A 1,006,413-nucleotide genomic window follows, 5' to 3' on the forward strand; every position below is an offset into this window, starting at 1 on the left:
TGAGGCAGGCGGGCAGTTCTCTTGCCTCATGGCAGGGGGCACTCATGATCACGGACAGTCATGTTGTGATTCTACGGCTGCAGAGTAAGTGACAACAAGCTGGGCTTGCTATGATATACAGCTACCAAGTAAGGCAAGACAGCAATTTTTATTTATTTAATTTTTTTATTTTTAAATGAAGTGTGCGTTTTGTGGGCTACAGTTTGTATATGTAAAGAACGCAGATATGAAGCATAACCCGTAAACTGCTGCCAATCAAAAGGCAAATAAGGTACTCTGTAGAGTGCACAGATTTGTAAATCTGATTCTGATGAAGTCAGTGCCTCACCAGCCATGAACCTCACCGCACGCCACTCAGTCGATTGAAAATTAGTGAGTAATATAGACGTATTTATACAGTGACTTATGTGACTGCATACTTGCACATTATCAATCCCCAGTGACACTGCTATTGATTCTGGATTTGATTCACCTTAAATTAAATGCAAGTCATCTCAATTCATTAGTTTCTTTTTCACGGACACTAAAGTAGCTGCCTTTACCCCTTTAGATGCTATCTATATGTTGACAGAAGGTTCTCTGATAATTGCAGGGATATGATTTAACCCTTTATGGGGCAATGAACCACATATGGTAACTTAGGCACACATTTGTGTCTCTGCCTCTTTAGGTTTAGAAGCATGTGGTTTTCATTCAGCCAGTCAGAAGAAACATTCTCAGGTCAAATCAGGGTCCAATAGGTCCACCTCGGATGGTCCACCATGGATGCTGAGTGTAACTGATTTATTAGGTAACCACAAAGAAGTGGCCTAATGTTGTCTGATGTGATAATGTTGGCAAATGCCTGAATCAGCGCTTATATTCTAATAGTCTAAATACATGTTTACATTTGTTTACCACTTAAGGGCGCGGGACCATGTTTTAAATTAATTATCCTTGATTTTATCTATGAAAATTAACAATTTGAAACAAACACTCCAGTGTTGAAACTTGGAGTTTTCAAGTATTTCAGTGTGTGCCCTTCAAAGATTAAGGAGAAATCTTTGTTTGTGTTGCCATCTAGTGGTTCCATTGCCACCGGATTAAAAAATCAGTTGTTCAACGGAAGCCGGTTGTTAATTTACACACTTTATACATCATTGCAACAAAATCCGCCTTGCATCGAGAGAATGAACTGTATCTTGAACAGAAAACAAAACTGTCCATTAATAACTTACCACTAAATAACACCAAAATTAGTCGTATGGCTGCATTAGGCTCAATTAAAACCGAACATATCATTTGATTAAAATTAAACTGATAAACTGGGGTTCTGTGCCTGGGTGATGTATGTAACCCACTAAACGCGGCTTAGAAACAACAAAATTACGTTTTGTCAAACGCTGAACAATTGTCACATTTGATATCCATTGACTCCTAGACCGCCTACTGCGCATGACAACGGGGCGGCAGGTTAAAATGGCGGTAAGCATTCACCGTGCAGCAGTCCTTCACTTCTGTGAGTTTACAGAAAAGTAAACTTGTCTTAACAACAAGTCTTGCCTTGTCAGCAAGATTTTTGGTAGTTGTTTGCAGCCACACGGCCATAACATGACCCTAGACGCTGTCTGTTTGTGTTCAGAACGTGTTGGCGTCGTGTAGATTGTTAGTAAACCGAGGACTCGGTGACACCTGCCTCTCTCAAAACCTGCCTCAGGTATTTATAGTCTGTGCATTGAATGTGCACTTATTTTAAATAGAGTTTGGGGGTCTGTGGTTGTGGATGTGGTCGCGCCATGGAAATAAATCTTCCCGGCCCGAGTTGCCAACCTAGCAGAGAGTCACCTAGCTACCCGTTAGCTTAGCTTGTTAGCTTGTTAGCTTGTTATCGACTATTCGAGGAAGTTCAAGTTGCAAAGACGGCTCGTATATGTTAAATGTTATTTATTTATTTATACATTCATTTTATTCGGGGACTTTATGTTTAGCATTTTGCATTTTTACAAGTATGGTCTATTTACAAGTGCTATGTAAATACATACAGTAAAGCAAATAAGTTGGCGGGTCAGAGTTCACCAAAGTTGAATTTTCAACTAATATACAGTAGTCTTTTGATTTCTATGGGGCAATGACAAGTACAGTAGTACTGCATAAGATTCAAGATTTCTTTATTATCAATTTCCCAATATATCTCGGATTACAGAAAAAAACTGTTTCTCACAAAATGTACAGGATAAAAATCTAAATGAACAAAATGTAACGGAATACAACAAGATGGAAAATAAATATTCTGCGTTGACAGAAAAAAATTAAAGACAGCCTATTTACAACAAAGCAATGTAGGGCTTTTGGTGTATGTGGTATATTTTTTATTTTTTTGTATTGGGAGGGCAGGTGAGGTAGAGTCCCTGTGTGACCGCCTGGTGTATGAAACTGTTCAACAGTCTGGTGAAGGCAGTGTAGAATATATCTGTGAGGGAGGCCAGAGGGGCACCGATGATCTTGCTGGCTGTGTTCAATATGCGTTGCAGTGTCTTTTGCAAACAATTCTAAGCGAAGTGGGAACATCAGTCCAGGGACAGGGACGTGGCGTGTACACACATGCGCTTACACGCATGTGTATAAGCATTTGTATGTACAAAAAAATCTTGTATTTGAATGACCGTCACACACCAATGGACGAAATTCAAAGTGTGGGTGAACGCTGGGACCGTGCACTTTCCTGGAAAAAAGCCGCCGTCATGGTAACGACCAGTGATGATGGTAAGCTGACCACTTTTTCAGTAAGGAGTAGTCTAATGCGTTCTTCTGTTCTTCTGTCCAGAGGGCAAGGAGAGAGATGGGCGTTTTCAATTTACAATTTTCGCAGAAACACTGGAAAGTAAATCACCACTGTAGGAGCCCGCAAACTCTAATGTTTAATGCCACGAAAAAACGTGAAGACTGCCATTTAACAATACCGAACTCGCCATCACAGTGTCGCAGGTGTTTGTGCCCCTTGTTGCTTTAAATGTTTAACCCAGCTTAGGTAATAAGAAGCTAATCTCAAACAGCCGTCAACAGAAAGTGCTATGGAGACGGTTACTGTGGCATTGTTGTGAGGGGACGAGGGGCAAATGAAGTCAGGGCTACAGCACAATCAGAGCAATGTGAGAAATCCAAGGGAGCAACAAATTGAAAAGTAAGCGCGACGAAGGACGAAGAAATGGAAAGTTCTACTTTGAAAGTGGCACAGGTTAGTTATTGGTTGCTGTCTGAAAACTTGAAACCTTCTTTTGTCTGGTGTTGCATGGTGTGCAGAGTTACTAACCAAATACTGGTTGGTTCTACTGCTGTTTGTAACAACACTGCAATGCAATATGAAGATATTGCTAGCTAAACAGAACATAAATGCATCCCCAGAGTGAAGTTTTAATTAGTGAATTTCTTATATTCACATAACAATAATAATAATAACAACAATAATTATACTAATAGCATAACATTCTGGGGTTTACCCCATGTGGAGTAAACATCAGGTGATGTGATGAATTCACAGTAGTGACCAAAATGGATTTTTGCCTCATGAAATAATGAAGAAATCTGGAATCTATGTGGGCAGCACTTGACATCACGAATCTCCCTCCGTACGTGTTGGTCATCTTCTTCTATTGAATGGATTCAGTGTCGTCAGGAAAGTCTTTTGTTATCCTTCCAGTAAATTCTGACAGAACCACGCCACAGAGGAAATAATACAAACTAAATGCTTCTGTTAAATCTGCTGAGTGGTATCAAATGGAGCAAGAAATGGCTTTGAGTGGCGTTGCTAGGGCGACGTTATGGTTGCACGCAGTAAAACTTTGAATTGAGCACAGAATTTGGTCAGCGGGCCGCTGTCTTGTCAGCATGTTTTTTTTTTTTAAAAAATACACACGTGAAGCTGCTAATCTCCAACTCTGCGTTTACTTCAAAATGTTGTGGTAGCCCTGTCCCTGATTAGTGGATATGAATGTAGCAAATCAAGGCAGCGACTTGACTGCCAATCAGCTGCGAGCAGGAAACGTCTGAGCAAGTGTGGCAGAAAAATGAAAGTAATTAAAAGTGAGAAAAGTGAGCAAATCAAATCCTGCTTAGGGCCCTCATTAAGCTAAGGACAGCCCTGCATGCTTTGAAACTCATCTACATAAGAGAGGGATGAAACTGGTTGTTAGGCAGCGCCTGATAACATTTGTCTGTTGTGGACTGCAGAGGACCATCTGTAGTATAACGACAGATGCAGCTTCAAAGACCTCATTACTGCGTGTTTTGTGAGGCCGATTTTAAATTTCTCAAGATATAACTGAAATTGGGCATTTAATGTGACTTTTAAAATGTTGTGTTGTGGCCGTGCATACCAGGTTCAATACGTGTTCTTTTGTAATTGATCTATTAACAGGAAAGACTTAAATCTCATCCCTCAGTAGAAGCTCATTAATCTATGCCGCGTATGTGCTCCTCGTTGGATAGGTTGTATCCCTGCATTGGGAGAAAGGGTTCCTTGGTCAAGTCCAGTCTTTATTAAGATTAATGAACAGCTTGACATTTTTAGTCCTCTGTCTGAATCGATAATTTTAATACTCATGAGGGCCAATGGGGATCTAAGCTTGTGGAACACACACTGTGGCCACGGGGCGCGTGTTAAATGTCCAAGTGGTAATCAATGCAAAGAAATTAGCTATTGATCTGTTATAGTTTTGTAATAGGTTATCTATTGGTTTGCTCTTTCGGAAAATTCCAATATCAGTCGGATGGAATTGTGCTCGTAATATTGCTGTGGGGTGTGTGTTGTGTGTTGTGTGTGTGTGTGTGTGTGTGTGTGTGTGTGTGTGTGTGTGTGTGTGTGTGTGGAAGCTCGGCTTCCTTGTTGGTGCATGTGAATGCCGGGTCACATTCTAATTAGCACAGAGGGCAGACTGTAAATAAACATGTTGAGGAGCATATTGGTGATCTGCAGTTCATTACGAATAAGGAAGAGAGCTTCTGATTATTTCATGTGAGCTTAATGCTGATTAGAAGATCACTGTTTACATACAGCTATAGCATTTCCACTCTTTTTCATCATACAGTATTTTAAGGCTTTCATTGATGGTGATAAATGGCGAATCTCAAATATATTTCATATGTTTATAAACCTGATTACCTTTCCTTGTGTCTTTTTCCCAGGGCACACAGAGTGACTTGGATATGGATCTGCTTTGCTGGGGTAGTGGGGAGCTCGGCCAGACTGGTCATCGCAGATCAGGGGACGTCGGCCCATTGGAGTCCCATCTGAAAGACTTCACGGCGGCCGGGCTGGGCGCGGTGAAGCTGCTGGCATGCGGGTCCAGTCACTCTGTTGTGGTTACAGGTACAGTTCCCGTTTCACTTGTAGTTCTTTTAAGGGCATGTAGAAGAACAAATGTTTAGCATGAGAATTTTGATTCACATCTTAGTTAATTAATATAATTCTAAATTGATTGAATAATGAAATTGACATATGTAAATGGGCCGTTGATTGATTTTAAAGATTTGATTTTGATATTGATAAAATCCTCGCATGGATTGTTTTTTAAATACACATCATTTCCTGCATCCTCTCGTTAGAAAACTTGTTGCAGTCTCACAAGGCTGGTGTGGCGGGTGGTGGTTTGAATCGGAAACAAATTAATAAGGAGACATCAGGAGCAGCACCCAGCCCTATAAATAATAGTGTAATAAATACCAGAAAAACAGAATTTTTCATTCTTCAGAGGACACAATATCACATCTACACATATCAGTGTAATCTAGATACAGTAAAGAAAACAATGCATTTAAATTACATAGTCCTTCATTAAATATTGGGTTCATGAAGGTTATGTTTTTTTTGTTCATCATAACTGAGGGAACTGATGATTCAACTGTTGTTGGAGGTTGTGGTGTGTAGTGATGTTGAATTGTGTTGTATCACCACGGGTTTTCATTATTTTGGTCAGATTGCTTGGCTCACATTTGTGTTTAATTCAGTACAGTTTAACAGCAAGGCAAACTGCTTCCTCCTAAAGTATTAAATGCATATAACTTGCATGGATAACTCTCAAACTTGTTTCTCTGCTTGTCAGACAGTCTCCTTCGTTAGGATTAGTGAGCGAAAGATTCAGACAGAAAGAGGCTGGGGTCAAGCACACTCGTACGTTCAGAGCAAAATTCCAGTTTCCGTTTTTCTGTTTATTAAATCAATAATGACGTCGAATTGTGAGTCCGAACTGAATCTTGAGACCAAGCATTGAATTGTCACATTTTCAAACTATGTTAGTTTGAATTAATGCATCAGAGATGAGCTTGGCTACTAAGCATGATTTGTTTCTAAAATGATGCAGTGAGTAGACTTGAAAGTAATTGGTCTGTCTATTAGTATTTGTACCAGCTACAATAAGCTCCCCGGTCCCTGATATTACTGATGGACATGTTTGTCCAGTGTACTTGAGTAAGATCCAGAGAACGGGTTTGTCTGGTGGCATACTAAAGAAGTATTGCATAAAGATTTCAAATACACTTACTAGGCATGGGGTTAACACAGTGACACAAGTGTCTCCTTTTCCTTGCTCATGAGGTAATACTGGCCTACTTATTTGCCAATTTGATAGAAACCCTGATGACAGGAAGAGAGGAGTCTCCTTTAGTACATTAGCTGGCAGGAGTCATAAATCAGTAGCCTAGATAAGTCTTATAGATCAGCCCAACACAGGGATCCTATACCTCTACCATCATTACAGCGAAAAAGGTGACACTTTTGATTGATTAAAATGGCGCAGGCTAGCTTAGGCTAAATCATGTTAAGTGATGTGACATTGCAGTTTCACATATCATATTTCTGTCAAGACAATGATGGTGGAAGGCATTGTCAAGGCATGATATCTGACAACAGCAGACATCTGGAGGGACCGGGGGAGATTTATGGGAAGGTTTTAGTGGTCTGAGGGAGATGAGAGAGAGTAAAAAGTGGTCCTTTTTTGTGCATTGTCACTTCCAGAGTGACTGTAAATTTTACCCCGGTGCTGTTGGGAATCGCAGACATTTACACATCCTGACAAATTGCCTGCTGTAAAAGTATTTATTGGTCTTGTCTTCCCTTTATTCTTGGCCAACTCACAAACACATGCCCTCCCTCACAGAAATAGAAATATTTATCCGCGGCAAATTTATGTGACACACGTTTATGTGGCGTACCTGAGCTATAGCCCAGGATACGCCGTAACGGTGTCATGTTGCGAGTGCTGGTCTCCTGTTAATGTTTTAATAGAGGAGGTCTTGAGTAGGTCATAATGGTTTTATGTCCGCCACATTGTCTCCAATCCTCGGCCAGTTGGTACGCTCGGCTCTAAGAAGAGCTTATTTATTTATGGAAAATAAGCTGGAAAGACAAATCCATGAGGTGCACAGAGGGGTGAGACGCCCACACGCACGCGCACACACACAAATTGTTAAACCGAATTTAAGCGTTGTTGCCCCAGTGACCATCACTAACCAATGTTCGGTGATTGGCTGTTAACAAGGCTGGCATTAAGACAAACTCACACAGTGTGTGAATAGTTTATTTTTGGCTGACTATATCTTTTGTTTTTTGTTCAGCTTGCAAATGTGGCTGTTTTATAATTATAGAGCATATTTCCACCCGGACTGAAACTATATAAATATACGATACTATCCTATGTAAATATTGTAGTTCATGCATCTTGTCCACAGATATCGGTGGAGACTACTTTTGAGTACACTCGGTCTCATCTGTTGACTTTTTGTCCACGTTCAAACATTGCTTCACATTTTTAGAAAAAGCGTTACACTTGGTGGCCACTGGGTGGCACTGTGAGACTGCCAATAAGAAATAATGGCAGGGGAGAGTAGGTGGGGGTATGTGGGAAAAGGGAGGCTCGCCCTTACCTCACACAGACAGAGCTATAATTTACTAATAGTGTGGGAGCCGCCATTGCTGTTATCTTTTAATAGATTTGTACGGGGGAAAGCAGGTGCCTGTTGTTAATGCGTCCAATTGCCCAAGTTGCCTACAGAATTTAGGGCATCCATCACTGTCGTCGGTGGTGACACCCTGTCGTTCTACTTCACGCGGCGGGCCGGCCGGGCTGGGCTGGTAACAGATGAGGCTTCTCTCTCCTCCAGACGCCCACAGTCACACAGAGACAACCACCATACGTGCCTGCACATGCATACGCACTGAAAAACACTGCTATACCACATTTGTAGAGGGCAAACTAAACTCATATCCATTACTGCAGGAAGTGAATATGTTTATAGGGTATATATGGATATGAGATTTAATCTGAATTAAATTAAATCCAATCATTATTATACACACAAATATATGGTTAAACCATAAACTAATACCTTTTGGAAAATTGTTCATACTGCTTTAAAACTAAACTCATTATTATGAAGGATTTAATCCAACTTAGTTTCACAATAAAATATCCCATTTATTTAAATCAGAGTTTTTATTTTATTTTTTTTTTCATGTTTCTTACATTTCTTGTTCCAAATGACAATCTTATTTTACAGCGTCACTTGTTATCACAGTAACAGTCACTTATTGCCACTGTTTTTGACTTGTACACTAATACACTGATCCTTTGATATTGATTAGTTTCCCTGAACTGCCTCTTCCTGACCCCTTCTATTTACCTTTCATTTAGTTATATAAGTTCAAAAATGCCAAGTGAAGGGCACAGCAGATGGGATGAGCTTTGTAGCATGTAGTATGTATATAAAAGTGGACAATGCATCTCCACTTCATGCAGAGCGTTAAAAGATAACAGTCATAACATATAGGATAAGTCACCATAGAAATGTAAACCAGCCAGAATCAGCAGGTAACTAGCCGGTCACATTCTCACGGTGTTTCAGTAATGTGGCTGCTTGTGAGTTATTATGAACTTAGACTTTGGCTTAGTGGATCATTTTCTGTTGCCTCTTGTCATATTGAGCCATCATGTAGACCTCCTGGCATTAGTTGAGGACATTCATAATTTCCAGATCATAATAATATATATAGGTTTACCAATCAGTGTAGCTATCTAAAATAAAATAAAATATGTATTGATTGACACTTGTTGATAATCATTAAATATTAACGTGCAGTTAGGGCCAGTCAGTGGCTTTCCTTTAAGATATTTTATATTATGTTGCTCTACCTTGTAGAGCAGAAGCAGCAGGACAGGTTGAAGATTGTTCTCCGTGTCCACCCAGGAACACAGCACAGGAAAAATGTGAGGGTTATTTTTGATTTCTGTGTTAATGCGTCCATAGTTATTTCAGCCAGAAGCACAGAGGGATTTAATGTATTACTTCATATGGTTTTCATCTTAAATAAAAATGTATTATAATTTAAATCTGATAAATGTATTAAGCCCTTCCTGTGTTGTAAAATGTTTTGACTGTGACATGTAACTTTAAAGGACTTTTCTGAGTCAGTATCACCAAAGAACTTGCATTAGAAATATTATTCACTGAAAACTACAGAATTAGTGCCCGCATTACCAAACTGTCCTTTGCTCTTTATTATATAGTTCTCTGGGCAATTGCTGACTTTGCTTTGACTGGCATTTTATGTGTGTGCATTTTGAGTTTATATGAAAAATACGTCATAGTTGTATGTTGAAAGCTAAGCCGTGCCAGCTGAAATGAAATTATTAATAAACTGGCTATAACAAATGAACTAACGTAGTGGTTGTACAGTAGGCTGTAAATTTAGCTTAAATTTAACAAAAATTGATTAGGTCAAAAAGCACTGGAAAAAAATTCAAACTACCAGCATCAAATCAGTAAATCTTTATCTGAAATGTATATCAAGATGAAAAATATTTTATGTAAACTTTTATTTGGATCATTTTGCAGTTGCACATTACATATTTAAAGTATATTTAAGGTATTTTAAATTTAACTAAGTACCTCGAAATGGAAAACAAATACGTAGATTGTACTTTTTTTTTTTTTAAATATATTTTTTGTGTAGTTAGCGAAAGATAACGCCATTTAAAAAAAAAAAAACAAAAAAAAAATACTCTACTATAAACTTTGCCCCCCGTTGCTTTGAATTCTTGACCTTGTAGCTGCACCCTTGAGCTTACCCAGGGGCACCACGTTGCTCGCAGGTTTGCCCTCCGCCCTGGAAAACACTCCATGCAGCTGTGTTTCTTTAGACCCAGGCTGAGAGTTGGAGGGTATACAGAGGTGCCTGCTAATACCTTGTTAGGGCTGTTTCAGTTGCTGGGTCTCGGTGAGGTCACTGTCAGTACTGCTTTAGTTCGAGGCCCTTGATCTGCTGCGTGTCGGATGAAGCCAAGGACTCGTGTGCTGGCCGCTTGTGACCCGCGAGTTTCTGCTGGAGGCTTCGCTCCTGTGACTCCCATGGACGTTTCATGTTGGATGTTTAACTTTGGTCAGAATTTTTTTTTTTTTTATTTTGATTTAGGTCTTTGAATGTTATAAGATGTGACAAAGCAAGATATTCTATATATATATTTATGTGTATATAACATTTTTAAAGCTTTTTTTTATATTTTGCAAAAAGTTGTGTCAGGTGATGACAGATATTCAAGATGCTGTCCAAGAAAAGGACATCGGGAGGACTGAGCAGGAGGCTATTCTTTTTTTTTTTTTTACACCCTCTCCTTGTTTTTTCTTCACCTCTTTTTTCCATATGAGTTGTGAACCTCAGTAAGGCCTTGGTGTCAGGTGTTAAACAGCACATGAGGGCTCTGACCCAGCTTCCTAACCCTCTCTTCCTCCCTGACATCTCTTTTAACATAAAACAGAGCACCGACTCACGCCATAATTGTAACCATCACGTTACTTTTGCACATTTTTTTTTCCAGTATGTCCCTCTGTATGCTGCTGATGAGCAATGCGTCATTTTAATGTCTCCTCATAGGTTAACTGAACTCACCGAGTCGATTTCTCAACTTAAACCTGCGTGATGACTTCATGCAAAAAGTGGGCGATAAAGACGACGGCCTTTTCGGAGTGCGTCGTATTATACGACGTGTCGGTAAATGCGAGTATTGACGCAGCTTCTGTTCTTTCAGTCATCATAAAAACCCCGCAAACGTGGAGGTGCACATATTCCGTTTAATGACATCCATTAAAATTGAGTACGGCAGACATTGTTTGCTCTGAATTATTATGTCCCGAAATCCAATAAGTTTTTGAAATAACATACTAATGTAAACCATCATAAATGGACAATTGACCTGCCTTCTACCAGACCTGTATTTGCATTCAGGGCAGTGTTTTCTCTGTAGAATCAAAGGGAAGCAGAAAGTGTGCGATGGATATGGGCAGGGCAGAGCAGGGGAGAAAAAATCCTCAAGGTGCATGCGTGGCCCTCTTTTTCTGCCTTAAGGATTCTTCTGGAAACGTATAATTCACTTGGACTGTCAGGAAACCCTGTTGTTAATATAGAGACCTATTTTCTCATTTTCTCTTTCTTCCCGTTTCTCTTTCCAGCCATCTGTGCCTGTAGGCAAATACACCTTTACCTATGTATTTTATTGTCTTGTTTAATGTTTGTCAAAGCGTGCAATATATTTCTATAATTCCAGGAAAGTATTGGCCATCCCCTCCGTGACAACTCCAATATGTCTGCTTGGGACCGGGCACTGAAGGAAGCTTTGATAATAATTTACCATTTAGCTGTGTTGGTATTTTTCTTTGATTTCCCAGTTGGGAAAGGTGATCGAGGGGAAACGGGGGAAAAAATAACCCCGTCCTTCCTTCTTATCTTCCGTGTCACTTATGTCTTTCCTTTTCAGGTGCTCCCCCTCGTACTAATTTGTTTGACCCGGTTAAGCATTTAGTTTTTAAGCTTTTTAAGCTTAATCGCGCAACAGATTTTGCTGTAATATGTACTTAAGGCTCTCAGCGAACCACGGTGCACTTGAAAAATGTAGTTCGGCCATCCTGCTAGCTCCGCCTCTCTTTTCTCTTCCTCCTTTGCATCACTCAAAAAAAAAAAAAAGACAAACGTGATGCCGAACAAAAGATGGGGGAAAGTCTTGCCAATTAGCGGCTAATGAGACAAGCTTGTGAGGATATCCAAATCCTCAACGTGTTAACGTTTACAACCCCCCCTCCCTCCATCTCTCGACTCCTTCAACCTATACCTCCCCCATCTGCCCTTGCACCCAGCCTTTTTGAAAGGCGGCGAGGGCACCTCTGAGGCCCTCTGTGTGATTATTCACACATGGCTGTGGCCCTGGTGCTTTGAGCGCCGAATAGGAGAGCAAGAAAGAAATGCCTCATGTATGGATAATGTAAAAATGCTCTGCTGACACATGGCCAAGGCTCTCGTCTTAGTTTTTTTTTTTCCTCTTTTTAATTTCACTTGTCCCTTTAACCTTCCCAAAACACACCCACCCACCTACACGCCAACACAACGCTACCTCATCTTCTGTAGATAGATTCATAGATCCAATAAGGCGCTCTGTCCCCCCGCCATCCGGTCTCAATTTTACTTAATATAGCGAAGCCAGGAATTGGAGGGGTGGGTTGTGGTTGGGACGCTGGTAAGGGAAACACATTTGATAAGTGAAAAATAATATGCCAAGAGAAAAACCAGCCATCCCGGTTGCCTTTGACATGCTTTTTAACAGAGATGTCTGTGTTGGAAGTGAAAATAAAATCTGCTTTTGTAATAGAGATCTTTGGACAGCCTTGAATGATTTGCCACTACTCCTTTCCGGACTCATTTTCTCCAGAGTCCGTGTTGGGAGTGTGCTCGGAATCTCAGTGGGAAAAATCAAATGTGAGTTGGCCTGGAAGTGTTGCAGTAAACAGTGAGAAAAGCAAACACTGGCCAGATCAGGGAATATTGTGCAGTGTAGTGTTTGGACTAAAAAACCGAAATGTGTAATGGAACCGCTCATATTTCTCTCTCCAAAGGGACTTCTAATTGATTCTGTGCTTCATTACTGGCTTTCTCAGGGAGAACTGGACATCTCACTTTTGTACATAAACAGAACAACACACATTTAAATGGATGCCACGGTGATTATTGCGATGCAGTTCTCGCAGCATTTGGCAGCACATGATTGCTTTATCGCTTTAGTTTTCCTTAAATTGCATTATTTTTCCATGAAGGTAGCAGGGACTAACATTTTGAGTACAACCTTAACCTTGACTGAAACAATTAAATGAAAAGCAGAGAATTGAAAGAGAGAGAGAGAGAGAGAGAGATTTGGGAACACAAAATAATCCAGGACTCCACTTGATGTGTTATTTGTCAGGGGCAGTACATTTGTGCATGTTAACTAACTGTGCCACTGGACTTGGCCCTGCTCGTAATAGGGTTCCAGCGCAAACATTTTCTCTCAGGGATTTTCTATTATTAATTCTGTCTGAACACATCCATAAATGAATAACGAAATAAATAATGAAAACGTTATTACTTTTGGCAGCTGGGTCATTTCTCGTTTCCTGCTTTTTTTTTTTTTTCTCCTCCGCTTGTTTCCTAATTAACTTTCCAAGGAGTTGTCCTCCTTTTCACAAAACGCATTTCATCAGTGTGGTAGGCGGCTGGAAGTGAGGCGGACGCACTGTTGTGAAAAGACAACAACCAGAACAATGCGCGCGTCCTTCACCGGGTTTTGTCGTCATTGTCAAAAGGAAATGAATGAAATATACTTTGAAGTAAGTTGCGCGCAGCTGGCGCACACGGCTCTGCAGCCGCTTCTGTCACAACAGGTGGATTGAAGTGCGCCGCTGCGATCGTCAAGTATGGAAAAATGTAAACTTCCCCCTTTTGCGCCGCGTATCCCTGCCATTACTGACCAGTTAACCCCGGGTTACATGTTTTGCGGGTCTGCGTCAGTGCTCCTAGCGTTATGTTATTTGGCAAATCAAGGTTCCTCCATCTCTTCCCGGCCCTGCCAGCACTCATCTCTCTCCTTTCAGAGGGCTGCCCTATGCCCCACGCCATGCTGTTAAAGGCTTGTGTGCTGGGACGGAGTCTCGGCGATAAGTAGCCCTCATTTAATATGGATCTTAAAGAGGGCAGTAAAGCTAAAGCCTCAGTAAAAGCCCCCCCACCCCCACCTCCACCCCCATCCCTCCGGCATTGCTATATAGATGACTCTTCTCTCTCTCCTCATTAGAGTCATTGCAACTCTTTCATACTGCTCCTTCCCTTCTCCCTGCGTTTTACTGTTAATTAGTTTGCTTTGTAAGGTTAGACGTGCGGACGGAGCAACTTTGGGAGTGTTTGGCTGCCATCTGCGTGCGCACGGCTCTAACTACGTACAGATGGTGCGTGCTCGCAGACAGGTTGCTTCTTGTGTGGAGAAAAAAAAAAGCGCAAGAGACGGTTTTGGTTATTTTAACAAGATTTATGGCGATTCTCACAGGTAACTGTTAAGCCGTAATGATGATTGTTAGTCAGCTGTCAAAAAGCTTAATTTAAGGCGAGAGGAAGAAAGAGGAGAATGTATATTTCTTTGTTTGCACGTTCTCGGCAGTGGATCGTTTTGAAAAATGTGCGAATTCCTGGAGAATTAGCTTAGTTGGATTTTTAGCGGCGGAACATATTGAACTAATTGCGCCGTGGCCACTTCAGAGGAGGCGCTAAAACATTCGGCCAAGTTAAAACACGATTAGTCACTCAGTGAACCAGGTAAGTAGAGAAAAAGGCACAGAGTGGCGAATAATTGCTTGACAAGGTCACAAAATTAGAAAACATAACCAAAAAAGGAGGTGACAGACTTATTTATGGTTTTCATTCAGTGCACTGGAGTATGATATTCAAACCCAGCTAAGTATGAAACTTTAAATGACACAGTTCTCGTTGCTGTAGAATAATGCAAAACGACTGAAGACAAAAATATGGCATTACTTTTATTTTTTTTTGGCCTGGCTTCAAGGTGCCTCGAGCTGGTGAGAAACCTGCCCTTGTCTGTTGCAGTTCAGTGCCTAATGCTTTCTGCTGGGCATTGTGAATGACCCTCCCACAATTAAAAAAGGGTTAGCAAAATTATGGTTGGCCTATTGCCACATACTTTGTGACTTAGCTGTGGTCACAGATGGATTGTGGGCCCGGAGTACCCAAAACTTCCCTCACCAACTCACTGCAATTGCCCGGTGTAATTAGCAAATTGAAGGAAGGAGGGAGGGAGGGAGGAGGAAGCTTTGCTCTTTGTCGAGGAAGCGGAGCACAGGCATGAGCGGGTTCTTACGCTCAACTCAAATTCGATAGACGCCCTCATTATTGACGGCGTTGCTTTCTTTTTCTTGTACTTTCTACAGTGAAGTTGAAGAAGCGCAAAATCATGCGTTTATCTGCATATTTAATATCTTCACCAAGTGTACTAGATAGAATGTGATCTGTTTTGAGTTTCTTCAGCTTTGTAGAAACAAATGAGTGGTTTTTGGTCAGAAATCCGTAGATCAGTATCTGTGTTTTGGGAGGACATAAAGTGCTTCTCTGCTATTCAAATGGAGATGAGATGAAAGTGAGAAGACTACATGTAACTAGACGCGAGGAAAAAGACGGGCATTTTCACGGCAACGTCACAGTTTTGTCAAACACCATCAAATGAAGGTTTATTAACGATTATAATTTGCTGTGCTCACACCTTTTTTCATGATGAGATGGAGTGTTGACGCTGGGCCGAGAGGTATTGCAGTGCGCTGTCAGCGCTTATGGAGTCGGTTAGAAGAGAATCTGTCATTTCATTAGATTTGTAATAACGTTATTTATTATCATGTATCGACGCATGTTAGTTGGCGAGACGGGTCACAAATAACGTAAAGACGTTTATGCCACTCTGTGCGTTTTGCCCCATCTGCACAATTGTTCAAAATGCTGAAAATTAGAAAGGTGTAACATTTAAGAATGCACGAGGCAATACATTTTAACACTTTGCTCTTGTTTCGTACTCACCTTGGCTGAATTCGTGAACACATCAGTGTTTCATTAGTGTCATAAAACAGCTTACTAATGACTGCAAATCGATACAGCAATTTAAATGTATAAAAGAAAATCTAATTTGCTGCAGCTATATGGCATTTTTCAGTGACAGCCGCCTTGTTTTTCTTTTTTTTTTACAAAAGCTTCAGACCTTGCCGTCTGCGAAGGGGATCCTCCACAAATGACTGAGAAAGCAGGCCAAAAAATTCTAGGGAGAAAAAAAAAAAAAGATTGCTTTGTTCATTTCTTTCCCCTCCTCTTTCTCTCTTTCCCACTCTCCCCAAGGTTCTATTAGGAAATAGATCCCAGGTGTTCGATAAGCCTGTAGTGGACATGACAGCAGTGCAATCAAGTGTATAAATTTAATTGCAGGCTCATTTTGTGCCGTTTATTAGCCGTTTAGGGGCACATCGCTCCACTTGAACCCTGTTATTGCCAGACAGAACAGCTGTTTGGTTCCTTTTGTCTCATTGCATAGTTTTGAAGAAGTGCACACTTAAATGCCAAATGTTGCATATGTGCTGTGTAAAGTGTATATGTGTATTTTATTTTATTGTACAGGCAATTGAAAAAGCAAAAGCTGGAAAACATTATATTTATTTGCATGACTTTGGTTGTCATTAGAGAACTAAAAGGCGTTTAGTTAAATCGTGTAAAAATACATCAAATATTGTTGGAAAAAAATGTAAATTAGAGTAAGTGTATTTAGCTCCTTTAACTTTTACAGAATTTCCTTAGTCTGGCGTCTATCTTTGCAGCTGGACGCTGCCACACACTGAGAGACCTGCATGTATACGAGCTTTGGTCGAAACCTTCTTCTGCTGCGACACCCCATTAATAATAAAAGGAAAAAAAAAAAGAAAAAAGAAACAGCCCACAGAAAGCTGTGTTAATTGTTACCATGCACTCGGCCTCGCCATTCCTATAAATCATTCTGCTAATTGCGACAAATTGTGGGCTGACATTAAGCTATGATTCCGAACTGGCAAATATTCATCAACATTGCAACTAGCCCCATAAAACACAGAGCCGGCCGTTTCCCAGGCTTAACATATATCTACCATCTAACTCCCCCATTATTTATGGATCTTACTTGTCCTGAGCGTTTAAGTGCTGCATTGTGAGTGGATGAGACGCCATCTTGTTTATTTATTGTATCCCTGGATAAAGCACAAGCAGTGGCGGTCGTGTGACCGGCCCCGGACCTTGTTTCGCATGTTACCCTTGAAGCCTTGCATGTTGCACTCGCTGCACTAAAACGATTACTGCGTCGCCTGTCATAGCAAAATCACCTTTAAGCATTTCTGTAAAGGCTGCTCAGATTGTAGAAGAATGCAGCGTTAAAAATGTGAGCTCACCGGTAGACATGTTTGACAGCTTCTTTGGAAATAATTAGCTTGAAATTAACTCCCTGAAATAAAAAAAAAAAATACGTGCATTAACATATACATCTTTCTTCTGACGATAACCATGTTTTCAGTATTATTTACCAAATTCTCATTACCGCGGTGGGTACTTAGAAAACGCTTGATTCGCCGCCAAGCAGTCGTACGTTGGAGCATTTAACCCCCCATGCAATGTTTATTTCATGCAGACGAAAGGCTAGTTAAATCTCTTTCTCTACGGTCTGACAGTCACCATAACTGTCACTGCAGATGATCTATTTCACAGCCCGATGCATTACTACCACTAATGTTTCACGATGCTGCCAATTCACCCTGGTACTGTTCAAAACACCAACTGTATGTGTCAAACCAGTACTTAATGGGCCGTCCCCCAGGTGTGCATCAGCAGCTAAAGATGTTGGGGCTAAAGGTCGGGATCTGATTTGTTATGTGGGAGTTCATGGGGAATTTTGATGCGGACTGATCAATTCCGCCCCCCCCCCCAACATGCACATAAATCAATTCTGCATCTGGAAGGAAGGTGGTATACATGTGTGCGCACGGTGTGCGAGCGCACGCGTGGACAGGAACAAATGGACTCGTGCGGACCGTAGTGCAATTAATCATAAATCTCTTTCGGCATTATGTGTGCATGTTTTTATCGCCTCGTCTTCCCTTATTACCTTTTCCCCTTCGTCCATCCCTCTGCTTTAAATTGCTGAGATCCTAGCTGGTTTGATAGACCACAGTAACCTACACTACCATGGGGATAGGGGGCGATTGGCTGAAGGAAAAAAAAAAAAAACCTCTTCCTTTTGACAATGTTAAGCATTGACGGGCTTATTACTGTGTTCTCTGATTCAGCTGGATGTGTTCAAGGATCTTCTCTCCGGTGAAAAAGGTCAGCTGCTCTTACTTGTGCTCAGCTAGAATACTAATACTGTCCTTATTCAAATGATCTGCTCCAGTGCTTATTAAATTGATGGCCCAGGCGCTCTAATTTAATAGTGTTGCAGTCCAGGAGAGGGACACAGCTGCAGTCACCGGTGAATTAGGTGCTTCTGAGGCAAAGTTCAAGCAGGAGCCTCCTCTGCTTTTGGGATGCATTTTTCCCAGCAAATTAGCAGTCAGTGGCACCGCGCAATTAATTAGTGCAAACCAGGAAAAGCTTGTCATTTAATAAGGTGCTTTTTTCCCACTCGCACCTCTCCCACACACAGAAATATCTCTCCCCGTCTTGGCGTGCTTCATTCCCTCCCTTAATCCCGCCCTCTTTTTTTCTGCACCCTCCTCCTTTCCAGTCCACTTTACATAAACAGAAGAAATTGATCCATTAAGTGGTGTGCTATTAATACCATTTAATGTACGTCTGGTGAAAGGAAAGCAGTGGGCTGGTGTGTCTGTGGCGTCAGAGTTTGAGAGCTCCCTCTGGGTTGGATGGAGAGTGTAAAGACGGGACGTGTGCTTATTGTTTCATCCAGTCGATAACTGTGACCGGTTGATAGTTTAAAAGCGGGCGGATAATCGCACCGCGACACAAAGCATCTTCAGGTGCCCGGCGCGTGTGCGCGTTTGTGGGAGCCTTTTAAGTGCGGCCGTGCATCGTTGACGCTCCATATGAAACGCACAAAGATGTGCTTTTCGCTGGTTAATTGGACTTCACTTTAAGAGGCAATAAATTGTATGGGATGTGATGTGGAATCCAGAGGTTTGCAACCTTAGCCAAACAATTACGCAAACGCCACATCACATTACCCCTTTGTGTGACCTTCGGAGATGCTTTAAATTAATCTCATCTCCTCACTGTACTTCATAAGGAGCAGAACTTAGTAAGTGAAACATGCAACATTACATGCACTTAAAATTACCTACTGATTGCAGGATGTTCAGTAGAAAATGGTAAATCTTGGGGAAAATGAAAATCTGAATATGTTTACATGGTCTATTTAATAAGAAATTAAACTTGTGCTGCTTAGTGAGCGTCCTCACTGCTGTGGTGCAGATGAGTAAATACATCTTCATGACTACAGAAGCGGAGTGGTGCATGACCGTAATTATGGTTATATGTGAATCATGTTATGACCATCCTTGCATGTTTACTCTCAATAGCAGCAGTGCTGTGTTTCTTGGTCTTATTGTTTCCCATCAAAATGAAATCAAGCTGTTGTGAGCTTTAAATAACGGTCTGCATTTTATATTGATTTAACGTCTGTAACTGTAGAATGAAGTGACAAAGCACAATTACAAAAGTGATTGATTAAAAGTGAGATATTCCAGTTACAGTTACGGGGTTGATTTGTGCATGTTTATGGTAGGAGGACACACAGTTACAGTTACAGTAATACACAAAATATGTATGCCCCAAAGATAGTATATTAATGAGCGAAAGTTATTGTTTTTAAAAACAAGACTATAGGAAGAAGCATGTTTGTTTTTGTCAGGTACCGACCAGTGTGTGTGAGTTACTCTGCTGAAACATGACGTGCTGAGCTTTTTTTTAATGATATTCTTCGTCTAGTCTTCTAATAGTATTGATCGAGAACTTGATTCAATTAAATAAACTGGCACCCTGTGCCGCTCCTACTGTTTTCACAAGTTGACTCTCAGAATCTAACTCTTGCTGATGAGAAATGTCTTTTACAGTGCTGTTATATTTAAATTATTATTTTTTCCCCCGGGTAATTAACCATTAGATCACAAATCACCTTAGTTCTTTAACGTTTACCTGAAACTCAGGTGTGAAGACCAGAGTAAAGACCTTGCCAATGTGTGGGAACCAGACAAGCACTTAGAATGTATTTTATAGAGCTAATGTTCACGTACGCCCCCACACAGCCCCACACAGCCCCACACCCCCGGTCAGGCCTCTGTACCATTGTCCTATTTACAGGCTGAAGGCTGAATGCTGAACATGGAGTACAGTACGCCATAAATAAGGATGGTGGGGCTCTATCAGTGCTGACGGAGGTCTCTTTCCCAGTACACACACACACACACACACGCACACGGAGCCTGGCCCCGTGCCTGCTTGTTTCCCCCTTCAACTAATAGACTCTGGTGAAACCAGTCAGCATTGTTGTTCTCAGATTGATGTGACCTTGATGCCGTTTAGTGCGGTGATTTGTTTATTGGCACTTATTTTGATGCATGTGGAAGTGAGCCTTAAAAGCCGAAACGCACACACACACACACACACACGCACGCACACATGCACGCACACAGAGTGAGGAAGATAAAGATGGGAAAAACAGATCTCGAAAGACGGAAGGGGAGAAAAAGAGAGGGAGATCGAGGAGAAGAGATATACTCCTGGGGCAGATTACATAATACATCATTCACAAACCATTGTTGCCAATATGTCTTTTATACTCCTTAAATTGCCGTTGCCATCCCAGGGCCCCCTCTGCGCTTTGACAAATGCATCACAACACACACAAACATATTGTATTCTCTGTCTGTACAGTTTGTGTACAGTTAGTGGAGTCTATCACAGGCCTCCTGGGACGCTACTGTGTGAGGAGAGGAGCTGGTGCCGAGGAGTACTGTACAGTATTGATGGAGCTGTGTTTCTGTTAGGCAGCGAAAACAAAGTCTCCCTGATGCACAGTGGAGTGTAGGGGGATCAATAGACAGGGAGTGCTTCATTTCCTCAGGCTTCTACAGAAGAAACACTCACTGATGTGTCAGGGCTGCTGCAGTTGTTGCTTTGACATAGAGGAGATACAAACCATCAGGCTGCTCTGTTTGAGAAAGAAGGAACATTCTCTGACGCCCAGACGCACACACTTTGTATGTTTGCGCGCACGCACACACACACGCGGATAGTATGATGAGGGGAAAGGGAAATAGAAAGGTCAGTGTTGTGTGTCACATTGCGTTGCATTAGAATAATGAGAAACAGGCATGGACTAAGGTGAAAAGGTTTAACTGACACACAGGATATAACAAGACATAAGCTTGAGTGATGGGGAAGGGATTGGCCACAACACAGGATGTAACTAGACATGTGACCGTGTGCTGGGGAAGAGTTTGGCTGGCGCACGGGATGACACAGGGCCAGAGCCTGGGGCAGCCAGGGAGAGAGGAGAGCCCAGCTGTCACCTCAGTCAGCCCCTTCTCTGGGGGCGACTGTCAATCAGCAGCCTCTCATATCGCTCCGTCATTGAAGCTAATTGCTATTGTCACCCCCTGAGACCCACAGGATGCTAATGCTAGCGCAATTGCCCTTTTGGGGAGAGAATACTGCCTCCAAACATGAGATAAAAAATGCAGGAGATCCAGAGGAGCGAATCAAAGGTAGTTCTGATAGAGCATTAATAAGACATTAGAAAAATTAAAGGCAGGATCACAAAAAAGTGACCTCAAACGGCGTACACCGAGGCCCACAGAGTCAGCGCTGGACTTTAAGGCAGTGTGACTGAGTGGAATCACTCACCAACGCATAAATATGCATGCGGTTACACAGTCTCTCCTGCATACTCATACATGCACATACAAACAAGCCTGCACGCACACAGCAATAGACCTAATGAAAATAAGATGGATGCTCACTGGGAGACGGGTTGCCGCGTTATTAATTGCTGTCCGTCCCCTCCTACTGATAATGATGGGCTGTATCCTGGAGAATTTGCAGGGAATAGATGTTATTTGGAAGGATTATTTATTGTCCTTCTCATTGGACGGGTGGTGTGTTTAGAATAGTGAGGGTTTAAATAATGGCCCGTGCGAGATAAGTCCTCATGTTAATTCCTCCTGCGCCTCTTCCTTCTCTGGCACCTTCTTAACCACGCCACTCCTAGTATACAGATTTATCCCTGCAGACTGTCAGACGTCAGGTGGGATATTTACTTTCACTCAGATTCACTTAAATAAGAGTTAATTTCTTAATTTAATCAAAAGACCCCCAAAATAAAAAGAAGAAAAGTTCTCGAATATATGTAATTTTCTACCGGTGATATTATTAATATTGTAATCCATCACGAGTCACTGCTGTTGCACAGAGCGTCATTGCCCTTTCACAAGTGGACACGCAAATTTAGAGCAATTATTACGATAAAGATTACTGCTCCATCCGCATGTAGCGCGGGTTTGACTGAAACAAAAGGTCCGTGTCACAGAGAAGACGGAGGAAGGGGGGGGGGAATAAAACGACGCCCACGTGCACGCAAAGGGAAGCGAAAGTCCGCTCTCTTCTCTCCTCTCCTTCCTGCCTCTCATTCCCTTCATTTGCGGGAGTACAGAGGGACGGCATTATCATAAGATAACGCTGCCCCCCCCCCCCCCTCCTCCTCCCTCCTCCTCCTCCTCCAACACACCCTCACCTCCAATCCCATCACACTCTCGCAACCTATAAATCAGGATGCTGGTGTCATGGCGGCTGGAGGCGTGGTAGCTGTGGTGACATGGAGGATCCTGGGGTGGGTGTGAAATCACTTGACCCCCAGCATTAACCTCTCTGGAGTGAATGGCCGCTGCTCGCCTCAGCAGGCTGGGAACAAAAGAGGCCTGGTATTGATTAAACTCCACTGCGCACACTTGATATTAAACACTGGCTTAGACGCCTGTGTTCCCTAAACCCCCTCTTGCTCAACGCGGCCACTGCTTTACCTCACATGTACATGCATAAAAAATAAATAAATCAGAAGTTTAAAATGCGTCGTGATGCTCAGAATATCCGCACGCAAAGCTGCGCAGCGGGTAAAAACAAGGCTGATGACGGCTTCAGGTTTTAGATGCCAAAGGTCACGCGAAACGATAGAGAAAGCAGGGGAAGGTGTGGGTCCCCGGGGTGATCAGTGTTTTGTCATCTGGAGCGGTGTTTACTTTTTCTCAGCACAGGTTCTCCTCCCTTCATCTCCTCCCCATCTTGTGGATCGATACTCTGCATCCACAAAGGTCTGGGAGACGGCATGCGAGCATGTGAGTCAGTCAACACTTACTGAGCTAAAGGCAATGGAGTTTGAAATCTCCCAGGCTGCAGTCGGTGTTCTATCACCTTTTCTCCCACTTTCCAGACTCTGTGTATTCGCTGGATGTGGAGTGCATATGGTGTGGGTGTTAGGCAGATTCCTGTGTACATGATTTAGGTTACTGCACAAAAAGCTACTTATATATATATGTATGTATATATATATATATATATATATATATACACACACACACAAAAAAATCCAGTTTATCATTTGTTGAAGCAGTTACATTTAAATAACATGTTTTAAAGATATGTACATTTTAATAATGGCTGGATTTTTTTTCTAACAAAGAGCAGATGTGGCATTTACTGTACGTAATTAAAATAAATGCATATATTTGAAGCTCTTTAAACGAGCACATGGTTCACAGACAGAGCAGTTCTGCTTGGATAACCTTTCAGAGAGAGCTCTTCATTTGCTCTCGTGTTCTTTAATCAGCCGAAATACCTTTCGTTCAAGTGGCCATTTAATCAAATAAATTTATAGACTAAAACACCAGAGCCTACTGTGCTGTGCGTGTCCTGTAACCTGCCAGAAAAGTAACATGGGAAGTAAAAATAAATTGGCCGTTGTCGTGTTTATCATCTTTCAACTTCGCCTGCTGAGGACTCACGGGGCTGAAAAGACGAAGTGTAGTTTCTGCCACACACTCTCCCTCCAAATCTTAATAATTTAACAATATTTTATTCCCTGTTTCATTTTCACCTGCTAATCAGATATACGCGCGTGAGCCTCAGATCTATCGCAAACCACCAAAGCCACCAAAACGTTTCGCCCATAATGGTGGGCCGGACGTGAACAATAAAACGCATTCAGCTCCTCAGACAAGCTTCGCTGGCCTTACAGGCGTACTCTCTCTAAGGCTGCCCTTTGATTATAAATGGTCCATCACAAGGCTGTTAGTTCGTTTAGAGGCAATGGTAACTCCGCTGCACACACCTTAACCTCAGAGGCAGGACAGGGTCGCTTTTCACGGGGAACGCCAGCATCTGTTCCAGGAAGTGCCCGTCTCGTTCGGGCCTAATTGTCGTTCCTCTATGAGAAGGCTGGTAAGTGAGAGCAGGAGGGGGGCTGTCACGTTCCCGTCACATCCCAATGGTCCGGTAAATAGAGCGTGTGAGAGTACCCCCCAGTTACTGACGGACGAATAGCCTCCCATCCCTCCCCTCCCCTCCTCCGTCCTCCCTTTCTCTGCCTACCCCCCCACCCCCCACCCTCCCCCTCCTCCCTCTCTCCTACAATTCCACTCTAGCTTTCTCTCGCCTTATTTATCTCTACTCTGTCATGTTCTTCACACGAGTAGAAAATAATTAATTACTGCACCCAGTGATGATTTATGATATTACTGACATAATTAATGATACACATCAATTTTCCTGTTTAATTGAAGGGGGCTGCAGAGTGGTGCCTTAGTGCCTATCCTGGCACCAAGAAAGGCCACTGCCCCAAGAATGTGAAAACATCCCTCCGCGCTCGTTCGCCCCACCCTCAAGTTACTCCTCTTCCTCTTTCCCAATCTCCTCTCACTCATGCTCAAGTGCTTCGCCGGCGTCGAGGTTTCATCCACCGGCGCCGCGTTAGCAGAACGTCCTCATCCCGGTCCGTGCGCTCTAAATAAACCCTGAGAGCTGGACAGTTGTTTTCACATGTAGGTACGCATACATACATATCTTTGTCATGTTATATACGTGCGCGCGCGCGTGTGTGTGTGTGCACGGACTCCATAATGGCCACTATGAGTGTGTGTAGGTATACAGTGATATATGATTCATGAAGATGCGTGTGAGGCATATGTAATTCCATCTCTACCCTCAGGACCAGAGACAACAAGGTAGTGCATGAATATTTGATTTGCAGGGAGAAGGTATAGGATCTATGCACTGCATTTTAAACAGACAGCCCAGAATATTCCTCTCGGAAATCTCGACACTCAGGTTTTACCGTCATGCAAATATGTTTTTTAATTGTCTATCCCCCTGCACTGTGACTATTTTAGAAAACAAATGCATATTAAATTATTTTTTTTTTTTCCCCTCCAAGATGCAATGCTGTTTATGTCCAAGGGATTTTGTAGCTGGCTCGCAATGAAACTTTTAAAAATTTGAATAGCAGTTCGGTTTTTAAGTATTGTCTGTTTGCGACATGATATATTTATGGCTGAATAATTTACCCAAAAATATTTACAGTTGAGTCTGAACCGCTTCGGTTGAAGTGTAGTCACAACAGTTTTAAGTGTATTGGTTAAGAAAAGGAGGAAAAGTATTTTTTTTTTCTTTCCCCCACAACTCTAGACAGACGTTGCTCCAGGGTGGAAAAAGAAAGCAGCAGTCTGTTTCTGTTTGTACGTGTGTCCATCCCTCTCGTACAGTGAACTCCATCTGATGCTTCCCAGCAGCTCCACCAGCTAAATGTGTGATCAGGTTGTTGGAGAAACTGTCTGACTGTGTCAAGACACAGAATGTGGACAGGGAGTATGTGGAGTAGGGAGTTGTGGATTAGTCTCCATAGCAACGACAAAGCAACCCTGTTTGTAGACAGACAGACAATTTTTTTTTTTGCTACATGTGAAAATGATTGGCAGGTTCATTCCTTCACAGCTGACCCATAGAAATTAGTGAGTGAACGCTTTAATACTCAGCTGCGCTGACGGGGTCTCCATACTTTTTAAACTCCTCTTGTAAGTGCTTCACTTTGGCATTTGCATAAGAAACATGGCATGCTTATTGGAGGGGGGTTCGGGGTTGTTGTGTGGCGCTTTCATATCTTTAGCTTGACGGCTTCTTTGTGATCAAGGGGATTGAGGGGAGGGAGGGTTGCCAGATGAGAATAACTTAATTTCCAAAGCTCCAAGATGAGAGGAAAGAGTTGAGGGTATAAGTTCATGATGCAGTAGTGAAGAGGGGGGGAAAAAAAATTGACAATGTGCGTATGCAGAATGGTCGCAATTATGCACATCAAAACCCAACACTTATTTGGTGAGACCACACATTTTGTTTTTCTTTTTCTTTTTTTTTTTTCTTTTTTTTTGAAGACCCCCTGGCTATTACCAGGAGGATGCAGAGTTTTAAACTTGTGGCGATGTGTTAGGGATTGGCAGCACATACTGAAGTCGCACATGCCGAAGAAGCAGGAAAAGAAAGAAGCGGCAGCTTGCATGCGTGAACAAAAAACGCTCCCTGACTGAGAGCTGGGATCAAGCAGGAAAAAAGTCCACAGGTCTGAACCCGATTCTAACTCGGCGACGCCTCAACTTCACCTTCTTCAGCCATGTCTGAATGTTTTATATGCAATGATTTAAAATGAGTTTCGTCTAATATTCTTACCCTGCAAGTTTTACACTCAGTCTCATTGAAACTTGTTGAGAATACTTTAAAAGTATAATACAGTCAAATCCAGTCTCTTAATTAAAATAAAAGTGAAACATTTAGAGGACACTGTCAAAGAAGCTTTTTCCTTCCTGTTTATATTGATTGGACAGAGTTTTCCCATCAGTGTTGTTGCAATCAAAAGGTCATATAATTAACACTAGGGGGCACCAGAGTTCCACACAACGTTGTGTTTCCATTGTAGAGACTCCACTGGAAAGAAAATCATGTTCTGATAAATGATGTGGGTTTGGATCCACAATGCATGTTCACAAGTAATAGGACTTACAGAGTTACCTTACAAATGTATTAATTAATTTTGACAAGGCTTTTAGAATAATTCAAAAGCAATCTGACATACTGCATAAATTTACTTCGGCAGTACAGACGCTGAATAATTCTCTTTTCAGGAGAAACGACTGCCGTAGAAGCTGGGGTCAAGGTAGACACAAGAAAACATTAATGAAAACAATCACCGGTTATTAGTGCTTAATACACTTCTTTTGCTCATCATCTATGGAGAAATCAAAGTTAACAATTAATCAGTCAGGTTTAACTTTTCAACGTGTTCCTATTCATTTGTGGATTAAGAAATCAGAACAAACTGCTGATAAACTGTAGGAAATAAAAACGGTGAAGAATAAAAATATTTCACTTGTTTATCCCGAGCATCAGTCACAGTTTCATAGATACCGAGATTTTCAGGTCACAATAACAGCTTCAAAGAATTTTATTTTCTAACAATATCACTACAATTCATCAGTTTATAATCGTTCGGAGTATTTTAATTTGCCCTTTACGTGAAGCTACTTTTAAAGTATATTTTTGAATAACTAACAATAGCAGCTAGTTTTTTGATAGTTCAGAGTTCACCTTTTTTATGCACTGAATTGAAATTGTAAGTGTAGATTTTCAGTTCTTTTTCTAAACCCAACCTTTATTTTCCATAGTAATTTATTAAAATGAATTCATTAATTTACATTGTTGCAGGTGAGGAAAATATTTACTTCGTGGTAATTCAGTCGTTGCTTTCTGTAAGATGTGATTAAAAAAAAAAAACAACAACAAAAAAAAAATGTATTTAGTATAAAACCCTTTAGACAAAGTTTTAAGCATCCAACTGTGTTTTTGATTAAATGAAACAAACAGAAGTGACAATTAATTTTATATAGAATATGCAAAACTGTGCCAAAGTTTTAGATCTTTAAAAGTAAGGCTGCTTCTAAAAATGCCATCAGATTCAGTTCAACATAAAATAACTGTATTTAATTAAAACTTTCCTATAAAAACGGCAACATTTCCCTCCCCAAGTATTTCAAGCTACCAGGCATTTAGATAGTTTGAAGCAACTTCCCACAGTTGTTCTTCTGTTGATTTAGACGGTCTCCTCCGGTGCCTCTGGCTTGATTTTTAGGTCAGGTCTCTGCGTTTGTTGCGGGACTCCTCTCGCTCACAATTTATGTAACTAGCTCTATGTTTTGGGTCATTGTGATGAAGCAGATTGAACTTGGGATCTAATTAAACCCGTTGATTGTATTATACAAGTGAATCTAAATAGTGTTTAAAACTTTTATTTTATGTGCCAGATGTTTTTTTTTCTGGGTTCTATTTAATTGATTTTGATGTCTAAAAGTGACAGTTCCTCTAATTTGTTTCTTTCCGTTCTGCTTTTTTTTAAAATTTATTTATTCATATGCAGAATTACAGAAAAGGTACCTCTAACTTTTAATCATTTCTCTCACTCTCTCGTTTTCTTTTTTTCTCTAGTGCACACAAATAAACACATTGATGCACACACCTCCAGCTCCCTGAGTAATCATTGTGCAGTGGCTCTGGTCAGCATGTTGTCACCTGTATCCTATTAGGCACATTCTTGCCTCAGCACACAGTCACACACACACACACACACACACACACACACCAAATCTCTTGCTCCCTCTTTCTGTCTCTCGCTCACACACTTTTCATCCACCTCTGTTCACCCATCTCTCCTTCCTCAGCTACCGTTCATTCACCACACTTCCACACCTGGTGTAGCCTTATGCCCCTTTTCCCTGACCCAGGGTTTTGCTGTTGCCCTTTATTCCTTTTTGATTTTTCGCCTTCAGTAGCAAGACCTCGTGAATTTCCGCTCCGCTTCAGGCCGTTCTGCATTTTTATACAAGTTTCCTCATTGGTGGCGAACAGTGCTGGGCTCGCGAGGAAGAGAGCGCCGCATAGACGGGACATCTGCGAGGTTCCTTCAGGGATACAGGGTCAGGGGGCACCATAAGCCACGCCCACTGGAATTTGATTGGTTACCGGTGCAAGGTTGGGGAAACCCTCACCGTCCCTTCAGCAGAGTTAATAATAAAGCTCCGAGTTTATCATGTGCTGTATAATACAAATGAGCAAATAACACTGGTTCCTTAAATATACTGAAACCTGTTGAGATGAGTTCAGGAAGCAAAAAAAGTTATTTTTTGGTGGGGTTACAATTTAGTTTAGAGAACATCTGCTTTTTTTCCTCCCTGATATTGGTTATTTGGAGTTAAAGGCATCATGTGAGGTCAAAAACGAATAGACAGAGTTGCTCCTCGGCTACTGTTCTCTTATTGTTTTGCATTCAATAACATTTACATTTTTAAAAATAGAAGATTTTTTTATTATTTTGTAATTTTGTACAGTTCTTAATTTTAGTCTCTTTATATTTACTTGCTGTACACTTCGTTCACATTGACTTTTTTTCCTCTTTTCCCATGTGGAATATACATATTGTGGATCAAGATCGTATTTGCATGAAAATTTAATGTGGTTATTGCTTGTAGTATAGTTTTGTGTAGCCTATATGTACACTTTGGGTTATGTTGGACTGCATACATGTGCACACACTGACTGCATCCACAGTGTCGCAGCCCTCCTCCCCACGCTGTTGTCGGTTGGGTAGTGGGTACCCTGTCCCCATCATCTGGTTGTGACACCCGCTCTGTGGGACATGGCAGCTCCCTTAGAAACCGGCAGAGTTCCAATCATCTACATGCCATAACCTTACGGCCGCCTTTTGTCCTCACCTCCGCCAAGATTCATTTGTGTCGCCCCAGCAGGTCTGACCGCTGAACAATTCCCGGGCAGAGCAGGAGGGAAATACATTTCACTGATTAAAGATATCTGGTGACTGTTCTACATGCTGTCAGCACACTGTTAGTGCACCCCCCCCACACCCCCACCCCCTCTCCACCCCTCGGCTCCCCCTCCCTCACCCACCTCATGTATGTCACTCTCTCCTTGTATGCTTTTTACTTTCCCCGTCTCCCACCCTGTTCCACATGTGCATGCAGTAATTTCTCCACATGGGTGCAGATCAAATTCTGAAGGTTAATAAACAATATTTATTTTTCCATACCACTTACTGCTCTGAATTAATGTGGGCTAAAAAGTAAAGCTACACGCGCTTGTCAAAACATTAGGTACGCTAGTGGAAACAAATACGTCGTGATATAACAGACCTGCACTAAATCCCCCCCTTCACGACTGTTGTAATGTTCAGTTTACGCTGAAGCGACTGCACGGCCATTACGGAGGACATTTTAGGCTGCGCCAATAAACCACATTCAGTGGAACGCAAAAGTGGTTCTGTTATTTAGCCTAGTCCACTCACTAAAATGGAAACACACAATACAAATCAATAGCGCTGCAAACCGCAGCCTTCGAAATGAAAACACAGTTGAGTCAACAGCTGAATACCGTAACCCTCGATTTAGTGCAGCCCCGCGATACTGCGTTCGCTGTCACGAGAGCACCTGATGAACTAACAGCTGAGTGCGTTTGCACGGGAAAGAAAAACTTGAGCGCAAGTTAAAGAAATAACTTATAGCTAGAAAACACAAAGCTCGGTCGACAGAGGCAACCGGCGCTCTGAAAGGGAAACGTCGTCGGTGTGAAGAGGGAACGTGCGTATGCATTATCGTGAGCGTGTCTCATCTCAGTGGCCCGACCTTGCGCTTTTTTTTTTTTTTCGCAGCATCCTCCTACGGCGGCGTGCCAGCCAGCTGTAAAATAAAATGGAGGACGGCACGCACACAGTAAATCAGAAGTAGCTGGGTCACCGTGCACTGTATGTGTTTAAGAGTCCTGCACTGCAGTAAAAGGGTCTTGCAACAGGGGGCTGCGGGTGAGCTCTCTAACAGATACAGGGCATTTTCTGGCCATGCTGACTAACTGTGATCAAATATCAACGTTAATAATGGAGCGATGCTCACTTTTTTGTCCTCTCTCTGTCCGTCTACCAGCCTTTCGTTTCCTCCCTTTCTCCCTTTTGCGTATTTCAGCAAAAGAAGAAAAGAGACAGTGTAAAGATTATTAAGCTTTTTTTTTTTTTTTGCACATGCAGCAGTTCCCCAGACCAGCAGGGGACAGTGTTACACGACGTGTAAATTGATACGCTTGAACAAATAAGTGTACGCGATTAATTAAAGAACAAACATTCTCGTCTTTGTTCTCGCATTTGTTGTTGACTTTGTTCGCATGCAAGTTTTATCCCATTTCCCGACGCTGGTTTTCGACTCGGCTGGCCTGCCCGCGCTGGCAGACGCACAAGAAACGCGGAGTGGCCTATAACTTCAAATGACTTGATTGTTCTACTTTCTTCATTAGGTACTCCCGTATATGGGTCACATGTTTTGGAAGGTGGAGATGGAGGGGATGAGGGAATTGGCACATCTCTTTTTGAACATTTTGCCCATTTCCATTTCAGGAGTCACCTCCAAACCCTAATTAACAAGGAAAGCCATCAAATCAAACTTTACCAATCCCAGAGGTGCTGTCAGCAGACAACTGGCACAGACTTTCTCAATGCCAGTCTCTCCTGCCACCTCTAGTGTTAACTCACTCACCGCTATGCCAGTGTAGGTGTGTGTGTGTTGGGAGGAGCACAGGGGGCCAGAGTTCAGTGGGAATGACAACTGCCTCTGCTATCATGAAGGACGAAGATCCGGAGACATCAAAACCCTCCACAGGCTAATCATCCACGTGTGCGTTTGTCTTTGCGCGTCGCTAATGTGAAGTGCGCACGCCCGCCGCAGTGCGTACACGTTTTTCGCGCGGCGAGTGTTTGCGGCCGCGCTTCCGAGGCGCGTTTGTATGCACGTGCGCACGTCAGAGGCGACAAGCGAGCGTCGGGTGTCAGCCGAGGTGAGGGACTGTGGAATATGGAGAGCAGCGGAGTGCTGCTCCGCGTGACACCAGCCCTGTAGACAAGGGTTAAGCAGGGAATAGGGAATAGTCCTGAGGTAATAGCACGGGGGCGGAGGGTTGATGAAGAGTGAACAAAGGTGATGCGGTGTTTCACAGGCGCGACACCCTGATATGCTTTGTTGGCTCATTTGATAGGAGCGTGCGAGTGAAGGAGCGCGCCCTCGAGGGAAATTTAATAGCAGTCAACATCAGACTTTACGCTACGAAAGTAAAAAAAATAGGCTAAATATACAAGGCTGTGAGTGCGGAATAATTCAACACCCAGGTCCGGGTGTGCGAGGAGTCAAGGATCTTCTGCACTCTTAAGCCAATAGACGCAAGCCATTTGTGGCTGGCCTTTATTTCAGTTATTATTCAACCTGTGTCTAAATGTGACGGCCTTGGTGTCCACATAGTAAAGGCGTTCATTGTTAAATGCAGAGAGGCCGTGTCTATCTCCTGTACCTCATGCACCCTTCCTCTATTAGATGCGTACTGGATACGTTGCCGCATTATGCGCTCCTTTCTTCGGCAGAAACCAAAGGCTCTGCCTACCCCGCGCTTTAGACCACAGAGATGACTCATTCCCACGCGCGGATCTCAGGAGCTGATGGGCTCTGAACTTCAGATTCTGTGTCAGGGGCTCGGTGGCGCTTCGAAAAGGGTAGCAGGCAAACACTTGACCTTCCATTAATTGTCTCGCATGCATAACCACTTGTTAATTACTCGAAGAGCCAAAATGGCTTCCAAAGCTAGTTTGCAAAAGGTCACTTACCACTGGGTAATGAACAGCCTCCACAGCTCTGAAGTCAGGCTGGTTTCATAGACTGGCGCAGGCGGAAGACTTTACGGCGCCGCGGTGCACGAGACGCCTTTGAATGAGGGAGGAGATGGAGGGACGTCACGTTGTCTTTTAAGTTTCTTTGGCCATTGTGAGGATTGTCTGCCACGTTATTAGCTTGAATATAAATTCCCTGTAGATGGCCTATTCAACATTCATCCCTAATACCGCAGTGTTAAAGTGGAATGAATGTAGCACTATAGACCTGCGAGATGCCAATTAATAACCTTGTGGTTTATAACTTTATAACACACGCGCAGGCACACACACACACACACACACACACCTCCTCATCTCATTAGCCTCTATCCCCGTCCTCTTTATCTTTCCCACCTAGTCTGCATAAGGAGAATATATACATTCTTTGTAGCGACAGTGTTATCAGACAGGGTCATCTTTCTTGCCTCTTCCACACAGTGTAACGATAAGGAAGTGTGTTATTTTAAAGAACCTGTTCAAAGAGAGCCGTGATAATACAGCGATAAGGTGATTAAACAGAAAGGGCTTTATATGATGCACATTAACAGTTTTGTCCCCTTTCATGTCTCAGGAATGATTACCTTTAAGTATCTCTCCCGCTCTTTATTGCAGCTCATGAAAGCATCTAAGTGGCAGCCTAGCAACTAGGAGTGAACTTTCTAGGCTTCTTTTTTTTGTGTGTTTGAGATTATTCTTAAATGTTTTCCCGGAGGTGGTCTAACTTTTCTGTTTTTTCTTTTGTTTCTTTTTTCTTTTTTTTTCACCCCAGTCAGCCATTTTGTGTTGGGTTCCCACTTTTCTTTTTCGTCCTTCATATTCTTCTGGGTCTATTAGTTGCCCAAGTATCACGCGGTGATATTAGAATTTAAACTGCGGCGTGTACCCCGGCACAAAGGTCCGATCCCATATTTTGCTAACTCTCCGCCCAATCCATCTCATGCCTGTCCGAGCTTTGTATCGGGGTTGTACGCAGATGCCTTGCATCACCACATATTTGATTGTTGGTTAGGAAAATGCGCCGGCTTCAACCTTGCAGGGGTCCGTAACCTTTCGGAGGGGTATGCAATCTCGGCTGATGTTTAGTGGTGTATTTTCACCTCTCTCGTTCTCCGCTATTTTCCCCTCTCTCCTTCTCTACCCCTTTTTAATAGCTCCTGGTATTGTCTTGGTCCTTGCTGACAACAAAGGGGATAAATGCAATGCCTACTGTAAGTCCCTGTGGTTAGGCCTTGGACATGACACGTGTCAGCCTATGATAAATTGGCTGTGTGTCTGTTCAATTTCAAATGCAAAGCTCTAGAGAGAGAGAGAGAGAGAGAGAGGGAGAAAGAGAAAAGAGCATGATGGAGAATTGGGTGAGAAAAAGAGAGGGCGAGGGAGAAAGATGCTGGCGTATTTCTGGCACGGGGAAGAGAAGGATGCCTCAGATGCTGGATGTTAGCGTGTGGGGCGCAGATAAGACGTCGCACAAGTTTGGGGACGGGATGCCCACGTCCCGGGGTATGGGAGGTGAAAACTTGGCAGCAGGACAGGTGCTAGACAGCGGAGGAGGAGGAGGAGGACGAGGAGGAGGAGGAGGAGGAGAGACAGGGAATGAAAGATGAGCGAGCTCTTTTCACAGTGCTGATGAATCACTTTTCGCTGATGTATCCGCGAGCAGTAAAAACAAATTTGTGTCGCCTCACTCCGCTCACTTCCCGCGCTCGTCGTACGTGTGGGGGCTAATTGTTTATTTCTATTTATTTATTTTTTATTTCCGTCCTTCGCTTTTGTCTTCGTGAGTGGGCACGTACAGGAAACTGTGTGGGAAATTATTTGAAACTAGGTGGTAAAAAAAAAAAAAAAAAAAGAAAGAAAGAAGAAGAAGAAGTGTGCAGTGCTTCCAGGAGATGCCTGGCTAATAATCTGCCTGTGCTAATCAGTGCAGCTGGGTTGGGAGTGCTGGCGCTCCGACACCAGGCAGCCACGCCGAGTGTTGGGGAAGAGGCGAAGATGTGAGCCAAATCCAGCTTGTATCTCCCGAGCAGAGCTTCATCGGAGGGAGGGAGGTGGGGGGGAGTGTGGGTGAAGGAGAGGGGAGAAAGCGGCTTCTGTACCTCGGAGTGCCTGCTTGATGCCTCTATGGGAAACGAGGATAGCGCGGCAGTTTTCCTTAACAATTGGCCTGTCAGGTGACAAAGCCGATATTATGGTAATGTCAGTCTAATCACAGAGAGAGAGAGATCTCCTGGAAATCCTTGGCAGAGGACTGTCCTCCCAAATATCTCAGGGTCTCCCGGCGCGCGTCGCCCTCTTACGCCCCCCCCTCCACTGCTCTCGCACTTTAAAGACTTTGATGATGCATTTCTCCCATTTTGGAGCATTTTGATTTGATGCATTACTAAAATAATATATATTTTTTCTTCTTCTTCTAAATGGCAGACTGAGCCGAATCGTCTCCGCCGTTAAAGCTTCCAGCGCCGTTCTCTCAGAAGAGCCCCCCTTTAAAAAGGCCAGTTTTAGTCGTCTCTCTCGTTTTTAGTCTTCCAGACATTCCTCTGATTTGACTCTGTGCTCTTCCCCCAGCGTGATACTCCATAATATGTAGCATGAGACTCCCCGCCCGTACATGTCGTTTTGACCTTTAAATGTCATTTGCAGGTGTGTCGAGGCGGCTCGCCGCTAATGCACAAATTTGATAAGAAGTTTATCCGTCCCACGATCTAAAAGGCCCGCGAGAAGGGACACCGGTGGGCCTGCTGACATCTGCGTCAAACTGACCCTGCAGGAAAGCAAAAAGAGAGGGAAAAAAAAAATAAAAATCTTGATATTATAAACTGAAAGAGAAAGTCGCGGGGAAGGCGAAGGAGACAATAGGCGAACTGAAAAAAAAGAGAGCTTCAAGACCGTGACTGTGCTGAGCCAGGAACTGTTTTTTTTTTTTTTTTTTTCCTCCCCTCCCTGTGATGTATCCACGGCTGAACTCTCTGACACCTCATCTGCTGCGCTGACGAGACGTCGCTGTGGTTTAATTGAAGTGGGTTTGTCTCATCCCTTCTCTCCCATGATCCTCTTCTCCATGGGTCAATGAGAGGTGGGGGGGGGGGAACCCCCTTGAGTACACGGCATTGGTGGGATTGCTATTTGCCTCCTACGGCCCCACAGAGAGGATGTTAGATTGAAGTTATTTTATGCTTGGCTTACCTCTCTCTTCCACTCTTCTGCATCGTATCTCCTGCTCTCCCCTCTCCCTTTATCTTTTTCCCTTCTCTGCTCAACCGCTCCCCCGATCCCACCATTCTTAAACCCTCTCATGCAGCAAGAAGGGAGGAAGGCATCCGTTACAGTGTGAAACTGCTGTGATGTTATGGAGGTCCCGTACTTGAATGGGTACACTTTTCCTAGTGGAGCTCAATTGTGTTTGAAATGGCTATTTTATTTATTTATTTATTTTTCGTCTCAAATGCGCCGCGTGCGTTTTCAGAATGAGCAAAAATCCGAGCGTGTGGGAAAACACAAAAAAAGTATAGCGTGCGACTCGCCGGCCTCCGAACAGCCTGCTATTATAGCCTAATGTCAAAACTGTTGCATCTGTAATGTTTCCTGTCAAGTTGTTCGCGGCCGAGTTTTTGTCACATTCACACGTACGCGAACGTTTTTTTTCAGCGCGTTTTCACAGGTAAAAACACACCATGTGTTGCTGGCGGGCACGTGGAGGCGCACGTCGGTTTATGTGCGCGCGTTTTCTTTTGGTCTGCGTGTCTATGTGTGTGTTCCCGGAGTGGAGCCTGTTTGTAGCTCTAAGTGTTGTGCGCATTAGGGGAATGAGGGTAATGATGTGAGAGGCAGTTGTGTTTTGTGCCAGGGCGACCCTGCGGCTCACACCCCATTCCCAGCCCAATGTGTTTCTGATTCTCTCCATCCCTCATCACCAGTCAGCTTCTTCTGACAGCGACCACATACGTATGAAGTTAACCCGCGAGCGTGTGCACACGCGCAAAACTCTTAACACATTCGTGCCGCGTTCGCACTCGCACCGGTAAACCCTGCGCGCGCGTGCGGTCACGTTAAAGCGCGCGTTTATTTGCAGCCACATCAAGGTATGCATACACACACTTGATTTTTTAAGCTGCGCTATGGAGTGATCACTCCACCGAGCTATCTTTCCCATTCTCTCTTTTTTTTTTTTTTTTTTTTTTGCTCACATGCAAGCATACAGCGGCGTTCAACCTCATTCCAAGGGTGAAATGGTGAGGTCATTGCATAAGTAGAAGTCAACCTTGATTCGCCATTTTCAGATGCAAACATGTGGGTAGCCTCACATTCGCCTACATAAACGTATTCCGAAAAAGCTGTCAGAAACATGCCTCTGCATATTGATTCCTCCGTTGTCGGTGCGATTAGAAAAGATGTCTGACATTCCCTGTGTTTTCCAGCTTCCACTGCGGGGGCCTGGCTGGAACACAAAGGCAAATATATGACCGAACCTTCTTCAGCACTGCTTACCTTTATGGTTCACTGCAGTAATTGGCCTAGGGTGAACATACCCGCTCGACACTGGCAGTAATGTATTTGAGAAGATATTGAAAAAGCTGATGAGGGAGACACAAGATGTGTTGTAGAATACAAAAGTTAATAATGGTGGGGATTTTGATGAATGGATCTCCAAATGTGTCCTGATATCGGTCTAAATTGCATTCTTTTGCTCACAGTTTTTTGTGTTTTTAATTTATACATTTTCTCATTGACTATGCGAGGGGATTTTTTGCACGGAAGGGAACGGTTCACTTTGTGTGGAGGATAGTGCATGTGCGAGAAAGTGCGCTCTCTGTGCTTGTATATAAATGTCCACGGAGGTCAGGCGACGCCGTGAAACCTTCCGACACTGTCATCACACAGGCGCACAGTAAATGTGTTTTAAGAGTCATGGACCCGACACTCACGCAATGTGCTTTTGAGTACATACATATCATTTTATGGCTGCATATATCACCCCCACACTGAGACATCTGAAAAGAGAGCATGATCTATACCAAAACATTAATCATCATTCATTGTATGTTAATAAATTCAGAATTTCTCCATTTACCATGCGGACGTCCATGCGTGCTGGAAATGCAACCTTTCCAGAGCTCATAAATCACACACTCTGAGTCATCTGACAAAGTACCCCAAACACAGGCTGAGGCGCTGCGATCCCCAGGGCACAAACACGCCATCTAATGTGGCGGATTCGGAGCGGGGACCGCAGCTTTTCTGATGCCTCTCGCCCGACACTCCGCTGCCAAGCCATAACAACAAGAGGCGCTCGCAACGATCTGAGAAAGCAGCGGAATCAGAGGGGATTGTGGGATGTCTGCGGCCTCCTCTGCAGTGGTTTCTGGCTCGACGCAGTCCCCCCTCTCTGTCTCCGTCTCGCGGGTTTCTCCCTCCTCGTTTCGCCTCTAGGGGCTGAGGCCATGTGCAAACAACAACACTTTACACCCGGAGGGTTGGTTAGTGCTGCGCTCGGTCGGGAGCGTCTGTCTTTGCTTTATTAGACATGTTTCGCCGATGAAACTTAAAATAAATAAATAAAATAAGACAAAGGAGGGGGGACGTGAATTCTTTTGCTCGGAACATTTTCCGGTTACCTGCCCGTGAGGAAAAAATAATCCCGGGCCGGAAAGAAAACCGGCGACGGCGTCGGCGTTTCTCCGTGCAACTACATTAGTTTGTGGAGCGCCGCGGCGCGACTGAAATGTTTGCCGGCCGTAATCCTGAAACAAAACTTTTAACAGTGCGCGCACTTTTTCAGATAATACATTTTGCAGCTCCCTCCAAAACGCAGATATTAATAAAAAGCATTTAACGTGGTTTATTCAGTCTTATACACAAATTGCTCTAATCTGGTGGTTCGGAGAGATTACCAAAGCAGGACGGAAATCTAAGGATGTACAATAGCTTCCCTTCTGTATACCAGCACGGATGAGGAGAAACAGATTTATCTGCTACCAACTTCAGACGCCCGGGTAATAATGGGTGCTATTCAGGTGTAAGGCTGCTATTTGTGCATCTACATGATAGATTAAATTATTTTTAGCCTGCGGGGAAAGGATCTCCGTTGTGTTTCCCTTTGTGCAGAATAATCACGTCTCTTTACCTTTTAGCAAGGTGGTCACGTGGTCTCAGAGCGGCACATACGTGCTTTATGCTTCAGATTAAAAGATTAAAGGCTTTGTGGCGAGGAAAAAGACACAAACAGGGAACCAGAGAAAACCGTCATATTGTCAAAAAAAAAAAAAAAGGGTTGGAGTCGGTGTTACCGTTGCGTTGTATACATTATAAAGGAGGCCCTCTGTAGTGCGATTAGGAAGATAATGTCATCACATGTTAATGACCGGAGCGTTTGCAGTGTGCAAAAAGAGGGGCCGTCTGATATGCAAAGCACTTCCGCCGAGAGTGTAGAATTGTCTGCATGTACGGAAAAGCAGTGAAAATAGAGACGCTAGGCGGTGCGGTGTAAAACAGACGGCATTATTTATCCCCCCCTTTTTTTCTTCTTCTTCCTTCTCTCTCATTTTCCTCCTTTTACCCCCCTTTGAGTCCCTGGATCCTTTCCCCTCGTCTCTCCTCTCTTGCCCGGGCCCATCCCCGGCCCCCCAGAGACGGGAGGGACGAGTGGTTATTTCTGACTTTGGAAGATGGTCGTGACTAATTGATTCGACATCTGATGGAATGTGTGTAACATCTCTTTTCCCCCGCTGCTCCAGCCTTGCCACTTGCTCAGATGAGCTGCAGCCATTAATGTATTGTGCATATATTTATGTACAGTGCGTCTGTGTTTGATATGAGAAATGTGTTTATGCCAGCAGTGTCTGTGTTCGCCTGCAAACCCCCGCGTAGTGTTGTCCCCGGTAATCAAAATTATTGCTGGACTGTTTGATGTTTTCCTAGGAGAAAAGAAATTTCTGTATACCAGTGCGTTCCCACTGCTCTTATAACAATGGATTATATGGCTAACGCTCAAAACACTCCCACTTATGTATCTGTTAGATCGCTTTGTATTGTTTTTACATGTTCTTGAGATGTTGCACCACATAAACACAATTGATCCCAGAGGTGCTTTACTGTAGGAAAAGCATCTAATTCATTTATTGAAGTTTAGTTTCTCTCCTTTCGCTCTCCCCACTCGTCTTCCCGGCCCCTCTGTCTTTGTCTTTGTGCTGTGGTTTTGGGCAGAGTCCAGAGACCTAATGAGGCGGTTCTGATGGGCCAGGTCCCGCAGGTCGTGAAGCAGCAGCAAGCCGCTGTTGATGCCCACTCTGAAGTACCTAATTGATCTAATCATTTAGCCGATTGGTCAAAGTAATCAGTCTCTGGTGTGTGCACACACGGGACGAACAATGACAAGTGTTTCGTGGCTGCAGGCCGGGCTTCCTCTCCCTGAATCCGCAATAGGTGGGTAGGATTGTGTGCGCAAACACTCCGTGAGTGAAAAGAGCTCGGAGTTGCCTCCGTTTTGTTTGCTCGTCCAAAAGTTTGTGCTCACGAGCTAAATGTTTCACGACGTCTCGATACCTAGAAAATAAAGAAGCTGGCGCCGAGTGGATAACGCGTGTTTCGCATGTAATTTTAATGAACAGCGTAAAGTATGTTTCAAAGAAATACCCTTCATTTACATCTTCAAAGGTCTGCAAAGCCAGGCGCAATGAAACTTCCTTTATGAGGAAGACACATTCGGTATATCGTCTGGATGTGGAGAAGGCCACGAGGGAATGATCAAGTGTGCATCCCATCGACCCGCATCCTCTTCCCCATTACCCTGACATTTCATCCCTACATTTAATTCCAGGCCTTTCTAAAGAGCAGGTAATAGTGCAGAGGGGTACAGGGACCCAGAATTAAGCAGTTTTACACCGAAGGGTAATTTGGTGTGATAAATGTGCCGTCGCTGGTAACTAATAATACATATTTTAAGTAGCAGCGGCACAGCTCCGCGGCCCAGTAAAGGTAGCATCATTATTAATGTGGGAGTCGCTGCGTGTTTTAGTCAGGGTTACGGCACCAAGGTCAGAGCTACGTTTCACTGAATTAAAAGCCATTTTGAGCTATGGCACTCCTAATCAACTCGGACCTAAAGGTGCATAGCTCAGTTATAATGAGGCACCAATGAATTTAAATAAACAGCAAGATCTAGTGATTTATAAAGGCAATGTGCTATCCTTATAGCTCGTTAGCCATGACGGATACTCTTTATTCTCTGGGCCTCTTTACCCACAGGACCCTGAGCTTTTAACCAAGTAATGTCTGCCTCTATTGTCAGCGGATACGCATTCGGAGCAGGACACTTATCCCCGTCATTATGAAAAGTGGAGACACAATGCAAGAGTAATGGTAATGTATGCCATCCAAATAGGTGATTTTTCTCCTCCCCTCCTTCCGTTTTTGCGAATGTACAAACTACCCCAGAGTTTTAGGCCCCATGAATTCATCATCATATTTTCTCAAAGGGGTTTTCATATATCCTGAAAGGAAGCATAATCCTTGATAGTAGAAATGTTTTGCATTTAAAGGGGTACTTTTGGTCGGGGAATTGATGGCGATGTTTGAGAAAAGAGGAGGAGGGGGGGCGGGGGCTGTAGAGAAAGGAAAGTTCTAGTTTTTTAGAGTGATCACTTCTATAAATTATAATATTTTCATGAGTGAGAAGAGCCAGTGGATTATTTCAACTACTTTAAAATAATAGAAACTTTTGCAGTCAATACGCCGCCATTAATATGCTGATGAGGAACTTTTTTTATAGAGTTACGTTTGATGCTCAGACTTTCCAACTCCCTCACGTTTTAAGAATTAATTCTCGAGCGTTCCCTCGCCCATTAGCGACGATAACTTTTCGTCCTTCATATTTTTCCAATATTGATCCGGCAGTTGCAATTGCAAGTGTCGCTCTCGGTTTTGTGTTTCTTAATCTATGGACCCGGGGAGGATAGTTAGTGCTTCACCTGCGGTCGGACGGGGCAGCGAGGCGTGCACATGTAGCCGCCTCTGGCCGCCCCTCTGCTGCTCCCGCTGGATCGTGCCAGGGCATTAGCCACTTCATCGGGTTCTTTGTTGTCCGCCTCTCCTTTGTGCTGCCTTTGAAGGATATTTCAAGCAAAGCCATGGCTACAGCTTTCTCAACATCTTGATACAGCTTATTCAGGGGACTTTTTTTTTTAAGATTTTAGTTGCTTGGCATAGACTTTTTTTTTTAATTTCAGGCACTGGATTCAATAATCCAACATGCGTCTTTAACACTGATTCCAGCTCATTTTGTGTTAAGAACGACTGGTTTTATTATTGTGCATTTTAAGGCATTCAATTAGTTTTTTTTTAAGATGAATTTACTCTGAGAGCTGCTACACAGAACAGACTAGTAATCTAGCGCTATGAGAGTAATCGGTTCACTTGTGCATGAGCGTTCTTCATATCCTGCACTCCCCCCCCCCCCCTTTTTCTTTTTAGTATATAGCAATACCTGAGGCCTTTCTGAATTTAAATTGACACAAAATATTTTCATTTTCCAAAGGACAAAAGTGTTGACTCGCCTCCAGAATACACATGTTTGATTTCCCATGTGAACATAGTACACAGTGACACCCAGAGCTTTCGCCATTCAGAGACTCACTCACTCAGCCTCTCACTGTGCTCCGCATTTCAGAGTAATTTTCACTCCTGACACCGCGGCTCTGCCTACCTGCCAATTTCTGTCTCGGTTCCTGAATGGGTGATTTGTAAAGCCATGTTCACCTCAACACTCAGAAGATTTACTCAGGAGCGAGCTTGCCAGGTATTTGAGCTGTCAGTTCGCTCTGTGTTCACAAACTTGCTGAAGGGAAAGTAATAGCCGTGCTCAGCCCAGTTGACTCAGCCACCTGAGTTGCCGTTGGAGTTTTAGTGGAAAGCGTATGGTCGTTACTATTGATTTGTAAGTCACTGCAACATCAAAAGCCGGCATTATTTCTACGGTAACATTTCATGTCTTATTGAAAGCCCGGCTTTCAGACTTCCTTTAATTTAGCGATTAAGCGGCTAAGGAAGTGATCTAAACATACACAAATTCCTTCCACGCCTTTTTAAAATCTGCTCGTCTTTTGCTTTGGATCTGGCCGCGCGTCTTCTGGGTTTTTTCTTTTCCCGAGTTTGCTCCCTCTTTTCTCTCAGCGCGATTTGTAAACAAGATGTAGTTGTTTTCGGGGCTGGAGGTCGTTGATTTGTCTGCCTCTCCCCGTAGGTCGTTGAGGTCACCGCGGCCCCGGAAGCATCAAGCTTAGAAAATGAGAAGCCCCGCTCGGCTCTCCCGCTGGCGACCGGGAGCACCCCTTGCCCGCGCCCGCCCTGATGATTAATGCCACCCCCGTCCAGCCACAAACCTTTCTGCCTCAGATAATGCCAGGCAGCAAGCGCGGCTGACACTTTTAATGTATAATTAAGTAGAAAAAGTCAGCACTGGCTATGCAAATTTTTTAAAATGATAAATGACGCTGTACAGCAGCAGGGATTGATTTGGTGTAAATGAAACTAATTAAGGAAATGTCAAACATAATTAATAAAACAGGTTTAAGCTGCAAAACATTGTCAATTGAATGAATGAGGAGGCATTGGCTCCCATTGTTCAGGCTTTATTTAGGTCTTGTGTTTAGCTTGTTCCCTGCTCCAGAATGCTCTCTCCCCTCCTCACTCCCTCCACCACCAATTCCCTGAGAGGGGGAAAATAAATTTGCTTGTCTCTCCGCTGACTGTAGAAATTAATTGCTGAAATCTTGTCCCATCCAAGTGTTACATTCACACGCAGGACATTAACATAACTAATTTGAAAGAGCTCAAATGACTGCATAATGGAGCTCCGTCACCATGCATGACAGTCGCTGGTCATACCAAATTAGCTTGGTTTTATAATTGAAAAATCCCCCTCCCCCCCCTTCTTATTTTTATATAATTTCCCTCCTCTTTTTCCATACACCTTTCTAACTCTTCCTCCGTCCGTGGTATCTTTCCTTTTTGTTCTGTTTTCTTGATAAGAACAAAGGTTTTATAATTTACAAAAAGAGTGCTTGACCTATAATTAGAGAAGAGGAGTGAGGAGAGGAGGAGGAGGAGGAGGAGGGGGGGAGTGCCAAGTGGTGGCGGCAGAGTCAGATCCTTAGTCCTGGTAATGATGCTGGAGACCTTGTGGCCCCCAGGGAGGCAGAAGAATAATGGGATGGGCTATTTTTATGGGGGAGCAAAGCAATGGGCCACCAGCCGCTGGGATGCTGGTGCCTGGGTATGGTGCGGAGCAGCGGGGGCTAGCAGGGGGCTAGTGGGGGGCAAAGGAGGGTGAATACTCACCCTGCCAGATTGCAGGCTCTCAGCCCTGCCCATCAGTTCTGCGTGTCAGCCTGATGCACCGCTGTCGGCCTTCGTGCCCCCACGCCAGCCGCTTCCCATGCCGCAGAGAGGGAGAGAGCGAGAGAGAGAGCTGCATGTGTGGGTGGGTGAGTGGGTTGGAGGGGGTAAAAACATCTGCCACTCAGAGGAGAACAGAGGCTCCGTGGTACAAGATGAGAGGTGTATCACAGTAAAGTTAATGCAGCTCAGATAAATGCACATTACTGCCCGAATATACACATTATAAATAATAATATAAACTTAATATAATATAAACCTGGTTCTGTTAATACTTTGCAGAACTAACCAAATCATCCGTTTGTAGTTTACAGCGGGGGTTTTACATCCCATTTCGCACCCTATCACTATAAAGAAATGACGCAAATAAGTTTCGATCCCAAACTGTAAACGCTACTCGGTGTTGCGCATCATTTGACCCAAACCTGCCGTTTTACACAGATATTGTTAACAACGTGCTGGTGTGCAGAGCACCGCGGCAGACCTACGGCTGCAAATACTTTCGTGTTTTGGCTTTACACAATCTAACCACCGCTATTTATCATACTCCCACATAACCATTCTCAGGAGTTAAAGGAGCGAAAGAAACTAAAAAAAAAAGAGAAAACAGGAAAACAAAAAGTACAAGCGTACCAAAAAAAATAAAAAAAAGTACAAGCAGGAAAGAAAACTCGGGAACAGTCAGTCTTTATTCCCATTGCATTTTCACTCTCATCTTTATTTCATTATTCCAGCAAGTACTCTTGATGCTCGTGAAAGTAAACCTAAACCTTGGACTCTTTGCTGCTTCTGTAATTTTTTTTTTTTTTATGCATAACAGTTGCAGCAGCAGAGCTCCACCATCACCCACGGAGATAGGAGGATTTCTTAAAGCTATGCAGATTTATTTATTGTTTCAAAAATTAGATATACCTTCTTCGAACTATTTTAGTTCCTTATTATTCCTATCGCCAATGAAAAAGTGCGTGGACTGATAATAAGCACAATGAGTGCATTTGGTCCAGTGAGCTGTTTGTCCTGAACAGAGCTCAAGGATATAATTTCATATGAATTATTACCACGTGCATTTCTCCTGAAGCACTTAAAAGGTTATAACACACCCGCGTATTGGAAGCGCCGCCGATGAAGTTACAGTCTCTTTGTTTATTGCTTGTACTTGTTCTGTAGTACGGGAAATCACTGCAGATATATTAATACATGCAAGCTTTTGCTTCATTACACAGACCCAACATTTGTGTTTGACAGTATATTAAAAACAATTAAAAGCAAGATCAGTATTAGCACACAAGATCATTAGCAGCAATTATACCGCATATATCTTACTCTATACACAGTACTGAAGTGAATATAGTGGCATACAAGAAAACTGTGCAAAATACAGAAATGTAACTAAAGAAATAAAGAAACTGCATCGCATAATTACAACAGATAATATAAGTGAAGGCAAAAAAAATAAAAAATGTCACCAGTGTGGTGACCGGGCTCTTTACTTTCAAGAGCGCTTTTGAAAGTTAACAAATAACGGATTTTGATTAAAAAATATTACAGAATCTCAAGTGAATTCATTTTCAAAGCACTTGTTCAAACTTGAGTAGATGGTATATAACCTTGGCCGTTGCATTCTTCTTCTTTTGATGTTAGAAACTCTTCTGCAATAAAGCCCCTAAAACCTGCAGGACTCCTCGTAAAAATCAGTGACCCCCTTTTCGCAAATTTCCTCAAAGTTTCCCGAGCGGTATTTCACTTCTCATGTTATTTCCTTTTACACATTTTGCGACAACTCCTTCATGCGACGCAACCCTCAAAATGCCAAGGGTCACGAGTCAAACATATGCAGCGCGGATTACAATTTATTACCCCACATTTGCCTGATAATTTTTCTCTTTTGACAAGCTTAGGTAAATCACGCAGCCTGCTCTATAATGTATGAGGACTCAGCTGGCTTGATGAGTAAAGTCCGTTGCTATTGGCTGTTACCCCTGTGGCGTTTTAGTTCCCACAAGACCAATAAGGCTTGTCCGTGTTCTAACATGACGGAAATCAGTGCGGGAACAGGTAGAGGTCCAGGTATTTATAGAAGCTGTATGCAAATGGTCGAGTGCCATGTTGGATTGTTAGTGCGGAGAGGTGACAGTTAAATACATGTACATAGAAGCTGAAATATATAGGCCTCTCCCTTTCTTTGAGACAAGCCTAATCAGTTAGGATCACCTCTTCTCCTCATTTCATTTGAATATATTCAGCTTGGACTCAGACTAAGCAAGTGTCTCTCCCCTCCCATGTATATTATTCCTTCCCGCTGAAGGCTCATTATTTTACAGCAGGGTGTGTGAGAGGCGGCCCCAGTCTCTGAACTCTCTGTCGAGGCTGTATTAATCAAACTTCACACAGCGGGAAAGGTTCCACCCGCTGACACGGCACTGCTCACTCTACACTTCAGGACAAAAGGGAAAAACACACAACCTAAGCTGTTACTGTGACAAAAAAAAAAAAAAAATTAAAAATCTACTGCTTTTGAAGATTTCCGCTTTTAATTAGTCTAAAAGCAATCATCTTCCCAAGGATAATACACGTCCAGAAAAAAATTCAGATTATGCAGTGCAGCCAACGTGCCTAATATTAACTTTGTCCTCCTCTTCCTTCCCACCACAGTGGATGACAAGATCTTTGCATGGGGAAACGGCACCAATGGACAGTAAGTAAATGTCAGATGTAACATTATCTATCTTGCCTCGACAGCGTGTGAAGGATGAGAATGAGTAGTGATACTTGAGGGGGCTACTCGGGTGTCCGTGAAACTATCCTCGCTTAGTTTTGCTCTGCCCATCGGCCATTCACATGTCTTATTGTCCTCTGACAGTTACGGCTGCGCATTAAGCCGACACTGACCAACAAACGAACGCAGACACGAACATAAGTTGTTTTTCTTTTGATGAGCTTCCTTGTTAAAACTTCTCCAAGCCAAGAGCCAGTCTGGCTGTAATGACATCTAAGGGCCCGGGGGCTACAGTGATTCAGAAGCCCTCATGTACTCAAACCGCTGCATGGGAGACCTCGGAGAAATACATAAAAGACGCGAAGGCATCACTCCTCACTCTCATCATTTCCCATTGTCCCTTAGTCTCCTTCGCTCAATCTCCATTTTTCTGTCTGTCTCGTTCTCGCTCCTCATGATGCTCTGACCCGTCTAAGCAGGTCGGGGCTCTCTAGTGGGGAGCTTATAGTTGGAGGAGCCTATAGTTGGAGCTCCTCAACACCCACTTACAGAGCAAAGGGTGAGCATCTCTGTTACACAACTGGCACTCTGATATCTGAAAAATTCCACAGCTCTCCTGTATGTCTCACTGGAGGCGAGCGAGGAGGAGAGTACGAGGGAGCTGTGTAAATTTAAACTGGCAAACTTTCTGATGGAAATAGCTGTGACCCCAGAGTGGTCTTGTCTTGAGTTGAAGCATTGTTGTAATCAATACAGCCTCTCGTGGGGATGGCGGGCGAGGACCTTTCGTTCCCCGTTTGTGGAAATAATGGAGAAGACTGTTTGTTATTTTTCCCAGACATGCCGCAAACTAGCAGATATGGCCGGGGCATTGCAGGTTATGACGCTGGCTCAGGGAAACAAATACAAAGAGGAGCATTTTATCAAGAAGCAAACAGCAGAGCTCTGTTTGAAGCTGCTGGGAGCTTGCAGGTCACAGGGGTGCCGGGGCTGCGTTTGACCAGCTCATCTTGAAACAGGGTCTTGGATGTTCTTTGTTCGCTCGCGCTGGGGATGCCGAGGCAGAAACACAACTCTCGGCTAAGGCCTAAGTAAAGTCATTTGTGCGGCTACAAATTGAGTGACTTTCAGTTATTGTTTCTTCCACAGGAACGTGGAAGTGACCTCAGCGAGATATGCCTGTCAGACATATGTGACAGTTGTCTTTGTGGCAGAAAGACAACACCCAAGTATAGCTGCCGTCGTGCAAGCTAGGAGTGATGTCTACCGATATCTTTAAAACATCACATAAAAATGAGAAACACAAACAGACAAAACACTTAGATTTTGTTGGGCTTCTTATTTTATACTGCGGAATATAAAGAGTCTTGCACATCAAACCTTCCCATAAAATGTTCAGATGTGCTGTACTCCATAGAGAAAAATACTCAAATAGTTTTCTCTCTCCCTCTTTTTCTTTTTTCCAAGGCTTGGTGATGGAGAGAAGACAGTGAAGGACCACCCAGTGGAAGTTGCATTGCCGCGGGAACTGAACGTCCACGGAAGTCACGCGGACGTGGATGTTGTCAACATAGTTGGCGTAGCCTGTGGAAGCAGACACACCTTCATTTGGACCGAGACTGGGCTGGCCTTCAGTTTTGGAAACAACTACTACGCTCAGCTCGGCTACGACTTCCAGAGGGCTGACTTCAAAGAGCACCAGGTATGAAGATAGTGGCGTCTTTTTGGTTCACATTAAAAAATCAAAACAGCTGAAACAACTGGCCCTTTGTTGGCCTTCTGATCGATCTTCCAGCCAGGGGGCCTAACACATTCTGTGTTAATGTTGCTAGGTTAGATAACATCAATGTATGGCAGAGGTAAGAAAGCTAACGTATAGCTAACAGACATACTATCATTGGCAGACTTCTATCTCTCCGTCTGTATATACACCGGTCAAATGTTTTAGAACAGGACGCAGTATCTTCTGGTATAGTTGGTTGGGACTTCATCCTACAGCAGGATAGTGGCTTAAAGCTTCAGTCCAACTTGTACCAGAACTACCTCAGGTTAAAATCAAGATGCAAGGCTTGAAAACATGGAGTGGACGGCCCAGTCCCTAGACTTTAACGCCTTGGAGCTGGTTTGTGATGAGCTGGACAGAAAAGTGACAAGTGCCACACATTTCTGGGAACTTCTGCAACAAAATTAGAAATAACTAAAAAATATTTGATTTCCATTTTAGAAAAGAAAGAGTGTGTTCACATGTTAAATAACAAAGATGATGACTCTGATGAGTCTAACGTTTAGAATATATTTTGGGTTATATATTGATTCCATGATGCATTTATTTCAGAGTAAATCGAGACAGGAAATGGGAGTTTTTTTTTTAAAGGATAGGTTCTCCCTGATTGGCGGTCAGCTGACCAATCAGAAGACCAATGACGCGTATGTTAACACAAGAAGTACACGTGAATGGCACACAAACCCAAAATGTTCAGTCATTACATTAAAAAAAAGCAATAATAATTCATAGTGACCCTCAAAGTATCCTCACAGTCATTCCCGGTATTAGTGTTTAATTCATTGCTGGTTGTGATGATGATGATGTGGCTGGTGGATACATCGAGGGCCTGGGTGGCTTTTTGTTGGTTGCCTTTCTCAGTCTCTGTCCTTACATGGGTTACTATACAGTAGCACCGAACTACACAAATCCTAAATTAAGTGCTGTGGGATCAAAATTGGCTCTCTTGTGAAGTGTTCCACTTGCATTGGAGCTTAATTTTGCCTACTCATTTCATTTGATTCAGTCCCTCATTCCCTCCTTTGCTCGCTGCAGCCCGTCGCTCCCTCTTCGTTCTCATGCAAAATAAGCCCATTTACCGCAATGTGACAGCGTCGAGGTGAATGATTGCCACTCGGCGCTTGATATATGGGCATGTGCCTCTGTGTGCATGTGTGCTGGATATATTTTATTTCGAACAGATTTACCCAGTCTCTCGCAGTAACATTAGTCCGTTGTCACACATTACGTCCTTTTCCACACACTCGTATTGTAATGGATGGGTCACAGGAAGTAGCAGGGTGAGGATTTTGCTCCATTCTATTACTTCTGCCCAAATATTGTTCCCCCGTTTTCATCTCCATGTGTCTCCTGTGCTGAATTCACAACAGTTACTTTTAAAACTTCTCTGCTTCCCCGCGTGGTCATTAATGTCTCATTTGTCCTTTGCGGTTCCTTCTCATTAGTTGTTGTTATTTATGATCACGCCGCTGTTTTTATCGTCGTGTTGCCTGCCGTTCCCGTGGTCCGGTTCTCGCACTTACATTAGACAAATTCCCACAAGAGAGGCCTTAGACTTTATGGGAGACTCGTACTGGAGGGCAAAAAGCACCCAGCCACCTGGCAGCGGTGTCAAAGCCCAGGGGCCAAAGCTCTTACCTCTCCTTACTGATAAAGGCCATTTGGATCTGCATGACTGCACCCAGCCCTCACATCTATCTGCTTAAGCAAATGATACTGAAAAGAGGCTAATGCAGCGGCAAGCGGCAGAGAATGTGACCCGCTGGTATGACTGTCCCCGCTCCTCTGTGTAGCCGTACCAGTGGCCTCTGATTGCCCCAGGTGGAGTCCCAAATCTGGCCCTCTTCCTTGTATACCAATCCCCTGCTTCTTTCATTTTGCCTCCCTCTGTGTATTTTTTATTTTTTTTCTTTCCTCTCGCAGGACCAGACAAGCTGCTCCACCTCCAGCTACCTTCCAGTCCCCATACTATATGATACTGGCTATTGTTGTAAAGAATCTGTAGGCTGGAACAGCCGGCTTCGCCCCTAAGGCTCGGTTTCTCCTTTTTTGTCTGAAATGGAGTGGTAGCAGACCACTGAGATCTAAGAAACACTATATTCTGTTCTTTATTGGCCCGGTGATAAGGTGTTGAGATTCCGCTCACACCTGCGAAACCCTTTGTTCTGGCCCGCTATGGTGTTTCACCAGCTACAGACAAGGTTAGACAGATCTCCTATTTAACGGTTTGATTGACATTATTTTAATGCAACACCGTAGGGAGCTTTATGTCTGTGAACGGAAATGAAAGTTAATCTTATTTTTCTCCCCTCTCATGTCTCTGCCCCCTTCTCTCTTCTCTCATTAGGACAATGACATTGTCATTTTCTCAAGGTTTTGATGGATGTGTTTGCATGCAGATAGGACACTTCCTCTCTGGTTAGCCATGCCTTGCATTATATAAACAATTAGATAATTTGTAATAGTTATTGTGGAAGCACGGCAGCTATTATAGACCGAAGTCTGCCTGTTTTTGTATGAATTTTGTATTCATGTTATAGCGCGGTCTCTACGCAGGCAAACACCTCCCGGCTAAAAATCTACCGCCCGTTCAAAGCGTTTCTACAAAACTAGGCAGAAAGCGACCGCAGGAGCAAGAAAATAAACTCTGTTCCTAAGTGTGACACGTGTGCAGCTTGAGCTTGGCACGGCATCTGTGTTCAGCCTGGCTGCACACAACTTGTTTGAATGTCATATTTATCCCTGTGTTTTGTCAGAAAATTAACTTCCTGTGAGTTTGCGGCAGAGCCGAGCATATGGCCGCGGCTCTCTGGAGATGACAGCCTAGCGGAGCGGGAGCTCGCCGGTGCCGCTGCCCTGCTCTGGCGGCAGATGCTCCGGGCTTCTCCGCGATTAAGTGGAGATCATCACTGTTTTCTTTGAGCACCGCTGTGCCTTGTACTCTGAAGTGTTCCGTTAATCACTGCCTGCCTCCCTGCCTTTTCCACACAAGCTGCCAAAGCTCTCATTAAGTTTGAATCTCCCTCTCGCCGCTCGATACGTTGCACGTCTGAATCTCAACAGTCGCCCTTTCCGCACGTTTGTTACACCTGCTTTGCAGAAAGATTGTAAAAGCCACAGTTTTTGTGCGTTTTTTCTTGTGTTCGTGCTCGTGATTCCATTCGTGGTCCTTCTGCTGTTCGTTCACGTCGAAAGCATTGTGTACATCCTGTAAAATAAGCGCCACTCTTCGAGCTACTGAATGTTTTCTCGGGTTACTAAATGCTGATGTGGTCTGTATTTCTAAAACTGAGCCTCTTCTATTTCTTCAGTTTTTCTGCCTCCTTCGTCTCTTTCTCTCTTTCTGTCACATTTTTAGCTATCAATCATCACCTTGTGCATAAATTGAATTTAAAGAATCCGAAACGCTCGTAGCCCAACTCTAAGAGAAACAAAAAAACAAATGTAGCCTGGGTTAGCCCCCTCCGTCTCCCAACCCCAGTAATATCCAGATGTGTCGTAAGTATCTCCTACACAAGCAGCCCATCCATTGTTGTTGTTAAACATTGTGACACGCTTTAACCCTGATTGATCTTGATCTCCGACACAAATAATAATGTGATTACAGGCTTTGCTCTGCTTCTGTCTTCGCCGCAGTGGAAAATAACATTAGATATTTCCTTTCATGTTAATCGCCTTGGTTGGAAGTACACCTCAGTGCACCAATAGGCCTCCGTAATGCTGCCTTTCTTCTTCTTCTAAAAAAAAAAAAAGGAAAAAACAAAAAAAAAAAAACGTCCAAAATAACCTATTTGCAGCACACCCACACACACATCTCTTAGCGCTGTAACACCGTTATTCTGCACCTATCAAAGCCTGGCTTGCTCGTCCTGGTGCAGCGATCATTCCCCCACAATAGCGGGATGGCATTACTGCGCCTTTGAAAGCATTTGCATGGCAAAGCAATAACATGCACCTTGTAAATAAAGGAATTGATCCTGTTCATCGCAGGTTGGATTTCCTGGATAAAGCTGCGGGAAACGATCCATGTGCCATCTCACATCAGCACACAGACCCCGTTCCCTCAATCCCAAAGTTTGCTCTGCAGTCGGTGACTGCTTCTTAATCTTGTCTGTCAGGCAGACGCACACAAAAAAAATGCACGGGGTCCCCTCTACTGCACTGGTTACTTGGCAGGCAGCTGTTTAGTGCCAGTTTGCCTCCTTTCCAATATGTAGATACCCAGATAGAAAGCTGGCCCTATTCATTGAGGCCAAGCACCGAAATAGACGTCTCTGCTCTCAATCAACCATGTAGAAATTGGTTTGCATTGTTGCGAGAGGTTGATTAGTGACTCTTTGAAGAGGCTCTTGAAATTACTCTCAAATCAGTTGGCAGACAGCTAGTTGAACATTCATTCTACAGTGGGAAGTTAACAATAAGGAGTGTCTCTCCTTTTTTTTTTTTTTTTTTTTGTTTTTTTAAAAATTTTTACTCGCGCAGCAGACTGCATGAGTGCCGCGCGCGCGCGCCTCCTCCGGGCCCGCGCATTGTTATTCATCACAATAAACGTTTATCTCATCTGCTCGGAATTAAATCTATTCACAACTGTACAAATTGCCGCTGTGCTCTTGGCAAGGTAGGACTAATTTTGAGGCGAGGAAATTCCTTGTCAGGAGCAGCCAAGGGAGAAGGTGTCAGTTTCGTACCACAAGTACACTAACGGCTGCGCGGGAGCAGAAGCGTTCGCTGCGCTTCGGTGATGGTGCGTTTGATTTCAACACTGACCACCGGTGATGCCAACCCTGTAGTCCTCGTATGAGGCGCCTCTTGAGACGCGAACATAGACAGCCCTCCCCCACATCTCTCTCAGACTGATGCTGCAGAGGGAGAGACACGCGGAGAGGAAAGAGAGAGGCTGCCAGACAATAAAGTCGTCGTACAGTATATATACTTCTCTCGCTATTCTATTGTTGCACTGCAGTACGTGGGAACTCGGTGTGGGTGTACAGCGACCTCAGCTACTATACCCATCTCCCCTAGGGGCGCCTCAAAGGACACTTGCTCTGTTCCTTCTCTGAGGCCTTGGGCTTTGTTGCAAAATGAGAAACAAGTAGGAGATGGAACAGAGGGGAGGTAGTCTCAGCTGTGCAGGAAGGCTAACCGGTGCCTGTGGAGATCCCGCATCTTTTAAAAAAAGTACCCACCTTTCGGAGCGCAGCGTTGAAACCGTGCATTGTGATGACTTCGACTGCTCTCCGGAAAACTGTACTTTTCCACCGTTCGACGCCGTGCAAAGTTTGCACTTGAAAACATGCATTATTATCTCAGTGTGAATGAGAGAATATGATGCTTGTGACCTTGTTTCAGTTTGAATCATATGCCCCACTGTTTCCTAATACGCCCCTAGTGTATGTAACGCTGAAAGCACATTTATTACACATCAATAATTCTGTACATTTCCTTCTGGAAAACTAATTCTCATAATAGGATTTTGTCAATGTGATTTGAATAATGATCTCAAAACATCCCATTTTAGGCTACTTAACTAAATAGAATATTACTGATTGCAACACTTATCCATGGTAGGGGTTTTGGTAACCTTCTTTTCTGTTTCTTGCCAACAGCCAATTTTCTCTCAATTAAAGCATGATATTAGCACTCAGTAGGGCATAAACAGAAATAACCGTACACTACTGAATATCACGCCTTGATTATGAGCTTAAGAGTGGGTGTACAGATGGATCCAGTTTCCATACTCCTCACAGAGCGCTGCTGTTTACATGTTTCTGCATATGTGTCTGACAGAGAATCCTTTGCCTGCCTGTGCAGGAGTGAGTGTGTGTCTGTTTGGCAGCAGGAAAAGCTGGAAGTTTTCAGCCCTATCCTCTTAAAACCTCTGGAAAAGGGGGGGGGGGATTGGGGGCGAGGGCGGCAGAAGGGAAAGCGTCACAGGTATAGTAAGGAGAAAAAGTGTATCGTTACATTGAGAGCCAGTCAGTGGTGATGCCAGTTGGCCAAAGTTAGCAGGAAGCTGTCCTAGTAAATGGCAGCAGCTGCTCGCAGTTCGAGAGAGCATGTCCCAGTCAGAGGAGAAAAGCGATGGCATCTACATTAATACTACCTTAATGGCCCATCTGGCGCTCCGTAGGGTCCCTGGCTGCGCCACCGACTCATAGGCGTTTGACAGGCAGTCTCCAGCGCACCAGACGCGCATGGCATGCCAAATGGCTGGGAGACGCCTCCGTGGCGCACAGATCTGTCAAACTCTCTGACGCCGTAGTCACACAGGCAAGGGAAGTTAAGGCAAGTTTTCACACGTGATTGGTTCTTGACATGGATGGGGAAAGGGAGGGGGCAGGAGGAGAATGACTGGCTTGTCTGTCTCTCTCCTTTCGCTCCCTCCTCAAATGCGAACGCACATGTGTGCGAACTCACCGGGGCGCGCACACACGAGCGCACTCTCTCCGTAGTAGATGCTAAATCGCCGTGACCAGATTAAAACCTCAATGAGAAAGCCAGGTTAAGATTAGCCAGTGGTGGATTCACTGTGCTCTGATGGCAAATGGAGATAGCAAATATTATTTTCGCTGGAAGTCACAGCCTCTCTCTGTAAACAAATGCTGGAACTAATTGCTTCATTGGAAGAAATTGTGGAAGGTCTTATCAAAACACCACAGGGGGTTTCTGGCTATAATTGGCATAATTGGTTGACGGAGCAGGCTGCAGTCCATGATGTGGCACAGTGATGCACTTTATGGGGGAATGAGTGATCATGGCTTTAGGACTATAGATTGCCCTTTCAGATGCTTAAAGATACGGTACAAGAAGCGATTAGTTAATATGCAAACACAGGACATAAAGTCTAGCGGCGTCAAATAATTTCAAATTGTAACTGAAACCATCTACTTAAAAGACGCCGGGCCGAGGGTGAAGGAGGAACCTCGGTCAGTGGATGAGCTCAGCCGAATTCCTCCTCTGCCCTGTGTGCCCGGCCTTACCATCAAGCCCCTGTAGAGCTCCACAATGCTGGCACAGCGGTGGCTTCTCTCAGAACTGGCCACATTCTGCAGCACGCAGCAGAACAGATCACAGACAGAGAAGTCTGTATCACACTGCTGCCGGGGAAACTATGGTTCCTCTGCGCACGAGTAAACTACGCAGAAAAGTACGGCGAGAGTGCTTTAAAACATTTGCTGCCGTCCTTTTCGCACACTTTTCTTAAGGACATTTAGATAGATAGCAGCTGTTCAAAAAATGGAACGGGAGCTTCTTTAGAAAATACATTTCAAATGGCTTATCCAGTAGGTAGCCCCAGAGGACACCTCAGGGATAAACCTTAGCGGGAAAGGAAGATAGAGAGGGGGGAAAAAAGGGAAATTGGAACGAAGGCACAGGCGTGACTAAAACAGAAGAAATAGGGAGAGAAAAAGGTATCCTCTTAACCTGTCGTCGCCTCTTCAGAAGTATCGTGGCGCTCCGTATCAGCATTCACGCTCTGAACATTTCGCCGTGTTTATAGAAAAAGCGTAGATCCGCTGATGTCTCTTGCCCCAGACTGTCGCACATTCAGACTGCTGGTGCGGCTGATTACAAAGTGACTATCGCTTCAGTTTTGCTGTACATTATTTGGTATTACTGATGTTGTCTCGTTTTCACAAGTAAATCAGTGTAAGGATTTATTAAAAAAAAAACAAAACAGGTGCAGCTTTTTTATTTTACATGAAACACAAGTATAGAGGTAGTAAAATTTACGTCAAGGTGAGGTCAGCCGGTCAACAGCTGCGAAGTTTTATGTGCAAGAAGGTGAGCATGGAGAAAAGGAGCATGGGAGAGAGACGGGAGGAGAGCTGAAAGAAAAGAGAAGAGAGGGGGGGAAAAAAAGAGGAATCAGCAAAATGGGTTCGGGGGCTTGAGAGAAAAGAGCAGTGGGAACTCTTCAACTTTCCCTCTCATTCCCAGATGTGTTGTAGGCAAGCGGTAGCCTTTGAAGAGCTTGTGGCTAAATAGGCAAAATATGAATACACACAGTCCCCACTATTTCTCCTGCACTACCCCCCCCCCCCCCCTCTCTTGTGCATGCATCTCCCTCTCTTTATCTTTCTCCCTGGGCATCTCCGTTCCTTAGTGGCAAACCCAGCTGCGGGGTCCGTGTGGTACCGAGAGTGAACCTTCACCGGCTCATTCGGCGGGCAGCCGCACGACGCGCAAACACGCCGTGTACACAGCACCGTTCCTTCTGCTCGCTTTGAGTCACGAAAAACATTTTCCTGCCGTGCTACTTTTCGTGCACATTTGCATATGAGGTCAAAACGGATACAAATGGGATACAAAGTAGCCCTCTGTTGTTAGCAGTTTCTGAGATTTCAAACCAGAAATTATGTTCGAGTGAGATTTCCTTTTTAGCAACATCAAAAAAAAGGACAGGACCCTTTCTCTTACTGTTTCATGCATTGCAAGCCACACTAAAGCCACTAGAGGGAGCTTATATTATGCTGTGCTCCTTTTATGCCAGGACTCTGTGTTATTGTGCTGTTGCTCCAGCAACGAGGCACAAATGTTCCTCATCAGCTGTCCAGCGGTTTCATGGTTCTGAGGACGTATGAACCGTGGCCTCTAACCCAGTTAAGAGACACAGACCTATATTAGTGTGAGGCCTTTTGCGCTCTTTCAAACAAACACAATAATTGCTTCTAGCGTGTTTCTTTGAACCGATATCTGCTGGTGCGAGCCTGCGTGCGCACGTGCGGAGGTGATAATTCCGCTGTTGTTCAGAAGCTTGAGTGTGTAATGACAATAACGGAGAGCATGCCCAGGCGTGCTTTCAATCTGTTTCCCCAAATGTAATGAGGCCGGGCAGAAGCCCGGTCATCCCCGCTTGATCAAAAAACGAGAGGAAATCTGTAAATAATTTATTATGTCCTGCGGAGATTCATCAGTTACACATGTCACGATGATGCTGAGCCGAAAATTAAAAGGCATCTTTCGTCACCATTATTTTCCTAATATAGATGGAAAGTGGGAGCATGAAAGCGGTTGAGTCAGAACAGTAGACGAAATCAGTTTTGTCTGGTTCGGTTTAGAGCAAATTCCTATTTATTTGGTCTCCTCCATCACCTTCTTAGGGTAAATTAATAAACAATCTTGCTAAAGCTTTATATCTAACATTATTTTTCAAAAATAGCAAATGTTATTATATTATTTATCACATGAAAGCGCTTCCTAAAGAATTACATTCAGACATTAGCGCTATTACCAGTTCGTATGCACCTACAGATACACACGTGCGTTTATCCGAACCGTCTGTGCACTTGAGCCCCTCTTGCGTTTCATCAACCTGTGGAAGACTAATGCATATTGCCAGTTAATCATAGTCCTCCTGTACCTGTCCCTCCCTAATGGGACCGGGTTGACACGACGGCACCTGAACTGGAGTCCCGGAGTCGTCCTGCCACAGCGCTGCAAGATCTCCGCTCTCGCATTACTAAAACAGGCTTGGCCGATGGGATTCGCCATACTCCGCGTTTCTCCAGCTCCTCCTGGCCTTTTCCCCGTGACAGGGCTGCCGATGATACAGATCCAGTGTGACATTTTACATTGTGCTCCCTAATTGCAGCAGCTGATAGTGGGATGTCTCACCATACAGCTGCATATTTCTTCTTTTTTCCCCCCAGTCTTTGACTGTTTTTTTTTTTTAGTTTGTGGGGTGGCTAGGACATTGTGGCGTACTGTACCGACTAATTGCATTGTTCGCTTGCCGTCTGATAGTATGCCACTGATTGATTTTTCCCTATACACAACAATATCTGCAGCATGTCTTTTATATGAAAATATTATATTTTTATTTCCACAATTTAGTGAAAGCAGCGTCCATTGGCAAAGTTTTTTTGTTTTTTTTTGTTGTGTCCTCAAGTGCTTCCCACAACCTGCGGATGAAAGCCAGGATAAACCTGTGTGACAGATGCAGCTCTAATTATACAGTTGTTTTAAGACTGTCAGGTTGCAGCAAAAAGGGAGCCAGTCATTTGGGAAAGTGAAGGAGGAGGTAGCGAGCGGGAGGAGGAGGAGGAGGAGGGGTGGAGGGGGGACAGTTTGATGGACGGACATTGTAACACCAGCATCTGGTGATAGCTGCAGCTGCCGTATCGTTTTCCCACCGCCAGCTTGCCAGCTAAATAAATATTGCCACGATCTGTCTTGTACTAGCGAGTGTAAATTACTGTAACACGTCAATAACTAGTTTACAATGATGTTTTTTCCCCCCATTTCAGAGCATATATTGATTTCACATTGCTGTTAAATGGCACAAGCATTGTTTCCTTCACCCTCTACTTTCACATAGAGTGAACTAGGGAGGTAGACGAAAGAAGAATGGAAAAAAGACTATATCAGTCTTGCTTATTCTACTAAACTCAATTCATCATATTAAATATGGCCATTATGGTAAAGACTGTTGGCCACTTTTTTTGTTCTGTGTTTTTATTTCTTCGCTTTTTACTTTTAATGTGTATTTATACGTCAGTAACTGCAGTGTTACATATAAACACATTAAGTGCTTTCTCTCTCTCTTTATTGGCATCATGCATTTAATGTAGAAAAAAAAAATATCCAAAAATTCTACAAATTTCTTAAAGAAAGCACAATATAATTAGCATATAATTTTAAGAGCGGAAATGTAGCATTTTTTTTGATGTTTTGTTTTTCAATAGCAAGTAATTAGACGAGGAAAGTCACAGAAAGAAAAAAAAAATGATAAGAAACCAGATACTGTTCAGAATGCAGAGCTCAAATTGAATCTACACGGTTACGGAGGTGCACATGTGTGCGGCATGAAGAGGGTGCATGCACGTGTGTGCACCCAAGAAGCGCGTCTGCAGGAGCGCTTACGCTTCTATATTGTCTATTTTCATTCATATGGGCTCCTCTTCTCGGGGGCAGATGTTGGGGAAACCCACAAAATCAGAGCTGAAGCCGCACTATAATCACCGCGATTTTAATCAAGGTCTCGCATTGTGACCCACTTATTTTCTCACTGTGCTGATTGCACTGCAGTGCGGTGACGACTAGCATTACGAAACTGCAGCCTGTGATTAACCTTCACGTCATATACATGCTCCCTAACCAGCCTACAGCGAATCCTAATCCCAAAATTACACCCACTTGGACTGGAAAACCTCTCCCTTTGTCGAATTCAAACATTTTCCTCCCTCCTCCTCCCATCTTGATGTGATACAAAGATGATGGCTGCTTCCTGCGTATGAGCAAATTGTGGGGCGTCTGAGTGTGTAACGCTCCACCGACATATTTCAGTCAGATATTTATTTGCATCGTGCCACCTATTGTCTCCTCCCTGCAGTTAAAAGTAAACTGTTTGATAATAAGATGCAAATGAATTGAATGTACATGATTTTATGAGAGTTTATAACATATTTCTGCCTTCTTACCTCCATTTTCACCACTATTATAATTTTTCACATCGGTGATAATAAAGCAGATTGATTATTCATTCTCATGCTTCAACACCATTTAATTGTGTAGCTGGAACACTCCAAGTTGGAGGTCAGTAGGGCTCTCTCTCTCATTTACACAAAGAGACACACACACACACACGCACACACACCCCCACACACATGCACAAACCTTTCTGTTTCCTTCTCTCTCACGCAGATGCTCTCAAAGGGCCCCCCGAAACATGCCCAGACTGGAATTTGCCAAAATATCCTTTTCTCCTATCAAACACACACTGTGCCCCATCTCAGTCCCATTCCACTTATTCCTTCAACATCTCAATTAATACCCCTTAGGAGGCACAGCACCCCACAGAGCCACAGAGGCTCGCTGTGGTGGCGGAGTCTCGCTGTAAGTGTTCACCTCAGATGCCGTACTGCTTTAATTCTTAACCACATTTTTGACTATCACTTAGCTCTGAGTCGGTCTCAATCAACACCAGCTGATGAAACACGTAGGTTTACGAGCTGTAGTGCTGAGTGTACATGTATGTGCATGTGCCTGAGGATTCATGGATTGAAACTTATTTTTTAATGTTTTACACATATATGGTATACAGAAATAGTGAATATGTACAGGTAGGGATCCTAATTTATTAAATAGAGATGAAGGACAGCAAAATAAGGTTATGAAAAAAAAAAAGTGAAATGAAAAATTCCTTAAAAAAATTGACATTTTTTTCCATGAAGTCGTCGCCATCCATCGATGGCCTGACACTGACGTGCAACAAACGGAAGCCTGTTACCTCCATCCACACCTCGCCGTTCCTCGCTCTTTCTCACACTCGACCTGCCTGTTCGTCCTGTTCAGCAGCTAATGGATCTTGGTGGTTTCCAGGGCCTGCTCCAGAAATGTTCTCCTGTGGAGATCTCGTAAGAAGTGCCCTCAGCTGGTCCCTCTGTCTGCCATTAGGCCTCTCCACACTTTTTATCCCTGGACCTTCGAGACCCCAAACTGCCAAATGAGTTGAATTATGGCCAGTTATGTGGAGTGGACCCGGCATCACGGGGGAGAGGCTTGAGTCAGTGGAACTAACTACGCTCCTGACCATTAAAAGGCAGCCTGACACTGCCTCTTCATCTTCCGCCTGCTCTCAAAGGCCGACACTACAAACTCGCGTCCCGAGAGCGGAGGCACAGGAACGGCAAACCGTCCAGTGAGCCAGGTAGCCCTGGGTAGGCTTCTTGTCTTAATAATTTGTGCTCTGTGCATTTCGTCAGTCTGCTTTTCAATCTATTTCCCGCATTTTATTTTTATTTTTTCCATCCTCTGCCCTTCAGCTTTGTGGGAAGGGTTTCGAGGCTATAACCGCACACGGTTAATTGCGGGGGGCTAAAACGAGCATTTGCGGCTTCGGCCGCTATATATAGCAAGTCACGTTAAGTGAGGAAACCCTCGCAGATCCACGCGCATCATCTCCAGTCACACACACACCAAACGGGTCACCCTAGGAAACCACAGTCTGGATGCCTCACATACGCGCCACTGAATTTGATCTGTCACAATAACAGGGGCATCATGACATGATGGATACAGCCCCCTTTTTTTTTTTTTCCGCTCTTCTCTCCACCGTTCTGCCTCTCTTCGGTAATGTTGATGCAGTGTGTAATGTTTGCTGTAGCCGGTGGCTGAAATTGAATGAGTGATACAACCAGAGGTGCCGGGATTACCGTGGGCAGAATTGATGCTATCTGTCCAATGATGTGTTATTTTGTGGAAGTGAGGCAACAAACCGCAGAGAGAAATGGTCGTAGCGCTCTGTATGATTTTACAGTTTAAGTGGTGAAAGACAAATAGAATAACAGTGATGCGCTAGCAGGGGTTGTAAATGGTTGAATAATTTTCCTCGATTTCAACATTCATTTGTCTTTCCTGCAGTCCTTTGCAGAGCTCCGCGTGGCAGCTCCAATGGTATTTATCTCTCTAGTCTATGCTCAATTGCTGCATCAGCTAGCTCAGAGCCCATCTTTAGAGGTGAGGCAGGTTGCATCCAGTCTCCGTTCCTTTAATAGGGTTGGCTCAGAAAAGGGTCAAAGGTAAACTAATGACACCTGCAACAGATGCTCCTTCCAGGAAGCCTAAGCTAAGGCTGAGCGAGGACTGTGCTTGTGGGAATAAAAGTACGCCGCTCTGAGACTCAGCAGGCTGCGCCCGGGTCAGTCGCTAACCACTGAAAAGACTAAATTCAGCTCTTTCTGCCGGTATGGGGCACAAGCTGAGGGTCCCGGGCTATTGTTGTGGGGTCAGGTTAAAGCCGTCCAGATTGCCAGAGCATCTGACAACCATTCATCACAGATTCAGCATTGCCTAGCTGTAAAGTTCTGCCTGGATAGGTTAAAGGCTTTTGGCAAAAAAATGTTGATTTCCCTTTTCCACATTTGTTCGTGTGTTTAACGTTAATAGATTTTTCTAGACGAAGCACTCCTATTGGTGTTTTATTTTACTTGTGTGGCCCGCTGAATCCAAACAACAACTAAAACAGTCAACTCCATCTGACCTGACATACAACGAACTTATTTCTTCTTTAAGTTTCTCGGTTCCAAAATTTTGGCTGGGAGCTACGGCGCTCTCTGTGACGGAGATATTAAATGAGAAGGGCTATTTTTCTCCCCCATGTAAACAGCTGGCAGCATCCCATGCTTGCACAATTAATGGGCATCTAATTGGCAATAATCATTTTTACTTAAGCAAATATAAAATAGGCAGTTGCCCCTGGAACAGACAGCTGTTTATGGAACCTTCTGGCAGCATCGCGTGGATGTTTGAGGATGTGACTGATCACTGCCTACTGGAGGTGGTCCACACATGAACACTTAGCACGGCCAACTGTTGGCACATGTTGGCGGAAAATTTCCGAATTATTATAGCTTATGCTTGAATTGAACTGCATTGTGTTATACTTGTCAGGCCCTGTAATTGTTTTAATTAAGAAAAAAAGTGAGAAAAGAGAAGCTGCAAGGAATTTTACAATAAATATTTGTTCACGATTTCCAGGTCTTTTCATCCATATTGCCTTTAACATACACTTCTGCAGTGTAAACCTATAGAGTTGTGATTTCATTCAACTGAAAAGCAACTCCGGGTAGGGTTCGATTCGATAATAAAATACTATGAAAAAGTACAGTACCAGGAGGAACGTAGCCTTGCGGCTGAGAGACGAGCACACGGTGAGTAATGAATTAAACGCTAAATTGCGTTTTGCCGTGCAGCTCAGACGGAAAGCCAAATGGAACACGGAGAGAAAAAAAGAAGGTAAAACTCCAGTTCATGTGATAAGGGTGCAGTGAAAGTCTCTTTGACATTGGCTTTGGGGCTTATAATACAACGCACAAATTAATTTACGCGATCAAGTCTCTTCCGCTTTAAGCCTGCGTGTAGATTAAAGGAGGAGAAGCAAGAGGGGAAAAGGGAGAGAATACGTGTGTGGGACATTGAAAAGTAATGTCAAACAACCCGATTGTGAGAAGGGAATGGATTAAGGGCATTGTTTGAGCTGGGAAAAAGAGGTACCTTCCATACTGCTGGCTGCCATCTTATCTCGCCCCCCAACAGTGGTCTAATCTGTTGGTCGAGCCTGCCTGCAAATAATTTCTATCTGTCAGACAGACAATGGAGCTGCCACCTTGTTGTGCATCCCGGATTACTGTACTGTGCATCCCGTCCCGCCCCTACAAAGACCCCTGACAAAAGACTTAATTGAATATCCATCCATGGCTAATTTGTGTGTGTTCCATGTGGGAACACACGCAAACACAAGCTTTAACTTCCCACAAAATGCGTACGGACTCATTTTCACATGCACGCTCTTTACGGTAAGAACATGCATGCAAACAGCCACACACACGCAAAGCTGTGAGCCCCCCCTCCCCCCGCGTAGGCATTCATTTTGAGGTTACTTGTTCATTTAGTCTGATGTTGAAAGTCAGGAATTATTGCTTCCAATCCTTAACTGTAAACAAATTCAATGGACCAGATTCAATTAACTCCGTCTAACCTAACATATAATTACATGAAAGCACAGAGTGAGGAGTAGGAGGAGATAATGGAGTTTTTTTTACCCTTGAACCTTAACCCTACTTTTCCCATTTGTTTATCAAATTAATTTAGGCCAGTAGATTTGTTATGCTTGGGCTTAAATACATATAATCACCCTTTTTAGCTTCATATTACACTTGTGCTTAAGCTAATTAATCCAAAATGTTTATCACGCATAGGCAGTGATGGATTTGCGTTTTGTGTTTAATTTTTATCCAAAAAAAAAAAAAAAAAGTTAATTATTAGAGTCGTCGTAAATGTCTTACCCTTGTTTGGCGAGTGACATTGAACGACATTGGTCCAAGTGATGCTGCTCTTAAAACTGTGAAATCTCTGTAGAGCTGGGTAAAGACCAAACAAAATGAAACTTGGCAATTTTCTCACAAGAATATATAAAAAAAATCGATAATTTTCTCAGGAGACTTTTTGTGTCCAGGTTTTTTTGTTGAAGTGACAGTGGCACGCCGTCTCATATGATGATGTGTTTAACAAAACACTGCCCACATGTTTGCCTTAAACTAAGTAGCCCTTAACTGCTTGGGCAGACAGCAGGCTGTTGCACTTTATGTATTTGTTTATTTTCAAGATAAGGAGCCTCTTTTATGGATAAGCAGCTGACGCTCCCGCTCTGTCAAGCTGGGACAGGCTGAGGGAAGATAAAATAGAGTCTGTTAATCTGGTGCTGGTGAGCAGAGAGAGCGATGTTATTGACCTACGCTGGCAGCAATGTGTTTCAATTATACACCGCCATCCATTTGTCAGGCGAGCGGAGCGATGGGAGGGGCACGGAGTTCAGGCCTGGGTTAGAGTCATTCTCCATCACTTACGATGTGTCTTTGGAAAGCACTTTAATTGAATTACCCAATTTATTCTTCAAGCAACAATGCCCTGGCCCAGACCCATGACGTGAGACAATTAGATACAAGTTTAAAATCAGGCAGTTTGCATACTTCATCTTTTCATGGTGTACACAGAGAAGGAGACAGTTAACTTATGGTGACTTTATCCCCCCTTTCATCCTGAATAAATTCATTTAATGTGAGTGGAGTGACTTTACTGTGAAAATTTTATCTTGTGCCTTCTTCAAGAGTGCTTCATGTAACTACAGCTTCGGTTGGCACTGGCTGTGTGTTGCTTTCTCACCCATACGCAGACTCCTGCGTGTTCTGTAGGATTGTAATTGCTAATTTATTATAAAATAAATAAATAACCTGCTCTAAAAGACAGTGGCGAGCTATGCATTTTCTACCTAGGCCTTCGATTCTCTCCAGTTTTATTCAAAACGCCTCTTAATGCGATCGTTTTGACGCCGCTACAGAGACCATTGTAGACGGGTGTCTCATACAGTGAGATGAATGATGAAAGAAACTCAATTCAAAACGCAGACAACAAGTCTCCTCTCCCTCACTGCAGCCACAGCTGCACTGAAGCTTTGCACCGGCAGCACACACGTCAAATCCAGCAGAAGCCTCAATGTCGACGCGATAAAATGGCAAAAAGATACAAAAAAGATTTTTTTTTCCCCTCTGGGGCTACTGCTCCTAGTTAGTGGACTGAAAGTGGCTGCAAATCCTTTTCTGTGACAGGTTTGCAAGCTTCCGAGTTGCCCGACCTTTCTTAACGATGTCCAGCTTTTCTTGAAAAGTCAGTCTTGAAAATGACTTGCTTATTCAGCTCACAACAGATGCAGTGTGCTAGCTCCGGCTAGCTCGTTCTCTAAGTACCCAAATGAAGGGTGTGAATGCGATGACGTCACTGTGCGCCCGCTAGCGGGCCCTGGTGTCCTCGGCTCAAAGTCTGAGTGTGTGTCTGTATATTTCCCCCCTTTGTTCACCACTTTCAATCTTCCAAGCAAATATCTTTGAATATTTTTTCCCTGATATTTGCAAATTGCCCGAAGTTGAGTGTGATTAATTCTAATCAAGTTCAATTTATTCCGGAAGAGCAGCTGGAAGAGGCCTAAGTGTTGACTGTGTTCTGTCTGCGCGCTGTCTGACGAGACGGCCGGGCTGTCGATCACCTCGGCCCTGGTTCCAGGTGTACCGAAGGTGCTTGTGTCAGATGCGCACGGGCTTACTTGCACCCTGGCCCCAACACCTGGCCGCTCACCAAACCCTGATTGTCAGTTCGTCCTTTTTTCTCCGAGACAAGTCCCGCCGTCTACTGCTGCTATCTGCGGCTAATCAGCAGCGTTGCTCTCCCAGTATCTCCCGAGCTCATCTTGTTAAGGGCGAAGAATTGTGGATAAAAAACGTACTCTCTATAAGCATGTAATGTACACCAATTATGCTAATTTGCAGCGTTGCAGATGGCCCAGTGTTGATTGCAGCTTTAGGATCAGGAGAGGCCGCTGGAAATTTGAACACGGGACTCATGTGACACTCATTACTGCACAACCTCAACCAAATATCCCTTTGTCACTTGTCATCCATCTGTGCTTACTGTCTTTGACAGATAAGCCCATGCAGTACTCTAGACAGCTGAAGAGTAGCACAACAGGCAGCCACCGCTAGTTTTAATTGGCATTTTCCTTGTCGAGCTGTATTTGGACATGTTCCCAAAACAATTGCGATTGTAAATCATATAAGGTGGCAGTGAGTGGGAGATAGATGGCAAAGAACGACGATGTCCTACTACAAGCGTATATAAAATAGCCCAATTTCTGCTCAGCTCGGTCTGAGTAATGACGATAAATAGAAATATCATGATGCATGCTTTTTTATTTTTTCATGTGTCGTTTTCCCCTCGACAGTCAACCTCATCAGAATATGGATAGCTATCCTCTCCCAGTGTGCTGGCTCGAGGGGCAGGAGAATCCTCTCCAAATGCCAGTCCACTATGGGAACTGTGACATTCAAAGCGTGCCAAGGTGTGCTGCATGTGCAGTCTGATGTAAATTCATCATCGTCATCAGCCATGATGCTCTTTGTTCCGGCTATTGAGGCGAGTCGGTTTAGCCCCCATCTTCTTTTAGGCCGAGCTAAAGTGAACCCATGCTGATGTTCAAATGAATGGAGTCCTTTCATGAAGCCATGGCCATTGAACTCTGGAGGCTGAATATAGCCCTAAGTCCTGCAACCTTTGTGTCAGGGGGTTCCTGCCAGGCATGATTCCTGTTTAGTGAATAAGTGGGGTAATTATGGTGCAGTTGGGGCCATGCAGCAAATGTCACCAGCAGATAAACAGTAGGAGCAACTCTTCCGTAAAAGCCTGATTTATCCACCCTGGACCTCCTGTAGCCTGCAGATGAATTAGGAGCAGTTGGGTGTAAAAAAACAAACTAGCTCCTCTTGATTTCACTGGAGTTCAAGGATGCATATAATTGGAGAAACAGTAGTTAACAGATAAGGCCCCAGGTTAAACCTTACTTTGTCTCACATCACATCTCTCATGCTGGTCTCTAAAGGCAGCTGCTAGCTTCGTCCGTGTACACTACGGCGAGGGCTGTGCGTAAATAACATGCTATGACATTTTAGAGATTTAAATCTCCCACTCTGCATAAAACAGCAGTACAAAATGTAACCTCTCTGTTCTCCAATCATTTATAGAAACCACAGGTGTAAAATGATCCCTCACGCATATGGTTTCATGTGTCGCCATTACAATGAGATTCTTAAACTTCGCCGTTCCAGGTCCTCTCCTCCGTATCTCCAATTGCAAACCACATCCATTGCACTCCATTAAAGAGTGCCCGTTCACGCGTGACTACAGGGCGGCCTTTATAACATCATGAGCCTGGGGAAATGGGAGAGTCCGCGAGCGCCATTCCATTACCTGCTGAAATGGATGCCCCTGTATCTCCTCCTTGATTAGCTTTGTCTCGAATAACAATGATAGCTTTAAGTGTGTCTAATTGAGGCCGGGCTCACCCTCCCTCTCTGTGTGAAAGTGCTTACTCATTTTGTCTGTCCTTTTAATAATTACATTATCATTTTACGCCCCTGCCCGTTCCTTGGGAAGTGGGCTGACGCTTGTGTTGAAGTGAAAGCTCATTATTGGGGCTGAATTATGTGCAGTTTATTGATCCCTATGGTGGATTATGGTGCTCTAAGTTAGTCTAGACAGAATAGTTAACCAGATGACAGAGAGGAAACATAGAGGCCCCAGGGGGGAGATCTCTGGGCTCAGTGAGCAATTAATGCCTGCCAGGTAATGGAATTTAAGTTTACACTAAATCCACCAATGCCTTGGCATTTCAAGTGCCTTATAAAAAACATTAGCCTAATGAGATGGTCAAGAGCAAGAGAGGCATTATCTTACACACATTTTCTCTGTCACACACACTTGTCCTTTTCTCTTTTCTTTTTGATCTTTGCGCACGTACGCCTAGTGGAATAAACCAAAGTACATCTACTCACATACTTAAGTACAAAATGTAGGCACTTGTATTTTACAGGAGTCTTAACATTTATCTGAGAGAATTAATTGCTAGTGTCTTTATCAAATTCAGATTTTTGCTCATTAACTATATGAAGAACTTCTTCTAAATGGTTTGTTACAAATTAAACTTAAATGAATTATAAATTAGTCATTGTCATCATGAAAAATGACAGTTATTTGGTCCAGAATTTTCATACAATAATAATCCTTGGTTGCAGTTAAATTCAAAATAGTTCAAAATTGACTCCTCCTGATACGACTACAACCGTAAAGCCACATCATTGTATCCACTTAGTGGATGTGGATACTTCCCCCAATATGTGTGTTTTCCTCTCTTGATTGGCCAGAACTGATTGATAGCTTTTAGGTGTTTCCATTTCCCAGGCAGGCTTTGCTGATCTCCATCTTACCCTGGGTGAGGGCATTTGTGTGATAAAGCGCGCAGCGAGCGGAGGAAAGGCCAAAGTGCTGAGTAAGAAGCCAAGCAGGACATTCGTCTCTATAAAGCCATGGGTCAGTTTGGAAGATATCCATCATTATCTTGATGAACGCGCCACATCACCAAGAGCAGTGCCTCCCTACCACCGGGGCTAGTGCCAGTGTGTCCTTCGGTGGACGTGTAAGGACCTCGGTCTAATGAGGAGTCAAAAGTTTTCGTGTAGTTTCTCTGGCAACGTGGACGGCGGATATACTACTAATATATTAAGTCACTGTTTCCTAATTAACATTATCATCAATTTGGAGTCGTGTGTTTGGATAACTTGGACCAAAAAACTGACCTCAATTTTGGTCCCTTCTTCGTCTCCATCTAATCTCAAACCGTCATTTATTCCGTCTCCAAGTGGTTGATCAGAACACCTAAACGATTTGTCACGCCATTTTATTAATTAAATAATATTTCTTTCAACTTGATCCGTCAACAACTCTCATGAATTAATTCCTAGCCTATAAGCCAACGTGCTAATCAGGTCCGTCTGCCGCTTGGTGCCGGGTAGACAGTGATCCTCAAACCCTCTTTGCTAAAATTGGCCCCGTGAAGTTACTGGCCCTACAACTAAGCTGATGTTGGACACGCACATTTTTTTTTTTTGTAAAAAGCTATTTACAGGTGACATAACCATGTAATGTCACCAGCAGGGAGTGCTGAAGCACTACTGTCTTGTTTCATTCAATACTGTTAAAACAAACCGTACCAATCGGTCAGTCTGTGCTTGTCGGATGGTGCACCAGCAATACTGACCTGAAACTTGGTTACGTTTCTAGCTGGAGTGTCTGCTCGTTACTGGTCAACTAACAAGCTGACATTGAATTAATAATGGGTTTGCGTAGGAGAGACAATGCCGGGCAATGTAAAATTGCATGAGGTCAAAGGGAAAAAAAAAAAAATATATTACTGAGTGTCCTTGTCTTATGGAAAACCTTAAGCAACCAATCGGAGCCTCTGGGCATTTGAACAAAAGATGTGAATGTTGCCTTTACATAAAAGATTTACTCCTGAATAAAATTGATGGCCTCGCTCTCATAAATGGAAAAAAAAAAAAAAAAATCTTCCCTTACCTTTGTTGCTTGTTTAGGACAAAGACACAAACATACACTCTACTGGGGGCAGACTGCCAGTTGCTAAACTCCCTTTTAAAGGCCAGCTTTAATGAAAAACACACCGGTTAGTCTGGCAGTGCGCTGCACCTGTTAAAGTAGCCTTGTACATCCTGGGAGCGAGACGGGGAGCCAACAACTTTACCTCATAATGAGGCCAATATCTAGCTCAAAGCCTCTCTGTACTTTTTGTGTGGTTTACCGTGTCCTTGGCTCGTGAGCCTTGATAATGTTGGTAAATACATGCAGGAGGATGGATAAACTGGGCTGTAATCCACACTACCTCTAGATGGAAGAGGAAGCGAGTGATACCAGGGGAGAGGAGAGGAAAGAGAAGCGGCTGATTAGACTGGTTTTACTGCTCCTCTGTCGACCTAGAAAAACACAGCAGCCCTGACCTTGCATAGCAGAACCCTTATATATCTAATGATCTCTGAGTACCTTAATGATACAATGTGTTCCCTCTCCCACTCTTTCCCTCCATTTTCCTACCCCTTCTTTCATGGAGCCCTCTCCCTTTTCTCTTTCTTTTAACGCAAGCTTGTGCGCACACACCCTATTCCAGACACACAAAGCACACACAGCCTTTAAAAACCCAGTCAGCAGTTTGGGCTCGGAGTCTAGCAAATGAGCTGTCCTATTGAAATAGAAAGGAGAGTGCTCTATGCTGTAGAAAATGCTGCTATGGCAAGCCTTACAGAAGAGGGACGGAGGGAAAATTACTTGTTCGGACAAAGAAACATGAGAATGTCCTTTCACTACAAATGTACCAATTTACATTTGGACAGAGCAGATTACATCCATTTCTTCCGTGTTTTATTTCGTCTTGAGCTCTTTTTTTTTTTTTTTTTCTTCTTACCACCGCCATATCTCATCGCATTATCATCCGTAAGACACCACTGTGTGCTCAAAGAGAGGGGGAAAAAAACAACTTCCAAATAAAAAAATAATAATAATTTCCCCACTGATGCCGTGTTTCTTTACGCCGTCCGAGGCGCTCCGTTGGCTTTAACATTCATAGTGTGGTCGGACTCCTGTAGTTTAATGCGCCGTTATACACCGCGATTCAAAGACGACTGCGTTGACGTCGCACAATTTTACATTCTTAAACGTGGGAGCGATTTTCCGAGCCACCAAGAGGAGAGTATTTTTTTTTTTTTAGACCCAATGGGTTTTTGGTGATTGATTGGAGTTTTCTTGTCTTTTTGTCAATATGTAGAAAGCAACGTCGCAGCTTTAAGTCATTCATTCTGGCGTCTAATTCCCCCTCTTTGACCGCTTTAAGCATAACCCTCCATTTGGTCCTGGTATTCCCCCTTCTTGCTCTATCTGTTCATGGTAATTAAGATTCCATTTTTCCCTGAATGGGCACGTTAAAATGGAGGGTTATCGCCGAGCGTCTCCAGGCTCGCCCAATGAAACACCTATAGTGACCTCTCTGATTTACCCAATAGGGGTCCTTACCTCCCCTCCCCGGATACCCCCTCTCCCCCTCATGCCCATCTTGTTGTGTGGTCTCCTCTCTTCAGTTCTCTCATTACTCTCCGTGTGAAGGCCTAGGAGATGGGTGGCAGGGGAGGAGCGGGGCGGTCGCAGAGGAGGGCTTCTGTCCCTGGATGAGTGAGTGTGGATAAGAAGTTGTTTGAATTCATAATTGTGCTCTTGTGAAGGGGGAGATTTGTAAAGCAAGGCTGGGTTCATTGTGTGGCAGTGCGAGTCCGGTGGAGGGTGCGAGCCGCTCAAAGCTAATGTAATCTACGCTATTAGAGAGGGTTAATTAGCTGCTGAACTGGAGCCTGAAGAGCAGGCAGAGAAGGAGAGACACACAGAGTGAGACACAGAGAGAGAGAGAGAGAGAGAGAGAGAGAGACGGAGGGCGGGCGGGCGGGCGGGCGGGCAGTAGGGGTAGAGAGGTCTTCAGGGAGTCATTAGAGACTGCTTGTTGTAATACAGCCACACAGTCAATAAGGCTTCTCCTCTGAGGAGTAGAAGAAAGGCAAAGAAAGACATGGAGGGAAAGGGAGTTTCACACCGAGCTATGCCACTGCTCACATGTGGGAGAAACCACGGATAGATTTAACGGTACACGGCAAAGTATCACAATATAAAACCTAAATTGAAGCTATTTTTTCTTTTGTTTCACAACAAAAATGACGTTAAATTTCTCTAAAGAGTTGGTAAGTTGGTGACATAAAACACGTTGACGCTGTGTAAATGCACAACAAAAATGTCTGGAATTTTCTTTCTAGCTCTATTGTATTGTTATATTTATATTAGGTGTTTATTTACACCTTTGAACGTTCGATTTAATTCATTCATCGTATTCCGTGATTGAATTCAGGTCTAGTTAATGTAGAATATGAGACATGTTGGATCAAGAGATCGACAGAGCTGCAGTTGGCCACATAAATGTCGTTCAGCATAATGTTGTATTATTGTGTTCCGTGTCATATAAAGTCACATAAATAGGAATTATGTCATTTCAACTGAATTAAAAATGAACCTTGACACTAGGCTGTATTTAAGGTACAGTAGGAAAGGTGTAAAGAAGAAGAAACATCTTGGACACATTTTGAAGTCACAGTAAAACACACAAGTTGAAAACTAGCTTACAATGTAACTGCAAACCCAGTGTCAGAAATGTTCTGACTAGGTCAGTAATCTGATGTGACACTAGGTTCACTGGAACATGTTTCTGTGTAATGTGCGTCCAGTTTGTATCCAACACAAAAGTGTGTTCCAAGGATTTTTAGCTGTGACTTATTTCTGTGTCATAAAGAGGCTCGCAAGTTAACCAGTTAGCGTTGCTTTAGCAAGATCCAGTGGATTGATTTGTCGTTCAGTGACTTCAGCAGTGGCAACATTGACTTAAATGTGAACCGCAAACTTCACATTTTCTGCCCTAACAGGAACTTATAGATTTTCCCGTGCGCCCCATTCATGTGAGTTTCACCTCTGACATCACGGTTCGACGACTACATTTATTTATTGTACACTTTTCAGGATCCTTTTGGACATCCTACTAAATATCATCTTCTCATAAAGGCGCAGGATTTACTCGTGAGGGGTCAAGGGTTCCTCAGAAACACTGATTTCTTGAAAATGGCTTGAAACTCTGAAAACTAGGCTGAAAAAGAGTTTGATCTTGATTACTTCTGTCTAACTTGGCCTACACATCATGCTCACTGCTGTGTTGCCAAAAGGCCTGCGTACAACTTTCCGCTCAATATTTTTTTTTTTTTGTTATTAACTTTTTATGCAGGTAGCAATCTTAGGCTTAAAGTAACTCCTGCTGACCCCCTGCTAGCAGTGAATCTGTATTTATCAGTGTGTCCTCTAGTACTCTATCCTACGCTGCTAAGGGTCTGTTGTCGCTCTGAGCAAAACTTCACTTAAAACGGGTGGTTAATGTCTTTTCCCTCGGCGTTTTAATGTAGATTAATTACTTTCCCTGGCCCAAGCAATCCATTTTTGTTTGTTTGTGGATGTTTTTAGCTTTTTCTTGACCTAGGGGTGAAGAAAGAGAGGGAGATAGAGAGAGGAAGAGGGAAAAAAAAAAAAAAAAAGCCCTCCACACCAGACTTGTACCCTCAATTTAATAGCCGAGTGAGGTGTTTCTCCAGCATCATCAGATCAATGGAGAGTAAATAGCCCACACTTCTTGTTTCACAGTGCAGTATTGATCTTTTCCTCTGCCTCGGCTTCCCTTTCCCCAGCATCTCGTGTCTTTCAACCCCTGGGACTGTGCTGATTGCCATAGATTGGACAAGCTAACAAGCGCATGATGAGGAACCAGGCTTTCTTTTCTTCTCATAGGCTGTTTCATTTTTTCTTTGTGGCACTGGCATGAACACACGCACACATACACACACACACAGACAGACATACACACAGGGACATAAAAACATCAGATCTACACAGCTGAGCGCCATGAAGGAGTACGCCGTTTCTTTCTTGTTGCCTCTGTTGTTCACGTTGTTCTGTCTTCATCTGCACTGAGAGGATCTACTGTAGCGGCGCCTGTCTTTGGGATGTTTGCCAGCCTGATGGAGTAGACTAACTTTGCTGCCGAGCAACTCCGAGATACTGTGTGTTTCTTCACCTCACCGGGAACTTTATTCTTTTCCAGCTGGCACCGTGCTCGTTCCAGAATCTTCCGGCATCTCTGAAAATATCTCAAGTGGCCTGCGGAGAGCGACACACTCTATTCGCGTTTGAGGACGGCAGCGTGGCGGCGTGTGGGTAAGTTTCCATGTCAGCGCAGCAGATAGTTTGCCGAAGTCCAGACCTGAGGGGCGATAGGAGGAGAGATGAGGAGGCAAACCCCTCCCCGCATACACCCCCCTTCCCCCAGCGCCATATTACTGCATAGGCAAATTAGGTTTCAGAAGAACGATTGAAAGCATATAGCATGTGTGAGTGGTGCTTTGACATGAAGTCATTAGGTATTTAAAGTTTACACTTGTGTTGTGCGTGGCTTTTCATTCCTGTTCGGCATTTGAACTTGTAATAAATCTTGTCGGGCGCAGGCAAGAGCGCTGCATGTGCTGCCGTGTGGCACAGGATCAATATGAAGTGTGTTTATTGAGTCCAATACTTGTTTCTTTGAAGAAGGGAAATAAACCAACTGGAATAAGTGATCAGATACGCTTTTAGGGCTCATTACTAGCCTTCTGGGTGTATAGATCTGCTTTTAAGCAGCTGCGTTGATTGGAAAAGTTTATGCATGCTGTAAACTTCATATATCGGATTTCAGAATTATATTTGATCATCTGCTGGTGTCTACTGGTATTTACGATATATATTTATTTTTTCTTACTCAAATTTGATTATTTAGGGTTCGTTTTGAAAGAAGCTGATGATTATCTGAACTGCGGAAAATTCGACTCATTATTTTGTTAATGTGTTTTTAGTCATTTCTGTCATTTTGTTTTCTTCCTGGAAGTGACTGAGGACTGCTGAGTCAATGTGACCTACACAAAACATTAAATAATAAGTAGGAGCCTTAAACAAGAAGTTCATAATTGTCTGACGATTTTAAAACTGAGCAGATTACTTGTGACGTAAATTTTACGTATAAATATGACACTGCGTGATTGAATATGAAATTTCTGACAGAAAATAAACCTGTGGCAGAAACATTATAGTGCTGAAGGCTTTTTAGTTTTAATAAGAGTAGTGATACTTGTCTTTTGCTGTACGGAATCAAATGCGAATGCTATAATGAAGTAAAATTATTATTTAAATTTGTCTTGAAGGGAGAGTTAATGGTGGCGAATATTTAAAAAAAATAAAAACTTTTTCTGTTCAATCCTCTAAATTCAAAGTGTGACATTATTAAAGTAAGTAATATCTAATTACTGTTACCATTACTTATATTATAGTTATCGTATATACCCTAACCAGCTGATTTAACCAGACACATACTAGGCACAAATGTACACCGATTCTTCCCCTCTTCTTTGCTCCGTGTGTTTGCATGTGATATTTTAGGCGACTCTGGGAGGTATGACAGTTCTAACTAGGCCTATTAGATAACCCTCAGGGTGCCCTCAGCACTGATTTGAGCACCATTAATTTTCTATTATAGAGTGCTAAAGATGTGCCCCTGCACAGTCATTCACCTGGCTTATTGAGTCTCGCACACACCAATTGTGGACTTTTCCAGGGCAGTGTTGCTGAAGGTTTAGTGCGACCCCTCTGGGGAGCTAATTTATTATTTGCAGATATCGATCTGGCTGGGCAGGCCAGCCAAGCCATGGCCGATGTTGACTCTGCTCTGGCCTGTGGCGACTTTAACCCTTTCCAGACTGAAGCAGACACACACAAGACGGATGGACAGTGGCTGTTAAAGCACTGCTGCTAGCAGTTGCTCTCTCTTTATATAATTGAACAACTGCTGGAAGTAATTTGCAAGAAGTACTGTAGAAAATAGGTTTATCTTTCTACTTGCACAACTCTTTCATTGCGAACCGATAAATAAGCAGACACGTACGCACACATCCACAAGTGCACGCGCACACCGAGACGCGCGCACACACAAAAACACTGTCTGGCCTGTCCAAGGGAAATAAAATCACAGTTAAGAGGAAGGAAAACAAATTTAGAAGGTCAGACTAAACATTTATCAAGCTGTGTGTGTCTGGTGGGTAAATAACAGAGGGACAGTAAAGGGCATGACTCTGAAACCACCAGATAACCACAGCAGATCATCACACACAGTCTCCAGATTCACTGCAGAGAAACGGATATTTCTCAGAGGGTTGCCTTCTGAGCGTTTAGTAATATTCTCTCCCCTGTATCGCTGTTTTATTTTGAACATAAAACTGAGTTATGGCAGCATGTGACTGAAATGAAAGTTGTCATGGGGAAAGGAAGAAAAGAGGGAAGCCTACATGGATGTAGTTGAACAAACGTAGCATGGACACAGTAGGAACCATGTGAAGAAGGAAACCTTTGTCTGGAGTTAAAGTGATAAAATGTCATGCTGCATTTTAGTAGATTTAATTACACTAAACACTTACATTTGAACAGTAACACAAAAGGTTACGGATTTAAAGCCATCAAATGATCTAAGTTGGACATCTTGTAAACTACCTCTCCAAGCCACATATGTAAAGCTTGAGTTGACTTCATACAGTTAGGCCCGGAAATATTTTGACAGTGAAACAATCTTCATGATTTATGCTCTAGATTTGAAATGAAACAACTAAGATGTAATGGAAGAGCAGACTTCCAAGTTTAATTCAAGCCATTACACAAAAACATCCTGTGAAACTTTAAGGAACAAAGTCTCCTCATTTCAGGGGCTCAAAAGTAACTGGACAAATTAACATTACCATGAATAGTATGTTCATTTCTTTAAGTATTGTTGAGAATCCTTCTCAGGTAATGACTACCTGAAGTCTGGAACCCGTGGACATCACCAGATGATGGGTTTCCTCCTTTGTGATGCTTTGCCAGACCTTAATTGCAGCTGCCTTAATGTTTGTCTTAAGTGGATGAAATACATGCTTGATCAGGTTGAGATCTGGTGAATGACTCAGACACTGAAGAATATTCCACTTCCTTGCCTTAAAAAAAACTATTGGGTTGCTTTTGCAGGGTGTTTTGGGCCATTGTCCATCAGTACTGTGAAGGACTGTACTATAAACTTTGCACCCGGCCTCGTTGACTTTGGCTGAATCTGAGCAGAAAATATATCTCTATATTTATAATTTATTTGGCTGGTTTTTTTTTTTTTTTTTTTTCTCCACATCATCCTTCCTGTTGGAAGCCCTGCATGTCCATGCATCACACTGCCACCACCATGTTTTGCAGAAGACGTGTGCTTTGGATCACGAGCAGTTCCAAGCCTTCTGCTTCCTCTCTTCCCACCATTTTCGTGGAGGTGGATCTTACTTTCATCTGTCCAAATAATGTTGTTCCAGAACTGGGCTGGTGTCTTTTGATGTTTTTTTGTCTAATCTGGCCTCTCTATTTTATTTTTTATTTTTTTAGGCCGATGAATGGTTTCCATCTTGTGGTGAACCCTCTGTGTTTGCTCTCGCAAAGTCTTCTGTTTATTGTAGACTCAGATACTGACACACCTATTTCCTGGAGAGTGTTCGTCACTTGGTTGGATGATCTGGGTTTTTTTTCTTCTCCGTGGAAAAGGTCCTGCGATCATCCACCAATGTTGTTTTTCGTAGAAGTCCGGGCCGTTTTGAGTTCCTTCGCTCACCGGTGTACCAAACCGAAAATTTGACCACTCCTAACATTTCAGCCATCTCTCTGACAGATGCTGTCTTCTTCTTCTTTTTTTTTCAGCCTAAGGATGGTGTGTTGGAATCAAATTCACAACTTTTACCTGTTTAAATGATGAAGGATTAATGAGGGAGTAGTTCATGCAGCCCATGTAATAGCTTATCAGCCAACTGTCCACTTTTGGTTCCTTTGAAAACGAGGCAGCTACATATTAAAGAACTTTAATTCCTAAACCCTTTCTCCAATTTGGATGTAAATATCATCAAATTACACCTGAGAGTGTACAGCTAATATAACAAAACTTGTGTCAGGGTCCAAATATATGTGGACCAAATTGTACTTGAAACTGTAGGCATTAGGCTATTTAGTTGCATAAGACACAAATTGCACTTATTTGAAGGATTTATTTAATAGAAAAGATTTTTTTGAGTGAAAAAAAAAAAGGTTCTGTCAGAGAAATGGAGCATGAAATAAAATATCCACATAGTTTCTCTTTGTGAAACATCACTCGCCTACTGTATTAACTTAACCTCCACGACTGTACTAGTCAAACACACACAGTTATGCCTCGGGACCAATAAGTTGCTTCCCAAGGGTCTCTTCAGGGCCTTGCTACAACCTCATAGTCAGCTTGGCCTGTAGTCAACCTAATTGGTATTTAATGCTCTCACTGAACCTCAGAGGTCAAACATCAGTTTCTGTTTGTGTGTGTGTGTGTGTGTTTGTGTAAGGGCGCTGAGCCAAGCAAGTCACGGGAGGTATAACCAAGAAAAGCCACAAAAAAAAAAAAAAAAAAAGAAAGCTATACATTGCACAACTGTTTTGGAGTGGCCTGTGGTGAGTGCTAGATGGCCCAAATACGGGGGTGAATGATGATAGATGTCCAGAGAGGAATTATGGAGGATAATAGACCCCCATTTTCCTTTTATACCGGTTGTTATGATAGCATTCCGCCTGATCTTTATGGTCTATGATATAAAATAAAGGTCAGGAAATTTCCCAGAGATGAAAGTGCCTCCAACCAATCCAAATTTGTTCATACTCCTCCTGTAAAGACGATTTCATGGTTGACAAGCCTGTCTCTTGTTGGATTTGGCGTAACCTCAGACGATGGCTCATATTCATCTTCTGCATTCATGTGATTCACTGAAACTGAGGCAGAGGTCAGAGACGAGACATCCCTGACGAGGGAACATGATGGAGTGGATTTTCCACTGTTTTGCCGCATAGTCTCTGCTAATGCTATTACAAAAGAGTGGGCTGTCTGCCCGTGGAGCCCTCACAGGGAGGAAGACAGAAGGAGGAAGCCACCTTCTACACAAACACAGCGTGCCAAAACTCGATTGTCTGATTGCTACGAGAGACCGCAGTCTGTGGAGACGCTCATCACAGCTGTCTACACCCTGGGTAAGGAAAGGATGAGAGTGTGTGGGGTGGGGGGGGGTGGGGGTGTCAAATATAGATGTGAGGTGCTGAAATACATGAAATGGGGACACATAAGAAATTACACATCATCCCTTAGTTTGTTATCTCTCTGGCATATTGAGTGTTTCATCTAGGAGATCAGTCCGCTTTGAAGGAGAAAACATGGGGTGAGGCTGCCTTTTATGCTCTGTCTCTAAATATGTAATTATCAGACTCTATCTGCTTTCAGCTGTGCGATAAGTCCGGCGTCCGGACAAGTCCAGACCGACTGAATGAAAGTGTTCAACGAAGAGGCACGCCTTCACTGAGCACGTGTGGAATTTTACACCCGGCCTCGTTGACTTAAAAAAATAAAAATAAAAAAATGGTACATGCTCTTAGTTTATCATGTCATTTTTCACTGGATTTACATCCATTACAGAGCTTTGGAACCCGTGCCATTACAAATTGCTCGATATGTAAAGGGAGTAAATGTGGTTCTAAAGCAACACAGTTGTCAATAAGCATCAAGCAGCCGTCGCTGACATGCCTGCTGTCTCATCAGTAATCAGGCCAATCTGGTTTAGCAGAAAATGGCCATACACGACGCGGCATTGATGGAAATGTCTCATTTCAACTTCATGGTGCCTTGAGAAGGCAAAGCAAATCAGCAAATGTTCATGAATTCGACAGAAGAAGAAGCGTGGAAATTCTGTGACAACTAGTTGGATTCGGTGAGCCGAGTGCCAGCACTTTGCATTAAGTTGCACTAAGCACTAATTGGATGCTACCTGGCTCTACATCACTTGCAGCTCTGAGCAGGATCAGGGTCTGGCTCCGACTAACGGGGAGCTCTCTGGTGTTGCTGGCTGATTACTCTCAGCAAAGGGAAAAACGGAAACGATGATGAGAAAAAAAGAAGAAGAAAAAAAATCCCTTCTCTTGCACAAGCCCTTGGCCCTGTTGGCACTGTGCTGGCTTTTTGATTTTTCCTGATGTCCCTGAAATTGATTTTCAGCCGTGATTGCATCGCTTCTCTGAGGATAATCAAAGATTGTGAATAATTGCTGCAGTATGACTGTACGTTGGGGTATAACAAGAATAGTGGCAACTTCCCCCTTGCTGTCATCTATAGAATAATTTCAGCTGAGCACTACCGTATGACTTCACAACATACCTCTGAAATGGTTCCCAGTTGTAAGCATGACACCATATGTTTCCTTGGACATGCCTAATGAAAGCCTGCCTAGGTTTGATGATAACAAAACATATCATTGCGTCACAGCTTTGGAAGTCTTGAGTTTTTTTTTTTTTTTTTTTTTTGTGCAGCCGTTATTCGGGTAGTTAATATGTAATCAATGAAACAAACTCAGAAATAAACGGCCTCTCTTGTCCCGGCTGAACCGTACGCAGTTACGCATCCAACACGGAAAGAAAAACACGACGTCCTGAGTCCCTGTTCCACAAGCTTGCCTACACAACCGCTCTCGGTAACATTTTCCCCGCTTAATCTCGCCGTCATTGATTTAAAAACATCCTGAGGAAGTCGTTTTGTGCCGTTACTCCGAGCCGCCTCGCTCCGAGAGAGACATCACCGTCCTGGAGCCACCCTTTCGTGCCGCGGTGAAAGATGGTCTCTCGTTTAACGCGGGAATGTAAGCAGTGTTTGCGAGGGGGGAAACAGATTGATCACGGGGCGAGGGAAGATTAATAAGCTGCACTGGGCAGTTATGACACCCATTGTTTCACGCACGCCTTGTAGAGGTGTGCCTCCCAAAATGCATCATTGTGTAAAATATTGACCTAAAACACATCATTACTCTTCCTTGTGAGCTCGCCTTGCTCTCAGAAGGAGGCTTCTAAACAGTAATAAACTGTGCTCACCCTTGTTTATTTATTTATTTGTTTATTTTTTTTTACTTTTTTTTCTCTTTTCTTTTGAGAAACTGCTCCGGCTTTATGAACAAAAAGCGAATATACAGAACAAAGTCGAAATCTTATCACGCGCTGCTAGAGCAGAATCAGGGCCACTAGAAACAGGCGGAGGCCACATTGTCTTGTGCCAACACTTAATAAAAAACCGTCCGTCTCGCTGCTAGCGAGGAGGAATCTGTCCCTGACGAAAGAGCCAGACAAATGCGAGGCCTCTGGACGCATAGTAGGAGGCTGGATGTAGGGGAGGGATGTAACCTTGAGGACTAAACCGCACGACCGCAACAACTTGTTTACTTTTTCATAGGGGTCTGTTGTTGCTAACTTCGCAGAGGCCAGCGCTGAGAGTTATGGCTGGAATGAAATTCCGGCTGGCATCACGCTGTAAATGGCAGTACTCACTATTCGGTGTTATTGATTTAATTTACTATGCTGAGCCCTATAAAGCCTGCGCCCATTTCACAGAATAACCTTGAGCTGTGGCTGACATGACTCGGTATCACACGATCGCAAGTTAATAAAGTTCACTTATCTGCAATCTCATTTTGTGAGATGGGAAAACTGAAAACCAAACAAACAAACAAAAAAACTTCTGGAGGTTTTACAAAAGGTGCTAAAAACAGAGGGAGCACAGGAGTATGAGGATTTACTGGGGGTAAAAAAAGAGAGAATAAAGATACATTTCATTAATTATCCTTTTGTCTGTGAAACCCAAATTCTTTGCATCAGCGATCAGGCATTCTCAATATTGTGTAGGTCTCCCTGTGCCTCAGAACAGTTCATCAGAGAATGAACACGGGTCTTCCTAGCGTGTCGTGCGGTAACAGGATGTTGTTAGTGGGGGCCTATGGATCCTATGGTTTGAAGGGAGGAGCGTCTGTGGATCATCCCTTATGTGCTTGATCAGTTTGGGATGTAGTGATTTTGGAGGTCAGATCCACACTTTGTGCTGTTCATATGTTTTGAGTTGTTCCTAAACTATTTGTGGTTTGCCAGGTCCAAAAGTTTCCCAGCAGAACATTGTCTCACAATGGTCAGTGTTACTTCTCCTGTCAGTGGTTTTGTTGTGGCTGGTGTATTTGTACACATTTGGACTGTCTATAGATGGAATAGGATAGGGTACTACAAAATGATGAAGTTACTGGGATAAAATTCTAGTTGCATTGCAAAAAAAACAACAAAAAAACAAAAAAAATGGTGATATAAAGTAAACAGGCTAAACCAACATGAACTCAATACTGACTCACCCTGTGTCCAAAATTGTTCACCCGCTCCCTAAAGCCTACTCCCTATGTAGGGTTTCACCATTGGATGGTCACTACTTTTTGCAATGCTTTGTGGGAAATTTTGAGTGTCCTATGTAGGGCATCGAATTTGATCACTAAGGTTTCGGACACCAACACAAAATGGCCTCGTTGTATAGGGCCCTATATAGGGGTTATATATAGGGGTTATAAAGGGCGAGTTTAGACACAGCCTCAGTTTCCCAAATTTTTCCAGCAAGAAAACGCACACTTTTGGCCCCTTCCACAGAAACTACCATAGTGATAAAAATCTTCGTATTATGTGAATTGTAGAATTGTAGAATTTTAGAAAATGGAGAGCAGTGGTATCAACAAGAAGTTGGTCCATTTAATATGTTTATGCTCTGTTTGACTTGAAAACAGAATTACCTAGAGAATCTGAGCCTGGAACGCCCACTAGTGACCGACTGTCAGCTGCGCAAAGAAAGTTATGACACATATTTACGCAGTAATTTATCTGAAAGTCAAAGTTATCAAAGAAAACATCAAATATGTTACCAAGTTAAGCACTTCTACTTTATGAGAAGGCAATGTATGACCGCTTCATGTATTTAATTCTTTGCTTACAGCGAGTAGTTGAGTCTCTGTATTATGCACAATCATTACAGTCTGAAAACAAAGTTGAACCCATCCTCTAACGGACCAATGAAGATAGACAGGAAGACTAAGAATGACTTAAGCATTAGCTTGTCATGATTGTCGATACCGTCCTTGTGTATGTTGCTGTACTCAAACTTTCTTTGTTAAAAAGAAAGCACTGGTAAAATCTGCCAATCGTATAATGGATTTAGGAGTAGCTAATTAGACAAATTAAAATCACAGGGGAAGAAAAATAAAACTGTTACGATCAGTGTTCTTGTAAAGTAATGTTGTAATAACTAACAATTGGATTAACTTAACTTATTAACCATCAGCAGCTTTTGGATGCAGTCATGGATGAGTAAATAATGATTTGCATAACAAAAATGTTTCGCACAAAATGTTTTAAGTGCTAATGGCATTTCTGTATGAAGACTGAAGTGTATTCCAATTAGTCAAATGGCAAAGCTTGATGTTATCTAAAATTAGCTTTCATGTGAGATTTTCTACCCTTGTTTTTTCCGCTCCTAGCTAGAGGCACGACTTTGTTCCCCTTTCTATTTAATTTGCTGCCAACCTGTTTTATTTATTTCTGCGGTCGCACAAATTGCCTTTTGACCTTGATGATTACAAAAACTAAGTGAATTGAAAAAGCATTGATACCCAGAATTCAGTGGGCTGATGCACAAGGTTATTCATCTTCCTACCTCGGCGCCGTTTCGGTTTTGCAGTGGTCAGATTTTACTTCCCGCTTCACTGTTTTCATTATCTTGAGAGGGCAGAGGAGAGCTTTTTTTTTTTTTTTGCCGGCGCCCTTATAAACTTCCATATCCAAGTCGGTACTCCAGCACATAGATACGTCCCCCTGCACACGCCGCACCATCTGCAATAGAGACGTGCCCCCTCCCTCTGCAACATTAGCACACAATCGCAATGAAGGCGACCGCCACAACGTGTGCAAACAGTGAACATCTCGTGCTTTGGCGAAGCTCACACGTTAAAGACAATTTACCCGAATGATCAAGGGTGCGCCATACATTTTTGGAGAAGAATTACTAGATTTTCTTTCGAGAAAATAATCTCTGCGACAAAATCCGACTCCGTTTGGTGCATTTATAAGCTCTCATTGGAAAGATGGAGGCTTTGCAACAATGCGTGAGCGCCATTGTGATCTTACATTCCTCGAGATGGTATGTGAATTAAGAGATGGCTTCGTCTGCCCTTTCTTTCTCCTCGCAGTCTTCTCTCACACGCACGTACACGCAACAATTTAGAGGTATCACATCTGACACCTGTAAAATATGGAAGTAATGATGTCTACAGTGGACGCATGGCTGAATGAGCCTGCGATGGAGGCTGTATAGTTCCGCGTTCACCTCGGGGTCACTCATTTGATTCAGGGGCTGCTAGGTAGTGATCAGAAATCATTTCCGCCTAATGGGTGGAGCAGAAGAGTGGGAAACTTGGTAAAAAAAAGCCTCTCAATGTTTCTCTTCTTCTTGGTTCCCTCCGTAATACGGAGTAAACCATTCAGCCCACGACTGCTTCCGTCTCCTGCTGGATTCCTGGGAATGAATTTAGTTCTGGTTGTGGTCTTTATGCTTGAGTTAGTGCGACAAAAGTTTACTCTGCGCCCTTTATCTGGGTGACCGTCCTTGGTTTCTTTCACTATCACACTGAAGAGAATTGTTTTTTTTTTTTTTTTTTAAGCGACAGAGTATCGACATAAGACTCTCCATTGGGCACACATGCACCAGTAGCACAAGAATATAAAACCACATCCCCCAAATTCACTCATCCATCTCTCAATATCGCAACATTTTCTAATAGAAATACAAGAAGTACAATACGTTAGAATTGACCGTAGAAAGCCACTAAATTGGATTTTCTTTTTGCGAAAAGCAATCTTTACGAAGATTCAGTAAAATTATATTGATTTCTATTGTCATTGTTTGCCGAATATTCCCTTTTATATGCACACGTTGTGAATTAACAGTAATATTTAAAGTGACTACTTTGTAACAAGATATTGAAAACATTTTCACTTTGCGTGCTGTAAACTGCGCTGTGTTAAATGTGTGAAAAGAAGGCTGGATGAAAGAGAGGTGAGGGGGCTGCGGGGCGAGAAATAAAAGAGGAGCTCCTTTGGGCTCTCCAGCGTTTTCAGTGTTTTCTCTGCTGCCCTTTCAAGCTAAGAGAGGCCCTGTGGGGGCTGGAGTGTGTGAGTCTGGAGTGCAGGGAGCACGGGGGCACTGTGTAGGCCGGAGCTCAGCATCTGCCAGCCCAGACTGTCCGTGGTTTGTTCCTTTTCCAGCACATTCTTACGTAATTATCTGTGATAAACTCCTCTGCAGTCGAGCAACGAATCCACATGTCAGAGGCCCGGCTCGCCGAAACAACTCTCGAGAAAGCCGCATGCACGCACGCACGAGGCCTTGGAGCTCGCAACGAGCGCAAATGTGCGTTCTCACACACCTACTAACACTTAGATTCACACAAACAAAACTTTGGGCTGTGGTGACACGTGGGCTTCGTCTTTTGGAGCCAAACGACGGAGGGTATAATCCTGGTTTCCAGATTGACACTCAGCAGAGTTCAGCACACTTCAGCGGGTCCTGTTGTGCCCAGCATTGCCGCCTCTAAGTTCTAAGTTCCCCTAAGCACTAAGTTCCTGAAAGTCTCCGTGACAAAGAACCCGCTGATACACTCTGCTGCGCCGGAATCAGCACTACGACAAGTCCCGTCTCCGCTTTGTGGCTGTGAACAGCTTTGCCTGCTCAAAGCTCATCAGACGGAAGTGAGGGTTATTTTGTTCAGCATATTATGACCTTCTCTTGTTTCTCTCCTATCGCCTACCTTGGAAACGTTGTTTATATCGCGATAATTAGCCATCCATGCGTGCGCATTGTTAAGATAATCATATTTTGTACCATATTTTGCTACAAATTGGGACACAAAAATGAAGAACAATGGCCTGGTTTTGAGTTCAAAGAAATAATAACCATATTATTCTCTTGCCATGTTTTTTTTTTTTTTTTTTTTTTTTTTTAAACAAGGGTTCTTGGATCTTCGTTTTGCTGTGTATTATCTAGTCTGATGCCAGCAGAACAGGGGCAGGGGATGACAATGGAGTGGTGTACTGTGGAAGACTGAAGGCTGTGCCAGCAGGATAAGAGAGAGTGAAAAACAGAGGAGGGTGGGGGTTTCATTAGCATAACTAGCGGGATGCCCAGAACCTTTCTGGAGTGGCATGTTTACGGCACCACGCTTGGCAAGAACACACTCATTTTATAGGGTTTATTAAGGAGACAAGGGGAGGCACAAGCAGGATTTGGGATATTGTCTGTGTGTGCGTGCGCGTGTGTGCGCGCGCAAGTGAGCGTCTGCTTTATTTGTGTTTTGTTTGCATGTGTGGGGTCTGAGGGGAGGCGCGCTCGGTTTTTCGGTGGCTGTGCGGCGGCATCCAGCCCGGCTACTTTTACATGTTTGTATTTTGGCTTAAGTGCCCTTTAAAAGCAATGAAATAGAAAGTGCATTCATACACGGATCCTCAAGAATGATCCCATTTCAGAGGAGCAGAGAATGGGGCTCTTTGTTGTGCTCTGGCTCCTTTCATCTCTCTGAGGTCATTTTCACAGAGCAAACAGGGAGACTCATTATCAACCTGCACCTGAGAGGTCAGAACCTGAACCCCCCCCCCCCCCCCCCTCCTCCTCCCCGGGCCGTGCCGGCGCTCACTGCTACCCCTGGTCCGCACTCGGGTTTATTAGCGCAGAACATCTTTTCCAGTGACTGAGCTTGCCCTTATTGTCTACAGCGGTCAGGGTCAAGTCAAGGGCGCTCTGCCTAGATTGGAATCATTTGTCACATGGTCCTGCGCTGGAGCTGATTTCAGCAGAGGCCAGGGTGAGGTACACAGCGATTCCAACACCACCTCTGACACAAGGAACAGGGGAGGGCAGCCACCAGACTACGCAGATGGCCTCAGCATATTACACAGCCATTGCTTGCCAACAAAAGGACCCCTCCTTTTTCTTTTTTTTTTTTTCTTTTTTTTTTTGGGTAAGCTTGCAAATTTAAGCGGAATGAAACGGGAGCCTGGAATGATGGGAACATAGAAATGGAGCGCGCTCTCCGGATTGTGAGGACGTACTGTTTTTGAGATCTCGCCGCGACCCCCGTCTACCTTTTGAAAGTCTAAAATTGCTTCATGAGTCACCGTGATAATGAGCACCATTTAAGTCAGAAAGAAAAAAAAAAAAAAAAAACATTTCCAGCAGAGGACTTATTAAATGATGTAAACTGTGCAAAGTGTTGCTATTTGGTCCGGGAGCACAGGGAAGTTTTTTTTTTTTCCTCCCCCTTTCCACCTCTTTTCATGGTCAGCAGGAGCTTGCATGAACAATGGATCGTGCTGAGGTAGCATGTGGAAAATTACTTTAATACACCATATAGAATGGCTTATTGCTTTGGTCAATAGGACTGCAGTGAAGATGGTGTAGCCCGCCGCTTGGGAAGGTTAGACCTGTCAAAAGGCCACAGTGACTGATACCCAGACCCTGCTTATGAGGTCTGTAATGGGTGCGCACGTATGTGTATGTGTGTTGGAGGTGATGTTGGAAGGGAGGAGGCTGACTGACAAGCATATAAAGGTTACATATGACACACACCTTGCCATTAAGCCTCAGATTAGTCCATATTTTTTCTTACTTTTACATTTAAGGCTATTTCATACACAGTGGCGCGGCGTCGAGGTGCCACTAAAAGTGCTACACCATGAAAAACTGAAATGGCAAATATTAATAGAACCCTGTATCAAATGAACTGTATGTTTTCCAGCAACCAGCCAGAGAGAGAGAGAGAGAAAAAAAAGTGGAAATACTGAAAAAACAAGGGGAAATGAAAGATTGAGCATCGGGCAATTTTAGCTTGTTTTCCCTCGGAGAGGGCAAGTGTGGAGGTGAAGGTCACAGAGACTAAGCACACAGCTCATAAACAGCACAGCTGGAGGAATCATTGAAATATAGCCCTTTGTTTTCTTGGGGCCGTAATTGGCCCTGGAGCCTTCTTCCCCTTCCTGCTCTCTCTCTCTCTCTCTCTCTCTTTTTTTTCTGTTTCACACCCTCTCTCTCTCTCTCTCTCTCTCCCTCCCTCGCTCCCTCGCTCCCTTTTCCTCCGCACGTGTTTTGCAGCAGCGTTGCTCAGTTTAGAGACCCAGTCTGCAAAGGCTAATGACTTCGGGGTTAGAGGGCACACCTGCGGTCACAGAAACAATACGTATCACAATAAATACAGAAACACAGAAAAACATAAACAAACTCACTGGGAAATAACAGGTCTTCTCCACCAACCCCCCGGTTAGTTGAAACCGTGATTATATAGTTGGTCACTCTTTCTGTATTGTAGCTGAAGTAATTATCATTTTTCTAAATTGAAATTGATTGAAGGTCAGCAGCGGGTCATGTTTTAACACCACACAAGAGGCAAAGAAAATACTAATTTCAGCGCTGTCAAAGGTCAGCTGTGTTGTATTTAAAAAATCCTACCTCCACAAAATAACGACACGACATCGTCCTCATAGTTCACCGTGTTATATTAAGCAAATAAATATTATTCTGGGTTCCCTTTTCGTAAATGTTTCGAATTATTATTCCTTTTTTTTTTAAAATTGTAACGCAGTTAGCATATGGCTCAGTCCAAATAAACTGACCTAGGTCCCGGAAGCTCATGGGATCAGTTTCACTAAATGTGTAGGTCACGAAGCGTTGTTGTATCATATGTGCATGTGTTCAGATATTTTCTTAACAACTTTGCGCAGAGGTCAGAAGGAAAAATAGTTTCTTTACTTACCAATAAAACCAGACATTATTTATTTTATGGTGCCGCATATTTAAAAGAACATGTTTAAATTCACTTTTCCTTTTGAAATAAAATTACCTTTATTAAGGACATAGAGGCGGATTTTGTCGGTATTGTTTCGCTAATAACGCGAAGTTTTGATATCCATTTGTGCTTGCCCGATCGAACGAGAGCATCCGCAGCACGCGCATTTTCATTAAGTTGACAGTGGTGGAACACCTCTTGAGGGATTTAGCTCTGGAAGACGGCTGTCGCTTCTCCTGACTGGAGGCCTGAGATCTCTGAGCAGAGAGGAGAAAAACAGTATCAGATCCAGGCTGAGATAGCGGGGCTTTGCCGTATAATTACCATGTTAACCCAGATGATTCTCTCTGATCTCTGCAAACATCAGGGCGCAGGCCCCGCCAGGCCGGCTTAGGCACTGATCTGTCACAGTGCACTGTGGGACACTGGATGTATGTTAGCTCGCGAGCAATAGGACTTTTTTGGTGCGATCTGCATATGCTTTATGTTAAACCCCTCGCGTGTTGTGGTGCACGCAGTTAGTGCAAGCACTTATATTTTCAAACCCCGCAATGTAAATTCTAAAAAAAAAGAAATGCAAATAATTGTATGAAAGGCCTGCCTTGTAAGACGTGCATACTGTCAGAAGGAGTTTATTGATCTGTAGCACGCTGGCAAATATTAATGTTTAAAACGCAGTTTTTTCCCCCCAGAAAACCCTGTTTAAAATCATTGCAGTTTCTCCGGATTTGTTAATTTAGTCATTGTACACCTAAACCTCTTTTATTTTTTATCTTAACCACACAAAGTAGGGATATATATGAGATCTGAGACTGTTCCCTTTATTGAGTATTATCCCCTTGAATGTGAGTGGAGATTCTGTCTTTGGTTGCTTGCTTCCTAAGCCTTATTGATCTGTGGGCGTTTTTTCTCCCCCATTCTCCAAAGTCACTAAGCTTGCATCAATTCATCTTAATCTGTTTGCTCCTTAAACCCGGAACAAGGCACGTCTTGTTCCTGGTTGTAGGAGTCTCTCGGCTGGCTTCCCTCACATCCTTCCTAGCCGGGCTTCTCCTGGGTGGCAACAAGAGGCTTTTCATATCGAATCAAGTGTTATTGAGTTCCCCCACACACCTCTTATATTCCCCCCTCGTCTTCATTCTCTCAATCTTTTTTTTTTCCCCTCTTCCATCCGCTTTTAACAAAGCATTCCTTTAATGGCTGTGGGATTACGGGCCAACCTTTTGCAGCCAGTCTGTGGACTAGGCTGTAATCTGACCTCATTACATCCCCCGTGACAAGCTCCTGGGTCACCGCAGAGTGACTACACCTTATCCTTCTGAGAAGCCCGGCCTGCGCACAAGTCCCCACCTTGAGATGAATCTCAGTCATCCAAGTCGGGCACCGGGCCAGGCCACCCTTTCCCCCACCACCATACCTGTCCACCAAAGCGTAGGATCCCTTGATCCTGTTTCCGTCCCTTAACTGCGTCTCCATTACACCGCAGCCAAGATGAATGGTCGTTTGTGGGAGCGGATGAAAACACAATTGTGTGGGTCCAGGCATGGTGGTGTCACTGATAAATGTGGAAGGGACATGTTGTTCCACGGACTCCTAATTTTCAACAAAGAGTATAGAGCAGCTGGCCTCTTGTGGCTTCCTATACATCCACATGCGCATTAGATTTCCATAGAGTATAACAAGTAAAATTTGCAGTTGGATGGCACTGTCACTAAAGTGTCACCCAATTTGATGTAGTGTGGACAATCACAGTGCTGCGGAAACAGCCCTTTTAAAATCTAAAACGAAAAATGATAGTTGGAACAGAAGATCTGTTTATTCTTCCACCTTTCTCCTGTCTCTTTTTGCCTCTATCGCTCTTTCTCTGGCCTTCCGGCTCCGATGCTCCTCCTCCGTTTCTCTTTTTTCCTTCATCAGTCCATCGTCATCTCTGTCCGTTCTCTCCCCCCGCATGTGTCCCCTCATCCCACCTGGTTCTGAGGGGGCAGGTGTTGACAGCGAGCTGGCACGGTGTCAGGCCTACGACGTGAGATTACAGTACGGTTGCACTGCGCTTGAGAGGACAAGGGAGGCCAAGATAGGTCCATTACATCACCCCCTTCAAGACTGATTGGGCTCAGTACAAGGGTACGTTCATGCTCATGAGCGGTTGGGCCTGCCCCAGCCCATATGCCTTTAATATAGGAACAGATGTGGAGAATAGACCCTGAACCTTGTTCCCTGTTTCTGCCCTGCGCACCGCCTCAAGCCAGCCATGTTGTCCTGGGCTGCTATTCAAACAGGTTTTAATGGGAACTAACTGGCACGCTAATATTGTTGGGTGGATAATATTGTTTTTTTTTTGTTTTTTTTTTCTAAATGGCCCCTTGCCAAAATTATTTGTGTTCTGCTTTGCTCAGAGAAAAGGAGGGGTAGCAAACACTGAGTCGAGGCAATGGCATAAAAAAAAAAAAAATGAATTATTGGCGGGTAATACCAAACTCATATATCATCAAGCCTTTTGGGACACGGTTTCTTTTACAAACAGGCCAAATGCACCAAAACTGGTTTGGAGAAATGTGTCAGTTGATATCTCATTATTTATCCACACTTTTTGTGTATATTTGTACAGACGGTAAGCGTAACTGTAGCCAAAATAAACTGCTTAAAAGATACTGTCTGTTCACATATGCATTGGACAGTAATGATGAGACACCCTATTCCAAGAGATCTGTGAATGGTCTCAGTCATTCTCCTCTTTGGGGGAATTAATGTAGGAGGTTCTGCCGTGTCCCATGTAGTCATTTGCTGGACTGGAACCAGCGTTGGCTAGAAAAAAGAATCGTACCAAACACCAGTGGACAAAACAAATTCACACCACGTAATATGAACTTCAGATGAGCCAAGGCCGAGACCCCAGTAGTTACAGCCTGTTTCTGATATTGCCCCCCAACTCCTATCATCGAGCTAACGTCCCTCTGGGTTTCTCTGTGTGCCTAAGACAAAACTAGGTCTGTTTGGGTTTCCATCTTATTCCTGCCTTTCAGGTCTGCTAGGGTGAAACTGTCAAAAAAATGGAACAGAAGCATTTGAGATAGAGCAAGCAGACGGATGAATAAAGGGGTCAGTCGGTGGATGGATGGGAGTAGAAATGCGGGAGGAAGACAGAAGAAATGGGAGTTAGAGAGCAGAGCGATGATAGAGGTGAAACGGACAGGAAGCAGCAGGGGTCACATCTCCTCAATAGCATCCCTATTCTGTTAGCTGTGCCAGAGCAGCACACACACAGCCAATCAGGGCTTGAGGTCTCTGGCAGCTATTTCCTGGAGAGGGATTACCGACCCCTCCTATTGGGCGGGACAAGGCCTCCCGGTCTGAATTCATCAGCGACACGGCCTACGAGATGTAGGAAGCAGGTTAATAGACACTCATCAGACATCTGCCGCTGGGTTACCGTCCAATAATCTTCTCCCTCGATCTGCTGCCAGCAATTGATGACCACATTTTTTCCCCCCTAAACCCTTCAACTGCCCTCCCTCCCTCTCGCCGTCTCCCTCTCCCTCCTCTGTGTTCCTCCCAGCCTCTCTTCTCTCGCACACAGACAAATGGACTCTCAGACAGGTCTTGCGGCTGCTGGGTAAACGCACGTACACGTTTTCAACCTCTGCCGCCGCACGCGCACACACTCCTGCGCTCCTATCTCTCACCTCTTACAGTCGTGTGATGACAGCAGACTTTTTCAATTTGGAGGGCCACTTCTGATGGAGTCTGGTGACAGATTTCGGAGCCCAGCGGTGGCTCGGTGTGGCTGCGTGATGAAAAGTCTGCTGTCGTGCAAGAGCCCGAGTGTAATCCTGCCTTCTAGAAAACATGGCCTACACCCGCCTGGTTCCGAACCGCTTCCTGCTCGAACCCTCCAGTGAAGAAAGACGATCTCTCTCTTTCTGCTGTCGTTTTCATCATTTCCTTTGTGCACTCGTAGTCTTACGCTAGGTCTTGTTTATTCCCACTGTCTTTGTCTATTTACACACAACTTAACAAGCAATGCTGTTGCAGCAACTTACATGGTTTGTCATCGCCACTCTCAATCTGGGCAATGAGCATTTTGATTTTTATTTTGCTTGTTAGATCCATAATGGGACCTTCCTTAAGCTTGATATCTTAAGCATGTATGACTGATTTATCCAGTTTGAATTATCATGAATACATGTTGTTGAACGAATGTTTTGTCAGATTAGTCATCAATAACAAACCTGCCCTAACATATTAAATTCTCCCCATAGCCCTTATTGCCAATAGCAACTATTTTTTTTTTTTTTTTTTCTTCTATTGACTACTTTCGGCATGCAGGGTTAGTATTACACTCCGGGACATATAATGGTTCTCTTAATGATCGCAACCACATAACTCTCGCGGAAATCATGTGGCTCCTCTTTTATTGACTGTTTTCTCAACCGGGTTCAGAGGGCAAGTAGAGAGTGAAGCTCCCTCTCTGCCTGGTTATTTATGACTTTTCTTCCCCAAAGTTATTTTTCTTTCTGTGATTGCGGAGTGGTGTGTTAAATCCGACGTGTCGGGAGATTACTCAGCTGGCCGTCAAGTGCACATGGTCAATTTGCCATGATGAGAGGAACTGGATCACACAAACCCCTGGAATCTCTCAGTGGAATCGCAGGGGTGGGGGCGAGGTGGGGAGGTCCGCGCGCGCGCACGCACACACACACACACACACACACACACACACACACACACACACACACACACACACACACACACACACACACACACACACACACACACAGACGTTGTCGGAGGACGCCAATGTGGTAGTCATTTCAAGCGCCAAAATCAAATGGAGGTCCAATTGTTTCCACATTTCTTAAGATAACATTATGAGAGGGAAAAAGATTGGAGGGCCAGGGCAATCAAACATGCTCTGTTTGGTGGGGTTTCTATGGAAGGAGAAATAATGGGGTCAGAGGATGAAAGGTGAGACATGTGTAAGAGCAGTTCCCGGGTTCAACCATAGGACAGTGCCACTTGCTCCTGACTTCTCCACACGCACAGCTTACCGCTGTCAAAGGCAGCCTGTTACAGATGCCCCATGGCCACTCCTCGCAGCAATTAGTGCAATTGCACCTAATAACTTTGGGAATTACTTGAAAATGGGTGGGGAAGGGTCGGTAATGAAAACTGTAGTGTACCAAGCACATGCTGGAGTGGTTAAGCATGCATCCTTTGACAACTTTCTCTATGAATGACTGATGCGAATGCCGACGAGTGCACGTTAAGGCATCACCGTCTGTTGCGGCTTCGTACTTTAATCTTTCGGCGTGAACTGTTAATTTGGCCCTGAAATGTCCCGGCGAGTGAGGGGGGAGTGGTTACTAGCAAAAGAGTTATTCATAACTGCTGATCCTTTTTGTGCGAGGCGTCCGTGTCGGACAGGGGCGTGTTGAACGCAGGCTGGTACTCGTCTTGAGGTCTCAGAGGGAATTTGGGACTTGTAGAATGGGCAAAGGGGCGTCTCCCCCGTTCACACTTGAGCTCTGCCCAGCCATGCTGAACCCCCCGGCCTTCATCTCTTTTCTAGGCCATCATCTCATCTCTCCCAGCAACGGAGTAATGAAGTAGGGGCCATTATGGTCACTATGGCTAATACTGGGCTAATGGAGTTCAGACAGCAGGCCAACCCACCTCCACCCTCTAAAATTGGCCAGAGCGTTTAAGACAGTTAATAACTGGAGAGGCTGAACTTGAGATGTGTGTTTTGGAAATTCAAATGTGCCCTTTTTTAACGGCTGACGCATCGCTGGACTCGCTCAACAGACTTTACGCTGTGCACACGTATATAGGAACCATGAATGAGATGAATTATGCTGTATACATGTGCAATTGTATGCAGAGTTTGGAACTACAGAAATGATTTTCCCCTGCCTGCTCAGAAGTGTGCATACACTTGCAAACAAACATGTTTGCTGTAATCTTGGTCACAGCCTGCCTGAGCCTTTAATGAGGGACTTTTTCTCACGATGGATCTCCTTCTGATCCTCAGAAGTGAAATTCCTTCAGTCAGCAGTCAGCACTTCTCCGCACAGTAGCTTGCTGCTGCAGAAATCCAGAAAGCCGAGAGCTTTTGAGTTGCTGTGCCTCCATTTTTGAGGCTTCTGTTACATTCCGTGAACCGAAGGCCTCTCCCTTGGCCACATGGTTTGCTAACTCCTGACTCCCGGTGCCAAGAAGCGTCTCTGACTTTTGACATTAGCCATCTTTAAACACTTTGTACTACGCTGGATTCTCTCAAATTTCTATTTTTCCCGTCTGTCTTTTCTCTTTCGCTCTCTCCCTCGCTTTCATTTGCTTTCCCCCCGCGTTTCCCTGCTCAGCGATGGCTTACAGCTGAGGCAGATTCAGTCATGGAAGGGATCAGATGATTTCGGCGGGACAAACTGCATTCTTTTTGCATATTGCTTTGAACCCAGCTATTATCCAGTCCCCTGTTTTACAGTAATGCCCTTACACAGAAAGACAAGGATGGAGAAACCCTTTTTTCACATTCTCAGGCTCGTCCAACAGCACCGCTTTTCAAAATATCTCCAGTGACACCTCCCCCCAAAAAAGAGAAAGAGCGTCTTTGAGAGAATCCACAGTAGTTGATTCTCTGTGAAATAAGACTTTAATTTCTTTAACTGGAGATACTGTATATGAAAACAATAGCTCTGTTTTGGCAACACGTGTTGTACATGCTGACAGTATTTTACATCGTGTATTGCAAGGCTGAGGTGAATGTGGGGTGTGTCCCGTCGGAGTCCCCGAGGGGTCCCAGTGTGATCAAGAATGGTTTATGGGCGTTGCTCCCCGTTCACACTTGATCTCTGCCTAGCCATGCTGAACCCCTCGGCCTTCCCATCGTCCCAGGGTCATCATCTCCACCTCCGTCTCCGGCGGCAGAGTAATGGAGTGAGGAACATTAGGGTCACCGTGGCTAATACGGGGATAATGGTGATCAAACGGACGCCCAGCCCACCTCTACCTATTAAGTATGCAGATAAATGGCCGACTGTTACAAGTACAATTGGCAGGGAGAGTCCAAGCACCGGCGGTTTAACTGCTGTCCGAGCAGCTCATGAAATATCATAACTTTGCGGTGCTTGCTGCTAATGCTCGCTGCACTACAGCGATCAGAGGTGTTATTATTTATAATAATGTATATTATGTGCATTTTAAATAACATTCCATATCTGTAACCCATTCATCATTTGTTGACTTAATCAGCTTTACTATCTCTTCTAAATTACCCATTGGGTTTTAATTTAAAATAACCGTTTTATATGTTTGAAACTCATCCTTTTGAGCGCCCCAACCTGTTCCTGCCCTGTCTCTATTGCTTCCTGGTCAGTGACTATAGGAGGAAGACCATTATTGCAGATAGAGGTGTTAGCCGTGCTGGGCCGACCTGTATTGATCGTCTGTGAGAGAACGCCGAGCGGGGGAGAAGGACTATTTGCTTTAAAGTTCAATGGCTCTCCACTGCTGTTAGTGTTGCAGCCACAGGAGCAATCGATATCTGGACAGGGACCCGTGTCACGAGACACGCTCCCCATTTAGAAACATCATAATACCGCGCTGATGCTGTAACCCCACGGCCACAGCTTGTGTTTAATTTTTTTTTTTTTTTTTTTTTTTTTTTTCAGTCTCCCCCCCCCTCCCTTTTGGCTCAGTTGTCATGTGCCCCTTTGCACCTTACAAGCTGCCTTCTTATTTTGTACTGTGGGGTGGGTTTTAGCATGGCGGGCTGGAATCTGTGCATTGTAATTAGAGATGATACACATGGCTGGAAGGGAGAGATAGAGAGAAAACACTGAGCAGAATAAAAGGCAAACAGTCATTTGCAGCGAAGGTAGGTGTCACAAGGTAACTGATTATGTAAAGAACACAGTGAAGGTGTTCGGCGGTGTGTGTTTGCTTGTGTGTGTATTCACTTCCGCTTCTCTTTTTTTTCTGCCCATGGAGGAAAAAAAAAAAATATATATATATATATATAATAAAATGTTCTCATTGCATTTCTTGGCTGTGGTTCAAGTGCTGAAGGGAAAGAAAGAAAAAGGGCGCGATTGTTTCTAGTTCAAGGTGTGTAATGCACAGAGGCGTACATACATAATGGGGTATTGTCAGGGGGTTAGTGTGAGGATATTAATGCCCTGGTTTGTCCATGCTATTTGGTGCAGTGTTGCTCCCTGAAGGGAACAGTGAGAGTAGGCTGCTCTAACTACTCTCCCCCCCTCCACACCCTCTTCCCCCAAGGCCCCGACTAGAGGTCACTCTGTTTAGCACAAGGCAAAGCCCATTTTTGCCACGATGTACCGAATCCTCTCCTTTCCTTTCCTCTCTTCTCCTTGTAAACATAAATGCCCCGCCTTGCTTCATTGTGTCCCGAGCGTTCGCCCTCTTTTTAAACCCTCTCAGTATCTCTGCTCATCCCTGTGTGTAATCCCTCTCTACCCATATGCATATGCATAGCTACTCTATGGCTGTGCATATATTAGCATCAGAGTCCCCCCCCCCCCCCCCTTTTGCCGCCACCCACCCCCTTCTACCAACACTTCTACCTCTGCCAATACCCCTCCCCATAGCCTCCCCATGAACCTGTTTATGTTTGAGCATTTTCGCTGGCATTTGAACTCGTCCCATCGATTTCTTTACGGCGAGGGGTTGTGAGGCAGTTCCTTAAAGGGTCTGGAATCGACCATCTAAATATTTGACTAAGAGGTCACCGAGATCGCGGCGAAGCCCGAGTGAGAATTTCAGACGCGGAAGCTGCGCGAGCGGAGAGGGGAAGTGGCTGGGCGTCTCCGACAGGAAGAGGCTGCGGGGAAGATGCAGCCGAAGGAGGAGGACTGCAGCAGTGAAGAGAGGCGAGCAGGAGCTGCATTACTGACAATCGCCTGCATTTTGCTTTCACTCCACAAGAGGGTGCTGCTGGACAATCCATCCCAGACCTTTAAGAGGTAAAGGGAAGAAATCCAAAACACATAGTATATTTCAATATATTCCCATTTAAGGAACCTCTGCGCTTACTCTTTTAAATAAAGTTACGTACTTATACTGAAGTTGCAGTCCTGAAAGCAGAATTGATTGTCCTTGCACTTCTCTAAGTACTGCTATTGTGCTTGTGTGACAGTAATTACATGCTAAGCCATCAGTGACATCAAGCAAAATTGACTTCACTCTTCCCTTGCTTTGTCAATCCATCGTTTTGCCTGAGCAAAAAAAAAAAAAAAAAATGTGTTTCGGAGATAAATCTGAATGGAGAGGGGTCCTGACCGACACAAGGAAGAAATGTGAAATAATGAATCTAATTGAATGTCTATTAAAATTATAATTTCTGCCTGATTGGGAAAGTGAGTGGCAGTGTCCAGAGTATTACCTGCCACCGCGTTCCCCACTTCACCAAAGATGAGACTTCCTCGCTCCCCGCTTTCTCTCTCCCCTTCTGTCACTCTGTCATCCGTCTCCTTTAGTCTGCATCAGCACATCATTCCAGACCTCCCGTCATAATTAGAGTTCCATCCTAAATTACAGCATTAGGATATTCAGATGACAACATTTGCGCTACAGACCCCTCCCATTATGCCCACCATGACAATAGCCCCAGGGCACACGCAGGAGCTCATGTACCATCTCCTCTGGATCCTTTATGCTTAAATGAATAATGCATACACACATTCACTGTAAATCAAGTGTGTGTCCTCCCTTATTAGCTTAGCACAAATTATCTATTTTACTGTACAATTCCCGTCGACGCCATATGTTCCCCTAGCTTTTGAGGAAAAAAAAAAAAAAAAAAAGCATTAGCATCAGAGATATTGCAACTTGTCTTCGCAATAGCCGAGGTTCACGCGATCCACTTGTTATTGGGAGGAGTTTAAATAATAGTAATTACAGATCTCTTTACATTACGTTCACTCCCATTAACAAGCTGTGTGTCTACGATTCATCTTCTTCCTCACTGTCTGTTTTCTTGCTCTACAGTTGTATGCTGCCGCGGTGTCTGTTGTCATGGTGTTCAGAGCCCATGCCAGATGTCATAGTTAACTTTGAGGGAAAGAGAGAGAGACTCCTGCTAGAGGCTATTTTGTTGTCAGTGATTTAGATGAAACACAGAGATGTTAAAATGTTTGACTTGCCCCACAAAGCCCCCCCCCCCCCTACTTTTTTTTTTTTTTTTTGGAGAGAGAGAGATAGTAAATTTACCTCGAGGGTACACAGCCTTTTGCTCTGTTAAATACAAGAGGCTCACAAAGCACTGTTTGAAATCAGCATGAACAAGTAGCTATGAGACAAGGACGCAAAGCGGCTGTGATAAAAATGCACTTTTGTTCTTAAATCTCATCCCAATTAAAATATAAACACAATCTGCGATCTGGACCAGAAATTGATTTCTTCATGTAAAGTTGCCGTCAGTTTGATTGTACCTGACATGTTTTATGTCAATATGTCAAACTAAGCTGAGTGACTAAGGCTTTCTTAATTATATCACTCTGAAAAATGGTTTCTTACAATGAACCGTATCCACTTTTGGAAAAAAAAAAAAAAAAAAAAAAAAGAGGTACATCTCTAACACTCAACAAGCCAGTGCTGATGTTGTGGCTATTTTCTTTCAGCTGTCGCTTCATTCACTCTCACTTCTATGAAGATTCATTTCATATCACCGGGTATTATTTATTTTCTTCTACAGTCAAAGCTGAATATTTAATGGAAACATTTAAATTAAATGTATTTTAATTTAAATTATGAATTAATAGATTACATAATTGCTTCTTTATGAGGAAAACAACATGCACATTTTATACTGGATATACTTCTTATATAAGCAGTCGGGTATAATTAAATGCATATATGCAATTTGAGCTAAACAAAAATCCTCAATATTTCTTTTCGAAGGTTTAGAAAGTACTAAAGAGTTAAAAACAAAATCTCACCATAAAGCGAATCCCTAACTTAAATAACATGTTCTGTTATAACTGTATAATACGAAATTGCAATGTACCAATCCTACTAAATAATAGTATTTAATAACTGTTGTTTTTCATAATTGAAGTAATGCATATTTGCAAATGAAAGAAAACCTGAAAATATCAGGATATTTAGTGGGAAATCAAATTAATTAATTAATTAGGTGGATTAATTCCTTGAATATGTAGATTCCGTAGATACTTTACAGAGTGAAGCTGCTGTGAATGAATCAGACTGTAACACTTAGGCAATAATTCATCAACTAACTTTTATTGGTTTAATTTATGGGGAAGCAATTTTCACAACCAGCACTGTGGTAAACATCGTTAATCAAAATACATTATTATAATGAAGCTGTTTTAAAATGTTTATTAAAGGAAATAAAAAGGGGGTTACCCTGGCTTTGTGCATCTTTCCACTGTCGCGATAATTAATTGCCCAACTGAACGCTTTCTTTGCCAGAGCAGATGAGGAGACAGTGCCAGCGCAAGAATAATAGTTGGACTATAAATTAAACAATAGGTAGGCTTAACCTTAAGTGATGAGCAGTGTGTAATATTACAGGAGTGGTACCATACATGTGCACCCCACCGCCTCACACGGTGCTGGAGACGACAGCCAATTAAATCCTCCCATGTAAATGACCGAAACTAGTTGGCTGGCGCTCATTGGTCAGTGGGTGGCCTCCGTGTTTTGGTGTTTATCGTGTGATGGAGCTCTGAGGGAAGGAGGGATCCTGTGAGCGTGGTTCGCTTTTTGCTCCAGGTTGGTTTGAAATCCTCAACTGTTTTTGGTGGAACAGAAGTGAGTCGCGTCACGCACCCTGGGTGGCCGCAACAGTGTTTACACGTTTTTATTTTTTAAACTGCGCAAACGAAATGACTTAGAGGTCGAGATATTAATATAAGACGGGGGACAAAAATGTGCTCTGGTGCGTCCTTTGTTGCTGCTGCGGCCGGCGATATTCGTCCGGATCCGTTTTCCAGTAATTCAGTTGACCTCATGAAACACTTCTCAGTAAGGCTTACGTCACAAAGTCAAGTGTTAACCCCTCACCCGGTTCAGTCGGTGTCCTTTAGTGACGGCCTTCCCTCTCCCTCTCCCCCTCCACCCCCCACTCTCTCTGTCTCTCTCCGTCCCACGGCGGGGATGAGGAATCACCCGGCGCTGCCACCTCCTTGAGTGCTATTTGTTAATGAAGGCCAAAGTGTTAGATGATAAATATAGCTGAAGAGAAATGGCACATGTAAGTGATCTCATTTAGGAGCATTACATTTGAATTTATTGGGGTACTTAGAAGGGACAGAAGGGCCATGACTCTGCGGGAGAGGCAAAGGGGTGAGGGGTGGCGATGACTGCCTTATAATAGACAGTGTTGGGGGGCAGTGTAGCAACCGGAGAAGGATGCAAGTTTTATATATCCACGTGGCGTTATGTGTGCGTTTACGTACAGGTTTGCGTGGCATGTGTCGGGAAGCTGAGGAGATGGGAGTCAAGAGCTAAACCCATGGCAGTGCACTGATACCGGGTGGGATTTTAACGTTTATTTGAGTACAAGGTATTACATTATCAAAAAGGGAAAAGGCATTAAAATATAATTACTGTGAACGCCGTGCAGCATGCCTGTCAACCCTTCAAAGACATATTTCATGCGCTGAATTAGCAGTTCAATAATCATTACCATCATAAAACACTGTTTGGGTGTAAAACCGGTAAAACACGAGAATAAAAGCGTGTTTATTAAACAGGCGCTGATTTGTGCGAGAGACGTGTTTGGGGAACAGTTCCCGCTCGGTTCGAGACTCCTCTTCTGTGTATAATCCCCACGTCAGAGAAAAACAGCTTTGCCGGAGTGAGTTGCCTGCTCGCGTGGTTCACGCTTAATTTATGTTCGGTTTTGTTACAGTAACTACACCCATATTGTGCAGTCAGCTATTCAGAGGAGTCCTGCAGCATCTATAAACACTGGCAGAGTGAGACGCTCGGAATAAAAGACCTGCGATACCTCCGACTCGTTGACACGGTTTGGATTGCAGAAGACGAACAATATTTTCAATTCATTTCTTGGCCCTGATGCATTTAGTAAATGCAGTGCCTAGTTGGTAAGAGGGATGTTGACAGAAAATCAAAAGCAATGTAGCAGCAGCGTCCTATAATGGAGACTTAGCTCTACTTTACACTCCTCTTACAAAGATCTACGATTTGAAAACAATCAATCCCTTCATGAGAGCTTGTTATTTTCTCCTATAATAAGAGTAACAGCTTTTCATCATTCCTGCGCTGCTCTGATTGTGTTTACACTTGAAATATAAGCATTCGCGGCACGAGTGTGAATAGAAAAATAGAATATGGCAAGGTTTTTATTTATGAGAATCCCGCTCTGTCTTTTTCCCTCCTTTCACCTCCGTCGGATTCGTCGTCAGATGTTATTGAAGATTGAAAGTATCCTCGTTGCGCATCAACGGCTCGCCGTGAAGGTGGCACCGCGCGCCACAGATCAGCGGGGTGTCGGGTTCCTCTCCCTCCCATCTTCAATTGGAGGCGAAGCAGCTTCGGATTTTCCGGAAAGTATATCTTTATATCCACAAACACTTTCGTAAAACATCCAGCCCTTACTGGTTCTCTTCCATCGCGTTTTTTTTTGTCACAATTTCTTCCTTAAAGCGGCCGCTCCCAAACGGCAACATTTTGTCTCTGAGCCGCTAATACTTTCGTGTGATGCTGTGTTTGTGGCCTAACGTTGCACATAAAACACGTGGCGTCTCTGAACCAAGGTGCCGGTGTCGTCAGTGAGCTTCTTTAGTAAATTGTTCTTCTTTTCACCGACTGCGCACCATTGGACTGGAGGGGATGTTTCTCGTTGAGGCCACATAACATATTTAAGTCTGCGCTATTTGTCTCTTTCCTGCGAGACCCTGCCTATGGCACAGCCTCTATTAGACCCCGTTACGTTTCTTCTCACAAATGACCGTTTAACCGTCTTTTCCGCACCCTGACGCCTCGCCTGTTATTACCGCCATTGTCTCCCTTTCTGCTGTATACATGTGTGAGGCTGGGCCTTTTAATATGCGGAGAGCTTTTCCTAGGCTTTCCTACGGGCACAGTGGTCTGTGTTTACTCCTCAGTCAGAATGCCTCCTTTCCACAAGTTTGACATGCCTTTTTGTTGCCATGGTAAGCCCTTCCTTAAAATATATATTTCTGCTTTTGGCCTGGATGTTTTTTTTATCTCTGTGGTTTAGAGCCTGTTGCCCCCAGGGCCAGATTTAAATGTGTGTGGGTCTTCAAGGATTTTTCTGCAGAAAAGCCGTTTGGATTGCAGCCTTACCACCATACAAGTGCGACCGAATTGTGTCATTTCAGGTTTTCGAGCCATCGTTGGAACCAAAGGAAAGTCCAAAAGAGAAGCAAAAAACACAAGACAAAAGCTGATGAAAATGGACCAGATTGGATTATGTCAGACTTGGCATGGGCCTCGTTACGAGGGAAGTCTTCGTTCTGTCTTATCACACTCTGCCTTACAGCTAAATGAATTAAAAAAAAAAAAAAAAAAGAAGAAGAAGAAAAAAAAGAAAAGCACAGCTCGGCTCATTGGAAAACAACAGCCAGATCGTAACTGTAAATACTGGCTTAACGTGGTGTGGGCTCCACATGACTTTCAGTCACAAAACAGGAAGTGAGAGGAGGAAAAGAAATATATGCGCTGTGCGATGGCACTAACTTCAGGGGAAAAGTGGTCCACGTCCCCAAACAGCTTTTAATCTCTTTAAGCGGCCTACGCCATCAACAGGGAAACTGTTTCAACACGTTTCTATATCAACTATTTTCATTGACACGTTGGACTTGGGTTGTAACCTGGACACCAACCTGTGGGTTCTTGAGAGCAAGGACGCTGTGTTCGGCTCCCCGGATCTCTGGAAGAAACTCATTGAAAATAGTTTTGTTGCTTTTTCATCGATTAAGGAAATTGCTACCAAATATGACATTCATGATATTTTGCAAATTGCACGTTGATGCTGTAGTATATAAAAATTCAAAAAAAGATCATCTTGCTACATGTGAACGTAGCCTAAACTAAAGGATCAGTACTGTTCCACATAGTTGACTCATTGGGCTCTTTGGCAAAGTTTTAGCAGCTTAACTGCTTGGTTACAATTGTGCAATCAAAGGTTTTCTTTTCTCGACACAAACCGTATTCGACAGCCTTTAAAACTCGACCTCCGCTGACGTTTTTCTGTTCAAATCTCCAAGAGGAACTCACACGGATAATGTCAATCACGAAATAAAACAATTGATCCGAAACAAAATACGAAAAAAACAATTGATTGCAATTCGTGAATGTTTGTGTATGTGGACAGATTACATAATATTTCTCTTCCCAGTTTCGCAATCGCGTGTTTTGTTTATTTTATTTATTTATTTTATTCGCTCTCATTTCTGCATCAGTTTCAATTAGCGCGGCCCAACCTTCGTGTCTCCGGGAGCCAGGAGGCTGCATGTTTTGGACGTTCAACAGGTAATCAAGACTGATTAAGCACGGAACATAGCCTAATTGCAATAGATCTCAGAAGCGCACTATAAATAGTGTAACTGCAAACGCAGAGGAAGAAAATGAGTTTTAGATGAAAGTGTTTACGTCTTCTGTAAATGCGTTGCTGTAAAATCAGCGAAAGTGAGAACTTATCACCATTTTGCCGCATGTTGTTTTTTTTTTGAGTAAACGGTGTGCCGTTTCTGTTTTTGTAGGGTCGCAGTTTGAGTCGTAAATGCACCTTTGTTTTTTATACCCACACAATACGGACTAGCGTGCGTGCAGCGTACACTACATGTCTCTATCCCCGAGTGACCGTGTTCTGTCCACTTCACCGTGTCTGTGCTCACGCTGTATTACTGTCAAGTCCTTTGAGTGTGCTGTGACATGTCCTGAAGTCCTTCTTTAGCACCTCTCCTTGTGCGTCCAGGGTGTGAACTGATACGCAGTGTCAGTTAGCGTCAGGGACAGAACGGACGGACACGGAGACGGTCGTGGTTCTACATAGGCGGAGTAGGCCTCGAGGATTAGCTCCGAGGAAGCAGGAGTCGCTCTGGGGAGAAAGAAATGAAAATGGGCCGAAGTGAAGAAAGAAATGGTAGAGAGCGAGATGGAGCTTTAATGGAGGGCTGTCAATTTTCTCCAATTTAGCACAGGAGGAAGCTATTTTCTTGGAATTAGATGGTTGGATCAATGAAGCTTTCCAGACATTTATTAGTCCGCAGTGACATCAACCGTTTCTGCGTTCATCACGAGGCAGAGGGGGGGAAAAAAAAACCCCAACATAAACTATATTTTTACAGGGCTCAACTGTATCACCACTTGTCAGTTAATTATGCATTGAAAGCGAGAGCCAAGAGTTCAGCAGTGAAACACTTTGAATGAGCCCTTTGAACTCAACCGGGGAAGAAATCAGTTCTCTTAATCCTCGCTCCTATGTAATCATCGTAGCCGGAGGACACAGACCCGCGTGTCCGTCATCTCCGGGTCGGCCGACTGCAGCGCCGCCGCTAATGCCATAACCCCGGCGATCTGAACTTCGCAACCTAGAACCAAAATAAATAGATAAGCTTGTGAAAGTAGAAAAAGAAGGTGCAAATGAGTCATCTACGAAAGGTTCATCCAGTGAAGACCTATAGAACCTTTCCAGCTGGCCTCGATAGCCTGAGGTGATATGAGCTACATGATATACGATCTTTTTGATCGTACGAGCAATGCTCCTCTCATTAACACGGGTCACGCTCTCAGCTTCAAGTAGTTCACACTTTTCATCATTTTACCCAGGGAGACTAGTATTGAGAGATCTGTCTGAAAAGTTAAATGCTGCGTGCATGCACGGGGAAGAAAATAATGATCTGTATGTGGCGTGAGTGTATTTAAATGAGCGTGGGTGGGTAGGTGGTGTGGATGTGAAGGGTTTAAGGGCATCTTTCACATCCAAGTCAACATCTGGAACGTAGCGAGTTGCGCAGAGGTCTATTTTATTATCCTTAAACTCATAAACACTCCAGATCAAAAGGCCAAACGCGCCCATGTTTCTGTTCTAGATAAATCTATTGCCGCGATTCATCAATTTTGATCGGTTAACACTTGGCCATCTAAATGAAAGTCTTCATAATTTAGAAGCTGCTCTAAACGCAGTTGGCCGGGCTATATCTAAATGTTTAAAAGTCAAGTGAAGGAAGGAGACGGTTAGACCTGAAGTTATGTCCTCCAAGGGAACTTTACAAAGATCTTCCTGCAGATTTATAGCCACTTACCTAGGAGCCAGAGTCGATATTCATAAACATGGCTTCAAACAAAGCCCCCCATCCACTATCCCTGCTTGTAAATAAATACAGATACGTCTCTTTTACAGACAGCAGCAATCTAAAATATTACCACCGGCATAATTTTACCACACGCATTAATATTTTACGGCACATTGTATTTTACCACATTGAATCTTAAACTTTCATGGCCGGCCCCAAGGATTTTTATTCTTTAGGAGACTGTATCATTATTGGCCCAGATCTATTGCAGGTGCTGCCGATGATTGCCTTGCTTTTGTGCTCTTCACTATTTCATAGATGATATTTTCGAGAAATCAATGGAGTGGGCAGCGTCACCCTGTTTGTTTTACCCAGGATGTGTCTTTTAGAGTTGACTGACTTCCTGATTAACTAGACCCGAGGTGCACTCGTTCCAGGCAGCCATTTGTTTTTCCGTACGGCGGAGTTTCTTTTAATAAACTTGCCATCCATGTACCCATTTATTAATTGCTCATGTAACCGTAAGACCCTATTAATTCTAGGTTTTACTGTTTCCCTTTTTCCTCGAAGCAAGTAAAACCCAACCTGTACAGTGTCTGCCTCATTACGAGGGGTATAAACTCCCAACATCTGCATGTGTGCATTTGCATCTGTGCTCGTGTTTATGCCTGTGCGGTGATTTAAGTGGTTTTAGTGTCAAAACAAGTCTAATGAGCTGGCGCAATAATTATCAGCCATTTTGCTCTCACTTAAGCTAATTGAGGCTTCGAGATAATGCCGCTGCCTATGCGCACTGTTTTACAGTTACCAAAACGTTTGACCAGAAATAGTGCAACCGATAATTTTAGATTTTTAATTTGGGCATGTCATTGTTTTAATATCTCCCTATTAACCATGTTTATGAGCTCTGACAGTCTTCCCCAGATGGAGGTCATTGATCAGCTGGTGTATTTTTTCTTACTAATGCTAACAACTAGTGTACACAATAGTATCAAAGTCAAAAAGGACAAGGAGTTGCGCGTATAAGATTAGTGATTTTTCTTCACGGCATAAAAATAAACATTATTTTTTAAAAGCTATTATTTTTGCAGCCTCTATAAAAATGAAAAATTCGAACTGCGTTGCTGGAATTTAGTGTGCGCCATACAAAGGCAATCATGCGGCAAAATTGATGTTTTTTAGGTTGTCTCCGCACTTTCTTCCAAGTTGTCTGTCGTGACGTCTCTTCCCATCTTCCCCCCCTCGCACTTTGCCGCATGTATTTGAAGCACTTTGGTGAAATTCCTGTCTTATCCAGGTGAGCGCGGTCTGATCCCCGAGCCCTTTGCTCCTGTCAGGAATCTCCCAGGCTATCGGGCTCTCCTGGGCCCCTGTTTCACACACCAAATTGATGTCACCGAGTGGAAATGACACTTTCAGCAGGATTTGCCATTCTAAACCACCTCAAACCCATGTGATCTCACCCATTCACTCTCGGAGGGATTGTCTTGAAATGCGCCGTGTCTTCAAAAAGCCAGTGAGCAAGGAATGCTTGAATGAAAAGCTGATACATACCCTATCAAGGAAAAAAAAAAAAAAAAAGATAAGATTTTCTAAAACGCTGGCAATGTAGAACAGTGTTTCTTCCTCTGAACAAAGACCAACAATCCCCTGAATAAGTAGGTATTGCCTAAGGGAATGCAACGGAGGGTAAAAGGGAGTGAAACTAAAAGAAATCAATAAGCACATGAATTTTCATGTGAAGGTGCTTGTCCACCGTTTGCTTCGTCCTGTTCATATCCTTCTCGGTCTATGTGTCCATGGATGCTCACACAGATGGTATGATTAATGCCATTCAGAGCTTGACATCTTCTTCTGACACTCCATTTAAAGGAGGAGCACAGTGACCATGTTGCTCTGCTTAAGGACTAGTTATGATATAATTTGACACTGGAGTAGAAGGGAAAGGGAAAAGGTGTGACCGAGAATCCCTCCCTTGACTTATTTTCATCCCCAAGTCTTTTTGGGGCTGCACGTTTCTCCTAGGGGGCTTTACACACTGGCATAATGGATAAGGGCAAGGGTGTGAAAGGAGCACCTTAAGGCTCCTCATTCAACTCCCCCAATCTCTCCTGCACACACTCTTGAGCTGTGAAGGCCCTCTTTCTTTACCCTGCTAGCATGGGAGCCCTGTAATAGGCTCTAATTGATAGGGAGGTGTTGGGGTCTTTCTGTACGGGCTGAGGGGATGAGGTTTAAGAGAGAGAAAGGGGTGAGAGAGAGTGAGAGAGAGAGAAAGAGAGAGAGAGGATTACATGCGGGCATGTGGGTGGAGCGGGGGAGGAGGAGAGGCTGTGGAGCGGCCTCGGCCCCCGTCCGTAATGAGTCATTAATTTCCTAGCAGTTTTGTGGCGGTTGGCTCATTACTGGTCTGCAGAGGAGCAGGAACAAAGCTCTGGGTAGGTAGGAGGTGAGCTTAAATAGTTGGGCCTCAACACTTGCCAACAAAAGGAGGAAGAGAGCGATGAATGGCACTTGGAACAGATGCACTAAAAAGTGGCAGATGCAAATTGCGGGAGAGCAAGTCTCCCCTTCAAGCACTTTTCTCTTTTTACTTTGTCAGACTGCAGCCTGAGAGTCTAATTAGTTAGTGAGGTGTTTCACTTCTGATAGGCCTGTGTCTCGTTATTGTCACAAAGAGGATTTGTAGAAATGAGAGGAAACACATATGTTTCCTCGGTCCCCAGTGGAGCCTGCTCCACCGCAATAGTTTAATGAATTCGATTATTTATTTTAGCCTATAGAAATGAAAAGATGCGCAGCGTTTCCGTGCCTCGAAATTGTGTCATATATAGTTTAAAATGTGGCGATAAAAGAAAATGAAGATGATGCCTGCAGGTAATTAATTATGTTTTTAATTATGTGTTGATACTTCTCTCCCTACAGGCAGAATGATTATGGACAAATTGGAAGTGGTTCTAATGAAAATGTCGTCGTCCCTCGCTTTGTGGAGTGTGTGCGCCGCGTGTCGAAGGTCACTTGTGGGGCAAACCACAATCTCGCGCTGACAGGTACTGTAATACTGTGCGCGGGAACACACGACATCCAGCCAACATTTTGTCATTAAATAGATCATAATTTGAATGTTTGCTGTTTAAAAATGCACTTTTTATTTACCTAACTTTTTTCCTTTAATACGAACCCTCATAAAAGAAGCTAATCTTATTCTTGGCCTCTCACCTGTTACAGTAGATTTTTCTTTATTTTGCAAAACACGCAAGCGCAAATTGGCTGGAAAATGTCTTCAAGAAGGGGAGCTGACGTCAGTAGTCATGATCTGTCACAGTGTGCTTCAAAGTTCGCCTCTTTTACTCAGTTTTATGCGCATATCCGAGCCCTCAAGCCCTCGATCAGCACATCACCTGAGAGATACGAGAGAGGGGGGGTGGGGGAGAGTTAGCGAGAATATGGCCCTGGCTCCTGATCCATAACAGTCATTGCCTGTTACATACATTTCAGAATTCATTCAGGCTATGAAGATAATCGAGGTAGTCGACAGTTTCCCCTGCAGCCCAATGGATTTATGATAGCACTGTCAAGAAAATGAGGCAAAATGACACAGTAGCTGACTTTAGCTGCAAATAATGTGATAGGCCGTACAGTGGTGCAGCAGCAGCTGCTGTCATTGCAGGTAATAGCCTATAAAGAAGCCTGATAGCAATACCTGTCATTTCTTAATGGCTGACTTCACTGAAGAGCTTTTGTGGCCTTTAACATGAAGATAATAGAAGATACAACAAATTTTACAGCTTTTGCGTTGCATCCATAATTTATCTCTTGAGGCTCCCATGCAGCAGCGCCAACAACAAGGACAACATGCTCCTGGAGATGCACCGGAGAGAGATGCGAGATGAGCTGCAGGGGGGGGGGTTGTTGGAGGCCACTGCTGTACTTTTCAATTAACAGAGGACACGCATGGGCCATCAGCTGATATTATCATGTGCCAGGCATATTGGTTAATAATACCTTTGTGTTCAAAATTCTGAAAATCTTTATCATTATTTGATTTTTCTACTAATGAGAATGTCTTGATAATACTCAGATTTTCCCATTTTTTTAAATTGAACATTGACTAAATTAAATTTGTTAATTGGTGACACGCAGGTGACGGCAAACTGTTCCAGTGGGGCTGTGGACGCGCCTGTGGGAACAGACAGAGGAACATCCTGCTGCCGGAGGAAGTGACGTTACCGAGCTCGCCAGTGAGAGACATCGCTGGAGGGTGTTGGCATAGCTTGCTTCTAACAGGTTAGCCTCTGCTTAAGTTTGAAACGCATCCGTGTAACACAGGTATGTACTAAATCTGGCCGACTGCCGATACACTTTTCTATTCATAGCGCATGCAGACGTAGAGCACATGCCTGCGTGAACTGCGCACACGACCTCCGCAACCTCAACATAAAGTATGTGTAAATCCTCGCTGTGTGTCTTGGCCCTCACACAGACATCTGAGTGTGTGCTTTTAGCCGTGGTGTCCATCTATCCACATCATTCATTAAGAGCTCTCCCAGGGCTAGTGCGGCTACATAAACACAGAGGTTGAGGCCACGGCTGCTCTTTCACCTCACTGCGGAGAACTTCAAAGTCACACGTCTTCACGCGGCAGATAAATGCTCCCTGTCTCCCATGCTGATATATCGGCCCCGGTTGCTGTCTTCTTACTGTAGTACGGCTGCGACTGAGGCCCCATCGTGGAGCCAGAGCCGGGCCATTTGTTAGCTTTAGCTGTATCTCCAAGACTTGGCTTTAATTCTGAAGGGAGAACATTAATCCTTTTAATACAACACTTTGTAGCGTCGTTTTCCTGTGTTGCTAATGCCGTCTATTATTAACCCCATTAAAAGTGTAATACAATTTAAGTAGAGTGCTAAAAGTGGATCATTTGTTGCTCCGTTCTGTTTGAATTAATTCTCAATTTATGATCTAAATGATTAAACTATAGGAGTCACCGCGCTAAATGAGATTCTTAAACCGCCAGGCATACATTTACACATATTAATACAAACATTTATGGGCACACATTTGCACAGACATGTCCAAGTGATAGGACACGGGCTCAACACTGTGGTGTGTGTTGCAGTTGCTCTTTTAAATCCTGTAATGTCCCCGGTTTGATCCCTAGTCCCATTCTGTCACGAGGGAACAGAAATATCCATCTCCAATCAGGCCTTAATGAATAGCCTGATGAGTGTCGGGCAGAACTGAATTACCAGATAGATTTGAGGAGCGTGAGAGTGTGTGTGTGTGTGTGTCTGTGGACAGTGTGTGTGTGGGCGGGAGTGGGGGGGGATATGGGGTGGGCAGCAGAACAGGACACGTGTAGGAATTAATTCTCCCCAAGTTCAAAAAAGAAATTGGCTAATTCTGTCATTTGAGCCTTATGGAATCGACCTTATCTATTGGCATGAGTTTCCGTTTATTAGGGTCAAACTGCGGAGGGATGCGCCGCTGGGTGGATATGTGCGGAAGTTGGAGTGATGAAGGGTCAGATTTGAAAATTGGAAACTAAGTGAGAGAAAGGAGCGAAAGTAGCACAAAAGATACGAGATAGTGAAAGATAGACTGAACAAAAAGAGAGCAAGAGAGCCAGTGGTATGAGAGACAGCTTGCCAGGGCCGGAGCATATTGAGGGCAGCAGGTGGAAGAGTGGCACAGTTAATTAAAACGCCTGTCTTAATGTCTCAGCCTGTCACTCCGGGGAGAGCGAGGGAGGGAAGGAGAGAGTGAGAGTAAGAGAGAGTTGCCAGGCTTGAGCTGGGCTGCACCCAACCAGCCATCTAGACGGCAAAGCGACCATCCAGCCAACCCACCAGGCCACATGTCAGACAAGCCCCGACACTATGCCCTTCACCCCCCCACTCCATCTTCTGCACACATATCCAAACACTGTCCACTTTTTCTTACGTACTCATACCTAAACAACCAACCCTGCTAGCCTGATTCTGAATATATATATAAAAAAAACAAGAAAAGACTCATAATGTTACTGTTTTGCTCAGCAGCATCTGCGGCGTGCCTCTAGACTAGAAGTCTCGCAGCCTTGCAGCCTTGCAGCGTAATCTGTCTGCCTTTAATAATTCATAGAAAGCGCAGGCTGTGCACTATGTACTGAATGCTGAGAGTAATGGGGATGTTGTGATATTTCTATCATGGCTTGTCTGGAGCAGCGAGCGAGTCAAACCAGTATAGATCTGATAAGCAGTGTGTTCTGTCGCATAACAGCGTTGGCTGTCATCGCTGCCTTATAAGACGACCTCAACAAAACCGTTCTGCTCTGTAAACTGCCATCTGTCCGAACTGGACATCTGTATGGGGGAGATTTGCAAAGTTCCAAAGATTTACGGCGTCATGCATAGACACGGATACATGTCAACCCCCGTGTACTTTTTTCACAATCCTTAGAGCGCCACTTTATTGTGAGGAAAAAAGGTGCGAGCACATGTTCGCGCGTTGAGGTGAGTCTGGAGTTGCGCGGCATGTTGTTTGACTAATGTTTTATCAGCTTTTGCTGTATCACCGCGGATTGCTTCGTCAATAACCAGCCCAGCGCCTCGGTGAGCAAGAATCTCCGACTGTCAGGCTGAGTGACAGGCCCGAGATGGCAGATAATTCAAAGAAATTGGAAGTACGAAATCTTTAAGGGCCACTTCTTAACACAGCAAATGCCAGGGTATCTTTCCATCAGCTGCTGCTCTCACAAGCCACCGCATTGTTAATGGTGGCCTGTCTGTCCATCAAGTCAGCTTCAGGAGGGATTTAGACCTGTTTGCCGCCTTATCTCTCCGACTCCCTCCCAATAACCTGACCAGTGCTCAGGCTTCGAGTAACGTGTGTGTTCCATGTGGCCGTCCTCCAGGGGGATGTATATTTTTCCTCACATTTGCTTATGTATAGATATTGATTTATTTGATTATCCGTCTGACAGTGTATTGATACTGTGTATCTGTTGTTACACTAACAGGAGCCAGGTGTAATGGTGCTTGTAGCACTTGTTAATTCAGCTGTCAACGCTACTGATTGACCTTAGATTGTAGCAGCTAGAGCCTGTTGTCCTTGTGTGTCTGTGTGTGTGTGCGCACGTGTGCGCGCAACTATGTCTTCTGCTGTCTTTTCTGGATGGATGTAATAAAGTCTGCGAATTTTGGCCAAAAACACTGTTCCGATTGCAAAACTCACACTGTCAATCACTGAGAGGGATAAGCCTTTCCATATGAGTCACGTCTTCAGACGAGGAGAGGACACCTTTGTTTGAAATCCCCATTAGTTATCAAGCTGTTAAATGTAAATGTTCTTATCCTTATCATGACAACTTTACTGAAACATATTAACGTGTCCATCGCAAGATGTGCTCTAGTCCACTCAAATGATTTTCCCTGTGTGTATAAAGAGGAGCAAATGGAATAAATCCCTTCTATGAATATACATTTCATTAATAAGTTGAGATCTGGGGCACTTGGATACCCAAAATTAACCTAAAATTAATCTGAAATATAAGTTAATTATTAGTTTGATAATGAGGTTTATGATTAAGAAGTTAATAAAAGAAATAAAAAAGTCATTTTTTGTGCCTAAAAATGAAACCGTCGATTCACACAGGAGCACAGGAGAACTGGAATGCGTAATTCTGTGTGTGTGTGTGCTCCTAATGCACTGCTGTACATTAAGTATTACCATTTTGAATAGAGGCACACTGACCTATCTCGCCGTTACTCTCTATTCCCTTCACTCGCAGACTACTAAGACTCAAACAGTCTCTCAGTAGAAACATAAGAAGTAGAAGAAAGAGACAAGATGTATGGAAAGAAGGGGAGAAAAGTCAACGAGGTTAAAAAAAAAAAAGAAGCCAATCCCAAAATGCTTATATACTGTCGTCTATTTGTATGTACAGAGGAATAATGTGAGAAAATAGACAGAAAGTGATGGGAGCTGCGGAAAAAGATCCAGCGAGAGGAAGAGAAATAAACAATGAGGAAAAGAAAGAAATATGTCCCCTATTTCCCCCCCCGTAATGGTCTCAATTCCCTGCCAGAGCTCCCTGTCACAGGGAAGTAGTTCCCAGGCCGACACATCTCAAGCTGTTTAAACATCCATTAGGATGTTTTGGTTCATACACTCCACAAATACAGCAAGACGAGAGAGAAACAGGCAGATGATAATAGGGAAATTGAAGAGGAAAGAAAAGAGACAGACAAGAGAAAAGGAGAGGAGGAAGAGGGGAGCCAGTTGATGGGAACAGCAGATAGAGGAGAAGAGGAAATTTATCAAAAAACTCATGTGATATTTAATGATCCTTGTATGTGGAGAGAGAAGACCACACCAGCTCGTTCTCCTCCGCCAAATACCGATCCCCTAACTTAATTTCCTGCTCAATTGCTGTTCTATAGTGCATAGTACAGTGATACAGGCTGGTAATATAGAAAACAGATTGCCTGTGCGGCGGAGTGGATAAGGCTGAGGCTTGTGCTGCTGGAGACCTGCAGTCTCCAGGGGGGTCTTGTCGGTGGGCTTCACAAAACCAACAAAGCCCATCTTTCCCTGCGACTGGCAGCAGCTGGCAGGTAGATCTTCAAGCAATGGAGGTGAGGATGTGGATCTGTGGGTGTGGTGTGCGAGTTTGTGTTTCTGTGCTGTGTGTGTGTGTGTGTGTGTGTGCGCGCCGCGGAGAGTCTTGCAATTCTTTGTAGTGGAGAGTTCCACAGTCTTCCATCTTGTGTTTGCTCATGTGCTGTGACTCCAATCCACTCAAAAATGTAGGCCTGCATGGACAGCAACCATCAATCAGTGCACAGAACAGTGTGTAACTACATCTACAGTGTTTCCCAGAGACACACATACACACACCTTCCATCAGGAATACATATATACAGTACACCTGCCTGTTACTTTGTGAGATGATTCAACGAGTACTAGAATTTCCTACTCATTTTTTCCTTGTTATTCTATATGGACTTCCCAGTTTTTGTTTTTGATGTCCATTAGAATTACTCCTGTGGCATGAAAAGCCCAAATTGTGCGGGGAACATACACACAAACAGCAAACACAACCGTTTCAAATATAAGAATATAATTTCCCAGATGTTAATGTACTCTACTCTGTATATTTTTCTCCATTCTGCTGCTGTTGATATAACATGACAGAGATTGAAGACAAAGCTGACAACTTGAATTTTCCGTCGGAATAAACAGGGAAAAGAAGAGGAGAAAGGGTTGCATATTGATGGATAATCGTTATCGTCATTCTTGCAGTAATTACATTCTTACCTTGCTCACGCTGAAATAATTTGGGTTAACACAAAGTGGACTTTCTGTCCTTTCTTTCGCTAACCCCAAAAAGTGGCACTGGAGGTGGTAGAAATTCAAAATAGATTTTTAGTGTGTTACCCAAATTGTGATCTGGATTCTACCCAGATAGGTAGAGGGCTGTCAGCATTGTTATGATTTGTAAACAGAGTTGAAATTAAGAGGCTGAAACTAAACATTTTTCCAAACATTTGACCAAAGATATCAACCCCATTGTGACAGGGAGTGTCTGTCTTCCAATGCATCAGCTCTTGTAGCATTAAAAAAAAATAAAATAAAAAGTCGGGCTTTGAATTATTTAAAAATTCATTTATTATGAACAGCAAACTGTCTTGGCATTCACACTGCCGGTAGTTGTTATGGAGAGCGAATGCTTAACCAACTCAGTTAAAACTTTTGGAATGTATTTTGAAGTCTATCAAGTGTTCCCATGGCTACCAGCTGACAAATTGTGTTTAGATTTAGTTGCTCCGTATATCAGTTCCGCTACAAGGTCAATGAGCCTTCACACAAGCTGGCAACAAAAAATATTTTTCTAGAACTTATTTTCATGTATATGTTTTTCCAACTTACATGAGTGCTCCTTTATTTTTTTTTTTTTTGGTTGTGGCTCCCTGTTATAACAGCCACAGTGTCATATGTTGACCTGTCTTTTTCTGGGACTCATCATTGTACTTTATCATTTACAGTACCAATCATTATTACACAGGATACGATTACAATCCCTTGTGCCAAGATGCAAGGCAAAACGCTTTTAGAACCCCAGTCCAACCGAACAGCAGGCTAGCCGTCAGCTACCAACTAGCAACCAACAAGAAGACACCAGCTAACTGGCCTAGCCAACGGCGGTAGGTAAGAAGTGATGGGATATGCGACTACATGTCAACCAACGAATCTCCCCTCCGCGAAACATGAAGCAAAACACAATTACACACTCAGTCCAACTGCAAAAAACAAGCAAAAAAATGACCAGCAAGCTAGCCGTTAGCTACCACTAGCAACCAACAAGGAGACATCAGCTCACTAGCCTAGCCAACAGCAGTAGGCAGTATGCGGCACATCATTGGGGTTTTCAAGTGAGTACCTCCCTTCACTGATGTTTTGTTAAGTTTGGCCCATGACACCTCAAGAAAGCTTAACGGTGAGTTCCAGCGTCCTGGAGTCACCCCCCACCATGTAGCCACCATGCAACCGTGTACAAAACATACATGTCAGATGAATCTAAGACCACCTGACTTCAGTGCTTTTGAGTGACTGGATCACCGTGCATCTTGGAAGTCATCAACATATTTTAAAACTGTTTGTATGTGTTGTGCTGCCTCACACAAAGTAGGTCAGAATATCTAAGTCTTATCGCGTCTACCTGGAGAAGTGATGTTACTTGTACCCCAGTTCCTATTTCATGCAGGAAGTGTCACTAACCTAGTTGCCATCGGGTTTTGCGCTAATGTTAGCACAGTGTGAACCTCCTCTGACCTCTCAAAGTGACAGAGTTTTGTTGCGTAACAACCTTGTGTAATGAACTTCCTCCCAGGAGATGTCATTAAGGACGGGAATGTTTGTCTTCCGCTCGCACAAAAATGAATATTCAGCTATTATCGCTGCGCAGTGTTCAGATCTGATATGGGTATTGGGTTTCAGCTTGTACAAAAGAGACAGAAAGCCCTTCCAGATGGAATCTACTAACTGTCTCGGGGTCTCTCTCCGATCGGCCACTGGTTTTCCTAATTTATCACATCTAACCGCATTTTTGAAACATGGTGACAGGCAATTCCTCTGTCTTTCTAGACAATGTTTTTTTTGGCCTCCATCATTCAGACGCTCTACCTTGTGACACCCTTACCCAGATTTAAGTATTTGTTTCAACCAGTGTCCTCGCCAGAAAATCTCCAAAATTTGGACACTGTTAGAGTTTCTCCAAGGCGGCCACGCAACCACAGGAAGTTTGATGGGATAGAGTTGTCAGAAGGCTGTGCATCACACACCAGGATCACATTTAAGCAGGAGGTTTTCCTTGATAAATGAACCCAATTGGATAGCTTATCGGCTGGATCAACACAGTATACCTTTCATGTCCTGTCTACTTTTCCCATGGAGGAGGCCCTGTAGAAGGGGAGTGCAGCGGGTATGTGTGCGTGATGTGTGTGAGAGAGAAAGAGAGACAACGAAACAAAGGGAGGGAGTAAAATATGTCACAGTGATTATTTGAATTCCCTTGTTTATTGAAAATGAATGAATCCGAGGTTGAAATATTCACAAGAACAGGAAGTAAGGGAAAGAAATTCTGTCCCTGTGGGGGGGAAGCGGCTTACACCATTAGATGCCTTGATTACCAATTCCCTTCTGAGTATCATCGTCCTAACAGTAAATATAACTACAGGAAGTAATGATTTCTGCTCCAAATTATGTGGATGTTTACATTAGTTGTCAGCTGAGTAATATATTTCTGATCAAAGATAAACTCGAAGAAAGAAAAATAGAAGTTGCTCTATTACAGCGGTGGGAAAGAGGAAATGGCAGGTCCCGGCAGACTAATGTACCTTGAAACCACCCCCCACCACCCCCCAGCCCTCTTTTGCTTCACCAAAGGAGTCTCTGCCAAGATGGCTGCTTGAGCTCCAGGCTTGCAGGTCTTGACCCTGTGCACGCTGCCAGATGCCATTTCTCTAAATCCAACCTCAAAATGAATCTTCAGGCCCTGGCATAATTCCTCATCCTCTCTTCCTGTCCTCCTCACCACATCTCTCTTAGTCTTCATGTTTCACTTCTCTTTTATTTCCCCCAATCTGGGCCACGGGGAAGATGCCGTGACCCATCTTTCAAATTCCTCCGAGTTTACAAGGGCAGGACTTTTGCGGATGAATTTTATGGGACTGGGTGTCAGGGCTCCTCCCTACAGGTTTATCATGATAGCAGACGTGGATGGTTCCTTTTTAGGGCTGTCATGAGTTGTCCTCCCATGTGTCTGGACTTCTCAAACATAGCGGCTCGGAACCTGTGCACAAATGGAGCCATCAGCGTAGGACGCCAAGTTTAATTGCAGAGCTTACACACTTTTTTTTTTTTTTCCCTGTGTACTTCTGACCTCACGCTGAACCGTTCTGTAAATGATCACTGCTTTTATTTAATGGAAAGACATGATGAACTTTGGGTTAACAGAGCACACAAGAGCTTTGTAAGATGCTCCGTGCGAAACGGAAAGTAGTTGATTAGATTTTCACTTGTAATACATCTCAAAAACGTAAAGCCCTGTTTTATTTAGCCGAAGCAATTTATTGTTTGCATAGCTTAAAGCCAAATAGGGGATCAGCTGTGTCCAACTTCAATTGCTCGTGCTGAATATATAGCTTATGAGTTTAGAAAGTCATTTCAGTTGACAAGTTCCCATAATAACCACTGATTTATTGTCTTAGAGAAGTGGAATAATAGGGTTTCTGTCTTAGGCCAATCACTGGGAGGTTTTATTGGATTTTTCCACTCCTCTAATAACTTTGCATTATTTTTGCTTTTACAGTACAGTATATACTACCAAGTTGTTCTTGCGGTCTTCATTTTCCATCATTCATAAGGCAAACAAAAAATATTTTCCATTCCTGCTAGACATATTATACCAATAGATCCTGGGCCCAGGCCACTGTTAACTTCTGTGTTATATTCAGTTTTGCTCTTTACCCTCTGTCCGAGTTAGGAAAGGTCTCTTTTTTTTTTCTCTCTCTCTGTAAAGATATATAGCATGTTCTTTAGCTGCACCTATGGCAGTAAGTCTTAATTACACTTGTTTGTTGTTCATCCGTACATTGACCTTACCTCCGCAACACTTGTTTTATTATCTCGTTATTGTTTTTTTTTTGTGTCTTTTAATCAGCCACAGTAACTTTTACTTGCAGCTCTCTGACCCATAGACTGGCCATGGAACACATGTCACTTACCGCTCACTCCTTGGGATTTTAAATGACGATGTCGTGCAGACACCTGGCTCATTAAACTGTAAATGCAAGGATTTGATATCATTTCTGCTGTCATTCGTGTCGCCACTTTAAATTGTTGTGCTCACGAGTGACTGTCTGACTGTTGTTATTGACATTATGTCTTTTTTTCTTTTCTTTTTCTTTTTACACACAAACACATATTTATTTTTTTCACTCGGTGGAACCACCACCTACTAAGTCTTAAGGTCAACAGCTATCCAAGGCAAAGGCTGATCAGCGGGGCCTCAGAAAACTTGGCAAACCCTGGCAAGACTCCCTGCTACCCAATGGGACACGCTGGCTCCTTTGCCAAGTCAAATAACACATTTAGTGAATTGAAAGTGAGATTTAAGTGGGGCAGTACAATGCGGCCAGCCCTCTCATCTCCAAGCCGGCCCTTCTCTTTGTGTGCAAGAGTGTGAAAACTGCTCTTGTTCTCTGGGACTTAATCTTTTTTTTTTTTTTTTTTCTTGCATAATTATTTGGAAACAGGTCAGTCGGGTGTGGATGCTATAACTCCACCCCACCTTTTTTTCCCCCCCTCATAACGTCACATTAATTGCTTCATCAGTTTAATTTCTCCTCACCTCCCAGACTCTTTCTCTACCCCCCTCCTTCCTTCTTTTTTTTTTTTTTTTTTTTTCCACCAGCACTCATTTCTCCTGGCTGTGTGTATAAGAATAGTTTTCAAAGAATTCAGTGGCCAAGTTTCAGGTCCTTGAAGTGATTGGCTTTGATTCAAGACCCTGTTTTCCTTCTCTTTTCTGCATCTCTACTTTTCGTCTTCTCTTGAGTATTTCACTGACTCTTTTCACCAGTTTCTTAGCTTTAGAATACAAATACAAACAGGTAGGTTTTTTTTTTGTTACATTTTGTTTCTCATTGAGCAACCATTCAGGCCTTATGCGTGTTTTGGAATAAATCTGCGCTATACTCGTATCACGATTACACAGCTGTAATATTTTATATAACGTCTTGACCTAAAGCTTTTAAACTAAATAATAGATTTCCGTTGTCGTGTGGTGAACTACACAATGTTATTTTCTTCCTTTGCCCTCTTCCTGAACTGTATTATTCTGAACTCAGGCCGATGCTCTTCATCAGTGACAATTACAGTGTATAAAAAAACATAACCGAGACACGTCAAATGGTAATCCAGGATTAGTGATGCTTGTATTCAGATGCTTCCAACATATTTAAAGCTGCTGTATTGTGATCTTATACGTTAAGTGCCACGCAGACCAAGTGGAACAAAGTATAAATATCATGAATACACTTTGCCAAATGTTTGCGCAGAAATCACAGACAGACCTTATTATTCAATTGTTAATGCGGAGTATGAAGAATGTATGGGAATAATACAGTAGCTACAAGATAGTGTGGTCAAGCATAGCAAATTGGGGCCATGGGCCAGAGGACTGTTGTAACACATTAGCTGCTGCCACAAAGAGGTCAGACTGCGCTGGGTTAGCTGGTGCGTTTGCAAACTTAGATGCTCTCTGTGTTATGTGTGGTTGCACCTCACTGCATGCGGCCGTGGACGTTAACCAGAAGAACGGAGACCAGCGGCAGTTGTTGACCTCCCCAGGGTGTACAGGTAGCACAGCCAAGGTTCAGGGTTCACTTTCTAATCAGTGCTGTAAGAACCCTCCTCTGCAGGATAAACGGTGTGGACCATCCAGAGTTAGGAAAAGTCAAGGGAAAGTAAAACTCCAAAGGTTGGTAGCTGGCAATTTTTGACATTTTCCACAATAATTTTGAACAAAATCGCTTTAGTGGGCTGCCTGAGATGCCTGAGTCTAAATAGAGGTCATAGTCTGTTGTGTGTGTAGTGTAGCATAATGTGGGTCACTGTCTTTAACAGTATGTTAATGAGGGATGGGTTCAAACACACAAGTATTTTTCATTAGCACACAGGGTGAAATCAAAGTTTAAATGTGAGGATATTGAAAGAAAATATGGTAAAAAGTACCGGTACAGAGCGAGGAAAATGTCCGGATGGAAAAAAGTTTGTGAAAAGGAGGTAAGGAATTGAGGGATCATGAGGGCAGGCAGAGTCAGCAGGCAGGACTCGGAGTCCAGCTGGTCCCCGAATCCCCGGGTCTACTTCAAGGACCTTTCCGTTTCTCGCTTTCTGCTAATCACACATGCACCCACTACACCCACCAACACACACACCTGCACACAGTAGCACTCTCCACCATTGCTCATTGTCTGGCTCCAATCTCCCTGTATCCTCACTCCCCACATCATCTCCACCCACCTTCCCTTTCTTTACTTTCGCTGTATCTGTCATTTTCATCCCCTCTCCATGTTTGATCCGCCGGCTGTTAATGATGAATTTCCCTCAGCTGTACAGGAGTTGGCAGAAAAAGTTTGCTCAGCAAAGTTTCGGAAGTAAAGTGAAGTGAACGCAGCTTATGATATTAGTGCAAGTTCAACATGCTACTGCGTAAGACAAAGCCATTTTTCCTCATTGAACATCTTTTGTACGTCTTTTGCAAAATAAGCTTTTTCAAAACTTATTTTAGTCTTTTTTTTTTGTTTTGTTTTTTTCATTATCTTGCTATTTTAGATTATTTTCCCTCTCTTAGTTTTGCGGTCAGGATTCGAACTGAGACCTTTTAATTTAAAAGCAGGAACTTAAAAAATAAAACACACAAATTTAAAATAAAACACACATAAATCACAGAGAATACTGATAAATCATTGCTGGCAGTTTATAAACAAAACTTAAAAGCATCTGAAATGATCATTTCTTTGACTACCCAAGCCTATGCGTTGCACAGTCTAGCAAGAAAACCAAAACCCCCAGACCCTCAAGGCCTGAACATAGAAAAACCGCCATCAAAGAAACTACCAACAACAGAAGACAACATCACCTATGTCTGGACCAAAAAATTGTGCGCTTGTACCACAAAGAGTAAAGCCAGCAGCCAGCTGGCAGCAATGTTTTGTTACATGTCCCTAGAGGCTGCTACATGCCAATGCCCATGACAAAAAAAAATACATTTTTAAACAATACACATGTTTGTGCTGGGGGGACCTTGCTCTACCCTTTATAAGGGACCTATTGTTCCTTTGAGAACAGCTTCATAAAGTGATTACAGCGCCGACAGTTAATATGCAGCTTTAAGCTCATCACTCCCGGAGAATATTGGTAATAATAAACGAATAATGATAATAAACATTGTAATATAAGCTTCATTAAATACAGAGGCCAATGTTTTAATTGATAGAGTGGAATCTCCTGTTATGTATTTGAAGAAGGGGCTGTTTGCAGTAATATCGCAGGCAATGAATATAATATGAACATAGTATCTTCTTCTGTATCTGTAGGTTGTACACAAGCCACTATGTGAGCATTCATCTGAGTCCACTGAGCAGAATCAACTTTTTCCAGTTTTTTCCAGTTTTTCGTATTGTGAAACATGCCCATCGTCTTCTTTCACCGCTGTGATAAATATACTGTCAAATGAGACAATATTCTGGTCAGCTGGCTTGTTTATCCGTTCTAAATGTTCTATATCTATAGTTCCTGCCCTCCCTCAGCCAAGGTGGAGCTCTTCACTCCTGAGCATTTGTGTTTCATTTATGCAGCTCAGCATAACTTCCTGACAGTCCTTATTTCATTTGGCCACATACTGTGCATCTGCCTACACAAAACACAAAAGCGTATTGTGCGCAACCTCATTGCAGAGTCCTGAGATTTCCACATATGTTTGTATTTTGTTTTTATATACATTTTTGCACTGCATTTCCCTCTCTCTTGTCATGACTCTAGAGCCAAGTCCTTACACATGGATCTATCTTGACTAAGCACTCTCCTAGAATTTCCATTTTTATACAACTAATTTGCAACAAGCAACGCATTTTGAAGGTGAGGTAATTGTGCCCAGATTATATGTTTTCTCTTAGTGAATTGAGGAGTTGCTGTCATGTGTAACATAGTATTTGGGAGTAGCACACACGACAAATATGTTGATAATGATCTTTAAGGTGTTCACAGACCTGTTTGCTTTGCAAAAGTCTTGCAAAACCATTTCCACTTGTACAGACTTCGGGGTTAGTTAATAGTTTCATGATTTTGTTGAGGCACTATAAGCACTTGGTTCATTTGAAGAATGGATTGTGGTCTGGTTTCTGGTCTCTTTGTTCACCTATCGTCCACGTCCACGACTCTAGCGTTGTTTTTGAATCTAACATCTATACAGTCATTACAGTGCACGTTAAAGCAATTTAATAATATACACCAATCAGGCATTAACATTATGACCACCTTCCTAATATTTTGTAGGTCTTCATTGTGCCTCCAAAGCAGTCGTGATCCATCAGAGAAGAGACATGTGTCTTGTAAGGGTGTCCTGTGGTGTCTGGTAACAGAATGTTGTTGAGGCTCTTTTAGAGTAGTGCATGACATAGACACCGTAATCTACGCACGTAGCCTGCACCAGCGTGAGCCATTTATACTGCCATTATATATACTGCTCTCGTCAGTCTGGCTCACTCTGTAAAAACGCCTCCCAAACGCTAGTTCGCACTGTGTCCTTTTTGCAAATCGGCTTAATGTTTGTTTCCACTTCCTGCTTCACCTTCCACTTCCTGCTTCTCTTAGACTTTTGCAGAAATTTCACTGACGACGAATTATACAAATGAGTCATAGAAATCTGCAAACCTCCCCAGTTAACCTTTTCTTGATACGTTCCATATTTATTGATCCAAAACAATTTATTAGGAAATTGCGGAGATTGGAGAAGCAGCCGGAAATACTAAAGTGGAAACAAGCTACTGCCAAACGGACCGATTACTGCGCACACTTCTGGGGAGGTGTACGTCAGCCACAGTGCTAGGGTCTGTGTATGCTCTGCGCTGTCACCGTAGCTTCTGTGTCAAATTGACACAAAAGTCTACACCACCTATCAGTGGGGGTCTCTGTGGCTCAGGCTTGTTCCATTACATGGTGCCTGGTCTGGTCTAAGTGGGTGGTTCATGTCACAAGATGGTTAAGCTTATTTACTTCTCCTGTCAGGGGTCATAATGTTGTGGCTGAGTGGTGTATGGAAGCACATAATGAAAGTTCAATGAAGAGTTCAATAAGGAGAAGTAAAAAAGAGAGAAATAGTATTATTTGATTTTGCATGACCTCGACTGGCTGCAAGTCTCTTACAATTAAGCTGTTGTTAACACAGACTTCTGTATTAGCTCTGTTGTAACTATCTAGTGCTACTTTTTTTGTTACCTACTCCCTTTTTTTGTTAATTCCACCTTGAGTCATGGCCATAGGCATTATGTTTTAAAGTCGTGCATGCTTTCAGAAATATTTTTCTAAATTGGCAGGAACATTTTCTTAAACTTTATGAAACGAAATGAAATCATTCGGTGTTGAAACGTTAAGGTCACGACATTCAGTTCTATTGAGGGAATCAAAAAAGGATGGTATAATAACATATCTTACATTTTTTTAGCATGTTTGCCCATCAAGGATTACAAGGCATATGTCGAATGTCAATATCAACCTGTATAGTTTCTCCCTGTGGGTAGGTCATGTTGGATCTTTTTCCTGTAACGCTGAGTTCACACATCATATGCAAATGCCTACACCTGCACTAGTTGTTTAACAAAAAAATGGTAGCAACAACAGGACAAGTTGAATATTTGAAACCCCTGGTTAATTGGCCTAAAGCTGGTGGATACAGTAATTCTGCTCCAAAGCTTCTTTTGGTCCTCCTCTCCTCCTCTCAACCTCGCTCCATCTCTCTAGGATTATGTGCAGGTTACAGAGCTAGCACAGTGTGGATTAGCGGGGTCGTTCCTCCATGCTTGGTGCCTCTCTTAATGTGATTATGCATCATCAAGCTTGTTTACTGTTAGCTAGTTCATTGTTGAGACCTGACAAAAGTTCAGCCCCCTTCAACCCACTTACCGGTGCCCACGCCCACACACTCATACAGCGCTTAAGCTGTCAACCCCCCCCTCCCTCCCTTTGCTCATCCTCTGACAAACAAACAAACAAACTAAGCATCGTTTCACATTGGCAAAGTACACCAGGGGACAAAATTTAGAGCTGCTTCCCTTTGAAAGAAATTAATTTTTTCCTCTTATGATCATCAAATTACTTTGGGTGAAGTATGTAATAATTCAATTAATGTCTCAACAATTACTGTCATGAAAGGAACTATTTTTCATCTGAAGGATGCCATTAGACAATGCACTACAGATCAGGTGTCTGTTCCCTTTAGCTAGTCCACTATAACCATCTTTAAGAGTCAACCACCGCCTTTCATTAGCCTAATGAAGCCATCAAGACAGCCTGTTTGTACAGAGCCTGGCCTGGCTCTGTCAGACTTCCCAGCTATGCACTCCATCAGTGCTGAATGAGCTTCTGTGTGGCCTGAGGGGGGTGTGACTTAGACTCGGTGTGTCATTAGCTATTGATGTTATTGGCTCATTATCTCCCAATTAGGCTGCTATCAGAGCTAGCTGCCGTTTTCATTACGGCGAAGACCTCCGTGATCTAACAAAGACCAATGCTGCTGATTAAAGATGGTTTCGGCAATAACACGTAGTGTGAGCTCTTTGAACTCTTGGTGATATAGTTAGAGCGGAGGTGATATAACACAATGAAGCTGATTAGTGGGGGCACGTCTCTTATTGTGCCACTTACTGAGGTTAAGGCAGAGTGATGCTGATTAATGCGTTCTCGGTGGCACGTTGTGTTGATAATGTACAGTCAATTATGAAACAGGATAATTGGGGATGGTAACAATTAAGCTTTCAAAAATACAATAGACAATCAGTTCTGATTTTAAGACTCTTTGACGACGGTATAGTATAAAGACCCGCTGGCCCTCCATCCACATCATTATAGTATGTCCACATGTACCGATAATGTGCACATGTGGGTATACTGTAATGATGTGGATGGAGGGTGTGCGACCGCTGAAGGACAAGTAAATTTCCAAGCGTGTGTGCCTGTGTTGAAGGACTAATCAACCCTGTTAATCACCCGGGGTGGGTCAGACTGTGAGGCAGGGACAGAAATCGCCTCACCTCAGGTAAATCAGAACAAGGAAATAAAGTCATGCAAATTAAAGGCCTAGAAAAAGATTATAGTCTCCATGTTTGTCCTTCACTTTGACCATGGAATGAGTGCCAGCTGGGCAATACTTCTCCCTCAAGTTGTATTACTTTTTTAATTAATCCACCACAGACTCCTTAGAGTGATGAGATACATTAGAGTTGTCCGTTGAATGCTATCAATTATCCGGCTATGTTGCTACAGAATACGGGAGATAATTGACATGTCTTCCTGGTGACTGCAGGTGAATTTTCTATTTCAAGTATTTGTCTTTTAATCAGGTGATCATAACATAACCTCGTGCTTTAGGCTTCTAATATTTTTTATTTCTTTTTTTTTTAATCCAGCTCATTCTTTCAGGAGAGGAGCAACATAACTTGTAGCATGAACGCACGTGTTCGTGCGTGCGTGCGTTCTTTGTGGCAGTGCGCTGCCTTGCTGCCTGTTTACCCGTTAGAGGGGTTAGTTCCCTGATCCGTGAGAACTCTGTTAAGTGTCTGACTGGTGATTAACTCCACGTCGCAGCACAACGTCTTCCCCCTCACTGCATAAATGGGCTTTAATTGAGGGAGCTGGCTCCTTAGCAGGGAACCTCTTTCACTCGTGTCGATTAAAACGTCATTTTACAGCCAAAAAAGAAACACGTTCCCAATCACTGCCCTTGAATTATTGTTCTGTAGCTCGAGGCTTGTATTTTAAAGTCACTGAATAATTGCAATCAGATTATTCTAATCAAGTGCTGGAACAGTAATTACAGGTTGCAGTCATTTAAGCTGCCCTGGAAGTCCCATACACACTGCTGGTGCGCATATTAAAAGTTTATGTCGCAGGAGATAAATTTAATGAAGAGGATTGTAATCTTCCAGCTACTTTTAGATAGGTTTCGTACATGTGCGAGGACCTCGCCCGTGTGCGGCTGCTCCAGAGCCAGGTGGGTGCTTTTTTTCGTACCCAGCGCCGTTCTGCTCCCGGCTCCTCTGTCCCCTCAGTCAGCCGAACCCGGGCGGCAGCACCAAACTGTTCTCCCAATAGGACTAGACGCGTTTCCTCCCACTCATCTACCCCCACTGATAACCTCATCTGTGCCCAGGTCTGGATTTCATGTCAAAGCAAACGTTAGGTGACTTAGTGCTGTGCCAAGCTGTCAGAGAGGCATGAGAATTACAATCTGGAGGTCTGTGTGACAGTGGAACCGTCTCTCCTAATCCTGTTTACGCACATCCGCATCACCCTGTTCCAAAACAGAAACTAAGTGTGTGTTTTTTGTCCGCGTGTGTGTGTGTGCGTGCGCGCGCGTTCATGCGTGCGCGCATTCATATATGCGTGCTGGTTTTCATCTCTGTGTGAGTTTGTGTGACGACAGTATGACTGTGGCTTTGTGTGTGTGTGTGTGTGTGTGTCTTTGTATTGTGTTGATGTGGAAGGTGTCGTACATGCCCTGAATGTATAATTCAATATGACTAATCATGGTGCTGGCTGCCAACCCAGCGCTACTGGCTGACAGACTGGGCCCACAGCTAATTTGATAAGGTTACAATGCTCTTGAGCAGAGATTCAGATTCAGCTGCAGCAGCGGTGCAACGGCGGCGGCACAGCACCTTGCGCAGCTACCTGAGTCACAGTCCCAATCGACTGCTCTGGGCTTCCGTCCACACCTAGCTATTCCGCTCCTAATCCCCATTCAGTTAGCTTGGCTGCATGAGAAACATCTCCCTCTGTCTCAGACGCTAATCGCTAAAAGCATAGAAAGCTCAAAAGAGGAATCCACAAAACGTACCTGTGCCTTATGAAACAGTCAGAGGCTCACGGAAATCGATCACAATGGCATTGATCCCCGTAACAGAGCTTTGTGGTGCGTCACTTCCCTTTTACTGCGGAGGAGCGGGTCGCTTTTTAATCTCTTCTCCGCTTGTATTTTTGCTTGTAATTCTGCAATAAACGCAGTGTCTCTTCAAACTGGTTCGAGGAGATTGCACACGGGCCGCGTACGCCCGGAAAGGACTCTTTAATTCAACACGTGAGATAACGAGCTAGAAGCCACTGTTTTTGTTGTACCTACCCAGCAATGTGATATGTTAATTAAAGTTTCCCGTAGATTTACAGACTTTTTCCTAATTCTGTTGCTTAATCTGTCGTCATACGCATCACATCGGTGGAATACGCCGCTGCCGCTATGCTTGTAATGCTGTGTACAGCCAGGGATGCCAAGAAATGATTCAATATTCAACTTTTTAAATCAATTTTGGAAGTTATCCTTTGCTTGATGTTCCTCATACATATTCATCTCCTTCCTCGGTTGGTTTTGTTCATCGTAATGTAATGGTTTGTGACAAAGTTTTGTCTGAAAGTTTGGAGATACCACCGCAGGGAGGAGGCTCTGACGGGGCGATGCCGCTGACTGTGGGTGGTTTAGGGGCAACAAGCTGTCCCTTTACATACAGAGTGTTATAAATGTTGATCAGGTGGACGAGCTGGCATTTTTGAGGTGATCAAAACAATATGTGGCTTCAATTGTATAACTACAAGGAGGTGCCTGTACTCATTGTAGTTTCTTTTAAAGATTGCAGGAAATACCGGAGCAAGAAGTCTTCAGTTAGAGGATTTTAAGCGCGCAAATCCGTCAGCTGCTGAAGTAAAATAAAAGGGAGGAGAAATGATGAGAGAGCAAAAGGCAAGGGGTGTCATCAAATGGTTAAGATAAAACTGGCAGGTTATTACACTTTTTTTCCATTCCAAAGTCCAATATAAAATTTCTATTATAAGGACAATTAATTACCCCTGCAAAATGGCAAATGTGCATCCTTGTCAGGTGGAGTGTACTCTGATGGCCTTTCCTCAAACAGAGAATGTGAAGATTTGATCTCTTCTAATGGTTCTGCAGGAAAGGGTAATTACGGCATGGTCAAAGCTAATTTGCTTTCTGCCAGATGAACTGTTGTATTTTATTGCAGGCTGACATTTTAAAGTAATTATGGCACTGTTGACCCCAGACAATTTCAGTTGTAGCGTGGTCTTGGGTGATCCTCGCTCGCTCATTCTCTCTCCCCCCTCTCATCCTCTCTCTCTCTCTCTCTCTCTCTCTCACTCTCTCTCTCTCTCTTTCTCTCTCTCTGAATGGAAGTCAGAGGCGTAACAAGGTAATGACACGGACGGAGGGAGCCATATGGGGTCCTCCATCCAGCTCACAGCCTCAAACCTTCACATCATCATTACCCACCATGCATTTCACATCGACTTTGCATCCAGATAGAAATATATGCCACTGCAACGATGATAGGTGTGTGTGTGGACATTTGTTTTCTTTCAAGTGCATGTAGGTCAGATCACGTGTGTGTGTGTGTGTAATGTGTATTGTCCTTTCATCCCTGTGTTGCATTCATCGTCCATCCCATAGATCCATGTATCGATGAGGGTGTAATTATGTGCCTCAGTGATCATCTCTCTCTGTTTCTTTACTGCACAGGAATTAAGCAGGCAAAGGTCAGTGTGTGCTCCCTGAAAATTGCCTGCAGAAAATCATATGGCGATGAGAGCAATTATGGATTTTTTTTTCTCTCCCCCTCTCAGGACCCTTCTCTCTCCCTCGCACTCTTTTTCTCAGTGTTCTCTCCTTTTGTCAATGAACATTTGAGTAGATGTCAATCGATGTGTGCTTCTAGCGGCAACCTCCGTATTTGTACTGCAGCAACCCCATAAATTATCTCCCCTGTATTCTCTTATTTTGGAAATTCATGCAGACGCGGCCGTGCACACATACACTCTCAGACACAGTGAAAGAGCCGCGTGAATCGGAGAGAAACTATGCTAAAGAAAACGATAGTAAGGAGATGCTTCATTACCTCGGAAGATTATATGAAGAGTAGTGCTAGCAGCAGCATGGAACACATTCTTTATATGGTATTTTCATATTCACCAACACTGGATTGCATGCATCAAGTAAAAGCTTCGGTCTAACCGATGCATTGCTCATTCTAGTCATCACCCAATGATTGTCCCCCAGTAGTTATCTGAATTCAGCCACTAAGGAAAAATGAGTGGGATACCCACTGCTCAATCCATCTTGCCCCGTTCTTGACTAACCCCACTCTCTTCCATCCCCAATGTCATTCTAGATTTAATAAAGACTGACACTTGTGACACTTCAAACATGTCCCCACCAACAGCTCCCGCCTAACAAAAGAGCCCCTAGTGCTACACGTTTTAATGGCGGACCAGAGCAGGCCGGTGCAGCCCGGCCCAGCAGGTGTCTCCCACACATCCTGGTACTGAGAAACACTCCCTCTCATTCAGTCTGTCACTGAACACAATGGCACAAAAAGCCCTTGCCTGACGTGTGCACAATGGCCACCGTGCACAGACGGGGCCTATAGCTTAGCGGTGCCCACTGTCTTAGAGAAAATATATGTGTAAACATGGAATGGAGGCACTTTAGAAGGGCGGTATCGACGACACTGAGGAGATGACATGGATTAGGAGAAGTTTCTTCTCTGGACTGCTTGAATTTGGCTAATTAGTATGTAATGTAAGCGTTATTATTGTGCTTTTCTAAACTTAATACAACATTTGACCTTTCAAAATTAATTATTTTGTTTTATTTTGTTGTTTTAGCCAGTTTCTCACTTTTTAGGGTGATATAATGTAAGTATAACAACTTCGGTTCACATTCTTCCTTCAATGTATGCTGCAACAGTTTCCAGCACCCCTGAACCCTGTGCAAGAGTGGGTGTAGGAATATATGTACAGATGGGTGGAGGTTTAGCAAAAATAAAAGTTTTTGTTCTCAAGATTCACAACTTGTGTCTCTACAATAGGATATTGAATTAAGTGAACCCTGTATCTTTACATTTACTGTCCAGATCATACTGCATTTACACCAACCAAATGGTTTTCAAGAAACGGGAGTCCTATATATTCCCTTTTCATACCATCATCTCAGCTGTGCAATTGAATTTATGCTTAATACAAAAGGGTCTGGGGACCTCTACAACCTCCATAAACAATTGGATGGAAGGATCAAAGGCAAACAAGGCTGTTCTCTGCTGCCTGTAGGGGTTGTAAGTGAATATATAGCCTGCTGTGCATTGTATGCCTCACATTTCTTCTTCATCTCTCAAAGAATAGCATGCCTAATTACAAAAGCCTTGTCAATTGCCTGATACAACTTTGATAATGTGAGCCTCTAGCTTAATACGCAGTACAATTATGTTTTCACAGGAAGCAAAGCTATAGTTCTTGCTAATCACATTCACCTTAGTAATCTAATAATAGCTCCGTCTCCCTCATTATTATGTATTGAAGTCTGTGCCAGGTGATGGCCTTGTTACAGAGTAGGGAAATATTGTAACTGGAAATTGTCATATCATCAGGACAGAGTCAAGAGGTGGACTTCTGTTGAGCTCAGCAATATTTTAATCATGTTCTCAATGAACATTTCTGCGTGGGACGCCAGTATTCTGGTTAACCTGACCAAATGATTGTAATGCTTCTATGATCTCATGTGCATGTTTGATTACTAATCCATAATCAGTGTTAGGATTAGGTTCTTCTCTTGGGTTTTATATGTTAAAGATGTGGATATTCACCCACATATCCACTCCCTGAAGTGAAATCAAACACTAGTCCGTGACACATTGTAATGTATTTTGATGCTTATTTGGAAGTATTGCATTTTACGGTTTATGGCGACAGCTTCAATGTTTGTTTTTCTAAAGAGTCGGTTCACCTAATGGGACATGGAAACGCAGAGCGAACATTTAACTCATGTGACTGATCAGTTGTTTCAGCTTCTAAAGAAGTCGTCTACTCCATGTGCATGGAAATTGCATTTCTTTGTCTTCTTTTCTGGACAGCATGAAACATAGCCAACGCTAGCTGACAAGTAAGAATAATTACGCTATGCCCGATGGCAAAACAAACTGCAGCCCTTTCTCCTTTTTTTTTCTCTCATGTAATGACCCATTTTTTTTGTTTGATTTTGCCCCGGACCGATTCATAGAAATGCACAAAAAATTTTGTCACACAAATTGCAACACATTCGATTGAATTATATAGAAACCTGGCAAAGGAAATGTTTGTTTCTTGATCCTCTGTCTGATAGCATGTTGTGAAATGGTTAAATTCTCAACCTGACTTAATATAATAACGTATCTTTGATACCGAAGCTCAGACTCTTTAAGAATGTGTGTTTCTGTGATTTTTATTTACCTTCACTGTTGTGATGTCATGGATATTGGTGTTTAGGACAGGGGAGATTAAGTAGGGACTCAGGCTACATATATATGTGTATATATAGATATATATATATTGAATAGGTTTTAACTTTAAACATAGCTAAATGTAGTAGGGACAGTGAGTGAATCACCAGGCCATCTGATGGCACAGATACTTGGAACCTCGGAGGAATGCATGTACACAGGAGTGAGCTACACTGTTAGCTTGTCTTCTGCTAATATTGCAGCGTGCGTCTGGAATTTCACCTGGAGTCTCAATAGGCTCTCGGCCAATTGACAAGAGTCACAGTGTAATATGCGGCCTCGTGATTGGCTCAGCAGCAATAGGGGCGGGGCCTACTGTGTACAGGACGCTTAGATTGACAGGTCTAGTGTGGCGCTCTGTGTGAAACGGTGCACTGTTGAGACAGCTCCTGTATCGCTGAATGCGTGAAGTGCTGACTGAAAGATGTCGTCTTTCTGCCTCCATTTATAAAATGTTGGATTCATGTTAATGTGTATAAAAAGATTTTAATATAAATAAAATAAAGATATTAAAGATTTTGCGACCCCCCTGCAGTACCTCCGCGGACCACCTGTTGAAGACCTATGGTTTAGGACGTTCCCCGAGGCTTAATATTATCAGTTCTGTCTCTTTATGTTGTAAAGGGAACCCATTAGTTACAATAGCGCTGACTTCATTTAAACAACTTAAGGTGATTGTAGAACACCGTGTTGTGTAACATTAAGGTGTGACATCTTGTTGCATCATTATGGTGTTAATGTGATGGTTTGTTCCTTAAGCACTGTTGGATCAGGTTAGATTAAGTCCCTTGAGGTGACGAGGATAATGATATGACTTCTGTATTAGCTCAGGCTGGTTCCGGCCTGTCTGGTATTGAATGTGCCTTAGAGCCCCCATCGTGATTACTGTTGGATGAGGTTCTTGGTAAGAAAAAAAAAAAATGGCTCTTTAATTCATCATGCAATCAACCAACCATATAATTTAAATACTTCTATGGGAATTAGTGTAATGTTATGATAATTGCTGTACAATTCAGTACAATAATTTTCCCCCTGGTTGAAATTACTCAATTTTTTACAATAAATGTGGGGTGACTTGAGGATTCGAATTGGTCTATGAATTATTTGAAAATATTAATGGGTAGTCGGAGAGTAAGTTTGTTGGCGTGTCACGTTGAAAATGCTAAATCTGTTCCACATTAGCTGGACTACATCTCAAATGTGGAGAGAAAAATCTGCCTTTAGGATGTGTTGTTAAAAAAATTTAAAAAAAAAATCTGAAAAACAGGATGATCGCATTGGTGCGTGCTTCAAAGAGCAGTATCGCAGCTTGTTCAGTAGCGCTGCAGATGGAATAGATGAGGCTGTGGGGAAACAGATGCCGGAGTCAAAGTTGGAGTTGAAGGAAGTCAAGATTTCCATTTCCTGTTTTCTTTCTTTGTGTGATATACATCCAGGTCATCGCCCTGCTTGCAACATAACTTGTGTTCTTTGTCTCAGAGCAGGGCTGAGTGCCGAATAGTATTGTGTGCAAGACTGCGTACCCACACGCACACACACACACACACACACGCACACACACACGACTGATATTTTTGTATTTGTGTGTCTGGCTGCTTTCGTGTATATGTGCACAGTGTGTATAGTGGGGGCAGGGGCATTGCTTTCACAGCCCATCACCTTCACTTCCACACCCAATTTGTCATGAGTGTCACGCGTCAGGGTGAAAGCTGAGGGAGTCACCACAAGAAAATGGCTGCTTCCACATCACAAATGGGGAAAAGGAGAAGGGGCAATGGCTCGGGAGAGGTGGCAGTGGTGTTGCAATGTGACCAAAGCAAGACAGTGAGAATGAGAAAAAAAAAAAAGTAATAAATAAATAAACACGCAGCTGCCCTCTCCTCTGATTGTGTGAAAGCACATGGCGACAGCTCAACATCCGCCATCAGTAACCTGAAAGTAGTTTTCCCCCCGCGTTGTGTGGTGGCAATGCTAAGTGAGTGGGTGTGGTAGGTGACATGGCTGCCAAGGTTCTGACTCTGACTGATGAGCTGTGCGGTTGGTACTGGGCATCTATAAACATCTGCTTCACTCTTGAGTGACAGGTCATTAGCAGTTTAATCAGATTCCAGCGTAAGTGCTGGTTGTGATTATTGGCTCATGCTAGCCCCTCCCTGACTCTGCATGTAATTATTGCTTTTGATGGCATCTCCTGTATTTTGGTTTCTTTGCATTCAGCTGAGCTGACATGCTCCATTTACATCAGTGCAAGCAAACTGTGAAACGTGGTCTGCTTGAGTATCCCCTACGTTATTATGTTTTCTGGTGGTGGAATCATTAGAAAACACAGAGAGGCTTTATTTCCAGACCCGAGGTAGAAATTCGCCACAAATTTGAACTGTCTTTGTAACTACAGGTACACGTTTCCATGACTTTTGTCTTGGCCAAAGCCGGGTAGTCAGAAAAGCCATTACGGCGGGGTGAGGCTTGTAGCTGGAGGATTATGGAGTATTGAAGTCTATGTTCGTCTCATGCTGGAAACTATCAGTGACACCTTCACCTGCTCAAATCCCACAGCATTAGTCCCTCAACTGACTGACCTGCCTTTACAATCAGGCTTTTAAAGCAGACATAGATGTGTCAAAGCTAACAATTACCACACACCTTACAATTACAATATCATACCTTGGTTATTATTCAGCATCCGTGCATTTGCCAAGTACAAGGAATTTGCTCTTTGCGTTTAACCCGTCCCACCCCGGTGAGCACTGCTGGAGCAGCGAGTAGCCGCGCAAGGTGCACAGCGGGGTTTTCTGGTGCAGTGACCTCATGCTCCCACAGCAGCTTCTCTAACCACTAGAAGTATTTGGTATTAGCACACGTTGTGTATCTAGTGCGAAGCGGCGCGGGGATATTGGAGAGCAGCGGCCTCACACTGATTACATGAACTTTGTGAGAGCGACGGCTTCAAGAAGGCGGGCAACAGCTTTATGTGGTGAAACAAAACAAACAGGGTTTAATGCAGACACGAAAGCAATCATGGGTAAAATAGAGTTGGCAAGGGCATTACGCTTCGTATAACAGTATAGTATTTTAATGTGCTGGATTAGAAAGATCCACATTATATTGAGCAAGAGTAAAAAAAAAAAAAAAAAAAAATGTTGAGATCTAGAAACGTCTGCAACGTGGAAATCGGATGCCTGGCTAACACTAGGTATAATGGAGCGAAAGCTGCATGTTTTTTTTTGTTTTTTTTTAATCTTTTTCAGCAGATGACTTAATTTGCAAAGAAGAGGCCGGTCTCCCTCTGAAGTGCCGCCTCTCGCTTTCTTTCTCTCCCTTCCCCGTTCCCTCCATCTCTCCTCTTTGGACTGTACCGTGACCTTCACTGGCGTTCCACCTGCAGGAAGCCATGTTTGATTCTCTGTCCGCCGAGACGCCTGCTTGACAGCAGAATGGTGTCATAGGACTGAGTGGAGGAATTTCTCTTTCTCTGTCATCATTAAGGGGCTTCCCCCTATGGTGAGGGGGATGAAAAGTACGATTTAATGTTCTCTGGAGAGTGGCAGCAGAAGAAAAGCTCAAAGCCCTGCATGCTGGTTTCTGAGTGGGTCACTCCAGCCCTTGCAGCGAATGGGATGTCCCTGAGGAATTTGCCATAGACTGGCCTGAAAGGATGGGGATTAAGACCCTTTTAAGGATGGAAATGTAACAAAAGGAGCACTTTTATGATGTAGCAGCATAAAATGAGGGGGTCCATTGTGTAACTGATTGCAAAAGATCTTTGAAACAGGCGGCCCTGCACTGCATGCTCGCCTGGCCCAGTGGGCTTTAACGGCTTGTACAAAATGACTTGTCTACATTAGGGACAGAGTGGCTCTCGTTTAGCAGGCAATGTAGAAGATTATTGGTTTGTTTCTATTTTCACCCTTCGCTCCTCCCTCTCTCTCCCTCTCTATCATTCACTCCGTCCTCTCCGTCTGCTATCAACGCCGGACTGAAACGGGCGACGGAGTCCCAGTGAAAGCTGGGTAATTTGGAGCGAGAGAGAAGGTAATTAGCATGCCCCCAGGCGTGGCTAAGCTAGAATAGGAGGCACTAGTATAGTTTGGACGTGAATGGGAAACAGCGTGCTCGGTTTTCGAGGCAATAGCGACCAGATGCTTTGACTCTGCACGCAGCAAAAGCCGGTCCTGCAAGGGAAAGATGATGCCAAGGAAATGTCTCCACACATGCAAATCTGTTTGTCGCTCGATGCTAAAAGCGTGTTGTAAAACGTCGTAAATAATTGTTAGTCCTGTATAAGGCCTTACTGTATTTCTGGTTGTTATGACTGGACGATTAGAAAACACTAGTTGCTTTAAAAAAAAAAAAAAAAAGCATTTTATGACATAATGTACTCTAATTGGGTACAGTATATGATTTGCATTTTGCAGACACCTGTAGTTGAGTGAAATCTTTTTTGTTGAGTATCGCTTAATAAATTCACAGCGGCCCACGGTTCGTATTTAAATGAACAACACATTCGGACAGTGAATGAATACTTACTCTTTCAGTGGGGATAGGCACATGAGAGGCCAGTGAACACTAGAGGGGGAGCTTACCCATGATGCAGCCTGAGCTGGTCTGACAGAGGGAGCTGTTCTCAGGGCCCCACCACGTCCACGCCTTTTATCGCCCCTCCATCCCTCCGTCTCTCCCTCCTCTCGCGCAGGCAGTGGGAGACCTCCAGGGATCAGAGGTCAAGGGTCGAGAAGAGCGACGGGCCTTTTTATTGTCATTCTCCCAGCAATGAAAGCACCAGTGTTTGCGGTTGTGCACGCTGGAGCGCGGAGAGGGGGAAGAAGAAAAAAAAAATCCAAGCGTGTGTTTGCGGGAGGATCGCAAGAACATCGCAGTGGAAATACTTAAAAATGGTCAGACAATTTGTGATGCACGTGTTTGGTTTTAATTACCACGCGTGTGGGTTCAGCAAAAGATGTGTTTGTACAGTATGTGTAAGCCGAATAACTTGTGAACAGAGGTGTTTGGAGAGAGGGGGGCGAACTGGCCGCTGAGAGGCTAAGCAGGGGGAGAGAAGTTTAGGAGGCCTCACACTGTGATAGGAGCCCTTAAAAGGCCTCTGGAGGGAGTGTAATATCAAGAGCAGGATTATTCCCCAATCCCTCTTTTCCTCCCCCTTCTTTCACTCCCCTCTTCTTCTCCTTCTCTTCTCTCTTCAGCTGACCCTCGACGCCTCCTCCCTCGCTCCTCACGTCATTTAAATGTCTAAAGAGTAATTGAATGAATTATCATAAAATTTTGACAAATTCATTGACTCGGCGGGCCGAGTGAGCCAAACGTTTCCTTCCATTTGCATCTAATAAGACATGACATTTGAGATTAGTTTATGTGCTTGTTAGACCTTTTGCCTTTTCCCTAGGTTCCAGAAACAAAAGGCCAATAAGTGTATGCGGGGGGGGGGGAAACCTTAAATGCAACACAGACCGCAGACTTTTGAGCAATATGTGGCGGCTACAGCCTGAAACGCCGCATTTATCCGTTCTGTACTCCCACACATTCAGACAAAATTCTTTTTTTTTTTTTTTTTTTAAACTTGTTTTGAAGATAGGCTTCATAAGACCGACGCCAGTAGCTGTAGAAGTGAAAAAGGAACTGTTGTGGGGGATGGAATTTAGAGCTGCACAGACTGTTCTCTCTGACCTCGGTGTTCCCACATCAAAGGGCCTCCCCAGCCCACTTCCCTCGACGCTAGCTGAAAAGAGGTCTTTAGTGCGGAGGCTTGTGCTTGTGTGTATATATGTGAGTGCTGCTCTGAGACCTTCAGGCTGCCTCGTATGCTGCCAGTACGCAGCACTAGATGATGATACCAGGTTCTTGGGCTTCTATTGAAACCCTCTGGGCTTGGAAAGGGAGTGGCAAGGGTATCAACTGTTTTGTTTATTTTGTTCTGTAGACAGACGCTATTTTCGCTCTTGTTTTTCCACTGACTTTCCTTTTTTTTATATATATATTTATTAGCTATTGCAATTATTTATTTATTTATTTTTTTTTTACCCTGAAAGCAGCACCGGGCTCACTGTAGTTCATTAAAGACAGAGCGAGATAATTGAGGTGTGAGGTTGGAGGTTAGAAAGCAACGTGGCACATTTGGAAGACCTCCATGTTTTTCTCTTGCTGGTCACAGCTGCGTGTCCTCTGTTTTTCTGATGAGGGCAAACAAAGTAAAATCTGCTGAGTGTGTGGGTCACATGCACAGGGCGCCGAATCCCTGTACCAGAGAAAATTCAGGGCGCGCACACACGGCAGCGCATGAAAATGCATACGTTGACACGCACACACACACACAGGCACAGACCTAGAGTAATGATTCTCGTCAGAGCCACTTGTTCCTCGTGTAAAATTGTTTGTTAGCGGCAGAAGCTTGGGCGTTTGCCGTGACGAGATGAAACGGCCTGCTTACTCCATGTGATGTAACAGCTGCGCCGGCAACGGGCAGCTCATAGCCCTCCCCAAAAAAACACACTTACACAATGACATATTAACACATATGCATATATTAAAATCACACCAAATACAAAAATAACAAAAAAACAACACTATATCCCACAATAAAAAAAATCTGTCGCTGTGCAAAAACGTGCACGCTTTCCCCTACACCCGCCGCACAAATGCGCACACGCAGACGTACACAGGACTCCCACTACTCCTGCTGGGTGAAAAATGTGTATTTGCTGACAGGCAGAGAGAAGGCCGCCACCGTGTGCCCCATCCGGCTGGCAAACGGCTCGATACATCATGGTGCTCTCTCCTCTCCTCTCCTCTCTCTCGCAGCCCCGGCTGCACTCCCAGGCCAAATTGAGCATGTTATTCTGTGCTCACATCTGATTTCCCCCAGCCACCCGTAGACTGAGATTTCTCTTCTCCTACAATGGAGCGAGAGGGAGAGGAGAGCGATTCTGGACACACGTTCCTGCACACACACACACACACACACACACACACACACGATCCAGACTGTGAAACCAACAAAGAAAGCCACACGTCCTTATAAGCGAGCATGGACACACACACACACTCTCTGACCTCTGCGCTTGCCGCCACAAGGCTGCCACTGATCTTCAAATACAGCAGAGCATCAATCAGTTCGTGGCTGCCTTTTAGTGTCATTTTTCTTCCTTCCCCTGGCTTTTTGTCCTCATCCTCTCATCCTTTTTCCTCTGCTCCTTGAGTATTCTTACAGGCTTCTGCTCTTTCTGGCTGAGCCTGCAGAGCATAGGTCATATTTAGTTTATCTCGCAGCTCCCCCTCTCATATCGGGACTGTAAAATATCCCAAAGAGATAGAGCCCGGATAATGTATGTAAATCCAAATTGTTGTATCTCAGGCACTTATTTATTCCACTTTTTTATGGAAATCTTTTTGATTTCCTCTCTCGCTCTTATCCTAACGCTCCCCCGTCCTGCCTCAAAGTCACTGTGCGTCACCAACTTGAATGACACACAAATGTTTCATCTCAGGACTGTAACTCCTTAAGGTATACGTCCAATAGAGGAAAAGTTTGAAATGCTCTCCATATGGTGTATACTTGGATACTGTGTGTAGATTGTTAATTGTTTTTTTTTTCTTTCTCCAGTTTTCTGCCATTACTTATTGATCAGGAGTTACAAACACAATGTAATGAACTACTTAATTTTATCAGTACGATCAATTATTACTTGAACAGTTAATGCTTCTCCTAAAATTAACACAATGTTTAAGTGCTCATTATTATTATTTATTTATTTATTTTTTTGCCAGTACTTATAGCTTGTTCTCCTGTTTTTTATAATAAATAATAAAACTCACCAAATTGAAATCCATGTGCTCCACACAGTGTTCCAGCCGTTTAAACGTTGAGTCCTTGGTTATAATTTGTGGTCTTGCCTTTTTTTTTTTCTTCCAACAACTCAATAATGCTCACATTCAGAGCCCAATTAAGTGTGACTGTGTTTATTTTTAGCTTTATGGCAAATGAATTAAACTTCTCGGTGGAAGACTATTAGACATTCCCTGGCAGCAGCAGCCTGCCAGCCAGCCAGCTTGCTGCTTTGGGAACGTCAGCGCACTGAACACTCACCCCGCAGAGCACATAATCGTGTTTACTTGGTTGAGGTCCCAAAATAAGTGTTATCTTAATTAATAAACAAATTACAAAATATAATAAAAAAAAAAAAAAAAAAAAAAAATCGTCAGCATAGAAGTTCATCAATTACCGGGATTAGCCGGCCGAGAAGCATGTAATCTACACAGAGACATTTATAGGGCAACGATTATGCCACCTTCCTTATAAGCCTTTATTGTGATGAAATTTGGAGCAATAAAGCACCTTCCCTTTTCCCCTGACAAATCCTGTACTCCTCCTCAAAATCAAAAGGTGAAGCATTTAGCAGTCCGCCTCTAATGGGTAAAGCCGTGTGACGAATGAATTGCCCTACACACATCCAGTGGAGCTAAAGAGGGTGGAAAGTCAAAAGCAAAAAAGCAATAAAAAAAAAAAAAACTAAATGCATAAAGTGACAAAGTAAGAAGGAAATTTAAAGACATACTGGGAGAGTTATAGAGATCCATCTGTTAAATGTGGCGACGTATATCATAATCATATATGTTGTCATTCTTTGCTTTCAGAGGTGTTGCAACATAAATTTGTTTATCATTGTATTCTACTGGGAGGATTTAGACCGTTCCCCTCTATATATTTATTTTTTATTTTTTTTTTGTCTTTGCCAAAGCTAAACACAAAGTGTAAAATCTGTGTACTGGAGTGAAGTGCAGACTGAAACCGGCATTGTCTCATTTGGCACGCTGAGTGCTGCTTTACGTCTCTCCCAACACTTTATTTCGAGTAATCTGCTGATAGAACCTATGGATTATGAACAGCAGAGCATCCTAAGTAGGTTTCTGGCTCTCTTACCTGAGAATTTGCAACAGAGACCCCTCAGCTCACTCACAGAGTCGGGGAGGAGGGTGGTGGTGGTGGTGGCGGCGGCGGTGGTGGTGGTGATGGGGGTACATGGATAGGATGCACACTCAAAGGAAATCTCCGTGTCTTTCCTTTGATATGTATATTTTCAACCACTTTCTAAAGCGGATATTTTCCTCCTCCCCTCACCAAATGCCACTCTCTTATACCCGTTACAGTAGTCCTTTTTATTGAGGATCAGTTTGTGTTTTCACATCTTCCCTCTACATGAGAGTAGACACATCTAATATAGCTTTGATATTCTTTAGACTGCTGGCATTTTCATCTCTGCTCGTGGTGGTGTTTCCAGTCTTTCATATTATAAATGTATACGCAACAATCCGTTGCCGTTGCCACTTAGAACATGCTCTGGCATCTTTTTTTTTAATTCAAGTATGAGGATGATAGCCATATCGGCAGCTGCATAAATTTGAAATTGTAGTCAGGAAAAGTACTGTTGGTTTAGTTTAAACCACTCCCGCTATTAATATACCTATTTTTTTTTTTATGTCCAGGTGTCAGCAGCTCTAAATGCTGTTTATTTGTGTGATAACACTAGCTTCTGTTAATTGCCATTAATATTTCCATCCCTGCTGGAGCTGATTAACTGTTGTTGGCCTGCGATCCATCAACGCCTCCTGGGCAGCCTGGAGTCGCCGCAGAGCGATGGGCAAACCTTTTGAGGAACTCGCTGTAAATGTCACCAAAACACCTCCGTGGGTGTCGAAGTTTCCTTTTATTTACGTGCATTCTTTATGAACAGATTCGCCGTTACTTTAAAACGATTTCATTTCCCTGAGCTCGAGGCTGTGACGCCGGCTTCTTTTTGGGGGGGGGTAATTTAATGCAGTGAATTCACGTCGCATACTTCTTACACTTTAGGTTCGCCCCCACGTCTATCCCTCCGTACTCCGCGATGCAGAACAGCGTAAGCTTTTGCATTGCGTTAAATATTCCGTCGCTCCCGTGCCGAACAACTAATGCGCGCGCCTCTCCCCATTCATTCAAAGAAATTAATATTCAAAGGTTAAGATATCTCTTCACAAGGTGTAATGAGCACCTCCGCTCGATTGTTACCATAGGTGTTCCAATCCCGGGACTGCATTAAGGGACTACACTCGGATAATTTATGATTCCCATAGTCCCCCTCAGCGGGGATTAATTTTGAATTATTTATGCTCTTATACGCACATAGAGCTGAAACATTTTAGTAGGTGTCGGATGCTCACTCACAGATGAGGCTAATGTGCGGACTAGCAGGGGAAATGATGGCAGTCTCTTGTTATTTAAAGTCTGGCTTTTTATATTCCTCTCAGTCCCCCAGGGAACACAGGGGCAAAAGATGAAAACAATATGTCTCCTTAAATAGAAATATACAATTCAGACAGTGGTCGGGGGTGACTCCGAACGCAGCGCTGTAAGAGAAACATAAGAAGAAAGTTTGGAGTTTGGAAGCGCGCAGCGTTCGCGTCGTCTGAGGGTGTAATTCTCTCCGGCAAACGTGGAAGTGACTGTTCTATCGTGAGGGTTTTGACGTATTGCTGACAACACTGAGTGTGTGACCCTCTTTTATTAAGCAAAGAGAGAGCCGAGTGTTTTATTTGCGGAATCCGTGTCAGGAGTCAAATCTTTAATCATGTTTTTGTTTTTGCGCAAATGAAAATGGATGGACGTTTTGAACCCCTGAAATGAAAGGTGCTCCAGGTTAATAGTGGCTTATATTTTGCACAATTTGTACGGTTAGTCATTTCTAATATCATTAGGGAAATTAGGTGCGAGGTGATTTATTTGTTTATTCATTTAATAAATCATTTAAACCCATTCTGAATCTTAACCATGCTAGGTGGAAGACGAATAGCCGGCTCGCCGTGCCCTTATAAACAGGAAGCTACATAAATCAGGTAATAAACTTACAACATGTTTTGCATAGCGCTAATTACTAGTGTTTTTAATTTGTCCAGTTCAGGCAGTGTTCTGTTGCCATGTGTCACATCTCATTGCTCTCTGGTGAGTAATGAATGATGCGATTCAGCCTAATTCATGTTATGGATATTCCCCTGCTTTGTTCTCTTCATGTGTACTAATTAAATTCCCCGCACTGGAATACGGTTGCTTTAAATATGCAGAAATTCATGTAAATTGTTTTTTTTTTTTTTTTTTTTTTTGTATTTCTTCTCAGGATGCTTTTTGTGGATCAGGTCAACATAAGCAACTGTAGTTTTTTTTTTTTTTTATGTACCACATGCTGGTTGTATTTATCATCATACAGTACACACATACACACACACAGCACACCGTGTCAGTCCTACAACCCTTATAACTCAAGCCAGCCTCTGTAATTGTGTTGGCAGCAGTATTGTCCTTGCCATAGGATCACTGCTACTATTGTACAGAAAAGGTCCCCTTTCTCGCCGCTCAACAATGTCTAATAAATCCTGGGTTGGGGAACATTGATGCCGGGCACTGACTGTGACACAAAAGAGGGGAATTTGGGAAGAGGCTGCAGAGGATAATGAACAGTATTTTAACTCGGCAGTTTAACCTCCGAGCCTGTCAGGACTGACCTTTCGCCAACCCCGGCGAGAGTCTGATTTCTCCCGGTTCTCTGTTTTTTTCCCCTCCCTCCCTCCTCCTTCACTCCCTTCTCTCCTTCTCTCTCCCTCTCCCTCTCTCATCCTGCCCCTTCCCTCGCCTTCCCCTCTCTCTTTTATTCTTCTGCTGACAGAGTGTACTGGCGTAAAAGAGATGGAGAAGAGAGGGAGTGTGTGTGCGTGGGGGGGGGGGGGAAGGTAGGGGCTGGGATGTGTAAGAAGTGTCAGTCCCAGACATTTACATGAAAAGCAGTTAGTAGTTGAAAGGCGAGCTGTTTCACAATCTGCCTGTACATTTTCTTTTTTCTCACCCTTTCTCTCCGGCTAAGTCTCTCTCCATCTCTTTTATTGCCGCGGTCCATGCCTGGCGAATTGATGTGAGAGCAGGGGCGACCCCCACACGTCTACGGCAGACGGGGAGGTGTTATTGACTCTCATTGAGACCTACATGACCCTCGCGCGGCGTGACCTTTGCGCAACCCTTCGCTTCACCTGAGGTTGACCTTGAAGGAATGCGGCTCTCCGGCGTTTACTGTCCGCTGTTATTATTGCTCGCCAACTCGTTTCTTCTTCTTTTTTTTATTTTTTTTTATTTTGTTAATCCCCCTTCATTTTCCCCCACTTGTCCTTCTTAGTCACTTCCCATGCTTCTTTTCTCTCCCCCCGTCTCTTTCTGCCTCCGTTACGCAGCGGAGGGCGGCGGGTGTAAATCACGCCGTGCCATTTTCTTTCGCAGGGCCCTGATTAGTGCTGATGATGTTTCCAAAGAGGTGAAGGGGACAGCTCAGAGGCCACCGCAGCTGCTCTCCTCTATTCACCGCGCGCAGATTTATGTTTCCCTCGCTCCTTTTTTTTTTTTTTTTTCCTCTCCCCTCTTTCTCCGCCACTCTCGCTCTCTTTCCTACCACATTTTCAGCATTATCAATATCGATCGGGCTGTGCACTTAGAACCTCTCTTTAACAATTGGCTCCCGCGGTTGATACGGGCATTAATGGTGAGTGCTCGCGGATAGAGGGAGTGGGGAGAGGTGGAGGCGAGGGTGAGAGTGATTTAAAACAGTTTGAAAGATTTATGTAATTTCACATGAATAACCCACCGATGTCATGGTAGGGGATTCTCTCTCGCTCAGACAGCTTCATCACTGTAATAGTTATCCGCATACGTCTGAGTTCACATCATCATATCTTCTTATCTTTGGCTAAATGTTTGCTTTTTATGGATATTTCATGGGGGAGCCGAGATGAGGTCATAGTTGCAATGCTTTGGCTTATTCCGCTAGACCTGTCTTGATGTCCTGACCCTCCCTGTTTGATTTATGGTCATAGGAGTCCGCCAGGGCCTGATGGGCTTCAATCCATTCAGCTCAATCACTTAATGAACTTGACAGTGGCATGAAACAAGTGGGAAGACGCGGCTTTGTCCGCGGCGTCCGGTAAACTTTATTCATCTTTCTCTCTGACTGGAGCCGTTTACTGCAGATTATTATACTATCGACAGAGCGACCGACGGTTCATTTCTACAACTGCAACGAATGCTCGACTAATCCGATCGCCGGCCCATCTTAATCCCGTTTGAGTACAGATCTTGTCTCGCAAAACAACCGATGGCTTCCCTCCTCCCGGAGAAATCAATAAGTGAACACCTTTGTCTCACGTCGAGACGTTATTTCAAACAAACGAGGGAAAGTGCGAAAACGGGAGGCTGATCTGATCGAAAAATAAAAGATTTTAATTTCCACACGCAGCACGTAGAATTAGTTGTTCCACTGCCCCCCTCCCCGCGCAGCATAAATAATTATGCGTGGGTTACTAATTTGGAGACACTGCATGCTAAGTATACAAATCCCCCTTTCTTCCCCATGCTCCAGGGTTCAGGAGGAATAACACATGACCGAGAAACAAAGGCAACATCAAGCTCATAAAATTAACATAGCAAATGACCTGAAGAAGAGGCTCGATAAATATTCTGATCTTATCACCTCTAAGTACTGCAAGACGACTAGAGAGCAGCCAATGAAAACACCCTCGTTAATCTTCCGTACCCTCGGATAAACTTTTTACAGGAAACCATCTTTCCAGCAACTCTGCAGGGGTCGGGACAAGGGCGCCTTCTCCCTAACTTGATAGATATTTTTTGGGAGATCTCCGACTTTTGTTCAGACAGCTACACACTGACCTTGGACTCAGACTCAATTTAGCTTTTCCTTTTCTCTCTCTCTCTCTTTTTTTTTTTTTTTTTTTAGTTGTCTCACTTTTTTTTGTGATGTAGAAAAGAAAAGCACCGTCTGAGAGACAGCGTTTAAAAAAAAAAAAAGAAAAAAAAAAGCTGTCTTGTTTTGATTCTGTATTCGATCAGATCTACAAAGGCTGGTGTGCGCAGGGGTGGGTGCGAGGTTTGTGTTTTCCGCGCGCAGCTGCGCTTGCATACATAGTTTGTGTCGCAATCCTAACACCTTTTCTTGCCCCCCTCCGCCCCCCACCACCTCCTCCCCTCCTTTTCTCCTAAAGCTGTTTATGTAGTGACGAGATGGGGCTTTGTACAAGTTTGAATGTTGTCTTCTTTGAATGCTGTCAGAGGAAAACAGTCGTGCTGGAGATGAAGAGGGGATCAATCAGCCTTACCCTCCTCACCAGCCTTATGTGTCATGAGTCTTTTGGCCTGTCGTTCTTATGTGCTGCAGGTAGATAAAATGCATAATCCCCCTCATTTGATTCAGGTGCATGTTTTGTCAAGCTAGCATGCGCAAGCGATGGGTCTCTGCGTCTGAGTATTCTAAATGTGTACACAGTGCGCTCTGAATAAACTCTGTAAATAAAATCTGTTCTGTGCATCGAAATTGGAATACTGTAGGGTTGGCGTGGTTGTTCGCCTGTTTTATTTATATTTTGATGACAGAAGTTCCACGTCATTTGCAGTTCGCATTCAGAAAGCAAAGGGAGATAAAAATAATAAGAGTGAATTCCATGAGTTAAATTCGAATTTAAAATTAAACATTTTTTTACCATTTAGACCTGCAGTATGTTTTCTATGGAAACCTCTACAACTCTTAATTAACAAACTCCACCTGAAATACCTGTCATTTATATGTCAAAGTTTGTCAATTATTTAATAGATAATTAAGTCTGCCCAATAATAATTGACCACGATTACAACGACTCACTGTATATACTATGTTACTGTATACTATGTTACCCACTGTATATACTATATACAGATGCATAGATGTATAATCTATTTTTTGATACTGAAAGTCTATTTATGTTGTACAGTTTTTCTATTCTAGTTTTTCTATACATTCTATTTTTATGCTTATTCAGGTGTTGTTTTTTTTTTTGTTTTTCTTTGTTGCACCGGAGTCAAATTCCTTCGCGTACCTGGCCAATAAAGCTGATTCTGATTCTGAACAAATATACACATCATCACATATCAACATCAATCATTTTATATTATAGGTGTTTAATCTAATTTGGCGCTGGGTTAAAATTAGACACCGTTGCCCTTCCTCAAAACTGTGGCCGTGAAGTACAAAGCAAAATAAATCGCAGTGACTCTTTAAATGCTCCAAATACATTCTGCTATTTGTCCAGGTCGCTCGCCTATTTCTATCCTCCTGGTCATTAGATTCATTGTTCCACTCAAGGCCCATAGGTTTAAACTAGCTAAAATTGTCCTCCTGTGAGACTACATCGCTGTTATCCAAGGCATCCTGCAGCAAGGACAAAATCAACACAGGGAAAAAGTGTCACCGCCGCCGCCTGCATCAAAGAACAGGGGCATCTGATGGCCTAGTTTTCCTTTTGTGTTGTACTTGTACGTTCAAGTTGATATAAGCTTCCGTCTCTACCCTCTTGCACTCAGAAGTGTGCTTCTTTCTCCGAGAAGTGTGTCTGATATCTCACTTTGCTTTTAACGTTGGCAAATGCAGAGACACGTGCCTGTGCGTTTGTGGCTTTAGTGTGTGTGTGCGTGTGTTTGTGTGTGTGTGTGGTGGGGGAGACAGCTGCAGATGAACAGGGAGGGACCAGAATGTCAGTGTGTCGCGGACACATCAGGTCACTGGGAGCGCATGAAATATGTCATTCGTCGATGTGGCGCAAGGACTCGGCAACACACACTTGCTACTGAAGGCTGGAGCATAAATCACAATTATTGAAGCCCAAGAACACCCGACTGGCCTGCGCACACTGTGCAGCGTTGGGAACTTCTCCAAATAAGTCCCCCTCCCCGTGCTCCCTTTGCTGAATGACACTCCCAGAATAGAGATTCGTGTGGGTCCCCGGTAACCAAATGAGACAGGACAGGAACACAAAGTTAGTGTATTTCCCGGGCGCAGTCAGGAGGCTCGGTGTCAGCAGGGAGAACAGAAAAATGAAAGCCGGTGTGAGTCCTTGCGTTGAGCCGGTGACCTGGGTAATTAGGAGAATGCGTGGGCGTATATGTGTCTGACTACCAGTCCCTGCCACCACCATTCCCCATTGGGTGAGGAGGAGGGGGGGGGGGGGGGGGGGGGGGGGGGGGGGGGGGGGGGGGGGCAGGTATTTGTCGTCATTAGCGAGCGATTAGGGCCGCCGTTTCCTTTCCTGTTTTTAACGTGTCACAGGCTGTTGGATTAAAGAATTAACATGTGACTGTCAACGGGGAGAGGAGACAGACAGGTAGCCGTAAAATATGATAAGTAGAAAAGCATTGCGGAGACGCGAGGCTCCTCAGATAAGGCTTACTTTTACAAACAATTACACACGGCTCGGTAAGCAAATGCACACACACACACCGTTGCTTTCCTGTCTGCGTCTAGGAGATATGATTTGGACTGACATTGGCTCCAGACTTCCTTACACAACTCTGATGAGTAGGCTGACCTTGTCTGAGCCTGACCCTGAGTGACCCCCTGTCCTCCAAGACCCCTCAAAGACAAAGCCTCATAATGAAGGAGAGCGGTCAATGTGACTTTGTGTGCGTGTGTGTGTGTGCATGTGTGTGTGCTAGTACACATTAGTGGTTGACTGCTGTGGAAAGGTCTCTATCTCAAAACACCCCTAGTGGTTTCAGGCGGGTATTATGTTTTATTCAGCATGGACAGAGCACACTCCTCCAGCTCTGTAGAGGACAGTAGAGTAAATAGTGTTTTTTTTTTTTTTTTTTTTTTGTTAATTGTTGAGGTTTAAATTAAAGCCAGATGTTTTTATGCCTGTAAGAACATCTTTGAGCTGACGTTGCTGCTTAAAGATTCCTATTGGTTTCCTTTTATGGATGACTAAACTTCAATGCCTCAGAAAGGACGTCCTCTTAGATTACTTTCTAATAATTCACTACTTTCAAAACTTCATTTCCATTTGTTTTGCTAAAGTCGAAACCCGTGCCCGGGATCGAATGCAAATAGAAGTTTTACATTTTACGCGACTTCATCCTTTCTTCTTTCGTCTTCACACTTAAAGAGCTACTGTAGGTATTCGCAGCTATGTACCGTGTGCATTGTAAAACGCTGGGATTGTCGAATGGCACCCTTTTCCCCCCAAAGCTTTGGCTAATAGGCTGTAAGATGTTGATTTAAGGAAAAGAAGGGAATGTCGGCGGTGTAATAATGGGGCTGCACCGCACGGAACAAGGAATAAAAGAAGTCATGTTACCTGGATTTGCATTTCTAATGTTGATAGCTTTGCTTAGCAAGCGTTGGGGGTGGTTTTCGGGGGACGGGGTGGGGGGTGGGGGGTGAGGCCTGCAAAGTATGCACACGTTGCACTCGTTGATAATGCCTCCCATGAATTATTCTCTGCCATGTGACTATTCAGTTCATACCTTTATACTTTTTCCTCATAGAGGGACACATCCCACCAAAACTACCTTAATTGCTCTTATATTACAATATGTCCATAACAGGTTCTTTTTTTTTTTCCACTGCGCATCGAATAACAAACTCTGCACGAGTAAAGTAAATCATTCACTCATTTTCCTATCTTCCACTTTTTAATATTTACCGATTCCTTTTACCACTTTCGCTTTAGCAGTCATGGAAATCACGGCACAGGAGATATCAGACTAGCGCTCCGCATGCACATATTGCAACGGCAGTTTTATAAAGATAATGATTTCTTGCCTTCTTTTTCTATATTGACACCTGCCTCACAGATCAATGGCAGACAGTCCAACAGGTAGACAGAATGCAGGAAACACTGTGCCGTTAGTTCTCCCGACATAATAAGTTCCCCGGGGTGCATACCGAGACTTTATTACTGCTGCTTTCCTCTCAGCAAGAAACTTTGAGGAGATAAGGAAAGAACAGAGGAGAGGGAAAGAAAGGAGGATGAGAGAGGGGGGAAAATTGGGACACACTGCTCGTCAGTATAATGATGAGAACCCAATGGATGAAGAGTTTGGAATTAAAGAAATAAAATAAACTTTTATTCAATAAGTAGTCATTAAATTTCAGTTATTTGCTTTATCCCGGAAGGGCAGTTGTGAGTCTTGCAGAACATATTGCAAACAATACCACAGTCCATTCCTCGTTGAAAATTTGCTTCATCATTGGTTTAATACAGACAAAATAATAAATTCCAACTGAAACTTGCACTTCAGGACTTCATGGACCGACTTTATGTGGTGCAGAAAAAAAAAATAAAAAATAAAACGTGGACTACTACACGGCACCGAAAGAAGGGAATGCCGCCCGTACGCAAGATGCAATACCCCCGCGGACTGTAGGGGCAGTGTTGGGACGTGAGGGACGGAAAGTTTTTAGGACGAGCTTATTGACCAAGTCCACAGCGCAGTGTGTAATTGCCACTGCGCAGTGACAAATAAGCGTGTCAGAATAGCTGGCGAGAGATCGGTACCATTTTACAAGTCGGGTGGATCCCCGCAAAAATAAATCGAAACAAGTCAGAGAGCGTTGGTTCCTTTTGCTGAGGACAATGTTGGGGGGGGAATATGGAGTGGGTGCGGTGCTGATGGTGTATTTTTTTTATTTTTTTTCACCAGTCATCAGATGCTATTCTAAGTAATTCTGTTTATCACAAAAGAACTTACAATGTAGTAAATGAATAAAACAGGGTGATGTGTTATTGAAATGATATATGTATGTTTATAACCCTACGACATGGCCTATATCAGAAAGACGAACGGATACTAAATAAATCTTGTACAAAATCGCATTTACTTTTCATTCGGTATTCATCATTAAATAAAATAATTAAGTGTGATATAATTACACGTTGTTAACACATAACTAGCACAATTTAACAAATGAGTAAGTGACCTGTGTGTGAATACGCTGATTTAAATCACCTATCGAGAACTTATATCATCAATCAGCTGTTACTGTGCTCTCACAGTCTTGAAATGTACATGTGATAGCACACTTTTGATCTGCCGTGGCAAGATATTTGACCTCGTCTGCAATACGGCTATAAGTCATGAAAGAAAGGAGGATGTACTTGACAAAGGGAGGGGTGATATTTAGAGTAATGGGATGCACCACAGGTGTAGGCTACCTTCTGCTTGTAATAAATGATGTCCGGCTTCTTAAAGACAATTCTATTACCTCCGCAGTCATGTGCAATCAGTCTCTGTCAGGGAAATGGATATGCACACGTGTTACCAAATCGGTAGCCAAGGCCCTATCAATACAGGCTGATCTCAAGATTTATGCTACTGCTTTGGTGGCTGGTACACATTTCTGACAGAATTGCAGCCAAGTCTTTCACTCAAGATCTGAGCACACGCAGCTAAATCTAAAAAAGATATGGACGACTTTCAAGGGAATATAATAACGTTGCTCGTGTTCGTCGTAAATAGCCCTTTCAGTCAAAGAGTTTGTTTGACTTTTTCATCGATAATCAAGAGTTTGCCACAATATTTTTAGCACCACCGACCGGTGATGGACCACGGGGACTCATTATTTTCTCTTGGAGTCAGCATAACTTCCTCTGGTCTTCAGTTCCTCACAAGAGGTAGCGGTGTTACAGACACACATCACTAGCACGATTAAAAACCCTGGGATGGCTCTTTTTCCTTTTTTTTTTTTTTTTTTTTTTGCTTTTTTTTTGCTTTTTTCAGTCCATGGCCGCTTGTTGTTTACTGGCAGGAGAACCACATGGCTTGAATTTTTCTGTGTTATCCTTTGTTTTATGTTTATTTTCCTTTTCTTATTTTTTTCTCTCTCCTCTCCTTCTTTCTCTCTCTCTTTCTCTTCTTTTTTTCTGTTGCCATTTTGCTTTTGCCCTGCGAGCATGAAACCAAAGTCAATGAGAACCAGGGGTGTATTGGTCTCAGCAGGGGTGAGGGAATCAGACTCTCTTTGAGTGTCACATGTGGGGCTGGTTAAATTGGGTCAAACCTAAACCTACACGTGCGCGCACGCGTGCACGCTTTCGTGGAAGGGGGCCTCTGAACGATGGTACCATTTTGTAACCTCATATCGAACATCCAATACTTGTGTTATTATAACGTAGGAGTGATATATGCTCTGGAAATACTTAACAATCTACTAATGATGTCGTGATGCTACTAGTTTCACCGCATCCTACGTTACTGTCGAGTTTATGTGGACGTACTATAAAGACATACATGCATGACCAACATCTTCCTGCAAATCTGCTCGCCCACATACAACTAGCGTCCCCCCCTCCCACCCCCCAAGTTGCACCTGATACATTTCTTTCCTCTTGTGACTGTCCAAATATTTGAGTGGGAGAGACATTTAAGAGAGACCTTGAGAGGAACACAATAACCCTCCACTTATGTCTCCGTTGGAGGGGAAGAAATAAAAGCGAAAAAAGCTTTTCTCAGGCAGGGGCTGCAACATCTGGCGCGCAGGAAAACACCTAAAGCTGGCCTGATTAAAATCACACTTTTCCTCCCGAGCCGTGACAAAATGACACTTAAAAACGGCCGGGCTTAAAATAACACGCCCGCATATTAGAATAACACAACTTAAGTCTCTCTTTTTATTAGATAAGGGCAGGCAAAGATGTGACTCGGCTCCGGCTCCGGCCGCGGCTGTGATGTCTGTTTGGACTGCGCGTTACACGCCACCTCAATAACTAAGCGAGTTTTGTTTTCTTCTCCCCTCTTTAACTAATTTGTTTGTGGACCTTTTCAATTCTCATGATTTCATCTTAAACTTGCCTCTTAAACCTTGACCCCCTGAGTTATTGTCGAATCCTGTGGGCTGGAGTGCAGGCTGGGTGGCCGGGCCAGAGGAGGCAGGAAAGAGGAAAGGGAGACTCTTTGGGATCTGTTTACACAAACTGGAAGCTTTTTGGTGGGAGATAAAAGTTAGCAACGGCAGTGAAGTGCTTTTCCCATCGTCTCAGGAATCCTCCTCACATCGACCCTTCTCCTGTCACTTTAACAGATGTTTGGTTTAGGGAACTGTAAACGATGTCTGCATTTCAATTTCTGTTATCTACTTATTACTTATAAGTCTCCCAGCGTCATATTAAAGACTTGGCGCGGACTGTGGATCTGCTGACAAGCCAAACACTAAATATTGGACTGTGTGTAAGGGGAAATATATATACATGTTGATCTCAGGGGACAGATGATAACGTAGGAGCGGTTTTGTCATCCCGAGCATGTAAAATAAGATGGACTGCTGCTGCACATAGAGTGATATAGCCAGTAACAGTTGCGCGGTCGACTACCTGATTCCAAAGAGGCATGTAAAAATCAAGCCCTCTATCTGTGACCCAGTGTTTGTCCACGTAAACCTCTTCACCGTAATCCCTTTAGTGTTCAATTAATCCACTCGCTGCTGGTCCAACTTTGTATTACACACTGATTTGTACAACCCCTCTCGCATAAGCCGTCAGTATCTATGTTAGCTCAGCCCTTGGGTTTTTTTTTTTTGCAGCCTTTACAATCACCTCCACCACCAGACAGGCAAAAAAGGGGGGAGAGGAAAGCAGAGAGGGAGGCAGGCAGGGAGGGAGGGTCAGCATCAAATGTGATGAATGCCTTTCTACGGAAAAGCTGTACGGAATGTCCTTGACTTTAATCAAAACTATTTGTTTTTGGGGCGGCTCGTCTGTTGTCTCGTGTGCTCATGTCCACTGATAGCCTGACATTAATGACACCATAAATCAGGCCAAGTGACGCTGGGGTTTTTGGTAATGTTTCAGGGCTGCTACAGGGATGGCGGTCGTTGAGGAATATGAGGAGGAGAGTGAAGAGCGTTGGAATGCCAGATTATGTGGGGGTTAACTAGCCCCTTGAGAAAAAAAAAAAAAAAAAAGAAGAAGAAAAAAAAAAATACGAGATCTGAAGCTGAGCTATGCCAGAGCCAAGAGGTTCCAAGAGAAGGCCGGTCTGCATGAGATGATATGTTGGAGACAAGAGCTACGAAAGACAACAATGAAAACAAACATTGCCACTTAAAAGAAAATATAAATATATATAAATATAGCAGCGCAAACGCAGCTGGTACTTTTCTTATACTCGACAGCCACATGGTAACATTTGTACGGAACGACATCAAAGACTTGGGCCAAACACGACTGATAAGCTCCTCTCTGTGGATATGCGAATGCCATGATTCTCCGCTGCACATCCCTCATCTCTTGCTGTGATAGCCTGCTCACATAAACACACAAGCCCTCTCTGGGCCAGGATCTAAACAAATCTGACATGATTGATTTGACAAGAGTCTATGAGATAACTGTTCATCGGCCAGTTCCCTATGAATAGAAAGGCCCCTGAAACCTTCATACGGTAGGGAAGGGCCAAGAAAACACACTGCTGCCCATTTGTATGTTTGAATAGAGGTGGGAGGGGGGGCTGAGCAGATGTTTAGTATTTCCAAAGGTCATCTTGTGTAATTCTACCTCAATTAGTTTGGATTTCAGGCATTAAGATGTTCTGATTTGGGTCAGCGTGAACTTTCACACTCCGAAATCGTTAAGATATGACACGGCTTTGGAAGTGAAGAAGGCAGTGGGAGGCTGTAGTAGAGCTGTTGCGCTGATTTTTACTGTGGTTATGGCTTTCCTGAATGGATTTCATTCATTTATTTTCTTAGTTTGTTTTATAAATTGTGCTCCGAATCTATCATTTGCTAATGAACACGTAGCTGAAGACTATTTCTGAATGAAAACACACCACTCCCATAGCATTAAAAGGAGGAAAGATCCTCTCTTATACTCGTGACTGAAAATGTTTTTCTTTCTTTTGTCTTGCAGCGCAGTTAGTGGTGTGTGGCTTTTTTTCCCTGTCACATCAATGCAAAACTAAAGCAGCGGTACACAAGAGCTGTTTGGTTGAATCTCGCATTGCCAAGAGAAAGCTATCTAGACAGTGTCTGCCAAAAAGAGTGTGCATTTCTAATCCCTAGATAGCTTATAGGCGCAACAAATCTTATCTATCTACATGCTGTCAAAAAATGTCACTGCCATATCAAATAGAGAAGACGATACCTGAAGGAGAGGTGCTGCGGGGAGGAAAAACGAGAGCGAAATGTACAACAATGTGCATTTTCACCAGGGCGCACGCACGCACACACACAGACACACACATACACCTACTCAAATACACTGGAGAGACATGGAGCTGTCGTCAGCTGACAAACAAATGACAGACAAATGACATGTTGGAACACCTCCACCAGGCCCGATAGTAATCGCCCTGTGAGATTGTGCCAATGGCATCTCTTATAGAGGGGGAGAGGGGGTAGAGAGAACGAGGCCCACGTGTCATTTTACACAAACAAAAACCTCTGCCAAACACCAGATCTGATTGCTTCCACCGCCATCAACTGTGTCCAATCTAATCTGTCTGTCAATCTGGGTTGTAGGGACTGAGGACACGGTTAAAGGAGGCATGATGGGGAGGTGGAATAGTAAAGAGAGAGGCGAGAAAAGGTGGATTTGATGCTAAATCGCCAGCAGTATGTTAACACGTATGTAGTTATCTACTTGCGTCGAAAGAGATAAACATACATTGTTTTTCAAAAAAACAAATAAAGTAAAAATAATTAAATGCTGTGCTGAGTTGCAGTCCCCATCAATAGAGCTTTAAAGGTTTTCTGGAGTGGATGTGCCCTCTGTGTCACTTTAGCATAATGTACATTTGTATTCATGTTTATGTGTTTGTGGGAATGTCTGCATGCGACTGTGTGAGCGCGAGCGTTCCCGTTGGAGCTGCATTGCTCCGCGCGGGCTGGGTGTCATGCATCCAGCAGTGAAGCTGGTGGATAATTGGAATCATGGTCAGCATCTCAGCCGCCTGAGTTGACCCGGGAGCAGCAACAAAGTGAGAGAGAGAGGAGGGGAGAGAGACGGAGGAACTGAGTGCGACCTAATGACAGAAAGACTGAGTACATGTATAATACAGGAACAGGGGGGGGTTACTTATTTATGAATCTGAGTGGGGATATGAATATGGTGATGTGTGCGGATGAATGTGTACTGGTGTCTGTGTGTGAGTGTCTGCAGGCTCAGTGGCAGCCCTCTGAGTGTGTGTGTGTGTGTGTGCGCACATATATATGTACGGGTTTGACCCCAAAAGTGTGTAGCAAGAAAAAGGTAACATGCCATTAGGAGTTCAGGGAGATTTTTACTTAGTTAGAAATGAGAAAGCAAAAAGAGGAATCGGTGCTTTCACATGCGGAATCATCGCTCCTAATGACGCCAAATTACACTTTTATGCACGATGCACTTTTGACTCGTCCAAGTGTCACGGCAGACAATGCTCTGCAACCTTTGTGTGTGTGTGTTAGCACTCAGGACCCTGCTGGCGGATACAGTATAATGTGTGCTTTTGCTTCTCCCTTAATTCAATCAAGTCCCTCCCATTGCCGTGGCCTCTTTATTCCAATTCGATTAGCGGGCTAAAGCCATCAAGATTTCCTGGACAAAATGAATGCTTGTATTAATCCCCGCAATTTCCATTTAAAACGTAAGGGCATCGACTTGATTAATAAGGGCTGATGCTGAATAATTACACAGCAAACACAGGCAGGGTTATAGGAAAAGCACAGCTGGGCCTGCCCCCAAATGCCCTCTGGGAAACCAAAGAAGTGGGGGGGGTCAAAGTAAAGCAATGGCAATGACTGAGGTGATGAATCTCTTAGCTGGCCCCTTATGCAATTAACAAGCAACGCTTCTATTAATTTGGTTCCCCCAGAGTGGTGACTGATCAGATGTCTCAGGGTCAAGGGTCAGGGGTCGAGATCAGAGGTCAAGCCAGCGACTGCACGGAGACGAGAAAAAGTAAGAAGAGAGATGGAGACAGAAGGAGAGAAGGGAGGGGGGAAAAAATCACACCTAAATCAAATTTAATTTGAAAGATCTGTTGTGATTTTAGGTTCTGCCATATCCGCAATTTGGGTTGAGACCCATCAGTTCCTTCTTTCAAAAGCGCGTCTGTGACCGTGGGGCGTTCAGGAGGCTGGTGCGAAGGGAAGCATCCAACGTGCATTTAATTGGGAGTGATCAATCGCTGCGTGCAGTGTTTGAGCATTCAATACGGGCCCCAATCAATTGCAGAGTTGGGCTGGAGAGAGAAAACAAACAACGCCGGTCTTCTTTAGGATACAGATTAGAAGTTAACATTTATTCTTTGGAGACACCGCAAGGAGGGCGTTTCCCCCGGTGTATTATTAAACCAGTGATCCATCATCGTCCATTACAAATGTTGCATTGATCACAGCCAAATTAACTTTTACCTCACTTTCTGGGTGGCTGAGACTCTTTATCCTGTTCTGTGCACCACAGTTAATGGCCAAAAACTCTATGTTTTCAAAGAGCATAGGGATAAAACTGGTTTCAACTTGTCAGTAACATTTGATTTCAACACGTCAGTAACCTTATATATATATATATATATATATATATATATAGTTATGTAGAACTGGTCATGTGTAAAATGATCTTTCCGATGATGTCGTATACATCACAATTATTCAGTCAACCAACGAGTCAAGCTCTAAATAATTCAGATACAAAGTAAATCCTGTTACGCAGGTGTTCAAACTACAAACAGCTGCAAACTTGGCAAAGATGAAGAAGCTGTCTCAAAATAATCTCACGCTGAAATAAACGTTACACTGAACAGTGGCAAGCCGTCTTGTGTGTGAAATAAAGCAAAATTCATCCAAGGGCAATCGCGCGTTTGAAAAAATCTTTGTGTTACTGCCAGCAAGGGAGGAACAAAAGTATCAGTACACCGACACTAAACAATCAAGGACTTCATGTCGGAAACCTCCACGTCGCACTCTGTTCTTGACCAGGAAACATGTGAAATCAATTTGCATATTGCAGAAAACAAAAAGCTAGGGTTGTGCAATTCTTTTTATTTATTTATTTATTACCATTAGCAAGATTAACACAAAAACACATCATTATTAAACATTCTTGACTTGTTTGCTAAGATTATGTAGGTTTATATGTAATTATTCAATTTTAATCACCGTACTAGAATGTGTTAGAGGTTCAGGGGTTGGATTACGATAATATATTTGACTGGATTCTCCTTAAAAGTAACAAAAACTTCAGGGTTGTAGTCATAACTCATAGTCAGAGTTCACTATCCATTAATAAATTTGACTAACGCACTCACTAACTTTAAACTCTCTGCTAGGACAAGCGAGGACTTCAAAAGAGGTCCGGCGGCCTCAAAGTTAATGTGGTGCCAAATAAAGAGAGAAGCTGTTAAAATTAACACTGTGCCAAGGCAGCTCTGTTTCCCTTTAGAATATAGGGAGTCTCGATCCTTTTATGTTTGAGAGAAAGCATTTCCACATGTTTTCAAACACTGCTAAAATGCTCCGGGGATGGACTGTCATGACCACCTCCTGTACGACTTCAAAATGCTCCTTTGTTAATTGTCGACGGAGGAGGAAATGAAGCCTGACACTATTTTGATTTTTAATACACCATCCGGGCTGGCCCTGCCCTAACAATTATCATACTGAAAATGCTGCAAATCTGGATAGAAACCCTGAGCTGTGATGGATGAGAGTTCATCCTCGATGTGCAAACTCATTTCACTTGTTTCTGTCTGATACAGCACCCTCTGATTCCTCCTTTTATTCCCCCTTCATTCCTGTATCTTTTGTGCTTGATGCTCCTCTAAAGATGGAGTGGGTACGTGTCTTCACAATTTATAAACAGTTGATTAAGGGGAGATTCCACTTAAGTAAAACTGATTTGGTTGATAGTGCCGCTTAAGAAGTGTTAAAATGCAATACACTGAATAAGTACATGTTTGCGGTTTCTGTGCTTACTGCCACAAGTGGGTAATTACGTGAACGTATTTGTGTCTCCCGTGCACGCCGTTTCAGTGTATAGTGTTTAATTTGCGGCTTCTGCATTTCATTGTACATGCCTATATATTTACTTGTTGATAAGAACCACAAAGTGATTCGCCCTAAGCTAATTTTGCCATCTGTTGACAGAAAAGCTCCCCATCAGAGCCTTGTAGCAGTTGAAGTAGAGCAGCACAGTGAAAGAAAACTAACCCAAATCAAAAAGACAAAACAACATATGTTTATACTCTTACAATCTGAGCAGAAGTTCCTCTCTAATATGCGGTGCCACAGATGACTGACATTGTTTTGTTTCAGCTGCACTTTCCCCATCTGCCAGCGAATGGGCTGGATTCATTACACGAGGACGAGAGGATCCAGCGAGTGTGCATGTTCCTGTGTGTGTTGAGTTTTACGCGTTTTGACATGTGTGGTGAACATGGACGTGGGGTGTCGGTGTTTTGCTTTCGGGAAGTACACACAACGACGGTATTGATCTCTCCCGCGTTGAGTCGCCGTTTAGGATGCAGAGGGCAGTTGAGGTAGCGCACCCGAGCCCTCATCCCTTTTCCCCGTGGCACCGCTTCCATCGCATCTCCGACCATTGTTCACAGACATAGATCAAGCACCAAGTGGAACCGAGGAGCCGAGGGACTTTGGATGTGAGGGGGCCTGGAGAGGGAAGTGGAGAGGGTTGGGGGGTGAAGGGAAAAAGATGGAAGGAGAGGAGCTAGTCTCTATCACCATTCCCTTGAAGGCCGACGGTCCTAAGCCTGGCTCAAGGGGCTTATGCAGATTCAATGACCTTTTTCCCAGGGACCAGATTTTACACTTAAATTACCATTAGAGCAGCGGTCTCCCTTGAGGGGGCTGCTGACCAACCCAGCCCCCCCCCAGCAGCGGCTCAAACCGACGGCGCTCCTGCGTCTGGGCTGCATGCTAAACGATGTGGAACACATGTAAACTACAGAGCCGCTACGCCGATAGCAGCGAGTCACAATGGGAGTAAGTTTGAAGTGTAGGGAAGCACGAGGCATGCATTAACCTCCTAGTGAACGACTCCTCTTAAGACAGTAGGAGCGCATTTTCGTTCTGTAAGTGTTGTACCCGGGATACATTCGAGTGTCTTACTTCAGTAAAACAAAATAGATACAGAATTTTTTGCTCCGTCGTTAAACTACATATATTTCGTGTCATTTGTCAGCCCCTGTTTCTGCTCAATCATACACAGTCGAAGAACACTTGAGACTTTCTGGAAGCAGTTTCGCGGCGACGATCATGCTAGCAAAGAAGGACATGAGAGGAAATGGAAAAGCAGCAGTTCTGCCCTTATTACTCCCTTCAAACATAAGAGAATGATGGCATCTCCCCGCTCCGACTGTAACTCTACTACACGGTGAACACTCGCGCACACACAATTACACTTGGTCTCTCCATGGCCGCAGGTTTGTTTGTCTTTAATTCCCCGCTGCGTGGGGGTAATGGGGACTCTGTGACAGCTGTCATTCTGCCGTGACCTCAACGGACTGCAGATCAGTAGTGGCACGATGATTGTCAGGATCAGGTGTGTGCGCACGCCGCCGTTCGTGTGTTTAAGTATGTGTGTGCACGCGATGGGGGGTGCGTGAGATGTAGAGAGGAGGGAGGAGGACATGGGGGAGAGTGTGCTTTTGATGTGAAAATAGTGATTAAATACTGAAAGGGACTTCCTCTACTCTAACCCCCCTCAGGCCCAACAATATGCCACTGCAAATATGTCTATTCAGCACGAGACTCGTTCTGACATGAGGCCAAAACAAGACTTACACACTCGTAGGCTGATGTGACACAGGCTATTAGGAGCTTGAAAGGCAAAGTCTAGGTACAGATAGGAGGGAGTTCAGAACATTTCCTTCACGTATTACATGGTTTGGGAGGTTGTAAGGGATAAAGTATTGAATTTCAAGCCACAGCGGTGGACGGAACAGTGGAGAATGTCCACAGTTACACCCCCAATCTTTTTTTTTCTTTTTTAAAGGATAGGATATTGTCCTGTTTGCCACGTTCAACTGTCTTTCCTTCCCTTCCCTTCCCTTCTCCACAGTCTCTTGAGTTCATGTTGCCTTGCTGTAGAAGAGCTGTCAGAGAATGAAAGAGAAAGGTAAAAGATTCGCCCGATAGCTGGAGCAGAGCGCGGTCGACCGCTGCTCCGGGGGGCGTCTGGGGTGCAGGGCCGGGTTAGATGGGAGGGTACGGTGGGGCAGCGAGAGGGTTCATAGTTAGTGGTGATTCTGCTCACTGACACATCAGATCCAGCCTGTGAGGTTGGTGCTCAGTTCAGCGGTCCCACAGGGAGTGGGTGTCTGCGGTCGAAGCCTCTCATTCGACCACAGGAGCAGCCACGTGCTAAAAGAAAGGTGAAAAAAAAAAAACAACAACCACAAAAAAAAAACACGAAGCTCCCATCACACCCTTCTTTTCTCCGACAAGCCCCCCTTTAATCATCCCCCTTCTTATCATCCCACACTGGTCCTGCCCGGGCCGCGCTCACCTCTGATAGGCTGGACCGTCTCCCAGAGCGAGGGACAAGGTGGGTGTGTGTAGGGCCTCGCCTCTGTGCATGAGTCATCCTAATTGGGAAGGTCTCGGCTCGGCGTCGGATCCTCCTCCCGCTGCTTCAGACTGTTTAAAGTGATGAACCCGGGATGAGATCAACAGCCGGACATCGGGGCTTTTATTGCCTCTGCGTTTGACCTCGTTCTGTCTTCCTCACCTTTGTGTGTGTGTGTGTGTGTGTGTGTGAGCCGCTCTCGAGTGTGCGTAGGAATATATGTGGCCCGGCATCGTGAATGTGTACGTGCCATATGTGGCCGGGGGTGAGGGGCTAGGAAAAAAACAGCAAAATCTGTATCGAGGCTGTATCCCCTCTCCATCCCTGACACACATACACACACGCACGCACGCACACTCCTCTAAAACGATTATATGTCAGCAATCCCCACAATTTGGTTCCTACTAAAGCTGCTGTGAACTCATCGCACCCACCTGGGGAATTATGCAAGCTGTAATGCAGGTCTCACCTGCCAACGCACAGCGCAAGGCCGGCCCAGGGACTGGCTGTCATGTGATAAGTCTGCCCTGACCAGTTCAAAGCTGATCTGACCAGGGGCTGATTGCTGGCAGCTAATCATTTTAGCGATACCTAGCAGCAAGAAAATCCAGGGGAGGAGAGAATAAGGGGAGTCAGCAGCGGAAGGGAGAGGGAGAGGGAGACAGAGAGAAAGAAATTGATCGTTATTTTTTGCCCCTCATGTTTTGGCTGGCGTTCGTCTGTTGAACTTGCCGTGAACTCTGCGGTGTTTATTTAGTTACTTCAAGTGAAGATTTTCAGCCTATACACAGCGCAGTCTATCATTCGGATGGTGACATATTTTTTTTATTATTTTGGATCTGAACTCCAGCACATCGGGTCCAATAAAAACCATGACAACGAGGTTAAAATGGCAACTTTTGTTTAATTTCCAAGTGTTTACATCCATTTCAGATGAGCCGTGTAAGGTTCGGGACCAGGCAGTCGCTGATTCCCACATAGTTCATCTGATGTTTATTTAAATGTCCTCAAATTACAACTGAAAGTCAACACTTTAACGTTCAAAGTCTGGGTTTCTTTAAAAAAAAAAAAAAAAAAAGTGTGCTGAAGCACCGAGCCAAATCTGTGTCCAAATACTTCCAAACGGTACTGGATTTTCATCATCTGTATTTTATTGTTCTCATCTTTTTTATTTTTTTTTTCTCTTCTGATATGCTATTCTCTCCAGCGGAGGCTACATCTGCCAAACTCTTGTAACAACCTTGGAAAATAAGATTTGACCCAACTGAATTTGATGCTGCACAAAAGATGGATTAATGGAAAAGGTTGATAATAAATTTTCAGTTTCCTGACAAATCTTCAAGGCCGCCAGCCAAAATGGGCAGGACTAGGCACATGCGGTTGTCATAAATGGGGTAGTTCGCATTAACCGAAAACCTTGACCGAGCTGGTGTAATAGTTTCGATCAGTGTGTGCCAAAACTTTGTTTGGATGTCATTTACACAAACGCGCTTGTATTAAAAAAATATGTGGTCCCGCGAGTCTTCGTATGTGTGTGTGCTGGCCCCCTAGATCAAGACGTGTGTGTGTGTGTGTGCAGATGTGTGCAGATGTGTGGGTCCGTGTAGGCGGCCGTCCTGTCAGGTGCCCTCCCTCTTCTGTAAACCCTGGACTTTACAGCCTTCGATAAGTCCTCAAATGGCTCAGGCCAAAGGACCAGAGAGGGAGATGGAAATTGACAAAGACAGAGAGAAGCACACTAAAGATTAGAAATAAAATAAAAAAAATAAAAACATATCATATTTGATACAGCGCTACAGGGTGGTCTGTGTCTGTTTGTGTGTTTTGTTGTTGCCTCAGGATTCAAAAAATGGGATTTAGTCCATTCTCGGCTTCTTTTGTGCTAATGTATAGGCACTAAAAAGCTCCTCTCCCTGTCAATACTTTATTTCTAGCTCCCTCATACATCATACACTAGGTCTTGCCTACCCGTGTTGATTTTTTTCTCTTTGTCCCCCATCATCATTTGACATAAATACTCAGTATGTCACAGCAGGCTATGCTCCGAACGCCCCCTCAGTGCTTATCTCTACAAAATGTGAATCTGTTATTCTACTGTAATGGAAACCATGTTGGTAACATCTTAACATATTACATTCACTCAAACACACTGTGAAACTCTATCTTACCGCTGTGTCAAAGCTCTTTTTATACTGCGGGAATGTGGGGGGGATGTGGTGAAACACATCGTTTTGCCCAAAGCGCAAACTCTACGTGAATGCACACACAGACTACAAGGTTTCTTTTTTATTCTTTATTTATTTCTTTTTTAAGCGGACAATTCAAAAAAGGCTGAAAACACAGGAGTATTGTGCGCTTTAATCTTTTGAAGCTCTTGTATGTCTCTCTCTTTACGTTTGCAGACTAGCAGAGGTTCGGATTTCTTCAGGCAATTTGTTTCAGGTAACTGGAGCTTTCAACTGCAGTTGAGTGTATCCTGGGAACTATTAAGGGGGAAAAAAAAGAGAGTGTTCAAGCTTTTCAAAATGTTGATGGATCCATCGTAATGAGCGTGTAACTGATCACAAAGATAGACAGATAAGATTTTTTTTTTTTTTTTTTTCCTTAGGAGTATTTCTATGCATGGGAGCAGGGAGCCAAACACTATGCTAGCCAGCCGTATGGATATGATGCTAAAGAGGCTCACAGTAGCACATTGTTATTCACTTACTGCTCCTGTTGGGATAGCTACAGGCTGTTTAAGTCTTTCTTCTGCCAGAAATCTTTGAATCGAATCGGTGCAGAGTCAGCATACTGTAAACTCCTAGCTGGAACAGCTAAACATCCAGTTTTGTAAGGATCCTCCTAAAACTGTGTCGACAACTTTTTCTCTTTTTTTTTTTTTGTCTATTTTGTCTATGCGTGCAAAGTGTGTGTATTCATTGTCTGCATTTTGCACGTCTTCCGCTTCACTGCTGTGAATCGGACTTGTTTTCCTCATTGGCAAAGTCTACAAGATCACCCCCTCACCCAGGTATTTTAAACACTCTCCTTTGCCTGTTGGGATAGCAGTTCGGTGGAAAGGAGGGAGGAGGAGGCCCCAGGTAAAACATCACTATTTAGGGCATGGATCCCATGGAGGGCATGAGAGAGACAAGAGGTTGGAACAAGTGTTTTTTTTTTTTTTTTTTTCTTCTGTGCAGACAGCTCTCATTTAGCCTCCAGTCTTCTGGTCGACTGAGACAGTCATCACACCCTGATGTCTCAGGTTTAGAGGACATATGATAATGAGTTTAGACTGACTGACATGTGACTAAAGCCATCGGTGGGGGGGGCCTACAGCTCGGACAAGAGGGCAAGTTTAGAACAGACTCCGCCAGCAGTCATGGAAGGACTAGATTGGGATGTCGGTCCCAGGAGCAGATCTGAGGCTAGGTCTGTCATTGAGGTATTTACGGCCATGGTTATGGCGTCTGTGGGGAACTTCTGATCTCAGACCTGTGGTTCTGCCCGTGGCCTCGTGTCACTGAAGTGACCTTGAAGTTTTGTGTTTTTCCACGTTGAGAAATCTTAGTAAAGTTGAGAAGTATTTGCATTCATAATGACATGAGACATGAGTTTTGGAATGAGCAATCTGTCTTTATACAATAGCTTTCACGCTTACTTTAAGAGAATACCACAATTGTGTTGCAAGAAAGTTTTTTTTTAATGTCTTTTTTTTTTTTTTTTTTATGTCTTATTCGGTGCCAATGAACCCTGCACAACTTTGCAGTACCCCCGTGATAATGCCCGACCATTATTTCACCTCGGTGAAATAAAGCATCATCTTTGCAGTGTCAATTAGCTAACTAGCTGCCTGTAACTCCTCAGAGACCAAACAGAACTTTATCTGACCCCTCAGTTTTACATATGCCATTTGCAATTTGCTACTCACAGGTAGTGCTGAAGTGCACTGCCAAAACAGACAGATGTCTCTCTATCGTAGTCCCTTCCACTCCTTTTCCTTTTTGAAGTCAAGGGCACGCTTTGAACTAAATCAGGTTCCCTTTTTTTTTTTGCGCTGTCATCCTTTTTTGGTTTATTTCTCTCCCACTGCCCACTCCCTGTCATTTATAGCCTCGTGCCTGTGTCCTGCTAATGATAGAGATTTCATGGGGTGTCAAAGGCGTGCCAGAATTAGGTCTCTACATTAACAGTTTGTCCACTGGCACGGTCACATTGATATCTACCTAGACAGGTGTTTACAGCTGTTGCACCGGTATATAGTGCGTCTGTGGAAAGAGTCGGGGTGATGTCAAGACATGGGAGAAATGAGAGTGGCACAGCTGACACAATGAATTTCTCCACGAGGGCTAAAATTGAACTGGCGTACAGTGAGCGGCGCTTGTTGAGGACGCCGCGATTCCTGTATCCCTCGTCCGCACCCTATATCACCCCACCTTGCTCTGCTGTGATTGATTCTCCGCCCAGGGGCTGTAATCCCTGAACCCTGCCCGTCTACCGGACTGCGTCCGTCCTCTTTCCCCGTGCCTCTCTTCACCGTACCCCCCCCCCCCAGTATCTGCCAGTTTCCAGCGGTCTGGATGGCATCATCAGCTATGACAAGAGAATAAATCCGCGAGCGGCCACCTTCGCCTAGCATCTGAGGGACGCCCCTGACAGCTCTCAATAAACTCCCCAAGATTGTTTTTTTTTTTTCCCTCCCCTCCTTCCTTTTTTAATCTCCAACGGCAGACGTCAGAATCCTGCTGTCAGCATAACGGGAGCATATTAGCAGGGCTGGCCCCACCTGGACCCGCCGCTCCCCGACCTGTCCCCTCCCTGTAATTATCCCTTAGCCCCTTTCCCATTAACCTACTCCCTTTGATCCCCATACATGCTGATATTATGCAAAACTGCTGAATAGAGAGACTAGGATAGTGCAAAACAGCACACAGTTACCCGTGGTTCTGATTTCCTCACTTATTCTCCCCTTCTTTTACTCTCTATCTCTCCCTAATTATCTTGCTTCTTTGTCATGGATTAAATTAATTTCAAAGGCGTCTGCAGTGATGGAAAGGGGACGAAGAAGAAGAAAGAAGAAGAAGACGAAGAATAAGAAGAAGAAGAAGAAGAGAAGGATAGAGTTGGGGGCAAAGAGAAAATACAAGTGCTGGACATTTTTACAAGCCATCTAGGATGAATAAAAGAATCCGGAAAAGGGGTCTGCAAAAAGACTATTTCTTTTAGTCTCCCCATGCATGTATCAAGTAAAACGTCTTCATTAGGTCGGGGGCCTAAAAGCAAATATCAGGGTCTGCACAATGCTGAAGGTCTGCGACTGACCTTTCTTTGGTTTTAATCATTGCAACTCTTGACAGCTTAATAAGTTGAAGGTGCTGGGTTGCAGCCTAACGTAATAAGGCCCACACCAGAGCCTTGGCCACCTATGATTGCTCCCATAAGTCTTAGCACATCTGGCTCTGTGTCCTTGGGTGAGAGATATTTTCCATAACTTTTCCTATGCTCAGAAAGCACCAGCGCCTTTTATTAAGAACGGAGATGATACAGTGCACAGTGTCTCCTCGTGGCAGGGCATGTCCACAAGGCGTTCATAATGCCATAGCACTATTATCCTTTCACTTGACAGCTACAGTGCAGTGCTGCGCCAGTGCATCACACCATGCAGTGTTTGACTTGTTAAATATTCTTATAATTTATGGGTGTACTTTGTAAATCACACAACCATATTTATTTCCTCCCCGCTGAAGTATATTGTTAGGTAGAATATATGTCATCCGTATTCCATGGTTTATTACTTCTATGGATGAATTATCCACCATTTATGATGCACATAAGGTGTATAATTCTATATGCAGTAAAGTTGGATTTTTATGGAGACGTCGCTTTAACCCCCTTCACTTCTCAACACCTTTCACGCAGAGGAAGAAATTAATCCACAGACCATGTGAGAACTATTGTTGTTGTATTCATGAGTGGCTGATCCTTGACCGTTTGCATTCTTTGAGAAAAGCGTTCAGCAGAACAAACAGTGTGATGAAAGAAACTTTGGGGGGAAAAAACAAATGTAGGAAATTATCGTATTTGAATTTCTCGGAAGTAAAAGTGCTTTCTTGTGTATTAAAAAATGTATTTCCGTTGACATCTAGATGAACCTCCTGTTAATAGGCGAGCCATTTGGCACCGTTATCCGCCCCGGACTGTATTTGATATTCTGACACCTCATCAGCTTATATCTCTACGATGACAGATTTTTTCACACTACAGACAGCCATACCTTTACACTGCGCGCTGGCCTTTCAACGCGGTGGTATGTAGCGACGTCCCAGTGTTCATTTGAAATGCTACAGACTGAGGTGAGCTTCTATCATTAGCGGTCGTGTTAATAAAGGGGATTGGGATTTGTTTGATTGGACTGTGACACAGGCAGCCATCAAAGGCTACATCCGGCCACCCACTCGTCTCTCTGAGCAGATGCTCGTCCATCCGCCTAACATCCTCGTTGGTGTTCGGGCCCGAAAGGCCAGTCTGCCTGTGCGCTGAATGCAGGGGGACTGTAAGCGTTAACGTCCTCCTCGCTGGAGTCCTCAGGTTTTTCAAACAAGTCACCTAAATCTCTCTGTTGTATACCTGATGTTTGATCTCGGCCGTGCGTTAGCAGAGAGGGTAATGTACTAGTTCGAACCCTTGAGCTTTCTGTTGGAGATATTTTAATGAACAGCCTTTGTTTGGGGTCCGCGTGGTCGCCATAGAAGCTACGCCGAGCCCACTGTTGATTGGGTACCCTTAAAGGTGAGGATGAAAGCCCTTGTGGGAGACACGGGGGGTTGAAAGGGTGATGCAGAAGGAGAGGAGATGAATAGGTGGTATGGAGACAGCGTGAAGGCATTAAAGGCAAGCCCTTGCTCTTTTAAATCTACCCGTAACAGGGACAGTAGAAATTTAAATGTAAATTGCCTATTAGGTTTTCGTGTAAAGCATCTCTATCCTCCTTTGTGGCTGCGATGTGACGATGTCTGTTCATTTCTCATGAATATAACAATGAGTCAATTATGTGCAATGGAGCCAATGTACTAATTTTCTAAAAATGAAATGTTCATTTGAGGTATGTTGAACAGGTGGAGAGTAGAGACGACCACGCACACAATAAAGTAGATATATATATGAACATGAACATGAGCGAAGAGATCACTAGGCAACTCGTCGTTCACTTAAGTAAATAGGGAATGCATTACATTACTTTTTCAGCTGTATATTGCTATTTTTACTAATATGTCTGCAACTATTAATACATTTTTAATGTAATGCTATATCGCATTATCACAAAGCAGCCCACGTTATTATTGATATTGGCAGACTTTTTTTTGACAATTATATAAAGTGAGAATATCTTATCGCATTCTTTCTACATAGGTTTTTCTTGTTTTACTACTTGATCGTCATTTGTCACAAGAGTCAAACTTAAAGATATATTATTGTATTCGTTCTGCACTCCCGTTGTTCTCTCTGTCTTGTTTTTTTTTCTTCCTCTCTTTGCGGTGAGGACCAAATTGAAAGAGTGAGGCGCCAGTTTAAAGGGCAGACCCAGGTCCCTGCCTCCAGGGCTTTTACATCAGCGCTGACAGAAAGCCGTGTGAACCACTGGGAAATGTTTCATCGGTCACGACACATTATGCAGCCAAGTGAGAGCCACATTAAACTTTTCACTTACTCCATCATTGCTTCAATTTTATTGTCCAGCACGCCTGCTGACAAATCTGCGACCCTGGGTCCACTGGAGGGTTTAACAACTCGGAGTGTTTCCTTCAATTAATGTAATTCCTTGGGTCTTTGAAATATGAAAATAAATGTTGCTGTGTTCCTGTGGTTTCGGACACGTACGCGGGTCGTTTATGCAGCCCCTGGGACCTAAACCCCTCATTGCATTTGATGAGAAAAAACAAATACCTGATTGAGTTCGATATGTTTTTTATCAAACTAAACGCTGTGTCAACAGTTCAGATGACATTCACATCCAAACCCCTGTTGCACAGGTTCTGTGATTTATGGTTTTATAATATTGCCTGAGAATATTATACTTTAAGATAAATTAAAAATCTAGATCTAAATAAAAACACAACTAATCACTCGGACAGCCATTACTGACATATTTGCTTTCTATTTAAGTTTTCTCATTTGAAAGATTCACTTGTTGTTTGTCCTGAAGGACCTAAAGCCGCAGCAGCATTTTGCACCAGAGTTTGTACGAGGAGACATGTGAGGCTGCTCCCTTTTATCTTAAAGCAGGGAAGTTGTGAATGGACTGAACTCAGATTAACCATGAATGGGTTCTACAAACTCCAAAAACAGGAATCTCAAAAATGTTTTAATTAGCTAAATTGGTTTCTTCTGGAACTTAATTCCATAGAGCTGAGTTTACGTTCTCTAGTCTCTAGTACTTTTATTTACTTATTTTTTTATCTCATGAATAGGGATGGTACCGATACTCTATACCCTAATGGCACCGGCGCTGACGCAAACGGTAGTAACCAGACCGAAAAGCAACGCAGATTTCGGTGCTTCAATGAATTTTTAATTACCTGCCCCTTGGCTATATGACTGTGCCGACGCTACGCGTGACGTCACATCAGTTTTTCACCTGCATGGACTCTGCTGAAGTCCGATGGAAATGGGGTCAGGCAAAACGGTCAAAAGTCTGGCTTCACTTCACCTCAAAGGATGCAGACTTGGCTTCAGCAATCTACAACAAGCGTTTGAAGGCGATTTTGTGCAAGGAAGGTAACACCCTGAATTTGATTAAACATCTGACGACGCATTTTTAAAAGCTGAGAAATGTTTTTGACAGCCTGCAAGACCCCACGCCACTGGTTTTTATTATGATGAATTTTATTAGATTTTTTATTTATTCTATATTATTTAAATCAATATTCCGTTCAACCTGCATGTCACAAAATGCCTTAAAAATATAAAAAGGCACCATTTTTGGACCAAGTTTGCATGTTTTCCGTTCTTTAAGCACCGGTTCAGCCACTGTTTAACCACCGTCACCGTTTTAAAAATACCGGTATCGGATAAAATCTTAATGATACCCATCCCTACTGAATTAGCAACCACTTCTATATTTACATTTAGATAATGGGAAAAAATAGAATAGAAAATTTGTACCTGTCGTTTTTTTTCTTTCTTTCTTTTTTTTTAATAGTCCCAAGTTTTGTATCAAATTTAGTTATGCATTTTAAAGCAAAACGAACAGTAAGAACTTTTGTTTTTAGAACGTACTCCCTGGCAGAATTGTGAATATGTGTCTCAATTTGAAGTGCGGACTAACTTTGCTGTCTTACTTTTTCCAGACCTGTTTTGCAAGATTTATTTAAAGACGCAGTTCAGCATGATGTCTGTGGCTTCACGATGTCACCGTGTAACACGGCGAAGGGATACCTCCCACACGGAAGTGAAGATGGCTGGCTCGGTCGGTCAGCCTCAACCACCCTTGATCATGCCATTAACTACCTTGTCACATGTGAAACCCTCGACAGGCATTATATTTGGCATCAATCTGAATTTCTCTCAGCCTTGCAAGGGGAAAATGTTCGCCGGGGTCAGCCAAGGGACATAGAGAGATACAAAGTGCGAGAGAGGGAGACGGGGAGAGAGAGCAGACAAAAGTGGAAGAGGAGGAGATTAGGGGGAAAATAAATGTAACACGGACAAGAGAGCTTTATTAATAGGATTATGGGCTCATAGATTTCGATATATCATTGGTTTCGAAAGGGGAGTGAAAATGTCAGGGAATACAGAAAAGAAGGGGAGAGGAGAACAAGAATTTTTTAACAGTAATTTATTGCATCTGCATCACTAGGAGGTGAGAACGTGATTTGATAAGTTTTCATATGGACAGAACTGGGTTGTCTTGAGCCAGTTTACTTTTTGGACAAGACATGCTGGAGCAAAGGATGTTGACCAAAGGCACCATCAATTTATTTTCCCTTTCGAAATTAGTTTGTCCTTTTTGGGATTTTATGTCATAGAGCTATAGATAACATTTGTTTCATCCCCCTGCTTATATATTACTTCATAAAATTCTGTTTATTGATGCTGTATGCGCCAGTGTCAAGCTGTGACGACTCACTAAAGCTAGACTATAAAAGAGGCCGCCACCTTTAGTGGGAGGAGGAGCATTTGCTTGTTGCTAAATACAGCAGTTAACCTCTTTCGAGCACATTAGCGGGACCCCGTGTTAAATCTTATTCCTATTACTTTTCCCGCTCACTTTATGATAGCTATAGTACTCTAGAATATATATATATATATCTGTTTTGTAATGACCTTTTTTCTTGGTTCATTACGCACAAACATAGCCTCAAATCTAAGTCGTTAGCGAACGACAGACTATAAAATAAAGCCATGGCTACTATTTCTTTTTGTTTTCGTTTCTTGTATTTACACAGCTCCAGAGCCCTCGTGGAATCATTTATTTATTTGCGGTCCTGAAGGAGTAAATGGTTTACAGTTTATGAAACAAGATACATTCATAAATGCCGGTGTTGCATAAATAAAACGGCATTATGTTTGAGAGGAGGCCGACCCTCACACTGTTCGCTCTGTAGCTTCAAATGTGTATATAAATTGTAGGATAATATATCTTAATAACAAGCGCTTAGTCCTGGTGTGTATTATTGCCTCGTTTTTTCTTTAGCACGTGGAGGTTGACTGTGTTAGTGAAGTTGAGCTGATCTGGTTATGATTGCAGAAATATATAATGCCAAAAATCACTGAACATCAATAATCCAGCGGTAACTACTACCTCTATGTGTTACTCCAGTTTTTTTTCCTCCGGCTGCTCACATGGCAAGTCCTTCATTTCACAACTTAGTTACAGTTGTCTGCTGTCACTTATTATCCCATTGTCGTATTATATTTCTCTCAGCGGGATATATGGCTGTATAACAGCTTTCTTGCCCTCTTGTGTGTAACTTGGAATAGTTCCAAAGACCCTAAACATAGTAAAGTATAACTTTCAGAGACTTCTGTTAAGACGGATTGCTTTCTAAATCATCTCAAACGTGAGGAATCGCTTCAAAATGCTTCACTGTGTCTAACTCGACTTCTAACAGCGGAGCGAAATCTATTTTAAGCACAAAGATGGGAAATCAGCTATCGTTTAGTGCACATCTTTTCTGGTGGGTGGGTGGGGGGAGGTGGAGAAAGGTTGAGTTTTTAAATGCCTCGTTCTGATGAGCTTTGACAGTAATGCAGCCACATTGGCAAATGTAGCAGATTTCTATGACACCCATGTCATAGGGCTGCGGTTATGCTTCTGCTCGATCATTAGAGAAGACTTCTAAGAGAGACAAGTGAGAATGAGTAATGGTGCTGAAGCCAGCTTGTATAAACATGTCAGGGAGCAGAAAAGTTCTCATGTCATCTAGGTATTTTACTCTCAAAGAGTGACAAACTAAATAGCTGAAATCCCCTAGGCTAAAATCTCCACGCTCCACCACATTACAGTATTGGCTTCTAATGCCTTGTGAATGTGACAATCGCATTTTAAAGCATTTTACATATCCTTTCTCAAACAGCCACCTTGTTAGCCAACTATATTTGTTTTTCTTGCTTCTTCCCCCCGTGTATTTCTCTGCAGGCATGGCTTTGGAAGTGGTGATGAATGAGTGGAAGTTGACTCATTATTAAAGGTGGGAGATGATTAATAAGGACCATGTGTGTTTTCCTCTATAGTGTAAATAAAATATATCATTCACGTAATGCAGGCCTGAGCCGGGAGAGTGATTTATGGCGTGTTAAAATGCACTAAGAGCCAAAGGCTGAAGCCCTCTCAGACACATTGCCATGACAGTGCCCTACCCCGCCGCTTTAACGTGACACGGAGATCTCACACTCCTGCTCTCGCTATCGCTCCGGTTCCTTATCTCGATTTCCACCGTGCTGGATTTATTTGTCTCAGACTTTCAGCAGAGTTCCCAAGATTGTTCTGAGGTCATTCAGAACTAATATAAATGAAGCATCTAAAAGCTTTTTGTTTCAGAGTCCAGCTAAATTACGCTGGTGTATTTGTCATAGATAAGATTCAGAGATTGCAAACGGAAAGTTAATTTTTTTTTATAGCATATTTATTGGTAGGAGAAAAGCAACAGAAGAATAAGTGCGCCGTCTTCACGCACTCAAATAAAAGGCCCCTCGACGTGGCTATGCACGAAGAGAACTCCTCCGTTTTAAAGGAAGCTCACTACTCACCTTGATGTCCACTAGAAGACACATGGGTTGTGCCAGTCTCTTTGGCAGATTGCTACCACTCCACACCCAAGGTATTGATTCACTTTAGACGTCACCATATTTCTCTACTTCAGATCCTGATGGAGGGTCTCCGTTTAAATGTTCAAAGGTAGACTTCCAACAAGACACATCTCCCGCGGATTATCTCCTTATCAATCTAAGGGTCGCCAAAGTGCACATTTAGGAAGACAATGTTTGCAGCCTGCCTTATTTGGGTTTAACAGGACATACTGTACTACACATGTTAAAAAAAAAAAAAAAATGTAATGTGTGAGCCCCAGTACAGTGCACCACTATGTTGCAGTCTTTGTGCGGCCGAATACGTGAGTTCCAACACAGTACACCACAATGCTGCTCCCTTAGTGTGACCGATATGTCACAATGAGGGAGAATGAAGATTGAACAAAGCAGTTATTCACTGTTTTTTCTCCTCCCAGAAAAAAAAAAAGAAAGAAAGAAAGAAAAGAAAAAGAAAGCCACGTAAAACTTGCAGTGTAGTCAACTCTGGTTTCACTTAGCATTTTGGTATTTTAGGCATATATTATTTCCCCAGCTTTCAAGCAGTAACAACTGTCCTCTTCTTCAACCGTGTTACAGAGCAGCATCCATGGGTTTGTCCGTGCATCGCAGAAAAGCAGATGTCTGTACGCTAGTTTTACAGCTGTGTATAATTCCCCGAAAGTCATGGAGAGAAAAAGGAACATGCAGAGATGCATTGCATTTCACACGGGCGTTTTCTTGAAACCTTGGAAACTTTGTTTCTCCTTTTGGAGATTACCTCATGCCTATTTCCTAAATTAATTCCTTCGTGTTTCTTCAGAGGATACTATTGTTTTTCGCAATCTACCGTCAAAGGGAAACAAATGTGTGTATTTGATTACAAATTAGAAAGCCATTTCTGTCAATTGTGTGCATGTCAAATGCAACCAAAGATATCTGGAAATTCTATTCCGCAAACGAATGCGTGTCTATGCGAGGGAGCTTATGCATGCAAAGCATGTGCATAAACACAGAACATGTGTATGAAAATGTGTGTTTTTGACATCAAAAAAGACTGACAATGGAACCTTGAGTAGCCCCATGATTCAGTATCCTGCCCATTCCCCATGGTTCCTGACCTGGGGGAAGGATCTGTCTGTCTTTTGGCAGGCTCCATAACCGCTGCCTTCCCTCACTGCAGTTATCATCACTTCATCTCAAGCAGGAAAATAGGGGCACTGACTGAGACTGTTTTTGGGTTACAGCTATTTCTCCAAATTTCTTTTTAAGTCAGGCCCTTCCAGGCCCACTGGTGGCAGCTGCCTATTCTGTTGTTCACTGGGGGCATGCCCTGGTTTCATGTGTGCTGTTGTGGCGAGAATTAGGCGAGCGAGGGAGGAGGAGGCGTAAGAGAAAGATGGAGGAGGGGAATAGAAACGTTCCCATTGTGCCACTGTGCCCCAACCTCTGCCGGGGTGACACACTTAACAGCCAACATTCTGCCATCTTGCCCTGACACTGCAGGAAAGCCATGCTCTGCCTCTGAATGGGGGCACTGGGTGCAGAGGGAACCTGTTGGAAAGGACTCCTAAATCAGGCTGCTGGGGAGACGGATGTTAATGTGCTGTCTTGAAGTCTTAAAGTACAAAGTTGGAGCCACGGACTCTTGCTGAGAGAGGCTACAAGGCAGCGGCTCCCTCATATCCTTTGTTTACACAGCCAGTGGAGTGGGACTACTTTACCTGGGCCCACTGAGTTCACTCACACAAATCCTCCAATATGTACAAGTGAACATAAGGAGCTTAGCCCAGAGAAGGCAATTCAGTGTGCTCTCCCAGCCGTCCCCTGGAAATGACAAATTAGAGATGTTAAACAGCCTGGTGTGGGTATTACAACTAAAGAAGCATTTTGGGGAGAGTTATGTACTACAAGCAGCGATGCTACAAGCTCAGGCTTAGGCTTAAGTTCAAGTATTAACTACATCTAATATGCTCAAGTGGAATTGATAACTTACAAAACCATGTATCAGTTGCCAGCATGGTAAAGAAAAAATAAATAATATATATATATATATAACGTATAATTTCTAGACTTCATTTGGTCATGTGTATTATTCCCGTTACTCTAAAAGCACTTCTCCTTTCACTAAAGCTGGCACCCGAATCACACAGAAGCACAGTAAGAACCATGTTTAAGCTAATATACAACATTTCCATGGAGTGGGTGTAACTGACACCAATCCCGGTGGGGCAATTACAGGAAATTAATTACCAGCCATTCCTGTATTAATGGTTTATTCCAAAATAAAGCAAGCTAATTTATTCATTTTGACACAGAAAATTGATTCAGCGAGGATTATAAAAAGCTATTTGCTAAACAAAATGGAAGGGAGGAAGGGGGAAATGAAGTAGGGGTTAAAAAAAGGAAACATGAAAAATCCTTCAAAACGCAGTAATTAGTGGATGATAATGCCAGTGTTAGCAGCACGCTTCCCTAACACTCACTGTAGGTGTCTGACTGGGATTTTTTTTTTTTTTTTTTTTTTTTTTTACAAGCGTTGCCCGATGTCTGCTCAGGTTTCTCCTTTTTGTTTACGCTGCGTTGGAATCTCTGCAGAGAGAGAGCGAGAGAGAGGATGATGAGGAGGGGTGAAGTCCTGCAAAGTCTGGGGCCTAAGGGTGAGAAGAGAAAATGGGTGGGTTGTCAGGGAGTAAAAGAGTCGGAATGGGGGTGTGGGTGTGTGTGTGTGTGTGGGGCAACAATACGAGATGAGTTAGGGAGTGAAGTGGGGTGGTGGGAAGTAAAGAGGGAGAGGGAGCGCAAGAGAGAGAGAAAGCACTCTGACAGCCTGAGAAACCTTGAGGTGCCATCTGGCGTGTGGGGGCCAAAGGACAGGGCTCGCCGACCTTTGACCCAGATCCCCCTTTTAGCAAACATCCCAGCGCTGCAGATTTATGTGCTGCTGAGGAACAATAACTGTCAGAGACCTGAGGTGAAGGCAGGCGCTGTTCCACTATCTTCAGGTGACTAGAAACAAGAAATGATTCCAAACACGGAGGCCCAGGATGTGGTGTCTCACTTGTGGGTTTGACCTCACAGCAGCTCAGACAACACAGAGCAAGAGAGTTCATATTCCACCTGCATGCTCATACAAGAGTTATATTTTTATTTTTTTTATTTTTTTTTTTCCTGGTCTGGCTTGTAGATGTAAAAAGTAAAAACCTTTGTGTATTTTTGAGTCTGTTACAGGAGTTGCTCTGAGTTTGCTTTATGTGTACCAGTAATTCAGAAAAAAAAAAAAAAAAATCTGTGAGATTAGTGGGAGACCAGTTTGTCTGTTAAAATATTTGAACCAATCTTTGTTTTGGAAATCAATCAGCAACCACTCTGTTCATGACCACAGTCTAGGCTGATGGATTTGACAGCGATCGAAACGACCTGTAGACAATATCAGGACACACTGCAGCAAAGCTACCCCAAAAAGCCAACCCCTCTCAGCTGCAGATGACTAAAAACTACTAGAAAAAGAGCCCAAAGCTCAGGACAGCCAGTTTTCAGTCACCATCCCTTTTGATTTGTGGGAAGGCGAGCGATATATAAGTCATTCGGTTTCCTTCCCCTTCTTTCCCCGTTTTAAGAGAGGGGGTCAACAAGTCCATATATGGCTCGGACCTGAAAAGACTTTTGTCTTTCTCGTTTTTCCTGGTTCTGACTGAGTTGTAGGGTGCCCCTAGTGCAGGCCCTCTTTAACTCAGACGTAGGCTGGCTGTCTAGTAGCTAGTTAGCATTCAGCAGGCATGCTAGCAGCCAACAGGCAAGTCTTCCATAGAGACTGGTACAGGACTGGCTTTATTAGAGAAGCTCGATTAGTGTGGCTAAACAGACTTGAACTAATCCACTGTATGAGAGTTCAGCTACACTTTTTCCCCTTTACTGCCTTAGTTTCAAAATGTGTCTCTCACATCAAGACCAAATAATAAGATCTAAAGAATATCCACCTGTTGTCTAATATCGATAAGTAGAAATTAGATCATCCTTTTTGTCGGCTAGTAGCGTCAAGTAATTTATTTCTTCATTATGCTTAGCTTGGTGAGCTCCGGGAATAACTGAATTACACTCACATACACAGGATTTCTATGGATAACCCAAATTACTGTCCAGAGTGCCTCTCTTGTTCACCCTTTCTCTGCCTCCCCCTTTGTGCCGCGTGCTGACATCATAGATGCTAATATCCGCTGGCTAGCGTGGCATCTCTTAGTAGGCGGCCTGGAATTCCAGATATTTACTCCAATCGGGAAGCCGCAGGATCAGTAATGCTAACTATGTGGATCATTCTGAGAAGATTGGACGGCAGCCAGCATGCCCTCTTAATAATGCTGTGCATTTCAACAGTATGTCTCAATCGAGGGCTGCAACAACCCAATGCCTCCATTGTTCCTGCCCTCCTTTGTGATGCAGTCAGGGAAAAAAAATCATTTCTTTCTAATGGCATGAAAAGATTTCATTGAAGTGCAGATTGAGAGTGTACCGCTGCGGGTTGTGGAGCGAGGCCAAAAGCTCAGTGCCCGCGAAAATGCCCTGGCTTGGCAGTATCGTTCCGGCACCGAACTGATGTTGCTCATTGAGCCTGAGCAGCGTCATAGCAACCCAGAGAGACGCATAAAAGATGACTTCACTTTGACGTGCACTTCCACAAGAAAAGACGCTCAGTAAGGCTGATTTCCTTACTGAGGTCAAACAAGGCCATTCTGTACAAGCAGCACTATGCTATTCATGATAAAAAAAGAAAGAAAAAATGTGACTTTATTCTAATAATTCCCATGTATCTGGTAAATTCATGCATTGTTGTCCAGTGGGACTATCAGTGCACCTAATGCTGGCTACTCTGTACATGAATACATACCAGAGAACATATACTGTATCTGATGAATCTGCTTGAGGACTTATGTTCTTTTAAAGTGCAAGCTTGCCTATGAGTCTATCTTCTCATATATCCTATTGACCAGAGTGCACATTTCTCTGCAGGCTAGAGAGGAATAAAAAAGACAGTGCCCTCTAACCTTATCACTCCCTTCAGCGTGTCGGCATTTCTCACAGTCTGGTAATAATTTTTTCCCATTGCTTCATCCGCAGGTGAACTTATTTTGGACTCTACGAGCGAGCAGAGCGCATAGGTGTCTTTGCCAAAAGTGCCGGATTATAATGGTGAATATTGCTTGATGTGTTTAGCTGGAGATCCATCACTCATCCAAGTGGAGAGACTTTTTAAAAACCACAAATCTTTGGAATTTCCTTCTCCTGCTCTCCGTGGCTTTTTCTGCCTCTGGCGTGTTCTAACCTCTTCCGTGTTTAAAGAGGGAAAAAAAAAGTGCGAAATGTCTGCCACTTATCAAATTCAGAAAGAATAGAAGCCAAGCATGTGGGTTTGAGAGTGTATTTACAGGAAAATGTGTTTACAGTATGTAATGTGAATGTGTGTATCGGTGTGAGACGACAATCCTCCATGAATGGGATGGGTGACGGAAAAAGCAATTGTCCTGTAGGGCTCAGACACTCATGAAATTAATCTATTATCTTCCTGTGCAGCTGCCATGTACGATACAAGGTGCTTGACAATTCCCCGTGCCATTGCAACTCCGTGACATTTGCCCATTCACTAAGCTCGCTGACACCAACAGGATCTGGCCTTGCTGCCAAATTAAGGCAACGAGTGGGGAAATGAGAGCGGTGGCATCGGCTAGGAAGAGTCAGAGAGGCGGGATAGATTACCCCTTGTGTTTGAAGACCTGACCTAAGCACCTTGCCCAGGGGCTTTTTATCAGCTGGAGCTGAAAAACACCTTCAGGAGGGAGACGGCGATATAACCACAGCCGGTTGTAATGGTGTGACAAGGCTGTGCTGTCCTTGCACAACTCTTGACTTCTCCCTCCTCTCCACCCGGGTTCATTACTATCCTTACTTCTTCCCTCCCTCTCTTGGAGAATGGGTGCTCTATCTAAAGCTTTGTCCAGTTGGGAATGGGCAGACTTTAAATGCCTGTCGCCCAGTGGTGTCACAGACGTAGCTGCACACAGGGTGTCCAGTGTCACAACATAGGCTGGGCCCTGTCAAGGGCAAAATGAATTTGTTGGAGGGAGAGACCGGAGACGGGATATATTATGGAAAATGATGAATAACCCCAAGGTGCACTGATACTGAAAGCAGAGGGGGCGAGGTGATGGGAGGAAGCTCGGGAAGAGTGGTACAGAGAGGTCTGGCCTGACTGTTTTTGCTCAGGCCTACAAATAGCGTCTGTCAAAGGAGCAAGGTTTTATTTATTTATTGTTGGTCTGCTTAAGGAGATGGTGAAGGTCAGGCTATGTGCCTGCTCCGTAGCTTTGTTATGTGAGCTGGATCAATTTATGAAATATGCCTGTTAACAATGCTGCTGATGTAATCTCCCGCTCTCCTGCTGTTGCCGCTACAACGCTGGTGTCCAAGGTAACCTCGTCACTATAGTCTGCAACAGTGCTGTAGAATGAAGAGGTCAATATATATGTATTTTTTTTTTTCCTTGAAGAAGTCGGGAGGCTCCGTGAGCAGTATTTGTGCGTTCAGAGCTTTATATCCGCGAAGGTTATTTATTGTTTAGCAGCAGAAAGACAGGTGAGGTCTTTTGTAACTCAAGTGAAAGTACCGTATTATAGTTCAATTCCGCATCACACACTTATCCATTATATCCATTCTGTCCTCCTCTACTGCGGCATGTGTCGTGATTGACTACCACCTTTTAAACTAATGCGCCACTGTGCATACACTACTGCGCATTGTATTTATGCAATATGCATATTGTGTAATTCACGTAATTTATGTCCCTATTTGTTTATTTCCTTTTAGTATGACAGGTCATTGGTTTGGAGTCAATTTCACATAACATGATGAACCAAATGGCAGTTTATACATGCAAAGAGGTTTCATTATTGATGAATCAATTTGGCAGTCTACGCGGTGATTCATTGTGTGTATGAATACTGTACATCACATTTGCGATTTATTTATTTATTTATATTTTTTGCCGCGTGTGTCGTCAGTCTCAGGGTTTTCATCCTCAACTCTGGCCTCTGCCAGGTCCTCAGACAACCTTGCTCCGCAACCGACGTGACCGCACCACCCTGTCACACTGTCAATTTGTGTATGTAAAAGCTGCTCCGCGCCGGAGCCTCGCTCTTAAATGCATGCTGCAGTTTATAAATATAGTGTGCGGCGCTGTAGAGTATAGTATATGGTGCTTGGTGCTCGGGCCTCATCTCATTCTGACTGTACGTCAAGCCAGACAGACTGTGGCCTGGATCACTGCTTCGCCACCAGCCCCCGCGGCCCTTTCCATGGCCAGCAAACCAGAGCTGGATCACTGGGCTGTCTACTTCTCCATCCTTCAGTTAGAAAGCTCGGTGTTCACACAGTTTGGGTCAAACCCCAAAGCATGTCTGATTAGTTTGAAGATACAGCATTGTTTTGTGTGCATCCCCCCTTTTTTTTACCCAGTGGTACGACCAAAGCGAAAGAGGATAAGAACATGTTGTTTAGAAGGCGGTCGCACATCTGAGTTTAATAAGGCAGTTTAGTGGCGATGGGTCACACTGCGTGTCTTCCCTTAGACGTTATTCTGGAACAGCCGGGGCTCAGGGGCAGCGCGGTTCACGTATGTTTGTGCGTCTGTTTGTGTTTTATGGGTGGTGTTGCGCAGGGGTTTGCGGGGTGTTGCAGGTTGAAAAGGGGTGAGTAAACAGTTTGCAGAAGAGCGAGCGGAGGGAAACGCAGGAAGACTAGTTTGTTTTGGATTGCTCTGGGCCTCTCGATTTTTAGACATAAATATAAACACGGAGCGGGAACAACTAATCCCCCCCACCCAAATGCAAGATTAAAAAATGAAACGATTCCAAGATGACCATTGATTACAGAGCGCGGGCGAGTTTGATGGAAAGGGCATATGACATGGGTACTTAGTGGTGGGCAAGGGAAGCCATAGAAGGAGAGGGAAAACTGAGCTATGGAAGGTCCGATGGCTAATTTGCATTTGGTGAGTGATGTAAATAAGTGCTTTGGAGAATTCAAGCCCAAGAGCCGTGAGCGTGTAATTATCACAACTTAGGGATCAATATCCGCTCATTTGCAGAACAAAGCTGCAATCTAACCATCAGTCCTCTCCGCTTCCTTTACTTGCTTGCGTCTGAGTGACTTTGACAACTAAACTGTACGTGCGCCCAGTTTTTTAAAATAGCCTGTCTTCCTTTCTCTCATGTGGCAGCATATTGAGCTCTCCCACGCACAAATTATTTTTATGAAATACGTAAGTGTCGAGCATGTGCTCCTTGGCCTTGGATATCACAACTCTGACGCTGATGGAGAATTTATTTGATCCGTACAGTTGTATCCCTTCACCCTTATTCAAACTGTGGATTCATCTAAATTCTATGGAATCTACAGCAACACATTCCTCTTTTTCTCTTTCTCTCTTTTTTTCGCCCTCAGAGTTCAGAAGCTTGTAGGTCTTTAATTATGTATAATATTCTTTTGCCCTGTTTTATGGAAACTCCAGACTGGATTCGCTCAAGTCATCGACTTGAAAGTTTGAAAACCTCCAGTGACAAGAATATTAATGTGCCAGCAGTGTCATATCTGTTTCAGCTCATGCATATTCAATGTCCCCCCAGCTCTCCAAGATTTATGTCAGACTTTGCCAGAGTGTAGTTTTCCACCATTGGAGATAATAGCATGCTAAATTGATGTTATCGGGGGCAGGTTTTTTCGTCTCTTCTCCTCTCCAGGTCGGGGGGTTGGAAGAGGGGAGCGAGGAGCGACCCACTCGTCTGGCTGCACTTCACCGTGTTGGCAGCTGTAACGCTCACCTCCACCCACTGGCCTGTTCTGTAGTAGTAGTAGTGGTAGTGGACTGAAAACCTCCGTCATGGGTGGAGAGGAGAGCATATTTTGGAAGGAGATTAGGGGCGATCCTGTGGATTATCTTTTAATTAAGGACGGTTGAGTTGTGCCCACTCTGGTGGAGCAAACGCCCAGCTGCTAATGAAGTTTAAACAGACATACTTTATTTAATTACCGCTAATCGCTGGGGCCCAAAGTCCGGCCCTCTTTGATCTGCCTGTCGCACTGTAATCTTCCTGGCAGATACCATCTCCCGTTCTACCCGGATCCCTTTTAGAAGTTGCTACGGGAGGTCCAAGATTAACCATGGGTTAATTGAGACAGCCGGGGTAGGGGTGTGTGTGTGTCTGTGTGCGCGTGCGTGCGCGTGTGCGACGGAGGGAGAGAGAGAGAGGGAGGATGGGCAGTGGGTTGATTAATGTGTTTGTGGTCTTAGAAGTCATCCTGTTTTCTTGGCCCCTCTCTCTCTCTGTGTGTCTCTGTGTCTCTCCCTCTCCCTCACGGTCTGTTGCCACTCCAGGATGTTTTGGTCACACACTGCTTGACTGTTTGACACTAGGGGGCAATGAATATACCTGACCTATGCAAAGGACAATGTGCAAAGAGGACCTTTCTCTTTAATGCTCTTAGTGTAACATTTGTGAGCACTTATAATGTTTAGTCAAATACTCACAATTGTATGTTGAATTTTACACTTTATTTAACTTTTTAAAATTTTACCAGACAGTTCACACAACCAAGCCACCAATCACTGTGCTGTAGAGTATTGTGTAACTTACACCATTGTCATTGTACATAACAATGTAAGTGGATGGTGAGCAGCTGTTATCTTTCCAGGGGTTAAGAAAGGTCAGTAGGGGCAGCAGAGAGCACAGTTGTAGGACATGTGTGGTGCCGTGTGTGCGAGAGAGAGAGAGAGAGAGAGAGGGGAGATGTGGGGCGGGGGTGTTTTTATCTGACCTGGGGGAGCTATGGGCTTCCTCTTAATTGGGTTAGTGCAGCGACCAGGGGCAAACCGTGTGACTGGAGACAAAATACTGTGAGAAAAAACCCTAAGAGGCACTTTTGTCTCAGCTGAGACATATGGCAGAGGAGCTGTGAGAGCACTGAGTCTTCGTCTGGAGGGAGCAAATGAAGAAGGTGTGAGGGGAGCGGGAGAAAGAGAGATACATGTTTCCCCAAATTAATGCGGTATCCCCAAATCGAGTGTAAAAGTGCCAGAGGAAACACTTGCCGTGGTAAACTGATCTCCCTATCCCTATCTCTATCTGGCATGCAGAAGCACACGCACACACACAAACTCTAAATCCTTTGTCTTTCAAACTCCCACCCTCTCCAGCCTCTCTCTTCCATCCTCACCCTTTCAATATGTTTCTATTTCTTTCTTCACCCCCGTGCTCCCGCCTGCCTGTTCCCATCCTCCACAGCTGAAAGATTGCCAATAAATGAGTGATTTATATTCCGATAAGAGATGTTAACTAAACCACCGCATGCATATTCATACCTGAAGCTGTTGATTAATGCTGGCTTCACCATAACAGAAAATGTGTATTGTTTTCTGTTTCCATTGTAACGTGAACCGCGGAGTCGGTGAAGGCTGATATGCGCCTCACAAAGAGATTTACTGCTTTAATTATCCAAAGTAAAATGGCAAAAAAAAAAAAAAAAAAAATTCATAGCCCTGCTTAAAACGTGGTTGATGGAATTATGCATTGCAATTTGTGAATAATTGAATCTTTCCTTCAGATTGTGACAGAATAGTTAATTTATTAATAGACATACACAAAGTCGAGTCAAAGCCTCGGTCGGTCCTGCGGGTGGAACTGCTTTCAAGAGAATGAACCCTTGTTAAATAAGTTACAGAACACGGCCCTGCGCAGACGCCTTAGTTGAAAACAAACCCAGAGACGGAAAAGGGGAGAGGGAGCGACAGAAAGTGCGAGGAGCCTCGCCGACACCCGGTGTTAAATACAGTGACGTCTCAGAGGCCCTTCGGTAGAAGAAATGAAATATTTAACGCTTTAGTGTTTATTAACGGGATGAAACAAAGGGCTGCTTCCCTTTGACTTGTGCACATTGACACTTGGCACAGAACAAACAAAATCAAATATGGTATTGATCCATAATGGATGAAAAAGCCAGCTATGAATGAGTAGCATTATTTAAGAATTGGGAAAGGGAAGAAACAGAGAACAAGGAGACGCACTGTTAAAAACATCAACATTTTTGTCAGCTGCCTCGATGATACACAAGTCTGGCTTTAATTTACATAACTGTGTCATATATGAGTTTATCACATACAAACATCTCCGTGAAATGTCATCATGACCAAGAAAATATCATGAGCTTTATCGCAATCTTTAGATAGTGTGCAATGGAATTTATCACGTTTCAAGAATAATGTCAGTTGAGTGGAGATACACTGGTTGTGTGACAGATTTTCGGGGAGCTGAGTAAGGGAGCGTGTATCACATGACCTTGGTGACAGTGGCTCATGTAAGCCACTTTGCGTGTCTTTCATAGTTAAGCAGGGCCGAGGGTGACATTTAATGTTCTTAGCAGTTTAACCCCTAGTCCTTCTCCTTGAGGCCCTGTCATGTCCGAGTGGCACCCCAAATAAGCACTTTTGACACGGGAGCTCCAAGCTTGCGGCCCCTGCCTCTGTTGACAGTTCCTAACAAAGGGGCCCTCTTCCATTGATTGCCCTTTGCTGTTATGCAAATTCGAGATCCTCACCGCTCCCGAAAGGAAGGGAAGGAGGTACGAGGTTTACAGTACGGAGCAAAGTTTGTCTTTCTTTGACTTTGCTGCTGTTTTGTGAGAGATCTTTGCGTTGCGTCCCGTCCCCGCAGTGGTAGACCTCGTGTCTGTGCTCGCCTCAACTGCTTATGTTTCATGGGACAGAATAAAGCAGGTCGCCTGCGTGTACCGAGATAAATCCACCGCTGCACTACTGCATGGAGCAACACACGCGCACACACACACACATGAACGTGTACATGCTTAAACACACACAACCATTCGCCATTCACTGCTTATGTTCTCTCACCCTCCCACATATTTAGTCTCACTTGCACACATTTGACACGCAGGAGAAAATCCCCTATAGCCTGTTCCCTCTGGTTGTGGTTCAAATTCTGTGTCCTAATGCCTTCCCCAGCTGTGTGTTTGTGCGTCCCTGAGGAGTTCAGGCATAGCTGCTGTGGTGACCTGATAACATCTGGGAGTAACTGATGGTTTTGCCCACATGCTCCAGAGCCTCAGGACCCCACGGGCGTCCTCGCAAAAGCCAGTTTCCCTCGGACCCTTTCAACACCTCCTCAACACCCGCTTAATACAAATTCCTCCAGTGAAAATCCAAACACACTCGTCTGTTTTATTAAAAAAGTGTACCTGCAGGGCTATTTCTCATTATCTTTGAAGTGGAAGTCCTTGTCACCGTGCGACTTAGATGGACACGGCGAGGTGAAAAAGTCAGCCTGAAAAGGCTACTTTACTTGTTGACATCATCGAGCTATTTGCACTTTCCCGTTTCCCAGAATTTTCCCGTTAAAAGCTTTACAAGTTTTACAACTTAATTATTCATGTAATACAGTGGAAGTTGTAATACATTTCAATTTAAAATGTAGTCCGACTTATTTGATGAACTCTTACTTCACATTCTGGCTTGAAATGATTATCTAGAGTACAAGACAGGGGAGTGAGGTAAAACACCACAGTGGACGTTATTCCTCTTGAGATATTTCATGACAGCCGTGACCTCCAAACTTAAGGTTATCAAGGCATCGTAGCAGCCTGTTCTGGGCTTCCAAAACACCACATGAAACTATGAAGAGTGCAGCTTTATCCAAGGTTGCTGACGTAAATATGTTTTTTCTTCTCTTCAAATTCTCAGAAGCCTCTCTTTGCCGGACATTTACACTTTGTTGCGCTGAGACGGGTTGAGAAAGAGCATTTTAAGTTGAAGTGTTTGAATGAATGTAACTGTAACGGCAGCTCGGATCTACAAGGGTTGTTATGAGCCTTTAACGTTTCAGTGCTATCATTTAACCACATGAGCCATATCCCCCGTACCGGTGGGCAGTAGTATATTTTTTGTGTCACCCCCCTCGCATTTCACATAGAAACTGTGTGCAAGTATGTTTGCCCTCATGTCAAGATCTAAAGTACAACAGAGGCCAAAAAAAGGGAGTAAAAAGCTCATGATGGCCCGATGAGGGGATGTATATGACCCTCTTTGTAGGAGGAAAAATAAACACAAACGGAATGAAGAGGAGGAGGAAGAACGGAGGAGGCGGAGGAATAATAAAAACAGAAAAGAAGCGTTTCCATGCTTTCTCCAGCTGTTTTCCCATGGAAAGGCACCGGTTATCCTACACAGCTTGTTACAATGGAGTGAACGAGCCTGGTGGGATCTGGAATTGACAACTTGTGTCTGCTTAGTTACACTAGTTAATGACCCTAATTATCTTCCTCCTTGCTGTGAACAGTCAATAAACAATTAGTGTGGCATATGGACCCCCTAAACTCTGTGTTTTCTATCTCCAAGACAATGGGGTGTCCTTCTCTGGCAGTGGTAAAGTGTCAGTGCAGGCTGATTAAAGTACGTGGGAAACAGTAATCAATGGCTTATCCTAAGACCCTTGAACACCATCTTTTTCTCGTAGTCTCTGCCTCTCAGCCTCACTTACACTGTAAGCACCCACATGGAAAGACTCCATGCATAGCGCCCATTCATGTCGCTTTTATCTCCTGCTCTGTTTGATAATTAGTTAAGAGTGAAAAAGACACATCCCCTGGCTTTTAGGCCTTTGGCTAGTTTTTTCAGCATAAGCCCCATTTATTGCCCATCTTCCAGATAGCCCGCGCCTTGAACAGCCCTGTCATGTGTTTATGAGCTCTACCTTTGAATAGCGCTTTCTCTCCTCAATAGCTATAGCTAGACAGGAAAAGCTAGCTAGAGGGAGAAAGAGGGGAAGCAAACCCCTTTGAATATGGATGGAGTTCAGGTGAACTACACCTGAACCCTGCCTGTGATGTCTTTATAGAGAGGTGTTTCTGACTTTCTTTTGCTTTTCAGCCACCATCAAAAGTTCAAGAGGCAGTAGTGTTTTGTATTCAGGGAGAAGAGAACCTTTGAAACCTTTGGGATAAAAGAGCTGCACTGTGTCAGTCTGGAAGGTAAAGGAGAAGGATGGAGGAGGGCTAAGAGGGTGCATGAGAGGGGAAGAAAAGGGTGCACTTTGTTGTGCCGTTTCACAAGGCTAATCTGAACCACCATGCAGAAGAATAACTGATAAATGTTAACAAGTACCAGGAAACTTTTTTTTTTTTTTTTACATTTGGCTGATGACCTTTGAATCAATATTTTAGGTTTTCATAGAGTCTGTCCAGTCAAATATAAGTCACGACAGCCCGTCAAAATTCAGAACATCTCACGATTTTTGCCTGAGAAACTACAGAGAAAAACTGTTAACTTCCCTTTGTTTATACCATTGGCATTCTGAAGTGGGAGCTGGTGCAGAGGGGAAACCACTTAGGTAACGTGACACTGTGTTTTTTGGAACGGGGAGACGATAGCATAGAAAGTTATATTTTTATTGTGATCTTTTCCTTGCAGAGTAAGTTCAGGCTGCATTTGACTTTCAGGGAATTTCTTCAGTAATTTTTAGTTTCATTGGAACTGAAAAAGGCCCAGTAGCACTGTTTTGAATATTTCCCTTTGGCTAGAGAAGAAGAGTTCTGATCTCTCGGTACAAACTGTATCCCTGCTGGCAGGGGTTCTGATGTGTTGTAATGGCCCTCCATGGATTTGATAAGAATATTGCTCTTATGACTGTAATGTTTTCCCCCTTTCTTTTGTCTTTGTATGGCTATGAATCCAGCGCTGCAGCTGGGTTTCTAAGCAAAATATTGTGGCATTTAACGTATCCATGTGTTATTGTAAGGTTTGAGCCTATTGGTGAACAGTTACACAAACTTGCCAGCAGATGCATTCATGCACATTTTTGTGCAACACTGCAAATAAAAAATGTATTACCTTTGAGTCCCTGCAGTAAGGTAAGGTTGTTCCCCTTATACGTTTGAGTTCTTATTATTTTTTTGACCACTGAATGATAATATTGCTAGGTGTTTGCTGCACCTACAACATGCCAGGGTGTCGGGATTGTACCTTAGAACACCACTTTGTTCATTCCTACTACGTGTGAACTGTTTTAATGGCTTTGCTTAATACTGGACGCATCCTATGCAAAAAAGTTCTTATTTAAGGGACGTTTTGTATGTTTCCCAGGAGAAACTTGGCCACAGAATAGCTTTACAAAACACAGCAGTACAACATTGTACTTAAGTGTCGCTCCACTACTGGTTGGCCGCTACTTGAAACATGCCTTTTTTTTGTACGCAATTAGGCTAACTCCGGGCTTCAGTGCTAATGGTAAGGCGGTCGGCTCAGGGGATTAACTTAGTCGTGTTGGAGGGTTAGTGAAGGGGTCTGCTTGTGAGAGGCTTTATTGTCCCACTGGGTCACTGATCTAGGGGTTCATACCCACTCAAGACCAGGACTTTACCCTCCTTCTCTCTCCACTTCAGCAGGCAAGAGAATTGGCTGCATTGTGTGATATGAGGTGGAAAAGAGTCCACTGCCCCACCCATCCACTTGGGCCTTGGAGTGTGTTTTGAACAGTGCTCATCACAACACTGATGGGTTGTGCACATGCACACACATTCACACACACGCAAATGCGCAGTGGCGTCCCGTGCGCTCTCAATAACCAAAGGGAAACTCCAGCTGGGAGAGCCATTGATGCCTCCGTAACAGGCTGATTGTTTCCTATAGGAGAGGGAGGAGCGGGGAGGAGAGAGTGGGCAGTTCACTAACCCCACCCCAAGGCTTTGAGTGGGGCCTACCAGGTGTAAACATCCACTGCTTTCCTCTTTGTGACCGGGCAAAAGGAGAAGGTACCCCAGGTAGTTACGGGACACTGCCCTGAAGGAATTGAGAAATTAAAAACCAAAGAGAAAACAGACAAGTGTTCGGGGAGAATGACAGGGCGGGCTACATACATGTTAGTCTCTGGCCAGGTGTTCTGCTGTTATGATATGACTTGCCTCGGCTCTGCTGTGAGAGGCAGATAACCTCTCTATTGACCGCAGAGGTCGAGATCCCTACGCCTGGGCTGCGGTAACTCAACTGAACTCAAAGCAGCTTTTTAAATGGGGATAAATAATGGTATTTTCTGGCAGTGGCACCACTTGTCAGCATACGAAAGCTCCTGTGATGATTCTTGGGCCCATTCAGATGATGGAAAATCTGTCTCAATGATTCATCTCCATTTACTTAGCTATGAGTTCCTATCCCTGCCAGTTTGGAAGGCGATATAGCACAGGAGCTTAGCTTGTCCCTGAATGGGGCTCTGTGAGAGAACTTAGTGTATGTTTGAGACGCTTCTGATGCTTATAATGCATACTCTTTTGGTAACGCTGTTCGGATTATAGAGTAGAAGGAGGCAAATATATCGACCGGCACGGTGTTTATCCGCTGGTTCCACACCCTCCAAACAGAACCCCATTACACAGGCCAGTTTGGAGAGGCTTAACACCTGTTTTTTTTTTTTGTTTTTTTTTCCTTCAGCCCATATAAACTCATTCTCTCCCTCCCTCTCACTTACTTTTTGTCTTCCAATGCAAAGAGGATGAGGCTAGGGGAATGAGAAGAGCTCCATTATTGCTGTATTTTCTTTCCACAGAAATGTTATTTACTAGAAAGATATCATCCTAGCTTTTAATCCTCTTAGCGGTGGATTGCGGTTGTACTTACAGCGCCATGCACCTGCTAAACTGCCTTCTCTTAAAGCTGTATAAACACAGCCGCGGGAGCCGTTGCCTTCCCAGGCCGAACCCATCAGCTTTTTATTTTTTTTTTATGGAGTTAAACAGAGGGAGAGAGCTCCCAAGAAGTTTAGAGGACACCCGGTTGATGGGATGATGCTTATGAGAGCAAGAGGGGCCCTTTTCCTGTCACGTCAGATGTGGTCAGACCCCACCTGATGCCCTCGGTTGTTGGTAGGTTTCTTGGAGAGCAGCCGCAAAACCACTAAACAGACGAAGGCCTGTGTGTACAAGTGTTTAGACAAGGGCTGCGAGCTTGTGCTCACATATCTTCACAATGTAAGTTTAGAGAAGTAGCCTACTTCACTTCATCTGGATTACAGAGCACTCAAGGGGGCCTATCTTTGCTCCTTTTTGTGCTTCTTTTGTGCGCTGCTGATTTATTTGGTTATAGATCAGTTGTATTAATCACATTTATTACAGCTTCAGTGTTGGGTCCTCTGTGTTTTATGTCTGAGCTGGTGTGTATATTTAGAAAGTTGAGCATGAGCAGCGTTTTTTTTTTTTTTGTGGTCTTTCTTGTGAATAATCCGTCATCCCCCTCCATAGTAAAGGACATTATGTCTAGCTGGCATGACAGGCCCTGCACTGTGTTAACATTACCTCCTCTTTTCTAACAAGGCAACAGACACCACTCATCCTCACATTCCCTGATGGGAGAGACAGACAGAAGGACTGGAAGAGGGAGAGAGCAGCATTCACAGCAGAAGACAGAAATAGAAAAAGTGCGCTTTGTGCGTGCGTGCGTGTCCGTGTGTGTGTGTGTGTGTTTGTATGGGTGCGCGTACGCGGGCTGGAGGGAGGGAACTTCGACCGCAGGCAAACAATATGGAATTTGAAGTATTGGCTGGCGTAGTGATTGAACATGGCTCCCTTATCACTGGGTTGCCAGGTTGGCCAGCCATAACGATGACTTATCACATGGCTGAGGAACTTGGAGTATATAACAAGATTCTCTGACATGACAAACACTGCCCTGAGGAGACACACAGCACACACTGTAGACTGCCCCAATCCAGGGCATCCAGCACTGGGGATGGAAGATTCTCCCAAGACTATACCACGGATGAAGGTGCGTCTGAGAATGAAGAAGGACCAACATGTTCACTTGTTATTATGCGATACATAATGAAAACTAAATTTAAGCCGACATTTTACATATGATATCGGGCTTATAATGTATCGTTGCAGTTTTGATAGGGTTATTTGTCCCTGTTGTAGGGAATTACTTTGCTGCATACTGGCTTTCATACGCACTTTGTGACTCATAACACCTGCATGAGTGCTTGCAAATAAGTAGGGTGTTACACATTATATGAATAGCCATTTAATTACTTTGTGTTATCCTGCACAAGTGTGTGTTGAGAAGATCGAAAAGGCCAAAAAGTGTATTCCTACATATAAAACTTCCACTCTTTGGTGATTATCTGTGGACGTCTTTCTGTACCTCATGAAACTTCAGTTAGGCGTGCCAGAAAAGGGGAGGAGCCTAGGTCGAGCACACCTTAATGAAGAGAAAGATGCAGGCAGAGATTGGTAGAGACAGCGTTGAGTATCATCCATATGCTAAATGTGATAAACTTGTGTTTGGGTAATTTAATTATTGCGCCATCCTCGTCCACCCTCGCCCAAACACTGCAGTGAACCAGTGTGTTTATATATATATATATATACACGTTATTTAGGCCATGGATGATGCTTAAATGATTCAAGCCCCCGTGGTGAACTATCAGTTTCTCAGAGTACTACGACATCATGTTGTAGCTAAAAAAAAAAAAAAAAAATGCTGGTGTACTAGACACTGGCCTTAGTGCGCGGGAGCTAAGAGCCGTGAACTTTGACCTTTAGGCTAAAACAAAACAGATGCCAGGTGAGGTGACTCACATCCGGCTTTCAGTGCACTGGTGAGGAATTTTTCACCCTGTTCTTTGCAGTGTTATTGCTTCATCTCCTCTTGCATTTCTTCACTAAAATACTCCTTAGCCACGAGAAGGCCACCCCCTCCATTTTCTTCCACCGTCTCTATCCTTTTCTCCTGTTCTTTCATATTATGTCTCTGGAGTTTTCATTAATTATGTTCCTTTGGCAGGAACTTGTTTGCTTTCTCTCTCTATGTATGTATTGCTAGCATTGGAATGGATTTGTTTATAGTTGTGACCCTTGCTGCTTGAAGTCTTAAAGCAGCTCTGCTGTCAAGAGCCAAAACTCTGGCAAGGTCAGCTCATTTCTGTTTACTTTTCGAGCACTATTTACCCTCTGGGGCTTTTAAAAGCACTTCTGCAAAACATCACTTCCAGGAGAGAGAGAGAGAGAGAGAGAGAAAGGGAGAGAGAGAAAGGAAGGTTGGAAAGAGAGAAAAGACTAAATGAAAAACTAAGAGGATCTCGATAGGACGCTGGTTTTCCATCGGTGGCACTGTCACATTATACTAAACCGGGAAATTTGTTAATCCCTCTCATAATGTATTGGAAATTGCAGATTTGTGCTGTGCTTCAGGTAACTGCACCAGTATATTGATATGTATATGGTGCATTAACCATAATGGGCCTAATTCTCCCTCTGCAGCATTCCTACTCTGCATATTACCAACATGTGCTATCGCCTTAATAAGAAAGCGATAAAAAAAAATTTTGCATGATAGACCCTGAGGCTGTTGCCTGAATGCAAAGCCATGGACTTGGGATTAAACCATCAATAATCACTATCTGCCGTGCCATGCATTTGCCCCTGCAGAGCTAATGATTAATCTCCCCTATATGGGACTGATCACTATCAGATTGATGAATGCACCGACCAATCATGTTCCGGCAAACCCACGGCATGTACATACACCAATAAGTGATGATGAACAGCCTGTGTTGTTGGTTATTTATGCTGGCTGCACGGGCCAGTCGCTGCACTTTTTTTTTTTTTTTTTTGTATACAAATGTGGTCGTATGGTTTTTATATGTACTTTTTTTTGGCCGCGTGGTTGTGCCGGTTTTGGTGTGTATATCATGCACTGCATTGATATATATCCCTTGTAAACTGCAGGGAAGCCATGTCTGTTTAACCGCTTACCAGGGCTCACGTCTCAGGAACTCGCAATAGGATCTGGACACCTCATGCTCCGAAATCCCAGTACAAACATCCTTTCCTCCGATGTGCGAGGATGAGTGAGTGAAAGTTACGTGCTCGGAAACACGTGCGAACGCAAACCTATACGGACAAATTGTGTTCCTCCGTGTAAGACGGACGTACTGTATCTGCCCTTGAATGATGGATGGAGATTTTGTCCTTGTTGCTTGTTGTTGTTACTCAGGCCTGGCCTCTGCGTGTTCCATGTTGATGTCCTTGTATAGTCAGGCTTGGGTTTATTTTCTCTGGATCGACAGAGACACCTCCTCTTGAACTTTTATAGCCCCTCTTAGTGATGTGTATCTGAGAGAGCTGACCTGGGTCACCAGGCTTTACAGGCTTCCGCCTGCTTCTCATCCCCAGTGTTTGTTTTTCTTTTCTTTTCTTTTTTTTTGATATATCATTTCTTTTCACACGTCTGCACATGAGCAGAATGACAATGACAGAACAAAAAAAAAAAAAAATTAGAACAGTTGTGAGAAACTGACCACAAAAGGAATAAAATCACCTGAAACTCACCTGGAAGTTCTCAAACACACATTTTCTCAGCCGTAAAGATGAATTAATTATAGATGAATTAAACTATTGCTAGCTCCACACAGAACATCTTCCAGTATGTTGTATTGTTTTGGTTTGTTTTGTCCTTTTTTCTTATTCTGGTGAAACTTTTTGTTTTGCAAATATTTGGACAGGCTATCGTTCATTATTCAGTCAAAAACAGCAACGTCAGTTGCTAATAGTGGTAAAAGTGAGTGAGGGAAGAGTTTTTTATTTTTGTTTCCCTGGGCTGATATTTAGTCAGGGTCATTTCATAGTGTAAATCCCATAAAGATAAAGTGCACCGCATAAAGCCTAATAAATGCCAAAACCAGTAAAAAGTTATAGAAAGAGCTGAGGGACGAGAGACCCCACGAACGTAACCCACCCTTTACCTTGCACCACAATACCCAGAGCAACAATTGTACCTCGCACTCCCAACCTTCAGACACCTCTTACCTCCCCCTAACATGCACACAGGTGCCTCTGAGAGAGACGGCAGTTCACATTTGACATTCAGAGCACCAGACCGGATCTGGGAGGATTAGATCCATTTTACAAAACAGTATTTTAATACATAGGTCTCCCTCTTACAAATTACTGAGCAGACACAGGGAGCTGAAAGTCTGTGGGCCTAAACTAAAGTGACAGTTATTGGCCCCTCTAGCCCAGAAGAAAAATCTGTTAAGCCATTTGCTGCTGTCACATTTCTTGGTAGGGAATGTATTCCCATGCATTTGATATGGCCACATTTAACCATGCACTCATGAGCCCAGTCCATAACTTTTCTCGGGCTGAAATTTATAACACGGAGCTGCATTATGAGATACTCGTGTGTACCAGCCACAGAACACTCCCCTGTCTGTTGCTGACAAGCCATAAACTGTGACACAAACCCCAAAGAGTTGTCCTTTGCGTTGTTTATGTCATTGCCTTTTTTTTTTTTGTACCCAGAGAAGGGTAAGAGAGACGAATCTCTTTCTGCCTTTTTATGGCCTGTAGAGTTTGGCTTGTATTTATAATATATATATATATATATCTACTGAGTTAAAATGTCTTTCATTTACAAATGGCAACATCTATTTCACTGCACGTTTGAGCAGGTGTACAAACAATGCACAATCTTTTGATGAGGAGCATCCCACGCTCTGGCCTTGGCCACATCTGCCCCACTACTTTCTTTCTGGGGGGGGGGGGCTGAGTCAGTCCCAGCAGATACACATTCCCTTCAAACAGAAACTCTCCGCCTCAGTTCTGCTAAAAAAAAAAAAAAAAAAAAAAAATCACAAAAACATAGCACTTGATTTACGTTCTCACATCCAACCTAATCAATCTGTGATTATTCAACTAAATCCAGTTGTTTGTCAAGTTTGATTAACACAGTGACCAATCATTAAAGTCTGTGTAACCCATTGTGTTATCAGCCTGTGGTGTACAGTGCGGCTTGTGATTTCTTGTTATTGGAATATACAGTATGTTTCATGCAGTATATGAGCGATACTTTAATCAGCAAACGAGAAACATCTTCAGTCCGTATGCAGACATTATATGATGCACAAACACAGACACAGTACATTGGTGCCCAAGCAGGCGTGCTCTTCAAGAAACAAATATATCCGAGGACATCAGATCTGTAAGGGAAAACACATGGGCTTAAAATATTTCAAAAGACCAAGCTGAGTGCTGTTTACTGAGTTTGGGCCATTCTATCATAGCCGGGTGTTTACCTTGCCAGGGATTTATTTGTCCTTTTTGTGTTTAGGTTTTAAGGCATTGCAGCTTCACTGGCACCACGATGGATAAACATATTATGGATCCTACTAATCTCGTGCAGCAATTCCAACAAAAACAGCTAATTGTGTTTAGCTTTTCTGTGACTCAATGAGCTGTGTTTGTTTTAATAATTATGCTTGTGTGGACAAGACGCCCCGTTTGAATGTCTTCAGGAGAGATTTGAGGGGATGAGAAGTTACCTCACGCTACTCGCTTATGAGACAGATTTACACAGAGGAGGATAGGAAACACAAACATATACACGCTCTGTATACATACAGTATATGAGTATATGCACGTTTGCTTTGAATGCTATCTGTTTATAGCAATTCTGATGAGAGAAAAAAAAAAGGGGTGATCTTGCCATATTCCGTACCAATATTATTCAAAAGTGGGGCATTGTTAGTTTGGGTTTTCACCATTTCAGTTTTGGAAAGCTTTCCTTGCACACCTTGTCTTCTGGTTTATACATTACGGGGCTCTACTCTTTGTGTGTGTTCACATGAAATTTTGGAAAACACTCCCGATTTATTGTTCCATTGTTGCAGAGTTGTCACGATTTTGAACGCCAGCAAGCGCTCGTACAGACGCGCGATGATGTGCTGCCTCATGTCTGTGTTTGTGGGAAAAAAAAAAAAAAAAAAAGGGAACAGACGAGAAAGACCAATTAAAAATGTCTGCGGTCTGATTATTGAAAGCTTTTCTCTGTGTTTTTCAGTCCTTATATTAGTCATTTTTATTTACATATTGTAACGTTTTTTTTTCCCTGCAACATTTCCTCTGATTTGATATAAATTCTTAATGTTTTCTGTTAAGAATCAAATAATAATGCGGGAGCAACCACAATGGAAAATAGACCAGACATACATATTTTAAATTGCTCATTTATTCCTTATTACATATTTACAATATGCTTTAGGAAGACAGTTTTCATCAATTATTTTTTCTTTTGTTTGTTTGTTTTTTAAAATTTTTTTGTAATATATAGTGAATTAATCTTAACACTGACCTCTGCAAATCTAATGACGGCTTAGTCTAAGTTATTTTAATTATTTTCACCAGCAATTAAATAAAATATATAAATTGCACAAGGTCTTCAAAGACTAGGATCTCTGTAGTGTGTTGTCCGTTCCACGTCCATGCTGCGTATGCGTATCAGGGCTGGACCGGTCACGTCTGTGCTGGTTTGTACACGTTAACGCCTGTCGGTGCGCAACACGCGCCTTGCTAAACAGGAAACACACATGTGCGTGCGCACACACTGCCACACGCACTGCAGTCAGACCACATCTGAGGGGCATTACCCGTTCCTCCAGTGTTTACACAAGGTCAGTTTTGACGAGAGAAAGTGGGAGGTGCAGGCATTATTGTGACACTCACTGTAATGTCTTTCTTTACACGCTGGCCAACCATGTGTTTTCCCTGGGGTTGAGTGTGGTATTACTTGACGTTTAGTTTAATGGCCGTCAGTGCTAACTGACAGCTAAGGAAAATTAGAGATGCATGCGAGTGTTGGCTACAATTGGATTAGATTTGGTCATATTTTTAACTCAGCTTTGTTTTTTTTGTTTTTTTTTTTTTTTTTTTTATCACAGGGAAAATAAATGTTTCTTTGAATGGACCTGTTGTGTCATTCCATGTGTCCCTGTCCTCATTAACACGTCCGCCCACTCTTTACATACGGAACGCTTGGCAGTGGTCTGCTAAGCCATTTCGTGCGATTGTGTAGACACAGGTGTCGCCATCGTCGTTAGCCGTCTGTCTCTGCGTCTCATTATCTCAGGGTACGAGCCTTTGTTAACGCCAAGTTAAGTGTCTGTGTGTGAAAATGCCGCGCGTTCTTATTTTTCTCTTGTGGAATTGCTGACTGATATTTTGTGGCGAACTGACATTGATTAAAAGAGTTCATCGATTGAACATAACTCATGATGTTACATTAAGGAACAGAGTCTGACTCTTATCATGTAGTTACTTTTTTTCTCTCTATTTTTCTTACTAAATACTACAATTTTACTCATAATGTTGGTGAATTCTGAAAAAAAAATATTTTTTTTTTGTTATTTAAGTCTACTTGTATTTTTGGAGCGGTCCATTATTTCATCACACTTATACGGACTTATGCTATGTGATCATTCTAAATCAAAGACAGAAAGCCATAGTGTGTGAGACCCCTATTGTACTTGAAGATTAGTGAGCCGTCATTGTTGTACGGTGGCATCCCACTCGAGCTTCGAAATTCTCTTTTACACCCCGCCCCATCCGTTTTCACCCCCCGACTTCTTTCTCCCCCTCCACCTGTCTCCGACCTGGTTCTTGATCCTTACACTGGGAGCAGATACTTCTGGTAGGATTAATATTTCTACCACTTTGATGTCAGAACTGTGCTTCACAAAGACAGAGTTAGGATGAGGGGGCGATGGGCAAGGGAAAGAATAAGATGGAGCCAATGAAAGAAAGAGAGGGATAAGGACACGGAGAAGCGGAAACTGGAAAGGTGGCAGAGATGTGAGGGATCTTCGCTTGGCAGCCAAATGTATAATCTCATAGTATGTGTATCTGTGTGAGTGCAGTTGTGTGTGTGATTTTTTTTTTCAAGTGGCTGTGTGTGTGTGTGTGTGTGCGGGGGACCCCTGTTGGCAGCTGCCCGCGCTTCCACCCCGGGCTGTGTTTGCAGAGGCGTGTCGTCGTTGCTGTGGGCTTGCGGAGGTCAACAAGGGGGTACAGGCCAGGCTGCTGTTCCGCATTGGCTCCCAGGCAGAGGCTCCGGCCTTACCCATTAAGCCAATCACTCACAGCCAGCTGACCCCTGACAGCCTATCAGCTTACTTGGCCTGGAGGCTGCGAGCAAATAGACAAAGGCAGAGGTGTCGGGGAGGGTTATGTTATTGGAAGGGAGCTTGGAAAGCGATGCGGCGAGAGGCGGAATGAGTAAGACTGTTTAGCATGGTTTCAGCTGAGGAGCCAAAGGTGAGAGCAAGTGGTGGGCGAGCGCGCCCTTAATCTGTGGCTGACGAGGGCACCGGGAGCCTCCATACAATAATTACATTAGAGTCAAATGGATCCCTGTATCTGAAAGCAACACATTTATGCCCTGCAGGAGAATCCCTGGCTAATTGTAATCCACCAAGACGGAGCAAACGCAAGAAGTGCCTACCTTTAAAGTGAAGAGGTGTAGGAGAATGCTTTTGTGTAAATAAGTGTGTGTCTTGTTTCATGAAAATAATGGTTACACAAATAAAGTAAAGCATCACGAGAGAATATATTTGGGCGTTGCGGACGCACTCGTCCCCAGATGTGGTTATCTGCACATCGCCGTGCACTTGTTATTTCCATGCGTTATGGCGCTTGGCTGCGGTGTGTGTCGGCAGCATTGCTTTCAGCATCGCTGGGGGGATAGGTGGATGGTGGAATGGCAGGATGGAGAGATAGACAACAAGGGGAATAGTTGGATGGAATGGGGGGCGGGGGGTTAGTGTATCTAGTGAGCGGAGCCAGGCGCAGCCGGAGGGGAGGAGAGGTTGATCTGTTTAGTGTCCGTCTCCTGCCAGCTTTCACTGGTCATTAAAAGTAGGCCGTTATCAGACAGTGCAGGGAGGACTACCCAACCAGCCAGCGCAGTGCTGCGTCTTCAGGTAACAGCTCCTTATCTGTTCACTGATTGCCTTCACGCTCCCAATCCGTCTGACGTTGGCGTCTCAATCAGTCTTTAAATAATCTGCCTCCTCACAGCAGCGCGAGGAGATCCGCCTCCATACCTCCATCCTTCTCTCTCTCTCCCTCTCTCTCTCTCTCTCTCTCTCCCAAGATCTTTTCCTTTCCTCCTTGTGCATGAGTTGATGCTGAATATTAATGCAGGAAAGCATTATGTCTTGCACACTTATAAGAAATAAACAAACAAGTCTCTAAATCTGCCTGGGTGTGCTGTTCTCCCTCAGAGCATGTGTACTGTGCCACAGCTCAATCGTACAGATCTGAGAGCTCCGCGTTGAGCTAAAGAGCCAGTGATTCACACAGAGATGCTGACATTACATTCTGGGCCTTGCCCTCTCTGAGAGGTTACTAATAAATCCACAATAATAATCTGCGTGAAAAGAATTATTTGAAACTATTTGTTCGACACGTTTTATAAAGTAAAGCACATTTTTATCTTAATTTTTGTTAAGTTTTTACCCTGTCATCTTTAAATTATAGTATTGATAGGCGGTGATTAAGAAACCAGAAAGGAAAAAGTGAGTTGCATAGAGTCATCCTTGGCTTGGAGCCATTCTATCAACTTTTACCACAAAGTTGTTGCAGTTGTTTAGCGCAACTCTTGGGCAGCCCTCAGTCGAGCTGGCGAGTCCGGCTGCCAACAGCATGACTGACACGCTGCAGCGAGCCTACACCGAGCCTCCCACTCACCTCCCGCCCTGGGCCCACAGCGCAGGACCACTACCGGTTTCAGCTCGGCAGCAGTTATCTCTCCTACACTCGGAGATGGAGGAGAAGCGGTAGAGTCGGTAGAGGGATTCAGCAACTAAAACCATTGCAAAGAGGAGATAATGAGGGAGTGAGTGGGTGGGTAAGCAACGAGCGAGAAGTCACTTTCCACTCCTCCTTATTTTGACTTTATGAATGGACATTGCATTTATGATATAACATATTGATAAATACCCCCCCCCTCCTTTTTTTTCTAATTTTTAATTTTTTTTTACATTATCCTGTTTGACTGTAACTCATATCACCTTCTTTCTTCTCATTGTGTTCATTACGGGAGCTGCTCAGTTAAAGCCAGTGGAGGAAACATATCATGAAAGCAGCTGACTGGATGAGACAGGCTCACTTCTCCCCTCATTATGAGATGAATCTGTTAGACAGGACTGGGGTTCACTGGGAAAAGATGGTATTATAATTTCCGTAACATTCACATCTCTGCCATTATGAATATAGTGGAATGTAAATCCCCATGATACCTTCTTTAGGTTCCCTACTTTTGAAAAGTAATCAAAGCCCGTGTCAGGTTTTTGCAGTAAATGTGCTTTATGCCTTCAATAAAATGAAACTTTATCTCATATGACAACACTTCAGTCTTTCTGAAACAATATCAAAGAGAGCATAATACAAGACTAAATCCTTATTGTACTGCTTTCTGGTTGAGTGGAATATAAAATCCGCTGCCTACTTTGCCCCCACCCAGTTTTGACCAGTCTTATATCCCTTTCACATTGAAAATCGACCTGCCTTTGATGTGCTTTCACATTGCAGTCCTGGGCCTGACCTCCCGCTGTGAGAGCTGCACGCCTGTTTTTTCCTCCTTCTCATACGTCATTGCGTTGCCAACGTCATGATTACACATTTAAGTACACTACACGGCGTGATAAACAATGGACACCGCTTTCAGTTTGTTGATGACTTGCCAGATGGACCGGTCAAACCCTGGCTCTTTCAAAAGGCTGGTGATATTTGAATAAATCACTGTGTCCTGCACAGTGACCGATATCTGCCACCGAATCTTCTCTTCTCCTCAGATGCAGAGCAGCTCGTGGACAGTCTTGCCAATGCACTGCCACGATTGATTAAAAAAAAAAAGTGTGCCATATTGCGGTCACACATGCATTGCCCGATCGGTGTGATTTCCCGAAAATGACGTTGGTATAATTCACCTATATGTTTCCGTTAACGATCATGTCACAACACATTGGATTTGTTTGAGTGAAAAAAATGACAATGTCTCTTATGGGAGTAGACCAAAACTTTGATCTGTTTTTGAGCTGCTCGCAGCCCTGGAGCTTCTACAATGACACAGTCTGACGCATGGTACATCAACGTCATTGTGTAAATTAGTGGGTTGATGTGGCATTCCTGTTCACATTGGAGCCAAGCTCAGCTGATAAAATCCCAGGTCGAAAGCCTGGCTTTTTCGGCTGATATGAAAGGGGCTTTACAGGAGCTGCTGTGTTAAGAACCATGAGTTATTAGAGAAGCACACCCACCAGTGTCAACAGAGAGGTTTTGCCGTAGCCAGATTCAGTTCTTGTCAGAATTTGATTCTGGTAACTGGTTAACACTGACGCCTCACATCAAGAAGTCTGCATGTTCTCTCTGTGTCTCCGTGGGGTTTCCACCACCGTCCAAAGACATGTTTGTTAGGTTAATTGGTGACTCTTAATTGGCCATAGGTGTGAGTGTGGTTGTCTGTCTCTTTGTGTCACTGTGATAGGCTAACAACCTGTCCAGAGTGTACTCTTCTGTCCATCTCTGTATAAATCCCCCCAGTATTTAAAGATGTGGATCTTTGGTGAGACGAGAAAATCTATAGGTAATTATTTGAATTTGAGAATGAGCTATTTGCTTCTGTTAAGCCACTTAGTTCTGGGTAACTTTTAGTAATATGGCTTCATTCATACTTGCTTCAGGAGTCTGCCCCGCTTATAATTACCTCTATTTATTTCAACTCCCATCATCTTAAAGTCTTTGAAATTGCAAGTGTAATTACACATCTCATTTTAATATGTGGTTATGGATCCATTATTATAGATTACACTACACAATTCAGGGTTCAGGCAGTTATCGAAAGTAAGGAAAGGTTTGGAATTAGATTTGGATAAGTATGGATATGTAGTTTGTAATTGTACCAAGTACAGTTGCAAGCCACACATGTATATGTATGTATGTATTTAGACAAAGAAGCACAAATAACCAAACATTAAGCTTTCTTTCACCAAAAAAAGCTACCAGAAAAAGTAAACAGACAATCTTTGCGACATCAGAAAAGCTTATTTTAATGACTTATATTTGAGTTTAGGACACAATGAATGAACCAGGCTGCACAGATGATGAAAAAATCTGATTATTTAACTTTTTCAACCGAATGTCAGTTCTTATTTATTCTAAGAAAAAAAGAGAAAAGAATGTGTATGGGTAGTAAATAGTAATATATATTCATTGACTGTGCTAAGGGAAAATAGCAGCATAGGTAAATAGATGATGTGGCCTGCCCACCTTTTTTTGTATTGAAGCTTATACAACATGCCATGTGTTGAACTTGTTTGGCTTTAGTGTGAAATGACTGGAAACCTGGTAATTTACAAGTTCCCGTGTTTTGTTTCAGATTAAAGTCGTTGTAATTGCCCAGAAATGACAGTCAACGTTAAACTCAGTTGTGTTATAGCTAATGGTCAGTGATGAGAAGGTATTTGTTTCAGCGGTAATAGTGACTGTACGTATTGACTGTACTCATATCTCAGAGTGACTCAGATAAATGAACGCTCCACCTCCGTCACTACTTCGCTGCTGATGTCATATGGGATTTTAGACTGTAGGTGACAACCAAGTAATAACTCCTCTGTCTCTCCACCCCGATCTCACCCTTTTCTTTTGCTCGCTCCCTTCCACCTCTACCTAGAAAGCATACCTCCATTTCAGAGTTATCTGTCTCTCTCTGTCTGCCTCACCCGGCCCTCTCCGTCTCTCCTTCTTTGCCCCGACTCTCATCCATGTGATGTGTGATATGTATCATTGGTTAAGACTACTCCAGGCCGGCATGTTGACATTCCCCCGTGCCTCTTCATCTCTCCCCGCAGAGCTGAGTGCTGTTGAGTTGTGTTGATTAATGATATTGATCGCTCCACACACTGCTTGACTTTCAGTGAACGAGGGAGGGAGCGAGAGACGGAAAGTGAGAGCCGGAGAGAGAGAGAAATTTGAAGAAGAAAAAAATAACTCATTCTCGATACAGTATTTTTTTTTTCAAACTCTCTGTTTCCATGGAAACCATACCATAGGGAGACAGTATAGATGCGTAGAGAGGGGAAGAAAAGAAAACAACAGATTGAGTTTACAGTTTGTTTGTTTTTTTGAGTGCATGTAAGTTCATTTACCTATGGATGTCTGCTGCCATGTTTGATATATGTCTGCACTGAAGAGTGAGGGAAAAGTGTGGAGGTGTCATCAGCATATGCGACAACACATCAATGGGACTAAAAGCGGGTTGTCAATAATCCTTTCTGAATGGTCTCCTTGACACCTAATAAGTCGTGTCAATAGCAATGAGGAAGTGCCAATACCTTTTAAGAAGTGGAGGACATTCCTCTCATGGAGCTAGCCACATGGGTAGATGATAAGAATGATTTGGTACTCCATCAGGAAAGCTGTAATTGCGCAGCGCGGCTAGCAAGGGCTAGTCTTTGGTATTGATGGGAATATATTTTAATGTTTTCGTCACCATTAGTTAGATCCTTAATTGTGTCATCCGTGCGGTCACTTTAAGGTTATTTTTAATGAAAAGACCGGACATATGAGAGGAATTTCCCCAGTGATGCTAACTAATGGAGCATCCTCTCTCCCAGGCCTGACGGGACACATGGGGAGAGTCATACCACAACTATGGTGGGGTTTTGCAAGCTCCCATGAAAGCCTAAATCCCAGGGAAGCGTACTAAAGCACAGCTACGAAGTCTCTGTGTGTGTGTGTGTTTATTATGGCGTGTCAGTGCAGGACAGGATGCAGAGTGTGTGAACCAGAGTCTGTCCCACTGAATCAGCTGGCGAACAGGAAGAGGGGGAAACATAATGAGTTCAAGAGCAGCATTTGTGTCATCGTTCTGTGTGTGTGTGCGCGCGTGTGTGAGAGGGGCACCGAGGCGCTTCTCCTCGCTCATCCGCAGACGGGTTCTCGTACCCCCCGCGCAAAGAAAATTGAACAGGTGACCGTGTTCGTTCTGTGGAGCTCAGCGTAATGGAGCAGGGCATAACCTTCCACGAAGTGTGTCACCGCAGGAGTGATGCCTTCAACCCGCCTCTCAAACAGAAACAGGAAACGTGACAGTGATGTGTTTGTGCGCAGAGCAAACACTGCTCACCGACTGCCTCTGGGCTCGCGTTAAATTTCCTAAGTCTGATTTGAGTATTCGCCGCCTCGAAGTACGTGAGAGCAAAATGAATTCTTTTGGATATGTTTTAACTCATGTGTACAAGTACAACTTTGGTGTGGGCGTGTTTTTTTGGGGGGGCAGGGGTGGGGGTGTATGTGGCGCTCATGCTCTCTACTGTCTGGCCTTCTCTTGTTCTCCCAGCTGTCCTAACACTGGTCTGTGTTGACAGTAAACACAGCTGCAGGTCACGGAGGCCTCGCTCTGGTCGGACACAGGGCTCTGAAGGCCAATGGGGGGAGAGAGTTTACAGGGAGCATGAATGCAGGGAAGGGAAGGTGCAACTAGAGGTAAAGTCTCTTCTTTTGACACTCAGTAGAGGACTTAGTAAAGAGAGAAGCATATTTAATACAAGAATTAATGGGGTAAAATATGAGGTAACAACATCCTACAGCAGGTATCAGACGATGAAATGCCGACCTGGAAGTCAGACTCAAAACAGCAAACATTAAGTGACCTCAACCCGCGTGTGTCATTAAATCTCAATACAATTAGACATCTATATTTGAGAGACCCTTTTCCATAATTGTGAATTGGATGCATCTTAAACGATCAATACGCTGCGATAAAGCTTTCCCCGTGTTTTTTAACGGATGACATTAGCATTGCTTACAGACACACCACCATTAGGGGTCCTTGACCTTTGTATGCATGATTGATAGATTGTCTTACCCTGTCTACGTGTCATGGCCCTGGCTGTAAGAGACACGTTGTTTTGGTAACCCACCTATCTCTGTGTATACACTCCCCTGTGACGGCCTTTGCAGGGGGAAGAGGCAAAGATATGTGAGGATATACAGACACATAGGCAAACACAGTCGCGCGCACGCATCCCACTGCTGACTCTCATTCGTATACATCGGCGCAGGCGTGCACGCCCGCAGACACCGCTGCCCCGAAAACCCCATGTGACGTGTTCTTTTCCGGCCCCTAAGGACAGATCAGGCACAGCTGTGACTTGGGAGGTCACGAGGCTCGGAGGGGTCAGACTGAGCAGACTCTGAGAGAGCCCGATGCAGGGTCACAGGTCACTCCCAGCAGCCCTAGCGGTGTGAAAGGTCATGGGTCAGAGTCTCACCACGATGCGTCGGCTGGGTAAGGTTTCAAAAGGAGGCTGGGGCCGGCGAGAAGCACAGATTTATAGATACTGAGCCGAGCCCCACTCCTCAGCCCAAGGTAATTACACAGAATATGAGCATGCCCGTTGAGGCTTGGCCGCCATATTTCATTTCCACCCTGAGCCCCTGTAGACTGAAATAATACATGAGATAGCCAGGGAGAGACGAGAGGCGAGACCAGGGGGCAGAGAAAGGAAGATCCATTGAAGCAAGGTAAGAAGAGATAGAAAGTGATGGATAGAGAGAGAGAGAAAAGAAAGAAAATGAGGGAAAGTGTAAGAGTGAATAACTTGGTTATTCACTCTCCGTGAAGTAAAGTCCGAGCGAGTGGGGGCGGGGGTGAGCGCGAGACTGAGTAAAGGCAAAGGGTCATATTTGTTACTAAACAAAACTCCATTCTTAGCAACAAGACCTTTGACGTCAAATTCCAGTAAGACAGGGAGAAGGTCACGGGGATCATCCCCGGGGAACGCCGGGAGCCGGGATGACATGGAGCATGGACAGCAGGGAGTGACAGCCTCGCGAGAGGAGAGGAGCGCAGGAACAGATGGAGCAAGGGGTGGGGGAGTGAAAGAAAAGAAGAGCCCAGAAATTAGATTAGTTTAAAAAGTGAAGTTGTAATGCAGCGGGGCTTGATATCCTGCTCAGAGCAGTTTCCCGTGAGAACCTGATCGGGCCACCACAGCCTCATCGAGACAGTTCAAACATATTTACCCCTCGTTGGAAGGTACAAATTAAATCACGCTCTTCCACAAAGAGGAGATGTTTTCCCCTTCTGTTCTGATGTCATGGTAGTGGGGCGGTATAGAGTGGGGGTCGGCCCGCTCTGGCCTGCATGCATTTATCTTAGAGGCCATTCATCTTCCAATAACCCCCCCACCCCCACCCCCACCCAACCGCTTTTTCTTTTCTACATCCTTCTGCTCCTTTTCCTAAACACTGTATCAAAGTCCTTCTCTGCATAGTTACCCCTGCACACATACACAAACACAGACGATGAAATTCAAGAAGGACAGAGCTCTGTCCTGTTCTCAGCGTTTCACCTCTGTCCCTGTCTTTCTCTCATCCTCCCTCCCTCCCTCCCTCCCTCCCTGCATCCCTTTCTTCTCATCCTGTGTTATTTGAAAAGAGTACATTCTGTGAAACAATTGGAAGTGCCCGTCCCTTTGTTCCTGTCGTGACAATACCATAGCAGGTTTCATTGGAGATCATTACAGTAATTGCTTCATAATTGCATCGACTTTAGCCTTGGCTACAGCCCATTCTCTGAGTGTATCCAGGCCCTGTCACAGACTCGATGATGCACAGCAGCGTGTGACCTTAGACCAGGAAGCGGGTGGGTCGCTGTCACTTACCCTTTGCCCAACATGGCATCGCTGGAGCATTCCTGTGCTGGCGAGGAAAGAAAAAAAAAAAATCCATTTTATATGCTTCTGTTTTTGTGGAGCTTGTTTTCTTTCTCTCACGCCAGCCTGTTTGTCTCTTACTTTCTCATCCTTGTCATTATTCTGTCCCATTTCTCATTCCCTTGCTTTGTCGCTATCTTGTATAGCCGGGTCATAAATGTTTCCAGACACTAGTCTGAAGCACAGTACAGCGAGGCCTTCAACCAAAAAGCAGCATCTGCTTCCAATGCTGCTGATTTTTCATAAAAGGACAGAGTTTGATGACTCAACCAGGCATTTTGAGAAAGGTTCATACCTTCCTTCAAATGTTTAGTTTCAAGATTTTGGAGGGGAAAAAAACAACCACTTGTTGAGTACATCCTGTGTGTCATCACATGTGTGTTCTTGTATATCCGTGTTACACATGCCTTAAAAGCGTCCTCATGCCCTTTTTCTATGCTCTTATCTAGCCCCGCGCTAAGTCTCCCTTTGGGACAAACTAAACCACCACTGTGACACTCGAACAGGGAAGAAAAAAAAAATCCTTGAGAGTCATACAAATACACAATAACTCAATCCATTATTTACGAGTGAACTCATTCAGAAAGAAAGCATATGTAATCTACTCATCCATGCTGAGAAGATGCTGAGAGAGGAGGAGGAGGAGTGGAAGTGAAGGAGAAGCGGGGTGTGTTCAGGGACAAGGCAGGCGGCCAGCTGAGAACGAATTCTGTTTCTGTTGCTAACTCCCCAAAGAGAGGTGGGAACCAGTAAACAAACAAACTGAGTGAGAAAGTGTTTCCTTCTTTAATGACAAAGGGAGCGGCTGAGAGAAAAAGGCATGGAAGGAGGGAAGCATGGCTAGAAGCAGGCGCAGTGTGTCAGCTGTCAGCCTTTCTCTGTGTGTGTGCCCTCTGCCCTGTTTGTATGCAGGCCAGGAGCCTACACAAAGGCGCAGAGGGGGCATACACACAGATGGGTAAACAAAGCCATTGTTTGCTATTTTGTATTTTATTATGTTGGGAGAGATTAGTTGTTATTGATTTTTTTTTTTTTTTTTTTTTTTTTTCTCAGTCAGGGCCAAGAAGAGTGGAGGCAAGTAGCAAGCGTTCCCAACGGTAGCCATATCTTCACAAACACACACACACACACACACGCGCACACAGTAACAGACACGCTCGCACAAAGTCTTGCTCCTCCACCAAACCCCACTGCCATTGAGCCTGTCACGCCCTTGTCAGTTCCTATCACAGTGTGTCTACCTGAAGTATGCAGATGAGGCCTTTGTGGTCCCCTGTCCCTGCCTGGATGCCCATTCTTTCGGGCTCAGGTCTATTATGGCCTGAGCCTGGGGCGGGTCTCCACACACACACACACACACACACACACACAAATACACACAAGACACACAGCACTCCTGGGGTCATAGCCTTTCAACCTTAGGGGCTCGACTTCTGCCACCGCAGCCTGATAAATCACCCCACGACACACAAAAAAAAAAAAGCGCCAGGGCCCCAGCGTGAGAGGGGCCCGGTTCCAAGCGGCTCCTCCAATCTCTGCTGCGCTGCGAGCAACGCGAGTGAGCTGCTATTGCTCTACTCCCACTGGATCTGGACAAAGGGGAGGAAAGAAGATGTGGGGGGAAAGAAAGAAAAAAAAAAAAAAAAAAAGGAGAGTAGCCGGCCAAAAGAGAGAGATGGGAAGAGAGAAAGAGATGGGAGGAAGAAAGAGACATTTGGGTTCTTTCATTTGGTGGACTATGATAAATGGCCTGGCCTTTAGCCGGTCTGTGCTCCCCCAGCGCTCTTTCTGGGCCTCCCCTGACAAGAGGTTCTTTGAGGGAGAACGGACCCCACAAATATTGCTCTTTGTACCAGACGGAGCTCGGCTAAGACCCCAATGCTCTGACTTTAATCAAGTAAAACCAGCAAAGCAAGGGCCTGCTTTTATGTGTGAGAGTCAATCACTCTGTCTGTGCGTGTCATTTCTATTTTGCGTGAGAGGAGAGACCTAGAAGAGACAGGAAGGAGAGGAGTCTAATAGGAGCGAAGAAAAGTCAGCACACTACATTACCCTGGCACGTCTCCCCATTACTCCTTTAAAGACTTTCAGAGCGTCGCCTTAGGGGTACGTGGGTAGATTTGGGGGAAGGCTGAATTCAGATACACCCTAAAGGCACTTTACAAACTGACTCAGCGATCAAAACAACTTGTGAAGTTCACCTCCAAGTAGGGGAGGTCTAAGTGACAAAAAAATGTTGGTTGGGGGGAAAAGAAAAAAAAAAAAAGTATTTTCACATAGTAAATGCGAAATGAGGAAGTGAACATCTCTTACACATAGAGCCCTGTACCTGTATCTGTAAATGAGCTCAGTGTCCAGCAGTTACACGACCAATATGTGTTTTGTTTTTTTTTGTTTGTTTTTTCATTTACTCTGACTGCTGCATGTGGCCAAGTAATTATTACACTATATCAGGTGCATCTCTCTAAGCCCAGACGAGCGTTTACAGAGCGTTACAATCAAATTAATGGATTGCAAAAGCTGATTAACAAGGCTGACAAAAAAATATCTAAAAAGGCGAGAGCGAACACCCTCAGTGTCATGGATGGAAGTTTACGGTGGATTAATTGTTTATGAAGTCGCTCTTCTGGCGGTGAGGGTGTATAGGGTAGAATTACACACTTGATCAAATTAATGCTCGGGACTTGAATAGAGGAAACAAGCGGGTAAGGCTGCTGAGAATATTTACACTGCTGCCTTATCCTTACAACAGCGGCGCGTCACTGCTGGGTGTGTGACGGAAATGGTGCGTTTAGAAGATAGTGTAAGAAAGAGCATGTGAACTAAATTGGGTGTTTTGGGGATTGCACAGAGTCGTGGGTGTACAGTGGAGGTTATGGAGCTTTTTTTTTTTGCCTTTTGTCAACCCTTAACATTCATTTCTAAGCCCTCCTTTGCCTTTTACACTTCCTCTTCCCTCAATGTCACAGTCGCCTTGTGTCTTCCTTTTGCCTGTGGCCATTCCTGAGAGCTGGATCAAGGTTTAAACCGAGATCACCTCCTCGTTTTTTTGAATCATAACAGCGCACGCTTGTATGTGTGCATGCGCGTCTGCTGCGTGCGTGCCATTGTGCGCGCGTGCGTTTTTCGCGAGCGGGTTCGGCGCGTGCATACTCATCCGCATATTCGTGAGCGTGATGAGGGCAAACCTCAGTGTCACACGGTGCCATGGTGCCATAATCTCCGCCCTTGCCCAGTGGCCCAGATTAAATCCAGGCTTTGATCCACCCCCTAATCTGAGTTTACAGGCGCTGGGCCGAGGGTGGGTGCTCTGCTCTGCCTGCCAGCTAGATTCCGCTTGCTTCTTTCCTTCCTCCCTTGTCTGTCTGCCTCCTTGCTGCCCCCCCACTGAGGAGCTGGCAATTGAAATCAGCTTTAGAGTTGCTTAATACAGAAGCGGGCAGAATTAGGCCCTTTAATGCCTGTCATGGTCGAAGATTATATCAATGGCTCTTTTTGTCACTGCTACATTGGTGTCAATGGAAAGGCAGCGAGACTGCCAGAACGAGACAAAAGATACATTTTTAGATTCACTTGTAGTTTATTCTGTCTCTTCATACACTCGGTTCACGCACGCACGCACGCGCACACACGTACACACACATCAATCCGGGTGCACACAAAATGTAAACCCGGATACAATAAAGGAACCCAAACATATGTTGCTCGTTTGGATTTAACTGTAGCTTCACCGGGGTATCGAGTGATGTACATTTTGTAATTGTAAAATCAGCTTCAGTGGCAGCCTCTTTTGAAGTGGAGTGTGGTTCATTCGTTCAGGGTCAAACGCATACAGTCTCAATTGGAACCAAAAGCCAGAGTCTTGGCTGCGCTTTAATGCTACAGTGAGTTTGATTTACTGCCCATCTGCAACTGCACAAACACCCTTTGACTAGGCCCGGACGAAATGAATAAGAGAGCAGGAGACTTACCGTCGTTAACCAATTTACCAGTTTATATAAACAAGCCCATGGGTGATTAGAACAGGGTCTTCCTAAAGTGATAGTTTACAACACAGCGCATTAAAAATAATTAGCCTTAACACAATAAAGTTGGAGGAATTTCAGAGCCACGAGACTGAGCTAGGTTAGAGTATTAGTGCTCAGTGTGCTTCTGTGTGCTTGCTGCCGGCTTTTAGCCCCAACCAAGCTCAGAAAACATCCGTGCTTACAGAGATAATTGACGATAGGACAGTATTTCATGGCTCGTTACACAGCGCAGTGCTATTACATGCCGTTGTGGCATCGGAGGAAGCAAATAAAAATTATATCAGCTGATGATATACTTTTAAATTAGCGTGGAGTACTCGCATACACTCCTGCGCTGTTCATCTCGGCGGAGTAAAGAAGGTCACGTTTCCTCACTTTCTGAAATTAGTGCTCCTTGTTTATGTTTTGAATGTAATGAGAGTGGACACGGCAGAGTAAGGCAAGCCGAGAGAGGCGGAAGACAACATGTGGAAACAAGCCAGGGTTTGTTACAGAAAAGCTCTTGCGCTTGTACAAACTGAAATAAGTCCACTACCCGGCGAAGTGAACAGAGCACCGCGGTGTACTGTATCTACACTATCTCCTGTCACACTCTGCATGTCAGTGCTGAACTTTAAGCACCACTCCTGTGTTTCCCTCCATGCTCTTATGAGTACAACCGCATCCCACACATGTACACTTCAGTGTGGAACACAGACAGGTGCAGGAACACGCTGACTGATCAACACGCGCACTCTCGAAAACCCCCGCCATCGCCACCCTTAAAAAAAAAAAAAAAAAAAACGGGATGTCATCTACAGTACCTTTGGAAAGCCCAGGCAGTCATGAGTTATTTGTCTTGCTTATTGGCAGAGGTTGACCAATTAACGCCTCAGTGCTAGGTCCAGATCACTGGCTCTCTGCGTGTTGGTGGAGTGTGAAATGTGCCATAAATCTAGGGCACGGCCCATAGCACATAAGGGTTTCAGAAAGACCTGGCAAAGGGTTCCTCTCACTTGGGTGAATGGCAAAGCAGGGTTCACAGGGTCCGGATGACTGATCCAATTAAAAGCTCCCTCCCGATACTCTTTGCACCCTGGTACAGGGCCTGTGTTCAAATTAGGAACGCTACTGTTTGTTTCCGTGTGAGACGATGGCATTTCAAACCTTTTGCAGTAGTTTTCCCCTCACCACTCTCGGGTCTTCAGATCAGACCGGCGTGATTCCTGGGGCTAGTTCTCTGTGTTTCCATGTGAGTGATGAGCCTCGGATCCTTGAATGTGTTCTCAGACAAGTGTCCTCAAACAGTCACTTACCAGATAGCTGAGGCAGGTCAAAGGGTCGCCAGTCCCTCTTGTTGCTCCCTGATAAGAGATTCATTAGTTAAGGATTATCTACAGGTAGGTGCAGAATGGAGAGTTCAAAAGGTTAAAGACGAGTGAAAGGTCACTGAGAGAAACTGTCTTTATTCATTTGGTGTCATATTGTCTGTTGTACATACACATGTTTTTTTTTTTATTATTTTCTTGTAATCTTGACACCATATAACTAAAAGTGACACGAAGAAGGTCCTCAATATTGATGTCGCGGTTCTGTCAGTTCGTGTGGTCATCTACCAAGTGACATGTCAGCTGCTCACCCTTGACCGAGATCACAACCACTCTGTGACCTCAAGTCTGTTTAAGAGCAGATAGATCACTGGCTAATAAGCTGGGCATCCCCCCAACTTACACGGCAGTAAAAATAGAGGGTTAGTCTCTCCTCACTAACACATCTAAGCACCGCATCATTGACACTTAGTAATATGATTCTCAATGTGAATATGTCAATGTGGCCAAAAGGACTCTGTGGGGTGTGAAGGTTGTCTATAAAGCCAGTGGCATCTCATTCTAAACCACTCCTCAAAGCTTGCCTAACTAACTGGTGGAGGTCTTTTAGAAGGGGTTGACCCGAGGTCCACACCTCTTCCTCCTCCTTTTCACTGGAATAAGAATTGTGTCTAAATTACTTGGCATGGAAAGGATGTAAATGAACGCTGGGGGTTGTTGTGCTCAAATCCAGCCAAGGTCAGGCATCCAGCTGTCAGCTCATGTTTGGGACTAATCGTTTATGTGCCTGCACCACTCTGCACTTGTTCCCTCATCCTCTCTGTGTCTGTCACACACCTCTCTCTCTCCCTTTAACTCAATGTCCTGCCTTTTACCACTCCTCTCTTTTTTTTTTTTTTGTTTTGTTTTGTTTTTTTGTTTTTGTTTTTTTACATCTTTCTCATGCATCCTTCATCTGTTTCATCCTTGACATTTCATAGCCTTACATTTAGTTCTTTCTACAAAGATGGTGTCCGGTCTGTAGTGTCATTACCTCTGTCTACCCATGGCTACTGACTTGGATGACTAGAAAGATGTGTTTCAGGATATAACATCATGGTTGCTTTGGAATAACTCAGATGTATTAACATGCATTTTAGTCTTTTTATGAATAAGGCAGAAAAAACATATATTATACATATATGGTGTCCCCTTCCTTTTCATCCTTTTCACTTTTTTCGTACTCCCTCTGTAAAAGACAAATCTACATGTATTTTCCTTGGAATCGTTATGAAAAACTTGATATTCAAAATCCATATGGTGTTTACAAATTATTGACGCGGTGATCGTTAAGATGAGGTGTTAATTCATTTTCTCCTCACATACCTTTTTGTCATACGTCTCAGACAATTCGATGACCCCTGACTCTCCCGTCTTGCCCTTAGACTTCCACGGCCACGGCCACTGCCTCCTCGCTGGTCTGTCCGAGCCCCAGGCCGCCACGTAAAAATGTGGCAGGTTGCAGAGTTCAAGTCCTTCGAAATGTGAATCGAAACAGCTGCCCCTAATCACTAGCACAAGCTGGGCTTAAGGGCCTCTCAGTTTCACCCCTCATCTGCCTGGAATTTTGAATTTCCTGAGCGGAGATCAAATGGCAGCTCGAGTCAGTGAGACCTTTGATATATGGACACCCATCTCGCGAGGGCCTTCTGCATCGGGATTTACGCTTGACAACACACTTGGTGTCACCTCCTCTCCCGGCGGACGCTCAGCGACCCCTGGAAACATTGGGCCTCTTTGACGGTGCAGAAGGGCCCCCCCCGCTCTCAAACCCCCCTGCAGTGCCCAGCAGTTATTTATTAAATTTGTTGTGCCCACCATGGTATGGTTTCAGTAGGCCACTTAGTTTTGTATTGCACTCTGGATTTTTCAATTATGTGGTTCATTTCACCTGCTTGTGTTCCTTTACCCCCCAGGATCAAGGGCACAAGAGATCACATTTAATTATTTCAAAACAAGAAGTCTCAACCGGGGCCCCACAGATCCATAACATCACGCTTCCCTATCTATTGCTCGATCGCCACTACTTCAGATAAGCAGCATTTAGACTGTTAAAAAAAGAAACCGAGAATCTCCTACCTCCGCCTCCGATCGCCCCATTACTCATGTCAATAAGGAAATTTGTCTACCTAACAGGAGGGTAAATAAAAGGGCAGAATATGGGATTTCCAGTATTCCCTACTTGTTGGGTCTCATATGGAGCGCATTAGTGGCCACTTTGATTGACAGTTGCTCCTGTGTGTAGCCAGGGGGAGAGGCAAAGAGAGATAGGAGATGATTGTATCCCAGGTAATAAGTGTGGGCTGTCCACAGCAGGCATGAAGATGCTATCTGGAGTGGTTTTGGCCCATGGATTAGAACATGTTAGTGGGTTAGCTACTTCACTGGACAATGTCTTTATGTGTACATCTGTGTCTGTCTGTCTATATGGACTCAGTCCACAAAACAACAGTTTGTTATACAATTTTGCCGTAAACCCACATTTTATTCGCAATGTATTATTTAACCCACTTTAAATCTGGTAATTAAATGAGTGACAATTCGTGTCTTTTGTTTTGTAGGTTTACAACAATATAGAAACAACAGTGACAATTAAAAAAACTTAAAAGTTAATTGAGATATTAGCTGGAGGTTCAAGTGAAGAAGGTAAAAATGTAGCAAAACTATCAGAGTCATATGTAAGTAAATTAAGTTCAAAAATGGTAAAGGTTGTACATAGAACAAGTAAGAAATGATGATGCCATGTGACATAAAGGTACATGTTACCATATCAACATTCAAGACAAGACTTCAGAGGTCCTGAATGTAGACAAAATGCAAACACTTCAGCTTCAAACGCAGAAAGAAACTGTCTGAATTCTGGAACAAAGTTATTTAGCCATTGAAACAAACATCAACCGTTATCAAAATGATAGAAAGAGGACTATAAAGAACAAAGGAAAAGCTCAAGACCCAAAGCATCACCTTATCTGTCAAACAAGGTGTGGTTCTTTTGGACATATAGACTATGTGTATGCCGCTGGAACTGTAACACTGGCATTTATTGATGATTTCACTGCTGACAGCTGTATCAGGAACAGGAATACAGATGCATACGGGAGCATTCTGTGTATGAAAAATGCAATGAATGGTGTTTCTTCATTCAGGAGCACTGTGACCGCAGCAACAAACTGACTGTCTAGTCTCCTGATCCCAATCTGATTGAGCTGTACTCCGTTTGCCCCCGCTGACTAAGTCCAGACAAAAGTTGTCTGACTTTTGTCTGGTCTTGTGGCACTGACCACAACAGAGACAAAGAGTGCAGTGGAGGCCTGAAAGAGATACAGGGAGGATACATTGTGTCTGTTGGCCAAAGACCTGTCATTGATTTCACAGGAAGTTCCATAAAACATTAAACAAGATCATTTACCTTTACTTCATTTACTCTTGTGTCTCACCAATGTCCTTTGATTCCCTCAGCAACACAGTTCTTTGATGACAACCTATCCAAATTACGGCTCTATCGTGAATGTGATTAAAGTTTTGAATCTCAGATCTTGGGGGAAAAAAACTGTCCAAATACCCTATTATTTATACCGTTACCAGTGTTTCTCCCCTAAGCTGCCTCACCTCAGACCCTCCACACACACCAGTCGCTCACCAAATTCCTGATGGAGAAAAGGGCACGGTCAACTCACTTAGCATGTGAAGCTATTCGTTTTTTTCACTAATAAAAATTTTATTCCTGCCACTTTGCTCTTGACTTTTCAACCATGGAGATTTACAATTATTTAACGAAAGATGGCGAAAACTGAAGAAAACAACTCCAGACGTAACGTGAACGTTCTTAACTGTATAAGAGCTAGCTAGGAAGGTTCAACCCAGTATCATGCCTGACTGTTGACTAGAAATTTGATTTATCCGTTTGGCCATCAAATGCCATGTCTCTAAAGCATTTTGTTTGGTATTAATATACATGAACTGTACAAAAATGCGTTTGTGAACTTTGCATAACATAATGATGGTACAAACATTCCAATTAAACCATCTATTTCTCTTCTTTCTTTTTTTTTAATTGTAAAACAGGATTATACAGCATGTACTTTTCTAGGTTTTGAACTGCAAGCCTCGTTCAAATTGCACAGATACATTTAGTTTGTTTTTTGGAGGACTTTATCAGACAAATGTTAAATTTAACTCTGATCGGAAAGACTGTACCTCATGGAGGTATTGAACTAGCGTTTTTGTTTTGGAGACCGTCAGGTACCCATCTGAGGGTTTTTCAGATGTGTCTGAAGTTTTTATCAACTTACTCAAAAATAATTTGAGATTCAGTTAACAGAGGAAACAGGATTGAATAAATTTCCGCTGTAATTGGTTTTGTAACAAAAACTTCTGCAATGGCTCTATTTCCTTTGTCGGTGTCAGTTTGGTTCATGGGAGCCAAATGGTGCTTTAGACAGGATGAAAATGACCCTTCACAATGTCTTGAGTAGCTTAGTGATTTAAGAGCTTTGTTTTTCTAAGAGTGTCCCGTCATTAAAATAATTCATTGCCAATGAATGTTGGAGGCTCCACAATGAATCAGCTGGCTTTTTTGCATTCTTGTATAGACCAAAAGAGGTGTGGGGTTCAGTGGGAAAACGTGTGCACGTGCATGTGTGCGTGGTGTGGTAAGCTAAATGACTTCATGGTCGGACCCACAGGGGAGACATGAATACCGGGACCTCAGCGGACAATCGAAATTTATTTTCTGCAGCATACTGGGAGTGTGTTTGTCTTCTCAGGGTGTGGCAGAAGAAATGCCACGGGGGGAGAGAAAGCCAGGCATTGGGAGCTTCTTTTTAAACTTCAGTGTTTGTCGACCTCCTATTTTCATAAATCACGGTAATAAAGAGGAACGGTTTTGAGACGAAACCGTTTGGGGGGCGTACACAGTGACCACGTCCTGACCCTGGAGTGTGGGACCCCACCTGACCTCGGGACTAGGGTTCAAACGGTCAATTGCAGGTCACTGGCAGGGTGGTGGGGTGGGTCGGGTGCTTCTGGTGTGTGAGTGTGTGCCAGAGGGTGCGGATTGTAAAGCTTATGTATGTATGTGTGAAGGCTACAGGGGATGTTGCCTCTGATCTCTAATTAATGCTCAGAATGAAGCACCTGCAGGTTACCCATTGGCAAACATCGCCCCCATACGCCAATTCTGTCCGACACAATAAAAATAATAACAACGTATCCATCCTGTCAGAAATATTGACATATTAAATTACTTAACACATCATTTGCATTCACCATATCCACTGACTGTTGCTGTTCCTACTGTATGCTTATTTCTTTCTCTCTCTTTCTGTCCCTCCCTCCCTTTTATCTTTGTTATCATCCGATCTTTCTTGCCTTCCATCTGTCTCACCTGTCTTAGCCACCAGGCTGGCTATCTATCCTTCTAATGAGCTCCATGGACTCCTCTAAAGAGTTGTCAAACACTCCTTACACAGCAATCACTTTTACTGGGCCCAGGCGAAGGCATAAACCGCGGCACCCTTGTGGCAATGTGCAGGAAGAGGGAGAGCATGAGTAACTGAAGCTTAACAGACTTCACACTCAAATACATGTTAGGTGACCAAATTAGTCAGAAGGGATGGCAAGCGAGCTACAGGTGCTATTGAATAGTGCACACTGGGTTCTAGCCAGACAAAAACTTACCTTCCCTTTCACAAAATGTGCACACCAATAGCCACTGGTTGCAGATAGAACTGTAGACTACATGAAAATAATAGAATGACAAAACATTCGTCAAACGTGCCGGATCCCCACGCATTCTTTTCTTTCCCCCCCAAATGCAAGAATCGGAACAAGGAGGGCACATACCGACAGCTGTTAAGAATCATCACTCACCGAGGTTCAAGAAGGACAGGGAGACATTTAAACACCAAGCACCGGGTGAGAAACTATGGCGAGCTTTTCCTTGCGCTATCACCTCCCCCTAATTTTTCCAACCTCATCCTTCTTGTGGCCAACATGTGACCATCATTCACAGTGTCTGTACAAGCCAAGCACCCAGTTCATCAGAAACACCTTCCCTGGCCCCAAACCTGACCCGTTCTCTCCTGGGGTCATGATAACAGGCTGCGGGGCTAAAACACTGGATGAGAAATGGACCGGAGACAGTGGCGTGTGTGTGTGTGTGTGTGTGTGCTTGTGTGGGTGCCTGCTCAGCTGCATTTGGAATATATGTTTCAGTGTGTATAATGTGTATGACTGGCCTGTCAGAGGGAGCCTGTGGAGGTTACACAAACACTGAGGAGGGTTATTTATACTTCCAGGAAATTATGGTGGTTTCTGTCAGATCTGGCCCACTCTAGGCTGATCTGGCTTGGTCTTGGTCTAGTCTTAACCTATTTCCAGCCCACACAGAGCCCGCGATAACACAGAGGAGCAGAATTGTGCTAATATTGCTGTCAGTGACAACCCCAGTGGCTAAACTCTGTCAGTCTGCAGCTCTGAGCCCACCTCCACAGATGGTCCTGCAGTACTTAAGAATTCACCCCCAGGGTTTTACTGCTCTGTTGTATGGAGAACTGTCACAGCACAGGGAGCATGTGGTTTAGATATGGGAACAGCATCCTCCAAGTACTCTCATGGCCTGGCACAATAAGATGTCTCCACCCCCAGTGAAAGACAAGACAACCGGGCATGCCCTCTTTTATTACTGGACACAACCCACCAGCTGAAGAAGTTAAAGATGCTGATACATGCTCAGCTCTACATTTTGATTAAAACATCAGAATTACGTCCATTTAAGCATTCAATCGCTTTTAAATCAGATCTGTAATTCGCTCCATCTTGCCGGCTCTTTGTTGTATAACATGCTAATGTGACTTCATATTCCATGTACTCAGTCAGTCGGCCACTCAACCTGTCAAGCAACCAGCCGGTCAGAGGAGCGTGATTTACTGTCCCGCATCCAGAGGAAGCAGAACCTGCTGTTACCTCTCATTCAACCGGTCACCCTGCTTCTCTAAATGGAGGGAAAAAAAGCCACAAATCCAGAAACCATCATTCACTAATTAGTTTATTTCCCTTGTCTTTTCCTCCCACCACCCTTATTATTGATCTGCCAGCTACAAAGTGAAAATGTTACAGTGTGTGCTGGCCTTCAAAAATAGGCTGTGCACATTAATGCACAGAGAGTGGGCGTAGAAAGTCCCTGAGGCATGGCACCCTTCGAAGACAACCGAACACATCCAGGCAGTGACAGTCTTGTTTTACTTTGTCTTACACTGGTGACTCAGAGGCAGCAACACTGGAGATAAACTAGTCCCTGAGGTCAGTGCAAGTGTTCACAGTGCACACATGAAACGCACGTGTGCTTGTCCGTTAGTGTGTGCAACAATGCATACCGGGGAAGTGATGAGCTCGCTGATGGCATCTGGAGGGATGCCATCAGCACCGCGATTCATAAACAGGCAGAGGGTTGAACTTAGGGGTGAGGGGGCAAGTGGAAGGGAAGGAGGGGTGCACCGCTGACTGTGCGTGTGTCCTAACAGGTCCCATGCTCAAATTCCACTGATACGAAATTAATCAGGCGTAATCTGCTTATCAAGCTCCCGTGGCACTGATCAGCCTAAAGTGCTTAGCAGAATTCAGGGACCCATAAGATGCTGTCACTAGAAAGCATAAGGTGGGCTGTTGCTTAAGCGGTTTCATTAAAACAAATGACGCTGAAAGGATTTGCTTTACATGTGTTTACATTCGGTCACTTATGACCAATTCACAGAGGTTACGCTACTTTTTTCTTGGCTTATATTCCATCTGCTTTGCTAATAATTATGTCCACTACACTAAACAAAATCTTTACATTTGCACAAAAGGATCTAAGCACACCATTCTGCCACAGTTGGCTCTGCAGAACACACGAGAAACAAAAGAGGTCAATTTGTTTGCTGTAATTGTGACGACTAATAGAATAATTGACTTGATATTGTAACAGGGTTTAACCCCAGTTAATGAGAGACGGAGACAAATTTGTTCACGATAATGAATATCTTCCAAACAAAGCACATAGGATACCATTGTCTGTGCCATGAAAGAGAGGGAAAAGCCGTTTGAAGAAATTCTGTGTGCTTTCCGTCTCTATCTTATTCTCCTTAATGCATCTGACACTGTGTGATAAGGTGAATGTGATGCTTGATGAGTTCACGGGCCATGTCAGAGCACTTGTCACCTGTGCCACCTTGTGATCATAGATTATCAGATTAATGCTGATGCTTCACGTGGGCTGTCCTCAATTTCATGTGATTCAAGAGATCAGTGAGGTCGCTGCCGAGGTGGAAGTGCTCTGACCTCCACAATGTTTGATTCATTTACACACAATAAAACTCGATTGACTTTGGCTGCTACTATTTTTTTTGTTTTGTTTTGTTTTGTGTGTGTGTGTCAGTGTTCAGATTTTCCTGTACCCCTGCGGCCTACTCAGTTTCTGTTGTTGCATCGCCATGTCTCGGTGTGTCCTCCGCCAATCTATTTCCTGCTCCCATTGACCTTTCATTCCTCTCATACATGTCTCCTCTCAGAGGACAGACCCTTGCGTGGAAGTCCTCCTCATGTTCAATGTGATCAATACAAAGGGCACGGACCTTGCACACACTCTCCCGCTGACTAAACGGGAAGGATTAAAGGCTGGAGAGACTGTGTGGGTGCAAATACATTTTTGTGTGTGTGTGTGTGTGTGTGCTTGTGTGTGCGCACTCCTTGCATACCTAAAATTGATGTGTGTATATCAGTGTGCATGTGCATAAGAGAACATCGCGTCCTGAAAACTCGCAAATAAATGGTGTGTTGATCTTTCCGACGTGGACAGACTAAGCTCAGAGGTCACGACCCCGGTCTGTGTCACAGCTGAAGGTCCCTGCAGGTCACACAAACGCACACACTCAGACGCGCGTTCTCTGCCTTTTAACCCAAGGAGAGAAAAGGGAGGAACTAAGTGGAAAAGGGAGAGAGGGGGATTAAGAAAGATAGGGCAGCACTAGCAGCTGGTTGGCCATTTAGAGATTCCTATTATCCGGCTGGTGCGGTATTAATAGAAACTTGTACTCGCACAGCGGTCTCTCCAAAATAGATGCTTATTTTTTGGACCCTTGCTGCCTGAGACGGGAGGGTGACGGTCCAACTCAGGAGGGCAGTGCGATAGACAAGGGTTAACAGGTGGGGAGGGGATCAATCAAACCCGAGAACAAAAGCCTTGTGCAAAATGCACACTCACGGTTAATATGTTCTATGACGGTCAAATCAGTGTAATGTATCAACAGCAATATAAAAGATCTTAAGAGTATTTTTCATTACTAGCTGCTTTACTTACCAGCTTCTGTCTCCGTTGTCATCTTGGGAAATTCACTTAAATGCAGATTCTAATACTCCAGAGCTTTCTACCATGTTTTTTTTTTTTTTTTTTTTTAAAAAAGAAGAAAAAATATATAATAATATAATTGTTTTCCATTCCCTCCACCTTTTTCTGAACTTGTCTCCTCAGGGCCCATTGAAGAGTAGTGAATCGCCCCCCCTCTCTGCCAGCCCTCTGTGGTTGTCACTGAGCGGGGGTCCAGCCCTCGCCACTAAGCTTATCGTAGGTCAACGCGCTGCAAGGACACGCACACACACGTATACATACACAGACCACAAGCTGGAAACTTCTTAGCATAACTCCTCAGTGCTATAGCACAGACCTTGCCACAGGGGGTCTGGTGTGTCATCGTGTGCATTTAAAAACAGATAAAGCACAAACGCACTGAAACACTCGCGCTGGCAAACATTCTTTCCCTATCTCTCTGCAACTCAAACACACAAACACACACACACACACACACATTTCCCCTTTCCCTTGCCCTCTGTAACCCAACATACACACTCCCAACTCCCACCTCTCTTGTCACCTCCCATCTCCCAGACCAAGGTCAGCTGTCCAGGCCTGCAGCTCTTGATGTAGAGGCTTTGACCCAACATGGCCACCTCTGTCTCTCCAGAGAGATTAGCACAAGGCAGGGACAGAGAAACTGAGCTCCATGTGGCTCCATGTTATCCCAGCCGCTCTCTATGTCTCGACTCTCACTTCTCATTCTGTCTCAGATAACTCCTCACATCTGCAGGCTGGGGACGCAGGAAGAGCTGCAAATTGAATATGTCTGCCAGGCAGATCTGTGAAGACTCATGGGGGATGTTAACGGGAGAAAGCGGAGTGTAAGTGTCCATGTTGTGTCACTCAGACAACATACATAAAGGAATGTGTAGAGGAAGATAAGAGCAGTTTATTATCCTGCTTGTGGCTTGTGTTTCTGTCACTGCCGTTTTTTCTCCCCCCCCCCCCCCTTTTTTTTTTGTTTAACATTTCTTGCAAGATAATGTGGCAAAGGAACAAGGTTGCATCTTTCAACAAGGCAAATGCAACATCGAGTGGCATTACTAAGAAGGTGTTGGTTGTAGTAATACTCCTGAGGGTCTTAAATGTTTCCACGTTGACTTTGTTTTCCCATTGCCCATCCTATCCCCGTGCTGGAGTCCCGCTCATTATTTCTTCTGTTGGAAGGTTGACTGCCCCGGCAGTCAAAAGGTTAAACAAAGTGCTGTGACTGTCAGGGTGAGTGAAACCAACTGGCGCTTGGCTATCAGAAGATAATCAAAGCTAATAGGTACATAATGGCTAACAGTGGGGCCGCACTCGTTGGCAGATGCATCATGGGGGACGGAACGCAGACAGCGTGACCTCACATTCCCACCGCAGCTCTCACCGCTTCAGAGTCATCAGGCGGAAAGAGCCAGACACCAGGAGCGCCCCCCACCCACCCCCTGTAGCAACAGTAGTCTTGCCTTCATTGCAACATGCTTAGTTTACTTTTTGACCTTTTCCCTTTTTTCCTGTTTATTTTTATTTTTTTTCCCTTATTCATTTGAAGTTTCAACTTTTGTGACTCTCAATTAATAGACCATGAAGTGAACTGTCATTATGAATGATCTCATTCCACTCCAGACTGAATCTCTGAATGGATTATTCGGTATTAGTCTATCCACAAGGGATATGTGTGGATCCCACTGAGTTATCGTTCCTGTGGCATATGCTTTCACTTTTGTCTAAACAACAAACAGAGTGTTTGTGTAGCTGATGGTCAAAGTGCCTAGGGTCCTGGAGGACACTTTGTTCTGAACATTGAAGATTTATGAGCCTGTGAAAGAAAGACGATAAGAGCGACTTTCTAAACCAGTGCGCTGTGGTGAAGTCAATAGGAGAAAACAGAATTCCGCCGTCTTCAACTACAAATTTAAAACCACATCTAGGGACCACATTTTGAATTCAGCTTAGGTCTCGCCAATATAAATAACAATGTGCCCCTCCAAACCTCAACATGCTGACCGTGCATTCCCCATGAATACATTAGATTAAAAAACCCTCACCAACTGTGACACTTTGACCTACCCAGCAAAGAGTTAACATGTTCTAAATTGATGCAATTGAGCAGAAGGGGTCACGGGATCATGTGTTAACGAATGTACACATGCTTGGTTCTCAGCGCTCTGCGAAACATCCAGCCAACACTTCCCCTCTGACAGCACTTGGTTGCCCTGGACTCCTCTCCAAAGACTCTCTCTGTAAATAAAGCCTGCTTTTGTTGAGGCCCAGTGCGTCAGAACCATCATCTCCAGAGGGCAAGAGGGATATGGAGGAGAGATGTAGGGGTGGGTGGAGAGTTAGACACAGAGAGAGAGAAAGAAAGTGTTTGGGTGGGGGTGAAGGGCAGGGGAACTGACAGAGGTCTGGGTAATTGCAGCACAATGGAGATTGTGTTTGATCTCTGAGGTGTCCAGGCCTATTTAGTGGGGGTGAATGTGCCAGCCTGAGGAATGTTGTAGCTCTGAAAGGCTGAGTTTATCAGGAGTTCAGCAAGTGAGAACAAGATGGGAAGGGGGGGGGGCAGTAGTTTGAGAGAGATAGAGACAGAAGAGAGAGGTTAGCCAGGCTGCCTTTTCATTATTGGCTAATTATGTCTTAAAAGCCTCTTAGAACTCCACTGTACATACTGTTCACACATGTTGTATGCTTCCTATCATGTGTCTCCGTCTGTATTTGAACTGAAGTGAGAAAGGCCATTCTGGTCTGTGGTGCAGTGCAGCAGCAGCAGCCTCCTGATAGCACAGCTAAACTGCTGGAGAGCAGAGAGTGCCCGCACAGAGCAGAAGGCTCTTTGAACTCTGTCTGTACTCTCTGCTGCAGAGCTTGAACTGGGTTAATCGCTATTAATATTTAACACGCTGCCAAAGTTCCAGCCCAGAAACTATATCAAAGCCAAGAGCTCCATCCAGCAGAGCTCTTTCAGTGCTCTTCTGTAGCAAGCTGGTTGGCATAAACACAGCGAAGCTGCCGACATGAGACTTGATAAACTTATTTAATTCTTTTTTAAATAAAGGATGGGATTCTTCGCAAATGCAATCTGTTTTCCATTGAGCTTGATGTTGTATTTTTAAAACTGTTAACTTTCTGGCTGTACGGAGAGAGATCAGAATCAAGGTTCGCCAAATAGCTGTTTTTAATTTTTAATTTACTCTTGCAATTTGGGGTTCTTAATATGCATGGCTGCAAAGGTCTAACAGTATAGTGCACAGTATATTGATACACGGCATACAACGTTATTGACCGGGATGCTAAATGAACACATAGAGAGGTTTGCATTGTACGATGGGGTCTGTTATGAAATAACTTCAGGTCGCCACAGGGCTGCTGCTTATCTCTCTGTCAGTACTGTCAGCTCAACAAACTCGATTATTTCATCAGAGTTCAAGCCTCTATTGCCTCTGCCACTGCAGTCTTTTTCACTCTCTTCCCTCCTCTTTACATCTCTCTTCTGTCTGTCTCTGCGTCTCTCTTTCCATCCCTCTCTCTTCTCTCTTTCTCTCTTCTCCCAGCGCCAGGACCTCAAACAGCATGGTTAAATACCCAGGCCAATGTGTCGCTCTTCAAAGAGACTCAGGTAGTAGATACGCTGGCAACAGGCCAGGATCAAAATGAAGAGTTATTGTAGAGCATTGTGGCTGCCTTCACTTGGACCTCAGTTGAACCATATTAAGGGGCCCCTACCTGGACCAAAACGTTCCCACAAGGCAGCTGAAATATGGGCCCTAGGTCCCACTCCGTTCCCTCCGAAAAACCCACTAATACCACACAGGGACCCATTTCTATTTCACTTCATAAATCAGGCCAACAGGACGAGGAAGTTCATTTGGCTTATGTTAGCTTTAGTCCCCATCGTGAAGTTCCTCCTCTCGGTACATCTGCCTACTTTGTTCGGATGCAAACAAACAGCTGACACGACAATCACTTTTAAATGGTCCGAATTAACTTTGATTACTTAAGATTTGGGAAATGAGTGGCCGTTTGTTGTTACAAGTCCTGCTTGATAAAATATTAAAGCCCGGCTGAAGGGGGAGCTTTGTAGAAGACAAAAGCTGGAAGCAATTTGTGTAGCTACCAAATTAAAGTTATTCAGCACCAAGGGTAATTTAATTACCATTCTTTAAATGTTTGAATGACTTTGACCTTTTGAGTACGCTGAGGTCATGCAGGTGTATTTACTTAAGCTAATTCAGAATCAGTAACATGAAACAAAGTCCCAAATCAAACGGGCCTCCTCCCAGAATATCTGGTTACCGAGCACCAACTCTTTGTGTTTGAAAATTAAATTAATATGTATCCACCTTGTCATCAGGCCTGTTTTCTCAAAACTTTGAAGACCCTCTCAGGCCTTATTTATCCCCTAGCAAAAGAGACAATGACAATGAAGAACAGTGAGAAAGACATAAGCAATAGATGAAAAAGGCTGACAGCGTTTCCCAGGATGCACCTCTCCCTCCCAGCATGGCTCATGAATGGAAACAGGTGTGTGTGTGTGATTGTGCGGTGGGTCTTGAAGATTCGGCCCGATGTGGCATGTCTACTGCCTAGGTGATTTGGGTCAATGGAGCACATCTGGTACTAGTCACAACAGAGTGCACACGTCCGCGGCCCTCAGACACCCCACCAGGCGAGCAGGGAGAGAGAGAGAGAGGCAAGGGCAAAGAAACATCTGGGTTCTCTCTTTCCCTCCCACATACACACACATGCATTTGGAATTCAGTGCTTTTTTGGGGTTGCCTGGTTTCCTCCAGGTGCATCTGGACTCGGATAGAGAAGAACAGGAATGGGTGCATATGTGCGACTAAAAGGGGGGGGGCTGCACATTTGACTGACAGCTTTGAACCAGAATGTTCCCCGTGCCGGGTGAGCAACTCTCCCATCGTGCCCGCTCTCTTCTCTCTTTTGTTTGTTCCAGGGGTTCTTTCCCCACTGTGTCTGTCCTTCCTAATCTGCCTACCATTTCCTGGTAAAGATTCAGGAGGGGGATACATGTACTGTATATATATATGTGTGTGTGTGTGTATATATATATATATATATATATATATATATATGTATACATATGTAGTTGTGCTATACCAGTCAGAGCACTTTTTGTTTGCTCGCCACGTAAATTAAGAAACACAACCCACCACATTTGTTGTCACATGTTGGAACCTCATGAGTCACACAGTTACACAAAGCTAGAGATATGCCAATGGACAGAAAGGACACATGCGCCTACACACTCTCACATACACAGACACGGCCAGACAGCAAGTCAACATTTTGGCAAAACTCCAAAATTGAAGTGGACTTGATAGACTGGTAACGATAGAGAGTAAAACTGTGCATGAGACACTGTGTCCGACTCTGATGCTGAGATCTTTCAGCACTGACAGTTCTCTCGGCTTCTCTTCCTCCCTCTCTGTTTCTAACCCACTTAACTCGATTCACCCACTGCCTTACCACATGCCCAAGGCAACAACAACAACAACAAACACCATTGGTTCTCCACACAAAAGAAGGCGGGCCGTTCATCTGGACGGGCATGACAAGTGGCAATTGAAACTGATTTCAGGTACGGCGCGGTCTGTGTGGGTACATGTCTGTGTTTCAGGTCTTTCACAAGTATTGCAGTGATAGCAGGTAAAACGGAGCATTTCCTCCCATCGTTTGTAAATGTGAATAAGGAAACAAAAATGCAGCCTCCATACAAACAAAGAGTCTTCAGGATAGCCTCTGTGTCTGTCACAAAGCACAGAACACTGCGTATGATTCTGATTCTGATGTTTGAGAGCCCTCAAAACATATTCAAAACGCTTGAAACGGAAAATCTTTTTTTGCCATCAGGTTTGTTTCTATATGAATTAACGTGTTAAGAGTGTTAAGAGTCCCCATGTCGAACTAGAGAATTAATTTTACTTAGCAAGGTTCACACAGTCCTGGATATTGCTGGACTGATTGACATTTGAATTGTTGATGGTAAATTCTCTGCTAATTGACAACTTGACTGTGTAGCTTTATGTTTTCTAATAAGTGAGGCTATATCGACGCCATAAAATGATTTAACAGATTATTAGAAAGTTAAGTTGTGGAACATTGTGTTGCATCTTTACAGAGACACAACGAGACAGCGGGACAGAGATTATGCTTGTGTTATTAGGGCCCCATCTGTCCTGTGTGTTTGTGTTTGTGTCATAATTTCCTGCCATGGTGTCCATGGGTGAACTGAGGTAACAACGTACTGTGTGACCCACGGTTAACTGAAGCTGAATTAGTCACAGTAATGGCTATAATCCTCATATCTAAGCACCAAAAACCAGCGCAGTGTTTTTTTAGGCCCCTCCATGTACTGTAAACTGAACAGCCATCTGTACCAATTCAAATGGTCACTGACAGACATGCATTAAACCACAAATTTAAAACCTTCATCCCCTCCATTCAGGACTTAATCCTAATTCTCGTAAACTATATCTGGAAACACTGGATAAAAAAGTTTCACAGCCATAATTCCGTTAATGGCTCGCTTCATGTTTTCTCTTTTCAGACATCTAGCTGTGTTTCTAGGTTAGAGTGATCTAACTGTGTGTGTGGTTGCTGTGTGTAGGGGTAGCCTTGTGACCACAGTTACATTGTTCATCCACAGCTATGGATTCTGGCCCAGAAAGAAAGCCCACACACATTCAGCGAGCTATGATCCCACTTGGATTCAAACCAAATAATCTCTCATACAAGTCAGGCCGATTTGTGTTGTAATACCATCACATTTGTCCATCCGTCCTTCAGGGCTGCTCAGTTTGTTCAAATGGGACCGAGACATGCAACAGACTACCGTAGTGAACGAATAACAAAATGCAGAATTTGACAAATGCGTTTCTACAGCACCGCAGCCTTTTAAATCCACTGTTTTAATATGAGCCTTTTTCACTGTGCATATTCCAACTGTTTCTTTTTGTCTCGGTTATCCGAGGGGATTGCATGCAGTCACAGATGATGCGGCTGCTGTGAGATGTTGATTTCTCAGGAAAGCCATTAGTGTTGTTTGTCTACTCAGAGCAGTGCCGGGTTACTGGACCCCTTCTTCCTAACAGTTGGCTCATATTGGCAGACAGTCAGGGCGCGTAACTATGAAAGCAAAATGACTTGCCCTCGATGGATTCCTTTCAAATTACAGAACGTATTTTGCTTCTAATCTTCCTTTTTTGAATGCTTTGCAATTAAATTTGCTTTCGGGAAACGCGGTGTGTTCATTTTGCTTTGTACCATTCTGCCTCACATCCTTTGACCCTGCAAAGTGAGTCCCTGTGAATAAACGTTCAAAATTGCCAAAAAAAAGTATCATGACTGCATATTTTGAGAATGGTCAGCCACTGCTAAGAGGGTTCTCTGCATAGGAACAGAGTGATATTGCTGAGAATAATGGGGAAACTTTCTGCCTCAAACGAGACGTCGTTGAGATAAGAGAAGTTGGAAGAGTGAGGTATTTTTGTTTCTCTTGCGAGCCCCCTGTGACTCTGAAGCCCTGAAAACTGAGAAATGATGCTAGAAGCAGCCAGAAAAGTGCATAAATCGTCTTTTTCCTCTCAGCTTCTGGAAAATGGTCTAGAAATAGTAGGTGCCGTCCAAGGACAACACTCTCCGTATTCCCCAGACACTTGAACAAGCTTGTACAGTACATCATGCACTGTTCTCAATCAGAGCCCTTTTGGAAAATGCTCATGCTAATAGTGTACTACATTTTCTGTCACTTCTGTTGTTGACTGCATGTTGGTGTTTTGCTTGGAACATAACACATTCTCCTGATCTAAAAACATCTTTGGGTCTGTTGTCATCTGTATTTACTCTCTTCCTCTCCCGGTTTTCCTACAGGGCTCAAATAAAACAAATACATTTTTAGCATCACGTGGCCTTCTGCGTTGATCGTGTACTGCACTGACTGTGCGGGTCAGCCAGTCTCAGCAGTCCCGTAAGCAGCCGTCATCGTAGACGATGAAGAAAAGGTGTCGCCTGGACATTTGTCACACCTTAGCAAGAATGCACTCATGCTAAAGACGTGGTGCGCGGTGCTTCGTCATCTTCGGTCGCAGCATTTGCGTGCTTTCTGTGTGTTTCTGCTGCCTCTGTCACATCTAGTCATATTCATATAGCTACAGTGCATCATTGTGGAGCAAGCTCGACTTGCACTGCATTTACAGAATGCTTTGAGTGTGTATTTGTTGTGCTGGCATGCTGTGTTTTCCTTGTTAAAAACGTGTGGAAAAAGAACTGTGACCTTAGAAGCAAGGAAACTGATAATGTCCTCGAATTTGTTACCCGCCCAAGGTCCACCTCTCCGGAAAGTAATCATTCTTGCTGTGAAAGCACATTTATGAAAACGCACATACGCACGCAATTAAAACACGCGCACAGACACACTCAGCATACGCACACACACAGATTTGCTTGCCATCTTTTCTACTTCAATTACAAGTAGAAGCTTATTGGACTCATCTCGCATGTTCACTAACTGTTGTCCTTGTACAACACATTTCTGGCCGGAATGACCTCACTGCGAACTTGTGAACCTGTCCCATAAAACAGCAATGCTACTTTACTATAATGCCGTTCAATGTTACCTTTAAGCCCTCAGTAAGTGGGATTTAGAAAATAATGCCCTTATGTAGGCTGTTTACACAAGATCCCTGCCATACCCGCCACACTCTTGCCGGCTCAGCCCCCTCCTGCCTCGAATCACATTTAATAGGGCTAGTTTGATCCCACGCCAGCATAAGCATACACTTGCTATGACCTTGGTTGAATTTAATGGGGGTTAAAGAAGTTTTCACATTGGCGGTGCACACATTAATAGTTTGTCTGGCGGATTTGGTAAATTGGAAGAGATGGAAGTGAAGTCAAAGTGTCCGATTAATTGGGTCTGCCACCCCCCCACCAGCCCCTCCATTGCTTACACAGCCCTCCTCCTGGCCTTAGAATCCCAACCAGGTTCACCTTGGGGTACTTCATGTCATTCTGTTTAGGTCTGGACTCCCGCATGCTTTGTGTGCATGCTTGCGTGTTGTGCATGCGTGGGAAAGAATACCATGGGGTGGGAGAAACAAATAAGGTGGGAGGTGGACGAGAGGTGAATGAACATTGGTGGAATGAGGGGGCGTAAATAAAGTGTGAAGTAAATAAAAGTGCACTGAATCAATAAAACTCTGTAAAGTTATAGTGAACTGCAATAAGTAGAAGTTTGGAAAGAGTAGGTATTGGTCATTAAACCACTCTTCGTATGTTCAGCTGGGGAAGAAATGAAATGATATTTGCCACAGTATAATACTCCGTGTGGTGATTTAAATTTATGTATATTTTTGTGCAGCCTTTTCCCCCTCCCGTTATTTCCTCATGAATTGTTTTGTTCCACATTTTACTGGATTTCGTTGGATTAGCATCACTCATAGTCTATTAAACATTTTCCAGATATGGCAATGCCAGCCTCTATAATGGTATTCTTCGTAAGTGTCTTTACAGGCATCAGACTGTAATATATGTGATAATAGCATGGGATGTAGCATCGTAGCGCGAGCCAAACAAGTCTAGTAATCCACTGTAATTGGTTGGATTTTTGCAATGACTCAACCTCTCTGTCTGCCTGCCTTTGCGCCTTTGATAATCCAATATACAGTTCTTTAATCTTTACCCTCTGTGTTGAGCAAATTAATTAAATATTGACAAGGAATCCAGCGAAACCACAGAAAAACAGAATGTCACAGCTAAACTGATTACATCCATGACAGAGGTAAGACAGAGACAGAGCAAGATGTATGATCTATCTCATGCACCATGAATGATTAAAGAGCGAAGACGATGGTTAAATCCTGCAACCAGCTGAACACTAAGTGTGCAGATTGAATACTGTATTAGCCCGGGCTCACTCGCGTGCGCCGTGGCCTCTTGTCAGTCTTTTTCCCCACTAGCCTAACGTGAAAGTGATAACGGTGTGTTTCTGAGTGTTTTCCTCTAAGAGAGAATCCCATTACCCTGCTTTAAAGCAAACGCACCATCTGTCACCAGGGCACTGGTAATGAAACACTACGCAACTCTCTCATAGGATCATACACACATGGAAACCTAACATGTTGTAGGGGATGATTTGACCCTGTCCATACAAGCCGATGATGTTTCTTCCCCAGTGGTAACCTTATTTTGACCCTTGTCCTTTTCTCAGCCAGGGTAATTGACCAATCTGGTAGACACACATATAGCGCACTGTGGGAAAATAAAGCCAAAAGCACTCTGGATCACATGTGTGTGGCGGCATTGCATATATATTCACTTATAGTATTTATATTTCCACTGGCCTGTTTGATGCTTCGATGTGCTCAGGCGTATGCATACTTTTGTCTGTGTACAAGCGTGCCTGGGATTGTGTTTATATCTGTCTGTTTGGGAGAATCAACAGACACAGTGACGATGGAGTTGATTTTATTAGGGACGAGATTAGGGTCATGTTGCAATACACTCGCTGTGGTCTTATTATTCTGATCTGTCCGATGGAGTTTTCTACTGCAGAGAGACAGCTGGTCCAGAAACATGATCCAGACCACCAACTACTCCCCTACTAGACAGCCAAGGCAAAGCTTGCGCTTGCTGATTTGTATTGACTAAAGACATCCACAGAAATGCACATTTCTCCTTACCTTCAGTAAGTGTATGCGGAATTAAATAAAAGCGTAAACTGCCCAAAACACACAGGACAGTCTGCACATCTCCTTTCATTGCAGAGCCAAAGAAACAATCTTTTCCTTTTTTTTTTTTTTGTTTCTATTCTAAAACGAAGAAAGAAAGGAATGGATAACTGAGAATGAGTGTGGAGGTGTTAGGAAAAGCCCTCTGGCTGAGAAAGGTAGGAGAGCTGTGAGTGGTGGGGAGGGAGGAGGCAGATTCTCACTACCATCATGTGGCTGAACCAAATCCCTTCTCTCCTCTCCTCTTCTGCTCTGTGTGAGGAGTGAGTTTGGCCCGGGGCACATGTTCAGATATGGGTGCTAGTGATTGGTTTGCTGCCAACGGTGGCAAAGGTCAAGCTGCTCTGTGCTCTTTGTTGTTGTTTCCTCAGATTCACTGTTGTATTCTGTTCTTCACTGCAGTCCCGTGTTTCATTACTGCAGTTGGAGGGTACAGTGGTGTTAGCTCTGTTTGGAAGACGGTTGTTTATTTCAGTTTTTAAGCTTGCTTTAAAAAAAAAAACTGCTTTATATAATTTATCCATCTTGCATAGCATTCTAAATTCTTTATTATCTTCAGTTTTCTGAAGTTGTTTGAATTATATCTTAATGCCAGTGTTCAGAAATAACATAATTTTACAGAGCCTTACAGCAGGTGTGTTCAGATAAAGGCGTTATCATTGCTGCCAAAAAGAGCAAAACATGTCTTGCAGATTAAAAATTAGGGAATCTAATTAGTTTTAAGGATAGTCCCAAGTGAAACAATCAAAAGATATTATTAGGCTGTGTCATCAATTATTAACTTTATTGAAAAGGAAGACAAAGGAGACAGTTTTCTCTTTATTCTTTTTGCTACATGTTCATCTAAATGAATCTCAAGCGCAGAAATGTTCAGTCGTTTGACCCATTTCAGTCCTTAGTGTCATATGACTGTGAAATATTTATGCATTAAATACACCATCAGCCACAACCTAAAATTACTGACTTTAGAAGTTTATAACATTGACCATCTTGTGACAATGCAGTGTTATGCTGGGGAACTTTTGGACCTGGCATTAATGTGGATGTTACTTAGATCATGTGCCATCCACCTCTTTGATGGCAGCAGCCATGAAAACATGAAAAATGTCACAAGGTGTTGACCTGGCCTCTGAATTCACTAGACCCCAAACTGATCAAGTATCCGTGGGGTGCACTGGAACAAGTCCGATCGCCCTTCCCCTCAACCCATACGACCCAAAGGCCCCCACTAACAGCCCCCACAGGACACCGTCAAAAGACCCATGTCCATTCTCTGATGAGTCACAACTGTTTTGGAGGCGCAAGGGAGACCTACACAATATTAGGAAGGTGGTCATAATGTTTTGCCTGATCCTGACTGGATACTGAGCACCAGGAAATAGATTGAATAAGTTAATATAATGCATATATAATCCGCAAAACTAATTTTGTCATCAGTCATCATCAGCACCATATGCCCCATTCCAGTTGCTAAAGTCAGTCACAGCTGTTAGGAGTTTTTCAGCACGAAGAGTAATGCATCTTTGGTATTGTACAGGAGGCAGTGCAGAAAATATCCTGGCACGCTATAATAAAAGAAGAATAAAAGTCAGCGCTATAAGTGCTACTGTTGTGGAGAAAGCTACTGTATGGTCAGGGTCTAATATACTTAAATGTTCCTAGAGAATTGGTGGAGCCTTTGTGGAGTGTCATATCTGGTATTACTTCCAGTTTGTTCAAGCCTCTCGCGAGTGCTTATTGGTATTTGATATTGATCCATTTTTGTGCTGATCACCACTGGCAAAAACAAGAATTGTAAACGGTATAACACAGTAGTTGCTTGTCTAACGCTGTGCCAGCCTTGTTTCATTTGGGATATTGTTTGGCATTGGTATTTTGAAGCATTAGTTCAGATCTGAATTAGCATGCTATAACGCCAAATCTTACAGACCAGCAAGTCCCGCGAAATGCAAGATAAATATAGTATTCACATAGTTTATAGATAAAACTGCCTATACTGACTTCAATTACCCATCTAAGAGCAAGGTAGACAATATTTTAAATATAGGATACATTTAAACTGAAGGGCCTTGTTTTGGGTGCCTAAAATACTTTTTACTGCTGATATCGTCCATAACAATTAATTGTTACAGTATGTTGATTTAATGTATCCTCTACTTGGGGTCTTCTGCAGGTAACACACTGACTTTGGACCTCATATATCCAAACTATCCCTTTAACCCCTGAGGTGTGTGTTCCATCCGCTGTCCTCCTCCTTCTGAGAGGTGAACCAACCACTCTGACGACAGATTAGTGTCAACACCACAGTCCGAGAGACTGGAGTTTGCAGGTCGCACTTTCTATAATGTTTTTCCACAACACAATCTTGTGTGCGCAGGTGTTTTTCTATGTATGGTTTGGCTCTGACACAGCGGTTAAAATAAGACACTTTATGAGGTGAACCTGAAAACCATGGCAACCATTTTTAATTAACATTCCATTATCTATAGTAGTTGAGAAGACAGATGATTAGTTGAATCAGGCATTTGACTTAATATTCACATGTGCATGAAATATACTTTTACCATGGAATGAAATTATGTCCTGGACCACATTTCTTTGAGGACATTTCATAGCTCTTCAGCTCAAATTCATTGAGTAATTTTGTCAACTCAGCCGAAATTAAGTTTTCCTAAAAATCCCCTCTTTCCCTCTGCCATTCCTCCACCCTGTTATACTTTTCCCTTTAACTCCACTTTTCCCCTCTTTCTATCCCACTCTATTATTGACTTCCCATCCTCCCTGTTTTCCATATTGGTCTTTTTGGGACTCATAGCCCAGTCGTTTTACTTCATAGAGCCTGGAAAGGCGCTTGAGCGGTGAATAATTCTGAACACGATAAATCCCACCTTAAATCCAGCCATGAGACTCCAACAGGGTTCCACATGTAATTCTAAGCCCTATTATAGGCCACTAATGCCGGTAGAGGATGGCGAATCACGGCACAGCCTGCAGCCATGTAAGAATTAGAAATAAATATGCATCGGTACCAGATAAATATAGCAAGCGGCAAATCTGCCATGAGACTGTGTGTGTGTGTGTGTGTGTGTGTGTGTGTGTGAGAGAGAGAGACGCCACAATTTGCAGGCGATGAGAAGAATTCGCAACAGCTCTCTGGGTAATTGATGGATTAAATTCAGTGGCTAAGGGGTTGGAGTTAATGTGCGCCATAATTTAGTAAAAAGAAAGCTCAATAAAAAAAAATAAAAAAAAATGTGTCCATGTTTAAAGAAATGTGTCTCGCTGTCATGTCTGAACGCCTCATTTCAGGGTTCGTATTAGGTGTCTCAAGTGTGGCAAGAGGTCTCTGTCAATGTTGTTTATCTATCTGTTCATTGACTGTGGAATTGTTAAATGGGGACTGTAAGTAAGCTAGCCTGGGTAGCTAGAACTCCAGCTTTTTTTTTTTTTTTTATGCATGTGGCTCCTTTGAAGTCCTAAGTATAAGTGTAATATTATTTTACTGAGCCCCAACCAGACAAATTCTTTATGCATGTTTCCTAGAGCTCTGCTAGCCGCTTAGAGCTACAGTCCAGGAGCTGATCTCCTCCCACTCTTAAGCAAATAGTACCGTTACTCAAATTCACTACATTCCCTGCACAAAGTCTCCATATAAATCAGGTAGACCTCCAATCAGAAAGCAGGATTAGGTAAGTAGATTCACGATTGAACCCTTATTCAGTCTTCCTCCATAATTTACATGGCTTATGTCATTGTCTGCCTGGTACACACACACATTATTGCAGTGACTTCAAATTTTTATACCTCACATTTTGCATTATTGATGGGTTGAAAAGGTTTAGTGCTTCCCAAATACTTAATGTCATTCCCAACTTTACACCATAAAAACTTTTTGTTCTGAAATACAGGCAAACATTTGTCCTTATCTGTGGGTACTACTGAGGTTAAACTGTGCGTTGATTCACTGTTTTATAATGAAAGGTAAAACCTGTGGTGGGCTAGTGTTCCATTAGAAGTCACTATCTATGATGCTACGTTTCGTGGTGCTTTCATATTTGAATGCTTGGATGCATTGATTGTAAGGTGTGATAAAATGCGAACACCACCGCTGTCAGAAGAGAGATGACATTTATACCCCTTGCACCCCTCTGCCACCAAATCTCCTCTTCTCCTCAGATGCAGAGCAGGTTGTGGATCTCACGGTCGTGCCAGTGCCCTGCCAGTCCTTCTGCCAGCTGCCAGTGATCAATAAAAAAAAGTGTGCCATATCGCTATACAAGCTGTATATCAACACAGCCGCACATTCACAGTTCACATCGCGATTTCCCGAACATGATGTAAGTTTTATTCACCTATGCGCTTCCATCAACAATCATGCAACAACACATTTGTGGTGTTTGATTGGAAAGATGGACAAAAATCTCCATCAGAGATTGGTCTTTTGACTGAAAAAACAATTCATTCGATGTGAAAGGGGCTTTAGACGACTCACCTTGGAACATTACATATAGATATCAGATGTTTCGCTTGCCTACCAACAACCATTCTTCCTCTTCCACTTTAATATTTTCTGTGTGTTTTCTAGTGAACACTGACCCTGGGGTGAGGATACATTAAATCAAAAGGACACATAAGGAGAAATAAGTCATCTTTTAAATGTAAAACAAGAAATCACAATTGAAACTAGAAAAAGACTAAAGGGCTACCCCGGTGGACTTGTCACTTGTTGCAGTTAACATTTTTAAGCATTTCTGTTAAGAGTTTTGTAGTATTAGAGACTCCAGCTTAAACTTCAGAGGTCTTATTATATCATTTCCCCTCTGTGTTTTGACACAATGAGTGAATACTGCGGTGAATGATTATTTTTTTTTATTCCCCCTTTATCTGAAGGCATATGCTGGGTTTGTTCTCTTACTGTGCACTGTGGCGCTATGACATGGTATTTGAAAAGCCCCAGTTTTGTTGACTTATTAATTGCTTGTGTCTTCTAACCGAGAAGTGCGGAGATGACACGGCATGCTGTGATATTCTCTTTAGATAGCGATAGTGGTTGCAGTGGGGGGTTTGGAGGTGGTGGGTGGAGTGGATCTTCTTCACTTCTTCTTTCTCTCTCTCTCTCTCTCTCTTTTCCTTCTTGCTTCTCCCTCAGTTCATCAGGCTTCACCATGGAACACTTAGCCCCGAGGAGAAGCCGTGGGTGGGGGTCTGTTACTTTTGATGAATGAATACATCTCTGACTCACTCCTCTTTTATCTGACTGTTTAATCTTGACGATCTCTTTCTTTCTCTCTCCGTCTCTCCGTCTCTCATTTGCTCCCTCTCTGAACCCCTTCTTCTCTCTTTCTGGCCTCTGCTCCTCACTCAAGACAGTGGTTGCTGGTTTAATTGGATTGAGCTGAACTCTGTCTCTCTGTTGCATCTCCTATGATCATCTTGGAGACTCTTTGACTCAGGCTTCCTGTGAAGTTCAGCTTTGTAACGTTGTATGAACTTTTCTTTCTGTCAGAGCAGCGTCTTTTCTCCAGATTTTTCCAGGTATGCTGTGCAGATGAGTTTATCAATTATCTAGCATTTTTTGTCACACAGATCAAAAGTAGAGTTGGAGTATAGGCAGTCCTGAACATGAAATCAGGACAGCCGAAATGAAAGTGTTTACAACAGGTACAACTTTAGTCGTCTAGAGATACACCGGCCGTACCGGGGATCCTTTTCCCACACTGGACTCACATCCTTGGGCTTGCCCCGTTGCCTCCCTGTGTACCCTTTTGCCTCTCCTCTCCCCTCCACTCTCCGCTCTCCTTTCCTCAACCTCCCTGAGCTCGATTGAGGGCGATGATTAAGACATCAAAAGCTGTGCCTCACTGTAGATCAAAACTCAGGGCTGACGGGTGGGAGCCTGATCCCACATAGACTTCCGCTGCATCCCCACAGCCGGAGATTTGCCATTCCCAGCAGCTCTCCTGCTCCACTCCATTAGTATCTCCATGCCAATCGGAGGCTCCCTGGGGTTCGACATGTAGCCAAGGATGAGTCAGGGCTGTGCAATCAGCTTCATCCACGGACAGGCAGGTGCTTGAGTGTTGAGACACAGCGGTGTGTGTGTATGTGTGTGTGTTTGTGTGTGGGGGCATCTGTATGTGAGCGTTTGTGTGTCCATATGTTTATCATAGCTCAAGGCCCTCATTCACCCCCACTGTTTTATCATCCCCAACACTGAACAGCAGCAGCCCATCACACTGCCTCCATCTCCTTTTCTCTCCTTTCTCTTTCACTCTCACTCTCTCCCTCGAGGGGCTTTAGTTCATGTGATTCCACGCTCCAGCTTTAGCTCAACTTTGCCACTTGGCAGTCTTGGAAGATTTTTTTTTTTATTTTTTTCTGCTTGTCTCTCGTTTTACTCCTGCTGTTAAAGTGGTGATAAAGGGAACAGAAAATACATACAGGATCACGAGAAGAGACTTTTCACTGCTTGTAAAATGAAGTGCTTCATGTTCCATCTGAGCAACGTTAGTGGAAAAGGGTGTTAGTCAGTCAGAAAGGTTTTTTGACAAATTGTGTAAAAAAAAATTAAATACATTTGTTTCCCAACCAGGCATGGAAATAATAAGAGGAAATAATTGTCTTCGTAGCCAAGGGGGGTTAATAATAATAGTCTAAGTACAGAAAAGGAGGTTTCTGAAATGATTTCTGTGTTTGTTTATAGAAACACAGATAAAACTGAGTGCAAATGGTGCTATTATTCGCCTTTAACCTGGCTATTCTAGGAGTTTCTTTTCCATGTTCGGTGTAATTTGGGGCTAATATTATGGTTTGTAAGCCATTAATGCTGCTGTTGTCCTTATATCCGTGAGAGACGCAGAAGAATGTGCGCCGCACAAACAGACACAGTCCCACACACCTCGTGACAAAAACATAAATTTACAAATCACAGTGTTGGAATCATCCTCAATTAATCTCCGCTCCTCCACTCGTCGACGTCTGTGTCGCTCTTCACAGCGGCAGCAAAGTTGCAGTTATCTGCGAAGCCATTTGGTCATTCGGCTTCAGCCAGTCATCCAGTGAGTCAGGCCTGGGGCTAAGCTCATTAAGGCAGGAGAGTCCCCTACTATGCATCCCTCCTGCTATGCACCTAAGGGCCGGCCCCCTCTCTGTCAGCTCCCTGCCTTTAATTGAGTTCTCATTTCTCTTTTATTTTACTGTCAGCATAATACCTCTCTCATTGTTATCCCCCTCTCCATCCCCGTATTTGAGCCCATCTCCTCCCTTCCCTTTACTGCTGCCACCACCAACACTCTTTTTTTGGTATTTCAGAGAGTAAGCACTTTCTCCATATTAAGATGTGAAATTCATTTTGACACTGGGCTGGAAATAGAGTGGAACCGGCAATATGCCCCTATCTGTTTCCCTCCCCTTCTCTCTCTCTCTCTGTCTCTCTGTCTCTCTCTCACTAACCCCCTCCCCACCCCACCACCACTTGCTATCCTTTCCCTACACCGTACTCTTAAAAAAAGAAAGAAAAAAAAAGAAGAAGAAAATTTGCTTCAATCCATGAAGCTATCCCACCTCACTTTCTGGCATGGTAAGAACCTGTTTGCCCTAATTATATTTTTATAAAGAAGACGCTGAAGAAAAGAAAAAAAAAAACTGTGAACTTTTACACCTGCATCTATTTTGCATCTATTGAGAGGGAAACGGAGTAACATAAAGGTAGCAAAAAAGGAACCGGGTGGATTAGGAAGCAATAATGTCCACAATTTGACTGTATTATACTATACTATTATACTATACTGTACTATATAGTATCACTAATGTCCGGAGTGTAGAACTAAGCTTTACACCTCAAATCTGGTCAAATGTCTCAGCTTCACGAGTCAGCTAGTGATGTAACCAGATGTTCTAATAGATATGAGAGATACAATTGATTTGTGGATTGCATGAAAACCGTTGCTATCCCTGAGATAGCAACTATCCACAGAATACACTTTAAGTGTAACGGCAGTAGCAGAGGCATGAAGATGATTAGACTGGCTGTTACATCTGGCCACTAGCCCGGAGCTAATTCACATAGTTGAATAAATGTGTGACCACATGGCTGGATTGCCTAGACCTCCGCACGCTTTTTGAGGTGACATGATGCAACCGGATAAAGAGCAGAATGAGGCTGTATGAATACGCATAAATGCACTTGAGCCAACCGGTGGCTTTTCTTACATGATTTTTCATCATGGCTAAATGTTTGTTTTCCCCTCGGGGACATTGGCGTCAAGGGATCGTGACTGTAACCGTGTTACCAAGGCGGAAATCATCCTTTAGGCATTTCACATTTCATAGCCTTGAAATCACCTCTCACTCTTTACACATATACACTGAACGGACATGCTCATGTGCAACGGTGCATACAGATGCTTGAATACACGTAAAGGTTGCTCGTGGAGTCTGAACCTGCGTACACATATTTTGTTACTTGATTCATAGACATGGGTGTGTTCCAAAGTAAAACAGTGTAAAAGGAATGCACCTGGTACACATTTTAAAGGTGGAAAGACATGTATTTGTTTGTGGGTGTGATTTTTGAGCTTTGGTTTGTTTCTAATAGTAATAATGTGGAAAAGCAATAGTGTACTCATCTGTACTTGCAAGCCTGAAACTGCTCTCAACCTTTTTTTTTAATATGCACACGCACACACTGTGCTGCAGTTCAGGAGTTGTGTTCAAGGTACTTGTAATGACTGAGAGACTAGACAAAACTATACATACACACACACAGCGTCGCATTGATAGCCTCCCAACATCCAGGACTGCATGCCAATTCGTCCAATTTACTTTGTAATCTGATAAATCTAAAAAAGCAATCAGCAACGGCCAATGACTGTTCAACTTAAACCGCTTGTCCTGTCTGACCAGACTGAGATAATTATCCTGTAATGTGGTCGAGAGGGACTGAGACAGAGCAGAGGGTCACGGCCTATCTCCTCACCTAAAATAGCCTCTGAATGTGCGGGGCAAGGCTCCCATTAATAGGCCTTCCAAGTTGCAGGGAGGTGACCAAGGCCTGTTTACATCCACTGGTGATATTTGGAATGAGGGAACATAGAGAGAGCGGGGAGAGGAAGACATGGAGGGAGGGGGGGGAGAGGAAATAAATTACCAAGATGGTCCAGGAAGTGCAAGGCAGGTAATTGCAGTTGACAGTCCAGTCTGCCACACAGTTAATTTGAGCCTGAGCCCAGGTCCCTTCCACTATAGCGCACCATACTTATACACAGCACAATCTGTCTGCATAGGTACATGCCCAGACACCATCTCTGTCTCTCGCTCCCTCTCTTTCTTTCTCTCCCTGGCAGTAGAATTATGTCGTCAGCAAGATATGAGTGGCCATGTCTCTCTCGCTAGGTGCACACTCCATGTCCTTATTTTCCCTATAGTTTAATTTTCCACTGAGAAATATTGAATTTTGGGCAGGGTGATAGTGTACCTGTCAGTGATAGGGCGTCATCTCTAACTCCCTGTGACAGGTGGACCATTATATCTGCGAGGGAAAATAATCCCCCCTCTACTTTAAGACCAGCAAAGTTTCAACCCATTGGTTCACGGAGAGCAGGAAAGAAAGGCCTCTTACCTAAATCTGCTCTGATCGGTTAATGAAAGACATTATTTAGAAAGCTGATTGCTTTTTTTTTTTTTTTTTCAAAGTGAACCTGAAGGGTGTTTACCTTCAGGTATTTTGAGAATTCATTTTGGTGAACGTGGCTGTTCGAATACTTGGATTCCTGAATGCATATGGTACATGTGTCACTGTTAGTACATTGCGTAGAGATTTTGATCTACCTGATTGAGTTTTTAATGTACATAGATAAATAAACAGCAACTTGACTAATGTCCTTTCACTTTTGGTCTGCTTTATGCTCAAACCAGAAACAAATCAGCATTTGAGTCTTCATAAAACTGCCCAATTCATAAAATGACTAAACAATAGATGGAGCTTAATTCTGTCCTTTTAAGGTAGTATCTCCATGTGTGAGCCACTCATTTCAATATGAATATAATTGTCAAAATGGAATTCAGTGCTGTAATGTTTTTGTAAACTGAGCACAAGGCTCTTCTTATCTTATCTGCTCAAACATGAGCTGTGGTCGTAGAGCTCAAACCAATCCTGATTTCACTCAGTTGTCCTCACTATTAAGGTTGGGAATGCCCATTGGCCCCTCAGTCTACTGTACCATGGATGACATCAAGCCCTCTGGTCCCACATCCCTGCAACCACTTGACATTTCTATCGACATTTCCCACGGTGCTCTCACATTAAAGGGCGTGACATTTCATTTGCACACGATGTTGATTAAAATACACCCTTATGGTCTCAAGAAAAAAGGGGGTTTGGGCCCTTTTTGTGCCATATACGTTGGGAAATTGAGAAGAGATTAGGGAATAAATTGCCTGATTGAGGGGATTATGAAAAAGCAGTGCGCCGGGTTTTGTTAAGACTTTAAAATAAAAGCGCCACACAATTGTTGCCATCGTGACATCTTAGCAGTTTTAATGGGTTTTTAGAATAATCCACCCTGAGTGACGAGAGCCAACGTGAAAACATGTTTTTGAAGTTCTTTGAGACACAAATATTTCAGTCTTTATTTCATGACCATTTGACAACATTCCCCGTCGCAATACTTCTTAATGCAAACAGAACCTGATTTGAATCGAGCCAAATTCAGTTATAGTCCATCAGTGGCAGGTCATATTTACGTCTGTGTCAGGCCACCTGCATTGTGCGCCTGTCTCCTGATGTGTAAGTCCCAGCTGGGCTCGTATGATCTGACTCCAGGCCAGGTCTCACCTGCCAGCTCCTATCGGGTCCTCCACTTGTACACTGGCCTGGGGCCTGTCACTGATGGGCAGCCTGCCGTCCACTCTAAACGGCTGGCTTCCAAAGACATTCACTGATGTCTATTGTCCTCTGCCTAAAATGGCTTCTGACAAGATACTGAGCTGTTTATTTTCTTACACAGTTCATGTTTTATTTTTGTCTGCTCTGGAGCACAGCTTAAACTTCAGGTCTAACCTTTTAATGTTTTAATTTAATAATGTTGCATGAAAATTTACAGCAAAAGAATAGTTGGAATAATGAGAATTACATTTTAAATAGAGCATTTTGTTACATTTACTTTTTTTTTATATATAATTCCTTGCTGAGTGAGACTAGCACTGACCTGTGTTTCCATTTACACTGCACAGGGGTTGAACCATCGTGACATCTGTAACTCAATTATATTAAATTAGCACAAAAGGAAATGTATAGCCATTAAATAGACATTTATGGTATACTTTTGTCCCCGAGCAGCCAATAGAAATCCAGAGAAACGTAACATAGTAACCTAATTAAAAGCAGTTCATATAATACCCAATGACCGCTCAGTTGTTAAACTAGGAGAGGTGCGGAGGTTAATCATAGCCTGTGAGCAGCTTCATGTAATAGAACCATAATATGATAATTAGTTCACTTTTAGTCAAACTTATCTGTGTCAATAAAAAATTTGCAGCGTGCCTTGGCCTGATCCGATACATCACACTAGACAAAACATCCCCTATTCATGTTACATGTAGCCTCTGTTAAAGCCATGAGTGTCTTCTATTGCTACAAGGTGTTAGATCACTATTATGCCTTACAGATAAGCTAATTTAGCAGCCATTATAAGCAGGTTGCCCTTCCACCTTGGCAGTATTTCTGTAATTACTGTAGTGACAGCATTGTCCCACATGGTTATGCTATTATAACCCAAGAGACTGTATTTAAAGAGGGATGCCGTTATTAGCATACCTTTAGTCATACGCGCATTCAGTAACCTACAATATGGCACAGTTAAAGTAATGATGTGATGGATGTGAAAGGAAGTAGATCTTTTGAATATTCTGAAAATTATATATGTCTGTAGAAATAACCACTTGCATCCTTTGTCCACTTTTCAAAGAAAAAAAAATACTTTTTCTTATTGTCTACCCCCTCTGACTGAAATCCCCTATTTTGCGGCAAACCATGGCACCGTTTCCAAAAATGGTATGTGCTCCAGCTGCACTTCATAACAGGAGCTGACTACAGTTGCAGTGCAGCTATCAGGGACCGCCATCAAGTTATGGAGATGACAGTTATATCATCAGCTCTATCAGCCGTCCTCAGTGAAACAATTTGCAGTGTCTACAGGGTCAGACACAAACAGACAGTTTTCCTGATTTTTTTTTTTTTTTGCCCCAAGCAGTCAGGCTTCAAGGGCCTCTCCTAGCTATCCTGGCTGGAGGGGGAGGACAGTAGGCCTGCAGAGAAATGTGTATATATATACATATATATATATATATACATATATATACATTACAGTGAAAGAAAGAATATGGATACAGGAAAGAAGGAGAGAGGGATTGATAAAGCAAAATTGAGAGACAGAGAGACAAAAGAGGGAGAGAGAGGAGAAGTGAGCCTAAATTGGGAATCTATTACTGAGGCATAGGTGCAGCAGCCCCTCTCTGTCTCCCGTAAACACACAGAAATGTGTTCAAGTGCAGGGGCTTTATAAGTTTCCCCTTCTCCAGAGTAATGTGCTTTGAATGGCTGGTAAAATGGGACTGGGAGAATTTCATTCCCGCTGCCTCCCCAGGCGACTCACCTTTGGCCCAGCGATGATATGAGCCCTTTTCTATTTTTTCCACTTTTACTCTCCCTCGTTCCCTCTTTCCATCTACCCGACTGATGGAGAGGAGGAGAAATAAATGGAGAGCAGTGGCACAGCAGGGGATGGAGGGATGGGAGTGTAGACAGAGGCGCAGAGGGAGGAGGATTGGGATACAGGGCTTATTTATTTAGTGGAATGAGGCAGGTGCCTTATCCACAGCTCAGATTAGCTCATCTGTTTATGCTAAATGCCACACCATGGGAAGCGCGGTCATGTCACAGGAAGTACAGAAACCCATTTTTCTCACTGTCTGCTGCTTCCACCAATTGCTAGATCAGTTCTATTCACCTGTCAGACCTTTACCGGGATCACAACATCAGCTATAATCAATTGATTATTGGCCTTGTTTTTCCCTTGTTGTGCATATCCAGTCACCTAATAAATTAGGTCCCTGACATTTTATAGTTTGTTTCTTATTTTGCTTGATTCAATTAAATGCGAGAACATTGTTTTTCCTTTGCAGAATGTGGCTGAGGTAGTGACGTTTAAAACCACTCTTAACCTCTGGGGTCCCAGAACACTCAAAAAGATCTGACTCAGAAATGAAAGCATGTTCAGGTCCGACTTTGGCCCCTGCGCTAACATGAAGTCACGAAGCCTGGGTGCTGGCTCTCTCATCACCCACTTAGACATGACTTATGGACTTTACAGCACGGTAATGCTAGATGCTGAAAACATTATAGCAACAGAAAAACATTGGCCCAGCTCTTTATTTCATGTTATGTTATGCACACATATATGATGAAAGCTGTAGCTTGGGGATATGCTATCCTCTGGATGTGTATATTTTGTTTTGCCTATGCCCTTTCATGGTAAGGCCGTTGTTTAGAGAACAAATACACGGTTACATGTCGAGCACTAGATCATGCTCACGTCATATTTGATCTTTCACCCCATTTCAGCGTATACTGTGGATGATATCTGTCACTCTGATTTTATGTAAAGTGACAGGACCACTCTACTTGGTGAGGCTATTCACATAGCTCTTTACTGTAATTGTTTAGATGACTCTAAGTACTTTAAAATATGACACAAATGTTTGCCTATTTTTGCGCAGTATTCAGAAAGTGTCTGTATATATTTTTTGTGACCTTTTGCATTCGTCATCGTTATGAGCTTTCAGTTTTCCCACAAGTAAACGCACAATCATATCACTGCACGAATGTAAGTCACACTCACCGTAAAGAACCAGTCAAATTGACATATTAGACATATGAGAAATTATTAATCGTATCGAAATGAAAAGCGAGGAGTAGTAGCTGTTGTTAAAATAGTGTATTTGGTGTTACAAGGAGGTCGTATTCCCCTCCATTAGCCCCGTGTTCATTACCTCGTGATGTTTCTGCTGCCGAGCACTATGAGAAGAGAAGAGCGTGGCCAAGCCGCAACCTCTCACCCCTTTGTCCTCATGCGGAAAATCCCCCTGATAAGACATGTAATAGCTGAGACATTATTGCGTACATGTGTGTCTTTGTGTATCTACCTTGGGCGTAGCACGTGAGAGGGTCGCAACCTCGCCGCGTGCGCGGCTCCCACCTGTGTCTTCTTTCCCTCACCCCTTTCAATTCACTGAGCTGCGAGACTGACGCTGGGTGTGCTGTTTTTCTGCCATTAGAAGATGCTGGGTAATGCCTCCGTGATGGCACCGCTCACTTCTCCAGTGGCGAGAGTAAATGGAGCAGCCTTTCACAAACAATAAATCCCTGAGGGTCTCTTTCTTTCCTTCTCCCCCTCACCTCTGAGCACTGGCTTTTCATTTGTTTTATTTACATAGCTGCCTTTATGAGCTTTCATCAGCAGGTCTGCTTATATATGAAACTAATGGCTTCTCGGAGCTGTAATTCGAAGTGCGTGTGCGCATGTTTATGTGTGTGCATGTGTGCATTCTCCCATATTTTTTTTTATGTTGGCATTTCCACCAGTGCTGTGTGAGTGTGTGTGTGTGTCCTCTATCTTGAGAGAAAATCAACATTTTCATTAAGTCTTGTGTTTTTTGTCCAATATAATACTCCACTTACCTTTCTACTCCAGTCTCCTTCCATTTGTTCCCTAACGTTTTGTTCCCTCTCTCCCTGCGCCTCAATTTTTCATACCTACATTTCTCATAGATCGTCCATCAATTTTTGGGGAGGCCTTCCACTCAATACTTTTGTGCAACACCACTTGTTGTGTGCGTGTCCGTGTTTCTCTGTTTATGTGTGTCTCTCTCGTAGTATGCATAACATGAGGCCGACGTCTTTCTGTGTTTCATGGAAAACCAGCCCTATGTTTTGTTGTTTTACAGTTAGCAGTAAACTCAGCAAGCAACACAGAAATAAACAGACTCATTTATGTTGTGGGAAAAATAACACTTCCACCACCTCTGCTCCCCTCCTATGCCTGTTTAACACCCTCTGCGCCCCCCTTGGGCTAAACAGAAATAGGTCCAGCTTAGGGCCATAATTGGTCTTGATCCTTAGGCTGCAGGCATATTCCAGCGGTGGGTCTGGATGGGGCGCTTGTTATGTGTGAAAAGGTGGCAGGGGAATGCCTGGCCAGTAATTAACAGTGTGCATGGGACTGTGGAGGAGGAAATTTAAAAGTGAATGGGGGAGGCCAGTTCATTCTGTGGCTCTGCTCTGCCTCTCACTCCGCCTCCTCTGTTTCTCATCTATTCAGTCTTGCCTGTTATTGGAGCTGATGGGTTTATAGAGATTTTCACACTTTTGGAAGTTGGGCTGGCATTGTGAATTTGTTTTCGCTTGCCCCTCGTTTCTCGCCCCTTTGCCCCAGCCCGCCACACACAAACATGTTCCCCTGTGTCCTTTCCTTTTTACTCAATCGCTTGCTCACTTACTCAGTTTCGGTTTTTATCTAATGATATATGGAGGGAAACATTTTGCAGTGTCTTCTTGTCTCCTCGTGTCTATGATGCTAAATGGAAAAGTTAAACCCTTATTTAGTCAGAATCCATTTATATGGACAGACTGGAAGACTCACTCACTCACCCGTTAAGTATGTGCATGTGTGTTGACTAAGACTAGTCTACACAATGTTTCCCATGACTGAGCTGTCTAAACAAAGACAGGAGTCAAATATACTCCAAGACGGAATCCATACATATTGTAATGTCATTGTGGATTGATGAATGTAACGCAGTTAGGGTACAAAGATGTATTACTAACTCCTCCCATTGAGTGAGCTTTTTTTTTTTTTTTTTTTTTGTAAAGGTTGCCGAGTTATGTGAAGTCTAATGTAGACAGTGGACAATGTGTCGGACCCACTGATATACATACTCACTTGCGTAAAAGTTCCACTTTTTAAAATTAACTAATCTTTTTTTGTAATGAAAGTGTTAATCCATAATTGCCAAATGCTACAAAGCAGAAGGAAGCTAGATATCAGCATAATATGGAAGTGTGTTTATCTGTTGTTATTTTACAATACACCTATAAAACTCACACAACAACTCTGTCCTCTTGGCTTCCTGTGAATAATACATTTGGAGTTGTTTGTGTGCTCATCTGAATTATAGTAAAAATCAGGATTTGCTGCCTTCGGCTACAGCCAAAGATTTAATTTTTATTCTCTGGATACTTTTGATTGAGATGTCACGGTATAGTGTTCACATTGGCGCATGCGTGCCTTGATGTGCGTGTGTAGTCGTTGTGCAGGCCAGGCCGATCTGTTTGTTTCTCCCTCAAGATACGCCGGTGTGTTAGTCTGCCAGTGCTTCCAGATGCCCTCTGCTCTCCGGCCAAGCCAGGTCCAGACTAAACATGTTCGTTTGAGGAGCCTGTTTACAGTGTTTGGGTAGACAGACACACAGGAAGTGGGCTAAGTGAGGAGAAACTCCCTGACAACTCCGGAGATAAATGGACGCCGGGCTTAATGAAGGAAGGAGAGGCCTCAAATGAGCCAGCACAGCGAAGAAGCACCCTTTATGTTATTTGAAACACTTTTCCGAAGCGTGTGCGTGTACAAAAATAGATTTTGTGTGTGCCCTTGTGTTTTTTTTTTTTTTGAGAATGGCTGTTCATGTGCAAGCATGTGCTTGCCTGTGTGTGGTTCTGGGGGTAACAGGTGGGAGGTAGGCCATGTCCTGGTTAACAAGAGTGTTATTGTGTTGTTCTGTCCTGCATGACTGACCGTCAGCTGTGCGGGGTCATCCTTCTTCCCCCTTAACCCCGGAAAACCAACACAGCAGCCATGCATGCCCGCACACACACAACGCGCGCACTTTTTGGACGCACACATATGGAGTCAAGGACACACCCAGTCATGCGCACACAAGCAGATTCTGTTATGCTTCAGTTGGTGGCCTGTAATTGAATTGGGACTTGATCAGTGATATTTCCGATTTGGTGGCCTGATGCACCCCAGTGAAGAGGCATCTGCTCTCTTTTTCCCTGCCACGGACCCGTTCGAGGCTGCAGCCAGCGTGAGACGCGGCTTGAAAGGTTCACACAGTCACAAGAAAAACCCTCCCTGCAGCACACGTAGCACATAGCTTCTCTAAGTCACTCATACACGGTGCCTCGGGGCACCTCTTGCAGTTCTGTAACACTACCCAACAACAATACTCCCTCAACTGCTTGGCTGTTTACTTTCTGAAAGAGTTAAAGTCTCCCACTTAAAGGATTACCTTACGCCTCCCTGAACCCCCTGCCCTATGCTACGCATACACACTTTGACACAGATGCAGACCGGCCTGCACACACACACACACACGCACGAATGAACGAGCACACACACATCTGTGCTGACGCCCACACAAAGACGGAGATGAAAAAATATAGCAGTCCACTGATGGAGATGGCCTTTGTCCCAGCTCTACCTTAATCTCTTCTTCTCTCTACCTGCCAATGACTTTTCACCAGGGCAATAAAGAACTGTCAGGAGTCATGCATCCCTCTGATCCATTTCTCATTAATTTAACCCAGAGGTTGAGTCCCACTCCCCTTTTGTGAGGAGCTCCATTTCAGCTAAATTCCCTGTTCTTTCACTGCCACCGTTATTTAACAGCAGAATTTATTTTGTTTCCTGGTGTGATCTGAAGTACTCGTGGTAACTCCTACAAGTTCAGGGAGTTGAGCCGCGCTGCTCTCCCACTCTCTCTGCACTCTGAAGTGGAACTCAAGTGGTCTGACAATCTCCACCTTCTCTGACAAAGCACCCCCTCCTGGGTTGGGGCGGTCCTGTCTAAGCACTGAGGCGGGGATAGGGGGTCGTAACTGGTGAACTTGTTTACATACAGACTAATTGTTGCCCTCCCTTGTGCTACGCTTTGTAAGGCACCGTATGACTCTCTGTATGAATCATTGTGTTCCGAGGAAAGGGTAAGAAGTGGAGTTTTAGGGAGTGAGAAGGCCAGAGGCGTGTCTGAAACCCATTGGCGATTGTGCCCGTGCTGGTCAGCACTGGCAGGTGTGCGCTCTAAGCCGTGTCCATTGACATATTCTCACAGGCAGTGGTGTGCTTTGTTTGAAGAATTTCTTTCATTTATGAGCTACGTGCAAGTCTGTGTTAGCTTTTCTCTTTGTGTGGAGCTGTTGCTGTTATCTCCTCCCATAGCCTCCTGTCTCATGGCTGAATAAAAGCCACATAAAGGTCTGGGGGGATTCAGAGTGTGATGCTGTCCAGCACGCTCTTAATTATGGCTCTCAGGGCAGGAAATGCCAGGCTTATGGGGGTATCAGGCCCTGCACCGTGGCACAGTGATGTCTGTTTTGCTGTAATCCACCTCCCTGGATAAACATTCAACAGGGATTGCGCCACTTTGCACATCTATTTGTAGCCACACCGGGGTCTAGATTGTAGCAGATGGATGAAGATGCGCTCACATTTTCGAGGAGAACAACTGATATGTAATTGGTTATCAAGAGTCCACTTTCGTAATACAACATTATTTATACAGGTTGTGTGTATACTATTTTGCATTTCCCATGCTGTTCTTCTGGGACATTTCGGCATGCATGATTACTTTGAAAAAAAAAAAACACTCACGCATCTAGGTACTGGCACACGCTTGCAAAAAGTCAAAAAGCCACTCACACACACACCTTGGAGGCCCCCTAAATTAACATAATGTCATGCCTGCCCCTTGGAGAATGCAGTAGACAGCTGACTACTGGAGCTTATGAGAATGCTCAGTTGTCAAGAGGGAAGAATTTACATGAAGGTGCCGCTTCCAGTTTATGTGCTATGCATGACCCCTGCATGCCAGCCAGTGCACATGGTATGTGCATGTGTGTGATGTGGGGTTATGTATGTGTGAGTTGGTGGGGTTACATGTTTACATATGCGACTTTTTAACACATTCAAGTGTGTGTGAGGGTGTTTATGAGTTCTGTCTGTGCGTATGTGCCTCTGTGTTATATTTGTGCATCTGTTGCATATCTGAGGGCTTTCGTAGTGCCTTTTCAAGTGAGTGTGTGTGTGACAAAAAGAAGACAAAAGGCAAGCCAAAGAAAGACTGATCCCACAAGGACCAAACAATCTGTTTGATGTTTCTTTTCTGACCTTGCAAAGTGTGTGAGCAAGTATCCTGTTCAGAGTTCAGAGCTGCGGAGGCATGATTCACATGATGACATTTGGCATCAGGCAGGTTGACTATATAGAGGTCATTGTGTAGACTGTGTAAGGCCCCTTTGCACTTCTGCCTTTCGCCCTTTGTATCTTGTCTATGAGCCCCAGTGAGACGTCTGAGATGTGTTAGTTAGTTAATAAAAAGTATAACACCAGATACATTTGGTGCCTACAAGTACGGCCAGAGACAAGAGTACCCAGTCAAACAACTGAAACTGAAATATTTTGCTTGTGCGTTTATTTGTTGAAGAAAATGAATCATTTGTGACTTGCTTGGGTCGTTTTTTTCCCCCTTTCATTTTTGACAATTCAGAACATAAATCAATGCATCCCGTGAACCACCAGGCCTCTGGAATCATTCAGCCGGTCAAGAGTCAGCTATTGCTACATAGTTGTGAAACTAGATCTCAGCCCAATAGCTGAAAACAAATATTCATTTATTATCTGTGTTTGTTTTTAAAAGAACAGCCCTAATCCATGGTAACAAATATGTCCAAAGGCCACAGTATGTGGTATGTTTTCAGGGTCACTCATTTCCAGGAGGTGTGTGAAATAGCACTGACCCTACAAAACCCCTGGCACTGAAGTATGGCATGTCACAGGCCAGCCCTATAACATGGAACTAAGTAACAAACACACACACAGAGCTTATTGCTGCGGATGGCAAGGGTGCACAAAATTCAGTGTTCAATATGTGTAATTTTTCAAACAGTGAAAATATTTATATAATTGGAAACGTCAGTTAAGGACTCAAATGCGTTCTGCCAATAACCAAAGTTTTGACTGTTTATTCACAAGCACACAATAAATAAAAATGTTTTATAAATATTCCGTTTATGATATATTTGTAATCGACTCATGGTTAAACGCAGTTTTATCATTTCAGTTTTAAAAATTGCCTAAGTTAATGACGTGTTTTGTCAACTCTGAGCTCGGTATTTACGCTCAGTGTTAACGGTTGTCTGTCAGTAGACTTGGCTAGTGTGAGCAGAGTCTGGCTGCAGGAAGGCTGATTAAAACTCAAACCTAGCATGTGGTGTGAGTTAAAACATTGTACATGTTCAATAAAATTTGCATAGTGTCTGTCCAGCTTTCCAGACTAAGCCTGTAAGCATGTTGCAGCCGAAAAGCTGGTGCAACTCGCACATTTTGGTTGTGAGGGCTCAAATATCTACATATAAATACACTTCTGGTAGGCACTGCTTGGGTCATTTCTGTAATTATTACCATATATATACATGGATGTTACAAGGACCAACACATCAGTCTTGGAAATCTTCATCACAGCCATCTGTACGCCATGATCCTATTTGGGATCCCAAACCCTACGGTTGTGTTCTTTCTAATAGAGAAACATAGGGAACATGTTATTGGTGAGTTGAATCAGAATCGACTCTTGTCAGGGATGAGTCAGTTCTCACACAAGACCAACCTTATCCACCTCGGTTTCACCCAGTGACTCAACTTCCCACCTCACTCCGTGGCTCTCACCCCAGCTTCACCCAGCTTTCTCAACCATGCCTCCCTTCAGACACCAGGCCATTTCCGCTCTCTTCCCCACTCAACAAATATGTTCTTTGGAGCCCTTCCCAGAATACTTTGGCATGGACCCATGCCCACTCCCAATCTGCTCTCTTGCTTGACACAGATCCAGAGGACAGCAAGGGGGCAGTGAAGGTGGCAGGGGGTACACCCATATAGTTACTGTGCAGTCATGGCGCAACTAGCCCTTGAGAAACATAATGAGATTAGGGAGATGAGAGAGAGGGGAGAGAGAGTCTTACCTCTTACCTCATTATGTGCGATGTGTTAATATTTGGACATTGTTTATGTTCGCTGAAAAGGCTACTTAAAGTGGGCCCCCGCCTAAAAATATCCATTCTTGATCTCTTTGATGGAAACCGTGGCTCTGCATGACGACTGCTGTAGTTATGAACAAGTGACGAGAGGCCGGACGAGAGAGAGATGAGAGATAGACAGGAAGGGGGTGAGAGAGAGACGAGAGACAGATGGGGGTGGTGGTAGTGGACATCATGGGTGAGCATGTGACACATCTGGGTTAAACACATAGGTCTTTACTGATTTTTCTCGTGAAGCCACGAACAACAAATGTCAAATCTAAAACACATTGTATCTCACGCTGTAACATAAAAACACGGGTTTTGCAGACACAGCTTTTGCAGCCAGAAAAAGTAGGCAACAACACGACACTGGCGTTCCGCTGCCTTCTGAATATGCAGTTTCAGTGTCTTCGGAGTTTTCTGTTGCTGAGTGGCGTCTTTTTTTTCCCCCGAAGATTAATTTTATACTTAGCTGCTGTGTTGAACTGTCACCTATTTACCAAACCAGGAAATTGTATTTGCACCTAATTACTAGTGCACTCTGTAGTAATACTGTCCTCGGAAAACTCGTCCTTCTCTACACTACTTCATTTTTCATCCCTCTCTCATTTCATCAAACCCCTGTTTGTCCTCTCATCTTTCTCACACACCACTTCAGAACTGCTCACGAAGGCTTGAGCAATCTCCCGGTAATGGTGTTTTTAAAGTGGCCTGTTTGCATAGAGGGTCTATGGAGAGAGAGAGAGAGAGAGAGAGACAGAGAGAGCGATAGAGCCAGTGACTAAGTGGGGCTTGTTACAGTGACTGAGCTCATATTCAGAGCCCAGTCATCCACTGGGGGACTGGCTGCTACTGTAGTCTGGCTGTGGTCTCCAAGCTATCACCAGCCAACACAGTTTTAGCAGTCTACTGTAATGTGACACTTGGGGATTTTTCAAAGCGTGATGGCTATGTAGCGTTCTTGTACCATGTGTACTATATGCGGTAGTTAATGCCTTTATATGTGTGTCTGCATTCCATTTTGTGTGCATATGCGTATGTGCAATCTTCTTTATGTCCGTGGGTGTGTGCAAAATAGAGTGTAGCACATGTATTTGTGTCTACATATGGCTGTTTAATGTGCGTAAGCACAGTTGCAGATGCAGAATAATCTTTCTCTCTCTGATCTGATTGTTGCCACAGTAGGCCTATCTGAGCGCCCCCAAAGAATTACTAGACCTCTCCCTTCGTGTCTGCTTTAGGTTTCTTTTCATAGTTTCTTTCAAATTTTCGGCGAAGTTATTTGCTTTTACTTGGCCATTGATAAAAGCTACATTAAAGCAGAGTGACTTTGATGCAGGGGGAGAGGAACCTTTGGCAATGAGCCTTGATGAGACAGCCAGTCGACCATCCAGCCAGGTTTTCATTAGATGAATGCTGTGTGGGACTCTAGCCAGATAAGATGGGCGCCAACATACTGGAGCCAACCAATATAGTTATAGCAAGGTGCTCTTTATTTCACTTCTTCTACGTCACCGTCTGTCTTTGTGGAAGTTGATGTCTGTCTCACCATCTACGTCTCTATCTCTCTCTGTATAACATGAGAGGGTGAGGCTAGCCTGAACAGCTTCCATGCCCTTTGCAAATCAACACACCCAGAGCACTGATTTCCATAAAGATGTCTTGGCCCAGCTTTGCTTAAGAATAGGTCGACTGAAATAGGTAGCTTAGTGGTAAATGTCAGGGAAAGATCCAAGAGGCACAGAGACATGGAGGAAAACGGAATGAGGGAGAAGCATAAAAATGAGAAGATGTGCAAAGACCTGGTATGCAAAAATTTGAATAATTCAAATGTCCGTGGCTAAATGGCGGCTGTTGACATAACCATACGATTTGCTATACACAGATATTCATGAACTATACTCTTATCAGAATCCACATAACTGGACTGTCACGTATTTAGTTTATGTAAATTCCAATGCGTGTTTGTACCTTAAAAACATTTTGATGGGCAATGAAATCCAGATATGAATTATACCTTTCTCTTTTCGTCACAAGGAACAGCATCTTAAATAGTTAATTTCTTCATTTAAAAAAAAAAAAAATGCTCCGATCCTTCTGAAAAGAAATAAAAAGCGAGATTTTCTGATATCCGCGCTCGTGCAATGTATGTGCACAGGCCGTATGAAGGGCAGCTTTGTTTTTCCAAGGCCAGTCTTTTACTAGTGGTCAACATATTGCCCCCAGACCATGTAGGATGCCCTGGATTCCCACAGATAATAATAGCTGCAGAGAGATGTGTTGAAGAGTACAGCTGCGGCACGACTTCTCCCCTCTGCCTGGTGACAACACACCATTTAAAATGACACCCTGACACTCTGCACCAGTGTCAGCCTTTTCACAGAGGAATCACTCTGAATGAACTCAAAAAAAAAAAAAGAAAACATGTTATTTACAGTAAATCTGTGTGCAACAAAAAATACTGTCAACCGGTATTACGAGGTGGCAATAAGTACATTCTTGCCTTTCATCCGCCAGAAATGTTCAGATGGCAAATACACTATATTTGTTGTAATGAACTAATTCTGCAAGGACATGGAGAAAAAAAGTTGCCATTTACAGGTTACTTTGAATGAACTGGGCTCTAGTCAAACGTTTCCCTGTTACATTCACCTGTTTGGATTCTTGCATTCCTCAGCTGAGGCCCCTTGTCTCAAGCCGGTGTTTAGCTTGTGAAAGACATGACCCTGAGAACAGAGTCACCCACACACAGTGGCATCTAGCCACTCAGTTGGTTTATTCTTAAGCACTTTGTATGTTTGTTTATCGTCGACTGTTCACACGTACAGACATATGCTTGCCGACTGGTATTTGTCCAAACATTCCCTGTATGTGTGTTTCACGTGAGTCTACAGGTGTTGGGAGCAGTTCGACTCGTGCGTTGTGTTGGCGTATCTCCGCGTTTATACGTAGCACGGCGGATTCTCTCGCTGATTGTTTTAACTTGTGAGAGCACGTGTGTGCGCACTCGACGCGACAGATAGCTGATATCTATCGTGGCGTTAAGCTGATTAGTGTGAACTGTGGCCAGGTTCATTTGCATTCGCTTCTTATCTCATTAGATCGGTATCAGCCTCTGTCACCATGCAAGGCCTCGACCGGGATGTCTTCGTACTTCATTCTGTAAGCACGCACGCACAAACACACGTTCACCCTTCATGCCCCTGGCGAACAACAACGCTAATGCGCAACACCAGCCAAGAAGTGCAGTCTCCTCATCTCCTCTTGTCACCAGCACTACCACACTGCTGTCACGGCAACACATCACGTCTTCTCCTCGGGCTCTCCGCATCCCTGGTCTTATCAAGGTCATTAACTCCCATCTCTGTACTGTCATCTTTGCTCATCTCATGCTTTCCTCTTTCTCCCTTGTTTGTCTTTAATTCTGTTTAGTTTCCGAAGTAAAAGACTGTCCCCCTGCGATTATAGAGAGGTTGGCTGCTATGAGGAGGTTATGTAATTCCAGACAGAGTTCAATTTCCATTTGTATTGTTGGGACATTTCAAGGATGAGATGATCAATACAAAGAAGTTTTGCGCAGTAAATAGACAAATGATCAATACATGACTGGGCTTTACAAACATATCAGGACTGTTCTTAAGTTCTTGCACTGCCAAACAAATTTAATTCAGATCATTCCAAGTAAAAGGTTTTTTCAGGAGGGACATAAAATCAAGGCTTACTTTATTTAGTCCGACATCATCCTTAGGCATTTATCAGCGTGCATTCTTGTCTTTACTTGTGGGCTTGTGCTACGTCATCACTGACCAAGTGCTGTTCCAATTCATAGTGGCACTTGACCAAGTATAGTCCCAAATACCTGGATGTCTTCCTGCACTGCCCATGTTATTAGGGCATGACTTCTGGAAGTAACTGTGTACTAGTCATCTAGTACATTGGTGTTCCAATTACAGAATGGCCGCACTACATCCTTTGTCTGTATTTCAGAGTCGAATTTGACAAGTCCAAGGTTCATGTACTTGGTATTGATAATCGGCGTGCCATGCAACTAGCCTTTATGAACAAAGTGACTCCGTAATTTACCTTTGAAGAATTTTCCTTTCGCCATTGGTCTTGTGTTTTAGACGGCTGACATGTTCACCTTGCTTACTGAACTACATGGATATTAAATCTTGAATTTATGTTCCTGGAATGTGAGCAAGAATGACACTGTTTACAACTGCCATTTGTGAGAGTAGAAGTTTTGCATTTGAGCTTGACAGAATTTTATAGCTCGCCTTACAGTGGCGGCCTTGTTATTTTGACTGTTTTCCAGAACGATTTGAAGAAAGTGCAAGACCCACTTTCATGAGCCAGCACTTGTGTGTGGTTCCTTGGGCAATGCTGATGTTTAAAGAGGCTTCTCACCCTCCTACTAGATAACATTTTATTTACTATCACGGCATCCTCACCAAGGGCAGCATTAACACTTTGTTTTATGAGTTCTGTCAATGCCGCCGTGCCTCTGGACAAACCAATACATTGTTCTTATTTATTTATTAAGTGCTTGCCTGACTTGAGTGAGTGGACCGCACCGTGTCTGTACATATTTCCAGTGCCGAGCCAATGGATGCTGTCGGGTGCGTACTGTATATCATTGCCCTGATACCCAGTGAAGACAGACAGAGGTCATACTCATTTTTAGTTAGTGGGAAAAGTTACCATGGGCTGAGGTTAGCATACTGTATGTCCTTCAATAGAAACTTTGGTATGGCTGCAAATAAGGTAGAAGTGGTCTGTAAAAACAATGAAACTGTGACTGTGGAAAGAGACATTTGGTGTTCCAGTCTAGGCATGTACACCTCTGAACGCGGTAAGAAAAGAGCAGGAGATAAGATTATTAGTCGAGGTTGCAGAATAGTAAATTGGCTTAGAGCAACTTTCCCAATACCCTTGGTGTTCTCCTGTTCTCTTCCCGAGTGTTGCTAATCAGTTTCATGTCTTTGTTTGCACCAGGGCTTGTGTGAACAGTAACGTAAGTTTCAATCTCAGCATAAAATCAAAGAGGATCTGAACTTAAATTCAGATTCACTTTACAAGGATGCATTAATCACAAATCGGTCGTTGACGCTATAATGGTGCGTACGCTCAGGGGTTTTCTGCACTTATCAAAGAAGGAATGAAACGAACCAGTGGACACAACACCGTGTAAGGTCAGTGCAGTGTGGGGCACGGCGTCCCAATGCATCTTGTAACACTTTTTTTTTGCACTATACACTGTGTCACTTAACAGTATAATGTAACCTAACAGTATCATGTGTGGATTTAAACCTCTTATGCTGTAATGTGTCATATTCATATTCATATTTATTATTTTTTTAATCCTTAAAGTGGTGGAGAGAAGATGAAGCCTAAGTGTGAACATTTTGATAATGACATTATGATACTAGTAGTGATGCACCATTCCATACCAAGCAACCACCTTGTTTTTGTGTTACATCGGAAATTTGTCAAACTTCTGCAACTTTATTTTATACAGTTCTACGCAATCACCGCTCAGACATGAAAGGCACTTCGAGTAACATGCAAGCGTACCCCTGACTCCTCCTAAGTTACAAAGGGGTGCCCAGAGTTTGACACAAGAGAGTCCTGCAGTAATATTTTTCTTTTTTTTTTTTTTTACTTTACCTCCTTAGCGATGAAAGAATTACATGTACATGCCTGCGGGTTAACTGTTAGTTGGAGTTAGTGGGGAAAAGAGAGCTGCCAAGACAGCCCTTCATATCTCTGTTCCCTTCAAGAGGCTAATGCTTTATTTATAACGCTGCACCCCCCAGGTGCACACCTCGGGTCCCTGCGCAGCCCCTTCTCTTCCCCACAGGTATACTCTGCGCCTCTGCCTCGTACTGTGCTACCTAGCGCACCTTCACATGCCTTCCCTTTCAACATCCCACTCCTGCGGCTGCATGAGAGGAGGAAGTTGGGGAGAGAGATACAAAGACTCCGCGTGACGCACATACAATCTGCAGACTGAAGCGGTTTCACAGCCGTGGTCTCCGATGTCTCGCTGCAGCTCTCTCGTGTGTTGGAGAGAAAGAACCGAATCCCCTATCCTCCAGCCCCTGCTCACTCCCGCCGAGCCGGAGAGACACCACAGAGGAGAAAGAGCGAGCGGGAGATGGAGAAAAAGAAATGTGGAGGAACACTAAAGGAACGGAGAAGTAGAATCGGAGGGGAGGTGAATGGAGAAGACAAAGAAGTGGCGGGGTGGGGGGGTCGAGGGGGGTTGGGGGGGGGGTAGCGGGAGGCGAAAAGAGAGATTGAAGAAAGCATGATAAAGAGAGAAAGAAATAGTGTCGCTCTTTTTAAACTTGGAGATGCTCAATCCCTTCTTCTCACTCCAACCTGCATTTCTGGGTCACTAGAGACATTTAAACTGCACTTATAATTAACAGCTATTTTTAAACAGGGAGGGAGAAGTGGAGCGGTGGCGAGGTACAAAAGCATTAAAATTGCCCCAGATTCGCTATTGAATAGGACACATCAAGGCAATATGCTGGCAGATCAAAGTGAGCGAGGAGAAAGGAGACAGGGCCGATCAGTGGGGATAAATTGTTCTCTTTATAATGGCATAAGAATAGACCTCTTTGCAGCTGAAACAATTTAATAACTGCATTCATTACCTCTGTCCAGCCTGTCTGTCTGCTGCACAATGTGTAGCCGCTTTTGCAACGCACCACCTCTCTTTGTCTCTTTTTCCTTCTTCCTCTTTGTGTTCCAAACTTATCACCTCACCCTCTTTATTTCTTTGCATTTCACAGCCCCGGTTTCCTCTCTTCGTTCCAAGCCCCCGTCCTCCACCAACTCTAGCGTCCTCCACCTTTCCCCTAGCCCCTGTCCCCACCGCCTTGCCTCTTTTCCTGCATGCTCCAGCAGCAGCAGCAGCGGCAGCAGCAGCAGCAGCAGCAGCAGAATTTCCACTGAGCCGATATGCTGCAGGCCCCACAATGAAGATGTGCAATGTCTGACACTCTTGGAATGAGAGCCCTAATAGAAGGGGAAGTGGTTATCACAGAGCTCCCCCAGGACCAGCCTCTGTGTGCCTGACGCTAATTATGGCGCATGCAAATGAATGTGCAGCATTAGAATCAGGAGGAGCTTGCCTGCCTGATTCTGTGTGTAGAGGGGTTACGTGTCAGTGTGTACCCGTGGATGTGTGACTTGTACATTTTCTGCGTGCGTTTGCAGACGTACGCGCTCACAAAGGGGCTCACATTCTTGCAAAATTCGCACACCGGTGGTGCTCATGCATGTTTGGAAACATAAAAATTTGTGTGATGTTCTGTGCACATCGAGAGTGAACCGCCAGGCCAGTAGCACTCTCACCCTCTCACACCTGCAGCGGTTCAGATACTTAAACCAATTCCTTCTTTATTGTTTTATTAATTATGAGTAGGCCATGCATCGAGGATTAGGATGAAGAAACAGGCAATAACGCAACCCCTCTCCCCTCTCCTTCTCTCTGTCTCATGCGCAAACGTGAGGCTGAGCACCGAGGATCTCACAGGAGGATTCCTATAAATACATCTCCCTCACATTCACGAGCAACCTCTCCAAGAGGGCGTCTTTATTAAAACCATTTTGTCTTCTCTTTGTGCCCTTTGTAATCTAGTGTGTGTGCCCGTGTGCTTTCGCGCTTGTGTGTTCGCGCGCCTCTGTGACAACCTCTGTCTGTTTTTCTCCGCGTTTGTTTGTGTTTTGTCTACGCCTTGTGTATGTGTGTATGCATGCGTTGGTATGTGCGAGCGAGTGTGTGTGTGTATGTGTGTGTAGTCTATATGTTGGCCATCTTATCTCCCCATTAGCCTCTTGTGCCCTGACCAGTATTCCCTCTCTCCCCTTCCTGCTTTCTCTAATGGGTAATTTAGCCATGCTCGCCTGACATCTAGCCTATTCCTTGTTTAGTTGCCATGGCTACGCAGGCCTATGGATTGCTCCCTTGCTCCTTGGCCTTGCTGTGGATGCTATAGATGTCTCAACTATTAGAGGGCAGAACTGCTAAACACAGAGCTCGCACACCTACTCTCACACGCAGTGTGTAGGCTACACAGATAAACAATCAAGGGCTTTGCATGGAGCTTCACAAATATCTTTACGGAACAGAATCCCAGGCTTCGATAGGCAATGCCTAGTTTACGATAAAACAAAAGCAGTTTAAGACTGATTTCATGTCGTTTGTGTCCGTGTAGTGTTTCTTTTCAAACACAGTCACTGCACCCGCCCTGTGTATAATGAGAGATGTCTGCGAGGAAAATATTTTATACCTCAGCAGGCCTTCCAAGGTCAACTGCATCGCTCTGATGGAAGCTTAATTTCCAGAAAATAACAAGAAATTCCATAAACTTCAGTGGTTTCTTTTGATTTTGCTTTAGTGTCATCTGCTTTTCACATCATAGTTTGTGTAATCTCTTTTTCCCTGCTGTGACAGATCTCTGCCTGATTTAGGAGCAGCATCCGTCTGATACTCGGGACATTTTTTTATGTAAATAAATCAAAACTTGCATGTGTGAACCTCAGTGCATGTGTTCACTGTGCATGCAGATGCTGTATATATGTGTGTGTTTTTCTGAAATATATTTGAGAAATATATTTAAGGTATTTGAAAATTTCATGTGTGTGGAAACAGAATTTGTCACCAGTTTTCAGAATCACCGTGGTCGCCGCGGTGAATTGCCAGAGCTGTGTGCTACCACAGCAGCAGATGAATGTGTTGCAGTTGGGCAGGAAAAAATGTATTTCTGGATTTCTGGTCTCTCATCCTCATGCATTTTGCAGGGCTTGCGAGGTGGAGATGGTGGGTTGTAGCAGGGGGCTCCGGGGTCAAAACAAACAAATGTGCTAGAAGTTTTCAGGCTTTTGCAGAAGATCATGTTGTCTTTGAAATGTTCACTGTTGAGAGCTAAGGAAAGAGAAAGAGAGACAGAGGCAAACTGGTATAAAGAGAATTAGAATAGGCAGAGCAGCGAGGGAAGGGGAACAAGTAAGTGTGAAGCCCTTGAGTTGAAACTGTGCCTGCCTGGGCCTACAGAGAGCAGATGACAGTAGCTTTGGTTTCTTTTGCGGAGCTCACAGTACTTTTGCCTTACATAACCCCTCCCACTGTGCTTTTTCAATTATTTGGGGAGAAATCTTAAGTATGCACTTTAAAATTTAATGCTTTCATGTGTTCCAAAGTAGGGGAGAAAGAGGGGGCGCATCACAGATCATGCTTAAAGTCGACGACTACGACAAGTTTCCAGAATATCGACAATTATAATACCCTATAAGGTATATCAGCAGGGTTTAACTATCTGTTTTGGGAGAGAGCGAGAGAGAAGACAGACACTTAGAGAGACATATATAGCGATGTGAGAGCAGATGCAAGCGGTGCAAACTCACATTCTTATTTTTTACCCTTCCCCCATCCTAGATTCCCCCTAAGGTGCCCCTTACTCCCCTTCTCCCCTCCTTCTGCTTCTCTGTGAGGTTAAGGCGCACCTTCCCACTAAAGGGCTCTGGGGTCACGCATCTGCATGTGAAATGTGAACCCGCTGACATTCCAGGGCAGCCCTAAGCCGTGCAGTCCTTTTGTTCACTAGGGTGCCAGTGTCAGGCCTAACAAGCCCAGCAAAGGTCTCTGTGTGAGGAGGAAAAAAAAAGTCAGGGAGAGAAGTTGTTTTGATGCCCTCTGCATCCATTCCTTGTCACATATGCCAGGGGGGAGAAAAAAATTAAGTTATGGCTCTTGTGATGATATCACAAATACTTTCTTACTAGACAACCCTCGAATACATTGTTACCGTGAGCTGAAGGTAAAAACCAACCAACATTGTGCTTGGCATGTTGAAATAATGTGTAGAAGGGGTGAAGGACCCCTATAGTGAATACGATCAGGACAACCGGGGAAAAGAAAAAAAAACTGTTCCCTTGACAACAATGCAGACATTAGTGACCACGACATCAGGGTCGATTGTATTGAAACTATGATGTTGAACAAGTGTACTTAACTTAGAACCTGGAATTCTGTTTCCACACTGGTCGGCCCTTGGATTTTTGAATCCTCAAAACTTGAATAAAGCGGGTATGTTTAACCTAACAGAAGGCTTTCAGGCCAACCTCCGTGGACATGCACACTGTTTTAAATCAGGCAGCACACAGAGGTGCAGGGCCAGGGTCCTTTCAGCCTGTGAATTGAGTTCTGAGGCACAAAGGGCAGCTATTCACCAGGCAGTGATGGACTTCACACTAGCTTTTATGTCCCCACTGACAGGCAGAGAGTGAAAAAGAGGGAGAAAGAAAAAAGTCGCGAGGAATACGTGAAATACAAAACACAGAGATTGCTCAGGGAGCAGTGGGATGGATCAGCAAGACATGTTATTAGATGTTATGTTAAGTTCAAAGGAATTAGTTGTGTTGTTCCATGAATAAAAGTATTTTTAAACTCGAAACTGGATGTGCGGATTTTACACATCATTCTTAGTCTTATCGCTGTTTGTGACAGTTAGAAAATTGAACTAAGAGATTTGTGTCCAATCACACACAAAACTTTTTTCCTCGAAACTGAGGTTCAAGTCCCATAGGGGACCTTTATATTTTGGCTTTAGGTTTTTGTATTAAAGGCAGGGTATATAAAATCTGCTCTTTCTCACCTTTCTATTGTGATCAAATTGAATTTATCAACAAACAGACATTACTTCACCATAGCTATTGACTAGCAATGGGACGTTAACGCTCAAGACTTAGGGTAGAGAGTAGAGTAGCCAATAGGAACACCAAAAACAGCAACACTCTGTAAAATGGCCTGTGATTGGTAGAAAACTTCCGTCACGGGCTGATTTTTATAAAGCCTTCAAACGCAGCCGGGGGGGGGGGGGGGGGGGGGGCATATGCATATGCTTTCTTTACATAAGAGTGCATACTAGATGAAGATGTATGTATAGAAAATTCACACTTACAGACAGACTGTTTAAATATACATCTATAAATATATGCATCTGTATGTCTTAGGGAAATCTACGGAAGAGTATTAGGGCCATCCATGAGAAAAAATTTAGAGGACTTTTTTTTTCGTCATGCACTTCAAAAAAAGTCAAAAACAAAGTCTAAATGCAAAGTCAAGAGTAACATTGAAATTCAGTATAAAGAAAAAAGTCAAGATATAATGTCAAAAAAAAGGTTGACCTTCTACAAAATGCAGGCAGTGGAGGCAGTTAACATGAAGTGGCTTAACTACACTTCAGACACAGAGGTTTAGTAACACAAATGCTTTCTCTTTTAGCTCACAAACACAATGTAGTTATCAGTATCAGGACTTTGAAGAGGCTGTGCCAAAAACTGTGACTCTTCCGAAGGATAAACCACACAAGCTTGGAAGAGTTGGCCTCATTCGTTCAAGTTGAAATAGCGAGTAATAACGGTAAATATAAATAATTTAATAGCGGTGGTCTGAAGTATAGTTTCACCACTTCATCTAAGTGCCTCATATGCACTGGTTGTTATAATCTCAAAAGGTCGACTTTTTGATCCCAATATTTTGTTTCAACTTCTTTCCTCGACATTTTGGCTTTTTTCTCAAAGTGCATGATGGAAAAAAAATCTACCTCCTCTCATTTTTTTTTTTTGTGTGTTACGAGGCCCTAATACTCTTCCATAGAAATCCAATATTGTTTTCTTTCTTTTTTTATGTTCCATGAGCGTGTGGGTATTTTTTCTTACCACCTTAACCACGAACACATGGTTATTTTTACAAACTGTCATTAGTCATCACACAAGTTATGATAGTCTTTATCGTAAAAGACGAACCTGTCAGGAGATTAATAAAAATGTCACATTTAACAGTAAAACTAAGCAGAGTGTGCACCTGTTATTACCATCTTGAATGAGATTTATTTGAACTTAGCTCTCATTTGTGATGGATTGTCATCTCTAAAATTGAAACCTACTGTACAAAGCATGTGCATACAAGCACTTCACTGTCCACTTACACCACATAGTGTAAATGCACAAAGCGTGACCAAGAAATCACCAAGACTTCATCTACATGCGCGCCCCTTTTTTATTCTTGTGAAACACTTTTTACTTTAACATATTGTAAGTGGGGACTTATACTCCCATCCTACATTCATTCCCCTCGGGAGCCCGGTGCAGTGTGAGTGATTCAGTTAGCATTACTACATTAGAGTTGTCCATCCATCCGGTCTGCTTTTCCAAACACATCCATCCCAGCCCTAGTTAAAACACTGGGGGATCTCCTCCACTCCACCTCCACCCCCCCAAAGTCTTTTATGATGTCCATAAAATGGAAGAGTGCAGCTTTACTTGAACTAATAATATCTGAGCTTACAGGGCTGTGATTGATGATCTTTAAAGCTGGCCCGATCGGTCTCATCTTTCTTCAGATTTTTATCACTGACTTGTTTGCAGTCATGTGCAATCACAAGCACCGGGAGAGGTAACAAGTGTTTGATGTATGATGCTTGAGCCACTTTTGTCAGCTGCGCATTTCCCTTCTCTCCCTTTGCTTTTGTTTTTTTTTTTCTTTTCTATTTTAACCCCGGGCTTCTATTTGTTGCCTCTCTTGAATTGTTGTGGACTGTTGTTTTACTGTGTTCTGTCTCACTCTCTTTCTCTCTGTCTTACTTTCCTGTTTCAGATGGTGGGAATGTCTTCTCCTGGGGAATGGGGCAAGAGGTGAGTCAAACATTTTTACACTTTTGGCCCTGCCAGCGAAGACAGGCTTGGAGCAACACTGCACTCCAGGCTTTTTTCATATCACATGTTCTCTGTGTCTTTCTCACAGACAGATGTCTTTAAGTTTTCAGAAATTTTGAGAGGGTTTTTTTTTTTTTATTATTTATTATTAATTCAGAGTGAGGATTAAAAGGTTTTGAGAGGGATCTGTTTCCAAGCCCTCGCTTTGAGCACTTCATATCCTTTATGGTGTGCCAAGAATGCACATCTTTTTAAATTCTATAAATCACCTTTATGGGATCTGCTGTTTGTCCATTTCAACTCCTCTACTTCACATAGACAGAGCAGGAAATCCTCTTTGTGGAACCTTCTGGAGTTTATGTATGTGCATACCCCTTTGAAAGTGCATGGCCAAAAGCATGTGCATGTGTGTATGTCTGTGAGTTGGCCCTGTCCTGTCTCTCCTCCTCTAGATAAAGAATCCCACCTGTCACTGAGGATTGTTCTGGCCTTTCATTTAAGACGTTCTTTAAAGAGCTGCATCATTACACAGCCCTCAGACAGAGCCCAGAGAGTGTAAAACCTAGGCCCACCTCAATCCCTCTGTTCCACTCACTCTGATTCTTTTTCCTCTTGGCTTTGGTGTTTATCTGTGAGGTCGTTTGAAACCATAGCCAGAATGTGATCACTTTTACAACGTGACAGGACGAGGCTCTGCCAGGACAGTGCAACACTCGTGTAGGTGAAGGTTGGAGAGACGGGGCGAGCAATGAAAATGTTAGACACGTGTCGTTATGAGCTTTGACGTGGCCTTGGCTTCCACACCAGCCTCTTATGTTGCAGAGAGGCTTCTAGGCTAACTAGACTCATTGCGTTTTCATAGACGTCTCCACGTCTATATAACTTCAGGTTAGCCTCTGCAAGGGCACAATCTCTTTTCCTCTCCCCTCATCTGGTTCTTTCTCCCTTGTAATCTCCTCCCTTGCTCTTCCTCCGTTCTTGCTCATTCCTGCTTCTGCCCTTCTTCCCCCACCGGTTTTATTCCTTACTCTTCCTCCATCTCTCCTATCTTCCTCGACTCCTTCTCTCTTCTGTCTTGGAGCCATTCTGATGATTGATTGTTTCTCAGTGCAGCCTGACAGGATGTAGCACACTCTCGGCCCCAGGGGCCCCCGACAGACTGCACCACCTGATTAAGACTCCCCCTGTAATCAGCTGCGCAGTGCCACACCGAAACCACTTCCGTCAACATGTAAAAATAAATGAATGAGAAAGGTTCCACCTTTAGAAAGATAACACTTTGGTTTTACTTAAAAAAAAAAAGTCAGATTAGGGGACATTTAGAACTTATTTTTTTAAGTAAGCTGATAGCTTCCTCTCTCTAGGGCTTTGAGGCTCTTATGTATCATGAAAAAAGGGGTGAAAAAAACAAAGGGTCTTAAACTTAATAAAGTTTTTGGTTGCCATACCAAGCTAAAGCCAGGCCGTTCTAACCCTATTACGTCTGGTAATAGTATTACAGATAGAAATCTCATTGTTTTCCTCCTATTGAGGCTATAAGACAGACAGCCTGCGTTGTATCACATGATTGAGGTGAGAAGGAATTCGAATCATGTCAGAGAGGATAAGAGAATATGCCAGGCAGAATCAATATTTTAACAACGTAACAGCTATATCAGATATTCCGTTACCTCTGAATTGAGCCGTTTCTTTTGTTTTTAGAGAGAAAATTCACATTATGTGTTATGTGGTTTGGACGGGATAATGCAACTGATGCAGGCTGCGTGATAATTAGCTGCAGCCAATAAGCTGGTTGTTAATTTCAGTTGTGCAATAACACGGTCAGGTGTCTGTCAAAGATTTGAAGAGATTTGAACTGACATACCATACTCTTTATTATTAGCCCTAAACAGCCTCTTATTATGTTATTTATTGGTTTAAGTTTTGTGGACAGTGCATATGAATAAATATTCCTGTAAATGTGGTAGATTTGCAGCAATAGTATTTTATTTTTTACCTTTTATAAAAACTGAAGATAGGAATATATATTTCATTATTAGCTCATGTGCACACACACACCAACAAAAGAGGCAAGTCAGTATTATTTTCACCATCATCTACTCATACAAAGCAGATGATGGCTGCACAGACGCAGCTACAGATTGCAGTATATCGGCATTTTCAAATCATAAATCTCCACTTCAAATCAAAAGGGACTACAATAGGAATGTTGACGTTGTGTATTATGAATTCGACAAAACATTGAAAATTGCTGTTATTTATCAAATTATCAGACCCAAACGTATCCTAAACCCCACAGATAAAATAATAAATTATAAAACCAAGCCCTCGCTTTCCAGTATGTTTGCGACGTGCAACATTTACATACATACAACTGAGAATGACAAAAACAATTTACAAAAACAAAATACTTCCTTTTGTTTGCCCAACTGCGAGTCTCTTTTCACATGGCGTGTTGTTATAGGTACTGATATTAAGTATTTATGAATGTGTATAGCTCCAGATGAGTGTGGCTATTCATACTGTCACTTGCTGTCCTGTCTATAATACAATAATGAGGGCGACTCGTCGTGAGTGGTAAACAATAAAGGAGTCGGTCTGATGGTGGTGGAAACCCTGGGCCCGGTTCCAACACAGCTCAGGCCTCATCGAACCCTGGGCCTGTTCCAAATTGGTGTTAATATGGTATGGGATGCAGCGGTAAACTGAGCGTTGTTTGCACCGTGGATTTACAGGCCTTCCCAAGTGTGAAAGAAGAGAACACAAAGAGAAAAACACGTCACTGTGCGTTTGTGAACGCGGCCATGCACGAGTGCGCTTGTGTCTCGGTGAGTGTTTATGTGTGCTCATCGTCTCAAATGTGTGTGAGCGTCTTTGCCTGTGGGTTTGTTTGGTATTTTCACCATGCACACATTTATATCTGTCTGTGTCTTCCCTCTCCTTTCCTGCTGATGCCATCAGTACACACACTGTGACTGATGACAGTCGTTGCCACACTTTGATGCTCTGCTGCTTAATGTCCTTTTTGTTTATTAATTAACTGCAGGACATATATGCTGAGAGACACCTATTGATTCCACTGCTGCATTAATTGATTTTGTGCTTCACTAATCATATTGTTGCTGCGAGATCATTACTAGGCCTCTGTGTTATCTTTGCGGTTAAGAATTTTGTGTTAATAAAGTGCGTTTTCAGTTTTGAGGGTGAAGCGCTGAGAGAGGTTGTCATTTCTAATGGATATGCTTCTATTTTTGTCATATGATAAAAAAATAAATTACATTAAGAGCTTCAAGTCCACACAATAGCGGTTGTGTACATTAATATACATGAACAGTTTTTTCAATACATCTCTTCTCTCCATCTAAACCACAGCAAAACTGCTGCATGCTGATAAGTGTGTTCGCCTAATATGCGGCCGGTTGTGGTACCGTAAATTCAAAACCACAAATCTGAACCAATTTCTCAGAGAAACATTCACAAATATATATATTAAATGATCAGCTTCTCCTGTAGTTAATTAAACTGCTGGAGTTAAATAAAGAACTAAAGTAATAAATCGTGTTTTCTGAAATTTCGTACACACACAAACTTAAATGATAGATGCATCGACAGATGGATAACAAGTAAACCTGACAGCTAAGGAAAGACAAGAGTGTTCTTTGATATGAAATACTGCTATTCCATCATTGAAACAAACAGATTCTCATGTTGTGTGTGTTTGACTGGCAAAGGTTCCCTAGTGAGTCTGACCGGGGGTTACAGTGTAACCAAAGCGTCTGTCTCCTGCTCACCAGCCAGATCAGCTGGTTCAGCTTGACTGGGCCCAGTTGTCTTGGTTTCATACTGACAACTGTCTGGGAAAGGTCTGTCTGGGGTTCAAGTACATTAAAGTCATCCGCTCCCCTCCCACTGAGCCCCAACACAGATGGCTCCAGATGCAGCTGGCACAGCATGGAGCAGCACCTGACAGTGCTCATTCACTCAGACTCACAAAAATACACATATACACGCATAAACACATGCAAATACGCCACCGCACGCGCGAGCTCAGGTATGGACACATCTGCTCACTTAGCGTACCTAAATGCAAGTAAACCTAGACAACGTTCCCGCGCATACGCTCACACCTTAAATACTCAGATGCACACGCTCACAGCAGGAACATATGCTGCCGCGCATCTACAAATCCTCACAGTGGCGCACATATGAATAGGCAATTAAAGACTCAGATTACTGCGAGGCGCACACATACACTCGAATGTAAACCCCTGCATATTGTGCTCACTTCCGAACATATGCCAGGGCATGCCAGTGTGCGCAGTGCAGAAAGCCTTTATCGCTGAGAGAGCTGGCAAGAAAGAGCAGGACAGCTGAGAGAAGGCAAATTGAACGCCATTTGCGACAAAGAGAGAGATGTAAATTGAGGACAATGCATTCTGTTGTACCGTGTGAACCGCCACTGTCATTGGGCTCTGAGTCACGTTGGGGTGGTAACTGAGACAAAGTAGACTTCTGGATGGTGAAAAAAAACATGCCTTTTTAAATGATATTTCCTCCTCAGCGACTGACAGTTAGCCAAGACATTTAAAGCAGTGCACAGCGTGCTGGATATTGTCTAATAATATGGCTTGAAGCATGACTTAGAGTACAAAGATACATAGTGGTGGCGTACAAAATGGGAAAATTGTTCATTCCTGAAAAATCTAATACCACATGGTATTGATAAATAATGACACATTTCCATCTATGAGCAATGAAATCGCTGGGATTAGACTGTTAACGGTGTTCATCTCGGTATCATTATTTTGCTTTCAGGGACAGCTTGGACATGGAGATGACAGGATGCACATACCCAGTCCACGTCTCCTCAGCTATTCCCAACTAGCTGATGTCAGACAGATACGAGCAGGGGACAGCTACAGTGCAGCTGTCACAGGTGAGCCAAGTGTCATGCCACGTGCAGCAAAAACCCGCGGACAGTGTTATTTTAGCCTAAAAGCCACAATTAAGTGACATTACTCGAACCTTCAAACGATCTAATTGTCACTGCAAATATCTCTCATCGTGATTAAAAAATCTTGAAAGAATTCACTCTACATAATGTATAAAACAACTTATTAACTTGAAACCCTTATTTTCCCAGTAGTATCCCTCACTGTGGCTTTCAGCCATGCAAATTTTTCATCTACATCATTTCATTGAGTTTTAATTAACACAACAAGGATTCGGTGTCCTCAAATGACATCACTCGGAGCACAAATTCAACCTCATTAGCTCTCAATATCTCTTAAGCCAAGTGAAACTGCACAATGCTGCACCCAGTTCCAGCGTTATGTTTTAGATGATGTACTTAATGAATTGATTTGTTGTTCAGCCGGTTGTCCTTAAACTTCCCCGCTCACATCTCGGTCTAACCCTGTAGCTACTGTTATTATTAGGCCTGAGCGATAAGGGTGCACACCATCTCTTCACATCATCTTTGCCACTGGCCTGGCTATCTGCAGTCTCTGTAATCCCTAAAAAAAGCCCTCGTTGCTGACTAAGTTTGAAAACAGGTAGTGTCAGGTTGTTCCTTTTTAACCTCCCTCTACCTTTATTCTCTAACTTGTATGATTTTCAGCAATCTGACTCATCTCCTCTGCTCCACGGAGAGTCGCTGAACTGCCACAAAACTAGTTCTAATACATTTACACCATTACAAAGTGTCAGGCAACCACTTCTCCTTCAATTGCTGCTTGCCTTCTGCCAGACAGCTGGAATTAAAGTGGTTACACTACAAATGTAACATCGCCCACTTAAAGTGAAAAGGCACTGTGCTTGTTTCAAGTCCAGGGCCCATTTACAGCCTACTGCTACACTGCAATATTCCGTTTAAAGAATTGCCTATTGTTGAGCAGAGACGTCTGCTGGCACCGTTTGCACGGTTCCACTAGAAATGCCACTGGTTCATTAAATGAGCCGCAGTCGCAATATATTAAGTTCGTCCCATTTGAATTCTTGGCGCGTGGACTGTTTGGCGAGAGAGGCTCTACCTGCCTGTGGTACGGTTATGTCTTTAAGTGATCTATAAAATGTTATTATTTAAAACAAGCTCTTTATGGATTGCTTACGAGACATGCTTAGCACATGATTGATCTGACCTTTCACAGAGTGTCGTTCTTTGGGAAAACATCAGCCTTAACCTTTTTTAGCTGGATTACTCTGCCAGCGCCTCTGTACGCGTGCGCATGTGTGTACACGTATGTGTCAGTAGTGTAAGCGAGTGTTTGTGTGTGTGTGTGTGTGTATGTGTCTGTGTGGTAAAATGCCATCTAGCAACGCCTGTCTCATATGCTTTTATAAGGTTTGCTTCACTGAGATGAAAATAATACATTACTGATTGATTGATCAATCCCGTCTGAAAGGGTATCTACGTCTGTGTGGTGTGTGGTGTGTGTGTGCGCCTGTGTGCGTGTACAGCTTGATGCAGAATAGAGATTGATGGAGGCTTGCCGTGAGGAGGATACTCAGTTATCTCCTTGTAATTAAAATCCACCTCATAAAGATTATTGACTCCCCCACCACACAAACCAGCATGCTCCCTTGCTTGGCAGGGTTTGCAAAGCGCTTCTTAAAAAATGAAAAATAGCATATTAAGCAGCACATATTTCCCATTTATGCGGAACATTTAGATGTGGTTAAGTTATCGTAATGTGCAATAAAACCTGGATGTGAAATTTGTAATCCACTTTGGAAAATTGCTTACTATATTGCTTTAACATCCCCTGAAAGAGCTTTTGAGATGTGTGTGCCAGGTTTATTGTATGCCATAATTTAAAAGTCCTAAATGCAGGCAGTAAATATAAATTTATTAGCGGTGGGTTTAAAAAGCCAGACTGAGGTAGTGTGAGTGAGTGGATGCTTGACTGTTTGTAGCACGAGAGTACATACAATGTGTGTGCTTAATAAGTGTCAACTGGGAACATATTCACAAAGAAAGGTGCGTGTGTGCCCAAAGTGGGCAGGATTAACGTTTGAGTACACTGTCCTATATCAGCTCCTATTTCTAAACTTTCAAAACAGACAGAATGTAATTCTCAGTGTTTCTCTGTTAATTTTAGTTGCATGATTTAGGAACAAGTTAATATGTAGTGGATTGGGATCCAGTTTCCTTTTGGCCCCGGCACCACTGCCTGGAGAAAATCTCTTCTGGCACTTTGCTGTGTTACTCTAAGAAGACAACAAGAAAAGCAATCTTGTGTAAATATAAATTTAATGCAATGCTGTATGGTAAGAAACATTTAAAGGACATTCTGACACACATTTAAATGATCATCTTGCTTCTCGTAGTCGAGATGATATGCGGGAAGGTGACCATGTATTTCTGATGTTTCTCTCTGAACTCTTGCCCTTTTGTTCCCATCTGCAGCAGGTGGAGAGCTGCTTCTCTGGGGTCAGATCCCCCGTGTTTCTGGGGTCAGTTATCATGCAGACCTCAAAAGGCTCTGGACCCCCCAGTCTGTTGTGCTGGCAGGCCGAAAGGTGTGTGTGAGAAATACTGTGCAAGTTGTGTTTTTCAGGCACCTGAAGTATAAACCAGATGAAAGACCCGGGTTTCTCAGAGTATATGAGTTTTAGTGGGATATGCATGAATTCTTAAAGGGTCTGCAGACGCTGAACCACATATGTCTGAAAGCATGCGTGCGAGTGTGTAACATCCCTGAATGTGAAGACACCAAAGTGGTGTTAGCCATCCATGTGAGTGTATTAGCAGCGTTTCTTACTCAGCCTGTTTATACAGTTAGTCTGAATATTATGCTGAGCCTCAGTTCTAATAGCATTGGCTAGAATTTTAGCGCTACTTTAACTTTCTAAAACATTTTCTTTTATGCAGGTGACTGATGTTGCCTGTGGAACGTGGCATATAATGGCTCTAACGACAGGTAAGCAACTTACATCATCCACCGCAAAATCTTGGTGTCTATCTGGTTAATTTTAATGTTTTTCGGGCCAGTTTAAATAGGTCACCAGGTGAACCAGTAAAATCTGCCCTTTCTGCTTCACACTGGCTGCTCTTCCCATTCTCCAAATGATGTCTTGTTCCTTCTCAGAGCCCCTCCTCACTCACTTTCTCACTCATCAAACCATAATTCACTTCAGAGGGAAGCATCATTAATGCACAGTAGGACCCAGCAGCTTGATGTGTGCTAATTATATTGTGTGTTTTACACGCTGGATGACTTTTGCTTAGTCAGTGACGAGCTCAGTCTCTGGTAATTGTTTTTTGGATGTGATGAGTTTATAAAAGCGTTTCTCTGTGTGTGTGTGTGTGTGTGTGTGTGTGTGTGTGTGTGTGTGTGTGTGTGTGTGTGCGTGTGTGCGTGTGTGTGTGTGCGTGTGTGTGTGTGGCGTTACTCATGTGTGTATTTGTCCGTTTATCACGTGTGTTTGGTTTGCTTTTACTATGTGGGGATAGAAATCCACATTTATTTGTGCTTGTGCAGTTTTGTATCAAGGGTACGTGAATGCACGTCTGAAACATACACTGTTTTTATACATAGCCACTAAGCCAAGATTATTCTACAGCTCCTCACATTATACGCTTCCGTGAACTTAAAAATGATTAGCACTCAAAATCTCAAGATCATTCTCAGACATTAAAACTGCATGCAGTTTTAAACTCCATCATTCCCACACAAAACTTTGACACGCACATTCAACCGTGGCACTACACTCCATCACTTGCTGGCATCCTTCACAACCAATGTGATCCTTTTAGTGCTGTACATCAGTCAGTGCTATAGCTAGAAATGTAGCTCAGCCTTTGGCTAATCATGCTGATTGGAGGTGTCCTTTGGCTCACCTGGGGGCTTCCAATCCTATTAGGCCAACAGTCCTGAGCCTAGCGTACCCAGCAGCCGTTCGTGTTTGATCACTGGTGCTTAGAGCCCACACTTGTCCTCTTATGTTGGTGTTAAGGCATGGAGGAGAGGAGCAGCAGGGTGGGGTTCGGCGGGGGTGGTTAAAATGTGATCTCCTTAACTCTCTAGGGGAGCAGAGGGGAGTTTGGTGCTCCACCTCCCTCCCTGATACTCCTGTGCTCCTCCAGCTGGAGCTGGTCTTTAAACTTCTGATGTCATTTGAAAGGCGGAACACTGGATGCTTTTTTTTTTTTTTTTCCAAGCCGAAGAGATGGAGGGAATGAGAAAATGAAGGAAAGAGGGGCACCGTGGAAATGATGTTGAGGATGTACATTGTATTCACCCCTCACTGCTTGGCCATCACTGTCTCTCTCTTGTGGCTATCCTTCTTCCACCACCCCCTCCGCTCTTTTGCCCCCGCCTCTTCCCTTGGCCAACAGCGCCCAGGAAGAGCCATGTGTTTCCAAAGTGGACTGGATGGGAAATCGAAGCAGGGCTTCTGTGTTTATCAAGCCACAGCTCCGTCACCTTGCTCCTACTCCCGTCTGGAGGCCCTGGCAAATTGGTGACAGCAACAACAACCCTGGAGCACACATGCCCTCTTTTTTTTTTTTTTTTCTCTGTACATACACACACACACATGCGTACACGCACACACACACACGGAGCATAGCACCTTGGCCTGTTTAGTTTTATTGCTGGTGTCAGGTGAGGAGGTGGAGGTAGGAGTGCTGTCTAATGTTCGGCTCACACACACACACGCACACAGATGCACTCACACGCAGCCATTTCTACCCCTGCCGACACCTTGGCTAACGAGACCTGTGAACTGCAGTGACAGAACTCCGAGACTTGTCAGAGTCCCACTCATTTAATGCCAAGACCCGGCCCCAGCTCTAACCCAACGAGGTTTCTGTATGCACACCAAGCCACAATATTCTCCACAGTGATATACTTAGCATGAGTCTACTGAATACTCCTGCTCCTCCAGGTTGATATTGTTTAAGTTAGCCCTGTACTATGTGTAATTCTCTCTATAAAATACTAAATTCATGGTGTAGAGTAACTGACATTGAAGTGGAGCTGAAATACGTGCGGGGCTCAGTTTAAGTTTACCCTCAGTTGACACTTCATTATGTTGATGTGCGCCTGTGTAACGGTACAGTTATGTGTATAGTGTACCTAATAGACTTGAGTCATTACAAGTTGTTTTGCATGAAATACTGCCCCTTTTGTTAGCTCGTATGCAGGACGCTTTCTGCTCAATATGTTTTCCGCAGCCGCCTCTCTTTTCTTTGCTGTGATCATGTAAGTGGAGCATAAAGCAGAGTTGACTTGGGTTAGAGCCCTGCACGGCCTTGCTACCTTGAAATTAACTGCACAAACAGCGTCTGGTCATTGTGCCTAAGCACTTACAACGATGCCATTTAAGAGAGTATTGATCCACCTGATGCAGGGTCAATCACTGGATCAATGGTGTGTGAGTTGGTCGGCGAGGAGGCTGTTTGACTATGTGAATGAATGAATGGATGGTTGGATAACAGATGAATAGACGGTTGGTCAGTGAATGAATGGATGGATGGATGGATGGATATATGGATTGACTGGTGCATGGGGGGGGGGCAGTGTCGGGTCTGTACAGATGAACTTGTGTTTGCCTGAAGATTTCACTTGTTTGCCCTCTTTGTGTCATTCTTTCCTGTGCACCTTTCAACCACTGCCTTCTTAAATCCTAATCTAGGTTCAAGGTAATGGGTACCTACAGAAGCATGTCTTTACTCAGTGGATTTAATTCACCATTTGTCGTTTCATTAAGGAGATGTACTGTACATGTGAAGTTTTCTTAGTGGCATAGAGGAGCAGGAAGCCGAAAGATATAAATTAAAAAACAGCCATTGTCATTAGCATGTTGGTGGATTGTTTTGATGTGTTTACACACAGGGTTGATTGACCTAGTTACCCTACCCCTGGCAGCACAACATGGAGAAAGGAAACATTATTCAACACAAGGGAGAGGTGTAGATTCCTTTATTAATCTTACATTTGAGACACGTGTGTGCGAACACACACACACAGCCGTGATCATCTGGGGCTCACAGAGGTCGTGCCTTGTGACGGAGTGGGAAAAGAAAAAGGAGAGAGCTATTTACAATTCTGTAAGAGGTGACAATTGTGCCCTGTGCATATTTCTATGGAAAATTTGTAAATAGATCCTTTGTAAATAGCTTCTCTCTTGCCAATCACCCTGTCTGCTCTGTGCACAGCAGCATTAAAAATTGATCCTTAGCCGCACCAGGGTGAAATGCTAACATCGCTGCCAAATGACTGATTAAAAAGAAAAACCTTTAATCTTTGCTTAAAAGTGTCTACTGCCTTGGCATGCCTTTCCCTGTGCTCCTCTATCTTCCAAGGCTGTGAAAGGAAGGAGGGGGTCGCCGTGGGGGAAACGGGGTCACGCTTCATGTAGAGTCAGCGCTGTACAGTGATACAGCTCTAGAGGTGAGGGATTTCTCTAAGAGGAGATCTAGGAATCGACATGCATTGCTCTTTTCTGAATTTAACCTTAAGCCAAAGGTTAAAAACTCATTGGAGCATTCCACAACGGGGCGAATGTGTTGCCACTCCTGCCAACGGCTTCCAGAAAAGTAGCTACTTATCAAATATAACCATGCAAATTCACGAAAGTCACAAGTCACTCAGAAATCTAAAGCCTAAAATAAAATCTTCTCTAAGCAATGTCCAGATACTGACATTGCAGCTGCTGATGAAAAACCGTGACAGAAGAAACCATGGACAAGACATTTAATTAAAGAAGATAAAAAGGGCATTTTGGTGTATATTGGAAGTGATGAGAGGTGTGTTTGCGTTTCAGGGAGCAGAGAGAAGAACAGACTATGTGCTCACCCAGAAACTGAAGCTCACTTCAGAGACCCTGTCAGCAATCCCTTACCAACGCAACACACAGAGAAAGAAAACACGGCACAAGTAAGATAGATATAACTCCTCTTTCTTCTTCTGTAGCCTTTTTATTGACTACTTGCATGCCACATAGCTCTGTGTGCATCACACTTGCTTACACAATAATTGCTTTGGGTCATTCCAAGTGATATCTTTCTCGTTCACGCTCACAGCCGTGTTCGTTGCCATGCTCCGTGCTCAGTTTGCTTCTCAAACCTGCTTTCATGTACTGTTTGAGCTTCTTTGTACTTGTTATAAATGAACTTATCAGTAATGAGTGATACGCAGCACCTGAGTAAACAGTTCAGCCCTCAAAACATTAAGTGGTGAATATACGTTCACTCACCCCTCAGAATGTCATTGAGGACCTCTAAACTGTCACCCAGAGCCACACACACATGCACAACTCCCGCCCCACCCTGTCTCTCTGTCATTCAGGTGTTTACTGTCATTCATACTCAGGGTTTTGTATAATCCTCTCACCACACCTGAGTGCTCCCCACTCGGTGTCACTGGATTTACTCCCTCTCTCCTCCTGTCTCTCTGTCTCTCACTTCTCTTCTCCTCTCCTCCAGTGCACAGCCTTTTTCATTTTGCATCACAGTCATTCTTTAACGCAGGCTGTCATTTCTTATGTAAATAACCACAGATAAAAAGACAGTAACAGACATTTTAAGATTTACACACAACGCTCAGCGCATATGTTTTCAGTCATCCCCTCTCATCAGCCAGTTTGTTTGTAGAAGTGTCTTTGCCTGTAGCCATAAATTAGGGGTTGTGATTTAACTCATTGAGACAAAAGAGAAAGACAATGAAACATGCATAAAACAAATGATGTGGGGAAGGTGAGAGAGAGGGAGGAGAGGAGGGTGAACTGAAGGCAGAAATGGGCCAGTATGTATTTCTGCTCTACTTTCACTTCTGGAAGGCTTCATTAAGAAGTCTGTTTCCAGAGCAGGGTGGATTCTGTATGTGTGTGCATGTACGTGTGCGGGTATGCACAGGAGCGTGTGCATATGTTCAGAGGTTAATGTGTGTCAAAGCACGTAGATATAAGCAAGCGTGCTTATTGTTAATGTGTGCACGCGTGCGCAGGAGTGTGCGCGCGCGTCTTCAAAGGTTAACGTGTGTCGAAGGACACGTACACAAGATTAAAATTATTTATGTGTGTTCAGTGATAGGAATCTCTTAAATTATTTACTCCCAGAACTCTCTAATTGGTATCAAGTTTTTAAATCGGGTCAAATGAGCAGTTTCATGCTGCTTCTCTCCTGCCTTAAGTCTGTATCATTACAACTGGCGATACAGTTGCTGCTGCTTCATCGGACTTGAACCTCTAAATACTGTATTCACCTATTGACTTGGGCTCCACTTTAAGGTTGGAGAAACATGTCAGGCTGAGACAAAGGAGAAAATATGCCCTTTTTTTTCTTTTTTTTTTTTTTTTACTGTGATAGAGCTGTTTTAGACCGTGTGCTCATGGCTGCTACATGGCAAATATTCAGCAAGAAACCTGGTGAGTTGTAAACATCAAACAGAGGCGCACACACAGACACACAGAGCCTTAGGCAGCACACAGAGCTGGTATTAGATTTAAGCCCCCTAATAAAGCCAATTAGAATTATACTGTGCACTGGTGAAGACAACCTTTCCAGGGAAACTTTCTCACCTCCATACCTTCGCATGCAGCCATGGCCAATGTACATTGTTGGAGTCATCGTTACTCAGTAAATCTCTCTGAGGGATCCCTTTACCAATCCTCAATGACTCCACCCCGTACATCGCATCTTCTGTATTTCACGTCTAAGTTGAAAACAACACAATGTAGTTTAACAAGCAATCAACTACAGTCTGTAGGGATTTGCTGGACATAAACAGCCAGCGTACCCTGTGCGCCCAGCGTACCAGAAATCCTGTTCTTTGTTGACAGGCCAACCAAGAAAACAACATATGAATAAAACTTGGAATTAAAAACAAAGGGGATTTTTATTGCTATTAAGAGGTGTGACCGTTTGCCCATCTGGCCTCTCCACCAAGCTAACACATTTTGTACCACTCTCTCCAATGAATGTGGAGAGTGGAATTTAATATCAGCCTTCATCCAGCCTTTGGTAAGACAGCAAGCAAAGTCCTCTTTAAATTGTCAAGGTGATAGAGTGTCACTGGGATTGGTGTCAGTAATGTAATTACTGTAATCCGGTACACTACTCATTACTGACAAAAGTAATCACATTACTGCCCAACACTGTCTGCCCAAAAGGCATAGAAAGGGTTAGTTAGTTAGTTTTTTGGTTTTTTTTTGGAAAAGTGAAGCATCTCAGAGAATCACTTCAGTATTCATATATTATCATGCTGCTGTTTATATAATTTCAAGTTTGAAATGTTGTTATCACCTTACTTTGACGTTGCATTTAAGCAACCTGTGTGACGACAAGCGCAACCTAAACAGACATTGTGTATCCTCTCGACAGGAGTCCAGGCCGGTGAAGCACAGGCGGCTGCACGTTCCGGAGGCACCAGAGGGTTCAAAAGAGCAGGAGGCCGAGAAAGAAAGTGAGAGTGCAGAGGAAGAAGACAGACGTGAGCAAAACCCAAACAACACTGAGGGAAGTGGAGTGTTAAACGATGCAGCATTTGCCACAGTCAGGTCTGCAACGGGGATGGACGGGGCAGGAAATGGCCACTCATCAATCAAATCCAGGGATGACAAGGAGGGTTGTAGGACGGCGGGGCCGTGGGAGCTGAGGAACAGACCGTGCAGAGGCAGAGGAAGCAGTCTTCATGTAGTCTTCACTACATTGCAACTTTTACCGAGGTCAGAGGGAGAGCAGTGCAGGCCCAGTGCCAGCAGCTTGCCCCTGCTAAAGACCAAACAGCAGCCTCAAAGCAGACTTTCAGCTGAGACTCAAGAGGTGAGGCATGATGTAGTTTCCACAAAGAAGAAAAGCAGTGAGCATCCGTTTGTCATTTTTGTATTTATGGTGATAACATTGCGCATATAGTGTATACAAAGGGATACAAACTTTATTTAGTTTTCCTCACAATATTTGTCTCTGTTTATATAACCCTAACATAACTGTTTTATCTTTTGGATATGCTCGGGTGGCTGCAGGGGAAAATTAGCCTTTTGACTTACTTTGGCATAGTTTTGGTAATTTGATCCCTCTCGTGTAATAGAACAAACTTAGCTAAGCCTGGCAACATCTGAAGGCCCCCAATCCATAATTTGCTGTGCTTCCTATAAATGTCAGTTACAACAACAGCTAAGTGGTTTCGTACTAGCAGCACTAGTGAATCACTCTGGCTGAGATTAAAGAAGCAGGTGTGCAGCAACTGGCTGGCACGCTTGAAGTGTGGCCTTTAGTAGTGGTCAGCTGCAAGAATGATAATTTTTAGTTTAAATTCCCTGAAAACCGATCAAATGTGGAATGTGGAGTCTTCCAAAGGAACAGTGATGTAGTGTGTACTGTTGAAAATGAGGTCTTCTGGTTATATTTCTACAGCAAAATATGTTCTGGAGTATTTATCTCCTGCTGTGTGATTGTATTATAGTAGTATCAAATGATTTTCCCAGGACGTCAAAAGCAATTTCTTATCACAAAAAAGGTTTCTGTTTTAATTTTTTTTTTTTTTTTTACTCGTATTTTGTCTCTTCAGGAAAAATCTGCACATCTAACTGAACTGGGTCAAAGTTTTGGGAGCACTATTAGCATTTTGCAGGGCGCCGCCCTCCAACCCAAACCCAGACCTCCTGGCATCCGTACAGGCCCTGGGACTCAGAGGGTAGCCTCGTGTCACCGTTCAAGAATTACACAACACATTGGCCTTAAGTCTCCGGTTAACAAGCCCTCTCCAAAACTGAGCTCTGAAAATCAAGCTCTGGTGTCCTTCCCTGGCTCCCACACAAGACCACCATTCGAAACATCTCTCTCTTCAACTTCTTCGTCCTCTGAAGCATTTGGATACTGTCCTGTACATAGAACAGGTCTTTCTTCCAGCACTTGGAACAATCTTTAAGAATCCAGTTCTGTCCTCGAGCGAAGCTAGTTTTAATTGTTGAAACGTATATATTTTACCCACAGGTCCCACTATATGACTATGTATGGGATGAAAATGTTTATTTTTTTCCATGTTATCTACTCAGTAATTCGTCTCTGGAGACCACATATGGAGCAAAGTACTTTACATTCCAAGATGACTGACAGACATCCTGTTGCTCTGTACACGCTCTCCAAAACAGACTCCAGCTCGACATAAGTGGGCTCTCTACCCCACTGTGATTTGGCGAATATTCTCCTCTTATAAACCATCTCCGACTACAACACCCATGAACCCTGACCTCATCTGCAGGCGTTAGGCTTTGGTCTTACAGTCAAAACCACGTCGAGGATCAGCAGAGTCCTTGAATCACCACATTTTATCAGAACTTGAGAGGGCTGCGGGTTTTTTTTTTTTTTCTTTCCAACCCCGCATACTACCGATCCGCATTCATTTTAATACTCACAGTATGTTGTTTATTAAAGACACGACGCCCGCTCAGATCCTGGCCTCCTGCGAGACGTTTCACGGTGGAGCATTTTCATGGCCGACTGTCTCTGCAGCATGAGTCACACGTGCGTGCTACTATAGCTATTGTGAGTGTGAGGAAATTGATTTGTCGCAGAGATAATACTATATGATGAGGTTTCTAAAAGTAAATGGGATCATTACAGGAAACAAGGCTTCATTTGAATCTCCTTTGCTCTGTGCCTTTGCTGCTTAGTTTTTCATCTTTCTTGGAGTGGTCCTTCATTAGCCTTGTACTGTATGCGCCCTGATTCTTTGCCACAATGAGCTTCACAACCACATGGTAATTCCTCTTTTCAGGGTTTTATTATAGGTGGAACTTGTGATGTTTTTTCATAGTCTGTTCTTTAATATAAGACATGTTTGACATGTTGCATTTGCATGGTTGTCAGTGTTGGGTTGGACACACCTCTTAGAACTTCTATCAAGTAAGAGTAATTCGCTCACATGATTCATTAATAATAATAATACTAGAAATAGTTCATATATTATGATTAAGCATTGAAAATATGACCTAAGCACAGGTAAAGGGATGAATTGCAAGTACAACCACAACAGCGCTTTTGTTTTGTGCGTTACAAACCCAACACTGACCACATACAGGCATGCAACACTGATGGCATTGAGACATCCACCCACATCCCCCTTACACTCCCTGTGGTTTGTTTTGGTGTGAGTAAGTGTTGGTTGTGTGTATCACGTCTTAGCCCTGCGAGACTCCTGCCGATCGATTCAAGGTGAGACCTGTCGATTAAACACCCTGAGCTGTGCTCTCTACCTAACCCCAGGGTGACTCGGTCCCACCCCCTGCGCACACATACTCGACCACACAAACGTGCACACACCGCCGCTTCACCTGTCATCCGTCAATACGTCCATCGGGGCCCCTATTGATCCCCTCCATCCAGCCTCTTCACCCCATGCGATACAACATCAGGGCCAAGACGACACCGGTGCAAGTTTAATTTCTGGCAGATTTACAATAAAGCTCAAGTTATTATTTAACTCTTCCGGCTGCCGTGTGCTCCTTGATTTAGCACCCCTGGAGAGGATGAGTTACAGCTGACACTGAGAATCTGCCGGGGCTGGAATGGTAGGCACCCGGTTCATAACTCAGCCGCCGAATGTGTAGTTAGTCAATCACTTGATCTGTAATCACAAATGCTGCCAGAAATTACATGAGTGATGAGCTGTAATAAAAGCACTTACTTTTCCTGCTCTGTCTCTTAAGTGTTATTGGCAGACCCCTCTCTCCCAGGAGGCCATGGCTGTGAAACAAAATCCCGATATAAACTGCCTCATTGGTCCCTGCCTCACGCTCTGTCTCTGTGGTGTACTGTATGTGTGTATGTGTCTGTGCAACTGTGGTGTTTCCACTACTGTGTAATACAAAGCTCCTTTTGACAGTCTTCCCTCAACTCTTAGATTGCCTTGCTTCGGGACAAATGATCCTCCCTCCAGTGAAGAGAATCATCCACATCTCCATCTTTTCTAAATCTCTGTTGTCTTTAGAAAGGCAAGGAAACTCCTTCGAAAATGACTGTTTTGTAAAAACAGACGTGACACTACTGATTGCTTAAGAAAAGGCTGTAGCGTAAATAAGTTGCCGTTTATTAGTTGACCACTGCTCCTGCAAACAGCCAAGCATGTCCTGATAAGTTGCAGTACGTCTGTAGACATGACCTTATGTACACGTAATCAAACATCTGAGGGCCACGACACAAACCTTTCTTTCACTGTCTGTGACTCTCAGCCCCGTAGCCTTTGGCAGGAGGTCATGCATGACAGCTTTATTGATACAGACCTCTGTAATAATTACACAGCGTCTTGCATGCACTATTGATCAGGCCTATTGATAAAATCATATTTTACTGTAAAGGTCTGTTGATTTGATGCATTACAGCATAAATCTTTCCTCACAAGCAGCTGAATTGGAACTCCTACTGCTGAGTGATGGATGCTCCCACAGTTAAACACACGCACACACACACACACAAGACTATTTATATCAATTGTTTGATTGTGGTAGTATAAGACTCAAGTTTAAGATAGACAGAGATGTAATGATATTCGTATCTTTAGCCCTGCCATACAAATAGATGGTCGCTTAGAGACGACAAGTGAGATCTGCCATCCAGTCCGGCTCGTATGATGTGATATATAAGCGAGGGTGTTTATGGAGTCACTGCTCCATCTTATCATGATTTGTGTTGTCAGCAGGGGCTGAATCTGCATGGTGGTAATAGATTCTGATGCGGTTCAAATGCCCCATGGTGGATGGGAAATAGAGATGAATGTGACAGATCGTACAGGACTTGTCCTGTATACAAACGGCCTTCGGAACTGTTGTTCTCACAGGCTGGGAAGGATGGATGGTGTCATGGCTAGCGCACAGGGAAATGTCAGCGGTGTAATTAAAATAGTAAGAATCTTGTACTTATATGTGACCTCTATGATAGACACAGTCATATCCATATGATTTTCAAGTTGTTGTTTTTTTTTTTGGTATCAAAGGTTTTTTTTTTTGTCTTATTGAAGATGAAGATGCAGACTAACAGAGAGCTAAATAGAAAGTGTTGTGTAATGCACTGGAGCACATGGTTACTCTTTGATCTTGCCATGGAAAAACATGATATCTGTAATAAGGGAAAAGACCAAATTTATTACTATTGGAGGAAAGGAAAATAGATCTTTATGGTTCAGGTTAAAAAGCAGCTTACTAGACCGTGTTTCCGCTTTGGCCGGCAGTTCAAATGCGTGTTTTCTTTTTGGACTTTTTTCTGGCTGGATTCTGAACCCCTTGGGGATAGTTCGCAAAGGCTGTGGTGCACCAGCGCTGGGCTGCTTTTCACATTTAAGGAGCCAAAGAGACACGGAGAACATGTTCATGTTCAAGAGGCCTACAAAACTCTGAGAGCCAGGATGTAGAGGTTATTGCTGGCTCCGTCAGAGTCGGGCTGCAGCAGGTTGTAAGGAAGAGGAGGGGAAATGATCTTATTCAGCAGTGAATTGTTTTATGGCATAAAACCTTGTTCAGCGTAAAATATTTTCCAAATGCTGTGGAATTATGATGAAAGTCACGAGGAAATTTGACATACAGAACAAATTCATGGAAAGCCTAAGGTAGTTGTCTCTAAAAGGCCTACAAGTACATTTTTTATATATATAATTGATTGAGGACGTCTGTAGTGCATGGCAACTACAGCATCAAATCTGTTCATACAAATGGCACAAAACTAAAGCATATCACCGACTTTGAACACACTTGCTACTTTTGTACTGCGGCTTTCTGAAATGCTAATATATAGCCTTAGCAACAGTACCTCCAGTGTGCTCCCTAGGGCGGGGGGGGAGAGAGCATAGCAAGACAAAGACAGTTTTTAATCTGAGCAGGAAGCACACAGTGGCGATTCACTGTGACATGGTGATTGATATGAGTGAGTAGTGTATTTACTGAGTCTGACGGGATAGGAGAAAGAGAGTGTTTTCTTCCCATCCATACGTTTATCTCCCTCCATAAATCACTGCCAATGGGATGCATAAATGTGGATGAGCAAATGTGGTACTGCTCCGACTCAGGCAATTCCACTTTGACCTTTACATTTGGCATTGGTCACTGGTACTAAATGCGTGCCATGACCTTCCCTGACCTTGGACTATTCATATTTAATAGCACGAAGCCTGTTGGTTCCTCAGACAACATACGGTCTGAAAATACACCAAACCTGATGTTACTAGTTATACAATAAAGCAGTTCGTCCACTAAATTGAGATCCTGATCACAAGTCACTCATATACTTTGTTTGTGTGTGTGACAATGTCAGATGAGACATGGTTGTTTCTGTTGTCCTCATTAGTCCGTGTCTTTATAGCTTTGATTCCATTACCCGTTAGCCAGCAGCACACTATGATGTCCTCTGTCCATCCTAACCTTTGACTCTTGCCAGTGCTTTAAAGGTTCTGCTCTTTGCCCTCTTCCATTTGACCTGTCTGAAGTATACCTTTATAATTGCCCCTGTCCCTATCAAATGCACATATGAGAGGGCGCAGGGGCAGGGAGCCGAAGTCTGTCCAGTAACCTTTTGGCCTCTTGTTCATCCATTCTGCTCGAAGCAAGCACAGCAGGTTTCCTCCCCCTGTCCACAATCCCATACTGTATTAGTCTACATGTCGGAGTTATTGATGGCACTCCGAAAATATTTTATTGGTCAGTCATGACCTTTGACTGGGGCAATGCAAACACTAACCCCCCTAAAGCTTCCTATCGACATGGATGTATGTATGATCAGATGGCTAATAGAAGTATAGATTTAGAATGGCTGAAGACATAGTCATTTGGATTTTTAACACTGTGAGGTCAGCATTGCTTTTCACACTCTGCATGTGTTGGATCAATAGGTAAGAATTCATACTGGGTTCATTATAATACAAACCATCCAGTAATGCTAAGAAAGACATATTTGTAAAATATGTACATAGGAATACCATAATATAGTGTGAAAATCAGCTTTAAATGCACAAATTACACATTTAAAATACTAATCAAAGCACAAACAACCAAAATATATATAAATATATCAAAAGCACGTCAAAAATGGTTAGTCCTTTCCTCATTCTCTTTTCTTCTCCTATTATTTTACATAAGTCTCTTGATCGGGGGAAGTATAGCTTGCACTGAAGCACCCACAATTAAGATAAGCCCACACCACAACTGGACAATTACCTGACAACTAACCTTTTCTGGAGGCACTTCAGAACGTAAGGACCCCAGAGGAAAGACGTGTCCTGGTTAGAACAAGCACTTCAACAGGCCAGAGAGAGCGATGGAGGATGTAATGTATGAGAACGGAGAGGCAGAGAGTGTCAAAGAGAGAGGGGAAAATGACAGAAATGGAGAAAAAGACAGTATCATGGTGAGATTACCTAATCCTCTGTCTGAGAGGAGTATTTGAAGGGGCCGGTGGTGTCAGACATGAGGGGGCTTTGTGCAGGTTTACCCAGGAGAGGCTGGCTTAGCAGGGGAATCTAGAGGAACACCAGGTGACCAGTGCTCTGTCCCCAAGCACAAACCTTAGCTCGTGGCTTTGTAAACACGGTTAAATTGATTGCAGAGAGCTGATGAGATTTCCCTGCAGCCTGGGTCATTATCACAGTGTGCATGGGCTCTAATTCACTCGTACTCAGGCGTCTATAGATTGCGGCTCTGTTTTACGTTTTCTTTTTTTAAGCAACTGACAGGACTTTTCTGTCAAAAGTTGCATTTCTGTACGGTTGCCTGTAAATTAGATAAACTAATGACAGATTTAACTTGGACTGAGTTCCCTGATTCATAGTGTAGCGTTCTGAACACCGGTATGGGTGTTACAGTGCACCCTCCTGCACTAACGGGGTGAATTTCAGCACTGTATGATATCTGATCCCAAAAACCCTGCAGGGCAGCCACAGCAAATCAACAATGGATTAATGGATGCGGTTCTGCTCATAAATCTCTGTGGGACTGGAAAGCATTCGAGGACAGTCAGCCTGTAGTGGTGTGCTTAATGTTACAGGCAGTTTGGGTTTCCCATCGTTCAAAGCAGTGACAGAGTAGTAAAGATGTGGCAGCATCTTACGTCTGTGTTAAATCAGCGGATGTCAGGAATGCTAGATTGTCAGTCTGCGGCGCTGAGAGCCGTACCAACGCTGATTCATTCGTACGGATTTGTTTATAAATAACTTTCTCGGTTCTCAGTTTCCAATGGAATAACTTCATGCACCATAGCGAAAGGATGTTATGTGCAGACATGCCCTAATTCACTGATGTCAGTACAACCTTTCCACCTTACCCTAGTGCGGTAAGGCCTCGCCATAGATCATAGTGGTTAACCGTTAGCTGCTCCTGCAGGTGTGTAGGGAATGGCAGTAACAGCTTCCATTACTGGAGAGAATGGCCCAACTCCCACAGCCCCCTCCAGACAGTGCTGTCATTACCCATCCATTGTGAGGCCTGAGAGGGAGCTGTAAGTACGGCAGACTTATGGCTTTGTTAGAGTGACTGGATGGTCTCCTCTGGCGCAGCACAGGATAAGGAGGGACGGTGGTGTGGAAGGACGGCCAGATAGAGCGATAGAGATGGAGGATGAATCGAACACCGCCTCTTGCCCCGCCACCACTGATGTGCTTGTGAGCAGAGAGCGGGCTATAAGGTGGGGAGGGTTATTTGGTGCTATTTTTACAAGAAACGGGTTGATTTGTCTTAGGCCATTACCGTCTATTACAGCTGCGAGTCTTGGGGAAAAGGTGGGAAGCGGCAGACGCTGGCATTCTGCCTAAAGAGAAATCAATGAAACAAATTAATCCTTCGCAGGCTGCAGTGACACCGTAATCCATCATTCAGGGGGCGCTTTTACACGCTGAATCAGGGAGCAAGGCAAGGAGGAGGAGAGATTGGCGGACGGGTGGGTGGGTGGGTGCGTGTTGGTTGAGGAAGGGTGGGAGAGAGGGGGACCAACCCCCTGGGGGACAGCGTTAGACATCCATGCTTCAGTAACACTGGGGTAACGGAGGGTGGTGGCAGGGAATCGAGTGGCTCTCAGTCCTTTCTTTGCAACCTTGAGCTGCCTGTGGACATACAGAGCAGGAGGAGGAGGACGTAAACATAATCAGCTGAACTGCACCATGGATGTGGACATGATCGTGATTACACACACATGCCTACATGTATTTCCCCCGTTCCCCGTCACTTGCCGGCTGTTTTAGCCTCACTATTTGACGGTGAGAATGAAAGGTTCATCAATTTTTTTACATTCCAAAAACAGGCATGTGTGGACATAACTAGGATTCGAGAGAACAAGAAAGAGATGTGTGTAATATTAGAAACATTGCAACTGCAGCTTAATTATTGCTCTAATTAAAGCTATGTTCATTTTCCTGAGGATGCCATGTCTTTTTGCAGCGCAAATCATCAAAGCAACAGACCTAGATCCAGGTGTCCCCACCCACAGATGTGTAGGATTCTCACTGCCCTCTTGCCTGAGAAGACAAAACTACACAAAAGCACAGCCCACCATCTTGCTATTCAAAGCGGAGGGCTGCACACACGCAGACCAGATTCGCCATGGTGACGCGCCAGTGCCCAGCCGACTGGAGCTCTGATCCATCCGTGTGATTGAGGCATGTGATCGGCTGCCCCGTGAGGAAACAGTCTCGTCCAGGCCAAGATCCATGTGAAGCAGCTGTACCCTCCGATGAATCACACCACGGCCGACATCAAATGGTATCACAATGCAAGTGGGAGTGAAAAAAAAAAAAAAAAAAAACACACACACGCATATCGAGATTAATGTGTTTTTATTAAGATCTTTGCTGTGTTGCGTTGCCTTTTAGTAATCTTACATCATTACGAAAGCAAGTTCAAGAGCGTGATCAACTCGGCGTTACTGTATCAGCCGGCTTTCTTGGTTTCCCGTCGCCGCTCTGCTGACGTTCATCGATGGTGACTGTGTGTTGTTTTTTTACAGCAGTGACTTGTAGCCGGAGCGCTGATGGAGTGCGGTGATGCTTAGGACGCCAGGTTCATTCCATTAAAAAGAAAAAGTTCACACACAAAACGCAGCAACCATAACCATTATGTGCCATGTCATTCTAATGGGGGTACCACTTACCATAACCAGCTTCCAGAGGAGGAATGCCAATAGCTCCCCTCTTCCCTCCTAAAGACACAGGTGGTAGCATTCTGTGGAACGGCATGTTAGAAAATCAGAGAAAATAGTGGGTGGAGAAAAAAAAAAAAGAGGAGGTGGTGGAGGGGGGGAGTGAATGTGCTGTGCGAAGGGAGGGAGAGGTTGAGATTAGGCAGGGTGGGGCAGCTGAGAGGAAGGGTGAAGGGAGCAAGAGTGGGGATAGAAGGCGAGGAGGGAGGGCAGGGGAGGGATTGAAACGACGGAAAAATGTGGGGATATTGGAGCAGAGCGGATGGTGTGAGGGAGGCAGAGTGAGAAATGTTGCCGGAAATGCTAGAGCCAGCAGCGTGTGTAAAAAACCACACTGCAACATTTCTCATCCTTGACATCACTGACAGGCTTTCCAAACACACACTGTGTGCTTTCAAAGTGCAGGGTTGTAATATCCAAATCTTTACCGCAGCTACTCCTCTCAGATCACACTCCTTTGTTTCCCTTCCCTCTGTAAACAAGGACAATGTTGGTGGTATTAAATTTCGCCAGTGTTGTAATTCTTAATTTTAAACGTGTGCGCTTTGCGGTTCCCACAGTAAATGCCGTAAAACATTTTTGCGTGTAATGAGAACATTCTCTCAAAGTCGTAGCACAGACGCACTGAGAGGAGTGAAGGGGTGAGGAATGACGGATATGAGGAGAGGGGAGGAGGAGGACAGAAGATTGTTGTGGAATGTTTGCAGTTCTGGCCAGAACTCGGCCATCTCATTTGTCAGGGCTTGACCCCAAGTTTGGGGTCAAAGGTTAAAGGGAACATCTGAGGGAAGACTGACTCTGCTATCACACACACACACACACACACACACACACAGACACACAGACGAGTAAACACACAAACGTGTGAGAGTATCTCTCCTTTGCTCTCCTTCTGCATGCTCTCACACATAATTCAAGCTCATGCGCTCTACATCTGTATATATCATCGTTAATATCCATCCAAGTCTTATTTGTTTTATTAATACTGAGTGTTATGTTGAACTCTGGCTATGAGAAGATCTGTTGCCAGTTTGCCAAAAAGCATACTAGAGTCTTTTTCCAAAACAAATCATTGAAAAGGAATTTTAGTTCCAGGGCGATTGGATTAATTTCTGATTGGAAAAGCTTGGATTGTCGTACTTAGTAAATCCACACACATATATATATATATTCAAACACAATACTCATACTAAGCAGTGGTGTCACTGCCCTATCGTCAAACAACACTTGCCATAAATTACATCTCGTCTCAGCGTCAGTCCTTGCACCAGACCGACGTGTCCCACTTTGTTTCCGAACGCCAGGCCGCCGTGTCGCTCTCTGCCTGCAAGGTGACAAACAACACAAACTCAGTTACAAAGGGCAAGGGCACCGCCGCTGAGTCACTCACGCAAACTCTCTGCTTCAAATTCATATTAAAGTGTGGATAAAGCAGGCGATGTGCGCGCGCACTGTGAGCGACTTCCACTTCACACTGGACAAAAGCTGCCACACCTTGCAGACTGAGAATGGTGCAATTGAGATTTTATTGATCTGCAAATTAAGAGCGGCATAAACTTACTTCCCATGAATCTTCTCTGGCAGTACATCTGCGTCCCCTGTTAGGAAACAAATGGTTAATTCTTGCCATTGAATATGCAGCCTCCCTCCCTCTTCTTAAGCTGTTTAAAAAAAAAAAAGAGAGAGAGAGACAGGTAGCGCAGTGGCTGATATTCATGGCTTTGAGGTGCATCTTAAATCGTACACCTTTGTCATTCTTTGGCCGGAGACATCAAACAGGTGCTATGAATAATTTATCTTAAGAGTTTCACATTGATAAGGTCACAATCTGCCACGTCTGGACACTAAACACAGGCCCATCTTCACACCTTCACTTTGCTGTCTTTTTTTTACACACATGTGCCCTCGCACACAAACACCAGACACACTCCTTTCAAATGAAAATACACAATATCTCCACGGGGCTTTGTGCCGTGTGTGGGCGTGTGTGAGAGTGAGGGGTAACATTATTTTTAATAGTGGTTTCAATTAGAAATCTATGATATGTTGAAAAAAAATTGTTGCTGCATTGGCTAATACGTCCTCTATTTTAGCATTATGGTAAATTACATTTCACGGTTATGTAAGAAGGTTTTGAAGTTAAAGCAAAACTTTGAAGCTTTTTATCGTCTGTCAATTTACGGCACAGAATATTTCCAAGGTTGAGAAATGTAAATAAATTCTGTACGTCTTCCAGTCAGAGTGCTTCAGACACATAGTGGGGGAAATCATTTTCTGTTTTCTCTGCACTGATGTAAACTGGATAGGCTGCATCCTCGTGCTGGAGTCACTCTCAGCTCCAGCATGCTGATGGTTCAGCTACACTACATTTCTAATTAAGCCCCTGCTGTGTGTTGGTTTTGGGGGGGAAATATTGTGCGGTGTTAATATCATGCCACTCACTTAGTTAAAAACCAAATGACAAACAGCCAAAAAGTTGAACTAAAAGGTGGCGAACTATTGCACAGTGTCTGCAACCACTGCCAGAAGTGTAAACATCACTGTGTTAAACTTATAAAAAGAGAAGTATTTACTTTTATATAAAAAATAGTTTTGTGTTTAGTTTGATGTCAGTTTGCACGTCATAAATAAGTCAGTTTAAAAATGTGGATAACCTTTTTATGAGGTGGTCCACCATCACGCCACCAACCACTTCACTCTGACAGTGACAGGACACTATAAGGTGTCATCTTTCTTTCTCTTCTTTTTTTTTAACTCCCCTTGAAAGCACACAAGAAAACACTCCTCCACTGTGTTGACACCCCTTCCACTTCTTCTCTCCTTGTGTCTCTCTCTCTTCTTGTTCTCCACACAAATGTTCGCAGCACTTCTTAAAAAAACGATTTTGCACTCTTCTGTGTCTGAGGGTAATCTCGCTCCTCTGTCGCTGAGCTATATTTCTACGGTGTGTTGTCGGATAATGTGAGGATGGGATGAAAGGTAATCTGCGTGCAGAATTCCTAAAGCTCCCTTATCCTTGTTGAATTTCTCAAGAATTCCACCTTTGCCCCCCGGTTTCCCTGAAATAAATTACCTTAAGGGTGAGATGCCTTCACGCACCCCCCGTTTGGGTCTCAGCTTTTTTTTTTTTTTTTTTTTTTTTTGCGTTGTCCTCCTTAAACGCAGTCAAGCAGGTATTAAGCCTTGTTTTAATTCAGTGTATTCCTTAAGGCTGCGTCGCTCCCTAGGTATTTGACAGGCGCTTGGGGAATGAGACTAAATTATTTCCTAAACTTCCATAAAAATACTACTCATAATATTAAAATTGTCTTGCACTGATCATTTATGATGCAATGTTCCATTAATATAAACAGGTAAGCCTAACCCCCGGCCACAGACGATCACAAAACCGCGTTTTCTTATCCTGTGCAAGTTCACTTTCTGTTAGTTTACTGTGTATTCGCTTCAGCTGCTGATTGATATACGCTGGGCTTCCTCTTACACTGGATCCCTAAGAAGCACACACGCTGTTGAAAATCTGTTTCCCTTCATCTGAGCTTCTGGTACTTAAAGTTTGGTTTTTTGGTGTACTACAAAATTACAGTGTTTGCACTGTGGAACCACGAGGGTTTCAGTGCTAATGGATTTATAATCTCCGTCTCTGGGACTATCCAGAGTAATTAGCACATAGACTCTACAGAAATGATGGTTAGTGAGCAATAAAGCCATTGCCCATAGCATAAACTGACAGTCCCTCTAACTTAACACCAACCTCAAGCCTAATTGGAAAAGTCGTTGCAGTTATTGTCCTCAATTATAGTCTGGGATACAAAAACCCTGGAAAGAGACTTTCATTCATCACGTGTAAAGCTGAAGGAGCGCAAATCTCTGGAGACGCGAGTCGACATTAAAAATAATGAGAGAATAAACAGTATTTATATACAAACTAGGATGATTCACACTGTGGGAGAATGTCATTTTACAGTTCAAGTAAAGCCCTTTAAAAAGATAGCTACCTTTAAAAAGTCACACGGAGTGTTATGATGAAATAACTTTGAATTAACATGGTTATTATAATACACTTTAAAGTAATTTCTATCTATACACACACTGTTTGTGCATCGGTCGATTTGTAACTTCCCGTTCTGGGAGACACTTTTTAGGTTGCTGTAATAATTAATAGACATGCTATTTGGTGAACTTTCGTTGCCTGTTAAATGTTTAGGTCTTAAGCGGTTGTAGCCTACAGGCTGTAACGATATTTCCAGTATTTCTCACGGATGGCCTTTCCATTAAGAGCAATTAGATTATGTCTATTGAAAGTTGCTGATCCATAGAGGGGGGTAAAAAAAAAAAGCAATCGGATAAAATACGATTTCAAATGACCTTCTCGTCCCTTTCACACCAATCTGAGCCTCCAGAATAATTTGGGGATCAGATTTGGACAAAAAGAAGAAGCACCCCCCTCCCCTTTAGCCCCTCACCCCCCGCAAGCCATACCCTTCACCCCCTTCTCCCCTTTCTACACACTCAAAAACACTTAAAGCTACAATGTATATAATATATAAAACCAGGTCAAAATCTAGATAGGTCAAAAGTCAATTTAAAATCTGAACAGCACGAATACTGCAGGGTTAGTATTTACATGAAGGAAGCAAATAAGCTGGAAGCCCGTTTGCAAAAACAAATTATACTCAAAACATATTACTGAGTGATAAAGGGTCTAAAATGTGCATTGATTTACTGTCAGTGCGGTGCACATGTTGTAAGGTAGTGCACATATTCCTACATTATTTTACTTAAGACATTATGAAAAATATTTTAAAAACATAGAAGTCATCACCTCCGCTACCAGGTGAACTCGTGCCTTTTCTCTAGCAGTAGCGCATACTTTTTCACAATCACTCAGAAAAATAACTTTTGTTGCAAAGTTTTCCATGCTTCACGGAGGCGTGCTGTGGGATTCTGTGGGATTTCTAGCTAATTCTTGTTTTGACTATTAGGCTGACTCCATTATTCAAACAAACCGCCAGGACCAGTGTGTGTAACGATGCCTCAAGTTCCATGCGAAAACGTGCCCATCCCTTAATTCGTTTTGGCTGTTTCGTTATTTCAGTTTTGCAGGCAGGTGTCAGAGTCGCAGGGATCAACTGTACGTGGCCCTTTAGCCCGTCACCCAGAAACATTACGCTCCCGTGTACACAGGAGGCCCCTGGAAGAGTGAATCAGCCTCTAAGCCCATGCAATGTCTTATATTGACTATATGCTGTGGTTATAACCCTGATGTGATTACGCACAATCAATAATAAACAGACCAGCGACCCATTTATAAATCTCTGCATCCGTTTGCATCGTTTTAAATGCTCTAAAATGAGTTCTTGGTGTAGTCATCTGTTGTTTTATTAGGGGGGCCTTGCACTTGTGACCTCAGTATTTTCCCATCTGATTGTGATGCTTGTTGGTTTCAGCTGGACAAAAAAAAGCCGCATTTCTTGAACCGTATAAAGTCTGTGTGCAGAGGGCATCAGTTATTGATTATGGATTTGACAAAACTGTAATGCACCACCATACAAGGGGAGTTTAAGCAGCCATTGATAATCAATTTGTGAGTAATTCAGTTTTGATTAAAACAGGAGAAGTCAGATTCATCCCCAAGACCGTTATTTATCTGCTGCAAAGCAAACAGTCACATGACAGTATATGTAAGACGGCTGCTATTTAATGCGTAAATGCATCCATCATCCGAATGACATGTTTAATAATGTAGATATATCATTCTTTGCATGTTTTTCAATATCTTAATAATTCCCATATTTTTCTGTTCAACCAAGGGAGCAGGAACCTTGAAAAATATAAATAAAGAAATCACATTTGCCTCACGTAAAAATACTAATTAGCATGAACTTAATTTGGCTATGGGAGGATTAAGTTAAATATTATTATGTAAGGTTATTTGGTAAAGCTCTTTGACGGGCGCTTTATGCCGGAATAAGTTAACCTGGCCTACATTACACAACATTTATTTTATATAAGTTTTCATTAGAGTCCCTTCCCATCAATAATGCTGCTTTGATAAATCACGCAGCGTGTCAGCTTATATTTCCTTGGTGCACGCAAAATGGGGTTTTGCCGGTGCACTGAAATTTTGCGCGAACCTATAATATTTGCATATCGTGGTATACTGGCTAAACTTGGTTAAAAGTGTAAAAGATGGGAAACGTCTGGTGTCCTTGATCAGCCTTTTAATCCGGTGACACTATCGCTGAGACAAACAGACGGCTATCGATCTTTTCATTATGTGTTCAACCAACAAATAGCCTCGCAGGTGAAGTGCACGGTATGTGTAAAGAGGGCTTCCAAGTCCAGCGGTACAATAACCAGCCTGGAATAACGTTGCTACTATCTGATGTACAAATCAGTGGGGACCGCTGCGAGTGGGAGAAACGAGTCTCGATCATCGGCGATTATGTGGAGAAAAAGACGCGACTGTCCGCTGTAGTTAAAAAGTTGCGTCTCTGACACGGCCCGGGTCAGCTATGTGCTTTGAACTAAACGGTCCTGCGGCGTGACACGGAGATTTTAACCCTGCATTTAGAGGCATGCACGCGAAGCGTAGGAGAAGTGAGAAATAAATAGTTCACTTGCCTTAGCGGTGGCTGGTTTTATCCAGGTGGAAAGCTGCTCCTCCACTGGTAACCGCCGTCGTTGGCGTTTCTTCTTTTAATGTCCTGCCGTCCACTTTCTCCTTTTTCTCTCGCCGTTTCCCAGATTTCTATTAGAGCCTCTACCCTGCTCCCATTCGCTGTCCCTCTCACTCTCCTCTCCTCTTCTCCTGCGGAGCCCCTTTCCAATCTGAGGAGTTAAATCTTAATGATACACTTACAGAAAAAAAATCTTTGTCCGATTTAATCTTATTGGTTTCACCTTTTCAAAGAGCTGGAGACATGGTCGGGGACTTTTAGTGGAGTGTCCGAGACAGGGACGGGAGAGAGAGCTCTCTTGTTGAATACTTAAAAACAACCCATCCCTCCTATGCGTTTTCAATGGGGGCACTTGCATATTAACATTCCATTATATCTGCTAATATCTCTGTTTGGTTTAAGATCTGTACAGCGACTTTGTGTACTTTATTAAACAATGTATGTATGTATTATGGATAGTTATTATTTTCCAACATGGCACTGCCTTGTTTTTGGAGATGATTTACGCGCATATTTTTGGGTTTAAGTTCCATCTAAATCAAAATGCTAATGTAGAAGATTATTCCTATTTTGTTTTAATATAACTCACATTAATAATGTTCTTTGATAGCTGTTTTAATCTCTGATACACATCAACGTTAAAATGAAGTTATGCTTTGAGAAGCTCAAAAAGACAACAAAGGGCAGTATGCAAAATTGGAGCTTATTGTATTTTTAAAATCATCTTTCGAGTTTTAAAAATGCATGTTTGATGACTTGTGCATGCATTAATATGAGGTTGTAATTGTACAACGTACGCTAGATGGCAGCGCGATCCAGACATTTTTGAGTTGGAGTGGTCGTAAGCCTGCAGAAACCCTGGTACAAAAAAGCCGGAATCCCCATGCAAATTCCCAGCAACTTCACATGATTTCGAATTACTGTCATTATTAAGACATAATGTGACACCAGCTCAGTGATTGTGGAGACTGTAGGACCTTTTTTAATTATTAAATATTGCTTATTCCTCCGTCTAATTTTAGAGATTTTCGGCCGTTGGCAAGGCATCTCGTTTGTATAGCGCACTGTCTTTTCTGCATCATTTTCCCAGTGACATATTCCTCCTTTTATAAACCGGTTTAAACTAAATTGCAAGTTTTAATCAGCGAGACTGTGCCGATTACAGACGGCGATGTACCGCAATGCGCATGCCAAGGACAAAACAGCGTGTGAAAATATAAACCCACCTCAAACCAATAATGCCATCCGTTAATTTTGTAATAAAGACAACAGTCCAAGACAAACCATCTTGAAACTTTGGGGAATTTCAGAGACAGAATCGCCCTTTCACCGTTGCGCACAGTTTTTGGTTTATTTGTCGTGCGTAAAAGCTTTGTCCCCCTTGCTTTTACCCCGCTTTTTTTGCTATTCTATCCAGGGTTTCTTCCTCTTTTTGGTGACAATAGACGGCCCATACTAATCAGGTTTCAAAGTAAATAGCAGCGCGGGGCGAGCTCAATGTAAATTGTGCCTGTCAGAGCCCCCCAGCCCCTCCAGTCGTAGATGGCAACACTGCAAAAAATATCCATCTTTAGACATCAGTCAGTTCAGTATCGAGTCTGGAAATCTTGGATTTATCCAAACGGGAGACTGAATATTCCTTCTTGGGCGAAATGCTTCTACTTGTTTCCAATTCCAATCGATCCATCGCTGTGCATTTTATTACAGCGACTGTTCATTTCTAAAGGAATCTCCGTTCATACTGTGCTTTACTTCAAGATATTGATTTCGGAGAAAAACTACAAACGCTTTCAGAGTGCGTTTGAGAAACAGTTGTATGCGGCGAGGTGCTGTTGCTTTTTTTCTTTTTTTTATACTGTATTTTCAGAAAACATAACATTTTAACACTTGAACACGAGACCCAGTGGCTTATTGGGTTGGACATTTTTTGCAGTGAATGAACGGAGGGGGACTCTAACCAATGGAGAGAAAGAGAGGGCTTGGCTATAACCTTAGCCTCCCATTTTCTCTCTCCCTCTCCCCCCTCTCCTCCTCTCCTCCTCCTCTATGCAGGGCTCTGGCCAGTCAGTCGCCTTTGATTATCAGTCTCCAGCAGCCCCTCTCTTGGCTCCTTGACATGAGCACCATATAAGGCGCAGCGATCTCCATAGAAACGTGTCAGTTTCAATAGTAGTGTCAAAGTTCACTATATACAGACATTCGCGCAGATCCCCCGTTTCGGAAACATTGCTCTGCTGGTCCTCCCGTTTAAGCGCATTCATTTTTGGGTCTCTCCTTCTTCTTGCATATTCTATTAGTTGTTGGTGTTTTTCTTCTTCTTTTTTTATCTTTTCTCTTCGTATCTCCATTCCTCCTGCTGGAGAGAGGTGAAACTATACATGGGCACTTCATTCGGCGACGCGGCTTTCTTTCGCTGCTGGGCGAGATGATGAGGTTTATTTAAGAATATAGATGTAAAAATCCGGCTCTTCAGTTTTTCCTCCCCTCCAATACGACGAAGACGGGAGTGTAAAGGAGCAAGGGGAAGAAAGGAGAAAGGAATTTATCTCCGCAGCACTTTGGATCGCGTGTCTTTCCAGCAAAAGGTTTTTTTCGTTCCTGCGTCCATGTGAATCGCTCCTGCCTTTCCTTTGTGGCTATTTTATACCAAACTGCAATTTGTTACGTCTGGACTCGGGTTTTCCTACAAGATTAGGGATTCCTGAATGGCTGACTGCAATTTACCTTGGAACTGGCCTCCCGATACTTGCATATCCTGATCGGGTGCCTATTCAATCGTCCTCCTGTATTTTGAATGTATTGATCGCGTTGTACTCCCTTCTTACCCCATATGAGATTGCGTGCTCCGATTTGACTTTGCACTCCTCCGTCTTTTGAGAGCTCGTTTTTCTCCTCCACGCTTCATAAACATCGGCGATCATTTCGCTTTATAGCACTTTCCGGGGCCGAGATATGGCAATGGTAGTTAGCGTCTGGCGAGATCCGCAGGAAGACGTGGCCGGAGGACCTCCGAGCGGCCCCAACCCAGCAGCGCAGCCGGCGAGGGAGCAACAGCAGGCGGCGTCGGCGGCGCCGCACACTCCGCAGACCCCGAGTCAGCCTGGACCCCCGTCCACGCCGGGCACCGCCGGGGACAAGGGGAGTCAAAATTCTGGACAGAGTCAGCAGCATATTGAATGTGTGGTTTGCGGAGACAAATCGAGCGGCAAACACTATGGCCAGTTCACCTGCGAGGGATGCAAAAGTTTCTTCAAGAGGAGTGTACGGAGGAACTTAACATACTCATGTCGTGCCAATAGGAACTGTCCCATTGACCAGCACCACCGAAATCAGTGCCAATACTGCCGGCTGAAGAAGTGTTTAAAAGTGGGAATGCGGCGGGAAGGTGAATATATTTTTAAAGCCCACTCATGATTACGCATCCTAGTAAGGCTGCCATGTTGCATTAAGGTCACAGGCTATACGGCTGGGCATACTGCAGTCTCCATCCATGTTTTTGAAGGATGTTTGCATGAATGGTTAGTCTTTCTGCCTATGTGGGAGAGGGGTAAAAGGCCAGTGCAGCCAGAGCAGCTTTGCTTGTGAATGCAGGTCGCCTGAACAAAGCGCCTCGTCTCGCTGACCCTTTTATTTAGTTTTTTCTTGCAGAATAAATTGCACCATCTTCAAGCAAAGGCGTTGGGTCCAACAAGCCCATTTTACGTATAGGTTTTAGAGCGGAAGAGTGTGGTGTGTATGTGAGTGTTTGTCTGTCAATGTGTGTGTGTGTGTTAGTGTGTGTGTGTGTAGCGAGGGTAATAGTCTCTTCCCTAACAGTCCCTTACGTATGGGCATCTTACTAATTTATAATTATACAGTAGGATTTGGAAATCGCGCGTGTGTGTGAATGTAAAATGAACACACTACAAACCCACGTCTCTGTGTGTGTCTCCTTATGCTGAGTAGACAGCTCAGACACACTGAATGATGTCGCTGAAGTTGTTCACGGCTCATTGTTTTGCTTGGTGCATTACAGGCCGTGTAACTTTCCTCTCTATGTCAACTGTTTGATTCCAATTTGTGCAGACATCCCTCAATTTGACTCTGTGATTTGCAGTTCAAACTACAAGCCCATGTATAACGTACGCTGACTCCCATTAATATTTTATTTTTAATACTAAGCAGTAGCTAAATTCCTTTTATTCCTAGCTGATCCTTTGATGTGGGCAAAATGTGAAAATGTAGTCGCGTTTAATGGTAATTATCAATCATATTTCTTACACGTATGTCCACATTTAATAATTATTAAAATAAACAAAACCCCAGATAAATTAACGTTAAAGTAATGTGCAATTACGCCCTGAAATATCCATCGTGGCAGACGTGTTAAATTTACTTTTGCACAAACAGAAAATGTGTACGCTTTGTTGATAAATGTGAGGATATTTTCATTTGCATATAACCCTGCTGTATAGCCTGAATCCTTAAATACAAATGCAAACAGTGTGAAGACTGAGGGACATAGCACATGTGTTTGAAGGAGATGTTTATGTTGTCGATAGAATAATTTGCTCTGAAATATTATGGTCTTACGGTCAGAAGCTACAGTAGTGTTTTGAAAAGCATACTGATTTTTTTTATTTTTTAATTATTATTATTTTATTTTATTTCAGTGCATGCCGTTTTACTGAGAGCAAACACACTAGCTGTAGCTTGCTTGTCGGTTGTAAAACTCATGAACAATGTTTATCAGTCCTGGATGCACATTTCCTCTTTTTCTCTTTCTTTTTGTCAGCGGTTCAGCGAGGACGAATGCCTCCAACCCAGCCCAACCCAGGCCAGTACGCGCTGACGAACGGGGACCCTCTGAATGGCCACTGCTATCTGTCCGGATACATCTCGTTATTGCTCCGGGCCGAGCCTTATCCGACGTCCCGGTACGGGAGCCAGTGCATGCAGCCCAACAATATCATGGGCATCGAGAACATCTGCGAGCTGGCGGCTCGGTTGCTCTTCAGCGCCGTGGAGTGGGCGAGAAACATCCCTTTCTTTCCCGACCTGCAGATCACCGACCAGGTGTCCCTTCTCAGGCTGACGTGGAGCGAGTTGTTTGTGCTTAACGCTGCCCAGTGCTCCATGCCTCTGCATGTGGCCCCTCTGCTCGCCGCGGCGGGCCTCCACGCCTCCCCGATGTCTGCGGACCGCGTCGTGGCTTTCATGGATCACATCCGGATCTTCCAGGAGCAAGTGGAGAAGCTTAAGACCCTGCACGTAGACTCGGCAGAGTACAGCTGCCTCAAGGCCATCGTGCTTTTTACATCAGGTGGGTGTCCAACATGTCACATAGGAACATGTCCATGGGCTAATCAAATGAGGCCTAGTTCCAGTGATTTTACTGGGAGCGAGACTCCCATGGCGAAAGGCAGTGGCGTCAAGAATATGGCTGTCAGGTCTAGGCTGGTCACAAATCTGAGTTTACGAGATGTTTGTGTTGCAGATGAAACAGCTATTTTGTCAACAGCTCCCTACGTATCTACTTACACGCATTCCCATGTCAGTTGTAGCCGCAGCATAGGACGTGTAAACAAATCCAGATTGAGCGAGCGCATCACGTTTTTAAGTCCATCACTCACTGTAATACCTTTTAAACAACGGAATATTAACAATGTATCATTTAATAATTACCCGGCTGAAACTTTTCTCGAACGTGTCTGAACCGAGACCGAGATTTTTTCGCGTCCATAAATTTTGGAACAGGTGTCAAATAATTGAGCGTAAAGATGAAATAGTCTATGACTGTGTGATATATGACAGCTGATGCATTTACGAGTGTGGGTGCATGCTTTTATCCTTGTTTTTTTTTCGCGCACAAACACATGTCTTGGGGGGCAGGAAATAATCCTTAGCAGAGTGAGATCAAAAAAGGCTGATGGAAGTTGACTGTTATGTCAGTGCATCGCCTCTGTAGGACACAGAGCAGCACTGCTGCATAGACTGTTTGGAGATTAATCTTAGCTGACCTATTAATTTCTTAGTTAGTGAGGATAGTTTCTCTTGTCGCACAGCTTTGAAGCGTAATCAGCAGCAATTTTTAAAAGTAACCTACATTGGTGATAGCTTAATTGATGGCTGACTGGGGCAAGGTCCCTATTTACTCGCGGTGCGTAATTTAGATGCTATTTTGGAGTTAGTTGTGTACGCTTGGTGCCATTAGGCCCGTTATGTCAGGGGAGTCTGGCGATTATAGGATGGGAAAGGAAAGTCTCGCGAACAGGCCCTAAACTACTTCTGAACTTATTTTAAAGTTTGGACCTGATTGTTTTATATTTGGTCCATGACAAAATTCTACAACAAGGTGGTAAATAATCTATAATTGGGCAAGCTTGCGATAAAATATTCAGCTTTATTTTAGTTTTCAGATTTGGTTTTATATTGAAGTAATTGGCACTTTGAATATCCCTGGAAAGCGGCATAACTCCATTTTATATTGGATGGCTCACACTTGTCTTCTAGCATATTTCAATATTTATTTCTAACTTCACCTAGAACTTCACCTTTACTATATATTATATTATATTATATTATATTATATTATATTATATTATATTATATTATATTATATTTTTTATATATTCTTTTTTTTTTAATTATCCACACTATAATATAATCTTATACAGTGTGTATCTTAATAATACAGTCAGGAGTTTGGTGTTCGACAGACTTGTAAATAACAATTCCGAGTTTGTACTGCAACGTACATAACCATTTTCAGCGTTTGTCTTTTGTCAAATATTTTACCACACAGTTTTTCTGCAGTTAGAGGACTTTCTACTTGAGTATATTTTTAGTTTCAAGGCGATAATAACTACTGTTTAGTTTGGGGTTTGGCAGCTACAGGTTAATTTGAGACACGGAATTCTGAGGGCGTGCTGAGAGGTAAATGTGCGTTTTAACACAAATAATAACGCATTATGCCTCAGTTGCTTTCCTTAAGTAACGTGACAGGCTGACAGATTTGCTTTATTTACTATTATCCGACACATTATCTAATGTAACCGTGTGCAATGACACAGTGGATCATACTTTTGCACGGCGTTCAAGTAAATCGCCCCAGATTACCCAGTAAAAACTCCATATACACATTAACATCCCCCATGTTTTCTAACAGATCATTTAGTTAGTTTGATGGGCTACAACTGGTGTCGGCTATTGAAAGGCACGTGGCACCTTGCCAAGATCAGCGTGGATTGTTTGCCTTTAATAACACCAGACTTGTCAGCATTTGATGCATAAATAATTGTGGCCAGGCTAAACTATTTCAGCACAGTTCAGGATCATTGTCTTACATTAGCTCCCTATCCACATGTGCACACTGCGGTGTGTGCCTTTGCTAACTCCCAGAAACAGTCGAATCTGGAAGCTATCTGCTCCTGTGTCTGAGTCTATTGAGGTTGTGGGGTGCAGTGTTGCAGGCTGGCTTTATGGGGAGCTATGGGGTGTCTTCGGCCAGTTTTCTCTTGATGCATACATTCGACTGCAGCATATTTCCTGATATGCTTTGAAGTCCAAGATCGCTGCATTGGAAAATCCATGCCAAGTATTATGTTTTACTAGAAATTCCCAAATGTAATTAATTTCAAACGTATTGATCGCTGTAGATTTTAAAAGGGACACTCAGCGTTAATCCAAAGGGATTTGCATACATGGGGCTCTGACCGGCCGGACTAAGGTCACAGTAAATCACCCCGAGATCCCAGCGTTGCCCCCGGGTTCATAAGGTTATTGTGTCTGGCCATAGTGAGTTATAGCACTGAGACATTAAGAATAGGCTTAAAAGCCTCTGTTCCGTGCGTTACGTATAGTGCTTAAAAACTAACGCGACCTTTCTTGTGTAGTTTTACAAAAGCACATCTTAATATAGATCTTTTAAGGACAGCCTCACGTGGGACCTTATACGCAACCCGTTACGCTTCCTGCGTTTACAGCACTTTATAAGCTGCAGAACACACATGCTTGCGTTGTGTGGAAAACAGATCTTTTTACAACAGACTAAAACATGTGAGACACTAACAAGCATTATACGCTTTTGTCTATATTGAAGCGTGGCCGCACAAGCCACCAGTGAGCAACCAAACGCTTCTCGCCTGCGTTATTGCACAGGCTCATTTTCTGACATTTTAAGTCGCGTCTGTATGACTATTGACTTCACCTCCTCTAACAAATTTGATTGCTTTCAGCGGCCTGTCCTATAGGCTCCATCGAAAAACAGGCCAAGAGTGGTCTATGGAGAAAAGAGCGGCGAAATCACTTAACAGCTTACTGCAGAGTAATTAGGTCACATTACATCCAGCGTAATTTCAGATTCATCAGTGCCGTTTATGTTTCCTTATACTTGAATCCCCAGAGTCCAGACATCAAGAGCAGCGGCCTTTAGGCCTATACCCTACCTTTGCCTTTTGCTCTACTGCCCCGCCACTTCTTCGCCTGCACACCTACAGCACTGTTTTCATGACATTTAGCTCTATATTTTTGTTGATCGTTGTAGGGACAGGCAGCGACATCCTCCCCTGAGCTGTGCATCCCCTGCTCCAGCAGCAAGTCCCTTGTTTATTCTTTATGACAGTCCCACTCGCTCAGTGTGATGTAGCATGTTTGGGCAGCGTGTTTGTCCATTCCACATTGTCAATAACACGTAATGGCGGGTGTTGAATGATAACCAAAGCGCTTTTGCAGGGCGTAAATTGGGTATGGCAAGGTGTACACTTGCTAAAGCGGAGCTTTCTTGAGGCAAAAACAGCCCGTGTGGCGTTGTGTTCAAAATTTGATTTGTACAGAAAATGCAGCAATCAATGACATTAGAATTGTATGGCCTATATTTTAAAAAATATCCGTAACCAAAAAGCTATCCGTGGATTTAATGTAACTGCTGCTCTTTTGCTTTGTGCAAGCTTGGTGACCTGATATTGTTTGAAAATTAATTCTAATAATATACTTTTAGCCTACAGTAGTTGTTCTTCTTAACGTATAATATCTGTAATCTCAGGGAATTTTCCATAACATACTCTGCCTTGGGGTTTGGAGAGGTAAGGACTCTAACCACAATGTTTTTGGTGTGTGTGTTTCTCAGACGCTTGCGGCCTATCGGACGCTGCTCACATCGAGAGCCTACAAGAGAAATCCCAGTGCGCCCTGGAGGAGTACGTGAGGAGCCAGTACCCGAACCAACCTAGTCGCTTTGGGAAGCTCCTGCTGCGGCTGCCCTCTCTGCGCACCGTCTCCTCTTCGGTAATCGAGCAGCTGTTCTTCGTCCGCTTGGTAGGTAAAACTCCTATTGAAACCCTCATCAGGGATATGCTATTATCCGGGAGCAGCTTCAACTGGCCTTACATGTCCATCCAATGATCCTTATATGAAAGTGGAAAAAAGAGAGGAAAAAAAGGACCAAAATTCAGCAACCCCCATCCCATCCTCCTTCAAGAAGACTATATATAGGACCTTTTCTGAGAAACTTGGAAGACATTACTTTTTTTCTGTCTTCTGGGACTGTGATGGAATACATTATGTACAGAAAAATATTGGAACTGGACTTTACACATGTGTAAATCCACCCTCATCTTCAAGAACAATACTCTTCATTTTGTAAAATACTAGTCTTTATTTTCCTTTTTTGTAAAAAATACAAATAAAAAGAAAAACATCATATGCGCAGTAAGAAAAAAGAATCAAGACTTAGCGGGAAAATAATGTTTCCAAGCAATTATAAGAATTGTCCTGTGTCTATGTACCTCTCTGTTTTGTATTTTTTCTGGTTCTAAACCAGGGTTTCTGTGATTCTATACTAATAATTTTTTGATATAACCTTTTGCTTCTTATAATGAGTGCGATATATGTTGTCGAAGCTATGTTCTCCAAGAATTAAAATTGAAGTGAGAATTTAAAAACAGAAAAATAAAGAAATTTAGACAAATAAGAAACAGTCTAATCGCTATGACAATATCACCACTGATGGTTGAACTTTTCCCAATTGATACGATGGACCTGCAACAGCAGCAAACTGACCTCCAGGACATTTTTACTGACATTTTTACTCCAGGACGTCTGGGGCGCCTTTCCCCGGGCCATGAGTGCGTGTGGAGTCGATCATCAGTCAAAGAGGAGAGACATGAAAAGCAAAAGCACTTTTAATATATCATTTCAAATACATTTTGTTTGTTTCGTCTTGAAAATTTTCATTGTTTCTTGAATTTTATTGGTTGTTGCCTTCAATTTGCTTACTCCATGATGCAGCTTTTTGCAGAAGGGTCGGTTGATGAAGTTGTGTGATGGTGACTGTACTATTAAAAAAAGAAATAGGCAACGATGTCTCTTTCTCAAGCCTCTTCCTGGAAACAAATGTAAAGATGCTCGGGGATTTTTTTTTAACCCATCCGAGGGAATCGTGCGCCTCTGGTTTCTATAAGAAAGCGCAAGTGAAGTTACTGAGTCAGAAACATATAATTCTGAATACACTCTTTGCCACTATTACACCTACGAGGAAATGCGGGATAGACAGGATTACGCATGGTAATTACACAAATAGGAACATATCTTACGATTCAACAGACCCACTGACATAACTGGCGTTGCGGATACAAAGGAGGAGAGACTGTACGTGAGGATCTACGGCAGTCAAGCCTCTGCCAGCTCTGTGAGCGAATTAATGTTTAATATTTTTCCCAGACAGCAAGGGAAGCCTGCGCACCACACAGAGCCACCTCTATCCTTCCTCCCGTGGCTTAATCAAGGTGATTCTCCACAAACCAAACAATATTCCCCCTCTCCACCGTTCCTAAAAACTCTGCCTTGATAGTGCATGCCTCAATATTGATGTGGGCGTCATTTGGCAAGAGGGTTAGGCCCCGCTGCAAAGCTGCTGTGATATGCGTGATCAATCTGGAAAATGTATTTTACAGCATGTAAGCCAGTCGATAGGAACACCGAGTGTGATGCATTGTGTCGGAATAGAGAGGAGGAAGGAGAGGGAGGGCGGAAGAGGGAGGAAGAGAGAGGGTGGAGAGACTATGGAGCCAGTGCTGAGACAAATGAGAGGAGAAACGTTTTAGAAGGAAGTCAAGTGTACGTGTGTGTATGTGTGAGGAAGTAAGACAGAGATATGGCCTTGGTTTGCCTGCACATTCAGAGTGTAATGAGTGCATCGATAAGTCCTCAACGTGTTAGACGGGTTACATAGAGTTTCTGTCCTTGCATTGGTCCGTCTCCGAGCGTTCCCTCTTTTTGTTTCCACAAAGGAGGAAGCTCAAATATACACCTGAATCCACCCTCACTAGCAGCACTGCGTTACACTCACACCCCCCCAAAAAATTGATGAACTGGAAGAAAGAAGAAAATGGGGTTTCTATGTGATAATTATTACAAATTGTCTGTTGGTCCCCTCCTTTCTTCATCATCAGACGTCTTGCTTGTGTTGCCCACATCTTCATCTGCTGACTGCGGCGATGAGGGGCAGCAGAACAGGAGCTGGACTGCATGTAGCACGTTGCAAATCCCCGAATTTGATACTGCCATATTTGTTATCCACCTTATATGACTGGGGGGAGGGGTGTGGTCTATGGAGGTGGTGATTTACTTTTGCTTGTCTCTATCGAATGCTTCGGGATTAAAGCATTAATTAGTTTGGCGCTAATGCTGGAGTGGGGTTGTGCTTCAGGTTGTCCTCAAATGCTCTCTTGCAAGAACATATTCTTATTCTTATGACTGATGTCTGTTTCTGAATATTGTACCTAATGCTCCGAATCGACCTGTCTATAGCACTGGGTCTTATAGTCATAATACGCATTGTTGTTACTTAAGCTGTACATAAATGCGACATTTCTTCAGTTTGGTTGTTGTTTCCTTGTTGTGGGTTTCATTCTCCCCGAGCTTTAGGTCGGGTGGAACTTGGAAGAATAAGCTGATGGGGCCTCTCCTTTAGAATCGAGGCAGAATAAATTAATTTGACAAAAATACAAAAATAAAAAATAAAAATAGTAACAGATACACGAATCGAATCCAGCAACATTTAAAACACACACCATCGGAACACAATATTTAACCAGTTTATTTATTTACATATATATGCATTTTTTAAATTAAATAATAATAATAATCCATAGACTCGTTTCATGGATGAGAAGGAGAATACATGTTAGAAACGTTTGTTTTTCAAAGACAACGAACCTGGCTTCATCGTGGCCCTCACCCCAGTGTAGCTCTGGACTAAATTGTTTGCTGGGTTATTAAACGCAGCTTTCAGCTGGTTGTCTCCACATAATGTATTCAAAATCCCTCCAGAGTAACTATCTTTTATCCTCTTGCTGAGAGCATTCTGTTGTACAATTGTTACACTGCGGGCTATATAAAGCAATAGTTCAAAAACAGATGAAACGGTGGCATGTGTTCCTAATTAACGTTTCTGTATAGGCAATACAAGAAGAACACATGAGGACTGTAGGAAAAGTGATATTTTGTATTTAGGCTACGGACCACTTCTGATTCCCTTCACTTTGGCTGAAGATTAAATTAGTGTATTGTGTAACACTTCAAATAATATGCTTTAAATAACATCTCTATTTCCTTTATTTATTTATTTTTAAATCAGCAGTTTATCATCAAATGTATTATCCTCTGATGTAATAACATCATTACTTTGGGAAAGTGAAATAAAGGGAGACAGAAAAGTGCAAAGAACAATAAGAGAAAAGTAAATGCACTGTCAGATTGGAGCATAGCTGCGGTGGGTAAGGGAGATGGATATGTGGTACACTATAGGCTCCATTTGTGCCTCTGTAATTTCGGAAACTCCGGTTACCAAAGTGTTACTACGAAATGAGTTAAATAACCATTTACCTTTGTCTGGTTTCATTCATCAAACCACAAGTGGAGGACTCCTAACACGGGGGGCTATTTGTTTGCTTTACACAAGCAGCTGGGTGCGATTTCACGTTTGAGATATCTGTCTGAAAGCGAAACATTTATTATCCTAAGTTGTCAGCAAGCCTATTTCTCCAAAACCCTCAATGCAAACCAGTGGTTTTATGCAGCAGCGGAAATGTCCTATTGGCGTCACACGTCACTACATTTCACTTATAGTATTCTGCTTCCCCTGGTCACATTTGACAAATACTGTTGTTTGAGACAATAACAATTTCCAAATAGCTTCTCCGTGTATGAATGGGGGCCCCTGTGAAGTATGACACGGCTTATTTCTCATATTGTCTTGTGCGTAAAAATGATGACAACACGGGACAACAAGTGCTCCGCCGTGACTACCACGCACCTCGTCCGTACACGCTCGCAAAATGGCTGGAAACGCATAGTGAGGACAAATGTCAAAAATTAAATGGATTCCCGGGAGATGTCTCTGATATATCCGCAAACACCTCGAGATTCCTGTTGTATTGACTGAACACAGCCATCGAGAGAGACTTGTCGCACGGTTACAGTGTTCAGAGATCTGTCCGTCGACCACATAGGCAACCTTTGAGCCATGGATCAAATCCACCCCTACGGGGGTATAAAATATGTCTCGTTGTGAATGTAACGCAAGGGGACGCCTCCCTCTCGAGTACGCGCGCCATTGCGCGCACACTAGCCTTGGCCGCGGTTGTCACAGCTGTGTGTAGGCAACGGGAGGATTTATACATAAATATAAATATATGAAAGACGTTTCGGCGTGTATGTGTGCGGGCACGTTCCTTGCCTGTCCGAGCGTAAAAGCGTGTATCTACTAACGTACGTACGCGTGTGTGCGCGCGCCGCTGGCCGAGGCAGAGAGGTGATTGTGAGAAAGCCCGGATCGCTGTGTAAGCGGATCCCTTTGTGTTGATTTAGGAAGACGTTTGCTGTATATAACGTTCAAGGCTGATAATATCATTGCCTGGCCAGATAAATAAAGCAATGGCCAAAACCATCGGGTCAGCTATCGATCCGCTTTTTTCTCCCTGAGAGAGAGTGAGAGGTGGGGAGAGGGGGGTGGGCAGGAGGAGGGGGATTGAGAAAGAGAGGGAGAGAAAGGGAGAGAGAAAAGGAGAGAGACCTCACTCATTAGCATTCCACAGCCATGGACTAAACGCTGACAACTAACAGAGATATCCAGCTCTACACCACTGCATGCATTTTCCCCCCTTTGTCTTCTTTCCCCTGGCCCTTCATTTCCAGCGGACAGATCTCTCGTCACAGCCAACACACTTTTATTTATGCCCTCTCCACTCCTTTTGCACGAATGGACCCCTTGCACAAGAGAGAAAACCTTCGAGCAAAGCAGAGAAAAAGGGGGGAGTGATGTTGTAAAAGCTGTGCAGAAGTGACAGCGCTAAGCACACTGGCTTTACTTGAGAGAGATACAATTGTGTGTGACTTGACAAAATAGAAGTGGGAGAAGTTTTTAAATTGCAACCTTAACTGCCATTATTTAGATAATTTAGGATGACAATTTGCAGCTTATATGGGTTTTTATGAGAAGGCATATATTAATCGTTTTTAATTTCCACCTAGGTGAGTGTTTCTATATTTAGACTGCTGATTTATTTTTATTTTTTTACCTTTAAAACGTCTGCAAAGCAGTTTTCTATTCAGGCTGAGATTTAAGACTTTGTTATAATATAATGTGAGGAATTAAAAAAAACATACACACTTATTAATGCTATAAAAAAAACAGAAATATCTAAATCTCGGGATATTTTAAAGTTGTGTTGGGTTTTTACATTAATTTAAAATGATTAGTGTTGTGAAAACTAAATACATTTTTTTTAAATAAATAAATAAACTTTAAAGATTTCGCCGAGTAATTAGGAGACCACCAATGACATAATTTAGACAAGCTCCTTTTTTTTTCTTCAAGATGACTATATCTTAATATGCGCCAAAGTCTCTCCCAACAATGACAGCTGTTCATCTGATAGTAACTTCTTTCCAAGTTTTCTCCCCTCCCACCCCGGGGCCCCCGGTCTCTGTCTTGCTTTGTTGTTTTAAAATATGCATGTCTCTCCGGAATGCCAGTCACGGGTCCAAACTTTGTGTGTCCCAACCTCCCACATGATGAAATGATCCTTTTAAAGCGGGCTCAATATGTCTCAATCTGCACTCCTCTTCCCTCTCTAAAGCTTCTTGGGTTCGGGACACAGCCCAGAAATATATTAATTAAAGCGCACTGCTGCGGACTTTTTAGCACCGAGGAAGAAGCGGTTGGATCAAGTCAAGCTCTGTCAACGACGTATGGATGAAGATTCATGGCAGGAAAAGGAAAAAAAAAAAGTAAGTCTCATTTTGACGCTCTCTCTCTCTCCCTCTGTCAGTTCTTCTCCTCCTCCTCTCTCTCTCTTTCCTCTGTGTGTATGTGTGTGCGTATCTCTCTCTCTCTCTTTTGCACAGAGTTCGTGTGTGTTCCTCGGACTGAAACGGATAAAGCCAGGGGGAGTGAGTGAGAAAAGAGAGGGAGAAGTGTGAGAGAAGGGGGAGGAGGGATATATACGTAAAAAGTGAAAGAGGATGGACGTTTGTCCATGTTTGTGTGGGTGTGTGTATCCGTATAAATGCATGTGTGCGCTTGTCATCACCAAGAAATTAATCAGCACGTGGCATTACACTCCAAATGTGCAAGTTTTCTCACTGGTGCCTTGTATATGTACATGTACATGTACATGTACACGATCCCCTGTTTGCATGAATGGTGGCGTTTACATGTGTGTGGAATACTACCTACCACGGAAAATAAAAGCGGATGGTCGGAAAGGAAATGCTTGCTTTTAAAGGGGGGAGAGCGTGAATCGGATGTAACAGGGCGCTTGCAGCTCAAGACAAACTCTAAACTCTTTCCGTCATGTCTGAGGGAGGATGTGTACATGTTTCTCGGCGGCAACTTATCGTCACTTATTAATGACCGATGCTGGCCTATAATAAAGAGCTGTTAATGAAATTTGGTGGAAAGTTGGAGTCAGACAACCTGTTGCTTCGGCTCCAAACATAACAGCAACCTAAATGCTGTGATAACATCCCATGAGCCCTGCAGCATCTCATCCCACCATAATCCACTCCTCCAAAAATGTAAACAGACCAACGCTGGGAGTCATTGGGAGATCTGAACAAACAAATTGAATTTAATTACTGGGTCCATTTGTTAAATTCAGATACGTTTTAATAGACATCCCAACAGTCTGATTATGTCAACATATGGGGGGCCATGCACCAAGGCCCGGGCTTACATACCTGATAACGCCTGGGCTTTTCAGCAATATTTACGGCTTCTCTTTCTAATACACTCCAGATGGTGTGTGACTGTGCCACCACAGTCAGCGAGCTCCTCAATTTTTACTCAGCACCATTTTGTTGCAGTTACATCAATGCTTAGGGAGAATTTATTGGTGACCCACTTTCGCTGCATTATATACGGAAAAAAAGGGAAAATGAATAAGTGAATTATTATTAAATTTATTTTTAAAAAAAGTTTTGACCACTGCTGATGTCTTATTTGCACGTTAAGTTCACTTCTAAGTTAACGGAGAAAAATCTCATTAAAAAATACTTCTCTAATAGTCCCCGCCTCATGGTTTGATGGATTAATATGTTATAAAGACAAAACACACAAGCCGCATTCATTCCTGACCAATCTTTGTTGTTGCCTGTGCGTTTTTTTTTTCTTTCAGCCAGTCACTCGGGCAGAATAATACGTGTAAAGATATAATCCACTGAGCCTATACTCTCTGTTGTCCTTTGCTGTATTATCCACTGACAATAAAATGGCAAGCTTCTTAGCAGGTATCCAACCTCTCCACTAAACACATGCGAATGGCATTTAGTTAAGAGAGTAATTCGGTTTCTATATTGTTGCTATGCTGGGGTTCAGTATGGCATGATAAACGCTCAAGAATATTTCTAGGGATTGGTTTGGCCAGAGTGCAATTATGAAAATACTCAAAGACCTATTATTTGAACAAAAGGAAAGAATATTTCGAATCATAAGCCAGTGTTATTATTGTATCTGCTTTTTCCATCTATCTATCTATCTATCTATCTATCTATCTATCTATCTATCTATCTATCTATCTATCTATCTATCTATCTATCTATCTATCTATCTATCTATCTATCTATCTATCTATCTATCTATCTATCTATCTATCTATCTATCTATCTGAGGGTTGTTTCACTGTCAAAGTTGCGGCTCATATTGTTGCTCTCTATGTTTACCTGGATTGCTCAGAGAGGCTGCTGTAGGTCTATTATGATTAACTGAAACGAAGCATTGAAGGGTATTTTTCATCTATGCCACAGGGAACCGCTCCTGACAGTGGTAAGGCTTCCCATTGACTCCCTTTAGTCTCTCTCCCTCTCCCCCTCTCCCTCTCTCACTCGCCGCCACCTCAGAGGACATGTTGATAAATACATGTCTTTTTTCCATCTTACTCAGCACCATCCATCAAATTTGTATGTCCATGTTACACTGCTGCGCGCAAGGGAGGGAGAGGATGCCAGCAGTCGCGCAGAAGCACATTCTAAATCGTCAACAAGGGACGAATTGCTCTCTCTGTACAAACTAAATAATTACTTCGCATCGTGTTCTGGTCATGTTAACGTGGTGAATTGTCTTAAATCAGCCCATGCTAGGGCTGTGCTGGTCGGAGATTTAGCAGAGGTATTTTGCTGTGCTCTGTGGGTTAATAACCTCTTCGCGCACTAGAACCACTGCGTTTTGATCCCAGTAAAACGTTGGACAGAGCATTTTTCTGGCTTGCCCACGGCTTGGACCACTCTACAGAAGACCGGTCGCCCTGTGGTTGCAAACTCTTTGTGGCCCCACATACCGCCGCTGTGATTATAGAAGTGCCTCCTCTCCCTTGTTAAAGAAGCAAAGCTCTAATCTAGCCTCTGTGTCGCCCCCAAAGCCAGCGTGCTATAGTGAAAATGGGCGTGCGTGTGTATCTGTGTGCGCGCATGTGTGGGGAAGAGTGAGTGGGGGTCGGTCGGAGCGAGAGGAGAAGCGAAGGGAGAGCGAAAAGGGAGGGGGGTTATAACGGAGTGGCCCTTTCCTTCGTTTGAGTGACACGACCCCTCTCTTCTCTTCAAAGGCCATGCAGAAATAAACGCATCTCATTTGAATGGCGATTTTTCTTGGTGGTATTTTGCAGCCAAGATTTCTGGAATAGGAATGTGTATTTTTTCAGCAATATTGAATTGGGATGGTTCTGGTGGCGAGGTATTCAATATTCCCATCTCTCCACATGCAGCATTCTGCAGCCAGTGTGGTATTTTGTCCATGACTACATCACCAACACCACCCCCTCCACTCCGGCACCCCACACCGTCCAAATTCATTTGCATCCGCTGATGATATCAGTAAAGAATTGCTGGCACCGTATGAGGCAGGGTGGGGGGAGAAGGCTTATTTGGATAAAACTGGACCGCAGAGTGGACACGGCCCTAAAGGTCAGTCGCCCATTCATGTCAAGGTGGCAGGGGGTGTGTGTGTTGGGGGGGTCGGCATGGGGTTGCCAAAGAGGCTTATTTGAAAGCGGGCGTATATTTGAGGCAAGGGAATGAAAAGGAGTGGACCACAAAGCTCGTCATACTTCAAATAAGCCCCGTCACATCTTCACTCCTTCCCTTCCACGCACGAGGCGGGCACATAAAGTGGGGTCGCAGCACCGTGGCATGGCCTGCAGATCGCGCAGCAGAAAATAAAACGCGCGGAGCAGAAAGTGGATCATAGGTGCACAAAAAGTAGCTGTTTCCAAGTTTCTCCTTTAGTGGTTTCCTTTTGATTCGCGCAAATAAAATGCTGGATGAATTAAAATGAGGAGGCCACTGGTGGTTGTCAGAGAGTTCCTTTTAGCGCTGCTGATGTGGAGCATTTCATGTAACCTCGCGGGGTTGTTTACAGCACCATAATGCTGAGGAGATAGAAAACCTTTCTGGGATGATTCTTTATAGCACAAAAATAGGGCTTTGCCATGGAGCAAGCCTATAATTTTCTGATTACCAGGCTCTATGCTACAATTTTGGTAATAGTGCAGAATGTCAAGGATTTACTTCTAAGAAAAAAAAAACGGAAAAGTATGAATATAATGGTATGTGTGCTGTATATTTTAAATGAATGAAACGCTGAACACTCCTACAAAAAGAAGAAAGCAATATTTCTAGCTAATATTTGAAATGTGTTTGTAATATATATATACATATTGAGATGATCTCATTTTATGTGGACCCCAGGTTTTATTTTTTATCTAATAAATCACCAAAGGCTGATTACATCCAGTATAGTCTCCAGCAGAATATGTAAACAATATCACACCATGGTATAAAACGCAATAAAACCACAAATATATTTTCCCATTAATTAATAAATCAATTAGTGCACTCTCCTGCCTTGAATATAAACTCAATTTACTTCTAGGGCACAGTCTGCAGTCAGCCACCGTGGGCGCGCGCGCGCACACACACACACACACACACACACACACACACACACACACACACATACACACACACATTTATCACTTGATCGTTATGTATATATAATAAAATTAGCTGAGGTACATTGCAGGGAAAGGAGTCACAGATTCATTGTAATTATTTCAGAAACTATATAAGTGCCCTAGTTATAAGTGTGTTCATGCAGTCCAAACTTTATTTTCAGTATAGGGGATGCGGTGGATTCATGGGAGCTTTAAATAACAAATTTCTGGTTGTTAAAAGGCAAATGACGAGATGACAAACATTCGTGCCCCTGACACCTCGGCTTATAGATCACCGAATTACCAACATGCTGTCTTTACTGTTATTAGGCTACACTAAGATACGTGAAATGTCAGAATTACATATTTATATCTGTGCTTGCTTTTCAAACCGTAACTAGACCTTAATTTGATGCCTTTGCTTATTTTTCTTTCTTATACACTCCTTAATTGATCTGGAATATTACAGACTTTTTAGTTTACAGCACTTATGCAAGGATATAGGATTTTTTTTGTCTGTTCTAATGTTGACTAAGATGAATAATGACAAGAAGGGTCCGTGGGTTGAATGAAGCACATTGAAGCTTGATCATTTTAGATATATAACCCTGCATTGATTGAGGCACTAATAGAGCTTGTGCCTCTATACTCGCGATCAGGCTTTTACCACTGCTATCATTATTACTCATCATTATTACTGCGTCCACTGTATGTGGCTATAACTGCTGTTGCTGTTACTGCACCATCATTACCAGCAATGATGTTACAGGGAGCACGACTTAGTTGTGCCTTTGTATATGAAATAACGGCTGCGGTGAGGGTGATAGGGAAGATTACTGCGAGTGGGTGAGGATGCGTTAGAGGGATATTACTGACCATTTTACGCAATGCCCACCACCCCCCTCCCCTTTTTTATTTGGTCAAAACTCACCTCTTAACACCTCTCAACGGCAGCAGAGCATTGCTCTCTACATATAAAAAATTGATTCGCAACCATGCACTCGACAGAAGATGTATTGTTTGCTTGTGGTTCACATACACATCCCGAGTGTAACGCTGTGATGGAGCTTGAGAGTGATAGTATCAATTGATTTTGTCAAGAGGGGGAGTCAGTAGCGACCCTTCCCTTCCGTCACCCACTTTGATATTAAAAGTCTCTCTCTATATTTTGACATTTTGACCACCGATCAGCTCCTTTTCCGTCTTCGCTAACGTTTAATTCGGTTGAGAGAAAAAAAATGAAAAAAATAAAACAGATGTTGGAATAATTAATCAATCTGAGTTTGATTTTGTTTTATTCTTGCACAAGGAGTAAACTTGGACAACAGGCATGGCGGATATGGGATCCTGCTATGGTTTGCATACACAAAGTTTGAGTGTTTGAGAGCACTAAACCGCGGCGGCGCTTTGTTGTGGCGTCCCTCTGCGCCCCTGTGTGCTGCCTGCGTAAAGGCAGCCTCTCTCTCAGACCCTCCGTGCTGTTATTGTTTCTACCTTAGTTTGCTAGATGGCGCTCTGCGTTGAGGGACCCTCTGGCACAAGAACCGCCTCATACCCTCTCTCTCCCTCTCCCTCTCGTTTCTGCTCTGCTCTCAACCCACAGTCCACGGCGCAGCAACGCAGCGTCTCCATGATCGTTTTAACCAGGAATTTCAGCAGCTGCAAACGACTTTAAAGCGACTCCACCGCTGCGAATAGTGGGGGACTTTTATAATTACATTATCCTAAGTCGACTGACATTTTTGTTTGTTTTGTTAAGCTGTGGAATCACATCGATTAAAACCAGGGATCAGCGGTGCATTTCATTTTAATGTAAACTGATGATAACTCCGGCTCCCGCTCAATATTTGAGCTTTTGATAATTAATTGTTTGCTTTAGCAATGCAACGTTGCCGAGCCTACACACCAATTCAAATTTAAATGATGCGGAATAAAAGGACTTTAATTATCCATTTTAAACTAAATAATGTCTTATTGATTTAAGTGACGACGGACATATTTAATTCGAAGATGTTACAGTGAATTAAGTTTGACTAGCAAATGTGCACTAAACAAACAAACGTTTTGGTTTTGCAGAAACTCTGTTACGGAGTAAGAAATGTTGTTTTAAAGTGCAGCAAAGCATAGCACGGTACTGTTCTCGTTAAATAATAATAAAAAATTAACGAAAATGAATCTTTATGTATTTTTTTCTTTTCTTTTTTCTTTGTCGATCATGTGTCCGAGTTTATTTTTAGGGTGGTTATTACCAAGGAAGAAGGTCCATTGTTTTGTTTGCTGAGTGGCCCACTCTGCTCTAAGATATACTGCTGCAGTTACACTTTCACTAAATAGCGGCGTGTCGGTGTCTGACGTTGATGAATGTGTTGGAGACCTGGAGAGCCTTTTACAGCTGTCTTAAAAAGCGCCGTGGCCCCGGACCAGTCACAAGCAGATCAGGTGTAGGGGCCTTAATACCGCAGTCAGTGAGAAAGAAACACACCCTTAACTCACACTTGGAAGCAGCCACTGAAAGTGAAACCGAAGCGTTTTATTTTGAAATCGAGTTTTCCCTCGACTTAAATATTTACCATGTAGCCACGTCAGTCTGATATAAATTAGGGAAACAGATACGGTCGTTTGAGGAAACACAGTTCAGCGATTTTCTTAACGTGAACTTGTTTACAAATCATATATTTTAACCACATTTGAATTTGTCGACAGATAACGGGGCAAATAGCTTCCCTCTCATGTGGCTGAAGAGCAACGCAGTGCAAGTGCAGCCCATGTGGGCCGTGAATGACGGTCCTGGCTTCTTTCCCCTCGCTGTTCATGACTTCATCTGTTCCTCGCATGAAGAAATCTAAAATACAAACATGAACTACAAGGTTTATTTCTCCCTAACAACCGTGACCCTGTCACGCTGTTTACATCAAATTCAAGTGATTATTAGACAGTGATATATTTCACTTATTGAGACCTTTATTACAACAAATGGAAGGAAACTTGCAAAGGAAACTTTAATAAAACGCACGGAGAGAAGCTAAACGTATAAAGTTGAAAGAGTTTAATCTTACTTGGACTTTAAGATTGTGACCAAAAGGTAAGGATTCACTTCTTGTTGATTGAGCTGTATAATCAGTAGTTCTGTACTCTAACAGACACACGCAGACACACACAGTCACACTTCCTCCCCCGCTGGATCCTGGGTGGTGTGGCACAGCAGGTTCGCTTGTAAGGATCCTCTCCACCTGCAGCCCCCAGAAGACACAAACCCAGCCTGATTTCACCTCGTTCCCTCCAAACCCACGTAGCCATTCTCCTACTGCTATTTACATGAGCTGGCATATACTTGGCTAACACATTATTAGCAAGCAGAGGGAACGAAGGAAGCAGCATTTCAATTATTTTTTTGAACAATGGGCATGGGCCCGTCATACATTCTGAATGTTTGAGTAAGGCTCTCTTGGTATTTGTTTTCCACGACTTAACAAGCCATCATCTCAGGCATGCATATAGAATTGAAATGGCTCGGAGATCCCGCAGGCAAAGGGCGGGTTGCGGGTTCAATTAAGGTGGAATAATGCATGGGGACAAAGCGTATGATGACCTCGATTGAAATTGATCAGAAAACGCATTCACCGAAAAAGAAAACAGACACACACGCACAGTAGCTTCTTTGTTTTGACTTAATGTTGCCCCTTTGTATCTGCACCGAGGCCTATCCGCCTCTCAGAAATCGCAGGCTACTTTGATTTTTGGAAATAGTTCTAATACCTGAATATAAAGCTAAGAATTTAATACCGGCCGACCTGTGTCTAGACTAATTCATTCCCTTCTTATGACATTCCTTTCTTTTCTTCCCTAATCGAATTTGCCACATTTAAGCTGATATGTGTGTGTGGATTTTGAAGCATAAGCAGCCATTTGGGCTCTATCCCTGGAATGACAGAGAATACGAAGGTTTGTCATAATTTCTAAGTAGAAAACACGATATTTCACCACCACAGTGGGATTTTGGCGAATTAAAATATCTCACTGCTCGCCTGTGATAAAAAAAAAGAAAAAGAAAAAAAAAGGTATGGGATTGAGGCGCACGCTTGTTAAGTAACTTGCTGTCAGTATAGTTAGCAGTGCTCTGATATGGACGGTGGCTGCAGAGCCTCATCTCTTGGGGTTTTAATTAACAAGCTGTCTCAAAGCTGTAGAGCTCCATCAAACAGCCTCTCTCTCCCCCTCTTTCTCCACCAGTAAATCCTCCTCCCGTCAGTGCCTTGGGCTCTCTCTCAAACTTTAGACGTCCCCGCTCCCAAATCAACTTGTTACCACAGTATGTGCACCAGCTGATAGGGTGTAACTACTCTGAGAAGATTTGCAAAATATAAATTGCTTGTTTTCTCCTTTTTTTATGCTTTGCATCTATTTACATGCAACGATGCGCACATTTATTCGCCAGGCGTCCACAGATTCTGTTCACTTCAAGCCTGAATGGCGCACGAAGAAGAACTGTTGCTTTCTCTGCAGCTCCTGCGGCAGAGAGACGACTCCGTATTCCGTTAAAGCGAGTGAAACATTTTTTAAATCAGCTTGAGAAATGGTGCATTGTGCGCCCCTATCCTGCAAAACATGCTCGGGGTGATGTTTGAACTCACTGCATGCTCACGTTTTACACATATTAAAAAACAAAAACAAAAAAAAAAAACAAAAAAAAAAAAAAAACGGAGGTTTCAGGTGAGTAACCGCCACCTCAATATTTATTTGGTGACCTAAAAGTTTACTTTACAGGTTAAGATTTTACATTCGTGACACTTAATAGACTTATAAAATATGATACTCTGTCATGGCTGCAATCGACAGTATATGGAACTGCTAAAATTAACTTCACCTGAAATAACATCAGAAATGCTACCTGAGCATTAATGGAGCTGCAGTAATGCTTTAATAATAAAAATATATAATAGTAATACTGCCAGGGGCATTTTCTTCCTCAATTATGAGTCCTTTCATTTCATGCAAAACGTGCATTTTTTATTAAAAAATACATATGTACAATAACATTTTAATTAAAGGACTTTTACTTATGTGTGAGTATTTTATTCTGAAGTGTTGCTACATGTACTAAAGAGTCTGAATACTCCATCCGCTAATAGAACATTTTATTTGAAGATAGACTGAAAATGACCAATCGGAAATCGAATGAACGGAGGAGAGTTTAGCCTGACTTGGTTTGCAGAACTGAGTGAAGTGGTGTAAGGATCCCTTAAGGATATAAAACACAGAATAAAGTCTTTGTGTAAGACTGGCGGGGTATGTTTTACATAGCTGGCTCAACAGCCAATGTAAACTTCCTTCTGATTTACCACAGTGTTACAAGGCGTAAGCACTGGATTCAGAGAGATTTGTCTATGGTAGAAAAAGCAAAATCTATCTCTCCTTTCTCCTCTCTCTCTCACCCTCTCTCTCTGTCCCTCCCTGTCTCTTTCTCTCTCCCTCTTTCTCTCTCTCTCCCCCTCTGTCTGAGCCTATAGTAAACTTGGTGCTGGGCTCCCACCGTGGCCCAGACGGGGGTAATTTGATAGCAAGGCGAGGTCAAGACAGTGCGCTGTCCATGGTGCTGCGGCGGGGCAGGCTGGATGTTATCATCAAATTAGACAGGACAAGTTTCAAATCGATGCCACCCCCGGATGTCTGGAGACCGCCAGCAGTCGGAGTTAAAGTCCTAACAAGTCCCCCCTGACAGGTCAACACCTCAACACAAACACACACCTCTGATGCGGCAGCCTACAGGTCAGCAGCGCTGTGTTTGCGAGATAAGCACCAATCCCATTGAAGGCTGTAAGTGAAATATAGCTTTAGGTCCACTGTTATTCTGCGAGCCCTGCATGCGACTCTGGCAGTTCAGGTTGGTTATCGTAAGATTTTTTTTTTTTTTTTTTACCTCTATATTTGAAGGTTCTTGTGTTTTCTGATTTATTTGGCAGTCTCTAGGAGGAATATCACCACACACACGTATACACGCACATCGAAAGCATACGAATAAAGTCCTAAAAGTTTCTTTATAATTTAGTGAACAGTTTTATACATTTATATTAAGTATAGCTGTGGACGAAAAGATTGCATGGTCAGTGGACATGACATAAACAATGTGCTTTCGGTCCCGGAAATAATCAAAGAATGTGATGTTTCAAGAATGTTTTTGATCCGTACAAAAAGCGAAATTACTTTTATTGTAGTTTGCACTTCAAAGTGGGAGCATTATGTAATAATTTTCTTTTGCAACACAGTTGCCTGAAAGGACGAGCATTTAATTGGTGGCAGATTCTGCAGAATATTTAATGCTGAAATATTTTAGTTTTAATTGGATACGCGATGTTTTTATAGTAATCTGACTGCAATTGCTGTTTTTAAAGAAAATAAATTCGTTGCACTTCACACTTTCAGTTCCTAGTTTGCTACATTAAAAATCACGTGGTGTGTATTTCTTGTCGTTTTTGTTATATAAATAGCTGTGTATTTTCAAAGGCTCCATGCATCTCGGTGGATGCAAACTAATTAAACCTGCGAATCTCGACTGTTTTCGAACGGTAGACCTCGAAAGTTGAGCCCTGCCTATAAGTGCATTATACTTCCAAAGAATAAATGCCATTAGTAAGAATCCATCTGTGAAAGATCAGAAGTGTGTATGAATTGAGAGGGGATCTCAGAGAGGAGGGAAGAGGGCACTGATTAGAGATGCTGCCAATCTGTCAACCCCTGACAGCTTTTGCTGCAGGGATAAACAGCAATAAAGTAGAGTTGGCCGCTGTGTTGTTAACTTCACACACACACACACACACACACACACACACACACTATCACATACACATAGCTCGCCACCGGAGGAGCAGGTAAATTCACTCAACTCCTCACAGGGCCCCCCTCGCCTATCATCGCCTCTGTCTCCCTCCCTGCATGTCAAAGTACCCCTTCCTCCCGTCCTTCCTCCGTCAAAACTCTCCCCCTTTTCATCCTCCCTGCTGACTCAGGTAGCAAACACAATGAGGACCTTAGCGACAAGAAAGAAAGCCATTCAACCGGATGGGGAGATTGTGCACGGGAGAGAGGGAAAGAAACGTTATATTTAAAGGGCTGATAAAGAAATGCAATAGATGGGAACAGAGTCTAAGCCGTCGGGATGGAGAGGAGGGGTTAGGCATCACAGAGTTGGCTGCAAGGTGACTGCAGGCCCTTTAATAACACAAGTATATTAACTCGCTTAACCACGCAGATTCAAAATGAAGCCAGCTTCACTTAAGGAGCCTTGCAAACCATGAAATGCACATCAAAACATACACCTGCCAATCCCACCACCTATATTCCTCCAAGTTCCCCCCCTCCTCCCCCCTCTCCCCAACTCTCTCTCCCTCTCTGCCTCCATCCGAGCTGTCTGTCATGGTGTGGCCCGGCTAATTTGAGTTCATTGGATGGCAATAACTTCATTTAGACCTTCATCTCTTTTTGGGGTGGATGTAATGAGGATGCAGGGTGCTGCCAGTGAAAGGCCGCTCCCTCAGTAATAATACCTTGGATCTTATTCTTACCCCACGCACTGCCGTGTTTATCCTCGGAGGGCTGCGTCCACATGATGAAACTCATCTATAATGTGTGATTTAATATCGCCCTGCACACTTTTTTTTTTTTTTTTTTTTCCAGAGATTTTAAACCCAAAAGAGAATAGACGGTGAGCTCTGTGCGGTTTAGTATAGCAGTAGCAAAAACAACAACAACATCAACAACAAAAATGCTTTTGTGATTTTTATTTATTTATTTATTTTTTATCAAAGCTTCGCAGTGAATACTTTTTCCTTTTTTTTTCACCCGGAATGCCCAAAACAAGTTAAGACAATTTCACTTAAATTTGATATTAATAACGTTTGAAAAGATTTTTTTTTTTTTTTATCTAGCTTTTTCCTCATATTACTGGAGTTTTTATTTTTTATTTTAAACTATTTAAGAAATATGAACTGATAAAGACACGTTTGACATTGCCAGGTGCAACAACCTTTAACGTTGTTCAAAGGGCATAGATTACTTTAAGGAATAATATGTGGCTGATGATTCGTTAAAAGGTATTTTCTGGCAGTGTAAGTCGAGGCCTTTTCTCTTACCGCCAACTAATCGATATCTCACCACCTTCAATGCGATATTGATTTGGGGAGGGTTCCTCTTTAAGGATTTGTGGAAATACCTCATTATTTCGTTGCTTTAAGTGCAATAAAATATTGCTCTATATAAGTCGACATCCTTCGATTTATTATTGCTTAAAATAAAACTAAATGCACGAAACGGAGCGCCTAAAATATGATGATCAATGAAAACACACTTATGGAGTTGTTAATAGCATTAATGCAGAAGTTTAGAAGGAGAACGGATCTTTAATTGTTTAAAGAATGGACTTAAATTCAATTTCCGATATTAAAAACCGAATCATATAATTTTATTTTACACGTTTATCTAATTATCATCATTTTGTGCCACATTGTTTACTTTCCCTTTCGATTTTTATTTTCAATTGTAGAATAGGTCATTTTAAATGATTGTTCAAAATCGTTTTTTTAGTTCGTGAATTTATTTTTAAATTGTGCCTCTGTTAAGATCTGAACCTAAATTTGTTTTGGATTTGAATTGTTTTATTATTTATCATGACGTTTCAGTGCGTTACATTAGATCTATATGATAACTAAATATAACACCAAATATCAACAAAAGATTTAGTCAAAAAAAAAAAAAAAGCACGGACATCCTACTATGCGTGATATATTTTTGGTGCTTTCATAAGTATAAAAACACAGTTTGACTTGATTGGATATAAACGACTTCGCGACTGATTGAAAATAAAACATGCAGATAAATAAATATATCTTTTAGAGGTAAAATGAGTGAGGTGTGATTTTTGTGAGCAGTAAATCTAGTTTAAATCGGCGTGCACACTAAAGAAAGGCACGCGCCTGGGTAATTCAAATTGGCCTTTGTCAATATGATATTTAGAATTTGACAAATTAGAGTGCTAAATAACACATTAATGCTCTTAAACTATCAGATATCCAGTCGCATTTTACGCTTGAGAAAGGCCCTGATCGCACGCAGGCCTACCTAGAGCCACTTCATCTCTCCTGCCATTCATCAAGACAAAATGACCAATTTTCCCCAGTAAGTCGTCGGTGGCCTGTTAAAGTAGGCCACTGAGCTGTGTCATACTTCCTTTCCTCCCTGTGTCCTCGCTGCTTGCCTAACATTGCTTCCCTCAAATCATCAGAGAGTGTAGCCCCAAATCTTAAAAGTCAGAGCCCATTCTTCAAATGTATTGCATTTCAGAGGGTGTTTTTTTTTTTTTTACTGCAGGAGTCTTTAGGCCAGCAAAGTATCAGAGGAGGTGTAATTGAGGGGGCGGTGAGGGGATAGAGTAGCGGTCCGCCTGAAAGCTGCTATTAAAGCCAAATGGACTGAGGACCGTAAAACGGCTCTGCCAACAGCTGTCCCACAATCGGAGTATTATATGCCAGGATCCTCGAGAACGCACCGCACACACATACACACATTAGGCCACGCTGCTGATGTAGTGGCTACTTAGAAGTATTAGACAGCAAAGCCAAGAAAAGAAAACACCAACAAATAACCCCGAGAATGTCCCGATAATGTTCGTGTTATATTCCTGTGGGGACTTCAGCGTAGATGTGCTTCTCGGTGATTTTGCTCTCTAAAGGCATCTTTTTCCACTTGTCTACAAGTTCTAGTTTTCTTATAATAACCAAGGGAATTACAGCTTCGCTGGGATAGTCATTTTTGCTTTGCATATTTCAAGGTATTATGATCCTAATGGAGCTTTCTTTTTTTATTATTGGAAGACAGGTGAGAGGGGAGGCAGTAGAATATTGTCATCCTGTGTGGAGTGAGCTCAGTAAGTTCTTTTTCACTCTGGGGATTGCCTCAGAAAGGTTAATGGCTGTGCACAATATACACCTAAACATCTAGTGATTCACGTCATTTAACAGACAGAAATGAAAGCACACGCGTGCACGTTTCTATCTGGCACTTTCACGTCCATTATGAGCACTTTGCACCTGGCGCACCTGTGCACAGTCCAGGCTGCGCGTCTTCCGACAGTGGCGCACCTTCCTCGCCCTTGCAGAATAAAGCCCAGTTAAAGTCTTTCCAAACTGTGATGTCTGTGGCCCCAAGTGTTGTTCCAGTCTGTGGGTCCTTGCAAGAAAAGAGAGGCAGAGAGGCGATTGAAGAGGAGTTGTTTCCACTGGATTAAATGGTTTCTCCGCAAGTCAATGAATATGTAATGATCTCTAACGAAACCGGCTAGTGTGTCCTGTGCTCTAGAATATACAGGGCCTATATTGAAGACCTCTTCTGCTGAGGGAAAACACAGTATAGAGTCGGGTTGAGAAAAGGGGGGAACAGAATAGGAGAGAAGGGATACAATCTTGAATGCACCTCCAAGCTTAAGCCAGACATTCTCCCAGTCAATAGATAAAAAAAAAAAAAAAAAAAAGTATTTGCTCACGCACTGTGAGTGGGGGAAGAGGGGGAGAGAGGCGGGCTTCTTTTTTGAGGCAAGCATGGGGGTTGAATTTACATTTTTTAAACTGCTTTTGAAATATTGTTTCTGATAAGCAGTCATGCCAATAATGTAATTGAATTGAATTGATAAAGGAAGAAGAGAGGGGGAGAGAAAGAGAGTTCCTCCACCATGACTGTTCAAGATATTTCTCCCTTAGTATACCCGATAAAACATTGATTGTTGCAGTTAGTTGACCCGTAAAATTTGGGGGTTAGTTTTCTCCTCTGAGCTGAGCATATAATTATGCAAATAGTGATCTGACAGTGATCCGCTGGAGAGTGCTGGAGGAGTGTGTGTGTGTGTGTGTGTGTGTGTGTGTGTGTGTGTGTGTGTGTGTGTGTGTGTGTGTGTGTGTGTGTGTGAGAGGGGGGCTGTCAGAGGGGTGACATTCCAACTTTGCCTAATGCCTGATTCCTTTGGAGAGAGTTCATCTTCTGCAGGGATGGCGTGCATATCAGAGCGGGCAAGAGCAAGCAAGCGTGACAACAACTCTCTTAAAGTAAAAATTGAAATATCAGGAGGTGGCAGCGCAGGGGTTCCTCCAACTTCTCCATGTCATGTTCCCCACCCCTACTCCGCCCAAAAGCTGACATTACAGCACAGACCCCCCATTCGGCAGGACTGCGCCCCAAAGCTCCGCGGATGATGTCGTTTTCCGTTGTAGATATGATTTTGTGCGAGCTGTCTGTAACTGTCTCCCCCAAGAATTGACTACAATAGCCAGCGCAGTGAAACCTTTAATCAAATCAGACATACATGTTGCACACTGACACGCTGGACTAACTTCTATCTAGTGGAAAGACAGATAAGTCAGGCTTGTTTTGGTTTGGCTGTGGAAAGTCCTGGGAACTCCAAGGAACCACCAAGAGACGAAGCAAATAAAAAAATAAGGAGATCTTTGTTGCACAGGAGGAAAAAAACACTCTAGGTTAATTGCGACGTAATCTTTATGAAGGCAAACGCCAAAAAGAAGGGTGACAGCAGACGCGCACATTTGGCGAATAAAACCCACCATGGCGCTGATGCGATGTAAGGGGCTGATGTAAAATTGTTGTCCACAACTTCTCATGTTGCTATGTGAACTGTAAAATGCACTTAAAGGATAAACAAAATAAGTACTGAAGCATTTATTAATTCTTAGCAAAAATATAACTCCGTATTAGAATCCTGCCTTTGATGGTGACTAATGAAGATCATATAATCTATGATACCACTGCAGCGTCGTTTTGGACAAAAAGCAGGTTAAATAATTAAAATGAGAAAGTTGTGACTAACATGAGGTTGGAGAGTTTCCTTTTCAGTAGCCTGTCACAGATCTGTGAAGTTGCATGTGGGAGTTCTGAACAGGTTTAAGACGGAGAGTCGAGCCCAATTTCCCTTGTGCGTACCCGGGCGTGTTTGTGTGCGTGTGATTGAATGCCTCTCTTTAATCTGCGGCCTGACACAGTGTGAGGGGGACTCGCCTGGTTCCACTTGTTGTTCGGGGGTTAATGGAAAAGATTTCTAAAGATTTATTGAGGGGGCGTTTAATGACCTGATCGGTTTCACCGTGTGAAAACAAATGATGCCGTAAAACCTCGCTGAGTCGGAGGGGGCTCCGTTTGCCTAAATTAATGACCAAAAAAGAGGGGCATTACAGTTTATAATTTGTTTTCTTTTTGACACGCTTCTCGCTGCCGATGCAATCACTTTAAAGATCCTGCTCTCTCTCTGGATACCTTTAGTTATACGGAGGCTTAAAATTGTTAACCCCTAAAACTTTTGTCCATCTTAAAAATAGTTTAGGACGCTAACAAAAGACACGTGGCCGGTCGTGAATATTTGCTGCCTTTCCGTCTGGATGTCATGTTTGCGAAGTTGCTGTAGTTGTAAGGAAGACGACTCTCAGTCATTTCTCACAGGGAGCTCCACTTTCTCATTTCGACGCGCACCCCCCTCGCGCTGCACAACCGCACCTGTCTTTCTAACGCTGCTCATTTATTTATATTTGAATACATATATAATAAGCATAATATAGTGCGGGAATAAACAATAAAACCTAAATTAAATGGGACAATATTTTGTTTAAAAGTCAAGATGTAAATTTTCTTTTATTTGCATTTGCTTTAATGGATTAATTACAAAAATTGAATCAGGTAAAAGAAGTTTAAGCAGAGGCTCAAAATATCTTTAAAAACGTAATGGATCAAAGGAGAGTGGGGAAAAAAAAGAAAATTAGAAAAATGTGTGACCTGGCAGTATACTTTTGTTTCATAAAAGCTAAAAGCTTGCACTGTGATAAAAGCAAATAGACTGTTCCTTCAACCAGTACAACAAATAAACCATCTGCAAAAAAATAATGTCTTTAAGAGCAACTGGCAGAAATAGTCCCACTTTATTTGCAGAGCTGTGCTTTGGACTTAGGCTGCTCTTACATCTTTAGTTCTGTTCACATATGGCTTGCTGGATGTTATTAAAAACAGTGAGCAGAGTCTTGTTTATTCCTAAGGCAACAATATACAAATTGTAGAGTGAAAAATGAACTGATTGCAGCTGAAAAGCCGAAAGATGAGCAATGGTATCTTGAAATGAAACTCATCAAATCAAATAATAAGCCAACTTCTTTGCTGAAACCTGGAGAGATCTGAATCAAATTAAAAGGAAATTAGGCCTGCAACCATCAGCCACACTTGTCTCATTACAGCAGAAAGATAATCCACAAAAGCCTTAAACCATACACATGGTGAGAAGAGGAGACGGGATTTCACAGTGTACAACGTGTACAAGTTTAACAATGGTGAAGAAAATGAGGGGGAAAAAAAGTACATATTTCAGAAAGTGTCTAATGTATCATAAGATGTAGTATTTAGTTTGAGTTTTTCCTAATGTCAAGACACATCAGAAACGTCTTCCATTAAGCTTTGAGTGGTTTATAAAACATACCAGCTTTATGGAAAATTCTTTATCGTGTTTGTGTCACATAGTCAGATTATGTGCAGCTGAGCAGGGAGCGGACTTTGTCACTTCTAAGTACACAAGAAAAGTACTTTGGTGAAAAAAAAAAAAGATGTTACGTTTCTCCAACATCTGAGGAAATATCATTCTGGCTTAGAATAATATTGAAATCTTGGATTTCCTGACATGTGTAAGGCGATATATTGAGGTTTTATGAGTGTTGTGAGCTGACTTCTGGGCTCCTGTTAAAATGAGATATCCCTGAAACCCATTTTGATGCTTGACTTTAAGTGATTTTAAATATGCTCAGTGTCCAGAATTTTTCCATATTCAGAATAGGTTGTGTGTGTGTATGTGTGTGTGTGTGTTTTTTTTTATTTGTTTCATCACATTCAATCATCCAGAGACATCAATTTCAAGGATATCACACTGTGGAAAAAAAAAGCTATTTGTAATAAACAGAAAAAATGAACTCGCCACACTTTTGCAAATCAAACCCACAGATAAAGAAAAGTAAACACTTGCTCACTTACTTGCACTGTGAGGTACTGGCTTAATATTAAACATAAAATACTCTGAGTGTGTGTGAGACACTGTCTTCAAAATTAGCGCAAAGTTAAGAAATAAAAAGAAAAGCGCTCTCCTCTCATATGGGCTGTAATTCCAGATATACATGGCACAGCTTCGGATCGAGTTGTTCGTAAAGCTGAATGAAAATAGCCAGGTTTAAAAGCTTGCATGTGTGGAGAAGTCAGACAATAAAGAAGTCATAAAACAACACCCTTTGTTAAAACAAATGGTCATCAGTTAAGAGTGTTCTGCTCTTATTAAAAACATTTGTGGTTGTTATGAAACGAAAACAACAAAAAGAAAAAAAAAAGTAAAACAGGCATTAGCCAGGTTTAAATTATACCAAACCTTACCAGAACATACCATATGGCATGAGCTAATTTTAGGGTAAAGCGGTCCAGGCTTTAGGACCAGGGGGAAGAGGGAGAGGAGGGAAAGACTGAGCGGTGTAGACTGGAGGGCAGGCGGGGCATTAGCTCAGTTCAGGCTGATGTCAGGACAATTAGAGGTGCACCACAGCGCATTGTGCACAGCGCCTGTCAGCCTTAATCTCTGCTGCTGTGGCCCGTACCCGCAGCCAGGCCACAGCCCACGGGAAGCGCTAACACTCAGGCCCATATTGCTTTGACAGTTGCACTCAACTAGAAGTAATGCAAAACGTTATTGTGATGTATACATGGTGACCCTGTACTCTTGTCTCTTACAACAAGGAGGCTATGTGTGTGCAGAGCCAGGGAGGGCTGGAAGGGAGAAATGACACTCGGGGAAAACAGTGGGGAAATAAAACTGGTGGGAGGTTATGAGGTTACAGAGAAAGAGAGAGAAAATAGGAAAAACAAAACAGCGGACAGGACCCTTTCTGCACCCCCACCTCTGATCCCTTGCCAACCCCCCCCCCCCCCCCCCCCCCCATAATCTCCTCTTGTTCCAAGTCACTGTTGATGGTTCTCTACAAATCTTGGTGTTTGTTTTTGAGGGAGCTGCTCCGTGTGGTGACAGTGTTGGAGGTCTCCTCCGCCTCCTCATCTTCTTTTTCCTCGAGGACCTTATTGAAGAACCTGAAGATGGAGGTGAAACTCATCCAGGAGGTCAGCTCATGCCTCTCTGTGCCTACATGGATGTGGATATGCACAAACACACGCACACACACAAAAAGATATTTGGTTACTGTTGTGCTGCAGGCAAAGGCAGTGCATGACAGTTACGCCAACATCATGACAAACCACGGCAACATAAATGGTGAGAATAAATGAACCCCATTAAATAAGCTACTTTGTCTCATAAGGCTCCCATAATGCACTGCCTCTCTCTATGCAAACTAGGGCCTTATGCGTGAGAGCAATGGCAGCCTATGACCTGGTAGTCCAATGGGAGAGCCTTAATATGTTATCCAAGCGGATACCTGATAATCAACACCACTGCACATCCAAGGAGATGGAAAGAGGTCCTTCCAACAAAACCAGAGATATGCACAATGGGTGCACTAAGTGAAACCAGTGGAGCGGTAGTCATTCATTCTAAGGGACTGATTGAGGAAAGGCAAGACAGAAGCTGGGGAGAAGTAACTAGCGAGCATATCAGGTGGTCTAGCAGCAGTGGGGGGAGTGAGCAGTGCTTGGTTTCCCTCTGACCTCCTCCAGGTTAGCGAGTTCCCAAGTTGGGGTCACAGTGGAACTTGAAATCTGGTACATGCGCCTCAGGTTCCTTGGGGTTACACAGTCAGGCTTTTCAGTTGGATAGCTTGTAAACTCGGCGACAGAAAGGCCTACTGCAGAACACCTCGGCTCTGCAGTGAATCATCGATGATGAGGACGGATCTCGGTCGCAGCCGATGCCTGAATCATCTCTAGTCACGGTCACCAACTATTCTGCGCTAACAGACAGTGGCTTGTTTCTGCTGCCGCCGGCTAACGGCTGAGCTGCTTAGCAACGCGACTGTAACTGATCCTGAAAAGCCATATTGAGGTGCCCTCTTGTTTCCCAGAGGGAGAATGGGTTTGGTGTGAGATGGTATTAAGAGTTTCATCCCTTGATAGATAGATCTAAGACGTGTTGACACACACAAGGATGAATGAATGCAAGGCCGGCTGTATTTGCATGCATTTTCTTTTTTGAATATTTATTTGTACATTGTTTTTTTTTTTTCCTGGAATCTACATTTCTGTGTAAGATAATAATATTCAAATGTGTCCCTAGGATTAAAAAAGGCTTTAAACAGTTGGGAACAACAGAGAAGGGTTGATAACCCCAGACCTTCTGGAAGAGTCAAATCTGTACATGTAGATATAGTTATTTTTACTTTAGTTGCTTTCTTCAGTGCCTTCTCCTTCCATCCGGCCTTCCGTCCCTCACTTCTTTGTACATTGCTATAAAAAGCTAGACTGGAAGGCCGCAGGGATACAATTAGGAAGCACCTTAAAGGCTGTCTCACTATAGATCGGCCTCTGATGACCACCGCACTGACCCCATGTTTATTAGATTGACCCCTGCCTGGACGCATTAATGGAGATGGTGTGTGTGCATGTGTGCGCGCGCTCATATGTACTGTCTGACTGTAAGACCGGGGGCATGTGTAGGGTCTTGGGCTGAGAGTGGGCTTGGGTTCAGTTGCTGGTGGTGCGTTCTGTTTGTGTGCAATTTGTGTGCACAAGTATGTAACCGGGGTCTCGAGATGAGGGACTGAACTAGCAGATGGCAGTCGGTGCCTTGGGTCAAATTCACTGGCCTGGCAATCATGGTAGTCAATAACCCAGCACTCTCCTGTGCTACCTGTGTAAGGCCCATCATAACACCCATCCCTGGAAACAGAGACACAGCCCTCTCACACTTCTAATCTATCATTTATATCCAATTTGAGGCGCTGTGATCTTTTTCCACCACCTCCATTTTCCCCATCTCATTGGGCTTTCCCTCACTAGTGTTTTTACTTCTGTTTTGTCTGTTTTTTTTCTCTCCCCTCCTACAGAAAGCGATCAATGCTGCAGCACTCTCTCGTTCACCCTGAACTGGCGGTGAACTCCTCCGGAATGCCGCCAGCTTCTCCACCCTATCCCATCGCGGTTCAGGGTCATCAGGAGGGTGTCTCTGTGCCAATATGCAGATGAGCCTGTGCCCCTCCAGTGACTCTGGTTTTAGGCTCCACCCCTCTATATGGTGGAGGCTTTGAAACGAAGTCTACTCCCCCAGATTACACTCGCGCACATAAAACCCACCCTCACGCAGACTTAAACGGGCCTTTAACAACTTACATCCACTCTTCCTGTAATGGCCAAAGTGTGTTGAACCTAATGGATGTTGTCAAAGCTGAGATGTTACCCCTGATTTAGGGAAGACGTGAGCAGAGAGAATATACATCAGATGAGCCTGTAATAGATTTAAAACACGTGGAAATCGATGAGGTGTCACCTGGCTGTGTGCGTGTGTAAAAAGAATTCATGAAGACACAATAAGAACAATTTTATCATCAACATTAGCCCCTCACTGAAAAAGTTGTTGAGTTGATAAGCAAACTCCTTGATGAGCCATTGAATTAATGTGTTGGCAAAACCACATGTAATGGAGCCAGAGCTCTCTCATTGTCATGATTTTAATTATAACTTGTATCTTGTATTAAGCTTAAAAAAAAAAAACTTAATAAAGTACAGTGTGTGTTTGTGTGCTTTATTGCATTAACTATGAAACTATTACGTCACATGTGCTAATTTTAACAGGTTTATTGTAACTACATTAATATAATAAAGTTTATTTTAAATGCAATAATGTCCTCATTTATTGTGAAAGGAATAATGATGTTATAATGATGTGGGTATTGTCTTGGGGAATACAGAGAAAATTGTCTTTACTTTCACAATGTGTGTGTGATTATCATTGGGCAATGACAAACTTAATAGAGACCAGTGCAAGTAATGGCTTTCAAACAGCAGTTCTAATAAATAATGACACTGACTTAAAGGTACGGCAACACACACACACACACACACGGCGCTGTGCTGATGTTTCACTGTAACGCAGGAGAAAGCTGAAACAGAAACACAGCCTTGTCTGAACCCTCCCTTCTGTGCTCTTTGCTCAGGTCGTGGCATAGTTTCAATTCGGTGCCTGACCGGAGCCCTGTATTTGACCATTCTGTGTGTGTGTGTCGTCTGAGCCTGGTTTGCCTCCCTCATTATGTGACAGGCAGAGCAGAGTATTTGATCCTGGATATTTAGCCTCCTCCTCTCTGTCACAGCCACTGGAGCCCTCTCAAGGTAATTGACTGACTGTTTGATCTCCGTCTGACTCTACGCCGCTGCTAGATGCTGACACACACATACACAAACATCACATGCAAGTGTCTACTCATGGAAGCAGCACTCACACGAATATTCGCATTCCCTCACCCGAAAGAGAAACAGACAGACACGCACACACACAGAGTTGTTATCATTTGTGTGCAGCGAGGTACAGGAACAGAGGGGAGTTTGAGCTGGAAACAAGGAAACTCCTCCATAGCTATGGGCCATGCTTTCTTCCCTGCGCACCAAATGCTGCATGCTGTTACAAATGGTAATCGTCTCTGATTGTCACAAATTTCAAAACAAACGCTAGGTGACTGAAAAGCCAAAGTAACGCCCCGAGTGATACTCCGACAGGAAGCGCGAATCAAAGCATGCCGACTATAATTAGGTTCCATCTGGGCTACATTATTTAAAGCCGCACTAGTTAATTGCTTGTGTACAAATGGCCTATTTTATTTGAATCAAACTCGTTTTTTTTTTTGTGATTCGTAATTACATTGATGTGATGGGGTCCATATCTCTTTACTTCGTTTATAATATAAATACATATTCAAATTATTAAGAGCACTTCGAGGCAAGGGGAATGTAAAGAGATGATACTTTTCTTTGTGTGAATTGAATTTCTTTAAAACAATTATGAGTGCTTAATCAAATATACTGACATTTGGGTTAAACATTTAATGAGCTTCAATTAAAAAAGGAGATGAACAATGATACGATCGTGGAAAAAAAAAATTACAAAAACACAATACCTAAGAGGACTAATATGCATGATATTATTGCATGCAGAAGCAAACATTTTCTCATTTCCTCCCGTCAGAGTTTTCATCCAAAACATACAAACAGCGCATTACCTTATCAATTTGCTATCGACGGTAACCTAAGCTTTTGTTTTATCTCAATATGAGGCAGAGCAGACCATTGTGGTGTGGGCCTTGGCTGGTTGTAACCTTAGCCAGGCTGCTGTTTGTGGAAACTATCTGTTGCATGGATCAGCAGTGGAGAATCGCTATCTGTATCCTGGTTGTCAGACGATCGGATTTCCGCCCCTGACGCCTTCTGATATTAGATGAACTTCTGCGGTGTGTGCAAGCCGATGTGCGCGGTGTGCGTCCGCCGTGCGCTGCGCACACAGTCGGTTGCGCGCGCTGTCACATTCCTTCCCGACATGCGTAAAGGTCAAGAATGTCATTTTGTCCCACATGGCTGTCTGTCGAAAGGGGGCAAGACATGTTGCCACTGGAGATGAGGTCAAAGAAAGCCCAAGCAGGTGACAGGTGGTCAGCCGCACACAGCCAGAACAACTCTATCCTCTGGAACAGCGAGATGTTGTCTTCAGTCAGAAATTTTAATTAAATTAGAAAGTACCCTCCCTAACACCACTCCTCAATTTCCACCTGGGGTGAAGACATCCACATGAAGCCCGCGGTGTAAAACAGGTATAGTCAAGATTTTATCTATGCTTTTTGTTTTCATTTGAAATAAAATCAATATAATACGACGCCTTAAGAGCAGGGGACACGCACGCATCGCATAAAAAAACGTGAAACAAAAAAAAAAATACTGAAAACGGAGCTCATTTCATCAACCCAGAAATGCCACTGTTGCTTCTTGAATGAAATTCATTTTTAATGCTTGTTGGTAAGTGGGGTCTGGCCTCCCCCCCACATCTCCCTCATACTGCTTTTAATTACTTTGCTTATTATTTTGTGTTGTTGTTAGACAAAAACAAGGCAGAACTCATTACACATCCAGAGATGAGGAACCTGAATCTGTAGCTACAGGGGCCGCTGGGGGGGCTCTGTATTTACTTAGAATAAAATACAAACAGAAGAGAGACATCGAGAAACAAAATTGAGTGAAAGCACAGAGAGGGGAGAATATCACATTAACTGGTTGAAATCATCACCCAACGGAAGCTACTTTACATTCCATATAACAGCTCCATGGAGAGTGAAACTTGTGACAACAAGGACTCTGCACAAAAGACAGTGTGGCCCTGTATGTCTACTTTCTCCTTCAGTTAAATCCCTTCATCTATCCCTCCCTGCTCGCTGCCTCCTACCCAGGCACAGAGTCTGCACCGAGTGCTTTTTTTATTTTAACGTGAATGAGTGGCCTTGGCCGTCATAAAGGACCCTCGCTTTTATAGACTTGGAGCATGAGTATTTACAAGATAACCCCGGTCCAAGGACTACGCAGGCTATTTGATACCAGTGTCAGATTCTCCCGTCTCCTCTTCAGTAAAAATCGAAAGCCCAAACATGCCCTCGTCTCTATAGCACCTCTTTTTTCTTTTTTTCTTTTTTTAACTGTGCTCTACTCGAATGGCTTGAGACACTTTGGAAAAAGAGGGGTGACAACGGTGTATGACATTTAACAAGGACTTTGGTTGCACCTTTTATGATTCATTATATTGGACATTAAAATAACCGAGTTATAGGTAAGTGCAATAACATCTTAAAAATACAGATTCAAGGTAGACTTGCATTTATAAAGCAGGCGAAAAGAAGCTGTTAGGAAATTACGTCTTTTAATGAGAGACACAAGGTAGGAGATGAGACACAAATGTACCTACACGTCCAATCAAATAACCTGCAAGATATACTATAAAACCATTCAATTAAAATGATACATTAAATTAACGACAAAGCCGTACAAATCATATTTTCTTTCTCATTAAGTGAATGATGAAATTCCACAAAATACTGTACAATAATTGGATAAATATTTGCATCTAATTACGGGAGACTTGCTGCTCCCTCAAATCTAAATACATCAAAAACATACAAATTATGACTAGTTTTAAAAAATAAACACACTTGTGCTGTTCCTTTCCTTCTAGTGACAGACCCATATGGCTTCACCATAATGCACATGGTCTCTGTGGCCTTTCCAAGGTTAGCTGGCAGATTTAGTTTCAAAATGGCACAAGATGTGCACATGTACCTGTTGATTCAGTGTGCGTCTGTGACAGAGAGAGAAAGACACTGAAAGAAATAGATTGAGTGACTGAGTGTGCATACACATGTATGTGTATGGAAAGGCCTTGTTGGGAGTGCCACCCAGACATTAACACTGTAAACAGTGCAGGCCTCCTTCCCTGTCCAGGCCTTTTGTTCCTTCTGCATCACCATTGGTTGAGACTTAAATGGCAAACACTCGGGGGCTGCTAGCTCGCCTGACACGGTTTTGTTTTTGGCCTATTGAGGGGCAATGGAGAGCTTTTGTTTCTATGCCCGTGCACAATGTGTCTCAAAAGCAGCGTGGCTGAAAAGAGAGGGCCCCACAAAGACTGTGCATTAGCGGAGGCACTACACACATGCATATACGTGCACTCATATGGGCGCGAGCACACAAACAGACACGGTGATGCCTGGGCAAGGGTCAGGACAGACAACCTTGCCAAAGACGAGTTGGACAAGATGGAGTTGAGACGGATCATGCGCACATGTGGTTGTGCCTGGGCACTTGGCGCACACATGCACGGACGGAAGCACGCACACACACACACACACAAATCTAGGCCAAATTGCACACTCACTCCAGCACTTCACTACACTACAGTCACTCCTCACTCACATAAACACACGTCGTCTACTCCACTTAAACACAATGAGGTCTGACACACACACACACACACACACACACACACACACGCGCACGCACTCATGCACCTCCCTTGCACCTCCAGGACAATGCCAGGCATAGAAAAACACACAATCACACACCCACACTTACCCACAATATCAGACATACACACATCACTCAGTCACAAAAGAATTGGAGGAGGAGGAGAGGGGCAAGAGAGGCCCCCTTGCACCTGTAAGAAAGACAGGCTGCATTCACAATCAATGGTCAAAGAATAGACAGCCTTGAGTGTGAGAACCCCCCATCCACGCAAGGCTATGGTGATCGCACACACCTTACATACAGCCCTCCTTCACTAACCTTCATTAACACCACTGGCACATGCTTTGTGTGAGGTGTAACTGCGAAGTATCTAAAAGCATTGTGCACCGGCAGCACGACGAGGGAATGTACAGTGTATAACAACATCCTTTTTAAACAATTTTTGTCCACTTCCCACAGTACGAATCTTTGTCCTTGTGTTGTAAATAATGATACTGCACAACACTTGCCGCTTTCACAAGTTACAAGAAGAAAACATGTCTTATTCCCTCACAATGCCATGGCTAAGGTTTGGAGTTTAATAGTTTGGAGGGGTCGTCAAGCAGCGACTGTCATGAATAAGCACTTCACCCAGAGATCTCTTTAGCACTACAAGCTAAAAGGCACACTGCACCGCGGATGCAAATTACTGGTATTCTTTGTAAAAAATATGTCACCAGTTTGAATCTCCAACAAAGGTGAGAAAGCACATCTACATTAGCACAAAGAAGATGCAGCAGGAAAAGGAAAAGAGAAAAAGGAATGCAAATGATCAACCTAGTGGAGTTGATTTTTTTCTTCTTTTTCTTTTTTGTTTACATTTGACCACACACAGGTTTGTACGAGCCATTACTCAAGCACATGAATTCTGCACAGTTTTGAAGAAGAATGAACTGAAACAGACGTTTAATATCTAAACTCGTCATTGTTCTTTTCGTCTTAAATCGATATGCATACATGTACCTGATAGAAGAGATACTTGTCCCATGACCTTCTGTGTTCTAACATATACCGAGGAGGGGAGATGGTGTGTGCGATGGAGGATGAAAAGAGGAGAGAGTTCAGGTGGGGGAGGAGCAGGCCAGAGGTGGAGATAGCACAGAGTGGGTGTTGAGGGTGGGGCAGGTCTGAAATAGATCACTTAATGGAACAAAGTGTAATTAATGGGTCACCACAGATAAGAGGGCTCTGGCCCTATCTGGGAATGTGCTAATAGAGCTGACACACACTCAACAAGATCAGTGGGCAGCCCTTCTTTGTGTGCGTGTGTGTGTGTATAGTCATGTTTGTGCATGTGTAGGCATTAGGGAGTGTGTCTCGAGGAGACACTGTGGATAAATAGTGGGTGGAGAAGACCGTTAAGGTGACAGGTTAACAAGGTTTCCTGCATGACAAAGATCTGTCATCCTTGCAATCAGAGAAAACCCAGAAGGAAGCACACACACACAAGGTTTCCCTCACTAGCCAGCCACCCTGAGTCAGCCTCTGTAACTCACATCAAAACATGAGTGATGTTATTACACTTGGCGAGCCGGCACGCCTTCAGTTGCAGGGATGTGGTTGTTTACGGAGAGATGGAGGAGAAGGAAGCTGCCTGGTCAAGAGAGGGTCAAACCTGAAGTGTTCTAAGAGGAGTAAACTGCCACAAACCTCTCCTCAAACTTCCTGCCTGTGTGTGTCCCTGCGTCAGGGGAACACGTCTGGAGCCAAGGGGGCCTGTGTAGGTGTGCAAGTGTGTTAGTTGAATCCTGGTTTTGGAGCCCGGCCCGGGGAAGGCTGGGGGAGGGTTTGCAGACAAACACATGGGCTGGGATAGCGAGATGGCCAGTGATGGACAAGGCAAGACAAGGAGGATTTCCCCTGTTTGTCTGTGAGAGCGGTGCTGCCGCGTCACACACACGCAGAGGGAGAGGTCTGTCTCCGGGATGGATTTCATGTGTGTGTGTATGTGTGTTACATGAGGCGGGTAGGTCATGCATCTGGTTGGCTTTGTGTGTGCGTGTCTGTGTGCATGCCTCTACCAGGGTCACAGACCCAGGGGCCATCTACTTCTAACTCGTTTAGTCAGACAAGCCAAGGCCACATTAACACACTGCATGACTTAGTAATATACAGACCCCTAGCCTGGTGCTGCTCAGACAGGGGGCTATGCAAAAAAAAAAAACCCTCAACACATATCTTGGACATCTCTATGGAAATTAACTATTTAATGCCATTACAGTCACCTTGACAAGTCAATAAATATGAAATGAAGTAAATGTAACAGTCCTTTAACACAAGGGCGTGACCTCGACAACAGCAAGCTGTGCATGGAGCTCTAGGTGAATCTTAAATCTCGCAATGTGTTGTTATGTGTGTCCACAGCTGCCTGATAAGTGTGTTCTGTTTGTGTGTGAGTGTCTGATGTAGCATCAGGGGGTTAAATGGAGAGGGACGAAACTGCAATCTGTTAGGACAAGGGGAGAACAGCTTCAAAGACTCAACATCAACCCCTTTCTCTCCCTCACACACACAACACACAACACACACACACACACACACACACACACACACAAACACAAACTGACGGACAGTCCATTGCTCCCAGCATATCTCTACTTTGTCCTTGGACTGTCTGAATACCACTGGAGGCGAGCATGATTTGAGAGAGCAAGTGGGAACAAGAGAGAGAGAGGGAGAGAGAGAGAGAAAGGGAGACAGAGAGAAGGGAAGAAAGAGGGAAATGATAGAGGGAAGGAGAGGGAGAGAAAAGAGGCGCCCCTCAATGACATCTAAAGAGATAACTCACTCTCCAGAGCTTCTTTTCTCTTGCTATCACTTTCCCAGGCAGCACTCCTTCCACATAAGGCCTGAAGTGTGGCCGTGTGTGTGCGTGTCTGAGACAGTAGTGTATGTGGGAATATAGTGCACGTGGAGGTGAAAAAGGCAAAAGATTTCTGAATCCCAATAAGATGATCTAAAGAGCCATCAAGCACACCGCATACAGCACACTGTATACGTTAACCAGAGGAAATGTGTTTCTGGTCTGACAACAAGCTGCTTGTCAGAAATGATGTATAAACCTGAAAACTGGTCAGTGAGTAATTAGATAAGCTGAACGCTGATAATACTGAATAACTGTGCGCTGCATGTACTGCATTTTTCATTGCAGAATCATTTTGCCAAGTCTGCACTCAGATGGCTGCTTAAGAAATGATGTACTGAACACAACACAAACAACAGCTGGCTTGGCTCTTGATTGAAAGTTAACTTTGCGAAAATAAAGCACTGGGCCACCGGCGGGTCACAGTGATGTTGAATACACCCAAACAAAACAGCAGGAAAATACAAAGTGGTTCGATGCTGCCACTGTTGTAGGAATCGCTCCCCTTTGCAGACGCAGACAACTGTGGGGAAGAGTTAACCTTTTGATAAGCTGCTTCTACTCCCAGCTGTATGCATTTTTCATCGAAATGCGTGAAACAGAATAATTAGCTCCTCTCGCTCCACGGAGAGGCGAGGGGTTGCAGCCCTCAGTCTGGTCTTCGTAAATCAACTAACTCCAGAAACGAAGTCGCGCTGATGAGCGAAGAAAGAAACAAAGCTATGCTAATTCCAAAAACAAAAATAAAATGTACATCGTAAAACCTTACTTGTTTGTGTACTGGAATTGCCATTGAGGCGAACACATTTATTTTGGAGTTGCTAGAAGGATTTCCATTCCATCTTATATTAAAAACAATCTTGTATTATTGAATAATATGAATTTTAACTCCAGTAGAATTCATAATTGACAATAGTACTTGAGTGTAACTGGAAACTTTTAAAAGTAGAAATTCCCAACAGAAAAGCACTGTTGTTGGTCAAAGATGTCCCAGCGATCCTTGAGGTGGAAGACTTTCCACAACACCACAAGACCAACCATGGACGCTGTGAAGTGGGTGCTAAACAGGGCAAGGCTGCTGATCCCCGAGTAAGAGCATCCACCACCTACACCCACCCTGGCACAGCCACACGTGTACTTAGAGACATACACGGGGAAAAAAATAGAGCACAAACCCCAACAGAGCTTAAGACCTTTATCTGACAGCATCACCCAACACCAGATACACACACACACTCCTGCCCTGACCTCGCAGCACTTCAAGATTAATCAAAATTGTTGCTGGGATCAGAGGTGTGGGCAGAATGGGCAGGGAGAGTCATTCATTTTGCGTGTTTGCGTTGGTGTGTACGTGGTATAGTGGACGAGGCGCAGGCAGAGATTGAAGGAGGGCAGGTCGGGGAAGCCGCTCACCCTCTCACCCCTCCACTATTGACTTGAGAGCAGAGAGACGGGGCTGAGCAGTCAATGACAAATAGAAAAAACTGATCAATAACCTCGCACTTGTCAGGAGGGACGAAGGAACCTTTGGAAAAACAGCGGCCCAACTTGAACCTTGCAAGGAGAGAACATTGATCAGATCAAACAGGGATCTTCCGGCCAGCTCTGATGTGTGGTGTGCTCCTTCTCAACAACACTGTGGGAATGAGGAGGTGGAACCATGGGTTTTAATTAAGAATTTAATGAATTAACACCAAAAGGAAGAAAGGTTTGTCCGAATAAGTGCACACTTAAAGAGGCTGCTTGTAAAGAGAGATAGAGGCATGAGGTAAAAAAGTTAGTAGGACGGGGGCACTGAGAGCAAAGGAAACTGCGAGTGCGAGCGGCACACACAGAAGTGCGGGAAGGAAGAAAGGAGAGGAGGAAAAAGTACCCTCTGTCATAATTTAAACGAGCCGTGGTCTCCCAACGCTGTGTTTACAATGTATAATTTATGCCTCCCAGTTCAAACACAGCTTTATCTGCACTCAGCTGCTAAGTGATATGATTTCACTTTTTATAGCAAGCCCCACCACACTCAGCCAATCCACCACCACCACCCCCCGGCCCCTCTGTAATGCAGGCTGGTGTGATTCTGCACGCCTCATGCATTGACTTTCAACTGTACAACCCCCCAAGGGCTAAAGTAGCATATTAAATCCCTCCCTAACCCCGTCCTCTTCCCTGCCTTGAGCAAAACCGCTGTCGTAGACACACACTTAAAGCGGGTGTGTGCACACAGCCACAAACATATACACCCCATATGCTAAAAAAGAGACGGCTGCCTCATATTTTACAGCAGTTAAAGTTTCTTTCTGTATTTATTGCCGCACTGGTAAGCGGTACTGTCCCGTTTCACAGCAGCACACCGTGACCTCCGATCACAGCCTTTCTGATGACCCCCCTGGCTGATTGAGTTGCACTATAATGCGCCGCCACTTAGGTTACTTTGCTTTTCAGGCACAAAATGCACGTGTGTTAACACTGTTCCTTTGCATTAAGCATCGAGGATCCAATGAAGGAAAGCGTAAGATGGATGTAAATGATGACCAACTGTAAGGCCAGCATTCATGAATATTGTTTTTCATTAACAGTATTAGTAATCTTAGCAAGTCATGTCACAGTATTTTAGTACGTGAGAACATTTCATCTGTGGCACCAACCGTGGTTTCCAGCAAAACGTTTCAGGATCACATGTGTGGTGATGATTTTGTGCCTGAATCAAATGATGAACCGTTCTCATTACTCAATTATGTTATCTGACTTCTGCAAAGTACTGCCCCACTTCGTTTCCTCTGAACCTTTCACCTCTACTTTCCCACCATTTCATCTATCACAAGAATTCATTCTCCCCTCCACCAACGCCCCTCCTTTTACTTATTCTCTGCCATCTCCTCTCCTCTTCATTCTCAGCGATCTGCCTACATAGTGTTTGCGCTAGCAGAAAATTCCCACTTCATCTCTGGGGAGAAACGCATTTTTCTCTGCTCCACTCGTCTCTCGTTCTTCTCTTGTATGTTTTCCACGCTGGCAAAGCTTCCTCTTCCTGCATGCAGCAAGGAGTGTGCTCCGTCTGTGGCTGTCCCATAAGGGACCCTACAGTGTGATGTTACAATCTCTCCATCCAAAGCGATCCTCTCTCCGTCTTCCTCTCTCCCCTGCTGCTCTTTTCTCTCTCTCTCTCTCACTCTACAACACGTTCATGTCCTTATTTTTCTTCTCTCTGACTACTCCTTTCCTTTTCTCTCTCACCTACTTCCTTAATCTATTTATCTTACTCTTACCCCTGTGACACTTTCCACCTTAAACGCTCCCTATCTCAATAGACACCCTTAAAATTATGCCTTTTTCCTTATTTTGGCAAAAGATCAAGAAATACAATCAAATCCACAATTAACTTGAGTCTTCAATACAATATTTTCGAATGTCTGGTTGCAAGTTCCAGTCACTTTAAAGTCCAGTCCAGAGCTCGGTTTTCTTGAGGAATATTTAAATACAACACCCTGCGGGGCTCCTTTGCCTCTACTGGAACAGTGTGTGAAGCCTGGAGCTTTAAGACTCCAAAACCCAGTCAACAGAAAACAACCCAAAGCTTCACACTTCAGTCTCAGAGGAAGTTGTACTACAGTCCAACTCTGCGTGGCCAGCCAACAGACCAGGACCCCACCATATGGCTAGGGGCTGTAATTCTGTAGGGGCACACTATGATGGGTCACCCTACAGATCCTGAACCGGGCACCATTCCCCTATGGCACACAGTGGTACAGAAGAAGAACCCAAGCACACAGTTTAGTGACAAAGCACTAACATGCATATGTGCATAAACAAGAGGGCTCTCATTCACAAACTCAAGGTTTTTTTTTTGTCTTTGTGATATCACCCACGGCATTAAAATACTGTAAACTGGACTATAACAAAGATAAACTAAACGGACAGCATAAATTAAATGTACTTACTTCTCCTTAACTAAACCAAGCATTCTCTCAGGACAAAACTACAGGCAGAAAATTAACCAAACCCTCTGAGAAGCCTATAAGGATGCTGATGGAGGTTAACATACAATTAAATCCCATCAAATCACAATTAAAAAGTGTTTTAAGCCCTTGTTACAAAATCTCCATATCCATTTAAAAGTGAATGCTTGGGAACACGACAGGAACGATGCCTACAAATACAAGGAAACACAAGGGACTTATGGAAATATAAACAGAGTTTAGAGGTTGTGGGAGATCATTCAACTGCATGGCTATTGTGTTTGCAGTTTTCTTTTTGGGGATTAACATGGAGGCCTCTAAATCCACCTCACCACCACCTTTTTCTCTTGTTTAAAGGTTCATATCAGCAATGTGATATGAGGGCGTGGGGTGGCATGTGTAGTTGTGCGTGTACACGTTCATCTGTTCTTTTCAGCGTGCATTTTGTGACCCGTTTGGGCTGAAGCGACAGATAAAGATGGAGGAGAGAGAGTGTGTGCATTCTGGCATGTCCGTGTGAGAGAGCGAGAGGTGTTAAACTGAAACACGGTGGATGTGATTCAGGTTAAAGCTAATTCACCTCACTAAGCACTGCGCTCGCCTGAAGATGACACATTTGTCCGTGGCGTTTCAGCTGGACAGAAATGAGCGGGGACGCAAAATGTCAGAACCTGATGCCTGTGTGATCAAGGGCAATCGTAAGGTGCGGAGCGGGCTGACTGTCAGCACAAAAGCAGACTTTGACATGTCTAGGTAACACAATCCGTCAGTGTAAATGATGAGTTTGGAGGGCATACAGTGTAAGTATGTTGGTAACGCACACTTCTGCCAGGCATAGGCAGACAATCATTCATCCCCACACTCAGGCACACACACATCTAATGAGTGATCGGTACATAATGTTTGTTTGGGTGGAACTTGAACCTGTCTGTCCCTTAGGGCCACAGCCAAGCAGGTGTTGGCGTACACACACACAAGCAGTAGAAAGTAAGAACACCTGGACCTGGGATGGGCTGCACAACGCTGCAAGACTCACTGGAGTTGTCACACACTCCAAGATGAAAGTGACCCCAGAACTGAGGAGGGCACACCTGTGCCATGGGAGGCCCCCTGTCTGTTAAGGACCCTCTCATAAAAACACTCACGGTAACAAAGTTGTAGACATTTAATTGGCACTTAAACACACTCACTGGTAAAAAGGGTACTAATAATATCTGTCAGAGTCACCAAAATAAAGGGGCCAACGACTGAAGGTGCGGAGAGAGCTACAAATACTAACAAAATAGCTAGCTACCTAACAAGCCTAAGGTTGGTGGCCATAACCTTGGTAATACTGTCTAAGTCTGTGTGTCTTCACGGGGCGGTACAGTGAGCAGCTTTGCACTTTACGCTCCTATGAGCAATCATCAAAGCCAGTCACACATACACATGAGAGCCGAGGTCCCCAAGTCACTTGCTCAGTCTCGCCTGGCTCTGGGTAGCCTGTGTGTGTGTGTGTGTGTGTGTGTGTGTGTTTTAAGGGATCAGGGCATTGTTTGATCATATCCCAGTATTGTTCAGTCCAGCCTCTAAAGGGCACTGTTACCTGTGTGCTTAACAATGATGAGGGAGTCCAGAAAGACAGACAGAGCCTGACAGGCGGCAGACACAAAATAAGTGAGACACTAAGTTGCAGAGCCAGACAGAATATGATAAACGGCAAGAGACGAAAACAAAGCAACGGCATAATGGTGAAAATACAAACACAGACTGGGCTGTTCAGATAAATGTGGCGGGGAGCGGTGGGGAAGGGAGGGCAGTGGGCTTGCGGGTCTTGTCCTGCCCTCGACCTGCAAATGCTGGCACACCCTGTCCTGCTGGTGGCTAAATAAAGAGCCCCAGGGTGGGCCGGGCTGGGCGGCAGGAGAAACAGACACAGAGTCGGCATTACCCGGCTAATCTCATTAGAGAGGCAGCCCTGCCAAGCTGCCAGGGGTCAGCCAGAGTGCCACGTCACTCACCGCACCTTTGGCACTCCCTTTGACCCCCATACAGGTTTGGAGTAAGACCCATGGCTAGCAGGGGTGAGGGGCAATGAGGAATGGGGCTGCTGGTCAAGGTGGGTAGCAGCAGAAAGCTAAGAAGGGGTAAACCAGAACAGTAGACTATAATACGGTACTTTCGGATGGAAGTAGTGAAAGAGATGGAAACCAGAAGAATGAGACAAATACAAGGAAACTCACATAAAGCAAATAAGTAGGAAAAGTGGAAAGAAAGAGGTAGAAAATAGATAAAAGAGAGTAAGACCAAGAACTTTGGAGCAAGAGGCAGAGAGTCGGGATAAGCGGCTTCCTCCACAGCAGCTTGGTTTAATGTATTTACAGCGGATTGCATCAGGGCACTGTAGTTAAAAGGGGCATCACCATCCAACAGGGTCATCTGTAGTGTGATGCGCCTCTCATAAATTAGATGTGTGTCACTGGGATTACAAATACACACATCATCACATAGCCACACTAAAGTACAGAGACACAGACACTCTGTGGGTGTTAGCATACGCGCACATGCGGTCAAACCTTTTCAGTAAAATAGACAAGAAGCCAACAGAGCGTTATGCCAGTTTTCTCCTATGGCACGCATCCCTCCTGCCTTTTTATGTCTTTGTCTCTCCTTCCCTTCTTCTGTGAACACAGTTAAAAGCTGATATGATGGCACTGTTAGCTCAAGCTCCCTGCGCTGGGTTGACATTCAATGACATGAGCAAAGGGAGAAGACCTGGAGCATCTCAGTCCTGTCAGCACCTCGGTTACATGCTGCTCCCAGACAGGGTCAGACCCATAAGCTAGCTTACCACTACTAGAGCTGTCCAGTGTGGACTCTGAACCACACACTAAATGCCATATCATGGCTATTCTGAACTGGAATCACAATTTCAGAGTTCAGTCTGATCTTCATTTAAAACTGTACACAAAAAGAATTACAAAGTTTTGACCTGAAATTCCAAGACACCATTCTCATTTGAGCAAGGCACTGTATGTGAACCGAGCCTTTATCCTGACCCCTAAATTATACTAATGAGGTCTACGGAGGCCAGAATAGCATGACCAGTGGCACACACTGACTGAGCTCAGATGTTGTAAATCCTAATCTCATTACTGTAACTCCTGATACTTGGGAAATAAAGTGGCTAGATGGGTGTGTGAGCACTAGAGAGAGTGGAGCTAAGAGAGTGAAACTAAGCAGAGTTCAGGATGGAAGGCAAAGGTGTTTTTGAGGTTAAGGCTGCTGGTTTTTGTTTGTGATGAATGAAACAGAAACTCATATACAGTATTCTGGTTAGGGCTGTCATCGTTAGCCACTACAGTGACAGCTTATGTGCGAGGTAAAGGGCAATGATCGACGTCCCGTCTTCTACGCAGAGGACATACTGCATATTTAGAGTTATCCCGGTTTAACCAGCTTTGTAACACATGTGATGGTTGGCTGGCTGATGGGACTATGGTGATGGTTCGACAGACATGCATGCTGCATTATGACTCCCTAGCTAACTGGCTGGCTGGCTGGCAAGCTGCCTGCTTAGCTGGGTGACTGGGTAACAGCTGAGAGTTTGTGTTATTACAGAGCTGTACTCAATGCCCTGAGTGTATTTCGACGTGCCCTGTAAACTGTGCATAAGAGCATGCACTGCATATTGAGGCCATCATCCAAAATCCTCCTGAAATAGGCAGCGATATAGTCTGAGCAAATGGGGAAGCAGGCTAACCAGAGAAGGAAGGGTGCAGAGAGAAAGGTTGAGAGTTCACTGCTGAGTTCAGGCAGGCCCTGCACTGCTTTGGGCCCTCAGCCAAGGCTGAGATTGGGATAAGCTCCTGATGGTTCCACTGTGAAATGGGATCAGAGAAGGGACAGAGGGAGGGATAGATGGAAGGATGGGAGGGAAAGCTGGGTGGCTGGGGGGCTAACTGTATGAATGGGGCCGAGCTGGCGTTGAGATTTGAAATTGTTTAACAAGCTGGTTTTGGAATATGCTGCCGAGAGCGGAGACACAACCCTGACCCATGCCAGAGAGAATTACCTCGAGAGCATTAACGTGAGGAATAATAAGGAATCCATACTACATCCTTACCACATGACGTGACTCTGTTGTAAAACAAGACGTAAAGTCATCTGTACAATGATTGTGTAGGTAAGGTAAACACCGAAAGTAAAAGTTCAAGTACAAGACACTAAAGTTCCTGTAAAGTGGCACAGTTTCCAAACTAAGTTGATGAAACTAAGCTAACCTCATAGTTACCTCAGTGTAAATACTCTACAGCTGACTAAGAGTGGGAGTGCCCTTATCTACCCAGCATGGTAGAAAGAGGAGTAAAAGATGAGAGAGGGGGTGCGGAGATAAAAAGTCTGTAAGAAAGCGCAGCTCTCCTCACTAAATTGTGGAGGGGTGAACAGTACAGAGTTCAGATGTGTGCCAGAGTAAAATCTGCAATACAATTACATGCACCACTTAAATATTAATAGGTTAAAATCAACCAGAATTTGAAGCACATGCAAAAGTTGAATTAGGGTTGTGTTATTGTTTAATGACCAGAACGGCTCATGAGATGCTTTTTGCCCTTTAAAATATTTAAAAACAATGATAACAATTAAGTCATTGATTTTGAAATGTGAACAGTTAGAGTTGTTCTGCAAGATGTTCTGATACACATGACACTATGCATTAGACATTAGATTTTATAACCCCTTCATGCTTTACACACCCATTTTAATTACCATGTTATACTATCTAATTTCTCCATGTGTATATTTTATATGAGGGGGAGTGAGCATATGCGACATGTGTGCATACCGTATGTGTGCTAAATGTACGTGTGTGTTTCAAAGGCTCTGTGCATGACCACATTCTGGGAACTCATTACAGGAAAAATCAATGTACGACATTGGTTTATAGCGGACGGCTTTTCATCAGCCTAAGACCTCATTCCATCCTCTCTCATTTCTGACCGAGCACAGACACCGAACATATGAACACAGACACAAACACACAGATCAATACCGCCAGCGTACACAGAAGGCACAATCATCTTTATGAGTATGACAAACACAGCTGAAAATGTGTGACGGTTTCATTTGTACGTGTCTGCGGGCGTGTTTGGATCACAGAGACATAGACAACATAAACAGCTGGGCATGTCTGTGAACTTGCATTACCTTGTAAGCACGTTTATGTAATCGCGCGTATACTGTATGTCCTTTGTGCGTCTGTAATGCATCTCTATATTGTGTTTGTGCGCGAGTGAGCACGTGTCGTCGCGGGCAGGCCAATCTGACGAAGATGTCAAAGTTGGCAGAGACAGGGCAGGACAGGAATGTTGAGGAGGACTGGGGGGCTCAACAGGCAGAAAAGAGGGCGCTCTCCGTCTGAAATGCACACACCCATCCTCACACAAACCCTCCATCTCTCACCGTCATGGCCTCTGCTCCTTCTCTATGTGTGGCACGCAGCGTGCTTTAAAGCCAGAACTGTGAGGCACAACACTGTTTGCCTGGGGAATTCTCTACCTCTACATCACATCTCTCTCCGTCTTACTCCTCAACTCCCACACTCTCTTCCCAAACTCTGACTGTACAGAAACCCTGAAAGAACTTTTGCAGGCACAACGTTCCCACAAAAGCAATCCCCCTCCCTGCTCCCTTTCCCTCTCAAGCCCAATGAGCAAAAGAGATGGCAAACTCGTGCCCAAAAGTGATCAATTTTTAATTTCTCACCACTTTTTAAAGTTGTGTCAGAGAGCGAGAGAGACGTCAGCAAACAGGACGCCTTGGGAGGCTAGAGGGGGGTGGAAGAGGGGAGCCTTGGCAGATGGGGGAAGTTCAGGTGAGCAAAGCAAAGAAGAGAGACAAAAGGGCAAGGATGAAAATGTGAGAGCTGAAAAAACAGATGAACCCCATCAAAATCATTTCTACTGATATTCTTTTACAAGTTCTTTGTGCATTCTACAGCACATCAACGCGTTACTCATTCTGGGGGCTTCTTAAGGTGGCAGCTGCTGTGTTTGTGCCCCGAGCTGGCTAAGCTCGGTGGCTTAATGTTTGGTTCTTCCTGGTGACATGGGCGGTGAAAACGAGCAGAAAATCGAACTGTTCCATATCAAGGAATATTTTTACTGCTGCTAATGTGACTTAAATACCTTGTTCCACAGCTGAGTGGGCTAGCACCTGCTGCAAGCTCAGCTAGCCTATTGCAGCTCAGTACAGAGCTGTCGCTAATTTTCTGATTCAATTAGCATGCCTCAGAGCTTTCCAGTCTAATTGCAAACTACTTCACAGTTACCTCTCTGATTAATCGCTGCCCATCTGCGAGCCATAGCACGCAGAACTTGGTGGAACGAATTTGTGTATTCTCAGTGACCAAAAAGGTTTCAATCTCAAATGGTCATGGAGAGTCCCTGTATGTGACCTATGCATTTTAAAGGCTGCATGCCAACATTTTACAATTGTTGTGAGGGTTTCACAATGTCAGCAAACATGATGACACTGGCTCCTGCTGATTACAACAGGTGGTTAGAGACTGTGTGGATAAAGTGTGCATGTGTGATATGAAGAACAGCTATATAAGATACACATGAACCCAGTTAGTAAGCACAATACTTTCTAATTGCTTTTAATATAAAAGCTTTGCAACGTTAATGGAAATATGTCTTACTCTACTCTATAAAAAAAGCACAGAAAAATGTGAAAGCACAACGCATGTAGCTGCTTCACGGTATCCATGCACATGGAAAGTGCTGTTTAGAAAGTTATTTATCCATTAAACATGTTCTCAATCAAGACTACATTTGTATCATTTCGGGTGTTTTCTTCTTTTTACAGTACTTTATAACATTGTACAATATAAATAGAATATGTCAAAGCTTTGACAAAACAAAGTAACAGGAAAACAGGTGCTCCTCATGGCTCACCACTGCCGTGATATTACAAATCTTGGTTTGTTTATTGTGAGGATTCATATCACAGTAATGATAAAATCATGGGCAGTACACAGGGTTTCTGCATAAACAAAACCAGGGCTTAACATGTATTATTAAAAAGGCTGTTGTCCCGTGATATCAATAAAACCAGTGTTAGAAATGAGGCTGAGGTGACAAGAGATTGGAGCTGACTCACATAAAAGGCTACTAATTTGGTTTATTTAACTAAAGGGTGGGTGGGGGCATGTTTTTCTTTGTTTTTCCTTAAGTTTGAGGTAGCAAAGGGTTCTTTCAGTGAACCTGTAGGATAGCCAGCACAACCAGAGCATGCATGTACACTTTGACCAAATGCAGGAAGCCTAGAAGGCTAAAACCATGACTGTCTTCTCTTGTAGTTAGTATAAGCCAAAGCAAAGCATTTTCCCACTTATGGTTAAGAGAGCATTTCACAGTTTAGTGGTTTGGTGGAAGAGCAGGCTCTGTTTCGCGTTCATTTTTTTCCAAAATTTCCCTTGGCCCCTTTGCATGATTTTGTGCAAATCAAAGACTGAAACATGTCGTGACTGAAGTGTCTTAAAAGCAGCATGATGTGTTGAAATGCAGTACATTACGGTTAGCAAATTCATACAACTGGCTTTCAACATGGGCAAAGAGTGAACAGAGTCAATAACCATCTACACTCAAAGCCCACTGCTGGTACAGGACACAATGGTGAAGAAGCTTCTAAAAACATATCCCCACCTACAATGAACAGCACTCTCAAAACCAATTTCAGGCAACTGCACTTGATACTAGATTTGAAGACAGCGAAAGATCGTGTAGCAAGGCAGTGAGAACATGTTAACTCATTGCGAACCACTGAGGCAACCTTTGTCTCTTGACCAAGATCATGTTTTTATGTCAACTGGTTAGCTTGCAGTAAGAACTTTACCTGCCCTGAAACACATCAGAGAAAACAGACAAAAGCTAGGTCTCTCTACCTCAACTAACTCCCATAAACACTACTGTTGGTCAGCACTGACTGACTTTTGGTCTGATACTGCAAATGAAGGATCTGAGCTGGTGTAGTCTAGACCTGGAGGTCATAACCCTCATTGAGATCCACCAGGAAGCCCATCACCTCTCCCACCAAACTAGATCAATAGCTCTGTGTTGTCTGGGCTGGCGGCCAGTGTTTACTTGCGTTGACCTCTGGAGCTCATGAAGAAAGACCAGCATAGGACAGATGACAGCAGGAACAGAGAACAACACCACGGCAGAGAAGATGAGGGCAGACACTAGACAAGCTGCCGGAGAAGGGCGGTGTTACCGCTATCGAAGAAGGAAGGACTAGGGTCGAACAAGAGAAAGAAAATAAGGGGAAGGCAATAACAAGCAGAGGCCAGCGCACCAATATCAAAAAGAAAGGTGTGGAGGTGAGCAGAGAGCTTTGACAATGAGAGAGAAGAGTACAGAAAGAGGGTTAGTAGAGTGTAGCTTGGGTCAGAGGTAAGACCGAGGTATCTCAGGTTATCACAACAGTCAGTCAGCGAGAGACTTCCAGTTATCATAGCCAGGGCACGTTGCTCTCAATCCCACACAATCCTCTTCTCTGTTCTCCAACCCAGCCCTATTGACAAATCTTAAACCAAGGTCACAGCAGTGTTTACACAGCCTTTAGCCCAAATTACATCATCCAAATGCTGGCCTGCTGGATGCATCACACTGTCACTGAGAGAAAATGACCTGGCAGACTGCCGTCCTGCTGAAAGAGGAGAAACAGAGAGAATGTGCAAGACAATGGGTTGGAAGGAGGGTGGGGTTTGGGTAGAGCTTGATAAAAAAGAAAAGTCTGATAATGTGGAAACTTATCTGGGTCTACAATTTGTGCCCTCTACAAAACCAATTCATTGCCCCTAAAACACATTTACACAGTGTTATTGTCCTTCTGGCAGTATTTTCTCCCTTATGAGTCCACAAACTAAACAGCAAGGGGCATAATGCTTATTGCTGCTGTATTCCAATAATGATGCATAACCCGGTGGCTGCACAGGAATATAATACCAATATGTCAGGTCTCTGATTTGGCCACAATTTGCATGGTTATAATAGCTTATCGACTGGCTCAAGGTTGAGCAGGGCCAGGCGGCTTCACTGTAATGACTGGCCGCGTGCCTCCGACAGTTTATTTCAAGCTTCTGTGGCTCAGTCACCCGGCTCCCTGTCTCATCAATAACCAATCTTGATCCTGCTATCTGCATCCTGACAAAGTCTGCACAAACATGTCTGGATTCTCACAACAACGTCACCTGCACCTCCTCTATCCCATCCACCCCAGCGTTTTCATTTTTGATTCCTATATCATACAACCATTTCCCATGGAGATCAATACAGGTGCAATTCATTAGGTCTCCCAAAATCTACTTGTCTCCAAATGTTCTAATATAGTTATTGACCTTTTGTAAGGCTGGCCAGACGCCCACCTTATTCAACATCTGTGCAGCAGCAGAAAAGACAAGCTCCAATGCACACAAAAATGATAGATTTTGTCTGAATCAAGAAAACATGCCCGAGGCAGACCAGTGCTTGTATTTATATACAAATGAATGCTTTTGGATTATATTATTTCAAGCAATTTGGCAGTTTCACCACTCATTCAAGGGACTTCTTCGTTTCTCAAAGACGAAACTTGGATAAATGGTGCTGTGCTTCATTTTAAATACTACAAAAGTCTCGCAAGGAAATGAAAATGGTAAATTTCCAATAAGAAATAAGTTTTAAGAATAAGAATTACAAGGTCTAAAAATTCTGTGCATCTGACAAAGGAAAATGAAAAAATAAAGAGAAATGAATCATGCATATTTTTAAAGAGACAAGATTATGTAAAGAAGATAGATAAATTGTAACAAATTTGTGAGAATAACTGATGTCTGGCAAAATCTGTCTTCACAGAGAACCATAAAAGTTTGTCACTTGAAGCCCTTCACGACCCAAAAGATGACAACATTATGACTGGTCCAATACTAACTTTCTCTGAGTGAGTGTCAAGGGCACAGCTTTGGGAGAAATTTCATACTAGAGAAACCCTCTGTACAGTGTGACATCCACTACCTTCCAATCATAACACAAAGACCACTGCTTCATTTCATGAGATAACAAATGTTCTGCAAAAATCCCACGCTGGAAAATGTCTAAAAAAATCTTTCTTTTTCTTGAGCGCAATTCTTGGACAACCGACAGAAACAAATTAATTACATAATGCCACCTGCAGTTTATTTTGAACATGAGGAAAGTGTTTTTTATTTATTTTTTATTTTTTTTTGGATCAAGATGTGAATAATATATTGCCTTTTATTAAAAACCTAAACCTCAAAAGGAATCACACGAGTTGTCTCATCACAAACATTTCCCACTGCTTTGACAAATCAATTCCAAAACGTCACCGTTTAGTCTGTTGTGAAACCATTTCCAAAATACAAAGAGGAGGAGGGGGTTAGGAAGAGAAGAAAAGGATAAATCAAAAGGGGTGGTGGAAACAAGCAGTGGTCCTCGGTCGAGAGGTCACAGTGAAGGCAGCCCAGTCATGCCCACTGTGGGCACTCAGCTGGAACTAAACGTGGTCACCGAGACGCCAACTGCTGGACTGCTGCCAAGGACCTCTCACCCTGCTGAGCTTTCTCTTTCTCCTTTTGCCCGCAACTCAACAATGAGTGGAAACTCACAGTCTCCCACCTGCACCCTGAGTCCCCCACATCACACCCTTCAGCCCCACTTTGCTTTTATTCAGCCTTTCAGCTTAACATTTTCATTACGTCGAGAGAATGGAGTGGTAGAAAAAAGGGGGAAGTAAAGGCAGAATGGCTAAACTTTAGACAGTGATCTCATCTGGATCCCAAAATATTACACTAATTTATATTTCAACCTCTCTATGGATGACTGGCCGATTGTCGGCCACATATTGCAAGTGCATTTGCGCAGGACCACCATCTCTGTGATGTGTGGGAAAGACAATGAGGCCAGTGTGTTCCAAACAGCTGTAAGTGAACGGAGCGTCAACATATCTCTCACACACACACACACGCAAGCAAGCACGCGTGCACATGCACACTCGCACGCATGCACACACACACCATCTGTGAACACCAACACATGACAGAGCAAATAGGATTACGGTATGGAGGAAGACGAGGAGGATGATCCAAACACCATAATATCATTTCCAAGAAGCAATGGGGATGGAGCAGGGCATGGGGCGGGCAGGTGTGGGTAGGGCGGGGAGGAGGGGTTTACCAGGGGGAGGGGCAGGGACTTAACTGGTCAGAGGTCAGGCATACAGTGTAGCGATCTAATGTCTGGCTTGGTCTGGCTTGCGTAGCGCAGCTTAGGTTGTGTTTTCCGAAACCATGATACTGAAACTAGGCCAGGATTCAAGAGATGAAAAGCACCACAAATAGTGCACTGGATAAAAGTTCGCAAAGTTCAACCTTTTTTTTCGTTCTTTCTTTTTTTTTTTTGTTTTGCCATAGAACCTTGTTTATCTTAATTCCTTTGAGACTAAAGTTATTTAGAGGGAAGTATTTGAAACATATGAACAAACAGAAACACGAACTTACTATTTATGAAATATAAAAGCAAGTTTGTTGCACTCAAATTTATGCTTATTTCTATAAATTTTATTTTTAGATAGTCTGCTTTTATGTCTCCAAGGGGATGGCGGCAATTTTAGGTGGTTGGTGATCTTTTAGCCCCCGCTGTGTGAAGGTTGTAGGCCAACAACAGACATAAACCTTATGACATGGTCAACATAACAAGTGCAGAGTGTCAGCTATGATTAGACTCTTGAGTTAAATCCTCGGTGTGCCCTGTCATTCCACAGAAACAATTTTATATTATTTTGTTATCATGCGATTTGTCGCCTAATATTCCCTGTATTAAAAGAGATTATGGTTGCATTAGAGGATTAGAGGTCTTTTAAGAAACAAGTAATCAATGCCTGGTGACCCTCACATCCATTTATACACACAGATACATTCATACAGGCATGTCACACCAGCCTTGCCATGTATGAAAGAGATTAGATTTTGATTTCCAGAATGTGCTACAAAACAATCTATTTTTCTCTTATCCATTCGTTCACCCACCCACACATTAATTTATCTGTTGATCAGTTCAAGGACCTGTCTATGTGACAGTGAAAGGTTGATCCTGGGGTCAGGGGAGTGCTGGAATGCCAAGTATGGGTTTAAGCTGTAAAGTAACATCTATGTCAAAATTCTCATTGTGTTTAAGGCTAAATCTCTGAGCTGCGCAGGGTTAGGTAGGTCTCGGGAAGGAACTACTAAGGCAATCTAATATGAACACATTCAGCCCGGTCCACGGGAGGCAGCCTGACATGTGACTGGCTACGACACCTCAGGGCCAAAGGTCAATACAGATTTCAGCAAATCTGAGCAGGCATGGCATGAGCTTATATTCTGGGAGGGGAGGGGGCATGGCTTGGCCTACAACCCTTAGCTACTAAGACCTTTGAAGTATTGTACCCTGACCTAGACTTGACTCCTTCATCTGGGATGTTAGCTATACTAATTACTACCTGATAGCCGCCTGGTGCCAAACGCAATTCACTTCACCCAGATTCTCCTCGACTGTGCTCCAACAGCTGGTGCCAACCTCACTTAGTGCTCATGAAGTGTTTCAGACACAAAGTACAGGCCCCCACCTTTCTTCTGCTCTGGCAATGTACTTCTTTTGTTTAGGATTTTGTTATATGGCCACATGTTGTTCAGAGTGCCATGTTAGGGGCAAAGGGGAACTTCACTGTGTAACATCAGAAGGTCAGCTGGCACGCACTGTGAAAGCAAAAAGCATTTCATAAGCCAAACAAAAGGGGATTAAAATGCCGCCAAAGATGGATTTGGAATTTGTGCCTTGTAATACAAACCCTGCTGATTCTGAAGAGTAGATATAAGAAAAACATCCTTCTGGGGAATCTGTTGGGATCTTAAGAAAGGGACAAGATAGAGTGGGGGTAGCCGAAAGGCCCACAGCCACTCTGCCCAACCTTGTAGCGACCTCTGCCACCTGACCTGAATGTTAACCACTTGGCTTTAGACCGTGTTCTCTGCCCTCAGGGCAATTCCCACATCTCACTACAACAGCTAGTCATATGTGTAAATCCAGAGTGGAACCAGATCAGTGCAGTTTTGTCTGTGATGATCAGCATGAGGGTGTGTTTATGTGTAGTGTGTGTACATATAGGGGAGTATCGCCAAGTGGTCTACATGTTTATGGCTATCTTTGAGCGTGTCTGTGCGCATGTGAATCTGTGACCATACACACAGCTTTTATGTGTGTGTGTGTGTGTATGTGGACAAGTGGCCTGTCTAGGTTGATTAGATAGGAGGTGTGCGCTGTTGTAGGTAGACATGCTGGCTGACCAACACAGAGAGGCAGAGGCAGTGGGAAGGCAGGAGTGGTGTTTTTCCGCTGGCTGTGTAGTTTAGCCCTGAGAGGCTCAGAGAAGTGATAACCAGTCTGTCTCTAGGTCTTGCTGATAACATGGCTGTACAGAGCATTCAACATATTGGGAGAATATAAACACAGGTGTAAGTGACTTTCTGTATGTATAGGAATGCCGGCACACATCTCCACCCTGTTGTTTAGCCTGAAACACAAGACCTCAGGAGAATCAATCTTTGAGTTTTAGTGTGAAAAGGATGTGACTCAGTATGTTTACATGCACGGCTTAATTGAGCTATGACCAAAGTTCTTTCCTTTCCGGTTGACTTTTTACATCATATAGTAAACAACTGGAGTTGTTCATGTGGCACACCGGCCGGTTTAGCATGAGCTCCATCTCATCATGGTTCCAAAAATGCCCATTTCTGGGAACTTCTACTATGTTGCTGGTCAGGTGGTTCTTGTACCGGCTCTGTTTACCTTCTTCTTCCGCGACCGGCTTTCCTGGATGTTTTTGTTCTGGGGTCACACGCCAGCGCAGCAGTTGTGGAGCATGCGCACACGTGTTGTTTATTTCAAGTACGATTACGGTGTATACGTGCCAGTGAAAATTGCTTTCCCCTTCACATTATCTGTTTGTCTTAGTCGGACAAGGAGATCTCCAATATTAGTCGGAGTAATGCGTTTACATGCACTTAAGTTGTCCAGTTATAGTCAGATTAAGGCAGTAATTCGTTCGAGTGACAAGATAATAAAGAAATTGGATAACAGAGGTCCAAACCTACAATCCAGTATCTCATGATAAAGACAGAATATTCATACCATATAGCACGCTCCCAAAATGGGTTTCCTTGCCTAGAAATAAATACTGTACGCCAGTTGTCTAAATATAATACCACTATCACACTGAAAATAGCGTGCTGCCGTGGGATTTTCTGACCAGGATCATCCTGCCTTGGTGGGTGCTAACAGGCTTTCAGATCGCCAACAATCTCGAGTCTGACCTCCTGCTGTGAGAGCTGTGTGCCAGTTTTTTTTTCTCCCTCTCTTACGTCATCGCGTTGACAACATCATCATTATACATTCAAGTGCACCTGAACACTGCGAGATAAACAATGGACAGCATGGATGTCAGCAAGAAAAATGTTAGTTTTGGGAGACTGATCTTATGGGAGTGGACCAAAGATTTACTCTGTTTTGAGATCTGAGTGAGCAGCTTTCGCTGACCCGGGAAGAAATGTCGCAGCAGCCCTTTCACAATGCCTAAAAGACCTGCGACGACCCAAGACAATGCGGGATGTTCGTGCAATGAAAGGGGTTTATGGGACCCTGTATGACAAATGGGTTAATGAAGACCAACAGAATATATAACATAAACTGCATTTAGAACATTGAATAAAATCAGGACTTTGTTTTCTTTATAGAGAAACATTGTACACTGCTCTTTATGACTATATGGACTTTGTTGTTGGGAAACTGAAAATTCAGCAGACAAACAGGTCAGTAGTCACATGGTGCTTCTCCGATAATTGACAGGCCAGCGATGGTCAGAGTTGGTGGACAAAGAGGGGAAGCAAGAAAAGCAGTTTGAGGAATAGAAAACGTAGCATCCTTACTCCCAGGCAAAATAAGCACAACAACTCGCTGAACATTTTATAATCGCAGCTTCCTAGTTCATAAACAAGCTATGTTTATTACCCCTTTCTACTCCTTGGTGCTTTGATGAAAAAAAAAAATCATCCCCTAATTGCCATATTTCTCTAATACCAGCGCACGTTGGTTTCACGGGTGGTTTGTCTCCTGTCTTAGAGATGGCTGGTTAATAAAGTTTTTATCTGTCAACATGGAGTGCAGGAGATGACTCAAGGTCACCACCGCATACTCAAAACCTTGGTGGTTGTGGAATCTACCATCACTTGTGTTTACATAATTATATAAATAACATTTAATTTTCTTTTCTTAGCAAAAAGGAAAATAAACATTACAATTCGAGGCTGATTATGGCTCAAGGACATTCAAGGATATTTTTTTCTTAACTTTCTAATCATCTTGTTGGCAATTATGTGCTTTTCAAATATATTCTCACCTCATCTATGTTAGCTATTTTATTTATTTTTAAATTTGATAACAATCACGTTAAATGTGCATTTAATTATAATATAATTGCGCGGAGGAAAATAAAAGATAAAACTGCCCCCACAGTATATCAAACAGGTTTACCTGAACAGAAGCTTAACAACACACCGACATATTAAACTGACTGACTTTTCCAGGTGTTGGGCATCAACACTAACTGTTTAATTTAAGAAAGAGCATAAAAGATTTAAGAAATAAATAAAAATCCCTTGCACTTAATTCTAGTTAATATACAACCATGAAATTAGTAGAGAGTGAAGAGCCTCTAAACTCTTTGCACAACAGAATCTGTATTTATGGTGAGTTGCAAAATGTGCACTATCGTAGGTAAGTTAAGAAAATATGGCACTTACTAATTCTGTTTCTTAACCAAGAAGGAACTATTGAGCAAACTGTAATGATAAAACATCAATCAAGCATTTTTATTATCTATAATGGCACCATGCATACTTGGAAAATGCTAACTAGATTGATTGCAAACACTGCAACTTTGCAAATACATTGGCATTTAAAACAAGATAACTGTTTGGAGGCGGTCATTTGTGTTCTTAACTCTATATTAAAATGCTGTGGTTTGTCAGTTTGTTTTTTGGGCAATGTCAACATAGAAGGTTTTATGGTGACACTTGATTACTCAATAGATTAACTTCTTGCCGTAATCTACTCTATCCCCTCAACTAAACAAGTACACATAAGGAATACTGCCAAAACATTTACCATATTTAGATGAACACGGGATTATGGAGCTATTCCATAAATAATGAATGCGTGTATAGTGGAAAGAAATATACTAAAAATATACTAAAAAACTCTAATTTTAGGAATGAGGACAAAAAGGGCCAGTACAAGGTTTCTCTTTCTCCTTCTCACAAGTGAGGTTAATATTACAATTACCATTTGGATTGACCAGCAACTACAGGATGAAGGTGATTGCTAAGGATCAGAATGGTAGCAGTGGGGCTTACTGGATAAAGCAAGCTAAGATCCAAAAGAGGCCAAAGTGTTATTATGACATTTCCTACTTTTTGACTAAATCACACAATCAAAAAAATCTCGACTCCCATACAGCTCCTGATGGTCTATAAATGCACTGGCTGTTGCTTTTCATCTTTAGATGTGACCATGCTGATGCTGCAGCCATCAAATGTTGTATATGCATGGCTTGTGTGTTCTTTTTTCTAAGTATGCCTTGCCACATGTCGAGGTCAGGGGTAAGGGCTGGGAGGATTAGAGCCTATATCGACTCAATGAGAAGAGGCCATATGGGCAAATGAGATCCATGTCCATGAAGCACTAATCTGTGGATGCCCTCTGAGTGATCAAGGATGGACACAACCCAGAGCTGTTAAGAGGCTTGGGGATTCAAAAGCAGCCCATGGCCTGCACTACTGTACCCTGAACATTAGCGCCCTCGTCTGACCCGAAATACTTAGATAGTCAAGAGTATTGATTGCGAAAAAAGATTAAAAATACTGTCGGAATAAACAAATACAGTGTAATTTGTATCCGTATGGATGCTATTCATTCAAAACTTGGATGGAAGGAACAGTCATGTGAAGCTACTCAAGTTACTCACGCGATGGTAGAAATGTAACGTCTTTAAGTCACGCATTAGTTGTATTTACAGTGCGTCAAAATGCATAAAAACGTTAAGGAATAGTGACTGTACGATGTAGACACAGATGTGTTTGAAGTAAAGCTGCTTCTATAGAAAGAAATTTATACAGTTATTACCGCAATAATGCTTGTGTGTGCCCCATGGCAACTAAAAGTAAAACAGACATAAATAAAGCTGTAGGAGGTATGGCACGAGAAAAAAAAAAAAATTAAAGTGAAGATAAAATGAGAAGGAGGGGGTATTTATTAGCGATTCTGCCCCAGTGATTGGCTGCGAGGCGAGTAGCAGAAGGACAAATGGACAAATCTGAGGAGCTAATAAAAGTGAATACAAAACGGCCCTCATGGGCAAATCTGGCACTAAGATGATAATGAGATTATAAAACCCTACTATATTGCAGCAAATTGTTTAAGTGTTTCATTGAACCTTGTTGAACTTTCATTTATGCATGCCAGGCTCTTTCCTTTTTTGTCTCTCTCCTTTCTTCTTTTTCCTGGGATGATGGGTAGAGTATTAGGAAGGAGGAAGGGATAAAATGCCTTCTGGATAGAGTTTACCTAGTGCAGGGTTGAACTGAAGACCACAGACTGGGCTTTCCACACGCATAATAACAATGGCATAAACCTTTTAAGGGATCTACATATGAGCTGTGTTTGTAAATCTCACTTCACATCTTATCACCATTTATGCATATTCCATATATAAATGTATGCATGTGCCTACCTAACTCAAAAGCTGAGAGCCAAACATTTAAATATTCGGAAATTTGAATTTAATTGTTGTGCCAAAGCTTTAATGTTGTAATGTCACACGGTTGGTTTCTCTTTTTTGTACACCAACAGTGTCTATCCATATCACTCTCCTAACACCAGTGCATTAAAACATGCTGGTATGGAACAGCTGCAACCTTGTCCCTTGACCTCTTATCGTTCCAACCTTTTTGCAAAAAAACAAACAAACAAACAACAACAACAACAACAAAAAACTATTAAGGATATACCCAAAGTAAATTGAATGCTGTTCATGAACATTTTGGAGCTCATGCATGGCCTTGGTCTCTTTTGAAAGCCAAGACTCTATAATAAAAGAAGTTTCTATCATAAAAGTCAGAATCACTCTAAGTGGTATTGTTTTTGAGGAATCAAAGTTTGTACACAGTTAAAAAATAAGAAGTTGTTGGGTTTGCTGAAATTGTGTTGTTTTGAAAAAGTGTGTTGGTGGAACGAATTGAGGAATATTCATATAAACAGATTTCTCCCTTTCAGTACAATGAATTTAATTTGGCACGTCTGGCATACACATCCTAGAAATATCTCCAAAATTCAAAAACGATTAACACAAATTATGCAAGAAACTTTTTCAAGAAAAGAGAAACAGAGAGAGAGAGAGAGGTCAGGTGACAAAATAGCTAGTAGCTGACAGGATGGGATTGTTTTAGGATTCAATAATGGGTACCAGGAGCGAGAACAACTGTCTGATAGCCATTCTTACACAATATGCTGGCAGAATCATATGCCAACAGGAAGGAAGTCAGATTCTGCCAATCAGGACAAATACACCTGCTTATTTAAACAGTGCAATCAAAAGTGGCCACAAGAATACGCATTCAGCAAAGACATCCTGGAAAAAAGTCATGGTCTTGGCACATATCAAATCCGTGCTAATAAAACTGTAAAGTGTAAGAAGCGAAAAAGCTAAGAAGGAAATCACTGTATAGTCACCACACTCCTTTGCCCATATCCTCTGTTTATCTCTTACACACACGGCTCTTCATTACGAGCCAAGGTATCACTTTAGCCAAGGCAGTTAAAAACACTGCAATTCATATTTCCACAAAAGAGTCTGGCAATCTTGAGTTCTGTTTCACGCGCACTTCACCACATAAAAAAAATCTGTATGTTTGCCCACTCATGTTCCCATTATCCAATACTCAGGCACTCATGTCAAGAAATGGACCACCAAAAGATAAGTGCCATCTACATTCAGCCCTCACGAACCAGATATCAGCTTGATTTATTTTTACAAAAGTGGATGTTTTGCTTCTCCCCCATCCATTAAATGGCCCAACTCATCTTTTTCCTCCTGAACTGCACAGAAACCTTTCCTCAAGACTGCTAGCTAAACTATGCTTTCACAGCTGCGTTATTCCTGTATCATTTCACAATGTGCAGCCACAATATTAAAACCACTGACAGGAGCAGATAATAACTGTATTGTCACCACCTAGTGACAATACAATGTTCTGTTGAGAAACTTTGGGCCTGGCATTCATGTGGATGTTACTTAGATGTGTACATCTAATCCTGCAAAGACACTCATTGATGGCAACGGCCATCAAAAACTGTTGCTCATAATGTTATGCCTGATCAGTGTATGTGTCTGTACACTATAGGTTCTAATTAATCTGTGTCTCTGCTTTATGAATCATATCGTTAGCCTAATAGCATAATGGCCTAAGTCATTTTTGAACATTTTCAGAAACAAGACAAAACACAAATTTTAGGAAGCACATTGGATTTTTTTTTATTGATATTGTAACAGTAAGCCAAAAGATGACTTAGGCAATTATGCTATTAGGGTAAAGATATACAGGTGGTAGATGCCAGAATGTCATTTTGACCTGCCAATACAAAGCTTAAAGGTTGTGTGCACTCACTCAGAAATATTACATTTCATATTCGTCACTATGACTTGCTGAACAAATCAAATGATCTTTTATTCCCTGAAATCTCTTTTTTTTATTATCCTAATCAATGAACTGTATTTGTTGGCCTGTTTAAACAGCATATGATCCATGGGCAAAATGGTCTCATTGTCTGCCTTAACCTTCAGTTTGACATGTTCTGTTTTTTCTTATTTTAACAACTGTGTATGTTTCAGCTCTAACCTGGCATATATATTTAGTGGTAAATCTTTCACTTTTCAATCCAGGCTAAGTACAACAACCTGGTGATGAGTGCCAATACTTTCTTTTTTTAACCTGGGTCAAGAGCGGTCATCTGGTTCCTGTTGGAAAAAAAAAAAAAAAAACTGAAAAAAACAGCGCAGCAGCTACAGTTCCCCAAATGATCGCAAATAAATCTGATTCTTCAGAGTCTCCTAAGCACAAATCACTCAATGCCATAAGACGGGAAAAGATGAAAACAGCTTTGACATGCTCTCATTTTTACATTTTTAAGTTCTAAGAAAACTCTGAAAGAGTTGATGATGTATTGATAATCGTGGTACAAAAGATGTTTTTCTATCTCACAAATCAGACTTTGTTACTACTGCTACTACAGAGTCATCCTTGAGTTCTTGAAATCAGCATTTTCCACATCATAATGATTTGGTCAGTCACCGGTGTGACCCAGACAATGCCCTGATCCAGCCTCACTGAATCCAGGTCAGAGGTCAGGGTCCGGTTCAACAGAGTTCACCTGTCTATTTCCTGCAACATTGGCACAACGTGTGCCGGTCAGGCAAAGAAAACACTGAAAAACACTATGTGAAAACAAAGGCACAAACACACACACACACACACACACAGTTTTGCATGTGATCTTTCACAGAGGCAACGGACTTCCACCTTCCCAAGCTGAAAAAACAGTGGCTGGAGGGGGTGAGGTTCATTTGAGTGGGCATGAGTTTCCTCTTACAAAAATTAAGTCACACAAACATCATTCAGACAGCGTGTGCGCTGAACAAGTGCAGACAGCTAGAGGTGTTTCACGGTCAGCAATGCGTGGATGAGTGAGGTGAGGGTTACGGTCGAGTCAAAACCTACAGCAGGATAGAGACATTCACAATAAAAGCACGAGAGTGGAGCGTGTCAGCCTCCCTGCTTTTATATCAAGGGGCTCTTGTGTCCTCTACTTATACTCATCCACAACCGCGTAGGCCTTAGGCAAAGAAGAAAGGCCTGTATCACTGAACAAAAATTATTTCTCATGTCTCTTACTAAATTGCATCACTTTTCCAGCCCTTACCACCTGCTATTTTTATTCAAGATACAAAAACATTTGTTCAATAAAAAAAGTCACTTTTAATAAAAAAAAATAAATAAAAAAAATTGGGGGAGAGCTGGAATGGAATCCTCGTCATAAAATTGCATACAGGGGCATGGATCTGTTGTGAAAGGAGACGCAAGTGGGTCCCTTTCTGCAGTCTATTATGTTTGATTACAGCTTTGTGCCGGGATGCTTGTATGAGAGCAGGGTTGGTAATTAAAATACAGGTAAGACATTAACTTACTTTTGTTAGCCATTAATCAGTGTTTACCTTCAGAGAGCTCTCCCTTTGTAATTAATAATCAGCTTGGACAATGAGTAATCACCCAAGAGGAAGTTGTGTTCATGTGTGTGTGTGCCCGCGCTTATGTGTGTGTTATTAACAAAGGGGTTTTCCCACCTTTGAAACGCCAGCATTACTGATATAACAACTGATCATCCATCTCACTGGGCGGAAAAAAGTACGCTAAACTGGAAAAAGAAACAGACTGGCCTTTACACGTCTTTAATACCTCGTCAGCCACACGGATATTTTACATTTTATCCCACTGTTCAACTAAACCGCAGTACAGTTATGGAATAATTGCAGCTTGAGAAGGCCTATGCAAACCCCATCCTGCCAGCACCCAACTCCGAATATTATGCGTTTATGTCAGTCTTGCAGCACATACTGGCACACACAAAATACATGTACACACACACAAAATGAGCTTTTCCAGCTGGAGAGTGGTTCCACTTTATCTGCATATTTAGCCTGTGTGCTGCTAACTGATAATATTCTGCTGGTGTGCCAGACCGCTGCCAAACGCCAGAGCAATGACCTTCTTGTGGGGACAAATTCCTTTTTCCAAGATTTTACATGGAACAAAAAGAAGAAAGTTTAAGACAAAAAAAAAATCTACAATGATACAGAGGGAAGGGAATGGATCCAAGGTTTATTACATTTCAAACAAAACCCGGAGAGAGCCAGCGACATCCACACTATGCATTATTTTTCATTCTTCTCTGAGTCCTTCCAGCTTTGTACAAGAGTGGTAAACCCACATATAACAGACAAGCTCTGCCCTCATTTCTCTTTTCCGCTTTGTAAGGGCAGTCTGTTATTCCTAATCATCTGTGAAGCAAGCCGGGTATACCAGCATGGCACTCTAACGAAGCTAGTATGGTGAAAACATTCATCATATCATCGCTGCACACACAGGAGGAGCAGGGAACGGGAAGATATAACAAGAAAGTAAGAAACAGAGACGAAAAAGCGGAAAAAGAACAGATGCAGAGGCAGAAAAACGGAACGACGCGCGAGACTCGTCCTTCAACCATATTTTGTCATCATGCTGACCAACCAATAAACAACCACTACTTTGCAGACATCTTAGTATGTGTGTCTGATCATACGCCATTCCCCGCAGCAGCAGCGTTGCCTTGGGCCTATCTCAGTCTGGCTCCACACAAAAGTAGTGCTTCACATTGTGATGTGTGTCTCTGTATGTGTGTGTGTGTGTGTGCATGTGTGCAGGCATGACGGGAAGGATTCACCAGTCAGTTTTCAGTTGCTGAGAAGCTTTATCTTCATCCTCGATTACCAGCACCTTCTCACACACACACACACACACACACACACACACGCCATAGCAACCCAGACAACAGCAGTCACGGAAGCAGAAGTAGCAGAAGAGGTGACTGTTGGGAGGTGGATGTGTGTTGATTGAAGCGCGGGGCCACGGTGCCCTGACAGCCTTCCCTCAACCTTCTCTCAACCTCGTCACCTCTGCTGCTCCGCTGTGACTCTCGCCACAATGGCTGCTGCTTGTGAACCTGCCAGGCTGCCAAGGACACAAAGATGACTGAGTCAACCTTTGACATCAGAAGCTGCCACCAAAAGACCAGAGACAAGCCAAGTTGGCAGCTCTGTTAACAAGCTGGAGACACAGATCTTTTCAGCTGGCTTAAAGTAGCAAAAGTCAATAGAGCACAAGTCAATAGTGCACACATATGGATAGACACCGCGTCAAACAGGTCCGTGTTTGGACAATGAAAGGCAAGCCAAAAGTTTTGGAAAGGTGAACTCAATATTTTGGTCCAATCGTTGTTGTATTTTGAGCAGCAGTCACTAAGAAGAGACATAAATCATCAAAGTACTAAAAAAAAAAAGAAAAAAAAAAAGAAAAACCCTGACATTTGAACATGAAATACAGCACGGGTTTTGTATTGAAGGCTAGATGACATTTCAAGGCGCTGATTCACTGGTAGATGTTAAGGCCACCCACCCACACAGCTCCATGTGGAACATGGTGTTTTAGTGGCCAAGATGAGATAGGAGTGTTAGAGATGTATTCACTGCCATGTGGAGCATGTGTAAGATGACCTATACATTCACCATGATGTCAGTGAGGTTCTTTGGAGAGAATAAAATCACAAAGCAAGACCTTCTCGGTGATGATGGAAATGACAGATGTGATGAGGATGTGAGCGCTCCGTTGGGTCTGTTTGTGTGTACAACCAATGCTTAAACATATCGCGCATACGGAGTAAAAACAGGTGATTTATACTTATCAATTGTTTCCTGTTTAAGGCTAGTCTTTCCTTCTGTTTCTGTGCGTGTGTGTGTGTGTGTGTGTGCGTGCCTGCATGTGTGTCACTCTTCAAACAACACTGCAATCATCATCTCTTATCAACAGTCATGTTGAGGATTACAGCTTTCATCCCTAATCCTACATTAAGGACACATTCTCATGATGGACGTGACATCATCAAGGCCAGTCAACTACAGAGAGGGCACAAGGACAGGAAGCCAAACACCACAGGAGAGGATTAATGACTATATGAGACAGAGTGGATGATGAAAAAGTAAGAGGGAGAGGGCGCGTCAAAGAGGGTAAAAAAAAAAAAGGAAGAAAGAAAGGAACTCAAACTTGTGTCTGTGAGATAACCTCTGTACATTTGTGTTTCAAGATAATCTGCCGCCGTTTCAGTTTCTGTGACAAAGATCTTTCTCAATCAGTCGCACTAACACCAAGGGTCTATACAGTATCCAGAAGGATGTGGACACGCACAAATACACACAAGGACAAATAGTGTCAACGTACACACCATATGCTACTGACCGGACTCAGATAATCTGCACATTAACACAGCTGTAAGCCACAAAAGTACAACATATACTGAGGTATCTATTTGAATTTCGCTCATCGGACATTTTTTTTTTCTTTGTGCCAGTTTCAAGTTGGATTAATGGACACATCTTATACTCTCAGGTTTTACCAGGAATACAGGACGTAAGAAAAACACCTGAATTAGGGTTTTCCATCTCTCTCTTCACATTATCACACTACATAGCAGTGGTCATGGTTTATATTATTAACATCTAATAGATTTTTCAGTATATCTGCCAGTGTGAAAATCACCAGTGAGAACGTTATTACTTCACTTAATGCTGCGCTGTTTGAGACTTGTTTTTCAGTGCACCTCGCTATACTACTCACAGCGCCACATTGTATTATTAGATGACTGTCTTAAAACTCTTAAAACTCCTCACAGAGTTAGTGTATTCGGAAAGTAAATCCCCATTATGCTGCGATGACCAGATACCCAGAAGTAATGGTTTTAGTGTTGGAGTGAGTTTGTTTGATACCTGCAGAGACTCTGGGGCAGTCTGGCAGCATGGGATCCAGTGGAGTGTCCAAAGGCTCTGGACTTGATACCCAGTTACGACAGTGCTGTAGGGAGAGGAAAAACATTTAAAAAGGCAATTTAAAACTCTCAAGACAGATATCTTTCTCTTTAATTATATGCTGGTACTACAAAGGCTGTGGATGAATTCCACACAGACTCCATGTGGAGGGTGAGCATATAGGAAATGAATATGTATCCATATCCTCTGCAATTATTGCAACAAACACAAAGAAAAATCTAATGAAGACGGAAACATAATAAGGGAATGCTGTGATATAAATATGTACGTCTTTTATGTTGTTGACGTGTGTGTTTTCTTATTTAGATTAAATTTGAAGAGACATTAGAGGACAAAAGAAGAAACGCAAGCATGCACCAAGAAGGAGGAAGACTGGATGGGCACGGAGACAAAGAAAAAGGGGGACAGGTAGGGGGGTGGGGTGGGCAAGGGTAGAGAAAGTTAGCAGGAAAGAGGTGTGTAGGGATGAGCAAGGTGGGGGAAGAGAACGAAAGAGAGACAGGAACAAGCAATTAAAAGCCCTGTGACATGTTGCTCAGACAGCTTGGCGTTTGTTTGCGGTGGAGAGCTGAGGCCTTCTACTACGCTGGATCAGTGGGCGCCCTGGGGGAGGGTGTCTGCCCAGCTTGCTGACCCATAACCCCCTGCAAACACCCCTACTCCTTTCAAACCCCCTGCGGTTGACATCTCTACTGTCAAAAAGAGGAGAAGACCTCTTTATCCGTTTTTGCTGTCTTCATCTTCCAGCTTGTGTGGCACTCGCTCTTCCTACTGTAGTCCTCTTTTTACTTATTAAACTTGATGTGCCATTAATGAAGTGTAACAACGCTTGAGAGCGGGCAAGTTGCTTTTGAGTTTTCATTCTCAGGGTGTGCCGATGACCAAAGCGTCAAAGTGTGTTTTCCCCTTTGTCTTTGCAATGCGGATTGGTATGCGGTGGCTTGTAAGGTTAGTACAAAAACAAGGGAAATGGGAGAAAGAGAAAGAGGGAGGCTGAGGAGGAATGCTTGGAGAAGACGTTCCCCCCTAGATAAGATAAAGTTCAATAGAAGAAAGAGAAAACGTAAAGAGATTAGAATGTGCAGCTGGCGTCCTTCTGAATCACTGCTTATCTGCCCTTGTTTACTTTCACCCTGGCCTCCTGACAGCCATTACCGTGTTGTGCATGCTTGTGCGTGTGTGTGTGTGTGTCTGTGTTTGTGTGTGGGTCAGTGACTGCGTTTCAGGGGGTCTCCCACGAAGATATGTAGTGTTGTAAACCCTTCATACACAAAAACACATACAAAGGTTCACTTGCTTTTGCATTTTCCCTTCTCAGCGACCCCGACCCCCAAGGCCCCGAAACTCACAAAATATAAAAATCTATAAAACTTCTCCCACTTTAACCTTAAGAAGACACGCACGCAAATACATCCAAGGATGGTGCACACATGGACTTCACTATTATCCTTTAAGTGTCTCCCTTCACACAAAAACCTTCCGGGTGTAAATAGGTGCTGTCAGCAGGTGTTCTCTATATAAATATGAAGACATTGAATAAACCTAATACCTAATTGAGCCCATCTTAGTGTTTCTTTAAGCTGACTGCCCTCGTACAGCGATTTATTTACTATAAGCTTACAGCGCAACATAGGAAGTCATTGGAAGAGATGATCATGATGAAACATCTGGCACACGCATGCAAATCCTTAGTAAATATCGTCAGGAACGTGACCATGATTCAGTTGTGAAATGTGTACAAAAAAATCTGTTATCAAAGTAAAGTTTTCTTTCATCTGTAATCCAAAGTATAAATTGAAACTGTCCCTTAAATAGCAGAAATGCTCTATTCACACTCTCCTCCGTGTTTCAATTCTTCATCCCTGTCAATCAAATGTGCCAACAGTTGGAAGGGATATAGAGTAAGAGGAGCAAAAGAGGTTGAGGAAAGATCAGCACAGAGATGAGAGGCGATGGAAGGGAGGAGGGTTGGGGGGGAGGGGGGTGTTAGTGTTGGGGGGGAAGATGACAAGTCATCTTGGTAAACAGTGGCATATTGTGTATTTTTAGATCCTTTGCTTTGCCCTAGATGTGCTCTCCTCTGAGCCCGGGCTTGAGGGCAGAGTGGTGCAGAGCAGCACAGAAGCAGTGGGGCTCCTTGACTGCTACATCAAGTGTCTCATTGTATCTCCTTTAATTCATTCAGTCTGTCTGGAGGAAGATGTCAGCTGGGCTGTGGAGCAGTGGGCTGAAGGCGGCTGGAGAGAGGGGAAGGAGGGGAGTCTTTCAAAGGGGGCCTCCTCCCTCCCCTACACCTCCACCGTCACCACCAATGAAGGCAGGGAGGCTGAGGTTTGAATAGATTTGTCAAGGCAACAACACACATGTGCGCGCAAACTCTTGCATAAATGCACACACACACGGCACAAAGCCTCAGTGCTGTGGGAGACCGCAGGCATAACAGCAGTCACATAAAGGCAGGGCCTGCTGGCTGGGATTAGAGAAGGGCGACATGACAAAAGGATGGCACATCACATCAGCTGCCTCTGACGCATAGCATCATCACTTCAAGCAGCTCGTCCGCCGATCAATGGCGCCATTGAACTAAAGGCCGACGGAGAAACAAACATGTAAACAGATTTGACTCTCCCCCTACGTCTGCTGCTCTGTGCGCGCGTTTCCCTCGCTGTGTTTTTCGGATTTCTGCCGCATACATGCATCCACACACAAACTCTGCATGACACTCTGTTGCGAGGCGCCATACATTCGATTTCAGCGAAATCTCATCAACCGCATTAGACAATGAAGAAATGAAGTTCTAAAACGTCCTTTAAAGTTGAAAGTTAGGGTAACATTAAGTGCTGAGCTAATAAGCGAACAGCAGAGACTGAGAGTGTTAATGACAAGCAGGTGTCAAGTTTACCCCTCCACATACTGTGAGGAATGTGAGGAATAACCCTCACTGTCCAGTCAGTGTGCGTTCCTCATGTGTATAATCCACCACCTGTTGCAATCTGCAGTTCAGAGAAGTAAGTCAACTTCTTTCACATAAAAAAAAATTGCACAAGCGACCGATTTAATAATCAGTTCTCTTAAAAAAACGTATCTTATTTAATGTGTCTACGATATTTATTAAACAGATCGAAATACAAATAAATTAAACAGTAATACAATTATCTTTGCAATCGTGTACAACTGGCTCTATTCAATTGTAAAAAAAAAAAAAAGTATCTCTACCTTCCACTTCCGAAAGCAACCAAGACTGAGTCCCATGACAGAAACTCTGTACTAAGTGCACAAAAGTCTCCTAAACCATAACACACATGACAGCCTGCAACCTAACTTCTCAGAAAGTCCCGAGTATCAATTTTTGCTCCCTCTCTCCGAGCCTTTCTCTCTCCCACCACCTCCAGTTGCTGTATAATCTCTGTGGATTAGGATGGTTTATTCATGACCGTAGTGTACTCGGTATGTGCGTGCATGTGTGTGTGTACGTGTGCTCTGGGCAGGCCACTAGAGTGTGACAGCAGGCCAGCACAGTGACAGGAGACACCTTGGAGACTGTGACAGGCTGCCAGCTGTACACCATCATTCGGATTTCTCTCTCTCCTCACTATGCTACTCATCTATCTCCACATACATCTCTTCATCCCCTTCCCTCCATCTGTATTCACTCCATTCATATCGAACCTGTCTTTTTGTTTTTCTTTGCCACAGCTCTACCCTGTGCTCTCTCAGTGGCAGCCGACTGGATTTAAATAATTGAACGTTTCTCATTCTTTTTCTGTCCCAATCAATGTGTGGCTCTTTTCTTTATCTCAGCCTATTGCTCATAGTTTTTCTTTTCTTTCACCTTCAGACTGTATTTTGTCTCCTTGCTGTGACGTCACCTGCCCCTTGTCTGACCCATCTGGTCTATATAACCTAGCTCAGCAGGCGCTGATCTCTAAATCCTATCTTCTCTCTTTTACTCCTCTCATCGCTCCATCCCACCATCCAATGACCTCTTCAACCCCACGGGAAAGGAATTATCTCTGTCTGTGGAGAACAGAGCAGTGCGCGGCTGGGGTGCCCCGACCTCACATGCACCCAATCGTGCGGGCACCCATATTTATACACTACCTAAGGCAATACTCGGGTTCAATGCTTGCGTTCCTCTGTGATGTTCCGAAACTTCTTCCGCTGCTCCTACAGATTCTATATGTACAAGATCCAGCTGTATATGGGTTACTGATATGGACGTCCTTTAAAAAAGGGACATGTATCCATCTACTGTTGGGCTGTGATCTTCTTTATGTCAGTTTTCCACATGCGGATGTGGCTATTTAAAGGCGAACATCAAGAAACTGAATCAATAACAACTGATCTTTTGGTGGAACCCTTGCACATGCTGTATACACCACTGCATCCTCAGATAAATGCATGGGACATAAGATGCACCTCAGTCCTCAGGCTGACCCTCTGGCAAGTTAGCACCATCATCCATGACCAGAAGCCAATAATGTCACTTTGAATTTAACGTTGATTAGTTTCCAACATCAGAATCAATCAGATGAGATCCGAGGATCCAAAATCAAATCTCACCACTCATCTACAGTATTTATATTACCAGTTCCATCTTCATCTCACACTAAATTAGTCGACATGATAAATGGTCAGTTTTTGTTTTTTTTTGCGTTATGTATATGGTTGCTCTCACATTTAATGCAAAAAAAAGAAAAGAAAGAAAAATCTGACCATTAATTGTGTGTTGGAAAGAGTGACCCCCTGTTAACGCAAAATAAAATTGATATTTTTGACATATTTGACCCACTGTATGTATAAATATATGAGAGAATGACTTCCTCAGGAATTAAAGAGCAAGGAGTACACTTTTAGAATACCGAGTCCAAAACTACATAGGCAAGTCAGAGGATTAAGAATTTAAGGAACGAAAGTAGTCGCAAACCATATGTATATTCCAGTTTCCTTATAATTAGGCAGGTTCTTGTAATCCAACTTAAAAAGCACAGTAGGTTAATGAGTATGAGCGAATCGTAGCCTGCCCCTTTCCTCTGACTGGACAATGAAGGTTATTTTAGATTTATTGTTCAGGGTAATCATCACAAATAGAAAATCACTTAAAATTCTAATTACGTGGTGTCCCAAACATCCCTTAGATGAATCAAAAATAGGAAATGCCAAACATGAATAAGGGGGCCAGTGCAACCTTGAATCCCCACCACTCAAACTATCATACATGCACGTTCACGGACAAGTAGTGTATTTGAACACAAAAACCACACACACAATCAAACAGAATTGAAGATGACAGAAATAGGGAAAACAAAAGGCTAGGGATATGAAAGAGGATGTAATACAAATAAAGATATGGTATGGGACTGTGCGTGTGTGAGCATGTGTGTGAGCCCATGACATTTGCATCTCTGGCTCTCCAGCAGCTTTGGTCTTGGCTGGTCCTCATCTGTATGTGCATACTGAGTGAGTCCAGGTGATGCGTATGGCACAGAGGTCACACCAGAAAGGGCAAATGCTAAAATGAAGCTAACACAATGTGCACATGCATTGTCTCGCACACGCTCGCCCACAAGCACACATGGAAAAAAATGCACGCATGCTTATAGATGCTATGGACAACCAGCTGGTATACACACTGGCAAGGGTTAACTGCCTCTGTTTTTTGTTGACATGGACCCAGGGAAAACATGATAAAAAAAAGACAACATGTAAACTGTTCTCTCGGTTCTCTACGTGTTCTAAGGGTAGTTTGTTAGTCAGGGGCTCCTGTGTAAGTCGGAAGGTTTGTGTAGGGAGAACAGAGATAAGCACAATCTGAGAGGCTTCAACTCACTGTTATAGGCAAATTTACATGAACAGATGAGAGCGCAGGGATCGACCCCTTCACAGTTTGCAGCATCTTTGTTTGCCTTTGGAATCTGACTGTGTATTTGAGCGTGTGCGGTTATTTTACCTCCTGCATCCAGTCCTGTGTGCCCTTGGTGGTCTCCTGTAGCCAGATGTTGTGAGCAGAATCAGTCAGAGCCACAGCGCACACTCTGTTCTTCACCTGCATTTCCCTCTGATTCATCTAAAACCAAAAGCAAATCAAACACGTTAGTCACTCTTCCAGCATGTCAGTGGCAGTGTGCTTTTGAGGGCGCAGTTTGAAGACTTTAATTTGTCAGAAAAACAAGTATGAATGTCAATAAAATCATCAGCGCGACAAACCCATTTATGTCAGCAGATATTTGTCTAATAAAGTCAGCCTCTTTCTCCGGCTATGATAGAGGCGGTCCACTAGACAGCTTTGTAACTGGAGGATACAGATTGAGCCTGGTATATAGCATAATGTTAGGAAGTGAAATATGAAAGAGCACTGCTCTGCCATAGCGTGTCCTTGTCACGTCCTGTGCAAATGTCCTTCCATGTGCACGTTCAAATACCTTGGTCTCCATTCTTAATACCCTTTCCCTTCACATGTCACAGAGAATGTAGCGTTCGCAGGCCCGTCTTCCTATTCCCCTCTGAATGTCAACGCCAAGGAAAATGTCACACAAAGGACTTGTTATGGTACTACAATAGACTTCCCTCACCGCTGGTCCCACCCCAAGGAGTACTATAGCCAGGCCTTGGGAACGAGCTGTTTCACTCAGCTTCACTTTAAGATAAAATGGGAAGAAAGGAGAACAGAACTTGCAACAATAGGTTAACAATCACTTACTGTATACGATTATTGAGACTTGTGTGAAGACTGGTGAACTGGGGGTGGTATAGTCACTGGCTGCTCAGCTACTGTATAGCTAATGATATACACAAGCCAAATTTTGACAATTTAATGTTTGAGGTCTTCTCGAAGAAGAAGACCTAATTCAAATGGTGTTCAGTAATCCAGGGTTTTGGTGTTTATGGGCTGTGGCAGAATGAAAGAATAAAACTTTTGATTTTGACTTAGAATTAGATTTCGGTTAAAAAGCAGGGGTTGGAAAATTGGGCATTAGTTGGCATTTGCATGCAAGAACTGGATAAATGTTCACCAAGAAAAGCCTGAGTGTACAAGACCGTGTTTTTAGTGGGAATAGGAGGTTTAAGTGGGGCTAAGACGTGAATCTGTGTTTGACAAAAACTGGAACAATCACAGAGACCAGCTCTGGCTGGCTGTACATCAAAATGACGGTGGGCATTTGAATACATCCTCCCATGCCTAGCCAAATTAAAGTGGGAGTGTATAGAGATAAATGGAATCTATTAAGGCACTAAGGACTCATACATCATCCAGCTGATAAGGCTTTCACTGGGGCATCTTCACCGTAGAGAAGAATGACTAAGGAGGCACAAACATAAGCATGCATAAATGAAAAAGTGCACAAAGGTAGAGACGGAGAAAAAAATGATAGATGCTGCACACTTACGCACAGACACATTAGCTCACTCGCACAAAATCCTACAACATACACACTAATACACACTTCTCACTCTCGTCCCTCCTCATCCACGCTTGGTTGAAATGCTTTCCTCTGGCAGAACTGGGCCCATGGGAGTAGCAAAGTCAACCTTTTAAAACTGGAAGTGTCAGTCAAGGTCTTTTTTTTCCGAAGCTAGCCAAATGGGCCAGTCCCAGAGTAAAGGGGCTACTAGCAGAGGCCAGAAATCAGCAGACAGAAGACTGACTGTCCATGGAAAACTCCAAGTACAAGACCCTAACCCAGTCAAAAACATCAGCGAAGCACAAGCAGAAAACCTAATGCTTGCCAATTTCCATGTAGATAAATGAGTCTCTTTCCTACCATAGTATGATCCTTTAAACTACTCGTCCAATAGCTTTTTTCTTTTTCTTTTTTTATAAATTTCAAATGGGAAACATAAATGAATTTTTACAGATTTTACAGGTATGATTTACTAGATATCGCTGGTATATTAAAACTGTAACAGAGCTATGATAAATTTCGTAACAAGTGCCAAAGGAAACTTGGCACTTTTCTACCAAACATTTATCGACCTGCTAATAATGGCAGCCAATCGTTACTTAACGTATTTTGACATGCAACCTTTAGAAAGTAATTTTGAGAAAACAAGACAGCATGTGTGTGCAAGTCTAAAAGTCAGATTTGCGAGCACTACTAAACGGAGGTTTGGTAACATACAGTGGTTAGACAAATATAAGGACACTGGATTTTTATAGACAAATAATTAAAATTGCACTGGCAGACGATCTCAACATACAGACAGATGATTACAGAAAACTTTATAAAAATGGCATAAGACTGTTGAAAAGTGGTAATTTAAATTAATTAGAGTTAGCATCTCTGTGTGTTTTAGGAAAAGATCCCACCCGGTTGTATTTTATTGTCTTGAAATACGGCTGCACTCTGCAGTCTTTATCCAAGTTTTCGTGCTCAAGTTTCACTGTGATTTACTATTCAAAGACATTCACGCAGTGTTGTACAGTATATTTGCTTGAATGAGGGGAAAATAAATCAGAAACTCTCACCAAACAAAATATGCTTTCCTTGTGATGCCTCAACTGAAGATTAAAGACCAAAGAACTCAATCTCCCAACATTGCCTGCATCAATCATTCATTCTGACAGCTCTCATTGCCGCAGTGCCTACACACATACGGTTGGCTGTGGTAACAGTTGGGGTAAGAGGTTGACAAGTAATGACTCCACGAGAGAATGCTCCATGCAGTGTGGTCCTCAACCACAGTAATTTTGACACCCACTGGGTCCCATGTTTTATGAGCCACAATGACAACTGTGGTTAGCTGCATGTTGAAACCATAATCTAAGCACGTCTGTATCTTCTTCTAGGTGGGTGATACTCACAGTTAACTTAGAGTTTGAACCATGAAGCCACATACTCCCAAGTGGATATAAATTTCAGCTGTCTTATCATATGACTTGTGATTTTTACACCATGTTTGCCTGTGAGTTGGTGTTAGCTGCGTACACCCAGAATGTTAAATGTGCTAATTCACTATGTAACTGCAGACAGCAGTTTTTACAAGGAAACATGCCAGCTGTTGTGATCAGTCTTCTATTCGATAGGGGAAAAGGGAAGAGCAACATGTGGAAATACTTGTTGAACTAAAACCAGCACACAGATGTTGAGACATTTGCTGTCTTTAAGCTGGCCTTTTCTTTTAATGCTAAAGCAGCTGGATATGCAGAGTAAAGTTCAGGTGGGTGTGCGCTCGTTGGACATGTGGGTCTTGTGTAAGAGGAGAAGAGGCAGAAGGCTATGGGGCTCGATGGACATCAGAAGTGGTACACGAGGAGGCGAAAGGGATAAGGAAATAAAGCGAAACACATGAGATACAGACAGGCAGATGTGCACAACAAAGACTATTTATAAATACTTTACTAATCCCCATGAAGAAAATTGTCTTCTCCTCTGGCCCACTTCACAGGGAGATTGGACCAGCATCAGAACAGCATCCCTGAAGCAAGTGGGCTTTTTACAGTGTTCCCTAAACTTAAGCAGAAGAAGCCTAATTGGGAACGATGCCTCCAGTCACAAAGATTTGAACCGAGGTCCTCAGCTTGAAGGGTAGCTTCCATACTCCCATGAGCACCACGGTGAAATGTTTATCACCAAACCTAAACAGCAGTTTAAAGAAAAGTTTAATGCTACCGCTTGTCAAAGGATATTTTCTGCACCATAACAGACGTATTGGTCTAATTCAGTCAAACCATCAAGGACTTCTCAACACCATAATGTACTGCTCCACAAAAAAAAAAAAAAAAAAATCTTAACCCATTTCTGTGGAAGTTTTTAAATACACTCCCTCTCTGAGATTTGGATTTAATACGGCCGCAACTACTCATCACATTTGCATTCCTCTGAATGGTGATAACAAGCTGAGTCACAACTGATGCAGACTTGATGTCAGCCCCAGCCCCAGCCCCTGGCCCTAGCCCCAGCCCCTCGTACATTCAAACTCTGGATGAACTATAAAATCCTTCTCTTCTCTATCTGCCCCTCTCCTTATTCCCCTCCTACTCATAAACCATTTCTTTTCTGATTTCTCTGCAGAGGGTCTGGTTGCCATAGAAACCCGCAAACATCACAGATTCTGACCCCCTGGTTGGCACAATTCTCCCAAATCCAGCTTTTCACAAGCTCTATCAAAATGGCCAACCCCCACACATTCGGAGGCACTCAAACACATGCGGCCAACACACACACACACGCAGACATTTTTGTAACCCCCGTATCTTGTACCTGACCCCTCGCATGGCCCTCAGCAAAGTACAGTGTTTAGCGTGTTAAGCTGCTTCCCGCTACAAAGCCAGCTAATTGCTAGACTTTTTGTTGTGCATAATCTTATTTCCAGCACTGACGTAGAATGTGATATGCGAAGGGTGTGTGTATGAAGGAGGAAAGGGGGGGGACGGGTATATTAATCATGTTTATTTATCTGGACGAGGAGTTGAAATAAGCGACGAGACATCATTTAACAGCATGCTAAGCTAATCTCTGGCCGAGATAAATACTTCATTTCTCTCCTCTCCCCGTGACGCTCCCTTGCTCACAACTGCTCCGCTGACGCTACATCTAAACACCGGCAATAATAAAGACAATTATTTAGGCCTTTGATAATTATGTGTCAAAGGCAGCGAAAGCCACTAGATAATTGGGCGCAAACTGAATGGTAATCCACAATGGAGTTCCCTGTGGGGAGACAGGCAGACTCATCCCTAGAAAGAATGCAGAGCGAAAGAAAAGAGAGAAACGGGCAAAGACAGAAAGATGAGAGCTCTTTAAGGGGCCTTGCTCACTGTCAGATAGTCAATGTGAAAAGCCACAATTATACTTAGAGAGAGAGTGAAAATAGAGAGCAGCAAACAAGAGAAAGGAAAACAAGGGATAGGGAGAGAATGACAGAAAATAGTGAGGATGAAAAAGGGGAAAAATTGTAGAGCGTCACTGAGAGTGAGCAAAGACTGAGAGGAAGGAGGAAAGTGTGTGTGCGTGTGTGTGTATGTGTATGTGTGTGTGTGAGAGAGAAGCACCCTGTGACGATGCCAGTCAGAGACAAGGCTTATAATGTGGCTGCGCCATGCACTGCCAACAGCCACAGATAATCTAGGACTACCCACTGAGCACTGAAGCACTGCTTAAATATTTGATTGATTAACTGTCCTGTTGCTGCCAGAGAGTAAGAGGAGAGCATCGGAGAAGCCAGGGCGAACACAGAAAAAACAAACAAACATGCAAGTGGGTGCACACCGGAAGGTTGGAAAACACATGGCGCAGACGCACCAACACATACACCCCCATAAATCCCTACACAACAACATTGGAAGAGGGGCACAGACACAAACACGCACAAACATGTACACATTGATAGCATGGGTAGACTCTGGAAAGACAGCGGAGAGGATCTCGGCGAGGGAAAACAAACATGGAGCCCGACGCTCACACGCTGATTTATTTCATTTAATTTTGATTCTACATTAAAGAGGGCAATGTAGACAAATGGCGGACTCATCATGGAGAAGATGCACGTGCGTCGCCCCTCTTGTTCCTATCTACGCACGCCTTTATGTTGCTAGTAATTGATCTCCGGTCAAAGAAGGGCGGGTAGGAGCTGGAGCGCACTGTGTTCAGCGACTTTTCCTACCGTGTCTATGACACACATACACAAAAACACACTCGTCCCTGTTCATCCCTGGCTGTGAAAACACAGGCAGCTGGCCCCCCACGCTCCAACACCCTCCACAGGAAGAGACAACACCAGCGCTTCCTGTGGCTTTGAAGCAGCGGTCTCAGGTCCCCTGTCGGTCCCCAGCTTCCTTTGTCTTAACCGCAGGAAGGAAGCCCTCTCTAGCACGAGGCCACGGGGCTCTAGGGAGCAAGAGGGAGTGTGTTTGTGTATGTGCAACCTTTACTGTTGTGGGAGTGCGCAGAGGTTTTGCTCACTGAGGTCACATGCATTTACTCTCCGGGTTTTTTCCCCTCTGACTCTCCAGTGCATGAACTTTGGCTGCGGTGAGAGTGTAGAGGCGGAGGGAGAGAGCAGGAGAAAACTGCAATAACTTCCTCTTCTCTTTCCTTTTTCCTCTCTGGTTGTTCGACAAACGGTCGATGGAGAGAAGATGCGGGAGATAGGGGCTCGGGGTAAGAAGGGGGCATTGGCGGATTGTATGAGTGACGGCACAGGACGCCGGGTTATAGTAGGTGCCGTTTGTCCGCGTACGTGCCGAGGAAGACTCCACGTGCGTCTATACATGCAAACCACGCACGCTCGTACAGAGGCGCGCAGATGCACAGGGACACACACCAACATCAGCGGGGGTGGTGAGGAAAAGGAAGGCCAATAAATATTTACTGACACAGCAGAGGTGGAGAAGGGTTGTCCACTGGTGGAAAAGAGGAAAAAAAAAAAAAAAGGCAGAGGATGACGAACGGCGTGCCAGGAAACATGCCGGCTGCGGGCGCTGCGCCCCGCTTGTGCCCACATGGAAAACAAGAGGAAGACGGGAAGAGACGACAGAGGAGACAGAGAGGGCAGGGAGGAAAGGACAGAGGGGGGGAAGAGTGTTGTGGATAAGAGAATACTCATAAACAAAAGTATCCCAATGAAAAGATGTTCAGAAAAATATTTATTTAGCGTCATCAAGACATGGCTGAATGACAGTTTTTATGTGTGAAAAAGTCTGATAATCTGAAACTTTACGTATAAATCTCTCCACTAGTGATATATAATTCCATAAAATAAGGCCTTCCTGAAATTGCTATTGGTTTTTACATGGCAAACAAGTCTTTTAGTGCTGCGGCATTACATTCAAATCATTTCAACCCGATATACAGAGCAGCAGCTCAAGCAGCAAGTCATAGTTACTAAAACAGATTTAATTACTTTCTTATTAACATCTGCACAGTGGTAAGTGTCAATAATATGAAGTCCCAACAGTTTGATCAGCTTACATCTTTAAAATGAAGACTGGCAGCCACTGCGTGATCAACAACAGCCTATAATGTTCACGCCGAGATGATATTAACACAAGTTTTGAAACATTAGCAGCTAAGGTTACTGATATATTGTTTAGCGACAGCAATAACAAAAATTCAATCCAAATGCTAATTTCTAATTAGACTGCGCTCTTTAGCAAAGGGAAATTAAGGCATGTCAACTAATTAAAGTCCAAGTTAATTAGAACACATCATAGTTAAGAAAACCGGCACAAGGTATGGTTGGCAACGTCTTCATCGCTCCCAAATCACTGGCCACATTACCAGCTTTGGTCAACAGTGAAATGGGAAAGTTACTTTTGTGCGCTGGATACCGTCTAGGCCGTCTCATCTCCGCTCGCCTTTTCTCTCACGCGCTCAAAGTGCTCCTCTCTTGTCTTTCTCCCTGTCTCCCAACCCTCCGGCAATGCTGTAAAATAGAAACCTAACCTCAATATTTTCCCTCACGGTGCTGGGACTTGCTGGCCCATTAAATTCCCCTTCCCATGTGTCAGCTTGCACATTTCCACCATGAAATTTTCGTATAATTAAACTTTCTTAATGATTTATAAGCTATAATAATAGCCGTAAGTATTTCAGAGCAGGTTAAAGGGACAGCCTTTAAGTGTGCACCGGGGGGTGACCCTGTTTTAACATAGTTTCGGATGGGTGATTCTCGGCTGGAGACGGGGACGGATCGGGCAGGGGAGAATGGGATTGACGGAGGGAGGGAGTGATCGAGAGGGCCTAACAAGGGGTGGGTGGAGGAGGAGGCTGGGACCTTTGTGTTGTAACTCAGGGTGATACTGACATCAAGGAAAACCGAGGGCTTCCTGAACCCTGGCAGGGAGGAGACAGCTTACAGATAGAGATACACATGCAGAGAGCGAGAAAATTACAGAAGAAGACAAAAACCCTGCGCGTGGGGATGCAGAAAGAAAAACACAGATCCTGAACATGAAATAAAAATGAATAATGAAGAGATTGAATTAAATAAAAATCATAGAATACTATAAGAACCTTTTAAATTAAAGTAAGATAAAAAAAATATTATATTAAAATAATTAAAACAATTTTATAAAACCCAAATAAACTGCTGAGTCACACTTGCACACTAGTAAGTGGACAAACTTGACAGTAGACATCTAAAGCAATAATAATGCATGTTCTGGGAAGAACACACACACACAGACACACACACACAGATGTTTGCTCTCTGCTGCCTCTCTGATGGCGAGGCTGATATGATTGCCACTTAGGAAATCAGTGTGTTTTCACACCACTCTCAGCTCTGCCAGAGCTAATGTGTTAAATATCCATCGGGTACTGCTGTCCATTTCTAAGACACACAGACACACACAGCCTTAGGGGCTGATAAACACTGATTCCTTGCACTAACTGAGCCCAAAGTTGGAATCCGAGCCAACATTTCTAAATCGGGGTGTAGTGAGAAAATTCCAACTAGCTATGATGTGGAGTTTCTCCTCAATTCTTCTAAATTTAATGTGAGGAGGCTGAAGTAGAGCTAAATTTTAACAATGGTGTGACTTTTTTCACTTGTCTTGTTGTTACCAAGGAAAGCCTCTTTTCATACTTCTTTTCTTTTTTTTTTTTTGAGATCCGTACAAATTTCAGGGGCCCGCTGATGGACAAAACGCACCGAATATCTCAGAGGACTGAGAAGGGAGAAAGGAAACAAACCAAAAAAGCAAATCAGGCCTGTGTGTCATTTCAAGGCTGCAGGAGGTGAATTTTTAAGGAGCAAATTTTGTTTAAATGTCCACAAGTAGTCAGCCCATCTCTGAGTGAATAGCCGCATGGACAAATTATATATATATTTAAAAAAAAAAAAAAAAAAAAGGAAAGTTAGGTAAAGGGAGAGGTAAAAGACGGCGCTAATGAAAGTGACAAAGAAAGTGTCCCTCCCTTCAGTTATCCTCTACTCCTTCATATTTGCTCGTCTCCAGCGCCGTGGGGAAAGGAGAAAAGAGAGAGGCCCAAAAAGAAAAAAGGAGAAAAAAAAAGTCTCTGTGAACCCCCTGTACTCAAAGGAACGAAAGAGTGAAGGAGGGGAAACTAGAGAAGGCCAACTGAAATTAATGGTAATATATAACAATCTGAAATTAACTTCTCATTGCCACTAGCCATGATTTAAAACAGCTTTTTAACGAGAGGGAAGATGAGTCAGAAAAGAAAGAGAGGGAAAAGGGTCTGAGGCCATATTACAAATTGGACAGACTGGGGGAAGCTACAAGTTAATTTGCCCCATCATGTTAAAACTTTGCAGCTCTCAAGGCATACCGGCTCAAATTATTATATTTATGCCCAAAGTAATCAGGACATAAGAGTAAAAGATTAAAAAAATAATAATAATAATGCAAGGTATAAAAAATACAAAGCAATTCAATTAGCCAATTAAACAGGCAGGGTAAAAATAAAAGAAGGTAATTTTAAAGAGAATCATTAGACTCCGTTAGACCAGATATAATAGCAAAAAATATAGACAATGAAAAGGCAAACTAAAAATAAAAAGCCACAACTTTCAGTTGTATTCAAGCAAGAACAATTTAAAAAGTGAGTAAAATTTACAAAAACTAAATAAAAAACAAAACAATAATACAAATAATAATAGAATTCCAAACAGAATCATTCACTTTTATTATTCTTCTGTTATTCTCGGGGAAGTGATTTCTACTTTGTTTTATTAAATATTGCACTCAACAACCACAGCTCATAGCATCAAATAAAACCACCACGACGATTCCCTTAATGAATTAAATGTAAAAATTACAACAACAACAACTACAAAAAAAAAAAAAAAAAAAAAAAAAAAACGCGCAGCAGTTGAAGTTCTTTTTCAAGTGATATTGTTGATTAAAAACAAAGCCTGAGAGGAGGATCAGGTGCATGTACGCACACGCACAAACGCACACGTGGAGAGCGCGCGAACACGCGCACGAACACAATCCAGTATAAAGCATATTATTAATCTTATAAAAAAAAGCAATTAAATCAAAGTGGTATAGAGCCTGAAGCCATGAGGACTGTCAATTCTGCGGGAAATGCCACAGAAGATTACAGTTGGGTTTGTGGATTCCATGAACCCGTTTTTGATTAGGGAGTCAATTATTTCTTATTACTGAAGATGCTATTTCGGAAAAAGACCTTGTCAGTCAATCATGCAAAAAGTCCTCGAAAAGCGCGAACAAACCGCTAAAGAGAGAGGTGGAGGCACAGTGTGTGTGTGTGTGTGAAGGGGGTGGCACTGACCCTTTTCCCTACCCAAACTCCTACTTGTAGTGAAATTACCTTTTAACTAATACACCTCTGTCAGGTCTTTGTCAGCGTATGGTAATTAGGGCCTTCAGTGGTGCGCGTTTGAAAAGAAAATATATTTATTAGTTTATCTCAGAGAAAGGCATTTACCCAGAGCTGAAGGTAAGTTTGAATGTGGTGATTATCTTGTCATTTTTCAAACTGTTTTTTTTTTTTTTTTTTTTTTCTAGGAGTGTGCATGTGTGCGACAGTAGGTATTTGTGTGTACGCGTATATGTCAGCGTGAAAGTACTCACTCACTTGTATAGGACGCCAGCTAATGTGGCGTTGTGTGTGTATTTGTGGGGATGGACATGTGCATTCAAACACACACACACATATATATATATACACATATAATATAGATTTATTTGTGCGTGCATGTGCGTGTATACTTGAGCTGCATTCAGCACACTGATAGGCGAGCACAGCACATTTCTCCCCGTCCTCTTTGTTCTGTGTTGGGTTTGACACCTCTAAACAATAACAGCGCTTCACTTCGCCCAGCCCCAACCCACCACCAACCACACACTGCATGGACGGGAGCTGCCAATTAGCACTATCAAACACCCCTCATCAGCTGTCTGCTTACCATAGAAAACACAACAAATCAATAATTCAGAGTTTCCTTCAAAAACAATCACATTCATCAGCAGACTTAAGGATACGTGAGGGAGGAGAGCACCATCACTAATTACACAGTATGACTTGTGCAGATATAAAAATGTACAGGAAAAGACACTCGGAGGACCGGCGGGGGAGCCGCATGAAGCCAAGCGACACGAGTCCTCGTCCAGCCAAGTAGAAACACCGATCCGCGTCCTCCGCGTCTCCTCTTCACCTCTGGTGTCTAGAGCTGATCTTTATTTTGGGCCCCGGCCCCTCCTTGACCCGACCCGAATGCAACTGAGATCCCTTGTCAAAATTGCTCGGCTTTTGGATAAACAGGGCAGTTGCTTTAGTGCATTCTCTTTTTTTTTTTTTGTTCGCAAAAAAAAAAAAACCTCTCCGCTCTGAAAATGCCCCCCCTCCCTCTTTTAGTTTATCTACCATTGTCTAACACTGTGTTTTGCGGCCAGCGGGTAGGCTAGACGATATGGAGTGACCCACGGGACAGAGGCCGACATAGGGAGAGAGACACGGAGAGGAGGGCCTGTCATGGAGAGAGGGTCTCTGAGGGCCGGAGGTGAGCCGAGGTGACTGGGAGATGACTGTCGCTCTTCTCGGTGGTCCAAGCCCTTTTCATTAACCCGGACCCCTGGGTTCACCGAACAGAAACAGGGGATGAAAGCGAGGACAGGGGGGATGCGGATGGGTGCCGAGCACTAGCCCCGGTGACCACCAGAGACCTGCTGCCTGCCTGCCTTCCTGTCCGTCCGAATTCAGATCTGTGTCATCCATTACAGACAAGGGACTGCTTTTTTTTTAACGAAATGCAAACACAAACAGGAGCGCACGCATGGGCACACAGACAAAGACAAAACACACGCATACAAAAATACACATGCACCGAAGCCTGCTAAGGGAAAGAGAGGGGTAACAAAGGACAGGCAGTGCCCCCTAGTGTTTTCATCAAAGAGAACTCAGACCAAATCAACTAACCATCACCCCAAGCAAAGCCACAGAAACAGAAACGAGAGGAGGGCGAGGGAGGCGAGGGAGAGGTGGAGGGAGGCGAGAGGTGAAGAGGCTTAATTCATGGGAGAAATGGCTTCACATGTGGAAAGCGCAGGCAGGGAGGCGGGCGAGTAAGGTGGAAGGGGCAAGACACTGGAGAAAGGCATGGAGGATGAAGAAAGGATGGAAGTTAACAAGCGAGTTGTGGGGGATGGGAATGTATATGTTAGTCGGTTGGCGCTCATGGGGTTAAAAGTTGTCTGACACCAAGAAGATATTGTTTAATGTTCAAGGCCGCGAGAGCAAGACGGTGAGAAGGGGAGAAAGAAAGAGAGAGAGAGAGAGAGAGAGGCAGGCAGGCCATGCATGAAAGAAAATGTCAGAAGAGTCCAAAGAAAATCGTTGAGTGTGAAGCCATCTAACAGGAAAGCAGAATACATATGAGACAGGGACGCAGACGCAGTGAATTACGGAGCCCCCTAACGTGGCCTCGGTAACCGATCTGAACATGAACCTTAAACTAATGACCGGCAGGACAGGGGAGAAATTAAAACCTAGATTACGACAAACAAGCCTTTTGGAATAAAATGCACACTCATGCTTGAAGATAAAAACATTTCTCCTGCATAAAAGGAAAAACAAAAAAAATCTACACGTGTGTTTTGTTTGTTTGTTTTCAATCAGACAGCGCACCCAGCTTCATATTCCCTCCATGAAACAAGGCCCAGCCTTCAGTGAGTTCCACATTCAGCTCTGAGCCGGCTAAGACATCAAAGGCTGCTCCACACCAGGAGTCTCTCGCTCGCTCTCCTTCTCCCTTCCTCTCTCTACCTTCCTTTGGTCTTTCATAACCCCGTCGTATTTCACAGCACATAAAGCCTTAAAATGGCACATAAAACAGTTCATCTCTTTTCACTGTCAGCTTTCCAGGCTTAAAAAATTAAATATGTTTTACTGCAGGTACATAACTAAAACACACCCCTGGAAAAAAAAAGAGGCTGCCATAAAGGATTCGAACTAGGCTTTCCATACATATTGGAGGCTATAGAAGAGGGAATATATCAGCTGAATAGCCAGCATGGCGTTTGCCAAGCTTAAAGAGCGGAAAAATACGAACCGACTGAAAAACTGTGCAATTGCCCGCTTTCCCTTTGCCATCAATCTCATCATTATGTGTTTTCTTTTCAAACAGTGTGGATATGTGAAGAAAATAAACCACACCATCTGTAGCGACAAAAAGATATATATATATAAATAAATAAATTTACAAGCATAAAAAATAAAAATATAAAAAAATGCTGTGACCCTGGTATTGAGGGTTTAGAGCAGGCAAGTAAAAAACACTACAGAGAACCAACACGGCATTCAGTGAACTTTAAAAGCACAGAGAGAGTGACAGAGGCCTGCTCGGACGAGGATTGAGAGTTTGAAAGAACGACGAGAGACACAGAAGCGGCAGACAGGGGGCTTAAACTTCAACCCGAGAGTCACCGAGTTCACTGACATTTGCACCAGGATCCGCCTCGCTGTGCCTTTCAAAAACACTTTCCTCCACTCTCCTTTCACTTCTAAGACTCATTTTTCCTCCTACATTCACCGCAGAATGAGACAGAATCAGAAAAATAATAATAATAATAATAAACAGAAAAGTTACGCTTGCACGACAGTCTGCCACGCTGTACATATTGTATGCGTTCTTATGGAGGAATTAACGAGGGAGGAGGGGAAAAAAATGACATGTGACAAGTGATTCATTTGAGCTGTCAACGTGTCATCTTCGCCACATTCAGACCTCATGTCAAGCACTTGTATTCCCTCTCTGGTGAAGGTGACCTAGGTCGTAACCAGCCGACACACCCAGGCACAGCAGGTGAATGCGTGGAAATGCCACAGTGGGAACAGTGGACGTGGGACAATGCAAGGCAAGCTGGAAGAAAAGGACAAAAAGGAAAAAGAAAAACAATTCCGAAAAAAAAAAAACAATAGTCACATAAAGTTTTTAAACTCATCTTTTACGGACTGTTTATTTGACATTTTAGATGATGTTGAGTGATGAAGGTGACATCACGATTTCAGTTTAATGGCAAAGTTAAATGGCACTTCAGAGAATCTCAGTACTGGAAGTAAGGAGCGTGACGTGGATGAACCATTGGGAAAAAATGGGTGGATTCGGGCTGAAGTGTTTGTTGAAAAAGACAAAAAATGGTGTGAAGGAGAGAGTAGGGAGGTCAGCCTCAAGTGAAGGATTCGCTGGCAAGGACCGAAGCAGCGAGTCCGATGAAAAAGGAAAGTGAGCGAACCCGGAGCAAGAGAGGAGAGCAACAGACTACATTCACCGGGGCATGAGATTAAAAAGAAGAAAATGAGAAGAGGTATGTTTACAGATAAGTGGTAAAAGCGCAGATAGTAGGAGGCTGACCAAAGAATCTCTGAGGGGTGTGTGTGTGTGTGTCACAAAAAACAAGAGTGTTAAGAGGGAGTGGTTTGAAATTTTCAGGGGCGAAGGAATAATGGGTAAGTGACAGCGAGTTTGTCCGCGAATTAAAAAGGAAGACAAAAATGACATTGAAGGGTGGAAAAAAAAAAGTGGACAGCAGTGGCCAAGCGAGGATCACAGAGGGAACGGACGGGAGAGGTCTGAAGTGGAGGAGAGGGAAGAGAGCGAGACCTTGCCGCTGAAGCAACGAGCCGAGAGGAACGAGGAAGGCAGACAAAGCCGCGCGCTGCTTTCACAAAGCAGAACAAAGAGGAGAGGTGCATGATGGGAGTCTGATCCTTGCGTCGCCACTGACGCCATAGCGGATAAAACACACAATGGCACGTATGTAAAAGATAAATAAATAAATAAATAAATGCTCAAAAACAGGATTGCACGTTTAGTATCAACTGCACCGTGCAAACTTTCGTTGTGAAATTTAGAAATGCAGGAATAAGCAAAAGCTATTACAGCCCGACATGACGCCAAACATAAACCTCCCTGAAAACAGACAACAATCAACTACTTCTGATTTGATAATATCTTAAAAAATAATAAAATATGGCGGAGGGCAGGGAAATCAAAACGTCTTATCAGACCAAGACTGTCCAAGCATCTACGAGGTACACAGTGTTGGTGAGAGAGTGGAAACTGGAAAGAAGAGAAAAAAAAAATAGTAAAAGGCTGCACAGAGGACAGCTTTCTCTATAGCACACTGATACAAGCAGACCAGGGCTGCAGCAGAAGTTGAGGATAAACAGGGAGAGAGGAGGGCTGTTAGCTATAATTCGGTCATGTGTGGAAAAGGTAATATCTGAGTGTATACGTTTTATTGTAAACGTGATTATTTGCATGCACGCGTGTGTTTACTCCTGAATAGCAGTGTGTATCATTTTATCGCATTTACTTACTCAAGCAGCGCTGACAGAGAAAACGCAGGCTGAAGGAGGGATGACACAGGGGCGGAAGGGGGAAATTGGGTTCTGCTTTCTTGCTTTTCAAAAATATGCAAAATTAGTGAGACGTTGGCTGTAAAGTTTGCCATCTATCTGTTATGACTCCTACTTGCCCCTCTCTTTCTTTTGCCTCCCCTCTCTCTCTCTCCGTCAGTCTCTCTCTCTTCCTCCGGCAGGTCTGATATGCCAGAGCTGCAGCTGAACTCTGAGTAGCACTGTCTCCGGGAAAAAACAAAGTGATCAATGTGAGAAGGCACGGGGCGCTCATGGACAGGCCAATCAATGGTGGAAAGAACCTTGCCCAGGGCCTTATGCAAATGGAAGCACGTCCTGTAACCTCGGGAGTGAACATGCGCACTAGATCAATGGGACCAGGGTAGAACCTTACAGCAAGATCAGCCTCAGCCAGTAAATATGTAATGATGAATCCCCCAAGATTTCACTGAACTCAAATGAACTTCAACTAGCTCGGCGTCTTATATCATAAAGTGGAGAATAAGGCCCTGTGTTGAAGAGGTGGGGTACGGGGAGGGTGGGGCAGCACAAGAGAAATTAAAAAGAGCCTTTGCACAATGATGCTCTAAGGACAGATGGATTTTGCACTTCCCTTTCACCAGGGAAGAAAAAAAAAACAGGAAGACATAAAGGTGAGAGGAGACTTATGAATAGTCACCTCAACAATACTTGTTTGAAATGTAATGATTTTCAATTACATCACCATAGCAACGTCTTTGCGTTTTGTAAAACGAACAAGAGGAGCGGGTAACCGTGACGACCTGGTGGAAGCTTGAACGGCCATTTAGAGCCATGGATGGTCACATCAAGGACTAGATAAGACAAACTATTTGAAATGAATGGCTGACATTTAGCAATGCGCTCGTAAACCGGGACCTGAAATTGGCATCAATCAAAGGCTATCGCAAACCAGTTAAAAGCAGCGTCTGCATTATGTACACGGTGACTGAGGCAACAGGGAGACTGCTAACTTTCCTGCCTGTAAGCAGAATGTCTAGGAGGAGACGACGGGCAGCAAGTTATGGAGGTGCGAAGACTTGTACCTAAAGCATTAATAGAAGTGAGGGTGAAAGACATCTCTTGAAGGAAGACATACTAAGAGGGATAGAGGGATTCTTGAACATACAATAAAATGTAGGAATTGAAGTCCAGAGGTGTATCGACTGTTACTGCGCCACAGCTCGCGGTGAGAACAACAGCGCCCTGTCTGCCTCTGGGCTGCTGAGTGCACTATAGGAGAAGTTGATCAAAACAAGACACATCTATCCCAGAGATTTGAAAAAAAGTCTGAAAATAAAAGTGTTGTGTTGAATTGCCCTTGGTTGTTGGCTGCGTCTCAGATAACCTTTATAACCACGGAGTTAGAGAAGTTTTAACCAGAAGTTACGAAACGATAAAACCGTGCATTGAGGCATGTGCAGGTGTCTGTCTACAGTAGCTAGACCTGCAGTACTTCTGAAACAAAGTTCAGAGAAACAGCTGTTAAAACTCTGAACACATCACTTTCTTAGAGCTTCTCCTGACAGTACTCTACTGTGTTGAGAAAGTGCAGAAAGTCACGAAAAAGAAAAAACGTAACCGATCGCAACAATGTCGAGTTTGGAGCTTGCCGGTTTTTCGGGGGATTACGCTCACTGAGAAATAAGCTAGCTACTTAGTCGCTTCTTGTTAGCGACACATGAGAAACAGAGTGACGAGAAAAGGAAATCAGAGGACCAGCAGATGCTAGCAGCAAACAAGACACATGATGAAGGAGGATACCACGACAGATAAATGGTATCCACTCTATATTCTGGCACAGCAAGTCGGATTCTTGCCAGCTGCAGCAATTTTGCACTGCATTTCACCGAGGCCACTTCCCTTCAATTTACCGAGGCATTATAAAACAATCCGACTAAGACGTGGAACGCAGTACATGTAACAGAGGCTGATGTGAAATAAATAAATAATAATAATAAAAAAAAAAACACACAAATAAACCAAAAGGATCAATAGACGGTGTTTATGTTCTGACATCTCGGTTGTCTTGCAACTACAACAATAAGACAAGACTGAATTAATAATGAAGGCAATCAAAACATGCAGCCGACAAAAATCTCCCACAAAATCAATTTCCCTAGATATTGAAGGAATAGCACGGGAGAGACAAGAGGTGAGTAAAGTATTTTTAACCCCCCCTTCCTCCTCACTCCTCTCTGACACCACAAATGCAATCTAGAAACCAAAGATGCTCCAGAAACATAGAGAGAAACACCAACAAAGGTGAGAATAATGGCGACGTATTGAAGGGAATACTTCACAAAGCCTATTGTGCGAGTATCCTTTTCAGGCAGCAAACCCGCTGTAATTTGGTCTGCGTCATCTGCCTCTAGTCACAATGCAGCACTACAGCTTTGAAATGGATGGCAAATGAAGGCCATTTGTACATAATCACAGTAGATAGAAGAATTCAGGAACCCTACAATGTGTTGTTGAGGTGGAAAGAAAGACCTTGGTCTATCTGTGGCAGCCAGCGCAGCTAAGGTTTGGCAAGGGAGGTTTTTTTTTTTTTTTATTCCAGAAACAAGCAAATCAATTCAAATCAAATCAGCTTGCTAGCCGTGACATTTAAACAGTTCAATTTACATCCTTATGTTAAGAGGAGAGCCACTCTCTAAGATCCTATTCATTCACAAAGAAATTAGACGGCTATATTTCAGGCGCTTAATAGAGCAAATATGCTGTAGCTGCACCAGGGAAGAAACCGTGTCTTTTCGTGGTGTACAAAGGGCCAGGCGATGTCTGTCATTACAAGCGGAGCACAAAAACACAGAGAGAGATAATGTACATAATATAGACAGGACTAGAAAACAGCGCCGTGCGTGATTATTGCATACATCGCGCATACACGCAGACGCGGGCGCGCCACCAAAACACGTGCGAATGCACGCACACGCTTTGTCAGCGGCGATGGTGTATGTCCTGAGGGCTGCTGTCCTGCTGTGCAGGCTGGCAGGCACTTTTGTCATGGTGGTCCTTTTGTTTCACATCAAACAAAACGCCACAGCTTTGCATACGGCTCCACTAATTTCTGCTAGTGTGCCCCAGCCATTTATCATCGCCTCTCACCCTCTCCTCTCCTCCCCTAACGTGGCTCTGATAGCCGCTCTCCACCAAGCTGTTCTGCTCAGGACGATACAGGCTTCTCCAGGCTAGGGCTGACGCGCACGATCGCGCGCACGTGCACGCACCTAAACGCACGCATTCGGGGCAAACACAGACCCACAGACGTGCACGCAGGAAACTGCACTACAACCGCACTGCCTGCAAGCCCGCCAGCTATGGAGAACCTTGAGATAAAAACAAACCTTCTCTTCATACCCTCCAGAAGCAATAGACAGGCTAGCAGTCAGAGTTTCGAAGGCGGGCGAGACGTGCATACGGCGTTAAATGAGGGGGTTTTTTCAGAGCCTTCGTATGGATGACTTCATAGTGCAGGTTTTGTCAACAATTTTAAGTGATTTCTGCTCGTGTGGTGATGAACCCGGGTGAAGGTTGCTCTGGTCCTTAAAGTGCGTTTCTGATAAATATAAATGTGGAACTCAGATTGACACAGTTTAGAGGAATACCGCACCACTTTGGAGAGACATGTTCATTTATTGTCTGCCTGGGATTGAGATACTGTGAAAAGAATAAAATCAATTTTAAATCTGTGAGAGGAAAGCAGAAACCCTGGAAGCAGGTTGAAATGGCCGACCCAAGAGAAAACTTCTAACAACTTCATGTGCACTACCAGTCAAAAGTTTGGACGCTTTTGACTGACTTTTGAGTGTATGTCTTATATACAAAATATCCTCCCCGTGTTTCAAGTTGTGTTTGTTATAATCTGGTCACTGATGAAGCCACAGCTGAGATTTGTTATGAGTTAAGAACATGGAGAAAAGTCCAACAGGCTGTTTGCAGTCATTGTGGCAAATAACCTGGTGTTAAACAGTTACGACGCATAAACCACTTTGAGCAATATGAAAAAATAAATAAAATAAGGACTCCAACACATTCCCATAATATCAGATTATCCCTTTAACATTTGTGAAGTTAAAAATATAAATATATTAACATACAGTCTATGCTATATGTAAATACAGGAAATGGCTTAATTGAGATCAGACCCAATAAAAACTTTCTGTAATAATATAAGTCTTATATTCACATCACATAAACCTGGAGATTATCAGAGGTAAAATGAAGAAGTAACTTCTGCACAGTCTGCAGGTCAGCAATCAAATTACAGATCTGTGGCATCCTTTCCAGAGCCTTAGTTAACTTGACTTTAGGCGAACTGCTCAAGTTAATCAAATTGCAGCTATTTTCACCCATTATAAATATGTTTGTGCTTCAAGCTCCCAACAAAGTATTACTATAATTGCAATAAACTTGGCATCAGAACTAAGTGAAAGTGTCAGAAGTCAAACCGTCACTTTAAGAGAAGAAAGGCTTTTGCAGAGTCTAATCACGGCTGAGTGTAGGATATTAGCTTGTGTATCTTGAAAACACTTGATCAGTTGTATGAAAGGGAGAGCAGAAAGAACCCCACCACCTAAGATATCAATACATCAACTTTTCTTTACTGACAGATCAAAAAAGCAACTTCATCACACATACAAAACCTGCTAAATAAATAACGAAACACTGCAGTCAACAAACGTCCTGTCAGATGAATTCTGCACCAACTCCTCTCTACCTTGAGACACATGCAATACCTTCTGGTTTGCACGTTTGTTGAGAGGCTTTCATACTGCAGCAGGATAACGAGTCCGGACACACCAAAAAGCTTTAAAGACCGTCTTGAAAACCAACAAAGAAGAAGGAGTGCTGACTGTTTTAAACTCCTCAACTGCCTGACCTGAAACCCTGCAGACCATTTATGGAGGTGTCTCAAAGCTAAGTAAGCCAAACATTTCTGACACCATAGAAAGCTCTTAAGAAGATAGAATATCACATAGTCCTACTGTAATCAAAGTGCAATGAAAAGGAGCACATCTTAAAATTCCTTTGCACAGAAATTCAACGTTCCATTCATATCAATCAGGTAATATTGTCATCAGTAATAAACTTTTAGATTAAATGAAGTATATGTATCATCACTTCTGCTCTGACAACTTTAGTCTCCACTGTATATAGATTAATTTATCAAACAGAGGCGTGCTGTAGAGGTGACAGTTCGAAACAGGATCGTTTTCACAGCTACCACGTGTTCATTGGGATGTTACCATGCCAGTCATGGAGCTGTACAGACCACTGCCAGAGACAGAGTCCTGCACAGAGACATAGTTGGCATCAAAACTGCCCTGAGGTTGGCCACAAGTGGGAGAGAGGGAATTAGAAGGACAAAGAAAATGAGGAATAGAGACAGGGCGCAAGACACAGGAGAAATCTTAGAGAGAAACAGAAACTAAAACAACTATTTCACTTTTCGACTCGAATCCGATTATGACCAAATAATTTGCTCAATCGTATGAATATGGATATCCATATCTGCTCGTCTCACCTCAAGCATCTGACACCTACACACAAGGACGTAGAGAAGACTGCATGTATTATTCGCACATTGAAACAGATGGCGTCATACAGAAAGTGCACAGAGCGATATCCTACACGCGTGCATTATATGCATGTGGTGTGGTTACAGAGGGCACTTAAATCTGTAGCTGTGTTTTTGAGGGGTTGTTGTGGCGGCGGGCTGCTTGTCTGGTTGGCACCCACACATTTGTGTACTGGGAGACAGATGCATTCTTACATAAGACCTTATATAATGTTGCCCTATCCTATCCAATAAGAGTGCTCCTTTTTCACTCAGCGGGAAGGTTAGTGCGGGTTAGACGACCCTACCTCAACGGAACCACCACCGCTTACACTTACACGCCCACCTCTCAAACTACTGGCAACGAAGAAGGATGAGACGCTGAGCGGAGGGAGAGATGGATGAAGGGGGCTCGGTCTCTTCCACCCTATCAGGTTTTAAGTTACTGTTCTTAAGTGAAGAAAGGATAACGTGAACTTCAATCTAGACCCTAAACCACCGGGCTCATTCAATGTGTGTGTTTTGTGTATGAGATGCAGAAACCAGGAGTAGAATAGACCACATCTGGGTTAAAACTCCTCATGCCTTGAAGAGATCCTGGGTTCAAAACAAAGTAGTACTATTGAGGGAGCATGATCCCTGTTCCTTTAAAATGGTATAGCAGAGAGAGGGAGACAAGAAGAAGGAGCAGGAAGGAACAGGCTAGCCGAGCATGAAAGCAGATGTCAGAGGAGACTAGAAGCTCTAAGAGAAAGAGGGAGAGAAGAAGAACAGTGAACGGAGATAGATAGATGGATTCTGGGATCGCTTAGGAATGATACACACTGGAAAAGGGGAGAAAAGGTGGGGGAGAAGTATAGAGAGAGCAGTCTTCCCCTGCAGCGCAAGCCTCTTTGCAGTTCCCATTCAAAGGCAGTTAGTTACTCTTTGATGTATCTATAATTAGTCAGTACACACTGTGTACTTCCTCCAGAAGTGTTTTAAAAGAATCAAATTGCATTGAAACACTTGAGCGCTCTAAACAGGGGCTAACATGCTCCGCAGCGAGGGGAGCGAGCAGGAGAAATTAATGGTGGACCTTTTTGATGTGCTTGATCAGAAATGTATTTATTAACTGCAAAGGGGAGTAGTAATTAACCCGCAGACAGCTTGTTTTCTCTGGGTCTTCTCATGTGTCAAATGGTTCATCCCGCAAGGCTCCACTCTGCAGCTCATGCGCACACACACGCACGCACGCACGCACACGCACACACACACACACACACCTCCCATTCCATCCTGCTGGACTACTTTCTCCTCAATTAAGTAGACTGTGTGCACATATATATACTATATGTGTGTGTAGATGAGCGTGTGCGTGGGAAAAAAAAAACACAGTAATAACAAGAAATTAATGCATAGTGGCTGCCTTAAATCTCATGCGTATATTATTATTTAATCCTTGTAAAGTGTTTGTCTGTATGTTGAGGAAAAGTTTGTGCGCATCCGGATGAGGGCCCAGACAGCCCGGGGTAGAACAGTATGTACGAGCAATGCAAATGCCACACAGCAACAAGAACAACAAAACTTTCTTCAGATTTGGCCGTGGACTCGAGTTCTTACACAAAGATGCTGATAGTTCTAGGGGGGGTGATTGGACTGAGGCTAGCGAATAAAAAAATAAATCGCGTATATGTGTCTGTGTTATTGTCAGACTGGAAGAGGTGAATGTGTTGTGACACTGACAGAAAACAGAAGCCGAGGTGGCCTCAAGGGAAACCCGACAAGGACGTATTCGAACACAACGTCACCCAAAGCGAATACACGGATCTTTCAAGTCTCACTTTTGATGTTATTTCTCCCATAGTGCGTATGGTAAATGCTATGTATTTATATATGCACATGCTGTATATGAGTGGCTTTTGCACATGACAGGGACATCACATGAGAGGGAGCCGTTAGAACCTCACTGAGGTCTTTATCCAAAGAGACAGAGTGAGACAGTCTTGACTGAAGGAAACACGGAGAGAAAGAAACATACAAACAGAGAGAATAGCTAGTCTTCGTCACACAGTGAGAAAGCCCAGGAGATTTTGGAGCTGTCACGGACAAAACACTCCATGAATATTTAGCAGCCAAATTAAAATTACAAAATACTAAACAAAAAAAAAAAAGAGTAGGTGAAAGGAAAAAAAAAAACATCCCTGAAAACACCAGTGGGACAAGCGCCCACCTTTAATCCTCCACTAGCCGAACCGTCAATGTGGTGCCTCCTCTTCCTCCTCCCCTTCCTAAGAGGAGAGGAGAGATACATTCAAAACAATATGGGATGGAGTGAGACTAGTAGTAGTAAACCCTAGTGATGTGCTCTCGGCTCATAGAGAAGCCTGCAAACACACGGTAGCAAAATGTGTTAGTTAGCCAAGCTTAACACAGTGGAGTAACATGTTAACATGTTTTGCTTTATATAATCTGTAATCATCATCAAAGTCCCACAATTTGAATTGTTTAACGAGTACGTTGAGTGTTCAAATAACACATGATCCCAAACTGATCAACACGGGATGCACTGGAACAAACCTGATCTACAGAGGCTCCTCCCCTCAAACCATAGGACCCAATAACCCCCCACTAACAACATCCTGTTTCCAGACACCACAGGACTTCCCCCATGTCCATTCTCTGCTGAGGCACAGGGAAGATCTACACGATATTAGGGAGGTGGTCATAATGTTACGCCAGATTGGTGTATTTCAAACGTATTTCAGTGATACAAAAGCCCACAAAGTCAGAGTGGCATTTTAACACATCATTAATTTAACACTACAGCAACTTAGCATTGTTTTCTACACAGTACATTAGATTGGAGCATTCAAGCAACAAGTCATAAGCTAGCAGGGTATAACCATAAACCAAATATCACGACTTCTCTCTTTCTCATTAAAGCCGAAGACATTTTGGTGATCAATACGTGATGCAGAATCCCACCAGACATCACAGTAAACCAAAGACTAGAAAATAAAGCATTAACCTCCGAGGCCTTCATATAACCCGCAAAAGAGACACTGTAGGCCCATTTAGCTGAAGGGTAGGGTTATAAAGCCAAGAATCTGGCCAAAGTTTTATCTTCACCCTCCCCTGTGCACCATTAATTCTGTCAAATCCACTTTCCTCCCACCATCTTTCGACCTATCCACTGTCTCTCTTAGGGCTGAGGAATCTGCATGCTCTGCAGCAGAACCGGTTTAGCAGCAACGCTCTTGTTGCACTGACATTCGAACATGTCTTCATCCAGCCCTTTCTTTTCCCCTCTTTCCTCTCCTGTTCTTGGTGTGCAGAGGAGGCGGATAGTGCCCAAGGACAAGGATGAACTAGATCGTTTACAGAGGCAGTAGTTTGTCCAAAAAAAAAAAAAAAAAAAAAAAAACAGAATGCATTGTATTTTTAATCGTTCACTCTGGTGCCTGCACTCTTAAGGTGGTCAATGCTCTTACTGTTTGTATTTATCCGTGTTTTTTTTTCACACATCATATGTTTTGTGTGCGCATGTAGGTTTTTCAACATGATCATGCACGCGAGTGATCACGCTGACAGGAGCGCATTGTCTTCGATTGTCTTTACGTCGGTGGGAGGTAGGAAGAAAAAGCGGAAAACAAAAACACTCACCAGCTCAACGAAAGACAGCCCTCCATAGCTGTGGGCCACGATGAAGACATTCTTGGCTTCGGCTTTGGACACAAAGTAGTCCCACACGTACAGCACGTGTTCCTCGGAGGAACCGTTTTCCTGCAACACACATAAAAAATTAACTCTAATGTCATATCCATAACAAAGACTCAAACGAAATTGCATGCGCTTGAAGGTTGCCAACGGATTCGGTTGTGAAAACTGCAAAACACTGAAGATGTGACCGGCCAATGAGAATGAAGCATCAATAGAGTTATTAAACTCTATTGATGCCTTAATGCTACAGCATCAAAACCTGCACCCTAGAGCCAACCAAAAAGAGAAAAATAGACGAAGGAAGAAAAAAAAAAAAAACGGTGGTAGCCTGAGGTGATTTCTACAAAGAGCCACACTTCAACAGATCAATAAGTCTTGCATATTGCAAATGCCCTAAATGTAAAACTCAATAGGCAGGATGACGTAACATTTAAATCTTAATTTGTACCCGGCTGCGGAATCAATGGCCCATCTAAACACCAGTAGAGGCATAATGGGAAGACAATAGGGGAAGGTCAAAGGAAAAAATAGGAGATATACACGAGCACATACAAAACACACACTGGGGCATAGTGGAGCACGCATGCACACAATTACAGATGGATACACATACATATGTTCTCTCCCTCTCATCTGCATGTATAGAGCTGTACACACGCGTGTGCAGCAACTCGTAACTGGAAGACATGTTTAATTAACCCAAGATGTAAGTGCTTATCCGAGGCTGGAAAGAACAATGGTAAAAGTACAGGCGAGAAAAGGGCAACCGTTAATGAACTTGTGACATTGATTTCACACTTTGATTTCCTATCAAACTGCCTGGTTCACAATAGAAATCAACAATAGATTCCCACAAGAGGCTACACTACACACGGAGCCTCGTTGACTATAGAAACACCTGTATCCTGTGTTGCGGCAGCACGCCATATAGTAGCCATACTGAGTGCAAACATTTTCCATACATGGCTACACACGCACAAGTACACACATTTCTGTTTTTTTTAATTAGAATAGATATGAATGTAAAAGTTACATCTGAAAATAAACAAACACATAGAACTCATCTGTTAATTGTGTGTCAAACTGTTCAATGTGATGCAAAACAAATAATTAGTAATATACGGTGAAGGACAGGGAAGGTGTTTCCATAAATGTGCCATTTGCCCTCTTGAAGGTGGTAATTAAAACGAACGAACCGAACACACAAATAGAAAACTGGCTTAAACTTAACTTTTAGAAGAAAGCGAGCCAGCTCGTGATTTGACGTCGAGATGTTTTCAACTGATGTTGCACGCATCAGTTCGTACGTGCCTGTGCGCGCTTGTACTATTTGATGATGTGCTGATGTGTGTTTTTGTTGCGGTGTTTGGTCTAGAGGTAAATTAACCTGTCAGGGTGTTTGTGCTAGATTAGCATGAGGGGGTTGTAGTGTCAGCACCAACCTCCATCCACTGGGTGTGATGCAAGAGCGTGCAACTAGGGCTCTGCCCTGCCCTTCTGCCATCGCCGCCACGCACACAAGTGCGCGGCGGCCGGCGTGTGCGCAGACGCCGGCTGAAGCGGAGTTGTCTGTCGGAAAGGCTGTGACATCAAAGTCCTTTGAAGTCTCCCTCCTCTCCCCTCCGCCGTGTCACCCTTCATCTGCGAAGCCCATTTCATCAACCTCCCTCCTTACCTCGCTCTTTCGCTCCCTTCTATTCTCTACCACAGATGCCACCTGTTCCTCAAATTCTACCTCTTGTTTTATCCACTTCTCCGCCCACCTTTTAGTAACAATGCCTGATATTGAGACATTAGGCAGCCTTTGTTACTGTACGAGTGACTGTGTATACAGCGTTAAGAATGAGTCCAAAATCAATCATGGCAAAAAGTAATAAAAGAGGATAAATGTTATTTTTTTTTTTAGTCCATGAGGAGATGAGTGTTTTTAATCAAAAAACTACTGATGTCTACGTGATGGCAAGTCGTGGCGACGTGCATCCCGACTCCATCACCCAACCACACATTCTTTCCTTGTATCCTCAGCAGCAGGGAACAGTGTGACTGACTACCTGGCATGGCAGTGTAGTGAATTATCTAAACAGCATTTGCATATTGCTGCAATTATTTCCTGGGGTTAATTCGCTGCAGTGGAGCACGCCACCCTGTGAGACTGGATTCCTGTCACCAGCGTTTATTTATTTATCTATTTTCCAGAGCTTCCCCGCACTGTTTTCGTGCCTTTGTTTGTTAGAGCGTGCGCGTTTTTGTGCGTATTGTGTGTGTGCATCTGCCAGCGTCGTCAGAGTAGCGTCCCAGCTGCACACCTGTTGCCAACATCCTTCAGCCATGACTGTCGAGGGACATTCGAGGGTGTGTGCTGGTTGTGTGCGTGTGTGTGTTTCAGAATATACTGGCCCCTCAGAGAATATAAAATAGAAATCTGCACACTAGACATAAACATATATCTGTGTGTAGCTAGTGGGAATGGACAGCAGTCCATGGGGGAGTTTGACAGATTCTTTCTGATTTGAACTTAAAATTCACAAAGATGTTGCCTGCCCACACACACACACACACACACACACACACACACACACACACTAATCAGGCATAACATTATGACCACCTTACCCATATTGTTCAGGTCTCCATTGTGCCTCTAAAGCAGTTTTTACTCATCAGAGAATGGACGTCCTGTGGTGTCTGACACTGTTCTTTGGACACTATAGATTGAGGGGAGATGCCGCTGTGGATTGGGCTTGTTCCAGGAAATCCCTCAGATACTTGACCAGTTTGGCATCTAGTGAATTTGGAGGTCAGGTCAACACCTTGTGCATGTTTTTGGAGTGTCATTGCTATGAGGTCTGGTCTAGATGGGTGGTACACGTCTAAGTAACATCCACACGAATGCCAGGACCAAACGTTTCCCAGCAGAACATTGTATTATCACAAGATGGCCAATGTTACTTGTTTACTTCTCCTTTCAGTGGTCATAATGTTATGCCTGATTGGTGTATGTGCATGTACTGCAACCTTGTGTGTGCACTTTAATGACACACTTTGCAAACGTACATGACTGGAATGCTCAGTAAGTGAAAATGCCACACATCTAAACGGTAAATGGTCTTCACTAGTGGTTTTCTACCTATGAGCAGTACTCAAAGCACTTTACGCTCACACACAACAGTGGGAGAAGCAACTTCAGGTTCTTAGAGGACACTGTGCAGAGATCGAACCGGCTATACCACCTGAACCATAGACGCCTCGTGTCAAACACTCACTTGCCAGGTCATTAGTCACATGAAAGAGAACAAATGTGTTCTAAGGCAAAAGTCCTGCAATTCATCTCCCTTACTTACAGTATAAAAACTTAACTCCATGCATACACACAAACAGGCAAGCTCCAGTACATGTACACAAACTGAAACTCGCACACTCTGTCGTTTCTTCAAAAGTTCTCTCGTCCAGTACTTGCCCTGTGTTTATTCACAGTAATGAGAAGCAGGGAGAGGAGAGCAGAGGAGAGGAGTGCACTGCAGCCAGAATAACAGCCTCAACGCCAACACAAACCCAGTGTCTGACCAACACAGGAAACAATGAATCTAACAACATCAACACACTCTGACAAACAACCACTGCAGACCTCCCTGCTCCTCCTCCTCCTCCTCTTCAGTCACCAAAGAAGACAGAGGACTTCAGAAAACATCTGAGGAAGCTGGAATTTTCACTTGGGAGATGGTGATCAGTGTGGACCGGAAGGAATCTAGTGGATAAGAGCCATTATACTTTTTACACTCCGAAACCTTTCAGCGGGAGCCAGAGGTGTCAGGACAGTGTCACGGGATCCCTAAACAACTTTATTGGGTTTGCACTCTTTTGCTCGGGCGACGCTTGTTCCGAGGTCGCAAAAAATACCAATGCGTATGTCACCATGTTAGAACGAGGGCTGAAGTGGGAACGAAGTCAACAGAAACACACATCGCATAACAACATTACCCAAGAGTTCCTCTCTGCAAAGGAAGAAATAGAAACAAATTACTCAAATTACACAGGAGCTTCCTTTCCACTCACTCACTTTCTCTCACACACAAACACAAAAAGGACTGCCTGACTGAGCTCTCAATCTCTCAGCCCTCTCGTGCTCTGAGGCCACACACTGAGTAAACCAACCTGCAGCCCCACTCATTATAGTCTTTAATATGTCCAGCTTAGCTCAGAACAGGATTGTTTTCATTTGGCCTGATGATTAAATATTAAATAAGCAATGAAGTTAATTACATGTTTGGTATTAGCAAAGAGGTTATTAGAATGAGTTTGTGTTTGTGCACGTGTGCGTGCATGATTGCGTACAAGTCTCTGTGCACACAATTAAAAAGTGGACCTCTACGACACCTGTTTGCAATTTCATTCTAATCAATGTGTGGGACGTGCAGTCCTTTGCCATCTCTTTCCTTTTTTTCTCTCTCTCTCTTCTTTCTTCCCCTGCTGTATTTGTTTCATTCTGTACTCTCTTTAAAGGCAGACGGAGAGCTGAGGCGAGCTGGAAGCTGTCTGCGAGCTGATGGGTCTGCTAGAGCAGGGGAGAGGAAGGTATGGAGTAAATTAGCGGCAGAGATGGGAAAATAATGACTGTGGCATTGTGGGTAATTAGCAGGTATAGTACCTATGGAGAGTTGGGAATATAATGATGTGAGAAAGAGACAGAAAAAAGGGAGAATGAGGTGAAAAACGTGTGCAAAACTAACACGGGGAGAAAACTGTGTGTGTGTGTGTGTGTGTGTTAAAGAAAGAGAGAGACCGAGTGGGAGTATGTGTAGGTTTGCTGTTTGACTTTAGAATGAGGGAGATATACTGTGTAAGGAGAGTGAGTGACAGAGAGAGAGGGAGGGAGAGAGAGAGAGAGAGAGGAGGCAAAACTACAGCGTACATGTCATCCCACGTGCAGATTAGCGTGTGCAGACTGTATACAATAAAATAGCATGACCTTGCCAGGGTCAGTGTGCTCTGACAATATTTGCCAGGGCATTGTTTCAAATCAATAACTCATTAACAAAGTACAAAGGAAGTTGCTGTGGGTTTGTGAGATTCTTTATTAGAAAAGAGCGTCTGCGGGCCAGAAAGGTCATCGCAGTGACATCTCAGCTAGCCTCGCGCTGCCGCCCGGATTGTCAGGTGAAATTACTGCGAGTCATTAATTGACATAAGGCAAAGGAGAGCGGGCAGGCAGACAAGGCTGTGTTTGTTCCAGGATGACCCTGAGGTGCTCTGTGTGCGCGTGTGTGTGTGTCTTTATTCGGGGCAGCCTGCATCCACAACAGGCTTGTGTGTAGAGAGGGGAAGACAGAGCTCGGTGGGTGGGGAGGTGTGAGGGAGGGCAGGATGGATGTGTTTGATGGTTGACCTGACTAGAAGATTGGGAGCAGGGATCTGAGACCGACTATACTGGTTCTGCCTTGAGCAAGCACACAAACACACAGGTGTGTGTGCACGCACAGATGTTGTGAGCACCCTCAAGAAAGCTTCCACGAAGTAACGAGCACACGATCCAAGCAAATTGCTTTAATGTGCTTAAAATATAAGCGAAATGGAGTTAAATGCTGGATTTTAACATGACAAGAGCATGAACCTAAAACAAGTCGCACGACACGTGCCTTTGTAATGTGGTCTGAATTAAGTCAAATAAGCTGATAAAGACATATACACACGCAGGTCAAGTTGTTCCGCTACCCTACACACACAGAAACACACACCAAAATACAAAAAAATGGCATGGAGCCAGTTTGCTCTCTGCAGCAAGCTTGTGAGCTGACCTCCAGTCCTGGCCATTGACCTCTCTTGTGACCAAGTTCAGAGGTTAATCAAGTCCCTACCTGTCCTTAGAAATGCTGAGCCTTACTTCTCGGCAAGACCTGCAGACCAAAGGTCAAATAAACTCTGTCTGTATAATTGCTCGTGGGCCACAGATTGGGGCATATGGGTGAAGGTGACAAAGAACAAAAATCCAGTCCCACCGAGTAACACTGTAGCGCCACGTTGAATACCATTGTCATTGTGTGCGCTTGTGCGTCCGTGTCTCCGTGTTTATAATCAAGTTTTGGTGTGTAGATGTGAATGCATGTACACGAATCCTCATGACAATCTGTAGTACAGCGCGAACATGGGGAAGCAGACATGATCTGCTAAACACAGACAAGGACAAGGATCTCAGCCGAGCCCCTGTGGACCGTTGCAGCTGGGAATAACTGGTCTTGGAGAGGCAGGACCTAAATAATGGATGCTCCTTCCTTCAGGAATCGCACCAAAGTAGCATCCAAAACAGATCAGTATGGGAGAGTGCAATTCCTTATCCCATTCTGATCTGTCTCTGCCACATCTGTTACCAAGAAATGTGGAGACAACAATTCTCAGAAGAGTCCAGCATCTGAACTAAAGGCAAAAAACTAAAATTACGTTACGCAAACTACCCCCCACTGAACAGTAAAAGGCCTCCTGCTCATAACAGAGGGTCTTACGTCGACTCTAACCAAAGTGACACAAGGAAATGAAACTACGCAGTGAGTCGGAAATAAGCAGTAACAGTAAAGAGCCATTTCTCCTCTGTTGTGGTACAATTGCGCCAAATGCAGAATTGAGAGATGCCATATTCCACATATGAATGAAAGCATTCAGCGCGGCCTCTGTCATATAGACCTCTCACTAATGAAGTTGCACTTAAGATGAATATAGTGAAAGGAAGAGAAGAAAAGACTCAATCTGTCCAAAATACTACTGGAATGACGACCTCTCTATCTGTGTCTCTTTCTCTCAGAACATTTAAGAAATATTAAAAGGACAAACATATATAAAAAAAAAAAAATAAAAAAAAAACAAAGGGAGAAAAATGAGAGAAAAGTATTCCAGTCATTTATAAAAATAAGTGGGGCTTAAAGAAAGGCGAAGCTCTGTTTTTTGTGCTCTTTGCTCTTTTTTTCCCCTTCTTCTTTCCAGGGCCTGCTGGCCTAATCCCAGCCAGCCAGCCTTGGGTGAACTCTTTGGAAGCTTCTTAAGCCCATGAATGTGCCTTTTGTTCCTGCCATTCCTCCGCTTGGCTGACAGAAAATAGCTAACTGGATTACTGCTAAAATTCAGAGTAAAGTGAACTCCCAAACTTCTATATGGCTAAGTGCTAAGAAAGTGCCCCCCTCCCCGCAAGCGCCCCCCCTCCCCCCTTTTTTCCCCTTCACTATCCTCATCAGCATCCCTCCGATCAGACTTTCTATCTCTCCATTTTTTCCTCCTCCTCTACCAGCATCCCCCTAAACATGGCCCAGTGCTGTGTGATCTGGAGGAGAGGGATTAGATAAGGTTGAGAGGTTGCACACTATGAACCTGAGGCTAAAAAGTAAGAATCCTAAAAGCAGTTAAGAGCTTATTAATGTGTGTAAGGAAGCGTATTAATCAACTCAACTCCATCGGGGGGGGTGGTGGGGTGTGGGGGGGCTGGTGCGTATTTGTGTGTGCACGTCAGTCTTTGAGAGTCAATTTGGAAAACGTACAATGTGACCGTACACGGCAGAAACACAGACCCCTGCAAACTTACTTTAGGTACTTTTTGTGTTATGATGAATTTCACAATATTATGGGGAGGACTAGGGGCATATATTCTGACTGCGTGCGTTTCTGAATGGCTGTGTGCAGGTGGTCCAGCAGCTCAGCGGGAGTTTGAGTGCGAGGTGTAGTGAATAAAAAGGTTGGTGAGTGTGTGTGTGTGTATGTGTGTGTGTGACTTGGGTGGGTGCTGTTAAAAGATAAAAACAGCCCTGCTAAAGAGGTTTGATGTGATCCACCACCCACTCCGACTGACAGAGCTGAAGAAGAAAGACACACACACACACAGACACACAAACACATAACATCAGTGCTTTCTCCCTCCTCCTATACTCTTTTGTCTGCCTGTGTGTGTGTGTGTGTGTGTGTGCGCCTTTACGTATCTTACGTGTGTGTACACATGTGACAGCTTACTCCGGGGCGACAGCGGCGGAGACTAACGCGGCGAAAGAGGAGGAGGCGTGGACGATAAAGGCGAGGTCATACGCGTCAACATCCTGCTCGCTTCTGGGTCAAAGGTCGAAATTCAAGAGGCACCAACGCAGGACCAACCCGCTCACTCATTAATCTTTATCCCGAGTTTTGCAATCCCTGCATCTAAAGACGTGTATTTGGAAAAATCTAAACCTTCTGCGTGACCCCCATCTTTCTGCTTAATGAGGATAATTTAGTATCGGCCTGCTCGATTAAGAAAGCAATTATTAAGCATTCATCTCTTTACGTCTTAAAAAATGCCTGTACAATGAATACCGCACCTGCATGAAGTGCTACATCAATCATCAATGACGCTGTAGTAGCTTCAAGTTTAACATGAGAGAAAAAGGGGGCGCCTGACATGGCACTAGAGCGGGCTGAGGCGGTTTATGTTTTTCATTTATTCATTTTGTTGTCTGCCCTCACTTTTTTCATCTCGTTCCGTTGCGAAAAGCAGAGACTTGTTGTAACTGCACAGCATTTCCGAGGCACTGCAGTCTCGAAAAAGACACACCGCTGCTCCATAGCGCCCTTGTCTCATTGCATATGACCCTGTCCGGCATACATTATGCAGGCACGGGGAAAGCAAGCAGAGCCGCATATCAGGATATGAATAATATCGCATGCTTCCTTGTAGGTTAAGGGGAACCTTGGTGGGAACTGTATTTGCTATCTGACACTGCTAACATCACTGGGTCTCAGGCAAGAGGACGAGACTGGATGTATATGTTTGGATATAGACGAATGGAGAAAGAAATAAGAAGTCTTATTTCAATCATCTGTGCGAGACGTCTATGTAGGCTCACACACAACAGCCCCTGGGAGTCTCATAATTAGGCATTAGAAGGTTGAAAATAAATATATATATACACACACACACACACACACACACACAGAGAGAGAGAGAGAGAGCTGACAGTATGGGCAGGTTTGTGTGGCACAATTATTTTAAATGACATGATGAATCGTTTATGAAGACCTTCATGCCAAACACCGCAAATCAAGTCCATCAGCTGTATGATGAGGAAACCAGCGCACATGTAAAGATGTGAGATGGAGTAAAATAGCGCTGCACCTAATTATCCCTTATTAGAGTGTGTGTGTAAAGGTACTGTCGGGGGGGGTGAGAAAAAAAAAAATAGCCCGTGTTGACAGCTCACACACCGCCCGCTAGTCCCACAGCAGCCCTAACTCTTGTGAGACACCAGAGAGTGACGAGTTTCACACACACACACACACACACACACACACAAACACCTACCTACACACACACATAGTGCTGTGACGCTGGTGCCCTCAACCAAAGTAAGACACAGATAATCGATGAGGACGTTTGTCTCACATAAATAGAGACTATTGGAAAAAGTCGGCCTCGTTGTGCTCCTTAATTTTTAAAATAAAAAAAAAAAACAACAACATCAGGACTCGTCTTGAGCAGCAAATTAGGGATTTTGCTGGCAGGGGTGAAACACGTGTGAAACATCTACACACAAGACGTTCATGTCATTTCTCATCACGTTGGCCGTATTCATTTTTCACAATAAAAATGGGAAGGGTCACTCCCTTTGTTTGACCACGAGGTAAACTGGCTGAGCTAGGTACGTCTGGGGCTGTGTGTGTGTGTGTGTGTGTGTGTGTGTGTGTGTGTGTGGGTTTAGCGGGTGTACGGTCAGCATAGCTTGATAAGAATGTTGCAATGTGTTTGCAGAGTGTGTGTTCGGGAGATAATAATCCCAGCGGTCAACAAGAGTGAAGGGCCAGAGCTGCACTGACCAGCCCACCATCTGAGAGAGAGAGACGGAGAGAAAAAAGAGAGGGAAAGAGGGAGAGGAAGAGGGAGAGAGGGAGGTAGCCATGTGGTTAACACTTGCTCACTGAGAGGCGACTGGAGCCCGGCCAACCTCTTCACACACAGGCTGACCACACAAGAGCCTCTCTTTCTCCCTCTGCCTTCCATCCTCCCTTCATCCCTAGTTACCTAACGTATCCTTCGCTCGCTTCCTCGGTAGCTGCCTCCCACCCTCCTCGCACCTTCGTGCCTCTTTTGTTTCTTCCAAACTTGCCCAAATTCCTCCCTCCCATTTTCTCACCTATGTCTCTTCTCCTACGTCCTCCTACAACCCTGGAGCTGTCACTCTTTCCTCCTCCCCCATCAGGCCTGTTTTTGATGAACATCTCTCATTCTGTCCTCCCGCCCCGGCTGTCCAAACACTTCCTCCTTTTTCTGTCTCCCCGTCCCTCCCTCCCTCCCTCCATCCATCCCTCCTTCTTTCCCCCGGCTCACCCGTATGGGAATCCGCTCGGTCTCCGTCTCCTTCTGTGGGTTACGGTATTTCTCATAAAACTCTCGCTTCTTCTTGCTCTCTTTGTCGTCTTTGCGCTCCCTCTTCTCGGCGGGTTCGTCCGAGGGCTCTGTGGGGGAGGCCAGGGGAGAGGACCTGGCTGGCTTTTCCACTTCCAGGTAGTTCTCGTTGGGGTTGAGCACCATCACGCCGTAGCCGTCCTGAAACAGATATGAAACACACTGTTAATCTGTGTGTTGTAGTCACGGCATCGGCATCATGTGACGCTCTTATATATAACGACACATATGTACTAGTATTTAACTGTAAACCTTGATTAATAATACAGTACATCTATATTTACATTTATATGTCTGAATTGTAGACAGTTTTGCTTTTTTTTATTTAATGTAATTTCCAGAAATGTTTGGAGGTTTTCCTGTATAAAAACTAGACTTTTGCCTTTTCGTTCTTTTTAATTTGAAAGCGTTAACCCTTAAAAGCCTGGCAGAGGTTCATGTTGTTTAAGAAGGAGATCGGCGGAGGATGTTCCTTCAACAAACAAGTCCATTACTTCATAGACACACATACAGACTTAACTCCAGGCCGAAAGAAATGGCAATAAAGGAGACGTAGGGGAGAGTGTCACTGCGGGGACAAGCCTGAGAAGTAACCGGGGGATTGGAATTCAGCGACGGTGGTTTCAGTCAGTGAGTAGCATTTAGTGACTCCAAAGGCCATGTGTCACTTAATATCAAACCCAATCGATCCCACCATCGCTCAGTGAAAGAGCTAGCACCGAATATATACGTGCATGTGCTCATGTCTATAAAACTTTAAAGTTGTGTAGGAGGTAACACAAAAAAAACGTCTAATTAAACGGCACCTTTAGGTTTAATAAAAGAAAATTATATTTAGACAACAAAAACACTAAAAAAAATAAAAGTTGGGAAATGTAAGAGAAAATAAATCTATGTTGTTATAATGACAGACAGGAAGTGAATTGTGGAGAAAAGGAAGTTTTCTCGTAGCCTTGTGACTTCTTCAACTTTGAAGCAGTTTTAATTAACTGTGTTTATTGTCCCAAGCACTCTGAAACTAAAGCAGGAAATGGATGGATTCCTGTTTCACTTTAGTTGTGCTTTTCACACACAACACCCATTGTGAGTGCACACACACACACACACACACACACACTCCAAGACTCTTGCCTGTGCGCAGTTGCAAACACACACAAAAGGCACACAAATACGCAAACACACGCCAAGGAGTCCGCAAGATATCAGTGCTGACAAAAGACCTTTAGGAGATGTGGGAGGGAGTTTAGAGAGGCAGCGTCGCTCAGCTTCCTCTGCAAATCGCCATCACACACACTGGCTTCTCCAGGCGGCACGTCTTCTCTTCCTTAATAAGTGTTAACACAATGTGCTTGTCTTCCGTTGACGCAGAGTGTGTGTGTGTGTGTGTGTGTGTGTGTGTGTCCCTCCTGCGCCTATCGACATCAAACCTGCCACACACCCTTTCCCTTAGCACCTGCCGTGTGTTGACAATGGCAGAATGACACTTTCGCCAAAATGACACTTTCTCACTTTCTCAGATTATGAAATTATTCGCACATCGTTTCAAATTGAGACAGGGCTCTCCTGCTCCTATAGATATTTCTGATGTGAAACTTAATATAAAGATAAGGGAAATAAATTAAGAAATAAGAAACAAATCAAATTGCTATTTATTGCCATATTCAGGTATTTATAATGTAGTTTTAAACTTACTCACCATTGCATCAGTTTTTAAAGAGAGCTGAATCAACAAATCTATTGAGAAACTCTCATTATAGGTTTATTTTATTTTAACTTTTATTTGTTACATTCTGGCATCTACATGTTGATTGAATTTGCATTTTACTCAAAGGCACTTTAACAAGTCATTTATAACTAAAACTTATTTAGTTATTAATAAGTTATTTATAACTGTCCATACATATACATATACACACACACTATTTAGCCTTCAGACATCACAGAGAAACATGTACATGGACACAAAAGGTGAGACACACGAGCAGACAATCGGGCAGAGGAATTGCCAGAAAGAAGTGGGTGAGGACAGAAGACATGAGAAGGGACAGTGGGGGACACTGAGATCTAGATGGATAGTAAAACGCTAAGACAAAGATAAAGAAGGAAGAGGAGACAGAGAGACGAAGCGTAGCCCGACACACACCAGCTTTGTGCCACTGCCCACTGGTGGTAGCCTGATAAAATAACTGACGAGACCAGTTGAGCCTAAGGTAATAACGCCATAATTCAAAACTATTAAGTTATATATACCAAGTACAGTCACTGGACGCTTCATTAGAAACATCTGCGCAATCGCATTGATGTTAATGAGCAGGCAAAATATTCTGAACACCTGTCAATGCAATGCACCTTTAACTAGAACCTCAATATTAAATAAAGAATCATCACCTTTCTCTGCATGTCAGCGAACGCTTAAAATGTGAGCTTTGTAAAAGCCAAATTTATAGAAGATAATAAATATCTTTTCTACATGAAAGTTGCCTGAATGTCACATCATCCCTTTACTTTTGGTGCATTTCTCCTTTACTCTAATCCTGGTTCACAAGGCCAAAAGTTAATGGTTTATCAACACCGGTGCACGTGTTCTAAAGTGAACCCCATGGCCTACAAGCATGTTTAGTCTTTGGTGCTCTTACCCTAACTCTCACTGGTCAATAACCCTCAGCAACCTTAAGCACACTAATGCTAACCTTAAGTAGTCCGCTTTCTAGCCTTTAGCATGCCTATGCTAACCCTTAGTGGCCTATGGTCTTTCCTTTGGAGAGGCTTACACACCTAACCAACCTAACGGTGCTAACCCTTTCAGCTGTCCAGTCACCCGGAAGAACATTGTTGTAAAGGCGACCGGTGTCATTGGCGCACTTAGTCTAGAGGAGCAGGGCCGCCGAGTTCACCTCTGTGTCGGAAACCATCATTCATTTGAACACTGAGAGGTCTGTGGTGGTGTCAGGACAACACCGTTCTCTCTGTCCAGTCACTTCCTCCTATCAGGCGAACATACGACTCAGAGTCTGGTGCTGGAGGACTGAGGGACTGGAAAGATCTCTTAATATTTGTTTTTACACAGTATAAAATTGATGTGAAATAACAAATTATTAGATATGCCATACCAACCTACATGATACATACAAATGTTTTAAAAGAAATTAAACAGTAAAATTTCAGTGTTTATTTTCCCGATATGGGAAAAGTAATTTCTCCCACAAAGCCTATGTTCATCATCAAAATCCGTGCATTGTTTGTGAAAGCTAAATAACCCCAGCATTTATCTTTGGAGTCAGGTCGTTTGGTCTTTGTGCTTCTAGTTAAATCAGCTAAATCTGATCTTTGTGCTGTGATGTGCTGTCAAAGTGTGAATCTTACACAAATGCACATTGCAAACTTTGGGTCACCCTGCTTTTTTTTATACCAACTAAATCTCTCACACACATTGTTAACACCGGGTCACTGCCTTTGTCCTATACACACACACTGTCTGAGATAGTATAGACACACACGGTCCTCTAGCGTTAGGTCAGTCTTGTCTTTCTGCTCTGGTATAGAGGCTAAGTCTCTTCCCATGCCCTGTTGTGTGCCCCTGTGCCACCACCACACTGAGTCCGCGCCCCGGGGCCAGCGGTCAAGAGGGTCACCCCGACCCCCATCACCCCCGCTCTGGACGCTCCTTAGCTCTCCTTTGTCGGCCTGTCCCGCACCAGATAGCACAACAAAGGCTGCTGCTGCTAGGGAAACCGCGGCTTGTCTCATCCTCACGACGAAGCCCGTACTCCGACATCTCCGCATTCTACCGCATTTTAAAAACCTAAAAATTTTCTTTTATCTACAAGGTATCAAAAGAAAAAAAAACAACATCTATATCTTTTTACATGAATATCATTATATTAAGTGATGAATTATGCAACACTCTCTTATGACATGAATATGCTCTGGACAAATACTACTGTTATCTTCTTCTGGTATCCACTAGAACTTTTCCCATCTACTCACATTATTTGAAAAGAAAGTGGATAGCGTTATATGTGTGTTTGTGTGTGTGTGTGTGTGTGTGTTTGCATGTGAGTGAGTGCACAAGTGCGAGCAAGAGTAAATAAGGTGTCCCTTTAAGACAGCAGCACCTCTATTTTTCCAGTGGCGTTGTAATGAAATGAAATGTGTCTAATGTGCAGGAGCGGGGACAGAGGCGGCTGGAATGAGAGGGTGTTTCATCTGTGCTTGTGGAGCTCCGCGAAGCTTTGATGTGAGAGCTCTCATGTAGTGAGCAGGGCTTTGGGCACAAGGAAAAGGACAGCACTTGACAGGTACAAAGCATGGCTGATAGCGGTCACGGGTGCATGCAGTAAGGAAAGTGGATGGTATGGTTGCGTGAATTGGAGGTTGTATGTACCGCATGTGCATTGTTTGTGGAACGCCCTTGCACTTGTGTTCTAATGCATTTATGCATACGCGTGCCCGCATCTGACGTCTCAAGAATTAGCGTGCAGTCTATAGGCGTTGCCTGAAATTGACTCTCGGAGAGCTTGTTTTGGTCTCTGTCCGTATCTGGTTGTGTGCGTTCCCTCTTCTCGCCGGCATTCGCTCCACTTCCTCGTCTCAGCAACGCGCGGCTTCCTATTCGCTACTCGGGCTTGACTGACAAGAGGGAACGGGTCAACCAGCATGGCATATCCAATAAGAGGAGGACGAGGGGAGGGATGTCTGCAGGCCACGGTCGGATTTGAGATGTGTGCACAATGGCCGGCTGAGAGAAAAAAAAAAAGCTAAGTTGGAGAAAACCTTAATAAATGTGCTTTGTAGTTACTTGATAAGCGACAACAAATATGAGTAAAAAACAGTTATACGAGGAGCGGGGAGGCAGGAAATATGCAAAGTATCTAATCCAGGAGCTGAGAGAGAAGGTAAATACTTTAATGGCAGGTACACTCTGTCGTTCACTCTCCCTCTCTGTCAGGGCCACCCTGCTCTGTGTGACCTTGTCCGTCTCAGCCTCTATGTGAGCTAGCTTTGCATGCAGGGCCCCTTTATCCATTGCATTCTGCCTTTTTCCCTCTCTCTTTTTCCACTCCCGCTCTCCCCGAGGCCGAGATACCACACACTTCGCACAGTACTGTCAGATTAAGTCACGGTGTCCCCTTTTCTCATTTTAACACAGCACCAGTCTGAGACCCCCCATACCCGCCAAACACACAGCTACGTTTTCCCTGAGAGCAGAAGGCTGGGAGAGTACTCACTGTACCACAGGGGCTATGAAAAGACGTGTGGATCTTAGAGCCGATGTGAGAGGGGATGAGACGGGACTGTCATCAGCCTGTCAGCCAAAATCAATCACCCTCTTGATAACTAGCGATAGCCAGCGGGCCATACAAGAGCTTACAGTGGACACCGAGTTGTTATTAAATATTATTATATTACAGAAAAGTACACCCACATTGTCATTAATTACAAAACGTACATCCTACGCTCCACTTGCTTTGTTTCTGTCATTGCTGTACATTTAAGCAATCAACAAAAAAGCCAATGTAAATGTTTACCATGGAAAGGTAAGACAACGCAGAGCTTCCTCTCACCATCTGCCCTCCGAGTTAATTTTGGAACAAATCACCCACCGTATGCATTTCTTCTCTCGTACAGAGCACACATTTAATTAAGTTTCTCAGAATTTTAACGTTTCACATCAAGTTCAAAGACTCTCTCCTGCGTTCGCTAATGCAGTCGTACACTAATTTGGCCAAAGTAAATAACTCTGTGGCGATGATCACCTTAATGAGCACAAATAGTTTCGGTCAGAATGAGAGGCTAACCTTTCCAGCTAGTCAAGTAGCTGCGTCTGTAATAAGCAGCAGAGATTTTAACCTTGGCTTGGATGTCTGGGCTCATTTGGATATTGTTTGTATGTGGAGTTGAATATTTATAAATGAGTTCAAAGTGGAGCAGTGGGGTGGAGGAAGTGAGGAGAATAGTACAGCTTCTGATCCCTCATGCCTCCGCTTCTTTTCATGCTCGCATTTACATTTCTTCCTCTCTGTTTCACTTTCTGTTTCTCTCTTCCTTGTCTCGCTCCTCCCAACCTGGCTATTTTCAGCACCTCCATGAAAAGGACAGACATGAAAAACACACACACAGACATCGTCGAGTAACTCACTCTGTGAAATGCCAAAGCCGGTAAATGTGTCAGTTATTTACCTTACTTAAGGTCTGTGAATTTGTTCAGCCACTACCTGTGCTCAATGGTTGCTTGAGCATCCGAGACTCTAGACAGACATTGTCACATAAAACACACACACACACGTGTGTCTGTGTGTACGCTGACACACACACACACGCTCGGAGTTCGGAGGCCTGTTTCATCTGCTCTCAGCACGACACACGCAGAGGGAGGTGGAGAGTTGGGGGCTGCTAGATTGGGGGTGGATGTAGCATTAATCACCGTCCAGGTGGAAATTGTCAGAGCTATCGATTGTGCAAGTAAATGTTACACAAGTCATTTGTCAACTTTTTTTTCCTCTGTCTTTTTTCCTTTTTTTTTTTTTAAACAGAGGAGCATGCCACTGGCAAAGACACAAACTTAGCGAGTTTTCCGAGGTGTATCGCTAAATGTGCATCGACTCCAAATCCTGATTAAATTATTTTTTCACGCCAACATCTCTTAACAATTCCAACACTTTGAGAATAATTTCCTTAAATAATGAAATGTTCTTGCAATGATTATCAAATTGACTGCATGACAAATACCAATCTTTCCGTTATATTTTATTTTACAGCGTTTGACTTGCAGCTACCACAGGAAGAGAAATACAGCAAGGAGGAAAGTCCTCAGCCCACGGAGGGAAAGCTGTGGGGAAATAAATACAGCGGGCTTACTCCGATGCCGTTAGCATTTTGATTTATATATTCCATATTGTCTCCCCTAAGCATACACATGTATTTTTAATGAGGGCATAGAGAGATATAGATCATGGAATGATAGGTGCCTCCCTATCCTCCCGCCTAACTATTTAATGTATAAATCAGGGGGAGAGGTGAGCAGAGAGGAAAGGGGCAGAGGAGCTACAAAAAGAGGGAAGACAGGAGGAGTGGAGGCGTCCCCGGAGCAACGCTGTCCTGAAGACCGCTAATAACCGCGCGTGGAAGGAGGAAAAACAAAAGCGTGAGATCAATGGACCTGGTGAGAAAGGAGTAAAACGCTAATTAAAGATGACTATAATAAAGGAGTTTATGAAAATGTATCACGCTACTATTAAAAACAGCGTTTCAGAATAAGTCTGAAAACGAAGCCTTTTGCAGTGACACACAGGTGGGTGTAAAGAAACTCCCAACAGCATGTGAATACTTAAAAGAGCGCCGTCGACGAACGCGTCTACTTCACCATCTGGACAGGTAGTTAGTGCGTTGATACACCAAACACACGCGGTGGGTGCAAGACGCACGGCCATATGCACAGACCGAGGCAGGGGGGGGTCAATGGCGGGAACACATCTAAACGCTGCACACATATGTGTCACATGGAACGCACGCACGGTGACCTCGGTGGAAACGCAGCGCCGTGTGGCAAAATAACACACAAGCACATGTGTGAAGGCTCCGGCAAATTGCAAAGAAAAAGATATTACGGCGCACCTGCCTCTTAAAATAGAAATGACTCCACATTAGAGCTTGCTGTGTAGCATGTGTTATTACGAGTGCATTTTTGTATATAATGACATTATCTACCAATAATCTGAAGCGCCTCGATGAATAATGAGCCTATGCCGTTGCACCCAGCGTATTAATCTTACTGAACATCGCGGGACCACTGTGACCTCGATGGGCCAAGGGTCAAAGAGGAGTCCCTTCACCCCTGCCCTGTTATTGTGACCTAAGAGGGACGAGCACAGAGACAACCTGTCAATGTTACTGACTGCTGTGTGCGGCGTGTGTGATATTTCATGTTAAGTGTGACCTTTCACGAGATGAGATTTGCTTTCCTATACGTGTCATATATTCATTTCTGTCTGCGCTGATATTGTGCACAGGGAGATTGTCTACAATCAGCAGTAAACCCGAAGGCCAGGGCATTATCACGCGGACCTGCAACCACGTTGACACACACTCCAACCGTCCAACAGCCTGACCTCTCTCTAAGTGGAGCTGCACCACAGGTCCATGAGTCACAGGAGGTCGCCACAGCCAATCACAAGCTGTGTTTGAAGTGTGAAGGGTAAACACTATGGCTGGTCTGTCTTGCCATTTACTCTGCTTATTTTCACAGCATGTAACCTAGAAAAGAGGTGGCAGAGAATATAGCATATCTGCGTGTGTGCGTGTGTGTGTGTACGCATGTATGTCTGTGTGTTCCGGCACATTTTCCATAGTGTCATTACCACATGGCAGGGTTTATGCTTCAGAGCACACACATGGAGGTACGCATGTATGTTGGAATCCCCTTCATCCCTCCGAATACACATGGAGGAGTCCACGCTGCGGCAACTAAGGAAGCCATGCATGGAGCAAAGGACATTTTCTTATTAACCTGTTGTAGCCTTCAAAACGGTTGAAAGCAATTAACCAGAGAAAACGTACACATCCTCTTTTTCCACGGCCCTTTCTCACACACCCACAGACCACCCTCAACCCCACCGCAATCCTCCCTAGAAGCCCTTTCAAATCTCCAACTTCTTTTTTTTTTTTTAAGACCACCTGTTGTCTATTATTTTTACATACAGCTTTTCTCATAAATCATAACACTGGGTAATTAATCAAGCTGTCAAAACAGGGACCGGGGGTCACCTGGAGAGGTCGGAGGTGGTTTCAGGGCCGATAGAGGTCAGGGTCACACCGCATTCCTCATTATCAAGTTGGGATGGGAGAGGGGCCAGGCAAACAAAAGCGAAAGCAGATGGAGGAGGAGGGGGGGTGCAGATGAAAAAGAGAGCCGGAGAGACAGAGAGAGAGAAGCAGAAATTGACAAAGAAAAGTAAAAGAAGCTGTCAGCTGCCTACAGATGAAGACAGGGGAGGCGATTCTGAGAAGGGAGACATCACATGAAGAGGTGGAGAAAAAAAAAAGGGAAAGAGGCATGAAAAAAGAACAAAAGAAATCTGCAAGATGTTTCTACTGTATAGACCTGAAATTGGCTGCAGAGAGAAGAAAGAGAAAAGAAGGAGGTAGGGTGGTGTGGCGTCTTCGATGAGAAAATAGGGAATCAGCTGTGGAAGTATGATTGTTATCTCGTTCTCTTTCCTAGTGTGTGTGTGTGTGTGTGTGTGTGTGTGTGTGTGTGTGATGAGGCAGAGTGATATCTCTCTCAGAGGAGTGTGTATCAGTGTCTCAGTGGGTTGAGAGTCGGTTCAGAGACAGGGCCACGGGCCTGGAGTGGCATGTCACCGACTCCACAATACACACCGCTGATTAGATCACAGTGATTAGAGTGGTACATGCACACACAGACGCACACACACACGTACACGGTAGTAAACGCCCACAGACGGATGAAAAAGCCGAACGAATGCTTCGCCCTCGCTCAAGTTTCTGCCGTGGACGTAACTCGGCAACTTATGAGACCGTTTACAGTATTTTTCCAATTGTATGTTTTCTTTGTAATATGAGCAACGCCGCGCACGGCAAAACGTGACGTCGAGAGTCCGCGATCAACAAATCAACAAAATAACAAAGACACACAGGAACAACATGCTCAGCAGGGATGATGAAAGACTGGCACAACCATCCCTGACGAAAAGAGAGGGAAAGATTAAAGAAAAGGAACAATTTAAAAAGTGCAAATGCCGCGGAACTCATCGCGCCACGTTTGAGTCCCCCTCCCCGGCGTCAAGCATGAATTCTCAGGCGTGGCTCGCTCTATCAAAAACATCACTCTTGAATGAGGCACCGACCATTGCGCAAAATTAGCTGTCACCCTTTCCTCAAAATCTTTGTTAATCTTGTTTCCAGTGTTTGCGGATTTATCAGCACATGCATCAATGTCAGCTCCTTGGTTACTGAGCCGCACTACTTGGGAGAAGATATAATTAAAAATGTTTGGGGTGTTGGAGGGAGGGGGGGGGCGCAGGCGGGCGGGGACGGTTGCCGTGGAGCGGGAGTGTGCTAGGGAGGACGGGGCGGAGTGGCGTCTGGGAGGAAGAAGGTGAAGTCTTCCTCTCGTCTCGTAGTTTCCCCTGGGAGCCCGTGGAACACAAAGCCACTGATAACAGACAAACGGGCTCGGCCGTGCCTCGCTTCCTCTCCGTCTCTTTGGTATCACTCGGGTCAGCGTGTGCCGCTATCTCTTTAATGACACTAGTTCCACTGATGTGGCTGTGGTCAGGAAACTGGTCTTATTGTTAACAGCCGCTTGACACAGAGGAAAACAACAGCCAAATGCATTCCTCTCGTGATATCACAGCCTTAACAACAATCTGATGGACGACTAATCCATCGAGAGGGTTTCACACATGGCTGTCGTGAGGGGGGGAGCCGTGCATGGGCATTACTGTGAATAAATCAAAAATGTTGGAGGCACATATTTAGTGGAATTCTGTGATTATTTCATTATCGGTTTGCAAGTTCATCGACTTAAAACTAAAACACTTTGACGTGCGGAGGGGCGGTGATGAATTACACCGTGCCACCACAGCTTGATCCTTGATGTATTTCCAGCACATCTCTTATTATCATGTGGCTTTTTCGAAAACCATCACTTGCCCATCCAACTTGTGTCAAGGGAGAGGGGACAATCGCGCATTAGAAATTCAACGCGCAAGTCTCCCCTGGCAACTCGCGGACACGCACGCAAATACACATGTATACGAAGCCACACACACGTGCACACCGCTGGGAGCGTGGCTGCGATGCTAAGAAATCCCAGAGAGCCACGCCGGAGTGCCAGCAGGTTTCAGGGGCCGCGTGGATGGGACTCTGTCCGCGGACATGACAGCTCGAGGGGTTGTCAGACACATGTTTAAAACATAGCGCATAATGCAAATTCCTTACAGTGTGAGATGACACGTACTGTAGCGACCCCTACGACGAAAGTATCACAGAAGTTTGAAAAAAAGGAGTACAGGTCAAAGTGTGAATTGACTGCGGACACATATGCGTGTCCACATCTTGCCGTGCTAGCAGGGTTGGGCTACAGAACAATTTAGCACAAGAATGCGACAGAAGCATATTTCAGAAATATTAACGACTATATTTAGCACAACGAAATGAAGGCTTAACGCCCTCAACCCATGAAGGGCGGCTAGTGCGGTAGCCCGAGCCTTAACCTCTCCCCATGCTTGTTTCAACATGTCAACACTGAGAGCACGGCTTTTTAATCCGCGCTCACATATTCTCTTTTTCCACCCTCTTCTGGCTCTTCTTCATCACATCTTTTTTCCTCCATCCAGACCTTTAAGTGCGGTCTGGCAGGTTTGGCTGGGAGGTCGCGTATTCCCCCTCTTCATTAGTGAGAAAATGGACTCTGGTAAACGCTTGTTAAAGCCCTTACCTACACTCTCCCAGTTAATGGGAGTGATCCATTTGTGTCCGTTTCTGCCTGACAAGGCTTTACTGGAAGATTAATAGTGCGGTGTCAGGCCACGGCCACCCTCTGTCCCGTTCTCATTTCCTTTCTTCTGGGACGGACACATACAATAATGGAGCCCCGTCTTTTGTTGTAACACCATGATTAGCCAGGGAGGAAAAAAAGCACAGGAATGACAGAACGAGAGAAAGAACGGAGGAGAGAAGAGGAAAACAAAAGGAATATAAGAAAAAAAAATACTCTCGCCTTCATGGAGCGGTACAAGTGTAGGTTTTAAGGTTGCGAATTACTGCCACTAGACAATGGCAGGGTGATATTATTAATTAATCTCAACCTGAGGTGAAGAGGGGTATAATGAATCACTTATGGATATTTCCTCTGTTTTAACTTTGCCTTTATCTTGGTGTGATCCGATCCAGAGAACTAATGATGGAATGTATAACAGAAAAAGAGACAGAGAAAGGAAACACCAAGGGAGAAATAATAAAGACAGGAAAAAGACAGAGAGTGAGAGACTCAAAGAAAGGACTAGGGAGAAGTTCTTAAAAGGCCACCCAGGGTTTTGTCCATCACCCTGGCCCCCCAACCATCCTTCTTCCTTTCGGGGATGACACTGTCAAGTGCTCTGTCCCTACTCTTGCTGAACAGGATAATCTCTCTTAATAATTACCCAGATATTCCTGGCAATTCTGTCCTGTCCAGTAAGAGCAATTCTTCAGATGAGAGTCAGGGCTGGAGCTGTCCTACATAAATCTAGAATTCAAATCTAGACAGAATACTACTGTTTTATTTTTTTTTTTCTTTCTTTGTATTTCAACTCTCTGGGTTTTCTCTCTCTGGTGATTTCTCTGATGGGCAGACCAACAATCTGGTAAACACACAAACAGACACAGACAGACGACCTGCATCACAACCCCCTCCTCACTACATCACAGTCGGTGCCAGCGGAGAGCAGGGTGTTTCTCAAAGCAGAGGATGGGGGATTGGGGCTGGTGGTGTCTCATTAAATTCTTGGGATTGTCTAATTGTCTTTCGTGGACCTCCGAGAGACTAGTACATTATACTCATTGCAATTAACTAAACAAAAGAGCCGAACCGCCCAAGCACTGGGGACAAGGCTGGCTAGGGGGAGCAAGCTGTCCAGCCAGGACCAGTACAACAAAACGCAAACACGCATACACCAGAACAGAGAGCAGGGAAACACTAAAGAACAAGAGAAAAGATATGAAGGAGAGCAAAAAAAAAAAAAAAAAATGAAGGGGGAATAAAAGGGGAGGGGATGAGCGAGGACTCAGAAAGATCTTGGGATTGGCCAGATGTCAGAGTCGGGTGGGAGGTTGGGGTGAGACAGGGTGAGGAAAAAGAGGAGGAGGGTGCCTGTGCTCATTTGAGACGCACCTTTGTGCTGGACCTGTCTTGTTTACTGCACTACAGCTTAGCAGTGCGAGGGTCCTATTCAGGGTCCAGGCCTTTCAGTAGGTACTGAAGGAGCCCTTAAGCCCACTTAACTACCATTTTCACACACTCTGCCTGCTCTCCTCTTTGTCCTTGCCTCCATTACATCAAACGCAGGAACAAAGGCGGGGAACAGAAACTGGGGCTGGCAGAATGGCGCCCATCACAAATATTAATTTGAAAAGGTGTTGGAGAGTAGAATCTACTTTTATGCACAAGGACAACTTGGGATTTTTTTCCTCCGCGGTGTGGGGGGGCTTTCTGGGGGCCGCAATGAGCTTGGTTTTCAGGCTAAAGGGGAGGCTAAGGACTTGCAGCACAATTATCAAAGAATAAGGGGCTTGAGATGTGGCACACTGCTAAAGACTGAGCGCAGACACGTGCACGCGCACTGCCTATTAAATATGCTCCCAACATCAGGCCTCGTTCGCTTGCGAGAGTTATTAGACGAGGCAAGAAACTCAAAGAGCGCGGCCGCGTTACTCCCATCCAAAAAATACACACGATATACGCAATTACTAATAAAACAAGAGAAGCATTTATAATGCAAAACTTTTCACGTAAAACCAACAATAACAAACATCTCATACTGAGGCGTTTGAAACAATGCTTCATTCAGACACACTTGACTGAAGAATATTTGCTTGCAAATAAATGGGTTTGTAAAACTGACCTTGAGTTGACTGGTGGAGGGATAATTGTCTGAACTAGATGTAATCCACAGTCCACCGCTCTTATTGCTATTAGCTCAGAAACACACACCAGCCACACACACACACACACACACACACACACACACACACACACACAAACACGCACACACATTCGCACAGGTGGAATGCGCATGCGTTTTCTGTGGAATGCAGTTTTAGTCGGATCACATGAGAGAGCGGGGTGAAAAGTTTACCCTGCCATTACCCATCAGAAACAAAGTGTGCGTGGCTCTCACTGACACACACACAGACGTTGCGCCGTTCACACACTTCCCCGGTTCAGGGAGTCACGGCCAGGTTAGTGGCATGTTGAAAAGCCCATCCTGTGTGTATAGGTGGTGCATCGCTTTAATCTGCAGGATACAAGTTTTTGCGGTCCCACCCCCCAGCTCCGATCTCAGTCTGCCCACACTCCAGGTCACGCTGTTGGTCAAACCGAAACGCGGGCCTGCCCTGGCCCTGGCTCTCAGCAGGCTGGCTCTCACCCAGCTACTCTGGCTGACCCTGCAAACATGTGGTCAGCTTGGGCAAGGCAGACGCTCAACTCTCAGGTGTGGGGAATGAGGTGATGGACACGAGCGGGAGGGATGAGGAGAAGTAGGACACGAGACTGGCTCTGACACAACCTCCTGATGCAATGTGTTATATATATATATATCAGTATGCACACACATATCGCAAGGCTCTGTGTTCTCTGCCTCGTACCACAGTGGCAGGTAAGAAGACGCTGCATGTCTTCTCACCCCCATGTCGATTTGTGAACCTCCACTGCCAGAATCAAAACCCAGCCACTTGATTGCTCCCTGCAAAAAAAACGTACACACTTACAATTACTCAAAATCTGCTTGTGATGCTGGGACAGCGTCCAGGTGTCCACAAGCTGAAGGCTTGAACTGTATATAACCGTGTAAAGACAGGGCGGAAAAGACATGTAATGAAAATATTTGTCCAGAATTAAACAATTACTACACAAATAAGAGTAAAAATAACATGGATGAACTTTGGTTATTTTGCCCATTCAAAATAAAAAGGAGATGAGAAAGAAGGGAGAGCAGCGTCCGTGCGCATGCTTTTGTGCGTCAGACGTAAGAGAATGGGATGACTAAAAAAAAAGAGAAGAAAAAAGTCTGAGAGTTGAGGATGCGACCACAATAGTGCGTCTCTGGGGAGGAGTGGGTGGGTGTTTCGGCGACAAAGCCATCTATTTCCATAGGCTCTCGGTGCCTGATCTCCTTCTAGTCCCTCGGAGCCACGGCATTGATCTGAGCAAACAGCGTGTGTGTGTGTGCGCACGTGTGAGTGTGTGTGTCGGCATTTATCGGTTCACATCCTTTCTAAGTTGGAGCTACTCACGCTCAGTTTGTACGCGGTGCAACAATTTCTTATCTGTCTGCTCTTTTATAGACCGTACATGGGCACAGGGGAATGAACAGCCATGCTAACAAGTGCCTGGCGTCACTGCATTTTAGGATTTGAACGGGCAGTACCTACAGGGTGGGATGAGGGAAGAGTCTGGAAATATTGAGAGATAGCCTGGAGGGAGATGGAGATGAGGGAAGATGAATGATAAAAATAGTGTGATAGTGGGAGCAGAAGATGACCAAGAAGGTAGAAAGTAAAACCATTAGAGATATTTATAGTCAGATAGATGGATAGAAAGACAGACAGACTGAGGAGCTGCAAGTAAGAGGGGGAGGGAGACCGTGTTGATCTAGCCTGACAGTATACTGCCACCTATCTGACTGATAAGGTACAACAGTCTCTGCTCTTCACACATCGTCCTAGGATCGGTCGCTCAAGTTTGAAATTACCGAGAGAAACGCAAGCATAAGAAAGGCAGGATCTGAGGCGGGAAAATGATAAAAGACATAAAGAGATTACATAAAGACAGTGACAGTTTAAGAGAGAGGAGGAGAGAGAGATGGAGAGAGGGGGAAAAAAAAAGAGGAAAATCATTTCTGTTCCACAAAGCCCGTTGTATCAAAAGGTAGCATAGCAGCCTGGAGCAAACGTCTGCTCACCTGCCAGACCAGTCAGACCAGATCTGTCTTTATCTCCCTAGTTCTCTCTTTTTTTAGCCTGCACCTGCATCAAACACATACCCTGACAGATTTGTTTCATTAACATCGAACCAATAAGGTCACACTCGTGCACGCGAGTAAGAACACCAACACACTCCTGCTTTCATCGATATCAGCATGAGTCTGATCGTGGGATTACCCGGCCGGGGAACGGGGATAGCTGCTGGGCTGGGCTTCCACTCTGGTTCATATGCAAGGCTCCAGTTCATCCACAGTTCATGCATACTCTCGTCGTTTTGAAGCAGCATCCCATCAGCTAAGGATCATGATTATTCAGGACAGAGAAGAGAAGCATGGCGTGCCATCAATATAATAGTTGCCCTTCTCCCTCCCTCCCTCCCCCCTTCCCTCACAGTCTCTCTTTTTTTTTTCTTCCACAAACACAAAACTCCCTCGGAGAGTTAGCACTGCAGCATTTGAACCCATGTTCTGACCCTATGTGTAGATCCATGCCAAGTAATAATTCCTCTTTCGTTCTCATTTTGCAGCACCTCCCAGGCTACAAAACGTACACTGCTCTCAGCTTTGAACCTTTAACTATCCAATTTGACTAACTTTGAGGATACTGCTGCAAAGTTAAGCATGAATATTTAAATTTGCTACATCAGTAGAAGTGCTTATTATTAATTCTAGGACATTAAACAGACAAATATGAGCATGGGCAACTCTTGCCTCAAGTAATACTAGAGGGCTTTTAACTATGGATTAATCAGGGTTAATCCCGTTGCTGGAGGACGCACATCCAGAGAGACAGATACGAAAGCCTTAGAGTTTAGATTTGCGAACCCATATTACATTTAATATTTATGGTAACTACTAAATCAGTGGCAACTTTATACTCTGCTAATTATAGATAGCATACACCTGGAAAAGTACACACCATTGGTCCCCATAGCACTTTTAAATTATTGTCATATAATCATCTCGCCAGAAAAGTTGAGACAGATCAGAGAAAAGAAAGAAAAAAAAAAGACTCGTCCATGCTGTCGTTAACGGGCAACTTTGGCTCTTTAAAAAGGGGATGATGAACATCACAGTTTTCGACGCACAACATAAGGAGGGAAGGATTTTTTTTTTTTCCTTGACTGCTCTGACTCAGGTTCCCCACCAGCAAGCCAGCTTGCTTTTCCTGCACTGCCACCCACTGCCAACATATGCCACTTCCACATCCAAGTAAAAGCACGAGGAAATTCACACCAGCTACGCACACGCAAGCGCATATGGGCATTCGTGAACTTACTGTCACACCCATCCCTCTAACAAACACACAGACACCCCCACCCCGTTCCAGGCGCACGCACTCGCACAAAACTTTGTTCAACTCATCTGGCCTCCTCCTCTTCCTGTCTTTATTTTAATCTGCAGGAGAGGAGTTCACAGAGAAGTCAGCGGGACATACAGGAGTTGCATCCCCAGTGTCCCCCCCACACACACACACACACACACACACACACGTGCAAAGCTACAGAGATGGTGTGGAATGTGAAACAAGGTAGCGGCACTTTAAATTAATCTTTGTTAAAGGGAGAACTGTAGCGACAAGAATAATACAGAAACTAAAATAAAAAAGTGCACCATTCTGTGAGACTGACAGAGGTTAGACAGATATCAACTTACTTCCTTATATACACGTATGTATGTAGATCAATCAATCAATGAGTCAATCAATCAATGTTGCCGGGGAGACAAAAAAGACGGAGAGATAAAGAGAGAAAGCAAATAAGAATGAGGGAGTGATATCTGTATGTAGGTTATTGCAGTCTCACTGCACCACTCTTGAATTTCAAACAAGAACCCTGGGCAGAGCAGAGGAGAGCAGAGGAGTGGAAAGGGAGGAAAGACGGAGAGTCGGCAGGGCGAGAGACCGAGCAGCAAGCTAACACTGGAGGCTACCATGAGGCAGGCGAGAGAAGTGGTTATTAATGAGATATCTTAACTAAAGAAGGGCAACAAAGAGAAAGACGTGATATGGATGAGAAGGAGAGGGGAGGCATAACTGGTGGAGAGCTCGCGAGGGGCTGGAGAAGAGAATGAAAGGCTACAGCTATCCAAACAAGATTAAGATAATTTTTAATTCTCTTTATTTCATCCAACTGCATTTCTTCAGAGAGACTGCGCACGCTGCTGTGAGTTAGTTGTGAACTGTTTTATTTTGTCCGCGCGCACATGTACGAGCGCGCATTTGTACACGGTGGAAGGCGTTGTCATTATGTTTGTTTGGTTTTGTTTGAGAGCATCATCCAGGTATAAGTCTATGAATCTGTGCACACGAATCGTTGCGCGTGTGTGTGTGCGTTACGCTGCAGCATCTCTGTAACTGCTGGTGTTTTAGAGGGCCAGCTCTTTGATCTGGGGGGCTGCGCCGGGCCTCAGCACTCGCTGCGCAGGGTGGTCTCCCATCATGCTCGGCTGATCACAGCCGCAGCCTCACTATTGGCTGCCCGGCAGGCCCTCCCATCAGCCTCGGTGCTACACGCCTCTGACAACTTCATTAGCCAAAATCAAGACTCTACTCTATTCTCCGCTATGCCAGCAGCGGGAAGATAGCACTGGCATGAGTGGCACACTACCAGGGAAGACTCATACACAAATAAAGCAACATGAGAACACAGAAATACAAAAGAAACAAAGTTTAGAGGTATAATTAAGAAGAAGATCACACATTTTCATCCCCCAATTCTTAAAAATAATAATTATATTAAGATTTTTAATGTAGCATTCAGTTTTGTATGTGGTGTAGTGCATCTTAATTATCAGACCAATTATTGTTTTTATCTGGTGAGTGGGGTGGAAAAAGGAATGGGATGTGTTGTCTTCTATCGTTGATGTATTATAATTGACTCTAATACAAGTACTGTTTAATATGTGAGAATACATACTGCATATACTATATAGAGCAGGTGTGTACATACGTACGGGTACATATGCAGACTTTTGCATATTAAGCCAGTTTCCATAGTATTTTACTGAATTCTTCTCTGCTCTACATATTATTTAACAAGAATAATAGGCTTCAGATAAACGTCAGGTATATGTGTTGTGTATATGGTTCGGTGTTTCACATGTGCAAGACATACTCAGTTAAATTTACCTTTTGTCTTTTTAGAGCAAGCTAAAAAAATTAAAAAAAAAAAACACTGGATTTGTTCAATGCCTCACATGTGAATATGTTAATAAGATCTATAGCCAATTTCAACCAATGGCCGTGCTTGAAATATCAAATACTAAGATGAGAGCCAATATCCGATGCTTCAGTTCGTCACAACAAAAACTGATTGATGGTCCATATCATCCGTAGCCTTTAATCTTTCACAGGCGTAGCTGACACATCTAGGACAAAGCTTTTAAAACACGTCATTGTAAGTGACAGTAGTCATAAATTTGATCCCATTAGCAAATCTGTGGTTGAGGTTTATTCTAAAAGTGCTGCTAGGTGTTCTTCAGTCTGCAGGCCGCTCGAACTTCTTGTACGGCGAGAGCGCGGAGCGAGGAACCGTCTTCCCAGAACAACAGCTTTCATGTAAATCCACCTGGCCGGCTCTTTGGACTGATTTGATTTCCAGGTTGCTGAACAAGACAGGTACTTGTAATACTGGGGTTCAGTAGCCGGTAGAGCAGGTAATCCAGGTTTACCACCATTGTAGCTCAGTGGTAGAGAGGTGAACTATTGAACCCTGTCCCTGCAGCTGAGGCTTGGTAGAGTAGCAGGCTAATTAGCCGGTCACAGGGATGAGAAAAAAGAGAAATATCCCTCTCTTCTTTCCCCGCTCCACTTCTACTTCTTTTCATCTCGCATTCATGAGCCCTTGGTGGTGCCCTTGGCATTGGGTATGTAAACTATCATATCATACCATCACACACACACACACACACACACACGCACACACACACACACTGAGGCCTGGCATTATAAAAACCGTACCAAAGGTTGTGTAATGAGCACACAGCTTAATGAAGTTGTTTCACAGGCGATGTTGTGTGGAAAAGAAAAGTCAACGATCATTTCACAATCCTGAGACACACTTTATACTGTGTGAATTTGGGTCGTTTTTCAAAGATTTGGAAACTGTGACGGCAAGCCATTTGAACATTCCTCTTGATATTTTTTATTAATTGAATACCTGTGCCATCACGGGACCAGATTCAAATGCTGCGCAGTCTGAATGTCACCACCTCGGACTATTGATTCACTGCAAAATATAGACTCTGAAGATACTTCCATGGGATATGGAATATTATTTATAATATTATTTATATTTAAATATTTAAATTTCATTACATACACATTAACATGAATCCAACATATTTTAGAAAGGGATAAAATGGAAGCAAAAACAAGAATGCAAAATGCTCATAATAATGTATATTTATAAATAGCACTGGACAGAGTTTTATAGTATCAAAATGTATGGTGTCAGTGAGATATTGCATAACAATTAAAAAAAAATGTATTAATTAAAAATAGTCGCTGCTATCCTTACAACCATGGGGGTATCTGTGGTACAGAAGCAGCTTTGGAGCCATAAGGTCACAGGTTCATATCCCTCCACGTCCATAGCTAAGGTGTCTTGAGTAAGTACATAAACCCGCAGCCCACCGCTCTGAATGTTCACGCTGCTGTGCGAACAGATGGATAGACTAAATCCAGAGAAAACTCCCCCATGATGGATCAGTGAAGTACAAATAAACAAAAGTTATATAATTTCCTGTGCGTGTGACGTCATTTTATTTCCCCCACGGTCTTCCATTCATCTACTCTATTAATCAAGAACACAGACTTGAAATATCCGACCAAGAAAGGAATGTGATCCCGCCTTTCAAGCGAAAAGATGGCTGGCTGGATGGCTGAGAGAGAAACTCAATCCCACCTCCCGCTGAGCGAAAGACGAGCGCTGGCTGTCGACAGGCACGCCACCTGACTACCACACAACCGCTGATTTGAAACGACAAGTCAAGAGAAGTCAGGAGTAAATAAGAGAGATCGGCAGAGAGTGAAAAATAGAGAGGGAGAGGGAAGGAGAGTGTGTGCGAGTAAGAGAGAGAAAGAGAGAGAGAGAGGGGTAATAGATTTGAGAGTGTTTTTGGGGAGTAAACAGATGGAGTAAACACAGCACGAGGGAAACCAGGGGACTCCCACCGAACCCGCTCAATGTGTCACTGACACTGCAGAGCAGAATCAACAAAGTGCTCTGAGGGCAACGCGCACACGCGCACACACACACACACACAAAGCCTCCCACATAATCACACACAGTTCACCAATTGGCAGGATGCTGGGACCCAGAGCTCCTATCCACTGCAGTGACAGGCACATGGAGAACAAGCTGGCTGACAGCACATGACAACTCCTCAGCTAGTGAAAAAGCAGAGAGGCATCGTCTACTCCACTTTTTGACGGTGGCTATAACAAGTGGCTTGAATGTGAGCTGGTGAAAATACAGTAACATTTTCTAATATTCTCAAAATATTTAGCGGGAAACGCCGCTAAGTGTTGAGGAGCAGCCACAATTTACCTTCTCTCATCCACCAGTCGAGCTCTAAAGCTCATCCAAGCATCCATCTGTATTGCTGCGCTCTCTCCAATTTCTTCCATGCCCCCAGACCTGCTCACATGCCCAAACTCTGCTGCTGTGTGCCAGAGGACCAACAGGCCTGTGGGCCTATCCAAGAGAGAGAGAGAGAGAGGGAGAAAAGGAGGAAGAGGGAACGACGGAAGGCAGCCAATTAAGGCCGGGTAATGGGAGAGCGAATGTGTGTGCGTGCGTGTGCGCGCACTAGCATGGATGAGCGCCTGACTTGAAGCGGCTGTGTGTTTCGCTCGCCCCCGTGCATGCATGTGTGCGTGCGGCGCCACAGGCTGCGCACACAGCCAAACTTAATTTAGCAGGCCCAGGTTTTTAACACACGCCTCAAGCTAGCCAGCAAACTATAGCTAGACCAGAGAGCCAGAAGTTAACAGGCACATTGCTCTCTTAAACCCCCTGAGATCGTGTTCCCACCCCGAGGTGCGAGAGAACTCATTTAGTCATTGATGACCATCACTGATCACATCCTTGTGGTCATATCTTTTCGCCGGGCACTTCATTACAATAAAGCTTTATGGAGAAGCCCCACAACTTTTCAAGACCTTGACGGGCGGCGGTGCTAAAAGAGGCACGGACCATTAGACTGACAAAACTTCCAACGTCGTTATTCTTCATGCAACTGACATTTGACTACACTACTACCGCTTGCATTGCTGTTTACAGTCTGACAGATTTAATGCACTGAATAGCAAGAAGACAACAAAGGCGCCTACATGTTCCCGTTTTCTTAATGTCCCAAGGAAGAGGAGTCGAGAAGACACGCGACTCTGTTTATATGTGTCTGTGCATTGCCCATGTGTAATGTATGTGTGACATCGGGACTGTGACGGATTCGGGAACATGGAGTCTTTGCGCTGCAGTGGGGCATGCCCTTGACGTCGTTGTCACCGAGAAAAAACACAGATGCAGCGACAAACGGAAGAGAAGCGCACACCTTGATCACCGGCGTGTATGGGAATTCGAGCCTGGGGACTCAGCACAACAGAACAGGGTTGTATTGTGTCGGAGTTTCCAAAACAAACAAACAAACATGTGCCAACCTAGCTAAGCACACAGCCACCAAAATTTTCACTTGTCTGGCTCGCAAGCAGTCGGGCTGTGGGATTAATAATTATTGCATAATTGAAAAGTAGATCATTTACAAATGAGGGTTGGTGGATGCAGCCTAAAGCTAAAGATTGCAGAGTGACAAACTGAATGTGGAGCCGGGGCTCGTATGTTTGTGCATGTATTTAGAGGTGTGTCGGCACAGATGCACTCACTTGTGAGTGTCATCTTATTCTACAAGGTAATAGGCAGTCAGCTTCACAGCCAGAGCATGACCTAGAAAGTGAAACCACACGGCAAGGCACTAAACGTGTCACATGGGCTCAATCATTTTCTCTCTCTGAAGACAGAGACAGACAGAGAGAGGGAGGAGCGGGAGAGAGAGAGAGAGAAAGCTTCTACCAACCCACTGCACTCAGAAGCTAATTAAGTCATTTGAAATAGCCACAGAGGGTACCTGTATGCAATCTAGCCAAGGCAAAGGGTTGATGAGGCTCCGCGAGGCCCCGGGCTAACTTCAAAAAGAAGGCAAAGGAAGGGAATGAAAGAAAGAAGGAAAGGAGAAAGGAAGGGGTGGGGGGAAAGAAAGTGAAGTGGGTTTTTTAATTGAAGCTCAACTTGAAGAAGAGCATGTGTGTCCGTCTCCTTGTGTTGTGCGGCGGGGAAAAAAAGGTTAAGCATGCCCCCAGCAGAGTGTGTCTACACACACAGGCTCTCAATGGGGAGCAGGTGGGAAGACGCAGGGACGGAGGGATGGAAGGGTGCGGGAGAAAGGCTCCGGATAATTGAGAGAGTTCACCGAGCGGCCACGTCGTACAGTGTGCGCGCGCGTGTCCAAGAACTCCCACCCACACACCTGTGTGTGTGTGTGTACACGTATGTGTGCATTTGCTCAAACACATGGCGAATAGACACCGTCGCTGGCGCGGTCGAACTTTCATGAAGTTGACAGTGGCGGCGAGAAAAACGCGCAGACAGGAAAAGGGCTGCGTTCAACAGACGAGCTGATAATCCAGCCGGATGATGCGGAAATTAAGTTGCGTAATTGTAATTAGTTTTGCTACATTTCCGCAACCGCGGATGATACAAGAAATCTACAGCTGTGCTCGAACGGAACACACACATCTGAGGGTTTTGTGCCCTAACATCCATGCCCTCACCAGGGGCAAGCCTGGCAACACCAGTGACTGAACTGGGTCACGCACACGCGCACACGCCAAACGCGCGCGCACATACGTACGCACACAATATAGACTGCGGCACTGGCAGCGTGGTGATCACTGGAGAGGGCAGACAGGGGGCTGAATGTAGAGTGATTGGACTATTCTAGGTCAGCTCTCTTGACAATGCACCACTGTCTCCTAATGTGGTAGGCTAAAGGATAAAGGCTGTGTTTGGCCTGACATTACAGCTACACGTTCCAAAAGGAGTATCTGCTACATGCAGTGCATGCATGTGCGCACACACGGACCGCACAGAGCTCGCAGCGGCACCGCCGGAGCCAAAATATGTTCTAAAACACGCAATCACACACACACACACGCTCGATTGGAAACTTTTACAATTTTACATCCAACACTCACATACATGTACGTGTTTCTGCTTGTGGATAAAGAGGTTAGGAGAATTTGATTCACCTCTTCCTTTTTCTTTCTATCCCTGTCTAATGAAGCCGTTTGCAGCAGATCTCCTCGGCAGCCTTCAGAGGGGAGATCAGCCTGTGGACTTCAAAGAGGTTGCAACTAGGTCACCACAAGACATTGCAGTCAGCAAGAGTACAGACTCTGGCCTGAGACATCTCACTTCTCTCGCTCTCCCTTCTCTCACTCCTTCCAGCTCTCACTAAGTCTACCAATCACTGCCTCTTGCTCTCTCTCTCTCTCTCTCTCTCGGTACAATCATATCAGTGAAAATTAAAATGGATTATGGCGCCTTTCTCTCTTGACATTCCCTGGGGTTGTACAGCACCGTGTCATGTTACTGTTACTGTAATGTTACTTCTTTATCACTGTCCATGGTCGCTGGTGCTCAGCAGTTTAACTAATGTTTAATTTAGACGCGCAGCAAAGAAAAATGGAAGGAAGAGAGAGCGTCAGCGAGAGGGGGCAGAGAGAGGCAGAAAACGAGACGGAAACACCAAGCAGAATGCAGAAACAGCCCAATCCTCCATGGTCACACACTGCCATCCTGATCCGTCAAAGGCCAAAGAGACTGACTCCAAGGGCTACTTGTCTGCAGTTTAGATAAAACCGCCACAGAGTCAGCTTTAGCGATGTCTTAGAGGAACCTTAGAAACAGAAGAAAGAACTGAAACAGGAAGAAAGACTCAAGAGGGAAGGGAAGGGAAGGGTGAGTCTGAACAAGGTCAATATGAACAGAGAGCTGCAGGGCCACGCCGACTCTCTGAACAGTGAGAAAAACAGAATAACTCTGGTACACGAGGAAGCAGCCACCATCCTCTTAAGATGGATCCAGAGGAGAGGAAGGGAGGGAGAAACGCGCGAGGGCAGGAGAGGTAGACTTTCATCAAGTAAGTGAAGGATATAATATACAGTTCCTACTTACACACGCACACACATTTATGCCCTCTTCTCGGGTGATGGGAAAACCACATAAGAAAACATATTACAGAATGACAAATGTGCTTCGATTTTATGGACAGATGCGAGCGGATGCCAAGTTGGGAGCAGGGAAAGGCAATCCTGGAGAGCTGGTAGTTATCTTACATGCCCTGGACCTGTGAAGAATTATACCACCAGCCTGTAGATCTGTAGTAACTGGAGAAAAAAGATCTTATAGAAACAGTTTCTGGTTTGGGTGAGACTTCCAGCCACATTTTACAACATTAACACTGCATCAGCAGAGGAGCGCATTCACGCATAGACGCTACATTTGATCAAACTCTGAGAAAAGCTGCAACATGAAGCCAGGCATTTCCTTTCACTAAAGAAAACTATCATCTATTGATCCTACAGGCAATATGTCCGATTAGTTCTAAACAGAAAGGCACTTCAGGTAGTGATATTAAATACACTTAATGTTAGAGACGTGAAGGTGAACTAAGCCAACATGGCTTGATAGTGATATGATGAAGTGTCTTGAGCCTTCAGATACAAATTGTGATACACCAAGGATTCACAGGCCTGGGATTCAATTCCCAGCAGCAGCCTGCAAACATAGCTGGCAGTGTGTCAACATCACACACCAAATAGTGAGCGCACTAAGATATAATTACTAGATTCCATTATATTTTTTAAACAAGCATCCGTCTACTCCTTAATTGTGCGGCTGCGGCTTTGCAGACACGACTACTCACACTTCAGGGACCACTGCAGACACTGCTGCCTCCTTCGGTCAGCTGTTGAAGAGCAGCGTGAAGAGATCTTCCTGGAAATAAGCTGCTGTCCCCACATGGTTTCCTAAACAGGATGTGATTCTTTTGTTCTTACTCCAGTGTCTCTGCCTCGCCTACAGTATGGGTGCCGTGTGTATGTGCGCTCTGTCACTGTGTTTCTCAGAATACACCGCGGCGTACTGTGTTGTGAGCTTAGGTTGACATTCGCTTGACTGACATCGGGGACGACAGCAGCACAGTAGCATATGGTAACCGCCTGCTAACCGCTAAAACTTGACATTAGCGCAAACAAGTCAGCCAAGCGTGGCATAGTGCGCTCCTAAGAGGGTTAAGGGAAAGGCTGTCAGCATTCAGTGGGATAATAACACCTATCACGTGCACCATAATACTACATGAAGGGGAGGGGAGGCAGACCAAACGCGCAGGTTGGTGTCGGCTGAGATGAAACTGATGACAAGTAACGCGGAAAAGCAAAAGACAAATTGTAACAAATCTAAACACGTGTCGCGCGGATGTTGAGGAAATTCAGATCCCAGGCTCCGCGTGTTGTGGCGCTGCAAAAAGCAGGGAAGTGAAGAGGAACGTTTAGACAGAGACGAGTGCCTCACAGCTGACATTAACATGAGTCTCGCATCCAAAATCTGATTACATCTGAAGTAGCAGGATCATATTCACATCTGACTTTGATGTGCCACTCTGGTATTTATACTGAAATTTGACTTCTCTTTCCTTCCCAAAATACAGTGTCAAACATGTCACTTTCTTGCACAATATTTATACGGAAAGTGACAGTAAATACCTCATCTGGCTTGTTCCTCATCCTTCAGCGAGCTGACAATGCATTTTTAAAAAGTAAGCTACAAGGAAAGCAGCCTGCTGCCTTCGCCGGCATGCTTATGTGTTGTGTGTTTTTATCTCTGTCTGTGGTGGTTTTATGAATGGACTGGAAATTTATGGCAGTTTCACACAGGACCAAATGTGTCTCTGAACATAACCTTTTACTAGCAGGGTGTACCTAATAAAGTGGCTGGTGAGTGTATCTGGATTTTAGGTATTTTAAGTTCAAAGTTCAACCCGAGATACGTTTTGATTTCTATTTCCCAGGCCACGCAGCTACACAGACAAAATCAGTCATCCACTGACCCGCTAAGCTGCCGAAGACAAAAGAGCTGCAGACAAATCTGATCACTGATGCCATCTCTCCTCATTGTCTGTCTCTCTTCCTTTAACGCTGACACAAAAGCGCACATATCTGGAGACGCACAGACAGCACCATCACTGTCATGATCTCATGTACTGAAATGTACATTTCAGATCCTCAGAGAATACAGGACAATATCGGCCTCAAAAGACAGATAAGCCATCGAATAAAGATTCCAGCTTTGATGTCTGGTCACAGACGGATGGGAAAAAAAAAAGCACGTGTGGGTAAACAAAGATATAACTGCAGCGTCAAATGACATATTATTAATGACCTATATACGGCGAATGATCCAGTGTGAAATATAACTACACTGGCACCTAAAGCTACTTTCTCCATATCCAGAGTCCATCTCCAGCATCTATATTCTTTCTAACCACAGACTCGGCTTTAAGTATTAACAGAAACATTTGCTGTTGTTTGTTTCTGACCCTAACGTAGCCCTAGAACCTCAGTGACCCCTATTTAAACACTAAGATTCCTCTCATCGATCAATGTGTGGTGCACCCAGTCCTAGAGCATGACACTGGTACTGGCGAGCTTACAGCAGGTTTCAACTTTGACCCTAAAAAGATTCTCAGTGTCTGATTGTGTGTGTGTGTGTGTGTGTGTGTGCGTCTCACAGTAGCAGTCAGCTCAACACTAGCTTCGCACAAAACTCAATTTCCTCCTGGAACCTCCACACCTAAGCACTTTTAACCTCAGAAAACCTGTTGCCAAAGAGCACACATGTAAAATTTACAGGAGGGTGATAAAGCCCCTACGTGTGTGAGACTGTGAGTATGTTTAAGATTAATTGATGCGAACGCGTAGACAGATGCACATATCTGCATCCAAAAAAAGAACAAAAAAAAAAAAAAGCTGTGACGCTCCGGCAGCCAGATAGAGAGAACATGTTGCTGCAGAGGTTGAGAACTTGTGCAAAAGATTGCGGAGGAGTTTTATGTGTGCGTGTCTGTGCCTTCTCGTGTGTGACTATGTGTGTGTATTGGCCGTAAAAGAGTGTTCCCAGAGAGAGAGCGAAGAGGTATCCACCGCACACTGCCTGCAGCCCTCTGGAAGAGAGACTAAACAAGACCTTCCCATTGGGACACACATACACAGCCTGCAGCTGCAAATGACCTACTACCCACCTAACACACACACAGACATACAAACACACACACTTAGAGACAAAGCCTTTTTTGATGATATAATAGTGCTGGTTTCAAGAGGAAAAACTAAAGTCGATTATCACATGTGGGTTAATGAATGTACACTCACAAATAATGCTTCATACTCAGATCTCCTCCCTCGTCTTCTTTTGTGTTTCATCCTCTTGTTCTTTCATTCTCTCATCCCTCAAGCAACACAGAGGCCGAATCCATTCTACCACCTACCATGTCTACTTGTTGAGTTTCTGTCTGTAACACTAGTTTCTAAACTTTTAAGCGAAGCCAAGCATGTCTTCGTAATTATCTCTAATCTATGGAAACATATCTTGCCACTTCCCTAGGCCGGTTTTCGTGGCACACCAGGGTTCTGCAGCACCCAGTAATACATCATCTAAAGTGCTATGTTTAAAGTCACACTCTTCAAATTGGATTATGTTTAGAGGCATCCTCTAAAGAAATTTGCATGTGCTATATGTATAATATAGATGTACTTCACACAAAATATGTCATCTCTGCGAGGTGAAATTACCGCGGTTCATTTACTGCATAAAATCAACACTTCCTACATTTATAGAGGCCGATCAACACTTATTAATGCCTCGGACATTTTTTTTTTTTCTTGAATCACTGCTCTTAGAACAAAAGTTAATGCTCACACACTTGCGCAACTTATGAACTACAAGATCTGCAAAAATAGTGAGTCCTTATATATTATTAAGAGTGGAAAGGACATGTCCCACGCCAGTGACTGATAAATGACCTACAATGAGTGTTGGGAGAAAAAAAAAACTTCAAACACACTGCAAACCGTTGTACTGGTTCATCAGTTTCTTGTGAAACAACGGCCTGTGTGTTTTTGTAAAGGAAGCCTGAGGATGAACATATCTTCTTCATATCATTCTCCGACTAACAAATACAGGCTCCCTGCCAAGAGAAACTCAATGAGACCACAATCAATATACTGCTACAAGGTGTGCACACACTACACAGATAGGGGATGATGTACGATTACCTGGAGCACATAGCAATCAGCTGCATTCACATGCAGCACGCACAAGCACACGCATTCACGTACCGCGTACACACACCTTCACACGCGCACGCTCGCACACTGAAAGACACTTAATATGCAAAATTTTTTTTTACAACAGGGACACTACACCATTGTTCATCTGGACGAAGGGGGGCAGACAGATAGATAAATAGGTCTCTAGATATCTAGCTTGGACGTCAATTGATGAAATTTCACATACGGCAGCAGCAGTGCTGTTAGGACAGGGAATACCACCACAAAATAATGTTTTTTCTCCCTCTGATCAATTTTTAATTTGGCCCGTGCAGCCGAGCCCTTGGCGGGCCTGGCCCCGGTAATTATGGTGGGTTATTGACAGCTGCCTTCCCGCGGGAGGCTATTTAAAAGAGGTTTAACCCCAGAGCAAGTCCAGGCCCCACACCCACCTTTGAAGGTGTCAAGTGCATTGATCTGAGCTGCGGGATGTGCTAGGACCTTCCCACCTGGAGGTGTGTGTGTGCATCATTGTGTGTGTGTGTGTGTTGCTCGCAGGACTACTATTACAAGGCCAATGCAAGGCGGAGCATCTTCTGACCTTTACAAATTCACACACACTCGCACACACACACATGAACTTTCCTCTGGCTAAAGCTGGATAGAATGATACCTGTCTGGCCTCTGTTGTGGCCGGCTGATGCCCCGAGATATGCTGTACATACACTGGACTACATCGCTGGACTACACACACACACACACACACACACACACACACACACACACACACACACACACACACACAAACAGGTTAACTAACAGCTCCAGGGGAATTAGATGAACTAATGAGAAAGGAGGAGGAAGAAGACAGAGATGGAAGATATATATATATATAAATATATATAGAAATCATAGCACACAAGCCATGACACAACACAGAAATATGTTGAATGTTGAAGAAGACATCATCCAGCCAGGAAAAAAAAAAAAAAAGGTTGGGGTGGGGGCCATGACAGAAATTAGAGGAGGATTTCTGTGTTTGAGTTTGTCTGCCTCGCTGCCCCCTTTCAGCCTCCCATTGAAATTCTGGGCAGATACAAACCCCTAGGCTTTTGACACACTTTAGAAAACACCACACCCCCTCTTTCTTTCCAGTGGGTCTCCAGTGTCTAGCCTGACTCACTATCAAGAGAGTTAGCGAGCGCGCTAGAGTGAGATGGAGAAAAGGGGGGTGACAGCGGCTATAGATCTGTTTTTGCATTAGCAACCTCCAATTTGAATTAAGTCATTCCTGCAGACAGCGTGGCAAAGTGGCGAGCCAAGAGACTTGATGTTGTGGAATAATTCATATGCGATTTATTTAAAATGCACTAAAAGGGAGATTAAATTCATGAACTATTATATCATGCTGAAGATCTGAAAAGACCACCAACTGCACTTCAACTGCCGACAAAAACGACTACATCATTAAGAAATATTGAAAAGGAGAGGTTTTACTTTGGATAAATATAATGCATTTTGGAGAGAATTCATTTAATAAAAGCCAGTGACTGGTATTGCCTGGAAAAGCTAATGGAAGGAAGGTTGAAAGAAAAAAAAGTTGAGGAGTGGTGTAAACTAAAATAACGGTCAAGTCAACTACAAGGGCTAAACAGCAAGTCCTCCTCTTTACTCCATCAACTACTCTAATGACTCCACCTTTCAATATTCAATATTCCTCCTTCCTCAATTATTCTGACTGTAACCTCGCAGTCTCCTCTCCTCCTCTCAACCCCCAACCCCTCCAAACCCCATGGCACGCACCCTCCACCTCCACCATCTCAGTCTCAGGATGCAGAGCATTGACAGGGCCAGAAGGTAATGATACAGCTGCCATGATGCAACAAGCAGACCTGTCGACTGTCAGGAATTGAAATCATGAAGGAATAAGCTGTCATTAAGAGGCCCTCTCCCAGTAGTGGAGCTGTCAGGCGCCTGCCTTCTGCCTACTCTCTCGCTCTCTACACTCCCGTCTCTCCTCTGCCAGTCCCACCCCATTTGCAGTCACTCCCTCGTCCTCCTCTCATTTCTCTCTTCCTGCATCAATCCTTTCTGTACTCCTCTCCTTCTTTCCTCTTCTGTCCTCTTCCATCCAATCATAACCCTTCTCCCTCTCTGCACTCCCAACACCCCCGCTTCCCATCTCCGATTCCTCCTCTCCACCTCTTTTCCCCCCTCACCACCACTATCTGGTTGTTGCTGGAGAAACCTCCACTCCTCCTCTCACCTGTCATTTTACCTCTAGGCTATGGGAATAGCACCACTTCTATGCACAAGCACACACACACACACACACACACACGAGCAGAACACAACATTCATGAGGTCTGCACAGACAGCACAAAAAAATCCCCTTAACCCAGCATTACCCTACACACTCTCTAGCATATCGCTAGCATACCCTCTGCCCGATGTGATGCGGCTATGTCTGTCTATATGGACGTTCGCCAGACTTGTATCCAACATAAACATTTTTTTCCCGCCTTCTTAAGGTGTCATCACCATATAGCGGCACGACAAATAGATAGACAGGTGATGAGAGTGTAAACAGTGTGACTTAGACAGGCTGCCTCGAGATTCAACTTAGAATGAGATTGTCTGTGCGTACATATGTGTGTGGTGTGTGTGCGTGCATGTGTGTGCTGTGCGAAGGGCCTGATTAACCAGCCCAATCAGCTATTTTTCCTACAATCGCCTGACTGGCAGCGGTGATCCCATCGGAAGAGAGGAAAGGCTGACTCGAGCTTCCAAGGAACGTGGCTGAGAATTTCAGAGTGGTGCAGGCGCAAGCCCGTACACACCGCGGCGCGTTTGAGCGCGCGCTGCGCACACATTACAGTAAAGCTGAGTCAAATTAACTGTTTAGCCAGTGTGTGAACGTGCGTGTGAGTGCTCCCCCCCACACTTGCCTGAACGCACTCCAGGTGACCCTTTCGCTGCGAGCTTTGAATTTGCAATCAGCTTCACATGAGTAACACTGCCTTAAGTGCAGCAACAGATTAGTGGCATGACTTTTTTTTTTTGGAGGAAAACTGAACCTGAACTTAACATATTTTTAAAAAAAAAAAAAAAATTAATGAAAGTATTACTGTATGTGTAGACAGAAAGACTGAGCTTTGTTGCATTTACGTGGAAAGTCTGGAATCACTCTGCTAATAATCAAAAAAGCAACCCGACCACAATAACGAATTTTCTTAGAGTGGGTTACATACATTCTGTCGATTTATGTTATAGACAGAAACAGGCTGGTTGCAAAGAAGTCATTCAAAGAGGTGCTTGAAAAGATAAAATAAGCTGGATTCAAAGTGCGCAGCTCGTTCGAGTCCATCTCAGTCATATTTATCTTCTCAATGGTTCCCTGTTGTCAAAACAGTTTGGAAAAATTGTCAATAAGTTAAGCTGGTATCTCTAATCAGAATAATTTAATTTGAATTAACAAAATAGTTCCAACGTAAATACAGCCATCCAAGAAGTAATAGCTGACAGATTTTACAACAGCATAGACAGTCGCTATTTTAGTCACCCTGTCATCACCTCATCTGCAGCACTTCTCTTCCCGCAATAATACATGAGGGCTAAGATAGCCACTTAACTGACCAATCAGGCCTTTATTATATACATTAACTCAGGATATAAATTTTAAATAATGCTTTACTCGTGCTGTGCCTTTGTGAATATCTGTCTTTGTGCTATATTTTCGATCTAATTTAAGATAGAAATCATTTGACAGAGTGATGAACAGTAGCTTAACGTTAAACAGATGAGATATTTATTTAAGAGAAATAAATAAAGGTGAAGACACAATGTCATGTGAGTACATGCCAAATACTAAATATAATATGGGCAAACTAGGCTGGAGAAATGGTGATGACTGAATGTTTGAGAATAAATGCGGCCTTACAGTTTCAATTCTAAATTATCTGTACATATTTGAGTTTCAAATTACTCATTGGTACATACCCCCTCAATGTACTATAAAAGCTACCACCTGAAAACAACTTGGCACGCGCTCAGAAACGAGAACTGAGAAGACTACAGCTTTTTCAGATGCATACTGGATGTAAAATCGTTCGTTTCAAAAGACATCAAGACAAATCCCACGGTATGACATAATAAACCGCAAACATGTCCGTAATAGATGCCGACAGCATGAATTGACTGCAAATGTATGTGGATGCCTTTTCAGTGCACACACGGAGTACGAGGCCTGTGTGTTGTAAATGCCTGGATGATGATTTGTCAGGGTGCAACAACACGATTTCTTGTTTACTATGATGAATGGGCAACACTCGCACTACGCACACCATGTTCTCTATATCTGGGCTGTCACTTTGGCTCCGCGTAGCACAACCCTGCCTTCTCCAGCTGTTACGGGCTAACTGTATAAGTCAGTTTTAGGGTGCCTGAATCATCCGTTAGCGCACTTAGATACACTGGCGCAACCCCAAACTCTCTTCTTGTTGTACACAGCAGGAGAGGGCTTTACACAGCAGGTAAAGTGTTTATGGTATTCAGATGGACAGACTGCAGGAATGAGTGGGAGAGGAGGAGCGGGATCTCTCCTAAGTCAATTTGAACAGCAGGCCGATGAAATTACACAGATAGTCGTGGCCAGGTTGACAAATGAGCGTGAGGATAGGGATGAAAATAATAAGCCAGGCAGAGACACCTTTTGTCTGCCGACACGTGTGTATACAGTTGTTAGTGATCATAGCGGTAGGGAGAGCAGACTAATCTATAGTTTACATTACATTATCTACTTCTCCCTTTCTCAGCTCAGTCACTCATGAAAACAGTGAACCGCACAGGAATCGTGCATCATGAGAATGTTTTCTCGTACAATAATAACGATCACGTTGAGGAATATGCACGTTAAGACCACATAAGCCTCAAGTCTGGGTTGAGGCCTGTACCGTAATACTATCATTTGAGATACGAGTTTACGTTTGAACCCGTGAATTAATGTCTGCCTCTTATTTTTTGCCTCTGTGATTACATGACGCTCCTCATGTGATCTGTCTTATGATCCCAGGGCAGAGGTTTCTTTCCTCCTCTGTTTAAATTAGTTCAGTGAAGTTAAATGGAATTCAATGATAGAGTACACAAAGAGTCTAAAGCAATGAAGAACACGGCAATCAGACTAAAACATCAAGTCAAATGCAAGAGAAACAAAACACCACGAAACTCTGCGTTCACGGTTCCAGGCATCCAAGCAAGTCCTTTCACCCCAGTATCCCATTAGGTAACCTTTGTGGCAGTGTTGATCTATTCAATGAAAGACCCACAAAATCTTAAATAGCAAAAAACCTGCACCAGTTTCTACTTTTGCAAAGAATAAATGAATAAACAAGAGAGAAATTAATATGTAAAGATCAGAGATTCAGCGCAACATCCAACTTAATAGCTTGAGCCACTTTTGCTTTCCCCCCTTACCTCAATGGCTCTGTTAATGAAGGGGATCTGTGTCCCCGAGTCCAGGTCCTGGTTGATGATTAGCCTCCGGGCCCACTGACCGGCACGCACCACCCCGCTCCCCTGAATCAGCACCAGCAACTTGGACGGGTTGGTCAAGGCATCTGGGCTCATGTAAATAAAACTGGTGGGTTCATCTTCTGTAGCGTCCACCTGACCATTCAATAAAACACAGGTCAACACGTGTCAGTAACATTCAACGGTCAAGAACAATCTTTTTATGCAGCAAGTGATTTTTATAAGAAGGTGTTTGACTTGTGTTGCTTCAAAGAATCACCTGATAATGCTTTAGAAAAAGAAAAAAGAAAACCTTTGGAATGTTATTATGTAATGTGCATGAGTTGTGGAGAAACAGCCTTCTCCTCTGTGGACTCACTTACTCTCAATAGTGTCATTAAAACAGAGACAGAAAGTAACACAGACAGAGAGAGGCTAAGTGAGTGTGTGCCTGTGCTTCATCCACATCCCATGCTTCTTTGCATCCCTCCCAAGTATGCCTGGAAGAATCTCTAAGGAGACAAACACTGTCCATAAAAGCCATGGGTGGCAGCTGCAAGAACTTAATCCAAACAGACAAAGAGAGCCAAGTGGGGGAGAAAATCTTACCCTTTATTCTCTTGTGCTCCCTCAATCCCTTTCCCTATACTTGGCTGTGGTTAATCTTCTTAAAATCTCCGGTCACAAGTTCAATGCCACGCAGGTGGACGGACCCACCACCAGCACACACACACACACACACACACACACTCACACACACTCATACACACACTCTGTATACATGCACGCGGGTGGGCAGCAGGAAAAAAAAGAACAGAGCAATTTTCCAGAGGAATAATGAGATAAATAGGCCAAGCAGATAAACCAGTAAAAGTGTATGGGGGCTAATGAAAGGCGCTGACTCTGGGTAGGTGATTTATGGACACTGTTAGTGCTGGAGCTAACTCTGGCATGCTTCTAAACACCAGCGCTGTCTAACATCCCTATAAAGGCGGCCTGAAAAATGATCACTGCTTTTATAAACAGAAAAAAAGAGCAGGGATGGAGAGGTAAAGAGGGGACAAAAAGAGACAAACATGCTTCCTACAGCAAATAAAAGGGATCAAGTGTACGCTCTGAGCCGGGATGAGCCGGGCAAAGAATAACTCCACGATGGCAGAGTAGAAACTCCCCTTCAGCGCAATTGAATGCAAAACAGATTAAGCATCGGCATGCTGCGCCTCTGTGCCTTTGAAATGACACGTCACACGTCACAATACAGTTAATTTGTTGAGGAGACACTTTTGCACAAAGAATGTGGGCAGAGGAGGGGAAAAGAAAGACAGGGAGTAAGAGAGAAAATGAGTGAGATAGAGAAAGAAAGACAAAGACTGATGGAGAATTGGGAGAGACGACTCCTCACTCCTTTATTTTTCTTAAACGGGACACTTGGTATCATAATCATGTGCTGAAGCCTAAGCATTTATGTCAATTTTCAAATTTAATACTCCCTTTAATCTTCAAGGGCATAAATCAAAGAGGAAAATGCTTCTTTTCACTGTGGGTACTTACGGGCAGGATTTCTTTAGTCAGGTTGCACTTTTTCTCCAACAGCTCATAAACATACTGAGTGATGATCTGTGGAGCGAAAAAAAAAACATACACACAGTCAGTTCATTACCTTGATAATACACTCCATTTCAATTAATAGTCTTATATTCTCGCTGTTGATACAAATCCATCCAACAAAAGTTAACTAAACTGTGAGCATGTGTGAACAACTAATGGTATCCACTGTCATGCTTACAAACAGAATAAGAAATACGACTCAAAAACCCTCATTTGCCCTCTGGTGTGTGCGCGTGCGTGCATGTGCACATGAGCTACTTGAAAGGGTCTGGATGGTACTATGCGTGGTGTGCGCGCGTGTGTGTGTGTGTGTGAATCACAGCGCAGTGAGAGTGTTGAGGTTGTAAGTGCCAGGAGAGGAAATCTCCTGTACAAGCGAAGGGGCTGATGTAAGTTATGTTTATCCCCGCAGCCACAGCACTAAAGAACCTTGTATACCGAGTCATTCCAACCCGGGGCCAAGCCTTTCATGGTTCAGTGACATTAACAGCGTTTCTCTCCATTTTCCTTATTTTTTTTTTTCTCTCCGTCTTTTCTTCTACAGACGTCCCGCTCAGCCGAGGAACAGAGAGAAGCACTCTGCGGAACTGATTTTAATTTTTGATCAGGTGTGAGGGAGACAGAGGAGTTAAGAGTCATAACAGATGACAGGGAACACAACCGCTAGCAGTAAGCTGTGATGGAGCCACTGATGCTGTTAAGATGTTTCCTCAACACATGCTACGACAAATCCTGCATCCTGTACGTGTCACCGTGGATGGACCACGGGGACAGCTGAGCAACATGCGGTTACGCTCCGCTGTTGAGTTTCCCTTTAGTTAGCTTTTGAAGCATCAGCCTTAGTAAATCGGGAAAGCAAAGGTCAGCCGTGGCGCCACGGCTACAAAGCGCATCCGAGCTCCAGTCACGCTGTGCTGACTGAATCCAAGTACCAAAACAAGGATCAGCCGGAGAGTGTCATGTCACAGCACAGAGAGGGATGATGCTCAGATGTCATTAACGCGTGCGGAGGGAGGGAAATTGTACCGAGGCTTAACGGTCAACAGACATGTAAACATTCAGTGGGATTGGGATTGCTCATTAAAAAGAACTGTACAAAATAAATGTAAAGATATTTATTCTTTTTTATATTAATATATGCAAACTGTCATGCGTTCATATGCTGCTTCTGTGATGATAGAGAAAATCAAGCGTAAACTTGTGTAGTATGCAAAACAAAAAAAAATGTTAAATTGGCACAAAAAAGTGGAAAAAATGCTCTACATCAAGATAAAATACATTCTTCTTACTATGTTTACACTGAAATTATGCATATCACGGAATTGCATGTTGCAAACAGGAATTCCCATGTTGATCAGTTGATCACCAGACGATAACGCTTCACTTTTTTTTTTTTTTTTAAAAAGCCAGAATAAACTCAATGCTAAATTGATTAACTTCTAAAAGAACATGCACGAATAAGACACATATTAGCCTTGTGATGAGCGATCAAAAGGCCAGCAGACTGACCAAACAGAACGATCGATTCTACCATTTGACCCTGTGAGGAGGAAGTGGGGGGGCGGCGGCGGGGGCTGGCGGTGGAGTAGAGGAGCTAAAACAGCCCCACCAAACCTCCAACAGCTAATTCACTAAAATGTCAGCTGGTCTGATGAAGACTAAAATGATCCAGGGCCTCAGTATGCTACTGTTTAATGACATCAATAAGCTTCACAGGAAATTTCATTTGCACTATGTTATTTGTTCTGTGCCTCAGGTGGCTCGAGAACCATCTGATACAGAATGAGAAGAGAGGGCTGATGGGGAATAAGAACGGAGTGGGGGAAAAAAAAAGGTTTCACTGAATGAACACATTTCCACTGAAGATTATAAATATAAAAACTAATATCCAGTCTTGTATGTACGTATGCTGTTTGGTTATCACATGAGTATGCTGCAAGGTAAGGACCCAATAAGAGCTGGAGACGTCGTTTTTTTTAGGGGTAACAATGGTATAGATTCAGAGCACACATGCGCAGACACAGAGGCAACTTCCTTCTGTGTCAACCTCTAAGGACTACTTCTCAGCAGCTGATCAGTACAATAAGAAGGGTCTCTTTGTCACCTAATTACCAATGTGTTATTAGCGCTCTAATGAAATGCCTGCAGGAACAACGACGAGCGTCTGCGATGGCGCCATCGGACAAGAATTTGGCAAATACTGTTAAGACACACAAAAAAAGGGGAAGGCAGGGAAAGAAACAAACATGCTGGAAGTAAATCAGCTCTAAAAATATATAACAAGTTTGAATGCCACAAATATGTGTCATTTTTATCCACTGTAATGATGTAATACCGCACTCAAAAGTACAGGAACATTACTTTAAATGTAAGCTTAGTTTCTCTTAGTTGAGGCCGCTGTCCAAGACAGTTTCCAATGACCATGGCTGCCGGTTACGAGACATTTGTAACTCCTGACGTACCCCCGAAACGGCAAACTTTCAACAAGATCGTGAGAGCGAGCATGGCGTGACACAGACCTTCTGTGGCTGAGGTCAGCTCCGAGTCTGTGGTCTGTTTGTGTAGAGGAAGCATTGTGGCAATGAACCAAGAAGAGAAGGATCAGGGAGGAAGGAAGGGACTTAGAAGAAAGCCCGGTGGGAGGAAGGCAAGAAGGGAGAGATGGCAAAGTAATCCCCAGGAGACGGAGTCTTGTGCCAGCTCCCACTGCGGTGAACAGCTGAGAGGAGAAGGAGCGACAGAAGAGAATATGCGGGGGCACTGTGGCCTCAACGCCTTTGAAACCCCTGGTCATCTCCATAATAGTCTCTTCATCACCAGGCCATGATGCACACCAGGCCAGTTTAATGAAGAACAATGTGCTTGCAAGTTAGATGTTTTAAAACTCCACGCTGCAGAGAGAGAAAGACCTCCCACGTGTCTGTGTGTGTTCTTCCACTGATTACAACAGTCATGCCCGGTTTGGCTGACCACACCTGAGGCAACAAGAAGATGATCTTTCCCAGCCATACACAAAACAAAGAAAGCCGGGACAGGAAGAGGAGAACACATCAAGAGGCAGGAAAGATGAGGAGATGAGAAACAGAAGTAAGTTAGCAGGGTAAAGTAAACATGATGAGAAAAAGAAGGAGAGGGAGTCAAAGGCGGGGGGAGACTGTCAAATTACCTACAACCGGGCTTCAGAGACAATCATGAAATATGAACTTTAAATAACAAATATCTGAGACATTTATTATTCATTAATTAATAAAAAATACTTTTTAAGTGTTTGTAAGGAAATACGATGCACAAGAACTTGTCTTTAGAATATTTTGGGAAAGGGGAACGTTCTGTCAGGGAAACACTTGGAGGACTGGATTCATCTATTATTGCCATTGTGCTAACTTAACCAATCACATCAAACAATGCCACCTGGAAGGCAAAACACTTAGTGGGAACACAATAGCTTTGAATGCTACCGTCAGTGTAATGAGCTCTGAAGTTAGCATATTGGTAGATGATTCATGTCTTGTTCGTGGGAAAAGTTGTGCTTAAAAACTACTGACAGGAGAAGTAAATAACACTGACCATCCTGTGATGTGAAATGGACCTTGGAAACTTTTGGACTTGGCATTTGTGTGGACGTTACGTAGACACGTACCACCCACCGAGACCAGACGAGGCAATGACACTCCTTGGTGGCGACAGCCATCCCCAGCAGGATGCAGTCTGACACAGACAACAACTAAAAAAAAAAAAAAAAAAAAAAAAAAAACACAAAAAACAGCACAAAGTGTTGACCTGGTTTCCAAATTCACTAGATCCCAAACTGATCAAGGCCCTTCCCCTCAACCCATGGGACACAAAGACCCCCATTAACATCATTTTGTTCAATCAAAAAGCACATTGCAAAATGTGTTTAAAGTAATCTAAACCAACCAGACTCATAGTTACAGAGCCAGTTTAAGGTCTTGTGGCCACGCCTGTTTAAAGAATAATGTAACTAGCCATTTCTAACACTTACTGGCCACACATTAAGCCACACTGGTTTATTTGAAGAACTACCTGTGACTGGAAGCCATGTGTGCAAATATACTAAATTCAGCACACATAGACAGGAAACCCATGTACAGGCATACACACACACCTCTTGTCTCTCCAGTCCAGAGCCCTCTCCAAAAGCCACTTAGCCATAGAAACCAGAGAGCAAGAAGAGGCATCAAAGCTGTTTATATAATGAAACTGAAAGAGCTGCTCCGTGTCGTATCACTGACTGCACCCAGGAAAGCATTCCTTCTTCTCCAGAGAATAGAGGAAAGGAAGAAAAAGAAAGGGGAGAAGAAAATCCCCCCGAACAATGCAGCACAACAACAGCGGCAACAACAGCAAAGCGTACTCAGAAAGAGAAGACACTGCGAAAATGAGAGAGAGCGCGAGGCAATAGAAAGGTTGTTTATTTTAAGTCAGCCTCGTGTACCAACAGAAAATGTATTAAAATAGGCCCTATTGTTGTGAATTTGTGATCTGTCAGTCCGCGTAGGAAACAAAGAAAGAGAGAGAGGCTGCCATAATTCCCATGAGGTCTCTGTCATTCTTCTGTCAGAGGAGAGAGGGCTCTCCAGGGGAGGAGAAAGTTCTCAGACACAGACTGACAGAGAGACTGTTTACACTTAGCGCAGATATCCCTCTCTCGCGCTCCCTCTCTGCCCTCCCTGCTCTACTCATCCTAATGGCATCATAATGACCTCCTCAGGTGTTAAGTGAGAAGCCGGCAGAGGGCTAATTCAAAGTAAAGTATTGTATGCCACCGTGGGTGTCGGTGGTAGCGACAGATGTCTGTGCTGTAACTACCAGCCCTCCTGTCTTTTCCCCGACAACCCCTCCGCCTCCCCACCCCCTGTCCAATTCCCTTTTCTTTCATCAGCTGAAATCCACCTCACACACTCCCTGCAACCATTTTTGTCTGACTGAGCCGGCTTCCTCCTCCCTGCTCTCAGCAGAAGCTACGGCAGCAGCGTTGAAGTGTTTAGGGAATGGAGACGTGATGGCAGTCAGTGACTCAGGGCAGACAGCTGTCATTTATAGTTCCTCTTTAGAGAGATCCCATTAGCTTCCCTACAAAATGGTCTACAACTGTTATGAGGCCTCCTGGTGTTTTAAGTACAGTATGGAGTCTCCAGGGTTCCCGCCATGGGCTCAGTGCGATACTTCATGGCTCCACCATCCGTGGCTTTTTACGGCACATTCAGAGCCCCTCTGCAAGAATGTAATCAATTCATCATCAACACATTTCACAGTAAAGTGTGAATTCTGCAAAAGTGATGTGGTCCCATGTATTATATATTCGGCGCCTACATATTCAGAAGTGTTTGGGCTTCACCTGTGTGTAACACACACTACCATGCGGCACAAGCACACAACAAAAGTTACATTACAGCAATGGGTATTCAGAATATGTGACTTAATATATAGTACTATAAGGTAACTCTTTAAATGAATCCCAGTTTGTTCAAGCACACAAGACTGGTCACATCTGCAATTATCGCTTTCTACACTATCACACGCAAAGGCATTTAACAATCCAAGATCGGCTGTTCACAAGTGTGTGCAGCAGCTGGTCAATTAACTTGTGAAAAACGACCTACCTCTTCGACGGAAAGTCTTTTTACTCAGCTTTCAACTTCAACAACTTTGGCCAAGGAGGTGGAAATAAAACGTAAGCACTAGAGTTGAATTAAACATGGTGAACATTTATGGATGTCTATGGCGAGGCGATGGCGAAAAGTTAAGCTCAGCAGTTACTTGTTAATTATGTCAGAAAAAAAATCATCAGTGAGAAGTCTGCACCAAACACGGCGACAGAACCTGTACATTTTACATTAATTACTTTGATTGGTTGTCTAATTAAATTGTGATTGACATCTGTGAGGAATTCTACGGAGCCTGCGCAAACGATCACGTAGGTGATTTTAAAATGATGAGGTGTGTTTACAAGTTTAAGCAAACAGCTTTTTAACAGCAACTGGATTTTACACCTTCATAGAATTAATTTGCGTCTTTATGGAGGAGAACCCCCAGCGTCCAGAGTCCAAAGACACTGCTTTAAGACCCAAGAAGGCCAAAGAGTCATGAGCTGTCCTCCATAATCACCTGACCTGAAACCTTGCTGAACATTTAAGGGGGAAGCCGGTCCTTCCTGACACCACGAGAAGTGTTCTGGATCATTGTCAGATTCTGTTGGGACAACTTCAGTAATCGAGTTTTGCAAAAACTGATTGGATTCAAAATAAATAATGAATCTTCGGAACTGGTCTCAGACTTTTGGACCCCACTGTTCACGTTTTGAGTAGACCTTAAACCTTGGCCAGTTATTCGAGAATATGACATCCAATATCCATAAAGTGGAAACAGAGGGAGGAGGGAAAAAAAGATAACAGAGTGTGTGTGAGAGCGAAGGAGAGAGAGAGGGAGAGAGAGAGAGAGGGAGAGAGAGAGAGAGCTCTTTCTAATTCAGCCATCTGGCTGCTTTACTTCATTATAATATTCTGAGTCCGTGTGTGTGTGTGTGTGTGTGTGTGTGTGTGTGTTTACAAATTTGTGACTGCCTTCCATTCGACAGATGCAGACAGAGCAGAGAAGAATCCTCATTTATTAACAGCTTAATAGAGCTCCATCTGGGCCAGACCCTATGCTTGTCTTCTATCAGGGAGATTCATCACCGAATCACAGGAATTAGACTACAGCTGACACCTACACGGGCGGAGGTGACCCCGCTGCACCGAGCATCACCACACAGATAGCCTGCACCGTATTACAGCAGTAACACGGCCATTACGATAAGAGTCAGAGCCAAGGAGTCTGTGGGGTTTTTTTTAGTCTCGGTTTGTATGTTTGGAGTTTGACTAAAGATTAAAGAATACATTAGACCAACACAGCGATTCACATACTGGGGAATAACTGGGAATAAGACCCCCTAATCCAGTGCTTAACCTCTTTATGGAGTGCATTACAAACATAAAGGGATATTTGAGCTGCAGATTTCTTGTATGTCCTACTCATTCAGACAGCGAAGGCATCCATAGATTTCCTTTACTACACAGAGCGACATAAAAAAGGCATCATTAAGTGACCTCACTTAGAGAATAAAGGGAAAAACAGTTAAAACCCCCAAATAATCTATCTTCCCTTGAAAAACCAACCGGGTGCTCTCTAAGATTTCCATGTCGGAGATTTCGGTTTGGAGGAACATCGGCGTATGTTTGCACACACAGTCAACACACTGTACTACAAAAATACATTCGCAAAGACCTCAGTTATTTTAATTGAGGACTCATTTAATTAGTGTTTTATTGACCTCTCTGTCCCCTTTCAATCAGCCAGCCGTGCTCCTCTTCAGTTATCTCCTGTAACACTATTTAGCCACTGGATTTACGAATGTTTATGTTTATTTCTCTGCAGTCAAACATATGGGAATTATGTTTGTTACAATTTTTATCACTGAAATGATTTAGAATCATTTTGTCAGTTCAGCTTTTAACAAATAACTTCTTCTCTCGTGGTACATCTCTTTTCTCTCCAATGATTGCGGTGGCTTACACATCTATATTTTATACAACTACGCTAATCGTGGTGACCTATATTCAATCTCCATTTCTATTTAAGTTTGTTTCAATGTAATTGTACGGATAAGCACTCCTACCAGCTCCAGCTGAGACATACACTACATATTTACAGAAATATGGCTTATGGTCCCCAAACATAGGGGACCAGTGCAGATTCTCAGAAGCACCATCTGTAAATCTCTCTACAGCTGGGCATAAATATATGGCAGAAACACTATTTTTTTGTAGATTAAAACTGATTCTCTGCTCTGGTGCTCAACCCAAATTTTTGTTCCCATCTCTTTCTCTTGCTTGGAGGCCATCACACCAACATCCTCGTTCTCTCTCTCCCTATCTGTCCCTCCATTCAGACGAGGCTGAAGTGCAAATTGGACATCTGGTGCTGTGATGTGTCTGACAATACAGCCGCCACGCTCCCCAGCCCCCTCGCAAACGTTCACAGACACGCAAAAGTACACACACGCACAAAACGCAGAACGGCGAGGACTGAGCGCCAGTGAAAGGAAGAAAGGAGGAGGAAGAAGTGGACAGAGGTGTGGAGGAGAGGGGAGATTGAGAAAAGGAATGTGATTGAACATTAGGGGGCAATGATGATGCTGTTTTATCCGCACTGCCGGGGGGGGGGGGGGGGGGGGGGGGGGACGTGTACCCATGTCCTTGTGCCATCTCCGGAGCTCTCGGTCTGAGCGTGGCCAGTTCTCAGACCGTCTCAGGTGGCACGTTGATTAAGAACATTAGGTCGTGTTGCGGAGAGATATTGGCCCATAACAGACCTGTCTGCCTTTTTGCATAGAGACTAATTTACCTTCATTCATTCGCCTTCATCACACTGAAGAAAATGAAGGTGAGTGATGACAGACAGAACCAGACAGACAAAAAAAACAGGCACATTGTCAACGATACGGGCAGAAATACATCTGAACGTGCCGCCTATACAGTGGAAGACATTTTCAGGCATAAAGCGGCTGACTAAGCAGCATAACCTACTTTTAAAACCAAAGGTATACAATTCTGCAGTTGCGTCTATTTATAATGTTGCATATTTCTCACCGGCAAAAACAATGTATTTGTACTTGTAAGGCTGCATAAGAGAGGGGTACAGCATTCACTTTCTTGAATCATCTGTGGCCTAAAAACAACAGACACATAATATTGCTTATTCAGGTGCCGCTCCTTTCTTCTCAGCCGGTTAATCTCCTGCAGCAAAACTCATATGGTATTTGTTCTCATTACACAAGCCCGTATCAAACAGAGATTGACACCGTTTCCTTTTTGCTCCTCCAAATTAGACGCTTCTGTCAATTTTTTTTAATCACGGGACGTATAAAATTTGCATACATTTTGCTTGATGATTATTTGTTTCTTCCAAATGTCTGCCCCCCCTCAAATGCCTGAGTTCAGTTAGTTTAAATGTCTTTGTGTTCTTTCAGGGCTTCTGCTTTCCTGCTACCAAATGTTTGCTTCTACATCCTTTTTAGATGCTGGTAGATAGTGCCAGAGCACGCAAAAAGAAAAGAGGAGAAGAAAAGGCTTTCACAGAAGGCACACTCTCAAAGGAGCAACTGTATACCTGCATTAGAAATAATAATAATAATAATAATAATAAATAAAAAAAAAAAAACAGGTAATCCCACAAACGGGGTCTATCACTGTGCTTTGAACTTCAAAGAATGCACACAACAATTAAAAGCAACATAGCAGGGGATGCAAATAAAAAGCAGATTACAAAAGAACATTTGTCTCATTATCTTAATGCATGCTGCACGCGGTGGAACTGTGGGAGTGAATTAGAGGTGAACGGTTTGGTATACGGCGATGTAGCTGGTTGAACACAAAACTTTGAGAGCACCAAGGCACTGTGTTGGTAGCATATTAAAGCTGTAGGCATCCTTAAAAAAATTAAGTCCAAAAGTAGCTTTCAGCATCACTGCTTTTATAACATTGTGCTACATTTGCACATATAGAACTTAAATAACTTGAATCATTGTTGTACGTCTCAACCAATGAGCTTACGTCCCTCTCTGTCCAGACTCAGTACATATATTCAGTATACCGAAGACTTTGAAGCAATTTTATTTCAAGCAAAATGATCTTTGGAAAGGTTGTCACTATTCGGACATTATTCCAGTGAATAATTTCCAGAGAGAACCCGTTTATGAGGTCAGTGATTTTGACCTTTGACCACCTTGAGTGTAAGATTTAGCTTGCAGAAGTATAATGTCCCCGGCCACAGCTGTTGCTTGCAGGGCGGTAAAAAATAAATAAATGTAACTGATGTAACCTCCCATTCACATCAGCCATGCATGCATCAGTAACTCCAAAGCACACGTGGGATTGAATCAACTAAAACAAATAATACAAGTAACTTTTCAAATGATGTGTTCAGCGGGTGCTTACAATAATAAACAGAGGTGGTTGTGTGTATTGAGAGTCAACCGATTCATAGCTAAAAAGCTTTAGAACCTAAAAGTCTACACTTACGATGAGCTTTCTCTCCTCGAGTGTAAGAGACTAAAAAGTAAGAGACATAGCTTGGAGACAGGCCATCCAAAGCTTTACTCAGTCAACTTTATAACTGAATTTTAAAAGTGTTGTGGTGTTCATTTCTTGAGGGTCCAGTTTAAAGCAGAACTGCCTGAATCTGGACAAGATGAAGATGATTTTATGCTTCGTTTTTTTTTTTTACTTTGTACCTGTGTAGAGAGATTTCCAATAGTCCACTTGGGATAGAACCATGAATTTATTTTTCCAGATCATCAGGCAGAAATAAAGAGCTTGAATTTAAAGATGGTCCTAAGTGATAAAAAAAAATAAGACTTAATAAGGCAGGAAGTAAAGTTTTGCATCTTAATTAACACGCAGAAAATAGGAAGACTTCCAATGTGTCCGAAAATAAGTTTTCAAGGTTATTCTACCCATAGTAAGGAGCGGGGATGACTGGAAGGTATAACTGAACAGAAATTTGGTAATTGTTGCCAATACAATTGAAATTTGTGATACCAAAGTTGATACTAAAACTAAGAAATGACCCAAATAAATGCACATATGCCTACCTAATACCTAAGGATAGGATTAATTTGAGGACTTGAGGAGTGTTGATGTAAATCCAAATGCCTGCACTGGGCTTGAATAACCTTAGGGTGTTGGCAAATACATAATAATACACACAAAATTCTTGATATTTTTTGTCACTGGTCATAGTAGTTGCTGTAACGGCAATCGTCCCTTCAACTGTTCTGTGAGTTGTTGTTGTCCCCTATCTCGACTATCAATGATATGTGTAGTTCTACTGAAAAACAAATGTCAAAGCCAAGTTCATCTGGTGTTGAGTTTGATCTCAACATTTCCATCCTAAAGCTACATTTCAATCCTTTCAAGGAAATAGTGTCACAAATATAAGCAGACACAGTTTTAAGCCTAACTACTTCTTTAACCCTGTTGGACTTGTGCCCAGTTTACCAAGAATCAACTTCTCCAAATATCTATTTATCGTAGGAAGACATTCAACCCATTTTTCTGCTGACACAGTTAGAAAAATAAAGAGTTTACATGTTTCAGGCATCCAAACCTCCAAAACATGGAAGATCTGTTTTGACAAATGTCCATACTACCTCAACCAGTACTGCTGAAAGTGTTCCACTGCACTATACTGTTACAAGACTGTTTAGACCAGCTGAGACCAAGGTTGTTGAATGCAGATGGACTGAATAAAATTTAAAAAACTATAAAAAAAAAATAAAAAATATGACCAAAACAGTTGGGACTCATCAGAGAATGCACATGGGCCTCTTGATGGTGTCATGTGGTGTCTGGCAGAATATTGTTAGTGGGGGGCTTTGGGTCCTATGGGCTGGAGGGAGGGGCTTCTTGTTCCAGTGCATCTCACATATATTTGATCTGTTTGTGATCTAGTGAAAATGGAGGCCAGGTCAACACCTTGTGCTGTTCTTCATGTTTTTTTTTTGAGTTGTTCCTGAACTATTTGTGTGTGTGTGTGTGTGTGTGTCTGTGTCAGGCTGCATCCTGCTGGGGATGGCTGCTGTATGAGGGTGTCTGGTCCGGTCTAAGTGGGCGGTGCATGTCTGAGTAAGATCAGCGCGAATGCCAGGTCCAAAAGTTTCCCAGCAGAACACTGAATTGTTACAAGATGTTCAATGTTACTTATGTCCTGTCAGTGGTTTTAATGTTGTGGCTGATCGGTGTATAGTCATTTGATATGCCAATAGAAAAAGCATTTTTTTACCTCTCCCAGAGCTTCATAACGTTTCTGGTTCCAGCGGTGGAGATCCTCTCGAGCATTGAACACAAAGGGTTCGCCTGTTTTTATATGTCTCAGCTGGCCATCTGTGGGACAGAGATGAAAAGATAATGAAAAGAATCTGTAACGATAACCTTTCTGAATGCACATGTTAAAACTACGTCAAGCTGTCAAATTTAGCAAACTGTGCTTGACTCCTTTGTTTTTTATTGCTCATTTTCTTTTCTCTCCATTTTTCTATGCACTGGTCCTTTCACTTCCTCGTCCTCCCTCCCCCATGCCCCCCATCTGGCAGGTACAAGGCCTGTGGATGCAGCAGCATTCTTCCAGTCACGACACCAACAGCCTTCTGGGTAGTCTGGCAGGCCAGAGCTGGACAGCTGGTATGGTAAAAATTCTCTTCTTTCCCTCTCTGTCTCTTCACTTGTCTAAAAGCCTTTCCCCTTCCTCTGTAACTGTGGCCATCTCTCTTCCTTTCCCTCTCCTTCCTTGTTTGCTCTGGCGACCGGCCACGATTCTGTCCCTGCATTTTCCACCTGAAATCTCCGAGAGCAAAGACTTAAGGAGGTGTGGGAAAGGTTCTCAGTGTGGTGTGTGAGTAAGGTGGGCTGGCACACATAAGCCGCAAAGACAACTGCTACTTGTAATTCCTTTGAGGACGCTGTCTGGGCATCAGCCAATTACCCTAACCAGCACGGCTCACGCAAACCAAACACACACAGACCAGCAGCAGGTGTGGACATACAGTAAGTGTCACCGACTGTGTGTGCTCCCGTAAATTGTTACGAGTGAGAGGAATCGACGTAAAGAAAACACGAGGTCTATGAAACAATGATTAAGTGGTTTATTCTAATTCAGGGAAACTACGAGAGCTTTTAACACATTCAGGATTTATCTCATATAAAAGAGTCATAAGACGGGGAAATGTGGTTCAGACATGGCAGATGTTTTTTTTAGACAATTACCCTTGTGTGGCTGTGAAACCACTACCTTAGGAATGAGCCCATCGATCCTGCAGTTGACACTACAGCACAATAAAACACTAACCAGTGTTAAATTTAATTTTGACCTTTATGACTGCAAAATTTGAAAGAGCTAAACCAAAAAAAAAAAGTACACATACTTAACCTAAATAGCCAGGGGCCTCTCATACTTTCTCAATTATCACACGACGTTAGAAAATCCATCTATAAATGAATATAGTATCTTTGCAAGATAACAGAATGCAAGGGATTTTTTTTTTTCATTTCCTTTTAAATTGCCACCATTTTAACAGCTCCATCAATGTGATAAATCTTATGTTGCTGGCTCACCGTGTACTACAGCATTTGCTTTCGTGGTTAGTTGTTAGACAACGTGTAATCCTGAATCTCGGTTTGGTATTGCGTTGCATTAAAAAATAGATCTGTGCCTGAGAGGTACGGCAGAAGACAAGTGAGAAGTTAGGATAAAGCAGTGTGCACAAAAAGTACCTTGAAGAAAATCAATTATGCATTCATGGCGGGGAGAGGATCTAAACAGTACCGCCTAAGAGCGGGAAGAGAGGAGCTGTAATGAAATCCTACTGTAGGAAAGGGGTGTGTGTGGCTCTGTGCGCGAGGGAGGGAGGGAGGGAGGGAGGGAGAGATGAAGGTGTGTGTGTGTGTGTGTGTGTGGGCTGGGGGGTGATCAGCTCCAACGTCTCCCGCAACACATCCTCTCAAAGGAATAACATTTTCTCAACTTTTCTTCCTCTTTTTCTGTCATAATTAGCATTCTGTTCTCAATTTGGCCGCTTAATTAGGTGTACATAACCTTGGATTTCCAGTAATGGAAAACCGGAGGGCTAGCGAGATGAAGCCATCATCTTCAGTGATTAAGATACCTGCAAACTATTGTACACAGCCTCTTCTGTATTCACATCATTACATGGTCAAATTAACATTTTTGTTCCACCTGTCTCAGGCTAAGGTAGCCCGGGTGTAGCTATAGAAATGCCTCCAAGCCAGAGCGACTGCGAGTCGACGTACTAGAGACATTGCCTGAGGGCCGCCACGGCTTTAATGGAAATGCTATCCTTCAAAAACAGGCCCGAGTAGAAATTGACAAGATACAGATTGGTGGGGTGTGTGTACGTAAGTGTGCGAGCGTGCGCGTGGGTAAGCTATGTTTCGGTTGGAGATTTTAGCCGGACAGAGGCAGGAATAGAGAAATACAGAGAGAGGGAGCGGAGAGGGGAAAAAGGGAGACAGGAGCACGAGGAAGAGGAGATGAAGAGTCTCTGAATGTGTTCCTGCCTCCATGGTAGACTGAGCCAGGACTTGAGGGTGGCGTAGAGTGGTTGGCGGGTGTTGGCATAATGGCGGGTGGGGGGCTAAGTCTCCGTGTCTCTGTTCTTAGGCACAGTGAGGTTATGCAAATGCTCCGTCAGGCAGAGGGCAAGGCTGAGTAGGTTACTGACGGGCCGTAGAGTACACAACATGTCCCCCACTCAGCCAGCCAGACAGCCAGTAGAGACACTGACAGAGAACAGAGGGGCTGGGAGAGAGAGGGGGAAGAGACTACAGGGGAATACTAAGAGCCAAAACCACCACTGCCTCTCCAACTCTTCCTCTTTCTCTCCACCTGCTTTGTTTAAAGCTAGCCAAGATTACAGCTCTGCTCCTCCTTGTCACCGTTGACTGACACACATCTGTAATTACACTCCCAAAATGTTCACGGCGCAGACAGTTTTAGGTCATTCGTCTGAAAACGTTAAACAGAACCCTAATGACTAGCAGTGCCCAGTCTGAGGTCTGGGACCAATTCAAGGGCCCAAATTTCAGAGCTCACAAGATGATTAACAGGAGGGGATTCAAGCCTGGAAAAATATCGTTCATTACAAAAGTCTGCAGTGACATTTTTGCTTACTTCAACTCTTCAATTCATTCACAACAAATGAATCAATCTAATGTGTTTCAAGAGGACGCCATCGGGACGTCACACTTTCATCATTATAGCTTATGTTAATGGGTCATTTGCTAAAAGAAAAGAGATGAGATGGCACAGGTCAAGTTCTAGCATTATATAATTTGACCTAAATCCAATGTAAAAGTTCATTTCATCTGAGCTGATGCCTTTTGCCTGAACTATCAGCTGTGCCGCATGGATTTCATGGGATTCTGTGTTTTGTTTTGTTTTTTTGTCAAAGTGTGAGGCTTTGTGTGGAACTAGGCAAGTCATGGACCCTCACGAGCACACTTTTGTTTTATGCATGAAAATGTATGTACTTACATTCATTAAAGGCATATTCAAACTCCTCCAGTGTTTTGGGGAAAGTGAAAGGAGGTTCATCTTTCTTCATGAGTTCATCCAAGTCTATTCGTGACAGTAAATCTGAGGAAAAACGTCACATTTTCAGTTTTATATATATTGGATAAGTGTACGAGTTGTAAACAGCTCTGCCAAATACTGCACTCCCCACATGGTTTTATCTCAGCAGACGCTCCACAAGATCCAATAGCTCACCAAAAATCAGACAATTCAGAGACAGAGAATAAAAAACTTTGTATTTCATCTCAAAATATTCATCTGGCACACCCTGATTTCGTATTTTCTATCTGTGTTTTAAACAGTACATGATGTAGTTCAAACTAGCTACACCTCCAGCTTCAGTATTAATGATCTAATGATGTATATATCTACTCAGGTGAATGCCATTAAAACATAGTTTAACCCCTCCAAAGATGTCATGTTAAAAAAAAAAAAAAAAACAATATAGTTTTGGGCAAGTAAATTAGGTATGTACTTTATGCACGACACAAGTAACGACTACCCAACTGTGAAGCATGGGGGTGGCAGTATCATGTTGTGGAGGCGTTTTGCAGCGGGAGGAACTTGTGAAATTCAGAAACAATATATAAGACATCAGCCAGGAAGTTAAAGCTAGGTTGCCAGATGGACAATGACCTCAAGCACACTTCCAAAGTTGTCGAAAGATGGTTCTTAAGGACATCAAAGTCTAGGTATTGGAGTGGCCATCACAAAACCCTGACCTCAATACAAAAGAACGAAAGAAGAACTGACAAATGATGTGCAATTCAAAACTCAAGTTTCAAGGAGATGCCCACCAAGGTCTAGAAACCTGAGTCAGTTACAACAGTTGTCAGGAAGAATGGGCTTAAACCCACCAACTCATTGTAAGAAGCCTGTGGAAGGCTATCTGAAGCTTTTGACCCAAGTTAAACACTTTAAAGACAATACTCCCAAATACTAACAAGTGTATGTAAACTTCTGATCCAGAAGAAATGTAATGACAAAATAAAAAAGCTGAAATAAGTCTTTCTTTTATCTATGATTATGACATTTCACATTCTTAAAATAAAGCAGAGACTCTAACTGACCTCGTACTAAATGTCATGAACTGTGGAAAAAAAATATTTAAAAGCATTTGGTTCAGGTGAATGCGAACTTCTAACATCAACTGCATCTAATAATACATCAGCCAAATGGACCGAACTGATGCTTTTGGTTTACTGCTTACATGACATTTTTATGTCTACTAAACATCCTAATTGAAATAAGATTACAGTTTTTGATCTTATTAATTTGGGGTGCATCAACTACATCAGACAAATCTGAAATGTCAGTGTCCTTGCCCTCGGGTCAATTTTATTTACCGTTATATCCGCTTACCTCTGTTTGACGGGCACTCATTGACATTTTATCTGAACGGTATGATACTTAATTTACCTTTGAGTGCAGTGGTTTTCTCTCTGTCCTCCTGGCCAGCTACCTGGGCCATGATGATCCACAATATGTACAGGGATGGTGTGGCAGCGCAAAGATGAGAGAGCATGGGTCCTCCCCTCCTAGAGATCACTGAGATGAACCCTGTCAATTCAAAAAATAATCATCATCATCATCACCACTGATGATATGTTATGTCTTATGTCTTAATTTAGCAAGCCTCCACATAAAGGGAACTGTCTCCAAACTTTCTGCACCTGTAAAGTGGCAGTAGGCCAAAAAATCCTGTTGAATCTGACTCTGCTGTAAAAGTTAAAGCTCCTCGGGTGAATAAAATGAAGCTGTGAAGCTCCACACTGCAATAACGCGCGCTGTAAACAGCTAACTCTATTATTTGCTAACAGTAATGCAACACAACGTGTAACTATTAGTGTGGCAGCAGGCGTGTGTTCCCACGTGCAACAAATGAGTAAATTATGCAAACGTGGCGAAATTACTTTAAAACCACGCTGCAGGTAGCGAACGGCTCAAAACCACCCCAGACCGCCCCGTCATTTTCACCCCAGCGATCAACATCTGTTTACTGGTTCGCACTCTCAACTACAACAACAACAACAACATCATGTTCAGCCGCCCGCCGTGGAGCTACTGCGAGCATGTGCGGCGAGACAGTCGTGTTTTACTGCACGGTCACTTCGACCAAACGAGACAGAGGTTCGGCTGCCTGCGGAGGACGCATGCATACGTTTCGTTCGACTCACGCACCATCAGAAACATGCCAGTGTCCGGCGGTCGCTGCTGCTTCCTTGTTTTTTTTTTTTTTTTTTTTTTTTTTTCTCTCAAACAGGAAGGAGTTGGAACAGTGCGGCGTGCAGCGCGCGAGGCTTCCGGGTTACCGGGGCAACGGTCTGGAAGGGACATTTAAAGGCGCAGTAGCACAGGAACAGCAGCAGCTGCAGCCCGTGCAGATGTTTGGCAGGGTCACTGGTCTGTCTGCTCGGTGCTCTCATTTGCCAGTTCATTGGGTACACTAGTGAAAACAAATGCATTCTTAAAAAAAGAAAACAACAACAAAAACATGTTGATGAACTCTATTGCCTCTGACTATCATTCCTATAACTGCATATTTTAAAGTCTCTATTTCTTGTACATTTGTTCATATGTAAGTCAGCCCCCTTTTTTTTGCTTACGGTATTTTTTCAATTTTATTTTATCAGATATTACATACTTTATCTCTCTTTTTACGTGTTGTTCTTCAGAGTGTTTGCAAATAAGCAACTGTGACCGAGCAGTTTCCCTTGTGGATCATTAAAGTTTATTTGAGTTTAAGTCTAAATTCACATTCATTAGAATCAGAATCAGATTTATTGCCAAAGTATGTGTGCATTGCTCCCTTGTACAGAAAACCCAGAAAACCCAGAACTTAAGTGGAAAACAAAATATAACTCTTCTCACTTCATCTTTTACTGCTGCTTATCCTCACTAGGGTCACGGGGATGCTGGAGCCTACACCAGCTGTCTAAAAAATACAACTGGACAACATAAATTGGATTTTACGGAATAATAAAAAATTTAAAAAAAATGGCAAGAGCAGATATATAGAACAGAGCTGTATCAAATCAAATCAAACTTTATTGATATAGCACTTCTCATAGAACAAAAATACAACCTAAAGTGCTTCACAAAAATAAAAACATAAAACATTACAACAAGATTAAAAAGTTATTGATCATGTGAATGGTCTCACACTCCGTGTGTTTGTGATTGCGGGTGGCTTTGGCATACAGTGCTCTGTAACGCCGGCCTGAGGGGAGGAGTCTAAACAGGTTGTGTCTGAAGGCTCTGTGGATATTTTATCAGCAAGCTTCCTGTCCCTGGGTCGGTACAGGTCCTGTAATACTGTAACACGGTAATAATGTTCACTTTTCAGTAGTGTGCCTAATGAAGTGGCAAGCTTTTTTCCCCCAGGGTGTGTAAGCTTCTTTGCATGACTACTGCTGTCAGACATGTGCGCTGCTTCACACTTTCATCAAACTGCATTTCAGATGCAAAATTGTACTTTTTAGTCGTTACACGTATTGCACAGCTGACAGATTTCTCACATATCAACATTTCCCATGTATAATATATGATCATTCTATAATATAAGATGTCTAAGGTCTTAGATCAAACAATCCAACAAGTAAAAAAACACATACATATACAGATATACAGATGAAATGTAGCTTCCCCTGTACAATTTTGAATAGAAATGCATTATTTATATTATTACACCAACGGAGGTTGTAAGTGCTAAACGTGAAGCGAGGCTGCATTGAGATATAATACACTAATCACTTTTTTATTTTTTTTTTTTTTTACTTATCTCCAAACAAAGGGCATTAAGCAGATCCAAGGAGCTATTATTCCATGTGGCATCATCTGGCTGATAGGTTGCTAAAGAGATCTTTAAAAACGTTCCTCACCTCTTATGAACATTTAGCCTGTCTCAGCATGAAGCAGCGAGATCCGTGACATCGATGTCGTGTGTAGAATAAGATCTAAATTCATCTAAATTCCGAAAGCTTGTGCATGATACTGTATGTGATAACAATCTTCTTTTGTGTTCAATGTCATTCACCTTTCTGCAAAACCCAAATGAACTTTTATTCAGAAGTTTCATTAAAAAATAAGAACATTTTCCATTTTTAACACCTCCTGTACCGTTTTTAGAATAGTTGACTCCATGCAGGTGTGAGCTTGTCCGTTTAGACTACATAAAGTCCATATTTGTCCCTTAATAGCTTGACACTGTGTTATGACTGGGTTGCATATGACACACTAATTGTGTTGTATCTAAACCGTGACCAACCAACATTATTAATGCATCACATGCATCAGCGTCTACTTCAGGATCACTATCGAGGCAGTCGGTATATGTCAGTTATATTAACCCAGTATTATCTAGACATCATTCTGACATAGTATAAACTCAACAATAAATATGTTATGATTGTTTTTGAGTAGTTTTGTCTGAGGTGGTAGAGCGGGTTGTTGGTTCAATCCTTGACCAACTGAAGGCAGCTGAAGGGTCCTTGGACAAGAGCCAAGACACAGGACATGAGATTGCTCTGAGATTGCTCTTTGAGTACAGCTAAGGTAGTAAAGCGCTGTACTTGAAGTCGCACTTGGAGACGTATTTTTTTGTCCACTGGTCTCCTTGACGGAGAAATTGTTTTGGCGAAAGTGTTCAGTGCAGTGGATTTAAGGGAAAACTTCTGTGATTGAAGTGTGCCAGATTGACTTCCCAAAAACCACCCTACCCAACCCAACACCAAACTGTTCACCTGAATCAGGTGACGACAGCTTTACTCGTGCCATTTGCTGTTGATCCATAAAAACTCCATAATAACACAATTAAAGTACGTCCTACTTCTGGATGTCCTCTGGAGGCTGAAGCTGATCCTCCGGGGAGCTGAGCTATCCAGTTTCCTTAAGGAGAGCACAGGAGACGCTGCAAATGGGACACCCCCCCACCGCCACCACCACCAAAAAAAGAAAAGACAGAGATGGCATTTTGTGGCACTGATATGAACTGAGGTTGACAAGACAAAGGAGGCACTTCTGGCACACGCTGCACTCAGTGCCGCACCTGAGACCTAAGCTGCAGACTTGGAGTCTAATACTTAAGTTTAACTCCTCTTCTAGTTGGTTGGCCACGAGCAGAGCACATCGACGTCTGAATTTAGACAAACAGTGCTGAAATGTTTCACGGCTGCCCACGTATTAATATATCGCTTGAGTGCTATTTGAGTAGCAATAAGTCATTGAATTAGTGCATCTGTGTTTATTTGGTGTCAAATAAACATAACAAATGAAACCCAAAAGAGGAGAAACTAGGTCTTGACGTGAAACCAGGGTGCTATAGCTGAAAGATTGTCTTTGCGTAATGCTACCACTTTGTTCCCTAAGTGCTGATATAGAGCTTGTCACGCTAGTGGCCAAACAGGGCGAACAAAACCAAAATGTTTCTGCCGCGAACATTTGCCATGGACAATACACTTTAGTGAAAATAATCATCTGAAATATATATATATATATATAAACGTTGTGGCTGTTTGTTTGTTCTTTATAACACGTTATCATGGGATTAGAAAAAAAAAATGTAGGTTCAATAATCCCACACATAAATGCGTGGTGGAATATTTTTGTCATGATTCGCTGTGTATTAACTGTCGGCTTTATGGACAGTTGTCTTCTGAGCCTATCACCTGTGTACAATGGAAATACGAATGGATATGTGAAGACGTATTTACTCTAAGAAGTAGGGAGAGGGAAAAAGAAGGAGATCAAAGCTTCTTCTTCTCCTTTTTTTTGTCAGAAAACAGTTATCATAAAGGAGCACTTTGGCGAGCCCAATACTTATTTTTTTTTTTTTTTTTTTTGCAACACCAAAATAAAGTAGTTTTACTGCCAAATTAAGTACAGTACATCTGGAGAGGACTGTTTGGCCTTTATTCAGGGACAAAAGCAGAATTCAGTCGCTGAAAATTTTGCTGTCTTTTGTATCCTCTAAGTGCTTCGGTGATCGTAATCTCGCTACATTTGCATCGGAAATCTAGTTAAGGGAAGAAACATCTCCCGCTGGAGCAGGAAATGTTTTCCTCCTCTCTCTGAGGGATTGTGGTGTGCAGTAGCCTTTGTGTGCTGAAATTATATTCTCGCTGAAAAGAGCATCATTTGAGTTGTTAAATCCTTATTCGAACATCAGATATAAAAGGGAAAACATGACGTACGTGTGTATTCAAAAACACAACACTCGTTTTGTAGTCAGAGGCATCATAAAATACTGACTAGACGACGATCACATAAACTGATTATATGACGAAAGGAGAATATGCCACAGTGAAGTAGGAACATGCTTTTATTTTCATGTGTCATTCTAAAACATTCAGTCTCCATCTCATAAATAACAAAATATGGACACATTTGGAAAAATATACTGAGCAATCATGTTAAACATAAAATAAATGTTTCCTCTGTTCGCACAAAACGCCACCTGATGTCTCATAGCTGGGCAGATTTTTGGGACAGACTGTAGTCAAAACATACATCATCTTGCTTCCCAACTACAATATTTGATGTATTCTTTCAGGAACCAGGAGAAAGTGTGCTGACACCAAATGTCTTTACACTCACTGTCTGAAAAAAAAAAAAAGGAACTTCAACTGCCTACGATGATCACACAGTCCCATCTTGTCCCAGGCAAACAAATCCAGGCTCTCCATTTCCCAGAACTGATTTCTGCAGATGTGCTCCAAAAAGATGAAATGCATTTGATGCAGCGCAGGAAAGCGCAGAGATGCAGCATCTCTCACACACTTTTTTGTTTCATGGCCTCCCTCTCATGTTTTTTTATGCACGCACGTATGCAAATGCGCAGCATACAGTACACGTACAACCCCGGTAATATGTACAAATGTGCAAACGCGCACACGGATCCGCTACCTTGAGAGCTCCAAGTGCATATTACAAGCAAACATTTACAACTCGATAAAAATCCCAACTGCGCGGACTGTTATTGGGCAACACTTTTATCGGGTTGTTGTGTTTCCCCCTGGGTCTGCTCCGAGAGCGTCTCATCGGTTTCAGCGGGGCCCTGCGGTCCGGGGCTGCAGCAGCGAACCGAAAAGGCTCTCTGAAGTTCTTCCACCATTGCTCTTTCTCCGTCTTCCAGCTCCGCGTCTTCCTGCATCTCCCACCTGGAAAGCAGAGACACACACAACATCAGCCGTTTTAACGCCAACAAACACTCGTCACTCGGGGGGGTTATGCGGAAACGCACTCAGCAGAACGCGCTGAACGTGTCTTCTCACGTTGCTGATGTATGGGGATTGTGCCAACGCACAAAACCGGTACAAAAGCAAAATGCTGTTCGCGTCTTTGCACCGTTCTTCTGTTCAGATCGTGCACCGAGAGAAGAAAGGGACCCAGCCGGAGCCTACAGTCTGGCGTGATACCTTTCTGTCTCAACAAGCTCTACGAGCCACGCTTCTCTTTCTTTTGTCACGCTGTGTGGGTCAGTTTCTGCCACCACACTGATACAGCTGCCCACTCACGTAAACACAAACTCACACACCTCCAGGTATCTACACGCAGAGAGAATGAGAAAGACTGACGGGATGCTCGGGGAAACATTAAAAAGTAAAATAATAAAAAAGGCTCTGTGAGACTGGATCTTCCCCTGTCTGTCACTCTGATTCTCACCGTGGCTAAGTCACGGCACAACAATCGCACAACAGTCCCTGTTTGGGATTTTTATGGAGGAAATTGCTCCACATAGCATGTTCCTTCTCCATCTTGTCTAATCGCTTGGACGCAATGTCTCCCCATCACACTTCCTAATTCTCCAAGCTACAGAGCGGACGGAGGTCTTCAGTATGAAGACATCAAGGGCAGTCACGTTGTAATTCACTCTCGGTATTTCAATTGAATCCCTTGACGAGTGACTGTGGTCAATCAAATCCATATGGAGAGCCGGGGCTGAAGGCCGACTTTGAGCCGGCGCATCAGACTCAATCCAAAGAAGAATTATATCTGTCTGACTGCAAATGATTGCATTTTCATTGCAATCTCTGCGTCTCCTTTTATCCCGCCCTCCCTCCCCACCGATTTCTCACTGTATCTTCAAACGCGGGCCATATAGTCGTGCTTTGTGCACGCGTGTAAGGAGGGAGGAGGGGGCTAAAAACGGCAAGCGCGCCACGCGCGTGCTTCATGCATACTAAGGAGTGCGCCTCTCAGCGCACTTTGATGAAGTTTCAGCCTCTGTCCTGGCGTATACATATAATATATATATATCTGGACAAATCCAGACATCCACTTTCTCCATTTCCCCCCGACCACCGTCATTGTAGTAATTACCTTCTGCAAAGGGAGGATCTGTTTATGTAAATATGCTTTGACAGAGAGGGTTCCTCTCGCCTCATATAACTACAGACACTAGTATCTCTGTTTTGCTGGTAATTTTTGTGCCAGTCCTTCTTCACGTCCATCACATCCGGCGCGCGTGGACCGTCTCTCAAGAAGTGACAGAGAACAAAGGGGAAGTTGAAGTCGATGACTTCGGGCGGCCAGATTATCGACGCAATATTACCTCGGCGACATAAAATTGAAATCAGTTCTACTAAATAACCATTAGGATACACAAATAAAACAATACAAATGTCACACGGCGCACAAAACAAGGGCAGGAAGGGAGCGAGGGAGAGCGAGAGAGCCGCGACGAACGGCGGCCAATAAAGGAGGGAACGAGAGAGAGGAAGGAAGACAGGAAGGTACGCTAAAGGTTTTTCAATGTTTAATTTTCAAATAGGATTAAGCAGAATGACATTTAGCTGAAGGTTACAGGCTCAGCATTGTCTTAGCTGATATTGATATGCAGGAGGCGCCCTGCTTGTCACTGGGACAAACACTGTTGATGAATGAGAAGCCTTTCCCCAGGAAGGTGTTAAGTGCAAATTTGAAATGAGACAGAGGCAGAGGTAGAGAAAGAGAGAAGAAGGGGGGGGGGAGCGCAAACAGAAAGAGATTGAATTACCACGATAGTTGCCATGTAAACTGTCACTAGATAATGTTGCCAAAAGTGTAAATTGTTCCGATACGTTGCATATTTGTCGAGGCTGGTTGATCTCGTGCTGAAAATGAAAAAAATAAAATAAAATGAAAAAAATAAAAATAAAAAATCCACGAGGTGGTTGGGTTTGTGTATTTAATTTCAACAACTACAACACAACAATGCCTCTTAGAAATGCATAAGTAGGCTAAAGTTGACAGTAACTTCACTGTATCCTCATTTCGACAAGTTTCCCCCCGGAATTTACATCTTAATAAGGGGAGTCTTACCCTTTAATTCTTATGGGCTCTGCTCATTTCTCATGCATTAATACTGGAGCTGCTGACTTGGCTCTTCCTCTGAATACAGAATAGGACACACATATTAAGACTCATATATTTACAGGATTGATGCCACGGCAGATTGTCTCAGAGTGAGATGAAAAGGCTGGCTCAGATATATTTCAATGTGAACGCCAGTGTAAGCTGTCCTAATCACGGGATGATGCAGACACAAAGCAGAATGCATCCACCGAGATTTGACGATGCGATGTTCAACAAATTAAGAGCATAAGCCTTGCACGGAGATCATCAGGAAATCAACTTACTGGCTAAATCTCAGTCAAAACACGACTCAGATGAAAGTTTGATGTTTGAGGCTTTGTCTGCTGGAGGCAGAGGATAACAAAAAGGAGATGTAAACTCTAAAAAAAACAAAAAAGAAAAAGAAAAAAAAACGAAGCGAGGAACGGGGTAAAAAAAAATGATCAGCGACAAAATAAAACAGGGAGAGGTACAAGTGTAGAGTGTGTTAAAGAAAGTGAGTGAGCGGGGAGACGGAGTGCTTGAAAGATCACGAGAGACGGCGGCCAGTGGTTTCTTCTGCAGCTGTCAGCAGGCTGAGTGGTTTCTCTCAGAGTGTTGGGTGTTTGTGCTGCACGGGGTGCCCTGCCTCCTCTGCCAGTGGGACCTCTGTTTGTTTAAAAGGCTCGCCTGTCAAACACAGAGCGCCACCGACAGCCAGACACTCAGCTAAATGACTCTGACAGCAGCCCTAATCAGAGGCTTTGCACATTGCCGCGGGGCCTGGAGGATCCATCATAACCCAAGCCTAAATATTTAAAGTGCTAAACTTTCCAAAGGTCAGGCCTTTCCATGCATGCCAGGGCGACATGTGTCAGAGAAGTAGGAAGAGAGGGACCGAACAAGAGAGAGAGAGAGGGGGGACTCTGGTTAAATGTCCTTTTTCAGTTTTACCCTTGTGAGACACGTTCAGTTCTAGACATTTGGATTGAAGCTACTTGTGGTCAACAAAGAAACTTAATTTAGGACAGGCACTACATTTTCCCCCAAATTTGGGGTTAGAACCTGGTATTAGTGTGACTGACCTGATTTTTATTTATTTTATTTTTTTTCTTTGGCCAAACAGAACCCTCTTAGCAATTAGCTTCAGTCTTGCTACTGACGAGTGTCTCAGACTAAAAACTGGGTCGGCAGCAGGTCTGTGAACTACAAACAAAGAAGACGGTAACTGAAATGCATGTCGGAGGCTGGTGCTCCAACACGCTGAACACTGGTTAATTTCCCTGAAATCACTGGTACATACACCGACCAGGCATAACATTATGACCAGGTCTGTGAAGGTTCTCAGTCATCCAGGTGATGGTGATCCAAAAGGCTTGTTTGAAGAAAGGCAACTGGACTTGTAGAGATTTCTTGAAGACACTTCGCCACTCACACGAGTAGCTTCTTCAGTTGTGAGAGAGGAAGTTGAGGTTTAAATAGGAAAATTCTGTGGGTAAAGATCATCAGAAAATCACTTGGCTTGTTTCTGTAATAACCAGAAACTGGTGCCACTAGCGTCCATTTAGGGCTGGGTACCTACCTGTCGTTAAGGAGGGGGACTATGTGTAAGCTACTTACCCTGTTATTCACCGACATTACGGCCACTGACAGGAGAAGTGAATAACACTGACCGTGTACAATGTTCTGCTGGGAAACTTTTGGACCTGACATTCGTGTGGATGTTACATAGACATGCACCACCCACCTAGACCCCCCCATAGCAATGAGACTCCTTGATGGCAGCAGCCATCCCCAGTAGGATCCAGCCTGACAACGTTCAGTGACAATTCTAACTACTTTAAAAAATCACTTACAAAATTTCAAAAAAAAATACTTTAAAAAATAAAAATGTAGCTTCCAGATAGCAGCAACCAGTGAGCCGTCTGCCCAGTGTTAGCCGAACTGATCAAAGACTGACTGAAAAATTAAAAAGAAGTTCACACAGCTACGCCCCGCTGATGTGAGAAACAATAGTGTGGCCATGTGAAATCCGCACTACCTTGTTTTATTCCCCCGCACTTGGCCTTACATTTTGTAGTAGCACAGACAGCAGTGCAGAGCAGTGCATGCTGGTGTCGGGGAACAAATCATTACAGAGGAGAACACAGAGTACTTCCAGACAAGTGACAGGTGTAAGAGAGTTTTGTTCGTGACCTAATGTTATGTTTTAACTGAAGAAGATTATTTCTTCGGCAGGCGAATTCACAATATGCACAAACCCTGGCAGGCATATGTCTAAATTTAATCTCAGTGTTCTCGATCTAATGGGAAAGAGTTGTGTTTCACATATGTGGTGACAAAGAGGAAAAAGGAGGCATACAGCTGTTATGGGGAAAACTAAAAGACAAAATCTACACGTATATGTACATATATATCGTGTATATATAAAGAAAACGACAAAGGTAAGTTATCTGTTGGTAATGGATGTCGTACATCAGAAACTTGTTCAACTGGGGTAGCTGACAAGTTCACAATGCAGGGCAGGGGGGGTCATTACTTTGACTCGATTTCCATTGAGAAGCAAACATCCAATTCAATTTAGATATGTGCCTGTGCAAGGCCATAAGCCAGAGGGAGATTGTAACTGACAGCCATTGGACAGCTGGCTGGATTTGAATATTGACGAGACAGAGACTTGACAGAAGGGATTATGCTCTACCTTCTGACTTACTAGCCGCCGCACTGATCCATTCTATTGTCAGATCAACTCAGTGTCAGACCTACAGTATGTCCGTGTGATGCGGTGATGCCACTCAGTATTAGACCCTACCTGAGCTCCATCTCAATACAAACTGATGTCCACTCAAAAGCTACAAGACACTCGGTAAAGTAACAAGGACAAAAAAATATGCTATATCAAAGCAAATCTGTTTCAAAGTAAACACGAGACGGTCTCCAGCAGCTGCGTTCAATACAGACAAAAAAAAAAAAAAAAAAAAAAAACACACAGTGCCAGCATTATAATACTCTACGACTCTTAACCCTTGTCCTAACTCCAAACAAGCCCCTCACTGATTTTGTTAGAGCACTTTCTAACCTTAGATACATTTGGAGTTCATACATAAAAAAAAGAAAAAAAAAGAAAAGAAAAGTCGGGATGTTTCACATTTAAATGGATTTTCCCTCTAATTCCTTAAAAGTGGACGTTTGTGTGTGCGGGAGCGTGCGGGTCGAAAACACTATATCGGGCCCTGTCAAATCAGCCTCATCTCCCACCCAGCACACACCCTCCCATCTCGAGGGCCGCCGAGAGCAGGCAGAGAACGCCTGATCAAAGGGCCTCGGACAGATCTGTGAAGGCCCTTTGAAAGGACATCCACAGTTACACAAGTTGACACGCTTTTTCTTGCCGGAGCGCAGACACACACCCAGGCTCAGGGGCATGCACGCGTGCGAGCGCACACGCCGAAGAGAGACACAAGCACAAAACTTCAAACAGGCCGCGGTCTGCAACTCCAAATCCAAGCAATGTTAAGCCCGGCATATCAGAGGGAACATAAATGCGTTTTTCCTTAAATCACCACATAAAGAGTCCAAATACAGAGGGAGGCGGAAAGGAGATGGTCAGAGATGTAATGTTGTGATATTAGTGAGGGAATATGAAAGAATTAACAGCATAATGACTAATGTCACAGTTTTATATGGATAAAATACATACATCTCTATAGGTGACTGGCAGGAAGTACCTCATTATGTACATATATGCTAACGCTAGGTGATCCGTCACTTACTCGAGCTTGTTTGACCGGGTGGGCATCACACTTGGGCACGGTCTAGCGTGGCGACGTTTGATGAGGATGGCATATACTGCATCTTAGCAGATGCATAGCTTAGTAGGTGTTGATTGGTGAGCTTGGTACGGAGCAACCGTGTGCATCGTGACAACTTGTGTGACTAGCATCCCTTGAAGGAATAGCTCAGTCACCGAACAGGGACCCGACACCCAGGCAGAAATAGCCCCGAAGAATTCATTTTTTTCCCATTTTCACACTTAAACAAATGAGATACAATAAGATAATTAATGGATTCAGAGGTGCTTGTAGGGTGATTTGGTTCCATTCGCACAGTAGTTCTATCCTCCTTTTTCAGCTAAGGATCAGCTAATAGTCGACCTGTTTTAGCTTCACACCAAATGATTCAATGAAAACACCACAACATGGTTGTTGTTTGATTTTAAACATAAATACGTCCATATATGTTGTGTCTTTCCATGGTTTTTAATTCTACAGAAGGGTAATATGTGTTTTGCTCTTAGTGTTGGGAAGGTTATATGCATTACTCTGTTCTGTGGGACCAGTTGTGCATTCATCCAAAATGCCATCTTATTATTTGGAGAAATGAGTCTGTACAGTATCATGTGACCACATATTTCAAATCCCTCTGCATGGCTGTTTCTAGCTCCTAACCGTTCTCTCCAGTCATCCAGGGGAAAGTTTGTGTAAATTTGCAGGGGCTTAATTACTGAATAATTTAGACCATGCTCCAAATTAATGTAGACATTTCCATATTAATGTGTTTGCCAACCGATTTCACATTTATTTGTACTGTGGACAGGAGGGTAGCAATTATCACAGCATATCATAGCAGTTGTTCTGGTATTTCAGACATCATTAGGCTGCCTGTCCGCCACACTGTGACTGTGAGTACTAGTCTACAGGACACAGTTTGGTACATTCCTCAAATAGGCTTCGCTATGCTTCTGTGGGCAAGATCTATCAGATGTGGTTCCAGGAGAAAGAGGTGAGGGGCCTTGTTTGTGCTCGACAAGGTGACGTCCAATTTAAAAAATCCTCGCTGCTTGTGAATGCATTATTATACGAGGTGAAAAAGTAAGGACAACAGCAAATAACCAAACACCTGCCAAGTCTACACGACTGTCGGCCCCGGTCAGTGCAGCCAGTAGCTGACTGCTTCACACAGACGCTGAGTTCTGCATGTGTCCCAGGAGGTTGACAGCTCTTTGCTCCTCTTATCTTCCATTCTGACCCCCCTCCCCCCTCCCACTACCTCCCCCTTTTTCCCTCCACCTTGCCTCTCCTTTCTTTTTTTCCTCCTCAGTCTCCCAACTGTTTGGCTCTTGTTAGGAGCTTGGCTGAGCGGGCTGGCACCTTTCACTGAAACAGCACCCCAGAGGAAGTTGTGACACTGAGAAATGCGAGCGTGTGGGTTTGCTCGCTTGTGTGTGTGTGTGTGTGTGTGTGTGTGTGTGACCTCTCTTACTTGAGCTACAGTAAATCATTACAGCAAGGTCCTTCGTTAAGAAAGCCAACCACCTCGGCACCTTTCAGCTGTGTCCTGTGCCTGACTGTCTGACACCACGTCTCAAAGCTCCCACCACATGGGGCACAACAATTATTTCCAACGGGGACTCAAAAGCAAATAAATCCTTTCGTTCCATCTGGTTACACGTCGTTATGTTTTTCACGTTGCGCTACGAGGACACCTTTAAAAGCTCACGCACGTTTACTGTATATGCCGCACGTGAGAACGATAGCCTGCTCGTATGCTGAATATTCCTCGGGACCACCCTCTTCCTCCTTCCCACTCCTTCCTCTGGCATGTTGCTGCTATAACAAGGGGGGGGGGGCGAGTTAAGTTGGCCAGTCAGTGAGTCAGTCATTCAACCTGGCAGAGAGGCAGGCACCTGTTAACGGCTCCTCTGTGTCCGTGGGTCTGCGGGATCAAAAATCTCAGCAGAGGCAATCTGTCTTCCCCCATGAGCCAGAGATGGAGATGGAGAGGAAGGAGGAGAGAAATTGAGGGCGAAGTATAGATGAGTAGTAGGAAGAAGTTAGTAAAAAAAAAAAAAATGATGGAGAGCGATAAAAGGCCGATAACAAAATGCACGCACACAAATGTACACATCGGACGGAAGCTAAAACACAATAGCTTTTCCCCTTCCTATAATGGACCCGGTCTATTTAAGGCAGTGTCTCCCCCATTACTTCTCGCTGGGATTTGTTTCTGAATAATCTGAGAGTCTTGATGTAACCTGCCAGCTTTGTCCCACATCAGTCCACCGGTCGCCTGCCACGAGCCACATTATCCTCCATCGTCTGTCACCCACCGCCACGCAACATTCACCTGGCTCTGGTTTCGCTTGCTGCCACCACCAGCTTTTCTCTGCAGTCCACTTAAACTTTAACTCTTCAGTCCAACTTCCTCGTGCCGCCAGATGATCTGCACCCCCCCCCAACCCTCCCCGCTCTCCCAGCCCTCACCCCAGCTTCCATTACGGGATAATTACCACAACACACACGCATCTCCCTCAGCGTCTTGTGTCTGTATTTGGGTCTGCTCCTTTAAACCTTGTCACCAAATGCATAAAATATAACCCATGAATTAATGAACAAAGATGATTCAGAAAAAAAAAAAACTGTCAGTAGCTTTAGATTTTGCCCTCATCACACGCACAGCACAAACACGGAGAACAAGCATTCACTCACGCTATCTCCCCACTGAACAGCCTAGAGAGAAAGGGGGGAGAGAAAAAAAAACTTATTTGTTGTTATTTCACCTCAATGTGCTACCAAGATTTTTTTTTTTATTACTTATGCATTAGCTTCTCTTTGACATTTGTGCATATGTGAACTGTGGAATCTACTGAGGAGCGTTGAGAAGCAGCAGCTTGCTCTCAGACAAAGGCCTCGCTCTCCGACACTGATCTGGCAAAACTTCTGTTCAAACCCGGCTATATATAATTCCCATAGCCACTGAGAATAATTTACACATTTCAGCATATTCCACTTTTTTTTTTTTTTTTGTTACAGATTATGTAGTGACTTACTTGGGTAAGTTGCTGGTGTGGTTGATTTAATGGTGAAACACTGAGTCAAGAAAACTGAAGAAAGTGTGAAACAATGTTCAAGTTAGGAGAAGTAACAGCAAAACAGCAAAGTTAATGAATCTATTCTCAACTGTCTGAGTGACACACTCCCGCCTCCTAAGCACTGACTGAGCAACAGATTTGTGGCTTTATAGGTATGCAGCAGGTATCATTTTGCATCATTCTTATTCAAGGATGAACCCCTTTAGACATGGTCGAAGGGAATTTAGCAACGATCAGCCACAACATTAAAACCACTGACAGTAACAGCAAATGGCAATACAAGATTCTGCTGTGAAAATTTTGACCAGGCATTCAAGCGGATGTTACTTAGACAGACCAGACCAGGCACCACCATCCCGTAGCAATAGCAATGACACTCCTTGATGGAAAAAAGCATGAAAAACACCACAAGGTGCTGACACGGCCTCCAAATTCATTAGATCCCAAAATGATCAAGTATCTGTGGGATATACTGGAACAAGCTGGATCCACAGAGGCCCCTCCCCTACAACCCATAGGACCCAAAGGCCCCCCACTAACAACATCCTGTTGCCAGACATCACATAACACCCCCTCAGAAGGTCCATGTCCATTCTCTGATGAGACACAACTGCTTTGGAGGCGCAAGGGAGACCTGCACAATATTAGGGAGGTGGTCGTAATGTTATGCCTGATTGGTATATGTAGGGAGACTCAAACTAAAAGAACCTTAAAGACTGAGGTTTAAGCAGGAAAAGCAGCAGCTTCTGAAGATGTAGTGTAGACTAGCCAGATCCTTACATATCCTTATACCAGGTTCATTTGAGAAGCACATCCAAAATACTATTTCATTTCAGAATGGATGGTTTGGTATCAGTAACGCTTTCAGTTTAAAATATGGGAAAAGTTGGTGTGGAAATCCTCACACGAAGGCCATAGTGTTATTGACGCTATATAAATAAATAAATTGAAATACTGTAAATCCAGCAGTGTCCAGACTCAATTCATAATGACATTATTAGCTATGGGCTCCTGCGGTTTTGTTGGGCCTGCAATGAACTGATTATTCCATGCAGACATTGATCTCACCTTTCTATGTTTCTATGTGTGTGTGTGTGTGTGTGTGTGTGTGTTGCGTTTTAGTCTTTGGATGGGGGTGCTCCGTTAATATTGTCTATCAGATCGGGGCCTTGTTCTCTTACCATTTCAAACAGTTCATTTTCCACCATGCTAATGGCAGTTTTAGGGGGTTAAGGAGATAAATAAATCCTCGCTGTCACCTCATTTAAAATCAAATGCCACTTAATTATAGCTGTATGTGTTTTCAAACACTTTGCATAATTTATTGTTCTGCTCCATCCTAATCTCCAGATCCTTATCGTGCGTGCTCTATTTTACCCCCTCTGTCCTTATAATAAAATTATAATGCTCCCTCTCTCAGTTTTTCTTTCTCTTTCTTGCTGCCAACAGCAGTGTGAAAGAGATAAGGAGAGCGATGAAAAGACGTTTTTAAGTTGTGCCTCACCTTGTAGGGATTTGATGCTGTAAAGGTCTATTGTCAGCTCAGGAGAGCATACATGCACGCTCTCACGCACTTACACACAGCCCCTCTGGCAGTGCTGCATTTCTTACAAGCAAAATACAAACATTGTCAAAATCTATGAAAGGACCAGGGTAACATCATTGTTCGTGATCTGGTTTAAGGCACACGCATCACAAAAAGACTAAGAATACGAGCATGACACACCGATTACATTTTTCTTTTCACCTTTCTCCACGAGATGTCAAGAAGTTTCTGCTGTTATGCATACGTACTGTACAGGCCTATTATTATTATTCACTTCTTTGCAGCACTAATGTGTCAGAGAGAACTAAGCACATTAGTGACCTTTATGCCCTCGCACAGTGAAGGTCCTAAAGGGAAGTGAAGGACGCTAATATGCTACATTACCGGCTGAGGCTGCCATCAGCAGCGCTAAATGTCAAATCACATCAGTAATTTTCTCCCCCTCTTTATCTGTCCTCAGTGATGTTGACCATAACTTCGAAACGTCTTTACTTACACGTATAATATGTGGCATTTCCCCATTAAAATGCTGGAAAACTAACAGACCATTGTTATATATTTTGCTGACTGCTGCAGTTGCGTTATTCCACATGTTTCCAACAGTGTTGAAGACGAGCGAGATCTGTGGTTTTAATGTTGCGGCCGATCGGCTTATATGCCACATGCTACAGTCTTAATGTGATACTAATACCGATTCGGACTTTTCATAACGAGTTGTTTTTGAACAACGATAGCATTTTAAGCTGCGTCTATTTGCTTATTTAAGCTGCAACTTCACTTGTACTCACTTGAATGATAAAAAAATCTAAATCCACTGATTGGAAGGATTGCATCTATCTTCTGATCCAGTGTGCTGCTGGACAATTACTATACCACCTCCCCTTCAGCAGCTGCAAATATACAGTCCCTGAATACAAAGTGACGGAAATAGCAAATATGTGAATGTATAGCGCTGTATGCATGCTCTCTGTCTGTATCTAACTTCATACACTGTGCATTCGTACTTTACTCACAGGATATAAATGTGACTATTTTATCTCTGTTATATATTGTCACCCGTCATTTTATTGGTAAGCCTAATTTAAATGCATTTATTCGTTTTGGTGAATAATGTAAATCTGATTTATAGTTAAATTAAATCTACCTTCATCGGTATAATGTTATTTTGTAAGGGCGTTAAACACACCCATACAGCTGTGGCACATTTGTCTGGTAGGTCAGTGGCATTATATGGGGCAACCATAATAAATCATACTAAAAATACATGTACATCAGTAATCCCAAATATCATATCAGCATGAAGTGGGACATTGACAGGTGGTCATTATCATTCACACAGATTCAAAGGAACACGTCTGGACCACAGAGCATCCCCCCGTCAACCCGTAGGGTTACAAGGGTTGCCACACAACACAACAGGACACCCTCAACAAGGCCATTCTCTGATGAGTCACAACTGTTTTCGAGGCACAACAGAGGCCTACACACTACTAGGGTCATAATGTTATGGCTGATCTGTGAACTTGACGTTGTACAAAGAAACAATCATAGTAACTACGTTGCAGTTGATCTTAATGCACAAACAACAAAAAGCACAAAACAAACTGGCCTTATTAATTGGGAAAGTTCTACACTTTAGTCGCCTTGAAGGCAACTGAGTGTCTTTCTTATACGAGAGGATGGATCCATACCCACGCCCAATTAGACACCTTCATCAATGAGCGTGAATTGGGAGGAAGTGGTGTGTGCATACCTAACTAGGTGTGCGCGAGGCTTTGTGCTCCGCACACTGCGAAGCAGCGGCTGTTGCTGCGTTACCGTAACTCGGTAATGGATGGGAGGAGCATGCAGTTGTGCATCCTCTCTATGGCCCCTTCCATCCTGGGCCAGTCAATGGAGCAGACAGGCTGAGGCTTAGTATATCACATAGATCCCAGTGCTGGACAGCGCAGCAGACAGATACAAGTCAATAGGAGGTTGCCGCTTTTGAATATTCACTCTAGTGTTCAGTGGCAGGCTGCATATAAATTGGCAGAAAGGTAGAGCTTGGTCTTGAATAGACGCTTTACAAAGATTACTGGAATGTGAGAGAAATTAAGACTTACGGGTGATATAAATGTGTGATGGTGGTGTTGGCTGTTGGTGAGAGGTAGAGTTGTATTTTCTTTGAGTGACTCAACAACTGCGCCACTTAAACCGGCACAATCAATGTCAGCTAAGCCGATCTGGGTTCACAAAATTCATTGCAAATGAACTCATATCATATAGTATAAACTTCAGACGGACACTGCACTGTATAATTACAATAAGTAGATTGTATAGCCTCAGAAAACCATCAATCATATACAATACAGCCACTCCAAACATATTCCCTACAGAAAAGCATAAAGATATTGCTATTGAGCTTTCCAAATGTCAGGGCAATGGTAACCCAGGCATTGTGCAATTACATAATGATTATTGCAAAACTTTCTCCCCCTCACTCAGTGTGGCTGTAATATGCAGTGGATGGCCATGGGGGTTCATTAGTGAGAACAGGCTGCTGTTGAAAAGCTCCAGTTTCACCTCTGATCCCGGCTAATGTGATTTGGACCTGAGATTGGTAGTGGAGATTAGATGGTAGCTCACCTCAGGGTGGGAACCAGAGGAGGAGACATACATCAATGTTGTTTGCTTTCAAAATCAAACATCTTCTCACCTCTAATTTGCTCTGAAGCATCTGCAAAAAAAAAAAAAAAGTGTCTAGGAAGCGTTCGTAGTCTAATTTGTTTTGCAGCGACAGAGGATTGGTGTGGCTGGCGTGCTACCTTTTGGAGTGTGTGATTTGGGCTTTCATAATGAATCAATTGGTTTGTTGAACGTGGGATTGCAGAGACGACGGTTGACAACTGTGTTAGCGTCGTACTCCTGTTACCTCATGACTTACCCCCAATGGCCTGTGCTACCGGTCATTGTGTCAACCTACTCCTTCTTTCATTTCCTTTTCATTAAGCCTCCACGTTCTTTGTCACTCCCTTAGCCTCCATGCTCACCACCCCTCCACCCTTCGCCCGTACACTCCCCGTGCCCCCTCCGCCTACTCCATCGTGTCTCTACCTCTTTCCTTTTCCTCATTCCCTGCTTCCCTCTCATTAGGTCATAGTTGTGGTGATTTGTCAGAGTGGCTGTGCTGATTAATAGGCCGACGAAGCCCCTATATTTGGGGCCTGTCAGCGGGGCTCCAGAATGCCAGGGCCGCCCTGCTGAGCTCCCTCACCACCCAGGTGGCCCCATTTGGGCTAAATGAGCTGTGAAGGGTCCCGGCTATGCCCGCCCGCCTGCCGCACACTAAGAAGTTACGCACACATGCAGGCGTAGACACAAAAAGGCACAAACACATGCGGGCGCACGCACGCACACACACGCGCGCGCACACACACACATCTGAAATGCGAGCGCACATGCAGGCACGCTCACGTACTCAACACCCTGGCTCTCACTGCCACGCACCCCTGCGTTCCCACATGATTTGTCACACTCCATCAATAGACAATAAGTTACTGCCACTCTGGCCTGTCAATGGGCCTGTCTTCAGCAGACCCCTCTATGCTGTCTGCTAGCCTGGAGGGGCTGGGGGGTGGGGGTTGGAAAGAGGGGAAAAGTGGTGTGCATGTAGTAGTTTAGTATGAGAGAGAGAGAAATATTAAGAGGGGAAGAAATAATACGTGCGCATGCAAGCAGATGGACGGATTGAAAGAAAGAGAGGCCGAGGATCCGGGAGATATTAGACAAATTGGTTCGCTATGCATCCCGCATCCCAGCGGAGGGCTTACTGAGCTCGCCCTGACGCAAAGGCAAGTAGCCAGGTTCAAGTAAATGGCAGTCGGAGCCTGCGTGCGTTCCTGTGTGTTCAGAGTAACATGGTTCAGCTGCTCCGAGCCAATCGCCCGGCCTTGGAGTCAGAGGAGGGATGTGTGCATGAGTGCGTGTGAATGTGAACGCCCCTCTTTGCAAGATTATTTTCGTTCTCCCTTATAGCGGGAGGGGGAGACCTTGGCGAATGAGATCATCCTGCCGTATTTGCAAGCGCGCACGCACACACACGTACCGCCACAAGCGCACGAGCACACACGCCTCCCCAATGATTCAATCTGATGATGGGCTCTGGATAGGAAACTGGAATCTGTGAAGGTCAGAAAACTCCGAACAGTAACATCCACCACTGCAGGCTACTGCCACCGTCTCAACTCCTACACTGTCATTACTGCTGGCCGGCTCGCTCTCATTATCAACTTACTTCATCAAATACACTTCATTATCAGCTTGTCCTTAACAGACAGATGGGATGGACCCTCGAGCAAATGACAGAGTAACTGGTATAAAGTCCTTTTAAAGACTATTCAGTGAACGGGTCATAACACACATAGTCCTCTACTATTAGTTTATCTGTGATTTACACTTGATTGGACATCTGGAGGAAGAAAAAAGTGGTATGTATCCTCAGAAAATACTATTTAATTGTACCAATGGCTATGCATTATAATTACATCTGAAGTGATTATAGTCATTATGAAGTCGTTATTTCTGAGACTGTTGAACATATGAAAGGCGGATGGATACACTGGCTGAATAGACAGCTGTTACTGAAGATGTAAGTAACAGACAGCCCTATCATGCTGGCAATATGGACGACCATGAAATTAAGACTCAACGTATAGTAATTACAATGACAATGAGCTTTGTTCAAAGTGTCAAGTATCAATCTAACACTTGCCAGGCAGCTTTCATATCATAGCTAATAGGCAGTTGGTGAGCCAGGCCCCTGCCAGCCACAGAACCAAGCTATTCATAAGCTGGCCCTTGTCATTGTGCTTAGCAGTTGATGTAACAGTAACACACCCATCAGCTACATGTGCCCCCATGCAAATGAGTGCATTAGAGCAGACCTCAGAGAGCGGAGTGTGGCCAATAAATTCAGCCGGGGTGAGAAATGTAGCCTCGACCATGCGTGTCCAACCCCATCTATTTAACCTAATTACACACACTATACCAGGTAATAAAAGTCTGCATGCCATCAATTCTGACATCTCATCCAGGGCACCGCAAGAAATGTCTATTAGGATCCATAAATCTTCGAGGCACTGAGCTTCTTCACGAGCGAAGGGTGTGGAAAGGTGTCTCTGTGGGCGGCTGAGTCTCCCCTCTGAATGTTTGTGTGTGAAAGACGGTTAAGTCAGCAGAAACTCCCTCACACTAAAGATGTGTGCGTTCTCGACCAAATCTGCTGGTATTGTATCAAAGCACACAACGAGCGAACGCAATCACTTGAGTGCGGATGAGCTAGAAGTCGACGCAGGAAGCGCCACACAAAGAGGCGAACTCAACGGTGGAGTTCAACCATCTCCGTTCCCTGTGTTGGCCCTAATCCAAAGCGAAAAGACAAAACAACAAATAGCTGATTCAGACAGCGGTGAAACATCCCAGTGAGCAATCCCAGTTTTGGCTGGCTGCTGTTCCCATCCAGGTGTTTCATTTCGCTCGCTGACAGGCCCGTCACGCCTGAGGCCAGGCGGAACATGGCTGCAGGTACTTTCACTTTCCAATGTCACGCCTTGCGTTTAGGAAAACAGTGCAGAGTTGCGGAATGGCCGCAGCTAATGTTTTAGCCACAGATGGCTGGATAAATAGATGTGGTCACAGTAGCTTCACTCGAGCACTCTCCGCCTTTGTCTGCGGCGCACCTGAGTATATCCCCGACCCTCATCCGTGGATGTAAATCCGTGAAAGGAGGACGAGGTGGTAAGATGAAGCAAAGCAGAAAGAGGAGCGTGAGGGAAAAACAAACATCTGAGAGGTGATGAGTCCTATTGTTGGGAGATGAGGCTGTGAACCGTTTCAACTTTTCACCTCTCGGATCAGTTGGTGGAATGAGACTCAATCTTGTTGTGGCATAATAGCATTTTAAACTATTATGCATACTTGCTATTGAGTTTAAAAAGGCATTTATAAAACAGAGGAGTAATTTGTAGACTGTAGGTAAAAAAAAAAAAAAATTAAAATATATAGAAAAATGACTAATAAACCAAAGATTTTACGACCTCCTGCAGTACCTCCACGGACCTCCAAGGGGCCATGAACCCATTGAAGACCGATGCTTTAAGCGACACTGAGAAATAATTCAGTGTTTTATGAAGTTAACATGCACTAAAGAAGTACAATCTTCAGTTTATAAACTTCAACAACACACACAGTATCTGGGAAGGTATTTGTGATATATAAATTGAGGGCACTTTAAACCAGTGTACTTCAAAACACCCATATAAGCCTGTTTGTGTGTCAATCTTTCTTTCTCTTTCCCTCTCTCTCTTGCTTTTACACACATCGTTTTGATGGCATACTCCCCACCCAGTCCCTCGGTTTCCTGCTCCCGCAGTAAAAGAAAGGAGTGGAAAAAAATAAAAGGATCACCACACCTGGATTTCCACTCCAGGATGTCATCCATGGAATTCAACAGAAAAGCTAATCCATCAAACTCTCTAAAAAGAACACCGTGGGTGGGTGTATTTTCTATTGAAAAGGATTACTCCATTACCAAAACAACCCCTGGTTTTAAAAAACCAAGCTCAGAGTGTGCGGTTTGGTAAATTGATTTATGACTGATTTATCTCACATAAACCTGAGACAGTGCCGGGTTTTGGATAAGTGCGGGATTTGCGTCGCAAACAATTACTGTTTTATACATAGCTGCAGAAGAAAAGATGGTTAAGTTGCAGCAGCTGGTGTCAGGACGTCAGACCACTGCGGGTCCTATATCACTGTAGAAAACACTAATTGGTCGTGATTGATGGAGGGCTTTGCTGGGAAGGCTGGGGGGGGGGACTTATGTCTCCCTGCACTTTGTGCTTGTTTTGAAAAAGGCAAACCCATGCCGGAGTCACACACACAAGCACATCTGAACAAATATAAAGATTTGCCAACATGAGACGGTCTCACACGTACAGACCTTTTCATACACGCGCGCTGCACACAATGCCGGTTAAATGTTGATTCGCTGTTGGTTTATGAAGATTATGCTCTTCTTCATTGTCGCATGTTTAGTGCATTGTGCCTCGACTCTACAGAGCTCCCAGCTTCAAAGCTACTCCGGTGCAATTGTTGCCTCAGTCACCTATTATAAACAACACATTTTTTAGAGAAAAGGCTGTAATTGTGCAAAAGCGTGGCACAAATGGCTTTGTAACATTACTGTATGCCTTTCTTCAATGCAACCCATACACGGGGCCCTGAAAGCTCTCGCCAATTGAAGTTCGGCTTTCATCCAGCATAAAAGCTATGTTTGCAATTGAGCTTTGGTGCTATACCTTTCCTCGCCTTTACCCCCTCCGTCTATGCCTTGTTTCATATGAGTGCACAACCACAATGGCTTGAGTAATGGGTCCAAAATGCCTTCCCCCCCTGAACAAAATCACCGTTGGTGATGGTGTGGGTGATGTGGAGGTAACTCTGAGACCCATACAACTCAAACTATTGCTATTACTAATTCTACCCCCTCTGTCTATTCTAATCGTGAAACCATTCCACCGGCACCTCACCTCCACCATCATTTAGCCAGGCCCAATGTACAACGTACACACAGGAGGGAGGAAAAGCACGGGGCGCCGAAAGAGACGTACAGAGAAAAACACCGGGGAGGACGAGGAAGAACACGGGTCAACCACAGAGCTCTTTTCTTGTTTGAAAATGTCAGCATCAAAGAGATGCTTCTCGCCGTCATGGGGGCGCTGCTCGTGAGCCGTGATGTTCCCTTGCTGCAGAACGAGTGGAGGTCCAGAGTCAAACCAAGAGTAATCTTAAATAGCCCGATGATCCTTATTTTAGTTCTTAATGACTGGATTACACTCTAACTACAATGGGAGCAAAGTGTTACCCTCACATATAGCGTACAAAAATCACTTAAATTGTCGCTTAATATTATTTTATTTGGAAGTTAAATGACAAACATCCTGTCATAAAAGTTTTTTTTCCTGCTCGTCTTTCACCCTCAGTCTCAAACAAGACACCGCCATCCAGTCCAGACTTACGGTATCTCACCGTCTGCTGACGTAACATCCTTTGACACATATCCTCTATCACATATGGAAGCACGTTGTAGGTGCAAGCGCGTAGTGTTGGGGTGTGTGTGCGAGTGTGTGTGTGTGTGTGTGTGTACGTTCGTGCGCGTTCAGAAGCGTGAGCAGGCTGCAGACAGTGGCCACTGGGAAATCAAGGAGCACTTTGTCATGCATCCTTAAATGTGTGACACTGCGTCTCACGAGACAGCGCCTGATTGGTCTACGAGGCATCAAAGAATGACGGGTGACTGATGGCCTCGAGGGGATGCGGCGTGTGTGTGAGTTTTGTTGAGTGCTGTGTGTGTGTGTGAGCGTGTGTGTGTGTGTGTGTGCTGGCTGGGGTTAGAGACACAGGACAGCACTGTGACATGTCTGGGTGGCACCCTGTCAAAGCCAGCTGGCAACGTGTCGTAATGCTGCCATCAGGGAGTCATACGGCGCAGTTTTTTAAGATTCACGTTGTTTTAACCCATATGTGAACTTCATTCGAATAAAGACAAAAAAAAAAGTAATCAGCTTTTAATGTCAGGCTCAAGAACCTATGTGCATCTCTTCTTTAAATGTAGCTCTAAGGCATTTAATATATCTGCATTTAGTTATCACTCTCAAGATCAAGATCAAAATTGATAAACGCCAACATCATAATCAAAGCGAATGAAGGGTTTGTAATGGTTCAACCAACCACGCCTGAAAAAAAAAAAAAAAAGAAGTCGCAAACAAAATAAACAGCAAAGTAAATACACAAAGAGTGCAAACCGAAAGCACGCCGTTAAATTAATCTGTGATTAATGTGTGGTGTTCATCACATTCCTGCATGGTGAAATGTTTAATTGCAATCTGTTTTACTTTAAGTCAAACATACTTTATTTCGCATAAAGTGTTTTGAGAAGTTGCAGAGAGGTATAAACTTTAGGTGATACATACACAGTAATCAAGACATGATGACAAACGCATGGTGAAAAGTAAACGGCAGTTAACGCGATGGTGTCTGCTGGTCTGGAATTATGGGATTTCAACCAACTCAGGGGTTACGGGCCGGGCCTCCGACAATCCGACTGCACAGGTTGAATGCTGATTGGTTAAAAGGTTGCCTGGAATCTCAAAAGGAAGCGGCTTCACGACGGAAACTTGGTTTCAAACTTTAAATCCTTTCTTCGTCCGATCCTTTCTGCAGCAGGGCAAAGCTAAAGGACCAAGGCCAGTGCAAACGTGAACATCGGTATCCGGTATCGGTATCTGTGTGTACTCTGCCACAATGTTTTTCTTATCCCAAAATTAATTCTGGAAAAAGGCAGCAATCCCAGGGTTAAATGGACAGTGGATATCTTTTTTTTTTCTTTTTGTCTGGGCTTTTTTTTTTTGTGTTGTTTGTTTGTTTTGTTTGCTCTCAACAGCGCTCTAGAAAATTATTTAATTCACGTGGACTGATGGCAAAACACATGATTATGGATGTTTTAGATGGGAGTGAACGTGGGCTCTGATGCGATGCAATGAAAGGAGCGTCAACAAAAGGAGCAAAACAAAAGTGACACAGAAGGGTACATAATGACACCGCAATGTCTGAGGCATTATATGGCGTATGTAAAATAATAATAATAATTAGATACCATGACCCCGGCCGCTTTATGTTGGATTAAGCATGCAGGGTTTTGTTTTCAAATGGAAAATAAAGCAGCAGCAGCGGCGGCGGCGGCAGCTTCATCCTCCACTGTACGAATCATGTGTGGCTGCTCTAAGGAAGAGCTGAAATCCAAAACCAACAGGGGGCAAGCGTAATTACCAGCATGTCCCTCATATTTACTATCTCTTAATAAGCTGCTGACATAGAACAGACAATGGCCTGTCAGCTGTATTTTGCGTTTATTTTTATTCCGTTTAGCCGCTGTATTTTCATCGGCAGATAAGGACCGGCGTGGAGTGAGAGGGAGCGTTTAACTTTGTCTCCGTGGTCTCCGTTTCTGATCGATGTTACCACCTCTTACCACCCGAGAGGTGGAGAGAGGGAGAGAGAGAGGGAGGGAGACAGAGAGAGAGAGAGAGAGAGAGAGGAGGAGGATTTACGCTGGCACCGCATTTTTGTCCAATTAATAGATTGCCAGTGTGTTGCGTATTTTGCATGACAAAGGAGGGTAATATTAAACTGCCATTTGTAATGAAAATGCACTTTGCAAATTAAAAAGTGCAGAAACCCAATTTTTCCTACCTCTTTAGGAAATAAACAGTCCTTAACCAATTAAAGCGCATTGTAATAATTCTGTGATTTATTGCAGGTTGTTTAACTTTCAAAACTCAGCTAACCTATATTAAGGTCACAATCCATCATGTCTTGCATGGAGTGCTGTGGAGTAATGGCTGTTGTATTAGCTGCTTTTGATGATAGTATGAAAGAAGTATTAGCACTTGTCAACAAAACTGCTTACAACATAACATTAGCATGCATGAGCTGCGTCGCCTATTCATTATCTTGGCAGCTCCACACACGCGGCCGCTGCCTTATAGAACGCTTCGCCGGGACGAGAGCACAGGCACACTGTTTGGTTTGGAGATAGAGTGGCGACACGCAAACCGTGGGGTGCGCCCCGGCTGCAATGCAAACAGACGCCAGAAAGATGAAACAGTCTCTATGACACAGGAGTGAGGCAGGGAAGGGAACACGCGAGCCGGAGAGAAGGGATGAGGAATGGGGAGGATAAAGGAGATCACTCTCCATCTTCTCCATATTTGCCTTGATCACCTTCGGTTAAGCCCCGGCTTCTCCGTTATAAACGCACCAGAAAATGCCCCGATGGTTGACAGGGGGGAAGAGAAGGGGGAAAAGGACAGAGGAGACGAAGTGGATGAGCGCGCTGAGGTGGAGTGCGACGTTGAGGAAAAGCCGCCCGCTTTTAGAGTTCAGCCGAGGCTGAGTGATGACTGGCAAGGAAAAAGGTAGCGCCGGAAGAGAAATGGAAAGATCTAGACACAAAACAGGCTAAGCTGCGAGGGTAACGTTTGGGGGGCTGCCGAGGCAGGTATGAGAGAAAACGCTCCCGCAAAACTGATTTGGAAGGCAGAAAGACAGACGTGATGAGAGGGCTGAAAAAGAGAAAGGGAGATGAGTTGAAACAAAGAGAGAGAGAGAAGAAAGACAGAAAGAAAGAAAGCAGAAACAGATGTAAACGCACATAGAAAGAGTTACGGCTGAAGGGCACGGCGGGGTACCAGCCAGACAGAGAAAGATGCAGAGATGCAGGGCGGTGTGACATGGTGACATTTGCCTCCGTAAATGGGCTCTCTGGCTTTAGCCGCACAGTCTGGTGCGATGCCCCCCGACTGTGAGCCAAGAATGCACTTAGCTCAACAAGAGCAAATGAATGGCCCTGTTTTGACTTCTACCATTACACTCCTTCTCTCTGATAGCTGGTGCTGGGCAGAGTGGGTCTTTGTTGGAGCGCAGGGTTCCCTGCATGTTTAAACACCCCTGCACCATGGTCTAATTAGTGTGTTAAATCAGCACTTGGATAATATGTGGATCCAGTCCTGAGCCCTTGATTCTGCAGTTTCATCTGAAACTAAAATTAAAGCTGCCATGATTAAGGGGGCGACAAATAACAATGCACTGCTCTGTTGTGTTCTGCCTATTTTTGGATATACTGTATGTTCTCACTGGATAACGTACTTCGTATGGAGAGCAATTTCCTCATGTACCCACCACGAGCCATACACCTGACAGAGCCCAGTAATGTGTCCACAACAGGCCATTTAGCAGCCAAAGCCATCACGCCAGCTATTCAATAGAGCTAATTGCAACCACTAAGGAATCTCATATCCTAGGGCAGCATCGCTGAACATCAGGCATGGATTATTTATTTTTGCCTGGAAGTCCATATCAGACACATGTGCTCATCCCTCGGAGGGAATGCACGGAAATCTTCTCCCCTTGTTAGAGACGTAATCGTAAATAGTATTGGTGTTAGGCTTAGTCCTAGCGCCAATTATTTAGTATCTATTATTAATATGACACATTTTTCTGTTTAGTAAACCTCTGTAGCACTGTGAAGCTTTGGCAAGACTAAATTAATAGTTGACATTTTATAACAACGTGTACACGTACCGCATACGCATGCAGCCACTGTACTCATAAATATAAAGTGCACAAACGTACATCCTCGCTGGTTGCACAGAACGTTCTTACTGGGTTATTCATATTGATATCTGGCCTGTAACACAGTTACTATTACATGTCTCTATACACTGTGTCTGTGATCACTCAGTCCCTCAACCCACTCTGCATGTGTTGATATTCAAATCTCTCCCTGTTTTTTTTTTTTTCTCTCTCTCTCTGTAGCTCCATCTCCCCAATGATTATTCATGTGCATTTAACTCTCAAACAGCCCCTCATTAACTGCGGCACACTGGGCCATACGTTGGGCCAAATTACGCAGCTCTGACATACACAAACCAGCAGGGGGGGAGGGCGGGAGGGCGGGGAGGGAGCCGAGTCGCCGGGATAAAAGGCCTGGCTCTCTGCTTGGTCCTCTCTAACCATAGATAATGGCTGCCAACGTGTCTGTACGGTCTTTCAAAGCAATCAGCACTTTCACTTTTAGAGGAGTGGGGGTGAAGAAGGGGGAGAGCGAGGAGCATGACGAGAGGGAGGGGGGGAGAAAAGGAGGGGGTGTGGGGGGAGGTGAAGAGGTAAACACTGAGTCAGGATTGGACTCCCACCACCAAACGCGCAGACGGTGGGAAGGTGAGTAAGAAGCAAAGTGGAATATTTAGAGTGAGGATTTTCTGGGTATAAGAAGCCATGAAGGCCAATTACGGATTTTACTTGTAATTGACTGGAATTAACTGGACTCTACATGGAGCTTGACGTGCTGGTTAATCTGTACTGTGAGATGCGTCAGCTGTCAAAATGCACAATTGAAAACACCATAACTTATTCTTAGAAATTAATAAGCAGTTTCAGTTAATACTGTGAATAGTGTGCAGTCAGTGGAGCTACGTTACCTTGGAGAATCACTCTGCGTTTATTTAAGTGACAATTCACAGGAGATAGGTGCTTCACTGTGAGTATTTGGACAGTTACATATTTCTTGTTCCTCAGCCTTTGTGATTCAGATAACTCAGTTTGAAATATCCCTGTCAGTTTTAATTAGAACAGTTTCACGTTAATATGGAAAGAATTGTGTAGAGGACGTATCTTTTTTTTGTATCACTACAGAATTCCTTAAGTTCAGGCATTCAAAATGAATGGACAGGCACAAATAAATCCATATAAATCATAGGTTTTTATATTTTGGATAATCCTTTACAGCAGAGGTCTTCAACATTTTTCAGGCCAAGGACCCCAAACTGGTGGGAAGATTAAGTAGGGACCCTTGACTACTACATGTGTACTATATTAAACTCAGCCAAGTACTTTTTATAAATATACAATATTATTACAATTTTAATTCGGTATTAAGTTATTCAAATAATACACAGGTTCAACTATTCATTTTTATATTTCAAACATGTGCAACAGTAGGATGGCGCCTCCATTTATCCCTTTACTAAAATATGTCGGATTCATGTTATTGTGTATTTTAAGAAATTGTGGGGGATAATTGTTTGGGAAATTTTAAATATATATGTGTGCATATATGTATGTAAATGTATATAAAATGTCTAATCAATCAAAGATTTTGTGACCCCCCTGCAGTACCTCCGTAGACCCCCTAGGGTTGCAGACCTCCTGTTGAAGAACTATACTTTACAGCTTATGATTTCCTGAAGTATTTAAGCCTTAAATATTATTGCTTTGTATCTTGCTGGGACTTCATCCTTAACTCTTGCATGTTGAGGATCATCTGAGACTTTAGTCTGGTCTTCAACACACAGACTAGAGCTCAGTTGGATTGAAATAGGATGATTGACTCAGTCAATCAGAGAAAAGCCACCCCTTCACCCTGAAAATATTTTTTATATCATTGTGGTCATTTGTTTAAGACGGTTTTCGTGCTGAATGATGAAATGTCACCCAATGAGTTCTGATGCATTTGTCTGAATCTAAGCAGACGCAGTGCTGCAGTATACATCTGTATTCATCCTGCTGCTTCTGTCAGCAGTGAAATCATCAATAAATACCAGTGTACCAGTTCCACTGGCAGCCATAGGCTACACGCTCCAACCATAATAGAAGCACACCTTGTTTGACAGATGAGGTGATGCCTTGGGTCACGAGCTCTTCCTCTTTTCTGCTCAATTTCCTCTTTCCATCATTTTTGACTTTTGGTTCATCAGGCCACAGCACTAAAAACGGCCTTTTCTGAAGAGCTCGTCCTGGTCCCACTGATGTTCTGGTGATGAAGTCTTATCTTCATCAGTGAAAAGGAAACATGAAGGCGTACGTCCTGAAGAGCATTCTCGACTTCTAAATGGTCATAAAAGGTCTGTTCCTTCACCCAAGAAACAACTTTCCAGTCAACCACTTCCTCAGGTCATTAGCCGTGTTAAATGTCCATATGTACCTACCATGTTTATTTTGCTAATCAATTACCTTCATTTGATTTTGTTTTCAGCCTCCACAGTCAAATCATATGAACAGACAAGTCCAACTCAGTCCAAAAAGGACATGGCAGCTCATGAAACGTTTAGTAACCATGTGTCTAATTATTTTTGAATACTCATAGACTTTGGACACTATGTTGAAACACGGTTCATTCAGTGGTGAATTATTTGCTCAAATTTAGAGAAGTAGCTTTGGGACCTTGACATCACTGCTTCATTGGTACGTCTCCTCTATCCGTTTTAAAACCCCCAAACTGCTCTGTGATAAGTTTATCATAATTAAGTTTGCGACAATAACAATAACAAAGTAGGTTTCTTGGCATGAATATATTAAGTCATTTTGTTTTATTATTTTTTTTCATTAACAAGCTACATGTAAGTGGCTCAAGAAATCTTCTAATGAAGACCCCCGCAACACACAATTTGCTCAATGTACTGTATATACTCTGCTCCAACTGCAGCCCAATGTAACAAATTTTGAGTAAATCCCAACAACCAACCAGCTTTGCAAAAGAAGAAATTGGAGATTGGAGACTGGACTTTGACGTAAAAATTAAGTTAATGTTAGTGATATAGTTCATTACTGCAGTCAAGGTTTATATTGTTGGAGGAATTAATAAGTAAAATATCTCTTGATATGAATTGGAATTACCTTCAAAAGACTTAGCAAGTTGTTTTAAAATATTTAATTCAAATTAAATTTCAAGCTTTGCAAATGACAGTAATTTAAAGTACGCAGAAATGTCTGTTTTTCCTTTACGTAACTTTAGCCTACGGAGCTAACGGCTACGGAGCCATTAGCTAACACCCTTAGCAAGGGTTTTTAACTGTAAGTTGGCCATGCACTGATAAAAAATAATAACTTGTAAAAATAAGCTGACATCATCTACAAAAAGTAAATTGACTTAACTTACAGAATTAATGTTAATGTTAATTGGTCTACAGGATAAAATGATGCAAAAAGTTGCCTTACTTTTTCTAAGTGGATGGATATTTTTATTAGTACAGATGCCTCGCGTGGGTGTCCACTGATCCAAGTGAAACTTATATTTCCTCAGATACATCTAAAACACCACAAGCAAAAGAGCAGGAAAGTTGCGAAGCTGGGTGTAGCCTCCATATACCAAATATATCACACCTAAAATTTGGGCACTTTGACAAAAATTTATTGTTGCCCCACTTTAGTCTGACTATTTAATCTGAAGCTGTATGATGAGGCAGTATAAAAGTCAAAATGGGATTTGACAGACACTCAATATACGATGAGTGACACTGAGATCAGGAGATAAACTGGTGACTAAATTACTGTGAATTTGTAATGTAAGGATAATTCTCACAGCTAATGAAGCCAGCCAGGAGATTAAGACAAGGCAGAAAATCAAAAAATTAAATGGGGGGAAAAAACAGTTGTATAATAACATTACAGCTTATCAAAGCAGGCATTTAGAAGTGATAATGGCGACAATTCTTCTTCTAGCTGCTGCAGTTGCAGTTAAATTTGAGTCAAGAGCACAATCAAAACCTTTTTATTCATTAACAGCTGATCTCCTAATAACAGTGATCACTGTTAAATAGAGGAAAAGTCTAACAATGGATCTTGGTAATAGACGAATCAACACTTCAAGAAACGGAGGAATTAACCCTTGACTATGCAATCATCCCAACAGCAAAGAGATTAGTCTCTGATAGTCTACTACGCGTAGATACATCAAATGTACATAATGGAATGGAAAAGAAAAAAGATGTTTCATGAGTCAGCGCAGGTGCCTCACACAAACAATAAGCTAATGAAAGTCATATGTGAAACCATTTTTCTGGCTTGGCTTTATTTTAAGTGTTTGGTGAAATTGTCATAGAGAAGAATCATGTGTCGGCCCAAGAGGCGTTTGTATAGTTTTAGGTCTGATTCTTAACTCGACTTGCATAACATATGATGTTCAAAATAGGGATATAACAATAGCAGTGTCCAAATATATCCAGGGTGAGAATATAATCCGATAATAACATCCATGCATATTACGCAATTCACGTCCTTCAATAACACAATTGGCCCATATACTGCAGGTATATTTAGTGTATAGAAAAGTGGGTGACTGAGTTTTAAATAAGGCAGAAATTACTGCACATGTGTGTTACCAGCAGCGTGCTCTGCCATAATACCAGTGAATGTGAGAGAGCAAGTTTTGGATGACCTCAACCATCGACTAAACGCAACATAGCCATTACAAATCAGCCTTTATTGAAGTGCAGGCTGAAAATCACTCATCATTGCCTCTCTCGGCACGTAGTTGGGCAATCAAATCAAAATGCGCCCTAATTTGACAGTTGCTATGAGAGTGACCTCAACATAATATGAATAACTACCCTTTATTACGAAGAAGAATTGAGACTAATTCTACATAGCTTGTCACATCTGACGTTGGGCCTTTAAGGTTTGGGGGGGAGGGTTAGCGCCATATGCTCAGTATATGACAGCTACATAACAGCAGTGTGACAACAGAAGTGTATACTCCTCATGGGATGGTGAGGGGCCGAGTGTTATGTATGTGTGTGTGTGTGTGTGTGTGTGTGTGTGTGTGTGTGCATGAGTACCACAGATGTTGCAGTCTGAGGTCTGGTGCAGATGGCTCTGGGCACACTTGCCAGTGATCTCTTTCCAGTAAGAAAAACACTCTCACACATTTCTACCTGGACCCTGCTTAGAGGGCAGGAAGCGACATGCAACACACACTCACACACACACAAAAATGTGGCTGGACAATTATTCAAATACATGAATTAATCGTCATTATACATCTTTAACTGACACAGTTTTACTCAATAGGTCCAATAAATTAAGTAGGTGGCCAGAGTACACATAAAGCCTTGAGCTGGCGTGACACCTGCCTATAATAATAATAATAATAATAATAATAATAATAATAATAATAATAATAATAATAATAATAATAATTACAGTGTAAAAAAGCTTCCCTTACTAAGAAACTACTGCACTACTAGGTAGCGTGTGTCTTGCAGCCTGCAGATTTAACAGATTTAACTCAACTATGAGGTACAATAAGGAAATGGAAAGTCAGCTCGGAGTCAGAGAAACAGAAGCAGATGGGGTTGTTTTGAAAATCCTCAACGTGAGCTACAGAATGAACCTCTATCTGAGGATAGTTTTTGTGCACAAGCAGTTTCAAAGAAATGATTAAATTAGTCATTATAGATGCAAAAGTGACAATTAACAGAGATACTGATTTTAGGTGATGTTGCCCACAACTGCACCAAGAGAAACACAAACACTCTCAAGCTTTTCACTGACTTTTTGACAAACATGTCTTGTATGTTAAACTTTTTTTTTTAATTATTATTAAATAATTTCATCTCCTCCAACATTTTTTTTTCTTGACATATTACTACTCCACAATGTTTCATCTAATGTATTCTAAGTGTGGCTCGGAAAGCACACTCACAACTAGTAGTATAGGTGTAGGTAAGCCAAAAAAAAAAGAAAAAAAAAAGACTTTTCCTCAGCATTGATTGTTAATGTGTACCATGCATGGCTCCCGTAGTATTTATTTTATTTCATCATATATTTTATACACACATGCAATCACACCAATAAATAGATGACACACAGGTTTGGCGCACACTCCCCCGAGTCATGAAGTCAAATTACAGCCAGGAGGAGTTTGGAAGGAGAGCATCTCTGAACCACCGCACGCAGCACACAGACACAGACACAGAAGAAGTCTCTGTAAAGGAAGGTGTCCTCTGGGGGATAGAAAAGCCTCAGGGGATTTGTCTTAGTGCAGAGTGCCACCTTGTTGTCAAGACTGCAATGACACATTTCTTTCAAAGCCACTCCTGACAGACACGCACAGAAGAGAAATGTCACTTCCAAATACACTGTAACATCAATGCAGCACACACTCAGATAATTTCTGTGATATCCTTTGACAGAAACAAACAACAAAAACAACAATGCAGGTTGTGGATTGGCCGGGGGGCACATTTTTGCAAAGGTATACTAGCTCAGATATGACCGTTACCTCGTGGCATTTTATTTTACGGGCTGAATCTCTGTTTATGGGAACTGCATTTAATGCCCCGTCTGCAAAACTGATTTCTGATTAGTGCTGACAAATTGTTCATTTTTAAAGGATACGTACAAGTTAACATGTAAGTACGCATTTCTACACTTTCACCACACATTATCCAAACGTTAGTCGACCTGTGGTAGAGACACTGCGTTTCTAAATAAAAACTGGGTCAGAGACTAGCAGGCTTCTTTTGACGTTGCAACATTTGGGGCAAAAAGAAAAAAAAAGAAAAAAAAAGAAAATACATTTTACACAAAACACAAACGCCAGCGATTTGGAAAAACAAAGGTAAAGGTACTTTCACTTGGGGAAAGAAAGACTGTCAGATGGAAGTGCTATTAACAAATTTTGTTGTATTTCTTGTACTGAAATATATTAAGTGTATATATATACAGATAGATGGATAATAGATATAGATATATGAACATGGAAAGAAAAATGATCAATTTCTAACACTCCTCATACTGTATAACTTCTTTTATACAGCTGTGAATATGACATTAGCCAAAGCACTGCTCCACTAAAGCTGTCAAAGACATACAAATGAAAGACGATGAGCATATGTGTATAGGGGCGAGTGTATGGATGTGTTAATGGAAAAATATGACTACCATAAAAAAAATGCAGCCTATGTCAGAGAAGAAGGGAAGAATAGTGCATGCGCTGGATCAGTGATGTATCATTACTGTACGAGAAACATACAGGATGGAAGCAACGGCTCTTGTCATTTTACTGAATGAAGTTAATGAGTGAAAGGAGGATGAAAAGACAGGGAAACGGAGGAGAAGTCAGGAAGGACTGAGGGGTGATTGTTAACAAGACATCTGGCACAGGACTGTTTCTGTCTGGGAGAAGGCAGGAGGAAGGAGGAGATAGCAGGCATGAGTACTTGACCTTCCACTTGTCTCGCTGGCGAACTCGCACAAAATCAAACTCTAGAAAACACAAGTGCACACGCGGGACAACCGCAATACATATGCAAAAGTGTGCGTGCGAGCGGGCTCCCAGAGAGCACAGAGGGAAGAGTGTGAAGGTGAACAACATGGCCGGCGGGGTGCTGACACGTTAAGAGATGGAGGCCGGAGGATGAGATCACTGTCCCGCCAGTGGGCTGTAATCACGGTGGCGGCCTTGCACGCACGCACACACACGCGCGCCAAAAGACAAACACGTGCGCGCGCACTTGGAAACATAAACAAGGAGGGATGTGTGGCCGCATACGCACATACCGTACACGCTTTTTTTTTTATGCACACAGGCGCACACACACTGCCTCGCAGTGTCTCTGGGAGTATGCAGTCAGTGTCTGTGCCTGCTGCATATGTGGCCCCATGCATAAACAATGTGCCCTGAGAGACAGTGGAGTGATACTATGGCCCTTAGCACAACTCCCATGAGCCTCTCTGCCCCTTCCATAACCACTATGAGTCTCTCTCTATCACTTCCCCTCACTTACACTTACACTCTGTCTCTCTCTCAACACACACACACACACAGTGGCAGATGAACAGCAAGAATATACGCAAATGTAAAAAGCAGCAGCACAAAGAAATAGAAACAGAGAGAGGGAGGTATGCATGAAAATGAAGTGCGCGCACACATACATGTTCACTGGCAAACACACAGGCACGTGTGTAAATCCACACAGGCGCAAACAACTTTCAAAAACATAAGAGAAGCAGCTGCGTGAGGTCCCACGGTGAGATTACACACGGATAATAGAGGATACCTGCCGCACGTGCACGCGCGAGGTATAACTGTGTGATTGTGCCGTTAGCGCTGAGAAGGAAGTACAGCAGGCACAGGGATCTTTGAATTGATTCAAAGAAATAGTCCTCTGCAATTTCATGTAGATTTCCAGCTCGCCACTTCCCTTCGCTGACTTACATAACAACATAATAGTAATTCTAATGGCCACTTCATTTTCTTCGCATTTCTTCCACTTTTGCCACCGTCGACATCTGGTGTCAGGTTGGCCTTTCGTCGGGAAAAAAAAAAATCCTTTAGGTGAACAGGGGGACGTGCAATTTAAATTTCCAGGAGCAGCACCGGCAGTTGGATTGGCATAAACACAAGAGGAAATGGGCGGTTAGAGTTCGCCTGCACGGCCGTAGGAAGGGAAAAAAGCGCTACCAAAAGACAATCAGAGCTAAATGACGTGTGATCTCCCGCCAGTGTAAACCAAAAACACTACGGGGAAGACTAAATATGGGCAAAAAGGACCTCGTGGCTAAAAATAAGCGCACAAGTGGATGGAACAACATCACACATAAAAAAGCAGATGTGAAAATATCAAAGAATCCTTTCGCATGAGGACACAAGTGGGCCTCGCGTGAAATCAGCAGTTTGGCTTTAAGTTAACCTATGACAGAATCAGGGCGACCAAGGTGAGGATGATGTAGTATATGGAGGCAAATTAGAAATGGAAATTTAAGGGGCAGGGGAACGGGGGGGAGAAAAGGAGTACGGGAGAGAGGGAAAAAGACGGAGTGGGTTAAAGAAACAAAGAGGAATGTACTCGGTATTACGAGGGAGATAATTGAGATATCCAAGTCCTGACAAAATGTGCTATTTCACTGGTCCTGGGAAAAAACACAAAAGGGGGGGGAGAGGGCGTCGGAGAAGAGGAGGAGAGATAGAAGAGATGGATGAGGAGAGAAGAGGGGAGAGAGAGAGGGAAGTCTGGAGGGAGGTGACAGTGGTGTATGTGGCTGTGCTGTCTGTCTGACCTGATTGCAAATAAGCGAAGGAGCTCCGCCGTGGCCCAGAAGCACTTCCTCATGCACACAACTCCCTCTCTCTCACAAACACACACAGTCTTTCCCTTTAATAAGACTGCTTAATGGTGGCTGTACACACACACACACACGCGCACACACACAAAACCGCCACAGTAACCTTGCGTGTGCACACGCGCGCACGCGAGGATACGTGTAACTGGTGAGGAAAGGGACAAGGAGGAGGAGTGTGGAAAGTGGAGAGGGTTGCTGTAGTGAGACAGCAAGGAAAAGGGGGGAAAGAAAGGGAGCTAAGGAGGGAGGGGCGACGGTGGATTTCCGAGATGCATTTGCAATTTAAAACACGGTTTGGTATAATGAAAATGTAAAGCAGTGGTTTTATTTTATTCAGTGTGGCAGGTTCAGATTCCCAGAGAAGCTCCACTCGAGCAATCAGTCCATTAATAATTGAATTTTGTTCAGGAGCGTGCGTGCCCATGCGTGCGGGTAGCGAGCGCTCGTGCACGGGCGTGAGCGCGTTCATGCACGCGCGACCAACCTCTCCTCTCTTTACAGCTGCTGACCCTAATATGAAGCAGCCAATTAGAGATCTTTATTTAATTGCTGGGCGACTCGTCCTCGCCACACACCGCCGCGCCCCGCCAAGGGCTGGCACTCTGGCACCAGGGCGGGTTCAGGGACGCACGCACGCACGCACGCACGCACGCACGCACGCACGCACATGCATGCGCACAAACACGGACACATGTGTGCACTGCTGAGAAGGATCTCCTTGATAATTCCTAGAGGAATCCGTCCTGCGTTTGACCGTCAGATACGAGCACAAAGAGCCGCGCAGAGAAAACTGGTCTGCTTCCCTGGTGTCTCGTCCTCCGTCGCTGACTTGCTTTTTCTCTTTCTGGGCCCTAACTTCTCGCCATCCCTCCTCTCTGCCCTAAATCGAGTCTTTCTCCTCTCCCTCTCTCCTTCATCTCTATCTTTCTCTCCCTCTCTCCCTCTCCCTGGCTGTCAGAGAGTATCAGATCGGTAGTTAGATCTATTGCTGAGGCCAAGCCGGCCTCTTCGCTCTCAGCACTCTACCACAACACATCATTACAGCTGACAGCAGGACTTCACAACACACCTAAAATGCACACACACACACACACACACACACACGTGGACACACAAGCAGTCATGTTTAAGTGCACGCTCCCTCTCTCCACGCACACATGCAAAGCGTGCGGCCCGTACGCATTTAATAACAATCACGCCGCAGAGATTGTACAACTTTTCTGCATGATGTATTCACTAACACAGCTGCTTTTTTTTTATTGCATTTCTTTTAACAGATTGCTTGGTTGGGTTTCATAAAACAGAGATTTAAAATGAAGGTTGGGGGGAAGGGGGAGATGCGGGGCGGGGGGGGTACCACTTCCAAAACCAACAGCAGCAATATGCAAGCGCTGGCGGGAAGAGTTAGCCTCTGTGTAACACTTCCAAGGAGAGGGAGAGTCCCCTCTCATGAGCCGCGAGGGCCGACCGATATGTGTGTATCCGCACCGTGTGTGTGGGTGGATGTGTTTATAAGCCAGGCTGGGGGGGGGGGGACGGGGGACTTTAAAGGTTCTGTTAAAGTGGGGTTCACACACACACACACACACACACACACACACACACAACACTTGAGAATACACCTGAGAATACACACAACCATCAAGCAGAACAACAAATCCGACACTTCGCCCACTTTGATCGGCCACCCGAAAACAAGTCAGCGGGGGCGGCGGTGAAGTCGGGGCTGGCGTTGGGGTGAGCGAGTGTGTGAGCGAGTGAGTACAGGAGGGGAGTCACTGATTTGGAAATGCAGTGCCCAAAAAATAAAAAATAAAAAAAAGTGCCCACTTCCCTCCCCTCCGGTAAGATGACAGGAGGAGAGTGGAGGGTGGGGGGAAAAAAAAAAAAAAACAAAACACACTAATCTTCTGGCTTCACAGGAAGCCACAACGCATCATTTACACAGCGGAGTTAACGGGAGAGCACCGAGCTTCCTGATTTGCAGCGAGCAGCCTTGTTCTAGATAGAGATATTCAGACTGTCAGTATAAACTGCTTCTGTTTTCGTTTTGCATTTATTTCAATGCCAGACTCAGGGCATAAATTTTTCATCACCTGCTAAGCTATGAATAAAAGATTAAAAAAGGAACTGAGAGGGGAGTGGAGGGGAGGGGAGGGACATAGAGAGGGAGAGAAAGAAGAAGAAGAAGAAGAAGAAGAAGGAGAAGGAGAGGTACAAAAAAGTCTAACAGATGTGGCGCATGCAGTGCAACGTGCAAGCACTGTGTGCATAGTGAGAAGGTCTCCCTCTCCCCTTTCCCTTTGCCCCCCGCCCACCCCCCGCTTCACCGCCAACCCAATATACCTCTAGCGAGAGAGCAGTGGCTACGGTGCAGGGTAAAGATGCTATAATGAGCAGGAGGCAGAGGAGCATCTCACCTTGGCTTTTTATAGGATTACCTGAGAGGTGAACTCTCTGCTCTGTGAGAGGATTCATCAGTACATCCCCTCTTTCTCTCCCTCTCTCTGCCCTCAGCGTTCTTTGACAGGCAGGGCGAGAGTGAGATGTCGAAGAGCTGCCGGAAAATTCTCTGCAATACAGAGCTGACAGGTTCAGGTGTGGGTTAAAGAAGGGAGGAGAAAAAAAAAAAAGAGAGGGACGGAGGGAAAGGATGGGGAAATGCACAGATGGGGAAGGAGTGCGTCTCACTTTCTAACTCCCCTTCTCCTTTTTTTTCTTTTCCTTTTTCCGTTGAGTTGAGTTTATGATGCTCTACATCCCCGCCTTATATGGCCTATGACTGTTAAATCCGTATATACCGCACACCATTACCTCCTCGCCAACCGGCTCGTACCATGACAGTGTGCCACCTTTATTATGAGGAGTGCTGGTGTCACTTGCATGCTAAATGAGAATCTTCACACAGATAATGGACAGGGCATTTTTTTAGTATGCCCAGGTGCGCTTGAATAAAACATGGACAGAATGCGCTTACAGTTTAGAGAAGAAAAAAAAAAAGAGGAAAAACTCTGACTCAGACGATTTTTTTATTTTTTATTTATACTTTGCTCATATTTTTAGCTACAAGTGGTCGGGAAGTAGCGTGTTTTGTATCCGTCTTCTGTGACATGAACATCAGAAGACACGCACTCTCGATTTGGGCATCGATTCCAACTGGTTCAGTTCATCGATATCATTAGCCTTCATGCTTATCGATTCCCCTTATCGATACTTTTCGTGCCAAATCTTTACATCCCAGACCAGATGGTGGTGGTAACGCACCTAAAAGTTGTTTGCCTACCGCCATAAAACGAAAGAAGAGTCCTTCACATCGCATGACGCTCACACGAAGACAAGGAAGACAAGACGGCGTGGTTTCACTTCACTTCTAAAAGGGACTGTAACAGCACAACGTGCAATTTATGCAGCACCGTCATTTAAAGCAACACCACCAACAAGCTGAAGCATTTGCCAACGATCCACGTATTAAATACAGAGAGTGCAATGTGTTCAACAATCTCGGGTCAATGAGTGCAGCTGTCACTAAATCTCAGCAGAGCAGAGCTAGTGAGGATCCAGTGGCCAATTTCCTATGTTTCTTACACAAGCTCTTATATCTTGTTTAGAAAGTCGATAAAGTTGCTGTTGTTTACGTGAAACCACGGCCGTCTACTTTTTCTAGACCAAAAATTCACAGGAAATGATCGATGAAGAATCGGATCGATAATCAGGATCGATAATGGCATCGGTATCAATGAAATATCATCGATGCCCATCCCTAGTCTCAAGGCTTTTTCTGATTAAAGCACGGGAAAAAGTTTGGCGGCAGAAAGTGTGTGCACACCCTCACACAGAAGTGCACGCACTTGCACCAATTAACTTAATCAAAAAAAAAAAAAAAAAGAAGAAAAAAGTGTAGTCTGAGGAGACAGGTACAAGGGCGCGATGCGACGTAAACACGGAGCCCACATTATGTCAAGCGGTGTGTGTGTGTGTGTCTGTGTATTAGACGTGGGTGCTCGGGTCTGCGGGGAATAAGTGTGATCCACACTCAAGATACCTGATCAAAATAACCACTTACATAGATGAGCAGTCACAGCAAACCCACTTAGCACAGCATCCCCACACTTGTACATTTATACCTATACCGCATAAAGCATACAGATGCAGTCATATGACCTTGTCTCAACATTAATGCTGGACTCCCTTGAAATATATACATTACGTTAACACAGAGGCAAAAATACACCCACTCGTGTGCGTGTGTGTTTGTGCACTCTGAGGTCACGGGCACACGTTCCATGCTCGTGTGTGCACACAAGCGCAAATATATTTTTTATACAAATGTATAAATCCAGAAAGCTGCAGTGGAGTATGCAGGCGCAGGGTGGAATTCATCTCAGGTTAGAGTGGAGGTAATATATCCCACCAGGACGTGTGTTCCTCTTAGCAATTTAAAATAATTATTGTGAGACCTGATGCTAGACATCATCCCCAGCCTTCTGCATTTAAATGAGGGTGAAGGTGTGCATGTGTTTTTCCATATTTTAGTGTAGTGGAAACCATGTCGGGGACAGAGCAAAGAGCCCCCCTCAAAGACCTGGGTGCCCTCGTTGTCTTCATATTTAAAGCTACATGTGATATTTCTACTGGTTTTAACATGGAAGCTAGGCAACAGATTTTAAAAACAACTGTTTGGATCACTCTGATCACTAACGGAGTTGTGACATTAATCGCCGAAACGCTTCATTTAAGTGGAAATGTTAGAAGAACAACATATTTCACGAGGTGCGAGCCACCGATCGTACAGTAAGGCCGTGTGACTGCTTTGTTTGTACATGTGCTCATCATGATAATGCTGCAAATCAGTGGGTTCATCATTGGGCATTCAGCCAGAATCCGCAAAGCCTTCAACGCTCAGAGTTTCTTGAAGAGGTAGTTCAGACATTAATGATGTGCGGGAGGAGAATAACACTACAAATGTGACACACACACAAAAAAACTGGGCGAAAGAACGTGAAAAACAGCCGGTAATCCAGAGTAGTGATTGTCAATAGCCCGTTCAAGATGCTGCCTGGCACAGCCATTGATTAAACATCCCATAATTAATTCCACCCAGTATAGATCTAAAATTGTACTGTTTTTTAATGTTTAAAAATACTCTAGCAAGTTGTCAGTGTGAAAGTTGAATGAAAGCTGTGAGAGGGGTTTTCTGCCACGGAGCCTGGAGACTCCTACTCTTTCACCTCCTGCCGTTTTCCCTCGCATCACCACCTACTCACCACCTCGCCACCTCGCCTCCTTTTCTTTGAACCCGTGTCATTCTCCGCGTTGCCTCTTCTTCCTTATTTACATGTCATCCAGTGTCACCGTCTATCTGAATTTGACCATTTCTCATCGTGTTTTACTACGATCTCCCTCTCTCCTCCTCCTCCTCCTCCTCCTCCTCCTCCTCCAACGCCACCTCCCTCCTCTCAGTCAGGAATAAGGGTGAAGTCCATGCCAGGAGAAGTTGGCATCGACCTGTCACCCACCATCCCCGCTTCCTCCTTCTGCCAGCCTGCTTAATCAAATTACCCCCCTCACACATGCACACTGAAACCCATTTCCCAATCAACTTCCCTCTATGCTCTCTCTACCCTGTCCTGCATTCTTTTCTTCTCCTTTCCTGAACCTTGTTCCCTTTTTGGTCTTTATCTGCCAGCTTCTCTGGAAAAAAAAATTACATACGACCACAATCCAACTGGCAAAAACCTCTGTGTGTTTATGTGTCTTTACCATATTTGTCCGCCTGGGCGACTGCCTGAGTCTACATGCCTGTCGACGTGTACTACAACGTGCGCCGCGACAATAGGCGAGGTTGCCGTTTCATCATAATTAAATTTCCCTCTTCGCTTTTCCGCTTCCTTCCTGTGTGCCCGCTTGCCCACGCTCCAAATGTCAACAAGATTTGGGCACATGGAGTGGCATCTGGTGCCACATCACCCAACGCACATGGATACAAAAAACCTCACAGCACGCCGAGTTAACCTGGAGCGCCGCCAAACCAGCAGCTACTTGCTAGCTAAGTGCCGCAGCGCCAGTCAAGTGCCCGTTCGGCTGCGCGCCCACCCGCATCACTGCATCACTCACACACACGTATACACACACTGGCACTTCCAACCCCCAACGGCACCGGGAGATGACAGGGAGACAGAAGGGCCTTGCCTTGCTGAGCCGCTCCCTGCCCCCAGCCCATACTGTACAGCTCCCTACCTAACCCCAGAGCCATACTGTATCTCCACTGGCTGTCTGTTAGCGCGAGCTACACACAACAACGCGCGTCGTTACAGTTTCTTCCTTCACAGACACACACCGCCATGTGTACCCTCGTTTTCGGAAACATGCATGTGGGCATGCAGATGCGAACTCGTACACGCTACCACTTAAATTGCGCTCACAGCCGTTGCTGACACACACACACACAAACACACACCGGCACACATGCCCTCGCAGAGCTCTCCTTTGATATGTTTGAACTGTCTCAGATGGTACCATTAGAGGCTGGGGCCTGGCCTTCCAAACACAGTGTTCCTCCGAGCTATTACCGGCTTCCCAAGGTTTACTGTGGATTGGGCATTTTCAACAGAAAACACTCACAGGCGCATGAGCGCGCTCGCACGGGCTCAAACAGGCTCACACAAACACTCTCCTGCTACGCAAACCGTGTTTCTGGCGCGCCTAGGTCCGAGAGAAGTTGCGCTGCTTTAATCCAAGGACGCCAAAGAGAGAGATCATGCATGTGGGAAATGAAAGGAAGACAGAGAAGAAGGAGGATGAAAAAAGGTTATCGACAACATTGACCTTGAGTTCAGCCTTTTCCACAGACTTGAAGATGGAGTCAAATGAATGTGTGTGTTGCAGCCCTGTGGATGATACAGGGGAGGTGAGGAGGCCAAAGACGGTATGACCTTAGCTACAAGCAGGAGAAGAAAAAAAAAAAACATTTGGTCAATAATATTCAGTTTCTTGTAAAAATGCCACTACACAAGATTTAGGCAGTGATAAGCCACTCTCTGTGAATTCAGGGACCCCGTTTCCTCTTCACCTCCCAGGCTTTCCTCGGCTTGGCTCCATGCAGATTAGAGTTGACTCTCAATTACAGTCTATCTCAGAGCGCAGATGACAGTGTGAAGCAGGCCCAAATAAAACACATCAGGCTTTTCAAATAGGTTGGTTCAGGAACACTGAACAGCCAACAGTGCCAACCAGCCAGCCAGCCAGCCAGCCAGCCAGCCAGCCAGACAGCCAGCCAACTCCATATACATCCATAGCTGTGAAAAGAGCTTAAGGAAGCTAGAAAGCTAGCCATGCTGCCTGAGCCCAACATATGTTCTACTCCAATCCATGTCACTCTTCATTTGCCCGTTCCTCTCCCTTGATCTCAGTGGCTCTCTCATTCTCTCTTTTTTGTGTGTCTGCATTTGTCCTAATGATACAGCCTCGCGCTCTTTTTCATCCCTGCCTCAGTATCATTTGGCAGTTCTTAACTGGCTCTTACACAGGATTAAAGTTTAATGTGAGTGACTGCGTTTCCCTACCATGTCCAAATATATCCATCAGCCTCACCATTAAAACCACTGACAAGAGAAGTAAATAACATTGACCATCTTGTGAAAATACAATGTTGTGCTGGGAAACTTTTGGACCTGGCATTTGTGTGGATGTTATTTAGACCAGGGACCCTCAAACTGATGGGAGATTAAGTACAATACACTATATGTGTTCTTTATTAAATTTGGCCTAGTGCTATTCATAATTGTACATCATTATTAACATTTTTCCATTCAATATTAATCTCTTCACATAATACAGAGGTTCAAATATTCATTTTTTATTTCTAACGTGCAACAGTAGGATGGACTGCCGTAAACCTAAACATACCTGATAAAAATATTGCAGCACGCATCTGGGTTTTCACCTGGGGACTGAATAGGCTCTCTCTGACAATTGCAAGGAATCTGAAAGAGTCGACGTGTAATATGCCGGCTCGTGATTGGCTCAGCAGTGATAGGGGCGGGTCCTACTGTGTACAGGAAGCTTAGATTGACAGGTCTTAGCTAGTGTGGCGCTCCGTGTGAAACAGTGCACTGTTGAGGCACCTCCTGTAAGATAATGTCTTCTGCCTCCATTTATCCCTTTACTAAAATATGTTGCTTTCATATTAATGTGTATTTAGAGAAATTTAAATTTGTGTGAGAAAAAAAAAAATATATATATATATATATATATATATATATATATATATAAAAATGTCTAATCAACCAAAGATTTTGCGACCCCCCTGCAGTACCTCCACGGACCTGTTGGGGTTGGGAACACCCTGTTGAAGACCCATGATTGAGACATGTGCCACCCACCTAGATCAGACCAAGCACCTCTACGCCATAGCAATGACACTTCATGGCAGCGGCTTTTAGAACAACTTAAAAAAGCACAGCACAATGTGTTGACCTGGCCTCCAAATCCACTAGATCCCAAACTGACCAAGTATCTGTGGGATGTACTAGAACAAGCCTGATCCACAGAGGCCCCTCCCCTCAACCCATAGGACCCACAGGACACCCTCAGAAGGCCCATACCCTCTCTCTGATGAGTCACAAGTGTTTCGAAGGCACAAAGGAGACCTACACAATACTAGGAAGGTGATCATACTGTTATGCTTGATTGCTGTATGTAAGTATATTGTATTGGGTATATTGTTAAAGCCCATATATTTGACTGTACAAGAGAATGTCAGTTCCAGAAAGGAGTAGACAGAGTATTTCTGTAGCCTGTTTGTATATTTAGAGTCCACTCATTTGGATTAGTTTCGGAGCTGTATGGATATGAAAGTGATCTTGGAAGCTGAGAGGATTGGGCTAAAATTGGACTGGAAATCTGTTTTATTGTTTGTGGGGGGGATTTGCCATACTATTTGCTTGGTGTTTGTCTTCATATTCAGTGATTCTTTCATGTACATAGGGTGCACGCCTGCGAGCACAACTTCATTTACAAATTAACAGACGCATTATATGTTTATTGGAGCAGAATGAACACACAGAATGCTCAGAGAGGCAGACAGGTGGGTTGTGCGTGCACGTGTGCGAGCTTCATCTGTGCAGGCACCAGTACACGCATGCAGGTGTGTATGTGTAAGTATCTCACTCAGTGACTGGCCTCCACTTAAATGGGTAAGTCAGTCTGGATCTATGTAGCCACTCTTACAACAAAGAGGAACAAAGCAACGGCTGCTGTTCCAGCTTTGACTAAGGCAGGACAGGCTGAGGGGTAAGAGAGAGTTCATTAAGGGATTTCGAGGCACCTGAAGTTCAGTTGTCTCCCCAAAGCATCAAAACAGGATAATAAAGACGGAGTTGGAGGGAAATGGTAACAACAATTCAGGTCTTTGTTTTTGCTCCTCTTTAATAATCCTCTGCTTTAAATAGCATAGTCCTTTCATCTTAATCTGCTACTTGTCTCTAAATTTCAGTATGAAATCGTGTCACATTCAAGTGTTGAGGTTCATCCAGGTCAAACTCGCCTCCTTTCACAATGCGGCACAGATAAGAGAAGTAATATTACTCCTGAGAAAGTATTTCAGTTCAAACCACCGGTCACTGCCTTTCTGTTACTGATCAAGTAATAGCAACAGTATCTTCCAAGAACACTGTTGACGATGTTGCATAAATTTATTTAAGACCTGTGCCCCACAAAATCTTAAAAAATATGGTCTGGAAAAATTCTTGCAGCATAGATTTTAGAGATATGTGTGAAGAGGTGTACAGATTTTATGAATGTGGCCCAGACAAGACGTTTTTTTCCCACTGTCTGCATCTGCTCATTACATAATTAATGGGGTTTAACTGTCATTTGGTTTCTGTCCCTGGCTTCCCTCACTCAGTGTACTCCTGTACCTGTGTGTGCACCCCTGCCCTTGCCTTGCACGCGGCCGGTGCTAAGGCTAATAAATATGCGCTTATAATCCTGCTGCTGGTGTCATCCAAGTGTCACTCCCAGACATAAGGCAGGTTGACAGCGGGGCGTCCCTCACAGAGCGCGTGTGCGAGCGAGTGTGAGCGAGCGTGCGGTCGGCCTTAATTTGACTTTGCACGGATGAACGCACGGTTGTGTATTTATGCGGCGAGCGTGCGAACGTGCATGTGCGGTTCGCACGGCTACGGGACTGATTAAGACACACTCTTCTCCGGTGTGGTGGGGACACCTGTTCTTGGTGGGAAAATGGGCTGTGGGCCACAAGGGCAAGAGGGTAGGCAAAGAAAAAGAGGCAGGGGGAGGCAGAAGGGAGGCAAGGTGAGCTACTGGGAAACACTGTTATCCACTTCCGCACCAAAAGGACTTTTAATTTAGTCACGGTCAGATTGGATCACCTGTGCCATGTGGCATAGGTGGAGAGGCACATTGCTGCCAAGCTATTAGATAACCCAGAGTGGGCAACGTGACAACACACAAATAGATGGTGTGTGATGTATGAACACACATGTACATTTGCTCTCTTGCAAGCCTAGAGGGCAAACCATCTATATGTATTAAAGACATAATCATATAGGTAGAAGGTTGTATGATGAGTTCATTGAGAGCAACCCCCGGATCAAGGTTGTGTCATATACACAAATTCTCAAAACCTTATGTAAGTGCAGTGTAACGTTGTGGTGGAATGTTACCACCAACCCTAAAACCCCTGTTTCTTGAACATGTAAACTGAGGACTTTGCAGATATAAGTTAAAGAGAGTTGTCTCCTTCCATCTTCATGATTCCGGTGAACTGTGGGCAAATAAAACGCTTGCAACATCTTAGACTAGATTTGTTTTGAGCTCTCGACTGTATTTTTGTCTGGCTTTCATCAGTAGACTCTTTCAGTACTGTGTGAAATCATTCTTGCGTAGGTGAAAAAAAAAAATAAAAAAATCTGAACCATGTCTACCTGAAAGAAATTACTCTGTCTTAGGTGCAAGATGCTTTTCCTTTCTTCAAGTATTGCATATTCATATGCTGATTACTGCTTATAGAGATTACCTCTATATACATCCTGTATCTGTGCAATGTGGAGAATGCAGAGTCATGCAAATAATTCGGAAAGAATCTCAGTGACCATATGCCTTTCCAGTGCGACAATCGTTTTATTTGGGATTTTAACGTCTAGCTTTATTCACCAACAATAAACACCATCCTGCGGTTTCTCAATAAAAACATGGTTGTTTTTCACCACTCCTAGTCATGCGGGTTTTATTTAAAGGCACTGCTTTACATCCACTATCTGTGTGTAAAAACAGGAGCACAGAGAAAGATTTTGTCTGCATTTATTTAAACCCTCATGATGGTCACTTGGTTTAATTTGAGTAAGATAACCAGTATTAGGCTTTACCACAACAACTAAAGTAAGTTGTAGCTTTGCAGTAACCTGGTTATCAACAGTTTGAGTTGCTGTGAGCATATAAGAACAAAATGTAGACATCAAACCAAGTGTTCTTACCACTAAAATATATCGATTTACCTTGTAGGGGCTTGTTTTTTGCTACCAAAAGTAGTAAACTGTGACTGTGTAAACAGATTTATATCCCTGTAACATTAGTAATACAAGTGCACACTCACACGGTAGAACTCAATCCTACGTCACATCAACGGCAAATTAAAAAAAAAAAAAAAAAAAAAAAAAAAAAAAAGCCTAAGGCAGCTTGCAAGAATGCAGTAACAAAGCTAAGCAGGAATGGCAGTTTTCTTGGTGTCTGCTTAGACTTAAAGTAATTGCTGCATGTCTGTCATTGCCAACGAAGGCGAAGAAAATGTCTTCCTCAGCTGCTCCCCTGCCTGTTTTGTTCGCTGCACTCGTGTAAAGTGGGAGAAAATAAGTGTCATTCAATGAATGCAGCTATTCTTCCCGTGACAGCTTCATATCTGTGGGTTTGGGGGGGGAGGCCACCCCAAAATCCTCCTTTCTACTGGTAACGCCTTTGACAGAGTGTTAAAAAAAAAAAGGCCCCACCTCTTTGTCCAAGCATGGGTAAGCGCGCGCGCACACACACACACACACACACACACATAGACATGCACGCACACTTACGTCCCACTCTAATAAGTTTTTACACACCCACTCAACAACATGCAAGGACGCGCATTCACACACACGGACGGATGCACAGCGAGAGAGAGCAATGAAGGGTGTCTGTGCTGAGTGAATAGATGCCCTTTTTAACCCTACTCAGCAAGTGTCCCTGTGTTAATACAGCTGATCAGATGACTGAAAGAGAGACACAGAGAGAGTGACAGGGAGAGCAAGACGGGGACAGAGATGCTGCTGAAGAGTCGAGGGCAGACTTTCCTAAATTCTTATGGTACAGCTGTCCGTCTGTCAAGGCGTCTGACTCTGGGTCACACCTACTCTCAAACTTATTAAACCCCACTTTCACATACAGCAGGCAAATGGGTCAGTTACCAGGGTTACAGCTAAGAGGCCAGGGATGTTGCAATCTATTAAGAAAAGTAGAAGGAGACGTCCCACTAAACATTTAACACACACACACAAACTCATCAAATTCATGAGCAGTGCAGTGAAAAAGTGAGGTGTGTTGCACTGGATGAGCCCGTACTGTATGACACATGTGTCATGGCAAAATTCACCAAGTAAGGGTTGTTGAGAAGTTAGTAATGATTGTAGTAATGACTCTTTTCTTGGTTTATCTGGAAATATTCTGCGCAGAGGGAAGCACGCACACAAAGAGAAACCCCGAGAGCACGTCACATCGAATGTGGGGTGACAACAAGTTTTACAGTCCGCGCTCACGTTGGTTCCGTGCAAGGTCGAGAGGAAGCTCCGGCGAGGTGTCACTCAAAACAGGAAAGGTCAGCGGTTCGCACCTAGAAAGTGCAACATAATGTTGCGCTGGTCATGAATTTTTAGTAAACTTATTCTGAACTTATTTCGACGCGTTGTGAACTCATGCGAACTAAAAGGTCACATAAGTGAATGCAGACAGCATACACGAGAGAGGTAAAAATAAAAATGTAGTTTCCCGTGACACAAGTGATAGTTACAAATGTTTCTAGTTTTGAATGTTGTCCATCCCATTTAAAAAATAGCAAAATGAATTACAGAAATTCTAAGTTAAAGCTACAATGTAAAAAAAAAAAAAGTCTCCCCCTTCTGACAGTAAAAGTAATTACAATTGTGATCTATGTTCATCTTTGCCGACGATTGCTTCCTTCTTTCTTTTGGAGCATTAGAAACTTTTCCTGGACATTTCCCAGATTCAGTTTCATTCTTCCTGACCAACAGAGGCCGCAGAAAGATATAGCAAAAGACGCCATGCTCCCAGTTCTGTGGGACACTCTTTCTCCATCACAGAGGTTGCTCCCCTCCCTAGCTGTGGCAAACAATCATTGCTGGTTGACATATCGGCTAATCGGCTAACAGCTAATAACTGATGAGCTTCGTCAGCGTTGTGTGAACTCATTCTGCGAGCCCCAAGTGTCCTGCACAATAACTTAAAGTACATTGGTTATTTGTCTTTTTTTTTTTTTTATAAAAGAAAGAATTATAAAACTTGCATTTCTTTGTATATATTAATCGTTTAGAGACAGTTCATTGTGTAGCACTGACCACTGTAAACGTACAACGTTCTCAGACGCTACACTACACTACTGTGGTTCCCTGTACTGAAGAGTTACCCTCACTGACAGTGCAATTACTTAAATATTTCAGCAATTAATGAAATATTAATACAACGCACTGAGATGATGAGTAGAGGAAGTAAGGGATGTGGCTAGCGTGAACAAGTGATGGAGGGAAGGACTGCCTGCTGGGATAGACGTGTGTTACAAAAGCAGACAGTGACTCCCACCCCCACCCCTCCCACTGGTTCATAAAGTGTGATTATTTTTTACTGTGGACTGAAGTGAGTTCACAACAATACTCAGACGCCATTATTAATGCATAACAATAATAACAATCTACACAGGCTAAAATACGAGAAGTGGGGAAAACAACATGTCAGCTCTGTTTGCTGAAGCAAGGCCAAATGAAAACTTGGAAGCAGCCATGACTGGTCTTTTGACATTACCTGAGATTATTCTATATTGTATAAAGCTCGGCGGAAGAGAGAGGGAGCGAGAGAGACAGAGAGACCCCTGCGGCTCACACCCGAGTGTGTATGTTACGCTCTATTAAATTAGCATGACTCCAATATTAAAATAATAACATTTACCTCCACAATAAATGCTTTGGGTTCCCGAAAATCAATATCTCTACCCTATAATGCCAAAGTATCATTACAAATAATAAGAGCAAAGTTGTTGCATTATATTGAGCATTTAAAAAAACTCAGAAGGGCATGCACATATTATAGATTAAATAATTTCATCTGAAATGTCACAGAATCCCACAACAAGTGTTAATAGAGTTACACAGTTAATGTGATTTCTTTTTTTTCTTATTTATTTTATTCTATGGCAAAGAAAGCAAAAGGCAAAGGGCGATAATGATAGTGGAACGGAGAAAGAAAAGGCAAGCATTAGTGAAATGCGTCTTTTCCGATTTAAGTTTTTCTAAAAAAAGGAAATCCAAGGCGAACCCGCTGAGGAAAGGTTTACCTTATGCTTAATTGCTCGATCGATGCATCCTTCATAAGCACAATCGCCGTAGCTAACACTCATACATTATGCCTCCGCACTGGCAAAGCAAGCCCATTACTTTTCAAAGAACATCAAATAAGAGAGAGAGAAGGGAAAAAAAAAATCACTGACTGAGGAACACATATGACGGATGAATTAGTGGTCCTGGGAATAGGGACATAAAATGTTGGAGTGGAGTGATGATTGTATCATCTTTGAGTTGATAGAGTCGAGTCTAAAGGTGAGAACAGAATGATAGTGAACTACACAGCTGAATTGTGAAGGCCCCTGTCATGCTGTCTATGGCCTTATTGGATGAGCCACTCTCAAGGTACTCAGTCTCCATTCAGAGCATGAATCAATGGCTCCTGATTAGATTTCGGGGGGTTACTATGCTGTTTTTGTTTGTTGTGACATCTTCCCTCGCTTTGTGAGGTCTCTGTGCTCCTGCTTGACAAAGGCACCACCTCCTCTGACGGAGGAAGAGAGAAACGGGGAGACAGGAACTGGGGGAGGGGGATCACTGAAAGGGACCGTCAAGGCTGTTTCTCCTCGTTTCTTGTTGCGTTCCGTGGCTCTGTTGTGTGCAGGCGTAAATGTGAGCGTTTGTGTTTTTTTCCGCCGTAGCCGTATAAAACATCTGTAGTCGCGGAGCGCTCGTTCAGCGTTTGTTAAATATGTATCAGCCACGAGTATAGTGTGTCTGTTCTAAAATTAAAATTAATTCTCCTTTGTTTCCCCGTGTGTTTCTATAGCTGAATGATCCAGCTACTATTAGCCCTTATTTTGTTCTTGCCCCTCCACTCCATTCAGTTGAGGAATTGAGAGGAGGAACGTAGGGGGAGGAAAGGAAGGCATTCGCGAGTGATGAAGGCTCTTAAGTTTTCATTATACTAGAAAAAAATGCACGTCCGAATGACGTCCTGTCTAGTCTTTGTTGAAAGTCCAACCCCGGGAACTATTCATCACACATTCTCTGGATGAGTCACCTGCACGTCTACTACGCCGTACAGTGCATATTATACAGCAGAATTCTAAGCAACAGAAATTTATAGTGAGAAATGTTTAGCAGAAGCTATTTGAGAAAATACATCCCAGTGCACTCCCGCTGAGGCAAGGCCAAGCCTCACAGCCATCACAAGTAAACTGCCTATGTGATAAGGGGCTGAAAGAATCCGATAAGCTCTAAATCTAAACAGGGCCAAAGCATCTGCCTTAATAATAAATGCGCCATGCTAAAAGGTTACTTGAACTGCCGAATTCAAATTTAATTGAGGCTGTGTGTTGAATAATTAATCCTTTTCCCAGGGAACACAAGGCGCACTGGACAAGCCTACGCTGGGAGCCCAGAGAAGGAAGGAGAGGGAGAGAAACAGAGGCAAAGATGGAGGGAACACACGAGCCCGCGCCACCATCCCGTGAACTCTGCCAGAGCGAACCCGCTATACAACACAGTCGGGGCATGATGTCATCTGCCACATCATCACCCTGGTAACCGGCCTACGTGTTCGTGTGCCGAAGGAGAATAAAGAAATCAACCTTTTAACAATTGAGAGCAAATAAGTGTGTGGAAAAAAGGACAAAGGCAAAAAGACAAAAACGACAAAAAAGAGGAATGAATCAAAGCGTTAGCGGGGGGGTGGGGGGGCACCATGAGATGATGTTTGGTAGTTCGGTTGTTATTTTTGTTGTTGTTGGGGTACAAAGCCGGCATAAAGAGGAACGTTTAAACGTCTTTAATGTTTGTATCAGTTTGCGCCCCTCTCTTTCTCCTCCTCCTCCTCCTCCTCCCCATTCGTCTGTAGGTATTTCAGTTGGAGGCGTCTCCTTAGATCTGTGCCTTTTAATGCTGACTGCCGCAAATCTTTTGAGGCCGACTACAAAAGCAAGCTGGCAGTAAACTTTTCCCCCTGAAGGAGAAAGAGAGGAGTGCGCTTTGGGATAGCTCCACTCCGGGGAATCTCCTCCCCGACGCGGGCTGATATGAGGGTGCCACTGCCCCTCCTCTGCACCCGAGAGGCCTCCAAACACACACACACACACACACACACACACACACACACACACACACACACACACACACACACACACACACACGCTCACCTGCGACAGCGGGAGATCCCGAGATCCCGCATTTGGCCTCGCTACACGTCAGCTGATTTTGTTTGGTTCGTGCAGATGAATAAGTAAGAGTGTTTTATGTGTTTGTGCATCTTTTATCATTTGCGCTACAGCTCATTGTGTATGTGAACCTACATTGTGCGTAATCGCGGTTTAGTGCGATCAGGCTCGTTATTTGGCCACACAACCGGCAGTCCTGCTCGGCTTGTCGTCCTCGTCCTTCTCTCCCATCAGTCCTCTCTGGGCGCGAGGCAGCTCCTCTCCACTGTTGATCTAACTCTGGGCTCCACATTGCTGAGGTGGCGGATTGTGGCGGAGAGATGCCTCTGTCAGGAACGTGCTTATCCTCCCGCTCTAGCCTCCCTCTTATACATAAAATATCAAACATCTGAGGGACAATATGCTGACCCGCTGTGACCCCCACACATGCGTGCGCACACAAAAAAAAGGGACACACTCGCCCATGTTCCGCGCAGGCACACACAGACCTGGGAAACAGAGGCACACACGTGCACGCGCACAGATGAATGCTGGCATACAGTGACACGCACACACAAACGCTCGGAGAGCTCGAGTCAGCTCACATCCCCCACTCGTACGTGCCTTGACTTTTTTTTCCATCGCCACCGTATCCCTCAGATGATGTATTTGCGACATCTGGCGGCACTCGCTATATTCGTGGGTACTGAGATGCAACGCTCGGCGGAGGCAGGGAGAAAGAGAGGGCTAGAGAGAGAAAAGAGCCATGGCTGCCTGAGATGGCAGAGCAACTGAGGGAAAAAAAAAAGAGCGGGGTAGAGCGAGAGAAAGGAGCCCTAATCGGGGGGGATATAGACGGACGGATTCCTTGGCAAATATACCATACGCTGCGCGCTGTAAAGCCGCAATCACCTCGAATACCACAGCAAAAGGCTTGGGTACCCCCTAGTGGGCACCCAGTGGCAATCTGGCCCTTTCTCGGCGTTGTGGGGGTGCTGCGGTGGGCTGCCATGAATCCATCGGGGTTCAGAGGTCAGCCTTCTTGAGTTGCAGTGACATCATGACAATGGGACACTTCTACAGGCTCAGAAGCACAAGCTGATCCATTCTGCTGAGCTAAGGCACCAGGCCCCTCTTTTCCCACACATTCACACCCTGTGTCAGACAGGAAGAGAGGGAGCGAGCGAAAGAGCAGAGGGGTGAATATGTACGCCTCACCCCCAGAACCCCCACCCTCTCACCCCGCCGTCTCCCCGCTCGCTCCCCTCTCTTTCTTTCAGGAGCTAGATTAAAAGAGATGGCTTAATTCTGTCTAATTATCTACCCTTACCCTCGCCCTGCCGCCTCCCCCTCTTTTTTCTCCCTCTGCCTATATCTCAGTGTGGGGATACTAATTAGCTGACGCGAACTGTATCTACTATACAAATAGACTGTGCAATTACGGGAAATATTATATTCTTGGCTTTTAAAACATTACACAGTCGCGCCACCAGCACGATCCTGTAACGTCTCTGTCACTCCAGCAGCAACTGTTTTCCCGTGGATCAAAAACCATGATACTATGAGTGATGATATTCATCAGACATAATCAAATTGCTCCGATAATCACAAGACATAAGGGGAGAGCCGAGCGTAAATGCCCTAAACACAGGAACAGCATTATTGCAACATTTGATTCATCGCGCTAACTGTATTAACTTAACAATAAACTTACATTTTACATGTTCATATGCTTTATGTAATAAGACTGCAATCTGTGTGCGTGTGTGTGTATGTAAACGAGAGTGACTGCATGCGCGTTACATAAGCAGAAATCACATTAATGAGATCATACACTGGTGTTGAAAGTGCTAATTAGTTGCCAGGCTGAGGGTGAGGAAACTAGGCGAAGATCCTAGTGACTTCAACCATTGTTTCCTAATCCCCTCCACACATTCATAATTCATTCCATCATGGCCGGCTATGATACAGCAGCGCGCGTTTTGTCTCTTTTTCTTGCTCTCTGGTCGGGGAGATGACGGTTTTCCTTTTTTTCCTCCCCCCCTTCTCTCTTTCCTACTTGCTGTGAGGTTTCACTGCGATCATAATAAAATGTGCGAGCGAGGGATGTTCGCCTCGGGACCCAGCAGTCGGGCCACTTTGACAGCTTCATTTGTGGCGTCGCTCTTTGATCCTTCCTGTCACTGATACCCAACGCCACTGAACATATATTTGCCACCCCAACCCAGATAAATAAATAAGTAGTGAACCATGCGGTTGCAGAGTCGAGGTTTTCAAGCTCGTTGGCTGTTTGCTACATCTGCCGTGAACCAGCTCGCCTCCACCCCCTTTGCTCTCCCTCCACTGCAGCGATTCATCGACACCCCCAGGGCTGATCCCTTTGTAAATGATCTCTGACGCAAACCCACCTACCCACATACATGCAAACAAACACAACCTAACACGCAGACAACGCGGCGTGGAAAAAAAAAAAAAAGAAAATATGGCAGAAATGGCAGAAAAGCCGCTTCGCATGTAGTGCATATTCCCAAAGTGCACCATTACTGCAAGGGAGAGAGGTGTTGTTAAGATACGAAGAGTGAGGAGCAACACAAAACAAGAGACAAATACAGGTACACCAATGTACAAGATAGAATGTGACACAGAGAAAAAGAGATAGTGGGAGAGAGAGAGCCGCGGAGGTGGGGGAGGAGGGGTGGGCATGATCGGTGCTGTCAGGTCTAAGATGCTGAGATATCAGCCATATCTGCTCGCGGTGATGTAGATACATAGAGACAGATATCAACCCACATTGGCCTCCCGCAGTATGGACACAGCCGCCTCAAGAGAAAGCGATGAGCCGACAGGATTCACTACTGTATGTTACTGTCAATGAAATGACATGTTGGTGAAAATGGCAAAGCCGCTTGACTTTATTAAAGATGTTCACCTTTCATGCTTGAGGGTCGGTAGTTTTAAAAAAAAAATCTTTAAGAAATGAGTGATGTTTTTTTTGTTTGTTTTTTTAACTTCTGAATCCTGGCATTGTCATCTTGGAATATGCTCGTGCCATCAGGGAAGAAAAAAATAAAAAAAACATTGATGGAATAACCTGGTCATTCAGTATATGCAGGTAGTCAGCCGACCTCATTTTTTGGGCTGAACCTAGACCTGAACAACTACAGCAACCTCACCTGAACTCATCACACCACATGACTGATTGCTCCACTCTTTCTGCTCCCAAGCAAACTGAAGCCTTTTTTTCTGGTTAGCCTCACTGATTAGTGGTTTTCTTAAGGCTACACAGCTGTCCAGTCCCAATCCATTGAGTTCCCTTCACATTGCATGCGCGGAAAAGTTCTTACTTTCACTATTAAACACAGTCCTGACTTCTACTGTTGTTTTTCTTCAACTTAATTTCACCAAACGTTTAAGTGATCGTCGATTACGATCAATCAAGAATCAACCACATTTCTTCCTCAAAGATGACTGCCCTTGCAGTTTTTAATAACGCGCTGAATGGTGGAATATTTCCGTCCACTCGCAGCAACAGTCTTTGGCAAGTATTATAACACATTTAGCTTTAGTAATGGTAAGATCAGGTCACAGAGACCCAAATATATGTTGAAATAGGAGAACCTCTTTGAAATGCCTTTGCTGTTGGCAGGCTCTAAGACAACTGCTGGCATTTTGACCTCTCCACCAGGTGGGTGGGCATGGAAATTACAAGACAAACACAAGGTGAAGATGGTTAGACCTACCGAGGCAGAGCAAGAGAGATGGTAAGGGCTGGAAAGTGTGTATGTGTATACTTGTATATCCATCGTTATGGGGACCATTTTGAGGTTAAGACTTTGTGAATTAGGGCTTTTGGGGAAGGGAGTGCATTCTTCACTCCCTGACACAAGTTTTTTGAGGGCTGCTAAGACTACTGCGCTTAGTAAAAATTAAAATTAAATGTGGGTAAGGGTTGGGTCCGACATTTAGTTGTAGTAGTTAAGGTTAGAGTAGGTGGTTTGGGAGTATGCTAAGTATGTTCTCATGAACATCACTGGAATAATCAGTGACAGTTAGGCCACAATACTAAATCTTTCCTTGTGTCTGTGTGTGTGTGTGCACGTCAGATGACAAGATGGAGATGGGAAACAGAAAGGATGTGAGCAAGAAGGGACTCACCTTGAGAGAAAGTAAGAAAGAGAAGGAGGAGGGAGCTGAACCTCCTTTAAGCTTCCCCGCTCCTTTGTGAGGTTTGTAGACATTCTAATGGATAGCTGGTAGAGGGCTACATGGAGAGCACTGGAAAAGTCTCACCTTGACATGGAGACCTAGAAGGAGGGTAAAAGCTCCGACATCCAGACTCTTTTGTGAGACACATATGAAAGAAGTTGCACATGACGGATAGTCGAAGCAGAAAGGGCGCAGGGAGAGGTTCACCTTGAGAACAGTGAGGGGCAGAGGGAAGGTCTACCACGCAGTGATAAGGAGGGCTCTTTTAAAGCACTAAAGGAGGAACACTCAGTCAGGAGGGCTCGGACGGCTGACTGATTGCAAGGTGCAGCCCAAGGGTCACACTCGGACTCAGCGAGGGCAGAGATGCTGCACGGGCGTGCATGCAAACACGTACCAGGCTCCTATACATCCACAGGAAACAGCAGCTTGTCCATTTATACACACACAAACACACACGCAAACAGGCGCACACAAAATGATCTATGCCCCTCTGACCAGCTCTTCATCATTACAAGTCAAACTCAAGATGAAGAGAAGACAGATTACAAAACAGATGGAGTGATAGGGGGCCGGATAGGAAGAGACAGGACGGGGAGCCTCGACAGTAATCTAAATGTCCTTTCCTATGATTGTCATTGGCATTCTTATAGACTGGCATGTATCAGCACAATATGTCAAATAATACCACTCACCGCTCAGTCTGCTGTAAAGGGTAGGCCTGTTTCTATAATGTCATAGGGGGGAAACATCTAAAAAAGATGCTTCCAGCATGCCTAGGTCCTGCTTCCAAAGAATCCATCAAGATCACTAAATGTCTCCAGTGGCAAATTCAATCAAACAGACTGTTCTTAACAGCCATGACAAAGCAAAGATACGGAGGAAAACAAAGATGTTTTTTTAAAGAAAATGAAGGAGAGAAAGAATTGATTCCTGCAAAGGCAATTCACCTCAGAAGAAAAAATCTGGCGCGTTACCTTTATGTTTCCTTTTTTTCCCCCCCCTTTCCCTCCTTTCCCTTTTCTTTGTCTTCTGTCAAAAATAACTTGGGCTAACATCACAAGCTGTCACATCAAGGCCATCCCCTACATCTTACAAAAGGCAGAATTCTGCAGTCAGATGGCGCAGCAAAGCTCTCAGACACCCAACCATCGTTTACACACATCGTTTGAGGTGTAAAGACGAAGAGAAAAAAGCCTTTTCTATTTGAACCTGAGTTTGTGCCCTGAGGACAAACCCATTATGGCAAGGAAAGGAAGTTTCCCATGCAATAAGTGAACAAATATAATAGAATGAGATGTAAATCCCAGCATTTTAAGCTATTTAAAAAAAACAATGTAAGAATTGTAACCACGGAGGGTTTTATATTCTCATATGAAGGTGGTGTCACATGATCATTATCTGTCAGATAAAGTAAGGAAGAGTGCGCTGCTTATCAACCAACTTGGAGCATACAGTAGCCACAATGTGGCTGCAGCTGATCACAACCCAGTGCTGTGACGGAGTCTTTCATCATGTCAGAGTGGACACACACAAACGCGCGTCGGCACACACACGCTTTCAACATCAGCAAATGCTTTCAACCATCAACATCATAGAAGCCAGATAAGTGTGCCCCCTCTTTTGCAACAACCACTGCGGAGGTGAGAGGCCTTGTAGTCAACATGCTGAAAGACTGCTCAGTGATCAAAGGCTCAGAAAAACATGACCCATGATGGTTTCTCTGAGAAGATAGCAGAGAGGGCGAGATAGAGCAGGTAAAAGGAGTAAGAGTTGGGGGAAAAAAAAGCACTGAGTAAAACCTGCAAAGGTGGGGAAGCAGGTAGAGTGCAAGCGCATATTTGCCATTTGCCACAGAGGCAGTGGAGAGGGGTGGTGGAGAGTGACCCATGAACCGGGTTGGTTATGGTATGTAAAGTTGTAATAATGGGAGGTTTCTTAAGCAATCTTGACATTAAATTCCATTAAATTAGACCAGAGTGGGGCAATACAACACAGGATACACGGACTACTACGTTTAAATGATCAGCCACAACAATAAAACCACTGACAGGAGAAGTGAATAACATTGACTATCTAGTGACAATCCAGTGTTCTCAAAAGGTCTAACCATCATCGGGCACACACACAAAAACAGTTTAGGAACAACTAAATAAAACGACAGAACAGATGGTGTTGACCTGGCCTCCAGATTCACCAGATCCCAAACTGATCAAGTATCTCTGGGATGCACTGGAACAAGCCTGATCTACAGAAGGCCCTCCCTTCAACCCATAGGACCCAAAGGCCCCCACTAACAACATCCTGTTGCTGGGCACCCTCGGAAGGCCCATGGAGGCACAAGAGAAACCTATACAATGTTGGGAAGACTTGCAGAAAAGAGCAATGGCATAACGCTAACACATTACAAGAACATCATGCATCAGAGGAAGTCTGACATTCGAAAGTATTTACAGCAGAAAATTATAAGAATGCAGTTGCTTTCATAACCACAGACACAGGTATAATGCTTTATTAATTAGTGAAAGTGCATCAAACTGTAAAGACAACATTCATGTTAAGCGTAAAAATATTTTATTTATCACACATATTTTGAGTTTTCTAATGGCTCACATGAAGCTCTATGCCCAACTTAGAATTCAGGGATGGATATCAATAAACACGCTGTGAGTCAGTGCGATTTAAATCGAAACAATAGCTGCAATCTGTTACATACAATATGTGTGATGACTGAAGTAGTAAAGGCATGTGAATGCAGGGAAACTGTGCTGGAGGGTAAGGATAAAGGAGGACAGAGGGAGGGAGAGCGGAGGAGAGGCGCGCAGAGTGGTTGATTCCAGCTGGAGCGTTCGCTTTGGCTGTCTATAGTTTTGTCGGGACAAGTGTCAAGACAAGTGCACCTCAGTGCTTACCTGTCATGGCACAGGGGCAGGAGGGCGGGACAGACTACTTCAATTCAGCAAAAGCGTGTCGGAGTATGTCTGAGTGTGTGTGTGTCTGCATGTGCGTTTTTTTTTTTTTTTTTTTTTGAGGCAAGACAAAATAAGAGAGCGATGAAAAAAAAAAGCACACAAAAAAAAAAGTGGAAACAAGTGTAGCGAGAGCTTCTGGACAAAGGGTAAGGGCGCAGCATACAAAGATGAGTGCATTAGAATATGAATCCAGGGTCTTGGGCACTCTTGGCACTTAAAGAGCCCCTAAAGTCAAGTGTCAACTATTATGTGCCATCAGTGGTGACAAAGGGTCACAGAGCAGGACGGATGAGGTCAGCAATGGTACTCACCCTCTCTCTCAACATGCACCATTTAGCAGTCCTACAGTGTGCAAAAAGGTCTACCTGTCATCGGGCGGAAAATGGGCTTCGCAGCGACAAGAACAGCCTTTTTTTTTTTTTTTTTTTTACGTACGGCTTCCTTGTTGAGACACTGTCTGTCTGCGATATTCAATTAGGCGAACAGATTCAATATTTGCATCGGCACGTTCAGCTAATAGTGCGGTATTTTACATAACATTTGACACGAGCATTAAAGTCTGTAACATTCGCAGATGTACCTCATTTCCCCCGATTAATTGTCAAACAGGTACAAATAAAACACGCGGGCAACGCGCTGAATGTATAAAATGCTTGAGTTGTTTGCTGCTAAATCAGCTCTGTAATTACCTGAAGGATGTTTTAATTGTCGCATGTTCTACTCTTAATATTAGTCAACGCTTTAGCAGCTCTCCAAGTGAGATTGATTGGATAAATCAGTCGGAATTATGGGGAAACAGGAGGCCTGCCAATCAGCGGTGCATGTTTTCGTTGTTTTTTTTTTGTTTTTTTTAGTGTGTGTGTGTGTGTGTGTGTGTTTGTGTTTAGCCGGGGACGTGCCAGTGCATGTACGCGTTTGTTGGGATGTGTGTGCATTGATGTGTGTGGTGAAAGTACTGTATATATAGGGCTGACAGCTGGGCTTGTTCAAAAGGCTTAGCGAGCATTCTGCCTGTTTGGGAAGCAACAAGCGCACAGTCTATCTGAACAGGGATCTAAAACCTGTGTCAACAGCGTAGTACAATCGGTGTAAACAGCCACTGAGTCAACATGCAATCGTTCACATACCAATAGAGAAGCAACTCTGATATGTTGTGCTTGTAATATGTTCTTGCGTTACAGATAAGAAAAGAAAATGCGCAAAATGGCAATTCTGTTGGTCGCAAGTTGAAAAAGAAGAGTGTTAACAAAGGCTAGTGCCGAGCTGGAGGGAAAATAAAATGAGAGGACATTTGTGCATGTTTGACTGTGGCTAATGTTGATTCGCGTGTGTGTGCGCGTGCACAGGTGTTCACTTGTGCACGCGTGCGCATTGGTTTCCAGCGTGGATGCACGAGTGTGGCACTGCAAACGCGCGCCTATGTGTGTCGACGTGTGTGTCAGTCCATCAGCATGTCGGCGTCACAGCCCTTCACTAAATCCCAGATTAACAGTGACAGGCAGAGATCCCTCTAATTATCTCTTCCTGGACCACATGCAAATGCCGGAGCCAAGTCGAGAGCAACGATTGGCTGGGGCCGGTTGGGCGCCGCCGACGGGCTAATGAGGCTGGCGACAGGATACAACCTCGTGATGTACCACCAAAACAAACCCTCACCGTCACGCAAGTCTCACACAGGAGGACAGACGCGCACGTACGTTATATTTTAGGCGTTTTAGGTGACGTCCTCATCTGGAGTGACATCCACTGAATGAGTATGGAAAGGCTCAATGTTTGGTTAAAAAAAAAAAAAATAATAAAAATACAACATGATATTTGGTTTCTGCCAGGAATAAAATAGACCTCTGACACTTCTCTGCTGCTGCAAGGGCTCCCTAACCACTGCTCTACATTCATGTCACAGCGCACACACATTGGAAAAAAATATATATATGTACATTAAATTACAGAAATTAGAAATTATGTATGAGTTAAATTATCATTACTTATTCAATCAATAGCAAAATCAATACTACAAGCGGCGTATGACTAATACACAGCACGTGCAACGTGTCTCTTCTGCATTGCAGTATTGACATAGTGTGGAAAAAATATCTTTGCTTCATTTCAACATTCATCAACAACCAAACACACTGTACTAAAGAAAGAAAAAAGAGACCAACTCGAGTGTCACCTCCAGAGGATGTGAATAAAGATGGCACTGAAAGCGATGGACTGGAACAGACGGTCACAAACTGGCTCTTGACAATGGACTGCTGCACTCAGCTAAAAAGTCATCTCAGTGAATCAGCAGGAAACATGGCAACAGTGTAAAATAGGCTAGCACGTCTTGAACCGAGTCCCAGTCCGTAAAAAAAAAGAAAAAAAAAAGTGGTCAACAAAACTGGTTCCAGGTGGCCAAAATGGGGAATCATTTCGCCGACAGGGCTCACAAAAACAAATGCCCAGTGGACATGGCTAGGGTTTCAAAGAGAGTGTTGCTCTAAAGCCACAAGTCACAACAAAAAGGTTATGACTGTGGTAACTAAGCTCAGTATCTCAGTGACCGTTGGGCAGTGGCTTTGTCTCAGCCACAGTATTGGATTTAGACTTGCAATGCCAACCCAATAAAAAAACACCCACTGAAAAAAATATATATCATTACATAGCTGCTCACATTCATTTTTCAACATGAAGCTCAGCTTTACGAGGCTCCAACTGGTAGTCGCTGGATACTGAAGTGAAGACAAAAATTGAATACTACCTTATTCTTATTCTGCAGCGTTAAATGCCCCACTGTAATTGACGAGCCTTGGGACTTGCCATTTTTAATCGGCGACGGGTGGTTTTGTCTTGTCCCTGTTCCATTGAGCATTTCTGTCCATCCTTGGAGGGGTGTATGCAGTAGATTAAGCTGCATTTTAATTTTAGGGTTAGAATCCCTCCAAACTATTTAAACCATCCAACGTTTGAGGTTGGAACAATTGCAGAAGTTGCCATTTATACAGTAAAATTATCTGGACTTTATCTGGAATTTTGGAAGTCAGGTGCGGTGAGTTAACAATACGCGTGGGATAAACACGTAACCCTACTGAGGGGCTCGCCTTGTGGCACCACAGCACGATGCTCTGACAATTATGTCAGGGAACAGTGATATTAGTGAAATTACTGTTAACAACTGTAACCCTCTGGAGCCCACAGGGAAAAGAGATTGCAGCAGTGAAATGCTTTCTGATACAATAACCGAAAAGAAGCGGATGAACTTATTTTCACATGCATTTTGCTTCTGAATGTACCCAGAATATTGATCTCATTTAACAATATGTATTAACTTGCCCTCAAAGCGATAGAAACCCAACCCAAACACATCGATTAACTGCACAGAAGCGGACCCGCAGCCCCACTGTCAAATTTCAGACGTTGAATAAATTAGGATTTATTTAGGCTACAAGAGAACGCGCACGGCTAAGGTCAGAGGGAAAAGAAAGATATTGTTCAACAGTGTGGCAGCCAAAGAGAATAGAGCAATGCGGAGCGATGACTGATGCCTCGTGCCTCCAGAATGGTTTGACCATGACCACTCTCGGAGAAGATGGATTTTCCTCGACCCTCGAGATCGTTTTTAGAGGGACAAGACAAATATTTCAGATGTATCACACCAAGGCATCACGCTGGAGGTGAGAGGAGGTAAAGGGAGAGCGAGAGATGAATACAACAGAGGGGAAAGGGAGAGAGAGAGAGAGGGAGAGAGGGGGGGTGGAGAGGAAAAGTGCAGCCTGCCTGCCTGCCTGGCTGACAGTTGACTCTGTTGGATGTGACTTTCACAGTCTGCTGGCGGTTTGTGTGGAAGCCATCACATCTGTGACTGGCCGTTTGATTAATGAGCCTCTCAGCTTGTCTGTGCAGTTTGAGGAGGGGCCACGGCCTTATCCCAGGCATCACTGATTTATTCGCCTTTGGAGCAAACCTCCAAGTATCGCACACGCTAAAGTGTAATAGTGAACATTCACGCACACGCAGGCAGACACATGTACGCCCTCCATGACACGCTTACAGTATACAAGTTGGCGCAGTGCAGATGCGCACGCAGGCGAGGGCGGAAAACGGAGCGACGCGCACACCCCTCTCCTCCGCCACCTGCTTACGGCTAATGAAAACCTCAATGTGTCAGCGCTGTCCAGGGGTAGCGCAGACAAAACACACCATGTATAACCAAGCAGACAAAAGATGTATTCTGTCTCCACCAACACAAACTCCCATCCCGAGCTGTCAGTCAGCGGTGGGGACACACAAGGGGATCGGCGGGGGAAGAAAGAAGCCCTTCCTCAATGACACATCACACTCTCCTGATTTTCAAAAGTGACAAGTCTTTTGAATTCCTGGCCTCGCAAGATGGAGAGTCTGATGATGGCTTGAGAGCATTTCTTCTCGTGTCTTTGGCAGCGGGAGCCATGAAATGTCACTCTCGCTAACCTTGAAGCTCCTCTCCTCCCGTGTTTGTTTAATGCTTCCAAAAAACTAGGGCAAGCAACCGCTCCAAATGTTACGATATCATCACCCTCTAAGTCGGATACGCGATTCAACAAATACTACATAAATGCGCATTAGTGCATGCGCGCCCTCACAAAGACTACCCACGAACACACACGCACACCAACGACGCGCGCACACTCCCCCTCAAGCGTAAAGTAAGACCATTAATCCAGACACACTGAGATCCTGCTTCTCCCCAGGTTGATAAGCATCCGTGGAGGAAGACGAACATTCTGACATATTTGTTTTTATTTTATTCCCTGAGAAAAAGGCCCGCCATATGGCAGCGCCCAGGAACAGATGGCGATTGCCCACTTCCTGAAAGCACAAGCGTCTATCGCCGCAATTTAAGGAGCCGCTCAAGCAAGAGAATGCCACAGACTGGCATTTTTCCACAAACTGCTATTGTTATGGACCTGAGGGGTAAGAAAAACAATGAGAGAACACAGACGAAATGCTTTAGTGTTCAGTAGTTAAATTGTAGCTTACTATATTAAGTTACCACATTTATGGGTCAATGGTACTAGGATTCCTTTACTGTCTGTGTGTTTAATAGAAATGTGGGATCGAGGGCAGATTATCAGCTGTAAAAAAAACAAAAGAAAACAAAAAAACACAAAAAAAACAAACAATACAACAGCAGCATATCAAACTTTATATGTACTGATGGTCAGTGTATGAGGTATTTGTGTAGCTGACTTTAAGGGATGGAAAACCAATAGATCTGAGCGTTGGCTGTCCTTGGACGATGTTAGGTTTTCATGATGGAGTGGAAGAATGCCCTGTGACACATGAAGCTTCATCTCTCATACTAGGCTGCCCCTCATCCACCAGGTCAGAGGACCTTCTCTGACACACATGCACAAGGAAATGGCTTTAAAAAGTCACCTTGGCAGATGACAGTTAAGGCGGAACTTTTGTCTCTGGCAACACACCGCACTTTTTCAAAGACTTGATTTTTATTTTCCTTGGATGGAAATGGCATAAAAGACTATGACGCATGAAGGCCTTGCAACACAATCAGAGTCAAAGAAGAAAGAAAAGGGTCAGAACCGCTGCCATTAATTCCAACTTACAAAGAGGCTCAGCTGCTTTTGACCGTTTTGTACGGAAGTACGCCGAGACAGAGTTACAAGTGCTCACTAAAGAAAAGGGGAATTTGAAAAGGTGACCAAGGACAAAGCAGATGAGTTATCCATTTGTAGATCACTAGCTGAAGAAAAACTATTCAGTATCAGTTGAATCACTTGGTGACTCCGTGCCTCCGCAACAAAGGCCTGCTCATAACTAGAAGCCAAAGTGTGAGGCAGCGTGGAAACATTACAGTCATCACGGCAATTGACACAAATCCTCAGTGAGCAGTTTGTTCAAGGTAAAATGTCAAGTATATATTCAACGCGGGTATGTAATGTCAACGATTTTGGCATTTTCACAAAAAGGAACTTCGTTTAAATTTTGCTAGGGTTTTGTGATAAAGGAAGTGAGTGAACAGAGTGGGATGACTGATACAAATCTGAAATATACTGTTGAGGTCTACCCAAGGACCTTAATTATTGAAATTTTGTGCATTTCTGCAGTATACCTTTTTGATATGTCAAATGTACTTAAGTATAAATCAAACAAATGGCATGATTTGAGTGCCGTCAGAGGGGGCTCAAGTGTAAAAATAAGGTGAAAGTATATTTTTAAAAATATGACTTAAAAGTCTAGTTGTAATCGACTTGGAAATAATTACATTTTACACAGGACTTGCAAATGTGCATGAAACTAGACTGGGAGCCTCTATTCTATGAGACTTTTAGTCCTCAGCAAACAGTTCCCCAGTTCTACTCCCAGTCAGTTAGTCCATCACAATCCTGCAATCCATTTTTGAGACCTGTCATTCATCAAAGCATGCCGAATAATGACAGTTAGCCAGACTCCCAGCCTCTCAAAATCCCATTTAGCCTGTCATTAATCCAGTAAACTTTTCCGATAATCCCTCCTTCCTACGCCCCTTATACCAGTCCCAAAGTCCGGTCCACCGTGTGCTCAGCAAATAGATACAGTGGGCTAAAAAGTTATCACAGATGCAAGTCATCCATCTATCCGTTCCAACAGCCAGCCTGCCAGGAAGCCAGGTCAGCCAGTCACCCAGTCAACCCTGGGGGAGTGGGGGGGGAGGGAGGGGGGGGGTCCTACAGTAGTATTAATCAGTCTGGTTTCTGCTGAAAAGCTCAATCTGCAGATGATGGATGAGCCATCATGCTGAGGGAGTTAAAGTGACAGGTGACAAAGAAGGACACACACACCTGTATAAATCCACTCTCCCTCCTGTCTGGCCCCGATGTTACACCGTCAAGGTAGCGGGGTGAATGTGTATGTGTGCGTGTGTGTGTGTGTCTGCGAGCACAAGGGTCCCAGCATGTGTCCCGTTCTGCTAATGAAGTCATCTGAACAGTGATTTAACAGCCCTGGTTTAAAAGCCTACCGCCCTTAACTCATAGCCTTGCTCCATTAGAATGTGATATAAACCCTGGGCACAATAACCGTCCTGCCACTATAACAATATATAGAAGGCCAGTGGGCCAGGCGGCTAACTCACACTGTCCACGGAGCAGAAAAAAAAAAACTGTGTACAGCAAAAGGAAGTCATTTAAGGAGACTAAAAGTCCTGAGGTAGAAAATGCAGATCATCATTGTACGGTGTGGGACATAATTATTAGCATTAATATAGTCAAGAGTGAAAGTTTGATTCTTCCAGCAAATGGAGGTGGTAAAAAAAAAAAAAAAGAAAAAGTCATTGTTTTGCAGCCTCTATGAAAACAGCCGAGGGCACTCAAGCCCGTGGTTATGCATAAAGCATTATCCTTATCTCCACAAACAAATGGATCACTGGATCAGACACCAGTGCGCTTACCCCGTGAACGGCCCCCGTCTGTAGCTTGAGAGATATTTTTTGAGTCGGAGATGGATCTGAGAAAAACTTTGACAGCTTACATGTCGCCAGCCGTGAAACGAACTCGCTGCTCCGTGCGAGCGACTCAGACGGAACCAAAACCGTTCCCCAAATCCTCCATGAAATCTGCTCCTCTGGCCCAACAAAGAGAGGCTAATGAGGCAAATGACAGAATCTCAGACGCTTTGATAGTGTGAGATTAGGGTGAATTATATAACCTTTACCCCCTCCCGCTGCCACCCTTCCTCACACTTTTTTTTTTTTGGTTCCTTGTCAGAATTGACTACTCGCCCTCTCTCTCTTCCTCCTTTCTCTCTCTCCCCGTGTCACTCACAATCTCAAATTGCAAGTCCAATCTCTGTCTCATTCTCTGTCTCTTCCTATCTGACTTCATTTCCACTTCATTCAGTTTCTATTCATGAATGCCCAAACACTAATTTGGCTCAGTCAAGCAATGACAGTATCTGTTTTAACATGCAACAAAGCAGCATATAACAGGAGGAAGAATGGAGGATGTGTATGTGGGTGTGGGAGCTGGGGGTTGGGGGGGTTGGGGGGGGGGGGGTAGAGGCACGAAGGCGACAAAGCTCGTCACAGCACAGAGCTGCGTACTTCACCCTTATTAGGCCTGTGTCCTTGGCAGATGCAGAACTTGCCCTTTGTTAGAAAGGTGTGTGTGTGTTACAATGGCAGTGATTTAGAATGGATTGGGCGTAGGCGTGGAGACAAGGTGCAGTAGCCCCATAGCTCCCTGATAGCTGGCAGCGTGACAGCTGTGAATGGAGAACAGGGAACAGCCTGAAGTATTGCAATCTAATATGTGTCACATACCTGCATAAATATTTATGCCTGTTGCAGAGGAGAACGGGAGGGGAGGGGGGTGGCGGGACGAGAGTGGTGGTCTTGGGCGAAAAAACTTTAATCAGGTGACATCAAAATCTGGGCCCGGCTGGTTTTTATCCGTCTTTAGCTACTCCTGCTTTAGTCCTAAGGCTTCAAAAGGTCCCAAATAGGAGCAGGGACAACTTAATTACCAGACATATCGTCTAGTCAGTCACAGTGGATCCCTGATTTCACACACACACACACACACACACACACACACACACAGAATTTGACAGCACTCCAATATCCCCTTTCCAGAGCATTCTTTTCATAACTCATATTACGTAATGGATAAAAGTGTAAACCAGGGGTCTTCAATGTTGTTCAGGCCAAGGACCGCAAACTGATGGAGAGATTAAGTTCTACAGTGTTCTACATTAATATATAGTGCTACTTATAAATATACATTATTAGTAGCATTTTACATTCAGTATTAAGCTATCCCTTATCTATTTACTAAAATATGTTAATCTACAGTTAAAGAAATTTAAATTTGTGGGAGTAAATTAAAATAAATAAATATATATATATATGTGTGTTTTTATTATTTTTTTTTATAAAAAATATATATAATAATGTCTAATTAACTAAAGATTTTGTGACCCCCGTGCAGTACCTCCGTGGACCCCCTAGGGGTTGCGGACCTCCTGTTGAAGGCTTTTATTTTTTTTATGCACAAAACGGCACATGTAGAAATGTCTTACCTGTTGGCGAGCAGAGTTTTGAAGGTGACCTGACTCATGCCCCGATAGGCTGGCAGCAGCCTCGGCCAGTCCCATACCCAGTCGACCACGGCACTCTGTTGATGTATGAGGATAGCGTATTGTTAGTTATTAATCAGGGTTAATACCATCAGTGCATTACCGCTCCAGCTGGGACCCACTAACAAAGGAGGAGGGGGGTCTCCAGCGTAGGCCACCGACATCAGGCGATCAATCATGTCCGCACAAGAAGGTTTTTATTCCAATAAGACAGCAATTAATTTATAAATCCATTTGGGGGGATGTAGCCATCATTTATAGAAAGATAAATCAATTTTTGGAGGGAGTCGTTACTCTTCTTGCTATGCCTTTTTTTTTTTCTTTCCATCTTCAGTGGCACCCTGCCAACCCCAACCACCCCCCCACCCACCCAAGTCTCTCCTTTCCTCTCCCTCTCGCTTTCTCTCAGACACACACACACACACACACACACACACACACACACACACACACACACACACTCGCTACTATCACCATATTGGGGAAGCAAATAAAAATCAGATTGCTTTGATTGCAAAAATGTCACTCTTAACTCCAGGCTGAGTTTTATTGACAAAAGGAGGAGAACTCCACTCGTTCTATCCATCCATCCAATCCCCCCTCCTCTGCTTCTTCCTCATAGGTGATTGATGGATGTAACTTCTTTTTTTTCCCCCCTCCTCCCTCCATTTTATTTGACAAACAACACAGGCACCTGAAGCGGAGAAGGCATTTTAATCATTCTCTTAATAGGGTGTTTCTATGCAAAGCTATGCAGCCTCCTGTGATAAGCGGAAAAACAGGCCAAGTCTTGGGATTAAAATGTGTCTTGAAAAACAATAGCAAGAGCACATCTACATTATAAGGGATTACAAATGTATAAATACATCTAATCTACTTTTTTTTTTTTTTTTCTAAGCAAGTAGAAAGGCACGCGAGCCTATCTTGAGCAAATACTCCCCTTTGTTTATTGTTTTGTGTGATGTTAACACTATTTCCCTCCCTTGAGGAGGAAAATGAGGCAGGAACTCTAACAGCGAACTAAAGCTACCTGTAGCCAGACTTAACCCCTTTAAGGAGGAGAAAATCTAACAATTAAGTGAACATCATGGTGGCACTCTCGGGGATAAGTTTGGGATAAGAGGGTTCATGGTTCAAAGCCCCAAAGAAGTGCACTTTAAAACTGCACTCTCCCGTAACATTTCTCATATATATATATATATATATATATATATATATAAAGAAAACTTCTTTCTTCTTTTCACCTTTTCAGGGGTCTTTTCTTCCCGCCAGCCTAACTCCTGCTTGGAAAAAGCAAAAAAGCAGCAGCATCCTATGGGGGAATGGGAAAGCCAAGCCCCAGAAAGACCTGACAACTTCAGAGACTACCACAGTATCCAGCTCACTAGAGACTCCAACAGCTCCTAACCCTCAACATTAAGCTCCTGGCCTCGGTTAAAGTTAAAATGACACAAAATCTCAAAACTTTAAAATAAAAACTCACTTGAATTATTATTTCAATTTCAAAGACATGTCATGCTTCTCAAATCAGTAGTAAAAATACAAGTTTTGCGACCGAAATAAACAATGACAAACCTGATCCAGCTTCTTCGTGCCAACGTGGTCAAACTGGTGGAGAGGGTTGAAGCAGGGAGCGTCCAAGCCGAGGTCAAAGTTTACCAAGTGAGGGGGATCATTTGGCAAGTCCGTGCTTCCGCTCAGTCTAGACATCAGCAGTTCCTGTGTCCAAGACGTATAAAGGGGGGGAAAGGAGCACGAGACAGAGACATATCATGACCGACAAAACAGACAGGAAGTACAGTCAGGTCCATAAATATTCCAGGACCAGATGCAAATAGCACACTTGTAATGAACTCTAGACCTTTTTATCTGCTCCTTGTAAATGAGGTAATGAGGGAATAACACACACCTGGCCATGGGACAGCTGATCGGCCAATTGTTCTTAAAAAGTGGGAGGCACATATACAGACTGTTGTAATTCATACACCGTTCACCTGATTTGGATGTAAATATCCTCAAATTAAAGGTGAAAATCTGCAGTTAAAGCACATGTTGATCGTTTCATTTCAAATCCACTGTGGTTGTGTATAGAGCCAAAAAGATGAGAACTATGCCGCTGTCCCAACATTTATGGACTTGACTGAATGTGGAGAAAACAGTGAAAAAGTTGATGGATAAGTTGACTAACCTTGTTCAAACTCACATTTTCCCTAGAGATATTAGGAACATTAATAATGATAGACAATATTTGTACCTATATGTAGTTTGACCAACCCAACAAAGCTACAAACTACTTCAGTTTCTTTAGGAAATCCTGGGCTGTTTGGATGTGTCACATGTCTTTTTTCACAGACTTGAAACTGTGCCATGTGTCATCACAGACCACATCTGAGGTCACTGAAATATTTAGGAAAAAATCCTTGCACAAATACTCAAATGCCATTTGGTGTAATTTAACTTCCACTTCTGGACTTAGTCTGAGTTTTGTGCCCATCGATGTTCATTTAACACATGTCTTCATGTTTTGAGGCTGTTTTTCATGGATCCCACTTTGAATGTCTACCTCTCTAAGTGACCTAAACAGCACTAAGTGGGGGCATTGTTTTAAATATAAACACCAACCTTTATACATCTTATAAATATACTGTATTTTAAACAAACAAGATGTGACTCGGGTTTAGGTAAACTTGCCAATAGCAGTCAAGATGAGAAATTTAAATTAGTGATCTCCACTCAAAATGGCAATTGATATGAACATAGTTAAACTTCTTGGAAATGTGAGTTGAAATAGTGAGAATTTGTGTGTTCTTTTGAAAAAAAAAAATTAAGTTATCGTCAATACTTTGTGTTAACTTGTAGTATCAAGTTGAGTTTACTCATTTTTAAGGCAGCAAGTAAACTTTTTTTTACCAATCTGAAATGTATTGCAGTGTGCTATTACTGACATATATCATATACTACAAGTACAATTATTTTAATTTTACCAAGAAGACAAAAAAAAGTGTTTTAGGGAGTGTGCTTAAAGGTACTTTAAGTAATCGGAGCTGTACAGAAATACAGAAATGAAAACAGAGCAAAGACTGATCATGAGGAGAGAAAGAGAGGACACAAGTCCACTTTTATAATTTTACTTCCATAACCTTCGCTGTGGCTACTTAGAGCAGGTGTCTTGCAAAAAGCACAGCGCAAAGTAATGAGTTTGTGCACTGTACGTCTTGATATGTGTGTTCATGGGCATCCTGATGTGAACCCGCTATATTCCCATCCGTCAGCTTGACACGGCCTCTGAACCTCTCTCTCCATCCGCTCCACCACCAGCCCAGTCTGTCCCTGACCTGAATGTTCTTGCCTCGACCTTGGCTGGGCAGAGACGCTGGGGCTGCCGGGAGGGTTACTCGGACCGCTCTTTAGGAAACCCATTCGCATTCTCTCCAATCGCAGTAGTAGAGTTATAATAACGGTTTATGGATCAACAGATGAAAGAGTTTACAGCGCTTGTGTTTGTATTAATCCATGAGATCTTGACAGGCAGGAACTTGTCTGTAACCAATGCCACCAGCTAAAGATAGTTAGACTCTGGTAATTATTATTGTCAATATCAACCAATTTTACAAATGGACCAATACCAGCAATGAATTATGTCCATGTTTTATCTATTACGTCCAGATTAGTTGATCCTAAATACTTGTGTGTGCTACTGGAAACAGTCCCTGACAACGACAATATCATTCACCCGTTTGAGGAAAATTTTCTATAAATGATTAAGTCTTCATCTTCACATAAAGTGATTTAAACAGTTATATAATTTATTTAACAAAAAAAAAAAAGAAAAAAAGAATCGGACGTCCTCCAAAGACCCCCCTCTCTCCTCTACATGCGGTGAGTGAATAACACAGAAAAATCACTGTGGGTTTGCACCCTTGAGGTCACCTGAACAACAGAAGATCAGAACAAGCAGGCTGCTCACAAAAGCAGCGGCGCTCTTCCCTCCGTCTCCCCCTCCTGAACAGCCTGCGGCCTCAGGCCAGCAGCCACCTAATTGCTGGGGAGAGCGAGTGCTTCCCTACCTCATTGCCTTGGATGATGTGATAGATCTGCCTCAGGTAGCTGCTGCCACCTGCTTTGTGGCAGACCTCCAGCAGCATCAGGCCTATTTTCTGCTCAGTCAGTTCAGCTGCAGCGGCTCCTCTCTCCCTTCCTTGCTCAAACACACTGAGAGACAAACAGCGGCGGAAAGAGGAGAAGACGGAAAGGAAGCACAGAAAAAAAGACAAAATTCAGAGTGAGGCGAAAAAGCAAGCGAGGGGAAACGGGGAGAGGGAGGGCGTCAGCTCGTATCTGAACACCACCTCTGGCAAACGAAGCCTTTTTTCTAGTTTGGGCTAAGATTTGGAATTAGCTATACACCAGAAAATTAACCAAAATGAAAAGTTTCAGTTTCCAGACAAACCATTCCCTCCAGAGGGCGAATGAACTTAAAATGTAATTCTTGGAAAGAAAAGATATTACATTCTGCTCCAATATCTGAAACCCACGCAGTCAAGTAAAGGCTGGTGGAAATGAATGAGGAATACAACAAAATATTAAGGGTTGAATGGGAAAATAATTTTCGCTGTTTTCATTACAATTCATGAGATACATAGTACACTTTGACCAAAGGATGCAGCCGCACTAAAAATGATTGGTGTGTGTGTTCTTAAGCATGCATGCGCACACGCATGTGTGTGTGTATGTAATTGTATGTCAAGGTCCTCATGCATGTGCAGTCCCCAACCCTGGCAGACGCCCGCATCATTTTCCTGCCCTTCCTGTATGGATGGATATCACACCGCCGTCCATCAAACCTTCTCCTTCACATACACTTCCTGTCATTGTTCTCTCTCTTTCTCTTCCTCTTTGTAATTATAAGGTGGCAGAAACGGTGTCGCCTGTCAGCCAGCCATTGGCTGTTTGACATTGAGAGTGGCAAAAGAAGAGGAGCCCCGTCTCGTCCGCATACGTCGCCTCATTCTTTTGCCTTGGCGGCCCGCCGGTGGTGTTGTCGGCGTTGGTGGCTGTGCATCCGTGTCAGCACCTGCGCTGTATCCTTTCCTGTCCATCACTGTGCAGGTGAAGCAGATGATTGGATTCAGTCAGCGGGGTGATTAATGAGGGCCCCTCCGGATTTGGGACAGCCTATCAATCATGTCATTAGGGCCAATGTGCCCTGAAAGAGGCAGACCTCCGCCAAGGAATAACTGCATTCATCTTCATCTGTGTATGCATCCCGTCAGCCCAGCCAGGGTCACCATGATGGAGAACAATAATCTTCTCCTCTACAAATTACTTTGCAAAGACAAGCTGGGTGGTGCGCAGAAGGTGGGGGTGGAGGGGGGGGGTTACAGTTGGGAAAGAGGGGAAAGTGAGATGAAGGAATAGAGGAGGGCTCATACAAGGGGCAAATGTTCTTTGTGAAGGGGTTTACTCCGTATGCGCGTGAGAAGAAAGTGAGAGAAGTGCCAGTTGTTTTTGGAGTTATAACATCCACGTCTTTCTGACACTGTTTTCTGATTGTTTACAAGCCAGGCGTCACTTCCCTGTGAAGGTTAGTTTAATGAATAGTAATGATCCCACTGAATGCCTCCGACAGGTGATACATAATCACTCTTCTTTCACTTTTTCCACTCAAACCCCTCACCACCCCTCTGCCTCCCCGTCTCGTCTCCTTTTTTTTTTCTTCTTTTTTTTTTTCCCCCTCCCCAGCTCATCCCCTTTTCCTGTCACTGTAACAGACAGCATTTCCTAGAACTGGCCATAATCTACTCAGTGTTTTTATTTATTTCATTCTTTTATAAAATTGTTACGCCACTGAATCACCTTTTTATGAGGATGGATGCATCCAGAGTTTGTTATGATGAAGTGAGCGCCCAGAGGCACAGTTTCTGGGAACGAGCTACAAAACGCAAAAAGCCAGAGGTCACAGATCAGCCCAAAATGAAAGCCGCTTTTCCCATCACTCCCGCCTGCAGTCCACTCAGTCAGACGCCACGTCCATTATTTACCACAACAAAAACCCATCGGAGATTCATTGATCTAACTCACGAAGGCTTCCAATGAAAAATGATCGTGGACGTATGATACATCAGAATTTGAATGCTCAATTAAAAAATCGTATTTAAGTTGAAAGTCCATCAGCTCTCAACTTCTATCTTACGATGGATACATCAGAAAAATGTTGGGAAACTGATTTCACGAAAAATACATCATGAATTTACAATCTAAATGCTCTCACTGAAATTATGACTTAACTTTAATAAAGGATGAATAGTCAATACTAAATAAGACTAATAATAGACGATGAGAAAATAAGCAGTACTTTCCTGATCAGAACCGTTCATATAAACTGCTATTGTTGCCGCTCTGGTCCAGACCTCATGCTCTGTTCCTGCCGCTGACCTCTCACCTGTCTAAGCTGAGTCTGCGCGCCTTCTGCAGCTGCATGATCGTCCACTTGGGACTTTTTTCCTCCAGAGCCTGCATCACTTTGTGCACTGTGGGCTTGGGTACACCCTGTCAGAGACCAATATTGTAAATGGGTAAATGTAGATATCAAATCTTCCATCGCTAGAATTAAAATGATTTAAAAAAAAAAAAAAACTATTGACATACATATAGTATATATATACACAACACTGGTACAACGGCCTACTTTAATTAATATTGTTATTCAGTAAGTCATACTCTTTACCTTTTCCTGAATGCCCATGGCAGCCTGAAGGCACTCCGCCAGCAGGGACAGACGGTCCTTTGCCCCGTTGTCCAGTGTCAGACCACTGATCTGTTCTAGTGTTTCTGGGTCCTCCAGGCCCTGGATCATGCAGCTCAGCAGGGCCCAGAGCAACAGGCCCATTAAGCGCAGCTGCCGGGCATGCTGCGAGAGGTGTTTCTCTGCCACCTGGAAAAGGTAGCGGACGGGGAGAGGCAAGGCTGCTACGGCCATGGGCAGGTTGGCGAAAATGAACGACATCGCTTGAATCGCTAAGGATATGACAGCTGGAAGGAGGGAAAAGGGTGTTAGTGTTGGAAAAAACAAGCCTGAAATCGGGACGTGAACGGGAGCCAGCGTGCACATACTCTTAGTGACGGCGTCCCCTCCCCTTGCATTCGGCGGTGCGTAGTTCCACTCCTTAGGTATTTTTGCCAGGACGCTCTCTGGCAAATTCCTCTTGGACAAGTCTCCACTGGTCTCCGCTGTGGCCTGCCAACCCAGCACCATGGAGACCAGGTGGATCAGGAGGCTGTTGGTAGATTTGGTGAATATTCCTCGGATACAGCCGATCACTGCAGGTAATGACTGCGTTGTGTCTGACAAAAGGGAATCGAGGCAGCATGTTAAAAAAATAAATAAATGAAGGGTAAAACGGACATTCCTAAATCTATCTGTCAGTTCACATTATGATTATTGGACTTAATCCACATAGTTTCCAATACAGATACATATACATAGTTAAATAAAGGGGAATGAAGATATTCTCAATTCAAATGGCGCTAAGGTATTCTCTTGGAATATCAACACGGAAGGCAAGAAGTCAAGCTAGATTCTGATGTTTTTCTTTCTTTCTTTTTTATTTTTTTATTTTATCAAACCCATGTGGCCTGACGACAGGAATCTTACTACCTTCTCCAGGTGCAACTGCGTCTTTCATCACTGTGCCCTTTCATATCCCGCTCATATTGATAGCGGAGCAGCTACAGCATGAAACTGTATGGCACCCATAAACTTCCTACAGCTCCAGTTGTAAAAGCAAAGGCTACAGAAGAGAGAAATGGCACTGGAAGTGCACTCGAATCCCTGGGGACGCCTAACAAATGTGTGACCTCAGAGCCACAGGAAAGAAGAGGAGAGTGGAACAAGAAATGGTATCGCTTTTCCAAAGAGAAGCGCTCTGTGGCAGGTGAGACCTAGACCTATTTTTCAAAGTCACTTGATTCTCAGACTTTAAACCGCCTGCTACTGTATTGACTAGTGTATTGATCTGAAACAACCTGCTACAGTGTGATGAAACATCAGTGTAAGTGGGGAAATAGTGAAACTCTCAACGTAATCTATGCTAAGTTAACTCAGCGAACAGTTTAAATAGAAATGGGGGCACGGGGGGTATCCTGTAACCAAAATTATTATACAAAGATTTGGAACAGTCCAATAATTAAACTAATTACCCTGTGAGCATAAATGTGGATTGGATGACATTGAGAATTCCTCTCTGGTGCTCTCTATCTCTCTTCCGTTCATTCCTTCTGTCGAGCCCTCCCTTGCTCCGTCTCCATCCAAATACTCTTCCCCAATCACCCTAATTTATGCTATAATAATTACCACTCACCCAGGATATAAGAATCACCACTAAAAAGAGCTCCACACTCCACAGGAGTTCTGATTAAGCTCTGCATTAAATCGTGCACCAGAAGGAGGCAGGAAGAGTTGGGGAATAATTGCAGTCTGTGTCATGGCATATTACAGTCTTGCTTAAGCCTATGTGCATGTAATGTCAACACTGGTCTAAACAGAGATACTCTTTGTGGGGAGATTTACTCAGATTCAGCTTTAATATATCAACTTCATTTTCTGTATCGCTGAAAAATAAGGTCAAATCACTGGATGAGCTACTTACAGTCATGACTGGTTATTGAAGCTAAACACTTGTCTTTTAACTTTTAGCATGAACTGCAAGCATGCCGAGTTGGTATTTTATCCTCACATCATGTTGTATTTTTACCATAGATAAAAGGAACAGTGTTAAGCCCTACGAAAGCAATAACTTTAAGCTAATCAAAAATGGAATTATGGATACCTTACAGTGGTTAAATATATATCTATCTACTTAAAAACTAAACTGCTTTTAGAGATGAGCATTTAAGATCACGGTCTGACACAGTATGGAGGAAGCTTTGAAACTCTTGATAGAGGTGAGCTTGAGTTGCTTCAGTCTTCTCTAAAACAACAGAAGCAACTGGGAAAACGTCAAGAGCTAAAGAGGCAACACAACAGGAATGTACAGGAAGACTGTCATACAAACACATCACAATTTTGCAAAATCTGTAGTCTTTAACAACTTTTAATATCCATCTCTCTAAAGCACAACTCACAGTACCGTGGTGGCATGTTGACAGGGTAGCTACGGCCTAGCTCCGGATCCTATGATGAACCCCGTAACTGGATGTGCACCTCCTCAGAAATGGAACTAACTACTGGGGTATGTCGGACTGTAACTTCTGTGATTGGTCTGAAATGCATTTCCTTGTCCGTGGGCAATCACAGAAAGTTATACACAGACACACCAACGCACAGTTGGTAATACTTTCAAGCTCCTGCGCCATCATATGTACTGAGACCATTTTTGGATGAGGATGGCACTGGCAAGCATAAACGACCGTCTGTGGTAATTACCCCTAAACCACAACATCATGTGTTAAGCTAAATTTAACTACTATACCTGCTAGTGAGTAGAGATGTTCCCATATGTGTGCTCTCTCCAGGTACGGTTGTAGGGCCTGTGTCAGGGCCTCGGGAACGTGACTGAGGCAACAGAAAAGGCTGAACAACGCGACAATGAAGTCATCTCCTGCTTTGCGATTTTCCGTCGACACTTCTAAATCGCTCTCTTGGCAGAAATCTGACAAAAAAACAAAAAAAAAAACGGTGGATATGGTGGGATTCTTCTGTGCACAATACACATAACGTAAACAACATGTGGATGTTCGAAATGCCAATACAACTTGTATTGTGGAGTACTTCTTGACACATACACAAGCAACCGAATGGACAAAGAGGCTTACACACATTCACTCCATCTTGTGTATGGGTTAGAGTAAAAACAGATTTTTTTTTTTTTTTTTAAATAAGGATTTAGAAAATATCCACATTATGGAGGTGCAGTAGGAAGGGAAAGCTGTAGAAGCCTATCCTATGAAACAGCATCTTGATTTCTGCGAACAAAAACACATTGGAAAATGTCAAGGCTGCCCAGTCTGACACATGTTAACAGAAAGGGTGAACAAAAGGCGTTGTGGAATAGAAGGGGAAGAAAAATCCACATCTGTGTTAGATGGAGAAAAAAAACAGACACACACAAAAAAAAAAAAAAAAAACTGAAAAAGAAACAGATTTCAAAGCCCCTGGCTGTGGGATCCACACTACACGGAGACAGGAAGTGAAAAGGAAGAGGTTTTGACAGGATGTCCTTGTGGGGCTTGCTGTCTGAGCACAGGGCTGAGGATGGAGGTGTGTGTGTGTGTGTGTGTGCGTGTGTGAGTAACCCATATGGATGTCTATATAGGCTATGTATTTTGTGTGCTTACAAGTGTGTGTGTTAAGTTGACAGGGGTTGCTGAGGAAAGGCCCATTGCTCCAGAGGTGGCAGACATCCAGCGGTCTGTCAGTCTGCTGTGTGGGAGATGACAGCTATTTGAATAGGAGAGTGTATGCAACACAGCAGTCAATGAGGGGGCGCAGTGATGGAGGGCAGCATGGCTTCCTCGTGACTAATGCTGAACTATTTTAAAATGACAGGGCTAAATTAGCTGCTATATTACAGCGGCAGTAACATCAGCTACCTTAATAACACTCGGGTAGGAAGAACTGATAGCACTCAAGGTCTATACGAGAGCGAATTTCCTCTACGTCGCACTCTATTTTTCCCTCTCTCTCTTCCAGTCACAATCACACACCGAACATGTACACGGAAAGTGGACAACCAGCCTGACCAACAATAAGTCTATTAGGCTGCATTATGTGAATTATACTGGCACCTTGTTCGCTGCCTGTCTGGTAATTGGTCCTTAAGGAGACAATGTTCTGGATATCACCGCCGTAGCTGCACTGGTCCAAGGAAACAGGGGTGACTAACATTAATTTCCACTTGGGGTGCTGGAGAGCATGGCAGGTTAACTAGGTTCCTTTTAATAATGATCCCATTATGGAGCAGCAGATGACTTCAGAAAAACAGATGTCAGCACGCTGGCACATCTCTATGGAGTTTCCACAACTCCTGCAGCACACAATAATTCCAATGTGTTTATGTTTCTATGCCTTTTTCTCAGTTGTTTTCTTTTTTTTTTTTTTTCTTTTCAGTTTTTCCTCTAAGCGTATCCAGCCTTGATACATAGCCAACACATACACCTGTTTATCTTCCGGACAACCAGTCAACCAGTCACAAGGGCCCTTTCTGCAAACCTCTGTAATTGGAAGCAGACACACAGAAGATAATAAAAAGTCTATGTGTGTGTGTGTGTACGTGCGTGCATGCACTCGAGGTAGTGACCCTTCTAATTTTGGGTAAGCTGTGCAAACACGAAAACTGATACTGTAGATGTGGAGGAGATACATTTTCAAATCATCAGACGATGTGAAGGTCATTCAGTTAGCTTGCTAGCTCTCTGAGAAGTTAGTGTGCTTTGTTGAAGCGTACACTGGGCAAGAAAAATGTGCCACTCAGCACAATAGTTCTACACAAAAGTAGTGAATAAAAGTTAGGATATATATATTAAAAAAAAGTGCCAAGCTCAAAGACTGATGTAGCACCCCCACCCCATAGCAATGCCTTGATGGCAGCAGTCATCCCCAGCAGGATGCAGCCTAACACAGACACACACAAAAATGGTTCAGGAACAACTCAAAAAATTAGAAAAAAAAAAGAGCAGAAGGTGTTGACACCACAGGACAAACTCATACGTCCATTCTGTGATGAGCCACAACTGCTGGATCTGGAGGGACAAGAGAGACCTAAAGAATATTAGGAAGGCGGTCGTAATGTTACGCCTGATCGGTGTACATACATCAGCATGTACATGTATGGCAGAGGTGCAGCGGCTCATGAGAGTGTAAGCATTCAGTCAAGCTGTTCCTTCTGTCTGTCCGCTTCCTGGTTAATTACCCCGTCACCGTGATAACACGTGAGAGTCAGCGCTTCTAGCGTTGATTTACGGCGGCGTGCGGGGAGAAGCATGGCTGGGCCTCCGAGTCAGACTCAGACCAAGCGAGAGAACAAGACAGTGAGAGTTGTTATTAATGAGGTCGCTATAATGTGAATTAATGTGCGAGTGCACAACAGTCTTTAAAGGTTAGACTGTTGCTGTGTGGAGGAGAAAAGAAGGAAGGGAAAATCTTTAAAGGTCAGAGCGTATGCTCCGCCTGGGCCTGTTGAGTGTTTATTACTGCGCTCTATTGATTTAGTGATGATGATGACCAAGGTGAAAATGATGATGATGATGATGATGGCAAAGATGCTGACGATAACTTCATAAAATGGACGGAGTTAATCTTGAGTCTATATAACTCGCTTAGGATCTTAAAGGACCCTGATGAATACGCTGGTAAACACTTCATTAAAACTCATTAAAACTGATCAGGAATTTAAAAAATCTATTATAAATGAATGAAGTTTTTTTTTTCCCTAAAAGATGGACAGGCACGTATGCATCACAAATGCACACACATTACCCTTTACCAACTGACACACACCGATTCATGGACAGTAAAGAAACCAGACTCACGAGAATTTTCCAGGAGTATTCTGGGCAGGTGACAGTCTCCGTACAGCAGCATTCGCAGTAGTAACTTGGGATTGTGTCCCGGGTCAGAGGTCAGCAGCCTCAGCTGACATGCCAAGGCTCCCAGGCCCACAAGGCCGTGTCTGAGGGATGGAAGAGAACCAAGGAAAACAAAGTTGACAGTTCTGCAGTGTCAGGTGAGTATACAGATAGCAATCCATTTAGCAAGAGACAACAAAGACGGGGAGAAGCTTCATGAGTGAAAGACAAAGACTGAAGTCTTGGATGACGATCTGTAGTCAGGGTTACAGTGGTAACTTCCTTTTGTGTCACTCACTCTAGATATACGCTTAGCCTCCAAATGCCTTTACTCTTGCTTACTTATACTGTGCACCGGGAAGGAATTAGCTCTAATCTTGGCCAGCTAAAAGCAAATTAACATTTGGGAGACAGCCAAATACATGAATATACAGCAGTACCCCCCTCCTACATCTTTTGTATAACCAAGAAGCTGAAGCCAGCTGTGGGTAATGAGCCGTATCCTCGGTGTGTGTGAATGTAAGTGTGCATGCGTGTATACTCTTCATGGCCCGCGCTTGTGGTTATGTACGTGTGCATGCGCGCGAGAATGGGGACACGCGCGCGTGCGCGCGTGCCTGCATGTTACTTTATACATCTCAATAAAAAATCTAATGGAAGGAATGGACAGTTTGTATGAACAGCAAGGAGGCGAGAGGCAGATCAGGGGGTGCCTGTCCAGAAATTAACCATTCTATTTGAGCCAAAAGGCTAGAGCAGGGTGCACCCTGCTGCTTGACTGAGGAAAACTATGCCTTAGTCTGACAGCACAATTTATGATGTCACTGGGACCACAAATCCAGAAGAAATCCTCTTTTAACTGCGCTGATAAATCTACTCAGCTACAGCGCAGGGTCAACTTACAGAGCCAGGAAAGACACACACATAAACACACACAGACACACACATGGGTGCTAAAGCAAGAAAAGTAATGCAGAGCATGAATGTGCGCAATAACAGAAACCCAACTTCAGATGCTTTTTTTCATAGCCCGTAATGCCGGATGATTTATTTACGTCCTTTTTGATTTTATTATTGTTTTATTTAATAACCATAACAATGGGTTTTATTTTAATGGACTGCTGGGGAAAGATTTGGCCACTGACGCCGGGTCCTGGATGAGAACCTGTGGATCTGGCCACTGGCCAACGGCAGGCCCCATGCTGCCTCTGCACTGAAGGCAGGAGGTGGGAGCAAAGAAATAAAGAGGTCATAAAAATAAACTAATTTCAGCTCCTCAATACTTAGGAGCATGCGAGTGCGGGTTAGTTTGATTTGTGCTCCATCAGCACGCAATGACATCATTCTGGCTGTGAGGGAAATGAGAGGGGAGGAGGAGAGTGGAGACAGGGGTGAGGGGAGAGAGTGATTGACTGCGCAGTGGAGGTCACAGCAGTAACTGGACACAAATGTACACACTTGCGTGGCGGCGTACATTCTAGCGTGTGTTGATGCCTCTTCTGTAAAACCCTCCACAACACAAACAAACCCGTGTCAGCTGCAACAGCAGTTTTATTTATTACTTTTTTTCCCCCCTCTCCCACTTGCATCTGTGCTAAATTACCAGGGCAACTGTAGGTTTAAGTCCGAGCAGCGGGGTGTATGTGTATCTGCACACACACACACGCACACACACAGTGTGCAGCTGGAAGTCCACACTCACATATGGTTCTGTACACAGTGGGCGGGGGTGCGTCATGGCTTAGCATACCTGAGTGTGTATGTGTTTGTGTGTGAACATGCATACTGTTTGGTACCTACTGTATGATGGGTGACAGATGTTTGATGGGTGTATTTTACATACCGTATGTCCTGCTCTGTGAAGAGGTCAGGGTTGATAGCATTTCGCCAGTGCACCGAGCTGCTGGGCTGGTGTGGTGTGGATTCCTTCGCCACATTAATCATAAATGTCCTGGAGGATTTAAGATTAATGCACACGGCGTCTTTGGTTTGCAAAAAAAAGCTGCAGATGGACAGTCTGTGTTCACTAGATAAAAAGTACGCAACCTACGGTCTGCCTTGGTTTAACTTTACTGCAGTTTAATTTAAATAACAACATAATATGCATAAAGTACCAACCTATAAAGCAAAGATAAGGGTGCTGTGGTGATGACGAGGACTGTCAGGAGTTGCTCACACAGGTTGTGGATGTGCCACGGCCAGCGCGAGCCACCTGCTACGACGGTGAGAGCTGTAGAAGGATCAGAGAGCACCGAGGCCTCAGGACTTTCACAAACACTCCACATGAGGTGGTCCACATACAGCAACACGGCTGTGATGTCAGCTCTGAAATACAGGGTGAGAGGAACAGAAAAGGTGAATGCAGAGATGGAATCAGAAGAGACTGGCGAAAATCCGCAAAGATCATCTCCCGTTACGCTACGACTTCACAGCTCCAACGCAAATCCGGTCGGACGCATCCTTGTTAATTTTACTGTCAGAAAGTTAAGCGTCCGGGCTTTGGATTTCAGCACTTCTTTAACCGAACCCACCCATCGCTTTTACGTAAACACCAATAAATCTGCTCTCTGAACTGGTCGGGGGAGTGCCGCTCATCTCTCATCTCCTCATCTCCTCCATCCTTTCTTCCCTGTGGCCCAAATCCTTATTGGAGACACGCGGGGATAGACTGACGAAGGAGGGGCGAGGCAGCATAAAAGTATCAATGTGAGTGTTACAAACGTAGGAGACCTGGAAGCTATGAAATGTCATCTGTTTAGCCTAACCAAACACTTAACAACCGTCACTCCCGATACAGGCACGTCTCCAAGCAACATAAACCAGGCTTTGTGTTGACATCTCGCAGTATTCCACACGCATACCGCACTTTATCTTTGTCCACACTTCTTCCTCTTACCGTGTACCTCACTATAAACGTTGTCATGATTTACCAAGCGGGGAGAGGACGACCCAGCAAGTGAAGACACTGCAGTGATGACGCCCCACAACGCTATGATCAGACCTCCACGATCACATGATGATCCTTAACATGATGTACACCGGTCAGGCATAACATTATGACCACCTGCCTAATATCGCTCAGCTCTTCCTCGTGCTTCCAAAACAGATGTGACTCATCATAGAATGGACACGTGATAACTATCTAACTATCAGGTGGGACATTAGCAGCGTTAGCAGCTCAACACGTGATAAAGCACCTGATTTGCAGGTGTCGCTTGTATGAAGCGCGGGCCCCGGCGTATCTTTGCACCAGCTGCTGCAAAGTCTCCGACAGCACCTGGCCGAGCACCTCCTTGGCCGGCTCTGCAGGAAGGACCGCCCACATGTCGCTACGAAGCCCACACAGGAAGTAGAACCACATCTGCAGCGAGAAGGAGCACCGCTCGCCCTGCGGAAGAAAGTGGCGGACGGGGAGGGGAGTCACAGATGAAGATATGTTTTGATATGGGCACTGACAGTAAAGTAAAAGAATAAAATAAAAATAAATAAATAAAAATCGGAGAGTGGAGGAGATAAAAATAGAGGGAGAGTAAGCGAGAAAACCAGAAGGAGAAGAAAGGGGGAGTGAGAAGGAGACGCAGGTCTGTCAACACCAGGATGCCTCAGTGGTCATGCCACCTGCACTCTGCACCTGGGTTTCTTCTCCCACTGAGATTTTAGACCGCTTTAAAGTCCCGGACTGGAGATCACATCACAACAGGGGCACACTTCACTTGCATGCACACACACACACTCACACATACACAAAAGACAGAAGGGGAGAAGTCAGGATTTCTTCTCAAAAGAAAAAAAATGAAGAGAGCAAAGACGAGTGAGAGTGGGAAGAAAGAAGGGGAGACAAAGGCAAAGGAGGACGGACGCAGAGAAAAAGCTTATTATCCCGGCATCCTGTAGCTTTGTCATAGGAAATAGAAGGATGCATTCATTCTTCCACCTCTACTCGCACAAACTCCTCACATTTAACCACCGAAAATAACATAAATAAAAAATAAAAATAACATGGTGTGTGCGGCAGGGCTACTGGCACATCCAAAAATAATCAACTCGCCTTTAACTTATCATGCAGCTGAATCCCTTCTCAATTTTCTCCCCCCATCCCGCCTCTCATTGTTTGCTCATTGAGAGGTAATGCTACTAAGCTCTATGTGCAGGTTAACATTTTTGCATGTACGCTAGTGTTAATGCAGAACCCGACTAAAAGCATATTTAGACTTGTTCATGTCAAACTTTGGTTAGGTCAACACATTCCTGTACAGGATTCAAATAAAGAGCAAGGCCTGAATCTGTGGAAGAGAAACAATTCCTATGATTTACGATCTTGAAGCTCTGACAAAAACATAGTAGTTTAATGTTTAAAATGGCCCTAGATTGACTTAATTGACCTCATATGTTGTTGTTTTTTTTACTGCGGCACACTAAAACACTCGTCTGCCAATAACGATTCGTGTGCTGAAGTGAATGTAAAATAAGAAAGATGGAAGCCGGAGGAGGGTCCCTCTGGAGCTGCACTAAGCTGTGAAAGAGCCAAGACACAAGCTGGGGATCGAGGAGATGGAAACCTGATACGTACCGTACACACCGAACGAAGCTCACATCCTGAGATGCTGCTACACACCCACACGTACATTCATTCGTACAGATGTACACGGGGATGGTTGAATAAAGGCGCACACCTGCACACAGCAGGTCTGTCTGACACCAGTGACCCAGAGAAGGAGGGAGGAACAAAGGGAGGGAAAAAAAAGGCAAAAGCGGGATGAAGTAAGAAAGAGAGGGGAGGTTTAGATTGGTTTAAGGGCATAAAGGTAGGGGAGTTCCAGGGGCCCTATGCTATTTCCAGACGGTCCCAGTGTAGACGGCAGACTTCAGACAGCTGAATCCCTGGAGCCCCCAGGGCAGCATGGAAGCCACAGATGTTCTCAGGGAGCTCAGAGTAGAAGGCTCAGATAGAAGAAGGAGAGTGGGAGGTAAAGGTATTGTGGGAATGAAAGGGAGAAGCAAGAAAGCTCTCGAGTATAATTCCTAGAGTTCCTCAAAAGCTACAGAACAAGCCCGCTAAGGCACACGGCATTAGAATTTTCTCTCTTTTTTTCCCCTTTATAATAAAGGAGTGAAATTAACTATACTGGAGCTATTTTATCAGCTACTTTATGATTTGGGGTAAAGAATTCAACTGAATATACAGACATACGTGTAAGGACATTTTACCTCATAGAAAGGTTTGGGGTCAGCCCAGTTGTGACTTTCTGCATCCTGAAAAATGCAAGTAGAACAAATCTGGATACAGTAGCCGGTCAGCTGTTCCCGCATCGCCTCCACTGTATCTCGGAACTTCTGAATAGGCAGTAGGGTCAGGGGTCTAGGCACAGAGGGAGGAAACAAGCCTTTAAAGAAAATTACGTAAAATACATCGTCTATAATACAAAAGGCACATTAAAAAAAAAAAAAGGAACAAGCTTAGTAGGGTCGAGAGTTCAGCGTTATCCTGCAATCCAGGTGCACGGTTAATTGCTGTATATTCAGTGAGCTATCAAACAATATATCCTTTAAATTTTTCAGCGTTGCCACATTCCAGAGAGAGGAAAGGGCTTGGCAGGGGTGCAGGAGGTCTAAAAGTAGCGACTGAATGGAACGGGGACGGGAAAGTGCTTTATGGGCACAGTATAAAGGCAGGTGGAGGGGCACACGTGGCCAGAGGTGGGACAGGAGCACAAAGGGGCACCGGGAACGCCGGTAGAAGGGATCTGCAACGAGCAGAGGTTAAAGGGATATAAGGGGGTTATACCAACACTTACCAGCTGCAGACACAATGTGGACGTCATTACCACCTGTCAATCACTTCCACTCTTTTCCCACTTCATCTCAAATGCACAATATCCTCAACAACGTGTCATTACATTCCCACATTGTAATTTCTGACAATGGACACCCACACACACTCACACATCCTTCTCACATTTTAGCTGCTGTAATGTTTGAATCCTTCAGTCTGGCGTTGTAGTCTTCTAGTCGCTGTTGCACATAAATGCAAGTGGCCAGCAGAGCAGGCAGGTTCTTCATGGGTGCAGACGCCGGTACCTCCAGAGCCCTCTCCTGCAGACGGCCCAACATAGCGAAAGCTGCTCTGCCGCACGCCTCCACAAAGCTTGATCTCACCCCCAGGAGAGAGCTATCCCTGCAGGCTGCCGCCAGTGGCAGTAAGGCATCCAGTTCATCCACGATCGCTCCACAGAACTGAAGGGGAGACAGAAAGCAAAGAAGAGAAAAGATGATCTCGACAGCAGAAGGAAAATCTGTAACTAAGTGGAAAAACAGAAGAAAAATAAAACATCAGAGAGAGAGAGAGAGACCTCATTAGATGTAAATAATGGAAGATTTGCAAAGAGTCAGTGGAATGACAAGGATTCAAGATTGAGACGAGCATTACCCATGCATTATTCTAACATTGTGCAAGCCATTACAGCTCAAAGGCAAACACCGACGGGTGCAAACGTAGAATACAGATGTCTGAAGACATGCCCCCGACATGAACTTTCCTGCTGAACATGCAGAAGTGGTATCAGGTCAAATAAAACATTTCACTTCTGAGGATACGTCAGCACTTTGGTTTAATTTTTAATCAGTTCAGTTTTTTTTAAGAGCACGTGTCATGTTCAGGCGGATATGTTATATAGTACGCGGGAAGATGCTGGTAGTCGGCCAAGATCAGACGAAAGGAAAAGGAAAAGCGAGGTAAAGGTGAGACTGAGAGGGCTGTCTCAGCAGAGCAAAAGACCTAACGCTTGTTCTATATCTGCAAGAGCAAAAAGCGAAACTTATTCACATTTGTCCTGGGGAGAGACCTTTAGGGACAAGACTGTCAACAACTTCACCTCTCCAGGGACGGGGAGATTGGCTGATCAAAGCAGACATACAGGTAAGCAGTCTGAGTATTTGTTTGCAATTACTGAAAGTTGAAATTCTTATCATTTTTAATTGATGAAAATGTAGCTACTGCTTTAATGATGTGCCTTACTTCTACTAGTGAAACTGTTTTAAATGTAGTACATGACCCTACCTTTGCAGTAGTTTGAACCTTTTGGAAGATAATGATATAAATTTGGTGACGGTCGTTCACAAAATAAATGCATACAACACATGTGCCGTACTGTAATATTTTGACTACATTCAGTAGTTTAAAAAAACACTATGTACTATTTTGCAGAGAAAAAAAAAACACACACACACACCAACGCTATGCGCACACACCTTGATACCACTGGCCCCATAAGTCCTCATGTGCTTCTTATTTACATCACACTGAAAACATTGAAAGATGATCAGGCAAGAGCCAGAGAGTCACGTATGTGTGTCAGTTCAGACTAAATTTATAGGCCCGTGCACTGTATGCATATACATGAGTTATGAGTCAGGTGGATCTCTAGAAAGTCTTACATAAAGCATATTTCCCATGTTCCCTGGAGCTATCGCGCCAGGTCACACTGAGGAAAAGCATATAAGCCAGACAGCTGTATGCCAGTTGAATAAGTCACTCAGTCACATATATTACATGCTCCTACAGTCACACCACTACTTGACTCACTGCCGGGGCTGCAAGTTCGACATTCTGTCACATCAGAGCTACAGCGTGCGTCCGTGCAATTGACTATCCCACGATCTCTTTGCACAGTTTTCTCCATAAAAGCTTCCTGTGGGGCCTCGGAACAATGGCCGTTTGGACAATTAAGTCAATATCGGGCTGCGTGTAGTCATTAGGGGCTTAAGTTTGACAGAAAGAAACCAGAGACAGACTTGCTGTACGGTCAGGATGGTGAGAGAACTCATACACACAGAGTGTCGGGAGACGTTCACGCACACATACACAGTATACATACAGTCGTCTTTACAAGCGCGCTCGCGAAAACAATCACACGCATGCGTCCGTGTTGAAGTCAGACTGAAACCTTAACTAGCAAAGATCAAAGTCTGGAATCCCCATCAGGACTATTGCAGCAAGGTGAAAAAGACTGTATAAAGTTTTTAGGCGCTACCGAGGATTGATCGTGTGCGCAGAATGTGTGCGCGGAACGCGCAGGTGAGGGTTTTCCTGAAGTCTGAGCACAAAAAAAGGTGTTGTTACAGAGAAGTAGCATCAAGGTTAGGAGGGTCGGGAAGCAGGGAGAGTTCAGTCTCAGGTTCTGACAGGAGGGCCGATCCCAGATGTGGGGAACGGGCTATTTGTTTTTCATCTACCTGCCAATAAAAAGTACACAGTGCATTCTGATGGATGAACAGTATCAGAGCAGCCCGCATATCTATGGTAATACAGACAGTGGAGTGGGCTCGCACGAAATAAGTGAGGATTGAGGTATGAACATATGAATATAAATGTGTGAAATATTGATTCATCATAATGCCTTTGAACCGACAATATTTCATGGTTACATCCAGTGAAGTAATTTGCTCTCTGCTCAAACACGAGGGCATGTGTCAAAAAAGGACAGGGGAGGAAGAAAAAAAATATATATATAACATCTCACGGTCTTGTCTTGAACGTCTGTCTGGCTCAGTGTTATCGAATGCAAATGCATGCGTGTATAACCTTTGGGCTGAAAGGCTCTCATCTTTGAAGCGATGACCTACACATAAATACGTTGTACAGGTCCTGAGCGCAGACAAATTTTGACACTCGTTAGCAATGAGAGCCACAAATGCTGTCAATGCGAAAGGGCTAAAGGAGGAGAGAGTGGGAGTGGGAGGAGGAGGAGGAGAGAGAAGAGAGGTGAGGCAGTAATGATAAGAGTCTGTGCAGTGCAGTGAAGAGCGGTGGGTAGCAGAAGAGTTGAGAGGAAGATGGAGAAATGTGCGTTAGAGAAAGTTTTCAGGTGGAACTCCCTGAAAAGTTGCAATAATAAAACAGGAAAGATGGGAATGAGAATGTAAAGAAAAAAAAAACTGCATAGTAAGTTTGTGACTGTCCAGCCCCCAAACATTGGAGAGACTTTGTGGAGTTAGGTAGTAAGCCTGGTTTCTCATCAGACCCCGCTCTTCCTCTCGAGAAAAGTTAATCTCTAGTGTCTATTTCGCCTCCTCCTGCCATTTCCCAGGCCCTCTCTCCTCATCCCTTTGCTCACGCTACCCTTCCTTTATCCTGCCCCTCCGCTCTAGACTTTTTGCCTTTGTGATACGCCTCTCGATCATTAGCGCACCCTACATCCTCAACACCTTCCTCTACAACATCATCTAGCCCTCATAATATCACCCACTCTCAGTTAGCTCCTGCCTCTGTTTTGTCCCTGGAGTCCTCCCCTCAAGTAACACTGATGACTCTTCCCAAGGCTCTCTCTGATCCAGGGAGTCAACTGTGTCACGCCCAAATCATTTGGGCTCTCTATTACAGAGGGAGCTTTCGCTGGAGCAACAAAGAACATTAATCTCCCGGGGTCTGGGTGTTGCTGTAGACCCGCATTGTTCATTCAGGTAGTAATAAAGAAGGATGAACAGAGGACAGGGACACCTCTTATGTGTGGCAAAACAAGCTCATCCGCAAGATGAAGGGTTGCGGCCCTACGCAAAGGTTGCCCAGAATTAACACATGCATTAGACCTGAGGATACCTTTCATATTTGGGGCAAAACATCTTAGATTTAGATGTTAAATCTAACCCGCAAAAAAGAAGAACAGAAAATGGACAGTGTTTCTAATTGGTGCATGCTGCCAATGTGTAATAGAACTGACACAGAATCGCTATTGCTATTTGGATAGGCTAATAGGGGATTATAAGCACAATAATGTTCCTGAAAACAAACTTTTTTGATTAAATATTGTTAGAACGTCGAGTAATTTTACATCAAAAATAAAAGTTTAGCTTTTCAGACAAGAAAAAGCTGAAAAAACTACGGAGACAAAAAGTGCTCAGGGAGAGTCCTGAAGCAAACGTCTTTAATTGGGAGAAAACAAATACTGGTCTATTCGACTTTTTATCAAAGAGTACCTTGGCTATCATTTTGGGAGTCTCTCTCTCCGAGTGGGCGTAGAGGTAGTCTTCTTTGAGACGTGTGTTGCCGGCAGTGACGGCGGCGCGTCCAGTGGCGGGGCTCAGCGCCACAGAGGTGTGTCCAGAAGAATGCAAGGCCTCTTCTTGTAGTAGGTTCTTGGCACAAACGTCGTCCAACACCACTTTGACACAGTGCTCCATGTGAGGGACTAGTCCCCTGAATGCTGACCTCCAGGTAAACTGCAAAACCTGCGCCTGCAAAGACAGGAGATGAGCCAACAGCCAATTCAAGTTTGCAGGTAATTTCACTACAACTCCTCTTGGCACTTTGTAATTACAGAAAAGATAAAAAGTCTGAATGGCATTGAATGGTTGTAACAGACTTCCAACTTTCTTGCAAGGTACTCGTGGAGAAGTCTCACCTCTGGTGTGGGGAGAAGTGTTTCCGTGGCAGATTTCTTGCCATCTGTTGTCAAGTCTGCGTCGTCTTTACTCTTATCCAAGAGGCCTGAGTGAAGAATGAATTGCTTTATTTAAATTATTGCGCAAAGCATCTCAAGTGCAGCAACTACGCTTGGACACGCTCTTAGATCATGGCACTCGCATCACAACAATGCCAGAGAAACACTCGAGATGAGAAACGCTCATTTGAATTTGATAACTTGTGACAATCTGTAGCACCTTTTAAAAGCTATGCATTATTTAGCATGAATATTTCCATATCAATTACAATAACTTGTATAATTGCTCCCCTCTTCCCGCCACTAGCCGATGTGAGACACAGTAACCGGAGTATGACTTTACATGCCTCAAAGCGAGTGGGGAGAAAATGCTAATGGTTCGGCTTTACGAGTCTAAATTTGGGGTATAGATTTGATTTGAACCCAGATAGTATGAACCGTGCACGGGGTAATTCCGTGGGGGGATGCTGTGTAGACGTGAGGCGGAGGGGACTGCAGGGTGGCGTTAAGACAGGCGTACAGGATGTTGGGTTGGGTTGCAATTAAAACGCATGAACATCAAGGCCACAGTTTCTTAATCAGAAGGCAGAAGTGTAAGACCCCAGGCGAGGCAATTTAGCTGAACAAGACTGCATGCAACGGAAGGAGGAGGAAGCAGCAAGCGCATCACTTTTTGACCTTTAAGCCCATCTGATGAATTTCTGGTAATTAAGCCGTTTGATTGCCTGGAATTAATGATTTGGATAACTGCCCTTTAAAGGCTGTTTACCTCTCTGTAAATTGAGCCTTTCTGCAAGTCTTGTTTTTGTAAATGTAACCTTTATGGAAATTACTCCATGCACCAAAAGCTTTCATTTAACATCTCCGCAGCAGTAGTTCAAAGGGGAGAGAGGGAAAAGATACTAAAGGCTTATATAACACCCAAGATAATTCCCAACTAAAATAACACATTTCTCCAGCCACAAGTCAGACTTTCCGCTAGAACAAGTAACATTGTGTATGTGTGCGCAAGTGGATGTCTGTCCCTTGAGGTATGGAACACAAGCAGGTCTGTGGCCAGAATGTTAGGAATACTAGAGCTATGAGTCCTCCTCCCCACCTCATCACTCTTACAGAATGTTTTCACTTTTTGTGATCCATCCACCATCTGTTTGATAACTGTCAGACAAAGATTGTGGGATTTTAACGATATCTGGTCACTGCAAATAACTTTGAACTGTAAAATGGAAAGTCCATGTTTGACAAAGAACATGACCACGGTGTCTCGCGGTTTGTACCTTTCACACAGGGAGTGTCTCCTGTCCAGGTGATGAAGGTCGTGTTAGCGATCAGCTCTTTTACGTCGTTCTCAAAGCCCAGCAGGGTGCAAGCCAGCTGGGTTAACGCCCTCAGCTGGTGGGAGGTCAAACTGAAGCTCCTGTTTTTCATGGGACGCTCCGTCGGTGCTGTGAGAGGAGGGGGGAAGAGAGTTGAGATCATATAAACAACTCATGTGCAAATGTATGACTTACAGAGAGACGCATGCTGAAGTGCACAGTTCAGTAAGGGAATAAAATATCTCATGAAAATAGATTTTCAACCCAACCTCCCAGCCTACACGTGCTCGTCAGAAAACACCTCCCTCCAGAAGTCTTGCCTTACACGACACCTCTTATAAATATCGACCCATTCATGTTTTCCCAATACGCAGTATAAACAAAGAGACAGTGGGGGAAATAAAAAATAAAAAATATGCAAAACTTTGCTCCTCCCGAGAAGTCACACGCGCACATCCTTCTCTCTCAGCACAAAACTTTTCTCCCCCTAACCCGCCGATGACCCCCTCGGCAAATATGGATTTCCCATTTTGGAGGCTGCCAAAGCCATCACCCGGGGGATGTTCCGCATTAAGCTGGAGAATGGGCGGCTGGGAGATGCGTTGCCATACTCCCAGACACATGCACAAATACTTTTGTGTGTCCGCTTAAATGAGCTCCTCCACTGCAAAGGCATTAGGGAATGGATGAGCTCAGTATTAGCCTTGATTCTGAAAGCGCGCAGATGATTGAGTGTTGAGATGGAAAGAAGAGGGGGGGGTCTTTTTTCCAATAATTGTAACATTATTGCCTCTGGATCCTAATGTAATTTTGCTATATTGTTAAACAAAATCTGACAATATGACAACACATTGTCCCCAAGGATGCCCGGCTTAATCATGCATGCGGTTTGACTTGATGCGTCGTGTGTGGAGACTTGTGCATGTTGATACGAGTGTTAATGAGTGCGAATCAATGAGTTCTAGTGTGCCTGCGTCTGTCGGGTTGTGCGCGCACGTGTTTTGTGTGCATGTAACGCAGGTCATTATGAATAACTTGATTTGTAGGAGACACTTTCGCACGCATTTGCACATGTCAGTCTTGCAAGATAATTGTCACTCTGCAACCAGATTCTGCGGTCACCACGGAATATATTCCGACCTCAAGTTTGTTTGTGTTTGCGAGTGTATACATGTATTTATGAAGTGTGTGTGCACGCATGTTGTGCAATTATCTGGAGTGTGTTTAAACGAGCGCGCTCGTGTTTGTGTGTGTAATTAAGCTGCATGGGTCCGCAGCTCAGCGGCTCCTCCGTAATGGGGTCCGGTGGGAGTCGGTGCTGGAGAGACTTCCTCCTGCAGCATGTGTACACGCGTGACCTGGTTGACACCCATGTGCAAGCCTCGTTCTCCAGCTCGCACATTTACGCACGCACCACCGATCTTGTCTGTTTCGGAAGTCGCCAGCAAATCAAGAGCTTTCCGCGCTTAACGCGGGAGCAACGAAAAAAGGCTGTCAACAACTCGAGAGTGAACAACATAAACTGGAAAGAAACGGGCCTGGTTAAAGAGACAACCCCGCAGTCGGTACAAGCTCTATAGAAAAAAAAAAAAAAAACCCTCCCGGGCCCCCCCATCCTCACCTGCTCTGGGACATTTATCTGACGAGAGCAACCATTAACCACCACTTCATGTGGAGCGTCACCTTTTCCAGACTCTATTCATTCCCTCAACCTGTGACCCTCTGATGGCTCCGCTCGCTCACTAAGTCACACTCTAAACAGTCACACATGACCTTGATGTTTAGCATCGCTGTGTGTCAGCCTTCCAGAGGGCTCTGCCGCGCCGACCATATAGGTATTTATGGCCGTCTCCCTAGCCAAATAGCCTTATAGCCATAGCAGTCTAGTACATAGCCATCTAAACCTCATTATACCTTTGTCACAACAGTGAGGCCAAATGGAGACTCCCATAGCCAGTTGATGGAGAGGGTGTGCTTAAAAGCACCCAGGTGTGTCATATAGCATAGTACATAGCATGTCTCATAGAGCAGAATGAGGAAGGGCACTGGCTGCTGGAACAGTTCAACCAAAGGTCAATGCACTGGGAATCAATAAGGGAGGAGCTGGTGCTGAAAGTACAGGCAGAATGATATGTTTAAATAAGAGATCGTCCATGTGACATTACAGAGTCATTAAAGCATTTAGTCACATGTCCCTGTGATAACCACAAAGTCAGAAGGCATCCAGGAAAAAAAACAAAACAAAACATATATTCACATATATAAGTAAAATAAAAATACAATTTGGAGGCCAGGTCAACACCTTGTGCTGTTTTTCATGTTTTTACAATTTGTGTGTGTGTGTGTGTGTGTGTGTGTGCCTGTGAATGGCTGCTGCCATCAAGGTGTGTCTTTGGTCCACATGCACGCCAGGTTCAAAAGTTTCCCAGCAGAACATTGTTGTCACAAAATAGTCAATGTTATTTACTCCTGCTGTCCGTGGTCATAATGTTATGCCCCATCGACGTGTCTGCTGCATATATGCAAATATTTGTATCAGTATCTGTTATTCAACTAAGTATGTGGATCTTTACATTTCACAGTGATGCTGTTAAGAAATGTGTGAAAGCATCAAACTCTGTGGGTCTAGAGTGGCCAGTTTTAGTTTGCAGTGCTTAATAATGACAACAATGTAGCACAGAAGAAAAAAAAAAACAAAAACACACAAACAGAGCAGAAATTTCTGGCGAGCCATCAGTCTTCTGCTTTTCTCTGTGGGTTCCACCAGCTCCACGGCACACTGACACACACACGCACACGCAGACACACACACACACACACACACATTGCTCTTGACTGGCAGGGAACAGAGAGAGAAGGCAGAGAGGAGGAGATCTAGGGGAAGGGAAAGGGGTGGTGGTAAGGGATGAAAACATGGTGAGGAGAGGGAGGGAAAGAGAGGGAGGGGCGGGATAAGGGAATTCCCTTAGCAGTTGTTATTGATTCCGGTGTTTACGGGCGAATAGTTTAGTGCCGTTTACAAAACAGAACAGATGCAGCCAGTGAGCAAAAAGGTAAACAATTGCTGTGTGGCGGGCTGCCAAATTCCCAGTCTGATGTATTAAACTCACGGTGAAGAGCATTTCCCCTTTGGCTGCACTTATTGCCACTTCATTTCCTCTTCTCTCAGAACACACACTTCTCGCCATCCTTCCCCTTCTCTGTGTCTCTCCCATTCTCTCTCCTCTCCCCCGTTTATTTAAGGGGGAATAAAAGGACGAGGGTGTAGGGGCGCTTTTCACCGCCATTGACCATTTTCTGTCCTTCTCTGACCCACAAGTCCCAGTTCCTCCTAACAGAGCCATTAGTAGGGGGAATTGCATGTGTCTGACATGGCCGAAAACCAATTATTAGACACTTTCTACCAAATGATGCCCAAGTCTTTGGGGAATGGGCAATCATGCAATAATTTAGCCGCTGATTTAATTTCTCTTCAGCACGGCATCTTTCCCTCTCTCTCATCCTCTGTCCCTCATCTTCCCCTCTTTCTTGTGTTTTGTCTGTCTGGTAAATCAGGCCATCAGAGCGGCAGTCTAGTCTGCCTTTCTCTTGCCACGCTGTCCACATGGCCTCCAGTCCTTTATCATGTGGTTACAATATTAGAAAAAAGAAACACGTTTTCTATGCATGTGCAGCAAGTGCACATACTGGAAAAATCAGGGCGCTGTACAAACTGAATAAAAGTCCTAAAGGTCAATTAGTTGGATGATTTCAGATACTAGAAAGTGTCTTCTGGATAAGTTTCACTGTAAGAAACCTTTAAATTAATGTGACAAGCTGTACACAAAAGCAGCTATGTGCTTCAAGATGTCGTCAAAACATGAATCTTCTGATTTGAATGATCGTATGCTTTTATGGGAACAAAATAATGCCAAAATTCCTGTCTAGGGTTGTCCGAGGGCAAAAAGCTATATACCAACTTTAAGCTATTGTCCGTGTTAAAAACAATAATTTCTGTCTTCAGTTTCTGAAGTGAATGCTAGCCACTGCTGGCAGTTGCACCAGATACATGTACACCTGATGGACAAACACGCGGTAGTACCAGAAGCCTGTGTATAAAATGCCTTTTAAGCTTTACATCATTAATACCTGTTGCACCACCATAGCGCTACGTTGGAGACTAGATCTTATGCGTCATCATTTAGTTAGTGTGGAATGACACCATAAACATGACTACTGGCAGTTCATTAATGTGACAAAAGGTTTCTCTAACACAGTTGACAACACGGTGGTCTCCAGAATGTGTCATAATTGAGGCCATTATCATAAGCAGTTAAAAAAAAAGGCATATTTCAACAACATACTCTATTTCCTAACTCCTCTACACAACAGTATCAGGTTACCGTACTGTCTGAATCTCGAGCTATGTTAAAATGCAGGTACTGCAGAACGATAGATCAGGGTAAGCGTCTTTATAAATTTGAGTGGGAAATTCTGTTATGATTCAGTATTTACCACAATTTCACTTAATGCACCATCAGGCTACATTGATATAGTTAAAGTTGTCAGCAGATATTAATAAAATGGGTCCAGGGATCCGGTTAGCCTATTTCTTCTTAACTCTACACACACTGAATCGTCTTCTGTACTGACGGACTCTTGTAGTACTCCATTGATCAAAGTCAAAATACCTCCTCTAGTTTAAAACCATTGTTGATCTCATGAGTGCGCACGAACTCATCTACTCTCAAGAAGTACTGCAAAAATCGTTTCCCTAACCTTGCACTTGAGTGTCTTTGTGCACCACACGATTCTTAACAGGGGGCGTGATGCTGTGCTCGAGAACCTCTGCGCGTTTGCTTCTGTGATTCCTACGTATCCATGCATCCTTGCATGTTCATCGCATAGGGTGTCAAGCAGGGTCGCGTGGGTGCCTCGGGGTACATCTGTGCGTGTATCTGCGTACGCGTATAGAGGGAGGCTATGAGCCACCGCGGACCGCCTGCTAGGCCCCGTGACAGCTGGGGTCCTCTTTGTCAGTTGCGGCCCACTGCTCACCCAGACAGCCTTATTATGGGAGGCATCCTGCTGCGATTCCCCAACACACACTCTGACACGAGTGCACACACGTATAGACACACAAATCGCCCAAGTCGTGGTCCTTTGTGGCCCTTTCCCTGGGTGCTGTCCAACCAGGCCACAGCGGGGGCCAGCTGGCCTTCACAGGAGGAGAATATATGATATCTCAATTACGTCGCTTTGCCAAGAAGGAGGTGTAGTCGTGACAGCGGCGCCTTTGGTGATGACAGAGGAGCGGGGCTAACTTCCCTCTGCTTTAAATTAGTTTTACCGATTCGTGGCCGTCTTTGTCTCGGGCTCTTTGTGGTAAACACTGCAGTGACAGCGGTACAGGCGTTAAGATTTCTCTGGGTTCCTCTGCGTACTTGAACCGAGACCCCTGAACGAAGACCACGAAAGAATGTATTGTCTTGACGGGAGCATTTCATTAAATCCCACTTGTTTAGTGCCCTTGTTCGCATTATTGTTCTCAAGCCCTCAGCGAATAACAGTGACTCTTCATCACGAAGTATTGGCTGCTCTCAATAAGCCAGCCATTTTTTGTCTGCGCTCTCTCAATAGAAGGTGCCAGGAAAATGTTCATATCCTTGAGCTCTTCAAGAGTGATACACAAAAGCCATTGTGACCACTCCGAGGAAATGGGGGGAAAATAAATGGCACGCATAATACACACATTCTCAAGGGCCATGGAACATATTCTTTTCTGTGATTTCATTGGAGCCATGATTTAGAGAAAATGAACGCTGACACACACACACACACGCGCGCGCATAAACACAACCAGAGGGTGAAAGACCCAGGCTCTTCTCATCATGATTAGCAAACAAGTAATTGTTCTGTTTGGTAACTTTTTTTTTCAAACAAGGACTTCTCATCGTTGACAAGGACAGGAAAAGAGCAGCACGAAAAAATAAAAAAATAAATAATCATCCATAAACTATAAGCGCCGCGCGAAGAGGAGTGCCCACATGTTACACAGTGACACACACAAATCCTCCCTACCTAGTCCATAATTACATGGCAGCATGCGGGTGCACGTCCCCGGCTGACAGTGTGTATAAACTCAGGCAGAGATATGATCTAGTGAGGAGCTGCTCTTATTAAATATTAACAAACGCCATTCCCAAGTAGCCTCAATCCCCACAAGCACCTCCAATGCCAGTCAGAGCCTCAGCCGAGCTATCTCGCGTCACTACAGAACCTCTCTCCCCACTGAATAGGCTGCTGTGCTTTTTTCGAAGAAAGAGTTCAAAGAGCCAGAAAGGGCGAGGGGGGGTGGAGGGTGGGGGGGTTTGCAGCAGTGGTGGTGAATGTGTTCGCTACACATGCTCCAACTCAATCCTTTTTTTATCTATCGGGAGCCGCCGACGTCGTCATGTGGGGAAATTAGTGGAAGTGGAATTCAAATCAGCGCTATCAGAATGGGGTTGCAAAGTGTTTGAACAGATTTTCACAACCTCGACTTCACCCCCGTGGTCGATTGTTAGGGAATAGAACGGGGGAGAAAAAAAAAAAAAAGAAGAAAAAAAAACGGGCGCGCAGAGGAGTTGTAATGAAAGCTTTTGATGTCCCACAAAAACACGGAAATCTTATGCATACGTATGCAAATTACCGATGCCATATGGAAATTTAATGATGCATTTTTAAAACGGAGGTATTAGACGGCTTTTGATCACACAATTTTCTAAGTAAGCCTGCAATTAATGGGCGCGCACGCACACGCACCAGTCCAAGATGAATGGGCAGACACGGAAAAACACACCGTGGAGGTATGGACACGTGTTGCAGATAGATGCGCACAGCAAGGCCAAAGTTAAAAACTAACACTTTCTCACAATATTGGTGTTTTTGCACTTATACTGGTTGTATCTCTCAGCATGGAGTTTCTCCAAATGTAAGCATAACCTCTATGAGACCAATTCACTGCACTGGCCAAATTTAAAATGCACATGCACAAATATGCACATGTAGACTCGGCCCACCTACTCCCCTGCCAACTCAGTGAGGTGTGCTAGTGAGGTCCAAAGCCTTTATTGTTCCTGACCAACCAACCAACCTGTCCGGCGCAATCCCCAGCCTCTCTGCTCACCCCATTACACTCGGAAAACTACATGAAAACGGGGCAAAGAAAAAGAGGGAGGAAGCGGACGTGGGAACGACGGAGTAAAGGAAATGGCGATGGAAAGGAAAGGGGTGGGGGGGTGGGGGTGCCGGAGACCCTTCACATCTGCCTAGGTACAATGTCAGAGCCTGCCTTTGAGTCGGTGGGGTTAAAAGAGGAGGCAGATCTCGCTGCGAACGCTGTTAAATGGTTCAGTGGTTTGACAGTGGCTGATGCTACAGACAGCGCCGCTCCCCCGGGAGCCCGCAGAGTCTCCCAGGCATGGCTCTTATCAAAATATACCTACCGCCTGCCTCTGCTTCAGAAATAAACAATAACACAGCGGGGAAGAAGGGAGAGATCTAAGGAGTCATTGAATGGTTATGAAAACAGAATCACTTTTTTTTTTCCCACCTCGGTCATAATTGTCTTGACAATTATTGGCGTCGCGTACAGTACAGACAGTAAAGTGTGAAAGAAGATTATGCATTAATGTTCGAGCTTTGGCTCTTTAGGAGCCACGGGCATTTGGAGGGTGGATATGTGGGTTCTTGAGCTTCTTCTATTTTCTTTTTTTTTTTCGGGGGGGGGGGGGCTAAAAACATGAACAACAAAAAAATGTAATCCCAGTTGTAGCCCTCAAAGCTGTGTTGCAGCTGATAGACGAACACACACACATACACACACAAACACATAAGTAAAACCAGCACAGGCAAAACTGCTCCATTTTACCATCATTACACAGCACGGGTCCCTCGCTCCCTTTGGAGCCGTGTTCTGCCTCCGGTGCTACATTTGACGGTTTGTTGAGCGGCACGTAGGTGTGTAGCCTCCGCCGCGTTACGTGATCAAACAGCCCAACTGACGCATGGCCAATTATCCTGGCTGCCTCCTCTCATCTCACGTTTAAGGAGAGGGAAAGTAAAAACCAGAGAGGGAGATGGAAAGAGAGAGAGATGGAGGGAGGGAGGGAGAAGGGGGAATAAAAGAAGCGAGGCTGGTGGTGTGTTTATCGAAGAATGGCAGATGCAAAAGCTCTCCTCTGCCTGTTCCGCAGGGAAGCTGACATGTGCACCATTTTTGAAAAAGTAAACAATGGCTCGCACACTTTTTTTTTTTTTTTTTTATTGTGAATCCTTACCCCTCAGTAAGCTGTAAATAGGCCAATATGAGACAAACAAAGAATATGGAGGGAATTAAGTATCAGAAGTGGTACTGGGTGCTAAGGCCCATGCTCTTTTTTAGCCTCCATGTTTAACATCCTAGTCTAAGTGACACTTTTGATCTTAGTGGCAAATACTTAGCAGTTCTTCATACTTTCTTTATACTTTTTTCCATTTAAACATCAGCTCACTGTGGTTAAGTGAATGTTGAACCAGCTCCATCTAAACCTCCTTCCCCCCTTTTTTAAAATTATTATTCCTTTAAAGACAGCTTAGCTATCGTTATCAACGCAAAATAAGACCTTGGTCAGAGCTGGCCTATTGATTTAACTCTGGCTTTTAAACGATGTGACCAGATTTTGGACCATTTTGGGATCAGGAATCACCACACTTCAGTCAAAGATGCCCTGTGTGGTGAACAGTGTTAAGAAGTAGTTTCAAAAGATGCTGGGAAATACTTTAAAACAACACAAAAGGCAGTGACCTTAGCTCTGAGTCGGATCACTACACACCACAGTTGGAAAGTAGCAAGAAAGTAAATATTGAGAGGAAGGCGCCTTCATTATGCGACAATAAGAAAGAGGGCGCATCTAAGTAAACTCGGGGAACCGCGAACAGCAAGGACAAGGCCGGAGAAACTGATTTTTTTTTTTAAATATCACTTACCTACAGTCGTCCTGGACTTGGCTGAATATTTTCTCATCTTGCCGCTCAGTAGGGTGTTGTCCCTCTGGGCTGTCTCACATTCTCTCTCCATGAGGGAGAGCAGCTCTTGGGCCACGGTGCTGAGGTAGGCCGCGTTAAGAAAACCAAGGATTGTGTGGGGTTCTGTCAGTCTTGAAAGGACTTGGAGCTCCTCTTTGAGGGCTTGGATGAGAACTGGGACCACATTGCAGAAGCTCATGGCCAGTCTGTCAAAGCCAGTCTCACCGCCCGGGCTGGAGCACAGGTTTGAGTGGAGAATATCCAGCACGTATTGGCGTTTTAGGCCCTGGATACAAAATATTAAAGTAATACATCACTATAAAATGTACTACTGTGGTGTGTTGGTATGACAAATACACAATGCTGATCTGGAATTTAAAAAAAAACAGCAATATAGATCATGACTAAACTTTGGATGGAAAACACCATAATAAATGCAGTTTTTCATTATGCATTGTTACTTTCTGACAGCACCTGGTAATGTGTGAGGACCTCGGACTCAGGATAAATAAAGAACAGCTGTTGCAGACAGTGGACTCGTTGGAGGATGGACAGAGAGGAAATTGGTCTGGCTGCAGGATGCTCTTGGCTGCAAGAAGACAGCCGGTGCATCAGGTAGCGTCGGAGCTGTAATCGTACGGCATCCCACGCCTCCTGAATCTAAAGGAAACAATAAAGTGGTGCAAAGAGAGATCAGTGATGACAAACAGAAACACACAGGAGGTAACGCAGCATTTGCTTTTGGTAAGTACAGCCTAATCCGCTACTGTAAGGTTATCTTCATTTCAACAGCTGAATTTTGAAGTCAATTAATCAGCCCAACAACAAATTAATTACTATGAGAAAACCCTGAAGTGAGTAAAAGAGGGCGCACTACCTCCAATGAGGTGTCATCTCTGACTGTATGCAGCAGGTGGATGGATGAGGCAGTCAGGTGAGGCTGCAGAGAGGACGATGAGGAGGAAGACGAGGGTGCACAGGGAAAGCAGACGCCGCACTGGGCAGTCAAATTCTGCAGTAGTTGAAGTGTCACTGCTTCTTTCGCCTCTTCTTCAGACGCTAGGTACTGTTGCTAAATGGAACAAAAGGAATCGAGGCGGTAAATTCACTGCAGGAAGAATAAAGCTACCTACAGATACGAGACAGAGGATCGAGTTTTAGGTTGAGAGCTGCACCTTGACACATAGTTGTATATTAATAATTGAATGCCATTATAGTTAAGTGGGAAATTGAGTATATAGTGCAGATTGATTAATGATGGTCACAACCGCAATCAGTTGTCGGTCTTATAGATTTTGCATTTTAGGGTAAATACAATTTGCTACAGATTAACGGCTACCATATATCTATGATATTATGGTGGTGGCAATCCTCATCAGTCATCCTAATGCTTTACCAGAGCTCTGAAGAAGTCCATAAGATCTTGATGTCCTGGGGTAGCGGGTTTGACACTGTTTTGCAGCCTGAGGTTGAACCAGTGCAGGCACTCCGTAGGAGTCGGTGATCGCTCCCCTTCTCTGGAATCTTCCATTTTGGCCTGGATGTCCTTTAGCTGCTGTTTAATGCTGAAAGAAAGAAGATGAGATCAATATCATCGTCATCATTATTATCAGTGAAGTCCGACAACTAAGGAGTAACAAACTGTAAGAGTATCGGACTCAACAAAATAAACCTTGGAGGCGTAGCGTGGAAAACAGCTCGGCAAATGGCAAATCTTTGAAACAACACAAAGGATTTTACAGCATTTGTTTATAGAAATGGGCAGCTTTTACTTTACGACAGTAGCCCGGACTAGAGCGGGTCCATCTGATAGTTACCACGTCCCCATTTATCTCCTCCCTTAAAAACTTCTGACTGGACAAAATGCGTGACTGTAAAGAAAGACAGTCCTCATTTTAAACTTCGAACGTACCCAAATAATGACAAAGTGGCGCTGCAACACAAACGCGCAGAAACAATACGCACTGCAGTCACATGCGCAAACACACACACACACATACACACACACGCGCATCCACACACCACGTCACTTTCGGCTCTCCCTCCCTCTCATTCAGTGTCTGTACTGAGAGAAGACAGATACAGAAGCATCAGCAACAGCAACAGTAATGAACACAGACATCGATATATCAGCGCGTGAGTGTGTGCTAAGCATCTGGCGCGAAGTGGCATTACAGGCGTCGGCAGGCATCTGAGACACACACTTCTTGCCGTCTCATGTCTTACTCGCTCCCCTGACACACACACACCGAGACACACACACACACACACACAAACACAAACACAGCTCTTTTGATTTTAACAGACGGCATCAGCAATTCAGTTTCCTCTTTAATATGACAGATTAGAAATGACATCTTTGGGCTCGACATGTTTAGTCATTTCCATGCAAATCAATGCATATATATTTGGATATGTAAGACAGTGTGAGTGCGCGTGTGCGTGTGTAGACCCACATACCTGCATAATTAAGCATGTTGTGGTGTTGTGAACGCCGCTGCTGCTGCTGCTGACACGTGAGCAAGCCACAGCGCATACACGGGTACGGTTGAAATGATTAATTAGACAATTGGTTGATGAGCAAAAATCAATTAACGAAGAATGGTGTGTGTGTGGTTATTTTATATCAAACATTGGAGATTATTTCTTTTTTTTTTTCATGTCAGAATTTATGTAACAGTTGAAATAGCTTTTGTCTCTGTGGACCAGCAAGGAGCCATTACGATGACATTTTATAGACTGTGTTTTGAGATATTCGGACAAATAATCGATCGAAAATAAAATATTCATCAGTTGCACATGTACATCTCTGTCTACCAGACATGTGTGTGTGTCTATGTGAGTTAGCATATATGATGCAAAGCCAAAGTGCCATTCTCCCATCAGACATCTACCGCAGGTCTATAAAGTGCCTCCTGCTTGCTCCTGGGCCATGAACGCATCCAGATGTCTTCCAATGGCAACACATTAAATAACCGTTCAATCTGACACACTTTTCTTTTGGGTGGGGGGTTGGGGGGGGGGGGGGGGGGGCAAGGGGATAAAATGTTATAGACTGTTACGAACCGCCATCCTCTAGATTGAACGCTGCCTAATGACGTTCTCCCTCTCTCTCTCTCTGTTTAACTACCTTCCTCTCTCACTCTTTTCTTCTTCTTTAGACCAGATGATGCATTTCTCCAATGTGCTGACTGACAGAAACCCTGATTATAAAGTGGTTGTTTTTCAAAGTGATTTGGAAGCAGGAACTGTTTGTTGCACAAATGGAGTATGCATAACAGTCTGATAAAATAGGCCTTTGTCATATATACATATTTTTTCTCCCCCCTTACCCCGTCTGTGTTTGTAATTCTGGAACACTGTGCACATTCCTGCTTTTTAGAGTATGCTTATTAGAAAGGAAAACTTGTGACAGATTGTATGAGTGCAGCAACTCTGCTTGCCCAGAGCTCACTAAAGCTGTAAAACACAGCTTCAGCAAGGTCTGAGCAAAACCAGCGTGGCTCAGGATCGCTGACGGCCCTGTGTGTAAAATGAATAAACCCCACTTTAAACGACGGTTTTTGTGACCTCTGGCTTTGCTCTCTCCAAGGAAAATATAGCAGTGACTTTCAGAGCAAATGTGCTCCTTTTCCTTATTTAAAAATGCTCGTGTTTGAATACACAGAACGGGAGGAAAAATACACATATTCACATTACGCTTCTTGGGCTGACTCCTGTCATGTCTTCCGATGAACCCTGCCTGAATTAAATGGCCTCACGGAGCACTGCATGTGCGTTTATAGCGCGTCATAAACACGGGTGTTCGTTCAGGGCTCCACCCCGGGACGTTACATAGACAGCAGGTTTCAAATGGGCTTCCATCTGTAGCTCACTTTTCACCAACTCTCCGAAGTTCATTAAAACACAGAAAAACGAGAGTGCACTGTAAACTTTTCTCTCGCCGCTCAGCTTTAGAGCGCAACTGACACCAAATTAAGATCCCTATCCCGCTAGATAGCCGGGGGCTCTCGCCGGGACTTAGCCTTGTAGTTCACACGTACGTGGACACAACTGAAAGAGACTGGACTGGTGATTTGAAACCAATGGGAAGCAGCAGAGCCAGACAGGAAAGAGAATGGCTTTGAAGTCGTCATCTAACTCTCTCCTTCACTCGAGAAAACAATGTGCTCTAATGGCTGCAGCAGCAACACTTCCTCGCCTCCCGAGATACATTCTCGAGCCTCGGCCGCAGCTTTCCTCTCTCCATCTCTCCTCTCCCCTCGCCTCAAAACTCTCACTTTCCTTATTTTCTTTTCTTTACTCTCGCCTTTCAATTACCCCTCCTTAAGGCCTTGTGCTGTAAGTTATAAAGTCAATGTGGATGGCCTGTGTCAAGAAGTCCATCCAGCGCTTCGACAATGTGGTGACCTTTTGCCCGCCGGTGTGAATGCTACCTGCAGCCTAATCAACTCGGCGGGATTAGCTCCAAACCTGATGACTTCCACCGCCGGCAGCTCAGACGCCGCGGAAAGAGACAGAAAAGGGTATGAGGGGAGAGGAAGGTAAAAACGGGTGGAAAACAGAGCAGTCACGGGAAATAAAAGCATTCAACTATCTGAGTAAAGACGACAATGGACGAAAGCCTTAATGGCAAAAACGCCGGAGCAGAAGTGAACAAAAGACCCCGAGAATGAGAAAAGAGGCAGAGGAAACTAGGAGGAAAGAATTCTTTAGGCCTCTTGACAAACATGTCAATCATCTTACCCCGCACACGGACACACACACACTTGCACTTTAACTGCTGAAGTGAAATTTAATTGTTTTTCAGACCAGTTCAGCCAGACAGTCGACACTGCAACCGCAGCCCACCCCCCCAACCTTCACCACCGAGAGAGAAAGGGAGCAACTGGAGGTCTTTTATTAGATATGATGGCACATTTCACAGCTCCCTGACTTACAGAAACCCAATCCTGCGATTAGTCAGCGCTTTGACGTTATCTTAAGTTCCTTGTCAGAATTAATTTAGTGTGGGTGGGCTGCTGTGGGGCTGTCTGTCTGTCGTGCTCCGCTCCCCTCAGCTCGCCTACAGGAGGTGGGGGTTGGAGACAACCGGGGCAGGAAGATCCTTTTCAAATAAGCCCCAGCTCCAGTCGGTGCCAAACCAGCCGCCTGAGAACTAAATATCTCCCCCATCAAAGGGTCCCATTCTGCGAGGGGAAAAAGACTGAATGGGGCTTGAATGAGCAGGCTGAAAACAAATCCCGTCTTGGCCCAGCCTGTCGCCCACTTAGTGCCCTCAGCCCTCGCCCCCCCCCCACCCCTGGCCCCACAGCCACCCAGTCCAGCACATGATACCGGAGAACTGATACAGCTGATATCCTAACTTAACACACGTGTCACGCACAGCTAAACACAAAATCAAGTACACGCTGCAAGGACCGCGGATTAGTATTTTTGCGCGCTGAAAGGGAACCTCGCACGACATTTCGGCGCGGCGAGCTTTCCGTTCCCTCGGCTCGCGCACGTGTTCAAAATCTCATTTCGAGGAAGCAGTCACGCGGGCGAGCGGGCACGCACACACACACGCGGAATCAAATGCAGTATTGATACTGTACACTGATCAAGATTGGCAGGCGACTACAGAGAGCCATTTGCCTTGCCTGTGCGAAACCAGAGGCCTGTCTGTAGTCTGCAGGCCTCCGCTGACACTTCATTAGAGGTCTTTTCCTGGTAGCCCACCCGATCCAGCGCCGCACCCCCCCACTGTCCCATCTGATGAAAACTAATGGATTACAGCATTTCAATTTGGGGGAGCCAGCTCCGTTGTCAGCCTATCTTAATCTCCTTCAATTAGGGAGCAGCTCTTAGGCAAATCTCTGACATCTGAGCAGGGGGAGCAGGCCAGTCACTTTGACCCATGAACAGGTTGAAGTCCTTCACGGGTGTGGGCAGAGCCGTCCCCACCATCTCTTCGGTTTCCCTTTCCTCTCCTCCACTTCCGTAATTTGTCCCGGACACTGATAAGTCAATTAGGTAGCCAGGTGAGTGAGCTGTGGATGCATGTCTGGCTGAGTGTAGGTCTGGAGCCCACCCTGGTTGAGGCAAAAGTGAGGCCTTGTGAGATTCTATTTGCCTGGATGTGTCCCAACAGAAAACGTGTTGTCCTGAAGTAGTCTGAGAGGAAGTGAGCCGCAGTCTGACAGAGATACTGACCAGTGGTCCCCCACGGCGAGAGGAGGATTGCCTTATTTTTAGCCCCATTCTCCATTATCTGGACGCTTTGTTCTCATAATGGTTATCCCTCTCCCATCTGCAGGAACACAAAATAACCCTTTAATGCTTAGAAAGCAGAAAAATGGCCCGGCCTTCAGTAATAAGCCTTGAATTACCTACCCAAGGGTTTTCGTTTCAAGATGTGGAATCTTCAATTATTATGTTCCCATTTAGAAGGAGGAAGGGGAGAAAAAGAGAAAAGGGGGAGGGAGACAGTGAGAGAGAGTGAAGAAGGGATGAGTCCCAGACACTAATGGTGCCAGAGTGAGGCTTTGTTCGCTAGCTACATTTAGCCTGTCCTTCATCATCTGCCCTCAGACTCACAACGCCACAAACGATAAAAGACCTGAAATATAGATTTCTCTTTTTCCTTTCTACCCCCATGTCTCGCTCTTTATCAGTCTACTGTATTTGTGCTCCTCAGCCATCCGCATCTGCCAGCAATGACGGATATCTCTTTCAGTCTCAAGTGCGCAGGAAAAAAAAAAAAATAATTCATTTAAGCACACCTTTCTTCCAGCACCCATTGTGACAAGCTTGTTCAACTAATTAATAAAATTGAATCACCAAGGAAAATTCTTATTTCATTTTAAAGTTGTCAAATACTACCCCAAGTGTCGGAGGGGGGCCAAATCAGCTGAATCATGGAGACGGAGAGAAGCAAAATTTTAGCCACGAATAATTTCATCGCAGCGGACGCTTCTGAAAACCCCTGAACAAACCATACTTACATGCACATGACAAAAGTACAAAAAGTTCATTACAGTGGCTAGTCTTAAATGGATGACTATTTCTCATATTTCTATATTGTTTATATCTGACAGCACAGTCATAGGACAGTCATTATCAGGTTACATTCTCTTTCTGTTTTGCCATGTGCTTTAATCATACCAAAAGTCACTTGCAATCAGATTTTGGAATTTATTACTGTATTTAAGATTGTGCTTTCAGTGCCCCGCGCTGCTGCTACTGTAATACTTCACCTGTGTTAGACCTTTGTTCTGCATATCAAGTAATTGCCCTGTTTGGCCTCTGTGTATATGACCAGGAAATCTGATATTTCACTTAAAAAAACAGACACGGTTTGCATTGTATGTACATTATACACAATGCTTTACACTTCAAATGTGTTTAATGCGTTATAACACGAAAAGAAACAACAATAATGACTTAATAATACTGGTCTAAACTAGGGTGTGGGGTGAGAAGAAGAAGGACATGGTGTGTGTGAGAGAGAAAGAGAAAGTAAAACAGTCCAAAAAAGGGATGGGTGCAGCGGCAGATCCCACTGTTGACACTGTTAACACGGAGCAGCACACAACTTTGAGCCTTTGAGCAGTAGAGAAAGATGACCTGGACTTAAAATAATGTATGCGAGCGAGAAAAAATTGCATTTACATTTTAGATTTAGAAGGAACATGGACGAGCTTCACTACTCTGACTGACCTGCGGGCATCGACCCTGCTGGGTTTCTTCTCTGTGTGTTTTAGATGCTTTTCAAAGTCCAGGTCACCGGAGCCCCTTGGAATCAGCAGCTCCACAAAGGCATGGTCTTCAGGAAAGTCCTGGGGCCATTCCATAATACTCTGCAAGAGAGAAAGAAGGAGGAAGAGAGTTGGGCTCATTCCATTAAAAGTACTATATTTGATGTGTAGCGGCTCGTCAAACAATGCGACACGGAGGACATCTCTGGTGTCAGGATTCTGAATCAACGATGCAGATTGACATCAATCGACCGCGTGATATTGAACGCTGTATTATCACAGCTGTCTGTCAAGAAACATGCGTTCCGTACGGCCCCCGACACCCACAGTCACGCAGTGAAGAGTAATTTGAAATTTCCTCAAACAGGAGTCTTATTAGGAGGCGCAAATCAATTTCACCTGAAACACCTGAAACAAAAGGAAGCTTCTCATCGACGAAAACAGTCCCCCCCCCCCTCCCCTTTTTCTCAGAAAATCATTTGCTGTGGGTGGGCCCCTGATCAAAATGCATTGCCTCAGCCTCTAACCATTTCCACCTACTGACACTACAGTGAGTTAACACAGGAAGGGGAGAAAAAGATCAAATAAATAAACAATGAGGTGAGATGCTCTTCAGTCGAGATTTTAAATAAACAACTCATCTCTTTTGGTCTCTTCCAGAACTGAGGGCCACCCCTCCTACCCCCGCGGTGCTTAACGCTCATGCTAACAGCCAATCCCACGCCGGTGCTGTGCCGCTGGGTCTCATATCAACATTGTCATCAGCGCGAGTCAAGTGGAAGGTAATGGAGAGTGTCTGTGTCAATTTGGCTTTCTCACACTCTGCCTCTCGCCCCTTCCTCGTCATCTGCTCTGATTTTAATAATCCCTGTCAAACTCCAAACAGCTCCCCGCACTCCGCTCTGCGTCTTCGCCGCTGCATACAGTCTATGCCACTCTCACTGACAGCGCAGACAGGAAGCTCAACATTCATTTAGCCTGCACAAAGGGAGGCCTGTCCAGCTGGACAAATATTATTTTCCTCCGCTGACAGCCTCACCAGTTAAGCTTGTCCTTTATTATTTCTCCCTCTCTTCTTCTCTCTTACGACTTCCCCTCATCATCACACTCCCCCTGCGTCGCTGTGTGAGAAGGAGTCCATATACAGTTGTGGCTAAAAGGGAAAGAGGATTTTCCAATCCTTGGATTAGGAACTCAACAATGTCATTGTGCTGTACGAACTGAGCAAGACGGTCTGTGTGGTTTCGAAGAGAGTGTTGTTTCTACTTAGGTGTAAAAAGGATACACAGACAGATGGGTAGAGGGTCTGAATGTCCACACTGTATGTCTGCTGGGTGTCTACCTCCTGCTCTGCCGACATATCATCTGCTATCTTAAGCATGAGCGTACACATGTAAGTGTGGGTGTGTTAGGATTCACCAGGCAGCACACAGGGCCTCATTAGTACTATACTTTAAATCATCCGGTCTCCATTGTCTTGTCATTAGCTCTTTAGAAAGCAGATGTTGGAGGAGCCCCTGTGTGTTTCACAGTGTTGCAACAGGGACAACTGGGCCAGGCACTGAGACGCCACTGCCTGCCTGAGACATCAACTCCACAGCTATTAGAAGAAGAGGAGAAACACATCCTCTCTCTCACTTACACATACATACACACACACACACATCACTGTCCTATCTCTCTTGCTGCTGCCTGTCTACCACAGCTAGGCTAACACGCAGGCCCATTTACAGTAATGAGTTTGTCCTGAAATATTTAGCAGCATGTCCCCCAGGCTGCCGCTTTAAACCCACTTAGAGCATGTCAAGTTAAAGTCAACATTATTTTAAAGGGCGTACCTAACAGTCTGCCATAAAAGAAACATAATAAATTAAACAGGTACATATTCTAAGATTACAACACTGCTGAGAACTTTCACACGAACTCCCAGGGGAGGGTGCGGCTTCACTGATACTGTACAACCACGATCGTCTTCTTTAGGCGTGTCTCATTAGATATGATATGTGTGTGTGATGTGATACATTTCTACCTAATGTGAAGGGCACAGATCTCTGTAAAAATGTATTGGTCACCTTTTGCCTTTGCTATAAGGAAAATATATGGACATAATATCTTCTTAAAATATGGTGTGTAGAACTGAACCACAGGGCAGTGCCTTTGCATCTCTACAACAAATCTGATTAGCCTACACTGAGGAAATGAATAATACATGACTTTATTCCAATATCACTTGTTGTTGATGTTTTGCAGAGAAATCACCATCGTTCAACAGTATTAGAAAATCCCGATCGATGAAAAACGAGACCACATAGTCGCACCGTGGCAAATCATACTGTTTGCTTTCTGAATCTCAACTGTCATGCTTTCAGTAGCCTCAAGTGTTAAACATACACTTCAGTGCAGGAGAAATCTCACACATACGTAATGATAAAATGGTTGAATCTGAGTATTTGTTAATAATAAGTGTGAAAAATAATAACAACAAATAAAACTGTGTCAATATATCAGGAGGCACGGTGGCAAACTGAGATGGCAAGACAACAATTTCCATCACATAACAAATAAATCTAAATATGTTAAGAAATTATTTAAGGGATCATTGTTTAGTATGTCAAATCTCTCCTAGGTTTTGTCCAAGTAACTAAAGATGAGAAACTAAATACATTCAGTTTATAGTTACAGTAGAATACCATCACTGAAAAAGTAAATGATTTTTTTTAATTATAATTTAACTTTTTACTTTCAGTCAATAAATGATTAATTTCCGTATTAGAGTTTACCATTCAACTAATGGGTTGGTCAAAAAAATCTTCCAGAAAAAATATCAATCATGTTTTTTATGTTTTATTTATTTTTTTCTTATATATAATCACAAATCTGAGTCAACTGGCATAAAAGACACATATTGGAGAGATGCCTTCTGGAAAGAATTATTATTTATTTATTTTCAGACTTATTGTTCATTATGAATTAAAACTGATCATTTCAGTTCTGGGACTTAGCAAGCTTGTTAACTGCTGATGCAATAATATTTGACACTCTTTGTCTGAATATAGCAGTATGTGTAAACAGCACATCCATGAGAGACAACGTTAACTGCGTTTTTTTTTCTACAGCAAGTCATGAATACATGTCATGACTTTCAAAGCAGCTTCAAAGTGCAGCAGATAAAATAAGTTGCGCCGGATTTTGACAACAAGTTATAGTTGCATCTTTCACGAAACATTATAGACCGTGGCATAAACATGACACGTGTTTTTTATGACTGAATACACACTACGAATACAAGCACTGATTAGGGTTCACGTATAATTTGAATCTTACCTCCTAGCTCCTTTAATCCACCCACTCCATTCTTAGCAGGGTAAATGCGACCACCACCATCATTAACTGTCACTTCTTCTTGATATGTGCTTAACAACAAGCGTGAAACAAAACGGCAAATCAATGCAATTCAACGGCCAATATGCCACCACGTAATATAAGTACTTAACTGTGGCAGCTACGTTAGCAAGACACCAAACCAGGCAATTTTTGTAAATAGCTGTGTTGTTTCATAAGCAGCCTTCCTGCTTCCTGCTGTTTCATTAATTGTGGTAATTTGACAACGAAATGTTCCCGTTACTCAATCAGTGTTGATGATATCTAGATATTTTGGATGTTTCCGGGGACAGAAAGCGTCCGTGACAACAACCCGGAAGTAGCTCCATGAAAACTTCCGCTCAATGGAAGATTCCAACGGCTGACAAAACAGGGATGGGAACGATCTAATCGATTGTGTCGAAATAGTGTTTAAACTTTACTAATAAATATCAAACTTTTACATATCAAACAACTCTTATATATTGTCAATATATTCTGTATAAATCCTCATTAAAATGATTCCAATGAATACAATAAATATTGCTATGCGAAGAACTCCCCTCTCCTAAATATCCTGAAGTTGTCCTCACATGGCAGCTGGGCGCTGGAAGAACTTAACCAACGATCAAATACACATCTACTGTTTATCAGTAGCTAAAGAGCAAAGTCGTCGTGTATGTCTGCTTGCGATGTTGAAGAGATATTTAGAAACAGTCGTCACATACTGGCTCAAAGGCTGCTTTCGTTAGTGGATGTCAGTGCCAGTGACAGAGTTTTGGCGCGCCTGGACTTGACTGGGAGTGTTCATCGGTGGTGTAAAAAAGGTACTGATCAGTCAGCTGTGTTTGAAGACAGTTTGCAAGACAAGCTAAGTGCTGACGAATTGGTAAAAAAATAAATACATAAAACAGAGGAGAGTGTGTTACTTATGTAATCATCAGCGAGAGTGTAACCATGCGAGGTTATTCAGTGTAATCTAAATAACAGAAAACTATATAAGTATTATTTCAATGTTACAGGACGCCAAATAAGCTGCCTTAGTCAGATAAAAACAAAAAGACAAATACAGTGTCATGATTTGTGGTGTTTAAATTTTCCCTGTCTGGTTTTGTGATTATGTGAACTTGAAAGAAGTCATGTTGTCAAACAAGAATGACAGGATTACTGTATACAGAAAGTATTTCTGTTTCTTCCTCTGTGTCCTTTTCAAGATGGAGAGGTGCACGCACGTTTTCCAGATCTCTGGGATCAAAACCCCGGATAAGAAGAGAGTTTTAGTCCAGGGAATCAGAAAGCTCGGGGGGAAATACATCGGAGGCTCAGTAAGTAGAGATCGTACAAGACATGAACTGTGAATTGATATGTGATCTCAATTCTGTTCAGTAAGGTCAAACATTTGATGGGGCATTACCACTTGACAAACCCTCAAAATATACACTCTGTGTTGTAATACAACATTAACACGCATTTATTACACACTTTGCCATCAAGTTAAATAGAGTAATAATAAAAAATAAATAAATAAATCCAGTGCCAGCCCAGCGATTTGGTAATTGTATAATGTCTTGTTGCAATTTTGATTTTAAAATTGATTTGTCAGCCTTAGGCACAAAGGTGAATCTAATTTTGAATGGGTGATATGAATTGGCCTTTGTTGTTCTTACTGTCTTAAATCGTGGCATAATCCCCACGACAAATATAAATTAACTGGCCAATATAGATTTAAATTTTATTTTAAATGCAGTGTTTGCATCATTGTCCAGCTCTACCCACAAAAAAAAGAAAACATTTACATTATTACATATGAGAACACACGTGCACACAACACATGCATAATGATGCAATGGATGTTTTGCAGGTATATCAGCATGCCAGCACCCATCTCATAATCCCCCAGGTTTTGTCCAGCGAGAAGTTTTTGGCAGCGTGTGCTGCAGGTCAGTCAACATGGTGAATGTATAGAATTAGTTACATTTACACATTAATTTGGTAAATCTACACATTTCTTCCTTTTCAAACACATTACTGAACTGAACACCAGTGGGATTTTGTTCTTTGTGCCTCTCATCTATCAGGAAAGTGGGTGGTTACTCCGGATTACGTTTTGGACAGTGTAAAAAGTGGTTATTGGCTTGAAGAGGGACCCTATGAGGTGGCCCTTTCCTCGGGCTCCAAGGCTACCTTCTACCCCGTCAGACAGTGGAGGGAGAAGGTGGCCAGTGGGAAACTAGCAGGGGCCTTCCAGGGCTGGAGAGTACTCCTCATGGTCCAGGAGCCCACCCGCAGAGCCATGTTCAAACGGTGAGATGCCAGTCAAAATGAATGCATTCCCAGTCCCAACAAAACATTCAAACATGAATCAAAAGTATCATGATAAATGTATTGTTTTGAAATCTTTCCCAGGCTGCTGAAAGCAGGCAGGGCTGAAGTATACTGCTGTCCTCTCCCCTCTTATGCGTCCATCACTCATGTTATGGCTAAACCAATAACGGAGACCTCAAAATCCCAGAATGCTCCTTGCTATCCTGTGAGCCACATAGTCCAGCACCTCTTTGGGGTAAGTCGGACTGATTCATGTAAAACACATGATTGTTACTAGTTAGATGTGTCAGCAGTTGCCTGAGTCCAAAATTATGTTTAGTTAATTTTGCCTCTTTGAGAATTCAACCCAAGTTTTAGGCTCAAATAAGAACTGGGAGTTGGGCCATATTATGTCTCTTGTTGTTTGCACCAATTTCCATCTTTCTCTGAGCAGGGCAGTGACTAAATGACAATAGCAAAATTAAACTTTCTGTAGTGATTACTGTCCAATCAATTTGGGTTGACAAGCAGGGATTCTTAAATCATGTTTGAGAACTACACTAAATGCTGCCTGTGCGGTTGTTCAGCCTGCCTGTTTAATAGCGTGCGTTATCTCGAACTGATAGTTCATTTATTGGCTGCAAGCGGAGGCGCCCTACATCTGACACCATCAGACTGCTTTTTTTAAATAGTGCTTATCAAAGGTCTCAAACTGATTCATTATGTTTAATGTAAGAAGAGTAGCCTGTAGGCTGTCATGTTTCACTACTCAGAACTACAGATGCCCGAAAGTAAAGTGAAGGCAACACAAAATTCACACAATACACAAAGCTACAGTTGATAGTACCATAGGTTATTGCTTAAATAAAGACCAATGAATGAAGATCAATGAAGAATAGTAATGCTGTTTCTGCTGTTACAAAGACCTACACAAATATATCAAAAACTGCTGATTGTTGGAGTGACGGTGGCCATATCTCCTAACCTTACTAGGAAAAATATTGTATTGAAAACATCTGAAATAATCTTCTTGTGTGTCTGTTTTTCAGAGCAATCGCGTGGATATGAATTTCAACATAACAGATGATAATTCAGCAGACACGAAGGCTTCTTTTTCTTATTTCGACTTCTCCAGTTTGGAGACAGATCTCAAGAACTATGCAGTTAAACAGGAGGTATGCACCTGTGTCTGTTTTATGTGTGTAAAACCATAATGGAACTAGCTCTAGGTTGGTCTACATTCTGTTGACTTTAAAGATCTTTTCTCTCTTTCTTGTATGCTCTTGACATTGTTAATGGGATCTTGTCCTGTAGGGCCGGCCAAGACTACGCTTCCTTGAATTTCTGGTTTACCATGACCCACATCGTCCCCAATCACAGGTACACGTGCATACATATCAACCTCCTCCGGTACTATACATCTCAAAGATAACTATGTGTTTCATCAAGGGGATCAGGTCGTTCAATTTCCTTTATGTCATACATTTCAATGGGAAGTGACAACTGGAGCAAGGGCGCATCATACGCAGGTCACAGATTTAACCACTACTGTCAGCTGATCTGAGAGTTTTGATTGGCAGGCCTATTAACAATACTCTCCACTGTCCTGTCCACACCTTACCCAAGTGGATATCCGTCAGATTGCTATTAGTAGTGCGCATGTATTTCCATTCTATGCCTTCTGAGTCCGTATGCTTTTTGCCAATAAGCGACAGTCAGAATTGACCCCCAGAACTTTCGATGCCCATTCAGTTCTTCCTTCCATTACCCTTCTGCCCCCACTTTTTTTTCCCCCTCCCCTGCCATCCATCTCTTTGAGTGCCATATTCCCTCCTCCTCTGCACACGGCCTTTACTTATCATTGTTCTTTTATTCCTCCAGGCAACAGAAACCGACTTCAGCAACGTTGGTACTATGATAGAGTGCGGCCTATTTATGGAAGCCTTGGACTCAATCAGAAGCACAGTGTATCCAGGCCTTCTGCCACCAGCGCCATACCTGATTTCCCTCTTAGAATATGCACAGCAGGTAGGACCAGAATTACCACATGGCAGAGACTGCTGCACAAGCCTCAGGGGTGTACAAGAGTATCAGTTCTTCTAGTACATTTTTTTTTTTTTCTTCTTTGAATTTTGATGTCTATCTTAAGCCCTATTCACTCGGTGTGAGTATTTCCTGGAGACATTTAACAGTTTTTAATAATTGCAGAGTTGGTCCGTGATCTTAATCCGGTGCAAATCGGCCATAAAAAATTACACAGCCATATTTTGCCTACTATATTTTTGCAAACACAGAGAAGGACGTCAAGCGGAACAGAAACTCATTCACAAAAACAAGAACAAAAAACAAAAAAAATGATGATGATGGATGGCATGTGTGGCAGCACATTTTGATTGGATGTAATTTATTGATGCATTAATGTGTTTTTTACACTTCTACCCCTCGTTCAATACAATCTAATCACGACCTGTTTTAGTTTTTAAATGTGTTTTTGTACTATTAACCGGAACCCATAAACTAACTGAAAATGTTAATATAATATTTACCTCTGAGCCTTGACGTCATATCCAGGATCCTGTCGTGGATTTGAGTAAAACACAGAGTTTGCTTATCCTGTGCGAATGCGCCCAAACACTGCAGAGATGTAGGGGATCAATTTCTAAATCATATGGCGTCCCTAAGTATTACTAATCTCACACAAAAAGGCGGTTCCAGAAGAATCTTATTGGATTCAGTGCTGTTGTATTAAACTCATTTAGGGCAGAAAGTAATGATTATTTCAATTATGATATATGGCTGAGTGCATCTGTCCCTGTACACACAAGTCCTTGTTGTTGTTTGTTTGTTTGATACTTGCATGTAAACACAAAAACAAAAATTGTCATAATTAGGGGCCTAAGCCTAAGCCCCGAGCCCCTATTGTTATCCCACGTGATTCTTCTTATTTTTCATCTTCCTTTCTTTTTTCGTCCCTTAACTCATCCTAGAGCTCTAAGAAAGTAAGTCGCGAAAAACTGTGAAAAATTTCCCATTGAAAATGAATGGGACGGACGGAAAAATACACGCAAAAAAGACAGTTTTTCAAAGTTCTACTGCTCAGGCATACTTTCACCTACAGACTTCATTTCAACTTGAAAATGTAGACACAAGCCTTGTGTATTGGTGTATTATTTCCTCATTTTGATAGGTCTTATCGTTATGGATCAGTGACTGTTCATTGACCATGATCTTTTGTGCGGAATGTTGGTACTCTCTTTCCACGCTCGTCGCAGCCACAATTTACACACTAGACACATAATTTTTTCCACAATTGTAGACAAACTTGTTGTGTCTCTCACAATGTGCTCGGCAAAGCAGTGAGACGTACAGAATTTAAACTGCGCCTCTGTTCGCGGTAAAGTACCTGTCTGCTCTCCATTAACTCCAATGTAAAGATGTTCTGAGAGAAAGAGAAGGGACCTTTGTGTTTAACTCGCGAGTGTGTCCAAAATATTTGCTCTACAAGGACAAAAAACATATCAAAGTCTTCAGGAAGGTCTTACGATGCCCACGGTCTGCTTGTTTTTCTGATAGGAGCTACCGTTTTGTCACAGTAAGCCCAAATATGAGACCAGCAAAAAGGCGAGAAATATAGCTCTTTTCTGTGTCCCGGCTCCGCGTGCATCTGTCGTCATTGACGACCACTGTGAGTTGCCACGGCAACCCCTGAGCCACAGCTCTGGGCCACAGCTGAGACCAGTTCATTAATCAGATGTTTCTGTCCCATACATTAATGTTACAACAACACACACCTCCCCACCCACACAGGTAACTTTGTAATCACAGATATACACACAGGCGTGCGTAAGCGCGCCACACACATGCACACACAAACACACAGATACCTTTATGTTATTACAGTTACAAATACACACAGAAAGAGTAGTAGTATACACAAACATGCGTGTGAAAGCACGCATTAATCTCTTACACACAGGCGAACTGTGCTAAATGTAGGCTAATTGTGCTAACTTATAACAACACACACCAACACACATGCACTCCCTCCCCCCCACCCACACACCCACACACCCACCCACACACACACACGACACTACACACGACACTACACACGTAACTTGGTGATTACAGTTACACACAAATGCGCACACAAGCGCGCCTTCCTCACCCACACACACATACACACGCATAAGCGTGCTACACAGAAACACACAGGTAGCTTTATGTTATTACAGTTACAGTTACAGATACACACACACAGAGGACACACACACACAAACACACTTATGCGCCCGCAAGCGGTACCCCCGGCATTAGCCCCCCGAAGCCCCTTCAAAATTTCCCAGAGGGAATTTTCTAGTTTTGACTACAATTGTGCTACACAGTACACAAGCAAGTACCCACAACACAACCAAATCCAATAATGCTGTGCAAGTAGCCCGGACAACAATGCATGTGTTTGCAGTGAACATAAAAAGTGATGGATTAATAGTGAAAAGTGGAGCAAATGTTACGCTAGACGAGTAGCCAACCTCAGTAACTTCCATTCACAAAGCATTGAACAGTGGTTGCCATGCCACCTGCCATATTCATCACTTTTACATGTCCTCTAGAACCATAGCAATTATTGCCTGTGCAATTTCGTTTTGTTATATTTGAGTTGCGTGTAGTGTCGAATTGATTGATACAGTTTCTTAATTTGCTTGTGTTTTGCCTGTTAGTGCTCTTTTTAAATTGGTAACAACATCAAATATCCAAAACCCAGAGAGGGTGCAGATATATAATAATAAAAGGAAAGGAACAAATCCTAACATTTGTAAAGCTGGAACCGACCAATTTGTGTTCAAAAAAATGCTATAAGTGATTAACTGTTGCTAATTAATTTTAGTATTAAGTAACTTTATCAACAATATGCATTAGCTCTACTTAAATTATTTCTGTACATAGAAACCAATCAGACCTCTGTTGTTTATGTGTACGTCATGTCACAGGGAAACGCCACATCTGTCTTCTTGGGACATTTCCAGCAGGTCATGCATAACCTGCTCAGCACCAATCCTCCGTGGCTGGCCTCCAGCTCCCAAAGATATTTCACACAAGTGTTGCAGTGTCCTCGTTGCAAGATGGGTTTGTGGTCTTTTCTGGATACTGCTATCAGGTATAACGGGTTACATATACTCAGATGAGGCAAAACATCATGACCACTGACATGAGTAGTACATGAGAACTGACATTCCCATAGATTGTACTCGGACATGTAGCACCCACCTAGACCAGACCAGACCAGACACTCCCACCCTGTAGCAATGACACACCTTGATGACGGTAGCCATTCCCAGCAGGATGCAACCTGACACAGACACACAACTCAAAAAAACATGAAGAGCAGCACAAGCTGTTGACTTGGCCTCCAGATTCCAAACTGATCAAGTATCTGTGTGATGCCTCCTCCACAGAGGCCCCTCCCCTCAATCCATAGGACCCAAAGACACTAACAACATTCAGTTACCAGTCACCAGAGGACACCCTCAGAAGGCCCATGTCCATTCTCTGATGAGTCAGAACTCTTTTGGAGACACAAAGGAGACCTACACAATATTTTGAAGGTGGTCATAATGTTATGCCTGATCAGTGTATGTTCATATTTTGTGTGGGATGTACCACTTAACCAACAAGCATTCTGCGAGCTGTGGCATGTCTAGTAATGTGCTAAATAACTTTTTACAATGTCTCCCTACAGGTACTGCCTGTCCAGTGAGCTCACTTGTCACCCGCTCCCGGGACCTGCTCAGCCGAAACTGTTAGATTTCCACTGTGACATCCTGTCACTGATCCTCAAACTTTTTCAGGGAGAACTTGACTCTGTCACCGCCAGGTAACAACGTGTAATACGTGTAAAACAAACGTATAATAGTCCATTTAAATTTTTTTTTATTGTACTAGAAAGTCTGCCAGGCCTTTGCTTACCCTTGCCTTTCTCTTCCTCAGAGATTTTTTGCTGCTCCAGAGAACAGGAGTAACGCCACCATCTGTGTCAGGCTCTTTGCTCTATGGGACCTTCTGGACCATTTGGGAGCGCTCCACCCTGCTATCCAGCGCCGTCAAACAACTTTTGCAACTCTTGGTACAGGCTGCCATCGTGGTAAATATTCAACACTTCTCTTTGGATGAAATTATTGTGGTTTCATTGTGATCTGTAATCTTGAGCTGGGTCACAATACAATTTTTTTTTTCAAACCTTCATTAAAGGAGTGCACAGAAAGTGATGAGAAGCAGAAGCTACATTTGGTGGACACCCTGCTGGATCTCCTGTCTGTGCTGGTGGAGTTCTGGTGGCAGCAGCACTTCAAACTGAACCAGGCGCTCGTGAAGAAAGGCCTTAAAGACCTATCGGAGCACTTTGCTGTCATCAGCCAGGGTAAGGACCAAAAACTGAAAAGCTGCAGAACAGGAAACAGGAAATATTGCTCTCGGTTTCCCTGAAAGTTCTGCCGAGGTTATTTAGATGCATTTTGTTTTAGTTTCACGCATATGCTTTTTGCTCCATTGACATCATCACATTTCCTCTGTGGTTCTCCCATAGATGCACCTCCAGACGTTCTGGCAGAGCTGGTTGCCAGGGTTCGCTCCACCAGGCTGAAGCTGGTGATGTCTGATGCCATATTCAGGAATCTCTGCTGCAGAAATGGCTTGACGGTGGGAGATGAACCTCTGTCCCTCAGGAAAATGGTGTGTGTTCGTCCCTTTTGATTCCTTGGGCATCTTGTCATTGTCAGGCTTTGTCGTAGTTTGTCCTACTTCATTGTGTGATCCAATAAAACAAATGTTGTTTTATGGTGAAAATAAACTGCTGGTGGGATTACATCAACACAGATGCTTGTAAAAATCAACCAAAGCATAAAGTCATTAAATATATATATATATATTTTATATATTTCGCTGCTTTAAAATATTTCTGATAAATACAAGAAATATATATATATGTTTTGTTTCTTTTTCCACTGTGGTTTTGTTCTAAAACGCAATAAAACACAGATGTTTTACATTAGTTAATATGGCCGTTTGAAAATTGGGATGGACAGATTATGTTACAGCTCTGTGCGACAGAGAGAAAGATCGCTGATGTTATCTAACCATTGTTTTATGTGGCGGTTGAACATCTGGCTCACCACTGGTGTCTTTGTGCCTCCCCAGTTCCCAGAGGACACATACATTCAGTTGCAGCGTAGAAGCACCGTCTAATCCTGTGCGTGTGTCTGTGTGACTTCTGACAGGTCCTCTCCTACCTGCCTGCTCTGGGAGGTTTAGCTCAGAGTCCCAGTGGCACCCGCCGCAGGTCTGGACCCACCTCGCACGCCTGCACCAGTCAGGGGACCAGCTGCAGGTCAGTTACGCACGCACAGCTGTCTGTTTATACCGCTGTTAGTCTGCGTTGTTCATTCTCGGAAAAGCCTGAAGCAAAACAAGCTACAGGGGCTGCGCAGGGGTCAGTGAGTTGGTCTGAGACTCCGCAACATTTTGACCCCCCAAGTGCTTTCTCATTTCACTGTCTTAAACTATCAATGGGGGAATTTAAATGGCAGAGTGTGGGGATTTTCACACTTTCCAGCTCAGTTTACGTCGACTAAAAGAAACATTAATGAGACACAGTTTTAGATTGATGGGGAAATCTTGAGTCGACATACATGTCCGCTTGTCTCACCTCCACAAATGTGCGCGCAGCACTTCTGAGAAGTCTGACAGTTAAGTCAAATGCTTGTGTAACAGAAAGTCCGTCGATGGTCAGATTTCACTGAAGCCGTACCAGAAAATCTGCCGGCCTGTCATATGAGACATATCAGTCTTTTCTTTTAGCTTCTGCGTGCGTCTAAAATAACAGATCTGACTGTGAGTTGTCTTGCCGTGCCTCCATTGTCAGGTTTCCACCCACATATTTTAAGGGTAGACCGCGCGGTATGAGGCAGAGCCGGTAGGAAAATGTACAGATCCGGCAAGAAATGCGAGTGAAAAGGGAACAAAGGGACACCTGGAGAGAGGAGGAGAGTGCGGAAGGTGAGGAGCAGAGATGCATGAATGGAGGGAGACAGACAAATGGAGGTCAGACAGAGCGTGAGGAGCTGGCATGTGATGGGTCATGCCCAGGTCTGATCCTATCAGTTTGTGCTGGCTGACAGGAAGGGTGCACGGGGAGGTCAGAGCCCTCCTCATACACAAACCGCTCAGCCTGATTTGGACAGGGAGCCGACAGATCCACTAGGATATCCCACCAGGACTTTGTGCCTTCCCGTACGACCACCAGCTCTCAGCCTTCACCCCCTATCCCCACCTCTCTTCATCTGGCCTCGCATACTAAATCCCTTTCTCAAGGCAATCGCACACACACGCGCACACACACACACATTCTCCGTTCCCCCATATCAGACATCTGCTGTTCCACCAGCAGGTATTTGGCCTGGAGAAGGGCACGAGTCACCAGGGAGCAGGTTCACAAGAAGGCTAGTAGTTCATGCACTGACCAGATCCCCTCTTCCCTCCAACGCCGCTCGCTTACTGCTCTCCCCCCTCTTCTTGCTCTTTTAAGGGTTTCGTTCATCTCGACACAGGCACGAGGAGAACCGAGTAAAACAAGGGCCGCAATCTGTGCGGATGAGATAAAGAAATGCTAAAGGGCATGTAAAATCATTTGACCCCAAAAGAAAGAATGAAATCGAAATGACAAAGCCTGTGATAAATCGAGAGCTGAGAGCAAAAGGAAATCTTGTTTCCTCATTTTCATGGTTGAAATCCTGATATTATACGTAACTCCAGTGATGTTGACACTCTTAATCAATTAGCGCATCCTATGTTAAAGCGTCTATGAGGCCGACACACTTCTCAGTCTGCGAGGATTTTCAGTGCGGAGTCAGAGTTGTGTGTCTGTGTCGATGTAAAAAATAATTTATGTAAGAAATCAACTATATCTGTTGCTAGAAGACTTGACTGTAATTCACAGTCTTTAAGAAGTTAAAAGACGTGAAAGCATCTTTTTTCTTTTTTTTTTTAAAGCCGTTCTCTTAAGTAGCATGAATGTGGTTATGGTTTTAGTAAAGAGTTATCGGTCTTAAATGGTTTCAGTTTTTACGGCACGAGATAAAATCCTGGCAAGATGTTGGGTATTGGATTTATGAAAAGAACCATGCCTGCTCATAAAGGTTGAGAGGAGCCACCTTTTATCTTTTAGTTCTGGCTGTTAGAACGCATTAAGGGGATTTTTTTTTATTTTATTTTATTTTTTTATTTTTTTTTGTTTGACTTGAGTCTGTCGTAGCTTTAAATGAGAGATGCCGAGCGAGCGTTTCTTCTGCACCGGCGGACGCACAGACGGGCATCGGGGCGCGTGTCCAAGCTTCGCCGAGCTGACAGGGCGGCTGATTGACTGACTGTTTAGATGGCCTTTTGACTCGCCGGCTGGCTGCGTGGCACTGAGTGCTGTTAACAGAAGGGAAGCTGTAATTAAACTGAGGTTTTCCTCCCATTGGCCCTATCAAGCTCTCTACATGGCCGTTATCTTTTCAGACCAGTTGACCATGTCATTACCCATTTACTTTGACCGGATATATGCGGTGCCAGAATCTCCAAGGTTTAAGAAGAGACATTGAACGGAGCGACTACAGTAGATCCACTAATATTTTTTTTTTTTACAATGGTAAAAAAATGGGTTTCTGCATTTCCACCAGGTAGTTCTCACAGGTTTCTTCAGAGGAGGCCACCAAGGGCGCGCTAGGTAGCTGGGCCGCTAACAGCATGCTGGCCTCCTAAAGTAGACCACGAGGAAAGAGGAGAGTGGGGCGTATACAAGCCAAGTACCGTCAACCTCCACTCCTGCCAGCATATATGGACAGGGGACACTTGGGTGAAGTGGCTCGAGATGAGAAGCGGTACGGCCTCATCATAGAGACTATTATGGAGTCCCTCTTTCTCACACACACACACACACACGTACGCTCGTCTCATCCCTTCTCAGCCTTGTCCCTGCTAATAACAAGCAACGTGACAGGACGTGTGTTTCCTCCTCGCTGCTGGGAGCTCCTTCCTGGCTTCTGAACAACCCAATTACCAGGGAACAAGCCTCTTCCCTGTAATACGGATGGCACTCCACTTCAATGCGACGCACGCGCACCCGCACACACGCATACACACGCAAGACACCTGTCAGGCGCCATGCAGGCAGATCTCCCATACCTACACACAGGACTAGTGACAGCCCACAGCTATTAGCACGCCACCACTTTGAAGAGGCTTCACTTTCTTTTACTAGTTATTCCTCCTAATGTGCTTGCTCACATCGCATTCTTCGTCTCCGCGTTTGAGGCGTTAAGTGGGAGGAATGGCGCTTCGGAGACGGGAATAGAGGATCGGGCGTGTGAAGTGTATGTGTGGCCGGCGCGGTAGGGGGGTTTGACAGATATTGTCAGATTTCGTTTAAGATGATACCGCGCCACAAGGGATTCATTTGCTAATGGCACTTTTCACAGCGCTGTAAGCCCGGTTCCACTTGCTGGACCACTGGGCATCTCTGCTGTCATGCTGAAATGGTCAGTCACTGGAGCCTTCGACTTGTTTATGTGAATCACGGGTAATCACTTTATGAATTTGAGGGGATCAGTGCATTATATATATATTCTCTCACAAAAACCCTTGGACCATGTCCTTTTGTCTCCATACAGCGCTCCAAACTCTTTGGGGAATGAAACAAGCTCGGAGAAAGAGAACACCCCCAAAGGTTTGAACAGAGTCAACGCAGCAGGTACGGCACGCACACACACATACACACACACGCACGTACACACCACTGCTTGACAATAGCTTCACATTTGCAAGGAGCGGACTTTTAATGGACTGATGCACTACAGTAGGTCATCAGTAAAAAGGGACATGATAGCCCTGTCATCACTTTCAGTTTAATGAAGAGCACATAATGTATGGAGGGAGTGATTGATTTGCATTGGACCGTGCTTCCATCCAGTCAGCTGTAAGGACATCTTGACTGCATAAGCAGGCCCGCGGTGCACGTTTGTGGCCCAGTTCGGACCGTGCTACCACCTCTGCCTCCGCTTCCTCCTCCTCGCTCTGTTCGCATTGAAATTCCACACAGCGCTCTCTGTTTTGTTTTGCTTTTTCCTCATGTCTTATTCACATTTTTTTTTTTTTTTTAAACGAACACATAGCTAAATAAATGTCACGGACTGAAATAATGGGTTTCTCACACGAAACAATAACACATATTAGTACACACAGTGTGCCTCAGATCTCCATTTTAGGGGTATTAAATGCAGCAATTAGAGCAGCGCGGCAAATATACAGCGGCTGCATTGGTGGAACTTCCCGCAATTAGAGGCATGGCACTCTGTGTGAACTCTCGAAGGTGTCAGAGCTCATATCTCCCTCTCCACCTGATCAGAAAGACCCTGTGCCGGTGCAAAGGAGGGGTGGAGGGTAAAGGAGAGGCAGTGGGGGAAGGAGGGCTGAAGCAGGAGACTCAAGGCTGTTGGCATGTGTTGTTTTTCCACTACGTGATCTCTATACCGATGCGGTTGGCATTAATTTTTGATGAACCATCGGCACAGCATCCTCCCCTCTCGCCCTCCCATCCCATCCCATTCTCTCTCTCTCTCTCTCTCTCTATCCCCCCTTCCTCCCCTCCTCCCTTTCACTTTTCACCCACATATGCGAGCTTGCTTTCTCATATTCTGCACATCTTTGCTTTGGAGCATCTGTCTCGCCTTCTGGAACCTCTGTATCTTTGTCACAGTTGCTGAGAGGGGCTGAGGGATTCGGGGATGAACTCCTCTTTTTCCCGTCCCGCGTTTGCTTCGGGAAGCTCAGGAGAGTTTTTAATCAGCCCTAGTATGCTGTATGTAGATTGTCAAAGAAGAACTGCTGAGTTTCATTGTTTGAAGTCTGTTGGTATTTAGGTGCGAAGCATCCCTATAACAAACTGCTAAAGCTGACATTCATGCAGGATAGTCCTTTATTATTCTTAGGGAACATAGAGCTATAACAGATACCATCATCTGCGAATGTGAAATGGCTATTTGAAAGCACTGCAGCACTGCTGTACCCCCATAGTTGATATCACCAAAATCCATGATTTGCTCTGGGGCTTTCAGTTGTAACAGCTGTCCTGTTGGGCCGCGTTTTACGGCCTTCTTTCCGTGTTTGCTTAAAAGTTGAAGTAGTTGGCGAAACACTCTCACCTTAACACCAAAGTTGCATGACAATGTAAAGGTATTTTCTTGCTCGCCGCATACTGCTACGCAGTGTCTTTTTCTTATTTTGCGTGGTTCGACTTCTCATACAAAATTCTGACTGACACCTGACTCTTTTGTTAGAGCAGCCCATGGAGCTTGGTAATTTAGTCATTTCCAGAATACTTCTACCCTGCATCGAACCATCTATGCTTTTCTACAATAGCAAACTCAAAAAAGGAAAATTGATGTGAAGAAAAAAAAAAGTTTGTTGTGAGCCTGGAATTTACATTACACAGTGTTACTATGTGCCACAACATCAGAGGCACTTACCTAATAATGTTTAGGTCCACTCGATGCAGCCAACAGCTCTGACCCACCTGGGCTTAAACGGGGTCTACGATGGTCCTTGTTGGGGACACTTTTCCATCTTATTACTTCCTGTTCCCAGTGAAAATGGCACAGAGACAACGTTCTTTTCGACTGATTAAATGGAGTCATCCTGCAATCCTCAAGTGTGGAATTTTTAAATGATCAAGTCACTTACTTTCGGGTCAGTAAATTCTTTTGAGTCACAGTGGAAGCTGCAGTAATCTTGGACTATCTCATCATTGTGCTATTCCGTTCAGAGCCAGCGACAATCGCAGCCTTCAAATAGTTTTAAACATATCCAATAACTGGCGCAGGTTACCTTTATAACACATTCCTCGACAAATAGCATTGTTACAGGCTTCCAGCGGCTTTTTGGGCCAGGGATCAGCGGGCCAAGCAGCACTTTACAGGAGTGCAGCAAGCAGTCTGAGGGATATAAAGAGCAACACATACATTTAACTTTTCTATTAAAGTGTGAAACGGGGGATTTATAGAAAAGGACAGGCGGATTTATCCTTTCCGTGCTTGTAAATGCTGAGCATGCAATTACCCCTATAATAGAGGCGTTGTGTCTAAATTGGAGCCATTAAAGTGATTTAACAGTGCATGGATTGGCCCTGGCATTTGCGAGGATGTGTACACACGGGGTGTAGTGGAATGGGTGTTTAATCACGGCGTTTTAGCGCCCGGTAATAGCAGAGCAGCCCATGTAGAACACTGACGTGCCACACACTACAGCTGACTCATTAGGGGCCGTAGTTCGGACTCGGCTCCACCCTACAGTTTGGGTGTTTGGGGGATTTTTAGCCTGGAAATACTGGTTGGCTTTACTGCTGACCTCATTATTGCAACCGATGCTGATACTGTACAACCCCACGAATGATTCCTTTGTGACATCAGGTTGCCAAAAAAGGATCTTTAGGTCATTTCTACAGAATTGCTGCTAATTGTAATCTAGCATGTGTTTGAATGGCTTTGACTTTTTCATTTTGGTTTTAGGGATATACCGATCCGATCTGTTAACGTTCGGTATCGGCCAGTCTTATCCCACTTCTTTTCTCAAAGATCACGTGTGCACCTTGCGGCTGTATCAAGTACAGTAAATGGGGCAGTCAAAGTTAATGCTGCGAGGAAAGGGTAGCTCCAACAGACGGTGAAAGCCTGTGTTTTCAGAAATGAGCTAGTCGTCCAACACCATAAACTCTGAAATCCTCTGTAATATTTTTCTACTCGACGCCGTCTTGAGGAAACCAAGTTGGTAGCATTGAACCACATCGCGTAACTTACGATTGTCTGTCTGACTGACTTGATATTCCAGATTTAAGTACTTCCATCCAGTAGAAACGTTTGGTCACGTGACTTGACTGAAGCCTGATCCGATCTGATTAAAAATGCCTGACTCGACCTGGTTTCTGTTTTACCGATACCAATGGGGGCATCCCTAGTTTCAGTAGTTTAGTGTTGAGTGGTGCGACTCTATCTCCTGTCTTATCTTAAACTAAAGGTTTGCATTACTCAGAACTGAATGCAAATATCACAACATACTGTTTGTTTATGTGAATGCTCAATGTGTTACTGAACTGCATATAATCTGAATTGCGTGCGCGTCCCTCTTCGTATTTGTCGACATTCCTTGGAAGAACATAAATGATACCCTTTTTGATAAACACTTCTTCTTCCCGTCCTCTGCCTCTTAACGACCAGTGGATGGCATTTAATGCATCTTCTGCATCCTCAAAGACACTTCCTAGAAGAAAGAAATTCTTCAGAAAGAATAGGCTCCTCAATATTTTGCCTACATGCTTTGAAATGCAGGAAAAAAAGCCTTTTACTCTCGCCCCCAATGCTTCTTCTTTCTTGTTCCCCAGTTTCCTCCCTCCCACTCCCCTTTCTCCACCTTTTTAGTCCCACTCTTGGAGCCCCCTGTACAGGCGTGGCGTCCTGGGGAGAGCTAGTAAAGCATTTATTACAGGCTTTGCAGTTCTGTATTATACTGGCAAGCACAGAGCCACTCATGCTTGGCCTTTAACTTCCCTCTGAAGTTCAGCCATACATGAAAAGAGGGGGCTCTGGCTCGCTAATATATTCCTGATTTAATATTGTATCAGAAAAAAAAGTAAGGGACACTGTAAAGAAAAGGGAGAAGGGAAAAGAAGGGGTGGGGGGAATTGTGTTTAAAAATGTAAATGGAATCTTTGAGAGGTTTTTTTCCATGCCTTTTTCGCTGGTAGTTTGCTGATTAAATATCACGTGGTGACACTGGCAATGCCCAGTGGAGCTTTTGAACCCAGGGTCTGTGAAGAATCCTTTTCGGGGCTTTGTGCATGGGCTGTCTACCATAACTTCCTCTCAAGTAACAATATAGGGATGAGCGGACAGGAAGCAAGAGCGCTCGCTCCCCACTACATTCATTCACTCGCCGACTGCCCCGATATTAACTTTGTTTGGCTCAGGGTGTAAGTGGAAAATCTCTGTCTATAAAAGAGGGAAAGAGCGAGGCGAATTAGCCCAATTCTCCATCTTTAATTTTTTTCCTCTCGTTTTTTTTTTTTTCTTTCCCTTGAAAGACCCCCCCAGCCCCCACACCCCCCTCCTCCTCCTCTCTTCTTTTTCTCATCACTCTTCTTAAATCGCATCCTCATTGGCGGGTCGTACTTTTTTAGGTCAGGATTTTTTTGTGTGTTTGGGGACATTTCTGTGGTATTCCATTGGTGTGTTCACCATATGGAGGGGGACAATGGGAAGGACATAAGGCACACCCTAATATTGGATTTCCATCTTGTCTTCCGCCTCTTCCCTCTTCTGGGTGTGTTTGTCCGTTGTGTGTGTCCTGGTCGAAGGAGAGACCCTCCTCCACCGAGCTTGCAAGAGGAACCATGTGGAAACGGTGCTTCAGATCCTGGCGCTTCCTGGCACAGACGTCAACGTTAAAGGTAAGACTTTCTCGCGTTCCCTTTTTTTTTTCTGTAACCTCTGTCTCACCGTCATCTCACTTCACTCCCACTGTTTGCTCTTGGGTTTCAAAGAGCGATTAACATTGGGGTGGGTGGGTGGGAGAGAAAAAAGCGTGAGAGAAGAAATAAGCGTGTGCCTGTGTGTGCGTCATCATTCAGGTTAACCTTTAGCTAAAATGTAAAGGGTGTGTCTAACAAGAGCGAGGATGGGTTGGGAGTCACAGATTTACAGATTTATGGCCACTTTTCTAAGTGAAGTGAATGCCTTTTGATATTTCAGAGTGACTTTCTTTAGTCCTTTAAGGTCAGATATAATGACTTGCCCTCCCTTTATGGAAATGGGCTGTTTCAAGATTTCTCAGATTTTGTAATGCAGTCGAAATTGACTTGCATCACAGCTGGGTCCTGATGTCCAAATTGTGATGATGTAAAACGGTGCGCAAAACGCTGAAACAACCTCTATCACGAGGCCTGCGTTATCGCAGGTAGGAAGGTTTTCGGAGACTTTTCTTCCAAAGCTAAAACAGATGTACGATGTCCTCGAAGTCATCTGTTTTCTTTGTATTCATCACGTCTGTCTTTGACTATCTCAGTTATAGAAATAAAGCTGTAAAATTTGACTTGAACGTTTTTGTAAATGTTTTTTATCAAGATTTTCTGGATAATTACGCAAGATGTGTAGGTCATCCGTGGCCGCTAACCTATATACAGCATAACGACAATAGCTTTAAACCTAATGGGCCCTCACTGAAGCTGGAAAATATGCAAGTTGTCAAAAATCACCTTTTCTTTTAGTACCTTTGAATCTCTCATCATGTCACTTGTCTGATGGCACACCCTGTTTTTACATGTAAGAGCTCTTAAAACAAAATATTTACCCTCTTAACTTTAGTTACTTAGCCTTCCTGTACAGAGTTTGTGTTCTCATTTGTCGTTTGTTGTCTACGTAGACCACGCGGGATGGACACCTCTGCATGAAGCGTGCAATCATGGCAGCGCTGACTGTGTGGAAGCGTTGCTGCGTCACCGCCCCGCCCCAGACCTCATTAACCGTGTGGACGGTGTGAGTCCGCTGCACGATGCCCTACTGAACAAACACATGGATATCGCCAAAATGCTGCTGGAACACGCAGGTGGGTACACTTCCCCAATACATCTCATGTTACTGATGTCAGTTAGCTAAAAAAATAATCAGATATTATTTTGTTTCTACCAAGTAATATTGGTAAAACTACATTGGATTTCCATGTGTCTGTGATGGTTAGCCTCTAGGGCGGCGGACTCATGGTGTGTTCATGAACTACTTTGTGAAGCATTTTTCTCTAGCTGAACAATCAATGGATGCATGAACAGGAATGTACTTACCATTCTGTCAGACTTCCTTGGTTCCTCTTTGCAAGGGAAAAAAAAGACAACATGAAAATGTACAGCCCACGTACTGTAATTAATGGGAGACCGGCATAAACAGATTAAAACAGACAGATTAAAAAGAAAATTAACTCCTTCATGCAACCAGGTGCGTATTTATTAGGTTAAGCTAATGCTTTTAATCTGACTCTGCCAATCGGCATAGGACCAGATTTCTAATAGCAGGAGAACTAATCTGTAGAATTGGCCATTTAGCTAATGATTTACAGCAGAGTCGCTGTGGCTGTAGCCAAGGCGAGCTCTCAATTGAGTCGACAGATTGATGTAGCCCACAGATTGAATGCTGTTTTCAGCCTTATTAGCACAGGGCTGTTTTATCTTGACTAGTCCCTTGGTAGAGTAAATGATTTGTTGTTAAGTTATAAATCAAATTCTCTCTCTCTTTTTTTTTTTAATCAAATGGGTTACAGCTTAGCATGTAAAAAGCGGTTGTATAATTCCCCGTGTCTCTGTGGAGTTTGGAAAAAAAAAAAGAAAACAAATGATGGCTTTATTTTTATTGCAGAAATATAGATCCACCACGTGGTGGATCTAACCAGTGATGTCTGCACTTTGGGCGGTTTTTGTACTTTCATTAGAGCTGCAGCGATCCTCAGGTGACCACCATCAGCTGATCATTCTCAGATATACCAGTTTGAGTTTGATGGTGCTGTGCAGACATTATCCTCAGGCATGCAGCTAAAACTGAGACTCATCCAAGTAACTCCTTCAGTTCTAAATAATTGCTGGGGGGTTTAGGGTTTTCTAGTCAGGACATGTGTAGGTAGTACCAACCTGACCTGTAGTTGGTGGAATATGATTTGATCCCAATGGATGATGCTCTCAACTAAACATTAATGGCCACAACCTCCAGACTACGATGTCACTGGCCTGGAAGTTCACACAGTTCACTTTCAATTGGTAATACTTGTTAGGCCATGTATGGAGGAACAGCCATGAAACCTTTAAGAGCTAGACATCAGCCTCTGCTAGCTGTCATTAATGTCTGCATGGAAAAAAAAAATGCGTAGTTATAGATATGTTGCATTATGAACGGGCCACTGAAGAAAAATTGTTCGTGTTGTCACTTGGAAAGACAGAATCCAAAGGTCAGATTTTAAAAATAAAATGGGAATGAAGTTGAAAATTCTGCTCATTCAGTTCAGGTTCAAGGCACCTTTCAGAGCCTGAAAGACCCAGAGAAAACAGGAAGGCTTAAACTCCCCTTTAACAGGAAAAACCCAGCTCATATGTGTGGACCCATCTCCTTGAGGCAGGACAGGTAGACAGACAGGAAAAAAGAGGGTGATGGGACAGAAAAAAAGGGAAGAGAGAATCCATATAGCATTTACAACTGGACTTGTAGAGTTTGAGAAGACTTTACATCCGAGTAGCTTCTTCAGGTCTAAGGGACTGGTGGGAAGTTTCAGGTTTAAAAAGGAAACTGTGCGTATAACCCATCAAAAACTTGCTTGACTTGTTTCTGGAAACTACCGGAGAGGGAAGAGAGACGAAGACGGCAGCAGAAGCAAGTTGATAAATTCATGCGACCGTGCCACAAAAGTGATGGAAGTGATAAAAACCTGAATACATGGGTACATGATACCGAGTGATGCATGATACATGGGAGATTGCTGCTATTGGATAAACAGAATGGATAGAGCCAGCATTCAGAGTATTAACTGTCAAAAAGTTAAAGTTGCATAGCGTGTAGAGAATTAGACCGTCCAATAGAAACAAAACTGGCACTGGACCTCATCGCCTGCTTCTTTCACTGCAGCGTAAACTCTCCGTCATCTTTACCCTCTTTCTCCGTGTCCCCACTGCTTTCTTTCACAATCCACATGCAGTCCTGCACAGCAGCGTCTGTCCAAAGCGATTACGGCGTCACCTCATAAGATGTCTGTTAATGTCTTTTTGACGAGATTAGAGGAGTCAGGATCCGCCGCTCGCGAAATTCGCACGCAGGTTTTTGTGCGAGCGTGTCACAACAGAAGTGGTTCGTGCGCCTGCATGTTTGCGTGCCACATGCAGTCTGAGCTCGGGAGGGTTGAAGTGAGCGTGACGGGTGTCGGGAGCTCAGGAGAGGGTGCCGTGGCTGGCTGCATGGCGGCAGGTGGCAGAGGAAACGTGTGTGTGTGTGTGTGTTTTTGGGGAGGGGTGCTATTTGCCAGCGCTGAACAAGTCTCCCATGTAACATACCTCTGCCTCAGCTCACTTCTCAGTTTGACTAATTATAGTTAATTTGATTCGACTTTCCTATTAACACATGTACATATTCTGTCCTCAAAAAATAAATTAGACTGGGATTGTTTAGTCCCGGAGAGGAAACAAGAGAGCGCCCCCCCTCCTTTTTTTTTTTTCTTCCTTCCTCAGCAACAGGAGGGAGAGCAAATTAAAAGAGGTCAGATGAAGCAGCTATCTGCATCTGTAAAATGAGGAGAGAAAGATTGTGTGTGCGCGCAGCAGACGTCTGGCTTACTGTCTAGGCCAGGTCTTTTCGCGGGGAGGAGAATTCTCTCTGCTTGAAACACCTGCAGGCTTCTACATTATACTTCTTTCTCTCACTCGCCCTCTCCCGACGTTTCGCTATTTCCTCGCGCCTTGATGGCGGGTTGTCTAAAGGCTACAGCGAGGAGTTTTGTGAGGAGGTGGCCCTCTTGACTCCAGGCTACACCGTCGCTCATAGTCTCTTTCCCATGATCTCCATCTGGTTGCCATGGATACCATCGATAGGCTTTTTTTTCCCCTTGAAGTCTTGAAGTCCGGGCTGTTAAACGTGGAAACTTTTAGCTCCGGGGGACTACATCATGCTAAGTTACCGTAACTGTCTTCGTGTTGTTTCTCATCCCAGTGTTTACTCTAAACTCAAGCAGGACTTTTGCGCTCGTGGCTGCGATTCGAAAACACCCGTACGTCAGGCTGCTTTTTTTAAAATTTTGGCCAGGTAGCCCGGCCGCTCCGTCCCATGACAGGAAAACAGGCCAGTGGGCCAGATCCATTTCTCTCTCCTTCTTTATTTATTATATTCCTGCGCGTTATTCTTCCGAGTGCCTGCTGCTTTTCCCGAAGCGTTTTTTTTTTTTTTTCACCGAGGCATTCACGCTGTTGTCCTAGTTGTTTCCAGCAGACGAGCTGAACCTAGCTGCCAAGGTTTCAGTAGGCCAGAGAGGGCAATACTGACACTGGCACGCCAACAAAGCTTTTATTTGGGAGTGATCTCACCCTTTTGTACGCCTGTCTGCTTGGAGGCCTGTGCTCTGTCTGTGTGCGCAGTTTTAGGGTTGAATTGTGTGGGGGGAGGAATGGATAGATCCCACCCCCTACCCCCCATCTACCTCAGTCCCTCCAGGCTTGTGTTGCTGGCGATGAAAGGATGCCATGGCTGAGGGCAAGGCTGACTCCGCTCTCTTCCCCCTCCTCCCCGCATCGCCCAAGGCTGCCCCACATGACCCTGCGCGAGTGTGGGTTTGGCTCGTTTTTTGTTTTTTTTTTTAACACGGCATCGAAGTGTCCTTGGTCATGTATTTCGGCGTATGCGCGCACAATCGGGTTTCCTGAATCCCGAGCGCACGCGGGCTTTCGGGGAAGCGCACGTGTTGGTTGGTGCTCCTCGGGCCCCCTTCTTCCCTCAGCTGGGAGAGACGCTTAAGTTTTTTGCAGGGTGGCCGTGGCAGCCGGTACCCCTGATTGGAATGGAAAATGACCCGGAGCCTTTAGCTGCGCAGCCCAGACCTGGCACACACACACACACACACGCGCACACACACACACGGAGGAGGCGTGTCGGTTAGCAAAGAGGGTGGAGAATTAAAGAAAAGAGCCTTTAAGCTGTCACCACCCCGGCCCCGTGACCGTAATCACTGATGGCGTCCTCTCTGTGCTACCCACCACGTCGGTGAGCGCTGCCAGTCGCTCGAACCCAACTCGCACGCACTGATTTGGTGCGTGAGCTGAAATTGTTCAGGTCGGAGCGTGTTCTGTAGATTTTTTTCGGTCTTGAGCTTAATAAAAAAAAAGGCACAAGTTCCTTCATTTTCTCTTTAGATATTTGCGCGCGTCTTGGATGCACACGCGCATGCTTAATGCGCCGGATCCCGCGCCCTCCCTCCACCCCCGTAGGTGGGTCTAAATGTGAACGAGGGTCTGTGGAGCAGAAACATGTCATTTGCTCGGTGGCACAAGGAACACACGGTCCCCTCAGACCGCTGCAGACAGTTGTGGTTTCCCCAGCTCGCACACGCAGGTAGCGGGTTTAGGCACACTCGGGCCTCTTCGCTGTCAACGTGCTGAAGAAATAAAGAAAGTTCATTCTGCTCAGCGTTATTTCCCCGTGGGTCCTGAACTGGCAGCTGTGAGGAGCTGAGCACTCGTACTATTAGAGGCGAGGCTGTGTTTGGAGCCCTCGGCTTCACTCGTGTGTGTCGACGTTTCAACTGCAGGTTTCTCCAGGCTGTAGTTCAAGGACTTCCCTCGCTGGGAATTTTTGACTAGAGTCTTCTTTCTCCTCTCTTCCCGCCTGTCTCTGGCTACGCACACACACACACACACATATCCACACACACACCTTTCTTTCTGTGTTTTTCGCACAGTTGCCAGGGATTAAGACTGGAGCTCTATCCAACAGTCTCCCCGAATGCTCCTCGCTGTGCTCCAAGAGGAGGGTGAGACCCCTTTTCACATGAACCTTATTTGTGTGTTTTATACTGATCAAGGCCGCGGAGGTTCAAAGAAGGGGGATGGTGATTTTGAGATTTTGTTACCAAAGGTTTCTGCCCGTACACAGCCGCTACAACGGGCTCCATTTATAATGTACAAACACACGTCTTGCCCTTTTTGTTCCTCTTCTTTTTTTCTTTTTTTTTGTTTAACAGCTACAGCACTGAGTGGGCATGAAGGCCACTGGGAGCAAGCTTCAGTGGAAAAGAAAGGGCAGAGGCCAGGAAACCTTGAACTACTTTTATTCACCTTACTGCCCTCTTTCACCTACAAGTTTTGTGTTGTGTATTTATTTGTCAGGGCTACGCGAAGCGCTCGCCGGTGAATTGGAGGGTGTTGAAACTGCACATCCTTCCATCAGCAACAAGATATAATTTTTTTTTTGTGCATATTTAATTTAAAAAAATAATAACAGTGAAAGCACGGTCATAGGCCAGGAAGATTTAGTTTTGCTGGTCGTGAAGATCGTTCCCTGCCTCCGCACTACAGCCGTGAACTTAAATCATCATAGGAACAAGAGTTCTTTCATTTCCATTTTCCACTTCAAATGAATAATTATTAAATTGACATTCATCAGCTACCAAGAATGAATTCCAGAGCGTGTTGAAAAATAACAGTATATAAAGTAGAGGAGGTTTTATTTTAAATGCATCAACTCGGAGGTGTGTTAATGCATCAAAGGGTGATGTCTGAACTCCGATGGAGTGGGTTGCACCGAAGTGTAAATGAAGACGTTCAACAGCAGTTTAGTGTGTTTGCTCAAACCTTTTCTTTCAGCGACAAGCTGTGCCCTGGAGTGCGCGTTGAGTGTCTCGGCTGTTAAAAGTACTCGAGGACACCTCCGGTTCACCTCTGGATTGTTAAGTTCTAAGTTGTTGAGCTCTTCTAAAGAAACCACAGAGTTCTGGAGCGTACAGCGGAGGGCTTTTCTTCATTCTTTCAAAGCCAACAATGTAAAGTGAGTCTGAAGGGTTTAAATTTAAAGTTTTCCAGTATTGTGTTAAGTCCGCGACACGCCAAGGCGGCGGTTTGCTGGTGTCGGGGTCTAGCTCTCTGAAGCTTTTCAGCCAGCTGAACAAGACGGTGGGAGAAAAATAGAAAATGACCAAGTGCAACGGTGACTTTTGATTGTAAAAGAGCTGTAGGTGCGCATTTGAGAGTTAACGGTCGTCGGCCTTTCTCTGTTAGCCCTGTGGTGGACATGTCCAGGGTGTAACCTGCCTCTCGCCCAGTGCCAGCTGGGAGTGTCCGAGACCCTCTAAAGGGATGAGTGGTAATAGATGATAACTGGATGGATGGGTGATCACCGACACTCTGTAGCTTTTCCTAGCCTCCCAGCTAATAGGCGTTCTTTCGGTTTCCCCTGTTGATTGATGAACACAGACTTCGGCCACCGGCTGGTAAGAAAAGTTATTTCCTTTCATCCAGGCGTAGAATGTGCTGCATGGCAGCTGGCCATTGGTTGTGGTCGTTGCGGTGTGCTCAAGTGCAACTTTTTCATCCAGACGCAGGCATCACAGGGTGATGTCACTGCTGCCCTCCGTTGCTGGTGGTTCTCTATTTGGTGTACCAGTATCTTTAAATGTTCAGGGCACTGGCTCTGTTTTACAGGTACTGTCAAACATGACAGTCTTGCTTCCATAAAAACAGTGCGTGTGATTTCATCAGTTGGCAGTTGTGCTTATTCCATTTTTAGTTTTTCCTCTTTGGCTACTTTTTTTTTGGATTTCCTAGTTTAATGTGCTTGGTTTCCACATTTTCAAAACTTTAGTTTCCAGAGAGGAGAAAGAGAGGGCGATTTTTCTCCACAATGAGTGTTGTTCAGTGGATCCTAGGAAACAGCCACAACATTAAAACTACTCATAGTAATAACAAATAACATTGACCATATTCTCACACTACAATATTCTGCCGGGAGCCTGTCATTCATGTGGATGTTCTTAACACATGTACCACCCTCCTAGACCAGACCAGGCACCCCATCCAATGGCAATGACACTCCTTGATGGCAGCAGCCACCCCCAGCAGGATGCAGCCTGACACAGACACACACACACACAAAAACAGTTTAGGAACAACTCGATGAACAAAACATCACAAGGTGTTGACCTGGCCTCCAAATTCCCTAGATCTCAAACTGATCAAGTATCTGTGGGGTGCACTGTAACAAGCCTGGTCCACAGACGCCCCTCCCTTCAGCCCATAGGACCCAAAGGCCCCCACTGACAATATTCTGTTACCAGACACCATAGGACACCCTCAGAAGACACATGTCCATTCTCTGATGAGTCACAACTGCTTTGAAGGCATAAAGGAGACCTACAGAATATTAGGAAGGTGGTCATAATGTTATGCCCGATCAGTGTGTATATTACTGGAATCAGACTTATTGAGAGCTGATGGCAGGGACCAGTCTTTTCTGGTTCAGCGGTTCGTGCTGCGCTCTGATTATTTAAGATGTTAATCATCCACCTCTGGTCAGCGTCCAGTGAATCAAAGTATATCTGATGAATCAAATGCTGATTACATGAAGCTAACAGTTGGCGGCCATGCGCCTTATGCGCCGCTACCTCTGCCTAAAGGCTACGATCCAGCCTTTGAACGGGCACCTGGAAGAATGGCTGCTTTGGGACCAGTCTGTGTTTGAATTAAAATCACTGAATCACGTCTTCAACTGCGAGCTAAAAGGGAGATCGTCTGTAACCCGAAAGAAAAAAAAAAAAAAAAGCAGACATAGGTATGATTTAAGCTGATTTGAGAAGTATAGATAATCCTGTTAGCCTCCCATTATTATTGGTATACAAAAGATACAAACCCGACTGCTTCGGCTGATGTAACCTCCACAGGCTCTGTATTTTTAATACTCTGGATGTGGAGGTGGAAAAGGGGGTGAAAAATATCACTGAGCGCTCAGACGCCGCTGCTAAAGCAGTGAGGGGATTTTAGCATACTCGCATGTCTGGCTGATCTTTCTTTTTCCTGCATGTGATGCCTCTCCGCTGGCTCCTTTGGTGCTTCACTTGGTTGGCCTTGTTGTTTTTGCTGTGGTTTCTAGTCGCTAGCTAGCAGCTCCCTGTGGATCTGTGATGCCGTGCCCCTGGCTGCAGTTCACACACACTCACCCTGCCTCTTCTTTTTTTCAGGCAGCGAAGCTAGATAGAGAAAAGGGAGGAGGAGGAGGAGGAGGGGGAGAGAGAGAGAGAAAGAGAGGATGTTTACCATGCTGTGGAGCTGCCTGCTTCCCAGCTTGTCTGCCTCAGCCTCAGCCCCAGCCTCAGACCAGAGACAGAGACAGAGACATAGGGGGAGGGAGCACTGCATCTTTCTTTCCTTCCCTCCCTCCCTCTTTTTGCGCCAATTTTCCCTTCCTCCACTCTCGCTTTTATATTTCTTGTCTTCGCCTGCCCTCTAAAGGCCAAAGGGCTTTGCGCTCTGTATGTAAATGTGTGCATGTGTGTGTGTGTGTGTGTGTCAGCAGCCAGACTGCATCTGGCTGGTGCATCAGGCAGTGGCTTTTGCTCAGCATGTGAATTCCCTCCCTCTGCTGTAGCTTCAGAGCTTTGGGTCTTAGTGGAGTATTTTCACATTCATACGCGCTCACACAAACACACACGCACACTCACACACAAAGGATGGTGTAATTACCCTATGCTCTCATGTAATCCCCCAGGTGTTGTATTTATCTCCACTGCAGCATATCTGACACCCAGCGCCAATACCTGGATTCAGCTCAGTCACAGTCCCTGCACCAAAACTGTTCCCCAGGCTGTAGTCCCACATCGCTGCGCGCGTCTGTACACGTACATTACATTATGAACCGCGTGCAGAGCCATTTCCGCGATTTCCTTTACGTTCGGAGGCGCATTTTAGCCTCGGATATGACCGTTGACATCTGTATTAAGTGCAGTTGAGCAAAAAACACGAAAAAACACGAGGTTAGCTTAAAACGGAGGTGGATCCGCAATCGAACGCGCGGGCCGTGCGGTTGGTTTTTGAGGGAAGTCGAGCTCAGGGCCGTGCTGCAGGGGCCACTTTCCTTCTCCCCACACCGGTGTCACAAAAGAGGACTGGCCTTGATTTTATTTTATTTCAGATCAGATTGTGACGACTTTTAAAGACGCGAGCACGGGATTTCTGACAACACATCCGCCTTGTCTTTTTTTTTTTATTAAACTCCATATTTTATGCGAACAAGCCGCTTCCCCTTGAGTTTTGTCTTATTTGTGTGTTACGTGTAATTCCTCCTTTCGGTGTTCATTTTTTCATGTCCTCTACACTCAACAGCAGCTTATTGTGCCCGGGCGAAGCAAAGTGCTGCCGCATTCATTTTGGATGAAAAGGGAAGTAGGAGCGTGGCAGAAGCAAACCTTGTCCTCCCTTCTCCCTTTCCTCCACTTCAGGTTGAAAACCCTCCACAGAGCGCCCGGGTTCACGGCGCACATGCTCGCAGGCCCCCTCGCAGAGCTCTACCCAGCTTTGGTCCTCTCAAAGGGAAGAAGGCACAGAACAGGATGTATTGTGAGGGAGAGAAATCGACTGTGGGCTTTGAAAGCCTTCCCGTCTTTGTTAGGAGGGACAAAGATGAATCCATTTTTCTCTGCAGACCCGGAGTCGCGTGGGATGCTGCGGTAGCGCGTCCAGAGAAACCCACCTCCCGCGCACGTGAAACTTTTCGCCGTGTGTCGGCTTCACGCGTCACAGCCCCTCCTGCTGGACGGGGGTAACGGCGAGGACATCTTGTTGCAGAAACCCGGTGGTTGCGACCCCGCTGTGAACAACCTCTCCCCCTCTGCCTTTCTCTTGTGGCCACTTTGATCAAATCGCTGCTCTTACGTCCTTGACTGCCGGCCCCGGAACGCCTGACCCCTGCATTTGAAATATCCCCCGCTTATGTAAAAGTTTATGTAGATTAATGCCACAATTTATGCAGATTGAGTTTTTGCCACTCAGACTTGAAGCACTAAAAGGTAGACGAGCGCTGACCTTCCCCGCTAAACAGCTACGCGAGCTCTCGCCGATTATCTCATAACCGCTTCACCCGGTGTTGGCTTTGCCGCCGACAGAGAGGATGGAGAGCAATTGCAGAATTCATAATGTTTCGTTTCAACTTCTTTTAAACAGTGTCATTTAAAGGAAGGTGTTTTTTTTTTTTTTTTGTTTTTTTTTTTTTTAAATGGCATCCGGGAGGGCTAGTAAGTGTGGTTTATGTCGCGATGCAACACACACACACGCACAAGACTGTCCCCTCCTTTAAAACATCATGCCTCCCGCAGCCCCACAGTGTCTGTCAAACAGAAACAACTGCTAGCGGTGGTATCAAGCAGCCTTTCAGCTGTCGAGCCGAGCCTCCACAGAGCCGTAAACTCGCTCACAAGTGGCAGCAGCGTTGCCGAGGTTGAACAGTCAAGTGCCATCAAGAGCAGTTTGCCATAGAAATGGGTCTATCTGAAAGCAAACAAAGGGCTCACACTTGACTCGACCCGCTCCGTGTGGGCTAAATGCGCACGGGCCCGTCTGACACTGGAAAATGGCTTTCAGCCTGAAGAGAGAGACAGAAGAGCAGAGAGAGGAGACGGTAAATGTCACCATTATAACTTTGCCGCCTTTTGAGAGAGGAGAGGGAAAAGTGTTAGATTCAGCCGTGTGTTCGGTTTAAATGTTGTGGAGCAGGGGCTTAAAGGGCACAGCCAAGGTCACTGTAGGCGATTTGAATGTATGGAAATCCACTGAAAACCACAAGCCTTGACGGGGCCTTTTGTGGCGCGCTCACAAAGGGTCCGGATTAATGAGAAATCGTCGTCGCCACAAACCACTTTTCGCCTGGAAAGATCAAACTTTCAAGCAGTTTGCGGATGTCAAAGTCGAGGCGCGCCGCGACTCGAGTCACCCGCCGGTAGCTCCTGGTGTCACCGATGAAAGCGCTGAGCTCACTTGCAGCGCCGCATCAATAAAACAGGAAAAGAAAGCGGAGCCTCCATCAGGTCACTCACCCTCTGCGCCTTTTACACAAACACGAAGTGACCCGCCAGTCGCAGAATTAAGACAAGGTGTCAGCTGAAGTTAGCGCTGAAGGAGGCTAACGGCCCCGACTGGCACAGAGGTCCTGTGGGAAAACAGCTGTTCACTTAAAACTCCCCACTTCACACTCCGTCCGTACATGTGGGAGAGTTTTCTCTGAGCGAGTATGCGTGTGTGTGTTTACCATTTATATCTGTTGCCGTGTCCTGCCGCTGACCCGTGCCGTGTCTCTTCCGCCTTATTTGATGATGATGCTGCAGCCTGAGGTAGCTTGGCTACATGTCAGCTTCATCTGTTAGGATGTTAGCCCCGATTCTTCTGCTGGCTGTTTACATTACACCCATTAACCTCCAAGTCTCAGGCCGGGACGCCACTAAAATATGTGAAATCTGATGATTATCTACTGCGCTGTAGCTTAATATTCTCCGGGGATGTTTCCAACACACATTATTTTAGTTTTTCTACCTTTGGGGGAAAAAAACAAAAACTCCTTCATCTTAAGTATTTACATGTAGATATTTGTGGTCAGTATTTGCTCTCCAGTTCTTAAGGCCAACACTGCAGTAATGTAATGTGATGCACCTGCAAGGAGCAGGCAGCAGTCTCTTGTCAATATTAGGAGAATGTTTTGTGACCTGTGTACCTCTGTCCCCTACCAGGCTCGGTCCTCCTCCAGCAGACTGATGGGGACGGACGGGTCCCTCTGGATCTGGTGTCTGCGCCAAGCCAGAGGGAGGAGCTGCTCCGCAGCGCACAGGTCGGCGACTCGACCCTGAGGAACGGAGGGACTCGGGTCACGAACCTTTCGCTCCTGGAGGCCGGCTCCTCTCTGCTGTCCCACCTCATTTTCTCCTACCACCAGGAGAGGGGCCTGCCTCCCCTGGCGAGGCCCACCGACAAACCCCTCAGCCTGGGCCTCAGGCTCGCCAGGGCCCTGCTGACGCAGCCCTTCCACAGGGTGACGTCGGGTTGGACGGACCAGCGGGCCCTGAGGCTGGTGGAAGACGCGCAGACGCTGATGGAGCTCAGGCGAGGGGAGCACCAGGAGCACGTGCCCCCGGCCGTGAAAGAGTGCAAAGGAGAGAACACGGCGTTCCTGATGGAGATACTGGAGGACCTCAGGTCTCGGGGAGACGCGCTAGTAGAGGATCTGTGACAACGAGTCAACAGACGGGGACCTAAATCCTGTGACTGAATGTTAACAAAAGAACAACTGTTACTTTACATAGTGAGACAATTCAGCTAACTTGTTTTGGTTTGTCATGTTTTATTCCATAAAATGGAAGTGTATTTATTTGAAATTTGGAATTTCTAGCTGCACGTTTGATTTTTGTTTTTTTATGGCAACACTAACATTTCATTGTGAATATTTCTACCTCAGAGTTTACTTTTCTATGACTTTTCTTACTGTTTAAGCACATGCTTTTTGTACACGTACGTGACACAATAAATGAGGATACCTTCATAAATCAGCAGCGGTTTTATAACTTGGATGCACTGACGGGGGGAGTGCCTTCATTTGGTGGAAAAGGGGGGGGGTGAGTGATGGTGTGAAGGGAGTGAGGAAACAGAGATCTGAACCTGAAACGTGAGAATAGTCGGCGTCCACGACTGAGACGAACGACCTTACATTAAAAGGAAAAGAGCTTCAATAATGCAAGACTCTCTGAAGATGATAAAAAATATTTAATCTCATTTTTTTTCTTTTTTTTTTTCCCCTTGTTTTCAAAATCGGTAACATACATCAGATGCGTTTCATTACTCTAATCAGAGATATACATCATGTTTTCTTTTACCCGCCCTGACCCCGAACATCCACTCTGGAAACGTCAGCGGTCGGGGGCCCGGGCGCACGAAGATGATGTCACAGGCAGGCAACGTCGCAGGCGGAGAAGAGAGACCTTAGAAAACGATGCAGGCACACACCTACTTTACAACATCATGACCAGACAGTCGACAGGCATTCTGTATAAAATACAACCTTAAATTAACAAGTAATTAGCTATGTACAGTGTCGTTTAAAAAATAAATAGTCTCATTTCAACTCGGTGCAAATAAAAGTGCTTTTCTTCCCCCCCTCCCTTTTGCAACTGTCAGTCTGATACATTCCCGTTATATAATTTATCTTCTTTACATCATACAAAATAAAAACACTTTGGTTTGCTTTAAAATGGAGCCCGAACCAAATGAATATCAAAAAAGAGAGCGATAGAGAGACGGTATTTGGATGCAGTACCACACAACAGTCACCACGATTTGCTGTAAAATGACTACGCGTAGTAGTGCACACGTACGTATCGGGTACTATAAAGAGACGTCCGTTTTTGTAGAGGAGGCTGTTGGAGACGCAGCTCTCGGGGGACACAGTCTTAATGTCTTTCGGTTGGATTCGTCACAAAAAAAGAAAAAGGAAAAAAAAAAACGAAACAAAATCAGCGGCCCTCTGGAGTGACGGATGCAAGCCTGTTGATATTTAAGCACGGAGATGGATGGGTTAGGTTAGAGGCGATGGGAGGAAGACAGGCAGGCGGATGACAAAATGGCAGGAGAGAGCTCCGGCTGCGGCAGGGAGGGGGGTTTAAAGTGATAAAGACGGACGGAGAGACAGACAAACAAAAAGGGAGGGAAAAAGGGGAGGAAGCAGGAGGAGGCGGGGATCAATAGGACGAGTGGAGACCTCCTCGAATGCGGCCTGTGCTGTGATCTTTCAAGAGATGCTCAGAGGCGAGCCCGGGAGACCGTCCCCTCAGACAGGGTCGCAACCCCGCTCACTGACGAACGAGGGAACCGCAGAAAGAGCGAGCGGAGGGAAGCATGACGGGAAGAAGGATCTGAAATAGCACGAAACACGCACACGCACACATTCCTCCGCTGCCTGACACCTCAGGCCTAAGTCCCCCTCGGAGCGTTGTCTTGTCACGCGGCGACTTGCTGCTCATCTAGCATCTAGAGCTCATCCCTGCAAACTCTACGCCGCCGAACACCAGCTGGCACTTCTGCTGCGCCGCTCGCTGACTGAATCTAGGCATCAGTCTACAGCTGGAGGGGAGACACAATTGTAACACACACCAACGCGGAGACAAGCAACATGTCTTTGATTGCATAAACGCTCGTACGCAAACACTACTTACATACACAGTTCAGATGTACAAGCCTCTGTGTCTGGAAAGGCTGATCAAAGTTGAGCTGTGGGCACAGGAGGTGGGGCAGATGGAGAGGGCGGCCAGCCTGGGGCTCAGCATCACAGAGAGCATGTTTGCGTCTGAGAGGGTGGAGAATGATCCCGTTCAAATACAAATGTTGCGATTTCATCCGTGAGCGAGCAGGTACGGTACCGGAGATCTCTTAAAAGGGGGGGACCGTTTTTTTTCTTTCTCTTTTTTTTATTTTTTATATTTGAGTCTCCATAAATGCGCATGCAGGAAAGTGTGTGTGTGTGTGTGTGTGGCTGCGGGGAGATGAGAGGAAAGGAGACCAGCCTTTCAAACAAGATTAGGGCTGTGGCTGCCTAAAGGCCTGCCCGCCTGACGACACTCTGCATAAACTGGGTGACATCTAAATTAACACCACAACAGCAGGGCCCAGTCTGCTGCGCCTCCTGACACACACACAGAGAGAGAGAGAGGGGGCATCTCACGGACATGGTTTTAAGGGGTTAAATGAGGCCGCAGCTACCTTACGTCGTCCGGTTTTCTTAAAGCCCGTCATTTTTTTTTTTTTTACCAGTATTTAAGTCACTGCAGGCTCACAATTCTTTGAACTCTCTGTTTTTTGTTTTTTTTGTCTGGGGGGGAAAAAAAAACAAGAAGCTAATTTGGCTGTTGTATTAAAGCTCACAACGATACCACCACAAGCTTCCGTTCTGTTTGTCCAGATCTGTGCTTGCGTAGAAGGACGTATCTGGAGGCTACCACCATAACTGCTAATCAACTTGGCTGGCTAGACTTAAGTGGAGACGGTCCAAATTACTGCCAGTGAACACAACATCGTTACCACATCCGAGAGGGGAAGAACACAAAAGATACTTCGGTATAAAAACCATTAGAAAATATAAACATATTACCAAAATCATTTCTTAACATCTAAAAAAAAATCTATTTCGGTGTGATAATGCGGACTGTTAGTATAAGGCTTGTATCTTTTGTGAATTTTTGCACACGTCGTTTAAACGAGGATACACCCAAAACATGTATATCTTTTACGTATTGTGTGACACTCATGGCAAGCAAACAGACAAGAGTCCACTGAGCTGTCGGAGTGACAGAGAGGAGAAATGTGGAGAGCGGCTCAGGCGGCAAATCTAAAGGTCATTCAGTCCTTCCCACTTTAAAATCAAAAGCATGATGGTCGTAATAATAAATCAAGAGGTTCCTTGAACTGCTCTTGTTATATAGAAAACCGACACTCTGTACACAAAGAGTATTTAAAGACATGAGAGAAAAGTTAAGGAGAATCAAAGGGGAACTGAAAAGTAGAAAGATGGTTGAGTTGAGTTTGTCCGGAGCCGTCTCCGTCTGCTCCTCGGTGTCCAGTAATAGACCGAGAGAAGAAAAGGAGAGAAGAGAGGAGTTGGTGGGCGGACACAGTCATCTACCCGGGGTTGTTTTTCTTCCTTTTATTTGGACTGGGATTGGGATCCAGTTTCAGCTCTCGGTACTGCACCTGTTAAAACACACAGAAACACGCACACGCGCACACCCACACACACACACGCGCACGCACACACATACACCACCCGGTCAGGTGGAAAGAGCAAAGGATGCTTGAATAGCACACAGACCCTCCAGAGGCTCCAGTCCAGCTGTGTGGAACAGTGGCCTCGGGGAAGGGATTACACACTGATTACAACACACAGACACACACACACACACACACACAGATGCAGACGCTCGCATGCGCGCACAAACACCACACATGTGCGCTGTTCAAAGCTGACTGTACTTACACACACACACGCACGTACTTCCACAGATGTGCAACAGTGGCCTAAGGGAAGGGATCACACAAACAAACAAAGAACAGGGCAAGGGCTCATGGGAAAGCTTGGAGAGACAACAGAGTCATCTCGGCATAGCAAGATGGCGGGGAGCGAGAGAAAGGGCAGAAAGATGAGGAAAGAGATGGAGGGAAGGGAGAAAAAAAAAGCACCCTGACCAGTTTCCGAGGCAAAGCAGCATTCTCTGACAGAAATGGAAATGTTCATTATGTTGTTTATCGGCGTGGAGGCTGAGGTGTTTGGGCTGGTCGAGGTGCAGGCCACTGTGTATGTATGTATATGTAACTTTTGTTTTGTTGTTTAAATATAGACGCAGTAGTCGGTTCACACTGGCTCGTATGTGCAGAGACATGGATTCGCCTGAAGTCGGCACTAAACGTTTCATTTGTGAGCCGAGGTGCGGCGGAGGCCGGGGAATGTGGGTGCACGTAACAGCTCAGACAAAAAAAATGAGGAGAATGACAGATTTTTCACTAGCCATTTTTGTGGATAATGGCTGCTACTTCTTTGTCAGCCTTCACTGAACACAGATCCCATTTAAAATTGCAGGATGTCTAACTCCAGCCAGAGCGAAGTAAAAGTAAAAAGGAGGATTGAGGGTGCACTGCAAAAAGATACGCGGAGGTAGCCATGAATCTGCGTCAATCTGTCTTTCTTCTGAATACTGAGCAGGCGACATCTACATGATGAGGGTCTTCGCTCCCATTTCCCATCAGCTGCAACACTGACGCACTAATTCAAGGCATCACACAGCACTACAGCATGTGCGAATGGTGTTTTAATACACATGATGACAAACAAGCCTCCGCTGAGACAGTCTCCATGCCGTGAAGAGCTCTGCTGATCTTAAAGGTAAGAGTTTACTGTACTCAGGGGCTCGCGTTAAGTTCGGCTCTGTAGGTGGGACCCGAACGAAGCTGGATGAACTGAGCACGTCTGCGCACACTGACAGCGCTGTAGCCTGGACTGAAAAAGAGCAGCTTGACATTTTTGGGAAATACACCGATTTGCTTTCCCGCTATGAGTCGGATGAGAAAAGCGACACAGCTGTCGTGGGTGTCAGCTAAGTATGAAGCTAGTTAGCTCAGCACTACAACTGGGAGGAGAAGGAAATAGCCAGTGTGGCTCTGCACAAAGGTAGAAGAACAAAATCTGAGCAGCTCAGAGGGACCAGTTGAGGTTTTAATGTCATGCTCTGTATAATTTGTGGAATGAGAGAGTGACCTCCCGGTGTTTTGTCACTGTAACCCACGTGAAATGACATCCTTTTTGACTTCTGGACTACACGGGACAAGATGTGCTAGTTTGTGAGTGTGTGAGTTTTGGAGATACCTAGCTGTAACCTCATGGCTAATGCAAACAACGCGGAAGTTCCCTCTTTCTCATGAAAAGAAAGCAAATAAGCAACTTCCCTAAAACGTCACAGTTGTCCCTTTAATCCCGTAATTCACCAAGACATTAAATACCTCATGACCGTTGTTGTATCACTGTTGCATCACCGAAAATATTTCAGCGCCGCATTACTTCAATTCATCTCTTCACATCCGCCACCATCACTGAGGGAGTTGTCACCTGTTTCTCCCGGCGGCGACTGATTTACGCTCAACGCGAAAGCTTTGCAACGATGGTGAGCGGATCTTAGAAAGAAAGCGCCTTTACCTGTAAGTGATGGACACTCAGATGCAACGGCATCACAGTGGCTGAACATCAACAACCAGAGACTGTCACCGGCAGTCTCGCGCTTTCAAATGTACGCACACACGAGTACAGTTGCTAGCCTAGACAGATTTAAGACGCTGACAAGCACTAGCCACTGAATCAGAATACTAATAGGACAAAAGGAAATAAATAAATAAATGAAGCACCAAAGAGCCAGTATCATCTGTGGGATCCCTCCTAAGCTGATGTGCTATCGGCTACTCTCCCTGTCTGACTGACTGACACTCCCTCTGATTCTCCAGGCAGACAACAAACTGACATCAGTGTGGTTTCTCTGTACTGTCTCGTGGTGGGTCTGTCTGCCGTGGACGGGAACAGCGGCGTCTCTCAGCGCTGGCTGGGTACGAGCCTTCATCATCCATCTTCTTACTGGTTCCCACTGTCGCTTCAATGAAGCCTTCCGGTCCTCTGCTCGCGATGCACAAATGTGAACGCATCGGGGGCGTGCGTGGGGGCGTGCGTGGGGGCGTGCGTGCACCAATGCACACACACACACAAATGAACACCGGCAAAAGAGAATGTATACGCGCCCCCCACCCCACCCCACATCTCCCGCATCTTATAGAAATACAGAAACTTTTGCGCCATTAAAATCCCATAAAAACCCACACTCTTCGCAAACACGCGCACGTACAGTGGGGTTTTTCTCTTCCCCCGTCTCACAGTGGTGGTCACCAATGTCCCGTTAAGGTGCTTACAGAGTGGTTAGGCCAGCATGTGTTGCTCTCTACGCCTCACTAGGCAGCCAGACTGCACTGATACAGATCTGGTTCCTCCTCACTGTCCGCAAGGCAAACTAACATCCTACTAAACAGCTGTACAAATACAACCTGTTTGCTGGATAAAGCGAGGAAAGGAGCATTTTGAGGGGAAAAAAAAGAAAAAAAAAGAGAGGAAAGAATGACGGGAAGAGAGACAAAGAAAGGACAGAAGTAGACAAAAAGAAGAAGAAGGGAGCAAGAGGGCAGAGAGCGGGACAAAGCAACAAAGGAAACAGGAGAGAAAACAATGAGAGTGAAGCAGAGACTGGGTGAGACGCCGAGAGATCTGTGGCTACTCGGGTGATGACAGATACTGCTCTCATGTGGGTGTGGATCCTTTTATAGCAATGCCAACTAAAGCAGACAAACGGAACAAAACCCTGGGGGACTGAGAGGGGTTTATATGGCCCCATCTGTGTGTGCGTGTGTGCACGAGCACGGTGGTAGTTTTGTCAGGAGTCAGCCCTGGCAGAGTGCCCACACTGACGGCAATCAATGACAGCGGTGCATCCACAGACGAACAAGCGAGTGAGCGGCTGAGTCGCTCATGAGTGAAGGAGTAACAGCACATCTGCATGTAGCGCAGTTAAATTGACACGTATCTGCAAATGAAAAAATAAATCTCAAATTTTACTGGTGGCTTTAAACGAGCTAGCACAGATCCAAAAGTAGGACAGGTACGGAGCGGGATCATTGGATGTTAGTGGTCCCATTACAGGGCCAAACGCCTACAGCAGCAAAAAATAAATAAAAAAAAATTGCAGGAACACGGCAATTTAATTCTGCACGTTGTCATTCCTGTCCAAACTCTTTGCGAGTGCATACAAACAAAGAAAAGTTTGCTTGTCAGTAGAAGGTTTGTTTCTCATGAAGAGAAGCGAAGGGGATCAACAAAAAAAGAAAGGGAGCGGGCGGGAAAAAAAAAACAATATTTCAATCAAGAGTTTTCCCTGTGAAGAGCTGCCAGCCGTGAGAAATGGGGCTCATGCGTCACAGGTTCAATTCCACCTTGCTGGTGACAGGCCTGCCTGATGCTACACCCCTTGGCTCACCTCACCCTAATAACACACACACACACACACAATGATGTCGACAACGGGAGCTAGTTAAAGTAAAAAAAAAAACGGAAGAAAAGGCAGACGAGGCGAGGAGAAAGTGGGACGTTAGCGAAATAAAAGAAACCTGAATCGGGTGAAAGTAAAAAAAAAGTGAGGTAATACGGCGAGCGCGCAAGCAATTTGGTACGCGAGCGGGGAGCTTAAAGGGAACATCGACGGGAGAAGCAGTGGGTAAAGACCCGCCGCTGCTCAAAGGCTGCTCCACCCTCGCTCCTCTCCTCTCCCAAATGTTGACAGTACAAGTGCAAAACAGGCTTTGAAGTGTGCTCTGCTGAAGGGGTGCCGTGTACCGCGCATCGCGCTTCGTTTAACGGCGTTACCCACAAAAGCATCCCGGGACGTGCTCCTCTCTCCCCTTCTCGCGTTGAACTTTTGACAGTGTTTTGATGATGCCGGTGTGGGCAGACAGACGGGGCCAAACCGGGGCGGGAGAAGAAAGGCAAATAGGCGAGTAAATGAATGAATTCAAAAAAAATAAATAAATAAAAAAGGCAAGGGAACTATATTTTAATGATACTTCATTATTTTTATTTTTTTTTACTTGCGGTCTTTTCTGCAGAGGGGTTTCATCTCGTGTGACACCTAATGGAGCATAAGGGTTATTAAATGCTTCCACTATTGTGTGCAGTTCAGACATGTGCAAACTGGAGGATTCAGCACTTGCCTCTATTGTTGTGTTGAAAGGAAAAAAAACCATGCCAATGTGACATAAGCCAGAAGGTATAATTTAAATAAAAAAATCACAGAGGAGAGTTTCTCCTATCGCCTGCTGCGGTAGGATACATTCTGAATGGTGACTAATTGTCCACTCGCAGTGAAATGTTTAAATTTGTCACAAAAGTGGAGAAGGGCAAACGGAAGGAGAGAGGGACCTCTGGTAGAAGTGAGTGATGGCATCTGGCAGAGTTTCAGCCTTTAACTGTCCCGCCTCCGCCCTCTGTATGTCCAGCGAGGCTCCGTCCCCAACATAAATGTTGTCTAAAAATATTAACCGGACCCCACCTCCCCCCCGCCGTTCATTAGACGCTAAATTGGAATCCGTGCTTATTTTTGTATTGGGGATTTGATCCGGCTCCTTTACACCGATCATAAAGGGCCACTTGGCATGCTAATTGCCTTGCCCCTGCTTATGCTCTCCCTAGCTCACATGGCTAATGGTGTCGTAAAATATACTAGTGCACTGACACCTCCCAAACGCCAGGTAGGGAATACTTAGCACTACGAAGGTGCTCAGTTTGGCCTCGTTTAAAAGGACAGAAACCGTTATCCAGAGAGGGACAATGACCCTCACACACACACACACACACACGCTGCACACCGTGCCAGCCTTTAATATGGCCGCTCACAGAGGGACATGATGATTTAAGTAAACTGTTCTGATGGTAAAAAAAAAAAAGGAACTACAGCTTTCACACACAACTGGGGATTTTTAAAAAGGTGTTTGTCAGAGCCTTTAGATTTAAATGTAAAATTAACTACCTTAACCGTTCAGCAGATGAATAACGAGTGTTGTTACACAGTTTCTTTTACGTAACTGTACACAAAAATTTGCGATCCCCGCAGTTGCCGCGGTGCCGTACAAGCTATATGTGTGTTATGATGGACTGTGGCCCAGCGTGGCTGCCCTTTGTATATAAAGTCATTAGAACCTCATCAATTCTGGCTGCACTGAAGCACCTTCAAATGATGCGGAACAGTACACTGAAACACCCCCCCCATCCCACCTCACATGCACTACTGCTGGGAGAGCTTGTGTGCGTTATTATGAATGTGTGTGAGGTCACACTGGGGCCCTGAAATAGCACTTCATTAGTCATCCATGGTGTCAGGCATAGTGGGCCCCTGCGCCAATGCCAGTGGGTGCCATAGACACACGCCCGTGCGGGGACGCTCCATTTGGACCCCGGCACCTCTCTGCATCATCCGAGAGCCTCAAGGGCTCGGTCCCCGCGGACGTCTTTGACCCAGTAAGGCGGGGCCAGGCAATGAGGTGAACCCACCACCGCAGGCGGAGGCAGGACGCATCACAGAGCGGAACGTTCTGATCTGTTTTTAGCCAACGACTGCAAACCAGGATGCCATCTCGGAAAATGTAAACTTTGGCTGCGGTGGGAAAGTGATCAGCGCAGGTTTCAGTGTCTGAATGTCACCAACTATTTCTTATTAATATGAAAAAAAAAAAATCCATGTTCTGTCCATCAGCTCTGATCGTACCCTTTCAATCTTCATCTTTCTCCTCTGTGTCCATTTTTACCCCCGGCCCAGGGCCCTTCACCCTCACAGCTCTGCGAGCCTCCTAACTCTCTCTGAAACCTGGCAACAATTACCAGTTCAACAGCTGCGGCAGTAAGCGTTACAGTAGCACTTACAGTATTACTTATACAGTAGGCACAACTCCAGCAGCACGGGCACCAGACCAGAGCAGCATGTCTGCCCCCACCTTCCCCGAGCCAGCAGGCCCTCATTAGGGGCCTTGTAAAGGCCTCGTACCTGCCGGGCCGGGGCCCCTTCGCCGCTCCGCTCCTCCAGGCTCCAGGTGTGTAAGGTGGTTGCACTTCACCAGAGGGGACAGCTTGGGCTCATTTAAGTCAATGGCTACTTGAACTGCGCCTGCTGCTGCAGCAGGCCCCTGTAAACTACAAAACTGTAAAACTGCACGAGGACTGAGGGGGGAGCGCGGGGGGCTGGCAGGGGTGCGTAGGGGAGCAAGGATTATGACCCTGTAAAGATGAAAGAAGTCGTGGGCAACACGCAATCAAAGAGGAAGTGTGTCAGTGCTGATGTGGCAGGGGATTGGTCGTATCAGAGGCCCCCGGTCGTTCAGCCTCAGCCTGCGTGTGTGTGTGTGTGTGTGTGTGTGTGTATGTATTGATCTTTGCTCAGCAGGGCTTAACAGCCACAGTGGACACAACTGGTGCTGGATAACACAACAACTTTCACAAGCTGCCGCTTAATTGCAGTTTAAACTGCACTTTATCCTGGCTAGCACAGCGTGTTACCATTAACATATATACATACATACACACACACACACAGGCAAACGTAAGGAAGGATGTGAAGTCTTCAGCCACAAAGTTAATCTGATCTCACGGTTAATGTAGAAGCAAAACGGCATGGGGCTGGTTAACTGTTGGTTTACACTCTGTTCCAATTACTAGCATAGCTGGGAAACAAGAGCTAACTGTAATTATGTGTGAGTGTATGTGTATGGAGTCAATCAACCTAGTTATATGCCGGGCACTAAACTCACTTAACCTTGTTATCTTACTACACAGCTCCAGCCATGTATGCGGAAATTGAATTAGACTGGGAAGCTATTAATAGGAAAACACAGAAACGGCTCTGAAATAATTAGATTAGACGTCTGAATGGCTAAAACAATGGATAGTCAGTTCGCTTTACGTGAAAGTGCAACAGCGAAGAGCCACAGACTCAGAGGCAGAAAAGAAGGAAAGGAGGGTCCGAGTCGGAGGAGGTAATAAAAAGGAGTCCTAACCCTTGCCCAAGCCTGGAACGGACAGATGGGGCGTCAGAGAGATTTAAAAGACGAGATGAAAAATGGAGAGTTCACCCACCACCTGTACATCTGAGGGTACTCTGGATAGAAAGTCTAGCAGCTCGTTGTTATCAATGGTGTAAGGGTCTCGCAGCTTCTTGGTGAATTTATTCACCCCTGCGGAGAAACAAAAACAGCGGGGGCAGGTAGGAAAAAGTTGGGAGAAGGAGAAATTAATCAGTTTTTACTGCAAATCATGATTGTTAAATAACTGTTAAAGAATGTATGGTTAATGCAGTCTCTGTGACCCCTGTGTTCTTTATTTCAACACAACACATGAAAGGCAGTATGGAACTAAACACAGAGGTTACAGATTCACTGTGTTTACACTCAACTGTGCGATCACCCAAACTATACTCACCCCAGGCCAGCACAATGTATCGGAGAGGGATGAAATAGATGATGGTCGTGGCCAATCCGAGAGCCACAATGGCTAGCCAGCTTAGGAAAGGCACAGTCCAGTTAAATGTGCTGCAAAGAGAGGAAAGAGGGAAGTGATGAAAAAAAAAAAACACGCAGGACACTAAAGTTTTAGTTTGATATAAAAGGCTTCTTTTCTGAGACCGAACCTGTAGCTTCAACCCCCAACTACTAATGAAAACAGAATGAGGCTTGCCCGTGTACACAGGACGGTTAATGAATGGCTTCGTGTATGTGTGTTTAAGAGGCCACGCAGGGCTAAGTGAGATGTGATGGACAGACAGACAGGCAGACAGACAGACGCTGTGTTTGTGTCTCGGGGTTGGGGTGTCACGCTGGCAGCGTTTCCTGAGAGCAGCACTGAGTTACACTCGGTTAGGCTGGCAAGGGGAAGCGGGCCAGCCTGGCATCGGGATAAAAACAAAAAAAAAACAAAAAAAAAAAACACCAGGACGTGCGGAGCAGAGCGGAGCAGAGAGCGGGCCAGGTGCCGAGGAGCAGGCTTACGACTCACTTCTTTATCCTCTCGCCATAGGAGGCCACATCATCCAGTGCATTCTGCACACTGATGCACACGTCCTGAATGGCATAAATCTTGTTCATGAAGCCCTTTCTCTCGGAGTCCTGCAAGAGGACAGATAGAGATGTAGGCGAGGGAAAAAGAAAGCGAGGATGAGGGAGGAAGAGAGGGGGTGAGACGAGAGAGGAGAGAGAGAAAGAGAGGAGGGAAGACAGAGGCTGGGCATAGGCATCTTTGAGAAAACAATACATTTTAAATAGCGTCAAAGATTTGGAGTGGGGAGCCAAATCACCGGATATCCTGCATGAAGTGACGGCGTGCTTTCTTTCATTCCAGGCAGTAATAGAGATATAAAGTTGGCAGAACAAATCAAAATGTTTTCCCCCCTTACAAATGCTCACACAGGAAAATTTGAATATGTGAATAGAGAGGCAGAATTAAACTGAAAGCCGAATGGATACATCAGTCTTTGGGCTCTCTCCCTCTCACTGCCGCTGCCAAGGCAGCGAAGAGGACCGGGCAGAGCCCTCTTTTGTTCTGCTTGCGGGCACACTGAGATGATGTCACCAGCCGTGACATCATTATCATCCTTATTAACGCTGTCACCCACCATGAAGAGCTCTTCCTTTTCAACTTTTGATGGTTGTGAACTCGAGAATATTGCTGAAATCTAAGGGGGAGAAACCACAAACTAGGCAGGCAAAAGTCAATCCCCCACCCCCCCCCCCCCCCCCCCCCCCCCCCCCACACGACACCCCTTTACTAAAACAAAGTGAAGGATTTAAGAAGTCATGCAACAGTCAACGAGCTGCCTGCTGAGTGACAAGCAGGGACGGGACAGATCTGGACAGAATGAGGTGACGGAGATTGATCAAAAGCCACTGGCTCGGTGAGGACATCAACACGCAGACTGGTTGTGGCTGGATGTGACCGGTGGGCATGCTTGGAAGACAAAAGGGGGAAGAGGAGAACTAACCGGGAAAAAATTACACATTACATTAGCATAAACACCTGTGAGAGAAAAACTACATCATATACCCCTCAGCCTTTCACATTCTGGACTGTATAAATGTGGGGACAACAATAATAACAAGAAAAATCTTAATAAAAAAAATTAATTTAAAATTGAATTGTAAATTAATTGAAAAAGATGATTAAAAAAAAGGAAAAAATACAAAAGTTTAAGACATAACCATAGAAATGGTGTTACTAATGAAGACTGATGTTGGTAAATTAGAGATGTGAAGCTCTGAGTAATTCTTCATTGTACCCAAAAAGAAGACACTGACGCAGGAAAAGACAAGGAACCTTCCGGACCTCTGAGGCCTTCACCACATTTTGCTCTCCGAGGCCAGAACCCCCCCATCCACCTCGCCACAACCCTCCCACTGAGACCCAAACTGCCCCCAAACCCACCCTCTTCTTTTTCTGCTCTCCATCCAGGATCAGATAATGTGAAAAATGAACCATGGAGCAGCCAGGGAGACCACATGGCCTCCCCGGCAAAACCGCACAAGACAAATAGATATAATTAGACAGCGTCTCTGGGTTATTTTTCTTCGCAAATATTTTACAAGACTCCCTTTCTTTCCTCCGCCCGCTCTCCTCCTTTCCTCGGCCCTTTCCTCCGAGTCCATCTGTTTTTCATTGCTCGCTCAAACAAATCTCAGAACGCCGTGTCTATTGGACTGGGCTTGGTTAGGCCGAGCCGGGCCAGGCTGGGCCGGGTCAGGACGTTTTTATTTTCGAGCCCGGACTCAGGGGAGGTTTTTTTTGAGGGCCACGGGAGTGGTGTGAGAGAGCGGGCGGGGGTGTAGAGAACGGGTCGGAGGTCATATGAGTATAAACCATTGCCACATGCCCTTCGGACTGCGGTCTGACTCCTATTTCCTGTCTTCAAACGCGACTTGAGGAGGCGGGAGGTAGCAATAACACAGAGGGCCACGGAGAACCTTGTTTTCCCAGCTTCCCTGCACACTGCGCACATATGGAGTCAGGCAACCTGTTCTTATAATGGAACCTAATATGCACACAAACACACACACCCTACAGCTATTAGATAAGGTTGATCTGTACACCTGGTCTTGCTGTGTGACTCTACAAACAATTCTATATCCCAGCACAGATTAGATGATGAAGGCCCTTGACTTTAAAAGCGCTTTCTTTACCTTCTGAGCGAGTTTTTTTTTTTTTTTTTTTTTTGAGACTGCTGTGTCATGGCTGATTAAGAACTGATGCTGAGAGGAAAGCTTTTTTTTTATACCAAAAAGTCCCCTACTACAATAGCAAGATAAATGAATGATGCAGTTTTGTGATTCTTTCTAAGTCTTTTTTTTTTTTTTTAAAGAATGTGATTCCACCACTATGTAATTTTAATAAGAACACGTTTTGTTTTGTTTTTGTTTTTTTCAGCCTTGACCTGTTCTAGCCTCACTCAGGAAGAAGTCTTTACAGGGAACCTAGGGCCTGTATTTCCATCTGTTTCTCCCTGCGTCGGTCACAGGGAAACTAAGCAGGTTTGTTTGGAGACCTGAAGGCAAAGGTAATAAAATGCAAATACGTGTGCCCCCTTGCTTTGTCTTGGCTACAGCTGTAAGTCACGTTAATGCTCAAAGTATGCTAAAAATCTCCGCACCTACCACAGCAGCGCTCTGACGGATGATGCAGCACGGCCTGAATCGCTCAGGCAGATACTACAACGGGCCTTTGCCCTAATGTGTTCAGGAGGCAGGAATTTTGATAAACTGTAGGTTCATCTGGTGCATCTAACTGTCAGCGCGCTCAAATAACACAACGCCGGACTTTAATCTATGTATACTTTTCTGTCGTGAGAGCATTACGTGTTTGCCTGCCCATTCACAGAAGAGATGCGAAAATTGGATGCAGTGATTTTAAATAAAAACTATATGCAACGGCGTGCATGTGATGGGTAGAGTGCAGCAGGTGCACTCTGCTAATGCTAAACAGCACAAGGTCCAAATAATATACAGAGTAGCATGTCCAAGTGTATCAAAGTGTATGCAGCTTTACAGCAAAGAGTCAGGGACACTCACACAAACCGTGGCTCAGGGTTAGACAGAGTGGCATGCTACAGTGTATTAAATGAAAACTCTTGACGTCAATTAACGTTCATCTGGTTGGCAGCAGAAATATTTAGCGAATTGGTGTCCGTAGCCGGGCGAGAGCTGCGCGCGTTTTAATTGCACATGTGCCATTTAAAGACAATAAATGCATCTTTTGTGGCTATGTCCAAAGTTTGCATCATTGTTTGGATGTGTGCAGCGCGATAGCGATACGAAATCTCAGCCAAGCAGCCATCAGTTTAGCAGCGGGAAGTCTCGTTAAAACCTTGTGAGTTGTTTGCATGCGCTGAGGAAAAATAACCCTCAGTGATACCAGAGAGAGCCCAGGGACACACACTCGCACAAACACACGCTCCCACGTACGCACACACGCACAGAAACAGCCACGTCAGGCTAACCACAGTGCACTTGCTGGTAAATTGTGGTAAACAAATGTGTTAAACTTCTTGAGACGCTTGATGAAATATTGAACAAAGGGAACATGCCTCTGTGCACTCGAGTGCTCCATTTCTCTTTAAGATAGATACCGTATTGGCAAAGTACATTTATATGCAAAAGTGCAAAATGAGCAGTTGTAAACTTTGCAAAGACAGTTTGTTCTTCACTGACCCAAGGCCTAGAGCTAAACAAGAGTGAGGTCACTGAGGACTTAGCCTATTACAATGGACTCAAATATCTGTCCTATATCTACTGGGTGGAAAAGAGAGTCTTCTGAGACTAGTTTAACCTCAGATCACGGAGTTCTCCCTGCTGGGTTACGCAATAAAAATGATAAACGTAACGGTTATAATGTAGCAGTATACATATCCCATCACACCACGAAATGAGTCTGAACCACATGTGGCTGCTGCTCGTTGCCGCTGTGCTAAAATTGCACCTGTTTTTCTTTGTTTTTCCGTTTTTTCTTTTTTTTTTTTGCCTCTCCCGCTCTGGCAGCACAGTAAAAATTGAAATGTCATATAAAACGTGACAGGATGCTAATATGCGGCTCCCAGAGGGCATCTGAAAGCGTTCTTGTTGATTTTGTAACTGCAGAGAGAGAGTGTCGGCATCCCTCCCCTTTTTTTTTTCCCACCCCAGGAAAAATGAGGGGGGAGGAAAAAAAAAAAAACATTGAAAAGTTGAAGAATGCTATAGGGGTGACAGAAATTCAATTTCCAAAGCCTGCGAAGGAACTAAGGATGACACACAATAATAAATAGAAAACACGATTAGCGTCTAGTGCGCGCTTAAAACTAGATGCGTTGTCATCGCTCTCTGAGAAATTAAACACAGGGAGAAAAAAAAAAAAAGAAAACAATTTACATTTGGTTATGCAGATTTTTAGTAACTTCACCAATTAAAGAGATGCAAAAATAATTTAGCCTTTTAGAGAGTAAAATGTGCTTCAGCTAAACGGAGACGATGCTTTCACTGGCTCATTTACCTTCCCTGGTGGCATGCAGTTCAATCTAGTGCGTGTTTTGTTGAGGGTAAAAATACTCAGATGGCCTGCCTCTAAAATTAAGACACAATTAAAGTCGCCACAAAGAATAAGCATCTGTTAGTTCATTTATCTTCAAAGGTAAAAGAAAACTGATCATTTTCATTGAAGTATTTTGGTTTTTCAGTACAGTGAGTCAAATACGTGTCACGTGTTTTTATGAAAAATTAGTTAAAATGCTTTTTGTTATGTATTTTCTTTCCACTTGTTCACTGGCATTTTTCAGGCGGCATAATTAAAACCTTAATAATAAGCCTTTCTGGCCACGGATCGAATGCAGCACGGAGCACTTTTTATGTTGGTCGTTTAAATAGTTCAGCTCTAACACACGCGGGTGTCTATTCCAAGTATTACCAACACCACTTGGGAGGGCAGAGTCACAGATTTTTACCAAATGGGAGTTAAAAGAGGGCCCTCAGGGGATTAAAAGAAAAAAAAAAAAGGAAAAAAAGTGGCCTAGAAGAACAACAAGACAAGACAAAGACCCTGGGAATGGCCCCAGATACCACCGAGGAACCTGGCACCTAGCCAGCGCCACATGAAAGAGGCAGATGTTCCGTTTTTTTTTTTTTATGTTTTTTTTTTGCCATTTTAATAAATAATTTATCTGAACAACTAATCCATTGGTGGATGGGGGGGAATACGCACCGTGCCCTCCCTCTCTTTTTATGAAAACGCATAAATATCTGTGTTAGTGCAGCGTTGCGATGCACCGCACGTCCTCCTGACCCCGATCAAGAGGCTCACGTGCAGAAAGGCCAAGATGATGAGCCACACTGCCACAGTGAACAATGCATAAATGTTACATGTGAGTGTATAAGTACGCGTGTGTTTATATGACGTACACATGTTCGAGAGGATCCGTGTGCCTCCACAAAGTCAAACTCCTGTGACGACTGCCAGCTGAAGGTGGACCAGGAACACATAATGCTCTCTAGCACTAATTAGTCTCTTCACCCAGTCAAGTCCCATAGCGAGGATAAATATACACATATGTAAAAGAGAAAGATGGAGGGAGAGACAGAGAGAAAGAGGGACTAAAAGTTGGTGATGGCGGTGACTTATTTTCAGTTTGACCTCTGCTTCCTATCCTAAAGAGAAAGTTTTTTTTTTTTAGGTGTTATGAGTGTGTGTCTCTAATGTGTCTGGTTGGCAGGAGGTTGTTTGCCACTGATCATCTTTACCCACCTCCCTCTGGGGCCTCTCATCACCACCTCCGCCACGCCAGCCACTCTATCAGGCTCAAGGTCACACACACACACACCGGCGTAAATGACTACCACCCCGCAACTTCTGCTCTCGATCACTTGATCACCCCTTCCTCGCCTCCCGCTGCACGCCGCCCGACCCCCCACCCACCCTGCCTCACCTCTGCTCCCCTGCTCCCGCGCTCTCCTTCCCCCGTCCTTCCCAGGATCCAGCCTGGCAGAGTGTGATGAATGGGACAACATTACTCTTGTCCTCTGTTGGCCTGGTTTTAGCTGCTACCGCCCATCCACCCCCCTCACCCCCCGTCCGCCCGTCAGTCTGTCCGTCCCTCCGTTGTCTGTTGTTGTGCGGCGACGCTTCATGCTAGATTTGTCCATTAAACAAATAAAACCCGAACTGATTTGAAGGTGTTGATGGATAAATTTAGACAGAAAGCAGATATTCCAACACGTGAAGGGTTCTCTGCATCTGACTCGATTCCGTTCTCAACACAAAAGACTAATGATTAAATCAAATCTCATTCTTGTCTGGGGTTAATTTGCATCTGATTCATCACCTAGGTCTGTGAACCCTGCTAACTTTGGTATACCTTTAATTACATATTCATGTTCAGAGAGACACGGGGAACAGAAAACTGCAGTAAAATCCACTGTGTTAAACTTTGTTTTGAAAGGGAGAAGAAGGAAAAAAAAAAACACAACAGAACGAGAGTGCAAGCGCTATGAAGTGAAGAGATCACGTCTTCAAAAAAGTAAATAAAATATGCATCCTCTCTGTGCTCATTACGGATTTATGACTCTTGTTAAAAGAAAAGGTGGCGGCTGCCTTCTCACATGTCTGACTTTCAAATTCAGACGACACTGCTGTCAAGCGTTGTGCTCCACATTCTGCCCAATGAGAGACCGAGAGGGCTGAGTGTGCACCGTCTTCAACATCCTATTTGGTGAGACGCTCGAGGAGCGTCTCTTCGGCGGATGAGAGCGCGCCAGAACACCTCACCTACAGTGCACGGAGCACTCGTCGTAACCCTTTGATGCATAGTTCATCAATCGCAAAAAGTTCAGTTGGTTCAGCCACCCGTGTGTATATGATTCAGAACAATAACAGTGGGGGGAGTAGACATCGTTGCATTAGGCATAATGAGCGTTGGGATTTGCTCGTGCAATATAAGATAGTTTTGCAGCTCCTGTAGCAACTTTAAAGAAAAAGCGCTCCCGAGAATATTCAAATCACCCCACCAACCACCACACATAAACACACATTAGAAAATGAGTTAGTTGCGTGCTTATTATCGGCGACTTAAGGGTCATAAAGTGCGAAAGCAATCAGTATTTGTTAGAGGAGTTTAATTAGTGCCTTTTAAGGAAAAGTTTAAATCTAAAAGCTTACATTTTATACCCTCATGGCTGCCGATTATGTCAAAAAAAAAATAAAAAAATATGACGAAATGAACACGAGTGACTACCAATGTCATCCTTTATTACCCCAGAGCCACAAGTCCCAGGAGCAAAACATGGTTAATACAGCGTCACACCTCAATCTGCAGCTGTCACCTTGCAGTGTAACAGGTCTACAGGGCTAAGGGGGGGGGGGGAGTCAGACAAAAAAAAATACAGGAGCAGCCTTCCATGCTGGAGCTCATTTAACTCCCCCATCACCTCTAAAGAGCAGGCACAGACAGAGCCCTCGCAGGTGGTTTGGGTTGGGGCCGAACGTGCAGTGCGTGGGTGTTAATCCAGACGCGGACAGGGGACAGGTACTGCACACAAACCCTGACAGGACGGCAGACAGAGGCCGCTGGACAGACGATGAGCTAAGTAGGAAACTGGGAGACAGCGACACACAGCATCAGGAGTCAGAGCCAGAGCCACACACAGGTCCACTTACCACCATCGCTCGTATCCACTCAAAGTGCCAGGAAGCCAACATATCCTCGAGGATATGGTTTTTATCACGGCTGTCCTCCCAGGGGTCGGGTTTAGGGTCCTTTTGGATAGATTACATTGAGATGTTCTCTTTACAACTCACACAAATTAAAGCGAAAAGGGTTAAAAAAAAAAATAAATGTGGAGGTTTCACATCTGGGGTCTTATACATTTTTCTCACGACTGCTCTGCAGAGAACTAACAGAAACACTGAAACAGACAGCTTTAGCCTCGCAATGCAGAGAAAACTTCGTTTTAATACTCACCTTTGTTCAGACTTTGAAACAACTACATCCGATAATTAAAACTGCAGATATTTAAAAATCATCTGAGCATTAGATTCTCCATCTTTAAACTTTATAAACACAGTGGTGATTATACTTTAATATATACTCTCCAAATCAATCAAAAAAAAAAAGAAGACCCACACTGCAAATTATTTAAATGACAAAGGTCACAATTAAAATAAAAGTGATGAGAGAATGATTGAGACAGAGGATGAAGGAGCAAAGAGAGAAGGCAAAAGACAAGGATGTGTATCTGGGGGGAATGCAGATAGTGAGAGATGATCCACCTGATGAGTGTGTGCGACAAAGAGGAAAAACAAACACGCACAATGCAGCGCATTTTGCATAGAGAAACAATTCCCCTCCATGCCTCTTTCACCCTCCTTTTTGTTTTCATTCCTCCCTCTATTAGCCAAACATGATTAAAATGCAGTTGCTACCAGCGTCTCCGCTGAACAACAGGGGGAGAAAAAAATAAATAAAAGGGAAGACAGTGAGATGGGAAGAAAAATGAAGCGGAAAAGTCAAAAGCATCTTTTACAGCGTGACGCTTTTCATCCTTCACAGGCGGCGTGAAGAAAAGAACAGACATTCAAACTTTTTTTTCTCCTCACTCCTTCTCTCTCCTCTCTCCTCCCCCCCACCGCCCGACACCTGAATGCAACCCCTCTGCGCCACCAGCTCCATAACCTCCACAGAACAACATTTCAGTCACACTTTTTTTTTTTTCTCTTTTCCAGGGCATTGATATAATTCCCAGTGCTCTCTTTAGTCCAATTACATTATGCCATGTCACTATCTGAGCAATCAGCGCGGTGCCGTGACTGGGACCGAGAGAGAGGAGCGCTGGGGCTCGGGGAAGATGCTGCAGAGCTCCGTATGCTATCGGGAGATAAGTCTGAAAACCTGCAACGTTTTTTTGCCTACATTCACACTGAGACAAAATGTGCACCTCATCCAGATGAGAGTCTTTACACAGACTAGAAGAAGAGACAAAAAAAAAGTGAGACAAAGGAGGAGAAAAAGACGAGCGTGACGACAGTTTCTGTGTATTAGCATCGGCAGCTGAAAATGGCTGTGAGGCCTCCAGGATCTGGATGTGTGCGCTGATACTAGCCATACGCCGCGAGTTCCACGCTTGGCGGAGGAACATTGATAAACACGAGGGCCGCGTGCGTAGGACCGCGTGCGTGCGCACACGTGTGCGTGCGTGTGTGCATGAGTCATGCCTACAGGGAAGGCAGCGGACGGTGAAATGGCTGTCTCAGCACCGCAGATGAGGAGGATAAAGAGATACTGCGGTGTAGGAAGACGACTCTGTGGCAGGAGAGACGGGGCCGTACACTTCACATGTGTTCAATCTCGTACGCGCGGCGGACTCATCAATAAGGCCTTTAAACCATAAACTGATGCGGTCGTCATGCAAGATATGCATACATCATTGAAAGATATAAGAAATTCTGTGACTACACTATCAATAGGTCAAAAGTAACACTGAAAAATAGCCAGTAGGTTACGGCTTGACCCGCACGTTCATTGCAATGAAGAACTGTGTCCTACAAAATGTGTAAAAATTCACATCTTTTAGGTCAACGTGTTCAAGCTGAGGAATAATGTCTGCTCTACATTTACTATCTGGAGGAAATTAGTGAGAAACGAAGGAGAAAAAAATGATTTTTTTCCTTTTTTTGTGGGTGCTGGTGGTGTATCCGTGTGTGTGTGTGAGCAAGATATTGATAGATAGACATGGGGGGAGAAAGGGAGAGGGTGTGCACAGAGCAGTAAGCCCGTGAGCAGGACATGATTGCAGTGTGTATCTTATCTGTGTCAGGTCCTCCTGAGGCTAGTGGAGCCTAGCTGAGCGGAGCACAAGCGCTTCAGTGACCAGTCAACCGTGTGAGGGTAATCTCCTCACTCCTTCAGTCTCTCTCTCTCTCTCTCTCTCTCTCTCTCTGTCTCTCCATTTTTCCAGTAAGCCCCCCTCTGGGAGACAGCTGAGCTGCACACATATATGCGTGAGACACTCGCACAAACACTCACACCCGTGCGCGCTCAGCCTGGAGGTGATTGTTTGGTGCCAGCTCAGGACAGCGAGCCCACAGGTGAGTAGAACCGTCGCAGGCTGTATTACACGCCGCAGCCCCGCAGCAGCCTCTGAATACAGGAATGTTTCTGCTGCCTCGCCATGTCTCGAAGTGCATTGGAAGATTTTAAAAGGGTTAATAAAGGTGCCACAATATTTGTTTTAATAATATGACAGATTAGAGAGAAAAAGCACATAGCTTAGTCTTGTGACTGTTAATACTTTGTCGTGCGGTACATTTAAGAGACAATTAAAACGCGTGCTTCCCACAGGTCCAGTGTGTATAATTTTTATCTACGCTCAACGTTAAATAAACTGTAACGTTCATCCTTTCATGCAGAATAAAGGTGTCTTAGTGGGAAACAAAGGTTAAAAACTGGGGCTCTGTACTGTGTCCCATGTTTTGTGTGTGTGTGTGTATGTGCGTCAGGATATTACAAATCAAGCAGCAAGCTGAAGGTCAGCACACACGCACACACACACATTGTGTGAGGGAGGAAAGGAGAAGGCAAAAACTAAATAAATAAATAAATAAAAATTAGTCCGTGTCCAACATTCTTCCACCCTTCACGTGCCTGCCTGCCACGGCTTTAACAACTCAGCCGTCCCCATCAATTAGTCTAGATGCCGGACTTTCATTGAGATTAAGTGACTAATATCAGTGCTTGCTCACGAAAAAGACACTTTTCACGTCTGCCCAACAATCTGTTAAGTCAAAACACATGTGGTGATCCAAGGCAAAAAGCCTGCAAGGGGTCCTCGACGCAATGAAAAACAGGTGCTCTGCTTTTTGGCCATGTAATACCCCATTTACCCTCTGGAGCAAAGGTTATCCAGCTAATAGCTGCCTTGTGGTGCGCTGGGAAGAGCTATGCACATGGCCGAAGTAAACATCTGGGACGGATTGTACATACTTGCAACATATGCTTCAAGTTCAATTAAAATGAGGCCTTGGCACATTTATTAATCTTTTTTTTCCACTCCTCTCTCTCTCTCTCTCTCTCTCTCTCTCTCTCTCTCCCTCTCTCTTCTTCCCGTTCTCCCCTATAGGCCTGTGCCATAAAAAGAGGCCTCCTTTGACCCGTCCTTCATACTTACTCATTCGATCTGAAGCTGTAGCTCATATCCAATGTAAAAGGCCTCATATCCAATGTAAAAGACAAATTTGCTAAGGCTTGAAACTGCATTTGTTCTGCACTTAACCAGGTTGGGGGGGAGGGCGCAAAGGGAAGAGACTGAGTATGTGTCAAAATGAAAGAAAGAAAGAAAAAAAAGGCAGGGAAGAGGACGATTGAGGAAAGGGTAGAAGGAGAGTGGGAGGGAAGAGAGATGTAGGTGAGGAAAAAAGAGAAAAAAATGCCCCCCTTTCAACCTCCCTACAGCTCAAATGAAATGCTAACAGTTGAGGGGAGCAATAGATCAAAATGTATGAAGCCAGAGTTGGTAAATTGTAGCCTTTGTGGCAGCTGTGCTATCCAGCATCCCAGCCCTGTGTGAACAGAGAGCAAGGGCTTCTTATTCGGAATAATCAGTCTGGCACCAAATCTGACGGAGGCCGCACAAGCTGCTTCTGCACCTCATTTCAATATGAAAGTCCAAAATGTATTTCACATAATCTGCAGCTTTTCAAATGCCTGTATTTTTATTTATTTATTTTTTTTCTTTCTGTAAGAGGAAGTGGGGAATGCAATGAAGGAGGACAGACATAAAGAAAGGGGTAAAAAAAAAAAGGTTCAAGGTTGCTTGGTGCATATCTTCAGTCAGTGCCCCCCTGTACACTTCGGCCTTGGAACTTCACAGCCATGAAACTTCGCTTCTGCATCGCTGTGGGAGACGATGTAATGCTCGCATATCTTTGTGTGCTCATCATCCAACTGGCTGCCTGGCTGACTGATTGCTTGTCTGGCTTACTTACTATTGGGACGACTATTTGACCATCTGCACTATAAACGTCTTTTTTTTTTTTTTTTTCGTTTAACCCTTTTGTTGCAGCACTTATATTTAAAAAGGTTGGTCTTGTGTCCTCGGGCAAAGATAAAAGTCAGATATCAAACTGACTGGTCGAAGGTTTTTACGGTTACCATTCGAGAGACTTTCTCAAAAAAAAAAAAAAAAAAAAAACATTACCAAACCAGACCATGCAAATTACCACTGCTCAGCCTACCAGCGTTTATATTGCCACACAGTGGCTGTAAGGCATCAGCTCAAGTCATTTCGGTCTGCAGATTGCTGGTTTTCACAGTAAAGGATTTGGACTTCACTTCACCCATGTTATAACGCTGGCCTTGTTTCACACTGCTTGAGACTCACTGGACTGTAGTATCAAAGAAAACTGCTTCCATTTGAACAGAAAAAAACAGAAAAAAAAAAACAAAGACAACACAGAGAGTGGAAAAAGAGCTGTAACATTTCAATTACCGTTCCCAACTGGAACATTGTCAAGGCACTGTATCCTATCCAGTGGAATTTGTTTCAGTGGCTGTTCCTAAAGTGTAAATGAGCGGAGGCAGTAAAGCAGCCACCTGTTGTTACCTGATAGTGTCTGGACAAGCCCAGATGCTGTTTTACTGGGACATAAAGGAGCAGTGAACGGACCTAAATAGCTAACTAAGCATATTTATATGGGCGCGTGTTCTCAGGAAGAAGGGTCGAGGCGCGATGTTAGTAAAGTTAACATAATGTCGTAAGGAGAGAAATGCCGCGATTAAACAAAAAACGCCAAAGCAAACCAAAGGGAGGAAAGGTGACGAATGTATGTATACCTACAGAGGAAAAAAAAAAAACTTTTCAAAAGGTTAAAAGGTTGTACAATCTGTGAACATGTGTTTGCGCCTCAGGCACCGAGAATAACCGAAGAGGGGAGGAGAAGGGGAGGGGGAGATGGAGTCATTTCGTTAGTCTGTTTGTGTTTCCGGTCTATGAAGCAGTGTCAACCCCTCCTGAGGCAGTGTGCGTATGTGTGTGTGCCTCAGTGCATCCCTGACACGAGACATAATTACCTTGTCATCTTTGTCAAAATCCTCGTCCTCATCCTCCAGCAGGTCCTCCACCGCTTGCTGACAGAGAGAGACAGAAAAACAAGAAAGTGAAGTAAAGACGTTTATGCAACGTCTATAGTACAGATAAACATTATAACGCAGAGTTAACATCATCAGAGCAGCCGGAGAGGCACACTGAAGCTGATTGGTTATGCCTATGCCTGGCGAGAGTTCGTTAATGAGTATGGAAAGTGTGCACATAGCACAACTACTGGATTTGTGGGTGTTAATATGTCATAAGCTTCACAGTGGCTTTGAATTAGAATTTAATTTTAGAAACACTCTGTTGTTCAAAAATGTTGACACTTCTGGAAATGTAAGCAAACGCTCAGGCTTTTGAATTTCAGCGGGCTGAGGATTAAAGTCTATTCATGCGCTCAAATCGCGACGCACAAAAGCGTTCGCATCCTATACAATTCGGAGGGACAAGGCGGCAGAGCTCCTCCTCTCCCGATTCCGCCGCCGTCTCTCCCGACCGCCTTGACCTTTTGCGCCCGTCTCACGCGTCGCCCACCTCCCAATTTTCCAGGCGCTCACCTATGCGTCCCGCGGCACGCTCTCGCGGAACGCGGCACCGTGGCAGGAAGAAGGAAGAAAAGCCCGAAGCGCAGAGAGCAAGTCGCAGAGAACAGCAACTATTTGCTTCAGTGGTGCACAACCGATGAAACTGGAGCCGGTGTAAGTCTGAGGCCCCAAGACACCGTGAGGCATACTGTACAATAAGAAGAAAAATGACAACGCGCTCACGTGTTCGCGCACGGAACCCCGAACAACAAAGGCGCGTTAGGATACGTGCAGACAAATGCGGGCTGCGAAAGAAACGCGGGCCTTCACATCCACACTTCTATCTGTACGTGAGAGCGAACCAATAAACAAACGCATCGCCGTGTAAGGAAAACCCTGAGCCGACAAGAGCGGCGCAGTCCACCGTGTTTACTGATACTCCGTCCTATTAGTCATACAATACTTGAGTGTGTCTTTGTGAACTTTCACAAGTTCAAATGTGCAATCTGCTGTCTCTGTCAATCACACGTCACGTCTGCAAGGTCATACTCTTGCTCCCAATTTACATAAACAAACACCCATATCATAAGCCACACAGCTGCGGACCTCAGAAATTCATCTGCTCTCATTGTTGCACAGCGTAACCGCCAACCCCCTAAAATCCCTCGCCTAGCCCCGGCATCACCGCAAACCGCCTTACCACCTCCAGAACAGCACAAACTAGTTTGGAGAAATCCAAAAATCATTACTTAACAAGACAATAGCTTTTGTCCTTTTTGTTTTTCGCTGGAATAAGAGGAGAGGGGGGGGGCCATGTGGCGGCTGACATAAGCCTCTTATGTAAATGTAGCTTCCCACACAAACAAAGAGGAGTTCAGAACGGTAGAGTTGAGAGGGTAGAATCAATAGTGCGTGTTTGTGTGCGCCTTCTATCAATAGCTTGCGATCGCTGGGGCAAGTGTCGCGCATGTACGCACGGGAGTCCTCGTTTTAGCCTTCCGACTGTACTGCAACTGGTTGTTCCCGCTTTGCCGAGACTCCATCGCCGTCTAGACAAATAATCTCAACAGTTCACATCTGACGGTCTCTTTATTGATACGGAATACATTCGGCACCGCGCTATGCAAACCCCGGAGAGAGGGGAACCCCTGCGCGCGGCCAAGGCGAAAGATGTAGATGCGATACTGTAAAATGAAAGCCTTCTGGCGTCTCTAAACAAATGAACTATAACTGTTTATAAAGTCATCACGGTTCCCTCTCAAATCCTTTCGCCCATGCCAAAATACAAATATAATGGGATCCTCCACACAGAGGCTTTACTGGGGCATGCCTGGCACATGCTCCAAACTTTAAACAAAGGAGCGAGCGTGAGCTAGCTGGAGAAGCATGACCTAGAGAGACAGAGAGAATGATAGAGTCGTTTGTCTCCCTCTGCTCTCCGCTCTGCTCTCTCCCTTCTAGCGCCTCTGGTTACAGAGAGAAGTCATGTTTCCTGCAATGAGACACAGTGTAAAATTAATAAATAAAAAGACACGGAACATGTCATCTGCCCTGAAGATTGCCACGGCTAAATGCGCACACTGGAGCTACTGTCTCAGTAAGGGAGGATATAAATTACCTCAGTGCAGCCAATGAATTCCAAACATCTCTCTTTGGTTCTCTGTATGCCTCTACCTCTCCCTCTATTTGTATCATTCTTTCCTCTTTCTAAGACCTGTTTGGTGTATGATATCATTTGTCTGCTTATCCCCCCATTATCATGTTGTTTGAATTACTATCATTACAGCGCGGCAGCATCAAAGCCTTTGCTGTCGACAGGATCGCGTCGAGCTCGCGTTGCCTGCAGAGCTGCTCCAGTCAATTCAATATCTACTGAGGTGGGGATTAACATATTCAGGCCTATTCAAATGATACGCCGATGATGCAGGCTACTCTTACAGATTACACCATGCCCCATAAATACATACACAGGTTGCGATAATATAAAGCGCACACAAAGAACGCAAGCGGGCGCGATGACATTGAGAGTTCGGAACGGCTCGGGAAGTGCGAAGGCATCCGTTCGGCCTCCACTCAGACGCAAAAAGCTGATTTGGGAGAATTACGTTTAGGGTCGCGTTCCAATCACATTTTTCCCTTTTACTCTACTTCTGATCATGCCAAAATACCGCCAGCGCAGAAAGGAAAGAAATGGTGCACATTAAATTTAAGTCGGAAAAAAAAGCAAACAATTGCGAGTAATTCCTGCTCTGAATAAAATGCTGTTTTTGATTATGCGTGTAAATACAGCGAAAACAATACAGCAACCAAAGCAAATAATGGCGGGTTTTGTGTGTTATCCTCTTGAATTCTTCACTGCGTCTATTGCATGATTGATACTTGAAGGCTGCAAAGGTGCTTGGACTATTTTGTGTGTTGGGAAAATCCATATCAGCACTTATATAGAAGACATTCTGCCTGCCCACAATCTGCTTGGGCTGAATTTGGAAAAAGAAAAAAAAAAAAAAGAGTCTGAGGTAGACAAAAAAAGTTCAGAGAACTTTTTCAAGTGCTGCCTATCAGGCAGGTAGACTCCAAAATCCACAGGAAGCTCCTGGCACAGCATCAGCGGTGCAACAGCACCCCTAGTGTGTTTTCAAGGACAGAGAGCGTACTCTCAGGGTCGCAAGGGATTATTACTGTGATCGTCTGCCTGCCGGATACGCGGCTTTGTAGAGTTACGATGAATGCGATGGTAAACGTGATACCAAGATCACAGCACACTCTGTGTATGTAGAGCAGTGGTTCTCAACCTTTTTATCTTGGAGCCCCCCCCACCACCACTTGTTTATAACAAAAGCCCCCCCACACCATTCACATTGCTTGTGATACAAAGTTAAAACTTCAAACAAAAGCTACAGGTGAAGATAAAACTGATTTAGAAACATGGACAATTTAGACTCAAGACTAAAGCTTTTAAGAGAGGTAAACTAACCAACACCTAGACATATTTAGTCACCATTACACAACATTGACTCCTGGCGCACAACACGATTGAAACAAGTTTGGAGAAAAATCAGTGTTTTCGGTGGATGGAGCTTGACAGGAGCAAAACTGCCTTGAACCCATCTCGTTCGGCGGAACAAGTGCACCGTCCGCCGAGGCGAAATAAAACCCCTCTAACCGAACTAGTAGCCACATCATCTTCACCCTTCTTCTGAAAACCCTGGCCCTCTCTCTCCCCGGCCCGGACTGAGTTCCACTATTTCCCCTCCTCACCTTCCCAATGACAGCCGCAGGGGGAATTGACGCCGAGGCAGACATCCCGGCGAACATGAAGATATACTTTTTCCTTCTTTTTTTCTCCCATTCCTCGATCCCTCCCTCCCTCCGTCCTCCTGCTGCTTTTTCTCTTTGATACGTGAGGGGGTTTTAACCTCTCCAGCTGCTGAGGTTTGGCCGAGCGGCTGGCTGGGGGATCTCAAGGCCCTACTTGGTATGCACTGTCCATGAGTGTATCTGTGTGTGTGTGTGTGTGTAAGCGCATGTGTGCGCATACTGCCTACACCACAGTTTCTGCAGACTGGTGGGAGAGCTGAGCGTCTGATAAGGCTGGGCCTGGCTGACCCGCCCGGGCCCTTCACAAGCTGTCAGAGCCGTGGCCCTCGGAGGGGGGCCCTTCCATCTGCACTGCCCAAGCTAGGGCTCACCCAGCAGGGGGCCAGATAGGGGTGAGGCCGGGGTGCTACCGGAGCTGGAGGCTGGTGGAGGGGGTGAGAAGGGCAGCTCCATATTCATGAAAGCAACACTAAATCTGTTAGCGCGGAAAGAAGGGGGAAAAAAAAAAAGAGAGTTCTGGGATAGCACTGCAAGATTGCTAACGCACGTGTACGTTTCTCATTGCTTATTGGCTCACAAATCAGCAAGTTTGTTTAGTCAGAGATTAAGAAGCAATTCAGACGTAGTCTGAGAGGCTCCACGAGCTCTGTTGAGAGTATGTAAACATAGCAGTAAGATGTTTGTCCTTCTCAGATAATGCGTTATTTTCTTTTATATCCAATTGCGCAAAAGAGTCCTAGGGCTAGGTAACAACCTCGACGCACAATCCATTGCGCATAAACACACACGTCTGTGGACTCTGGGCTTAAACCGAAAAAAACTCACAAACAGCTACGGCGGGTGCACTGTATAGACAAAACAATAACAACAAGCACGGAGGCAGACACCCTGAACTGCTGACGTTGTTAGCAAAGAGCACAGACAGTTACAAAGGTTCAGTGTGATGAAGGGAGTTAGACAAATGGGGGGGTGGGGGGGGAGAGAGAGACAACATGATGAAAAGGGAGGCTGGGAGGATTCTGCTGTGGCATCCCTGATGCTCCCGATGCTCCCGTCCCGCTTCAAACTATGCCCGTTGCCTGTCTTTCTGCCTGCCAGCCTGCCATCCTGTCTGCCAGTTTAGCAGAGACAGAGAAGGCAGCGAGAGGAGCAGAGATGAGCGCGGTGATGCCGGGGCGGCACGGGGGAAATCAGCGGGGCACAGGCGCTCCCAGTTAAAAGTGACATGACCTTTTGATTTTGTCACCTGTCACCAACTGCCATGTCTGACTCCACACTGAGGAGTGCCTGCCATCCGCCGCTGCCTTCCTCTGCCTCCGTCTCTCTGTCGCTCCGTCTCTCTGAATGCCTCTCTGTCTTTTTCTGTCTCCTTGCTCCCACTCCATCTCCCGCTCTCATCCCCGCCTCGCCTTTCCAGAGTCGGAGGTTTTGTACGGGGGAAAAGTGGAGGTGTGACTTTTCTGGAGGAGCTGAGGTATAATAGGCAGCATTTCCTTTTTCTTTTTTTATTCCCCCCCTTTCCACCTTTCCTAATATTTACTCTTCTCTACCTGTGTAGTGCGTGGCTCTTAATGAGGGCAGATGTCAAGGCAGAGTGTGTTTAGAAAATGCAGAAAAAGTTCTTTTTTTTTGAGATGGGAGAAAATAGAATAGATAAAAATGGCAATGAAGTCTTGTTCTTGAAATGATACGACGTTCAAATAAAGTCAGGGAGCATTTCCATCTTAATGAACTATATACTGCTGTCACATTGAGCACACCAATCAGGGAAGAACAGACTAAAACTGTGAAACACGTACACAAACCACATTTAATTTAGATTAAATGGTCACCACAGTCAGTGATTATATTTTAATGGACAACTACGCTTTTTCAGGGAGATTAAAATTTGTTTTTAAGGAAACGCCGCCGTACTCGGGCTGTGGAGTGGGTTAAGGTAGTCAACGCTCTCGCCTCTTGAGGCATGTCTATAAGTGTGAAGTATCTTCAGGCCATTAAGGTCCTCTCTTCCGTAATGGGTTGGCAGATCCATTGGGTGAATCAATGTAATGGTCTGAAGCATGGGATAAAGAGGATGGTCCTCCAGTGTGACGAGGCCTAATTGCCCGTCATCCTGCGGTAGAAAGAGACATCACCATGTTCCATATGTACCCTCTACAACAGCCTGCGCTGAAATTAACACCTTCGTAACATCTGGTGAGGGCTTTTCTGGGCCAAGAGAGCGGCAAGGAAGGATTTCTATTGGGATACGTCCCTGCTTGTTAATCCCGGTGCCCATCATATACACTCGCGCGCGCCGATACGTCACGCCGCTAGGAAAAGACGCAGGCATGCGTGCGCGGGCCGCCCGGCTCCTCCTTGACCGAGCCCGGTCTGCTCGCAGCTTTCGTTCGCAAACGAGCTCGGGATAGATCAAAGGAGCGAATTATTCCAGGTTTCCAAACCAGAAAGCAACGGAGAGAAGAAAGTCACGTCATTAAAAATGCGCATCCGCACAAACGCGGAGAGACGGGATAAGTCCTTCCTTGACGACGCGTCGTCGGCTTTGAATGTCAAAATTAAGAGCGGCGTCTTTCTTCCGCCTCAGATTCAAAAGCGCAAAAAGGGTCCCGTTGTTTGTTTGTTTGTTTTCGGTGAGCATGTTAGAGCATGACACACGGGTCAGCTAACAATGTTGAAGAGTCAGCATTCAGGGGTCAGGGAGCTACATGATAAGAGAGGAGGTCGGGGACCTCGCTGGTGCAGTGCCTCCTTTAATCGCTGTTCTAAGGATGCTCTGACTGCTTAGCAGGTACTGGTCAAGGTTGGGGCTAGGGTAAGGAGCGCTGATCCGGGATCTGTTTGCAAAGCAGCATGTAACCACACAACAGTCAGTGACCCTGAGGGGTGAATTGCAGCCCGCAGAGAACACAGTGTTTGTTTATCGGCCATGGACAGCGCTGCGCACTGTGGTTGTGGTGTAAAACTGGAGAAGGGTCCGCACGTTGAACCCATCAGATGAAGCAACGCCAGTTCATTAGGAAGTCTGTACTTTTTTTTTTTTCATTTTCTCTCATTCTTGCCCCCTCCCTACCTCTCCCCTCTCTCTCTCTATCTGTTTCTCTCCCTCACCCTTCAGAGTGAGTTCAGCAGAGATTCCTTTGGCATTACCCCCACCCCAGACTGCTGGAAAACCGCAGCGCTCCGGATGCTGACCCTTGCTCGGCTCAGCACAATGCTTTAATTTGGTGTGTTGTTTAAAGTAATTAGAAAGGCCCTTTCCCCTGTTTTCTTTTCTATTCTTCTCAGCTCTCTGCCAAGAGCAGGAGGGAAACAGTGAGTCGTCCATGACTTCAACTTGATAAAGACTCGGAAGAGGAATCCAGGGGACGAGGAGAGGAAGCGGCAAGAGCTCAGATACTGGATGCTCTCGCGGTGCCCCCCCTCCTACCTCCCTCCCTCCCTCTCTTGCCTTCCCTGCACCGCTGCAGATTGGGAAACTGAAAACAAACAGGGACATGACTCGAGGGACACTTGTGTACGAATGTGCGAGTTCGAGCGCGCACAGCATTTGCAAAAAAGCGCCGGAAAATAATGCTTATTTTATACTTTTGCCGCATTTAAAAGCTGACATGAGAACGCAACATCAAAAGTTAAAGAGGAAAAACGGCTGATAAGGGAGCAAGGAGAAAGGGTTCCTCGCAGGCTGTGAGACTGAGACAAGAGGGACAATCATTGTCAGGGAATTTTCTTTGTGTCGCCCGTGCTGCTCCGTGGCGTTCAGCACAACTGTCACAGCGGCAAGAAAAGGAGCATTAATGGGGTTAATCTTTGACAATTAATCCCACTTTCATCAGATATACCGCCGCAAAAAAAAAAAAAAAAAACGTCTTCACGCTCACGCTTTATGCAGCGGACACCGAGCGCACACACATTTTCAACTTTTAGCACTCGTGCACACACACATTGAAGACATTTCTACCGACACTTCAAAGCGCCGTTCTAGCACACACCTGGAATGACTCATTTAAACGTACATGTCCGCGTGTGTGTGTGCGTGTTTGCATGAGCCGCGCTACACGTTGGCCGTGCCTGAATCATAACCTTGGAATAAAAGAGAATACACTAGGCTACCTCAGACAGCAGAACAGCAGCATAACAATATTCAGTATTCACGCATCATAGACGACACCTGCAAATACACTCACAGCACATACACCTCAATGGTGCTCCATTCTCTGCGACGGTGCATTCGCCTTGTATCTCACCACCAGTCCAAACCAACTGCACTAAAAACACTTCAAGATAACGCAATCTCCACCACGATCCACACACGTGAAGGCTGCACACTGACTTAAAGCCATTGTCGAATGGTTGCAACTTCAGCACTGACTAAAACTGGGCAAATAAAACCAAAACAAAATATTGGAATCAGTGTTACTTAGGTTGTAGTAAAAAAACTAAATAAATAAATGAATGGTCTAGCTTCCCGGTCTAAAAATGGAAGTTCATGCCTTTCAAATTTAAAGCGAGATCAGATCTCAAAATAGTTCAGCGTCACCACCGTAGTGAGGCTCCATATCTCCCTTTGTCTCTGATCATCAGATATTTTTTTTGGAACCGAGTCGATCCGTGTTGTCACACCAAAAGGCACTTGCCATATGAGAATCCACAGAATGAACATGTCCTAATGTTCCAGCCAATTCTTGAGGCACTTGAGCCACAATGGTCCCTTTCAGGAGAGAAAGGCAATTCCGCATGAAGTGGGAGTTACATGTACTTACTCGTATGTGAAGTGAGTGCCAAATTACGAGGATGTGTAGCCTTTGTTGCCTCGCTTTACTTAGGAAGTACACAAGAAGAGAATATCATTATGTCTGGATAAACGCGAGCAGCAGGTAGGGGGACAAAACATCAAGCTGGGTTTTGTCTTAAGGTATGTGAAATTTTTGCTTTTTGTCAAGCAATGTCGCCATCTACAGGTGAGGAAAAAACGTCCTCTGAAATGTAAGTCTGTGTCATTCACAAACTGTTTATTTTCAACATAAACTTAACTTGCAGTCGCGAACCTTTAATTCTTGACTTAATATATTTAGTTTAAATACCCTCAACATGAAAGGTAATTCCACATCTACTGTATAGCTATCAGGTTACTGTCAGAAGAAACAGAAGAACTTTTTTTTAATTAGAAAACCGAAACAGAGGCTTATAAACAGAGGAGATTAACTCCGTGTGTTATGTACAGTTCAGATTTAATTCTATTTTTACGAGTAATGCCACAGTGACAAAAAGCTATTAGATTTGGTGCATTGTAATGACTGAATTTAATCCTTCTTCCAAATTCAATCCAATCTAACCCAAAGAATCCTTATGAAGAGATAAATATACACACACAGAGAGAGACTGCAAGGGAATCTGAAGTCTGTTAACCGGTTATTTCCAACTGAGTCTTGGAAAAAGGCACTTATTAAAATTAATCACTTCATTGTTCACGCTTACTCCATAGTCCAGCTCTGTCTCTCGTTTTCACTCTCTGCTCTCCAAATGTGCCCGGGCATGATTAAAACATGTCTGTTTCTCCATGACATTGCTTTGACATCATTTAATTGGTATAAGAGATAAAAATAAATGAATTAAATAAATATACTTCCAGGTAAGTGGCGTAACGTAGCTCAAGGTGACAGCCTATTATTTCTCCCTTTTCTTTGCCTCAAAGAAGGCAAAGTGAGAAATGTGAGATTGCACTGAGAATGCAGCTCCTCGTGCGGCAGATGGAGTCTTTTTTTATTTTTTTTTTTTAAATTAAATCCTGGACAGAGTTTGTGAGTGCAATTTGATCAAAAGGTATATTGGGAAATTTTCTCCGAGAGGTATGTTGCTGTCTCACTCATCTGCTTCATCTCTGCTGATTATAATCGCCAAATCAAATACACATTGTGCGATAAAGAAATGTAGTTTAATTAATGTCGTGAATAAATGAAGAGCGTGGCCGGTTTTCAACCCTGCATTGTGTGTAGAAATAGGCTTTTACAGTGAAGTGAAAAAAAAAGAAAAAAAAGGAAAAGGCGGAGTGATACGAGGACGGGATGGGGTTACTCACCACATCTTGTCTGGTATCCTTCCCTGATGCGATAAGGATGTAGTTCCAGGCCAAGGGCAGCAGCAACGCCAGAGGAATCATATAGAGTTCAAAGTTCCAAACGACGAGAACAAAAAGCTGCGGAGAGACATGAAGACAAAACGGTTTGAAAATAGAACGGAGAACGGCGTGGACGAAGAGCGCCTACATTCATGGTTGAAACACTGAAAACGTATGTGGGATTGGAGCATATGTGCGACACACATTCGGCCACATTCACACGCAGAATCATAAACCCCACGGAGTGAGACGTGGAAATGAGGCCGTGCTTCAACAAAGGTACGGGCCCTGTGTCAGTGAGCTGAGGTTCGACACCGTGACCCCCCCGACCCACCCACCCCGACGGGTTCTGGTTCTCAAACTGAAGAGGAGGCCGATGAGGAGGATGAGCACGAGAGGGGTCTCTTTCCTCCGTGCCAATCATCCCAGACTCCGAGGTCGTGTACTGTTTCTGCCGCGGCACGTCGGAGCTGACCCTTCTATACTCAACCCCAAACTCCAGCATGTGACCCCACGCACCCCGCAACCCAAGTCCCTAACCCTGTCACTCCAAGCCCCAATACCCTCTCCCCTAGCCCAAAAGACTCCAACGCCCTGCCCCTAACCTCCCCTGCACCCATCTGCCAAAACCATAACCTCCATGCCTCCCCTCTCATCACCAAACAAGAAAAGCACCATCTGAAAATTAACCTTTCCTAAAACCCCCGTATTCTGATTCTGGCGGGGCTCTTTAGCCTCTGACAACAGATTACCGCGGCGTTCGGGGGAAGATATCTGTGGGAACGTAAAACTGCTAATAATGGATGATATTTTCTCAATTGTCAATTGCGAGGAAGCATTGTGTCAATTGTTGTGTAACAAAAGTTAAGAGAGATGGCCCGAGGGGGTGGGGGGGTGGCAGGGAGGAATTGCGCGGGAATAAAATCTGTCAATAGGACAAAAGAGCATTTATCTTTTCTAATAATATCACGCTTAAGTATACAGAGATTCTTCGTGATTGATAAAACCGCAGCAGCAATTATAGCAAATGCTGAAAATGCAAACCATGTCTAATGCTCAATCTCCTCTAACAAAACATATTTATCAAATTCAAGTACAAGAAATCCATTATTTCAAATAGGAGCAAAGACGATTTGAAATTAATTAGACTCTGTATGGAAATACACCCGCGTGTAACAATCAGTTCTGATGGGGAACTTTTAGGAGTGGTGAAATTGAGACTATTACTGTATAAAGCAGATTTATTGGTCTGTGCACCAATTATGATCCATCCTGTTTGGCTGAACAACATCAACAAGAGAGGGAGAGGATGCTTAGTAATGAACAATCAAATTGTTTTATTTCTGGGTTTTGTGCGCGAGTTTGTGTGTGCGCGCGAAGGGAAGAGACGGAGAGGGAGAGAGGAAACTAAAATCAAGCTACTCATTGTGTTTGCAGTCTGAGGTTAATGTGAATATGAGGTTCAACAGCCCCTCAACAGCACGCATGCAGGTCTGCTGTTACTGCGGCGGAGCCAGTCGGACACCGAGCGGCACGCACACACACTCGAGAGCCGCGCCGTTGGACGAATACATCTGAGCGTCACGGCGAACAGCTCCACACAGTAAAAAAAAAGAAAAAGGAAACTCTAAAAATTCTAGAGTGGAAAAGTTTCCAAACTTTTAATATACAAATAAAAAAAAATAATAATAATTAATTAAACATGAGAAGTGTCCGGTGCTTTTTGCATAATGTTCACAGCAAAAAAATGACTTCTTCAAATAAGCCTGAGTGCTTTTTTTGTGAAGCAACCAAATTTCCCAAAAGTATCAAAATCCTTCTCCACTTCTCTCGGGCTCAACTTCACTTTCTCCCATGCAGTAAACAGAGGAGTCTGTCTGATACATCTGTGTAGGAGAGCTGGAAAGAAACAACTAAATAATTCATATTTGTATACTAAAAAGCAACAAAACAATATCCCTTTGCTGATTATAAAAAAAAAAAAGCTGTTAAGGCCGAGAAAGCTACAAGCAACACACATCCACGCGCGTTTTCTCTACAACGTGTAAATATTCTAAAATTAACCTACGTACAAGTAATTTACAAATCTTTATGATCTACAACGCTGCTAAACACCGGAATAATCTCTAACTAAACAACGTGCAGTGGAGGTGCAGAGACTTGACTCCAGTTGAACAAACAAAGGAGCTCAGTTGTTTTAAACCTATTCTGGTAGACGCTATAAATAACTGCACACGTACAAACATCTTCATGCAGATGCACATACGCTCCTTTCAAATGCACTGCTATAAATATAACTTACAGCACGCATATATCGCACTGTAAGTATTTGTAGAGTCTGGTTGTCTAATCGCTCATGGTATTGTTGTCACGAAGCAGAAAAAAAAATTAATTGCGCTTCCCACTGCTGATGTTTATAGGAGAGCTGAAAATGTTCTTTCATGTCTTTTCTCTGTTTTGCGTGGGGCTGTTTAACCCGTCATCCCTCTTCATTCCGCCTCGTTTTCAGTTTCAAGTTTTGACTGGCAGCTAGAGAAACCGGACACCCGGGCTCGGCAGTGGTCAGCCCCGCGCCGTCTTTGTGCCCACCAGCTGGGCAGCGGGGGCCCTGCGGTGCCTGGACCTTTCCACCAGGACCGGGGCCGATCGCAGCCACCCGCCCCCCTCGCTACACCAGATAGGAGGCTCCTCGCCTGGGGAGAGGAGGCAGCGGGAAGGAGCCCGCTGAGGATGTCAGTGACCAGGGAAGGGCGGAGGAAAAAGGAAAATAACGACGAAAACATGCTGGATCGAAGGGAACAGGAGGAGGAGAAGGTTAAATGAAGCTCCAGATGTAGTCTATGGGAATAATAATAACACATATTACAGTTGTTGGTGGTTGAATATCTGAACAGGCACACGGGGGATACTGATCACAATTCGGTTTCACTGTTTTCACCAATGCTTCTGCAGTCTTACCGGTGTGGTAATCTATAATTTTCACTACATTTGTCTCTACATTTTTTAAATTTAGCAAAAAGTTTGATGATTTAGTTTGGAGTAGGCAAATAAATGTGTCAAGATGTAAATGGATGAGATTTGAAAAATGAGAGATTATAATTAATATAGTCTGTAATTATCAAACCTATAAAGAATTGTTGTAAATTCTTTATTTTTGTTCATTTCTTCTCGTTTTGTCACCAGAGCTAATGTCACTTGACTAAATCAAAAAATAAATAAATAAATAAATAAGTCAGGAATAATAGATTAAAAATGTGTCTTTATCCGGCATCCAAATGTATTCTGGCATAGCAATGGATCATCATCTCTTTTAAAACTATTCATGCTTCAACACAAATTGTTGAGAACAAAACTATTCACCTGTCATGAACAAAGTGAAATAATATTCTCCCGTGTCACATCTGCTGAGCCAGTTTAGATGTAGTGAAAGGCTACATGTGAACTGGGCAAACTTCACATCTAAGCACAAGCTGAATGTCAAATGAGATGTATAATTAAAAGAGACATTTACAAACAAGAACTAAGTAAAACCATGCCAGAATCATTTGTAATGTTTTAGCTAAAATACGCAAACACACACACACAACTAAATTATTCTGAAAATTATCTGTAGCCGGATTTCACTGCAGTTATAACCGTGTGTGTTTTTAATATTAAAGTATTCAAACACAAGAAGTTATATCAAAGTCGAAATGATTTATTCAAGCACTTAGTGTGGCACATTGAGAGTTGCTGTATCTGTTTCAAAACACAACCCGCGTCCTTACGGCTCTTTGCCGCAGCACCGTGGGAGGGTAATATCAGTATTTTGGCTTACATTAACCACACACCAGGCTAACTTTCCCCCTGCTCTGTCTCAGTGGAGTGAAACTGAAGTTTGGATTTCAGACTTCCCCTTTATCTCTCTTACATCAATTTCCATGCTGGCACTAAGTGTTGCCAGATAGCAACTAGAAGTCCTGTTAAGTTCGAGGGAACGAGAGAGAGAGAGAGAGAGAGAGGGAGGGAGGGAGAGCGTGTGTCCTGTTTGTGACCAGACCTACCTACCTATCATTCAGTGGTGCTAGACTGCCCCCTGCTGCTCCCCTGCAGAATTCAGAGCCACAGCAAAATTAAAGCTGTTCATCCGATAAAAAAAAAAAAGCAAATCACTGTGTCGATCATTGTGTTAGAACATAGGAAAATAAAACGCAGCGTTCACCACTCTTGGACACAATACTACAGCTGCACAGTGGTAACTATTAGTAGTAAAGAGAGCTGTATCATGACTCCTCAACAAAAGGCCTCAAACACTTTCTGTAGACTCTCTATCTCTGGTGATTAAGCTCCGACTTGGTATTCTCTCTTAGTCATGCCACTATGCTTCAACTATCACTCTCCTGATTGCAGTAAAATGTGAAAGTATATCTTTCAAAGCTGTCCCTTGCTGTGGGCAAAGACGAACTCCCGACTTTAAAACTTTTAAAAGTTAGACAGGTTCTTTGAAGAGGAGTCAAAGGAGCAATTTAAAGAGACCTGGAGTGGTGTGTACCACTGGCTGCTATGGCGCCTCAGCTCTGTGTGTGTATCAAACTGCCAGGCAGACATGCGCAAACACGCACACATACACACTCCAATAGTTGCTTCTGTACCTGTCTTTGCTTCTTTTCTTTTTTTTTTCTTCCCTTTTTTTTTTTTTATTTCAGCAGGGTGAATTTTTATCTAAATGCAAAGCAGGTGATAGGTGCTCCAGTTTCCTCTAGAAGTAGCTCCCTTGTCTGGGCTCTCTTCCTGATAAGAGTCCTACTTTGCCTGACATAAAAGAGCCCGGTATCATTTCCCCTGCCTCCCCAACAACCCCCAGCTTGCTGCCCTCGCCCTTCCCCGAGCTTCACAAAGCTGCCTCTATTTGCTCCCAATTCAGGGCCCAATTGCAGATAAAGTTACAGCAAATTTGTTTGGAGGAAGAGCTGCTGAGGCCTGCGGTCCCTGGGGCAATAACAGCCTTGTCTTGCAGGGGCCGTGGGGAGAGCTGGCAGCGGCGGGAGAACAGAACCCAACACCGCTCAGCCCGACAATGGCCTCAACTCTCTGGGAGGGAGGGAGTGAGGAGGGAGGGGAGGAGGAGATAAAGGAGAACGGGGATGGATGGATGGATAGAAGGGAGAGATGCTCAGCTTGCAGGTGTGGCGAGCGGAAGCAGACGCTTAACCCCGAGACAGGGAATGGAGACACCACCCCATAGACACACACATGCAGACGCACACACACAGACACCACCCATCATGCAGGACAGGAGGTAACTCCAGTCCCGTCCATTGTGCCAACGCCTCAGGCAAAGCTGCCACGGTGGCTGATTCACTGTCGGGATGGGTGGGTGACAGCAGTGTGGGTGTGAGAGAGAGAGAGAGAGAGAGAGAGAGAGGGAGAGAGAGTGAAAAGCTGCATGTGAGACTATGCGATATCTCTCTTTTTCGCACATGCACACAAAACACACACAACGTACACACTAATCACAGCTGGCACTAATGGGTGATGTGTACATGCGGCTGGCGTTTTCAGAATTGGGCAGAAGGAGAGTAAGGGACCATGAAGGAAATTTCTGAACATTTCTTTTTTTTTTTTTTTTTGCGCGGTGACACAGTGTGACAACTGCATTTTGATGTATCACAAAATTCCACAAATATCTGAAGAAGCTTAACCCCCCCCCCGAACCCCCTCGCTCGGGCTCACTTAGCGGTTAAGAGACGCGCACATTTGTAAGTTTAGAGGTTGAATTGCCCAAAGCTCCACCTCTGTAGCTGCAGCCGCGTTCGGAAAGTTAAGTGCAACATCTGTCTAGAAAGACATCCAGACAGAAACACACGTGCACATGTGTACAGACGCACATGTCCATAATCACACACAGCAGTACACCTTCATGAACGCACCACCTTGGCCAGATGGCCCCCCATAAAAACCCACTTAAAGAGATGAGTGAAGTGATTAAGAGGCCTCTCGAAGTAAGGGAGAAATGAGAGGGATGAAGAAATGGAAGGGGAGGGAGGGAGGGAGGGAATACCTGTGAGGGGGGGGAGGCCCTAAATACTCTGATGCTTTTAGCTAAGTGCATACTCCTACGTTAGCAGACTCCCAAAAGAGCGGTGGGTGGGAGGGAGGGGGCACAATGACACCTAAATTTCAGGATTTCTATAAACTATAAAACACTATGTCCTTGGCCTAGATATATCCTTTGTTATCACGTGAATATGTTGGATATAAGTGAGTTCAATGAGAATACGAATAGTCAGAGCAGTTCCTCAGAAATGGATGTACTATACGCTGCGTTTAGGAAAAAAAGGACGGGGAGACGCGTGTGTGCGTTCGCTGGCACGGAGGCTCCACTTTCCAAGGCTGCATCCTCCCCTCTCCATTCACCATGTAGATTGGCATTTCTGAAGTGACCTTGTTTTCTGGGAAATTCGTGACATTGTTATTTTTTTTTTTTTTTGTCTCACATTTTCATTTATTTCTAAAAGATGGGACTCGAGGACTCGCGCCTCCGGTCGCACTTACATGAAGGAAAACGCGAACGGCGCGCGCGCACGCACGTGATTTCAGGACGGCGCACTTGCGCACGTAAAAAGGGAAAATGTTAACTGATCGATACCGTGTCTCTCCTGACCCGTGTCTTGTGATGACACGGTGACCTGCTGTACAAACACACACATTCAGCCTCTGCAGAGATTAAGCTGGTGTCAGACAGCCAAATGCTGCTTATGTCTAATGTCTGCTGTGGAGACACTTAGCGCTGCCATGGTAAAGGGCTGGGGCAGGGCGGGTCCACCTGTCCTGTAGCTACTTAAGTCAGGACACTAAACCAGACAGGATTAAATGTCTGCTCTGTCATCTTTAGGGTAGGAACCTCCATGTAGACACCCGCTGCCCGGCAGGAGAATGTCTTTTACTGATAGCTCTGCTGTCCAATTACACTTCACCTTTTAATACCAGACACAGATGACAGGGGAGAAAGAGACAGAGAGAGAGGATGAGGATGATGATGATGAAGAGGAGGCCGGTGGATGAAGACAGAAAGGCTGCCATTTCTACTGTCGGCAGGAACAGCTTGTCACACTTCAAAAGCTCGTAGTTGCGTTTTTTTTCCTCACTATTTGGACATCTGAGGCTCTAATAAAATAATATTTAAGATTCAACACCACTCATTCCCAGCCAGCGAGTGTCAAAACAGACAGTTGCCATATACAGTACGCGCCATGTGTGCATGTACATTTAATACAAGGACATAAAAAAAAAAAAAAAAAAAACTTAATCAAGTCTACCATTGGAGTGTGTGAGTAACAGTCTGTGGTTGGGTGGGTGCACTTAACAGTGCTTGAGACATGAACAGTCTCTTGTGTTAGAGTGTGAAATTACCAGTGAAGGATCTATACTTTGTTAGCAGGAATGGTCCTACAGATTTGGTCCGCGCGCGTGTGTGTCTCCTCTGCGTGTGTTTAGCGTGAAAAGTACAACCAGTAAGATATATGACTACACATTTAGCGCAGCGCTCATCAACGTAGGCGGCGTTTATGTAATTTTTCTACGACAAAAAGGAGCCTGAGCTACGTTTGAGATTGTTTTTCTCCAACATTAAATCCTTAGGAAAGCAATAATAACAACATACATCATATAAGTAACAAATGTACACTCCTGGTCCTTTGTGTCGGGTAAATGTGCTATATTTAATGCCACTGTGAGTCTAAGTGCACCTCTACGCACCACAAAAGCACAGATGCTCCTCTGCGGAGAGTCCCACTCGAAGCAGCTGTTGATGTAGCAGCCCGTGTTGATCAGGAACGTGATGCAGCGTCTTACTCGGTTGAAGTTCTGCAAAAGCAACTGTGGGAGAGGCAAACGAGGATAAAATAAGTAATACTTAACTGCCACCTAAAAGATAGTGAAGTAGGACCAGCCTGGACACAAGTAACATGATGCTTGTGATGTCATAGTGTTCTCATTGATGCATTGATTTGTTGCAAAATAATAAACTGGAATGATATACTGCTAAAATGGTACATCCAACCGCTATAGTGTCTCATTCAGCCGTCCCTTTGTAAAGTTAACTCAAGCATTAAGATACAGCACGAGATTTGCACCTTTGACCTCACTTTGGATTTATTATCACGACGTTACATTACCGAGGGCACCATGAGGACATCTGTGTGTTTTCCTTCTTTGGAACGGCTATATATGGATGTCCACGGGTGAAGGACGCAGCCAGCTGATTCGCAGTGTTTCTTTATGTCTACTCACCCCGCGATAAAGTTTAGTGCAATAATAACAATTTCCAGTCCCTGGGTTGTCCCTCTCTGAGCGTTCTCCAGGCATTTGGCCAGAGATAAGAGAAAGCCGGCTAACCGCGGTCTTCCCCCTGGGTTGCCAGTCATTCAGGGAATAGCATAACAGCGGCGCAGAACGCCAGCCGCCCAATCAGGTCAACATCGGGAGAAAGTGCTCCCAAAGGACAAGCTGTCTCTCAAGATCCCCGCTCAAATGAAATAAAGAAATTCTAGGTCATTATTTTACTCGTTTTAAAAAAAAGTGTTTAAATTAGTGTATAATGTGGATGTACAGTATGTGTTAAGGCTATTATACGTGTGTACAGACGGATCGGTGCTGCTTTCACGCGGGATGAGAGGAGGATTTCTCCTTTTCTGTGTATGATTATGTGACGACTGTTGTTGCGAAACCGGGGATGACTCTGCGGCGTCCTGCTGGGGACAAACAGACCCTAAGGTCAGCCAGACAGTGAATCATCCATTTCCACATTCGGGCAGCTTCGCTGTCGTACACGCCACACTCCTCCTGGGTCTTCACTGTCATAACCGGACATGTCCTTTTCTGTGAACTCTGTCTAATGTGTATTTTAGTTATTCTTTTAAACGCAGAAAGGCAACTTATTAAGTGAAATGTCATAATTACAATTAAAGCCTTGTGTTTGGCAGGCGGTGTGCGCCTTTTTTCTTTCCTTTTCAGTGTGTGTGTGTGTGCACGTTAAGCGGCGAGCGACAGTAGGGGAGACGCTACCACGCAGCAGAGCCCTCGCGGGGCAATCCCTCCAAAGCAGCCGGTGACATCATCATTGCGAGACGCTGACACGGGTCATCTCCATGAGTCAGGGGTGAAAAGGAGATGGAAAAAAACGATTCCGCACCCAGAGAGAAAAGCTGAGAGAGCGGGCCGAGATAGAGAGAGAGAGGGCATGAAATAAACGGGGAATATATATATGGAGGGCTGACAAAAGGGGGTGGTATGGGAGCGGGTGTGTGCTTGCGTGCTGGGCTGCGTGCTGTTCTGGGCAGAGCCGAGCTCGCCTGTGCATGGCTCAACGCTGACTGCTGAGCCCAAACGGTCACTCATATGACATGTCTGATGCGGGCCAGCCCCTACCATTCATCCCTTTGTGGTGCCGCCACACTGAGCAGCGTGACAATGAAGTGCAAAGCAGCAGTGGCAAAGAGGGCCAACTATAAGGATGGCCAATCTACTTATGCACCCCAGAGCTGACAGCTTGACATTTCTATTCACCGCTCGGAGTGGATGCGAGGGGGTAGAGATGAGAAAAGGGGGGAGAGTAGGGAAGGGGGGAAAAGAAAAAAAAAAAAAAAGAAACAAAATGCTGTTTTTCCTTCAATCATCCCGTTGTATCTTGCCCACACAGTTGTTGTTGCTTTACAAGATGCCACTCACAGGGGCCGTTGGTTTTGCTTCAAGACGGTTAAGCAGAATAGCAGGTGCGGTGGTGGACACAGATAAAAAAAAAAAAAAAAAAAAGTGGTAGTAGATAAGTGTTGGCTGCCGTCGTACCTGTTTGGACACTCTGGGCTCCTCCTCGATGTACTTCTGCTCAATAGGGATTAACGTCCTGAGACCAGCCTTCACCTGGAGGACGGGGGAAAGAGCGAGCGGTGTCACAAGCGGCAAATGGTGAGAGAGAAACAACGCTTTCAGTGGAATTTAAGAAGTATGCGGATGAGAAGGACGGCGGCGGTGATTTAGCACACAGACATGTCTTGTTTGTTTTTTTTTCTTTTAAATTTTTTTTTTCAACACACTGTGTTCTGGCATAACATGGCAGCACATGCGTAGAGCGTGCCCCATGTCAGAGGCTAGAGCGAGCGGGAGGGGAAGCCGTAAGATGGCCGCTATAGGACACACACAGCGATGGTGAATGGGCGAACAAAGGCTGCTGAGAGGGAGTCTTCGATAATTAAAGCCAAAACGAGGACGAGGGACAAGGGACGAGGGATGAGATGGAAGCGAGGGAAGGGAGGGGGTGACAAACAGAATAAAGACAACAGCAGTAGAAGGGGGGAATGCTGGGGAGAACAGAGAGAGAGAGGGGGAGAGAGAGAGAGAGGGAGGGGGCGTAATAGGGGGTGGGGGGGCAAAATAAAAAAAAAATCAAGGAGGAGACTCGGGGAAAAAAAAAACAAAAGAAAGACTTACAGCATTAAAAATCACGTCTATTTCGAGAAAGATGACCCCTTTTGTTGGCCCTGTCAGCTCCTTGCTTTTCAAGACGTAGGCTTTGCGTTCTCCATTTTGGATCTGTGGGAGAGGGACATGACAGGCGTCTGTCTGGCAATACCCGGCTGAATCGGCTCCCCGGGCCACCTTTGAACCCCAGCTGCTGGCGCTGACAGGGAACCCAAAACAACTGTGGCAACTCTGACAAGTACCTGTTCATTACCCACTGCAGCTCGGCTCTGTCAAACAGAAATTAACTATCCTGGGGAATCACACTGTACAGCAGAGCATGGCTATATTAGACACACAGGTCTTTCTCTTATATATTTATATATATATATATATATATATATTTTTTTTTTTTAAATATAAGAGACACTTTTCTGTCTTTATTTCTTCCTCCAAATCGTTCCGTCTCTCTATAAGTGTCATTTTCGTATCATCTCCCATCTCCTAACTTTCTTTCTTCACAGCCATCAATCTATCTCTTTTTTTTTTCCCTCGGCCTCTCTTCCATTTTTTCTCCCTCCTGTCATCTCTCCCTCTTTGTGAAATAACAACAGTGTCATCAGTGGAGTTGCAAAAATAACCTCTGCTTTTTATATCTTTTTCTGTCTGTTTTCATTCTTACTATTCCTTCATGTTCTCTCTATGACTCCCAGGGGGGGTGGCGGGGGAGAAAAGAAACAGAAATCTGCCTTTGACTCACGCTCAGTAAAGGAATAGCAACTTTCCCCAGGAAGTCCGCGCTTCTGTCTCGGTCCTCGTCGTAAACAGTGACCTCAAGTACCGAGTGGATGTCCTTCACGTTACTGGACCACACACAAAGACAGCGTCAGTGACACACACACACACACACGGAGAAAGCTATTACACCTCGCCGAGGCTTCTTAAAATGTGACAGCATTAGAATTTCCATCATTTTTAAAATCTATTACATTTACGTTAATGTTTAAAGATGTCACAATTTAGTGATGCAGCACTACAGAACAGCGTGAGCTAAATAGAGGAGTGAAGCTCAGACGTGTCGGAAGTATCTTTAGAAAACTAGACGAGCAAAATGATCACTGATGTGTGGAAAAAATGCTATCAAACACGCTCATGGAACAATTAAATGAACCTGCAACATCACTGTGAATTCCTAAGTGTGTTATATGGGAGAAATTGCTTCGTATATATAATCAATTAGCTCGATTTATTTCCACATTTCTATTTATATATTTGAAGAAACACATGCTTTTATAGTTTCTTTATTATATTTTTGTGTGCACATATAGAGAGCACATAAAACTATCAAATAAGAAGTATCATTGATTATAATTGTTTTACTGTTTACTATAAAAATTCAATCCCATGATATAATGTGATCAATAGATATTTATGATGAAACCTTTGATGAAAATCGTTTTTTATACTTTTTTTTTTTTTTTTTAAATGTGACAGAAACTGTGACTTTACCAATCTAACAAACAAGCACACACATCCGTGTGCAAAAGCCACTCACAAAGTGAAGACCTTGTTCCACTCTGGGTTGAGGTTTTTGTAGACAGTGTGCGTTTGCAGCCGATCGTTACTCAGCTCCACCACGCAGAACGGGTCGCTCTTACCTGCCACACACACACACATTTAAAAAATAAGTAAATAAAAATTTTGAATTTTTTTAAGAATAATTTGCAAAATATTATAAATACAACAGATTTTTTCATTTTATTTTTTTATTTTAAGTTTGGCTAGCTTGATGTCTCATAGCAAGGTAATCCCAACAGCTTTTATCCATCCCCTCATGTTATTAAGACATATAGTCTACACTGTAGCGTCCTCCGTTCATGCAAAATGACAGCTCCAATACCCCGGACTTATCAGAGCTGTAATAATATGATTCTTTCATTTCACCCCCAATCCTGTGTACAATATACAACAGTATATCAGCGCTGTAGCTGCAAGCCATTTCTATCAGCACCCTGGGAACATGGACAACTAGAAGATAAGCTCTAGGACAACTGTGCCCTGGGCAGTGACAGGGAGGGACGGAGGGAGGGAGGGACGGAGGTAAGAGAGAGAGAGACAGGGGGGGGAGAGAGGACCTTGAGGATGGATGGTGGTGAGAACTCAGGGGTCGACGTGGCTCTGAAGGCCAGAGGACTTCTGAGTAGAAGATAAAGAAAGGGGAGAGCGGAGGGGGACGGCAGCGGCAATGTGATGGAGACGCACATGAGAATTAAATGATGGGGGACATTTTAAAAAATAAAACTTTCCAGGAAAGCTTTCCACTTTTATGCTTTTAAAACAATATTTACAGATACATCATTTATTGAGGATTTAATTGACTATTTGGAAACAAAAGCAGTATCAAATATGTTATAGTGATAATAAAATAAATAGCAAAACAACATAATCCAAACCTAACTTTACCCTACAGAATGATTAACTAATGAATATCATGGACTAGATAAAACCTGAACACTCCATGTGGGAACTTTAGAGGCGCTTGATGTTAGAAAACATAGATCTGATATATGGTATAAATCATATCATGCTAATTAATTCCAACTAAACTTTGAATGCAGAATTTACTACAGTTATGTAACTGGATGCAGAGGAACAGGAGAAGAAAAAAAAAATCTCCCTCCTCCTGAGAATAGCACGCTGTATTACAAGAATCAGACCCAGTAATGTCCTATATATCCTCTATTTGTTTACTAACATCCAACACTTCAAGTTCTTTGTACACAGAAAGGAGTGAGACCGGCTCCCCGCGCCTGCCAGCCCACCTCCCTTCGATTGCCTCAAGATGAACTAAAAACAACAAAACTCTTAATTCTGGCTTTGATCATGGTGTTTTATTAAAAACTGTCGGGAGCCGTTGCGCTGCTTGTTCAAGCTTAGCGCTTGAAAGGGCTGGGTCAGGAAGTTAAAAAAAAAAAAAAAAAAAACGCCCCAAACAGATTCCCAGGGAAAATTTTAAGCAAATTGAAAGACTAGCAAAGCGGCGATGTTGCATAACAGGACTCGATAAAGTTAGGATTGAGTTCGAAGACCCCCGAAGCGTGAGTGCGTCCGTGTGTGTGTGTGTGTGTGTTATAGGGAAGCACCCGTGTGTTCGGTGTCATTGATCGGTGTGATTTTCCTCAAATGTTGTGACAAGGGCAGGACATTTAGTGGGTGTGCTAGGTAAATGTCACTGTGATCAATGCTGAGGCGTAGGCGTTGCCTTTCATATCTGTTTGTGGCGCCGTATTGATGTAGAGCGTTTCGAGTGGATATTGACAGGTATGACTTCTACGACAGAAAACAAGATGCATTAAAATAGACAAAAGGCGACGGACTCGAGGGCCGACTCCACCGAGCGTCTCTGGCTACACTTTATTAGCCATGCGCGCGGTCTGCAAACTATTGTATATAAATGTAATTTCTGCCTCGGTCTAATTATAAATGCACACAGTAGCAGCTTATTCCAAACCGGCAGAAATAATATTTTCACACTAGATTTCATTCAATATTTTACAGTTAATTTTCGAGTAAAAAATTCAAACTGTCCCTAATCATCTCGGAGCTTCCATATCATAAACGATTATAATGTTGTCCCCACAAATCAAGTCTGATTAAATAAAAATGCAATCACCGAAATTATGAGATGGAAATTATTCCAGCGGTCCCCCGTCCCTCCCCCAATTTCCTCTCTAATATTCTGTTTTTAATGACATGGCAGGCTGCGTTGCCGCGGAGAGCCAGTTGTTATTGGTGATGAACTTTCACCCTATTGGCCGCCAGCACCAGAGGCACCTGTCTTAACCAATTACACGCTCGGGTTTGAGCGCCACTCAGCGATCATCCAGGTAATGTCCGAGGAGCAAGGCTCCTCCCCCCTCCGGGTCCCCATCTCTGTGGGCGCGGGGAGAAGGGTTTTGCAGCGAGGAGTGGGCTTAAATTAATTTTCAGAGTGCTCTGAGATAAGTGTGGAGGATGACGACAGCGGAGAAAAGAGGAAGCTGCGCGCTGTAATTGCCTCGCGGAGGGCTCAGAGTTAGCGAGGGGGTTTGAGGTTAGAGACGAGCCCTGCGCTCTCTTGATCCCGTATCATCGCAGTTAATGATGATTCAGGCTTTAAAGTGTCAATCGTAAGGATTCACGTTGAATTTAATCCTTCGCGTTGTTTGTTTTTGACAGGAAAGATGCTACTAACTAGATGGATTGATTGGGTGAAAATGTGAACTTCACTGGAAGACTTTGTAATAAAAAAGAAGAAGCAAGTATCCACCGTGTGTGGTGGTGCTGCTGCTGTTGCAATTGCCCGTGCGTGTGTTACTATTCAAATGCTCCAACAGTATAGCATCCACTCAGAGGTACAAGAGCTGGTAGACAAAAGGGATTGTTGGTTTTAGAGACTATTTTCAGTTATCCTACTTGGGCTGGAGTGGAGCTACTCCACAAAAACACTCCAATTAGAGACAGAGAGAGAGAGAGAGAGATGGCCAGAGAGAAGGGGGGGGTGGTGGTTGGGGGGGGTCTGGGGGCAGGAGGAGAAAAAAGCTGTGGAGACAGGCAGCCTGAATGGGAGAGAGATGGCGAACTCTCTCTCTTTTTTTTTTTCTGTTTGTCTGTCCTCCTGTTTCTCTGTCACCTTGCTCCTGACCCTCTCTTGGTCTGGGTTGTTAAAATAGGGTGTTCATGTGGTGAGGGCTCTTATGTGGCTCTTACAGGGCTATTGTTTCTGCCAGTGACACGCACACAGACGCGCACGCGGACGCGCACGGGCCCCGGACTCCGAACGGGGAATAAAGCCGCCGAGAAGCGACCCCGCCTGTTGTTGGTGCCCGCGCGTTCGCCTGCGCGGGGTTAGACTCGCTGAAAGATAATCTTTTCAAAAGAAATGCTTCCCTTTGATTCGATCGTCGTCGCATAAATTTCGAATGAGGCTTCACGTTGAGCTTTTCGCACGAAGAAGTAAAGCCACATGTCCGAGATTTACTCTCTGTCAGTCCAAATAAAGACGTCCCGTGATGTGTTGTCAGAAACTAATGCAAATGTTTCGATATGAAAACCAGCGCAGAGTCCAAATCAAATCCAGTCATTTTGAATTCGGTTGTAGTAGCTCCTTTGTGAAATATTAGCCCTGGTTGCCTCTACCAGACTAGCTGCACTTATAGACGGCTACACAGACTCTGACCATATACAACCATCGGAGACATAGTGAAGTTTTATTCTCTTGATTTTTTTTTTTTTTCAGGAAAAAAAATCGATTTAACTTAGAATGAATGATGAGCTCTACAACAGAGTCACAGAGCAAATTTCTGCTCTGAGTGAAATACAAGAACCAGGGAGCCATTAGCCTTGCACTCCGGACTGCTCCGGTCGCGCTTTGCAATAACCCAAATCAACCTGCTCCACTCTGTATTTGCTAATGGGACTGAGGATGTTTCAAATGGAGGAAAACTCTAGACTCTCTCTTTCTCTCTTGCACACACACACACACACCCACAGACACACACATTTCCTTCCCTCTTTACTAGATAATACAGAGTGAAAAACTAGGCCTGTCCACTGTAGACCTAATTAAAAGTAAGAATTAATGGAGAATGGAGGATTCAGAGAGAGCAAGCAGAGAGAGCGCGGGAGGAGGGAGGAGAGAGATTTGTTGGTTCAAATGTGTACTTTTTCTCTATTATTCAAATGAGCAGGCTGCGTCTTTTTCTAAAAATGCAGAGACAAATTTAGCGTCCTGCACAAAGTACACTTTAACTCTCTCTGAGGATTCTCACAGAGGATCATCCCTTACACCAAAATTACACCCCGACTTTCTTTTTGGCTAGATTTATAGCAGATTGAAACTGTGCCATAGAAATTGTTCACTGTCTTCAGGTGCAAAAAATGAAGCAATGTTTTTTTTTTTTAAAGCAAAAAATGCTCGTGTTTCTCTCGAAAGTGTCACCTATCAGATGTTAGTGTTAACTTTGATTATGTAAAACAGAAATTGCAGAAACAGCGTCAAATATTGTAGATGCAAAACTTTAATAACATTAACAACGAACTCGCAAGCACATATATGACAACTACTAGGGGTTACGGTTCTGCTTTTTGGACTTAAGGTCACCGTCTTACCTGTGACATCTGCCGCCATTAGTCCCTCGGCTCTGATGACCTTAACCTGCACCACGCCGACATCTTTCAGGTTGTGAAGCGACCTCCAGAGGCTCTGAAACATCACAGCGACAGGGGTGGAAGGTCAAAGAGGAACGGCAAATTAGCATCGAAGCGAAAGGCAGGTCAATAGCCTGACATTTCATTAAGAGAGGAAAGGGTAGAACATGTCCTTTACCAGTCTTCATTTGAAAATGTAGAGCTGGCATTTATAGGCGAGTCCGACGGAGGACGAATGGATGAATGGGATCAGACAAAGTAGCTGTTTGAAGGGGCTTCCTAACTTTTAATTTTTGAAAATGAACTAAATTTGCCCATTTTGGTGAGGAGGAAGATGCACAACGTGAACAAAAAAAAACAAACAATAGTCATGAATCAATGAATTTCAAGTTCAACATGACAGTATGTTTACCTGATAAGTATATATACACATATAGTGAATGTTTTTTCTGCATTTAACCAAACCTTTTATACACACAAAGAGCAGTAAGCACCACACCGGCAGTGTCTGGGAAGAAGTTTAGAGGTTGGGTACTTTACTCAAGAACACTAACGCATGACCACTAGTCCACATCACTTAAAATTATTTTAAAAAACATTGCAAATTTCAAATTCCAAACACACAAATGAACTTTATTCGCCTGCAAATATCAGAAACAAACACATTCCTAGCGCATCTCAGTGAAAACGTGTGTTTTTTCCGTGCTGAGAAATTACAAACACATAATTTACACGTCTCCCTGGCATTAATGCGTCTTCCTGCGCTTGCTTTACAGACAGATGGAGAGAAAAATTGGGCTGTAATAACAGAGATATCGTATATCAAGCGCGCACCACAGGTGAAGCCTGACTGACAGTTACCGCGGTTATACGCACGCCGAACTCCGGAGGTGCTGCGAAGCTTTGTGATTGTCTAACGTGGGAATGGATACAGTGTAGGTTTCAATAACCAGGAGCAGGAGGGGTGATTGTGTAACAACTGGTGTGTAAATCAGATGAATAAAAGAAAACCTGTGGAGATCAACGGCTCAGCCACGAGGCACGGACGCACACTGACAGGCACACACAATCATAAACTCAGGCTTTTGTTCCCACCCCAAATACTCAGGTATAAACACATGCATGGAAAACCTACACTGGGGCCAAATTGAGTAGCATGTCTGCGCGTCTTAAAAGCAGAGTGGAAATACACTTCACTTCAATTTATTTCTCTCTCTCTGGCAATAACCCCTTCCGTCCCCACAGGAGTAATTATAATTTAAATTTCAGAGTCAGGGCCAGGCTACAGACTTAATTCATTATTACCAACTCTGTCAGACTCTGCCTGTTTCCAGCGATATCATTGTCCAAAAGCTCTCTAAAGGAGATGAGAGGGGAGAGTGTGTGAAAGAAAGAGAGAGGCAGAGTGCGCAAAACAGAGACGGAGGGAGAGAGAGTCAGAGAGGGGACGACGCTCAATTTTTAAGGCACGATTTCTCTGAAGATACAGCTGCTTGTTGTGATTACTGGGGTGAAGCCAAAGAAGAGAAAAGGAGTCGGGAACTGGGCATGAGGGAGGCAACGGAGTAAGAGCTGAGGGCAAACTAATCTCAGACTGGTTAGCGTGCTAGCTTAAAACAGTCGCCACGGCGTAAATAATGCAGCTGTAAGTAAGAACAACCTGAATCAAAACGATCAGATTAATTTAATTATTACTGAATGGTGTATGAATTGATTTTGCAAATTATCAAATCTAGATTTTATTGTTTTCTTTTTTTTTTTTACTTGTTCCATAAAAAACATTCTGCTTTTAAGGGAAAATGTGTTTTCTTCTCCTTCTTCCTTGAAGCACAAAAATGTCCAAACAAAGAAATGAGACAAAATTGCATCTTTAATGTATGGATGCTGAGATTTTCTTTTCACCCCCCAACCATTCCTATGCTCTCCATCCCTTCCTCCCACCACACGGGCTCCCTGAGGGGACGTTCAGGGTTCAGCCTCAGTCCACGATTGGTAGGAAGCAACACACCCATCCTCCACAAGGATTCAAATCCCCATCAGGAAGACAGGCAGCAGTAGACGGACCGGACGGATAGGTACGGAGACAGAACGATGAAAGGAGGCCGAGATCAACCCCCCCCCCACCACCACCACCGCATTTACGTCCCACCACGCCCCCGTCGGCACGCAGGTGGAACGACTGGGATGAGGGGGACATGAAAAGGAGGGGATGAAGAGGGGAAAAAATGGAAGGACAGCGTTGGCTTTCATAAGACAAACCCCCGCCCCGCGTGTTGACTGACATCTTGTCACCGTGACGTCTTCTTCCCGTCTCTGTCACAAACGCACAAATGAATCAGGCACGGGCTTATGACTCACTGTCATCTTTGAAGCGTGTCACCTTTCATCGGCGCCGCACAACATCTCAAAGACACACACACCCCCACTCCCCGGCAGACCCTTCAGTGCAGGGGGACGCTTGATCAAATGACATAAACCGAATGGCAACAACTTTCTTTCTCGTCCTCCGATTCCCACTCACATTCGCCGGCTCGCAGCCTGTCAAGAGTCTCCGTGAACGCCACTCTCCGCCAGCAGCCCCCCGTCCCACTTCCTGTTCAGGTTGTGTCCCTTCGCCTCACCCTGGCGCAGTGCACCAGAGTGGGTGGGAGAGGTACTGCACACGCACATGTGCGCGCGTGTGTGCGCGTGCGGTACGGCGCACGGGGGGTGGGGGGCGGCTGGTGAAGAGCCACCACTTCGGGGAGGTCACCACGTCGTCCTCCTCTCATGCACCCATCTCGTGGCCACCTCAGGACCATTAAGAGCCATTAGTGTGTGTGCTCCTTTGCCATCATAATGCATAAATCTCTTCCTCTCCTTTTCCCCCCTCTCTCTGTCTCTCTCTCTCTTTCTCTCTCTCTCTGTCCCTCTCTATCCCTCTCTACTTCTGGGAAACAGTAATTAGGGATGAAGGAAAGGTTACAGCGAGCAATAGAACATCTAAGGCGGTTGTCTCTAAGTGAGTGTATTGCACCGTGTTGCATATATCTCCGCTGCAAGCTGCATTCAAAGTAGTTTCAAACCTTGTGTGCTCATTCACACGGATACACGAGATAGGATCAGGTGAACACAGGCGCACAGAGACCTGGTGCGCGCACACACACACACACACATAGAGAGCCATCACAATGCAGAACAGCCAGGATGAGACGGGCATTAATGAGCTCGGTGCTAGCAACAGATCCCAGCACTCAGGTGTCTGTTATCGGTTTTCATCAATGGCCACAGATTGAAATGGGAAAAATAACACCTGCCAAATTCAGCACGGTGACCTCATTGTGACCACTTGAGGTGGCGCGCGCGTGTGCGCAGTCGTGGCGTTTGCGTGCGCGACAAAGTGACGAGGACACTCCATAATAATAATTACGGAGAAATTCACGTTATAAAACCGAGTGTGAGCATGATCTCTGCCTTAAAGTAATCTCACTTGTGTGTTTTTTCACGGCTGAAGGGCGCATTCTGAACGTCTTCTCTGAAGGTATCTGCTCTTTAAAGCTGCGAAGATGACAGCCCGGTACTTGTGTTGCTCCGCCAACCGCTATCATTTTATTAGATGGCTGACACGTGGAGACTTTCTGTACGCGCGCGCGCTTGTTTGTGATCAGCAGTGGCGGACGCTTTGTGTAGGCACGGACAGCTGATTTCAATCTGATAATACCAGTCGGCAAAAAATGTTCCTACACATTCACCTACACGCAGGCACACTGGGCAGATTAGCAGGCTTTGAGCAGCACTGTTATGTATTAGTGGTGCTACTTGGTCTTACCAGTGCTCTTTGATAAGCTACATCTTTATTAAATTCTCCGACTGAAAGACTGCCAGTCTGGGGAAAAGGAATATGTTAATAGGTAGAGACCATTCAAGTCTTCAAACCGACCTCACTGTGCCCCTCCATCTGCAACCCCCTTCCTCCACCCTCTATCTCTCCATCCCTTCATCTAACAGGAGGGCCACAGTGGCGGCAGACAAAGAGCCGAGGGTGCCGGGAGAGCGGGGCAGAAATGGGAAGTGTGGGAGAGAGAAGGAGGCAAGAAAAGAGGCAGGCGAAGGAAGTAAAATGTGTCGCCTTCAGCCGAGCAGAAAAACGGGGTCTGCGCGAGTTGTGGGAGAGGTGAAATAGCTTTTTCTTTTCATTTTACACGCCTTCCCTTCCCGGTGCAACCCTCACCCTTTACCTCTCGCCCCCTATTACACACATTCACTAAAACACACACACACACACACACATACACTTCTTCACCCCGCCCTCGTTTTTGTGACTGTCAGCACAGCACATTTGTGACTCAGTCCTAGAGCTCCCCCCTCTGATTCTGGGTGGGTTCTGCACCGCGAAGCAGAGCGGTCGACCTCCTGTGGCTAGCCAACAAGGCACCTCCGTGGTTATGTGGGTCGTGGCACCGATGTTCGGGCCGCTGGGGCTCGTGCGCGCGCTGAAAGGGGCAAAACCCGCACCAGCTGGGAAGTACCATCCACTGAAACCTGAACACATCCCACAATCTCACAAACACGGGCGGCACCGTGCTGTAACATCACGCGGACACACAGGGTACCCACACATAACACAACACAGGGACGTAGTTTCCAACAAACAATCAATTTATTTTAACGGGTGCAAGAATGAAAACCTTAAGAAAGTCTGTTTATATTAAAATAAGAGGCTGCATGAAGAGAAATCAACGAAAAATCTGTTGATGCACAGAGAAATGTCCCATGTGAATTAAATCAGTGAATTAAATCTGTGTGCGTGAGCTGTGTGAGCGTCGTTGTAGCGGGATTGCGAGGATGACGGGGTGTGAAGGGTTAAGTAGGCTAAGACAAAGACATGAAACCATTGTGTCGAGTGGAGGGCCTCTAGAGCAGATGGGGCCTTAGGGCTCTCTGACTCTGCCTCTACCTCTCTGGCTTTAATACTAATTTGAAATCATGTAAGCTTGATGACAACTGGCTAACAAGCCGAGACGTTTCGCAGATATGCAGATAACTGAATCCACATGCATCCGTCATGAAGGCACAACACAAACAAAGCCCTGCACAATACCAACTGCCAGAAGGTATGAATCACAGAAACAGAAACAAACCAGCGCCGTTCATCCAAGCAACTCTGTCTGTGAGAGGCCGGGCCCGTCCTCTCAGGTCACGCATTTCTTCTTCTGCCTTTTCCCTTTCGAGCATCTCCCACTCCGTTGCTGTAACCCTCTGCTAACTTCAAAGCACGTTAGCTCGGGGAAAAACTCATCTTGATGAAGACGTCTCTGATTTTATAACAAACGGAAGTCTGGCTATAAATGTGCGAGGGAGTTGCTGTGTGCCACATAAGTCTGACTCATGATATAAAAAAGAAACAATATGTTTCTCTCTGTCTTTTTTTGTCAACTCGAACGCGTCAGTGCACAGTCATCAATCTGAAAAAGAAGCCACAGCATCCGGTATGTGGTCAGTCAGTAACACAATAGCAGTTTTTCGCTAAATAAAAGTGTTATTTCGGAAATTTCCATAAAGTACAATTGCGCTTTGTACGTGTTTCCATTGAAAGGTGTTTTGGGAATGGGCTGTAGTCTCGTCTCGCGATATCCCATAATTCTCTTCAAGGCTTCACCTCAACGAATAGACTTCAATAAACTGGTCACATGACCTCCTACGTCATCTCCGGTGCGAAAAAACAGTGTTTCCATTGCACATTTGTGATAAACTTTTATATCAATACATCTGAAAAACCACCTCATGAGAGCGTAAAAGCGTTTTAGCTTCAGATATTTGAGAGGTTTTTCGAAATGCAGGTGTTTTTTATTGTGATATTTAGGTTGTGCGCATTTCTGGAGGTAACGCTGCAACTGATACTCTGTACTTTGCTCTTATGTCTTGCTGAACCCAAAGACGCGAGGAAACTAACTCACATATCTCTGCATGATCTGGTGTCTCTCGTGCGGGTCGTCCAGCATGTTGACTGACAGGTCTGAGATGGAGACGGCGGCGGAGGCAGTGAGTGTAACCAGCAGCACCAGGACACCTTCCCCTTCTTCCAGCGGCAGGTCCAACTTGTGTGTGTGCTCTTTACTAAGCAGAGACAGGTCGACGGTACACCTAGAAGAAGTGGAAACAGAACCACAGCGCATATACTCTGATCAGGCATAACATTATGACCACTGTCCTAGAAATTGTGTGCGCCTCCCTTGTGCCCCCAAAACAGAAACATGTGTCTTCTGAGGGTGACCCAAAGTTTTCAGTGGGGGGGGCCTTTGGGTCCTGTGGGTTGAGGGGAGGGGCCTACTTAATCAGTTTGAGATCTCGTGAATTTGAAGGCCAGGTCAACACCTTATGATGTTTTTTTTGAGCTGTTGCTAAACTATTTTTTCTGCGTGTTTTGTGTAGTTATAGAGCATCTGTAAATTTTAATAATGCAGATGAAATCAGCTTGGCTGAAGCCGACACAATGAATGCAGTTTAATGGACACTTAGGGGCATCTTCTCTTGACTGAATTGATCAAATTGATTTTCTGACATGACCTTTACTCTTGGATGGTTAAAATGAGGACAGGCCAGAAGTAATTACTGAACTTCAGTGAGTGAGTTCAAATCAAAGTAAAGGCTGGAGTGCCCAGAGTAAAAAAAAAAACTTTTCATCATCAAATAGCCCTGAAATTAAACTTGCACATTTGCCTAAAACAAAGTCTATTTTGGAAATATAAGAAAATACTGACACCGTTCTCTGATAGAGTGTCAATAAAGAATCTTTATTCTACCTATAAAGCAGAAGGCTGAGATAACTACATATCTAGAAGGACTCGCAAAGACCACCATACCTTCCCATGAAGTCATCCTTCTTCCCAGCATCTTTGTCCCAGACTGTAATGTCCACAAAGCCTCCCTGCTCATCATACAGGTGGAAATCAAACTGCTCTCTCCACTGAGGGTTCAGTGTTTTGGGAATTGTCTGAATGAATCACACAAGGAAATACATTGTCCATGTGTCTCAGTTGTTTATGTGAGTACGCAGTGCATATATTACTGACACAGCTGTGGCAAAGATCGTTTGCTCTTTAAAGTCGAGAATAAAGAAATAAGCAGAGAAGGAAAAAAGAAAAGAGAGTGTTAAAAATTAATTCATTCCGAGTTTACTGTACGGACAAGAACAGTGAGGGATGAAAAAGTCCATCTGCAAACACATATGTTTGCGAACATGTGCTGCGGACGTTTTGGCTGTTTTTCTGTCGATGTTCAAATACGCGCGCACAACTTGTGTTTAAGAGAAACGCAAATAGGGAAGGAAACACGATTAAACAAGAGCGGGTTTACCTTGCTCTTGTACTTCTGGTGACCCAACCGGAATTTGACGTACGGGTCGCTGAGGCCGTTGGCGTCCATGGGCTGCAGGTCGCGACCCTCTATCAGACTGATGCTGACTATGCCTCGCCACAGCTGGGCTTTCCTGTGCACGTCTGACAGACGCATGCTCTGATACTGCAGCGGGCACACGCACACATCGAAAGAAAAAATTTACACGTATATATTTATACGTGTTTACATGTAAAACAACAAAAAATAAATAAAAATAAACACAGACGCAGCATTAATTAACCACAAGGTAGAATTATGCTTTGTGTACACTTAAATAACAAATATTAAATGCACGGAGAGGAAACAGAAAGGAGCAGGAAAAACAGACAAAAGATAATACTTCAATTAAATCATTTGAAGCAATTTATTCCTGAGGTGTAAGTTCACCTGACAGACAGGAGGTAATTATATATTGAATAAGCACAAAACAGTATCCAGAGGAAAGCGTGTCTCACTGCGCTATTCCGCTCTTTTTTCATCCAGTAATTTCTTCTTCTTTTTTTTTTAAATAAATAAAGAAGTGATTCGCAGGCTGCGACCCCTCAAACGCTGTGTTTACCTCTGTACATTTTTTATTCCATCTGGCTGTACTGTAAGCTGACAGCTCTGCAAACACAGATTGATCATTCTCCACAGTTCCGAGTCTGTTCTTTTCCCTCAACAGTCTTCTAACCACTTACAGGCCTATTTAACCTCTCTTTGAATCATGTCAGTATCCTTCACTAAAACAAAGAGCAGGGTATTTATTTGTCAAACAAATACACATCCTCCCTCACTCTCCCCTGCCTTCCTCTCTCCTCCTTCCTCGTTAGGGAGAATTTATTAGCATAGCTTTTGTTTCGCGGGTGAATTTCATTAAACTCTGAACAAACCCTGCCTCGCAAGCGCAGGCCTTTGATCTTGAGACTGAGCCTCTTAATTTCCATTCTCCAGACATTAAACAATGCGAATAGCTCCTCGCAATAAAGCCAACCTCCCATGCAGCAACTCCCACATCTTTTTATTTCTCCTGCTCACTTGCTGCTAACACGCTATATGCTAATGATGAGAGGTCGTTGTTATGTCCAAGTGGAGCGTGATGTTTTGTTTGTTTTTCCGTTGTTTCGTGTTCGTTGTTCCAAAAAAAAAAACGTGGGTTATTTGGAATGAGTATCCGTGTCCCACTACGAGCAGGACAGCGATAGCGCACGATGGTGTTCTTAAAAGAGACAAGTGAAATACAGTTTGACAACGAGAACCGCAACGAACGTTCAACCTTTGTTGAAACAAACATTTTGCCTGATAGGGAGAGACCTGGATTTGATACGCTTTAATCTAGCCCCTAATTATTACCTCAAATTACTTCACGAAAAGTTTGAGTGGCTTCAACACTCGTATAAGCTTCATTAAAAAAAAAAAAAAAAAGTAGAGAAGAAGTTTTTGCATAAAAATAACTGAACGCCGTCGAGCTCAGAGGCAGGGAGGCACTCAGGAGCAGCGCCTCTTCTTTCGGTGGGCTAACACAGTGAGCAGTTAGTTAGTGTTTGAGCTAATTCCCGAGTCACAGGCGGTGTGGCCCAGTTTGGAGGCTTCAAAGGCTTGGTTTGGGGAAGCACGGTACAGCAGGACGTCCGCCCAGCCCCAACCGAGCACACTTCAAATGTATACGTCTCTCTCTCTCTCTCGGCGGATGTCAAACTTTTTGCTGTTGGTTGAGGGAACACGGAGCATCTCTAGGTGCAATCCAGGAGTTCAAGTAAAACAGAGATTTCCAGATACAGCCCGTTTCCTTCTCAGCGAGAACTGATTGGAAGTGAAGCATGAGCAAAAACGAGTCTGCGAAGAAACCCAATTTTGAGCACAAAATTGTCTTGATATTGCTGTATTTGGCTAAAAACAACGACGACAACAACAACAACGAAAAAAACAAGGTGGGCGCTTCATGCACGAGCCAATAAGAAGAAGCAGAGCCTTCGACCAGCATGCTTACTGTTCAGCCCGACAGCCAGCAAGAATCACAAAAGAAAAAAGAAAAAATGATATCAACAGATAGCAGTCTCTTGCAGTGCGTGGCAAGACGGGAACTCAAAATAATATGAAGGGGTGTAAAAGTGTTCAGACAGATATTTGTTTTTTTTTGCATTTCACAGCCGTACAGGACTCCTTTAAAACCCCTGAATGCAAATCAAGTGCTTGATTTTCTCACAAAGTAGCTGCAATGCACTGCAGATCAAAGGTGGAAGAAGCATGGGTCACGCTTGTAGCCCTGTAAGTGAGTGTCAGTGTCAGTTGTGACATAAATAAAGTAAAGGAGCATTACTCAGCGACACACTGGCCAGATAGTCTCATCAACCAATTTTAGCATGAACACCTAGAATAGACGGTTCACAGTGATGCTAAGAGCGAAGCTAAGAGTGAAGGGAAACCAGAAATAGTTGTTGCATTCCTTCCATCCTTGATGTGAATTTATGCGATCATGAGCTGCCTTTACCTTTACAGTATAATTAACCTTTAACCCTACATTGCACTTGCATTCCAAAAAGAAAAAAAAAAAGAGCTTACATCCCCTTAGGTGATGCAAACAGCCGGTAGTATATTGCAGCTTGTGGAAAATAAGCTGATGGCAATGAGAACTGATAAGGAAAAAGAAACTGCCAATGTCACTGTGGGAGAAAGAAAAAATGAGGGAGGAAGGGAAAAGGGCCAGGGAGACTCCATCCATAGACCGGGACACCAGTGAAGAAGGAGAGGTGAAGTGCATTGCGGTCGGTAGTGGGGTTACAGTACAGTCGGAGGTTTGGGGGAGTTACATGCTGTTTTAGTTTACCTTACTAGATCGTTTCCAGTTCCTTCTCAAAAGCATGGTCTGTAAATGAGACAAAGCGGTTACAGAGCGCCCCCCACTATCTCCCCTTAAAGCTGAAGGGTCAGAGGTTAAAGGGCGTGGGGTGCGTGAAGTTCAGACGTTAGATCTTGGCTGGTGAGGGGGGTGTTAGATAGGGAGAAGGGGACAGTCGTCATCATGCAGGTTATTTCAGCAGGGGGTGTATAAGCGCTCAATCCAGTAAGGTTACTCGTCATAAGGTGTTAAAAAGTATTTGCAGACATGCATAGACACATAAACATGCACAGTGTGTGTGTAGTAGATCCAGCCTGTGCCTTTTGTACATTTATTATTACACTTGACATCTAATGGTACTTATTTGGTTTAGTTATATTTTACTTTATTTGGGTCCAATAATGGAGAATCTCCTTAAACAGAAAACTAATGAACTAATTAACATGCAGTAAATTCTGTTGATAGTCTCAAACTATTCAGAAAAAAACGCTACTTATTTTGGTGACACAAATCTGAGCTTCAATTCAAACAGAAAATGAACCATTACATAAGAGAAGAGTTCACAAGTACATAGAGGAATATAAACAATTCCCCCATGTCATACTGAAGCTCACTGTCGAAAACTAGCAGCATATGAAACAGATCAACATATACAGAAACACTGGTGACGCAGTAAAATCGGTTTTATTTTTAAAACTATATTAAGGTTATTTATATATTTTATCTTACCCTCCCACACCAGTAGATGGCAACAGAGAGAACGCACCAGTATAACCTTGTACTAATGTTTTTTCTCAGTTGGAGAAAAATGTTGCTTAACCTAAATAGAGGTTTATTTGTTCTGTCAATTGTGGACTCTGTGAACTGCAGCACTAAATAAGCAGCAGAATTAAGACGTCAGATCAAAAGGAATAAAATATTTCCCCCATGACTCTGCCTTGTTCCGAATCGAGCGTGCAGGGGTCCAATTAACCAAACAAATAATTGAACAGAAATAAATGCAACTCGGAAACATCGAGCACGTCCGCGGAGGCACGAGCCAACATAATTAGGAAAGAGGATCCAGTGCTCTTTGAACACGTACGTCTTTCTGCACAACATATTAATTACACTTGTGTTTATGCATATGTATTTGCTGAGTTGAAGAGTTTCCAGTTAGTGAGGCTCAGTGAAGCCAGCACATTCCTTTTGAGCACAGTTAGCCTGGGTCTCTGATGTATGGAGACACACTTAACTGTGTCAAACTTTTGTTAAATCTACTTTGTTTATTACTGAAAATAAGTTATGGGTGACTCAACTTTACATGTCTCTTGTATCTTTGGCTTATGTAGTAATCACAGGAATATAGAGACATGAATAAAAGCTCATGTACATTTCTTACAGCATCTCTCACGTCTCCTTCCTTCGGTGACAAAGTGACAGCTAGTTCCAGGCTGCCCAGGTTGTGTTCGGGGTTTTGTGGGTCCCTCAGGTCCAGTGTCACATCCAAGGTACTACAGGGAGGCAGAGTAAGCCGTTACCACGGAGAAATATGTACAGTAAGTGGTGACATGACTGCTGCACATATGAACAACACACAAAGAAAATAAATAAATAAGACATGCAACACCCACGCAGGTGTGTACACCTAGCATCACTTAATAGGATATTCAGATGAAAGACACTTCGATATGTCACGTCACTAGTAATAAAATGATGGCTGAAGTCAATTTAGACTTTTTAAATAGGGCTTCATTATAGAGTTTTGGACAGTGACCCAGCATGTAAGATACCAAAGCTCCTACAACTGTCTCAGCTACACTTGCTACAGCTCCTGCAATCAACCACATCAAAATATCACCTGTGAAAATCTATTTGGTTGGGATAACTGTCACGCCCATTACCTAATGACACACTTGAACAGACCGATCAAGCGTAACATTATGACCACTGACAGGAGAAGTAAATAACACTGACCATGTCGTGACAATACAACGTTCTGCTGGGAAACTTTTGGACCTAGCATTCCTGTGGATGTTACTTAAACATGCACCCACCCAGACCAGACCTGTCCTCTAATTTCACTAGATCCCAAACTGATCAAGTATCTGTGGGATGCACTGGCACAAGCCTGACCTACAGAGGCCCCCTCCCCTCGACCCATAGGACCCACTAACAGCATCATGTTTCCAGACACCACAGGACACCCTCAGAAGGTCCATGTCTATTCTCTGATCAGCCACAACTGTTTTGGAGGCACAAGGGAGACGTACACAATATTAGGAAGGTGGTCATAATGTTATGCCTGATCGGGGAATCATGAATGTTTTAAACAATAAAGTGGTTTTCCTGCTACAGTAAGGCCTATAGCTAGCTTATCCAACATTCTAAATGTGAAAAAAGGCCAGGTTAGCAAACAAATAATATAATAATAAATAAATAATGTAAATTATATGAAAGACATTTGTCAAGTTAATGTAAATGATCGGTGTTTCATTCACACTCTAAATATGTACAATGTCATGCAGCTTATTCTCAGGGGATATTTTTTGAATCATAATAGCATAAAAAAAGTGGTGTGCGTTCTATGTATTTTTAGCTAACATGGCTCACTGGTACACAGCCATTGATGATTTGCTTCACCTTTGACATGTTAAAATGTCAATTTACTATGAAGCTTCATGAGGCCAAGAAGAAAACTTCCAGAGACGGCCACTAGAGAGAAGCCTTAGACTTTATTTGATCAAAAGAGCTGCAGCAAAAACAAGAAAATGTGCATGGAAGCAACTCAGAATATGAATTGTCTTAATTGCCATCTATGTTCACACATGGAAACAATTTGTTTTGGTGTTTGATACAACAAACACAGGTCAATAAGTCAACTGTGTGTCGATTTCAGACCTTTAGTTAACGGGGAAGCAAGGGATCGAGTGTGTGAAAGGTGTCACTGCAAAGAAAAGGAGAAAGCTTTTATAAAGAATGAAGGTAAACGAGACCTATGGTGTTCCAGTGACTCCAGGTAGAGGTACGCTGATCCCATGAAATCATCCTGAAATCCAAAGTCATAATCGAAGACCTACAAAGAGAATACATAGGGCACCTTGTGTTGTTTGACGCTGTTTTCACATCAACTTGCCATAACTTGTGTAGAACAGAAACATACAGCATACGGAGAAACATCGTGTACGAAACAGACTGAACGTTCATCCAAAATGAAAGAGCATTTTGAATGACAACGGGACAGCATTTGTCATACCTTGACATACAGTGGGTCCTTCAGGGTTTCCACCAGGAGGCTTACTCGCTCATCCCACACTGGGTTGAGGTTCTTGTGGATGGTCTTGCTCCTGAACACCTCCTTCCCTGCAATCTTAAACTTCACATATGGGTCACTGGTCCCTGAGGGGAAAACACAGACACAGAAAAACAATATTAGATCATGGATTTAAAAAAAAAGAAATCATGGTATATATGATAACAATTTATTCCGTACTTATTTTATAACAACTTGTCCATGCTTCAAATTTTAAACCCTGAAATACAAAAACACACATGCTCCTTTAAGAGCGTATCAGGCATGCCATGTGACTCGTTGTATTTTATTTTTTTTTTCACCATATTTAATGTTGACCCACGCAGTGCCATTATGTGACCAGTAGGTGGAGGCATTGATTTACTTTTGTGCTCTCCTAAGGCCTGAAATTTGATTTAGTTGTTTGGTTTTATAATGCTTTCAGATACACTATGAGATAAAGAAAAAAATGCCTGGATCTACAATAAAAAATAAATAAATACAGTTAAAAAATCAACTGAAAGCACAAACATTTCATTGTCCGGTTAAATATGACTGATCCTCCTGTCTATTTTTATCCTGATTCATAAACATTACAGAATAAATGGAAACAAGAAGACCTAAGATAGAAACCAGACAGAAGGAAAAAAATCAATAAAACCAGAGCAGAGAGTCAATAAGAATAATATAAAAGCCTATGAAGGAAAAGAAATTTAAATCATCCCAGCAAGTAAAGGTCACCGTGAATTACAAGCGGATTTCCTTCCACAGTTCAAATGTTTACTGCTCCTGAATAACAATGAAAAGACTGTGGAATATGGTGTTTGTATTCAGGGTCGAGTTTGTGCAGGAAATAATCTGGGTATTTTGCTCGCTTGGCAGCCTGTTCACATCCACATTCAGAGAACATAAATAAAATGTACACTAATCACAGGGCGGGGAGTTTAGTGTATTTTATTTATGATTATTTTATCTGACTGTTGTACTTCTTTGTTCACAGTATGGGGCAGAGAAATGGAAATGTTTCAAATTGGAGTGATATAAACACTGTAAGTGACATCAGTCAGTGTGATACTTGCTTTTAAGCAACAACATAAGTAACATTTGGATGTTATGGAATTTGAATAAACAAGTAAATGCTTGAAATTATTTACATTAAGGCGACTATATGCGCTGCAATCTGCCTTTATGTTCAACTGTACTACATCTATGTTAATACTTTGTTTAAAGTTTAACTTAGTAATGCTCACACTAGTCATATTACTAGATCTAAAGCTTTGCTGCCTTTTGAAAAACTACAGATGCAATTTGAAGCTCTAATTCTGTCCTATCTCTCTCCATCTTTAGTATCCAGCAGTGCCAGTGGATTTCATTTCATCCTGCTAGGATTCTTCTGTTGTCGATACGTCTAATGAACCTGGTTGTTCGTCCTTCTGGCGATTCAAAGTCCCCCTTTGCCTCGCTCTCTCCTGACTGTTCATACTGCACATTTATTAGGTTGGTCTCTTCTGTACTCACATTTATTGCATCTATATTGCAGCAGTTAAATGGCTGGCTGCACGACATCCCGCCTCTATCCACTACTACCTAGCAAAAATAAAGGCATAAAAGCACTTTAAAATAACTAAATAAAAAGAGTCTATGTAGGGAGAACATGGGATTGGCCTCTATAATGAATAGAATGAATAATATCTATTGTAATTAAACTGTTACAGATGTTGAGCATTAGCTTCCAGTGGAACTGTATCTTGGTGTGACTGTTTATTTGTATTCAAATCAGTGTCATTCAATCATCCACTCTGTGATAACCAAGCCAACATAAAGGGAGGGAAGGGAATTGATTTATCACACAGTTCTCATTCATGGCTGCACATAGTGCATATGCTGCTGCTTTCAATCAATACGTAAAGAAATGTTTACACCATGGGATATATATCACCACCAGACACGTACCTCAAACATATGTTTAAGGTATTCCCCTGTTATCCAGACAAGAAGGTGTTGATAGTCGACGGAAGCCTGAGCTCTCAGTGTTTGTGTACACATCATCAGGTCAAGATACAGTGTTGCCCCATCACTGGCTAGAAATAACTGTTAATATCTGACTAACATATTACCTGGTGCTTATTAGAGGCCGTAAAGACGGCCTGTCAGCAAGTCTTTTTTTTTTTTTTTTGGTTATTAAGATAATAGTTTGCATAGTATCCTAAAGTACGTTATATTCAATCACATTTAATTAGAATTCACAAAATTAAAAAACAACAGAAAAAACAACTGAATCAAAAACTGCTGATTTCAGCTGCCAGTGAAAGCAGAAAAATAAGCACGAATGTTGGTCTGCAGGGAAAAGACGTTGATTTCTTCACATTTTAATAAACCTCAAATACCCTTGTGCTGACACACTCACACATCCAGTATATATATGTGTGTATATCCTTCTAAGCACTTTTGCCCTTCACATATCACAGCGGGGTAGCTTCAGCAACGGAATAGAGGAGAAAATAGAAACAGGCGGAAATGTCTAAGGTGGCAATATCATGCAGTGAAACAGATGAATTTTGTGAAGACAAACATGAAATAAGATAAAAAAAAAATCTATTTCCTCATTTAAAAAAGTAAATAAATAAAGAGTGACACACCCTGTGCTGAGAACTTGAGCTGATACCTTAATGAACCACCTAAAACCACACCAAAAGCAACTGATTTCTTAAAAGCGCAGGAACTCTCTCTTCTTCTCTCTGTCTATCTGTGTCCCGGCGGGTCAATATTCTCCAGACACACATCACTGACTCTGGCTCTCTGCATCGCACAGAGGCAGCTTTATGGGGCCATAAACACACAAAGGCGGAAAAGAATGAAATAGAGAAAAGCCTTGTGCTGTAGGTGGGTGATGGCTGAATATGAGTGAGTGTGCGTACAGTGCACAGTCGTGATCGCAGAGGGGCTTTCTTGTAAATGAACCACCACCGTCTGACATTTTTAAAAGACTTCGCAGCCCATAAAGAGAGGAGTGATTGTTTGTCCCACATGAGGGCCGCGGTGTGGATAGGTCAATAAGCTATAGGTATTGTGTGATCAATAGACTCCAGAAGATTGAAGAGTCACTGACATGAATGCTTAAAACCAGATGGGGTATAAGAGGGTATGTTTAATAGATTGGCGCATCAGGGGCATTTGTCCACCTTGCAGGCAGGAGGCAATGAAATGGAAGTGTTGGGTTAAGAGGGCGATATGTCACACGCTGAGTTATCGAGGCGAAAATGCTGTGTTGATGCCCGAGGTTAGAGTTGAATGGCCACACTGTTTTGAGCTAATGGAAAGGCAACTCAAAATAACCACTTGTTACAACTGAAATATGCAGGAAAGCATCTCCGAACATGTCCAATCTTGATGAAGATGAGGTACGGCAGCAGGAGATTAGTATGAGTTTCACTCCTGTCAGCTAAGAAGAGGAAACAAGGGCACACCAAAATTGGACAACAAAAGATTGGAAAAACATGATGGTCTGATGAGTCTCGATTTCTCCTGCTACATTCAGATAGCAGCATCAGAATTTTGTATAAACACCATGAAGGCATGGCTCCATCCTCCTGTTTCAACAGTTCAGGTTGGAGGCGTAATGCTGTGGGGGAATATTCTTTTGGCACACTTTGTGCCCTTTTGTACCTGACTTAGTACCTACCTGCATATTTGCGCTGACAATTACCATTCCTTTAAGACCACAGTGTACCCATCTTCTGATGGCTAATAATGGACAATGTGCCATGTCACAAAGTTAAAACCCTCTGGTATATCAAATCACCTCTTCACACCAACTGTGTGATGCTATCATGTCATCATGAACCAATTTCTCCAAGCAATGTTTCCAGAACCTTGTTGAAGCTATGCTAGGAGAATGAAGGCATTTCTGAGGACAAAACGGGCTCAACTGGATATTAACAAGGTGCACCTATAAGGTGGCTGGTGAACCTGACGTGCCTGTATTCTTACTATTGCCCAGCAGGGAGTGAAATTGTCACAAGAAAAAATATAAAGAGTAAAACGCTAACATTTTACAAATTAGTTCATGTCTCGGTCACTAGATGTTAATTTTCAGCAGTTAGCAAAATTCATAGCAAACCAATAAAACAGTAGTAGAGTAGAGTATTTCTACTGTTATGCTGATGATATTCAACTATACATAAATCCATGGTTTCTATGGTTTACCCTCCAAACTCTTTAATAAACTCCAGATCATTCAAAACTCCGCCAACCGTTCCCTCACCCACATCTGTTCTCGTTACCACATAACCCCCACCCTCCAACATCTCCACTAGCTCCCTGTTAAACAGAGAACAACCTTCAAGATCCTCGTCCACACCCACAAAGCCCTCCATCACAACACCTTATTCAATGTATTCTTCTGTTTTTATCTTGTGTCTGTAAAGTGTCTTTGAGTTCTTGCAAAGTGCCATATAAATAAAATGTATTGTTTTTATTTGTTTGGGGTGTAGCTACCTTGTGATTGACAATTTGCTACCATATGAGTGAGCAGAGTGTCCTCTTCTCTAGTTCCAAGCTGTGATCACAATATGTTAATTTATCACACTAAAATACAACAATGGCAATAGCTAAAATGCCAAATTTAAGGATTCAAAATGGGAATCCACAAACAATTTGATAATGACATGGGGGCTACATCCACTTCTGTTATAAAGTATATATATATAAAGGTATTTCCTGGTCAGACAGACATCACCTACACAAGTTCACCCAGGAGGACTGGATAGAGGGACAAGAAGGGCCAAAAGCAGATAATGTGTTCTTCACATCAAGCTGTTAATTTATCCATTCTGTACGATCTTATCCAAACCAACCACAAAACAGCCTAACAGAATCTACTGGAGGATCCATCTGCTGTACACATCAGGTAAATTTGTCTTGGGTGTGGAGGACAGAGACATCTAAAAGCCTGTGATAGACTTCTTTTTGGTAGACGCTCTCCATCTTCCTGACAGGCGACTCAGACCATAATCAACCCCACATTTATCTCCTCTGAACCCCTAATGGACGGTGCCCATCAAGATACTGCTCCCTGTGTCTGTTTGCCAGGAAGAGAGACTGCCATGCCAGACACCTCAGCATGCAGCAACAAAAGGCTTAAAAGCAGTTCAAATGTAAAGAAAAACCTGCATTAATAAAACTTAAATCTATCACCTTTAAATGACAATTTATTATAATAGCTAACAAACATTCAAAACAAAAAAAAAATGATTTAAACTACGACTGATTGAGACACAAATTACCAATCCTCCACTCCTGAGTCACACCCTTCAATCACAGTTCAAGCATATGGCCAAAAAGAACAAAATGGGTTTTTAATGCTCAGTTTCACCATCTAGTCCAGAGTGCAGCATCAGCCGTAGGGTGAAGTTTGAAGGGTAAATCTATGACTGTTTGGTGAAGCAAACTGAAGTGCCTTCCACAGCTAATGTCACCTCGTACATTTTCACAGTCAACATAATACCAAGTGAGGCTTCCCGCTGCCTAAATCATCATTACACACCTCTGATTTCATTTACTTCCTCTCTTGCTGTCATTTGTGGAACCGTTTCTTATTTTCTTCAGGCAATGGGATAAGTCCTATAACATCTTTCAAGTTCAAGAATAGTTACAATACTCCAAACTGTCAATACATACTTGACAAACATCAGCTGGTCATATCCACTGGTCAAGCTGATTACTTGGTTATCATGGCACCTGTCATGGCACCATATTTTAGGCAGAAAGACGATCATTTTGTCAACAAGGTCTAAGTGGGTTATACATGTCTATGTTACATCCACATGAATCCCAGGTCCAAAAGTTTCTCAGCAAAACATTAAATGATCACAAGATGGTCAGTCTTATTCATGTTCTCCTCTCAGTGGTTTTAATGTTGCGGCTGATTGTACACACACCAGCCACTTTATTAGGTACACATTGCAAAAAGTTGGAACCCCTTTTGCCTTCAGAACTGCCTTAACTCTTCGTGGCATACTTTCAACAATGTGTAGGAAACGTTCCTTAGAGATTTCAGTCCATATTGACATGATAGCATCACACAGTTGCTGCAGATTTGTCAACTGTACATCAATGATTCAAATCTCCTGTTCCACCACATACCAAAGATGCTCTATTGGATTGAGATCTGGTTACTGTGGAGGCCGTTGGAGTACAGTTAACTCATTGTCATGTTCAAGCAACCAGTTTGAGATGATATGAGCTTTGTGACATGGTGCATTCTCCTGCTGGAAGTAGCCGTCAGAAGATGGTACACTGTGGTCATAAAGGGATGGACATGGTCAGCAACAATGCTCAGGTAGACTGTGGCATTTAAACCATGCTCAGTTTGTTCTAAGGGGCCCAAATTGTGCCACTAAAACACTTTCTATCGTCTCCAACCAGTCTGCCCATTCTCCTCTGACCTCTCACATTAACAAGGCATTTCCGTCCACACAACAGCCGCTCACTGGATATTTTCTCTTTTTCGGGCCATTCTCTGTAAACCCTAGAGATGGTTTGTGCGTGAAAATCCCAGTAGATCAGCAGTTTCTGAAGTACTCAGACCAGCCCGTCTGGCACCAACAACCACACCACGTTCAAAGTCACTTATATTCCCTTTGTTCCATCTTCAATCTTCCATCACTCTGATGCTCGGTTTGAACTTCAGCAAGTTGTCTTGATCACCTCTACATGCCTAAATGCATTGGATGGCAGCCATGTGATTGGCTGATTAGCTATTTGTGTTAACAAACAATTCAACAGGTGGTGGCCAGTGGGTGTATATAGACGAGTATGAGCCATCCCTATTTAGTACTGAATCATTTCCCAACAATATTGTCAGTGTCTACAATCTGCAGTTGCTTTTACTTGCAGGAAAATACAGTAAATTTGGTTTGCAATTTATATGCCAAATCTGGTCTGATCTTGAAAAGCATATTCAGTTTCTGCTCTCTCTGCTTTCCTGTCTGTCTTTTCATCTTTTATACAGCAACATCTGTTCTCTCGTAATCTACCAATGCTCCTTTACTTTCTTCCACTTCCCCGCAGCTCTCAATTAAATTACTTTATTAAGTCTCTCCTCACTAATGTACGGTTGATTTCTTGCTGTAGGTACTTAAGAGAAAGTTATGGCCTTGACATATTCTCACATTATCATGCGGCAGCCGGCTCACTCTTCAGCATGATTTCCCTCACAGTGCAATGGAAATGCGATTTGCAACATCATCGTGAAAGAAATGATGGAGAACTCTGCATTATTTATTCTCACACCATCATCTGGCACACTGTTAACTCAGGCTGGAAAGATGCGACACTGCGATTGATTATGTCAGTGAGGAAGGTCCATTTGCATGAATTGCCTGCTTAGGCTTCGCTCTCACTTATGCTGGATCCAGCCACCAGGCATTCTGAAAATTAGCCAAGAACCAGAGTCTGATTGTCAAACTTTGTAAAACGGAAACTGACAACGGCAGCAGTACAAAAGCTCTGTGCGAGTGTTTCAAAAGAAAAGATCCTGGCGTAGTCCGACCTAAAAAAGAAAAAGCTGCGTAAGCATTCAGACAATTACAGTTTGTTGGGAGTCATTGTTGCTTCCTATTTGTTACGTTTCAGATAAGGCCTCAGAGAAGAAAACGCAGATTTCTATTTTCAATGTGACACTTTAAGTTGTAGAATATAAATGCATGTCAGAACACAGTCTGCACTAGCTATTGAAGTAAATCACACTCATATTATCTGCAGTAATTAACAGCTGAATACTGAAAGCCTAATTATGCCTTAACTATATAAATAGCACCATTAGGTCAATAAATTCTCGGCACATTTTTATTATAAACAATATTATTTATTGAACCAAAGGATTAATCAAATAATCACACACCTGTCGATTGCATGATCACTTAAACAAATATGGCTGCAGCCTCCTCTTCATAACACAAAAATAATATTTGCCACATCAACTTGGAAGAAACAGAACGTCTAATTTAAGAAAGAATACCTATCGACGCACATGTTCGACTGTATTAAATAACATCATTTACCACATAACACCAAACTATAATGAGTAGTGCTGGATTTCATTTACCTCCAGGGGCAAAATTGTGAATCTACGGTTTTGTAACAGCTTTTGTTTCTCTTCATTGGCTTTACTCAATCGATAGTGAGATTTATGGCCACACACTGTTTCATTTTAAAAAAAAAGAATTTGGGGCGTTTTTGTTTTTTTTTACAGATCTATGAGAGGCTTTGTAAATAACACACAGTCAACTTCAAAAACTATCGGTTCCATCAGACATACGGGGCAGGCGGTACTAGATCCGTTTAAATGCCGGTACTGCTCTGGGAGTAAGAGAAAGTCCAAGCGCAAGCAGAAGCCTGAGCAATTACTGTTGATCTTTTTTTATTTCACACATAGAGGGAAGAACCTGTGAAAGGAGACGAACTCTGTGCTTGAGTGCTCATTTGTGCAGTTAACGTGACAGGTTTTCACAAAAACACACTCACGCACTGAAGTGGTCGTTCCACTGATAAAAGCACTACTACAGTACTTCCACTTGTGCTCTTGGTACTAACTCACAACTGTATCTCACTTCACAAACAAAGTAGAGGTGCAGGGCCATTAGTACACACACGGTGAAGGCCAGACACACAATGAAATGTTTGGTTCTCTGAGGCCGCTAGAACTTATGTTGACATTAATAGGCCATAACCTGGCAAAGTAAATGATGACCGTCTAAAACATCGAGGCGTTGAGCATAACTTCAGACTTCCAAAACCACCTGAAACGCTACCTTGATCAAAGCTTTTTAATAACATAAATGTGCTTGTTCCAGACTGAAGGGTGGTCTTGGCGCTGATAAAGGCTCCTCTCTTTCACACATATTCGCCGTGATGAGTAGAGGCATGAATTATTCCGTTTCCGCGTTTTCACCATCAGTCTGTTTAATGTTCATTACACATTCATGATCAATGGTTTCCTATGTCAGTACAGGGCCTATGTCAGACAAATGGTGCTGAATTATTAATTGATAATATATGAGCTGGTAATTACATTTCAACAAGAAGCAGTGTGATATCATGCTCTAAAAATAAAAGTAATCAGTCTACGAGGAAAGTTTTAATCTCATGTTAAAAATGGCCGACACATCTGAAATTTCTATAATAAATGAACATAAATACAGTAGTAGACATCATACCATGCCATGCAATACACGGAAAAGATCTGAACTGAGTACAACCTTGCATGTACACATTAACACTTATATGTATTTTTATTAACGTTTTTAAATTGCAGACGTAATCTACAAAAGTTGCCAGATCACGGTGCTTCTCGTTCCTTCATTCTTCATTAGGCTTGCGTGTGTTGGTGCTGTTATCCCTTTCCAATTAAGCAAGATTAATCTTTGTGCCAGCTGGCTCCACTTAGTGATAACATTTTGAGTATCAAAACAGAATGAATATGGATGACAAACCACCTGCTGATAGCCTTAGAAAGCCATCAATAATGTATGCCAGTATGAAATTGGTGCTGTTTTATGATAGCATCTGAACTAGTTGTTTATGCGACATGTTTAATCTTAACACGTGTAGCCTGACGTGAAAAAGTCTATTATAATAAATATACCCTGTACTGCAACCACTGCAACTTTCCAGAATCTTATTTTAAGAGGGCACTAAAAGAGGGCATTAAAAGGATGCTAATTGAAAAGTGTAGCCAACTAAACACACACAAAAAAAAAGGCATTATAGAATTTGTCTCACCCTGAAATTCCACGACTATAACTTATAAGAAAGGACTGCACCACTGTAAGACTGAAATACGAGGCAGACAGATGTTAACCTCAGTGTTAACCTATTCATTCAGCACTTTTAGATCTTTAGATCATCTTGGAACTCACCACTGCCACTGGAGGATCTAATCTGAGTTGGCCAGCATATTACCTGTCAGATATTCTGTTATTAAGGACCACACCAAGGAAGCGGTCCACTGATGCCTATCCTGAGAACAGGGGAAGAGAAAAATCTGTGAAGGTACCCATAAAATCCATCCGTCACGCCCAAGCCTCAGCCTGGAAAAGGCTGACTCTGACTCTGACAGGTTGTTTATGGCTGAAAACGTGAGTGCATATATGTGTGTGTGTGTGTGTGAGGGAGTTCCTATTAGTCTATGTGCAGTGTCACAACTGACGGATGGTTGGAACTCTAGGACTTCCCATTACCCAGAATGCAATCGGTTAAATAGGATATACAGGCTAGAAAGACAAGGTAGTCCATCAGGGACGGTGACATATGGGATGAGAACCGCCTGAGTGCAATTACAAACAATCACACACTGCATGCTTCTGCAGGTTTCCTGTTTGATATTTACCCCAAATAAACTTTCACCAGCGCGTAACGTGATCCTGCTGCAATTAAAATCCAAAATGTGAGAAAGCATACGGCCTGCTGTTTAAGACTGCAGAGCCCGATGAAAAAAATAAAAGGCAGAGCACGCACAGGAGGTGGGAGAATGCCACGGGAGGTGAGAAAATAATGAAGGAGAGTTGAAAATAAACAAAGGACAACATGCTGATGCCAGTGTCAAGCTCCCTCATTGTTTTTTTACACAGAGAGAGCTTGACACCAGCGTCGGCATGTTGGTAGCTGTGGTGGTGGCTGTGGTGGTGGTAGTGGTGTCAAGCGCTTACATTATACTTAGACTTAGACAGACTTCAATGACACATGAGGGAAATTACTTGGTCACAGTAGCTTAGCTGCACTTAGTTACACTTAAGTTCACAAACTAGGAAATGATCATTGTAAACCTTTTATAGTAACAGCCCTTAATATGCACATTTACTGTAAAATAAACCATAAATATTTGTGCACACATGCAGATTGCATCAAGGCAGTCATAGTCTGAGAGGGATGAAACAATACTTTCTGGTAATCTGAACATTTCTGCAATAACCAGAAGGTTGCAGAAGAGTCCATTACATATTCATGTTGCTGCAGTAAATCATGTGAATCTTCACATCACGACTGTATGGACACTAGGCATAAATGGTAAGCAGTCTAACACAGCCAGAGTTACTCTGCTAACTGTGCAACCCACAACCCATTTCATCCCCTGTAGTTGTTGAGCTGTTGACTACGTCAAATGCAGAGAACAAAGTCCCTATATAAAATAAAGCATTTGTGTGGTTAAATATCAAAACCAACTATAAATGATTAAATGGTCAACATAAAAGTAAAAATAGAGGAGGGAGCCCCGACGTGCAACAGGAGAGAGAAATCCAATACATCAAGAGAGTAGCTATGATATTAAGTTTATTGGCCAGAATCAAATTTCCTTCTTAATTGTAGCAGCATGTTGATGATGCATCTGTCAAAACATTTTAGTTGATGATTAACTGTAATACAAATAAGTGTGAATTTCACTAAGGTGTGTTTGGCAAATCTTTGTAGTATTGCAGTATTTTTCAACCGTACAAGACAGCTGCATTTTGTTGGCAAGCACCTTGAAATACACAACTCTAAATCTCCTCTCGGTGCCATGAAATGAAATGAAATGAAATGAAATGAAATGAAAAGTGGATGCGACAAGATAATGTCTTCAAAAGAGCGCTAGTGAAACGTGGCTATACAGTGACGTGTTATATCCCATATCTGATGGGTTTCATCAGGCTCTTTATACAGGGAAATGGAAAACAGAATAGAATAGAAAAGAATAGATAAATACTTTATTCATGCCCTGGGCTAAATTCAAGTGTCCAGTACACAAACATACACAGACATCAGCATAACACACCAACAGAATCACCAGTGCAAAAGGAGAAGAAAGTGTTATGCAAAATGACTGCGGTCAGCTCAAATAACTGCCATGCATTAACACATGTTTTCACCATGATAGCTGTGTTAGATAGATGTGTTACAAATACCACCTGGTGCCTTTGGTCATTCTCCGGTACGTGGAAAGGGTCGGGGCAGAGAGAAAAGCTGTGATGGTAGAAATGTTTGCACGGCTATTCCCTTGCCCCCAATCAAGTACCTACATAACCTTAACATTATTCTAACCATTTCACTAAAACATTCTTCCAACCATCAAACAAGTCTGTGAAGAAATGAGGACCAGCAAAATGTCCTAACTTTCCCAAAATGTCTTTGACTTTGATGGTCTCTTCAACAGGAGGTAAGTGCCCTCTAGGGGGTTGGCCGAGGTACTGCAGGAGGAAGGGGGGGGTCTTATCAACCAAAATCTTTAGTTGATTAAACCACTGTTGCACATATTTGCAATAAGAAAAGGAATATCTGAATCTCTTATGAGGTGAACTTTGAAGTGAGGTCACTTAACAGGCGGCATCAGTAAACACGAAAAGGCAAACAAGTCAATCAACGCTGTCTTTGTGGTTCCATAAATGGCTCTGGTTATCGCCGTCCTCCCACTCCCCCGCCAGTTCAGTCCAATAACATCAGATGCAGGTGTAAATGAACAAAGGCAGATGGGAAAGCACATCATCAGCAGAGACACCTCTGTACGAGCTGCGGACACTGATCTAGTCCTTCATTCATCCCTTTTTATCGTGACAAATTGTGAAATGATTTGAGTCCCTAAAGAGATTACGACAATGCTTGTTACTGTGGTAGTATCAAAAAAAGCCCCTGGTGGGATTTGTACACCAGCCACCGATCAGACAGGCTTGCTCCCTTTGTGCTGTTATTTCTCAGCTTCTTTATGTAACCACCAACCTCCAAGTATCGTATTGGGAGAACATGGTGAAGAGGTGGATGATAAGTGCAATTTCCTCGGTTTAATTTCGCCCACATGCATATTCGGAAACAAAATTTCACATGTAAATGAACGAGGTCGCAGTTGACAGTCAAAGACAGTCATATTCGAGGTACATGAGAGAATACAACAAAGTTCTTACTCGATAAAAAATCAGGTCTTCCAGTGTATCCCGTCACCGTCCTGTCAGCCGTTTACTCCTGGTCCAAATTCAATGTCCAACTTCTGCTTTAATCTTCACAGACTTAAACTGACAGCAACTGCGCGCTCAGCAGAAATGCATGAGTAACTCAAAATGCTTCATAAGGAATATGACTGCTCTCAGTAAATGGGAGCAAAGACATTTCTATGGCCAGTAGAGCCAGGCTCATATTTCATGTGCAGCTTATTTCACTAGCAAAAATTGTATTTAGGTTCCAGCAAATCTGATTAAATCAGATTTGAAAGTCCTTTCTTCTACAGCTATACACTTGTCTGGAGTTTCCTTGTAAAAACATGGCCTTCTCCTGCCATTAGTCATTCTCCCGGGTCAGTTCCAAAAGTATCATTCAGGCCCAGAATATACTGATCATTGATTTTTACCACATCTCAAAAATGAATTAGTTTATTAGTAAGATTAGAAATGATTCTGGTTTTACAGATTGTGTGCTTTTACCGCACAGTTGATCCTTTTTGACAGTAGCTGCATGATGATGATTGAGCTGTCACATTCACAACGTTTTAGCTGATGATTAATTGTGAAACAAATAATTGAGATCTTGGTATTTCTTGGTATACTCTGGTATTTTACAATACAGCATTAGGAGCACAATGACTCTGATTCAAAATAAAGAAGCATCAACCCTAATTAACGACAAAGTGAGCAATGCTTCAGCCCAAAATAATTAGCGACAACGTTTCACCGTCATTTGTAACTCTCTTCTAATTATATTCCCATTTTCAGCAGTTCCATTCATCTCCTCGGATAGGAAATGTTTTGTTATGGCAACACATCCTTTCTGGATGAACCTATGAGGACTGTTTCATTTCAGCTTTATTTGATCTATCACTCGCTCAGGCACAAAAAGGGCTCCCTACTTCACTTGGAACTCCACTAAAGACACATAAGGGAAGACACGTCACTTATGTGGCTAACCGGATGCCTCCTGCCACTGACTCTCCATCCCGCGCTCTTTTGTCTCTGACTGGTCAACCTCATCTCTGAGCTCATACATCACTTTGATGCACGGATCAGAGCTGCGGAGTAAAACTAAATATTCCGTCTTATCGCTTCTTTTACCTTCTTTAGAGGCCGCGCAAAAGTCTCCAATAAAGTTTCTGTCTAGAAGTCTATATTTAATATGCCAGCACCCCAAAATACTTCAGACTGGTGCTTGAATGTAACTGAATAATTTTGTGTTTCAGCTCCACAAGACTCCACAAGAATATATGTGAAATGCCACACTGGAGAGGTTTTTCTGAAAAGATCTTTTAACTGACAAACTACTTGTATCATTTATAATTCATGCTAGGGCTTTTAGTGAATCAATAGGAAGCCGAAGTAAATAGCTTCTCCCAGCACACTGCTTTTATTTGATAATCCAGCTCTTCTCCATATTCATATCTGACAGGGGAACCTACTGATACTGATGGAAAATCCCACCAGCGAGTCCAATATCGATCTTCTGCAATTTATCCAACACCTGCTGTACAATGACAGCGAAATATGAATATCCTGACAGCACTGCATGTCAAAGCTTAGCATCATTAGATGAATATTCGGAAAAAGACAAAACAACGTGTCCGGACGCTCGTCGTTATTAAGACATTATTGCCCGTGTTGTATTTAGGTCGCTATGTGTCTGTGTTATTATTTGCCTGTGTTTCTGTCTGTCTCCCTAATGAGCTGTCTCAGAATAGGACAGGTGAGCTCACCACCTCGCTGCTCATTATCCGGCTGACCGGGTAGTCAAAATGTACGGGAGAATGCAGGGCAGCTCCTTCCGACCGGTTGTCATGGCGACTGCCACAGCCCCTAATGAGACCTCTCCATCGATCACGATCCGATCCGCTGTCTATCAGAGCTTATGGGGAAATCTCTGAATGGCCTTAGCAATGTGGAACATATCATTTGTTTAAATCAAGGCCACATCCACACATAACAAAACAATGTTTTTTTTGTTTTTCTCCGGTTTCCCTTGGCGTCATTTGGAGAAAAATGGATCCACTGAAAAACCTATACTACATATCGCAAGAAGAAGAGCATCAACACTGCGCACCGTGTACAAACATACAGTTCGGAGTAGCAGCGGTATATATTATCCTTTCCACCCAACAAGGGTCAATATCTGAGGCAGCGCTATCACAAGCCTGTAGAGCAATAATACTGTTTATGAAGGTGGTTTAATAAAAGATAAGATTTTTCATACCGGCGCAAAGAGCGAAAAAAAAATCTTTTCCACAAGGCCCGAAAAAGTTACATGGAGCAAATTGAATGACTCAGCACACAACTGAATAAATTTGACAATGTCTGCTCCAGTGAACTCAGCTTCTATGAAATTAAAGTGCCACTCAGCCTTCTTTTAGTTTATTAAATTAAAATATTCAACACAAAATGCACAAACCCAAATGAGATTATACTTACACCAGACGTCTTGGTCACACTGCTTATTGCACTGGGTTGTCAAATAAAGCTTATGATTTAGTGATATTACGTAAAAGTAAGCTAGTAGTAACCGGCTCGGCTCCAAACGTGCCACTGTTTGACCTTAAGCCAAGCTGAATTATTTTCATGCATGTAAGCACAAAGAACGCGTTGCATCATTCCATCATGCTGCATCAGGTAATTCCTTCTGACTTCACACTTCACACGACGGACTGTGATGCAAAGATGTGCGATTTAATAAAAGTCCCCACACAGAGATTATACTGACGAAAAGAGGTATACCCCTAAAGATAACAGAGGAAAAGAAGATAAAAGGTGTGCTATATTTTTTCTTAGGAAGGCCGAGACATGACAAGACTATGAAATGAGTATTGGCTGTGAGTCCAAAGCTTGTTCGTCTGTGTTGTACAGCGACTGTACTATGGAAACACACACCTGAGCCACACTCTTGCAGCACCATTGCTTATTTGAAGGCCTCACAGTGATGGTTCTGTTTTCTCAAGCTCATTAGGCTCCACATCATGTCAAGTTATTAATTGAGTCTGATGAATGAAGAATGGAATACACGCCCAACGGTGCGGTTATTTTTTATAAAGGGACTGTCAAAGAGACAGACTCAATTCAGATGCGGACACAGACCAGGATGGGGTAGTTTTCATTTGGTGGGAAATCTTAATGAAGCTGTTCACCCTGTCTGTTCACATAAACCTCAACATTACTGAGATAACAGGAAGAAAAAAAAAAAAAAAAAAACAGATCACGTACCTGTTCGATCCCGGATGGCGAGGTTTTTCCCTTTCTTCAGGACAATATCCAACTGGTACATGACCGAACCTGGAGGCTGGAGTGGAGGCTCTGCATTACTGGGCCCCACTATATTGATGCCCTGTAAAGAAAAGACACAGGTTAGTTATACGGTTATTTGACTATAGAATTATTATTTCATGTGAATGTAGAGAAAGAAAGAAAAGAAAGAAAAGTGCAACTTTTGCACTGGGAAAGGAAAAAAAAAAATAATTATATATATATATATATATATATATTATATATATATAAAAAATGTGTAGTCAAAAAAGAAACCATTTTAAAGATAGTTGACCTGAGAATATTCACATCCTATATGTGTGATCAGCAAACACATAGGACGCTAGACTGGGGCCTATTTGTTCATTTCCTATTTCAAAAATGCCAATGTTTTAATACATTTCTGAAAAATTGTTAGTTGAGGTGGCTCATTGCCAACCACAACAGGGTCAGTAAAAAACTAATAAAGTCCTGAATCTGAGCTTGACGACTGTCACAGTGTTCAGTTTATGTTGAAACAGCATAACAAAAGGTGGAAGTTCAGCTGGATGATCATTTTGGGGGATACAGTTTGCGGTGCTGTTAAAATCTAAAACATTAAATTGTCAAAATAATGTTGTTACAGCACATTTCAATCCAATAGTCTCTAAAATTAAAACACTGTTAATTAAACACGAGCTCTCGCAGTTATTTTTAAAATGAATATCATAGATTTCGTGCAGGACTGTTATATATTCAGTAATATTCCTAATGAGGTGGTCGGTGAATGTAAGTAACATTGGTTTCTGTGGCATAGTTAATGTTAACGATGAAACAAAATGTTGCTGCAGCATCAAGTCCAGTAACATTTATGGTCTGATCTAATCTATCTCTCCTGAATTTTTCAAGAACCACTGTAAGCACACAGCCTCCTTGGAAAGCTTCTGAGCATCAGGCTCTTGGAAAGGGCCACGGCTGTGGCTTTACATGTCACACTGGAGACCTGAGGTCGGTCCTACAGTCAGCTTTGACAAGGAGTCCCCCTTAGCTCTAATCGAGGTGCCTCTTGAAAGCCACGCGGTGACCCAGGCTACGCTCCGAGCTCCACTACAGCACACTTCCTTTCTACATCTTTTACTCGTCTTACTCTAGCACCCTCATTTACTGTATATGCCCCTCCCGATTGGACAACCCCTGCGTGGGCATTGCTGTCACATCTCGCCAGCGAACATACTTTGAGATGAGGCTAAGAATAACTATGAAAGAGCAGAAAAATGCTGCTGAGCCAGAGGGAGAATGCTAAGAGACTACCAAGGCTGTAGCACAAGAGCAACTGCGGTTGGAGCGGACCAGAGAGATTCCCAAACCACCGCTAAAAACACTGTGAAGAGAGGAAGAAGAAAGCCTGTGAGAAAACCGCCTATTAAGAATGCCATTGAAATGCACTCTTCCAGATGAGTATTTCCTTGTATTTTTAATCCAGTTCTCCAGAGTAAATCCCTAGCTGTCATAAAACATAAGCTGGTGAGCTGCAACTGCATCGAATCAGCCCTACTTTAATGTGCTCTACGAAGATCCTTCTAATGATAGTGAGAGATAGTACAAGACAGGTGTATGTGGGACAAGCTAGGACACTGTCCACTCCCCAATGTATCAGAACTGTTTTGCAGGCACAAAAGAGACCTATTTAATATCACATTACATAATAAGGTGCTTTTGCATGTCTCTCTGTATGCTAAAATACAACAAACCATGGAGTTGCATTGTTCTTCTGCAGGTGTCCAGTATAATTGCACTATGGTCACATTGTAGAACAGCAATTACTTTGTCTGTCTTACAGCGATTACAATGCACTGCTTCCAGAAAGTACAACTAAAATATGTACACCGATCAAGCATAACATTACGACCTAATATTGTGTAGGTCTCTCTTCTCTCTTGTGCCAGTTCATTAGGAACACTACTGAAAACTAATGTTATTAGTTATGTTATACAAGGTTATTGTACTCAGCATTTGTTTAAAATAACTGAACTGAACTGTGCTATTGAATGGTAATTAATGAATTACCACCTCTCTGAAGTTGTTTCAACATAAACTGAACATTATAACATTCACTGTTTAGTGCAGGACCTAATGCTTTGGCAAGAATGAGAAAGGATGATGCCACTTTAAAACTACGAATGCATTTGTAGCACAGACCACAGGAGGCCAAAGGCTACAGTTGTTACACTCTTAACATAACTGTGAACAGTATTTCAGTCTATTCACACGCCCCAAAGAGTGTTATTCCTACTGTCACCACATCAAAGAACAATAAATAATTCATACATCTATCATCATGAGCATGGAATCATCCATGAGAAGAAGAGAGTGCGCTCTTCTCACACCAAAATTCAATACCACGGCAGCTGGGCGAGAAATGTACTGTGTAAGTCTCAAAACTCACAAATCTCAAGATAAAAGTCCAATCAAGTCAACAAGAAATTGACTCAGGGAAAATGAGACAGTGAAAAGTAATTTTCAAGGTAAGAGGAGGAGCAGCTCGGCAAATACCAACATAAATCTGATGTGAACATTCAGGGAGAGACTTGAGTTAAAGCTGCATGATTGGATTGGATAAACCTGAGGTTGAGGATGCATGTAAGTCACCATAATTGGACTGTATTTGTATAACCAATGGGATTACACAAAAGATGTGGGAGTCTCACGCGTGACATTAAGTTCAGTAGCAAACAACAAACAAGAGACACACAGAGGAGCACGGTGTAGAGTCGGGTCGCGTCATAACACACAGCGATTTAGAAAACGTAAATCCCCAGACATGCTGCGCTCGTACAAAATCTCAGGGCGCGTGTTCTTGTCTTATCCATGTATACAAACCTTAACGCACGTACACACACACAAAGACGCAATCGGATATAATCGGGCGCACAGGATTTGAAATGGATTTACCGATAGCGCAGGTTGCTTGAGTGAGCGCCAGGATACATGATGGGATAAAGCAAGCTACCAGATAAAATAGACCAACAAGCTCCCGAGTTACAAATGTTTGAACCATGTTCACCACAGTGGAGAAAGCAAACAGCAGAGACAAGGATTACAACGTATTTTGTCCACAACAACCTCCCAAAAAAAGCCCTAGGAATCCATGACAAGACTGTTAATATTTTTGGTAGGGGCGGGAAATATAATGATATTTCAATTATCGCAACTTTTTCTTCCGATACGATATCGATTTTGAATGTCTTAATATCGGTATTACAAAAAAAATAAAAAATTAGACATGGATCATTTGGATTAATACTGTTTTTGACTCAATTTGTCCAATGCATTATCACTGTCATCTGATGTACATAATGCAACATGTATTTTGAGCTGTATTTAAAATTTCTCAGTGAACCATGTAGAATATTGCAATATATCGCAATATCATAATATCGCAATAATGTATCGTATCGTCAAGTCCTTGCCAAAACAGAGCCCTAATTTTTGGGGATGAAATATAAATGACTCTGTCACATTTCTCAGAGAGTATCTACAATAAAATATGACTGACTAAAGGTCAAGTACAAGTAAACTGCAAATTAGCCTGTACACACTAATCTGATGTATCCCTGATCATGGTGAATACACACTGATTATCTCGATATTGTGGCATTTGTCAGAGGTTGACATATATTAGGCAGCATTTCGAGTCCTCCAAGCTGACCCACTGAATCTGCAAGCACAAACACACCAGCAGTGTTTATTCATGCAATAAGAACATTCAAACATCCCCATGGACATTAAGGATACAGTGCTGCTACCGGAGTATGCAAAGCAATGCTGAAGAACCACATTAATCCCAGCACAGACATATTTAGCTAATGGAAAAGGAAACTTGTATGTATTGACAGTAGAAAAAAAGCAGAAGCAGAAAAGATTTGAGCATTTTTGAAAAAGGCCAGATTGTGAAGGCTAGACGACTGCATCAGAGCATCTACAAAATTGCAGCTCTTGCGGGGTGGTCCCGCGTCTGCAGTAGTATGGTGTGATGCATCACGTTTTCTTATGCATCACGTGGACGGCCGGGTGATTATGAGTTGCTTAGCTGGGAAATATACGCCACCAGGACGCAAGGAACATCCTCTTGCTGTTGCCATGGGGGTGTGCTTGTCCTGCGACAAATGTCAGATGGTGGTATGTCAAAGTAACAGTACCCAGGTTTCCCTGGAGAACATTGCTTCGTAATGAGGGTGTTGTTCACTTCACTGGTTGGTGGTTTCAGTGTTGTGGCTGATTGTCTGTGACTCTGTATAATCCAAACTGACAAAAACACAAACACAGTCTCGACAACCAGCCATTTTGTTCAATGGCCCTGCTTGTCCTTTAGGACAGATTCATCTCTATCCGGTCCCCAGAGTCTAGCAGACCTCAACCTTTACCTCTGAACACTGACACCCAGGTTCAGACACACAAACACTAAAGAGTCATACTACACACACATTCATAGAGAAAGAAAAGGCAGCCAAGGACCATCCCACTCCATCTGCTCTGTGTTTAATGATTCCCAGAGACTCACAGAGAACTAAACAATATGTACCAAACCCTGTTTTCAGTCTCACTCTGGTGTTACAGGAGAGAATTTAAGTGAGTGTATATTAGACCTTCAGTTGTGTTAAAAGTATTCTGCTGTAACACATTATATACATAAAAATGCAACAATTAAATAAGAGTTGCTGTACATAAACGTAATTGTGTAGCCTTTTTGATCAGACCTTATTTAAGTGGTGCACACTTAAACGAATCTTAACGAATCGAAATGTTAGCCTGTGTGTGTGTGTGTGTGTGTGTGTGTGTGAGCGCGAGAGAGAGAGAGAGAGAGAGAGAGAGAGAGAGCATGCATGTATAATAAATAACATAAAGTGACACAATGTAAATACAAAAAAGGACTTCCATTATGACCAGTCCAGAGAGATTCAACCAGCTGAGCACTTAACATTTTCATTAAAGGATCCCTGGAGGACTACACTAGAGAGTGCTTTTCGTGTTTGGATACTAGCCTTCGGATCTTTGCAGAAAACCCTTCAGACTGAATCCCAAATGACTGTGTTGAAATATCAATCAATACAGGTTTCCTTTTCCATTAGCTGAATACTTCTGTGCTGGGATTAATGGGGGTCTTCAGCGTTGCTTTCCATACTCTGATGGCAGCACTGTATCCTTAACTTCCAGAGGGAGGTTTGAATGCTCTTATTGCACAACTAAACATTGCATGTGTGTTTGTGCTCTCAGACTCTTCACGTGGGTGAATGTGAATATGTAATGGTTTGATATTAGATCACAGAGAGGAAAGCTCCTTCTCCAGTTATGCACATTGTCTGCTGCCTACAGTATAAACGGGAGGGCACACGAGGGTTAAGAGTAGATTACGTGGATTCATTGCAATGAGCTTCAGCTGAGCCGTTAAAACGTGTTATAAACCCATAAAAAACATTTAGTTAAACATCCTCACTCACTGATTTGTTTTGCAAACGAATTGGGTTTTACTGTACAAGAAACTACCACACTCTCTCACAAACACTACTACAGTCACACACACTTACTATAATACTGTGTCACAAACACTACTATAGTCACACACTTACTATAATACTGTGTCACAAACACTACTATAGTCACACACACTTACTATAATACTGTGTCACAAACACTACTATAGTCACACACACTTACTATAATACTGTGTCACAAACACTACTATAGTCACACACTTACTATAATACTGTGTCACAAACACTACTATAGTCACACACTTACTATAATACTGTGTCACAAACACTACTATAGTCACACACTTACTATAATACTGTGTCACAAACACTACTATAGTCACGCACACTTAATATCATACTGTGTCACAAACACTACTATAGTCACGCACTTACTATTATACTCTGTCACAAACACTACTATAGATAGTGTGTGACTATAGATAGTAAGTGTGCGTGACTATAGATAGTATGCGTGCGTGACTATCGATAGTATGTGTGCGTGACGATAGTAGTATGTGTGAAAGAGTTTTATAGTAAGTGTGTGTGACTATAGTAGTGTTTGTGACACAGCATTATAGTAAGTGTGTGTGACTATAGTAGTGTTTGTGACACAGCATTATAGTAAGTGTGTGTGACTACAGTAGTGTTTGTGACACAGTATTATAGTAAGTGTGTGACTATAGTAGTGTTTGTGACACAGCATTATAGTAAGTGTGTGTGACTACAGTAGTGTTTGTGACACAGTATTATAGTAAGTGTGTGACTATAGTAGTGTTTGTGACACAGTATTATAGTAAGTGTGTGTGACTATGGTAGTGTTTGTAAAAGTCTATTATAGTAAGTGTGGGAGAAAATGTGAATTATTTCCTAAACGGCCTCTCATAAGAAAACTGCCTCAGATTCACTCACACACAATATTAGAGCTTGATGAGAGTGACAGAGTGATACAGAGTGAAATTTAGCATGAAGAGGCAGCTGGTGCCGTCTCCCATTTCTTAGGCACGAGGGAACACACTTCAAGCTCAGATGGCAATGTGGCAAACATCAAAAGACTAACTTTACAATGTTGCATTTCTTTGCAGCAGTGAGTGTGAACAGGCGCTGGAGGCTCATGTCCCACACATGACTGATAACTTTCCACTCCCCTGACAAGGCTGCTCCCCAGACTTTTAGAGACAATGGCCAGGCCTGTCGGCACACTCATGAAGAATAGTTTATGATGTAAATATGGAATAATGTTTGGCATAGAGGCTCTGATCATAGCACTCTCCACCGGAGTCAATATAGTTTTGTATTTTTCATTTAATTTTTAATTTCAAAGTTCATTGTTTAAAATGTTGTTATTGTTATTATTATTATTATTATTATTATTATTACTACATGGAGGTCATGTCAGGAGCTCAGACCCTTTATGAACCAAACTGACTCAATTATGAAGACGTAACACTAACGCCTCTTCATGCGTATTAAAGAGCCATTATGAAAAATGAGTTTCTCCATGCAGATTAATACGATGCTACCAGATAGGGAACAACATGATCAGAGAATTATACTGACTTCATTATCTTCATGGGAAGGCTCAACTCTGCGCCAATAGATAGACGCAGGGTGGAGGATGGGTTCATCAAACTCTCATGATACATGGAATGTTGAATTATCGTGCTGATCAGCTGGTCTACACTTTATTCGGTCTAGATGATTATGCTGTTGTAAAAGTACTCAAATGTTCAGATTAGAAAGACATGTGAAATGTCTTTGGCGTGTGGCGCTTTGACTCTTTTAGCTTTTGCAAATTCCATTTTTCGACTCTCTCACTGAATTAGTTGAAAAAATTCCACCAGGGCCAAAAATACCAGGCACACTGGAAAAAAACGTGCGATATTCACTCGGAGATGGCTCGATACAGCCCTCACAGGATTTGTTGCCCTGCGATTTTACTATGACTGCTACCTGAAATAGGTGAAAAATGGCCTGTGGGGAGAGTGTTATTAAAGTTTCCATCTTGCATTATGAAGGGCAAACTGGTGCTTAACAAAACCGCTTAGAAAACTTCCTCCCTGGGATGCCAACCAAAGACATATTTCTGATACTGGGTTATATGTCACGACAGTGGTGCCATCATGCAGGAGGAAGCCTGTGTTCAGCCCTGGGCAGTGTGTGGATCCAGACTCTCATTTCTCACAGTCATGACAGGTAATTTCCAGTCTCCGCGCCCCCTCTCCTGCATAACAATAACCTACTCCTGCTTTGTTCATTAAGAAGAACATTAAGGCAGTTATTCTTGTGTTGTACTTCTGGTGTTATGCCCCTTCCGGCTACGCGGAAGAAAAAAAAAACTATTTCCACATTTTATTACATGAAGTCATGTCTGACCATTTATTCTAACCAACTATTAGAAACCAAACACTCAGGTTCTCATCAGAGCCACGACCCGACACGTTAGCAGGAATTACCAAGGATCTCAAAATGGATGTTAATGTGCCTTAAGGAAGAAAACCCTGTTACTGCACATTAATCAAACCTTATTATGGAATCAAATGAAACGCGCCTCTTTAATATAACTAATATTGATCTCGTAATGTGGGCTGTGTTATTCTATAGTTTAAGTGATTCAATACTCAGCTAAAGTGATTATTATAATTAGCATACAAGTACACACACACACACACACACACACACACACAAACATAGTTTGCTCCAGGTGATTTCAGGTCTGCAAAACTCTCACAGCGGATCACTGCTTTCTCCATTTGTCACATAAAGAGTGATGTTGAAAAAGAGTGTGACTACAGATTGCGGCGTCATTAATCTCATAATAATAATTGACAGTAACAATACATCTAATCCATTCATTCAGTGCAGACAAGGTTAACTGCACAGTCCTCAGGTATGAATTTGTGCCTTTTATCATCAGCTAACAGTCTTACAGCAGCTGAGCAAGCTGGTGCCATCCTCAAGGTTACTGTACTTTACATGTGGTTGTTGATAGATGCACTTTAACGGTTTGCTGACAGTTGAGGGATGATCTCGCCGACCACTGCGTCGTGCTTCTTAGTCGCAAGGACAGGACGATGCAGTTTTGTGGTCTGCATCATCCATTTCAGTATCTAAGGCTGGGACAAACTTATTTAAAGCCTTGATAAGAGCATGCATAAAAACATACATCGATCAGGCATAACATTATGACCACGTTCCTGGTAATCACAACCGTTTTGACTCATGAGTGCATTGAACATGGGCCTTCTGACAGAGTTCAGTGATGTCTGTCAACACAGTGTTGGTAGTGCAGGGCTTTGAGTCCTATGGGCTGAGAGGAGGGGCCTCTGTAGATCAGGCTTGTTCCAGTTCATGCTCCTGCTCCTGCTCCTGTCGGTGGTCATAATACTGTGGCTATTGTTTCCTCCAGCGCATGAATCTGTTTTGAACATGTACAACGCTGGCTAAATGTTGCCACGAAAACACCTCATCACAAAGCCTTAACAACAGAAGTCAGTTTCGTGTTTTGAGATAAGACATCAGGCCTCGTTTCAACAATAAACCCAAAAATAGACTGAGAATGGGATGAGCAGGAAAACGAGTGTAAGACAGAGGTAAGTTGAACCTAAGCCGTCTCTCACTGCTCTGATATTTTACAGGATTATCCAGCGCTCTCGTTCTTTCTCTTTATGATTTCATTTTCAGCCACGGCGGTTCTTAACAAGCTTTTCCTGCGCACCAGATGCAGTCATCCATCAAAGAGAAATCTCTTTTTTTTTCCCAAGATGAAAGATCATGCACAACTTAAACACATACACACTGAAAATGCTAACACATGCCATCACAGTGAAAAATGAAACACAATTCGTAATGGACAACGAGCTCAACGCTGACCTCATCTACTCCTTGGATAAACGGATGATACAGAGAAACCTGCGAACACAGATGCACGAGGACATGGAGGCTCTTGAGGTCTGCCAGTGAGGCCTATTGCATTGCTAGAAATGTATCTTTTATGCACTTGGTCTAATTATAGAACATACGGGGGAGGAAAGTAGTGTAGAAGGAGACTGAGGTTGTTTCCTGCTGTATGCTTCATAATACAGCACACATCTTCAAACTGCTTTAGAGCAACCTGACACAAATGCCTAATGATCAGGAGTCACAGTTACACTAATGCCATGACTAATATGAAAGTTGCAAAGTCACTGCTAGATTTTTTTTCTGTCTCCGTTCCTCGTGTGTTTTGCATAACGCATCGCTCGTAAAACTCGGGTAAAAGAAATCCTTCAACAAAATAGAATTCATCCACAGCTACGGTTAAATGGCTAGCATCCCCCAAAGGCACTAAATTACTTGTTCCGTCAGTCACCTGCCAAGTAAAAAGAAAAAGAAAATAATTAATCTAAAAATAATAGTGTTGCATGCAAGAATCCCCGCGTTTCTGACTGAAGCCATATTTCCATTCAGTCAGACTTAGTCACAGATGATGAAGGTAAAAGCAATTCAATAAATACATCACAGTGACAGGAGAATCGCTGCCATCCTCCTCTGCCTCCTTCCACCCCCTTTCCTGCTCGCTTTTACTCCACTTTCTTTTCTTCTCTCTCTCAGTAAATCCACGATAGCATTATAAGTCACATTTCCCCTTGAATGTCTGGGACTCTTTATAAAGTAGATTTACAGTGGAAGCATAAATACTTCTTTTTCTAATCACAACATGCCGGTCACAAAAACTGTGAAATGTGTTCTCCATTAAAGAATCCTCAGATGAATAAGCTACTCCATTAAATGCCGTTATCTCAGGGTCATTACTGAGCCTCTCCTCTCCTGAGTATGTGCAGCCAGGTAATGCATATTATGACAGAACTCAGGGACAGTGCAGGCTAGCGCGTAGACAGCCAACAGCCACTCGACTAGATAATGAGCTCTCTTTGGTGTGTTTTTCTTCTCTTAATAGCAGCCTAGTAGCCTGGTGCACAAAGAGCAAGCTTCCTCACTCTGGTCTGAGGTAATAAAACTCTCGACGGAGCGGATATAATATCCTGTTGACGAGAGCTCGAGCACTAACTGATGTGTTGGAATTGGGTTCCGTTAAATTACTGCTAGGTAGCTGAGTCTAAATTACTGGACAATCATCATGATTGTTCTATGCATGCAGTTCAGATAATCTACTATTATAAATTGCATTTTATATGCTAAAATGAATTGATCCTCTTTTATTCCATATCCTGCCATTGAAGATGATGTATGCCCAGGCAGTGATACCGTATTTCAGTCCATAAAATGCCAGTGACAAATTAAATGAAATCAATAACATTCTATTTTATTCTTCCCAAACACCAACACCAACTCTACTTCTAGTTGTTGTATCCTGCTGTAGCTGGTCCCCTCTTCAGTTCTGGCAAATAGTCACTGCTGGTTGATATAAAATGCATCAGTGTGCCGGAGCAGAAATGTTCCTATAGACACCAGATTTAAAACTATGTAAAATACGTAGAAACTTACCGATGGCACCAAGTGCACAATCAGCACTGTGTGAAGACAGCATGGGCTTGAATGTAACAGACCTTCATTAATTATCATCATTATATAAGTCCTGCAATTCTTTAAAAAATCCACTTCCAGGATAAGATAAATATAACATTAGCTGTGGCTTCTATGAGCTTCGAATTTTTTAATTTAACACAATGCCCTTGAAATGGGTATACGGTCATCAGTGCCAGATTTTGATAACAGTAGCATGGATCTGTTCCAGGAAGCCTTTTTGTGAATTCTCAGATTGGCAGAAAATGCTAAACCCACAATTTAAGTAGTTCAAGAGTTGTCCAGTAAATGAGGATATGCATCCATCCAAGACTGCAATCAATAGCTCATTATACACTCACTGGCCACTTTATTAGGTACACCTGTTGAATTGCTTAACACAAATAGCTAAGCAGCAAATCACATGGCTGCAGTTCAATGCATTTAGGCATGTAGAGGTGATCAAGACAACTTGCTGAAGTTCAAACCGAGCATCAGACAGGGGATTTAAGTGACTTTGAACGTGGTGTGGTTGTTGGTGCCAAATGGGCTGGTCTGAGCATTTCAGAAAATGCTGATCAACTTGGATTTTCATGCACAACCATCTCCAGGGTTTACAGAGAATGGTCCGAAAAAGAGAAAATATCCAGTGAGCGGCAGTTGTGTGGATGAAAATGTCATGTTGATGTGAGAGGTCAGAGGAGAATGGGCAGACTGGTTGGAGACGACAGAAAGGCAACAGTAACTCAAATAACCACTCCTCATAACCAAGGAATGCAGAATACCATCTCTGAACATGTCGAACCTTGAAGAAGATGGGCTACAGCAGTAGAAGACCACACTGGGTGCCACTCCTGTCAGCTAAGAACAGGAAACTGAGACTACAGTTCACACAGGCTCACCAAAATTGGATAATCAAAGATTGTAAAAACGTTGCCTGGTCTGATGAGTCTCAATTTCAGCTGTGACATTCTGATGTCAGGGTCAGAATTTGGTGTAAACGACATGAAAGCTCCATCCTGCCCTGTATCAATGGTTCAGGCTGGTGGTGGTGGTGGTGTAATGACGTGGGGGATGTTTTCTTGGCACACTTTGGGCCCCTTACAAACTGAGCATGGTTTAAATGCAACAGCCTACCTGAGTATTGTTGCTGACCATGTCCATCCCTTTATGACCACAGTGTATCTTCTGACGGCTACTTCCAGCAGGATAATGCACCACATTGTCACAAAGCTCATATCATCTCAAACTGAACATGACAATGAGTTCACTGTACTACAATGACCTCCACAGTCACCAGATCTCACTCCATCCGCTGCATCTTTGGTATGTGGTGGAACAGGAGTTTCTCATCATAGATGTGCAGTCGACAAATCAGCAACAACTGCGTGATGCCAATGTCAATATGAAAGTATGCCACGAAGAGTTAAGGCAGTTCTGAAGGCAAAAGGGGGTTCAACCTTTTACAAGCGAGGTGTACCTAATAAAGTGGCCAGTGAGTGTATGAAAATAAACAGGCTACTGAATTATTACTGAAATCCCAAAGCCCTTTTAATTAATTAATGTATTTCCTGGATTTTACTACTACTTTAATACATTATATCCTGTAGATATCCTTACAAGAACAAGCAGCTGGCATTCATAATAAAGAAATGAGCTTGTGAGGGCAGTAACTATGTGGATGGCTCTGAATAGCTAAGCAAAACTAAAACATATTTTATAAGGTCAATGCTGAATCCCAAATACACCGACTTTACCAGGTGATTGTCAAGGACAAGATTTATTTTTCTCCCCTGCCTAAATTAACCTTGAGTATATAATGAGGCTGTGGGCAACTGGAGAACAGCTGGAGAGTGAGTATAATTATTACCTGGTTAGTGTCCATTAAACATAAAACATCAGCAGGACAATATTCAATTTAATTCAATTAAATTTTATTTATATGGCACCAATAACAATACAAATTGTCTCAAGACGCTTTACAAAAACCGGCCTGCAACCTCAGAGGGTGACGGCGGCAGGAAAAACTCCCTTTTCACAGGAAACAACCTTGCGCCAGCCGGGTAGAAACAGAGAATACAGAGAAAAGAAGAAGAGAAGAAACAGATAAACAAACTTCTGTCATTACTATTGATATCAAGCTGAAGGAAACACATAGAATCTAATAATATAACACATAGCTGATGAATATCACTTCTTTCACCAGACCACAAGGAAGCAGTACGCTATGACGACTGTAAGACAGCAGTATTATTATAATCACTATGAATGTCACCCCACTTGCCCTCAAAGTGTGACTCCACGTCTCTGATCTCCACACAAAAAAACAGTAACCCAGTTTTTGTTCTTCCCGCCAGCTCTGACAAGACTCTTCGTCCCAATTGTACCAGATGTCCGGACTGAGATGTGAGGCTTGGCCTACTTTGGTTTATGATGGAACGGGCAGTCAACACTGGGTCGTACAGAGGACGAGAACAGACATGGAGAGAGCCTCTTTCCTAGCAAATCCCACGATGAGCAAGATTAAGTTGCAGTCTGTGATTATGTGTGTGTGTGTGTGTGTACAGCGTGGCCATGTCTTTAACCACCACCGCACAAAAAGCACGATATGCTCTTAGCTTACTTCTGCTCAGGGAATACATTAAGTTTTAGCTCAGATGGGTAAAGTAAGTTTTTAATGTTCCAGATGCTTCATGTCTTCACACATCCAGCATGTGACTCATAAATCTGCAGTACAGCGATACAGAATTTGTAAGTTTAATTGGATTAAAAACATTTGGTTTATTAGGTTAGACAACAAACTGAATTTTAAACACGTAGAAAACCCTTTATTTGTCCCACAATGGAGGAATTGCTTAAAGTCAAGTATTCAAAGCTATTGTGAATGACTCTGAAATTCAGCTGAGCATCTGCAACTTTGTCAGTAAACTTGAATTTTCAGTGATGGACTTCTTGTGCTGGTCTCCCAGAATCATTTTATGTCTACCAGCAATGACCAGGACAACAACGAGTACTTGGAGTACAGACGGGTGAAAGGTGTTTGGATGGAAGAAACTGAATGTAGGAAGTGCCCAAGAAGAATTTCTGATGCGCCAGATCAAAAAAAAAAAACTTGGATAAAGGATAAACACAGGTTACCATAGATGGGGCTTTTCCTCATTGGGGAAAGCTGAAAGAAAAGATGGGGCTCTACCCAGATCAGCCATAACTTTAAGTCTACCTTCCTCCTAAAGCACCCCCACCCCATAGCTCATTGCTATGGGGTGGGGGTGTCTGGTCTGGTCTAGGTGGGTGTTACATGCCTTAGTAACATCTACGTGAATGCCAGGTCCAAAAGTAACGCAGTAGAACATTTTTAGTCACGAGATGGTCAATGTTATTTACTTCACCTGACAGTGGTTTTAATGTTGTGGCTGATTAGTGTAGACAAACTGTGTAGAGTTTTTGCAATTACTCCCACTGCCAGAGGGGGAAGTGATTCATAGAAAAGTGGGAGGCCTAGTCACTTTCTTGCAGAGAAAAGGATAACCATTCCAATTTTTTCCTCACAAGGAGTCGTTTGTCTATATGATGGTGAGTCTCCTGGATTTGATCACAGATAAGACACCATGATTTCAACATATCAAAAAACAAAACACCACCATGCTTCGCTAGTGTCACTGTAGAGTAGATATCTCCCTACGCCTCTCGGAGGGGAAACCCGCCAACAGAAAATGACATTTTCAACACGTCTACATAAATTGTGTCTGGTGTGACTTAAAAGTGCTAAATGTGTTAATACCACATTTGGAAGCAACTGCACTGAACTACTCTTGCAACGCGTTCTTCCCACGCGCCGACACGTTGTCAGCGGCGTGAAAAATTACATTCACAGGCACGTTGACAGGACACATCAGACACTAACTTATTCATCATTTAGTGTAGCTTAGGGTTAGAGAAAGAACTCTCGCGTCTGCTGCACCTGACAGCTACACGACGCAGCCGATATCCATAAATAATGAAGAGGAAAGATCTTCCACTGAGAGAGGTAGGCGGAAGGAGAAGGTGAAACAAGAGCAAGGGACTGACCCAGCTGAGTAAAAGTATGAGATGGCACAAGAGATGAAAACAAGAACGTGTAGGTAGATCTATGGAAATGATTTTGGTAGAGAGACACACCGACAGCCACGAACCGACACGACTGAAAAACCTGAACCAATTTTCCACTCACACACGTACACAAACACAAAAACACACACACACACACACACACACACACACACAAAAATGTCTGAAAGCAGAACATTTACAGGATTTCCTCATGTGTTTGTCACCACTGAACGCGCTGCCGAGCCGGCGGCGTCAAGTGTTGCTGACATTGCAGACAGACAAGCTGCTCGCCCCGCTGCCAACCCGACCTGTCACCCAACCAGAAACGAGTCAGTGCCAGTCTGAGATCCCGCTGACACCACTCCCCAAACAGAGCACAACGCAGCTCTGCAGCGAGCGAAGCGCATCCTTCAAGAACACGTTGATCCGTGTTTGTGTTTGCTAGCTCAGCAGCCTCACGGCAAACTGTACCAGCCTCAAAAGACGGCTAAGGTGTTTTTTTGTTGCCGTTGTTTTTTAAATGTACTACAGTGTAGATGCTACATAATGTAAATTTTGGCCTCCAACATGAAAAGATAGAGGCATTTCCTTTTGGATTTTGGATCTATACTTACTGTTAGAAATGTTAATGTGGGTTCCACAGTAACAAACTAGAGTCTAATTCTAATGGATTCCAATACGCGGTTTAATGAAAATGTACTTGTGCTTTTAAGAGACATAATGGCAAATAAACATGTCATGCATAATAGAAGAGAATATCAATGGTCCATATTTAAAGCAGACAGGTCTTTCCCTTATCTTTTAAATTAAAATAAGACGTGTTCGTCTGATCTGTTTACGTGACTGCTCTGGTAAATCAACTTGTTGGCTCCAGTTTGCTGTATATGTCTGAAGGCACCTTAAATTCCACCACTTGCATAATGACAAATAATTTCATAATGCAGCCCTTGACTCCAATTAGCACCAACAGCAGCAAGCCCAACATCGAATATAGTGGTTGTTGTTATATTTGGTAAAAAAAAAAAAATCAATATCACCCTGCATAAGCCTTCATCACAACTCATTTGCATCCAAGGGAAGGTGTGCGCTGCTATTCTTCACCGCACAATAATACTGTTCGTGAAACGTTTTTTCAATTTTAAATATACCAATTATGCAATATAGCTACTTTCACATCCAACCAAGAACTGAGTATAATGGCAGCTTAATTACGTGCACTGTGCAGCTTAACTAAGAGGCTCTTCATCTCCATGTCTGCCCAGATGGAATATTTACACCAACCATATCTTCCAAATGGTGACGGTGCTGCTGAACTCTGGTGCGCAAGCTGACAGGTAATCAGTCATAGTTTGGAGGTTCTTTCAAATGCTGAAACCCAATTTCTTAGGCAAAGTAGCATGCGTAGCTGCTGAATGTTGGAATACAATAAAAGACTTTAATACATCCTACACACTGTGGGGACAATCCCCGTGCAATAACATCTAACACACACAAAGATGTGCAGCTGCGTTATATTGTACAGAATAATTGTCTCCTTTTTTTTAATCGACTCCATTTTTTGCCTCTTTTAGTTCTCATATTGAATTTTATGGGTGCAATATTTTACTTTATTTTACACAGTATATTATATTCATATACCGATAAGCCACAATATTAAAACCACACACAGGAGGAGTAAATAACATTGATCATCTTGTGCCAATTCAGTGTTCTGCTTGGAAACTTTTGGACCTGGTATTCATGTGCTCCTTACTTAGACATGTACCACCCACCTAAACCACAACAGGAACCCCCACCCCACAGCAATGACACTCCTTGATGGTTTAAGAACAACTCAAAAAAACATCCCCAGCAGGATGCAGCCTGACGTGCACACACACACACACACACACACACACACAAAAACGGTTTAGGAACAACTAAAAAAAACAGCACAAGGTGTTGACCTGGCCTCCACATTCACTAGATACGAAACTGATCAAGCATCTTTGAGATGAACTGAAACGAGAGTGAAAGGCAGAGGCCCCTCCCCTCAACAACATCCTGTCGCCAGACACCACAGGACCCCCCCCTTCAGAAGGCCCATGTCCATTCCCTGATAAGTCACAACTGTTTTGGAGGCACAAAGGAGATCTACACAATACTAAGAAGGTGGCCTGACTAGTGTACATACAATTTGTATGACAGTATGAATGATGCAGCTGCACGTCAGAAACAACATTTCACACGAAACGCTGTTGCAGATTCTGCACTTAGCGTTTAAAACACATTAGTCTGTCCCTGGAGAACTCTACTATCTGTGCATTATGCATGTTCTATCCACTACTGTCTGAAAGCTTTATAACCACACATACTATTCATTTATACCAACACTTGGTCACTTTTCTCAACAGTCTTTGGACTAAAGCAAACATATTTAACGGTTTCTTGTCATTGAGTCATGTTGAAAATTAATGATTTTTTTTAGTCCAATGGGTCCTAAAAAAAACCCACAATTTAAACATGAGAGAAGCATCTTCTCATCAGATCGTTTGTGTTAACCCTCCTTGTGTAACCCCCTTTGTAATTTCACCTGCTGTTGTTTTTTCCTCTGTTGCCTTGAATCAAATCTCCAACCTCACCTGTCACTCTCTTTCTTTCCTGCCTCCCCACCCCATATTCACCAGTTTTTCTGGCATTCTTAGCACGTTCGGCACCAAACCCTTGACAGAGGAATTATGGAAACAAGACTATTTCCTGAGAGCAGGCAGAGGGGTGTGGACCAGGGACACGACTTGTGGGTGGGGAGCACAAAATCTTATTTTTAGTGTCAAGACGAAAGCACAAGCAGGAAGATACCTTTTCTCAGCTGCATCAATGCACCTTCAAATTTTTATCTTTATTTCCCACATCTAGATTTTACCACACTGCTTTTTTTTTCATTCTCTCTCATTTTCTCGTTCTCTTCCTTAGGTCTAACAATCCAAAGTCAAGTCACACTAGCAGCCAGCTCAGGTTCCACACTATTGGAAACTGGACACGATACATCCCCTGCACCTCCGCCACCCTGTCATCCCGTACCACAAACGCAAAACACACACAGAAACGCCGGCACATAGTTCAATAATTCACGCAAACAAAGCCGTCAGGTGTATGGAAATTCCGTATGAAAATCTCCTCTGCATGCAAACGCGTGAACGTGCTGAAGTGATGGAAACGTTTAGCTGATGAACGGCACATTTCAGTCGCTTCCACCGCCTCACTCAAACCCTCCGGACGGAAACGGTCTTGGAATACGAGAATGGAAAACACTGCTTCCCTTCACACTCAACGCGGGAAGGAAGAAACATCAGTTTACGGAATGATTAGCAGCCCACGAGGAAAGAGAGAAAAAAAGAAAAAAGAAAAGCAGCAGACACAAAGTCAAAGCAGCACCGCGTCCATGTGTATTTGTGCATCTGTGTGCATGAATACCTACAGTAAGGCTTCGTCCCACAGCTGAGAGAGGCAGCGCTAACATCCAGACACTGAACACGCTCCTCTGTACTACTGCTGCTGCTGCTGCTGCTGCTGGCTCACTCTCCTATATGAGACACACACACACACAAGCTCACGCCGTACCTTCCTCATACACATGCATAGCAAAGGGTTCCCAGCTCTGAGGTTCTTACATACCCCACAGACAGTCACTCAGCCTCACAACTCGGCGGATTTCTCCCTCTCGCTCTCGCTCTCCCTCTCTCTCTCGCGCTATCACTCTCACACACACACACACACACACACACACACACACACACACACACACACACACACACACACACAACTGTATGGAGCTACTCGCTGACTGATTCACTAGAATGGAGCAGGGAAAAAAAGTTAACAGGGGCACATCTAGGAAATCTGCACCAGCTGCCGTCTTTGTGCCTGCAGATGTTTGGTCGGCGACAGAGCTGGTTTTAAGTTTGACATTTGATCTGGATTACATATCAGCTTTGCTGAACAATACAACACAGAGGCAGCGGCGGAGAGTACAATGAGACAGGGCGGCAGCATGAAAATATTGATGAATGCGCAGACGGCTGCAGTTACACACCTCCCTGGGAGAAAGATCTCATTTTCGTCTCTCTTTCTGCACCATTTAAGATGTGACTGACGATCTCTCAACGCATCCTCTTCCTCTGCTGTGGTTTAATGGCACCGAGGGAAGAATTAGTGCCACCGACTGTTTATCTTGGAGCGCTTAGCTGAACTACATCTGAACGAAATTTAAGTCATGGATGTAGCTGCGACGCCTATTACCACAGTACTGCTGTGGGCGCATTTTGGTTAAAAGACAAATGAAAATGAAAGTTCAATAAGGAGCTGAGTAAGGTACAAATGTCACTCATTTATACAAATGTGGCGGTACCAAACAGAATACACCAGGGAAACAAAAAAAACATTGAGCGTCTTGTGACAATTCAATGTTCTACTGGGAAACTTTTGGACCTGGCATTCGTGTGGATGTTATCACCCTTCTAGACTAAACCAGGTACCCCCATCCCATAGCAATGACACTTCTTGATGGCAGCAGCCATCCCCAGCAGGATGCAGCCTGACGCACACACACACAAAAACGGTTTAGGAACAACTGAAAAACCAAAAAAGACCTGTCCTGGCCTCCAAATTCACTAGATCCCAAACTATCAAGTATCTGTGGGATACACTGGAACAAGCCTGACCCACATGACACATGTTCATTCTCTGATGTGTCACAACAGTTTTGGAGGCACAAAGGTAGACCTACACAATATTAGGAAGGTGGTCACAATGTTATGCCTGATCGATGTATGTTTCTAAGCATGCTTGTATCAAGGCTTTAAATAAGTGTGCATTAAATACAAGCCAGAGATACTGAAATGGATGATGGAAGACTACAAAACTGCATCGTCCTGTCCTTGTAAATCTGTGTATGTCACAGTGCACAGATCTAGCTGAAAATAAATCATTACTCACAATTATTTCTTGTGACATTATGACGGCCCCAGGGAGGAGGAGGAGTATTCATTCATGTTTCCAAAAGGTCATCCCTGTAGTTAGTTCAACAACTGTTAATGAGTGACACAAACAAAGCCCATTTAAAATAGCAGAAGTAATCACTTTTAATATTAAATTGAATGTACTGCTGACATTTTGGCACATTCATAAAGTACATTGTGTTGTTCAGCAAGTTGTAGCAATGAAAGGCAAAAAACAAGGAAAGGGAAACTGGGTGGGTCAAACTGAACTAATCTCAACTCTGAAGTGAGAAATCAGTGGAAGTCCCCAAAATATTCACACCACCCACCACTTTGGTCTCTACCACCAAATTCATAATGCCCCGAGGAAACTCAGAAGGAGCAGCGGTGTCGTTGATGAACAGTTCAAACAGAATGGTGGCAACATTATTATGATCAGGCTGTTTCACTCAAGAACATTTTGGATAGGAAATATACGAGAGGATTACCCGCTTCATGTGAACGGAGCTCTAGGTTGAATGCTTCCTCTGGCTGCTCGTAACCACAGTCTGAATGATGTGAAAACCGCAGCAGAACACAAAGATTCTTCTAATTGACAGTTTAACACGACACCAAGTCAATTGGACTTCAGGTTTAATCACATAGAATCATTTATCATGATTCCCACGGTTGTGGGTGTGCAGGGATGGATCAGCCATAAACCTTGGGAGCCATGAAACCGTTTTTTACGGCATAAAATTCTGTGATGATAAAATGTTCCAGTTATTTTCTTCATACAGTATCCTGTGGAGTTCTGCTGCCTTTGACCGAACCTGTCAATCTTGCAATTTGCTCTGCCTTGTTGTGGCTGTCGGTTAAAAGCGTAAACATTTTGAAAAGTTGTACTATTGATGAAATCTCCTTCCACACAAGTACGTCATTCAACAACCTTCCCTCGTAAACCTGTTCTGTTGAAATCTTCTGCTTAGTGGGTTCATTTCCCAAGGACATCACGTGATGAATCAAGAGAATTATGTGATATTTTGAGACAAGACTTTACAGGAGTTATAGCTCATTCGCAAAACACCTTTCAGTGGAAACAGCTACAAAGCGCAATTGAACTGAATATAAAAGTTAATATAAAATATTCCTTTTATATCGCAAAAACTGTAATGGAAATGCTGCACATATCATGCATTCTCCTCCCAGGTAAGTAAGCCGTAAATTATGCAAAGGCTAATATCTCCACCTTGTCTCCTTCTGTTTCTGTCAGCACCATCCACCGTGCTCTTCTGCCTGCTATCTATTCATGTCACACAACAGCTCCTCAAGAAGAGCTTTCTGTCCAGAGAGAGAAAAAGAGTCTGATCCAGGGAGACACTCTGCAAAGGTTAACTTCACAAGTCCAAAAAAAAAAAAAAAAAAGTCTTTTGGTAAGAGCAGCCTTGGAAAAGGTGAGAAACGTACGTCAGCACAGATGACTGAAAGGTGGAGCGGTAACAGAAAGAAGGAGGAATATTGAATTGTAGATATATAAGAACATCAGTGAACTTGACAGTGGTGTGAGTGAAGATACACTGAGTGGGAGCTGATAGGAGAAGGAGGACAGATTAAAATGAAGGAGCAGAAAGCAGTGGAAATATATAACATCCAACAGAACAAAAATAGGATTTTAAAAAAAGGGGAGGCATTCATAACGGGGAGCAAGCCCCTTTCAGATCTCTTTGCATTTGGGAAGATAAACAGGTTGACCGGGGGCACGTCAGCAGGGAGGCGGCGCTCTGCTTCCTGGCACAGGCAGCTCAAAACAAAACTCTGCGGAGGCACTGGAGGGGACCACTCTGTGTGCGAGTGTCACACTGTGTGCGTTAAGTGCATCTTCTTACATTACAATAGAGTCAGATCCCAGGACGCGACAGCTGCCCCTTTCATGTGTACTGTTGTATTGGCCTTGTTCAGCAGGCAGCGTGTCCGTCAGCAGGTCTGATGACTTCAGGTGCTGAGCTCAGTCTGACACAACACGCCTCGTCCTCAAAATCAACAACATGACAGCAAAACGGATCAAAACAAAATAGTTTCAGACGACTTAGTGCACTCTGTGATGAGGCACTTTTCTGATGGGTTTAGAAATAATAGGTTAAACTAAAAATAACAACATGTACGATAAAATATGTGTAGGTCTGCGATTGTAATTGTGCATATTCATTTATATATTTAGCACAACACATGGGGATTGAGGCTCTAGTATTCCTGCTTGGGTAAACACCACAGCCTGCCAGCACTATTCTTGAGCTAACAACTATTTTGCGAGGCGTGTGTGGCCGTTTCTTTCCTATGCACCCTCAAGCTCGTGCAGTTATGCACATGTATGCATCACACAAACACACACCATTCAGTCTGTCCACCCTTGCCTGACTTTACTGTGTTGGCATGTCAGCACCAGAGAACCCTGGAGTGTGCGCCATCTGTCTCCTCACTATTAACTACACATCACAGAGCAAACACACACATACGCACAAACGCACATGCACACGCCTAACGTTTCAAGCGTAAACACTGCATGACACAACTTAAAAAAAAAAATTAAAAAAAGCTCTCCTAACCCTCTCGATAGTCTCTGGTGCTGCAGCGTTATCAGCGGAAGGAATGGAAAGAGGCACCAGCTTTGTCACAAGAAGCGACGCGGTGGCCTCGACAAGCAGGAAGACAGATGGTCAAGGAGGGATGACGGAGACGGGCGTGCAGACGAGCTCGTGAGACACAGGTGCATTCATTTTCCGTACAATAAGCCTTGTGGCAAGCTTGAAACATTTACTCGAGAACTCAAATCAATAATCAATTGAAGAAATGCAAAGTGGGAATAAGCTCCGCATACAATTACAGGAATCGGCTAATCTCTGCCCAAGCAAGAGCTCAATGCAAGACGTTCGGTATACTGTAGCTGAGATGCACAATAATACATTTATTTAGATTATTGTTCTCGCTTTGTTTCCTTTTCTGTTATTTTCTCTCCAGAATTTCACACAGTATCACACAGTTGCGTTTTGGCCTTACAGTATGTGTGTCTGATTCTGTCTGGATCCTTCTGCCCTTCCCATCCACACATTCACATTTTGAGTTTTTGAAATCACAATGACTGCAAATGCCCTGCTGGACATTGGTGTGCATTTGCAAATTGATTTGGCTTCAACTGCTTCGTGTGATGCTGAGAAAACTATGGTGATATTCACCCGTCTGCAGAAACAGACTAAACTATTTATCAAAAAAGATGATTAAAATGTTTGTTAATCTCTTACAGATGTGTTTACTTGGCTTGTGAGAACACGAGCTTATAGCCGTGTTCAGAATACTGACAATTTAATTATTGAGAAACACATACTGCATATTAGCAGTTATAATGCAGGGCAAAATTACAAGAAAAGCAGCCAAACTAAAAGTTAATGAAATAAGGACAAAAGACAACAGTTCAGACTGAAATGAAATCCAGGGTAGATGAAAATGAAAACATGAGAGATTTGGGTTGTGACAGGGGAAAGATTAGAGATGCATTCATGTAAAAAAGGAATAGTCTAGCTCGCTAAAAGTGGAGTAGCCCCTGTGGCTCCCAACAGATGAGTTTAACACACACACTGGGAGCCAGAACAGACACAGTATACCCCCCTCGGGGAGAATGACTTCTGCCCTTGGATCCATGGATGGATTTTATCCAAACTTGTGTCCCCGTCCATGTCTGTCTCTCTTTCTTCCTCCTCCTCCTCCAGCCTTTTTTGACATTGCTTGACTTTCTGCTTGCACTCTAGCAGCCCTCCTGACTATGTTGATTAGGTGCCCATCGCTCTGCGTCCTCTTTGTCTCCTTTCCCATTTGAAATGGTAGTACCCCAGGGCAGCTTCTGTCAGTCAGACATCCAATTTGCAGTCAACATCTCAAAGACAAATGTGACGTAACAATAATCAGTCACTAAAATTAGAAGACCCGAGAGGACGACAATGATGACCTTTAGATAATTGGTGGTATTGATCCTTTATTCCACTATCTGAATCATTCATTAATAGTCATTTAACAATGCATTATTATATATTGTATTACGCAAAAGTTCTAAAATTCTAAATGTTATAAAAATAGGTGTGATGACTAGTTGGCATTTAAATAAACAGTTAATTTACATTTTTATAACTGGTGAATGTTACACCAGTTCTCTGAATAAGTTTCAAAGACATGATGGATAACAAGCTAAAAAATTTGTATTTTATGGACAATAAAATTCCGCATTGAGCACGATTCTTCATCAGTCACTCCAAAATAACATGTTCAACTATTTCTGATTGTTCAAGAAACTTGGCTTGAATACCAAGAAATGTCATTGACCATTTTAACCCATTTGCAGTGTAATTTACTCTTACAAGTTAATCATTTAAAGTTGCCTTTCATTCTGTCTTCAGTATATCTCTGTTAACTGCTCCTATGGCAGACCTGGGCATTTTACGGCCCGCGGGCCACATACGGCCCTTTGGGCATTTCCCATCTGGCCCGCGGTATATCAGTCATAAGCACAAATGTACAAGTATTTATGCTGTGCATGGAATAGGACTGTGTTGCTTTTATTTTGAGCCATGATGTATTATTTACGTCATGGCAGTGTTACTTCGCTAATTCTTCAAAAAGTAAGCTTGAAACAGCTTCTTGCCATCTATTAACCCTCAAAAGCCTGAACTTATCGCTGGCATCCCTCAAGGCGGCCGATTTTGAATTACCGTAAGTCACAGTGGTTTGTGATATTGACAATATTCATTGTGACTGAACACTGGTTAGTTGTGCTTTTGCCCAGAAGACCTTTGTGACATCTCAAGGGTATAACTAACTTTGTTTTTACCAACAAATTCCTCCAAACAAGTCTCTCTTACTGGGGCTCCATGATCGTTGAACTCCAACCTGCAGCCGACAGCAGCGGTGCATCATCATTACCGTAATGACAGCGTTTTTTTCTAGAAAGCGCAACTTGTATATTGTCTATCGGGTAGTTACGGTAATTCAAATACAGCAAGCTTCTCTTTGTGAGCAGACGAACATTCAAGTCTTAAAGGGTTAAACATTATAGTTTTATTTTATTTATATTTTATAATTTCCCTCCTTGGTCCACTGACGTTTTCCAAAGAGGACAAATTTTCCAACATTCCAATGCGTTATATCCAAAACTACAGATCGATTGCGTTTCATTTTCCTCTTCAACCTACAGCAAAACTCATAAATTTAAATAAGAATATTCTTATGTTTCTGATTACCAGCTTTAATTCTGTCTTCAGTTTATCTCTGTTAACTGTTCCTATGGCCACTGTGGGATAGTGTGCTAACTTTAACCACTGTGCTGTTGCATCTAGCGCCAAGAGATTATCAGACGATTCAAGTTCGGCAAACAGGTAGTGATGTGCAGATCAATACTGAAATATCGATACTAGATCTTTAATCGATTCTCAAATCAAAATATCGATACTTTTGATACTTCAGTCATTCGACGTAATGTAGTAAACTACCAAGTTATGGCAACACAACAAACCTTGTGAAACACATCAGGTCAAACCACAACACAGAATACGAGGCATTTATGATGAGATGGACAGAAGACGACAGAAGACGAGAGCACAGTGTCAGAATTTTCAGAGTTTTCATTTTTATAGTAGTTTTTAATAGTAAAGCAATAATTTATTTTAATGGTCCTATTATATTACTGTTTTTTGTGCATTTTCACATATTTTGTGTGATTGTGTCCTCTGTTTTTTTTTTTTTCTGTTGTTGCTCGGCTCTAGAGTAAATGAGGCTTCTACCTCAACATCCTTCGTAGTTTAAAATAGTTACTCTGATGTCTTGTGTTGTTCATGAAGCTATGATTTGAAATACACTACTTTTTTTAGTAGTAGTATCGTATTGGAAAATAAATCTGCGGTATCGAGCATCAGTACAAGCTGGATTGTCCATTGCGAGTGTGAACTTTGTAGGTGCTGTTGTAGGTGAACAAACTGTGATGCACTGTGTGTTGTGACACATTTCAACCACAACCAGCAGTAGTTCGTCAGATCGAACAACAGGGCCAGGACTTTACTCCTGTGTATCAATGAGCCTTGGTTGCCCCTGACCCTGGTGTCAATTCCTCGCTTTTCCTTCCTTGGGCCCCCTTTGATAGTTACAGATCACTGCAGACTGGGAACACCCAACAAGAAGTGGCGTTTTGGAGAAGCGCTGACCTGAAAGTCTAACCGTCACAATTTGTCGCTTGTCACAGTCACTCAAATCCCGCTATTTTTTCTGTTTCAATCAAGAATCCACACAAATTGTTCACTTGGTGCCTAATTTCTTCAACCCGCTAAAAGATGCCATTATAATATGATAATAAATGTTATACGCTTCATCTGTTATTAATCACGGTCATTATCCTTTTAATTCTTCACTGTACATTTGTGTAATACATTTGTTTTGTACTGCACTACATTTGTGCGTCAGATGTTTATAGTTCAACTGGTAAAGTGTAAAGTACAAATCATGTTTACGTCAGGTAGAAATCCTTGTAACTGGAGCTAAAGCACAAGCAACAGAGGCCACAACCTCATTAAAACAAATATAACTTTTAAACTTCATATGCAGCTGGTCTGGTCTGGTCTGGTCTGGTGGTGAATGTGGCCTTTTGAAAACATGTACACGCGTGTATTGATGAATGCGCTTTTTACAATTTCCTAATAGTATTCCTGAAAACTTTTCCTCATAAAAAGTAAATTGCTTCTTTCTTTAATCTTGTTGAATCACATTTTGTTCCATTCTGTTCATTTTTACGAAGTTCCTGCAGTTGTATTGCGACTAAACTTTATACACAATCTCAGCTTATTCGGCTAAAACTGAACACTTTTGTAATGCAGCCAACATTGCAATATTCAGCAGCATGCCTTTTCCTACCTGTTTGTCTACTTGTGTCTAAAAAAAATATATAAAAAGAAAACAATATTCCTAAATAAAATAATAATTGGGCAAAGCATATATCGTGCTCTGATCTGTGAGAAGTTTGGATGAACAAGCTAATAAATCATCAGTCTGGCAGACCTATTCAAGCCTTACATTTTTTACTTCACCACAAAAACTTCTACGATGAATACGTGTTTCAGATTCTACAAATAGTGCACATAGCTTCCTCCACGTTGGCTGCACCACCTGTATCATGAATTCGGAGACGAGAATAATTCCACAGTTGCCGAATATCTCATCTCAGGAAGTTCATATTTTTGGAATTTCTAAATCTGTATTAAATATTCCGAAACAACTGAGGCCTACACAAAAACTAGAATCAACACGATCAAACAGATTCATGCCCAGGAACGCAGGATATACCACAAGAGGCGGTATACATTTTAGGATTGGACAGACTTTTCCTTGAACAACCTGCGAGTGTTCCCCCACACAATGTGTCATCGGAGCGGCCTACACTCCAGACCTAGAGAGAATCCCACACTGCAGACGTGAGTGATTGTAGTAGGAAACCTTACAAGTTTCCCCCAGTGATTCATCCCTTCTCACTGTAATAACACCCACACGCACCCTCACATCGTCACCGGGGTTTATTATAACTACACCGGTCTCTTAAGTTGCAGATTCGTGGTTCTACCTGAGACTTTTTTAAAACATCCTTACCGCATGTTCCTGCAGTTCAGTAGTTAGGTCCTTCACCATCGTTTCATCCAAAACACATTTTACGTCAGCTATGTAAGGTTGCCTTTCGCAACAGGAAATAAAAGACCACTGAGCTGAGAAGGGGAGCGGTTCTTTCATGGTGAGTCACCGTTCTCACGACAAATAAGGTAAAACCAATTAAAAACAACCATCACAGGAAGACTCAAGTGTGTCATTTGAAACCGCCGGTTATGTTTAGATGCACAATTCTTCAGCCTAATTAAAACTATTGGGATCACAGATTCCAACTGTTCACATGGACACTAAATGAATGAATGATCCAATAAGATATGTGTTTACATGCCCTGAAGCATCTGTTAGAAAAGTGTTCCGCTCACTCTGGTGTCAAATCTGCCAGAAATATGACAGGAGGTTTTTCTCAGCCTTATTGAAAACAGTGAAATTATTCAATCGATGGCCCAGATGAGACAGGAAGACCAAAGCAAACCATGTTTTTGTTGATCTTGGCAAACATGCAACTTGTTTCTGCCCATCCTGGAAACTGATCATATTGTTAACCCCATGTGAAGTGAGTATCTAGATGGATTCATTCCTCCCACAGAGAAACAACCGGATCAAGAATTCACCCAGTTTCTAAGCGCCAATATATTTTCCTATTCAACAGATTATCAACAAAACCACTCTGCATCCAATAGAAAAATCCTTTTTGACTGGACACAGAAATGTGACATGAAATAACAGACAAAGGACACACAGGAAAGAGATAAATGCTTAAATAATGATTATAAAACACTGTGATATGAGACTTACCCCCGATTCTGTGGACTTCATGGAAAAAGAAGTCCAATGTCTGGAGTCAGTAATTCAACTGCATGTGTCTGTACTAGCATTAATTCAAGTGTCTACGCTTGTCCCACCGCGTCTAGTATCTCAGCCACCGTGTCAACAACAGATGTGCACACACCGACGGGAAAGAAGAGTCCTGGCCTAAAATCCCAGCTTCAGAGAGCTAACCCTCATTTTGACAAACCACCAGGATCAACACGATCTACCTCACACTTCTTTGGTTTGTACAGAACTTTACGAGTCGCTTCAACCTCTCTACTATTTGACCCTGCAACGGAGAATGAAAAATACAGTCAGAGACTTGGAGATAAAGCTGGCAGAAAAAGGAGCCATGCGATGAAAGTGACATGCAACAAAGAATAAAAGGTGGTAAAATGAAGAGCAAGGCTGTAGCGTGTCAAGTCTTTTTATAGAGACCTGTGACCATTGGTCATAATCATGACTTAGAAATAGTTGCCACCTGTCGGAGCTGGAGATTCCAGCACAGCACAGAATGGCTGACAGGCCTCTGCCGGGAGATGGAAAGAAAACTATTTGTCACATAGAGAAACAAGGCCAACAAGTACAGATAACACTGTTAATAATACAAACAGATATCTAATAACAGAGGTGTTGTTGGTAGCCGCAAAATCAGCAGTGTGTGGGTGCAACAGGTGGGTGCAACTAAACTGAAATTATTCCTGTAAACTTAAATTTCAGATTTTTTTGTTGTTCTTATTGTTCAGACCAGGGGTCTTCAATGTTTTTCAGGCCAAGGAGCCCCAAACTACTGGAGAGATCAAGCACTGTGTGTTCTATATTAAACTCAGCCTAGTGCTATTTATAAATATACATTGTTATTAACATTTTGCATTAAATATTAAGCTGCAGGAATAACACACAAATATTCATTTTGTTATTTCAAAAATGTGCAACAGCAGGGTATAGACTCACGTCTTAACTTTAAACAAAGCTAAATGTAGTAGGGACAGTGAATCACCAAATAATTTTGGCCTCAACAGTTGGCTGATGGTAGTGAGCTAACACAGTTAGCTTCTCTTCTGCTAATATTGCAGCGTGCGTCTGGGATTTCAACTAGGGACTGAAAAGGCTCTCAGCCAATTGCCAGAGTCAGCATGTAATATGCGGCTTCGTAATTGGCTCAGCAGCGCTAGGGGCGGGTCCTACTGTGTACAGGAGGCTAGATTGACAGGTCTCGGGTAGTGGCGCTGTGTGAAACGATGTGCTGCTGACACAGCTCCTTTATCGCTGAATGAGTGAACTGCTGACTGAAAGATAACGTCTTCTGCCTCCACTTATCCCTTACCTAAAATATACTGGATTCATATATGTATTTAAAGAAATTTAAATTTGTGGGGGAAAATTAAAACATATATATATATATATATAAAAACTGCCTAATCAACCAAAGATTTTGCGACCCCTGCGGTAAGACCGCGGACGCCCTAGAGGTTCGCGGACTCCATGTTTAAGACCTATGGACCAGACTGAAGACATTTGCCTTCTCATCAAATGAGAGTTGTGATTTAAATTTTAAAACATAACACTGCTACGTTGCACGGCAACAAAGTTCCTAAGAAGATGTTGTAAACTTCTACATTTCAAATATAAGCAGAAGAAAAATAATCTAGTTTGTGCAGCTACAGGAAAAGAAAGAAGATATATTAATTGCTTCTTGACTGAGGTAAGTCCCTTTCTGCAGTGCTATTCAGTGACAAATTTGGCTTTGGCGTTCAGTGAAGGAAAAACAGTTACATGCTACAAGGGCACTTGTGAAAAAATGTCTGAATCTCACCTTACTCTTACATTAAAATACATTTAAAGGGGAAATGAAGCACTCAAACAAGTAAACCGCAGTGATAGACTTAGTTCCACTCTTATCAACAATATATAACACTCATGACAAATGTTAGCATGTTAAGAGAAAATGCGACAGCAGTTGTGTTTGTCATGGAGTGGCTGGCTTGGCGATTCCCATAAAGATGTTATTTCAGATATAGTTTGCAGTATAAGGACCAACATATGTCTGCTTCATTTCCCCTTTATAACCATTCAAATTCCACAGAAAACACAAATAGAATCTTAATCTCAACAATAAGGCCACATTCTGCTATGAAGCTTCGTTGAGAGTTTGGTGTATTCATTCAGAGTGGCAAAAGCTGGGTATGTTGGTATAAAGCAAAAAGAAAACCTAATAGTCTTTGTTTTCTATGCAGAACTTGACACATCGAAGATATCCTGATGGCAAAATACGTAAAAACAACACAGTTAAGATTCCACCCTGTCAGGTAGTGTTACACGTTTTTATCGGGGCACTGTTGTTATTGTTGTTGTGATGTTTAACTGCTTACTTCATGATTCATTTAACTTTAATACAAATCATACACACAATATGAGCCATTGTGACTGAAATGTATAAATAATACAAAAATGTCATGTGGCATTTCTGCTGAATTGAACCCTTCACTGTTTATATACTTTATGTCTTTCGTATCACTTTTTTTGCATGACAAGTTACAGGAGGTTCCCCATCATGTGGATGAAAAATATGGTTAAGAAAGAGGTAGCGAAGCAAATTTCAGAGCTACGTTCAGAGCTCCTTCTCAAGCATCTCTCCCAGAAAAAGGAGATGTTAAAAGTGATTCAGGAGCAGCTGAGAAAACTAGTGAGAGATGAAGAAATTCCGATGCCCCCACGTTACAGACATTGTATGACACCGAGGTGGAAGAAGAAACTGGAGGAAGAATACACAGAGGACACTGATGAGGACGAAGAAGATGCAGACAAATTACTGCGGCCAAGGAGGCCAACGAAATTAGGCTATCACGTTTTTGAAACGTTCTCTGACACTGATAGCACCTGCATACTCCCACTACACAGCGACGATTACATCGGTGATAGTGAAACCGGGGATGTCTTAAATGACGCTCACACCAGCTCACAATCAAACCACAAGTTTTCATCAGATGTCACCACCGTCATCAGTCAAGTGATGAAGGAATTAGAGGAGGAAGCATCCAGTGATTACTTTTTTCCATCTCCCAGCCTCAGGGCCGGCAATATAAGAGAGGAAGAGGAAAAGGCCCAGGCGGATAAAATCAACAAGGAAGAAGCTTTGCTGATGGAGAGTCAGTGGATGGAATGGATGGACAGGCAGGAAACCAGAGGGTCAAACAATCGTAGAGGAAATCCAGTTGAACAACAGGGAGCGGCAGCATCTCACGTAGCAGAGGCGGAAATAAGAAGACCTTTGACAGCAGTGGACTCCATAAACAAAATGAAGACACGTCTCTGTGATTATTTTATTCCTCATAGGTGGGAGAGATTTGAAGACGAGGACTGACATTTTTTTCATTTATTGTTCATGGCAAGCTTAATAAAACACAGGAAAAAAATGATATCAATGAAAAAGATTGAAGATAACATGTGCATTCTCCAGCTTTAATGAATTCAACTGCATACCTAAAAGTTATCAGTATCGCAGTGCACATCTGCTGTGATTCATGGTTTGGCTAAGAGGTAAAAATAATAAAAAAAAATAATAATAATAAAAAAGAGAGGGATTTGTGATAACCTTCCAGGCACCACAGAAATGTAATTTTCCTCAAATTACCTCCTATTCACATCCTACCGCCTCCTCGTTTAGTACATGAAGTTTTTATGTTCTTCTGAAAGGCACCGTAACTTTTGAATGTGTAGTTCACAAAGGAGCATAGCTCTGCTGCTAAAAAAAAATAAGGAGCAGAACAACTGTTCTACGTTGACTTTTATCTGTCAGGGAAAAACATCTTAATGCATCCACCTGAAAGCATTTCAGGTTCTCTGAAAGCGCAGAGCATGTCAATCACTGAGCTTTCTACTGAGTTATAACACGCTGCCTGGCCTCCTGGATTTAACTAAGCAAATAGGTAGGTATTAGGTGATTACTGCATGGGTGATTATCTTTCAACTGGCAACAAGTTATTTAACCACAACTGATGCAATGAGTAGCCTCTCATTTCTTAAACAATTATATGGAAAAGCACATCGAGTGGTTTTGGAAACAATGTGAGTCTGTTTGAGAAAGGTCAAATCATTGACATGCATCAAGCAGACAAAACATCTAACTGGAATCAACTGGAAGGATAGTGGGGTATGACTGAACCCTGAAAGTTAAACTCTCCCATCACCAATACAAGATCTGAATGAACAGTTAATGCAATGTATGGAAGTACAATTCCGTGACATTGCAGAAGCTTCTTATCAAAACCACAGCGAAAAGAAGGGAGGAAGTATACATGCATTATATGTTGAGCATACACCGATCAGGCATGACATCAACTATCATGTGACAGTTCAATGTTCAGGCACCCCCGCCGCACAGCGATGACACTCCTTGATGGCAGCAGCCATCCCCAGCAGGATGCAGCCTGATACGGGCGCACGCAGCCTTCTGTTGCCAGACACCACGGGACCACGCTCAGAAGGTCCGTTCTTTGATGAGTCACAACTGTTTTGGAGGCACAAGGGAGGCTTACACAATATTGGGAAGGTGGACATAATGTCATGCCTGATCGACGTATAAGATTACATGATGCTCATGTGCGACACATGATACGTGCAGTGGAGTCAAAGAATAGATACAGGCAGCAATGAAAGTATTAATTATGGAACAGTCTGGTAGGTAAACAGTCAGCTCATAGAGTTAGTGTCATAAGAATGAACACGAGCACAGAACCAGAAAGCTGTCAATGATTACGGTTTATATTACGAGTAGGCTGGCATAATGTATGAATATTAGAAGTATCATAAGCAAATTGATAAATTGTGTGTGACAGTTTGTTAAGGACAACCACAAATAATGGCCAAAAACGCATCCACTGAGCCAAAAGCTTTGCCAGTCAAATGCTGCCAGTTTCCTCTCTTCTATCCAGAGACGGACACATCAGCTTTGTACCAGTAGGTGGCACTAAGTCCCTTCCCAGATACAGAAAAATTCAGGGGCATGATCAGCAGTTCCACAATCATGCAAGCCATAATTTCATCCTCTGAAGTATGACAGACAGTGACAGGTTGATCTGAACATCGGCAGATGCCACAGTCGGCAGAATAGATGCAGCAGGCGCAGACCCAAGTCTGGATCGACGTCGCTGTCAATTGTTTTCCCTGCTGTGAATAACACTTGGCTAAAATGACGATCACGAGCCATTTTTTTTTTTTTCAGTTAGAGCCCAGAGTAAAAGCTAATCTCTAGAATGATGCCAGCTTCACAGAGGCACTCCCTACTGAAGCGATTAAGCTAGCCTTAGGTCCTGAACGGCCGATTTGTTGTAAAATTAAATGAATGCACTGAATTCAAACAAAAACTAAACACTGCCTTCAGTGTGTACAAAGGATGAGGATATTGTCACTTAGCAAAATACCCTAGTTCTACCATCAGAATCCAAGTCTATGTGTAGGAGCTAAACATAAATCTACATTCCAGTTATTAATCAAGGATTAATTACAGAAGTCCTAAAACTATGGGTCTTAGTTATTTTCAGCAGCAGAAAAGCAACAAATGACGTGACCGTGTCTGTATAAAGCAGCTCTCTCTCATATTATACCACGCTCATCATCATCATCAACAACAACATCTGACCCGTGGGATGCTTTAAATAAACAAAACAGGGCTTCATGTGAAAAATATATGTCGCTCTGCTGAGCCACAATGAGGAGCATCCGTCCACACCAATGTTCCAGGAGAGCAGCTCTCAGTCTGCAGGCTGACAGACTGCTCCGCGCTGGTCTGTCAACAGGCTCCAGCTTTAAGTTAACCTCAGTTGTTTTCCTTACCTCTGTGAGGACACTGAGTTTGTCACATCGTCTTATTGGCATTGACCTGCACTGCATGTGTCAACAAGGTGTATACCAAGTCTGCCAACCCTCACAGATAATCACATCCTGACAGTGAGATTGTTCTCTCCTGCTTTTCTTTATGTTCTGGTGCTATTTCTGAGATTAAAAAAAGACTAAAAAGTAAATATATTCTACCGTATATTTATTTCAATTGCACCAGGTATCTGCTAAGTACCTAAAATGTTAATGTTGTGTAATTTTTCTAGTCGGTGTACTAAATGCAGTAAACCCTAAGTTGCCAATCTTCAGCCTTGTATCGTATAACTGTCATGAGTAAAGTCTAAATGAAGGGCGTTGTCAGAAATGGTGCAAGTGGATGAGAAGTTAATGTATTGGTATTTAGCCATATGTTTTTCTACATAATATTATAATTTGTCAGAGGAGCATGGTGATATCCCCAACGGTTTAATCCTGTCATTAATCCTTGGCATTTTATCCATTAAGGTACTCGGGTCGTTAGCACGTTAAACTGCCTCTAGGTTCCACTCGTGACCATTAGGAAGGCTTTCAGGTTTGGCTGGGGCAAAGCCAACCCCAATGTGGAATCAGTCATGCTCCATCAATGTGGTGGTGTACAGTAATCATGGATATTCAAAACTAAACTAAATGCGGACACGCTTGCACATGCGCGGTGCACACGAACCTGACCTTCATCACCGAGTTCCCTCATGCAGCCTCTGACTCACAGACTGTGACCATGCATGCAAAGAGAAATTTTAATCTGAACATTTAAAACATATGTTCTTGAGGTTTGGCCACAGATATCTCACATAAATACATTTCGTTTTATGTTAAAGCTCCAATAAAAACAGACATTGTTACAGCTAATTATGTGCTAGTGGTCATTAGATTTTACAGCAAATGAAACTGGTAAAAACCTGACAGGCAAATTCATTTCTGCATCACTTCCTCCTATTACTGCCAGATTCACCAAATACTGCCTGGTCCTAAAAGGGTCTAATGGAAAGTGTGGGGGATGCTGAAATGGATGATTTTGGAAGTATTTCCTACCCCGGTATCAACAACTCTCATACAGTCTCTGTTGCGCTCTTTCTTTCCCTCTCTGGATCAATACAGTGGCTTTTCAGATGATTACAACGACTACCAAGAAAACCCCAAGAGACACGTAAAGACTTTCAAACACTGCAGATCCACTCAATTCTGGTTCAAATGGAAGATTCGGATCTGCCATCCCACTGCCTTGGCCCTATTAGCTGTTTTTAAGGCCTCGTTAAAGGCAACATTAACGTGAGGAATGGTGAAAGCAGGCCATATCTTATCCTATTTTTAACTTCCATGTGATGCTATTTATCAGCCAGAGCCTCAGCTCTAGGGGGACACAAAAAATTAATAGCTACTTTACCGAAACAATGCAGAGCAGTGGCCACTGGTTGAATTTTGCTAGATATGGCATCAGAGTGACAATGTTGAAATATTTGAGTGGGGTCCAGGAACAATATGGAAACGTATATTAAGGCATCTGGAAATACAACCCACATGTCCTATTAATATGCAGTAAATCCAGCTCCCAGCCGAGGCCCCACATCGATCTTAATGGGCTGCAGGAATACATATGATTCAGTAACTATCGGGACAGTTTCATCTATGCTACAGGGAAGCTCATTTGCAACTATTCAATATCCACTCCCCACAGAGGACATGGGGCCTACATTGAGTTGCAAATGATGTATGCTTGATTAGCATGAGGATTAGGGAAATCATCCCACAGCCTTTGGTCACTTTTTTGTTGCTTTGTCCGGAAAGAACGACCACAGCCCACCTGTGCCGTGTTATTGTTGTTTCTGCCTGAGTGCGTCCTTGCTTTCATCTTCTGGGTCCAACCTACTGATAAAAACCTGACATAGATCACTTGCCAGGCTGTTAAAGACACAGATGTATTGTTAAGGCTATTGAACTAGAAAATTATACTGTAACTTAACCTTTTTGTTTCCACTCAATTAATATCAAAACGCTTTCGAGAAGCAGGCTATTGTGACTTGTCTGTAATTTGACCACCCTCCCCACATGTCCCCTTCCTACGCTGAGCCACTGTTTTGGTCTGACTCGGCTCATCTGTGATTAAATCTATGTGGGAGGCGGCAGTAAGAGTAAGAAACCAATTCCCCGGCGTACTGATTTAAATGCTAACTCATCTCTACCTGCTCTCTCATTAGTCTGCTAATCGCGACTGTGATCGTGGCCTTTGTTGATGTTGATGTACGGCGTGCGTGCTCCATCGCTGTATTATTATTTTATTCAAGCGAGAGGCAGTTTATTTTGAGAGCAATGCCACATCTATCACTTTTCTTCACATAGTGTCACGCAGCCATTTAGGAAGGCACATCAGCATTCCCGATTCGTTCGGTGGCCCACACTATTACGTCTAACCTTGCTGACAAACAACGCTCAGACTTCAATAGGTGCATAGAGCTCCGTTGTAGGTGCATGTGCTCGAGAGTGCGTGTGTGAGACTGATGGAAGTGATTGGGACTGCAGAGAAAGAACGCTGGAGGGCAACACAATGTCACAGTGCAGATGTCTCTCATCTCGCAGCAAAGATTGTTCTTCTGACAGACAGAGACAGTTTGGATTTGTCCTCTGAAAACTCTCACAAGGGAAGAGTCATTATCGGTGACGGTGATTCGGGGAACTGAGTAAGGTTATGCCACAAGGACATGGCATGGACGAATGGAAGGAAGGAAGAGGAGACCTCCTCTTTTTGGATCACAAAACATCCTGTCACAGTGCAGCAAGACCGCTCAGATGAGGTGTGCTGAACAGCTCAATTCAAGCAAGTTGAACTTTCAAATAAGCTGAGCAACAATTGAACTGAAATGTTCCAGAGCAGGAGCTGTCAGTTCAATTGTTCATCGCAAAACTAATACTCATATATATATATATATATATGGGCTACTCTCATGAAGACATGGCTGAAAGAAACAGGCTGGCCATCACCGTCAGTTTCCAGGCAATTAGAAGCAATGCAAACATCTCTGTCGACACTTCCCAGCCTCAAACCACAATTAAGTGTTAGTTTGCTAACTGCAGTTTCACTTGTCTACCAGTGTAACCATTGAAATGCCCCACATCAGGTCATTCACAGATTTCCATGGTGAGTAAACTGACACACTCCAGACACAACATGTCATTCAATCACAAAGTGAAGAGCTAAAACCCATCCACATCCGAATCATGCCTGTCATACTTTTGTCAATGAGAAAATGTTTTTTTTCCTAAGTCTTCCTTGTCAAAACATCTTTTAAGGTCAGCATCAATCAAGTGTCTGTCACCGTCTGTTGGTACAAGCGCTGGTCCCCCCGGGCCGTAATGAATCCTAATTCATACTGCCATGAAGACACTACCAGAACGAGGCCACGGGCTGTTTCCAAGTGCCCATGATGCTTTTCTCACAAGACCGTTCAGAGAACGGCCGAGAGCAAGACAGTTGTTCCAACATGACGTCCAAAAGTAGCTCATTTCACAGTCGCTGCATTAGCAAATGAGGACAACAAATTAAATCATCTGAAAGTAACAGGATCGAATATGCAGCAAGATTAGTTTCCAAGTTTTTCATATTAGTCAGCAAACAGCCGCAGAAGTGGCCGAAAGCAATCAGCACAATGACGAATGTTTGTTAAGACTGCATAAATCACTCCCCAAATCCATAAACCTTTTTGAGGACCTCAACGTACACACACGTTATTAGTCTATTATTCTCATTAACCCATATTTATCCAGACATTGCAGAATTTAAGTACATTTAGGCTCCATACACATTAACTCTACAGAGAGACTACAACAACGGACACACTCACACATGTTTTACACTGGATAAATTTAGCATTAGGCTGAGAGTTTATAGGGTCTGTGACACCAAAACCTACTTGTCTGGATAAATATTTTAAAGTACTCCATATGCACTGATCAAAAGCAAGGAGGGGGGAGGCATGACTGTACAGGGCCTGAAAGTGGATTACTCAATCTCAGAGCAAAAGACATTTTTTACTTTTATTTTTCTACAGGTGCATGGTTGTGATCATGAAATCATAAAAGAGGTGTGACAGTGAAAACGAATGCATTCTAATATAAACGTCCTGCACTACATCCACCTTCGTGACTGTTTGAGTCTATGGTGAAACAGTGCAAGAACGTGGTTATTCAAACATACGATTATTTTGTTGGATGAACCTTCTGGTGCTGTTAAACTGGATTGAATTCAAACACAAAAGTAATTCTGTTATTTGCCCTACTCCATTGATTGGATGGGGTTGTCAAAATAATAGCAACATGTGTTACATCACAATACAATAATACTGCAAACCGCAGCCTTCAAAATGAAAACAGACTTGAATCAAAAACTCAGTTATTTTAAACAAATACCATAACCTTCATGAAGCTAACATCTGGTGTAGAACTGTTACATTTGAATGCATTCATTTTCACAAGTACACTTACATTCAAATGAACTGACAAGGAAAGACAAGAAAATAGACTAAACACCCAAAGACACACGCAACTAATATGACAGGTAATGATAAGTAAGTAAAAAGTTAAAAAATAAATAAATAAATAAATAAAAATGCTTAAAAAGTGCTATCCTTATTTATATAACTGAGACTTGGCTCACCTGTGTCGAACTATCAGTGGGGGATGCGCAGTTCAGCCTGTGCAAGTCAGGCCTTTCGTTTGCAGAACCTTTTTTATATACATCTTTTATATGTGTGGGACATATATGGATATATAGCTCCTGAATATTTGATGAAAAACTCCGTGGACGTAACTCCGTTTTTGGAGCAGCGCGTGTGTGCACGCGTGCTTCAGTGATGCTAACAGCTAAGGTATTAGCTTCTACCACCACTTGTTCCGACCCGGACATTTAAGCAGGTGCGCCCCCACCGCCACCTATAAACTAAGTAATGTAGTAGATAAAACAAAATGTAATGCAACATGACAGGTAATGAATCGGATGTTTGTTCGGTTCACTGATGTAATCAAACAAAATCATTAGCAAGCGGCTACAAGTGTAAGCTACTTACTTCCTGGGGGGAGGAACGGAATAGACAAAATAGTCCAAAATCAGACGTTCCGCATTATTACATTACATTGCTTTTTATTATTTATTTTATTAGTGTGCGTTCCTTAATTGTACCAGTTTAATTTTATTAACTTTATTTGGGATAATTAAAGTGTATAGCGAGATATGTATACACTCTTTTGCCAGTCAATTAGGTGCATTTGTGAAAACTAATAGAATCTAATGTCATGGTGTTGAGCATGAGTGCACTAACTGAGAAAGCTGTTGCTTTGACTCTGTTTTCAGTTTGGAAAATGAAATCGGTAGTACTGTTGAATGGCTGTGTTGAACTAACACTTGTTTGTATTATTGTGACAACCCCACTTTAGGATTGTTTAAACATACACTGTATAGTAACTTGAGCCAAACCAAACCACTAGTCACAGTTTCAAATAACATTGTCCAGTCTACAGGTCTGCCCATGGGTTGCATGAACTCTCTGCACTAAAGAGGTAAAAACTGATCAGCTAAAGTCTAAAAAATCCATCATCCTGGTTAAAAGAATGTCAGCTTTAATCGATATCTTCCACTGGAATCGTTTTTTTTTCCCTCTGGACAAACTGCATCAAAAGAGAGCAGCTGAGCGTCACCTATATATTGGGCGTCAGTTGTCCACTACCCAGAGGGTTAGTGGTTTGATGCATGTACATGGACCACATGTCAAAGTGTCTTTGAACAAGATATCAAACTCCAAGTTGCTCCCACTGCTTGGCATTGTTGTGTAAAACAGTATTGTGTTTAATTCAATACAGTTACTTACAGCACCACAAACTACATCCTCCAAAATGATCATTATAACAGGCATGAAGGGAGGTGTAGTGCAGGACTTTTATTTAAGAATGCATTTATTTTCACTACTGTACCTAACGTTTTGGCAATTGGGTGTATTTTATGTGTCCCTAACAGCAAATAGCTACTTTTTAGTAGCTACGAAGTAACATGTTTAGGTCATGAGGACAAACTCACTGGAAACGTTAGAGCCTTGGGGTAGAAAAAGCCAGAGGAAAAACCTGAGGAACACATACCTGGAGGCTATCACACGAGGCATTTATTGATTTGAATTTCTTCTCCATTGTGGGAACATGAGTGCAAACTGTATGATGTATACAAAATAGATGCATACCTCATATAAATTCAGGAATTCGCGAATTATGCAATTATTCTCAAAAATAGGGCCCTGAGTCTATATTATTATTTAATTCTTGGCATATGGTTTACAGCACGTCTATCTGTTATGGCAGAGAGGTGCTCTGAGTTGGAGACCTGACCAGATCAGTAACGTAAGAAAGAAAGTGATGCAAGCAGAAAAAAGGCGCTTCATTCCAAACATGCATGTAAGAAAAAAAAATCATGGAAACTCCTACAGATCCAGTGAAACTAATTAGTCAATTAGAAACAGGAGAAGAGAGTAAGAAAAGACGAATCTTCTAAAACGTGAGATCTCGTTAGAGCTGCAGAAAGATGTTAAAACACTACTCATGTTAACTCGTATTAAGTGCACTTCAAAAGGGCAAGTGCAAAGTGAACTTTATCCTAATACCAGAAATGTGCTCCCTTCACCTTCACACACACATGCTGTACAGACATACACACATACTGGAAGCTACACTGCACTGATACTGAAGTGTGCTTATATTTTTCCATACTGAATCAATAATGAAATTACTTACAGTGTTTAGCATTAATCTCTCCCATAGCTCACTTTCCAAATCAGACTGCAAAAGGGCTTCTTGGATGTTACGTTCAATATTCTTTTATGTCATTTATGAAATTATAGCTGGAGGCTCTACATGTTCTCGCTTCACTGTTGAGAAACTATATACAACCGTCTAATGCTGACTATAAAAGTGCCTGGTTTATAGTTATAAATTGCGATGGTTTAGGGCAGTTTTTCGGCAGCACACGAGTGCTTCATTAATATGCCCATGCAAATTCAGTAGATGCAATCAGTGTTAGCTACATTGTGTGGCTGTACTTTGTGAAGTCGAAGATTATTTGATATACTTATTTTTAAAATTAGACTTAGGCATGTCTAATGTAATATGTTCTCATCTCCTTTCTCGTTACCACTCCCTTTCTCATATAAATCCTCTTTCCACACCATCTCTCACCTTATCTCTCACCACCTTTAATCCTGTCTCATCTATCGTCTCTGCCTCTTTTCCTCTCGTCATCCATCATTTTAGGCCGGTCTTTGTGATTTCCTCCCCCTCTAACTTCATTAAGTATTGGATTAAGATCATAAAATTACACTTTTAATTGTGTATAGCCAAGCTAACGTGAGAAGATTGCGCTACATTTAAGGGTTTACCACTGCTCTCTTCTTTCCAGGCATGTGAAAAGTCCAACAAATGACCAACAGAAGCTTGAATCCTCGGCACCAGCCGAGGGTTACTAAAGGCTAAATGCTTAGACTTTATCTAGTAAAGTGAGATCCCTGCACTTTATACAACTCTACTTGTGCTGTGCTGAAGCTGTAAAACCAATCCCAGTGAAGCCACGGCAACTCTTATACCACTTCAGCTGAGTATGCTGTACTCTTTTTCTTATAAAGATTTAATGGATAAGCGACTGTTTGCCAACTTCAGCCTGGGAGAAGTGTGCTTATATGCTAAATCACGTTTAGACAGCGATCTGGATGATGCTCATGAACGCCTCAAAAGTGGTGAGATGAAAAGCTTTGCGATAATTTGATGCACTTATGGGCTTTTATGCCAATTGGACTTTCAGTATTATTCCCATACTATTAAATATCAGAACAATGCTTCAAATGGCAAAAGTAGGCGGTGAACTGGCCTTAAAACAGGCCATATGGGTCCAGGCATGAAACTGTAGATTTTTTTTCTCTATTTAATTTTCACTCTTGTCAGTAGCCTTCACAGCTAACCTACACAGTGCGACATATCCCTTTGTTACTGCTTCTCCTGGGGCACACTGACTCAGCGGGTTGAGTGGTGTTGGATATACCTGCCATCAATCTCCCATACTGCTGCTGGCTTGTGTGGTGACTGCAAACTAGCCACTTTCCTTGAGGGGAAAAGACATGATGAAGCCTTGAGTGTGCCTTGGTCTGTTGCAGCATCAGTCTACAGGCAAGGGCACAGTGACAGATGGACTGTGAAGCTAAGGGACAGACCCTACGCTGGAAGGAAATGATGTGAGCAGGCAAAGGGAGAATTGCTACATCACAGCATATAGCCTCCATACACATCCATCCAAGTTGAAACAACCAGAATATGTGACATGGGATGGCAGTGATGGTGGCCAAAGAAATCTTCCTGTTGCTGCTAGGGGTCTACTCTGCTTGGTCATACCATGCTAGTTCTACACGGGTTGCACTCAATGTGTTCTCAATACAGTGCTACACGCTACAGGATAAAGTAAAGAAATCAGTGGGCTGGAAAATGAGCACATCACATGATCTGAGCAGTGAGGACATCGCTGCTGCACCACCACCACCATTAAACTTGTCTCCTTAATTCAATTTCCAATGCAATGACGTCCAACCCGAGTCCGTGTCGATTTTAATATATGCATTAACCTTTAGGATCGCGGTAGCTATTCTTGCAAAGCGTTTCGCTCTGCACGAGCCCTTACTCACAGAATCGCTCGCGTTTTTACGCAGCTGTTCCTCCTCTCCCACCACCGCGGCCGGGTCCACCACCAGCTTCTCGAAGCACGCCGAGCCGAGAGAGGAGCTCTTCTGCTGGTGCAAGATCAGCTGGGACACGGGGAGTTTGGGGCTTCCGTGCGCCGTCAGCTCTGGCTTGCTCCCCGTGGCTCCAGAAGCGGTGCCAAGGGGCTGTAGCAGATACTGGCCGCCGCTGCTGGTGCTTGGGACGGCATCGCTTCCGAGAGACTTCTTGTCCCCCTCGCAAGACGCCGGCGTAGAGCACAGGTTCGGCTGAGACGACGAAAACACTCGGTCCAGTTGTTTCTTTTTCCTCTTAAACATCCACAGCCCCGATTCCTTCTTGCTGCCCTCCGCGCCCCCGGCCCCACGGCGCTCCGATCCCAGCTTTGGACTGAGCCATGGTTTGGTTTTCACCTGGAAATTCTTCCACATCCTCCGCTGGTAGGACAGAGACTCCTGTCCCTTGGCGGTGCCCTCGTCCTTGGGTGATTTTTGCTCCATGGTGCCTGTGCAGCAGCCAGCCAGCCTGAGCACGCTCTGAGTATTGGAAGGATGTCACAGTTGGGCTGCTGCGGCTCGGGGGCACTTCCACTGATGATCAGTCCACGGCGCCAAGAAAGAGACGCACGGTGATGATGGGGGAGACTGCCTTTGCAGACAGCGCTGTAAATTTTTTCTGTGACGCTGTGCTCTACACTAGGTAGGCGGCACGAAGTGTCGACAGAAGACGTGTTCCACCTCAGCAAAGTTGGAGCAAACTAACTTCTGCTAAAGGATCAGGAAATTCTTAGATGCTCCGCTCAGTTGTCTCTGAGCCCCCTCCCCGCTCTGTCCACTCTGTTTAAACAGGTTTTAGTTAAAAGAAAAAAAAAAAAAAAAAAAAACTTCCCTATTAATTGTTATATTCAGATGAATGACGAAGCTTGCACCGCGCCTCCCTCTGGCCAACACTGTTACTAGACTGGATCATGTGCACGCTGTGTATGTGTGCTGGTGATTGCATAACACAACCCCACCATGCCTCATGGAGAAGTTTAGAATTCAATTGCAGATCACCTGTCATCCCCATTCCAGTTTACGTCTTTATAATTTGATATGGGCGTGTGTGAATGATGCTTCACACCTGCTACATTCACTTTTACTAAGTGCCTGACATGGTGAATCTGGAGCCAGAGTCTGATACCCTAAAGACTGGTTCTATGTTGTGTTGTGTCATCCTCATTCTCCTGTAGTGTAGCCGTGTCTGTGTTCTTCCTGCCAAATGGGTCAAGCTTCACGTGAATGTTATCACCCACGTGCAGTGGCGGACTAAGCAGCACTAAGCAGCCTCTCGTCTGTTTAGCCGCTGCACTGCTGCTATGTGTATAATAGCTCATTACGTCTTCCCCTCTGGCCCTTGTTCCATTGCTGGCCTGTTCTGCCCCCTTGGTTAACGCTGCACTGATTTTCACATCAACAAACACAGAGACAGCGGGGAAGGAATATCTCTTTCCACGTGGCACACTCGCACACAGAGGAGGTCACAGAAAGACCTTTCAGCTGCAAACAGGATGGGCCCATTTTTAACGTGCACAATTAAAATACAATGTAGAGAACGAACGGTGTAAGTGGGCTGCATATCAATGGGCCTCATGTGCTGCGTGGTTGGGCGTTTATTCGTGTGATGCGACCTTTACTTGCGTGACTGTCAATGAACGTGTGAGTGGTGGCGATGAGGCCCTCCATTGGAGGTCTTTGCCTTGACCCACTAATAATGGGATAATCAGCCTTCAGTGATGTGCGATGATTTAAAGCAACGCTGACTTGTGAACGAGAAGCCATATAACTTTCTTTTTTTTCTCCAAGAGCAATCTGGATGTGCAGCGGACATGGGAGGAGTAGCCAATAACAAATTTATTTGTGGCTTCTGATCTCTTTTCTTGATGGCTCATCCATCCTACATACTAAAATCCTTTCAGTGGATCTGACAGGACAGAGGAGTGCACTAGACACCTCTTTGGGTTAAGTGGATGGAGATTTGAGCATGTGAGCCAAACAATTCCTTTCATTTGCTTTTCTATCAGACCAGCGGGGAAAACTGATGAGTCTGCTCTGAGCAGGCCTTTCCTCTTAATGATCCTGGTGCTGTTGATACGATGCTAATCCACAGTGTCTGCCAACGTCTATAGACACACAGCAGACAAACAAACGCCGGAAATGTATTCTTTCTCTGAATGCACCTGCATGCATCTCAGCACCATATACCAGACTTGACGCTGTATGGTTGGATGGTTAGTCAAATTAAAGTCCATTGTCACTCTGGGGATTGCTCTTCATGACAAAAGCTGACGGTTCATTTGCCACATTATAAAAATACAGTGGGTGGCATACCAAGCTGTTGCTTTTTAATTATTTGGAAAGTGTCTCAGTGTCTGGCTAAAATAGTCACATTACGTCCTGAGGTTTTAGCGTTTCACTCATATAACTGCAGAGTACAGAAAAACCTTGAATTCTCCTTTATTCTGTCTCTGGTGACTAAACCGATGGCCTTTACCTTGACCTCACATAAAAGCATGACTCCTTTCATTGTTGTGCGACAGCAAAGAGCACATTTAACTGTTCTTACTGATCTTAGTAAGAATTCACTCACTAAATGTGGGCATTCATTATCTGTACAGTCACTGGACACATTCAGCTGCATTTAAAGCTCCTTTACTCAAGTACTTTATGTATATACATGTATACTTGCTAATATAGAGGCACTGATGCTGAACTTTCCTAGACATAGACGACCAGTCAATAGTTTGGACACACATTCTGATTGAATTGAATAAGAAGGTGTGTCGCCTTGTGATAGGCTGGTGACTTGCACAGGGTGTACCCCGCCTCTCGCCCGATGCCAGCTGGGATAGGCTCCAGCAACCCCCGCAACACTAGTGCAGGATTAAGCGGTACGGAAGATGAGATGAGAAGAAGGTGTGTCCAAACTTTTGTCTGCTAGTGTATCGAATATACAAATGTATTAATCAAAGTAACACAGAGTTTGGGCCGTCTCCGTGGGGAAGGATTATCAAACAGAATGTTTCATGAAGTCAAAAAAAAATCCAAGTTGGTAGTGAAAAGATTATGTGACAGAGACACACTTGTGAAGAACATAAATTAATATCCCTAGGAGAGGTCACTTAAAGACAGCTGGTAATTTAACAATAGCGCATCTGAGGTCTGTCGAGACTTGGTGCTAAGCGGACTGAGCGGACTACAAGAGTTGCTATCAAATTCACACTCTCAGATCAGCAAATATTGTAAGAGTTAAACCGTTTCACTGCGCAGACAATATATCATTATCACACTGCTGTTTACACCGGCAGGAAGCACTCACATCCGACTCATGGAGACCACAGTAACCAAGTGACAACACAAACACGCCAACTCTAGAACAAAGAAAAGCACAGGTCTGTGAGTACTCTTCTGAAATTTGAAAAGATTTGTAGACTGTATGGATCTGGTTTTAGTAGAGGAATATTAAATGTTCATTTGATTGATTTTAACACTAAAAATTATTGATTGATTGATTAAACAGAGCTGTAAATCTAACAGGGATTAGACACAGAGCGAATCCTATCACATTCATTTTTTATGTTTCCTTGTAGAAGAGAAATATGTCACTCATCTTCTCTTATATTACCGGGTATCTTCACTAGGGTTGCTGGGGCCTAGCTGTCATCAGGCGAGAGGCGGGGTACACCCTGGACAGGTCGCCAATCTATCGCAGGCTTAACCAAATATGTCACGTGATTCAAAGCTGCAGACCGGGTAACTTTTCCTATTGACTGTATTTTTATTTACTCAAACTTACGACAGTACGTACCTCCATTAGTAACAATCTTTCACCCGTGCCCAAAGGTGACTAATTCAGTTTTGTTCAAACTATGTTCGAGAGGTAGATAACTCTATTTCCTCCCACTGATGCGATGGAAATAAGGTCGGGAACCTTTCTAACACCGCTGTGAATCACATTGATAAAATTAATCCTTAATCCACTGTAGCATCAGGGAGGGTGACACGGCACGCGCAGGCACACGAAGGCATGACCCGAGGGCACGAAAACCAACGCACATATTCTCATTCCACGCTTATTATTCTTCCGAGCAGATGTCTACTTTGCTGCAAATGCATTGTAAAATGAATTTGTATTCATTTTGAATGTGTGCCTCCAGTGCTGGAAAATGTCAGCATGACTTTGCATGATCTGCAACATGTGGTTTTGCTTCCCGTGTACTTATCGCTAATAGAGAGATTTTATACATTGTGACTCACAGCTTGGTCATTTGTTTACTTCCTGATTAAGGCCCGATGTCCTGGAAGGTCGTCTGAGCAGTCAGGATAGGACCCTGGCGGTGCTGCTGGAGCAGGCATTCAGGATCAAAGAGGAAGTGGCAGCAGGTCTCCAGGCCAAACATGGCTCCGTCCAAGTCGAGGCACTGTCCCGCAAGCTCCTGGAGAATCACGTTCTCACCATCACGGGCATCGTCAAGCAGCTCAGCGTGGACATACAGGTGCTGTTATGTCTGTGCTTATTTTCTGTTGGACACGTTCGCGTTAATTAAACTTCAAACTGAAGCTGACTGTCTCCCTTTTATGTGAATTCTTTCTCTGCTCTCTGCTCCGCATCTCGCTCGGCGTGCAGCACACCCACGCCAACACAGACTCCTGAGATGATTTGATTACACCTGATAGAACGGCGCAGGCTGCTCGAGACCTCGTCCTCATCAGCTCACGCATATTTAGTCTCTATAAGCAAACAGCAAATTACACCCGTGGGAAAAAAAAAAATAAGTGCAAGGGTGTTTGGAGTCATCTCGAACATCTTGAACAGATCATCAATCCGCTTTTCTGATAAGTGACTTGCAGGAGCAAAGCGCCGAAATGAAACACACAGCTTCATTAGTGGATACCAAATGGCCCGTTAACATGATTAGAGGCTATCATTATCTGAAATATTGCATGAATGTCAACAGCATAATTAATCACTTACTTGGAGACGTAATAAGTCATTTAAGCGATTACTACACTTCACACTTGCACTCAAGATTGCGACATAAAGACATAAAGTTGTTTGCTCTCAGTGTTTATCTTGGGGTAAAATGGGGACCACAGAATTGCACCTTCAATCATGAGTAAAATATTCACGTTTTCACCTTGTTGTTGTATGTCACTCATCATCAAGTATATTCTTTCAAAATTGACATTTGCTGGGTTTGTCTTGAGCAGGCACTGGAGAGAGAAATCACCCTGCGGGACTCGGTGACCTCAGGAACCACGCTAGCTCTACAAAACCTGGACCAGAAAAACATGGCTAGCACTGGAGACTTGCGAGGAAGAGTAACCAGGTATGCGCGTGACTGTGGGTCAAATACAGAGGCACAGCTGTACCGAGTGTCATTTAAGTATTAATCAGATCCATTGTAATTAAAGTCATGTGAAAGGGATCTGACTTACATCCTGACACCCTGCTTGCTTCCCCTCTCCCCCTAATGAAGTGAAATTGTATAGCTAGCAACGCCGCGGACACACACATGCGTATGAGCAATTATTTCGTCTTCCCCTGAGTGAAGTTTCCAGGTTTGAACACACGTCACAGGCTGATTAGCACTTGCTGATTATTCTGCGTCTGTGCAGATCGCACGTATTAGATCGGATGTGTAAGTGTCTGTCATCTCACACATGTGGGGGATGGGGTGTTTTGCTGAGCTGTATTATTGGGGACGTCCAATAACAGCCGCTTGTCAATACATCCCAGTGCAATGTCTGTCATCAGACAGTAGGCCTGACATTGAGTGTTGTGAGAGGTCCGTGGTTAGAAGTGAAATTACATATCGCTCAAGAAAAAGCTGCAGATTGATGGTGCAATAAAGGCAGCTGCTCAGTTCAATGACCTCTTGCGTTTTAATCATAAATAATCAAGTAAGCTAATGGCCAGTGGTTATTGGTAAACTGACCAGAGCAGCCACTGTACTGATCTACGGGGAAATAACCCAAATTTCAAGACTTGCACCTCAGCAATTAGCTGCTGGATTATATTTGATCACATTGTATTGACACACACACACACACACACACACACACACACACACACACACACACACACACACATACAAAGATAGACCCGATAGAGATAGGTCTAGATAGAGTCTTTGCAGGCTTAGTTATGGCATCTTCAACCCTTCAGTGGAAGGAAGTGGTGTTCTGATAGTCGGTGTCAGTGTGGTTAATGCTTATCACGAAAACTGAAGAGAGACTATGTCAGAAAAAAAACAAGTGTGGTGTGTTTAGCTGTATTTGTTGTTAAATGGAGCTTCTCATTTGACTGCTTGCCATGTTTTGCCTGTACCCTCATCAGCAATTCAATCAACAGATTCTGAGTACTCAGAATAAAACTCCTCACCACTAATGATTCAGCAGAGCCTTCTTTTGGCGTCTTTTATTCGGCCTGGCGGCTGTCACACTCTTTTCCGTCTTGCTGCCTGTTTGTGTACCGTCTTAGTTGTGTGTGCTCTGGTATCGAGCGTCATGCCGGTTTTTGCTCATTTCCCCCGCCTTCACACCTTTCCTCAACTCCCACTATTCTCATTCCGCGGACTCTCACCAGCCCCTTGATGCTTCCCCATCTATTATCTCTAGGTGCGATGCCAGCATTGCCAAGCTGAGCGCTCATGTGAGCTCTGGGGAGCAGCAGGTGATTAGACTGCAGCAGGAGGTAGCAGGGCTCAGGACAGCTATGGATGTACGACTCAAAGAGCTGGAAGGCAAGGTGGGAGAAAATCCTGTCTTTATAAGTTAATGATGCATATTTTTAGGATCATCTGTACTGTATGTCAGTCCGTCCCTCACTTTGGTCCAGATGTAGAGTGTCTCAATAACTTTTATAATAATAAGAAAGTTGGTATGAAACCTTGTTCTGACATTTAGGGTCCCCTTTTCTTCAACTTTCATCAGCAAGTTCACATTTTCTTTATTTTTTTTATTCGTCGCCCGTCTATTTGATGAACTGCCCTGAAATTGCTCTGCTCCCATTATGTGCAGATGATGAATCCTGCACACTGTTTATTCTCTTCATCCAATATCAGGTCACATATCATTTTCAACAACATCTACAGCATAGGTCTTCAACACGGGGTCCACAAGGTACAGCAGGGGGGTCCCAAAATCTTTGGTTGATTAGACATTTTTTTTATTATATCTATTTTTAATTAAATGTCTTTAAATACACATTATCCAACATATTTAGTAAAGGGATAAGGGATAGCTTGATATTGCATGAAAAATTATAATAATAATGTATATTTTTAAATAGCACTAGGCTGAGTTTAATGTAGAACACATATAATAGTTAGGAGGTCCCTTCTTAATCTCTCCATCAGCATTAGCATTCATCTCACTTTAGCTAGCACAGACTCAAAAGCGTAATCTCAAGGTTATAATTTATTAAATTTTAATTCACTTAAATTATAATGCATTATAATAAACAGCTAAATCTGAAACCCATTTTGCCTTCATGTTTCCTAATAACCTACACATTGCATATTGCTGAGCAGGTGATTGAATGCTGTTTTGTTTAGGGAATATACTACATATGAAATAGTGTAAATAAGCGTAAGAGTGGCCAATGCATGAAAGACACTGGACAATAGACGGTGCAGGGTTTTTATTGTGCAGTTTCCCCAGAGGGGTTGGATGAATGTTTGGCAGGTGATTTGTAGCTCACTGCTGCTGAGTGAGAGTGACCTTATCAAGCAAACACAGAGGCTCAGCCATCACCACAGCCTGACATAAAGAAATGAGATGTGAAATTAATTCAAATTGGGATGGTGAGGTCTCTATAAACAGCTTGTACTGCCCTGTGTGTCCGGCTTCTTTTTTTTCTTTTTCTTTTTAAAGATCAGTTTCATTTAAACTCAAAGGATTAACACTTGCATGCCACACGTTATAAAGCCCTGTGTCTCTTCACTAAATCTAAAGCCAACCACAGCTGCCCTCAACACACTCCCACTAATTCAGCCTGCACTCCACCCTGTTGGCGACACGGGGCAGTAAATCACTGCGATGGCAGCACATTAGCTGTGGACCAGTGGTCAAGCATGCACCATAAAAATAAATGAAAATGCGGAGAAAGTGGGTTACCACTGTTTCCCCAAGTCATGACAGGCCACGGGACTGGCGCAGTGGTCCAATCAGTTCTGCCTCAGCAGAATCCACCAAGATCAAAAATGAAGCAGATGATGTAACTGCATGTGTTCTTCTATCAACAGCTGCATCGTGATCTTGAGAGACTGGAGGCCTCATTGACAAAGCATTCACAAGGCCAAAGCAGCTCATTGTCTGACCTGAACAGACAAATCAAACTGCTAGAGGACAGGTAAGGCAGTTAATCAACTAAAACAAATACCACTAACTAACTAATACTAACTGTTATTTGTTGGAACACAGTTGTGGCTAAACGCAGATGAACAAAATATGTGTATTCACATAATTGCTATTATTCACAATTAAGTGTTTTTATGAGTCAGATGGTTTAATTGAACACCTCTGTGAACATGATCTTGCTTTCCTTAGTTCGGTTTTTCCCCAACTCTACATTCAGTCTGCATGTGAGTCACGACTATTGTCTTACTGGTCAGATTGTTAACATGGCTTTCCAGCTAAGTGCTTCCATTATTCATTCTGTCCAGATGCACATAATAAAGTTACAAATTTGCTTATCAGATGTTATCCTCAGTCTATCCCAACTATTTTTTGTAGCTGCTCCAAGATGGCCACTTCAAAGTCATTACAATCTCAAAACACTAAGGCAGGAGAGGCTTTTGGTTTAGTTGATTTGGTAACCCAGCCGACCAACAATCTCAATTGGCAGCAATGAACAGGATGAATTCTACGGGGACGCAGAAAGAGAGAGACATGAATGATGAATATGCTCTATTTAATGATGTTGGAATCTCTGTACTGGAAATGAGGCCACCGATCACGTTTGAATCAAAAGAACAATGGATAAAAATAGATGAAATAGCAAGTCTCTCTGAGTTTTTCAAACAGGTAAAATAAGAGACAAACAACAGCAAATAAAATAGGATTTGTACCTCTATTAGATTTCTATATCAGTCCAGTCATGTATGGTATGATCATCAGTGTGTCATACTGAAACAGCTCAAACGTTGACTATCTTATGACAATTCAATGTTCTGCTGAGAAACCCTTGGACTTGTCATTCATACTGAGACATGTACCACCCACCTGGACCACACCAGTCACCCCCAACTCATAGCACCTCATAGTTTGTTCCACTTTCTCACATTAATCTTCTCTGTTTCTTTCGATTTGACACAATCATTTACATAAAGCAGATGCAGCTGATTTCAGGAAGCCTCTCGTTAGTATCCAGTCCACAAAGGGACCACAAGATCAGTGGCTCTGTGGTAAAGATTCAACCTCACTTCCAGTTTCAAGTGTGGCTCATCTGAGCACACCTGTCAGATCTCATAACGTGATACAACACGTTATGAGTCATCTGGGTTTAAGCCACCACAGTCTATGATGTCCCCTCTGTTTTTTACTCAAATCCATTATATAAAGCACTTGTATGAATGTCTTTCCTGTCTTCTTAAGTTTCGCATTCAAAACATAACTTCAGTCACAGAACAGAAGGGTCACCTGACCCCCAAAGCACAGCTAGATCAGCTGCTGTTTAATCTATACACGACCAGCATCAACAGATTCATCTTTAAACTCCTGAGACATGAGCTTTTCTTTGGTGCGCATTTTTAATTTCTCCACAGTATTTGGGATTAGAGGTATGAAAACTAAGCATCGTCTTTGAACAGGAAGTAGTAGTTTTTGAAAAAAAAATCCTCATATGTGGACACTGGTATTATGTCATTATGTATATTATGAAGAAGTCACAAATGTTTGTCAAAATATAAAACTGTTTATTTTAATACCTGAACATGGCTGTGCAAACACAGAATTGTGAACAATTAGCGACGTAGTTCGTTGCTATCGATAAAATCTGTTACACGTGTGAGTCATGTCTAACTTGACACATTAATAAGCATAAATAAATAAGTTTTAACCTTATACCACTAGATAGCAGACTAAATTGTCCACTAATGAGGACAATGGGTTTAAATGAAGCCGCAATAAAACCTAAAACTTCATGTCCCCATATGAGGACGCAGGGTCTCAGGATGCTAATTGCCCCTTGGGGATAAATAAAGTTATTTGAATTGAATAGCACAGGGCTTTTGCACAAGTAGTCAAATATAGATACCCATATCTTGTCTCAAGAACAATTTACACAAGAGGAATGAGAGTAAAAAAGGTCATGAGACACTGCCTATTTTGTCCTGTATTATATTACAACCCACACAATATCTCACTCAGTTACATGCTGCTTCCATCTGACACACTTTAACATTGTTTACCTTCTGGACTGCATGATTAATGTCATCCACACACAGCTATCTTGTTATCCAATGGCATCCTGTTTCAGTATTACAAAGAGAGAGAGAGAGTGAGGTTTGTTCTGCTTCGCCAAGCAAACATGTCGCATTCAGAGCTGCAAAAACGGTTCATGCAGAATCATGCGGAACCATCCCACCACATTTTTTTTTCTTTTTTTCCTCACCAATGCTGAGTCTGGCATCAGGTCAAACGACAAAAGTGGTAATACTGCTGAGGAAGTCTCACCTCGAGTGACCAGATGGTGCTGAAAGTGACAGCTTAAAGAGACTGAACGTAAAGCATGTTTCTTGGAAACTATACAGATTATACTTTGTGCACATTTTGCCAATAAATTATCATTATGGAAATAAAATGAAACATCTTTTCTGATGCCAGCAACCAAGTGGAGCCAAGTAGAAGCTCTTTAAAAGGGGGCCCCTGATTTACGGCGAGAACTGCAAACGCCCAGATCTTCAGATATTTCCAATCTCATTTACTAAATGTGTTTTCAGCGTTTAGTTTCAAAGCTTCTCTTCCTTTTTCCCGGGGTCTTTGCAGGATGTCGCGTGAGCTGAAGGAAGTCAAGGAGCGAGCAGACACGCTGAGGAAACAGACAGAACAGCAGCTCGACAGCTCCGTCCAGACACATGCACAGAGCAGCCAGAAGCTCCGCTCGCTATTACAAGACAAAATCGTAGCGCTAATTTCAGACTGACTCACAGTTCATGCAATGACGTCACCAACGGCAAATTGCATTTTAGGCTGTTGTATATTACTATTAATTTAACTATGACTATAAATTCTAACTTTAAATTCAGGAACACAGTAATATTGTCCTTTTTAAGATAATTCAACCTTGAAATCAGAATTTTTTTACATTGGAAAGCTTACTGTGTGCATTGTGTTCAGTCACATGCAGAGTCTGCGTTAGCTGGCCGTCTGCTTTCTCTGGAGGCGCGCGTGGAGCAGATAGAGACGCAGCGGAACCAGGCCGACAGCAGTCAGTCTGCTCAGCTGAAACGTTACGAAGCCAGGCTCAGCAGACAAGTGACCTCAGTGCAGAGCAGCTTTCATCAGGAGCTGCAGCTGCTCAAACAGGAATACCACAAAGGTGGGTGATAGCTGTTGGTAACTTGCTGTCATCAGACTGCAAACACTCACATAATACATGTACTTCACCCTATACGTCAAGGAAAAAAAAAATGAACATGGATAATTGCTTCTTCAGATTTGGGAACATAATAAGAGTAAGAGTAAAAATGGGGTGACCTCGCTCATGACCAAGATTATTGGTGATGACGGCTTAAATTAAGCATGAGGACTGAGCTATATTTGAACTGTGCTGATAGCAAAAAGCAGCAGAGCTCGACTGATTCGGAATCTTTCCAACTCATAAGCCATGTGTTGTTGTTTTTTTCAAATTGTTACATTTGTGCATATTTTAATCTTAAAAAAATGTTTACTATTATAGTGTGAGGTGGGTTTGGTACAGCTGCTGCTACTGCCAGGATAGTCACAAGCCGGCCAGAGGGATACGGAGGCAGTTGATAGTCCAGTACAGCAGCTCCACATTCATCTCCATCATTTTTCCCAAGAGCCCCGGCACTAGAGCTCTTTCTCGTGGTCTCTCTAAGTCTCCGGCTCTTATTACAGTGTAGTCATGCTGTGCAGAATAAAAGTAAAACCCTCTTTGGTGCCGGGGGTAAACTGATCTATGAATCATCCCATCTATGAAGCCACCGATCTCAGTGCTAGAGAGCTGTTCATCCATCACTTTATTTTAAATGTGGAATGAAAAGATGGAAGCAGCTCATACAAGAGGGGAGAAAATCAATGCATAACTGATAAGTGTTGTAAATATTCGTGGCAAGACGGGCACGGAGTCAGAGAGAGAAGGCGAAAAATATTTAAAATACCAAGGAAATTCTATCCTTCCACACACAGTGCTAACTGAGTTTGTGCAATATTAAAAACATATATCATTTTTATGCAATATGTTGTTAACTCACATAGGTTAGACACTAGCACATTATGAGAGATCAAAATACAGCGTCATTAGATCAGAATGAAGAGAAATGTGATGTAAGGTCAGACCAAACTGACCTAATTTTTAGCACTTGACAAGCAGGACAAAATCCTTGTCGATATCAATACGGCCCTTCAGTCCACAGCAGCAATCGCCAGAATCATTTTCACCTCAAATGCATTATATGTGGTAATGACCTGTACTCCCCGTCTCTCTTTCGGACAGGGTTCCTGTCTGTGCATGATGCAATTGAGTCCCTGAGGCAGATTTGTGACATCAAATCCCGCCTCGACAAGGAGAAGCTTGAGAAGGACATCAGGCACATCTGCAACAAGGTGACAGAGCTCAGTGACTAGGGACACCAGCTGAAGAGGAGCTCCTTTATAGTCAATCCTATGAAACAGTTTGAAGCTGTGTGGGCGACACTGTGGATTGTCTCATCAATACTTTTATTACCGTCTACAGCTTTGTTTAACCCCACCTGGATCCTCTGATGAATTCCCATACAACCTGAAGTAGATAATCTTATCGGAAATGATTTGAAAAACTAATTTGCAGTCACTGATTTTAATTATTTTTAAAGTATATGTGGTTAATTTTAAGTAATTAAAAAAAAAAAAATAACAATGCAGCCTTTAAAGATGGTGGTGATGATGTCATCCTGGTGTGGGAGGCGTGTCCTACTGCTTTTTAAGTGTCTGTTAAATGTGGTGTGTTGATGGGAGAGGAGGAATTACCTTTATTCCAGTTTCTCATTCTCACGTCAAAAAGCAGGTTGATTATATATCTCACCTGTAAAGCTGTCATAACGCTGTTGTTTGTGTGCTACGTCAGCATAATTACACATTGCCGAAACCCGGGATCGAACCAGGGACCTTTAGATCTTCAGTCTAACGCTCTCCCAACTCCGAAAAAGCTGGGGAACAATAGTCTGGATAGGCGGGGGAAGAAGAAGGAAGAGGGGGAAGAAGGGGGAAGAAGGAAAAAGAAGGAAAAAGAAGGAAAAGAGAGGAAATTTTGAAAAGATGGAAGAACCCTGTAGTTATTAGTGTCTCTGCTGTCCATCACAAGTAAAATCACACATATTCTGGTCTATTAATTAGAGAAATTTAACCAAATATGACACTTAACTGCAGAAAAGCATAGGAGGCTCTTGACCCAAAGGTCGCTGGTTCGATTCCACCGTTGGAACATGAGGCCTTTAACACAGACTACTACCAAGTGTTATCACATGTACCTAAATGTACTTTTATAGTCATTTTAATATTTCTGAATGAAGTACTGCAACAATGTTATCGTTTTCTATGAGTGAGTTTGCATTTTTGCAGTAAAAAATGAAGACAGTCACTGAAATGTAACAAATTTATTACAAATTTCACACACACACTCACAAACACGTGTGTTAAAGTTAAAAAACAAAATAGAACAGCAGCAGATTAAGACTTTTTTCTTTTAAAACTATTTACATTATATACATATTGACAAAGAATGTCACACCATGTTTTTTCCATGAGAAAAGTCGTGGTGGAAGAAGCGCTCAGGAGTGAGGACCTGATGGTATATGAGGGAAGACTCTGGTGGATCATACCACAGTTTCAGGTCTTTGAAAAGACGCTGGTCTTTCCACAGGGCTGCTGAAATGTCTTTAGCAGCTTTGTGGGCAGCCAGGCAGCATCTGAAACAGGTACGATCCCCACATTTTTAGGCAATGGCAAGGTGAGAGGAGCAGAGGGGGTTCCTGGGGAGACACAGGAGGAGGTGGCAGATAACACTTAATATAAAGAAAATAAAATACTTAAAATAATAAGTTTAATACATAGATATGATAACAATCTACTCAAGAGCAGCTCCTGTTTCAAGTGTAGTAGAATATGTTCTTACAGCTGTAGCAGTGGAGGCAGAATGGAAGAGGCTTGATACAGGAACAGGAGAAGGAGGAAGAGACACAGGAGAAACAGTGTGTGTCCAGGTGGTGACACTTTTCTTTTTGTGGGGCTTGTGATGGGGCTGGATACATCAGAGGTCTGAGGGAATGAAGGCACAGTTCACATTATATGATGACCGTAGATGGTAATGAATGAATGAATCTATCATTATTGGCACAGCAGTCAATAAAACCAAATACATTAAACATGGAATGAATGCATGAAAGCCCCACTATAGTTACTGCTATATGAAAACAATAACAGTGTACCAGTGTATTTATTAAATCAAAGTCTATCTATGAATCTTTCTCTTTACTTTACATAAGTGAATGCTACCCAGCCAAACTTAAGTTTGGCTTTAACATGGCACCATGAGAGCCACTAAACTGTGGCTTTGTAAACTGACAAAAAGAAAAAAATGACCTTAACTGGGGCTTTGTATATTTTTTATAGTTGAGTATATTAATAATCTCATCTCATCTCATCTTCTGTATCACTTAATCCTGCACTAGGGTCGTGGGGGTTGCTGGAGCATATCTCAGCTGGCATCGGGCGAGAGGTGGGGTACAACCTGGACAGGTGGACAGGTCTCTAGTCTATCACAGGGCTAACGCAGAGACACACAACCATTCACACTCACACTCACACCGAGGGTCAATTTAGAGTCACCAATCAGCCTAACGAGAATGTCTTTAGAGGTGGGAGGAAACCGGAGTTATATTAATAATAATTCTAATAATAATAATGTAAATATCAGCACAAGTAAATCCTCATTACTTACTGATGCCAAGGTTCACCACTAGCTAAGGAGACATCCTTTGGTGGTGGTGGTGGTGGTGAACCTGCAGGTAGAGTCCTGGCTGTAGCGTCTCACCAGGTGAAGGCCCTGGCTGCTGTGCCACTGTACATGAGGTTCCTGGATGCACTGAGACAAGGAGCGAACTGGAAGGCTACAGGTTCACGGACAAGATAAAAACAATTTGTAATACAACAGTATTCAACACCAGCACGTCATAAGAGACTTCAGATACGTTCTTTACATGAAAACCACATTTACAGGTCTGTGCACCTCCAAACAGTGACATCTGTCCCCTCATCTGCATTGGGCATTTTTCAATCTCTATGTTTGACAGCGAATAAGAAGGTGTTCCCTTTAAATATGTCATAGCTTTACATTTAATATGATACACATATCACTCTGTCCAGGTTTACCTTCAGATATAGATCATGCCACTTCTTCTGCCGAGGTGCTGGTCTGTTTCCTGCCTCAGAGGCCAAACGCCTGATCTCCTCCTCCTCTCCCACGGCCCTATGTTTTTTTTTGTTTGGACCCATCTGTTATTAACAGGAAAATGATATTTATACCAATACAGCTAATATTTGCTCATGACACAAATATGACCAATGTGCACACTTTTGTAACTTACTAATACACAGATATTTGTGCACATCGTAGGTTCTTACTTGCATACAGTCACACAAACAAACAGCTAATTATAAACTAACAGCAGTAGCCTACATATTATATATTTATGACAACAGAAGTGAATACTAGCTTATTATCAACTAGTAGCCTACCAGTAGCAGCTAGGCATGTTGAAGACAGTGGTTACAACAGAAGTGAATGTTACCAGCAGACAGATTTACTGCCTAACGTTACTGTAGCTTATTATTAACTGGTAACACTGCATATTCAAGACTTTTGTGACAACAGAAGTGAAAACTATACAGATTTCATTCATAATGTTATGCTAAAAGTACATAAGAACATACTCTCATACTCTGACGTCATACTGGCATACTGATAAGCAGTACGTTACAGTGATGGAGCGTTACTGTACGTTACCGGGAGTTACAGTAACGTACGTTGCTGTCGGAGCACAACGGTCACGTTTGAACTACACATGCGATGCGACGTCAAAGTCGTTTTTTTTAATAGTTATTTCTCTCTTTAATATATTATTAATATCTGCCTAGCTACCCGCTAGTTTATTTAATACAACATTAAAAAGGAGCGTGTTTACGTTTTGCGATGAATGAAAAGTTAACACCGAGCAAGCTAGACAGCTGACGGAATACAATGATATTAGCCACATATTTACCTTTTGTAGTTACAGACGGCTGAAGGTTGGACGTCTTTCCAATCATTCGAGGCGGTAAATTTGAAATGACAGTAGAGGTCTTCTGCGGCTGCGTGAAGGCCGGACGGTTGAATTTTGGAGATGCGCCGTCGTGATTGGCCGTCGGAAAGATGGAAATGGCGGACCGCGATTGGTCCGGCTCGCAATTTTGGACAATGGCCGCGGGGATTGGCCGAGAGCAAAGATGGAGACGGCGGGCGGCGATTGGTCCGCCCGGGCAATTTTGGACAATGGCTACGGCGATTGGCCGAAGCAAAGATGGAGAAAGATGGAGACGGAGCGACGTGATTGGAGGGGAAGATACAGACTGTCGCTCCCCCGCTATTTCGGAAGCTGGGGAACAATAGTCTGGATAGGCGGGGGAAGAAGAAGGAAGAGGGGGAAGAAGGGGGAAGAAGGAAAAAGAAGGAAAAAGAAGGAAAAGAGAGGAAATTTTGAAAAGATGGAAGAACCCTGTAGTTATTAGTGTCTCTGCTGTCCATCACAAGTAAAATCACACATATTCTGGTCTATTAATTAGAGAAATTTAACCAAATATGACACTTAACTGCAGAAAAGCATAGGAGGCTCTTGACCCAAAGGTCGCTGGTTCGATTCCACCGTTGGAACATGAGGCCTTTAACACAGACTACTACCAAGTGTTATCACATGTACCTAAATGTACTTTTATAGTCATTTTAATATTTCTGAATGAAGTACTGCAACAATGTTATCGTTTTCTATGAGTGAGTTTGCATTTTTGCAGTAAAAAATGAAGACAGTCACTGAAATGTAACAAATTTATTACAAATTTCACACACACACTCACAAACACGTGTGTTAAAGTTAAAAAACAAAATAGAACAGCAGCAGATTAAGACTTTTTTCTTTTAAAACTATTTACATTATATACATATTGACAAAGAATGTCACACCATGTTTTTTCCATGAGAAAAGTCGTGGTGGAAGAAGCGCTCAGGAGTGAGGACCTGATGGTATATGAGGGAAGACTCTGGTGGATCATACCACAGTTTCAGGTCTTTGAAAAGACGCTGGTCTTTCCACAGGGCTGCTGAAATGTCTTTAGCAGCTTTGTGGGCAGCCAGGCAGCATCTGAAACAGGTACGATCCCCACATTTTTAGGCAATGGCAAGGTGAGAGGAGCAGAGGGGGTTCCTGGGGAGACACAGGAGGAGGTGGCAGATAACACTTAATATAAAGAAAATAAAATACTTAAAATAATAAGTTTAATACATAGATATGATAACAATCTACTCAAGAGCAGCTCCTGTTTCAAGTGTAGTAGAATATGTTCTTACAGCTGTAGCAGTGGAGGCAGAATGGAAGAGGCTTGATACAGGAACAGGAGAAGGAGGAAGAGACACAGGAGAAACAGTGTGTGTCCAGGTGGTGACACTTTTCTTTTTGTGGGGCTTGTGATGGGGCTGGATACATCAGAGGTCTGAGGGAATGAAGGCACAGTTCACATTATATGATGACCGTAGATGGTAATGAATGAATGAATCTATCATTATTGGCACAGCAGTCAATAAAACCAAATACATTAAACATGGAATGAATGCATGAAAGCCCCACTATAGTTACTGCTATATGAAAACAATAACAGTGTACCAGTGTATTTATTAAATCAAAGTCTATCTATGAATCTTTCTCTTTACTTTACATAAGTGAATGCTACCCAGCCAAACTTAAGTTTGGCTTTAACATGGCACCATGAGAGCCACTAAACTGTGGCTTTGTAAACTGACAAAAAGAAAAAAATGACCTTAACTGGGCTTTGTATATTTTTTATAGTTGAGTATATTAATAATCTCATCTCATCTCATCTTCTGTATCACTTAATCCTGCACTAGGGTCGTGGGGGTTGCTGGAGCATATCTCAGCTGGCATCGGGCGAGAGGTGGGGTACAACCTGGACAGGTGGACAGGTCTCTAGTCTATCACAGGGCTAACGCAGAGACACACAACCATTCACACTCACACTCACACCGAGGGTCAATTTAGAGTCACCAATCAGCCTAACGAGAATGTCTTTAGAGGTGGGAGGAAACCGGAGTTATATTAATAATAATTCTAATAATAATAATGTAAATATCAGCACAAGTAAATCCTCATTACTTACTGATGCCAAGGTTCACCACTAGCTAAGGAGACATCCTTTGGTGGTGGTGGTGGTGGTGAACCTGCAGGTAGAGTCCTGGCTGTAGCGTCTCACCAGGTGAAGGCCCTGGCTGCTGTGCCACTGTACATGAGGTTCCTGGATGCACTGAGACAAGGAGCGAACTGGAAGGCTACAGGTTCACGGACAAGATAAAAACAATTTGTAATACAACAGTATTCAACACCAGCACGTCATAAGAGACTTCAGATACGTTCTTTACATGAAAACCACATTTACAGGTCTGTGCACCTCCAAACAGTGACATCTGTCCCCTCATCTGCATTGGGCATTTTTCAATCTCTATGTTTGACAGCGAATAAGAAGGTGTTCCCTTTAAATATGTCATAGCTTTACATTTAATATGATACACATATCACTCTGTCCAGGTTTACCTTCAGATATAGATCATGCCACTTCTTCTGCCGAGGTGCTGGTCTGTTTCCTGCCTCAGAGGCCAAACGCCTGATCTCCTCCTCCTCTCCCACGGCCCTATGTTTTTTTTGTTTGGACCCATCTGTTATTAACAGGAAAATGATATTTATACCAATACAGCTAATATTTGCTCATGACACAAATATGACCAATGTGCACACTTTTGTAACTTACTAATACACAGATATTTGTGCACATCGTAGGTTCTTACTTGCATACAGTCACACAAACAAACAGCTAATTATAAACTAACAGCAGTAGCCTACATATTATATATTTATGACAACAGAAGTGAATACTAGCTTATTATCAACTAGTAGCCTACCAGTAGCAGCTAGGCATGTTGAAGACAGTGGTTACAACAGAAGTGAATGTTACCAGCAGACAGATTTACTGCCTAACGTTACTGTAGCTTATTATTAACTGGTAACACTGCATATTCAAGACTTTTTGTGACAACAGAAGTGAAAACTATACAGATTTCATTCATAATGTTATGCTAAAAGTACATAAGAACATACTCTCATACTCTGACGTCATACTGGCATACTGATAAGCAGTACGTTACAGTGATGGAGCGTTACTGTACGTTACCGGGAGTTACAGTAACGTACGTTGCTGTCGGAGCACAACGGTCACGTTTGAACTACACATGCGATGCGACGTCAAAGTCGTTTTTTTTAATAGTTATTTCTCTCTTTAATATATTATTAATATCTGCCTAGCTACCCGCTAGTTTATTTAATACAACATTAAAAAGGAGCGTGTTTACGTTTTGCGATGAATGAAAAGTTAACACCGAGCAAGCTAGACAGCTGACGGAATACAATGATATTAGCCACATATTTACCTTTTGTAGTTACAGACGGCTGAAGGTTGGACGTCTTTCCAATCATTCGAGGCGGTAAATTTGAAATGACAGTAGAGGTCTTCTGCGGCTGCGTGAAGGCCGGACGGTTGAATTTTGGAGATGCGCCGTCGTGATTGGCCGTCGGAAAGATGGAAATGGCGGACCGCGATTGGTCCGGCTCGCAATTTTGGACAATGGCCGCGGGGATTGGCCGAGAGCAAAGATGGAGACGGCGGGCGGCGATTGGTCCGCCCGGGCAATTTTGGACAATGGCTACGGCGATTGGCCGAAGCAAAGATGGAGAAAGATGGAGACGGAGCGACGTGATTGGAGGGGAAGATACAGACTGTCGCTCCCCCGCTATTTCGGCTGCGTTCACGGTCTTCTGTACATATCAGTCACTACACGTAGAATCTGTTTTGTTGCGTTAGCGATTTCCTGGAATGAAATGACTACAGAACCTCTAATTTTGAAAAGCTTGTTGGACGTTGTGCAAAAACAGAGCCTAACCAATATTAGTAATTCATATTAGTAATTCTAAACCCAGCCGACTATAACATCTGAGGAACCTAAAGACTGTATTAAGGTGCTATGAAGATAACCTCACTCTTGCATGAGTGAGTTTGCATTTTTGCAGAAAAAAAATTAAGACACTCACTGAAATGTATGCATACAGTCCTGTGTGCATACATTTCTACATATTATATATTTATGACAACAGAAGTGAATACGGATTTCATTCATACCGTGGCTTATTATCAACTAGTAGCAGCGGTTCATATTGAAGACTTTGGTTACTTTGGTTTCTTTTAATAGTTATTTCTCTCTTTCATTTATATCTGCCTAGCTACGTGTTGGTTGATTTAATCAACATTATTAAGGAGCGTGTTTACTTTTTGCGATGAATAAAAAATTAACACCGACCAAGCTGCACAGTTGACGGAATACAATGATATTAGCCACATATTTACCTTTTGTAGTGAAAGTCAGCTGAAGGTTGGACGTCTTTCGAATAATTTGAAGTGGTAACTTTTAAGTGACAGTAGAGGTCTTCTGCGCCTGCGCCGGCCATCCGGCTGAATTTTGGAGAAGCGCCGTCGTGATTGGCCGTCGGAAAGATGGAAATGGCGGACCGCGATTGGTCCGCCTCGCAATTTTGGACAATGGCTACGGAGATTGGCCGAGAGCAAAGATGGAGACGGCGAGCGGCAATTGGTCCGCCCCGGCAATTTTGGACAATGGCCGCGGTGATTGGCCGAGAGCAAAGATGGAGACGGGGCAACGTGATTGGAGGAGACGACACAGACTCTCGCCCGTATTTCGGCTGCGTTCACGTCGTTTTGTATATATCAGTGAGTACACATTGGATGAGTTTTGTTGCGTTAGCGCATTTCCTGGAATGAAATGACTACATAAACTCTAATTTTGAAAATCTTCGTAGAAGTTGTGCAAAAACAGAGCCTAACCAGCACTTACACTTTTTGCATTAAGCTAAAAAGGTGGGTCTGTGTAAAATTTCTATAATAATCTGTCTTATGGCCGTGTGCATAATAATTTGTTCCCTGCCGAAACCCGGGATCGAACCAGGGACCTTTAGATCTTCAGTCTAACGCTCTCCCAACTGAGCTATTTCGGCACACGGTTGTCGTGACGTCATACTCTTTTTGACTCGACAAAATGAGTTTTGCTTAGATTTCATATCACGACATATACTACATACTAAACTTAGATACTATATTTGCCTTTGTTAGCGTTTTATCATACTATGGCGGCCTAGATGACTGAGAACCTTCACAGACATACTAGAAGAAAATGCAGATTTTTTTCTACATTCATTAAACAAGATTTGAACAAATGTTATATCGGATTATTATCGGATATTTATAGAAACTTGAACTGACTGGTACGTTAAATAAAGGCAGGTAAGCCACCAGTTTTTTTGACTAAGCTAACTGCGCCCCCGTCTGGCCAAGCAATGTCATAGCAACGGCAAGAGCATGAACAATAATAATAATAACATGGCCCGTACGGGGATCGAACCCGCGACCTTGGCGTTATTAGCACCACGCTCTAACCAACTGAGCTAACCGGCCACGCACAGAACGCCCCGTGACGTCACATGACCATGATTGAAACTCACAGAACCGAAAGTTAAGCGGCTGTGAGAGGGTACAACTTTTGATTCACGGTAAGATCGTTTTTTTCTATGTCATAACTCCGTATACTTTGATGTATTCGGCTAAAAAAGGCCTATATCTTGTGTTATTTAGAAAAAAATATTTGATTTTACACAGATTTGTCTAGAGTTCTCATCCGGGTCAGTGCTTTCACTAGACTGGGACTGGGACTGCATGAAAAAGTGTACAGCGTTTAAATGAATCCGATCGATGAACGAAAACATAATAATAGAGCTCTGAGAGCAAGTGCTGTCGTGATTTTTGCGATACCCTGTTGAGACAGAAGCCTGAGCAGTATGGGTAAACGAGGAAGTAATTAAGTATACAGGGCAGAGCGAATTCAGTGTGATATAAATTACTATTAAATGGGGTTTAGAGTCAAATAACACAGTGAAAAGACAAGATTAAAATTAAGAAAACATTTCATATTTTGCACTTAAATCTGCTGCAATCTAATGTTGCATTTGTTTTTGTTTTTTCCACAGAGGTACTCACATTTACAGCATCATCTACCAGCTGCACGTTTTAAAGCAGGATGTCAGTGAAGTTCCATGGCTGGGAGGTGGTCGACGATGGCGCCTCTTTTCCTGGTGTGGTGCTAGGCCCGTCACAGAAACCCCAAAACCGGGGCGTCTACACCATGTACCACGGGACCAGCATTGACAGCGCACGGCTCATCATTGCTAATGGTTTTAAACAGTCATCCAATGGCCTGCTGGGAAGTGGGGTGTATGTCAGCCGTGATACGAATAAGGCATCTAATTATCCATATTTCACTAACCCCTCAGAACGTGTTGTCCTTGAGGTACGAGTGCGCGTTGGTCGCGTCAAACGTATTGACAGTAGCAACCATCCTATGAGGCTAACCTGGCAAGCAAATGGCTACGACACGGCCTGGGTGCCTGCTAACACTCCCCAGTGGTTCAGTGGCCTACAGGAAGACTGTGTGTTTGATCCCAAAAGAGTGAAGGTGGTTGGCATTTCAAAAGCAGCAAACACCTCCTTACAGAAAGAGCTTCAGCAGCTTATCGCTAAACAATCCCAAACAACTGCGAGAAGATCTGGTGGTGGAGCAGCTGTGTGTTCCCTGTGTAAGAGAAAGACCCAGCAGGACTCTCAGCACATCAAGGAACGGTGCTGGAAATGTGGGGAAAACATCTGTATTCTCATGTCTAAGCATTTATGTTCTGCCTCACCCTGAGAGGCATACAAGAGAGGGATAACAAGTAAAGAGCATACATGTCACCATTCTTTTGCATCATGTTCAGATATATTCTATACTTGTTATTCATATTATCATCATGTTAAAACAGAAAAGCAAATGAGTTCTGTATAAAATAATTATGTGATTTATTTTTATCGAACACAAAGTCATGTAATGGCACTAAATCCAATAAATGTTAACTTTTATATTGTGACAGCTACGGCCTCCTGTTTGATGAGAATTGATATTCTTGAATGGATATGTTAAAGATAACAGAGCTGTTTGTTGGTGCTATGACGATTTTGGAAAAAGCTGTAATGTCTCTTTCACTATGAGGATCATGCAGTGTCCTAGGAAATATTATGTTTGTGGAGCCTTTTTAATCAGAGAACATTCCCCAAATGTAAGTTTCTACCCTATTCCCACCTTGAGATAATACTCAATAGAGATTTTTATCCATTAATTCACTGGTAGAGAGAAATAGGATCAAATAACTAAAATACTCTAACTACAGGCGACTATTACAAATCATTAACAGAAGCAAGCAATGTGACTTTCAAATGTGCAACAGATGTTTCTAATATATATCTTAAGTCCTCACCAGGACCAGCCATTTAGAAATTAAAAAAGCCACCTGGATTTGCAGTGAAGCATCTTCAAGAAAACCCAACAAGTCCAGTTGCCATTGTTTTAGTTTCGTTTCTGGATAATCATCTTTATACAACGTATTTCTTTGTCAAGCCCAGGAGTTTTAAACAAATAGTTTGGAATAATTTAAACTGTCACTCTGTGTAATATACATAGATAAAAAGCTGAGATGTACTGGATATTTCTTCACTAGTGCAGTTACAGCTCGTAGACAGCTTCATTTTAGCTCCTGGCCAACATGTGTGGAAATATAATATAGGTTTGATGAAGAAAAGGAGGTTGGCCCGTACGGGGATCGAACCCGCGACCTTGGCGTTATTAGCACCACGCTCTAACCAACTGAGCTAACCGGCCACGAACGCGATCACCGAAAGTAGTGCATATAAAGGCGCCATAAAGCCGTGTAACTAGAGTTGCGTGTTACACATACTTGACAGATTTAGATGTACGGGAAAAGAAAGTGAAAGCTGTTACGCTTACAGAGAACACACCGAGACAACTTCTGCCGGTAAGTTAAAGTTCGTTAATATTAAATTACACAAGCCCTTAAAGGACATAAGTTACAGTATGTATGTACTTTGCTAGGTTTAACGACCCGCACAGCAGGCGATGACATGGGTTTATCTTAAAGTTCGCGGTATTTACTCGGCTAGATGAGTAAAATAGACATTAAAATAGCACACAAAAAGCCTTCAAAAGGCAACTGAATTTGTAGTTTTGAGAACACGTTTCGCTGCTCATCCAAGTAGCTTCTTCAGTTCTAAGCGACTTATGGGACATTTGAGGTTAATAGCAAAATCTGTAACTTTTATTGACTTGTTTCGGTATACGACCAGGAACTGGTGCAGCTAATTTCCATGAACGTCTGGGAACTCACCTCTCGTTGGGGGAGGGGGACAGTTTGTCCCCGTCCTCTTCCCCTGTGAGTTGTTGTTATCAGTCTCCAGTCTCAAGGTGTGAATGGGATTGAAGAAAAGTTGCCTTTTTGGAAGCTTTTTTTGGGTATACCATGACCTGGATGACTCAGAACCTCCATGGGCATATGACGTTAAAATAGCTATATATATTTTTATTTATTTATTTGTTTTACTTTTTTTTTTTTGATAATTAAACTATAGATTGTCTTTAATCAAGCAGCAAATACTGTCTCTTTGATATACATGAGTAAATCTATTATTTTTTTTTCAAAGTCAACTTTATTGACACTTCTGACTTGTGCAACACATATACAGGAGTGGACTTACTTTCCTCAAAGGCCTTTAGTGCAGCAACTAAACAATGTAAATATTAAAACGTGGCAACGTTGAGATTTTAAAAGGAGGGTATATATATATATATATATATATATATATATATATATATATATATATATATATATATATGCCTGTACACAAAATGTTAAAACTCCTGATTGCCTATGCTAACTTTTACCCACAGACACAAAATGCAGTCACATAACAACATTTTTGTTCCTGCTGTGTTTCAGGCCTGAACACTAAAACACCATGTCAGTGCAGTTCTTTGGCTGGGAGGTGACCTATGATGATGCCTCTCCCCACATGCAGCTGAAATCTTCCCAGGCACCCAAAGATCAGGGTGTCTACACCATGTACCATGGCACCAGCATTGCCAATGCTAATCAGATCATTGCCAATGGCTTTCAGCAGTCAACAGGCGGCATGCTGGGAAAGGGCGTGTACGTCAGTCGCGATAAGAGGAAGGCCCAGCGTTATCCTTTACACTCGAACCAAGCAGACCGTGTGGTTCTTGAGTTGCGTGTGCGCGTTGGCCGCGTCAAACGTATCGACAAGGACAACCATCCTATGCAGTACACGTGGAACACACATGGCTATGACACTGCCTGGGTGCCCCCCAACTGTGGCATGAAAGCTGTGCCAAGCGGCCTGGAAGAGGACTGTGTGTTTGACCCCAAAAGAGTGAAGGTTGTGGGCATTGCAAGCGCACCAAACCCCACCCTACAGGCGCAGCTTCAACAGCTTGTGGCTAATAGTGTCAGTAATTCCAGCCAAGAAGTCGGGGGAGCAGCTTCACATGGTAGTGTTGTAGCGTGTGCACTGTGCAAGCGAAAGGAGAATCAAAGTTCTCCACACTTCAAGCAACAGTGCTGGGGCTGTGGGGCAAACATCTGCATTCTTATGACCAAGCATTTCTGTCCTCTTCAACAGCAATGAAGCAGTTACTCACGCCCAAGCGACGTGGAAGGGGGGAATAAATTCAAATGTTAACTATCAAAGTAAAAACTGTTCGCCTCATTCCACTACAAAAAAAAACATCAATGAATTTTTTGCTGGCACTTTTGCAATGATATTATGATTTATACTATATTTGTGTAATACTTCCACATCATCATGTGTTAAGTTTATGTACAATCAAGAGTCAATCTTTGAGCAAAACACCTTTATTTCAGCTGTAGTATGGTGATGATTGCAATGTGTTAAAGCCATTATTGATATTTGTTGAATACTGTAAAAATAATCATGTGAAGGAAATAAAGACGATATCATATCAGACCCTAAATGTCCAGCGTTATAAGAGTTTATATTGGCTCACAAACCCAGAAGAGCTGAAGCGGTGGTGGTGTGGTGGCCTGTGAATGAACATGCTAAGCTACATAATTTCATAATGCAGTTGTATTACATAATTCATGACGAAAGAGAGGCAAGCAGGGAATGAAACTCGAGCAGTCTTTGATCTTCATTCACTTTGGCATGTTGCAAAAGACCCTGCAAAAAGATGAGAAACAGTGTTTACAATCAAATCAGTTTGACTATTTATGTGCTATCACAGCATCCACAGAAGGCAATTCGAATGAACATTTCCCCATAAAATGTTCCAATTTTGTGCCAGTGGAGTTACAAGGCAGCTGTGCGCTCACATTCATGAGTTCCTGGTCATTTTTGGCGTGCAAGTGTCTGAGGAGGTACCAGCTGGCCACCTGCACCACCGTCACTGGGAAGTCTTGAGAGGGAACGTACACCAACTTCTCCAGCGAACGTCTGGTTTCCCTGCAGAAGATATAACACAGACATACAGTAGATATAACATGACTGTAAAAAAGTATTGGGACCTGAAATTACATTATCCTTTCGTGGTTTCGTGGAGGAAACTATCGGTGTCCATGGCTGAACTGATTTTCATCCGTATTGTACAATCTCATACAAGTGCATTTGTATTCTTCCTCCCGCAATGGAAACAGTGAGAAGGACTGACCTAGCAGCCATCTTGGTCACAAATTGGAGCAGGGCCTGGAAAAGGAGGGCCATAGGGGATGAGCCCAGCTTCAAAACCTCTGTAGTGGCTTCTAGCACCAGGTCCTTCCAGTCGTTTCCTGGGACACCCGCCTTAGACACACAAGGATCAGAATAAAACTAGACTAGTTAATCCATCGGCAAAACTTTGTTTGTTAGAAAGAAGTGTTTTGTGAGAGTAAGGAATAGTGGCTCCAATCCAAATGAGATGATAGTCACAGTTAGCTAAATGTCAAATAAGAATGAATTCCACCACTCGATTATCATATTAAAACAACTCCTATCACTAGAATATTAGCTCTGGTGCAAAAGAAAGACGGAGCTACTATGTTTACAAAGTGGTATGTACAAAATGTTTTCAATTCAATGTGTGGTCACAGTTTTAATAGCTGTAAACAGGAACTCACCATACAAGGTCCTAGAGCTAGCAGGGCTAGTCTGAGCAGGCTGGCTACCTGGCAGCTGTGCACACCAAGCTGTGAGGCTAACTGCAGACTCTGCCTGTACGCCATGACTGCCTGAACCAGCAGCCCCTGGCTACGATACACCTCGGCCAACCACTGAGTGAAGGAGAGAATGTGAACAATCGGTCAAGTAAAAATGATTTGGAGTGGACTGGCAAACATTCAGAGGGAGAAACGTGACATGTAAAACAAAAGTACTGTTCAATAATGCTAATATCTTCAGGTACTAAAGTATTACTACTAAATGCAGTTATCGTATGAAATAATATTGAGTTTATTATAATGACATTAATGAAGTCAGATCCCTTTTTTAGAAAAAAATGAACATCAATGCTGTATTATTTTATCAGCAAAGACATAGCATCATTATGTGCTATCATTACATAATGTTTTTGACTTCAATAAAGTGTCTTTTAACCCACATTTATTCCATCTGTAGCTATAGTTACAATCTACAAAGGGGTTCAAAGCTTTTCTGCCACTTCTCTCCACGTAATGGCAGCAGTTTAATGTTAAGTGCAGCAGTCTGAGGTCTGAAGGAACAGAAATGGTCTTCTATTAGACCAGTGTCTAAGTGGAAGCAAGAGAAAATGACAAGAGTGAAAAGAAGAAAAGCACCTTATCACTTCAGCACAACCTGACCTCGACATTTAGAGTTGCTTGGGTTGACTGGTTTTGCTACGTTTATATATCTGTGAGAATACAGTTATTAAAGTTTTGCACTATTAAGCCAATGAAGCTTGAAATGTAAGGGTAACAGCTTTGAATTTTCGCACAAATCAGTTGAGCAGTCATTTAAACGATGGAGCATTCACGTACATGCCATGCCCCCAGGTTGGTGGGGTTCATTATCACGGCGTTGCTGAGCTGCTCCAGCACAGGGTCCGGGAGGACAGTACCACCTTTAGGCGTGAGGAGGCGCTGACACTGCACTTGTCTCAGTGACAGCATCACTGCTGGGTGTTCAGGGGACACGTTCAGCACCTGGGAGAGGAAGAGCACGAGGAACGATTTGCTTCATATTAAATGACAGCATTCTCAGATAATCTTGAGGGTGTGTGAGGGCAGCGGGTGTGTGTGTTTGTTCTCCACCTGTGTGCAGAGGGCCTCCGCTGGCTCCAGCTGTCCCTCCAACACGAGACCACTCACTGCCTGCTGCAGCACCCAGGCTTCCAGAGACTGGGCAAGAGGCCGCTCGATCTCCTCCACATTGCGCACTGGAAAACATGAAAGCGTTAGATACAGTTACACACTCAATCACACGTGAAACGGGACAAGCAGACCAGCGGACGCACCTTTCTCAGAAACCACTGACATGAGGATTTGCTCCAGTCCTCGTCTGCGAGGAGCAGAACCAGACAGATAACAGCAAGTGTTTTCAGTGTGACAGGCGGCCATTAACCCGGCCCAAGCAGCTGGATCATCTAAAGAAGAGAGTGGAATGAAGACTCAGATAGAGGCATCTCGGACAGCAATGTTCTCAGTGAAAGAGCAAATATATATGTCTGCAAACATTCTCAAACATCCCGGTCACGGTATACTCCAACTAAGGTTACATAATTCAGTACTCTGTCACCAGACAGCTAAATTAATTCAGCTCTACATTATCAAAGACACCATTATCTGGAACAGCGATTCTCACTGTGGGGCCTCGTACACATAATCCACCAGAATCCAAAATCAATATTCAGATACTGATGTTTACCTTCAATCTTAATTTTCAGTTTTAAATTAAAATGTGTTAAAAGTGTTTGTATACGAGGCAGTTTAATGAGTTCATGTTTACCAGGACAAAGCACCACAGCTCTCTGCATAGTCTTCAGAGCATTCCTGTGATTGTCCTCTCCAGAGTGTCTCCCACCAGCCAGCTGGTTCACTCCACTGTACAACAGCGCCCTCTGCAGTCAAAAGGTAAATCATGTTGATATGCAAGCACTGTGGCCACATACTAAGATAAAGAAAAAGCATGCTTCATTCATTGAAATATCTGCAATAATGTTCAATAAACGCATTAAGGAAGAGAAGAGAATATGATGACAAATTACTGACTGACAAACACATCTCCCTCCATATAAACAAGATCATACACAGTTACCTTTCCTTGGGTCATACTGGAGAGACACGCAACATGACCTGCCACTGCACCACCCTGTAATACAGAGTAGGCAAAACCATAAACCAAAGTAATAACCACTGTCCAGCAGTTAAACGGCGGGACTGCATGAGACTGAGAGGATAGATTTCATGGGTTTGTGTTTGGTAATGTTTGTGCATATGAAAAAAACGTACATTAGCCTTTCTGGGGTAATATTGTGGTACCACTCTGGACAGAAGGGCCCACAGGGATGGGTTTCCAGGGTTTCTGAAAAGAAATAAGACAAAAAAATAAGCTAGAGGAAAACATCTATGACGTCTTCTGGCAAAGTGGAGGGGAGTGTTGTTGACAGTTCAAAGAGGCAGAGGAAGAAGCTCAAGGCATTTATTGGACTTTGCATTCATCATTCCAGTGAAGAGTAGCCTTTGTCAGCTATGCTGCTGATATTCCCAAATCCTACATAGAGTCAATTTATGAAATCTGCTACAAATAACACAGAGAATAATAAAATATGTTTCAATGTCAAATATGCAGTAGGGTAAATTGTGTCATTGGTAAGGTATAATTCATACTAGCAGTGTACCTGTGAACAGCTCTGGAAACCTCTCTTTGTACTGCACTGTAGTTGCCCTGCAGGCCCAGCAATGTGCAAGTGAGTAGGCACCGTTGTTCCACAACGCTCCCGGAGGCTGAACCTTGCTTTAGCAGCTCCGTCAGGGCAGCAGCTGCTAGCGTAGCATCGCCGCGGACCAATCCCAGCGCACACAAACACACCAGAGACTCTGGGATTGGCTCCTTTAACATTGAACTGTGGACATGGAGAGCAGACACGTTACACGTTGATGATCAAGTTATTTTCCTGATTCTTGGCACGATCGAATGGCGTCGGGAAGCTCCGACATCTAATGACTGACAGATCGACAGCACGTTATGATATAACGGTAACTGCAAATAAATACTAGTGGTAGCTTTGGAGGTATTTTATCTAAAAAAAGGCACGGACCACACTCACCATTTAAACAGCAGAGTCTTGGCTGAGTCCAGGTTTCCCTGTCGGTGCTGCAGCAGTGCCAGGGCTGTCAATATATAAGCCTTCTCCTTCTCGCTGGATGCTACAGCCAAAGCTCGCTCATAGGCTATAACAGACACACAACAGTTCAGTCAGAGTCACTCTTGCACGTAAGCGCATATTAAATCTCCCAGTCCCTACCACTGGTGCTCTCTGGGAAGAGTCCCGCCCTGCAGTAGGCCAGAGCTAGCCCAACCAGGTCACTGAGCTCCTGCAGGGGAGTGGAATTATAAGCATGGACAGCCTCCTCCCAGTTGCCGGAGGTACTGTAAAATACAACGGAAAATACACAGAGTGAATTTTGGGGCACTTGTTAAGCACTGTGGTTAAAGTGCCTGATAAGGAGACAGTTGGTTACCACAACGACCGGCCATAGCTTCCCAGACAAAAGGCCAGCACTTCTGAAGAGGACATGGACTGAAGCAGTTCAACAGCTCTGAGGAAAGAGTAAGAATTGAAAAAGTGAATTTCGACCATGTACTACACTGTGGAAATCTTTTGACTCAGTATACAGCCTCATCTATCAGCCAAGTACAGTCTGTCAATATAATCAAGATGAATACCTTTGGTAAGCCTGTAAGGCCTGTCTCTTCAGCTGCAGATGCTCATTAAGGTAGCCCAGCATGATGAAGGCGTCAGGATCGGACTGGATCCTCTCTGTGGGGGAGGGCAAAAGGATCCACACATTACACAACATCCATCTCTACCACACGGAAACCGGCGCATCTGCAGATTTGCTCGTGAGAACACAAACAGACGCGGTACCTGTGTACTTGCTGAGTGCCACCTGAGCAGCGGAGATGGCGTTCATTTGCAAAATGTTGTAGCGGTACAGTTCAGAGTCTCTGTTGCTCTTATCCAGCAGGGTGGAACAAACGTAGAAGGCGTAACCTTTCACTCCCTCCGTCTGATGGTAGAGAAATTGCAGTGAAGACGACGAGAAAGGCAGGGAACATAAAGTCTGAGCATCTGCTATGTTGTTCCATCATGTGATCACCAATAATTCTTTACTAGTAGAAGAAAAGGGTTTACAACAGAAAACCTAGCAGAGTGCCTTAGAAAGGTGAAGCAAAGGTTGTTATTATCCAGCTAATGACTGGGTGTTATAATAGCAGCCCCAGTGGTTCTGGGAGGTTACGCACATGTGTGCTGAGTTCAGTGGTGTGTCTGAAAAGATCCATGGTGTCATAGCTTCCCACCCTTTCTGCTATCAGTGCCTGCCGGAGAGACAAAAAGGATGAAACTATAATTTATACAGAGAAAGACAAAGACAGGCCAGTATTTTTAGTCTATCCAAACATTATGTCACTGCAAATTCCCTCGATATGAAGGCATTAAAGGGACCTTTCCAACATGGTCTTAAAGTGCTGTGAAGTGAAGAGTACCTGTCCGATCCAGCAGTTGACATAAAGTGGCTCCAAGGACTGAGCAATCTTGAAGGCCTCATGTGCAAGCTAAAACAACAAGTCCATACTTTAACAACGGAAACGCCAGTGAGTGATGATAAATGAAAACACAAAAAGCAAAGTGATTTCACACACCTCTATATTGTCCTTCTTCAAATACAGGGTACCAAGGTTTGTCCAGGCAACAACGTTCTGTCGTAGAAAACCAAAGACTCATTCGCACATTTTCTAAAAACACTCTTGAACGCTAGAATAAATGTCCTCATACATACGTTTGGCTCCGCTTGAATGGATTTGATGAAGCAATGCTGAGCCAGGGCATAGTTCTCAAGACCTGATGAGACAGAAAAGGTGACAAGACAGAGATTTTTTATTTTTACGTGAATTAATTCAGACTAAATGTCATATTTACTCACAAATCTATGTATATTTTCTGACTGTTCAGCACTGAAGCTAACACTACAACAATTCTTATATTTCTCATGCATCCAATGTAGTGTTTTTATAACATTTTATAAATACTAGCAGACATATTACTGCCACTGCTACCTGCATTTGGGAAACTGTGTGTCTAAGTAATTATGATTTCTGTCAAATCAAAGCACTAGACACGTGTAGACTCTGCATTGTTCAATTATTAGTTTTTTCTAGTTTACCATTGATGGCATATTTGAAATACCAAAACTATTTAATGTCATTAGGGCTGACACTATGATAGCTCCAATATTTTCCCAGACTGTAGTTCTTTGTACTAAGACAGTTTATCACGTTTTTGTACATTTTAGGAAACGCAAGAGCTTTTGGTTTGAAAACATACGATTACAGTAACCGCAGACACAAGTCGTTACCTTTATTCATGGAAATAACTCCCAGGGCATTCCAGTGGCTATGGTTCCCACTGTCCATCATGATAGCCTTCTTCAAGCACTGAGAAGAAAAAGAGAATCTTAAAATTTAACTTCTGGGGAAGAAACTATGCAAAAATATTATGTATGATTTTCGGAATTACCTGCTGCGCCTTCTCTAAGAGCAGAGATGGAGAGTTCTGGTCTCCCTCTTTAAGACAGGTTTGGCTACTGGCCTGGTGGTAATAGTTCAGTCCGAGGTCACTCCATAGGCTAGCGACCTCAGGCATTAGCTTTAAAGCACGAGCGTAGCAACTGTAGGAGAAACACGTGCAGACAAGGCACCAAAGGGCCACTGCGTCATTATTTATTATCGTCATTCAAAGCCAACTAGTAAATGTATGAGTTAACGGTGGCAATGGTATCGCCTGGCACTGCTTTTACCTTTCACCAACTCTGAGTGTCTGGGCCTGGTTCAGCATGTGGCTCTGTGTGTTGGGATCTAAACCAGCCAGTAAGGCAGGCACTAGAACCAGAGCTCTGTTTGGAGACACGATGCTAACCGCAGTGCAAGCGTCTCCCAGCAACTTCCACAGACAGGACAGGTCTGGTCGTAACTGTGCAGCTCTGAAGAGCAAACAAATGTGAAAGGACGGATGGAAGAAATTGAAGATAATTCAATGACTGTAAGAAGAATTATGAGTTTAAATTGAGTTTGGCCAGAATAAATATCTAGCCATTACCTGAAGAGGTTCTGTATGGCTTGCTGAATGAGGTCAATGGCTCTTCCATCTCTGCAGTCCTCCATTAAACTTTTTGCCAAAGACAGCTGGCACTCCCCAAGACCTGAGCAACGGACCATATATATCTAATTAAATATCAGGTTTTGGACATTTAGAAATATGCAAAAACAAAAATATATCATTGTATTATATTGAATGATGCACGTGTTTAGGGTTGCGAAGAAACATTCCCCTACCTTTTAGTGCGGGAACATATTCCTGTCGCGCTGTGATCTGCAAGTACTCTGCAACTGCCTCTTTGAACTTGCCCAGAGTCTGTTTGATAGCAGCAGCCTGGTAGACACTGTAGATGGAGCCAGGCTGGAGCTCATGGGCCTTACCAAAGGCTTTCAGAGCTGCTGTGAAGCTTCGGCGGTTTAGGTAGGCCTCACCTAAACACTCCCAACACACCCAGTCCTCGGGGTCAGCTCGCAGAGCTGCTTGCAGACTGTGAACAAAAATGTAAGAATCAACAACGATTACACACTTAAAACCTTAAATACCACGTCATTCAATTCGTTGTCACAGATCCTTACTCAGCTATGGCTTGTTGGTGTTCTCCGACTTTCAAGTAGTATAGGCCTCTTCTCATCCAGGCCCATTTAGCAGAGCCTGGAGTGGCTTTTTCTGTCACTGACTGGAGTATTGCTAAGGCAGTGTCCTACAGTTTATTGCAGACCAAATAAAAAAAGACAGGCACTTGTAAGGAAATAATACAATTTTTGGCAGCATTTTATAACATTTTTCAACATTTTTTTGGCCAATAAGTTCACTCACCATATCCCCCTGCGCCATGCTGATATCTACTGAGGCAGCTCCGGACTCAGCATCGTCACTGTCCAGCTGAAAGGCCTTCTTGTAGCAGCCTTGTGCGCGGCCATAATCATTTGCCACATCCCGGTAATAGTGGCCAAGGTAGCGAAAAGCACAGGCCATGTGTGGATCTAACTTTGCAGCCTGAATAGGACACATTTCAAACGAAGATGCCATTCACCTTGAGCAGAAAAAGATACTGCGACATCAACAAGTCCATCAACTCTAATATTTCAAGGGACCACCAGCGCCTCGGAGTGGAACACAGCTCTCCACATATTCAAAATATTTCAGTAACTGGACCGACCTTAAGAAAGTGTGTGTGGGCTTTGCTCCGGTCTTTACGGGTCTCTTCTCCCATGTCCCAGTACAGTTGTCCAAGCAGGAAATAATACTCTGCACAATCTGGGCTTTGGCTGGAAGCCTTCAAGAAACTACACAACAGCAGTGCAAGTTAAATGTGAATAACCTAGTAATTTTTTACCATATAAATAAGATTGAGTTTTTAGATAAAAGAATACCACAGTTAACATTTTTTTACCTCTGCTCTGCCAGCTGGTGCTGGCCTTCAGCTAGATAAGCCAGTCCCCTCAGTATCAGTCCTTGGGCCAGGTTTGGGTTGGAAGCCACAAGCTCTGATGACACCTAGGATTTACATAGCAGTTAGACACAGATTCATGTCACAATCATAGTTTAAGTTTCTAAAATAAACTGAACTGTTAAAGTTTCCATTAACAATTCAGTGAGTAAGAGGTTTTCAACCTTAAGTGCTTGATCAATCTCTCCCTTGTTAAGATATGCACGTCCTTTAAGAGCAACTAAAACCGGGTCTTTCCCAGCCTCTGGAATCTAAAAAGAAAAACAAACATAGTTGTTTCCTCTCATAGTCTGTAGCACAAACATATCTGTTTTTAGAACAGCAAAATGTCTTCGGACTAAATCCAGAATAAATACTCCATCAAGTACCTGTGTGAATGTCTCCAAAGCCTGGTCAGCCGCCTTCTCTCCTCCACTTCTCACTAAAGCCTCCAGCTTCAGTCTAAGCAGTTTGACCCTCAGCTCCTTGTCCCCAGGAACACAGTCCTTCAAACCTGATAGACAAAATACACACACTAGAGTTAAGTATCTTTTTAAGGACTAAACAGAGCTGCACTTTGAAATGAGTGCTTAACATCCCTGGTAATTTGTTATTCTTTTCATGAAGCCTTGCTCTCACTGGACTTCTGGATCAGTGACTCATTACCCCAAAAAAAATGATTACCCCCACCGGCCACTTCATTAGGTACACTTGAAAGACAAATGCGTTATGATGCAACAGTCCTGCACCAAATCTCCCTTTATGACTGTGGTAATGTTGTCAGAAAGGTGGTAATTAAACTGTAAGATTTCAGAGGGGGTACTTTGTGTTGCTGTAACACCATACAGAATTACACACTAAAGTGTTACTGTTATTTGTGAACCTAATAAAGTGGCAAGTAAGTGTATATCGAGTTAAACATACCTTGGGAGCACGATGTAGCACTGTCAGAGTATTTCTGGATTTTAAACTGAGCTTCAGCCAGACTGTACCAGCCAGTAGTTGAGCTTGTTTTCTTCAGTCCTAATGAAACGGAAAAGAGTGATCACGGGCACTTCCCACAAAAATTCTACATCTCAGTATTATTGGATAACATGGAAACTAACCTTGTGACAGGTCCTTAATGGCATCTTTGTACCTCCTTTCTTGCAGTGCTTTGGTGCCCAGACCCAAGTGACCGAAACCACTGTTTGAGTTCAGATCCAGGAGCCGGGAAAAAAAGCTAACCGTGCTATCGCTCAAATTTCCTTCAAATGAAAATATAATAAAGTATTAAGTTGTTTCAACTTAACTACTTTATGATGTCCATACTATGATTTTAGATTTCATAGACAAGACAACAGTGTCTTACCCGTTTTGAGGTAGTGGCAACAAAGGACCTCGAGAGGATAGCTTTGACTGGGGTAGAGAGACAGCATGGACTGGCATGCCTCTTCCAATTTGGCTTTTTCTTCTGGCAGCTGCAGAAGAAACAGCTTCATCACTAACAGATGATTTTTTTTAAAAAAAAAAGACATTATATATTTTCATAAACATAACTTGGTAAACTTACTGTAGAAAGACATTTGATGTAGTCAGCTGAGACCTTCCGGTGCTCCTCTCCTGGTTTAGGGTCCATGAGAACCATGGCCTTCTCAAATGCTGTGATTAACTGATGACCACAAACAAACATGGAATAGATACGAGAGAAAAAACACACTGTTTTTATCGGTCAATAGAGGAAACTGAAGCATATGACTTGCACAGGATCAGAGAATGGGATGAAATCTCATGTGTTGCCAAGTGTTTGCACAAAGAGAGAAACACATGTGCGAGTTCACAATCTTACATGCTGTTGAATTTCAATGTCTTGCTCTTCTTCATTAAGGCAGTCCGAGAGGAGCTGGGTCATCTGTTGCAATAACTGCACTAACTCCTTCTTATCCACAGCTTCTTCTTCCTTTAGCTGAATTAGCTGCATCCACACCTTTGCCAGCTGTCCGCACAAAAAAAAAAGGCATTCAAATGTGTGACAAACAGCACAAAGCGTTCTAATTTCTTTTGTCATGGCAACGTGCTTTTAAATGAGATACCTTTAAATATTCTTTGTCAGACTGATAGATGTCAGACAGCTTTTTGATCACCTCGTAGCATTTGTTTTTGTCTGAGCTGTGGACGGAGAACACAACAAACATGAATAAGCATCACAAGTCACAGCTACAAATGACATTAAGTTATTTTGGTTATCGGTACTAATGTTTCCATATCATACCTTGCATACAGCTCAACAAGCTTCTGATAGACATTAGGCAACTCAACTTTAAAATCCCACTGATCAGTTTTCTCATAGAGATTTACTAGGCCCTGAAAGAAAAATTGGGGAACAATATGACGTGAACAATATTTAGTAAATATTGACTCTTTTTTTTTTTAAGTATTGTGCTACTCTTTAGTGACCTCCAGGCCAGATGATTATCAGAAAATGCATATAATTTATCTCATCGGGTAGTGTAAAACACTTTATTTTTGCACCTTACCTGCCAAGCCAGCAGCTGCTCAGGCTCCAGCTCCACGGCCTTTTTATAGGCTGTTTGTGACTGATCTGGTTGCTCCAATTCGCTGGCAGCCAAGCCGATGAACACCCATGCATTATAATTGTTCTTCTCAAGTTTCAAAACAGTCTAAAACACCCACATAGAATAGAGCAAACGTCAGCAATACAGTAGCTGCCATCTTATTCCTGAACAGAGGTTTATGTAAACATTTTTCTGAGTGTCTTTTAGTGTGAGGTACCTCACCTTGCAGTGTTTCAGAGCCTCTTTAAACTCTTTGTTTTTAATAGCTTCTCTGGCACTTTTCAGTGCGGCTTTCACTTCTTTATTAGACATCTTGAGAGTTAGAGGGACACCACAAAGAAATATGTCAAAAGTATAAAACACCTACGTCACCAAGCAAATCAAAATAAAAACGAAAGCTAAACGATTTTGTAAACTACAACACAAGGCTACGAGTAAAGTATGGACTTTTTTACGCTACTTTTTCTGACTTACGACAGTCAAACATGTTTTAACGATACAGAACCCGCGTATATGTTTTTACCAAACCTGTTAATTCATTTCTAGCTTATAACACTGTCAGCAGTGCATGCTAACTGGCGTTGTTTACAATTTAGCATTAGCCGTTAGCTTGCGAGGGCCTTACACTATATACAATGGAATGAGAACCGATTTTAAACCTTGACATAAGCTCAATATACTGATCAATTTGCGGAGTTAAATTCAATCTTGGAAATATAAAATTTGGGGACACCCACTGTCTGCGATGACACCCTGAGCTGAGATTCCTGGATGACACGGAAGTGAAAGAGGAGCAGCGCGAATTGTCAGAATAAAAGTACTTGCAGTTACCTCCACTTAAAAGTCCGCAGATTACACATAGGACCAGATTCCCATTAGAAAGTCACAAAAACAAAGTCAAAAACGTTTTTATTGAATTAAAAAATGGACAAACGACGAAGCTTTCAGTGCTTCACAAATATAGTAAAGTCAAGCCAAAAAAACTCCTGAAAGGACAAAGTGCAAATCTATTGGGACATTAAAAAGGATAGTCTGAGGTTATCCAACAAAATAAGCATTACAATAAATATGATGATGAGCCGCACAGCCCCTCAGTGGCTCTCTTATTGTCAGATTCCAGCTTTATATAAAGAGTGATACTGGCTCACACCTCAATTTGACAAATACCTCATTATACCCATAAATGTATCACCAAGAGCCAAAGAGCCAATTGTCAATAGCTCTTTCATTGGCTAATACATCCTTTTGCCAATCCACATGCCACCTGAGGTTAGCAATGACCTGGCTGTAGTTTCTACCCAAACTGTGGCGCCATGCACCAAATGACTCTTTATTGTAGAGATGGACAGCGGAAGACACTTTTGGATAGTCTACAATGCTGCGCAATAGCTTGTCCAGATGCGCCTGCACATCTGGGTATTTGAAAACCACGTTGTGAAGTTCATCCTTGTCCAGTGTAAGGTCTGCAAAAGAGGAACAGAGGAATCAAACAACACAAGAGCTCAATTCTGGTATTTTTCCTCAAGGAAAGGAAGGAAATCAGAGTGGCTTAAGTTTAGGACTCACCGAAAAGTTGCGAAGGGACACTCAGGCCATCTGCATAGGCGATGTATTTCCACCGACCGCTTCTCAGCATGTATGTAGAGGCATTCACATTACAACCATGATATTCACTCAATATCCAGTCTGGGTGTTGCGTCTTAGGGAAAGCATTGGATGTGGATAGCAGAGGAAGGAGGGAGTGGCCACTGAGATTACCTTCAGGTGTAATACCAGCCATTTCTGCAAAACAATCAAACATGCTTTTTAGCAGTTGCTTTTACAAACAGTGGGGCAGTATTTAAGCCTATCTCCAAAGATTTAAATGCCAACAATAGACCTACACAGAAGGAGTTAGTGTTGCCCCTTACCCAGCACTGTGGGATAAAGATCAACCAAAGACACAAGCTGGTTGACCTGCACACCAGACGTCAGGCCAGGTCCCATGATGAGCAGGGGAACATGGGAGCTGCCTTCAAACATTGACATCTTATAGAACTGCCGGTGCTCCATGGCCAGCTCTCCATGATCAGCGGTAAAAATAACAAGTGTGTTGTTAAGGAGGCCTCTCTCCCTCAGGGCTGAAAGGACCTGGCCTGGTGAGACAGAGGGCGTTGAAGACGCAAAGTAAGCACCAGATATACACTTCATTAAGCACTAATAAAAGGACAAAGCGGTTGCAGTAAACTGGATTCTGAAAGCTCTAAAAGGGAAATACTGTATAGTTGTTAAAGTGCCCTTGATATTTTAATGTGTTAAGTAAATTTGAGTGGGAAAATAACTTCAACTGTCTTACAGATCACTGTGATAATGCACATAATACTTCCTAAACCATATCTAAACCGAAACATCTACTTTCATCAGTGCCAATTGGTCAAAAAGGCTTTCCTGAGAAAATACCTAAGAGATGCCAATGTGATTTGAAATATAAGTACTAATATGCCAATGGCCTCTGGCAATATAAATGTCTTTGGCTGGTGATTGGGCTTAGTTACCCTCATTAACCACTATGTAAAAGTGTAGATAAAGGACATGGCGGGAGAGAACTGAGCGAGACACCACTCTCTTCAGCTGTCTTTTCCTAAAACATAATTTAAAAAAAGGCAGAGAGGCAACAGACTGCGAGACCGGTGGGGTGGTCTGCACTTTAGCTGTGTTATGAAGAAAGTTGATCTAACCACAAGCCATCTTTGTGGCCATCTTATCCTCGAAACGTTCTAGATGAGACGAGCCTCCAGCAAATTACGGCTGTCGACTAACCCAGCATTGCATCTGTTTCAGCACACATGGCGTAATAGAAGGCCCGAATGCTTTTGACTTCCTCCTCAGTGAAAGCACCACTGCAGTTTTTGGTGAAGGTGGAGTAGTAGTCCACGGGGTGCATGGCTGCCATGGGCAGCCATTTGGGAACAGAGACGAGATCAGAGGACACCTGTGCATGTGAAGAAAAAATTAAAATCAAGATGTTAGCAACCACAGAGAGGGAGAGAAAATTCATGATACAGAAAATTAGGCAACAGAAAAAGCGTGCCTTCGTTAGCCAGTATGGTGAAGTGCGGAACGTGGATCCTCCTGCATTGGGCCCCAGGGATTCAGTTTTGTATGGATGAGGTAAATTGAGGCCAAGATAAAGAGCGAAGGGCTGGCGTGAGGTTGCAGCCGTCTGATGGATCCACTGTGTGGCCATATCTGTGTTTTTCCAGTCTTCCCTCATGATCCTGACAGTCGACATGTTGCCAACCAGTTGCGAAACGGGCCGGCCCTCTTGGCGCAGGAGGAACTGCACGTCTTGTGTCCATGCCTCAACTCGATTGCTGCAGTGGATGTGCAAAAATAGGAAGTGGAAAGAAACATGTAAAAACAAGCATCCAAAAAGGCATCTCAAACTGTTCTGGAAAAAGCTGCCCACACTCTCCCACTGCCTGTTAGTCATAGTCAGTTACTAAGAATTACTCTCTGTATTAGTTTGGTGACCAGAAATTAGGTGTTTCATTACCTGAGATTTTACAGACTTGCTTGTCCATATTTTTGAAAGTGTCTGCCTACCTGACAGAGTGACTCCCTGAGGTATAATCCCGCTTGCCCATCATCTTGGTCTGATATCCACTCTTCTGCAGCAAATCCATCCACGTCGTTGCATTTGAATCCAAGCACTTGTAGTTATTCCACGACTGAGTGAGGTGAACAAACTGGCCGCTCCACATTGCTGAGAACAGGGATTAAACTGTTGTAAAATCAAAATGCAACATCCTCCAGTTGTAATTTTAAGAGAAATGTCAAGTAAGGGAGGCTGTCACTTACCAGCTCTTGATGGGCAGCAGATGGGTGAATTGGTGTAAGCATTAAGAAACGTGGAGCCAAGTTGCCTGAGGTAGTTTATGTATGGCAGCTCTACAACTTTGCTGCCAGGATCAAAGGTCAGTCTGCCATCCTTAAAAAAAGGCACAAAAGGAGACATGAACATTAAGTGGCAGAGATACACAATACACATAAAACTCGACTGGAAGCTACACAAATGACGCCTGTACTATGAATAACATCTCTTCTCATTCTGCTCTGATCTAATCCACAGAAATCACAAGTATGGAAGGACATATTATCCAATAAAAAATACCATAAGTTAATTCATACTTACAAATGAATCGCTCACCACCACCACAATATTGGGTTTAGTTGCATTTTGGCTTTGTCCATAGCCTTGGAGAAGGTAAATACAAAACAATACTGATATCTTCATGGCAAATGAATTAAGTTAATTGCTGGATCGGCTACAGGAGACACTTGTTGCAGAAAGTTGAGGTTCATCTGCGCTGACATGAACGAACGCTCGGGAAGAAGTGGATCAGTTATAAACATCCTGGTTAAGCTTTCAAAATAAAAGTATTGTTGTAACTTAAAATGCTTTTTACCAGATACACGAAAACAATATATTGCTTGATATTTGCAAAATTGATACCGGACGCCGTACCACTTATTATTGTTTTTATTATTATATCATTATTATTATTAAAACAAGATAAATAAAAACACCGTAAACGTAATATGCTCCCATTTTAGGCATGTAATGAAGAATTATCCACTAGGTGGCACCATTTATCTACGGATCAAAAAACATTCACGACACAATTTTTTTTGTTTTTTCTTCTGTTGGAGCTGCAGTGATCATACTGTCTTACAAGTTTCACAAAGATGTATGACTGTATGTTTCGAAGCAATTAAATATTAACTCTTCATTCAATTTCACAGGATGTAATGGTGATGAAGATGGTTTCTTACAATAATATTGAGTATGAAATATAATTTATAGACTTTGGATTTCAAAGTTTTAATGACAATAAAACAATAGACAACAAAACAACAAATCATTAGAACAGACAAAGAGACATCAATATCGTCCTATTACTGAAATGCCCCCTAAAATAGCCTTACTGTGTGGTTACTTGTAATCACTAATACAAAGCAATACCATTGAATTGTAGTGATGTTCAACAGGTGACACTGCAGATCATGATAGAAACACTAGTGGCCACAGGGTGGCGTTTTGAGCCTTTATAGTTGTTTTTCTGCAAAGTGGGAGTTCAACACAATGGGAACAGCCTCCCATATGTGCATGGATCATTTTAATCCCAATGCAAAAACAAAGTATGCGACCTATGGATAGAATAAAAGAAAACAAGAAAGCTTCCTAGGCCTTTATTTCCCCACAAAAATCATAGGCTTTCAACAACCCTGTATTGTTGTGCCCTGCAGGCACAAAATGCAGCAATGTTAAATTTGTAGCTTGTGAACAGATGCAGATTTAGTGGTTAATCTGCATATGTGAAAATATATGAGTGTGTGAGATTATACTTTTGGATGGATGTGCACACACGCCCTGACAAGGCTTTGAAGCTGTGGGCCTACAAACGATTCTGAGTCGATGTATGGCTCATTACCTGTTACTACATCACATTTTATGAATAGTGACAATCTGGATAGTTACTTGTTTGGTGAGAATAACCCCGGCAACAATTTCATTTAAAAGATTGTGAATCAATTGGGATGCTTCTTTTTTTTGTTAGATGTATTAATGTATTAAAATGTACCAAATGACCTGTAAACCCCCAACCATAAAAACTAGTGTGGTGAACATTTCTTTGTGTAGTCTTTCAGCTGTTTGACCATACTTGTCATCTGGCTTTGAGCCACACTCTCTGCCTTGTTCCAGAAGGCGGAAGGAGGGGGCAGTGAAGCCCTGCGCATGCGCTCAAGGTTGTTTTTCACACAGCCCGTCGCTTAAAGTGAGCTGTGCTACGGGGGTTTCCTTGTCTTTGACTGGAGACCAGCACGCAGAGAGGCAGATGATAACAGCATCCATTGCTGTTATTCAGCCTACACACATCTCAATGAACTGCTCGCACAGAAGCCACTGATCGTGCCCACTGCTTTTTGCAGGGCAGAGATAGCGATCAGTGTCTAAAAACGGCACCCCTTCTTTTTTTCCTATGAGATTATTTTTTCATAGACTCCTTTTGTAAAAACATTCAAGGTCTCTGTAGCCTCTTTCCACCATGGTGCTAGGAAAGGTAAAGAGCTTCACAGTGAGCTACGACTGTCTCAATGACAGCAATGTTCCCGTTTTCTCGAGCGGGGACTGCGTCTCAGGTAGGGTGATCATCGAAGTCACCGGAGAAATCCGCGTGAAATCTCTCAAGATCCACGCAAAAGGATTTGCAAAAGTTCGTTGGACTGAATCGAGAAATGCTGGATCCAACACTGCCTACACGCAAAACTACACGGAAGAAGTGGAATACCTAAATCACAAAGACATTTTAATTGGACACGAGAGAGGTAAGACGATGTGGTTTTTGTATTTTATTTTATTTTTTTCCTTGCAGAAGTTTTGTAGACTGTGAGATGCAGGTTGGGGATCAGGTTCACTGAAAGATGCAGTTGCAGGTGTTGATGAGAGAATGATGTAAAGTTTGAGGAGTTAAATATTGTTACTGTTTTTCAACGGTGGCTGATTATATATGTATATATATATTCAGTGGCATTGGCTATATGCAACTCCATCGCTGCTTGTTTGTGTCAAGGTGTCAGAATGAATGACAGCAGGTCGGGCATCCGTATTTTTCATGTTATTTCAAACGCAAACTGAGGTTTAAATAGGTTTTTGAGACACGGTCCGACGGGGCAGGGGCTTGCGGTGGCGTATCTGCGGTTTAGTTGGGATATTTCGACGTCGAAACGCATCATATAGGCTGTTTCTTTGTAGCTTTTCTTAAGTTTCCACCTATTGTTCAAAGCGGTTCAATCCTGTTCAGAAAACTGGACCGCGAGGGGGCGGGGTTTCAGCTCAAGACCCGCTCCTGATTGGCTGAAGTGCTCATGTGTGGCCAGTGACATCATTATCTTGCAGTGACAGGATAGTCTGCAACTTTTTAATCAAGAAAAACGCCTGCGAAATATGAAATACCTGCAGCTTTAAATTATAACGCATTTAAGAAGCTGCAGCTCGGATTCTTTATCCCCACCGACGGCTCATTTCTTGCACGTTAACATTTAGCTAAAATACAAGGTTGGGACTTATCGCCAGCAGCTTGACGCATATATTAATTTTGCGGCCACAAACGGTGTCAATGCATCTATATAGAAAAAGCTCATTTCAAACGCAATTCAATTGAATGTATATGCGTGTAAAATCTCTTATCAATTAATGCTTTGTAGCTCGCTCTGCAGCAGCTGACTACGTTTCCTCTTTTTTTGTGCGTGTCAAATCAAACTGTAGTGTGCATTAATCTTCGATGAAGGTGCACAAAGGTTTGCGAACAGCTCTCCTTTGAGATGCAGTTGAATAAAACGGTAGAGAAATGAGGTCGGTGCAGGAGTGTAGACCTCTTCGGTGCGTCCGTTTCTCGTAGTAGTGGCTTCGGTGGTAGTGGCTGCTGCGGTGTCGCACAGTGAATGCGTAATGAGAGCAGAGCGGCTGTGGGAGGGGGAAGCTGCTCACACCGGTTTAGGCCGGTCTCCTCCTGCTGGAGTCTGCCGGTCTGACTGACAGCTCCGCACTTGTTTACCACACGGCTGCTGCTGCTGCTGCTGCTGCTGCTTCTAGGGGGAGGGAGTGCTGAGCTGGCAAAACCAACACACCCGTCCTGTCCACCCAGTTTTCAAAAATGTTAATGAAGATATTTTGTATGTTTTTTTGTTTTTTTACAAGTGGCTCTGAAACGCTTTAGTCCAATTTCCTCCCTCTGGAAAAAAAAAATCTTTCTTTTATTTTAATTTACATATAGTAAATAAATTTTAGTTGTTCGTGTGACCAATTATATGTTTATCTCGTTTCTCCTGCTGTTCTCTCTTTTTCTGCCTCTATCCGGCTGATGGGTCCCTGCTCAAGGTTTCTTCCTGTTAAAAGGGAGTTTTTCCTTCCCACCCTCGCCTTCAGGCTTGTTCTGGAGGTTTCAGACCAGATTTTGTAAAGCGTCTTGAGACAATTTGTATTGCTTTTGACGCCACATAAATAAAACTGAATTGAAACAGAATTATCTATTTGTTGTTTCCCACCCTAAAATTACTTATAAATTAAATCCCAAGGGTGGAGTTCTGTGTTCCCCCAAATAGTGTCTTCTAATTACCACCCTGCTTTTCATCTCTCAATACATAATTTTATTTAGATATGATAGTAAAATCCGTCTGTTCTCTTTTGTCTCCCCCACCCTGTGTTTTTTTTTTTTTTTTTTTTTTTTTTTTTTTTTTTTCATATGACTTTCAGATGCCTTCGTAGAGCATTTTACCCAGGTATGGTATACATGTGTTTGGAATATTGTCCTCCTTGTCTTTCAGACGATGACAACTCAGAGGAAGGCCTCACCACTATCCATTCAGGAAGACATGAGTATGCATTCAGCCTCGAGCTTCCTCAGACGTAAGTGTCCCGACGCTCAGTTTGGGTCATAAATTAAATGTGCATAAATTGATTTGTCTTTTTATATGTTTTGTATTTGTTTTTTGAGTAGTTGCTTTAACCCTTTCCTCCTCTGTTTGCTCCTTTCTTTCTTCCTGTAGACCCCTGGCTACCTCTTTTGAAGGGAAGCATGGCAGTGTGCGCTACTGGGTAAAGGCAGAACTCCATAGGCCATGGCTCCTGCCCATGAAGACCAAGAAGGAATTTACAGTCTTTGAGCACATCGACATCAACACTCCATTATTGCTGGTGAGCGTCCCTGAATAACTTTTTAACGAAGGAATGAAACTCCAGTATGAGTCACTCAAGCCATAATTTTCCTAATTGTTGGGCAACTCTGGATAGAATTTGGCATTTTAGTCTCTTACCTTCAGTTTCCGTTTCTGTTGTAGGCGGCTGTCTTTCATACAGCTGGGATTGTGGAAAACTAAATATTGTTGAAATGAATAACTTGCCCAATTTTAGCAAAGACTAGCAGCAGCTGAGGTGCTTGTGCATGCTTGTGCATGTTCTTTTCGATAACCTGTCAAATCAAGGAAACTTCTGCCGACTTTAATGTAATGCCTCTGTGTTTCTCTTCCCTTTCAGTCACCCCAGGCCGGCACAAAAGATAAGACACTTTGCTGTTGGTTTTGCACCTCAGGTCCTATTTCCCTAAGTGCCAAAATTGAAAGGAAAGGATACACCCCAGGTGAGACTAAGTAGATGATTGATTAACCAAATAAGTCAATAAATGTGGATTACTGCATTGATTAGTAATTACTGACTGGATAAAAAGATGATCTCTAAAAACCTGAGTTAACCTCTCTTCTGTCCGTTCACTCTGTAGGAGAGTCGATCCAGATCTTTGCAGAGATCGAGAACTGCTCTTCCCGCATGGTGGTGCCAAAGGCAGCCATCTACCAAACTCAGACTTTCTATGCCAAAGGGAAGATGAAGGAGGTTAAGCAGCTGGTGGCCAACCTCCGGGGAGAGTCCCTGTCCTCGGGCAAAACGGAGACCTGGAGCGGAAAGATGCTTAAGATCCCACCTGTCTCACCCTCCATCTTGGACTGCAGCATTATCAGAGTGGAGTACTCTCTCATGGTGAGTACAGTCTCGCCCTATTCTGGTCATCCGTTTGCACACTTTAACAGCAAACACCCCTGCTTTTTACACAGAAAAACAAGCCTTTCTATTTATATTGCAGTCTTTACTTGACCTCTCACTATTATTCGCAACGCTATCAGCACAGAATCAATATTTCCTAGTAAGTCAATATCTCTCCTAGTAGAGGACCTGACTGACTCGGCTCACATTGCCAAATCTGAGCTGCGGATTGCACCAGGTGTTATCTCCACATGCTGCTAAGAGCATTAGCCTAGGATATCTGTGGCAACACCTGCCTTAATGGCGCTTGCGACCTCTTTACCCTGTGGACAGACACCAGGAAAGGGCTCCACTTGCATAAGCAACCTGACCTGAAGACATTGACCTACATATGCTCAAACTACTACCTAATCCATTGCATCTTTGTGCAGCTCCAGAACCTCTTAGTAGTCCTCTCATTTGGTGATATTATTAATCCTCTGAATGACTTGCACATACTAAACTGCTGCTGTGTCCTCTTGATTCCATTCAGGTATACGTGGACATACCTGGGGCGATAAACTTGTCCCTGAATCTGCCCCTGGTCATTGGAACCATACCCCTCCACCCATTTGGCTCCCGAACCTCTAGTGTCAGCAGCCAGTGCAGCATGAGCTGGCTGGGCATGGGTCTACCAGAGAGGCCTGAAGGTCGGTTGCAACTCTTTTTTATTACTCTAGAATTCTGTTTGAAATGCACACAGGGTTAATGATTCACAAGGATGCTAAAACGTTTCATTTGGCTTTGCAGCTCCTCCCAGCTATGCAGAGATTGTGACAGAAGAGCAGAGGCAGAGCAGTCTGGATGTCCCAGCAGCCCGAGAGGAGCTGGACGGGCCACTCTTTGCCTATATTCACGAGTTCCGCTTCCAGCCACCTCCTCTGTACTCTGAGGTAAGTACCAAACAGAAGAGAGCAAAGCATTTGTTCAGCTGTCTTTCAATTACCAAAATCGAATTTTTGTCAGTTTCCATACATGACCAATCTTCTTTTCCTTGTTCCCCACTTTAGATCGATCCTCACCCAGATCACGCCAGGCGTACAGAAGAGCGCAGGCTTGATGCCTGTCCATCACGCTGAGGGCACCCCCAAAATTCCCCTGACTGACTTGGGGAAACACTAAGGAACCTGCTTTCAAGGCTCAGCTTATTTTTCTCAGATGACGGCATTCACACAATGCTGTTGACATCAAGAGAAAAACAAAATATCCAACCAACCAACCAACCAACAAAGACTTGCACACAGTTGAGTTGGATTGGACAAATCTGTTCCTGCCTTCCCTCAGGAGTCACTAGTGTGGGCTGTCACTTCCTTCCTGTGTCAGCCCACTGAGGGTGGGAGGGCAGATGAACACCTATTCTGTCTGTATGACAAAAACCCCACTAGTAGTGAGAGCCCTGGTGATGGTATTGACAGTGACGAAGAAGAATCACCAAGGCTCAGCCTGCCAAGCTCCTCTTCACCCCTTTGATTCTTCTGTACTCGTGGCACATACGGACATGGCTCTTCACACATAGAGCAGGACTAATCATGTCCAGACTTCAGCAGAATCACCTTAAGAAAATGGGATGAAGAGAGAAGAGTAACAACAACAATGTTCTAACCACCATAGTCTGTATGATGGAAAGCTTTCAGCAGCAGCGGTCAACAACAGAGCGAACACTAGGTCCTCCTGCCTCATTTGGGATTTTGTTTTGCACATTTTGAGTTGCGTGGCTCTGTTTAACGAGAATTTCTTTTCAAATCACTAATAGTTTGGTTTCAGCCTCGCAGTACGCCAGACTAAAAATACGAGACTGCAGGTTTAACTTTATAAGACTATCATCTGCATAACTTTGAGCAGCGCTGAGAACAGGATTTGATTTTTGAAAAAAAAAAACGAAAAAAAACAAAGAGACTGAAAAGAACAATGCACTGAATTTGTTTAAGTTGTTATAAGAATTTTCATTTTCTCGTTTTGATGTTTCCACGGTGACTAACAACAACCAGACCAGACCGGACTTTTACAACAGCCGCACCACCCTATCTCCACGTGGTAGCTCTTCAAGATGTTGCCTCCTAAGCTCGGATCCAAGAGCGGCTTCCCTCCTCTTGAGTTTATGTTATTCTGTCCTTGTATCTAGCTCCGGTCATAGAACAGCTTTTAGCCTTTTTGCTTTTTTGGTTTATTTTGAGGATGCTCTGGATTTGGACTAGGGGGGTTGCAGACCTTCATTTGCCACTTTGAATAGTAGCTGACCAGAAAAATGTGTGTGTGTGTGTGTGCGCTTGTGTGTGTGTGAGAGAGATCAGAGGTGGTACATTGTTGAGGGACTCGTCCTAACTGCCTGCAGCCCCTCTACTCCTAATCTCAGGGCAAGCCTGGCTTGCTTAACTGCCCAAAAAGCACTGTCTCAGGTGGTCTTCTCACTTGCCAAACTGTTGGAATTTAGAGTTTTGTTTAAATTGCACTGTTAAAGCAGAGTTGGGTTTTTTTTTTGTTTTGTTTTGTTTTGTTTTGTTTTGTTTTTTAACTACCAAAATGAGAGAACAGACCTGCAGAGAAGCAAGGCAGCTTTCTGAAATGAATCACATTCCCTTTTTGTCCTGCTGCACTTGCCCACTTCATCCAACCAACATTTAGACCTCACCAGACCAGTGAAGCCTGAATGCCAGTCATAAAAAAAAAAGAAAGGAAAAGGAGGGATGACGCGACTTCTGCATTAAAGAAGCAAACCAACACTAAAGAAAAGCTGGGGACGTTGCTAAACTTCTGTTCGGCCTGGTCAGAACAAGTAGTAGTAGTAGATTGACATGAGTAATACATTGGTTTTCTAACTCATTCAAGACAAAAGACCAGCTGTAACAGAAGTTTGACATTGTCAGAAAAAAAAGCAGCACTTTTTTTGATAAGAAAAAAAAAAGCATTCAACGGTGAAGGTCTGGTGAGAGAAAAACATTTGGTACTAACCATGTAGTAGTAGAGGATTTTCAGTCAAGGTGTTGTGTAGGACGGTAATGCATTATTCAGTCTTTTTAAGATTAGTTACTTCTTTTTTTTTTTTTCTTTTTTTCCAAGTTTACATTTTGAAACGTAGCTAACGCGTGTTTGTATGTGTTGAGTGTGTGCACGCTCTTGTCCAGCTGGCAACTACATCCACGGCTTCTGGCGGTAATCAACAAACTGCAGATGATTAAAGTGATCTTATCTTAGTGGCCTTGACACAGAAAAGACCTGATTAATTTTTCAGTGTCTATGCGGACTTCATTATGTTTGTGAACACCTGTACGTTTTAGACCTTTCTATGTTTATTCAAAAGGACAAAAAGGGAACAGAAAAAAAGTCCTTTTAAAGCAAGTGTTGTTAAAAAAGACATCTTGGACAGGCCTCTTTGATTGTGTTGCTGGTGAGGGTTGACTATTATCTTTTTTTTGTTTTTTTTTTCCATATATTTCTGGGCATTAACAAAGGTTGCTTTCTAGTTTACCAATCAACCTTCTTGAGTTAGTCTCCCCCGATCCGCCTCAGGTCTGGGGTGGCAGCTGTTGATCAGCACCCTTCCTCCTGCTCCTCCGAGAAACATTTAGGTAACGTGGAATAGCTGATAAAGCACTTCTTCTATGGTAAGCCCATGTCAGACCTGTTTGCAGTTCTTTGTTTGGATTTTATCTTAGGGAAAACAAATCAAGCTATGCGGTAAAGAATAAGCTCACATACTTGTTTCAGGTTGGTCAATTCCATAGTCCATTTGCTTGGGCCTCACAGTAGTCCAGTGTCAAAAAGTAAGCTAAACTCCTGGCCTAATAAAAGGCAGGAACTGAAATGTTCACAGATAAAGAGCCTGGGAGACAGGATCTGAAACATTTTAGAAACAAAGTGCAATATTACTCACTGAATTTTCTTCATTCTCCATTTTTATGTTTTTTTTTTTTTTTCGTCTGTTAATCATGATGATGTATAGATATTCTATGAATATGCTATGTTCTGAATGATTTAACCTTTTGTCTAGTTCTTCCTTTTGATTTGAATAAACATTTTGTTCTAAAGGACATATGACTGTGCTGTTTATTTGCACAAACACACCGCGTACCTTCTATAAGCTTCCATGGATATAATAATTGAGCTAGTGTAAAGACAACTTGCTCATCTTTAATTTAGTTGGTCTGCTTTGACACAATTGCAACAAAACATGCTTTCAGCTAAGAGGCACACAACATTGAAACAAAGCCATAAATGATTAATCATTATTATCATTTCATTATTTTAAATAGGTCATGAAAGTTGTGGTGGACACTGATCACCTGTAAAAGCTAGAACCGCACTGCCTCTAGTGGTTGGATTACGAACTGCACCCAGACTTGCTGAAAGAAAGATGGAGGGTAGTATGGCCCAAACTGGAGGCGTTCGTCATCAGTGGCAGTTTATTGGCATTAAAATAAAAAATACATCTTTTCTACAGTCAGATATTAGAAATACTAAGTGAAAACAAATGCCATTTGTTATAAATCCCCCCTAACTGACTGCTATAAAGTTAAGATTTCAGATCAAAATTTTAAACAAATGCTGAATACCATAACCTTCATGAAGCTTTAATTTAGTGCTGAACTGCTAAGTGAGTGTACATTTAAACCTCTGGCAAATTACTCAGCACAGAAGATTCATGTCTAAGTGAGTCATATTGACGAATACTTTTGAAGTTCCTCACAGTCTTTGCTCCTCACATGTGGTATGCCTGTTATAGAAAATGTCTTATGGTACTTTTTCAATAAACAAAATAAATAATAATAAATCTGTGATCCAACTTAAAAAGGGTATTTTATTTTAGCTCGGACTCCTCTCTCAAGGAAACTCACAATGAAACATATTGTAGTTGATCGCAATATTATATTATACCGCAAAAGACACGATTTATTGATTCTTGTTGAATGATGCATTCCCAAGAAAGGTCATGGTGACCTGTTTCAGAGCAATGGTGAAAAAATGTCTCAGCACAAGTCTTCTAACCATGTCCTTGTAATCTTTTGTAATCTAAACGCACAATGTTCCACTATCCATTAATTACTTACTGTTTCCACCACTGAGCTGTGTTGTCCCAAGTCTGCATCAATCTAAGCTGCGCTCAAACATTTTTGCTAGAGACTGCAATGTCTAAGTGGATCTGAAATCTTTGATTGTTTTAGCATTAAGTAAATATTTAACTTACATAGGTTTCGTCTTTCTTTACTTTAAATAGTGCTGCTCTCTTTCTGGTTACAGTTTACCTACACATGACCTATTTATTATGTTCAACAGTTTCGTGAGCATGTCCATCAATTTCTCTCGTACTGTATTGGCCTTCGCGTGACGTCAGCCTGGTTTTATACTAATTGATTTTTTCGCGAACTACAAGCATGTGTGCACAAATGAGCTCAGCAAATTCGATCGGTCGGATGTTAACAGAAAGCCGGCCAAGCTGGAACAAAATGTGCACAGTGAAAAGAGATGAAAGTCATTGCTATTGCGTAACATAAGGCAAATATCCTCCAGGATGCAGGTACGTGTGGAGATGGAGATTCTAACGGAAAGAGGGAAAAAAAAACGCCTCTGGAGTGGCACCTCATCAACTTTACTGGGAATTTTTTTTACAAATGATCAGTCTGGGCTGGCTCCACTGATGACTCAGCAGCCCAGTCAGCTTTGACCAAGCACTTCAGTTTGCCTTTGTCCCGTCCCTTCTCCACCCCTGGCCCCCTTTGACTTTTGTGGGCCTTTGTGGATGTCTGACCCCTGCAGATTGAAAAAAAAAAAGAAGGAGGGGATTATTGAGGTGAGGACATAGCTTGTAGCGGCCTACATGCATGTGTGTGCAGTGAGAGTGTTGATTAGCAAGTGCTGACGCTACACAGGCCTCAGCTGTTTCCTCTCACTGGCTAATCCCACTACCCAGAAGCCCCTGTGATCCAGAGGTTCTCAGCAGCTTGGTGTGACCAGGCACGTTCAGCATGGATGGGAAGGGGTTGGACTGAGGCCCCTGTACACGCCTGCTTGACAGAGCCACATCATCACTGTGACATAATAGAAACACACACACACTCACACATCAATGCACTGGGCGAACTCACACATTCCTTGAAACAATGGACCAACCAATATTACATCTGGTCTGAAAAGTTCTGTTCTGCGTGTGCTTTGCTGTCCCCATAAACTCACACTCAGTTGTTCTGCACTGGCAGTCCGAGCTCTGAAGCTGATAATTGACAGGACCGAGCTACTGTTCAGTTATCATTAACACATCTCTTTCACTGCCAAGTGCAAATTTGCCTCAAGAGGCTTTCGCAATCTATAGAAGAGTGATAGCGATCTGATTTGATTTGTGCACATATAAAAATATGAAAATAGCCGTGCAGAGTCAAAGCCTGCATAAACATAAACATGTTTTAAGTGAAGAAAAGATCTGTATTTGGTTGATACATCATAAATGAGAGTACACAAGGAAAGACTAGTCACAAACTTTTTTCCATCATCCTGTTTCATCCACACACACACCAGCAGCTCTGAAGCCAGCTCTGTCTGTTTTTATCATCGGACACAAAGAAAGGAACATAGATAGACAGGCTGCACAAGGGAGAGAGGGGGCATTGAAGTTTTTTTTTTTTTTTTTTTTTTTCCCAAGGACTTTTCTTCGTGATGTTTCTTGGCGACTGGTTCATTCTAGTTTGAAGCACTTCTCCTTGAGGGTGCTGACAGCAGAGGCTGCTGCTTTTCCGACCCTGAAAGCCGGACTGTTTTTCGACCTTGCTAGGAACAAGTTGTTTACCTCCTCTGAATGCTCCACAATGGACAGCGGAAAGAGAGAATAACTCACCATTGCCATTAAAGTGGATCCTCTCAGAGACTTTATTTGCGTTACCGAGATTCTACTTTGACAGGGACAGAACATATGTTGAGATGAGCTTCGGGGAGACATTTCTCACCTCTGTCAACACACGTGCACATGCATTCTCAATGCAAAGGCATGCACTAAATGAATATTGGTACAGTACATGTATGTCAACAGCACCTGCTGCTCATAAAGAGTACATGTCACTCGTCGGTTCCTGAGCTGCTTGACTCCATTCTGTGAAAGGTGCATGTCTAATCTCAGCCTCAGGTCTAGAGAGTCTGCCCTCACCTCTCCGACGCATCACGTCGTCTGCGCAGCGTCTGAAAATGTAAATGCTGTTTAAAAGGTAGAGCAGGTATCATGTGTGGGAGTGACACGGCCGCCATCGGCTTAACATGATTTATGGTGACGGTGCTAATTGAAAATCCTTTCAAACGTCCTCAGTGGAGTTGTGTGGGCCGCTGCGGATATCCATGTTTAGTATGAAAAGGAACATGATAGCAAGAAAAGACAGTGTGCTATGTTCTCATGCCAGGACTCCCAGCCCTGCCATACCAAAGTCCAAGCATGGTCAGCATTCCTCCTCCAACCACCCTTCACACGCTCCACTCCAGTCCACTCCACTCGCTCTCTTGCATGCTTGCAGCTCTTACGCAGCACCACAAGTTCAAGACCTTGCCATCACTACGGCTTGGAGTGAAGTCCTGCACAGTTTGCACCTCTCTTTGCTCTCCTTAGGGAACTGGCAATGGCCGGAATAGTAACAGATACAAGGAGAGGCCAAACTTAAGATAATAATAGGAGTCATTTTAACTATGCAAAGAGAAATACAGTATGAACAAAGCACAGCTGATTTAGTCCACCAACCTGGCCCTACACGGCCAAAAACAAGCAGCTCATCACATTCGGGACAATAATGCCAGTTTGATTTCTTTTTCAGGCCGCAGAGGGATCAAAAAGCCTACGTAGCCTATAGCTTAACTGTTGCATGGATAGGATATCAGCCACAATCGCCAGCTTAATGCTTCATCCCAGCCAGCGGTATAATACTTTACATACTTTGAAAATCCTGTCAGAGCCAGGCCACAAGGGGAAAGAGTCACCCAGAGTTCATTTTTGACAGATTGCATTTGGACAGATTCCTTCCTCACTCTTCCTCTCTCGCACTTTATTATTTATTTATTTTTTTTCCCAGCATTTGTCATCTGCAGAATTCTGTGCATCCACATTGTTTAGTTTCCATCTCATCGGCGGGCGTGTTTAAAAAGCTCTGGAGAAGGCAGAGATGCCTGCCACATGAGATGGTATTCCTTATCATAACCGTGTCAGAAGGATTTATGACTTTGGGACACTGCATGACACGAATCCGAGGAGAAGAGCAAATTAGCATCATGCTTATATATGCTCAAAATGTGCCTGCACTCACAACACTGATGCTGCCTGATCTGCTCTATTCTAAGACTTGGAAGAGAGCACTGGGACACATATTCACCAGCGACACCCTACCTCCCTGTTATGTCACTAGGAGTTTCATTCAGCCCAGTGTGGGTCAAATTCCGGTGTGGTCTTAAAAATATACTGAAATGATGCCTCACGAATCTCAAGAGGTTGGAGTTAATATCTTAAGCGGTGAATTGATTACATGTTTGCGTTCATTTCTTAATTTGACATCAATGCATTCAGCCAGAGAAGAAACTGTATCTGAGACCTCTCGCGATTTAGTTAGTTGATATTAAGTGATATTGTCGTGGTATGAGTAACGGCAAGGTGAAAACTTGATGTGTCCTTGGTCACCTTATGTTCTCTTACAAGCAGATGAGGGGCCGAGATGAGGAGTGCTGTTTCACCACTTGTCTTATTTTACCCAGCCAGTCCCTGGTGGAAGTCGCTCAGCTTCCTTTTTTAGCCACGGCTGACTCATAGCATGCGTCCCCCACCACCACCACCGCCACCGCCGCCACCCCTCCCACGCCCGCTCTCCGGCTTTTTTGCAAAGTCCCTGCTCAGCTTTAACTCTCCCTCTCTGTGCCTGCTCAGATTCTCCTGAGTCACAGGGAGCAAGGGCACCCCTCTCCTCTTCCCCACGTCTGCGTGTCTCGCTCTTGAAAAACAACAGGTGCAGTGGGGCCTGCAGGGGGCGGGCTGTCTGGTGGGCAGCGTGTCCAAACCGTCCCGTATGTTCTCTCACTGTTATTTCGTCCCCGTGCTTCACGCAATCTCTCGAAACTCTCACACCCGCTGTCCGCCCAACCCGTCACCTCTGCACCATGCACTTGTTTGACCCCCCTCCCACACACCCCCAGCCACTTGTCCACTCCTCTCTAACTCCACTCTCCTCTCCACTGGATGCACATTCGCGCCCAGGCACATTATACGTTGTCTGCTGCAGTCGCGCCTGCACACCAGCTTACAGCGTGGGTGACCTTCTGTTTAAAAATAGCCTGATTAATGTCAGGTTTTGATGCCATTTTCTCCTCCTCCCTGCCAATTCTTTGTTTTTCTTTGCAATCTCCTTCCTCAGCACCCTTCACAACTCTTTCTTTATAGTAATTACACAGCATACTGCATGATTTTTTTTATTTTTTATTTTTTTTGGTGGGGGTGTTGGCCACCTACATCGATCACATTTCAGTGTCCAGAGGCCACCTGTCGCGTGTGGCAACAATTTGCTCTTTGCTTGCAGACTTTATGGTTTCTAGGCCATCGGTGCTGTTGTGCACACAGTAGGTCCCAAACATCACATGACTTCTCTAACCTAGATCCCCTCGTTTAACACCCTCTAGGTGATAGCCCGGTGACTTCCAAAATAGCATGATGCCCTTTTCCACGCAGTGAAATGGGGCAGGTTGTACAATATGGCTCCAAAGAGTAAACTGCACATGTTTACTAAAAGGGGTATGTTAGAGGGTCAGCGGGGGTGCTGCTTGCAGTCGTGTGTAACTGATATCTCATTCCTTGTAAACATATGTGAAATTGGCATTGCAAAACCATGAAGCGTCTAACCCTACTGGCCGTGGCTTGAGGCAGGAGGTTGCCTTGCTATTTTGAGTTCACACCGGTGTGCAGCCTTTGAATGTGCCGATGCACAGTCCAGGCTTTACCAATCTTTACAAGTCATAAAAACCTCGACCTTGCTCAGAACAGGACACACTTGCAGCTGCGTATATGTCTGGCAACTAAAAACATCTCTGCAGCTGAAGTTTGGATTATAAAAGTACTTGGAAGGCCTCTGCAGAGACATAAGCAGCACAGCATCTGCGTCTGCATCCAATGTTCCTCTTACAAAAAAAAAACACACAAAAAAAACCCCTCTCCAGTCCATTTCTTCTTTAAGTTAATTAGTTATGCTATATGTTCTAAAGTTTGTTGAGATGATTAATTGCGTCCAGGAAGCCATATTTTACCGGTATCAACGTGCTATGTTTAGCTAAGTCATAGATAAGACCAGCTATTAAAGGAGCACAGTATTAAATAAAAACGCAAGTCTTAAATTTCTTGTCTGTGTAAGTTTGCTGCCAAATATCCCAGCGCCCATACAGCTCATCTTCCAGAAGTTTCCATGCGTCTGGTCTGAACTGGACTGGACACGAATGGGATTGCCCTGAGCCCATATTTATTCCTTGAGTTAGACAGACATGTAAACAACTTGGTCCACCATTCCAGCTGGTGCGTGTAAAGCTGAATCCAGGAGAATGGATAGGAATGAGCAGGTGGCTAAACAAGAACCACGCACACATAAGGTCCGAGCATCCTTAATAAGGACAAGCCGTGTGTCTAAATTGTCTTTTGGCAGCGGTTTTGGTCGTGTCCAAATGACAATTTGATGAAAGCCACAAAGAGATTATTCATGACAAAGTGAGAGCTGTTGAAATGTCGATGGGATTTGAGTTGGAGCTAAAACAACATGCTGCTGTTACACAACAGATAAACGACCTACAATACGTTGTAATTATTCAACTTTTTCCAGTAGTTTAAAGCTCTGTGAAGACCCTTTTCTTTCGTATCACTTAAGAGATGCATCCTCATAGACAGTTACAGGCAGATAAGAAGAAGTCCACATTTATATAAAACCTTTTCACCATCATTTTAAATATCCTTTGGAACGATGTGAGGAGAACCTTCAGGACTGTGTCAGACTGTGTTAGACTTTTGCTATTTTCTGGAACACATCAGATTTAATTTTGTTCAACCGCTGATATTGTGGATGTTTAGTTTCTATATCCTACAAGCTATTCCTGTTTCCTTTTAAACCTTCCTCTGTTATCTCTTTAACCCTGTCCAGTTTCTTTCTTCTCTCCCGTGGAGCAAAACTCACCACTGAGTCAGGACCCATCGTGGGCTGTGGGTAACTGCTTCAGCTGATAGATGTCAGCCAATAAGAAAAAGGAGATGAACCACACCCTTGCTAGTGGTTCCAGCCATGCTGCTCCCTACTTCATCATGTGCTTGCACACAAGCACGTATTTTCCTCTGACATGGTACAAATCAGATAACATAGTGATTTTGCTTGATTTTATAGAAATAGTGTCAGTAATAACTTACATTTGTTCGATTTGCATTTAAAATGTATAACATAGTGGCAATCAATCACTTTTTGTTGTCTGTAGGGTAAGTAGTAAGTGATAGTAACTATATGTTAAAATGAAGTAAATGGTAGTTCTGTCCTGTAAATATTTTCTTGAATGGAGACGCCAGAGTCACTTTAGGACAAGGGCAGTCTGGTCTACACCAGTTCTGTAACTTACTTTAATCATTTGGAGCGGCTGCCCAGTAAAAAAAAAAAAAAAAGGTCTCTCTCATTTCATCTTACTGAGTCAGTTTTTGGCAGCTGCCCTCTTTTCCCTCCAAATGAGCAGAGCTACAGCAGCGGTGAGTGTTGCGAAACACTTTAGTTTATCGTCACTCTGAGCCGAGCAGACAGAAAGGAATGTGTGTGACACATAAGAATAGTCATCTCCTGATCAGTTCGCTCCCTGCTCACGCCAACTGCTCAGCCTCGACTTGGTTTCCGCTTCTATTAAGACCAAACTGGGTGCAGAGAGTCAGACCATTTATGAGGCAAGTCGTACTTGCCTACAGTATTGTGTAGCTGTCTAACCCTGAAGTGGTGAAGTAGTCAACTACAGCTCCACTGAATCAGATCTGAACACACAGTCTAGAGGTGAAAAGGCAACTAGCTACAAGTCATTTCCAGTTGAAAAGAAGCTACAAAATGACATCTGACCTTTGTTGCTGTGTGACGGGTGTTATCTCAGATAATGCGACAAAGCGTATTCCGTTCTGTGAGTATGTAGCTCGACAGAGATGGGGCGCATCGCGGGACAGCTTCAACAAAGGACATGTGACGGTGTTGCCGGCCACGCAGGGTCATTTCGGAACAGCTGCTTGTAGTGCGTGAACATAGCATCACAAAATCCCTGTAGCTTATTATGATATGGGCTAATAAATCTGTGGCCTAGTGGTTAGAACAGCAGATTTAGGAGGGTAAGGTCACTGGACTGAATCCCCCAAATTGCTCTCTGCACAACTTTTACAGAACCACTACGATCATTTACAGTGGAATGCACTGTACCATTATTGCACTTGGTAAAAAAAACTTGTACAACTTGCTGCTAAGTTACAAAGAGACTACCTTGCAACAGGTTCCCTCTGTTGAGCTTTCCAGTATGAGACAACAGGTGGGTGATTACAAACGCTATGACCTGCGTAGTATGCAGGATATAAAAAGAAGAGGGCAGAATGAATTCTTCCCGGTAAAGAGATTCACGGTACCAATCAACAGTCCAACACCTATGGGAGAGATTTGTGTGAGGAGGATGGACGAAAGTAGAGACATATTAGACATATTCTTTATTTTTGGCAACACTGGCTTTAGTTCTTTCATGCAGCTCTTGGGCTGCAGCTGAGGGGAAGCCGCAGGAACGGTGGAAGGTATGCAATGGTTACAGAACAGTTTTGATCAGACCCTTTCACCCCTCATCACACTAGCACCCTTGTTTGACTCGGCAAGTCAGCTTCCCCAGCACCAACCCTCGGGTCTCCGCCCTGACTGCCTGGCATCTGACGTTTCATCACTGACGCCCAACAATAACTGATATTGTTCTTGTTAGCTGTCAGAGCCTGAATGGGCCGGTTGCTCTGCCTTGTGTGAGTGTTGCTGTGGCACAAGAACTGCCGGATCAAACCAGCCGAGACTGGCTGAACACACACAGAGGAACCAGTGTGATATGATGACTTTCTCTCTCTGATGTGTCACTTCCTCTGGTCTGTAAAGGTCACTCATCTCTCCACTGGAGAACACCGTTTTCCCTCTGTCTGTCTTGACTCCAACGTCTTTCCTTCCTCTTTTGCATTGTTGTTGCCGTTTCCCAGAGGTCTCTGATATCTTAGGCGTGTGTTAGGCATGCCCGTAGATGATAACAGAACTGCTGTTAGTGTTATCTGCCAGCGCGATAGCCCAGGTTATTGTGTTCAGATTGTGGTATTTATAGAACACTTGGACCACTGAAGTCGGAAAGTTCTCCTCCAATCCAGCAAATAACATTTACTCATTTGGGTGGCAAAACAATTTATCCTCATTAACTTTAAACTGATATGATCACGCCTGAGATGGGATGAAATTAGGAACATAAGCACGGTTGGTTATTTGGGAGGCCGGCATCATGTGTACTGTGTGCTGTCGTTTTTAAACAAACTGAAAGCCTGGTGACGAGAAAGGAAAAAGGTTCATCATTGCTGCTGTCGCTGACGTTGTAGTGGTCAAGATGGTGGTCATGGCAGCGACAGTGTTGGTCACAATAAAGAGTCATGTTCCACAGATGATGGCAAGGGGACATCTATCATTCTCATGTGCACTGAGCTGGCGCAGCAAAAGCAACATGCAGGTGATAGGCAGGAACTGGTCTCAGCCTGCTTGTCTGAGTAATGCACACCAGGGACAGAGAGGGAGAGGAGGAGAGGAGGAGCGGTGAGAGAGAGAGAGAGAGAGAGAGAGTTTTTAACCAACTTGACTTTTTGCCACAGATACCTGATCACTCTCCAATACACTGTCGGCGCTCATAACCTGCTTGACTGCACAGACACACCCCCACATCGCTCGCAGACTCTTCTTGAGTACTTGATCTGCACTGGAACTTACTGCTATTTATGAGAATCAATTAATATAGCTCCGATCAAAATAAGCGTCTTCGTACAGAGGAATATTGATATATATATATATATATATATATATATATAGAGAGAGAGAGAGAGAGAGAGAGAGAGAGAGAGAGAGAGAGAGAGAGAGTGAGGAGTTTCAGGCTAGATTCTAGTGGCTGAGGCCACGACGAGCCTCCGAACGTGACGACTATTTTGGGTTGCAGGGGAGCTTAGACATGATGTATATATAGCAACCTGCAAGCTATAGCTACAGGGTCAACTTTCAAGCACTTGAAAGCAAATATACAGTTCCAGCGCTCACACACAGGCATGTACTAAGAGTGTTACCGGGCTTTGCAAAGCTGTTACCTGCATGCATACCCTCATCCATTTGAGTATAGACGCAAAAAAACAACCAAAAAAAAAAAACAAATACATGTACATATGCTAAAGTACACACTGATAGCCGCGAGTAAACACTGGCCACAGAGGAGACAATCTTGTGTTCTTGCCAAACAGACAGCATGGTGTGAACAAGGTAGAGTGCCATTTTCACACATGATATGACTAGTCTGGCTGGCTTTGTGCTGCCCTGCATTCACATACCCCTGGCAAGCCATTAGGGCAACGCTATCATGAACCGCGTTGCGTTTCCCTTTCATAGAATCACACTTCTTAGAGCAGCTCTACAGCCCAAAGCTACAATGCACCGTGTCCACTGTAGCATACCGATGAAAGAAACAGCAGACAGAAGAAGTCAGCCAAAGGGGAACTTTCTTTACACTGATTCCACTTTTCCTCACCACATTCAGTGCCACTCTTATGAGCTAGTCTACGACGTCTACGTCTTTGGCCTAAGACATCCTGTTTGTTCTTTGCTCTGAGCTACAAACCCTATCCTCTTTTAATCTGCCTGACTGTTGGATTCAGTGGATGGAAAGTGTCTGACCTAGGTGTCAGCTTCCCAAGTCCCTTAAAATGCGTATGGCATCTAAATGCTCAAACAAACGAGCCAATTTAGGTGCTGCTTCAGCCAAGACTTGTTGTAACGAACGTTGACCGAATAACAGTGTCCAGTCCTTCTCCTCTGACATTTTTGAGGGTTTGATAGAAATCAAGTTTTCACTGGTCCACCATGACGAACGTTCTCATCACCACAGTCAATTAAGTGAAAATTTCTCTTCGAAACAGATATTGTGCAATTACGGCTTATACGTAATTATTATTACTTTTCCATATAATCATAATTACGCTACACTGACTTACACTAGGAATAGTTTTACAGCACTATATCACACACCACCAATCACACATCTTCATCTAGCTATGAGAAGAGTTCAAAAGGCCACAATATCACAAAGTGTTTCATTTGCAGGCTGCGAAAGAAGAAGGTTGAGCTGGGATTCTTGCTGTCCTGTGTTATGCCACAAGTGCTGCGGTCTTGTGTTATAGCATTGTCTAGCACTTGGTTGAGAGGCTTAACATAAGACAGCTAAATCTTGCATTAAGATCTTTGTTTTTTTATTTTTTTTTTAGGATAATTCAGCATTTAGTTTTTCTTCCACTCGTGTTCTGTGCCTTAAATAAAATAAAATAAAAATAATGAAACTATTCAAAAATTGTCAAAGCTGAGCAGCCTGAGCAAGATCACAAAGTCACTACTACCAGTCAGACATTCAGATCTACTTACTGTATTTTTTCTTTTTCATTAGTTCTGTTTTACAGCTTCACAATTTCCATTAGTTGAAAATTAGAACATGTATTAATATGGCTGTGTGTCTCACAATGAGATGGTAGGCTACAGACTTGTATATACTTAGATACAGTCCATTTATTTCCAAATGTGGCTGTAGAAGGTCAGAGTCTTCATCTAATCATCCAAGAATAAACACATACTTAACTTTTTCTAGCAGTGTGACCCTGCTGGCACTTCTGAAGTCACCAGATACCCTCCAGGACTGGTTGGTGATGTCAGAAACACCAACAGTGATGAGTGTCATGTAATTGACGGAAGATGACGAGGAGGTTTAGGTCACTTTGGCTTGTCGGAGGGGAGAAAGAGAAGGGACACTCTGATCTCATTACAGAAAAGGTCACTATTTGCCATCTTAATGAGAGGCAATATAATGTGCAGATGCACATACACGTGTGTGCATGCACGCTGATGTAAGTACATATTTGCACCCTGCCCTTGCTGAGCTTATTTTCTGTTTCTCCACTCATCAAGACGAGTAGATAGCTTGAACAAATGCAAACACGTGTACAAGAGCACACTGTGCTCTGCCGCCTCATTTAAACATGTTTACTTTTCAACCTCGTATGAGTCACTTTGTCTTCTCTCCTCACATTATGCAGCTTTCCAGAACCGAAGTGGAGCTTCTGCTGACGTGTCTTGCTTGCGTTTGCTCTGTGGTGTGTTTCAGGGAAGGCTGACAGGAGCATGGGGAATGCGGTGGGAACACTAGTGCCATGTGCGTAATACTCGGATTCACAGATGTTTACTATCAGCGCAAGTCATCTGTTCTTGCACTCGACCGAACTCTGAGGCGGTGACTGCCGACAGCAGTGCTCGCTCAGCATTATCTCTGGGGGACATGGCGCACCGAAAAGAGTCTGTGCTTAACCTTTTACACTTTGTCGGTTTGGAGGGAAAAGTTAAACACGTTATGCAACATCTCTGGATCTTATGCACATTCGCGCTGCTTCTCAGCCCAATCTTATCTTGAATGCCTTATTCTAATCTCTTTTCCGCGTCAAACGTCTATAATCAGCTTCCACATCCTTCAAATTACCTTTAAGCAAGTTATTGATTATCCGACAGACGTCAGAGCGGACTGATTGGTTTATCAAATTACACCTAAACAGCCAATCCCCATAATTTTAGGGATGTTTACAGTGATTAGATACAATCTGCCGCTTTGTAAGTCTATCAGTGCAGAAAATGTACCAGTCCTTTGTGGTTTCTCCACAAAAGACTGAATTAGGTGAAAAGAGAAAAACAGGGCAGTTAACCCGAGCACAGGGTAGCACATGTTAAACGTCTGTTACTCCACTGCTGGTTTCTCTTACCCATCCCTCCGTGCCTCCTGACTCATTGTCTGGCTGTATTGATTAAACCAACAAAGACTCTCACTGCCAGGCTTCCTCTCAGACTTTATGTGAAGAAACTGGGTCACTGCTCTGATGTAGTCTGAGATTGGGCGTTTGAGTAAAAGGTCCGGCCAGTTTGCATTCACCTACACTTATTCAAAGCCTAAAGAACTGAGGAAGGGATTCGTTACATATACTATGCCGTAGAGAAAGGACCAAATTGGAGCGGTGAAAAGGCGACATTATCGCATTTCGGAAATTCACACCCTTCCCATTGAATTTATAGAACGACGTAATCCACGGAAATCCCTGTCGTCATAATAAACTTTGTTATAAATAACACAAATGTGTATTCTCAGGGTTTTCGCGGTGAAACCTCACACCCTGCATCTCTCTTTTGCACGAGAATATTGTTTTCCCCAGTTTGGCTGAGAACTGGGAGTGCAGGGTAATCATCGCAGGCAGACAGACAGACGACGTGCGATTTGTGAATCAGCTGTACGCTGGTTGTCTGTTATCCTTTCTTTGTTGTTGCCCCTGGGCACAGACACAGATAGAGAGAGAGAGAGAGAGAGAGATAGAGAGAGAGAGAGGGCTCATGGGTGACAAGAGACCAAGGCCTCAAACATAAACATGTTTGCCTGCTGTCTGGTGTCTCTGGGAGCGAGGCCGGTGGGTTGGGACATTAACCTGTTTGCCGTTGCTGTTAATTACTGTCCAGACTACGATTAAGATGGATGATTATACATCTATAATTACAACACTTTTACTAAAGGTCTAGTCATCTTGTTGGAGGACCTGTCTGCCCAAAGCTGCCAGACAGTTGGTATGCGTCACCACTTACTGTTAATAAGCCCTGGACTTTGGTACATTTTATTTATTTTTTTTAAGAAAAAGGCTAAAAAAATGTACCAATGTTTACACATTTAATGAAAAGGCCATTTGCTGTTCTGATTCGTTAATGTGTTTAACCAATAAACATAGACTTACGTCATGAACCATGTCTTGTGTCATAACACAAGACATGAACTAAACCAGACACTTCCAGCACAAGATAAGATTGGAGCGAGGCTGCATAAATGTGGTTAATTATATAACAAAAATATGTTATAAAATACGCCATGTGATTTGGCGTGTGACCGAAGCGTTTATTTTGCTGCCGATCCATTTTCCCTGTAACGTCCAAGCTTCCGAAACGATTGCTGTCGCTTCCATCACATCTAATTAACATTAATGACATAATACAGTTTACAGGTAATTCAGCCCACTCTGGTGGTTGCATAATGGACATATGTGATGAATGGTAGACTGCAGCAATGCATGGATATTAACTGGTTGTGTCTTCGCTTCTTTCTCGGGATGTTAACAATGAGCCTGTCTTATTGGAAATGCTGGATGGTGATTAAAGCTACTACAAGCTCAAATGCTGCTGGAGAAAACAGAAGCTGTTAAGTTAAGTTAGCTGAAGCTAACTACTTAATTTATATATATAAATTTCTGGCCTTCAAGGTGTCATCGCCACTTTCCTGCAGGAAGGAGAATGAAGCCATTGGCCCTTGTGAGGGAGACATGTTGTAGTCTGTTACTTAGTGTCAGAAAAAGTGCTATCACCTCATGCTGCTTCAGCTCTGCTCTCACTATCTGCAGTGATCGCGACATCAACCCTTCTCCGTGAACCTGGGGAGCAGCTGTAACGAGCTAAGAGCTGCTTTGCTTGCACCAACCAGGGAGGGATGTCTGATTCTTCAACCTCAGTTTTGTTTGTCGTCTTTTCCTCGTCTCCTCACCCCGCCCTCTGCTCTTTTCACGCGGCAAAAGTAACAGGCAGTAACCAAGTTCAGAAGTTCAGCCGATGTAGGGCTGAGGTTAAAGTAGCGGTGCAAAGGTCAAGTGGACGGGTGGATTCCAAGAGGTTCAAAGCTGCAAAGTTGAAAGAGACCGGTTGCTTGTACGCCCTGATTATGAAACCTTTCCCTTTGCTTTAATTTGTGCTAAAAAAAGAATCTAACTGTGAGCTAATATTTGTCAACCTTTAAAGTATTTGGAATATACTTCACACTCTTATACTCTTATTATATTTAGCAGAGGAGGAAAAATAACGAATAATGACACTCCATTTTGAACATAACCAGTAATTTATGTAACTTATTTGAAGTATTTTTTATTTTTCTGTCTTTTGTTTCTTCAGTTCAGTTGTATATTCATTTGATGCATCTCTTTTCATTTGAATGTTCAAAATAAAATGAACCAGGGTGTGACACCCACAGTTGAAACCACAAAGAACTCTCAGACAGAGAGTCTGAGAGTTCTCCAATACTTACCTGAGTCTTGGACGGAGTTAAAAATGAAGTCAGCACATCCACATGTAAAATATATGGTACATTATTTATTAACAATGTTACATAATCTCCATCCTCAGCAGCAGAAGATGTGCTAAATGAGCACGTCTGTCTATATCAGGCTAGATTGCTACAGAAAAGAACCAAAATATACATTCAGAACTCCATCAACAACTTTTAAAAAATACATTTAGTAAAGCATTTATGTATATACGAGAACAGATGTACAGTAAAAAAAAGAAAAAAAAAATCCACATACAGTATCAAACATCTATTTTGAAATACGTCTATTTAAAATGTTTTAGTGCAAAGTGTTGTACAATATAAAAATACTGCCTTGTAATTTGTCTTCCTCCCATCACGGACACAGAATACGAGATCTGTGTGAGGTGAAAAGGTTAGAGGTGCGTGTCTGCGATGGGGATTCGTCGGAGCTCGACTATTTGGGAGTTGGTCACACTCCCCCCGTCGTGGCTCCCGGGGATGGACTCGTTATCGCTGACGTTAAGGCCGGTCCCTAAAACAGACACAAAACATTCGAGTTCAGCCTATAACACAATGAGGTTTCTCTCTAATTAATTAATTCATGCAGCGGATTTGCAGCGTGGGACACTGCAAAATCAAAGATTAAATACAGTACACCTTACTCAGCAGGTTAGAGCGCCTCGTGTAACTCAATGCAGTGTGTCCTTTTACTGCCCCAGTGGTGTTATATCATCAACACTACAGTATATGTGAGGATTGTTGGGTTATCAGACAGTGTACTTTACATTATCTGGTCCAAGATGTGAATGGAGCAGACCCACAAAGTGTGATGTAAGTCTTGACGGAGGCAGCGAAACAATGTGACTCATTATATGCCAACGCATAAGTCACACAGCGGGCCTGCTGGTAAAACACTGACACACTGTGTGTATGATAAACACATGCTCAGTTACGACAAATATTCACATTTCTTATTGCCACGCAACCCTGGATGTCTAATACTATAGGCTATAGATTTAAATCATATTTATTTTCAGGTCACATCACGCTTTAATCACTTTTTTTTTGTCATACTGGAGTTGACTGGTACGTTTTAATTCACCAAGAGATTATTGTGCTGAACGTTTTGTGTGTAGTGCGCTTACTTGCAGGATATCTCAAGTGCAGGTTAGCCAACGCACAAAGGTGCAAGACCAAGATATTTTTTCTGTCAATGCAGCAACTGTTGCAAAAAAAATTGCAGGTGCCATGACATAACCAGAGGGAGAGATCAGACCTATGAGCCGTCACAGAATCAGGCATTTCAAGCCTCCTCCTGACGCCGCGCAAATGACCCACGTGTTAATGATCAGCCCTCAGAGGCACTACACAGTCCGCAGCACCAAGGGGCTGGGAGTACACGCGTGTTAATGGTTCACTACCAAATGAAGGATGAAGACCCTCATTACAGGAGCGCTTACTGACCCCTGTCAGGTGTTGCGCTGTTATCCAATTCTGATGAGCGAATTATCTGTCGTGCTGACTGTGTGGTGGTTGAGATTAAACCAGGGCACATGCTCGGGGTGACATGCAGCCACAAAGGGAAGGGCACAGGTCAGCAGAGAAAGTGTGAAATGTCCCTGTGGTATTCTGCACAACACAGAGGAGGATACAAAAATAACGTGAGGTTCCTGTTTCAGGAAAATCTCAGTTTACAGGATGGTATCAGTGATGGTGAGGGGGGTGAGTGCAGAGCTGTTGTCACATGGTGCGAGGACAACTTTCTGCAGTCCGTGGTGGCCAGTGCGCTCCTGTGCACCTCCGCATGCTGGGGCGGCAGACTGCAAACTGGTCTGCAGGGCCAGTGATGTTGTAGGGGTGGAGTTGGACTCTTTGTACACAGTGCCAGAGAGGAGGATGCTGGCAAAAGTGAACACCGCCCTGGACAACACCTCCCACCCACCTCACAGCACACTGGCCACTCTGAGGAGTACCTTCAGCAACAGGCTCCTCCTTCTTAAACGTTCCACAGGACGCATTCGTTCCTGCCTGTGGTCATAAAACTTTATAACTCCTCCCGCTGAGTGTTCAGACTCTTTTATAATTTATTTGTAACCATTTAACCTCTTTATTATTTATTGTGCATACTTGTACAGTGTTTGTTTATTATGCATCGTACATCTTATTTTAATTATTTCTGTGTTTTTTCTATTACTTTTTTATTGTATTTGTATTTCACTCTGTCACCCTGCAACTTCTGTCACTTTATGGGAGCAACAGCAATTAAACTATTTTCTTGCAGGATTAATAGAGTATACTGACTTTGATTCTGACTGCCAACCTGCCTCCTTGCTGCACTGAATGATATGAACGATTACTTCGTAGTGCTGAGTCTGCCGCAGAGTGTACCATTAAATTTCCTGGTATGTCTGCTGCACCCGAGAGGCTACTTAAAGTCAAACATCCCTCCAGCTAAGGACAGAGGGGAGGTACGTCAAGAAAACAGACATTCGTGCTGCTGCAACAGTCTGTTTACCAAAACCCCGTCAACACGCACAAACAATAGGAGGGCAAGGGGCCATCTACGTTCCAAACTTTTCTCAGTGCAACACTATCCTCTCAGCCTAATCCCTTTATTAACACTCTAAGTCAAACTCACACCTGCTAGGAGGGGGCTTTTCATTTGGCCATCACCACGGTTACAAGTTTTGTTTTTGTCTGGGATGCACATTATCGGGTCTAGAAGAGGGTAAAATCTGATTTGGGTTTGAGGATTTTCAGCTTGCTACAGCCTTTAACATGCTCAAAGTCATCCAATAATAGCTGTTAATGATTCATTCACTTTCCTGGAAGTTATTTCTCTTCTCCAGAACGCCAAGAGATTAACTGTGAAATTCAATGTGACCCCATTCAGTCCCATTAAGTTTAGGGTCATATCAGGTTGGTCTATCTCCCCTACATAATCCTTATCACAGACCAAACGACCACTAGTTAGAGAACCAGATTCCTGCTCTTTCCGTGACGTACAACTAAAGCTGAGTGGAATATACTTAATGCTTGAGCTGTTTAATGTTGAGCTGTTTATCACTGAACCCACAACTGGTGGGGGACTGACACTGATCTCTGGATCACTAAATAACCAAAGAATAACAAAACAAACATAAATATATTGCTTGGGTTGTAAATCCAGCCTCTCCAACCTTTTAAAAATGATGTGGTGTCTGGACATTGTTGTCTCAACGTCTGTCTGACTCAAGCACGCCTTCAACTTCAAGCAACCTGTGGCTGAGCCTGAAGATTGTCTAAACAATTTTAGTGTTACTGCTGCATGACTCAGCCGCATAACAATATCGCAACTTTGCAAACATTTGTTTTATGTCAGCGTATTACATCTACACTCCACATATCCACATTACTCTCAAATAAAAAATGCACCCCATTTTAATTCTAACATTTAAGTGACTTGTAACGGTAAACAACGGCAAAAAAAAAAAGAAGGTGTATCAAACAACGGCTGTGAAATGAAAGCATTAATCCAGTATTAACTTAAAGTCAGGGACAATTGCTGAGACAGCCAGACACCACTCCTTCAGACACCGGAAGGGCCTTTGTGTGTGCATTGGTTATATATCAGTGAGCCGTTCAGGGCCCGTGGCTCATTAAACATGAATGACAATAGAGGAAGAATGGTTTCCATGGCAGCAGAGAGATATAATGTCAACCAGTGAACGAGCGGGAATGCTGCAAATGGATTAATGGACGCTATAGACACTATTTTTGCATTTAATCACCAGTCTGAGCATTTCTCTCTCTGTTTCCTATTTCTTCCTAAGGAACACCAGGTTAAACCGGACGAATTGTATAAGTCTTCTGTGTTTTTACTTTACTTCTTGAAACATGCATTATGGCCAAGAACACTATCCAACAGAAAATATTTTCTGGATACCCTTTGGAAATGTCCTGCACAAATGTTCCACAGCACACTGGGTCTGGAGAAAGAGTTTCTGACTGACACCAAACTTTTTCTAACATAAATACATAAAAAACTAACATAAAAAAAGCAGAAAACTAAGAGAAGGAATAATGTTTGAGTGACCATTCCCGATTTTCAAGTGAACTGGAAATTCTCAACACATCTGACACCCAAAAGGAAACTCAACATCATAGTATATTCTTGCAATTTCGCTCCATTGGCACGCATCTCTGCAACTCTAAGGAAAAATAAATGTCGGTCACGAGTTAGCGCAAAGACGCGGACGTATTATGTAACTCTCTTAATTCTCCTCACCAGTTTTTAAGGCAAATATGAGGTCGTCGAACTCCTGCGACTCCTCATCTGTGGTGACCAGGTTGGTGTTTATGAAGCCTCCCTCTGTGGTGTACGTCCCCATCACAGGGCTGGGCTTGAACGCGCTGCCGGGCTGGATGCTGGGTCGCAGTGATGCTTGCTCCCAGTCTGCTGACACCTAACACACGCAGAAAATATATATATGGCCACCTAGAGCACATCAACGTTCAAAGTTCATATGCGTGTTGCTCCCAAATCGAGATTAAAAAAAAATAAAAAATGAAAACTGTTGTCAAGAGGTTGAAGTATGCATGAGTGACCATTATCTTCCTATAAAAGCAGGCAACAATACACTCACACAGACGCAAATAGACACATGCCATTAAGGCCTCATTCGGGGAAGCGTTGTGTCTGTTAGCCGTGTAATCATGACTGTGATGGGTTTGGGTCATGCAGAGTGCATGTTGTTCGAGCACCCCGACCAAGGGCTAAGGCCGATCCGCAGGGTCAGGGTGGGTCCACGGGGTGAGAGTGAGGTCAGTGGGTTTAGAGTTTCATAATGAATCAGCCTAACACGATGGAAATGATGCTGTTAGCAGGGTTAGACAGATGATGGCTTCTTACATCGTGTTTCATAGTATATATTCATGCAACAAGACAACAAAAGACACAAGCTGTTAGGGGGAAAAAAAAGAGCCAGGAGTGAAATAAAAAAAATGAAACCTGACAACAAAAGCATGTTCCTCTAATTGTATACCTCCGATATGAATCCATTATCTCATGTTTTCCGCTGTGTTCATCCACTGTGAATGCCTCATCTGCCCACGTACATGCATAAATGTGCGGTGTGTGTGCGTGTTGCACAAGCTTCAGAGGCTTGCTGGGCTGTGACTGGTACAGAGCGTCCCGGTGAGGTGAGCTAAGCACTACCAGCCACCACAAATCTGTCACATCCACTTTGAGGTGAGGGCAACGAGCAGATGACGCTGATACGCTGGCCAGTCCAAACATTATATGTCCCTGTTCTAATCTCACTCCAGTTCCATTTCAGCCACTCTCACTCCAAATAATCACTCATCCTCACTAAGGGTCTCCCATCTGCACTTTTTTTTACTGGGATGTAAGCGAATCTTTGAAAGACAGTAATGTGCTCTCATGAATAAAACAAGATTACTGGATTCCTACATGTTGAGAGATCGAGACAGAGAGAGGGCGGGTGGAGTTCCCAGGAGTAAAGTCAACCCCCCCCCCCCCCCCCCCCCCTTTTTTCTCCATCTATCGCTTCCTTTCACCGGCTCGCTCCTTATAGGGTGTTCTCCAGGGAAAAAGGGGCCGAGGAGTTACTACAGAAGTGCTGCATGATTTCAGTGCTTGCTTGCGTGCAATGTGCCAGTCTGACAAAAAGGTCACACAAGGAGATGATGTGGGTGTCTGTGGGAGTCACAAAGACTGGCCGTTTACACACAACTTTACATGCATGTTGTATGAGGAGGATACGTGAAGCGAGAGTCTAAGGGTATGACTGGTCTTTGTGGAATCAGGCGCAGGCGATGTGAGAATTTGATGATGGAAGACCAGGACTGGGCAAAAAAGAGCCATGGGAAAGGAGGGCATGGGAAAAAGAGAGGAAGACAAAAATCGACCAAGAGAGAGGATGATAAGGACGCACTGAGGGAATGAAAAAAAAGTTTGCTAAGCTTATCATCAGCAGAACGCATCAGAAACGCACATTCAAAATAAATAACAACTCATAGAATAAAATTCATGCCATTCTGCAGGAGATTATCAGCAGATGAAACTGTTGCTCTTGGCGTTATGTCAGGACTGAATCTTTTTCTACTTTCAAGAAGTGAGAGGACAAGAAAAACTGAACATGTGTAACCAAAATAAAATTCAAAGATTTAGAACTGGAAATAAGGGAACATATGAATGATAAATACTGTAAACTGATGATAACACGTGTGTCTGGATATCAGACCAAGATGAGTCTACCTCCTCCATGGCACTGATGAGGTTCTGCGTTGATTTGCTGATGTCGCCCCCTACTGTGGCGGGTCCCCCTCCCTGGTAGGAAGAGTCGGCACCGTCATGGCCGCTCATCTCCACAGTGTAACTGGCTTTAGTCGGCCAGCACAGCTGGTTGTGCATGATGAAGTACACTGCAAACACATACAGGCCCTGCAGGGAAAGAAGGATGGCATTAAAAATATGCTGGAAATTTGTTCATGGCTCTTCGGTGTAATATATGCTAAATTTAAAGTCTAGAATATATAGTATATAGTTTAGTATATAGAATTAAAAAAAAAAAGTGTAATAGAAAATACTTGGTGCTGGTAGGCTTTGTGGTCTTATTGCAATGGATCACAGCAGTAAACAATCAAGTTATTCTGAGTTAAGGCTTCATTGTTACCTTCTTCCAACGTATTTCAGCAGAAGCAGCACGAACAATGAAGAATGACTTCATTACTGGGTCATGACATCAGTCATTTCAGCTTCCTCCACTTCCTCGTCATTACCAAATCTGCCTGGTAAACAGCACCAGGCTGTGAATCACCCCAAAACACCCGAGTGCCAAATGCCACGAGGCCATCCCGTATTTCACAACACCCATCACCGGGCCATGAGGCCAGCCGCAGACAGAGATGGAATGCACAGCCCGAGCAGAGCACAAACGTTGGACTGTGTGTGAATACGGGTGCCGTGCAAACACGAACACACCACGCATCCTCACTGACAGTAAGACATTTAGACAAAAGAGAAGATGACGATTCGTTTGCTTTGATTGTTTACAACCGGTGGCAGTGAGTAAGAACTTCCCACACCATTCCAAGTCACAAATGTAACGTTGTGACAGCTTCTTTCTGAGGTTCTGTCTGCCAGCAACAGATGAGAGAGCTGACCAAGAAGTTAAAGTCAACTGCACCCACATACGTGGATGTTATTGAAATAGAAAAGGGATTATAAACAGCGTGGGTAGTCAGAATCAACAATACCAGGAACACAACAGGAATCATAACTGGAAACGGTGTGTTTACGAGAGCACTATAAACTGGAGCATGTAGGCCTAGTTTGCATCGATTGCGAAAATGTGTCAGTGTTTCAGGAGCTATGGATTTTCTGTGTCAGGTTAAGGAAGGAAATTAATTCTGATCACATAACACGCCGAGCAAAAGCCGCCAGGTGTGTGCTCATGCTGGTATCCACGACTGAGTTCTCCATCGCAACAGCACTGGGGTTGATTAGCAGCAGATCATTAGCAAGCTGAGCAGCCTGAGGAACAGGCTTTACTACCATAGGCCTGTTACATAAGTGTTCCCTAATCACTCCACAGGTCGGCTCTTTGGAGATGGAAAGCACAGTAAAGACAGGGAAGGTGTTGAAAAACAGAAAGACCACGAGAAGGAACCTTACGGCCAAGAATGAAAATCGAACTGAACACGGTTCTTGTTTTAAACTGGGTAATTGTTCCAATATTCTCCTCAGTTCCAAACCTGGAACCCTGTTGCGCTTTGAGCAAATCATTTCCTGTGCTCATAAAAGCAACAGATCCATTCCGCTTAAATCCTAACGATGTCCAGGCTCCACACAGCCGAGCGCATGTGTGTGGACGGGCCTGGGTCCGGGTCTTCTTTTCCATAATAACGCACAGATATTCTGTGTCCTATTTTTAGACACATATCAAGGCTGGATGAGGAAGCGTGGGCGGAATTGAATTGCAATGAAGCATGGTGCTGCTTCACGGCTGCGGCTGCCTCTAACTGTGACGATACAATGAGGTAGCATTCATCGGCAGAGAGGCCGCACAGAGGGAGATAATGAGGGGTGGCGCTGTGGTGATTCGATTATTGTCTTCTAATTCCATCTAATGTGGTGCAGGAGGGATGGCGGGACGAAAATAACGTGGCTTGCGGATTACAATTGAACAACAAATATGATCAGGCTCGTAGCTTGGCTCCATCAAACACGAGGCGGGAGACTAAAGGTCGTTTTCACCAGACAAAAGACGAGTGTGTGCTCGGCAGCGCAAACACGCCCGTGCACAGCTGTTAACATCTGCAGCCGTTTAATGATGTTCGGTAATCAGCAGCAGTAGGGAGGTGTGCCACAAAACTAGTTCAACAACAACACCAAGGTAAATATGGAAAATTCTCCTAATGGAAAATTCACGGCGTGAAGGAAACAACAACGACTCCGCTACATTTACAGGCAATGAAACAGAATGGAAAACAGCAGCATTAGACCTGAATAAAAGGTACTGGAGCATGTTGGAAAAAAAACTAGTGGAGCGATAATGCCAGCAGAAACAGGGCAGCTAATGAAATCATGTCTTAAAAGTAAAAGGAATCTTCTAAAAATGGAACAGATTCTCCATAATCCCTTCAGCGGAACAAGCAACACATGAATGCACAGGAATAAACTCCAGATCTTCGAAGGCCTGCGTCTGCTCATGAATCCCAACAATCGTACGTTCAAGGATCCCATTTGCACTCATTTTACTTTCATCCACTCCCTGGGACGTCCCACATAACACAAGGCGTCGTTACTCTTTTGTTACTCTTTCCCGTTTTCACAGCTGAATTGAACCGATGCATTGTAGCAACTGGGTCAGATGAGTTCGTTTACTGCTAATCAATGCCCTTGGACACAATTTAGCTCTGGGGCTCTTTACCTGTTCCACTCTGATGAGTCCTTCCTCGCTCCTACTGCAGACACCAGAGGCTCCCATTTTATACACAGCTTTGAGGCAACCCTGTTTGAGCCTGGACTGAAAATCAATTGCCATACTTCTTTTATAACAAGATTTTTTTTTTCTTTTTCATTTTTCACACAACAGTTCTCAGTGGGTCAGCTCATTGCCAGACAGTCCTAGCTGAAGACAACCTCAAGGGCAAACTGGACGCAAAAGGAGGGGATCTAAAAGACTGGGATGGGACTTCATGGGATGAAGGATGGTTTCTTTGATGTGAAGTTGTGTCCATAGACTTATCTGTAGTCACTGTGTCACCTACAGTCGATAGTGGTCGACATGCCCATTTGGTTTGGAGAGGCAGATAGGTGAACCGGTAAGGAAGCCAATCAATGAACTGCTGTAGATCAGCAGCAAAATGTATTCTAATATTAGCACATCTACATTACTGTCAGGTTGCCTTTTCCGATGGGGAATCAAAGCCATTATAATCTCACCATAAAGTTAACCAGACTCCATTGACAAAAACGGCAATTTTACCTTGCATGGGAGATGCTAGTCATCTATTGTGTGACTTCCATGTCAAAACACTTTGGGTCTCAATTGACATTTTAAAAACACCAAAACTCCCATGTCGTTAGACCAGCATTTGCCCTGAGAGGTAAAATCACTCTTTTTGTCAGGTGGCGTTTAAGAGTGAGGGTGTGCCGACCACCCACTGAAGACAAACTGGCTTTGGATAAGCACCTCATGTAACCTCACATCAATGAAAGCTATCATTTCAAGGCATGAATTTACCTTAGTCAGATGAAAAATTAAGCTCATGTCGGGAAGAACTGTGACATCATTGTTTTCCCATGAGCTGAATTTAAAACCTGTAATTGACACAAGTGGCCTTAAAAAAACACAGTCACACTACTGGTCAGCTGAGAAAGAAAAGAAAAAAAGTGACCACATGATGTCACAGAGTGGAACAATCTCTACTGGAGCTCACAAACAAGCGCTAAGTGCGACATTGACCATTAAGCATTGACATCACTTCTCTCATTAGTCACTGTATCGACAGGAGAAGTTTACTTTGGTGCAGCCCTGTTGTCTTTGACGTGCAGGCGCCACATATCACCACGGGTCACCACAGACCTCTTATGGTACACTTTACAGGCAGTTAGTCTCTTAGACGATGACAGAAGAGAACACAAACATTTTTAGAGAGAGGCCTGGGAGAGCTTCATGGGGACATCTTTGCAAAGAAAACAACACTGAGTCACTCAAGGATCATTTCCCACTTCCAAATATAACTAAATCCTTGTGAAATCCTGAAGTATACAGCTTAAAAGTCTGAGTGAAATGGGCATAACCCTTTGAGCTCCAATACGTAAGCTACTTTACATTAAATCGTTCCAAAGATTTCTTCTAGAAAAACATCCTTAAATGGTAGAAGGGCATTTAAGACAGTGAAAGAAACAGTGAAATCCCCTCAGACCACACTAGAATCATTTTTGAATCATGTGGAGTCATTAACAACCTAAACATGAAAGGTGATCGACAACAAATGCAATGGTTATAATGAAAGAAAAAAATAAAAAAAACTTTTTGATTTTCTTCCCAGGCCCAGTCCTTGTAAAAATTAGTTATATTCAGAATATTCACATTACTTTAAGTTGCCAACCTTTTTTTCATGCTCTATAATCAAGGCTCTAAATGTGGCGTATAATTGATGTCAATTTTACTCAGGAAGTTGATAAAATAAAATAAGTTGCAATTATTTCTTTAAATTTGCTAAACTCACACATACCCACATAATTAGGGTGCGCAAGGTGACCGGTGACCACTTTTTCTGAATTGGGGTTGAATTCCTTACTTGCATGATGCAAAACTCAAACAAACAGGTGAGTGAAACAGTTCTGTGGTGGTTTTATCATTTTATATTTTGTTCCCTGTTTTTATGCATGCACTGTGTTTTTTTGTTGAGTCTGTATTTTGTGCTGTACCTTTTTGTTGAGTTTCTATATTTTAAATGCCCATCCAAGACTACCATTGCAAAATAGCTGTGCTGGTGGTAATGCTTGTCTTTATACAAACGATCTGTTGTGTAACTCTTTGAAGCTAGGTACACTAAATGTCTGAGGGTTTCCAGCTGCGAGGACAGTGTTATCTTGTGCCTCATTAACGTCCTCTCCACTGTCTATCTATCTCCATTGATACTTGGAGTACACGGACAAATGCAAGAAAGGGAGCATCAGTTGTAATGATTGAGCGAGAGGCAGAGAACAAACAGACAAAAACCACACATGGAAAGTGGAGAGAGAGAGAGGGAGAGAGAGACAGAGAGACAGAGAGAGATGGCGGAGAGGCTCCAGTGAGATGTGACACTGTGATAACCCGGCCTCTCTATCCACTCCTGAGCCACTTCTTGTTCTGCCTCAGCGATACATCAAAGCCGTGCTTCAAAGTGGGCTGAAGTTGCCTTCATCACACCCCCGCCCCACCAAATGCCCTGCCCAGCCCCACCCCCCAACCCCAGCACACACACACTGTAAAGTCAGTAAATCATAACCATGCACACACAACCTCCCACATGCAAGTCAGTAGCAGACTAAGTCATTCAAAATTGCATTTGTGGTACCTTAAAAGAGGCTCATAATAATTATAATTTATAATATACGAAACACAGAGAGAACTTCTAAGACCTCAATCTACACAGCCTGGTATCTATAGCACCATTAAACGTCCACTTCATCAGAGTTTCAGAAAGGCAACACTCTCTGCAATTAAAAGTTGCTGATTAGTTGTTGAAAACTATATATTTTCTGCATCACAAAGTACTGTGAGTCAGTCGACAAATAAGAATACGTGCATGCAAACAACTAATAATAATGACAATGAAAAAAATCGGTGATCTCACCAGCAGGACGTTGAAGATGACGTAGAGGATGAGCATCCACAGGTACCTGTAGCCCATATGGAGTCCTGCCCACAACCAGACCAGAGAGATGAGCAGAAAGAGGTAGAGAACCAGCGGCACCTCTGCAGCAAAGGGGGTAACAAGAGAGAAGGATTATTAGAGGTCAAGATTAATTAAACATTTGATTGAAGTCATGAACGCACAATCAAAATGATAGGCTTGTATGTCATTTTTAGAATTTGAATGAGACTGAGTTGGCATACAATAACTCACCGATGTGAATATTTCCTGCGATTAAAATGCATATTTGCGTGATATATGTGATATAAAGACCCTATACAGTACAACGTAATCCTCACTGGTTGCAAAGGCTTCAGAAGCGAGGCCTAATAAACCCGAGAGCAGGGCTGTAAAACGAGAAGGAGTGGATGTGAGGGTTATTAGTGCACCTCAGGAGCTGCTTAACGAACCAACTCTCAGAACCCCAATTTAACATCGGCGTAAGACGTTTCTGCTCCAGCAGCCCATTGAGTCCATGTGGTACGCATGTGGACTCAGATTAAAGCCTCAACCGGCGGAGAGGAGACACATAAAGCTTGAGAAAAAACAGCCACACGCATTCATACTTATGTATGCCAGGAAGCACTCTATACTCGAGGCTTCATCTATCGAGCATTTGCGGTGCCTGTGTTGCAGTTAAGTGCATAAGAAGCGCTGATAGTGATCGAAGAGCCAGAGTGCACAATCAGTTTGTTAGAACTAATGGCGACGACGGCCATTGTGTTGGCGAGGTTACGCCTCAATCATACACACTGTATATTCTTAAAGCTGGCAATAGCAGGAAAAAATGGAGTTAATTACCAAAATGGAGACAGATAGCTGACACTCATGTCAGGAAATCCAGAACTGCTGTACTTTTGAAATGAATCGTACAATACCTGCTAATAGTATGCAGCATGACATTACAAATATTGACATTGGGTGATCTTAATAATTAGGTGTGCCTCTCTTCATAGTTTGCAATCAGCAATTAACGCCCTTTACTAAAAACAGACATGTGATCCGTCAAGCGCTACAAAAGCACACAATGCATCATCTGCATTGTGCAAATACGATATACTACAGACACCATACTACACATTCAGGGTGCAGAGAGACCTCTAAGCATACACCGATCACCCACAACATTACGAACACGGAGAGGGGAAATATCATCGACCATCCTGTGACAATGCAACGTTCTGCTGGGACATTTTTGGACCCTTTCATTCGTATTGATGTTACTTAGACATGTACCACCCACCTAGACCAGGCACCCCACACCCCATAGCAACGCTGGCTGCAGGCCACACTAAAAAACAGCACAAGGTGTTGACCTGGCCTCCAAATTCACTAAACCCCCAAACTGATCAAGCATCTGTGGGGAGACCTACACTATATTAGGAAGGTGGTCATAATGTTATACCTGATGAGTATATCTTCTGTATTTGGGTTGCGTCAACAGTTACTAAGATAACATCACAAAGAGATATTTCTACACGTGTTTCTAAGCTAAGCTATGTTGTTGCAACCGGTGTAACCACTTTTTGAGGGTAGAAGTAGAAGTGAAGTGAAAGTAGAAGTGAAAACTGTACCTCAGACTTTTGCTGTTTAAACTAAAAATGTATGTTACTTTTAATGCGTCTGATACTGAAGCCTTTAATAACACTGACATGTTGTTTCACTGCCAATCAGAAACAGACTGAGATCACTGAGCAAATCATCCAAACGAAGAAGGAACCAGAGATATGCAGTTGCACATAGATGAGGGATACTTGTACATATATCTATTTAGTCTGCATTAAATGTTTGTTTCAGAAAGGAAGTTGCTTAACACAAAAAGGGGTCAGACATTTGTTTGCCAGTTGACTGTTACAGGAGTAATGCACTAGGCAAATGTGATTGCAAAACACACCCAGAAGACAAGTGCCGCACCCAGCGTAGCTGTGACGCCTGTTGCAAATGAGAGATCTCGAGTAGTGATGCTGCTAAGCCATGACCGGCCAACACAATTTTGATGGGTTGACACTAGCTAGGGTCAGACAAAGGCCTCTGATCCATCCCTCTCTTTTCTTTGCTCCCTCTTCCCTCTTTCATTTTAGGAACCAGGAGGTCAAGGAGCCGAATTGTCTTGAGATGGTTCCTCCCAGCTGAGGATCATCTTCCTTTCCCTTTCATCCCTTTAATCCCACATGCCCTTTCGTTAATATGCATTTGCGGCACTAACTTTTCATTTAAGGCAGCATCACACACTCATTTGAGATGACCTTTGAATCAAAACAACCTGAAAACCCAAGTCAAAATTATATCACTGAGTCACTGTAATCTACTGGTCGGTGTTATGTAGGACAGAGTGTACAGTTCAATTCACAAGTAGGATGGAAACACAGGGCACGGGGCCCATGTTTGCACAAAAAGCCTTCACTTAGGTGACACTTCCACTGCCCTGTCATTCCCACTCTGCTCTTCATCTCACTGCAACTTTCCTCTGGCTCAGCCGACTGCACTTTCTTAACAGTGCTTTAGTTTTCTTTTCATGTCTTTCCCTTTTGCTTTGAGACTTATTTTCAGTCGTGTTTCATTCCTTCCTTCTGTCATCATTTTCCAGTGCTCCAGTGTGATTATTTTAGGCCAAGTCTCTATATACTTTGGATATCATGTTTCATTTCGGTGTATATTTGATCTCAGTCAATAATTCTGCTTTTGCAGTTTTTTCACTTTTCGTGCCCACCCATCCACTCAATCTTTCTGCTGTTTCAAGCAGCGCCCGCTTTTTTCTACCTCGGCCCCTCTCTTCCTTCTATCTTGCACATCTGTCTCCATGTCCACCCTGTCTGGTTTGATTTTTCCAACCATGTAAGCACATTCCAGTCTGTGGACGGGGCAGAGCTCCCACAGTAAGAACAGGTTCCCAGAGCCAAGCGGAGACCGACTGCAAAACGCTGACTGAATGCTGGGCGTGATACTCCTGCAGCAAGAAGGAGCAAAAAGTGGAGAGAAGGCACACGTTTTCACGAGTTGACTATACGTGCGCAAACTGTTGAATGGCTTTGTGTAGGTTTTGCATAAACACACAACACGATCTGAGCTTTCTCTGGGACAGAAATGAAATTATTTTACAGCAATCTTTCCGTCTGGTGTAGCTAAAAAATAAACACGCACACTTTAATCCCCAATGGTGCAATTACTGTCCTGAACGATTTCCAGTAGATTTTTCTCTCAATTGCGAGGGAGCAGATTTTATTTTTTTTTCCACAGGCGGGCAAGTTTACGTTTGATCAGAGTGGGTCCTTGGTGTGAGAAGACAAACTGAGGCGGGAGCGTGGGCTGAAGAAAAACTGCCGGGAAGAAACACAAGACGGTGCTGACATTGCTGTCACACAGGGGTCAGCAGCTGTAATAACAACAAGCTGCAAAGAGCACGTGTTGAGTGCAGCTAGTTACAAGCAAGAATCGTGAACGGGGGGAAGAGATTATTCTTAAAACAAAAGTGTATGACGCCCCTAACCAGTTCATACACAAGGGTACAAGAGTTTGTGTTTTAAGACTGCTGAGATCAAAATATAAAGTTGTGCCCTCCAACTAAATAAAGCAATTACACCAGCACAAACACATAAAGTAAGTATTCACACTCGCCAAACAAACCTTATCCATTACATTTATTTGTTAAGTTCCGCAATCTTGATCCATCAGTGATCAAAGTACAGCCAGGGAACACTTGGTGCTATAAAAATCAAACAATAATAGTTATTCATTCAACGCTGTGGAAAACTGACGGCCTGCTCACTCGAGTATCAAAAGAACATTGCTTCTCGTAAACACACCTTGCAGGTTCAGTCGGAGCTGTGATAAGGATTTACTGATGTGCTTTGGATATGCACTGTTGAGTGTTCCAAACTAGGTGCAAGAACGGCTCCGCAAAGCTGGCAGGGAACGTGCCCAGAGCACACACCGGCACACTTGCGTCAGAAGTCCTGCTATATTTCCCACAGCCCTACGAGTTTTAGATGTGGGCTTCTAACAGGCACGCATGCACACAAACAGATTAGCCCTCAGCTTATCTCATCAGTTGTTTGCTGCAGCGAGGAATTTGAAAATGTGACCTCAATATTCATCGTTCGAATGGCGTCAGCTATGCAACAGGTTCTGCATGGAGAGTCATGTCAAGTTAACCTCACATTAAACGCACAATAGTAATGATAGGTTGCCAGATTTAACGTGGGCGAGTGTAAAAAACAAAAAGAAAAAAAGAGCGTGTTGGACGGATGCATACTGCAGATGTGAAACCGGTCAGGGTTCAGTGCCGCTGGTAAACAGTCAATAAATCCGGGGAATGAGAAGAGGCGCAGCCTTTGTTTGGGACAATAAAACATATTCCCTCACAACATTGACTCTTCACACGTTGCGACAAAGCTAATACTGACATACTCCACACGAGCTGCATTTAGCTGTATTCAGTGAATTCCCAAAAAAGAAAGAAAATAGACTTAGACATGAAGACTGTGACTAAAAGGAGCCCATGTTTCTGAATGCATGCTGTGTCCATGCTTACATACAACCTGCATATGGAGTCTTATTGTGTCATTGTGTGTCCAGTGGTAACACTGCAGCTAAATCTCAGTTGTTTCACAAACTAATACACTTTTCACCTTGCACATATTCCCCCAAAAAAGACTTCATGACATTTGTACAGATTGTGCTGTGCTGCACTTTCTTTGCATTTGCTCTCTTCTTCTCACTCTCGCAAGGTTCCGAACCTTTCGTTGCTGCATAAGCTACTTCATCTACTCTTCATCAGTGTACAGCACCATGGGAGTCATTTTTAGATGCTTGTTTTCCCTGTAGCAAAGTGAAATACTCGTACGAGCTGGCCTGCTGCCGCAGTCTGGTTTGTAAATGAGAAAGTATCCCTCTCTTGTTAATAATACACATGCACCTGCGGCTCAGCAAAGCACAGTTTTCTGCACTACTTCAGAGGCCACACACGGAGCGCGGGACAAACTCTCGGCAGCCAGAGCACTGGCACTAATGCAGGCTTTGCTTTGTCATTGGAGGGCCTCGACTGAGCAAAACAAGCTAAAGCCTGCTGATTCTGACTGATGGCCACTGATTACAGTCATGGTGATGAAGGACTAGAGAGGTTTGGCCAGGATCTCCATGTGTGGGCAACGTGACTGACTGTACTGAATAAACAGCAGTGAGCCATACTGGTCATAAACTATAGGATGGTTATTTCTGTGCAAACAAGGAAGTTGCACAATGCATTTTCAGTTTTTGTCTTACTGCACGCCACTTTAAATAGCCTTAGATATAAGCCATTAATTTTTGCTTTAAGCCATGTTCAATTCTTCTCACATAAAACCACACAAGGGCCAATTAGAAGTAGGACTGTAAGCATTAAAGTCACCAAAACCAGGTACTGAGGACGTGTTGTTGTGTTTCTGTATCAAGGACAGCAGACAGAGATAATACACTGAGCAAAATAGGGGTATAGATTCGAGCTTTCAACATTTGAGGCGGATACTATTTAGTTCCTGAGGGCATCTTGGCAGCAGGTTCGCAGTTTGTGTAGTGTTTGTACAAGGGTGTAGAGAAAGAGGCAAAGGGATTGTACACAGCAACATCTTCTTATCTTTGAGTGCAAATACTTTCACATCGGGGCTTATGTACAAATTAATACATTTGTGTATGTTTGCATACATTTTCGGAGGCTTACCTGTGCTGTTGGTCCGCCCGCGGTAAAGGTCGTCGTAGGCCTTCCACTGCTGAGTAACTTGGTAGGCGTGGATGAATACCACCAGCACCGCCACTAGGCAGATAAGAGGCACTAGTACTGCCGTGCACAGAGCTGCATAGATGTTGGGGATAAAGCACCTATAGGAGGAATGGACAGAAGCGCAATTAATTGTTTACGCCTCGGCGTATGTTCTTTTAAGCACAGTGGGAATAAAAGATGGAAGACGAGAGAATGTAAAATCGCGCTGAAAAGCTTTGAGAGTGAGTTCCCCCCAGAGTTAAGCTCAGGAAAACGGAAGCGCCATTTATCACACTACATTTACTCCAGTTAAGACTTTGTTTCTTCCGGTTTCACAAACAGGATCTGCTCACTGAGATCTCCTGAGCCTGCCTAAGACTCACAGGATTCTTGCTCAACAGCCGCAGCAAAACATGTATATTCTTAACTCTTCCGAAACCACCAGGTCCCCCTGCAGCTACAACAGGATAATATCTAAGCTACAGAGGCTTAAACATGTTTTTTTTTTCTACATGAAGAATGAAAACACATTTCAATCAAATAATAACTATATATTAACATTAATATATTAAATAACTATATAAATATAGGATGAATTTGGATCAGTGTATTCTGATCTTGCTGTACAGCCACACGAGACATCTATTTGTGGAAGGATTACTAGGAATAATAAAAGGTCAAAAGGAGTTAGTCACTACAGGGAAAAACAATTATCCCCTAAAGCTATCTTATAATCAAGCTGCTTCCTCTTCAGACAGTTTGTATATTGGTGTGAGTCAGTGCATCACTTGACTGTCCCTCAGTTGTTTTCCTTTGAAATCTCAGGAGTTCTTTCCCAGCTTCCCCCAAACGGAGTGAAATATTTTTCTATGGGAAAATCAACATGCCCACATAAACTAGAACTGCCAAACACTTTGGAGAAGACCCATGTGACTTTGTTCACATAACAAGCCTGGGCCCTGTTATGGTGGGAGCATCAAATGCAGATAGGACCTCCCCAGTTCAGGAAAAATAATTGGATCGATGCTAGCCATAACATGACACGAGGTATGCCAAATAGAACATTACATCACCCTATCCCACCAAGATAGTGTACTAAAAGCTTCACAAGAGAAGAGAAATCCCAGGGATTAATGCATTTGGATGTGAAGAAAACATTGTCCCGGGGTCTGATTCACTGACTTGATGAGGAGAAATAAAACGAGCAATGTCTTTTATGGGGGGGGGGTTTCATACAGCAGAAGTACAGCTGGGATTTTCTTTTTATATGTGAGACATTGTGAGGCAATGGGTCACTTAAGCTTCGGGTCCTTGCACAGAGAAAAGAAATCAATTAAATCAGTCTACAGATATTGCTTTGGTTAAATACTGGGATCACAGGACATTCAAGCTGTAAATTTACATTTCCACTGTTGACACTATAAAACTAGCCTGGTTGTATAGTAGCCAAACTCATCATAAACCAGTGTGTCCAGATAACAGTGTTTGCCCTTTCAGAATAAAATAAGAGCCGGTAAGAGACCACCCATTTAAACAGAAGTGACATTTACAGTGGTGAAATGTTGATGACCGCTTCTGCTCATTGGCTGATACTGTAGTAATACTATTGGGAATAGAGAGGACTACAGTCTCTTTTACTGTAAATTCAAGGCTTAAGTGAAAAGGAAACCCCACTTTATTGTGATGGTGGAACTTTTGTTTGCTGCAATTATTAATACATTTTCTTCACATTTTTCCTCTTCTCAGTTTCTTGAATTAAAGGAAAATCTATAAAGTTTAAGTGATGCATCCATTCAACTTAAAGTGAACTCCTGAAGTGCAGCATGTGCCACAATAAAGACGAAACCAAGGCAACTCACAGTGAACATCACAGTGAACATGCTCATTGTAGTCGGTGCACGTTGAACGTTAGAAGTGAAAAAGAGAAAATTAAAGAGAAAAAACAGGGACAACTGTGTTTTTCACTACCGTGATCAGGAGGCTACAACAAAAATATGTCTTTCGCACAGAGTTAACAACTGCTGTTCGGATATATGTGACACAGGAATACAATTACTATCAAAATGCAATATATATGAGACAGAAACGGCTGTTGACGTGAGGTCCGAGCGCGACACTTGTTTGTATGCAGGCAAGGTGAAACCGAGACAACTAGGGTGGTGAGAAAACAAGCTACTTGTTTACACTGGTGAGGAGAGAGAGGGCGAGAGGGAGAGGGGGAGAGGGGGAGTGCTTGGGAGAAAGAGGGAAATAAATTCAAAGGCTGTCTCATTCCCTCAAAGAGGAAGGTGTGCTTCCTGGGAAACTGAATACTCCTCTGTGTCCTCAAATCTCCCATGTATACGCTCGCTGTCTCACACTCGCCCTCCCACAGGAAACTAGCACACACACTCGATCCCAAGGATAACAGCCACACCTAAGACCACTGGTTAATTTTAGATGTGGTTTAAGGGTCCAATCTTCATCAATGTTTGACTTTGCCCAACACACACGCTGGTTCACACAAAGACTCGCGGGCACACATGTGAAAACACCAACCTAGGATTTTGTTACAGAATTATTTCATCTGTTGTGTTTTAGGTCTCATGCAATGTACTGTATATATATATGTGTGTGTGTGTGTGTATACTGTATATCTAAGGCAACCGGTTAAATATAGAGCTCCATTAAGCAGACTTTCTTAAAGACTCCACCTCCAAGGTAAATACTCAGGTTTCAGAGTGGGGAGATGCCTGCAAACACTGAAACTCATTCATTTATTCATTCCCTTGATTGGGCAAGCTACCACCTCACATGACGTCACCGGTTCAGGTGATTTCTGTTTGCTATACTACTGGTCATAAGGGGAATTTACCTAAGCCTGAAAGAGAAACCTGCACAAATGACTCAGACCAGTTTAAAATGCCAATGAGTTGCTCTGTGAAAACAGATTACATCAGAGTTGGACCACATTCATTTGCTTGCCATCGGTTCAAAGAGAACATTTTGGTACGTATTGACAGGCACCGCCCACTCACACGTCTCCTTGAACCAGTCCGTACACGGCGTGTATGTTCCACCCAAAGCCTCCGAGCAGCACGATGACCAGGACGATGATGACCAGAGCGGGAAGCCCCCAGCCCAGGAGGAAGTAGAGCAGGTACCGACGATCCGTGTGCTCATCATTCATCACCAGAACTTGCCAGAAGTTTACAGCCTGAGGGGAAAATGTAGAAAGGAATGTGAACGATTTTTTTTTTTTTTTGCTTTCTTTTCTTGTGAAGACACTTGGTCTTTGTAGTCAGCGAAGTACCAAAACACACACACACACACACAAACAGCGGCACTCGCGTTACGCCAGAAATAGTTGCGTCTGCTCTGCAATCAAGTGGGCTTTCATAGTCTCATCCATCTGATACACTCGGCCCTGCATTGTTATGTAAAAGGATTTTCTGAACACCTGTTGATATCAGCACACAGACGATGTCTAATCCTTTAGTGACGGCTATCAACAGCCACTGCAGGGAAGAAAGGAAAAGCAACGGGTCATGTTACTTTTTAAAATCAAGAGTAAAGGACTTAGCTCTGCATTTCGGTCAAGATACAAACTATTTAATCTTTACTCCATCGTACTGTTAAGTCTGTAAGGAATTTCCTTTAAAAGAAGATTTAGGCATCACCCGGAAATCAATTCGAGCTTATACAACACGCCAGCGGCTGATGATGTTTCTATCCATCCATTTGCCAACATTCAAGTGGGACGTTTGTACAGAGGGCAGTGTGTGACGCAGCTGCTGTCAGGAGTTCAGGGGATGCTGACTATCCCTCAACTATTACCAAAACACTATTGTATAACCACTGACAGTACAGACCTTTCTGCATAAACACACAAGAATGAACACAAACACGCATCGGAGGACTCGAGTTGTGTAACAGCCTGACTGCAGCGATCTGACACAATAGAGTTATGTCAGTCAGATTCAAGAACTGCTGTTCCTTGGCTGTGAGCTCGTACAATAAATGGATTATATGTAACATTGTGCTGAGCTGTTGCCTCTGCAGCGGCTGCATCCCTTGCTGACTCTTGATACCACAGCCTAAAGCAAAAAATACAGACATGCATGCTCACTAGTCGACTTGATACTTGGGTTTTGCTTCTGTATTATAACCATGTCTCTCTGTTTACTTATAGGCAAGGCTGCAGCTAAGAAATAGCTGGTCTAGATAGCTAACGATTCAATTCTCAGCTCTTTTCTGGCATTACGTCATTACGTGCAGATTCCATTGGATATAGCAGTCTCACACATGCACACACACACACACACGGTTAAGTTATTGATTTAGTCTTCTTCTTGGTCTGAGATGGGTTGCTGGCGCCCACTCATATCAGCCACTTATCTGGAAGCAGCTACCTGATAGGAGGGGAGAAATGAGCAGCGAGACATCACCGGGGTCGATACGGAGTCGTGGGCGAGGACAGAAGGATTTTAATGCCACACATCATTGAAAGTCAGATTGGCAGCCATATTTTCCTCGTCAGCTTCTACAGATGCTGACAATCAAGGAAAGACCAAAGATTCTTTTTGGCAGCAGCGTTACAGGACAAGGGCAAACGTGGAGGGACTGAGTCTTAATTGGTTTACATCACCCCCCTCCTGTTTGAACGTTCTAGGGGTGAATAGTTTTTTGTGTTTCCTCCAGTTGATCCAATGTGGCCGGCCACCAGAATAACTACAACCGTGTGTGTCTAAAACCGGTCCGTACGTCACAAACATTTTCATCCAGGTTCAAGTTCTCGTCATCCAGATTGTAACACTCCTAAAAGCCACATGAAAGCCCTTGGCCTCAGCCTTTATCCCTTATGATACCTCAGAAGTCATGGCAGGCAAACAATCTGGTACGAAAAAAAACGGCACGTACGACACGGCGTGGTCCCAGTATTAGTCCACCCGCGGTCAGTCACTATTTGCTTATTCAAAAGGTAATCTTATAATGCTCCACCAATAATATGATACTGAGATTATGTCCACTTCACAAACAATGACACATGCTGTAAATGATTGAAGAGTGGTATAAAAGTGGGTGTCATTTAGGGACATGTTCCCTTGGGATATGGGTACAATGCATTATGGTTTGAACGTGTGACTTTTGTTTATGGTTTCCTATAAAATCGATCTAATCAGGCTCATGTTTTAAAACTCCTAAACTAATCATCAAACAAGCCATAACTTTAATAAAGTCAATACTGTACATGGTGGAGGATGAGCTGAGGGGCAACGGCTCCTCTTAAAGAGGTACTCTGAGCATACGTTTGCCACATTCCTGTGCTCTCTGAGCAGGTCACAAGTCATTTCAAGTCTCTCTGAGGGATTAAAACTGGCTTAGGTGAGATTTAAACTGCCAACTTAAAATCACATTCTATGCTTTGGGGGTTTTTTTTCTGTTGCACGGGCGCAATGGATGTTTGCAACTGACACAAACAGGTCTAATATTTAGGCGACTACGGAGCTGGTCTCTAGCTGTCAGTTCAGTTCAAGGCTTCTTACCTTTAAGTTGTCTAAATGGCTCTGTTGTCGGCCATTAAGGTATTATAGGGAGCACAAGATGAAACAGGGGCCACATGGTTTAGAAGGAGGGGTCAAGGCACAAATGGGGTGAGCTGTTACTAAGTGGTACCAGTCTGAGGTCAAAGTTCATGTCACGCAGCTTTCCAATACCTTCATCTCGCCGAACTGAGGAAAACTTGCCTCAGCCCACATGTTACAGGAAATAAGGTTCACCTCAATTATTACATAAAACAAAAACCGCATGCTGCACGTAAGGGAGAAAAGAAAGAGAACGCTTTGTGTGCCAGGCCTAAAACAACTTCTAAGGAAAAGGGTGATTAAATTAATTAGCATACACACCATTAATAAAGCGTGCCTGTGGTAATGACTAAGAATAAGTATGTAAGTTTATTGTTTACAATTTTTATATCTTCCTTGTTAAACTGGTATTACCTGTATGAGCATCCAAAAGAACTGACTCAGGTGGAAATAGTGAGAGAAGAGAGCCAGAGTAGCACAGCTGTCCTCAGACAACACTCGGCCCCGGAAAGCTGACACCAGGAAACAAATCTGTGGAAAAACAGACAAAATATATATGCATTTAGTAAAAGGAACCTTGCATCATTTTTTTTTAAAATTGCATTACAGAGTTTGTCCATTTTGCTCCATGGATCACCAACACAGGTGTAGTACTCCATGCAGTGTCAGCAGGTCATGGTGAGGCGATTCAGTACTATTTTAAGATCCTATACATTTTTAAACGAAACAGCAGGATTCAGATTCAGAGAGACGTCCAATTCTGCAGACCTGTTACATCACCATGCCGCAAACTATGAAGGCGGAAGCAAAAATAAAAGCATCGCCAACATAAACAACACTGGCAAATGTGTTCTTTCACATCGTCCCCCACACGCAAAGATTGGCACAAAGGTGTGGGAGCTGCACTTTTCCAAAAAGACAGAGACAGAAGGCGAGGGACAGAGGAAAGGGAGAGAGGGCTTCACGGGCGAGAATGCATCACGGGCCGAAATTCAATTTGTAACATTGGAGGCAGGTGCGTGCGGTGAACCCACGAGGGCAGCAGAGAATATTGCTGCCCTGCTGTCCATCAGAGAGCTGCGCTAACCTGTGGTACCAGTATAACCGGGTGAGTGTTATGTAAGTAGCAGCCTGTTGGCCCGCTGCCAGCGACATGAACCAGAAAGGAGGCGAATGGAAGATGATGTGGGAACTTGCATATTCTTGTTTTTACCCAATAAAGCCAAGCAATTAGTTCCGAAGACAGATGATATTAAATTTTTTGAAAATTTTTTAAATTTTTATAGCGTCAATAACAATACAAAATGTCTCAATGCTGTGTTTTTTTTTTAAATGTGATATGGAATTATCATTATTGTTATTATTGTTATTATTATTAATGAGTTATTAATGAGTTCTCTACGTACTACGTACTACTGTACCTTTGGTACCACCACACCTCATGTCACTCTACCGTTCCGCCCATTTTCATAAGGAAGTTGTGAGTTTGTGAGCTGTGACATGAGCTGTTTTCCACTGTCACGCATCTTACATTTGTTTGCCATGTTTTGTGTTGAGGTTCCTCCTGGTACAAAGAATGGTATTGAGTGACAAACCCTTGAGATGACACCATAAACACTGTTTGAGTAGGGTGATGTCGTATTCACTCCTCAAATGTCTTTTCGTTTCAGGCCGTTTTTCGAAGAGCATTTCTCTTTTTTCTTTTTTTTCTCTTTTTTTTTGTGCTGTCCTTTGTTTTTTTGTATTTCGGGAAACTCACAATGACCATTTCTGGGTTTTCCAGCGCTTATTAACCCTGTCTGCATCCTCCTGCTGAGTAAGGGGAAAGTCAGAGCCATTTATTTTTTTATTTATTTGTTTTAGAAAAAAAAACAAAAAGTATCATGAATCAGTTTCCCATCCGTGCTCCAAGTCCTGGAGGGTGTGCGAGTGGGTGGAATGGCACAGGAAGGGAGCTCACGCCTGAACTACCTGGAATTGTGCCTAAACAGAGAAGCTCTTATGTAGCTTATGGGAAGTGAGATTAGGCAGTGAGGTTGCGTGTTTTAGCCTCATTTGGCCGAAGTCACGGCCTATTAAAAGCAATGGGGAAAATTACAGAGTGAGAAATGCTAAACACACAGCTGGACACACGTCACGTGATCATAAGCAAGTAGAGTACGCAGTGCATACACAATGTTTTACACAACAGGCCCAGGTTTTGTGCCTAAATTAGATTCTAATGACACAAATGCAGCAGAACATGGAAACAGCTTTGAGAAATGCACCGACACAGATGCACTGAAGCTGTTTGTGACACACCCTTCTAGACACACTGAATGTACTGGTGGCTTGTGCTGACACAATGGCACAACAATGTGTCTTGGGTCAGGGACAGAAAGCCAGAAATCAGGTATGATATGGAAACCACTGTGGATAAGTTAACAAGTTGCAGAGTGGATTTCATAAGCACTTCTGATCGGTCCTATAATAAGTGGTCACACGGACATATGGGAACTCCCCCTGACTTTTTATTGCTTTTGTTCAATACCCTATCGTCACCGCTGACTAGCTCACTTCAGGTCATGTCTCTACAATAGAAGGGCACGACATCAGGCTGTGTTTTATAGGAAGAAGCCGGCTTCCTGTAATCTTGGCAGTAACTAGAACCTGTTGATGAAACTGCACGCAACCTCAATACTGAAACTGATGTGGGTGTGGCACAGATAAGGGAACTATCCAGCCTGTCTGGAGTTAATTATAGTGAGAACAAACAAACTGGTGAAACTCACGAAGCCAGATGCAGAATAAACTTTAGGGTAAAAGAGTAGAGGGGGGCGTGGGCAAATGCGCTTTTATGACGGAGCGGACTGGTCCTTTGGGGAGCTGTCCTCACTGTACACATTGTTATATACACTATACTCACCTGGGAAGATGGAGGGGACAAACCAGTTTGTACTCTAATAGCATTTTCCACATCTGTTGCCCTTTGGAGGAGGCAAGACAGCAACAATCCCTGAGATGGTGCTTTTAAAAGAAATGCGTAGTCAGCATTAAACTGTTAGCTGAAGGCCTAATAGGTGTAGTCATGGTGGTCATTGTTTGGTCTTTTCTGAAAATAGCACAGGTACGTACGTGCATGTCAACTTTCTAAAAGGGAGCTGCCGCAGGTAGGGGTTAGTTAGGCGTGCTGTTACACTCCTGGTGATTCGGCCCTCTTTTTCTTTTGCGCAGGACACCAGGAGTCGACCTGTCTAGACCCTGAGGCTATGGGCTTATACAAAGCAGAGACTGAGAGGTGGAGCAAGACTCTAAACACGAGTCCTGTCAGTGAAGTGTGAGTCGTGTGTGCGCTCACGTCTCCAGTACAATGGGAATCTCTAAAGCTCAAGCAGATAAAACCCGAATGTCTGCTAATATAAAACCCCCTTATAAAAAAGTTGACATGTCAACACGCATGTGATCTTTGTTCACAACACCCAGGAAATTGCCTTTGACCTAATGAGAGAAAAATAGACGCAGAGGCCAAGAACATTAAATAAGACAGGAAACAGCTTCTTCCACAGACCTTGTGATCAGGTCAAAAACATAAAGTTTGAACAATAGGTTCAACTCCCTTACCAATCGTCCAATCGGAGAGCACCCCTTTGTGGCCCTTACCGCCGCTGTTACTCTTACCCCTGACATTTTGCTGCCTCGGGAGTAATTTTCCTACACACCGTTTACACCAGATTTAACCTCATTCTGATGTGACAAATAGTCCTGACAAAAAAAACAAATACTTGTTTCTGCGCCTTATCTCAGCAGTGGTACATGACACAGAGGCTTAAAGCAAGCCGCCTCTTCAAAACCAGGATGAAAGGAAAGAGAATCGTGTTAAAATGCAGCAGCAAGAAATAAATCAAAAGCACAGAATGGCAAGCCCCGCCAGGCTGCCATTTACGTGCAAAAGGAGATCAGAGAAATCCTGCAACGCTAAACCGCGCGGAAGAAACATAATATTTTGGTGCAGCTGCTGCTGGCTGCAGCTCATCCTCATCCTCCCGGAGAGTTGTGCAGCTGATCAATAGTCCTGTGTGCTGACGCTAAGTGTACTAGTGTGGCTAAAAATAGCATCTGCCTGATGCATTACATCACTGATGGAGTGGGGTCTTAGCTGTCTGCCTGCCAGACTATCCATCTCAACGTGCGTCCAAAATATTTAACCCCCACGTCCCCCCCTCCTCCAGCATCCCTCATCCCATCTTTTCTTCTCTTCTTTCTCTCCCCCAATTCTCTCTTCATCCTCTGCTCCACCCGTCATCCAATCCACCCCCTCCTCCGCTTTCTCCTCCTTTCTCCTTCACCTCCCCCCTTCTCTCTAACAGCTACCGGTCTGATCTAGCTGGCTCAAGCACCAGCCGGCACTCTGGGTGTTTCTGCGTATGTCTTTGTTCAGAAGGAGAATAAGAAAAGGAAAAGGGAAGAGGAGAATATGAAGTTACCATTCTATTCTAACTTCCCTTATTCACACTTGACTGAGGCTTTCTTTAGTTCTCTCGTCGCTGCCAGTCACACTACCTGCCCTCTCCTCCAGAAACTCTTATTCTAGGCCATTAGCAAAGGAAGCTTGAATATGCATTAAGTTGCACTGTGACCACTTTAAAGATAGTAACATGACTGGTGACCGTATTTGTGTCAGTTCCATTCAACATCATTTCTGCCTGTGCCACTCAGTAGCGACGTCAGTCTCCTCACGTGCCGTCTTGGTTTATGTGCGTGTGTTGTTTATGTCCTGAAGTGCACGGTACAGTTACAAACGGGTCACGCGGAGACGGCTAATAGGTGGGTTAGTAGGCCGGTGTTTGTGGAGAAGACAGAAAGTCCAGCAATAAAATGTGTTGAGAGGATATATGAGGCTGTCAAAATCAAAATAAGAAGCAGACAAAGGCTAGCGTGGGAGGCATGTGATGCACAGCATAGACTGGAGCTGATTCAGTCTCACCGGTGTCAAATGTCAACTCCTGCTTCAACGTGAACACTGTTAGATTATTTTTGGATGTTTTAGGCCTCATACTGTACATGTGTGATAATGAGCAGTGTTTTTTTTTTTTTTTTCGACAGCATGTCCGGTTGCATAAGGACTGAGCGAAGAGGTAAAGTTCACAGGTGTTTTGGGTTGAATCTTGGGTTGAGGCGTATATGCCGAGTCAGCTGTTGGCAAATAAACATCCACCACCCTGCGGTCTGTTTCACGTCCAAACAACCTCAAACCCGACGGTGGCTTAGGCGATTACACACTGCGGCACCACCACGGTGTGTCTATGTGCTTGTGTGAAGTGGGGAGGGATGATATCGAGAGCGTCCGCCGCTATCCTCAGAACAACTTCCTTATTTCCAGAATAAACGACAGGCTGCAGCTTCATCTCGTGCGACACAGCAACAGGGCACTCTCTGTACTGTGAATACAGCCAAAACATAAATGTTGTCAATGGGTTTACAGTGTCACTAGGGTCATTAATCAAAGGAATTTAGAAATTAAGGAACACCCCAGACTTGTTTTGCATGCTGTGGTCTGCCCTATTTCCCAAGTAGCCAAACCAATGATGGCCGTTTAATGAGTATTTCCTCAAATCTGCTTTCTAGTGCACTAGAGGCCAAATCTAATGGTAATATGGCTCATCATGTTTAGCTCTTGAGTGGTGAGAGTACATGTAACTGGAGACTACTTGCTCTTACCACGGCTCACGCTCCACTCACACCGACACCAGTGGTACTGCTAGCTCCTCCATACGAACAGCACTCAGCACTACCACCCACATGAAGCGCATTTAGCTGCATTCCTGCAGGCCTCCTGTCTCTCCCATTCAGAGAGTTTCAGCGCCGCTGCACACTGGCAGCTGCTTTTGAACGCAACAGGGCTGCTTTCAAGGATCCTCTTGAATTTCCTTCCTCAACATCTGGCGCAGAGCAGCCTGCGCACCAGACAGAAAAGCCTTTCGTGAGACACGAGACAGGCACACGGATTCATACAGCGCACATACAGCTATAAAAACATCGCAGCCAGCTGTCCAAGGTCAACTCCCTAAACACACACACTCAGTGGGCCTACTTTGCTCTAACACAAACCTCTGTGTGTGTGCGTGCATGAAGTGGGTGTACTCCAGCCCTTGAATAGACTTCCACAGTCTACTGCCATGCTTTGACCATTATATGCAGCCTCTTTATGATGCAGTGGGCGAACTGAATGACATTCCACAGACATGATGGAAGCTCGAACGCGCTTACATGTTATATTCACGGGAGTTGCGTTTCTATTTCAAAGCTTTCATGCTGTTTAAGTCTCAGCGGTGCCATTTTCATGTGCTATTGATTCTGAATGAGGGACTACGGCGGTGGTCTGCACGGTAAAAGGTATGCACAACTATGCTGACATGTCCCAGAGACCACCACGTGAGTTACATCACAGGGAAGACTGTGAACAGCTGGACTACTCGTGCACAGATCTTTTTATGGTAACCTGTTGCATCACTTCTAGAGCTCTTTCATGGTTCAGCAATCATCGGGAGCTTAGTCGTATTGATCACGACGCCCACAGAAGCCTGCACCGACCTGGCAAAGTAGCTTCATTCACTTCTGTCTGACGGGCCATTGATCCGGGAGAGATCCTGTCTGTGGAAACTGGCTGATCTGCAGCAGCTCCCTGGGTTTGTCAATGAGCGGTTGTAAGCCAATCAATCCATAAACAGTCCGCTTGAGTTGAAAATTGTATTTGCGGCTCATGCTGTCAACAAACCTGCTACACATTATGCTGTGTCATTTAGACATAATGAGAGACACAGCTGTACCTTCATACACCCTATAAGACGGCCCTGTTTGTCTGCATAAGCTGATAAATTAGTACAATGTTTGGAAACCTCCAGGTCAGGTGATTGGATATAGTTTAAGTGTAAACTTTAAACTTGGATGCACAGATTCATCCACAGGTGAATCAGTTCATAGAATAAGAGATAAAGGATTTGACTCATCAGTTTCCTTCTGTGCAGCTTTTTCCCGATGTGCTCCAAAAAGGTCCACTCATAAAAAGCAACAGAGCTCTGGGGACTCATCGATCAGGCACTTCATTCACACCTGCTGCTGAACTTGGCTCTAGCTGTGGAGCTACAGTGACCCCTACAGGTTGCTCTGATTAAGGGAGATGCTGTGTGACAATACAGTACGATATGGCGAGGTGGGTATTTGCACATAAAGCTGTGCTCATGCATGTTTCAGCGTTCATTCATATGTGTGTGTGTCTGGACTCTGTCGTGAAGGAGCTAGCTCCGCTCTCTGTGAATATTTGCACGTGTATTATGTGTTTATTCACACGAATGCGCTGGAATGTGTGTTTATATCTGTGCATTTTTGCCTGCTCGTGTTTAATGTTTGTGTGTATGTGTTTCCAGTAATCAGAGACACACCTGCTACTGTCATTATCTTTAGCTCCAAGTATTAAAATCACTGGGACTGGGATCCAAGAAAAGCTGTCGGATAGAAGAGCAGCATTTGCCAATGACCCAAGAACAAAAGGCCTTATTATGGATACAGCTCTCTTAGATTACATCGTATGCCATTTCCTTCCTCTGTTCAGCATTTCCTGATTCACTGAGGAAGTTAGGCAGCTCTCATTTTCTATTTAAGGCCCTTGAGCTACCATCAGAGATTACCCTCTCTCTCTAATTCTCTCTAATGTTGTAGTTTTCCAGACATGCTAATAAATTATGCCAATATTAATATTTACAGTAAAATACTAGTGAGAAGATGGATTAATGTGAGTATTCCTTTACATGTTATAGCAACGGGGGAAACAACCTAACCTAGAAAACCAGAGCAAATATCAGACACCACTGAGTTCAGAGCAAACACTCCTCTCAACCTCCAGCGTTCACTCAACTCTACATATGAGTCTCTGCCAAGACAAGCTGTCAAACTCCTAAAATAGAACACAATCCTGGGGACTTTGACAACTGTAGGCACCCACTTTGTTTATGATTCACAGAGTCAGCGCTTCTGTTCGATGAGGTCCCCGATGACAAACTGAACGAGTCCACAGAATTAGGCAAAAGGTTGTGGAGGGTTAAGAAAGTATGCACAAAGCCGGGCAGTACTGACAGTTGTAAAATTTAAACCACTGTCTTTATAATTCCCATTTGCCTATTGACTGCATTATTGTCATATGCTGGAGCAAGTAATGACTGGAATGTATGTGCCACAGCTCAAGGGAAGTAATGATCATAATTCATAATTCTGAAGGCTTTGAGATATATATTTGATCTGAAACATCAGCCATACCAGTATCAGTTGACTAAACTTAAAACTTAAATATCCCGTCAGCTCAGAAATACCCGAGGCACTGGCGGCTTTGTTCTCCTTCTTTCACATCTCACAGCTACCAGGCGAGGCAGGGGCTAACTGCAGAGTGAAAGAGGACGGCTTCTGTGGCCTCCTACTTTTTCAGGAAACAGAGTAAAGTTCACGTGTTTGTAGGGTGGCCAGCTGTTGGCAAAACACACATTTGGGGGAGAAAAAAAAAGACAGTGTAACTTCCAGAGTCCAGAAAGGTCAGAGTCTGCTGCTGCACAGCAGATGGCTAGAAGACCAATCCCATTAATCCAAATTACACTGTGTATGTAAATATTAACGAATCAATATTCACGGGTTCACACAGGTCACTACAGACGTGCAAACATAACTGATTTAGACCTATTTCAAGGAACAGCAGGTCCCACTATTGCTGCAGACAGGTGTAAGTCTCAGTTCATCTCCTTGTCACTGACTCGTTCTATCCTGACGCACACAAAAACCGTCATTAATGAAGATGATCGGGCAACAGTGGACTACAGAACACTGGTTTTACAGGTAAGCACAAAATGTCCACACCTTCAGAATCTAACGTAGTTTGTTGACTGCCACAAAACCGGCTGCTTGGTGTTAAATCAGAAGGCCAGTTTACAGTAAATAAGCCGCAAGCCAAGCGCTCCACATGTGCAACTCGTAGAGGTGACTGCAAAGGGCCTCTGTGCAAAACACCAACAAAAAGGAGGGAGAGATAACACAATTACCTCCCATTAATTTAAACGATGCAGGTTTGAAAATATGACCGCAAGAAAGCACCACAGGCCAGCAGCAATTGTCGGGCTATCAGTGACGATGTTATGGTGTCTGTAACAAGTTTAGGGAAAAGCGACATTCTAAAATAATGTCATTGGCCAAAATGATGAGTCACACAGGATGTGCCTAGACACTTTCAGGAGACGAAGACACGGGAGGCAGGGTGAAATAGTCTTTTGTAATATCACAGCTCCCAGCTTACCCTAGCTGCTGGCAGAATGATAAAGAGGACAGAGAATAGAAACCAGGACATTACTCATTATTTTGTGATATAAAGGTTGGGGTGAGGAGATGGGGAAAAACTCGGGGCAGCAGATCAAAATAAAACCGGAAAATGAAGACACAAAAGGAGCAAAAAAAAAAAAAAAAATTGGACAGTTTTTTAAGAACAGGCAAAAGAGATAAGGCCCCAGTGAGTGCACAGATAATGCTGCTGACTTTGACAGAGGGAGGGCGGATTAGACCAGGAGCACAGAGTCGTGGCGACACAAGGCACAAGGTGTTGAACCAGCCAGTGGAGCGTAATGCGAGTCTCCCAAGAGGCCGTCTTCGCCTCTCCACTGTCCTGTCCACACATACATACACACACACACAGACAGACACAGTAACACAGGCCTTATCTGCTGATACTTTATACCTTTCCTTCACCGGCATGCCATTAGCTCAGGCTGACAGACAGTGGAGAGATTAGAATTGCATTAAAATCTTATCAAGGGCATTCCCTACACTTTGTCTTGCTGTTTAGTGCAAGCAAAAGACCAAGTTTTCAAACGTTAGAGTGGATGGCAGGAAGAATTTTCTTCTCTTTTCTTACTATCCTTTCTCTCCTTTTGTGTTCTCATCTTGTTTTCAAATTCTCGTGGGCATAAGCATAGAACGCGATAAGATAGGCATGTTTTCTGACGTCAACCAGCAGTCAAGTAGACGGACAAAAAAAAAAACTCTTTGTGTTTATTGCCTTAATGTCTGATTGGTTATGATGGGAACAGATAAACTTCCTCAGGAAAAACACGATCGCCCACTTCATCTAGAAAGACTTGTGTTGATCTTGTCTCTTGGTTCGGGTGCCACATACATCAATGCACGCATATTCATTGAAAAAATAAAAAATAAAAAAAAACTCCTGTAAACATCCCACATGCACATAGACAATGACGACAGACGGGAAATTTTAGGAGCCGTGACAGCAATCAGACATCTGTATTCTGCTCAGAGACAGGAAGTGACGGTGGTGGGTGTTGTATAAGAAGTGTGTGAGTGCGTGGGTGTGTGTATGTGTGTGTGTGTGTGTGTGTGTGTGTGTGTGTGTGTGTGTGTGTGTGTGTGTGTGTGTGGATTGAAGCGCAGACTTCCGAATGCTGGATTCAGTCCCAGAGCTAACAGGAAATCCTTTATAACCAGAACTAAGAGTCACCTAAACACCTCCCAGATTCTGGAATAAAGCGGTGGGACCGCTGGGGTAAACACTTCACTGAGTGTGTGGGAATGAGTGTCTGGGATGTGGAGGGTGATTTAATCACAATGGATGAGTAAAATTAAATTGTGTTTTATGGATGATTTTCCTTCTGCACATTCACACCTGGATACATGCGTTCAAGCAAAGACATATCACCGTGTGAATTTTGGTGTATTTGACAAGGCTTGAGTAATCAGATGTTATTTACATACCTAACACCTAACAAAAAATGTTAAAATAATTAAAATATGAATGTTTTAAAGTGTACATTTTAAGTTTAGTGTCAGAAACTGACATATGGGTGCAAAGAAACTTTCTCATGTCATGTTCAGTTGGAAATATCATTTCGTTCTCTTTTTGGAAGCTATTTGACCATGGCTTAAGGCTACATTTTTTTCCCCCCTGACATTCACAAGAAAAGGATGAATCGAAATTAGATGGAAAAGTGCCAGAGCTGGTGGAGGGAGAAGAGGTACAAATAAATACCGAAACTATCTATTTGCGCTCATATAAGCGTGAATATCAATCTGTTTCGTGACCTTGCTGTTTGTAGGCATTGATTTACAATTTGGTAGAATTAATGCAGACTGATGATAGCAGTCAGCTGTCCCCTGGGGACACGCAATACTGATCTTGGAGTTCATAATGTGGTCGTATTGCAGTACTCACAGAGCCTGTGAAAAGATGAGATTCAGCATGGTTGTGTTCCCCTCACAATAACGTTTCTGAGCTCATTCAGACTGAATACATGTCATCCACTGAATGGCGCCAAGCACACGTTCATGCAGGTCTGGTGTGACAGGACTGTCACCACTGTCTGAAACACAATCTGTCCACTTCAGAGCTCAGATTTTAAGAACTGGCTGTAATGTTTGCCTTAAACCACAGTCATTCAGACTGCTCTCCCTGGAGGTGCTGGTTCTCTCAGTTAGAGATCTGTATCTCCATAAGTTGCCCTGTGGGTGTCTTGACACGGACACAGATCGGTTCTAGCAGGTTTGAACGCCTGCCACCTTCAACAAGAGGCTACGTCTGATATCTGTTGGACTTTTCCAACTATATCAGCTAAGACTAAACCTGGACTATGTGCAGTTTTACAAAAGGGTTTTAAATGAAAATTAAGAAGAAAATGTTGATGAAATCTGGACCCAGAAACGGGAGCTATGCTGCAGTAGTTTTTGCCATGTATTCTCTGCTCTTCCTGATCTGTTTCATGTCAGACCTGCATGTTTGCTTAACACAGGCCTTTTCTGGCCCTGCTAACTGGGTTGGCAATGGATTGATGGAAATCATTTTATGCAGGACTAGACGTTCCTGAGAACTCTGAAGATGGGACATTTTATTTTCAGCAATTTGAACTTTTAAGACAATGGAGCAAATGACTTAAGCTTGCTGACTTAATAGTTTCGTCTTCGACAAGGGAATGGAATCTTAGGATGCCAATAAACTGGATGGACAACAAGATATTGGACAAACCAAATGCTTTTTTATGATCTGATCTCATATTAATGTTCGAGGTTAAGTTAATTCTTTTTCATTTATCCTAGCAGTTAGTCGGTACTCCCATTTCAGTTGCCGTCCTTTCGCAATGATTTAAAAAACCCATGCACTACCCTTGGTGCCCTCAGGTCTGTGACATTTTCTAACTAGATATTAGAGAGATGAAAAGGCTGGCAGCCAGAATATTGAGACAGTAATACAATTATAAATTACACAAATGGAACCAGAGGCCTCCACCTTCTTAAGCTCTTCCACCTGCCCTCAACTCTCAGACTCTCACAGAGGAATGGGAGAATATTTTACTGCTCGCTATTTGACCGTAGCAGATGCAGAGAGAAATTAATCAAACTGGCAGCTTTAATTTTCTCCAGGCAGAGGGCAGAGGCAGTGACTAATTACAGCCACCGCAGATGAAGTACCTTCGCGGTTAGAGGCGGCTGGAGCTGACAGTGCCGAGGCAGAAGGCAGAGCTTGGACTCGCAAGTTTAGGAGAAATTTCTGTCAGCGATTATATATCTTCCATTAAAGGTGCAGGATCTTTTACCTTTTTATTGATAAAAATGCCACCCTTTGATAAATATAACGTGAGTGTTCCAAAGCAAAATAACTGACTGTGTAGAGCTGTAAAAGCAGTTACAGCCTCTGTTTTTACCATTGTGTGGATTCAAATAAATTCTGGCTAACATAGATTATGGAACATGCGAATGTATTTCTATGCAAAAACAAAGCTGACTAATATGTGTACGTGACGCACATCAACGCAGGTGTTGTAGCACAGCACAAGGTGTTGACCTGGCCTCCAAATTCCCTAGATCCCAAACTGATCAAGCATCTGTGGGATGATCCACAGAGGATCCTCCCCTCCACCCACAGGACCCAAAGACGCCCACTAATAACACCCTGTTCCCAGACACCACAGGACACCCTCAGAATATTCATGTCCATTCTCTGATGAGTCACAACTGTTTTGGAAACACAAGGGAGACCTACACAATATTAGAAATGGTCATAATGTTATGCTTGATCAGTGTATAACTGCTCTCTAACCACATGTAGGACTTTTTCAATGACATTTAATGATTTTCGCACACACTGGACTTTTCAGGGTGGTTGTTTGTTTAAACTGACTAAAAATCTCATTCTTTGCATAAAATGGTGCAGTGGGTAATGGCAGTAGGTGCAGATTACTAAAATAAACCTAAGCCCAAAAGGACAAAACAAACAAATAAACGAATGAATTAAATGTTTTTTTCCCCCCAGTAATTCCATTCAAAGTGCACAGTTAAATGAAGGCACTGACGTCAATCTATTTCAGTTCATCACATGCTGGACGGTGAGGACATCATTACCTCCTGAGTATTCCCAGCGGTACCAGATGACAATTTTCGAGGGTACATCCTAATAACAGAGAGCACATCAGGCCTTCAGCATGACAGTCTGGATTTCAACCAGGCCTTTATCAACTGTCCCTGAGCAGAAGGCTAAAGGAATACACAGATGTACAGCACAATCTCAGACGCATGCACGTTCAAGGAGGAACGCTTTAATATACAGTTAAGCTCCAACAAGGCACGAGAACGGGATGGAATTTTCCATCCAAAACCCTTTCAGGTTCAGGGGCTCTGCCTGGGCCATAAACAGGTCGAGTCCGAGGTGGCTAGCCCCCAACGACTACTTTAGAAACGACTCGTGTTTGTCAACCAAAGAGAGGGGGGACCAGTGGAAAATTACCAGTCCCGCACTCGCTCACGCACATGCACATGCACATGCGCACATACGCACACACACACACACACACACACATGATCGGGACCAGCAGAGGGACTAACCCGTAGCCACATATCTATCTCGCTAACTGGTTATGTGACAGCTTGCGTTTTTAATGGGCGAGGGTGCGGGGGAAAATGGTTGCGTTGTCAGGACGCACCCGCCCGCAAACTACGCAACCAATGACATTTCGATGATGTGTGTTCACGTCTGCACATTTCCAAGAAAATACCACAATTGGCACTTGTAGCACCCAGTAAGTCAGGGGACGGTAGCGAATGTGTGTGTGTGCTCAGTGTTTAAAATATTTTAATCAAATATGTGCATGTGTGCGACTTTTATACTGTGTACATATATACATATTTAGTACATGTCAAGACAGTGAAAGTGTGTATTGCGGCACACACACGTTACAGCCGAGTGGTGTGTAATCCACAAACTTACTCAACTGGATCCACTGATCCATAGAGAACAGAGAAATAAATGCCTCTATAACAACTTCCACAGGCTATGCAATATTAGCAGACACAAACGGATGCAAATGCCAAAAAAAAAAGGAAAAAAAAGCTATACCACTGTGTGAGCGCGTTACCTGAGTTCCAAGGCAGCTCACCAACATGTGAGTGAGCAGTTTGGCAGCAAACATGGGGAAACGGGAGCACAGCATGTGGGATATAATGGCCAATGCAAAGCCTGAGGAGGGAGAAGTGGAGAAGTGACTGTCAATGATAAAAGATACATTTAAATTTATATGAATGAGAAAGGGAGAATGTTCAGAGAGAGGACTTCTACGAGAAAGAAAGCTGAGGAGAAAGGCAAGTTGTCAAGACAAAAATGTAGAACAGACGAATGTAGGGACGTCTGTGTTTGTACCTGAGATGCAGATGAATCCTGAGGCGTAGAAGGCCTCGTTGTAGGACGCGAGCATGACAAACTCAGCGTGGGCCGCATAGATGGACAAGTGGGAGCACGCACATTCCACATAGTTCCCGCTCTCTTTCACGACCCTGCAGTACTGACCACCTGATGACCACCTAGTGGAGACGTGATAAGGGGAGTTAAGACAACGTTTACCCTTCAAAGATGCTATCTGACAAACCAGAACATGACAAATTGAATAAATTTGTGCTTGATTCATGAGCCCAACTAACAGCTTAATTCTCCCTCCGCTGCCTCCATATCGCTTTTGTTATCAGTTTTGTTTCCTGGGATACATGGTCCCAGTAGTTGTTCTGGCCAAACCAAACCTTCCAATTCTGAACTTGTAACAGTGTGTTCCTGCCAAGTCCCATTACGCACCCCCAGGAATGTCCTTAACAAACTGACTCCAAGTGGAAGAGTGTAGCAGACTGAACGTGTAGATATTAAACAGAAAGATGTGACATCCCCAGTGGAAACAGAGAGGCCTCAGAGAGTTGAACTTGGCACATCCCCTAGTAAACTGTTCTCAGTCAAGTGTAAGGATGACAGAAGTTAGCACAGGGCAGCAGCTTTAGATGGCACGGATAAATAGATGTATAATGGACTTATTTGGTTAAACACATATCGGCAGTTCTTTACCCTGCAGTGGTCTGGTTCCAGAGAAGGCACAGAGACTTGCCGGGTTTAACTTGTTGACCGGGGGTGTGGATACGATACACCACCTCATTACCATCTTCTAAGGGTCGTGACCCTCTGTCCTGGAGGCTGAATGAGAATACCTGCATATGAAAAAGTGACAACAGAAGAAGAGAGTTCAGTTGCAGAGTGACTGAAAAATTAATGGCTGCTCAATGTCAGAGCAATACTGCCACCTACTGTTTCAACCGAAAAGTGCCCCCCTACCTTCCCATTCATGGCGGCGACGGTATCGTTCTTGAGAAACCAGTGTTCGGTTCTGAACTCCGTCAGCTGAATCCTGCTCAGGTTGCCGCAGATTGCAGTGGAGACCGCTGGTACTGGCAGCAGAGCGTCTGGGAGCTGGAAGAAGTCTGCGTTACGGCCCCTGAACTTATGTCCATTGATCTGTGTGGGATACCACTGGAAGGCGGAGATGGTCATATGCGGACACGTTTCCAGGACGGTCCCCTTACTGGAGAGGCCACACAAAGAAAGTGATGCAACATGCTGTTTGTCTGCAAATACAATAACATTTTAGAAGAACATCTTCGCTTGCGTACTCACATTTCACATTGACTGTGTGTGAGGAGGGAGAAGGCAAATCGCTCGGCCACCCCAGCAAGGTGGCTGAGGCCTCGAGTGTCGACTCGGTTGGGATTGGCCAAGGCACACAACAGGTTGTAGGTCAAATTCCGGCTGCTCCCTTGTAAAGGAGCCCTCTCTGCCTCTGCAAGCACCTGGCTCAGGATGACAAGAAAACAACAATGCAAGATGTGTCTGTCAGTTACACAGTTTTATCTGCATTTGAGCAATCCTTAGTGCTGTCTCTACTTGTCTGGAGGCTGAACGAGCTCAATATGTAGACTCTAATATCAGAGCAGCGTAGTGATAGCGCAGGTCCCGTTGTGTGACAACTGAGACCTTTTCAAATGATAAACTGGTTCTCAAGTCAGTCAGAGTGGTACACGGGAGGTGATGTGTGCCCTAGCGTAGCTGTCTGTCACAAACCACGACGCTGGCTCATAGGCTTCAAGCGAGAAAAAATAGAGTCACACAGCCTCTTGTTATTCTCGTGCACTGACATTTTTGGAAAGAATAAGAACATCAACATCTTTAAAGAAAGAGATAAAAGGAAATATTTTTTTGATCTATGTATGACATTCAGCTGAAAATTACTTGAGTGATCATTTGAAAATCATTATTAGAAAGATCTACACAAAACTTAAGTGGTTACCTACATGATGGAAATTAAAACCCCTAAATAATACATAGTCACTTGGCCAAAAAAACGATAGAACAGTGAATATCACTTTTTAATTCCAGCTTCAAAGAGAATGCATTAGTTTGTTTTAAGTATGTCAAGCCCTGGAAGACTGAGAACCACCACATCGCTAATCTTCTACTCTGTCCTTCTCACCTTCTCCAGAGCTTCAAGCACGGCGGTCATCTGCTCACGGCTCAGAGGAGGTGCGGCAATGTTACTAATCAGCGTTTGCAGCACCTGGTTCAATAAAGTTGTTTCGAGGGGCTGATGCAACTGGTCCAGTAAGACCCACACAGCTTGACTCGCTGCATTTGACACCAGGGTCACATTAGCCAACCCAAACTGAGAGTGCACTTTGGCGCCCCCCGAAGGATTGTACAGCTCCACCTGGAAGCGCTTAGGTGTGGGGAGAGATGACCCGCGGTCAGGAGTCAAGACAATTTCCAGTGTCGCGTTGTGACGCCCCACGGCAAATGTCAGCTGGCCCTCCTGTCTGGGAAAGTCCATCCCTGCTTTAGCAGGCCAGATCACTGAGGGACCCACCACATCTTCCCTGGGAAGCTCCTAGAAGAAAATCAGAGATATGTGCATAGTTTTCATGGGTGGTAAACTCTCACTAATTAAAGCAGTGGGAATAAATATATGTAACACCATGTTGTAAAAACACAAAAAAACCCAATGAAGAGTGTCATCCCACTCACATTTGATGTACTAAATTCATCATCCACATTCTCTTTTTTACTTTTGCAGCACCCACAGATCAGTGAAGCAGGCCATGTTGTGAGAGTAGGGGTGAAAGCAGGATGTAGACCAAATGAGGACTGGGCTTTTATTATGCAGCAAGCTTTTTGTCTTGCAACTGGCTTTGAGAGATGAAAGCAGACGACCTGGCCATGCTTCTCTGTCAGGTTTCTGATTTTTGTTGAGTGCACTCCACACTCTCTTACTTTCATCTCCAAAATCAAAAATTGTGAGGGTTGCTGGATGCTATATGCCCTTGAGCTGGGTTTTTTTGTCTCTTTGAACTACATCAAAATGAATAAACCGATACATGCACCGGAGGACATCAGATAAAACTAAAAAGTGAATCAAATGTGTAGTTGTTGTTGTTGTTGTAATTTTAAAATCCATGCATACATTAAGCATTGCAGCTTTAAGTGGTATTTTTGGCCGGTAGTTTTCTGTCATTTCTGCATTTAGGTATGAAATTTTTATCACATTTATTACAATTTCAGTTTCACTGCTTAGTTTCTGCTGGCAGAGCATAATGTACTCTAAGATGGTTTTAAAGACTTATGTTTTTTCTTCTTTACGAAAACAACTAAATCCGACAGTCCACCATCAGGCAATGAGGTAAATCGAGTCAACAAAACCAGGTCAGACACAGGCAGCTAAACACTGTTCAAGTGCTAGAATTGCAGCGATGGAGGATAATCTTATTTCAGATAGCAAATGATTAGAATTGCCCAGATTGACCTAGATTGGAAATTAGATTGTGTACAACACAGAGGACAGTAGATGGACACCTCAAGGGCAGAGGCAAGTTAACAACAATTGATGCCATTTATGTGAAATACAAGTGTAGGGTAAACACCAATTCGAACAAAAACATGGGCTATTTAAAGAAATTTGCACCATCGACGTTTTCACTGTGTCCATTTGAACGTGTGCTTTATTAGCACATATGTTGTTGCCTCTTACCAGTGTGCGATATTGTACAGACATGGCTGAAGCTGTGCTTGCTTGTCTATAGACTTCCAGACTGAGCCTTGTCGTCGTCAGGGTGGCAACGGGCAGTCTATAGCCTACGGTAAAGTACACAACGCCTTGCGGGTTGTCGCTCTCTGCTAAGGTGATGTTGGCAAAACGGGTGGTCTCATTTATGGTAGCTCCAGCACCCACTTGATAGATTTCCACTAGAAACCATGCCTGGTACTCTGGTTCCTACAGCAAAGCAAACAGGTTATTGTTTAACTCTGTGCACCACATACTTCTTCAATAGACAATATCATTCAAATCATCATTTGATCAAACTTGTCTAACCTCATCATCCTGAACCTCTAGCGTGAGAGGACAGATGATCTCTCCTCGCCTACAGGTTGCTGTTCCTGAGGTCTGCACAAGCTGCGCGGTTAGGTTGACTCCATTATTGACCAGACTCAGAGTGGCCTTGCTGAAGGTAGCCCTCCAGAGGACCTGCAAATCCTCAAAGGCTCTAGGTAGAGGAATAAAGAGCATTCGCAGTAATTACAATCAGTACAACCAGATCTTTGTTGCAGCTTGTATTAAAAAGGAAAATATGGCGGCAAAAAGGTTTTATTAACCTAACTAGAATTAAAAAAAGGGTGTTGTTTTATTACCTGTTTTCTTGTCTCTGGAGGTAGAGCACAGCAGTTCTGTTCTCCGAATCCTCATCCAGAATTTGGCCCAAGAGAGAATTAAGACTGAACCCAATGATGCCATTTTGAAGGTCACTCCCTGGTGTGACAGCGGGAAGGAAAACAGAAACAGGTAAATTCAGAGTACTAGATGCAGTATTAATCACATTATAACTTTTCATTATTTTACCAAGGATGGTGATCTTGACAAAAGCTCCAAAGCCCTGGTATGGACTGTCTGTGATCTGCGCCCCTCCCTCTGGGTCACTGAGGTAGATGAAGAATACTTCCTGTCCCTCAGGCTCTGCGTCATCAAGGATGAAGAGGATCACCTCTTTCTCATTCTCATCAGGCTGAAAGGCCACTATAGTAGACTCTAAGCGGAAGTCCTGCTCCTCCTTTGCAAGGGTCCCATCAGGATCCAGATCGAAGGGAAGAGGGGTTGTACTTCCATCTGAGTAAAAATTGTGAACGGCGCAGTTTATTACACAGTATTTAATTCTGGAGTAAAGCAACAAAGCTGTGCAACCAAACATACCTCCAAATGCTTGGACCCGAACCCTTATTGCCCCATCGACACTGTCAGACCTCCGCACCCTCAGAACCACCCTGCGCTCTTGCTGAGTCTCCTCGTCTCTGTCCTCCTGCACTTGGATCAGTTGAGGTCCAATGCTCAGAACTCCACCAGTCGCATCGCTAGCCAGGATGGTGACAGTGGCCACACTGTGCTGAGGGTTAAGGCGAGGAGGGGCATCTACCCAAGCTACGTCTGGAGTAAGGGCTTGAGCATGGGTTAAGTTGACATGAAAGTATTCATCAGGCTCTGAAAGGGAGTCGTCAAGTATTGTGAGATGGAGTGAGGCATTGATTTGGTGAGGTGAGTTGAACACCAGACGGCCGTCAGTCACTGCACTAAAGTCCTCCCCTGCTGCTGCGCTGCCTGATACTGTTGTATAGGAGAGGCGCGTGGCGTTGCTACGAGAACCATAAAGTCTCTGAACGTAAAGCGTTATGGTTTGGATGTCCTCTGCAATAACTAAATGGCGGGAATCAGGGGAAAACTGGTAGACCCCAAGTGGCTCCACTTCTGCCACGGTAAAGCCAGACCTGTGCAGGGAGACGGACATCAGAGTAAGGTCACATGTGATGTTAAAACAGTAATTAGTTCCATACATTTCCATATAAAGCCGCCACCACCACCTACAACAGCTGTGGGAGAACTACCTGAGCTTGACAGCACCAGCTGCAGCAGTGCTGGAGGAGGCAGAAGTGAGGTGAACAGCATATGAAGCAGGCTCGAAAGCATCAGCAACAGCTGTAAGGGATATGGCTTTGGTCCTCTCTCCATGGGCCAGGGTCAACGAGCCTGAATATAAAGAAGGAGAGCCACAATTGAAGAGCCTTAAAGCAACTAATCTATTTACTGTATGACATGACTGACCAATTATTTAATGTTCACATGTTTTATAAAGAAACAACTTAAAGAATGAGTGCAGGTGGGCTGACAGTGTGTGAGTCTGTACTGCTAACATTCATTCAGTACCTCTCTGACTGTCTCACCTGAGTCCGGGACAATCGCTCCAGTCTTAAAGCCAGGTGGAGCCTGTCCTGAAGGATACCCAGCTCTCCACTGCACCCTGACATCACCAAACAGCCCCGTTCGTGTCACCTTTGCCTCACATGTCCCTGTTTCTATGCTGGAAACCTGAAGAGCCAGTGAAGCAAAGCCAACCTGCACAATACGAAAGAGAGGAGAGTTAATAACAGTGACACACTGTTGCCAACATATTAGAGATGGCTGTGTGAAGGGGGTCGGGTTCCTTTCAAAGAGTCTGGCTCAGTCTGATACGTATTCATTTTTAGGATGTCAGCTGGGGGGTAAGTCATTTTATCCGGGAAATAGTCACTGGGAGGAATGATATGGGGAATGATGCTGGGTAAGATTTGGATCAGAATAATTCAATCTGGATATGGAATTAGTATTTGCGCTTGTGTCTGTTGTGCATCTTAGTCAGTAGGGTAGCCAAGGTGGAACTTGTGTGTGCATTTGTATGAAACGCAGGTTCCCATCATTGGTTTTAAAGAGCCGGTCAATACATTCGGTTCGTTTGCGTCACAACTCTGCCACATAAACATTATAGTGAAACATTCTGTAACTCACTGATTTTATCACTGAATCTAAATGTTTACAGGCAGATTTTCAGTCTTCAGGAGAGTACTGTGGGACAGTGCATCAAGCAACAAATGCCATATAACCATGTTGTTGAGGAACAAAGATAAAATAAAAAAGGACTACCATAACTCACCTCTGGGCTGGCAGCTTCTTCAGGCACAGTCACCGTAGCTGCGCTGGCCTCACGGAGGAGGCGAGGCGGAGGGCCAAGGACAGCACTGATCAGTCTAACATCAGTAAGCTCGGCTGTGAAGCTTGTGCCCACTGACAAAAACACCTACAAGAGCAACAGGAAAAAACAAAACAGAAAAGAGTTTAAAAATTTCATGAAATACACGTGTCATTTTAAAAGGCCCCCTTCCTTACCTGACTGCTGATAGGCACAGTAATAGTCCCAAAGGCCTGTCCCTCTCTCAAAAGCAGCCTTCCTTCAGCTTGTCCTCCCAGTATCTCCTCGATGGCCATCACTTCATCAATCCTTCCAGTAACCCTATAACCCACACTCGCGTTGCCAAACAGCCCAGCAAGTCGTGTCACATTCATGACCAGAGCTCTGGTGACATCAGGTCCTGAACCCACCACTACAACAGACTGTTGCTCAGGGTTCAGGGAAAACACACCGTGGGGTTCGTCATTAGCAGGTACCCTTTGATTTAGAAAGGAAGGAGTTATTTATTTCAAGTTCATTCATTCTTTGAATCTTCACCTAATTATTTAGACAGAATCACAATAACAAACCTGATATGGGTTCTGATTCGGTTTGGGTTAGCATCTAGAGTAGCGCCGCCTTCCACAGCTGTGAGGCGGAGAATGTAGAGCTCCTCCAGCTCTGGCACAGTGTCGGGCATCAGGCTAAGGGCAATTTCTGCCTCGTGTTGTCCTTCCAGGATCATCACTGAGCCAGCTAGAGCTAGGAAGTCACCTGCTGTATCTGAGTCACTCTGTATCTGCCAGTGCACCTGAGGTGAAAGCATGCTTGTGTTTACAATTTAACTATGCCTAAAACTAATTTGAATGTTTAAGTTTAAGGACCAATATTGTCAGATTAAAAAAGAATAAATGTACAGTATATTTATGAGATAATCTTACCGTGATGTTGCCCATGACACCCTCTCTGCGCGTAATCAGCAAGGAAATGTTGTATGGCCCCTCTGCTTCTGTAGGCTCATTGTAGACATGCTCTTGAAGAGCATCCTCGGTAAACTGCACTATGCCATTCGGGTCACCAAACTTCTCAATCTGAGAAATGCAAACACATTAGTAGGATCAGGAATGAGGGAAAGAAAAGTGGCTTGGAGGTGTAATTGCCCCACAATCATAAAGGATTCATGGTAGTAAGCTCCACCTTGCAGGCATGATACAATGAATTACCTTCAGTGTTATGGACCCAGCCTGAGGATCAACATCCATCTCTCCAGACAGAATGCTGAGCTGTATGACAAATGTTTCTTCCACCTCCACTACACCGTGGGGGAGAACTCGCAGCTCTATGGTGCGCGTACCTTCCTCTCCATCCCTGAAGAAGAAGGACCCATTTACAGGCCCTCCGATGTCAGCATTGAGCAGTGGAAGGATTTCTCCACTGTTTGGGCCAAGGATGACCCAAGCAACCTGTCAGAACAGAAAAAAAGTCTGAATGCTATAATGTTATCAAGAAATACTGGGATCTGATAGTGAGACAACTTTCTCATTCCCCTTACCGTTGCATTGCCCACAAGGCCTCCTGCTCTCTCCAAAACAAGACTGAGTTTCAGAGTGGAGTTGGGGTTGGCTACAGTGATCAGGCTCTCATTGAGGAAACGGACCAACCCACTTATGGAGTCACTTTTGGCGATGGTTACAGTTGCAATATGTTGGGAGCCTAGAGCAGCTCCCCCTGTCGCTGCAACCAGCAGAACTTCAAACACCTCTGCTGATTCACTGGGGGAGAGACGTTTCAGTTGAAATGAAATAATGTCTACTCTGATAATTGCCTCAAACTCATGTTTGTTTTGTATTTTTAATTTCTCCTCTTACCTGTCCAGGTCATCTATAATAGTGACATTGATGAAGCTGGTGTTTTGGCCCTGAACAAAAGTCACTGAGCCATTATTTAGGATGTAGTCGAGATAGGGGGTTGCACTCAAGCCTCTAGAAATGAAGTGAGCGGAGACCAGTCCATACGAGCCCAATTTCCTCACCACGGGGATCAACACGTTGCCCACGTTCTCCTCAACTGCGAGAAAGAAAGCCAAAAGAAAAACTTAAATCCACATGTTGTAAATAATCTTTTAAAACCATATTTGCGTGAAATAGTAAATAATAATAATAATAGGAAATAGTCACAGCAACTTGCACTGAATTCTGCCTGCGTATTTGACTCACTGATTACATTTTTGTTTCGACTCTTACCTGTAATGTTCACATAGTCCTGTCTAAACTCCAGGATACCCTCGGCATTATCATTCTTTAGTATGACCACAGTGAGAGAAGAGATGTTGCCTATAGCTGGAGGCTGGTCCAGTTGTAACCCCGACTCCCTCACTGTGTAGTCCACAGCACTGACCACAAGAGGGAGACACACAATGAAGAGTCACTGTCAAGAAACTGAATACAAGACTAATAGTTTTTTCTTCCTTACCTGACATTGATGAGCTCCACTTCAGTGATCCTGAGGAAAAAGACCTCAGGCCCTTCTGGAAGACTGTCATCTTGAATATGCAGTGTTATTTGGTGCGAGGTCTGGGCTGGGGTGAAAAGCAGTCGTCCTGATGCTGGAGCGAAATCCAAACCACTGACCGCTGTGCTACCCGATGTCTCATAGGTCACCCACACCCTGCCCAGACTACCAAATGAGCGGGTAACTGTCACATTTACCTGAGGAAGGATAAGTCAGTGTTAATATGCCTACTCCCTCATAAAACAGGATGTACATCAGTCTCCTATTATGACCTCACCATGCCTTCCTCCTCTGTTGCATTGAGCTGGAGCTGAGTGAAAGAGAAAATGCCATAAGGGTTGTCACTAGCTGCCATAATAATCCTGGCATGCCTGGCTATGGGATTTATTTCCAGGCCTGAGGTTGCAGAGGTCAGTGTAAGCTGGTACTCGTGGCGCTCTTCAGGAAGATCATCATCCAGGACCTAACATCATAACAGATATAAAGAAGGAGGTCATACATGAACAGAAGAAATGTGATACATTTTGCGCTGCAGCACGCAGATTCAGTCAATATCGTGACTTTTACATTTCACAGTACCTTCAGGGTAATGGCAGCGGCAGACTGTCCGTCTCTCATAGTAACGACGCCAGAGACTGCTTCAAACTCAGAAACCACAGCTGGAGTGATGTTCCAGTACACCTGAACCTCTCCAAACACCCCTGGCCCTCGCACAAGGCTGAGAAGACGCGCACAAACACATGCAATTCTCGCATTACATTCTGAATACTAATTCAAAGCAAGTAAATATTGTTTTTCATACAGTATGATTTTTTTGTTACCTGACCACAACACTCCCATTGTAATTTCCCTGAGGTTCTCCAACGAGGAGGTTCTTTGATGACTCTGCTATTCCAATAATCCCCAGGGCAGCTTTGTCTGCCCTAACAGTGATGGTGACCATGTCTGCAAGCGACCAAGGAAGAAAAAGAGGCTAGAAAAACAATTCTGAAGATATTTTTCAACCAAGTGATGCCCTTTTTAAACATCAACGCTCACCATGCAAAGGGTCAATGACGGCACCACTCCCAGCAGGAAGCAACTGGATGGTAAAATGTTCATCTTCTTCCAGGACAGTGTCAGCAAGGGCTCTTATCACAAATGACTTGAACGACTCAGTCTGCAAAGTATGAGAAAAGCAGATGACTTCATGAAGTGAGTGCTGGAAAGTACAAATAAAAGATGGGAGTAAGATGAAACAACATTATACACTGCCGGGCCACCTGGATTTAACTAAGCAATTCTCATTTCTTAAACAACCATGTCGAAAGACATATCCTGTGTTCATGGAAAAGATGTTAGTCTGTTTGAGAACTGTCAAATCACTGGCATGCATCAAGCAGAGCAAACATCTAGGGAGATTGCAGAAACTACAAAAAATTGGGTTAAGAACTGTCCAGCGCAATGCTAAAAATTGGAAGGATAGTGGGGAACCATCAGTTTCGAGGAAGAAATGTGGTCGGAAAAAAATTCTGATTGATCGTGATAGGCGTTCACTTAAACGTTTGGTGAAATCAAATCGAAGAAAAACAACAGTAGAACTGAGGGCTATGTTTAATGGTGAAAGTAAGAGCATTTCCACACGTAATTCAAGAGATTGGTGAGGCTGTACTGCTAAAAAAAAAAGGCTTCAATTTGCTAGTCAGATTGGACCCAAGCAATCGAAGAAGGTCATGTGGTCTGATGAGTCCAGATTTACTCTGTTCCAGAGTGATGGGGCATCAGGGTAAGAAGAGAAGCAGATGAAGTGATGCACCCATCATGCCTAGTGTCTACTGTACAACCCTTTTGGGGCAGTGCTATGATCTGTGTTTGCTGCAGTTGCTCAGGTCTTGGTTCAGCAACATTACGCCCAAAGAATGAGGTCAGCTGACTACCTGAATATACTGAATGACCAGGTTATTCCATCAACTGATTTTTTTCTTGCCTGATGGCACAAGCATATTCCAGGGTGACAGTGGTTCAGGTTCAGGAAACATGAGACATAATTTTCACACATGGACTGTCCACCACAGAGTCCAGACCGATTGAAAATCTTTGGGATTCCCGTCACCAATATAAGATCTTGGTGAAAAATGAATGGTGCAACACTGAATGGAAATAAATCTTTTAAAATAAATCTTCTTATCGAAACAATGCAACAGCGAATGTGTGCTGTAATCAAAGCTTAAGGTGGTCTGAAATGAAATATTAGAGTGTGTGACCTTTTTTTCGGTGGCAGCTTTTTTTTTTCTTTTGCCAGTCTAGGCTCCCAACATATTGCAACAGTAACCATTGCCAAGAGTGACTCCATAAGTGGGTTAGTCCGTTTCGTCAATGAGAGCCTGATCACTGTAGCCAACCCCAACTCCACTCTGAAATCGTTACATGCTGGATGAGTGAGTGATTCTATTGTACCTCAGAGAAGACAAGGGTTCCATTTAAAGGTGAAAGGTCATCTGCAGCTCGGTCTTCCAGTTGCCACATCAGTGTCACTGCACCCTCACCTCCTGCACTACGCAGCACTGCTAGTGTTGCCACAGCAGCAGGGTCGTCATCAAACTCTGGTTCACTGACAGTAACCTTAGAAGGAAATAAAAATAATAATTATTTTCGACTAAGTGGTGGTTGAGCACAAATGACGAACTGGATTCTGATGAAAATAAAGTAATTTTAGATTCACCTCCAGTTCCTGAAATCCAAATCGTCCAAGAGGTGAATCGTTGGATGGAATACTGACGGTCACAGAGGTCACTCGTCCAAGTCGAGCACCACCAATCACACGAAGCAAGTTCACTTCGAATGTCTCCAAAGTCTCCACTTGTTCATCATCTAAGATGGTGATGGCAATTGTGGCTTCTCTCTACAATTAGTTTGAGGTGACGCAAGTTAACATCTTGGAAACTTCAGCCTCACACTGTGGCTCGTTATGATATAATGTATAAGACTAACTTAATTGTAAGCTAAGGACAATCAGGACATCAGTTTACCTGCCCATCTTGAAAGGTCACGTTTCCAGATATGGGACTGAAGTCATTAAGATCAGCAGTGACTGGCAGAGCTTCCCAGTAGACGACCAGCCTCCCAGTTGTACCAGCAAGTCGCACCACTGAAAGATGCAAGACGTTGTCTGGTGGTGGTATCTCGTAGGCCAGGACACTTCCAGGGATATCCTAAACAAAATATTAAAATGTATTATTATGGAATTAAATGTCAATACTTTGACAATGTTGTTCACATCCTTGTGTCTTTGTACCTCTAGGTTCCAAACAACAGACATCCAAATAACTTCAATCATTTAATTTCTATAATCACCCTTTTGCAAGGAGCTCACCTCAGAAACATTGAACTGCAGAACGCCTCGGGGATCATCGTTCTCCTGGATGGTTACCTCCGCTACTTCCATCCCAGGCCTCTTCACACTGGGTTGTCCTGCTCCGACCGAACCTCTAACAAGCTCCACGCCAGTGATGTTCACAAGGAAACTCTCAGCCAGCTCTGGGATGTCATCCTTAGAAAAAATTAATTGAAGATTAAATAATGACCTATGATCTAAATCATAATCTTTCATAAATCAAAACGGACGTAGTTGAATGTAAACAATCTCAAATCTATATAGTACAATCAAAAAAAAAAAAAGTTTAACAGGATTCAGTCTGCATAACCAGTCTGAATGGTTATTTATGACTTTAATTTTTATAAAAATTTTATAAAGTTCTCTACTACCAAGTGGCCCATGCGTACCGGTAGGATTGTGACAGTGACGAGGGCAACAGTAGCACCATTTATCATAATGACGGTGTCGTCTTTAGGAATGTAGTCATTTCCTGCGGTGGCTTGGTTTGATGGGGGCTCATACAGGGCTGGCCTGGTCTGGTAATGGACCGCCACCTCACCTGCGGAGCCCTGCTCCCTCACTATGGAGAGAGTCACATTGACTGGAGTCCCTGCAGGTTGGAAGAAATAAGACCAGGTTAAATCACAGCAGATAAACTACATGTCCCGACTACATACTGTATATCTATATATTTAGTAGACCTGAGTAATAACATAATAAAAAATCCATGAAGGTAAGTCAAGTCACAAGAATAATTCTGGGTATGTTACACTTCTGCTCAAACTCTGTAACTTGGCTAGTTTCCAGTACACAGATTAAGACAAATCCTCAATTACTTCACATCCTGGAAATCACAGCAGATCGCATTTACAGTAAATCTCAAAGTGTGATTACAGTAAAGTCTTCTTAAGAGACCACAACAAGAAAAGGACTTTGTGATTTTTCAAAACAGACAGAAATTCAGCATCAGCTAAACTTGCAGCGGCTGTTCTTGGAACAAAGTGAAAAGCTTAACTGAGGAAGGTATTTGAATAGGCTGGCATAAACGTAACTTAAACTAACTGCAGCACATTAGACCCCTTTGTACTGCGATCCAGCAAAAACCCACATTTACTGACCGAGCATCAGTCATTCATTCATTTTTTTTTCTCCACAGATGTTCTTACTCTGTGGTTCTTGTGTTAGTGTAAACTGGGAGTCCAGATGCCATCCAATCACCCCATAAGGGGAACCGTTGGGCAAGATGGTGAGCAGAGCTTGCGCCGAATGCTTGTCAATGACAGCAGCCTGTCGAAGGTCTTGAAGTCCCACAGTGGTGACGTCCCGGAGGGTGATCGTGACACTCTCTCTTAGCTCTGGGATACCATCTGCTATTACAGCCAGTGAGATGATGGCTACAGTTTGACCTTCCGAAAACGTTACCTGCGACGGAAAGTAACATTTTTACAATGATCCAATCACTATTTTGTGATGATAATTTTTCATTGCCAGACATGCACGATAGGAAGATAGGGGTTACTCACCACTCCTGAAGTAGGGTAAATATCTGTCAAGCTGCCATTGGCTGCCCAGTGAACAGTCAACCTGCCAAAACTCCCTCTTCTCCTCTCTACACTGAGAGAAATTTGATTACTTTGCTCCAACTCCTCCACCTCCATGTAGAGAGAATGCTGCAGAAATCATGCCAGATTAAAGTCACAACATGAGGAGTATTTAGCAGGTTGGACGAAGACACAATTTGTCTAATATCACAATCTTCTTACCTGCGCAAAGCCAATTACTCCATAGGCATCATCATTGGTGGGGATAATTACTGTCACCTGACCACCAAATCCAATCTCAGCCCCACCCTTTGGATTCTTCAGTCTGACCTGGAAGTTCTCTTGAACCTCAGGGGCATCATCATCTATGATGTTCACCGCTATCTCCAGCTCACTGTCCCCTGGTGCGAAATGCAGCTCCCCAGAACTGAATGCGAGGAAGTAAAGAAAACACAACACATGTTTTCATTTGTGTCTTTTACTGTGGTTTCCCATCTTTGACTTACAAAAATTCTTTGTATACCTGGGTATGAAATCCGACTGATTGGAGACCGAAGTGAATTCATAAACAGTGGAGCTGTTGTCCTCAGCAGAGGCCAAGAGGATCTTTGTGGTGTTGAGGGATGGGACAATGAAAGAGAGGAAGCTGATGGTTGGAGGGGCCCTCAGGATCATGGTGAACAGGTTGACATCGGACCTCCAGGAGTAGAGCGATGAACCATTTATTCCAGCAAGCAGGACATAAGCTATGAGGAAGAAAAATATTTATTTAGAGGGAGTTTAAATTTGACACAAAAGACTGGATACTGCATTGATGTGTCAAGTCTCATCTATAATTCCAGTAGAATTGCATGGAAACATGACCCAGCGCAAGCTTATAGAAGCCAAAGCTACTTGGCAAGTGTCCATTATTTTATTTCATGGTGAATATAATAAAGCAACAAACACACAAAGAGGAAAACAGGGAGTTCATCGTTTGTGCTTACAGATCCCAGAAGGAGCAGTGAAGGCGTGAATGGAGGTGAGGCCTGGATGAGGAATGGACTGATGGAGCTGTGGTGAAGCCTGATCTGAACTCCACTCTAACACCTCACAGGACGGAGAGAGACCTGGAAAAAACACAGGCACACACACACAAAATACACAGACACACACACAAGCTTAAGTCCTTTGACGCTAGAATAGCATGTTTATGTAAAGTAAACGTTCGCCTGACTGACACACCCAAGACTGACAAATTACAACCTCCGGGTGCCTTTGTGGCTCTGCTCTGCTCCACACTGAGGCCTTTCCCATAAACCCACAACAGGTCTGAACCAAAACAAACTGACCCTTTTGCAGACTCAGAGGGATTACGTCTCATCAAAATATAAAAAGTGTAGTATAAATACATGACCTGGCTTGCGTTGTAAATTCTGCTATCTTAGCTGAAACATCAGAACAAGGCTTTGTCTGCAATAGGAATCTATTGGCTCTCTAAAACATCACCGACATGTTTGTACTATTCTAACCAACATGTAACCACCAGAAAGTACACAGAGAATACAGGCATAGAAAGTAGGATTTCACTATTGCATAAACACAACCATCATCTAAACAAGCCAGCCGATATTGTGTGAAAGTTGACTTATTTTCAGACCTGAAGGATTGGGTAGTAATTTACTTTGGTAAGTATTCATGACAAAGTCTTATGTGACTTCAAAACAAGGCAGGTCACCTTCAACAGCCACCAACAGGAGAACGTCCTCCGCTCTTGTGTTCATTGTCTCCACCTGACTGGCTCTGCCGGTGAGTGGGAGAGGCTGTGTATTCTGAAATCTTCCACTGGTCCACTGGAGCAGGAAGCAGCTCTCCGTCTCCCTGTCTACACACACCGCCAGGTAGGGAACGTCTGCACGAGTGAATGGACTCACGCTGAGGATGTTCTGTTCGAAGTCAAGAGTCTGGAGGAGCGAGAAGGTGCTTCCAGTCGAGACAAAGATCTGTAGTAAAACAACAAGAGCTCAGTCATAAATGGCTCAGTTTGTGTCTGTATTTGTCTTTTTTCATGGTTTTGATAAAACTGCATGCAAATAGGTCTAACAGTCAGCGTCACCTGGCTTGATGCTATTAGATAATCTCTACCATCAGCAGAGAAGTGTTTCACATCCAGAGCTTCAACACCTAAGACTTGTTCCTGAGGAAATGATATTGGATTAAATCATTTAAACATAGTGCAAGTATACGATTCGAAATTAATGAACAAAACCCTTTTTATTGAGTTTATACTTACTAGTGTGACATTGAGGTCCCTTTGCAATTTGAAGATGCTGAGGTTGGCAGCAGGGTAGAAAGGGGGCCCACCATGTGTAATGCCGATATAGGTGGAACCATTCACTGCAAAGCCAACGCATGAGCCTGGTTCCTGAACCCTCACAGACTGTAACAACCAAATGACAAAGAGAGTTTTATGTTGGATTTTACTCTGAACATTGTGGACATCATGTGCTCATTGAGGTACAATGCTGTTGCTGTTACTGTTGTCGCCTACCTCTACTGGCAAAAAAACACCCTGCCACCGATACAGAGTTGCCAAGGTGTGGGAAGATCCAACAATGGGCCTTTTGTCCAGCCTCATAGCCAGAAAGGAAGGACCCTCTGGAAGGGTGCACCAGGCTGAGGTGGGGCTGTCCTCAAAGCTCTGGTATACACCCATGACTGAGAGGTGACCCTCTAGAAGACAAAAGAATCATAAATTAAACTGTACTTGAAAAGACATGGGATTAAAGGAAAAAGTATTCAGAAGGTTTGGTCTGAATTAAAACATTAACTGGTCTCACTGGAGGCAACTGCTGTGTCCGACTGCATCTCCCATTCCACACTAACAGCGGATTCCAGGCCATTACTGCGAGACACGGTGAGGAAGACTGCACTGCCACCTTCATCTGCAACCACCTCGGTGCTAGTTCTGTGCACAAAACACACAATTTTGTTGGATGCGAGTCTACTTAGCATATGGCAATACATACAGTAGCATTTGTGTAATTGAAAGTTTCAGATCCTGATGCTACTGTATTGACACCTGTTGAGAGTAGGTCCAATTCGGAACAAGCCAGAAGGAGCTGAATTCTCTAGGACGGTGATGAGCATTTGGAGTTGGTCGCCCAGCCGTGCACCCCCTGTTGGGTTGGACAGCACCACTGTGAAAGTTTCATTAACTTCCGCTTCAGCATCGAGCAGAGCCCTGATCTCCAGCATCTGAAACAAAACAAACAGGTGATGCTAAAGAACTTCTGACGAATAAGAAAATGCTTTTGAAGTGAAAGCATGTTTAAAAAGCGGAAATACAATACATATGTATAATGTTTCCTGAAGCCTTTGCTTAAATCCTGTTAGCTCATATAATCTACTCTCCCTCACCTTAAATCTGACCCCATCCTCCAGTACCACAAACCCTTGTGGTGGCATGAGATCACCCTCTGCTAGCGTGCCGTTGCCATCAGTGATAGTAAACTGAACCGACACGGTGCCAAAAGTGCCTTCCTCTGGGTTCCGGACCACGTAGAGGTTAGCCACACTCTCACTCAGCCCTGACACAGAGGTAGGCTCTCTCAAGAGAAAATGTTCACTGGTGTTGAAGGAAATCACACCATGTCCATCATCACTGGCCAGGATATTCACAGTAGCTACAAGAACAGGAAAGAAGCAGTTAAACCATTATACTATAATTTAACATTTGAATCAGCCAGTGAGTAAAAACTACTATGGCATGGTAATCTGTTCCACTGTTCCATCTGTTTACCGGTGGTATTGGTGCCCAGCTCCAGGCCAGGGGAAGGCTCGGACAGGATGAGCTGGAATCTCTCTGCTCCCTCTGGGATGGTGTCATCAATGATCTGCACCTCTACAAACTTGTGCCTTTCGCCATCAACAAAATGGAGCACCTGGGTGGACAGAATAATTTCAAGTTGCAAGATATCATGCTACTACTATGTCTGTAAGGACTCATTCAAAGACATGGGAGAAGGGATTAGGTCAGAGCTGAAGGGTGCTTTTGATACAAGGCGCAAACATCTCGAATCTGTCGACTTTGTCTAAATCTTGTGTGTCATTACTTGCCGTTTCACTGGTATTGTAGTCTAGTTCCTGTTGAGCTTCCAGGTTTTGAGCAAAGAAGACAACAGAGACATTTCCATATGTCCCCCTGTTCCTGTAGGCTACTAGAGTCAGAGTCCCTATTGTTTCATTCACTTCAAACCTGAAAACATGACCAGATATTTATTTTTTGAGAAATCTTATTCAAATTAAGGTTAAAAATTTTTTTCATGTTTATTGTTTTCTTACATGGTATTGGTCCATTCAATGATCCCTCGGATTCCATCATTAGCGGCAATGATCACTTCTGCCACCAAACCCTGGGTGTCTGAGAGAGAAAGCACATGAAAATATGAAATGTATGACCAGATGTATGTTGTCAGTTGTTCATGACATCTATGATAAGTAGCAGTAATTACATCAAGCTACAGTTTAAGCACCGAGAACAAGTTTAGCAAGGGGAAACTGTAGAGGAGCTAACTCCCGTCATGCCACATTTAAGCGAAGGATTAGAGCTAAGAAGCGTCTGCTGTAAGTGGCTTGGGAAGCTGAGCAGCAAGTCTTTTGGGTGGACTGATTTATGACCCCCTGAATAGTCTTCTCCCATTGACTCCGTGGCCAAGACACTGGGAGGCCAGCTACGGGTTTAGTTTGGCTCTCTCGCTCCTCGCCACACAGTGCTACTCGGCTCCCACCGAATCCCTAGGCTTCCTCAATCATGGAAAGCATCAATCTCACCATCCAAGCCACATAATGATTGCTGCCAAAAGAGCGGGCGTGTGTTTACTGTGTATCTCCAAGCAGAGGGCTGACAGTATTCTGGGAACCTCCAAGTGCTGCTCTGCCTGTAGTATTCTGTCAACTCATCACTTTCTAAAGTTACTCATTCATAAATTGGACTGCGGTTTGGATGATGTGAAAACAGTAGCAATAACTGCCAAGCTCTTCCATGGTACATTTTGACGATCAGCTACAATGCTGTCGTCTAATGTACCATGCAGGAATATTGTACATCAAGCTACATGACATTTTAGGCAAAGCCTGCGAGCATGTGAACGTGTATTTTACCTGGTAAAGTGCAATACACAACCTCTACCCATCAAAAAGGGCAAATGGTGAGAAATTACGAAAAGAAAACAGGTAAAGTGATTTCATGAAGTTACAAAAACCAGAAAAGGGCACAGTGCAGAAAAAGCAAATAGTAAAATGATAGAAATTACACAGAATTTTTCAAGTAATTTGATGTTAATGGCAAAACTTTAATCGATGGTCCAAGGTTTGTAGTAAAATTTCTCTGTACCTAGTTGGGGAACAGTGGCGAGGGTTGTGATGAGTACAGCTGATGTTATGTTGACCAGGAAGAACTCCTGCAACTCTGGAATGTCGTCCTAATAAAACAATCAAGTTTAAATCCCACATTTAAACAAACCTGTATCAGAAAAATGCAGAAGACACACCTTGGATATGGAACATCGTGCCACAATGATTGGTTACCATATAATCTGGATATCAAGAAACATATGTTGTTTTTACCTCCAGTATAGTGACAGGGATAGCGACAGATGTTTGTCCATCCTGAATGATTACAGAACCAGTAAGAGCGAGGAAGTCTTTTCCGGGGTCAGCCAGAGCCCCTTCTACCACAGACAGGTTTTGTAAAGATCCTCTTGTAACCTCATAGGAGATGTTCAGAACTCCTGTACGCAAAAATGTAGATTTCATATCAGTTACAAACTTAAAGATGTGTTTGCAATGGAATGAATTACTTTTATTTGCACATTTTTTTGTGTTCTTGTCAACTGACCTGATGATCCAAACTCTCTATTGACGTAGATATTTATAGTTTGGTCCCTCTCCTCTGTGGTCACCCTTAGAGAAGATGGGGCTATAGACAGCAACCCATAGGGCTGATCACTGGTGTCCACAGTCAGCACCGCCTCTCTTCCTTGAACATCTAAGGTTGCGTGGCCTGTCACCACAACACCTGTGCAAAAGAGCAGTAATGTTACTTTGTTTTGTCTTTCAGAAGGTTTCACAGAGGCTTCTTGCACAGTTGCTAATCAAAAAGATGCAGGTTATTACCGAAGGTTTTAATGTTGGACAGTGAAACTTTATATACATCTTGGTCTTCTGGTGTGGCATCATCAAGAAGCTCTATGATTATGGTTTTGTTTAGTTCTCCCTGTAACACACAAAAAATATAAGAGACACACACATATTTAGTTGAAAGAACAAAATGGTGAGTTGTCCCAAAGCATGCAGTTATACTGTCTAACAAACATGGTATATGTGACACTACAATAAGCTTTAAAGTGATCTATTGTGTACCTCAGTAAAGAAAAGTGTCCCCGAGGTTTGGGTGAAGGTCCGGTGTACGAGAGGCCCTTGTATAGTCCACTCCACGGTGACATTACCCAGACCTGGAGCTGTTCTCATCACTAACAACGATAGCCCCTCACCTGTAACATGACATATGATACAGACCATTTGAAATGACGAGAGTAACTTTTCTAATCTGACATCCAGGCAAGCTGAGATCTGTATTTTTTCATCAAATACCCACCTTCTCTGGCGATGACAGAACGTGAGTCTGGATGGAAGCCAACAATCCCCGCCACATTATCATTAGCCAGTATCACTATAGTTACAGTGTCCGAGTGGGGCTGGATTCGACTTCCTCCCTCCGTATTGACGAGACCGATCATGAGGCTCTCGTTGTCCTCTGGTTCATCATCATCTCTGATTACTACCTGTATTGTCTTTCTCAGCTCACCTGTAAGGAAAAAGCACAGCACGAGACATGAAGCTGACCCAGATAAAGCCAACTATTCAAACCATTACTAATTAATCAGTAATTCACATACCATCAAAGACTAGAGTTCCTCCGATACCAGTGAAGTCAGTATTTGGTGTTGCCTTTCCTCCAACATATCTCCACTCTACAGTGACAGTGCCCAGATTCCCTCCTCTCCTCTCAATAATCAGAGGCACCACAATAGTAGAATCTTCACGAACCTCTAGATAGAGCCCTTCGTTAGTGGCGTTCGGACTGAGGCTGTAGATCAGAAATACGCCAAATGCATCTCCATTCACTCCTATGGTGACTACAGCCTTGTCCGGCTGACCAATTGAGGGCAGGTTCTTCTCTGGTACGGTGAAATTTATCAGCCCTACCTTCAAAGAATACACAAGAGGCAGAATGAATATTAAACCAATTAAATTATAAGTAATAAATGGCATCAAATGTTAGAGTACATTACCTTTAATATCTGTATGGAGAAGCTCTCATCCATTTCGGGGAATTCGTCACTCAAAATAAGGATGGTGAGGTTGGCTATCCCTGATCCGTCATCCATGAAGGCACTTTGAGCCATGACAGGAGTGTAATCACTGCCTGCAACAGCCTGGGCACTCAACAGGACAGCGGCTGCAGTGGCGTTTTTTACATAAGTCATAACCTGCCGTTCAGACGTCAGAACCTCAGCCCCCGAGGTCACCCACGTGCAGGATGGTGAGGCCACAACTGATGACAGAGAAAAGGCCTGGCAGGCTTTTTCTCTCAGACAAGCAGCAGCACATGCAGCCAATGGGTTTCTCTGACCAGTGATGTTAACTACCCTGAGGGGCAAAGTGGCTATAACCCCTGGTTTTGGAGGGTTATAGTACATCAACAGGTTCTGGCCATCAGCCTGAGCCAGACCAACAACATCAATCTCTGAGGTACTGTACATGATCTCCAGGCGACCGAAGTAACCACCACTGGAAGAAATGGGAAGGGAATGACAGAGAAAAGACAACACATAGGAAAGTTAGTACAAAACTCACATAGAAAAATTAATCAAGGTTAGAAAAAAAAACAATATAATTACCTCCTGCGAACTGTAATATTGGCTCTATAAACTCCCTCCAATGGCTCTTGGACACGGTAAACAGACTGTCCAAAGTAGACTGTCCCATATGGGTTGTCATTAGCAGGCACTATTATATTAACAAATGTATCAGCTCCCAAGTTTCCTCCGTTACTGGCACCAGTTAGTTCCACCTTAATTATCTACAAATGGAAGAGTGGAAAAAAACTGAAAAAACCACAACTACACTTTAATATTTTAAAGGAGGTAATTTCCTCTCTCAGCTTCTTACCTCAGTGATTTCAGGTACATCGTCAGCTAGAATCTCCAATCTGAGTGTCTTCATGGTCTCTCCAGGAGCAAATCTCACCTCTCCTGATGTGGGTCTAATGTCTCCTACTGCTAGCTGTCCATTGACAGTGGCCCGCCACTGGACCGCCACTGTGCCAATACTACCAGCATTACGCACAATAGGCAATGTGACCTCAACAGAGTTAGATCCTGGCTCCTCTATAGTAACTGGAACAGCCTGGAAGACTGGACAGATGTGAGACAAATGTAACAACCATGAGCTAAAATATGACAAATAGTTAATAATAGTGTGGAAACATTGACGTCTACTAACCAAAGGCACCAAAAGGGTCGTCAGAAGGCAGTATGGTGATGATGGCGCGTGTAAGCTCCCCTAGGAGAGCTCCTCCGGTGGTCTGGTTGATCAGCTCGATGAGAAAGGTCTCCTCCAGCTCAGGGACCACATCATTAATGACATAGACGGGTACAGATTTACTAGACTCCCCTTCCAGTAGCACCACATCAGTTGAGGCCACGCTGTAGTCTTCGCCTATAAGATTACACACACACACACACACACATATAAATATGTTTATATACAATAATATAAGGAGAAAGGTCCAAGTCAACAGTTGATGTCCTGGATACTTACTGACTCTGGCGGTCAAAGGCACTGCTCTGAACTTGACAGACACATCCGCAAAAATCCCCCCTACTCGTGTCACATTTATTATGGGCCCAACATAGTGTTCAGCTACACTGACAGCAGATGCTGACAGCTGGAGGACTCCAAATGCATCATCACTGGCCTCCACTATCACCTGGGCTACAGTGTCAGTCCTGGAGCCCAGAGAAGGGGAATTGGGAACTGGAAGGAAAAGAGAGAGGACATTTTATTAGTTAATTGAGTCATGGTTGGAGTACCGTTACATTTTAAATTAGTACGTGACATAAAATATTCCACTCAGTGTGAGCATTAGTATCTTACTGAGCCTCTCTTGCGCCCCTTGGATGAGCTGAACACTGATCAACTTCACGAACACTGATTCGTCTCTTTCTGGATCCTCATCGTCCAACACTCTCAGGGTGATATTTGCCTCACTCTGATTGGCCAAGAACACAACAGAATCGAGCAGGGAAACAAAATCTTTCCCCTCAGTGGCTCGGCCCACCCCAGGAGTCCTGTAAGGTTCTGGATCGGCTTCATTTAGGGTCCCATATGTTACTCGCACCTAGACGAAATAACATTTAATTAACTAAAATCACATAATTTGACTCAGCCACCCCATATACTTATTTGACAGCCTGACTTGTTTTATGAAAAAACAAAGCATAATAATAAGTGGCTTCAATTTGCATATTTTTTAATCTACAGTGTGACACACCTGACCCATCAGGCCTCTCTGTCGCAGGATAGTGAGAGAAACTGTTGCATCAGCTTCCGGAAGTCGAACAGGCCTTGATGCATTAGTGAATATAAAAACTCCATAAGGATCATCACTGGCAAGCACAGTCAGAGTAGCAGTTGTCTTAACACCCAGACGACCATGTGAGACGTTAACCAAAGACACAGTGAAGCTCTTGTCCAACTCAGGGGTCTCATCCTGGGCCACATCGATGACGATGTTCGCTGATTTCTGACCCACACCGAAGGAGATGTCCCCAAACCTGCTGACGAGCTCCCCCTCAGAGCTGGGTTCGGATTCCCAGTACACGGTTACATTGGAGAGGTCGCCAAAGGACCGATCCACCTGGGAGAGGACAAAAGAACACATAGCACAATGATGAACAATCACAGGGCATTTCCTGATTTTTCTAAAATGGTGCATTCCACCCACTGACCTGCAGCACCACAGAGCTACGTCCATCCTCAGGCTCCGTACCGTTAACAGACAAGGACTGAGGACTAAACTCAAACACTCCATGGGCGTCATCGGAGGCAGCAATGGTCACTGTGATGTGGGAAGCAACTCCCAATGTGGCTGCATAGAAAATTCCAGACGTGTGTTACCATTATACTCTTGGTGGCATTTTTAGGGGTTTTACTTTGAAATAAATGAAAAGTATTAGCCAGAGAAGAGGGGATGAAAATGATTTCTTATGTAATAATGCAGGTTTAACTGAAATAACCCAATGATGATAATGCACTAATAAAGTGATAATGTTATGCTCATAGAGGGTGGGGAGGTTATTTCAGAATAGGTCACAGCACTCAAAATATAGAGTGTAACACTGGAGTTAATGTCAAGTGCTTTCCCATCCAGCCCTGTGAAAGGTTATTTGCTTTTCCCACATCCCTCTCCATGTGTACTTATTACAGGGGTCACAGTATAAGGTAAATACTGCCCACATTAAAGCATGCATGCATGTGCACACACCCGCAGATGTGACTGTGCATATGCACCAAATACTTTAGTGTGGGGATAAAGGAATGGAGTGGAGATGAAGCAACGGGGAGAAGGAGGGGGATACTTACCATGGTGGTGATAGGATGGAAGGAGGAAGTCATAGTCACTCTCCCCACTACCACTCCCCTCACTATGCAGAAACTGACCCACTGATGGATCACACACGGGGATCACAGAAGTGTCACACCAGGTTAGAATCACACCGGAAGAGTAGAGTAGATCGAAGGGCATACGGGAAGGAGGTTTGTGGTAATGTATGTAGGGATGGGAAAGCACACAGGAGCACCGCACACACAAAACACACAAAAAAGTAGTACAGAATACAATGTCAATAGGTAAAGAGTTCTAATAAACATTCAGATCAAACATGCTAAATTAAAAAGAAGTGGTTTAAACTCTTGCTGCGTGTCTTACCTCCTCCATCTGCATTGTAGAGCTCCACTCTAAAAATCTTGTCCAGTTCAGGGACAGGATTGTCTACGATGGTTACACTGATGAACTTCAACCTATCCCCTGGAAGAAAATCCAACATCCCGTCTGAGTCCTGCCAGAGAAAAGGAAGTAGTTAAACAGATTTTCTTCTCATCTGCTAGGTTGTTTATCAATACAAGATGAGCGTGCTTGTCTCAGGAAGTGAGAGTTACTGGAAACTAACCTCGTAGTCTTCAGGGCTGGATGCTGTGAAGGGGGTTGTCCTGTACCCCACCATGATTCTTCCCAAAAGGCCTTGGGCCCTGACCACTGGTAGATGGATCTGTCCAGCTTCCTCGTTGACAGTGATGTGGGCAGGTTCTAATGCTGGAGCGATCAAACCGTCCTCTGGAGGGCTGGGCTGAAACTGCAGCAGGCCTGGATCAGGGAAGCGTGTGTGTTTGTGCGTTTAGTCATGGAAATAATGGGAAATGTGATGAGAAGAGGCGATGGACATTTTAGGGAACAGGAGTGAATACCATAGGGATGGTCGCTGGCTGTGACAGTGACCGTGTTAACTGAGTTTTTGGGGTCGATGCTTGCTCCGCTGGTGGGGGTGGAGCCTGCCTTCCCGTCACCTGACTCTGCTGACACTAGCGTGACCTGAAAGGACTCCGCTAACTCAGGGAGGTTATCGTCCAACACCAGCAGGTTCAGTACCTAACAGAAAAGACATTAAATTTAATTTCAGGCAGTACCTGAAATATGGTTAATATTATTGCTCTTTTCTCCTTTTAATTGGTTAATCTAGATTAAATGAATAGTGTTTATGCTGGGTGCTGGGTCACTAAGTACTAGATTAAGAGACTGAACTTGAGCTGACACCTATTAACTTGTGCAACTAATGTTGTGCAACTACCGGCCACTAGGTGGGGCTGGTTATCAAAAAACATTACAGTTGGGTGACTGTGACAGACTGATGATAGTACGGACATAAGATATTTATTTAAAATTCACATGTTGCCTTAAAACAGCAGTTAATACAGCACGCACGGCTCCTTCTTATTTGTTTCTACACCCTGGATGAACTCAGAGCAGCTTTCCCCAGCTCATTTAAGACTTTCTCACACACACACCTCAGATCGCTGTCCAGGCATGAAGAGCACAGCTCCAGTTGCATTAACAAAATCTTGATGGGCTGGAGTGTCGTTGTTCGAGCTGTCCAATTGGGTAACAGTGTAGTTGACGTAAACATGGTCCAGGGATCCCCGCATACGCTCAATCACACAGGAGATAGTAGAGCCTTCTTCAGTGGTCTATGAGGAGGAAAAACAGTGACTCGGTGAATTGAGATCCATATGAGGATGTCATCAAAGCTAAATACATGTAAGGGCAGTCACCCAATGCAGTTTATTAAACTTAATAGAGCTTACAATAGAGCCTTACAAACTACGGCGCAATCTAATTCCTTCACTGTAATAATGATGCCGGCCCACATGCCTCTACTTCTTTTAATTCCCAAATGGCCTGAGGTATGAAGAAGACCCTCAGGTTCTGATGGAATGTCATCCCCGGCCCTGCCACCTGTTGCCCTGATGGACATAAGGAACAAGATCTCCCATTTCGAGTGATGGAACTCCAGATCCACTTCTATAGGAATGCCCTTACTGACAGACCTGCTGCTGCCTTACCAGCTGTCGGTCTACCTGAGATGGCCCAACACGAGAGCCCATTCATCCAATCCAACTAAATCGAGAAAGCATGCTCTCCCTGCAGCCAGGCATGGAGCCTGATGAAATATGCAGCAGGACAGCGACGGACAATGACGAATGGGTTTACGTTACATGTGTATGCATATGTTTACTGTGCAGACACAAATGAATGATGACAGTGATGACAATGGTATTGTCACAGTGGTGATGGAGATCAAAGCATATATATAAAGGACAATTAAGTTAGTTGCCACACTGATATAGAGATAAACAATATTTTTGTTAAGGCTGTGGTGCTTGGCGGAAACTTGTCTGGCGTGTTTTTTTTCGCTGGTTGATAAACAGTACTTAAAGTCCAAAGATTTAAATACCGTACACTTACATCAGGAATGCAGGCGCCAGTGAATCCAAAAAGCCCGTTGGCATTGTCACTCTTCATGACTCGCAAAATAGCAGTGGGCCTGGGGAGGGGGAGGCGCGCTCCACCGTGCACTGCCACCAACTGCAGGAAGAACACCTCCTCTCCCTCCTCTTCGTTGTCATCCCTGACCTCCACCACAAACGACTTCTGCCTTTCGTCCTGCTGGTACCGCAGGTAACCTGAGATGTTGCGCAGATCTGTTTTGGCAGGCTGAGTGTGGAGCTCATGGATATGACTGCGGTTCAGCTTCACATAGTACAGGCGGACATCCTGGAGAAGACCAGTGTAGCGCTGTCCACCCTCAGGATCTGACCCAATAAACACTGAAGCAGGTCCTAGAAATACACGCGCACAAAAAAACACTGCTCAATATTTTAGACAAATAAAATACCATTTCAACAGCAATTAGTGAAAATAATTTTGAAGCTATTCAAGTATAGCAAAGATTTGCATGCATCATGGAGTCAATATTCACCATTAAATCAAGCACAGTGCACATTTTTAGCAGGTTAATGTCATGACTGCATTCATTTTGTATGTGCATAGTGTAACAAACTAGGAGGAAATTCTCGAGTAGGAAAAAATCAATTGTGCTGTTTCAATGCACCTAGCAAAGCTTTAAACTCTGCTTATAATTACAGTGACACTTTTTAAGCTCCTGTATTGGATAACAAAAAAAGACGCACATTGGCAGCTTTATTTGATTTACTTAATACACAGCTGATAAATTAATAAATTCGGTCGCATGTTGCCACAGTGAGATCCACTGCCCGTCCTCGCTTAAGATGTAGTGAGATCATTGTAACTGAATATGAATTGAATCACACTGAGCCTTTTTTCGCCATCATGTGTAACAGTAAAATAATGAGGGTCATTTGTTTCAATTATTCTTAATGATGGAGTTAATTTAGTTGTTTTGGTTGGATGTACTGGCACCACAAGCAGAATCTTGATTAAGGCCACCAAATACTCAGGTCCAGCTCTGTCATTACTCATTTATGTTCTTGCACCTCTTGCTCCTATCACTTCCTCTACTTGCACAAAATGGGACACATGCAGGAGTTCAGCCACAGTGAGCAAGTACAAAACCCCGACACAAAGCGATCAATATTTGGGGTGAGTTACCAGTAGCAGACAATAACGCGACAGGACTGACGATTATGTATAAATCTGCTGTGACTGGAGTTAGCCAAAGACGCATCAGAATATTTCCCTTTATGTGAGCTTTTGGCCAGATACAGGCTATTGTCTCCAGTAATTAGCAAAAATAGGAGGAAAAGAAGATGCCGACTGATTCCTTTCAGCACTAACAATGTCCAGCAGTGTTGAGACTAAGTGGTCACTCAAGCATTGAAGAGTCCCAGTAGTCCTGAACAATGAGGAGGCAAATGAAAGGTGGGTGCGTGTAAAGATGTACGTGCATTTATATATGGAACCATGAAGCCCTTCCATACGTGAAAACTGAAAGGGAACTTTAAAACGCTGCTTCATAGACTTTTGGCCTCGTATAAAATTACATGAAACAGAATCAATTTGAACAAATTAAAACTCACAGTCCAACTCATGTGTAACACTAGGCCGAGCAAAGATATCTTTTAATAAATATATGTAATACACCAATCAGCCACTACATTAAAACCACTGCCAGGAGAAATAAATAGATTGTCCACATTGTGAAAAAGCAGTGTTTTGCTTGGAGAGACAGGCGTCTCTCAACTGATAGGACACAAAGAACCTCACTAACAACATTTTGTTGCCAGACACCACAGGACACCCTTAGAAGAACTATATACATGCTCTGGTTCTCTGATACTCAGTCTCAGGCAGGTGGTCATAAGGTTATTCCTTATCGGTGTATCTTCATAAATGTACGATATGATAAGAAGAAGTGACAGAAGATAATTTGTGCAAAGAGGCCCTGTGTGTTTTTTGGAAAACCAAAATGTTGTGTAGGCATATACCCAAATGTCATTTCAACTAATGCTAAACACTGAGCAATGGGGTCACCTGTCACAAGAAGAAAGAAGCACATATAAACACAATGTGATGGGTGACCTAACCTGTCACTATGATATGTTCTCTGACAAAGCAACTTACCGTCTCTGATGCCCTCCCCTTTGATGCTCTTTAAGCCTCCGGGGACCGGGTTCCCATCCAAGAAGAACTCTATAATCCCATCATCAACAGTAACGATGACATGTAGCCATGTATTATCCTCCACAAACTTCTCAGCAGTGGCCCGAGCCACTTGGGTATTGTTTGAGCCTATTACAGTATAGTACAGCATCACTGTGACATGAGAGTCATTAGTGTGGACCTTCACGCCATAATAAAAGCTCCCATTTTGTGTTCCTTTGGAAAATATGAAACCATCAGTGTCTGGTGCTGGCACCAGCCAAGCAGAGAAGGTGAAGTTGCCAATGGCAGCAGGCCCATCTTCAGGGGAGATGGTCCCATAAGCTCCAGGACGCCCAGAGAAAAACCATGTGTCTGTGGCTGAGTGGTGTCTCCTCGCATGAGGTCTAAGCTCAACATCAGTTGGAAAGGAAGCTTGAAGTAGCAGGTCATCCATGGGAGGAAGGCCCTGTGGGAAGTGTCCAGAAACAATCTCCCAGGCAACGCGGACATTACCAAAAGTACCCTGCTGTCGGAGGATGGTAAAGGAAGTGACATCAGCCATATCATCCTGCGAGAGCACATCTTCAGCCACTTCTTGGTCCAAGTTGTCTTTAGCAATGGCGAAGACACCGAATGGGTCGTCATTGAAAGGGATGAGAACTGAAGCACTCAGAGAGGTCTCAGCTAGGCGTCCTCCGTCCCCAGGGTAACCCCCTGAAAGAAATTATGGACAAGAGCTTTCAAAACAAAAGTATTCATTTGCAACTGATAATATAGAGAACATAAAGCTGATGACTAAACTTTAAAGATGAAACTAAATGACAAATTGTTATGACAGCTGCCAAACCTGACACTTTTATTTCCTTTAACTCACCTGAGATATTTACCAGCCAGAGGACAAAGAACTCATTGAACTCAGGGAGTTTGTCTGAGACAGCCTCCAAGACAATGGGCTTGGTGTCTTCTCCGGTAGTGAAGGTGATGGAGCCACTGGTATTTGTAAACTCTTGCTTTTCTTCCAGAGGTGTCACAGAGTCATTGGAAAACAGCTGCCAGAAGACCGTAACATTCCCAAAATGCCCCCTTGCTCGTAGTACACTGGGAGAGAAGACAATTACAACTCTTGGATTTTAAATTATTAATTTAAATTTAAAGACCACAAAAAAACAAATAATGTTTGGCATTAAGAAACATGAACTGAGGAGCTGTTCCTTACTAGAAATTATTGGTCTTTCCCTCTTCGACAGGTTTTTCTGTGGGCTCCAAGGTGAAAATGCCATTGGCATCATCATTGGCTTCAATTACCACAGTCGCTGTGTCTGCTCCATACACAACAGCATCGCCTGTGTGGACACACATATCATCAGACTAGAACAGGACCTGCGTTCCTATGGTGATGCAGTCTGTGTCTTCAAGTTGCCAAATCATGCTTTGTACAGATGGACTGCCAGATAGATAGAAAGACAGAGAAGTGTAAAGATAGACTAGATTGATAGAGACTACAGAGACTGACAGGGAGTGCACTGGTCATATTGTTATTGTCATGCTAAATTTCATGCAATAAGGGCAGGCTGCTCTTATTAACATACCACACTATAACTATGGCAACCAAGCCCAGGAGGAAAGGGCTTCTTATTCATGAAGAATGAGAGTCCAAAGACAAAGGCTTCTCGCGGCAGAAGTGTTAAACTGAATTACAACAATTATATGTTAATGTCTTGAAAAAAAAAAAGAAAATAAGGAAGGAATAAAATTCACAAGGGACTCAGCAGTTTGCCAGACTGCAGATACAATGTCACAAGCATGCATATCTTCTCACGATTAAGCAGGAAAGGTAAAGATTGTCGAGGTTCCAGTATGTGTTTGGTTGACTTCTAACATCAAGTGTTGACTTTTAACACAATCCCTGCCAGAATTAAACCAGAGGCTAACCCTTCCTCGACTCTACACCACTGCTGTCAATCAGCAAACACAAAGAGGCCTGTGGAGTGGCCGCCCTTTGTGTCTTAAAATGTCTGGAGTCTGATAATTAAAGTCTTGTTGGGGCCCGCAGCCTTTCACTCCTATCCATTTAACACAATACCGGGTTGGAGGAGCTATCACAGACACGGTATTAACCGGCATTAAGACAAGAGAAGGAGCAAAGAAGGTGTTGATGTCAATTTGAGACGGTGCATAATTGCTAGATTTGCCTTCTTTAATTCACATATAAAAAGAGAAGGGGAATGCAGAGGTGTTTTCTTTATTATCCAAATCGAAATTTCTCAAGGTATGACACATCCAATAGTTTATCTGCAAAAGCATCTCATAATTCATGGATCTCCCTGTAATTCGCAGTACTTGCTACTCACCTGTGGCGTTGAAGAGAACAATGTGGAAAGGTTCGTCAGTCTCTGGTATGTCGTCATCTTCAACAGCCACAGAGATGTTCTTCATCCATTCACCCACATCAAACACCAGCAAAGTGTCGTTACTCAGCATGGTGAGGTCGCCCGGTGACGCGTCGCCGTACTCCACTTGATACATCACCGTGGCCAGAAAGTCTGCCCGCCCCGCCCTCAGAACAGTGAAGTTGGCCACACCCCCTTCCTGGAGGCGCACGACGACCGGCTCTGAGGTAGCGGAGAGGGAGAGGTGAAAGGTTGCAGCTTTAAAATGTATTATCTCGGTCGTTCAGATATGCTTCATAGACAGTGAAATCCTTACCAGAAAAGTAAATGGGGTCATCATTCTTATTAATCCTCAAACTGGCATTTCGTACGTTCCCCAGTCTTGCGCCCCCTGTAGCATTTAACAGTGTGATGGTGAAATCCTCCATGTCTTCTGGGATCTTAAAAAAAGAAAATTAAAGAACATTCAGGCAATGGAAAGTAACTCTGATTTTGGATTCAATTCTTTTGAGTTTAACTTTTTACCTCATCAGGTACAGAGAAGAGAGTGAGGTTTTTCAGGTACTCCCCCTCCTTGAAGGTGATGTTTCCTTGGAGGGGGATGACATCTCCGGACAGGGCCGGCTCCAAGACCCACGACACTGATACTTCTTCAAAGTGACCCCTGTTCCTCACCACAGGGTAAACGGCTGAGGGAACATCAGAATCCAGATTTTTTGTGTTCAGATTTTTTTTTTGCACCTTTCTTTTGATTTAAATCTGACTCTATTTAGTTTAAATAATGTATTTTCATTGTACAGCTACCCTGCTAAGAGCAAACATGTGTAATACATAGACTAGAGACAGATAGAATCTTTCAAATGTGTTAAACAGGATCACTCGCTTAAAAAAAAAAACGTCCTTCTTTTCTTCATTAACAATCACATAAATGTCACGACATGCACACCAGAGTTCTGTGACTGACCGCAATTTCAATTTTAAGTGTTGACTATAAAGTATCTCCATTATCTAAAGGACTGCTACTCGGTACCTCGGTGCGTCACGTTCCCTTTGCTCTCATTAATGGCCACTGTCAGTCCTGATTGGAAGAACTCAATGACCCCAAAAGGGTCGTCATTCCTCCGCACCGTGATGTTGACCTCCCTGTGGTTGCCTAGACGACTGGGTGGAGTGCTGTGGCTACTAAGTACCACAGAGAAAGTTTCATCCAGCTGTATGCACACACATTTGCACAAAAAAACACACACACACAGTCAGTTTTCATTTAAAATAGTGATTTGAAATAAACAGACAAAAAAGAAATATGATAATTCACTATAATTATTATTAAAACATTCAAAAATGTACCTCAGGCACCCCATCAGGCCTTGCCACCAGTGCCACCACAACCTCTCTTTCCCCAGGTTTGAACTCCAGGATGCCAGTAGCACCATAGAATTCAGTGCTGCCAGAAGGCACGACAGAATATCGCACCAGCTGTTTCAAAAGTTGTCCCTGGGCTCTGACCACGTGCAGCTCCACGGCCTCCCCCTCCTAGGTTTTTAAATGTACAAATATAATGAAACCAGAGAAAGCATAACAATATGTCAGGTTTAAGACCTTAAGCCCCGGGCAATTTTCCTTTTAATTCCCACCTGTAAAAACCTGAGCCAGTAATGGCTCTACGACTGAGAGGTCAAGTCAACAACCTTAAGATACACTTGGGAGAATTCTGAAATACAATAGGCCTCCTTTTACCATCGCCCGGTTGGAGCCAGATCTGAAGACTCCACGTTGTCAGCCGTCTAAGAATAGTAACGTGTTGCATTTTTAAGTAACAGATATGACCTGACCCCAGTACAATAGAACCCCAAAAGAGAAAAGGAAGATAAAATGCCATAAAACATAGAAAATCACAAAAAATCTATTTAGAAAAAGCGTGTTATTAAAAGAGAAAAAAACAGCAGAGTTTTATCTCTAGGGCCCCTGGTTGGAAATACTCAAAAATCAGCAGTAAATTTTGGGACTTTTGAAATCTGGTCATGTTTCCTGGTTAAAATCTTGGCTGCAGAGTTTTTGATGAGCTGGAGGCACGAGAGAGATCTTTACTGCGAGGAATTATAGCCTAAGCTGAGGTAGCACACAGGGTGGTTTAAATCTAGTCTTAATAGTTTTTCTATGCAGGTTTAAACTTACATTGATAACCCATGGACCTCTGGACAACGGGGAGAACTCAAAGACTCCTCCAGGGTCGTCGTTCTCCATGATGACGATCTCTCTGCTGGTGAAGCCAGCTTTCAGGATCTGATTCTCAACATTAATCCTGAGACACAAAATCATACCAGTGACTATGACTGGAGTATAGAAACACACTGCAAAATATCTGTCATCATGCTGTGGAAGTTTCTTAGACCTTTACTCTCGTTAAATGTTGTGAGATTCTGCAACATAAGCTATAATAAGAGCTAATTTTAAACTGCTCAATTTTAATTCAAACTTCTTAAGGCATTCCTTTTATTGTGTGATCCTCATTAATTACGAACTCCGTATGATGTCCTGCTGTTCAGAGCACTTTTAATAACGGTGTCAATCAACTGCGTGCCTGCCTCTTTATTGCTCCACAGGGGTGTGCATGCATGTGTGTATACGCTGAGAAAACTGCAAAACATAATGGGCATCACAAAGGCATGGCAGAATGAAACACTCCAAACAAACGGTCACAGCTAAGGCGCCGCATGCATACAAACGCTGACGTCTTCAAAAGGGCGCACAATCAAGCCCGATTAAATTAGAGCAAGGCCACATACAGACGATTCTCTATTTACTCCCAACAATCCCTCTCCTTTTGGATTCCCTGTTTTCGCACCACTGCAGAATTCCCCCCGCCCTGTCCCCGGTCCCCCTCATCCCCATGTTGACCAAAGACCCCAGAAATCCTGAAGTAGGCCCTTCTCTGAAAAACAAAGACCTGATTCACACCACACAAAAGGCCCAGGTTCACTCCACTCTCCACTTACCCAAAGTACACTATAAAGCGTGCAGTCTCCACCCTGCAGGGGGGGGAGTGGGAGGGAGAGAAAGCCGCCGTTCTCATCAGAATATAGACTAGCAGAAGAACAACCCCCCGGACGCGCACACACAAACAAAACAGGGATGGGATAAGACTCAGCCACTCAAATGCCGATGGACTCTTGTTTGTGGTACACACTCTCAAGAACATTCCATTCATTATGAGTGTTATTATATGGAGGGTTATGATCATTAATAATGTTGAAAAGTTTAACGTCTGTACCTATCCAGAGTGAGCACCAAGGTCTCGTTGACTTCTGGGATATTGTCAGCCATAATAGTAAGATTGATGGAGGCGTCACTCTGCCCGGTGAGGAAGACAACAGAGCCGTTAAAAGGCTTCAGGTCGTCAGCAGTCGCATCCTCACGATTGGCTCCAGTCGGCTTAAGACTCCAGAAGACTACAGCCCGACCGTCCGTCCCATCACGCCGCAAAGGGAGGCTCACTCACAAACATCACGGAGTGAACTCTTACAACATACATAACACCATGACTGCTGGACAATAGCAAGCACACTGAGTATCAATAGTGATTAGACCAGTAAGTGGTAAAATACAACAGAACATGCTGGATCTCTGTCATGGTGTCTTAAAAGTAGTCGGATGAGTTAATAGAGACCGTAATTACTGATACTATCTGAAAGCACATCCATGTATCACCTACCATGCTGACATTGCTGTCCTCAGGTTCATAAGCCACCACTGTGGTGTTACTTGTAAAGCCAATCTCCCCGTTGGCAATGTCAGGGGTGACGGTCAACGTCAGGTTTAGAGCTCCCCCAAACCTTGGGCTGTTTGAAGGAATCAATGGATTGATATCAATCAGCTCCAGTGTATTCAGCTATAGAAAAACAAAAAACAGAAGAAACAAGTCAGTTAACAGAAGGCAAAAAAGCCCCAAAAGCTGAAAGATATTCAAGAGAGGACGCTTTAAAATATAAAGCTTATGACCGACTACCAGAAGGCGGTTATTTCTGTCACTTTCTAACGTGTGTTAAATGACTTTTGTGCCTTTATGTTTGTGCACCTTTGAATTGGAGTACTGAGGCTGAAAGCGTGTGATGTAATTAGGGTTCAGCAGTATGTGAAGAAGACTTTTCAAGTACTTTTTTTTTTCTGCCAGCTTTAAGGACTGGGAGATGTTGTTAGTTTGGACAGTTGGGTAAATCCCATAGCAACATGCCAGATTTGAGTGCCAGTCTCAAACCATTCACACATCCAAATGAGGCACTTGAACCTTGGATGGCACTGATATGGCCAGAAATGTAGACAGAATGAATGCACTTTCACACATGAATCAAAATTTAAAAAATAATGCTACCCTCACAGCTCAGTTACCTGTATTAAGAAATGAGCTCCGTTTTGCAGAAAGGCATCATTCCTGATTGGCAGCGTTACCGGCACCTCGCGCTTATGGGAAAACACCACACTAACAGACCTGCTAACATTCAGAACCCGGTCACGGGCCAGTGCTGGGTCTATAGGACCTGCAGGAATGTAGAGGGCCGTGAGGGTCAAAGACACGTTACCCAGAGTACCACCGTCTCGCAAAAAATGTAGAGACAGGAAACGGCCCTCGGGTTGACTCTGGATTCTCTGTTCTTTGTCGGGGTTAAAGCGAAAGAGTCCATAGACATCATCACTGTCCTGGATGTAAAACACCATCTGAGGAAAGAGTGGAGGAAGAAAGAAAATAGGCTCATGTTACATTTTGCATGATAAAAAAACAAAAACAAAAAAGCCCAAAATATATTTATTTCGTAGAAAACATCCATTCTTAGTTGCACCGCCTACAACAGAGTGATGGTGAGTCATGCGCAGCAAGAAGAGAGCTAAAATATCTTTAAGCTATGAGAGAGTAATTGCAGTGAAGTCTGGATTTACCATCAATTACACTTTGTTGGATATCCTGTTTTGGTGTTCCTAAGATTGTATCTTGGTCATAACAAGAAAAAAGGAGAGGTGAGGAACGGAGAGAGGAAAAAAAACATGTGAGACTGAAAGTAGTAAAACAGAGCCCTGAGCTAACTTTAGAGCGGCATCCTCTTTAATTAACTCTGCTAAAACTGCTAGAGTAGTTTCCATGGCCATTTAAGTGCTCATTCATTTCCCTGAAACATGCACTTGTCCGATGCATCGCCTGACACTTTCACAACGGTGGATTTACAGCTCAGTGTAACGCGTGTGTAATTTCTGCGTGATATATTATCTGCAACTTTAATGACAATTAACCACTGATTAAATTACTGTTCAAGTTGTTTGTTTATTGACTTTCAGCGGAGCCTCGTTCTGCACAGATGGCAGCCAGACTCCGTAGTCCCGCACAATCTGAGGTGGTGTACTGTTGTGCGACTTCTTATGCCTTGAACATAAACATGACTTAGATCTGCCCACTGCTTTCGCACATAGCCAAGAGGCTTGGATAAAGATGGAAGCTATAAAAACCTGTCACCACTTCAGCCACACTTAAAGACACGCACAGAAACACCACACACTGAGCATGCCTGCTGTTTCCGCTTTGTTTTGATTCAGCCACATTAAGGGAACACCCACGGAGCAGAGTTACGCACCAAGGGGTCGACTTTTGCAGAACGTGCCAAGTTTGCCACTGTGCCTTACTGTAGGTCACGCACATGCATAACACATGCAGCAACAGCTATAGGACGTGTTCTGCAACAAGTGCAGTCTTTTTTTTTCTCTCAAATAAAACCAGAAAATCAACAATCTCCTCTGAGCTGACCTCCATGGGTTCGTCCACCTCCGCGTTTCCAGTCACGGTGCTGGGCAGCAGTTTGAGAATGAAGGCCTCTGCCTCTTCGGGTTGCTCGTCCGCCACAATGTTTATTGGAATCACAGCAGTCACCTGACCGGCAGCGAATCTCACCGTTCCCACCTCAGGCCTCAGGTCATCTGACACAGGCGAGTGATCGCTGGAGTTTCTACTGATGGACCAGTTGGCAGACACGACCCCGTAGCTGCCTCCATTTCTCACAATAACGATGCCATCAAATCTGGGGGAGATGTAATGTTGCATTTAACATATGCAGACATATATTTATTTAAATAAATGTATTACTACATGTAAGTTATCCACCTTTGTGTCTGATCTTCATTGATGCTGATTGGCTGAATGAGTGCGCTGCTGCTTATTGACAGGACGCCGTAAGGCTTGTCGTTGGGCTCGATGGTCACCAGCACAGCATTGGGCGGCACTAGCACGGCATCTCCTCTGATGGTCTCCTCCACCAGGACAACGTGGAAGGATTCTGCGATCTCTGGCACGCTATCGTCGCTGATGTTGAACAGCAGGCTCGTTGTGTAGACAAATGGAGGGAACGTAAGGGTTCTGACTGGCTGTAGGTCCTGGAAATCCACAGCTGGGGTGGCGCTGCCCAGTCCTTCACCGCTCACCACCATGTAATCTACGGAGACCTAAACACAGCGTAGTACCGATGCTTTTAATAAACTTGTATTATACTTATTGTTTTTATGCATGTAAATTATAGATTGTAAACCATCGAGGCGGTTGTTCCCTGAGCTTGACGAGTCAAAAGTCTAGCTTAACATGCTGTATAAATCGATTAAGAGAGAGGAACCTCAGTGTCATCGGAGCCGATGAGTGGTCCATCCTCAGTGAATCGACCACGGGTCACATTGAGGACAATGACTGCAGCAGACTCTGGTACAACCATGATAGAGTGGGAGAACCGCAGCGGGCTGTCATTACGCCGGATTCTCAGTTGGACACTGCTGGCATTCGGCCTTAGGAGCGCTCCACCTGCCACACCCGTTAGCCTGACTGAAAACACTTCATCGTCTTCTGGTATCTGGTCCACAGAGAGAGAAGAGAAGCACATTCGCATACAGCTCACCCAGAATATAGTTAAAACTGAAAATACTGCATGTTAGCTTCAAGTTTTATGAAGGTTGGTGAAACACCAACAGCCAAGAGACCTCGAGTAGTCCTGACATTTAAGCTCCAAACCAGTTTGGAGCCAATTAGTTTGGCACAGTCAATCAAACTTACGCCACGGTCGTTTTTATACGAGACATTTTCCGAATACATCATCTCTAAAATAATTAAATAATAAAACTGGCAATGTTTAAATCACTGATGCAGAGACAGAGAGAGAAGAAAAACCTAGTGCACTAAGGAGCCAGTTCAATACCTGGTCATCCCGAATGAGAATACTGAAGTGCACCACAGACTGTCCTACAGGGATGGTGATGTTCCCTCTGTCAGGACTGAGATCCTCTATAGCAGGGTTGGGACCTTCTGAGACCTGGGGTACAAACACAAAGAGACAAACTGATGTGATATTTATCTGTCTGCATGCTACTGTACTATATGTGGATGTGAATTCATGGGAATTATTTAATGTGCATTAAATTGATGATATGCATGAATTCACAAGTTTAGATTTAATAAAATTATTTAATAAAATTATAAAAGCATTTTCAACAAGCTAAAACAAGCACATCAGTCAGAAACACATATATTTCTAACAGGGTGAGTCCTCTTTGGATGAAGCAAGGAGGGTATCTTAGGCGTGCTGGTTTTATGTGCATTGACCCCTCACCTCAAAGGTCACTGTCACAGTTCCATATGTTCCCTTTTCTCTAATCAAGGTGAAAGGCACGTAATGGTTCCGTCCTCTGGGTTCATCAACAATGATCTCTTCAGTCTGAGTCGAAAGACACACAAAACAAACAAAGCTCCAATTAGCTGAACCAATCCAGTTTGCTGCTTCTTGTTACCAATTAGAGTCAAGCCGATTCTGAACAAATTCTGAGTAAATCAGAGTAAATCAAGTACAGATGACACAAAATACAGCAAGTTTAGTTTGACTCACTCTGAACTATCTGTGTGTTCTGTTTTCATATTTTTTGTATTTTATTATGTATGGTGCTTTGCAACTGAGAAATGACCGGGCTAATGTGGCACCTACATTAAAATGACCTGAAAGAGACAGGATAGTGAGGACAGCGAGAGGAGCAGGAATAAAGCAGATGTCTTAAGATGCATGTAGATTTCTTACTGAGTTGAAGGCAATTATTCCAAAGGCGTTGTCATTGGACAGGATGGTGATGGTTGCCTTGTTGGGTGTTCCTAACGTCACACCATTAGATGAACTCTGTAACACCAGGAGAATCAAGATGGTCAGATAAAACCAGAACAAAACTACAGTATTTACGTTCACGCTCCTCAGCCTCCTCCCCCCCGAATGGTTAATCCCAACTCTGGTTCTCATGTGAAAAGCCAGAACGACTGCCTTCGCTTCATTCCTGTGCTCCCACTGAGCGGCCCTGGTGAGAAGGCACAAAGACAGGAAGTGCTGGTTTCAGCCCGGTTGATTTGTCAGGTTAGCCCTCAGCAGGATGCCTCTTTAGGACTTGTGCTGTGCTCTGTGATTCGGCACTAAGACCTGACAAATTTAAAATCTCAGCATGCTTATAATCTCATGAAGCTTACCCTGTTTGTTTTTAACTTAACAAAAAGAACCATGTCCCATGACGATAGGAACATGCTCCTTGCAGCTCTTAAAGAGAAAAAACAACAACACACACACATCTGTTATTTTGTGTAACTTTCCAGGGTTTCCATTAGGGAGCTTACCAATGTTTTCACAAGCATTTCATGAAACAACCGTGCTGACATCAATAATGGCTGAGGTCAGACTTCAAGTGCACAGGTTTCCAGCGAAATGTCCAAAACCTCTAGAATCCTTTGTAACATACAAACATCTGGACACATTCTGAAAAAGCATCACCTATGAGAGTCTTTACATCATACGACAATCAAACACTCAACTTTCTCACCCAAAAAAGCTCTAAAAGGTTTTCTCTTTTTTTCTCAAAGGTAGCCCAACTGAAAATACCTAGCAAAGCCACTGTGTGTGTGCGCGCGCGCTCATGTTAAGGTGAGGGAAGAAAAGGAGAAAATGGAAAAACAAGAAAGTACTTCTACAGCTTGGATGAATGCCTCTTGCATTCATCCCTCTATTCAAACGGGGCTTTTCCAAGCTGTAACAGAGCTTTCTTTCTGATGCTGAGCTCTTGTAGGAGGTCAACTCACAGACAGAATACGCACGCTTTCCCAAAGCCAAGCCAGAGCCCTGGCCAGAAAGCTGCTTACACACATAAACACACTCATGTGTGCCCGACTACATAAAGACACGGTGACACATAAACACAACATAAAAGTCCACTTTGTGAAACATATGAAACACTAAATAAACCTTGCCTACCAAGCTAATATTTCCTTCCTATCTCCTTTTTTTCTCAACACGTTTAATTGCAGCTGTCACCTGCAACACATGAATATGCTCCAGTCCACTTGTGCGTGCGTGTGTGTGCTTGTGCACATGTATATTTTAATGCTATCGATTACAATACTTATTTTCTAGATGGATTCATTCAACTTTGAACTGCCACAAATGATAAATACAGCCTGATCGACCCTTTGTTTCTCGCTTCTGTTTGAACACCTCTTTCCGCACACATTCACCCTCCAGACAGTCTTTCAGTAAGCCGATAGGTTAGCATTTGGCCCAAGCTTTGTCTCTGCTGTAGTGTAAACACGAGAGGCGCAAAGTGGGCCTCATCTGGTCTTTCACTCTCGTAGCAGTCTAAATATGGGCTACTGGATTTTAACAAGATGTCCCAAAAATGCAGCGTCAAGTTGAAAACAATGGGAAGAAAGTCATTCTCGGTGACAGCAGGTCAGTGGTTGCTGTTTTGTAAATGCACACAGCTGACAATCAGTGATTCGCGACGACCTTTATCTTAGGCCTGTTGGTGACGGATGAGATGGGCAGACAAGGCCAGACCCCCCAGCTCATCAATCAAACTTGACAGTTAGGGGCTACGTGAAACCATGGAGACAGTCTTTAGGTGTGAGACATCCTGAGCTGTCATGATAATGAGGAGGATTTACAATGTATACCAATTAAAAATCCAATTTAAAACATCTATAGCTGCACAGGACAACAATACCCTCAATATTCAGAGCATAGTAACATAGGGCCCATTATATATATTTTTTTTTATCTTACAGTAACACCACATTAGCACACTGTAATCTCTGATTATAATGTTGGTATAGTTTACAAGATTTCAATGTACTGGTTGTGAATAAATTAATTTATTGTAATATTGTAACACTGTGTCAGCTACAATGGTGAACCCACAACATATGGCAATGATATCCATATCCATTGAAATCAATGAGATAACCACTTCGTTCCAGTGTGTGGTGAGGCTATGGCTGTCAAAGTTAGTTTCTCTTCACAAAAGTGTTTTCTGGTCTGGTACCTCAGAGACGCACACAATATTTGGCCCCACCCAGGCAAGCCCTGGAAAAGTCCTACAGAGCACACACATCAAAGAGGCTGCAGCTCTGAGCCACCCAGGGTTTACAGTGTGACGCCCCCACTCCACATTTCTTAGGAGCTGGGGTTAGGGTTTAAGACAGTCAGGGGCAGAATTAGAACAGTGGGACGTTGTGGGAAGAAACGTGGAGCTCTGTAGGGGCGGGAGAAAGAAGGGAAGGCAGGAACTGCTTTGTCACATAAATTCAGCTTATGCAAGATTGTGGGAGAGCACATCGACAAACAATGGGATTTACCTGTAGTGTAAGGTTGAAGGTAAATGTCTCGTCGGCTTCGGGCAAGTCGTCATCTTTCACAGCGATGAAAATGGTCTTACTGGACTCAGTGGACAGCAAGAAGGCTGCAGCATTGATGGCTTCAAAGTCCCCGGTGTCGACCCCCTCTAGCTGAGTGAAACAAGAACCAAACCAAACACCATTTAACTAAAATCAAACTGCTGATTTTTTCAGTTTCTGTGTGTAGATGATGTTTGCATGTTTGCCATCATTAGCGTGAAATGGTAACCAATGGGGAGATGGAAACAACATGAAAATAAATAATTTTGAAGCCGTGATCGTTCTGTGCTAAGTGCAATGCAGGTTTAATGCTTGTCTAGCTTGATTTCGAGTCGCTTTTCCTTTCTTTTTAAGCTAAATTAGATTTTGGATGGAAGTCTGAAATTACACAGTATTTCAATAACCGAGTAAATTAGCCCAGAAAAAGTTCATGGAACGACAATTGTGAATGTGAACATATCAAGAAACACAGGAAACTCCCCATCCACTCTCCGCTGCGTGGCCAGTTTGCCTTTCCAGACACCATCTGTGAGCAGCTGACGTTACACCACCCCCCACCCCCCTATTTGGAGGAAGTAAAGCCAAAATCCACTCATTTACAATGCAGTTTCTGCACTAAGTCTATTTCACTACCACCCTTTGTTGTAGATAGAGAGGCTTCTGATTCTCTTTAGTGTTGATAGCTAAATCAAGGAGACTAACTCAAAATAGCTGTATCAGAGCTGATTTTGTATTTGAATTGGAATATTGTATTTGAAAGGGACTGAGCAATGCAGCAAGCCATATAATGAGTATGTATGCACAAGGACTCATCGCTGACAACCTTTTCCAGTGTCTTACCAAAACCAAAGCTGTCACATTGACCGGGTCTCCCACTCTCTCCACAACCAGCCGGACCACAGCTGTGCTGCTCTCATTGACAACGAAGGCAGTCTGCCCCAGGAACCGCAGCGTGGCCGACTCTGACGCAGTGCCAGGGATGGACAGAGCCAGAATCAACCCAGCTAGCAAGAGGACAGGGAGCATTCCTGCAAAAGAAGGAAAGGTTTTGGAGGAAATATTTAATTGTCATGCAGGAAAGACGCATATACTGCAAGATGCTATAGAATGTAACCTAAGTCCCATGTTTGTGAACCCAAATACATTTAGTCAAGTATAAATACAAAAATGAGAACAACGGGGAAGCTTCCAGGACAAGGAATCAGACACATTCACAATGATTAAATTACAATACAATACTTGGAAATACACTAAAAACATACTCCGTGCATGGTGAATATCCTGTTCGCAATTTAATAAAAGGCGCCGCATTTTCTTTCTTTAAACAAAGATGCTCTTAATAAAAAGTAAAAATTAAACCTAACGTGATTAACAGGCAGGAATCGAGGGGCCAGATGTTGTGCTAGGGCCTGCTAGGTTTCACAATGTGCAGGCAGGCTGACTGGCAGGCGTGCTGGTCATTGTGGTCTAAATGATTCATAACATTATTCCATAACCAATTACTGTTGTCCACGTGTTGTCACAACTGTTAAAGCAGTTGTTGGGTTCATTCTCCACACAAATTTATTTGTCACGCAATCCTGTGAAATTTGGCATTGATGGCTCCCTCTAACGATCTTTCCCGCTCCCCTGGTTCCTCAAATAACCCTCATTCCTCCATTCGTCCAATTTAAACCCCATTGCCTTCCACGTCTCTTGTCATGTTTCTTCATCTCTCCCCTGCTTTCCCTCTCTCCGGTCTTTTCCCCTTCCTGTTCTCTCCTCTCCTGCTTAGCTCTGTCACCCAGAATAATCCTAAAGCTGGATGGAGCCGCTGAGACAGTTGTCATGGTTAACACAACAAAACAACACAGCATGACAAGCGGGGTGGAGCTAGCTTAAAGCTTAATTGCGGCCGCTCCGTCCTGTCTTTACCCACCCTGATGTCTTCTACCCATCCCATTCATAATATGCAGCGCACAGCCTTGCCAACAGCATGAACACTGTATGAAGTTCTTTTAAAAAATATTTGCTCTTAATTACAAGGTTGAAAAAGATCAGCAACTTCGGCGGGTGAAGTCATGCTGTTTTTTTTCATATACCAAAATAATTTAGGAAAGTTGGACACTGAAAATATCCTATTTTTCATATGTTCCATTGCTGTTATATCAGTCTGAGTTATTCTCAGAATTAGCGAGTGTTTAAATAGCAACCATCCATCAATCAATTAGTCAGACTCAGGAGGCAGGAAGTTGTTGGTTGACAGGAGTCCTTTGATGCAGATGTTGTGATTGTGACAGGGGTAGAGCAAAGTACACGTGTGTGAGAATTTGTTGGATGGACTTAGCCTGAAGGGGCGTGTGCATGCGTCCCACCAGCAGTTGAGAGATTGCTGGGAAATCCATCAAAAACGGATTTGGAGAAGGTGTCTAGCTGGGCTGGACGGTGGGGAATGAGGGGAGGGTGAGACCAAGGGAGACAGAAGTGAGTGTGATGGTGGACAAAAGGGGGGCCAGGGTTAAATAAATCCTGTTATTTGCCCTGCTCTCTCTGACTCCAGGGGTTGGTTTTTTTTTTTTGAATCATCGAGAAAGCTTCAGCAAAAGTCATAAACCTTTTTGCATCGTGTCACTGAAACTGAAATACAAAGTATTATCATATGGACACCTGGTAGTGCACAACTTGATTGCGTTAGATTGCGGTTTATGGTACTCAATGTCTATTTTAACATATAGAATGGCAAATACTGCATTTAATCTGGTTTCAATTTCACAAACAAAAGCTCCGGTTTCCCACAGACTGCCTTCAGTAAATCTTTGAGGCTCAAAACCTCAAGTCCAAATGTTGCCTAACATCACTTAGCCCATCTCTTTGACGGATGGTAGCAAGCATCCAGCCCTCTAACCTCCTAGCAACGCTATGCCAAAACAGAGGGGGTGTCCTTTTTACATCCACTGACGCAGATGCCGCACCGTCTTCAAAGGTCCTGATACAAAGCAGATGCTGTGTGGATGGCACAGGTCTGTTTCAGAAGCTGCAGGGCAGTTTTTGTGCTGGCATCATGTGTTGTGCCAGCCCTGGCCCCAGGCGATGCAGTGGCCCCAAGGATCTGTCTGTCACAGCTAAAGGCGACATGGAGTGCCTGGCGCAGACCTCTGACATTGATAAGACTGGGAGTCAGAGTTCATGTAGAGAGGTGCACAGAGACATGCATACACGGATGCATTTGCAAGAGCTGCCACGGTCAGCATACGCATCCAAAATGCCCGGTTTCAAAGCTCAGCTGGGTGACAGTCCAGGACACTGAAGAGTAAAACCCACTGTCCATCGCAAATATCCTGAGCCAAGATAGAGAGAAATGATGTCTGAAGTGAGGACCTGGCATTCTAACAAACCACAAAAAAGACCATAACTAAAGAGCCTTCGCATTCTGACCATCCAAAATAACTTTTATTGACTTATTCTGGGACTTTGAGCACAGTCAACTGACATTTTCTTTCTATTGCATTACTTTATTTCCTGCACCACAAACATTTGCATCCGCTTAATACGTATTACCCCCTATACGCTGTAAATATGCGAAGCGCATTGTTGTATTTCTCTCCAATCAAACAAAGATGTACTCTGTGACACGCAATTAGGGCACACATGAATCATTCTTCAAAAACAATCAGACGCAAAATCTAAAGCTGTTGTTAGGCTCTGAGTTATTATTATTTTTTTAAACCAGGACCTTGACCCTGTTTTTACCATCACCATACTTATCCAGTACATAAAACTTCCAGCTGACTGCTTTCTTCTGTTGAAAATGAAGAATCATTTAGAATTATGGTCCCCTTGCACAAGCAGGCTTTGTGTTGCCAGGAAAGTTTCTTCACGGTGGGCACTGAGCGACGGCTCAGCGGGACACCCCCCTCCCCCGTTTCGTTTCACCAGCTGAACTCAGATCAAAGATAAACAGACCAATGTATAGGCAACATGTACATGTACACTCAAAGACACATGTGCCCTACTCTGGATGTCACGTATCCCTTCAGCATCTACATGTAATCACATAACTACTGTCAGTTTCTCATCTCTCTATGAGCTGCTTAGTCTTATCACTTCATTCGTCATTCTTTTTTATCTCTGCAATGTGTCGCTTATCACCCGACAGTGGTTCCTGGCTGGCTCAAAGTTAAAAAAGCAAAGGTAGATATCAGTGCTGATCTGTGATGGTTTGACCCCGTCACCTGTCAGCCCTTCTCAGAGCAGGAGTGTTAGGAGCCTGGTTCACAAAAACTGTTACAGCAGATCTCTTGCAGACACACAAACACACAACAGTCCATTAGATATCCCTGTCAGAGGTGTCTGGTTGCAGGGCTGCTCCTGAGGTCAGTGCTTGCCGCTGATACCTCTAGGGTTTCTCCTGACGATGGCCACTGTGTTGTAATCTTTAGTATTAATTATTCACCGTAAGCCTAAGACTTCACAGACGATGGTAGTAAGCGTGACGCTGCAAAATTCACTGGAAGGAACATGCCGTGTGCCGGCTCCCGCGAGCAAGGTGATTGACATTACGACCTCACGACTGTAGGCTGCCATGTTGTGACTTAAACTGACGTTCTTTTAACTAAGAAATGTGTCTCAACCCTTCGTCTTATTAAATACGACAAGTGGGGTTATTTTCCTGCCAGCCCCTGTAACCATAATCAATGATTTTGCATTTCACCTTGTTATTTCAGTAAGAATACCAAGTATTGAAAGCACTGAAAGCGTTTCCACTTTTAATGCAGCATGTTTACTTCCTTTTTGGTTGATGGTGTGCGGGATAACAGTCTGTACAGTTTTAATCAAGGGCTTTCCCATGCGGCATCCCTTCCCTGAGGCTTCCCTGGTCTTGAAACGCCCATGGTGAAGACTATGTGGTTATATCTGGCAGTTAGTCAAATGCACACATGTATAAACACACACACACAAAAAGTGATCCCCAGTTGTCGGACGCTGGGAGGCCTGCAGTGGGACCTCATTCATCAATCTTACAGCTCTGGTCGGTGATCTGGAGTCAGTCTGGCCACAAGAAGAAACTGCTCTGTCATTAACATCAACTAATATAACAGTGGTCTTGGAACGTTTGTGTGTCTCCTCGGTACAAATTCACACCGAAAGCCAACCACGCAAACACACATCGTAGTGGATACTGACAAAGATAAACAGAAGGGTAAACAGACACAGGCAGGCAATGAAGTCGTGGGAGGCAGAAGGGAATATAGAAACGGGCTATAGTAAGTGTGCACAATGCATACCGTGACATTTAAACCATTTTTTGGTGTTGTAAACATCAAAATATAGATATGCCCTACAGTCAAATGCCAAATGTATTATTTGAAGGTCTGGCTAAATATGAAATGTTGTTGCTAACTCGTATATAAGTTGTTGACAGTGCACCCAGAACAGAGCACAAAAATAATATGTGAATCATTTAATGATGTAACTGTACCATTTAATGCGAGAAAAAAAAAAATCAAATACATTTTTTCCCCCCATAGAGATCACATCTTATGGTGTGTTTTTGGTCCAAAACCGTGGAGCCATCTCTGCTCACTTTATTGGACTGGTTTCCGTTTTAGCTGCTCTCCACACTAAGTGATGCCTCCAGCCCACTGTGTGTCAGGCCCTACCTCAGAAACCACCCACCGTCCGTTCTCAGCCTGGCGTGGCCACGGCTGCCATTCCCGGTCAACTCACAAGCCCATAATTGCACTTCACATGTAGTTTCTGGTATTTTTAGATGAGTGAATGTTCTCGCCATACAAAGTATTTGGGTAGAAGAAATTAAGAAACTTAATAAGTGACTAGGGCTAAAATATACGTTGTTAAATCTGACAAAACATCAGAAATACTCCTTGGGCTTGTTTTGGACCTCAAAAAACACAATTCTATTTATTTGGAGTAGGAAAAGTATTCTACGCTAAGACGTTCTGTTAGTCCAACAAGAAGGTGGAGAAAGATCTGATTTGCAACCAAATTATGCTTTTCACATAAGTGGACCTAGAAAGCAGTTGAGTGAATACCTCTCTAAAGAACAAAAATGCATGAGGTCAGCCCTCCAGCTATTGTCAGGCGATACTTTTTAAACCAGGCATTTCTCCTTCAGGGGCAAGAGACTGCCAATCAAGTGTGCATTTTACTGTGAAAAAAGAAACAGGGGGAGAGTTTTCCTGAGGTATTGTCCACATGGCCGTGGTCGGCTGCTCTTAAGCTGAGCCAACGGCATCTCGCATCTTCAAACAAAAACACAAGTTTTTTTCTTCTTCTTCTTCTTGGGAAATAGTGGAAAGGAACGGATATAGAAAAGGGAAAGTGGTTCCAATTGAGTAGGAACCAGTGCGTGAGCAATTTAGAGTGTTTTCCAGTTTGAGCTCTGGCTGACTGATTAGCCTGTATGACACACAGTGATGGAGGCGGACAGAAAAAAAAAAAAACACTTTCAAGAGGATTAAACAAGGTTGTGCTCTGCATAGCCTCACAGACCGAAGGGACAAATTAGAAAGGGTATTACTTCATTGCATGTAACCGGTTGGGCCTGGATGAAATGCTAATTGCATTTCAAAAGGGTTCACAGAACAGAGAACCCAAAACGGGGGTGTATTTTCATTGGAGAAGTGGCGGGACTTTACGATTCACTGACCAGCGCACAATTTTAAGGAGCAGGCTTTTGTTCACTCATGCTCCTTTTTGTGTTTTGTGTGCATTTCTAACATTGCCACAGTTCTCTATTCTTTTGTTTCGCCCCCTTTTTGGCATGCAGGCATCCTCTCCAGCAGCATCCAAACCATCCTATTCAGTCTCCCTTCTTTTCTCGAAGCTCTACTCTATCACTCCTAAACAGGGACACGCACAACACACACATCCTCTGTACAGTAGGTGTGGGGCAGCTCCTCTTTCTTTCAAGCTTCTGAAGCATTGGAGAACTAATGGCCAGATGGCAGGACTGGGGAGGAACCAAATTCCTGAACAAGCACGGTCAGCAGATCTTGACGTATTTGGAGAAAAAAATAACAAAAACCTTGAAGACAACCGATTGCTGATTTATTTTCAGCAGGTTTATTATATCTACTGATTCTGGAGGATTCACATCACATAATAGTGGATGTGACAAGCTGTACATATACATAGATCAAATTCAATCAATAGTTTTTCAACTATAGGCCTTCAAACAGATAGAATTTCTATCTATTTCTGAGCGATCCCAATCTCTTGAAATGCTTCCACTCTTTGGCTATTGTTCATAATGACAGTCAGATGAGTAGATGACCACACAAAGCTTCGTGAAGAATTCCTCTCCCATGACCAACAGCAGAACAATCAGGGAAGTGAGAGATAAACAGAGAATGACAAGAAAAGAAAGACAGCAGAAAGAAAGAGGGACCGGGGTAAGGGATGGGGCTGATGGTGAGGGGGATGAGTGTGTGCGGATGAAAGAAATAAGGGATGGGTTATACACACACATTGGGGGAGGGTGGATGAATAAGGTGGAGGGGTAATGAAGAGAACATGTGGAAGATTGATGGCCTACATCAACGGGTTTGTTCTAAATAGACACTTTTTTTTTTCTAAAGCTCATGGTTGTTCATGCGCTGTCGCACACTTGCACATATGCAAAGACCCAAGTGAGACAAAGTGAACGTACTGACAAAGGAAGAACAGTACAGGGACTGTTGGCATTAACACCCATCCTAGGTGAAAGCGAGGAGTGACCCACTCAACCTGAACGGTCTCAAGTAGGACTGGAAGCAGGGGGCACCGAGGGATGTGTCCCACATGGCTCCACACGGGGTGGAGCTCATGTGGATTTATGGCCAGACAGAGGGACACAGGTGGGGGTCTGCTTGCTTAAAGAACGGGATCGATAAAGGACGGACCGAGGACGACGTGCTCATTTGCCAAATAAGGCCGTGGAGCTTAGGGCCTTTTAGTGATGAGTGAAAAAACAATAGATGCTTTCACCACTCCTTGAAAATTGAATTTGTACGATCCAGCCGCACTAATGTGAAACAGAGGACACACAGCCTCCCTCAGTGTTCTTTAACTTTTCTCTGTGTTTGGATCTCAAAGCAAAGCTTGTTTCTCTGTGGGCTCTTCCTGCACTGACTTTAAACTTTAAATTGTTTTTAAATAAAATTAGAACGTTTGAGCCCATTCTACAAAAGATCATCAGAAATTCAGAAAAGCAGGCAGAAAAGGCTCTGAGGTCGACCCGACTGGTGCCACCGGCTTTTCTGACATCAGAGGTCAGAGTCCAAGTTTGATGCTAAAATACTTATGCTGTCGCAAACTGAAATTTCCCCGTTGTGGGACAAATAAAGATATATTAATAAATGTGTATGTATGTGTACATGTGTAAGCATATGTGACTATGAGAGTTGACAGCGAGGTCGTGGCCGGCATTTGACTGCAGTGCCCGTACTATCCTCTCACCGGGAACAACATGTGGTTGGTCAGGCCCGCTAAGGAGACCTCAAGATTGTTGGCCATCGCTGACAGCTCACCACTCTCCTGTCCCTCTGCTCCAAGTGCAACATCTACTAAAACATGATACTCTCTCCTGTGCGTAAGAATGAACTGTTAAGTGAATTTTGAAAACAAAGTGCAAAATCCCAGAGAACATTTCAGGGGGACTTATTTACGACTTGAAATCAACCATTCACTAAATCTGAAATGAGATTCGTCAATGTTTCCAGGCACTGCGCCGTCAAACGTGACAACCCAAGAATGTCTCATCCACAGGGTGGCATGAATAAATAAGGTCCTGACTTATTTATCGAACATACTGAATGTTAAACAGTGAGCAGCAAATGCAACACGAGCTGCATCCGATCTCCTTATTAAAATTAACTGGTTGAAACTCGAGGAATGAGACTGGCACAAATTACTTTCTTTTTGCTGTTAAACATTTTTCTGCATTTACATTTTCTACTTTGACTCTATAAGTCCGCTCCTAGTGTCTTCAATGTCTCCTCCAGGAGCTGAAAGTCCCAATTACAGTGTCTGCCCACAGCGGTGCCTTTTATTTTTTTCCCCCTATCCTGCCTGAATATCACATGATTGAGGACAATGAAATAACACTTAACACTGAAAGAGATGGACTCAAACATATGTCTGTTAGGATTATCTCTAAATCTCAGAAAATAATTCTCATAACTTAAGTCTACTCGGGTAAATACGCACAATGACGAAAATAAACAGCCAGAGAAAACAATCCAATAACCATCAATGGCATATGATTGCATGGACTTGTACAACTTACAGTTTTAACTTCAGCGCTATCTTAAAGCCTCTCAGGGCGTGGATATCATGATGTGTATACTAGGTGGGTTTTGTCTTGTTGCCTCATACAAACATTGGATACAAAGTCCTCACTGAGAAGAAGACAAGAATGGTGTAATATCAATGTACAAAACTAAAAATTGCTCTCTTCTTTTGTCTACGAAAGAGGACATGGAAAAAACAAACACTTCTCATAACTCATGCATGTGCTTGAAGTAACGTGGATCACAAGTAGCCGTCACGTCATGTAACGTTCCATTTCCACTCAAGAGATAAAGACATGCTTTACAACTCTTGGCTCCAGCAGTGAGTTCCACGGTGCACAGATCAGATGAGTGCAGTAGCCTGTTGCACGCAGAGCTCTGTCGTCATTCACTATTTCCCTCCACACACCGAGCAGGCGAGCCCTCTCATCTCCACCGGACATCAGTCTCGTCCTGTCTGCAGTGTGCAACACTCCAGCACCTTTCATCAATGAACCGGCTCTGTTTATGGCACTGCCCCCTTTTGTAGTGTGCAGCCATTAGGGGGGTGAGACAGAAGGGGAGAGAGGCAGGCAGTAAAACAGTTTCCGCCCAGTGAATCACATTCAGACCCTCACACAGGCGAATGGGGGCTGACCCCTGCCAGGCGATGACATAAACACTGACAAACAAAGGACCTGAGCTCAGAGCAAGTGAGGATCTTAGAGGATCCGAATCTGGAATAAAACAACAACACGGTGACATGCGGGTTTGAAATGATGGAGATAGAGCTGAGAAAGTGCACAAGTGATTTTATCTCAAGTTTTGCTGCGTCTTTGCACACAAAACAAGAAAATGAAACCAAGGGATTTGACAATTTCACCCATTTCACAAACAGTAAAGCCTGGTGCTGAGAAAGAGCAGGTGTAACTGCTGAAAGGATACAGAAACAGCTCCCACCCTCCCTCCCCAGTGAGAAAAAAGGATTTAACTCTGCCGAGGCACCACAGAGGAGGCAACAAAAGAGATTTGTCAGGGACGCACCGAGATGACATCATGTCAAATCAATTACAGATAAGGAGGACATATTCAATTATCCAAGGTCTGCAAACCCCACCCCATCAACTGGCGTAAATTATGGAGTCTGGACATCTGCGTAAAATGCTCAAAGAAGCGGCGGCACAATGAAGCTACAGGCTCCACTCGTTTATTTAACAGTAGCAGCACATGTGCGCAGCTCAAAGTGTGCCAAGATTACTTATGGGCCGAGTAAGCCTATAGATTAGTCAGTAGAGCCTTTATGAGAGGGTCCCCGGCTCACCATGTGTGGCAGTTGTTGTTTTATTTCAGTGGGAGAGAGAAACCCCACACAAAGCGCAGTAATCACACTGGAGATCCTGGATGTAACCATGGAAGCGTTTGTCTCCGTCCTCAATGGGCTACCCGGCCATTCATTTACTGATTGCGCTGAATCAATATTTAGGCTTTTCAATTTTATTAGCTGCTCCGAGGGGTATTTTTGGCAAGGCGCAAAAAGAAATTAGCAGTGGCCAAGCACTTTTAATCGTTTTCTTATAGTCTTACACAATGCGTCTGCTTGAGCTGTCTGGCATAATTGATGAGGAGTATCGCTACTCATTTGTTTCCTTTATTTTCTGCACTATCAATCTAGAACTGACAATCATTTTTGACTGGCTTACTAAAAAAAATCTAAGCATTGTCCTAGCGTGGATGTGTGTCACACATCCTCGCATCCTCAGGTCTTTTTCTTTTGTAAGTTCTGCTGGTCACCACACGTATTTACTATTTGTCCCAAATCACAGACAGAAACATTTTTTTTTTAAAAAAAAAAAAGCAAAACAAAACAAGGTGAATCGTGTAAACTTACCTGACACCTTGCTTGGCCTCTCAGTCCAAGATAAATTACTATGATATCTTTATCGCCGTGGATAACATCGGTAAGTTGTCACGATGTCTTCAGCTCCACCTTCCTTTCAGACGGCAACTGCATTGTTGAACTGTTCAATGAAACCCGCCTGAATAGGTTCTTCTTTTTCAGTTTCCTGTGAACGACATGAGAAGAAGCGCGTCTGTCATCTAACGGGACTGGAGCTGGGAGAAATAACCGAGACTGCGAGCGGTTCCCTGGTCCCTGGAAGAGCTTCTCCTCTCTACGCGCAGCTCCGCGTCCCCGCAGCCATGTGGGAGCTCCTGCTACTGTCCAAACACGGCTCACTGTCCCAGAAGAAAGATTAGTCTGCAGCTACACGGAGACTCAAGCTCGTCTCCCGGTCGGTAACTAATGAGACAAGATGTTTTAATCTCATTTGTCTGTCAAGGGTGCGCGCAGTGAGTAGAAACTGTTTACGCACAGCGCCACCCTGTGAGCGTAACAGACATAGACCGAGGTGGCTGTAAACACTCCAGATGAACTTTTCACATTCGTAGACATTTGAGTATCTTGAAAAATATAAAATATTGGCTGTTATTGATCCACCTACCTCCACACGAATAGGCTATTAACTTGATTTAATTCCCCACTGTGTGAGTTTTCTTTATTAATTGTCAGTGTACAGGATTGGTTTGGTTTTCACATTTCTTTATGATGGTGGCTGTGTTTGTACAATCAGAATGACCTCAAAGCAAATCTAAAGCAGGTTATAGGCTGATGTAAGAAAACGGCATTGTAATTTGACCCTGAAAAAAATGTAATTCACAGCCAATGGCTCTTCAGACCTTTCAGTGGAAATAAAAATTCACACAACAAAATAAGTTTGACATCATTTGAGGATAGTGGTCAACCTGGACAAGCAACAGGTGAGAGAAATGATATTTACTTCAGTTTGATTTAATTATAAGGATATAAAATTTGAATAATTAATATACTGTAGATACAAATCAAAATAGAGTAAAATACATGGGATATAGTACTGTGCCAAAATAAAGATATATTGTTCCCACATAGCCACTGCTTTGCTTTCTATTCTGTATTTGAACTTGCACTGGAATGCGATGAATATAGAATGAATATTTGGGATAAGACCACTCAGACACTGCAAGAAACTATACAAGGAAAGTAAGCCACCAAATTCACTGGGAGATGGTGGTCGATTAAAGGACAATGACAGTGTTTATATATATTTAAGTAATTATTTGAGAACTTTTTTTTTCAATCGATATATATTTTTTATAATACAGTTTAGATTTTAAAAGCAAACGCAATGCCTACATTTTCAGATTGGCTTATATTATTAATTGATTGATTATTTAAAGATGATTCTCTTGAACTCTTTTACTGTTTTATAGTTCCCATTTTTATTGTGTTGTTAACGCAATTTTAAACGATTCTGTCTCTTTCTCTGCCTTTTACTTTTTATTTTCTTCTCAAAGAAGGACACTTCTTTCTTTTTCTTTCTTTTTTAATAAGTTTTCGATTAGAAAGCCTCACTTACCTCATCCCTCAGCTACTTGACGTTTGGCACCATCTAGTGATCAAAGCTGAGAGCTGCGCTTCTGTGTTGTTGCGACAACGTCATTACGTAAATATTCTGTTGACGTGGCGTGAGTGACGGTAGCAGACAGGCTAGCAGGTACTAGGGGACGGACCGGCGCCGAGGTGAGACCGTAGTTCACTCCCTGGAAGTATGGGAATTACTGACGACAACTGAGCGATCGGGGTTCACTTTTTGGTCAGGTAAAGACGACGTTTGACGACAAACGTTTGACATTTGAGAACTTAATCGCCAGCTTTGACCACGTATACCAATACGTTAGCTTACAGGAGACCTACGGGCGCTAGTTAGCGGCAGCCTAGCCTGTGCTGATCGAAATCGGTTTGTTAGCTTGGCTAAACCGTGAACCCGAGGCACATTACGCATTTAGTCCAAGATCACCCCGGCAGGTGTCCGTTCATTTAAGACGACGGTTTAGTAAACGTACGTGTTTGTAAACATACGTTGTTTAGCTATTGTAGAAATCCAACGGCTGTACTATCGGAGATGAAAGATACTGACTATCTGGATGTGCTGTTAGTTTGTTGTTTCATAGGCAATTGCACAGTTTAACAGTAAGCAGGCTGACATTTCAGGGCAATGTAAGCGGCTAACCACATCCTTGGTAAAACGAGACGTCGTCCTTATTGCGGTTAACTCGTCAGAGTGATTGCTGCCCCTGGGTTAGCCGGAGGAGATGCCATCATGGCATTCAAAGTGATAGGGCAATGTCAGGCAACAACTTCTGATAAGATATCGCATTAATGTTGGCGATGTTCCCACAGAGGGACAAAAGGTCAAGAGGCAGAAATGTTGCATAAACAGGGGACCTTGATATCTGCGTGGTCAGAGACACAGTCTAATCTTTTAACGGAAACTATTGAACTGAATAGTTTAGCTGCTATGTTTACTACAGCACCGGCACTGACAGCTGTAACGTTACTAGTACAAGGGGATAAATCCTAGAGGAAACAATGACAGTAGCACAGGTTTGCCTGTATGTATTGGGTAAACATCTATTATTTTACTGGAAGTCTGCTTCTTGTTTTAGGTTATACATCTGGATAGTTAAATGGAGTTTTCCTTGTCTTCTTTCAGGAAACTTGGTTGACATAACAAAGAAGATGCCGTGCAAGTGCAGATTTTGATACTCAGGTACTGTCTCTGCTTTCACTAAATACAGTGAAGCAAAAATGTCTGGCAGAGGCCAGCACTATGGGTTCCAGACAGCCACCATGGTGCAGCCTGCCAACGGAGGTCATGCTTACTTGTTTGGAAACAATGGATCAGAGAACGATCTGTCGGAGGAGGATGGGGAAAGCTACGAGCTGCGGCCACGCGGCAGAGAGAGGCTGCGGAGGAGCACCTCGAGAGAGAAGATGGACGATATTATCTACCTGACCAGGGATATCCAGGAGGGTGACACCCTGAACAGCATTGCCCTGCATTACCATTGTTCAGTAAGTTCTTGTTTAAATGTTTCTCTGCACGCCATCACACATGTACAAAAACCTCCTTTGACATTGAGTGCAAAAAACTAAATGTTTAGTTGCTGAACAGATTTCAAGTTCACTATTGTATCTAACCAGAAAGACAGATGCCACAATATATCTCTATATTGATAGCTTGTAGATTCGTATAGTTTAGTGGTTGGCTCAGAATCCTAAAAATTTAGCAAACAGAAAATATACCAGCATTTTGTTAAGTCTGTACAGTTTGTAAAGAGATTATTAAATTGATCTTTCTTCTTTGTGATTCTTAGGTGACTGACCTTAAGCGTGCCAACAACCTCTTGACAGACCAGGACTTCTTTGCTCTGCGATCAGTCAAGATTCCCGTGAGGCGCTTTAGCGTTCTCACTGAAACCCCAGAACTATCTGGTCCTCTCAAATCTGCTTCTCCCACAGGAGCTAGACGCCTGCCCCAGATCTCACCTATCACATCCCTCCCTTTGGAGTCCTCCACAGACTCGTCTTGCTCTACAGACAGTGTGGAAGGATTCCTTTTGGAAAAGGACAAGGACATCGAGCGGCTGGTGAAATCCACAGGGCCGTCTCGGAGCAACCTCAATGAAGTTGTGTCCTCCTTAACGCTGCAGCAGCAGCAGCCACTCCTTGGAGAGGTAGAGTATAAACCAGCACAGAGAAAGGACCCTTATTATGGGGCAGACTGGGGCATGAGATGGTGGACGGCTGTGGCCATCATGCTGGTCGTTGGCATTGTCACACCTGTGTTTTATCTGCTGTACTACGAGGTTCTTGTGAAATCTGACGTCGGCCATCACGGTGTTCCCACGCCAGCTTCTGGCAACATGCCTCAGGGACAGATACAAGACAATAACTTGAACCTTGAAGTTGAAGCAAACAACCATGGATTAGCTGGACGTGGACATGTGGATAATGGAGACGCGGGACCCACTGTGGACAAAGCAGAGGGCGGAGAGCTTGAGAATACATAGCAAGGGATAACAACTTTACATTCCAATTTGTTCCTTACTGTGAGACCTAATAAAACTTGGGTGGTTCCTGTGTTTGAGTTGTCATTAACCTGACAGCAGTGCAATTGGTCCTGCAAGGACATATTGGGAACTGTAGTTTAAAAGGATTGAAAGACTAGGAATAGAGATATGGACACAAACATTCATTGTGTCTGTCCATTCAAGTGGTCCAACGTTTTCTGCCCGATTTGTGTCCGTTTTGAAGGATAGATGCTATGTAAGATTTACCTTTTTCCAAAATGGACACATTTAAGAGTTGTCATCTAGGTTTCCAGTGGATTTGTTTTGCTATCACCCATGCTGCTACATTATCAATCAGGCTACACACACACACACTGAAGGAGCTACTTTATCTTTCAGTATGTTTAGTTTTGAGTGACTGCACGCAGAGAAATCATTCTGGTTGTGGATTTGGTTTAAAACAGTGTTGACTCAGTTTGGTACAGCCATCTTTTTTGTTAGTATATCGTGTATATTTTCCAACACAGTTTGCCAGACGACTGTAATTGCTGCCATTGTGTTTAATTAGAATTAATTTATTTCCAGACTATTGGGCATTAGCCTTTACTTATGCTATCAGTATTGGGAGTACTACCAGTTAAATTATGTCTGAATTTCCATTAGTTGCTTGATTTTGTCTTTGCTTGCCTGGAGAGAACTGCATTTTTTATTTGTATATTTCCTTTAAAAACAAAGAAGAAAAAAAGGGCACAGCAGGAGAATAGGAAAATGCACACTACTCCACAATGACCTGTTCTTGTAATTATGAACTTTTAGACTTTATTTAGCCCTTTTATTTGATCACAATTGTCTCGATATTTTATGACAAAGCATCATGTTGTTGACAGTATGTGCCTTTCAACCTGTGGAAATGTGCTACAGGCTGGAGAATAAATAAATCTATTTTGCATAAATTATTGCCAGTGTGCACACATTTTGGCATTTCTTATTTACATCGTTCATTAAAGAAAACTTCACTTATCAAGATCACACAGCATAAAGCTCCTCTGCTAAACTTAACTTCAAACTTATCTACAACAGAATCAAGGCGTAGTGACTATTCATGGAAACAAGTTTGACACATGCTGTCTTAGTACGTTGCTTCTCCGTCCATATTATCATCACTGTCTGCAGCAAAGTCTTCGCCATTGTCAAAATAGCTTTCAATGTAGTCGTTGTCCTACACAAGCAAAGGAAACATGGGTAAAGTGCAATGTTGGGTCTGGCAAGTAACACGTTTGGCAAATCAGCTGTAATGTTATCATTTATCATCAAACCTCTTCGATGTCCTCTTCATCATAGTTTTCCTCTTCAACTTCTTCTTCATCCTCATTCGCTTTTTTCTTTTCGGTCTCGTCGTCCGATTGTTCAGGGTTCCCGTCATCTTTCTTCGCCAGTTCCTGACACAGAGACAACGGAACCTTTACGTAAAGGAGCAAGTGCGAACTGCACCAAACTGGTTCATAAATGGATGCCATTAAGCACCCAAAGCCAGCAACACAACATTAATAGTTTATGTACAACCCAGTTTCCAAAGAGGTTGGGACTACGACAGAAATGAAAACAGACTCAACTATGTTCAATTAATAATTTGCAAATTCTTGCAAAGGCAACACATGAGAAAAGTTGAAACGATACGTTTCATTTTTAAATCTGATGCCAGCAACACATTAAAAAAAAAAGCTGCAATGGCAAATAAATAATTGGTGAAACATGCGACTACTACCAGTAGTTGGGTAAATTGTGTAACGTGTGAGTAACAAGAACAGATTAAAGATGGCCATCCCAGAGACTTTTTGAGAAAGTAAAAAAAAAGGACATGTTCTCTTGCTTATTGAAAGATTGCGTGAGAAAATAGTCCTGCAGTGTAAGAGTAATGTTTCACAGTACATGATGAAAGTAAATCTGCAGAATCTGCATAAACATCAAGAGACACAACATAAAGCCCGTATTAAATTGCCCTTACATCGGCCCTGCAGTAAAGACAGACCTGAAACTGCTGCCTCAGACCACTTAGACGGACTGAGGTGAAGTGGGAAAGCGTTTTAGGAAATAATATACGTTGTGTCCCAGAACCGTCCGACTTGCTATCAGCACACAAATGAAAGGCCAGTATCATGGTGGCTCATTAGTGCACACGGCAATTACTACAGCATAGCGCCCCACTGGGTCCTTTTTGGGAAATGGGGGTTGTCATGCTCAGTTGTTGGACAGAAAAAGAAAGAGACTTACATCTAATTTACTCAGTATGGCCTCCGTGTCTTTTGGAAAAGGCTTCACAGTTTTCTTCTTTGTGCCTGGTGTATAAAAGGGTTTTGTCTTAATTCTTTTAGTCACAGACTGGTATCTCACTGCACACTGTAAGAATCGCTATACCATACCTGCTTTAGCAAGGGGTTTCTTTTTTTTGGGCATCAATTCTTTCGGAAAGAGGTTCCAGTCTAAAATATAAAGAACAGCTTTTGCATGAATGCCTTTTAGTTCTGCTCAATTTGTTCTCATCTCATTGCACCGTGTTATGCGAGTACCTGGAGTCCAGTTCTCATCGTCAATCTGGGTTAGCTTCAGGTATCTCTCCGTGTATCTCTCCACTTCTGTTTCATGTAAACAAGAACAAAGTCTGCCTCGGTAAAATTAATTTTTCTGCTACGAGTATGTGCCAGCGACAAATGAAATGACTAACACGATCAATCAGTTTTCGGTTTAAGAAGAAGAAGAAAAAGATGTCCTACTGCTTGTTGACCCTGTAAGAACTGTAATGCCAGAAGCTTCAACTCAATATTCCGATATAAATCTTCTTCTCTCTTTAATTAAATGTCTCAGTTTGTAAAAGCTGCATCATCTTCGCTCACAGTTGCCAAAGTCATTCTGTAGCACTAGTATCAGGTTTCTAACGCTCTCCTCACCTGCTTTGTTGGAATGATTCTTGATGTTGTGCGGCAGCCGCTGCATTGTTATTCTCATCTCTTGTTTTAAGGCCAGCATGTAGTTCTCATCTTCGCCAGCTTTCAGTGGAACTGGTTTGAAGTCCGTGGTCTGGAGAACGGTGTTGACAGGTAAATACAACCACTACAGTATCTTCCTCTGTAATAGATAGGTTTGTTTGCCACTGATCAACTCTGTGGAGTAGATGCTCTTCCATTTACTGAGGCACTTCAAGTGCGACAGAATAATTTAGCTAAATCTAAACTGCAATTACACCAGTTGTTTATAGTAAAGTGCTGTGCAGGAAAATACAGGAAATGTACCATATTGCTTAAGAATTGACTGATTAAAAGGCTGAGTTATATTCCAGACTGACAATAACTGTTCATATCTATTTTGGCTTTGGTGCTGCCCTGTTGTCACAGTTATTGTGGGGACGTGCATTATCCAAAGTCTCTTGATGAGTTGATCCAAAATTTGTATGAATGAAAGTATATGGTAGTAGATTCCAATGGGAGCAAACTAACCCTTGGGGTCCTTAAAACCTCAGGTACACACATTCCTTTCACATTTTTTGGGGGGATATCACAACATCACAGTTGTCACTAGAGAGTTAAGAGAGTTAATTTTTGGACTTCAGCCGCAAAATAATGTGCATCCCAGAATAGTGGACATTTTGTCTGTGCACCTTCAGCTCCAAACTGTTTTCCCGTGCATGTTAAACATGCTGACTGCTTTTAATTGCTCTCTTAAAACTTGCTTTTATTCCTGGTTAAATAAATCCACTTGAGAGCGGTTGATAGTGTGTTTTACATCAGTATTTTTAATTTCACCCTTTGTCTTGTCTTTGTGTTGACAGCACGGTTATCTTTGTGTGTTATTCCAGAAAGCTTTAACAGCTCAGTGTGTACAGTCCTTCGGTCGACGCCTGTTGTTTTTAAATGTACTTTATAAACACAAGTGAAATTGAAGTTAAGTCAACCCTGAGAAATACTGTTTTCACAAACACAAATGCAACATAATAACATAACAGGTGAAACTTGAGGAGCTTACCTGACTGCAAATTCCTGCTCGAGATATCAACTAACCTTGCTCATACACCCATGTTTACACCCTGGACAGTTTGGACAGTTAAACGTTTATGGCATTGTATATTTTATATTGTTCTGTTTTTGGTTCCTCAAAAGTGTTGCCTACCTTTAACAAATAAAAAAATTCTGGATCTCATACTGGAGCATTGGTCTGAATGCCACTCTTTTTGAATGCTGTGCACTTTGCGAGCTTATAGGTGAGTTTAATATAGTGATGACATTTTTACTTACTGGAAACAGAGGGTTGGGCCCCACCCTGGCTTCTGGCATGCTGCCCCTGCCGATGCCCAGAGCTTCGATGTTGAAGGTAAACGCACCCACTCCACGGCCCCTGCCCGCCATGCCTGCTGGCCTCCTCTGTACCTGCAACACGGGGTCCACATGCGTTCAGTCAACTTCCCTGCCGGACACGTGTTGACACAGCATGTTTAGCTTTCATCGCGTTCAGTGCAGTGCAGCATTACTCAGCACAGCAGCGACACGCCAGAAAGGCAACCGGACAAGGAGGGAGATGAAATACTCACTAAGAGGACTGTAAAGTAAACTGATTCTACTGTGGAGACGTTAGCTCGTGAAAGTCTGTCCACTTCAGGGCTACACACCGGCATTTAGCCTTTGCTAACTGTCCATGTTTTCAATAACAGTCAACTGAGCAGTTGTGTCTGTCGTTCTGCTATTAGACTGACTCCTGTAGTCACACAAAAAAACACAACTAAACCTAACTAAGACGTGTTTATCTTTGCTAACACCGGCTTTTAACTGTATGGTAGGTACACCACACTCTACGTTCAACATGCGTAAATATAACACCGCCTCTGCGTGACGTCAAGGGGCGGGTCTCATTTAAGCCAATAGCAGCCCGATTTAAGCCCCTCGTCATTCATGTGTTCGACCAATGAGGACACTCTCCACCTACAAGGGTGTGTCGGCGGTCACCATCACGTTAACCTCAATGAAAACATATCACCTCCAGCTAGAAGGCCAGTCCCACATCTCCGCCGAATCACCTGACAGCGCTAACCCCCCGCCGAGGCTTACTTCGACGAGTGCATGAACTGGGATGTCTGCAGCCGACTGGTACGCCCACAAGTCGCTCGGAGACGGACTCTTCTGGATCCAGGAGCGTTTCTACCAGTCGGACAACCGGGCTAACATCTGGCTGCTCCGCGGCACGCACCAGGACGTGGTGATAGACACCGGTCTGGGCTTGAGGAGCTTGCCTGACTACATCGACGACAAGGGCCTGCTCGGAAAAGACCCGCAGAGGAAGAACCCGCTGCTGGCCATCGCCACCCACGCCCACTTCGACCACTCGGGCGGTCTGCATCAGTTCCAACAGGTGGGCGTCCACAGCGCAGAGGTCGATGCCGTGGCCAACGGGGACAACTTCGAGATGGTCACCTGGCTCAGCGACAGGGAGATCGCCGAGTCTCCAAGTCCAGGATGGAGGGCAAGACACTACAAAGTCAAGGCTGTGCAGCCTACACACATACTGCAGGAGGGTGGGTAGGAGATGCTGCATCTGCGGATGTGATTTGTGGCAGGGGAGTAGATCTGTGATCAAAGACCAGGTTTAAAATGCACTTAGGCTGGGATAAGCATCTTGTTCGATACTCTAATGCAGGCATGTCAAACATACGGCCCGCGGGCCGGACCCGGCCCGTTGGGTCATTTAATCCGGCCCGGCATAAATTTCTGAGTATGTCAAAAAAAGAAGCGAGTCTCTAGCTAATTTCTATTAAAAGTTGTGATTTTTTAAAATAAATACAAACCAAATGCTCCCTCCGGCCGCTAGAGGGCAGTAAATGTGTAAAAGCGCTCACGTCAAGCATGCGGCACTGACACGAGTTAGTCACAGGAAATAAACATTCGCAACGTGATGTGTCCAAGTAAAAATAAACCGGCAGTCTTGCTTCACCATTCACCACTACTAAACAAGTTATCGGTCAACACACCCTTCCCAAAATGGCACTGTCAAAAAAAAGAAGAGTGGACACGGAGTGCAGAGTTTTCCAGGAGAAATGGACCGAGAAGTATTTATTCACAGAAGTGAATGCAAAACCAGTGTGCTTGGTATGTAATCAGCAAGTTGCAGTGTTCAAAGAGTTTAATATTCGGCGCCACTCATCATAAAGACAAGTATGTCATATTAAAGACAATTAATATTGTGCAGTATATTCTCAACTTCAGTAGGCCCAGCCTAGTAGTTTGATCTGATGTAGTCTAATCCTATTGCCCATGCACTGCTATAACTTTTTTATTTATTTATTTATTTTATTTTATTTTGTATTTCTTTTTTCATTTATTTCAAAGCAGTATGACAATTGAGGCGAAAATATTTTTTTATAGCTTTTTTATAGCTAGAGTTTGTTTAGTGTGGTGAGTTGGTTCAGGTGTAAAACTGCATTCACTCAACTGTTAAAATAAACCAGTTGTGAACACATTCACGGCCAAACATGAAAAATCCTTTTTTTCCCATTGGTTTTGAATAAATGTGTTGTGCTTAGAAAAGATCCCTTGTTATCCGTGATTATAATATGTAGGGTAGGCTACAAATGTAGGCTGAATGATAAAGCATAGTACTGAAAAACAAAGCTAAATATTTGGAGTTGACATTCTTTTGCTGATCCGGCCCACCTGAGAACAGAAAGTCTGGATCCGGCCCCAGAGCCAAACTGAGTTTGACATGCCTGCTCTAATGGGTTTGATGGATGCGCCCGGCTCCATAGCTGTAGAGACTCGTTTCTTTAATCACGGGGTGTATTTCAGAGTACATGAAGTTGGCAGAAAACCAAAAATGACGTAGCTTATGAATTCACACACATCCGCACAGCTAATGTTACAGAATGTTGTAATGCTCAACAATATGAGGTGAGTGCTTATGCAGGTGTACGTGTCTTATTGCTTTGAGATGGGCCAGTGCAGATAGAGACTATTCGTTAGTGGGGCTTAAGATAATAGATAAAGATAATTTGAAATTATGCTAAAAGCAGAACATCTGTTTTCCACCATGCCCATTGTGCATCTATATCTGCAGTGCTTTTCTATTTTAAGCCCATGCACTGATGACTTGATGCAGGGTTACTTTCAAGAAAGAAAGTGTAAAAGCATGCAGAGGCTGGTTACACACTGATAGGAAGCACCTATGCTGTGTTTGTAGTTAGAAGATGCATTCATAAATTTGTGCAATATTGTCAGTATTGTCCCATCTCATGTACTGGACACAGATATAGATCAATATCAAAGAGTCGCGCGTAATAAATAACACATTTGATTCTAGATAAACCTATGGGCATATTGTTTGAAAGTATGCATCATTATATTTCTAAAAACTAGAAGCAACTTGTCTGGGGTTTTAGGCGTAGCAAATAGTCCCAATAGTATTATACCTGCCTGCGCAAAATCTGGATCCCAAATGACACTGCACTTGAAGTGAGCAGGTTTGGTGGCTGAACTGTGGTCCACAACTTAATTTGCTGGCCTCTCTTTTATTCTTGCAGACTGTAATTTCTGCATTGTGGGTCAATACACCGACCGGTTCTGCTGTGTCAGTGCCGCTGCTGCAGTGCAGTTGGAATATCTCGTTGCTTTGAGCGTTGTCTTCATTCTGTTGTCACACTGTGCAACTTATACTTGGCCTGGGCCAAACCGGTGACACACTGAATGTCTAGACTCTAAACGAAATGGTAACATATCTCTCACTTCATTCTTGTTGTTGCTGCCTTAAAGCTACAACTTCTACTATGTTTGTATGCATGAAAAATTAAAAAAAAAAATTCTTTCTTTCTCTTGTCTAGGTGATGTCATAAACCTGGGCGACAGACAGCTGACAGTGCTCCACATGCCCGGTCACTCTCGGGGAAGCATTTGCCTCCACGATCGTGACAACAAGTTGCTTTTCAGCGGAGATGTTGTGTATGACGGCGCCATGATTGACTGGCTGCCCTACAGCCGCGTCAGTGACTACATCAGCAGCTGTGAGCGTCTGGTGGGGCTGGTGGACAGCGAACAGGTACCTGACACTGAAACACACTGGCCGACAGCCTTATCATTTCAGCTTGTAGTTCGACTTTTTCTTCAGACTGATTGACGTTCGATATGGAAGAACAAATTGTCACAATCATCATTCCTAGTCAATAAATGTATACAGTGGGGGAAATAAGTATTTGATCCCCTGCTGAATTTGTAAGTTTGCCCACTTCCATAGAAATGATCAGACTCTGGTTTTTATGGTTGTTTACTGGTTATGGGTATAGACAGAATATCAATCGAAAATGCATAAAAAACACACAATCTAAAAGTTATAAATTGTTATGTATTTTATTAAGGGAAATAAGTATTTGATCCCTAACAATTCACTTAGAATTCAGGCTCCTACAGATTGGCTGGTGCGCATGTGGCACACAGCTGTGCTCAGTCAACTAATTACCAATACTCCTGATCTTAACTCGTCATGTATATAAAGCACACCTGCTCTAAGAATCAGTTTCTTACATTCCAACTTCTACAGCACCATGGGCAAGACCAAAGAGCTGTCAAAAGATGTCAGGGACAAGATTGTAGACCTGCACAAGGCTGGTATAGGTTACAAAACCATCAGCAAAAGGCTTGGTGAGAAGGTGACAACTATTGGTGCCATTATTCGCAAGTGGAAGACCCATAAAAGGACCATCAACTGTCCTCGGTCTGGAGCTCCCCGCAAAATCTCGCCTCATGGAGTGAGGATGATGATGAGAAAGGTGAGGGAGCAGCCTAAAACAACACGGCAGGAGCTTGTTAATGATCTGGAAGCAGTTGGGACCTCCGTCACCAAGAAAACAGTTGGCAGCACACTGCGCCGTTATGGATTGAACTCTTGCAGTGCCCGCAAGGTCCCCCTGCTCAAGAAGGCACATGTACAGGCCCGCCTTAAGTTTCCCAGTGAACATCTAAATGACTCAGAAGGCTTGGGAGAAAGTGCTGTGGTCTGACGAAACCAAAGTTGAGCTATTTGGCATTAACTCGACCCGCCGTGTTTGGAGGATGAAAAAACGTGAGTATGACCCAAAGAACACCATACCCACAGTTAAGCATGGAGGTGGAAACATCATGTTTTGGGGCTGTTTTTCAGCAAAGGGTACAGGGCAACTTCACCGCATTATGGGGCCAATGAATGCAGCCATGTACTGTAACATCTTGGACAAAAACCTTCTTTCCTCAGCAAGAACACTGAAGATGCCTCGTGGGTGGGTTTTCCAACATGACAATGACCCAAAACATACTGCCAGGACAACAAAGGAGTGGCTCAAGAAGAAGCATATTAAGGTCATGGAGTGGCCTAGTCAGTCTCCAGACCTTAACCCGATCGAAAACCTGTGGAGGGAGCTGAAGCTCCGAGTTTCCAAGAGGCAGCCAAGAAACTTGAAGGATTTAGAGACTGTCTGTAAAGATGAATGGGCCAAAATCCCTCCTGCGCTGTGTGCAAACCTGGTGACCAACTACAAGAAACGTCTCATCGCTGTGCTTGCCAACAAAGGTTTCTCTACAAAGTACTGACTTGTGTTGTGCTTGGGGATCAAATACTTATTTCCCTTAATAAAATACATAACAATTTATAACTTTTAGATTGTGTGTTTTTTATGCATTTTCGACTGATATTCTGTCTATACCCATAACCAGTAAACAACCATAAAAACCAGAGTCTGATCATTTCTATGGAAGTGGGCAAACTTACAAATTCAGCAGGGGATCAAATACTTATTTCCCCCACTGTATGTCATCAAATACGACAAAAGTTATGATATAGGCATTAATGACAAATTTTATATTTGGTTTCATTTGGTTCTGCACTTATTTTCCTTTGTATTAATTCTCCTGTTTTTCATGTATTTATTACGGTATTATTTCCCCCATAGATACAGAACCAATTTTTATTGCATTGTTGCATTTATTTAATGCTGTGCATATGTTACATAGCACCTCCTAGGTTTGTGCTAGTGTTATTTGAGTCATTTATTATTTTTGACTTTGACCGCTTCGGGCCTTCAAACTTTGATGCCAGAATTTAAATTTAACACACCACGTATAATATTAAATGTACACTGCCTCTGATGGATTTCACTCTGATGTCGATCCTGTCTGCTTAAAAAACAACTCATTTGAGATTGATTTTCGCCTACAGAAATGCTGCTTGATTCTCTATCTACTAATAATCCAGAAATGCCTGCACTGTAAATCATTTCAAAAATCCACTGACTGGAAAATCCTTTTAAACAGGTCGACCAAGTCCTCCCAGGGCATTACAACGCTTTTGGCGCAAAGCGGCTCCATCGGATCGCATCCACATACATCAGCAGAGCTGGAACTTGCCCTGCGAAGTTCTCCACATTTGCCTGGAGAACTCTGGCGGGGTTGGCACTGCGGGCATCCAACCCACGGAGCGCCTGCTAATACGAGGGGTGTTGGGAAGAAGCACAAGTGCACAAAGAAAGTTATTATAGTGTGGAGGACCTGACAGAGGGTGAGGAGGAGACATTCACCTCTTTTATCTTGATGTAACGCTGTACTTTCACTTATGTAATCCAAGAGAAATATTTGAGTTGCCAAACCTTGTCTAAAATGCCCCTTTTTGGGAAACATAAGTCAATAATCATCATGACCATAGCATTTCTCTATGCATACTACAATGCTCAGTGAAGACTCGGTGTCGACTACCTCCTATGTTTGTAATAGTGCTTTGGACTACTGTCGAATCTACGGCTTTGCTATTGAAACATTGACAATAAAGTCTCTGTTCTGCTAAGAGAGGATGTCCAGTGGGGTTTTTTCCAAATGACACCAGATTTTTTTCCGTGCAGACGTTTGCTGCACGGAATAAAAAGAAAAAAGGAGAGAGTAGGAGTTTGTCCCCTGCATTATAGTGTTCTTTTAAATGTCTGGTCTTCATATACCCTTGAAAATGTAAAATGGATTATGATTCAAGATAAATTTAAGTCATTTCAACTTTCTCACAGAAAATGTAAAAAAGCGAGGCACCATCTAAACTATTCATAGCACGTAGGATTTTATGTAGACAGCACGGAGACGGATGTGAAAGAAACGAGGCAGTTGTGTATTGATAAAACATTTATTATAATTAATGTTATATTATTAATACACGAGGGTTTCCACATTTCTCATTTTATGTTCCCCTTCGAGGACGCCGTACATGCAGAACATAATAGCCTGCTAACATCAGGGGGGGAAACTCTTGCAAGGTTATATAACATTCAGTGTTATCTATTTGTAACAGTTGAAGATCTGCAACATCATCCGTTAACCTTGTGATGATCAGGTATCAGTATAGCTGCATTTAGTAACAAAATCAACGAATGTAACAAAAGACAAAGAGAGGAGGTTCGCTTGTTAACTTAGAAAAATTAATTTACAGTAACAAATGCCGCATATGACAGTTTTGAATAAAATCCCAAGAGCCCTAAATGTTAATGCAATAAACAATAGACAGGAAAATAAAAGAGGCTTCACTGCACTGATGAGGGATGAGAATTTATATATGTTTTCCTTGTAATAAGAAGTAAATGTGAGTTGTCTAATGGCAACAATTGAAATAATAAAATAATAGATGTCAGTGTAAATAATTTAATTTCTGCTCTTGCTATGATAAACCTAACAACTGACTTGAGTTTCACGTAAATTTAGTTTCATAGGAAGAATTTTGAAATTCAGCCACCATAGAATAATGTCTATGTCAATGGATTAGTGGATGTTTCACATTTTTATTGGAGTCATCATACAATGAAATCCTATGACACTGCAGTGACATACTCTAAGTTTATTTATGGCTTGGGTTTTCAATAATACTTTGGTTCCTAAAGGTTTATTAAAGATTTATTTTATATACTTAAGGGACCAGTACAGTATTACCTGCTTCTGATGGCGGCCTGTCAATAATGTGCACATAGATGTGTGAAAGTAAGAGAGAGTTTTACCCTGAAGAGATCACAGTCATAACCAGTAAGTACAGTAAGTATGAGCACTTGCATTGGGCTAAGCCTTCACCAGATTCATTGTCGACACAGTCTCGGGTAGTCTAACCACAGGACAGTTCATGCATTGAAACAAAACGGTGCATAGTCGTTTTAGGAGTCGCACGTGGATCACGTTCTGAATGTATAATTGGGTTAAGTACACCGAAGCAGGTATCACGGTACAGGCTACTAACATCAACCCTTAACTCTTGATCCATCAGTTTCTAACATTTGACAGCTCTCGACTGATTATGCTCGAGGCTCGTCTTGATTCATGCTCACTGGCTTCCATAGCATAAACACCACAAATCTTTCATGAACATAACAATGGGAAGCGTCCAGCCAAAAACGTGACTAGTGCACCCACAGAGATGACCTTGGAACAATGTTTGAGTGGCCAGGATGGCAGACGCAGAGGACGACGCTGAACCTTTTCCAGTTTCAAAATTACATTTCAAAGACAGAGAGTAGGCCTAGTGTGGCGTGTTTCAGAGCAAGTCATTACGTGTTAGCTTCACTTTCTCCCAAGCAGCATGAAAATCATTTCTGAAAGCAAGCATAGTACCTCCCATTTAGTTGTGGACCGTCTTCAAAACTGTGGCAACCAAGCAACTTACACTCCTGCAGTGATTGTCACGTCTTTTGTGTTAGAAGACAATTCAGATTCTCCCATGATCCATCCTCCACCAGGGGGCAGGCTAGAGGCATCCTCTTCCGCAGTTTGCCTTGAGTTTGGTTCACACTGTTAAGCCAATTAAACCATGGTTTAATGAGCACTGAAGACATTAGGCAAAATGTCTATGAGGAAACAAACTCACACCTGACTTTGGAGCCAGTTGCGGGGATCAAGTCTGGCCCTGAGGTTCCTGAGGCTGCGTCGTGCCGGGGAGGGCCTTGAGAAGGGAACTCCCTCAGAGGACTCGGGGCTGTGGCTGCCCTCACTGTTGCTGGAACTGTTGCTGGAAGTGGAGCTAGAGCAGGACAGTGTGGTTTGCGTGCTACGCTGCGACAGAGGTGACAGAGAGGACATGGGGAGAGGAGCGAGCAGCGACAAGGGGGGAGGCTGAGAGGGGCACTGGTAGGTCCCTCCTCCTCCATAACCCCTCCCTTTGAGGGTGCTGAGCTTAGCATCTAGCGAAAGAGTGCGTGGCCTCAGGCGGGACGGAGACGACGACGCAAGCGAGAAGTTTGAAGAAGACTCGACCCAGCCATGGTGATGGGAGCAGGGGCTGGTGCTGCAGTGGCTGTCACTGTCTGAGGCCAGACTCGCGTCTGAGGACAGCAGTCCCAGCTGTGGGCAGCGGTGGGGGCTCACGGGGCTTCGAGGCAAGCGGTGAGGGGTGCAGGGGCTGTGGCCGGACAGGTGAGAAGTACAGTGACGAGGGCGACCAGCGCTCTTGGTGTTGTTCTCCTCAAACACGGACATCCAGTTGGGAGAGGTGCCCAGCTGGCTGCGGAGCTCCAGCTCCTGCATCCTCCGAGCCAGAATGTCCGATACAGTGCTGAGGTCATCAGATGACTCAATAACTGTAGAGAGAGAAACAGCAAAACTCATGGTTATGGTGAGGCCGGCTGATCATTTCACAAAAATTTAGTTAAGACTTTAATTTACCTGACTTGTCTTTGAGTGGTGTTCAAGAATAAGGTATTTTGTTATTGCAATTTGAAATATTCCTATGAAATACTGAAAAGGACACTTAATCCCATTGGAAGTCAGTATTCTTGATGGATTTACATTTAAATTAATAAAATGTTAACATCAAACTGAAAATAAATAAATAAAATTGGTTATTTAAAAGGTATCCTTGAGTGTAGGAGAAGAAAAAATGCACTAGGATGCAACAGGTGTCTGGATTTTTTATTTTATTTATTTATTTTTTTACTACTATTTAAGGAGATTTTATTCTTAACCCTGGTCATTTGTGCAGAATAACTTAAGATATTTTTGAGCACTCAAAACCTGACATGAATCTAAAAGAGACTATTATTTGAATCAACACCGTCATCAATTCAAAGCAGACTGAAAATTTCCATAACTCTATCTAGATTGGATTGTTAATTCGATCCAGGATCTGGCGAGCGCAACCACAACACAGTTTATACAGGGGCCCTGCTCCTGTTACTTCACCTGTCGTTGTAATAGGACGAGAGCAGAGCGCGAATCTCAGCAGACACAGCGTTATCCTGCAGCAGTAGACCCTCACAGGAGGGTGTGGCAAGAGGAGCTGCCAGCCAGGAGGGTTAGAAAAATAAACCAAGAGGGAGGTTGGCAAGAGAGAAGGGGTGGAGTGGATAGACGGAGTGCAGCAGGTGGAGTTCAGTTTGAATAGATTTGTAAAGGAGCGATCGGGGAATAAAAAAAAAATTGTCCATTCAAAATAAATAAATGATAAACAATGATTGGGGGTAATGTGTTATTACACAGGGAAATAAGGAAGGGCAAAAGGGAAAATGCAAAGGATGTGGAAAACAAACAAGGAAAATCATAAAGGACAAAGAGGAACAGAGAAACAGAAGACAGAGAGTGAGTCAGCGTGTCAGAGATAAGAAGACCCATTCTATCTACAGAACAAAGAAGCAGAGAGTCAGTTCGAGATCATAGAGAGGAAAATGTAATCGCATCTTTCATGCACACACAACTTGAAGGATTAATGTCAGTCACATGCTTTGCGGGCACAGCAGCGCTTTCTTCTTCCTGTTTTTATGTTTCCTATAGAGCTATAAGAGACCGCATCCACAGCTTCCTTATCAGATAGAGAGGTCTTACCCATTTCATGGTAAAGAGAGCCCTGTTTTGGTGTGACAGGAGCCGGTTTCCTAGGTGACGGGAGCTCAATTTTCATTAGGTCATCGCAGCATTGTTTCCATTGGCCTGAATATTGGAGACAAAGTCAACTTTCAACAAACCAGTCAGCAGACGGAGAAATTACAACACTACGCCCTCCAGAGTCCTGACTGTAAATCTCCTGCGCTGCTGTGGCATAACAAGCACATACTCATGTCATAGAAATGCTGCCAGAACGCCTCCATCCAGCGGTGTGTGTCCTCACGGCTGTCTGTGGTCAGAGTGTGCGTGACCTCCTCCCCTCCGTAATGATTGCTGATGCAGATATTCTGAACTTTACTGTGAGGGTCTTTCTCCGACGCGCGTATTCTGGTCTCCTAAAACACAGGAGGGACAAAGAATTCAATCATCTGACACGGAATGACTACAGTCGGGAATGAATGCCAGTCCTCCTGAATGAACAAAATTACGTGCTGCATCAAGTAATCATTACGCCAATTGTAATTGCAAGTCCCCACAGAAAATAAGCCCTCATTAATAAAGCCACCAATTAGTCTTCTTCCAAGCCATTTCCCTTCAGCAATTATCCTACTAAAGGAGCAGACTCTCAATTCCCACCTCCTCGCTCGATTCCTAACGCTTCTATGTCTCCTTACGACCACTAGATGGCAGTGCTGTTCCATTCGTCCATCGCAGCGATGGGCTTCGTCTTAAGCAGAACCACACAGCTGACTAACAAATGATCACACAGCCCTGATCTTAATGATCTGGCATACTTTGTTTTTTGGTCTGTTGTGCGCTGAGGGTCAGAGGCTACAACAGTCGTAAGTGAGTCACTATGGAAAGAATGAGGAACTCCTCAGAGATCAACTCTCAGACACAGACACAGGAAATACGATGATTTAGAACCTGACTGGCTGACTGACTGTTCTTCACTCTGGTTCCTGGAAAAATAAAGAAGATAAGAGTTATATCATCCCTGATGGAGTCGACTGCTGAGTCTTATGTAAAGGATCAAGAAGGTACAGACATATTTCATCTTGAAATATTTTTAGACTTTTTCCACCTTACTGAAAAGTTTCCAGTCCCACATTAAAGAATTGAGAAACATTTTCGTTACTGTTCACCACAAAACAGCTAAATTGGAGCAACTGAGGGCAAAGGGAACCTTGAAATAATTGGCAGCAGTCCACAAGTTTCTTGCCAAATTTTCTGTTGATGCCTCAGGTGTTACCATGAATACACAACTATGGGTTCTGCACTGCTGGATCAATCTCAGAGATGTTTTACGCCATTCGTGTCCCTCATTTCGCTGACCTTGTTTATGCCAATGGTGAAAGCTGGCTCAACATTGGCCTCTACGTCTTCTTGCCGGTGGTAACAGAAAAGGCTCGTTCCTTTCAGAACGGCGTACACCTTCGTCCAACTCTGAGGGTCACCTCCACACTGCTGCGAGGTAAAGCAGAAGAAATGCACAACAAAGACATAGAAACATGAGAAGGGAAGCAGCAGAAAAGTGTAAGGGGGAACAGACCTAAAATAAGTCAGGAAGATCTCCAAAGAACTAGTGAAGCCCTTCGAGGAGTAGTGCACACATGCCAACTTACCTTCACTTTCAAACCTCCACTCATCATCTGCTGGGTCATACAGTGAGGCTGAGCTGCGAGGCGGCAACACATGCTGCCATAGAGCGGTAGCCAGTACGAACACTCCTCTAAAGACAGAGAGAGATGGATGGGCAAAAATAAACACTATAAATAAATGAAAATATTCCCACATGATATATAAAATTCATGCACGCGCACACACACACACACACACACACACACACACACACACCTCATCTGCATGCCACACTGCCCTCTTTTACAACACAAAACAAGGCACTTGGGTGTAAAACACTGGCAGCTGCAGGGACTGTCATGAAGTGCGGCAATGAAACTTTACAGCGGGCTGAAGGGCCAATGAATAAAACACTAGGGGCCTGTCTGACTCGAGCGTCCGGGCCCTTGTTAGCCCACATCATTACAGCTTTACACAGCAGTCACCTCACTAGCACAGCCTTTATTACTGTGACCTTGACAATGGCTGTCTGTCAGAGAACATGTGGGGACAGAGAGGGAAAGACGGGAGGGGGAGGAGAGGGAAGAGGAGGAGACGTACCATACGCTGTTATAAAGGAAATTATTAGAATGCAAGGCAGAGACTTGGGACAGTGATGAGTGAGGGAAGGACAAAAAACAGACAGATGGCTGATTTGGCAGCCAAAGCAGAAAGATGGTGGGGACACAGATTGATGGAGGCTGCCACTCACCGTTGCCTGAAATGGTGAGGTCATGCGTGCGAAAGCTGTCCTGGACGTGTGACAACGACAGGGTGGTATGAGCTAAGAGGTGATACTTAGGGCCCCTGACAACACACAAGAAAAGATGCAGAAATTTATTTGGTGTGCATGTTTACAATGAGGAATTGCCTCCATAAATATGTCCACCTGTGTTCTCTGGAAGAAAATCAAACATTTCTCTCTCCCTCCAGTCTCCCTTTGTAAACCAGTTATTATTTCACACAGAACTTACGGTACAGAGGGAACTGGCAGCAGCAGAGGGGATGCCCCTCCATTGCTGACGGGACTGCAGGGTCCGGGCTCCATGGTGGCTCTGAGCTTCTTCCCAGCCGATCGCCCAAGAGAGGAGCTCAGCTTGCTGGCTAGTTTCCTGGGCGTGCTCCCTGCAGAGTAGTCGTCCTCTGAGCAGCAGCTGTACAGCTCAACACGCAGCTCAAAACCTGGGCTGGCTTCGCTGCTGCAAACAGACACACACACGCACACACATGACGACCATCATCACTGTAGCTGTCATTCACAGGCGGTGGTGGGAAGTAAGTGAGTAAACACACTCAAGGGCTTGTGACAACAATTCTGAGAAAGTTGAGAAATTCCTGTAAGTGCTACTTTGCATTTCTATTCCCCAACATCCTAGGCAGAAATACGCCACTTCTGACCTCATCACAGCTACTTGACACCACTGCCAGTTCCTTTGATTGATTTCAATACGCAGCGTAGGAATTTTGATCTTTTATATTTCTATTCCCTCCTCCACGGCAGTTAAGTTTTAAGGCCGACCCACTTACAATACAATGGTGTTGTCGAAGCAAATATCGGTGAGCGTCCGGTCTACGATCACCATGTCTGTGTCAAAGATCTCTCCTCCCAGCTGCAGCAGGCAGAACACCGCGCACCTATGGAGCTCTGTGAAAAACAACGTGGAAAGTCAGAAGGAAAAGAAAAGAAGAAGAAGAAAAAAGAAAAAACGCATTTATGAGACATCTCGACAGCTTTCATTCAGTTGCATCATTTGAAAACCCTTTTTTAACTCCAAAATAGCTTCGCTTGAAGATGAAGTGCTTATGAAGTGCTTATCTTCCGCCGTTTGTCTCCAAAGTGGTAGTAATAATGAAAACTGTTAACAACAACGCAATCTCAATTTGGAGCATGCCTTCCTTTGATTCTACCATGTCCGTAAAGACAGTGAGGCATGCTTGTGTGCCGTACGGTTTTGACATTGGTGCCACTTCTATAAACAGAGAGTGGCGTTTAATGGTCTATTATAATTCTTCTATTGTGTGTCTCTCTCTTTTCACTGCACGACCAAATGCACAGAAAAAAAAGCCAAGGTTGCAACACAATCTGTTTCTACTTACAGCATGTGTCTCCCCGTCTTTGGCACATCAGCAGTTATTAAACTTACTATTCCAAGAGTGCGCTCAACACACTTGGCTAAAAAATAACTGGACATTTAAGGAAGGAATATATTTTACTCCTCCTTGCCTCCTGGGCTCTGTTTATGTGTCTGTGTGCTTAATGACCTTGACTAACAACCTCATTAAGCTTTGTTAAGAGACCACTACCTGTCTCTTGAGTTCATTTATATGCACGGGACATGCAGATTAATTCCAGCCAAGCCGCCAGGGGAGAGACTGACTCTATTATAACAGCTGCATGGGGGTTAACTCGCATTGACATTACCCAGAGAGGGTAGGACAGGGAAAAAGGTCAATACTAAAATAGCTAATCTTATATTTGCATTGTCTCATTTAATGGATTCGTTCAAATGTCCTCATATACGGCGATATTCCACAGGAAAAAAGGCCCTTCATTATTTTTTTCTTAAAGTATTTCCTGGCCTACTAATAACGACCCAATTAAGTGCCTGCATGTTTCTCAGAGCTGAGAGTTAAAGCCAGCTAGGCTGAACAGTCGATCAGATTGTGCTGTCGGACGTTTCTCATGTCTAAAAGACAAAAGACAGCACCTGTACAATGCGGAGATAAATGGGAGAGTTGCAACAGACCATAAAGTTCAGCTTCAGGAATTTCTATAGACATTGAATTGTAGAAAAAAAATTAAATTCCTACAGCGGGAGTCTCACGGATCAACATGTTTTTAGATGATGAAACAAAAAAGCCCACATCAGTGTTTCACCCCGAGGTGATAAAAGGTGATTTTTGTTCTGCCCTTTTGATATTACAAAGCTTTCACACACGTTCAGCATAACTGAATTTCACATCTGCGTGGGGCTACGGACCACTTCCCACTGAAGCTATAATCATTAATAAATCCTACGGGCATAAAACATTCATGAGCCATCATTGAATTCCATCACACACACACAAGGCAGCTCCTCACCTCCTTTGTTCTTGAAGTACTCTGTGTCTTTCCACATGAGAGGGATCCGAAGATCTGTTATGACAACAGGCAGGGGGTTAGACCACAAAAATGTTCACAGTCTAACCGATACTATATTTGTGTGTCTTTGTCTCCTTGGCCTTAGCGGACGTATCCCCAGCTAATTATCCCTCACTGTTTGTGTGTGAGTGTGCAGTTTGCTCAGCAGCTGGGTACCAGGCATGCAGCAGTGGCCCACATGAACCTCCACCCACAAGCTCCCACTCTCACACCTCATTAATATTCCTTTCTTCACCTTTAATTGTGTTCTAAAACCAAACATAATAACAGTAAAAATTCGCTACTATTGCCTTTCTCCCTCAAGTGAATAATCTCTCTGTGGTGCGGTGGGCAGAAACCACACTTTTACAGAGGTCACTGAAGAGAGAGCCTATTAAACCGTGACAGGGCCAGCGCTGCATTAAATTACAACACTTTAAAAAAAAGGAGGCAAAATTCTCTCTACATCCCCCTCTTTGTTACGGGTCAGTCTCTTGCAGACCACATTCACAGCCATAAATCAATTATTGTTTTCTCCAATTCTTTAAAACAAAGAAAGAAAATGATTTCACTCGCCTGATATGGCCACTTTTCCTTTGCAGGGGTGCCTGTCGTCCATCGGCCCCGCATCCGACGACCTGCGCGTGACCTTCTGCATGACCTGAGCCTCCTTCATCCTCTGCAGCTCCGACATGTAGGCCATGATGCGGGTGCTGCACGTCTGCAGGCTCTTCGCCGCCTCCAAAGCCTGGTCTCTCTGGGAGCAGGCCGCCAGCAGTTTGCAGGCTCCATCGCGCATCCGGATCTCATGGTCAATCTTCTTCTGAATGTCGCTGTCCTGCGGAGACAGAGGGCGGCGGAGGGAGTGTGAGGACGGCAGCGAGCACATTCTGGAGTCTGTGTTCATCGGTGTGTGTGTGTGGGTGTACGTGTGTGTTTGCCCTTTCGCCCTCTCACACAGACGAACCCGCAACCCCACTGAGCGGACACGTAGATGTTCAATCATTTAGTGGAAACGAACTTACTCGCCAGCGCACACAGGGAGCAGCGTGTCTCACATTTGAGAATGGCTAATGAGGTTGTCAAACACTGAATGTCTGCAGAACAAATGAGACGCCCCAGATGCACAACTAAACATGTACACCGTACTACTGTGATGCCAGTTGTTTAAAAAAAACATAAAACATCTCTGAGCCTACAACAATATTATATCCATGGACTTAAACGGTAGACAGCAAGGGAAATGCAAACAAATACAAAATACAAATCAAACTAAGAATAAGTAAGCTCAGCTGATCTTGAGTGCCTGTTTCAAACTAAAACACCCGCATAAATTCATCAACTGAAATACTGACGAGAAAGTCAATCGGAAATAAATTTGTTGCGTTTATAATGACTCAACAAAAAGGTGCAACATCTGTCTGACTGCCGGATTACCTGAGCTTGTGTGCGTGTGCGCGCGCGCTCGTCCTCTCCAGAGACACACTGCCTCTCTTTTCCCAGCCCTCCCGGATAAATGCACCTCCTCTACATCCATATTTCTCATTAATCTACTTGCCCTCCCTCCGATTCTTATGAATTTTTTATTCCTTTCATTTAGGCTTTTATACATTCACTGCTCATTTTCCTCCACCTTCTCTCACATTCCATCCGTTCCACTCCACTGTCCTCAATCGGCTTTTCTTTCTTCTCCTCCACACTTAGTTTCCTTCTCCTTTCCACCTGTCTCCCTCTCTTCCTCTCTCTCCCTCCCTCCAAGCATGAGTCACTTTGTTCAACAAAGCCCAGAAGTCAGGGGAAGGATGAATGTGATTTCAACATGAAAGTCCACATTTCGTTGCAGGTTCTCACTTCGATGCAGCGCACTGCAAAATGAACATCCGTGTAATCTGTGTGTAATTCTTGATTAAACCCTGTCAGTGACTATGATGACTAGTAACTACTACTACTGGAGCTTATGAAAATAAGGATCAGTTGTGTATGATCTACACCATAGGTCTTCAACAGGAGGTCCGTGGCCCTTAGGGGATCTGTGGAGGTATTGCAAGGGGGTAAAATCTTCGGTCGATTAGACATATTTCATATATTTTTTTTAATTTTCCCCCACAAATTTAAAGAGCCTATTCAGTCCTGACGTGAAAATCCATGTATGTATGTATGTTTATGTCCCGTATGTTCATTTTTATGGCAGTTGCCCTACTGCTGCAAATGAATATCTGAACTTGTGTATTATTTAAATAGTTCAATACTGAATACAAAACAATAATAATCATGTATATTTATTAATAGCACTAGTTTAATATAGAACACATAAAGTAGGTAGGGGCTCTCTACTTAAACACTCACTCTAATAGGCATGGCCTGAAAAACATTGAAGACCCCTGATCTACACTACAGCTACACCAGGAAACATGTTAAATAAACACTTGGTGACTTAAGAGCAACTACAACACTCCTAACTGTGGAAGAAAAGAGACGTAATTATGCAAACTGTAAACAAAGACAGCATCTTTTAAAGGCCATGTGTTTGTTTATGAAAGGTGACAATGAGAAAAAGACAAAAAAAATAAACAATAATTTCAACTGTGAACGGAAAAAGAAATCATTTTGTGTGTGTGTGTGTGTGTGTGTGTGTGTGTGTGTGTGTGTATGTGTTAACATATTACACAAAAAGCAATAAATGGACAAGAAATCTTCTGGAAAAAAAATACTAAAGCTGTAAGTGACAGCACAAATGAGGGAAAAAAGAAATTTGAAGGGAGAAGAAAAAGATAAATGTGAGGATGCTGAGCTCATGGCTGTGTTGAAACGACCTTGTCAGCGGAACAAACACTATGGATCACTGAACACCGCCAGATTCGAAGGAATGCATTACACACTCTCGTGTTCACGTCATAGACTATACATTGATGCAAACACACACGCACACACAGACAAAAAGTGTCTTTCACCATAGTCCAGTTCCATGCAGTGGGTCTTAACAGTGACCTGCCGCGAGGAGGTCTTGTATTTATAGCAGCTAAATTAACAGGCTTCTCCTTCTGGGGATCTCAGAATAGAAATCGAGCAGCCTAGATCTGACTCTAATCCTCGTGTCTGGCTGTATGTTGGGCTAACAGGGTACGACAAACTGACACAAACACTCAGGGAAGTAAGAGATAAATAAACCTAACAACAGAGGCTTACAGGCATGCAACAATGAGTGGATGATTATCTTGTTTTCCACTCATGACCTTTCAAAAACACTCACAGACACGGACAAATACAACGGTACAGAAACAAACCCACACTGGGCGTTCATAGTGGCAGGTGTTAGACCAGTGGGCATTGCCAGAGTGGCTGACAGCCTGTGATGGTGGCAACGTGGACGGCAGCCAGGCAGAGGGGTGAGGGAAGGGTGGACTGGCGGCGGGGAAGCAGTGCATGTTGGGTAGCAAGCAGTGACACAGAGAGAGAGGCGGTATGTTGCTGTCAGAGGAAACAAGGGAGGGCTTGAGAAAAGGAACAGAAAGGGGGGCAGAGGAGAAAACAGGAGATATGTGTTGACAGGCTGAAAGGTCTGAGTGGAGTGAAAACTGCAAGAGGGAGAGAAGAAAGAGCAAAACATCACCAAAGGACAAAACAAATGGTGAGGAAGATGAGCATGAATGAGGAGACTGACGAATAGGCAGTCAGGGAATTAATAGACAGATCTGGTATGGAAACGAAAGGCGGTCGGTTTAATATAAGCAAGTATGCCAGCAAGGCAATGAAGCATAAAGCTCTTTAAATTAGCAGGCATGGAAATAATTGGGAGAGAGAATACCATTTTCTGAAAGAGATAAAAAGTGGGGATAAGAAGAGTGTCTCTCCAACACGTATCAGTTGCTCTAATGAGTGAAGGTCATTTTTACAAGTTGACAGTTTACTGTACAGGAAGGTTATGGTTGAATTTAGACCTTGGACAAGACAGTGGACAAGAAATTGCACCTAATTTATGTGAATAAACGAGGTAAGAAGGACCATGTTCAGCATCTCATTGCGCATTCATCGTGGAATAATTAGGGAAAATTTTGTTCTCGGCTAAAAAAAAAAGTTCAAATTCAAACGACCACTCAGAAATTCTGCAGAAACTCTGGCAACGGACTTTTGCATGGATGTTGATTTAAGATGTACAAAACCGGATCCCGTCATCCGGTTTTACTCTATTTCTTATTTGGAGAAAAAAAAATACAACACATCTTGACCTGTAATAAATAATTTGCAAACCCAAAAGTGCAACTGAGGCTAATGGAAATGCTGTTAGTAGTGAGGCAGCACAGTGGATAGCACCGATTCCTCCCAGCGAGAAGGTGTGGGTTTGCGGCCTTTCTGTGTGGAGTTTGCATGTTCTCCCTGTGTCTGCGTGGGTTTTCTCCAGGTACTCAGACAAAATTAAAATTGGAGGCACCAGAGGAAGTTCTATAGGCGGCTCACAAAGCTGCTAACAGGGCGCAACTAAAGTGAAACTCATGGTGGTGTCTGAAGAAAATGTGTGCATTCCCAAAGCTACAGGATTCAACATCTGGAGGCTGTTCATCTATCCTGCAGATGTTGAGATATTTCATTGAATAAGCCAAAAGCGTAGCCTATTGTTGGTCCTTGTGGGAATGTCAGGGGATCATCAATATCATTCGGCCTCAAGCTGCCACGAATGTCTGTATCAAAGTCCATCTTCCATCAGTCTGCAAATTTTCATGCACTTTGGACTTAATCCACTGCCAAATAACCAAACTCTTTCTGCTCGCAAACAACAATATTTAAGACCACTGCCGTGACACACACACACGCAGCATATGCATCATGCTAATGTAACCTTTCAGCAGGTAATTTGACGCCTCGGTAGATACCAGATGGTCACATCTCTGTCACCTCTCCGGCCCCGTCTGGCTGTGTTGATCCTCACTTGTGTGTCTGCGGGTGTGATCACAAAGACACCAACAGACACACACACACCTACACAAACACACGCTTGGGGATTTGACGCCCCTGCAGATGGTGTGTAATGGTTTGTTTACGATGTGCTGTTCTGCATGAGTAGGCTTTCCTGTTCAGATCGCTGACCCTTGACCTCTGACCTGTCTCCAAGCAGGCCAGACGGCTGCGCTTACAGCACAGGGTTGGTCCATAGGTTTAACGTGTGAATGACTAGTAAAAGTGTGCTTTAATGATGTTTTTTTTCTTTTGCACTAGTCTTCCCAGCAGCATGTCTTCATGGACAGCGTTCATCAGTCTCTGTCAGCCTTCCCTTTCAACCTGACTGAAACATCCCACCTAATATTAGATGGATTAAAATACCACCATGGGATGAATAACGCTAATGACTCCAATCATTATGTTTAGTGCTAATTAGCAAATGCTAATTTGCTCAAAAAAAGGTAAATAGTGTACATGTTGCACTCCATTAGCGTTCTTGTGTGTGCTTCTGTGAGGACAAGGAGTTCTGCTTTATTAAGGTGGAACCTGTAGCACGTACTTAAAGGCTGGCTTCTCTGACCAGCACGGAGCCATATCTCGTTTTCTGTGCCAACTACGTGGACTTCATGTTAACAACAAAAATACCACTGGCCAAATACAAAACGACGCCGATATAAATGAGAGAAACATGAGGACCACAGTGGACAATAACAACCGCAGGACTGAAACACTGAGAGAAAAAGGACAAGGTCTTGTTCACTCTTTCACACACGCAAAAACAGACAGAGTAACAGGCTCACACTTTATCAGTAGTCTGTGCGATCTGTCAACCTTCAGGCAGACTGACAAAAAATGTGTCCTGCGCACACACGCACAAAACCAAGACTTGCAAATTCTTGACCACTCCCATATGTCGGGACTTTACTGACCAAACTGCAGACTTTCAATTAGCTAGCCACAACTATGTGCCTCGCCTTCCTCTCCACCCTCTTCCGCTACTTTCCCTCTCGCTTATCCTCTTCCTCTCCCACACCCCGTGCATGGCTGCAGCTAAGGATGGAGGGAGCGGCTGAGAGTTAAAGAGAAAGAGATGAACGAAGAGAGGGAGGGGGATGTGAATGGCAAATTAGCTGATAGAGGGTTAGCGTGGAGGAGGAAATGACAAGTGAGAATGGAGGTAAAAATAGAGTTTAGGGTAAAGAATGATGGATGACTGGAGGACTGGGAAGTTGGGAAAGGGAATCACACTGGCAGGGCTGGAGCGAGATTAGGAGAAAACATGAAAACACGCAACAGTTCTGAACCGCTCAAAAAACAATGATCCCATTCACCAAACAGCGTCCCTACAGTTATTCAAACTCCAGCTGCTGCAGGGCACAACAACAGTGAAGGGAACTGGTTTGGTACTGGCCATGGAAGATAGAGAGGAGGGGGAGAGAGGAACAGTAACGGGTGGAGTGTTTGCAGTCGCCTTTTATGAGAGGGGTTACAAAGCAGTTCAAGCCTGCTCGCTGCCAGGAAATATTAACACAAGCACTCCCAGGGTCCTTTTTCTTAGGGTGAAATGTGCCTGGTCTGGGTGCCAACGTCCTGATGTCATCGCTGACATGAGTTCTTATAGACTTTCAACAGTGGACCCACTCGTTTCTTATAGCGTGAACACTGTGAACTCTCCCTCCCGCCAGCAGCTTATGCATTGCAATTATTTGCTGACAATACTGTTTCAGCTCTGCTTGCATGGAAAGCTACGCGCTTATCTGTGTGAGCGCTCGTCTGCATGTGCTCGTGTGCGAGACCGCGTCCAAGTGACTGCGCAGCCAGCTGTTCTCACACAAAGGCGGTGTGTTTTACCGCAGCTGGGTCCCAGCGCACACTGGGCGGAGTCAGGGCACGGAGCGCTAAAGAGAGAAATAATATGCATGTGTCTGTGCCCTAAATCATGTTTTATGCACATGCAAGAAGTTCAGGAATATGCCACTGCACTCAAAGAACCGCATCCAAGCGAAGCTGTGGATGTTTCTTCTACGTGTGCACTTTGCACTTGCAAGTGCATCTGTTGTTCTGGCGGCTGGCCCAAAGCAGAGCAACAGCGGAGCGAATTTCGGGCTATAAAACAAATTTGTTTAGAGCTGTAAGAGAGCACAGGTAGTTCAGAGTCTGCCAAGCACTGATCACTCCGGCAATTTATAGGCACACTAAAGCTTGATTGCTCTTACATGGCGGTGCACACTCAGCCCGGGTCTGCATTATCATGGAGCAGCTCACTGTGGACCACGAGAAGCAACGAGCAGGCAAAGCAGACTTAAAAACAATCTGAAGGCAGTGTGCGTGTGATGATAACAACAGGAAGTCTGTGTGTGCATCTGTGAGTGTATCTACTGTACGGCTGTGTGTGGTCTCTCATTAATAACTAGCAGGCCTGCAGAGTATAGATTTATGAAACACAGCGCGCAGGTTCCCAACTAGACTCATAAATAACTGTGGACTGGAACAAGGGAGTATACGTTTAAACTGCAGGGTAGTTTGTTATGAGCAACGGCAGCAGAAAGAAAAGTAATAACAGCAGTGCCCACTGCCTTTTCACCTCTAAAGGGACCAGTGGGAATAAAGCGGGCTGCATTCAAAACACAAAACAATCCTATGTTCAGAAAGAGTAAACTGCATTACAGGTCCTTTCTCATTCGCACGGCTGAAAACAACAAAACCTAATGCAGTCTTTAGAAAAACCCGAGAAGAACAGTGTGTCTGAATTGCTGCTGACAAATGTTGCTTACAAGAAATGTAATGGAGATAATTGTATTCTGGGGCATTCTTGCATAGCTGCATGTGTTTCACAGCTGTAACATTCAAAAAACACAATCCACATCTTAAGATGACAAAGGAGACAGAGAGCGGTCGCCGGGCAGATACTTTTCTAATCGGTACAGTAATGCAGAAGCCTTAATGAGAGTAACTGGCACAGCGGACTATCCGGGGGACCTCGTGAGGCAATTAATGAATTAGGAAACACACATACACAGCAATACTGTAACCTCTTCCGTGCACTTTGCTGGCACAGTAAATGATGTGCACTGCAGTTTGGAACAAAGCCACTGTCTATTACACAAGTTGATACTGCATTATTAACTGATTAGCTGGCTTCCTGTAGCTTCCTGTAATCCCATGTAGAGAAGGGAGGGAAGGTTTCAGGAAGGAAAGAAAAGGGTATGAAACAAGTCTTTCTAAGCCCCTGATCAAAGACGGCTCTGATCTCTCTAAATGAGACCACTCTGGAAGTGCATCTCTAAGTGAGGAGATAAAGTAAAAGGGATTTTATCACGCTGAAAGACACACATAAGACAAAAAGCCGATGGTGTGACATTTAATCCTCTCTGTGCAGGATTTTTATTTTTTTTCACATGGCGTCCTTTCTCTCGTTCTTTCTCCAACACATTCAATCGCTGTTTGAAGCGAGGCGTCAGCCTGTGAGCGGAAGCTGGCTGTGTCACTTGTTGTTTATGCTGATACGGAGGCTGGGTGGAGTTTGTACTGGCGCACAACACTTTCCCTTAAAAATAGTCTCCCAAGACCCTCAGTGTGTGTCTGTGTACATGTCGTGGCGGCTGACAGCTCTCAGCGGGACACCTCACACCTCGTATAACTGAGGAGGAGGCGGGCGAGGACAGATTTGAGCTCTGCTGTGTTTCGTCATTGCCAAGCTGAAATGCTCACGGTCTCGCTCAAATCTCTGCCGGCGCCTAATCAACAGTATGGCTGGGCTTGTATTTTACATGAAGTTATTTGGGCCACAAGCTTTTACTTTTCCCTGTGTACTTTGCAAGACATTCTGCACAGTATGAATAGATGAACGTGTGTACTGTTTGCATTAGTACCAGCAACCTGCAAAAAACAAAAACAAAACAACTGTTTTGTAATCAAATTTAGTTTTCCCTTTATAAGGGATGACTTGAACCAGGTAGTGAAATTAAAATTCAATCCAAAGATAACATACAAAAGGACATGACAAAATGGTTGTTACACTGGAAGGATGGGGACAAATGGCAGATGAGGTACAGCTGAAATGCACAAAGGAAGAGTGAAGGGGACAAGAGGTCACGGTGCCAAAGCTTCTCGACAGAGTAAAGCATCCCTGCTGGGGCCCGTACTATTAAGCTCCTTTTCATCCCCAGCGGTGGGTGTGGTGGTGACTAGTTATCTCACTACAACAAGCCAGTCCTCACACTTGGCATTCAGCGCACTGAGAGACAGTAATGTAAAACTCTCATTAGCCGACTTCTGCGGAAAAATGCACTGAAACTCCAGCGCAGAGCAGATTCAATATGATGCCCCCCCCTCCTCCCACACACACACACACACACACACTTGCTGTGTCTCAGTAATCCCAGGCTTTTCTCTTAGGTTGAGGAAATCGGGGCTAATTAGCTCAGCCAGCCTACCTAGCATTTACACTTGCCAAACCCTCCTCCCTGTTGTCTTTTAGCTCTGCTCTCTTTGCTCTACTACTAAATTCCTCTTCTAACCTTATGTTCGTACTAAAAAAAAAAAAGCTTTGAGGCAGATAACAACTTTGTTCCCAGGTGCCCACTTGTATTGCAGTGCAGCACGGACAGAGAAAACAGAGCTTTTACAAACAAACAAAAAAAACTACATAATTGTCATGCGCTCAAACTTTCAACAGTCTCATGCATCAAATCACTCTGCAAGACACACAAATTTGTAGAGTGGTTTCACACCTATTTAATTCCGATTCAAGGAAATAATATTGTTACAGTGTTGCAACTGAGAAACGAGCAATCGAGGAACGTTATGACATACTCTCAACACTAGATTCTGGCAAACAGTTTTGTGATTGGTAATAATTTGGATTTCTGAAATCACTAAATATTCAGATTTAAAATGGAGCAGCAGCAGCGAGCGTGGGCACCTTGTTCGTGTTCTGTGGTTCATGTACCAGATCAAGCATGGCTATGTGTAGAAAACAACTTTTTTATGTATATATGATGAGAAAGCGGGCTGCTGCTTGGTTATGTAATTATAAGATGGACGTATCGGCCTGTGGGTAATGTGTGTTCACGCTGCAAACGAACCAGTCTGGGGAGCGATCGCAATGAGGATGGAACCAGCCTCTCTAACCGGGCTAGACTTGGTTCATTGGCTCATGTAAGTGATTCACAGTGTTTTCACCAGTCCAAATGATCCACTTCTGGTTTCAGAACAATGACCAATGTATAAAATCTCACGTAAATATTGTAAAGAATGTTGTATTTAAAGTTAATGCTATTGTTTTCTCAGTTTCTTTCCCTTATATAGGCGTTCTCTCCTCTCTCGCCTGTTGAAGCTGCTTTTATCACACTCTCTATTATTCATCACTCTTGCTACTGTTGCCTTATTTAGACCATATGGCCACATGTGTATATATAACATGTGCTGCTCCATGTGAGATCTGCTGGAGCGGAGGTGAGGCTTTTTTTTTTTTCCTTGCTGCAGAGGTTTGTAAGGCACAAAGATAAAGACAAAGCGAGGCAACTCTGTAGTGTGTATACAGCATGAGTGGACTTGAACCGGTATCGACCAGCGAAAGCTCTTAACTGAATGCAGTTCATTATAATATTCATGAAGCCGCAGGGTTTCTGAGGGGAGTTCGGGCAAAAGCAGATATCACTGAACTGACCCCTCAGCCCTTTGCCCTCGAGGTAAAATGACCAAATGGAACAGATGAGGCACGGCTGAATCCCTGTGTGTGTGCACATGTATGAGTGAGCGGGGGTGATTTGAGCTTTCTACAGTTTCGTAAAACACTCTGTTCCTGCATTTACTTGGTCAATAACAAAATTTTGCATTGCCTGAAACGTCTAGCATAGCGTAAAAACTGACAGCAGCTGGATGTGAAATGTAAGACACCTCCAATCTGATGGACAACTTCACAGTCTCGCACTCATTAATTAGCCGTACACCACAAGAACCAAGAGCTAAGGAAAACTGCTATCGCAGCCTAGTAAAAGAGGTATTTTTTGCGCCGCTGTGATTAATGAAGGTCATATTAATGTCATGGGGAACACATGTAAGGTGAGATCCGCTCACAGCCGCTGACTCGGTCACTTGGGTTCCACCCTTCGGCCACTTTACAGCCTTTGCGGTCTGCTCTGGTTACTAATGGTCCACGCTAGCTCTTGGAGTATCTTAGTGTACGTGTGCACACAAATGCATGTAGGTGCATTGACAGACACTAAGAGAATGAATCGGAAAGGCAAGAATGTGGATAAGGAGAACTGAGATTACAAAGCCAAAAGAAAGAGAGAAGGAATATAATTAATCCCGGCATTCATGCGTGGTTCTTATCTCTGGACGCCAGAACATGTTAAACAGATTGCTGGTGGTGTAGAGGTGACCATATTAACATACACACATGCGCTAGTGTCTACACATTCATTTACTCAGCCATTTATCTACACAGAGACTACACACATAGAGACACTGACAATTCAAGCTAATATTTATGAAGCTATGCTGCGAACTTCTTTCTTCTGACATACTGTAAGGAGAAGGACAAGAGCAGGGTCGCTTGTGCCTCACAAGCTTTTATGTTACAATTACACAGTGAATCAGTAAGCATTAATGTGCACAGACAATACAGACAGTGCACATTTAGGCTATCTGTACAGACATTGTTGAAAGAGATTAAGTGGGCCAATAATGGCCTTTAATAGAATACTGGATTCTTATTGGACAATCATTCGTGTAATATAGCCATTTAGCAGAATTGATGGCAGTGCCTTCATAAATAAATTCCTTCATAAATACAACAGCTGCAATTTTTAGTAGACTGTTATTAAGCTTTAAAAAATAGTTACCACCACAGCATAGTGTTTGTTGTCATGTCCAAGCATGCACCATTTATTTGAATAGAGAGCGGTTTAATGTCTTGCTATGGGCTAGATAACTTAGTGTATATCAGTCATTTTGTAGCTCAGTAGAGACTGCTATTGCAATCTTGGCAAGCAATTTACTCTGGCTAACTCAAAAATAGTCATAGAGGTGGAGGGCAGGAGATGGGCAGGTGATGCGTACGCAGACGGTTAGCGATAAGTAAATGTATGTTTCATTCAAAGAGACCACGCCCGTAACTATTCATAACTTAAAGCCTTAATAGAATTTGTTAACACCCTAAAGTTGTCATGAATGGGAGACTTAGCCATACAGACCAAGGCACCAAGGTTATAAACATGTTTATTCCTGCATGGAGTTCTATGAGGATTGACTCGCAACTAGAGTCAGTCTCAAGTGGCCATTTGAGGAACTGCAGGAGGTTTCCACATAAGTTACATTGGTTTTCAAACCCAGTATTTAAAAAGAAAAATAAAGAAGGCAGCTGAATTCATATTATTGTCTAAAAATTCCAATATAACAAACATATGTACAAATACTTGGCTATTGACCCGGTGAGTCTAAAAATATCATAACTGGCCCTGATCGGTCAAGATTTTCCAGCGTGGTGCAAATTGGGAGCAGAGGTCTGAGAGTCATTCTCTCTGGAGATATTTATAGAGGTTGTACTTCACTCAGTTTACAAAAACACAAGCACATTGAAATTAATAAAAAAAATAAAAAAGTAAAAATGTTATGGAGACCATTTGGAAATCAGGCAACATGTGCATGTGCCATGTGCACTTTTCACATTCTATTCAAATCCTTGAGACATTGTGTGCCCTGTGCTACACGCACCGTATGTATCACACACGGTACTAGAGGTCATTATGTGATGTGCATGAAGTGTGCAGAGAATGTTTTTGTTGTTTTGTGTAAAGCTGTATCTGTGACATCATTCTGGTCGATTCTTTGCGGCCCTGCTCGCATTTTATGAGAGGGACGTGGGAGCAGACTTATGCATAGCCTGGGCGGACTATCCGTTACATATCCAACATGTGGATGTGTGCACACGTTTTGTGGCTTATATCAGCAACGCAAGGGCAATTCTACAAAACCAACATCACCTAATCATGGATTGGCAGCACGGATGCAGAATAAAACGCGGAAACAAACACGCACCACACACACAGGTAGCAGGAATTAGACAGACGGGGCTGTATAAATGGATGACAGCTCAGCATCTGCTTCCTCAGTCAGACCTGACTGATAGACATGGATTGGGTCTGACTGTGATCCGCTGGCAGGGGCTCGGCATTAGCTGCTTGTCTGGTGATCCGTCTGCAGGACTGAGCCCTTCCCTACATGACCATCAATCCCTTCACAAGCTCCTCTGCATCGTAAAGTCATCACCCGCCTCTAATTGTCTGTCTCTCTGTTTATCTGCCTGTCTTCTGTTTGTCCATCACTCCTGAGCTCCTCTACCGGATCTCCATCATCGGGCCCAACCACCTCTTTGGTGTACACAAATGCAGTACGCTTTCTCCTTCTCTTCGCTTTCATGTTGGGACTCTCAGGTCAGGACAATCTCAGCGAGAGCTCTGACACTGGGACCTGCCACAACAATAACTTCTGAAAGGAGAAATAAAACTAGGACAGTACATTACTGAGAGAGATTACTGCCATGCCAGTTTTTTTCAGTGGCTCTGTTTAGTGTGTAGCTGAAGTCTGAATGTGAAAGCAAGAGAGGGGAACTGGAGCAAGAGGAGTGTAACAGCGTAAGAAATCCCAGGAGAGATCTAGACTGTGTATGAATAAGTTTGAGTTAGCAGATCTATAATTGGGTGGGCAGCAAGGCAATACGGTAGAAGAGTAGGGTCTAAGTGGCTCATTTTTCATACTACTTCTTAGACAATAGGAAGAGACGCACACACGCTCTCCTTCTCTACAGCTGCTGTCATGCTATGCGGTGCGTAGAGTAATGGGCCGCAGTTCCCCCTGTGTTTCTCAGGCTGAGGACGTCCCAGCTATCTCACCTCCTGGGAATAAGCATCACGAAATATCAGCAGAGAAAACAGAATGACCTCTACTGCAAGCACAGAGCAGTTCCAGAAAGGGCCAGAGGAGGCAGCAAGTCAGAGAAATCATGTGACTGCAGAGGTGAATGAAGGCTGAGGAGGAGGGAGAAGCAAGAAAGACAGACAGATGCAAGCAAAGGAGACACTGGAGACACCCATCCTAACAGAGGATGAGAGAGACAGAAGGCTGGGTGAGACTTGACTGCAGAGAGCTCCTCTGCAGTAAGTGGTTATTGATTGTAAGACGCGGGCTGAAGGATTCCACAGCAAATGAACTGACACAAGGTGCTGACTTTCTTCCTCCCTGTGTAATTGCAAGAGCAATAAAAAATATATATATATATTGTGCCACCCAAAATGCATTTAACAGCAAAAAGAATCAGTCTGGGTAGACTTCAACTGTGCAGCAATCATACCACACCAAAAAAGAAATTAAAAATAAACATCAGCATCAGGAACACTGTGCTCACGATCGTCTGTGACCTTTTCAGCACTAATGATCAGAGATGGCTGTGGCTGTAGCAGTGGTAAGGACAAAGCGAACACACAACACCGCACACATAAACACGAACGAAGACACAGAGAAACACAGACTGTCCTCCACGATTGTAGAAAGATCACGTCTGCCTTGTTCTTTCAAACTCTGAATGATGCAGGTGACCTTTGGAATCGACTAAAATCCAGACTCCAGCCTTCTCTCTAACACACGTCGGGAAGCAGCTCGTCATTAGGTAAAGTGCAATCAAGAGAGAATGTTGTTTGGTTTATTTGTGCATAGATAGAGTTTTAGATAGAGTTGGTGATAGAAATGTTTAAGGAAGGAGTGTGAGGCACCAAACATGCTGGTTAAAGTTAAAGAAACCAGAATGAGCGCCTGCCACATACACTCAGGCTTTCTGGTCACAGTTCCCAAGGGCAAAGAGCATGGAGCGAAAACCCATTTCTGGTAGCTGCTCTGCCCTTTGACTATTGTACTGTGGCTGCATTTAGATGACATACATGCCTCAACTGTGTGGAATGCCCTAAACAAGTCATGACATCACAGTCGTGACATCCTTCTAATGCAAAGCAGAGCAAATTTTCACATGTAAAGACATTTTCTAAATGAGTCCGAACAGTTATTTCTGTGGTGGCAACTCGAGGCGTTGAGGAAAGATTTATTCACAAGTGAAGGGAAAGGCTGATGACTGGGAGATGTAAGTCACTGCTGCCCTCTCCGAGGCTGAGTAATACGTCACAGTGCTGCTAGTCAACATGAAATGTGGAGTTACTGTCCCCAACTACTTCACCAAGAGTAAGGTCTTATTTAAGTGCGATAAAAAAATATATATATATCACTGACTTGTCATTATGATGTAATCGGTTCCTCTCTATCAGTCATACACAATTAGCTGTACACTCCCTTAACAACAAGCTTTATTTTTTTAAACATCAGCTATGGTTTAAAGGTATTAACTTGCGTAAAGGGTTTCTAGCAATTCAACTCTTAAAACTGGTTCATCTGTGGGTAATTTAATTACTCACACACACACAAAAATAAATAAATAAATAAATAAATAAAAAATAAAAAAAACGCGGTTTCTTTCTAAGTGCAACGTGGACCAGTCCTAAAAGTTGATGACTTAAATTGACAAATGTGTGAATCTATTCATCAGAATTCCCCGATGGATGATGGGTCCAATCAGGTCCAGACTTTAAGATAAGCAGGCGAGTGTTTTCAGATGTGACACTGCGTCTGTCTTGCAGAGTAAACATCACGTTATCAGCTGTACTCAATTTGAAGTCTTCCAACACCGCTGCCATACGGCCAGACAGGTAACAGATCACACAGTAACCTCAACAGTCGAGCTTACCTTTTGATTCTTTGAGTTGTTCATCCTATTCAAAGAGGGGCACGCCGTGTCCCAACTCTCCAAAACTGTCAGCACGGAGCTTTTACGCAACAACGGGGTCCGTTCGGCGTCCCGTCCGCAGCGTAAAAGACCTTAACTCAGTTTTCCCCTTGAGGCACATCCATATAGGCGCAAAATGTCACATCCACCGAAGATCCGAAAATAGCAGCCCGCTATTGACCTCAGAAGTTTCGAGCTACCGCACACAAATCATAAACGCCACTCGTTTAGGGGACGTTGGCGGTCATGTGTCGGAGCTCGTCCGCGTCGCCTTTCTCATCGTCATTGTCGCCGCCGTCCGACAATCTTCAGCGTTCCAGTCCGGACTCTAACACACCATCACCACCAGCACAAGGACAAAGACTGACCGACTGATGGACCAACCGAGAGCGTTGTCTGAGGAGGCGGGTGTGTGTGTGTGTGTGTGTGTGTGTGTCTTTAATCTGTGCGTAGCTGTGCGCAAACAGAGTGGATTGAATTGTCATCTGAGACACAGCCTCTCAATGCGGTGTCCAGGGACCTTCAAGGCGCCCTGTTTCCATAAAGTAAATGAAAAAATGTTTTGTTCAGGAGCTTAAACACAGGAGTGCTTTTCAATAAGCTCCCAGATGTAACATCTAACAAAGTGACGAAGAATGATCTAAATCTGTTCGGGAGAAGCTCACATAAAGAAGGATTTGGCAGCTCCCAGTTTGGCCGGAGTTTGATGTGTGTCAGTAAAATCTACTGCAGCCACTAATGTGAACTATACGCCGCCCACAGAAGAAAAAACGTGTTTCTTTTTTTTTTTAAAGTTATGACTCAACTTTTTCACAAGGCACTGGTCAATATGCAGTTTGCTTTACCACTAGGAAAAACATCCCTTTCCCCACGGGTCTTTGCTTCAGTGGGATAAATAAGCAGCTAGAATAGTCAGGATAAATTAGGTCTGCATATATTAAGAAGGTCATGGGGAGTCACAGGACTCCTTATTTATCAATTGATGCAATCTCTAGATGTATGCGCAGAACACAAGACAATCACAGCAGATTGTCTTGTGGAGTTACTCTCCCCAAGTATTTCACCAAGAGTAAGGTCTTAGTTAAGTGCCATAAAAAAAATATGACTATATATACTGACTTGTCAGTTGATCATGAGCGTTTAGTGAAGTGGTTGTATTTGAGTATGTGATCTGATCACTCTCCAGCAAGTTCCTCCGTAACATTTATGTCCCTCTGGGGTGATTATTAGAAATAGTCACTACACGTTCCTCCCACAGAGTTTAATTCCTTGGCAAGGCTAGCTGCGCAATTGTAACTGTAATCCAAATGGGAAAGGAGACACCACGATGTACACAAATAGCAGTAGCTTGGAGTGTACTTTGGTGGCTACACACCAATCTGCCACAACATTACAACCACTGACAGGGCAAGTAAATAACATTGGCCATCTTGTGACAATACAATGTTCTGCTGGGAAACGTTTGGACCTGACATTCATGTGGATGTTATCTAGACATGTACCACCCATCTAGACCAGACCAGGGACCCCCACCCCATAGCAATGACACTCCTTGATGGCAGCAGCCATCCCCAGCAGGATGCAGCCTGACACAGACCCACACACACACAAATGGTTTGAAAACAACTCAAAAAACATGAAAAACAGCACAAGGTGTTGACCTGACCTCCAAATTCACTAGATCCCAAACCGATACCCTCAAGCTTTAGGATCCAAAGACCTCCACTAACAATATTATGTTGCTGAACACCACAGGAGACCCTCAGAAGGCCCTCGTCCATTCTCTGATGAGTCACAACAGATTTGGAGGCATGAGAGAAACCTGCACAATATTAGGAAGGTGGTCATAATGTAATGCCTGATAAATAAAGATCTTCATCTGTCTAACTCTGCTTTTTTGTGTCTGTGTGACCATCTCTCCTTATTGCCAAGCCTATATGAGCACACTGGCAAGTTGCTGTGCAGCGGAGCGTGGTGCCTTGTCAACTAGTGATGTATGAGAGTGATTTGTGGGCAGGCGGAAACGGAAAGCACGGACAAGTGCGACTAGAATTAGGTGTGGGAATAAAACAGAGGGATAAGGGTGAATCAGCAAACAGAGTGGGGCTCAAGGAAATCTGAACCAGAAAACCAATAATGCCACGTACCAGGATGCATTTTTCAAGATTATAATGAAAATACACCTCTACAGGATACATGGGCATCAGGCATTTATGTTTTAAGATTTTCCAAAATGTCAGCAGACCCAGTTGGATACAATCTTAACAACGGGACACACAACACTTGCTTTGTTGTGCGTTGTTTGTGGGTGAGCTGAGAGAGTGGAATGAGAGACATGGTCCAGAGATGCAGCAGATGACGTGTAGGAGGATCAGGACGGAGGAGGAGAGAGTCTGTTTGTGGGCTGCATTGGCTAATAGCAGCAGAGCAGCAAAGTCCATCTCAACGGGGCAATGACACATCTGCTCATCTGCCTGGCTCTTTACATCCAGCAAAAGGTCATTCAGTGTGGGAGCAGAGGGCACACCCACTGAAGCCAAAAGCCAAACTTAAAAAAGCCAAATTTGCAATGCAGTCATGTATGTATTGCAAATCCCCCTCTCATTGCTCATCCCTCTGTGCGACTATGAGTGATGCAACAACGAGATGAGCCTCGATAACTTAGGACTTAGAGCTGTAAATATCCAACAGTTAATCAGATTAAAGTTTCATCAGCAGGTAGCTGTGGCAGGAAGCCAGCCACAGAAGTGCTGTCAGAGGCAAATTTCCGCTCACACCAAACAAGGCAGGGAGAGGCACAATACCGCTACGAGGATGCTCAGAATTAACGGACTAAACAGTCATAGCTTAAAGTATCCACAGGCTGGATAATAAGAATGTGTAACTGACCAAGCAAAAACACAAACACGGATGCAATGTTCAAGGAATTTGGATACACAATGAGACGCATATTGGCAGCATAACTCAGTGGGAACAGCTGAGTGAACGATAGCATCATGTGATTACACCGCATGAGAGGACATTCCTGTAGCTGGACTAACCTACTCAGCCCTCTCCCTCTGAGACTTCCTACTGACTCACCGACAATAGTCCTTTCCCCCAAACAAGCATCTTCCTTCCTCTGTACTGCTACTGTATGTCCTCAAGACCCCTTCCTTCCTAATGTAGCCAATTATAGAACATTTTTTTCCTGTGTAATTTAATGAGAAATCTTTTCACAAGCTTAACTGAGAATGAAATCTTAATTTCAATCATGGCCCAAAGGAGGAGCTGCCGAGTAAATTAGCGTGCCAAAATTCACAACTTTGTATTTTTTCTGTGTTCATATTTCAATCTGCAGAGTGTATTGACAGTAGTTGTTAAGGGACATGTCTGTGTTTCCCTTTCACATATTTTTCAGAGCTTTTTGTTTGGCTAAAGCTCTCGGGGGCCATTTCTCCTAGACTAAGCCAAAGAGAGAGAACGGAAACCCAGATAGGTCTAATTTTCTGTACTGCAAGGTGCCCGGCGTAAGAATAAAAATAAAAGAGTGCAAGCACGGCACTTGTGAAAGCATTCTTTCTTTTATGGTAGCACCTTAAATCTAATCACTGCTATCACATGGCTAATAAAAACAACGTATGTGCATATCATTATGTAGCATTAAACCAAAAAGGCACCACTCGTGACTGGCTGTACTGTATATGAATTGAAATTACTGTTTTAATAAGAAGTGTTTCAATATACAGAAAATGGGTGTGGTGGATGTATTTTAAATGCATGGTATTTTAAGTCCCTTTGGATACATGAGCTCAAAGTGCTGCTTCAAATATTCATATTAAAATTTATAGATCTTTACATGTGACCTGATAGAAGCAAGTCATTTACTCTCTCCAGCCCCCTGTTGGCCATAAGAGAGCACGGCTATCTCTAGAGAAACAGTACAGTTCACTCCTTTCCTTCATTGTCACTGCAGGGCCGCGCCGCGTGTCTCGGAAACCACGTCCATATTTTCTTGTCGCGGTTTGGTCTTAAACAAGGAGCAAGAGCAAGCGTGTGGAGACCTGCTTTTCTCCCAGGAGTCGGGCAGCCTTGAGGAGCTGTAGAACAGGTCATGTGCACGAATGTTGTCTTAAAACAACCCTATAGAGACATACAGTTTGGAAATGGCCTTGGATAATTGTGTAAGTTGCAAAAAGAGTGGTCATATTCAGATGTACGACTGTCGGTCTTTTTGGACTTCACAAAGACCGCTGTGAACTTCAGCTGAGAGGAACATGAGCTGTGCGTTAGTATGGGGGTTAAAATAGAACTTCTATAAACTTAACATGCGTACTTACATAATAACCTAGGGGCAGTCTTTTACTGACATACTGACCAGTGACACAGTGCTTGACAGGGGCTGGATGAATGGGGGGTTAACAGGGGTCTTTAATCAGTGTCAGGATGCCAATGAGTTTATCGGTTTGTCTCAGCCAATCATATTGAGCAATGCTTCTCCCCTGAACCAACAGGAATGCCCGTACAGTTAGTTAGCCAGTGTCAATGAAGATAAGATGGATTAACCTTTTCATCTCCTGCAGATGATGAGGTTAGAAACACATATAGTGGCATATGGACACCTTGAAACTCTGTTAACGTGAGGAAGCTTTACAAGAGCAGCTTAAGTAATGCTGGGGCAGAGGAGGACATGGAGGGTGTGTATGTACAGTTCACGTGAATGCATGAGTGCGTGCGCAAGAAGGGAACAAAGAGAAGGTTTTCGCAGGAGCACAATAGCCCATGTCAAATTCATCTTCAGCTTTCAAAGGGTATTATATGTACCCCTCCCACACACAGCCTCTCCTAATGTGACTCCGCGCTTTTGACCCCAAGTACCAAACATAACATCAGCTAGCTAGAGAGTTTGTTCCACTGATCTCATCATGGTGAGACAGAGAGGCTGGTGGGGTAATGGAGGGGTGGGGTGGGGTAATGGAGGGGTGGGGTGGGGTGGGGTGGGGGGGACACAGCTCAGCCATGCCTATCAGCACCTCGTACCACAAAAGAGGCCCCTTTCAGCAGCCCCAGCCCTTTTAGATCTACCTAAGCCTTAGGACCCGGCTCCTGCTGACCCGCCTCCAAACCCTGGAATTCCCCCGTGACAGTTCGCATTTAGGTTTCCCCTTAACAGCCCGGCCATCCATCTTCTCAAGGCCAGACAGTCGGGAGCACATGTCGCAGAGAGCGCAAATGATTCAGCTCGCTCTGTGTCAGCGCAAGTTTAATACGATTCAAACATTCTCGGCATGGAAGCAGACACACTAGGCGCTGCGACAGTTAGACGTGGAGACAGAGATGATAACATCATTGCATCACATAAAAGAAAGTGGTCCCTCTTGTCCTCGATGAAAGGACAAGAGGGCTCTCGGATGGTCGGACGGCAGTCGCACAAATTTTTCCACCTGCCAAGCACACATACACCCACTCAACCAGTGACACCAGATGCACACTGCAACTCGGCGCCTGTTGAACACTTTACACCTTGCTGCTTGAACACAGATACACTGAAGCGGCCCCAGAAGATAAAGTCTTTAAAGTTACAGTAAAGCTGGTGTTGCTGTTCATGCTCTCCACTGCAGGCGAACGAGCACTTGGGAATGGTTTGTTTTAATGGAGATAACTGTTTTCTTAGAGAAGTGGTTCCTACTTGTTCTCTTTAAACATCCCTCATAGTCTCTCGCTCTCATTGCACAGACACAGTGTTGATACAGACGGAGAGATGAGAAAAGAGACACAGTCGCATAAATAGGCTGAACGTGCACACTTAAAACTCCCACACACACTGCACATAAACCTCATCAAAGACAAATAAATCAATAAATTCACTGCATGGCTCATAAACCGGCACATAATAATGCAGACCCCGTAGACTTTATCTCACAAGCAGGAAAAGCGTACAAATAGACCGCACAGACGCAGGCGTAGATTGGATCCACATGGACAAACACAAAAGCAACATCTACAAGCTTCGTGAAACACATTACCAAAGCGCGCTCCTCAACACAACAATGCACGTTCGCACATAACCTCCTGACAGCCAGACTGCGCCACTCGCTGCATCTCCAGAACATGGTCAGATGTTTTTAATTACATGGGAAACATCATTTGAAACGGCTCCGCTTGAGAACAGCGACTTGTGAGATTGTAAACAAAATAAATCAAACGCAGGTTCAGTTCCAACCTGCTGATATGAATAACGCCTGCAGACTCAAATCAAAGAGCTTAAGCGGCTACAGTTTTCTTTGCTACTGCAAGAGCAGCAGAAAGAAAGGGGATTAAAGAAAGGTGACGGCGAGGAGTGAGATAAATGTGTGTGGAAATAAGACAGGAGGAAGGCACATTTCAGGCAGAGATAGCAGGGATAGGGAGGTGAAGTTAGGCTCGGAAGGTGCAAGGAGGCAAGCTGATGTTACAATAATAACACCTTTGACTCAGTGTTCTCTCCTTCTCGCTCTCCTGGCTCATTCCTGCTGTTTTTCAAGGGAAGCTGGCTCAGGCTGCGGCATCTTACTGGTTCCTGCTCACACAGACAGCCTATTCAGACTGGCTTGTGCTGCTGCTCCTAACCGCTGAATGGGCGATAGCTGGAGTGAGGACTGAGGTGCTGGGGGGATACAGCACTGTGCTGGGGGTTGGGGGATCTGGGGTGCTGAAGTGAGGCGAGCAGCCAGCTGATTTGGACTGCAGTCAGTAGAACTGAAGCGAGCTAGATGGTGTGTTAGGAACTGGGTGTGCTGTTCCAAGAAGGAGAGGAGAGCTTGGCGGGTAGTAATGGGTGTGTGCGTGATGTGATACAAAGCCCTCTTTCACCTCCACCTCACACACAGGCCTGTTTGCCTTTGGCATACTGCACTGGAGGGTACTGTAGCGGATCGTGCTACAGATGCCAAAGTCACACTTAAAAACACACAAACACACACAGTGCTAATAAAACATACTGTTTGTACGCTTACAAATAAACATGTCTTTTAAACCGCTGCCCTAATATAGAAAAGTCTATGAAAGCCCAAAACAAATTAAAACCTAAATTAAACAACCAGGATGATCTGCTTTACACCCTTAATTAAATTTAAGATTACATAGCTTTACGCTATTAGCTTATTGGTCTTTCCAAATATTTTCTTACACATCTCATAAGCACATACTGTATACACACAGATGATGTCAGCAGGGAGTGGCATGCTATGAAGTGGTCTGTTGCATAGGAATGTGTTTTGGGAAAGACGCGACTTGTGTATCCAGTATCACAAGAGCGTTGGTGCCGTTAGCTTTAGCACACCTTCCACTATAGCGTCTGGTGTAACTTAGGCTACCTAAACAACCTCCCAGCTGAACTAACACACACACACACACTCACCTAGAGATGAACACGCATGCAGATTTTAACTGCTGGCTGACTGCTTCGTAGAAGGAAATGGACGACAATAACTTATGGCGAGCGGGATAAAAGATGAAGTAAAAAAAGAAAATTAAAAACAGGACTGTAACTACAAATAAAATTGTGCTTAGCAACAAGTATAAGCCAGATAAGTGCAGGGGACTGAAGCTAAAACTTAGATGCACTGTCGTTCTGTCTTATTGCAAATATGAATAACCTTTGCTCTTACTCCAAATTCATCACTGGGGTAGAGATTCATCAGTTCAACTCCAAGGTGCAAGACGATACTGGTTCACTGTCCGAATGCAGGCAGGGATTAACTGCTGCCAATTTGGCCTTTGCCCTTCCAGGACCTCCTACATTTAGAAAGCCTTAGATCCATGGGGCCCGAAGGGGCAGGAGCTGAGAAATATCTAACGCTTTGAAGGCCTTATATTCCGCGGGGAAATGGTAAAGCAGCCACACACAGTTGTCAGGCACATGACAACATGCGTGGAGTTACGCAAGTTCAGTTTCAAACAGAAATTCATCAATCTCAGTGGGCGAAGCTTCTGATAGGTTCTGCTCAAACGGTCGAGGGAGCTTGACAAGTGGTCAGAGATCAGATGAAGAGCCGCACCGGCCAGGAGATATTTATGGTCCGTATCCAGCGCCTAGGATCTGTAAAAATATCTCAGGCATTGCCAGAGCTAAATTTAGTTTTGGGGAGCGTGTGAGAGGTCAACGTTGGTCTTTGGTGAAGTAGAAAGAAACTCCCACCTGACCTCCATGTGAGTCAAGCAGGGTCAGAAAGGAACTACCTACAAACTGAATTTTGTAGCTGGCATAATATTGAGCAGGATCGTTAAGCATTAAAAGAAATACTGTTTGAAAGTCCAGTAAAATCGACAGAGACCCGGACAATGTTTTGAGTTTCAGCACTATCTGAAATGCAAATAAAATGAAAAAAACTTGTGGACAAATACCAAACTGTTGATTTATAACACCTCCTAGTTTGTGCTCTCCGTGCATTGAACAAATAGTAATGGGTCCGTTCTGCCTCAACAAACACAAAAACTCCAGCAGAACCCCTAAAAAGAGTCTCTTCAATATTTCATCAGATGGTATCACTGCAGTGATCAGCAGCAGCAGCAGCAGCTAGATAACGTAAGTATTCACAGAGAAAGAACTGTACTTTTACAAACAATGGCCGACTGACAGAATGGTGCTCAACACAAATCCTGCTTTGATAACTTGGGCAAAAACACATGACCTCAGAAACTCTGACATTTAACTCTGCGATGCAGACTAAAATTAGATCACAGAGAAAGTGTCCATCTGCAGCTCTTTGGCAGTCAATGGGAATCAGAGAGGGAGAAGTGGGGCATTGCCTGGGGAGGTGAAGAAGACTATGAAGAAGACTTAGAAGACTAAGCTATGGGCTATTAAATATAAAACAGATAAGTAAAAAAAAAAATGCTGTGTGTATATGAGACTTTTCCGATAGGAAATGGTGAGCACATCCATATCAATGACAACACGTTCAGTGACATGACGTTCTCACTCCCAGCGGGAAACGGTAATTACACGCGACCATTTCCTGTTTCCCATCAGCCACTTCTCATTTGAGGCAAATCCGGTGTCTTGTAGCAAAAACACTGAACACACTTTACATGCAACAAAAGAAGAAGCATTATGTTATGGGCCCCCTAAGAGAGGAAGACTGCAGGAAACAGCGCAGTTGGGCCAAGAATGTAGCCATTCTAACAAACGTGTTAAAACCTGAAGAGCAGAAATTTGACTTCCTACTGAGCTTGAAAATAACACAATGCCTGTTCTCTCTGCCCTCCTGACACAGCAATTATATGTGCCTGAGGAATGTCGGAACTTCAATATATGCACAGTCTTTTTCATTTGCTCTAAAATGACACACACACTTATCTACTGAGATGGCCAGTGCAGGAAAAAGTCACAAACCAAGTGTACTTCTGTGTATCTCCTTCTATACGTGTCAGAGGAGAGTGGTTTTCAGATAGTATATTTTGCTGCAGGGTAAAAAAAAAAAAAAGGTTACCGTAAACTACCTGCAAATCCTGGTGACCCAACAAGATGTTTATGAAAGACCCTGGAGCAAGAAACTTCCACGGCTTGCTGAAATTACAGTGGTAGACATTTGCAGCTCAGTCACATACAAAGAATCCCTGTCTCATAAACCCACCCAGGCAGAGGAGGCATGAGGGAGGGATGGAAGGAGAGGGTAACTGAATGGATTAACATGTGAGCAAACAACAGTGTTTACTAGCAAAAAAATAACTGGCCAGACTCTTAATGCCTCTAGGCAGCATGCCAACAAGAAGGTTTTTCCCCATGGTTAAATAGAGACTCATCATCTTGTGATTAAACATGTCGACCATTGCAATTGAATTTACAAAAAATAAAACTGAGGCAGCAAAATGCTTAAAGATATCAGACAGGCACGTTTATTATGTGCATTCCACCTTAATGTCCTTGATTTAATATAGAGACAACGCACCACTTTTCCAGTCGATGTCCAAGCCGTAAACAAGTTTACTTATCAAAGGAGACTCTGTGACAAGACTGAACAGCCCGATTAGTGCCTGATCAACTTGTTCGTTGAAATAACTCGTGACAGCTGATTTGCGACAACGGATCTCAGTCTACAGGGGCCATGAAGCCATGAGTGAAATCGCGTTAACACTTTCACAAATTTCGAAGACGATTTTAGGATTACCTAACCACAACACTCCAAAAAGAGACAAAACTATAGTTACAACAAGTAGATGTTAGCAGTTCAGGTGACATCATAGACATTTATCTTCTCTTATGTGATGAAAAGCCAGAAACCTGTCACGCTCTGTGCCACTTGGCACAGGTAGATGAACAAAGAAACACCTCACATGCTAAATGATGCCAAACCGCTTGCGGGTACAACACACCAGTAAGTGATATCACCCAGCGTGCAGCTCCTGTGATACAAAATTGAGGTGTTTTAGGACTACATTTAATTTCAGATAGTGAAAAAGACAGAGTCATCTCCAAACAGCTGCAGCCCAGACATCCAAAATCTGTTCAGACTTTGGGGCCAGAATATGTACTACAGAGAATTCCCTCTGAAATTCCTGTAATATTTCCAATGGCCACGTGTCTAATCTTCGCTTTAACGGTGCAAAGTATGAATACGACTATGGAGATCTGCAAAAGGGCAGTCTGATGTGGGATTAGTGATGAACTAGAGTCACATTATATGGAGTGACTCCATACCAGCCTACTCTCTCACACATACAGACATGCACAAATTCCCCCAGAGGGACTTATGAGGCACATATGTGCAGCTGTGTACTGTGTTTGAATCCCTGTTGAAAGGGGAGACACTAAGGGAGAGATAAATAGCGCGCAGTGTTGTTTTCTGTTTGCTGTCAGTAAAAGCTTTGCCATCTGCAAAGGAAGAGACCGCAGTAGTGTCAGTGCAACTTGTTTGTCACATAGAAAGATTCTTCAATCAACCACACTGTTAACTTTACAGCATGCCAGAGCACAGCTGCGCGCTCACAGTTAACACAGAGATGTAGTGCACTTTCAGGAGCACATGTCTGAAAATAGATTTCATTTATCTCGCTCATGAGTGATACTGATCGAGTTTCGGGTGGATCAATCATGAGAATGAAAGCCAAATAGCTGGACACATAATATCACACTCGGAGTTCCACTGACACACCCCAATTAGAGATTGCTCAAAACTGATCAACAACACCAAGAACGGGTCCCGATTAGCGGAGGCATGTGACGAGCAACCAGGTTAGATACTTTTACCTGTAAACTGAGTGCAATCTGTCGGATATACATCATATTGAGGTCTTCCAGTATCCACAGTTTTTCCTCCATGTTTGCGTGTTGATCAGTTGGCATCCTTTATGCTGATAATCACAGAGCGATGTCCTTTAACTTGTTTTGAATCATCAACGAGTTCAAATCGCTACCCCGCAGGAACCGGGGACAGAAAGTTCATGATGACAGCCTCCTGTGCTGTCGCCGCTAGTAAGATCGGCGCGTAAAACACTGCGTAAAACTTCCGCTGCTCATCCAAAACAAGACTACCAACTCTGGGAAAGCAGGCAGAGGTGGAGTGGATGACAGCATCGACTGCGCTGGAGTAACACAGTTCATAAAAAAAAAAAATCCCCCAACTCGTTCGCGGCGCGTATTCTTCTTCTCTACTTTTCTCCGGGCAACAAAGATTCTCTCAAACACCCACAGTCAACACCCAGCGGCAGCGAGGAAAGAATGGATCCTTTTAAAATGCAATTCTTCTCTTTGTGTCCTTGTGTCCCTTTAGTGAATGCCGTCTGTCCTCTGTGACAAGAGACCTCTCCACAAAAGGGCATCGCCTCTGCAGGAGTGATCGGCACAACTACTCCACTGTGTGCGCCCTGACGCTGCCCGGCGCGGCGCTAAATTAACCCCTGCGACGCGCCGCTGGTGATGATAATGAACTTAAAAAAAAAGAAGAACGAGTAGAAGAGAGAGTGAGGGGTATTGCTGTAGCTGCCCCCACGCCCTTTTAAACAAACAAATAGCAAATACCGTACCAGCACGCAAGCATAGCTGGGTGGGGAGGCTTTGTTCTTTTTACTAGCTTGATAATAAATGGAGAAATTATAACCGTGGCAGCTGGCGCTACTTAAGAAGTGAGTAAGACTGAAAACCGCCCAAAAATGTCATCCAACACTAACCTCATTCAGAAATGTCCCCGTACGATACATTTTGACACTATAACAGAAACAATTTTCCTATTTTGTTTTACGTTTTCTAAATAAAACCTTCGTGCGCAGACATTTGAATGATTATACCCTTTAAAAATGTCACACTTTAAAAAGGCCTGCAGGTTCCTATACAGATCAAGAACTTTTAAATATTTATAGTATTCCTCTTTTGGCAAGTCTTACAGCATCCAACAAAAATCGTCTGGCCCAAAAGAACAATATATATATATATATATATATATATATATATTGAGCTTTTTTGTTTAGGTTGCCTGATCTCTCAGTCCCCTGAAGCTCACTCCACGTGGCTTTCAGCCATAAACTTCCTCTGTGGGAAAAGTGGTGTACGGTCAGTCTGCTTCATCCTGTTCTCCTCCCCAGCGAGACAATCCTGATCCTCTTACAGCTGTTGTGTGTGTGACGTGTGTATCCTTTCCTTGAAGCGTGGGTAAAACTGCAAACTGCAACCAACCCCTCAACAGGAAATTGGGATCACCCTACATACTTTTCACTCAGATTAATAAAAATACTCACAATTTTCCACTTCAACTACACCGAGGTGGACCTGGAACGTTCAAGGGGTCACTGGTTGATTCCAAGGGCCCATTACTCCTCAGAGGAACATTATGGTAGATAATGTGTAAGGATGTTTTTGACTACATTCCTATCATGACATTCAGCTGCTCCACACAAAAACACACACATGCCCATATGGTACTGGATGACTCTACAGCATGCCCGCTAAACTTTTAACACATGCAAACAGTGAACACAAAGGAGCTGTGAAAGGCCTTTCACCTCAGAGTGGGTGCAGTAGCAGTCCTGGTCAATTCCCCCCAGAAAAGCCTCTACAGTCAGAGTTTAAATCGCCTGGCTAATCTGTAGCAGACACCACAGTAAAACAGACGATCTATTGTTCTTGAGGAGGAAAGAATAATAGTTAAGTTGAATGGTTAAAGGGTGCTAAAAAAACATTTAAGGATTGTTGCACTCATCCACTGGACTCGCTGTAATACATACGAGTCCACTCTGAAAGTTGATTTGACAAACTTCGGATCTTGAAATATATTTGTTTGATAAAACATCAGATACTTCCATACTAACTTATATTAAAACATGTGTAACTCCATTATTAAAGTGACACAATTTCCCTTCAAGCTGCTTTCATCTTTTCATCGACTGACTTTTGCTCTTTCTTTAGGTTCTCCGTTATACCAGCAGCAGTTCATTGAAACACAACAAGCTACAGGTAAATGTTCATGCAGCAAAACACAAAGACTGGCATCTTAAGACAAAAGCCTAGAGGCTAAACAACGACAGACAAAAAAACAGGTATTATTGCAATGACAGGGCATGCTTGGAGGCAGACGACCAGCTCGAACAGGGAACATCACTGCTTCTTGGCCAGGCGCCACTGAGGATGAGGCAAACACACATATTCACACATGATTTGTGGTTAGTGGTGAGGCCCAGCACCTTAAAGGCTGACTGGGATTTTGCTATGTTAAACAGTAATTAACTTCTGATGACATGGTGGACTAGCAGCTTGTGACTAAAGGCCTTGTCTGACTGTAGCAAGGCCAGATGTGCTAATTGCCAGCTATTAAGGGGTAGGGAAATCAATGCATTATATAATCCGTTAATCCAATGCCGACCGAGGTTTGATCAAAACAGGGAAAACAACACACACACACACACACACACACACACACACACAGAGGCAGAAACTTGCGTAATAGGTTGAAAAAGGGCTTGACTGCTTTTAAGACAATACCCGGTGACTATGTTGTTTTGTAACGGATGTGTGGAGGAATATGTAAAACTTCCTTTCATACACCTAATCAGCTGGAGGAAACGTGCTGGAGTCAGGGTTTTGGGTCAGCTGGTGGTATTTGGCCAACGGAGCAAGACAGATTCACAAAATCTGTAAAAACATTAGTTGATGATTAATCAGTTAGCTGAGTGAGATGTTACTGGGTTCCAGTTTGTGTCTTAAAATAAAATAAATGAAAGTTAAAGGGTGACCAGGACACATTTTCTCATCATTTAACATTTGATTTGAGTTTGTTACGACTCTATTTTTAGCCACTCTGGATCAAGGCACGGTGACCTCACTCTGTTTCGCCAGACTGAAATAACAGGATGAATTTCGATAACACTCTGAAGAGGTATTCACACCATGAATGCAAACCTGACCCCTCCAAGCACCACCACGAGGTTCGTGTTTGTTTATAACTTGACGAATTACACGTTTTTTCCATTCATTTTTATAACGTTGGTTAGCCCTTGACCTTTGGCCCAGAGCCATTATTAATAAATGTGGCTGGGGCTCAAAAGAGGAGATTCGGGGCGTGAACATTCCTGGCGTGATCACGTGAAAGTAGTGTACGATATTGAATGTGGCGAAATGTCCAATTATTCCAGGAACAATGCAAAAGATGTGTCCAGAGGCATTAGTAGGTGTCCTGTACAGGCAGATCCAACCATTATGTCTTAGCTGCTAATCAGCACAGATTATCGTTCTTTTTTACCTTGTTGTCACATTTTATGCTCAAAACAGCAGAGCCCAGGATGAAGGTTTAAAGCTATCTTTAGTCAAACGCACAGTGCGACAGCAGAGCAGGGCAGGGATACACGCAGGGAGCCTGGCCCCATACCACAACAAAGCACCCCAACAGTCATCTTAACCCAATCTGAAAACTGAGCCCCACCACGACTCCCACTCACTTGAAATAAATACACACACACAGACCTACACTTACACAAGCTAATACACACCTAGACGTAAACAGACTCACACACACGTCGTTAAGTTGCTGCAAAATAGTCTAAGACAAATGCAGATGATCAGGGTTTGTCGGTGTGATTATAGCTTGCTAAGAAAGAAACCTTCCTGTTGTTTCATTCAAAGGGCAAACACATAAAATAACATGAGATTATTTCAGCGCAGTTTCACAGAGTATATTTACAGGCAGATGATTGAACCACGACAACATGAAAAGAAGTCACCCGAAAAAGAAAACCCGATAAAACCCTAAATCTGCTTCCGTTAAAAAGCCACAAAGGTGCAGCGGTTCACCGCGGAAAGGTGCTGCAAAATGTCTTGTGACGGAAAAGCTACAGAGAGAAGATGCTGCAATCCAATTTAGAAACTAAAAACTTAAAGTTAGCGTGCTGTGTAAAAGAAAATCTGGCTTGACAAATTTGAATATCATAAGACTTCAATTGCATGGCCTTGCTACGGTAAGCACTGGATCACATCTGCTCAGCCTGATGACAGCGGAGTGTGATGAGCTGTGAAACCAGACGTCTCTTAAGAGAAATCCCCCTGGAGGTCAGTTCTGAGTTAAAGAGCATGGAAACCCTGCGCTGACAGCCTCAGACCCATAACTCAGACGCGGAGGCTGTGTAATGACATCATAAATCTCATAAACGGCCTACCGTGTTATTTGTTGTATCAGTTTCAGTGTGACACACCTAATAACAAGTCCGGCTGCGTGATCCAACATGTACATCAACATAAGGGGATGCGTGGCCCCTTTAAATGATTATCAAAACTTGAGAAACGCTGGCGATGAAATGTCACAAATCATGTGGCCCCGATTGCGAAAATTATGAATCACAATCTGTGGGGTAGCTTACTAAATCTGTGGGAGACCAGAGCAGGGAGCACTACAAACACTCCCTTCTCTGGTATCTCGTTTCTTAACATCACCCACTGTGAAGGAAAAAATGGACTCCACTGCTCAAACACACATACACGCTTAGAGACAGTTCAGCAGTTTGGCTACCTCCCAGAATCATTGCTGACTTTCAGGAACGCTACCTCAGCCGGACACAGGGGACTGCGGCATCTTGTCGCTGGATCTGGAGAACTGGACATCTCAGTGAAAAAGAAACCCGCTCATTAGGAAATTCATCTCCATTGATTTTTACCCTCTGGGGTGCAGGCTGAGCAATATCGGAGTAGATGTGCGTTTATTTATGAGGACGCGTACACCAAGGCAATACCTTTCGTATTTAAAAATGTGAAAGCTGCTCTAAGATTGCTATGAGGGGAATACACAGTGGACATGAAGGAAAGGTGAACAAGAAGAGACAACGACGCGTCCTGGCTGCAGCAGAATATGAAATGGAGCAATGGCTCCCTCTGCAGGGCAGCAGCAGCAACAGCAAGATCTGTCACAATGCACGCCAGAATTCTAAAGTGCAATAGGTTGTACTATACCTTACTGAATAATACAATAAAATAATAATCATGCATTAAGTGGAGATGGGTGTCGCTGTCAGTTTGGTGCAATTAAATAACTCAAATCAGAAGATTCCGAAAAAGAATGTTGCTTCTGTTTACGTCAAATCAGACAACACTGAGATGAGTTTCACAGAAATGAGAGAGACAAAGGAGAGAGAAGAAGACTCATTGTTCCAAACATAAAAAGTCAGACTTCTCAGAATAAATCCAAGTTCCGTACTTGCATTTGCCATGAGCTCACTTTGTCCAGACAACAACACATGCTTTCATTAGAGATCACACAAAGGGGCTGTTTTTGTACGTCTGGGTACCATCATAAACCACAAATCTAAACATCTGCAGAAACAATGCACTGTATGAACCTATACAAGTGCAGAGAAGACATTCAGGGGACTACAACTCAAACTGACAGGGATAACAGCTTTATAGGTTTAACGTTTTTTTTTTGTTGTTGTTTTTTTTCCAGCAAGGAGAGAGGAGGCAGGAAGCCTAATGAGGCAATTTGTTGAACAACTGGGTACGAAGTCAATTTCTGGGAGCTAATCTTTTTAAATGGTCTATTTAAATATGGTATTTAAATTAATGAAGGCATTTTAAATCTCCTATCTTAAATATGCACATTACAACGCATCAAACTTAAAATTGTTGCCTCAATTGGTTTAAAACAGAAATTGTTTCATACTTGGTTAAAACTATATCCTGCAAATAATTTAGTATCTTATCTCTAAGATTTGCTATCTGGCTGCACTGTGCAGAATTCCCTTGCAAGGGTCTGAACACACAAACACACACACACACACATACATACATACAGCATACATAATGACATCAATGTCTTGAGATTAAGGAATAAATTAATTAACTGCCTGATTTCTCCTCCAGTTAATCAAGTAGTCAATTCAACTTTTAAATGTCAGAAAATAGTAAAAATGTTGATCAAACTTTTCCATAACTGGAGACTTCTTCAACGTGCCTTTTCACGCCCAACCAACGGTGCGACATTCAAAAACACTCCATTTACCAAAAAAAAAAAAAAAAAAAAAAAGCAGCAAATCATCTGAGAAGCTGGAATTGATTCATTTTCTGGCTAGTTGATCCATTGATAATGAATTCGATTTCAGCTCTAATTAGGTTGCGCGTCAGTGTGATGTATAGGACACCGCTGTGCTTTCATGCTGTGAAACAACAGTTTAATTGTATTTCATCTTGCTCATGCAGCATATAAGCAACAGTCTAATATTATGAGTCTTGACTCGTCCCTGGAAGAAGTTGCAGAAGTTAACCCTTTCAGTCATGAGAGGACAAATGGGTGGTAAAACCTGATGCATCAACAGTTGGTGCTGTGTATGTCATTTCTCACATCCCTTTTCCCAACACTTTCATTCCTATTTTGTGCTGCGCTCATAGAGGTATATGCAGCTTGTGATAAAGGGTCCAAATCCAACAGAGAGACAATCTAGACTGATCGTTTTCTTTCCTTGAGGTAGGCAGTAATGGAAAACTAGCGGCAGACCTGAGAATATAACTGCTGAGACGGCAAGAAGAACACAACGATTCAACAAGATCTGACACTGCACCGTCTGCTGCTGAGCCCAGTAAACACACACATTAAAACATGGGCATGCTGGCAGGGACGAGCCCACTATGCAGCATGCACGGAGGGAAGGCAGACGTGCATAATAGACCCATCTGCTCTCATAAAGTCAAACACCTGCTCGGCATCAACAAAACAGAGAACATCAGTGGCGCTTGTGCCCCTTTGCCCTTTCCTCTTCGCTGTAACGTCCGACTGTCACCAGATCAGACTGTGCGGCAAAAAAAGAAAATCTCCATTAGTCTTGTGTATTTTAAACTCAGCGCGCCACTACAATCATTTTACAGATAACAATAAACCACCCACATCTATCATCTAAACATCCACAGTTTGTTGGCTGTTACACAAAGCTGACACACGCCAGGCATGTAGGTGCCTCAGCTTGAACTCGCCCCTCTGCATCTCAGTGAAACTGCACGAAATGAAAACAATAGCCTGAAACTGCGCGGGAATAGGAATGTACGACACACACAAACCTCTCAACATTCCACAGTTATCGATTCCTTTCGCTGTGAATCCTCTGTCTGAAAGAGAGGCCCTGACTCCATCTATTTCACAATAAAGTCAGATGGTTGTGTGATGTATAGGAGCAAGAGATAAAAAACCCCTTTGTGCAAGAAAAAAAAGCAATGAAAGATGAGACTCGGAGAGAGTGTGGCACAGAGGGCCGACGCCGACATGCCCCGTATTCTTCAGCCTTATTGAATGGACGGAATTGAAAGTTAGTGACTTGTCCCTGGAAGAAGTTACAGGCTAACAACATGTGACTTTTTCTTTCCTGTGTACATCATGACCTACAAGACGTGGCAAATCCGTGAACCGCTTGCTTTGTGTGTTACTAATGTAACTTACACAACACCAGGATGACATCTCTCCTTGTACAGACAAAGGGCTTGTGTGCTTCTAAGCCCCCTGTGACAAAGAAAGTGACCTGGACTCTGGACTCTGGAATGACACTACACGTTGGAATTTGGGTGCACGTGTGTCAATGTTTAACACAGCAGTGGGGGTATTAGACACCTTTGCCTGACAACCCCTGTGAAAGTTAAAGCCTATTAGAGTCAAGCTGTACAGATTACCTTTAGTGCCTCTAGAGGGAGGTGTATACAGAGAGGAACAAGGACCTCCTTGGCTTTCCAAATTATTTGCTACTCAGTCAAGATGAGATCTGATTTGTCAAAAATCCCTGGATAATGAACACGTAACATCATAGGAATATATGTTTGTGATCCGTGACGCAGATTTGTTGGAAAAACTCTGATCATTTTCTGAATTTCTCACCCGTGGAGGAATGGTTTCTGCACATGTCTGCTTTGAATGTATGGGGGAAGAGTATGTATATATATATTATCCAGTCTGCGGTATTAAAAAGATTGGGGCCCCCTGCTCTAAGAGACAGATGGAGTAGTAGTGCTTCCTCTGTTTAATCTGGATTGGGAAAGTGGGTTAGCACTGATGTATACAACAAAAAAAAGAAGCTATTTCCTGCTACAACTGGTCCCTGAGCCCGAAAGTGGCGTGGTGGCCCACATAATAGGGCTCTCCTGGGAAGAGGAAATGGAGGACGATAGATTCAGAGAAAGGAGCGGTGAAAGGACATGAAAGCACACAGGGGCTGGCAACTAGGTACAGAATTAAAGCTTATTGGCAGCACATTTCAGAAATGTCAAGCAATTTGATTTAATTTAGGGGAAATCACTTTGCTCTCTCATTTTGTTTGGTAAGCTTAGTTTAAAAAAATAGATGAGCCCAGGTACTCCCAGATATTGTGGTATTTTCCCAGAATTCCAGTGAAAGATAAAGACAAGAAGGGACTTGCCGGTTTCTCTGATTCAAACGTTTTATCCACTTCACTAACCATGGTTGTAACTGAATGAGACAGGCTTGATGGCGCATGGAGGAAGTTTCCCGTCTGGGGGAATGGGAAAGTATCCAGTCATTATGCTTCCTCTATCAATCTCTCCACCTGTCAGTTAACAAAGTCACTGCCAGTGACAGCCTCGCACAGGACGGCGCAGGCCGTGCGAACAAAGCCCGTCTCTATCTGAGAATATGCTGCGGACGTTGCTCAAGGAGACACTGCTGCTTAGTCACTGTGCGCGTGTGTGCGCACGCCCCAGGGAACGAGACACTTCAGGTCGCATGAATGACAAATGGCCAGTTGAAAACGTTTTCATTCATGACGTTAACTGGTCCGATGAAGAGGGTGGCGAGCGGGAGTGGCGAATGTGCAGACACGCATGGAGATGTTGATTTAGACATGTGTGAACTCGAAGGGAGTGACTCACTTCCTGTAGTGTCTATAAACTGTACATGTCTGCTATCTGTCTTCACGCCTCGTTCAGGAAAAAAAAGTGAGGCGCCGCAACATTCAAGAATACGTGCTTGGGTGGGGTCAACTTGCAACATTAGCAGCAGACCCTCAGCTGTTAAACTGCGCCCTGACACCAGTTGCCGCACACACACACAGACACATTCCAAGACACTTATGCCCCAACAGTCTACTCTGCATCCACTCACAGCCATGGCAAACCTGGAAATAGATGACTGGATCACATTAGAGTATGGTGACAAAGCAGCAAACGAGTGAAAGAAGACTGGTCCACATTTTACATTTATGAAGCCGACTTCTCCAGCTTGTCCGGAGACTTACATAAGATAAGGCTGTGAGGTTAAAGCGCCGCCCTTGAGCGTGTGGAGCAGACCAGCAAATGTTCAGCGCAAGAGGACATCCCGTCGCTGTGAGGATGATATTGTGTGGGTGACGTTCATAGAATAGAAATATAACAAAGACCCTCTGGGCTGTTGAGGGCCGACAGCACATAAACACATGACACTACAAGGTGACTGTCAGCGATTTCTATAGATAGCGCAGTGTGAAAAGGAGTAGACTAGATGTCTAATACAAATGATCGCTCCAATAAGAACATTATGTAAAACGCTGCATAAAATTCCTCTCCAAATAACACGTCTATTGTGTTGAATACTAAACTGCAAGATAATATGCAATCATCGAACGCAATCAGAACTAATGCATTAACTACAAAAAGAAGCGAAAATCTTTGTAAAACGCTTTATACGAACAAATAACTTACTGTTATTTAATAAGTACTGTGGGAACAATAGCAGGACATAGGTTGAATTTTTACTCACGGCATGAAGAAACTGAGATTAAACCATTTTTCATTTGTGCTCTGTGTGAGAACCGCACTCCGCAATCATCCACAAAGCCGGTGTAATAAGAAAAGTTAAACATTTGCTAGTTAAAATATCCCTCAGCATACCAAGAAAGCCTCCAAGCAGAAAGCTCCAGTGGCTGAGGTTTGTTTGAGGAGAAGGCTCTTAGAAGGGGTAAATGTTTCCCTGGCGTCCTCCCCTGTACCCCCGCCGTGTTAATCATGCAAGAAAGCCCCGAGGGTGCACATGCAACTAAGTATAGGACAGTGTTGGCAACTCTGACACTGAACGTAGAGTGCATCCACTCTTCAGAACCGTCTGGTCTCTGAGCCCCTTTCTCCTGGCATTTCATACTCCACAACAGTTATTGGTTTTGAGCCACAGTCCGATTGGTGGTCAGTTGTTTTCTGAGAACACAGAGACTCTGGGGATGTTAAAGCATTACTTGAAATCGGGTCTTTACTCTGTGGGTTAGTGGTTTGAGGTGTTGGGCCTTTGCTGTCCAAAGTATTGCCATTACAACATTCATATGACCTCTCTCCCTTTCTTTAAGTGAGAAGCCAGAGATACGCTTATGTAAACAAACTTCATCACAGTTTCAGGCCAGGCCACATTAAACACCAGCAGAAGCCATACTGAGAGGCTGCTTACAGTGTGCGGGCTGCTTCTGTGATCTGTGAACCACACATCTGGACAAAACATACTGGCTGGATTCAGATCTCTAAGCTGGAACGAATAACATAATGCATCTGTTTCCACAAGCAAGAATATTCCAAACATGTAAAGAGGAAAACAGAAATGGAAACATTTCTCGCACATTATATTACAAAAAATATCAAGATCCTGACATTTTCTTTTCAGGGTGGTCAAATACATGCTGGAGAAAGAGGACACTGATCCTACACTACTGGTTAGAGTGGCGGATCTACAGGGTGGAGAAAGGAATGGCACCAAAGACAAACCACACCACAACCCAAAGCTGTTAAAGCTTTTACTCAACCCAAATGGCACACCAGCCAACACTGCCATACCCTAGTGCAGGCTGGGAACGAGTGTGGGTGGATGGGTGTGTCATCTCGTACACCTAACCACTTCCTGACCGTGTATAGCTGGTGGTAGCCACAGCAGCGTGGACTCGTGTGGACCATCCTTGAGAGTTAAACATAACAAGAAGTCGGAGCATTGAAATAGAGGACATTCCATCCCAGCCTCCATAATAATAATGGCACTATCCAACGGCACCCACTGCATGCCTGGGTGGCTTCAGCTGAAACAGCAGAGCAGCTGAGGATGGAGTCCGTGCGCGGAGTGCAGAGGCACACTGGTGGCCTTGTGGATCAGAGAGGAGGGATGTAGAAAAGCAGATGTGTGCTCCGCTCCCACTGAGAGCAGCGGGCAACGGATTGACAAACAGAGACTGCAGAATGGATTTCTGGACAAATGCTGTATGAGCATGTAATCGCTTGCGCAGTCTCTCATTCTTACATTCCCTGACCATATTACCCTGTCAAGTTGAGATACACACACACAGCAGAATGATTCAGCACTGGACCTCAGAGGATAGAAAGTGAAAGTACAGCGAGACAAGGCTGTCAAGGTGCGTGCGCTTTTTGATAATGCGGAGACACTTAACATGGAAACAGTAACTTGCTGTGGATTTGTCTAAATGTCAGACTGGATGCTTGCCAGCGTTTGTTTTTAAATATTTACATAGCTGAGTTTACAGGAATCCCCACAGCCTATACTGCAACGTCCCAAATAATATTAGCAATAATTTGGCATCACAAAATTCAATTCAATTCGATTTAAAATCCCACAGCTGGCTTTATATGACTCAAGGCACCACAGCAACAAAACGATTACCCCATTTAGATAGATGCGGTTCACAAATTTGATAACCTGGGCATGTAGGAGGAACACATCAGTCAATGAGGAGAGAAATTCTGGACAAATTCCGCATTCCCATATACATTTACATAAGATGCTCAAATGTTGGCGCAAACGCACAAACGTGATGGTCCCTGGCACGGCGAAAACAGTCTGCTTTCACAGTGCTTCATTGAAATGCCACAGGCAGGTTCCACTGTGGCATTGAGCGAGCCCCAACACACAGAGCCAATGCAAAATCCCACTCCCTGAAAGAGGATCATTAGCATTGGCAACAAAGGCGGAGACACAAATGAATCTTGTATGAGAACCAGCGGAGAGCAGATTACAGAGTAAAGGAAGCGATGATTGTTGTCGTTGTGAATAGAGGGGAAGTCTTGATAAATAACTAATACAGAGACCAAACGAGGGACTGTGAGTGGGTTAGGGGTGGAATGTCCATGAAGCGTGATTTAAAGATGAATGCGACAGTTCAGGAAATCCCTTGTCTGTCACTTCTTCTCATTATTTCACCTCTTTTGATTTAATTCCCCAACATATTTAACAGAATGGGTGAATATAAAAAAAAAAATATGTGAGCCCTCACTCAAGCCCGCAGGCAAAAATAAATACTGAAGTCGGGCACTACCCCCATAAACACAGACCACGTAGGATTGCTCTCTTATCGCTTCTGAGGGAAAATTGCGGTTTGTAAGCTCTCAGGAGATCGCTAGCTCACACCATCTGAAAATAAACCTGAAAGCACATTAGAAGCCCCCACCCCCCCGTCTGGGACACTGTACTGATGCAGATTTAACTGCACTGGCACAACTGCACCTGCAGGAAGTCTGATGTGTCACCGGCCTGTAAGAGCCCGTGCGTCAGATATGAACTCAGGCTGCTCAGACACGACGTCAGAATATCTCTGACGGCAGATCAATACGATGGAGTGCGCCGCTTGTGTTTTCCTGTGATGTGAATTATAAACAAATGGCAGACATAAGGTGACAATGTGTATGCCCAGACACGCACAAACGGACTAGGTGAAAAACCACGGGAGCACCCACGAGAGGAGGAGAGGCAGAATCAATACCCTGCCTTTCCCATTTGCTGTATTGCGCCATTAACATTCCTTAAGTATCCACTTTCAATTGAGTCTCGCCCTCACATTCTCTTCCACACATCCCCCTTTCTTACCTCTTACGGGTGAAATAAAATCACTTGTCGGTGCACATCCCAAATCTGTGGGCTTACTTTTAACGAGAAACATGTCACTGACTAAACAACCCAGTGCCCACACTCTCAAAACGAAAGTCATGTGCAAAGTGAGGAGAGAGTGAAAGCAGGAGAAGGCAGATAAACAGGAGTTGGACTTTCCATCAAAACAGTAGTACGGCCGGGCCAGTGAGTAAAAATAATTAGAGGTTGGATTGGAAGTCACTCCTCAGACAATCTGCTCCGCGCCGACAAACGGTGGCTAATGTGTAGCAGATGTTGACATGGGAGCTTTGCAGAGAGGAAGAGGAAAACACGCATGAAGATCACCAGTTCTAATCCGCCGACAAACAGCTGAGAGGTATACGCAGGCTACAGCGCTGACCCAGTTCTCAACTTTTGGTAGATGTAGTCTGAAGTATTCCCCTGCGGCGGACTGTCCACACACTGCAGTCAAAAACTGGAGCAGTTAAAAGACATACAAGTGAGCCAACGGGATGAAATCTGCGGGCTTTAAAGAAGTTCTCAGACGCCGCTCACAGAAGGTGGATTTCAAGGGGAGCTTGAAATTGTCTTGAGAGTAGAACTTAACAAAATTTAATATAACCACCTGAAGGTGGCAGCGTCACAACAAAACTGTACAATAACCAAAATCATGAGGGACTATTAAAGTAGCAACATGGGAGCAAGCATAAGCACATTTAAGTTGCCTATTGAAGAGAAGCACAGACACACCATCAAGTCTCTGTGGAATCATTATTACTATTATTATGTTTTGTTCAGAGTTAAGTGATTTGGGAATGCAGCAATTAAGAGCTTTAATCTGAGGACGTAAACGCAGCAGTTTAATTAGAATAACATGCAGAGCAAAGCAGGGTACCAAACCGCCTTCAGAACAAGATTACAAGTGAGGCAAATAAGTTAGTTTAGAAGCAGAGAGAGAGATCAATCAAAGTTGTAAACAGAGAATCCCCGTTTGGTGTGTGCGCGTCGGGACGATGGTCGATGGTGATAGCTGGCGGACAATCAAGAGTCTACCTGTGATGTGTCCAGGAAAACGCTCTTTCTGAACTTCCCTCGCCGAATCTCCATTTCAAGGGCAGAGCCGCGGGCAACGGTGGCTCTCGCTGTTTGATTTCGGCAAAACATCGTCTTTGCTTTCTGGAAACTTCACAGACGGGCCAGCGCTGCGCACAACTGTATTAGATTAAGTTAAATTCAGCGTAAAGGGAAGCACTGCCAAACAGCCGAGCGCAGATCCAGGTGGCACTAAGCGGCCCCACCGGCGACAAAAAAAAAAAAAAAAAAAACTCCCAAGGGACTTTAAGGCAAACTCCGCATGAAACCCCGGCGTTCTCCTCTGATGTGGGAGACTGAAGTAAGTCCACTCACTGGGTAAAGACGATTTCTCCTTCACAGCTGAGTTTTCGTTTTTCCCCTTAAACGCGGCCCAGTGTGCGTCCAACGGTGACACGGTGACACCCCATGTGGTTGGTTACTGCTGAGACCTAACTTTACCCTGTCCTCTATCCGGAGACCTCTACTGGTGATGAATGGCACAGATTTACTTTGTAATAGCTCAAATGCTTGTTCAAGGCCTGTTTATGCAAGTCAAACAGCAGGCGTGAATGAAGCTTAAAGAAAAAAGAAACGAAAAACTAAACGCGCACATTTGGCTTAAGGACAATTTTATTTCTGACTTTTAACTCCCACAATACAGATTCCGGAATATGTCCATATAAGTTTGCTAAGAAACTTGTACATAGCTTTATCTGAATTCGAAAGTATATATTTTGTGTTTTAACTGACATGTATACCGGTCGGCCATAACATTAGGACCACCTGCCTGACAACTGAATGCTGTTATCCACTCTGCGGATCAGGCTTCTTCCAGGGCATCCCACAGATACTTGATCAGTTTGGGATCTAGTCAATTTGAAGGCCAGGTCCTTGTGCTGTTTTTTTTTTTTTTTTTTTTTTTAGTTCCTAAAGCGTTTTTGTGTGTGTGTCTGTGTCAGGCTGGTCTGGTCCAGTGGGTGCTACATGTCTAAGTAACATCCACATGAATACCAGGTCCAAAGGTTTCCCAGCACAATATCATATTGTCACAAGATGCTCAATGTTTTTGACTTATTTACTTCACTTGTCTGTGGTTTTAATGTTGTGGCTGATTGGTGTATGTGTATATCACAATATTTACTGTAAATAATGTAATGTGCATATTATATGCACTAGCAGGTTTGTAGTGTCCCTCATATGGAAGATACAAGAAGTTGTTTTGTTTTGTTTTGTTTTGTTTAAAAAAAAAAAGTACAGTATGTTTTATATATTAAGTATTTGCCCTTCTTTGGCCTCAGAGAATTCCCATTTCCCCGCGCTCCAATACAGCCAGTTTAAATCGTGTTTAAAGACGGGGGCGCAGACTTTGCTTTCATTGTCTTATTTATGAGCATCTGCATTTTATTTATGAGCATCTGCAACAGAGCATGAAGATCCAACAGGAATGCGGACCATAATCTGCAGCGGCACCGGGCTTTTCTGGACCTGCTGTGAGTGGAATTTGTAAAGGTCAGGAGGAGATCGAAGATCATTCTCGCTGACACAGAGGTCACGTCCACAAAGACAAAGACAGAGAATGATATAACAATGCTGCTTAGTACAGGCAATAAGAGTTATGAACTGTTCACCCTTGGTTGTAGCTGATCCTCTAAGCTGTACTACCTGACACTTTCTTGTCTGAGATGCACGGGAGTCAAACCCCTTCTTTGCTCATCTTTTCCCAGGTGCCTTAAACATTTTAGCTTTTACATTACAAATATTTCCAGACAAAAAGTCTGGTGTCTGGTATCTATATTTTAGATTCCCATTTGGGTTAACCCTGTCCTGTTGTATAACCAAAAACCTTCCAAAAGTGAAAGAAAAATTGGAGAAAGTCACAAATAAAAGCATATTAACTTGCTGAAGCTGAAATAGCTACTGCATCGAGGTCTGCATCAGTGCAAAACCCTTTTCACTTTGACTTTCTTTCTATTCACAACACAATATGCTTGAATATCAAGTCAGTAGTTAACTCACACACATCCACAGTCATGTCATTGTGGTATAGACGGTTCTTTGTTTGTTTGTTTTTTTCTGAATTATAAACAGCCTTGATACTGCAATCTATTGTCTGTCGGCCAATCAAAATCTTAACTTAGCATCTGTTTGCAGGCACTTGTTTGCCTCCCCTGTCATTTCAAACGCTGTGTTTCAAACAGATTTGTCAACAGGTTGGTGCTCTGTGCTTACTGTGTGGAACAAGATTCAAATACACTTTAAATCAGTGGTTTAGTGCAGGCCAATCTCTTAGCAATTACACCTAATAGTCCAAATTTATGTTTTCTTGTTTCAACAAACACTTAAGCCTACACTCCTCAGTTGGGGATAATGGTGTTTCACAATTCTCAACATGTAATAGCGACTGCAGTGAGTGTTTGGCGCTCTGTCGCTGAACGAAAAAAAAAAAAACAAGGGGGCTTGCGAAGGGGGCTTTTGCGTCCCCTGTTTCTCTAATATCCCCCCAAGTCTCTTATTTAAAAGCTGGATGTTTGTTGATGTTGGGAGCTAGAGTAAATAGCTACAGGCGCTGTAACTCATGCAGCAATGTGATCTCACTTGGATGTCTGTCTGTTTCCTAGAAGGGTCTATGTGAAATGCAGATTATGTTTACACGCCTCATGCCGCTCTGGTCAATAGGGGGTAGACAGTCGCAGAGGGTAGCAGTGCTTTCCCAAGCAAGATCTGACCCCCTTTTAACTCCTCGCTGGGCTCCACTGAGCCCTTTGGGCAGCTCAGTTTGCTTGAGTCAGGCAGGCAATGCGCTTATGCGCAGGCTTTGCCGTGGCAGATTTTTAAACCCATCTGCGGGGAAAAGATAGGTCTGGTTTATCACCCCTCGTTTATAGTGCATATTCTATTTGTAAATCCCACAAACTACATTTTCTCCTGTTACCGTCCCTCTTTCTTCTCCCGTTTTCTCTCTTTTGCCCACACAGAAAACAGCAAAAAAAACAAAAGTGACTGCTACAGTGAGAATGAAATACAGCAGTAAACACTGGCAGTCACAGTGGGCTATAAAATGCCGACCACAGTCAGTACACAAACAAAGGGGCCGCTCTTCACTCAGAAAGCCATGGCTATGGAGCAGCTGGAGGGAGATCACATGGTAAAATAGGAGACAATCCTGCTGTTCCATCCTACCATAAAACCTTATTCTGTATCTTTCTCCCTCACACATACACAGACAATATACGATATGATCAATTGCCCAGCAGTTTAGAACCAGATGAGTGGGTGTAAGCAGGCAGCAAATCACCAGTATAGGAAATATGGGAAATCTGTTTGCCGTCCTTTCATGGAATGAAAGCTCTACAAGCTCAGCAGAACGATTGTGACTGTTCCCACTGTAATTACGTGTGGTTTTCTATATTCTAAATTTACTCTTGCATATCTGCAACCACTGCCATACTTCCTCCTCCATTCTTACATTATTAAACCTCCAATATTCCAGCATCACTTCTGAGAACAAGAGGGAATAATACACGTTGAGCTGACCAAACGCACTGTACAATAAAGTACAGCCAAGAAAGTAATAGGCCTCAGCCATATGAAGTCAAAGGACCTTTTCTGAAAAAAATCTTCACACTCTTTTTGAACCCCCAAAGCCCTTTCAATGATATTAAGAGTTTGTATTGAAGGTTGAATTCGTCAGGTCTAAAAGCCATTAAGGAAAAATACTTTTTAATGATTACAATGTCTCAAGGATTTTGTTTAAGAATCAATCTTTATCTGCACAGTCGGCTCAATGTGTCATGCTGTTTGCGGCTAAAACCGTGCCTACCATTACCCTGAAGTATGCAGCCATCTGATGCGAGTTGAAAAACATTATGATGGATGCGATTCTATATTGGGTGGAGGATGAGAGAACACCTCAGGGAAAACAGGGAGCTTGAATGCTAGGCATATACCGGAACAATTCTCTGAATTAACTGTGTGGAAAGCACCAGAGGGATCAAACAGGCTCAAGTGTGGGTTGCAATCAGATTTTTAGAATGCCAGGAGATACAAGTGTACACTATACACACTAATATTAGTGGGGAATGCTCCCCTATATGGGACTAAGGTTGTACAGATTTAAATCCAAGTCAAGCATGTACTCTTGCTGCATATTCCTACAATGTAAATACATTACACTAGTCTGACTTCTGCTGGACAATATTTGCCATTACAACTGCATGTCAAGAGTAATCTCAGTTAAAGTCTTCTGCTAATTTGAAGAACAAGGAAGAAAGGTATGCCAAGTGAAAGCTGAAGCTCTAATTACACACATATGCTATACATGGGAATTTTAAAACATTGTGTCTTTCTGAGTGGCAAAAAAAAAAAGAAAAAAAAAGGAAGTCGTCAATTCTGCTCCAATAGCCTTTATTTAATTTATTTACAAAGAATATAAAACTCTCTTTCATGAAGTCAAATAATAGTTCCTCTTGAAACAACAATGACACACGTGAGACAAAGCAGACAGGGTGACTGATGCTCCACGTGAGGCCCAGATTTAAACTAAACCTTCAAGTGATCATTTGTGGTGCGGTTTTGTCCACTTGGAGCTTCTTTACGTCCTTGTTTCAAGCCCTACAAAAAAAATATATTAGGTTTAAATGCAAAGACTTTTGCATACACCTGTGAAACTGATAGAAATTGTTGTAGCTCAGGAGCATTAAACCAAACATGGAGCCGCTTTATAAAAAGGGAAAAAAAGCATCAGTATTACAATAACCATCCTGCACAGCATACAGGAGCCTGAACCTGTCAATAAAAGCTGTAAAGGCCCTTTATAGCACACGGGTAGCTGGCTATCCTCTGTCCACATACCATGTAGTATCCTGTGTGATATCCACTCATGTACCAGGAGATGAGCATACTGCCCAAAGCTTCGTCATCCGCCATGTCAGGGCTCATGGGTGGAGGCGGAGGGATCATCTGAGGCAGAGACCAGAGCGAGTGTGATCACGCTGCAGATACTTAAAGCTGATGATTTTTGCTGTCAATCACTGACGTGCTATATCCACAGCTGTTTCTCAATTTACCAGCCTGGGGACTAAAGGTGCGCTTTGTAAAAAAGACAGACTGCAGCGCCGATTGCCAAAATGAAATCAGTGTGACTTTTACATTTCATTAGTGTAAAAGAAAGAGTTTATTCCAACTCACTGGAGGACCAAAAGGCATCATGGGAGGCCATGGAGGGGGCGCAGGTGCATGGCCACCAGAACGCCTGTTCCCACCCTGATAGGAAACAAAATGACAGGGAAAACCAGATGAACAACACACTCTGATTTTGGTGTTGCTAAATAGTACACATGGTAAATGACAAACCCCTTTCCACAACAGGCATTTTGCCATGTCATTGCAATAAATACGCAGGAGTATTAATAATGGCTAAATTTCAGTCACAGGTGCTGTTGTTGTGTTTACTAGAACACTTGAGGGAACTGAGCCGCCATTAATGCTATTAATTCAACCTGCGCCTTTACTGCTGTGAAAAAATGTCTGCAATGAAAAAAAAAAGTCTAAGTGTAATCAGGGGATTTTCAGTTCATATAATTGCAAAGCTTCCACATGAATCATATGTACACTGCTAAAATACACTGCCTAAACCAAAAAAAAAGGTCACACGCCCAGACAATTTCGTTGGACCTCCTTTAACTTTGATTACAGTAGCATTCGCTGTGGCATTGTTTTGATAAGAAGCCTCTGCAGTGTCACAAGATTTATTTCCATCCAGTGTTGCATTAAGGTTTCACCAATATCTTGTACTGATGATGGCAGAGTCTGACCACTACACAAAACCTTCTCCAGCACATCCCAAAGATTCTCAATGGGGTTAAGGTCTGGACTCTGTGGTGGCCAGTTTTTAATAATATTGAACAGTTCTTAACCCAATTTTAGTAGTTTCTGCTTCAGTCTCCTTAGATGTTTTCTCTGCTTGATTCATACCAATAACCCTTCTCAAACAGACAAACATCTTTTCCACAACCATGGGATGTGTCTTTCCACATAGTTGTTGAAATGAGAAGCTGCTCATTGCATCAGTTGGGGTTAAATAACGTCTTGCCAGCTGAAAGATAATTACCCATACAGTAACTATCCAATAGATGCACCCATTTGCTTAGTCAAATCCAGATGGCAACTTTTTTTTTTTTTTGGCCAGACAATGTATCATATTTCTGTTGTTAGTTACAGAAATGGGTAGACCTATTAAGACAAATGTTAGTTAAATTTATTGCAATCCAATACCTCTGTGGCAAACTATGAGGGGTTAAGATTCCAATTTTTACAGCCAACACCATAAACACTTTACTGTTTGCATTTCATTTTACTAACAGGGAGACAAAGAGACAATCTTTTCACAAAATTGGTTTAAAAGCAATAAAATGTATGAATACTGAAAGTATTTTGTCTTACCTGTTTGAATGGATACATGGGAGGTGGGCCTGGGGGAAACCCAGGGAAACCAGGAGCCCACATAGGAGGAGGTTCTTTGTGAGCCTTGGACTTTTGAGCTTTACTGTGGGGCTGTGGTTTGTGTTGGTTTGGTGTACTGGACCTGTCGCTCTCCTCTGTTGATGACTCTGCCTCATTTACCTATGATTTTAGAAACATAATGAATTGGTCTCGATTATTATTATTGTTTATATCTCAGTGACTAAACATAGAAAACAACCTGAAATATCTCTTTTGCTTTTGGAAGCAAGGCAAATGGTACAGACACGAGCTAAAAAAAAATATCTGTAGTTAAGTGACTTAAATTCCATGTAAGACGTTTTACTGATTATAACTTTATTCAAAAACTGATTAGATTGTGGGTTATATTCTATTCCAGGAGCTAATATTTGATAAAGATTAAGTTCTATAAATGACATTGATCTGACCTTGTATTAACTGAACTTATCTGCCAGTAACCTGCCACCATTTCACTCACATTCAGGAACAAGGTAAAATTTTGGGGAAAGAGAAGTACGTCTATGGCAACTTGGCCTTTATTTAATCTTATTTTACACACATGCAGTTCGCTTTTCTCATTTCACATTCATTGTGTGCATATTTGCAGAATGAAAGACATAATTTTGTGCAAACTGTATGAGGGAATAATACTACCTTTCTCCAGTGAGTAAATATTCTCCAGTGAGTAAATATTATAGAAATATTACTAGGTTTGAGCTGTCCTATTGCAACTGACTGATCCATCTAGAAATTAAATGGCATGTGTGAAAAAGGTTTTTATCGGTGTTGAAATGTAAATGGAAAGAAAGCTTCTGTCTTTGCTTGTGACTGCAACCCCAGACTTTTGAAGCCGTTTCAGTTGCTATTTGTTGCTGTTTGGACACTGTATTTTACAAATTCAATATTGGATAGTTACATAAATACAGAAAACAAAACTGACTCAAGAGATGGAATAAATATTCTATTGTGTTTAAAACAAATACTTGATTTGCACTACTTTACCTTGGTGTTTAATTCTTCATCACCCTCAGAAACTTCTGAAAGCAGGTCTTCCAGATTCTGCTCCTCCTCGTTGCCATATTCCGTATAAACTACTATACATGTGCCTCTCTTTTCGTCTATGGAGGAGATGGTTGCTGCATAGGGCTGGCCATCCTCTGACCAGTAAGCAACACAGGAGTCCCCAACCTGCCACTGTAACACAACTTAAACTTTGAGCCTAATCATGCGTGTTGATCGTCCCAGGGTATGATATAAACTGCAGCACAACCAACACAGAAGATAAAACACTAATTCAGATGTCAAAGCCGATACTGTTCCAAGTCTATACCTCCTTCTCGTTAGGCTTCATTATTTTCCAGATCCGTACCTCTTTATCCGGCGGTGCATTGGTCCTTTTCCTGCTCTCGTTTCTTTTGTTGTTCTTGCGTTTCTTTCCTGGTTGGTTTTTCTTGGAGTCTTGCGGCTCATCTTCACCCTTAAGAGCAGTCTAGCACACAAAGAGAGCGGAGAGTTTTAAGAGGGAAGGCGTTAACATTTTGCTTGCAAGCCATGCGGTACAAAGCGTCCTCTTTACCTTGAATGAAGCCACTGCTTTGTCATAAGCCTTTATCAGTGCCGTGTCATCCCATATATCCGAATCGTCGCTCTATAAAAGAGACCCACAAGTTTAAATTTATAAAGGTTTTGAAGCGATTCGGTGCGAATTTGACAGACAATGAGTGTGAACTTATTCCAGTGTACATTACAAAAATTCTACACCAAATAAATCATTTCCGTGCAGGTGCTGTTAATTCTAAACGAACCAATTACAGTAAATCAGAACCTCTAAATAAATAAATAAATAAATATCCGAAACAGTATATGTTTTTGGTTTGTTTCTCCTCCTTTCCTCTTTGTTATTCAACTTAGCCGAACTCAACGTTGCTGTGTAGCTTAGCTACCTAGCTCACAATCTTAAACAGAGCTTAAACGCTTCACGTCTTTTGTCGTTTTATGCTCGGTATTGTATTATAACTCGCCTGTCCAGTTCCACGCGCGAACAGCACGTCTTTACATCCATTTGCCATGGAAATATGTGCGTTAAATGCAATGCTAAATGCTAATTCCCAAACAAGCAACTAGCAACGTGCGTCGGAAATGCGGACGTCGTGACGTATATAGCTTGCGACTCAGTGGTTGGCCTGGCAACGACAACAGCTAGTCAGCTAGTTAGCAATAAAAAAATTGAGCGGCTGTACATTGTTTTCGAAAGTGTTGTTATTATCTTAAACCCGACGACATCGGAGACAACAATCTTTGTCGTTTGACTCGCTCATTATGATTGAATCCCCTTTAAGCTCTTTAGGTGCAAAAGTTGTTCTCGCTGTGTCTAGCGATGAGAATCATCCACCAGAAAACATCATTGACGGGTGAGTGTTGATTCTGAAACGATGGCTTGTCAAAAGCAGAACTTTTCAGTGGTTGTTAATTTCATAGGTAGGTCTAAAACCGAAATTCAAACGCGCTGTATTAGTTTTAAAAGTCGATATCTGCTTGTCTCTTTTGCACAGAAATCCTAAAACGTTTTGGATATCCACCGGGATGTTTCCTCAAGAATTCATCATTCGCTTTACTGAAGCCCCGAAGATTGCTACTGTGACCCTGGACAGCTACAATGGTATGGAGGCATACGGATGAATGTAGTACGGATGAACTAAGGCAAGGTTCTTCAGCGTTTTTCAGCCCAAGGACCCCCAAACTAATGGAGAGATTAAGTAGGGACCCCTACCCACTGTATGTGTTCTATATTAAACTCACCAAGTGTTATTTATAAATATACATCATTATTATCATGTTGAATTCCGTATTCAGCTATTCAAGGTTCACAGGTTCAAATATTCATTTCCTTATTTCAAACATGTGCAACAGTAGGGTGGCCGTGCAACCGCTGTAAACATAAACATACCTGATATAAACATACCTAACTGGTGTGTGTATAAACAATTGACAGTTAAAGAAAATAACTGGCAGATTCAAGTTTTAACTTTAAACATACGTAAATGTAGTAGGGACAATGAATCACCAAGTCATTTGGTCTGCACAGTTAGCTTCTCATTTGCTGATATTACAGCATTCAACTGAGATTTCACTGGATTCATGTTAATGTATATTTAAAGAAATTTAAGTTTGTGATAGAAAAATTGTGGGGGAAAATAATATGTGTGTGTGTGTGTGTGTGTGTGTGTGTGTGTGTGTGTGTGTGTGTGTGTGTGTGTGTCTCGAATTTTTAAAAATGTGAAACCAAGTAAACTCAGCCCTGGTTGCAAACAAGCATAAACATTTCTGTTTGTTTAAATGCTAATTAATTTTCTCCTACTTTTTTTTTTTATCACAGATAAATTCTGAAATATTTTAGGCTGTCATAGTGTAGGATTTTAACATTTGCTTTGGACCATGACTCTGTTGTAACACCCAACCTCTTTCCAATTTTACTTTCTTAGACTTAGACAGACTTTAATGATCCACAAGGGAAATTGCTTGGTCATAGTAGCTTACTTGTTACAAAAAGTAATATATGACGTTTTCATACAGTCTTGGATGAGACATTCACACAAATTCATTCCTTAATCTATGTAACGTTCCGTATGCTACTGCCTCCACATAAACCTAAAGCATAATATTTCTGCGCCTGTGCTTAACAGATGGCAAGGTGTTCTTTCATTAAATGCAGCTTCTGTTTTTTTCCAATTCCTTTGCTGATTGTTTCCAAAGAACTCAATTTTAATGTCAGATGTCCACAGCACTTGTTTTCAAATTACACTGGATTATCCAGATGTTGCTTTGCCAACTTCAGGTGCAGACCTTTGTTTTTAGGGTGTACGTAATGTTTCCATCTGATGACTCTTCAGTGTAGACCCTGGCTGTGCACAAACACTGCACAGAGGAACAGTGTAATATCACCTATGTGTCAGCTGAACGTTAGAGGGTGGTGTCACTTTGCCATTCTCCCCATTAGACACATAGTTTTATCTGAAAGTTTTCTTGGTGGTCCACGTCTAGTCTTGCCTGCCAGTTCACATTAAACAATATTTCTTCATATTATTTCGTCATAGTAATTCGTCGTAATATAGATGTGTAGAAATTGTGTATGGTGTATAGTCAGACTATTTGATTATATTTTCAAATAAAGCTGTTGGTGGTTGATTTGTAGATGTTGGAAAATGATTCAAGCAAATGTGTCAACATAATAGATTTTATTTTTTATATATCTGTCCCTTTTTTGTTTTCTTTTGCAGTCAAGCATCTAAAGATAGAGAAGAATACCTCACAAAATTCCTCTCAGTTTGAGCCTGTCACAGAGAAAGGTAAGTGAACCACACATCCACAGTATTTGTTTGCATACTGTATATAGTATAACTTCCAAAGAACACAAGTTGATATAAACACACTGCTTGTCTTGCAGAGTTTGAATGTACGGAGGGACATCTTCAGTCGAATGCTATTTCAGTAAGTTCAGATAGTCATATGCAATGCCTGTGAATGCATACTGTTTCATATCAAACAAGCCATATTACAATCAATTACTACTACAAGTTTTTATTTATCTTTGCTTTCAGTTAAATGGCAGCAGTGCAACCCACCTGCGGTTTATCATCACCTCGGGATATGATTACTTCGTCTCAGTGCACAGAGTCAGTGTAAAGATTGTAGACTCCTAATTGTTGCAAATTATATATATGCACGCCAATCAGCCACAACATTAAAACCACTGACAGGAGAAGTAAATAACATTGACCGTTTTGTGACAATACAATGTTCTGTTGGGAAACTTTTGTACATGGCGTTCGTATGGATTTTACTTAGACATGTACCACCCACCCAGACCAGACCAGGTACCCTCACCCCATAGCAATGGTGGCAGCAGACATTCCCAGCAGGGTACAGATACACACATAAAATGGTTTAGGAACAACTCAACAACATGAACATGAAAAACAATACAAGGTGTTCACCTGGCCTCAAGATTCACTAGATCCCAAACTTATCAAGTATCTGTGGGATGCAGTGGAACAGGCTCGATGCACAGAGACCCCCTCCATAGGACCCGAAGACCTCCACTAAGAAGATTCCAGTGGCAAATGTTGGCAGTTGTAGACTTAAAGCTACTTTTATTCAACCAGCAGGTTTTTTTCTTGATGGGAAATGACACTGGTGTCTCCCAGAAGATAATAAGACAATGTACAAGAGGCATCATTGTGGAAAAAAATTATTTCTCAGCTTTTATTTACATTTGAACAAAAAGTGGCATGTCCAGAATTATGCAAACCCTTCTCAAAAATCAATAGAAAAGTTCAGTAAATCTTATTATGCTGTTTTGATAAGGGATGTAGACTTTGTTTGACATAGGAATCTGTAACAATAAACAAGGTACATTGATTTAGAAAATAATCAATGTCTGAAGAAAATTAATGTTGTATTCTCAACCTTATCAGCCAAGTTGCAGGTGCAGGTAAAGCATATGGTTGAAAGCTGTTGTGTACATTTTAACCATGCCTCTAACTGTAAAAATTTGCTTCATTCTATTATCACTGTTATTGCTTATTTAGTGTTATGGATTCACTTAAGGAACTTTTTTAAAAATTTTTTTGTATCCCACATTGAACTGTTCCTGCTAATTTCACAAGCTGATAGTTGGCAAAGCTTCAGAATAAAGGAGTTGGATTGTGATGAATGGAAGAATTACTTACAAAGGAAGTTTCTCTCTGCGTGAGAGATAGAGTTAATTAACTAATTTTGAGCAGCACAGGCTTAAATTGGAATCTGTACAGCCCCACCACCAACCACCCGCCCTCATGAGCGGAGCTTGACATCCCTACAGACATGTGTTACCGTGAGCATTGTTCCTGGGGGGCTGGGGAACCAGATGGTTTCCCTGCCAACCAGCAAATGTCTAAAAACTGCAGTCCTTTTCACACTAAGTACTCAAGCCACCTCCTACTTACATCCTTCTCACACACACACACACACACGGACACACAAACACTGACTCGTATCTACCTCTATTGCCATTTCAACTTGTCGGTAGCAAAGGCTTCAGCAGTATGCGAGGATCCGAGGACCCTTTGGGACTCCCTCCCCAATTACTTTGCTGACTGCAGAGGAGCTTGGGGATTTGCAGAGACTGTATTTGCTATAGCTTGGTCTGCATGCAGGGCTCAGAATAAACCAATAAAACTGTGAAATACATGCCTGAATAACTAGCCCCCTGATATTTTAGAGCAACTAATTGCTTAGAGGTATGGCCGGGATATAGCACATTTGAGTATGTTGAGTGTGTAATGAGTAAAGAGGGGTAGGTAGAAACTGATACAGTGTTATTGACTCATCCATTATTTACCACTATGGAATATTTATTATAATGTTAGAGGTGAGGGTTGGGCCATGAAATGAAGTGCAAACTCTTGTTTCAGAGAAGTACAATTTTTTTCCCCACAGTAGTTCAGATTTATGAATGTGCGACCAGAGATTGCTTTTTGTATGTAGACCAGGTCTGCAAAAGCAGCTCCCCGTTACTAATGAATTCAGGCCCTTTTGTGCTTGACTGTCAGCCGATCAGTTGAATCACAGCAGGATATGAGTGCATTATTATCATGTCACTGCAGGGCAGGGCAAAATTATCATGCAGTGTCTTCTGACGGCTGCCTAACTGCTGTCCAATCACACTGAGACATCTGCTAGGCCAAAACTCTGTATATTCAGCTGAGGCCATAAAAAGCGATGCTTATCATTCCCCTCACAAAAGCCATTAATCCCTACTTGCCATATTTAAGTAAAAAAGAAAAAAAATCTGAACGCAGGCAACTAAAATGTTATACTTATAACTGTCAAAATGAACTCAAACATTAGGTGAAAACCTATTTTTGAAGCTCATTAAAAGTGGCTATATATGTATCGCATACTTATCACATGAAGACGTTGCAGCAAGGATATGTGTTGATTATTTACAATTGCCTCCATATACGTGAGGCTTCCTACATGAATAATTTGAGAAAGAAATCCCCCACCCGTGCCGCTCTGTTATTGTCTTTCATGCCAAACCAGCGTCTTTGAATTCCTCCTTATCTCTTCGGTGTGGTCCTCCTTTCATGCCAGTGACAGAGCCGCACGCGGCAACAATGGGCCTTAATTTGATTTCAGTTCTGATTTGGTCCCGTCTGCCTAGTTGTGATGGGAGCTGAAATGCAAAGAGCTGTTGTGGAGGCAGATCAAAATTAAGATGATTAGATGGAAGAGGGAAACAATCCTCTCATTATTTAAGTCCAAGAGGAAGGCAGAATGAAAATGAGGGCCTGACAAAGAGCGCAGTTGAAGACAGTTTTGAACATGTCATAACAGCATTCATGTTTATTTATGAGCCCAGCATTTGCTTGTCAAGTTCTGTGCGATAAAAAGTACAGTTGTTTGACAAACCTATTTTTTTCTAAATCCGATACTGCCTTTTCCCCTATTGTGGTACTCAGCCACAAACCTTGCAACAAAAACTGCTTTAGGAAATGTTTACCAATCATTAAAAGCAAGAATGATGTAAATTAGTCCATGTTTTTTTTTGATGTTTGAACACAAATAAAATTGCTCGCCCTGTTTATTTCAGGCAGACAGAGCCTCGGCGGAAAGAAAAACACTCAACATTTTTAGATAAACTAAATTTCTGAATACAGCACAGCATATGAGCATGTGTTGTTCAACGATGCACGAATGACAAACGTTTGTTGCTTTTCAAATCACCTACGCCTTTGTACCCTTGCTTGTTTGTTGCTGCTCATTTCCAATTCCGTCCCAGCGCACAGGCTGTTTCGTCCAGGTTTTTCAACCATGGCGTGCAAGTTGCTCTACATCCGATCTTTATTGTACGTCGATTTTAAGTATTTTGCGCCTTCCCTCTTCGACCACTTTTCATGTGTTAGGGCCCGATGTTAGGGATGCAAAGCACTTAGCGGTCACTTGGATGTGAGTGCCACTGGTTACTGCACCTCACCCTAGATTCCACTTAGTCTGTCTGCCTCCGAATCTCCCCTGACCTGCTGTGGTAATGTAATGTAATTGGGGGTAGCTGAGCAATCTCAAACACACATTCTTGACCAGTGTGTGTGCATATGTACACTTCGGTCTGACTCTCTGTGAATGTGAGTCCCTGAGCAGTGAGTGGGTGGAGTAGTTAAACTTTTGCTCTGCACACTACTTTGCCCTTGTGGGAAGCGGAATTGCACAAAAATAGTAGAGCCAAATGGCCAGAGCTGCTGCTAGGAGGGATTGTTTGCCTCCAAGTGGAGCGGTGCCAGCTCACACATGGTGCAGGGAGAGAGAGATACCCGTTACTGGATGACCACCCTTTTCCCCTTTGTTTTTCTCCTTAGAATATTGTGCTTAGAATAACACTCCCAGAACATGAAGTGAATCCCGCGCTTTCTCTCACAGTTGTTCCCCAGGGTTTACTGTACGGTGTCATCTGCGTTTTTGTGTCAGCATTTCAGATACTGAGAGTGTAACAAACGCTGGTTTGGATGTAAGGTTTTCTAAAATACAGGACACATTTTAATCCTTTTGTAGAGTTTAGCCGTATAAATTATGCATGAGAACGTTAAAATAAACATTCAGATGAGTGATGGTTCTTTAGGACTTCATTTACCACCTGAATTCACTCTTTTATTGCCGGAGCCTCGAAATATTATTAACCTACTAATGACTGAAAAGTTCTTGGTAACAAAGTTTCAAGTTTACAAGATCTAGGGAGTGACAAAAATATAGTGAAAATTTAATAAAACACAGCAACTGCATTGATTCACATATTTTCATTAAATATTAAAATTAAATTAAGTTTTACATCGGCGTGGCTATAGAAAGTATTCACATGAGATGGACAGTGTGGGAGCGTACAGTGACATGGATGAACAAGGCCAAGGATATTAGGGCGTAGGAACCTGCAGTCACAATAGATGATATATCACTGTCATTTCGCCATGCTGGAAGAGACAGCTGTTAAGCAACTATCATGCTTATCGTGTGTCGGTGATTAATCAAGAATGAATAAATCAGCTGTTGTCTAGCCTGTATCAAGTATCAACTAATAAATACATTTTAAACCAAAAAAAAAAAATAAAAATGAGTATGATTTCTTTAAACATTAAGTGATCCTGTTCGACAGGTAAATGAAAAAAAAAAAATTGAACATTAAATAATATTTACTTTTAAACAAGTAACAGTGTCATCACCAAAGACATGTTAAAATTATTGTTTGTTTTTTGTGGCCTGGACACAAAATCCTAAATTATACACATCCTATTCAAGCTTGTGTAAAACACTAATTAACAGTGAAGGAGCTCCACTTGTTGTGATACTGCATGTAGACAGATAATTATCCAGTGAAACAACAGTCAAGATTCAGCATCCACTTTCCTGAAAGCATGCCAGTGTGTGCACTCTTCAAATCTCTGTGGCAATAACGTCGTCATACGTCTGTAACCCTGAGGAGTAGGGGATGTCCATGCCTAACTCTGTTCGACTCTCCAGTTCAGCCGTCAGCTCTTTTAGGATCCTCTCCAGGTCCTGGTTCTTCTTGTGCATCTGCAGGTAGTTGATCTGGAGCTGCTTCTGGTACTTGATGACCCGGTCCTTCTCCTTGTTCCACGTCCGCCTCTCCTGCTCAAAGTTGCTGGCCAGTCGCTCTTGAGCCGTCTTCTCCTCCCTGAGCTGCTCCTTCAGTCGCTCCACTTGTCTTTGGAGGGAGCTGTGTGCCTTGTTCTCCTCCCCCTGGCCTTGCTCGGCGGAGTCTGAACCCTGGATCAGCCCTTCGACGGCCTGAGTCTGGGCCTCAAGTTGAATACTGTGCTGCAGCCTCTGCTCTTTGGCCACGGCCAGATCCTGTTTCATTCCCTGAATATCTTTCTCCAGTTTGCCCACTTTGTCTCTCAGAAAGTCTGCCTCGTTCTTCTTGCGCTGGAGTTCGTTTTGGCACACCTGAATTAAGAATGGAAAATATTCAGACAAAGGCAGCAATTAAGAAAATTATTTTTGAGCGAAATGACGGGCCCTAATTATGTGTCAAAGAAACTCAAAATTTGAGGCTGTGATTAGTCCCAGTAAAACATGGAAATTAAAAACACTCTGCGCCACAGGTTGCAGCTGGATGTAGTGTATAATTACAGGCATCCCCCCTAACTAGTAGTAGTGTATAGGCATTATGTGAATATTTTATAAACACATCTATTCCAGCTTTAATATGGAATGAATCTGTACCAAGGGACTAACCTCAACTTCTATAGTGCAAGAGCGGACTTTGTCCTCGTGGTCTCTGTTCTGCTTTTCAAGCATCTCCATCTTTGCTGTGTTTTCCTTTAGTGACACCCTGAGGCTTACAATCTCATTTAGCTTGTGGCTGACATCTGCTTGGCAATCTCGAAGTTGCTGCTTCAACAAAGAGATCTCTCCAGTCTTCTGGCAGACCTGCATTTGGACAGAGACAATTACACAGATGACACCTGGGATTACTCTCGGGTATAGGTACTGAAATGTGCAGTGAAAGGAAAAATAAACATGACACTGTTCTAGTTATATATTAATTTGAGTCTCACGTATACTTGCATTTTCAATTAAAACAACACCTAGAAATTTAGTCAAATCCGAATAAACTATACATTTGGTTGTATAACCAGCCTTATAAAAGCTGAAATGAGGTTTAAATATTAGTAAAATACATTCGAGGAGAGGACAGGGTCATGTCACATCAATACGTCAACATTTTCACCTCAAGCCAACAGCAAGCTGATAATTTAGTTCTATAATCAGTAGTCCTATAAATAAGTTGAGAATAGATTTTCCTTTCTGGGCCATGTGATGGCAGTGCAACCACCTGTAAATTCAACATTGGTGTACTATCTCCATACAAATTTAAAAAAGGTCCAAGGTGACAGTTGGTCATTTACATTTAACAGACCCAGAGCAGCAGTGTGCGTCCAGTATTTATGCTAATTCAATGCTGCTCTGATCAGAAGGGTGGGACTGAGTCAGAACAATATAATTAATAAAATAATGACGTAAAAGGTAGGCAGTGATTCTATATGATTATGTGATTACATGTTATTTAAATCTCATTAAATATTGTTAGATGTTTATAGAAGAAACCAATTAGCCCATCTCACAATTTTATCCGAGCAAATCTTTTGCAGCTGAGCTATAGTGATAGCCTGCGAAAGGTTTTCATTGTAAGAAATAATGCTTCTGATGTAAGACAGCAACAGTGTGAACCACTTAGCAAAATCTAAAGTGACTCTTGTGACACATTCCTTTCTTATTAAACATGATGCAAAATGATTGATTCCTCCACTGGTGAAGGAAGAATGGATTTTATCGCACCTCAGCACCGTCACTACAAGATTGCACCGCGTAGTTTTGTATGCTACACGGTTTCATTTCCAATTTATATCACATTTGTGACTCGTGACTCACCTCCCACTGAGTTTCCTCGAGTGTCGGCGCGAGCTGTGTGCTCTCTGTCTCATAAGACCTCAGCCTGAGCTCGAAAAGATCCTTCTCTCGGGTCAGTCTGGAGACATCCTCCTGAAGTCTTTCCTTCTCTGCCTGCACAGTAGTTTATTTCTCATTTCACTTATTCATGCAAGTGAATAAAATATACCTCCGCTATTGCTTTGGCGACTAAAATGAAGGTGAAATATTAAATTTAATGATCCACAAGGGAATCTGCTTGAGCATAGTAGAGAGGACAATGAACCGGTGAAATATTAGTAGTGAATAGACGTGGGGCTGACCTGGAGCTGGCTGACCTGCAGCTGAAGTGCTTGATGTGTTTTTGCTGCCATTTGGGACACTTGCCGTAGCTTCGTGGAGCATCGTTGCTTCAACCCTTCCATCTCTTCAGAGCAGTACCTTTGTCTTTCCTCAAACAGCTGACACGTGTCCTCCTCCTTCTCCTCAAAACTCACCTGTTGCAAAGTGAAGAATGATCAGAGGTGTACAAGTTAACTATTCATGAGAAGCAGTCATCCTGTTTAAGGGAACAGGGTGGTTTCTCTTTTTTTTTTTTTTTTTTTTTCTTTGTGACATGACTGATTTTGATACCTGTAGCTCCTGCAGTTCAGATTCTCTCTCCAGCAGCCTTTGTTCCAAGCGTTCAATCAGTGACTCATCTGTAGTAATGGGGGACCGAATCCCACCTGTAGTTTCGGAGAGGGGGCTCGGCTCATGTGCACAGAGAGATGGAGCTGGAGAGCCAGCATCCCCATTAGCCTTAGATGGCAACCCACTGCTGTTTAAACCAGCCGTGTAACCACAGTCAAGGTTTGCGCTGTTCCTATTGACCCATGGAGGTATATTGGGTTGTTCTTTCTTGCTGAGGCTATTTGCGAGAGCTGAGCTGCCATCGCTGTGACTGACAGGGCCCATGGAAGCACTTAGGCTGCCACTGGTGCTGTGGGTCGGTATGCTTGACATAGAGTTACGTCCAGAGTCAGAAAGAGTCCCTAAAAGGGGAAAGAAATTACATTGTACTTCTGAGTAATTCATCATCCAACCTGAATAATCTCATTTTACAGCTATAGTTTAACCAATATAATATAGACAAAAACCTGTTGTGTCTTGCTTGTGCCTTATATTTGGACTGCTGGTTTTCTTCAGAGGATAGAGGATGCGATCCAGGCTGTTGTGGCTTGTCTCTGCGGAGGAAACCCTCATGGGATTCACGGGCTTGAATGCAGTGGAACGGACCAATGACTTCTCAGCAGTGGTCTAAAAGAGTGAAATGACACACAGTCAGGGGTGCTTTTCCCGATTTTTGTTTTTATATTCAGTGGCTCCTCTTAGCTGACAGCACAGCGAAAAGCAAGTCCTCTCTTGCTGCTACAGAGGGAAGAAAGAGCTGAGGATGTGTCACATTGTGAAGCTTAAAAATCATAATGACTGGCTTTCGCAGAGATAAATATTGTCACATGCTGGAAGTTGGTACAAATCAAAGGGATAGATTTTTCCAGTTGTGTCTCCTCATATTAGAAATAAAAGCAGTGAAGCGTGCAGAATTACTTCACCACAAACTGCCAGTATTAAAAGCAGCACACAGCAGTAGTTGCAAGTAAAATTCACTAGACTGTCATAAAAGAGAGAACTCATTTCAAAGATGAACTTATACTCCGCATGCCCCATCTGTGCTGTCCAAGAATGTCACAAGTAGAGCCATACTTCCCCGTCTCCCTGTCCTGTTCTTCCCTCAACATCCCACATCTCTCTTCCATGTGCTGTCTGAGGGAAGATGAATAGCCGTTCTCTGTGATATTAATAATATGAGCTATTGCTGAAGTGTAAGAGGTGAAGCTTGTGAGCTCAGCATTCCTTCTCACTGACTTCATGGCTGGGATGCCTCGTCCCATTTTTTTTCTATCTTTCCCTCAAACTCTCTTTGCCCACCGACCTCTCTTCTTCAGTTTTCTCCCTTATTCTGTCTCTTTTGCAGCTGCCCCCCTCTCTGTCCCTGAGGAATAAAGGCCCATTGAAGAAGATGCGGTCTGCCTACATATTCTTGGCATAGAAATGACTTTCTGAGAAGATCAAGGCATTCTTAGGTCATTAATCTGGGAGGGGGTGATTAATAAGCTGGGAGGGTTCAGCGGAGGTTATGAGGAATAGCTACTACCTATTAAACTACCTGCTGTGCATGTTTTATTCCCCACTTCGGTTTGAGCTTTTCAAAGTCTGCTGCAGTTACGCCGAATGACTTCTTAATGGTTGTGAGAATAACCATAGCAACTGTTCCAGTTCAAAGCACATTGAAGCTATATTCTATGAAGGTATGAAAAGGAACATAAAACCTTAAGTTCAGTTATATCTGAATGCAATACTGTTAAAGGAAATGTTTGGCAAAATGGGGTGATTGGTGAGTTCATGGCCTAAGGTAGAAAGAGATGATTTACACAGTTTTGTGCACGTGCAGCTCAGCTCTTAGAGTGATTATGCTGATAGTTTGAAATTAATCAATTCTGTGGTATTTGTGTTTCAAGTAATTAAAAAAGTCTACACGGTCTGAGAAAATGGACAGCTATTAGTATCAAGGGTTTAGTGATGGTAGAGATGGTGCCACATCACACGGAAGATAGATATGTATGGGAAGTTTCAATGTAATTCAAAAAAACGAAGGATGATGGGCGCCATATCAACGTGAACAGTAGATCTTATTTCTTCCGTGGATATGGATGACTTTCCGAATATAATATCCAAGGCAACTTCTGTGCAGAAGGGATCCACGATTGCTGAACCAAGTCTAAAAGTTGGAGGTGCCTATGCTGAAAAATAGCTGTGTTGGCTTTTCTTAAATGTACTCCTCCTACCATAGGCATCAAATTCAGCAATCACTCCCAGTACATTTAATCCCTTTAAAAAGAGTTCAGCGAGGATATAATGCTCCCACCAACCTCCGGTTTGCTGTAAACAGGAAGAAAATGCTATTCCCTGGCAACAAAATCTGCTCACATCAGCATCCATGAATTTTTAAATAATGAGTAGCCTACATTATAAAAACAGATATTTTCCTGTGGCTGACATTTGACTTTTCGCAGTAGGGAGAACATAGGTGAGTTAATGATGGCTGCATTCCACTTTGAGGAGGTTCTGCTCTTATACAGGCTGCTTCACTCTCAAGACATACTGGGACACTTGGAGTTAACCCATCATTAGCATGTCATTTCCTGACTATGACTGGCCAAAATATCTGGAAAAATGCTGTGTTTCGTGCTAGATTGTTTCTTTGAAGAGAACCCTAATTTCCAGGACTCTCCACTGGTTGATTCACAACAGATCTCAAAAGAGAAATAGATTCTCCATGAAATCCATAAAATGATTAATTGCATTCTTTTTTTTGTGGATTAGCTAAACAGAGCAGATCAGATTTATTAGTGAGATTTAAATGTGAATTGCGGTGCCTTCGGACAGTGACAGACAGGGTCATTTCTGATATTTATGCTAAGATAAGCTAACCATGGCGGCACCAGCTGCATGTTTAGCGTCAGATGTCCGTAGGCATCAGTCTTATTTAAATCTCATCGAGAAAGCAATTATATTATACTTTAACAAAAGGTCAAAAACATTCTTTTAATATCCAATCTTATCTTGTATGACCAGTCTCACCCTTTCCATCGTTTTCCCCGACTTAAATAGCAGTTTAGGTTGCAGCTGGCCATCTGATTCCCCGTCTCTGTTCACCCAGTCCTCCATTGATCTTTCTCTGTGGTATGCTGCCCTTGGTTTATGACTCACCTTGTGGGAAATAGGATAAATATTTTACCCAAGAGCAGAGCAATATGCCACACCTTTATTTAAAGGAATGTTATTGAACGTCTTATATGGAAGCAGGATCTCACCTTGATGTAAAAAAAGTCTTCACTTCTTCCTGAGCGGGAGTGGGAAAGGCCTTTAGAGGGATGAGTGGAGGATGAGGACCCCTGAGTGAAGCCGCACTTCAGTAACCCATCAAGGCTGCAACCTCCACTTTTCCTATGGTGGCTTGTTCTATCTTTTAACATATACTCGGATGCCTTACAGTGTTTGCTGTTGAGGCTGTTGCCATTAATGAGGCTGCTGACACTACCCATGATCTCTGCATGCATAGGTGAGGGCGGAATGGGGCTAAGGTCCAGGTGATCGCGTTACATAGAAGTGAGAAGGAGACACGTCTCATGACCCCAGAGAAGTTCTGCCAGCGGCTTCATCTGCAAAACATGAAAGGGGTGATAAATATTTAACACAGAGAATATACAGGATCAGATTCGTAAAATTTCTTTATGAAGGACGGACGTGTCGTCCAGCATTTTCTCGATGTTTAATTTTTATTGTTTCCTGTTCAGTCTAGGCATGCACTGTTGAAGCAGGTGGTTCAAATTTGCTAAACAAACAAACTGGGGAAAAAGACTCCATCTTGGCGCTCTGCCTGGCTTTGTGTGTCGAGATTTATGGCTCAGCCGTTGAATTTGACAAATAACCCTTTGGGCGCCCTTCCTCTAAACAAACTGACAATTAGGCTACTTACTGCCCACTCAACACTTGGCTGCTGCCATCTGAATAACACTTTACAATCGTTTCCCATCTTGCCGTATTACAGTACTTGGCCATATACAGCCAAATATTAAGTTTAACCGTCAGGACTTATTGCAATTAAGACAAAGATTTAGCACAGAGAGCATGGATGCATTTATGCCATTTCCATTCACAATCACAGTCTACACAGATATTTATTCATAGTTGCAAGTGATGCTCCTCCTCCTTTGAAAGAGAAAAAGACCCCATATGTTGCTACCGTGATCTCTAACCCACAGGGGAGAAGTCGCCTCAGTTGTGACTTCTAGTGGCAAAGGCCTCCATGCTGGTTGATCACTGCGCCTCCCCAAACCACCTGGTCCTCAGCCTTTAAGCACTTTATAATGAGCGCAGGAGCAAAGCATAGGACTAACTGGATGTTATATGTCACACGTTTGTGTACATTTCATTTGGCACGGCTGCACCGCTGTGTCTGCAAGGAAGCACAAAGCTGTCATTGTCCCTAGTCTGAGCAGTGTGATGAGCGTGCGTGAAGAGAAAAATGCTGAATGATGGGGCTAGTGCTGATCAAGGCTGTCACATTTTATCACCCCGAAAAAACCAATAAGTGAGATGAGACATCTACAAAATAGATGTTTCATCACGAGGAGAATAATAGCAGCAACAGAGACGGCGAGTGAGACAGAGTGCTGCTGAGAGAAGAAGGAAGAAAAGTATTTGAGGTGAATACAGGGAGAAATCATCTTAAACTACAAAAAAACGCCTACAGCACAGTTTTGATTTTCTGTTTTTTTCCCTCCCCACAATGTAAATCAAATTGCATTCTACAGAGTAAACAGTCAATGAAAATGTTGTGTAATGGCATATGTTGTTGAATTTGTACCCGCACACACACAAAGCAGAGCAGCCCCCCGTGTCCCTGCAGTAAACAGTCTCTGACATGGCCCTGTCTGCCTCTGTTTTATTGTGCCTGGATGTCTGCTGCTAAATCTAAACTCCAGCCTTCACTACCACTCTCAAACATTAGCATCCACCACCGACGTGGGGCTGATGTTATGAAACAATAGATTTTACTTACTGCCAGTTCAAACTAAGCATCCTTCTCTAGCAAGGCCCCTGTAGAGTGATCTATCCAGTCCTGATGAAAACAAACAGGCAGACGTGCATGTCTGTGTGTACGAAAGAAAAAGGAGCAAATGCAAGGATGATCACTTGTGCCGGGTCTTCTAACTGTTCTGTTGAGGGGGTGGGTCTTCCTGCTTTTCTAGCCGGCCTGTACCCGGCTTTGCATCATAACTGACATGTAAATGTGTGTGTGTGTTTTGGGACCTCCCTCTCCTCTCAGGGGAGCCGGTGTACAACATGTGCTCCCATAGAACTGGCGTGTGCCGCTCAAGTGATTAACTCCCGGCCTTCACAAAAGATCTTTTACACCCCCGCCCATGCACCCCCCTCCTCTCTGCACAATCACCCTCAGACACCCCACATTTGTGCATCGACTAACTGTGTAATAACCATTCATTTTACCCACTCTCCCTTCCTTTATCACTGCCTCCCTCCGTCCGTCCGTCCCACTTGGTGCCCTGCACCCACCCTGAACAAACAACTCTTCATCTGAAGGATAAAAAAAAAAAAAAAAGGCGCTCACCCACTATCTTTTCACTCTTTGTCTGTTGAAGTGTGCCTTCTTTGTGTGGACTCTCGTGTGCCAGTTGATGTATTCTCCCCAAACAGCCCAGGACCATATTTGAGTGTTAAATAAATGACTAGTACTTACAATAAGAGGGCTGGAGAGCCTCAGTTTTAGAGCGATTTACCACAATTTTGCTCGCATGCTGTTTGTTCAGAGCTACACCCACAGACGCATACTCCCTCTCTCTCGCACACCTTGGCATGTTCGCACAAATTATACACACTTTCACGGTGCCATTGCAAGTCTCTCAAAGGCAGTGGAGCGTTCAGCATCGCACAGAGGGCACGCCGTTGACAAAACACCTTGCGGATGAAATACAATCACGCACCACGACAGGAAAAGTTACTGTGTTCCAAATGAACAAACAACAAAAAAAGATATGGCCCCGCTCAGCTTACGACAAAACAACCGTAAATCTCACACACCATTTTTGTCTCAAGTGAACATATAATTCATCCAGAGACAGGGCACAAATGATTTAATGATAGCACTGCACGGAATCAATAAACAATCAGTTTGTCAACAAATAAACTGTCAGAAAGCAGCATAACTCTTTAGTCTGAGCTTTCGAGATCTACAGACAGAATTGCAGTCAAGTTTACATAATATTACATCATACTGTCTGAAAGCTCTTGCCATGAAGTCTTTGCAGTCTTTTGACCCACATATAAAATAACAGCACCTCTGATAGTCTGGAATAATCTTTCTCAGCAGCACTGTCCACTCGTCCTTTGAGCTGACGCCCATTGTTCCTCGATTAGTTCTGTTCTGACCCTGGAGCTGTTTGTCAGAACAGTGCTCCCGACCTGTGAGCATGCTCTCCGTCACTTTCTCAATCCTACTTCTATTTGACACAAATAAAGAAGGTATCTGAAAAGCCATTTATTGCTCCATCATTGCAAATTTTAATAAGCCGTACAAATGATCTGACCTCACAGGTTTCGGGTGGACAGCGTGATTTAAGACCTTTGGTGAGGTGGGACGGGAGGGTGGGGGACAAGGGGGGGACGGGGGGAGTAGTGTGTGTGGGTGCATGCATATGTGTAATCTTATATCTGATTGGCTGCATGTTTTTCGGTGTCTGCACAAAAGAGTGGTGTGCACTCACATATTGAGAGTGTGTGCGCGCGCATGTGTGTGTGTGTGTGTGAGGGGGCGTGGAAGGAGGGGGGGTCCAGCTGACCTGCCTGACACAAAGCCCTGTGCCGCGCAAGACCAGCTGACAATGCCCCCACCCCCGTCCACCCTAAAACACACACACACACAGACACACGCTCACAGACCATAGCCAATCCATTAGCTTAGCTAGAGGAAGGCAGCAGTGTGTTATAAAGGTCCAGGATTTATACCTGTCTCACAATGACCATGAAACTCTCCTCTGTTCTCACTGTACCTCTACACTGCCACTGTGCCAGATGGCATCATTTTAATTCTCACTGTCTACATGGTAATTTCTAACAGATGCATGTGTAATCTATCTAGTTCACTCTTTGTTTTTTTAGGTCAGACTTGGGCAGCTTATTGTTCTTTGTTCATGTGTGAAGTCTTTTTTTTCTGTTTACTTGGGTGGGGCTTAACCGAAGCCTGCTTCAGTTCAGTCGTCTCTGAGGAAATCTCGCAGTTAAGATATATAACTTAAACTTGGATTTAAACATAAAGTTTAAAGGATCATACAGGATCATATATGCCATATATGCCACTCAAGATTTCTATCAAAATGTAAAAGTCTCAAAGCCCCGACTATTGTGTGTGAAAACGGACCGTTTAGATGTTATCAAGATCAACATAAGTTTAATGCCAAGGTTTGGTTGAGATAATAGAAGTGAACGCAGAGTATATACTTTGCAAATTCCTCATGTCGGTTGAGTTTAAGACACCTTAAATAAACATCATCAACATCTATTCTGGCTCCCCGACATGAAGGCTAGCATGTCCATATTCGCATTGAAACTTTGATAGTATATTTCTCACTGGTTTAATCTTCCCACAGGAACAGGAAAAAAAGTTAAATGAATATTTTACAGGACAACGTTTTAATGTAAAAAGGATAGAATTATAATGTGTATCGCACCTTTAATTCCAGAGGAGCCGCTCGCTTATATCATTCTTTATAGTGCTCCATCCCATAAATGCAAAATACTGAACATATTCCTCTCAGTGTGATGTAACACATTAGATAACTGGAATTGATCTGTGTTTCACACAAAGTCAGTAATGATTCACAGGTAATGAAGCAGGCACTTCCTATTATCCCTGGCATGACAGTGGAAATTAAACTCACAAATTACAGCGAGGAGAAGAAGAAACAGCTCGCATATGATAGGAGTGAGTATATGTTCAGAGAATGATGGCTCGGTCGGTAGAATTATTGAAAAGTAATTCTCTCTTTCTCAGTCATTCTGTGCAGCCTGTCAAGGACTTGGTAACACACACACGCACGTGTGCACACACACACGCACGCACGCACGCACCGTCTCCTTCGTGGGTCTTACTCACGAGGCTGTGAGTTGTGAGGATGAGTAATGTGGCCTCCAGCAGAACATCAACCAGGAATGAAGTGTGGACTAGAGACAGTCATCTATCTTTCACTTTCACTGCTAACACATCTATCTACTGACCAAGCACACACATACATACACAATGGCATCCAATAGCAGCTAATTGGGTAATCCTTTTAGTGCATTGTAAAGGAGATTGAGCATGAATGGGGCTTCAATGCTGAAGTGCAGAATGCCGGGCACTCATTACTGCCTGAGTGCAAGGAGATGGAATACCACGCACCGTGCGGGATGCACGAGCAGAAAGAGACAGACATGGAAAGACGGAGTGAGTGTGAGGGAGATTTATATTCCTTGGAACTAACATTATACATTGATAATGGTTGTATTGTCCACCATGCAGCCAGCGTGTCCTCTGTTCGAGGTATGAGGGATCTGGAGGCAGACAGAGGCATAATCACTGTGCAAATGAACATTTATTAAAGCAATCTCTGTGTCTCCTATTTGCAGCTAAATGTCTGCGTCTTTGACAAGAACCCATCCTTTAGTAAAGGGCCCCCTGTCGAGGTTAGATTGCATACAGATGCTATTATGCGCATCCGAATGAGACATTAGGTCAACCAAACAATCCACCTCCTTGGGTTTTAATAGATACGGAGGTTGTCTGCACTGCTTGCTGGGTTTGTATGGCTGGCCAAATACTGCTCCTGTAGTGCGTGCATTTGCATAACCTTGGCCGTTGGAGTATAGAGGAAAATGTATTTTTAATGGAGTCTAAATGGGGGCCTTTAGTGCCGCGGCAAGAATTGGGATTGATGCTCATGAATTTAAGGAGTCCTAAAATTAAATATTTGAAATGCCCCTTTATATTTTCTTTATTAAGCCTCATCTGCTTAAATAAGATTCACCATTACCTTACAATATGCTTCAGTAATGTTTCAAACTTGTGCAGTGTCTTGGAATCAAACCAAAAATGATTTTAAAGATTTGTATGCGTCTTCTGCTAGATACTGCGGTCCACCGGCCAGCTTCAGTCAAACCATAAAATATTTACCTCCGAGGCTTTTATTCCACTCAAAAAGCAGAGTGGCGAAAATGTATTGTAAAAAGTGGAAGTATTTTTAGACATTTTGAATTATTGCTTACCCATTACTTTATACTTTTTCCATTACCCATTACTTGAGCACTGTGTCATTTATGCATGATGCGACAGACTTGTTATCACGAAATTTAAACTTGATGGATTGCCCTAAAAGCTTTGTTGTCAGATTATTATTTGTGCAATTATTGAGCTTGCAGCAAGAAAGGCACGCTAACACTGATGTCAGATCAGTTTCAGATCACTTTTTTTCCCCTTTAATAGAGTGCCACATCATAAAATTGTGTTCCAAATACAAATGAGAAATGTACATTTTAAAATTCACCTGGCATTGGTAACACATGGTCATTGCTCCACATATTCGATAGAGTTTCACAGTGGGATGACACGCATAGGTAGGTGGAAAAGAATGAGGCTTTCCCTGGCACTGGGGCCCATTGACCCTGCAAGCTGAAGACTCAGTGATAAGCTTGTCATTCTTGAGCATAACCATCCTCCCATCCTCCTAATCTGCTGCGGCTGTGTGTGTGGATGGTGTAATGTGGGAGTAAGAGAAGACACAATGAGCTCACTTTAAGGGGTCTATATCATCCTGAAAGCAGCTGGAAATGTGTGCTTCGGGCGATACCTGTGCTCAGCTCCGAAATGAAAGCCCTCTGACCTTGTAATTCCTATATTTTTCATTGTAGGGAAACTGCATGGTTCTTTTAAGCAATCCGAGGTGTCATAGCTGACAAAAGCCACAGCTGATATTCACCTGCTACTACAGAAAGAGTGAGAATGGTTACAGAGAAGCTGACAACTCTGCAACATCATTGTGCGCTGAGACTCGCAGTGACGATGGGATGCATTTCCCTGTCAGAGCCTTCATTCATGAGAGGCTGCTGTATTTGGGTATCTGGGACAGTTATTTTAAGAAGCGTCTTCTTTAGCAGGTCATGAGATCTCCAACTGATTGTCAAGTGGTACAGATGTGGAACTGCTCTCACAATGAAACAAAAAAGACATACAGTAGAGTGGCCCGCGAAGTCTCGATGTTTGCACCCAGAAAGGATTTCTGTATTACACAGAAGAAAAACAAAAACCCACTGAGCAGCAGCAGAACTTTAGGAGAACGTTACTTTTATCCTCCACATGTATTCATTGTGACAGTGTTGTTCCCCTTTGACTTTCTTTATGTGTTACGTTAAAATGCAGAACAAAGCTGAGCATGCCTTAACACGTACCTTAAACTTACCCATTCAGCTTGTTGCTGCCATAAATGGACAGTAGTTCATGATCGCTGCAGGTCTCAACACATACATTAGTATACACACAGGTGTGACAACTGCGAGGTAGTGAAGGAACCAGTTTTTCCACTACAGATCTTTTCCTTGTGTCGCGATTTATTTCAAAATCATAAAAGTTTGGAGAATCATAGGTTGGGACAAATACAGATAAACTCAACAAATTCAGTGTTAAAAGACCTATAAAAGCAGACTACTGTTCAAAGGCATTTATTTTCCCAAATTGCTGTGTGTAGTGTAACACTTAAATTGAGCCCCATGCAGCTCCCTGTGATTTCATACTGCTCAAAACAATGGTTTGTCTCGTAATGACGGAGCCGAAAGTAAAACAAAAATCAAAAAAAAAAAAGAAAGAAAAAAATATGTTAACAACAGTGTCTCTAGACAAACCGAGATAAAAGCAGGCATTTCATTAAGGTTGGCACAGATATGCTTTTACTTTGTAATTCGGGGTTGCATATTAAAAGTAAAGCCACAGATTTGATCTGCTTCCATGTTGAGAAACTTCTGTCAGAATCTTAGATCGTGTAAACATCAGGCATAATTCAGTAGGATGCTGAAAGGCACTTGAGCGTTTTTGTTTCTCGCTTCAAAATGTATCCACTCAACAACTCACAGATCTGCAGGATCCGCTTGTGTCAAACTGTCCAACCACTGTTTGAAGTTGCAAGGTTATGAGCCCCCTGTCTCCCATGTCTCGTATCATTTGTCCAAGCCCACGTCCAGTCAAACATCCATACTTGCTTCGAGCCTGTCTGGAAGTGACTTACCTCCATTGTAGTCTGCCTGCCCCCACAGCCACAATCACTGCCGCTGCTGCTGTTCTGTCTCCCAAAGCTGTGTGGACGAACCACTCTTAGCTGTTTTTCCAACTTTCAGTTCTGGTGTGGAAAAAAGAAAAAAAGTCTGCTTCTTTTGCTGATGTCTCTCGGGGTCTTGTCCTCAGATCTCTTCAACACCTGATATGGCACAATCTGTCCGTCCCATCTCTCACTGAACACTGTCACATTCCTCCATAAACATTCTCTCTCTCTCTCTCTCTCCCTCCTCCCTCTCTTTACACTGTATCCTTGTTTCCTCCCCCATTAAACTCCCTCCCACTCTCTCCTTCGCTCTGAACATCCACCACTCTGTCCCACCCTCCCTCGCTCTTTGCTGTGTGGCTCATCACCTCTCTAATGCAACTTGTGCACTGTTTCTGTTGTGTTCTCACCCTTTAATCCCTCGTTCCCTGCATCCCCCCTTTCCCAGCTTGCTCCTCGCCCTCTTTTGTCTGTTCTCCTGGCATTGAGTCGCTTCCCTTCCATACATCATTCATCCGTACATCATTCCTGGCCACACTTTCAAACCACACAGCTTCTGTGATTCTATGTAACATACCTCTGTTACAGTGTCAAAGAGTGTGGGAAGATGCAATCATTTTTTCTTGAGAAAACACAATAACTTGATGCTGTGCAGCATATATATATATACGTGCATGTGTGTGCACCCGCAAATGAGTCAGTAAGTGGTTGCTGAGTTGATGACTCACTCGTACTATTACCCACCATGCTCTGCTGCTGTAGATTTAGTCCGCTTCACTGCTCCAGCTGACTTTGGTGGCACACACACACACACACACACACACACCGCCACACACAAATAGGAAGTGCTGTTGTGTTTTGGTTTATTTATATAATAGATGAGCTGAATTAATCAGCAGGTTATAACCTCACAGTGAAGCCTTGGCAGAACACCCTTTTGACGCACACGTAAATCCTTACATCTCTCCGCCTCAGCTCCCCTTTTTGTCTTTATGTGTCCATCATGTTCCTCTGTGCTCTGTCGCTCTTGTTATTTTCCTCTTTCTTCTCTCGTTCCTCTTTTGCAGTCGGGTCTTGTCTCTCATTCCTAATCTGTCGCGGCGAAAAGTTCAGCAGCTTCATAATTAGAAGCATCCAAACTTTCAGTCTTTCTCAGAATTAACGTAATGAAACAACGTTTGAAGTTACTTTGCGGGCTGTGAACAAGAAGCACAATATTCCTCCTCGTTGCCTGGGCATGTTTGTTGGCAATATAAAGACTTCTCTCGGTGAACCCAGTGTGCCAATTTGTCTCAAAATGATACCACCCCCCTTTAGTCTGGATAATGATGTGTAATCAGCAGCCAGGAACACAGTAAAAGATGTTGCCTTTACGCTCAGTGGGTGCCAAACATGTGCATGTCTGTATTTAGCTGTGTGTTTGGGTGCTTGATGCAAGCCTGTAATTTTTGCTGCGACCAAGGTGCATTTGAATTATCTCATCTCATAGCCCACTGTATCATTTCCCCCCTTTTAAATAGTACCCAGAGCAGCTTTTAAACATCCACACATTGGTTTCTGTGTGTGGGTTATAATGACAAAACAAAAATCTGTTGTCTTAACAAAGCACAGCCTGCTTTTGTACCTCAATACCTTGAAAATGATGAGCACGGCAATTAAAAATAGTCATTCATTATTCCTGTGCTTCAGCACACTTGTGAGGACGAGGGTGTGTTTTAGGTGGTAGTTGTGTACTGTATATGTGGTTCTTTGTGGATTTACATGCACTGACATGTACATCTTGTAGATTGCATTCCAGGCAAATAATTAAGGGATGTTTGCGTTTTCTGCCAAAGTGAATGAACAAGGATGAGTTCTTGTATGAGTCTGATGTTTGGTGTTTTCTCTACTTGAAGGGGCAGCTGTGGCTGTCAGATTGAGAATGGGCCGCAGCAATTGATTGGATTTTTATGTCAAATTTGTTCTTCCAGAACGTGCCTGCTTTTTTTTTGGCCTGGCCCAGCTTGCTGCTTACACACACACACACACACACACACACACCCACCCACACACACACACACACACACATACGGAAGAAGATCAATACTTTGTTGAATAAAAAGACCCAGCATAATGTTGTTGACCCAGCTGACACAAGAAACTGACCCAAGGCATTGTGGTGTGGCAATGGGCAGGCCAGGGCTGAGTTGCACACGCACACATGTCGCTCTTACACGCGAGCGTTCTCACCCAGTAAGTCAGACATGCACATGCGTTTGGACCATTTTGTACCACACGTACACACAGACGTGCACAATCGCAAAATCCAATTTCTTATGTAAGCCTGCTCAGTGTTTGCACACAGGCCTCATTGGCAGTCTGGTGGATGTAGTCAGCTGAATACAATCCAATACAAATCCATATTACATTGGAGACAAAATAGACACTGTCAAGTCACGATAGTATCACACATGGGATGCAACGAGCTTGTACAGTTGCTCCATGATTTACAACCATCCCTGTAAGCAGCTCTAAGTCTCTTTCAGAAATACAGCGACAAAGGCTCTGACAGACATTGTTTTACTATTAAATCTGTTTAAATGTCAGTATTATTGTTTAAAAGATTGTGTTTAATTTTTTATCTGATGGAGAGAATAGGTGATAAAATGATTAAATTATACCAGAACAAATGTAAAGGAGTTGAACGATTTTAGATTCTATACTCTACAAATTTACTGGAACTATTTTCTCTGAAGAATTATATTCATGGGGAACTATTGCCAAGAGAGGTTCCGCGTGCGATTTCCCAAAATAAAATCCTAATAAAGTCCTTAGGATTTCACAACGGTAAGCGACAGTCATAAATGAACGGCAAACCTCTTCGCCATGGGAAACTGTTGCGCTTTTGGGTTGTAAACAGGCAGCATTAACATTGACACTTCAGTTTAATTACTGTGAAATACTCCCCAATGCTCCGTCTATCTCTCTAATAGCATTTCTACTGTTGTCTGAAATGGTTTGTGGGTATTACACAAGGTCCTCCATCATCTAAACTGTCTTTATGGGGAAAATTCAACCCTCCAGAACTTGAATCACCCTCCGAAAAAATTAAGTATGCATTTGTCTGATGTAGGTGCCTGTGCACTAACAAGCTGAATGGCCTTCAGTAATCCTCGGGCCTTGGTCTTTTCTTTCTTTCTGAAGTGCTCTTCTCTTTTTTTCGTCTCCTGTCAAGGCCTGACAGCTCCACTGTGTATCAGTATGTTCACCTGGGGCCGAGCAGAAGGGCAGATAGAGATAATATTGACAGAAGGTGTAGTCCGACACAGATAAATGATGTCACCTGAAAACGACAGAAGTGGAGAGAAAATTGGACAAGAAATTTAAGACATGAAGAGAGAAAGAGATGAAATTTTTAAAAAAGAAAAAGAAGGTAAAGAGGCCAAGGTGAGGTCTGAGAGCATAAGAGTGGGGCTTGAGCTAAGGCTTTATTGATTCTTTTGGCTTTGTCTGTCACTGCCTCGGAGGACACAGTTGGCCTATGATGTATGGCTGCTTCATTCTCTGCGGTTGCAGCAAGGGATATGAGTCAGGGAGTCAGGTGCTACAGGGACCTTGTGTTACGCTGCTGGTACAGCAGGGCCAGGGCAGCCCTCTGAGCCATGTACATCAACTCCACTGAGAGCTGGCGAGACCCAGAGAGTGCCAGAAAAAAAAAATCACCAGCTAGTTGACCCCGTAAGAATGTGGCTTCCTGATAAACCCGAATATTCTGAAGCTCTCACCTTGTGACAACCAACGACATACAACAATTTGTCATAAATAGATTTTTATTTTTTTCCCTGAGATAAAAATGTGCAACTTAACCCACTGCGAGGGATGAGGTGAGACTAAGCGCACACGTACACACACACACAGATGCTCACACTTCAAAGCGGTGATGGCTGTCTCTCTCTGTGCAAAGGCAATTTGCTCTCCCCGAGATCTCTCTCCTCGGTAGCATATAAATAAGCCTGGCACCAAGCGGTCAGAGAGCACAGTCACAGCCTGTCAGGTTAGATGAGGACAATGAAGTTGTCTGTCTGTCTGTCTGTCTGCCCGTACAACCGAAGAGTGACACGAGCTGAGCCTATACTACACCCAGATAGTGATGTTGTCTCCAAGACATTCACACAAACACAGGGGGTATTAGTATTGATTTAATGTTGCTCAGCACCGCTAAGCCACAGTTTGATGAAGCTTTAAGTCATCATCATACACTCTGCGTTGAAGGCGTTGGGCTCAGAGCCAAGGCAACGTCTTCATGGGCGATAACGGATTAACTAAGTTTAGAAGGAAGTATAGGTCCAGATACGTACAGATCTCCTCATCAGTATCCATCTTATCCCCTCGGAAATGTGTAGACACAAGAGGTTACTTGTAGGACAGGGATGCCTCTGGCACGCGCTCAATCTTTGTTTGGAGCCTCCAGCTGATTTCCAAACTCATTTTACCTTTCACACTAGATTTGCATGTAATCCTATTAACACGTCTGGTTAATAAACAAACTGTTGCTGATAATTTAAGTTTCTGATGCTGGGGCGTGAAGCTGCAGGTTGACTGCCCATACACAGTGCTCGTGCACCGCCGCCGAAGTCGCCGTCATCTGCTCGTTTTTGCCCTGCAGGTGTGATGTGTGCATTAAATTTCACAATTAAGTCATCTATCTGTCCCCGCGGTTAACACTTCAGAGGCTAACAACAGTTAACTGTTTTGAGAAGACTTAAGCATCTGCTGATGGGGATTATATGGAGTGTAACTGCACTATAAATTGCAGCGAGGTGCACAGTCAAGTAGCGTGAACTGAATACCAGAATACACACCACTTTACTACAAAATCTGTTTGCCTTATAGAGCATGGTCAAATGATGTTAGGTCAAGCTTACAGTTTTATTGGTTTATTTAGTTTCTTTTAAAGATGCCCGGCGTAATATATGTAAATTGCAAGAGGCTAATAGCTAACCTGTAACTGCCTATTTGGCCCCATGCCAGCTCTCAACAACCGTCTCAATTGAATCATTAAAATAGCAGTCTGTAAGCCAGTAGTTATTACTTTGCAAAGAGGCCAAGCTGGTGAAAAATGGCCTTCTCTATCCTATAATCAAGCCTCTGTGAGCACTAGCGCAGCACTAAACAAATGTGTTAATACTTGCAACACTAATTAAAACTGAGGCCCTGCTGCACTAATGCACTTATAAAAATCCTGCTATGGACATAATGCCAGCTTGCAATTGCACTGTTCATACTGTTATTGAATCGTATTTTATTCAGTGCCACGGGCAGCTCATGAACTCGCGTCTTAAAATAAACCCACTTCACATAACCCATTTTTCGTCAGCCATTTTGCCCGTCCTGATCTTTCCTGATCATTTTTATCCTTTTTGGCACAGCTTAAGTCGCTAAGGTGTGTTGACAGTATGAGGCTGGAGAAGGAAAATTTGGAGCCACTGCGAATCTTTAGCTTTATAATGGAAGTGAATGCAGAGGAGTTGCTCGCCAGTTTCACAAGGGGGCACTGTTGCCATTCACTTCATGAACCCAGGTCTTCCTATGCATTATATTTCATTTGCGCTTCCTTGTAGATGATATCATAGACGAAATGAAATTATGTTATTCCTTATAAGCAGTAGGGAAGTATTAACAACAGCTTCTCCATTCCTCTCCTTGGTTAAAATTAGCTGAATGCTGATACAGGGGGCAGTCCCTCCATTGTGCTTGCAGCACACTGGGTCCCTGTTAATTTCCTAGCTCAGTGGTGAGGCAGTCATTATCTGAGGATGGGCATCTACAATGGATAATTATCCTGGGAAAAGGATTTCAAACTGTGGAGAAAATACTGCTTTCAGTAAGGGGGCCTGAATGCACAAAAACACTGGCCAGCAGTTAGTCACTGCCATTACGTGTTTCTATCTGCGGTTTTCCAAATACCCAGTTGCGATTTGGACCAACCCATGTCAAAATAATTTTAAAATCACTCCCTCTCCCTTTTTTTCCTCCCCGATATAATTCTAAATTTGTTGCTGTTTTAAATCTCATTTCCAAATGAGCTGGCTGGCTGGAGAGACCAGATAATAGAGTGTGTAATTTGAGTGGACCACTAGGCAGAAAAGGAGACGCAAACACAAATACAGACAAACCAGGTGCATACACATTAACATACACACAAATCCGCTGCAACAGCTGTGACGTGTTTCACTCACTGTTGAGCTAATATCAGTAATTACTTTCTTTTGTTTCCAGTTCAGCTTTTTGTCGGGTATGTGAGCTGTTTTAAATTATCTCCAGCCTTCATGAGGAAAGTATACTTAAATCCAACATCAAACATTCTCTGAGAGGGTGCATTTATCTGAACAGACACTCTCGCTTTCATGCAGTGGCTTATAATTTTGATGAATAGGAAGCCTATGCAACCGTGATAAGAATCCCTTTCTACCGTCAATCATTTTTTACAAGTTCAAAGATAAATCACTTGATATAATGTCATGCCAATGTTATCTGTGTCTCTTACGTGCAGATCAATACTGTGGTCAATTTCTTTTTGTGTGAGGGGACTCCATTATGAAGCTCAGAGCTGAGGCTAAAAGTCAAAAGTGAAAACAGACCCCTGATCAGAACTGTTTAACCCTAGAGTGCAGGGAGAAGTCCGCTTACCTCACACGAACTTGAATAAGAAGTACAATTTTATTCTGCTGTGGATTTCATATCTTGTTGGAAAAAATCATCTTTAATTGATGCTCGGCTGTTCTGTGTGGCATACCCAAATAAACTCAATCATATCGGAGCTAAAGAACATTATTAATGACTTGGAGTAACATCACACATAACACAAACAGAAACACACACACACACATATGCTCTACACTATTCCCTTTTCCATGCTGCAGTGACGGTTGACCCTAGCGGGCGAGTGAAGAAGCAGCCAGATCTTGAAAAATACATTATATCCTAATAAGGTTATCCCCTATAAGCAGATAGGTTCAATAAAATAGCAGGAATTCTCTCTGGGCTGGCAATACAGGGACGACAACAATGCGCTCTGATTTGCTTGTGGTACTGGTTTAGCCCTTTATAATTGGCCGTACGGTCTGCAGAACACAGGTGATTTACAGATAAGTGGGTCTGCATGGGGCCTGGTTCAAGCTAATGCTCAGCCACTAACGTCAGCAGTTGGTCTCTTTTTCGTTTCAACTCATTAGACGTGAGTGCTTCAGAGGGATGAGGCTGGGAACTCTTAGAACAGCCTTGGAAGTCTAGATCTATAATTTTTTTTTTTTTTAAACAGAGTCAAACTTTAGCGGGGAACTCACCTCACTTAGCGCATTGTTGTAAGTCGCAGACGTGGGAGTTGGGAGAGTGAAAAATGAGAAGAGACAGTGAGTGAAAATAAATATCATAATAAATTTTAGGCTCTGCCACGCAAAACCCGCCACCATCACTTGAATGCTATAGGTAGGGACGTTTTAAATTTCCTTCTCTCCAACCTCCTCACAGTTTGCATCCCTCTCCCAAGATGCATCAATATTCTGATGTCATGTCCCAGATGGTCGAAGATTAAAGAAAAGATACGCAGAAGAAAAACTATTTCAGCCATCTTTCTTGATGTCTGAGTATGCATCATATAGCTTGTGTCATAACATTTACAGTCTTGTCCACAAACTGCTGTGTGTCTGCTGTGTTTTTATATGCAAATGCTCCCATATTTCTAAAGGACATTTAGTCACTTTAATTAATCACTTAGGTCAGAAAACCAACCAGGAGTACATAGGTTTATGAATGCCACAGCCTTGGATGTGCAGTGTGTTAGCTGTGACAACACTTGGATGTTAAACAGAAGGAGTCTTTGCGCTGTCGTCTGGCCAGAAATCTCGCTTCTTTTTAAATCAGATACAAGCACAGCAGAGGCCTGCTGCTGTTGACAGGAAGCATTTGGAGGCACCACTTCTGTGAGAACACATCATCCGCCTTATGCTTGTCCATTATTGTCTCATTGTCTTTCCCATTAACTGCGAGCATCAACAAACATCTTCTCTTTCAGTCTACTTGACCTCCTCAATTAATCACCCCTCCTCTCACTTTTTCCCTGAAATGTTTACGTCCTTCCTCTCTTCCTCTGTCCAGCTCTGTTACTCTTCGTCTTATCTTTCCATCTTACCGAGTCTCCAGTGAGGTCTTTGGAAGAGACGGAGCACTCATCGTGCCAGTGATTGAGACCCAGTCATTTATGGTAAAGGCTTGTAGATTTGCCTCTTAAATACACTTCATTTTAAAGCTAGCCTCCCACTTGTGCAGGTGTGTGATTTCTCTCCCTTACTTGTAAAGAGTTACTGAAAAATACAGATAACAGCGGAAAGCAACTAGCCTAAGTGGTTACAAAATATGCCCACAAGCTCTTTAAAGCTCACTACAAGATTACTACCAGATTACTCCTTCCCTGGGAATTGCCTGGGCTGGAAGATTACTGTGTATTTCAGACTAGTTGCCTGTTTCCCTGTCTACGATAATATCCAACTGTAAATTATGAGATACACTGTATGCCGCATACAAATTAAACTCATGAGACTTCATATGAATGGATCGTTTAGCTAGTGTTAGCATCAGCTGCTGAGGCGACAGTTTTTACAGAACCAGCATGTGACGTAGGAAAGACATGATGATCATCTGGAATATAAACATTTTCCTCAGGCGTCCTCAGTTTCACGCATCACATAACTCGTGAAGTTGGAGCATTCAGAAAATGTCCACTTATGTATGCGGCTGTACCATAAGGAGGAGGAGTGTGTATCTATAGATTGTACCTAAATTGAAAGGCTACCTGGCATCAATAGAACAAGCAGTTACTGCTCCCAGTCTGCTTTTGTATAGATCAAATACACTCCATATAATGTGTTGTGTGCTTTGGACTTAGCCAGGTGACACATTTCCCTCTGCATTCAGCCACTGTGCTAGATTATTGGCTGACTGCTAGCGTTCTCATCTGAACCTTTATCCGAGAACAAATATTTCCCACAGCATGAAGTGATCCATTATAAGTGTGTTTCAAAATATTTTTACAAATGTGATTTTCTGGCTGCTTGCGAAACTGAACATTACATGTAAGGCACGGTTTGCGCAAGAGGTATTAATGCACACCACCTTGTCTGTGTTGTATCAGTATTCACTCAGAAAACTGACTTCTACAGCCAGGTTTGTGACTTCCCACTTCTTTTTGGTCTTTTTTTTCTCTCTTGGTCTCTGCACATCTCTCCATGTCTATCTCCCCTTTGCTGCCTTTCTTTCCAGTACTCCACTTCGTGCATACATATACACCAACCCACACACACATAACTCTATACAACCCTATATAACCCTCTCCCCTCGTCATCACTATCGAGCCATTGCCCCTCCTTTGGCCGACGCACATTTTATTTTTCCTCCGTTTCTCCGACTCTCTCATTATTTCTCAGTCTTTGCATCGTTTCTTCCATCTGTCCTCCCTTCACTCTCTCTGCCTTTCTTGTATTCTCTCTGGTTCCCTCTCTGGTTGTAAGAGGAGGTGTTCTGACCTGACATTGGGTTTGTTCAGCACGTCTGTCCACAGCTGCTGGAGGCCCTTCGGGGTCCTGTGGGGTCAGGGTTGGTTGCTCGAGGAGAGCAGCTCTCCAGCCACCACACTCATTCAGAATACAAACCTGGAGCTCACTTGTGAAGGAGGGAGGCAGGGACAGGGGTAAGCGCGGGGGTTCAACAGCGTCTCTCCTCCCTCCATTCATATCTCTTTGGTACCTCTCTCTCCATCTTTCTCCCTTTCTCTTTCTCTCACACCCCTCTCCTCCGTTCACCCTCTCTCTATGCCTCAGTGCATACATAAAGTGCAGAGACTCAGGGTAGTACAACAGCCCTGGGCAAAGACCTAAAAATACAAGCTTCAACACACCCTTACACGAGGCTACAAACACATATAGGTACATGAACTCCCATACATGAATATCACAGAGATTCCCAGAGTTGCTCTCCACAAATGCACCGGGATCCAGACAATACTTACCTTTACTCAGACCTTGCCTCCATTAAATAAATCTCTGTCCACTCTTTCACTGCAGTTTTTGATCAGAACTTGACTCCCCTGTGTTTTTTTTGTCCGCATCATAAATCAGACGTTGAGAGGTTTTAGATGTCAGAATGAATCCATGCAACACTGAATTTCTTTTAATTTGTTACCTTCTGATACTGTCTCATGTAATAATGCTTTTTTTTTTTATCAACACAGTTTGATATGCTGACATATCACCTCAGTCATGATGAGGGATCTTCTAATAATTACCTCCGTGTTCCAACAAGTCAGCTTCTATAGGTTTTTCCCCCTGCTTTTGGCGGCGCACCGTACTTAAATATTTATAAATCATTAATATTATTTGCAGTTGTGATATGCCTGTTAACACAGAGAAATAAATAAGGCCGCCACCACAGTTGAGGCAGATTTGCCAGAGCAGCAAAATACTCAGTTTTGCAGTAATTGATGAAGCACTAGCGTACAGTATTTCATATGCCGAGTAATTTTCTAATTGCAAGTTGTTGTGCAGCCCTGCAGCACTCTCACTGAGGGGAAACTCCTGCTCATCAGAGGAAAAGAAAAGGTGGAAGGAAAATGTAATGAATTGTGAATCTCCTTAAGATATGCGGAACGAACAGGGCCCCTGAATTTTTAATGAAAATAATATTTTTCTGAATACTCGTCGACAGATACAAACTGCTGGACCACTCGCTGTGCCTTTCCCTTTTTCTCTACTTTGTGACGGTGATCTTTTTTTCTTTCAATTGTCCTATAAAGTCTTTCCCCACAGAGTGGAAATTCCTGCTGGGATATGTACATATTCAGTTCATGTAAATATGATTAGACGCCTGGCAGAGACTTGTGTCAGGTTGTATGCAGTATGTGATGTCCACAGAGATATGTCCACTCAACATAGAGGTATGGACTGAATATTTTTGCATAATAGATTTTCACATGTACGGTGTCTTTAGTTTTTACATACAGGAAGTTGAAGAGGTGCAACTGAACAGAGAATATACTGCGTGGTATCTTATAGAAAGGAGGGAAAGGCTGCAAATTAGCACAGAAAATGCTTATGTCAAAAAAAAAAAAGGTTTGCCATCTAACAATCGTTTAAAGAAACTGGTGTTTTTATTTTATTTGTTTCTTGGTTGTTTTATTTATTTTGTTGCACAGACTTTTGTTCATCTTGATGGGTCATCCTCTTAAAATTCAGATGTGAGAAAAACCAAAGCTTGTTCTTTTTTTAGAGTTGCTGAAATCCAAAAATCCGCCCATGGCATTTTAAATCACCACAGGCCGCAGGAATAATGAATCTTTCACTATGCATGGACGTCATAAACATGTAAACGCACTGGACCGGAGGGTGCAAGAGTAATGAGGAGCAGTCTAAACAGTCTGTCATCATCTCTGCCTTTAGAGTGGGTCCTTTACCCAGGCTCCTGCAAAGTATATTGGTAGCATTATAGCATAGCGGTCCTCAATTTATCAATAAAAGAACCAATGTGTCACTCCAGCAAACACACAGCCAGCATTTGCATTCAAGATAACCAGACCTGTCATGTGAATTTTATACTCTGTCTCCTCGCTCTGTTTGTGCTGTTCCTCTTTCTCGCTCTCTTGCCTTTCATTTTTCCTCCCTTTGGAAATACAGATGAAAGCTCGTCCCGTAGCCGGAGCAGCTTTTCGTGGACCTGAGTCCACTGTAATATTCAGGTTTCATTGTTATTTACTGCAGATTTATAGTTTTCCTCATTATTTATTTGCTTTGATTCTGTTTTATCCGGCTACTTTCCAGTTCCTCTCCTCGTGATGCCTCTTGCAGAAGTCTTCCCATTAACCGTCTGTTTTTTTTTTTTTTTATGCTACCTGCAGCCACTGCTGATACCAGCTCAGTTCCTAGTATGCACTCCCGCTCTTCTCTGACGATTACGTCTGAATGCTGTCGTTCTCCTTTGTGAGACTCATATGTTTTTTTTTTTGTTTTTTTTAGAAAACGCAAACACAATTTAACTCCTGATTCAATTGCCACCATTCTTCAGAGAATAACAACGGTATTAAAATGCAGTAAAACGCACTGCTGACAGGAAGGGTAAACAACAGGCACATTGGTCAGAAGCGGTGCATTCCCTACGTACCAAAATCCATGCAGCGCCGTGTATAGTGTGTGTGCGTGCGTATATATGTGCCCTCCAAAGGATGACTGTGGCTGTGCAATAAAGGCCAGAAAGAGACAGAGATCCCATCACCAAATCCAATAAGAAGAGTAGAATTTCATAACAGATGTTCAGCCTGGATATGACGGCTCCATCAATAACCACTCCACATGTGAGAGGCAGAGGTTTTGAGCATGACGCAGTCAATGTCGTGCAGCCATGGCAGAATCTATATCTGAATGTTTCACAGTTACACAAGCACGAGTCCTCTTCTCCCTCCCTCGTTCTCTCCAAGGCTTTTTTCTTCATGCTGATGCCTCTCTTTCATTCTCTCTGTCCGCCTCTGTCTTTTTTTTTTTCACCTTCACTATTTTTTATTTTTTTTTTTCTGTTGACAATAGAAATGTCCAGTCTTTCTTCAATGAAGCAAGGAATTACATCTCAAGTGGTCTGGCTCAATACTGCAGTTCGCCCTCCTCACAAGGCAACAAAGATGTTAGCTTATGCGGCCATTGTTTTGATCTCCCTTACTTTCTCTCTGCCTGTGAGTTCCCGTCCTCTCGGCTGAAACAATTTGCACTTGTCAAAAACGGTGTCTTAAGTAACAATTTCTTGTGTTGCAGCTAATCAGTCATTATCAGAACAATATATATATATATATATATATTTAATGGGAAAAGAGCAGCCGCTAGTGTCTTTATGCATGTGCTCTTCTTTCTTCCAGTGCAATACATATTCAGGCTCCTTCACTTCTAAAACTATTTTTTTTTGCATAATGCTGATAAATATTTAAATAAATGTGTTTGACATTTGCTGATGCTTGGTAAACAGTCAATTGTGTTAATGCAGTCTCCAAGGGATACTGGAGCTCATATGTATGAAGGTCTCCAGAAGGTTAAGCAAACTTCAGTGAATAGACAGAAAGGACAGCAGTGTCTGGCAGTGAGTTGTCATCCCACTCGAAACTTTTTGTTTCAACTGTCAGATGAAGTGATGAAGAAGCCTGAAGAAATCTCGCAATTTTTCCAACTCATTTCACTTCTTCTTCTTCTTCTTCTTTTTTTTCTTTTTCTTTTTTTTTATAAACACATCAGATGTTCCCTTTTTTGTAGAAACATATATCTGAAGGATTTCAGCTTCACAACTGCCTGTCACAGAGGGCGCCTTGTGTTCACTGTGTTTTCACTCACTCTTAAATCTATATTAAATCACAGAGTGGAGAGGTGCTCTTCATTGTGTCATACTGTTGTCATTATATCACGAGTGACCTCCAACCAAATGCGGCTTTCTTCAACTTGATTAAGATGGCGTGAGCAGATTAAACAGAAATACTCCTTTCAGCCGGTTAATATATATAATGTAGTTTGGTCAATACGAACGTGTCATTTGTATCGATCAGACGTGTCTTGTCACGCAGCAAATCTACTGGAAAGGCAGAAATATTTATGCAGCCATTGATTTGGTTGCAAGTGGGCAGGGTTTTGAATTTCACACTTTTCCAATTAACTCCCAGTGCCAACTGGAACAACCGCTGCTTTGGATAGATCATTCGTTTTATATAATGTGTCGTAGAAAAATACATACATTTAATTAAGTCACACTGAAATTCTACAATGTAATGTTTTGTAATTTATTTTTGCTACCTGTAGCAGCAGCCAAGATCATAGTAAGATTTTCTTATGTGGCTTGACTGAGACTTGCTCTTTTAAAATTTTATTAATATTCCTTATTCATTCATTCTTATATGCAGCCTTCGTAGAAAAGACACTAATGGCTCGAGCAATCTGAAGTGCTCTGTTCCAAAATGACAGCTTTTACATCTCTCTTTAATAACCTTTCTTCTAAGAAAAAAGAACCAAAATCCAAAAGACAATAGATGAGCGCAGTAGTCCGTCCCTCTCTCAAATCACTTTAATTACCCCAAACTGCTATTAATGCTCTTTTTTTCCCAATCTGTTAAACCACACAGGATTTATCACATTATAGAAAAACATCATCACCTTCGGTGGAACAAATTAAGCCACAAATAAGCTAACATCATTCCTTCTGACAATAACATCTGAGCATTTTATTTTTATTTTTTTTTGCTGCCATTAAAGTGATATTTAACCCACACAAATGCACTATCACATCATCAATGTGAGCATTCCATTACACTAAATTTACTTGTCTGCTTCTCTTTCTTTTCCATTAACATCTCCCTGTGATTTATGTAATTATATTCACAGTACAACTCAGTGCTAAGACTACGCGCTATGGCTGGGACTTTTTTTTTTCTACCCGGGTATCGAATAAAAAAGGACTGTCATTCTCATCTCCTATCAAGTTGGTTTTGAGAGCCATTAGTGCATGCCACGCATGTTTATCCAAAATCAGCACATCCAGGCTGCATATTGAACTCGATAAACAGGAGTTTATATCAGACATCCAGTTCTGTCAAGCGTGAAAGTGATACGTTTCGAGCACATTTCTATCTTTTACCAAATGTTTCACCGCTGGATCTTATTCAGCCGTCAGCCTGCTGCACTTTTTCTGCTGCATGATGACATGAGCCACATTTACAACTTATTACGGACGTTTACATCAGTTCCTGCGGTAATCTCCAAACAAAGAAAGTGATTTACTCAGTGAATTCCACAGCCTCAGATGTATCGCACATTTCTCCCCGACAAACCTCACCAACTCCTTACCGAACACAGGGAATAAAGGGTTCGGTTTCATCAGCTAAAAGCTGCTGCGGAGAAGAGAAGAAGAGAACCCCACAAAAACAGGTGGGCACAGAAAGGGATGATGGGACGGCAATGGGAGCCATCAGTGATTGGAGCATTCCTAGCCCCGGTAAACCTTTCTTCTCTCTCTGCCATGTGCACAGTGTTGATAAGAGACATCATCCCACTGACTCATTAATCAACTGTGAAATGTACAGCTACCTGCCGCTTTCTTATTCCCGTGCCCCCAAAACATCTACCTGCCTCCTCCGCTTCTCCTCTTCTAGTCATCTATAAAGAGAAGAAACGAACTGGACTCCGCAAGGATTCCCTTTGAAAAAGAAGAAGAAGAAGAAGAAGAAAATTGCCCTCCTAGCAAATTTCCTGTTTCAAGATTTTTTTTTCCACCCAATTATATCCACATGTGCGCCAGCCTTGTTTACACGTGCCTGTACACAGAGACAAGTCGGCGCACACACACTCTGTGTTTAAACACAGGGTTGCAAGGACACAGAACAAAATGCTGTGCAGGTGAGAACTTGTGACATGTAGTCTGTGCAATCCAGTTGCTTAAATTTTGCACATGTATGCATATAACCATAATGTTTTGACTTTATGCTTAACATTCAAGTCCATATGCCGCAGTTCACCTTTCTGCCTTGTAATAGCACTCTTACAGACACTGGTAACATCTCCAGTGAAATGTCTACATTCCCAAATTGTTCGGTGTGATGTGTAGCTCTCCTACATTATCTTAAGCTGTGTAAGAACTGCTGATCCACTGTGTTTTTTTACCCAGATTTCATAAAGGGAGGGGAGGTTTGAATTTTGATGAGTTTATTTGCATTTTCAACATGTCAAAACCTCTAATTTATCTGCTGGTTTTGATCGCCTTTATGGGAAGCTGACTGCATAATCACTCATAGTGCGTCATCAATTTTTATTTATTTTTTTTCTTTCTGAAAAGTAAGCAATAAACTGACCAAATCAAAGTTTGAGTTATAGGCAGTGGGTTATGGGCATGATTGTTCTGGTGACAGCTGCCTATAGAGAGCGTTTAGCTTTTCATTTTCTCATTGAGCAGAATGGAAAATATACACAACAGGGCGGAAGTTTACTTGAATGTTCCGTTTGTGGAACTAAATATATTGAATGTACGATCAGACATTATGACCAACTTCCTAATATTGTGTAGGTCCCCCTTGTTGTGACTCATCAGAGAATAGACACGGGCCTGGATCAGGCTTGTTCCAGTGCATCCCACAGATACTTGATCAGTTTGGGATGTTGGGAACGTGGAGGCCAGGTCAACACCTTGTGCTGTTCTACTTGATTTTTTAGTTGCTTTTGAAACCATTTTGTGTGTGTGTGTCTGTGAGCGTCATTTTATGGGGTGATCGTGACTGGTCTGGCCTAGGTGGGTGGTACATGTCTAAGTAACATCCACACGAATGTCAGGTCCAAAGATTTCCCAGCAGAACACTGTATTGTCACAATATCATCAGTGCTGGTTACTTCTCCGGTCGGGGTTTTTAATGTTGTGGCTGATCGGTGCATGGCATCCTGCAGACACATGAAGTACACCTCCAAACATCGTCGAGGTTGTCAAATGGATCGAATGCGACGCAGCCACTTCTCACGGTACAAAAACAGAAACATGACTGAATTCTTGTTACCATCCATGTGTAAATGCTGCAGTGTGTTTGCATTTTGACTTTTCCCAGTAATAAACCTCCTCTAGACTCTACTGAGCTCTAAATTATTCAGGTATAATGTAAAATACATGGAGGTGTAAGTGACTGCGGGCAAAGTAGAGGCCAGGTGTCAAACTGGACAAACACAGCTTCCCGCAGTCGGCTCACAAAAATACTGTGTAAGTAATTTAATATGAAAATCCAAGTATATAAATAAAGAATACGGTTTTCTAGCTATAAAAAGAGCTTGTGTCTGTCGAGAGGAAAAGGTCTTGAGCAGTTGTATCTGTTATGAGGTCTGGACTATATTAGGGCTGTATTGCATTATGGACTACTGAGGCTGCTGGAGAATTGGCAGCTCTGCTTCATCTTTGATGGATTTCTCCCTCTGAAATGCTTTAATATTGATGCAAGATAAGAAACTGCTGTTGTTTTTTCATATTTTTATTTTTCAGACTGTCACGCAACGCGCCTGACTTTTACCGCTGATGTGATAACGTTTTACACTAGATAGATTTGTTTATCTTGAGCTATTTAACCAACTAGAATTACTTGGTATTTTTTTTTTTTTCCGAGGCAACCATATCACTACACGTCCATGTTC

The 1,006,413-nt window shown here is 43.4% G+C and overlaps 21 protein-coding genes, 3 long non-coding RNA genes and 3 other non-coding genes across 51 annotated transcripts; 12 read left to right on the forward strand and 15 right to left on the reverse strand.

Moving 5' to 3' along the window:
• Positions 1 to 1,428: 1,428 nt before the first annotated feature.
• On the forward strand, positions 1,429 to 285,141 carry LOC125012571 (probable E3 ubiquitin-protein ligase HERC2). 4 transcript variants are annotated; one of them, XM_047592571.1, is made up of 14 exons: positions 1,429 to 1,464; positions 5,161 to 5,344; positions 46,722 to 46,764; positions 48,253 to 48,487; positions 74,196 to 74,308; positions 109,116 to 109,240; positions 110,334 to 110,477; positions 267,445 to 267,482; positions 272,319 to 272,439; positions 274,912 to 275,024; positions 275,377 to 275,425; positions 279,276 to 279,388; positions 281,833 to 282,273; positions 283,019 to 285,141. In XM_047592571.1, exons 1-14 carry the CDS (start codon positions 1,435 to 1,437, stop codon positions 283,376 to 283,378), a joined length of 2,109 nt encoding a protein of 702 aa, XP_047448527.1. In that variant the 5' UTR covers positions 1,429 to 1,434; the 3' UTR covers positions 283,379 to 285,141. The 4 variants fall into 4 exon arrangements, with proteins under 4 accessions (XP_047448527.1, XP_047448529.1, XP_047448528.1 ...); XM_047592573.1 differs by having other exon boundaries at positions 1,442 to 1,498; XM_047592572.1 differs by lacking the exon at positions 1,429 to 1,464 and adding an exon at positions 1,512 to 1,696.
• A 15,332-nt stretch (positions 285,142 to 300,473) lies between these two features.
• On the forward strand, positions 300,474 to 308,637 carry nr2f1a (nuclear receptor subfamily 2, group F, member 1a). 2 transcript variants are annotated; one of them, XM_047591101.1, is made up of 3 exons: positions 300,474 to 301,683; positions 303,076 to 303,600; positions 307,405 to 308,637. In XM_047591101.1, exons 1-3 carry the CDS (start codon positions 301,251 to 301,253, stop codon positions 307,677 to 307,679), a joined length of 1,233 nt encoding a protein of 410 aa, XP_047447057.1. In that variant the 5' UTR covers positions 300,474 to 301,250; the 3' UTR covers positions 307,680 to 308,637. The 2 variants fall into 2 exon arrangements, with proteins under 2 accessions (XP_047447057.1, XP_047447056.1); XM_047591100.1 differs by having other exon boundaries at positions 300,480 to 301,683; positions 303,073 to 303,600.
• A 3,661-nt stretch (positions 308,638 to 312,298) lies between these two features.
• LOC125011919 lies at positions 312,299 to 335,612 on the forward strand. The gene is made up of 2 exons (XR_007113233.1): positions 312,299 to 313,572; positions 334,822 to 335,612. It is a non-coding gene; the product is annotated as an uncharacterized LOC125011919 (long non-coding RNA).
• Positions 332,754 to 466,094, reverse strand: fam172a (family with sequence similarity 172 member A). 2 transcript variants are annotated; one of them, XM_047591429.1, is made up of 11 exons: positions 465,963 to 466,094; positions 465,201 to 465,341; positions 463,743 to 463,844; positions 460,476 to 460,576; positions 448,575 to 448,640; positions 446,988 to 447,179; positions 412,344 to 412,562; positions 401,960 to 402,079; positions 377,391 to 377,507; positions 371,381 to 371,465; positions 332,754 to 332,966 (listed from the first exon to the last, which is right to left on the reverse strand). In XM_047591429.1, the coding sequence occupies exons 2-11, from the start codon at positions 465,304 to 465,306 to the stop codon at positions 332,806 to 332,808; spliced, it is 1,269 nt and encodes a 422-aa protein (XP_047447385.1). In that variant the 5' UTR covers positions 465,307 to 465,341; positions 465,963 to 466,094; the 3' UTR covers positions 332,754 to 332,805. The 2 variants fall into 2 exon arrangements, with proteins under 2 accessions (XP_047447385.1, XP_047447386.1); XM_047591430.1 differs by lacking the exon at positions 332,754 to 332,966 and adding an exon at positions 366,699 to 366,766.
• A 3,988-nt stretch (positions 466,095 to 470,082) lies between these two features.
• Positions 470,083 to 580,776, reverse strand: kiaa0825 (KIAA0825 ortholog). Of its 2 annotated transcripts, XM_047592479.1 has the most exons (23): positions 580,424 to 580,776; positions 577,062 to 577,201; positions 570,757 to 570,925; positions 570,238 to 570,432; positions 569,835 to 570,020; positions 569,322 to 569,646; positions 560,295 to 560,462; positions 558,979 to 559,064; positions 558,554 to 558,811; positions 554,538 to 554,815; positions 553,790 to 553,940; positions 551,779 to 551,969; positions 550,700 to 550,906; positions 550,425 to 550,532; positions 548,546 to 548,685; positions 545,488 to 545,667; positions 543,131 to 543,361; positions 542,745 to 543,049; positions 542,460 to 542,566; positions 540,085 to 540,229; positions 537,593 to 537,736; positions 535,961 to 536,055; positions 470,083 to 470,938 (listed from the first exon to the last, which is right to left on the reverse strand). In XM_047592479.1, exons 2-23 carry the CDS (start codon positions 577,193 to 577,195, stop codon positions 470,755 to 470,757), a joined length of 3,987 nt encoding a protein of 1,328 aa, XP_047448435.1. In that variant the 5' UTR covers positions 577,196 to 577,201; positions 580,424 to 580,776; the 3' UTR covers positions 470,083 to 470,754. The 2 variants fall into 2 exon arrangements, with proteins under 2 accessions (XP_047448435.1, XP_047448436.1); XM_047592480.1 differs by lacking the exons at positions 470,083 to 470,938; positions 535,961 to 536,055; positions 537,593 to 537,736 and having other exon boundaries at positions 540,091 to 541,118.
• Positions 580,777 to 581,042: 266 nt separating this feature from the next.
• slf1 (SMC5-SMC6 complex localization factor 1) lies at positions 581,043 to 611,932 on the forward strand. Its single transcript, XM_047592481.1, has 18 exons — positions 581,043 to 581,286; positions 581,674 to 581,784; positions 582,321 to 582,399; positions 582,538 to 582,763; positions 582,866 to 583,019; positions 583,813 to 583,938; positions 584,078 to 584,143; positions 584,645 to 584,791; positions 587,755 to 587,921; positions 588,504 to 588,638; positions 588,752 to 588,905; positions 589,013 to 589,181; positions 589,347 to 589,492; positions 590,038 to 590,147; positions 593,470 to 593,549; positions 598,203 to 598,295; positions 599,267 to 599,449; positions 611,120 to 611,932. Exons 2-18 carry the CDS (start codon positions 581,674 to 581,676, stop codon positions 611,614 to 611,616), a joined length of 2,643 nt encoding a protein of 880 aa, XP_047448437.1. The 5' UTR covers positions 581,043 to 581,286; the 3' UTR covers positions 611,617 to 611,932.
• A 195-nt stretch (positions 611,933 to 612,127) lies between these two features.
• On the reverse strand, positions 612,128 to 736,590 carry mctp1a (multiple C2 domains, transmembrane 1a). Of its 10 annotated transcripts, XR_007113210.1 has the most exons (23): positions 736,057 to 736,590; positions 692,890 to 693,010; positions 676,655 to 676,797; positions 676,395 to 676,474; positions 674,792 to 674,912; positions 673,408 to 673,446; positions 670,560 to 670,724; positions 670,067 to 670,197; positions 669,161 to 669,347; positions 663,186 to 663,279; positions 658,591 to 658,693; positions 657,796 to 657,898; positions 657,066 to 657,167; positions 656,424 to 656,498; positions 654,336 to 654,455; positions 646,560 to 646,676; positions 636,620 to 636,676; positions 631,213 to 631,311; positions 623,545 to 623,654; positions 622,972 to 623,081; positions 622,630 to 622,727; positions 613,592 to 615,122; positions 612,128 to 613,499 (listed from the first exon to the last, which is right to left on the reverse strand). XR_007113210.1 is itself a non-coding variant. In XM_047590832.1 (22 exons), exons 1-22 carry the CDS (start codon positions 736,588 to 736,590, stop codon positions 615,051 to 615,053), a joined length of 2,772 nt encoding a protein of 923 aa, XP_047446788.1. In that variant the 3' UTR covers positions 612,128 to 615,050. The 10 variants fall into 10 exon arrangements, 9 of the variants coding, with proteins under 9 accessions (XP_047446788.1, XP_047446787.1, XP_047446795.1 ...); XM_047590832.1 differs by having other exon boundaries at positions 612,128 to 615,122; positions 674,801 to 674,912; XM_047590831.1 differs by having other exon boundaries at positions 612,128 to 615,122.
• LOC125011625 lies at positions 723,070 to 724,927 on the forward strand. Of its 2 annotated transcripts, none has more exons than XM_047590842.1 (3): positions 723,070 to 723,188; positions 723,721 to 723,792; positions 724,019 to 724,927. In XM_047590842.1, the coding sequence occupies exons 2-3, from the start codon at positions 723,746 to 723,748 to the stop codon at positions 724,845 to 724,847; spliced, it is 876 nt and encodes a 291-aa protein (XP_047446798.1). In that variant the 5' UTR covers positions 723,070 to 723,188; positions 723,721 to 723,745; the 3' UTR covers positions 724,848 to 724,927. The 2 variants fall into 2 exon arrangements, with proteins under 2 accessions (XP_047446798.1, XP_047446799.1); XM_047590843.1 differs by having other exon boundaries at positions 724,025 to 724,927.
• Positions 736,591 to 736,661: 71 nt separating the features above from the next.
• Positions 736,662 to 749,935, forward strand: fam81b (family with sequence similarity 81 member B). The gene is made up of 8 exons (XM_047590840.1): positions 736,662 to 736,789; positions 740,417 to 740,624; positions 741,340 to 741,458; positions 742,750 to 742,879; positions 744,378 to 744,484; positions 747,121 to 747,256; positions 747,472 to 747,673; positions 748,814 to 749,935. The coding sequence occupies exons 1-8, from the start codon at positions 736,722 to 736,724 to the stop codon at positions 748,942 to 748,944; spliced, it is 1,101 nt and encodes a 366-aa protein (XP_047446796.1). The 5' UTR covers positions 736,662 to 736,721; the 3' UTR covers positions 748,945 to 749,935.
• Positions 748,848 to 759,694, forward strand: LOC125011627. 2 transcript variants are annotated; one of them, XM_047590847.1, is made up of 2 exons: positions 748,848 to 748,923; positions 758,760 to 759,694. In XM_047590847.1, the coding sequence occupies exon 2, from the start codon at positions 758,810 to 758,812 to the stop codon at positions 759,473 to 759,475; it is 666 nt and encodes a 221-aa protein (XP_047446803.1). In that variant the 5' UTR covers positions 748,848 to 748,923; positions 758,760 to 758,809; the 3' UTR covers positions 759,476 to 759,694. The 2 variants fall into 2 exon arrangements, with proteins under 2 accessions (XP_047446803.1, XP_047446801.1); XM_047590845.1 differs by lacking the exon at positions 748,848 to 748,923 and adding an exon at positions 757,654 to 758,285.
• LOC125011629 lies at positions 750,016 to 751,843 on the reverse strand. Its single transcript, XR_007113212.1, has 4 exons — positions 751,726 to 751,843; positions 751,295 to 751,463; positions 750,470 to 750,612; positions 750,016 to 750,326 (listed from the first exon to the last, which is right to left on the reverse strand). It is a non-coding gene; the product is annotated as an uncharacterized LOC125011629 (long non-coding RNA).
• On the reverse strand, positions 752,995 to 756,377 carry LOC125011628. Its single transcript, XR_007113211.1, has 5 exons — positions 756,098 to 756,377; positions 755,208 to 755,329; positions 754,777 to 754,945; positions 753,953 to 754,095; positions 752,995 to 753,809 (listed from the first exon to the last, which is right to left on the reverse strand). It is a non-coding gene; the product is annotated as an uncharacterized LOC125011628 (long non-coding RNA).
• Positions 757,661 to 757,733, reverse strand: trnaf-gaa. Its single transcript has one exon. It is a non-coding gene; the product is annotated as a tRNA-Phe (tRNA).
• trnai-aau lies at positions 758,117 to 758,190 on the reverse strand. The gene has a single exon. It is a non-coding gene; the product is annotated as a tRNA-Ile (tRNA).
• A 712-nt stretch (positions 759,695 to 760,406) lies between the features above and the next one.
• Positions 760,407 to 760,480, reverse strand: trnai-aau. Its single transcript has one exon. It is a non-coding gene; the product is annotated as a tRNA-Ile (tRNA).
• A 98-nt stretch (positions 760,481 to 760,578) lies between these two features.
• On the forward strand, positions 760,579 to 762,664 carry LOC125011626. The gene is made up of 2 exons (XM_047590844.1): positions 760,579 to 760,634; positions 761,613 to 762,664. The coding sequence occupies exon 2, from the start codon at positions 761,632 to 761,634 to the stop codon at positions 762,316 to 762,318; it is 687 nt and encodes a 228-aa protein (XP_047446800.1). The 5' UTR covers positions 760,579 to 760,634; positions 761,613 to 761,631; the 3' UTR covers positions 762,319 to 762,664.
• Positions 762,530 to 774,778, reverse strand: ttc37 (tetratricopeptide repeat domain 37). Its single transcript, XM_047590830.1, has 41 exons — positions 774,739 to 774,778; positions 774,224 to 774,313; positions 773,963 to 774,106; positions 773,698 to 773,789; positions 773,519 to 773,594; positions 773,275 to 773,421; positions 772,999 to 773,097; positions 772,798 to 772,906; positions 772,553 to 772,693; positions 772,371 to 772,469; positions 771,836 to 771,960; positions 771,632 to 771,718; positions 771,411 to 771,514; positions 771,177 to 771,303; positions 770,834 to 771,013; positions 770,593 to 770,717; positions 770,254 to 770,504; positions 770,018 to 770,120; positions 769,719 to 769,901; positions 769,439 to 769,589; positions 769,278 to 769,356; positions 768,702 to 768,763; positions 768,565 to 768,621; positions 768,409 to 768,477; positions 768,166 to 768,240; positions 767,789 to 767,930; positions 767,587 to 767,680; positions 767,382 to 767,459; positions 767,165 to 767,289; positions 766,967 to 767,090; positions 766,538 to 766,762; positions 766,149 to 766,221; positions 765,955 to 766,008; positions 765,646 to 765,757; positions 765,155 to 765,283; positions 764,952 to 765,076; positions 764,679 to 764,843; positions 763,803 to 763,955; positions 763,358 to 763,488; positions 763,023 to 763,152; positions 762,530 to 762,870 (listed from the first exon to the last, which is right to left on the reverse strand). Exons 2-41 carry the CDS (start codon positions 774,311 to 774,313, stop codon positions 762,790 to 762,792), a joined length of 4,716 nt encoding a protein of 1,571 aa, XP_047446786.1. The 5' UTR covers positions 774,739 to 774,778; the 3' UTR covers positions 762,530 to 762,789.
• Positions 774,779 to 774,893: 115 nt separating this feature from the next.
• arsk (arylsulfatase family, member K) lies at positions 774,894 to 778,369 on the reverse strand. Its single transcript, XM_047592156.1, has 8 exons — positions 778,176 to 778,369; positions 777,842 to 777,971; positions 777,587 to 777,746; positions 777,072 to 777,354; positions 776,801 to 776,972; positions 775,912 to 776,136; positions 775,568 to 775,783; positions 774,894 to 775,464 (listed from the first exon to the last, which is right to left on the reverse strand). Exons 1-8 carry the CDS (start codon positions 778,275 to 778,277, stop codon positions 775,190 to 775,192), a joined length of 1,563 nt encoding a protein of 520 aa, XP_047448112.1. The 5' UTR covers positions 778,278 to 778,369; the 3' UTR covers positions 774,894 to 775,189.
• Positions 778,370 to 779,827: 1,458 nt separating this feature from the next.
• arrdc3a (arrestin domain containing 3a) lies at positions 779,828 to 787,645 on the forward strand. Its single transcript, XM_047591443.1, has 8 exons — positions 779,828 to 780,370; positions 782,369 to 782,450; positions 782,591 to 782,738; positions 783,078 to 783,180; positions 783,319 to 783,575; positions 784,111 to 784,267; positions 784,368 to 784,510; positions 784,628 to 787,645. Exons 1-8 carry the CDS (start codon positions 780,091 to 780,093, stop codon positions 784,694 to 784,696), a joined length of 1,239 nt encoding a protein of 412 aa, XP_047447399.1. The 5' UTR covers positions 779,828 to 780,090; the 3' UTR covers positions 784,697 to 787,645.
• Positions 787,646 to 803,051: 15,406 nt separating this feature from the next.
• On the reverse strand, positions 803,052 to 895,866 carry adgrv1 (adhesion G protein-coupled receptor V1). Its single transcript, XM_047591129.1, has 95 exons — positions 894,553 to 895,866; positions 884,254 to 884,441; positions 883,375 to 883,524; positions 880,787 to 880,882; positions 880,328 to 880,432; positions 879,917 to 880,030; positions 879,344 to 879,574; positions 878,842 to 879,179; positions 878,488 to 878,758; positions 877,086 to 877,412; positions 876,408 to 876,588; positions 875,971 to 876,193; positions 874,875 to 875,001; positions 874,047 to 874,232; positions 873,730 to 873,910; positions 873,225 to 873,388; positions 873,016 to 873,139; positions 872,661 to 872,921; positions 871,526 to 871,652; positions 871,184 to 871,407; positions 870,289 to 871,023; positions 868,153 to 868,526; positions 867,195 to 867,374; positions 866,598 to 866,778; positions 866,303 to 866,496; positions 866,062 to 866,191; positions 865,716 to 865,796; positions 865,082 to 865,221; positions 864,625 to 864,990; positions 864,228 to 864,471; positions 863,892 to 864,107; positions 863,574 to 863,789; positions 863,241 to 863,485; positions 862,970 to 863,151; positions 862,361 to 862,859; positions 861,965 to 862,274; positions 861,664 to 861,873; positions 861,429 to 861,559; positions 861,183 to 861,282; positions 860,905 to 861,084; positions 860,634 to 860,797; positions 860,401 to 860,488; positions 859,350 to 859,428; positions 859,125 to 859,263; positions 858,808 to 858,949; positions 858,426 to 858,691; positions 858,088 to 858,263; positions 857,846 to 857,973; positions 857,557 to 857,738; positions 857,299 to 857,445; positions 857,122 to 857,202; positions 856,744 to 857,008; positions 856,013 to 856,135; positions 855,550 to 855,772; positions 855,249 to 855,453; positions 855,009 to 855,155; positions 854,652 to 854,907; positions 853,893 to 854,095; positions 853,483 to 853,659; positions 853,139 to 853,321; positions 852,832 to 853,011; positions 852,567 to 852,731; positions 851,169 to 851,289; positions 850,952 to 851,075; positions 850,710 to 850,848; positions 850,408 to 850,593; positions 850,092 to 850,327; positions 849,863 to 850,011; positions 849,488 to 849,686; positions 849,172 to 849,391; positions 848,843 to 849,082; positions 848,561 to 848,710; positions 848,210 to 848,430; positions 847,838 to 848,117; positions 847,605 to 847,748; positions 846,859 to 847,030; positions 846,523 to 846,664; positions 845,837 to 846,405; positions 845,489 to 845,752; positions 845,281 to 845,398; positions 844,964 to 845,135; positions 844,622 to 844,864; positions 843,074 to 843,484; positions 842,221 to 842,393; positions 841,882 to 842,128; positions 841,618 to 841,757; positions 840,931 to 841,091; positions 840,650 to 840,750; positions 826,641 to 826,757; positions 823,680 to 823,858; positions 820,624 to 820,781; positions 814,869 to 814,990; positions 809,269 to 809,454; positions 807,277 to 807,454; positions 803,052 to 803,541 (listed from the first exon to the last, which is right to left on the reverse strand). Exons 2-95 carry the CDS (start codon positions 884,437 to 884,439, stop codon positions 803,423 to 803,425), a joined length of 18,630 nt encoding a protein of 6,209 aa, XP_047447085.1. The 5' UTR covers positions 884,440 to 884,441; positions 894,553 to 895,866; the 3' UTR covers positions 803,052 to 803,422.
• Positions 895,867 to 896,210: 344 nt separating this feature from the next.
• lysmd3 (LysM, putative peptidoglycan-binding, domain containing 3) lies at positions 896,211 to 899,569 on the forward strand. Of its 3 annotated transcripts, none has more exons than XM_047591123.1 (3): positions 896,211 to 896,358; positions 897,254 to 897,615; positions 897,918 to 899,569. In XM_047591123.1, exons 2-3 carry the CDS (start codon positions 897,349 to 897,351, stop codon positions 898,611 to 898,613), a joined length of 963 nt encoding a protein of 320 aa, XP_047447079.1. In that variant the 5' UTR covers positions 896,211 to 896,358; positions 897,254 to 897,348; the 3' UTR covers positions 898,614 to 899,569. The 3 variants fall into 3 exon arrangements, with proteins under 3 accessions (XP_047447079.1, XP_047447080.1, XP_047447081.1); XM_047591124.1 differs by having other exon boundaries at positions 896,218 to 896,280; XM_047591125.1 differs by having other exon boundaries at positions 896,232 to 896,358; positions 897,339 to 897,615.
• On the reverse strand, positions 898,925 to 903,445 carry polr3g (polymerase (RNA) III (DNA directed) polypeptide G). 2 transcript variants are annotated; one of them, XM_047591127.1, is made up of 8 exons: positions 903,193 to 903,445; positions 902,900 to 903,031; positions 901,559 to 901,688; positions 901,181 to 901,246; positions 901,034 to 901,093; positions 900,885 to 900,949; positions 899,930 to 900,052; positions 898,925 to 899,832 (listed from the first exon to the last, which is right to left on the reverse strand). In XM_047591127.1, the coding sequence occupies exons 1-8, from the start codon at positions 903,274 to 903,276 to the stop codon at positions 899,743 to 899,745; spliced, it is 750 nt and encodes a 249-aa protein (XP_047447083.1). In that variant the 5' UTR covers positions 903,277 to 903,445; the 3' UTR covers positions 898,925 to 899,742. The 2 variants fall into 2 exon arrangements, with proteins under 2 accessions (XP_047447083.1, XP_047447084.1); XM_047591128.1 differs by having other exon boundaries at positions 902,900 to 903,068.
• A 144-nt stretch (positions 903,446 to 903,589) lies between these two features.
• Positions 903,590 to 909,449, forward strand: mblac2 (metallo-beta-lactamase domain containing 2). Its single transcript, XM_047591126.1, has 3 exons — positions 903,590 to 904,170; positions 906,466 to 906,680; positions 908,924 to 909,449. The coding sequence occupies exons 1-3, from the start codon at positions 903,729 to 903,731 to the stop codon at positions 909,095 to 909,097; spliced, it is 831 nt and encodes a 276-aa protein (XP_047447082.1). The 5' UTR covers positions 903,590 to 903,728; the 3' UTR covers positions 909,098 to 909,449.
• Positions 909,450 to 909,757: 308 nt separating this feature from the next.
• Positions 909,758 to 959,712, reverse strand: rtkna (rhotekin a). Of its 4 annotated transcripts, none has more exons than XM_047592073.1 (12): positions 959,253 to 959,712; positions 918,759 to 919,020; positions 918,144 to 918,197; positions 916,589 to 916,706; positions 916,036 to 916,260; positions 915,774 to 915,868; positions 915,067 to 915,173; positions 914,777 to 914,908; positions 913,671 to 913,836; positions 913,442 to 913,546; positions 911,495 to 912,201; positions 909,758 to 911,416 (listed from the first exon to the last, which is right to left on the reverse strand). In XM_047592073.1, exons 1-12 carry the CDS (start codon positions 959,361 to 959,363, stop codon positions 911,288 to 911,290), a joined length of 2,211 nt encoding a protein of 736 aa, XP_047448029.1. In that variant the 5' UTR covers positions 959,364 to 959,712; the 3' UTR covers positions 909,758 to 911,287. The 4 variants fall into 4 exon arrangements, with proteins under 4 accessions (XP_047448029.1, XP_047448030.1, XP_047448031.1 ...); XM_047592074.1 differs by lacking the exon at positions 959,253 to 959,712 and adding an exon at positions 945,161 to 945,792; XM_047592075.1 differs by lacking the exon at positions 959,253 to 959,712 and adding an exon at positions 933,913 to 934,354.
• Positions 959,713 to 963,660: 3,948 nt separating this feature from the next.
• smn1 (survival of motor neuron 1, telomeric) lies at positions 963,661 to 967,926 on the reverse strand. The gene is given in 9 exon segments (XM_047592445.1): positions 963,661 to 963,860; positions 963,863 to 963,884; positions 964,125 to 964,232; positions 964,461 to 964,535; positions 965,715 to 965,894; positions 966,756 to 966,947; positions 967,123 to 967,242; positions 967,330 to 967,401; positions 967,775 to 967,926. Coding segments are annotated over 9 exon segments (849 nt in total). The 5' UTR covers positions 967,823 to 967,926; the 3' UTR covers positions 963,661 to 963,828.
• hspb11 (heat shock protein family B (small) member 11) lies at positions 967,925 to 971,462 on the forward strand. Its single transcript, XM_047592446.1, has 5 exons — positions 967,925 to 968,164; positions 968,306 to 968,412; positions 970,031 to 970,099; positions 970,198 to 970,241; positions 970,352 to 971,462. Exons 1-5 carry the CDS (start codon positions 968,073 to 968,075, stop codon positions 970,451 to 970,453), a joined length of 414 nt encoding a protein of 137 aa, XP_047448402.1. The 5' UTR covers positions 967,925 to 968,072; the 3' UTR covers positions 970,454 to 971,462.
• A 3,107-nt stretch (positions 971,463 to 974,569) lies between these two features.
• lzts1 (leucine zipper, putative tumor suppressor 1) lies at positions 974,570 to 989,443 on the reverse strand. 2 transcript variants are annotated; one of them, XM_047592443.1, is made up of 9 exons: positions 989,171 to 989,443; positions 981,152 to 981,499; positions 980,919 to 981,047; positions 978,374 to 978,533; positions 977,868 to 978,268; positions 977,558 to 977,731; positions 977,238 to 977,369; positions 976,041 to 976,235; positions 974,570 to 975,749 (listed from the first exon to the last, which is right to left on the reverse strand). In XM_047592443.1, the coding sequence occupies exons 2-9, from the start codon at positions 981,395 to 981,397 to the stop codon at positions 975,216 to 975,218; spliced, it is 1,971 nt and encodes a 656-aa protein (XP_047448399.1). In that variant the 5' UTR covers positions 981,398 to 981,499; positions 989,171 to 989,443; the 3' UTR covers positions 974,570 to 975,215. The 2 variants fall into 2 exon arrangements, with proteins under 2 accessions (XP_047448399.1, XP_047448400.1); XM_047592444.1 differs by lacking the exon at positions 989,171 to 989,443 and adding an exon at positions 982,903 to 983,697.
• Between the last annotated feature and the right edge of the window lie 16,970 nt (positions 989,444 to 1,006,413).

Source organism: Mugil cephalus, chromosome 8 (assembly GCF_022458985.1).
Source record: "Mugil cephalus isolate CIBA_MC_2020 chromosome 8, CIBA_Mcephalus_1.1, whole genome shotgun sequence".
In the NCBI taxonomy this organism is placed as follows: Eukaryota; Metazoa; Chordata; class Actinopteri; order Mugiliformes; family Mugilidae; genus Mugil; species Mugil cephalus.

What these genes read in the sequence shown, in the direction of transcription:
- fam172a (XM_047591429.1), bottom strand. Translation starts at nt 465,306, where the DNA reads ATGCTCTCTCATCTTTGCGCTGCCACACCATCCCTGTACATATTGTGG. An exon ending in TGACTAAAGAAATCCTGCCC is followed by an intron (nt 447,180 to 448,574) that starts GTAAGTACCCAC and finishes TTGAATGGTCAG; the next exon opens with GTGGACGCTACAGAAGATGA. An exon ending in TCATTAACAGAGCCATTGAG is followed by an intron (nt 412,563 to 446,987) that starts GTAAGGGGGGAA and finishes TATCTGTTTCAG; the next exon opens with GACGGCTACGGCGTGATGGT.
- hspb11 (XM_047592446.1), top strand. Translation starts at nt 968,073, where the DNA reads ATGATTGAATCCCCTTTAAGCTCTTTAGGTGCAAAAGTTGTTCTCGCT. An exon ending in GACCCTGGACAGCTACAATG is followed by an intron (nt 968,413 to 970,030) that starts GTATGGAGGCAT and finishes TTTCTTTTGCAG; the next exon opens with TCAAGCATCTAAAGATAGAG. An exon ending in TTCAGTCGAATGCTATTTCA is followed by an intron (nt 970,242 to 970,351) that starts GTAAGTTCAGAT and finishes CTTTGCTTTCAG; the next exon opens with TTAAATGGCAGCAGTGCAAC.
- kiaa0825 (XM_047592479.1), bottom strand. Translation starts at nt 577,195, where the DNA reads ATGGAATGGCCCCAGGACTTTCCTGAAGACCATGCCTTTGTGGAGCTG. An exon ending in AGACACTCCCTGTGTGAAAG is followed by an intron (nt 559,065 to 560,294) that starts GTACAAACCGCG and finishes TTCTTCACTCAG; the next exon opens with GCCTCTTGGATAAGAGTAAA. An exon ending in CACTTCTCCCCACACCAGAG is followed by an intron (nt 558,812 to 558,978) that starts GTGAGACTTCTC and finishes CTGTCTTTGCAG; the next exon opens with GCGCAGGTTTTGCAGTTTAC.
- LOC125012571 (XM_047592571.1), top strand. Translation starts at nt 1,435, where the DNA reads ATGACAACGGGGCGGCAGGTTAAAATGGCG. An exon ending in CCTGGGGAATGGGGCAAGAG is followed by an intron (nt 267,483 to 272,318) that starts GTGAGTCAAACA and finishes TTTTGCTTTCAG; the next exon opens with GGACAGCTTGGACATGGAGA. An exon ending in TTGTGCTGGCAGGCCGAAAG is followed by an intron (nt 275,025 to 275,376) that starts GTGTGTGTGAGA and finishes TCTTTTATGCAG; the next exon opens with GTGACTGATGTTGCCTGTGG.
- LOC125011625 (XM_047590842.1), top strand. Translation starts at nt 723,746, where the DNA reads ATGGCAAAATACGTAAAAACAACACAGTTAAGATTCCACCCTGTCAG. An exon ending in TTAAGATTCCACCCTGTCAG is followed by an intron (nt 723,793 to 724,018) that starts GTAGTGTTACAC and finishes TTGCATGACAAG; the next exon opens with TTACAGGAGGTTCCCCATCA.
- LOC125011627 (XM_047590847.1), top strand. Translation starts at nt 758,810, where the DNA reads ATGTCAGTGAAGTTCCATGGCTGGGAGGTGGTCGACGATGGCGCCTCT.
- adgrv1 (XM_047591129.1), bottom strand. Translation starts at nt 884,439, where the DNA reads ATGCTCCCTGTCCTCTTGCTAGCTGGGTTGATTCTGGCTCTGTCCATC. An exon ending in GGAAAGACCAATAATTTCTA is followed by an intron (nt 871,408 to 871,525) that starts GTAAGGAACAGC and finishes CTTCTCTCCCAG; the next exon opens with TGTACTACGAGCAAGGGGGC. An exon ending in AATGGGAGTGTTGTGGTCAG is followed by an intron (nt 850,849 to 850,951) that starts GTAACAAAAAAA and finishes GCGTCTTCTCAG; the next exon opens with CCTTGTGCGAGGGCCAGGGG.
- arrdc3a (XM_047591443.1), top strand. Translation starts at nt 780,091, where the DNA reads ATGGTGCTAGGAAAGGTAAAGAGCTTCACAGTGAGCTACGACTGTCTC. An exon ending in TTTAATTGGACACGAGAGAG is followed by an intron (nt 780,371 to 782,368) that starts GTAAGACGATGT and finishes CTTGTCTTTCAG; the next exon opens with ACGATGACAACTCAGAGGAA. An exon ending in AGCCTCGAGCTTCCTCAGAC is followed by an intron (nt 782,451 to 782,590) that starts GTAAGTGTCCCG and finishes TTCTTCCTGTAG; the next exon opens with ACCCCTGGCTACCTCTTTTG.
- lysmd3 (XM_047591123.1), top strand. Translation starts at nt 897,349, where the DNA reads ATGTCTGGCAGAGGCCAGCACTATGGGTTCCAGACAGCCACCATGGTG. An exon ending in CCCTGCATTACCATTGTTCA is followed by an intron (nt 897,616 to 897,917) that starts GTAAGTTCTTGT and finishes TGTGATTCTTAG; the next exon opens with GTGACTGACCTTAAGCGTGC.
- LOC125011626 (XM_047590844.1), top strand. Translation starts at nt 761,632, where the DNA reads ATGTCAGTGCAGTTCTTTGGCTGGGAGGTGACCTATGATGATGCCTCT.
- lzts1 (XM_047592443.1), bottom strand. Translation starts at nt 981,397, where the DNA reads ATGCATGCAGAGATCATGGGTAGTGTCAGCAGCCTCATTAATGGCAAC. An exon ending in TCGAGGAAACTCAGTGGGAG is followed by an intron (nt 976,236 to 977,237) that starts GTGAGTCACGAG and finishes GTCCAAATGCAG; the next exon opens with GTCTGCCAGAAGACTGGAGA. An exon ending in CTTGCACTATAGAAGTTGAG is followed by an intron (nt 975,750 to 976,040) that starts GTTAGTCCCTTG and finishes TTCTTAATTCAG; the next exon opens with GTGTGCCAAAACGAACTCCA.
- mblac2 (XM_047591126.1), top strand. Translation starts at nt 903,729, where the DNA reads ATGTCTGCAGCCGACTGGTACGCCCACAAGTCGCTCGGAGACGGACTC. An exon ending in TACACACATACTGCAGGAGG is followed by an intron (nt 904,171 to 906,465) that starts GTGGGTAGGAGA and finishes TCTCTTGTCTAG; the next exon opens with GTGATGTCATAAACCTGGGC. An exon ending in GGCTGGTGGACAGCGAACAG is followed by an intron (nt 906,681 to 908,923) that starts GTACCTGACACT and finishes CCTTTTAAACAG; the next exon opens with GTCGACCAAGTCCTCCCAGG.
- polr3g (XM_047591127.1), bottom strand. Translation starts at nt 903,276, where the DNA reads ATGCCGGTGTGTAGCCCTGAAGTGGACAGACTTTCACGAGCTAACGTC. An exon ending in GAATCATTCCAACAAAGCAG is followed by an intron (nt 901,247 to 901,558) that starts GTGAGGAGAGCG and finishes TACATGAAACAG; the next exon opens with AAGTGGAGAGATACACGGAG. An exon ending in GAAACCCCTTGCTAAAGCAG is followed by an intron (nt 900,950 to 901,033) that starts GTATGGTATAGC and finishes TTTATACACCAG; the next exon opens with GCACAAAGAAGAAAACTGTG.
- rtkna (XM_047592073.1), bottom strand. Translation starts at nt 959,363, where the DNA reads ATGTTTTGCCGAAATCAAACAGCGAGAGCCACCGTTGCCCGCGGCTCT. An exon ending in TTCGACAACACCATTGTATT is followed by an intron (nt 916,261 to 916,588) that starts GTAAGTGGGTCG and finishes GTCTGTTTGCAG; the next exon opens with CAGCGAAGCCAGCCCAGGTT. An exon ending in GCAGCATTTCTATGACATGA is followed by an intron (nt 913,547 to 913,670) that starts GTATGTGCTTGT and finishes TCCAATATTCAG; the next exon opens with GCCAATGGAAACAATGCTGC.
- arsk (XM_047592156.1), bottom strand. Translation starts at nt 778,277, where the DNA reads ATGAAGATATCAGTATTGTTTTGTATTTACCTTCTCCAAGGCTATGGA. An exon ending in TGGTGGTGAGCGATTCATTT is followed by an intron (nt 777,972 to 778,175) that starts GTAAGTATGAAT and finishes CCTTTTTTTAAG; the next exon opens with GATGGCAGACTGACCTTTGA. An exon ending in TGAAACAGATGCAATGCTGG is followed by an intron (nt 776,137 to 776,800) that starts GTTAGTCGACAG and finishes CTGTCTCACCAG; the next exon opens with GCCAGGTCCTTTCAGCCCTG.
- mctp1a (XM_047590831.1), bottom strand. Translation starts at nt 736,590, where the DNA reads ATGGAGCAAAAATCACCCAAGGACGAGGGCACCGCCAAGGGACAGGAG. An exon ending in CGCCATCCGGGATCGAACAG is followed by an intron (nt 676,798 to 692,889) that starts GTACGTGATCTG and finishes TTTTCCCCTCAG; the next exon opens with GGACCAGTGACCCATATGTG. An exon ending in TAGACGTGATTTTTAATGCT is followed by an intron (nt 656,499 to 657,065) that starts GTAAGTCTTTCT and finishes CCCGTCCTCCAG; the next exon opens with GTGAAGGCTGGTCTCAGGAC.
- fam81b (XM_047590840.1), top strand. Translation starts at nt 736,722, where the DNA reads ATGATGGGGGAGACTGCCTTTGCAGACAGCGCTGTAAATTTTTTCTGT. An exon ending in AGCTCAGCGTGGACATACAG is followed by an intron (nt 740,625 to 741,339) that starts GTGCTGTTATGT and finishes TGTCTTGAGCAG; the next exon opens with GCACTGGAGAGAGAAATCAC. An exon ending in CGCTATTACAAGACAAAATC is followed by an intron (nt 747,257 to 747,471) that starts GTAGCGCTAATT and finishes CATTGTGTTCAG; the next exon opens with TCACATGCAGAGTCTGCGTT.
- ttc37 (XM_047590830.1), bottom strand. Translation starts at nt 774,313, where the DNA reads ATGTCTAATAAAGAAGTGAAAGCCGCACTGAAAAGTGCCAGAGAAGCT. An exon ending in GTTTCCAGAGCTGTTCACAG is followed by an intron (nt 766,222 to 766,537) that starts GTACACTGCTAG and finishes ATTTCTTTTCAG; the next exon opens with AAACCCTGGAAACCCATCCC. An exon ending in TAGCTCTAGGACCTTGTATG is followed by an intron (nt 763,489 to 763,802) that starts GTGAGTTCCTGT and finishes TGTGTGTCTAAG; the next exon opens with GCGGGTGTCCCAGGAAACGA.
- slf1 (XM_047592481.1), top strand. Translation starts at nt 581,674, where the DNA reads ATGGAGAGGTGCACGCACGTTTTCCAGATCTCTGGGATCAAAACCCCG. An exon ending in TTTCTGGATACTGCTATCAG is followed by an intron (nt 587,922 to 588,503) that starts GTATAACGGGTT and finishes GTCTCCCTACAG; the next exon opens with GTACTGCCTGTCCAGTGAGC. An exon ending in CTTGACTCTGTCACCGCCAG is followed by an intron (nt 588,639 to 588,751) that starts GTAACAACGTGT and finishes TCTCTTCCTCAG; the next exon opens with AGATTTTTTGCTGCTCCAGA.
- nr2f1a (XM_047591100.1), top strand. Translation starts at nt 301,251, where the DNA reads ATGGCAATGGTAGTTAGCGTCTGGCGAGATCCGCAGGAAGACGTGGCC. An exon ending in AGTGGGAATGCGGCGGGAAG is followed by an intron (nt 301,684 to 303,072) that starts GTGAATATATTT and finishes TCTTTTTGTCAG; the next exon opens with CGGTTCAGCGAGGACGAATG. An exon ending in CATCGTGCTTTTTACATCAG is followed by an intron (nt 303,601 to 307,404) that starts GTGGGTGTCCAA and finishes TGTGTTTCTCAG; the next exon opens with ACGCTTGCGGCCTATCGGAC.